The 1,097,190-nt window shown below is 45.1% G+C and overlaps 2 protein-coding genes and 1 pseudogene across 3 annotated transcripts; 2 read left to right on the forward strand and 1 right to left on the reverse strand.

The window, feature by feature from the left end:
* Positions 1 to 20,778: 20,778 nt before the first annotated feature.
* LOC138284106 (migration and invasion enhancer 1-like) lies at positions 20,779 to 32,245 on the forward strand (annotated as a pseudogene).
* An 85,825-nt stretch (positions 32,246 to 118,070) lies between these two features.
* Positions 118,071 to 351,845, forward strand: USP50 (ubiquitin specific peptidase 50). Of its 2 annotated transcripts, XM_069222543.1 has the most exons (8): positions 118,071 to 119,479; positions 213,901 to 214,095; positions 221,912 to 222,107; positions 224,497 to 224,706; positions 302,618 to 302,760; positions 309,708 to 309,840; positions 339,119 to 339,140; positions 351,562 to 351,675. In XM_069222543.1, coding segments are annotated over exons 1-8 (2,163 nt in total). In that variant the 5' UTR covers positions 118,071 to 118,217; the 3' UTR covers positions 351,564 to 351,675. The 2 variants fall into 2 exon arrangements, with proteins under 2 accessions (XP_069078644.1, XP_069078643.1); XM_069222542.1 differs by lacking the exon at positions 339,119 to 339,140 and having other exon boundaries at positions 351,562 to 351,845.
* An 81,326-nt stretch (positions 351,846 to 433,171) lies between these two features.
* Positions 433,172 to 921,337, reverse strand: USP8 (ubiquitin specific peptidase 8). The gene is made up of 19 exons (XM_069222544.1): positions 921,032 to 921,337; positions 881,992 to 882,136; positions 863,287 to 863,360; positions 813,995 to 814,148; positions 788,461 to 788,509; positions 736,800 to 736,962; positions 709,279 to 709,441; positions 688,262 to 688,406; positions 627,056 to 627,282; positions 623,328 to 623,876; positions 597,984 to 598,052; positions 549,060 to 549,131; positions 548,449 to 548,708; positions 528,512 to 528,724; positions 515,727 to 515,937; positions 474,056 to 474,292; positions 439,293 to 439,435; positions 435,738 to 435,867; positions 433,172 to 434,385 (listed from the first exon to the last, which is right to left on the reverse strand). The coding sequence occupies exons 1-19, from the start codon at positions 921,133 to 921,135 to the stop codon at positions 434,200 to 434,202; spliced, it is 3,294 nt and encodes a 1,097-aa protein (XP_069078645.1). The 5' UTR covers positions 921,136 to 921,337; the 3' UTR covers positions 433,172 to 434,199.
* Between the last annotated feature and the right edge of the window lie 175,853 nt (positions 921,338 to 1,097,190).

Consider the following 1,097,190-nt stretch of genomic DNA (forward strand, 5'->3'; position numbering starts at 1 on the left):
CAGATGGTGGATAAGTCGAAACTCCTCCGGCTCTTTTTTGGTACCACCCCAATGGGGGACACCATGAGGTTATCCAAAGGCCAGTCTGCAAATGGGCCCTCTATCCTACCCTCGGCCACCTCCTTATCGAGCTTCTGCTGCACTACTGTCTCCCGTCCCCTCACAGATTTATAGTTGTCCGTCCACCGACACACACGCGGGCCCCGGTACTCCAGCCTGAAACCCTAAAAAAAAAACTGCAGTAATGCCCACTCTGCCCCTTGGTCAACGTACCTGTCCAGCCAAAAACACAACTTATCCAACTTAACCCGAGTATGAGCTTTTCCCCATCGAACTCTGCCCACTTCTGTATTTTGCACCAACTTGTTTCCCTGAACTATTGCCACCGGAAGCCTGAGTCTGTCCAGATCCTGCTGACCCTGAAGTCGTTGCTGCATAGCAGTGTATAACTGCGTGTCTGCCGGCACAGCTGGAGCACTCATGCCGGAACTTGCAATATTCTCAGATGCATAAACCCTTGTTGTAATCCCAGCATGCCCCCGACTTAACTGTCACTGTCCCACCTGACCCGGCAGAACCCTGGGTGGGGCAATCCCGAAAGGGCTGATACGTAATAGGGAGCCCACTGGCTGTGAATACAGTTTTCCCAAATTTAGCAGGGCCCATGGTGCCATAAATCAGCATCAATTTCGCCCCATAGGACCGATTCGTCCTCTGCCAATCTCACCCAAAATTCTTCATCGTATTGAACCTAGGCGTACCCGCCGTAGTTCAACTGCGCTTTCTTTATTACATCCATGTATTTTAGGAGCGCCACCGCCTTCTCTGGGCAGCGCTCACAATATACACTGGCGTAAATCAAAAAGGCCGCCGTCCAATTTTCAATAGTAACAGGCACCTTGGGCCTCTTGGCCAGCTCATGCTCCTCCTCTTTTGAGCCCTCTTTTGACCACACCTCTCTGTGCAACAATTTCAGCATCTCCACATATTCGCCTCGCCATATCTTTTCTTTTGTACTTAACATTAGGTGCGACCCCAGGGGCTTCGCCGTACCCATATAGGGAAGTTTTTTACCTTTATCTCCTCGCACCGCACCCGTGTCCGCCTTCTTCTCAACCTGCTCCTGTGACCCCGTGCCCTACTACCCCCATCTGGCCCAACCCCTACATCCGACACATATACCCCTTTGTGCAGGCGCTCGGTCCCCGCATCCGCCTTCGCTTCCACAGCCACTGACACCGCCGAGTGTGCCCTCTTACCTGGCATCAAGGATCGGGGCTTCTCCTGAGCCATTCGCCTCCTTGGAACTCCGCCAGACTTCTGCTCAGTCTGTAACAACTTAAAAACAGCATTAGACACCCCCCCTTGATGCCCCACCACTCCTCCTCAGCCCCCTCCCGAAGCTCCCCTTCCTCCACGCTATCCTCCTCATAATCAAGCTCCTCCATCTGGTCCTCACAGCCCCCAGGCAGGGTGCTCTCCATATCCCTGTCCTGGGCGTCCCATATCATACCTCCGGGGTGCACCGTCATTCTACCCCGTGGGGGCCCAGCACTCTCCATCCTTGCCAGGTTAGGTCACCGCTCCCGGGGTGCCTCCGCAGCAGGGGGCGCAACACCCACTCTGCCACGCAACCCCTGCAGCCTAACCCTGGCCTCACACTCCTCCTCCTCCGAATCGGTCCTCGCCGCCATCCAGCTGGCCGCTCTGGGCCCCGCCTTCTCTTCTTCCCGGGGTACACGAGCCGTCCGTCCTGGGTCCCGCTGTCCCAATGTCGCACCCTGCCACGAGACGGCCAGAGCACTGGTTAGACTGGTCCCCAATACCTCTGTTTCGCCCTGTCCCCGCTGACCCTTTGCCTCCCCACCCCCCCTTTCCCGGTGTTGCTATGCCCACCATGCCATTCCCTTGACTCTCTTACCTGCATGCCTGCCCTCCCCGTTTATAAGTCCGGCATGGGGGCGAACCTTTAAATTTATCCCATCATCCTCCACTTCACCCCCCCATTCCTCTCCTTTATCGCTCCAATCCCATATAAAATGGGGGAGGGGGTCTATCCCTACAAAATTACCCTCTGCTTCAGTTGATTCCCCTGAGCTAACCCAGGGCCCTTCTGCCTGCCCCTCCGTCAATAAATGCCCCCCCAGCCCTCCCTTACGCTCTTGAAATAGCACGGCCCCTGTCGCCTGGGCCGCGCTATTACTTGGCCACTCGTCCCTGCCGATCTGTGTCTTGTGTCCCCGGGGCTTCCCCTTTTCCCGATCGCCGTCTCGTATAAAGGGCAGAGTCCCCAACCCTGGGGATGCCTTTCCCTCTTCTCCCTCCCTCCCCAGCCTCATGTGAATTGAAGGCCCTGAGCCATCCGCTTTGGCTCGGAGGCCCGCCTCCCGCGACGCCCTCCCCAGCTGCATCAAACTGCGAGGCCCCGAACCGTTCCCTTTTACTCGGGGGCCCGCCTTTGCCGCACGTCCTACCGCTCTCTTCACGGGGCGGGCAGGGATTCCCCTTCCCCTACCAGGCCCACTGAACCGCGGCCCCTCCCCCTCGCCGCACACTCTCCTCCTTTGACGACACGAGGCGCGGGGGAGAACAAGCCAACAAGGCCGCTGCCACCCCGCTCGGGACGCGGCGCCTGAAGCGCCTCCTTTCGCACTATGTCCAGGCGGCCCGCTTCCTGCAGCAGCCGGAGCTCCTCCTGTACTTTCTCTGCAGCCGACATGTTACCCAAACACTCGGACCAAAGCTGCAGTCTCCGGTAAGTACTTAAGCCGGTCAACTGCTTTTACTATCAACTTCAAAGTAAGCCTACGCTGTCCCAGCTAGCCCCTTTTCACTAAACTCCTCCACCCTCTACACTATACACCAAACTACTCAAAACTGCTGACAATAACGCTGAAAATGCTGCCAAAAAAATGCTGCCCCAACCGGTCACCGTGTCTCTACAAAATGGTGACCGCCCAAGTCAAAAAGGAAGATCATCCTGGTGTCATTCTGAAGTCATCCGATGACTTCAGCTGAGCTATTCCTGCAATTGTCTGGGGAAGTCATCCGAAACCATCCTGAAGTATGTGTATAGGGTGAAATATTTAAATGAGATGACTCTAGAGTCATCCTGGAAACTACTCCAGGATTGCTTCCTGATTACTTCAGTGGAAAACATGTGATGATCTTTTACTGCTACAGGATGATCCCATGAGGATTTCAGAATTAGGCTGGATTACTCCAGGATGGGTTCCTGATAACTTTACTGGAAAACATGTGATGATGATTTACTGCTGTGGGATGATCCCAGGATGATTTCAGGATTAAGTTGTATTACTTCAGGATGATCCTATGAGTATTTCATGATGGGTCTGTATTATTACAGAATGATCTTCTGATGACTTCAGAATGAGGCTTTATCACTCCAGTATGATCCCAAATTATCTTCAGAATGGGACTGTACGAGTCGATGATGACTTCATGATGGGGATGTATTACCCTTGGATGGCTTCTAGCTGTATCACTACATGGCAATTTCAATATGCAGATGTATTACTCTAGGATGATCTTGAGTAGTAGTGTGTAAACCTTTGACATACACAGGAAGTTAAGAAAATTCACACTTTTATTAGTTTGCTGGCCCAGCAGATTACTTCAACAACAAAAAATAATTGTTTCAGGGGTGGTTTATCAAAAAAAGCGAATTCCTTGTTTGACAACAAAAAAACATCTCACTATATTATGTGGGCACAGGAAACAGAAGAGGGAACAAGAAAAGGAATGCCTGTCTTGGAATTTACTTCAGCTTGCCACTGAACATGTACCCAGCTCTACCTGTAAGGGCTTCAGACATGTTCATCTTAATCCAAGATAATTCCACTATTACTTCTTTATAGTTTTTCTACGATTCTCACTTACTACTGCAACTTAATAATACTGGCATATTAAACTACTGCACTAAGAGAGCTGCTAATCATATTATTGCTGTTCTTTTAATTATGCCTCACCCTTAGTCTTTCATTTTGATGATTGTTGTTGCAATCAAGTAATTTTGTTGACAGCAGATGTAAAACAATGACTATGCGTATAGAGGTTCGTATCATCAGTGCGGGACTGGTCTTGAGTGAGTCATTGTGCATGTATGAGACTGCTCAAGAACTATGTTGTGGTTGAGTGTCTAAGTAAGCCTTTTAGAGGTAAAATGGATGCTGGAGTTCAGTGGTGATGTGAATGAGGGTACTATCACAGACTATGGTGAATGGCAGTGGCGGGTGGTGACTGGTCTTGTAGTTGTGAGTTGTTTAATTAGCTGATGGAGTGTGGTTTGATCACAGGAGTGGCCATGAATCTTGTGAGTGAAGAAATAAGTGTCTTGTGTGGCTCAGAGTTTGTGTGCTGGGGATAAATTATGAGACGTGTTGTGGTGTATTTTGGGAAGTAATGAGTTGTATGGACTGTAAATGATGTGAACTAGTGAACAAGTGTAACAAGTGGTTGACTTTTGAGTGATGATAGGTTTAGATCTGAGATGTGAAAGAAAAGTTTTAGCGGCTGGGTCATGCTGTGAGGCAGAATAGGGTTACACATACCTCTGAGTGAGACGTGACTGAGTGAGATGTGACTGAATGGCTCATGTGACGGATTGCATGGAGGAGTGATGTTTAAAAAGGCTGAGGTAAGTGTATGGTGCGAGTAAGCTGGACAGTGAGTGCCTGAAGCTTATTGCTGGTGTGAGTAAAAGGATGTGATTGTGCCTATGGTTGCTGGTGGGTGGTATGGATGCCTGGTAATGCGAATAGTGGGGAATGAATGATGCATGTAGCTCAAGAAGAGTGGTTAGATTAAAAGGAGTTATAAGTTTTGAGGTAGTAAGCAAGTGATGAGAGTTCTTGAGGAGTGTTGTGATAACTTAGTAGTAAAGCAGCAGAGGTGAATGGCTACTGAACATGCGTGGAGTCAAAGTGGTTTTATGAATGGTCAAGGGATACACATGCCAAAGTAAGGTAGTGACTGGTGAAGTTAGAGGTTGAGATGACAGGTAGTTGTGATGACAAGTTATTATGTTTATGGTTGGTGCTGAAAGTAGTGTTGCAACTGCCTGAACGCTAGAGAGTTGAGTGGGTGACTCATGCAGTAGATGGTGCTGAGTGTGTGTCCCATGGTGGTGTTCTGCAGGGATGACTGGTATTGCATGCAACTGAATGTGTGTTGTGAAGTGTCAGTGAATGGGTGATGGAGTCCATGGAAATTGCATCTCATGTGTTTAGTGCCGCAACAGGTATCATTGGATAACGGGAGTCAATGATGTAAATAATTAGTTCTGTGAGTGTTATCAGTTTTTGCTGATGCTGCTGTGTAGTACTGCGAGTGGCTGAATGGTGCTGTTTTAGGGCCTGATTAGGAGCTTGGTGGACTGGTTACTCAATTAAAAACAGGAAGGTTTCCTGTCCATCTTATTTTAAGCAGCATAGGATTAAACACACTTGTAAAAAAGCGGACTGGAAATCCCTCATGTTTGTGATTGAGTACCGCTTCTGCCAAACTCTTAATCATTCCCCTAGTAACCAATCAGCAGGCAGCTAAATTAGCCTGTTCAGCTAGGGCACAGTTGGCATCTATCACCGCCTTCTCCTAAGCCCTGTGACCAGGTAAGACAGTCAGAGCATCTGGCTACTGGCGCTGGTGAGTGAAGACATGGAGTAGATAACTTGCAGGAGAGTTTCTTGACGTAGTCAGCAGCAGCCATGCTACAGAGCTTCTTTTTTTCTAAGCTTCTGTCATGCTGCACAGAATGGTTGAAAGAGATTGATAAAACCAGTAACACTTACATAGGCAAGACCTATTGGCAGGGAAGGACAGGGCAAGCAACAACTTGGGAGGGTGACGGGAGGGACAGGGCCAGCAACAATGTAAGGACGGCGTAGGCAATAGGTGGGAAGGAAGGGGCAAGCAATGACAGGTCATGTAATGACTAAGTGTAAAAAACAAAAAACAAGACAGCATGCATTTTACATCTATGCACCAGGATCTCTGCCAACATCCCCATATGCAGCAAAACCACCCCAGTGCTGCCCTACTTCAGGAAAGAACTAAAAACTCAACTCTTTAAGGACCTCTACCTCACATGCACTTACCATCCACAACCCTCTAATGCAATAATACTCACAGTACAGCTCGAGGGTCGCATGGGGGCCCCTAGTTAACAGCAGCACTGGGCTGCTGTTTAGTTGACCCAGCACTAAAATTTAAAAAAAGTTAAATGGGCAAGAATTTATTTAAAGGTTACTTGAAGTTTAAGAAAGGAAGTGACTGGGGTGTCCTGCACTGCTAAACTTTAGAAACACCTCAATTTTTAAAGACATCTTGCAGTAAAAGTGTAAAAGTATGATAGTCTCTTCAAAATTCATAAAGTGTATTTCATTAACATGCAAAACCGTTTCACCTTAGTACATCAGATTATATCAGTGCACTGAGAAGTATTTTTTTGAGAGACAACATTCTTCCCTTTCACAAGAAACACGTCCACATACAAAGGATTTCCCTCAAAAGCCAAGGACTTGTATAGAGATGTCTGCTTTTTGATACCTAAAGTATGTTTGCTTTTAGAAAATTATTGTTTTAAATTTATGTGGGCCTGGCAAGTTGCCTAACAAACATTTTGCAAAAAACATGAGAAAACTCAGTGACAAAGCCAAAAGGCCGGTGATCAATGCCAGACCTTTTGCCTTTGCCACTGCTGGTTTAATATTTTAAAACATTCCAATTGAGTCCTGTCACTTTGTGGCCTAGGGACTTCAAGGGAATAGCATCTTCATAAGAGTGATTCCAAGGTTTGTGACTATGCTAGCGGAGGCCTTCTTTTTAAGTGATTGAGTGGCCGCAGGTAAGAGGTCTGGGGTAGTGGGCCAATTTGGGGTAGCTTTCAGTTGCTATGTGCACTACCTGGAGAAGACTGCATGATGCTGTTTGTCAGGAGTCCGACTGAGAACTGGTCTGGGAAATTGAGTCCCAAAGAACAGTTTTAGTGATATCAGTACTTCACAAAATTTTGAAGCTACCCTTAAAGTGCATGAGCTATTACTGTACTAATGTACGAGGCCTAGATTACAATGTGCAAACACTTTCTAATGTGAAGGAGTAGGGAAGAAGAATGGCGAAGAAGGAAGGAAACAGACAGGTGGAAGCAATCAAAGATATTCGCAAGAAAGAAAAACAAACTGGGGAGTGAAGAAGGAAGAGAGCTATGAAGGCAAAGATAGATATGTTAGAAAAGGAATTTGAAGAGAACTGGGGAAAGCCAAGACTGGGAGTGCAAGAATGGAGTGGAAGATGATGAGAATGAAAAGTGGAAAGAGGAGCGAGGCAGGAGAAGAAGAGCAGACAGAGGGGAAACGCATGGAAGGAGTGGAAGGGAAAGCTGGGAAGGTGAAAATGTAAAGCAGTTAGTGATGGGAAAGAAGAAATGCGGACATAATGTGCAGTGAAAAGGAAGAATGGAGAGAAGGAGAGAGACTAGGAAGCTCAATATTGAGACAGATGGAACACTTGCAGAGTGCTTAAACAAGAATAAAAAGTAGAACCAAAAAGGCGAGCAGTGTAGAGACCTAGTAATTCTTCCATGCTCCAGAGGAGGGGCATATACAAGAAGGAGAGAGAATCCATACACACAAATGAAAAAGAAGTAAGCAAATCAGAGTGACAATGAAGCCAAGCAGTGGCAAGCAATGTGTGGGCTCTAAGTCAACAGTAAGCTAACAATACCCCTCTTATGCACTGCCTAATAGACAAGACCTAAAAATGGAGCAAATGTGATACCCGCTATTCTGAGCTGCTTGTGTAGTAGGTAATGGAACAAGGGGGGATTACTCCTGCCCCCACTTGCACCAGGTCAATGAAAAGGAAGCAGATTACAACATAATTTAAAAATTGTCTAATGCATATAAAAATAATTTTTCTCATCTAGTATAGTTTTCAACAAAGAAAAACTCTATCATTTGATTTTTTTCTGGACCAGTGAAATGTTTCACATTTTAAAAGTGGAGAATAAGTACTTACTGGTTTCCTCATGATATAAACAAGACACACAGCACTTTTTTCTTTGGTCCATTTTTGTCCCGGATGTGCTATTGCAGAAAAACGTTTACAATATGGACTTGAGCAAACCCTTTTTGCACAACTGCCTATTATGCAAAAGTGAGCAAAAACATATATAAAATATAAACATTTATACAAATATAAATTTGAGCAAAAACAATCTGATCCATGTTTTGCAGTAGCACAGACCAGCTCTCTCATTTCTGTAGACTATACTCAGTCAAACCCCCTACCTAGCATGCTGGTCAATGGACAGCACCTCCTGCAGCAATAAAACGTCCTCCATAAAAGTTTTCCTTGGAGCTACCTAGGCGCTATTCAAATGCCCTAAAACTATAAAAAAGGGACGAATGAGGTCACCAAAATCAAGGTGTGATTTGCTAAACCCTAGCTGCTATCCTTTCAGTGCTAGTTTAGAATCACAGAGTCCCACAGATTCATTCTGTGAGTCACAATAAGTGACAGCCACAGAAGCACAGGATCAACAACCTAAGGCTCTTTAAGCAGGGCCACTGGAGTTGCGTTATTCTAAAGCAGCTGCATTTTCCGTGTAGTCATGAATTTGCCTCTTAATCCATCATCTGCTGCGCAATCTGCAGAGTTTAACAAAAAAAAAATTCTTGCTCAAACTTTACTAAACATGGCAACATGTGTTCTTGTGCAGTGGAAATTGTTTGGCAAAGGGTGAATGGTCATCTTTCTGTTGCTTATCGCTTTATTTAATATTTAACTGGTACTAAAGAGGTGAACTATTTGCCAAGTAAGTATTAGCATGTGTAAAATCTTATAAAATAATGAAGTAATATTATCATAAAATGTGCAGCATTCCGCTGCACAATGTAGATTTTCCAAGTAGTTTATGATGGAAAGTCTTAATTTTATTAAAGACACGGAGGCGAGTATTATGCTTTCTTTTCCTGCTTTATTTCAAACAGCAGCCAAGAAGAAAAGCACGAATCCCAGGGGATTGCAAACAAGCAACCAATGGGATAACAGAAACTAAGATCATTAACCAATCAATGCAGAGCATCACATAAGATATACCTATCCTGACTGCAGGCAGCCCTCTTTTCGTTTGTGAGACAGTCAAGAAACAGATTTAAACAAAGGTACTATACAACAGATCAAACATATTGCTAGAATTAGAGCAAAAAAGTCTTGAATTCTGTCCAAATTAGGAACAATGTATGGTTTAACCAGATGCTGGGTGTACAGATCCGAGCTTCGTGAAAGTCGTGGTGAATGAGATCCTCGTGAAGGAAAGGCATCCGCTGACTTAAGTTGAGGAGGATGATGAAGCGTTGGTATTGGCTAGAAAGGGAGGGAGATAACAAGATTAGTACAATAAGTGGTGGGATAATACTCGCCTCCGTGTCTTTAATAAAATTAAGACTTTCCATCATAAACTACTTGGAAAATCTACATTTTATGACAAGACCGGAGGCTCCTATTATGCTTGTTTAAAGCATGTCAATTACAATAGAAGTTGCTGAATTAACAGGTTTACAATAAAATGTACGAAAGGTAGAATCATTAGACCAATCTGCCGATCTTAGAATATCCTCCAATCTTGAGCCAGCCCAAAAGGCTTTTGATGCCATGGCACCTCTAGCAGAATGGGCGCCAAATTTTGAAGTATCAATGCCCGCTAGTGACATTACCCATTTGACCCAACGAGCCAAGGTAGGAGAAGAAACCGGTTTATAAGGTTTCCTAAAGGAGATTAAAAGTTGGGAAGCAGAAGATGTTCTAAGATCGGCCGTTTTTTGTTCATAAACTTTTAAACAGTTTCCTACACAGAGTTTTGGTTGATTTGGAAAAAAGGGATAAAACACAGAGGTAATATTGGTTTTAGTACGACGGGACACATTGAATAGAATACCAGACGGAGTGAATTGACGAGCCGAGATATCTAAGGCTCTTACATCTGACAAACGTTTTATAGAGACAAGACACAGTAACATTGTTAATTTGGCTGAAAGCATTTTCAGAGATAAGGATTCATTATCTTGCCAAGAGAGAAACATTTGAAGGACTAGGTTGACGTCCCATATGGTGGAGTATTTGGGAATTGGTGGATTGGAAAATTTCACTCCTCTTAATAAACGACAAATCATAGGATGTTCTCCTACTGGTTTTCCGTTTATAAGAGGAAGATGTAGCGACAATGCTGATCTATAAAGATTAATGGTTCTGTAAGATTTGCCTGCGCTAGCCTGAGAGGCCAGGAAGTTAGCTATTAAAGTTAGATCTGCTGAAAAGGGATCGCATGATTTTCCCAAACACCAGCTAGACCAGATAGACCACGCTGACTTGTATGCTTTGGAAGTGCCGGGAGCCCAGGAGCTGTTGATATAAGCTGAAGCTTCGAGTGAAATTCCTGGATAAGACGATGAAGACCTGAGACTTTCCAAGCGGATAGAAACAGGGTTTTGTTGACAATGAGATCGTGGGGAAGACCTTGAGGATTGAGAAGTAGTGAGGGAAAGGAGGATAGCAGGACGGGAAAGTCGACGGCTAACTCCAGGAGAGTGGGAAACCATACTTGAGCTTGCCAGAACGGAACTATTAAGACTATAGTGGCTTTTTGTCGTCGGAGATGATTGAGGACTCTGTTTATCATTATGAACGGAGGGAATGCATAGTGCGTTGCGGAATCCCACTGTTGGAGAAAGGCATCGGTCGCTAACGCATGAGGGTCTGGTCTCCAGCTGAAGAAACGAGGTAGCTGAGTGTTCAGACGGGATGCAAACAGGTCTGTGTGAAAGGGACCCCACTTGTGATGGATAGAGTTGAAGACTGAAGAGTGAAGTTTCCAGTCGCTGTAGTCTGAAAGATGACGAGAAAACCAATCTGCGACTGAGTTGAGAGAACCTGGTAAGTATTCCGCTTGAACTGAAATTTTTCTGTGAAGGCAGAAATCCCAAAAACTTTTTGCCAGTTCTGCAAGTGGTTTGGATTTGGTACCGCCAAGGTGATTTATATATCTTACCGCTGTAAGATTGTCCATACGAAGGAGTACGGAACAAGAAACTTTGTTTTTGGTGAAAGTCCTTATTGCAAAGGAGCCTGCAAGCATCTCTAAATAATTGATGTGCAATGAAGACTCCTGTCGAGACCATATGCCTCCAGTCGATATGTGACCACACCTTGCGCCCCAACCTGTTAGGCTTGCATCGGATTCTAACACAAGATCTGGGACTGAGGCAAAGATGGTCCTGCCGTTCCAGGCTTCGAGGTGATCCAGCCACCATTGGAGTTCTGTACGGGATTCGAGATCGAGGGGGATGAAATCTGAATAAGCAAGACCTTTGCGAAGATGACGAATTTTTAATCTCTGAAGAGCCCGATAGTGAAGAGGGCCTGGAAAGATTGCTTGAATTGAAGAAGAAAGAAGACCTACAATTCTTGCAAGAGACCTGAGGGAGAGAGAAGTCTGCTGTAAAGATAGGGTTATCTCGGATTTGATGTGTTTTATTTTTGAGATCGGGAGTTGAAGGAGACCTTGAGGGGAATTGATCAGGAATCCTAAGAATTCCATCTTTTGTGAAGGGGTAAATATTGACTTCTGCTGGTTTACTAGAAAGCCTAGGTCTGAAAGAAGGGAGATGGTGTAAGCGAGTTGGGACTTCAGAATAGAAATGTCTTGATGCATTAGAAGAATATCGTCTAAGTATATTATTAATCTGAAACCTTGAGATCGAAGAAGAGCTACTATAGGTTTCATTAGCTTTGTGAAACACCAAGGAGCTGAAGAGAGACCGAAGGGAAGACAAGTAAATTGATAGGTATTGAGATTCCATTGAAATTGAAGGAACTTTCTGTGAGAGTAGTGAACTGGAACTGTTAGGTATGCGTCTTGGAGATCTAGACGGACCATCCAGTCGTTGAGAAGTAGGGAATCTCGGAGCTGGAGAATGGTTTCCATCTTGAAGTGTCTGTATACAACAAAGTGATTGAGTTGCCTGAGATTGATGACTGGTCTGATTTTCTTGTTTTTTCTTATTACTAAAAACAGAGGGCTTATGAAGCCTGAAGGAAGGGGAAATGCCGGTTGAATAGCTTGTTTTTGAAGAAGCTCTTGTATTTCTGCAGAGATTAGGTCTGACATTTCTTTTGAAAATTTGAGAGGGGGCAGCGGAAAGTTTTGATAGGGACTCTCGTAAAATTCTATTAAATAACCTTTGATTGTGTTGAGTACCCAGGGATCTGAGGTAATCTCTATCCATTTGTGGAGAAACAATTTTAGACGACCCCCTACAGAAGGAAGGTTTACCTGAATTGTTGTAGGATCTGCGTTGGTTCCTCCCTCTGTATCCTCTGGAGCGCTGGGGGTAGAACTGGGGACGAAAGTCTTGTTGCTGTTGTTGCTGGTAAGCAAATGAACCTCTGAAGCCTTGGTTTCTGGAAGGGCGGCCGGTGGAGCGGCTTCTGCCTCTACCGGCCCTGACAAAAACCCGAGAATTAAAAACCTTTTTAAGTGATTGTTGGGCTTTGTTAATTGAAGCAAAAGTGGTAACATATTTGCTTAGTTCCTTTATGAAATTGTCCCCGAACAGTAAGCCATCGTCTTTGGCTCCTGGATCTTTAGACGCCAAATTTGCAAGTTTAGGGTCAAGCTTAAGCAGAAGACCTTTACGTCGTTCATGCGTCATGGCTGAGTTGGCATTACCCAGCAAGCAAAAAGCTCTCTGAGTCCAGAGAGAGAGTTCTTCTGGGTCAATAGACTCATCATTGGCTCTAGCTGATTCAGCTAGATCAAAAATGCGGGATAACGGCCCGACCAGATCCAGTACTTTATCTTGACATAGAGCCCATGCTCTGTCCACCCCTTTGCGTGGGTCCTTGCCAAAGTTGGAGAAGAACGTTAGGAGGGACGGGTCTATGGCAGGGGTATCGGTAATGTGTAACGGGAGGGAAGGTCTGGGACATTCAGCTCGTAGTCTTGAACGAACTTGTTTGTCTAGAGGAAGTCGCAATTTAGCTAAAATATATTTTGCTACATGATCGGAGGGAACCCATTCTGTCGAATTAGGATGGTGGATTAGTCCAGGGTCAAACATGGGGTTGCCGTCAGAATCTAAGAGGGGGGGATGGGATTGGCTAGATGAAGCTAATTTTGATTTTTTAGGAAGAGGTCCGATCCAAAAATTAGAGTAATTATCGTCCTCAATGTCTGACGAGGAGACAATAGAGTCAGCATCGTCATCGGTATCTTTAATATCCTCAATCACAATTTTTTGGGTCTTGAGGACATTTTTTGACTTACTTTTACATTTTTGACCCAAATTTTTATTCCCCTCCGAACTGGGAGGCCTTTGAGGGACTTTGTCCTCTATCCCGTGTGAGTTTGACTCACCAACCATAAGCGCAGACGAGTCATTAGACTGACTTTGAGAAGCCTCCGGGGCTTTGCGCTTTCTGCTTTCCCCCGCAGAATGGGCCATTTGCGATTGAGATAGACATGAGGACATAATGGACTGAATTTGTTTAGAAATTTTGTCCATAGAAGCAGAAACTGCTTTCTTGACAGAGGATTGAATGAAGCTATTTAAATTATAGGAGAAGTCTTCTTGAGAGTCTTCATTAGATTTAAAGTAGTCTGAAAAATCCATAGCTATGACAAAGAGAGAATAAACGGTGTTTAAAAGGGTTAAATTTGAAAACACAAGCTTTCAGGTTAATGACCTGTGACTCAAGAATGGCAGTGAAGCGGCAGAAGAAATCAATAGAGCTGTCAAAGCTTTCACCCAGCGACGCTCTGCAGTGAAAGGAATGTGTTGGACTGAAGCCAGCTGTCAGAGTAGAGGTCGCGTCAGCCGGCGTTCAGGATAGAACGTTCGCGGCGACGCGCCTCTGACAAACGGAATTCGAGAAAAAAGACGTGTTGAAGTGTCAAACTACCAAGTATTACAAATATTCACAAGAAACGATACAACAAGAGTTTTAACACGATAATAAATGAACATATAATATAATATAAATACAAGGAAATAACAGATAATATAAGGAGCAATGAAGGGTATACTTATCTTGACTGCGAGCAGCAAGAAAAGAGGGCTGCCTGCAGTCAGGATAGGTATATCTTATGTGATGCTCTGCATTGATTGGTTAATGATCTTAGTTTCTGTTATCCCATTGGTTGCTTGTTTGCAATCCCCTGGGATTCGTGCTTTTCTTCTTGGCTGCTGTTTGAAATAAAGCAGGAAAAGAAAGCATAATAGGAGCCTCCGGTCTTGTCATAAAATTACATTTTTCTTGACGCATAATTTAGTTAACCCTGTTACATAATTTGCTTCTCCCTTCTCTCCTAATGGCACTGGCCCTGCAGGTTGTCAAGGCCACCATGCAGGATAGAAATCAAATCATAAGGACGATGGTATACTTACAACATGATGCAGGGGCTTCCAACATAAGCATTGGTGCATTTATGAAGCTCTCTCTTCAAACAGCATGTTGTCGTGGCACTGATGGCAGATCCTGTATATGTACGTGACACCTACAGAGCCACTGTAATTATGATTCTATATCTGCAGAGTTTTCAACATAATCCATCATATGCTGCATAAGCTGCATATTTGAACAAAAAATGTTGATTCTAACTCAAACAAATCAACAGTTACTAATAAGGGGTTAACAAGTACTGCGGCACAATGGAAAGCCTATCACAATTACTGACTGGTCACTTTTAGATTGCTTAGCGCCGGATTTGGGTGTTAATCTTAAAGTAATGACGCAAAACATTTGCATAGGCAGTGTCAGCATGTACAGATGTCAAAATAAATAAGTAATACTATTGAAAAACATGTGCTGCATTATGCTACATAATTCTCAATTTGTGACCACATAATTTATTCAAGCGTGCCGCATAATTGAAACCTTCCCTGCTGCTTCATTCCACTGGGTCTGCTTATTTAGCATAAACCACTAGAACACTGTGCACGGTGGGGGCGGTTTTAGAGTAGGTACAGGAGACGAGAAATGCAACCAAATAAAAAGTACAGGCTAACAGGAACGAGCACAGAATGTGGAGAATATCCAGTTTCTTGACAGGATTAAGACTATAAAATTGACACCGACGTGGTGCTTTTCCTCCGCCGCAGTGGCAAGAATGAAAGAGAAATTGTGGGCACTGCTTAAGCGAGAAGCTGTGGAGTGAGTGGAGGTGGGGTGGTATTAGAATAAGGAAAAGGCGAGTGTGGGGAGGATACTGGGAAAAGGAGACCTTGTATGAGGCAAAAATGTGGAAACAGCGAAGTTTCAGACACAGTGGCCCACATCTCGGTGAACAATGTGAAATACACTGCACACAGCATTACCCGAATCACGACGATACTCTCTGCCTGCCGCATTATTCAGCCTTTCTTTTATTCAAATTTAAGGTTATTTGCTTAACCCCAGGAAAAAGTGTCAATTTCCAAACTGTTTTATTTCTTTCATGTGCATAATCTTGCGAGGCAGTATTTTCTGTAAGAGTCTGCCAGGTGTTTAAAGTATGATGCTTTCTCTTTGGCTCCGGATGTGAACTCCTGCATTAAAGCAGAGATAAAGGAAAGGTAAATGTCTCCATAGTGAAGGTCCTTTCATTGTGTTTTCACTCACGAACGACTCAAGCACTGCACTGGCACCATTGTTACATTGCACTAGCAGCATTTCACTAACACCTCGTGCGAGCTGGCACCTTCTATGGGCCTTGAAACCTCTCCCACTGTTGAAAATGTACATCTCCCGTGTACCCTCCATTCACAGTGCACACTTTACCTTACCTGAGATCTTGGCTTCTCTCAAGCGCTGCAGCGACACAGAGTGTGCAAAATAAAGTCAGGAAAACAGTACATATTGCCAATATTACCCTGATGTATAATTGCCACTCTCCGTCTCACTGAAGTGCAGTGATATTGAATGAGAGTCCGCATCTTACATCACCTTTCTTAAATAAAGCTCCTCATTCATCGGCCGACATCACCGGAGAGGATCCCCGCCTTTGAAAGAGCAAATGAGGCAGCCCAGAAGTGTGAAGAGGGAAGCCATAACACCTGGTTCTATTAAAAAAAACAATATTGACGAGGTTCAATGTATCTTCCTTCCACTCACCTGCAAACATAAAGCATGTAATCAGTAATCGGTCGCTTGCACAGCAGCTCTTATTCTTTGTCTCTCCTCGCTGGTCTGGCTATACAGGCCTGCTTCAGGTACTAGAGGGAAACTTCCGGTAAAACGTGAGATAGAAAAAGGACAAACGTAAACCACATGTTAATCCGTAGCTCCAGTTTTTCTTAACGTGGTACATCCAAAGAGTGCCGTTTTCGTTACACAAGTAGGAGATGCCACAAACACACCATTTTAATTTGTGTTTAGAATTAAATGTACTATTTTTTGCTTGTAAACTTGTTTTTAACTCAACTTTATACACATTTTCTTTCACATATACTCAATAGTGGCAGAGACATTAACATTATGCAGGAAGGCACTCTAATTCTGTGACATGATTGACTAAACGGTGCTGCAACGAAAGAATCATCATGGCATTCTCATTCATGCCAATAAGGAAGGAGACTCCTGATTTTTGAAGCCAAAACTTGCTTTATTTTGGCCGTCTCCAGCCTGAAATTGCCTCTCCTTCAACAGAAGTCTATGGGTGAACTACATTGTCCCAATAATTTTTTTTTAAATCACCGTCTTTTAAAATGTTGACATGCATGCATTCTGTGGAATTCTTGTATAACTATTATGACATTGTAATGGCAAATGAAATAGACAGAACCCTAATGCGTTCTAAAATACAAAGTTAAAGAACAAAACACATTTAGCTGCTCTAAATAAAATGTTCTTTACCAACACATAGGCCCTCATTACAACCCTGGTGGTTGGCGGAGAAGTGGCGGTCTTACCGCCAACAGGCCAGCGGTAAAAAAATTGGAATTATGACCATGGCGGTTACCGCCATGGTCATCCGCCACTTCTCCGATCCGACCGCCAGGGCGGTAACGACCGCCGGGCTGGTGACTTGGGTCTCCAGCCCGGCGGCCGTCACAAGACCGCCGGCGGTATCACGACTCGGCTTACTGCCATGGATTTCATGGGGTTGGGAACCGCCATGTAATCCATGGCGGTAAGCACTATCAGTGCCAAGGAATCCCTTCCCTGGCACTGATAGGGGTCTCTCCCACCCCCACCGCCACCGCCGAGTCCCCCCCCACACTCCCACCCCCTGAGACCCCCCCAAAGGTGGCAGGACCCCCCTCCCCACCCCCACCCCCAACATTAATACACGCACCCCTCCCCACCCCCAACATTCATACACGCACCCCAACACACACACACCCCCAACATTCATACACGCACCCCAACACGCACACCCCAACATTACAACACCCCCCCACCCTACACGCATACAGACACACCCGATACTCATACCCGCACACATGCCAACATACATACCAACATACACACAGTCATACACGCATACATACTCAGACATAAAAACAGGCAGACACACGCACATATTCAGCCACACAACACCCCCCCGCATTCATACACGCACTCACACACCCCCTCAACACACTCACACCCCCATGCACGCACACAACACACAACACCCCCTCCCCTAACGGACGATCAACTTACCTGGTCCGTTGATCTGCCGGGAGGGGACGGGATCCATGGGGGCTGCTCCGCCGCCAGCACCCCGTCAACAGAACACCTCTACGCCGAATCACGGAACGTGATTCGGTGGGCGGTGTTCTGTTGACAGGGCGGTGGAGCAACCTCCACTTCCCCGTCGACTGCCAGTATGGCTGCTGGCGGCTCTCCGTCCGGAAAAGGACGGAGGGCTGCCAGCAGTCATAATTCGCTGAGCGGAAGACCGCCAGCACTGGCGGTCTTCAGCACGGCGGTCTTGTGATAGACCGCCGAGGTTGAAATGACCACCATAATCCTTTGCCAGGCATGAAAGCACAGGAGCAACATTTTCCTAACAATGTATTTTACAACTTCCAGAGTAAAATAGTTTGCATAAAACAGACAATATTGCACTGATCAGAAAACAAAACTACCTACCTGTATACACTTCTTGTAATACATAATAAAAGGGATTCCTCTTTTATTCTGTGCATTCAAAATGTTTTACAACTGATGTTCGGCTTCAAGTTCAGTATGAGACTCTTCAAGCAACTCTTTCCAGTGAGAACATTTTTTTTACAAAAAATGGCTCACTATATCTACTCTGCCTGATTAATTTTAAATATCAAAAGATTTTGTATTACTGCAGGCAAAGGACCATACATAACAACATACCCAATTCAGGCGGGAGACTCTTGATTTTTGAAGCAAAAAAATAGCTTTATTTTACTGGTCTCCAGCATAAATTTGCTTCTGTTACAATGTATGTCAATCGGAATGGATCTCCCACTTTCAGCTGTAAAACGTTGGCAATTATGAAACTACTACACCAGACCATAAGTTGAGGTCATAATACTATCTGCAAACATTTCACTTATTTATTACCTGTTTAATGTCTGCATACACCAATAAACACCAATAAACATTTGAAAGTTGACTAGCTAACTTTTCCAATGTTCTTGCCATGGTATTGCATGCACCAAGTCTGTAGTCTGTTTTTAAGGCCCCTTTGAGTAGGAAACATTATTTTTGTTGGAATCATAATTTATGCAGCAGTTGGAGGATGATGCGGCTAGGTATTTTCTGCTTGAACTAGCAGGTGAAAATTACTTAAAAATATAATAAAAATAAACATTTCAAGAAATTTGCATACCCAATAATCAAGATTTACTAACTTTTATTACTGTTAAATGCACCTGCACTTGCACAATTTATTTTTTGTCCTGGTGTCCTTCAAGGTAATTAAAACAGTAAAATGATTACCCTGCAAATTACGTTTGACACATTTTTCTGAAGCACACTGTTTGCTTATTTGTATGTTACCGGAAGCTCATATAGTAGCTTACTAGTCTTCACTGTTCAGTACTCAGCCAAAAGGCTCAGCATTCCTGATGAAAATGCAACCAAAATAGCGGACAGAAACAATTTCATCTTGTTAATGCCTCTGAAGTAATCAGATAGTCATTTTTAAATCATCCCCAAGTCATCAGGAACAATCTCAGTTTAAGAAGTAATCCTAAACTAATTTTCAAGTCATCCTCTGTCATCAGGAATATTCTTATCTTGTGAAGTAATCAAATGGTCATTTTCAAGTCATCCTGAAATCATCAGGCTCAAGTGTCTAAACTTTGCTGATGACTTCAAGAGCTTGATGATGTCTGATGACGTGAAAATGACTTCTGCAGTAGTTGGATGATCATCCAATGATTCTGGGATGGCTTCTAAAGTAATCCTGTTTGACCAGGGCGGTACATAAAATGGCAAGGTTAAATACCCACCTTCATATAGCCCAAAAAAGTGCCCAAGCGGTGCCCGTGGGCTGCACCAGCTCCCCAAACTCCCCGGGGGGGGGGAGGGGTAGACCTCGAGGTTCGGCTATCCCCCGGGACCTCCTTGTAAAAACATAGTTTTAAATGCTGTAAAGAATCACGATTTTCAGTAGCAAGCACTACGTATACATTAAACATGTTATATATAGTAAAGCAAACGAATATATATGTGAATAAGACCGAAAAATGAAATCACAAATCCGATTTAATCTAGATTCTGCGGGTTTCCCAGCCGTGTTTTAGTATTTCGAAGGTAGTGGCAGACGCATATTTCTTTTAGTTTCCAGTAATGGTCAACTTACTGGGAGCTTTTCAATGTCTAGTTCGCACCGCCTCAATCCCCTTGTGCCTGAGATATACACGGAGGAGCTGAATTTTTAGTAAGCCTTCGGATGCAGCACGTCTTGTTTCTAGTTCCTGTGACCGTGATGTACGTGAAGAATATAAGTGCACAAGAAATCCTGCAGCTGAATCCGGACAAGCACGTGAACTAATGGTAGCACGATCCTGTGCCTTTCTTTCAAAACGTCTCATTAACCAACTGTGCATATGTGACCTATAGAATTTGGGGCAGTGCTTAATTTATAACGTGCGGGTGTCAAACTTTTTTCCTCAGAAGCCTGTAGTGGATGTTGCATACCAAGGCTGTGTATTTTTTATTTCACCTAAGGCATGTTTCTTCCACCAACACACTCTCTATGACCCTTTATTTCACTGTGGCACGTTATTTTTCATTCAGGCTTTCTCCCGTTGTCACTGTTTTTTCTGTGTTTTTTTGTTTATCTTTTTCGCTGTGGGTGAAAGTCTGTTGAGGAAAATAAATGCTTTATTTCACGGTGGCAAGTTATTTTTCATTCATGCTTTCTCCCCTTGTCAATGTTATTTTCGTCTTCCTGTGTGTTTTTGTATCTTTTTTGCTCTGGGTGAAAGTCTGTTGAGGGAAATAAATGCCGGCGCTCACCTGCAACCACTGGCTCAAATTAGAAAATGATTTGGGGAGCCTTCTGACGCCATAGCCACAGAACCCGTGTTTTCCCCGGCTGTTCTCACCCCCAAGCTGACAAACATCTCAAATTTGTGTCACAGCTTGCCATTAGTTACCATGGCAACGAGCTGCCGCCTCAGGTTGTCTCTGCGGAGATCTTATCGTGAGAGTGTGTTCCGCAGAGGGATCTATCTCCAGGCCGCGCCCTCAAGAAACAGCCCAGCTGGTTGAGAAAACCAGAGCTTCCTCCTTCCGGGCTAGGGTGTTTTGCCGTCTCTGAATGACTTGGCACATTTTCCAGGGCTGTCAGACTGGTCTCGCCGGAGAGACTGCAAAGAGAGCCGCGGTGCAGCAGCAGAAGCGAGCCAGAGAGCAACTAGCAGGATGGAGAAGCAGGCCTCAGCCACAGTCCGGGTGTACGTAGAGTACTGGTGAGTTATCTGTGACTTGTGATGCGTTTCTTGATGCTAAAACAATATAGTTTCAGGAAATTTGATTCACTTATGGGTACACGAACACAGCAATATTGTGTAATTCACCGCAGCATTATTTGTTGCTCCTGAAGACAGACCAGTACTTCGAGATGTACCGCACAACCGTTGAACTCTGTCCTTGATTCCAGGAAGTGACGTCCTAGCTGCAGCATAGACATTAAAACGCCGACCAACGGCCCTTCCCGTCAGAGTATTTAAAAAATCCTTTAAAATAACGACTTATGTAGACATTCTGTTACAAAACTGTAGTTAGTGATTTTCTTTTAATAATTACAACAATAGCCTAATTACAAACTCCAGCCACTGTTTGACAGTGCTCTTGTAAACCTGTATTGTGTTTGAAGAAAACAAGGTTTTCTGTTCACCTGTATTTCCTTCTAGAATGCCAAAGAGAAGGATGCGTTTTAATTTTCAGCAAGGTGACTTTCGAATAAACGCTGAAATTAGACTTCATAAACACCACGTTTAGATTAAATCATGTGTTTGATTTTAGAAGAAATGTATTCATATTTAGATGCACCAAACACCTCGAGCTACCTTGCCGGTGTGGAGTTTATTTTAACAGTGGTTGTCTGGCGAAGCACATACTCAGGATTTAAAACGTAACACAGTGGTTGGGGTTCGCGTTTCTAATAAGAATTTATCTCTACCAAAAACAAACCATTTTTTTACCAACGAAAGACTAGGAAAAAAACAAAGTTCTAACCTACGCCTTGCAGTTTGCATGCAGCTCTTTGATGCCAGTTAATAGCTCGCGGTGCTATATCAGAAGGAATGTATCTTACAAATTGCAAGTAACAAAAGGATCTCTTTCACAAGAGCAGTAACCCACTGAGCTACATGAAGTAAAAATCTGTAATCTACAAGTGGCACGTGCTTTGCAGAAGGTACATTAACTCTCCGACCTAGTTTATAAGTCAGAACTGCCAGACTCCGATCCGTCACGCAGACACATTAAGTACCAGAGTTATTTTTTAATTTTTATTGCTGCCTAAAAATTGCTTGGGCAGCCAAAGAACTCTCCAAACCCATAAGCTATTTAAAAATGCATCACCCCTCGAGTTCGGCGCCCAGTGCAGTGGCACCGGTCGCACTGCCCTAAAGCCGTCTCTCTGTGTGTTTGTCTGGTTTGCGGTGGCAGTGTTCCTGAGTAGTGCCTTTGACTACTCGATCTTACTTTGAGAGTATGCCAAGTACAAAGAAGATGTAGGTCAACGAACAGTGTGCGATAAAACACCCATGCTTCTACGGAAAATTCAATCTTTAAGTGACACCCATATTGCAACAGACAATGTTGTCGGGAGTTGTATGAATGATTTACTTTGGTTGAAGCTAATTGGTGGATATTTGGCTGTAGGTACGTATGATGAAGTTTAAAAAGATGATGTACATCTGACTGTAATTAGGGTGAGAAACCTTTTTGCTTTGGTGGCCTGCTAAGTCAAAACCTTTTCCGTGGTGATGGTGGGTAATATTTCTTGACCTCACTGAAGGCAAAGCTAGACACACCACACCTATTGGATATCTGGGTTTCCTTGCCTAGGATATCCCTCTGGTGAGGCATCCTTTGCCAGGAAAATCCCTCTGTCTGCATCTATGCAGTGCACTGAAGACCACATTTCGGGATGCATCAGTTCAGTGGTAGAGATCCATTGTAGGGTATAACTGAGGAAACAAGGCTCAAAGCAGGTGGCAGCCCGGGCTGGAGAAGGTCACCGCAGGTGACAAAAACATAAGTGATGTGTGGAATGCTTGATTTATTCTCAGCCATGAGCCATATTCCAGCCCATTGTTTTTTTGCCTACTACACCAATTCACAGTGTGACCATCCAAATGCAAATCAGACTTTGGTCCTGATTTAGAGTTTGGCGGAGGGGATTACTCTGTCACAAACGTGAGGGATATCCTGTCTGCCGTATTACGATCCCATTATAGCTTATGGAGATCATAATATGGCAGAAGGGATATCCTTAACATTTGTGACGGAGTAACCCATCCACCAAATTCTAAGTCAGGTCCTTAGTCCCGTATTAAGATGAACGCTCCAGCCCTAACTGTTATGCCACGTCCCTTCCAGACAAGCAACTCTAGGCTGCTTTTTGCCTGGTTCTTAAATGCCTTTTGTTATAGTGGGAACACTTTCCTGCAAATAGAAGGCAGCATTAAAAATGCCTCTTTTCTTTTTCTTTTTTTGTTTTAAAACCATCACAAACTTTCACACACAGTTTTAGAAAAGTGTCTTAAAAATAATTGCAGGCAGTAAGTGGCCCAACTTTGCAAAAAAATCATATTATGTATGCAGGTTGAGTACCGGCATATGCAGAACACACTATACCTTGTGATGGCAACAGATGTTGATTATGGGACCTTTTTCTTGAGGTTATGGGGCAAGGAATAGTTAGCGGGCTGTATTCTGTGTACATACAGTTGGTTACCCATGACACCTAATGGCCATCGACCTTTTGGGCTGAATTGGATAGCCAGCATTCTCTTATTCCACTTTCCAGATATAGCAAAGCCATACAGTCAAAATTTCTTTAGAAGGTGGCAGCATTTAGAAACACAGACACAGAATTATACAATGAACACTGGGCAACAAACTGAATGTCCTGCTAAGTCTCAATTATTGTATATGTCTGATTACTTTCCAGCGGAGGGTGAGGATATGAGCCCCGCTATCGGGAGCTTGCCAGCGAAATAAAGCAAGAAGTTCCTGATGCGGAGGTTTCTGGTGCAAAGGGTAGGAGAGGTAAGAAGCTTTGAAAGATTTGTAAGAAGCTTTGATAGATTTGTATATGACAGTATTTTGTAGTGTTTTAGACTCAGTCTCTATTGATATGACCTATTACAGTAATTCCAATTGCTACTGGGCACTCCAGCCACAGCGTATTAGTAGTGATAACACTGACTCTGCCTTGATCTTCGTCAGAACTATAGCATAGCTTACAAGAAATTAAATGTTTGAAATTGTTTGGTAACCTAAAAAAAAACGAATAAAAAAAAAATCTTTAAATACATATTAACAGCTTCAACATTAGCAAGTCCATAGTAGTTGGTGCCGTATATCTGTGAATTTGTAATTCTGAATTCGATATATAGTAGGATATTTTATCTTCCATTTTGAGGTAACTAATAATGATGCACTTGCCCCTTTGATCGCTGCAATATTCTCACTTTATATTTCTTGTTCTATTGTAGGATGCTTTGAAGTTAAAGTCAATGATAAGCTAATTTTTTCTAAGCTTGAAAGTGGCGGATTTCCTCACCATGAAGATGTAAGTGCTCAATATTTAAAATAATATTTTTTTACATGATTATAGTAAAAGATTTGTTTCTTTGATGAAAGATAAAAATGGTGACAAATAAGTTTGCACATTGATAACTTTGTCGCGCAGAAAAATGACCAAAAACAAAGTTAAAATACTTTTGATAAGTTAATGTAAGCTGCCAGAAGAGAAGGTACCAGTTGCAAATAAAGATGAAAAAGAGAGGCACATATTCCTACAAATTTACGCATTTCTCCTAATGGAAAAGTAAATGGTAGTGATTTCCATGAACTTCAAATTTTGTACTCTATTGGGGTGGCCTCAGAACTGGGCGGTAGAAGGAGGCAAAACACCAACACTAGAACAACAAGAGGATAAGGGAAGCAGAATGAGGCAAGCCAGCAACTTCATTCAATAGAGTGGAAAAATGCACACGTCAGGGAGTCTGAGGCAGGTGAGCTCTGCAGAAAATCCGAGAAGGAGCTGTGGATCATGCTTCAAAAGCCAATCATGGACATTTCCAGAAGAATTAGCGAGGGAAAGAGAAGGCAGAATGCAGCAGAAAAGTGGTCAAAAGAGGGACACTGTCTGAAAATGGGACGGGAAAGTCTAGAATGTGTAGAAAATGATAATGCACAACAACAAGAAAAAAAAGATGGTCCTGAAGTTGAAGAAACACGACCAGGAATGGAGGAGATGTAAACAATAAGCTGCAGCAGAGGTCTTAAAACTTTTCTGCTCTGAGCCCCCTAAGCAAAATGCTTTGAAGTCGGGCTTCCCTCCAAAATGTGATAGGAAGAATTGGGAGAGTGGGAGGGACTTGCATGCAGGAAGTGGGGCTTATGAAATTATTTCAGGGGTACATTTTCTGTAGCTCATAATCTACACAAATGTAAGATTTATAAAAGCACAAATACAGCAAATAAAAATAGAAATTCACCACAATCACTGCCCCCATAATGGCAGAGGTTTGAGCCCAATGCAACTGCACTTGCTGCACCAATGATCACTGCAGCCCTGGGTAGCAGATTGTCTCCTGACTGTTTAACCCCTTTCCCCGCCATACCTGGCCTTCACTCCAATCTTGAAACAGACTGTCCCTTTCCGAAAAAAATTACCTTAACTCTAACATTAAAATAAGCCCCGTGCCCTTTTTATAAAATAAGACAGTCATAATTGTAATCAGTAGTCCACCTCCCCCCCGCCCTCCCACACTCTGGCCCCAGTGCCACTGCACCTGCTTCACTAATGGTAGCCACTGCCTTGCAAAGCGGCCATTTTCCTCTGCCCTTTCCTGAAAACAAGGGTTCCAGTCATGCAACACTTCACGCTCTAACATCTGTCTGAGGCCCAGCAAAGGTGACTCTGCTGCTTCAGTGTTCCACTCCATTGAGCATTGACAGATGCCCAGAGCTGCGTTGGCACTGCAAGGGTGCATTGTGCTCTAATACAAGCAAGGAAGGAAAGTAAAACAGCCTAATTGAGTTTAACTGGCTCCTCACATCACTGGACCCCAGTATCACTGCACCTGCAGCACCAGTGACCCCTGACAGCCTGCGAAGCAGGCTGTCTTCTCTGCCGAGCCTGAGGCCTAAGGCAGGCTGTCAGTCCCGTCCTTCAAAAAAAGGGGGAAGGCCCCACATCTCACCCCTGTTGCTTGGGCCCAGTTTCCTGTGCAGCAAAGGTGACCAGGGCCCTAAAACTAGCAAGCAAAATGGCCCCACCCCTTATTGCTAATAACACAGCCATAATTAAAGTGAAGAAGCCTCTGACATTCCTGCCTCAGTTCCACTACACCTTTAGCATTAATGGGAGTGATGGCTTAGGAGACTTTGGGTCCAATCAATGTAGGTGAGGCCTTGTAAGGTGAGCATAGAATCACAACTCAAAATATGCCCAGCAAACTCAAAAAAAATTGTCCAGTCAAATACTTGTTTTTATATGAAAAGCAGTATTTACCTACTAACACAAAGTACAATACAAGACGCTGCAAACAATATACACAATATTCTTAAGGCAGGCCTTCCCTTGGTCAACTCATGTCCCACTTCCCCATCTATTAATGATGGTTGTTCCCCATTCTAGTGTGGCGACATCCAAGCTAAGCCCTGTTAGTGAGTTCAAGTCTTAGACATCCTATGAGGGCTTTTGGCAAAAGTCCACACATTCCCAGGCCTGGATGGCAGTCGGAACAAGTTCCTTTAGGGCCAGATGGCCTATTATTATTCTTACCCACTCTGGCTGGCATGCGTTCCCAAAACTCTAGAATCTGCAGCAGCAGACATCCTTGGCGCTCCTTGGGTAAGTTGTCTTCTTCATCCAGGTGATGGGCCTTGCATGCTCCTTTGCTCAGTCAGATGAAACTTAGTTCCAGCTTTGCAGAGCACAGCTGGATAGGCAATTATAACTGCACTCGGTCCTAGTGCAACGGCCCTCTTCCTGGACTACAACCTCATCCTGATATGTAAAGGGTCTTCACGGTGCTCACAGGTTGATGGCCCCTAGTCTTCTCCATGATCCCCTCCTGGGATAAAGGGATTGCTTAGCATCATCGATAAGGTGATGGCCCACTTCGTATCCCAGCCTTAGGAAGGGTAACGGTCCTCCTTCATGGCAGTATGGCACTAGCACAACCCTTGCCTCAAGTAGTGACTCCCCTCCAGGCATCAGGGGATTGCACAATGCACATGGGCAGATGACCCAATCAGTGCTGTGGTCCAGTCCTCTCTGCAGCTCCCACCTGGCATACTGGGGTTGCTCAGCACAAATTTCAGATTATCCTATCAAGACGGTGTTCTCAATGGACCAGAATCTCACTCTCTCTTCCTGGGATCCTCTCAGTAGGATCCCCACTGGTCCTCGCTCCCTCAAGACACATTCTTCTCCTCACAGGACCCAATGGTGCTTGAGGAGAGTGTTCTCGATTTTCTGGGTGATTTGCCCTCACCCAGCATGGGAGATTGGCAGACCCTTAGTCCTGAGTTCTGGTCACAGCAGACAGAACTACTCCTAAGCTTCTCAACACTGATGTACAACTCTAGTTGAACAATTTGGGAGACTCAAGCTCCCATTTTATAGGCTATTTTCAGACACACTTTTGTGTACCTCTATTTTTGAAGTTTGTGAGTTGGGGGTTGCTTACTTTGAATTGCCCATTGCATTTTATGCTCTTCCTCCAGAGAGCAGTCTATCACAGTAGGACAGTCTCCAATCTTGAAAGCCCAAGTACCTGCCATGGAAGAGACTGGAAGTTCACCCCTGGATGTCAGCCTCAGTGATGAGTGCATCTAAAGGTTACCAAAGGGTCCTATCCCAACACTTTGTGATTCTCTTATCAGCCCCATCTCCTTCCACAGACATGCCTAGGCCCCTTTAACCAGTGGCCTTCATTCATAATCAGAGCCTCTATTAATGTGCACCGAAGAAGATGTAGATCTTGTTTCCTCCAGTGTGTGTCCCACCCAGCTCTCAGGAATGGAACAATACACAAATGTTCCCTGTTCCTCCAGAAAGCCATGGGCCTCTTAAGATGGAACCTAAAGTCTTCAATATGTGGTGCCCATTGCAAGCACATACACACCACTGCGAACACACATAGACATGTGGGTAGGCTCCAATGTACTGTACCTTTGGACAGGCATCCCTACATCCGAGCGCGCTCATGCCACACCCCGTGCTATATCCTACATGAAGTACCAGCATACAGGCCCACGTATAGCTGCACTCATACGTATAACCACATGCGCTATATGCTGATGCACTGTACCTTCTCAGAGGCATGCATGTATCAACGCACGCTGTGTTCTGATGCACTGTACCATGCTAAAAGCACACATGTATCCCAGTGCGCACATGCAACCATGTATGCTGTTTTCTGATGCATTGCACCTTACCACAGACAGATATGTCCCAGTGCTGTGTACAATCCAAAGCAGGCCAAGGGTAATGTAAGCACACAGCAGCGGAACCTTACCACAGTGGGCGAGGAGGAACCACTATCATGACACTGGTAAAAAGGAGGCTTGTTCATGCTACTGAGCACTGAAAACACGGTATGTTGCTACCACCTGCCTCATGCTGATTAACTCTGTGAACGCAGTAGCCTTCCACCACATAAGGGTATTGCTTTGCACGCGGCTTCCAGTCAAAGCAGACCGCAATCCATGAGACAGGCCAAGGTCATAGCGCACATACATGATCCATGTTTGCTAATTACCAAAAATGGTTACCAAGTTACCAGATATCACTGCAGCCGGGGCTTTCAGGCAGGGGTACACATCTATCATCATGCAAGGGACTTTTTCGTCCAACACCCCAACAAAGCGCATCTCTTCTGGACCATAGCCTTGACCCTATGCATAGATCTTTCTCCTTTCGTCTTTCTCCTGGGACATTACTCCGAGGCCCCAGTGGTCCTGACAATCGGGGTTCTACATCTGAATGTGACTCTGCCAGTCTCCTCCCTGTCACCGTCCCCCTCGAATCACCTGAAAGGACATCTAAACAGAGGTTGAAGTAAGCAGGATGTATGGGGACCGATATGCCCATGCCTTTTTAATTTTACAAGAACATTTCCCATACTTTTCGTTGAAAAACAATCCTTGCTGAATGGTTAATGTGGAACTTGAGGCCAAAGGGAACGGAGGGTGGGTGGAGGGAGTTTCAACGGGGGGTCTCCTGTACTGTGAAGCTGAAGGAGGGACAGAGAGCTAAAGGAGAAATAGGCCTACTCACCAGGGTGTAAATGTGTGCTTTTCGTTAACCACTAGAGACGTGAGAAATTTGTATAAATTTTACAGAATTATGACAGAATTATACCTTATTACATAAAATCCAAATCTGTTATTTTGCACCATATTTTAGCGTCAAATGTCTTTGCATAAATTTTTGGTGCAAGGACACATTTAAATAAAAGGAACATGAACAGCAACCACTCGCGTTCTGTTTTGTTTGTTCGCTGTAAATGTTTATAGCGAATTGCCTATTCACACCTCATTTTTATCTTGAATAGCCAGTAATTACGTGAGATGGCATAACTTTGGGAATATCACATAACTTGAAATTCCTAAAATTACACCACATAATTGAAATTTTGTCCAGGCCTATAAATCACTAAATGTAAAGGATGCTTTGGCGCCTGTAAACATTTTAATCAATGGAGTCAATTGAATGTTGATTTGTTATGCTGATAACTATTTATTCTTTCTGAGAGGTAATTAAGGGGACTAGCTCCTAAGTTCTGGAAAGCATACTTTTAATGACACTGGGTACATTCTGTTTACCTATTACTAAAATGTATACTTTGAAATAACTTGCTTTATCTTCAACACTAAATAATTTGCAGCATCCTATCTTAAATTGTTTGTAATACAATTTTTAAATATTGACTAAATGGCTTTCTGTTACTGTCTGGGACCTCACAGCAGTATAAAACACAAGTCACTATTCCCCACTGCTCAGTTCTGTGACTCTGATCACATACACAGACATCTGCAGTGTGTACATTAACCAATTAAGGTTTCCTAAACGTAAAAGAGTGCATTTTCCACTAATTACTTTAAATTCCATTTATTTTTCGTTCAAGGATTGTGCATATTTTATATGCAATTACATGAAAATGAAAAAAACCAAGACACTTACAGAATATTTTGTTCTTTTTAGCCATGTCTGTGACCCGCTACCACAGCACAAACCACTGTTCCCACACTTTTTAAACACTTCAGCCATTGCATGTAAATGACGAGAGCCTGGAAATATGCCAAATGAACAAAGTTACGCTTTCAGATCATCTTAATTTACAAGTACTTGTTAAGGCATCCACCTGCAAATACAGCCATGGACCCCGGGGTGGCACACCCACAGTTTGAAGAGCCCTGGGCTAGAGTTGAGTTAAGACAGTGAAACTACATATGTAAAAAAAAAAACTGTAGTTTGAGGATATATCCCTTAAAAAAGCACGCATTCTTAAAGCAATTATCATTCTAGTTTAATGAAACAGACGAGGTTAATGATTCAGTGTTCTTGTTGAAAATGGCAAACTCAAGGTCGTTCAATCGAAATGGCTAGTAATTTAGTTTAATACACCACAGATCCCAACATAGATTCAAATATACCATGCATTTATTTATCTGAACAATCCAAGTACACAATAAAGTGGTGAGAAAATTATGATCCTATGTTATTGAACTGAGTTCATGAGAGGAAAATAGTGCCAGTTTGTTTTGCATAATGTCCATACCTAAGATGCTAATCCGCACTCATCCAAAAAAATGAAAGTTTTGCATTCATACACAAGACTTCTTATGCCTTATTTGAAGATAAAACTTCTGTGGATCCTTATCCGTGTTAAGATCTCACCTCTACCTTCCTTTCCCCTTGTCTTAAGAGTTTGGTGTCACTTTCATTCATCGTGTAAAAACCTAAATCCAAGAAAATCTCTGTGTAAAGAAGTTCAGGAAGTGGCTTTGGCCTTGTAGTTGGGTACCTTATTCATTTTTAGAGAGTGAAAGGCTTTTTTTCCTGCTTTGTCTGCTGTGGAGCACAGACAAGAAAGAATGGCTGTGAGGAGCTTAAGGGGTGAAAGAAAGTCACCTAGCATAGGATGCCTACCAGAATTACTTTAATTAAAATATTTGATTGCTGTTCCTCCAGCGGTAGAGGCTAGTGAATGGCCAGAGTCTACTTCCAGACTGGTCCATTTACCACACCATGTGAGGCCAATGGGAATGAGGAATGCAGCAGCATCCTGGTGCTCCAAATGTAGCTAGTGCTGCAACGGAGTTGGGCAGGGGGAATGACGGATAATACTGTCGACCACTTTACCGTGTTCCATCTTCATCTATAGATCATGAGAAGCGGGGCCAATTAACAGTAATTGCAGTGGCCAAGGCCTGCAGTCCCATTTTCCCCAAGACCCTATGGCTCAAAGTCCAGTTCCTGTTCCATCAGTGTCGTACGCAGATGACAAATGTATGGGTGATGGTGAGTAAGCAGTGGCTTTGTGTGGAGGAAAGCCTGGAAAGAAGCACCTGTGCTTGCACGCTCTTACGGTTTATTTACTCGGTATTGGTGGGGACAAGAATCTATTTTAAGATCTGTTTGGGTATCTGAATGATCTGGTAGTGAAGTATCTTAAACTCCAAATTAAAAGGTATAGTTCTTCAGATCCTGGTGGAAAGATTGTGCTCCATGTTGTGGCAAACATGAAGATGATCGTAGGAATCCTTGCAGAAGTCTCAGCCACAGGCAATCACTTTGGGCTTTGTTACACTCCTTTGTTTGTTCCTTATTATGCAGTGCCAGGCAGAGACTAGCCATATGCATATTAGCCTGGGCGTTTTCCTTCTGTTGTGCATGATATTCCTCGTCTCTTGAAGTGAGAGGGAAGGTTGAACTGCACCTGGCTGTGCTTGATGTCGGAAAGAAGGGTGTGTGTTTACACATTGCACCTGTCTTATATCTGTTCTTTATATAATGGAAGCTTGCACTACTTATGTCCATTTTGGACCTTGTCTGTGTGCGAGTGATTTGTACATTGCTGATGGCAAACGTTTACCTGTTTTATGTGGTTAGTGGTTTGTATAAACACGTTAACCAAGCCTATTTCAAATCTATGGTCTTTCACAATGCTTGTTAAATTTTCAACTCTCGCATGCTGCATTTCACAATACGATTTATTTTGGTTTCTTTTAGATTGTGAATGCAGTCAAAGAAATGAAAGAGGGGAAACCAGTTTCGAAAATCACCAAAATAAAGAAAAACGGATGCATCCTTCAATAGGCAGAGAGGAAATCTCGGGCTGCAAACAACTACAAATACTGACTGGATTCCAGAGTGGGAGCAGATTCTTTTTATGAAAGATTTTTATCAAAACCTAAGATAAAAATCTAGAGGAAAATAAGAAGCTTTTCCCTGGGAATGTAGTTTTCCGATGTATTTTATGTTGAATTCTTAATAAATCAGTGGAAATGTGTATTTCTTTGTTGCTATTGCTGCATCTGTTTATCCTATGTTTTGATTTTGTCTATATTAAGAACACACATCATTTTAGCTGGTTATTGCCCAGTACAGTGAAGTATATAAACCGTGCTGGAAATAATTACAAAAAAATCAGCAGTGTTGATCGTCTGCAGAACCAGAATGCAGCCAGGGAAGACACAATCAAATGTATGTTTAGTGTAAATCTTATTATTTTCCAGATCTCTGGAAGTTGTTTCATGGTGGTTGTGTTGTTTGGTGGTCATTGGCCATTTTGCCTAGACATTTCCTTTATGTTTAGTTTTCTGGCTTACGCTAAAAGTCATGGATCTAGCAATGCCTGCCCACTGCGAGCCTTTCTCCCTTACAAGTAGACCCATTTCCAGCCAAACTCCTAGTCACAAGTCTGCGATGGAAGGTAATGACTTATTGCTCAGAGTATTTCAGTTGAACATGGGACATACAGATGTAGGCACGAACAAACAGTTCGGCAAAAGAGGAATTTCATACTGATTAAAGGGGATAGATAGTTTGTACATTAAACATTTTTCCCCCTTTTAGGGAAACAATATCTTTGCAAGTCCCACCCAGTTTAAGTGGGGTCATTTGTTTAGATTACAAAAGTAACAAGCCTTGGCAAAGCCAAAATGTCTTGCCTATACAAGAGTTGTTTGCTTTGGCAATAGGTTTTGTCATGTTTTACACCAGTGTGGCTGCTGTTCAGCATGGCTAGACGTTAATGGTGTGGAGTGTCAGAGTGGAGTTGGGGAGTAGAGTGTTGTAAAGTGTATTTGTTGGAGTGTTGTAAAGTGGAGTAGGGATAGTAGAGTGTCGTAGATTTGTGCAAAGGGGAGTAAAGTTTAGTGGTTCAATGGCAGAGAGTGTTATAGAGTGGTGTGGGGTAGATTAGGGTGGAGTGGATTGAGGTAGTGGGGTAAATTCAATTGGAGTAGAATGGGGTGGATTGGATTGGCGTAGAGTGAAGTGGAGTGGAGTAGGGTGGGGTGGGGGATTAAAATGAGGCAAGGTGAATTGGATTGGGGTGTATTAGATTGTATTAGGTTGGGTGATTTGGATTGGAGTGATAAGGGTGGGGGATTAGATTTGGTTGGGGTGGATCGAATTGGAGTAGGGTGGATTGAATTGGGGTGGGGTAGATTGGAATGGGGTTGACTGGAATGGAGTGGGGTAAGATGAATTGGAGTAGGCGGGGGTGGATTGGAGTGGGGTGGATTGAATTGGAATGGGGTGAGGTGGATTGGGTTGGAGTGGAGTGGGGTAGAATGGATTGAGCTGGAGTGGGGTGACAGAGTGGGGCGGGTTGTTTTGGATTGGAGTGGGTTTTTGAGATTGGAGTGGGGAGATTTTTTTGGATTGATGCGGGGCAGACTAGAGTGGGGTAGATTGTTTTGGACTGGAGTGGGACAGATTGGGTTAGGGTAGATTGGTGTGTGGTGGATGGGAGTGGGGTGGATTGGATGGGAGTGGGGCTGAATGGGTTGGAGTGGGGCATATTATTTTGTATTAGAGTGGTGCAGATTGTTTTGGTTTGGAGTGGGGCAGATGATCTTGGATTGGAGTGGGGTGGATTGGAGTGCGGCAGGTTGTTTTAGATTAAAGTGGGGAAGGTTGGAGTGCAGCAGGTTGTTTTGGATTAAAGTGCAGCAGATTGGAGTGAGGCGAATTGGAGTGGGGCAGATTGTTTTGGATCACAGTGGGGCAGATTAGAGTGGGGTATATTGTTATGGATTGGAGTGCAGAAGATTAGATTGGGGTAGATTGTTTTGGATCAGAGTGGGGCGTATTGTTTTGGATTGGAGTGGGGTAGATGGACTTGGGGCATATTGTTTTGCATTAGAGTGGAGCATATTGTTTTGGATTCGAGTGAGGCAGATTGCTTTGGGCTGCAGTGGGGTACGTTGGTTTTGACTGGAGTGCAGCAGATTGGAGTGGGGTAGATTGCTTTGGATTGGAGTAGGGCAGATTACTTTGGATTGGAGCAGATTAGAGTGGGGTAGATGGAAGTGGGGCATATTGTTTTGGATTGGAGTTAAGCAGATTGTTTTGGATTAGAGTGGGGCAGATTGATTTGGACTGCTGTGGTGTTGTGTGTACTTAGGTAGAATGTTGAAGTACGATGCCATAGGTAGGTTCTATTGCGTCTATGACGTGTGGAACCTATGCTTGTCAGTTGAGCTCCGGTGTTGTTGTGCGGAGACCTGTTTCCTGTTATACTATGTATGACAATAAAAGGAGAGCATAGAAATACTGCGTGGAGCTTTATTGGCATTACCAGCTGGAGGCCACTTCAATTTGGCGAAGAAGGTGGTTTGGTGGTGCAGGCGGCATCTTTGGTGCTGGATTTTCACTCCAGAGATAAAGGACTGAAGCGCTGGATGATGAGACGATGTATGTCATATCCTTTGGAGTGCTGTGGACACTGTGTTGACTCCAGAACAGTTCACGGCTGGTGAGAAGTAACGCCAGCACTGTTGTTTTTTTTTTTTTAATCTTTCATGCTGTTAAGCCGTTTTTCAGGCTGTGCGTGCTGAGTTGTTTCAGGCAAGTGAGCGAAAGTTGTTGCGTTGTGCTGGCGGCGTGACGCGCAGCAGTAGCATGTGGTTGCGTGTTGGTTGCCTTGACGATCAGCCGCGTAAGGCCACAGACATCACCGTGACAACGTGGAGGCTTTGCATTTCATCTTCGCGAAGCGTGTCAAATTCCTTGGCAACCAACGCTGCCGACGTGTTGTTGGTAACACATAGCGGCTGTGTTTTTTGTTCTGTTTTTATTTTTATTTTTGGCACACAGCGGCAATATTGGAAGGAGACAGGAAACAGGTCGTGGATAGGTGTATAAAGGAATTAAGAAAAAGGGAAATCTATAAGAACGGAAAAAAAAGTTCAACTGGAACAAGCATTGGAACGTAACTTACGGAATCAAATTACTGGGGCAGTGCAGTTTGGCACAACCAAGTTTAGCTATTATTCCGCCACAGGCGTTTTGGTCTGCAGGAAATGCGCCAACCATCAAGTGGGTGGAATGGAAAGACTATTTTATTAACTACATTGGTGCAATTGATGAGGAAAACAAAATGATTGCGGAACAAAAGAAAATAATTGTATTGCACTCCTTAGGTCCCATTGGATTAAAGACATATAATAAAATGCCTAAATGTTCTGCAAGTGGGGATATATGTGTTTTTGGAGCAGCCTTGCAGGATCTTGACAGATATTTTGCACCCAAAGTTTGCATAGGTATTGTTAGAAATAAATTCTTCCAACGGAAACAAGAAAAAGGGGAGTCCGTGGATGACTATGTCCCGGATTTAAAGAAACTGGCAATTGACTGCAGATTTGGTGCAATCCATGATGACCTGATAAGGGACCAACTGGTTATGCACTGTAACAATCAGTCCATCCAAGAAAGACTGTGGATTAATGGTGATTCTCCACTTGAAGATGTTTTGGCGATAGTGCGGAAGGCAGAAATTTCTGAAAGGTAAAGAATTAAAGTAGTCAGAGAAAGGTACTGAGACGCTAAACTGCGCTAACGCAGTTTAGCGTCAAAAAATTTTGCGCCGTCTAACGCCATTCTGAAGCGCCATGCGGGCGCCGTATTTATGGAATGGCATTAGACGGCGCAATCAGACCGGCGCTGCCTGGTGTGCGTGGAAAAAAACCACGTAGACCAGGCAGCGCCGGCGTTGGGAAAAAATGACGTTAGGGCGTCTTAAAATGGCGCAAGTCAGGTTGACGCTAAAAAATCGTCTTAACCCGATTTGCGCCATTTTTTCGACGCCCAGACGCCATTTACATGACTCCTGTCTTAGTAAAGACAGGAGTCATGCCCCCTTGCCCAATGGCCATGCCCAGGGGACTTGTGTCCCCTGGGCATGGTCATTGGGCATAGTGGCATGTAGGGGGGCACAAATAAGGCCCCCCTATGCCACAAAAAATTAAAAAAAATTATACTTACCTGAACTTACCTGTACTTCACTGGGATGGGTCCCTCCATCCTTGGGTGTCCTCCTGGGGTGGGCAGGGGTGGCAGGGGGGGTCCCTGGGGGCAGGGGAGGGCACCTGTGGGCTCATTCTGAGCCCACAGGTCCCTTAACGCCTACCCTGACCCAGGCGTTAAACTCAGGCGCAAATGCGGGTTTTTTTGACCCGCCACCTCCCGGGCGTGATTTTTGCCCGGGAGTATAAATACGACGCATTTGCGTCGCCGTCATTTTTTTAGACGGGAACGCCTTCCTGGCATCTCATTAACGCAAGGAAGGCGTTCACGCTAAAAAATGACGCTCTTTCTTCATACTTTGGCGCTAGACGCGTCTAACGCCAAAGTATAAATATGGCGTTAGTTTTGCGCCGAATTTGCGTCGAAAAAAACGACGCTAATTCGGCGCAAACAGAGTATAAATACGGGCCTGAATGTGTATACAAGGGGATGAATCGGAAGCTTGTTAAAGAGCGAAGAACTCCTCAGAGTGGGGATGGTAAACAGAGGTGTTACAGATGTGATAGCAAGGAGCATCTGGCGTACGCAAAAACGTGTCCAGCTTTAAAGCAAAAGTTTAGCAAGTTTGGCATTGTAGGCCACTTCACAAGAGTATGCAGAAGTAAAAGGAAAATAATTTAATGCATAAATGAAGGCGGAGACCAAACGGAGAGTGATGAGGAGTAAAAAAAACACGTTTAATCCAGTGGTGGAAGGGAATTTTGTGCTGAACATAACTGATGAGAATACAAAAGGCAAACCAATGTGTGAAATGGAAATAGGAGGCATTCCTATTGTAAGTTATGTAGACTCTGGTTTACCATTCACCATAATTAATGAAGAGGTATGGAAGAAGACATTTGTGGACAAAATTGTCACACGTCTATTGCGACCAGATGTACAACCTGAAAGTTATACTGGTGAAAAGATTGATTTGTTGGGATTCAGGTGGCTGTTATTTTCATTCAAGAACAAGTGTGCCAGGGGAAAACTGTATGTGGCAAAAAGAGGACCATCTGTGCTTGGGTGGAAGGATCAAGGACAATTACAAATGGTTTTGGACCCAGATGGCAAGGAGAAAGTGTTGGTAATGAATGAAGGACATTCATTGGCCATGGAAATGGAGACGAAGTTTCCTAAAGTATTTAGTAAACAATTGGGAAGGTTAGTAGGGCTTGAACATGACATTGTGTTAACAAAATGCTGTACCAAAAGTCCACAAAGTGAGATCACTGCCAATAATGATGAGGGATGATGTGTCAAAAGAGTTGGACAAGTTAATGCAAATGGATGTCATCAAACCTATAGAGAGTTCTGAATGGATTTCACCAGTGGTAATAGCACAACGCAGCAATGGAAAGATTTGTTTGTGTATTGATGTAGGAAAATGGCTCCCTCTTTCAGTTACCCCCCACTTTTTGCCTGATATTGATGCTGACTTGACTGAGAAGTGTGCTGGGACCCAGCTAACCAGGCCCCAGCACCAGTGTTCTTTCACTAAAAATGTACCATTGTTTACTCAATTGGCACAACCCTGGCACACAGATAAGTCCCTTGTAAAAGGTACCAGTGGTACCAAGGGCCCTGGGACCAGGGAAGGTCCCTAGGGCTGCAGCATGTGTTGTGCCACCCTAAGGTACCCCTCACCTAGCACATGCACACTGCCATTGCAGATTGTGTGTGTTGGTGGGAAGAAAAAGGCAAAGTTGACATGGCATCCCCCTCAGGATGCCATGCACACAAAATACTGCCTGTGGCATAGGTAAGTCACCCCTCTAGCAGACCTTACAGCCCTAAGGCAGGGTGCACTATAACACATAGCTGCATGAGCAATATGCCCCTACAGTGTCTAAGTCTATTCTTAGACATTGTAAGTACAGTGTGGCCATCTTAAGTATATGGTCTTAGAGTTTGTCAAAACAAACTCCACAGCTCCATAAGGGATACACTGAATACTGGGAAGTTTGGTATCAAACTTCTCAAAATAATAAACCCACACTGATGCCAGTGTTGGATTTCTTACAAAATGCGCACTGAGGTTGCCCCCTGTAATTTACCCAATCCTTCAGTGCAGGACTGACTGGTCAGTGCCAGCCTGCCACTGAGATGAGTTTCTCCCCTCCTCCCCCCACCCCGGGGTGAGAGCATTGGTGCTCTCTGAGGACAGAAACAAAGCCTGCACTGGGTGGAGGTGCTTCTCACCTCTCCCTGCAGGAACTGTAACACCTGGCAGTGAGCCTCAAAGGCTCATGCCTTTTTGTTACAGCACCCCAGGGCATCCCAGCTAGTAGAGATGCCTGCCCCTCTGTACATAGCCCCCACTTTGGTGACAAGTCCAGAGGAGATAATGAGAAAAACAAGGAGGAGTAACCCACCAGTCAGGACAGCCCCTAAGGTGCTCTGAGCTGAGGTGACTCCTCCATCCTGGTTTTGGAGGATTCCCCCAATGGGATTAGGGATGTGCCCCCCCCCCCCTCAGGGAGGAGGCACAAAGAGGGTGTAGTTACCCTCCAGGAGAGTAGCCATTGGCTACTGCCCTCCTGACCTAAACACACTCCTAAATTCAGTATTTAGGGGCACCCTAGAACCCAGGAAATCAGATTCCTGCAACCTACACAAAGAAGGAGGACTGCTGACCTGAAAGCCCTGCAGAGACGACGGAGAGGACAACTGCTTTGGCCCCAGCCCTACCGGCCTGTCTCCAGACTCAAAGAACCTGCACAGCGACGCATCCGACAGGGACCAGCAACCTCTGAAGCCTCAGAGGACTGCCCTGAACCCGAAGGACCAAGAAACTCCCGTGAACAGCGGCACTGTTCAAAAACAGCAACAACTTTGCAACTTTCTTGCAACTTCCAAAGACTTCACTCTTCCCGCCGGATGCATGAGACTTCACACACTGCACACGACACCCCCGGCTTGAGCTCCAGAGAACCAACACTGCAGGGAGGACTCCCAGGCGACTACGACCTTGTGAGTAACCTGAGATGACCCCCCTGGATCCCCACAGTGATGCATGGAGAGAGGGTCCCCCTGACCGCCACTGCCTGGAACAAAGAACCTGACTCCTGGACCAAGCACTGCACCTGCATCCCCCAGGATCAAAAGGAACCAAACACCAGTGCAGGAGTGACCATCAGGTGACCTTCTGCCTAGCCCAGTCGATGGCTGGCCCGAGAAGCACCCCTTTGCCCTGCCTGCACCGCTAGAGTGACACCCCGGTCCCTACATTGACTGCTATTGAAAACCTGCTAAGCACACTGCACCAGGCCGCCCCTGTGCCACTGAGGGTGTGTTTTGTGTGCCTACTCGTGCCCCCCCCCCCCAGTGCTCTACAAACCCACCCTGGTCTGCCCTCCAAAGAAGCAGGTACTTACCTGTTGGCAGACTGGAACCAGAGCGCCCCTGTTCTTCATAGGCACCTACTGTATGTGTTTTGGGCCTTCCTTTGACCTCTGCACCTGACCGGCCCTGTGTTGCTGGTATGGTAACTTTGTGGTTGCCTTGAACCCCCAATGGTGGCCTGCCTATGCCCAGAAACTTGAATTTGTAAGTGTCTTACTTACCTGACAAACTAACCATTACTTACCTCCCCCAGGAACTATTGATTTTTGCACTGTGTCCACTCTTAAAATAGCTTATTGCCATTTTAACTAAAACTGTGTATGTTACTGCTCTCATTCAAAGTTCCCAACTTACCTATGTGGAGTACCTTGCATTTTATGTATTTACTTCAAATCTTGAACTTGTGGTTCTCAAAATAAATTAAGAAAATATATTTTTCTATATAAACATTATTGGCCTGGAGTTAAGTCTTTAAGTGTGTGTTCCTCATTTATTGCCTGTGTGTGTACAACAAATGCTTTACACTACCCTCTGATAAGCCTACAGCTCGACCACACTACCACAAAATAGAGCATTAGAATTATCAAATTTTGCCAATATCTTACCTCTAAGGGGAACCCTTGGACTCTGTGAACACTGTCTCTTACTTTGAGATACTATATACAGAGCCAACTTCCTACAATTGACTTATGGTATTTAAATGACAATATTGTCGTTGATCGTTTTCCATTACCGAAGATTACAGAAATGGTTTAGAGTCTTAAGGGAGCTCATTGGTTTTCGACAATAGACTTATCTGCAGCCTATCACCAGATTCAGCTTTCTGTGAAGTCGAAGAAGCTTACGGCATTCATTACACCTTTTGGGTGTTTCCAGTATAAGAGAATGCTGTTTGGACTGGCGTCAGCCACCGCTGTCTTTCAACGTTTAATGCATAAGTTGTTTGGAAAGATCAAGGATGTGATGTGCTTCCAGGATGACATTTTGGTGTTCCCAACCCACCACAGAGCCTCCCCCTCAGGAAACACCACCACAGCGCCCACCCAGTGGGCCCATGCCACTGTCCCCAGGAGACGTCAATCAGCAGTGTGCCACCACTACAGGGACCCCAGGCAACCCCTCTAACCCAGGACGATCAGGGACCTGGGGTCAGTGGCAGTGGGCACACAGTTCAGGGGACAGAGGCACAGGACAACAGGGAAGCTGGGAGGACTGCTGTGCGACAGGGGGAGGGCAGGCCCAGGAGACCATGGGCTCAGTACTGGCCAAGTTTCAGGAGACCCAGCGGCTGCAGGAGGGACAGTACATGGGGATCAGGGATGACCTCACCAAAATCTACACCATCCTGGTCACCATAGCAGGGGTGCTGGCTGATATGGGCAAGACCATGAGGGAGGGCCCCTGACACTAGCCAAACCGAGGAACAGCCTTTCACCTCCGCCGGCACCAGTGTGCAGGAGGCACAGCCACAGGACCAACAGGCCACCAGCACCCCACCCCCTGCAGAAGGAGAACCACCCCGCAAACGGTCCCTGTGATCCAGGCAGAAGACAGAGAACATTGCCAAGACCCCCACCAGGAAATAGGACCCTTCTGATTGTTACCCTGCTGTCCCACTCTGTTTTCCTGTCCACCTTGAACTGACATTGCTCCACTTGCCATGCCCTCTTGGACAATGCACCTGTGATACCAAGAGACTGGACTCAACCATGGACCTTCCTCCACCATCACCCCAGCCCCTTGCATATACCCCTATACTCTTTAGTACCTAAATAAACAGCCTTTAATCAAATACCAATCTGGAGTCAGTCTGATGATTCACAAATGTATTACTACAACATTAGCACAGCATTGAAAGGTATATGTTCATTTACTCATACCAATTTATGACAGTTGTTGGGCAGCAGTACCCATAGCAGAAGGCAGAATGGGGTACACATATCTGCAAAAAGGAAATCCAAAGGGAACAGTCAGTGTCCATAGACAGAGGTTAAGAGGCTGCCATGTACAATGTCCTAACGTAAAATAATATGTGAAGAGGAGTTAGTCTCTTACGTGTGTGTCACTGGAAGTACTGCAGGATGATGTTTGTCCTGTTGTCAGCATCTTCTTCCTCTGCCTCCTCTTCCTCACTGTGCACTGGCTCCACCGCTGCCACAAGACATCACCAGGCTCATCCTCCTGCAGAAAAGGCACCTGGTGTCTCAATGCCAAGTTGTGCAACATACAGCATGCCACGATGATCTGGCACACCTTCAGTGAGTAGTACAGATGGAGGCACCGGAATCTGGCTTTCAGGAGGCCGAATGTCCTCTCAATAATCCGCCTAGTTCGCCCATGTGCCTCATTGTAGCGTTCCTCTGCCCTTGTCCTGGGATTCCTCACTGGGGTCAGTAGCCGTGACAGGTTGGAGTAACCAGAGTCACCTGCAAATATCGAGGGACAATTGTGAGACACACACTGACCCTTAGGGACAACCCCATACCCAGACACCTACTCATACTGTGTGGGGACCTTGACCTCACCTATTAGCCACACCCAGTGCCTCTGGAGTTGGCCCATCACATAAGGGATACTGCTGTTGCACAAGATATACGTGTTGTGCACAGAGCCAGGATTCTTGGCATTCACATGGGAGATGTACTGGTCCGCCAAACACATCATTTGCACATTCATCGAATGGTAGCTTTTTCTATTTCTGTACACTTGTTCATTTCTCTGGGGGAGGGGGTGACAAATGCTACATGGGTACCATCAATGGCACCAATGATGTTTGGGATATGTCCCAGGGCATAGAAGTCAGCTTTCACTGTGGCCAAATCCTCCACCTGGGGGAACACGATGTAGCTGCGCATATATTTCAGCAGGGCAGACAACACCCAATCAAATACCAATCTGGAGTCAGTCTTATGATTCACAAATGTATTACTACAACATTAGCACAGCATTGAAAGGTATATGTTCATTTAATCATACCAATTTATGACAGTTGTTGAGCAGCAGTACCCATAGCAGAAGGCAGAATGGGGTACACATATCTGCAAAAAGGAAATCCAAAGGGAACAGTCAGTGTCCATAGACAGAGGTTAAGAGGCTGCCATGTACAATGTCCTAACGTAAAATAATATGTGAAGAGGAGTTACAGTCTCTTACCTGTGTGTCACTGGAAGTACTGCAGGATGATGTTTGTCCTGTTGTCAACATCTTCTTCCTCTGCCTCCTCTTCCTCACTGTGCACTGGCTCCACCGCTGCCACAAGACATCACCAGGCTCATCCTCCTGCAGAAAAGGCACCTGGCGTCTCAATGCCAAGTTGTGCAACATACAGCATGCCACGATGATCTGGCACACCTTCAGTGAGTCGTACAGGGAGCCACCTGTCAGATGGAGGCACCGGAATCTGGCTTTCAGGAGGCCGAATGTCCTCTCAATAATCCGCCTAGTTCGCCCATGTGCCTCATTGTAGCGTTCCTCTGCCCGTGTCCTGGGATTCCTCACTGGGGTCAGAAGCCGTGACAGGTTGGAGTAACCAGAGTCACCTGCAAATACCGAGGGACAATTGTGAGACACATACTGACCCTTAGGGACAACCCCATACCCAGACACCTACTCATACTGTGTGGGGACCTTGGCCTCACCTATTAGCCACACCCGGTGCCTCTGGAGTTGGCCCATCACATAAGGGATACTGCTGTTGCACAAGATATAGGTGTCGTGCACAGAGCCAGGATTCTTGGCATTCACATGGGAGATGTACTGGTCCGCCAAACACATCATTTGCACATTCATCGAATGGTAGCTTTTTCTATTTCTGTACACTTGTTCATTTCTCCGGGGGAGGGGGTGACAAATGCTACATGGGTACCATCAATGGCACCAATGATGTTTGGGATATGTCCCAGGGCATAGAAGTCAGCTTTCACTGTGGCCAAATCCTCTATCTGGGGGAACACGATGTAGCTGCGCATATATTTCAGCAGGGCAGACAACACCCTGCTCAACACGTTTGAGAACATTGGCTGAGACATCCCTGATGCCATGGCCACTATAGTTTGGAAGGAGCCACTTGCCAGGAAATGGAGCACTGACAGGACTTGCACAAGAGGGGGGATACCTGTGGGCTGGCGGACAGCTGACATCAGGTCTGGCTCCAATTGGGCACACAGTTTTTGGATTGTGGCACGATCAAGTCTGTATGTGATTATAATGTGTCTGTCCTCCATTGTCGACAGGTCTACCAGGGGTCTGTTCACCGGTGGATGCTGCCATCTCATATGCCGCCTCAGCGGTTGTAGCCTATGGAGGAGAATGGTGAGCAGACGGTCATTTACCACATAGATAGCACAACTGTGTCTGAATTAATGTTACAGAAGCCGTATGTTAAATTGTGAGTCAGTATATGTGCCAATATGTTCTGTGACGCAGTTAGGTGCCATGCCATGTGCTCCCCTGAAATGGCGGCTGCCTGACTTGTGAGGAGGGACATGGGAAAATTAGGTAACTGTGCTGGCGCTGTGCAGCGTCGTGGTAGGCAGTCGAAGACCGCCGTACAACTACGCAATGGTTATCATTGGGCCCTATGGGTCCTAGGAGCCAATGGCGATGTAGGCCGGCAGTGACAGTACGCCCCGCCTCGGACATCACCGCCATTTTCTACCCATTCACTCACTTGATACCTGACCATCAACAGGAGAGGACTTACACTGCAAGTGCTGCTGTGACCTGAGTCTGGAAGCGACAATGGCTACAGTGTCTGGGGAAAGGGCCCCTGTCTTCACTGTGGAGGAGTTGGACAAACTGGTGGATGGGGTCCTCCCCCAGTACACGCTACTCAACGGTCCTCCAGACGAACAGGTGAGTACACTGTGAGCATAATGCGTAGGCAGCGCCTGTTTGGAGTGGTGTGGATGTAAGCCACATGTTGGGGGGTGGCCTGAGGGCTGCATGTGAGGTGGTGGGAGTATGTGCGTCAGGGCATGGGTGGGAACTGGTGGGCAATGAGTATGACAGTCCGGACGGGTGAGGAATTACATTTTTCCGCTCTGTTTACCCTGTAGGTCAGTGCCCAACAGAAGAAGGGTATTTGGCGTGCCATCGCCAAGGAGGTGCGGACCCTGGGGGTCTATCACAGGCTGAGCACCCACTGCCGCAAGAGATGGAAGGACCTGCGCTGCTGGAGCAAGAAGCCAGCGGGGGCCCAGCTGGGTATGGCCTCCCAATGTGGAAGGGGTGCCCGTCGCACCATGACCCCCCTGATGTTCCGCATCCTGGCGGTGGCCCATCCGGAGTTGGATGGGCGCTTGAGGGCATCACAGCAGCCACAAGGGATGTCAGTTCAGAAAGCTGACTTTGCGCACTTTGGGAACTAGCTGGGTGGGGGATGTGGGCTTTGGGTGCCCCTAGGCCAGGGTGATAATGCCACAGTAGGTCCCTTGTTTGCAGGCTCAGAAGTGCCCCTACCCCAATGGTACAATTGGGCAACTACTTGTGTGCAGGGTCCTGTGGGTGTCAGGTGTGCAGGTGCTGGTGTTTGGAATTGTACCCCATGGGCTGGTGACTACCATAGTGAGTTGTTGGGCAAGGCCTAGTGCATGGGCAGCTCAGTGTGTGTTGTGTCCGCCAATGGTAGTGGTGTTGCTGGCACTGACCATGTGTGTCCTCTGTCTCCCCCCCCCTTCTTGTTTTGTCACCCTGTCCTTGTGTGCATTAGCATCATCTGGCGGAGGAGCTGAGGCACCGGCCACGGAGGGAGCTGCATCCCATATGGCCTATGAGGGTGAATCCACAGAGGGGGAAGGCGCCAGTGGGACGGAGGGCAAGGGGAGCTCCACGATGGGGACAGGAGGGGATACCAGTGACAGCGGTGACTCCTCTGATGGAAGCTCCCTCACGGTGGCGGACACCTCTGTGCCCACCACAACAACATGTACAGCCACCACCCCCCCTACCAGCACCGGCCTCCCAGCAGCCCCTCAGCGTGTTTCCCGTGCCCGCTCACCCAGGAGGGTGGGCATCTCCTTCGCCCCAGGCACCTCAGGCCCTGCCCCAGTCAGCCCTGCTGCCCTCAGTGAGGAGGCTATTGACCTCCTGAGATCCCTCACTGTTGGGCAGTCAACCATTCTGAATGCCATCCAGGGTTTCGAGAGGCATTTGCAACAAACAAATGCATACCTGGAGGGCATTCATTCTGGCGTGGCGATCCAACAGTGAGCATTTCAGGCTCTGGCCTCAGCACTGATGGCAGCCATTGTCCCTGTGTCCAGCCTCCCCCTCCAACTTCCACTACCCAGACCCAATCCCCTCTACCTCAGCCTATCCCAAGAACACCTTCAGACCAGCAGGCACACATATCAACACACAAAAGTGTCTCAGGAAAACATAAGCACCACACATCATCACACAGGCACTCACACAAGCACCATACCCATGCACACATACCAACATTCACTTACTCCACTGTGTCCCCCTCCTCCACGTCTTCCACCTCCCTCCCAGTATCATCTCCACTCACACATGCATGCACTACATCATCAGCCACTGCCTCCATCACCAGCACGCCCATCACAACACAACGCTCAAGCGCAATCATCACCCCCACAACTATTCACACATCGCCTGTGTCCTCTCCCAGTGTGTCTGTCAGCCCTCCTCCCAAAGTACACAAACGCAGGCATCAACAGCCATCCACCTCACAACAGCCTCCAGCCCATGCACCTTCACCCAAACTCAGCAGATGCACACCTCCTACAACCACTACCTCTTCCTCCACTCCCACACCCCCTCCATCTCCCGTCCCAGTGTGTCAAAAAACCTTTTCCTAGCTAACATTAACCTCTTCCCTACACCCCTCGTCCTTCCCCTAGGGCCAGGATGTCTAGGTCCCAGCCCAGCACCTCAGCCACCAAATCTGCGTCTGCTGTTGTCCCTGCAAGTCTAGGAGGATCAAAGGGGGCACCCGTCAGAGCTGCCAGTGTGCCACCTACAGATGGGAAGGACCACCCGATTACGCCACCTGCCAAGGTCAAGAAGGGGCCGGCATGTAGAAGGGGAAAGTCGCACCACCCATCCAGCAAGGCCTCATCCAAACACAAAGGAGACAGTGCCAAGGTCCCTGCAGCGACTACCAAGGTGGGGAAGAGACACAAGACAAAGGCCAAGTCACCTCAGGGCCTCCTCGTGAGGGGCTGGTGAACACTATTTCCCCAGAGATGCCAGCGACCTGTACCATGGTCACCACCGCGGCAACGACCACCACCTGCACCACCGCTGCCACAACGTCAGTCAGCAGCATCCTCCCCAAGGATCAGCCGTCCGTGGCTGCCGTAGACGGTCAGGTGTCTCCCTCCACCACTACAATCACTTGCACCACGGGCAGAACCAGCAGCATCTCTGCCGCAGCCACCGCCACCTGCACCACCATCTGCACCACCACGTGCCCAGTCGGTGCCACTACATCGGACGTCAGCAGCATCACCAGTCGCCAGCCTTCCGAGGCTGCAGATGACTTCCTGGATCCTGGACACACCACATGAGGCACTACCAGCAGAATGCAGCCTAAGTCGCCGCAGGATGGAGTGTGGCTCTGCCTCCATGGAGTATCATGCTACCTGTTCCATGCACATCTCGTGGCTCAGACACCCAGGTGAGAGAATGTGAACTGCCACACCCCAGGTGCAGCATCACCGGGCACAATACCCGCTCCAGAACCAGTGGAGAAAGGCACCCACTCCCCCAATCCTTGGCAGGATGACGCAGACTGGGCACAATGCCCCCTCCAGAACCAGTGGAGAAAGGCATCCACTTGTGAGAGTGTGGCTTTGAACTCCCCAGGACCAAGCAGTGGGCAAACCACCCACTTGAGAGACTCTGGCTTTGAACTCCCCAGGACTTCGCTGTGGGCATGTAGCCTCCTCGAGGAGCAGTGGCGTCGTACCACCTTCCGGCTGAGGTGCCTGTTTTTTTCGACCTGAGGCCCCTGCAGTGTTCCCTCCGTTTTGAGGCAGGTGTCAGTGTCATGTGTGGGCTTTGCCCATGCTTTTTGGGACCACTGGTCCACAGACATTTACAAGGGACAGTGTACGGCCTTGTGTACATAATGTAAATTTTTGTATATACTGATTGTTTAAAATTCTATTGCTATATCTGAATGTTCCATTGTAACACTGGTTAAACTCATTTCCTTTTGTCCTTGCGTTCTTCCAGGGGGTGACGGGGTGTATCAGTAATGTTGTTGGATGTGTTAGTGTGTATGGTGTTGTGGGTGAGGGTGGGGGTGTTGCCTGCCGCGTGGGTGTCACTCTCTTTTCCCTCCCCTCATCCCCTGTGTGCTAGGTGCAGTACTCACCGTCGTCGCCGCCTTCTTTCTACTTCCTGGTGTATGGGAAGATGCACCAACATGGGGAGGATCTGCAATTCGGGCTCCATGGCGTACTGGTTCTTCATAGAGTGTCGGAAGGTGAGTGGTTCCCCTTCGATGTACTGTTTCCGCCATGCTTTTGATGTCGTTGGTACTGCCCTGGAAAAGCTGGCGGATTGTCCTCTCATGATAAGGTGGGCGGTACATTGTCTTCTGCCTGTCTGTTGGCAGTGACCGCCGCGGTGTTTGTTGCTACCAACGTGGCGGTCGGAGTGTTAAGGTGGCTGTCTATGTTGGCGGTTTCCGCCGTGGTCTTAATCCCATTTTGTTTTACCGCCGGCCTGTTGGCGGTGTTACCGCCACTTTAACACCGACCGCCAGGGTTGTAATGAGGGCCTAAGTCTGTTGTTAAGGATTTGTTTTGTTGGCCGGGTGTGAATAAGGATGTGGAAAAATTTGTCTGGTCTTGTGGAGTGTTGCTACGGCTGATAAGAGTTTGCGTACTTAAAGACCGTCCATGGAGCAGATGCTTTTACCCAGACGGCCATGGGAGTGTGTTGCTGTGGATTTGTTTGGTCCGGTTGGTGAAGCACAAGAGTATGTGATTGTGATGATAAATTTGTATTCTAAGTGGCCAGTGATTGGAATAGTGGAAAAAGCCAACACCGATATAGTTTTAGAATTCCTTGATAAAACATTTTTGTCAGAGGGTATTCCAGCAAGTTTGTTGAGTGACAATGATGTCCAATTAGTTTCCGATGCAGCTAAGGCATATTTCGAGAGGGTAGGTATCAAGCAGAAAACTACATCTCTGTATAATCCCAGTTGTTATGGCATGGTGAAAAGATTTAATAGAGTTATTAAGGGTGTTATTCAGAGTGCTGTGGGAAAACGTTTTGATTGGCATACTGCTGTTTTTAAGGCAGTTTGGGCGTACAGAATTACAGAAAATGTACACAGGGTTGAGTCCTTTTGTGATTATGAGAGGAAAAATCCAAGAAGTAAATTTAATCCTGCTTGGTTAGTAGATACTGGAATTAAACATTGGTCCCCAGATATGGTGAAGCATTGTTTGGAGAGAACACAAGAAAAAACGAAATATTTTTATAAGATTCATAATGTTATGCCTTTCAAGATCATAGTGGGTGATTGGGTTCGCGTAAAAAAAACCTTTAAGGTCAGGAAAAGTGAGAGTCAATATTTTGAGCCGGAGCAAGTAATAGAGATGCTACATAATGCTGTTAGATTGAGTGATGGTAAAGTTTGGAATCTCAAACTTGTTGCTCTGTGTAATAATGGACAGGACTTAAAAGGTAGTGAAGGGGGAGTGAGTGGAATGGTAGAGGAGAGGAAGACTTTTGATTGGTTAGAGGATGAAGTGGATAGCCGTTATGTGTCTGCGGAGGATTGTTCTTCTAATCTTGATCGGGTGGATGGTATGAATGGTCGCGAGGATGGTGTTAATGAGTGTGAAGGCTGTGCAGGACATAGGAGGCAAGAATTGGATTGTGTAACGGGACCTTCGGGAAGTGAGTTGCGTGAGGGGAAGAGAAAGGTAGCACCTCCTTGTTGGTTGAAGGATTTTGTGTTGGGGTATATTGCAAGTACTTAGGGTCAGTGATGATGGGTGTGTTTTGTGTGTCATATGCTGGTTGTGCATTATGTGGGTTGTTTGTGTTTGTTTTGTGTGTTGTCGCTTTAATAATGTGGTTTTGCTTTAATAAAGAAAAAGGGGGAGGATGAGTTGTGTGTGCTTAGGTAGAAAGTTGAAGTACGATGACATAGGTAGGTTCTATTGCGTCTGTGACGAGTGGAACCTATGCTTGTCAGTTGAGCCTCGGTGTTGTTGTGCGGAGACCTGTTTCCTGTTATACTATGTATCACAATAAGCAGATTGGAGTGGGGTAGATCCGAGTGGGGCATATTGTTTTGGATTGCAGTGGGGCAGATTATTCTGAATAGGAGTCAGGCAGATTGTTTTGGAGTGGTGCAGATTGTTTTGGATTGGAGTGGGGCGAACTAGAGTGGGGCAGGTTAGATTGGGGTGGGTTAGGAGTATTGGAATGCGGTGAGTGGTTTGGATTGGAGTTGGGTGGATTGGTTTGAAATGAGGTGGGGCAGATTGGTGTGAGGTTGGGTGGATTTGAGTAGATTGGGGTGTACTGCACGATTATGGGTTAAAGCATCATTAAAAAAATTACGCATAATAAAGAAAAAAAATTGCTTTGCAATATTTATAACAAGATAATTGTCATCTTTTGAGAACAACTCCCACTATAAAAAAAAAAGACATGAGTGCAAAGTGAGAAAAGACGACTTGGCAAAATAAAAGAAAGTTAGCTATGAAAAGTAAAACCTTGCAATTTTGTTTGTCCTACTAGGCATGTTTTTTTCAGTTACGAGCCTTCTGTTTGCAGTGTACTAGAAGTTAAAAAGAACAAAATAGTACCACAGTCACTTGGGGAGCAGCGGACGGGCACTGATTATGTTGAATCAATCAGTCTTTGGGCCCTTCTCCACCAGAGGAACAGAAATGATGTTGCCCCTGGGGTGATGAATTATGAGGCAGTAAAGAAGTATTGCCACACAAGCCAACAAATGGTAAGCAAAAAGCGGGATACAAGCCCTTCACTGTACACAGAAATCTTGCAAGCGAGACTCTTGAGCTAGTGCATGCACTCGGAGGCTTGACCCTGAAAAAGATCCACTGGGATCAACAAAACAACATGTATAAATTTATACCATGTTCAAACATGAAAATATATTAGTACAAATTCAAAACATATTTTTTTTTAAATGACAGATTTGCTCATTTAACAAAGACTTCATAAAAGGTACAACCTCTTTTGAAGACTTAATATTAAGAGTGGACATAAAACATTCTTCTCTGCACCCTCAAACCTGACAAATAAAAATGCATGGTTACAATCCATTTCAGTACATAGGGGAGCAGATGCACGCTGCCTTTGATAAACCCACTAATGCTTCTGTTAACACTCTTAAGGGCAAGATGTCCAGCCTTACCAACAAAATCGTTCTTTACACCCCTTGCTCTGAGATATTCAGATAAGATTGTATCATTTTGGACAGAGCTCACTCTATTATAACATACTTTTTAACACAATGTAACACAAGGGCAAGGAACCTAGCTCATAGTTAAGGATATTGTTTCACCACTGCTATAGGATCTGACCAGGGCCCAAAGATGTCATGCTTTACGATGTAATCTGCTATTTGATTTTTTGATTGTTTTGCTTATGTGGCAGGGGTCAGGTGAAGCATCAAACTCTTGCATACAATGGACCCATCATACATTGACGCTTTAAGTAACACACCCTTCTGGACTGCATAAAGTTCTAATAGGTAATGAACATTTTCCTGGTTAATGATCCCAATTGCTATAGCTTTTGCTTTTGACACGCCCAACGTTATTATTCAATATAAATCTCTGTGTTCTTTGACAGAGCTGCTTGGTGCACGTGAAGCCAGAGAACATCTGCTTGCTTTATGTTCTTAGCCGCCCTATTTCTTCACTGCCTTTTACTCCAGAGACACATTTAGAAGCTATTAGAAAAGTTTGTATACTGTCCACAGATTAACCTATTTACTGCTGGCAAACCTCGATCTTCTCCATTTCTAGCATGCATAAAAAGGTATTGAGGGCTTCTAGATGCTGATGTAGTTGTTGGGTCGACTTTACCAAAATTGCCATAGAGATTTCTAATTTTGTACGCATGCTGAATCCATTACAATCAAATTGATTCATATCAGACTTTAACAAATCAAAGAAAGAGTAGAACTTAGTTTGACAGTTTAGCATTAAAGTCTCCCACAATCAGAACCTGGTCTATTTGGTCATTTTCACGTATCCTACATATAAACGTGAAAATTGAGGAGAACGCAATATTGTAAGACGAGCAGGCGGTATGTAGACATTGAGTAAGACTAGCCTGAGATCTGAAACATGGAATAAAACCTCAACGCTGTACAGTATTCCTGGATGACTTAAAACTGAATACTTCGAGGAATATTTCACAGAGACAAAAACAGTGCCTCCGCTTTTGTGGCCTCTCCTGGAACGTCTGGCTGGGCTCCTAATGATATAGTAATTTTCATCATAAAATTGTTTTTTTCAAGTCTCCTGTATACACATAATAGGTGCATCTGAGCTGATTAAACATGCATTGGTATTGGTAAAGCCAACAGGTCTCACCTATTCCAGAGCTATTGGCTTTGTCAGTTTCTCTTAGCCATAAGGCACAGCAGTGCAGCTGCTTAGTAGCATGGCCTAAAGCTAGAAATATGTGCTTTGACGTGTCCAGGAACAGTGGCCTTGTTTCATAATATAGGATTATTCTTTGCCTTCGCAAAAAATATGTTTTCAGGAACAACTGAAAAAACACCTTGCCAGAAAACCAACAAAAAATTAAACACACAAATTAGGCAATAATAACAACAATGCATGATGACCGCCATCCATAAATGGAAGAGAGAACTGCAATTTACTTTGAGCGGTCCGAAGTTGCCAAAAGCAAGAAAGATCCTGGCATAGCTGCAATGTCTGAAACTCAAAAATACATAAAAGGCATTCAGTGGTAAAAAATCTTTGTTTAATTGCCTTACTTAAAAGCTGAACTGTGGTTTGCTGTGTTGGCCCTGAATAAAGGCAGTGCCAAAACACCATTCAGCGCAGGGAACTCAGCATTACTTGCATGTTTGTAGTATCATTAAACATGTTTGCACAACTTTTGGGTGCCTTTTTCCTGCTGGGACTGGAGGCAGCAAGCAACAATAGGGAAGGGGGTGTAGGTGTATGGGATAATGCAGTAGCTAAGAGGGCAGGGGTGGACTGGTTAAAAGGGAAGAAAAGGGCTCCTGGAAGGAAGACAATAACAGGAGGCAGAAGCAGGGGAAATGAGCTACAACTAAAGACCAGTAGCTGCAATCGCAAAATAGACTAATCATATACAACAAGATAATAACAACCTTTCTCCACAAAGCATTCAGACACTTCAATACACTCTCATGCATATCACAATCATTACTTCACATATACCTCAATCATAACCAACCAACATGTTACAAACATCAGGTGGGGTACCACAGCAAGGAGATAAACATATCACAATTTTCAATTATAAAAAATGGTGGCATCAACAAAGCAGTATAATCATTTAAATTGTTGTACAAAAGAGCCTGTACTGTTCTTCGACACAAAAACACTATATTCTGATTTGTCATTTGTAGAATTGAAACCTTTGCCAAAGAAATAAAATGCAAACTCTTCAGGTGAGAGAACCTTTTCTTGGTGTCACTTGTGTTTTCTTTCAGTGAGTTCAGGGATGGATAGAGGTAAATGGAGGTAAAGGATGATTTTAGGGTTCAGGGTTGGGTAGAGGTAAAGGTAAAGGGAGATAAGGATAACTTTGGGGTTCCAGAGAGAGAAGGGGAAAGGGTGGTTAGGAGTATGCTTGGAGGGTTCCCTCTCAAATAATTCAAAAATTATTTTTTATATATATATATATATCTCCCAAACACGAAAAGCCCAGGCACCAGTCCATGTTAAAATCCAAGCATTTAATAGCATTTCTGAGCAGCAAGACAAAAAATCCTGACGCGTTTCGGCAACAGCATGCCTTGTTCACAGGTAAGTAAGAGCAGGTGTGAGTGAGCCAGTGCTTTTTAAATACACAGTCATGTGACTTCAATAGCCAAACTCCAACTCCCATAATGCACAGTTCCATATGAATAACCTCCTGAACTGGAGCGCTTAATTTCCATACAGCTGAAATAGCGTCACAGGCACTTCAGTTCACCATACATATGTTCTTATGTGCATTAGGTATGCATTACTTGATAGTCCACTTGCTTTTACAGTTGCTGCCCAGCATGATAACAGCAGTACAAGGAATACATGAAAAGTAAGAAGAGAGGCACACTGTCTCCCTCCTATCCCTTGCTCACCTTCATGCAAACAAGGCATTTATCTGAGAAATATATTTGGGAGTTGAAAACTGGTCTGAGATTACTCCGGTCTGGTTGGTAAATGTATAATCAAACCTGTTCAATAGTTTGCCACACAGTTTAGAAGTAAATTACAAATCATACAGTCCTGTCAAGTAGGCACAACTCACCTCCTTCCTAGTGCTTAATTTGAGCTGGTGGTTTCCGGTGCGGGGCATCAGCACTTACTTTTGAGGGCCGGCACTTATTTTTCTGCATCAAGCATTAACTGCGAGCAAAAGACCCATATGGGAAAGACGACGGAAGAGAAAAATGAAAAGACGTAGTAAAGGGAGAAAACATAGAGGCGCAAGAGTGAACTGAAGAGGTATGGAGTGCCTGTAAATGGATTAAAGAGGCCCGAGATGGCTTCAGGATTACGCTGTCTCAGTATTCCATGCTGGCATATGTAAATGCAGCAGCCGCGTGTTTCAGAGGACAGCTTTGGGTACCAGGACGTTTTTATTTACAAATTAAGCACTGCTCCTTCCACTGCCTCTACCTTCTTCACTGAGATCTCCGATCTAATAGCAGCGACCTCCAACACACAGGCTCAAAGTTATCCTCTCCTTCTGTCGAGCAAACAGCAATTAAAATGAGGGCAACACTGAGTCCACACTAGCTGCTAACTGTAGCGCCAACACTAGGGTGGCACCATCTAGATTCAAACCCATGACTATACACTCTGACTCACTAAAGTAAACAAACTTAAGAAAATGACATGCAAAAAACAACCCAGGCATATATTTACTTTGGCTGAGTTATTCACAACTCCGGATTGCTACGTTATTTCTTCTCATCTGGAAATAGTTACTGAACTATCTGTAGCCACAGCACTATTGTGCGTTCCCTTCTCCACAACTTGGGGCCGACATCTATTTGTAATCCTGTGTACATTAAGGCCCATATTTATACTTTTTGACGCAAAACTGCGCTAACGCAGTTTTGCGTAAAAAAAATTAGCGCCGGCTAACGCCATTCTGAAGCGCCATGCGGGCGCCGTATTTATTGAATGACGTTAGCCGGCGTTAGCCGCCGGCGCCGCCTGGTGTGCGTTAAAAAAAACGACGTACACCAGGCAGCGCCGGCGTAGGGGGATATGGGGCTTGGGCGTCAAGAAATGGGGCAAGTCAGGTTGAGGCAATTTTTTGCGCCTCAACCCGATTTGCGCCATTTTCTTTCACTCCCAACCCCCATAGAAATGACTCCTGTCTTAGCAAAGACAGGAGTCATGCCCCCTTGCCCAATGGCCATGCCCAGGGGACTTCTGTCCCCCTGGGCATGGTCATTGGGCATAGTGGCATGTAGGGGGGCACAAATCAGGCCCCCCTATGCCACCCAAAAAAAAAAAAAAAATCACTTACCTTAATGTCCCTGGGATGGGTCCCTCCAGCCTTGGGTGTCCTCCTGGGGTGGGCAAGGGTGACAGGGGGTGTCCCTGGGGGCATGGGAGGGCACCTCTGGGCTACTTCAGAGCCCACAGGTCCCTTAACGCCTGCCTTTTGCAGGCGCTAAAAAACGGCGCAAAAGCGGCCATACGTCATTTTTTTTGACCCGCCCACTCCCGGGCGTGAATTTTGCCCGGGAGTATAAATCCGACGCACATGCCTCGGAGTCGATTTTTTAGACGGGAACGCCTACCTTGCATATAATTAACGCAAAGTAGATGTCCACGCTAAAAAATGACGCTAACTCCATGGACTTTGGTGCTAGACGCGTCTAACGCCAAAGTATAAATATGGAGTTAGTTTTGCGTCGAAATTGCGTTAAAAAAACGACGCAATTCCTGCGCAAACGGAGTATAAATATGCCCCTAAATCTACTCCACAAATTCAGAGCCCACAGTGTTCTTCGGAACTGTTCTAAAATCTCTGCTTTGGGAATAGAGCTCTCTGCTTGATCTGATTGTCTGGATACTTAGCGACGTCTCTTAGTAACAGAGGCTCGACACTCTACGTGTATCTGCATTCCTGACAGCTAAATGTGCATAACACAAAACTGCAAAGTCCCTTGACTACAGTGAGAACGCGTGCCTCGTTGTTTCTGTTTGTACATCCAACAAACTCAATATTCACAGCCACGGAGAGCAGTTTTTAAATGTGCTAATATGTGCTAATGTGATATTCAGGTAATCTGGGGTTTCCACTCAAAAGAAGTAGTAGCTAATGTTGTTAAACGACGGCCATAGTTACATCAAAGGAGTTCCTTAAATGAGATAATACCAGTGGCTGAATTCGAGGACGTAGAACTTCCTTATGGGGAAACCAACACCTCAGTACATTCCCTGAAGAAACATCACATCAATGGAAGAAGTAGCCGAGTTATGAACTACCCTCAGTTTGAGGTCTTGACCTGGCATCTTCCTTTCCCTTGCCTCCTATCCCTTGCCTCACAGAACAGAACCTATGGCGGCAGAAGGATTTTTACTCCAGTAGTAAACCCAGCGAGCAACTGCGAACTGCTGTGGTGGGAGGAACTGCCTTGAACTCATGGTAGCTCTGACTAGCCTTCCGAAGTAGGGGGAGGGTTCGGAACGTCGACCTAACTCCTCTGATTCTTAAAAATTGACTTCCTCTGCCTTGCTTGTGAACTTGGAACATATCAAGCAGGTACAGTAGCTCTTCTAGATTTACGTGCCTGCGCCTCTAACAAGGGTGATCTGCTCGTTGTCCCCAACCTATGGCCCGGAAAAGCATACCTGTCAACCTTTCAAGGGCAGAATGAATGCATGCTGCCACAAAGGCTATCAGCAGGAGACATACTTGCCAAGATTTGGGGAAAACAAAGAGGGAAAGGAGTCTCAAAGCAGAAGTCTTTACTTAGAAAGCTTAGAAGCCAAAAAATAACAGTATTTTACAGTGAGAAAATATTTGTTTCCAGCCTGAATCAGCTCCCTTTATCCTGGCTCCCTTCTTTCTCTCTTCACACAAACACTGATTTCTTCTTCCAGTTTATCTTTTCTTCATCTGAGCACCCCATTTTAGGTCCAAGCTCTCTACCCCCAGCTTTTCTTTCTCTCCCAAGCTGCTGTTCTTTCCTCCTCTCTCCTGCACCCCAGTGCCTTAGCTACAGCGGAGCCATTAGCCTTTCAATTCCCAGTGCACACGCAACCAACTTTCTTGCGTATCTCTTCGTTCCCTCTTTTTACCAGAGCCATCCTTTGCCCCAGGTCTTCCCTCTTCGGCCCTACACTGCAACTCTTTCTTTCCTGGCCCATCTCACCTACTTGACTCTGTTGTTCCAGCATCCAGCAGACCTGGATTGGTGAGACCCATCATTTACGGGTAACTTTGACAGGTGTAGGAAGGGATGTTCTAGCCACTCACTGGTCAGTGTTGTCCTCCACTGTTCTCCTTGTCAGCAGCCCCATGTGGTGATGGTACTGAGCTGACAGTGAGCATAAAGTGCTTCTGCCAAGTAAGGGAGACAGCAGCAAGAACCCTTTGTATGTTCAGCTCCTCCAGCACCGCAGCCTCCATGGTAGTTGACATAAGATCAGAAGTCGTTGGTCCATTTTTACGTCTGGCATTAGCCAACACATTTTGGTTTTACCCAAATTGTACGTATAATATATTGTTTTTTATAGCCAAATGTTATTGTTTTATACATAGAGTAATGTGTCACATTAGCACAGCAAATAAGCTAAAAACATAGCATCTTTTTATCCTGTACACCCAGAAGAACCTAAAGTCATGTCACATAAAGTCAATACCATCATCACCATTGCCCATCCCAATCTATGTATATACTGAGTCTGCACCATACTAAATATCCTCCAACCACGCAGACTAAATCCAGGCATGCTTTTTGGGGGCACTCCTGCGCCTTATACACCGGGTGCTCCATCTGGATGCACCAGCCCACCCCTGTCTCCATGTCTATGGTGAAGGAGGGCTGCTTGCGGACCATCGTGTCACGATGTCCCTCTTTGCCACCAGAAGGGCTGTGCCCAGGAAGGCCCTTGCCGCCCCGGTATTTCCCTCCCCCTCCATGACGCCTAGTAAGACCACCAAGGGGGAGGGTTCTATCGCTTGACCCAACACTGTAGAAAGCTCAGGTAGTATCACCCCCAGTAGTGTGCAATGACTGGACAGGTCCATACCACATGGAAAATGTTAGCAGGTGAATGAGGACATCAGTTACATTGAGGTCACGCCCAGAGCCCGGCATGGTGCAACATGTCTGGTGCAAGGTAGGTGCAGTGCGGGTAATATACTTGTACTAGTCGCAACCTGGTCAAGATTGTGATTTCTCTTGGTGCTATTAATGCATGCCGCCAGTACTCATCCTCTAGTGGCCCAAGCCATGCTTTCCATCAGGACCTCAGGGGTTTGAGGGGCCCTGATGTGTTCAGTGTAAGGGAAGGGTACACCCAGGAAACTCCTCCCTTACCCAATCTTCCCATGACCACCTTCACCTCCATCGGGCTAAATTCAGGTATAGAGATATCCTTGGGGATGCGTGTCTTCAGTGCATGCCGTAATTGTATAAATTAATGGAATTGTGTAGTGAGCATAGAGTTTGTTTGTTGGAGTGCCTGGAAGGACATCATATGCAGCCACCTCACGCAGCCATGTCCCCTGCCATAAGGGGGTGTGTTACATAATTTTCACCCACCAACCCGTACGGTGTTGTGCCCAGCGCCACCCTGCAGACACCATCCTTGTTACTTCTGGTCTGAAGGTTGAAATGGGTCTACCGTAAAGCAGATCCAGAATACAGGGAAATACCATTAGTATTAGTTCCAATCGATATATGCTGGATTGTCCCACCCCCGTGAGCCAGTCATTGTTTATCAAAACCTGTGATGATATATACTAGTAATATAAGTTAGACATACCCAACCATACCTCGTAGGTGCTACGTTGGCATATATCCCACCTGAGGCACCGCCTACCATTATGCCATAGAAATGCACCCGCCGCTGCATCCATCTCCCTAAACCAATGTCTTGGTATGTTAATGGGAGGTTCTGAAAAAGGTGAAGAAGGTGGGGTAGTGCTACATTGTATGCAGTGCAATGCATGACATGACATTTAAAGGCAGTGAATTCTACTTCCTGAGATCCGCCTTAACTTTATGAGTGACTGGGGTGATGTTGAAAGCCCAAGGCATAGCTGGGTCGAGTGTTACTCCAATACCTAGGTAGGTAAAAGTGAGGAGCCGATTGGGTATGTTTGACTGCCAGTCAATGACGTCTCGGGTTCCAGACAGTTGTATGAGAAGGGATTTTTTTAGGGGTTCACAATGAGGCCTGAGGCTTCTGCAAATAGTTGTAGAAGTTGGAGACAACGGGGAACACGCTTTGCCAGGTTCGACAGGTATAACAGCATATCATCTGCATACAAGGCAATGCAGTCCACACCACCCATGGACCATCTCCAGCCAGTGTAGAACGCGTGACAGTGTATCATAGGGGCAAGGGGCTCTATGGCTAGAGCAAAAAGACTGGGGGATAAGGGTCAGCCCTGCCATGTCCCTCTACAAATAGCAATATTGATCCATTAACCTTGACCCGGGCTGTTGGTCGCTTGTATATGTGTTGGACCATACGGCGAAAGTTACTGCCGAAGCTGGCCTTTTCCAGTATCCGTCTCAGATATCCCCAGTCCAGTGTATGGAATGTCTTCTCAAAATCTAGCAATAGTAAGGTCATTGGAGTCTGAAGGCTGTGTCGGTGAGCCAACACCACATGCAAGTGCCTCAGACAGTGCCTAGTACTACAGGCTAAGTTAAAGCCACACTGGTAAGAATGGACCAAGGATCCCACTATCTGCCTTATTCAATTGGCCAAGATGGTAGCATAGATTGTGATTTCCCCGTTAATTAAGGATATTGGACAATAGTCCACACAAGAGGTGGACGGGGCCCAGGTTTTTGGCAGGACCACCATAGTTGCTTGATTTAGGTCGTGAGGGAAGGCAACTATTTCCCATGCTTATTCGTAGAGACCGTGTAGATGAAAAGTAAGGATGTCTTTAAATTTAGAGTAAAACTCAGTAGGGTAGCCATCTGGGCCCGGGGTTTTGCTGGTTTTCAAGGCCACAATGGCCTCGCCGATTTCTTCTATAGAAATAGCTTGGTCTAGTATCCGGCGAATCACGTCCGAAAGGCAAGGCATGGTGATTTTGGTCAGAAGTGGCATTTCCTTCTCCAAGGTAGACCTGGAAGACTTTTATATATAGCAGCATAGTAGCTTGCGAATGTGGCTGCTATACCGTATAACGTATTATATATAGTCCCTGCGGAGTCGTATCCCTTTGGTATGGCTCGATCCGCCAGGGGTCTACTGGCAAGCCAGTAGAGTAGATTGCTGTTTTTATCCCCCCACCTCTATATCCATGCTTGAGAGGCACATCAGATTTGTTTTGCTGGTTCTAAAGATTGAGACCGGATTTCCTCCCACACCAATTTAAGGGTGCGTTCCACACCACGGTGCTCATTACAGAGAAGGCGTGTTTCTAAATTAAGGGCTCGAGCTTCCAAGTGGGGAATACAAGTTTGTTTGGTCTTTTCCTGTTGTCTAAGGAGACCCTTGGCCTGACCGTGCACCACAGCTTTACATGCTGCCTATAACGTTGCTGTAGGAAAGTACCCTCTTTCTTGGCATGGTTACCCCCATTTTCTGCCTGTTGTCAGTGTGTTTGACTGTGTTCACTAGGATCCTGCTAAACCAGAACACCAGTGACTATGCTCTCTCCCTTCTAACTTGGCAACTTGTACCATTTTCACCCCACATTTGGCATACTGGTGTCCCCAGGTAAGTCCCTAGTATATGGTACACAGGGCATTGGGGTACTAAGTGATCCCCATGGGCTGCAGCATGTATTATGCCACCCATGGGAGCCCATGGAAAGTGTTCTGCAGGCCTGCCATTGCAGCCTGTGTGAAAGGGTCCTTGCACCCTTTTTCACCATAGGTCACTGCACCAGGTCACTGTAAGTCATCCTTATAGCAGGCCCTTCTAGCCCAGAGGGCAGGGTGCAAGTACCTATGTGAGAGGGCACCCCTGCACTAGCATAGGTGCCCCCAAGAACTCCAGTGCCTGGTTAGGTGACCTATCCCCCTTTCAGGGCTATTTAGGATCTCTCTTGGGCGGGTCCTCAGATTCGGCTTGCAAGATTCCAGCAGGACTCCAATGTAACCTCTACTTCGACTTCTAGCCACTGGAACTGCGACTGGACCCTCCAGGAACCGACAATCTGCATCTACGACGAAGACTCTGCTTGCAACATTGTTTTCACAGCTCCTTCCAGCTTCTGCTTCATTTCCCCGGTTGTGCATCCTCTGAGGGTGGCAAGTCTTCAGTCTGCAAGAGAAAGAAGAAGCAATATCCATTGGAATGAATGAGTCACTCCGCTGAATCTGCAGGCACCAACTGCAACAACAACTGGTAGTGTTGATCTCCTCTCATCCGGAGCTGCCTGGATCCTGCATCACCAGTGGTGGTCCGCAATAGTCTTCTTGGTCCTGCCTACCAGCTGTCTAACTTTGGTGGAGGTAAGCCCTTGCCTTCCCATGCAGGACAGTACCCCCGTGCACTGTGTCTCTTGCAGCTGCCAAGGCTTGTTTGCATCTCCTCCAAGGGATCTTCAGGCTTTATGTAGCCCCAGCCTCCAGCACTCCTTCCTGTGACGCACAGCCTTCTTCGTGCTTCTCCTGCAGCGTGGGACCCTCTTCCAGTTGTGCTGCATGGGCTCCTCTGTGACTCCTGGTTCCTCATCCAGTGGGTCTCCTGTGGGGGCTGCCTCTTCTTCTGTGGACTCTCTGTCTTGCTGAGGGTCCCCCTTGGACTCCTCCAGTGAATTGAGTCCTCCTGGGCCTTGCTGGTCCCCGGCAGCTCCACTTTTGCTTCACTGCGACTAATGCCTTTGCTAAGGCTTGGTGGTTTTTCCACACCACTGACCAACTGCAATCTTCCATCTGGTGTGGGACGTCAACTCCATCTTCCAGGAACTCTTCACCTGCTCCAGGGCTGCATTCCTGAACATTTTCGTCTCACCGTCTGAGCTCCTGCATGCACAGTTGGGTGGGTAGTAGCTCCTACTCATCCTAGACTCTTCTGTCACTTCTGGACTTGGTCCACTTCTTCCACAGCTCTTCCTATTCAGGAATCTACCGCTGGTTTCTTGCAGTCTTTTATGGGTGCTGCATTTTCTTTTTTTTTTCCTTTTGGGTGGTTTGGGGAAAATCTAGTAATTTACTCCTTTCCTCCTGGTAGCTATGGGGCACTGTGGTACTTACTTTGGGGTTTCAGAGTACCCCCAGCTCCCCTCTACACATTCCACGTACCAAGATGGGGATCCTGTGTTCGCATTCCATTTTTTTAGTATATGGCTTGGGCTCCCCCTAGGGTCACTATTGTCTAATTGCATTTGCACTGTTTTCTATCACTTTCTATGCATATTGCTGATAACTAGTGTATATATTTGGTGTGTTATTTACTCCTATTGGAGGGTTGCCTCTCTAGTACTTTTTGTTATTGTGTCACAGTAGGAAGCTGGGTCTGTCTATACTATATCAAAATGAGATATAGTGTGCACAGAGGCCTAACAGAGGCTAAAGTAGATAATTATCATGCTCTTTTTTGTAGTAGTGTGGTCGAGCAGTTGGGCTTATCAGTGGGTAGTGCAAAGCATTTGTTATACACACACAGACAATACAAGAAGCACATACTCAATGACTTAACTCCAGACCAATGATTTTTATATACCAAAAATATATTTTATTTTATTTCTAGAACCACACGATTCAAGTTGCATGTAAGTACATAAATGAATAAGTATTTCACATATGTATCAATACCACTTTGATTGGAATTGGTAAATTGCACAGGTTTTCAATAAATGGCAATAATCTGTTTTCCCGGGGGGGGGAGAAAATTAGTATGTTTTTGCAGGTAAGTACAACACTTACAGTTACAGTCTCCGGGGGTTAGGATGTCCACAGGTTGGGGTCAAGTTAACCCCAAACACCCACCACCAGCAACACGGGGCCGGCTGGATGCAGGGTGCAAACAGGGCATTGGGCTCCCAATGCTTTCCTATGAGCTCTGGCTAGTCGTCCCCGCAAGTCAGGGGTTGAGCTCACCACCGGTAGGGGTGGGCAGGCCTCCAGTGGGACAACTGCAGGGGTGCAGGACGGTCAGCTCCGCAGAGCTGAGGCAGGTAGTTACGGGGCGCTTTCATCAGAGGCCTGCCTGACTTTGTTTCTGTAGCAGCCATCTGCCTCTGACATCTTGTCGAGGCACCACGATTCCTTCCCTTGCCAGGCTCCCCTCACCTCCTCATCCACCACTGGGCATTACACAGCAGGCTGTTGTCTTCTAGAAGGTAAAACTTATCCCGGGTTCGGTCTGGCTGGTTGGGCAATGATGAGAATGGTGGCAGATGACAAAGGGGTCCGGAGCACTCTTAGAGTGTGTCTGCCATCTGAGGCCCCAAACCATGCCCCCACGTATAATATACTTAAAGGGGCTTTCACTCACCTCTTCATCCATTGGTCTCTTTTGTCATTCACATTTTGCTCCCTTCCATTACAGTAGGGGTCTCCAACCTTTTCTATAGTGAAAATTGCTGTGCGCTACTTAAAGCCAAGCAACTCACACAATTTTCCGAGACGCCCTACCCCCCCCAGCCCAGCTTCTTTGACTCTGAACCTAATTTTACTACTACTGCAATGTGCTCAGTGAAAACAAAGTTTTGATTATTGTAATATGTTATTACCAGACCCTCTGCTTGTATCCCTTAGAGGCAGAAACACAGTGTCGTCACCTCATAGGCCTGGCACTGAAGGAGCTGAGTCAGGGGCGCAAGTACAGCTCCACACTCCAGAGAGCCGTGGAGTCCAGTGAGAAGAAAAGCTGCACTGTCAGCCTCACAAGCAAAGGTCAAGGGGTGTAAGCTGGCACAGACCTGCTGTGCTGAGCCTGGAAAGCAACCTTTGAACTATATGCCAAGAAACTCTGTGCAATAAATGCCATACTGTGGTCTTATCTAGCACACAGTGCCCAATACTGAACCAGGTATTTATGGTCCCCTTTCACTAGCTGCACGTGATGCTCCGCAGAAGGCACAGCGAGGAGAGGATCACACGTGGTGATCGAGTAAAGTAATTTGAATTGCGCAAGAGAATACAATTGAATCATTCAAATTCCGACTATGCTCAAACATTTGTTCCTGATGATTGCCGAAAGAAAGTCATTTTAATCACCAAATGCATCCATTACATGAAATCCATAATTTGCATATTCCTAAAACCATCTGCACCTTTTATAAAATTAATCATCCCAAAAATTTAAATGAAAAGTCCAAGGGTCAGGTTTATGGAAAGTGGCGCTGCACCTTAGCACCCCACTACCGCCGCCAATGTGCGTCGTATTTAAAATATGGCGCACCATGACGCAGGGTAGGGGGCAATAGTGTCATTTCTTTTGACGCTATTGATGTACTGTGCAGGAGTAGCGCCAAAATATTGGTGCTACTCCTGCAGAGTACATAGGGGCCCATTCTAAAGAATGGAAGCTCCCTTTTAACGCCTGCTCTCAAGCAGGCAGTAAAAGTGCTGTAATAAATGGTGCAAGGAAATCCCATAGATTTCCTTGCACCATTTTACCGGCTCCCCTAACGGGGGAACTCCCCCCTTTGCATATATTATGCCTGGCGCAGGCATAATGTAGCGCAAAGGGTTACAGAGTGGCGCAATGCATGCATTGCGTCACTCTGTAAATAGGGTGTGGGCATTTTGGCCTCGTTGGGTCACATTAACGCAAAAATAAATAATGTTAATGTGGCACAAGCACAAGGTGGCGCTAGGGCCTATAAATATGCCCCCAAGCTCATTAGGGTTCATAATTGTTCACACTTTTCGTTTGGTAAAGGCCCAATTCATAAATCAGGCCTGCCACAAATATTATGCAGCTTTACTGAGTGATATCTTTTCGTTTCTTTGGTACTTTTAACACAGCTGTGCCCACTTTTAAGTCTTGTCGTAGCACAATCTCTTCCACTTACATTTCTCATCCCCACCCTAGGCCTTATAAAATAAAAAAGCTCCTAGCCTTCATGTGGAGAGAGCGGGCTCCCAGGGTTGGACTGGATTTCTAATGTAAATGAGAGAGGTTGGGTTCATATTGAGCAACACCTCTCCCCTACAGAATTGCAGGTAATCCTAAGACTTCCTCAGAGAGCACGACCATCAGAACGGCACATACTCATTACCACTCTTATGTTACTAGAGTATTGGCAAGATATCACATGCAAAGCATGTTTTACCTCCTTTCTGCTACCTCTGACACTCATTGTCAGCAACCCAGACTTTCACCTGGCGTTACAACCCATGTTTTTCTCACTGGAATGTGGGGAATCCCCCCTCCCACCTACTCTGTGCGACCTATATTATAAAGGGGGTCTATGCCCATGAGAGGAACTACAGGCACAATGGTATGGAAGGAGTGAAGACAAGTATCACCTCACACACACCCACTGGGCAGGCACACAGGAAGAGAAGGATAAAGCTGCAATAAAAAACACGCACTAGAAACCATATTTGTAGACAAAATAACACGAAAAGGAATAACCCTGCTTCAACGAACGGTCACAAAACTTGGAGCAAACACTAAATATAAGTGCACACTCTCATGGGATGTGAAGGGGATCTGGCCCATGAGGGTCCACACAACATATGGGAAAAGATGTGAAGTACAGCTGCAAAATCATCCATCTGCACTGCATAGAAAGAAAGCACATAAAAGCTATTCACCCACTGGTATCAGCGAGTCCCACCATGACTTTTAAGAACATCGGTTCAGATTTGGAAAGCACAGCATGTGCGTCCAATCAAGCACAGTGCAGACCTCCTGGATTTATTTATCACCTCTCATCTGCCTACCAACGAGCATTTACAGTCAAAGCATGGCATTTATGAGGCATCAGTGCTTGCATGCCCTGCTTTATGTAAAATGTAGCCTTCCTGACTAGTCAACCATCCAGCAAAAAAAACAGGATATGTCAAATCACAAAAGACACATCTAACTTGTTGGCTCAAAAACTGAAAGAAACATTCCAGCTACTTGGTGAATAACAGATTCCACGGAAATAATTTCACATTAAAAGCCTTAAGTGAAAGTACTTTTATATTGTATTTCATCCTGTGAACTAGGCAGTATCAAAATGTCTTCAACTATTTATTTTTAAGTGACAGGGTATTTCTGCATGGCCAAGAATACCGGCGACCTAAAAAACATGATCTCGACAAATCGCAGGCGTACTGTTTTAGGATTTTAAAAATACTTTTCATTTTTCTTCAATTCTCACAAAATGTTTCAACATGCAAGCAAAGCCTCCATAGAAAATGTTGCTGATAGTTTTGTTTGTAAATATAGCTGTTTTGGGCCGACTCCAAAATCAGCTACAAACTTAGTAGCTATGTGAAAGTGCGATAGTGGCATTCCTGTAAAATAAATGTAAGCCTACTCGCACCTCCTCAGTAGCTAATTAAGCCATCAGGGGCTCACTCTTCAGTTATAAGGCCAGGGCTTACATATCTGCTGTTCCCCCGGTAGCATCAATACAGCTGTGGTGCCAAGCTGCAAAAGGCGGGTAGTTCCCGCTAGTAGCTGTTCAATACTGCTTGCGCCACCTGCACTATGCAGGCTTTCTAGCCTGCTACTCCACTCTTACACACCTGCCTCTCCACGCCAGCACAAGTTGTGCAGGATGACAAAGTGCGATGACAGGCTGCGAAAGGCAGGTGGCAGAGTTTAGGAACAATATCATCATCTGTGGCCTGGCATGCCCCAGCTAAGCTCAATACAGCCAATCTGAGTGTCTGGTTTGGGTAAGGGAGGGCAACTGCAAACAACAAAAGGCCCAAAAACCTAAAAGAGAATGAAGGGATAAAAAATAGAGATGTTGGGGTGTGAGCTACTCATGAGGTGTCGACGAGCTGCTGGTAGCTCGCGATCGACCGGTTGGAGACCCCTGGTGTACAGCATGGGATGATGGGCCAGCTTACTATAGTGACTGGTTAACTTCACTTGGGTGACTGCATTTTGCTCTCTAATTCATGTTTCCTACCATTGCTGTTGTAAATTATTTTTAAAGTGGCCTTTGGTTATCTGGCTGCTGGTATTTTACAGCATAACACATTGTATCCATATGAAACTGTTCTGTATTAAGTTATTCTGTTTTTGCTATGCACCCCACTAAATAGATACTTATGCATTGTTCTGGTACTCCCCTTCCTGTCTGCCGATAAATGTATCAATTGAATGGAGCAATCGCTTTTAAAGAGCACCTCCTGCCCTTTTCTTTTTGAGTTTTTTTTGTTTGTTTTGTTGATTTAAAGAAAAAAAACAAGCAGCCAATAGGGTTCTTTGAATGCTGCCTTTGGGGTTTTTCCTTTTTTGTTATACAACCCAGGAAAACGTAACATATTTGGGCTAAGAGCGGGTCCGTTGGTGCCTGTCCATGGCCGGACAATCTCTTTCAATATCTTTTTAGTGGACACTGCTGAATTTGTGAAGATATTTTTTATAGATTTTTTGATGGTTTGTGGCATTTATTGGTGGGCCTCTCTTTTTTTGTTCTTCTTATGGGGAAGCGCAAACTTGTCGGGGCACCTTCAATCCCACGCCCCACGGTGACAATAGCATGTTGGAAAGGGCAGTTGGACTCATTGCTAATGAAATTGAGCTGCGCGTAGACTTTTTTTGGATTATGGCACTTCACCAACCCTTTAGCTAGTACTTCTGCATTTAATAATTGCAATACATTGCAGTCTCCCGCACCAATCGAGACTGGATGCGACCCTTTGCAAGCGCATGCTAATAACAGTATTCATGACAATACTATCAATACTATTGACATTTCACAAGCTGGACCTGTTACGGCCGCTTCAGGAGTTACTGACGGTGCCCCCAGCATAGCGGTCAAAAGTTAAAAGCCTCCCGGGAAAGATCTGCTGGCAAGAGCAAACAGCCATCTTTACATCGGAACAGCAAAGGACAGCTTCTTCCTGGGTTCGGTCCCAACCGCATTTTCAAACATTTGGGACCCAGATGTGTGATGATTTTTTGCCTCAGGACTTTCTTTCATGTGCTAGTCTACGTGAGAAATGTTGCAGTATCCTGTAGGTGAAATTAAAACCACTAATTGGCCGTCTGGACAGAATTGAACATTGTTTGAATGACGTACTTAGGCCCATATTTATACTTCTTTAGCGGCGCATTTGCGTCATTTTTTGATGCAAAAGCGGCGCAAACGTACAAAATCCAATTGTATTTTGTACGTTTGCGCCGCTTTTGCATCAAAAAGCGGTGCAAACGCGGCGCTAAAAAGTACAAATACGGGCCTTCATTCTTTACATAAGAAGCAAATGGAGCATGTGGGGGATAGCAGAAGTTAGCTATCAGTAATGGCCCCTTTTGGGGGGACAACCTACAGGCCCTGGCCAATAATCTCATTGTGAATACTGTGGTCAATTGTGAACCCCCGGCTAGTGAGAACTTCAGGCCTGTTACTACCTTAGGGACATCGACTATGAATACTGCTCCACATCCAGAACCTGCTGGTCCTCATCTGGTAGACACTAACTCAGCCATCAATGTATCCACCAGGGAAGCTCCAAGGCCTAATATTGATCCTAACGTGAATATTTTGAGCTTGCCCCTATGTTTTGATCTTGGCAGGGATTCGTCCCCTTAGTCCTGGTCAATTGGAGTCCTGTACCCAGCTCTAGAACAGGGCTGCTCATTGGCTGCTTAAATGTACAAATTTCAATGCTTGCGGTCTTAATGAGATTTTAATGATGAGAAGGGTGGGTTGGCTTGCCCAAGCAAGAAGAACTATTGATGAGGATTGCATTGTAAATAACTTCATGAGGCCTGCTTGTGTAAGGAACATATTGAGGGTGAAAGAATATATTAGCTCGTAGGACACTAAGATTGTTGCTTTGTCGGTTGGGTTTTTCTGTAAGCTAACAATTCCCCCTCTACGGGCCTATCGTACCCAAAATCAGGCATCGCCTCTTTTGAGCTCAAACATGTTTGCCCCCTTTGAAAACCCGATAATGTAGAATGACTACAGCTTAGATTACCAGTATCTCAGATACCAATTTCTTGTAATTATATGACCCACGAATCCACGCGGCGGTCTTTCAACCGCGGTATTCCATTGGAGGTACACACCGCTGCGCTCAAAATACACACACTCTTACAAAACACCGCCACATTGGACAATTACAAATACACACACCTGACACACATACAAATAACACCCCCACACCCCCAATACAATATAAAACACACACCCACATCACCCACAAACCCCTACGACCAAAAATTCGAGACGAAGGCGACAGAGAGAGAGCACAGAATAGACAACCCCACTACACAGAGGCACACAACACCATCACCCACACAACATCCACTCACAAAACACCCCACACCACCACACATCACCACAACCATCAACACATACACCACCCCACACATCACCCACACCACCCCATGTCACGCCAAAGACACCCCCGCTTCTCCGAGGAGGAGCTCAGGGTCATGGTGGAGGAAATCATCCGGGTAGAGCCACAGCTATTTGGCTCACAGGTACAGCACACATCAATAGCCAGGAAGATGGAGTTATGGCGCAGAATAGTGGACAGGGTGAACGCCGTGGGACAGTACCCAAGAAATAGGGAGGACATCAGGAAGAGGTGGAACGACCTACGGGGGAAGGTGCCTTCAACGGTCTCCAGGCACAACATCGCGGTACAGCAGACTGGCGGCGGACCCCCACCTCCTCCCCCACAACTAACAACATGGGAGGAGCAAGTCTTGACCATCTTGCATCCTGAGGGCCTCGCAGGAGTCGGTGGAGGATGGGACACTGGTAAGTCAAATCGTAACTATCAGATCCCCCACCCTACCTGCATGCTATCACATACCCCCCCTCACCCCCTCCCCTATCACTACAACTCCTCACTAATGTACCCATGACACAAGCCACCCATCCCAATACCAAGCCCTGCATGACACAACTAAGCATGGTCACCCCTCTCTAAAGCATGCCCACTGCACATACCCAGAACACCCCCCCAACCATCACCACACAAACCCACACACAGGAATGCTTGCACTGGGGTACACAAACACCCACCCATTGCACACCATTACACACACACATGCAATAATCTAGCTCTTATGCCCCTGCAGGAACCCGAAGGACCGTCACCACACCAGAGGGTCCAGACAACACCACTCCACCCCCAGAAGAGGCCCACAGTGACGAGAGCAGCTCTGCCCTACTGGATCCTGATGACCAGCCCGGACCATCGTGGGCCTCGGGACAGTCGGTTCCCCTTGCACAGGCACAGCCCAACACCGACCTTCCACCCTCTGGTAACACCACCACAGCACCCACCCAGCGGGCCCAAACCTCCCTACCCAGGACAGGTCAATCAGCGGTGTGTCCACCACTACAGGGCACCCAGGGTAACCCACCACCCCAACAACAACAGGGACCTGGGGGCAGTGGTAGTGGGCACACGGTCCAGGGGACGGAGGTACAGGAACACAGGGAAACTGGGAGGGCTGCTGTGCGACAGGGGGAGGACAGGCCAAGGGAACCCACTCTCCACAAGGCCCTCTCCTCCAACGTGGGAGCATACCACCACTCCCAGGAGACGATGGCGACGGTCCTGGACAAGTTGCAGGAGACCCTGCGCCTGCAGGACGAACTGTATTTGGGGTTCATGGAGGAGCTCAGGACCATCAGCTCCGCCCTGGGCACCATCGTAGGGGTGCTGAAGGACATACATCAGACCTTGAGGGACACCGTGGCACTCCAAGGGGCCCCTGACACTAGCCAGGACGATGAAATGCCCACCACCTCTGCCGGCGCTAGTGGACAGGACACCCCGCCACAGGACCACCACACCAGCACCCCACCCCCTGCAGACGGACAACCACCACACAAGCGGTCCCTGAGATCCAGGAACAGGACAGAGCAAGATGGCAAGACCCCCGCCAGGAAATGACACCACCCTGTTTGTCCTCCTACTGTCCCACTTTGTTACCCTGTCCATACTTAAACTGCCCCAGCTCCACTTCTTATGCCCAGATGCGCAGTGCACCTGTGAGACTAATAGACTGGACTCTGCCATGGACATTCCTCCGCCATCACCCATCACCATTTTACAACCCCCTCCCATTTCTGAGCACTTCAATAAACACCCTTGAAACACAACACAATCTGGAGTCAGTCTGTGATTTAGTAAAAATGTTTTATCAATGACAGTGTCATAATGGGTTTACCATTGTAAAGCTAACATACCTATGGCACACATCACAAGCCCTTGAAGGATGCAAGCAGTTGACACGTAGGTAACCACACCTGTGAAACCGTAATGGAAGGGTACAACTCAGTTACCAAATAGTGATGTAAATAGAGAAACAGGTTAGAGGTAGACGTGTGAAAGTTAATGTAATGCTAAAAATGAAAATGTTCTCACCTGTGTCTCACTGGAAATATTGCTGTATGACTGACTCCCTGTTGTCTTTGCCTTCTTCCCCAGCTTCATCCTCATCACTGTCCACAGGCTCCACAGACTCCACAGCTGCTACAACACCGTCATCTGGATCATCCTCCTGCAGAAAAGGCACCTGGCGTCGCAAAGCCAAATTATGGAGCAGGCGATGATGATGTCGCACACCTTCTTCGGTGAGTAGAATAGGGGTCCACCTGTCATATGGAGGCACCTGAACCTGGCCTTCATGATGCCGAAGGTGCGTTCGATCACCCTCCTAGTCCGCCCATGGGCCTCATTGTACTGTTCCTCTGCCCTGGTCCTGGGATTCCTCACTGGGGTCAATAGCCAGGAAAGGTTGGGGTAACCAGAGTCCCCCAATAGCCATACACGGTGCCTCTGGAGTTGACCCATCATATCAGGGATGCTGCTATTCCACAGGATGTAGGCGTCATGCACTGAGCCAGGGAACATAACATTTACCTGGGAGATGTACTGGTCTGCCAAACAGACCATCTGTACATTCATGGAATGATAACTCTTCCGGTTCCTGTACACCTGTTCACTCCTGTGGGGGGGACCAGAGCTACATGGGTCCCATCAATAGCACCTATGACGTTGGGGATATGTCCAAGGGCATAGAAGTCACCTTTCACTGTAGGCAAATCCTCCACCTGAGGGAAAATGATGTATCTCCTTACGTGTTTCAGCAGGGCAGACAACACTCTGGACAACACGTTGGAAAACATAGGCTGGGACATCCCTGATGCCATGGCCACTGTTATCTGAAAAGAGCCACTTGCAAGGAAATGGAGCACTGACAGCACCTGCACGTCAGGGGGGATTCCAGTCGGATGGCGGATTGGTGACATCAGGTCTGGCTCCAACTGGGTACATAGTTCCTGGATTGTGGCACGGTCAAACTGGTAGGTTACGATGACATGTCTCTCTTCCATTGTCAACAGGTCCACCAGTGGTCGGTTCACCGGAGGATTCCGCCATCTTCTCATATGTCCCAGCTGACGGTGCCTACGAAGGACAACAGCGAAGAACCAGTCATTATTCATCCAGGTATGTCCCACAGTTACACACAAGACTACACCACTCACAAAACCCTTCCTGTATGTGTGTTGAGTGTAGGCCTAGCTATGTGTGACGCAGTAGTAAATGAAGCCATGTGGGCCCCTGAAATGGCGGCTGCCTGACCTCTAAAGTGGGACAATGGGATTGTGGGGTAATTGCGCTGCCGTTGCACACCGTGGCGGTAGGCGGTCGTAGACCGCGGCACAATGCTGCATTGGTTAACATTGGACCCTATGGGTCCCAGGAGCCAATGAACAGGTGCGCCGGCGGTGATGATGCGCACCGCCGCGGACGTCACCGCCGCGGACGTGACCGCCATTTTCTATCTGTTCAATCACTAGATACCTGACCTTCGACATGAGAGGACCTACACTGCAAGTGCTGCTGTGACCTCGGTCTGGAAGCGACGATGGCCGCTGCGTCTGGGGAAAGGGCCCCTGCCTTCACTGCACAGGAGTTGGAGAAACTGGTAGACGGGGTCCTCCCCCAGTACACGCTACTCTACGGTCCTCCAGACCAACAGGTTAGTACAGAGGGAGCACGTTGTATGGGCTAGGCCTGGGTGGAAAGGGCTGCTTGGAAGAGGGAAGGGGGCAGAGTTCATAGAACATTAATGCATGTGAATGAATGGGCCAAATGGCCAGAGTAGGGAGGGGGCCACTCACAACGACGGTGCAGTTGGTAATGACTGTTCCTCTTCCCTTGTGCATGTCATGTAGGTCAGCGCCCACCAGAAGAGGGACATCTGGGGTGCCATCGCCAAGGAGGTCCAGACCCTGGGGGCCCACCAGAGACGGGGCACCCACTGCCATAAGAGATGGGAGGACATTCGCCGCTGCAGCAAGAAGACGACGGAGGCTGAGCTGGGGATGGCCTCCCAACGTGGGAGGGGTGCCCGTCGCACCATGACCCCCCTGATGTTCTGGATCCTGGCAGTGGCCTACCCGGAGTTGGATGGGCGCTTGAGGGCATCACAGCAGACACAAGGGGGTGAGTACAACCTCATTCTGCGGACTTTGCGTGCAGTGGAGGTGTCTGGGTGGGGGAGGTGGGCTGTGTGGGTCACTAGGCCAGGGCGAGTTAGGTAGGCAAGGCCCCTCCGTAATGTAGGCCATGTGGCACTCTACCCCACCTCAGCAGAGTGCCAAGTCGAGGTATAGTTGCCCCTGTAGCATCCATGTGCGCAGATGTGCACCATTGCCATATAGGCCATATCCCAGAAATTGCATGTGCAGAGGACAGGAGCATGGCGTAATGCAGGGGGCTGCTGCGTTTGTCTTGTCCGCCAACGGTAGCGGTATGCCATGCACTAAGACTCTCTTTCTTCTGTCTCCCCCCCCCTTTTTCGGCTCTCCCTGTCCTTTTGTACATCAGCATCAACAGGCGGAGGTACATTGGCACCGGAGCACGAGGGAGCTGCATCCCACATGGCCATGGAGGGCCACACCAAGGACTCAGAATACACCAGTGGGACGGAGGGCGAGGGGAGCTTCACGTCGGCCACCGGATCACCAAGCAGCGACACGGACTCGTTCGACGATGTGGGCTCCCTTGTGGTGGCGGCACCATCTGTGCCCCCCACCTCTACAGGTACAGCCGCCACCTCCCCTACCAGCCCCGCCCTCCCAGCAGCCCCTCAGCGTTCGCCCCGTGTCCGCCCACCCAGGAGGGTGGGCATCACCTTCGCCCCAGGCACCCCTGCTGCCCTCAGTGAGGAGGCCATTGACCTCCTCAGGTCACTCACTGTTGGGCAGTCTACCATTGTGAATGCCATCCAGGGTGTAGAACGAGAGTTGCAACACGGTAATGCATTCCTTGAGGGCATTCATTCTGGTCAGGCTGTCCTTCAGCGAACCCTGCAATCTCTGGCCTCAGCACTGATGGCAGCCATTGTCCCTGTGTCTAGCCTCCCCCCTCCAACTTCCTCCACCCAGACCCAATCTCCTGTACCCCAGCCCATCCCAAGCACACCTACAGACCAGCATGCACACAAGTAGCTCAAGCAAGCATAGGTACCACACACAAACCACAGGCACTCACGCAAGCCTCACCCATGTACAGACACAGAAACATCCACTGCCTCCACTGTGTCCCCCTCCTCGTCTTCTCCCTCCTCCCTCCCAGTCTCGTCTACACACACACCTGCATGCACCACATCTACAGGCACCATGAATCACACCAGGACACCGAGCACCACAAGCCGCTCACCTGCACTCACCACCTCCACTGCCATTTACACGTCCCCTGTGTCCTCTCCCAGTGTGTCTGTGACGCCCCCTCCCAAAGAACACAAACGCCGGCAATCACTCACCCAACATCCATCCACCTCACGACAGCCTCCAGTACCTGCACCTGCACCCAAAACAGCTAAAGTGACACCTCCAAAAACCACCTCCTCTTCCTCCACTCCCAGACCCCTCCAGCTACCCATCCCAGTGTTCGTCAGAAACTGTCCCTCTGTAAAGTTGACCTTTTTGCCTCCATCCCCCCCTTCCAATTCATCAGTCCCGTCGTAGCGCCTCAGCCAAAAAGCCTCCTATACCACTGGTGCCTGTTCAAGGTTTGTGGAGTGCACCGTCCACCAGGGCAGGCAGTAGGCCCCGGAGCCAAGGCACTGGCAGCCCACCCCCTGTTAAGGCTCTAAAATTGGAGAGTGGACAACGGGACTGTGTTAAGACTCCTGGTGGGAAAACAACTGACATGGTTTCCAAGGGGATTGCAGAGTCAGCTGTGATTCCACCAAAGGTAGGGAAGGGCCAGAGGAAGTCTGCCTAGCCTGTTGTGAGTGTCACGGCGGACAAGTGCGCCATCATTTCCGGCGGTCGAGACACAACCGCCAGCACCGTCGTCACTGGTCCAGAGACCATCGCCAGAGTCACAGCCCAGGAGGACCCAAGTATAAAGTACAAGAGGCACTCATTATAACATGAAAAATAATAGTACTCATAAGTCAGTATACATAGCTAATGTTTTGTCATATATTTCTGAAAATTAATAGGATTATTTCCAACATAATCCCCAATTACAGTATCACTGTCCAAATCCAAATAGTAGAATTAATTGATCTGTTGTTCCAAGATTGCTATGATCCAAAGTCCAAGTCCAGATTTCTCTAATCAAAGTTCAATCATATTCTTCAAAAGATGATATAGCTTATTATTTAAACTTTAGCAGCCGCATCCAAATTGATAGCCAGTCCAGATTTTCTCAAATAAAGGTTCAATCATATTCTTCAAAGGATGATATAGCTTATTATTTAAATTTTAGCAGCCGCATCCAAATTGATAGCCAACACGTGTTTCGTCCGGGAGTTTCCCAATGACTTCATCAGGGCTGTAAATTATATAGGTACCTATTATTATATGTGTATCCATGTTTCCTAATTAAAAAAAAGAGACCTCCACCAGTGTATGGACATGAAAAAATATATGAGAAAATGTATGAAAGGAATATAAAAATGTATGGAAAAGTTGTGGAATAAAATGTGAACACAATGGTGGGATGCAGACATATGTTAGTTCTCAGTGCACCTTAATTCCCAAAATGTGAGAATATCATACCCTTAGGTATCAAACATCATATATTATTATTAGATACTATGTCACCCATTCTTGAGTGAAAGGTGAACATGGTGTTAGGATATAAGAATTAGTGAATAAGTATAAAAAAAATGAAACTTACTTAAATCGCTCTTATTTACTGAATATGAGCTGACCCCTTACCCTACTGATGTCCCTTGCTACTAAAAAACACGTGCAAATGAGCCATGCTCTTACCTAAACATATATGTAGATGCGTCCTATATCATAAGTATTCCTTACAAGCGAATCCCAGAATAATTCCGTTAAGCAATTTATCTGCTATGTAATTTTTTTTTTAAATATAACTATCAAACAAATCCAACCAAACCAATATCAAGAAACAAATCAGAACCATAGTAAACCCTAAAATCCCATCTTTATCTAATCAGAGTTCTTATCAAAATTAACATGCCCTATTAAATAAATTCCTCCAATATAAATAAAAAAGGCCAAGTATATAAATATATCGTAATCATATCTCTCTCCTAAGTCCCTTTAAAAAAAAAAAAAAAAAAGCATTGCTTCTATGTCCTATCCTGAAATCTTGAATAAACTTATACCTAAAGCATGTAGCTTACCTGATATCAGTTATATCAATCTACCTTCCAATGAGTCAAAACGTGAAGCGCGAGTACGCATGTGTATCGATGAAGTATCAAAACTCGAGTGTTCAAGTCTGGGTCCCTTATATGAGACCACAGACAAATAAAAATAAAAGAAGGACCAAGAGTTATGGTGGCCATCTTTAGAGTGAATCACATCTTCCAAACAGAAATTTAAAAAGTAACCATAAAGAAAGGACTACAATATTGGCGGCCATCTTCGAGGGATAAAGTATCAAAACTGAAATAAAAATAAAAGAAGGACCAAGAGTTATGGCGGCCATCTTTAGAGTGAATCACATCTTCCAGATAGGAATGTAAAAAGTAACCATAAAGAAAGGACTACAATATTGGCAACCATCTTGGAAGGATAAAGTATCAAAACTGAAATAAAAATAAAAGAAGGATCAAGAGTTATGGCGGCCATCTTTAGAGTGAATCACATCTTCCAGACAGGAATGTAAAAAGTAACCATAAAGAAAGGACTACAATATTGGCGGCCATCTTGGAGGGAGTCTCACAAAGACCTATAACGATGGTCAAAAAAAAGGAAAGGAACTACCTTATATACCGACTATCTTCAAATGATTATATCTCCAATAGTAAACTATTAAGTAAAGACCTGGAGAGAGCATTGTAATATATACCCTAATAGGAGTGCTCATATTAAAATGAGATGTCGTAAATAAAATTCAAATACCAACCAAAATTAAAATTTTATGTGTTATTAGCAATGAGTGTAAAACAACAAACCATCTACAGTGAAGATTAGTAAATAGTTTTAAAGAAAATCAGTAATATATAAGGAAAGTGCAGTCAATATATTAGTAATATTTGAATAATATATCCCCAGAGATTATATATCTAAACTTCATAATGTAATTGGTTGCAAGGGTTGTTACATTGCATCATTTCGTTAATAATCCTGCCAAATACAAAGCATGGATCACAAAATTAGATGTACACTACTTTCACAGAAAATCTAATTTCATCAATCAAGAATATGATTGAACCTTGATTTGAGAAAATCTGGACTGGCTATCAATTTGGATGCGGCTGCTAAAGTTTAAATAATAAGCTATATCATCTTTTGAAGAATATGATTGAACTTTGATTAGAGAAATCTGGACTTGGACTTTGGATCATGGCAATCTTGGAACAACAGATCAATTAATTCTACTATTTGGATTTGGACAGTGATACTGTAATTGGGGATTATGTTGGAAATAATCCTATTAATTTTCAGAAATATATGACAAAACATTACCTATGTATACTGACTTATGAGTACTATTATTTTTCATGTTATAATGAGTGCCTCTTGTACTTTATATTTGCAATAGTGCTTTCAGCATCTATCAAGACCTTTTGGGTGTGGTCTTTCAAGAGTGCACCATTTCGAGATTCAACACTCTTCGTTGATATTCACCTCGCTACCCAGTGCGCCTAGTTTTCTCCCAGTACAATACACCCACACGTAGTAAGAGTACAGGAGGGCCCAAGTATCGTCACTGGTACGGAGACCACCGCCACCGCCAGAGTCATTGCCCAGGAGGGCACAAGTATCATCACTGGTCCAGAGACCACCGCCAGAGTCACAGCCCAGGAGGGCCCAAGTATCGTCACTGGTCCAGAGACCACCGCCGGAGTCATTGACCAGGAGGGCACAAGTATCGTCACTGGTCCGGAGACCACCGCCGGAGTCAGTGCCCAGGAGGGCCCAAGTATCGTCACTGGTCAGGAGACCACCGCCGGAGTCAGTGCCCAGGAGGGCCCAAGTATCGTCACTGGTCAGGAGACCACCGCCGGAGTCAGTTCCCTGGAGGGCCATGGCTGCCACAGCCCTGCTGGGCAATGATGAAACGTCATGCCACACACCAATGTCCAGTGTAGAGAACGTCATGCCACACACCAATGTCCAGTGTAGAAGACGTCATGCCACACACCAATGTCCAGTGTAGAGAACGTCATGCCACACACCAATGTCCTTATCAGAACCGCCATGTCAAAGCACCGCTGAACAGTCCAGAACCGCCATGTCAAAGCACCGCTGAACAGGGCAAAGACCGCCATGTCAAAGCACCACTGAACAGGGCAAAGACCGCCATGTCAAAGCACCGCTGAACAGGGCAAAGACCGCCATGGCAAAGCACCGCTGAACAGGGCAAAGACCGCCATGGCTAAGCACCGCTGAACAGTCCTGAACCGCCATGTCAAAGCACCGCTGAACAGGGCAAAGACCACCATGGCAAAGCACCGCTGAACAGGGCAAAGACCGCATGGCTAAGCACCGCTGAACAGTCCTGAACCGCCATGTCAAAGCACCGCCGAACAGGGCAAAGACCGCCATGGCAAAGCACCACTGAACAGGGCAAAGACCGCCATGGCTAAGCACCGCTGAACAGGGCAAAGACCGCCATGGCTAAGCACCGCTGTACAGGACAAGCACTGGGTAGGAATGAATGGACCGCCACATCAGGCATCCTTATCCCATGTGCAGCTGGGACAGTGACAGGACACGACCTTTCACGGGGAGACTCATCCAGTCTGGGCACCAGTCCCCCCCAGTACCAGTAGAGACCTGCATCAACTTGAGAGACTGTGGCTTTGCACTCCCCAGGATGGCACAGTGGGCAAGCCACCCACTGTAGAGACTTGAGAGACTGTGGCTTTGCACTCCCCAGGATGGCACAGTGGGCAAGCCACCCACTGTATAGACTTGAGAGATTGTGGCTTTGCACTCCCCAGGATGGCACAGTGGGCAAACCACCCACTGTAGAGACTTGAGAGACTGTGGCTTTGCACTCCCCAGGATGGCACAGTGGGCAAGCCAGCCACTGTATAGACTTGAGAGACTGTGGCTTTGCACTCCCCAGGATGGCACAGTGGGCAAACCACCCACTGTAGAGACTTGAGAGACTGTGGCTTTGCACTCCCCAGGATGGCATAAATGGGCATGGAGCCCCGTCGTGGATCTGGCTTTGCACGCCTCCAGCTGAGGTGCCCCCTCTTCCCTTCCCCCTGATTTGCCTGTAGTATTTCTATCTGATGCCCCGGCAGTGTTCTCTCCGATTCTGGTCAGGTATCGTTTGTGGGCCTCGCCCATGCATTTTTGGACTGATGGTGCACGGACATTGTTATGTACATATCTGCACTACTTCTCGTATTGTATATAATTATGACTGATTTTCAAATATATATCTGTATATTTTTGTATGACATGTATATTAACACATTACATTGTTTGACCGATTTTCGCTTTGTGTTTTCATTGTTCCGGGGGGATTGTGGGTTGTTACTGTGATTTTTTGTGAATGCATTGGTGTGTATGTTGTAATATGCGAGGGTGGGGGTGTTTGGTGGGTGTCCCCCTAACTTTTGCCTCCCCCTCCCCCGTGTCGTAGGTGCAGTACTCACCGTTGTCTTCGGCGCCTACGTAGCTGTTGGTCATAGAGGAGCAGAAACACAAGGGGAGGGAGTATTTGGAGTTCCGGCTCCATGGAGTCCTTGTTCCTCGTGGGATATGTTGAGGTGAGCGTTTTCCCATAGCAAAAGCTGTTTCTGCCGTGTTTTTATCCACGGTGAATCCGCCCCGGAAAAGGTGGTGGATTGGCGGGTTGTAATACTGTGGGCGGTACATTGTCTCCCGCCTGTCTGTTGGCGGTGACCGCCGCACTGCTTGTCTGTACCGCTGTGGTGGGCGGTGTGTTAAAGTGGCTGTCTTTGTTGGCGGTTTCCACCAGGGTCATAATTCCCTTTTTTTGTCCGCTGGCCTGTTTGTGGTATTTCCAGGGTTGTAATGACCACCTATGTCTTTATCACTCCCAATCTAGTGGATATATTGTTGCAGGGTACAGTTGTCCCTTCTACTTTTAGTGATCATAACCCTATCTAAATTGCCGTGCTATTGAACCTTAAAGGGAAGCCTAGGATTGATGCTGGGGTGAGCAACTTGCTACTCTCAACTGATAACCTATGGCTGGAGTGAAGATTGCAGGACTCGTTTCAATTCTTTAATAGACTGGTCAAAGAGAATGTAGGGCTAGTGAAGCCAGGCCTACTGGAGGAGAACATCAACCGCCAGGTGGTGGGGGCCTTTAGTAGACTGTGTTCTAGTATTAGAAAGCTTTTTTAAAGTTCTCATGCCCTTTCGTGAATTCTCCTAAATGGTTTAATCACTATTGCTCAGTAGCGAGCCATGCGTTGCCCTTGGCTTTGGCTTCTAAGCCTAGGGATGCTGCATTAGGGGCTCTTCTACGCAAGCATTACAAGAAGGCTATGGCCATTCACCTTAGGAGGTAATTATGTCACAATGGGATTTATTAGTGCAGGCTGCTAATTTGAAAAATGGTAAATCATTTTGGGCTGTTGTCTCGCAGTTGAGGCGTAAACATGAACCAGTGAACTCCATTACTTGTCATATTACTAGTAAGTCCTGAGAAAATCACTTTGTCATTACATATGCTGCCCCTGTCTCAGATAAATTTTTTGTTATTGATAAAACTCAGCTGTTAGGCTTCCAGGTGACTCTTGACTAAGTCGAGAATGCCATCAATTTAAGTGTTTGAAATAAGGCACCAGGCCCGGATGGTGCTCTGGCTGATTTGATTAAAATTGCTGTCATTTTCTGGGCTCCTCTCCTTACTAATGTTTTAACAGTCTTGTCTAAACTAGAATACCTGATTCCTGGAGCACTTCCATAATTGTTCACATATTTAAAAAGGGGTACCGTTTACTCCCGGGTTATTATAGGCCCATAATAGATAAGTCAGCTAGAATCCTTGGGAGAGTAATTTATAACAGAATTAAAGAATGAATTGGGGTTGAGTCGATCATATAACCCTGTCAATATAGATTCAGGAATAAAGTGGGGATGATTGAACAGTGCCTACATTTAAATCTGATCTTGGGCAAATATACAATAGACAAACAGTCTCCTTTTTATCTTGCATTCATGGGTGTATCATCTGCGTTTGACTGTGTGAACAGGTCCAAGCTGTGGAACTTGTTAATTATGCGTGGCCTGGATGTAGCATTAGTGCACTTTCTTGCATTCATACATAAAGATATGAAGGCCACGTTCACATCAGTAAACAGGAAGAGGTTTCAGGTGACGTTGAAAACAATCGGTGGGGAGGTCAGGCAAGGGTGTGTGCTGCCCCCTTTACTATTTATTTTATACATCGAGCACCACCCCTTTTTAACTCCTACCACCCTGAATGTACCTAAAATTAGAGGGAAACTATTACCAACCCTATTGTATGCTGATGACGCAGTGCTCATGGCACGCAACCCCAGGGCACTGCGTCAGTTGGTGTTTGCCTTTTTGGATTTCATGGCCTCATTGGATGTGCAGACACATTTCACAAAGTCGCACATTATGGCATGTGGCCCCAGGTGTAAGCAACTTTCACGCCTTTTGATCGGGTCAATTTGCCTGAATAGTACTAATACATTTCCATACATTGGGGTTACCTTCTCTGCTCAAAGGTTGTGGGGGCCAAATATTATGCAGAGTAAAACCAAATTGTCTTTATGCAACTTCCTGCAATCTGCTGGTGGTGGCCTCCTTGCCCCCCCTGTTACAATTTTTTAGGTCCCAATGTATTCTGATTGCCCATGTATGGGGCTGATGTGTGGGGTACTCCGCAGTGTGTGACTATTCAGCATGAGGAGAATAGGTTTTGCAGGAAACTCCTTTCCGTCCCCATATCTTCATCGCACTATTTCTGTCACAATGAGGTTGGGCGGAATCCATATATAGAGGATCATATTAAAACTCGCCCTGTGCTACTGTGGCTTGCAATTTGGAGGAATGAGGAGGCTGCTTTGACAAAAGATATAATTCAGGATTGCCTGTCTCTTGCTAGAGGACTTCACATCCCCTGGCTGGCATATGTAAAGTCTGAGGGCCATATTTATACTCCGTTTGCGCCGAAATTGCGTCGTTTTTTTTGACGCAATTTCGACGCAAAACTAACGCCAACTAACGCCATATTTATACTATGGCGTTAGAGGCGAATAGCGCCAAAGTTCCCGGAATGTGCGTCATTTTTTAGCGTGAACCCCTTCCTTGCGTTAATGATATGCAAGGGAGGCGTTCCCGTCTAAAAAATTACTCCCAGGCCTTTACGTGGTATTTATACTCCCGGGCAAAAGAGACGCCCGGGAGTTGGCGTGGCAAAAAACGGCGCATTTGCGCCACTTTTTAACGCCTGCTCAGGGCAGGCGTTAAGGGGCCTGTGGGCTCAAAATGAGCCCACAGGTGCCCTCCCATGCCCCCAGGGACCCCCCCTGCCACCCTTGCCCACCCCAGGAGGACCCCCAAGGATGGAGGGACCCACCCCAGGGACATTCAGGTAAGTTCAGGTAAGTTTTATTTTTTATTTTTTATATTTTATTTTGGTGGCATAGGGGGGCCTTATTTGTGCCCCCCTACATGCCACTATGCCCAATGACCATGCCCAGGGGACAGAAGTCCCCTGGGCATGGCCATTGGGCAAGGGGGCATGACTCCTATCTTTACAATGATAGGAGTCATGTTGATGGGGGATGGGCGTCGTTAAAAAATGGCGCAAGTCGGGTTAAGACGATTTTTTCGACGTAACCTGACTTGCCCCATTTTAAGACGCCCATGCGCCATTTTCCCCCTACGCCGGCGCTGTCTGGTCTACGTGGTTTTTTCCCACGCAAACCAGGCAGCGCCGGACTGATTGCGCCGTCTAACGCCATTCCATAAATACGGCACCCGCTTGGCGCTTCAGAATGGCGTTAGACGGCGCAAAACTTTTTGACGCTAAACTGCGTTAGCGCAGTTTAGCGTCAAAAAGTATAAATATGGGCCTGAGTACTGTAAGACTGGAGAACAGTCTGCCTTTTTAGACCCTATGTCTTGTAGCACTTTAAGCAAAAAGAAGGTTGAGAAAGCACTTTATGACTGTAAGCATTCTAGGTGCTTAAGAGAAGCGGAAGGAAAAACTAGTGTTGCTGTATACTTAAATTTGACAGAATCTTATTGTTCGAATGATTACCTTTGATGTGTTTGGGATCGTAGGGTGCGTTCTCTTTTATTTCGATTTAGATCTGACACTATTAAATATCTGTTGTGCTTCCCATTGGGCTTTGTGAAGAACCTTGATAAGAAGCCCTATCCTTGTAACGAAAAGTCAGGCGAATAAATGTTGCACTTTGCATTTTTTTGCAAGTTTTATCACTGGTACACCAAACTTCTTAAAAAACGCTTTTAAAAAAGATGTGTTTTTATGGTAGACAACGAAGGCCTTCTCTTAAATTTTTACTGAAGCTATCTGATGATAAAGTTGTTCTCCACACTGGGGAGTTTTTAAAGTAGCTGTACGAGCTCGAAGAACTATGGCCCTCATTATAACATTGGCGGTAATAACCTCCTACTGCTGCGGTGACAGCCTCCAGCATACCACTGTGGCGGCGACCATCCGTCTGCCACATTATGAGCACTGCCTGACTTCCGCCACAATGAGGGTGGAAATCCAGCAGTGTTCTTACTGGTGGACCGTGGTGACCTTGCACTGCTAACACCAGCCCGACCAGCCAGTAGAACGCTACCAGCCGTATTTTGAGCAGAAATACAGCCTGGCGGTGTTCTGCTGGCTGAGCGCTGCTGGAGGTGGCAGCGCCCCTTCCCGTTCCCTGCCGGACAACCTCGTCACCGGACAAGGTAAGTCAGGTGTCTGACAGGGGAGGGAGGTGGGAGGGTGGGAGGTGTTGTGTGTGTGTCTGAGTGTGTGAGTGCGTGTGTGACTGTGTGTATGACTGCGTCTGTGTGTGTTGTATGCGTGGTTGTATGCGTGTGAGTGAATGTGTGTAAGAATGGTGAAGTGAGTGCGTGTCTGCATGTCACTGTGTCTGTGTGTAAGAATGTGTGTGAGTATGTCTGGATGAATGCATATGTGAAAGCGTGTATGCCAGTGAATGAGTGAATGCGTGTATGCCAGTGTATGTGAATGGGTGTATGCGGGTGTGTGTAGGTGTCTGTGTGCGTGTATGCGGGTGGTGTGGGGCGCTGTGACTGTAGTGAGGGTGGGCGGTGATGTGGCTGTGGGAGGTGGGGGCAGGTGTGTGGTGGGTACGTGTCTGCACTTGTGTGCGTTTATGGGGCTTGACGGGTGAATGCGTGTATCGGAGGGGTGGGGTTTGTTTGAATCGGGGATTAGGGGTGTATGGATGGAACGGGGTGGAGGGTTTCAGGTGAGTTTTGGGGTGGGGGAGCCTCCTACTGGTGACAGGGAATTCCACGGAAACCATGGCGGTAGGCCAGCTCATAATGCTGCCGGTGGTTCTCTGTGGGCCGCCGGGTCGGAGATTAACTACTCCGGTTTGGCGGTTCATACCGCCATGGCCGTATGAGTTGAGAAGTGGCGGGTTGGCTACACTCATAATGTGGCGGTATGTACCACCAGCCTGCTGATGGTAATACCGCCTGCCAGGGTCATAATGAGGGCGAATGTTCTCCTAACTTGCTGCTAATATTGTTTTGTCACTTCTGTTTTTTAATCATGTTTTTGTATATTGTATATGCTTTTTTGGATGTCTTGAGCATCCAAACAAAGCAGTTTTGAATTGAATTAAATTGAATTGAATGGTCTGATCATTGGAATAGGAAGAAAAAATATGTTAATTTCTAACAGGTACAGAAGCACCCATTAAACACATTGGCAGCAAAATTGCGTGCTTTTAGATTGTGATATATAAACCTGAGGTGTTCTACATAGTGAATATAGGGACATCTGAGTATAATTTCTTTATTCTGTTGCAGAACAATGTTACAACTTATAATAAACTTATAATACGGGGACATTGGGAAGTTCTCTAAAATCCACTGTGGTGTAGTGACCACTATATTTGAAACGCATCAAGAAAATATCCTTGTATTTCACAACTGGTTTGTGGCATTGTGCAGTCCTGCAGTACACAAACTGAAAGCTTCAATATATACATGTGACTTCATAAGGGGACAAATATTCAGAACACATTTATTCTGGAAATGTTTTCACCAATGATTCTTTAATACACTTTGCCCAGGAAGAAAAACAGCCTTTATTGTGCTTAATTTGCAGCACTTGTAACAATTTACTTTAAGGTTTGTCCTTCTTTCTTGCTTGCTGTCTCTTATGTTCTTTTCTTACTTCATCTATTTTCTTTCGTTTTCCTTATTTTTACCTTTCCTTCTTTTTCTTCTTAATTTCCTTCTTTCTTGTTTGTGTTCCCTTTTCTTGTTTTTTCCCTTCTTTCCTGTTTTCTCTCCTTTTTTCTTTCCTTCCTTTCTTTTTCGTTCTTTCCTTTTTTCCTTATTTCCTTTATTTTTTCTTTCTTTCCTTTCCTTTATTTTTTCTTTTTCTCTTTTCTTTTTTCTTTTTTTTTCTTTTCTTGGCTCCATCTTTACTTTCCTTTTTCTTTCTTTGCTTGGTTCCATCTTTCCCTTATTTTTTCTTTTCCCTTTTAACTTTCTCTCTTTCTTTCTTTGCTTTTGTTCCATCTTCTCTTACTTTCTTTCCTTACTTTCTTCCTGCTTTCTTTGCTTGGTTCCATCTTTCTCTCTTCCCTGCTTTCTTTTTTTTCTTGCTTTCTTTCTTTCTTTGGTTTTTCCTTTCCTGTCCTTTCCTTTCCTGAGTTTTTCTTTCATTCTTTTTTTTCAGCTTTCTTTCATGCTTTCTTTCTTGTCTTCTTGTTGTCTATTCTTGCCTTTTTCATGCCTTCTTTCATATTGTCATCTTTCTCAAAGGCAAGAGGCTGGCTGGCAGTTGCAGAACGATTGGCTTTTTTAGGTCGGTGTTAGCCAAGATATTATTTTTTTACTAAGACTATGAGTATGCCTTGGTTACTTATAGGGGTTTTTAGTCATGCTTCATCAATTTGTCTGTGGTTGTCTTGCACATTTTCCAGCAAACCACTCAAGCATGCTTTCAGGGACAATACATTAGCCTCCTTCAGCCATTGGCTCGCTCCACTATGAGTTAAAGCATGATTCCTTTTCACAATGAGCACATCCACACACAAAGTAGTTCCCATCAGTGTCAAGGAGTACTATTGTAATGTATGCATTTTTACATTTAGTCATTTTTTTTTAGATTGATGAACAACTTGTAACTTCCCAAACAGCAAAGTTCTGCAAAAACTCTGACAATAGTAGAATTGTCAAAAGACTGAAGGACAGTGCAAGTCCTATTGGCTTTACCAAAGCTCATTGAAGAAGTGCATGCATTAAATCGCTCACTGAGTTAAGCAATTTAGTGCACTGTCTGTAAATAGTGTGAATTCTTCAACAAGGTTCTCTGTTCAATTACATGCCCTAAGCCCATGAGCACTGCTCCTTCTCCAACCTCTGAGTTGTTACCATGAATGAATGGTGAGGGTGGAACGGGCACCAGCAGCTTGTTTCTGTAGAGGCGACCCGAGAAAGTTAATCTCCACTACCTTTGCAGACGCTGCAGTGCTTTAATCATTTAATCAGTCAATCAGTTTTTGTAAAGTGTGACTACTCACCCGTGAGGGTCTCAAATCGCCAGGGGGTGGAGCCTCATTCAAAGAGCCACGTCTTGAGGGTCTTCCTGAAGATGGTGAGTGATGGGCTTTGTCTGAGGTATAGGGGCAGGTTGTTCCAGCTCTTTGCTGCGATGTAGGTAAAGGATCGTCCTCCGGCGGTGGGTTTTCAAATGCGAGGGATAGTGGCCAGAGCCAGCGAAGCAGAGAGATCTGGCGGGGGTGTGGAGGGAGACGCAGTGGTTCAGGTAGGCTGGTCCGACATTGTGTATGACTTTGTACGTGTGGGTGAGTAGCTTGAAGGTGATTTGTTTTTCTATCAGGAGCCAGTGGAGGGTCCTCAGGTGCTGGGAGATATGTTCTTAGTGTGGGAGGTTAAGGACAAGTCTGTCGGCAGCGTTCTGGATAAGGTGCAGCTTATTGATGTTTCTCGTCGTGGTGCCGGCAAAGAGAGCGTTGCCGTAGTCAGGCTTGCTTGTGACAAAGGCGTGGGTGACTGTCCAGCTGCATTCTGCTGGGATCCATTTGAAAATGTTCTGGAATTTGCGGAGGGTGTGCCAGCAGGAGTGGGTGACTAAGGCGTGGGTGACTGTCCAGCTGCATTCTGTTGGGATCCATTTGAAAATGGTCTGGAGTTTGCGGAGGGTATGCCAGCAGGAGGAGGTGACTGAATTTACTTGACGGGTCATAGATAGGGAGGACAGGGTAGCAGCAAGATGGGCCAGAAGTTCTTTATTTCAGATGGGTCGGCCGAGAGTTTCTTCATGAGGGGGCGTACTTCGGCATGTTTCCAGTCCTCTGGAAAGGTGCCAGTGTTGATGGGGTGTTTTATGGTGTTGTGGAGCTCAGGGTTGATGGATGTGCTGGCTCTGATGTAGATGTGGTGCGGGAAAGGGTCCGTGGGGACTCCGGAGTGGGTGCTGTTCATGATGCTTTCTGTTTCCTCCTTGGTGAGCGTGAACCAGCTGTGGATGGTTTGGGTGGGTTCTGGGGGGTGGGTCGGTCGTAGGTTCTGGTGCTGGGTTGGTTTTCCAGTAGGAAGCTTTCGTAGATGTCTTGGATCTTGTGGTGCAAGAAGGTGGCTAGTTTATGGTAGAAGTCTTGCCACCGGGGAATGCTGGTGGCTTCGGAGGGGGGATTTGTGAACTTGTTGGTGACTGAGAAAAGTTCCTTTGAGTTGTGTGTGGAGGAGTTGATGCGTTCCAAGAGTGTGTTCTTTCTTGCGTCTTGATATGTCAGCGGTGGATGGTGGTTGCGGCTCTGAAGAAGGTGAGGTCTTTGCTGGTTTGGCTATTTCTCCATTTTTTCTCTAGGCGCCTGGTGGTGCATATGGAGTCTTGGAGTTCAGTGGTGAACCAGCTGGCTTTCTTTGGTATGCGCTTGGCCGATGTCAGATGGAGGGGGCTAGAGTGTCGGCGCATTCAATGATCCATGCGTTGAGATTGAGCGCTGAAGTGTTGGTGTCATCAAAGGGAGGTGGGAGGAATTTGGCGAGAGTTGTGGTGAGTTGCTCGTTGGTTATTTTGTTCCATTTCCTGTGGGCGGTCCTAGGGGCGTGGATGCGGCTACTGGGTGTGGTGATGGTGAAGTGTAGGCAGCAGTGGTCGGTCCAGTCTGGGGTGGAGATGGTCTTGATGTTAATCTGGTTGCTTGAGGTGAAGATGGAGTCCAGTGTGTGTCCTGCGATGTGCATGGGCGCGGTGATCAGCTGTCTGAGGACGAGGGTGTCAAGGTTGTCGTGTAGAGTGGTGGTGTTTGCATCATTGCGTTCCTCGAGGTGGAAATTCAGGTTGCCAAGAAGGAGGTAGTCATTGGGCGCCAGGGCCGGGGGGGTGGTGATGTCTACAATGTCGCTGATGAATGCTGGCGGGGGCCAGGTGGTCTGTAGACCAGGGTGCCTTAGATGGACGAGTTATGATTGGTGTGGACCAGGAAGCGAAGGTGTTCCATGGTTGTGCACTGTTCTTCTGAGTTGGCCTTGATACGTAGTGAGGACTTATGTACGCCGGTGAGTTCTCCTCCCGGGCAGGAGGGGCGGTCCCTCCTTAGGATATTGTATCTGCCCGAGATGGTGATGCCGATGTCCAGTCCCGAGGTGGGGTTGGTCCAGGTCTCAGTAAGGAAGGCGATGTCCGGTCGGGCGGTGTCGATCAAATCCCAGAGTTCGGTGGTGGGCTTTTGGAGGGAGCGTATGTTCAGGACGAGGCAGTTGATGGGGTTGTGGTGGGTGTTAGTGTTTCCGAGTGTGGGGAGTACCTTCTGCTTGTTGTGGCCGGCACTGAAGTTGCAGTTCCTGCACATAAAAGGTCCGTGGGTGTCCTTGGGGGATGTGGTGCAGCAGTCGCTGAGATGTCCGGTGTTAAGGTGGTGGAGGGTCACGGCATCGTAATGGATGCTGGCCAGGGGATGGCTTGTTGGAGATCCAGGGTTCCTGGCGCTGGGCGCAGTCCGAGTGCATACAGGCTTGCTTTCGGCGCACCCACTGCACGTGACCGCTGCGCAACCACGATGCAGCCTCCATTAAGAAGGGGAGAGGGGAGGAAGGTGGGGTTCCAGTCAGCTGGAAGGCAGGAGTGCGGGAAAGACGCTTCACTTGTCTCTGCAGTGGACTTCTGTTACATGTCTGTGCACGGCACCCACCATGGCTCATGAAGATGTAAAAAGGAAAAGTGCTGTCACGCACGCTGCCTAACCAGCCAAATACTGAATAGATGTCATGTGGGCTGATCCTAACGTAAATGATGCTGTCAGCAAAGACAATCGCTGAAGGAGCCTGACCTACCTCCCCAAAACCCCGAACCCCCTCTTAAAGGGGTCAAATGACTGGCTAAAGGAGACTGTACATTTTTATCGTTTAAAATCAATAAAGATCATTAAAAAAAAGAGACTGCCACGTAGCCACTTTATCTGTTATCATGTTTACGTATGTATCATTGTAGTGATAAAAAAAGCTGCAAGACATCCACAGCTGCCTCGAAGCCAGACCGAAAAAATACGATGGACGACTGCTGTTTTCATATATACTTATATATCTCTTTACTCGGATGAAAATAATGTTTGATTATGTCAACTTCAGCAATTCTCTTTAAAAAACACAGTTACAGGGATGCCATCGCCACTATGCAAAAGCGAACAAGCGCTGTCAAAGCCAATAGGTCCGACGTGTCTTAGATGTATGTCTTCGTTGTAAAATGAATGTTGTGTGATGCGTTTGAAAACAAGAACAGAACACACGTAAAAGAACCCTTTGCACATAGACCACAAACAGATGGAAAAATACACACCAACATGCAGCCAGACATATACACATGGGACACATACAGACACATATGGATATGTGCTTGGGTGACCGAGTGATGACCGGATGAGAGTGGGTTGAGAGACATTTAAGTGTTAGTAGTTGTGTGTGAAGTGGTGGTCGAACGTGGATGGCAGAATAAATAGATGAGTGCATGGGTTCAAAAGTGTGAGTAGAAAGGTGGATAGACAGTTAACTTTGGGTAGATAATGGATGCATAGGTGACAGTGGAAAGGTGCATGGAATAAAAGTCATGTCCAATTATAATAATCTGTTAAAAATAATAAGTATATATTGAGTAAGAAATACATATGGGCTAAGACAAATGGTTTGAGAAATATGTTATCACGTGACTTCCTGAGCCCTGCTTCGGCAGGACTTAAATATCTACAGTCTATGGGTCAACTGATTGGACTGTCAGCCATGCCCAGTGTACCTGTGCCAGTCTCACTGTCCGCAGACTGTAGCGATACACACAAACGCATGTAAAATCATACCTATAGGTATACAAAGGACAATAGTTGTGGCTCAATTTTCATCACATATCTAATGGCATTTTGTAAAATGAAAAGTGCATTTGTACAGTGCCCTCTGAGGAGAACGGCCCTCACCAACCCCAGAATGTGGCACACCATTTTGTCTTGGTGGTGTTCCAATGAGTTCACAAATGTGCCATAATCTGCAGACAGAATGTGTGTGGGACAGAACATGGGGGAAGACCGGAACACGCTGAAATAAGCACCCCGAATCCAATAGAACAAATCCACCCCCGCGCTCGGTGCACTTAGTTCCCTTTTTTCCGTGCCTTTGACGCAGATCTGGAAGTTCTCTCAGAGGAGTTTTCCTGAAAAGTTCTAAAGCAAACATTTTGTAGTACCATGTCTACTCCGAAGAAATCAGGGTTCAGACCCTGTAGGTATTGTGTGGGACAGATGTCCATCATGGGCCCCCCACATGGTACGTCTTGGTGCATTGGGATCAGATCATGACTATCGAGCCTGCTCTTCTTGTCTCAGCATGCACCCTAGAGCCATAAAAGAAAGCCAGGCTAAGCTCTTAATGGCCAGGGCATTTGACACTACAAACGGGCAAGGCACCATTCCCAGTCTCCCTCATCATCTTCGGCGGGCAAGAGAGAAAGAAGCACAGGAAGCCTACCCATGGCTCTCTGTTTCCTGTTTCCTTCGCCCCCAAAAACGGAGCTAGTCAACTTGACACTGGTGGATCTGCCTCCATGCAGCAGCGCTCCTCCACTGGACTCTTCTCCAGAGAGTCATCCGTCCTTCCCAGAGGCCTCGGTGCCAGCACACCACCACATAAGATTCCAGCATTGTTGCCTACCTTCCCCAAGTTCCCAGTCCTGGAGTCCGACCCAACAATGTTACTTAAGGCTATGTATTCCATTTTTGCCAATACTTTAAGACCATCTAACACCTCTTTGGGACCAGTAGCTCCTCCAACCCGATATCCAATGTTCCCGCCCTTCCAAACTATTCCCTTCGGCGCTGCTTCATTGGAACCAGTGCCTTCACCACAGTGCTCCAACCCAGTGCTCCGATAAACCACACCACAACCAATGCAGTGGACAGTGCCTCCACCTCCAGCTCCAGATACAGGGCCACTGACATTGCAGCCTGCTCCTCAGATGTGCTCTTGCAAAGAGGCCCTGCAGGTCTTGGAAGAGTATGCATGTGGAGCCCATTTTTTGGGACGGATTCTGACCCCATTGTGTTTCTTTCCTCATCAGGACCCTATGGAATTTCAGGGGTTGGCTTCTGCCAGTGTCTTAGACAGTTCTCCTGAACTCGCTATGTACTTCCCCACTGGACCACCAATCCATGATCTAGTGTCTTTACATAATGTGATGTTAAAAGCTGCAGAGGTCTTGGATCTTTAAATGACCACAACAGAGACTAGGATCAATGTCCTTACTGAAGTCTTCCTGTCCTCTTCAGCAACGTCAGAACCACTTCTCTATTTTTAATGAAGACCTGCTAGACCTTATTATGGCAGCATGGGAGAAACTCTCTTCTACCCTGGCAGTCAACCAGCTTCTAGATCTACATTACTAACCAGCTCCTGGTGACCCAGCCTTTCTCTCCTCCCACCCATCGCCAGAGAGCCTCATCGTTCAGGCGTCCTCTTCCAGATTACAATCTGGTGGTGCCTTTCCCACAGCCCCATCCAACCGGGAATGCAAACGGCTCAAGACCTCGAGTAAGAAGGCTCTCTGCGGGCATGTATGGATCTCAAGTGACTTATTTCTAACTGGCTTTTGGCAAAGTACAACCACGCCTTGTGGGGCATGGTCTAAATGCTCCTAGCGCATGTGCCGTCAGACATAAAGGACTACTTTCAGGAAATTATCGCAGATAGCCAAAATGCCTGTTGCCGTATAATAAAGTTAGGCCTTATCATGGCGGATTCGATGGCACGTGCAATGAGCACTTCAGTTACTCTTGAGGCATGCTTGGCTTTGAACTTCCAACTTCTCTGAAATCCAAGCTAATTTAATGGACTTTCGTTTTGTGACAAAGCAGACTAGACTCTGGAGCAATTTAAAACCTGAAAGGCCACTGCACGCTCCCTAGGGCTACATCTCCTGCTTCTGATTAAGAACTACCAGCCATTTTGTAGCTTTCACAGCTTTGGAAGAGCGTCTTTCTTTCTTCGTAACAATACTAACCAGCACTCCAGGAACAGCCTAACTCCCTCATCATGCATACAGAGGACGAAGCCGAGAAAAAGGCTGCAGATTCACTGTGCAACATTCCTCCTCTTCCTCCTCACCCACACTCCTAGAAAAGCAGGTCTAGTTTGCTTCCCCAACCCCACATGGAGCCTGTGGGACGGTGGGTGTCTCACTTTCTTCCAGCCTGGATGCCCATACTTTGGACCAGTGGATCCCTCAAATCGAAGAAAGGTGATACACCCTTCCCTTCCTTCTGGCCCACCCTCACATCCAACCTCCTTTCTACGCTCCACATTCAGAGCATTCGGCCATTTTTCAGCAGGAGGTAGCAGCTCTCCTCTTCAATGGAGGAGTGGAGTTAGTGCAGGAGCAAGAAAAGGGCCCAAGAAGTGTGGAGATCTGTGTTTGATCCTGGACTTCAAGGACCTGAAATACTTCCTTAAACAGGACAAGTTAAAGATGCTGACCCTAGTTTAAGTTCCACTTGCGTTGGAGCTTGGAAACTGGATGGTGTCATTCAACCTGCAGGATGTATACTTAAACATCCCTATCCTGCGGTCGCACCAGAAGTACGTGCAATTTTTGGTGTGTTCTACACAATACCAGTTTTCAGTACTACCCTTCGGCTTAACATCACCACCTTCAGACTTCATGAAGGTAATGTCAGTGGTTGCGGCCCATCTCAGACGGTCAGGCATCCCCATTTTCCCATACCTGAATGACTGGTTCATCAAAGGCAGTTCTCCGGAGGTGGTGGTGCACCATCTGCAGCCGACAGCATCGCTGTTGTTTGATTGGGCTTTTTTATCAACAAGCCCAAATATTACCACTGGCTTTCCTAACAACTCCAGCTTATAGGGTTGGTACAGCACACCACCCTTCCCAGGTGATTTTCCTCTGTCACAAAGGGTCAGAGACATTCAGAAAATGGTTCCATCTTTCCACCAAGATGCAAGAGTCCCAAGATTCCTAGGTCTGTTGCATTCTTGCATTTACATTGGCAAATGAGGGCCCTGCAGTGGTGCCTCTGCTGGCAGCCGAGCTCCATCATAATGTCCCACAGCTCTACAATGGAAGTGGGTTGGTGAGGATGGTTTTCACTCCCCATTCAACAATTACTACCGTAGTGTAGGATACCCCACCCTAGAGTGGGGAGTTAATTAGGAAGATCTGAAGATCAGAGGCCTCTGGTCTCCAAAAGAGCGGGCTCTTCACATCAGCTTGCTGGAACTCAGGACAATTCAGCTGGCGCTCAAGGACTAACTCCCCTCCATTGTAGGTTGATCCGTCCAGATCTTGATGGACAACACAACTGCAATATTGTACATCAACACTCCTTTGGCTGGAAGTGTTGAGACTGTGGTCTTAGGCACACCACCAAGGGATCTGGCTCACAGCCAATCACCTATTGGGGTCTCTGAATGTCAGAGTTGACAGCCTGAGTGGACGTTCCCATGGCTGATCACAAGAAGCATCTTTTGCCGGCGTTAGTCTAGGACATCTTATCCCAGTGGGTCACTACTCAGGTCGCCTATGCTTCCATAGAAAATGCTCAATGACAACAATTCTGAGACCTTCACTATCAATTAGGGGAGCCTTCGGGGACGTGTTGAGTTGGAACTTTCAGCTGCATTTCGCATTGCTCGCCATACACTTGATTACTTACATTCACAGGAATATTCACCTAGACAAGACCCATGTCATTCTCATCACTCCGGATTTGGCCGAGAAGGGTGTGGTAAGTGGACCTACTGTGCTTCCCTACATGGCCTCCTCTTTGTCTTCTGCCCAAGATGGACCTGGTCTCCCAGTTAGGGGGCATGGCTCTGCACCCCAATATCTAAGACTTTCACCTACATGCTTGAAGATTCAGTGGGGACAACTGAGCTCCTTCCAGTTGCCACCAGAGGTGGTCCAAGTAATCTTGTCTGAACGTTACCCCTCTACTAAATCTGCTTACTCCAGCAGATGGGCAACTTTGTTACCTGGTGTGAGGACAATGGTGTGGATCCTTTGCAGGCCAAACTGTCTCAAGTGCTGCAATTTGTGCTTTTCCTTGCTTAGAGGGGTTGTGCTGTGTCACTGTGACGGGATATTTAACTGCCCTTTCTATTTTCATCTGTCTATGAGATCAGCCTTCCCTATTTAAATCCCCGGTTGTGATGCGTTTCCTCAAGGGTTTAACCAGTTTCTTTCCTCCAACCCCCTTTTTGGTTCCCCCGTGAGATTTGAATCTGGTTCTTAAGTTTTAAATGGGGGCTCCGTTTGAGCCCCTTTATAGTTCTATTCTCTGCATTTTAACCGTCAAAACTGTGTTTTTGGCTGGTAGCATTTCTGCTAGAAGGGTCAGTGAGATGCAAGCCTTTAGCGGTCACCCTTCCTTCACCAACGTATTTTCAGACAAGTTGATGTTGTCAATTCAGGGCTGCTTTCCTTCCTAAGGTGGTGACCCCCTTCCATCTTGGTCCCCTTCCAACCTTCTACCCTCAACCTTGATCAACAAAAGAGGAACATTTGGATCAGATGGATCCTATGCACTACTGGAGAAGTTGGCCTCACATAATCTTGTCGTAATCAGGCCTGACCATTCTTTAACATGTTTTTCTTAGGGTTGGGAGGATGTATTGAGGAGGGATCCTTCCCTTAAATCTTTTTTTGTTCCTGGAGGAAAGTTAAGTCCTCTGAGATGGAGAACCTGTTGACAGCTCGGATCCTGAAAACTGCAGGGACATAGTGAAAGATGGCAAATAAACTGATCAGTCTATGCCTGATAAAGCGTCTCCTCTAAAAATGTTTCCTAATCAGAGACGTAGCCCTTCTGAACCATGGTTCTCCACTGTTTTAGCAGAAGATAAAAGGCACTGTAAGAAGCACTTGAGAGATTGAGGAAGAGACATTGTTATTCTGCTGATAAATTAAGATAAAGAGAGGCCTATGGTAGATTTGCAGCAAAGAAGGTGGCTCAGGTCACTTATTTTAAGTACAAAATATCAGTAGTTGTCAAAAGACCACACAATATTTTCAAAATTGTCAGGAACTTTCTTAATCTTGGAGAGTGTCAGAAACCTATCATTCCTGCCCTGGATTTGTGTGTTAAGTTAACCAACATTTTTGAAGCCAAAATTGTTAAAATCATATTCAATTTAGAGTCTAACCTGCGGTAGAGACAAGGCTGGGTGGTGATAGTAGGAAGCAGGCCTATGAATTCCTTCTCACTGGAGCAGTCGGGGATTGCTATTTTTACCCACAAATCGGGATCACATGATTACCCCATCTTCCTTTGATTTTGCCATCAATTATGAATTCTATCAATCCAATTTTCAACTAACTATTTAATTTATCCCTTCAATTGGCGATGGTGGCAGTTTGCTGAAAACTGGCCACAGTTATTTCGCTGCTGCGAAATATCTTCGGCAGATAGGATACAGCTTGCCAACTTCAGACCAATCTCGCTCCTTCCGGCTGCTTCCAAAATGCTGGAAAAATTGACTAATCCTCAATTACGAGCATATCTGGTGTAATTCAGCCTGCTGCACCATTCTCAGTCAGGTTTCCCGCCTCAGCACAGCACTTATACTGCACTCTTGGAGGTGGCTGACTCCATTAAGATGTCATTAGATCATGGAAAAAATGTTGCCTTGATTCCACTAGATCTAGCAACAGCAGTTGATGCTGTATCTCATACCATTCTTCTACAACGCTTAGAGGACATTGGAATCTGGGGTCGGGCACTGGCTTGGATTTAATCCTTTCTAGAAAACAGGAGTCAGGAAGGTTGGATGTACCCCTACTGTTCCCCCACCAAAACCCTTAATTTCAGGATACTCAGTTCTGAGTTCCACTTTATTTACTATCTATATGCCTCCATTGGCTTCCTTGATGGAATACTTTGGGGTAAAGATAGTATCTTATGCAGATGATATGCAATTTTTGAGAATGATGTCCCCACAATGCAGGAGGTTTTAAGGGATGTTTGTGAGCTGTTATTAAGTGGATGTGGGCCAGCAATCTCCAATACAACTCAGATAAGACAGAGATCTTCATGTTTGGACTCTCCTCCCCTTAGTGGTGGGTGGATTGCTGGCTGAACACTTTGCCCCCTCCCAGCCACTACAGTTTGAAACCTGGGTGTTAAGCTAAAACAGCAATTGTCTCTTGTCCGTGGCTTCTGTGGTAGGCTCTTGTTCTGTTATGCAGTGCTTCCTCAAGAAATTCTTGATCCTGCTGCCTCTTCAGTAACAGAAAATAGTGATTCATGCGTTAATTACATCTCTACTATGCCAATACCTTGTATCTAGGCCTACCTGATCAAGAGGCTACAGGTGGTCCAGAATTCAGCAGCACAGTTCCTACTTAAGATCTTTTGACGTACTTCGATCTCTCCTTATATGTAGGCTCTCCATTGGCTTCAGATCAATGAAAGGATCTTGCTTATAGCTGTGGTGTTGGAGGACAGAGCCGTATGTGGCTCTGGCACAATGTATGTATCATACAGACCTTTACACCATTACCCCTCTAGAACTTTTCATTCTGCTTATCTCTTGCCCCATAATTTCACAAGACAATTGTAAAGACTCTAATTCTGTCTCAAATGTAGTACTGCAACACACTTTATCTAGAACACCCACCCTACTTTTTAACCAAGCTACAACACAAACAGAATGCTACAGCCAGTTCGGTCCTTGGCCTAAATAGAAGTACCAGGCTCCACCATCATCATAAAACATTTTATTAGTACCCATCAAAAAGAGATGCACCTTTAAAGCTCTTTCTCTTTTCGACAAAACCCTATACACAACATGATCTAGCTTGGTGTTCTCTTTTTACAAGGTATGTTATGTCTGTACCACATTCAAGCAAATCTCTCCTTTCCACAATTTTGCAAATCTCAAAACAGCAAACACAATTTCTCAACTTACATATCAAAAGCTTGGAATCAGATGTTCTCTAATCTTTGTTCTATCACTTGTTTTCCTACTTTCTAGAAATATCTTAAGACCATCTTGCCCTTAGACTAATTCTTCTTCAGTGCTGTCTCTTTCATTCTAGTACCAGGGCTCCCTGATCCAGAGTATTTGCAAACTTCACCACGCATGTTACCTCTTGAGCCCTGTGCCCTAGTTAAGCAAATCCCCTCTCCAAGATTTCATAAATCTCAAAACAGTAAATAAAATCCCTCAACTTTCATATCAAAAGCTTGCAATTAGATAACTTCTACTCTTTGTTCTATCACTTTCTTTACTGCTTTCTGGAAATATCTTAGGACCGACTTGCCCTTAGACTTCTTCAGTGCTGTCTCTTTGGTACTAGGACCAGGACTCCCTATTCCTGATTATTTGCAAAATGTAAAAAAAAACTAACAAAAATGAATAAAAAATAGTGAGGAGTTGACAAGTGGAATCAATACTTTGTCAGAGGATGGCTGTTCGGCCACTGAGGATTGCTGTGAGGTCAATGCTGGAAAGCTATTTGACATTTTCCAATTGGTGCTAATGTATAGTGGGATGGAGAGTAGATCAGGGATCTTTTTTAGGCTGTTGATGTGAAGACTGATTTTTTTGTTTCCTCTATGAAGAACTGAATGATTGCATTTCATTTGTCAATTAAGTGAGGATGGATGGATCATGAGAGGGTTGATGTAATGTTTGGCTACTTCGAACAGAGCTTTTTTCAGTGGATGCTCCCATGATTCTATATTTGTATTAGGCCGTTTTCACTGTTCTGATGAGAAATTCTGTGTGCAATTCAGAGTGCCTTTAATTGTGTTAAGCTATGTTAAGCCATCTCAGGGCATGGTTTTACTCTCTCCTGATGCTGGGTTATTTGTGAGTTACTGACCATATCAGAGTGCAGTGTGGTTAGGTTTCATACATCAGGATTTGAAAGCTATGTGAGATCCATCTTTATTTTTTATAATTATATTCCAGGGAATGAGCACCATATTATCTTTCGCTCCATGGGGGACTTGATTGGCAGGGTTGTGAGGTTATGCTGCTTATTTCCAAATTAGCAAAAGCTGCCTTCATCCAGGTTCATGACCAAATCAGCACATTATGAGAAAAAGGTTAAGGTTGGTGTGTGTAGACTCATTGCCAAATTACAGAGCAGACTGGCAAGTATTTTTTTCATTATCTTTGTTTTCAAGTTGTACAAGTGTAGGGAAGTGCCACTGTTGGCATAGTTACCCCCTAACCTTTTGCGTAGTGTTGATGCCGACTTTGATTGAAAGTGTGCTGGGACCCTGCTAACCAGGCCCTAACACCAGTGTTCTTTCCCTAAAATGTGTCCAGGTGGTCCACCCAGAAAGAGAGGGTCTCCAGGCGATTGAGAGCAAGTGCCCACCCTGGGTTGACCCCTTCACCTCTCCACGACGACACCTGCAGAGGGAATCCTGAGGACACCCCTGACCACGAAGCCCCAGTCGAAGCTATCCGACACCTAAAGAACACAAAGCACCGGCAAACCCCCAGGCCTTGGAGAAAGGGACCCCCGTTCCCTCATCGTTCAGCAGGCGGCCTTCCTCCCTGTCTGACTGGTGGTGTGCCCGAGACACCCCCCCCGGACCTTCGCCTGCAGCCTCTAAGTGACCCCCGGGGTCTCCTCATAGACCAGAATTCAAACCTGACGTCCTGTTTGCACCCTGCACCCGGCCACCCCTGTGCCACTGAGGGTGTGTGTTTGGTGCCTATTTGTGGCCCCTCCAGTGCTCTTCTAATCCCCCCTGGTCTTCCTTCCGAGTCGCGGGTGCTTACCTGCTGGCTGACCGGATTCCGAGTCCCCCTGTCTCCATGTTAAATTTGCTCAACTTTGACCTCTGCACCCGGCCGGCCCCGTGTTGCTGGTGGTGGGTGTTTGGGGTTAACTTAAACCCCAATTGGTGGACTTCCTAAAACCCAGAGACTGAAACTGTAAGTGTTGTACTTACCTGCAAACTGACCTAACATTTCTTTCCCCCAGGAACTGTTTGAAAATTGCAGTGTCCATTTTTAAAATAGCTTTTTGCCAATAATTTAAAAACTGTATTACTTACCTATTTCAAACAAAGTACTGTTGATACCTGTGTGAAATACGAAACTTTTAAGCTACTTACCTGCAACATGAATCTTGTGGTTCTAAAAATAAATTAAGAAAATATATTTCTACAATATAAAAACCATTGGTCTGGAGTTAAGTCATTAAGTGTGTGCTTACTCTATTTTTCTGTGTGTGTACAACAAATGCTTAGCACTACCCTCTGATAAGCCTAACTGCTCGACCACACTACCACAGAGAGCATTAGCATTATCTACTTTAGCCTCTGTCAAGTCTCTAGGGATCCCCTAGACTCTGTGCACACAACATCTCACTTTGATTTAGTATATACAGAGCCAGCTTCCTACAAACAGACTTGTAAGTCTTAGGGAAATTATTATTGAACAAATGGATGATGGAGGAGAAAGGTTTGGCTATTTCTTCAATTAGTTAATTTTAGTCAATTTGTTTGGTCCGGGAAGTATATGGATCTAGTGGAAAGTGGTTAATGGCATAGGAGCATGACCAGAAGGGATAATCACCTCACATGCCAAGACATGCGACAAACACCCCCCTTCATCTCTCTCCCCCCTATTGTTGCATATGTGGAACCCAGGCCTACTTTCTTCTATCCCCTCCAAGAGACAGGCTGACACTTACCCAACTCCTCGTGAGCAACACCACGTGGTACTATTATTGCGCACTCATAGGGATCTCCCCCCAACTCTATTGTTTTGTTACTGTTTCTTTTACCTATATGGTATTGAATTGAGAATGCAACTTCTTCTTCTATTGTAATAAGTAGACTAACACACAAATGTTTGACAACTTCACCATAATGTAATTGTACCATGTATCCCCAAAATAAATAATTGTTTGGAAAAAAAATAATGGCATATGAGGATTTGAGGATGTTGGCAAGGCTGCCTCTTACTTTGGTGTGTGGTTAATACAGTATACCTGAGATCTTGAAGTGCTGGGGATATTATGCACATGCAAGAAAATGGGATTGAAACAGTTCTCTGTGGTGAAAACTGCAATGCAAACACGAAAATGGCTTACTTGCTGGGGAGGCTCCTCATATGGGTGGGAGAGCGTCGCCCCCCGCCAGCAGCCACCACTGCGAATCATTTTACTGGGAAGGAATAATAAACTGCGTTTATTATCCCTTCCTTGTGAATGGGGCGGGGCCACGGGGGTGACGAGCAGAGGGAAGTGCACTGTGCACTCCCCTCACTGCCCATGTATGTTTGGCCGTCTCCGGCCAGCCAAACATACATGCGCAGTAGGCTGTCTCCAGCTCAGCAACGCTGTTTTCGGGCTGGAGAGAGCCTGCACAGGCTCCCAGTCTGCCTGGGAGCACCCAGCCAGGGTGCTCTAAGCCAATCATGGCGCTGCTTTGAGCAACGTCAGGATTGGCCGCATGGCAGGCTGGGAGCCTGTGCCTGCAGCCTTCAGAGGAGCGAGGAGCAGTGCAGGAGCCGAGAAAAGGTTTTTTAAGATGTTATTCTATTTTTTATTATTATGAGAACCTGTCCCCCCCATGCCGCCCCCACCCCACCTGCGTGTCGCCCCGTCCTGCCCCCATGAATCCCTGCGAGCTGCGACTGCTCATCTGAGACAAAAGAGGAATGAGCTATGTCTCTTAGACCATTTTCAGGCCTTGACAGGGCTAAATGGGAGTTGTTAATGTGTTGTGTGAAGACACTTGGAAGAAAGCTGGGACACTAGGGAATCACAGGGGCATGTGACATAAGCAGTTAGTCACTGAGCCGACTTCTTTCAAGGTAGGCCTTTGCATATCTTGCCACTGGAAAGCCTGGAAAGCAGGTGGTCAGCAGGGAAGGGACAGAGTCTCAAGAGACGCCATGTGGATGAAATAATGTCCCGAACAATACGAACATGGCCTCTACATCTGATCACTGAGCTGCTATCTTCCAAGACAACCCGCTGACTTTGTCATGTTCAGAAAGCCACCTGGATTCCTGAAACCTCAATGGACGCTTCCTTCATTCTCTGCAGGTAGCCGATGACAGGCAGGGAAAGGCAGGGTCCCAGATGCACTGGGCAGGCTTCAACGCACCTGGGTCACTGAAATCAGTCCCACACAAAAGCTCTCTTATGCCGAACATTTATTTTACCATTGTTAGTTTTTTTTTTTTTCATTTTCACCTTTGCACTTACTATTTACGGCACTTAACAATTTGCTTCCCTTTGCATATGTTATTATATTAGACTGTATGACTTAGCCAGCATGTGGGTGAAGGCGGACAAATGTATTCCCCTCTTGGTCCATCACCTCCAGGGATCATACTTCGTCTGTTAAAACCAGGCTGCATAATTTCAGTATCACGGCTGTGGTAAACCAAACTCACGAAAACATATACAGGTCTGGTGCCACGTTAAGGTATGCCTGTGAAATTAATTCTTAGGTGCACTTTCTCATTGAATTCTTTTTTACGTGAGAGGCGCAGATGAGAAATATCCTGTGTTAGGAAACTGCATGACATATTGGCAGAACCACCAGCTCTCGATAGACTGTTGAAGTGGAAAGAATATGAAACTACCTGGTTTGCTCCCTATTCACTAACATTTTAAGTTTCATATTTGTCAATAAAAAGTGGTTGTCTCGACAATATTATAAGAAGTCACCTCGAAACACGCCGACCTGTGTGCGGCCTGTGTTGGCAGTAGAAGTGGGCCCTAAGTTTAACAGATCTACACAGACGTGATGAGATATGAGGATCATAAAGTATTGCTCGAGATTCAAGCCCCGTACCGGAAAGGGCATCCCTCCAGGATGAGGCGAACCATGTGTCTGCACCTACCATGTGTACTGACAGCTAGTAAGAGACTGCCCTAAGTACACACTAGTGGTATGAACCTCCTGCACCCCACCAAATAGTTGCCAGACTGAGACCAGTAAAGAAAAGAAGTGAAATGAATTGAAATGAAAATGTACACTACACAGATCTCCGTCTCTAGATGCCCTTCAAAGTCTGCAGCTTCTCACACCTGATCAAAGGAAGAGATTTGTTTTCAAAACAAACATACGCTTATTTCAGCATCGTTGAAAACCACACTGTTTTATTTTCTGAGGTATGTATTACTTATGTTGTACCACAAATAAAATGTCAGAATTGTAATTAAAATAAATAAATACTAGTCTTCAGTGTCACTTCTGAGGAGAGCTTAGCCTGTGTCCATAGCTGAAGTTGCTAGATGTCCAGGTCACTGACTAGAGCGTCCTCCTCACAGCTGAATAATGGGACAACGGAAAATAAATCACAGCTGTCCTGTCTCCCCGCTGTGCATAGCACCTCCTCTTTTAGAGCATGGGAGTCAATGGTTTCTCTAACAATGGAGCTGACAGACTCCCTTCCAATAAATCCTACAGCAGTCTTTCAAAGTGCCAGAGTGGCCGCTTTATTAGGGTAGCACTTTTGACGCCATGGAGCATATTTATACTCTGCTTGCGCCGGATTTGCGTCATTTTTTTTAATGCAAATTCGGCGCAAACCTAGCACCATATTCATACTTTGACACCCGACCCTGCGAACGTCAAAATTTTGCTGTGTGTGTCATTTTTTGGATGCATGAATCCGTCTTGTGTTAATGACATGCAAGGTAGGCGTTCCCGTCCAAAAAATGACTTAAACATCTGTGAGCCATATTTATCCAACCGTGCAAAAATGCTGCACGGCTGGGAGGCGGAAAATGGCGCACAGCCTGATTTGAGTCAAAAATTAATGCCTGGGTCAGGGCAGGTGTTAAAATGGGGCAAACACACCAGTACTTAAGGAAAATACACAGAAGCAACATCAGAGCTCCAAAAGGAAGACATGGAGGTGCTATTCATCGAGCATGCACGAAGATGCAGAGCACAGGACCAACAGCAGCAGCTTCCACCACACCAGCAGGGACCCCAAAGGCAACGCAGAAGGCAGGAGAGGATATTCCGGACCAGGACAACCCTTCAGGGCCTCAGGGAACATGACATCATCCAGAGGTACAGACTAAACTGGCAAGCCATACAGCAGCTGCTGCACAACATTGAGCCACAGTTGGCACCCAGCTTGCAGACACCCCACATCATTCCACCAGAGACCAAACTGCTAGTTGTCCTCCACATGTTGGCAATTGGCTCTTTTCAAACCACTGGTGCCCTGGTTGCCAGGATCTCACAGTCCTCATTCTCTGCCTTCCTACCTAAGGTACTAGATGCCATCATCTCCCTCACACCCCACCACATCAGCTTCCCCAACACACAGCTGAAGCAGCAGGAGACCAAACAGGACTTCTACCAAATCAACGGCTTCTCACACGTGCTTGATGCCATTGACTGCACACATGTACGGATTGTGCCACCTGCTGCAACCGAGCATCTATGCCGCAACAGGGAGCAGACACACTCCATCAATGTGCAGGCCATTGTGGATCACTGGGGACTGATCACCAACATTGTGGCAAAGTATCCTGGGAGTGTACATGATTCATTCATCTTCCGCCACAGCACCATCAATCAACACTTCCAGGATGGACGAGATGGAAATGGCCTACTTGTTGGTAAGTACAGAAACTCAGTAATTTACACAGAGCACAGCAACCCTGTAGGACATACAACACATACACCACTACATGGACTCGTGGTCAGGAAGACACTGAGGTTGTGACACTGCTAGTCATGTTTGATATCCTGACCCAATGGGATACACACCTATGGACAAATGACAGATTCAAATAACAACAGACGCCACTCCTGAGCCACAAGGGACCAATTTAAACCACACAGTGACAATGACATGGCCTTAACTGGCAGTACAACTTGGAAGATGAATCTTACAATATCACATCAATAACACTCAATCACACACCCTTCCAACCAATACGTACTTTGTAAGGGGTGTGTAATGTGGTTCGCTGCAAGTCAAACACCATGAGACACATAGCATGATGATGATGACTCGAATGAAGGTGACATGGAATCATTGAGGCAGTACCAACATCTCACATCACTCCTGGGGTGACATTGCCTGCTAGCAATAAGGAAGTGGACTGAGCTAAGAACACATATTGATATGACATTACTGCAAAGTGCACATTTCTACACATACAGATTGAGACAATTACACATATACACAAAAGATGTACAGGCATATGGACCTTCGGACACTTAAACCTTCACCCCCACAACCAAGTTAGCTAGTTTACCTGGGCCAGGTTCAGTAGTGTAGGTACACGTTTGCACATGAGCCAACTCGATGAGGGCACAAAAATAGGTTTGCATAGAACTTGTCCCACATGGGATATTTGTGCATTGTCAATTGTCAACACTTCAGTGCTGCACACTTATGGAGATGTGTTGCACATTGTCACCTAGCCAAATCAAAGGGCCTCACTGTTGTTTTTCACATGCTATTACATATGTTGAATTGGATGGGATGTTCAGGCCACATAGTGCAACCATGTTACCACCACAGTTGAATCGATTCTTTGTGTGGAAGTATCATGTCATGTCCAGTAAAGACACATGGACACTTTCACATGACATAATGCATGGGAGATACACAATGTACTGCAAGTTTATAAACATACCACTGATATCCGGTCAACCAGACAAACACCAGTTTAGATAAAGAAACAACCCAATCGTGATAGAACATCCTAGAAGCCGAGGATCCCACACAATAACACAAACACAGATGAGTCACAGACGACACAAGATAACAACTTCCATGCAAAGTTATAATCAAGGTGCAAGCAACATCCAAATATTAACACTCATTTTCTCTTTCAGCTGATCAGGGCTATGGGATCCAGCCATGGGTCATGACCCCATTTGCAAACCCAAGCACTGCAGCAGAGTGTGCCTATAATGAGGCACATAGGAGGACACGCACCAAAGTAGAGAGGACTTTTGGCATCCTGAAGTCAAGATTCAGGTGCCTGGACATCACCGGAGGCAGCATCCTATACTCACCTGAAATGGTGTGCAAGATCATTTTGACCTGTGCCATCCTGCACAACATTTGTGTAAAGAGGAACATTCCCCTCTATGAACCAGACCCACAAATGCCTGAAGAGGAGGAAGAGGAGGATGCTGTTCGGCAACATGAGAGGGACCATCCAAGCACTGCATCAGGATTGCGTCGGAGACAACACATTGTACAAAACTTCTTTTAACTATAGTTACCATCACCACTTTCCTACCATATGTCATTAAACACCTCACTTCATCACTCAGGCCTGGTCTGTGTAATTACTTATGCATCACATGATCCCTGGGAATCATAATCATAGTTTAGCCTCATGGAGCATTGCAGAAATACAGATTAGGATACTGAAAAGCCACATCACATTTGATGGGTATGAATGTACACCCAACATCACACACAGTGGAAATGACATATGTCCTGTCTATTTCACATGTGAAGGTCAAAATCAGAGGACTACATCTCTGAGACACATCCATGTTGCCAACATGGGCCATTGCAGCACATGACACACAACTAAGACACCATCAATCACAAGGTTAAATAATGTTTCATACATGAGGCAGTGGATGTGCTATTGCATTGGTAACAGGAATGTATGACCACACCCTTGACAGTAGTAAGTGTGACATCAGCTATCTCTTCAAGGAGCATGTGTGACAAGAAGTCCATCTAAGCTGAAAATGGATAACACAAGTGGCCCAGGTATGACAAGCATTGCTTACAAAACATGCCCTGGCAATGCCATCCCAGGTAATAAGTCCTGCAACTGCCAAGTTCTCAGTCTCTCCCCGCCTTTCTCTAGGGGACCCTGTAAATTGACTATTTGTACCCTGATAACCTTTATCTACACCCACCAGACTCCCATTCTGATTCCTGCGTGCTTCCCTCTTTAGTATGGGATGCCATATTCATAGTTCATCTGTCTGCATGGACTTCAGGTCTGATAATGCACTGCCTGGTAGTCGGTGGGACCTGTAATCACCTGTCCATTGCTTCCCATGTGAAAGGTACTGTTGGCCCTTTGAACTTGATTCATACTTACAGGACTTGTGAGAGACTGAAGCTGCACACACCTGTGAGCACTTCCATGCAGACCAGCCATTTGAACCTGCACTGCCATTGCTGCTGCCTGGAACTGCTTAGAAGCTGCTATTTTATGAATATCCTTGTTGTGCATTGCCGTATAAATCACTTGTGTAACACAAGCCTTGGGGTATTGTGTAATGTTGCAGCGCACAGCACAAATGCAGTTTTTAGTTCACACAGTGTTGTCCCAGCTTTTCCCAGTCAGAGTCTGATCACTGTGTATTTTCCTTGTTCATGTTTGTTCCTGACAAAGCCTGCATCCTGTTAGCCTGACTGGTTCCTGCCTTTGCGTTACCATAGAGGTTCCCTGTGGCTACATTTGTCTCATAGTTGCTTTCCATGCCTTCCAGGTCTATGATGAATCCTCAAATAGATTGTATAGTGTAATCAGTTTACTTATCGTACCATGGTCTGGGACATGTATTCAAATAGCCTAATCCAGCCCCATCCCTTGTCTGGGTTTCATGTATTCATGAGTGACAAACAGTGACAGTGTACTATGGCTGTATGCATGGATTTGGTAGGGTGCCTCCAGCACAACAAACAAGGGTTGCTAATGTGTATGTAAGGACAAAACATGTTTGTGCCCTGACGGTCCACACACAGATTCACATTGGCCGCAACCTAGTGATGGTGCTTGCGTGGTGACTAGATGTGAGATTAATCAGCACATATATCTGGCCTTCTGTTCATTGTTTCTGTGTGTTTTAATTTGCCTTGGGCACAATTGCTGGAACAGAGCTGATGCATTTGCCATCTGTGTCACTTTATAGCCATGCAATTCTCATAAGTTATTGGGTCATCATGGGATACCTGAACTTGGTGAATGCATGGTCACAAATTATTACTTGCATGATGTTGGGCAAGGGACCCCTGACCACTTCCATCATACATATAAAGTGACGAAATAGTTTGCTAGTTTACGTTTGGTACACCCCTGCTGATCTAGTGCAGCATACTGTATGTACAATAGCTAACTTCCCAGTATGAAGGCTATCACAGACATGGGTGTATACTAAAATCAGCAGACCAGCATTGCTGTGACTGCTGCCATTCCCAAGGTGCATACAAATTGAGGCCTACCTCATCAGGATTGCCACAGTAGGACATTTGCCAAACCATGTTTCAATTATGGGACAGTGTCAGTTTGTTGTATACCCGCAGATCACCCAGCTTGGCTAATGTAAGATGATGAATGTGGCTAACTGTGAATTCCAATACCCGATATAGGTACACAGGGCAATGAGTGACACATTTCAGGTGCAATGACTACACCTGTGCCCATGCATTCTGTCACGGATGATCAAAATAGACACTGTCAGCATATATTTCTTTGTTGTTTTGATTTAGATAAATGGCCAATCCATGTTTAGCGTAAGATTGTCATCAAATAACACACAGGATCCCTGCCATCATGGTGTCATGGGGGCATATATGGCTCTGGGTACACTAGCAATGTGGCATATGTAACCTACAGACAACACAGGCCCACATTTAATGGACCATAGAAAGCATAATAATTCATGAGCTAAACTCAACCCACACGAGCATCACACAGTAACTGATTGTCCCTTGAAGCACAAGCCACAATACCTGAGTGATTGGTACTGCAGTGCTGACTTTGCATGTCTCTCATGACAACAAATTAAGAAATGTAGTACCCTCTATACATGAATCTGCAACCAATTGAGTAATCAGGTTTGTTACCACATGATTGTTAGGGCCACTGCATATGTGCATAGGTGTGTGTATCACTCACTGGAGTGACAGGGTCAATACATGTTTGCAGTGGTATGTCTGTTGGGGTGTCTACATGCCTGAGGGGCTTGTCTATCAGATATAATGTCACACACAGTAATTTTTTGTTCCAAGTGTTGTACAGTGCGCAGACATTGAGCACATTTCACCCTTCCATGTTTTACAGGTGGACCAGACCCCTACACAATTGGAGAAGTGGCTCGATTTGCGGACCCAGACATATCCAGTAAGTGTTGATATGTTAGTTCTGTGTTGTGTTTGCAGCTGTTGTGTGATTGCCTCCTGTGTGATATGTTGGTACATGATCTGATATGTGACTTGACTGGAGTTTGACTTGTTTTTCCATATTTGAGTTGGACAATCAGTGGCGTAGAGTCATAATTTGGGAATGTAGTGCAGCGCTGTAGGCATGGGCAGGTGAACAGGGTGTTATTTGTTGCTACATTTATTGTAATGAAAAGTTTGGAGGTAGCCATTTTCATGATTTAGTCAGCAAGTCATACCCTGAATCACACAGAGCAGAGATGCCGAAGTATTACCCACAGACTTGAGCATCCCTGTTAACTAATGAACATGTAGGACTGTATGTTTGACTTCCTAGCAGCATCTAGCTCCACATGTTGTGCTACGTTTATGTGGCACTTGAGTACAATGTCATGCAGCTCAAGCCCAGATGGGTGCTTGCATCTATGTGCTTGTTTTTGGAAAGGTATTAGTGATATCAAATGATGTGGACAATTGTCTGCAATTAGGAACATAAATGTGGATGTGATTTTCCAGTGTTTATGTCTATCCTAGTTGGACACCCTCCTTACCTGTGGTGGACTGACTAAAACCATGGACAGCTGTCCACAGCTTCCTGGCTTTCCTTAATGTTTGAAAGTATGTGTTGCATGTCCATCACCCCCTGAGGCACAGGGTTAGGGTTATGAAATATGTGTACCTAGGTGTGAGGATCCCAGTGTAGAACACCAACATGTAATTCAAAAATTCATTTGTTCCAGCCTAGGATACCCCTCATGATTAGCAACTGCATACCATCCTGGCAATTCCATTTCCAAATCACAGATCTTGTGGACCTTGATTGTCATCCAGAAGATAGTCATTAGTTGGCCTGTCACATGTGGAGTACTTGCAGCATTTGTTATGTGACTAATGGCAGAACAATGATGCATAGATCATTTAAGTAGGTACACACCTTTTTGAGCATTGCTGTGCTGTTAGATAGGAGATGTGTAGGCTGCGTTGGCATGTACTTCCTCAGGGACAATCTGTGATCTGTACTCTGATTTGGCCTGTTTAAGCTAATTTTGAGGAAGTGTTTGAATATCATCAGTAGATGTATCACACAATGATGTAACTAATGTTTGGCTTTATCTTTTTTTACAGCTGCCATATGGATGCCAATCAGATCCGAGAATTCCAGAGGAAGGCGATGCGATACCGCCCATTCTGGATGTGGAGTCTCTGTTCTGCCACATGGCACAGCGTTATCGCCATGAGAGAGCCACCGGGGTCTGGGGGGAATTTACCCAAGGGGGCCCATCTGTGTCCACAACAGCCGCCACCACCAGCACCACCACTCCGACCCAAGTGGCACCAAGGATGACAGCCACCACTGCAGGTCCCTCAACATCATCCTCTCCTGGACCACTGACAGCAGCCCTTGCACCTCCCCCTCCAAGCATGGCACCAGCACAACCCTCCACTAGTGGCACACAAACCACCTGTGCTGCAGTCATTGACAATGCGGAATTTATGAAAATGAGACGTGACATGCAACGGATGTTGCGCAGGTTGGACAGGCTGCAGCAGGAGGTGTCCCACAATAGCAGGAGACTGTGTGGGATAAAAAAGATCCTGCAGAGGGCAAACTTGTAACTGTTGGACCCTCAGCCATGATTCCCTCCCCGCCCTCCTCTTTCCTGGTTCTTATATTTAGTGGGTTTAGGGGGCTTAGTGTTAGGTTAGAATAGACTGTTAGTTTAGTTAGTATAAGTGGGTTGGGGGATGGAGGGTATGATATATTTACAGGTGTTTTTTTTGTGGGTGGGTGGGTGATGATGTTGGGGTTTTTGTGTATAAAAAATAAGAAAATACAAAAAAAATATAAAATAAATACAAAAAATATATAATTGTTTAGGATAAGATAGTATGTGTTTAGGTTAGTATATGTTGTCCTCCATGTGTCCCGTCTTATAAGGGGGTTATGGGGTTGATGTTTACAGTGTTTTGTTAAATGTGATAAGCAAATTTAGCTTATGGTAGTTACGGCTAGTTGTGGGTAATGTGTAGTTAGGATAGGTGAGGTGAGTTGACGTGTTTCCCCTAGTTTTAGTATGCTTTTTTACTGTTAAATAAATATTTAGGTACTCCTTTACAGTATGTATCATATGCTTGGGGATCAGGGCCTTGGCATGGGTGAACAGTGTCAATTTAGTATTTGCATTTGTGTTCCATCCTGCATCCAAATCCCAATTGAGCTGTCACATTGGTAGCTACACCATAGCTAATTCTCTATGCATTTGCCATCCATTGCACCCACCACTCAAGTTTAGTATGGTTCCCAATGTGTTGTTAAGTTTGGATGTATGTTTTCAATCAGTCATACTTTGAGACTAGATTTGGAATTGTGGGCACTCTGGTATGCTGCCTGATGTTCATGTGAACACTGATAAGGTGAGTGATGGTATAATCTTATGCAGTATAGTACACACAACACACACCTATCATTTCTTACATTGTACTGCCAGGTTACATATTTGTCCATACACTCGTACACATCCATTCCTGCTGTATGGTGTGTGTGTGATGACATTTTAGAGTCACAAGTCACATACCTAAAGATGGTCTAGAAGGAAAATTTGAACACATTAATTTTCTGCTTTAACATCCCTTGAAGCGGACGTATTCTGTCCAAGACAGCATTATACTGTTATTTTTCTATTTACTTCAGAAATGACCCTCAGGAAGGGCAGATGATGGTACAATCCAGACCCCAGTGCATAGTTATCAGCCCACAATCTTTCAAGGCAGTTCTTGACATTCTATGGCCATTGACATGTGACATACATCACTAATCTCCTACACGGTTGATGTGTCACATTACACAGAAACAAAGTGGTTGTGTAAGTGCTATTTATTTTAAAGTGCTGTAGTGCAATATTTACATAGTCCAGGATTTTGAGTCCATTAGTGTGACGCATTCTATTTTGATACTACACAAGTGCAAAGGGACATGTCATTGGACATGCTGGGGTGAAGTGTCATACAGTGCAGAGGAACATGAATTGCCGACGAGGTAGTGAGAGACAATCACAGAGCATAGTGTCAAGGTAAACAGTGGGCTGGACAACAGTGCATGTGAGCAGCTGTTGCAAGACTGGCATGCTAAGAAGCACAGGACCTTGGATATAAGTGCCCATTTGGCATGGACTTGTGTTATTGGGTACTCTTATGGGTGAAGGTGATCTGTTCACGTCTTCATCTTCTGATGTGTGTGTCATCTCCTCTACCCTTGGTGGTGGTGGGTTTGAAGGGGCAACACACACTTCAGTGTTTGAAGACGTGGAGTCAGAAATCCCAGTAGCTGTCAACTGTGGGGCTAATAAGGGCAGTACTGCAGCAAGAAGGAGCTGCTGGTTCTTAAGTATAGCAGGTATATCACTGTGGTAGGCAGCCAAGTCGGCCCTGAGGGGGTCAATATTGCATTCGTGCACGCAGTGAAAGTTTTGGTGTGCGAGGTGTTGTGGCAACTCCCTTACTGCTCCGCTGATTTCCTTCACACTTTGTTGAAGTTCTTGCAAGATAGATGTTCATCCTTGCATGGCCACTGCCTGTTCTGCAGATTACATCATGCACGAACGCAACCCCTCTCGGCTGGCTGCCATATTTTGCATCCCCACCCGCACCTCCTCTCAAAGCTGGTGCCAGTGTCGTCAGAGTCCTCACCTGTATTTGAGCTGGCAGGTCATACAATTGGGGTGGTGGGTGGGTCCTCTGTGATGGTTGCTACTTCTGTGCTCCTCCTTGTGACTGAAGGTGGGGTCTGGAGGGTTCCAAGGACAACTTGGAGGGTCTGTTGGCTGATGTTTGTCAGCTCGTCATTCATGTCATCAGGGAAGTCCAGGACAGGCATATCCCCAGGAGAGCCATCGTCCTCTGCAATGAGATATTGTACAATTAGTGTGTCTGTGTTGTGGCATTTGTAATGTGACGTGCCTGACTTCCTATTAGTTGCACATTGTGATCTTGGTTCCTGTTCATTGTTCCTGTCATTATAGTTAGCATTCTCCCAGGCCTATGCCCCACCTGCATGTCACATGTAGTGTGGGCAGTTTGGGGAAATGTCTGCGTCACATCCTCTAGGTGTACGTTCTGCCCAAATTGTATGTTGCCACCTTATTGTCCTACTCAACCCTCCGTCTACTTCCATTATCATGGTGTGGCCTTCCACTGGCTGTGGGTGTTCTGATGGCACTTGCACCACACTTAACAATCGGGAACTGACCCAGCCTCTGATATTTCCCATCCACCTATATGTTGCTGAGACCTAGCATATACTATGTATTGCATTGGCATGGCATGATACGGGTGTCAGCATTGGTAGTGTGTACGGCTGATGTTGGGAAATGTGTGCTACATTGGATTGCAATGATGGTCCTAGCAGTGTTCAATTTCCTCTTATGACTGTGCGGGTGTGTTTGCCTTCCTACACACATATGTCCTCCCCCTCAATGCAGTTGTCTTTGCACTATGACACTTGAGATGTTGCATTGTGGCATTGCAGATATTGTGACCCAGGCACAGAGTAGACCCTGACATGTGCAGCATGGGTATGACATTACTGCTGTGTACCTCATAATGTTAAATACAATACCTGATGTTTGTTGCGCCTATGGACATGGGCATTTGACAGGATTTGCACATTTATATTCATTACAGGAGATTGATAACACTGTCATCCTGAACCCTCTAATTTGAGTGTGTTTGATCCATGGGCACATAACAGCCATTAGCTACTTGACCTGCACACACAGCAGAGGTGGTAGTGGCAACTGTTGTCAATGGTAAAGACCACTTGCGGCTATGGCCTGAGACTGGAAATTGAGGCCTAGTTCATGTAGCAACAATTCCAGATGTCGTGTGACACCAGGCCAGTTTTATGTTGTACCCCACCCTCCTGAACTGGCTTTGCTTTTCAAACAGCCTCGGCATGGCAGAGTACCCCCATGCAAAGGTTGTTGGTGTAGTGTTGTGTCGTTCCCCAGGTTTCCCCTGCACAGCCCATGCCCCCATGCCGTGCCCCTTTGCCCTTTCCACCACTACCTGATTATCATGGCTTACATTCATTGTATAGTAGGTATGCCCCTACTGCTTGCAGTTTACAATTAGGCATTTTAGTTCCCCATGCCACTTACCCTGCAACTGTGTTGTTTCCTGTTAGTCTGCGCTGTCCTGTCCTTGAATCCCTGTGATGATCTCCTCAGGGGTGACGGCTGCCACCATCTCCTCCATGTGGTCCAGGGCCTCCTGCGGTGCTGGACTCCCACCTCCAGTCTGCAGTGCTGCCTTCCTGTTCCTGGCCATCTTTTCCTTGGTCCTGCGCTTGCAGTCATGCCAGCGTTTCTTGCACTCAGTGACTGTTCCCTGTACTTCTGCCACACTGTTGATCTTATCGACAATTTGTTGCCAAATTGCCTCTCTCCTACCAATTGGAAATTTAGAGGTGACAAAAAGTTGGTGCTGGTGTTCCGTCACCTCTTTCACCAGTATTTCATGCTCCTCTGCACTGAACCACACTTCCTTTTCTTCTTCTCCCTCTTCTGGGTCTTGTGTGGGTCTTCCTGGCTTGTTCCTGGTCGGTTGTCATCTTCCTGGGGTCTCTCATAGCTTCTGGAATCCATTTTGGGGCTCCTTTACACATTTTGCTGTGTTTGCGCCGCTTTTTGCCTCTATTGCGTAAAAAAATGGCGCATATCTGGTTTGCGACGTCGTAAACCGGATTAAAGTCATTTTCTCGCCGCGTTAATGTTGTTTTTCTTTACAACATGGCGCATTGGTTTGAGTAAAACCAGTAGTTTGCGCTGCCGTGCGTCAAAGTATAAATTTGCTGCCCAGGTGGCACAATGAAATGGCGTTAGCCGGCGTTAAATTTTTTGGCGCAAAACTGTGTCGGCGCAGTTTTGCATCAAAATGTATAAACATGGCCCCATGTGTGCTCCGTTTTTACTGCCCAGATCTGCCGTGTAAACCAAGGCACTCAAATAGGAAGGTACCAAAGGGCAGATTTCCGGAAAGTAGGCCTGCACCAAGTGCAGCGCCACTTTACCTGCACCCCTTAGCACCCCCCTCTGCCACCATGTGTGTGCCGTATTTAAAATACGGCGCACCATGGTGCAGGGTAGGAGGCAATACAGTAATTTTGTAATGACTCTATTGATGTACTCTGCAGGAGTAGCGCAAAACCATTGGCACTACTCCTGCAGAGTACATAGGGGCCCATTCTAAAGAATGGAAGCCCCGTTTTAATGCCTGCTCTTGAGCAGGCGTTAAAAGTGCCGTAATAAATGGCGCAAGGAAATCCCATAAATTTCCTTGCATCATTTTACCGGCTCCCCTAATAGGGGAACGACCCCTTTGCATACATTATGCCTGGCGCCGGCATAATGTGGTGCAAAGGGTTACAGGGTGGCGCAATGCATGCAATGCGCCACCCTGTAAATACGGCGCAGCGATTTTTGCCTCGTTGGGCCACAATAACATAAAAATAAATGACATTATTGTGGCACAAGGTGGCACTAGGGGCCTATAAATACGCCCCCAAATGTACCCAGGAATTGGTTGAAAACCCAGATACCTCAGAGTTTTATATTTTCTTTTATAGACCCATACTTCTACATTGAGGCTCTATAACAAAATATGATGACAGGTCAAGCTTTTGTCACCTCGTTTCTTTCATGGAAATGGCTTCTGTCATTAAAGCACTTCGAAGAGGAAAAACCAACATCAGGGCACAAGAACTTGGTCCATGCTCTGAGGTAGGGTTGTGGTGTGATCATATAGCATAAAGAATAAAACATCCTATGCTATACATTATAAGGATACTACAAGTCATTTTGGAGTTCTATGACCTTTGCCTTCAGCCTTGTTCCTCTATATACTAAAACCTAACTAAGTGACTTGTGTACATATGTATATGTATGCTTCCTATTGGGAAGAAAAAGTCCTCTTCATGGTAAGAAACGTGTACCTTCACCCTGAGTGGCCAACTGTACTGTTCTTTGGCTCTTTAATGCTGATTTGTTTTGCCATAGGCGAACACAAATCATGCGTGTGACCCATGGCATAGGCTTGTCTCACAGATTGAAGTCTTATTGCACCGGGAGGGGCGTCCAAAGGGAAACCGTCATATTAGTGACAGGCTACCGCCTTCATCAGGAGTTAAAGAGCACAAGTGTGGTGGTGGCAGCATACCATGTAATGACCATAAGTAGGACCTTTATACCCTGTGTCACAGGAGTGAGGCCTACAGGCTCATTCACCTTTTAAAAAGCTCCGCTGCTGCCTTGGCCTACATCAGGTAGATGTGGAGTGCTGCTCAGTACAGGAGTAATGACTCTGCCCTAGATGTTTGTGCGCCTGGAAAGGGTTCAGTACAGTGATAGAGAAGTCCTGTGTAGTACAAGTGGGATTAGTGTGTGTGCTGAGTGTATGTATGTCTGAGAGGAATAAATGACATGAAAGATGTAGTGCTGTGCATGTGCAATGAAAGCATGTACTGGATGTATCTGTGCTTGAGTGAAGTACCATACACGAAGGGTGATGTGTTGTGCATCTCACACATGGTAAGTGTGTGTGTGCTGGCAGTGAATGTGTTGCAAATAGCACAGCCTGGTACAATACGCTGGACCTCGCTCCCTCCATGGTAAGGCACGACTTTAATGCAGCTTAGTTAGCTGGTCAACGACTTTCCTCATGTGAAATCACTTGCATTAGAGTTGTGCCTTACCATATGTGCGAATTGATAGCCAGCTGCTGTTGGGTACATTTGCATTTCAAGGCTGTAATGCTATCTGCATTAAACCACTGACTCCATTTTGACCACTGACTCAATTTTGTGCTTAGCTTAGCGCCATTTGCTGTCACATCAGTGGCGCAGGTATTTTTCCACGCCCAGGTTGTTTTCTACAGTGTGTTTATGCTCTTCTTCTTAGCACAAGGTTACAATGCGTTTGAACAAAACATGGAGGATGTGTAAGTTACATGATAAGAGAAGGCTTCAGCCTGTGAATGTTTCCATCAAGGTAATGTACAGCTTCTCTGTCTCGGGAATGCGCATCGGGGCAGGACCCATTCCTTTGCGTGTTTTGTTGTCAAGGATGAATAAGTCAACCCTCTTTGTGATGCATTTTAATTCTTAATTATCTAGCTTTGCTGTGCAAAATATATACTTATTCACTGCACACATATTCATTGTTGATGTATTGCACTTTTTCTGGCTATCATTGTTTAACTGCTGTGATTATTTCGGTATCTACACGTGTTTTACTGCATTCAAGTTAAATGCTCATGTTCATATTTTTGTGTGCTTTCGTTTTGAGATCTAGGAAGTGCCTCAATAAATTAATTACTCAGACTAAGAGTGCTGCATTGTCTGAGTTTGTTCCCTCTTAGTTTGAAGCTAAGGAGACCAAAGGTACACATAGTTTAATAAAAATGTGTTAGAGAGGACTCAGTTTAGTCTGTGAGGCGAGTGAGGTTTGATCTATATTTGCCAGATGCCAGTAGTTTTTTCCCCCACACTAATTATTAGTTTGGGATGATTGCGCCACCTCGCCTCTAGTTCCGTTTGCAACTGTTCTTTTATGAAATAATTCTTACGCTTCTATTTATATTTCTTTGACATCCACAACATGAAGCCTGCAACCTGTCTAGACAAGTTTCAGTGAGGTGTTCGGTGGCCTTGGTATTAGGGAGTCAATGGATACAGTTGAATGTGTTGTAAACATTATGCGCGTGTTGTTCCCGGTCCTAGGTCGCAGCTATTCTACAATGCTGCCGGCCGAAACAAGCGGACGCAGAGCATAATGCGGGCTTCGAGGGGGAATTTCATGAAATGGACGTTGCGATTGCAACTGTTCGGGAGGAGCTGTGGACCGTGGAAGAATGCGCAGCCGTGGAAGTAGTTTCACCCTCGTGGAATCTCTGTGCAAAGCTCAGACCGTCTAAAAGCAACAAAGTAAATCCAGTGGCTTCCAAGATAAACGTTATCAATGTCACCCCTCGGCCTGCAGGGCAGCAGCACTCGTCAAGGAAAGAATGCTTTATTCTACTAGTAGACAACTTTGTCGAAGCCTCGCTGAAGAATATTAATAGCAAAGCTTCAGTCGCATTAAAGGTTAATAAAAAGGGAACGTCCAAGTGGAAGGCAGTGAACCAAGGAGAGTTTCTTGCCTGGCTGGCTGTCTTCCTGCAGGGGGCGCTGTGCGACAACACGCAAGAAAGCAGCAAAGAAAGTCCCAACAAACCCGTCGAAACAGAGACCGGCGAGTATTCGAGCGCTCGCTTTGAGGACATTCTGCACTACATGTGCGAGAACAACCAAAAGAAGGACTCAGATGTACTTCTGGAGATCCAGTCCTTGCAAGAGAAGCTGTCTATGAGTTTCCGTAAAATATGCACTCCAGGGAAGGCAGTGTGCATTAAAAAGTTTAAGGTACATATTAAACAGCAGCAAGAATTGGGTGGGTTGAGACTCGTCCTTTTGATGGATTTGGACACAGGCTTTATCTGTAATTTCAGTATATATTCCATGTCGCATTTTAGAGGCAGATTTATGCCACTAACGTACGTGCTCCAGGAACTTCTTGCTCCGTACTATGGGGGAAGTTACACCGTACAGTTGGCCGTTTCTGCTCCAGTGACTGGGAAGATCCTTGATGAATTTTCTTTGCGTGGTGTGTCGTTCAGATTTATTGACTCTCTGTCTGACTCTGCAGTTTTAAGGAATGAACCACTCTCATGTTTTGGCAGCTCCAGTGCTCAGTGTGAAGATAATGTGTGCTCATCGTTGGGCCTGTCCCATTTTCTTGGATGGGATGAACCTATGCTGCTCCCACCGACGGAAAGGGGAAATAATTCAGTTGTTTTCATGCAGGCTTTTTGGCTCATGGTTCAACTGACGTGCATCAACTCTTATCTTCTTCATTCAGAAAAATCAACAACTTTTCTAAAAGACAGCTCAATATATGAGTTTATCAAAGCATTATCCGGTGAGCTGAACACTTTGGATCTCTTTCAGAAGACTACTTGTGAAAGACAGAGCAGAGGCACTTCTCTAAATGGAGGCGACGATGAGCTGCGAGGCAGCATTTCAAGGTTAGTTTTTATGTTACAATATTTTTACGTACATGTATGTTCAAGAAACTGGTTTATTACTTGGGGGGTGGGGGGGAGGTCAGTACCCACCTCAAATAATAATCACAATCAGGGTGAATCACTAATGTCAATAAATAAATCTGAGCTCAACAAAGTGGTAGCCATGGCACAGAGCAGACAGGCTTAATTTAGATGCAAAATGTAAAGTATTTATGCAGTACTAAAACAGTAATAAAGTTGAAAACAATAAAAATCCCAAAATTATTTAGAAAAATAGAGTAAAATTCATAAACAGAATAACTCCAAAATGACAAAAATCTAATATGAGGAACCAGAGATATGAATTTTCAAAGGTTTGGGTAGAAATAGCACCAAGAAGCACAAAGTGCCAATGATGGACAATGGTTGCAGTAAAACAGGACCTAGGCGCAATTTGATGCTGACTGGGACGGAGTGCGGGTCAGATGCATTAACCAGGTTTGTACTGGTCAAAGATTTTATCTTCTGACTTTAGTCCTTTAAGCCCCAATCCACCACAGGAGTACACTTCTAGAGCCCCCAAGGCCTTAGGGTGTAGCATCTTCCCCAGCCCTTGAGCATGCAAATAGATTACGCCACACACTGGAGCTGCTGTTGAGCATATTTGTAGTCCCCAGTATCCATTCACACACTGCTCATTAAAACATACTTCCTGGGACCACACCCTGACGCCTCCTCTGCATATCAAGTAGTTCCTGATCAGAGTCTGCCCAGAACCGCAAGGGTCCTAGTGCATTTAGCATCAATAAACTACACCTCCCCCTTTGGTAAATAAAAGGTGGCAGGCATAATTTGAAATCGCATCTCCTCAGTCAGTCTGTGCGGAACTTGCACTTGTCTGCTGGCTCGGGTGATCTGAGGTGATCAAGGTCCACCCGTATCAGACTACAGCATCACAGGCTCATGAGCCTGATCTGTGGGTGTGGTCGCCTCTACCATAGTTACAGAAGCTTGCAAGTGTCAAGGTAGGTGTTTAAACTGTGATGTATCCCAAGTGCTATACTGCTCAGGACAGTGTGTTCTCAGTATGTGTCCCTTGCACACCACCACCTGTAAAGGGTCAGTGGCAAAAGGGGTGTCCATCTTTTGTTTCTGTCTCTGATTTACCAGTACCCAGTCTCCTTTGTCAAATGCTGCTTCCTGAACGGCACTGATCAGCATGTGCATTCATTTTGCTCCTATGAGTGGTGTTGAAACCGCAAAGTTTGTCAGCATTCACTGATCAATCTGATGTCCATAGAGGTACTTTTGTTCTGATAGCTGTCCCAAACAGCAAGGCTCTCAATTGTTGTGGAGTGAGAAGTTCAATGATAAGCCCGGAGGGGCTGGCACATAACTTGGCTCAAATCTATTCCTTCCATGTAAGCTTGTTGAATTATCTTCTTGAGGGTGCCCATAAATCTTTCAACTACGCTATTGGCTTGGGGCCAGAGTGGTGTACTCTTTTGGTGTTTGACATTGAGTCATTCAAGAAACTCTTTGAACTCTTTGCTGTTGAAGGAAGGGCCATTATCAGATTTGAGAATCTTGTTGATACCCCAAGTTGCAAAGATGCCATCAAGCCTTCCTATGACTTTATCATGAGTTGTCAAGGACAGTGTTTCCACCAAATGAAAACAGGAATATTTGTCTCTGATTACCATGAGATTCTGTCTATCGTCTAATGGTCCGAAGAAGTCAACAGGGACTGTCTGCCAGGCATGGGCAGGAAGGTCAGACATAGTCACTGGGTGCTGCATCACCTTTGGGGACAGGCAATTGAAGATGTGACATAGTTTTAATTCCTTTTTTTACTCACTCATCTAGTTGAGGGATCAACACTCTGTCTTGCAATGCTCTTTTCATTGCTACAATGCCACAGTGTCCTTCATGGTCCAGCTTGATGACCCATTGCCTTAGGCTCTCAGGTATGACGATTCTTGAGCCTCTCAGTATTATGCCTTCTTATGTGACAGCTAACTCATCCTGAACCTGTTTTGAACTATTAGAATTCAGTATCATTAGCAGAAGGCCGTGCAGGTCCACCCAATGATTCTGTCTCAATGAGTTATTTGACAATAGTCATGTTGTGGTCAGTGTTGGTGGCAGCAATGGTTTGATCCACATACAGAGCCACTGATGTGCTGGACTTCACAATAAAATTGAGGTATTCTTCAGCCATCCTAGATGTCGAACTAGGACAATGTAGCAGCGCTCATGAAAAGTAATTTGCTGGGTTCTGATCCTTCCAGGATTTAGGCACAATCACATAGTCATATTCTTGCAGCCTCACTCCTCCTTTTTCGATGTGAAGAGGCATGTTAGCCTTCAGGTTTCCAAAATTAGTGAGCAACACCTGGTTGTCCGTGATGACAGTAAATCATTTCCCATAGAGGAAAACATGATAATGATAATGTTCGCTGGCCCACACCACAGCCAGATTCTCTTTCCCAGGCTGAGAGAAGGCACATTCTGTTTCAGACATGCTTCAACTGGCATAGGCCACAGTGTGTCTCTCAGCATTTGGATGGCTTGTGATCAGACTTGTGATATGGGCATTATTGTATTCCCAGATTATTGCTCTTAATGGTGTTCACGAGGGACCTCTGTTTCTTGTAGATAATATGTTCTTCTGCAGGGCTTTTGATTGTTATGTTATTTTACATAACGCTCGTACACTAAACGGTTTCACAGCGCTAAAGGGAACCCTGAAAAGAGACACCGAGTAGGTAAGTATCTATTATTATAAGCTTGCCTGAGAAGGCAGATTTTCAGTGCGTTCCTGTTATCTCATAAGGAAAAGCGTTCCATAGTTTGGGAGTGACTACTGAAAATCTAACCTCACCCAAACACTTTTGCTTGAAGTTGTGGACTAACAGCAAGCTCAGTTGGGTAGAACATAGAGGAAGGTAGGGAATATACTTCTGAATTTGAAAACGAATAAAGGAAGGACTATTGCAGTGATGAGAGTTAAAAATAATGCAACCAACCTTGAAGGTTATTCTTAGTTCTATGGGTAGCCAATGAAGATTCTGTGGCATGACAGTGTTTAAGTTGTTTGTGGATCAGGCGAGCAGCCTGATTCTGACCTATTTACAATCTTTTAATGAGGCCTTATGGAAGGCCAGCATATAAGGTATTGGCATAGTCCAACCTTGACAACACTACGGCGATGACAGCTAGTACAAGAGCCTCCAACGTGTGGAATTTGGCAATTTTCTTTATTCACTGGAGCTTTAAGAAAAATAATGTAACTGATACAATTTGAGGTTTTAGGGGTAGGTTCGAGTCAGTGGTGATCCCAAGACTTTTTACTGTTTTTTGGAGAGGGGGAGTCTCCTAGCTGGGTAGGCCAGAATGACTCAGTCCAATATTCAAGCCTATTTCTGATAATAATTACCTCAGTTTTGTTTGTATTTAATTTCAGCTGATTGCTATTCATCCACTCCTGGGTGAACACCATGGTTGTTTGAAAATGCTCCTTAGTCTCAGGGGAGTTATTCAGTTTGAAAAGTAGTGGTGTATCATCTGCTGAGTTGTACATTTTACAATTCTGTTTTTTAAGTGCACAAATGAGGGGACAAATGTAAATGTTAAATAGGTGGTGGGATAAGGAAGATCCCTCGGGTACTTCACAGTCTAGATGAACCTGAGAATAAATGAATGGGGTTAGGCGGTCTTCTTGAGTTTGATTTCCTAAGAAAGAGGCAATCCAGTTGAGTTCTAAGTCCCTTAAAGCAGAGGCCCTGACGCAGTCCACCAAAAGGTTGTGGTCCACTATGTCAAAGACCAAGAATAGGTCAAGTAGCACCAGGGTATGAGCGTTGCCATGATTGATTTCTCCTCGCATATCATCCAGTATCGAGAGAATGCCTGCGTCAGTCGAATGGGCCGGACAAAAGCCGGCCTGGCAAGAGTCCAAATAATGGGTTTCCTCTAAAAACGAGCAGCTGTTATGTGCCACATGCATTTCAAGTATTTTAGCTAGATAGGGCAGAAGAGAGATAGGGTTATCGTTTTTTAGGTTCAGGGGGTCTTCACCTTGTTTTTTCTGTAGTAATATCACTATTGCTGTTTTAAAAGCACTTTTTCCCCCTAACGTTAGGTATTGATTAAGGACTGTCATCACCAGGTCTAGGGTTGAAGAGAAGACTGTTTTTAGAATTTTAGGTGGTCAAGGGTCATTTGGGGAACCCGATTTTACTTTTGTCAATAAGTTGAGAAGGCCATCTTAACAAATTTCCAGAAATGAAGAAAGTGTCAGGGTTCATCTCTGGAACATTACTCTGAGTAGGGAAGAGACTGGAGGGGATATTAGCTTTAATGGTCTAGGTTTTGGCAACAAAATAAGTGTTTAGTGCATCACGGAGTACTTAAGAAGGAGTTATAGGTAGTGTTACTTGATCTGGGTTGGAGAGTTCAGATATTATTCCAAACATTTCTTTCGATTTGTTAGTGCATGAGATAATTTGATTTGTGAAATAGACAGATTTATCTCTCTGGATATCTGATTTGTGTTTGTTTAAGATGGTGAATTTGCATTCCTGGCGCCGCAACTTTAGTTTGGCTCATTTTAATTTGTCAGTGAACCACTTAGTGGCTTCATGGCGTCTAGATTGTTTTTTTCTGCCTTGAGGTTCAAAAGTGTCACTGGTATTTGTGAGCCTATAAGATACCGCCTTTTCATGACGGTCAATGTCAATAACTTGATCAGGTGAAGTAGAGGCTAGCGACTGACATAAAGAATTTAGGTCTGCACATGACCAGCTTCTAGAGAGAAGACTGGGCAGTGGAGCGGGTCTTTGAGGGGATAGGCCTGTCAGAGAAAATATAATTGGATAATGGTTGAACCATGCAGAAGGGACTACTAAGAGGTCAGACACCTTGAGGTGGATGGACCAAACTTGGTCTAAAGTATGACCTTTAATGTGAGTAGGGGTGAATACATGTTGCTCAAAGTTTAGATTCTGAAGATTGTCAGAAAAATGAGCCAATAGCTGGCTTTCCTGCTCGCTGTTTGCCCAATAATTATAATCACCTATGAGTAACATTTTTGCATGATCTGCAAGGAAGGGGGAGACGAGTTGAAAAAATGAGTGAGGGAAATGCTGCATATAGGCCGGGGGGGTGAAAATTGAGGAAACAAATCAGAGGAGATTCCAATTTAATTGCAAGATTATACACCAGCAATGCCACCCTCTGCAGTCCCATGGGCTTCAAGGATGTAAAAATTGTCTGGTAATGCTTCAAAAATGTCTGGTGATGACTCCTTGGTAAGCCAAGTTTCTGTTAATAATAGAATATCTAGGGAATCAGACTCAAGAAGATAAAGGTTCTCCAATTTGTGTTTCACCATTGAACGGGTGCTTAAAAAATACATTTTAATACAATTATAAGTGCTGTTGACGTTATTTGTCACCCTAGGGGACTAAATAAATGGAGATTCTGCAACACCTTCAACTGATTGAAAAATCATGGAAAAGGGCTGCATATGCCAAGTTTGTGCTGTTTCTCTAAAACCCTGGGATCCAATTTGAGATAATTCATATAAAGGTTTTTGATATCTGTTGAAGAATAATGATAAATTTGGGCATAATGCTTGGCCCCTGGTGCAGGTTAGCTGCTGCCAGGAGCAGAAGCTCGTATTCGCTCGTATTCGGCTGCCTTGCAGCGCATCTGCTGCACATCCGCAGCCGATTGTGCACCTAAACTGACACTAGCTCCTCCCAGTACTTTGAGGTAGGTCGTAGATTGGTTCCCAACTAACCAATGATTGTTTCCCCCTTAAGCAAGTCTTTCTTAATTTAACAGCGTTTTATAGGTAAACAGAGAGCAATTCAGTATTTAACAGTTCGTGCTAGCCAGCAGTGTGTCACTTAGTTTTTCCTGCACGCCCACAGCTGAGTGTGCAATTAAACTGACTGTTGCTTCCTCCCACTACTTTGAGGCATAAGTTGAGAAGGCCATCTTAACAAATTTCCAGAAATGAAGAAAGTGTCAGGGTTCATCTCTGGAACATTACTCAGACCTGATTTGGGCCCCCCTACATGCCACTATGCCCAATGACCATGCCCAGGGGACAAAAGTCCCCTGGGCATGGCCATTGGGCAAGGGGGCATGACTCCTGTCTTTGCTAAAACAGGAGTCATGTTAATGGCGTCTGGCCGTCGAAAAAAAATGGCGCAAATCGGGTTGAGGCGATAATTTTAGCCTGACTTGCCCCATTTTTTGACGCCCAAGCTCCATTTTCCCCTACGCCGGCGCTGCCTGGCGTGTGTCATTTTTTTTGACGCACACCACTCCGCAGCGCCGGCTAACGCCGGCTAACGTCATTGAATAAATACGGCGCCCGCATGGCGCTTCAGAATGGCGTTAGCCGGCGTTAAATTTTAATAAGTATAAATATGGCCCTTAGTGTCTTTCCTCATCTAACACTAAGAATCAGTTGTAAGCAGTCCCTGTACCCCCCAAAAATGCAGGGACAGATGTCTAGTAGAACAAAGCTGAACTTACAGCGACCAGACCGTGGATACACACAAATATTTTTGACATTCAGTTTCCTTCCTTTTAAGTGCACCCCAAATGTCATATGAAAACCCCCAGCAGTCCTGTTAAGCAGACATTGACACTGCAGTAGGAACTGCGACTGTGATGTCAACAAGAGGCCCCCTGTAGTGGCATGAACAAAATGAGGGTGCAGGCCTGAGCATTAGCTACATGTGCTTTTGATTAAATAGGTCTCTTTGAAGTTAATCAAGTCCTTGGCCCCAGCCCACGGGCTATCCTGTCAAGGGTACAACAACATCTCCCCATACCAAAGGCCTTTTGTCCCTGTCCTGGGTGCATTTGCACCCCTTATTCATTCCTATTGAAATGCTAATTACTGCTTACAGCTGGAGAGCAAAATGTACATTTGGCTTCCAGTGGCTTCAGGCAGGGCAAAGGTACCTTTCTAAGTTACTTTTCCAAGATATCTAGAGAACATTTGAATTCACAATTGAACTGGATTGTTAATAACTACTAAAATAGTAGCTTAATTACTTTTCTAACTAGTCCCATTCCTGAAATATAATACTTATATATAAAATAGCGGCCCAGTGTTTTCCTGTTGAACAGCCAAACCTATTACAGTGAAAATAGCTTTGAGTGGCTAGTCACTGTAAGGACATATGGAACATTAAATGTTTACATTAGCTATTTTTAAATATGATGCACCCTGTCCTTATGGGCACTAAGGTGTACTGTATGGGTGACTTATTAGTATTTAAAATGAAGGTGTGAAGATATTAGACCTGTCAGCAGGGTTTATTTTGACATGTTGAACGGGCTGTTTAAAAATGGCTCTGCCAGGCTTCAGTGGTAGGTCTGGGGTCGGATTTGTTGTGTCACAGCAGTGAGTGGCACAATGTGTACTGGATCTCACGGACTACATTTAACTTACAGGCCCTGGGTACACTTTGTACCATATACCAGGGACATATACGTAAGTTAAATGTACCAATCAGGTGTATACCAGTTTCATCATGTTTTAAGAGGGAGCACGTGGACCTTACGATTGGTTTGCGGGGTTAAAGTGTAGAGAGTTCTGTGACCCAAAAAGAAAACAGTCAGTGCAAAAATCTGGGGGAATACCATGCAAAGTATGGTCATTTCCATTTGTATCTATGTATGTATGTGTGCACTAAAATAATCCAGAGAAGAAATATACACACACACACACACACACACATATATATGAATGTGTGTTTTAAGAGGCACCCATTTAAATACACAATTCAGTTTCAATTTGAAAAACATGTTTTATTTTATTTTATCAGCATAGACAATTTACCTCATACACACCCCCTACAATTATTTCAATTAAATTCATACAATATATCAGTTTTTATATGAATATAATATAATTAATAATATTAATTGAATTTCACATTCTGTTTCTTGCTAGTTACATGTCTGTTAAACTCATCTGTTTCAGTTTTGCTAAAACAGCCAAATGTGGTCTAGATGTTGACTTCTCCCCTCCTTCTATACTGACACCTGTATCCGAACCACTTGTATCTGATTCACTTATAGATATTGAACTAGCAGTTGAGATTGATGCTTTTCTGGGTATCTGATCAAATTTTCGAACATATGAATACACTTTTCCTAGTCGAAAATCATGTTAATTTCTTTAAATTGATTGACTTTCCTAGTTATGATATTATCTCGGTATTTAGACAAAATATCTTCAAGAATCTCATAATTCTTTCTAATCACTTCTAATTTGAGACCTGAAATGAGATTCTTAGTTTTATTGATTTAAACATGCAATTGTTGCATTTTGTACTCTGCTTGTTCAATAAATTGTATGATCAAAGTATGTAACACTTCTTTCAAACTTTTCTCCCATTTCTCTGCTTGTGCTTCAGTGATACCTTCCACGGCTGGAAAAATGTTAATACCTAATCTTTGTTTCTTTCTACCTCAAGACATTTTCTTAGGATAGTAGCATCCCACAATTTTGAAGATTATTTTTTCATTACATTTTATATTTTGAAGAAATGTTATCTTAAACTCCTCAGTTGATCCCCTGATCTGGCTTTATCTGATGGTACAGGCTCAGAACGTATATCAAACAGATTTCTTGCAATTTCTGCTCTTTTATTAATGAATTTATACACATTGACTGGTTCCAGTTACAAATCATTACTGCACTGTGCCTGCTCTAGTCCTGTTTATTCGTTAATTTGTAGAAAATAATAGGGTAATAAGAGTTAATTGTCCAGTGCCAAACCGCTCTGAGAAGAATGAAATTGACCATTCACTCATAATGCAATGTTAAGAACAAACATTTTTAAAGAGGTACCTATTTAAATCCAGAATATTTTTAATGAAAGAGAGGAACAAGAAGGGATAGACTTAAAAGGTACTCAAAAGATACTACAAGAGTTCTATTCATACCATAAAGCCCTGAACCATTCCTAACTCTTGAAGCAGAACAATAAGACCAGTACTTAAGGGGCTATGTAATACAGACCGATGCTTCACTGGAATGTGAGGAATTAGAAGAACCAATCACCACAGAGGAAATTTGGCCAGCAATAAAAAAATAGCTTAGTAAGGCATCGCGCCGAGATGGCTATGCATGATCATTTTGCAAAGCCTACTTGGACCTTTTGTTAGATCCCGAGCCAAAAGCCTATAACCACACATTAAATACATGCATGATAACTAAGATGGTCAACGTGATTATAATACTCCTCTTGAACCTATAACAACGCTAATTATGGATGAAAAATGTTTTACGTCTCTTTTGGTCCAAAATGTTCATAATATATGCCCTACTATAATAACAGGAGGCTTCATCTGGAATTACATGCTTTTGACAATACTGACGTAGCCGCTACATTACTAGACATAGAAGAATGAAATTGACAACGATTGGTGCTTCTCTGGCTAGATGCAGAGAAGGCAGAGTATATATTTAGAAAAGGTGTGAGATAAAGCTGCTTTGGGCCCCAATATGAAGAATTATAGGTTAGCCAATTTTAAAGCACCATCAGCCAAAATAAAAATACATGGCAAAATGTCCGCTCCAATTCAGCTGCAAAGAGGTATACATTACCTCTATCCCCCTTACTATTTACGTTAGAGGTGGAACTTCTGCCGAAAAAATGTACAGCGAACCGGAACGTGAAGGCCATACAAATGAAACAGAAAGAGTATAAATAAATTAGCCTCATTCGCAGATTTCTTCACAGACACATCCCACTGACTTCAGTGCTGGCTGAAGTATTAAATATTTTTTTCTGAAATCTCTGACTTTAAAATAAATTACACAAAGTCACAAGGGGTGGGCGTAGCCCTTTCTCAACAAGAATGTAAAAATATACTCCATGAAAAGGTACATAGCAGTACCAAAGAAATATCTTATATATATATATATATATATATATATACTGGCTACAATGGCATAACTATATTGAAATGAGATCCGGCATAAGAACTTGTTTAGATGAAAAAATTGGAAACATCATGGTTAGGGAAATGGAACAGCATAAAATGAATTTCTTGACTCTCATATAATATATTGCCAAAGCATTAGAACTCCTCAAAACAACAAAAACTAAAAAAGAAAAAATAATGTCATTTTGTTTAAACAGGGATGCCTAGTTTCCCAAATATTGACAAATATTCATTGGCAGCAATTTAACCAGCCTTGGAAAGACATAGGGGGTGATTCTAACCCTGGCGGTCGGTGTTAAAGCGGCGGCCAACCCGCCAACAGGCTGGCGGTCGAAAAAATGGAATTCTGACCCTGGCGGGAACCGCCAACACAGCCCGCCAACTTAACACTCCGACCGCCGCGGCGGTACAGACAAACAGCGCGGCGGTCACCGCCAACAGGCAGGCGGCAGACAATGTACCGCCCACACTATCATAACTCACCAATCCGCCACCTTTTCCGGGGCGGGAGCACCGCGATAAAAACACGGCGGAAACAGACTACGAACGGGAAAACGCTCACCAAAACACACTCCACGAGTACGGAGGACAGCATGGAACCCGAATTGAACATCCTACCTGCTCTCGTCTACCTTCTCATCTACCACGAGTACGAAGTCCGGCGCAGACGACAACGGTGAGTACTGCACCTACGACACACGGGAGGGGGAGGACGAAAGGTTACGGGCACACACATATGCGACCCCCCCCCAATCATGTACTCACCACTGCAGAGCACCAAGTCACAGTGACACCACCCAAACACCCCTGAAAAATGCTAGGACATAATCATATTTGGAATAAATATTTATGTACCAAAAAGCTCCAGAAAATTAGCGTACAACCATGAAAGATATCCACAACAAAACAAATGACATACACATCAGTGTATAACTGAAGTACCAAGTCCTGCACATCCTACGAATTCAGCATGTCCGTGGGCCAAAGTCTTGAGAAACAAGGGCAAAGCCCACACAGGAGACCTGAGTCCTTTGGAGAGAACACTGCAGGGGCATCAGATGTAAAAACTACAGGCACCTCAGGGGGAATGGAAGGGGGGGGCACCACAGCCACATGAGTCCACGACGCCAGATCCACGAGGAGCCACCATGCCCACTGTTCAATCCTGGGAAGTGCAAAGCCACAGTCTCTCAATGTCTCTACAGTGGGTGGGCTGCCCACTGGACCATCCTGGGGAGTGCAAAGCCAGTGTCTCTCAAGTCTCTGCAGTGGGTGGATTGCCCACTGGACCATCCTGGGGAGTGCAAAGCCACAGTCTCTCAATGTCTCTACAGTGGGTGGGCTGCCCACTGGGCCATCCTGGGGAGTGCAAAGCCACAGTCTCTCAATGTCTCTACAGTGGGTGGGCTGCCCACTGGACCATCCTGGGGAGTGCAAAGCCACAGTCTCTCAATGTCTCTACAGTGGGTGGGCTGCCCACTGGGCCATCCTGGGGAGTGCAAAGCCCCAGTCTCTCAAGTCTCTGCAGTGGGTGGATTGCCCACTGGACCATCCTGGGGAGTGCAAAGCCACAGTCCATCAGGTGGATGACAGTCTCCACTGGTCAAGGAGGAGGCATGGTGGGCACAGTGAACCATCAACGGTGCTTGAGACGGCGGTGCCCTGTTCAGCGGTGCTTGAGACGGCGGGGCCCAGCGGAGCGGTGCTTGAGAGGAAGGGCCCAGCGGAGCGGTGCTTGAGAAGAAGGGCCCAGCGGAGCGGTGCTTGAGAAGAAGGGCCCAGCGGAGCGGCGCGTGAGAGGAAGGGCCCAGCGGAGCGGTGCTTGAGAAGAAGGGCCCAGCGGAGCGGTGCGTGAGAGGAAGGGCCCAGCGGAGCGGTGCTTGAGACGGCGGGGCCCAGCGGAGCGGTGCTTGACAGGAAGGGCCCAGCGGACCGGTGCTTGAGACGGCGGGGCCCAGCGGAGCGGTGCTTGACAGGAAGGGCCCAGCGGAGCGGTGCTTGAGAAGAAGGGCCCAGCGGAGCGGTGCGTGAGAGGAAGGGCCCAGCGGAGCGGTGCTTGAGAGGAAGGGCCCAGCGGAGCGGTGCTTGAGACGGCGGGGCCCAGCGGAGCGGTGCTTGACAGGAAGGGCCCAGCGGAGCGGTGCTTGAGACGGCGGGGCCCAGCGGAGCGGTGCTTGAGAGGAATGGCCCAGCGGAGCGGTGCTTGAGACGGTGGGGCACAGCGGAGCGGTGCTTGACAGGAAGGGCCCAGCGGAGCGGTGCTTGAGACGGCGGGGCCCAGCGGAACGGTGCTTGAGAGGAAGGGCCCAGCGGAGCGGTGCTTGAGACGGCGGGGCCCAGCGGAGCGGTGCTTGAGAAGAAGGGCCCAGCGGAGCGGTGCTTGACAGGAAGGGCCCAGCGGAGCGGTGCTTGACACGGCGGGGCCCAGCGGAGCGGTGCTTGAGACGGCGGGGCCCTGTTCAGCGGTGCCTATCTCCACGGCGGGGCCCTGTTCAGCGGTGCTCTTCTGCACCGCGGGCCCTGTTCAGCGGTGCCTATCTCCACGGCGGGGCCCTGTTCAGCGGTACTCTTCTGCACCGCGGGCCCTGTTCAGCGGTGCCTATCTCCACGGCGGGGCCCTGTTCAGCGGTGCTCTTCTGCACCGCGGGCCCTGTTCAGCGGTGCCTATCTCCACGGCGGGGCCCTGTTCCGCGGTGCTCTTCTGCACCGCGGGCCCTGTTCAGCGGTGCCTATCTCCACGGCGGGGCCCTGTTCAGCGGTGCTCTTCTGCACCGCGGGCCCTGTTCAGCGGTGCCTATCTCCACGGCGGGGCCCTGTTCAGCGGTGCTCTTCTGCACCGCGGGCCCTGTTCAGCGGTGCCTATCTCCACGGCGGGGCCCTGTTCAGCGGTACTCTTCTGCACCGCGGGCCCTGTTCAGCGGTGCCTATCTCCACGGCGGGGCCCTGTTCAGCGGTACTCTTCTGCACCGCGGGCCCTGTTCAGCGGTGCTCATCCAGCAGGTCAAGGGAGCCAGACCTGGCCTGGACTCCCTGTTCAGTCGCCCTCGGACCGTGACGTGTCTGGACCCTTCGGGGACGGACTCCTGGCCTCCTTAGTGTCCTCCTTCCCAGCTGGGATGTGGCATGTGGGGTCCACCTTCTCCGCGCTCCTGCTGCCCTTCCGCTCCTTTGATGGGGCTCTCGGGCCCTTGCCTCCCCCAGATGGTGTGGGTGGTGAAGTGGCCGCACATTGCTCCTTGGGGGCAGCCCTGTCGGTCCTCGCACGGCGGTCCTTGGTTTTGCGGGTCCTCTTGCCGGGGGGGGGCTGGACGTGTCCTTGCTGCTGATCGATGTGTCACTGCTGGCAAAGGGTGGGCTCCAGAACCCAGGCACAACAGTGACACCCGAAGCTGGGCTGGTGGTGGCTGTGGTGCTCTTGGGACTCTTTGAAGATGGATGGGGGAGGTCATCGGGGGGAAAGAGGTTAAGGTTAGCCAGGAAAAGTTTTTTAGGGCCAAGGTAAAGGGTAGGAGAAGTGGAGATGGAAGTGGAGGTAGAGGAGGTGGTTGTAGGAGAGTCAGGTGTGCTGTCATTGGGTGAAGGTGCTGGTGCTGTAGGCTGTCGTGAGGTGGATGGCTGTTGGGTGGGTGGCTGCCTGCGTTTGTGTGTCTTGGAAGAGGGGGTGACAGACACAGTGGGAGAGGACACAGGGGACGTGTACATGGCAGTGGGGGTGGTGACTGCACGAGTGTGGACTGTACTGGAGGGTGAGGTGGTGATGGAAGCACTGGCTGATGTTGGGGTGCATGCAGGTGTGAGTGTAGACGTCACAGGGAGGGAGGAGGGAGACGAGGAGGAGGGGGACACAGGGGTGGCAGTGGCTGTTGGCATGTCTGCATCTGGGTGTTGCTCGGGTGAGTGTTTGCGGGATCTGTGGTGCTTGTGTTTGGATGAGCTGCTCTTGGGTGTTGAGGTGTGTGCAGGCTGGTCTGATGGTGTGGATGGGATAGGCTGAGGAACAGGAGACAGAGACAGGCTGGAGGCAGTCAGAAGAGGGAGGCTGGAAACAGGGACAATGGCTGCCGTCAGTGCTGAGGCCAGAGCAGTGAACGCTCGTTGATGGGCAGCCTGACCCGAATGAATGCCCTCCAGGTACGCATTGCTCTTTTGCACCTCCCTTTGCACACCCTGGATGGCATTCAAAAGGGTCGTCTGCCCAACAATGAGCGTCCTTACCAGATCAATGAGCTCCGCACTGAGGGCAGCAGGGGCAACAGGGGCAGGGGCTGAGGTGCCTGGGGCGAAGGAGACGCGCGCCTTCCTGGGCGAACCGGCACGGAGCGAAGACTGAGGGGCTGCTGGGAGGGCGGGGCTGGTGCGCTGGGTGGCGGCTGTACCTGTAGAGGCGGGGGGCACGGATGTTGCCGCCACCCCTAGGGAGCTCCCATCCGAGGACGTGTCGCTTTCGCTGCTCTCACCAGCGGTCCCCGTCGTGGTGCTCCCCTCGCCCTCCGGATCACTGGTGCCCTCGGTGTCTGTTCCTGGGCCCACCGGGGCCTTGTGTCCTGCAGCTCCCTCGTGCTCCGATGCCATATCTCCTCCGCCTGATGATGCTAATGCACACATGCACAAGAAGATGAAGAGAAAGGGTGGGGGGAGAAAAAAGAAGACCAGGTTGAGTGCATGCAATGTCAACACCGTTGGTGGAGAGGACAGACACAGGTGCCTAATGCACTAAGCCGCGCATTCGGGGTACACTACTCAGTACTACTGACTAAGACAACAGGCCAAGAGACGTCAAACGCGCACATGGGAGATGCTGGACCTTCAATGGCTGTACTTGTCACCCTACAGAGGTGGGGGCCGGGGGCACAGGGCCATGCCTAAGGGAGAGGACTACACTACAGAAAGCGCCCTGGCCTAATGTCACCCACAGCCCTCCTCCCCCACCCAGACGCCTCCACTGCGCAGAAAGATAGGAGAATGTGCTGATACTCACCCCCTTGTGTCTGCTGTGATGTCTTAAAGCGCCCATCCAATTCAGGGTAGGCCACCGCCAGGATCCGGGACATCAGGGGGGTCATGGTGCGACTGGCACCCCTCCTAGGTTGGGAGGCCATCCCCAGCAGTGTTTCTGCGGTCTTCCTTGTTCCGCGGCGGATGTCCTCCCACCTCTTGCGGCAGTGGGTGCCCCGTCTGTTGTGGACCCCCAAGGTCCGGACTTCCTTGGCGATGGCACGCCAAATGTCGATCTTCTGATGGGCGCTGACCTATTAGACATGTACAGGGTGGAAAGGAGGAAATCATCAATGGCCTGCATGTTAGATGTAATTGGCCCCCCCCCCCACCCACTTTGCCATATGGCACGTGCTCTCATCTGTCGGGCGTTGCACTCCTCATTCGCCCCCCACCCCACCAACTTACATCCACCCCAATCCACACAGGCATAGCCCATTCCATTAGCACCCGGGGTACTCACTTGTTGGTCTGGAGGACCGTAGAGTAGCGCATACTGGGGGAGGACCCCATCCACGAGCTTGTCCAATTCTTCAGACGTGAAGGCAGGGGCCCTTTCCCCAGTCGCAGCAGCCATTGTATCTTCCAGACCGAGGTCACAGCAGCACTTGCAGTATAGGTCCTCTCCTGTGGATGATCAGGTCTCGAGTGATTAAGCAGATAGAAAATGGCGGTCACGTCCGCGGCGGTGCGTACCGCGGCGGTGCGTACCGCGACCGCCGGCGCACTTCGTTATTGGCTCCTGAAACCCATAGGCTTCAATGTTAACCAATGCGGCTTTGCGCCGCGGTCTTCGACCGCCTACCACCACGGTGTGCCCCGCCAGCGCAGTGACCTCACATCCCATTGTCCCACTTCACAGGTCAGGCAGCCGCCATTTCAAGGGCCCACATGGCTTAATTTTGACTGCGACACACAGGCCTAGGCCTTGCATTGCCACACATACACGCCTTTCAACCCATTGCCATTCTTTAACTGTGCAAGCTGTCTGTACGTACCTGTGGTTTGGCTGACTCTGTGCTCCATGTTGTCCTTCCTAGGCACCGTCCGCTGGGACTTGGGATGAGAAGGAGGAATCCTCGCGTGTACCGACCGCTGGTGGACCTGTCGACAATGGAAGAACGCCATATAATCCTTCGATACCGACTTGACCGTGCCACTATCCATGAACTGTGTGCCCAGCTGGAGCCAGCCCTGATGTCCCCCATCCGCCAACCCACAGGGATTCCCCCTCTGGTGCAGGTTTTGTCAGTCCTCCATTTTTTGGCCAGTGGGTCATTCCAGACCACAGTGGCCATGTCATCTGGAATGTCTCAGCCTATGTTTTCTAAGATTTTGAGCAGAGTGTTGTCTGCCCTGATGAAACTCATGCGGAGCTACATCATTTTCCCCGAGGAGGGTGACTTGCCCACAGTGAAGGGTGATTTCTATGCCCTTGGACATATCCCCAACATCATTGGTGCCATTGATGGGACCCATGTGGCTTTGGTACCCCCAAAAGACGATGAGCAGGTGTACCGAAACAGAAAGAATTATCATTCGATGAATGTCCAGGTGGTCTGTTTGGCTGACCAGTACATCTCCCATGTAAATGCCAAGTTCCCAGGGTCAGTGCATGACGCGTATGTGATGCGAAATAGCAGCATCCCCTATGTGATGGAGCAGCTACAGAGACAACGTGTGTGGCTAATAGGTGACTCTGGTTACCCCAACCTGCCGTGGCTACTGACCCCAGTAAGGAATCCCCGGACAAGGGCAGAGGAACGCTACAATGAGGCCCATGGGCGTACAAGGAGGGTGATTGAGCGAACCTTTGGCCTCCTGAAGGCCAGGTTTAGGTGCCTGCATATGACTGGTGGATCCCTAATGTACTCACCAAAGAAGGTGTGCCATATCATCGTGGCGTGCTGTATGCTTCACAACCTGGCTTTGCGACGCCAGGTGCCTTTCCTGCAGGAGGATGGTCCAGATGGTGGTGTTGTAGAAGCCGTGGAGCCTGTGGAGAGTGAAGAGGAGGAAGACTCTGAGGACGACACAGACAATAGGGACAGAGTGATACAACAGTATTTCCAGTAACACCCAGGTAAGAATCACCCACGCCATTTCACAATTGCTTCTAGCCTCCTGCATCTATACTTTCTGTAGTTCCCCACAGATGTTTTTTATTAATTTATGCCTTTCCCTTCCCTTCTCAGTGCTGTCTGACTCAGTACCTGACTTCTGCTTGGTTCGCCCATGAAATACAGCGTATTGACATTGGTATGTTGTCATGACTAATTGACAGAACAGAAATTGAACAGTAATATGTTATCCCTTTGTTAATAATACAGCATGACTCAAAACAGGTTTGTGTGCAAAATGTGATTTATTTACAGTGCTAGATACCGGTACATGTGATTCTAAGGGTGATGGGTGGGGGTGGAGGAATATCCATGGCAGAGTCCAGTTCTCAGTCTCACAGGTGCATTGTTCTTTTGCCTGTGGAAGGATGGAGCATAGGCAGTTCATGGTTGGACAGGGTGGCAATGTGGGACAGTGGGAAGACTTGAGGGGGTATGTCCTGCTGGCGGGGGTCTTGACATCCTACTCTGTCTTTTTCTTTGGTCTCAGGCTCCTCTTACGGGGTGGTTGTTCTTCAGCAGGAGGTGGGGTTCTGGGGGGCTGTCGAGGTGTTGGGACCTCCTGTCCACTAGCGCCGGCGGAGGTGGTAGGCTGTTCCTGGTCCGGCCTAGTGACAGGGGCCCTGTGTGGTGCACCATGGTCCCGCAACGCGTCCTCTATCCTGTGGAGGGCCAGGACGATGGTCCCCATTGCGGTCCCGATGATTCTCAGCTCCTCCCTGAACCCCATGTATCGTTCTTCCTGCTGTGCCTGGATCTCAGTGAACCTGGCCAGTACCGTCGCCATTGTTTCTTGGGAGTGGTGGTATGCCCCCATGATGGTGGTGAGGGCCTCTTGGAGAGTGGGTTCCCTGGGCCTCTCCTTCCCCCCCTGTCGCACAGCAGCCCTCCAAGCTGCCCGGTTTCCCCCGGCCTCTGTCCCCTGGCCGGTGTGCCCGCTCCCACTGCCCCCAGGTCCCTGTTGTTGTTGGGGTGTCGGGTTAGCCTGGGTGCCCTGTAGTGGCGGACACACCGCTGATTGAGCTGTCCTAGAGACAGAGGCATGGGCCCGCTGGGTGGGAGCTGTGCTGGTGTCGGCAGAGGGGGTCGGGTCTGGTGTGGCCTGTGTCTGGGTGAGGGGAACCGACTGCCCAGAGGTCCCCGATGGTCCGGGCTGGTCATCAGGTTCACTGTCGACAGAGCTGCTATCCTCAGTGTGGGCCTGTTCCGGTGGTGGGATGGACACTTCTGGACCCTCCTGGCTGGTGTGTTGTCGTTCGGGTCCTGCATGGGGTAAGAGAGTTTGGTTATTGTTTCTGTGTGTGCAATAGCATGCGTGTTGTGGGTGCCCTTGTCCCCCAGTGCAGGCATTCCCTGGAGGGAGGTGTTGTGAGGGTATTTAGTGGGGGGGAGGGGTTAGTGCAGTGGTCATGCTTAGGTGATGGGTGCCCATGGTTTGTGTTGGCATGCAGGAGTTGGTGTTGGGATGGGTGGGTTGTGCTGGTGAGACATTGTCAGGAAGGATGTGTGCTGGGGGTTGGGGGTGAGGGTGGGGGTGTGGGTTGGCATGCTGGTGGGGTGTGGGGGATATAGTAGTTGAGATGGGACTTACCAGAGTCCATTCCTCCGGCTACTCCTGCGAGGCCCTGAGGATGCAGGATGGTCAAGACCTCTTGCTCCCACGATGTGAATTCGGGAGGGGTGGGTGGGGGTCCGCCGCCAGTCTTCTGGACCGCGATGTTGTGCCTGGAGACCATCGATCGGACCTTCCCCCGTAGGTCGTTCCATCTTTTGCGGATGTCCTCCCTATTCCTGGGATGCTGTCCCACCGCGTTGACCCTGTCCACGATCCGCTGCCATAGCTCCGCCTTCCTGGCTATACTGGTGTGCTGCACCTGCGAGCCGAAGAGCTGGGGTTCCACTCTTAGGATTTCCTCCACCATGACCCGGAGTTCTTGGTCCGAAAATCGTGGATGCCTTTGGGGGGCCATGGGGTGGTGTGGGTGAGGTGTGGGGTGGTGTATGTGATGAGGAGTGTGTTGGTGAGTGGTGCTTTGTGCTACTATGTGGTGTGTGTGATGGTGTAGTGTGCCTCAGTGTGTCTTGCTTTGGATTGTCTGCTGTGTCTCTCTCTCCTTCTCTCAGTAATTGGGGTCGCAGGGGTTTGTGGGTGTGTGTTTTATAGTTGGTTGATTGTGTGGGAGTGGTGTGTGTATGTGTATCAGGTGTGTGTTTTTCAAATTGTCCAATGTGGCTGTGTTTTGGTGATGTGTGTGTATTCTGACCGCGGCGGTGTGTACCGCCAATGGAATACCGCGTTTGAATGACCGCCGTGTGGATTCGTGGGTCGTAATGGCATGGGCGTATTTCTGTTGGCGTGACGGTGGAGGTTTGGTCATCTCCAGTTTATCGCTGCCCGCCGATGTGGCGGGCTGCAGTAGAGGACGGATTTTTGGAGGTTTGGCCGTTGTGGGTCAGAATGACCGTGGCGGTTGACCGCGGCCGCGGCGGTGTTATGGCGGTCTTCTGACCGGCGGTAAGGGCATTTTACCGCCGAGGTCAGAATCACCCCCATAATAGTACCAATCAACTGAATCAATGGACCACAATACAACAAGATCACTCTCATATTCCATTTCAATATTTATCATCACGTGGGGCATGGCTAGTTTGGCATGTGGCAGGAGGGGCAGGCTTGAACTCCTGGGCTTGGCCCTTCTGCTCTCACCTTAATCTTACAAAATCTAGGCTCCAGTGGAAGGAATAACAAGTGGAGACCTCACAAAAAATGACTGAGAGGGTAGCTGAGCTCCCAAACGGACATACCAATAGGTAAATCCAACGAAGGCTCCTAATCTGAATCCCAAGATTGTGACTGAGAAGAGGCCACAGTAAAACAAAACTGCCTGCAGGAATGTGTTAGACCAGGGATGTTCTGCAACAAAAGAGGGGACAGAAGTGCTGTAGATAGCAGCAAATATCACACCAATGAAGAGCAGTGAGTGATATGACAAGTGGCGGAAAGCCATTACCAATACCAGAGGACTCGAAAGGACTTGTACTGATGGTGAGCGGCATCACAGAGATGAATTGGTTGGGAGAAAATAGAAAAGAGGCACCTGAGGTTGAGTTCTGCCATGATATCAGGCTTGAATAGTGCAGAGACCCCAGAGCTGGGAGCACAGAAGAGGCCCTGAAAGTGTGATTCCTGCTGGCAGAATGGGAGCTCCAAGTCCCAAATGGCTACTGAGGATGGCTACTGAGGCAGAGCCAGAGGGACTGCATCGGACCATAGATGCCTTGCAGGGATGAGTAGGATAGACCAGTGTACATCTCAGTGGTTATGTGCTCTGAGTGGAACTGCGGAAGACCTCTGTTGACAATAGGGGCCCAGAATGAGGATGGATATTTGCCAGGGATGGTGAGTCAACAGTTGTGAGGAGAGAACGTCATGGAGGTGCCTTGGGCTGGGCCCAGAAGGGACACTGCAGGCTTAAACAGCACCCGGACCCTAGAGTTGGGAACACAGAGGGGGCCCTGAAGGCGTGATACCTGTTGGGGGTTGGGTAGTGGGCTTCACAGCCAGGCTGATTAATCTTGAGAGCACTAGGAACAATGTGGACCCCTCGGCCTCTTTTAAGAAATTCTGGACTACATCTGTCAGAACTCCTTCCGGTGGGCCCAGGGGCACACAGGGCATAATGTGCCCAAATGTGAAGGCTGAGGTCTTTAACTCCTGATGTCCTGGGGCTCAACCTACTATGGATCCTGAGCCTCTGGGCCAAGTACCCCTTTGCACATGACCCTGAGGAGAGCTTGGTTCAAGCAGTCCGAGGCTCCCTCGGGAGGGAGGTGAATATAGATTAGTGAGCACAGGCTCACAACTCAACATGAACGCAACAGCAACAATAAATCATTGTCCAGCCAAATATACATTTTTAGGAAAAAAAAGAGAAGTACTTTATTTCTACCTCTAGTCATACAAAGGAAAAAATATAACAACTACACAGTCTTTTCTGAGGCCGGGGTTCTAGTATTTCCTTGGTGCTTCCCTTTCCCATTCCCTCCTCACTCTAGCAATAGTGGTTATCCTCCATTCACTATCGGTAACATCCAGGGTGTGCCCCTCAAGAGTCCACTTTGACTCTATTTTAAGGTTCCACTGCTACAGCTCTAATATAGCAGCTAGAACCCCAAGGACAGAAAGTCCCCAAACCAGTCTTACCTGCAACAGCAAGCTAGCAGCTGCTGCAGCTAAGTTCCAGTCACATGCTGCCCAGGTGACTGCACTTAGCAGGTGCAGAGTCTCTCACTCACGGTTGCACTCCTGAAGCAACTGGAGGCTTTCTGCAGCTCCACCTGCGGGGTAAGTGTCAGTTTGGCTCTCGCTGGGGGATGGCTGTGACGATCCTGTCTTGGGTCTCTCATCTGGGTGATGGTGCACAGGTGCTTCCACGACATCCTCACTTCTCTAGTGGGTGATGGGTGGCAGAACAGGTCAAATTTTTTGGTGCTTCTGAGGACCCCCCCCCCCCCCCCTTTGGCTGGGTCACAGTATCTCGCAGTACAGGGGCGTCTGCCTATTCGGCACAGTGAAGTCTGAAGTCCTTCATGGTGGGGCCTTCTGGCATACGGGGTCACCGCTCGCTACCGCATAAAAGTATGGCAGTCTTTTTTCACTGCGGCCCCTCTTGGCATATGTGGTGGCTAACATCACTATGCAAGGCTCTGGCTCAATCAGCGAGGCAGCCCTCTCCTGACATACAGGAGTACACACAGCCAGTGACCCAATCAGTGCAGGAGCCATTTCCTCACATCTTGCAAAGAGAGTCCACTCGACAGGGCTCCCAACTGTACCTTGCTCCCTCCAACTCTTTCCTATTTCCCACAGGGCACATTGGTCTTGGCAAGCAGGTAGGCGGTGGTGCTCCAAGCTCCGTGGGGTGGTCTTGGTTTCCCTGAGTTATGTCCCCTTACCTAGCAGACACAAGCACACCTTGGCTCCCAGTCCTGGTCACAGGCAGAAAGAAGTCTTTCAGAGCTTCCCTACCTCACACAGCCAGTCTGACTGCTTGGCAAATTACAATTGTGGGGTCCTCAAACTCCCCTTCTCATAGTCCATTTCTAGACACCAAAGTCTTTGAATTTTTATGTTGGGGTTCTGCTTCACCTCTCCTGTCTCTTCTTCTTGAAAACAAGGCTGATAGTTCCACAATATAAACCATGAGAGTGACTAGGATTCACACCTGGATGTAAGCAACAGTGATATGTGCACCAAGGTGTTAGCTTATACCCCACAGCCCTAACCTTTATGATTGCCTTATCCTTCCTGAGATGTGCCCGGGCCCTTTGTGTGACCTCTCTTTGAATCAAATAGCACCCTTTGAAGTGTAGAGGGGAATCTTTGCTCTCCCCTCCCTGGTGTGTGTCTCACCCCGTTTAACAGAATTCAACAATACAAAAATCTGTTTGAGGGGTATTGCTCTACCTCCTCATGTTTTCACCATGTAGGCCAGCATTTCCCAAAAGGAAACCCCGAATCCTCCATGCAATGTACCATTTACAGGCACACTTAAACTAGTATAAGTATACTATACACTAGTATAAGCATAGCACTGAATCCTCCATGTGTTGGACCACTTGCAGGCACACATACACCCAGCATATACACCTACCATGCACGCACTGTGCATCACTGTAGCATTCATGTTTTGTGATGCTCATACATCCAGTACATACATTCAGCATACAGGCAGTGCCTAGCATTGTATACATTGTGTATTATACCACTCCGGGTTACACATACACGCAGTATATACACCCATCATGCACGCACTGCACAGCACTGCATTGTCATGTACTGTACTATTCTCAGGCACACATACACTATCTTGCAACTACAATTATTTTAACAAACTGGGACGCTAATGGGCTGAGTCAGGCCAAAAGTTCAAAATGTTTGACTACCACAAACATCACTCATGTGGATAGGCTAGTGCTTAATTTGTAACATAATGAGTGCTGGTGCCCAGAGTACTGCTCAAAAGACAGCAGCCAGTGCTATTAAGTGTCTCTGTGCCGTATACTAAGGCTGTGTAGTCCTGAATCCACCTCATGCCTCTTTAATCTGCTGCCAGACACTCCATGTCCCTTTATCTCACTCTTGCAGGTTTCTGCTTTTTCCTTTGTTGATGTTTTTTCTGTCTTCTCTTCCTTCTTTCCTGTGTGTCCCCTCTCTTGCTCTTGGGGAACGTCTGATAAGGAAAAACAACCGCCGGTGGGCCCCACCTGTCCCACAAATGAGTGCTGCTGGGCCCCACCAGCAACCACCAGCTAAAATTAAGCATTTGGATAAGCATTGCACCAAGTTAATGGAAATCAAAATAGGTTGTCATCCAAAGTGCAAACGCGTACAGCATAGCCACGTACAAATGATATTTGCTTGCCTTAGCACATTAAAGCCAGAACTATTGGCCTTACCAAGCGTAGCTTTTTCTTGTGGAAGCTGTTTCCTGTAACAGTGGGGTTCATGGTGTACTACTGCTTGCCTGAAGCACTACAAAAATGAGCAATCATTGGCAAAGGCAATAGGTCTTGTCTTAGAGACCCATTGGCTCTGCCAGCATATTTTCTTCATGCTGTGGATTAAAGCAGATACTTATTGTACCGCACGAAGGGAAACAAAAAAAAAGAATGTTGGCGGTGTCACTAGGTGTATCACTTTGTAGGCATATCTATTTCACAGCATACCCTATTGTGTGCATTGAAACTGTTCTGTATTATTATTCTCGTTTTTCTTTTTTCTTTCTCTCCTTCTTTCCTAATTTCTTTCCTACATTCTTTCTTCCATGTATTCTTTCTCTCTTCTCTTTCCTTCTTTAATTTTCTTTCTTGCCTTCTTTAATTCTTTCTTTTTCTTTCTTTCTCTTTTTCTTTCTTTCTTTCTCTTTCTTTCTCTTGCCTTCTTTTATAACTTCTTTTATAACTTTCTCCCCTGCCTCTTTCTTCTGCCTTTTCTTTTTCTTTCCTTCTCTTTCCTTCAGTCCTTCTCTTTCCTTTTTTAATTTCTTGCTTTTTCCATCACTGTTCATTTCTTTTTTTGTTCGTTCTCGTCCTTCCTTCTCTTTCTTTCTTTCCTTCACTTTTTCTTTTTTCATTATTTATTTCCTCCCTTCTTTCCTTGTCTTTCTTGCCTTCTTTTCTTCTTACATTCTTCCCTTCTCTCTCTTTCTTTCCTTCTTTCTCACAGGGAGGAGCCTTGCAGCCAACGTCAGTCTGACTGACTTTTTAGGTACGTGTCAGCCAAGACCTTCTGATTTTACTATGGCAAAACAAAAATTGTGTGAAGGCACAAGCCAACCCCAGACCTATTGGCTTTGCTAATGCTCGTTTCCTTTGATATGGGATTGGAGATCAGGGAAGCGGGTTTGGGAGGGTGCAGGCAGCAACGTGTAGCGAAGAAGAAGCATACAAATAAACAAGAACGAAGAGCAACATGGAGCAGTTCAGAGAGCATAGAAGAACACAGACAAATGAGAACAACATGGAGGATGGGGAAAAAGCATAGGAACGATCAAGAGCAACATTTGTGGGGCACAGAAGCTCACTGGCTAGAGAGGGTAACATGATTGTGGTTGGAGGACAAAAGCACACAGGTGTGAGAGAGTGAGACAGGTCGAGGGGAGAAAGGCACATGAGGGAAACATCTCGAAAAGACATGCAGTCCCATGGAGTGCTTAAACACAAAGGAAAAGTAGCTCCTAAAACACGAGCAATGAAAGGACACAGTACTTTGTCCTTGTGCCGGGGAGAGGAAAACACAAGATGAGGAAGTAAAGGTTAATTTTCTTTACCTACTAGTTTAATGAACTGCTTTGAATAGCAGAGATTTGCTGCGTTATTTAGGCAGAAGGAAACAATTTTGCATATTTTATTTCTCTTTCCTTGAATGCCATTCGTTAAGTCAAAAGTATCTTATCTTGTTGACAAATCTAATAATTTAATAATGTAATGTAATGGAGATGTGGGTTGAGCTTGTCCACTTGTCACAGATCCTGTCATTTACCAAGATGGCTGGGTTTCATAAGACCCGTGTACCGTACTGGTGCTGCTACTGGGCTTAAATGCGTGAATGCAAATTCTGGAACGTCCAATTCAGGCTTTTAACTGATTAAAATGCAGAAAGTGGAGAGTATTTGCACAACGATGCTGGCAGAGCACCAATCAGACCTTGGCACAGTGATCACAGGGAACTGCAAAAAGGTGGTCCCTCAAAGAAAGGGTCTCTCAAAAGTGGAGACCTCGTTTTTGACACAGAAAGTGAAGATCCTGACAACTGTGGTACAATATTTGGGCTCTAAACCCTGATCTGCTGGCGAAGCCCAGGAGAAAGATGGTGCAGCAGCATTTTACATGTTTGGTCTTTCAAGACGTGATAGAGGCTTAATAGCTCACTATAGAGCCTCCGGGAAAAGCGCGTTCATATTGAAACAACCGTTGAGGTCTACTTGGAGTCCATGAAGGCGTTGGAGAGCAGAACAACTGTGCTAGAGATCTTTGAATTCATGCTGAAAGCAACTAATTATTCTTTCCCTGACTTCATTTCATTCGCTGAAACGTTAAAAGCACTGGAGATGCTGCCAATGCTAGGGAACACCAGAAGGGCAGACAACGCCAACCTGTCGTTTTAGTTGAAGCCTGACAGTGTAGCCCACCTATGAGACTTCTTTGAGTGACATTAGGGTCCAGCGTTTTATACTTTACTGAGAGCAGCCCTGGACGATAAGATCTCGTTTGGGCAAATGAAGGTACTTCAGGGTTATGAGTGGGATCAGATCTCAGGTGGTCCCAGGGTGAAAGTGGACTCGATGCTTGAAGGCCTGTTGGTGTTTGCCCTTTTCTCTCTGCTGACATCTCTTTCTGTGTCGCCAATGCTACCTGCACAGCCTGCATCACTGATGGTTTTTTTTTCTTCTTTGAGCCTGCTGGACTTAGTGCTAATGTGTTAGTTCACTGCTGTTGGAAGGGTGAAGGTGTTATAGTTCAATCATAGTTGCTTATCTTACAAACCAATTGCTCGCCTAGTATTTCCCCTCTGAGTAGCGTCGTGACTATACAACATTAAGGTTGCTCAGTTTGCTTCAGTGAACTGATATTTTTTCATTTACAGCTGGTTCTTGCTGCCTGCATAGGTTGATGTATTGGTATAACGCACTAGCATATACAAAACTAAAAAAATATATTTACAAAAAAAAACATGAAAATGTTGGTGTTCCAGGTCCATTGGTGCATGGTGGTGTTCCACGCCCATTGATGCTGGGCTTATGCTCTCTTCCTGTTGCTGCTTATCTTCACCCGCTCCTCTGCCAGAACTCTGACACTAGCAAGATCATTACACTAGCAGACACAGATGCCAAGCACTGATTACTCGCCAATTATAGAAGGTACCATTGATTACTCGCCAATTATAGAAGGTACCATATGGAATGTAGATGCTACCCCTACCACATAATGTAACAAGTCCCTTGCGTTACCAGACTATAAATGAAAGATATAAGGTTATAAAATACAACTTATAATTAAAATGCAATCTGTGGCCCAAGGTTATGGTAATATTTTTATAAAGGTGTCTGTGACTCCAAGTATAATTTTGGCGGTATCAGAGAATGTTTTGTTATGTCTTGACAAACAGATGGGGCTTATTTACAAGCCCCTGTGGGGCACTGGGCGGCGCAGCAAGTGTCTTGCTGCGCCGCCCTGCGCCACTAGGAAAGGGCAGAAACGCACCACATCTACAAGTGCATTTTTGTCCTCTCCCCCTGCTCTGGTGCTAAAGTTAGTTGCCTAGCACCAACGCAGTCACCCTTGCACTATAGTTGCATGGTACACCTTCCTGCACATAAAAAATCATTAATGACATTTTGCTTTTTCTCTGTGTGCTACAGAATGCAGCACACATAGAAAAAGCAAAAATGAGGCAAAATAAAAGTATTTCTCCTTGTTGTGCCATTCTAATACCGCCCCTGGCGTGGCAATAGGTTTTGGCGCTGTCTCAGATTTACAATTTCTCGTAAATGTGGGATAGTGTCAAAAGCAATGTGTGTTGCGTGGAAACGCCCACAGCAACACCCACTGCACACCACTCTGCTGCAGAAAATTGCGGCGGGAGCCCATGTTTATCTAAATCTTCATGTAAAAACAAGATGTTGTGGCCTTGTTAATATGAGGCCTCAAGGGGAGAGTATTATCAAGAACAAGAATAAAGCCTAAATCCTTCAATGAAGAACCAGAAATGAGGCTGGGCATAATTCAGTAGGTCATCAAACACTGCACTAGACATCCTGAGGTTTTCTCAAGATAAATGTATCCATCTTGTGGGATTTTAGCATTTTTGGCCACCCAAAATGCGACCAATGAAAGGCAATTTTTGTCTGTGCTGCAAAAAATCCAAGTATTCAGGGGCATATTTATACTCTGTTTGCGTAATTTTTTGTGTGCAAATCAGGCACAAACTTAACTCCATATTTATATTTTGATGCTTGACCCGTCTAGCGTCAAAATATTGGAGTTAACGTACTTTTTTGCCTGCGGAAAACTACCTTGCGTCACTGAGATGCAAGGTAGGCATTCCCGGGCAAAAAATGCCTCTAAGGCCTTTGCGCCTTATTTATCCTTCCGTGCAAAAATCACGCACAGAAGGAGGAGGGCCTTAAATAATGGTGTTAAGCCTATTTATCGCCATTATTTAATGCCTGGGTCAGGCAGGCGTTAGGGGACCTGTGGGACTTTTTCCATGGTCAGAAGCCATAGAAATAGCTCACAGGTGCCCTTCCCTGCACCCAGGGACACCCCCAACCATACCTGGAGGACAGGTAAGTCCAGGTAAGTTTTTTTTTGTTTTTATAAAGTGCCATAGGGGGGTTTAACTTGGGCCCCCCTACATGGCACTGTGTCCAATGGCCATGCCCAGGGGACATATGTCCCCTGGGTATGGCCATTGGGCAGAGGGGCATGATTCCTGTCTTTACTAAGACAGGAGTCATGTCCATAGGGGTTGTGCGTAAAAAAATGACGCTAGTCAGGTTAGCGTCATTTTTCTGGCCCTAATCTGTCTAGTGCCATTCTTTGACGCACAACCTCCTGTTTCCCCTACGCCTCCCCCACCTGGTTAGCGTCATTTATTTTGACGCTGATCGGGCCTTACCGCCGGCTGGCATCATTCCTTAAATATGACGCCCTGCTGACGTCCAGGAATGGCGCTAGCCGGCGATAAATGCAGGTTTGCATCAAAAAGTATAAATCAGGGCCTCAATGCCTTATGAAAGCCCGCATGATTATATTGGCCACAAAGTTCACATGGTAAAGAATTCCGGGTTTTAGCAGCAGCCTAGAAAAAAGATATCCATTCCTGGTACAATGGATACCAGAGATACACATGCAGTGGCACTGAGCAGATATAAGGATACTAAAAGAAGTAGGTTAGGTAAAGCAAGAAAGCACCTACGTTGCGTAAATCAGTATGGCAAATAGATGTGTTCTTGAAGAGTGAACATGTTTGCATCGGAGGGAATGCAGACTGGCCAGGTGCTTTGACATGTGTTTAATGCTGAAATTCCTCAAAGCCAGCCTAGCCATTGAATTCTGAATAAATTGCAACTTTGGGAGCTGATACTGGGATAGCCCTAGATAAACCGTGTTGCAATTTTCTGAAATACGTAAAGTCATGCATTACCTCATAGACATGGGTAGCAGGTGATTTTTTTTTTACAGTGTGTGGAGGTACTAAAAGCAGGAGACAGAGGGTCATATTTATGGGGATTTAGCATAGGGCAGCGTAGCAAGTCACCTTGCTGCACTGCCCTACGCCAAAGTGGAAGAGCAGGAATTCACCATCTTTTATGCAATACTGTGCATTCCTGTTCCTTCCCCCTGCACTGGCGCACAATGGGCTGCTTAGCTCCAATGCAGGCACCCTTGCACCATAGTGCAGGGGTGCCTGCGTTGCATGCAGGATTTTTGTGCAGGAAGGAGAAGCTTCCTGCACAAAAGCAATCCTGAGAGGCGTTTTCCTCTTTCTATGTGTGCCGAGGAGTGCAGCACACATGGAAAGAGGAAAAAACAAGGAGAAATTAAAATATTTCTCCTTGCTACCCCTGCTCTGGAAGGCTTAGGGTTTTGACGCTGCCCCAGGTTTACGTGATTAAGCAAATCTGGGGCTGCTTCAAAATCCATGGGTGTTGCATGGGAAAATCCACAGCAGCACCCACGGAATGCCTCCTTGGCGGGGAGTTTGGCAATGCAGCAACTTGCACTGCTTTGTCTTACTCAGTATCTATGAGACCATTCAGAGCCATGCAAAGTGGCTTTGCGTGGCCTCATAGATATGGTTGAGAGACTTGTGCTGCTGGAGAGTCAAAAAAGTGACGCTTCAGCAGCAAAAGGCTCTCATAAATATGTCAGAGAGTTTAAAGGTCTATGGCTCAACTGACGTATGAAACATGGCGGCCCATATTTATACTTTTTGACGCAAAACTGCGTCGGCGCAGTTTTGCGTGAAAAATATTACCGCCGGCTAACACCATTTTTGGTGCGCTGTGCGGGCGTCATATTTATACTTTGACGCACAGCGGCGCAAACAACAGGTGGGAGTCATTATTTTTGATGCACACCGCGGCGTCAAGTCGTAAAGGAAAACAACGTTAATGCAGCAGAAATGACTGTGGGTCGATTTACGACACCGCAAACCGGATATGCGCCGTTTATTTTGACGCAATAGCGTAAAAAAAAACACGAACACAGCCATTTCACCAGAGAAGAGCCAAAATGGATCCCAGATGCCACTACAGACCCCAGGAAGATGACAGCAGACCAGGAACTAGCCAGGAGGACCCACACAAGAACCAGGGCACTTTTAAGAAGAAAAGAAAGTGTCGCTTTAGTGCAGAGGAGCAGGAAATTCTGGTTAAAGAGGTGACGGAACACCAGCACCAACTGTTTGTCACATCAAAGTTGCCAATCAGTAGGAGAGAGGCCATATGGCAACAAATTGTCGACAAGATTAACAGTGTGGCTTAGGTACGCAGAACAGTCATAGAGTGCAAGAAGCGCTGGCATGACTGCAAGCGCAGGACTAAGGAAAAGATGGCAGGGAACAGGAAGGCAGCACTGCAGACTGGAGGGGGGAGTCCAGCACACCAGGAGGCCCTAGACCACATGGAGGAGATGGCCGCAGCCGTCATCCGTGAGGAGATCGTCACAGGGATTCAAGGACAGGTCAGCGCAGACTACCAGGAGACAACGCACGTGCAGGGTAAGTCACATGGGGAATTAAAATGCAATAATGTAATCTACATGCATGGAAGTCATCTTATACATGGAGTGGCATGGGTAAAGGGGCACGGCAGGGGGGCTTGGCCCGTTCTGAGAAGACCTGGAGCACACCATTACACAACACCAACAACCTTTCCATGGGGGCATGCTGTCATGCCAGCGATGGAGCAAAGGGAAAGCCACGACAGGAGGGAAGGCCACTACATCAAACTGACATCCTGGCACACGTCAGCCAACATACCCCCTACATTAACTAGGGCCCTATTAGCAATCCTCTAGCCATACCGACAACTGCAATGTAACTGTGACAACAGTTGCCACTACCACCTCTGCTCTGTGTGCAGCTCAAGTAGCCAATGGCAGTAACCTCCCCATGGATCATACACAGCTAAATTAGGGGGTGAGGATGACAACTGCAACAATCCCCAGAAACAAGACAAAGGACCCAGTAATCTCAAATGTCAATGCCCATAGTTGTCGCAAACATCAGCCAATGTAAACAACAATAGGAGCTACACAGCACTAAGGACACACCCATGCTGCATATGTCAGGGTCCATCCTGTGCCTGGGTAACAAGGCAACATCCCAAATGTCATTCTGCTCAGACAACAGCATTGAGGAGGGGACACATGTAACTGGTCACTGAAATACACCTGCACAGTCAGAGGATGAAATAGGACACTGATACGACTATCAGGGCAATCCAATGTAACACACATTCCCCAACATCAGCAGGATACACTAACAATGTCAACATCCATATCGGATCATAACACTGCCATGTTTAGGATATGCCACATGTCATTGACATTTAAGTGGATGTGAACGATCAGAGATTGGGGCAGGTCCAGATTGTTAAGTGTGCTGCTAGGGCCATCAGTACACCCACAGCCAGTGAAAGGTCTCACCATGAGAATGGATGTACACGGAGGGTCGAGTAGGAAAAGAAGGTGGCAATTCTCTATTTGGCATAAATCAACACCTAGAGGTGATTAGGCTGACAAGTCTGATAACTCCATAACATACATGTGACACACAGATGGGCCATAGGCCTGAAAGAATGCCCATCTGAAGGACTAGAGAAATTAACACAAAACAAGATCACAAAGTGAATTAATCAAAAGGCAGGCACGTCACATCAAAATTGCCACAACCAGACACACTAATTGTACCCTGTTTCATTGCAGAGGAAGATGGATCTCCTGCCGATATACCTGTCCCAGATTTCCCTGATGACATGGATGACGAGCCGATAAACATTCCCCAGTAGACCATCCAAAAGGTCCTTGAAACCCTCCAGACCCCACCTTCTGTCACAAGGAGGAGCACAGAACAAGCAGCCATCGCAGAGGAACCACCCACCACCCCAACTGTAAGACCTGCCAGCTCCAATACAGCTGAGGACTCAGACGACACTGGCACCAGCTTTGAGAGAACTGTAGTTGGAGTACAGCGGGAGCTGGCCAAGGAGGTGCGGGTGGGGATGCAAATTATGGCAGCCAGCCTTGAGGGGCCTATTCTCAAGAACCAGCAGATCCTCCTTGTTGCAGTACTGCCCTTAAGACCTTCACAGGGAGCAGCGACTGGGATGTCTGACTCCACGTCTTCTAACGCTGAGGTGTGTGTTGCCCCTTCACAACCAACAACAAGGACAAAGCAGGCAACACACATATCAGAAGAAGAAGACATGGAACAGATCACATTCACAAGGAAAATTACCCGGAAGCACTAGTCCCTGCCACATGGCCAACATTTTCCAAGGTCCTGCGCTTTGTAACTTGCCAGTCTTGCAACAACTGTACTCAAGCACTGTTCTGCAAACCACTGTATATCTTGTCACCCAGCCCAGTGAGTGTCTCTCTCCTACTCTTTGGCTACGTCTGTCCCTCTGCACTGTCTGAAACAGCAACCCCAGCATGTCAAAAGCATTTTGGTAAACCCTTGTGTTGGATCACAATGTAAGATGTCACTATAATGGACTCACAATCATGGACAATGTACAGATAGCACTACAGCACTTTTCAATAAATAGCACTTACACAACAAATCTGTCTCTGGGTAATGTGACATATCAACTGTGCAGTAGATAACTGAAATGTGCTTACTGTCAAATTACATAGCTTGTCAATACAACTGTCCTGATATTAGGTAGTCAGAGAAATCTGCACAGTGCCCATGATTGCATCATACTCTGCCCATCCTGAGGGACAAATCTGATGAAGTGAGAAACCATACACCATCATGCTGTGTTGGACAGAAGAATGCTTCCTCAGGGGATAACTAAGTCATCACATAGTGTTAGCTAAATGTTGTCACCATTGAAAAATAACACAATAAACATGCCACACTAATCTAAGTAAACACTACAAAAACTGCACAAATGAAGGTGTCTGAGTTAACATACAAATAGGTAATCATGCCGAACTGTGTCACAAATGATGTATGAGGGTCATGAAGACAAGAATACAAGATTGCCAATGAGAATTCATCTTATAAGGGTGTGCATGATCATCACACTGCAGTCAGACCTAAAACTGTTTCCCCAATATCAAGTCTGGAAGCACTGTTAGTGACTTTGAAAACACACTTATCAACAGAAACACATTGGGATCCATATTAACTGAGATTGGTGGTTGCAACAAAGGGTCGACACTTTGCAAGGTAGCTCTGGGCTAGCTGCCAATCGTACAGCTCAGTTGGGATTTGTTTGTAGCATAGGACACAGATGTTATAGTACCAAATTGATGTACACTGAATCCAAACCCACGATCAAGTACCATTCAACACATACTATTAAGGGGTAACCAAATATTTATTAAGTGCTAACCATAGATGATGAAACTGAAGTAAAAGTCTTACCTACCCTAATCTACCCTGACTACTCATTACCCACAACTGTCCCTAACTAACCTAAGCTACACTTACTTATCACATGTAACGAAACATTCTAAACATCTATCCCCCACCCCCCTTATGAGACGGGACACATGGATGACAACACATACTAACCTAAACACATACTATACTATCCTACACAAATATATATATTTTTTGTATTTTTCTTTGTAATATTTTTTTAGTTTTTTTTTAACACACAAGAACTCCAACATAGCCCCCCACCCACACACTTAATAAGTAAAAATATAAAGAATGAGAACCCCCCACCCCCCTCCCACACCAACACTAACTAATAGCCTATACTAACCTAACACTAAGCCCACTAACTATAAGAACAAGGAAAGAGGAGGGAGGGAAGGGAATCATGTCCATCAAAAAAAGTGTCTAGAGGTTGGCCTTCCGGAAGGTCCTTTTAATGTCCTTGACCTGCCGTTTAATGTGCTGCACGTCCCGGCTCAGGTGGCTCAACTTGCGCAGCACTTTGTCCATCTTATGTTCCATTCTGTTGAAGGCTGCAGGGTCAACAGATGGAGCAGTGGCAGTCTGGGTACCGGTGGAGGAGGTCTGTGTGGGTGTGGTGCCAGGCCTAGTGGGCTGTCCTGCACCTGTGGCAATGCTGGGGCCAGGAAGTCCAGCAGATGTTGGACCAACAGTGGCAGCTGTGGGTGGGGCCACCTGGCTCTGATTGGTGGTTGTGCTGGTGGTGGCTGTGGTGGGCAAAGTAGGCCCACCCTGTGGGAAGGCTCACCATGCCCCGGAGGCCCGTTCATGGCGATATCGCCGGGCCATCCTCTGGAACCCCGACTCCACCAGCAGGATGTGCTGATATCGCATGGCCCGGCACTGAAATTCTCGGACTTGGTCTGGAATCATGGTAGCAGCTGTGAAGACAAATGCAGATATGCTACATTAGTAACTGCATTGTGTGAAACGGCACAGCAAGTTAATCAGACATTACATCTGCTGTACTTGTAACAGCTCATATCACAATACAGAGTATTGAATGTCCCTGAGGAAGTATATGGCAGGCCAGACTACAAAGGTCACATCACACAAAGCACATTCATAACCTACAAGATGGGTAATAACTGGCTTTGACTTGCAATCTGAGTTCTGACAGTTATCATCTAAGAATCATGCTGCATATCCTCCGCCAAGAGCTGGGCTACAAATGTCAGTGTACGGAAAGCAAAACTAAAGCCACATGGTCTGCAAGTTGTAACTGGACTTGCCAGTATAGTACCAAGTGCCAAACCTGAGTGTGTATACTAGTATGCAACCAAACCGTCACTTATTCACATGTATGTGTAACATACAGGTAGCATCAGTACTAGGTACCCCATTCACAAACCCATGGCCGTGTTTGAGGGGGGGCGGTGGATACACAACTATAATTTGCCAACAACATGTACAACAAGGAGTGTATAGGAAACTCCACACATGTTTGTCTCTACAGACACACCACAGGTAAGGTCTATCTACAATTAGGAGTCAGCAAACCCTAGAGCACTCATAGGGTCAGACATGTCAGGAAATGCAGAACTTAGTACACAACGTATACTTCCAGTGAGGCCTGACTTACATCAGACACAGAGTTGCTAGAACACCCATGATCATGAATTGCATGCACACCTAGGCCATTGCACTCAGGTTCCACAGACTTGATGCACTACATGTGGAACTACATGCTGCTAGGAGGTTCTACCTACTGTTTCAAAATTACGTAGGTAAATAGGGAAGCAGATGTCTATTGGAAAGCTATTAGCTCTACCAATCTTAGAGAATGTGGGTCTGACAGGCTGACTAAATTGGGGCTGACTTCCATTGCGACTCTTGGTGATACAAGTGTCATACACATGACTATCCCCTGTACTCACAGTGGGGCCTACAGGGATGTCCTACAATCCCTACATGATACCATTGGATATGCATTGGCAAACTCAAAACATGTGAGAACTGCATTCCCACTCATGGAACAAGTGAAAAGCTTGCCCAACGCATCACACCTTGCTATGCGTCCAACTCACACGAGTCCATAACCAGCAAACACAACACATAACAGACATATCAACACTTACTGGAGTGGTCGGGGTCCTCAAATGTCGCCACCTCTCCCACAGTGTAGGGTGCCGGTCCACCTGTAAGGTATGGAAGGAAGAAATGTGCTCAAAATCTGTGCACAGTGCAACAATTTCATAAACATTTACAATGTGTAGGCTTAATAATGAAATGGGAGCCATTCAGACATGATGGTACTGGATCTGATATATCACGCCAACTTGTACATAGCATGGGTCTCCTGTGACAGTTACACACATATCTGCACACATACATTGGCCCTAACTATCATGTGGTTGCAAACATGCCCCATAATTGGTGAGCACTAAAAAATATGGAGTGTAATCGTCTCATCATGTGCATCCAAGAGAGACATCCAAAGCCTGGTTACTTGAGGACTGCATTACCAGTCAAACATGCCTTGTGGCCATGACACATTTATTGCACATAGGCCCAATGTACAGAGGGAGGGGCAGGGACTTTTGTAAGCCATCCTGTTGTTACAGTATAGTCAATTGATGTGGCCCAGCTATGGTGATTTGCACCAACCATGGAGATGTGAAGCCATGTGCATACACTTGGACTGCCATCCATATTTGGATTGTGGCTCAACTAATTCCAATAAACATCTTAAGATGTTAGCTGAGGGCACCTTACACCTTTTCACGATGTTTTCAAATCAAGAACTGACATGTATCCAAAAAGATCAAGGAACACAATAATCCCACACATTCATAGTACTTCTGTGAACGCTTTCCTTCCACACTCACCAGACTCACATGAGACATATGTCTGAGCCACTTTGCTATTATCAATTGACGTGAAGGCAGCACTCATTTTCAGCATCATGTAGTTATTATAAAGTCAGTCTAGCAATTGCGTCAACATAGTTGGCCTAAATGTTGGTACATCTGTACTTCTCTGTCAATAGTACCCTATATAGACATGATTGGCTCCTATTTTGTTAGCTGTTCTGACAAAAAGGCCGCACCAATTTCCTTCATGGAAAAGTAACCTGTAAGTTTGCTAAGCACGTGCTACCTGACAGCTAGCAATTGTGATCCTTGCCATAGTGCATCAATGATTCCCTTATATTTCCCCAGCATTACACACAGTCAGGAAGTTAGCTGGCAGACACTGCACTAATCCCCTGATGTCCCTACAGAGCATTTAATCGTGCACATTAACATAAGTCGTACTCACCAACAGTGCCACCAATCATGATTTCCAGGTGGTCCAAGAGATCCTGCTCCCTGGTGATGAGGTCAGCCCACAGGTGCTTCAGCTGGTGGTCACTCCTCTGGCTGGCATACACACGCTGCAGGTGATGCAGCACCTTTCCCCACCGGATTCTGAGCGCCTCTGTCGGATACCCCTATATCACCCTGCCCCCTGCCTGGATCATGAGCGGCAAGAAAGGCATCACCAGCCAGATGAAGCCCCCCAACTCCTCTTCCCCCATCCTGCCAAGACGTGGCCTACCAGACATACTTATAAGTGATGATAAGGAATAGGGGTAAAAGAAATAGAAAGGGGAAAAGGGTGAAAGTAGGGGTACAAAGACAGAAAAAAAGTAAACCTAAACACTAAAAGAGCCCAACTATCCCCAAACTAACACTACCCACAACAGACTCCCACAAACAAGAAAAACACAAGATAAATGGACAAATGTAGACAAAACACAGTACTACAGTAGACACAAACAATATTTATTTCACAAATGGACTTTACAGATAGCACACAGGACAAAAACAGCACACAATCTCAGGACAACACTCTCTACACAGCCACACAGTCTAGAAGGATCATAGACTGCAAAGTGAAAGTGAAAGTACACCCACTGTACATGATCTGTAAACAGGATATCCTATTACAACACTTCCTGTATGAAAAGTCCCGCCTTTTTTGCGTTATGCGTCATTTTTTATTTACCAAAACTGTATTTGCGTCATTTTTTTTTACGCACAGACGTGAATATTAACCCGCATCCACATAATGATACATGGACTGTACAAATATCTGGATGCAGGCTAAATTTCACTCCTGTGCGTAAAAAAAAATGACGCAAATACAGTTTTGGTTGTAAAAAAATGACGCACACCGCTAGGGATGTCAAAATTACAGTGCATTAACTGGTTTGGGGCATTTTTACTTGTTTTTTGGTTATTTTACATTTGGAACACATCAGAGATTGGCTAATTGAAGACAGTATGGTGTTGGGTGTATGTTCACATGTGTGACATCATACTGCAGCGGAACATCATCCACTACACCCTTCACAGTATTTTGTACAATTGGCTGACGCAATAGATGGTCATAAGTGTGGCCTACACAAATTGTGCATGTTTGGCATAAGGAGAGGATAGCAATGTTTCGCACATATGTACAATACCTAAATGCCTTTGGCTCAAAGTGTGTGCTTTGACAACTAATGTGCTGGTTGACCAAGTGTGTGTGTATCACATGGAGCATAATTGTACATATGGTTGTGTGAATGTGACGTCCATGTGTCCAATCCTTAGATGCAAGTCAAATTGAAAATGAGCAAGGGCATGTGTTAGTCATACATGTAACAACACCCGTAAAGTGCACTTCCAAGTTTTAGGGTCACGTAGACACCACATGTGACATAGCATGCACCAGATGGATGGCAGACGCTTGTTCATGTCAATGGTCCACATTTTCTACATCCTATGTCCTAGAGTATTGGTAAGAGCTTCCTAGGCACTACTTGGAGAATCCCACAGTGAGTCATACACATGCATTGAGGAAGTTGGTACCATGTTGTTTGCACAGACAAACAAGGGTGAATCTCATATGTATGATGACACCACAGTTGAGGCCATAGAAGTGAGCCCCAACTATCAAGTGGCTGTGGTGGACCAGCATACAAGACAGCATGTGTCCACATATTTCCAGTGATCAATTGCACATAGGTGTCCAGTGATGATCCTGTAGATTGTTTGGGGTGTAATTTGTCACTGTTCGGTCCAAGACTCATCATGAGTCAGTGGCAGCTATTCCTGTATCTACTGAGTATCCTTGGTTGATCAATGTGAGTAAAGTAGATGTGACATGTGAACCAACATGTGGATGTTCCCACCCTGTCACTAAAGACGTGTAATGACACAGTCAACAGGGCAACCTTGGTGTGTTGAGTGAGATAATGTCTCAGGTGTCATTACAACATTTGTACACAGGTTGGCCTCTGCACTTCCCACTGCATCTGGGAACATCATAGCCTCTGTGCTGATTATTCTCGCAGCTGTTCACCACACACGGCCCATCACTATATTGTGCGCACTGTGATGCTGTGTGTGAACTGTCATGGTCCTGACATTTGTGTATTATTCATGGACATTATCAGAGGTTGCTGGTTGTGCTGAAAGCCCCGTACCCAATCCCTGCCTACGGCCCTGGGACACTGTCACACTTTGTCATTCATGCATAAATGCAACCCAGACAAGGGATGGGCCATGAATTTTGCTTTTCCAAGAGGATGTAACTCAAATGGTACAGTTAAAAGGCAGATGATGCTATACAATGTATTTGGGTATGCATGGAAGAAGCCCATGCCCAATGCCCCCTGATGAATGGGAGGTTTGCTAACACTAGTTTGTTACATATGTAGACACAGGGATACTTTAGTGTAACGCACAGACAGTTGCCAGTCAGGCTGACAGAATGCAAGGGGATTCAGGATCCAGTTACTTGACAAGTTACGTAATCAGTGGTCTGACTGAGACTGTTTTGAGGACAAAGTAGACAGTTGACATGTCAAACTGTGTACGTCCTGTGTTTTTGAAGGTGACAAATGAACCCAAGGGCTGTGTTACACGGCTTAATTAGTATCAATGGTTGACGGTGTATTTGACATATTGGCAACTCCTATGCTCTTCCAGGCATCATCAGGGGCAGTGCTTTTTGAAATGGGTGGTGTGCATGGAGGTGATCATAGGTGTGGGCTGCATCTGTTTCTCACCAGTCCTGTAGGTGAGACTTGCATTCTAAGGGACAACAGACATTTTCACAAGGGGAAGCAATCTACATGTGCTAACAGGGCTTTGAAACTCGAAGACAGTGTATAAATTGACCTGACGTCCTTGCAGTCAGATGTTCTATGACAATGGCATACCATAGGAAAGGGTGTAGCACACTGGTTTGCTAATGTTGGTCTGTGTGTGTAGAGGAGGTATTATCAGGGTACACATCTTAGTATTCCAGGGACCTCTTCCGACAGGTGGGTTGTGACCAGGTGCATGGGTGTGTAATGAGTTAGGAAATGGCCTGACATGTACATGGAATGTCATGTGCGCAATGCATGTCATATGTGTGGCACTTGTGCTGTCTATGTTCTGCTTCTATGGAACTCTAGTCACAGATAGTCCTTGCAAATATTGGATGCAGTTGGACTAACTGCTGTCAATGGTCTGGTCAGGCATTCCTGTTACTGATGCCAAAGCACATTGACTACCTCATGTATGAGGCTTGTTTTCCCCTTATTGAGTAATGGTGGCTTAGTTGTGTGCCATATGCTGCGTTGGACCTTGGTTTCAGCATGTATGTGTGAAATAGTTGTGGTCCTCTGCTATTGGCCTTCAAAGGAGATATGTACATGATATATGTCATTAAGAGTGTGTGTGTATGTGACCATTGTATGTTAGGCATTACATTAGCTCTGGGATGTTCCGTGTCCTACTCAGTAGCTCAGCAATGCTCCATGAGGCAACACTCTTATTCTGATAAGTAGAGATGAAGGTGTGCAAAAAGGAATAGCCAGACCATGATAAGGTGATTAGAATAGGTGTTTATTTAAATTTGTTAACTCAAGTGGTGAAGGTGATCATATTCAGAAGAAATTATTTACAATCTGTTGCCACCTGCATATACCAGCGGCTGTGTTCTGTAGTTCCCCCTCCTGTTGCAGCCCAGCATCCTCCTCTTCCTCCTATCCAGGCATGTGTGGCTCTGGTTCCAGGAGGGGAATTTTTCTTCTGATACAAATGTTGTGCAATATTGCACATGTGAGGATGATCCTACAGACCATCTCGGGGGAATATAGGAGGCTACCACCAGTGATGTCGAGGCAGCGGAACCTTGACTTGAGGATGCCGAAGGTCCGTTCGACAATGCTGCGTGTCCTCCTATGGGCGTCGTTGTATGCACGCTCTGCAGCAGTACTTGGGTTGCCAAATGGTGTCATAATCCATGGCTGGATGCCATACCCCTGATCAGCTGCAAGAGAAAATGAATGGGATCATGTTGATGTAGCTGGCACTATTGAAAAGACCTTTCATGGCAGTAGTTGTCTTGTGTTGTCTGTGACTCTTTTGTGTATTAATGTGGCATCCTATGCTTGTAGGCTGTACCCTCTGCATTGTGTTGTTTCCTTGGCTGAACGAGTGTTTGTCTGCTAACTGTTTGTCAGCAGTATGTTTTGGGATTTGCAGTACAGTGTGCCCTCCCTAGCATTGTGACTTCTGATACAGGTGTCCATGTGTCTTCACTGGGGGTGAGATGATAGTTCCATGCACAGTTAAAATTGAAAGTGTTGTTAACACGTTCATATCAAAGTACCCTGGACATCCCATACCTTGAAACTTATGCACTGGATTAATGTAAAGGTCATTGGGACACTTACAATTTGCAAAGTGACATTTAGGCTACCACACTCATTGACGTCTTAACATTAGGCTGTACAGTAATTTCCGATGTGTGACAGGTTCAATGGTGACTTAAGAAACATGGCTAGTGATGTCACGACCTCAGTGTGTTCCTGTTGACATGTAGCTATTGTGGTGTATGTGTTGTGTGTCCTAGAGGGTTGCTATGCAGTGTATATATAAGTAGGTTTTTGTACTTACCAACAAGTAGTCCATTGCCATACCGTCCATTCTGGAAGTGTTCATTGATGGTGCAGTGACGGAAGATGAATGAGTCATGTACAATCCCAGGATATTTACCCACGATGTTGGTGATCAATCCCTGGTGATCAACTATGGCCTGCACGTTGATGGAATGTGTGTGCTTCCTGTTGCGGTACAGGTGTTCAGTTGCAGCAAGTGGCACAAGGCGTACATGTGTGCAGTCGATTGCACCAAGGACGTGTGGGAATCCACTGATGAGGTAGAACCCCTGTTTTGTTTCCTGCTGCTTCTGCAGTGTGTTACGGAAGCAGATGTGGCGGGGTGTCAGTCAAATGATGGCATCCAGTACTTTGGGCAAAAAGGCGGAGAATGATGGTTGTGATATTCCGCCAACCAGGGCACCAGTTGTTTGGAAAGAGCCACTTGCCAGCATATGAAGTACGGCAAGCAGCTTTGTTTCTGTTGGGATGGTGCGGGGTGTCACCAAAGTGGGGGCCAACTGCTGTTCAATGTTGCGCAGCAGCTGCTGAATGGCCTGCCAGTTCAACCGGTACCTCTGTATGATGTTGTGTTCCCTGAGGCCCTGAAGAGTGGTTCTTGGGCGGAATATCCTCTCCTGCCTTCTGCGCTGCCTTTGGGGTCCCTGCTGATGTTGTTGTAGCTGCTGTTGTTGCTGCAGGGCTCTGCGTCTGTGTGCACGCTGGATTAGTATCACATCCATGGCTCCCTGTTGCTGCTCTGCTGCTCTGCTGTTTGTTCTGTGTTCTGATTAAATACAGGTGTGTTTGCCCCATTTCAACGCCTGCCCTGACCCAGGCGTTAATTTTTGACGCAAATCTGGCTGTGCGTCATTTTCTGGCTTCGCCTACCGGCAGTGCGTCATTTTTGCCCGAAAGCATAAATACGACGCACGGCCGTTTAAGCCATTTTTTGGACGGGAACGCCTACCTTGCATATAATTAACGCAAGGTGGGTTGCCGCATCCAAAAAATTACGCACACGGCGGAATTTTGTCGTCCGCGGGCTCGGGCGTCAAAGTTTAAATACGGGGCAATGTTTGCGCTGATTGTGCGTCAAACTTTTTGACACACAATCGGCGCAGACGGAGTATAAATATGCCCCGGCAATGCTCATCCTGTGGCAAATGCAGCAGATAATGCTGTTCCTTTTTGTTACTGCGAGTATCCATCTCCCAGCACAACCCGCGTACCTTGTGTGATTTTTAGTGCTGCCCTCCCCTGTACCTTTTTGTTTTTACAGGGAAGAGCAGCTTCCTTGAAAGTCTGAATGGGGGCGGGATATCATCTGAATATGAAGCTATGATTGCCATCTGTAGCCCACCCCTAGTTTTCTTTCGCAAGCCCCCATAATTATGCTTTTTCATGTGTTTTGTTTAACCAGAGTGCCCAGCCATATTCCCCTCCATGTGCCTCAGAATTTCTCCTTTTTGTTTATTTTTCCTTCCTACACTCTCACGTCTTGTTATCCTCCAACATAGTGCAAGCAGCGGGTTTCCCATGTAGATGGACCACAATACACAGGGCCAAGGAGTGGGGGCCCCTCTGAGGATCAAAAGTTCTGTATTCTGTAGACTGCGTGTGCTGTAGAATATTTTCTTTCACATGATTTATGCTAGGACGGGGTCGATGAATCTTTTCACCCAACATGTAATGGTGTGAAGACACTAGGCATCAAAACTCCAACAATCAATTAAATTTACAGTACGACTCATTTAGCCACAAAAATGATACTCCAAGCTAAAATAAAGGGTTTTTATTACAAGTTAATCCTTAGAGGGACATAGATAATTCTCAAAACAAGACTATAAAGGTACAACATCATAATAGGTTGCCCAAACCTCCTAAAGAAGTTCAGACTGACTAACATCAAAACCACTAAATATTCAATTACAGCAACACACAGAAGCAATAGGAAAATATTAAAAGGGATGAAACATGCCCTGCCGAATCCTGTTCATTGTTTAGCTGTTCTAAGCCTGCCATCTTTAGTAACCTAGCAAAGGGGAAACCCTACAAGTTATCAAATCCATGTAGCATGTGCTAGGACAAACACATTTGGGCAAAAACGCAATCAGCACAAAAAGGACCAAAGGGATTTGGAAGAAGGAAATCCGGGAAATCAAGTAACTTTCTAAGGTTGACAAAAGGTAGATAAACACAGAAGGCATCAGCATTTCATAAGCTCGGTCAAGAGTCTTCTACTTGGGTCAAAGGAAAAATATTTCTAAATCTCAGCAAGGCATTTTAAATGGGGAACTGGTAGAGAGGGCTATACTTCTCAAAGTCCAAGGGGTTCAGTAAGCGGCAAAGAATGGAAATGATTCTCTTCTAGGGGAAAGCAAGGAGAGTGCTTAAAATCCATCTGGGGAATTGAATATTAAAGTTCATAGGTCAAGATGCTTCGTCCATCCATCACTCTATATGATGTAAAAGGTGGAACTGTTCAATGGCAAACAGTGATACTATTCAGACTGGAACATCAGTGAAAATTCTCAGGATCTTTATGTGAACGGCTCTCATCTGTACTCTTCCATCCAAATTTGAAATGTTTTATATACTTATTTATTCCACAGTTCCTTAATTAATTGGGTCTCAAGGTTTAGCTCACAGACCTGCTATGCATAAAACAATAGAACATCTATTCCAAGCTAGCTTTCTCATGAGAACGCTGCCTGAAAGGAAAGTTCATGTTAACAAGAATGATTAAACATTTTCTGCACAGTCACGAAGAAGGGCCTTGCAGGCCTCACTTAGGATAATGTGAAATGAATTAAACTGGCATATTCATTTATGCATTTAATATATGTTTATCATTTCTAGACCTTACATTCAATATTAATAAGCTACTAGACTTGCTGATGTTACAGTAAATTCAAAATGAAAAACTCTGTAAACCCCTTAATGTAACTAGAACACATTACTGCGTTCTATACATTTGCATGTTACCTTTAAAATGCTTTTTTCATTAAATCTTTTCTCGTTTTAATGCAGACTGTTAGTTAACATTATGGATTATAACATAAAGGGAAATAATGATTTAAACATAAAGTTAGAACCTTAGACTACATCAACTTCAACTGGTGACCTAGAATGAATGCACTTTAGTGTGGCTTTTCAGTGCACCACTTTATAACTAAACTTTATAAACTTTAGTTAACATAATGCATAGATTGTCCCACATAGATGATAATTGTGACATGAGGGACAACACTACAATTTCTGCTATATCAGCCCCCCTCTGATGGGAAATCAAGCCATCACCTAATGCTTCAACTTCCTTTTTCAATGAAACAGACCAAAATGTCTAAGGTCATGGTCAGGAAACATCTTCTGGAATCATCCAACTGCTTGTTGTCACTATAATATATGCATCACTCAGTCTCCATCTCAAACTTCTCTTTTCATTCTCTTCTCTTTGCTGTGACTTCTTTCAGCTTCTTGATCAACTGATAAAGACCAACTGCAACTAGGGCACACAGGGATATAATCAATAAAGGCCTCAGGATGGTTCCAGTAAGTTCCTTTCCTAAGTTTACAAACCACCTTCCAACTGCTGAAAACCCACTACTTATTGCTTCCCAGGCACCTGTCACTTCTAACTCTTTCAAGGCCCTTTTCAATTCTTTTATACTTTGATTTATACTTCCTCAACTTCTTACTATTATACAGGGATGCAAGTGTAGCACGGTTGAGTTTGTATCATTTTGCAAACTCTGTCCTCCTTTGCGAGAAGAATGCCTAACGCAAGATGGTTTTGCAAAGTCATTGATCTTAGGGCAACCATTTTTGTGTCTAGTAACAAACATGCACCTGCAGTGTCTGTAGAAAGCGTATCTACAGTTGGCAAAAATTTATTTTTCTTATGATCATTCAGAATAACACCCACTGATGGAATTATGGCACCAAATATATCACCTACTACTTCTGAAGCACTGGCACCTCTCTTGACTTCTTATCCCACACTGGATTATTGAGATGCTCCACATAATAAATCTTTGGAAAGACTACTCCTAAATAACATGTACCATACCATCTTTTGACAACTTGCAATATGCATTTTTCCCACAAATTAAATAAACACCTGGCCTGGCAGTGTCTTGTCCAGCTAACATAAACATCCATAGACTTTTAAACAAAAACAGAAGTCTACATTCACTAGTCCCTAGAAAATGGTGTCAGTCTTTAACCTTGGTCTATAGGCACAACTTTCCTACGTGTTGCCAATCACTTGCTAAAAATCCTTGGCGCCCAGCTACTGAATGGGCTCCTTCTCTTTCCCAATTTGGTAATACTGTTCCCTTTTCTACTTCAGCCTTCATTGCTCTTCTTCTGTCTTCAACTTTTCCTAATAATTCCTTTTCTATAGGGGTCAGTGTACAGGTCAGGTTGTTTCTGTGGGAAAATACTTTTCTAAATGCTAAGGTAATTTCAAAGAAACTTCCCTCTGTGTCAATGTTTTCCGCTTTTGCAATGCTGCTCATGTGTTTCAAGATCAGGACAAAATTGAGAAAACTAAATCATAACTGGAATAATATTATTGATAATACTCCTGCTGTTACAAAAGTGTTGACAACAGGCTAAGGGAAATTCCATTTGTTAAGGGGATACTATGATAGGTGATTCCTTCACTAACTGATGGCAGCCACTGTGTGCATACATAGCAGTCTCTAGCATCATGGTTTCTACATATTCATAGAGTAACTTATAATATACATTTGCAGGCAGATCACCTCTGGATCCATCTGAATGTAAATCTTTCTCACTATATAAGGTTTTCCTACCTCCTATGGGACTTATAGAACTTGGGGCAATTGTTGATCTATCCTTCTCTGAACCACTAGGTGTGGGTAAACTCAATCCAATCAATAATAATATTCACAAAATAACTGTCACAGCTAATAATCCTACACATATGTACCTAAGCTTACTGTGTTTGCTTCCAGTGGACTCCACGAGTTCTCTAATTTCAGACTAAATAATCAAAATTAAAAATACAAAGTTCAAAAATTGAAAGTGGCTTCAATCTATCTCTTTCTCCTTTCAGTCCTTTTTTCTTTGTGAGCAAAGCAAATATCACAAATAGTCTCTTCCTCATAGTACAAATTATTCACAAAACATTCCTTGATTGTCTAGAAAGTTCATCAAGTGTTTTCTTTGTACTAGCACATGTACAAAAAGGCTTCCATTAAAGTTTAAATGTCTGTAACAAGCTCATAATCACTAATAATTTCTTCAAGAATGTAGTGTCTTTGTTCATCAAGTAGCAACGATATTTCAAAGCTCAGTTCCACTTCAATTACAAACTCAAGAATATTGAACTGGATTCGAAATTGCTAAAGCAAAAGGTTGCAAACTCCTTCTCCCATTCACTTGCTGCAAAATATGTCCTTTCAGGTGCTGAAGTTCTACGTCTATGTACTCTTCTTCTCTTTGATCTTGGAATTACTTGACCTTCAGCATCACTGTCACTTTGACTTGGCTCTTCAGTTACTTCAGCATTCGTTCGGGGCACTTGTACAGCTGTCACTGTTTGTTCACTTGGCTAAATGTCTCCTGGTACAGCTTTTCTTAGTACAGCATTTGGTCCTTCATCAGCATATGAGCTTTCAGGAGCCAACAAATTCTGCCTCAAACATTCTCTACCAACTACTGTTGCTGACTCGCTCAGAACCCCCCTCAGACCGTACTTGTGCAGAAGCAGTCACTTAACCAGCCCCCAACAGCTTGACTAACCAGATCCCTCTTGCTCACTGTAACCGACCCTTCGGGAACAGGTGATGTATTATTTTGGGGACCTGGAACTTTGCAATTATGGCTCGCATGTACCCAGTTAGGGAGACTAGCACACTTCACAGCTGGTGGGGCCCCTTCCAACGTGGTTCCAAGCAGGATTTCCTCAAGTGCTTCTTGACCATGACCCATTTTCCTTACACAGGTCATGAACTTTAGCTTCTCCAACCTGATGAAACACAGAATGGACCACGTCAGTAAGGCCATTGCAGTAATCTAAGTCATCTGTAGTGTTCACAAGCGCATTTGCAGGCACAGCTGGCAATCTCATTGTCCTCCGCATGATAATCTCATGAGATGACAAGCCAGTCTTTCTTTTGGGTGTACTTTGCAAACTCATCAGAACAAAAGCAATGCGTCTGGCCATTTCAAAGTAGTGGTTCCCCAATCTAGACTTCAGAGTACCGTTAACTTGCTCCACCAATCCAGAGGCCTCAGGTCTGTAACTGCAATGTAGTCTTTGTGCAACTTGTAATGCTGCACATAAAAAACTTAGGACCTCACTGTTGAAGTGTGCCCCTCGGTCTCACTGTAGAGAAGTCGGGAAGCCGGACCTTAAAATCAATTCCCTAAGTAACAGCTTCACCATTGTGTGACTGTCATTTCTCCTGGTCAGGGAAGCTTCTACCCAACGAGAGAAAATGCATACAATGACCAAGATGTATCTCATCCATTGCATAAAGGTAGCTCTATAAAATACAACTGCATTCTGTTAAAGGGTCCTCCTGATCTGCCTATGTAACTCAGCGTGTCTACTGTGCGTTTCCTTTCATTCAGCTGCTGCCATGTGACACACAACTTCTGTAATTAATATGAATCTGGGTTTAAACCATGTCTGTCTAAAAGTTCTGGTCATTGAATTGCGACCTATATGAGCCTGCCCATGATAGTATCTAGCCATAGATGGTAACAAGCTATTTGGCAACACAGTTCTTCCATCATCTCATCCATCACTTGAAACCCAAATATTGTCATCTCTTTTGACACACCCTGCTCTAACACAGCTCTGCTGTTCCTCTTCTGTCACTTCTTCCTGCAATTTCTTAACTTCTTCCCATGTATCAACAGCAGTTAACAGGAAATTTTGACTTGTCTCATCATTTGTCTCATTGTTCCACTCTCCATTAAAGGAAGTGCAGCTTAGGGTGCAGTATCTCATCACTTTGTCTGCATACATATTTCCCAGAGTTACATAATCAGTAGACTTTCGGTGTGCTGTACATTTTACATCAGAAATTTTTGCAGGCTATTGTAATGCATTCAACAAATTATAGACTTTGCCCATTTACAATTGGTGTTCCAGAAGGGGTCATAAAGCCTCCCTGGGACCGTATCTGTCCAAAGTCATGAACTAACACCAAAGTCATGTAAAAAATTGTCACTCTCAGCTGTTCAGAAACACAACATGCTCTACTAAGAGCAATTCATTCAGCTACTTGGGCAAAAAAGACTCACTCCTTGAAGCCAGGGAGCTTCCATCACACCTGAGACTGTGCAAACTGTATAACCAGCTCTCAGTATACCATCTTTATCTCTTAAACAGGAGCTACCAACAAACATGACATAGTCATTTTCAGTAAGGGGAATGTCTTGGATAACAGGTATTGGCTTGGTTCATAGTTCTGTAACATTGAGAAGTCATATTCAACCTCATCAATACAATCATTAACATTTGCAACAGGGGTAGGCAATAAATTTGCATGATTTAGCACAGTGTATCTCTTCAATGTTATATTGGGAGAGGCAAGGATGACTTGCTCATAGTTAGTCAAATGTGCACTGGTGAGGTGTTGGGTCTTGGTGTCTCCACAGAGTTGGGCACAAAAACATTGAGGGGATGACCGACAGAAATGCCTTTGCTCTGCTCGATGCTGAGGCTCAAGGCTGCAATTGCCTTTAAACAACCAGGCAGAGCTAAAGCCACAGGATCAAGAGTTGCAGAAAAGTAAGCCAGAGGCTTGTTTGCATCTGATGCAACTGAGTCAAAACTGAGCAAACACATCCTTCCCTTTCACATCAATATAAAGAAAAACATTTGTTATAATCAGCCATTCCCAGAGGAGGGGAACAGCAGCTCAGCTCAGCTCTGTTAAGGCACACTTGCGATTGTCATCCAATAGTACCAGATCAGACACATCCCTGTGTGTTAGCCTCTGTAAAGGCCTGGCCAAAAGGCAAATGTTTGGAATCCACTGAGGACAGTAGCCAACCATTCCGAGGAACATTCTGCACCTTTCTCGATGTGGGGACCTAGATACAGAACTTCTCTCTGACAATACTGTCATTTTGTTAGGGAAACTTTGTCTGTTTTCTCCTAAATTATTCAAGAGAGCAATAGTATCTTTCTTAGAGGCTTCTTGAGTGTTTAATGCCACAAGGAGGTCATCAATATATTGGACTAGGACTAAATGATAGGGCATTTTAAGTGATTGCAGATTCTTTTTCAAGATCTGGTTGAAAATCAATGGACTCTCAAGTATACACTTGTAAAACTCATCACCATGCCAAAACACAACTGCCAACCGAAACGGGAAGAGAAACTGGCTCTCGTCAAGCAAGGGTATGGAGAAAAACAATTGGCACAGATCAGTCACAGTGAACCATTCTGCTTTACATGGAATTTGAAATAAAGTCACTGCTCGATTCAGTACCATGTAGCAACATGGGATGATAATCTCATTCACCTTTCTAAGGTCCTGGACTAAGCAGTTTCCATTGGTCTTCCGGAGTCCCAAAATGGGAGAGTTACAAGGACTTCCCATTATCCCCTTTAGAAAACCCTGTTCAATTAGACAGTTTATCAGGGGAAGAAATTCCTGCAATTGTCTAGGGTGACATGTTATATGGGGGAATTTTCAGATACACTGCTTTTGGCTTCACTGTTATTTTTACAGGTTCATCTCCTTTAATGAGTTCTATTGCCTTTCCTGAAAAATCATCCCAAACTTCAGTTGACACAATGTCTTTCAAATCTTCGGCACATCATTATAGGTCAACACTGGGTACAATGTGACGCTTGGGTACTGTTTCACGATTTTAGATGGTATTTCTTCATCGTTTTACAGTATTGCAATTCCTCGGGTGTGCAACTATTGGAACAGTTTAACTTACACAACAGGTTATGTCCTAACAAGCTCACAGGACTAGAATCGCAGACCACAAATTAACCTATTTTTACGAGGGTAGATTCTGTTACTGGGTTGGATAACTGCTTATTTGTGACTCCTACTACCTGAATTCTCCTTCCTGAAAGCTTTTCTGACAATGGAGCGTGTAGCCCCAGTGTCAACCATAAATGACAGATGATGACCCATCACATCAACATCTTCATATGGTCCATGCTGATCTACTTCTAAGGAAACACCTTGCATGCAGTCTTTGTCATCTGAATAATCCAAATGGATGATTTCTGAAAAAAAATCCTCTTTATCACTCAAATTAGTCAGAGAGTACTGTGTTGTCAACAAATTTGAATCTACATTTGTAATGTGATATACATTTCTTTGAGAAACAAGTGTCTGCTGCTGAGCAATCGGCGCTTGTGGTATCTGCTGTCCTTGGGACACATTTTTATTCTGCAGTCAGGGTCTTTGAACTCTTTGAATCGAAACTTGATTATTACGTTGTGTCTGCATCACATTTTCATTTTGAACCTAATTAGCATCCATAGTAAGAGGACACTCCCTCTTCCAATGTACCAAATTGCCACAAGCGTGACATGGATTAGTCTTTTATAAAGACTGGACATCAACAAATACTCCACTCTGGTCTACCTGAAGACCACATCCTCTACTTCTAGGCTGGAAAACATTAGCTAACTGTTGTTGTAGTACTTGCATACCACCTGTGTTCACCACCAACTGTGGACTCTGACAAGCCTTCTGTGCAGCTTTCAATTGCATAATTGTGACCTTCTCGTCTAATTCCTTCTGCTTCAATCCTTATTTATCACTGCAGTATTGTATTTATTGGTTTGTTCTGCCAACAAATCAAATGATGCTAGATCATTTCCCTTATCTCAGGTTTCAACCACTGCATAAATCTGAACACAAAATGTCCCATATCTTTAGCTCCTATAGTCTCTGTGCCGCTCTAATGTTTGATAGTCCACAACAATCTCTCATAATAGGAATTAATTGACTCCTTTGTTTCCTGAGTCATTCTGTCAATCTTTACTCAATCAATATCTTTTGGGGACACATTGTCCTTCAAAAAGCCAACTACCTTGTAATACTTTTACATCACCTCTTCAGACAGTGCACCTGTTACTGAATTTCTTGGAGGTTCACTTTCTGGCAAATCATCAAAAACTGTGCATTCAATCTACAAGTCACTTGGAACCACAATGTCCAACCATGTATTCAAATCGTCCTACAGACATTTGGAAAGTCTCACAAACCATTCTGTCTGCTTATACCAATCCACTGGCTTCTTTCTCAGTTTGGAAAAATAGTTTGTGAATGAGAATATATCACTTATACTCCAGGGTACATGAACATATCTTCCACCTGGTATCTCTCTCATAGGAAGCATTTTCACATTCGCCTCTGCTTGATTTTCGTCTCCTGAAGACACATCTGGTTTTGCCTTTTTCTGATCTCTTTTCTTTGCCCATCTATCACACCCCATGTATGGATGTACATGATTAATTCTCTAATCTGCAATTTCATTCCAATTTCATTCTTGTTCAATATATACTTATTACTAAATTCCAATCTGTAAATTCTCCTTAAGGGCTTTGATTTCTCCAAATCCACATCATATTTCTTGGCTATTTCAGCTAATCCTTCTTAAGCCTGTTCTGCATGTTATGGTAATGTCCTTGCATACCAACCACAATTCGTCCTCTATGTAAGTGTCTAATTGTGCAGTTTATAAGGTTCACATTATAATTTCATTTAATTCCAGTTTCAATCTGGACACATTCAGGGGTCTGTCTCTCTCTGAGGTCTCTTCTGTTCCCGCATTGCAAATTGTTACACCTGCTGCACCTTTAGAACTCAAATTATTTAGCCAATCATTTAATTGCTGTGCAGTAATGCCTCTCAAGCTCACTGGTAACATTTCTGCTCTTGATGGAACTATATTCACTCGATTTGGAGTATTCACAATTGACATATTTTCTGGTGGGTTAAAAGGTTTTCATCCTTGCAGGGTACTGCAATTAACATGTGGCATCTGCTCTGATCTGGGCACAAAATATGGTGAGGACTTCTGAGGAAACCTTGCATCAGGAGTAAATCCTGTCAGACTTGTCATTGAAGTTTGATCTGAAATCCGTGTTGGGGTTAACGATCTTGGAAGAGAACCTGGTCTCTCCATTGCTGAAACATTTGAATATACTGATCTCTGAATACTGTTTGGTGACATCTCCTGGGATGCAACTGATGTATCGGGAACATTTAATTAGTGTGCAGTACTCCCAGGCATACCTGGAGTGTACAAAGGAACAACTGGACCTTTAGTCATAGGAACTATTAATGCATCTGGACCAATGTAATTGTCTGATTCTGAGGATTTGCCATTCCCACACTTTGCCCTGACAAAGTGGTACTGAAACCTTGTCCTGTCTGAATCAGAGTAACATTGGGTATGGGATGATTTGGACTGCATATTTGCACAGGCCGAATTGGACTAACATTTTGCACAAACTGATTCTGGTCAAACTTTTGTACTGCTGATTTACATAAAATGTCTGCACTGACTGGTTCACATTAGAATTCGGTAAAGTCTGATTCACATAAGGGTTTTGTATAGGTTGAGTTGTGTTAAAGCTCTGAATGGGTTGATTCACACTAGGAGTTTGTGCCACTGAGTTTGCAGGTGTATCTGCCACTATCTGATTTGGGGTTTTTGCTACTGGAGCAGTAGGCACATTAAGGGTTACATCTTGTCGAGCTTCACTTGTTGTTCCTACTTCTACAGAATGATATGGAGGTGAACAATTTAACAAGATCTGGTTTATTAATTCATCATCCAAATCACTCTCATAGGTCTCAGTCATTTTCTTTTCAGTATCTGTTGTCTGTTCTGTTTTACCTGTCTTTCTCTTAGTCTTTGGTTCAGTGCTTTCTCCTTCTTCTCTAGAAATAGCTTGATACCATGTAGTTCCCTCAATAATTTCTGCTCTCCAAACGTTATACTCATAATCCCATTTTGCCTCAGGATATTGTCTTTAATGCTCTCTGGATCCTATTCTGATATTTGCCTTTCTGTCATGCTATGGGTTCCCAAGTATTAAGTGCTTCAAATTGTGCAGGCCTAGGGGGTTTCACCTCACACAGTACATGCCTCAGGTTCTCAAGAATTCTTATATTAAAAGTTCCATAGCGGGGAAATGATAATGCACCTTCTTTCTCTATTAATTTACACCAATGTTCAAGCCATAAGCATGCATGAAGACATTTTGCGGACAGAACATAATGATCTGGAGTACCTTTGAGTGGGGTTGCTATACCCTCTTTCACTGGAATAAATACATCTTCCCTCAATTCACATTTCAATGCTATAAAGAACTTCATTTTCAATCAAATTCAGCGGATCACAATAACTTTTCATTCAAATCAGGAAGTAATTTCAATCCCACAATCCTCTTCTTTGATGTTCTCAACCAACAGCAATGCAACACTGTCCACCAATACCAGCACAGTGCAAGCGCAAACCCTATTAATACTCACACATCCACTTCTGTGAGGAACATCGCTGGAACTTCACAAATCTTCTGGACGGACCATGGGACAGAATTTGGGGTAGACAAATTTTGGGTGGGTAGATTGCCTGGCAATAATCCTACCTCCCTAACACTAAACCTAACTATAGTGTCTCCCCCCTTGTGGGAGAAACCGTTTATCTGCTACCAGATCTGTTGTAGCATATTTCCATCACATGATTAATGGTAGGACACAGTCGATTAATCTTTTCACTCAGCATGTAAGGGTGTGAAGATGCTAGGCATCAAAACTTCAACAATTAAATTAAATTAAATTTACAGTATGACTCATTTAGCCAAACAAACTATACTCCAAGCTAAAATAAAGTTCAAGGGTTTTTATTACAAGTAAATGCTTAGAGTGACATAGATAATTCTCAAGACGTGAACATAAAGATACAAAAGCATAATAGACTGCCGAAACCTCCTAAAGAAGTTCAGATGGACTAACATCAAAAACACTAAATATTCAGTGACAGCAACACACAGAAGCAATAGGAAAATCTGAAAAGGGATGAAACTTGTGCTGCCTAATCCTGTTAGTCATTTAGCTGTTCTAAGCCTGAAATCTTTAGAAACCTAGGGAAGGGGAAACCCTACAAATTATTAAATCCATTTAGCATGTGCTGGGACAAACACATGTGGGCAAAAAGGTAAAAAGTACAAAAAGGGCAAAAATAATTTTGGAGAAGGAAATCTGGGGAATCAAGTAACTAACTAAGGTTGACAAAAGGTAAATAAAAATGGAAGGCATCAGCTTTTGAGAAGCCTGGTCAACAGTCTTCTTCTTGGATTAAAGGAAAAATCTTTCTAAATCTCAGCAAGGCATTTCAAAGGGGCAATCGGTAGAGAGGGCTATACCTCTCAGAGTCCAAGGGGTTCATCAAGCTGTGAAGAAAAGAAAGGATTCTCTTCTGGGGGAAAGCAAGGAGAGTGCTAAGAATCCATCTCTGGAACTAATTTGTCCATCCATCACTCCATATGACGCAAAAGGTGAAAAGGTGCAATGTAAAACAATCATACGATTCAGACTGCAATTCAGTGTGAATTCTGAGAATCTTCATATGAACTTCTTCCATCTGTACTATTCCATGCAAATTTGAAACATTTTATATACATATTTATTCCACAGTTCCTTATTTTTCGGGGTCTCAAGGTTTAGCTCACAGGCCTGCTATGTATAAAACAATAGAATATTTAACCCCAGGCTAGTTTTCTCATTAGAACACTGTCTGAAAGGAAGGTTCACTTTAACAAGAATAATTAAACATTGTCTGCACAGTCACAAAGCAGAGCCTTGCAGGCCTCACTAGGCTAATGCCAATGAATTATAACAGCACATTCATTGATGTATGTAATATATGTTTAGCATTTCTACAACTTAAATTCAATATTAATACGCTACTAGACCTGCTCATGTTACAATAAATTCAAAACGAAAATACTCTGTTAACCCTTTCATGTAACTATAACACATTACTGCATTCTCTACATTGGCATGTTACCTTTAAAATGTTTTTTTCTGTGAGGGGTGAGATAATGCAGTCTCATTCACTCTGTTATGGCAGCCATGAATCTTGAAATCTTTGAAACCTTTCTAGATTTGGGGTAGCATTTATTTTATTTTATTTTATTAGGTGTATGTCATAATCATAACAAAGAAGAGTGGAATCCTTTTTCACTGACTACTTTAGGTAGAGGTTTCATGTAGAAATTAAATAAAGACAGACTCAATGCAGATCACTGTTCATAATAGTTTCCAGAATGTCGGGCAAAAGTGCAGGCAGTATGAGGAAGGACCTTGGTCTTTCAAGAGTTTGACCCACAATCAAAAGCCACAGACATATCAAGAAGGGTCAAGATAGAAGTGCCTTCACCAGCCAAAGTTATGAGACTTTAGTCCGGGACTGAAACCAGTACTGACGCCGTACTATACAAGTAATTGAAACCCACTTGTGCTGTGTCATGCAAATGGCGCTAAACAATAGGAAAGCTGCCTAAGAACTGCAGCTTCAAAAATCTTTCAAAGTAGACTGTAATTTGAAAAAAAAGCTTAATGCTTTACTGTTTCTTCTTCCAAAAGAAAAGTAGCAACAGTGTTTTAACAAGCATTGGCAAAGTCTTTAGATTTGCCTATGCAAGAAGTGTTGGATTTGTCAAGGTTTTTTTAGACATGTTTTTTCACCATCTTTAGAGGCTTGCAAATCCGAGGTAGTCAGTTGTGGATACACACAGAGTGGCACCCTTCCAAAGTAGAACATGTTTAATACTGAACTGTTTAACATTATAACAGTATATATATATTGACTATTAGTGGACAGGATAAAGATAGACATGTAGAAATATAGCACTTATGGAATGAGACCCTAAAGGAAGACGGCATCTTGATGAAAGGAGCCACTCTAGTGTCCTTCTCAGCTCTGGGATGAAGGCAGAAAAGATTTCTGATATTATAGCAGCCACAACGTATACAGGACAAACCACCACCAATAGAACTGTCTTATGACATCTAAACAAAAGTTTTCTGATTACTTAGGTCAGTGGTACTCATTTTATCAACCTTCGAAAAGTGAATCGCTGAATCAGCAGAGCTGGGGTGCTAAGCCAAAGTTTCTGAGACCTGGGATTTACGTGACATCACTCTGCCTCATTTATGGGTATAGCAGTGTAATACTGGAGGGTGACAAACGTGTATAAACATTGCTGCTGCAACAAAGTTAGCTACACAGAATTAGGATATTAAAGTGGATGAATAATGATGTCGGTGATTGCACAGCTTTCACAGTACAGAGGAATGGTAATTTTAGAAACATATGTTAGTCCCTGAATATCAACACAGGAAGAGGAACTTAGACCCCCAACAAAGTTTGCTTCTAGTAATTCTGCCAAGGAAGTGGTGTATTTAGGTTAATAAAACGGGTAGCATGGGTTACATTTCCTCTCTGAGTTTTCTTTCCAACATGGCTCACTGCCGGAGATGGTAAATCTCCGACTGCTCAAGGAGTTACGACAAGAACCTGGTCTGAAGAAAGAAACTCTGTTCCTACTGTGTGGTTCAAACCTTCCACTAACCACTACCACTGTGTGGAGGAGGAGGACATGTCCCCATTGTGTGGGCCGACAGTGCAAGAATCCGAAGACTGAATTTAAGCAAGGACAAAGCGGGAGGGGGCATGCAAGCATGGTGTAGGAGGGATGAGAGGGGGGCATACAAGTATGAAGTGGGGGTGGGTGGGAGGAAGGAGGCATGTAATGAGATCAGGACGCAGATGGAAGTGATGAGGAGGGATAGAGAGGGCTTTGAAACACATGCACTGTTATGGAGTGCTAGTTTATTTATTTTTTAAAGTACCTCTTCAAGTGGGCAGCCAATAAAAGGACCCTGGCCCCAGGCAGAAACTGTACTTTGTCCAGTCTCCACCGAAGACCAGGAGAACTGAAGAAGAAGACTGGAAGAACTGAAGAGAAAGTTAAAGAGGCGGCGCTGCCCAATGACAAACAAGGGAAAAGGAATAACGTCGGAGCCAACCAATGGTAAGTATAGGTAAATAACGATTGGGCTTGAAGCACATTTGTAGGTTTTTTATTTTATTTACAAGAGATTTCGCTAAGTGCTGTGCAGGCAAAACCTAAAAATGTACACAATCTGAAGCACATTTGTTCTACACTTACATGTGTGTTCTTTTTTCTCTCTGTAGAATTGAGAATATTGAAATATTAGGCACTGGCATACTCTGGGATTCTATAGCCCTGGTACAGACTAGGGATACTGCATGAATCCCTGAAGTCAGAAATGTGCCCTAGATTTAGTAATAAATGTGCACGACCAAATTTCAAACGTTTTCCCTCATTCTCTGGTAGATCAATAACTCTTCCAAGCATGGATGAGCTCCATGTTAATATCCATTGTCCTGTTGATATCTACTTAGTCCAGTCCATATCTTAACAGAGGAATGTTTATCGAAAGGTTCTGGTATCTGCATGCTTCAAACTTTACAGTTTCTCCTCTCTTTTACATTATTGGACTTAATATTCCTCCTGGAAAGCCCATGATTTAGGAAACAGTGAACTCTCCCCAATCTTACTAAGACTGCATCTCAAACATCATATGAAACAAATACCCCTGATAGCTGAACCAGGCCTGATAACCATTCCATTGCCTTTCTGTTTAAGAGACACTGTTTCTGTGTGGCTCCTCAGCTTCACAGAAGTGTCTGACAATTGTGTAAGGCTGCTCTGACACATAGTATAGCCTAGCCAAGGCTGGCCGTACTGGGACATCAGTACATAACTTGCTTTTCAGCATGCTTACAATGTCTTTTTTGCACAATGATAGCATGGCTAATTGAAAGAGAGTCTTAACTGCAATTTGACGTTTTATGTGAAGACTTTCAAATTGGACCTATAAGCCACACACCAAAAAAAATGCCTTAATATTATTCTTTAAGTGGCTGGGTATCCTGGTGAGGTCATCTTTTACTATGCTTTAAAAGCTAATAAATGGAATTTATAATGAAATATATGTTGTAGAATGCACTATTGCTGCCATTTTTCCAAACTTTTCTTGGGAGAAGAAGCCCAACAACCCCATTACCCCAAACTTCCTTTGTTGTGATAAAGCTTGCTTTCTCACTACACACCATATGTGGGCTGGTCTGACAAAATTTGCCAGGGCTGCTTGGTTTTCACAGTCTGGCCATGGGAATAGCTTGTTGTTTTAACTTCCGGTAATATTCCACTCTCCTTGCCTGGTCCACCTTTGGTGTGAAATAATATTATTCCTACTGTCAGGCTTGAGAGACACTTTTGCATTGCAGTGCACAAATGAAAATGACATCATCATAACATTATTTCTGTAAGCTTTGAGCTACGTTTCAACACAATGGGCCAGATGTACTAATACTTGCACTGGTGCTACTACAACATAAAGCACAGTCAAGAGACAGCAGGGATGCACTTTACAGTGCAAAACTTTTTGTGCTAGAAAGGTAGGTTTTTTTCACAGCGTCAATTCCACTTTCTGCTGTTTGCGTCAAGTGAGTGTTTGAGGAAAGTTGCGTATTATATGATGTGGTGTTGGCCCTGTTTGTTCAGAGTCCTTCGGCAACACGGTGTAGGTCCATTCTTCACTTGCCTGACTAAGTTACTATACACCAGACCACTAGCCCGAGTGAGGCTGGGGTCTGAGATATCGGAACCAATTCGAGTGAGCAGGGGTACGAGACAGGGTTGCCCCCTTTCACCATTGCTATTCTCACTCGCTATGGAGCCCTTGGCAGTAGCCATGCGCAGAGCGGGAGGTGACTGGGGTATTCCGTTAGGAGATGATACTCACATAATCTCACTATATGCCGAAGACCTTCTTCTATACTTCCGAGACATCACTCGAATCCCTCCCGAGGCTGGCTCACTTCTACAACAATTTGCCCTTTCATCTGGCCTGAGAGTCAATTGGTCTAAATCCTGCCTCTTTCCCTTCGACCTGGGACTCTCTGATCCGGGACTTATTATTGGCGGAAATCCCGTCCCATGGCAACCCCATACATTCAGATACTTGGGTATTCGAGTATACCACCGTGAGGAAGACATATTTGAGGGCAACCTTGTAAGGGCTGTATCCTCGGTTAAGTCCCAAATGGTCTTCTGGAAAACACTACCGCTGTCAGTAGCAGGCAGGATAGCACTCCTGAAAGTGGTGGTCCTGCCCCGACTTCTATACTTCTTCACTAACCTCCCGCATTATATTCCTCCTGGTTTCTTCAGGGCTCTGGAGACAGGACTGAGGGAATTCATTTGGAATGGTGACCGCTGTAGAGTTGCTTTAAAGAAACTGTACCTGCCACCAGATAAGGGCGGATTAGCAGTTCCTAACCTGGAACAATACTACCTAACGGCTCAACTCCAGTGGATAGCCAGATGGCTGGCGGATCTTCAACGTGTGGACACGGCATCAGAGAGCAGACCCTGGTCACTCCAACAGATACAACATTTATTCCACCCGCTCACGCAGGCGCAAACCCCCCGGCAACTCTTTCTTAGGGTGGCCCACAAATGTTTCTGTCGCTCACTTCGCCTTACGCACACGTTGCTCCCCTTTGCACCGGCCTTGGCGTTATTAGGCACACCAAGAGGCACCAGAATCATGTCAGAATCCGAACTGCGCACATGGCACGAAATAGAAATATACACACTGGGAGATCTATACGAAGAATCCCAACTGCTCCCCTTTACCAGGCTTCAGGAGATGGGACTACCACCAGGCCAATTTTTATTGCACTGCTCCCTGATAGGGGCAATGAGACCCAAATGGGGTGACATCTCTGTGGCTCCCCCCACTCACTTACTGATTCAATACCTACAGGTGATGGGCCAAGGGCATCATCTGATTAGCTGGCTAGCAGATGCTTTGAGATCCCAGACTGCCCTTGAAATCAAAACGCTACGTATGGCATGGGAAACAGACTCAGGCGATTCAATTACACTATCACAGTGGAAGACCGCCCTTTCAGGCCACCTCAACGTGCATCACAAGTCCCAATTCCGCTTAATCCAATATTACATAGTGCACAGAGCCTACCTCACACCGGCTCGAGTGAATAGATACTTTGCTCGCAGAGATGCGGCCTGGCCCAGATGCCACGAGATCGGAGCAGACCTACTACACATGCTCTGGTCCTGTCCTGCCTTGGGCTCCTACTGGAGAGCAGTAAAGGAAAGCCTATCCGACTGTATAACACTACAAATACCCTTTACATGGGAAGCATGTATCCTAGGTTTATTTCCCAGAAGCAAGCAACACAGAGCAGAAGTACGCTTCGCAGACTTAGGACTCATTGTAGCAAAGCGATTAGTGACCCGTAGATGGAAATCACGAGACCCGCCACTGACACAGGCCCGGAAGCGGTCTCTCGAGGTGTGGGCAGGAGCTGAAGGCACGGCGCTGGCGCGGGAGGAGATTTTGGGGTTGAGACAGTTTCCATTGTCCGCTAGCTGGGAGGGAATGTTGCTGCGTGATGAGGGAATGCGCCCTTCAGAAGAGGGAGTGGAGTAGTGTGAGTGGACGCCCCCCTGACAAGAAAACGCACTGCACGGGGAACTGAAAATGAAAAGTTGGCCAGATATACCCTGACACTGGAATTTAAAGTGACAACACCTGCTTGACCTGATACCTGACCCAGCCCTCCTGTTAATAAGCTGATTTGCAACAATGTAACCCCACTCCGACTGGGAAATAGTTACATGAGTGTAATCTGCACAAGTGTCCATTGCCGGCAATTGTTAAATGTTAACCTTTTTCCCTTATTGCTTTTCCCCTTCCCCCCTACATTCAAAGTTAGCATATATACAAAACTCATGATCCCTTTTTTTTTCTTTTTCACCTAATCAAACTGCTCCAATTGAACACAAGTACTAGAAATAACTTTAAACCAGCAAAAACTGTTATACGAGCAGGCTGATAGACATCAGAAACCTTATGGGCTTTTACACCTGAAACATATAAGGGGTCGACAATGGTAAAACTCATCAAACAACAGGTACAACATGATAGGATAGCTGTGGATACCATAACAATGGAAATGTATAACCGAATAACTGCAAATGTATGCCAAATAATATATTGCAGCAATGCATCTTATATACAACACCAGCTATGTAATGGTATAAGAATACATACCATATTGTATGAAACGGAAACAAATGTAGAAACATGAAGCAATGTAAAGATGAAAATACCAATAAACAGATTTATGAAAAAAAAAAATATGATGTGGTGTTAAGTGGCGTAATAAAATTTGAGGGCTGCACCTGCAAAGTACATGGAGGGCCCCTCTCCCTGGCCCTCAACCTACCACTTTTTCTGAGGGGGGCCCGCTGAAGCTCAGGAGGCTCCTCACACCCAAGGGGCTGCGGGGTGTTTATGTTATGCCACTGGTTGTTTTGAGACCTCATTGAGTAATACACTCACAATACCGTCTTGGGTCCACTCAAACTGGTTTGTAAAACCTTTAGCTCAACCCTGGGTAGCTGTGCCTTTAAGCAGGCAGACTTAAGAAAAGGAACAAGTGTACTGCATTTAGAATTACCAAAACAATGAAATAAGAAAGACACACAACACAAAAGAAATCCAACATCAATTTATAAAAATACATCAATTTTCATGAAGTTTTAGACAGCCAAGGGAATAAAAGCCACCAGAGGGTTCCAGAGATGATGTCTTTTTTAAGTAAAACTTAAATCACTGCTTTTTATTCGAAATGTAAATAAGCATTGGCAACTTCCGCAGTTAGTGGAAACTTTGTAAAACTTTTATAAAATTGTGAGTGACCAACCTTGGCAAGGAGCAGGTCAAAAGGGCCAGGAAGGATTTGTAGAGCAGTTACCTTGTCAAGAAGAAGCCTCAAGTCCAGTTCCAGGTTATATGGGCAAACTGCCTTAGACATCAATGGAGTGGTTCTGATGGAAGGGATACAGGATGCTGAAAATGCGATGGGTCCAGAAAAAGTCCAGTTGCAACTGGACTACTGGTATCTGGTCACAGCAAAACAAGTGGTTCCCTTTGGTGAAGGTTAATCTTGGTGGAGGCTAGTGTCCTCCTTTCTCTATCAAACTGCACTCTGATGACTCTCCTGGGTGCAGCAAACTCATGTGCAACTTTTGGGCATCTTGACTCAGGCTGCACATCAGTGTTCAGTGGCGATCAAGCGATTGTGGCTACTGACTTGTCAGGGCTGGCTTCTTCAGCTCTTATGACCCTGCAGCTGTAACAGGAAGTTAGCCAACTGACTCTTCTGGGGTGCAAGATCCGTACACCACAGGCACAGTTCTGCCATGTCCAGAAAACAGCAGGATAGTGCATCTTGAATCCTCTCTACAATTGAGACATAAACTGAGGTCTGGGTGCCAGGAGTACTAAATCTAAGCCCAGAAATGTCCTTGAGAGGGTGAGGTGGTTCATAGCCAGTGGGCTATCAGGTCCTTCCCCGCCTGATGATGACTTCCTGCAATAGGTGGCAACTAGCTATCCCAGAATGCACTATTCTGCCCACTCGCAAATGACAGAACCCCTCTCTCGGTGTGTTGGAACTTGGTAGCCGACCCTAGAGGAATGGCTATCTGAAGGATGCATGCCCACGGGAATACTGGTTTGGCAACTGTTTTCCCCTCTCTATCCCTTACACCAACTCTCTACCAGAACAAAAGAGCAGCTTCTCTTGTGTGTGTCCACAATTTGCACTTCAAGGGAGACTTCACCTTTGAAGCTTGCCTTTTGGGTTCACACGCTTTTGCCAGAGGTAATACCTCTTCTAATGGCAGGCCTCTATTCTTTCCTTTACTGGAAGTCGCTGACACTTCTCCCCAGGAGGGCAGAAGCCTATCAATCAGTCAGCATCTGCAAAAGGCCACTGGAACACTTGGAAAACAGAGAGGCAACTTTCTGAAAAGTGTATTTACTCAAAAGTTACATTAAATTCAACTCGGCCATCATATTGGGTTCAATGTGATGATTATTTTGATACGTTGAAGTACCAACTTTAGTAGTCCCATTCAGAAGTTAGTACAGCTGAGCAGTCAGCATGTAACCCTGTACACACCAATGGGGCTACTAACCTTTCTACACTAAAAATGACAACTTGGTGGTTTTACTGTTAGGACATATAAAAATACATGTCCTACTTTTTAATATGAAACACCCTGCTTTATGACTCAGTAGGCCTGCTGTAGGGGTGACATCTATTTTAAAAAGGGAGATTTGGACTTTGTCATTAGTTTAAATGACAAAGTCGAGTTAGCAGTTTGAAACTGCTCAACCAGTCTAAAACTGCTCTAACAGTCTTCAGTGGCAGGCTGCGAGACATGTTTTTCTTTCTCACACTCTGTGTGGCACAATAAGTGCTACAGTCCCTGAGGTATCCCAGTAACCATATACTAGGGACTCATATGTAAGTTATGTCAATTAGGCATAAGTCAATCAAACATTCACCTTTAAGGGTCAGAGCACTAGCCCTGAGGTCTGATGAGCAGGCCTCAGCGCCCTTTCAAAGTTGAAACATCAGCAGCATCAGTCCAAAATCTTGAACAAACTTGGGCCCATGTGTACATTTACCACTTGTGGAAAAAAAACAGTCCCATTTGGTAGTTCCATGCGGTTTATTATGTACTTGCACAGTACTGGAATGGATTTACCACACAGTAACAGTAAAATAACATACAGTTTTACCATGTCCCCAGTACCATGCAACTCAGAATGAAAATCTTTGTGTTAAGAACTAATGCCTACCTAAAGCAAGTGCAAACAAGTAGAAATGCATTGATAGTACCGGGAAACGGTGCTTAATTTGTAAATGAACAAGTGCCAGTGCCCAGAACCATGTGGCCAGTGCAATACACTGTCAGTGTGCCGAGTACCAAAGCTGTATACTCTTCAGTTAACCCAAGGCCTCTTTAATTTACCACCAGAGACTCCCTCCTCCTTCCATCTCTTACTCTTGCAGGTTCCTACGTTCTCTCTTTGTGACAGACAGAAAATCCATCTTTCTCTGTCTTTTCGGTTTGCCAGTAAATGTCTGATGCAGAGACATAAGTAGCAGTGCCTAAAAAGAAGTCCAGGTGCTCCCACTGGCTCAAATTAAGCACTGTCTTGAAACCAACGCACTGCAATTGTGCTGCTTTACACATCTCTATCCATTGTATGCAACCCTTCTGCAATTGTTTAGGAGTAGGATTTGTAATACAAAATGTTTGCTTCCAGTATAAATCCCACACGGCACAGTGGCATTAAGGTGCAAGGCTGTGGATGGTGAAAGGCAGCCTATTTATGTACTTGAGTAGGGGGCGGCACCACTAGCAGGCCAATCTTAGTAGATATAGCCCTGCACTATTTTACCCCAAGTATGCAAATGTAGTGTACTTTCAGGTAAACGTTCATTGCTGTCTCTGACTATGTAACCCAAGCAGGTCATAAAAAGTTCGGATTTGCTGCCTGTTTCTGTTTTTCCCCTGATTTACCAGAGAGGAGTGTCTTAGGATACGTGCTGCTAATGGTTACTTTTCTCCACTTAACTCTTTGTGCAATGGTTAGACGAGCTTTCAGATATGGTGGATGATTTACAAAATCTTATCATACAAAATATAATAAAAAATACATGTATAGTAAGGCTATATAGTAAAGCCCCTCCCCCAATTATAATAATGCAGTGAAACTTAAGTTCTTGATGGGATACTCCTAACCCAAAATCAGTGCTTAGTATGTAAATAAAAACGTGCTGGTGCCCAAAGCCCTCCTTTTAAACAGGCTGCTTCTGCAATTAAATGTGTGAACATGGAATACTGGGACATCGTAATCCTGAAGTCACCTCTGGCCTCTTTAATCCATTTACAGCCACTCCCTGCCCCTTCAGCTCACTCTTGCAGCTTTTTGCTTTCTCCCATTGTGACGCTTTTTCGTTTTTCTCTTCCTCCGTCTTTCCATATGTGTCTTTTGCTCGCAGTAAATGCTTGAGGCAGAAGAATAAGTGCCGGCTCTCACAAATAAGTGCTGGTGCCCCAACCGGGAACAACAAGCACAAATTAAGCTTTGCCCAAAATCATTAACCTAAACAGTGTATGGAATTTATTAAATATATACGTACTTTGTCTTCAACAAAGGAATACAAACACATATTCAGTATTTTGGTTGATTTTCATTAGCAACTCTATCCACTTGGTTGTGATTAAACACGTTCTACCTCGTTTTTTAGGGACGAGCCTGTGAGTGTATGCACCAGTGCACGCGCCTCACTTGCGAGAGACTGTTGTGTGCAATAAAGGGCTTGGAGCCTGCCTGTCGCTCACCATTTGTTGGCTTGCGTGGCACTCTTCCTTACAGCCTCTTAATTCGTCAAGGCACGCCAGGCATCACTTCCCGTTTCTCTGTGTGGCGCAGGGATCAATCACTAACTAATGCAACATTAATTAGTGCCCTTCCGCTGCTCCCGATGTGATCGAGGTACTATTTGTTGTATTTAACTTCCAGTGCCCCACAAACAGAAGGCACAAAATTGCATTTTTTTTTTAAAGGTATCTTTATTTTATTTTGCCAAGTCGTCTTTTTGCAGTTTCTTCTCATGTTTTCTTTTTGTTTTTGCTCGTGAGCGCTGTTGTCAAAAGATGTCAATTAACTTGTTCGAAATATGCGAGACCTATCGTATTGCAAATGCTTGTTTCTTGCAGCTGTTGCAAGTGCTACGTTTAGTAATATTGTGTGTAGGAGGATAGGCTAGACATACTACAGAAAAACGCAAGGTTGCCACTATCAGTAGTGCAGCAAGTGCCGTGGTACCAGGTCCCAGGCGTACGAGGGACCCTCTCCACTTAAGTTCGGCTGTGATACCAAGGAGGCACGTTTATCCGGTGTGCCTTACTGTTCGAAGCACCCTTGTGACGCCACTGGAAAACTACATAAAGTGCAAAGAACACTGTCTTCTTTAAATGTCTAAATACTACCCACCTACCAACAAAACCACATGGCAACAACAATCCTACAGGGTTTCAGCATGGCAGTCATGTGACGGCCAGATTTTTGGAGAAGCTCTTGTTGAAAGTATAGGAGCGTTTTCAGAAAGGATGCTCTCGCCTGACCTTCAGAGGTCAGCAGAGAAGAGGGTCATTGGCAGCGAGCGAACATTGTGATGTCACTATGATTGTGATGCTCCCACAAGAATCCGCAGTCACTAAGCATAGCGTGCACATGAACATATCCCTAGAGTCGATGCAAAGCTAAGGTAAGTGTGGAATACACCTGAAAATCAAAACTGTTGGCACATCTAACTTCTGTGGAAACAATGTATTTTTATGTACGCGTTTCATTTATACCACTTCTTTCCAGGGCAGATCGTGGAATCAGTGCACTCCCAGATCCGTCCTTAGGCCACTTAACATAAAGGATTTAACACGTGTATAAAAAAGGTTTTAGATCAGGAAAAATAGTTCACTGCCAACTCCAGCTCATATGTGTGCGTGCACTTGTACTGTGATAATCTGCCAGGCTGGCCAGACACCCAAGAACAGCCATTGCCTTCGCCTCACCAGGTTGTCTTTTGACTTTGATGGGTCTCTTGTAAGACTTTATCACTGTACCTTAGGATCCATAAATGAGGGTGCTTGCCCAATAACCACTGCCACACACTGGCTGGTTCAATGGTTCCTCCTCTTCCACTATCATAATCCACCTGCTCACGTTTATTACTCTACCCACGCTTCTGTGGCAAGGTGGTATGCAGAGATTTGCAACCCCTTACATAATAATAAACAAACAAAAAAAATGTTCACTGTTATTGAAAGCTCACGAGACTTCAGGACGTTTGCATCTCTAATGGCACTCGACACTCACCGATTCCATAAAGAATCCCTTGTGCTGCTCCAACATACTTCGATCAATGTCCAATAGTCATTTTACACTAACCGGATCGCACAACCACATGTCACTTTCTAAGCCTTAGTAGATTTTTAAATTGGGAGTGGAATCTAAACACCAGATAGTGGAAACAATGGTGTGCAGATATAGTGTGCCATGTGGTTATTTGTCAGACCAGTAAACAATTAGTGACATTCTTTACCCGGATAGTCCAAAAAGGTGGTGCGATTCAGTGACTTTATTTGTGGACATCCGGGACATCTATTGTTTTCTCTGAAACAGGGCGCAAGAAGTGATTCTGAAGCTGATGACGAGGAGATAGACTGGCACGTTCTGTGCCCACAGGATTCAGGACATCAACACTTCCACCTTGTTACTAATAGCTTATGCCATGAACTATATGGTGAACTCTGCCTTTTGGGAAGTGTCCAATGTCGCTACTTAGCATGTTTTTGACTTTTTAAAATCATGAGACAATAGACAACTAAGTGGCAAAGAACAGCTGTGTGAAACATTCAAAATACGATGTGCTGATTTACATACTTGATGGACGGACAACTATATATACGTACATTAATATACGAATAGACAACATTTACAAAGTAGGAAGATGGAACCTAAAATGTGGAGTAGAATGGGCAAAGAGAAAGAAGTTGGAAATACGAACTCACTGCACTCTCTAAGCTATTGTTCCTTCCTGGCTCCAGTCCACTAGCTACACTGGTGTTTAGGACGAGCTAGTGCTTAATGAACGAGACACATTGTTGAAAAAGGAACTAAGGGAATGAATAGCTAATGTATCGTGTAGAACAGGTAAGATGATAAGGAAACCGGTTTTGATGGATTTTTAATGTGGAAGCAATGTTTTATTGAGGAAGCATGTATGGGAAAGCCATGAGGGATAAAGATCATTTGTGCAGATGTTTAACCATGTATGTACATATGCACAGGTATTATTGGAGCGTGAAACTAACTGAGGAGCAATGGAGAGCTGCATAAATGCCAGGGCCATAAATTATGATTCAAGGTCATTTTGCAAGGAAACAGGATGTTCCTGAATGGTGAGCTCTATCCTGTGGAGATATAGGGGCATATTTATAGACAGTCGTGCAGTCACCTTTCTGCACTGCACTGTGTGACAGGGAAAGAGCAGGCATGCGCTGTATTTAAGTCAATACAGTGCATTCCTGCCTTTTCCCATGCGCTGGCGCCCTTTTGACAGCCTAGCACCAACACCGGCACTCTTGCACCATTACGCAAGGATGCCTCCGTTGTATGCAGGATTGTTTTTGTGCAGGAAGGGACACAAAAACAATTGCCTGAGGTTTTTTTTCTCATTCTGCAGCACACATAGAAACAGAAAAAAACTAGGAGCAATAAAGATATTTCTCCTCATTAGGCCTCACCTGGGGAGGCATAGGTTTTTGGAGCATTCCAAGGTCTACCACTTCTGGTAAATCTGGGTATGTGTTAAAATCCATCAATGTTGCGTGGGAACACCCATGCAACACCCATGGGAACCCCTCCTTGGAGCAGAGTAATCCAACACAACGATGCCTTTCATGGCTTCATAAATCTAATTTCTCAGTTGCGCCGCTCTTGCACCACATTGGCGCTCGTAAATATGCCACAGAATGTTCTCTGAAGAGTTGGATATTCAGCTTCCTTGTGAACTGCAGAAGGTTTGGGGCAGTTGTGATGGTGATGGTAATGGTGTTCCAGATCCAAGAGGAGAAGGTTTGTCTTCTGTGTTTTCCCTTTTTCAGTTTTTTGCTTATAGTTTGGTATTGTCCTGGCTGCTGGTGTTGCTATGGCCACCTAGGATAGTTAATTTCCCTGCCAGAACTGGAGGTGTGGCAGTTCTTGTGGTCGTTTGTGATGCAGCTTCTCTTAAAGATGAACCAGGTTTGAATGAGGAGCTGGTGTTTTTCTATCAGAGTTAGAGCAATATGCTCAAACTTGTTTGGCCTTTGAGGTGTGCTGCTGCATATAGGAAGCCAACACAGTGTCAGGGAGACTTGAGCAAGACATGGCCTCCACCTATGTACCAAGACAATTAAGGCTTGGATTATTGTTCTGAGAGGTTCTGAAGGCAGAGTTTTACTTTCCACAGGAGAGGGAGTTCACCATGTCTCCATGCTCTTATGAGTTTCTTGGCGATATGTTCTTTCAAGAAGAGTCTGGTGTCAATGGTAAAACGAGGTGATTTTATGTTCGGTATCAACTGGCAGATGAACCTGTCAAAGTTGATTTAAGAGAACTTAGCTTGAACTTGTGATTGTTACTGTAGGTGATCAGGAGGAAATCCTTCTTGATTCGGTTGAATAATTTAAACAGTCTTTAAGGTCTTGGTGGCCACCACTGGACGGAGAGTTAACAATGGTATTGGGATGTGATATGTGGGAAGAAAGCAGTGAAGCACTGAGATCGATGTTGCTACTGTGCTTCCAAGTAAAGTCCTAAAACAGTTGCAGAAACTGCATCCTGGTGTAATGGAGGTGTTCCTTACATTCATAGAAGGTCATTTATGTATGTATGTATGTAGTTATTTATTTCTTTATCAGTAGTTCTATTTAGCAGAAATCATGCCAATTCAGGCAGCACAGTGTTTTACCTAGTAAAGAATACTCTCAAAAGTAGAAGTGACTGCAGAGGCGGCTCTGCTGGTTGAAGATTTATTGAAAACTAATTGCTTTCCAAATTTATGTATGGTTTGGCATGTATTACACATCATCCTAGTTAAAAGGAATGTCGCTACTTTCAATATTCTCATACATTTACACGTGCTGACCAGGTACATGAAATAACTAGCTAGTGTGTGAAACTTAGGTAAGCATGTTGTCCAGGTTTCCAGCTCCTAACTCAGTCTTAGTGAGGGGACTAGTCTTATTCCAATCTTACTACCCAAAGTGTTTCATAGTAGGAGTCGTTTCAGCCCCCTCTTAAAGGTGTAGTTGGACAGGGTTTTTCTGAGTTCAGGAAAGATGTGATTCCAGATTCTGGCCTCTGCACAATAGAATGATTCACTTAACTTTTTCTTTTTAGTGAAATCTGCGATTTCAAGCATGGTATTGGCTTTGATTATAATGACTTTTTGCATGCCTGAGCTCTTTATTATCTAAATACAGTAAAATATACTTTACAAAATAATGGTGGTTATGCTCTCTATTTCGCACATCCCAACTGCAAACATCATATTAATGGAAACTGTAGTATTTTAACACGCACATTGTCCAATAGGTGGCGTTCTGGTGTACACACCCAATCACCAAGGGTGTAAATGCCAGACTGGAAATAATGCAAGTGAGCCTAGACTAGTTTGTAAAGGTTACCAGGGCACACTGCCGAAGTCCAAAGAATCTTGTACTTTGCATAAAGAGTGCATAAAGTCTCCAACACGTATTGGTGATAATTTATGGTTTATTCTTCACAAGAATGAAGATTCCATTATGTGATTTACAGCCAACATGTGTTTCATCTTCAAGACTTTCTCAAGGCTGAAAAGGTTAGTGTATGCACATTTTAGGTTGTATATACTGACAAAAACAGTGAAGCATAAGAGTATCAAAGTGACCATGAGTCCAACTCTTCGGTGAGAAATTATTGTATCACTCTCAGATTCATGTGATGAAACATAGAATGAAAGGCCCATCACCATATCCAATGTGCTGGATAGTGAAATTGTAAACAATTGAAAAGAACAAGGTTCTCATGCAAAATACACCAGTTGTGTCTAAAAATCTCAGATCCAAAAAAACATTTTTCTTACACCATAAAGGTGAGGAAAAAAGAAACAGGGAATACCGCGGTCCTAAATTGTGAATATGTGATCAAAATAGTGTCATGAATCTGTGCGCTAATCAAAAGACAACGTGCCCTGATCAGAAGATATGCATCCATATGTAAAGCATATAAATCTTCAATTGAATATTGAAAATCAAAAGAGATCCTATAAATCAACCAATATGAGTCAGGATAGTATCCGTCAAGAAGTAATTAGAAATAACCCAAATAGTAAATGGGTCAGTTACAAATCAGCCAGAAAAACATTATTCAATAAAATATAAAACACTTTCTGATGGGTCAGTTTCTAGATAAGAAAGAATAGTATGCGCTTCATAAAACATGGGGGCTCGTATAATGTGGCCTTAGAAAGTTTGTGCCACCTAATCATCTGAGAAATGTGAATTTATGTCATTAAGGGTTTTATGTACCTGACACTTCCAATACGATGCTCCACATTGTGTGCCTGTGCCTACCGATCTAGAAATCCCAATAGCGCACAGATTCATGACACTATTTTGATCACATATTCACAATTTAGGTCCTAAATTGTGAATATGTGATCAAAATAGTGTCATGAATCTGTGCGCTAATCAAAAGACAACATGCCCTGATCAGAAGATATGCATCCATATGTAAAGCATATAAATCTTCAATTGAATATTGAAAATCAAAAGAGATCCTATAAATCAACCAATATGAGTCAGGATAGTATCCGTCAAGAAGTAATTAGAAATAACCCAAATAGTAAATGGGTCAGTTACAAATCAGCCAGAAAAACATTGTTCAATAAAATATAAAACACTTTCTGCTGGGTCAGTTTCTAGATAAGAAAGAATAGTATGCGCTTCATAAAAAATGGGGGCTCGTATAATGTGGCCTTAGAAAGTTTGTGCCACCTAATCATCTGAGAAATGTGAATTTATGTTATTAAGGGTTTTATGTACCTGACACTTCCAATACGATGCTCCACATTGTGTGCCTGTGCCTACCCATCTAGAAATCCCAATAGGATTTATTAAAAAGCAGTAACTTCTGAATATATTGACCAGGCCATGGACCAAATCAGGAATATATGTTATAATATCAGAACCAGGCATGACGAACAGTTTGTTCCATAGATTGAAACTAGCAGTAAGCCAAGGTATTGTCAGTGCATAAGAAAAAGGTGCTAACATAGAACTAGTGACACCAACATACATATAATAATATAATCTGTGATGTGTATCCCAATTTCAACAATAGTCGAAATCTCCGGCCATGATAAGCCTGTGAACAACAAAAAGAAGGAATGAAGACAAGTGAGGTATTTGTTAAAGAGATGCTGATATGGAGATCTACTTACTCAATAGAGAGGCTGCTTGCCTCTCAACTAGTAACAGTAAAGTATCTCATGCAAAAGCGATGTAGCTTGCCCCAAGAATGTAAACAGAAAGCTGTTCACATAAACGCATAAGAGTTAGGCCAATAGTCATGCGGGATAAGCCAACAAAGGTATTACGATAAGTTAAAGAAAAGCTAGCAGGGTATGGTAGGCCTCTAGAAAAACAAAGATAATAAACAAAAACAGGTAAGGTGCTAGTTAACAAAATACCAGCATAATAATCTAAGACTCCCTTAAGAGTCTGCTTGCCTCTTGATTCACTTGAAGATATTCTGGAGGACCTTAATATAGACTCCAACTTGAGTGGACTCAAAATGGCATCCAAATTTACCCCAATTTCAGCCCTGAGGAAGTCATTGGGGTATTCCCCTAAAGACGAAACACGTGTTGGCTGTTGGCTCAGTTGAAAGAACTTTATCAACGGTGTACCGCAGAGTTTGTTTGTTTCATCTTATGAACCTGATGTATTCAACTAAAGAAGTTTTACCATTTTACGGAATACAGAGCACTAAGTGAATAAATTACAAAGACTAGAAAATATTATGAAGAGCTGTACACTAATTCTTTCCTTTTTGGACTCTCAGCATTGTTGTACAATTTGTGAAGTGACTGTGGCATGAATTATTCTTGTGAAATTACTAGATTATTGAATTTACTACATTTCAGTGAGTGCTTCACATATATTTTTTGTATCTTTCTCTGTTTACTTGGTAAACCTGTTAGGGGTCTGGGTGGTCCCCTGTGAGTGCACCGCAGTTGAATACTTTGCCGTACTAGGTCCTTGAGCGCCTTTCTTTTCCTCTGTTTTTCACACCCCTCCTTTATATACTTTTTTCCTCACCTTTATGGTGTAAGAAAAATGTTTTTCGGGTCTGAGAGTTTTGGACATGACTGGTGTATTTTGCATGGGAACCTTGTTCGTTTCAACTATTTACAATTTCACCATCCAGCACATTCGATATGGTGATGGGCCTTTCATTCTATGTTTCATCACATGAATCTGGGAGTTATACAATAATTTCTCACCGAAGTGTTAGACTCTTGGTCACTTTGATACTCATATACTTCTCTGTTTTCCTCAATATGTACAACCTAAAATGTGTATATTTTAATCTTTGCAGTCTTGAAGATGAAACACGTGTCGGCTGTAAATCACATACTTGAATCTTCATTCTTGTGAAGAATACACCATAAATTATCACCAATATGTGTTGGAGACTGTATGAACTTGTTATGCAAAGTACAAGATTCTTTGGACTTCTGCTGTGTGCCCTGGTAACCTTTGAAAACTGTAAAATATACTGAATGCCCTAGTCATAGCTGACTATTTTACTAAATCATTGGTAATTACACTTGTACAGAAAACCAATGCTGAAAGACTGTGCAAAGGGATCATGCAGGAATGATTCTGTAAAGCACATATTTAAGAGGAAAGCTACCCATTTAGCATTTTTAAGAAAACAATGGAATCAAATGAAGTAGGGTAGCAGTGCAGGAGCCACGTGGAGCTAGAAGTGAAGTGACAAACACATTATTGAGGGATTAATCAAGTCAATTTTACAGTTTGAATAAGTAATTAGGCCCATATTTATACTTTTTTAGCATTGCATTTGCGCCGCTTTTTGACACAAAAACGGCGCAAACTTACAAAATACAATTGTATTTTACAAGTTTCTCCGCTTTTGCGTAAAAAAATTAAGCAAATGCAGCGCTAAAAAAAAGTATAAATATGGGCCTTAGTATTTAATGTGGTGAGTCACTACTTGGACTGATGCAGAACTCAATCTGTTATGTGGCAGTCGTGTGTTGTTGTTGTGCTAACCACGTGAAAACTCGAAACTAAGGATTATGAAAAAATATAAAAGGACAGTAGAACAACCCTGGGTAGATGTAATTATTATGCACTGAAAGGAAAGCACCAAAATCTGTGCAATGTTTTGTTGTTGAAAGGGTGAGAGTGAAAAGATTCAGTTAGTCAGAAAAGAAAAGTTGGTGTTTTGTGTCGCAGACTAACAAAGCCAGTGAAAATGATTGGTATAGTGTTAGTTGAGTTAAACATGTTGGATATGGGGCTAATGCCCAAATGTCCTAGTCCTGAAGAAATTAGTATGGATAAGAGACGGGATGTGGAAGCATGTCAAAACCAGCGAGGTAGGAAGTGATATATTAAGGGGAAAAAATAAGTGATCAGCAATAATGAATACTTTTCTCGGGGGCTTCCATTGTTGGGTAAGTTATCTGTTTTATTACAGGGCAAGCAACTGTGTAAAGAGGCAGGCGATGAAACGATGACCAAAAATCAAGCAGAATATTATGACCAGGAATCAACAGGATCTAAAAGAAGAAAGGGAATGGGACTGAGGTGTTCGGTTTGCTCAAAAAGTCTGCCTGTGCATTTTAAGGAGTATCCGATGTAAATACTCAGACATAAGATGGTATTTTGTTATTCAGCACGTTTAAATGGAAGGAGTGCATATTTTCTGTGTTCTATGCTGTTCCAGTAAGAATTATTTTCATTCATAAACATGGTGAGAATGAGTAATATGTGGAGGTAGAAAGCTGTACAGAGAGATCAGCGTAGAACCTGGGGATATAATTGATGAGGAGATTGCTATTATAAGGGTGGATTCGGCTCCCTTACTTATCTAATTGAAGATGGAACACATGCTATGGTCCACTTTGTGATTGTACCATTATCAGACATATTCTGTTGTTTGGTCCCACAGTTGACCAAGGCAGCACTGTGGAATCAAGCTCTTTGTTTTGCCCATTAGGCCTTGCTTTCTACCAGTCTGAGAGGCATGAAAGGCACAATCCATACATACACAGCTGCTCATATCTTATGATCTGAACCTGCACATCTGAACCTGATGCCTACGTTCTTATATTGCCAGATGGATGACCATTTTATTTTTCTGTTCAGGTAACTATGATGGGGGATAGCGTTTCTCTGTACTTAAATGCTCTCCCTAACTACCCTAAAGTCAGAGACCTGGCTCTTCCGAAAGTAATTTACGATTAGCCTCCTACAGTGTTTTATTTACCAACTTATCACTTTGAGGAATCTTGTTGCCACTGTAATGATCAGAAAGCTTAATTAACTTAACTTATTATTATCCCAGAATAGATGAGAAGCCACGTCTGCGTTTCTGCTGATTAACTAGGATTCCAGTTGTTGCCCCAAGAACAATGTGGTCTCATCTTTCAGAGACTAAGAAGAAGTAAAGGTTTTGTGTCCAAAAAAAGTTTTTCTCTCCCTAACAAACCTATAGTCACACTAGATTGGCCTTGGATTATTAATCGTCATGGAGCAGCCACAGACATTCCCACTCCCACAACTGACCTCACTTTTTGTCCAAAATCACATCCTTTGCATGTACTCTTCTCCCAGAGTATCCAGTTGGTCACAGGGAGGGAGACACAGCCCCACTTCTTTTTAGTTTATGACCCTCTCCCACCTAAATAGCCCATCTGTTTCCACTCTTTTAATCTACACAATGTAAAAATACATAGGGCCATATTTATGACCCTGGTTGCGTGGTTGCATCGTTCTTACAAAATCACTGTCTTGCGTTACTGTACCCTGGGAAGGCATTGCATGGGCGTTACGTGGGTGTTCCCATGAAACTCTTATGGACTTTGATGCATTTTCAGATTTACAAGACGTTGTACACTTGGGAATGCGCCAAAATGCTATGCCTTCCCAGGGGAGGTGCAAGGTAGAGAAATATCTTTATTTCTCCTTGTTTTTCCTCTTTCTATGTGTACTGCAGAATGCCTCCATGATTCTTTTGTGTAGGAAGGTGTCCCTTCCTGCACAGTAACAATCCTGTCTATGACAGGGGAACTAATCTTTCTCCTCTTATCAATTCATTTTCAATGAGTATTTCATCCCTTATCTACCAAACGGCGTTTAGCACTTGATTCATGGCATCATTCTATAGCCAAACTTTATTGACACAATCCATTACCTCTAGAAGCCTTTCACCTTCTGTAATTCTTTTTCTGCTCTTGCCTGCTAACTTTCTGTACTTCTCCCTCTTCCATAGTCGTTATGAAACATCCCATTAATTCCCTTGAATTTCTATAACCGGTAAGGCCATGCAACTTAAAAAATCCACAACTTGTTCTGTACTCCTGGCATATACTGTACCTCATATTTTTAAGGTAACAGTCCCTGGACATATGAAGAATACTAGATGTACAATATAGACCCTGTGCGGTCAGAACATCAGTGAGAGGCCTTTGGTCACACCATAATAAAACAGGAATGATTTAATCCCCAAACACATCTAAGAGTTTCTCTTTCAATCACAGATTACGTTTTCTCAACAGGTGTTAATGCAAGAGATGCAAACAGAATCACACTTTCTTTACCCATGTTGTCCAACTGTAATGGAGGAGAGTTGCATATGTCTTAATTTAATGTATACTTTCCCGTGATTACTGTGACCACTCTAATTTAGATATAATTATTAGCAATAGCCTAATTTGAAATACTTTAGTTGAAAATTTGTCCACAACCTTAGAATATGACTAAGCCGAAAAAGCTCTGTTAGGATAGCACCGCCCTGATGGCTTCCTTCAGTTCCTTCTTTGGTGTAATAACTTCTGAACTAACTTCATGTCTGAGATTTCTGACACTCCATTTGTGCAAACTTACATTTAGCCAGTTCTGCTGTCAAAACTTTTTTTTTCCAAAATTCCCAGAACTTCCTTTAACCTCTCATCATGATCCTGTTTCATTTTTTCATATTTTCTCCTATTATAAAAATGGTGTCTTGGAAGATCATTATGTTTTTGTATCCTTGAACGGTGTATACATAAGTCTCAGAAACATTGCAGAAGCCGAAGCCAACCAAACAGAAACCCTTACAAATCTGTAATAAAGTTGGTTAATTTCTTACTTTCAAGGTGTGAGGGAACCAGATGGTAATCTGCTGTGAGATCTAAAGTAGAAAACCACTCCATACCTTCTGTGAGTGATAATCGTTAATTGATCCTAGGTAATTGAAATCTGTGTGCCATAACGTTCTTATTAAGACCCCTTAGCTCAGTGTTTTCCACTCAGTCAGACAATTCCACCTGTTCTATAATTCTACCCTGCTCTACTTCTTTTTAATTCAGCTGTTACTTCCTCTTTTATTATCAAGGGTGCAGTTCTAACTTTATGCACACATGGTTGGACATTCTCTTTCATATTGTTTTATGCATTAAGCCATCTATCAATATCTTCTTTTAAAATACTACTGGAAAATTACTTCCTAATGTTGTACCTATGTGTTTGTCACTCTATTAGTGATACAGATTCAGGACCATTCGAATCTTATAGCATTCCCAGCCCTTTTGATCCCACCACCCACGTTCAGATGATATATATATACATATTCACACACACACACACACATATATATATATATATATATATATATATATATATATATATATATATATATATATATATATATATACTTGAAAAACCAAAGGTTACAAGGATGCTATAGTTAGGCTCACATTTAAAACGTACAAAACCATAGAAATTCACCTGTTATAGTTAAAGTTATCTCAAGTAACTGTAGCTCGTGCCCTAAAGTAACTATAACTCGCCCCCCATCAGCTCCCACCAAGCAAAAGGCAATAGCTATAACACTGGGTTGGGCACCCCGGGACATAGCAGGAGCCGGCCTTGGGCCAACAGTGGTTCCTGGAGAGGGACAAAGTGCAAAGAGAATAGCCTTGGGTGGGTGGTGATATCCGGGGCAGTGGGAGAATTGTGCCCCTACCCCTGCATGAAATTGCATTTAAGCCCCGGGAAGGTGGTGGTCCCTAGGGCTGCAGGGTGGTAGGCAGCCCCCACCCCTGCATTGTATTAAATATAGGGGTAGCAGGGGGCTGCTCTTGGGGGGGCCAAGCGGCCCCTCCTGCATTAAAATGGGAAAGCCACCAGGACCTGAACCACCTGGGGGCTCTATAAAAAAACAAGCATAGAAGCCTGTGCTTGTTTTTTTTTTTTTTTCGCTGGATCCACCGTGAATCTTGGTGAAATTTTTTATTAAAAATGCTTTTTAGCTCGGGTGGTGGGGTCCTACTGGGACCCAGCACTAAAGCTAATGGGTCAGGGTGTCCCTACCCTAGCCCCTTTTGTTTTACACTTTTGTCTGGGACTTGGGTGAATGAAACCGAGTCCCAACATGGCTGCCAACACTTTCTTGTTGAAGTGTTGGCAGCCAATCAGATCTCAGCACAAGATTGGAAGGGGTTGTGAATCCTTTGCGTCCCTATATATACAAATTTGGATTTCGGTTAATTTCTTTAAAACTACTGAACAGATTTACACCAAACAACAAAAGGCCTCTTTCTGGGCCTAGAACTACCATTCTGCCAAATTTGTTGTAATTGCATCCAGTGGTTTCAGCGCTATAGCTGTTCAAAATACCTGTGGAAAAATTAATGGGGAAAACGCATTTTGGGACCCCCCCTTTTTCTCAGCCCCCACTTGACAGATCACCCCTAAACTTTTCAGAAAGCAACTGAAGGGACCACTGTTGTTTTCTGAAATATTTTGTCAAGATTCACCAAACAGCTCCAAAGTTATTAGCAAAACAAAAAACGCTTTTTCAATAAAAACTAGGTCTAGTGGCAACCGCCACTAGGTAATATATATGTATATGTATATATAAATATATATATATATATATTACACTCTGCATTCCCTCCTTTGAATTCAAACTTATGTTTACAGAAACCATGCAAATTGATAGGCTCCCTGGTAAAACCTTTAGGCCTTGTATCAACACATTCCAGTTCTTAACCTAAAGCTTTTTTGCACAGTTTTCCCCAGACCACGTTATTGACAATTGTGTAAGGTGACCCTGAGCTGGTGATCAGTTCTACTTTAAGCCCTCCGATCACCATGTCACATACTGGCTTCTTTCTTGATTCACCTCCCGCTTCCAACGCTTCTTCCGAAATTCTTAGTACCAAGGTGCCCTCCTTAACCCCTTAAGAGTTGTCTTGTGTAACATCTTCTACCACACACTTAGTCATGTTACTTTTCTTTTTACAACAAACTCTAAAAAAAAATGTCCACCATGTAGTCAGTTATTGATTGTGAGGCATAGTTATCAAACACCAGATGGTCAGAACTACAGCACCTATAACACTTCCTGTCAAGAGCTGGTCTTCTGGGTGATGCTTAGGCTGTATTCTTGATTTAAACAAAGGTACTGCTATCCCCAGAGGCAGTGTCGGATGCCAGAATGTAACAGGAAGGACCTTCTACCCAACCAGGCCATGGGAGCCAGAATAGAGAATAACAATTGGAACAAAAAAGAACATGAAGTCCAGTGAGCGAGCAATGATTCAGGACAATTGCGACATAACTGGTTTTACAATGAAACTTCCTTTAATATTGAAAAACAGGATATGACAATCTCAGAAGTGTCTGCCATCTTAGAGTGGGACCAGTGCTTTAAATGGAAAAATAGAAGTGCAGGTACTCTGTAATAGAGTACCTGCTTGTTTCTGAGAAGTGCCGGTACCCTCCAATTAAAAGTATTACGTTTTTCTTGAGATATGCCGGTACTCTCCCTCTCAAAATAAAAAGTGCCGGTACTCAGTACCGGAGAGTACCGGCCCATTTAAAGCACTGAGTGGGACGATAAGTAAATACACAAGTAGAATAAACCACGCATAAAGAAAAATAACTATAGTAAATAATAAGGATTACTGAGTATTTTCAGTAAATACCCACAAGATTCTCATAGAGGTGACAGATATTTAGTTAAACCAAAAAATCGAGTTCGGGAACCGAACGCGTAATTTCAAGATGTCCACCAGTGAGTACGCCTTTGCCCCCTGACTATTGCATGGCTTGCTGAGGAACGGGCTGCCACAGGGAGGAAGATTAGAAGAACTGCCTCTGCACCACTGTGTGCTACATAAAGGTAAGGTTTTAATCCTTACACTTCCCTTTTATATTATCCGATTTCCGTCTGTCATCTCCACTAGTATAAATGACTTCTTAATATTTATTTTCAGTGTGCTGCTCTTGTTTCTTATCTTTCATCTGCCTACAACATCCTTATTCGAATTACTATTTAAAACAGTTTTCACACACATCCCTGTCAATTCAGCTTTCTTAACTATTGCCACAACTTCCTTTCACTCCATCTTTCCAATGACCCACAATCAATTCTGTATGTAAGGAATATTAGTCCTTGATCTCTGATCAGTTTGTCATGCAGAGCTCCAAATCTACTTGTGAGGGCTAGTTTCTTTAGAACTGATACATATTTTCCAATGTTTTCATTAGGGTCTTGTATTGTAAAAATTAAAATAGGCAATCGCCACACAAACAATAGGTTAAAGATTAATACTGAGATCCTCATTGACCATCAGGTCTTGGTTTCTTCTTGATCCGGCAGTAAACGTTTAGGCCCCTGAACCCAGACAATGCAATAGAATGTTCCATTTTCTGTCTGCAGAACATTCTTCATCCTTAAAAGTTAATTAGGAAATCTTTCTCTCTATTCTTCCCACTGCATGGTGGAATCGCCCCCATTAATCGTGTGTCTATGTGATTATAAGTAAAATCAGGCCGATTTGAGGAAAAAGCTGTTTACTTTTGTGTCTCAAGTTTATATCCTCCTTGCGACATAAACAATTATCTGTTAAAATACCAATTGTCACGCGGTATGCTGACCTTCAGTGCTCACCCATTTTGTAATTTAATAAAGTAGCCTGCATTCTCCGGAGCATGTCTGCATCCTTTTCCTGTATATTCAAAAATAAAATACACATATCAACAGAATGCAGGTTATGTAGGATGTCTTTGTGTGTTAACATTATTTGAAGATTAAGGGAGATAGTTAACAAACATTTGCGACGCTCTTGCGCCATGCAACGGAATGCAAGAGTGACGCAACTCCTAAATTAGTCACCTTGCATGTCCTTGCCTGGCTTGATACATTTAGAGTAATGCAATGCAGTACAATTCACTGTGTTGTGTTACTCTGCCCTGGGAAGGCATTCCATGGGTGAAGCGCTCCGCTCCGTGGGCAGGATGCAATCACCCTGGACAAAATAGATACAGAATCTTTTTAAACTTTATTTTGTATGCCAAAATCAGTGTGTCTCTGACACAAGTCCGCTCGGAGTTAATGATTATAAAGCAAGTAATTGCATGTCAAGGATCCTTTTTAAAATGTTGTTTTAAACTCAGATCGGCAAAAGAGCACTGCCTAAATAAACCCCAGTGGGTTGACCTAACTAGAAGTGGTGTAAACTTGCCTGCATTTCATTATTTGTAAGCAGGTCTGACCAATCTCCAAGCCGAAAATTTATAGAAAGCGCCTGTCACGTACCTGTTTTAAAAAAAAATCTTAATAAAAATATGAGGAAATGATCACATTGCCTGGATTTACAGACACTGAAAAAATGCTAAGGTGCCTGGATGGTTAACAGCTATACCTCTTTGCACAGTCAAGCTTATAACTCAACAGGATACACTAGTTTTATAAAAACAAATTCCTGTTATTCCTCTTTGGTTGTCACCCCTCCCTTGACTATGCCCCAGTGTGTGATACAGTGAAGGTAAGCAAAACATGCAGACTTTGCAAACAAGCAGAAGAAACTTTAGTTTACGTGGTCTACATATACACGGTCCAACTATTAGAAAGGAGAAAAAGACTCAGAAAACTGTTGAACATAAGACACATAAAAACATGTCGACAGCCATTATTAGTTCCCTAAATCCTAAAGACTTCATTTTAATGCTCACTTTGTAAACTTTCTGATGTTGGTGGGCATGTAATTAATGGCGTGAGCAGTCAATTTTTTATTAACATTTTTTTAATCAAGTTCTATTTTAGATTGATTTATTTGTGTGTTTTTGTAACACATGAATAATTTGATATGCCTTATCATGTAATGATTTTAAGTAATCGATCATGAATAAAAATGTATATGATCATTTGTGGCAATCTAAGGTCCTCTGCCATTTTGGGTGCATTAAACTTCACAGTTTTTACATTAGGTCTATCGTCGTTCAATGAGAAGAGTTTAATGTCTCAATAAATTTGGCATAACAATTGTGCAGGGACTGTGAGTGGTATCATACTCAAGACATAATTATTCTTCAGGATCACCATCATCCCAATTAATTGGAATCAACCCCAAAAGGATAGCTTCAGTTCCTTCCATCTTTGAAAGTTTAAGTTCAGTTGATAAGTAATTGGGTTGAGGTTGTCAGGAATCTTGTTCATGGTGCCTGTATTCAGCAGTATTCACAGGTATCGAAAATTATGCGTAACTCATTTGAAGTCATATTGTTTAATTGCCATTTTAGTATCATAAAGTGGCATGGGCAGAGATTGACATTTCGTTCAGATAATTTTATAACCATAGAAACAGGAAATTGTGCTCATATGTGTCATAGTTGAAGGCATTGGAGTGCTGGGTTTTGTTAGTGACAGCATAATGTCATCTGCATAGAAGGCAGCTATGATGTGTCATGCAGGTCTTTGGATTCCACTGATAGATTGCAGTTTTCGGATTGATACTGGTAATGGTCCGAGTGCCACAACCACCACCCAGATCCACCCCACCTGCCAAATTTTGGAATGATACCCACTGTACACACACCCTTGTGGTTGCTGTGATTCCCCCAAGTGCCCATCCAGCTCAGAGTAGGCCACCACCAGTATGCAGGCCATCTGGTCAGGTTCTGACAGGCACCCCTTCCTTGTTGGGAGGTCATCCCCAGCTGAGCCTCCGTGATCTTCTATGCCCAGCGTCTCAGGTCATCCCACCATTTCCGAAAGTGGGCGCTTCGCCTGCCATAGACCCCCGGGGTCTTCGCGTCCTTCGCGATGACACGCCATAATCCCTTCTTTTGATGGGCGCTGACCTGCAGAGGCAATACAGACAGGAGAACACCATTAAACAAACAGCCCAGCCTGTCACACAAATGGCCCACCATACCCATTTCCATTACCATTGGCACACATATCACCCGGCGCACACCATGTACACCACCACAAGACACCTGTACTCACCTGTTGGTCTGGAGGCCCATACAGCAGTCTGTGCTGGGGTAGGACCCCATCCACCAGTCGCTCAAACTCCTACGAAGTGAAGGCAGGGCCCTATCCCTGGTCACACAGGCTATGGTTGGTTCCAGACACAGATCACAGCAGCACACACAGTGTAGATGTTCTCCTGTTGAAGGCCAGGAAACAAGTGAGGCATCAGATAGAAAATGGCGGTCATGTCCCCAGCGGTGTACAACGTCACGGCTGGCGCAGATCCCTATTGGCCACTGTACTCCATAGAGCCCCATATTATTCAATGAGGAATTGCACGGCGGTGCAAGACCGCCTTCCGCCACGACACCAAACGTCAGTGGAATTACCTCACTTCCACCTGCCCCTACATACAGGACAGGCGGTCGCCATTTCCAGGGGGTGGGGAACACACAAAGGTCATTCATTGCATCACAGATTAGATTGGCAGCTACCTCACCATTAACACTGTCCCATTCCATAAGTGCACCAAGTATACAGAAGTTGTGGTTCGATTGTTCCAATTATGACAGCCTACTCACTCTTCTGTCCCTTGGATACCTACCACTGCAGATGAATAGGAGGTGGAGACATACCCCTGTGTACAGACCCCTACACTTAAAAAAAAAAAACTGCTTTATTAAAAGCAGTCACGAACATGGAGGTCTGCTGACGACAGCAGGCCTCCATGTTTGCGAGTGCCTATACTCGCTATGGGGCCGCAATTTGCGACCCACCTCATGAATATTCATGAGGTGGGTCATTGCGACCCCATAGCGAGTTGCAGTCAGTGTCTGAGACACCGTACTGCATACCAATTTGCGAGGTGCAAAGTGCGAGTCGCATGGACTCGCACTTTGCACCTCGCAAATTTTAAAGTTGCTACATCTGGCCCCAAATGTGGTCCCTCAATACTTGCAGGTGACTCTGGCTACCCAAACCTATCATGGCTGCTGACCCCTGTGATGAATGCCAGGACAGGGGCTGAGGAACGTTATAAAGAGGTACATGGGCGAACCAGACGGATCATCGAGAGGACCTTCGTCCTCCTGAAGGCCGGCTTCAGGTGCATCCATCTGACAGGTGGATCCCTGTGCTACTCACCCGAGAAGGACTGCCAGATAGTAGTGGCATGCTGCATGTTGCACAACCTGGCCCTCAGACGCCATGTACTTTTTCTGCAGGAGGAGGAGACTGGAGATGGCCCTGTGGCAGCAGTAGACCCTGAGGACAGTGAGGGTGAAGAGGCTGAGGATGAGGACAACAGAACATCAGTTATCGGTCAGTACTTCCAATGACACACAGGTGAAACAGTGCAACTGCACATTCCTATGACTATTGGTGTATTCTGTGTGGCTGTATCGTGATGGCATTAGCTTCCTTTGCATCTCAACTTACTGTCACCTATGGTTTGTCATTTTACAGATGTTGGTGATATAACAATTGTGGTCTGATGTGCTGAATACAGCCAGGTACAGGTCATTATTTCTATGCTCTCACAGTGTACAGTTCATTTGCACTAGATGTGACTGTTTCCATAAATACACATTTTCAATACATAAAACACTAGTAGTCAAGTTGTGTTCAAGGGTGTTTATTGCAGTGCTAAGAAATTTAGGGGAAAGTGCAATGGAATGGGTTGATGATGGAGGAAAGTCCAGGGTATTGTTCTAGTCTGTTTGTAGCACAGGTGCAGTGTCCAAGGTGTCATAGGAAGGAAAGAAAAGGCAGTTAAAAGTGGACAAGGTGACTGTGTGGGACACATGGGGGACAATCGGGAGAGTCTAATTTCCTGGCGGTGGTCTTGGCAAGTGTCTCTGGCTTCTGTCTGTTTGCAGGGAACATTTGTGGGGTGGTTCAACTTCTGCAGGGGCAGGGGTGCTGGTGGCCTGTGGGTCCAGTGGCGGGCCTCCTGCCCACTAGCTGCAGCGGAGGTGGAGGGCTGGTCAATGGACTGGCTAGTGGTAGGGGCCTGCTATGGTTAGGTTGTTGTTAATGGCCTGGAAGTCCTCCCTGATCCCCTAATACTGTCCCTCCTGCAGCCGCCTGTTCTCCTGCACATTGTCAAGGATCTGGCCCATCGTGTCCTGGGAATGTTTGTAGGCTCACAGGATCTCAGAGAGTGCCTCCTGGAGAGTCGGTTCCCTGGTCCTGTCCTACCCCTGGTGCACAGCAGGCCTCCCAGTGTCCCTGTTGGCCTGTGCCTCTGTCCCCTGAAGGGTGTGCCCACTGCCACTGACCCCAGGTCCCCAATTGTCTTGGGGATGAGGTGTGGACTGGGGTCCCTGTACAGGTGGGAACACTGCTGATTGACGTGTCCTGGGGACAGAGGTGGTGGTACGCTGGATGGGTGCTCTGGTGTTGGATTCTGATGGGGGAGGCTCTATGGTGGACTGTGAGTGGGCTTGGGTGACCAGCTGTCTAGTGGTCCCTGATGGGCCAGATAGGTCATCCAGATCATGAAGTCCAGAGTTACTGTCATCACTGGGGGCATCTTCTGTTGGGGGACTGGATAGGCGTGGCACCTCCTCTCTGCTGACATTGGCTGACGTACCTGTGGGGATGTAAGTGATGTATTATGCTTCATGTGTGTGACATATTGTACATCCCTGGCTTCCCCTCTATCGTTGGTGTTGCCCTGACACCTTTTGTTTGTGTATGGTGATGTATTGTGTGATTGTTAGTTTCCCTATGCTGTGCATGCTTTGGTGATGGGGGTCCATGCAGGGCTGGGAGGGCTGGGATGGCTGTCCATGCATTGGTATAGCATGCAGGGCGTGGCATTGGGGTTAGTCATATGTGTAGATGCAGTATGTTGGATGGAGTGGAGTGATGGTGAGGGTGTGAGATGGAATGCAGGTATGAGAAGTGATAACTGGTAAATGTTGACTTACCAGTGTCCAGTCCTCCGGCAACTCCAGTGGGTCCCTCAGGATGGAGTAATACCAAGACTTGATCCTCCCATGCTGTGAGCTGTGGGGGAGGAGGTGGCGGTCCACTGCCAGTCCTCTGTATGGCGAGCTGGTGCCTTGCTGCTATGGAACGTACCTTCCCCCGTAGGTCGTTTCACCTCATCCTGATGTCGTCCCTTGTTCTTGGATGCTGTCCCACGGCGTTCACCCTATCCACGATTCTCCGCCATAGCTCCATCTTCCTTGCAATGGATATCTCCTGTACCTGTGCTCCAAAGAGCTGTAGCTCTACCCTGACAATTTCCTCCACTGTGACCCTTAACTCCTCATCGGTGAAACGGGAGTGCCTTTGTGGGGACATGGGTGTTGTGTGGTGTGTGTTGGTGAGAGTGTGTTGAATAATGTGGTTGGGTGTGCGTAGTGGGGTGCGTGAGGGATTTATGGGTGTAGTTGTTGCAGTGGTCTTGGTGTCAGACTTGTGGCAATGATTTGTATTCATAAAGTTTTGTGGGTAATGTGGGTGTGTGTTTTATAGTGGTGTGGGTGTGGTGTGTGTGTGAGTGTCAGGTGTGTGTCTTTAGTATTGGCCAATGTGGTGTTGTTTTGTATGTGGGTGTCTTTCTGAGCGTGGCTGTATGTACCGCCAATGGTTTACCGCTGTTGAATGTCCACCGTGGTGATTCGTGGGCCATAATGTGGTGGGAGTTGTTCTGTTGGCGTAATAGTTTTGGTGTTGGGCCCGCCACTTTATCACTGACCTTTGGGCTGGTGGATTTGTGTATGTGGCTGTATTCTGTCGGATTGATGTGTGTGTGTCATAGTATGGCAAACAGATATTCGCTACCGCGGCGGTATGTTGGCGGCCGTCACCGCAGCGGAAAGCGCGATTTACCACTAATGTCATAATGAGGGCCTATGTCTATATGCTGAAATGGAGCGGTGGAAAGGTTCAACTGGTCATCAAAATCTCATGAATGGTAAGCCCGATTGGGAATTGCATATTAAGGTGACCGTATGGTCATATAGTACTTCGATTTGTGAAGCAGGTGGAGTTACACCATGTAAGGTCATGAGATGATTTCCCAAAACTAAGCGCACTCTTAGCAGGTTATTTAAATCAAGGAAAGGGCAGTGGTTCCCGGAAAATGTCAGAGAGTGGATTAAGAAGGCCCATGAAGGATATAAGAGACATTTGGATGGTAGGAATGAGTGGGTCCTGTTTTGTTTGCAAGCATTAGTTTGCCCCAGCATTCAGCACCTTCTACATTCCCAAAACTATTTGTGGAAGTTTAGAGTGTAGGAGTGTAGGGGCAGTTGAATGCTGTCAGTGAGTGTCTAAAGGCACCTACATCAATTGGAAAAGTAAATACATTTTCTTACAAGTCTCCTATGATCCTTGGACACGTTCGCTAGGGACCACTGCGGCAGGACAACATGGTAGACCAATCTGGGTAGAAAGGGTACCACATTATAACTTGTCTGAGGAAAGAGGTACTTTTGTCTACTTCCTTCACCCAAACTGTGCAAGATCTTTGCTTTGCATTAGAAATACACCAGCCTATGGAAATTGCATTTTCTATGTCACAAAGCCCTGGGAAGGTGTACAATTATTCCCTTGCTTCATCGAGGGATAGAGGGCCTTGTATAGTGACAGAGGATAATTATGACTGGTACTACAATAAGGGAGAGGCTGTTTAATGATTAATGTATGGTGTATGGGAACCCATTGATTGTTCTTTTTCCGTGTACTATCTCACTATGATCACCAGACGGCAGCGCAGCAAGTAAAGTTGCTGTGCTGAGTTGAGTGTAAGGTAGAGAGCTGGGCTGTACTGCTCTCCCTATGCTGGCGCCATTTTGGTTGCCATTCACCAATGCGGACACCCTTGCGCGTAGTGCAAGGTTGTCAGCATTTTGAAATGCATAAGTTGTATCCTGGAAATGGTCCCTTCAGGTACAAAAACTAGGTGTTTTCCTCTTTTTATATATACTGTACAATGCAGCACACATAAAAAGTGGAAAAAACGAGGAGAAATGAAAACTCAGTACACCTGCCTTGAGGAGGCACAGCATTTTTGGTGCCAAAGCCTTTCTGTAATTCTTTGGTAAAACCCTGAAAGACTGCTCTTCATGTCTTTATGTGAAGAAATTTAAAAAATATGCTGTACAAAAGCTGTCACTCCGGCTAAAATTTTATCTGATGCTGTTGATGTTAGCTGAACTCTAGACCATGCACCTTCGGAAATAACCATTTTCATTATCAAGCTTACATGCAAGCATTGGTAATGCCTATAGGTCAGGCTTCCTAATAAAAAATGCTTTTTGTGTCATTGATTGGTTTGTAAATTCAATGCTTCATCGTACATGCATTCAGTCACTCACCTTTGCACTCATCCATCCATCCATCCACTGATTCATTCTTGTATACACCCTCTGACACAACCACAATAAAACATACTCACACTCAAAAGCTTGAAATCATGTTTGAGCAAATTCAAACCATTAGACCAGCATGCACTCTCTATTCAAAATAATATACCAATTTGCATATAATATTACAAATAATTGAATAAAGAAACAAGTGAGGGGCCCATCCATTTTTTCACAGTTGAGAAAGATTTATTTAGTCCAAAATATTAATCACAAAAAAGGCCAACGGCAGTGACATGCGCGACGGGTGCTGCTGCACCCGCTGGTCAAACAACATTGGCGGCGGCTCCTCATGGAGCCGCCCTTAATGTTGTGGCCGTGTTCCCCGCCAGGCCGGCGGGCAGCACGCCGGCCTGCCGGGGAGTTCATTTTATGGCCGGCGGATTTTCCAGGAGGCTGGCGGTCGATGGAAAGCCCGCCGGCCCGAACACGGCAGGAATTCCCGCCGTGTTCGTAATGAGGCCCTAAATCATTGGCTTGTCACCATAACCAACTCAGACCTACTCAGTTGGTCGTTGGCCTTCCTACAGGGCAACCATCATGCATACTATGATAAAATTACAAAAATGTATAAAACCAGCACTAAACAGCCTAATAAAGGATTTCTATAGTGAAAATCGTCTATCCCCATGGGTCAATATAAAAAATGTCCTTCCCTACTATGGTAATCTGCACTATTCCATGTACCAAAATACCTACCTATAGAGTTTAGCACAGTTTAATAACAATCCACCCTTAAAAATATACAGCCTTTAACATATGCTTTATACAATAAGAAAGTAAGGCCTACTTTCTTTATCATATCTTTTCATTATAAATAGGTCACACCTAAGGAATCTGACATAACTTTTCCCAGTGAACCGATAAGGCCTCTAGCCTTTACCAATGGCTCTACACTATATACAAAACAGGCCTACTGAAGTGCACATATGGCAATCATCAGGCATATATTTATAAAATTACAAATATTTACAAATTACAAATATGTACAAAATTATATCTGGCAAATTACGATTTGCGTTGAATTGTAAATCCCAACAGAAGAGTATTGCAAACTCGATACAAAGCATTTGTAAATCTAGGCTACAGTATTTTAGTGGAATCATACACACTTTGCCCAATTAGATTCTGCAGAATGCCGCACACATAGAAGCAGGAGAAAATGAGGAGAAATAATAAACATATTTCGCCTCGCTAAGCCTCCACTGGGAAGGTGTAGCATTTTGATGTATTCTCAGGTCCACCACTCATGGTAAATCTGAGAATGCATCAAAATCCATGGGTGGATGCATGGGAACACCCAGGCTCCACTCATGGAGCGCCTCCCTGGGGCAGAGTAATGCAAGGCAACAACCTGTGCTTCCTTGAGTTACACCAGATTTACAAAGCCACGCAAGGTGGCCTTGCATGGCTTGGTAAATCTAATTCTAGGTTTTGAGTTATCCTGTGTCCCCTTGCTTGGCGCAAGAGTGACGCAAAACCTTTGATAAATATGCCCCTATGTCTCCTAAGAGGGCCTAATAAGGATCCTTGCACAGCCAATCTTCTATGGCCACGGTTTGTTACATGGGGTAACCAACACCTAGATGATTGCCTACAACAGTAACATGAGTGTCTAAGTAACAAAATACCTATCTGTAGCCATTAATATAGAGCAATAAAAAATATAAAATCACACTTAATTTATATTGACCTTAACATATGTCTTTCACAATAAATATGTCAAATTTCATAATATACAGACCAGGCCTACAGCCATGATCATTGGCTTGCCATTATAACCAATTCAGTCCTGCTTTATCGAGTATATGCTTACCACAGCCAAAAAGTACAATGCAAACAGGCCCAGATTTACATAGAAGTCAAGCAGTGCAGGGCAGCAAGTTGCTGAGCTGCACTGCTTGAACAGGAGAGAGCCCAGTAGCACCATATCTACAACAGCCCACTTTAGGCACCAATGCACCAACGTAGACACTGTTGCGCCATAGTGCAAGGGTGTCTGCATTGTCTGAAGCATAGTTTTTGTACTGGAAGGGGTTGTCCCTTTCTAAACGAAAGCTATACTTTAAGGCTTTTCCTACTTCCTATGTGTGCTATACAGCGCAGTGTGGTAAAGTACAGTAAGGCCCGCTTAGGGCCTCCATTTTAAGATGCGCATTTTATCTTAGCATTTCTTTTCTGATAGGGACCTTTTACATGCCTTTTCATGCATGGGATAATGTACTGAGAAATCACTGTACATGCTGCTTGTTTCTCATAAGTGTTAATGCTATATAGTCTGTACACTACGTCTAAGGCTGAGCACATAGAACGCAATGCCCTGATTATCCTGATTGCCCGTGGAGACAGCTCCACACATGCAAATATATCATAACATTGAGCCTGCACCTTTCACACAGTGTGACACGAACAGTGTTTGTAATATAAAAACTGCATCTTGCCACATTCTCCAGAGGCGCACTTCTACTGGGATTTTCCTGGAACGCGTCACACAGTGCCCAATAAAAAGCTTGGCTGACTGATGCTGATCCTGGCCTCTACCTTTCACAGGAAAATAGCTTGCACTACACCAGACCAGTTTCCTGGCATCCCAGTACATCTTGCCCATGTAAGGGTGGGTCGGGCTGTCCCAATTGACCTGGCAGAGAGTACTCCCTCTATGCTCTCAATAGTGTAGATAGTAACAGATAGAAGTGTACCAACACAATAACATTACCATGGTTGAACTCTTTATCTCTTTCACTATTTTTGTAATGCTGGTTACCATGCTTTGTCTCATTTGCCTAATAATTGAAGCTCATGTTTTATGCAAGAATAAGATTGTTGCAATAAATGCTCTAAAAAACATTTTCTTGTGTTTCATCTTGGGTGTGCTGAAAAGGTAGATCTGTTTCCACGTTCATCCTTCGCAGCTGGTCACCTAGACTGGTGCAATGACCCAGTGATGCAACAAGCATTGGCAAAGCCAATATGTCTTGACTATGAGAGCTATTGGCTTTAGCAATGTTTTGTAACCCTGCTTTACAGAAGCACATATGATTTGCAGTATGGCTAAAACTCATTTAAACAAGCACTATGACCCAGCCAGGGCTAATACGCTTTTTTTAAGTGCATTAGCATTGGATGCATCTTGGTCTTTTTTAGGTCGAGCGCCCACGCATTTTGACCTGTTGTGAGTATTATGGGCATTTAACAACGCCCACCTCATGCCCATCACTTTCACTCATTCGTGGGCTTGCCTTTCCAAAATCACTTGATGTCATTGGTAAATGCTTTACGTTTGTCCCGTCTTGAGGCTTTTTTTGTCATGCCTTGCAGACTGCTCCTGCTACATGAATTATTGTATAATTGCTGATATACTTCAGCATTGGTGAACTATTTTTTTATTTTGTCTCTCCCCTTTTGCTGCATGGAGGTCATGGCACTCACAGCACGAACAGGCACAAAAGCACGAACTCGATCTGCGCTATTGGAGCGCTGGTCACATTGTTCACAGTTGCCTAGGACAATGGGACCAACACCAAAATGTTCAGCATGACACACTCTTGTCAAGGTCATCTCTGGGTCCCCACACTAGGGTAGTGGAGACCCCAAAATAATAGCCCTTCCTACGATCCAATGTCTTTTTAAATGATCTTATGGCTGTAACTTTTGTTTTACAGCTGGGAATAGCTTGTGTTTTAAGGGCCTTGTTTGTAATATCATTAGTATAGGCCTGCTATTTATGAAAATGTGCAACACACTATGCCCTCTCGGAGCTAAATATATGGTTACACTCCATTATTTATTGCCATTTTCTTTTTTGTGTGGCTATACCCTATAGGAGCTAACTATATAGCTACATGACCATGTTTCTTACAAATGCTATTTTCATTGTGGTGTCCTCTAGTGGCTGTTCTAAGCATTACAGTCATATCAACATACTAAAATATTTGTGGCACAGAAACTTGCCCCATAATGTTTTGCAGGGCATTACTTTTACAAAACATTTTTGCTCATAACTCGGCCTGTGGTGGTCCTAGGCCAATGGGACCACCATCAAAACACTGACCACAATGTGCTCTTTCTGTCTACACCATTTCCATGTCCCCACACTATATTAGTGGGGACTCCAAAATAATAACTCCTTTCCACCAGTCATTATTTTGTTAAACTCTCTCAAGGCTAGAACTTTTGTTTTACAGCTCATAGTAGTTTGTCGTTTAAGGGTCTTATTTGTTATATCATTGCAATAAACCTGCTAGCCTTAAAAATGTATAATCCCTCCAGGGTCTAAATATATGGTTATGCTGCATTATTTTCTCCCACTTTTTCCATGTGGTGATGCTATTTAAGGGGTGACAGTGTTGTTACATGACCATGTTTCTTCCAAATGCAGTTTTTACTGTGGTGTTCTCTAGAGGATGTTCTAAGCATTGCAGTCAACATACTAAAATATTCAGTGCACGAAAACTCGCCCCATAATGCTTTACAGAGCATTACTTTTACAAAACATTTTTTCTCATAACTAAGCCTTTGGTGGGGTTAGAACAAAGGGATCACCTTCAAAACGGTCTGTCTACATCATATCTGGGTCCCCACACTAGGTTGGTGATGTCCCAAAAAATAATAACCCCTCCCACCATTCTGTGTATTTTAAGCTCTCTTTGACTAGAACGTTTGTTATACAGCTGGTAGAAGTTTTGTTTTAAAGACCTTGATTGTAATATCATTGCAGTAAGCCTGCTAGCCCTAAAAACGTCCTTTAGGGGTTAAGTATATGGTTACACTGTATTACTTTTTTCCGGCTTTTTTTCATGGGGTTACCCACTTCTGAGGCTGGCAATATGTTTATATGACCATGTTTCTTACAACTCATATTTTTGTTATGGTGCCCTCTAGGGGCTGTTTTGAGCATTACAGTCTAATGCCAAAAAGTTTATTTCTGATGAAGGTGGTATTCTACTGCAATTATTTTTGCAGATTTAAATTAGGATGCTAAATGGCAACATTTTCTTTTTTTGCTGCAGACAGAGGAAAAAGGTAAATGGAAGTACTTTAGTTATATGCAGGGGCCACTGGAATTATGTGGCAGTAAAAGTTGAAATTATGAGGCAGGGTTGACCTATTTATGTGGCATGGAAAGCCCAGTAACGAATTTACAATGCCAATAGTTCTAACTTAAGCAAATGTGAGACCTATTACATTGTAAATGCTTGTTGATTATTATTATTATTGGTCATGCTGAAATACAGCTTGGTTTCAAGCCATTGCCAGACTCCACAATGCTTATGCTGTACAGGAAGAGCCAATAGTCTCAAAGGCGAGACCTATTGACATTGCAAATGCTTGTTTAGATTTTCAAGCCAGAACGAAAAAGGGCTCCTATCACTATTCACAGATGGAGCAGGTTCTCATTCTGAATGATATTGAAAAACATACATCTGGATGTACTGGGCACCAAATTAAATAAAGGGCAGATTTATAAATATTGGCGCTGCACCTGGTGAGGGGAGGGCATAATTTTGCGTTATGCTAATGCCTGTTAATGCCCTGTCCCTAAAGCCATGCTGGACCTGCAGCCTGTATTCTTGTTATAATCGCGTGGATGATGAAAAGGGGGGAAAGCTGCACTTAGGTTAAATGCGTTTTTAATAACAATAATAAACTTAGCATTTTCATTGTCCAGGACCATTCTGAGTATGTAAAACAATTTCAATCTTCTCTCTTGTTTGTGTTTCGCAGTGCAGGATGTTCCGACATGCAATATGGGCGGAGTACTCCGGAAAACTGGTTGAAACCCGGAATGGCCAGTGGAGCGGTAGGCCTGTGTAACCTGGGCAATACTTGCTACATGAACGCCGTGTTACAATGTCTGTGCAGTACATCCCCGCTAGTGAAGTATTTTGTGTCAGGAAAGCATCGACCAGCTATAGTTAGGTAATGCAGCACTATCTATGGGGGTGCAGAATTGTCTCATGGTGCACATATAAACAAGCAGGCTTTGCTGTAAAAATAAAATAAAATAAACATTAGTAATGTGCTCAAGAGCAGTTCCAAGTCGTACTTTTCTACATTGCAACTCCTTGCGAATCAGTATCAAAACAGTGCGTAAAATCGGCGTGCGCCCTCCCTAGCGCATTGTGATGGTTCAGTGATTTGCAACTGCTGTGCTGGTTCAAACCACTGACTGGCTACAAACACCTCAAAGGGATGGTAGCTACTCCCATAGTGGAAGCCGTGCTTTGTCGGACAGATCGCACTCGGTGAGTGACAGTTGCAGGGGCGTAGCTTGGACAGTAAGATGAGGCGGGGGCGGTTTGGGACCTTCAGATCTTCCAACAATCACGCTGGCATATGTAGCTAACATACATTATCTGAGAAGCAGGATATGGGGGGCGGGTTAAGGGGCAGTGGAAAGGTAGAACATTACGGATTGTCAGTGGTACTTAAAATAATTTGTAAAAATAACCATCTTTTAAGAACTTCAAAAGGAGAGAGTGTGTGTGTGCTCTTATCTGTGTGTACATGTAAAATCCTAGGTGTTCCCACTGAGATACATCATCATACCTGACTTAAAGCACATGTACCCAAATATTTACTACATAATATATTTATTAGGGAGGTGTAACACCCAAAACACCCCCTCCCCCCCACGCCCCTGAAGCTACGCCCCTGGACAGTTGCTGGATTCGGAGTGGGAGGGTAGGAGATAGCGATCCAGGGGTTCACTGCATGCTCTAGGGGGTGTAACACCCCAAACAATCCCCCCCCCAAAAGCTACGCCCATGGATAGTTGCTGGATTCGCAGTGGGAGGGAAGGAGATCGTGATCATGGGGTCCAGGTCCACTGCATGTTGTCCCTCATGCGCCATTTGTACGTCTCCCATTGAACACAACTATTTTCGGGTCACCTCGCATTGCAGATGCTGCACAACCATTGGATCTGCAAGACGAATCCCAAAAATTACTACCAATTATTGCTAATTTAGGTGCCTCATTCAGAGTGCCCAGTAATCCGGATTTAGGGCCATATGTACGAACACTTTTTCCCATAGACACAGAATGGATAAAAACCTTTGCTACATATGGCCCTTAATGTTAAAATGAGTTTGCAACCAAATTAGGATTATCATTCGCAAATACCACGCAGGTTCATTCACGCAGGGAAAACCTGCAGTTATCCAATATTTGCAACTGGTATCGGACACAGACAATATGCAGTATTACCACCTTCTAACCCTCTAATGATGCGGTCTAGTAGGTCAGTAAAAAACAGAACCCCACGGTATCACTACCTGTCTGAGTGGCACCGTTGCGTCCTTTTCCGGGTCACTCAGGATGAGACCCTAATTGCAATCTGGCTAGACTCGCCACATCCGATGACTGTTTTACAGCACCTCCCTCCTCTAAGTTGAGCCCCTGAACACTCTCTGTTGCTTTTGCATTGTTCTTAAGTGATGGGATAGCCAATATTTTTTTAACAGCTGCACATCAATTGAGAAAAATACAGAAGATGCCGATTGCGACTTGCTTACATGATTCACTGTTGAAGAGTGATTTAATCCCTTTAATGCGGGAGACTGAACCACTTAATTTGCACTACCTGTATATAGTGAAGGACGTGGAAGTTTAGCCATGCCACGGAGGCACAGGGAAATTTATGGTGCTAGCACCAGGGGCTTCCGCCTTTGACCACCTCTACAGAAGCTGACACATCAGCCCTTCAGCATCAGCCCCAGACCCTGTCGTACAGGACTGATTGCAGCAGTGCCCCCCCTCCCTGACCTTCATGCTGTCATCAAATGAGATCTAAGGATTCATAGGTGCTTAGGGGAACAGCTCCCTGAGAACCATTCAGGGTTTCCTGCTTGGGGACTGTCGCAAGGGGGCAATCCTTAGGCAGAAATTCCCTTCCTAGACACTAGGGATTTTGTTTAGTGGGGTGGGGACAGCATCACTGGTATGTGCCACCAGCGTGCACATAACTCCCAAAAGATAAGGACATATAGGCCCGTATTTATACTCCGTTTGCGCCGAATTAGCGTCGTTTTTTTCGACGCAAATTCGGCGCAAAACTAACGCCATATTTATACTTTGGCGTTAGACGCGTCTAGCGCCAAAGTATGGGCAAATAGCGTCATTTTTTTGCGTGAACGCCTTCCTTGCGGTAATGAGATGCAAGGAAGGCGTTCCCGTCTAAAAAAATGACGCGACGCAAATGCGTCGTATTTATACTCCCGGGCAAAAATCACGCCCGGGAGTGGTCGGGTCAAAAAACCCCGCATTTGCGCCACTTTTTAACGCCTGGGTCAGGGTATCCTGACAGCAATATTTTAAAACAGTAGGGTTGAAAATAATCGCTCAATGGACGTCACTCGTGATTTACACATAAGCTTCTCTTAAAGATGCAAGTTAAAGAGTAGTAGCTCACGAATATCATTTGCGCTCCCTGTAGACAAACCAATTTTAAAGTGGCCTACCTTGGGCTAGAAGAAACCCCAGTGAGCCCTTCACAGCTCAGCAGCTCTGCTGAAAACAAATGCTTGTTTTCTTTGCAGTGAAGCATAGATAACTTCAAATGAAGATGGGCCGCGTCAGAGATTTATTTCCATTCTCATGATGATGCCATCATTCTTTTTAATTTATTACTGTTGCTGGCACAATTGGTGCTTTAATCATTATCTGCAGTGCTGCTGCTCTCACATTTACGGGGAGTAGCGTCACACGGGGCAAGTAGAGGGCTGGGCCGGAGGTTGGCACTATTGACTACTCACCTGCCCTATATCGGTAGAGGGAGAGGTATTAGCATCTAGAGGGCTGGGTTAGAGGGAGGCTGGCACTATGGACAACTCACCTGTCCGACCCTGATGGAAGAGCGGCAGGAGTAAGTCCGTGCTGCGCTGGAGGAGGGAGAGAGCAGGTAGAAAGAGTGGAGGGAGGGAAGAAGAAAGGAGGGAGAGCTGAAGAAGAGAAGATGGAGAGCAGAAGAAGAGAGGAGGGACATAGAAAGATGAGGGATGGAGGAGGGAGAGAGCAGAGAGAGAAAGGAAGGAGAGAGCATGGAGAAGAGGTGTAGGAGAGACAGGAGGTAAAGAGGAAAAAGAGAGGATTGCCAGGACACCAGAGTAAGCGCCTGTAGCTTTAAAAATCATTCACAATCACAATACAATGTGTATGTACCACGGTCCTCAGCATAACACTTTTAACGTGAAACCAGTACTGACTTACTCTACAACTTAGAGTGACCTGTTGAGAGATGCAATTAAGTTATTCTCTCTTAGCCAGGCTGCCACTTCGCCCTGGCCCTCGTCTTAGAGCCAACGTTTCACCAGGAACATCGGAAATAAAACATCCAGCTCGGGGAGGCAGGCAAGTAGGGTGACCACCTGGCATCGAGGCAAATTCTGGACAGGAGTGTTAAACATTCAGGAAAAAGGGTCAAAATTCAGGATAGAAATTCAGGACAAAGGGCCAAAATTCAGGACAAAATGTCATTTCACAGACACACCCAAGAGAGGCCATAACTCACTATGCTATCAGTGCATTTACATAGCAATATTTATTCACTGTGGTCTTTTTGTGATTGCCTCCTCATATGCTGCATTCAGGTGTAACATTATGTCCTTGTTCAGTAGTAAATTAATGCCCTTCAGCACTGTGTCAAAGCAGGACATCACCCCTACCAAAATCTACCCAATCTTTCTTGGAGAGAAAGCAACAGCAAATTTTGATTGTGTTTCTTAACATTTTAAATCCCATGGCAAACAGTTTGGGAAACATTATGGTAAGTAAACTTATGCTAGATTAAACATGTTGAATAAAAATATCTGGCTCACCGCAACCTCCAATGGACTTTCAACCTAAAAAAATGTAATGCGGCAGAGTAGATGGTGTGGGCGACAGTCTCATCCTTGATGGGAGGTTGTCTGTAGTCTCAGAGCACTATATTGCATGTCTGGGACTTTACACTTATCTCAGAACTGAGAGCCTGGACTAATAATCAAAGATAGTAAAAGAGGAGGATGAAATCGAGATCAAATGGGAGATCCACGGCAACTGATTGAAAGGGTTGTTGCTAAGAACTGGATAAATAAGAAAGAGAAGAACAAGGTGGGAGAACACCAATCTACTCTGCACAACTCTTGGTCTTTATCCAGCCAGTTTAATTTCAGCACTCCCTCTGGTTCTTTTAACCAAGAGGTTGAGTCCGCCCAAGTAGTACCATCTTACTTGGGTGGGGCTAGGTGGTCAAATGATGAAGCAAGACACTATTATGTGTGTGAGACCACCTAGTCCGTAATGGAACTCCCCCCCCCCCGCCCCAGGACAACACAGTTTTTCGTTCCTGGGACACTCTTCACTCATGCTTTCTCCATCTCGTACTTTAAGGCGACCTAATTGATACCGCTAATTGAGGGAACACTGGTCCAGTTCCACCCTCAACCCCTACTACCCCACACCCTTAGTGGTTATATAGATTTCTCTTGGGAGGTGGTGTGGGATAGCAACACTCCCAGTACTCTCCTTTTGTGTTTCACGATAATTTGACCCCACCCATGACTGCAAAATGCACACTCATGATTAGGCGTTCCCCTGTGTGCACCCAACCCGGTCGGCAGCAGCACTGCGCAAATGAAAGAAAAAAGTGGGAAAATACTTTAAAACATTTTGATAGAGAGGCCGGGGGGCAACAAATACAGGGGGGGGGGGGTGACGCTCCTAAGCCCTCATAGAGGAACCGCCCCTCCTCCCAATTTTGAGCATATCTAAAAACTACATATCTGGTTGAACCTAGGGTGGTGTGGTGTGTGAGGATGTGATGGAGGGACATCAAAACATTTGGCCCTTTCCCGTTAAAACATAAAATTGTTACCCTGTACATGTAGGCGGACCGATTGCATGGGACCAGAATGGGCAAAACTGTGACCATAAAAAAACAATTTTACTTTACATTGACTTCACACAATCGGAGTTTGGAGCCATTTCTTTCCCATCTGATGTCCCTAGCCACACAAGCGAGGTACTGTTTTTATTGAGGGAAGTGTGGGAATACTAGATAGTAAAATGGTTACAGTTTCCCACAAATGCCAGAACATCTCATTGAAGAAATGTGAGGAAATTCTATTTTTTAAGCAAAGTGTGCTTGCCAGGCAATGTGGGTAAGAAAATGTGGCGGTGTTCATGCACATACTGTGAAATCCTTCAGGTATTTAGTTTTTAGAAATGTCGGGGTTTGGTAGGATCCCTGAGTGCCAGCCAGCCCTAACCTCAAATATGGCAGCTACCACATCACAAAAAAAGATTTCTGGTAAATAACTTTGAGGCTTTTTGTGGTCACTGTTTCAGCAGTTTTGTCTCTGAAGCAATAAGGCTACCCACATATGTGGGATACCAGATTTCCCTAAGTATGGGACAACCCTTGGCCTAAATAGAGCGGCCACCCACATTCCAAGAAATTACTTTTTGAAAAGATAGTTGAGGACCTTTATGTGGTCATGGTTTCTCTATTTCCTCTGTCAGGTTATAGGCCCACATCCACATTATTTTTATCAGAGGAAGTTTAGGAATGCGTGGCAGTGGGACCGTTGCTATTCCCACACATTCCAAAACTTTCCATCATGGAACTGTGTAGAAGTTCAGTTTTTTAAAGTAAATGTTGATGTCTGCTGGGCATTCTGGGCAAGAAAAATGATGGCATCTATTCAAACTGCTCCACCCTGAACTCCTCCATGTCTGTAGTTTTCTGAAACACATGAGGATCTTAGACGTCACTGAGTGCCACTGACCCTAAGGTCAAATACAGCAGCTGCCCACACCCAAAAAGGAAACTTTATACTTTTATTTCTATGGTCTGGGTTTCAGCCCTTCCTTCCTTGGGTCATAGGCACACCCACACCTATTGGGTACTGTCTTGCCAGAAGAAGTGTTAAAAAACTGTATAGCAAGTCACTTACTATTATTTACTGAATTACTTCATATTTTTCACTTTTTATTCACTTTCATGCACTTTGAAAAGATACTCACACTCAATTACTGGGCATAATAAGCATTTCAAACATTTCTAGCTTTTGGTGATACCCAGCATGTACAGTACAGAATGAAAAATCAATGTGAGCAACAGTTCATTTGTGGTGCTGGGAATCACACAATCTTATCACCTATATAGAGAGATGGCTGGATGGATGGATGGATGGATGGATGGATGGATGGATAGATAGATAGATAGATAGATAGATAGATAGATAGATAGATAGATAGATAGATAGATAGATAGATAGATAGATAGATAGATAGATAGATAGATGTGCCATCATTGCTTCTTTCGCCAGAGAGAAGGTGTGCACTCACCCAACTTAATACAAAATGTATATTGATAGCTCTGGGAGTGATGCATTTCTGCCTACAGCCTTGTCAAATCATGAACACCAAAAATACTTAAAAATGTCTTATTGTTCCTCTGTTGTTTGAGTTACAATATTTAAAGAGTAATCAAGATATACAAAGTATTAGATTGCCTAAATTGGTTATATATAGTTACGAGAACACGATTTCTTAAATTGGTTATATATATTTACGAGAACAAGGACATTACAGACAATTTCCATATTCTTCTTTGCATATTCTAATTTCATTTCTCCATTGGAAGTACTAATCATATAATTGATTTCATATGACTCAATTACTGATGCATGGTCAAGATACATGCAGTAACTTCAGATTGGGATAGTACATCTGCATTAAAGTTTTATGTGTCTCTGCAGACTTCTTTTTGCTTTTCATTATTAGAGCCATAAGGCATCACACTCGTCTCTATAAAATTTGTGTCGATATATAGTGGCATAGTCCAATTAGGACATATCAATTTAACAATATATAGAACTCATTGTGTCCCTGTGGACTGTGTCTCTGCAATCATACACCTTACATATGTGTATCTTAGACCTATCGACACTAACAATTCTTATACCATTTGCTATTTTTAGCGAGTCCTATGATGTGGAGGGAACCTCTGTGAGGAAGGCAAACTTCACATTATTGTTAATCTGCCAAGAGGTTCCCTGGTTTAAATACCTCGCTTGACAAAGTTTTTGCTTAGATTAAACAAACTCCCAAAGCCGGGGATTGTTTTCTCTAAACAAAAAGTAATTTGCCCCAATATAAAGAGACCCTTTCCTTGTGTGTGAGGGCCATTTAGCACTTTTCCTGTCTGCCTTTCATGGTGGACATGGGGAGGAAAGTTGAGGAACTATCAGCTCATCCTCAATAGGGTGGGATGACCATCACTGTGACACAGCAGTCCTGTGGCGTATGCATTGCTGTATAAGCGGTTACCGTTGAAGGAGTCAGCATAGGTTCTACTGACAGAAAACCAGTGGTTCCCTCAACTCTCCATCAAGCAAAGAATCCACAGGTTGGTCAGATGCACTGTCAGTTTACAGAATTTCTGCTGTTCCTCCAAAAAATGAAATCAGGCCCTATATCTCTTATTTGCCATCATATGTAAATTAAGTAATTTGTAGCAAATACAACATTTACTTTATAGAATCATCCATTTATGTCATACATTTTTTTAAATGCATATCAAATGTAACTTGACAAACATAATGTGGTAAGAAAACTACCAAACGGTGCAAAAAATAAATAGATTAATTCATTTGCAGAAAGAGATTTCTTTCTTCAGATTTTAAAGGTATTGTGGCATTGAATATTGTTTACTTGAACAACAGTGCATTTTTTGTTTAATCTCTTTAAGTGGGAGAGGTGAGCTGGCTAATGCCTTCGCCAGTGTGATGACAGATATGTGGTTTGGCGACGTAAAGAATGTATCACCGGATGTATTTTGGTCAGCATTTAGTGACCTGCACCCAGCCTTTGGAAAGAGGACTCAGCAAGATGCCCAGGAGTTCTTGATTTACACTCTGAATGGACTGCATGAAGATCTTAAAAAAGTAAGTGCAACAATGAGAGTGGATCACTGCTCGTGAACACGTGCCTCTCCGTTCATTGAGTCTTTTCATGTGCACGGTCTCCTCAAAATACCATCTAAAATCAATTAGATAGACTGCATTGTCAAAATACTTATCTACATATTTATGCTCATAAAGCACTTTACTATTATAGAACACTGTCCATTTTAGAATATCTGTTTTAAAGAACACCTTTACAGAGGCGGTCTGCCCAAATACTGCACTGCACTGAAGAGAGTTACTGTTGTTATAAATACGTTTGTTAAAGTAAAACATTTTGTTGAGAGCTGATTCATCCCTCTACAGAGAGGTTGAAACCAAAGTGGAACATGGCTAGTTAGACTCCTAAATCATTGTGCCAACCAGTGGAACCATGGATAGGTGTCCACATCTGCAAACTTCTATCACTCCAGTCTTGTCGGGAAAAATTAGGGGAACCCCATGAAGACCCAAGTTATCTGTGTTTCATGGACTAGAATTGCCATTTATTGAACAATAAACAAGAGAATTGTCTCAAGTCTCTTCCCCCTAGGGCCAAGGCAGAACTCTAAAGATGGCAGCTGGTGCCAACACCACTTGTAAGAGAAATCCAGTCTTTCTCACATGGTGTTGAGGCTGGGGTTGGAGTCATAAAAGAAGAGAAATAGGGGACACAGGAGTATTATTCAGAAAGACATATTGTGATGTGTTCCATGCAGAGCAAAAGTAACAATGGCAAGGAAGATGTGTGGACATTAAAGAAGATTGAATGCGATCCATTCCTGGAAAAAGAAATTCAGATGTTGCTGTACCAGTCATGACACTCCTCACCACAACCAACTGTACTGACGAAAGAATTAAAACCAAACTCACTGAAACTGATTACAGACATTCTAGGGCAGTAAGCATTTGGTCAGCCCAGCCTAAATGTATTTCCAAACTTGGGGAAGACCCATCTGGAAACATAAGGAATCAATGGCCCTAATAGTTCAGTTCCCCTGGAAACACGATCCTTAGATCTAAACCAAGAAATACCTAGAGGGAAAGAAACATGATTCAGTCTAAAAACGTGGCACCTAGCCATTCTGTCCTTCATGGTCCAAAATTTGAGAAAATACAAGGAAAGTGGTTTATGAAAAGACAAGGGTAGGCTATCTGCACTTAGCCCTCTTGAGCAACATACCTCGATGAACCACACATAATCAAAGGGAAGCAGGAATAAGGAGCACGCCCCCTACCTACGTGGCCTATATCGCAGATCTGCAGAGATCCAGGCCACCAAGTATTCATGCAAATAGGGGAAGAAAGTGAAATATGAGATGGAAAGTATCTCCACCCACGTGTCAGAGTCCTCCAGTTTCCTATTTAATTTACATAGGCTACCCTGAGCCATGAATAAGGAGCAATACCTACTCTAAGCACACATTTGATTAGGAAATCATACAAATAACTATCCAAAATGGCATCAAAGCATTTGCAGAAACAATACTAAAAATAAACTGGGACAATACACAAAGCTTATTGAATGTCTGCAAAACCTACGGGCAGAAGATGCACATTTTGCTCTTATGTTCAAGAATCAGTCTAACCTGCTAGTAAAGAGCTTGTGTTGTTCAGAAATCTTTTTTAGGTTACATTTTCAAACATATATAATTGCTAGGTTCTACACAGTAACACAACACAGTTGTGACTGAGCAGGAAGGTTGTGGAGGCTGTAAGAAACAGCAATAGTTGAGTGAGATATGGGACAAAGACTTAAAAATAACCTGGCAGTTCAGGAACTTATAAGTAATTGGTTGTTGTGCATGGTAGGAGCCAGCCTTGTGGAAGAAGGAACAGAGGACCAATTAAGAAAGGTCACTGCCCATGTCGGTAGGTTGTGGTTGGGAAAAAGAGAGAGTTTTACGGCCGTTAGAGAAGAGATACAGCAGAGAGCAGACTGTGTGATGAATATGTCAAAGGGCATATTATGCCAACAAAGGGGTCCTCACATATATGGTTCACTTTGAATGGGTAACCATTAATAAGTGATAGGTGTATTTCCACCTTATAGCTTCAGTAACAGAAGTCCCTAGAGGGTCCTCAGTTACCTATGATCATTTTAAATAGTTTTTACAGTGTATGAGAGCACAGTATGATCAGCGAGCCACAAATACCAAAACATGATCCTACCATTCTTAATGAGTCTCGGTTGCAGTTAGGAGTGTTGTCTGTTGGCACCAAGTGTTAATTAATACTAATCATGCCCTCAGTGTTTTAGATGAGTTACAGATTTACTTAACAATCATTTAGAGGACACATGAGATTTGAGTTGTGTTATTGAACATGATTGCATTCCTCACTCAGATTGCAGATTGTTGTTTCATGGGATGATTGTTTATTTTCCTTACAGAATAATGGAAGAAGAACCTCCAGTGGAAGAGAGAGTGCCAATGGTAGGGTACTAGGTAGTTTCAAGGAGGCATCGATTATCACCCGTCTGCTAGAAGGACAGTTACGATATGACACAATATGCCTCAACTGTAAGAAAACTAACACTACGAGTGAGATCTTCACTGTCCTATCACTACCCATTCCATCTACAGTTCACTGTTCTCTTGAGGTATGTGACCATATGTAGGATGGTTATTATGTAGACAGAAACTAGTTTAATGATCAACTTCTATTGCGTCATAAATTATTGTGGCACCCTTTTTATGGTAGGGAGTCACAATATTGATGTTTTAATGTGTTTAATGTCGACATGCAACAGTATCAACTCCACAACATTGACTTGAACAATAACATCCAGGTACATAGATGTGGAGCTAGAATAGTAAACTCATATTGCCTATATATACTTACACTGACAATACAGCGGTAGTTTTGATCCTGAACTTGTGCAGTCAATATTTCTGTAGTCGATATACTGCCATATCACACTTTTTATCCCATACAGCTATGTTATCAACATTGGATGATATACCAAAGTTCCTCCTTGATCCTCCTGAGAGTACTCCAGCCCACTAGGGTAATTATTGTGTAGTGATTAATGGGCCCAGCTGCTTACTTTAGGGATTAGTTAGCCAATGTATTTATTTATTTGTTTGAAAAAGTTTTATATAGAGTGAACATGACTGCTGTCGGGTTCAGAGCACTTTGCAAAAGATCAGGAGAAGAAGCATGTAGCGTAAACAACAAAGGAATCACAAAAGGTACATGATACATGATGTAATAACACAAAACCAACAGATAGGAAACACAATTGTGAAAGTTGAGTAATAAACATAGATGTAGATAACGTGTCAACCGGGTTCACAGAGAGGAGTTCTTGTGCTCTAAGATAGAAATTTGCACATCAATAGCATTTTAACTTCCTTTTTGTGAATTATGTCGTTGTGGGGTTCAGTCTGATTACACGGACAGGGAGTTTCAAGTTCTCCGGCGATACCCAAGAAGGCTCAGTTGTAAGTTTCCTTTTTATGGAATTTCTGTGTTTTCAGCAGCAAGGTGATGGTACTTCTGGAGGGTCAGCAGCCACCAAATAGCTCTAGTTTTTGTGCGAGGTATATTGGGGTGTTGAAGTGTGGGGCTTTGTGGGTCAAACAGGCAATTTTTAGCTGTATCCCTGCTTCATATGGGAGCCAGTTTAGAGATTTCAGATCGGGAGTAATGTGGTTGTTACTTTTAGATCCTGTGATGAGCCTTGCAGCAGAGTTAAGAGAGGCCCATAGTGCAGCTATCATAGATCTCGGTATGCAGCAGAGGGTTGCACTTCCATAGTCCAACCTGGAGATCACTAAGGCTTGCACTGCAGTTTTGAAGTCATTGAGGGGGAGGAGGGGTTTTATTTTTCCTTACAATGCTCATGTGGAAGTTTGCTCCTTTGGTTTCAGCACTGATGTGCTTCTGCATGCTCAAGTTCTTTTCTAGCGTTAGTCCTAGTGATCTTGTGGAATCTATATTGTGTGGTGTGCAGTGAAGAGCTGTTCGATGTTTTATCATTTCTTCGATAGTGGGGGACTGTTTGGGAGAGGCAAGTAAGAGGAATTCAGTTTTGAGTATGTTTAATTTGAGGTGGTTGTAGGTCAACCAGTTTTGAGCTTTTTGTAGAGTTGGGTTGAGGTGCTTGATGTCCTCAGGGGAGGAGACTTTCAGGTACAGTTGGGTGTCATCTGCATATATGTGATAGTGACTTTGGACAGTTTCAGAATTTCAGTCAACGGCTCCATAAACAGGTTGAAGCGAGAGTGGGTGACAGGGACTGATTAACCTTGAACTTTTGAGTTATGTTGTGGAGAAACAAGGCAAACCAATTTAAAACGGACCCTGAAAGGCCCATCCTATGTTCTAATAAATCAAGTAGACTGTCATGTTTAACCGTATTGAAAGCTGGTGATAGGTTGAGGAAGGAGGATTAGAAGACAAGATTACTTTTGATCCAGCATTTTTTATGTATCATCCATAGCGTAAGAGCGGATTTGGTGCTGTGACAATGACAAAAGCCAGATTGGAATTTGTCTAACAGCCAGAATAGTTCTATGTGGTTACATAGTTGGACGGGTTAACCTGCCCAGACCTTAGGCAGTCAGGAATAGAGCCTTAAAGTAATGAGGCATTTACTATCTTGGTCCAGAGTGGGAGTAGAGAGGATTCAGTTTCACTAAAGAAATTCAATGGCAGAGAACTGCTGAAGTGGTTTGAGGGTTTCAGTGCTGCAAGAAGTTTGAGAATGTTGCTTTCGTTTTTGGAGGTGTGAACAGGGGAGAATGGGGGCAAGTGATCCATGAGTTGGGAGGCTGATAAAAGAAATTATCAGAAGGTGCTCCAATGCAGTCCACAAATCATATTCAATATTTTCCGTTTTTTCAAGGAAGACGGCAAAATCCTCGCAGTTTGGCTGTAGACTGGATCCAGCTGGGGAAGGGTTTGGTTGGCCATTGGATTGAAGTTTGACAAGTTCAAAAAAATGTTGGTTGATTTCTAGCTTTATCTAGTTGGTTTCTGAAGTAATTTGCTTTAGAGCTTCTAATGTTTTTGTTATAGATGTACCTCAGAGATCTCAAATGGTTGAGGTGTTCAAGGGATGGAGAGGATCTCCACGATTGTTCTGCAAGTCTCAGATTGCGTTTTTCTGCATTTAGGCTGCCATTGTACCAGGGCTTGGAGTTTTTGGAGGACATTCTTTTTAGCTGTAAGGGCGCAATTGAGTCTAAAATGTTAATCATGGACCTCTTGTAGTGATCTGTAAGGTCATGGACATCTGACATGTCCATAGGACATCTATTGTATCATTCCAAATCCACTTCTGAGCTTTGATGTAGACCATAATAATGAGGACACTGCATTGGTTATTCTGCAATTTTACGATGACTCAGACATTTTAAGATGGCGCCACATGCTTAAAAATGCTTTTCAGTGCTTCTTTTATGTTGCATTGAATGTCACACACACATAAATGAGCTCGACCATGATGGTTTTTTATATATATATATTTAAATTCAATGAAAAAAACAAAGGTTACAGGGATGTCATAGGTAGCTTCTGAATTTACTCTTACGAAATTACAGAAATTCAACAGTTCCAGTTAGAGTTCTCTCAAGTAACTATAACTCACTCCCTAAGGTAACTATAACTCACAGCCTTGCCTTGCACTGCTAATTACCCCAGATATTACAGCAGTCATGACAACTTCTGAAATCATGTCAGTCACTCAATAAGTGCCCCTCCTCAGCAACTGACTGTTAGATACCAAGGATGTTATATGTAATTTATGGGGATTCACTGCACAAACAAATATGGCCAACTGGTCAGGTTTTTGGTCAAGAACATGTGAATGACATTTACCAATGCTTATTTGTTGGAAGCTGCCAATGCTTGTCGTGAATTCAAGGTATGAACATGCGTTTGCTAACTGCCAATAGTGTCAGGTGCAGGGAGGGGCAGCCTCGTGACTCAGAGATGGGTGTGGCCAGGAACAGCAGGTATTTAAACCATGCCCATGCTCAGCCTATGCTTGTTTGCTGTCAGACGTTTAAAGGAACAGCTGAGTGCTCCCAGCTTCCCCGTTGCTGCACACCCAGACTAAAGTGACCACAAACTGTTACAGTCCCACGTGAAAAGTTCTTAGTGCCGTACCTCCACAAAAAGGAGGCAAAACGACAGTCATCCTGGCCATACCTATGCTCACAAGCCAATTCCCAAGATGGTACCTCCTTGGACAGAGGCACCAGTCTAGTGCGTGATGAACCGTACCAGACAGTACCAGACTCTCCCACGAAGAATGTAAATCCCACACCCTTCTGGAAGGTACAACGTCTAGCACACATTGACTCTAGCCACACTAGACCATCCGGTCACATTCGGAACTTGGTTTCCGTACCTCTCTGAAATGAGACAAACTGTCTACTACACAATGACTTGTAGTCGCACCAGTCTCCCCTGTCACATGTCTTTGCCGCAAGTTCAGCCATGCCATACAAGGCCAAGTGCAGCACAACTTAGGGTATACCCCACCTCCGAGGGTTGCAACCAATGAATGAACAGTGCACTGCACACAATGAGCAAGCAGCCGAGGCTCACAGGAGAGAACTGTGACACACCCAACAATAGCGGGCCCTGTGGGGTCCTGCACAGGGTGATCCTGTTCACACCATCAAGACGTTTTGGCATACAGCGGTCCCAATGATGAAGGACCACTCACCTGAAGTGTGGGCAGACCTTGGCAAGTTCCGCACCAGGCAATTCCAGTCTCCAGACACAATAATTAGGCCACTTTAACGCCACTGCTGCCAGGTGAAGTCCACCATACAATGTAGGTGCAGCAGAGGGCACCCCTCTCCAGATATTACCAGTCGTCGATGTAAGCCCCTCTAAGGAGGTCTTTGATGTCCCTGAGAACTCCTCAGAAATCAGGGGTAAGCAACCTGCCCTTGAAGAGTTACCCTTTGGGATGCTACACAACAGCAGACAACCAGCCCTAGGCCAGCCTCTAAGCAGAAAGGCGAGTGCGGATCACCTGCTCGGACAGTTATCCTTCTGGGCACAACAGATTCTTCTGGGAGTGTGTCCATGGTGTCTATCAGCATCGGTCCCATCTTGTAGACGTAGAGTACCCCTAGTTATACTAGATGGTTCCTTTGAAGTTGAGGGTGGTTCAAAGGGTTCTCCTTTGAACCACAGGTGTCGCCCCTAAATTTCCTCCCTGTATGCCCTGAGGCCATGGAATGCAGATTTTTATCTTTAGTGGGGCCATGCTCTGGCACCGAGAGGCCAAGTGTCAAAAACCTCTCCCCCAGTCCTTCTATCCAGGCCCCAAATGACAGGGATTTGTCATTCTGGATGCCCACGTTTTATAGCAGTCGCCTGGGGAATGCACAGATGTGCTCTACCCTCATGACCCGAGGAATGAATACTAATTTATAAGGCACCAGAACCACTTCAGAACTTAGAAATGCCATTCTGAATCAAGCGATACTACACATCATGACGTTGTTCCCCTGCAATCCACTATTGCGGCCATAATTAATAATACTCATTCTCCCATGTTAACCTATGGGCAGAGCAACTCTCAGTAGTGCAAACATATATGGGTATTCAGCACTCCCTGGAGCACATATGCCCTGCTGCACTCCCATGCCTGCCAGGGCAGGTGGTACACTTTACTTAAAGCCACCACAAAGGTGCATGTGTGCCAACACTGGCCTGCTCTATCAGGCTCAGTTTCTATATTAGAATACCCAGGCGCAAATGTGCACACCCTGCCAAGTGATGCCAGCTCCTGTACCTATATAGGAAAACCACTCAGGTGCAAGTTGCACACCCGGGCAAGTGATACTTCCATGTGGATGGAAGGATGGTGCTGGCACTTTCATACTGTACTTCCAGCGGTAAGTGCCCAGGGTTGGTAGGCCCTTTGAGAGAACCAGCATAAACATCCTAGAGAAAAGCGAAAATATTTGAGGGAACCACTACCTCCGTGTGTCAGTTATAACAGTGGTCTTGAGGATAAATGGACGGTGGAAGGATTGGCTGCCCTGTTGTGAAAAAGCCATCAATTAAACGTTTTTCACACCAGAGCGAGCTGATGCCAAGACACCTTTTTGTTAATCAAAAAAATAACTATCAGCCAGGTCTACTAAAAGACTGCCCACAAAAGAGGCTGCATTTTGCACACCAACCTTTTTGAGTTGGTTGGCAACACTATTTTTCTAGAAACCTGGACAGTAAGAGGCTACAGGTCAGCACCTCTGGCTCAGCGTTAGGTTAGTAAGAAAGTTGTGTGCTTACATGTTGCTTGCCTGTGCACATCAGATTATGCCCCTGCCTACTGTTCGTTGATCTACCGCTCAAAATTGTTCATTGTAAATGCTGCTTTTTAATTGCGTTTCCACAAATAATGGTATTACAATGAGCTGCGTGTGCTTTATGTTTTATGAAAGTGTGATTTTCGCTCATATATTCATATAATGTGTAGTGTTATTATTCCCGCTAGTAGTTTCCTATATGAATGATTAGATTTCAGAATTCGCAGTGAATTTCTCTCACACTACAGCACGAATCATGGATTCACTTTCTCACAATAGCCTGTGAAACAGTACAGATAGTGTCTTCGGGTCTCAGAAAAAGAGATGCATCTTTGCTCCAGGGAGCTTACTCATTGTTCCTTTACGGAGAGCACTGGCTGATAACATGCTTGGTTCTTAAAGATTGAGTCTGGCCTCACACGCCTCAGGCATATTCTGCCTCTACTACATTGCAATGCAACGTACTGCACCCCTCCTTTTCCGTGGGAGTGTTTCATAGAAAATGTTTTGTAGTAAATCATATTTTTTGCTTTGTTTTCATACTTATTCATCATGATTCTAGTGATAGTTGATGCAATATTTTTGCATTTTGCATATATTCTGAACTAACCCGGGTCCCAATAACAGCCTATGAAAATACTAGTCCAGAATTCCTGTATGTGTGTTTACTTTTAGGAAACGGGTGAGTGGAACCCACAGAAAATGCCAGGCTCAGTCATGTAATAAGCATTGATATCATGGATGCCTTCTAGGTAAGTTTGGTAGTGATTCACGGGAAACCACATCTGTCTTTTCCTCACCCCCACCCCCCGAGATGGTAAGCTGGCATACCTGACCTGTCTGGGCACTAGGGAAAAATTAAGGGAGTGGAAAGGAGTGTTCCTTGCATGCAACAAGACAATGAAGACTGCCAAACCCGGCTCAAGGATGTAACCATAGCAGGGAGAGGGCATTAAAGTGTATGTTGTTTAGAGTTGGTATGGTGAGAAATGTGGCAATTTAATATTCGCAATTACCTGTTTGAATGTATTTGAGGTAATGGGGAAGGAGGCAGATGATGGGGATAATCGATAACATTGGAGATCATAACATTTTAAAGCTCTGCTTTCATATAGCAGTCACCACGTGACCTTCTCTGTAGCTTTACAAAGTATATACAATTAAGGTGTATAAGGCCTTTGAGACAATGTGTTTGAGATTTCTAGAATTTACTGTTTCCTTATTCGCTTTGGTACTGGGAGGGTGGGTAAGGTCAGGAGTTTGCAAACAAAAAATTAACAAGTGGCCTGTCCAATCCAATTTGAAATGGTCCAAAATGTATAGGGGGGGGTCATAATGAAAATCAGGAACAGGGTAGATCCATTATTGTGTGGAAATAATGTGCAATATGTTTTTTAGAAAACAGTTTGATAATCAACTTGTGGGAGCATTATCTAGGACTGGGCACCCATGTACATGCTCTTGAGCCTTGTGATATGCAAAATATATCTGTCAAAAAGTACAACTCTTGTAGTCACGATTCAACGGTAGTCATGATTGTTTATTCGTAGTAGCCACAGCCAGCCCTACATAGTAACAATATTTCGGTTAAGCATAGACCCGAAGTAGAATGGGATAAGAGAGAAAACAGAGATACATGATAGTGCTACTCTGAGTCATCAGTCTGCTGGGCACTGACATCTACTGGCTATATTTTTAGTTCCTTATCACTGTATTGAGTCCTCAATCACTTTCTATAGAAATTATATGCCTTCCAATTATTTAACTATGTGATTCATACTCTGTGTTGAAGTGCAACATTGTTATTCCTGAAAACTCATAATTAACAGAAGCTATGTTATTCATTTTATTGCATCCCTTTTCATAAGCTCACTTTCATCTTGACAAGGTAACACATCTAATTTGTGAGCACAGAATCACTTAGTTGCACAACGGTGGTTTAGACGTTTTCTGATATCTCCACAGTGAGGCATTGGAATGAGAAGGAGCTTATTGAGTTAATCACTCTAATTTTTAGGGCCTCATTGTGGGTAAGGGCAACCCCTTCACCAGTTTTTTCTGCTCCGTCAAGAGGGTGTGTCATAGCTAAAGGATAATAGTGGTAAGAAGAATAAGCAGAATCATATTTCTATGACTGCATTAGTATTAAGCCACTATCTTTAGAGAGAACAAATATGGAAGTTGCCTTAGGAACTAACAAAGCATGACTGTAGGAGAGATGATTCTTCTGAGGTTGCTTGTGCAGATTGGTCTATGGTTCTTTTTAGAACATCAGTGCCATGACCAAGCCAATAACATGAATCAAAGCAAGTCTACACTTGCCGGGAGCCTTAGATATTTCATATTTAGAAAAGTGCCACAAGCACTTTGGGAAGAGGGGAGAGGGGACTGCTAAGTGAGAAAAACTAGAAGGCACATCGTATGAAGCCCCTTTCAACAGCACCAGAAAACTATGGGACAGGCTTTATAACAAGCTGAATATGGAGATTACAAGATGAAAGGAGCTGGATGAGAATGAATGAGACTTATATAGCAACAGCACAGAGATTTCAGCCTAGGGAAGTTAGCCGCAGGAAAGCAAGAAAACAACAAAGGCTCAAAATGGAACAGAACCAGGTATAAACTGGAACAAGGACCAAATAAACCCACCAAGATGCACAGTTGCCAGCCGAAGACGGATTGAGAATGCACTCCTAAATCCTGTTCTGCCTATCATGACCAAAAAAGAACACCTGGATCCCCATCCTGCCTTGGTCTTGCCTGCACTGGGAACCTCTGCCATTTTGGACCCGGTAGGACACCAACATTTGGGACATTACTCCCCAGTCTTCATCTCCCTGAGTGCCACAAGCAGCATGTCATCCTTTGGTTCCTGATCCTTCCGGGATCTACAACCCCCTGAGACCTGCTTTTGAGTAAGTCCTGACAATTTGAGTCTGGAGTTTCTGGAAATAAGATGTGTTGGGGGATATGAACTAGCTGACTATGCTGTTATGTGGGATGTGGTATAGGTAACGAAAGTGAAAGAATGTGGCATAAAGTTGGGGTTGGTGCCCATGTTGGCCTCTTTTGGAGTAGGTGTGTTGAGCAAATTGAAACAAGGGGGTCAGAAGGGTAGTCCACGGAAGGATACTGCTTTTAGGAGAGAGAGAGTGGCTTGAAAACCTTGTAGTATCTCGCGCAGGTGATCCAGCTTGAGTTTGATATCCAACAGTTAAAGTTTAGAGAATGGATAAGAGATCTGTACTTTTCTCAGTAATAGGTGGATCTAATCAAATATAACAGAGGTAGTAACTCCTCTCTTTGGAATCATGCATATGAATGGTTGAGTTTTGTGTGAAATCAGATTGTGTTGTTGTTTTGGTGTAGTTGAAGACTAGTTGTCAGAAGTAGGTTATATCAAGTCATGCTGGTGACGACCATGAGGGCTGTGGGTTTGCCCTTTGGCAGTATTTAATTCAGTTTAGGGGTGGGCGGAACTTTTTGAGTTTTACTCGGCAGAATTCAGTGGAACTATATAAAAACTCTGCGAGATTCCATGGGGTTCTGCCCACCCCTCTATCAGCATCTCCAAAGAAGTGTGTCCCCTCCACACTCGCCAGAATTCCCAAGCTAGGCGGAGCACCACAAGAATTTTTATCACCTCTCAGACACACAACATGCTGGAGCACTCCCAGGAAACAAAGGCCTGTCAATGGTAGATGTGACTCCCTTTCAAGGATTTCCGCATCCTGTTGTGCCACTTCAGCCACTGAAAAAGCTGAAGATCCATAGTAATAAGAATGCTCATTTATTTTAAGCATCTCTTTTTTCTTTACTGTTTTTTCCAACTCCCCAGGAGAGAAAACACCACCTGTGACAGAGAAAAAGCAGTTGAAAAAAGCCCAGGCCCTTGTCTAATAGCAAAGGGCTTCTCCAAACAGATTTTCAACCTCTGCCCAGTGTTGCTACATATTCTACAGCCCTGTATTAATCACATTGTACGTACTTATTAGATGGTTTAGCCTCTCACAAAACCAGTAGTCTTCTGAGCCGCAAAAGAACCCAGGAAAGTTTCCCTGCTTCAGGTAGTGAGAAGGGGCAGGACAACGAATAATGACACAGATTGTATTAAGCCTATCAACAGCCTCTTTGGCTTACAGCAGCCAATCAATAAAGGGTGAGGAACCAACCTGAAAGACCTCACTCCTTTCTAGAGAGTCTTTTATTGTGCATGTGGTTGTTTTAAACATTGAACCGCGCTTGACCAAACTGTGACTGCCATGTTAGAGGCAAATGAAGATAATGGGGATTCCTGGCCAGCCCTTTCTTGAATTCCTTAGATAAGGCGATTGCTCACCTACGACAGAGATATTGTCATTTTATGCTTTTAGGTGACCTCAATCTGCACCCAGACAGCATGGAAGAAAGAGAAGCAACGGAGCTTAGAGAAAGTATGGCTTCTTTAGACCTTAGCCAATACGTAGTCAAACCCACCCATCAAGGTGACCATGTGTTGGGCCCAGTGTTCTCTTATACTACCCTGCACATAGGGGACCCTTTGCCATGGTCTAGTCAGACCGCTATTTATTTAGATTCTCATGGCAGATCTTAGTGAACTCTTCCTCTGCCAGAATAACAGGTGGTTTGAGAGCTTTTCACAAGATACGGCGTACAGATTTCATGTGCGCATTGGGAGAAAACATCCCTTCCTTGTCAGGTGTGGTTGAAAAAGATATCACAAAGCTTGACAACTGGATTAGAGCTGCCATAGAGAAATTAGAACTGCCTGTCCCATGTAGAGTAGAATGAAGCCTTTCAGCACTTGTTTCTCAGGCAACCTCAAAGCAGAAAAAAAGTATGCAAGGTGTTAGAACAGAAATGGAAGAAGGACTATAATTTGCAGGCTAGAGAGTCCAACAAACTAGCCTTAAGACAATACCATGCTGCAATAAGAACAGCCAAGCAAGTTTATTTTGAAGAAAAGATCAAAAGAGCAGGGAATAAGGCTAGAGAAATCTTGTTTGTCAAGAATTTCTAGTCACTAACAGTGTGTATCAGGCCTTGGCTGAGTGGTGGGAACAATTGGCTAGCTTTTTTCACAATAAGATTCTCAACATCCAAGCCAGCCTGTCCTCCAGCACAAGGGTGGATGAAGACTTACTGAACAATCTTCAAGCCAGCATAGTTACCTTCTCTAAGGCAATGCTGGCTAATTTTGAGCATATTTCAAAGGAACATTCACTGATAGCTCTGAAAACCCTTAATTGTGGCTCTCTAGTAGATCCTTACCCACCCAATATGCTTGCTTCAGGGTCTACTATTATTAATCCTCTGGCAAACTTGATACTTAATGCATCAAAAGCAACAGCCATGGTGCTTCCCTCTTGGAAGCAAGCAAAGATTTTACTGTTAGTGAAAAAACCTCCGGCTGATCCCTGTATTCCATCTGATTATAGGTGATCTCCTTGTTGTCAGTCCTATCTAAAATACTTGGAAAACATGAACAAACAGCTTTCCTGCTATCTGGAAGTCAACAATGTGTTACATCATAGGTAGTCAGGCTTCAGACCCTTTTATAGTACTAAGACAGCATTGTTGGAGATCTCTGAACATATTAAAGGTATCCTTGATACTGGGGGAAATGCTGTACTGATTATGATAGATCTATCAGCAGCAGTTGATACCAGTCCCCACACCAAACTGCTGGATCATCTCCGAGCTATTGGGGTAACAAGCCAGGCATAGAAATGGCTTGCGTCTTTTCTGGCAGACAGGAGTCAACAAGTTTGGATCCCCCCTTTTTCCGCTAACCTGTGCGAATTGTCTGTGGGAGTCCCCCAGGGCTCTGCTCTAAGTCCATCCCTTTTTAACATTTACCTTACTCCCCTGTCTCAGTTAGCAAAAGCCCTGGGAGCTAAAGTGATCTCTTATGCAGAGGATTTGCAATTGCTGTTTTCTTGGGGCAAGGGAGAAGAGTTGATTGGCACATGGATATGAACGTGTGTAGCTGCATATTTTCACTGGTTGGCAACCTATCAACTCAATTGTAATGAGGAGAAAACTGAAATTCTCTTTTCTAGTAACATTCAAGCAGAATTTTGGCAGAATGTCTGGCACAATGCTTCCCCTCAAAACTCTCCATCCCCCAGGGCCCTAAGTGGCATAGTCAGAAATCTTGAAATTAAATGTAATGGCAACTTGTCCTTCAAGTCTCAGTTATAGCTTTGATAGGCACCTGTTTTGGCATTGTGCGGTCCCTAAAAAGATTTGTCCACTTCCTGTCCTTTTTGGCAAAAAAAAATGGTCATTCAGGCTTTGATAACTACCAGGATAGATTATGGCAATGCTTTATACTTTGGACTACTAGAACATCTGATGGATAGGCTTCAAGTGGTTCAAAATGCGGCAGCCCGCCTTCTGTTAAATGTGCCAGCCAGAATGTGAATTTCGCCCTATCAGTGGCCTTACATTGGCTACCCATTAGGAAAAGAGTTAGGTTTAAGGCTCTTGTTCTGGTGCATTTAGCCCTTTACCAAACTGGGGCTTCTTATCTCAGATCCAGATGTGGATTCTATGCTCCTCCTAGAAAGTTGAGGTCTGCTAACAAACTTCTAGTAGTGATCCCAGAATTCAACGCGCAAGTGCAGCTGGATGGTCTCTCATCTACCTGGGGTCATAGCATGGAGCCAGCAACCTTTGGAGTTGCGCAAAGTGAGTGATGTTGCAGTGTTTAAGAAAAAGCTTAAAACTTGACCTTTTGTGCAGGACTAATTACATTTGCATTTACCTCTGCTATGATCTGCTGCATACATACATGTCAGTATTTTCAAGATGCAAATAGGCAGATTTTGAAAAACAAATCAGAAATCGGGTGTTGATGTATCTTCCCCATTCCCTTACATGGACGGTGCAATTTTGGGCTGAGACAGTTGTTGCATTGCTGGGAACACAGCATCTCATCGTCTTCCACCGTTTTTGTCATTTTGGGGATTAGGCTTTCTTTAGGGTTTTTATCTTAGGAGTTCTGCTTGTTTTCAAAATTAAATGTGCTTGTTTTATATTTTTCAACCTGATACATGTTTTACCTTGCATCTGCAGGGTGCTACAGTTGGTGACTTGGCGTTAGTCAGGTGTGCGTCTGTTGTCTTCCCACAATACACTGCATGCCTTCTCTGTTTACTATGCTCTGTTCAACTATAGTGCCCGGGGCACTGTTCTCACCCTGCCTGCTCTTTTGTAAGTATGTGCGAGTTGGGGCGGACTTAGACCAGCGCGCTTGTGTCAGCCCACCCAAATAATACAAGCTGCACCAAGCAAATGGATATATAATGGGGCCGAGTTTGATTAAAGGCTAGGCAGGGGCCCAGCGCTACAAAAGTAACACTCCCTTTGCCGCCGGGTTTCCTCATCAGCGCATGCAGGCCCTTAAATTCCTGGAGTATGGCTGACAGCTGTATTAGCTGAACAAAGTAAGGGGTGCAGGCACAAATCACTTGCAGACCAGAGATAATGGCCTCCTATATCAGCAAAGCCATGGCTAGACTCCTCAAACAAGGCTATAGATCAAGTTGATTCTCATATCTAAACCAGTGTTGATTAATTCCGTTGGCGGAGCAGAGAGTCAGAATTTATTAGTAATTTCCCATTACAAGAGTAACACAGAATTACTAAATTCCTCCAATTCCGCTGGCAGAATTAAAAAATCCTCCCACTCCTAATTCAATGTAGGAGCAGCTTTGTTGCAGGTTGTGGGCCCAATTACTTTGCTTTAAGTTGACATTATGCTCTGTGGGTTCATTACCAAGAGGTGTGTGGGTGATATTGGGAAAGTGGGGGGAATGGAGAAGGGTGAACTAGAGGTGGTATTTTCAGTCAGTATTGTAGGCATGATATCAGTGCTACTCTCCGAAGCCATGGTACAAAGATAGAGGCCTGCAGGGCTTCAAACAATGTGGTGAAAATATGAAGGTCTGATCAGAGGACTGGAACATGGTTTAATTTTCATACAGGATGATGTATAGGTCATGTTTCTGTCAAAGTAACCTGACATAGTATGTTTTCCCAGGAGGTAATTTTGAATTCTTTGATACTTCAAAACATATTGGCCCTCATTATGACCTTGGCGGGCGGCTACAGCTGCCCGCCAAGATCTGACCGCCGGGCAGCCGCCAATGCGGCCGCACCCCCGCCGCGGTCATTATGAGATCCCCGCTGGGCCGGCGGGCGGAAACCTGGTTTCCGCCCGCCGGCCCAGCGGGGATCTTGGCCGCAACATAGGAGCCAGCTCCAAATGGAGCCGGCGGTGTTGCGGCCGTGCGACGGGTGCAGTTGCACCCGTTGCGCTTTTCACTGTCTGCATAGCAGACTGCCCATAGCACTGCTCATGCCAGTGGTATGGGCAGTGCAGGGGCTCCCAGGGGCCCCGGGACTCCACGTACCGCCAGCCTTTTCCTGACGGTTCAAACTGCCAGGAAAAGGCTGGTGGTAGGGGGACTCGTAATCCCCTGGGCTGGCGGATTACTACCGCCGGGGCCATTGTGGCGGGAAGCACCGCCAGCCTGTTGGCGGTGCTTCTGTCATTTCAGCCCTGGCGGTCTTGTACCGCCAGGGTTGTAATGACCCCCATAGTGTATCCATCCATTAGGGTATGTCATTAGTGATAGAGTGTGAAAAAAAGGTAAGCCACTTTCAGTGGAGCCTTGTCTGACACTATGGGATGTGTCACAGATTAGGGTTTTGGATTGGCTTTAAGGCTCATTAGGTGTGCTATTTTGTGAAAGCTTTAGATAGGCAAGGGACAGAAAGGATCTCTGGTGGCGTTGGTATTTACGTTCTGGAATCTGATCTGACATGAAGTTCTCTTTCATTGAGATTTAGTAACTATAAGATTGCATGTAAACCATGTCACCTGAGAAGCAGATTCCGTATGGGACAGACACAATATCTTGCTTTAGGCAAACACTCAGTATAGTGAACAAATGCACTAGTAATATGCCACTTTAGGTGGAAAAGCTGTGCATTGATATGAAAGAACATGTGGTTCATTGCTCATTGAGGTGGAAAAATAACCCTTGGTGCACCAACAACCGGGGTGTTACTGCACTTCTAGGTGCAAAACATATTTTAGGTGAAAAAAAATCACATTTACATGCAAAATTGCTGTTTGTGCAAACTCAACAGAAGTTTAGAATCTGCAGTATCAAATTAGATCAAAAGAAATACGGATGTGTGGACTATCATATTTCTTTTCAAATATGATATAATGGAGACAGGACTCTTTTTCTAGCCACTACTGCAGAACACACAATGGCACACTCCTTTGGGCAGATAAAGCCAATTCAAACAAGCAGTGCTAGAGGAGGTTGACGCAAACACCACAATGGCTAAAGGTGGCTCACCCAGAAGTGACTCTTTGTTTATTTATGTTTGCTGATGACATTAGCTCTCGCATACAGGTAAAGCTGTCTGTATCTATACCGAAAATGTTGTTTTTCTAAACGTGTATTTTTAGGAAATATGTGCAACCAGCCAACTAGAGAGGGGCAGTGCAATGGCTAGTCTATGTCAAACAAGTGTGGTCTCATTGGATTTTGGGAGTGGAAGTGCCAAACTTTTTCCCTACCTAAAGGTATATAAGAAAGTGTCAAATCCCGCTGAAATTTCGGGATGACTGCACTTGGAAGCACCGTCTTTATCTTACTTAAAACGTAATCTGCACTTGCTAGACGCTGGGCCCCAGTTGAGAGTAGCATCCCTCCAAGGAGAGTAAAATGATATTTGGTTTACAGGTAATGCAGAAGGCGGACCACCAGCACGATCCTGCAGTCACATCTTTTGGTCTAGCTTTGAAGTTTGGGCCAGCAACCCTCCTACCATTAGCTTGTTTGATTGAGCCCCTCTTTAGGCATTGGCTTAATGAATTTTCCATCACATCTTGGTATCAGCTCATGATATATCACAATTGTTGGGGTGTATCTTGGAATGTGATTTGATTTTGGTTCCGGTGTTTGTAAAATGTGGTGTTTAGCCTCTGCCTTCTGGTAGGGTAACATTAGGGATTTTACTGCAAAATGCCAAAATCTAGTGCGTTCAAAGATGCTTCTGTTTATCAATCTTATCTATTAACTCCTTGACAGAATTTCCTTTACCAATATTAAGCCTTAACTGTTAATCACTAAAGGATGGTCCAGTATCCCCAGGGAAGCTGGGGCTCATTTATATGTATGTAATGAGAACGTTCTTCTGAAGGGAAATCTTTTTACAGATACATAAGAAACAAACAGATATACATATTTTTTTACTAACCATATTGGCAAGTCATGTTAAAAATGTAGAGGGAAGATGTAAACTACATTCATCATCTTGTGTCTCAGTGTTCTCATTCCTGAGAAATGGTTTCAATTTCTTGTAGAAATAGTGATTCTGGTGAGTGGAAACAATAGGCAATCCCTGATTTAAAAACATAGGCCCATATTTATACTGTTTTAGCGCCTCATTTGCATTGTTTTTTTATGCAAAATCAGCGCAAACGTGCAAAATACAATTGTATTTTGAAAGTTTGTGCTGCTTTTGCGTCAAAAAATTACGCAAATGCGGTGCTAAAAAAGAATAAATTTGGGCCATAATTTGTTCTTCATTTAGGGCCACTTTTATACTTTTTGATGCACAACTGCGCCAACGCAGTTGTGCGTCAAAAATGTTACCGCCGGCTAACGCTATTCCAACGTGCCATGTGGGCGCCTTTTTTAAGGAATTACGTTAGCCGGCACTGCGGACTGGTCTGAGCCAAAAAAAATGACGCACACCGGGCAGCGCCGACGTAGGGGAAAAAGGGGGTTGAGCGTCAAAAAATGGTGCAAGTCAGGTCCGAGGCAAAAATCAGGCCTCAAACCGGACTTGCGCCATTTTTTTTTACGCACAATCCCCATTGACATGACTCCTGTTTTAGCAAAGACAGGAGTCATGCCCCCTTGCCCAATGGCCATGCCCAGGGGATTTCTGTCCCCTGGGCCTGGTCATTGGGCATAGTGGCATGTAGGGGGGCCCAAATTAGGCCCCCCTATGCCACTTTAAAAAAACTTTAAAAAATACTTACCTGAACTTACCTTTACTTACCTGGGATGGGTCCCCCCATCCATGGGTGTTCTCCAGGGGTGGGCGAGGGTGGCAGGGGGTGTCCCTGTGGGCAGGAGAGGGCACCTCTGGACTCCTTCCGAGCCCACAGATCCCTTAACACCTGCCCTGACCCAGGCGTTAAAAAACAGCGCACAACAGGCTGTGCGCCATTTTTTAAGGCCCATCCCCTCCTGTGCGTCAAAATGACGCTGGGATATAAATAAGGCGCACCAGCCTTAAATTCATTTTTTGGGCGAGAACGCCTACCTTGCATATCATTAACGCAAGGCAGTTTCCCGCTCCAAAAAAATGACGCACACAGTGGAATTTTGACGTCCGCGGGGTCGGGCGTCAGTGTTTAAATATGGGGCAAGGTTTGCACCGAATGTGCGTCAACATTTTTGACGCACATTCGGCGCAGAGTATAAATATGCCCCTTAGTGCCTAGAGGGATTGATCATAGGTGATTACACGCTCAAAGAATTTGAGAAACATCAGAAATATTACCTCATACGTAATTGTTTGTTTCTAATTTATCTGTACAAATAGTTTCCTTTGGAAGTCCTTTCTCGCTATAAATATTGAGCCTTAAACGTGTACAGTTCTCATGAATATCTTACAAATACTGACTTTTCTCACATTTTTTTTACTAAATGTAACAGTGCATACCAGTTCACATTTTAGCTTGTATCGGGAGAGGAAAATCTCTATGCTGGGGGACATTCTGAAGGGCGAGCGCTAGTTATGATTCCTCCACCAACAAACTTGGACTTGGGAAAAGGAGCAGCACCCAGAAGACAGAATAGAAAAATGAGAATATCTCTTTTTTCTCACCAAAGGAGACAATTAGATTTTTTATTTTTTATTTTGTAATTTAATTGCAATAATTGCTAGCCATTTAGTTCGATTACTAGATTAGCAAATACAAAATAAATTGTAGTCACCATGAAATAAGCCTCCTAGTGTCTCTGGCAGGTGGGTGCAGTCTCCATATGAAAAAGACCACGGATGGCTCAGTGAGACCCCTGCTTGTTCTCTCCATTCTGCAGGCTCACAGTCTTAACTTAATGGGTTTAGGACCTAACAGAGATCTCCGGGAGGGTCAAAATCTCAGCTCGTATGTGGTGCCCACTGGCCTCTCTGTGGGACCTGTAAGTCAGTTTGGACCTCCTAAGCTCCAGCTCTGAAAGTAGTCAGAAACTACACCAAAGCGGGCATATCAGCTTAATATTTATAAGAATTCCATCCATTGGATAAAAAGGTGTCCTCTCTTCCAAAATGTTATACTTAATGGTACCATTTAATCTGTTAGTATATTGGTCTAACCCATGGCTGCCATAAACATATCTGGAAATGTGCATCAGGTAGAGACTTCCCATCTCATTTGACCTGGTATGCAGTTCACAAAGGTAGTGTCACATTCATGGTCAGAGCAGATCCCCAATTGATCCCACAAGATTTTGATTCATGGGGAACGTTTAACTCAGACAATCGCTCACACGATACTGTTTCAGTATACTCCAGTTATTCTGCTGGTACAGTACGCTCCTTACCAGCAGCTGGCGGCACCAGCATCCTACCAGAAATAGTTGCAGTGATTTTAGGGCAATTTACGCTTAAGTCATAGATTCTGTAAGAAAGAGTTAATACCTGTTATGAGGGCAAACCTGACTGTGTTAGCTGGCCTCACCCACAATAGAACCTACTCATTCAGTAACTCTCCCAGACAATGTTAACTGAATGAATAGCTGTTTTAGGAAGTTGAAAAAGCAACCTTTGTACCCGTCCCTCGGGGCACACCTCCACACACTGCAACACTGTAAATGAAAAATGCTAAATTAAGCGGCAGGAAACCCCTTTTGGTTGACTCACAGAATACATCAGCTAGTTACACTGTATGCATAGAGTAACAGTGTTACCTAGATGTGGCCGTGAGGCATGGAAGTTATAACAACAACTGGCAAAGTCAACAGGTCTCGGTAATCTGAGAGCTGTAGGCTTTGGCAATGTAAATGCATTTGAGTACGGCTCTGGGGTTGTTATTCTAAATATACACAAATACATTAACATTACCAATGCTTGTAGCTTTCAGATTAATGCCAATCTCCTATTTTACTTATTGTTTTTTTCTGTATTATTGATTATTTAATCTTGTTTATTTTTTATTTCTCTGTTGATGACCCCCCTTGGCTGTTGTGATGACATTTGGCTTGAGGGGGCTATGTGTACAGGGGAAACAAAATCTGCGTTGATTGATCTTCACTTGGAAGACTGCTCAAATCTGCCCCCTTTTGTGAACGTGCGGCACCTTCTGCTATTCTCTGAATTATCTGTGGTGATGGTGGAACATTTGGAAACGTGTGTGTGCACTTGTATTTTTTCGGGTTCAGTTGCAAATAATTTGCCTTTAAAGTGAACGTTGGGGTGCATTACAAGATGCTCGTCCCGTTGACACTTTAGGAGAATCCAGAAATAACCAAACGAGCTGTGCAGCTGCACTGAGCGTGGCCGTTCAGCCGGGTGAGTATGACACGAAATACTGCAGTTTTGGAGGATTCATTCAAGGACATTCGAGGCAAAAATATACAGCAAAAATTGCATTAGAATCTTCCATGGCCTTTATAATAACAATGTGTCTACCGAGGTATCCCGTTCATGGCAAAGTAGACCGAAGTAGTCAAGAACGTAGTTTTGTATTTTATGTACCCTTTTCGAGGACTGGGTGCAAACATGGCGGACCTTGCATTGCTACACAGTTTGGTGAGACAGAACTCAGCAGCATGCGATGGCTGGCAGGGCACCGGTGAACAATGGTGAGAGGTTTGCTCGACTTGGGAATTAACAGATATTCCTGTCAACCATAGGCCTCTTGCTGCTTCGACACAACACGCCTTCTGTCATGATATATCACTGGGGCCGCCTTGGTGCAGTCAGTCACTAAACCCTTAGGGATTGTATAGGGCTGTCTTTTTAAAAGACGTTTTTTATTGAGTCAAGTACAAGAACATTAACTTAACATTGCCAGGACAGAGATATGCAGTTGTGAATATATATGCATAAGGAATATTGTACTTATAAATGCATATGAAACATGTACATGAGTTAGGCATATACAGCAATATAGTATCAAAGACTCCAAGTTTAAATAAAGAAAGAAGAAAGGGAGAGGGAGAAGAGCTATAGGGATAGAAAAGGGAATCAAGTGATAGCCATGTGGAGAGAAAGGTAATAGACATTAGTTACAGCGAATGTAAGATGAAATAAGTATATATAAGAAGAAAAACAGGAAATATATTGACATTTTTTAAAAAGGAGGCAAAAAAATCCATTTCCTTCGCAGTGCGTGAGAGATAGTTACTTAATGGCAACCATGGCTGATGACGTTTGAAGAAAGTTCCTGTTGAATCAAGCTTGTAGCTGTCAAGTCTATGATGATAACATACAGAATTCCACCACTGTCTGAGAGTAATGTTCTCCGAAGATTTCCAGTTAGAAGTAATAATAGAGATTGCAATAGAAAGCAAAAGGTCCGCCAATTTTCCAAGAGGCCTGAATGAACTCCAGATATCGTGTATGCCACCCAAAAACAGTAATTCATATGACATTGGTAAGGAGATCTGAGCTATTGCTGAAATGCGGGACCATATAGAGGACCAAAAAGTAGATAGGGATGGACAGGAAAAAAACATGTGAAAGTCAGTACCCTGCTGAGTGTGGCAGCGCCAACAATTGTCATTTTGTGCAAGTTTGAGTTTGTAAAGGCGTACAGGAGTGTAGAAAAGTCTATTATAAAAAAAATATAGGGTCTGTGTGAGGCTTGCAGTGCGTGCAGTGGAATGTATCTTATACCATATTCTGTCCCATAAAGAAGTTGGCCAAACAACACCAAGATCTGATTCACACAATGTCTCAATAGGTGATTTGAGTCTAGGTGAAACAGACGTTCTTAAAAGTTTATAAATTCCAGCTGCCCTAGAATAATTAGAAGTTACAATCGGGGGTGGAGATGATGCAAGAGAAGAATGATTATGATGTATACGTTTATTGAGGGCCTCTTGGACTAGAGTAAAAAGAATGATATATTGGGATTTCATGCGAATAGGGAGATTATAAATTGCTGAGAGAGTAGTAAAAGGGATGATAGAGTCTTCATGATATAATTGGGAAATGAGAAGAATACCTTTAGTCATCCAAGCCTTCCAACACAAGGTTTTACCTTGTTTCCTAAGCGAACTATTGTGCCAAATAGGACTGTTAAAGAATTGATTAATGGGGGTAAGATGCAAAATAAAAAAAGGTTTCAGTAAGTTGACTGAATAGGAGATAGTGCTGGGCAACCAGAATTTTGGGGGGTTAGACATAAATATAATAATGTGTTTATGGGAAAAGGGAGAAATAAATGTTTCTTCCAAAGAGAACCATAGCATTTTAGGGGCATCATTGAGTGTAGATAAACAGGGATGTATTTGCTTAATGCCAAAAGATTTGTGATAAGTTATAAAGTCAGGGAAATTAACTCCACCTTGTACTTTAGGAAGTTTTTATTTCGAGAGAGAGATTCGGGATTGTTTACCGTTCCACAGGAACTTGGATAGAATTTTATCAATTGAACTAAAAAATAGTTTAGGTATCCTAATAGGAAGCATCATAAGGAAGAAGTTAATGATAGGGAGAAGCATCAACTTAATGGTGTCCAAGCGACCCCACCACGTGAGATATAATGGAGACCATTTCTGTGTGAGATCTACAAGTTTTGCAGATAAGATTTCTAAATTAGTCCTTAATGTATCCTTGAGAGTAGTGCAGTACCATACTGTGAGAAAACAGGGCTGATTGCAGAGGCCCCATAACTTTTTGCCCCCATTTTCCTCTTTTTGCTGGTGTTTTCCTGACTTTGATGGTGCCCTGGGTACTGCTAACCAGTCCCAGGGCCTGTGCTCTGTGTAAAATGGATATGCAAATTAGGCTAATTATAATTGGCTAAGTTAACCTACCTATAAGTCCCTAGTATATGGTAGGGCATGTAGGTTTAGGGACCACAGCATAGGTGGTGCACACCTAGGTGCACTGCTGAGGTGCCCAGTGTCATTTTAAAAGCAAGCCTGCCTTGCTGGCTGCTTTTAAATTAAAGTTATATGCAAATTCGACTTTGGAATTAAAGGTACTTCCAAAGTCTTAAACTACCTTATTTTTACATATAAGTCACCCCTAAGGTGTGCTATATGTGCCCCTAGGGCTGGGTGCCATGTAACTATAAGCAGGGACTTTATAAAAATAGATTTATAAGCCCTGGTGAGGTAAAAACAGCCAAATTCGTTTTTCCCTCATTGAAGTAAATGGCCTTCATAGGCTAAAATGGGCAGACTTTATTTTAAATTTTAAAGTCTCCTTAAATGTTACATACCAAGAATTTGGTATCAAATTAATTGTTGTAATAAATCCCACAACTTCCAGTTGTGGGATTTAATATAACTTGTTCAGGTAAAAAGTTTAGACTTTACCTAAAAAGTTGCCAATTTCAGCTCTGCATTGTTTTTGCTGCTGTGCTCTGATTGGCCAGCCTGCAGCAGCTTCTGCCAGGCTGCCTTGATGAGGTGTGAAGTGGCCTGGCTTCACACAAAGGAATGTGCTTGGGGGAGAGAATCTCCCCTCAGCAGATGGTGAGGCAGGAAGGGGGAGGGCTGCCAAACTGGTCTTCAAAGGCAGAGAAGGACATTTGCAGCGCCCAGCAACACCCCCACATCCTGCAACCCCAGACAGCTAGGTGCCCCCTTGATTAGATTAGGAGAGGACAGGAGAGGGGTGTGTTTATGATTTTTAGCCACACCAGTGGGTGGGCTCAGCCAGATGTAACCTCCAAAAATCAGATTCATCCATGTTGGATTTTTAGAGACTGTTGCCTTCTGGGATGGATTTTTGCCACACTTCCCAGGAAGTGGTCATCACAGGGGGACGACCCTGTCCCTGATTGGAGAACCAGGGCCCCCTGCTTTTCACCCAGGAGCAAGGATAAAACTGGCAGACCTGCACCCACACCTCAGATCCCCACCAAATTTCAAGAAGAAAGAACTTAAGGAGAAGAAGGACTGCCCTGCTGGACCCCTGGCCTGCACCTGGAACCTGCACTCAGAAGGACTGCACCAGCTGCACACTTGGGCTTCACCACAAGAAGGACTTTGCCTGGCTTCAACTGGTTCAAGGAGGGACTCCCTGTTTGCTACAGGTGAAAAATTGCTAACCAGAGTCCCCTGCACCAACTCCTGAAGAAAGCGACCAGCTGACCACTGTCCAGTGGCCAAAAAGGAGTTTGCGCCAGGTGCATTCTGGGAGTTGAAGTCTGCACCCTCCAAGGACCATCACAGAACTTCTGGACCCTTGGGGTGAGCTGTGGACCCCAAAAGAAGCTTAAAAGAACATCTGGGTGAAGCCCCAGAAGTTAGGAAAAGATTTGAGAATTTTTGGAAAAAAGCTCCAGAGAGGGACCGACCCGCCGCGGAAATTCTAGCCGGCTTGCCTCAACCGTGACCCGGCCTGACTTCGTGGTTCGTCCCGGTAAAGAAAAACATCCAAAAAGGAGACTAAGTCCGAAGGTAAAAAGTTGACCGGGACCTCCCAGCCATCGTATCCGAGAAGGGCTCCATGGACGTCGGATCAAGATCCAGGTTTACCCCGGTCGAAGGATTTTCATCTAGAAAAAACGACTAAGTCCGAAGGTAAAAGTCTCCACCGAGGAAACCCACATCGCGTATCCGGACAAGGGCTCCAGGAGGTCAGATTATACTGGCAGGTTCGTCCCGGTGAAGAAAAACTTCAAAATAAAGACTAAGTCAGAAGGTAACTTTTTAACCGAGGCCTCCCGCGACCTGTAGCCGAGCAGGGCTCCATCGCGGTCGGCCTGAAAGTTTGACTTTGCCCCGGTCGAGGTGCAACCAGATGACCCGATTGGCGCTTTTTGTTTCTAAACGCTAGAAAAGTAATAATTCTTTAAAAATTCATATCTCCGGTTCCCCTGAACCGATTTTAATCGTTTTTGTGTCATTTTAAAGATAAAAATATAAACTATTTTTATAAATTGGTTTTGGATTTTTAAACTGTTTCCTGTGTTTCATTTAATTACTGTTTTGAGATATTTGAATGCTTTACACTTTGTCTCCTAAGTTAAGCCTTGACGCTCGTTGCCAAGCTACCAAGGGTTGAGTTGGGATTAATTTACTGAGACCTAACTGTACCTAGGTGGAGGTTAGTGGCTTGTTGCTAGGTGTAGGTACCTACCTGCCCTACCAATAACCCATTTTCCAACATAATTGGAAGCAGCGACGGGATCCTGTACTTGTGCTCAATATCACGTTACAGTTTTAGGTAAAACAAATTAAAAATCCTTTAAATTGTCCTAGTGCAAAAATTGTTATTAATTTTTAATTTGGATTAATTTCAATTATTGAATTTTTGTAATTTTTCTAAATTCTTGTTTCCAATTTTTGCAAAAAGTTTTTGTTGACACAAAACTAGGGAACCATGGAGCTTGATCTGGCTAGCCTACCCACACTGACAGTAGTCCAGCTTAGGGGGTTGTGTGTTGAAAGAGGGTTGCCTGCAACCACTGATCTCAGGAAGCAAATCCTGATCACATCCCTGACAGCATGGGCTGAGGCCCAAGAGGTAGAGTCAGAAGAAGCTCCAGAGGAGGGAGAAAGAAGGGAGGATGCAAGCTCTAACCACTCAGGGGCGGGAAGGCATCTGAGCCTAAGTGAGGATGAGGAAGAACGGTCCTCAGTAAACACAGTCACTAGGGGCAGATCCAAAGCTAGTGGTGGGAAGGGGGTCCTTTCAGGAGGAGAGAACCCATCCATCAGAGAAAGAGAGCTGGAGGCCCAGCTAGCATACATAGCTTTGGAAGCAGAGAAGCTGGCCCTAGAAAAGAAAAAGTGGGCATACAAAGAGAAAAGAGATGGAAGCAGCGATAAAGAAGCTGAGGTGTCCATGGGTGGGGGAGTTTGCCCCAGATTACCCAAGGGGGTGGTTCCTGCTTATGTAGAGGGGGATGACATAGATAAGTGGCTGGGGGCCTTTGAGAGGCCACTCCAAATGAGAAGGGTTAGGCCTCAATACTGGGGTTCCCTTTTGTGGGAGTTGGTCCCCAACTCAGGGAGGGATAGGCTTCTGACCTTAAGGGGGGAGGAGGCAGATTCATACCCTAGTATGAAGAGGTGCTTAGCCAAGAAGATTGGTCTGACCCCAGAGCAATATAGAATGAAGTTCAGGGACACCCAGAAGGTCAGTACCCAGTCTTGGGTTGACTTTGTGGACATTTCACTAAAGGCACTAGAGGGCTGGATTATTGGTAAAAAAGTAGATACTTATGAGGGGTTATACAATCTGATCATGAGAGAGCACATCTTGACCAATTGTACCCAAGAAAGGTTACGCCAGCATCTAGTGGACTCTAAGCAGACCAACCCTAGAGAGCTAGGGGAGGCAGCTGATGAGTGGTTGAGAACCAGGGTGGTTGTCAAGTCCCAGGGGGGAGACTCCAAGAAGGGGGGGACAGGTCCCCAAAAACCTAAGGAGGGAGGTGGTAAGCCCACCACAGAGACTCCCTCTGTACCCCAGAACCCTAAGAAGGAGGAGAGTAAATCCCACTCCCACTCTGACAAGCAGAGACAGGGAGACCCAGGGTTAAAAAAACTCTTGGACAGTAGGGCTTGCTTTGACTGTCAGCAGACAGGTCACTTCAGAGGAGATGCAGCCTGTCCAAGGAAGGTGGTTAGCACTGGGCTGTCCAGTGTAGCCATAGAGGAGGATTCCTCAGATGATGAAGTCCTCCTAGCATTGTGCTGGGAGACAGGACCAGATGGTAAGCTGGTGATCCCTGAGGGTGGGAGTAAGCACTTCCACCACATTCAAGTGAATGGGATCCCTACCACTGGCCTGAGGGACACCTGTGCCAGTCACACTATAGTGAGTGGCCGGTTAGTGACGCCAGACATGTATGTCCCAGGAAAGACAAAGAAAGTCAGGATAGCCACAGGGGAGGTCACCTCCAAACCTGTAGCCATAGTGCCCCTAGAGAGGGAGGGTATCCTTGACTGGATTAGGGTGGTAGTCAGTGCTGACCTCCCCCTAGATTGTATCCTGGGCAATGACCTCCCAGAGGTGAGTCTGGTCACAGATGGGGTGGTCGCCCAGGGCGCCCCCCCAACCCAAAGTCCTGGGGAGTCAGTCTCTACAGTTAAGAGACAGGGGTCCCCAAGAAAAGGAAAGAAGAAAAGGAAGGGTAGGCCACTCTTAAAGAGAGTTCCAGGGAGCCAAGGGCCTTCTGCCCCAGTAGGGGGGGAGCCCAGAGTTGGCACTGGTGAGGCCTCACCTGACCCCAAGGAAGTCCTGAGTAGTCAGGCAGCTGTCCAGATGCAAGGTGTTGCCCCTGCACTGACAGAAGGGAGAGTGGAAGGAGGGTGTCTGCCACAGGAGGTGGTAGCCCCCCACTCTAGACAGCAAGAGGGGTGCCAGGACCCCAAAGATGCCCCTAAAGCAGCTCAGCCACCTGTCAGTGGAGAGCTTAGGGTGTGGTTCTGGGTACTGACAGCTGTCAGTAGCCTCTGCTGGGTGCTAGCCTTCCTGGCAGCACTGTACTTGGCCTGGGAGGCAGACCCCAGGGCCAATAGCAAAGTAGGCCCCCTGACCCTATTGGTCATGGTGGGGTTGCTCAAGTGTTGGGTGACCTCTTTGGGTAAGCTAGGTGTTGCCCTAGCAAAGTTTGGAGTAGGGGAGGTGGGCACCTCATTACCCAAGTTGGCAGAGAGAAAGGAGGAAGACCCCCCCTAGAGGAAAGTTTCAGTTTGTGTTGGGTCCTTTTACTGTTGGGATGGCTTCACTACCCATAGGGAGTGACCCTGACAGGAGGATATAAGGCAGAGTAGGCCCTGCAAAGGGACAGCCAGTTTTCTTCACTGTCTTCCTCGCCTAACAAGCCAGGAAGACTCTCCCAGGGTTGGGCTGAGTCTCCTGGGCGTGTGGGCTGGGGGGCGGTTGTGTGAGAAAACAGGGCTGATTGCAGAGGCCCCATAACTTTTTGCCCCCATTTTCCTCTTTTTGCTGGTGTTTTCCTGACTTTGATGGTGCCCTGGGTACTGCTAACCAGTCCCAGGGCCTGTGCTCTGTGTAAAATGGATATGCAAATTAGGCTAATTATAATTGGCTAAGTTAACATACCTATAAGTCCCTAGTATATGGTAGGGCATGTAGGTTTAGGGACCACAGCATAGGTGGTGCACACCTAGGTGCACTGCTGAGGTGCCCAGTGTCATTTTAAAAGCAAGCCTGCCTTGCTGGCTGCTTTTAAATTAAAGTTATATGCACATTCGACTTTGGAATTAAAGGTACTTCCAAAGTCTTAATCTACCTTATTTTTACATATAAGTCACCCCTAAGGTGTGCTCTATGTGCCCCTAGGGCTGGGTGCCATGTAACTATAAGCAGGGACTTTATAAAAATAGATTTATAAGCCCTGGTGAGGTAAAAACAGCCAAATTCGTTTTTCCCTCATTGAAGTAAATGGCCTTCATAGGCTAAAATGTGCAGACTTTATTTTAAATTTTAAAGTCTCCTTAAATGTTACATACCAAGAATTTGGTATCAAATTAATTGTTGTAATAAATCCCACAACTTCCAGTTGTTGGATTTAATATAACTTGTTCAGGTAAAAAGTTTAGACTTTACCTAAAAAGTTGCCAATTTCAGCTCTGCATTGTTTTTGCTGCTGTGCTCTGATTGGCCAGCCTGCAGCAGCTTCTGCCAGGCTGCCTTGATGAGGTGTGAAGTGGCCAGGCTTCACACAAAGGAATGTGCTTGGGGGAGAGAATCTCCCCTCAGCAGATGGTGAGGCAGGAAGGGGAAGGGCTGCCAAACTGGTCTTCAAAGGCAGAGAAGGACATTTGCAGCACCCAGCAACACCCCCACATCCTGCAACCCCAGACAGCTAGGTGCCCCCTTGATTAGATTAGGAGAGGGCAGGAGAGGGGTGTGTTTATGATTTTTAGCCACACCAGTGGGTGGGCTCAGCCAGATGTAACCTCCAAAAATCAGATTCATCCATGTTGGATTTTTAGAGACTGTTGCCTTCTGGGATGGATTTTTGCCACACTTCCCAGGAAGTGGTCATCACAGGGGGACGACCCTGTCCCTGATTGGAGAACCAGGGCCCCCCTGCTTTTCACCCAGGAGCAAGGATAAAACTGGCAGACCTGCACCCACACCTCAGATCCCCACCAAATTTCAAGAAGAAAGAACTTAAGGAGAAGAAGGACTGCCCTGCTGGACCCCTGGCCTGCACCTGGAACCTGCACTCAGAAGGACTGCACCAGCTGCACACTTGGGCTTCACCACAAGAAGGACTTTGCCTGGCTTCAACTGGTTCAAGGAGGGACTCCCTGTTTGCTACAGGTGAAAAATTGCTAACCAGAGTCCCCTGCACCAACTCCTGAAGAAAGCGACCAGCTGACCACTGTCCAGTGGCCAAAAAGGAGTTTGCGCCAGGTGCATTCTGGGAGTTGAAGTCTGCACCCCCCAAGGACCATCACAGAACTTCTGGACCCTTGGGGTGAGCTGTGGACCCCCAAAAGAACCTTAAAAGAACATCTGGGTGAAGCCCCAGAAGTTAAGAAAAGATTTGAGAATTTTTGAAAAAAAGCTCCAGAGAGGGACCGACCCGCCGCGGAAATTCTAGCCGGCTTGCCTCAACCGCGACCCGGCCTGACTTCGTGGTTCGTCCCGGTAAAGAAAAACATCCAAAAAGGAGACTAAGTCCGAAGGTAAAAAGTTGACCGGGACCTCCCAGCCATCGTATCCGAGAAGGGCTCCATGGACGTCGGATCAAGATCCAGGTTTACCCGGTCGAAGGATTTTCATCTCGAAAAAACGACTAAGTCAGAAGGTAAAAGTCTCCACAGAGGAAACCCACATCGCGTATCCGGACAAGGGCTCCAGGAGGTCGGATTCAACTGGCAGGTTCGTCCCGGTGAAGAAAAACTTCAAAATAAAGGCTAAGTCAGAAGGTAACTTTTTAACCGAGGCCTCCCACGACCTGTAGCCGAGCAGGGCTCCATCGCGGTCGGCCTGAAAGTTTGACTTTGCCCCGGTCGAGGTGCAACCAGATGACCCGATTGGCGCTTTTTGTTTCTAAGCGCTAGAAAAGTAATAATTATTTAAAAATTCATATCTCCGGTTCCCCTGAACCGATTTTAATCGTTTTTGTGTCATTTTAAAGATAAAAATATAAACTATTTTTATAAATTGGTTTTGGATTTTTAAACTGTTTCCTGTGTTTTATTTAATTACTGTTTTGTGATATTTGAATGCTTTACACTTTGTCTCCTAAGTTAAGCCTTGACGCTCGTTGCCAAGCTACCAAGGGTTGAGCTGGGATTAATTTACTGAGACCTAACTGTACCTAGGTGGAGGTTAGTGGCTTGTTGCTAGGTGTAGGTACCTACCTGCCCTACCAATAACCCATTTTCCAACACATACCCCCAGGCATTTAATCTTAGAAGAATTCCAAGATAATCCTGCATCAGGGAATACAGAGCCAGTGCAGTGAGCATTAAGTGGTAAGACCACTGTTTTGTCTATATTAAGTTCATAGCCAGATACATCAGAATATAAATTGAGCTCATGCAGGAATGCAGGAAGAGGAGTGTCATGGTGAGACATGAACAAAAGAATATCATCAGCATATGCCATAAATTTGATGTGTGCATTATTAATTTGAAACCCCGTAAATTGTTCAGACGTTTTTAATTGGTATAGAAAAGGTTCGAGAGCCAAAATAAATAGTAAAGGAGATAATGGGCATCCCCGACGAGTACCCCTGCTAAGAGGGGAAAAAAGGAGATCGGATACCGTTTGTTATAACCGAGGAACATGGTAAGGAATAAAGAATGGATATAAAATGTCGGAATTTAGTACCTAGTCCATGCCGTTCCAATGCTTTCGACAAGAAACCCCAGTAGACCCTATCAAAGGTCTTTTCCGCTTCCAATGATAAAGCTGCCAGAGGAATCTTAAGTTTAGATGCCTTGTTAATAATATTTTAAAAAGTACGGGAATTATCTCCTACATTTCTGTTAGGGATAAAACCAGATTGATGAGAATCAATAAGGTCAGGTATATATAAAACCAGATTGATGAGAATCAATAAGGTCAGGTATATATGGGAGTAAACGGAGAGCTAAAACTTTGGCATAGAATTTACAATCAGTATTAATTAAAGATATGGGTCTATAATTTTTACACTCAGTCGCATCCCGATCTTGTTTGGGAATAAGACAAATCATGGCCTCCGTAAATAAGCCAGATGCAGAACCTGACATTACAAAATGATTAAGTAATTGAAAGAGTTTGGGGAAAAGAGACTTAGCAAACTGAATAAAGAATTCTACTGTGAAGCCATCTGGGCCTGGAGCCTTACGCTTGGGGAGAGATTGAAAAGCTGTATATAGTTCAGTAAGTTGTAGGGGTTGGTCTAAAGATGAGAGGTCAATCTGCAATGGGTCTCTTGGTTTGAGATTTGGGAAATATTGGTTGAGTGATTCAACTGTTGGTATGTGTTCTGGAGTGTACAGGTCCTTATCGTAAGAAGCGAAACACAATGCTATATCTTTATCTCTAAAGTGTTTAACACCATTGTTATCTGTGATAGATTTAATAGTTGTATTTTCTTTTCTTTGTTTCAAATATCGAGCTAGAAGAGAACCAGCTTTATTGTTACCACCATAATATCTGGCATTTATTTTCAGGAGGGTGCCGCATGCTTGTTCAGTGGTATATTGGTTAAACTCCATTTTATCTGAGACTAGTGCTTCAAGATGTGATTTACTAGTTTTGTGAGTATAGTATTCATGTTCTAGGGACTTTATATTTTCAAGGATGGAAGTCGATTTTTGTTGAGCAGACTTTTTTTTTGAGTGAGCGTAACTTATGATGAAACCCCTAGAGGCTGCTTTGAATGCATCCCACACAAAATGAAATGATAGTTGATCACTATCGTTGATGTGAAAGTATTCTTCTATAAACCTACTGTAGGAAGCGATAAAAGTAGCATCTGAAAGAAGAGAGTTATTAAACCTCCATGAAGATGTTTTAGAACCATTAAGAAAAAGATCAAGGTCAGTAATCACAGGTGCGTGATCTGAGATCAAAATAGCACCGATTTCAGAGTTGACCATATGTTGCAATAAACCTTTACTCAGAAAGATATAATCAAGCCTGGAATGGGAATGGTGGGTAGGAGAATAAAAAGAGTATTCCAAGAGGTCGGGATTGCATACTCTCCAGGAATCAGAGAGAGAATGCTGTAAAATAAAGTTTTTAAAAGCTTTGTGGGAGGCATGTGGAATGAAACATGACTTGGAACGCCTGTCCAAAAATGGATCGAGAATTTGGTTGCAGTCACCACCTATTAGTAAATTGTTTGAGGAATGTTCAGAGACAGTATGTGAAAGATTCTTCCAAAAATTTGGATCTGGATGTGTGGGGCCGTATATATTTAGGATAGTAAGAGAAATATTGTCAATTGTAAATGTAACAAGTACCCAGCGACCTTCTGTATCTTGATGCGGTGAAATTATGGTAGGTTTGAGAGATTTATGACAGAGTATAATTACCCCATTTTTGTTTGTGATGTAAGGGGAGTAGAAAATGTCCCCCACCCATTGTTTTTTAAGCTTAACTGCCTCAGAGTTGTTGAGGTGAGTCTCTTGCAACAAAGCAACGTGGCATTTCAAACGAGCTAGGTGAGAAAAGACACGCTGACATTTAATGGGGTGTTTAAGCCCCTTAACATTCCAAGTAACAGTTCTAAGTTGCATAACAAGAAGTATTAATAAACAACTGCTGTAACAAGGAAAAAACTAGGCATATCAATTTTGCAAAAGTAAAGAAATGGGAAAGAAACAAGATAGTAAAGAAAAGGAGGAAGATGACCTCCAGAAGTTGTATATACATGGATGTGGCAATACAGGGACTAAAGTCCACGAAAGCTAAAGAAAACAAGATAGGAAGTGAATACCCCGAAAGGTAGAGGGACAGCGGAGAACCTGAAAAGACAGGCAAGAGTGGCTTCAGCACAAGAAAAGTGATATTAGATATTAAAACATATGAAGGCGAGTTTCATGGAAGAAAAAAAAAACATACAAACGAAAAATGTACCATTCAGGAGACCACATAACGTAATAACTACAGTAAAGGACTGTGACATGAAAAACAATAAAAATCAAAGCTTACCAGTGGAACGTGTAGGAGAACAGTTTGGATGGTGAAAAAGGGATACGGTTGGGAAAGGAACATGAGGATTGAACAAAGAACACTATCTAAAAAAAATTATATATATATATATATATATATATATATATATATATATATATATATGAAAATAAGAAGATGCAGAGAAGGAAAACCAAGGCTATAAATGTTAAACATAACCATTACTATTAAACTGTCCAGAAAAAAGAAAGGACATTAAAGACAAATTAAATTATATCTTCAAGTAATTGCAGATGCTCCTAGTTCCATTGCTTCTGTTTTATGTTGGTTAATAAACGTTTGTAGTGCTGAAGGTTCCTCAAACGAGTAAGATTTGTCCTTGAATGTAATTTTGAAAAGGCATGGGTGAAGAAGACCATATTGAATATTCAAGGATTTGAGTTGTGGATGTAAGTCCAAAAACTGTTTGCGACGTGCAGCTGTAGCAGGAGAGAAGTCTTGTGTGAAAAACACTTTATGACCTGACCATAGCAAAGAGCCCATCTTTTTTACTTCCGAGAGTATTTGCATCAAGTCAATAAATTGGAGAAAGAGAATAATAATTCCTCTAGGATGTGCACGAGGGCCAGTTGAAGTCTGTGGACCTAAACGATGTGCCTGTTGGATAGAGAGGGGAGAGGTAGGAGGCAAGCGAAGAATTAAAGGTATTGCTTTTTGAAGGAATGCAATCATGTTAGAGCCTTCAGAACCTTCTGGAATCCCAAAAAGGCGAAGATTATTTCTCCTATTTCTGTTTTCTAAGTTTTCAGTAAGCCTTTTAAGTTGAGCTATGTCTTTAGAGATCGGAGGATTGACAGTGCTGCAATCTTCAAGGTCACTGACTCCATGTTCCAGAGTACAAATTCATTGTTCGTGTTGGGACCATTGCTCCTCAATACGTTGCAAAGAGGCATTAGTGTCCATCATAAAGGGCTTTAGTGCACGCAATTCCTCCATGACATCATCTAGAGTAAGATGTGTAGGTGATTTTGAGGGAGAATCAAGGTCTTTTTTGGTGCGCTTGATGGAGGAAGTGTTAGATGTTTTTTTCGCAATTGCGCCAGCAGCATGAGATGAAGAGGCGCTATCCTTTAAAAAGACTGCAGTACTATCCATTGTTAAAGCTGATGGTAGAGAAGATTTAGTTATATGTGTGCGCACCACTCGAAGAGGATTATTAGACTTGGAGAAAGATGATGACTGGCAATTCTGAGAATTATGTGGTCTCCCCATAAAAGCCAGCAGCAATCTGGTAATAGGAAGCCAGCAATGTCAGGAGTTGATAAAATTATATTAGGACGAGAAGCTGCTGCCAGATGTTTCCAACAACAGAGCAAAATATAATAAAAAATATATAAATAGAAAATCCTAAATTATTCTCTCATAACAGGCATGACAGAATACCACAAGAACAAAGCACTTTACTGCACATAGTCAAACAATTGGTGACTAGTTTTAAGGGAACCTTCTGAAAAGGAAAAAATCCCCTCCATCAAAGGAAAGCATTTACCATGTTATGAAGAGCAATTTGAAAGAGCTCCTTGACAAGAGCTGTCAGTGAATACTGAAAGTTGAAAACCTCAGCTAAATGTGTTTGAAGAGAGAGGTCAAAAGTTCAGCTGGCTCTCAGAAGGTAATAAATATTCCATTGCAGAGGAAACTAGATTTGTAGAATCACATCCAGGCAAGCAGTTAAAAGTCAAATAGAAACATCTCTGTGAAAGTTTAGGTTTGTGAAGAGGCTTACAGAGTGAAGCAGATAAATAATTACCTCAGGCCCTCACATGAAGTCTCTAAAATGACTTCAAAACTGGATGTCTCTGTAAGATAAAGGCATATTTATGCAGCCGCAGTGCTCCGGTGCTCTAAAATGCTGAAGAATTTAATCATTTTGATATGAAAACATCTCCTTCTTTCCAGGAAGTGCTGAAGCCTCACAGAGCTCTAAAGAGCAGCGGCCATCTTGCGTGACCTCCAGCCACGCCCCAAGGGCTGTCTTGCTGCAGCTGATAAACCCTCTTTATAGAAGTCCGCAACATTACGACCGCACATGGCTACACGGGTGGATAGATAGAGAAATACCGCACGCCCCCTTCCGCTTCGCTGGTTGAGGACTAATTAAACATAGAGCATTAGAAAGCACTAAATAGAAAATATATATTTTATGTTTTACAGAAAAGGCCCGTACCAGCAGCGATCTGCTCCTAATGTGTGGCGGACCATTTACCCTTTTACAAAAATAAAAAAAGGAGTTCCGATGAAAACAGCCACTGCGTATGTTTAACAGTAGTTGGCTGGTGCTCTTGGAAAAGGCTACAACCCGGAAGAGGCATGCTGTAGCACGCAATTGGCAAATGCGAAGAAGCAAAAAGGAGCGACAATTGTGAAATTAAATGAAATGAAAAAAAAAACGTATATAGCGCTCTAACCCTGAAGGTATCAAGGCGCTGAGTTGGATGAACTCCATAACCCCGTTGGGGGGAAAGCCCACCCCAAGAACATTAGAGACTGAGGGTGGAATCACCGCCAAAATAGGGGAAAGCAGAGAAACCTAATCAGACAAGCCATGGGACAGAACTGATCTACAAGGTAAAAAGCCAGGTCTTTAAGTTTTTTTCTAAAAGAAGCCAAAGAGTTGATCTCTGTAATGTGGGTTGGCATTGTGTTCCATAGTCTGTCAGCAGCAACCAGTGGAAGGATGACCTAATCTCTAAAGCGCTATTTAGGTGTAAGGCTAAATTGACTGCGCACAATGCTTTGAACATCACCCATTTCCTGACAGGAAGCCAATGCAGACTATGCAGGCCTTCCTTCACTGAGAGAAATTTCTGGATTTTCAATGTTAGGCGTGCCACTGCATTTTGAACCATCTGGAGTTTGGTGAAGGAGATACTATTTATATTAAGGTGTAATGCACTACAGTCATCTAATCCCGAGGTGATCAGTGTGAGAGCTACTAGCTTTCAAAGTTCCTCTGGAATAAACGGGAAAAATTATTTAGGGTTTTAATAATGAAAAAGCAGGTAGTCATATTACAGTTTACCTGCAGGTTGAAGTTAAGGGAAGTGTCGACCAAAATCCTTTTACCGACTCCATCAGTTTAGCAAGAGACCCGCAGGATTCCGGCCACCACACCTCTGACCAAATAGAGTGCTGGGCTCCGAAGACCGTAACTTCGGTCTTTTCAGCATTAAGTTTAAGGAAGTTATCACTCAACCAGCTACACACACCAGCCATGCATAATTACAATTTTGCTGCCGTCTCAGATAGGTTGTTGGCAAGTGACACTATAATTTGTGTGTCATCCGCATATGACAGAACCTGGGATCCAAAGGATTTCACTAAGGCTGCCAATGGGGAGATGTACAAGTTAAAAAGAGTGGGACTGAGTGAGGAACCCTATGGCCCACACAGGATAATGCCTTATCCTTAAACTGACTTTAGCTAACTATCTGCTGCCTCTCAGTAAGAAAACAGTGAATCAATTCAGCGTCTTGGCCCGAACCCCTACTTGTTGTAGTCGTTTAACTATCCCTATGGGTGAGACAGTGTTGAAGGTTGCCGATAGGCCCAGTAGGACGAAGACAGCCATCCCGTACTGATCGACTTGCATTCTATTGCCGCAATAAGTGCGGACTCTGTGCTATGGCCCCTCCTGAAGCCATTTTGAGATCAGACCAAAGGATTATGGTTAGTAATAAACTTTACTATCTGTTGATTCAGGTGTTTTTCAAAAAATGTTGCTGGGGTAGGGAGCAACACAATCGGATGGTAGTTTTTCAACACTTCTGAATCTGCGTTGGGCTTTTTAGGTAACATGATAATAATAGCTTCCTTTCAGCTCCTCGGGAAAACGTCAGAAGTCAAAATGTGATTAAAGGTTTTTTCCAAAAACTCTGCTACAGGATCAGGGGCCAACTGCAGGATTTTGGGAAGACACGGGTCAGAGGGAGAGACAGATTTAAATCTCATGAGCATCTCCTTGACCAGGGATGCTGTAATCAGTGCAAAAATCTGCAAAGGGGGCTGAAAAAGCTGAGTCTGGAGCATTATTCAGCTCTTAAGGTTCTCGGCACTATTAAATTCTGAATATATGTTCATGATTTTGTCCCTAAAGTAGGTTGCCAGGTTATCGCAAAAAGTATGGGAGGCATTAGTGTGTTGCTTGCTGGGGGATTAGACAAGCTTTTGACCACTTTAATTAGTTCATTAGTGGAATTGCTGGCTGGCCTAATTTTCATTGTATGGTAAGTGGATTTAGCCTAGATGATCGCAGTCTTATATGTAGCTAATAAGGCTTTGTGCTTGTTCTTCTCGTTAGGATCTAAACTAATATGCCACTTCCGCGCATGCCTATGACATTGCTGCCTCAGCTCTCTAAGTTTTTCAGAGTACAAGTTGCAGACATATTTCTCCTGATCGCGTGTTTGACCCTCATAGGTGCTACCATGTCTAGGGCCGCCTAAAGCCAGCCGGCGACTGTTTCCACCGGATGGTATTGGTCAAAGTCTATATCAGCTATCGAAGTGATAAGAGCTGATTTCAGCTTTTCAGAAGTAATCTTATTCCAATTTCTACAGACTTAGGGCCCAGTATGTGGTTGTTTCAAATTGTTTACCAGGGAGGAAAGAGAGAACATAAAAAGTACTACCTGGTTGTTGACCAGCTAAATGGGAGAGTATCTTTAACATGACAGTCAGTGGTGTTGGTAAAAATGCCGTCCAGGGTGTGTCCTGTGCTATGGGTGGTGGTGAGAACTAGCTGCTTAATACTAAAATTCGCCATAAGCTCCAACAGCTGGGGGAAGTCTTTAATGGTGGAGTCCTCCGAAGGGAATTTAAAATTACCCAAGATAGTAAAATTAGGATAAGTGATAAACGTCTCCAAAACCTGTCCCCACATATTAATAAATTTCATCCATGGACCAGAGAAGGTGGCCTTACCATACGGTTTTAATCTGTAAAGACCAGCTTTGCGAACCTCACACAGAAGATTAGATATTTGTTCAAGCGAACAATTTAGGGATTCCTTACTGATTATGGCTATGCCTCCGCCTATCCGGTTATGTCGGTCTAGATGGGAAATTGTGTACCCTATCAATACTGCTTCCACTAGGTCCGGGCCTGAGTTTTCTTTAGCCCGGAAAAGGATGTTCCCAGTTTCCAAGTCTAACAGGGTCACCATTTGTTAGGTGATTATAAACTTAACAGTCATGCCAGATTGCTTGAAGTTAAAAATGCACAAACAGGCCTAATGACTAATCTAGAATGTATAATATACAAAGTAATTTTATATACAACAACTGGGTTCCTTAGTTAGCCGATAGCCCTCAAATCATAACACTGAACGGATGTTAAGTTTGCAAGCTCTCACCTCACATTCACCCATTTACAGCTGGACTTCTGCAAGAAGACCCAAAGGGAGTTAGTATGTTGATGACATATGCATCACTGGCAATGACTAAAAGAGCTTATTTTTCGAGTGGACAAAACAATAGATACTATGAAAGAAGGAGGAACCAATACTGTGGTGAAACAGCATTCAAGCACCCCCCCCCCCGCCGCCCACCCTGCAAAGTACATGGAGCCCCCCACCCCACCCCCGGACACGGTCAGGAGCTCTCAGGCCAGAGGCCTACCACTCGTGCACAGTGCGGACTGGGCTGATGGGGGCACCTGGAGCTCTGGGCCCTCTGCACTGGGGGGGCTAATGTTATGCCACGGATCCAAAATCATTTTCAGAAAATACAATGAGCACACCCTACTATCATTTTCATAGGATATGAAATGTTCAGTGAAGGGAAACGATTAGCACCATAGTTCCTGAAAAAAAACTACATCAAAGCTTTATCAAAGGGATATTGAAATTCGGCCACATAGATCTGCTAAATTATGTCCGAAGGCACAAACCCCAGTATTAACACATATCACATACCTTTTAAGAAAAATACTAGACATAAGACGACCCTAAACTACTCAATGAATAGCAGGCAGACAATGAAGGGCAAACGTTACAAACATTCCTTGCGAATGACATTCATACTCAGCTGCAGAATAAATGTTTTAACCCATGGAAAAAATACAGCGAGCAGCCATTATGAAAGAGAGTCCCACAGCCCTGGGGTAAAAGACAAACATAATATCTGCAATGCCCTCTCTGACAAATGACCCAAAGGCTAGCATACCTAACTTCAAAGCATTATGACATTCAAATTCAATACGATGATACATACAGGAATCAAGACATTCAAATTCAATTTGATGATACATACAGGAATCAATGTTTTGCTTTTGTACACTTCCCCTAGAAAATATGTCCCAGTAGATTGCCCTTGGTTCTGAGGCAAGCACAGATTTGAGCTGGCTAGGGTGGGAGCAACAGACATTATGTGATCCATACATCTACCACAAATTACCTAACAGCCAGAAATACATTTACATTTTATGTTGATTACTGCCACAACTTACCCTGAAGGATGCACACAAACAAGAAATCCACACTACAATTTTAAAACGCTTCATTTATACATTAATAACTTGTTTTGTGCAAGGTATTTAAAAAAACCGTAATTGCAGATATACACATTATGATGAGTAAAATGAAGGCAACACATTTAACTAATATGAAAATTGACAACATGGTTGATGACAATCTTTGATGAACTCTGAGACAGAGTCAGTTTACTCAGTTCTCTTCTTCGCTAATACTAGCTAATGTGTATATTAGCACCAAGACGTGACCAGCGCACCTTTAATAATCTGTCAAGAAATGTATTCTAGAAGAAAACCATACACCAAGTCCTTTTTTGGATTCATTGCAGATGCCCAAGGGGATACACAGCCTCAACCATAGCCCTTTCCTGATTTGTTACAGGACCTGAAAGACAACTAAAAATTGGGATGGGCACTGCATCTACACCACCAGGAAGCAATACCACGCTTCATTCCCATGGCACATTGGGAAGCAGCTGACTGATTCATCAAGATCAAGACATGTTTCAATCTCGTCAGTCACAGCTGAGCACTTAAAGGTAGAACCCTGTGTATAATGAGGGGTTGTGCTGCACTGATAGTGTTCCCCACTAACCTTTCTTACATGTGGAAGAGGATGTGGTTAGTGTACACTGTGCTGTCCCCACTAAATATAACAAGCATTTACAATGCAACGGGTCTCGCGTTTGCTCATGTTAGAGCTGATCGCTTTGTAAACTCCTAACCCGACTTTTCACCTATCGGGCAAAAGTGCATTTATGTACATAACCCGAAAAAGTGAAATTAACTATGTAAAGCGCTCGACTTCTGCCAAGTGAGATCGCGCTCGTAAATTAGAGAAAAAGAAGTCCACGAGCCAGACAGAAAACAGCGAGCCTCGCATGTTTTTTGTATTTGGTCGTTGCGCTCGAGGAGGGCTAGCCACGGAAAAGGCATGACGTATGCGTGCCTTCGACTAATGAAAGCAAGCAGATTTTATTAGGCAAGCCCACGAACCAATAAAAAACACTGACGTGAAGTTGACAGGGCTCCGAGCCCTTTTCTAAATACAAAAGCGTCTCGCTGCGATACGCATGCGCGAGCGCATGCAACGCAGGCTCGACCCTAAAAACGGAGTATTCGTCATTTTACGCACCAATGATGTTACTAATGTAACATAAATATTTTCTATCTATCTTTAGACTCTCTTATTTACAATGCAAAGATGGCTTCTGTGTATACACTGTGTAAAAATGGATGTTGCAGTTGCCAGTCTTTGTAATGTTGCACATTCCTGCTAACGAGGTCGATATTGCCTGAGAGGGTGACATCAGCCGAAGCACTCCATGCTTTTGGTGTGAAAAAAAAGGGTCTGGCGGGCCGAGGGTTGTCTAGTGGCAAGGAGCTGTCTCATTCAAATTGGGATTTCTAGACAAAAGTTGCATGCCCCTGGAGCACTGCAGAGCAATCCAGCTCGAGTAGTTCACACCACGTCCCACAGTAACATTCACTAATCTAAGAACGTGGACGAGTACTTCAAGTAAGGGCAGAAAGGCCAGTGCATGGCACAAGGGGAGAATGGGCGATGGGCATATAGCTAAAATAGGCAGCAGGCTTGGAGGCGCCCAAGGCGCATAGATACAGGTCAGCTATGCAGGTGCCTGGAGATGCGGCATTGCTCTGGCAGAACATTGATTAGCTGACAATAATCCATGAAAAAACTTGCCACATCAGTGGTTTTGAAGAAGTTTCTTATATGCAACTCAAAAAATCAGAACTGGTTAAGCAAATGAGGTACGCTGGGCTGCCCTAGCCAATACACTCTGTGGTGACAATTTGCTAAAACATGTTAGTGTCAATCTCAATTGTGAGCATAGCTGGGCACCTGTGGTTAAAGCTCGAAAGGCTCTGAGACAGAGAAGATTCACCTCCGCTCCGAACTGTCAGGACAAATTCCATGGCCTCAATACTCCTCCTCCTCCTTATACTACTATCCATCCATCAGGTTCTCATTGTATGACATATGTGACCATCAGTCCAGCATATTCTTGGACAGTCTGTTTACCCCGTTAATTGACATATGCTCAAGTTAAACACTCCAGTGTGTATTAAAAGAGAAAACCGAGACTCTCACCTGAAATCCCTGTGCAGCCCAGAGCTCCGCAAGCTACAGGACACCATCCGGAACAATAGATAGCAGTGTTTTCAATGCTGATGGATCCTCCAAGTCCTGAACTCTGAAAAGGGGCGCAATTTATCTATTTAAATGATGCCTCAGTAGCCAGAAAGTGTATATTCCCTACCATGGGTCTAAATCATTGGAGGACAGTTAAGTGCCTCCAGGTTTGAACCCAAGCCAGCTGTCTAAGATGTCAGTGAACATTATACCAATTATTTCACTCACTACAGGCTTGCCATTTTGAGGACCATTTTTCTTATGATGCCGCATTAGAAGTGCATATCCTTAAAGATTCATAACAGGGTCTACAGCAGTACAGATAGTGGAGACGGTTAGTTATATTTTATTTATGACCAGCACCCACAACGTCTTTGCAATGATCTCAACATTTAGAGGGCGACTGAAGGTGCATCTCTTCCTCGAAGGGTTTACTGCTGAATGACTTCCAGCCTCCGGCGTTTCCTTTCCCTTCATCTTTGATTCTCCTGGCATTCTGGTGCACCCCCTGGTTGTCCAATCAAGCCTTAAACAACATACATAGGGGATAAGATGGATATTCTAAACAAATTGGAAAGTATCTCTTGGAAAAGGACTCCAAATTGGTCACCTTAGATTTTAAGAACGACTGAAAGGTGTAGTCGTTTTCCTAAATCAAAAAACAGAGAAATATGTGGCATATTCCAATATGTTAATTGGCTTACCTTCTGCGCAATACATTTGCAGTTTTCATTTAATTAATACATTTAATACAGTTTATTAATAATACGTTTTAATACAGTTTAATAATAATACATTTGATACAGTTTACATTTAATTAAATACGTTATTTGCAAATTCGAGGAACGGTAAAAATCACCAAGGTTTCTCCATACATGAACCTCTTCATGTTTTGGATCGAGAAGGAGTGAGTGGGGTGAGATTCACTTAGCCAACGACACAACTGTGATATTTGAGATCACTATGTTGACACAAAAGGATCATATCAAAAGGCATTGAGCAGAAACACATATTCTATATAGGTGACTTAGAAAATGATTATGTTAATTCTGAATTTATGTTGGAGTGAAGTTAAAGTTACATCGTCATTAACAATATAGTTAGCTCTCTGTAACAATAATACCATGTATTGTAATACTTAACGTATGCCTATAGCAACAAATACAATATTATACCAAATCATCAACATAGCCTAAAGAGAGTTTTTACACATCAGAAGAACTCCTTAAAAAGAAGACACAAGAATCAAATATACAGAGAAAGAAATGTAACCAAATAATTGCTAAAACCAAAACCAATAACTGCAGAAAACAGATAATATGTGTCCATTATCATTGGAATTTTCTATTCTCAGATAATGATGTGGGACACGCTTTGGAACACACCCACAATTTATTTATAAAACAAGGAGAACTCTCAGCAACATTCGCTGTCCCTCAGAATATTAAACTGAAGGGAAAGTGCTCCATTTACGATCTGAGGATGAACAACATGAAAACATTTAACAAGAAGGATTCAAAGGAATACTGCATTCAGCATTTTTTCAAATGGTAGTCCAAATGTGTAATCTACATACATGTTTGCCCATTCAACAAAATACATGTATGAATCATGTCCTGGAATGTTGAGCGATTTATATTTTATGGCTTTTTGGTGACAATGAATATATCTAGAGGGCAGAGGTTTGTTACATCTCAGTGCAATGCCATACAAGAAATGTAAGGAACCCCATTCTCTTTTTGTGCATATGGTAGATAAAGAACACTGGGTATGTGGGAAAAATCTCTTATGGCTTTGGACATTCTAAATCTCCAGCCCATTCATCCAGGCAGTGTTTAATTTGTAAAATAATAAGTGCCTGTGGCCAAACTTTTTCTCAGAAGCTGCACCAGCGATGCGGAAAGTTGGGTTGCCAAACACCAAGGCTAAGTAGTCTTGAATCCCCTTCATGCATCTTTTATCCATTACGAGATGCGCCCTGCCCTCCATTTTGAATCCTGCATGTTCTTGGTTGTCTTAGCTTTCTCCCTTTGTCATTGTTTTTCCGTCTTTCTCTTCGTCCTCCTTTCCCACTCTTGAGTTTTTCCTCTTTTGTTCTGGGTCAAAGTGTGATGAAGAAATAAATATAAGTGCCGGTGGGCCCCACCTGCAGCCCCCAGTTCAAATTAAGCACTGCATCCAAGAGATATGCACTGGTCCTTGATTAACATATTCATGCCAATCTCTGTTTAACATATACATCTGTCAATGGCACAAAAAGCAGTGCTTAATTTGTGCTTGTTGTTTCCGGTGCTGAGCACCGGCACTTATTTTTGAGGGCAAGCGCTTATTTTTCTACCTCAAGCATTTACTGCGAGCAAAAGACATGTCGGAAAGACGGGTGAAGAGAAAAACGAAAAAGCGTCACAATGGAAGAAAGCAGAAAGCTGCAAGAGAGAAGTGAAGGGGCAGGAAGTGGCTTTAAAAGTATTGAAGAGGCCCGAGGTGGCTTCAGGATTACTCTGCCTCAGTTTTCCTTGTTCCCACATTTAATTGCAGCAGCCGCGTATTTAAGAGGAGTGCTTTGGGCACCGGCACGTTTCTATTTACAAACTAAGCATTGGCAAAGAGGACCCCTCGGGGGGAGCGTGTGCCCTACAAACATGTAGATCCATGTTTAATAATCATAATGAAAACCCCATTTAAAGGGATTGAAATTCTTAGTTCCATATAGGGAAATAGGTTGATGTGATATGCATTCCCATCAGGCGGGCTCACACATCTCATTTTGAGAGATCATAAGTGCTGAAAGAGAATGATTTATCCAGCAAAGAAAAGCACTGAAAAGCAAGGACTAATGCACACAATCTACTTTCCAAAATCTGAACTTAACGGACCAAATATGACAACACCAACAATATGAACGTGAGAATGACCACTAAAGTTTCAAGAATGTGATCACCTCTCACAGTGTCATGGAGACTGCTATAAATTGTGTATGGCATCGAAATAATTATACCATCGTACAGCGTTTTAGTAAACAATTTATGAGTGATTGGACATACAAGGCCGATTACTTTTAACTTCATGCGGGTTTTCAGATCAGTAGAACATAATGATAATGCATTCTCCTGTTCTTTCAGTTTCATTGTGGGTATGTTGATAGTCGCCTGTGTCCCAGCACAGCCTTTCCCCCCAAGGGCCCTTGGTCAGCTCTACTGCGGCTAGGCTTCCCTTGCTACCAATGCCAGTGGGATGCCCCTTGGCCTTGCCTGGGCCAAAAGTGCTGTGTCCTTCTGCTGATAACCCTTGTTGGCCTCTCTCTGCTCCCTTGCATCCCTACCGTGAGGCATCCCAAGGACACTACCTGAGCAGGTCTTGTTCTTTTGGCTAATTTGCTGTCCATCTGGCTGAGCGCTCTCCCCCTAGCCCCTAGGTAAGATATTTCCCAGCTGCGATGCCTGCGCTGCTGATGTGAGTGGGTGGGTCAAAGTTGGCAGTCACAATAATCTGGGCATGCTGCCTGCACCCCCTTTATGCGCAGTGAAGCCCATTGCTTGCCGGTTTGATTGGCCAGTTTAAAGCACACCGGCCAATCAGTGCGCCTTGAATTCACGGGCTTCGACGTCCCGTGGGCATCTGTTCGTGTCTTTGGGAGGCGGTCGCCCGCATACTGACTCTGTATGACATCCACATTTTAAACAAAAAACTTGAATATGCTCACTTCATGCAATGTTGTCACTGCTTCACCGGAGTAACCAATATTGTAGAAAACACACATTAACTTTTGAATGTAAAGCATTTTTAAGAAAAGTGGTGCTGCACTTTGTGCAGCGCCGCTTTTCTTGTGCCCCCCCAACGCCACCATGTGTGTGCCGTATTTAAAATACGGCATACCATGGCGGTAGTTAGGGGACTAGCGTTAGAATTGTTTACGCTAGTCCGGCGCTTTAACAGATTAGCATAAAAAATTCTGACCCTAATCCTGCAAAGCCCCAGAGGCCCATTGTAAGCGATGGAAGCCTCCTTTTAATGCAAAATGAACAAGTGATGGGTGTTATACTGAACAATGTCAAACATTCACCCCCAGTACAGAGATATGGGCCTAAATCCATCACATTTTTGCTATCCATGCCATTCCAGTTTGGACCCAGCCATGTGCAAATCAGTCTTGACCCTGCTCCCCATGGGAACACTCCAGTCCGAACAGCCAAGCCAGGTCCTCCCTGGATTGCAAACAAGCATCCGAGGACTGGTTTCAGGGTATCAGTCTTCATCAGCCAGGGTTGCTTGACTCCAGTGGCATGGGGAGAAAGGGACCTACGTCTGGGCATACCCTTCCCACTTGGGGCGACAAATGCAAAAAGAACAAGTGATGGACGGACTGCTAAACAATGTCAAAATTCACCCCCGTACAGAGATTTGGGCCTAAATCCGTCAATTTTTTGGTACCCATGCCATTCCAGTTTGGACCCAGCCATGCGCAAATCAGTCTTGACCCTGTTCCTTATGGGAACAGTCCAGCCCGAACTGCCAAGCCAGGTCCTCCCTGGACTGGAAACAAGCATCCTAGGACCGGTTTCAGGGTTTCACCCTTCATCAGCCAGGCTAGCTTGACCTCAGTGGCATGGGGAGCAAGGGACCCACGTCTGGGCATACCCTTCCCACTTGGGGCGGCAAATGCAAAAAGAACAAGTGATGGACAGAATGCTGAACAATGTCAAACATTCACTCCTAGTACAGAGATCTGGGCCTAAATCCATTGCTTTTTGCTACCCATGCCATTCCAGTTTGGACCCAGCCATGTCAAATCAGTCTTGACCCTGTTCCCTATAGGAACAGTCCAGCCCGAACTGCCAAGCCAGGTCCTCCCTGCACTGGAAACAAGCATCTTAAGACCGGTTTCAGGGTATCACCCTACATCAGCCAGGCTAGCTTGGCTCCAGTGGCATGTGGAGCAAGGAACCCATGTCTGGTCATACCCTTCCAACTTGGGGCGACAAATGCAAAAAGAACAAGTGATGGACAGAATGCTGAATAATGTCAAACATTCACCCCCAGTACAGAGATCTGGGCCTAAATCCATCTTTTCTTTGCTATCCATGCCATTCCAGTTTGAAATCAGCCATGTGGAAATCAGTCTTGACCCTGTTCCCCATGGGAACAGTCAAGCCCGAACTGCCAAGCCAGGTCCTACCTGGACTGGAAACAGAGAAGTTTAGGAGGCTCCCAGAGACCTTTCCTCAGCAAAAAGTTCTTTGGCATGAGGTAGAAGCCCTGTTGTGGACTTCCTCCCCAGGAGAGGTATTTTAGGGTTCTTGAGCAATAAATTGGAACAGGGTCTGAGGCAGCAGGAGGATGCAGATGAGCCATAAGTCGTGTGGAGGGCCTTGGAAGAGCTGCAGGCTTAGGAACTGGGGGCAAATAAGTTGGTACAGATAGTGGAGCACAAGGCTACTCCAAGGTCGGGGGTAGTAAAAAAATCACGGAGATGGCAGTGCCTAATGAGAGGGTGTGGCAAAGGGCCAGGGGATTCTTTGGCTATGGAGGGGCACCTGTCTGGAGTGCGGACAACAGTGACACCTGGGGTGGGGGGGTGAGGGACGACTCCTCTTCAGAGGGATGAGGTATCTGACACTGGTCTGGGACAAGCTCAGGTCAAAGGCTGACCCTGCAGGAGAGGTAGACATCAGGGCAAGAGGCATGTGCAGGAATGGCATTGACCAGCTGGACATCAGGAAGGTGACAAGCGACCAAGGAGAGATAACAGCTCAGTTGCCCAGGGAGAGGGGACGGGAGTATGATTATGACTGGGCAGATTCACGGGAGAGTTCAGCAGGTAAAAAGAAGGGATAAGGGCTATCACAAATCTGGGGGCTTAGTAGCATGGGGAATTTCAAGAGGATGCATAAAGCATTGTGGGAATTGTGGGAGCAGTTTCAGGAGGCACAGCAGAAAGGGAAAGAGGGACACCAAGGCATGAGTGGGGGTATGCCAAGGATATGATTTGGGCAACTTGGTACTTAAATTTGTTTAAATCACTGCATAGGGTGATGGTAAGCAAATGTAACTAGTTAAGAGACTAAGGTGCTCACTAACACTGATAACTGGACAGTGGCATTCATTAATTTTGCCACCATCTTATGTGAAAAGGCCCAGAGCAGAGTGTAGTCTTATGGAAGTACATGGATGACATAAAGACAGCTAGCATCAGTTTTGGTGGCCTGGTGTGGTTAATATATGATGAGAAGTTCAGGGCACGGAAAAGCACAAACTGACAAAATCATGGGGGGATACTGACAGGAGCTTTGGCTGCCATACATGACACCAGTGAGACCTGTGCATAGTGTTCAGTGTCCTATGTGTCACGGCTGTGACACAAATTTAGTGACATCACAAGGTAAGGCTGGTGTGAGGCCCTTGGTGAGTACCACACTTGGTGCAGAAGCACCTGGGGAGCCGAACAAGATGGGAACTCCAATGAGAGGGTCCTAACAGAGGTCTAAGGGGGTCATTCGAACTTCGGCGGGCGGCAGAGGCCGCCCGCCAAATTTCCCCCGCCAGAAGACCGTACCGCGGTCAAATGACCGCGGCGGTCATTCTGACTTTCCCGCTGGGCGGGCGGGCGACCGCCAAAAGGCCGCCCGCCCGCCCAGCGGGAAAGCCCCAGCAACGATGAAGCAGGCTCCGAATGGAGCCGGCGGAGTTGCTGGTGTGCGACGGGTGCAGTGGCACCCGTCGCGATTTTCAGTGTCTGCTTTGCAGACACTGAAAATCTTAATGGGGCCCTGTTAGGGGGCCCCTGCAGTGCCCATGCACTGCAGGGGCCCCCAGGGGCCCCACGACACACGTTCCCGCCAGCCTCTTTCTGGCGGTGTAAACCGCCAGGAACAGGCTGGCGGGAAGGGGGTCGGAATCCCCATGGCCGTGGAGGATTCCCTGGGGCAGGGGAAAACCGGCAGGAAACCGCCGGTTTCCCTTTTCTGACCGCGGCTTTACCGCCGCGGTCAGAATTGCCCCTGAAGCACCGCCAGCCTGTTGGCGGTGCTTCCTCCGTCCCCAGCCCTGGCGGTCCATGACCGCCAGGGTTGGAATGACCCCCTTAGACATCATGGTACCCTGGTGGATGGGCATATCTCTTTCCTCTCTTGGCACTGCTTGGCCTTAGCTGACAATTCATGAAACTAATTCAACTCCTCTACACACTCCCCACAGCCCGGGTGTGCCTAAAAGGGTCCACCTCCGACTTCTTTAGGTCACCCGGGGCACATGACAGGGGTGCCCGCTATCCCCATTGCTCTTCGCTATCGTGTTGGAGCCTCTTGTGCCTAGACTTCAGCAATGTCATGCGAACAGGGCCATAGGCTTTACTACCAGAGGTTTGGTAGTCTCCATGTACGCAGATGACATTGCCCTATAGTCTTGTGACCCGCAGGAGAACGTGGCCACATTGATGCACAAGGCCATGAAGTTCGGTGGCTATTCTGGTATACAGGTGAACTGGGCTAAATCCATAATATTTCCCCTTACAGATAATACCTATCCCTTTCCAACAGAGTACACTTTGAAGTGGGTGGAGGAGCCAGTTCGGTATCTGGGTAAATGGCTAAGCAGCGATCTAGAGGAATTATGGCGTGCAAATAACGGCCGAGCCATGGCTTGGTTGGAGTACCAAAGTGGTCAAATTGCCCCTTCCCCTTGCCGGCTATATTACGATTGCAAAAATGTGATTTAAAAAATGAACTCCTGAAGTTCCTCTACTTCTTTCTTAATATCCCCCTTCCACTTACAGACCAATTTTTCAAGCAGTTGAAATCCAACATGGTGGCTTTGGTGTGGGCAGGTAAACAATGAATTTCATGGGATCTCCTCAAACTACCACTTGGCAGGAAGGTCTAGGCACGCTGGACATGCCATTATATCCCCTTTGTGCTCAAGCCCAATTTCTACATTACTGGCTCTACCCTACCCCATTCCAACCACAACGGCAGTTCAGACAGAATGCGCTGCTCCATGCCCTCTGTCTACAGCACTATACCTACCCTACAAACCTCCTAGGGTGGAAATTAAAACAGTGGAATGTGTATGCTGGGCATGGGAGGGCTTGAGGGAGAGAGCAGGGTTATCATAGTTATATGCTCCCTCCATCCCTCTTGCCAATAATCCTATGATACCACCGCTCTTAGATAAGGGTGCTGTTGCGCATTCTGTTCTCGGGCTTTTACCCTGATGACCACTTCTTTCCATCACTTGTGGCTGAGACGTCCTCGCCCCCTACTCTTTTAGATACACCTCTATATTACATTAAATATAATATTATATTATGCCAACTATGAGCCACTTGCCACGCTATGCATGTCACTTTCCCATCCCCTCCGCCGACCCTCCCTGCACTGGAGCATCTCCTCACTTCTCCATTCCCGCACAACCTGATCACTCGCCTTTACAACACTATGTAGACATACTCACCAGCTGTATCCCTGCCCTTACAGACACACTGTGGTCCTTCTGCTGTGGTCAATAGGAGCTACTTTCCCCCAACTATTGAGTTCATCTCATTCATTTCAAATTCTTACACTGTCTCTAGTGCACCCGATGCAGCTTTTCAAAATGGGGCTGGCCATGGACCCCAGCTGCCTGCTCTGCAAGTACACATCACCTTCCTTGAACCACCTCGCCTGGCACTGCCCGAAGGTGGAATCCTTTTGGTTAGAAGTCTTCACAATCATCCACACGATCACTGCCCTTCTCTCCCTTTTGGTAGGCCTGCTGGAAAATGTAAAAGATATACCCAGATATTGCCGTTGTTTTACGGCCATGCTACTCCTGCTGGCCAAACGCAGGGTTGCCATACACGGGGTAGGAAACCTGCCCCCTCTGCTAAAGCGTGGCTGTGCAATGTGGCATACTGTCAGTAACAATTAACTAACTTTCGGGAGCTGATGCCTTCACGCTCCTACCCCAAAGACATATGGGAGCCATTCACCTCCTTCCTCTGCAACAGGGACTCTAACTCATTCCCGGAAGATGCTGCTGTAGGTGCCTAACACCCGAAAGAGTAACATCCTTTCACTTCAAAGCATTTTATGTCATGCCAAACTGGGTCTTTGCCCAGTTGCATCCAGGTTAACCTGAGCGTCCTTCTGCCCCCCCTCCCCCACTGCACCTCTGTGTTCTTCTCATTGTGTGTTTACCACCTATGCAATTGTCATTTTGTGCATGTGCTACTTCCGGGAAGCAGCCTTAACCACGACTCCCGAGCAACGAAGTCATGGACAATGAAAGCAGAACAACGATTTCGTTAACCACGACTTCCTTGTTCAGTGCCTTAACCACGCATGTGCTGAATCACGCACATGCGTGGTTAAGGCACAAAAGAAGGGAGTCGGCTGAGGAGGACGACGTGATCAGGTAAGTGGGGCTGAGACTGGGGCTGTTTTAGGGGCGGGGCAGGAGCAGGGGTTGGGGTATTTTTAGTTTTAGGGGTGGGGTCGGGGTATTTTTAGTTTTAGGGGGTGGGGTGTCGGGGTGGTTTAGGGGAGGAGAGAGGGGGTCGGGGTATTTTTAGTCTTAGGGGGTCGGGGTGGTTTAGGTTTAGGGGCGGCGAGGGGGGGTCAGGGTATTTTTAGTTTTAGGGGGTAGGGTTCGGTGGTTTAGGTTTAGGGGCTGGGGAGGAGAGGGTAGGGGCATTTTTAGTTTTGAGGCAGAGGTGGGGGGTCAGGGTATTTTTAGTTTTTGGGGGTGGAGGGTCAGGGTGGTTTAGGTTTAGGGGCGGAGGAGGGGTGTCGGGCAGTTTTAGTTTTAGGGGCAGGGGTATTTTTACTTATTGGGGTTGGGGGTTGGGGTAGTTTAGGTTTTAGAGGCGGGGTGGGGGGTTGGAGTGGTTTTGGGGGCGGGGTGGGGGTAGCGGGTATTTAGGGGCGTGGGGTTGGGGTAGTTTTACGGGCAGGGGTGGGGGTTGGGGTGGTTTTAGCTTTTAGGGGCGGGGGTGGAGGGGTCGCAGTAATTATTAGGGGCGGGGGTGGGGGGCCAGGGGGTTCGCATGTCGGAACCATGCATGGCATTCACTAATGCCTTTACCAGGAATGCCTTTCCAATGAAAAATAGTTGTTAAGGCATTCGTGGTAAAGGCATTAGTGGTAACAACGCAATCGTTGTTCCGACCGCGTTGTTCAGGCATGCGTGGTTCCAGCATGCGTTGTTCCGACATACATTCACTACTTCCAATTTATGTGCCAGATATCTGGAGCGATGCAAAGTACTTGATGTCTTTATAAGGACGTTTGCTCTTTCCCTGCTCCCACATCTCCCCAGGACCTAGGCAAGGCAGACATTAAATCGGCTTTTAAATCGGCTTTTTGCCTTCTGACATTTCGTCCTGATGATTTCCAGTTGTTGGTAATACAGTTTCAGGGTGGATACTTTGTGGACAAGAGCATGCCTATGGGATGTTCAGTTCTGTGTAAAGCGTTTGAAAAAATGTGCACCTATCTGGAATGGGTGGGTAGCACAGTAGCAGCATCAGAGCAGCTTTTTCATTACTTCTTGCTAATAAGGAGAGCAACGGTAACGGAAGAGTGTGTGAGATTCTTGAAGACACTGGTGTTAGTTGCAAACCATTCTAGTGTGCCACTAGCAGCCGGACAGATAGAGGGACGGGCTACAACTCTGACACTTTTGGGGATTAACTTGGTTTGGTGGGGATGGTAATGCGGCTTCCAAAGGACAAGTTGGAGGTGCTGAGCAGTTTGATTGATGAGCTACTGCAGAGAGGGAAGTGTGAGCTATGACTGGCACAATTTTTTGATACTGGGGCATGCTTTTTGCAGGAGCATTGCCTTTGTGATGCACAGGGCTGTAAAGGCACATCTCAGGATTCGTTTGCCCAGTCGACTGAAGGATGACATGTTGGTTTTGAAGTGTTTTCTTGGGTTATAACAGAGTGATCATGTGGCTGCAAAATGACCCAATGACGTGGAAGGTGGAGATTTTTTCAGATGCCTTAAAAACGGGGGTTGTGGGGTTCTTCTGGAAGGGATGGCAGTGTACAGAGAGCTGGCCCCAACCTTGGAAGGTCAAAGGCCACATTATTACCTTTTTTGGTTTTCACCCTTTGCTGCTGTCTGTGTGGTGATGAGGAATTGGTGATGTTTGCATCTGACAATGCAGCAGTGGTGCTAGTGGTGAACAGTTTTGATGCTTTAGTGTTGAAGATTCTGAGAGAATTGGTCTTGCAATCCTTAGAGAAGAATATCTTCTTTCAAACTAAACACATTGTGAGTTAGGATTACGGATTGTCTGATGCACTTTCTCATTCATAGTTGTAGACATTCCGTGGTTTGACCCAGTGTGGCGATAGAAGCCCTTTTTGTCGCAGAAGACATCTGGGACATTGGGCTCTGAAAGAATATATAGTAGTGGAATATTCTCTGGCAGAATACACAAGAAACAAATGCTGATAGGGCTGGAAGGAGTTCACAGCATCAGATGCCAGACAGCCTGGCCGTTACGTGAGGTTGTGGTTGAGACACAAGGATATGCTGGTTCAAAGAGAGAGGGGTGTATCTGCAATTACCAAAGGAGGAAAGCTAGCAGGTATTGCAATCAGTGGAAAGATACAATGGGTGTATGACCCATGCTGAATAGAGCTGGTACACTGAGTGTTGAGTGGCTGGTCCCAACTGCTTGGTAGATGCCCCATGTAAGGAATCTGATTTCAATAGGGGTGAGCAGATGAAAGTTGCGTGCACTTTCACCTGGGAGGTGCAGATCTTCAGCGAGCTATTCAGTTTGATATTCTTTGGTATCTTAAAGCTTTCAGAGTTAGTAGGTGGGAAAGGAAGTTTGGGGACAGTGTTGGACAATCTGATGTGGCGTACAAAGGGTTTTGAAGTGTGTTTGAGGAGGTCTAAGAGTGACTAGAAGAGTAAGGGGGCAGTGGGGTGCTAACACCATTCTGTGAGGCACAGGTTTGCCCTTAGTTGCAGTTGTAGGCCTTTTTGGAATTAAGGGGCTGGGGAGAGGGCCCCATTTTCTTGCATGGGAATGCTTTAGCAGTAAGCTCAGGCAAGTGCTGGGAGTGTTGAGAAGATGGTTATGGGCTTTGGAGTTTCCGTCACTGGACTCGGGAATTCACTCATTTTGGACAGGACCAGTAATGGAGGGTTTCTGGCTGGGATTGGGGGCAGACATACTAAAGGGTTTGGGTATGTGGCAGATTAGTTGTGTGTGCAGGTATGTGTGGCATGAAATTACCTAAATGGTTGTTTGCTTTATTAACAGGTGCATGTTTTGCAGTCTTTCATCAGTGGGATATATGGATCTACGGGCACTCCTTGGTGAAGTGGGTCAGGGTGTAGGTCAGGAGGCAATTTGGAGGCAATCAGATGGGCTGGAAAAAGATGGTGCAAAGGTGCCTTGGTTTGACCTTGGTGGGATGCGTTCGATCAACTGGTGGCAGGCTTGTGGGAGTATAAGGCAAATTGGGGCAAGCCTGATGTTTTAGATGTTTGAAGGTCTGCTGGTTTTCCACAGATGTTTTATGGATTGGGCTGTTGCCTAGGAGTATGTGGAGGGGTATTCAGTGGCTGGCTGCAACCAATAGAACCAAGAAAGAGCTGAATAGAGAGATGACTGATTTCTGCAAGGTGAAGGGATTGCGGGCAATAGCACTCAGCATTCTTTTTGAGTTCCCCCATTTGTTCAGGCATGATGGGGTGCACTTATCGGAGCAGGTCAATAACCTGTATTAAGAAGGATTGACAAAGTCACTGGAAGGGTGGATGATAGACTGAACTGAAAGGTTTGAGTTAGGGAGACAGAAATTACACTTTGCAGCAGGCTCTTTCTGGTGGCAGAGGAAGGCAAACATGTCAGCTGATTGGGGGAAAGATGGAGGTGAGGGGGGTAAGAACGAGCAAAGAATAATGGAGCCAACATTTTTGACAGTGACAAGGGTCTGGTCCAAAACCAGGCAGGTTTGATAAGAGGGTTTAGATGTGTTTGGCAGTGGGATGTTGGGTTTGGGGAGGCGAGTTGGTTTAGAACATTTTGTTAGCCCAGTTGACAAGTTAACTTGTGCAGCTCAGCCGAAGGGGTAGGTATTCTGCATGCCATTTGTAAATAAAGCATCCTTTTGCACTCAAAGCAAGCAGAGTTCTGTGATGATTTCATCCCAATGTACGCACAAAAATGAGTGCTTGTATTAGCTGACTGTATGTCAGACACATTTTCTGCCATATTAGCATGAAAGATTCACCTCGATCAATTTGAATTTGAAACACTTAGGGCCTGATTTAGATATTGCCGGAGGGGTTACTCCATCACAATAGGGACAGATATCCAACCCACCGAAATCTAAATCCCATTGGATATAATGGGAGTTAGTTTTTGACGGACAGGAAATCCGCCACTGTTGTGACAGAGTAACACCTTCACCAATATCTATATCAGACCTTTAATAAAAAAGGATGCCAAACAGGGCTGCAGCAAACAAAATATGATGGTGACTCACAGACTAGGAGTGGCGCAGCATTCAGCAACTCAAATTCACATTACTAAGTAGATTTAGGATAAGCTAAAACCCACACTCTGTATGACTGCATGGACAATATCCGTCACTGGGGTCCTATTGCAATAGAAAATATGTCTAAAACATTGGTCTCACAAACAAATATACTGTTTTATCAATTTGTATAACAAACATGAGAAATTTCACTCATTATGACATTGGCGGTAAATCCCGCTTACCACCACGGTGACGGCCAACATCCCGCCAGGGTGGCAGATATCCGTTTGCCATATTATGACACACACACACTAAACCAACAAACTACTGCCACATACACAAATCCGCCAGCCCAAAGATCAGTGGTTAACTGTCAGTACCAACACCCATACCGTTACGCCAAGAAAACAATGCCCACCACATCATGACCCACGAATCACCACGGCAGACATTCAACGGAGGTAAACAATTGGCAGTACACACCACCGCGCTCAGAATGGACACCCAAATACTAAACTACACAACATTGGCCACTTCAAAAAACACACAGCTGACACCCATACACACACCACACCTACCCACTCACACCACTATAAAACACACACCCACATTACCCACAACCCCTTACGAATACAAATCATTGCCACCAGACTGACATCAAGACCACTGTGACTACACACACTTCCATACATCCCTCACGCACTCCACTATGCACACCCAATCAACACTACCCAACACTCACACACTTACACACACCACACAACACCCATAGCCCCACAAAGGCACCTCCGTTTCACAGATGAGGAGTTGTGGGTCATGGTGGAGTAAATAGTCAGGGTAGAGCCACAGCTGTTTGGAGCACAGCTACAGCATATAAACATTGCAAGGAAGATGGAGCTATGGCGGAGAATCATGGACAGGGTGAACGCCGTGGGACATCATCCAAGAACAAGGGACAGCATCTGGAAGAAGTGGAATGGCCTATGGGGGAAGGGACGTTCCGTGGCAGCAAGGCACCAGTTCACCATCCAGAGGACTGGCGGTGGCCCCTCACTTCCTCTCCCACAGCTCACAGCATGGGAGGAGCAAGCATTGGCTTTACTGCATCCAGAGGGACTCACTGGAGTAGCCGGAGGACTGGATACTGGTCAGTCAACATTTACCACTTATCCCCCCATACCTGCAAGCCATTTCACACCCTCACCCTCACTCTCATCACTCCACTCCATCCCACACACTGCACCAACACGGAAGACTAACCCCACTGCCAAGCCCTGCATGCCATACCAATGCATAGACAGCCCTCCCAGTCCTGCATGGACACCCATCACCAAAGCTTGCTAACAATTCCACAATACATCAACATACACATTCAAAGGTGGCAGGGCAACAACAACGATAGAGGGGACGATAGGAATGTTGTTGTACCTGGCTTTTTTGACAGGGTCATCCCCAAACTTTTTGCCTCCTTCCTCCTATTTTTTCTGACCTGTTGTTGTTGGCTTTTGACCTCTGGGCACTTTACCACTGCTAACCAGTGCTAAAGTGCATATGCTCTCTGTGTAAATTGTACTATTGATTGGTTTATCCATGATTGACTATTTAATTTACTTGTAAGTCCCTAGTAAAGTGCACTACATGTGCCTAGGGCATGTAGATTAAATGCTACTAGTGGGCCTGCAGCACTGGTGGTGCCACCCACTTCAGTAGCCCCTTAACCTTGTCACAGGCCTGCCATTGCAAGGCCTGTGTGTGCAGTTTCACTGCCACTTCGACTTGGCATTTAAAGGTACTTGCCAAGCCTAGAACTCCCCTTTTTCTATACATAAGTCACCCCTAATGTGTGCCCTAGGTAACCCATAGAGCAGGGTGCTGTGCGGGTAAAAAGCAGGACATGTACTTGTGTGGGTATATGTCCTGGTAGTGTAAAACTCCTAAATTCGTTTTTACACTACTGTGAGGCCTGCTCCCTTCATAGGCTAACATTGGGGCTGCCCTCATACATTGTTTGAGTGGCAGCTGCTGATCTGAAAGGAGCAGGAAGGTCATATTTAGTATGGCCAGAATGGTAATATAAAATCCTGCTGACTGGTGAAGTCGGATTTAATATTACTATTCTAGAAATGCCACTTTTAGAAAGTGAGCATTTCTTTGCACTAAAACCTTGTTGTGCCCTTCAATCCACGTCTGGCTAGGTTTAGTTGACAGCTCCTTGTACATTCACTCAGACACTCCCCAAACACAGGGTACTCAGCCTCACTTGCATACATCTGCATTTTGAATGGGTATTCCTGGGCTGGGAGGGTGGAGGGCCTGCCCTCACACAAAGGACTGCCACACCCCCTACTGGGACTCTGGGAGACAGGATTGAACTGAAAGGGGGCTTGGTGCATTTCTTAGACACTCTTTGAAGTCACCCCCACTTCAAAGGCACAACTTAGTATAAAACAGGGCCTCTGCCCTACCTCATCAGACACTTGCTGGAGAAGAAACCTGAACCAGAAACTACATCCTGCCAAGAAGAACTGCCTGGCTGCTCAAAGGACTCACCTGTCTGCTTTTCTACAAAGGACTGCTGCCTTGCTGTTGGCCTGCTGCCTTGCTGAACTCTTGTCTGGCTGTAAAAGTGCTCTCCAAGGGCTTGGATAGAGCTTGCCTCCTGTTCCCTGAAGTCTCAGGACCAAAAAGACTTCTCGCTTTCACTTGGACGCTCCGTGCGCCGAAATTTTCGACGCACAGCTTGCTCCACGGCAAGAAAAACGCCGCACACCGACGCTGATCGACGCGACGCCTTCGGGACGACCGAAACTTTGACGCACGGCCTCGTAAGGACAACGCCGCCCGACTTCTAAGGAGAAATCGACGCGACGCCTATCGTGAGCTCGAAACTTTGATGCACGGCCTCGCAAGGACAACGCCGCACGACTTCCAAGGAGAAATCGACGCGACGCCTGCCGTGAGACCAAAACTTAGACGCACGGCCTCGCAAGGACAACGCTGCCCGACTTCCAAGGAGAAATCGACGCGACGCCTGCCGTGAGATCGAAACTTCGACACACAGCCCCGCAGAACGACGCGCAGCTGGAAAGCAAGCAGGAAAATCCACGCACAGACCCGGGCCATCTGGTAATCCCCGCGAGCCACAGAAAGAGACTGTCCGCGCGCCGGAAAACGACACACGACTTTCCCGCGTGAAAAATAACGACGCAAGTCTGTGTGTGCTGGGGAGAAATCGACACACACACCATTTTTCCACGTATCTCTTCTCCTGTGGCCCTCTGAGGAGATTTCCCACCAGAAACCAGGTACTTTGTGCTTGAAAGACACTTTGGCCCTCATTACGACCCTGGCGGTTTGTAACCGCCAGGGCCGCGGCACGCGGGAGCACCGCCGACAGGCCGGCGGTGCCCCGCGGGGCATTCTGACCGCGGCGGCTTAGCCGCGGTCAGAGAAGGGAAACCGGCGGTCTCCCGCCGGTTTCCCGCTACCCCCAAGGAATCCTCCAAGCCGGCGCAGCTTGCTGCGCCGGCTTGGGGATTCCGACTCCCCCTCCCGCCATCCAGTTCCTGGCGGTTCTCCCGCCGGGAACCGGATGGCGGGAGGGGGAGTCGCGGGGCCCCTGGGGGCCCCTGCAGTGCCCATGCCAACGGCATGGGCACTGCAGGGGCCCCCGTAAGAGGGCCCCAAAATGTATTTCACTGTCTGCCTTGCAGACAGTGAAATACGCGACGGGTGCAGTAGCACCCGTCGCACCATCCCACTGAGGGCCTTTATTTGCTTTTTAAAGACTTAAGACACTTTGGCCCTCATTACGACCCTGGCGGGCGGCGGAGGCCGCCCGCCAGGATTCCGCCCTCCATAATACCGCTCCGCGGTCAGAAGACCGCGGAGGGTATTATGAGTTTTTCCCTGGGCTGGCAGGCAGTCTCCAAAAGACCACCCGCCAGCCCAGGGAAAAACTCCCTTCCCACGAGGATGCCGGCTCGTAATCGAGCCGGCGGAGTGGGAAGGTGCGACGGGTGCTACTGCACCCGTCGCGTATTTCACTGTCTGCAAGGCAGACAGTGAAATACATTTTGGGGCCCTCTTACGGGGGCCCCTGCAGTGCCCCGCGACTCCCCCTCCCGCCATCCGGTTCCCGGCGGGAGAACCGCCAGGAACTGGATGGCGGGAGGGGGAGTCGGAATCCCCAAGCCGGCGCAGCAAGCTGCGCCGGCTTGGAGGATTCCTTGGGGGCAGCGGGAAACCGGCGGGAGACCGCCGGTTTCCCTTCTCTGACCGCGGCTAAGCCGCCGCGGTCAGAATGCCCCGCGGGGCACCGCCGGCCTGTCGGCGGTGCTCCCGCGTGCCGCGGCCCTGGCGGTTACAAACCGCCAGGGTCGTAATGAGGGCCTTTATATCACTTTTCAGTGATATCTTTACAAATTCATATTGCAACTTTGATAGTTTTGACCTGCAAATACCCAGATAAATATTATATATTTTTCTAAACACTGTGTGGTGTATTTTTGTGGTGTTATATTATGGTATTGTATGATTTATTGCACAAATGCTTTACACATTGCCTTCTAAGTTAAGCCTGACTGCTCGTGCCAAGCTACCGGAGGGTGAGCACAGGCTGATTTTGGATTGTGTGTGACTTACCCTGACTAGAGTGAGGGTTCTTGCTTGGACAGAGGGCAACCTGACTGCCAACCAAAAACCCCATTTCTAACAAATGTACAATATGTCACAGGCATGAAGCATAATACATCAGTTACATCCCCACAGGTGCCCCAGCCAATGTCAGCAGAGAGGAGGTGCCACGACTATCCAGTCCCCCAACAGAAGATGCCCCAAGTGATGTCAGTAACTCTGGACTTCAAGATCTGGATCAACAACCTGGCCCATCAGGGACCACTGATCAGTCCACTACAGAGCCTCCCCCATAAGTATCCAACAACACAGCACCCACCCAGCATTCCCACACCTCTCCTCCAGGAAACGTCAATCAGCAGTGTGCCCACCTGTACAGGGACCCCAGTCCACACCTCACCCCCAAGACAATCAGGGACCTGGGGTCAGTGGCAGTGGGCACACCGTTCAGGGGACACAAGCACAGGGCAACAAGGACACTGGGAGGACTGCCGTGTGCCAGGGGGAGGACAGGCCCAGGGAACCGACTCTCCATGAGGCACTCACTAATGTCCTGGGGGCCTACCAACAATCAGAGGACAAATCCTGAACAACATGCAGCAGAACAAGCGGCTGCAGGAGGAACACCATCAGGAGATCAGGGAGGACTTGCATGCCCTCAACACCACCATGATCTCCATAGCAGGGGTGCTGGCAGACATGGTCAACATCATGAGGAAATGGACTGCCAGTCTATTGACCAGCCCACCACATCTGCTGCAGCTATTGGACAGGAGGCCATGCCACAGGACTCACAGGCCAACAACACCCTTCCCCCTGCAGAAGGTGACCACCCCACAAACATTCCCTGCGACCCAGACAGAATCCAGAGTCACTTGCGAAGACCAAGACAACAGCGAGGAAATGAGACTCTCCTGATTGTCCCCCTTGTGTCCTATCCTGTCACCTTGTCCACATTGAACTGCTTTTGCTCTCCCCTTCCTATGGCCCCTTTGACACTGGATCTGTGCTATAAACAGGCTGGAACAATACCCTGGACTTCCTCCATCCTCAGCCCATTCTATTGCAATTTTCAGTCACTTATTTGCACTACAATAAACACCCTTGAACACAATTCGAGTGACACTGAAAATGTGCATTTGTGGGAACAGTCACATCTAGTGCAAATGATCTGAACACTGTGATAGCATACAAATAATGACCTGTAACTGTCTGTAGTGATCGCATCAGGACATTGTTGTCATATCACCAACATCTGGAAAATGAGAAGCCATAGGTGACAGTAAGTTGAGATGCAAAGGAAGTGAATGCCATCATGCTACAGCCACACAGAAAACATCAATAGTCAGAATAATGGTCAGTTGCACTGTCTCACCTGTGTGTCATTGGAAGTATTGATGTATAACTGATGTTCTGTTGTCCTCATCCTCTACCTCCTCATCCTCTCTGTCCTCAGGGTCCACTGCTGCCACAGGGTCATCTCCAGTCCCCTCCGGCAGAAAAGACACATGTCGTCCGAGGGCCAGGTTGTCCAACATGCAGCATGCCACTACTATCTGGCAGACCTTTCCGGGTGAGTAGCACAGGGATCCACCTGTCAGATGGAGGCAACTGAACCTGACCTTCAGGAGGCTGAAGGTCCTCTCGATTATTCTTCTGATTCGCCTATGTGCCTCATTATAATGGTCCTTAGCCCCTGTCCTAACAATCCTCACAGGGCCCAGGAGCCACAATAGGTTTGGTTAGTCAGAGTCACCTGCAAGTATAGAGGGACAACATTTAGCCTTACACAATCCTATGGGGATAACACCTGAAGACATACACTGACATACAGAGGGTGGGAACTCTGGCTCACCTATTAGCCACACCCTGTGCCTCTGTAGTTGGGCCATCACATTTTGGATGCTTCTAGTCCTCACAACAAAGGCGTCATGCTCTGACCCACAAGACCTGGCAGTGATGTGGGAGATGTACTGGTCCGCCAGGCACACCATTTGCACATTCAGTGTATGGAAACTCTTACGATTCCTGAACACCTGTTCATACTGGTGAGGGTGGGGACAAATGCTATATGTGTACCACCAATCGCCCCAATAATATTGGGGATATGCCCCATTGCATAGAATCCTACCTTCACAGTGGCCAAATCTTCCACTTGGGGGAAAGCAATGTAGCTGCACATGCGTTTCACCAGGGCAGACAAAACCCTTGCCAGCACGATTGAAAACATTGGCTGTGGCATTCCTGCTGTCAATTCCACTGTCTCTTGGAAAGAACCAGTTGCCAGGGAATGGAGCTCTGATAGCACTTGCACAAGAGGGGGAATCCTGATAGCTGATATCAGGCCAGGCTGCAATTGGGTACACAGCTCTGTGATTGTGGCCCTGTCCAGTCTATAAGTCAGTATAATGTGCCTGTCCTCCAGGGTAGCCAAGTCACAAGGGGTCTGTACTTTGGGGTTCGTCTTCTCCACCCATTCATCCGTAGCGGTAGGTATCTAAGGTACACAAGAGTGAGTAGGCTGTCACAATTTAAACAATGGAACCCCTACCTTAGTGTATATAGTGCATTTATGTGATGGGACAGTGGGAATGGCAAGGTATGTGCAAATCTAGGCAGTGACACAGTTAAGGTTAACCTTATCGTTGTCCACTACAATGAAATGGCGACTGCCTGTCCTGTATGTAGGGACAGTTGGAAGTGAGGTAACTCCGCTGACGTTGGGCGTCATGGCAGAAGGCGGTCTTGCACCGCCATGCAATTCCTCATTGGATAATATGGGGCTCTATGGAGTACAGGGGCCAATGGGGATCAGCGCCGGCAGTGACGGTGTACACCGCAGCGGACGTGACTGCCATTTTCTATCTGATTCCTCACTTGTTTCCTGACGTTCAACAGGAGAACACCTACACTGGAGTGCTGCTGTGACCTGTGTCTGGAACCTACCATGGCCTGTGTGACCGAGTAAAGGGTCTCTGCCCTCACTGCGGAGGAGTTGGAGCGATTGGTGTAAGGGGTCCTACCCCAGTATGGATTGCTGTATGGGCCTCCAGACCAAGGAGATGAAAACACCTTGGGCACAATGCATGTGGGATGGATGCATGGAGATGTGTGTGCAAGCATCATGTCATCAGGGGGGATGCCTTGTGGTGGTGTACATGGTGTGCACCAGGCGATATGTGTGCCGATGATGATGGAAACACAATTGGTGGGCATATGGGTGACAGGGTGGATTGTATGTGTAATGGTGTCCTCCCATCTGTATCGCCTCTGCAGGTCAGCGCCCATCAAAAGAAGGGATTATGGAGTGCCATAGCCAAGGGCGTGCGGACCCTGGGGGTCTTTGGCAGGTGGAGCACCCACTGTTGGAAACTGTGGGAGGACCTGAGACGCTGGGCATGGAAGACTGCAGAGGCCCAGCTGGAGATGGCCTCCCAATGAGGAAGGGGCGCCCGTCGGAACCTGACCCTCTGATGGCCCGCATACTGACGGTGGCCTACCCACAGCTGGATGGGCGCTTGAGGGCATCACATCAGCCACAAGGGTGTGAGTACAGTGGCCGCTACAACAATAATTTGTAGGTGGCATGGGATCCAGGTGGTGGGTGTCGGTGGAAAACAAGGTAACCTAGCTAGGTTGCATTCCATGTCAGACAGGGCTTAGTGAGTCCCAGGAGGGGGTGCAGTTGGCGGTGGTTGGCCAGCATCTCGCTGTGGCATATAGCCAATTGTTTGGCAGTGCAATGCATAGTGCTCAATCCTGATCCCTGTGTGTGACGATACTGTCTAGCCTTCTGTGGTGTTGGTGCAGTAAATGACCTAGTGCTCCCTTTCTCTCTCTCTCCTTTTTTCTTCTGCCATGCTGTCCATGTGTGCATTAGCATCATCTGGCGGAGGAGCAGGGGCACCGGTGACAGAGGGAGCTACATCCCACAGAACCCAGGAGGCAGAGTCCACCGAGGCCGAGGGAACCAGTGGGACGGAGGGCGAGGAGAGCACCACGGCGAAGACAGGAGGTGACAACACTGACTCAGATACCTCGTCCGATAGAAGCTCCCTGGTGGTGGCGGACACCTCTGTGACCACCCCAGCTGCAGGTACAGCCGCCACCGCGTACCAGCACCACCCCACAGTAAGCTGCCTATGCTCACTCACCCAGAAGGGTGGGCATCTCCTTCGCCCCAGGCACCTCAGGCCCTGCCCCAGTGACCCTGCTGCCCTGAGTAAGGAGGCTATTGACCTCCTGAGATCCATCTCTGTAGGGCAGTCAATCATTGTGAATGCCATCCAGGGGCTGGCATCCCAGATGCAGCAATGCAGTGCATTCCTGGAGGGCATCCACGTTGGATTGGCAGACCCAACAGAGATCAATTCAGGCTCTGGCCTCCTCTCTGATGGCAGCCGTTGTCCCTGTACCTTCTGTCCCCCTCCAACTACCACTTCCCAGTCCCAGTCTCCTGAACCCCAACCCATCCCATGCACACATACAGACGAGCATGCACACAAGACATCACACTTCAGCCCACAAGCACTCACCCAAACACCAGACAGTTGCACAAATAACCACATCACTGTCTCCACTGTCTCCCCCACCTCCTCCTCCTCCTCCTTCTCCTCCACCTCCCTTACAGTCATGTCCACACTCACACCTGCATGCACTGCATCAACATCCACCACCAGCATCACCACACCAAGCAGCACACACACCTCACTAGCAGACACCTCCACAACATCCATGCCCGCGTCCCCTGTGTCCTCTCGCACCCTGTCTGTCCCCCCCAAAGGTCACAACCGTAAGCACTCAGACACTCAACAGCCATCCACCTCACACACTGCCCATGCACCTGCACCCAAGTCCAGAAGACATACACCTCCCTCAACCTCCACTCCCATCCCTCCTCCCTCTTCCCGCCCCACCGTCCCAAGAAGCTTTTCCTTGCCGAACTTGACCTCTTACCTCCCCCACACTCACCCCTGTCCTGCCCGTAAGAGCAGGGTCCCAGTGACCCACCCCAGCACCTCAGTCAAACAGACCACTGGCACAAGTGGAGGCACCTCCTAGTCATGGAGGCAAGACAGTGAAGGATCCCACTCCACCAGCCAGGAAGGGTAAGGATCCCATACCCCCTGCCATGAAGGGGAAGAAGCCCTTGACTCCTGCCATGAAGGGAGAGAAGCCCTTGACTCCTGCCATGAAGGGAGAGAAGCCCTTCACTCCTGCCATGAAGGGGAAGAAGCCCACACCTCCTGCCATGAAGGGGAAGAAGCCCTCAACTCCTGCCATGAAGGGGAAGAAGCCCTCGACTCTGCCATGAAGGGGAAGAACCCCTCGACTCCAGCAGAGGCTGGCAGGGTGACACCACCACCACCAGTGGTCACAGAGCCCTCACCTCCAGCAGAGGGCATATAGGCCACCCTCCTGGGATTGCTGTACAAGGAGCCCCCTCCAGAAGCAGTGGGCAAGTCACCCACCTGAGAGACTGTGACCTTGCACTCCCCAGCACAGAGAAATAGGCATGGAGCCCCCTCTAGAACCAGTGGGCAAGTTTCTGACTTCGGCTGAGGTGCCCCCACCCTCATACCCCTGAGGTGCCTACCTACTTGCAAACTGATGCCCCTGCAGAGTTCTGTGCAGACGATGTCAGGAAACAAGTTGGGCCTTGGACTGTGCCCCGTGGCCACGTAGGCCGTTTGTACTTTGGACTGGGCATTGACTCTTTGTGGACATTTGTACATATCTCTTTTTTATCTAATTGGTTAGTTTGGTGGCTCTTCCCATTCAATACATTCTCATTACTGCCTTCTTTTTGTCCTTGCATTATTATGCTGTGTGTCGTGTACCATTGGTTTTCGTCTGCAGCTGTTTGTGTGTCTGGTGTGTGTTGTGCGTGTGTGTCACTCTCCTCTTCCTCCCTCCCTCCCTTGTGTGCTAGGCGGCTGAACTCACCACCGTTGTCGTCTTCGTCCGCGTTGGTGTACAAGGTGGAACATGGCATAGACGAGCATCAGGAAGACTTGCAGTATCGGTTCCTTGGCAGCTTTGTCCTTCTCTGTGTTTCTGATGGTGAGTATTTCATCTTCTGAGCAGTGTTCAGGCCAGGCTTTTGATGGCATTGGTTCCGCCCCGGAAATTGTGGCGGTGTACTTTGTCGTAATATGGTGGGCGGTACTTTGTCTTCCGCCTAGCTGTTGATGGCGACTGCCGGCATGCGTGGTGTTAACGCCCTGGCGGGTGGTGTGGTTCATTGGCTGTCTATGGGAGTTCTTTCCGCCATGGTCATAATTTGGCGGTAATTACCGCCGGCCTGTTGGCGGTATTCCCGCCACTTTATCACTCACTGCCAATGTCATGATGACCACCGTTATGTTCTATTTTCAAACACATATTGTACCTTCATTAGTTATATGTCAACCTTTTAATATGAGTCTTGTTTCATACCACTTCTGCACCTATTTTTCAGTATGTTTGCAATTCCCCATTGAGAGAATACTTACCACGGGTTATAATCACTGGGGAGCAGTTAATTGCCGGAATTACAAGATTTTTGCCATCACCCTTAAATGAATACTCAACGGATTTCAAGCAAAACCATTATCTCACATTGTCTCAGCTTGTTTTGCTGGCATCCCTCTGATATAATTAACATTTATAGCTGTATGTATGATTCTTATATATATATATTTTTTAAATTCATTTGAATTTCAAGAATAAAGATATTGCAGGTGTAGAGTCCGCAGTAAAATGCACTTATTCTTATGTTTCTCTGTAAACACATTTCTTAGGATATCGAATTAAGAGCAGAATGAGGTGTACGGTATCAGTGTTGTTCCTGAACTTAATGTGACAACTAATACAGAGAATTACGAACTGTACAGAACCAAAACTACAACAGTTAGGCCCATATTTATACTTTTTTAGTGCCGCATTTACGTAATTTTTTGACACTAAAGCAGCGCAAACTTACAAAATACAATTATATTTTGTACGTTTGTGCCACTTTTGCATAAAAAAATGACGCAAATGCAGCGCTAAAAAAGTATAAATATGGGCCTTAATGTGGCAAGTAGGGGTAAGAGTGAGACAGCACAACGTGTTGTATAACATAAGCGTGCTAGGACAGGTCCGTGTGCTTATTGTTTAGATAGCATAACTGGGGGCGAGAGTCCAGGTGCTAGAGGAAAGAAGGCAATGTTGGTATCACTCATGGTGCCCTGTCCAGGGGCTTTGTGATCTGTACCATAGAGTGCTACAGTGGACAGTTATCATCCTTAGCTTTTGTCGTCAGGGGAGAGGTAGGCTCTGTGTAAGAAGTTAAACTGAGCGTTGAGTGTGCTGATACCCTTTTCCATTCTTTTTTTTATATCCTCATATCACCTCAGATGAGCACACTCCGAATTTTAGACTGCCCCCCATGCTCTATACTGGGCTCAAATTCAGTCTATTATCTGGGCTATGGCTCCATGTGTTCACCTCACCAGCCATTACTGGCTTGAGAGGTTTACTCATTGGACACGATCTTACTCATCCCTTTTTCAGCAGATTCCAGAACCATTCTTCCTCTACTCCTGTCTTACTCCCCTTATCCAGCTCTTCACTGACATGCACCAGTCGCACCATGTTGGGGCTGAGGACTGACACCACTTTATACAGATCTCCCTTCTTGGCAGAAGAATCAGGTAAAAAAAGCAGCTTAAGCTTTTTTACTGAAAAGGCCACAAATAATTGTAGTGGGTCTTACCTGCATGGTCGTTCCCAGGGCATCAGAGATTGCCTTAACCAGTAATCCTTCAGGTTCAGACAGCTAGTAAACATATGGAAGTCATCTGCATCTTAAGCGCCATAGCTCTGCACATGGGATCCTCGCTCCCTCTTATTGTAGCAAGCTTCAGTAAGCTCTGAGGAGGGTGAAAAAGTAGTTTGCCCTTAGTGCAGCAGATTTAATCACTGAATAAAGCATATTAATTGACACTTGCCATAACACCCTCCAACTCCGTGCTCAACAACTATCCATCCCAGGCTTGATGTGGGGGTTTCATGTTCTTGGCTGCCTTCAGGAGGTGCAGATACCTGAGTGGCACTTCCTTCTTCCTTTGCCTTGAGTTCCTGAAGGTTCTTTTCCATTGAGCTTGTCTCAAGCCCAGTCCACCTCTGAGTTCTGAGCCACCCATTCGCCTGGTAATATTTAAACCTTGAACTTGTTCCTTTTGTCATCCTCTCCCAAGTGTCTCAGGATAAACCCCTGCTTCCTTCCACCAACTGTCCCCATTTGGTTATACCACACTCCCTCAAGGGCTTTGCTAGGTGGTCCAACAAGTACTTTGGAGTCCCCGGTGAGTCCCATACTGGTGACAACCTGCTATCATACAGGATCCCCAAGAGTGACCTAATCCCATAGCACACTTTGGCAGCTGCCTGTGAGCACTTTAACCATATCTTCTTGAAGTATTTGGGCACCCCAAACTCCTAGGAGAAGCCTTCCTCAGATAAGCCAGCTAACATAACGTTATACATGACACCCAACAGAGAGTCATCAAGGCGAAGAAGAAGCATCCTGCTATTCTTCATCTGGAAGGCCCAGCAGTACAATTTATTATTGGAAAGCCCTAAAGCCCCTTTCTCCACCTTCCTCCACAGCTTCTTCCAAGACAATGGTATGCCCTTAAGCGTCAGAAGGATGTGATTTTCCCCTGTATTTTCATGAGGGCTTTCTCTTTAAAATTTTGCGGAATATCCAACAGATAGGTAAGTCTGGGTAGGATAGACATCTTGACTAAGTTTATCCGGTTGTGTATAGTGAGGGACAGTTTCTGCCATCTCTTCATTGTTCTGTCCACTTCATTGCTGACCCTCTCTAAATTTACTGTTGGGATTTTCTCTGGATTTTGCATTATTTTTAATCCAGGTATTTTATCTCCCCTGTTTTGTATACCCTTGCAGCTTTGATTCCATGTCATAATCGTTGTTTTTGTCTCATTAACCTCGTAGCCTGATAGGCCACTGAAGCCCCTCACTTCTGACATTAATTGCAGCATAGTGTTCACAGCATCATAAGTGTAGACCATTCAATCGTCAGCATAAACACCATTTTCCTAAAGAATGTACCTACCATGTAAGGTTTTATTTCCCTGTTCAATCTCATGCTTTAGGCCAGGAAATCAACATACAATGGGTGAGAGAGAGCAACCCTGCCTGGTTCCTCTTCCTATTTTCACTCGTGTGGTGAGGTTAACATTAACCAGAACCTGAGCGCCTGGCATGCTGTAGATTAGTGGTTCCCAACCTGTGGTCCGTGGACCCCCAGGGGTCCATGAAGCCTCCTCAGGGGGTCCGTGACTGCTTAGAAAACTTTATAATATTTACAGATTAGGTCCCCAGCTTTCAGTAATGACTTACCTAATGGGGGGTGGGGATGGGGTCGCCTGATTCCAATAATGATTCAGTGGGGGTCCCCGAGATCCAGTACTGATAAAGTGGGGGTCCACAGAAGTCAAAAGGTTGGAAGCCACTGCTGTAGATGTTACCCAATATGCATCCCCTATCCCAAAATGCTTTAACACAGTCATTAGATACTTCCAGTTAACATTGTCAAATGACTTGGCCCTATCCAGCGTTACAGTTGTCAGTCGGACCTCTATAGTTGTTGCTAGATTGATTGAATCTATCACTGCATGTGTCAGCACCTGCAAATGTCTTCCAGTTAAGAAGCCCTTCATTTATCAGGCTACCCACCACTCTACTTAAACAAGTGGCTAGAATGCTTGAAGAAATCTTATAGTCACAGTTCAGCAATGATAGCGGGTGGTACGACTGACAATGTATAGGATTCTTGCCAGGTTTCAGAATCACAGCCTCATTCCAAGCTTTCCAGTAATATGGAATTAAACAGCTTAATCCAAACAGGAATCACCCTCTCTAACATTAAAATGTAAAACGTGTTTGTGATCCCATCGGACCTGTAGCTTTCCCTCTGTTAAATTTTCTAACTTCTCTCAGGATTTACTACCTGTTATTTCATGACTCCTGTATTGTTGCTGAACTTGAGTTAGCCTAGGAAGGCATTTATCCATCAGCCATCTATCTAGATCTTCCCCATCTATGAATTAGTCTTCTGAATAAAGATCCTGAAAAAACATATAGAATGCTGATTCTATATCATTGTTCTCCTCAACTCTCAGATTTGTCTCCTCGTTTAGGGCCTCATTGATGTAGTTCATATTTCTACCCAGTCTTGCTTTCCAGGCTAACAACCTTCCACAGCTCTCACCATACACATATTCCCTGACCTTACTGGCTTCCCATAGCTGCATCACTTTCTCTTCCATTTTTAATTTGAACTTCAGTTGCAGGGCCTCCAATGTTTCCTCTATTCCCTTCCTAGTATTCCTTTTACAGAGGTTGTTTTCGATGCCACATCTAGACCGGGAATTTCCTCCTCCTTCAGCTTTGATAGCTGCATCTTTTCCTTCCTATTCCATACAACCAAAAGGTTATTTAGAGTGCCTCCTAATGAGGCTTTGCACGCATCCCATACCATGTGAATAGGGTCCGATGTCCTATTCCAGCTGCAAAACCCTCCTGTTTACTTCCCTGCCTCCTGAATAATCCCTGACTGAGGAAATAACCTCTTATGAATTGTCCACCTTCTACTCTGCTTACAAATTGAGAATTCAATCTTGAAAAATAAGGCTGCATGGTCCAATAGGTGCATTGGGACATGTTTCATCTTTAAAATTCTCTCTGCCCCTCTAATGTCCATACAAAAGAGTTATCTAACCTTGAATGGTGACCATTGTTTTTTGCTGTGAAAGATGTAATCCCTGCTCATTGTTGGTGAGCTAATTTGGATGCATGTTGAAGATATATCTAGGTGATTATCCAGAAGAAGATTAAAATCTCCACCTAAAATGATAGTAGCCTTAAATTCCACCAAGGTGGAGAACAGCGGAGTTCTGGGGGCATCATCCATGTTTGAGCCTTAGTGACTAATATAAAAGGATTTTGTCGCACATTAATTTAGGCAATTATCCAATGTTCACCTTCATCTGGCTTGTACCTCACTATTTACACACCTAAGTTTGACTTCACTAAAATGGCTATACCTTTAGTACAGTGTTGTTAATCAGTGTCCACCATGTTCTCTACCCTTCTTTCCATTCTCTGTAATGGAGTGATCTCCCTATCTCCAACTCCTACTCCTCATGCAGCCCCAATGCGCTGCCAAATCCTTGAAGACTATGTTCTGTGCTGCCATGTTGTGCCATGTTGCATCTCTACTTCCCTGAGGTATAGAAGCATGACATCCACGTAAAGCGAAAGTGCGAGAAAGTCTTTCATCTAGAGCTATATTCCAGTGGACCCCATCTTGGTTCAGCTTAATGACCAAGGGGTCCATGATAAAAGCAAAAAGTAAGGGTGATAATGGTGTGTCCCTCTATAGTGGTCCCCCTATGGTGGTGTGTCTCTCTATGGATTTCAAAGGGGGCAGAGACAAGGCTGCCGAACCGGACCTGGCTTGTAGAGTCAAAGGGAGCATTTTATTTAGTTTCAGTATTCACCTACCAAGCCGAACTTAACTAAACCCTTAAACAGATAATTCCAACCCCAGTGTATCAAACGCTTTCTCTAAATTGAGCACCAGGCAGGCTGAGCGAGCACTAGTCGCAGGTGTCCTTTCTGTGAGTCTATAACCTGCAAATATTGTAAGGAGTATTCCAACTTCTCCCTACCAGGAACAAACCCGTTTGGGTCAGGTTGTATTAAGTCGGGGATTCCCAAAGGAGGCAATAAGAACCACAATCACTTTTTTCCAACATAAATATAATCTAAACATATGTATTGTAACTTCAGAAGGGCATCAACACTAACTTTAAGAATCTTAACTTGGTGCTTTTCCCCAAAGTCTTGTTAAAGCTGCGAGTGGAAGTAAAACAGGAGTTGTCACTGAGAAAAAAACAGACATACGGTACACAAAAAAATAACAAGGAATTAATAATTCCAAAATAATATCGACATTATGGATTTGTGATTTTTCAATAAGAATACATGTTCAACAGCTGTGAGTGAAACAATATAAAAAAAAACAGAATTTGATAATAATCAGCTGACTGTGAAAGCAAAGCAATGGTAAAATCTTGAATTGTTATATAACTGTGAAAACCACAGTAAATGATTAGTGAAACATATAAATAAAGAAAACATATTACGGGTACTGGAAAAATATTTTGGCTCGGTATATGTTCTTGTGAACAAGAGAACACCAAGTGAAGTTTTTACGCTTTAACAAAAAGTGATGGAAGTCTAATCCATTAAGTCCCTACCCTGCAAAGAAGCATAAAAGTTTGTTTTATTACTACATACAATAAACGTCTCATTCTGGGATTCTAATCATGGTATATGTAAATATTGTATGGCCCAAATGTAGGTGCATTGGAAGATATATGTAAGGGTCTATATAGAAAACTCAGTGACCCAGGTTCAAGCTGAAGTTCCTAGGTAGAGCAATGTGTGGTTTCAAATGTGATAGAGAAGGGGATGTTACAATCCAGTCGGGACTGCAGGTTTGCAGTAAGGGACTGAGATGCACTTGCTGGACTATGTGCTGCTATGGTTCGAAATGAAGGTGTGTAGCATGTAAAATGTGAAGTTCTATAGCAGATCGTTGTGTGGGTGTCAAGACTGGATGAAAGGAGATGCTTTAAGTCAGTAATGAGGTGTAATGGAATAGCTGTCTGTGACTTTCCAGTTATGAAACATTAGTGGGTGATACAGGTCAGTATAGAAGTGCAATGGCATGGTAGCGCTTGGATCCCAGTATTCGGAGTCGGGCTGTTGGGAAACACATGCACAGGATTTAGTATAATTAAATAGATATGTGCAGTTCCCAGTACTAGCAGAGGAGGACAGATGTCTAGGTCAGATTTTAGTTGTGTTCCCAGTGCTGACATAACAAGTTTGCCTCTGATACAGGAGTGAGATGAATTGATAGATTTGTGTGTAGCCAGTGTAGTAATACCAGTGATGCTGTAACCAGGTGAAGACTGGTTTGCTTTGGATCAAGTGTATGCTTATACATGGATAGTGATGGAAGGTCATGGATTTCGATTGACCAAAATGCCAGGGATATTGGAAGTGACATCATACACCTTTTGAGCTTAATGACATCACAGAAAGTTACAACACATGACCTCAAATCATCTCCGGAAGCAGTCATACGACCTTAACTCCGATGACATCACAATAATGTATATTTTTAAAGTTCCATAATAACTGCATGATTAAGATAACAGCATAATAGAGCAAATGTCTATTATAGATACTACCTATATTGCGGTGCTGACGTGATCTTTAACTGTGATATTGGGTAATACTAACCCTGAATCATAGCAAATGAGTGAAGTGAATGAGACAGCTCTCTTGGAGGGGCTGTTTGGGTGGGGTGAGGAGGTTACCCCCAAAAATATTTTGAAAAGAAATTAGGTCAAATAGTGCACTCTAAATCACGATTTGCACATGTTTCTTAAAACGCCATAGCCTTGGAAACATCACGCATTAAATATCCATGTCCTTTTATAATGTGGCAAGTGTTATCTGAGGTTCTCCAAACGTGAATCCCTTTTTTCACAAATATGCTGTGTGTCCCCCCATATTTCAAAGACTACCTCTACTCTGTCAGCATTCTGTCATGGGGGTCACTTATAGACCAAGGGTGGCCCTTAAGCCTAAGTTTACACTCATCATGTCCTTGCCAAAATTGTGCCATTAATGTGATTTATACCATGAGTCACCCTTATGTCAGCAATTATCTCTAGTATGTTAGGCCCAGGATTTTGCCATGGTTGCCCCACTTCCATATGCCACGGTTGTTGTCCCTTATGACAAGAATAATCTATAGCGTGCTACCAACATTTTTGCCAAGGGTGCCCATGCCAAGAATTTCCTTAAGTTTGCCAGCATCAGCATTTTTCCAGAACTGACCCATGTGCCAAGAATTACCTCCAGTATGGCAGTGCCAGTATTTTACTATGGGTGCCACTTACGATACAAAATGCCTTTTTTGCATGTGTCAGTAATTTGTCATAGGTGCTTCTGTAAGCAAAGAATTCCCTTCGTTATAACAGGACCAATGGCAGATTTGCAAGCATTACAATACATTCCTTCTCACACTCACTTACATTCACTCACTCACAGTGATTATCACTCATATTCACTCTTATTCATTCACATTCACTCGCACTGATGCATTCACTCTCTTAAACTCACTTCCTATTCCCGCTTGTTTCTACTCACTCTCACTCACTCCTACTCATACACTCATTCTTATTCTTACTGACTCTTTCTCACTCGCAATTACACTCACTGTCACTTACCCTCACTCACTCATTTTTGCTCACACTCATTAACACTCATACTCATTCTTATTAATTCTCACTCAAAGTCACTCTTACTCTGACTTACCCATTCGCACTCACTCCGACTTCTGACTCACTTACTGACACCCAACCTTTCTCATTCTCACAAAACTTCCTGTCATTTACTCTCACTCACAAATGCCCACACATACAAACACACACGCTCACATATATGCACACACCTGCAAGGACGCACATCAGAACATACATTTTAAGCCATTTTTTTTTACTTATCTCGGCTGTCACGAACAGGATCATTACATCTCTTGGTCCATTTTTATACCACTAATAGTGAATAATAGACTACTATTTCACTGTTAATGTGATAACAGTTAGTGTAACTGTATTTTGTCACTGTTACCGTAGTAAATAACAGACTTTTATTTCACTGTTAATGGAATAACAGTTAGTGTAATGACAAAAATGAGCATAAAAGTGAGCAGCGCCCATGTCTTTGGCACTGATTTTGCCTCTTCTGAGGTCAGGGGTCCCAAAGGCAGTGCCAGGTTTCGCAAGGGCAAGCCTGGGGTCCCAGTGGCAGATGTGCTGAGGTGTGGGGTTGAGGTGCATAGGCATAGCTGATTTGCCTGAGTCTCAGTGCTGAAAAGGTTACAATGTTGCTGGTTAGATTAGAGGATCTTTGAAAGAGTTACATGTGGGTCCCTCTGATGGAATTCCAGGAGTGTTGAAGGGGAGTCTTGTGGTTCATTGAAAAAGCACCAATAGCATTGAAAGGGCAGTGGTGGGATAGATGTACCCCTGCATGGTACATAAGCATATACGCCTACCGAGTGCCTGGCTACTTTTGTATCTGGTATCCTGACTTTTGTTTTGGCCCTGGCATCATGATCCTTTCATTGACTATGCAAAGTCCAGGGAGTGTCCTATCAGCTGGAGGGATGCACCAAGTGTGCCCTGAGGAGGACAGAGGACTACTGTCCCTGTATTGAGCTTAGCACATAAAGAGGAAGGGTGGCAGCATGCTATGCTTTGTGATATCGTTTAGTGAACTTGGCCTTTTCAATCTGGTTAGTGAGAGTGTGGCTTACTGACCCCTTTCATGTAAAATTCCCCTCTTGTATGGAACACAGAACCTTGTATTGGCGTCCTGTGTGTATGATGCATTGTATAGTATGTGTGTAATACATGTATGGTAGTAGGATTCTGTGTGCATATTAGTCTGTGTACTGAAGCCTGTGGGATCCATTTTGATGCCTGTGTTTAGCACAGTACAAGATGAAGTACAAGGACAGCGTCCCCAAACACAGGAAGATTATTCCCTACGTTCCTTTGGCTGGAGTTGCAGATACCAAAGTGGGGAAGAAGAAGAGAGGGCTACCTTTAAAATTTTCATGAAAACCTTGTTAACAAGGAGCTGCTAACTAGTTCTTCTTGAGCACTGCCATTTTCTGGAGGAAAATTGACAGAGTATTTTTGGGCATGGGATAATAAACGGCAATTATTCTGAGCTCCTACTTAGAATGACTAACATAAATAAAAGCAATTTTTCTTCCGTGCTTCATATTACTTAGTGATTACCTCAAATATATGGGGTGAATAGTAAGAGCGCAGTGTCTGTTGTGTAAACTTAGGTGATGAAGTTTCTAGGTAAGGCCTGCCCTTTTGTCTGTCCCTGATTCCTGCTTCAGAGAAGCTGATGACAGCCAGGTGCAGAAACTTCACATTTCATGGTGCCCAGGTTGTGGGTGCTCCAGTTTGGAGACAGCCCCAGTGTTACTTCTGTGAGCAGCATCAGTTTACACAAAGACTGTGCCTGTAGAGCAGCCTAAAAAGGAGACTTTAAAGAAAACCATCCTAAATCGGTTCTGAAGTTAAAACAGTGGATCCGTAGCCCATGTCTAGCAAACAACTCCACTTTGTTCCATATCCAAACTCTTCATGACCAAGTAAAAGAATGTTCCAAAGAGTACCTACAGGACTAGGAGCCAGATGTACGACCACTAGAGACTGCGACTCGCAATTTATGAATTTTAGCGATTCGCAATTTGTGAGTTGCAATTCCTAATGTACAACAGTGGGTTTAACACTGTTTACGATTCGCAAATAAGTTGCAAGAGACCTGCCACATCATTATTCATGAGGTCGTAATTTGCGACCCATTATGAATGGCTAGAATCACAGGGAGGGTGGCCTGCTGGGGTCAGCAGACCAGCATGTCTGTGATTTTTTTTTTCAAAAAAGACTTTTTATTTTTGAAATGCAGCCCGTTTTTTTTTTCATTTTTTAAGAGCAGGCAGTGGTCAGTGGGACTATTGCCTGCTCCTAAAAAATTTTGGCACCCCCATGTGCAAAGGGGAGGGGGTCCCACCCCTTCCCCTTTGCGAATGGGTGACCACCAATTTGAAGTTGGTGGTAACTGCAAGTGTTTTGTGACCGCAATCCCGGTCGCAAAACATTCCTACATACCAATGTGACTCGCATGCCCTTTCCTAATAGCGAAACGCAAACCTTATTATGCGAGTTGGTAATAGGTTACCAACTTGCAAAATAGGGTTGGTACATGGAACAAGGCCATCTAGCGGTCGCAAATGGCAAAATTCGCCATCTGCGACCGCTAAATTGTTTTGTACATCTGGCCGTTGGTGACCAAGGTGGGTGTCAGCCTGACATCTAGTCTCCCAGAGATGAGGGGTAATTATCTGGGCATTACTTGAAGTCTGAACTTTCTACTGTGGGCCTACCTAGTGCCTGAAAGTCTGCGTGCTTGGTGAGAGAAAGCAGGAGTCTGCTTATCCCTGAAAAGGGGGGGGGGGACTGTCCAAAAGAAGAAGCCCAGTGTGTTCTTGGTCTGAGGAACACCCAGAGAAACTAGACTGCTTGATAGAGCAAAGCCAGTAGTGATACGTGCTGCAGAGGGTCTCCCAGGCTCTCTCTGTGGTTTCTGGTGAGGACCAATAACACTATGTACATTTGGCCCAATGTGGGGTGCATCTACTTTGCCATGGGTACTAGGCAGAGTAGGGGTAGCAAGTACCTGCCGTCTACATCTTTCTTTTCATGTGTACCTGCCTGGGTCGGGGCGTCAATTGCATACACTGTGCATCTACAACTACCTGCCCTGTGCGTTTGCCCAGGTCAGGGCTATAACTGCTGTGTTTGGCCTATCGGACCAGTCAGGCCAAAGCTATACTGGCCTAGGTGGACTGTAAATGCCTTCTGTATCAGTCCAGGTTGGGCTGCACCTGCCCAGCCATGTTGCCTCATAGGCCCAGAGGAGGGCTACAATTGCAGAGAAGCCCGCAGAGCAGCAACAGGGCCTGCAAAGCAGCATCTGACAATCAAGCATGGGCCATGTTCAGTGAAGACACAAGCTACGCCCGACCTCCCCAGCGGCTACTACTGAGGCTGTAGGTAATCGCATTGGGCCCCTGCCTACAGTCTGATTGAATGGCTGCAAATAAGTTGAGGTGAGCGCAAGGACTGAAGACTGTTTTTCAGCCTACTATGACAACAAAGGTAATAACAAGAGTATACAGTGAACTGATTGCACATTTGACTTTGGAGAAATGTTATCTGCACCCGAGTCTCATTCAAACTTGCTGGAACGCAATCCCAAATAAGGTCACCCAGGTGGGAGAAAGCACACAGAGGAGGAACAGGATGATTGGTAAAACAATAAGTAATGGGGCCAAAAGTTTTCTCCAGAAGCCAGCGGCCAACCCTACTAAATGTCAGTGAACTGAATACCAAGGCTGCTTAGTCTTGATTTTTGATTTCACCTCATGCCCCTTTAATCCTGCACCAGACACTGTATCTCACTCTTGTAGGTTCCTGCTTTCTAAATTTGTCCGTTTTTCAATCTTTCTCTTCCTTCTTCTTTCTTCTGTGTGTGTTTTTCTTTCTCTTGCTCTGGGTCAAAGTCTGAGGAGGACAAATAAGTGGCAGTCTCCACAAATGAGTGCTTGTGGACCCCACTTGCAACCCCAGCTCAAATTAAGCATTGACCAAAAGGGAGTCATGATCAGGGGCATCACCTGTAGTCACAGTTGAATTGTGCAGCATTGAGTACTGCTGTGTAAAGTACTTTCTTAAAAAAAAGACAGGCGGTAGGCTGGAAATTAAAGTTGATATGTCTGTTGATTCTTGAGTTTTGAACTCATGCCCCACCCTACCTCTCTGAGTAGCCTGTGCCTGCTCGCCCTTGCTACGCTTAGAGCAGAGAGAAAGAGTTGTACATGCCACAGTTTGCAGAGCCATAGTAGAAAGGACCATAGGACACCAGTGGCAAGTAACCTCCACAACCACGTTCGGGGTTCAGTAGCCCTGGTCTTCCCTGTGGTCCTAGGAACAGGATCTGGGAGCCAGTGTGCCGTTCTCAACACCAGAAAATTGGGGATCCTACTTTTCAGGCAGAGACAACATGTAGCCATCAAGTTCAGTGAAAGGAGCTCTTTCTCCTTTTGACAGAAGGTGTGAGCTATAGGTGGAGGGAGATTTGCACGCTACAATAAAACTGCTACCCACCCACTGTCTCATTGCACCACTCCTACATGAGTGACTCCTTTCTTTATAGTTCATTGGTTACATATAGCTGAAATGTTTTCAGAAAATGATTTAGTTGCTAATCGTTGAATTTTTTCTTTTACTGCGTGGTTTAGTGTTTCATAAAGATGTGTAATTTTATGCACTTTTACTTAATAGGACTGTCTAAATCACTTCTTTGGGCAAGACATTTTATCGTGGAACAACACAGTTCATTGTTCATATTGTGACAGCTGCCAGGATGCCCAAGTTAAGACCACTCTACTGAAAGCACCAAGGATTCTAATATTTCATTTAAAAAGGTATCTCTTCAAGCTTTAAGTCGTTTGTATTGGATTGAATCTCCAAATGTGTGTGCTACTAGGTAGTTTTAATTAAGAACTTCACCTGTCTCTGGAATAGGAGAAATTGTGTCTAAATATGTTATGCCACTATAGAATGTAGGTGGCATTTTGTTAGATCTTCAAACTAATAGCATGGCTGATGTTATGTCACGGCGGTGTCATCAGCTTAGAACGGTGAAAGACTAAATGAATATACTCACCCTATGACTTACATTTTTAGGCTTAAGCTAAGTGAACACCCAAAATCCAAAATACAGACTGCGTTAATACATGTCAAGGCCTATGACCTAGATTGGCATCGTCATAGCACGTACAGGAGTTTGCTGCTCATAAGAATAACTCAGTGTTTCAGTGTCCAGTATACTGGGGAGGACATCTTAAGGAGATGGCAAACCACAAAAGGAATGTCAATCTGTTGCTAGGAATTCAACTGCTTTCTGTGAAGGATACTGTAGAAGCCTTTGCTTTGGGATCAAATCTACGTTTCCTAGCCTGAAACTAGTTTTGGTAACAGAACTTTGAACGCAACAAGCATGGTTAAATATGATTCTTCCTTTCATCTTGAAAGATGTCCTACTGTCCTAATTGCGGCCCATCTCCCGCAAGAAACACATTAACATTGAAAAGAAAAGAAACTGCAGAGATTAAATTACCATCTCACCCTTATAAATAATAACTTTCAATTTCATGTAATGTCACGTAAAACCTGAAAACCTGGAGCACACTACTATCAACCATAGACCACTTTAGAGAACTTGATGAAGCCTTTGTAGACCGCTAAGAGGATGGATGTGCCTAGGAGTTTAACCCATAAAAAGGCTGCCTAAATAAGTGGTCCTGCTGCATGTGGAATATGATTTGTATATCCATAGCTAAAGAGTATCATGACAGGTTGGGCCACAGAGCAGTGCTCGCAGCAGAAAAACGATGTTTCCTCAATGCATCTTTTTCATAATCTTAGTGTAAACACAAAGTTGCCTGACATGGTGCTGGGAGTTCCTGTGGGTCAATATTTATTCATATTATTTTCAAGATACATAAGACTCTTAAACATCAAATCAAATAATGTTGAACTCAATTGGCTACCTTACTTGAAACCTGTATGTATATATTTCCATCACCACCAAACTCTAAATCAGACTTTTTATTTGTAGATAAATCGGAAATCCTTGCTTTAGCTTCCAGTTAATAAATTGATTCTAGTCAAAGCACCATGTATCATGTACAAATCCCAGACTGGCAAGGTAACTAAGTTTCTGTTTCACAAATTTACCAAACATCAGCCCTTACAAACTCTCCACTCAAGCTCCCATCACCTGTTTGTAGTTCCCACCTCTAAACTAGCCTATTGAGGCGGCCCCCCACTTAGCATGCTCAGCCCCAAACTCTTGAATTACTTTCCCTGGAACATTTGATCCATTCCTTATCATCTCCATTTCATAAAATCTCACAGAACCTACTTATTTTCATTACTTGTCCTCTAGTCCCCCAGGCGACACAGGTGCGGAGAGACTCCACCTGGAGTGACCATGCACTTTATAAATTCCAATAAATAAACTAAGTCACCTAGGAATAGGAAATCAAAGAATACTTGGTATGATTGCAGAACAAGCAGCACCACACTGTGAAAGATATCTAATCAAAATATAGAGAACTAAGCAACCAGACCTTACATACTAAATAACTGCTTGCCATAAAATTAATGTAGAGAAAGAAGAAGAATTACTAGTAAGTAAGGCTATTCTATGAAACTAGAGACATCTTCCCATCAAACTCTTTCTTGCGCTGGAAAAAAGGTAGAAAAGAGTTAGTGCCACCAATACGATACTGTGTCACACATCTCAGACCTCTACAAACTGCAGGAAATGCAGCACCTAACACCGGGGCAAACAAACCATAGTGAACAGGCTATTCAAAATAGAAATTGAAGTCAAAGAGTACTAGACACCTCATATGACCAGGGATGTGCAGAAATAACAGAAAATCACAATGCGCATTAACCCCCAGAAACAATACAACAATAATATAAAATGCTCAAATTTAGCCCCTCCTGACTAAAGTTGGCACTGATAAAAGTCTTCAACGTGATATGCAGCTCAATATAATTGACAAAATGAGGTCGGCTAGGCTTATCACAATAACACCAATAAATACAGACTGACAGAAATTAAAGAGATCGTACACAAAAATCAATTTTGTCTCCTCAACAATCATAGGCCAACCTACCACATACAAACCTTTTAAGCTCTGAGAAACCGATATATCCAATCCTGTAAATAAGCAGAGGAGACATATGTTCCTGCTTTTCGCATTTTTAAATGACGTTTGACTGAATCTGTCAAGCAGGGGCAATTCCCAAAACTGCTTGAAAGTAGTGTAGAAGGTAATGGCGTATTTACAAGAAACAAAAGACAATGTAACTGCACAACACAAAACCAGCCAGCTCTGAACAAGAACAGGCACCGAGACTAGCATGCTGCCTTAGTCCTAATCCATTCAGTACGTACAAAAACAACCTAGCACCCTCCTAGAAAGAATGGTGAGCCCCTTGATTGCTATTACAAAATACAATGTTTATTTCCATGCTGTTGGAGAGCTATCTGTTCAACAGGACAGGGCTTGCCATAGAGGCTTAACACATTATAACACTACGTGACCTGTGTGGCCTGAAAATAAGTGACACAGAAACCAAAGGCATGCTCTTCCAGAAGAAATGAATTGTAATAGCCAAGCAATAAATGTTTCCTTTAAATGAAGGGGCTATCAAACACATAACCATATGCAGCCACATGGGAATAAAATTCAGCAGTTCTGAGAACTTCACTTAAACTATGAATTGCCTCCACGTGGGGACTAAGCGAGCCTCTAACAATATGAAGCCCAAACTCCAAGGTATGAATTTCCCAGGGACATTCTGAATTAAAAATGTTGATGAAGTAATCAACCCAACCCTACAGTGAAGTGTGGGATCCGCATCTCTACAGGGGATTCAAGACCAACAATAAATACGCCCCTGTTGTTCTGTAAACAAGTACTTAAGGTCTACAGATGTGCTCCCAACAATGCCTGTCCAGCAGAACCAGGGTGGCATCAAATACCTGACCTACTATAGCAAGAAAGCAAACAAAAGCATTAACCCCACAGGAAACCCCAATAAATCATCAGCAAAGACAACTATTGACCATCTATAGAATCACAGTCACATGCTGGTAAATTAAAAAGGGTGACACATACATGCTGGGTAACATAATAAGACCGCTTCTGTCAACAATTAAACCTAGTCCTCAAAACAAAATGAGAAATACTCTGTAAGAAGTTGGTTTACTGGTTGAGGGGAGTAAAACCCTTCTCAGGCAGCAACTACAATTCTCAGTTAGGGTGAAGTCACTTAGAGGTAATGTGTAAAGTATTTATGCAGCACTTCAAACAGTAATAACGCAAAACATAACACAACAAAAAAACTCCACACCAATTTACAAAACTAAAGTAAAATGTAATATTTAAGGCCAAAAGGACAAAAATCCAATCAGTGGAACTGGAGATTTGCAATTATAAAGATTTAGGTGAATATAGCACCAAAAAGCACAAAGCGCCATCTGTGGATATCTGGTTGCACCAGACCAGGACAAAGTTACAAGATCAGGCAGACTGTGATGGAGCACTGGCCAGCTACAGGGATGCAGTTAGGTCCACTGAACAAGAGTACCTTAAATCCTGGTTGTGGAGTGTTGCAGAGTCCAGCGTCAAGAATGCATTAAGCAGCAAAAACTGCAATGCAAGATCCTGCGTCGTGGATGCCGTTGACAAGGTGCGTGTGATGTGAAGTCCTGCACCAAGGTGTGTTGCACTGGCTAAGTTGCGGGGCATGCAATGCAGAGGATACTGTCAACAAGGGGCTTGCAATGCAAAGGCATGCATTGAGGATGGGTCACGCACTGGCGGTTTCCGGAAGTCTGTGGGTGGCAATGCAAAGTTCTGCGCTGAAGATGAAGCAATCAGAGTCTAGAGAAGTGATTTGTCACACAGTGCCTCTGATGCATAGTTTCTGGTTGGCGATACATCACACTGCACCTCCGGTGCATCGGTTCTGCTGAGACTACAGGGTCCAGGGCTGGGGTGGCGCCACTTGGGAGGATAGGACTCACAACAGGCAGAGTCCAGGTTCTGGGTTCAAGGTGGCTGGAGCCTTATGTCTCTGAGGCTCTGGTCAGGAGGCCAGCCAGTTAGCCCTTGGAATCACTCTAGTGGTCCTTGGTTCAAGAAGCTGATCCATTCCTTTACTCAGGCAGCAAGGCATAAGAGTGGCGGTCCCTTCAGAGCAGAGCAGCATTTCTTCTTCCGAGTTTCCCCAGAGGTCCATAGATGTACTTAGGAGTTGAGTCTAAGGGTCCAGTATTTATACTTTTTGACAACTTTAAAGTGGAGAAAGTTCCAGAGGTTTCCACCCTCCTAATGTGTCAGGCATCCCCTTCTTCCTTGCCCCAGCTCAAGCTTATCTGAAGTCACAAGAGACCTATGTCAAACTTTTTGTGAGAGTGATCAGGCAAAGCCTTTGGGATGTGCAAGTGTGGTAGGAGACATCTCCTATCCCTCATCAACTCGCAATGGCCTTTCCTGCCAACAAATATTTTTCCCCTTGTCTGACTGTCTTGGAGCAATTAACAAAGACCAAGTGCCAGCTACTCCTAGTCATGTGACAAGAACAGGTTAAGGCACCAGATGGTTAGGGCAAGAAAATTCCAACGTTCTACTAGTGGCATTTTCAGAATAGTAATTAAAAATTCAACTTCACTCTTAAAGAGGGCTTTCAATTACAATTCTTTAAACACCAAACTCAACCTCTCTACCTGCTCCCAATTTAAAGTTATCACTTACTAAACATAATAAGGTAACCCAGTGTTATCCTACGGGAGGGGTAGGCCTTACACTAATGAAAAACAAATGTAGGAGTTTTTCACTACCAGGACATGTAAAATGTAAAAGTACATGTCCTACTTTTTAAATACACTACACCCTGCCCCCTGGGCTGTTCAGGCCATACCCTAGGGGTGACTTATATAAGGATAGTTTGAGCCTGGCAAAATGTTTATTTTGTCGGGTCAAAATGGCAGTTTACAAAACTGCGCACACAGACTGAAATGTCAGGCTGACACTTGGTTATAGAGAAACTTAAATGGGTGGCAAAGTAAGTGCTGCAGGCCCACTGGTAGCATTTACTTTACAGGCCCTGGGCACCTGTAATACCACTTTATTTGGGACTTACAAGTAAATTAAATATGCCAATTGGATGACGCCAATTCTACTATGTTTAAAAGAGGGACCACAAGCACTTTTGCACTGGTTACAAGTGGTAAAGTGCACAGAGTCCCAAGGCATACAAAAGGGAATCAGCTATAAAAATAAATAAATGAATGAATTATTTAAAAAAATAGAAGGATGAAGGCAAAATGTTTGGTGATGACCCTACAGAAAACATCAAGTCCAACACACTTAATCATACCAAGCATAGAATACAAGATAACCAGGAATTAGTACTATGATGGATCTTCCCACAGAATGATTGCCATCCCAAAGACAAACAGAAGATCAGCCATCTCCTCTGAGAACACACAAAATTGACTGTCAAGCCACCATTGAAACTTCAAATTTAAAGCTCTACTGCAATACCTACGAATTAATAATGATTTGTAAGCACTTGTAAATCAGTTAGTCATTGCAATAAATTAATATTGAATTGAGACACCAAAAATAAGAGCGAGGGGGAAGTAGGGAGAAAAAGATAGAGATATAGAGAGAGCACGAGTAAGGGAGAGGTTAAGTGAAACAATTAAAAATCAAGGGCCTCATTTACAAACCTTTGGTCTAGGGCAGTGCAGCAAGCCTTTTAGCTGCACTGCCCTGTGCCAAATCAAAAGGGCAGGGATGCACCATAATTACATGATACAGTGCATTCCTGTCCTTTCAGCCAGCGCCATTGAAGAAATTTCTGCTGAGCACCAATGCAGGCACCCATTCACCATGGTGCAAGGGTGCCTGCGTTGTTGGCACAATTGTTTTTGTGCAGGAAAGGGACACCTTCCTGCACAAAAACAATCAATTGAGGTGTTTTCCTCTTTCTATGTGTGCTGCAAAATGCAGCACCTGTAAAAAGAGGAAAAAACAAAGAAAAGTAAAGTTATTTCTACTTGTTACGCCTCCCCTGGGGAGGTGCACAGTTTTGACCCACTCACGTGTTTACAAATTCTTGTAAATCTGGGAATGTGTCAAAACCCACCGCAACGCCCATGGAATGCCTCCTTGAGCTAGAGTAAGGCAAGGCAGCACTAATCACTGCCTTGCCTTCCTCCATATTTATGAGGCCATGCAAAGCCATGCAGGGTGGCTTTGCGTCAACTCATAGATATGATTGAGAGGCCTGCGCCACCAGAGCAACATAAAAAGTGATGCTCTGGCATCGCAGGCCTCTTGTAAATGAGGCCCCCAGTTTTGCTGCGAATGAGGTGAGTGAGAAAAAAATAGGAGAAAGAAAGACTGAGAGGCAGAAAATGAGACAATGTGAGCACAATATAGGGAACAGTTAGGGAGGGAGGAAGAGAAGAAGAGAATTGGAGAAGCTTTAAATGGACAGAAAATTAGAAATGACAAGGAGAGAGAGCAAGAGTCGGTGTGAAAGAAGGAGAGACCAAGTGAGAGATGAATAGATAGCTCAGCATTTGTGGGCCAATTTACAGTGCAATATTTGTCAAGAAAAAAAACACAATGAAAAGTAAAGCACCAACTCATGTTTGTTGAGTTTGGATATATTAGCGCACTAAATAGTGAACCAGAACACACTGTGAAATAATAATCAGGTTTATTCATTGGTGACTTAAAAAGCTGAATCAGGCTTTGTTTTTCCCTCTCAGATTTGACTGCAAAGATCGAGTCAAAAGAAAATTAAAAACAGAGGTTCGTTATCCACTTAGGAATCTGGATATGTCTCCATATTGTTCAGCACCCTTCCAATGGTTTCCAAAGTACAACCTGTATGCAGTGGTGGTAAGTATAAAATAAGTGCCCTTACTTGTAGTGTGCAGCTCATTGTCTTGGGATTTTTGCAGATGTGTTTTTGTGTTATCTGTGCTTGATATTCCCATTATGTGGGTTCTTTGCCCAGTAGAAGAACCATCTGGCCTACTTCTGTGACATAAGATAACATAACACAACAGGGCTATCTTGGCCCTGACTGAAATAAAATATGTTTATTTTTTGTACTCTTCTATGCACCATTACATGTGTTATGAATTAGCCCCAAAACATCTAAAATGGGAATATTCAGGGACTATCCATATGCAGTTAATACAAATTATAAGCACTGTCCCCTTACTCCAGTTTTGCTAATAGGGAGTTTGAAGATTTGGGGCCTATCCACAAAGGCATGTAACAGTATGTTAAAGAGTACTCCTGAAGTAATCCTTCCATGGTCATGAACGGTTTTGTGAATCAGCCGTTACATGTGTTTATTTTCTGAAGGTTACTTCAAGCGCCACCTCTTTGTTTCAGTCTTTGGGAACTAAAGTGGTATTTAGACCTTCGACGACTGGCTGCAAAGCGGTGGCTAGCATGCTGTCATGTAAAGTTCTCCAACTGTTCAGCAAAAGCAAAAACTAATAACCTGTCGCACTGGGAATTTTTTCCCAGCACATGAAGGAAATTTGAGCAATTTTCAAGCTTAGCACCGCCATGATACACATAGCAGTCCTGATCATAAAATAAGCTAACAAGAATTACGTTTGAGGGGGTCACCTTAAGTACCTCAGATACCATTGTCACAGGTGGCTAGGAGGGGATGTTTCCAACGGTAAAGCTGACAGAGGTCTCTGCCATTAAAAACACAGTAGTTCTCCATCTGCTCAATGAGATGGTGATTATGAGAGCCCTTGAAACTGGCACAGAAACGAAAAGAGAACTTTAATGGAAAGAAAGAAAGCAGAGAGGGATTTGGAAAGCAAGGTAGCAATTGCTCAATGTAGATGCAGCCTGAGAGAATCAGAGCCTCTTTTACACAAGCAACAAGGTGTCAAACAATTCAGCCCCAATCACTTTTCTCTTCCTAGCAATTGCGTAATGGAATTAGAATATGGTATAACTGTCCTAGAAGACGTTTTCTAATTCACCTCACTGTTGCCAGTAATATTGCAGGAAATATCACAGGAGATTTCAATGTCGGGGCTAAAAATGAAAAAACAACATCAGGCTCAAACCTAGTAGGGCACATGCAACTATTGGGAAGTGACCTAATTCTCTACCTAACAGTCAGATATGACTGGCTTTAGTCTTCTCACAGACCCTTTATTGATCTAGAATGTTTAGTCCAAACCCTTTTCTTTTTCTTTTGTCACTATCCACCCTATGATCCTGAGGCAAACTCCTTCCAAACAGACAAGAATTACCCTTGCATCATCTGTATTCAAATGTCTAAAAAGATACTCAATAGACATATACAACCCTCTCAGTCTAGATCCACCCAACGCGATTATAACTCTAGTTGGACCCATGTGAGGACGGTGCTTAAATCAGTGTTTCCGTGGACCAGTAAACAGTTCAGCTCACCGTTGACCAATATGAAGAGAGCAAGCAAGAATCTAGAGCATATACGGTGTAGCAAAAAATCAGAGGCTGAAACTAAATGTTAGAAAAGCCACACAACCAAATGTAAACTGTATGAGCCGGTTTGAGAAGCCAGCAAACCTTGCACAACATACTGCTCTGGAGATTTTAAAATACCTTTGCACCTCAAGAGCGCTGCAGAGAACTCCTGAATTTCCTCCGTGCAAAAATAATATAGATCTCTGAGGCTTTAATCTGCAACCTGAACCATCCCAATTCCCACATACTGCCACATAACAAGTCTCCTTCACTGCCTTCAAATTTGTGAGATTAACTGAGGTATTAACTGAGGTACTGTAGACATGCTTATAGCATACCTGTGAAAGGTAAACATCGCTAGCTGCTAAAATATGCAGTTACAACTGCTTTCCTCAAAATGTGAACCCACAAGGACAATTCCAACTACTGCTCAATTTCAAACAGATGATACTTGAGCAAGGTTCTGGCAAGTGAGGGTACTAAACAACTGTAGTAGCCTCCCGCATGACTATCAACCAAATAAAACCTCAAAAAGAGTTCTCACTTTCAGATATCTACATGGACGTCCTGTGCATTATGAGAGAGTTCAAGATGACAGGCACACACCCTACTCAGCGCCAGGATGCCTTTGTGTGTGCTAGTGCACTTTACAAATACACGTAACATCCATAGAGCACTTTTACTTGTAGACTACCTGCCCTACAGTGGACTAATAGCTACTTCTCAAATGCTTACTAGAATGGGTTGGAATGAGGTGAAGTATAAAATCTGCACAGCATAGAAAAGAAGACCACAAGGCTGTGCTTCAGTCTTTAGAAACATTAGCCTTTTCTGAAACGTCCTTCACTGGTACCCAAGGCAAATAAAAAAAGCTGTGCACCTTGGTATTCTGTTACAAGTTGTAACTACCATCAGAAAATAGTCCTACACAGTGTACTCACAAGAAACCCATTTTAGTTTGCCAAAACAGGTTCAAATGAAGCAAACAAAGAAGTTATTTACTTACAGTAATGCTCTCCTTGGTGAATACTGTACCTAACTACAGATTTCTCACCTTAGAATATCCCTCAAACACCAGACTGGATTTGAAGAGTTTTTCAAGGGAGTGCACCATCGTACTGTGTGGTGATGTTTTGCTGCTCATCATAAGCGCCACACCTCCTCGGAAGTGATGGAACGTAGCTGCATATAAGCACCATCCCTGCGTGCTGACCTCAGTTTCCTGTCTTTTCCCTTTTCATGCCCTCAGATGCAGAGCATGATTTATTGTTGGTTACAATGTGCTGAATACTAACGTCGAATGTATTTAGATGATCAAAGGAAGCCACTCCTCAGAAAAGGGGGGATGGGAGGCCAGTGAGGACTTGGTGCCTAGATAGTGTATCCACCAGAAAGAGCATTACCAAAGGTAAGTAACATGTTATTCTGATGGATACTTCCAACTACAGCTACCTCACCTCAAAATAGAAACCAAAGCAGTATCTCCACAAGATGGAGGGTCTGTGGAGTGAGCTCAGATGAAAAAGTCTTGCACAACTGAGCAGGCAAAATGTCCTCCCTGCCAGACTTGGCTGTCATGCTTCATTTACGTGAGAACTGATGCCATGTCATAGCCTTGTAGATGTCAAGGACAGGCACCCCTCATGCCTACACAGTTGTATTGGCTCACTAGTGGAATGGGGTCACAGACCTTCAGGAGGCTGTTTCTTGGCCATTGCAACCGGATTTTAATGCAGAGGGAAGTCCATCTTGACAAGGTCCTTTTCTGCAGAGCCATTCCTTTTTTCGCTCCAGAAGACCACACATATAGTTGATTGTTCATACCATGATTCTTGGCACAAATTATGTAAACAATTAAAGCCCTTTTGGGATCCAACCAATAGACCTCTCCTGCTGTTTCGAGGGGGAGCAAAGAATTCTGGCAGAGTGATTGATTACAAATGTGGAAAGGAGTCAGAACTTTTAGTAGAAAAGTTGCCTCAGTCCTCAGTAACAATTTGTCTGGAAAGAATGGGATCTAAGTTAGTTGCACCAACAGTGCTTGCAATTCACTCAAGTGAAGAGCTGGTGTGATCGCAATGAAGTAAATAGTTTTCAAGATCAGGCGAGGCAGTGAGCAGGTATATACAGGCTTGAAGGGCGTACACATTACAAAAGTTACGACTATGTCTCACTGTAGCATTAGAAATGGTTTGGGAGTAAACCTGTGTCAAACCTTTAATACATCTCATCACAACAGGTGATCTGAACAAAGTCAGTTGATCTGGCAAGGGCCCAAAGAGCTAACAAACAACCTTTTTAGTGCCCACTTTAAGGCCTTGCTGGGCTAATAACACAAACAAAATAACATATGATAACTTTGCCTTTAAAAAATCAGTATCTTGGGCGACACAGCAGATTAAAAATTTGTTGCAGCTTTTGGCATAAATGGATTTCAAGGTGGGGCATTGGTAGTTAGGATGAGATCCACCACTACAGGCAACAAGGTGAATGCAGTCAATCACTGCGACTCAGGGGCATATTTATACTCTGCGCTGGATTTGCGTCATATTCTTTTTTACACAAATTCGGCGCAAAGTAAACACCATATTTATTCTTTGACGCTAGACCCGTCTAACGTCAAAATATCCCAGTGTGCGTCATTTTCTGGATGCGTGAAACACCCTCGCGTTAATGAGATGCAAGGTTGGCGTTCTCGTCCAAAAAATGACTTAAACACCCGTGCACCATATTTACCCAACCGTGCAAAAATGGCACACGGCTGGGAGGCGGAGCTGAAAATGTCGCAAATCCCGATTTGTGCCAAAAATTAACGCCTGGGTCAGGGCAGGCATTAAAATGGGGCAAACACACCAGTACTTAAGGAAAACACACAGAAGCAACATCAGAGCTCAAAAAGGAAGACATGGAGGTGCTATTCATCCAGCATGCACGAAGCTGCAGAGCACAGGAGCAACAGCAGCAGCTTCCACCACACCAACAGGGACCCCAAAGGCAATGCCGAAGACAGGATAGGATATTCAGGACCAGGACAACCCTTCAGGGCCTCAGAGAACATGACATCATCCAGAGGTGGTACAGACTAACCTGGAAAGCCATACAGGAGCTGCTGCGCCACATTGAGCCACAGTTGGCACCCAGCTTGCAGACACCCCACATCATTCCACCAGAGACCAAGCTGCTAGCTGTCCTGCACATGTTGGCAAGTGGCTCTTTTCAAACCATTGTTGCCCTGGTTGCCGGGATTTCACAGCCCTCATTCTCTGCCTTCCTTCCCAAAGTACTGTATGCCATCATCTTCCTCACACCACGCCACATCAGCTTCCCCTACACACAGCAGAAGCAGCAGTAGACCAAACAGGGCTTCTATCAAATCAATGGCTTCTCGCACATGCTTGGTGCCATTGACTGCACACATGTGCGGATTGTGCCACCTGCTGCAACGGAGCATCTATACACCAACAGGAAGCACACACACTCCATCAATGTGCAGGCCATTATGGATCACCGTGGATTGATCACCAACATCATGGCAATGTATCTTGGGAGTGTACATGATTCATTCATCTTCCGCCACAGCACCATCAATCAACACTTCCAGGATGGACGTTATGGCAATGGCCTACTTGTTGGTACGTACAGAAACCTAGTAATATACACACAGCACAGCAACCCTGTAGGACACACAACACATGCACCACTACATTGACACGTGGCCAGGAAGACTCTGAGGTTGTGACACTGCTAGTCATGTTTGATATCCTGAGCCAATGGAATACACACCTATGGACAAATGACAGATGCAAATAACAACAGATGCCACTCCAGAGCCACAAGGGACCTATTAAAAACCACACAGTGACAATGACATGGCCTTAACTGGCAGTACAACTTGGAAGATGAATATTCCAATATCACATCAGTAACACTCAATCACACACCCTTCCAAGCAATACGTACTGTGTAAGGGGTGTGTAATGTGTTTCGCTGCAGGTCAAACACCATGAGACACATAGCATGATGATGCTGACTCTAATGAAGGTGACATGGAATCATTGAGGCAGTACCAACATCTCACATCACTCCTGGGGTGACATTTCCCGCTAGCAATAAGGAAGTGGACTGTGCTATGAACACATATTGATGTGACATTATTGCAAAGTGCACACTGCTACACATACGGATTGAGACAATTACACATATACACAACAGACGTAGAGGCATATGGACCTCCTGACAATTAAACCTTCACCCCCACAACCAAGTTAGCCAGCTTACCTGGAGCAGGTTCTGTAGTGTAGGTACATGTTTGCACATGAGCCAACTCGGTGAGGGCACAAAACTAGGTTTGCATAGAACTTGTCACACATGGGATAATTGTGCATTGTCAATTGTGAAATCTACAGTGCTGCCAACTTACGGAGATTTGTTGAACATTGTCACCTACCCACATCATAGGGCCTCACTGTTGCATTTCACATGCAAATACATATGTCTAATTGGATGGGATGTTCAGCCCATATAGTGCAACCGTGTTACCACCACAGTGGAATCAATTGTTGTGTGTGTGGAAATATCATGTAACCTCCAGTGAAGGCACATGGACACGTCTTTCACATGACATAATGCATGGGAGATACACAATGATCTGCAAGTCTAGAAATATACTGCTTATATCAGGTCAATCAGCCAAACCCCAGTTTTGATAGTTAAACAACCCAATGCAGAAAGAACATCTTAGAAGCCTATGACCCCACACAATAACACAAACACAGATGAGTCACAGACGTCACAAGATAACAACTGCCATGCAAAGTGATAATCCAGGTGCAACCAACAGCCAAATATTTACCCTCATTTTCTCTTTCAGCTGATCAGGGTTACGGGATCCAGCCATGGATCATGACCCCATTTGCCAACCCAAGCACAGCAGCAGAGCGTGTGTATAATGAGGCACATTGTAGGACAAGCACCAGAGTTGAGAGGACTTTTGGCATCCTGAAGTCCAGATTAAGGTGCCTCGACATCACCGGAGGCTGCCTCCTATGTTCACCTGAAATGGTCTGCAAGATCATTTTGACCTGTGCCATCCTGCACAACATTTGTGTAAGGAGGAACATTCCCCTCTATGAACCCACAAATGCCTGAAGAGGAGGAAGAGGAGGACGCTGTTGCAGGATTGCGTCGCAGACAACACATCGTACAAACCTTCTTCTAACTGTAGTCACCATCACCACTTTGTTATCATATGTCATTAAACACCTACCTTCACCACTCGATCATGCTCTGGGTAATTGTTTATGCATCACATGATCCCTAGGAATCATATCAGAGTTTAGCCTCATGGAGCATTGCAGAAATACAGATTAGGATACTGAAAAAGCCACAGCACATTTGATGGGTATGAATGTACAGCCAACATCACACACAGTATAAATGACATAGATCCTGTCTATTTCACATGTGAAGGGCAATATCAGAGGGCCACAGCTATGAGACACATCCATGTTGCCAACATGGTCCATTGCAGCACATGACACACAACTAAGACACCATCAATCATAATGAAAAAATGTGTCTCATACATGAGGCAGTGGATATGCCACTGTATTGGTAACAGGAATGTATGACCAAACCCTTGACAGCAGTAAGTGTGACATTAGCTACTCTGCAAGTAGCATGTGTGACAAGAAGTCCATCTAACCTGAAAATGGATAGCTTGAATGCCCCAAGTATGACAAGCATTGCTCACAAAACATGCCCTGCGCAGTCCATCCAGGGTAATAAGTCCTGCCACTGCCATGTTTTAGGTCTCTCCCCACCATTCTCTAGGGGACCCTGTAAATGGACTATCTGTACCCTGTGATTCCTCACCTACACACACCCAGACACCCAGACTCCCATTCTGACTCCTGTGTGCTTCCCACTTCAGGATGGCATGCCATAGTCATAGTTCACCAGTCTGCATGGACTTCAGGTCAAATAATGCACTGCCTGGCAGTCGGTAAAACCTGTAATCAGCTGTCCATTGCTTCCCATGTGAAAGGTCCACTTGGCCCTTTGAATTTTGAACTTGATTCTCAACTCCACGACTTGTGAGAGACTGAAGCTGCACACACCTGTGAGCACTACCATGCAGACCAGCCATTTGAACCTGGCCTGCCCTGCTGCTGCCTGGAACTGCTTAGAAGCTACCAGTTTCAGAATTTCCTTGTTGTGCATTGGCATACAAATCACTTGTGTATCAGAGCCCTTGGGGGATTGTGTAACGTTGCAGACCACAGCACAAACTGTTTTTAGTTCCCACAGTGCTGTTCCTGCTTGTCCCAGTCTAGCCTGCTCACTGTGTATTTGCCTTGTTTATATTTGTTCCTGACAGAGCCTGCATCCTGGTAGCCAGACTGGTTCCAGGCTTTGCGTTCAACATAGAGGTTCCCTGTGGCTACATTTGTCTCATATTTGCTTTCCATGCCCTCTCTTGCCTCATGGGTTATTGTGTGTGGTAGGTCTACAATGAATCCTCAAATAGATAGTACATTTTAATCATGTTACTCATCGTAATCAGTTCTGGGACATGTATTCAAATGGCCTAATCCAGCCCCCATCCCTTATCTGGTGTTGCCTGTAAATATGTTTGCCAAACAGTGACAGTGTGCTATGGCTGTATGCATGGATTTGGCACGGTGCCTCCAGCACAACAAACAAGGCTTGCCAATGTGTATGTGAGGACAAAACATGTTTGTGCCTTGACGGTCCACACACAGAATCACTTCCTCCGCCACCTTTTGATGGTGCTTGCGTGGTGACTAGCTGTGAGAATAATTAGCACAGAGGCACTGATGTTCCCTGTTGCAGTGGGAATTTTCCAGACCACCCTGTGTACACATGTTGTAATGAAAGCTGCCTGTTAGCTATTACTCATCCATTAAGTTTTTGAGCACATCAAGGTTGCCCTGTCAATAGCCTTAATAAGGTTCTGCAGTGCCATAGCTGGGCTATCACCATGTGTGTTGTTAGTTGATCTTTGGCTTTAGGGCAAATCTGCTTTGAAGGATACTCTGTTAATTGAGGGAATGGCTCCACAGACTCATGACTAGACCTGCACGTAACTATGACAACATGGAGGCCAATACTGACACAGGGTACACATGGCCACACACTTGAACTGGACACCTTTGTGCAATGAACCACTGGAAATATGTGAACACATGCAGCATGGTCTGCTGGTCCTCCACAGCCACAGGAGAAACATAGGTCACTTACATTAGTCAAACTGTGGTGTACCCAAAAAAAATTTGATTGGATTTGGGACTCTGTGTCACAAACACTGTGCCTACTTAGCATGTTCAAATGCCTGACACATGGGTAGTATACACACAAGTGACCATGAAGTGGTATCCAACATTTCATTACATGTGATGGGTTACATTTCTGACATTGCCATTATCAACCGTCCTCCATCTATCCTGTTTATAATTTGTCATGGGAGATGTTTTGTCCCCAAAGTCAGGGAAGTTCACACACCAAAAGATGCAACAGATATAACAAACACATATCATGACTGATGTACTTTAATGAATGGCATCTGATGGTTATCCACAATTACAACACATTCATACAAGCACATTATGCAAAACAATTCTTGTGATGTTCACACAGAGGCACAACAACAATTGAAATAGGCAATTCACAGACATAAACACACAGGCCATGAGTGAATGTTTTAAGTTGTGTAGCCTTGCTATCCTCCATTAATGCAACACCTGCTCAAACTAGGAAATACCAATTTTATTCCAAAAGTTTGTGTTGCTGTTGTGTCAGTTAAGAGAGCTAATCCGGCACAACAACAGGAGTATCATGGTCCACAGTAGTGTGGTCTGCCACATGTGCCCAAACACTAGAACACACACAGCAGGTCATAACATCCTATCTTTGTATAGTTATAGCCTTTATGTATATTAAAAAAAGAAAAATTACACAAACACAGTTATAGACAGATATTTTGATGCAAATGCATCAAAAAAATACTCATATGCGTCAAAATATGACGCAGATGCTTTAAAAAATGTCGCTCACACACAATATACATCGATTGGTCCCTAGCCTTAATTCCAAAGCTGAACCCCATGTAATGGTTTATCCATTAAAAAAAATATTGATCCTTGAATGCAGGGGTATTTTCAAGCATATGCGTCTAAAAATATTGACGCAAAGCCTGTAAGCGTCATAAATTTCACGCATAATAAAAACACACCGCATTTGAGACGGGAAGTGATGTAATAGGATATCCTGTTTACAGAAATGGTACAGTGGGTGTACTTTCACTTTCACTTTGCAGTCTGCGATTCTTCTAGACTGTGTGGCTGTGTATAGAGTTGTGTCTGTCAATATTGTGCTTTTGTCTCCTGTGTGCTATTTCCATTGTCATCTGTTGTTTTTGTAATTGTCTGTGTAAATGAATGTAAGTGTGGGTTTGTCATTTTTTTTGTTTAGTTTTGTCTTTGTACTGTTGGGAGTGTGTTAGTGGGTATTGTTAGTTGGGGTATTGTTGGGCTGTTTGTGGGTTCTTTAAGTTTCCTTTTCATACCTCCTTTCCCTGTATTTCCCTCTTTACCCTTTCCTATCCCTATTATTTCTGATATGTTGGGAAGGCCACTTCTGGGGAGAATGGGTGAGGAGGAGCTGGGGTCTTTTATTTGGCTGGTGTGCCACTTCCGCCCCCTGATGTTGGAGGCTGGGGGCCGGGTGATACAGGGGTATCACACCGAGGCTAGGAGGCTCAGGTGGTCAAAGGTGCTGTTCCACCTAAAAAGACTGTTCAACAGCCAGCGCAACAACCACCAACTGAAACATCGCTGGGCTGACCTGGTGGCCAGAGAGCAAGACCTGCTGGACCACCTGGGTGTGGTGATTGGTGGCCCTGTTGGTGAGTACAAATTCGACTAATGTGTATAGTTAAATGCTGTGTAGTGACAGTAGCAGATTTTGTGACATGCTGCATGCAATTTTTGTGGACATGTGGAATGCAAGTTGAAGAAACTGTGGCCCTGATGAATACTATTTTTGCTACGCATTACCGTCATTTGTTGATGCAAAAGCTGCACAAACTTGCATAAGACAACTTTATCTTGTTAATAAGTGCTGCTTTTACGTCAATAGATGATGGTAATGCGGCACAAACAAAAGTATTATTCAGGGCCTGTGAGTGTACCAGGAATGAGATGTATTTCACATGCTAATGCAAGGAACCAAAGTAGTTCCCAAATCCTTTAATACATTTCTGCACAGTATTCATGGCCCTATGTACAAATATCTTCCTAACCTCAGTTAATGTCTTAGGCTGATATTTCGACTTGGTTTGTGCAGCATTTAAATTAATTATGGATGCCAATGTAATGCACACTTGATACTATCTAATTTTTTTGTGCTAATTTCCATAGCTGTAGCGTAAACAAATGAAGCAAATGCTACACATAAAAAAATACAGTTACATCTGGCCCTAAGTTCATTGTTTCTGTGTGTTTACGTCTGGATAGATAATCTTTCACATGGCCAAACGTAATTGTGCCCGGATTCTACCAGATTGCAGTAGCAGTACACAGGTTCCTCTTGTGGCTTTTCAGAGTAGGCGTAGAATTCCTTTCACTGAGTAGCATAGGCCAACAACATTTTTGCCTTGGGCACAATTGCTGGTACAGAGCTGGTGCATTTGCCATCTGTGTCACTTTATAGCCAAACATTTTTCTAAAGTTAATGGGTCATCATGGGATCCCTGACCTTTGTGAATGCATGGTCAGAAAATATTATTTGCATGATGTTGTGCAAGGGACCACTGACTGCTTCCATCATACATTTAAAGTCACGAAATAGTTTGCTAGTTTACGTTTGGTACACCCCTGCTGATCTAGTGCAGCATATGTACAATTGTTGACTTCTCAGTATGAAGGCTATCACATACATAGTTGTATGCTAAGATCAGCAAGCCAGCATACCTGTGACTGCCGCCATTCCCAAGGTGCTTACAAATCGAGACCTACGTCATCAAGATTGCAGAAGTAGGACATTTGCTAAACCATGTTTCAATTAGGGGACAGTGTCAGTTCGGTTGTATAATCACAGATCACCCAATTTGGCAAATGTAAGCTAATGAATGTGGCAAACTGTGATCTACAATACCTGATATAGGTACACAGGGCCCAGAGTAACACGTTTCAGGTGCAATGACTACACCTGTGCCCATGCATTCTGTCACGGATGATCAAAATAGACACTGTCAGCATATATTTGTTAGTTGTTTTGATTTAGATAAATGGCCAACCCATGTTTAGCGTAACATTGTCATCAAGTAACACACAGGATCCCTGCCATCATGGTGTCATAGGGGGCATATCCGGCTCTGGGTACACTGCCAATTTGGCATATGTAACCTACATACAACACAGGCACACATACTGTATAATGGACCATTGAAAGCACAATAATTCCAGAACTAAACTCAACCCACATGAGCATCACACAGTAACTCATTTTCCCTTGATACACAGGCCACAATACCTGAGTCACTGGTATTGCAGTGCACCAGGAATGTGGCTTTGCATGTCTCTCATAATAACAAATGATGAAATGGAGTACCCTCTAGAAACAATTCTGCACTAAATTGAGTAATCATGTTTGGCACCACATGATTGTTAGGGCCAGTGCATGTGTGCATATGTGTGTCTATCACTCACTGGATTAACAGTGTTAATGCATGTTTGCAGTAGTATGTCTGTTGGGATGTCTACATGCCTGATGTGCTGCTCTATCATATAAAATGTCACACACAGTAATTTGTTTATCCAAGTTATGTACAGGGAGCAGACATTTAGCACATTTCACCCTTCCATGTTTTAAGGTGGACCAGCCCCCTACACAATTGGTGAAGTGGCTCGATTTGTGGACCCAGACGTATCCAGTAAGTGTTGATATGTTTGTCCTGTGTTGTGTTGGCAGCTGTTGTATGATTGACTCCCTTGTGTTGGACTCATTGCAAGGTATGATGTGCTGGCACATGATCTGATATGTGACTTGACTGGAGGTTGACATTTTGTTCCATGTTTGAGTTGGACATTCTGTGGCGGAGAGTCATATATTAGGAGTCAAGTGCTGCGCTATAGGCATGGGCAGGTGAACAGGGTGATTTTTTGCTGCATGTATGCCAATGATTCATTTGGAGGTGGCCAGTTTCATGATTTAGTCAGCAAGTCATACCCTGATTCACACAGACCAGTGATGCCGAAGTATTACCCACACACTTGAGCATCCCTGTTAACTAATGAACATGTAGGACTGTATGTTTAACTTCCTAGCAGCATCTAGCTCCACATGTTGTGCTCCGTTTATGTGACACTTGAGTGACATGTCATAGGTATGCATGCAGGTCAAGCACAGATGGGTGCTTGCATCTATGTGCTTGTTTTTGGAAAGGTATCAGTGAGATCTAATGATGTTGACAATTGTCTGCAATAAGAAACATAAATGTGGATGTGATTGTCCAATGTTTGAGTCAATCCTATTTAGCAGCCCTCCTTACCTGTGGTGGAGTGACTAAACCCATGGACAGCTGTCCAAAGCTTCCTGCCTGTCCTTGATGTTTGAAAGTATGTGTTGCATGTCCACCCCACTCCCCCCCGAGGCACAGGGTTAGGGATAGGAAATATGTGTACCTAGGTGTGAGGATCCCAGTGTAGAAGACAGACATGTAATTTAAACATTTATTTGTTCCAACCCAGGATGCCCCCTCATGATTAGCAACTGCATACCTTCCAGGCAATTCCATTTACAAATCACAGGTCTTGTGGGCTTTGGTTGTCTTCCAGAAGACAGTCATTAGTTGGCCTGACACATGTAGAGTACTTGCAGCATTTTTTATGTGACTATTAGCAGTACAAAGATGCACAGATCATTTAAGTAGGTACACACCTTTTGTGCATTGCTGTGCTGTTAGATAGTAGATGTGTAGGCTGCATTGGACTGTCATTCCTCAGGGACATTCTATGATCTGCACTGTGATTTGGACAGTATCAGCTATTTTTGAGAACGTGTTACAATATCATCTGTAGATGTATCACATAATGATGTCACTAGTGTTTGGCTTTCTCTATTTTTACAGCTGCCAACATGAATGCCTATGAGATCAGGGAATTCCAGAGGCGGGCAATGCGTTACTGCCACATACTAGATGTGGAGTCTGGGTTCTGCAATATGGCACGCCGGTATTGACATGAGAGAGCCACAGGGGTCTGGAGGGCATTTGCCCAAGGGGTGCTAGCCCTGCCCACAACAGCCACCAGCACCACTACAGCTCAGACCACAGTCACCCAAAGGATGACAGCCACTGTTGCAGGTCCCTCAACCTCATCTGCCCCAGACCCACAGGCAGCAGCTCCTGTACCTCCCCCTCCAAGCACAGCACAGGCACCAGCAGTACCATCAACAAGTGGAACACAGACAACCCCAGCTGCAGTGATAGACAATGTAGAATTTCAGAACATGAGACGTGACATGCAACGGACGTTACCCAGGATTGACAGGCTGCAGCAGGAGGTGTCCGGCAATAGCAGAAGATTGTGGGGTATTAAGAAGATCCTGCGGATGGCCAATTTGTGACTTTTGGATCCTCAACCATGGTTCCCTCCCCTCCTCTCCCTCCTCTTTCCTGGTTCTTTTCTGTAGTGGGTTTAGGGGGTTTAGTGTTAGGTTTAAGTAGGCTGTTAGTTTAGTTAGTATAAGTGGGTTGGGGGTGGAGGGGATTACATTATTACATGTTTTTTTTGTAGGTGGGTGGGGGATGATGTTGGGGTTTATGTGTAAAAAACAAAATATATATATATATATATATATATATATATATATATATATATATATATATATATTACCCCCCCCCAAAATAAAAATCTATATTTGTTTAGGATAAGTTAGTATGTGTTTAGGTTAGTATATGTTGTCCTACATGTGTCCCATCGTATAAGGGGGGTGGGGGGTTGATGTTTAGAGTGTTTAGTTAAATGTGATAGGTAAGTGAAGCTGAGGGTAGTTAGGGCCAGTTGTGGGTTATGTGTAGTTAGGATAGGTTAGGTTAGTTAAGGTGTTTCCCCTAGTTTTAGTATCCTTTATTACTGTGAAATAAAGTTTTAGGTACTCCTTTACAGTATGTGGCATATGCTTGGGAATTAGGGCCTTGGCATGGGTGAACAGTGTCAATTTAGTATTTGCATTTGTGTTCCATCCTGCATCAAAATCACATTATTGACATGGTTATTCACATTTCCTAATGTGCAGCCACATTGGCAGCTACATCAAAGCTACTTCTCTATGCATCTGCCATCCACTGCACCCACCAATCAAGGTTACTATGGTTCCCAATATGTTGTGAAGTTTGTATGTGTTTTTAAATCTGTCATCGTTTGAGTCCTGATTTGGAATCTTGGGCACTGTGGTACATCTGCCTGCAGCCTGATGTTCATGTGAACCCTGATAAGCTGAGTGATGTTATATTCTTATGTAGTATTGTATACATAAATCACACCTATCATTTCTTACATTGTACTCCCAGGTTACATATTTGTCCATACACTCGTACACATCCATTCCTGCTGTATGGTGTGTGTGTGTGTGTGAGATGAAAGTTTATAGTCAGATGTCACATACATAAAGATTGTCTTGAAGGGAATGTTGGCCACAATGATTTTCACCTTATACATACCTTGAAGCGGACCTTTTCGGTCCAACACAGCATTATACTGTTTGTTTTCAATTTACTTCAGAAATAAGTCTCAAGAAGCGCAGATGATGATACAATCCAGACCCCAGTGCATAGTTATCAGCCCACAATCTTTCAACGCAGTTGTATTGACATTCTGTGGCCTTTGACATGTGACATACATCACTAATCTCCTACACAGTTTATGTGTCACATTACACAGAGACAAAGTGGTTGTGTAAGTGCTATTTATTTTAAAGTGCTGCAGTGATTACATAGTGAAGGATTGTGAGTCCATTAGTGTCGCCTTCCATTGTGATGCAACACAAGTGCAATGGGACTTGTCATTGGACATGCTGGGGTGAAGTGTCATACAGTGCAGAGGAACATGAATTGCCAATGAGGTAGTGAGAGACAATCACAGAGCACAGTGTCAAGGTGAACAGTGTGCTGGAGAACAGTGCATGTGACCAACTGTAGCAAGACTGGCATGTTAACACGCACAGGACCTAGGATATCAGTGCCCATGTGGCATGGACTGGTCTACTGGGTACTCCTACGGGTGAAGGTGATCTGTTCCACGTCTTCATCTTCTGATGTGTGTGTCGTCTCCTCTGCCCTTGGTGTAGGTGGGTTTGAAGGGGCAACACACACTTCAGTGTTTGAAGACGTGGAGTCAGAATTCCAGATAGCTGCCAACTGTGGGGCTATTAAGGGTATTTTCAGCAAGGAGGAGCTGCTGGTTCTTGAGTATAGCAGCTGCATCACTGTGGTAGGCAGCCAGGTCGGCCCTGAGGGGGTCATGATTGCATTTGTGCATGCAGTGAAAGGTTTGGGATGCCAGGTGTTGTGGCAACTCCCTTACTGCTGTGGTGAATTCCCTTACACATTGTTGTAGTCCTTGCAGGATGGATGGTAGCGCTTGCATGGCTGCTGCCTGTTCTGCAGATGACATCATGCATGTGTGCATCCCCTCAAGGCTGGCTGCCATATTTCGCATCCCCACCGCACCTCCTTGGCCAGCTCCCGCTGTACCCCAAGTACAGTCCTCTCAAAGGTGGTACCAGTGTCCTTAGAGTCCTCAGCTGGGTTGGAGCTGGCAGGTCGTACTATTGGGGTGAGGGTGGGTCCTCTGTGATGGCTGCTACTTCTGTGCTCCTCCTTGCGACTGAAGGTGGGGTCTGGAGGGTTCCATGGGCATCTTGGAGGGTCTGCTGGCTAATGTTTGTCAGCTCATCATCCATGTCATCAGGGAAGTCCAGGACAGGCATATCCCCAGGAGAGCCATCGTCCTCTGCAATGAGATATTGTACAAATAATGTGTCTGTGTTGTGGCATTTGTAATGTGACGTTACTGACTTCCTATTAGTGGAACATTGTAGTCTTGGTTCCTGTTCATTGTTCCCGTCATTAAGATTAGCATTCTCCCAGGCCTATGCCCCACCTGCATGTCACATATAGTGTGGGCAGTTTGGGGAATTGTCTGCGTCACATCCTCTAGGTGTAAGTTCTGTCCAAATTGTATGTTGCCACCTTCTTGTCCTACTCAATCCTCCGTCTACTCCCATTATCATGGTAAGGCCTTGCACTGGCTGTGGGTGTTCTGATGCCACTTGCACCACACTTAATCTGGAACTGACCCAGTCTCAGATATTTCACATCCACCTATATGTTGCTGAGACCTAGCATATCCTATGTAGAGCATTGGCATGGCACAATACAGGTGTCAGCATTGGTAGTGTGTAATGTTGATGTTGGGGAATGTGTGCTACATTGGATTGCAGTGATGGTCCTGGCAGTGTTCCATTTCCTCTTATGACTGTGCGGGTGTGTTTAACTAGCTAGACACATATGTCCTCACCCTCAATGCTGTTGCCTTAGCAGTATGACAGTTGGGATGTTGCAAGGTGGCACTTCAGCTATTGTAACACAGGCACGGGGTAGACCCTGAAATGTGCAGCATGGGTATGACAATACTGCTGTGTACTTCATAATGTAAGTAACAATACCTGATGTTTATTGCGCCTATAGACATGAGCATTTGACAGGATTTGCACTTTGTTAGGAATTACAGGGGATTGATAACATCGTCATCCTGAACCCTCTATTTTGGGTGTGTTTGATCCATGGGCACATAACTGCCGTAAGCTACTTGACCTGCACACACAGCACAGGTGGTAGAGGCAACTGTTGTCAATGGTAAATACCACTTGCGGATATGGCCCGAGACTGGTAATTAAGCCCTCGTTCATGTAGCGACAATACCAGCTGTCGTGTGACAGCAGGTCAGTTTTACGTTGTACCCTACCCTCCTGGATATGCTTTGCCTTTCCAACAACCTTGACATGGTAGAGTACCCCCATTCAAAGGTTGTTGGTGTATTGTTGTGCTGTGCCCCAGGTTTCCCCTGCACAGCCCATGCACCCGTGCCATGCCCTTTCCACTACCTGATTATCATGGCTGACATGCATTGTGTAGTAGGTATGTCCCCCCCGCTTACAGTTAACATTTAGGCATTTTTGTCCCCCATGCAACTTACCCTGCATCTATGTGGTTTCCTGGTAGTCTGCAGTGGCCTTAAATACCTGTGACGATCTCCTCAGGGATTACGGCTGCCACCATCTCCTCCATGTGGTCCAGGGCCTCCTGCGGTGCTGGACTCCCACCTCCAGTCTGCAGTGCTGCCTTCCTGTTCCTTGCCACCTTTTCCTTGGTCCTGCGCTTGCAGTCATGCCAGATTTTTTTGCACTCAGTGACTGTTCTCCATACTTCTGGCACACTGTTGATCTTGTCGACAGTTTGTTGCCAAATTGCCTCTCTCCTTCCAATTGGCAATTTTGAGGTGACAAAAAGTTGATGCTGGTGTTCCGTCACTTCTTTCACCAGTATTTCATGCTCCTCTGCACTGAACCAGCGCTTCCTTTTCTTCTTCTCCCTCTCCTGGGTCTTGTCTGGGACCTCCTGGCTGGTTCCCGGTCGGTTGTAGTCTTCCTGGGGTCTTTCATGGCTTCTGGGATCCATTTCGGGGCTCCTTTGCACATTTTGCTGTGTTTGCACTGCTTTTTGACGCTATTGCGGCAGAAAAAGGCGCATATCAGGATTCCTCCCACTGGGGGAAGACATCCTGCAGCATCTCTTGATGCAGGCACCACTTGTGATCTGCCAGACAACACATGCTCATTTCATCCGCTCTGCCATTCATGGACCCCACCACATGGCTGGCAACCAGAAACATATTCTGGCATTTCCGCCACCTCCAGCGACGCAAAGCCTACTGGCACAGAACCCAGGGCCCCACGCTGTCTTGTTTTGTGCAGTGCCACATACCAGTGCAGTGGTTCTTGAGAACTTGCACCAGCCTCCTCTTGATGAACAGCAAAAATCCCTTCAGGGTTAAATAAATGGCCTGCAGGACCAGAAAATTCATATGGAGGTGGCCCTCTACTGCGGTCCAGAGTCCACAAGTTTCCTCTTCTCGCAGGTGTTCCCCGACTCAAACCAGGAATGACACATCCATCACCACTGTTAGCTCTGAGTGTGGGAGATAGAGGTGTGTGACATTGGACAAACCACAGTCAATCAAACACCACTGACTGGCAACCAGAAAGATGCTTTGCCATTTCAGCTACCTCCTGAGATGCATAGCTAACTGGCATAGAACCCAGAGCCCCACTCCACCCAGCTTTTTCCAGTTTTTCCAGTTACACATACCAATATAGTGGCCCTTGAGGCCCGCAGCTTCAGCACATTTATGTGGAGTTAGCTCTCCACTGCGATCCAGAGGTCTCTGGTCTACACCTGTCCCAAGTGACCCCCCTCTTTTGTCTGCAACCAAAGAATGACACATCCATCTTCATTGTCAGCTGTGGGTCAGGGGGAGAGAGGGGTCTGCCATTGGACAACTTGCAGTTGATCACTCAACACTGCAGAAATCAAGCTGTTTCATCTGTGGCGTGAATGGTGTCAGAGAGGCTCTCTTGATGCAGGGCCCCTGGAAGCTCAGGTTCCAATGCAAAGCATAGAGATTCTGGCTTGCATGGTTGATAAGTAGGATGCATGAAGCTAAGAGGCCAATAAGCCTCAGAGCTATGCTCAGTGAAATCCAGGACTGTGCCTGAAACATCAGGATTATAGCCTGAATGGCCTGAACTCATTGCTGTGGAGGAAAAAACATGACCTCCACCATTTCCAAAACCGTGTCAATGAATGAAAGCCCCTTCAACTTGGTAGGACCCAGCTTGAAAATACAGATGTCACTCACTCTTTTTTGTTGTTGAAAGTATCAGAAAACTAGGAATATCGCTTGACAAGATGGCCGACAATGTAATTTCATGTTGCTCCTACTGGGCACCATGTAGTTCAGGATTTCTTAAGTGTTTCAGATGCCATCTATCACTGAGAAAGAGTAGCAGCACCTACAGAGGCAGTAGACTGCAGGAAGGTGTGTGTGGATGCTGATGGTATAGCTTGTGGAGACAATTAATTAGGTAGTATACTGAGGCTCCAAAAGATGGCTCGTCCTGCAGCTGAGCCTTCAGAAACTCAGGAGGACTGCCTGCCTTCAAAAAAGACTCAAGGCTTCTGTGAGCAGCAGACCTGCTCCCCAACCATCTCTAATGAAAGGACTCTGCAGGCTCCTGAACCAAAAAGACCCGACACCTGAAGTCACCACTGCACCTGCCGTCAATGACCCGAGTGGGAGGGGAGCTACGGTGCCCCCAAAGTTCCCCAGCTTCTCAGAGTCTGAGTCCATCGTGGTTGCACCCCTCTTGGACATCCCGAAGTTGCCTGCAGCCTCTGCACACAGGCCTCCTTTTCTGCAGCCTCTGTGGTGAGAGAAACCTGACACCTGAAGCAACCACTGCACTCGTCCTCTACGGCCCACCCTACAGTGGGCCCCTGGTGTTCATGACGTCCCCCAGCTCTCCTGAGCTTGAGTCCACTGTGGTTTTGCCCCTCCTGGACTCCACGACGATGCCTGCAGCCTCAGATCACAGCACCCCTCAACCGCGAGTGCTCCCGGGCACAGAAACCCGACACTAAAGGACACCCTTGCATCCTTCGCCCCCAGGCCTTGGTGAAGAAGACCAAAGGTGCACCTATGTTTGTTACCTACCTGTTGGTTTTCCCCAACAGGCTTCCTAGCCAGAGCCTGCAGTCTTTTTCCCACAGAGACCAATCCCCCCTGAAATACATTGGACACCTGATGCCGTACTACACCTCTGCACCCGGCTGCCCTAGTACTGCCTGGAGTGACCTCTTGGTGTGGTCCTGACCCTTGCCCAATATTTACCTTAGGTCTCAGAGATTGGTCTTTTATGTTGTTGTAAAGTAGGTTTGCTGAATTTGTTTTCCTCCCATTGGTTAACATCGAAGAACTCAAAAAAGTGCACTATGGTGCAGGATTAGAGTCTTGTTGCATGACAGCACATTGCACCTTTGTAATCTCATAGTGCAACATTGGTCGATTTAGGGATCCAACATGGGTGTCGACGCAGGATCATCATCTTGTGCCAGTTATGTGGGCCCCAGTGTCAAGGAGGAGAGACTCAGAGTAGATCATGAGGCCAGAGTAGAAGTCTGTACTGTAGTCAGTACAAGGTCTGCAGAGGGCCCCAATACCAGTAACCCCATTGGAGGCCCCTGTGGTTCCATAGAGTCGGAAAATGCACCAATGGGTGCCAAAAAGCACACAGAAAATTTGCAGCATGATCTATTTCAAGGTCTCAGACTGGTGTAGGGTCGATGAAGGTCAGAGAAACTAGGGATGCATCAGAATCAACTGAGAGATTCACAATATGGCTGGTAATCTCGATGGACTATTACTGCCATTTCAACACCCTTGAGCCTTCTCTTTGGAGTCAAAGTGACGGGATAGGGTTGATTTCCACATCACATTTTTATGCTTGTGGTTGGACTTGGACATACTGGAAGACTTGTAGGAGGAAGTGGAGCAGTCAGAAAAGTGGTCCTGTCACTGGGCCCACAACTTGGACTAGCAGCGGAATCTATACTAAACCCATGACTTCTTCTTGTGTTCAGTGACATACAACTTCACCTCCAAGTCTCAAATAGCCTTCTACTGCATTTATGTGTACTTGTCACATGTTGTTGAGTCTTTTACTGTGCCCTGGTGGATCGGTGACCAGCATCTACTTCCTGCAATCCTGTAGTTTTCGGTGGGGACCTTGTTACCTAACACAATGTATAGATGTTTAGGATAGTCAGAAACTGGTGGGAGCTGAGCTCTGGATCTCCATCAAAAGGTGTGGAAAGAAAGGAACCAATGTCAGCGCAGTGGTAGCGCCTGGATGCGGCTCCACACAGTCTCATCCTTTGGGGTATAGAGCCAACACAGAGTTGCACAACACGTCCCAGCAGCACACGGTAAAGCAGCTAAGAATAAAATCTCTGGAACCAGTCTGGCACCTGGGAGATCTTCTAAGGTGAGGAATCTGCAGTTAGAAGTATCAATCTGAAAAATCCATTAATGCATTGAACCCATTGTTGTACAGTACCCTTGCTCTTGCCAGTTTTCAAGAAAATCTGAAAACTGTCTGTAAGGAAATGCCTCCTTGGCATGGTTACCACCTGACTTTTTGCCTTTGCTGGTGCTAAGTTATGATTTGAAAGTGTGCTGGGACCCTGCTAACCAGGCCCCAGCACCAGTGTTCTTTCCCTAAACTGTACTTTTGTCTCCACAATTGGCACAACCCTGGCACCCAGGTAAGTCCCTTGTAACTGGTACCCCTGGTACCAAGGGCCCTGATGCCAGGGAAGGTCTCTAAGGGCTGCAGCATGTCTTATGCCACCCTAGGGACCCCTCACTTAGCACATGCACACTGCCTCTCAGCTTGTGTGTGCTGGTGGGGAGAAAATGACTAAGTCGACATGGCACTCCCCTAAGAGTGCCATGCCAATCTCACACTGCCTGTGGCATAGGTACGTCACCCCTCTAGCAGGCCTTACAGCCCTAAGGCAGGGTGCACTATACCACAGGTGAGGGCATATGTGCATGAGCACGATGCCCCTACAGTGTCTAAGCAAAACCTTAGACATTGTAAGTGCAGGGTAGCCATAAGAGTATATGGTCTGGGAGTTTGTCAAACACGGACTCCACAGTACCATGATGGCTACACTGAAAACTGGGAAGTTTGGTATCAAACTTCTCAGCACAATAAATGCACACTGATGCCAGAGTACAATGTATTGTAAAATACACCCAGAGGGCATCTTAGAGATGCCCCCTGAAAACATACCCGACTTCCAGTGTAGGCTGACCAGTTTCTGCCAGCCTGCCACACACCAGACTTGTTGCTGGCCACATGGGGAGAGTGCCTTTGTCACTCTGGGGCCAGGAACAAAGCCTGTACTGGGTGGAGGTGCTTCTCACCTCCCCCTGCAGGAACTGTAACACCTGGCGGTGAGCCTCAAAGGCTCACCCCTTTTGTTACAGCGCCCCATAGCATCCCAGCTAGCGGAGATGCCCGCCCCTCCGGCCACTGCCCCCACTTTTGGCGGCAAGGCTGGAGGAGATAATGAGAAAAACAAGAAGGAGTCACCCAACAGTCAGGACATCCCCTAAGGTGTCCTGAGCTGTGATGGCCCCTGCCTTGAGAAATCCTCCATCTTGAGTTTGGAGGATTCCCCCAATAGGATTAGGGATGTGCCCCCATCCCCACAGGGAGGAGACACAAAGAGGGTGTAGACACCCTCAAGGACAGTAGCCATTGGCTACTTGCCTCCCAGACCTAAACACACCCCTAAATTCAGTATTTAGGGTCACCCCTGAACCTAGGAAACTAGATTCCTGCAACCTTAACAAGAAGAAGGACTGCTGACCTGAAGCCCTGCAGAGAAGACGGAGACGACAACTGCTTTGGCCCCAGCCCTACCGGCCTGTCTCCCAACTTCGAAGAAAACTGCAACAGCAACGCATCCAACAGGGACCAGCGACCTCTGAAGCCTCAGAGGACTGCCCCGCACCCAAGGACCAAGAATTTCATGTGAACAGCGGCTCTGTTAAAAAACCTGCAACTTCTTTGCAACAAAGAAGCAACTTTAAAGACTTCACGTTTCCCGCTGGAAGCGTGAGACTTTCCACTCTGCACCAGACGCCCCCGGCTCAACCTGCAGAAAACCAACACCTCAGGGAGGACTCCCCGGCGACTGCGAGCCCATGAGTAACCAGAGACGACCCCCCTGAGCCCCCACAGCGACGCCTGCAGAGAGAATTCAGAGGCTCTCCCTGACCGCGACTGCCTGTAACAAGGGACCCGATGCCTGGAACCAACACTGCACCCGCAGCCCCCAGGACCTGAAGGAACCAAACTCCAGTGCAGGAGCAACCCCACAGGCGACCCTCTTCCTAGCCCAGGTGGTGGCTGCCCCAAGGAGCCCCCCCTGTGCCTGCCTGCATCGTTGAAGTGACCCCCGGGTCCCTCCATTACTTCCTATCTAAAACCCGACGCCTGTTTGCACACTGCACCCGGCCGCCCCTGTGCCGCTGAGGGTGTACTTTCTGTGCCTTCTTGTGTCCCCCCCAGTGCTCTACAAAACCCCCCTAGGTCTGCCCCAGAGGACGTGGGTACTTACCTGCTGGCAGACTGGAACCAGGGCACCCCTGTTCTCCATTGAAGGCTATGTGTTTTGGGCACCTCTTTGACCTCTGCACCTGTCCGGCCCTGAGATGCTGATGTGGTAACTTTGGGGTTGCCTTGAACCCCCAACGGTGGACTATCTTTGCCCCAACTTTGAGACTTGTAAGTGTTTTACTTACAAACAAACCTAACCTTTACTTACCTCCCCCAGGAACTGTTGATTTTTGCAGTGTCCACTTTGAAAATAGCTTAGTGCCATTTTTACAAAGACTGTATGTGATATTGCTTTTATTCATAGTTCCTAAAGTATCTAAGTGAAGTACCTTATATTTAATGTGTTTAACATAAATCTTGAACCTCTGGTTCTTAAAATAAACTAAGAAAATATATTTTTCAATATAAAAACCTATTGGCCTGGAGTAAGTCTTTGAGTGTGTGTTCCTCATTTATTGCCTGTGTGTGTACAACAAATGCTTAATACTACCCTCTGATAAGCCTACTGCTCGACCACACAACCACAAAATAGAGCATTAGAATTATCTCTTTTTGCCACTATCTTACCTCTAAGGGGAACCCTTGGACTCTGTGCACACTATTTCTTACTTTGAAATAGTATATACAGAGCCAACTTCCTACACTGCCCTATCTAGATAATCCATTGCTTGCTAGCATGTATATGACTACTCACAGTTGCCGCTTTTGCTAGAGAAGAGGCCTTGATTGTGTTAGGCTCAGTCTGTAATTGCTGACAACCTCTGGGCAACCTCTACACAAACTTAATCTGCAAAAAATTTACAAAGTGCCTCACTGTGCCAGCAGTTGCCTCTTGCACCCACTGCTGCTCATCAACATCTGCCATCCATTATACATGAGGTGGTGTATAGCACTTTATTTGACTCCTAAATACATATATAAGTATTGGAGAGAGATGAGTCATTCACAAATGCCAGCAAGAAACTCAAAATCTATGAGTTTCCTGTTTAAAGTCCATTTTGCCCGTCATAGTCAGGGGGGAGGATTGGGAGAGGATTTTGAGAGAGAAATAAATACTCCTCATTTTTGTGAACACTAAGGCATTACATAATACTGTTTGAATGTAACTTTGCCAAGCTGTAAGGTTTGAAGATATACTTGAAAAGAAGAAAGGCACTGCCAGTAAGGCCCTGCTGCTAGGTGCACTTATCCCTAGGGGCAAGGGAACACTAATCCTAGTGTCTGCAGGCTTCCAAACCGTGTTAAAGACTCCTAGTCCCCCTCTCCATGTCAACCCGCTGGAGAGAAGATCAGAGCAGTGTTCCATACATTTCGTCAACGACTGCTGCTTCTCCCTCTCCCCCCCCCCCCCAGGCAAAGTCCCTTCCGTGAGCCTTTCATCTTGTACTACTTTTCAACCAGGAACCCTCAAAATGTAGCTGCATACTGTCTCTTCTTACAGTCAGGGGCTCAAGGGGCCCAATCTCCCACTCCACCAAGTCAGTGAGATGCCACTCTCAGTCGGAGGCCTCCGTATACTACCTAATTAATTGTCTCCACAAGCCATACTGTTGTACCATTCTACTAAGATTATAGATGTGCCTATTAGGACAACAGAACTTCTGATTATGGAGGACTAAGTCCATCAAAACCATCAAGAGCTGTCTGCCCAATTCCTGGCCAGCTCACAGTGCCTCACCCCAATTCTTAACCTTAGGAGGAAGGTGATTATGGCAACCTGAACATGACACGCTGACTCCCAAGGAAGTTTAGGAAACAGATCTCATCCTTTCATTGTACTACTCATGCATGCCAAGGTGGAAAAAAAAAACAGATATGAAAGTACGTTTTCAATACATTTATTGAAACAACTAATTTTGCATAGAGAAAATGAGCTGTGATAATTAGGCAGATGAAACAGAGCAAAGTTACCAGCATTATAAACAATGTAAAATAATGAACAATTCAACCATTGTGAACAATGTCTAGATATTCCTACATAACCCTAAGTTTATACTGAAAGCATAGTGGGTGTACTCTCTGCCTTTGCCCGATCTAAGAGGTTAGCCTTAGCCCCAAATCTGTGGAACAGCGTCAAGGGTCAGCATGTAGTGTGGATGGCAATCCCTTTAGGAGGCTAGAAGATAAGCACCAGCAAAGCTGCATGTCAAACACAGCATTCGTCCTAGGATGATGGCTGGAGTGCCCCTCTGTTCCTTCCGGGTCAGTGCACAAATGTATATAATAAAAGCAACATTGTGTTAGAAGCACAGCTTTGATGCAATACTATGTCTAGATGTTAGAAGCTGTCTCCGGAATGGGCAACACAAGCACTAGGATATCGTGTACTGTTTTCATAGCCTTGAACAGAATGTAGTTATTATATGTCGAAAAAAAGGATAACTAAAACAAGCAACTCGTACCTAGAATAATATCATGCAAGCAAAGTGTGTAAAAGTGTGTAAAATATCACTGCTAAAAGCGATGTAGCTAAAATGTGTAAAATATGAAACAAGGCTAAAATAGGGAACCAACACGGGTCCAAGAGGGCCTCACTACAATACCATCAGCACCCAGTCAACTTCCTGCAGTCTACTGCCTTGGTAGGTGCTGGCACTCTTCCCCAGTGGTAGCTGGCATCTGAAGCACCTTAGAAATGCTGAACTACATGGTGCCTAGCAGGAGCAACATGAAATTACATGCAGTCAGCCATTGTCATAGTTAGACTCTCGCTCTTTAGCGAGACTGCTGGTTTAGGGGCGGCAGCACTTTTGTTTGTAGGCGACTGAGTCACTTATACAACAAATTGCATCTGTCGGCCCAACCTTCCCAGCTCACAATCAGTACCTCACCAAAACTCAGACAGCAAAGGTGATTTCTGTCAGCCTTACGCATGGACTCTAGATGCGACTTCTCAGGGGAGTCATAGTGGAATGGAAGTTACCCTTTTCTCTCATTAGCAATAAGTGTCATACACACATACACAACAAAAGAGATGCAGGAGAGTTTTCAATTTATTTATTGAAAAGACTGCAATCTACTGTAAAATGCATGAAATGCAACAATTAGGATAATGAGAAATAATAAAATCAAAATCTTGAAGATGAGAGTTGTGAATATGAAAACCCCCACCATATTGCAATAAACATAAGATATAAAATACCTAACAAAGAAAGCCTAATCTCTACCATAACACGAGCTAGGTGTGATAAACCCTAATCTGCCAGTACCATGTCCATGAGAAGCACGCCCCTGCCCTCATTACCTTGGAATGAGGTCTCTAGGTCAGACTCCATGGAGGCACAAAGGCTGAGTTCTACAGCAAGGTGACATTCAGCATATATGTAAGCAAAAAGTGGTCTGACGGTAGGGATGAATTAAATTAATATTTTTGAAAAGCAGTGCTTATTACTGTCATGGATTATTTACTTTCCCACATTTTACTTCAATTAGTTGAGTGCAAGGCAAAACGATGGCTCATACATGTATTGTACAAAATACGACGTATTTACAAAAAAATATATATACAAAGAAATATCCAGAATATTTACAGAAACAATTTTTACACAACAAAAGACATTACATATATCTAATTCTAGTCACTTCTAGAATCAACATTGGACACCTTCTAGTTTTTAGTAATCTCAAAGCTGACCATATCGTCAGTAGAGGGTTGTGCCCATCATCCTTTCTTTATAGAATACTCTTGGTCACAATGTCACATTTTATAGATGTAATCCACTGAATTGCGATGATTGAAAAGTTCACAGACAAGCAACTAAAAAGTGCCTATATGTTTCTTGTTGGGCCCATGTAGTGCACATTAGGTGATTTCTTATGAAGCTGACTCCGATTAAAGAACACAATCTCGCCACTGTGTATGTCAACGCGTTTCGGCCTCATCAATCATGGCCTCATCAGGACATCCGTGTTTTATGTCTAAAACCACCACGTTTAAATACAAAACTGGTGTCTGGCACTGGAAGTCGGGAACCGCTCTGTGGCTGATTAGAGCACCCGAGACTGCTTAACGCGGCGTTTTTTCGTTAAATTGCTTGGCAAACTGCTGGCCCGCCTCCGGATGGGAGAATCTCCCCAGGCGGAGCGGCTGAGATTCACTTCTGAATCAATCTGTGTCTTTCCGCGTGTATGCTCCAGCGCCATGCCGCATCTGCATTCAGCATATATTGCATCTGGAAAGAACCCCTCTAATGACCTTGTCCATGTAAGCTGGATATATATACGGCTCATGTAGGATCCCTGATGCAGGTATGTACTTAAACAACTGATTATGTTTGCAAACTTGTGTCGGTAATTACATAAACAATATTTAACAACTGTGCATTATGTTCCCGTCAAACATAAGAAAGAAAGGGATATGCTGACAATACCTATGCACACCACTTATAATGTTGCCTTCTCAGAATGACACTGATAACGAAAAGCAAAACATTTCTTATAAAATGTAAACAATTGCAAAGTGCTAAAAGAAATAATGAAATAAATAGGATAAAACAGAGCCTGCTAAGTAGGTAAAACATTACTAGGTAAAAGGGGAAACAGGCCAGCAAGCCAATGGCTAAGCTGTCCCCTGTGCCCAGTGGGAAACTAAACTGGATTCACCACTCTATCTTGCCAAGCAATATTCATAGTTTGATGATACTTTCAACAACTAAAAAGAGTGAGTGACATCTATATTTTTTATGTGGGCCTGCCCTGTCCATTGTTATTTGTATCTGATGATTACTATCAAGAGGACACAAGAATGCCAGTGTTCTAATATCACATATCAAACGCCCTTGTTCGGCACTAGCCAAACGTTTTCCCACCATCTCCTATAGAAAATGTTCATACAAAGAAACCTGATGGTTTAGGTAGGTGGCACACAGGTGGAAGCAAATCAAATCCTAGGGGTTTTAACTCTTTCCACTCCGTATGCTAATGTTACTCTCTATTTACTAGTACGTAACATTTCGCTATTGCATTTTGTACAAGTGGGTGACTAATATGTGTATTCGCACCTCACTCACAAATTTACGAAGAGAGATTTACACTGCACCTTACAATATAGCCATCAAGGCTTCATGCATTCTTCAGGTCCATTAAATCTTATGAGATACTTAATCATAAGCTGTTGAATAGGGCAAAGTGAAACAATTCTCAACAATTCTATAATTAGGTGGTATTGCCTATTGCTTTGATCCTCACCCCCCACTATTTATGAAAGTATTTATTTGTTAGTAGTAAATATTTTACATCTGATTTAATAAGAACTATTTAGATGATTCAAATGTCTACAACATGTTCAAACTTTATGGTATTTCTTCATATGCTGCTGGTTCTTTACAACACCCCTTTTTAATTTCCCATTTAGGTCGTGGAGCTTCCAACAGACTGTTAAGTTCTGATTGCTTCATGTTGGCTTTATTAACACTCCCAGTATCCTTTTTAATACTTTCAAACAGATCATTATCTTTCAAAATAAGGGATTCAGGCTCTTCATTCTCTTTTTATGTCTTCCTTGTGTATATTTAAGGACAACTTAACTTTTGAATAGTTTGGTGGAAGGAAATTGCAAATTTGGCATGTGCCATGGCCTTGGCTAAAGTTTTAGAAACAAGAAAATGATCAATGCAAGAATAATTATTAAAAGGAGCTGAGAAACAGGTCCAATCTCACATTGTAAGATTATTCAACCTCCAAACACTGCATAATTCAGTAGCTTAAAGGAGCAGCTGGGGGGCATGGGCACATATTTGGCAAGACACCGCATTAAAGCCCTGGTCACTGACAATAAATATCAGGTCATTAATGTTGACACATTAGTTAGCAGTAGAGGCATGCCTAAACCTGGGGAAAAGAGGAAGATCTTAAGATTGTACATTTAACCCAGAGTAAAGCTCTGATCATAGGCTATCTATAAGAAGTGAGCACCTCTGTAAATAGCATTGACTGGAAAATGGTAAAAATGTAGATGAGCCTTGAGGATTTGTTCTTGAGGATTACTAGGACTGAGAGAAGTGTCATGACCCTGGAGAGGAGTGTGACGAAATTGGAGGCCATGGGGTAAACCCAATGAGATGAAATGCGTCACCATTGCATATTCAGATATAGTGCAATTGCAGTAATAACGGGGTTGAAATCTAATGTGGAGAGAGGACAGCCTAAAAAATTAACTAAAATCAACTATAATCAAAGTACTTGACTCTCTTCTACTTCCAGATCCTGAGGCCTTACTCCTGTTTTATCCTGAAGTAACAGGTGCCATTTGAGGCTGCAGAACAACAAAAAGCTATTAAGTTGATTAAATGGAACTTTTGCAGATGAACATTACTGCATTATTACCTCAAGCAACCAAGATGCATGTTGTGGGGTGCAATAAAATCCACATCTTCACACAACAGCACTTGGCTCTAGATTTCCTAAAGGCTACTAAATAGAGAGAATGGTGATATCCAGATACTGGGGGTAGCATCATCTGAGTTACATATTCCTCTGTGCCATAGTTGACTAATGGTGGTTTCTCTAACTCAGGGTTGGCGTGTTCAAAATGAAGAAATATCCTTTTACATACAGATGCAACACTGGATTTCCCTGATTCTTTTCCCTATCCTCTGCTGTCCAATCCCTACCAATACTAATTTTTGATTGTAAGTGGTGAAAGTTTGTATTGTGATTGTAATGCTGTGTTGTGCCATGGAGTTCTGATAGTTTTGAATTGGAAAACGTAGCTGTCTAAAAAAGAAGAATTGCACAAGAAGCAACAGTCTTTCACAATAGAAACACTAAAATAAAGTGAATAAATGGAAGAGTATTATCCCTTCCTATATAGATAAGACAGGTTCAGCGCAGAAGGCTGTGGACCAACAGTCCTATTGTGAATGAGCGTTTTAGTGAAAACATGTAGTGGGAAATGCAGTGCATAGATTGAGCCTGCCCCATGAAGGACTTTTTACCTAAGAGCAATATGAGAGAAATCTTGAAGGAGCACCTGCAAAAGTTATAAGAAAATCTATTATCCTGTCTTTCAAAACTTTAGCAAGGGAAGGCTGGCGTGGCGGGAATGGGCAGTTTCAAGGTTTACGAGCTGTGTTGCTTTATTCAGATTACCTTCCCTTGAGTTTGATATCATGTCTGTGTCTTTGTCATCTTAGTCTTTATGATGCAGTGGAGGAGCTAGATGTCACTTGAGAAGTGTTAGAAATTGGGTTTTTGGTTGGCAGTCAGGTTACCCTCTGTCCAAGCAAGAACCCTCACTCTAGTCAGGGTAAGTCACACACAATCCATAATTATCCTGTGCCCACCCTCTGGTAGCTTGGCACGAGCAGTCTAGCTTAACTTAGAAGGCAATGTGTAAAGTATTTGTGCAATAAATCATACAATAACACCATACAGCACCACATAAATACACCACAAAGTGTTTGGAAAAATATAGAATATTTATCTGGATAATTGTAGGTCAAAACGAACGAAGATGCAATGGGAAATTGTAGAGATATCACTGAAAAGTGATATTAAGTGTCTTAAATCTTTAAAAAGCAAACAAAATCTCTTTCAAGCACAAAGTACCTGGTTTACAGTGGAAAATCTCTGCAAAGGGCCGCAGAAGAAGAGATACGTGGAAAAATGGTGTCTGCGTCGATTTCTCCCCTGCACACACGGACTTGCGTTGTTATTTTTCACGCGGGGAAGTCGTGCGTTATTTTCCGGCGCGCTGACAGTCTCTTTCTGTGGTTTGCGGGATTACCAGATATCCGGGGTCTGTGCGTGGATTCTTCGGCTTGTTTTCCGGCTGCGCGCCGTTCCGGGAGGCTGTGCGTGGAATTTTCGCTCTCACAGCAGGTGTCGCGTCGATTTCCCCTCTGGAAGTCGGGCGGCGTTGTCCTTGCGAGGCCGTACGTCGAAGTTCCGGTCGCCCCTAAGGTGTCGCGCCGATCAGGGTCGGTGTGCGGCGATTTTCTCGTCGCGGAGCAAGCTGTGCGTCGAAATTTTCGGCACACGAAGAGTCCAAATGAAAAAGAGAAGTCTTTTTGGTCCTGAGACTTCAGGGAACAGGAGGCAAGCTCTATCCAAGCCCTTGGAGAGCACTTTTACAGCCAGACAAGAGTTCAGCAAGGCAGCAGGCCAGCAGCAGGGCAGCAGTCCTTTGTAGAAAGCAGACAAGTGAGTCCTTTGAGCAGCCAGGCAGTTCTTCTTGGCAGGATGTAGTTTCTGGTTCAGGTTTCTTCTCCAGCAAGTGTCTGATGAGGTAGGGCAGAGGCCCTGTTTTATACCCAAATGTGCCTTTGAAGTGGGGGAGACTTCAAAGAGTGGCTAAGAAGTGCACCAGGTCCCCTTTCAGTTCAATCCTGTCTTCCAGGGTCCCAGTAGGGGGCGTGGCAGTCCTTTGTGTGGGAGCAGGCCCTCCACCCTCCCAGCCCAGGAATACCCATTCAAAATGCAGATGTATGCAAGTGAGGCTGAGTACCCTGTGTTTGGGGTGCGTCTGAGTGAATGCACCAGGAGCTGTCAACTAAGCCCAGCCAGACGTGGATTGTAAGGCACAGAAAGATTTAAGTGCAAAGAAATGCTCACTTTCTAAAAGTGGCATTTCTAGAATAGTAATATTAAATCCAACTTCACCAGTCAGCAGGATTTGGTATTACCATTCTGGCCATACTAAATATGACCTTCCTACTCCTTTCAGATCAGCAGCTACCACTTCAATACTGTACGAGGGCAGCCCCAATGTTAACCTATGAAGGGAGCAGGCCTCACAGTAGTGTAAAAACGAATTTAGGAGTTTTACACTACCAGGACATGTAAACTACACAGGTACATGTCCTGCCTGTCACCCACACAGCACCCTGCTCTAGGGGTTACCTAGGGCACTCATTAGAGGTGACATATGTGGAGAAAGGGGAGGTTTAGGCTTGGCAAGTACTTTTAAATTCCAAGTCGAGGTGACAGTGAAACTGCACACACAGGCCTTGCAATGGCAGGTCTGAGACCAGGTTAAGGGGCTACTTAAGTAGGTGGCACAACCAGTGCTGCAGGCCCACTACTAACATTTAATCTACAGGCCCTAGGCACATACAGTGCACATTACTAGGGACTTCGAGGTAAATGAAATAGTCCAATCAGGTATGATTCAAGGTTACCATGTTTTAAGGGAGAGAGCATATGCACTTTAGCACTGGTTAGCAGTGGTAAAGTGCGCAGAGTCTAGAAACCAGCAAAAATGAGGTCAGGAAAAGAGAAGGAGGAAGGCAAAAAGTCTGGGGATAACCCTGCAGAAGGGCCATTTCCAACATATCCCCCTTCCAGCCTAAAGCCAGGGTAGACTAATCAACACTCTGATGGACTTCCCTGCTTAAGGCGATAGAACATGGACAATGGCCCACTACTGCAGGGGCACTTGCCAGTTCTACGCCTTTCTGAACTCAGTGAGGCTTCTTTGTCTATACTCTCTGGGGCCACTGATCTGGCCCATGGGGAACCCTTCTCATCACTTGAGGACCCCATCTCTAAAGCTCCTAACTTTAATTTGCTTACAGATGCATCCCAGTATGCAGCAGTACCACCATGGCCAACAAAGTGATGTGGCCCATTCCATTCCTTGGGTCAGAATTCTGTTCCCAGCCCAGGGAAAACTCTGCCCACAAGGACAGAAACCAACAGATGCCACTGACAGCTGTCAGTGTCATGAGCCAAGCCCCAGGCCATCCACTGCTAAGTGGAGACCTAGAGGGGGGCCGTTGGATGAGCTTCTCCTCCAGCTGGGGGGCTGGTAGGGAGCTCCCAAGGGCTCCTGAAGCATCCCAGAATGGGGGGCAGTAGCCCCAGGGGTCTTGCACCCCTTCTTCATTCTCACCAGGTCAGGGGTGGGTCCCTGATACTGGTCACTCAGCCCAGGGTCTGTACCCTGAGGCTGAACAGAGGACAGGGGTGAGTCCTTCCTCACTGTGCCTCCCCATCTGGGCTAACATACCCTCCTCTGGGGAGTGGTACTGCCAGACATCTGAACTGTTAGGGCACCCTTAGGGGTCAACCCTCTCAGCTCTCCTGACACTAAGGGAAACTCATTCCCCAGAAAGCAGTCAATGGGCAGCTGGGGACTAACTATGACCCGCCTCTGGGTCACCTCCCCACCCCACTCTAGGGACACCCGGGCCATGGGGCGGAAGAAATCTTCCCCAATGGCTGGAGTCACTCTATACACCTGTCCGGTGTATTGCTCTGGTGACACTAGTCTCTCCACATTCATGGTAAGACTAGCCCCTATGTCTCTTAGAGCAGTGACTGGGACCCCATTCACTCCCACCTGGTGGAAGTGACGACTCCCACCCTCAGGGATCACCAGTTTACCCTCTGAGTCCACCTCCCAACTAAAGGAGATGAAGGCATGGTCTACGACCTGCCCCAGGGGACTACTTTCCCCTAAGGCCACATGGGCCACCCCTGTAGAGGTCCCAATACTGGGTGAGTTCTTTGGACAGACAGAGTCCCCCCTCCTGTGTCCTAGCTGGGAACATTCAAAGCAGCGGGGTTGGGAATGGGATGCTTTGGGCCACTGCCCACCATAACCACCACCCTGTTTCTCAGATGGGGCATGGGAACCCATTTCTCTCCCCGTACTCTGGGACTCGTCTGGGTCATCTCTAACCTCCCCTCACTCTGTCGGGGGGAACCAGAACCACCCTTCTTTGGGACACTCCCAGATACCTTTTTGGACACTCTGGTGCTAGCCCAGAGGTCCGCCTCCTGAGCAAGCTTCCTGGGATCAGTCAGCTTACTGTCTACTAGGTGCTGGCGCAACTCTGTAAAACAAATACTGAGCATATGCTCTCTCAGAATCAAATTATATAATCCTGTGTAATCATCTACTTTGCAGCCCCGCACCCATCCATTCAGTGCCTTACTGGAAAAGTCAAAGAAATCTACCCATGTTTGTGTGGATAGTTTGGTGCTGTCCCTGAACCTCTGACGGTATTTCTCAGGGGTCAGCCCACACTTGGCAAGTAAAATGGCTTTCTGAAGTGGGTATGTGTTTTGATCCGGTTTGTCCAATGTGAGAAGTGTGTCCCTCCCTAAAGGTGGCACATAACTCCACATAGCTGTACCCCATTGCCCTTCAGGAACCTCATGAGACCACAGTGCAACTTCGTAAGCAGCTAACCATTTATCTATGTCATCTCCCACCACAAAACTGGGCACCACATTTTTGGGTATAGAAACCTTCTTTTCTCCAGCAGGTCCTGTCCGTATGCTGCCACCATTACCGCTGGATTCAGACTGCTTTGCCTTGAGATCCAGCTCCTTGAGACTCAGTTCATGAGCCAACAAAAGTTTATTTTCAGCCAAGGCTCTCTCAGCCTCTTGGGCTTCTCTCTCTGCCCTTCTTTCCTCCTGTTGAGCCTCAATTTTTCAACCTTGGCATTTGCAATTGGAACTCCCTTTCTTCTCTCCTTTCCTCTGCGGTCAGGCTTTGCACAGAGACACTGCTCCCTGATCTGGAAGGGGGCACAATTGCAGTGGTAACATCACCCACTGATGGCAACAAATCCTCTGAGGGGCCATTTTCTGGCTCCTCTTCCTCATCATCCTCCTCTAAATGGGCTTCTGCCCAGGCCCTCAGCGCCACTTGAAAGTCCTCCTTTTTGGAGGCCCCCTGGGTGGGTACTCTCATCACCCTGCAGAACCCTCTTAGCTGTTTGACAGTATATGTATCCAACAGGGCTAGGTCAAAGTCTCCTACTTGAGACCCAGCCAGAGACATGTTGAGTGAGGATTTAGTTTTTGAAATTTTCAGGAAAAGCAAATTTGCAAAAAAGAGATAAAAATCAAGTTGACCTTCAACTGTGGGTAGGTAGTGAAATACTTAGCTACTGTATGTCACTGCACAAATACAAGTCCTATCCTCACCGCTGATCACCAATGTTAGAAATGGGGTTTTTGGTTGGCAGTCAGGTTACCCTCTGTCCAAGCAAGAACCCTCACTCTAGTCAGAGTAAGTCACACACAATCCAAAATTATCCTGTGCCCACCCTCTGGTAGCTTGGCACGAGCAGTCAGGCTTAACTTAGAAGGCAATGTGTAAAGTATTTGTGCAATAAATCATACAATAATACCATACAGCACCACAAAAATACACCACACAGTGTTTGGAAAAATATAGAATATTTATCTGGATAATTGTAGGTCAAAACGAATGAAGATGCAATGTGAAATTGTAGAGATATCACTGAAAAGTGATATTAAGGGGGTCATTCCGACCCCGGCGGGCGGCGGGCACCGCCCGCCGGGCGGAGAGCACCAAAAGACCGCACCGTGGTCAAATGACCGCGGCGGTCATTCTGACTTTCCCGCTGGGCCGGCGGGCGATCTCCAAAAGATCGCCCGCCGGCCCAGCGGGAAAGCCCCTGCAAAGAGGAAGCCGGCTCCGAATGGAGCCGGCGGATTTGCAGGGGTGCGACGGGTGCAGTGGCACCCGAAAATCTTTGTGGGGCCCTGTTAGGGGGCCCCTGCACTGCCCATGCCAGTGGCATGGGCAGTGCAGGGGCCCCCAGGGGCCCCACGACACCCGTTCCCCGCCATCCTGTTCCTGGCGGTAAAAACCGCCAGGAACAGGATGGCGGGAAGGGGGTCGGAATCCCCATGGCAGCGCGGAGGATTCCCTGGGCCAGGGGTAAACCGCCGGGAAACCGCTGGTTCCCCTTTTCTGACCGCGGCTTTACCGCCGCGGTCAGAATGGCCCAGGAAGCACCGCCAGCCTGTTGGCGGTGCTTCCGCGGTCGTTGGCCCTGGCGGTCGGTGACCGCCATGGTCAGAATGACCCCCTAAGTGTCTTAAGTCTTTAAAAAGCAAACAAAGTCTCTTTCAAGCACAAAGTATCTGGTTTACAGTGGAAAATCTCCGCAAAGGGGCGCAGAAGAAGAGATACGTGGAAAAATTGTGTGTGCGTCGATTTCTCCCCTGCACACATGGACTTGTGTCGTCGTTTTTCAAGCGGGGAAGTCGTGCGTTGTTTTCCGGCTCGCGGACAGTCTCTTTCTATGGTTCGCGGGATTACCAGATGTCCTGGGGTCTGTGCGTGAATTCTTCGGCTTGTTTTCCGGCTGCGCGTCGTTCCAGGAGGCTGTGCTTGGAATTTTTGTTCTCACGGCAGGCGTCGCGTCGATTTCCCCTCTGGAAGTCGGGCGGCGTTGTCCTTGCGAGGCCGTGCGTTGAAGTTCTGGTCACCCCGAAGGCGTCGCGTCGGTCAGCGTCAGTGTGCGGCGATTTTCTCATCGCGGAGCAAGATGTGCGTCGACATTTTCGGCGCACGAAGAGTCCAAATGAAAAAGAGAAGTCTTTTTGGTCCTGAGACTTCAGGGAACAGGAGGCAAGCTCTATCCAAGCCCATGAGAGCACTTTTACAGCCAGACAAGAGTTCAGCAAGGCAGCAGGCCAACAGCAGGGCAGCAGTCCTTTGTAGAAAGCAGACAAGTGAGTCCTTTGAGCAGCCAGGCAGTTCTTCTTGGCAGGATGTAGTTTCTGGTTCAGGTTTCTTCTCCAGCAAGTGTCTGATGAGGTAGGGCAGAGGCCCTGTTTTATACCCAAATGTGCCTTTGAAGTGGGGGAGACTTCAAAGAGTGGCTAAGAAGTGCACAAGGTCCCCTTTCAGTTCAATCCTGTCTGCTAGGGTCCCAGTAGGGGGTGTGGCAGTCCTTTGTGTGGGAGCAAGCCCCCCACCCTCCCAGCCCAGGAAGACCCATTCAAAATGCAGATGTGTGCAAGTGAGGCTGAGTACCCTGTGTTTGGGGGGTGTCTGAGTGAATGCACCAGGAGCTGTCAATTAAGCCCAGCCAGACGTGGATTGTAAGGCACAGAAAGATTTAAGTGCAAAGAAATGCTCACTTTCTAAAAGTGGCATTTCTAGAATAGTAATATTAAATCCAACTTCACCAGTCAGCAGGATTTGGTATTACCATTCTGGCCATACTAAATATGACCTTCCTACTCCTTTCAGATCAGCAGCTACCACTTCAATACTGTATGAGGGCAGCCCCAATGTTAGCCTACGAAGGGAGCAGGCCTCACAGTAGTGTAAAAACGAATTTAGGAGTTTTACACTACCAGGACATGTAAACTACACAGGTACATGTCCTGCCTGTCTCCCACACAGCACCCTGCTCTAGGGGTTACCTAGGGCACTCATTAGAGGTGACTTATATGTGAAGAAAGGGGAGGTTTAGGCTTGGCAAGTACTTTTAAATGCCAAGTCGAGGTGACAGTGAAACTGCACACACAGGCCTTGCAGTGGCAGGCCTGAGACCAGGTTAAGGGGCTACTTAAGTGGGTGGCACACCCAGTGCTGCAGGCCCACTACTAGCATTTAATCTACAGGCCCTAGGCACATACAGTGCACATTACTAGGGACTTATAGGTAAATTAAATAGTCCAATTGGGTATGATCCAATGTTACCATGTTTAAAGGGAGAGAGCATATGCACTTTAGCACTGGTTAGCAGTGGTAAAGTGTGCAGAGTCTAGAAACCAGCAAAAATGAGGTCAGAAAAAGAGAAGGAGGAAGGCAAAAAGTCTGGGGATAACCCTGCAGAAGGGCCATGTCCAACAAGAAGGTTGTGCAAATAATGGTCGTTCCTCTAGGCAATAGATAAAGCAGAGATTGAAGGAAATAATGGTGAGTAAAATAGGTCAGATATATCAGTAATTTAATTACAGTAATTGCCTTGTGAACAAACTGTAGGTGAATGAAGTTTGGTTTTACAAAAATAAGGGGGAAAAGAAGTTCTAAAGTTTGTCCTCAAAAATGTTGAATTCAGCAACTTTGTCCAATGAATTTTCAACATACAAAAGTGTTTCTGAGAAACTGTTTTCTCACAAAAATCCTTTTTGTTAGATGATTCTCCTTCTAAAAATGGATTAGAGGTTAACACCTTCTCTTGTTTTTTTCAACAACTTTGTAAGAAACAGAAAGTTTATAATTATGTGAAATGTATAAATATTGCAAACTTAGAAAAACTTTCAAAATGTGGCAACATTTTAACTTTGTACACTCATATAAAACAAAAAACATTTAATTAAGCCAAATCATGTACAGAAGTAATTGTGTTGTACTGAAAAATGTAACTCAAAGTCATATGTCACTGGTGAACACTTTATATAAAATGATCTTCTTTCCTATGAAAAACTCTTTAACATTTTAAAACGTCCTAGAACAACTGAGTCCATGGTATAATATCGTGGGAAACCTCAATCAAAATGATGGGTTCAGGAAAATAAAACCATGGGGAATTATTGCACATCACCTGTAACGTTTCTGAAAACAGTTTTCACATCACTTATAAGTGTTCTTCTAAATATTTCAGCTTTTTTCAAATAATTTTAGTGGTTACATATCATGTCCCACATTTTCTACTGAAATTAATTCCCATTGAGAAGTAAGAACTTCTGCTGGTTTCTATTTCCTGACCTTGGGCTTTGTTCAGCTTTACCCTGAATCAATGAATATTGCACGCATACTGCTCACCTCACCCAAAGGCACTTACAGCTGGTCCTCTACCATTGTCTAGAATATGTTTGGTTTAAGGCTTTTCTAGGTAGTCAAAGATGGTGTCTTATTAACGCCAACTACAGTAGAGAGTTGGACTGCCCTTGAGTTTAACTCAGGGTAGAGCCATGAGGAAATGGACTGAACATCCTTAAATTTATGCAGGCAGAAAAATTGTATCTTATTTTCAAGGTATTTTGGGACTAGCTTCTAAAGCGATTTCAACTAAATTGATGGAAACAGTTGGCAATAGTTGCTTCTATCTGGGCATTTAAAGGTATATTGGAACCAAATTATATTAAAACTGCAAAAAAACATCTGGAAACTTAGATTTCTTTGCTTTTCTTAGACACTGGGAGGGACTGTCAAGAAGATCTAGAAAAAGGCAGGCAGTTAGCTTGGTCATCTTTTTGTCTGACAGGATGACCTCGGTTTTAGAGTTAAGTAATTCTGGAAAAGTGTGCTGCATCCATCTTTCAATGTTTGATAGTCTTCCTTTGAAGTATAGTGTAACAGAACTATCTGGATTCAATTTAATGGACACTTGTGTCTTATGCACATACATATCAACTTGTGAGTACTTTAAGATGTTAAACAAAGAGGCTAAATAGGTGCTGAGCAGCATCAGTGATAATGGTGACCCATGTGGAATCCTACAATCCTTTCAGCAATTCTTCAGCCAGTAGGGCTTCATCAATCCTATTATAATGATCACAGAAATAATTTTAGAAATAGCTAGGTGTGAGCTAAATTTATGGGTATTAGGACATTCAATGGTTACTGGGCTCTATTTCCTGTGGTACAGTAATTTAAAAAAATGCTATGGCCCTCTGAATAGCCAACTTACTCTCCTCATATTAGTGACTCTTCAAAGATAGCGAGGTTAAGCATCCAAGGTTTACTCGAGGTCGCCATAGCAGTTTTGGATTTTGTAGATAATATGACGCCCTATTCACACATGATGAACTTCAGTACCCAGTCAGAACTATGGGTCAGATGTACGAAGCTTTTTTCAGCTCGCAAATCGGCCGATTCGCAGAATAGGGCTGTTTGCGACCGGAAAAAAGCATTTTCCTATATACCAAACCCTATTTTGCGAGTCAGTAATCTATTACTGAATCACAAAGTGGGTTTGTGATTCGGGATTAGGATGAGGCATGTTAGGGCACAGTGGTATGTATGAATGCTTTGCAACTGAAATGCAGTCGCAAAACATTCACTTTTTACTGCCAAATTCAATTTGATGGTAACCATTTACAAAGGGGATGAAAACGTAATTTTTGTTTTTTAAACACATCCAGTTTTCCTTTAAGGAAAACAGGCTGCATTTTAAAAAAAGTTGCTTTATTTAAAAGCAAACACAGATATGGTGGTCCGCTGTCTCCAGCATGCCACCACCCTTTGTTCTTGTGATTCCGAATGGGTCGCAAATTGCCACCTACCCTAATAAAAAATGAAAGAGATAGGTCAATTGCGACCCACTGGGAATCGCAAACAGTGTAAGAGACACTGTTGTAAATAGTTGTATGCGATTTCCTAACAGTGAAATAGGAAATCGCAAACTCAAAGCTGCGTACATCTGGCCCTATATCTTTTAATAATAATGGCTTTATTTTGGATGCTAAACATAGGACAGTTAAAATGACCTGCACTAGAAAAATAGAACGGTCCAGCACCTTCTTGGCTCCAAGATCCAGACCTAGATATTTGTAACCTTTTTGTTAGCATCTAGGTGATAACAATTCAAATTACTTATGCCAGTGGCCGATTATGTCATACAGAAGTCCTAAATAGTATTGGACATCTGTGAACAATGTTATCCTTTGCGGTAAAGCCAAATAAAATGAATACCTTAGAATGTGAATGTTCAATGAAATAAAAATAACCCCAAAAGTTGTTGCATGGGAGTAGTCTGGCTTGGACGATCCTCTCTGCACAGACCTGGATAGATCCACACGTTTCACTCTGTCCACAAGGTTAGCTTAACGACTAGTATTAGGAGGATGTCTCCCACCCTGCAGATGCGAGCTGTCGGAAATATTTTCATCAAAGTTCATACGCCTGACTTTTTTTGCCCTAAAACGAATCTAGGTCAGGATTATTTGGAAATTCCTGCTTCAACCTAATCTTCGGGCCCCATGCCTAACAATATTCCATGTGCATGGCCCGCGGACCCAAAGTTGTGCTTTACATTAACAGACACATGTTCCCTTACTGAACTGTACTGCTTAGAACTGAATGCACAGACCAGTAATCCAGATGAACTGCCTCTTCATTTACAGAACCACTTCGGCGATTTGGACTGGGGGCACTACACTGCGTACTGTAGGAACAGCCGCACTCAGCTGTGGAGCACCTTTGACGACACAAGATGTTTTAACGTTCCTGAATCCACCATACAGAATGCCTCTGCCTATATCTTATTCTACACCAACGAACCGCTCGGGCTCTAGCATGGATCCTGGCAGTGGCTGAAACTTCCCGTGTTAGGTTTAAAGGCTAGTTAAGAATAATTGTTATTCACAACGACCTCTGTTTTATCATTAAACAACATGTTGTCAATGTCTATGTGATGTCAGTTATATTTGTATATGTCCCATCCAGGTAACGTACATCACTGTGAGTGATGTTACAATCCAATTAATACTTTTATTTGTTTTAGGTCTCACCTAAGCTAGAGCATGATCTGTCTTTTGCAAGACATTCTCATCTTATAATGGCCATAGAACCAGTTGCTTCATTGTCACTCATATTTGCTTGCTTCGCATTCCATAGCTGTATGGGTTTTCCTTCGTCTTCTTGTATTTGTACGCTCCTACAGCATGAACCCATTACTATGTCCTGCCACTGTTTGCGTTTTCAGGGAGCATTTTGTTCTTCTGTTTAAACATGTGTTTTCCAGCTGACTCCCTCGTTTGCTTCCCCGCCACACTTCTTGTTCCTCTTGTTTGCCCGTGTGCTTCTCTTCCACTTCCCAGCATTGCCTTCTTGCCCATGTGCTTTCTTCCTGCCAGCTCCATGTTGCTGTCTTTCCCGTTTTATCCCCCCCTCCCGTCCCCACCCATGTTGCCTTCATCTACCAGTGCTCCCGGTGTTAGTTTCACTCCTCATCCCTCATACTTCTTCCAACCTCCACCCACACCCCCGGATTGCTTTTCCCTACCCACTTCAAAAACACACTCGCCTGAGTTGCTTCCACTCCTCATGCTCAGAGTTGCTTCTGATCCCTACCTGCCCCCACGTTGCTTTCCCACACCTGCTTTAAAAAAAAAAAACTTTTGCACATTGGGGCCCGTATTTACACTTTTTTTAGCGCCGCTTTTTGACGCAAAACGGCGCAAACCTACAAAATACAATGGTATTTTGCAAGTTTGCGCCGTTTTTGCGTCAAAAAACGACGCAAATGCGGCGCAAAAAAGGTATAAATACGGGCCTGAATATCCTTCCAGTTACCTATTAAAACTCAGTTGAATAACGAAAAATAAAAAATAAAAGCAAAAGTCAATTTGTAGGTGCACGCGCCTAAAATGACGCAGCCGCCTGTTTTTTTCTTTTACATTCTTTAGCCACGAAACACATTTTACAGGCAGGGCACCTCTGCCTAGCTACCATATTTAGGCTTATCCACCAGATGCCAAGGATTGTATTTTTTTCTGAAAGTGCTTCTACCAAAAGGAGGGCTGCGCTTTTGGTGAAAACTGACAGTGACGGCCTGTCAGTTGTGCTATTGTAATGTGACAGGTCAGCCAGCATATTTTACATTTTCCAAGATGAAACAAAGTGGTAGTTTGGTTCTGGATAATGAAAAACCATTGTCCCTGATGTGCTGAGAGTTTTTATCAGAAAGGTAGCACCATGCAATCGAAATTACACAGCTTACATGACATTAGAATGGCCATCCTGAATAAGGCAGTTTCTTCAGATGCCAGGTCACCTGGCAGTCCAGTAGCAGACAGCGTTTTAAAGTGGCAAAGTAGTTTTGCCAAATTAGGAGTTCTTCAGTTGTCGCCAGCAGTATGGTAAAATTTGCTTCAATGTAATTAGTGTGATCATAGGCTGAAGCCCCTGATAAACCGAGCTTCCCAAGGGTGACCACCCGTCCGTAAATTTCACGGACAGCCCGTAATTTCGCCCGGCCGTCGTTGTCCGTGATGAAAGTCTTCACGGACAGCATTTGTCCGTAATTTCAGCCTTTCACCTACAGGACAACGAAGGCAGGGCGAAATCACCCGCAGATCAGTTTCCCCAGCTGGAATGAAGGGCAGGGAGTCTCCTGTGCTCTGAGGGAGGGAGGGGCAGACAGATAAGCACAGGCCTTCTTGCCAAGGTGTCGCCTTCCCTAAAGAAATGCAAATGTGGGTAACTGGTAAATCTGAAAATGTAAAGGGGCTTAAAAACCTGCATTGACTTTTATCAAATGAGTCACTTGAAGCTTTCTGATGGCAAATATATTTTCTTTTAGAGAGGTACTGTAATGGTGAGCTGTAGAGTGTGTGGTTTTAATGGACTGTTATACATTTTATATCTAATACTAACATTTTTTATCTTATTCAAATCTGTATTTGAGAAGCACTTTTTTTATTTTATCAAACTGTATTTGCACATTTTGTAGCAGCCTATATTATGATGTAATTGTATTTATATAGCGCTTACTACCCCTGATGAGGCATCGAATACATATTTAAAATAAGGACTTACACATTCACAGTCCTTTCAGGAACCTCGGTACCTCATAGTACCAACAAACATTGGCAAAGCCAATAGGTCTTGTTTACGTAAGAGTTATTGGCTTTGCCAATGCGTTTGAGCCATGTTATGCACCAGAGTGGCTGCTGTTCAACATGGCTAAAAGTTAGTGGCATAGTGGGGTGGAGTGGAGTAGAGTAGAGTGGCATAGGAGCAGTGGCGTAGAGCCCAGTGGTGCAGAGTACAATGCAGTGAGGTACAGTGCAGTTGTTTAGAGTGCATTGGCGTACAGTGCAGTGGTTTAAAGTGCAGTAGCATCGAGTGGCGTGGGACACAGTAGAGTGGCACAGAGTGCAGTGGAGTAGAGTGGCAGAGAGTGCAGTAGTGCAGAGTGGTGCAGTGGCATAGAGTGCAGAGTAGACTCGCGTGCAGTGGCGTAGAGTAGTGCAGTGTAGAGTATAGTGTTGTAGAGTGCAGTTGCGTAGAGTGGAGTAATGCAGAGTAGAGTGGCATAGATTGCAGTGGCATAGAATGCAGTAGTACAGAGTAGATTGGTGTACAGTACAGTGGCGGAGAGTGCAATGTTGCAGAGTAGAGTGTCAGTGCAGTGATGTAAAGTGGAGTAGAGTGGCACAGAGAGCAGTGGCAGAGTACAGTGGTACAGAGTAGAGGGCACTGGCATACAGTGCAGCTGTTTAGGGTGCACTGACAGAGTGCAGTGGCATAGAGTGGCATGGGGCAGAATAGAGTAGCATAGAGTGCACTGGAATAGAGTGTATTGGTGCAGAATGTAGTAGTACAGAGTAGAGTTGTGTAGAGTATAGTAGCGGCCAGTACAATGTTGCAGAGTAAAGTGTCAGCGTGCAGTGGTGTAGAGTGCATTGAACTAGAGTGCACTGGTCAGAGTGGCGTAGAGTGCAGTGGCGTGGAATAGATTGTTTCAGAGTAGAGTGCAGTTGCATAGAGTGGAGAGGTTCAGGGTAGAGTGCAGTGGCATAGAATGCAGTGGCACAGAGTGGAGTGTGGCATAAAGTAGATTGTTTCACAGTAGAGTGAAGTGGCTTAGAGTGGAGAGGTGCACGGTGGAGTGGAGTTGCATAGAGTGGCACAGAGTGTGATGGCATAGAGTAAAATGGTGTGGAGTGCCGTGGCATAGAGTGCAGAGATGCAGAGTAGATTAAAGTGACGTACAGTGTATTGATGTAGAGTGCAGGGGCATAGAGTTGAGTGTTACAGAGTAAAGTGCACTAGCTTAGCGTGTATTAACTTAGAGTGCAGTGGCATATAGTGCAGTGTTGCAGAGTGACATAGAGTGGAGTTGTGCAAACTAGATTGGTGTTACCTAGACTGGAGTGGAATAGCGTACAGAGAAGCAGAGCGCAGTTGTGTAGAGAGGCGGAAAGTGCATTGGCATAGAGTAGAGTGCTACAGAATAGAGTAGAGAAGCATACTGTGAAGTAGCAGAGTGCAGTGGCAAAATGTGGAGTGGTTTAGAATGGAGAAGAGTGCAGTGGCATGGAGTGGTGTAAAGTGGAGTGATACAGAATAGTGTGCAGTGGTGTGGAGTGGTGCAGAGCAGCGTGGAGTGGAGTATGCATGGCGTGGTAACACACTGCCATTACAGACAACACATTTTTTATTGAAATGATCATTACATTTGCACAGACGTACGGTTTTTCAAATCAAACTATACTGTGCACAGACGATGATGTGTGGAAATTGCATCACTAAATGCAATGATTTGTTTTAATCATATAAAGGTATTTGTTTCCAGCACAGTTCAAGATTAACAAAAATGTGCTTCATTTGTACCCTTAAATCTGATTCATTCTCAAGTTTATTTAAATGTTGTCATGTGATAGAAAAAACTATTTTCTAACCCCAGTATCCAGCTAGATTGTCGCATAAATCCTCTCACCTTGAAGTCAGAGAAAGAAAAGTAAACACTAAGTTCCCACCGAAATCAGAGCCTGACATTTGACTTTGTTCTTTGAGTGCACAGCAAATGTGATGAGATAAGAACAAGATTTACAGGCCTGTTTACCGAAAGGGAGCACTCGGAAGGATACTGTAAATAAGGTTTGCGCAAGGGAAGGAATGAACTCAAGCTGCATAGCCTAAAACAAATAAAGCCAGCAAATTGAAAGCAACAAAATGTGAGTTACAAACCACAAGGCCAGTGGCAAACAGGCAGAGTGCATTCCCAATGAAGCACTATGAATGTGCTTAAAGTGACAGCCGTGGGATACATTGTGGGGAAAGTCAAGTATTTTACTCCAGTCAACCTTGCAGAGGTTTGGCCAAATCAGCCACCCAGGTAGTATGACGAGAAGACCTGGAGTGGTTTCCATGTTGCAGGAAAGGTCTGCACATCCATTCTATCAGTTTGCCACCAGTTCCTATGGTGTAGACCTTCTGGCACACCTCTTGTAGGGTTAGTGCTAGGTGGCAGACATGAAATAGGGCATTTAATGATTATTTAAGGTGGCTGTAAGTAAGGAGTTGACCTGAGTGAAGATGGCGGTTTCCCATAAGGGTTTGGAAATTTAGTAGCTCGTCATCCAGAAATAAATCCCCCAATTTTAAGATACCTGCAGCATGCCACTGAAGGAGTTGCTCTGAGCACAGCCGTCCTGTGCGAGTGAGAAGGCTTAGCAAAGGTAGTGCAGGAGCACAGGGCTCTTCGTGTCAGTGAGTTTACAGGTTCCAGCAAGGCAAGAGAAAACTGTGCATGATAACCCTGGATGGTGATCTGTAGAATGGTCAGTAGGAAACAATGAGCAGTGCATTAAGCCCTCCTTAAAAGTCTTTACTGATAAACCCCATCTCATGCAGGGAGGTGGGCAGCAAGCCAGCAAGCCACCCATTGGACCTGTGCAGCTGAATAATAGCATTCTAAGTCCTGAAGACCTAATCCACCCGCAGTCACGGGTAGCATTAGAGTGGAAAGAGCTATCCAATGGCGCCACAGCAACCAACTCAGATGTGTGGCATAGCTGAAGAAGGAATGAAGGACAAGCAGGGGAAGGTTTACAAAATAATACTATGATTAGGGTAGCACACCATCTTCACTAGTGCCACTTGGCTCACTACAGAAAGCAGAAGAGAAGACCTAAAAGCAAACTGGGCTTGGATGGACCGTGATGCTCTGCTGAGATTTCCATCCTGGAAATCAGTGGGTGAATGGTAAATATTAATCACTAGGTATCGAAAGGTAATTGATTCCCAGTTCAATCTGAGATCTAATTGTATATAAAGGGGAAAACAGTGCCATACGTTATAGAAACACTAATTATATTTTACATTTTTTACAGTTTGTTTGTGAAATTTACGTCCCAAATATTTTGAAGATACTATGTGTACTTGACACTTAGGGATAACCCAGATCACTAGTTTGGCTTTTGCTCAATTTCAAAACCATTTAAAGACAGGGCAATTGCCTTGCACAACCTTGCAAGGGGTCTGACCCCTGCTCACACTTCACAGCACGAACAGCAGACCATTGCACCAGAAGAGTTTGCCATAGTGGATGGGTGTTGCTTCTTTAACCACTTGACAGTGCTTCTTCTGTTTCTCACTTTTGTGCAGAGACAACTCCCTAGGTACCCAATACCTTCCGATAGTCTTGGTGGACCCATCTTGTCTGATTTTAGGAATTGTCCCACCTTGTTCTTCTCTTCCTTATTTATCCAGTTCTGAGCAACAGCCCTTTGAATCACTTGCCTTGGATCTCCCATTAGATCTCAATTTCATCCTCCTCCTTTATTATCTTTGATTGGTAGTCCGAGCTCCCATTTCTGAGATAAATGTAGTCCCAGATATACAGTCTAGTGCTGTGAGACTACAGACAAGTTGTGGGTACCTCACATCCTGACATTAGGTGTGAGACTGTCGCAAACACCATCTGCCCTCACTCTTTAAAAACAAATTAGGTTGAAAGTCCATGGGCAGTTGGGGTAAGCCAGATGTTTTTGTTAAATTTGTTTAAACTAGCATAAGGTTCATTACCTTAATGTTTCCCAAACTGTTTGCCAGGGGTTTTAAAATGTTCAGAAACATACTCAAAATGTTGCTGTTACTTTCTCTTCAAGAAAGAATCGGTAGATTTGGGTAGGGGTGATGGCCTTGGTGATTGGCCTACGCTACTGAGCAGGGATGTAATGTGAAACCTGAATGTAGCATACCAGGAGGCAATCACAAAAAGACCACAGTGAATAAATAGTGCTATGTTAAAATACAGTAAATAAATGCACTGACAGCATAGTGAGGCATGGCCTCTCTTGTGTGTGTCTGTAAAACTGACGGTTGTTCTTGAATTTCTGTCCTGAATTTTGACCCTCTGTCCTGAATTTTTGTCCTGAATTTTGTCCCTTTGTCCTGAATTTTTTACAGTCCTGTCCAGAATTTGCTTCAATGCCAGGTGGTCACCCTATCCCAGGCCACTAAAACTTCCTGAGCTTTTTCATCTTTCCTAGTTCTCCTTATGTGAACTTCTTCAGCTCCAGCCCACTCCACCATGTCCGACTCCCAAGCCTCCTTAGTTGGGGCCCGGACACTAAAACAGTGGATTGCAATACATCTCTTGGCTACCGTCAGACCCAAAAGGGTATAGCGCCTGCTGAGTTTCCTTTTTGGGCTTACCAGGATGAGTCAATTTCTCAGTCGTTTGCAGGATCTCCTAGTCTGTGACCCTCCTCTGATGGACAAGAACCTCTGGCCAGTCATCTTTTACAATGGCACAGTGCCATACCATATGAATAAAGTCAGCAAGCTTCATATGGCACCTTGGGCATCCCTGATCCCTAGAGCAGTATATGCCGTGTAGGCACTTAGGGAACAGGTACGTCATGTGTATGAAATTACATGTATTTGTTTAAATCGGGCGCACACCGCTACTCCTTTTATGCCTAAAGTATGTTTGACCGATCCAGAGGACTTAAGGGACCCCCTGTGAGGTGTGGCCTCGTGATTTCTATTGGTAGCGGTTGTATTGTCTTGACAGCGAGCAGTGCTCAATATAAATGTACCTCCACCCCCCCGCCATCTTTAGCATGGTGACCAGTGTGTGAGATGGCTCTGGTGCTTTCGGAAGTGAGAGCCACAGTTGTCTAGCTACGCATATTGTAGAAATTGACCTGTACTCAGATTAAATGATTCCTGTGCCCCCCTGCAAGGTAATGAATTTACCCTCCAGGTAAAGATCAGAGAGCATTATACATTGCCATCTGGCCACTGACAATGAATGTGCTATCTGTGCAAAGGGGACAGAATCCAAATATCCATGTCCGGGGCCATAAGGTGCCCTTTTAAGCACCTGACGAACTGCTGTCTCCCATATTTTCCCCCTAAGTCAGACGATATGAGTGAACATGTGGGGTACATTATTGCCCTGCATCATCAATTCCCCTAGTTGGTGTCCCCCGAGAGAACCTTCTAAAAATTCCCATTCCCAATTCTGCTCTCCATCCAACCAGTGCACCGCATGTTGCAGTTGCATGGCTATATGGTACATTTCGAAATCTGGCACCTCAGGACCTCCATTGTCCCATTCCCGTTTAAGGGAGGATAAGCTCACTCTGCATCTTTTGCCCTGCCATAAGAATTCCACTATTAATTTATCTATCTCCCTGAAGACCTCTTTGGGGATTTCGTCAAAGGTGCCTTGCATCACATATAATCATCATGGCAACACTACAATTTTTAAAAGTGCAATGTTCCCCATCAATGACAGATGTACGGTATTCCAAAACTGTGTAGAGGGTTTTAATCCCGCTATAGCCCTTGCCATGTTAAGGCCATATAATTTTTTCTCCTGATGGGTGATGTGGAGGTCCAAATACGTAAACCCATCCAACTTCCAGGGCAGGGACGATGCCAGCAGAGTCACACCTGACCTCCCCCCCCCCCCCAACGGATACAGAACAGATTTCAATAGGTTCACCCGGAGTTCCGAGAATTCCCATGACATTCAGGAGGATCAGGACTGATATATCAGCTTGCCTCAAGTAAACCATGGTGTCATCTGCATACAGTGAAACCATGTGCTCATTAACACCCAGTTATTCCTCATCCTCTGACGGTCTGTCAGAGTCTACATGCCAATTGCTGTATAGCCATGCCAAAGATCAAGGGCGACAGGGGACATCCCTGTTTAGTGCCACGCTGTAAAGCAAACTCTTCCAAAACATAGCACCCTGTTTGGACTCGTGCCCATGGATAAGCAAAGAGCTGACTGCTCCAATTGCTATATGGGGTGCCCAGTCCAGCTCTCTCCAACACCCTCCAAACCTGTTCAAGATCTAAGAAGATTAGAGCATAACATGGGGTGTATATATCACATGGGCCAGATGCTGCAAGTTGTGCAGTGTGCTTCTATCAACAATTAACCCAGATTTTTTGTTCTCCCTGGGATAGTGTCCTGCTCTGCTTCGAACTAAAAGGAAAACAATGCCAAGGAATGCAGCACTCCTAGTTTGAGTAATACATTTATTAAGGCACTTCCCAGATTTCAAATGAAAGCACAAATATAAACATGAGCATTTAACTTGAATGCAGTAAAACATATGTAAATGCTAGAATACTTACAGCAGTTAAACAATGCCAGGCATAAAAACAGTACAATGCATCAACAATGAATATGTATGCAGTGCATATATGTATGTGTATAGCCAAGGTGGATAATGAAGATTAAAAATGCATCACCATGGGGATCGAATCCAACAACATCATCCTGGTGCCAACGTCAAGCTGTGGATTTCTGGACAGTTAAGACAGGAGAAGCTTCCCCGATGAGATTTTGTTCTAGGCAGTCGGTCTACCCCCAAAATGAGTTCCTTCTGCCTCACCACCAAGCTTCCCCACCTTTTATACCTTAAACAAACCCAAGAAGAAGGTTCTGGCAACCTCCTCCTCCCTCCAGGTCAGTTCTGAAATTCAAGCACTGGCTGTACTCGGTCTGCGTCAAAAACACGCAAAGGGACGGACCCTGCCCCAATGCGCATTCCAGAGGCAGAGGAGCAGTACTTTTCCATAATGAAAACATTCCCAAGCTGAGACTGTCTTATCACGTCTACTGTCCACATCAATCAGGTTATGTCCCTGCACAGTGCAACCCGGTGCCGGTGAGAAGGAGCGAAAACAGAAATATAGTGTGCTAAGTAATGGAGATCAAGGGCACGGTTTGCCGCTTTTGCCTGAAGAAAAAAGTAATCAAGACGACTGTAATTGGCTGTGGTCGGAGTAGGACATGACTATGTGCGTGTGTGGGGTGTCGCTGGTGCCAAACATCAGGCAATCCCAGGCTTTGTAGAGTCTGGTGTAACAAAACTGTAGCATGGGGTTTCACTCCTAGTTAAGGAGGATATCTTTCTACGTTTCTGTCAAGAGCACAATTGAAATCTCCAGCTAATACAGTTTCAATGGCTGGCACAATCTGTGCAGCCTGGATTACTGATCCCAGGAAGTCCCCTTCGTCCGTGTTGGATGCATAAATATTGATAAGTCAGAAGGCGTGGGCATCTAACGTTCCCTCCAGAGTAGTGTAGCACACTTCCGAATCCGTAACTGCTCTTGTGGTTTGAAAGGGAGTCCCCGGAGCTATCCAAATTAAAGTCTCCCTAGCACAACCAGAGTATGATGTAGCAAATATCTTGCCAAGCCACCGTTTCTGCAGAGATTTAAGACAGTCTCCCCATGTGTGAGTTTCCTGAAGGAATGCTATGCTACTCCGTAGTGCTTTAGGTATGCTATAGCTCTGCTGCATTTCGATGGGTTGTTTAGACAGATAACATTTTGGCCCATATTTATACTTTTTGACGCAAAACTGCGCTAACGCAGTTTTGCGGCAAAAAAATTAGCACCGGCTAACGCCATTCTGAAGCGCCATGCGGGCGCCGTATTTAAGCAATGACGTTAGCCGGCGTTAGCCGCCGGCGCTGCCTGGTGTGCGTTGAAAAAAACGACGTACACCAGGCAGCGCCGGCGTAGGGGGATATGGAGCTTGGGCGTGAAAAAATGGGGCAAGTCAGACTGAGGCAAATGTTTCGCCTCAACCCGATTTGCGCCATTTTTTTCCACTCCCAACCCCCATAGAAATGACTCCTGTCTTAGCAAAGACAGGAGTCATGCCCCCTTGCCCAATGGCCATGCCCAGGGGACTTCTGTTCCCTGGGCATGGTCATTGGGCATAGTGGCATGTAGGGGGGCACGAATCAGGCCCCCCTATGCCACAAAAATTGTTTAAAAAAAATACTTACCAGAACTTACCTTATTGTCCCTGGGATGGGTCCCTCCAGCCTTGGGTGTCCTCCTGGGGTGGGCAAGGGTGACAGGGGGTGTCCCTGGGGGCATGGAAGGGCACCTCTGGGCTCCTTCCGAGCCCACAGGTCCCTTAACGCCTGCCTTTTCCAGGCGCTAAAAAACGGCACAAAAGCGGCCGTACGTCATTTGTTTTGACCCGCCCACTCCAGGGCGTGAATTTTGCCCGGGAGTGTAAATACGGCGCACATGCCGCGGAGTCACTTTTTTAGACGGGAACGCCTACCTTGCATATAATTAACGCAAAGTAGGTGTCCACGCTAAAAAAGGACGCAAACTCCATGGACTTTGGCGCTAGACGCGTCTAACGCCAAAGTATAAATATGGAGTTACTTTTGCGTCGAAATGCGTAAAAAAAAACGACGCAATTCCGGCGCAAACGGAGTATAAATATGCCCCTTTATGTTATAATCTTTTACTTTGATTCTAAACTCATCCTAGACACATGGCATGATAAATCTCCCTTTGCCTGCCGACCCTTTGCGCCTGTCTAAGTTCCCTACTGTTGTGTCCTTCAATATGGAAGCCCCCCCGCCCCAAACATACACTGTTTTGGTAACTACATATTCGTATAATCATCAAATAGAAAATCAAGGAACATATCTGTCTGTAATAACATTTGTAGTGGAAAACAATGAATATTAAACACCTAACTCCCTTTCTCAGGCAGTCGCCACTGAACCTCTCTAGTGCAACCATTGTTCAAGAGGGTCGTAAACTCCGACCAGGATTCCAGTCCCAATAAACTAGTCTTGATATAGATTAATTTTGTAAATACTTAGTGTGAAAATGTGACCAAGACCTTTGGACCTCGCTCGTCGCAAGCACTCAAAAAGGAACTCACCAATCCACGGAGGCCTGGGCCCTGGACTATAGGCAACACCCTTGTTAAAGTTCTCTCAATGTCTTCAGTGTTTTTGATTTGTAGCCCCTACTAGAGTCTGTGGCCAGTGTGCCTCTTCACATTACTTCCTCCTTATCTCCAGGCATTACCTGTTGACCCGGACCCCCTCTGACCAATCAAGTGCCTCCCAGGGCCCTTCAGCTCATCAACGCCTCAGCTTCTGGGGATTCTGGCAAGTGGCTCAGTGTAATAAAAGGGTTTTGTGTTTCTACTGAAACCCTTCAGCCCTGTGGTGTCCCATCCTCCAAACTTGAATTCGTTCCACCCTTTGTTTCTGAGGTGTGCTTTGTTGCTGCGAGGATGTCTTTAGTTGACGATTGGGTCTCCAGGTGTTCTGACGTTTTGGTTCACGCCATTCTTGAAATTGCTCTCCGACACCAAGTCCCTAGGATTCCATCCAGTTAGCTGCCTCCTATGGGGTCTTGAAAAAAATGAACCTTTCCATCGTATTGGACTCACAGGTGGGCAGGGAAATTAGGCTATATTTGATATGTTGGTTGCACATTCCTTGGTTGACTGACAGAAAGCTCTTGCGGAGATCCTGGACCCTCCTGGTATAGTCCAGGAAAATCTGTATAGCAGCACGCTCATATCGGTGAGGGAGACATGCACTCGAACATACTGAAGGATGATGTCCTGGTCACAATGATTAAACAACCGTGCAATGATCGTCCTTTGTGGAGTCCCATGTCGCAGCTCTGGACCCAGAGTTTTGTGTGCCCGCTCTGTTTTGAAGAACTTAGAGAGACAGATGGAGTGCATTGCAGTCTGTATCCAATCTTCTAGGAACAGTCACACAGAGGGACCCTCCACACGTTCAGGAAATCCTAAGAGTCGAAGGTTATTCCATCGGGAATGGCCCTCCGTGTCCTTCAGGCAGTCGTCCAGTTGGGTGGTACTGCTTTTCAGGCCTGCCATCATTGCCCGCAACCCTTTCACAATGGTCTATAGAGGGGCCACCTCTTATTCCGTAGACGTAACTCTACCACTTTCTGAAGATCCAGATGTAAGTGGTTAATATCCATGGCCATCGCATCCATCTTCGTTTTGAGCACCTCACAGGATCCCCTGGTAGTGTCCATTATTTCAACTGTTCCTGGCATAGGGTCCCACTGCTCCTGCTATGGGGGAGCATCATGTTGTGTGTCCTGCTGTCTCTGACCTTGGACAGTATATTGTACAATTTTATTTGCTTGAGTTCCTTCAGCAGGTTTATATTTCCCCATGGCAATATATGAGCCCTGATAAGGACCCTGGTGGCCCAATCTGGCCCTCCAGGTCGGCAAATCTAAGAAGGTAACAAATTGTCAGGGTCCAACTGTCCGCCCCATTCTCTGAGAGTCTTCACAGGCGTATTTCCCCCTCCCAGGAGGGGGGAACTGGTGGTCTGGCAGGCCCCAAAGGAGTATCACTGTGCCATTCTGGTCCTGCACCTCGTGTCCTGCCACACCAGCGAGCACTTATGGTCTGGGGGATATACCCTGAGCCTCCTTTATTAGGGGCAAGCGTAGACTGTGGCACAGGTGGCACACTTCACCCCCAAGAGTACATGCCATGCTGTGTCCACTGAATCCGCTGCGCAGGCTCCCCATATGCGCTTGTCTACAGGTGGATCACACTTGCCTCGCCAGTCGGTATCATGCTTTTGGGTCCAACAGTTTTGGTTAAAGCATGTAGATCTCTCCCCAGTATTGTATGTCTTTCCAGGCAGGGGGTGGGCCCTGAGGTGTAGATATCGCTCCTCGGCTTGCCCGGCCACAAACTGCCTCCCCCAGTCCATTGCGCGGCTATAGGCTGCTGAAAACCACCAGCCCAATGCGCTCCCCTTGGATCGATGAAGCAGGTCTCAGGGGGGTGCAGAACATCCAAATCCCCCTCATGTGGGCTGTTATCGTACAGCAGATGTTCTGCTGAACAGTAGATTCCAAGCGTCCTCACCCGTCCACGGCCGCCCAACCACACACCAGCTGGGAAAGGTCGCACTCGAAGGTGGCCCCGCCACGCCCTGGTGCATCCTTCTGATAGGGTCATCGTTCCAGGCCTTCGTTCACCACTCTTCGTTCTCCTCCATCAGTGCTCCACCTCAGCCGACAGTCCTTGGCACAGGACCCTTGCTGCCACACCGGGCTCTGGCAACTCCGGTGCAGCCCTCCAAGAGGTGCCCTGGCCGTTAGCACACACCAGCATCCTCAGGTACAGGCTAGCACCTCTGTCACTGCCACAAGTCCAGGCCTCACCTCTCCTCCGATGTCGGCTCCAGGTGCTGATTGATAAGTCCTCCACACCAACACAGGTTCAGAGAGATCACCTGATGTGGTGCCTAAACAATCAGCTAACTTTATTGCAGGTACTACCAGGTTTGTTTTAAGGATCATGCTGTCCGGGGTAGGAGCTCCGGCAAGGTACGTCAATGCGGCCATCTTGCTCGGTCACGCAACTGCTCCAGTTGTACTTTTTTATTTACTGAACCTAGCACTCTGACGGAGACACACATTTACATGGAATGCTCTACAACAGTGGGTCTTAATCTTACAACTTCTGTGGACACCCAAGTCAATTCATAATAAAGGCCAGGGACACCAACCTAAACAATCTCTATTTCAACCGCAAAACAATACAGAAACAAGCACACATCCAACACATACACAAGTTATGAAATATTGTATTTAATTCACAAACAAAAAAAATCTAAAAAATCAACATTTTAATGTTAAGGTTGGAGCTTTTCAAAATGTGATTTAATTTCTAAAAGACGAAGAGGTATGCAAGGCTCTAGCATATCACTTAATCCTTTATGATCCTAATGCATGTTCTTTTTTGTGAGCGCATACCAGTGCTTCAATTGAGACTTCAAAGCTTCCATATTTATTTGCTATACTTATGCTGCCACCACGAGCCAGGATAAGAATGCCAACTTAATTTTTTAGCTCAATTTTCAAATTCCTTCAAATTTACAGTTCATTAAAAAAAATTCAATTTGCTAATATTATTTCATTTTCTAAACAGTCACACACACCCTTAGTAGGCATCACGGACCACTCTGGGTCCCCAGACAACAGGTTCACAACCACTGCTTTAAAATACTCATCAACAAACAAACATACATACATACTTTTGTTGTTTCCATTCACCCACAATATAGCATCATGATACATATTTGACTGGATTATCCACCATCTAACAATCCAGAGTGAATTCTGCTTTATTAGTTTGTTTGAGACTTTTCATGACTAGTTGTATAGTGGGACTGTTACGAGCTTATTCGACAGGTTGTATATAGTCATCATGGTCATCAGTCGTACCATCATTGGCAAGTGATCAGTTAACTGCTCTATGAAGAGATTGTTAAGTGGGCCAAACACAAATAAATACGGTTAGTGTGGCAATTGGTATTTGCACCACTATGAACACAACAGATGCATTTTGCCTCAACACATCAGAACCTCCTCCTCACTTCTTGAGTTCCGCAAGAAGCTGAAAACCTGGCTCTTTGTATAAGCAGTTTGGGGATCACACACCAACACATCTGCCCAAGCGCCTGAATACCCTATCGGCTGATTAGCGCACTATACAAATCAATATAACATAATAGGGTTGGAAAATGAATGACAAAAGTGGTGTTGTGAACCCCTCGACTCTCTTCCGCAGTTAAAGTGGTGTGGCCACTGAGAACAAAGTCCAAGCAGCATGGGTCAGGCTAAAACTTTGATTCGTCTTTTATTAGCTCCATATGTCTGCAGAGATGCAGAAATAATACCATCACAGAGCCAAGGTAAAGGGCTGAGGGATGTCAACAGAAACTAGAAAAGCATTATAAACAGCTAATTGACCTAAATAAGGAAAAAGAAAAGATGAAAGAAATAAAAACTCAAGGTGGGAAGACAAATAGTTAAAAGAGAGAGAAAGAAATAAAGTCAATAATAAAGTAACTAACTATAGGAAAAAGGAAGGAAGGCAGGAAGAGGAGGAAGGACAATGTTAGGAATGAACATATAGGGCTGGAACAAAGGGGGAAGAGAGAAACAAGTGAAGGAAGGGGAAAAATAAAAAGGAGAGAATGAAGAAGGTTAGAAGGAAAAAAAAACTAGTGACTGAGATTGCCAGCATCAGTGACAAAAGGAAAGCACAAAAAGGTAAAAAAAAGGAAAGTTGGAAAAGAAGGCAGGAGGAAAGAAATTGAAGGAAAAAATGGGAAATGTAGGTAGAAAGAAAAACAGGAAGAAAGAGGGAAATGAAGCGATGAGAAGAAATGTATTGAAATCTAAAACAAAGAAAACAAAGAAACTAAGGGCCATATTTATACTTTTGACGCAAAGCTGCGCCGTCGCAGTTTTGCGTCAAAAAAATTACCGCCGGCTAACGGCATTTTGGTGCGCCGTGCGGGCGTCAAATTTATACTTTGACGCACGGTGGCGCAACCAACAGGTGGGAGTCATTATTTCGTGACGCACACAGCGGCGTCAAGTCGTAAAGGAAACCAACGTTAACGCGACGCAAATGACTGTGGGTCGATTTACGACAGCGCAACCCAGAAAGCGCCGTAAATTTTGACGCAATAGCGTCAAATTCACCCGCGAACACTGCCCTTTCAGCAGAGTAGAGCCAAAATGGATCCCAGATGCCACAACAGACCCCAGGAAGATGACAGCAGACCAGGAACCAGCCAGGATAATCCATACAGGAACCAGGACATTTTTAGAAAAAAAAGAAAGTGTCGCTTCTGTGCAGAGGAGCAGGAAATCCTGGTTAAAGAGGTGATGGAACACCAGCACCAACTGTTCATCACCTCTAAGTTGCCAATCAGCAGGAGAGAGGCCATATGGCAACAAATTGTGGACAAGATCAACAGTGTGGCTGAAGAACGCAGAACAGTCACCGAGTGTAAGAAACGCTGGCATGACTGCAAACGTAGGACAAAGGAAAAAATGGCCAGGAACAGGAAGGCAGCACTGCAGACTGGAGGGGGGAGTCCAGCACAACAGGAGGCCGTGGACCACATGGAGGAGATGGTCGCAGCCGTCATCCCTGAGGAGATCGTCACAGGGATTCAAGGACAGGACAGCGCAGACTACCAGGACGCAACGCACATGCAGGGTAAGTCACATGGGGAATTATAATGCAATAATGATAACTGCAACCGGGGTGGGGAATACCAACTACACAATGCATGTAAGTCAGGATATATATGAAGTGGCATGGATAAAGGGGCACGGCAGGGGGGCATGCCCAGCACAGACAGAAGCTGGGGCACGACAAAACACAGCACCAACACCAGTCCCATGGGGCCATCCTGTCATGACAACAATGGAGCTAAGGGAAAGCAGCGACAGGTGGGAAGGCCACTACGTCAAACTTACATCCAGGCACTCGACAGTCAAAATGTATCCTACATCAACTAGGTCCCTATCAGTAATCCAGTAGCCAAAACAACAACTGCAATGTAACTGCAACAACAGTTGACACTAACACCTCTGATCTCTGTGCAGCTATAGTAGCAAATGGCAGGAACCTCCCCATGGAACATACCTACCTAAATTAGGGGGTGAGGATGACTTCTGCAACTATTTCTAGAAATAAGACAAAGGCACCAGTACACTCAAATGCCAATGCCCATAGTTGACACATACATCAGCCAAAGTAAACAGCAATAGGAGCAACACAGCACTAAGGACACACACATGCTGCATACGTCAGGGTCCCTCACGTGCCTGACTAACAAGGCAACATCACTAATGTCATACTGCTCAGACAACAACATTGAGGAGGGGACACATGAAACTGGTCACTGAAACACACTGCACAGTCTGAGAACCAAATAGGACATTGATACGATAAACAGGGCAATCCAATTAAACACACATTACCCAACATCAGCTGGAAACATCAACAATGTTTAAATCCATATCACATCCTAACATTGCCATGCATAGGATATGTCACATAACAATTACATTTAGGTCAATGTGAATAAAAAGATTTTGGGGCAGGTCCTGAGAGGCAAGTGTGCTGCCAGGGCAATCACAACACCCACAGCCAGTGAAAATGTAGTGTGGTAAGTTTTACGTATCCTTTGCGCATTAGCTTCAGGCTTTAGGCCTTTGTGCACTTTGCCCTGAATGTATTTTATTCATTTGCTGACAGCTTAGAGCCTCTGTGCACTTTGCACTAAATGCTTTTTATTAGGCTTCGTACTGTTATTTTTCAAATAGCCAGTTCTACGGTCTTGTTTTGTATTCATTTCACACTGTTTTGCCTACTTCAGCACTGGAGTTCTCCATAACATATTCACTCTGTGCTTCAGTCAAGGATACAGTCTGGTACATTGCCGATAGACGTGGTAGGAGTTTAGATGTCGCATTCCTGCGTAGGGACATTTTGTGATCACGATGACATGTTAGTTATAAAATCACTTCCTTGTCCCAATACACACAAGAGGGAGTTTCCGAACAGAGAACCACAACTAGACGCTGCCTGCCTTATTGCAGGTGCTGAACCAGATCACAGGCCTTTGCTCAGGTATGAGGGCTGATGTCTCCCCAGTGATTCGGAAAGGCAAGCTAGAAGCTGAACATGCTGTGCTCTAAATAGAACAAGCAGAGGGAGAGTAGAAACTGTTAGGCACTATGATAGCTTTGTTCTTAAGTTTTACTCTCCTGGTGACTATTTCAATTCTACTATGTTGTATTGTTCTGGTTATTGCGGCTCACGCCTTATTATCTAAAATACAGTTGTTTAATGAAATCATCATATAAAACTCATACTGTCTTTGTCATTTGTATATGAGATCATACTGGAAATGAGAGAGTTGGTTTGGATCTGAGTGACCACCACTTCCCTGAGAAGTTCCAAAAATGTAATGCGCTCGGTTGCCTAATCATTTCTTCCCCGTGGGAGACATGAGGCACTGCTAGTTAGCCAGAGCCATAAAAAAGATTTAGGGTGACAGAGTTCTTTACAAGTGGGTCAGACTCAGGCCCCCACACCGTTATCGATCCTGCTGCCTAGAAATCCAGTAGTCTCATTTAGGATAATGAGAGCCCACGCGACAAAATGTCTCTCCATAAGAATAGATATACACGGAGGGACGAGTAGGACAAAAAGATGGCAATTCCCTAATTGGTACAAAGCAACACCTAGAGGCGATTAGGCAGACAAGTCTGATAACTATATATCATACATGCGACACACAGGTGGGCCATAGGCCTATAACAATGCTCATATGAAGGACAGCAGATACCAATACCAAACCAGAGCACAAAGTAAACTCAGCAAAAGGCTTGCATGTTACGGCAAAATTGTCACAACACAGACACACTAATTGTACCCTGTTTCATTGCAGAGGAACATGGATCTCCTGCCGATATGCCTGTCCCTGATTTCCCTGATGACATGGATGACGAGCCCATAAACATTTCCCAGGAGACCATCCAAAAGGTCCTTGAAACCCTCCAGACCCCACCTTCAGTCACAAGGAGGAGCAGAGAACAAGCAGCCATCACAGAAGACCCACCCACCACCCCAATTGTAAGACCTGCCAGCTCCAACACAGCTGAGGACTCTGACGACACTGGCACCAGCTTTGAAAGAACTGTAGTTGGTGTACAGCGGGAGCTGGCCAAGGAGGTGCGGGTGGGGATGCAAAACATGGCAGCCAGCCTTGAGGGGGTGCGTTCGTGCATGACGTCATTTGCAGATCAGGCAGCTGCAATGCAAGCCCTAACATCTCTCTTGCAGGAACTTGCTAAAACACAGAAGGAAATCAGCACAGCTGTCATCCAGTTGACACAACACCTACAACTGCAATCCAGTCAACGTGTGCACGAATGCAACATTGAACCCCTCAGGGCCGACCTGGCTGCCTACCATCGTGATGTGGCTGCTATTCCCAAAAACCAGCAGGCCCTCCTTGCAGCAGTACTGCCCTTAAGAACTTCACAGGGAGCAGCCCCCGGGATGTCTGACTCCACGTCTTCTAACACTGAGGTGTGTGTTGCCCCTTCACAACCAACAACAACAAGGACAAACCAGGCAACACACACATCAGAAGAAGAAGACATGGAACAGATCACATTCTCACGGAAGAGTACCCGGAAGCACTAGTCCCTGCACCATGGCCTACTTTGACCAAGGTCCTACGTTTTGTCAAAATGCCAGCCTCACTACAACTACACTCAATGACTGTTCTGCTAACCACTGTATGACTTGTCACCATTGCCAGTGAATGTCTCTCTCCTACTATTTGCCAAATCCTGTCCCTCTGCACTGTCTGTGACATCACCCCAGCATGTCAGGAGCATCATCCACACCCCTTCTGTAGGATCACCATGTAAGAATGCACCAGAACTGACTCAGCAAACATGGACAATGGACATTTTGCACTACAGCACCTATCAATAAATAGCACTTGCACACCTAATATGTCTCTGTGTTATTTGACACATCAACTGTGCAGCAGATAACTCAAAAGTGCCTGTGTGGCAACCATGTAGCTTGTCAATACAACTGTCCTGACATCATGTAGTCTGATACACCTGTGCAGTGGCCAGGATTGCATCATAGCCTTACCATCCTGAGGAGATTAACTGATGAAGGGACAAACCACACACAATCATGCTGTGTTGGACAGAATAATGCTCCATCTAAAGCAATTCAAGTCAACTAAGGATGGCTGATAAATGTAGGCACCATGCAATACTAAAACATGCAATTATGCAGCAAAATCTAAGCAAAGAAAAAAAGAAAACACTGCATCAATCACCCTTTCTGAGTATACTTCCACGAAGGAAAGTCATGCTTAATCATTACACACATCAACAAAGATCTCCCTGAACATCACACTGCAGTCCGACCTATTCAATTACCCACAATAACAAGTCTGGAAGCACACTTTGTGATGTAGAATACCTACTCATCAACACAAATCCTTGGTGATCGATGTAAACTACCAATGGTGGGTCTCCCAAATGGTGGATACTTACCAAGTTAGCACACGGGTAGCTGGCATGTTAAACCTCCATTTTCTGTGGTGGGTAGCATAGGACACTAATGTCATAGAAAAACATTCACCTACACTGATGTCAAGGCCATGATAAAGTAGCACTTAGCGCATCATGCAAAGGGTTAACTATATGTTTATTCCTATTTATTCACACAAGAGGCAACTAAGGGAAAAGTCATACCTACACTAATCTAACCTGACTACTACTAACCCACAACTGTCCCTAACTAACCTAAGCTAAACTTACTCTACATATATAACGAAACGATCTAAACATCAACCCCCCACCCACCATTATGAGACAGGACACATGCAGGACAACACATACTAACCTACACACATACTATACTATCCTAAACAATCATATATTTTTTTGGTGATTTTTTATATATATATATTTTTTTTTTAAACAAACATGAATCCCAACATTGACACCCACCCACCCAAAAAAGAAAAATAGAAAGAATAAGGACCCCCCACCCTCCTCCCTAACACTAACTAAGCTAACAACCTACACTAACCTAACACTAATCCCCAAAACCCAACTATCAGTACAAAATAGGAAAGAGGAGAGAGGGGAGGGGTAAAAGTTATACATGGCAAAAGTCCTAGAGGTTGGCCCTCCGGAGGGTCCGCCTGATGGACCGAACCCTTTTCTTAATATATGCCACATCCTGGCTTAGCTTGTCCACCTTTGAAAAAACTTTGTCCACTTTACGGCTTAATGCCAGGAATGCGGCTGGGTCTACAGGAGGGGCTGCTGCAGTCTGTGTGCTGGCCGAGGTGGACGGTGTGGCAGTAGTTGTATGCCCACTGGACTGTCCTGGGTGTTGAAAATGGCTGGGTCCAGGTCTTGCTGACGAGGCAGGGTCAACTGTCCCCGCCGTTGCTGGGGTCACTTGGGAGACCTGGTGGATGTGGTGGTGGTGGCTGTTGTGGGCAATGTAGGGCCACCCTGTGGTGAGGCCCACCATGCCCCGGAGGCCCGATCTGCTTGGTATTTGCGGGCCATCCTCCTGTACCCCGACTGCACCTGCAGGATGTGCCGGTATCGCATGGCACGCCTTTCAAACTGGTGTCTCTCTGCGGCACTCATGTTTGCAGCTTTGAAGAGAAATGGCAACTATTTAACATAGGAAATGCATTGGGTGGAATTGCACAATGGGTCATTTGCACATTACTTGTACTGTATTTGTTACAGCAATTGTCACAACATAGTTCATTGAAAGTCTCAGAGGAAGTACATATGAAGCCTGCATACAAAAGGCCATCTCACACCTAGCATATCCATGTCTCTACATGATGGGTGACATCAGCCTAAACTTCTCATCCAAATAATGGCTAATGCAGCTGACATTATGGCTGAACCTCTTCTGCATACTGACTTCACTACATATGTCACTCTATGTGATAACTATCACAACCCTCACTCAATGCCATTTGTAAATTGTTGTTTGCAAATATTGAACCCATGTGCCCTAACCGAATGTGTACACTAGGTTCTAAACTAAGTTGCAAAAGGTCACAAGTATGTGTAACATACTGGTTGCTACAGTCCTAGGTACCCTATTCCCAATCACATGGCAGTCTTTGAGGGTGGGGTGGGAAGAACAACCAACAATCCCAGATTCAATGCACACCCAGGAGTGTATGGAAAGCTCAACAAGTATTTGCCTCCACACACAACACCAATGAAGGGCTAGCAACACTTTGGAGTCAGCCAAACATTGTCCTATCCAAGGTCCACACATGTCAAAATGCACTGACTCAGGCCAACATCACATACTACCAGTGAGGCATATTTTACCACACACACAGAGGAGCAAGAACACCCATGATCATGAGTCGAATGAACACCTAGGCCATTGCACTCTAGTCCCACACACTTCTAGTTCAACTTGTGGAAGTACATGGCCCCGGAAGATCCAACCTACAGTGTACTCAGTCCATCCTCAACTCGGAAGCTGCATATTTAATACAAGCCTTTTGCAGAAGCTATCTGGGAGAATGTCAGTCTGATATGCAGACTCAGTCCAAGCCAAGTCCCAGAGCAACTCTTACATTAACCAGTGTATTCCACATGACTCATCCCACTCCCCATAGCGGGCCGACTGGAATGACCTACAGCCCCTAAATCTGAGAGATGGCTAAGCATTGGTCTACAGAAACTGAAGTGATATTTGAAATCCCACTAATGCAACAATACCAATGAACGGGCAGCGCATCAAACCTTGAATTCTGTTGAACACACAGTAGTCCATCATGCATCACTAGCAAACAATAAAAATAGCACTCAGGCCACACTCACTGTAGGTGTCGGGGTCCTCAAAATGAGCCACCTCTCCCACGGTGTACGGTGCAGGTCCACCTGTAAAGCATGGAAGGAAGAATATACTCAGACTCCGTGCACTGACAAACAATTGCAGTTACAATGACACTGTGTGAATATGACATGCGTAATGATACACTTTCACACATGCTCATACTGCATGGAAGAATTCTTAATCAACATTTACATTGGATGAGTCTCCTGCTACAGTTACACACCCTACTACACACATGCAGTGGCCAGGACAGTCATGTGGTGTCAAAGATACACCTCCATTAGTATGCCCCAACAATATCGGGTTGCATTCATCTCTTCATGTGCATCCCAGAGAGACATCCAAAAGCTGTTTACTTGAGGACTGCATGACCCCTCAAACTCAAACAGGCTAGGTGGTCATTTTCAACACACGCCAACCAGACACACATGTGACATATGTGTGGAAAACATAGCTAACTCCATGTGACGTGAAGGCACCACTCATTTATAGCATCATCATGGTTTTAGAAATTTCTATCTAGCTATGGCGTCTACATATGTAGGTATGATGTTTCAACATCCCTTTTTTCACTGGCAATTATGACCTGTAGAGTTCAAATAGAGGCATTAACGTGTCGCTTGTCTGACACAAAGGCAACACTACATTACATACAGCTACAGGCATCCGGTATGTGTTGAAAACATGAGCCATCTGACTGCTAGCATTGGTCTTCCTACACATTGTGCAACAAATACATATTAGGTTTCCCTAGCATTACACACAGTCAGCTACTAATCTAGCAGATTGGGTAACAATCATCACATGTCCCCACACAGCTATCAATTATTCACATGTAAATGATTTGTACTCACCAACATGGCCACCAATCCTGATTCCCAGGTGGTCCAGCAGATCCTGCTCCCTGGATATCAGATCAGCCCAGCGGTGCTTGAGTTGATGGTCATTCCTCATGCTACCGTAGACCCGGACCAAGTGATGGCGCACCTTCCCCCACCGGACTTTGCGTGCCTCCGTGTGATACCCCTGTATCACACGGCCCCCAGCCTCCAGCATGAGTGGGAGGAAATGACAAACAAGCCAAATGAATCCCCCCAATTCCTCCTCACCCATCCTGGAAAGCCGTGGCCTACCTGACATCTTAACTATTAGCAAGGTGAAAAAATTTGAACAAAAAGTAAAAGAGGGAAATGGGGAAAGGTAGAGTAGTGAAGGAAAAAGAAAACTTAAGAAAAATAGCCCAACTAACCCCAAATTTAAACTACCCAGAACAGACTCCCACAGACAAAAAAAAAGAAACACTGGATTTGACAAAAGTATACTAAACAGACTAAGACAATATTAGACAACAAGACTATGATCACAAAAGCACAATAGACAAGGTACACAGGACACAAAAGCAGTAAAACACAGGACAACACTTTTCACACAGCTACACAGTCTAGAATACTCTGAGACTGCAAAGTGAAAGTGAAAGTAAACTCACAGTACAGATTCTGTAAACAGGATATCCTATTACATCACTTCCTGCATAAAATGGCCGCCGTTTTTATTTTTCCGTTATGCGCCATATTTTCACGCATACAGATTGTGCGTCATATTTTTTTACGCATAACAGTGCACATAATGCAGAGTCAAAACTATTTTCTTCATTGTTCCCTTACATTTGTGTGAGGCTGAGTTTACAGTTCTAGAGTAGAAATGTAAATTGCTGGCAAATATGAGAACCAAATATGAATATGATATTTGACTCTGCATTCTGTGCACTCCTGTACGTCAAAAAATTATGACGCCCATGCTGTGTGCGTGGAAATATGACGCATCATAGAAAATATGGTGGACATGTAATGCAGCTTATTAATCTATTATTTTTAATAGGAAAATATTTGACTCTGCATTCTGTGCACTCCTGTACGTCAAAAAATTATGACGCCCATGCTGTATGCGTGGAAATATGACACATCATAGAAAATATGGTGGACAAGTAATGCAGCTTATTAATCTATTATTTTTAATAGGAACATTTTTGACTCTGCATTCTGTGCACTCCTGTACGTCAAAAAATGATGACGCCCATGCTGTATGCGTGGAAATATGACGCATCATAGAAAATATGGTGCACATGTAATGCAGCTTATTAATCTATTATTTTTAATAGGAACATTTTTGACTCTGCATTCTGTGCACTCCTGTACGTCAAAAAATTATGACGCCCATGCTGTATGCGTGGAAATATGACGCATCATAGAAAATATGGTGCACATGTAATGCAGCTTATTAATCTATTATTTTTAATAGGAAAAATTTTGACTCTGCATTCTGTGCACTCCTGTACGTCAAAAAAATATGACGCCCATGCTGTATGCGTGGAAATATGATGCATTTTGACAAAAATGTCTTAATTTTTTCAAGTTGTGAAAGGAATTTTGTCACGACCAAACGGTGCTATGTGATACACATTTGTGGTTAGCTATGACACATGTCCCTTATTGGATGTATAGAAGGCATTCACACTGTAATATCAATGATTGCTCAAAATGGTTATTAACCATATTTGTACACATATTTTGGGTAATTGCTGATGGCTATTTTGAAATGATGAATGGGATACCAGGATGTATTCCTTCTCAAAAATGTGTCCACATTTATCACGGTAATGCATTTATCTATAGTCCAAACAGGTAGTGCAATTGTCACTTACACTTTTTATGGGGCTAACCATGTCCTAATAATGATTTTGTGTATCTTATATGTGTTTTACTTTTGACATGTAGGCCACACATGCGCCTTATGCATGTGTTTACTTCACATGTACATAATTATTGTATATTTGGGGGGCGGTATAGGTGAACTTAGGCCCCCAGCACCCTAGGGTTTGCCCTTCCGGATTTGCTAATTTTTCCACGGCTTTCATTTATTCTGTTATGCTAAACCTGCAGCAGCAGGCTCATGGAAGGCCATAGGGTATGAATCACTGTTAGCCATTCAATAATCCCATTTGCCCATTTGACGTTTGCCCTATTGATTATTTGGAGCAATCTGACATACCATTTTGCACTGAATTTTTTTTCGAACTCTCAGCGTTCCTCATGTGCTGATGACAAATAGGTTGTTGATGTATGTGGCCCTTTATGCATTACCTGGTTTAGTGGCATGTTACATTCTTCCTGCTAGGTTCGAACTGGGACACTACTGTGATCGGCTGCTTGCAAATATTTGATTGATTGGATGACATATGTTTATATGTGTGGGCGAATGTAGATCCACTATCAACTGTCTGGGTGTATGTTGTCACTGTAATTTCAAGGTCTCCTCATGAGTTAGTGGCAGATATTCTTGTTCCAATTGGTCATTGTTTGTAGCAAAAATTGAGAGAAGCCATTGAGGACATGGTCACGTACACATGGATGGTCCCACCCTGTCACTGAACACGTTTAATGAGACTTTCAAATGAGCTACATTTTTGTGCTGAGTGAGAGAATCTCTCAGGTGTCTGGATCAGGCATGTGTCATTGCCACATTTGTACTCCTGTTGGCGTCTGTGGATGGTAATGTATCATGAAACCTCATAGCCTCTGTGCAGACATTTGTGGTGTATATTTTTTGTGTGATGAGTGTGATGTCATTATTGCTCAATGAGACGACATTCTTCTTCAGCAATTTCAAACTAAAGGTGGGCAGAAATGAATAGGCCAAACCATGATGTGGTGTTTGTTATCTGTGTTTATTTACAATTGTGCAATAAGTGTTGATATAAGAAATTAAGAAAATAAATTATTTATAAGCTGTTGGGGCCTACGCACTCCAGCAGCCGTGTTTGGTTGTTCCCCCTCCTGTCGCAGGCCAGCATCCTCCTCTTCGTCGTCTTCAGGCATGTCTGGGTCTGGTTCAAGGAGGGGAATGTTCCTTTTTACACAAACATTGTGCAATATGGCACAAGTGAGTATGATCCTACAGACCATCTCTGGGGAATATAGTAGGCTGCCGCCAGTGATGTCAAGGCAGCGGAACCTTGGCTTTAGGATCCCAAAGGTCCGCTCAACAATGCTGCGTGTCCTCTTATGGGCGTCGTTGTATGCCCACTCGGCAGCAGTAGTCGGGTTCCCAAATGGTGTCATTAGCCAAGGCTGGATGCCATACCCCTGATCAGCTGAAAGAGAAACACAGAATGGGATCATGTAGATGTAGGAGGCACTCTTGTACAGACCTTTGATGGCAGTAGTTGTCTTGTGTTGTCTGTGACTCTTTTGTGTACTAATGTGACTACCTATACTTGTAGGAGAAAACTTTTGCATTGAGTTTTTTTCCTTGGCTGAGCAAGTGTTTGTTAGCTAACTGTTTGTTAGCAGTATGTATTTGGATTTTCAGTACAGTGTGCCCTCCCTAGCATTGTGACTTGTGATACAGGTGTCCGTGTGTCTTCACTGGGGGTGAGATGATAGTTCCATGCAGAGTTAAAACATGAAAGTGTAGTTAACACGTTCATATGAAAGTACCCTGAACATCCCATACCTTAAGACTTATGCAATGTATTAATGTACAGGTTATTGTAACACTTACAAATTGCAAGGTGACATTTAGGCAACCACACTCATTAATGCCTTCACATTAAGCTGTAGAGTAAATTCCAATGTGTGACAGGTTCAATGGTGACTTCAGAAACATGGCTAGTGATGTCAGGACCTCAGTGTGTTCCTGGCTAGGTGCTGCTATTGTGGTGTATGTGTTGTGTGTCCTAGAGGGTTGCTGTGCAGTGTGTATATAAGTTGGATTTTTGTACTTACCAACAAGTAGTCCATTGCCATACCGTCCATCCTGGAAGTGTTGGTTGATGGTAGAGTGATGGAAGATGAATGCGTCATGTACACTCCCAGGATATTTTGCCACAATGTTGCTGATCAATCCTTGGTGATCGACTATGGCCTGCACATTGATTGAATGTGTGTGCTTCCTGTTGCAGTAGAGGTGTTCTGTTGCAGCAGGTGGCACAAGGCGTACGTGTGTGCAGTCGATTGCACCAAGGACGTGTGGGAAGCCACTGATGGCGTAGAACCCCTGTTTTGTTTCCTGCTGCTTCTGCAGTGTGTTAGGGAAGCAGATGTGGAGGGGTGTCAGGCGAATGATGGCATCCAGTACTTTTGGCAGGAATGCGGAGAATGATGGTTGTGATATTCCACCAACCAGGGCACCAGTTGTCTGACATCCTGATCATAGCCTTAGGGACACAAACATCTTGAACCTGCATCTGGACCTTGCCTGAGTGAGTTCTGACCCTCTAAGTGGTAACCGTCTAGTCCTTAGCCCTTAGCAGTGGTGCTAAATTTGTTCACTTAGCCTAAACCCAAAACTTGGGACTTAACACATTTTCAGCCACAAAGTGCCAACAGAACCAAGAGGAGACTAGGATCTACCAGTTCGGCAGTCCGCTCCAGGTGCATCGCCGATTAGCCTGACTTTGAGCTAGCTACCAATGCATTATTCTCTATAGCAGCGAATCCTGTTCAGTGGCTCATGTCCAGAATGTTATCTGGCCTTGTGGAGCCCTCATCAGCTACACTCTGCAGCTTTGAATCAAAGCAGATTTTCTACTTTTGAAAAAAGAGACTAAGGGCCTGATTCAGATCCTGGGGAAAGGGAATATTCCGTTACAAATGTGACGGATATCCTGTCCACCATATTATGATCCTATTACATCTTATGAGGATCGTAATATGGCGGAAGGGATTCTCTGTCACATTTGTGACTGAGTGTTCACTGGCCAGAATCTAAATCAGGCCCCAAAGTCTGAAGGTAGAAGCCTTCACGTTGACTTCATCCAACGCTCCCAGATGATGGCACCTCCTCCTTGGGCACCACCAGCTGCCTTGCCTGCTGAACTTTATCTTCTCAGACATTTTTCAATTAAGTTCTAAGTCCGAAGGAAAGTGAAGACAGCGCCCAATCCGTTTTGTGTATCTGAACTGCATTTCATTGAGGTTAGCCATAACGTTTGCCTTTGCCCTGATCTTGCGTAACTAGATGTCTGCACTTGGTACTTTGATCTTTTAGGCACTATTTTTCACTTTTAAATGTTAAAATTCCCTTACCACCCAAAAATCCATACCTGCCCTAAAACCTAAAAATTCCCTTGCCACCCAAAAAACCATATCTACCCTAACCCCTAAAATTACCCTTGCCACCAAAAATCCCATGCCCAACCTAAACCCTAAAATTGCCCTTTCCACCAAAAAACCCATACCCATCATGCCATACCTCCCTCATGCTGTTGTTTTGCCGTGCAAGCATATCAATGCTTTGAGTAAGTCTAAGTATTCCCAGGTTTTCTAACATTGTCTAAAAGTGAGAGCGATTTACAGAATCAAAAGCTGTTATAAGATCTATAAAAAACAAATACAGCAGAGTTTTGTTTAATTTCTGGTGTTTTGTGCTAATCAGAAAGAGCCTCAAGGGCTGTTTGAGTATGCTAGTCCCCTTTCAAAGCCTCCTTAAGTGGCTGATTTTTAAGTCTTGCCTACAGAGAGGGCCCATGCGCTGTTACTTCATACAATCCATTATTTCTATAAAAAGAAAATCTAAGAAGGGTTTTTTAGCCCACTCATTACTTATCATTTGCTGGCTTTCCCATCACCTTTTTATCCTTGCTTTTCATTAGTCACTGTGTGCCGGCTTCACTTCCTTTGTTGGAGCATGGACCAAGCACTGATTAATTGCTTTGCTGGTGTGCATCTGCTCATTGCACTGTGATTGGGTGACTTTTCTTCATCATTGATGTTGCTCGTTTCCACTTGTATTCCCTGACTGATCGCTGTCAACAGTCCATTTTCAGGCCAATAAAGAGTTTTACACCTGGTAAAATGTCAGAAAAGCAATTTTGTATCTAGCGGATTTTTATTGCTGGCAGGAGGCGGGCGGAATGGTCTGTTCTGTATGAATTGGAGAGATGGTGGGATCACTGTGTACAAACCATGAGAGAAGGTGAGTCTGACAATGTGAACTTGTGTCTCTGACAGATAGCTCCATATGGAAATCCCAGAAGACAGCCAGGGACAATGTGTATGTTTATTGAGGTCTTCCAGTGATGTCTCAAAGAAATGTGCCATTTATCAAAGTATTCTGACGTACTCTCTGGTACATTTTGAATGAAAGATTCTTTGTCTGACTAGAGTATGAAAGGTGCACTGTCTGCATACTCTTCTTCATTCCCTTCGCCTTGAATCACGATGGACATAACTGAGATGTGCGATCTCTTCCCTTCAACAATCTGAAAGGACTGACTTCTGTGACAGAATGAGGTGCTATTCAATACACCCTAAACTTCTCCCTCAGTATGGTTTTCCACTCTCAACTCCATTTTCTAGCATCCATTATCCAGTCTTTTAGTACACAATCGAATCACTCCACTTGTCCATTTACTTGACGTTCATACAAGGCTGTGATGATACGTTGTATCTTACATTGCTTGAGAAAATGTTCAATTTCTTTAGACTTTAATTGGACACCACTTTCCATTATTAACACCTCAGGATCACCTTATCTTGCAAAAAAATCTTTAGGAAATTCCATAACTATATTGGTGGTAATCTGCATTACAAACATAATCTCTGGCCACTTGGAGTGATAATCATTGAGTACCAAAGGAAACCTAAAATCTTGGGGCAAGGAAAAAAATGGACCTGAAATATCCAAAGTAACTTTCTGTCATGGACATTCTGGCCACTTCACAGGTTTCAAAGGTACTGGAGATACCCTAAGTGTTTTTTCTCCCTTCACACAATTGTTAAATTCTTTTACAACTTTTTCAATTTTCCTATCCAAACCTGGCCACCAAAAACTTTCTCTAATAAGTCTCTTCATGGAAGACATTCCTAAATGGTCTCTGTGAGCCAAGCAAAATAACTACATCCAGCATCATTTCAGGAGGGACAGCTTGCTATTCTTAAAACATACTCCTCCATCTTCCAAAATGGTAGGATTTCTGGAGACAACTTCTCCTTCTGGGGCCAGCTTTCCATAACATACTTCTTCACTTCCTGCAACAATTCATCTTTGGTTTCACATTCCATCCATAATTCTTCATAAATTCCTTCAAATTCACTATCCACCAGATCCTTAATGGTGGCAATCATGTCCACATCTCTCTTCAAATTCTCTTCATTTCCATTGCTAGAAGGCTGTCAGAAATGGGGTTTCTGGTTGGCTAGAGTAAGCATCTAACCCAGGCAGAACCCACCCACTCTAGTCAGGGGAGTTACAAACCTAAGATAACCCCTACTGACACCCTTGGTAGCTTGGCACGAGCAGTCAGGCTTATCCCAGAGGCAATGTGTAAAGCAACTGCACAACACACACAACACGTGTGACGCAATAAATACACCATAAAGGAAACACATCACCAAGTTATATAAAAATAAACTGTATTGCATAAAACATCATTAGACCAAACACAACATGTCAGTAATACCCTGCTACACAAGCAGTTGCCAAAACATTACTTGTTACTAGTACTCTGCAAAAAACAGCAGTAGTCACATAACACATATAGATTACTGGTTATCCTGCAACATAAGCAGTGGTCAGGTTGATATTATAACAAAGATATACACGCCATGGCAAACATATCATCATAAATGCCAAAACATCATAAATGCCCATAAAAATGAAACATCAGAAAAGCTCAAGGCATCATTATGATCACTGTAACACATTGTTATGACTGTACATAACATGACACATCACCAAAGAATGCCCCTGGCAGAAAACATGGAGGCCACAACCTTGTCATAGGACACAGTCCCCAATGGTATATGTAGTGCACTGAAAACAAATGCACATATCACCTTGTGCTATTCTCACCAGAATTGGTGAGCGTGATCTGCCCTCTCCATCCGGCGACATCACATAAAATGCTGAGGGCCAATAGGGACGCACACGTCCCAATTTGCAGCGCTCCTATGCTCCAATTCCATTAGGGATGCAGAGCGACCCCCGCACGAAAAACAAGGCCCCTGCGATCCCCAGGGATTCTACTGTGGGGGTGTGAAGAAAGTAGCCCACACACCTTCCTCCTCGGCAGGGAGACCTCCCCCGTTCTCCAGAGTGAAGCGCTCAGCCGGTGGGGCGGCCTGCAATCCACAGGGTGGCCACAACTTGATCTGGCGGTTTCCTTCGCACTGGCTTCTCCAGCAGCCCTCCTCGCTGCTCACCGGGCCTGAAGGCGACTTGCCCTCACCCCGGATAGCCCGCTCTGAGCCCGGCCCAGGCCGCAGCAGTGAACGCACCGAAACAAGTGCATGCCGGTCCTCGCTCCGGGGGCATCACACGGAGCGCAATCGCTCCGCTCTTCGTTCTCCCTGCACTCTGGGCATACCAGCAACCGGCATCGCTTCCCCCGCGCTAGAAACAACCAGGTAAAGGAAACTTAGTGCTCTCCACACAAAATCCAGTGCTTCTCATGCGCTGTGAAGATTGCGAATGAAGCACCCTTTGTGGGCTCCAGGAAATAAGAACGCAAGGGAACAGGGGCCTCAGCACCCAGCCCCTGGAGAGAGCAGAAAAAGGGGGACCAAACAAACAGGCCAGGCCAAAGGGTTGCAGGCAGTGGCAGTTCCTCCTGGTGACCCAGTAAGTCACAGGTCAGCACAATAGCAGCAGTGCAAAGGTGGTTCCCGATGAGTCCCTCCAGCAGCATCCTGTGTCTAGTAAAGTAGTCCATTAGTGTCTCTAAAACATGTGGAAAAACCCCTGAACTTATACTCAGTTTTGCACAACTTTTACAAAAGGGGAGGGAAGAGGTTCCAACCAGTCCTAACTGGTTCTAGGAGTGTCAGCTCTCTCCTCCAGCACAGGCTCCAGACATCAGTGGGGGATAAACTAACCCTTTGTGTGAGGCCAGGGCACAGCCTTTACAAATGCAGGTGTGCCTCTCCTTCTCCCAGCCCAAGAAGACCATTCAGTATGCAGATGCACCTCTGTGACACCTCCACCCCCTGTGTACAGGCTGTCTGAATATTATGCACAAGCCCAGCTGTCATTCTGCCCAAGACGTGGATTGGAGTCAAGCTGCAAAACACCAGTCATAAGCACAGAGAAATGTCCACTTTCTAGAAGTGGCATTTCTATAATGACAAAAAATCCATCTACACCAGTAAGCAACACTTCTTAATACCATTACAATGATACCAAACATGCCTTTGCTACCCTCATAGCTCAGACAATACCACCTAGACATATGATAGGACATTTCAAATGCAATCCTTTGAGCAAGCCATCACTCACAGCAGTGAGACACCAACTAAGCTGCTTGTCACTATCAGGACATGCCACACAACCAGGCACATGTCTTGCCTTGTACATACATAGCACCCTGCCCATAGGGCTAGCTAGGGTCTACCTTAGGGGTGACTTACATGTAGTAAAAAGGGAGTTCCAGGTCTGATAATTTAGATGCCAGGTACCTGTGGCAGTAAACTGCACATGCAGGCCTGAGACAGGTTTGAATGGCTACTTCTGTGGGTGGCGCAAGCAGTGCTGCAGGCCCACTAGTAGCATTTAATTTACAGGCCCTGGGTATAGGGATACTACTGTACAAGGGACTTAAAGGTAAATGAAATGTGCAAATTAGGTGTAAGCCAATCATACCAACTTTAGATGGGAGAGCACATGCACTTTAGCACTGATCAGCAGTGATAAAGTGCTCAGAGTCCTACAGCCAACAACAAAAGGTCAGGAATAAATAGGCTGAAGAAGGCAAAAAGTTTGGGGATGACCCTGTAAAATGGGCCAGGTCCAACAACGGCAATATGGAAAGGTAATCTGCCATAACATCATTCTTCCCTTGAGGTAAGTCTTGCAATCCAAGCAGTAGCATTCCATCCACCTCCTGGCGATAAAATATTTACCAGTGACTTGTGATCGGTCCTTAAAAGAAAATGAGAACCCCATATATAATTTTGGAAATGCTTCATGGCCCAAACACATCCTAACAACTTTTTTTCAATTACTGCATAACTTTGTTCAGTGTTATTGAAGGTTCCTGATGGAAAGGCCTCATTCCATTCATGTTTCCCACATCTTTGAGACCACGCCCCTCTCAGACCATACAGACTTGTTATAAATCGTAATTATGCATTATTTTCCTATACAGAAATGTTTCAGTATGGGACCATCTACAATATCCCTTTTGATCCCCCTAAATGTATGTTGCTGCTTTTTCGTCCAGCTGTATACTACACCTTTCCTTGTCATTGCAAGCAAAGGTTCCATCTTGGTTGAAAACATCTCTAATGAATTTACTATAGTACTCGCACATTCCAGCAAAGGAGAACAGATTTTCCGTGGTTTCTGGTGCTTTCACACTGGTATCCACCAGTGATTTTATTGTCGTGAGCAGTAGGACAGTGGGCCAAACTGAGCAGGCACAGCATTTGGTGGGCCTCCTGCCTCTCATGCCAACAGTGCCCATGTAGCACTTATGTTACCTGGGTCAGGGTAAAAGGGGGCTGTGCAGGGAGACTTTTGCCCACCAGTAGCAGGCAGACGAGGACCAGGTGCCCTCTGCCACCTTGTCATCTTAAAAACTGTGACAGGACTTAGGTTCACCAGAGAACAAAAATAAACAAATAATGTAAACTACCAAAATGGGCAAAACTAAAAAATTTTTTGAAAACATAAAACAATTATTGTGAGAAATGTTCATTCTGGGACAAAATGAAAAAGGGAAGAGAGAATAAACATGGCAGGACAGTAACCAACATTGCGAAGAGGGCAATGTAGAGAGAGACAAAAGGAGAAGAGAGACAACAGAGTGGATAAGAATGACAAAAATATTGGAAGAGGTTAAGAAAATCAAGTGAGGAAGAAAAGAAAGGTAGAGGAGAGAGTATAAGAATGCTAGATGGAGCGAGCGAAAGGAAGCAATTAGGGAGAAGTGATGAAAGACAGTGGAGAGAAATCTGTCAGAAATCAGAAATTTGTTAAGGATAGAGAGAAAGCCGAAAAGCGAAAGTGGAGAAGAGGGAGACAGAAAAGTGGTAGAGGATGTGGCGCAACGGCTAGAGCTGCCGACTTTGGAATTTGGGAACCTGAATCACCCTTAATTCTAGGCAAATCACTCAATCTCCAAGTGTCTAAAAAATGAATGTGCCCATCTAAAGCACTCCAATTCATTTGGGTACAGTTTGTACTATATAAAACTACAAAAAAGTGAATGACGAAGGAAATGATGGGGAGGAATGTAGAAGCGGGTCATGCACTATCCTAATTCTCCTCAGTCTAAGGCCTAGTTTAGAGGTTGTTGGCATTCCAGGAATTAGTGCTAAATGTAGATTTCAATCCACCAGTGGAATTTCCTATTCCAAATGGATGGAATGGTAATGGAAATTTCACCTGTGGATTCTTCTTTGGTTTAAACACTGTCTCTAGGCAAAGGAGGACTTTCCATTTCAGTGGAGCGTCACTTTTAGCAACGCTCTGGTGGCGCTGTGCCATTGTCCATATTTCCGAGGTGGCGTTAAGCCACTTTGCGTGGCGTAACACTGCCTTGTAAATATGCCCCCCCAACACAGTTTTCAGTGGCAGAGTGATGTGCATTGGGCGTTCCACTGCAACACTCATTGCATTTTGACACTGCCCCAGATTTACAAGGATTTGTAAAAGTGAGCTGGCGCCAAAACCTAACGCCACCCCAGGGGTGGCGGTAGCGTGGCGCTACAAGGAGAATATTTTTATTTCTCCTAATGTTTGCTTTTCCTATGTGTGCTGCACACATAGGAAGAGCAAAACACCATTAATGTTTATGTGCCCATAAACAATCATTAAATAATGATGATTTGCTACTCCTGTGTGCAGCATTATGCAGCACACATAAGACTAGCAAATCGCCATTATTAATTGTTTATGTGCAGGAAGGAGCACCTTCCTGCACATAAACAATCATTGCCTCCAACGCAGGCACCCTTGCACTATGGTGCAGGAGTACCTGCTTTGGCACTAGGCAGCTAATTTTAGAGCCATCGCTAGGGGAAACACACGGGTGTGCCGTATTTTTGTAAATACAGTGCATCCCTGCATTTCTGAAGTAAAATAGTGTGATATTGCCAATTCTGGAGCAGTGCTGTGCTGGACCACTTTCTTGTAAATGAGACCCTATGTATAATGCAAAAGACTTCAAGGGACAGAGGAACGTAAAAGAGGCTGACAGACGAGAGCAAGATGGGATAAAAGGGAAGGTTTGCAAGATAGAGAAATTACACAAATATTTAAGGAGAGATACACAATGACAGGAGGGATAACAGCATAGGAGATATAAAAATAAATGAAGAAAGAGCCCACAGGTGAGACATGAATGAGAGTGAGAGGGGGATTTCCAGACAGAGAGAAAGACAGGAAAAAAGAGAAATGAAATTTGGGAGACTGAGTGAAGGACATAGGTAGATCAAAAGACACCAAGGAGAGGAAAAGAAAAAAATATCAGAGAAAAAGAAAGAACAAAAGAGAGGGCCAAAATAGTGATAACAAGAATGGAATGAGAGTGGTGTACACAGCAAGTAAGAAGGCGTTATAGAGAGAAAGAAAGGCATTTGGAGTGAATTCCGCCAGGTTTTCCAGATCAAATCTCTACCCACAAGACAAACAACATCAAATACAAGGCTGTATGCACTCCCCAAAGACATTGCTTGCAGAGAGGCTTTCGAGTGACAACCAAACGAGGAAGACCCCTGGTTGTTTGAGTGGGAACAGAAGACTCCAGGCACGAAGAATGTGCATGATTATCGGACTCATGGCCTGATATGATACAAGACATTAAAGCACCTTTGGGGTGGCGAGGAGCAAGGGCTACAGGACCAACAGGTGACATATTTAGGCACCCAAAGTAGAGAAATGTATAGGCCTTAAGATCAAGCGAGGAATAATTTTGTCTTGTCCTGACCAATGCTACTGACATCATGAGTTAGAAGAAAGCTCAATTTATCAGAATTTTCTCCCAAAGTTATTCCTGATACTAAGCATTGTTTCATGAAAAGTCATTATTCACAGATGTGGGCCACTTTGGGTGTCATTACGACCCCGGCAGTGAGTGGTAATGTGGAGGCAGTACCGCCAAGAGGCTGGCGGTACATACCACCACATTATGAGATTGGTGGGTTGGCTGCAGCCAACCCGCCACTTCTCCACTCAGACCACCATGGCAGTAGCAGTCGCCGGGCCGGAGATGTCAATCTCCAGCCCGGTGGCCGCTATGGTACCACCGGCGGCATTTTGTGCCAACCCTACCACCAAGGTTTCCTGTGCTCAGAGAATTCTCAAATGGGTTAGGGCAGAAGTCCCCTTTCAGAAAACAGGGAAAATCAATGACACCATTGCCCGTTTTGGAGGGACGGGACATAGCTCTTATTAGCATTTATGCACCAAATACTGCTCAGGGAGCATTCCTGGGGCACCTCTCAAGAGCATTGGCCACTCACTTAATGCACAGGGCATTGATGGGAGGAGACTTCAATTGTGTAGCCAATCCTGACATAAACAGATCACATCCCCCACTTGGGAGTTCTCCAATCAGTAGAACTGCTGATGCGTTTGGAGCATGGCAGGCTGAGTGGGACTTGGTGGACTCGTGGTGTTGCCTCTATCCACACACCAGAGACTATTCCTTCTTTTCAAACATGCACGACTTACACATCCATTTAGACCCATTTCTCTGCACCCAGAGGCACATGGCCAAGTTCAGGAAGTGGAATACCAAGGGAGGACAATATTTGACCACAATCCCATCCTTCTCCAGCTGTCCTGGGAACGAGCCGAGCCACATATACCGATTGGGCAGCTCAAGCCAGAATCACTAGAGGACCCAGTCTTCTGGGAACAGATAGGGGGGTCACATAAGACAATACTTTGCGGAGAATGAGGCCACTGCATCTTCTCCCCAGATCCTATGGGATGCACTGAAAGTAGTGATACGAGCGAATTGTATAGCTGAATCGGTAGGAATCCGGAGGACACTAGGAAGTCATGGCTGTGGAGAGTGAGTTACGAACACACAAAAAACGGCGGTCGGGTCACCCTGAGCTGCAAAGGGAGGTGTGTGGAGCTAGGGAGAGAGTAGCAGAACACACGGAGAGGCTCCGGTGTTTTGACTACAAAAACTATATTATAAGAGCGCATGCTGAAAGGGACAAAACGGGCACACTTCTGGCATGGCTGGCTAACCCTTCGAAGAGGGGGACGCCCATTATGGAAATTACCACCTCAACAGGGCAGAGGGTATACCGGCAAGAAGAGATCAATCAACATTTTTATAGCTGCTACACCTCTCTATACACCAGCCTAACACAAATCAGGGAGGCCTTCCTAGAACCACTACCATGCCGGAACCTCACCGGGGAGGAAAAGGAAACATTAGGAGGGGCATCGAAGTTAAGGAAATTCGAGCGGCCACAAAAGGCCTTGCAAGAGGGAAAACCCCGGGCACGGATGGACTCCCCATAGAATTGTATGCCACATACGCTGACAACCTGGCCCCCAAGCTTGTGATACTTTACAAAGCGGCGAGAGACCAGGGGCGCCTGCCGGACATGACCAAAGAAGCACTGATAGTCCCGCTGCTGAAACCTGGCAAACTGGCACATGACAGCACAGCCTACAGGCCGCTGTCCATGCTCAATACGCACTATAAAATCCTCAGTTGGGTCCTTGCGACGAGGCTGCTGCCTTTCATGACTCGTCTAGTCCACACGGACCAGGCAGGGTTTATCCCCACATGTAACACGGCCCAGAATGTCCACGATTTATCAACCTCCTCGACACAGACATGCCAGAAAGAATAACCGCTGCTGTCTGCTGTCGACACAGAGACGACATTTGACAGCTTGGAATGGAATTATCTGTATGAAGTACTAAAATGCATGGGACTGGGGGAGGGAGTTACTGGATGGACGCAGCTACTGTACACAGACCCTAGAGACCATGTGCAAACTGGGAGCACGATATTGGAAGTATATTGAGTGGACAGGGGCACATTCCAGGGGTGTCCCCTCTCGCCCTTGCTATTTGCGCTGGCAATGGAACCATTTGCCACAGAAGCGTGGACAGCTCATTGGTATCAGGGACTACAGTACGGTGATACCTCTCACTGCATAGCGCTATATGCAGACTATCTGCTCATGTTCCTATGAAACACAGTATCGGAACTAAAGGACGACTGGACGTTCCTTGAACAATTTGGCTTGTTATTGAGGCTATGGGTGAATTGGCAAAAACCACAACTCTACCCACTGACAGCAGACCGAGACACACCGGAGGACTTAGGACATGTTCCCTGGGAACCTTGGTGCATGACCTATCTGGGAGTCAAATTTTACTACAATAGCGCTGATCTTCTAGAGGGTAATATATGCAAAGCCACAAGAGCGCTGAAAACGAGTCTGGACTTTTGGAAGACACTCCTTTGTCGGGGCGGGGACAATAGCACTGCTCAAGATGGTGGCCCTGCCAAGACCTGCTGCGATCTTCAGGGGGCTAGATTCTCTGATCACTGCATTCATTTGGGGGCCCGGGAGGCGCAGAGTGGCCCTCACCACCATGAAAAGACCAATGACGGAGGGGGGGTCTGATGGAGCCAGACTATGAGTCATATTATCTTGCAGCTCAGCTGTAATGGCTGACCCAATGGATAGTGGGGCGCAGACTGCTGAACGGTAATTTGAATTCGATGGTCCCACATCTTCCTCAGTTGGTGGGAAAACTATTGCAATTCAACAGACCCACTCACATAGACACCCCCGAGGTCCGAGTCATACACAAATGCTGGAAGAGATGACTCCAAAAAATCTACGGCTACTTTTTTCAATTACTATATTCAAGGTGTGTTACACTATAAGGTGTGTTACACTATAGCATTGCCATTGCCTGTCTCTCTGCTTTGGAACAGAGTTTAATGTATAACATTTTCTGCGATGGCTCTAATTAATGTGTCATATATTTAAAAGAAGGGTTGTTGCCCAAATGACATGACCAAAGAAGGGCCACAGTATGACTAAAGGGAATAGACCCTGGGGCACACAGTGCGCCTATAACACATGTTTCCCGTTAATTGGGGTGACAGGCCATTCTAACCCTGCAGCGCAAGGTTACAGAATAAGGGGTATGTAGTGGGTACGATAGTAATGCAAAGACCTCACCTAGACCTCCAGGCACATCAAATAAATGGGACATATGCACAGAGAAATGGGCGCAGGTGTGTACTAGCAACGAGTCTCTAGTGCACCTTTAAGCCTTGGGCCATGCCCGGCCCTCGGCATGAATGTTGGACACAATGAATGATAATGGCCTGGTGGCTCACTACATCCCTTTTTACCTTTCAGATGAAGAAACAAATATTATGCAGCTGATAAGAGAACAAGCCCAAAGGCTATGGCCCTCATTATGACATTGGCGGTAAGTGCCGCTTACCGCCATGCTGACTGCCGCCAACATACCGCGACCGCGGCAGTATACTGCTACTCGTATTATGACCCACACATAGAAATCCACCACTATACAGACACACACACAAGTCCGCCAGCCCAAAGGTCAGTGATAAACTGGCGGTAGCAAAACCCACACCGTTACGCCAACAGAAATATGTCCACAGTATTATGACCCATGAATCACAGCTGCAGACATTCAACCGCGGTACACTCAAAATACACACACACATACATACAAAACACCACCACATTGGACAATTCAAACTACACACACCTGACACCCATACACACACCACATCCTCACACCACTATAAAACACACACCCACATTACCCACAATCCTTTACCACTACAAACAATTTGCAACAGAGAGAGAGACACGCCAGGAGCACCCACAGAACCAGAGCCACAGAACACCATCACCCATACACCATCCACGCACCTCACAGCACACACCCCAACACATCACCCCACACACCCGACTCACACTACACCCATGGCACCACAAAGACACTCCAGATTCTCTGAGGAGGAGCTAAGGGTCATGGTGGAGGAAATCACCCGGGTAGAGTCACAGCTATTTGGATCACATGCACAGCAGACATCCATTGCTAGGAAGATGGAGCTATGGCGGAGAGTCGTGGACAGAGGTGAACGTTTGGGACAGCACCCCAGAACAAGGGATGACATCAGGAAGTGGTGGAGCGACCTACGAAGGAAGGTGCGTTCCGTGGTAGCAAGACACCAGATAGCTGTACAGATGATTGGCGGTGGACCCCCACCTCCTCCCCCACAACTAACAACATGGGAGGAGCAAGTCTTGGCAATAATGCATCCTGAGAGCCTGGCAGGAATAGCAGGAGGACTGGACTCTGCTAGGTCAAATCTTTACTACTTTCACCACCCCACCTGCATGCCATCACATAACCCCACCCCTACCCTCACCCCCATCACACCACCACCTCACATATACCCCACCATCACAACCCACCCATCCCAGTAACCAGCACTGCATGCACCAGCAATGCATTGACACCACTCACAGCCCTGCATGGACACCCATCACCACAGCGTGCACACTAGGGACAATCACTTAGCCAACCAAATTACAACTCACACAAGCCAAAGCTGCCTTGGTAATAACAACCATAGAAAGAAACATACCCATGCACAAGATGTCACATGCACTAACGATAACACTGCTTTTACACAGCCACAGGACCCCCACACAACGTCACCGGAGAGGAGGTGCCAGCAACATCCAGTCCCCACCTGCCCCCGAAGAGGGCCACAGTGATGACAGCAGCTCTGCACGCCTGGATATAGATGACCAACCTGGCCCATCAGGGACCTCTGGACAGTCGGTTACCCAGGCACAGTCCCATACCACCACAGAGACTCTCCCCTCAGGAAACACCAGCACAGCACTCACCCAGCGGGCCCATACCACTGTCCCCAGGACATGTCAATCAGCAGTGTGTCCACCACTACAGGGACCAAAGGCAACCCCACAAACACAGGACGATCAGGGACCTGGGGTCAGTGGCAGTGGGCACACGGTTCAGGGGACAGAGGCACAGGACAACAGGGAAGCTGGGAGGACTGCTGTGCGACAGGGGGAGGGCAGGCCCAGGGAACCGACTCTCCACGAGGCACTCACCAACATCCTGGGAACATACCACCATTCCCAGGAGACCATGGGCCAGATACTGGCCAAGTTGCAGGAGACCCAGCCGCTGCAGGAGGGACAGTACCTGGGGATCAGGGAGGACCTGAGGGACATCCACACCACCCTGGTCACCATTACAGGGGTGCTGGCAGACATGGCCAACACCATGAGGGAGGCAGTGGCACACCAACGGGCCCCTGACACTAGCCACACCGATGACCAGACTTCCACCTCCGCTGACGCTAGTGGACAGGAGGAACCCGCCACAGGAACAACAGGCCACCAGCACCCCTCTCCCTGCAGAAGGAGAACCACCCCGCAAACAGTCCCTGCAATCCAGGCAGAAGCCAGAGAACATTGCCAAGACCCCGCCAGGAAATAAGACTCTCCTAATTGTCACCCTTGTGTCCCACTCTGTCACCCTGTCCACCTTGAACTGCCATTGTCCCACTTCCTATGACCCCTTGGACAATGCACCTGTGATACAAATAGACTGGACCATATCTTGGACTTTCCTCCACCATCACCCAAGCCCATTGCACATCTCCATTTACTTCTCAGCTCTGAAATAAACACCCTTGGGAAACACAAGTATGGAGTATGTCAAATGATTTGAGGATGTAGTTGTTTAACAATCAGTAGACATTGCAAATAGACTGTACAGTGATGTATACATAGTTATGATCTGTAATGTGCTGCAGTCAATACACCAGGAGCCACAGGAGGGCACAAATATCTGCAAATAGACATGTTAAAGGGTACAATAAGTGGCCATAATAGTGGGAACAGCAGACAGCCAGTGAAAACATACAACACAAAACTGCAATGAAAGGTGAAGTTACAGTGTCTTACCTGTGTGTCACTGGAAGTACTGTTTAATTATAGTTGTTATGTTGTTCACATCCTCTTCCTCTGCCTCCTCTTCGTCACTGTCCACATGTGCTCCACCGCTGCCACATGACCATCTCCAGCCTCATCATCCTGCAGAAAAGGCACCTGCCATCTCAAGGCCAGGTTGTGCAACATGCAACCTGCAATGGTGATCTGGCAGACCTTCTTGGGTGAGTAGTAAAGGGATCCACCTGTCAGATGGAGGCACCTGAACCTGGCCTTCAGGAGGCCAAAGGTGCACTCAGTGATCCTCCTTGTTCGCCCATGTGCCTCATTATAACATTCCTCTGCCCTTGTCCTGGCATTCCTCACTGGGGTCAGTAGCCATGAGAGGATGGGGTAACCAGAGTCACCTGTAAATATCGAGGGATACCTGTTAGCCAGACATTCACACTTAGGGCCAAATCCACACCCATATACCAACAGACACTGGGTGGGGACCATGGGCACACCTATTAGCCACACCCTGTGCCTCTGGAGTTGAGCCATCACATATGGAATGCTGCTATTCCTCAGGATAAAGGCATCATGCACAGACCCAGGATATTTTGCATTGACATGGGAGATGTACTGGCCCACCAGGCACACTATCTGCACATTCAGAGAGTGAAAGCTCTTTCGATTTCTGAACACCGGTTCATTTCTCCAGGGGGGACAAAGGCAATATGTGTACCATCAATAGCACCAATGATGTTGGGGTTAATGTCCCATTGCATAGAAGTCAGCCTTCAATGTGGCCAAATCCTCCACCTGGGGGAATACGATGTAACTGCACATGTGTTTCACCAGGGCAGACAACACTTTGGTCAGCACGTTTGAAAACATAGGATGTGACATACCTGCTGCCATGGCCACTGTCGCTTGGAAGGAGCTACTTGCCAAGAAATGGAGGACTGATAGGACTTGCACAAGAGGGGGGATCCCGGTGGGGTGACGGATAGCTGAGATCAGGTCTGGCTCCAATTGGGCACACAGCTCTTGGACTGTGGCCCTATCAAGTCTTTAGGTTAGGATAATGTGCCTGTCCTCCATTGTTGCCAGATCCACCATGGGTCTGTACCCGGGGGTATGTCTCCATCCCCTATTCATCTTCAGCGGTTGAACTCTAGGGTGAAAAACGGTGAGCAGATGGCCATATTCAAAGATATCCTCAGAGTAAAATGCCTTGCATTTTGTGACAGAAACAGTATGTGAACGTATAGGTCCATTAATGTGCTTATGTCTGCTGTGACGCAGTTAGGTGCCATGGCCTGTTCCCCTCTGAAATGGCGGCCGTCTGACCTGTGAGGAGGGACAAGTGGAAATGAGGTAATTAAGCTGACATTGTGTGCCGCTGCGGGAGGCGGTCGACGACCGCCGTGCAACACCTCATTGGTTATCTTTGGGGCCTATGAGTTCCAGTAGCCAATGGTGATGTACGCCGGCGGTGATGGTACACAACGCCGCGGACGTGACCGCCATTTTCTATCTGTTCACTCACTTGCTACCTGACCTTCAACAGGAGAGGACCTACACTGCAACTGCTGCTGTGATCTGTTTCTGGAAGCGACCATGGCTCGAGTGTCTGTGGAAAGGGCCCCTGCCTTCACTTCAGAGGAGTTGGAGAGACTAGTGGCTGAGGTCCTACCCCAGTACCATTTACTTTATAGTCCTCCAGGTGAGTACACTGTGAGCACGATGCATGGGGCACGAATGCATGGAGTGCTGTGTGTGTAAGCCTCGTGTATGGGGATGGCTGAGGGGACCTGGGCAGAGTGCTGCATGTATGGTGGGCAATGTCTGTGCGTAAGGGGATGGTAGGGATATGGTGGGCCATGAGTGTAACAGGCCGGATGGTATTACTAATACCTTTTTCTATGTATCTTTTTCTGCAGGTCAGCGCTCATCAGAAAAAGGGTATTTGGCGTGCCATCGCCAAGGACGTTGACAGGTGGAGCACCCACTGTCGCAAACAGTGGGAGGACCTGCGGCACTGGGCAAGGAAGACGGCGAAGGCCCAGCTGGGGATGGCCTCCCAACGAGGAAGGGGTGCCCGCTGTACCCTGACCCCCCCCTTATGTTCTGCATCCTGGCGGTGGCCTATCCGGATGGGCGTTTTGAAGGCATCACAGCAGCCACAAGGGGGTGAATACAGTTTCAGAATCAGAAAATTGAGCCTGTTGAGGTGTTATTTGGGTGGGGGATGTGGGTCTGTGGGTGCCCCTAGGCCAGGAGGAACATGGCAGGGTAGGTTCCATGATGGGCAGGCTCAAATGCACTCTAAACTCAAATATGCTAGTGGGCATCTACTACTGGGCAGGGTCCTGTGGGTTTCAGGTGTGCTGCTATTGGCGTTAGGCATTGTACCCCATGGCCTGGTGACTAGCATTGTAACTGGTAGTGCATGGCCTAGTGCATAGGGCTGTTCCCTGTGTGTTGTGTACACCAACAGTGGTGTTGTTGCTAGCACTGACCAACTGTATCCTCTGTCTCTCCACCCCCCTTTTTGTTTTGTCACCCTGTCCTTGTGTGCATTAGCATCATCTGGTGGAGGAGCAGAGGCACCGGCGACGGAGGGAGCTGCATCCCACATGGCCCATGAGGCCGAATCCACCGATTGTGAGGGCACCAGTGGGACGGAAGATGAGGGGAGCACCACGGCAGAGACTGGAGGGGACAGTTCAGACAGTGACACCTCCACCGATGGAAACTCCCTGGTGGTGGCGGACACCTCTGTGGCTACCCCAACTACAGGTACAGCCGCCAACCCCCCTACCAGCACCACCCTCCCAGCAGCCCCTCAGCGTGTTTCCTGTGCCCACTCACCCAGGAGGGTGGGCATCTCCTTCGCCCCAGGCACTTCAGGCCCTGCCCCAGTCAGCCCTGCTGTCCTTAGTGAAGACTCTATTGCCCTCCTGTGATCCATCTCTGTTGGGCAGTCAACCATTGTAAATGCCTTCCAGGGTCTAGCAGGGCATCTGCAACAAACAAATGCATTCCTGGAGGGCATTCGCTCTGGCATGGCGGACCAACAGAGATCGTTGCAGGCTCTGGCCAACTCCCTTATGGCAGCCATTGTCCCTGAGACTAGCCTCCCCCCTCCAACTTCCTCTACCCAGTCCCATTCCCCTCAAACCCAGCCTATCCCAAGCATACCTTCAGGCCAGCATGCACCCAAATCAACACACAGAAGTGGCTCAAGCAAACACAAGCACCACACTTCATTCCACTAGCACTCACACAAGCACCATGCAGATGCAGACACACCAACATCCACTGCCTCCACTGTGTCCCCCTCCTCCTCGTTGTCCACCTCCCTCCCAGCAGCGTCTCCACTCACACCTGCATGCACTACATCCTCATCCACTACCTCCATCCCCATCACGCCTTTTACTACATGCCCCTAACTGGCAGTCCCCACCCCCACATCCATGCACACATCCCCTGTGTCCTCTCCCACTGTGCCTGTGCCGCCTCCTCCCAAAGTACACAAACGCAAGCACTCAGACAACCAACAGCCATCCACCTCATGACAGCATCCAGCCCATGCACCTGCACCCAAACACAGCAGACACCTCCTACCACCACTCCCTCTTCCTCCACTCCCAAACCTTCACCCTCTTCCAGCCCCAGTGTCCCTAAAAAGCTTTTCCTCTCCACACTCGACCTATTCCCTGGCCCCCCCCCGTCCTTCACTTCGGGCCAGGGTGGTCAGGAGCCAGGCTAGCACCTCGGCCACCGTCATTTCTGCAGCCACTGCAGTTGTGAGAGGCACTGTGAAGAGACCGATACACACAGCCAGTGTGTCTGCACCAGCTGCCAAGGGCAAAAGGGAGCACCAGCTGGAAAACGCAATGAGGCACCACCAGCTGGAAAATGCAAGGAGGCACCCCCAGCTGCCAAGGGCAGGAAGGGAACACCAGCTGCCAAGGGCAATGAAAAAGGCACGGATGCCGCAGGCAGGATGGATCTGGTGCCTGGTGCTGGAGCAGCATCTGGGCAAACAGCACCAGCCATGGCACTTCAGCTGTCTGAGGCTGCGGGGGAAGGGCTGGAGCCTCCACCCACCACTGGCAGCACCACCGCCAGCCCCGCCACTGCCACCACTGAGCTGCCGTCACCACCGGCAGGCAGTGTGTAGTTGTGCCTCCATGGGCTGTAGTGCGTCCTGGCCCCTGCAACAACAGTAGGTGTGACACCCAGGTGAGAGACTGTGACCTTGCACCCTCCAAGATCTGCATCAATGGGCACAAGGCCCTCTCCAGAACCAGTGGAAGAAGGTATCCACTCATCCCCTCCTTGGCAGGATGAAGCACACTGGGCACAGGGCCCCCTCCAGAACCAGTGGAAGAAGGCATCCACTCTCCCCCTCCTTGCCAGGATGAAGCACACTGTGCACAAGGCCCCCTCCAGAACCAGTGGAAGAAGGCATCCACTCACCCCCTCCTTGGCAGGATGAAGCACACTGGGCACAATGCCCTCTCCAGAACCAGTGGAGAAGCCATCCACTTGAGACTGTGGCTTTGCGCTCCCCTGGACCAAGCAGTGGGCAAACCACCCACTTGAGAGACTGTGGCCTTGCACTCCCCTGGACATCGCAGAGGGCATGTAGCCCCCTCCAGGAGCAGTGGTGTTGTACCATCTTCTGGCTGAGGTGCCTAACCTTCCCCTTCCCCCTGAGGTGCCTGTGTATTTTTGAAATGATGCGCCAGCAGTGTTCTCTCCGTATTGAGGCAGGAGTGAAGTGTGATATGGTCCTGTGGGTCACGGACATGTTGGACTGGGCATTGTCCCCCCATTTGTATATATTGTAGATACTGTTTTGTGCTTTGAGGACGTATTTCTTGAACTTTATATTATCACACTGGCTTTACTCACTTCCTTTTGTCCTTGCGTTATTCCTGAGGGGTATGGGGTGGCTATGTAATGTTGTTGCATCTGTCTGTGCGTATGGTGGTGGGGGTGGGGTGGGTGTGTTGCGTGTGTCACGCTCTTTTTCCTCCCCCCTCCCCCCTCCCCTTGTGTGCCAGGTGCGGTACTCACCATGGTCGTCTTTGCTGCCGTTTGTGTTCCTGGTGTAGGAGGAGGTATGCCAGCATGGGAAACACCTGTAGTTCAGGCTCCATGGCGTTGTGGTTCTTCCTTGAGTGTCCAGAGGCGAGTTGTTTCCCTTCTATGTTCGGTTTCCGCTGTGCTTTTGATGGCGTTGGTACCGCTCCGGAAAAGCTGGCAGATTGGCTTGTTGTAATAGTGTGGCAGTGCATTGTCTTCCGCCTGGCTGTTGGTGGTTACCGCTGCAGTGCTTGTTGCTACCGGTGTGGCGGTCAGTGTGTTAAAGTGGCTGTCTGTGTTGCCGGTTTCCGCCATGGTCATAATTCCATTTTATTTTATTTTTTACCGCCAGCCTGCTGGTGGTATTACGGCCACTTTATCACCGACCGCCAGGGTTGGGATGGATATATAGATATATATATATATATATATATATATATATATTACTTCAAAATTTTGTGTAAGTCAGCGTCCAACACGGCAGGCTGCAACAGGGTCACGAGCCCCTATAAATCATCCAAAATACTTCTTGAAAAGAAGATAATGTCGCAGCCACTTGCTTGCTACAGTCCCAGTGTTCTTTATTCAAGCATGAAAGCACAGAAAAAGACAAAGCTTGTATCCTCCAACGCGTTTCAGGAGACTCTGCTCCCTTGATCACAGAGATATTCAGAAACCCTTTTCCCTTTCCCTTATAACTAACATAATAAACATAAAAAGTGGACTACATATACTATCAAAAAAACAATGGCAGACATCTTAAAACAGAAATCTTACAATAACCAGTGTAACTAGAATTAATATGACTTACTTAAACCCACAATTCCTACATGTTATCTACTCCACCTTATACCATAAATTAAACTTATCAAATCTACCTCAAGATATATATCCACATGTCTTGATAATTCAATTATGATTTTTCAATTCTTAATCATTTACCAGTACTATAAACCAGTTATTACTTATACAAATGATCATACCTCATATGCGAATACTCATCTTATTTAGATCCATGTATTTGTGGGTAATCCAGCAATACCCTGGAGATATAATAGCTCTTTTGCTTCTTATTTAGTTTACCATACATCTTCAGATAGAGTCAATCATCATATTTCTGTCCATGTACTATAAATAGTCCAAATAAATCCTTGCATACTTCCTGCCAAGCATGGAAAGAAAAGAGGGTGAAATTATTAAACAGCAAAAGTTCGACATATAATATAATAATAATTATTACTGCTGAAATTCAAACCTATTAAATTCTAAATGCATATATGTTACACGATCAGTCAATATAAATGCACCGATAATTCTTCATCCTTATTCAAGCCCATAGGTTCCATTGTATTACAGCTAATAATCAACCTTGATTCCAATTTTCTTAAGTCCAACATCCTATTACCACCTCTTATTTTCAATATGACCCTATCTAGGACCATGAATTGTAATTTACTTTCATTTTTATTATGAAATTCCTTGAAATGTCTGGCCACAGGGTAAGATTTATCCTCATTTCTAATTGCTCTTATATGTTCCAAAATGCGCTTCTTTGCTATATGTATGGTACTACCAATATAGAATTTATTACAGGGACACTTTAAAGCATAAACACAATAGTCTGATATACATGAAACATGCTTTCTTATTTTAAACGATTTCTTAGTCCCAGGAAATAGTACCTCCTTGCAGTTGGAACTATATTTGCACGCTTTGCATTTACCGCATATGTAGAAACCTTGAATAGGTTGTGTTTTCTCATTATTAGATATTAAACTGTGGCTTAGCATATTTTTCAAAGACCTACTTCTTCTAAATGTAAAATCCGGGTATTCATCCAGTAATTTACCTATGTTCTCATCAGTCCTAAGAGCTGGCCAAAATTTTACAAATGCTTTCTTAATTTCTTTTACTTTCTCATGGTATGAAGTTATAAATCTTATCTTTGTATTTTCCTTCTTAATATCTTCCACCTTATCAGCCAAAAGGTCCTCCCTTTTGGTCTGTTTAATCCTCATCACAGCTTTATCTATTACAGCCTGTGAGTAACCTCTTTCAATGAATCTTTTGGTCATCACTTTGACCTCATTATCAAATGTGACATCCAAACTGCAGTTTCTTCTAGCCCTTAATAGTTCCCCATAGGGGGTACTGTAAATCAGGTTTTTTGGGTGACTGCTCTCAGCATGTAACAGACTATTCCCTGCAGTGTTTTTCCTATATAATTCACATTCCAATTTATCATTAACAACCTTAATTCTTACATCCAAAAATTCCAATTCAGCTGAATCAATTGTGCAGCTGAACCTAAGATTCAAGTTATTACTATTCAATCCCTCCACAAAGTTCGAAGCTGATTCTTTACTTCCTTTCCAAATACAGAAAATATCGTCAATATACCTCACCCACAGGACTGCTTGGTTTTCAAAACCTGAGATGTTCCAGACAACCTGCTCTTCCCACCAGCCAAGTTATAAACCCGCATAACTGGGGGCGAAGAAGGTTCCCATTGCAGTCCCCTGGCCCTGACGGTATAAGGTATTGTTAAAGGTAAAAAAATTATAAGTCAAGCACATCTGCACCCTATCTAATAACATTTCTGTATGTAAAAGGTAAGATAATGACCTCGCCCTCAAAAAATGTCTGACTGCCTCAATACCCTTTTCATGTGGAATACACGTATATAAACTATTCACATCTAGACTTAGTAGAAGGAAATCCTTTTCACATCCAATTCCATTAATTATACGAAGGAAATCTCTCGTATCCTTAATATAGGAAGGTAAGGCCTCCACGAAGGGACGCATAAAGTAGTCTACATACTTAGAAACATTTTCCAACAGACTCCCCATTGAGGACACAATCGGCCTCCCTGGTGGATTTTTTGCATTCTTATGCAGTTTGGGTAAAAAATAAATAGCTGCTGTTATAGGAAATTCTACCTTTAAAAACTGATATTCCTCCCATTCAATCAATCCTGATTCCTTCCATTCATCTACTTTCTCAAAAACTTTCCTCTTAGCTATTAACATTTCATTCTTATCTACAACTGAATAGTTCTCTTTATCTTGCAGTTGTCTTAAACCTTCCTTTATATAGTCATCCCTGGATAGGATTACAATATTTCCGCCTTTATCAGATTTTTTAATTACAATATTTACATCATTTTGTAAGGACTCTATCGATTTACGATGTTTTCTTGATAAATTATCATACTTAGATCTCCTGATGTACCTTAAAGTTTTTAAACAGCCAATTACGCCCTTCTCAATACCTTTAACAATACCTTATACCGTCAGGGCCAGGGGACTGCAATGGGAACCTTCTTTGCCCCCAGTCATGCGGGTTTATACCTTGGCTGGTGGGAAGAGCAGGTTGTCTGGAACATCTCAGGTTTTGAAAACCAAGCAGTCCTGTGAGTGAGGTATATTGACAATATTTTCTGTATTTGGAAAGGAAGTAAAGAATCAGCTTCGAACTTTGTGGAGGAATTGAATAGTAATAACTAGAATCTTAGGTTCAGCTGCACAATTGATTCAGCTGAACTGGAATTTTTGGATGTAAGAATTAAGGTTGTTAATGATAATTTGGAATGTGAATTATATAGGAAAAACACTGCAGGGAATAGTCTATTACATGCTGAGAGCAGTCACCCAAAAAACCTGATTTACAGTATCCCCTATGGGGAACTATTAAGGGCTAGAAGAAACTGCAGTTTGGATGTCGCATTTGATAATGAGGTCAAAGTGATGACCAAAAGATTCATGTAAAGAGGTTACTCACAGGCTGTAATAGATAAAGCTATGATGAGGGTTAAACAGACCAAAAGGGAGGACCTTTTGGTTGGTAAGGTGGAAGATATTAAGAAGGAAAATACAAAGATAAGATTTATAACTTCATACCATGACAAAGTAAAAGAAATTAAGAAAGCATTTGTAAAATTTTGGCCAGCTCTTAGGACTGATGAGAACATAGGTAAATTACTGGATGAATACCCGGCTTTTACATTTAGAAGAAGTAGGTCTTTGAAAGATATGCTAAGCCACAGTTTAATATCTAATAATGAGAAAACACAACCTATTCAAGGTTTCTACATATGCGGTAAATGCAAAGCGTGCAAATATAGTTCCAACTGCAAGGAGGTACTATTTCCTGGGACTAAGAAATCGTTTAAAATAAGAAAGCATGTTTCATGTATATCAGACTATTGTGTTTATGCTTTAAAGTGTCCCTGTAATAAATTCTATATTGGTAGTACCATACATATAACAAAGAAGCGCATTTTGGAACATATAAGAGCAATTAGAAATGAGGATAAATCTTACCCTGTGGCCACACATTTCAAGGAATTTCATAATAAAAATGAAAGTAAATTACAATTCATGGTCCTAGATAGGGTCATATTGAAAATAAGAGGTGGTAATAGGACGTTGGACTTAAGAAAATTGGAATCAAGGTTGATTATTAGCTGTAATACAATGGAACCTATGGGTTTGAATAAGTATGAAGAATTATCGGTGCATTTATATTGACTGATCGTGTAACATAGATGCATTTAGAATTTAATAGGTTTGAATTTCAGCAGTAATAATTATTATTATATTATATGTCAAAGTTTTGCTGTTTAATAATTTCACCCTCTTTTCTTTCCATGACTGGCAGGAAGTATGTAAAGGTTTATTTGGACTATTTATAGTACATGGACAGAAATATGATGATTGACTCTATCTGAAGATGTATGGTAAACTAAATAAGAAGCAAAAGAGCTATTATATCTCCAGGGTATTGCTGGATTACCCACAAATACATGGATCTAAATAAGATGAGTATTCGCATATGAGGTATGATCATTTGTATAAGTAATAACTGGTTTATAGTACTGGTAAATAATTAAGAATTGAAAAATCATAATTGAATTATCAAGACGTGTGGGTATATATATTGAGGTAGATTTGATAAGTTTAATTTATGGTATAAGGTGGAGTAGATAACATGTAGGAATTGTGGGTTTAAGTAAGTCATATTAATTCTAGTTACACTGGTTATTGTAAGATTTCTGTTTTAAGATGGCTGCCATTGTTTTTTGATAGTATATGTAGTCCACTTTTTATGTTTATTATGTTAGTTATAAGGGAAAGGGAAAAGGGTTTCTGAATATCTCTGTGATCAAGGGAGCAGAGTCTCCTGAAACACGTTGGAGGATACAAGGCTTGTCTTTTCTGTGCTTTCATGCTTGAATAAAGAACACTGGGACTGTAGCAAGCAAGTGGCTGCGACATTATCTTCTTTTCAAGAAGTATTTTGGATGATATATATATATATATATATATATATTTTTTTTTTTTTTTCTTTTTTTGTACGAACAGAGTCGGATAGACCTTTTTTTATTTACACGTAAACTGAAGTTGTTAAAAATTCATAAACTTAAAAATAACAAGACACCACAAGTGGAGGAGATAGTGGCAGTTGACTGATACCCAAACTGAAATGATGAAAGATAACCTAGTAATCGAAGATATTGCATTAATGAGAGAGCTATGGGAATTGGAAGGGAATGCTGGTGCAATTGATGATGAGCAAGCTATTACTAGATTGGAGTTGGAAGGTGTAGTAACAGATAAGGCAGATGCGTCAGGGTTAAAACCCAAATCCAAAACTATTCCAGCACTTAGTGGTGATCTAATTGATCAGTTTTCGGACACAATAACAAAAGGTTTAAAGGCTTTGAGATTCAAAGAGTCAAATAAAATAACGAAGATTAAGAGTAGTTATTTTAAGACACTTGAGAAGTAATTTAAGAATCCACAAGTAGTAGTTAGAGGATCGGACAAAGGAGACAATATCGTAATTTGCCGATAGAGGAATATATGGAGGAAGCTTAAAGACAGTTAAATGACACAGTTTGTTATAAGAGAATAGACATGAAACATATGGAAAGTATAAAATGCTAATTTGATATTGCATTACAGCAATGGAAAGATACATGTTTAATCACGGAGGATGAATATAGATTTTGAAAGGTTGATCATTCTAAATTACCAGTATTTTATTTGATACCTAAAATACACAAGAAGGCTATTAAACCCCCTGAGAGACCAATAGTTTCAATCAGAGGAAGTCTCTTTGAAGCCATATCTCAATATATAGATATGTTTCTATTTCCACTGGTCTGTAACTTATCGTCTTATTTGAAAGACAGTACGGATTTCCTGAAAAGGATCTTTGATGTCAGTTGGGAGGCAGATTTTCTGCTGATGACGTTAGACGTGACAGCTTTGTATACTAGTTTACCCTATGACCTAGGCATCAATGCCATTGAACATTTTTTGAGAGCTAGACCGATTAGGTTTTACCAACACAGCAAAATGTTAATTAATATGATTCACTGGTGCCTCTGACATAATATGTTTTTTTTCAATAACAAAATATTTGAATAAAAGTGCGGAACAGCGATGGGAACCTGTTACGCACCAAGCTATGCCTATTTATATATGGGGTGGTGGGAAGAACAGGTATTAAATAACCCCCCTTTAGATCAATGGAATGAACACATTATAATGTGGCTCATATACATAGACAATATTTTTGTTATTTGGAAAGGTGATACTATTACTGCATTGCAATTTCTACATGATGTTAATATACATGATTGTAATTTGAATTTCACAGGCAAAGTGCATTCTACTGAAATTGAATTCCTGGATGTGAAAGTGGTAATAGAGAACACCAAAGTAGAGACAACAGTTTTTAGAAAGCCAACTGCAGGGAACAGCATATTACATGCTACCAGTTTCCATCCGCAACCACAGAAAGATAGCATCCCATTTGGTGAAATACTAAGGGCTAAAAGAATATGCAGCACTGAGAACAAGTTTAAAGAAGTGCAGGGAGAAATGACGAAGAGGTTGCAGGACAGAGGTTATTCAGACACAGTATTAGAAAAAGCTAGTAGAAAAGCAAAACCTCAGACCAGAGAGGCCCTTTTATTCTCCACATTGGAAAATACAAGCAAGAACAAAGGGGGAGAGAGGCAACAACATAGTGAGGTTTATCACCACATACAACACTGCACATATGCAAGTGCAAAATTTACTGCAAAAACACTGGCACATGTTAAAGAGTGACCCAGTGATAGGAGAAGATCTAGCAAGAAGACCTCAGGTAACTCTCAGAAAAGGGAAATCCATGAAAGACTCTTTGGTAAAGAGCGATATAAGACAGCAAAGCAGTCATAAAACATGGCTTAACACACAGGATGGCTTCTATAAATGTTCGAGATGCAAAGCGTGTAGAAATGGTGAAAATATTAAGAGTTTATCCATCAGAAACAGGATAGTGCACACCATTAAAGGGAGGTATACTTGCAAAAGTGATTATGTAATTTACATTCCTAAATGCAGCTGTCCCAAATTATATGTAGGCAGCACGAAACTTCAGGCTCACAAAAGAATCCTGCAACATCTAAGAGCCATTTCAAATAGGGACGATTCATATCCGGTGGCCCGATATATACATGATTTCCATGGAGGATGAGTGGATGAATTAAGTTACAGTGTCATTGATGGAATTTCTAAAGATTTTAGAGGTGGAGATTGGGAAAAGAGCTTACGTAAGTTAGAGTCAAGGCATATATTATCTTTAGATACTAAGGAACCTAATGGGTTAAACAGTAGTGAAGAATTATACATTAATCTTCACTAATGTGTGAATTGAGCAAAAGTATCTGTGACCTTGACGTGCAAAAGTCAATAATATATATCATGGATGTGACAAATTTTCCTAAAATGTTTACCAATTGTTATAGAATTTTGACAGGTTATTTCAAACGTAATGACATGACTGTACTAATGTGTATGTTATGTGAATAGCTACAGTGAATATATAGTAATGTACATGATAGTTTCTGTTTAAGTTCCAATAACACATATAAGTTGGTAAACAATGCAGTCACATTAATCCCCTCTAAGCATGAATGATATTAAGTTAGTTATAATTATGGTGAGACGTGTTTAAACATTGGTTTTTACTCTCAGGAAAACCGGAGATACCATTATGTCAAACTCTAAATTTTATCTCTATTGTCATTGTTGTGTGAAGTTTAGGGCGTCTTTCAAGTATAAATGAAGGAGGAATATAAAATGTAAGATATATAAAAAAAACTTTTTTAACTACACAAATTTTTCATATTACACACAGTAGAAAGATGGCTCTTTATGTAATTTAAAAATGAATTTCACTCTATTGGTTTTTGGGTAATTTGTAATGGGATCACATGATTTAAAAATGAAACCAAAATGGGGAGCGACAAGCTGACGAAGGCGGTAACGCCGAAACGTGTCCTTGTGCAAATAAACCTTGCAAACTTATTATGCCTGTGGAGTGCCGTCCTTCCTTATGGTAGGAAGAAAGTGTGAAGATTTAGACGTGGTGGCGCGCGCCACTTGACGAGCCCCTCTGACGGTTAGGTGCAGGAACGGCATGCCGACACGGAGTGTGTGTGTGTGTGTGTGTATATAGATATATATATATATATATATGGAAAATTTCACTTACCCAGTGTATATTTGTTCGTGGCATGAGACGCTGCAGATTCACATGCTGTGCATATCCCGCCATCTAGTGTTGGGCTCGAAGTGTTACGAGTTGTTTTTCTTCGAAGAAGTCTTTTCGAGTCACGAGATCGAGGGACTCCTCCCATTTCGGCTCCATTGCGCATGGGCATCGACTCCATCTTAGATTGTTTTCCCCGCAGAGGGTGAGGTAGGAGTTGTGTATATAGTAATAGTGCCCATGCAATGGAGTAAGCATGTATGTACATAATGTGACTAAAAGTATTATATTTACAAATTTACAAATGTACAAGTTTAATTTTAATCAACTTATAACGGCTACAGGCTCCCGGGGTGGTGAGAGGGCGCATGTGAATCTGCAGCATCTCATGCCACGAACAGATGTACACTGGGTAAGTGACATTTTACGTTCGATGGCATGTGTAGCTGCAGATACACATGCTGTGCATAGACTAGTAAGCAGTTATCTCCCCAAAAGCGGTGGTTTAGCCTGTAGGAGTAAGTTGTTTGAAATAATGTTCTTAGTACTGCTTGTCCTACTGTGGCTTGTTGTGTTGTTAGCACATCCACGCAGTAATGTTTAGTGAATGTATGAGGCGTAGACCATGTGGCTGCCTTACAGATTTCTGTCATTGGTATATTTCCTAGAAAGGCCATTGTGGCACCTTTCTTTCTAGTGGAGTGTGCCTTCGGTGTAATAGGCAGTTCTTTCTTAGCTTTAACATAACAGGTTTGAATACATTTAACTATCCATCTGGCAATGCCTTGTTTGGATATTGGATTTCCTGTATGAGGTTTTTGGTAAGCTACAAACAATTGTTTTGTTTTGCGAAACTGTTTGGTTGTATCAATGTAGTACATTAGAGCTCTTTTTATGTCTAATGTATGTAATGCTCCTTCAGCTACAGAGTCTGGTTGCGGAAAAAACACTGGGAGTTCCACAGTATGGTTTAAGTGGAACGGTGATATAACTTTTGGCAAAAATGTGGGATTTGTGCGTAGAACCAATTTATGTTTGTTGTATTTGTATAAGGGGTTCCTGTATGGTAAAGGCTTGTATTTCACTTACTCTTCTGAGAGATGTGATAGCTATTAGGAAGGCTAATTTCCAAGTTAAGTATTGCATTTCACAAGAGTGCATTGGTTCGAATGGTGGACCCATGAGTCGCGTTAATACAATATTGAGGTTCCACGTAGGAACTGGTGGTGTTCTCGGTGGAATGATCCTTTTTAGACCCTCCATAAATGCTTTTATGACTGGGATTCTAAATAGTGAAGTTGAATGTGTAATTTGCAGATAAGCAGAAATTGCTGTGAGATGTATTTTAATGGATGAAAAAGCTAACTTAGATTTTTGTAAGTATAGTAAGTAGCTTACAATGTCTTTAGCGGACACGTGTAACGGTTGAATTTGATTATTATGACAGTAATAAACAAATTGTTACCATTTATTTGAGTAGTAATGTCTTGTAGTAGGTTTTCTAGCCTGTTTGATGACCTCCATACATTCTTGTGTAAGGTCTAGGTGTCCGAATTCTAAGATTTCAGGAGCCAGATTGCTAGATTGAGCGATGCTGGATTCGGGTGTCTGATCTGCTGTTTGTGTTGAGTTAAGAGATCTGGTCTGTTTGGTAGTTTGATATGAGGCACTACTGATAGGTCTAGTAGTGTTGTGTACCAAGGTTGTCGTGCCCAAGTTGGTGCTATTAGTATTAGTTTGAGTTTGTTTTGACTCAATTTGTTTACTAGATACGGAATGAGTGGGAGAGGGGGAAAAGCGTAAGCAAATATCCCTGATCAACTCATCCATAACGCATTGCCCTTGGAGTGAGGCTGTGGGTACCTGGATGCAAAGTTTTGGCATTTAGCGTTTTCTTTTGTTGCGAATAGGTCTATTTGCGGTATTCCCCAGTTTTGGAAGTAGGTTTGTAGTATCTCGGGATGAATCTCCCATTCGTGGATCTGTTGGTGATCTCGATTGAGATTGTCTGCCAACTGGTTTTGAATTCCTGGGATGTATTGCGCTATTAGGCGAATGTGATTGTGAATCGCCCAATGCCAAATCTTCTGTGCTAAGAGACACAGTTGTGATGAGTGTGTGCCTCCCTGTTTGTTTAAGTAATACATTGTTGTCATGTTGTCTGTTTTGACAAGAATGTGTTTGTGGGCTATTAGCGGTTGAAATGCTTTCAACGCTAGAAACACTGCTAGTAGTTCTAGCTGATTTATATGAAGTTGTTTCTGCTGATTGTCCCATTGTCCCTGGATGCTGTGTTGGTTGAGGTGTGCTCCCCACCCTACCATGGAAGCATCTGTTCCTGGAAAGGCCGCCCTTGATTAAAATTTACATGATTCCACCATTGTAGCGAGGTGTGTGTTTGGCGGTCTATAAACACTAGATCTTGAAGTTGACCCTGTGCTTGTGTCCATTGTGTTGCTAGGCACTGTTGTAAGGGTCGCATGTGTAATCTTGCGTTTGGGACTATGGCTATGCATGAGGACATCATGCCTAGTAGTTTCATCACTAATTTTACCTGATACTTCTGGTTTGGGTGCATGCTTTGTATTACGTTTTGGAATGCTTGTACCCTTTGTGGACTTGGAGTGGCAATCCCTTTTTTTGTGTTGATTGTTGCTCCTAAGTATTGTTGTATTTGACACGGCTGTAGGTGTGATTTTTGGTAGTTTAGTGAGAAACCCAGTTTGTGAAGGGTTTCTATGACGTATTTTGTGTGTTGAAGACACTGTTCCGGAGTGTTGGTTTTGATTAACCAATCGTCTAGATACGGGAATACGTGTGTGTGCTGTCTTCTGATATGTGCAGCTACTACTGCAAGGCATTTTGTAAATACCCTTGGTGCTGTTGTTATCCCGAATGGTAACACTTTGAACTGGTAATGTACTCCTTGGATTACAAACCTTAAGTATTTCCTGTGTGAAGGATGTATGGGTATATGGAAGTACGCATCTTTGAGATCTAAAGATGACATGTAGTCTTGTTGTTTGAGCAAGGGGATTACGTCTTGAAGTGTCACCATGTGAAAGTGATCTGATTTGATGTAAAGATTTAGTGTTCTGAGATCTAAGATGGGTCTCAGAGTTTTGTCCTTTTTGGGTATTAGAAAATACAGGGAATAAACACCTGTTCCTTTCTGATGGTTGGGTACTAGTTCTATTGCGTCTTTTTGTAACAACGCTTGGACTTCTATTTGTAATAGATCTAAGTGCTGTTTGGACATGTTGTGTGTTCTTGGAGGCACATTTGGTGGTAATTGTAGGAATTCTATGCAATAACCATGCTGGATAATGGCTAGGACCCACAAATCTGTTGTTATTTCCTCCCAAATCTGGTAATAATTTGTGAGTCTTCTCCCCACTGGTGTCATGTGTTGGGGATTTGTGACACTGAAGTCACTGTTTAGTTTGAGGGGTCTTTGGGCTTTGGAACTTTCCCCTAGTTTTAGGGAACTGTCCGCCTCTGTATTGTCCCCGAAAGCCTCCTCTTTGATATTGGCCCTGGTATGTGGGTCTGGTTTGTGAGGTTGAGGGTTCTGTGCTTTGGGCCTGAAACCCCCCTCTAAATTGTGTCTTCCTAAATGTGCCTCTGCTCTGTGGGGAGTAGAGCGCGCCCATGGCCTTGGCCGTATCAGTGTCCTTTTTCAGCTTCTCTATAGCTGTGTCCACCTCCGGCCCAAACAACTGCTGCCCATTAAAAGGCATATTAAGCACAGCCTGTTGGATCTCTGGTTTAAACCCGGAGGTGCGTAGCCATGCGTGTCTTCGAATAGTGACCGCTGAATTCACAGTTCTTGCGGCTGTGTCCGCTGCATCCATTGCCGATCGTATCTGGTTGTTCGAGGTACTTTGGCCCTCTTCCACCACTTGTTGTGCACGCTTTTGGAACTCCTTGGGCAGATGTTCTATAAAGTGCTGCATTTCATCCCAATGAGCTCTGCCATATCTCAACAATAAAGCTTGTGAATTGGCAATGTGCCATTGATTGGCCGCTTGTGCTGCAACTCTCTTTCCCGCTGCATCAAACTTTCGACTTTCTTTGTCGGGTCGTGGTGCATCTCCAGAGGTGTGTGAATTAGCCCTTTTACGTGCTGCGCCCACTACTACTGAGTCAGGTGTCAGTTGTTGTGTGATGTACACGGGGTCTGTAGGGTGAAGCTTGTACTTTTTCTCCACCCTAGGTGTGATGGCTCTGCCTTTGACGGGTTCTTGAAATACTTGTTTCCCGTGTTTTAACATCCCTGGTAAAATTGGGAGACTTTGGTACTGACTGTGTGTCGACGACAAAGTATTAAATAAAAAGTCATCCTCGATGGGTTCAGCGTGGAGTGCCACATTGTGAAAGGCCGCTGCTCTGGACACCACCTGCGTGTAGCCAGTACTGTCTTCAGGTGGTAATGGTCTTGCTGGGTAGCAGTCTGGACTATTGTCTGATACAGGCGCATCATAGAGATCCCATGCATCTGGGTCATCCTGGCTCATCCCTGTGTGTTTTGGAGATTGCATCATAGGGGGTGTTGCAATTGGTGACGGTTGCGGTGAGTGGTGTGGTGATGGTTGTGGCAAAGAGTGAGGTGGAGTTACTACTGCTTTTGCCACTTTTGCTTATGGTTGTTTTTCTTTGTCTTGGAAAGCAAGTTTCCTTTTCATCCTTATAGGAGGGAGAGTTCTTATTTTCCCTGTATCCTTTTGAATATGGAGCCTTCTTTGTGTATAATCTGGCTCCCCTGCTTCTAGCTCTTGTCCAAATTCATGGCCTTGCAGTTGTGCTGAAAGGCCTTGTTCTTTGGAGTAGGAGCTTGTTTTTGTCTCCGAAGCTGGATGTATCGGTACCGAAACTTTTTCTACCGTCTTTTTCGGCTCCGAAGCCACTTTTTCCGGTTTCGGTGTTCCAATCTCTCGGTGCCGGTATCTCGATGTCGAGTTTGGTCGGAACCAGGGTCTCGGTGTCGAGTATGTTCTGTGCTGGTATCTCGACTGGAGTCGGATGACTTGGACACGTGTGTGCCCTTTTTCGGTGCCGATGGAGGGTCACCGATTTTACGGGTTAAGCCATGGCCTGCCGGCGGTGGCGTCCCCTGGGCCTTCATGATTTTGGCGTGAGTTTTGGCCGGGGCTGGTTTACTTACGGTTTTCGGCGTCTGCTCTGTTTTGGGCTCGTCCGAGTCTGAGTCAGCAATGGAGAAAGTTTCTTCTTCCTCAACGTCGTGGTGTCCTGGCTGCGCGACGCCATTTAAAGCCTTCGTGCTCTCCGGTCCCGTAGCGTTTTCTTCGACCGAAATGCCAGACAGGCCTCGCAAGTATCCTCTTTGTGTTCGGGGGACAAACACAAATTACAGACCAGATGTTGATCTGTGTATGGATACTTGTTATGGCATTCGGGGCAGAAGCGGAATGGGGTCCATTCCATGAGCCTTGAAGACGCACGCGGTCGAGCCGACCAGGCCCCACCGGGGGGTAGAAGCCCCAAAGGGCTACCGGAGCTCTTCTTTAATTTGGTGTCGATCTGCGTTAACTAACCCGATACCGAACGCAAACAATACCGTCGAATTTTCCGAGATTTAACTAACTTTCCGAATCGAAACACGGAGCGAAGAGAAACACGTCCGAACCCGATGGCGGAAAGAAAACAACCTAAGATGGAGTCGGCGCCCATGCGCAATGGAGCCGAAATGGGAGGAGTCCCTCGATCTCGTGACTCGAAAAGACTTCTTCGAAGAAAAACAACTCGTAACACTCCGAGCCTAACACTAGATGGGGGGATATGCACAGCATGTGTGTCTGCAGCTACACATGCCATCGAACATATATATATATCTATATATATACACACACACACACACACACACACACTAGTTAACCTTAGCACTCTAAGGGCCTCATTACAACATTGGCAGGTGGCCACCGCCGCCCGCCAATTTGGAACCGCTGTGCGGCCGCCAATGAGTCAGCACTCCCGCCGTGCCCATTATGACATCCCCGCTGGGCCGCAACATGGGAGCTGGCTCCAAATGGAGCCGGCGGTGTTGCAGCTGTGCGACGGGTGCAGCTGCACCCATCGCGCTTTTCACTGTCAGCAGTTTGGGGCTGTGCTTGGGGGCCCCTACACTGCCCATGCCAAGTGCATTGGCAGTGCAGGGGCCCCCAGGGGCCCTGCGACTCCCCTTCCCGCCAGCCTTTCCATGGCGGTTCCTACCACCATGGAAAGGCTGGCGGGAAGGGGACTCGTAATCCCCGGCGTCTGACTGGGTCTGCAATTGGTTCTCAACTAATAAGGGTGGCCATGACAATTCACACCATGGATGTGAGTTTGTGAATCACTGACCCCCATCATAGCTATTAGTGATGAACCACGATCACTCCACCGACCTTCCCTGGAGGCCCTCTCCTCGTCCTCCTCTTCTGCATTTTCAGCAGCAGTTGCTTCTTGTTCAAATTGCTTTTGAACCATGAAAAATTTCTTGATACTTCCGTGCCACCTCTTCTGGCTGTTACCATGGTTCCGTTCACCATTTCCCACATTTCTTTTTCAGAGTATGAAACTTCCACCCTGGGTGGCTGTGGGAAGCTGGCTTTGTATATACTATATATCAAAATGTGCACAGAGTTCAGGGGTTCCCCAGAGGCTTAACAGAGCCTAAAGTACATAATACTAATGCTCTCTTTTGTGGTAGTGTGGTCGAGCAGTTAGGCTGATAAGGGGGTAGTGCAAAGCATTTGTTGTACACACACAGACAATAGAAGAAGCACACACTCAATGACTTAACTCCAGACCAATGGTTTTTATATAGCAAAAATATATTTTTTTAATTTATTCTTCGAACCACAAGATTCAAGTTGCAGTAATGTGTATCAGCCGGACTTTGTTTGAAATCGGTAAGTCATACAGTTTTGAGATTATTGGCAATAATTTGTTTAAAAAATGGACATAGTGCAATTTTCAGAAACAGTTCCTGGGGAAGAAAAGTTACATTGTTAGTTACATTGTTTTACCAGTAAGTATTCGACGTACAGTTCTAGTCTTTTAGGAAGTCCACCAGTTGGGGTTCAAATTAACCTCAAACACCCACCATCAGCAACATGGGGCCGGTCGGGTGCAGAGGTCAAAGATGAGCAAATTTAACGTGGGCTCCTATGGAGTCAGGGGGTACTCGGAATCAGGCCTACCTGCAGGTAAATACCCATGTCTCTGTGGGCAGACCAGGGGGGATTAGAGGAGAACTAGGGGGGGGGGGGCACAAATAGGCACACACCCTCAGCGGCACAGGGGCGGCCGGGTGCAGGGTGCAAACAGGACATCGGACTCCCAATGCTGGTCTATGAGGGGGGGGCCCAGGGGATCACTCAGAGGCTGCAGGCGAAGTCCAGAGGGTCTTTTCGGGCAAACCACAGGCTGGATAGGGAGGAGGGTTGCCTGCTGAACACTGCTGCACTATAAGTCGGGTTCTCCAAGGCCTTGGGGCTGTGGGTACAGTGTGTCTTTTAGGCGTTGGATATCTTCGTCCAGAGCTGTGTGGGCAAGGGGGTCCTCGGTATTCCCTCTGCAGGTGTCATCGTGGAGGGGTCGAGAGGTCAACCCAGGGTAGGCACTTGCTCAGAACTGCCTGGAGATCCTTTCTAGCTGGTTGGACCACCTGGACACAGGTCAGGGGCATTGCGTGCGGAGTGGTTAGGACCCACGCAGTCGGAGTGAGGTGGGAGTCCTTAGTCGTTGGTTTCTTCTTGGACAGGGCCGCTGTCCAGGGGAGTTCTTGGTCTTTTTGGGTGCAGGGTAGTCCTCTCGAACTTGGCAAAGGTCACTGGTCCCGCTGGATGCATCGCTGTTATTTTGCAGATTATTTGCAGCAGGAGACAGGCCGGTAGGGATGGGGCCAAATCAGTTGTCGACTTCCTTCTTCTTTGCTGGGGGTTTCAGCTAAGCAGTCCTCCTTCTTCTTGTTAGGTCACCAGGAATCTGGTGAGCTGGGTTCATGGAAGCCCTTAGATACATGATTTATGGGCGTTACAGGGATCTGGGGGCAGTAGCCAATGGCTGCTGTCCCTGAGGATGGCTACACCCTCCTTGTGTGTCCACTCCCTTTGGGGAGGGGTGCACATTCCTAACCCTATTGGTCCCTGTCCTACAAACAAAGATGGAGGATTCTGCAGGGCGGGGGGTCACTTCAGCTCTGGACACATTAGGGGTGGCCCCAGCTGAAGTGGTCACTCTTCCTTGTTTTTCTTTAGTTTACCGCCAAACTGGCCACCAAAAGTAGGACTTTGTCTGGGGGGCAGGCATCTCCACTAGCTGGAGTTCCCTATGGCACTCAAACACGAGGCCTGTGCCTTTGAGGCTCACCGCCAGGTGTTACAGCTCCTGCAGGGAGGAGGTGTGAAGCACCTCCACCCAGAGCAGGCTTTGTTTCTGGCCTCAGAGAGCACAAAGGCCCTCACCCCATGGGTCAGAAACTTGTCTGCTAAGATTCCCTCTGTGTGCTTTTTAGAATACATCCATCAATAAAGCATCAGTGTGGGTTTATTGTGCTGAGAAGTTTGATACCAAACTTCCAAGTATCCAGTGAAGCCATTATGGAACTGTGGAGTTCGTAATGACAAACTCCCAGACCATATACTTAATATGGCCACACTGCACTTACAATGTCTAAGATTGGACTTAGACACTGTAGGGGCATATTGCTCATGCAGCTATGCCCTCACCTGTGGTATAGTGCACCGTTCCTTAGGGCTGTAAGGCCTGCTAGAGGGGTGACTTACCTATCCCACAGGCAGTGTTTTGTGGGCATGACACCCTGAGAGGTATGCCATATCGACTTTGCCTTTTTCAACCCACCAACACACACAATCTGTTATGGCAGTGTGTATGTGTTTGGTGAGGGGCCCCTTAGGGTGACATAACACATGCTGCAGCCCTTAGGGACCTTCCCTGGCTACAGGTCCCTTGGTACCACTGGACTTGTCTGTGTACCAGAGGTGTGCCAACTGTGGAGACAATGGTACATTTTTAGGGAAAGAACACTGGTGCTGGGGCCTGGCTAGCAAGATCCCAGCACACTTTCAGTCAAGTCAGCATCAATATCAGGCAAAATGTGTGTGTGTGTGTGTGTGGGGGGGGGGTAACTGCAACAAGGACCAGTTTCCTACAGTGGCGATCTTTGATGACTACTTTCCTCCGTGAAGATTCAGTTCTATAGCTATCCTGTCTTAGCTCGTTTTTTCATTGTTGCTTCTGCTCCTTTCCTGGGCGGCTTGCAAATCAATGATGCATGGCTCCCACATGGCCCCTGACTGCAGTAGACCCTGTGTCAATCGTTTCATTAAGAGATCGCTTGGGCTACCTCCCGTGGTGCTGTAAGGGGTTTGTTGATATGCCCTTAAACATTGGTTCAGACAGCACTCAAGACCTTCACCCCTTTCTACCCCAGTCCGTAGAGCTTTGTTGAATGTCTGCATAAATCTCTTCACTTCCCCACTGGTGTGAGACCATTGAGGAGTTATTCTACGATGCTTGATGTTACGGTCATGTATGTATGCGCTGAACTCCTGGCCCTGAAAACAATGGACCATTGTTCATTTTAATTTTGTCAGGGAGCCCTAACAGAGCAAAGACCTTTTCAAGTGCAGGCCTTACACACTCAAAAGATGTGGATCTTACAAGTTCAATGGCTGGAAATTTGGTGTGACTGTCCATAACCACTAATGTGAGCCTATTATTCCAAAAACTACCAAAGTTTATGCTCATAGACAACCAGGACTCGGTGCTAGCAGCATCAGTGATTACAGGCAGCTCAATATTTGTGAGGATGCAGGACTGACAGTTTTTCACTGTTTCCTCTACCATGGATCCATTCCATTAAACCACTCCTTACTTCTAAGGCATGCTTTTGTTTTAGCAATACCTTGAGGGCCCTGGAGAGCCACTTCCACTGTTCGGGCCCACAGACCACAGAGGATGACAATCTGATGACCACACAGTATAAGCTCCTCCTCCATTTCATTGAGCTCATCCCTGCATCACCACAGTTGTGTTCTCGCTTCCTGTGCCATCTGTTAATTCCGCAAGCTCCATCCAAGACATTTTCGCCAGTGATGTCCTTGTAGTGCCTCTGCTGCTTGGGCAAGACAGCTGTCAGCTTTGGTGTCTTCCACAATTTCTGGTAGAGATAATGCTCTGGGGCACGCCATCTCTGTTACCATCCATACAAACCGCTTGACTCCAGGATCATCTTCCCTCTGTGTGCTACGATCAGCTACCTCAATTGCTGGAGCTGAACAGCCCACCTCTTGATCCCTGGAGGGCCATTCCAAACACTGCTTGCAAATAGTGGTACGAGGGGCTTGTGATCAGTCACCACCTGAAATTTCTACTCGCACAGATAGATGTGGAAATGGTTGCAAGCCCACCGTATGGTAGAGGGCTTCTCTCAATCTGTGCACATCGTGTTTCCACAGCTGTTAGATTTCTGCTTGCATACGCAGTGGGAACCAACTCTCCTCTGCTTTTTATCTGCAACAGCACTGCCCTTAGTCCAACGGGGCTGGCGTCCACAATGAGGTCTGCGCATCGTGTGGGACTGAAATATGCCATGGTGTCATGTGTAAAAGGGCCATTTTGATGTCTTTGAATGCTTGTGCCACTTTGCGGGCATGTTCTTTCTGGTTAATGCCCTCAATGGATCAGAGACTGTGGGCATGTTGGGAATAAACCAGCTACAGTAAATGGCCATTCCTAAGAAGGGAAATTTTGAGGGACTTTGCAGGACTGCCGCTGTTCTGATGGCTTAAACCTTACTTGAATTGACTTGTAGGCTTTCTTCTGAGAATTTTATCCAAACAATTCTACCTCATTGGTTAAAATTAACATTTCTGATGGTGGAGGGTTAGCCCACCCTGTACCAGCTGTCGTACCGCTGCTCTTAGTATGACATGATGCTCTTCAGTGGTGCATGAGAAAATTAGAATATCTTTACTCATATTTATTATGCCAACCAATCCAGATAAGGCTTCACGTATTGCGCCTTGAAAGAGCTCTGCTACTGACAACACCCTGAAACTGAAGTGCCTGAACCGTCTCAGTCCAGCTTATGTGGAGAAAGTTGGTACATATCTGCTGGTCACCTCCATCAATTGATGATAACTGGAGTTTAATACAATTTTCGAAAACCATTTCGCTCTATTTAAATCAGCCACTATCTTTGTGTATGGTTGGGGTGGTGTGCCTTTCTCTGCAAACAGCCTTGCTGGGCAGCCTCATGTCACTTCATAGTCGTATTGCGCCTGGCTGTTTGGGCTTTAGCGCAATGACGAGGGGCGAAATCCACTGAGTGTGGCCTGTGACCTTCTCTATGATGCCAGATTGTTCCAAATGCCCCAACTCCTTTTCAGCCAGTGGGCAAAGATAGAAAGGCACTCTCCGGTAATGGAGAGCTACTAGCCTTATGGTTTTATTGATGAGGAGCTTTACCTGGACACCTTTTAAGCATCCCAACTCTTTAAATAGTTAGAGAATGCCTTTCAGAATTTCATCCGCATGAGATTGATGAATCTGCCTTGCAAAAAAAAAAAAAAAAAAAAAGGCCCAGATCCTCCACCATGTGGCAGCCCAATAGGGTTCCAGTGTTCTCTTTTGTCACATGAAACTTGGCTCGTGTTTTGGTGTTTCTGTTGGCCACCTCTACTTCGATGAAGCCTCTTAGTGGAATAGGGTCTTTACTCCAATGCGTGTACATTTTAGCCTTGGTTGGGGAGATCTCTGGCTTGGGATCCAGCTTGAGGAATTGCTCTGAGTCAATAACATTTACTGATGCCCCAGTATAGATGAGGGAAGTAATCTTCACTCCGCTGACCTTTACCTGACTCATGGGGGATGGTCTTCTCTTCTGACTGCTTCGCCCTGTGAAGGATTTGCAAAATTCAGTCCATCCCCACCGTCTTCCAGCAACAACTGGCGGATGTTCGTACTCCTTTTCCTTTTGGGCGTGGGATGCTAAAACTCCGACAGATTGCAAAGTGGTTATGGCATGGCTTGCCTTGTGCTGGGTATCCTCGAGGAGGATGTTGAGTCAGTCCATAGTTGCCACACATCTTTTTACTCGATTTGGCATTAGCAGCTTCACGTGACCTCATCGGGTCCTTTGTATGGCCTTCACTTGTTCTTCTTTAATTTTACCGTCACCAGAGGTCCCTGGAGCTGTTGAACTGCGTTCCATTTCTCCAGCTCGACTGTCACCCAGCTCATGGGACCTGGTCAGAATCAATATGTTTTCCAATACGATTGCAGGCTGCTGCAGGATCAGTTTCCGGAGATTGGACGGCCTGCATGCCTGAATTAACTGTGCTCTGATCTCGTCCAGTTTGTCTATTCTGGTGCTTGCCAACTTATGCAGCCGTGGGAAGAACATGTCGACGGACTCACACTCCACTTGATGTGCTTGTCTAAGTTTGAACCCTTCATAGTCTGGGTACATGGGGATCAAAATGCCTGTTCAGGGCAGTATGGCTGCGTCAAATCATCATCAGCTCTGGTGTTTGGAAAATTTTCAAATAGCGATTTATCACCTCCCATATGTAACATCATAGAACATTTAATAGCTCCATCCATTTCGCACGTGGCGTGAAAGTAATGCTATAGACACCTAACCCACTGGCACCATTGGGGTGCGGCTTTCGCCGGATCGGCCAGCTGACTGAATGGCGGTAAGGCCGTGACTGGAGCATGTGTGCAGTGTTGTTGTGCTGGAGGTGCAGTTCCTTGTTGTGGTGCTGACATGCCTCTTCACTGTGTGGTTGCACTTGATTGTGCTTGTGTTTTCTTTCTCTGTTTTCAATATTGGGCTTGCCCTCCTCTCAGCACTGCACAAGTAGATACCCCTTGTGTGCACTTGTCTCTTGAGCCTTTTTCTTTTTTTTTTTATCATCTTAGGGCCTGCTTTCTGTCCTTTCTGCCCTCTTATATGCACTCTTAAGTCCCCTACACTTGATAGGGGTTTTCCCCCCTCGTTCCTTCTCTTCATGCTTAAGAGCATGCATCTGCCATGTGTTATTTGATTTGCTGAACGCTGCACCAACGGGCCCTTCTTTTGCTACTGCTCTCAGGCTTGTTTTTGTTTTGTGCGCTGTGGTCTACATTTCTTGCTTCTGCTCCCCAGACATGCGGCGTGTCACGCCGTACCTGGCAGGCCTGTGCACGTGTTGTACCCCCGAAGTGAGGGGCTGCGTGCTCCCACATGTGGACCGATAGGTGGGGCTGCACAGCACTTCAGCGATGTCGCTGCCTGCCTCTTCAGAGCCGTGCTCTGATGCTGCCCCACGCTGACCACCTAGGGGACGTTGACAGGGGAGGTAGGCACTCTCACCTTCTCGTCTTACGCGTTGAAAGGGTCCCGCCTCATCGCCAATCACAAAAAGGCCTCCCCTAGGCCCCAAGGCAAATTGGTGCAGGATTGTACTAGCCACAAGAGGCTAGTGCACCTTTATTTAAGCCCTCTGGATGAATGTTTGACACAATGTATGGCAGTGGCCTGGTGGCTCACTACAGGGCAGTTGTTGGTGGGGGGAGGGTTTGTTTTGAATGTTTGCCTTTTCTCAGACACCAATTAAATTCACTGTTACACTGCTGAAGGAAATGCATGGGAGCCATGGATTGGAGACTCTGGTTTGACACACCCTGGTAGGGAGACTTACTAATTCACAACATGGCAGATTTGTTTCCTGGAATGGTAACATTCATCTGAGCAAGACATTGAACATAGGAATAGTCCTCCAAATGCTGAAACGCCATGAACCGATGTGGCTTTTTACAAGAGACCCATCTCTGGGAAATGAATTGTCAGGTACTGGGAGGGTAGGGTACAGTTTTTTGGTCCACTGAGGCTGTAGGGGAAATTGATAAAGAAATTAAACAGTGACACATGACACAGTGAACCTGACTACATCCCCATGGCTGCTGTGATGCTGCGATGGGCACGTTTGATGGTGAACAGATTATTTTTCGCTCAGTGTACTTCCCACCCAGACTCCAGTTGACTACAAAAGACGAAGTGGGGTTGTTGCTCATGCAGATTCTGGAGGGTTTGCTGCTGGGGGGGGTTGGGGGAACACACCTCTATCACAGTAGAACCTGGACAGAACATATAGCAGTTGGGGCAATAAGTACTTGAGCCTGTGACAGTTGGACTAGCTCTTGGGATTAGCTGATGTCTGGCAAAGTAATCCTCCTGAGGACAGACCGTGTTCGCTCATTCTGTTTTGAGGTTTTTTAGCACTTTTCCTAGATAGATTATGTGCTTATACGGGGTATATTTACAAAGATTTCCTAATGCAAGATTTTTAGCCCACTCTGTGGGCAGAAATAACTAACACAGAGATATCTGATTTCACCAGTTGGAGGATAGGCCTCACAAGTGTAGTGAGGAACAAATCAATTCTGGTAAGTAAAGTATGTATGTGGGAATAGTATGAATATGATCTGAGTACTGGATGCATCCCTCTCCATGTGTCAATTTCTGAGTCATGTACGCACATACTTCAAAGCCTGGCCTGTCGAGGTTCCTGGCAGTAGTGGGTGTCCATCTGTTACACAATTACAATCACCACCCCAAAATGTGGGAACTTTCTGACCATTATTACTGGTACCCTATTTCCAAATTCCAATTGAGCTGTGTTAGGGGCGTATACATTTACTGGCCTCTTCCCTTGCTTATCGCCTATCTCAATGCATGATCAATTATACTTTCCCCCCACTTCCAATGATGTGCCGGGGGGACACCCACGTAAGTGTTCATCTCGCTTATGAAGATTAATGCATGTAGTAAAACGGACCACTCCATCCTCTCAACTTCTCTCCTTTGCCATATGCATTTCTTGAAGAAACACAATACGAGCTTTTCTCTTTTATGTAAATGCATATTTTGTATGACTCCTTGCTGAACTACCCAATCCCCTAAACTACGCTATGTATTGTTACTTGTACTTTTTGAAAGTAAGTTTAAGTGGTGTGGCTTTTATTCCTTAGGAACAGTCTTCTGTTAACTTATACCTGCTGCCCAACCCGCTAACTCCATCTTAATGCCTCGCTCCTCCCAATATACCTGCTTTGGCCCCATTAGTTCTGATTAAATTAGGTGTCCATTATACAACTGAGAAAGAACTATCCAGGGGCGGCTTCTCCATTAGGGCGCTCCCAGTCAATCCTAACGCTGCTCTGTGCAGCGTCAGGATTGGCCGAAGGGCAGGCTGAGAGCCTGTGCCTGCGTGCAGCGATGACGAGGGAGAGAGGAGCAGCACGGCAACGGAGGAGGTATGTTTTTATTTTATTTTTTAAATTAAATGTTACCGCCCCGTGCGCGCTCACCCACCCGGCCCCTTTACAGGTCAGCGAGCCCTGACTTTGGGGGATTGCAAACAAACATGGGCTGGGCTGGCCTGTCTTGCATAGGTTCCCACTTAGCTATGATCCTGCAAAGAACACATACAGTCATGGTGGAGATCAAACCACTGAGTCCACTGTGTCCAGAAATGAGGGAAGAATTAGTTTCCCTGCATGATGCCCATCATCCATAACCACAAAATTATCATGGAGGTGGTTGGAAAGTTTCAGGATGACCAGCTGTCATATGCCACAAAGAATGAGCGTATCTAGCCAGAAGGCAGGTCACATTATTAAATCAGACGGCCTGACGGAAAAACCTTCATACGTATAGCTTCAATTTTCTTATACTCCATACCTAGGGAAAAGGAATGAGAATTCTAATTGGCAGAAGAAGAGGACTAGATTACAAAGCTCTCCAGAGAGGGATAAGCATTTGTAGGAAAAAGCCACTGTTGGCATGGTTACTCCCTCACTTTTTGCCTGGTGTTGATGCCAGCTTTGATTGGAAGTGTGCTGGGAGCTTGCTAACCAGGCCCCAGCACCAGTGTTCTTTCCCAAAAACTGTACCTTTGTTACCCAACTGCCACAGCCCTGGCACACAGTTAAGTCCCTTGTAAAAGGTAACCCTGGTACCAAAGCCCTGTTGCCAGGGAAGGTCCCTAAAGGCTGCAGCATGCATTATGTCACCCTATGGGGCCCTCACTCAGTACATGCACACTGCCTTGCAGCTTGTGTGTGCTGGTGGGAAGAAAAGACAAAGTCGACAAGGCACTCCCCTCAGAGTGCCATGCCTACAAACCACTGCCTGTGGCATAGGTAAGTCCCCCCTATGGCAGGGTGCACTATACCACAGGTGAGGGCATTACTGCATGAGCAATATGCCCCTACAGTGTCTAAGTCCATTCTTAGACTTTGTAAGTGCAGGGTAGCCATACTGAGTATATGGTCTGGCAGTTCGTCATTAGGAACTCCACAGCACCATAATGGCTACACTGAATACTGGGAAGTTTGGTATCAAACTTCTCAGCGCAATAAACCCACACTGATGCCAGTGTGGGATTTATTGTAACATGCACACAGAGGGCATCTTAGAGATGCCCCCTGTATGTCTGCCAGCCTGGTAGTGGAGGACTAACCGGCCTCTGCCAGCCTGCCACTTCCAGACGAGTTTCTGACCGCATGGGGTGAATGCCTTTGTGCATTCTGTGGCCAGAAACAAAGCCTGTCCTGGATGGAGGTGCTTTACACCTCCCCTTGCAGGAACTGTAACACCTGACGGTAAGCCTCAAAAGCTCAGGCCTTGCGTTACAGAGCCCCAGGGCACTCCAGCTGGTGGAGATGCCCGCCCCCCTGGCAAGCCCCCACTTTTGGCGGCAAGTCCATAGGGATAGTGAGGAAAAACAAGGAGGAGTCACCCCCTCAGCCAGGACAACAGTTAAAGGTGTCCAGAGCAGAACTGACCCCTCCTTGAGAAATCCCCCATCTTGCTTTGGAGGATTAGGACCAATAGGGAGAGGAATGTGCCCAAAGGGAGTGGGCACCTTCAAGGACAGTAGCCATTGGCTACTATTCTCTAACCCTAAAAACGCCCCTAAATCTTGTATTTAAGGGCTCTCTAAACCAAGAGATTTAAATTCCTGACGACCTCAAGAAAAGAAGAAGGACTGCTGAGCTGAAAGCCCCGCAGAGAAGAGAAGGAGACAACAACTGACTTGGCCCCAGCCCTACCAGTCTGTCTCCTGCTTCAAAGACCCTGCAAAAGAAACGCAACACGTTCTACAGGCCTCCAGGGGACTGCCTGCATCACTGAGGACCAAGAAACAACTGTGGACAGCAGATCTGTCCAACAAAAAGAAAAAGCAACCATCTTTAAAGGTACTCCCACCTCACTCGAGAAGCGTGAGTCCAAAACTACTCTGCACCTGATGCCCTTGGCCCGTGTCCAGAGGAACCAGCAAGCCAGAGAGGACCCCCAGGCGATTCTGACCAAGAATCCACCCTGAGCTGACCTCCCCACCCCTCCACGACGACGCCTGCAGAGGGAATTCTGAGGACCCCCCTGACCGCGACTGCCCGATAAGAAGATTTCCAACGCCTGGAGAAGCTCTGCACCCGCAGCCCCTAGACTCGAGAGACTGACCACCGGTGCAGCGGTGACCAGCAGGCAGCCCTCCTCCCTGTCCAGTCGGTGACTTGCCCGAGAAGCCCCCCTGTGCCTCGCTTGCAGTGCCTAAGTGACTCCCGGGGTCCCCCCCTTGAGTTCCGTAGGGAACCCGACGCCCTGTTTGCACCCTGCACCCTGCCGCCCGTGCCGCTGAGGGTGCGTGTTTGGTGCCTACTTGGGGCCCCCCAGTGCTCCTCTAAACCTCCCTGGTCTGCCTTCCAACAACTTACCTGCAAGCAGACCAGAACCGGAGTACCCCGTCTCCACAGGCACCCACGTTATTTTTGCTCCAGTTTGAACTCTGCACCTAACTGGCCCTGTGTTGCTGGTGCTGGGTGTTTGAGGTTATCTTGAACCCCCAACGGTGGGCTACCTATGCCCCGCAGACTGAGTCTGTAAGTTGATTACTTAAACCAAATCTGTACTTTACTTTCCTCCCCCAGGAACTGTTGAAAATTGCAGTGTCCATTTTTAAAACAGTTTTTTGCCATTTTAAATAAAACTGTATGTAATGTCGATTTGATTCAAAGTACTAAACTTACCAATGCAACGTACCTTTCATTTAATGTACTTACCTGCAAACTGAATCTTGTGGTTCTAGAAATAAATTAACAAAATATATTTTTCTGTATAAAAACCTATTGGTCTGGAGTTAAGCCATTGCGGGTGTGTTTTCACTTATTGCCCGTCTGTACAACAAATGCTTAACACTACCCTCTGATAAGCCTAACTGCTTGACCACACTACCACAAATAGAACATTAGTATTATCTATTATTGCCTCTGTCAAGCCTCTTGGGGAACCCCTGGACTCTGTAACACTATGTCTCATTTTGATTTAGTACATAAAGAGCCAGCTTCTTATAGCATTCAAAAACATTTGATTACCAGCATTAGGGCAATGGTGGCATGCAACGTAATGATTCACAACAGTCGCACAGGCTGACTTGTCCAAGCAACCAAAATGGGATACATAAAGACATCAGAAAAAGGAAACAAAAACAAAAGTTAAGTCACATATTAGGCCAGCTGGATGTTCTCAGTGAGATTAGCCGTGTTCTACTCACACCAAGCGATGGTAATTAGAGGACTTCCACAGCCTTGCACATGCCTGACATAAATAAAGCAACTTCCTTGGTTGGAGGCCCAACAGGGAGGGTTCTAGGCCACTAGAAATTCGGAAGGCAAGAGTTGCCTGCATCAGTACTTCTAGGAGGTGGTAGATAGGCAACCTCAGTACTGTTATTACCATGATGCATGAGTCAAAGTTGTAGCACTCATTACGAGGTAGAGACCTTTAAGATGCTTCTTCCAACATTCACTACACTTTGCATCTGTGCCAGAACAGAATAGCCTTAATAGTTGCAAAATTCATCAAATAATGCATTGAATCTAAAGTGGGTGCTAGTGAGGTTTAGCACTATATACTGGGTTGGTTGATAGTTCTGTTGGGTCAGATGAAAAGTGGGGGATTATTTGGTTTTGGTTTCAGGGGGGTGATGGAGAAGAATAAGCGAGACAGTCACTCCTATGAATCACTGCAGAACCCGGATGAGGATAAATAATACTGTCACAGGTCTGGAAAGACTGGCTGCACTCGGTAGCCCTGGGGGATGTATGGAGAGAGTCCTGTGGGGACTATATCAACTACATCTTTTAATCCATGGTACACTAGACCTATGTCAACTTACCCCACTTTTTGATCAGCCATTTTCTATTTAATAATGTGGTCCAAACTTTTATCAGACAAATTACCCCTGCAATCAGAGCCCAATCCACTTGAAAATAACAAGAGATGCCAGAGGTTGAAAACTAAGCAATAGCAACAGAATATTACTCTACTGAAAGATAATGTGACTAAGGCTCAGATGAGGAGGAGCTCAAAGACTTTCTTGTTGAGAATGAGACAGAAGTGGTAAGACCAAGTTTACAGCAATAGGGGCCTGGTTAAACACAATGAAGGTAATGATTATTCAGAAGCTTAAGTCTGACTTGGAGACTCGATGCGTATGATAAATTGATGCCATCTCAAAAAACCTCCAGATGGATATTGCCAGTTCAAAACCAGTTCTGTAGGTTAATCTAGCGAGGGCTCATATGTGCTGTTAAAAATACATGAAAAAGAGTAACAAGGCGGGCAGGATCTTACTAGGTACGCTCAGAGCACAAAATGGTCCAATCAATGGTGGAACGTCTTAAGGCACAGAGCAAACAGGTCGTTACTTAGGATAGGAAATGATTTATTAAATATTACAAACAGTAGCACTCTAATGATCTGGGGATGTTGATGATAGGGGATATCCTGTCCTACAAAGAGGAAATCCTGTTTGGCCTGAACACTGCCTGTCCATCAGAATGCCCTTGATGCTCCTGTAACCTCAGACAAGGTTTTGAAAGCTATGAGTAAACTGGACAGCAATAAAGGCCTGGGATCAGATGGTTTCTCAGCGGTCATCCACAAAATGTTTGGAGTGGTCTTAGACCTTAAAAAAAGAAGCTGTCATTTGTAATTCCTTTTTGCAAAGTCAATCTATGTGCAAAGTAGGTCACAGTAGTCAAAAAGCAAGGTAAGGATCCCAAAGAATGTCATTCCCATCACCTTATTTCCTTCCTTGACCACGGCATGAAACTCATTACAGGCATTGAGGTCAGTAGACGAAGACTTGCTCTCACAGTTAATCCAATCTGAGAAGACATTAAAGCCAGTCAATGTAGCAGCAACACCAAAAAGGTCCTGCACAATATTGAAAAGTGTAGGTGAGCAGCCCTATGAGCTAAACTGGTCACTTGATGCTGAAAAGTTTTTCACTGGGTGGACCAGCAGATCCTAGAGACAGCTTTAACTGGTAATTTGTAGTCATGGGTACTGGAGATCATAGGGCAACAGACTGGAATGTTAATCCAATCTGGATAATCCCTGATTAGTAGAGGGATGAGAAAAGGTTGCATGCTGTCCCTACTCGTTTTTGCAATCAATATATAGCTCTCTGTGGTTCACATTTGGGGAAATATGGCAGAGTAGAGTTCGCAGAAAGGAGTGCTAAATTCAAATTGGTAAAGCATGCACATAATGTCCTCTGTCTTAGTCAGATCCACTGATCACATTCTCCCCCACTCATGGCCGAACTTCATAGATTAAGATAGGTGCTGGGTCCGAGATATTTGAGGAAATCCAAAGTTCTTAACCTGAATACCCCACTAAGCAGGTGAAGCTCACCTTCAGTACAGACACTCTGTCATGCTGGACATTGAAGGTAATTACCTATTTGAGACCCAATTGGTGCCCACTAGTATTCAGACTAATCAGCTTAATTACCCTCTGCTAATAGGTCAAGGTCAGTGGGAATTACAGGGGTGGTATATTAACATTTACGTTGGCCGCACTGTGACTGTCCAAATGACACAGCTGTCAAGGCTACTATGCATCTTCCAGTTGCCTTCAGGGCCAGCTGCTTGGGTCACCCTTTAGCTGAAGAGTTCATATGAGTGGGAAAACATGAGAGGTTATCTAGCAAGTAACTGTTAGATTAGACTGTGGAAACTGAGACTACACTCATCCGACAGGTGTTGATGGAGATGTTAAGGAGAGGTTGCGCTTCTTCACATTTTAGAACTGCTCCGAGTTGACCAGGTATTGGGAAGAGTACTTGACACAATTGATAGTGCATATAACCTATCTCTCTCTCGATAGAGAGAGAGAGAGAGAAAGAGAAAGAGCGCCTTTGGTGATATTGTTGGGCAGTTCGCCAGATGGGGTGCTCCTGTTCCACTCGAGGCAACAACAGACTGCACAGCTTCTGCCGACAGCGTGTCAGGCAACGGTGGCTAGGTAGAAGACAGAACTGGTGCCAGTAGATAAAGACTAAATTTATAGGTTATGGAGCTTACTTGCCGTGGAGAAATTAACCATGGAAATTACAGGCCATACTACACATTCCAAAGGAGATTAGGATCACACCGTTTGATACTTACCATTGGAGTTCTGCCAAGCCCCACCTACCTCAAACCAATGTTTATTATCCCCCAGAGTTTAATCAGATGCAGTAGGATGCCAGGAGTGAGTTGAAAATTGAGGATGAACTCTAGTATTCGAAATTACGATTTGGCAGCAGAAGAAAGAAGACATAGCAAGCTTTAGTTTACCAATGGCCTTCACCTCTGATGATGGGAGTGAGAGGCAAGAGGTGACGAGGGTACGAGACCATCTTTAGGTTGGTGATGAAATGAACTGTTTGGAATAGCAGGGAGAGGGGTTATGATAGTCATGATTGACAAACATCCATTTCTATTGAATAAAAGCAATGCCCAGGTTATTTTCTTTCCAGAAAACAAATGAGTGGATCTGCATGCATGATTTATACCATACTGTTTTGTCACTTGCTTCGATTTCCTAACAAAGCTACTTACAATTAACAGAACACAATGGAACCAGTGTACTGAGATATAATCACAAAAAACAGACCTTGTGAGCAGCAGCGGCTGCCCAAATCTCAAGGGGCGGGGTCGGGAAGGGATTATAAATAAATAAAGTAAATATATAATCATTTAAAAAAACAGACCTTTTTCCCGTGGTCGCCACGCCTCCTGCTGCGTTGCTCCTCTGGTCTCATTCTCTAGGACACCAGCCCAGGCTCCCCAGCAGTTCTGGCGCTGCTTACATAGCATGTAAGCAGCGTCAGGATTGGTCTGAGTGGCTGGGAATGCCACTCAGACTCAAGCCTGAGTCTGTGCTGTTTCTCCAGCCCGGTGGGCCGAGTCCATCGTTCTTTTGCTCACCATGCCACCACAGTTTGGACGGACCCTGCCATATACAAAACAGTCTTGACCCTGCTGCCCATAGGAACAATCCAGCTCGAAGTGACAGGGCAAGTCTTCCCTGGACCGGAAACAGGCATCTGGGACCGCTTTTGGGATATCACACCTCATCAGCCAGGCTAGCTAGAATCCAGTGGCACAGTGAGCAAGGGACCCAGGCCTGGGCATACCTGGACGCACCCTTCCCACTTGGGCGACAAAAGCAATAAAGAACAGATGATGGACAGAATGTGGAACAAATCAAACAGAGATTGAGCAGGGGACACTTGTGAACCTTCTAACCAGAGATGGTTGGACATGATCTGTTTTGATTGTTGTCCCACCACCAAATGGGTCATTCATGGAAGTAAAAACGGATTTTTTGTTTGGTGTGCAGAAAATGAGGTGGATTCCTTGAGAGCTCACCTATCTGAGGTTGTCTGCACCATGATCTTGCTGGACCACCAGGGTTGTGCGGTGGGCACCATCAAGGATGAAATCGCAGCTCTCGCTGCTTTTCTCTGCCTTCCAGACTAGCCATCCCTTTTTAAATCTCCAATAATGATTTTGAATGGATTAACAAATCCATCTGTCCCTACTTCAATCCCAAGTCATGATGAGGTTTTTAAAGGCACTGACACATTTCTTTCCACTCACTCATTATGTCATGCCCTAATGGAACTTGAGCTTTGTTTTGAACTTCTGTAATGGGTGCTCCTTTTGAGCCTTACCTCAGTGCAGCATGTCAGTAAACTGCAAGCACTGAGCATTCACCCCTCAATACACATGCTTCTTTCTGGGCAAACTGTTCCTTTGAACTAAAGCATCTTTCCTTCCCAAAGTAGTGACTCTTTTCCATCTGGGGCAATTCATTACTGTTCCCACCTTCTCCCTCCACACCATCCCACAAAGACTACATTGACTGGACCCAAGAAGAGTGGTCAGTTTTTACATCAACTGCACTAACGAGATTAGGCCTGACTGCCAGCTCATTGGGTGGTGGTGGTGGTGGTGGGGGTTAAGATATGCAGCAGGAAGGGTAAAGCTGTCCAAAAGAATTTTTGCGCATCAAAAAAAATCATCCACTTCAGCACTGGCCATGAGCATCCCTTCGCACCTTCACCAAACATTATAGTCAGGATACTGAGGTGAGAAGGGATGACCATTTTGTACAGTTGGTGCTTCAGGATTTCCTGGTTAGGTCACTCCCTTAGACCCTCCGCCTAGTGAGGTATAGCTTTGGAATCTATCCAACAGCTGTGCCATTTGCAGTAAGAAGTTTCCATACAAAGAAAAAAATTCTTACCTTCAGTAACAATACTTCTGGTGGGACCTCAATCTACCTACAGAATTCTCATTGATCAAACCCAACTCCCCGGCTCTCAAGAATGATAATAGGCTACATTAAAAGGGTTCAAATTTAGATGTTTGCACTGCACTCTACCATCCAATGTAATTCCTCACCTGACTTTGGGGATACCGAAAAAATTAATGGGGAACTGATGTTGGTGCACTGGGTTGGGTGACATTTGGCTACTCCTGTCATCCTGGTGTCACTGCCGGCATCAAGCATCCCCTTCTGGAGCAGGAGAGGTTTGAAAGTGTCTGCATCCTGTCTGATGCCTGTTGCTATTCATTAGGTGAGGAATCTCAAGGTAGACAAAGTATCCATCAGAAAAATCATTACCGAAGGGGAATAACTTTTTCTTTTGTGCTTTTTTCACCTTCTTTTACTCCGTTATGCTAAAATCTTTAGTCCAAGATAGCACTCCAAAGATTTGTATTAAGCATTTAAGCTGTTTTTATCCATCCCATCTTGCCTCAAAGTAGTTTCATTTAAAGTCAATCTTTGCTTTTGACACTTTTACATCAACTGATTATAACATTAATAAGAAAATAATAACAATACTAATGTGATTCTGTTGCCGATTGCTTCTCGAGCTGTAAAACTGATTTCATAGGCTATTCTTTTCGGACAGTTCTCTGATGAATTCTTGGAGAGCACTCTGATGATTTTTTGACACTGTGCTTTAAAACACTAAAATAGATTAAACATATGCAAAGACGGATATGCGAGTTCCTTCGAATTCCAGCTTCCAAGTAATGCTTTCTTCTCTCACAACGCAATGTGGATGTTGTATATGTCAATCATCAGGGATACCTCCATTGATTACTTCCCATGGTTTAATGACAGCAACGCTCTGATGCACTCATTTAACACCTGAGGACTAAGATACACGTTTCTAACTTAGATACAATTGCTTAAACACAAACATCTTTATGGGGGTCAGATACGATTGCCTTTAAGAATGAAATTAATGAAACAAAAAACATCAATTATAATGACTTTCTGGGCTTTGTCTTTACACTGTGGCTACATATCCCAACTGTGATCATTAATTCCAGTGATAGTGATAACACCAAGGCTAAAAGGTAAGTACAATTAAGTCGCTCATACATCACTGTTGTTCCTGAAATATGTGGCATTCATTGCTCAGCAGAGGCTATATTCAGTTATGGTTTCTGCCTCCAACTGGAATAAGCATGCAGGTAGGAAGTTACAGTGTGAGGGACCATAGAAGTGCTTGCCTAGCCACCCCAAGAAAACTTTATTTTGTTACTTTAATGAAATACTGCACTGAGATCTCTAGTAATGGCAGAAAGTATCACACACAACACTTTAAAAAGAGCAGCAGGCATAGGTGGTTTGATATTCTGTTTACTGATGAATATTAAGGCAGCATAACCGCCAGGCTGGGATGCCATATGAATAAATGGTTATCTTCCAGACGAAAGTGACATAAAAGGTGCGCTGCCCAGTTCTTAGAGTCCTTACGTCGACAAATGGAGATAATTGTATCATAAAATTCAATCTGAAGAAAAGAAAGTGCATGAGTATTGGCAGACAGAAAAATACAGCTCTGGGGTGTTCTACATTTAGAAGTTAAAACAGGTCCAAGCACATTAAAAATTCCATGGCATTTCTGAATAAGATGCATCCACAGAAAATGAGGCAACAGTGCAAACGGGGTTAAGCGTTTCAGATTATCCAAAGCAATGGGATAAAGTGACATACAACGGTCAGAGCGGGTTAGTCTTGTTGGCTTCTTTGCATATGTTATCGATACGTGGACGCTAAGCTGCGTTCAGTCTCCTCTCTCACAAAGGACTTGAATGGGGTCGCCGTTTCAAATAGGATACTAGTTTACAAAAAAAACACACTTTCTGATTATATACATTGTTTTTAAGTGCAATTATGCAATCAATATGTACTCATACATCCCAAAACTTTTACATCATTCTAGCGCATTCACAGTAGACAAAAGCATTAAGGTAATCAGCGTAAAAAGGCCTCGTTCGTGGAAGGAATGTGAAAGTTAAATTACATTATGGTTTTAAGTTTAGAAGCTCAAAATTCTAATAATTAAATAGTTTAATGGCCTACTCAATTAAATGTTTGAGTTACAAAGAATGGGTCTCTTAAACAAGAAGTGATTATTCGTGCCCTTCGATCTTAAACTGAAATATGGTACTGGATAATGAACCCACCCAGTTCACAGCATCATCTGTGTCACCTACTGGAAATAAAGAGGGGCGGCTAAGCTACGACGTCCATTCCAATAACGTCAGTTTCTCCAGTTTGGGCCGAAACCATCTATATTAAAGTCAGGTGCCTTTGTATTCCTCCACTGCGTATGAATGAAATGGCTAGGGATTGGCCGTCAGTTTCTTTATGTGGCCAGTTCAGCAGGCTGAAGTTTTACAGACGAGTAAAAGAGAATATAGGCGGCAGAAGACTTCACAGATGATGTTGAAATTTCAGACACTTCGTGGTCGTCAAACTTAAACCAGTGCTGCCGAAGGGCGTTCTTGCTGTACGCGGTGTAGTGTCCGCCATCCAACCCTCCATAGTGATTCTGCATGAAACAAAAGATATCATCAATAAACACCCGACTCACCTTCATTCCTCTCCAGACAGCTTTACTGTCCTGGCATTGACAAGACCGGAGGCGAACATTAACCTGTCTCATTGGTATTTTGAATGTCTTTTTGGCTTGCACAGAACTAGCACCATGCAATGGTATGTGAATTACAAAGTCATTGGAAGACATTTTTCAAAATCTAGTGGGATACGATCTAGCACACTGACAGGGGACTGAGTCCAATCAGAATAGAGAGCGCAGTTTCATCAGGGAGCAAGTCATTTATCACTGTTGACTCGAGTGAAACATTTAAACATAGTTGTCTCAAATGGCAATGTTTTAGCACAGGTGGCTCCAGTGGTATTTGGTCAAGGAACAGGCGATTTAGCACAGTTAACACAAATGCAAATATTTCAGAAGAGATAGACGCAATGAAATGTATACCTTGAACATGTTCCAAATGACACATTTCAGTAAACGTGAAACATATATTATTTTTTTTAGCAAAAACAAGAATATACCACCGCATTCATTAATAAGATGATTTAACTGGAGAAAACTCGCCACATTAATCTATTTTTGTTTCTTTCCCTTTAAATTCTTACGGTTAATATGTCTGACAAAGGTTCCCCTGCAGGTACTGCATAGCTTTACGAATAGCGGAATATCTTTCTGCATCAGAAAGGGTTCTATGCATTAACAATTCTTCAGTGATGGCATCAGTACTTGATGAATTTCATGGAGCCTATTAAAATGGACTGGGCCTCGAAACATAACTATACCTTTGTGATCTCACTGTCATGCCTCAGTGCAGGCTGTTTGTTTTCAGACCCCGGGCTATTCAAAAAGGGCAGTATGTTCCAAGTTATGACCATGAAGCAACCAAGTTGAAGTGTTTTAGGCACAGGACCTTGCAACATTTATTCAACGCTGGTGAACATAGCATGGGTAGCATTTTTTCTTTTTCTCTCCCCCCTTTATGTGGGGGCTGCAGTCAAGACTACAGCAGTGGTTATCTGCCATCTTGTAGTTTGGCCAAATGTGCTGACATGCAGAAAGCACCTAGCTATTTTATCGGGAAGTTAGTTCATTGATGACCGGAAATAGAAATACATGCAAGACGTATGCACCAGCTATCGGCTGGAAATTACTACTGCAGAGTTGGTCACATTCTGGCACTGTGCTGAATGTAGTTACTGAGAGGTTACTACTTCGTCGATCTTTGTTGCAGCACGCTTTAACTAGAATGTGGCATGCAGATCTAGAATGTGGCATGCAGATAATTTTGAATATTTTGTTGAAGCAATGCTTACTAAAGTAGCTACTGTTTGGTAAATATTACTTACCGACACTGCAAATAAGTTGTATTTGAGATTATTCTTTGGGCCAATTACATACTGCGACAGGTCAAGACATTCCAATGGGAAATCAACAAATGTTTGAAGCTTTTGTTTCCATCTTCCTTCAAAAGAAAATCTAAAATAAAATGAGGCACGTTTAGAATAGATATTTGTGAATAAGAGGTGTAAAATAGTTCTATTTCTTAACTAAAACCATTTTAAAACCATTTATAAGGCATACCTACTAATGCTCCACATTAACGAGTACTAATGGCAAATATTGCAAAATAGTGATTTATATGTGACTTAAACCATCACACCTTTGAGCCTGAAATATATTAAAGACGATCTCATGCCAGAGATCCTCAAGAGAGATCTAGGAGGAAAGCAAAGCTTTCCATGTATCACTTTTTGCCTATCACAGGGACTCAAGTTGCACCTCACGTATGGGGATGAACGAAGACAAAATTTGTCCATGCTTTTATAGGGGTTCTGACAGGACAAACCCCAAAGCTCAGACTGCACTGTCTCTTTTGAAACAAGAACAAGATCATTTTCGCGACAAGATCACTTTAACTATGGTTGGTTTCTGTGTGTATTGGCACAGTGAGGTTAACGTACAAGTTACTTACCTTCGGTAACGATATATCTGGTAGAGACATATTCTAGTTGCAGATTCCTTACTTTGAATTTGCCCAGACGTCAGACTGGATCCGGAGATTTTTCTTCAAGCAGTACCTCTGCGCACCGTCAGGTGGCATTGGTCGACTCCATGGACGTCATTGGCGTTGTGTTCGTCGTGATGACGTCGCAGTCGTATATAGGCGCCACCCAGGCGCACTGGCGTCAGTTTCTTTTCACGACTTTCCACGCCAGTAGTGCAGAGCCATGAAGAACACAGAGTGGTGCGCCAAAACTAGGGCCCTTAAGGGGAAGTTCCTGTTCCTAGAGATCAGTTCGCAGTGCGGGGAGGATGGGCGGGTCAGTAAGGAATCTGCAACTACAATATGTCTCTACCAAATATATCGTTACCGAAGGTAAGTAACTTGTACATCTGATAGAAACTTCTAGTTGCAGATTCCTTACCTTTGAATAGATACCCGAGCAATACCATCCTCGGTGGTGGGCTGCGAACCAAGATCACACCAAGAGGTCGTGCAGGACCGAACGGCCAAAGTAGCCGTCCCTTCGGATCTGATTGTCCAGGCAGTAGTGTTTGGTAAATGTGTGCAGAGATGCCCATGTCACTGCCTGACAGATGTCCAGGACTGGAACGCCCATGCTAGTGCTGTGGTAGTAGCAGTAGCTCTGGTGGCGCAAGCGTGGAAACCCTTCAGGAGGTTGCTTTTTAGCCACAGCGTAGCACATTTTGATGCATAAGAGTAGCCATCGTGAAATGGTCCTCTTCTGCATCACCTTCCGCTTCTTTGCACCCACATATCCCACAAAGAGTTGATCGTCCACCCGGAAGTCTTTGGTATGATCAAGATAGAACGTCAAGGCTCTTTTTCGGTCCAGACGGTGGAGTCTCTCCTCTTCATGAGAGGGATGTGGGGGTGCATAAAAGGTAGGCAAGGTGATGGACTGTCCGACATGGAAGGGTGTCACTACTTTAGGTAGAAAAGAAGCCCTTGTGCGAAGCACCACTTTGTCAGGATGTATGGCCGGGAAAGGTGGCTTAGATGACAGAGCCTGGAGCTCACTTACTCTGCGAGCAGAAGTAATGGCAACTAAAAAGACATTCGTGATAGTTAAGAGCCATAAAGGGCAGTTGTGAAGCGGCTCAAACGGGGTACACTTAAGGTATGCTAATACCAGGTTTAGATCCCACTGGGGCATGATAAATGGGATAGGAGGAAAAAGATGTGTAAGGCCTTCAAGAAACCTCCCAACTATAGGAGATTTAAATAAGGACACTATAGAACGACCTACAATGTGCAATGCATATAGCCCTAAGAAGTCTGTTGTTTATCAGAATGTTTCTGATACATCTGTATAAGTTGTCTTTTAATCACAGCCCAGTAGATCTTCCTTACCCCACATGCAAGCACAGGCATGTACCAACTGATCAGTTTGAGTTGAAGGAAATGACAGTTCCTTAAAAATGATGTTGAGTCCTCCCCACCGGCAATCAGGCCTGTCCTGCCTAGATATTAAATACCCTGGTAGGAGGGCTACTGCAACATCAGGGTTACACCAGTCTTTAATCCAAGATTCTGTTATAAACAAAAACCTAAATGAAGGTCACAGATGAGATCATGTGTTTCTTGAGCATGCTTGCTCAGGGACCAAGCATTAATCAATGCTCCCTGTAAAATGTGCGAGTTAAGAGTTAGCGGTCAGGGTGAGGGCGAAAGAGCCACATCACCAAAGCACTCTCTACATTTCCTACATGAGACTGGACCCTCTATCGTGTCTGGTTGTATCAATGAATCACAGGGAGGCACAAGTTTGGAGATATTTTTTTAGCACAATGAGCAGAAAAAGAGATAACTGAGCACTGAGTGGCAGCATGGCTGGTGCTGGCCAGGTCCGGGTCCCAGACAGGCACAGTCGGGCTTGCCTTAGGCGTGCCTTCGGGGCACCCGCTGCACGCATCAGCGCCATGGGCGTCCTGATATAGTGACAGAAAAACAACTAAAGCGCCTCGCCTCAAAGATGGTGGCTCTAGGTAGGAAAGAAAGGAAGCAGGAAGTAGAAAACTCCTATGAGGCAGAGAGCACGGTTACTGAGAATCAATCAGGCCAGTCTGTAAGTTTCCTCCCCCGTCCTTATATTCAACCCAATCATGCCAACAATCGCAAGAGCAAAGAGAATTTCAGTGATTAAAAAACTGAATTATTAGTGCCAAGCAGCAATTATCAGCGATCACACAAGGTATCATAAAATAAAAATGAGTAATAAATTGCACAACGAGATGTCCCAGGTCTTAAAGTAGCGCTGCAGCTGGAGCCTTACCAAAAACTTGGCGCGTCCTATGTATACCAAAAGCTTGCCAAAAATAAAGGCTTCCCAGAGAGCACCCCACAAGCATACCTGCTCATCATTCATTTTTGGAGTTTGTGGCCTGCCTTTTCAGAGGCAGGCAGGGACTCTGTCTTTTTTCACAAGAACAAGATAGTAAGTGCGAGAACAGACTGTTTGTCGTAGACGCTCTTTCTGGAATATATGAAATTTCCCTCTCCCGAACAAGTCTGTGAATACATGTTACATAATATTTCTCAAAGTTAGTTTGGGAAAAATTAAACCTGTTATCCGTGATCTACGATGGGAATAGTAAAGTGTGAATTCTTTTGCACATTTGTTCAAATTCATTATGCTTTTCCAAAACTGTCACATTTAATGTGTATGACATATAAACTAGAAATGCATGATAAAATACTGCTATAAGTTCTAAAATATTGTTATACTGTAAATGTACACAAATGAAATAGCACGCAGTAATCATACATGATAAGCTACATGTGAAGCCCCAGGCAACAATTAGCCTAGCAAACAAAAATATGTTGTGGGAAGGTCTCAAAAGGCAGAAAAAAGGCAAAGATTACAACATTTTCTTACCTTTTAAAATGCACCAAAACAATAGGCGGAAGTTTCCAGATTTCTATTTTTTTAAGAGAATCCCTTCGAGTTTTGCAATGGCTGCAGTCAAATCTATTGTTGTCTGTAAGTTTTTCATCTTTGGAGAATAATCTAAGGCAGTCCTAAAAAGTTGCAATTAAAATTAAATAGGTTTTTACCAATTAATAACATCATAGAGAAGATGGATGTGCTCAGAAAAGAGTTGCCATATGTAAATGTTTTAGATGAGAAAAAAGTTGAAGATAGCAAACATATTTTATTTGCATTAGCTTTCATATTATCATCAAGAACTGGTGAATATACGTTTTACCAATTGCAAGATAGAGACAAATCAGACCTAGGAAAATTGAGCACACATACGAAGGTCTGTCAATGTGAACGAAGGTCACAAATGCACACAAAAAAGAGGAGTTATTAGATGCCTAATGACACATCCATAGAGTAACCCTTCAAAGCACCTTCCCTAACAACACACCTCGCATCATACATTAATATCAGCCCACAGAAATGCCACCGCCTCCACGAACTGACCGCAACTACTGACACAAATCCCCAAAGATACAAAGCAAAGACACTAGAACACAAAAACCTCAGCCTCGTGCACATGACAAACAAGAGAATAATACTGATCAAGCTAAAAAAAAGCACATTTATATATACTTCCGAAAAAGTATGATAAATGGATTTAAATGTTAATGTAGGCTCCATTCTGAAACTAATATTGCTATGTAAAATGAAAAGAAATCTAGGAAACTGTCAATCTCATCAAACAACTTAATAACTTTAATTGCTACCCCAATTTCTTGTGAAACGCAGAAAGAAGTTACAAATGAATGACTAAGAATTTTGTGAAATAAAAAAAGTTTGTACGATTGTTTGACTCAGTAGCGGCAGTGACACAGACTAAAAATGGCAACTGTGGAATAATTCCATTGGCAGTAAACGTGTTAGTATTTTGTGAAAGTCTCTGACTCTGAGGACAGAATACCCTGTTATGCTGTAATGGCTGTGAGTTGTTATAGGTTATACATGTTAAATGCCAGTGTTTGATAGTAATTTGGGTAATGTATGCTTGTGTACTACATTTTACTACTTATAAATGTAGACCTAATCAGCACGTAATTAGAATAGCTGTACATTATATCGTCCAATGTGATCTGTAGATTTGTGTACGTATATAAATGTTTAGTGCTGGTAAGATGTTGGAGACGTACTGTATCTTTAATATATTCCTTTGATGACTATTTTTCTAATTTGTATATTGTATGGAGCTGTATTCTGTTTCTGGGTTTATAATTATTGATAACATCCATGGGTAATGATTGTTAATATAGCTCCTAAAACTTTTAATTATGCACTGATACATAGTTTGTGACCAGTTATTTATTTTGTTTATGACTGTATTACAGAAAGTGAGAGAAATTATTATGGTGGTGTTAGCTGACGTTGGGGCATTACCTTGAATTTCCTTAGCATTTGTGTTTTCATAGCAGAGCTCAAACTGACACTTTGATCAACTTCAATTTCCCTCCCCACCTTTAGTTTTTTTACCAGATAATTAATTTTGCCAAGGCCGAAAACTTTTACAATTTAAATTTAGCACTTTAGATAAGAGTTTTTTTTGTCACAATTAGGTTAATGTGAATGATAAAAAAATGTATGCATACAAGTCGAGGCTTCATTGTTGCCGAGCAACTAGTACAATGTACGCTGCCAGGCCTCAGAGCTCAAATTTCTGTCTTGAAAATGCCCAACGAGACACGTCAAAGCAATTAGTTATTACATGAACACTTCAAAGCTACTTATATAACAATATCTAAATACTATGATTTTCCAAATAAGCAATTTTGCTTTAAGAAGACTTAGGGCAGGGTTCAGACCTAGCATAACCTACACTAGTACCCAAAACTCTTAGCATTACCTCAACCTGCTCAATCCAGGGGCAGATCCAGCTTTCACTCAGCATTTGACTCTACCTCTAAACTTCAAGGTAGGATTTTGCAGTTTTTCTCCCAAGTTTGATGCTCACTGATGTAGAGGTCAAAGATACTAAGAGAGCCACATTTAGATTCCCTTGGAGTGACATGGCATTCGTAAGTAAAGAGGTGTGTCTGGCACTCAATATAAATATTCACTGAAAAAGGCACACTTAAAGGTGTGGTTCAAGCAGCACAAACTCTAACACTGCCGTGGAAAAAACCTAAGAAACACATAGGAAAAAAAACAGTTAAAGTGGAATTATTGTTCTAAAGCAAAACCTAAAAATCCCTGCAATGCTCCGGTTATGGTCTGCTTAACAAATTGATTTTTTTCCCTTTTTTTAATAGTAACATTAGCCGTAGGACAGAGGGTCAACACCTGTGTGCACAGTCTGTAGCCAGGTCCTTAACTCACTCACTTCTGCTTCCTATCGGCTGCATGCAGGGCCTGTAGTGAATGTCTTCATGTTCTTGGCTTTGTGCTCATGTTTTTGTGAACATCTGCAAGCTCAATCTGTATGAAACCTTTTTGTTTTAATGATCATCCAATTAATGTCTGGTACGTTGTATGTATATCCACTTTTTGCTATGAATATGCAGCAATATGAGACATCTTTCCCAATAAAAATGATAACCACAATCTTTTGACTTTCCAGGAATTAAAGTTTGTCAGATTCAAAATGGATTTTTAAAACTTTTTCTGCAATGCACTTTGTCACATCTCTACTTAATTAGCCTTACACAAAAACAAATATCAAAACTGCTCGTACGTCTGAATTTGTTCCCACAGCGAGGGGCTCACCTGTTTGGCAGATCTCGACAATTTGAACGTGCTAGAAAATATTTCAAGCTCCTAATCAACCAGGCCCTTCTCCATAAAAATGGAAATGTGATTTACAGAACTAACGAGGTTCGTGCTTTTAAAGTCAATCAACTAGATACACGTGACAATTAAGTCTTCAAAATATGCCTAACACCTTTCTTGAAGGTCAAATACCTGACAAACTATAGTGAGGATTTAGACCAAAACACACAAAGCATATTTTCTAAGTAAAGATCTACGTTCATGCCACATTTGTAGTAAAACTATTCATAGGTTTGTGTTGAAGCAGAAAGCAAAATTTCCTGCTGGAGCTAAAATATTTTTGACCCCTCCTTAACCTTTTTACCTTTGGATGTATCTGCATGAACTTGTGCATACCAACACTGATCTGGACACACCAATGAAGGTCAGGAGGGCCAGTCAGGAGGGTTGCCCAACATGTCTGGACAACTATGGCATGCTTATCTACGATCATGAGACCCTGTTCTAGAATTATGCCATACTAAAATCTAGCCCCTAGAAAGCCATATAAGACAACATATCCAAGCAATTCCTACACAGAATAAACACTATTGAACAGTGTCATATTTTGAGACCAACTAGCACTAGATAAGATCACCAATAAAGAAGAGACTCAATAAGTGGTGTGATGAAACTGTGTCATAGACCTCCACCTTACTCAGTTTTCACAGGCTGTATATGCTGCAGCCCCATAACAGAAATAAACCTGCCCTTTCGCCTGAGAAGCACAAGAAGGCCTTCACCTCAGTATGCTCCAAAAACACTGGAACTACCTTGCAGAAGCCATTGATTTAACTAACTATTCTTTTAGTACCCTGAGAGATTCCTCTATCTGGGTATTCACATTTGATACCCAAACAAGAATGTCCTTTGCATCAACCATGCAGGCTTTTGTGAAGTGTTTTGCTAAAACAGTACCCATTTGAAAAACGTTCCCACTTTCCTTGATAGGCTGTGCCAAACTAGTCAAACTCGCTATTCTCCTGCAGTTCCTTCACGTGTCTTATGTCTCAAGTACTGGTTTGTGGCCATGTGGCATATGCTTATGTACCTTCTCTATGCAGGTTAGACCACACAGTTAAAATCAAACACTGCTACCCAATTAATTTGAAGGGGAACTTATGGTTACCTGGCCAATCAATTACAAATTGGGTCAATCTAGTTTTGTGCAGCACCCTCTCCGATCAGTTCTGTATTAATAGACATACTACCACAAAAAGTGAAATAAGCTCATGGCATAGTCCCCTCTTCCACCTAATGGTCCATTCCTATTTGTGAACATGTCATGGGTACTCTTTTGAGTCGATGATCATGTGTACCTCTCTCCTTTCTCATACTGAGTAGCAGATTATTATCACATCCATAATCTATTCAGATTTCATAACCATCCATTCTTTTAACTTTTCCAATCACTAATACTGGTGCCACAAGCCTATATTTCAGACACTGCCATGCAGACCGATTACAATACAATTTATTAATCTTGCAGATATCAATAGATACTATGGCTGATTTTGACCTCTTGCACTATATTTTGAATTGAACATTAGTGTCTGTTTCTCACAATACGGAGGTGGTTATAAGTCTTGTTCTTTCATCTGCAAGTCTTTCTCACATGTCTAACTCACACTGTGTTCTCATGAGCACCGCAACTGGATAAACCAACAAAATATTTTGATCTGCTATATGCCCACTCTTTCTTTCTTTGCATTCTTTGTCTTCTTTGACACGAAAGATAAACAATATATTTTTCTTGTTCCTCCAGACTTGCGTGTACCTCTTAGCATTTTGTACGATAATTGACTGTTACAGCCTTGAAAAATTCATAGTGATGGAACATGTGTCAGCTGTATTGTTTTTTTGGAAATCGACAGTGATTTCCCCACAACTTATTACATTACTTAATATCAGGAACAACACCTTCCTACCGTATCTGAGTTATCTGTGTATGTTATAGATTTACTGTTTATTGCCATCAGCAGATGTCATATATCTATGGACATTGCACAGAAAAAATCACTATCCTTAAAAAAAAAAAAAAAAAAAAGAAGTCACATCGAATTATTTTATCTATTGGACAGAAGCTAACTGTGTTCCATTCACTCATTGCTATCCTCTTGCAATCATCATCATTACGCTTTCTGGTAGAAAAAGTGTAGTCTGTTGCAGCACTAGCATACATTGCTCTTCTTTCCTTTTAGGATGAGCGAGCAAGCGATTTTCAACCTGTTGTATTCCGTGGGCTTTTAACTACAGCCATCTCACACCCATCACTTTCACTCGTTCGTGGGATTGCCTTTCAAAAGTCCATTGATATCACTGGTAGATGCTTTATGTTAGTCCCGACTTGGGGCGGTTTTGTGACAGCCTTGCAGACTTCAGTGTGAGCAAACTATTTTTTCTTTTGTCTCTGTCTTTCATGCTCTATGGCAGAACAGCAGCATGAACTCCATCGGCGGTACTGAAGCGATGGTCACATTTCTCGCACTGTTACCTAATCAGAGTCATTTCTTTTGCCTGTCCTCTTCACGCACCATAGCTTTCACAAAAACACTTGTACTTGATAAATACTTTACATAAAAAACACAGAAATCCTCAAAGTGGCTCTCCCAACACAGCAGAAGAGCAAATGCTACAGTATTCACTGCACTCTGGAAACTCGCCCCATATAATGCTTTGCAGGCCATTACTTTTAGAAAACTATTTTGCTCATAACTCAGCCTGTGGTGGTCACAGGGCAATAGGACCACCAGCAAAACATTCACAACATGCTCTTTCTGTCTACATCATCTCTGGGTCACCACACTAGGTTAGTGGGGACCCAAAATAATAACCCCTCCCACCATTGTGTATTTTTAATCTCTTTCATGGCTAGAACTTTTGTTTTACACCTGAGAGTAGTTTGTGTTTTAAGAGTCTTGTTTGTAATAGCATTGTAGTATCCCTGCTAGCCTTGAAAATGTGAAACCCTCTAGGGGCTACATATATGATTGCACTGTATTAGTTTTTGACATTTTGTTTCCATGTGGTTATGCCCTCTAGGGGCTAACTATAGGGTTACATGACCATGTTTCTTAAAAATGCTGTTTTTATTGTGGTGCTTTCTAGGGGCTGTTCTGAGCATTACAGTCAACATACTACATTACAATGCCAATAGCTCCAACTCAAATAAATGTGAGTCCTATTGCATTAAAAATGCTTGTTTTAGATACTTAGCACTATTTATATATTAGCCACTGACTAATAGGGATGTGCTGTTAACTAAAACCATTGCTACCATTGTAATGGTCTTACTTTTTGTGACTGGGACTCTTTGGGTCTCTTCCAAAGGATGTGGATTCACCAGAATGCCAGGGGTAGCAGGCAACAAAGACACTGACCTTAATGGTGTAGGAAGCTTACCATTTATATAGTGTAATAAAATGAGGTACACTGTACAAAGAGTCCAATCAATCCCCAGAGGTATCACAGAGGCCAAAACAACATCCCAAATGCTCTCTTTTTGAGTAGTGTAGTTGAGCAGTTAGGCATATCACAGGGTAGTGCTAAGCATGTATGGCACACACTCATGCAGTAAGTAAGACACACATTCAATAAAGAAACCCAACACCAATTTATAAAAATAACACATACTTTTATATAAAATTTGACACCAAGATTACTGGAGTTAGGTGAGTACTTTTCGAGTTAAGAATTTTTAGAGTTTTTAAAAGTATACAGTGCACTTCTCAGGAAGCGGCAATCCAATCGGACGGAGGAAAATAAAGACAGCAAACCAGGTAGAGTACCACAGCTTATGGGACCAATCTCCTGGACTGAAGGTGAGTTTGGTGCAAGCTCTAAGGCCAAAACAACAGGTCTGGGGAGCTCTGGTGCATCCAGGTGTAGAGGTGTGTTATGGCGTCGGGTGTCCCATTCAAGTCTATAGGGATCTGTCTGGTTACAAAGTTGCTGCAGGGAGGGATTGGAAGGTCAGTCCAGGGGAACCCACAGGGGGTCTCGAACCTTGAGGCCCTTGGGCACGTGGGGACACCATCAGTCCACTCCTCCTTAGGCTGTAGGGCACGGGTGCAGGGCCGTCTTCTGGTGTCAGGTCCAGCAGTGGAGTTCCTCGCGGTTGCAGGGGAGCCCACAGAAACACTCTGCAGGCGTGGACTGGGGTCCAGTTTGACCAAGCCAACAAGGGGGCTCAGGTCTCAGGAGGTGGGGAGACGTGGGGAGACCCTTGGTTCTCTTCTCCTGGGTTCAGGGCGGACGGATGTAGAGGTGTCCTAGGGCATCAGGCATTGTCTTCTAGTCACTCACGTTTGTAGGGGGGATCTGCCGAAACAGTCTGCAGATGCCATTGTGAAGTCCATAGTGGGCGAGCACAAGGTGGGCTTCTTTTATGGAGGGTCTGGGGACAACGCTGACAAGGTTGGCCCACTTCGACATGGGCTGGGCAGCTCAGGTGGAGTGGTGATGTCCGGTGTCAGGTTTCTGGCAGTCCCGGTCCTCTCAGGTGTTTTTTGGGTGCCTACAGATGCAGGGGAGCAGCTCCTCCACTCCAAGGGAGTTCCTCCTGGCGATTGGCAAAGCACTGGCAGCTCTCCAAGTTCCCTGAAGGCTCAGCGGCAGGACAGGTCAGTTGTTCCTCAAGGTTCAGGTGCAGCAGGCAGGCCAGCAAGTTGGCGCCAAGTCAGTCGTTCTCCTCGGTTCTAGGGTTCAAGCAGGCGTCTTGTCCATCCCTTGTTTTGGGTCTAGCAGAGATCTGAGGATCTGGTATCTGGGGCCCCCTTAAATACAAAATTTAGGGGGCATTAAGGGGACTGAAGGGTAGTAGCAAATGGGCTATTTACCTTTGGGGTCACTACACCCCTTAGATGACCACTTCCTGTGGGCAGTGGTCATTACCCTGCCCAGATTTCTCAAATTCTACCATGCAAGATGGTGGAATTTCCTAAGTCGTGTCCACTTCAGGCTGGTCACCAAAGGGGTGTTTCCAGCATGGAAGCGTAACACACCTCCTGCATAGCTAATTTTTCCACCTGTCTAGGTTCCAGATGGGCAGTGGGGCATGGGGGTTGGCATCATTCTCTGAGGAAGACCAGATCTGCATACCTTCTTTGAAGCTTCTCCCTTGGAATGCAGGTCATCCTGTGGGGAGGGGTGTGTAACACCCCAGCCTGCCCAGACTTTTGTTTCTGACCTCTCAAGAGCAGAGGCTCGCGTCTGGGGAGGTCAGATTCTTGTCTGTTGGTCGCAGGCTGGCCAGAACCGGCCAGTAAGCTCACCAGCAGTTGGTAGGTGTTTCAGGGGGCACTTCTAAGGTGCCCTCTGGGGGCATGTATTAATAAATCCATCACTGGACTCACTGATGTTTTGGGATTAGGGATATTTTGGATACCAAGCATCTCTTGGTTCAGAGAAGCCATCATGTAGCTAGGGAATGCGTACTGACCAGTGGCCAGCACATGTATTTAAAATGGCTTCACTGCACACTTACTATGTCCAAGAATAGACATAAACATAGTAGGGACATATTTTCTCATGCATATATGCCCTCCCTTGTAATAAAATGCACCATGCCTTAGGGCTGAAGGTCTGCTGTAGGGGTGACTTACAGATATTATCAGCAGCATTTTAGGGGACATGGAACACAAGTGTGTGTCATGTCATGTTTTCAATTTTGGGAGCACCTTGTCACGCGGCCTGCAATGGCAGTCTGCATAAGGTTGGTGCTGGGTCCCTCTGAGTGGCACAAGTTGTGCTGCAGCTCTGAGGGGGTCCACTTCAGTACCCATGCCCTAGGTACCAGGGGTACCATTTACTAGGGACTTATAGGGAGGGCTGAAGGGCATAGTCACTTGGTGATCAAGTGACCAAATGTTTTGTTTTAGGGAAGGAACGCTGGCACTATGGATCTGGTTAACAGGAACCCAGTGCACTTCAGTCAAAATTGCATCTAAAAACCAGGCAAAAGGGGTGGGGGGGGGGGGGGGTGATGGGTACTGCAACCTGAACCCAGCTCCATACAAATGGCATCCTATGACGGCGGACCCTGCACCCTCCTAGGAAGTGATGTCACATTACTTTAACCTCAGTGACATCACAATAATAACCATCACTGAAATTCTATAGTGCCTACATGATTAACATTTCAACACCACAAATGTCTATTTAAGAAATCACTTATGTAAGGGATCATTTGCCTGAAATGTAGTGAATGAGTCCACCCCTATCTGGGGGGATTAGGGAAAAGGGTGTGTAATCCCTGAAAAATGGGGTCTAATAGTACATTACAGTGAACAATTTGTATATAAATCAGCTAATAAAACATATGCTCAGAAACCCCACTCCTTAAATAATCAAGTCCTTTGTTGACATGTCAAGCAAATCAAACCTGATGGTCCCCATGAGTTGAACCCATTTTTAAAGAAAATGTCCTCTGGGCACCTCCATATGTCAAAAAGTACCTCTGGTATTTTGTTATGGGAGCCCATTTATCCCAAACAGACACAATATGCCAGTGCCTGAATTTTGTCATTACTGCAGCCCACATCCTAAGGGTGACCCTTATGTCAGAAGTTACCTCTAAGTATGCCAGGGACTGAGTTTTGCCATTGATGGCCCCCACCCAGATGCCTCCAGTAATCCAATGCCAGTATGTTTCCTCAGGTACCAAAAGCCAAGCTTTACCTCCAGTATGCCAGCGCTAGTATTTTGCATAGAATATCCTACATGTAAGTATTGTCTGCAGTATGCCAGTGTCAGCATTTTGCTATGGATGACTCTCTACACCAAGAATTACCTTGAGTATGCAAAGTCCAACAGCAGACTCACAAGCATAACAAAACATGCTGACTTACGCTCATTCTCGCTCATTTGTACTCATTCATTTTCTCTCACTCTTGGACTCGCGCTCTTACTCATTTGCACTCACTCTCAGTGGCAGCTGCCGCAAATGTCACTGGGGAGGGGAGGAGTCAGGGGGACAACGAGAACAGGGGAAAACAAAAACAAACAAAAAACAAAAACTTTTTGCTGTTTCTGCTGACTCCTGCCGCCTCACTCTTCTTCTGGTGTCCCAGCATTCACTAGGACACCAGCACAGGCTTCCCAGCAATCCTGGTGCTGCTTTCATGCAAAACCTAGAAAGAAAGCAGCGGCATGATTGGTCTGAGCGGCAGTGACTGCTGCTCAGACACAGACCTGTGGTCTGTGCAGTTTCTCCAGCCCGGCAGTTAACACATCTGGGCTAGAGAAACCTAAGTGCGCTTGTGTGTTTGGCTAGCCTGAGACAGCCGGCCAAACACATATGCACACTTAGGTGCACTCTCTCCTCATCACCCCTCCCATAGCTCAGCACGACACTCCCTGCAGTGCTGGTTGAGCCAGCAGAGGAAAAATAAAACAATAGTGTAACTATTGTTTTATTGTTAGTCTCCTGGCTCTTGGTTGTGGGGGGGGGGAAAGTAGGGGGGGCGGGCGACGCTCCTCAGCCCTGCTCACTCCACTGAACAAGTTGCGTACCTTCGGTATCACTCTTTCTGGTGGATAGTCTATGTAACTGCAGATTCCTCACCTTGTGAAAACCTCAGGGCACCAGACTGGAGCCAGGGATTTTTCTCAGAAATTCCCTCACGAGCCAGTAGGTAGTGGCGTGTGGCTCTGCTTCGTACTCATAATGCCCTGAAGTGATGTTGGATGCTTAACCCTTAGTAATCTTACCGATTCAGTGTCCAGATTTCTAATTGGAATAACTTTAGTACGGCTCAAAAGAGTTCATTCCACAGAAATGAGGTATCCACCAGAAGAAAAATGTTACTTACCCAGTAAGCATCTGTTCATCGCATGTAGTGCTGTAGAGTCACATGCACTGTATACTCCTGCTATCTAGTGATGGGTACGGAGTGTTGCAAATAATCCACGGCTGTCATGTTGTCCCATCAGACTAAGACAACGTTGTGAGACAAGTGATGAAGAAATGCTTTCAGGGCTAGAAACACTGCCTCAAGCACAAGGTAACTGATATGTAGTGATTGGTGACGAGATCCCAGGGGCCCTGTACTGTGAGGTCTTGGAGGTGAGTACACCACCCCACAGGTAGTTACTGCTTTGCAGTGGAGGTAGAGTGCTCTTACCTCTGTCCTTACTGTTATTGCCTCTGTAGGACCCCCTGAAGAAACCTCTAGAATAGGAGACTTATAGCTGTCTGGTTTGGGAAGGAGACACCTCTGAGGTCGTGGGTCTGTAACCACCTCTGAAGGGGGGGGGGGGGGGGTGACGAAAAGTGCCCCTTTGTGTAGGGGACTGTACAGCACACCCATGGCTTTTGCTGTGTCTGTGTCTTTTTTCAACTTTTCAAGGGTCTAATCCACTTGAGGGCCGAAACGATGCTCCTTATCAAAGGGCATGTAAGCACTGCTTGCTGGACCTCTGGTTTAAAACCAGAGCATCGAAGCCAAACATGCCTCCTAATCAAGTCATTGGTATTACTCCCGCATGCAGCTGTATCTGTGGTGTCTAGGGCACACCGTATCAAGTTGTTTGTAAGGGTTTGACCCTCCCCAACAATATGATGCCCTCTTTTGTGGAGCTCTTCTGGTAGAAACTGGTGGAGCTCCTCCATTTCATCCCAGTGAGCCCGGTTATATCTGGCTAGTAAGGCCTGTGACTTGGCGATATGCCAATAATTCGCTGCCTGTGCAGTCACTCTTTTGCCGGCAGCTATTCTCTTACTCTCCTTGTCAGGAGGAGGAGAGTCCCCTATGGTCTGGCTATTGGTACATTTTGTTGCAGTGGTGGCTACTATAAAGTCTGGAGGGACCTATGACCTAATGTAGACCGGATCTGTGGAAGTAGGCTTATATTTTTTGTCTATTCTAGGGGTAATAGCCCTAAGACGGACAAATTCTTTAAGCATACCAAGGAAGAAACTGACTATCCCTATGGGTGGATGTAAGGGTATCGAACAGGAAGTCCTGTTCGATGGGGTCCCTGTGCAACTCTACGTTAAGGAAGGTGGCTGCCCCTGCCACTACTTGCTGATAGGATGTGCTATCCTCCGGTTGGGAGGGTCGTGCGGAGTACAAACCTGAGTCATTGGTCAATATGAGATCAAGGTCATATGTGTCCCATGGATCGGGGTCCCGCTGTGTCCCACCCAAATCTTCCCCAGTGTATACAGGGGATCCCTGAGGTGTACAATCTCCTACAGTAGGTGAGACAGGTGAATGAGGAGGGGAGAAGCAGGAGGTGGAGAAGGTGGACAAGGAAGAGATGGAGAAGGTGTGTGAGGTCTGGAGGAAGGCTTGTCCTTAGTTATCTTCTTTTGAGGCTTAGAAATGTCCAAAGCCTCTTGGAAGGAAAATTCCCTCTTGAAAAGTACAGGACGGGAAGCAATAATAGGCCCTGTCCACTCCTGCATATGGAGGCGGCGCAATTGAGCATCCACCGTCTCCAAAATGAGTTCCACAAGTGAAGGCATAGCTGAAGTCTGGTTAGAGTCCTTCGGCTGTGAAGTTCTTGGTTCTGTGATTTTCAGCAACAAAGGTTTCAGGTCAGTGCGATTTGCTCTACACCAAAGTGGAGGTGGTAGCTGGTCAGCTCACAGCCGAAGAACTCAGAGCTGAAGTTCGGACTGAGATGACAGCAACCGAGGTGCTGGAGGTCACAGTTGAAGATGTTGTTTTGGTCTTGGCTGTTTTTCCGAGCCGAGTCGGAGGGCAGGGCAGCCAAAACAGTTTTTTTTTATCTTGCCAATGCCTGGTGGCAGTCGTGGACCGGTACCCTTTGCAGAGGGCTTTTTAATAGTCTTTGGATGGACAGGAAAGGACATGGTATTCATGGGCTGTCTGGATGTTACCTCCTCCACCGGAGTCTTGTGCGCCATCTCTAACTGACAAGCTCTTCGGTCCCGAAGGGCCTTCTTCGACCGGAAGGATTTGAAGGTGTCAAAGGCAGCTTCCTGGTGATTGGGGAGAGGCACAAGTTACACACCAAATGTTGATCAGTGTGGGGTAATTTAGAGTGGCATGGAGGACAGAAACGAAATGGCGTCCCTTCCATCAGCTCAGCATAATCTACGGTGATGTGTGGTGAGGTAGGCCCGAAACGGATGAGGTCGCCCCAGAGGGCTCACGGTCGGTGCCCGTACCGACAAGTGGAGACGAATGCAAAGATGGAAATACAAGATTGAGAAACAATACCATTAATAAAGAGCAGATGGAAGGAAAGATTTTGAACTGGAGCAAGTCGAAAGAGAGAGCGAAGACACACAACAAAACTCAACGGCGGAGAGAAAACAATCTAACAAAGGAGTCGAAGGCCCACGAGCAGTGTCATCGAGAAGGGAGTCACTCTACTCCATGACACGAAAATGATTCTTCGAAGAAAAACATCTTCTAACTGCAGATTTCTAACCTTGTGTATAAATAGTAAAGTAGTAGCTTCCAAGGTGGTGGGTCTGTGGAATGGCTCAGACCAGGAAATTCTGGAGGGCTGAACAGGCAAAGTGCCTCACTTGCTGGACCAGGTTCCCCAGGTAGTAGTGCTTCATGAACGTGTGAACTGACACCCAATGTGGAAAGACGTTACAAGTTTTGGGAGAGATGCTGCTTTAGTCCTTGGCACTAACTTGTCTGGGAAAAAGAAGGTGTATGGTTACTGGACAGAAAGTGCTTGTACATCTCTCAAGTGATGAGCACACTTGATCACAATGAGGAACACATTTTAAAATGAACAGCCATAGAGGACAACTGTGCACTATCTCAAATGCAGGGCACACCCAGAAAGTGAGGACCAGATTGAGGTCCCACTAGGGCATCACAGACCGTTTTGGCGGGAGCATATGGGTTAGTCCTTTCAAAAAAGCATCACAGCAGGTGATTTAGAAAGAGATGGAATCAGGCAATAGTAGAAATGCCGATGTGGCTGAAAAATAACCTTTACCAGTTGTCACAGCAAGGCCTTGCTGAGTTAGAGTCAGGGGGACAAGCCGAGCAGCCAACAATTGGAACACCATGCAACAAAACTCTCTGTGTCCCGCAAAGATGGTGTTAGCAGAGTAACTCCTGGCTGCCACTTCAGGAGGTAGAAAGAAGGCCATCAACTCTTGCAACTTAATCTCCAATCATTTAGGTGCAACTTGTGCAGTTTTAGGTGCAGGACCTTACCCTGCAGTGGTGACAGTCTGTCCTACTGAAAAGGCAGTGAAATCGGAGGACAGGTGTTCATGGCCAGAAGTTCGAGGTACCACAATCTTCTAACCCTGTCCAGAGCCACTTGGAAGACTTGGACCTGATCGTTCCTAATCTCCTTCAGTACTTTGGGCAGCAGAGGTAGGAAGGGGTACAGGTGTCTGGAGCTCCAGTCCAACAGAAAGGCATGCTCAATTAAATTTCTTGGGAACTCAAATGAGCAAATGTTTGCACACTGTGCTTTTCCGTCAGTCGCAAATTAATCAATACAGGGTTCTTCCCAATGCTCTGTGCCCTGTGCACTTTTGACTGTAGCCGCCATTCGTCACCCTCTAGGCAAGCCAGTTGAGCGTTGAGCTTGCCAGCCTTGGTGTTAAAAGATCTTGCCAGTTACCTTTTCCTTGCCTGAATGTCCTGATGACTCAGCCAGTTAGAGAGTCAAAGAGCCTCTTGGCATAGGATCCACCATGCCACATTGCCCTGTCTGTCAAAGTACAACATGACAGGGGTGTTGTCTGTAAGGACCTGCACTCGTTCCCCTTTGATGGACAGGAGAAAACCTTTAGTGCCAAGCAAATCACCTGCACCTTCAACATGTTGATTTGGAGGTGATGTTCCGCTGGCGACTAGAGTCCTTTGAACCCTATCTCCTCCAGATAGCCTCAACAACACAACAATGATGTATTTGTCATGCACAAGAATTATGTATTTGTCATGCTCTCAGGTCCAGCAACCACCAGTGCAGATGTTTTGTACTCTCCTCTGACTCCTGAATGGAATTAAGAGAGGTTCCCTTGGTGCTGAGCCCTCTGCGACTTCAGATCCCACTGGAAGGTCCACATATGCCATCTGGTGTGGTCCGCTGCCAACATGCAGGAGGCTAAGAAGTCTTAGAGCCATTTTTACTCCGATCCAGGCCAAGTTTTGAAACATTGGGATTACAACCCAAATATCATGGACTTGCTGAAGCGGATGAAAGGTTAGAAACAGCACAGTGTCCATATTGGCTCCAATGAAAGGGAGCCTCCATGAAGGGGTCATGTATGACTTTGGCATACTGATGGAGAAACCCAGCGATTTATGAAGAGGCTGGCTGTCGTCTGGAGTTGAGCAGTTGAGCAGTCCCAACTTCTGATGGTGAAACGCTCTCTGTAACTCCCTTTTCCTTGATAGCCTGAACTTCTTGTTGTAGAAAGAACAAGTGGTCCTCCAGAAGCCGTTGTGGTGTAGGTGGTATAGCTGGAGGGGAGGATAGGAACAATATGGTGTAGTCATGTACAATCTTAAGCACCCACTCGTTGGATATGATGTTTGTAAAGAAATGGCTCCCTGTTGCAGTTACCCCCCACTTTTTGCCTGATACTGATGCTGACTTGACTGAGAAGTGTGCTGGGACCCTGCTAACCAGGCCCCAGCACCAGTGTTCCTTCACCTAAAATGTACCATTGTATCCACAATTGGCACACCCTGGCATTCAGATAAGTCCCTTGTAACTGGTACTTCTAGTACCAAGGGCCCTGATGCCAAGAAAGGTCTCTAAGGGCTGCAGCATGTCTTATGCCACCCTAGAGACCCCTCACTCAGCACAGACACACTGCTTACAAGCCTGTGTGTGCTAGTGAGAACAAAATGAGTAAGTCGACATGGCACTCCCCTCAGGGTGCCATGCCAGCCTCTCACTGCCTATGCAGTATAGGTAAGACACCCCTCTAGCAGGCCTTACAGCCCTAAGGCAGGGTGCACTATACCATAGGTGAGGGTACCAGTGCATGAGCACTGTGCCCCTACAGTGTCTAAACAAAACCTTAGACATTGTAAGTGCAGGGTAGCCATAAGAGTATATGGTCTGGGAGTCTGTTTTACACGAACTCCACAGCACCATAATGGCTACACTGAAAACTGGGAAGTTTGGTATCAAACTTCTCAGCACAATAAATGCACACTGAAGCCAGTGTACATTTTATTGTAAAATACACCACAGAGGGCACCTTAGAGGTGCCCCCTGAAACTTAACCAACTATCTGTGTAGGCTGACTGGTTCCAGCAGCCTGCCACACTAGAGACATGTTGCTGGCCCCATGGGGAGAGTGCCTTTGTCACTCTGAGGCCAGTAACAAAGCCTGCACTGGGTGGAGATGCTAACACCTCCCCCAGGCAGGAGCTGTGACACCTGGCGGTGAGCCTCAAAGGCTCACCCCTTTGTCACAGCCCAGCAGGGCACTCCAGCTTAGTGGAGTTGCCCGCCCCCTCCGGCCACGGCCCCCACTTTTGGCAGCAAGGCTGGAGGGAACAAAGAAAGCAACAAGGAGGAGTCACTGGCCAGTCAGGACAGCCCCTAAGGTGTCCTGAGCTGAGGTGACTCTGACTTTTAGAAATCCTCCATCTTGCAGATGGAGGATTCCCCCAATAGGGTTAGGATTGTGACCCCCTCCCCTTGGGAGGAGGCACAAAGAGGGTGTACCCACCCTCAGGGCTAGTAGCCATTGGCTACTAACCCCCCAGACCTAAACACACCCTTAAATTTAGTATTTAAGGGCTACCCTGAACCCTAGAAAATTAGATTCCTGCAACTACAAGAAGAAGGACTGCCTAGCTGAAAAACCCATGCAGAGGAAGACCAGAAGACGACAACTGCCTTGGCTCCAGAAACTCACCGGCCTGTCTCCTGCCTTCCAAAGATCCTGCTCCAGCGACGCCTTCCAAAGGGACCAGCGACCTCGACATCCTCTGAGGACTGCCCCTGCTTCGAAAAGACAAGAAACTCCCGAGGACAGCGGACCTGCTCCAAGAAAAGCTGCAACTTTGTTTCCAGCAGCTTTAAAGAACCCTACAAGCTCCCCGCAAGAAGCGTGAGACTTGCAACACTGCACCCGGCGACCCCGACTCGGCTGGTGGAGATCCAACACCTCAGGAGGGACCCCAGGACTACTCTGATACTGTGAGTACCAAAACCTGTCCCCCCTGAGCCCCCACAGCGCCGCCTGCAGAGGGAATCCCGAGGCTTCCCCTGACCGCGACTCTTTGAATCCAAAGTCCCGACGCCTGGGAGAGACCCTGCACCCGCAGCCCCCAGGACCTGAAGGACCGGACTTTCACTGGAGAAGTGACCCCCAGGAGTCCCTCTCCCTTGCCCAAGTGGAGGTTTCCCCGAGGAATCCCCCCCTTGCCTGCCTGCAGCGCTGAAGAGATCCCGAGATCTCTCATAGACTAACATTGCGAACCCGACGCCTGTTTCTACACTGCACCCGGCCGCCCCCGCGCTGCTGAGGGTGAAATTTCTGTGTGGGCTTGTGTCCCCCCCGGTGCCCTACAAAACCCCCCTGGTCTGCCCTCCGAAGACGCGGGTACTTACCTGCAAGCAGACCGGAACCGGGGCACCCCCTCTCTCCATTCTAGCCTATGTGTTTTGGGCACCACTTTGAACTCTGCACCTGACCGGCCCTGAGCTGCTGGTGTGGTGACTTTGGGGTTGCTCTGAACCCCCAACGGTGGGCTACCTTGGACCAAGAACTAAGCCCTGTAAGTGTCTTACTTACCTGGTTAACCTAACAAATACTTACCTCCCCTAGGAACTGTGAAAATTGCACTAAGTGTCCACTTTTAAAACAGCTATTTGTGAATAACTTGAAAAGTATACATGCAATTTTGATGATTTGAAGTTCCTAAAGTACTTACCTGCAATACCTTTCGAATGAGATATTACATGTAGAATTTGAACCTGTGGTTCTTAAAATAAACTAAGAAAAGATATTTTTCTATACAAAAACCTATTGGCTGGATTTGTCTCTGAGTGTGTGAACCTCATTTATTGTCTATGTGTATGTACAACAAATGCTTAACACTACTCCTTGGATAAGCCTACTGCTCGACCACACTACCACAAAATAGAGCATTAGTATTATCTATTTTTACCACTATTTTACCTCTAAGGGGAACCCTTGGACTCTGTGCATGCTATTCCTTACTTTGAAATAGCACATACAGAGCCAACTTCCTACATTGGTGGATCAGCGGTGGGGTACAAGACTTTGCATTTGCTGGACTACTCATCCAATACCTGATCACACGACAAATTCCAAAATTGTCATTAGAAATTCATTTTTGCAATTTGAAATTTTTCTAAATTCTTAAAAGTCCTGCTAGGGCCTTGTGTGTTAAGTCCCTGTTTAGCATTGTCTTTTTAGAGTTTAAAAGTTTGTTAAAAGTTTGAATTAGATTCTAGAAACAGTTTTAGATTCTTAAAAAAGTATTCCAACTCTTAGCAGAATAATGTCTGATACAGAGATGCAGGTGGTGGAACTCGACACCACACCTTACCTCCATCTTAAGATGAGGGAGTTAAGGTCTCTCTGTAATATAAAGAAAATAACCATTGGCTCCAGACCTACCAAAATCCAGCTCCAGGAGCTGTTGGCAGAGTTTGAAAAAGCCAACCCCTCTGAGGATGACTTCACAGAGGAAGAAATTAGTGACTTGGAGGGCAATTCCCCCCTTCCAGTCCTAAATAGGGAGACCAGGGCCTCTCAAGCCCTGTCTCCAAAAATGATAGTCAGAAATGTTGCTTCCCTCACAGGAGGGTCCAGCATTTCTGAAATCACTGAGGATGCTCTCAGTGAAGATGACCCCCTGTTAGCCAGGATGGTCAAAAGATTGGCTTTGGAAAAGCAGCTCCTAGCCATAGAAAGGGAAAGAAAAGAGATGGGCCTAGGTCCCATCAATGGTGGCAGCAACTTAAATAGGGTCAGAGATTCTCCTGACATCCTAAAAATCCCCAAAGGGATTGTAACAAAATATGAAGATGGTGATGACATCACCAAATGGTTCACAGCTTTTGAGAGGGCTTGTGTAACCAGAAAAGTGAACAGATCTCACTGGGGTGCTCTCCTTTGGGAAATGTTCACTGGAAAGTGTAGGGATAGACTCCTCACACTCTCTGGAAAAGATGCAGAATCTTATGACCTCATGAAGGGTACCCTGATTGAGGGCTTTGGATTCTCCACTGAGGAGTATAGAATTAGATTCAGGGGGGCTCAAAAATCCTCGAGCCAGACCTGGGTTGATTTTGTAGACTACTCAGTAAAAACACTGGATGGTTGGTTAACTGGAAATGAAGTGTGTGACTATGTTGGGCTTTATAATTTGTTTATGAAAGAACACATTTTAAGTAACTGCTTCAATGAAAAGTTGCATCAGTATCTGGTAGACCTAGGTCCAATTTCTCCCCAAGAATTGGGAAAGAAGGCAGACCACTGGGTCAAGACTAGGGTAACCAAAACTTCCACTGGGGGTGACCAAAAGAAAGGGGTTACAAAAACTCCCCAGGAGAAAGTGGGTGACACTAGAAACAAAGAAAAAGAGTCCTCTGTAGGCCCCCAAAAACCAGAACAGGTGGGTGGGCCCCAAGACACAACCCAAAACAAAGGTGGGTACCAGGGTAAGAACTGGGATGCCACTAAGGCATGGTGCCACAACTGTAAACAGTCTGGGCACCACACCAAGGACACTTCTTGTCCCAAAAACAAACCCCAGAACAAAATTCCAGGGGTAACCAGTGTAGCCATGGGAGATGACTCCTCAGATGAGGAGGTCTTCCTAGCCTTCAACTGGGAACAGGGCCCAACAGGTGAGTTGGAGATTCCAGAGGGAAGTAGACACTTCCACCACCTACTGGTGAATGGAATCCCAACCACTGCCCTGAGAGACACTTGTGCCAGTCACACTATTGTGCATGACAGGCTGGTGCTCTCAAACCAGTACATCCCAGGTGAGACTGCCAGGGTAAGAGTTAGCCTAGACAGGGTCACTAAGAGGCCTGTGGCTTTAGTGCCCATAGAAGTGGGTGGCACTCTTAGCTGGAGAAGGGTAGTAGTCAGTACAGACCTCCCCCTTGATTGTCTCCTTGGAAATGACTACCCAGAGGTTAGTCAGAGCCCAAGAGAGAAACTGGTTCAGTGCCAGTCCTCTCCCAAGGATTCTGGAAGTCCTGCCTCTGCAGTAAATGCAAGCAGGCCCCAGAAGAAGAAGAAAAGAAAACAGAGTAGGAAGGGTGGACAACCTTTAGCCAAGGTCACAGCAAGCCAAGGAGATTCTGCTCCAGTAGGGGAGAACTCCAAAAATGGCCCTGATAAAGTCCAACCTGACCCACAAGAAGTCCTGGCTAGTCAGGCAACTGTTAAACCTGAGTGGGTGGCTCCTCAGCTAACAGAAGAAAGAGTGGAAGAAGGGTGTTTACTACAAGATGTGGTAACCCCCCACTCCAATACAGCAGACAGGCAACCTGAACCCAAAGAAGCCTGTAACTTAGCCCCTTCCCTTTTAGGTGAAGAGCTAAAGGTGTGGTTCTGGGCACTGACAGCTGTCAGTGGCCTCTGCTGGGTGTTAGCCTTTATGGCTGCACTATCCTTAGCATGGTGGTCTGACCCCATGCCAAATAGCAAGTTAGGCCCCCTGACCCTATTGGTCATGGTGGGGTTACTCCAGCTCTGGGTAACCTCTCTGGGTAAGCTAGGGGTGACCCTGGCCAAGATAAGGTTAGCAGAGGTGGACACCTCTAAGACCAAAATAGAAAGAATGGGTGGAGACATTGAAGAGGCAGACAAGAGGCAATTCAGACTAGGTCCTATCACTGTGGAAGTGGGTCAGTTCCCCAAAGGGAATGACCTGAACAGAAGGATGTAAGGCAGAGTAGGCCCTGCAACTAACCAGCCTATTTCTCCTACTCTTCCTCGCCTGACAGACTAGGAAGACTCTCCCAGCTTGGGCTGAGTCTCCTGGCCTGTGGGCTGGGGGGGGCTTGTGTAAAGAAATGGCTCCCTGTTGCAGTTACCCCCCACCTTTTGCCTGATACTGATTCTGACTTGACTTAGAAGTGTGCTGGGACCCTGCTAACCAGGCCCCAGCACCAGTGTTCCTTCACCTAAAATGTACCATTGTATCCACAATTGGCACACCCTGGCATTCAGATAAGTCCCTTGTAACTGGTACTTCTAGTACCAAGGGCCCTGATGCCAAGAAAGGTCTCTAAGGGCTGCAGCATGTCTTATGCCACCCTAGAGACCCCTCACTCAGCACAGACACACTGCTTACAAGCCTGTGTGTGCTAGTGAGAACAAAATGAGTAAGTCGACATGGCACTCCCCTCAGGGTGCCATGCCAGCCTCTCACTGCCTATGCAGTATAGGTAAGACACCCCTCTAGCAGGCCTTACAGCCCTAAGGCAGGGTGCACTATACCATAGGTGAGGGTACCAGTGCATGAGCACTGTGCCCCTACAGTGTCTAAACAAAACCTTAGACATTGTAAGTGCAGGGTAGCCATAAGAGTATATGGTCTGGGAGTCTGTTTTACACGAACTCCACAGCACCATAATGGCTACACTGAAAACTGGGAAGTTTGGTATCAAACTTCTCAGCACAATAAATGCACACTGAAGCCAGTGTACATTTTATTGTAAAATACACCACAGAGGGCACCTTAGAGGTGCCCCCTGAAACTTAACCAACTATCTGTGTAGGCTGACTGGTTCCAGCAGCCTGCCACACTAGAGACATGTTGCTGGCCCCATGGGGAGAGTGCCTTTGTCACTCTGAGGCCAGTAACAAAGCCTGCACTGGGTGGAGATGCTAACACCTCCCCCAGGCAGGAGCTGTGACACCTGGCGGTGAGCCTCAAAGGCTCACCCCTTTGTCACAGCCCAGCAGGGCACTCCAGCTTAGTGGAGTTGCCCGCCCCCTCCGGCCACGGCCCCCACTTTTGGCGGCAAGGCTGGAGGGAACAAAGAAAGCAACAAGGAGGAGTCACTGGCCAGTCAGGACAGCCCCTAAGGTGTCCTGAGCTGAGGTGACTCTGACTTTTAGAAATCCTCCATCTTGCAGATGGAGGATTCCCCCAATAGGGTTAGGATTGTGACCCCCTCCCCTTGGGAGGAGGCACAAAGAGGGTGTACCCACCCTCAGGGCTAGTAGCCATTGGCTACTAACCCCCCAGACCTAAACACACCCTTAAATTTAGTATTTAAGGGCTACCCTGAACCCTAGAAAATTAGATTCCTGCAACTACAAGAAGAAGGACTGCCTAGCTGAAAACCCCCTGCAGAGGAAGACCAGAAGACGACAACTGCCTTGGCTCCAGAAACTCACCGGCCTGTCTCCTGCCTTCCAAAGATCCTGCTCCAGCGACGCCTTCCAAAGGGACCAGCGACCTCGACATCCTCTGAGGACTGCCCCTGCTTCGAAAAGACAAGAAACTCCCGAGGACAGCGGACCTGCTCCAAGAAAAGCTGCAACTTTGTTTCCAGCAGCTTTAAAGAACCCTGCAAGCTCCCCGCAAGAAGCGTGAGACTTGCAACACTGCACCCGGCGACCCCGACTCGGCTGGTGGAGATCCAACACCTCAGGAGGGACCCCAGGACTACTCTGATACTGTGAGTACCAAAACCTGTCCCCCCTGAGCCCCCACAGCGCCGCCTGCAGAGGGAATCCCGAGGCTTCCCCTGACCGCGACTCTTTGAATCCAAAGTCCCGACGCCTGGGAGAGACCCTGCACCCGCAGCCCCCAGGACCTGAAGGACCGGACTTTCACTGGAGAAGTGACCCCCAGGAGTCCCTCTCCCTTGCCCAAGTGGAGGTTTCCCCGAGGAATCCCCCCCTTGCCTGCCTGCAGCGCTGAAGAGATCCCGAGATCTCTCATAGACTAACATTGCGAACCCGACGCCTGTTTCTACACTGCACCCGGCCGCCCCCGCGCTGCTGAGGGTGAAATTTCTGTGTGGGCTTGTGTCCCCCCCGGTGCCCTACAAAACCCCCCTGGTCTGCCCTCCGAAGACGCGGGTACTTACCTGCAAGCAGACCGGAACCGGGGCACCCCCTCTCTCCATTCTAGCCTATGTGTTTTGGGCACCACTTTGAACTCTGCACCTGACCGGCCCTGAGCTGCTGGTGTGGTGACTTTGGGGTTGCTCTGAACCCCCAACGGTGGGCTACCTTGGACCAAGAACTAAGCCCTGTAAGTGTCTTACTTACCTGGTTAACCTAACAAATACTTACCTCCCCTAGGAACTGTGAAAATTGCACTAAGTGTCCACTTTTAAAACAGCTATTTGTGAATAACTTGAAAAGTATACATGCAATTTTGATGATTTGAAGTTCCTAAAGTACTTACCTGCAATACCTTTCGAATGAGATATTACATGTAGAATTTGAACCTGTGGTTCTTAAAATAAACTAAGAAAAGATATTTTTCTATACAAAAACCTATTGGCTGGATTTGTCTCTGAGTGTGTGTACCTCATTTATTGTCTATGTGTATGTACAACAAATGCTTAACACTACTCCTTGGATAAGCCTACTGCTCGACCACACTACCACAAAATAGAGCATTAGTATTATCTATTTTTACCACTATTTTACCTCTAAGGGGAACCCTTGGACTCTGTGCATGCTATTCCTTACTTTGAAATAGCACATACAGAGCCAACTTCCTACAATGTTTCCATTTGTGGAGGTAATAACTCATTTGGTCTCCAACTGGGTGATAATGTGCCACACTGAGGGTAAATGAAAAGGGATTTCAAGTCGTAGCAGCAGGGGATTGGGTAGGTTGTTGCGTGAGGAGTCTGGGGATACGCACTGGCCCCATAACGGGTTCAGGAGGTACAGTCTGCATCGGCTTAGCTGGCAGAAATCCTACAGGAGGCCCTCTCAGATCAGTGAGGCCCAGAGGCACACACAAGAGGGAGCATAGTATGGCTTCTTTGAAAGCCTGGTTCTGCTGCAGCATTACAGATGGACCAAGGAATTCGGGCTGCATCAGGACTAGCTCAGGAACTCGGTCCGTGAGTGGAAACTCAGACCAAGACCATGAAGTAGACAAATGTCCGCCTGACTCCTCCTGACAAGAGTGCTAAAAAGGGAGGGGGGTTAAATTTGGACTTTTTGTGTTTTGTTTTGAATTTGGACTTACCTGATGATTTTGAGTGGTATGGTGACCTCCCTCGGTATTGGCCTTGGGACCGAGCACACAACTGCATCTTCATATTCGACCTGCACTTATGTGCTTTTCTATGATGCTCCATGACGCAGAGTTAAGGGTCAATGTCCTAGATGCCTTTGGATTCATCTATGAGCAGAAATCGCACCACTGAGTCATGCAAGTAGCTCAGAGACTGACCTAATTGGGATCTGTCACTGACATCAGTTTACAGGGTTTAAACCCTATAGCATTAGGGGGAGACATGTCCCTGGCACAATGGAAATATACTGGATAAATGTTTTCTGTCAAGTGACAGAAGCATGGGAGCAAGGAATGTGGAGAAAAATGGAAAGGAACGGATGCTAGCACATGAGATGGGTGGAATGGATCCAACAAGGAGCCACATGAATCCACTTACCGGCATGCAGCTGAATTGCTGAGAAAAATCTCCAGATTCAATCTGGCACCTGGGGGGATTCACAAGGTGAGAAATCTGCAGTTAAAAGCATCCCTCTGAATCACTTTTACTATGATTCACTCACACTCACATGTACTCTTGGTCTCACCTATTCGCATTTACTCTGACTCTCATTCTCACTTACAGTTATACCCGCACTTCCTCACACTCAATTCCTCACATTCATTCTTATTCATGATTGTGAGAAACTGCATTATTATTTGGAGTGGGTAACTACCCACCTCCAGGTATATTCACAGCCCTTGTCAGGGTGAACCCTCAAAGTCACTAAATTAATCTGAGCTCTACCCACTGGTAGTAACAGCACAGACTAGACAGGCTTAACCTAGGGAAATGTGTAAAGTATTTATGCAGTACATTTAAAGATAAAGTCACTGTGCAAGACCATAAACATCCCAAACCAAAATAAAATAGAGTAACATTTAATGAACTGATACCCAAGTGACAAAAAAAAAAGAAAAATCAATAAAAGGGAGCAGAGAGATTCATTTTTAAAGTTTTAAGTAGAAAAGGCACAAAAAGGCAATGAAAGTCAATAGTCTTGGTAAATCGGGGCCTAGGTGCAATTTGAGGCCGACCATGATGGAACTCAGATAGAATACACAAACCAGGCTCATACTGGTGAAAGAGCTTACAATCTGACTTAGTCCTTTAAGTCCCACTCCACCACACAAGTACATTTCTAAAGAACCCAGGACCTTAGGGTGGGAATGACTCCTGGCCATGCCCTAACTAATGGGGTAAAGGTTCCTGCGTCAACCCTATCCAATTTAGGCATTTTCAAGATTGCAAATTCTTAGGCCACACTAAACTTGACCTCCGGGGGAGTGTAGTATGGTAATCCTAGTGTCCTCCCACATCTAACACTAAAATCAATTTTGAGGCAGTTACTGTACTCAGAGAAAGACTTCTAGTAAGAAAAGAGCAGAGTCCTTTAGCAACCAGATAGTGGATCCACAACAATTGCCTTTGCATGTGTTCTCTCCCCAATCAAGTGTGTCACATATGTTATATGTTAACTCACAAAATCTCTCAAGAATAATTTGACACTGAAGCAGGATTTGACATCGTAGTGTGAAAAGGGATACCCACAGCCTCAAGTGGGGTATTGGAGACATGTGGGAACACTGGGTGGTAGGAAATTTGAGAATCCCCACAGGTTTCAGAACATTCCCGTACAGAAATATGAGAGAAATGTGTGATTTTACCTAATGTTTGAAGTTTGCAAGGGCTTCTGTGTAAACCAAAACCTTGTAAGATCCACATGAGTAACATGTTTGAAGATTGTGAGAGGGAGATGAAGTGTAGGCCAGGGGTGTAGATATCAATGGTGTAGCGTCAATGGTGCAAGCAGAAACAATTGCACTAGGGCTGGGTTAGTGAGTGACAAAGTGTGATTGTGTGTAAGTGGATTGTAAGCTAGATTGATAACCAGGGAGTACAAGTGAATCTGAGTATGTGTATAGCAGTGAGTTAGAGTGAGTAAAGGGGAAGAGCGTGAATGTGAGAGGGAGTAAGTATAAGTGAGAGAGTGTGAGGGAAAAGGAATGTGTTTGCTTTTGCGTTTTACGATTGTGAGTTTATTGTGAGTGCTGGCCACAGCATACTCAATAAAATTCAAGGTAACTTGCGGCCGCTCGCATATTGGAGATAATTCTTAGCATAAAGGGCACCCACAGCAAAATGCATGCACTGACATACTAAAAGTAATTCTTGGCATAGAGGCCCCTGCTGATGCTAACATATTGTAGCAATTTCTTGGTATGACAGCCCCTGTGGCATATAAGATCAGTCAGTGTGGCAAGAGTGGTCCAAGGTGCAGCAGGTGCAAAGCAAAAATTCACCTTCTGATTAAGTTATGAGACCACTGAGAGTGGCCACTACAACGTTGTAATGTTGCATTTGGAAAGCAGAAAATACTGTTGCCAGCAAATATAGGTACCCACATCTTTCACAGCTTACACTACCCAACAGACATGAGGTCATGCTGCCCATCACTGAGAACAAGAAGTGAAGGAAATGGAAAATGTCACTTACCCAGTATACATCTGTTCGTGGCATTAGTCGCTGCAGATTCACATGCTGTGCATAGTCCGCCGTCTGGTGTTGGGCTCGGAGTGTTACAAGTTGTTTTTCTTCTAAGAAGTCTTTTCGAGTCACGAGACCGAGGGACTCCTCCCACCTCGGTTCCATTGCGCATGGGCGTCGACTCCATCTTAGATTGTTTTCCCCGCAGAGGGTGAGGTAGGAGTTGTGTATGCTAGTAATAGTGCCCATGCAATGGAATGAATACGTATGTACCAAATGAAGGTTAAAGTTATATATTTACAAATGTACAAATGTTGAAGATATACTTCCAACCGGCTACAGGCTCCCGGGGAGGCGGGTGGGCGCATGTGAATCTGCAGCGACTAATGCCACGAACAGATGTACACTGGGTAAGTGACATTTTCCGTTCGGTGGCATGTGTAGCTGCAGATACACATGCTGTGCATAGACTAGTAAGCAGTTATCTCCCCAAAAGCGGTGGTTCAGCCTGTAGGAGTGGAAGTAGTTTGAAATAAAGTTCTTAGTACGGCTTGTCCTACTGTGGCTTGTTGTGCAGATAACACATCTACACAGTAGTGTTTAGTAAATGTATGAGGCGTAGACCATGTTGCTGCCTTACATATTTCGTTCATTGGAATATTTCCTAGAAAGGCCATAGTAGCACCTTTTTTTTCTGGTTGAGTGTGCCTTTGGTGTAATAGGCAGCTCTCTCTTTGCTTTAAGATAGCAGGTTTGGATGCACCTAACTATCCATCTGGCAATACCTTGTTTTGAAATTGGATTTCCTGTATGAGGTTTTTGAAAGGCAATAAATAGTTGTTTTGTCTTTCTAATTACTTTTGTTCTGTCAATGTAGTACATTAGTGCTCTTTTGATGTCTAATGTATGTAGTGCTCTTTCAGCTATGGAATCTGGCTTTGGGAAGAACACTGGTAATTCTACTGTTTGATTTAAGTGGAATGGTGAGATAACCTTTGGTAAGAATTTTGGATTTGTTCTTAGAACTACTTTATTCTTGTGTATTTGAATAAATGGTTCTTGTATGGTAAACGCCTGTATTTCACTTACTCTTCTTAGAGATGTGATGGCAATGAGAAATGCAACTTTCCACGTTAAGTATTGCATTTCACAAGAATGCATGGGTTCGAAAGGTGGACCCATGAGCCTTGTAAAGACAATGTTGAGGTTCCATGAAGGAACAGGTGGTGTTCTTGGTGGTATAATTCTCTTTAGGCCTTCCATAAACGCTTTAATGACAGGTATTCTAAACAGGGAAGTTGAATGAGTAATCTGCAGGTAAGCAGAAATTGCGGCGAGATGTATCTTTATGGAAGAGAAAGCTAGATTGGATTTTTGCAAATGTAGTAAATATCCTACTACATCTTTTGGAGACGCATGTAACGGATGAATTTGCTCATTATGGCAGTAATAAACAAATCTTTTCCATTTACTTGCGTAGCAGTGTCTAGTGGAAGGTTTTCTAGCTTGTTTTATGACCTCCATACATTCTTGTGTGAGGTCTAAGTGTCCAAATTCTAGGATTTCAGGAGCCAAATTGCTAGATTCAGCGATGCTGGGTTTGGATGCCTGATCTGTTGTTTGTGTTGTGTTAACAGATCTGGTCTGTTGGGTAGTTTGACATGAGGTACCACTGACAGGTCTAGTAGTGTTGTATACCAAGGTTGTCTTGCCCATGTTGGTGCTATTAGTATGAGTCTGAGTTTGTTTTGACTCAATCTGTTTACTAGATATGGAAGGAGAAGGAGAGGGGGAAAAGCGTACGCAAATATCCCTGACCAATTCATCCATAGAGCATTGCCTTGGGAGTACCTGTGTGGGTATCTGGATGCGAAGTTTTGGCATTTTGTGTTTTCTTTTGTTGCAAAGAGATCTATTTGAGGTGTTCCCCAAATTTGAAAGTAAGTGTTCAGTATTTGGGGGTGAATTTCCCATTCGTGGATTTGTTGGTGATCCCGAGAGAGATTGTCTGCTAGTTGGTTCTGGATCCCTGGAATAAATTGTGCTATTAGGCGAATATGGTTGTGAATTGCCCAATGCCATATTTTTTATGTTAGGAGACACAACTGTGTCGAGTGTGTCCCCCCCTGTTTGTTTAAATAATACATTGGCGTCATGTTGTCTGTTTTGACAAGAATGTATTTGCGGGTTATCATGGGTTGGAATGCTTTCAACGCTAGAAATACTGCTAACAGTTCTAAGTGATTTATGTGAAAATTTATTTGATGTATGTCCCATTGTCCTTGGATGCTGTGTTGATTGAGGTGTGCTCCCCACCCTGTCATGGAAGCATCCGTTGTTATAACGTATGTTGGCACTGGGTCTTGGAAAGGCCGCCCTTTGTTTAAATGTGTACTGTTCCACCATAGAAGCGAGATGTATGTTTGGCGGTCTACCAACACCAGATCTAGAAGCTGACCCTGTGCCTGTGACCACTGTGATGCTAGGCACTGTTGTAAGGGCCGCATGTGCAATCTTGCGTTGGGACAATGGCTATGCATGAAGACATCATGCCTAGTAGTTTCAGTATTATTTTGACTTGTACTCTTTGTTTTGGATACAAGGTTTGTATTACATTGTGAAATGTTTGTACTCTTTGTGGACTTGGAGTAGCAATCCCTTTTGCTGTGTTGATTGTTGCTCCTAAGTATTGCTGTGTTTGACACGGCTGCAGGTGTGACTTTGCGTAGTTGAATGAGAAACCTAGGTTGTGTAGGGTTTCTATGACATATTTTGTGTGTTGTGAACACCGTTTTAGCGTATTGGTTTTGATTAACCAATCGTCTAGGTATGGGAACACATGTATTTGCTGCCTTCTGATATGTGCAGCCACTACTGCCAGGCATTTTGTAAAGACTCTTGGCGCAGTTGTTATTCCGAATGGCAACACTTTGAACTGGTAATGTATTCCTTTGAATACGAACCTTAGGTATTTTCTGTGCGAAGGATGTATCGGTATATGGAAATACGCATCTTTTAGATCTAATGTTGTCATGTAGTCTTGCTGTTTGAGCAGTGGGATTACGTCTTGTAATGTGACCATGTGAAAGTGGTCTGACTTGATGTAGGTGTTTAGTGTTCTGAGATCTAGTATTGGTCTTAGAGTTTTGTCTTTTTTTGGTATTAGAAAGTACAGTGAGTAAACTCCTGTGTTCTTTTGATGACGTGGTACCAGTTCTATTGCGTCCTTTTGCAGCAATGCCTGAACTTCTAGTCCTAGAAGGTCTATATGCTGTTTTGACATATTGTGTGTTTTCGGTGGGACGTTTGGAGGGAGTTGGAGAAATTCTATGCAATAACCATGTTGGATAATTGCTAAGACCCAAGTGTCTGTTGTTATTTCCTCCCAAGATGTGTAGAACTGGCTTAGTCTTCCCCCCACTGGTGTTGTGTGAAGGGGTTGTGTGACTTGTGAGTCACTGTTTATTTTGAGGGGTTTTGGGACCTTGAAATTTTCCCTGGTTTCTTGGGAATTGGCCCCCTCTATATTGTCCCCGAAAACCTCCCCTTTGATATTGTCCCTGGTAGGTTGGTGGTCTTGTTTGTGAGGTGCTGGTTTCTGTGGGTTGACCTCGAAACCCTCCCCTAAAAGTTGTTTTACGAAATGTGCCAAATGTGCCTCTGCCCTGCGGAGAGTAGAGTGCGCCCATGGCTTTGGCTGTATCGGTGTCCTTTTTTAATTTTTCAATTGCAGTGTCGACCTCCGGCCCAAACAATTGCTGTTCATTAAACGGCATATTGAGCACAGCCTGTTGTATTTCGGGTTTAAACCCAGATGTGCGCAGCCATGCGTGCCTCCTTATGGTGACTGAAGTATTTATTGTCCTTGCAGCTGTATCCGCTGCATCCATGGAAGACCGTATCTGATTGTTCGAGATACTTTGTCCCTCTTCCACCACCTGTTGCGCTCGTTTCTGGAACTCTTTGGGGAGGTGTTCGATGAGATGTTGCATCTCATCCCAATGAGCCCTGTCGTATCTCGTCAGGAGTGCTTGCGAGTTGGCGATGCGCCACTGATTTGCCGCTTGTGCTGCAACCCTTTTTCCCGCTGCATCAAATTTGCGGCTCTCCTTGTCCGGAGGTGGTGCGTCGCCTGATGTAAGCGAGTTGGCTCTTTTACGAGCTGCCCCCACAACTACTGAATCTGGTGTCAGTTGTGATGTAAGAAAGACAGGGTCTGTGGGCGGAGCCTTGTATTTTTTCTCCACCCTTGGAGTTATGGCTCTGCTTTTAACTGGCTCTTGAAATATTTGTTTCGAGTGCCTTAGCATTCCTGGAAGCATGGGAAGGCTTTGATAATGGCTATGGGTGGAGGACAGGGTGTTAAAGAGGAAGTCATCCTCAATAGGCTCCGAATGTAGCGAGACATTATGGAATTCGGCTGCCCTAGCTACCACCTGTGCATATGATGTACTGTGCTCAGGTGGTGACGGTTTAGTTGGGTACGACTCTGGGCTATTGTCCGATACTGGAGCGTCGTAGAGGTCCCATGCATCCTGATCATCCTGGCTCATTGTGGTATGAGCTGGTGAGTGTGTTAATGGTGGAGTTTGTGCCGGTGATGCATGAGTTGATGGTGGTGGAGAGGGTGGTGGAGTTACCTTTTTTACCACCTTCGCTTGTGGTTGCTTGTCTCCTTGCTGGAAGTCAAGTTTCCTTTTCCTTTTGATTGGGGGAAGAGTGCCAATCTTCCCTGTATCCTTTTGAATAAAGATTCGCTTTTGCGTGTGATCTGGCTGAGTTGGTTGTAATTCCTCCTCAAATCTGTGTTTTTTTAGTTGAGAGGACAGTCCCTGTTCCTCTGAGTAGGAACCAGTTTTCGGTTCGGTTGCCGGGCGTTTCGGCACCGAAACCGTGTCCCTTGATTTTTTCGGCTCCGACAAGATCTTTTGTCTTTTCGGCGTCGTGCCCTCTCAGTGCCGACCAACTTCGGAGCCGCTGTGTCGGTGCCGAACTTTGTCTGCGTCACTCTCTCGGTCCCAAGAGTGCTGCGTGCCTGTATCTCGACCGGAGTCGGATGACTTCGACAGCAGCTCGCCCTTTTTCGGTGCCGTTGGACGGTCACCTACTTTCCGGGTTAAGCCACGGCCTGTTGGCGGTGGCGTCCCCTGGGCTTTGTCAGTCTTTTCGTGTGCTGTGTGTTTCGACGTCTTACTCACGGTTGGTTGTTCTTCGACGTCGAATTCTTCGGAATCCGACTCGTGGATGGAGAAAGATTCTTCTTCCTCTTCCTCGAACCGTTGTTGTCCTGTCGGCGTGGACGCCATCTGCAACCTCCTGGCTCTTCGGTCTCTGAGCGTTTTCCTCGACCGAAACGCGCGACAGGCTTCGCACGTATCCTCCTTGTGCTCGGGGGACAGGCACAAGTTACAGACCAAATGTTGATCCGTATAAGGATACTTATTATGGCATTTAGGACAGAATCGGAACGGGGTCCGTGCCATCAGTCTCGATGTTGCACGCGGTCGGGCCGACCAGGCCCCGACGGATGCTCGAAATTACCCCAAAGTGCTTCAAGATTCGGTGTCGATTGGTTCTAACTACCCCGATACTGAACGAAACAATACCGACGTAGTTTCCGAGATTCTGACTAACTTTCCGACCCGAAACACGGAGCGAAAAGGAACACGTCCGAACCCGACGGCGGAAAGAAAACAATCTAAGATGGAGTCGACGCCCATGCGCAATGGAACCGAGGTGGGAGGAGTCCCTCGGTCTCGTGACTCGAAAAGACTTCTTCGAAGAAAAACAACTTGTAACACTCCGAGCCCAACACCAGACGGCGGACTATGCACAGCATGTGTATCTGTAGCTACACATGCCACCGAACATTACTTTTCTACATGGTTACCCTGGGTTTTGTGCCCTCATGCTGGAGCCTATATTATTGCAGGCTTTACAACTCTGTGCACTTTACCCACCTTACCAATAGTAAAGAGCCTGTGCTCTCCCTTTAAACATGGTCAAATTGGCATACTAGTTGGTTTAATTAACTTGCCTATAACCCCCTAGTATATGGTACAAATGTGCCCAGAGCCTGGAACTCTGGACTGCAGCACCTATTGTGGCATCCAATGCAGTGGAATGGCAAACATGCTTCAGCCTTACCATTGTTGCCAGACTATAGCAGCATAAAAACTGCAATCCAACCTGTTGAAATAAACCTTTTTGCCAGGTCAAAAGCTTCCTTTTAAATATGAATAGGTCCTCTCTCTGTACACCTTGTGGCTCACAATGTAGGTTGCACTGTATTTAAAATGAGGACATGTACAAATGTAAAGTTATCATGTCCATATAATGACTAGCACCCAAAATCTATTTTCATTGCAGGAAGACTGGCTGGCCTGTAGAGAAAACTAGACTGGCTCACCCATATAGAAAACCAGAGTGCATATAAACGTACTAATGCTGGATCTCAGGAATTAGACTAGCTATTAAGCTAATTAAACAACTATTGTCATTAGTTATAAAAATTAAAGTCAATGGTGAAGTCGCAATGTAATACAAAATTAAGAGAAAATAACTTTTAGAAAGCTACCTTTTCTCTTCCTGAAGTTCCATTTGTTCTGCAGTTTCTCCCAGTCAATGATTAGCTTTTGAATAGGTGTCAGAAGGTGGGAAAAGCCTTCCAGGAGCAAATAGGTTGACCTGAATGGATAGAGATGACTTTGCTGAACCTCACAGAATATGTAGGCATATGGGTTTGTGGGCCGTCTTTTGACAGGACAGAATCAAATCTTGCTTTAGTGTCTGCTGAGCTGCATATAACACTTGGTATACACTTAAAAGAAGGGAACAGGATGCCAAGACAAATCTTCTGTATCCAGTGTCTGGTTGCTTATGAATCCTGCTTTTACCCCACCCTTTGTTGCAGATAAAGTGTCTGTCTTACAATGGACTTGGCAGGACAACAGGATCACCATAGTACACTCCTCACACACACAGCAGGCCCCCAAAACCACAAGTTAAGAGTAGTCGAAGACTTTCAGCATCTTAAAAATGACCAAAATGGGTAGAGTTGGTCCCCAAAACTTAAACTCTATTGTTTAAGGTGTGCCCATGAATCATTCCCACCAACTAGCCAATACAAATCATACAAATGGCATCTCCAGACACCCACTTCTGAAGACTTCCAGACCTGGGGAAGAACAGAAGAGGATCTAACCTGCTGTGTGTGGCTCCCTGTTGTACCCAGGAAATAAAGTGGCCTCCAAGGGAGCTTTAGGGATACAAAAAGCTAAAAGAGGCTTTTCCTGAAATACACCAGCAGCACAGTGGCAATTTGACCTGGAACAGATGCTGCTGTTAACCTCTGCCTGACTTCCCCTGAGGTCCTGGGAAGTTTTAGAAGTGTATTCCTGTGGTGGATTGGGACTTGGAGGACTATAGTCAGAAGGTAAAATCTTTGACCAGGATGAACCAGGGTGGAGTATCCAACTCACGCCCCATCGTGGTCAGTGTCACATTGAGGCCTAGGTCTGGGTCTACTGCAACCATTGACTATCATTAGGGCTTTGTGCTTCTTGGCGCTATTCCTAAGCAAAACCTTTAAAAAATCATCTAATTGGTTCCGCATATTGGATTTTTTGGCAGTTTGGTGTAATTTTGTTTATTACATTTTACTCTATTTTTCTAATTTGGTTTGGGATATTTATTTTTGTGCATTTTGACTTTATCACTGTTTTGGTATTGCATAAATACTTTACACATTGCCCTAAGTTAAGCCTGTCTGCACTATGCTATAGCTACCTGGGGAGGGGGACTTAACACAGGTTAGTTTAGTGACTTTGAGTGTTCAACCTGACAAGGATTGTGATTACTCCTTGCGGTGAGTAGTCAATGACCACAAGTATTAATAAAATTTCTTATAAAAGGAAACATCAGAATCCAGCACTCCGATGAGGAGACAGTTAGACAAGCAAAGGCTCCTTTCCTGAAACCAGTTTTGACTGCAACACAAAATGCCTCTACACGGAGTCCAACATCACGATGTGACATTGAAGTTCATTTAGCACAGCTGGGGGTAGTTGTTTGGTTTAAATTTAGCATGTGTTAGTTACTGTTACCTACAAAACTGCCAGGACAAACCAGTTTAATCTTTGTTGACTGGATAACAGAATATGAATGCCAACACCGAAATTGGCTCAAAATCCAACTAAAAAGTAACCAACATTATGAACAGCAGCATGCCATATTGTCTTTCTCAAATAACATTGAAAACGTACCTGCAGTGTACATTTGTTTGTAGAAGCAAGAGGTAAGGACAAATACATAAATGCCTCAAACGTTCGAGACTTTTTATGACAAGTCAGACACTCCACTGTAGACTTGAACTGGCCTTGGAAAAGCTTCACTATAATGGACTCATTGAGCTGTGTGTGCTTCAGCCAGGCTAACTCTGCTGCTTTGGAATCATCAAGATGATCAATATTTTCTTCTTTATACCTCTTTCTGTTGTTTGCCTAGAAATAAGAAAAACCATATTTCAGTGTCTCAGGCCATTGGATCTACTACAGGTTATTTTACGTAACAACACAAAAAAGTAGTGGTACACATTGAATGAAGTATTATGAAAGAGGTTACTTGTTCCGCTAAGGTCTACCAGTGGTCACTGTTTCATTCTAACTCCTTGAATATCATTTCCTAGTAGGTTACAGCAAATATATAGGAAGTGTTCATTAAGCAGTAGTAACAAGGATGTCAGTATACTGGCTAATCCTCCAAACCGAAATAAAAAAAATACTTAATTACATTGTACAGATAGTTTTATTTTTAAATGGAAGATGCAAGAACTGAAGTGAGGTGGGCATGGCCAGCCTAAAACTAAATGCATGTTTGGTATGCAAGCTCCTCAAGCCGAAATATTTTAACAGAACTACCTGGTATAACACAGCAGTGATATCAATGAGTTAACATGGTGCTACTTTGACTAAACATTGTTTTAAGATTACAGTTAACAGGTATAGGGGTAATAAACTAGCATGTTTTTATAGCTTTGTGGAATGAGGAGTGCAAATAGGAAGTTATTTACCTTAGCAATGCCTTATCTAGTAGAGACTATCTAGCTGCAGATTCTGTACTTTGGAATATTCCCCAGGCATCAGACTGGAAGCAGAACATGTTCGTGCAGTACCCATGTGCAGCCGTAGGTGGCATCATTCAGCTACACATCCGACCACTGGTGTGGCAAACTGCGGCCCTGAGAAGGGTATCCCTAAAGCTGTTATTGGTTCAGAGAGCTGTGAGGAACCTTATGCAGACTGCCACTGTATGCTGCATGACAAGGTGCTCCCAAAATTGAAAACATCATATGGCACACACTTGTGTGCCATGGTCCCTAAAACACTGCTTGCAATATCTGTAAGTCACCCCTGGAGCAGGCCTTCAGCCCTAAGGCAGGGTGCATTATATTAAAGGTGAGGGCATATATGCATGAGCAAATATGCCCCTACCATGTCTTTGTCAATTCTTAGACAGTAAGTGTGTAGGGAAGCCATTTTAAATGCATGTGTGGGACACTGGTCAATAAGAGTTCCCCAGCAACATGATGGCTTCTCTGAACCTTAGGGTTGTTTGGAATCAAACATATCGTACTGATAAACTCTCACTGATTCCAGTGAAGGATTTATTAAAGCATACACCCAGAGAGCACCTTAGAGGTGACCCCAGAAAACCTACACTACTGCTAGTGTGTTAACTGACTGATCTAAACCGGCACAGCCACCCTAGAAAGATTTCTGACCTCCTGAGGTGAGAGCCCGCGCTCACAGAGGCCAGGAACACAGCCTTCTCTGAGCAGGGGTGTTGACACCTCTTACAGGCAGGATGGACATTCCAGGACAGGAAGCGTCAAATGCCAAGCCGCCTTTATAATACAACCCAGGTCTCTCCAGGTGGTGCAAATGGCCACCCCCCTGTCCTGACCACACTTTTTGATGCAAGACAGATAGGAAAATTAGTAAGATTAGAAGGTGTGCACACATCATGTCAGTACCAACCCTAAGGTGGACCAGCTGATGTGGACACCGCTTTTCAAATTCCTCTATCTTGTTTTCGACTGAATTAGTATTTTAGGGTCAGGGTTATGCCCACTTCCCCACAGAAGTGGTCATATAGAGGGTGTAGTCACACTAAAGGTAGGCAACCCAGTGGCTGCTACCTGGCACTCCCTGCAATGCCCCTAAATTGTGTATTTAGGTGGCACCCCTGAACCCAAGAACTCATATTACACGGATCAGGAGGACGAAGAAGAGCCACAGCCTGGCAAGAACAGCAGAAGAGTTGTGGATATTTTGGCTCAAAAACCTGCCTGCCCGCATCTCTCTCAATAATCACAACACAGTGACTCATCCTGCAGGTTGGATAACAGCCAGTCTCCCTTAGAGTTGAGGAGCTACTTCCCTGCAGCCTGCCCAGCACTACCAAAGACTGCATTTCCCATCTACGATGCTAGCAGATACCCGAGTTTTTAAGCACTGCCTGCCCAGATGGAGGATTCATTCTTGTCCATCTAAACTACTCTGAGAGCAGAAGACCGTCTTCCAGCACTGCACCTGGTGCCCGTAATAGGGTTAGTCTATTTGGATTAGACCCGGTTCCGAAGTGGACACAACCTGTTGCCGCTTCATGTTGTTTGCTCGTTTTGCATATGAATTCCCCGTTGCCTATGGAGCAAGCAAAAGTTTGGTTTTCCCGCAGCAGGTATTTCTCTCTCCCATGGTCCTGAGGAGGCCCACAATTACTAGGGGCTGAAATGCGTCGACCTTTTTTGCTTTGGAGGAGTTGCTTGTATTTCTAACAATATCTAAAATAATTTTATACATCTGCTATAAGAAATGGACAGCTATATTTAAAGCATGCCTGATACCTGTTTAAATGATATTTCTAAATGAAACTATACAACAGACAAGTTGTTTAGGCTTAGCAAAAATTAAGGAATTGAATACGTCCAGTATTGCTGCCCCTGAAAAATTTTACAAATGGCAAAAATACATGAATGCAACTGAAGATCAGCTCGATGAATTGGTCCAGAAAGGCACATTTAATGCTTCATTTTCACATCCTGGTGGGTGGTTATTGTGGCCAAAGAATACCAACGGTTGTCAAACGTTCAAGTAGGCCTGACCCTTGCTATGTGTCATCTGAACATGCGGCTATAGTAACAACATACAGTGTAGGGAAACTGTCAGCAATGGTTGAAGAGTTCCTCGCTAGATGCTGTTAGAGAACACCTAAGTCTCCGGTCTAATAACACGGACTTACAGGATTTCCTGTTAGGCCCCAGAATACAATGCAGAAAGCACTTCTTATATGCAGTCTATAATGAAATTTGGAAGCTTTCTCAACAAGAAGCTGCTGCCCGGTTAAGGCAAATAAAGCAGGAAAATTTACAGAAAGCATTGGCTGTTGTAGATAATGGGATCAATAACCTGTCCGACCGGATATACACATTAAACAATATTGTTTCCTCTGCAAAAGACATAATAGAAAGTGATATGTCCTCTTTACACCATGGACAAAGTCAACTAAGGTCCATTTTGCAGTTAGGTTGGACACTACAAACACGGACGGCAGGTTGCGTTCCCTAGCAAGACGTTAGCGCAAGGGACATATTTTCCACATTTAATTTAATGCGACAACAACTACTAATGGCTAAGAAAGAAGCGACTTATGTCATGTTAAATATTGAAAAATTAGAAAAGTTGCCTTTTACTGTGGCTGAAATACCATCTCCTGAGTGGTTAATACACAGGGTTATTAATCTGCCTATTTCAACACTTCAATTCACGTCCTGCTTAAACACATTCCAGTGGGCAGATATGAAAGAGCAGGAGATAGTTACATCCATGAAGTGTGGGTGCTACCCTTCTTGTACAAATGTCTCAGTGTCATGAAAGAGGTCTTTCTTAGCGGTAGCGAGTGCGAGACTTCTGTCAGCGATTCAATGGTTTGTAGACAGCTGTCCTTGCACGGGCGTGTAATGCTTCGGCAGCGAACTTGGCTTGTTATCCAAAGGGAGACCAAGTCCCCTTGATTAGACCTGCGTTCCAGGTGCTCTCGAATGGCAGCTATGTCCTCCTCAATAGTTAAAACTGTTGTGAGATGTGAGCCAGAATAGTTTGTCGTTTTGGTCTCTAAGATTGCTACATGCTGCGGGATTTTTTTTTTCCTCCTGCACGAAAGAGGGAAGTAGCTGAGATTTGGCCCCATATCTCTACGTCAAATGTGAATTTTGACAAGTTGAGCAGGCTCAAGGCTTTATTGTTTCAAAAACATGTGGCGCTTACATCTGCACACAAGATCTATGCGCTTCAGGTTGTCATCGGCAGAGATACAGTCCCTTTTAAGAACTAACTTTCTGAGACACAGTGGTGAGCTTATAGGATGAATATTTAATGGGCCCAGTGCAACTGGAATTGCAATTTGTTTTAAGGCTATTGGTTTTGGTTTTGTTCACATCTCCTCAATATTCGGCTTAATACCTTCAGCCATCCACTCAATATTCTCCAGTATTTTCGGGGGATTTCCGGTAACTTTGGCTATAATAGGCGGCATTTTGCTATTGCTACTTTTTAAGCGCAATGGCTGTCCCCTCACAACAAGGACTGAAAGCGCTTCCACCAGCGCAGCTGTGTCGTGAACGCATGATGCAGTACTTTGGAACATCAATCCAGGAGCAATTAGAGTGTGACTGGTCTTGGTCATTGAGACTGGTTTTGCATTGTTTGCAGCCCGTGTTTCGGTGCCGCTGGTGCTCGTTTGAACATGCACTGAAAGTTTGTTTTTCTACGCAGCACTTGCTTTCACTGGACGCTGATCTGTTGATGTTCTCGCTGAGGGCTCATTACCAGACATGCACGTTGAGGATGTGTTTGCTCCGGGAAGCTGCTTATGAGTTGCCCTTTGTGGATTATGCAGCTCTAAACTCTTTGTTGGGCACAACACGGAATGCTGGTGCCTTGGCTGGAGCTCAGGCTTTGGAACACGAATGCTCCTTGGTTTTCCAATTGCCATTTTAGTTATAGCTTCATACACGTTATTTTAGCAAACTAGGCCTGCAGCTGTGCACTTTAACCTAGACATATTTCATTCAGCTTCGTTTTTATTATTTGAACAATAGCCGCGTTTGCACCTTGTTTTATTTTTTCTATCTAACTGTTCTTTGCCTGGGCCAGCACTGCCTTCTTAAACAAGACATTTCTTTCACTCTGTGCTTTTCTTAAGGCTGCAGTAAGATAGGTTGCTGGCAAACGTGGTACGCTTTGTCTCTAATGTTCACAGAAACATACACACTCTTACGTGGGGTTCCTTTCTTGGAATATCAGCTGTTTTATTATAAAAACACTTCTTTGACCAATGTACATTAGAGGGAGATTCCAGCCAGATGACCATGACTGATTGCTGAGTGCTTTGCTGCAGCTGCTTATGTAGACTACAGGCCTCTTGCTCAGGTATGAGGGTTGATGTCTTCCCAGGGGAAACTGAAGGGCAGAACTAGAGCTTAGCATGCTGTGCTCTAACAAAGCCTAGGTATGAGCTATTCTTAATGATCTTAGTGACAATATGGTAGCATTATTTTTATGTTTCACTCTTCTTGTCACAATTTTAATCCTGTCATGCTTTATTGTCCTAGTTACTGCAATACATGCTTTATTATCTGAGATGCAGTTACTTTAAAAAAAAAAAATGTTATTTAACTATACTCTGCCTCTGACTGTCAGTGCATATGTGAGACTAACGAAACGGATGAGATCTGAGTGACCACAATTTTCCTGAGGAGTCAACTGTGTCATGCGCTCGGTTGCCCAATCATCTCTACTCTTGGGTGGAGATGAGGCACTGCTAGTTAGCCGGAACAAAACCCAGATTAGGCCGACAGGTGTCACCTGTAGTGGGACCAGACTCAGTCCCCCACAGCACAAGTGATTCTGACGCTCAAATCCAGTGGTCTCATTAGGATAACGAGAGCCTACGCAACAGTATCTACTTGATGTGTTCTGCGTTGCAACTATCTCCTATGTGGATTGCCTTACAGAGCGAAGATCGCAACCACATCTTTGTGGAATAGAAGGATGATTGGAGTACAATCACAATGAACTGAAATTGTTAAAAAGCATTGTCTGTGTATTAATATGTGTACAATACCGTTTTGAAGCAGACTGATGTTCCTATATGATGGATGCTTAATTTATTTAACTCTAGACTACTGCACTATCTATATGAAACACAATGAATTAGTTCATGAAATTGATTGTGTACTACCAGTGCCTGACTAAGATATTCACTGTTGTATGAATGGAATGATTATCTTTCCCTACCACCAACCACTTTTTGTGCATCAAATTCTATCTACCCAGGATTAATGGGGTCACTAGGGTAAGCCCCTCTTTTTTTCCTATATCCCGGCAGCCTGCAGGCACCAAAAAGCAAAGTCCAGTCAACCGCCTGCCAGCTCCCCCTGACCGACACTGCAGATGACCAGGAGGAGGTACCTGTGCTCTGGAGGATCAGTAGTGCCCCCCCCCCCCCACCAAGTATAACAGCAGGACCCACCAGAGCCATGCAGCACCAATCCTTGGGGTACCTGATGCCCTGCAACAAGCATCAACAGTGAGAGTCCAGTCAGGATTCTCACTGCACCTGAACCAAGCAGCCGACGAGGGACATCAGCATCACTGAGACCCATTTTGTGAGCGGGCCAGCTGTCCTGATTTAGCTGGATGACGCTGACCACAAGGAGTCCTTTTGCAAACAGAGCTCTGCCGCTCTATCCACTAGGCACCCAAGCTGTCCGGCACGGGTCCTGAAGAACCGCCTGTGCCCCCTTGATCAAAGGCCCTTTGTGACCAAGCCCCTGTTTGGGAGCTCTCGGACTTGTCCCCAAGTCCCTCTGGGCAGTCCCCTTTCAGGTGCCCTTCCCCCTTCTTTGTAGCGTGCCCACCTACAACCAAACCAGCACCCTGCTCCCGGTGGAATTCAGAGAGCTCCTGAGGAACTGCTAGGGGGCTCTCTGCTGGAGATCTTTTTAAGAAAGAATGCAGGTAGTGAGTGGATGTGAGAGGGGCTGGAAAAACTGTCCGAAAGGGGTAGGTCAGACTGACCATGGCACTCTTCATTTAAATTGTCTTGATAGAAGAGCTGCCAGCATCCTTGCGATCCCTGGCCTCCTCGGACCAGGTAGGTCAGACTGACCATGGCGCTCTTCAGTTAAACTGTCTTGATAGGAGAGCAGCCAGCATCCATGCGATCCCAAGGGGCCCATGTACCTGAATCTCCACATTCAGAAGTTTATGATTCAAACGTAAGATTTCATTTTTAATTCTTTTTTTTTACATAGGCAATAAGAGTATGTTTTTTTAACTCTCTTAGTGAGGGTTAGGCCCAAGAAACAGGCCCTGATGAATTGCTACCTGATCTGTGTGAATGTATTAGGCGAGAAACATGTGGACCATGATTGGCAATTCTGTAGTGTAGGGAATACCCATACACAGTTCCATAATCTCGAAATCTCGAATTAGAGTGGTAGACATACATTTAGTTGTTGGTACGGAACCAGAACATTGTTTTCTGTACTTCCCCCTTTTTTGTTTTTAACCTTAGCAGGGATGCTAGGTTGTATTAAAGATAGTTTTCTTGGGCACCTTTAGCCAATTTTAGCAGTTTTCCCAGTCCCTCTCACATCCACTCACTACCAGCATTCTTTCTTAAAAAGATCTCGGGCAAAGAGCCCTCTAGTAGGGCCCGTCAGCCATTGCAATGCCGGCCTGACGAGGAGCATGGGCCGATAATGAAGTATGTCACCCAATGGTGAGCGAGGGCTACTGTTCCTGTAAGACTAATGCATGTGGTGACTGAAAAGACCCCCTACCCTAAGTGGTGGAATGGAGTCCTTTCTTTTGGAACAGTGTATCTTATTTCAGTTATAGGTTCATACAGGGAGATTGATGCACTGGACCACATAACTTTTGTATTCCTAATTTTATTTTTGTTCAGGTTAAATATGGGCTAGCGGGGAAGTTGATAGATCCCATTCCAGTGTCCCGGGGAGTGAGGCTGGGGTGCGCTCTGGCACCTACCCTGTTCTTGTTGTATATTAATGGCCTAGTAGCTACCCTAAAGCTCTATAATCACAATGCCCCCGGCCAGCTAACAGGAAGGTCCCAGCACTCTTGTTTGCAGGTCTCGAAACCCCCAATAGGCATTCAAAATCTGTTGGACCAGTGTGCTGCCTTTTGCAGGCAGAGAGGATATGAGATCAATCCTAGTAAAACTAAAAATACATGGTCTTGAACCCCTGCCAGACGGCAAGATCCAATCCAGTGCATAATGGATTTCTTTTAGAGAGTATTTGCATCTTTAAGTATTTGTGGCTTGCCCTCAGTGAACATTTTGGATGGTCAACCCAGATCCAGAAGCTCAGGCTCCGATTAGAACACTCTACTGGTGGCATTTTGAGAGCTCTGAAGGGTTCCAGCTTCCACCCAATAACTCCTGCATTGCAGATTTATAATCTACAGGCCCTGGGGGGGCTTGTATGGTGTAGAACTCTGGGGGCATAATAATATTAATGATCTGGAAGTAATTGAAAATTGTTTTCTTCGATCCCTGTGAGAAAGTAGCCTCTTTCTAGCCTTGTTACCCCCACTTTTGGCCTGTTTGTGAGTGTATGTCAGGGTGTTTTCACTGTCTCACTGGGATCCTGCTAGCCAGGGCCCAGTGCTTATAGTGAAAACCCTATGTTTTCAGTATGTTTGTTATGTGTCACTGGGACCCTGGTAGTCAGGACCCCAAGTGCTCATAAGTTTGTGGCCTATATGTATGTGTTCCCTGTGTGGTGCCTAACTGTCTCACTGAGGCTCTGCTAATCAGAACCTCAGTGGTTATCCTCTCTCATTTCTTTCAAATTGTCACTAACAGGCTAGTGACCAATTTTACCAATTTACATTGGCTTACTGGAACACCCTTATAATTCCCTAGTATATGGTACTAAGGTACCCAGGGTATTGGGGTTCCAGGAGATCCCTATGGGCTGCAGCATTTCTTTTGCCACCCATAGGGAGCTCTGACAATTCTTACACAGGCCTGCCACTGCAGCCTGAGTGAAATAACGTCCACGTTATTTCACAGCCATTTTACACTGCACTTAAGTAACTTATAAGTCACCTATATGTCTAACCTTTACCTGGTAAAGGTTAGGTGCAGAGTTACTTAGTGTGAGGGCACCCTGGCACTAGCCAAGGTACCCCCACATTGTTCAGGGCCAATTCCCCGGACTTTGTGAGTGCGGGGACACCATTACGCGCGTGCACTACATATAGGTCACTACCTATATGTAGCTTCACAATGGTAACTCCGAATATGGCCATGTAACATGTCTGATCATGGAATTGCCCCCTCTATGCCATCCTGGCATAGTTGGCACAATCCCATGATCCCAGTGGTCTGTAGCACAGACCCTGGTACTGCCAAACTGCCTTTCCTGGGGTTTCACTGCAGCTGCTGCTGCTGCCAACCCCTCAGACAGGTTTCTGCCCTCCTTGGGTCAAGCCAGGCTTGTCCCAGGATGGCAGAACAAAGGACTTCCTCTGAGAGAGGGTGTTACACCCTCTCCCTTTGGAAAATGGTGTGAAGGCAGGGGAGGAGTAGCCTCCCCCAGCCTCTGGAAATGCTTTCATAGGCACATTTGGTGCCCATTTCTGCATAAGCCAGTCTACACCGGTTCAGGGACCCCTTAGCCCTGCTCTGGCGCGAAACTGGACAAAGGAAAGGGGAGTGACCACTCCCCTGACCTGCACCTCCCCTGGGAGGTGTCCAGAGCTCCTCCAGTGTGCTCCAGACCTCTGCCATCTTGGAAACAGAGGTGCTGCTGGCACACTGGACTGCTCTGAGTGGCCAGTGCCACCAGGTGACGTCAGAGACTCCTTCTGATAGGCTCCTTCAGGTGTTGCTAGCCTATCCTCTCTCCTAGGTAGCCAAACCCTCTTTTCTGGCTATTTAGGGTCTCTGTCTCTGGGGAAACTTTAGATAACGAATGCAAGAGCTCATCCGAGTTCCTCTGCATCTCTCTCTTCACCTTCTGCCAAGGAATCGACTGCTGACCGCGCTGGAAGCCTGCAAAACTGCAACATAGTAGCAAAGACGACTACTGCAACTCTGTAACGCTGATCCTGCCGCCTTCTCGACTGTTTTCCTGGTGGTGCATACTGTGGGGGTAGTCTGCCTCCTCTCTGCACTAGAAGCTCCGAAGAAATCTCCTCTGGGTCGACGGAATCGTCCCCCTGCAACCGCAGGCACCAAAGAACTGCATCACCGGTACCTTGGGTCTCCTCTCAGCACGACGAGCGAGGTCCCTTGAATCCAGCAACTCTGTCCAAGTGACTCCCACAGTCCAGTGACTCTTCAGTCCAAGTTTGGTGGAGGTAAGTCCTTGCCTCCCCACGCCAGACTGCATTGCTGGGAACCGCGACTTTTGCAGCTACTCCAGCCTCTGTGCACTTCCGGCGGAAATCCTTTGTGCACAGCCAAGCCTGGGTCCACGGCACTCTAACCTGCATTGCACGACTTTCTAAGTTGGTCTCCGGCGACGTGGGACTCCTTTGTGTAACTTCGGGTGAGCACCGTTTCACGCATCCTCGTAGTGCCTGTTTCTGGCACTTCTCCGGGTGCTACCTGCTGCTGAGAGGGCTCCTTGTCTTGCTCGGCATCCCCTCTCTCTCCTGACGCAATTTGCGACATCCTGGTCCCTCCTGGGCCATAGCAGCGTCCAAAAACCCTTGCCGCACGATTTGCAGCTAGCAAGGCTTGTTGGCGGTCTTTCGGCGGGAAAACACTTCTGCACGACTCTCCACGGCGTGAGGGATCCGTCCTCCAAAGGGGAAGTCTCTAGCCCTTGTCGTTCTTGCAGAAACCTACGCTTCTACTGTCCAGTAGCAGCTCCTTTGCACCCACAGCTGGCATTTCCTGGGCATCTGCCCATCTCCGACTTGCTTGTGACTTTTGGACTTGGTCCCCTTGTTCCACAGGTACCCTCGACTGGAAATCCATTGTTGTTGCATTGTTGGTTTGTGTCTTTCCTGCAGAATTCCCCTATCACGACTTCTATGTCCTTTGGGGAACTTTAGTGCACTTTGCACTCACTTTTCAGGGTCTTGGGATGGGCTATTTTTCTAACCCTTACTATTTTCTAATAGTCCCAGCGACCCTCTACAAGGTCACATAGGTTTGGGGTCCATTCGTGGTTCGCATTCCACTTTTGGAGTATATGGTTTGTGTTGCCCCTATCCCTATGTGTCTCCATTGCATCCTATTGTAACTATACATTGTTTGCACTGTTTTCTAATACTATTACTGCATATTTTGGTATTGTATATATATATCTTGTGTATATTTCCTATCCTCTCACTGAGGGTACACTCTGAGATACTTTGGCATATTGTCATAAAAATAAAGTACCTTTATTTTTAGTATATCTGTGTATTGTGTTTTCTTATGATATTGTGCATATGACACTAAGTGGTACTGTAGGAGCTTCACTCGTCTCCTAGTTCAGCCTAAGCTGCTCTGCTAAGCTACCATTATCTATCAGCCTATGCTGCTAGACACCCTATACACTAATAAGGGATAACTGGGCCTAGTGCAAGGTGCAAGTACCCCTAGGTACTCACTACAAGCCAGTCCAGCCTCCTACAATCCCTCACTAGCCTCCCTTTTGGTACCCTATTAGTGGCACTTAGATTCGATCTTGGCATACAATCCCTAGTCTCTAGAGTCAGACTTAGACTTATTTTGTATTGGATGAGGATTTGGTCCTCACCCGACTTATTATCTTATCGGGCGGGTTTGGAGGAAATCCTAAAACTTTGAGGGCCCTTACGATGTTGTAGTTCCGGTTAATCAAGTGCTGCTTCGAAGATATTGTGTGTGGGTACTTGTGGGCACACCGGGAAATGTTATGTTCGGTTTCCAAGCCTATGCTCATGGGGGTTTATTACAGACATGTAGATGGTGAACTATATAGGTCCGAGGGGTAGGCACTTTAACTTTGAGCTTTCTAGCGTTCAAAGATACTATCTGGAAGAGTTTATGGATGCAATCGAACCACTGGTTGCTAGATCCCTCTACTTTAAGTTTTGCGTGGCAACCTTGCCTCTTCACTCATTTGCTGTTAAGTGGCAGCATCCCCTTGTTGATATTAAGGCAGATCTAAGTTGTCCTATTTTGCTCTGCGGCCAGAGAAACAATGGATCATATTTTGTATTTTTGTCCACGATATAATGCTTACAGGAAGAAGTGGATCGTGCCGGTATGCCTTAATTTGGGCATAAGGAATGACTAAATTGCCACCAGGATACTGCAAACAGACACTACGCGAACAATAGTATTTCGCTGTCTTTCGTTTTCTTTAAAGTGTATGGAGACATAGACAGAAAATAGCCGATTGTTCTTATTCTAGTGCCTAATCCCAAATGCCTACATCAGTTAATGAGTTATTTAGTTGATTAACAGTTCATCATGATTTATAAATTTTATGCTGTCTCTGGGGAGGAGGGAGTTTGGCTCATACAAATGTATGAAATTGCTCCCTGGAGCCATACTCGAATTTGTCAGATGCCTTTTCACATGATGGCAGGTTCTTTTATGCTTCTGCATTATTTAACTTTTTATTTGCTATTTCTTATGGATTTTAGTGTTTAACAATATATTGTTTTTATAATGTCTTATGTATGCTTTTATGGCAATAGCCAAAATAAAGTAGAATTGACTTGACCTGGCAAGCCAGTATCTGGAGAGGTGCCCAGTCTACTGGCATCTCTTAGCTCCTCATACCAGTCCAATGATGTTGGGGTCTCTAACTGGTATTCTAACGGGTACAGTGACCCCTTCCACTTTTCCCCCATGCCTGACTCCTCTTCAAAATGTTCAGGCAACAACCTAGAACCGATGGGCTTTACCGGCGCTGGAATTAGCGTTGATCAATGCCATCCGACTCAGGGTCGTTGGGGATGACAATGGGACTGGCGTTGCCAGTAGCACTGGTGCCAGAGGTCACATTGGCATGAGCGTCGCCGATCTGGGATCGACCTGTGAGACCCAATCTGAGCTGAGGCTGGACCCATCATGGTGGAGCCTGATGGGGCCTCCTCTGACGCCACGGGCCTGAAGGTGCTCTGGAGGGGTTGGCCCACTAGAATACTCAGTGCATTGCCTTGTAAAACTCCTTTATTTGAGTGAGAGTCGCTCTGGCTCCCAGATACAGGGGGAGGTGGGGAGTCGGACCTGCCAATGGCACTGCAGAATCATGCCTGGAACGACGATGTCCCCACTCGTCGCTTCAGCCGACTGACGAAGTGAAGTTGAAATCCGTTGAGATGACGACTTCTTCTTGTGCCTCTTCCCCGAGTGTCTCCAGAGGACCTTGAGTGCAACAAAGAGGACTTGGGCTCCTGGAGCGGTCCGTGACCTTCTTCTCGATTGGGACTGAGACCTCCTACGAGTTGCGCTATATGGTGTTGAGTGCCGGACCGCAAGTAGGTTTAGGGACCACTCCCTCAAAGCTTTCGGCGCCGTGGTCCAGCAGTCTGAGCAGGACTGAGTAATTTTCGCGCTCGAGACACCACAAGCACACACGGTGCGGGTCGGTATCCAACTTGAACCCTAACTTTCTGGAGAACATTCTCAACACACAAGAAAAAATATTCAACAAAATGTTGAAAAAAGTCTGTCAAAACGAGACAAATGGATAGCTCTTCTCCGGATCAGCACTAACTGGTGTGGAAAAAAAAGAACTGACGTCCGCAAGCCTGGGTGGCACCTACATAGGTGACCGGGATGTCACTTCCAGTGCCAATGACGCTGACGATGCCGTGGAGAACCAAACAAAGGAACCCGACGGCTTGCAGGGGTACTGCTCACGCAAAAGTTTCTGGATACAATCTGACGTCTGGGAAATTCAAAGATAAGGAATCTGCAGCTAGAAATCTCTATCAGATATAATCATTAGAGTATAACAGTATCCAACTGGAAATTTCATAATCGTAAGAGATTTCATCTTGGCACTAGACACAGTACATGACATAAACATTATGAGCATGTTTGGTGAAAAGATGATCAGAACAGGTCTTGACAAAATATCAGAATTTATACTATGTTGTCTGGATACTAACTTATCCAGTGGCAAAGCATATCTTCTCTTCCCAAGTCCACAACAATTATTCCATAATGTACTATATTTTACTATCAAAAATATATAACAGCTGTACAACATCAATTTAGTTGAGGTAACTATCCTGTTAGATTACACTACAAGGGGACAAAATAATTGGAAATAGTTATCAGACTTAAAACTGGAATACTTACACAAATGCAAAATCAAGATATTTAAGCTATTCATTTTGCTCAGTGAAAGATCAGAAACATGAATGGCAATCTCTAAAGGCATGTCTCAGAGAAGAACTCATTGCATCTCTTTGAAGTGGTAGAAAAAACACAGATAAAGGAATCTGGGCAAAAGGAACTAGTGAAAAAGTATAGTAGTAAACAAACCAAGCTTATAATTAAGACAAACTGACCCTTCATGTACGTGAAATAAAATGACACACAGAAAAAGCAGAAATGTGTTATGGTATCCGAAACAGAGTTAATGTAATGGAAATAAAAAAGTATGGCTGCTGTTGGCTCACAGAATCAAAAGGAAAACCAAATATCTGTTGAGGATAATTCCAGCAACTGTAAACTGGTCGACAAGGGTATTCAATAATTGAAAAGTTACTATAAAGACATATATCATGAGAAGGGAACTGACAAGCGGAAAATGAACCTAATTATGTCAAATGTGAAGGTACCAAAGTTGGGTCAGGAAGACAATGAGGATGGATAAAATATTCATATGTAGAACTAGAAAACATCATGACCACAGGGCAAAAAAACCTAGCCAGCTACCAGCATGCCTTTTGGGTTTTAGCGATGCTTTAGGAATAATCTTATGTCATTAACCATTTATATTGAAAATGTCACTTACCCAGTGTACATCTGTTCGTGGCATGAGACGCTGCAGATTCACATGCTTTGCACATCCCGCCATCTAGTGTTGGGCTCGGAGTGTTACAAGTTGTTTTTCTTCGAAGAAGTCTTTTCGAGTCACGAGATTGAGGGACTCCTCCCCTTTCGGCTCCATTGCGCATGGGTGTCGACTCCATCTTAGATTGTTCTCCCCGCAGAGGGTGAGGTAGGAGTTGTGTATTATAGTAATAGTGCCCATGCAATGGAGTAAATATCTATGTACATAATGTGGTTTAAAGTGATATATTTACAAATTTATAAATGTTCAAGATCAACTTCGAAACGGCTACAGGCTCCCGGGGAGGCGGGTCGGCGCATGTGAATCTGCAGCGTCTCATGCCACGAACAGATGTACACTGGGTAAGTGACATTTTCCGTTCGATGGCATGTGTAGCTGCAGATACACATGCTTTGCATAGACTAGTAAGCAGTTATCTCCCCAAAAGCGGTGGCTCAGCCTGTAGGAGTTGAAGTTGTTTGAAATAAAGATTGTAGTACTGCTTGTCCTACTGTGGCTTGTTGTGTTGTTAACACGTCCACGCAGTAATGTTTGGTGAATGTATGAGGCGTAGACCATGTGGCTGCCTTACATATTTCAGTCATTGGAGTGTTTCCTAGAAAGGCCATAGTAGCACCTTTCTTCCTAGTTGAATGTGCCTTTGGTGTTATAGGCAGTTTTCTTTTTGCTTTGAGATAACAGGTTTGAATACATTTAACTATCCATCTGGCAATGCCTTGTTTGGATATTGGATTCCCTGTATGAGGTTTTTGAAAAGCAACGAACAGTTGTTTTGTTTTCCGTATTTGTTTTGTTCTATCAATGTAGTACATTAAAGCTCTTTTGATTTCTAATGTATGTAGTGCTCTTTCAGCTACAGAATCTGGTTCTGGAAAGAACACTGGTAGTTCTACTGTTTGATTTAAGTGAAACGGTGATATGACTTTTGGTAAGAACTTTGGGTTAGTTCGTAAAACTACTTTATGCTTGTGTATCTGAATAAAGGGTTCTTGTATGGTAAATGCCTATATTTCACTTACTCCTTTTAGAGATGTGATGGCAATGAGAAACGCTACTTTCCATGTTAAATATTGTATCTCACATGAGTGCATGGGTTCAAAAGGTGGACCCATGAGTCATGTTAAGACAATGTTAAGGTTCCACGAAGGAACTGGTGGCGTTCTTGGTGGAATAATTCTCTTTAGGCCCTCCATAAATGCTTTTATGACTGGGATCCTAAATAATGAAGTTGAGTGAGTAATTTGCAGATAATCTGAAATTGCGGTAAGATGTATTTTAATGGATGAAAAAGCTAGCTTTGACTTTTGTAAATGCAGTAAGTAGCTTACGATGTCTTTAGCAGATGCGTGTAATGGTTAAATTTGATTATTATGGCAATAATAAACAAACCTTTTCCACTTATTTGCATAGCAATGTCTAGTGGTTGGTTTCCTTGCTTGTTTTATGACCTCCATACATTCCTGTGTAAGGTCTAGATGTCCGAATTCTAAGACTTCAGGAGCCAAATTGCTAGATTCAGTGATGCTGGATTTGGATGCCTGATCTGTTGTTTGTATTGAGTTAACAGATCTGGTCTGTTTGGAAGCTTGATATGAGGCACTACTGAGAGGTCTAGTAGTGTTGTGTACCAAGGTTGTCTTGCCCAGGTTGGTGCTATTAGTATGAGTTTGAGTTTGTTTTGACTCAATTTGTTTACTAGATACGGAAGGAGTGGGAGAGGGGGAAAAGCGTATGCATATATCCCAGACCAGCTCATCCATAACGCATTGCCCTGAGATTGATCTTGTGGGTACCTGGATGCAAAGTTTTGGCATTTTGCGTTTTCTTTTGTTGCAAATAGGTCTATTTGTGGTGTTCCCCATCTTTGGAAGTAAGTGTTTAGTATTTGGGGGTGAATCTCTCATTTGTGGATCTGTTGGTGATCCCGAGAGAGATTGTCTGCTAACTGATTCTGAATCCCTGGAATAAACTGTGCTATTAGGCGAATGTGGTTGTGAATCGCCCAATGCCATATTCTCTGTGCTAGGAGACACAACTGTGTCGGGTGTGTTCCTCCCTGTTTGTTCAGATAATACATCATTGTCATGTTGTCTGTTTTGACAAGAATGTGTTTGTGGCTTATTATGGGTTGAAATGCCTTCAACGCTAGAAATACTGCCAGTAGTTCTAAGTGATTTATGTGAAACTGTCTCTGCTGAGTGTCCCATTGTCCTTGGATGCTGTGTTGATTGAGGTGTGCTCCCCACCCTATCATGGAGGCATCTGTCGTTATTACGTATTGAGGCACTGGGTCTTGGAAAGGCCGCCCTTGGTTTAAATTTATATTGTTCCACCATTGAAGCGAGGTGTATGTTTGGCGGTTTATCAACACTAGATCTAGAAGTTGACCCTGTGCCTGTGACCATTGTGATGCTAGGCACTGTTGTAAGGGCCGCATGTGCAACCTTGCGTTTGGGACAATGGCTATGCATGAGGACATCATGCCTAGTAGTTTCATCACCATCTTGACTTGTATCTTCTGTTTTGGATACATGGCCTGTATTACGTTGTGAAATGCCTGTACCCTTTGTGGACTTGGAGTGGCAATCCCTTTTGTTGTGTTCATTGTTGCTCCTAAGTATTGCTGTGTTTGACACGGCTGAAGGTGTGACTTTGTGTAGTTGAGTGAGAAGCCTAGTTTGTGGAGGGTTTCTATGACATACTTTGTGTGTTGTGAACACCGTTCTTGCATGTTGGTTTTGATTAACCAATCGTCTAGGTACGGGAACACATGTATTTGCTGCCTCCTGATATGTGCAGCCAGTACTGCCAGGCATTTTGTAAAAACTCTTGGTGCAGTTGTTATCCCGAATGGCAACACTTTGAATTGGTAATGTACCCCTTGGAATACAAACCTTAAGTACTTTCTGTGTGAAGGATGTATTGGTATATGGAAGTATGCATCCTTTAGGTCTAGTGTTGTCATGTAGTCTTGTTGTTTGAGCAATGGGATTACGTCCTGTAATGTCACCATGTGAAAGTGATCTGATTTGATGTAGGTATTTAATGTTCTGAGATCTAATATAGGTCTTAGAGTTTTGTCCTTTTTGGGTATGAGAAAGTACAGCGAGTTAACTCCTGTTCCTCTCTGATGAATTGGTACCAGTTCTATTGCATCTTTTTGTAACAACGCTTGGATTTCTAGTTCTAGAAGATCCATGTGTTGTTTTGACATATTGTGTGTTTTCGGTGGGACATTTGGAGGGAATTTGAGAAATTCTATGCAATAACCATGCTGGATAATTGCTAGGACCCAAGTGTCTGTTGTTCTTTCCTCCCAATGTTTGTAGAACTTGGTTAGTCTCCCCGACAGGCGTGATGTGTTGGGGATTTGTGACGTGGAAGTCACTGCTTGTTTTGAGGAGTTTTGGGACTTTGGAACTTCCCTCTACTCTTTTGGAATTGGCCCCCTCTATATTGTCCCCGAAAACCTCCCCGCTGATATTGGCTTTGATAAGTGGGCCTTGTTTGTGAGGTTGAGGGTTCTGTGCTTTGTCCTCGAAACCCCCCTCGAAACTGTGTTTTACGAAATGTGCCTCTGCTCTGTGGGGAGTAGAGTGCGCCCATGGCTTTGGCTGTATCAGTGTCCTTTTTAAGTTTTTCGATAGCAGTGCCCACTTCCGGCCCAAACAACTGCAGTCCGTTAAATGGCATATTCAGCACGGCTTGTTGTATTTCCGGCTTGAATCCTGACGTACGCAGCCATGCGTGTCTCCTTATGGTCACTGCTGTATTTACTGTCCTAGCAGCTGTATCTGCTGCATCCATTGCCGAGCGTATCTGATTGTTCGAGATACTCTGTCCTTCCTCCACCACCTTTTGTGCCCTTTTTTGGAACTCTTTGGGTAAGTGTTCAATGAAATGTTGCATTTCGTCCCAATGAGCCCTATCATATCTCGCCAGCAATGCCTGTGAGTTGGCAATGCGCCATTGGTTGGCCGCTTGTGCTGCAACCCTTTTCCCCGCAGCGTCGAACTTGCGACTCTCCTTGTCTGGAGGTGGTGCGTCTCCTGAGGTGTGTGAGTTCGCTCTGCAAGCTGCCCCTACTACCACAGAGTCTGGTGTTAATTGCTGAGTGATGTATACAGGGTCTGTTGGCGGTGGCTTGTATTTCTTCTCTACCCTTGGAGTTATGGCCCTGCCCTTCACAGGCTCCTGAAACACCTGTTTGGAGTGTTGTAGCATTCCAGGTAGCATAGGGAGACTTTGGTATTGGCTATGTGTGGAGGATAGTGTGTTAAATAAAAAGTAATCCTCAATAGGCTCTGCATGCAGGGTGACATTATGAAACGCCACTGCTCTTGACACCACCTGTGTGTAGGCTGTACTGTCCTCAGGTGGCGACGGTCTCGCTGGATAACAGTCTGGGCTGTTATCTGATACTGGAGCATCATAAAGATCCCATGCGTCGGGATCATCCTGACTCATTCCAGTATGAGTTGGGGACCTCATCAGTGGTGGAGTGGCTACCGGCAATGTGTGCGTTGAGCGTGGTGGAGATGGTGGCGGTGTTACTTGTCTTGCCACCTTTGCCTGTGGCTGCTTGTCTTTTTCTTGAAAGGCAAATCTTCTTTTCATCCTAATTGGGGGAAGAGTACTTATCTTCCCTGTGTCCTTTTGGATGTGGAGCCTTCTCTGAGTGTAGTCTGGCTCCATTGACTCTAGTTCTTGTCCGAACCTATGTCCTTGCATTTGTAAGGACAGTCCCTGTTCCTCTGTGTAGGAACTTGTTTTCGGTTCCGAGGCCGGATGTTTCGGAATGGAAACTTTTTCGGCAGTCTTTTTCGGCTCCGACAACACTTTTTAAATTTTTGGCGTTCCGGTCTCTCGGTGCCACCCTCTCGGTGCCGAACTTGCTCTGACCCGCTGTCTCTGGGTCGAGTCTGCTCTGTGCCGGTATCTCTACCGGAGTCGGATGTCTTCGACACATGCGTGCCCTTTTTCGGTGCTGATGATCGGTCACCTATTTTTCGGGTTAAGCCATGGCCTGCTGGCGGTGGCGTCCCCTGGGCTTTAGTGGTCTTTCCGTGAGTTTTGTGTGTCGACGTCTTACTCACGGTTTTCGGCGTCTGTTCGGGATCGACCTCGTCCGAGTCCGAATCCTCGATGGAGAAGGTTTCTTCTTCCTACTCCAAGTGTTTTTGTCCTGCTGGTGCCGACGCCATCTGTAGTCTTCTCGCTCTTCGGTCTCTTAATGTCTTCCTCGACCGAAACGTTCGACAGGCTTCACAAGTATCTTCTTTGTGTTCTGGAGACAAACACAAGTTACAGGCCAGATGCTGATCTGTATAATGATACTTGTTGTGACATTTGGGGCAGAAGCGGAATGGGGTCCGTTCCATTAGCCTTGAAGAGACACGTGGTCGGGCTGACCAGGCCCCGCCGGGGGATCGAAAACCCGGAAGGGCCACCGGAACTCTTAAAAATTCGGTGTCGATCTGTTGTAACTAACCCGATACCGAACGCAAACAATACCGTCGAATTTTCGGCGATTCTAACTATCTTTCTGAACCGAAACGCGGAGCGAAAAGGAACACGTCCGAACCCGATGACGGAAAGAAAACAATCTAAGATGGAGTCGACGCCCATGCGCAATGGAGACGAAAGGGGAGGAGTCCCACAATCTCGTGACTCGAAAAGACTTCTTCGAAGAAAAACAACTTGTAACACTCTGAGCCCAACACTAGATGGCGGGATGTGCAAAGCATGTGTATCTGCAGCGTCTCATTTGTTGCGAATAGGTCTATGTTTGGTGTTCCCCAGCGGTGGAAGTGATCCTGTAGGATCTGGGGATGTATTTCCCATTCGTGAGTTTGCTGGTGATCTCGACTGAGATTGTCGGCTAACTGATTCTGAATCAACAAAGAGTGGGATCGGGAGAATTAAAGGTCCAGTGTACATGCTCCCTATACATGTAATCAACAACAAAAGGTACACTGTTCCTGACTGTAGGGTGAACAATTAAAGTTTAGGAGCTAGAACCCTCACACACCCAAGAGGGTGTCATGCTTCATCATCGGGAAGCTCCTCGTCAGACCGGCCGGTGCAATGTCTGACGGGCTCCCCTTTCGGGGGCTCTTTGCCGGAGATCTTTTATGGTATGTGGTGACTGCCGTTGAAGTTGTGGAGGTCAGACACTATAACTGGCAGGAGAGTGAACGAAATTTAAGATTGATTAGAAACCCCTAAACTTATTCTGTTTAATATCTATCCAGAGGGGTTACGATCAAGATTAAAAACACTATTAAGTGGAATCTGAGAATAATGCTCGACCACTTAAGAAAAGCCTAGAGTACTGGGAAATTGTCACCTCCCCCTAGGATCTGGTCAACATGTTTCGCGTAATATTGGTCGTGAAAGATCCTCTAACGCTTCATCAGGACCTACATCAAACTAGACTTCTCCTGGCTATATACCAAAAAAAGAAAGAAACACTATCTAATTATGTGTATGGAGGGTACATAGCAGTCACTTACATTCATGTGAACTGTCTCGTCAGTAGTCTGAAACAAAAAAGGTCACCCCGCCCTCTTCGTGTAGGGGGCCCCTTAGGGAGTAGCACAGTCCAGCCTAACATGGAGTCAACGCCCATGCGCAATGGAGCCGAAAGGGAGGAGTCACTCGGTCCCGTGACTCGAAAAGACTTCTTCGAAGAAAAACAACTTGTAACACTCCGAGCCCAACACTAGATGGCAGGATAATGCACAGCATGTGTATCTGCAGCTACACATGCCACCGAACATATATATATATAACAAAATATTCAAACTGCGTATTTTTACTGTACCATATCAAAAGTACCCTGCCTGTAAATTACAGATTATCTTCCTGTTAAGTTACGTTGAAGGCATTACCAAAAGTTTGGCCAGCAGCAAAAATGGAAGACTTAATTTAAAAATAGTACCTAGATACTACAGGATTTAGCAGGGGTAGAAATGGTCTAGACAAAGAGGATTGATAAAACATCCATATGTAGAACTGAAAAACATCATGACCACAGGCGAAAAAACCTAGCCAGCAAACAGCATGCCTGTTGAGTTTTAGCAATGCTGTAGGGATAATCTTATGTCATTAACCATTAAAATATATATATATAAAACAAAATATTCAAACTGCGTACTTCCACTGTACCATATCAAAAATACCCAGTCTATAAAGTACATATTATCTTCCTGTTTATCTACGTTGAAGGCTTTACCAAACGTTTTGCCAGCAGGAAAAATGGAAGCCTTAATTTGAAAATAGTACATAGATACTAGACAGGATTTAGCAGGAGCAGACATGGTCAAGACAAAAAATGCCAGCTATCAGAAACTGCTGGAGAAAAGGTGCTTTTCAGTTATGAAACTCACTGTGGATGTTGAGAAAGCCTTTAATAGCATCAATTGGCAATATGTGTTACAAAATTAAAAAGGATATAAAGAGCCTCAGATCAGAGAATCAGTTTGTTGCAACTCTTCAGGCTTGTTCTTGCTGTTAGATTTTTTACTCATACTCCAGTTCTTGCTTGCTTCAGACCAGTTTGCTCCAGGTCTGCTCCAATGCTGTTTCCTGTCTTCAGCACCACTTCAGGCCTGACAGCTTGAGCTCCAGCTCTGTTCCAGTCCTGGTCTTGTTGCCAGCTCCGGTTTGCTCCAGTCCTGGTCTTCACTCCAGCTCTGCTCTAGGCCTGTCAGCTCCAGCTCTGCTCCAAGCCTACCAGTTACAGCCCTGCTAAGGGCCTTCCACATCCAGTTCAAACACTGCTCCCATCCTAGTTTAATTGTAACCATGCTCTATTCCTATTCTTGCTGTAGCTATGCTGTGGCCTTGGCCTTTATTCAGAGCTGTTCCAGGCCTGCCAGCACCAGCTCTGCTTTAGTCCTGATCTTACTCAAGCTTTGCTCCAGTTCTAGTTTTACTCCAGTTCTGTTTCATGCCTTCCAGCTGTACTCCGTATTGGTCTTGCTTAGATACAAAACTTCAACCTTACAAGAACTAGCCTACTATGGGGACTTCACAATTTTTTATTTTTTATTTGTTTAGTGATTTTAAAGAAGAAAAAAACAGAGAAAAATACAATAAGCCTTAGCCCAACAATGGCGGGGCAACAGTGACAGCCTTAAAAATTAGCACATTAATTGGTCACAGGGAAATTTCACATATTGCACGTTAATAACAGAAAAGTGCAGCATATACTCCATTGATTCACCAGTCTCATTCAATCATAGTGCGGCCCTATTATGCAGAGTATTGAGCACAATGTGCTATGTATTATCAATGTCTATCATTTATCAGAAAGCAGATTTAGTAGCCATACAGGAAGCAGTCAGACAAAAGGTCACAGTAGATTTCAGCATGCGGGTTCTATCTTCCTCTCCTGGAGACACAGAGTAGAAGGTTCTCCCTTTATAAAGCACCTGTAAGCTCCGCCCGCTGAGCCACGCCCCGTCTACACTCGTAGTAGGTAAAGGAATTCCCGACTTTTACCAGGCTGATGGACAGCTTTCCAAAACGACCCCACTGCGTTTACCGCCGATTCAGGTGGTGCGTTGTTGATGCGCAGAAGCACGAGGACATCTCCAAAAAGACGCACTAGTAACAATAACATTGCCAAAGGCACACAAGGTTGCTGGAGACGTTTCTCCCTTGGTCCATCACGTAGCCTCAGTGTACAATATAAACAGGACATATAAAACATGCTAGGTAACGCCTACTGGCTTACTCGTAGAAAATAGCAACTATCTCCTGCAGGGGGCATCACTGTGGATTGTTCTCAGATCAGTGGCTGATTGGCCGAACGGGCAAGTGGAAATAAGAATGAGATAAAAAGCAGGTGCTGAGGGATCCCAGATATCCCTAGGCCTGGAGTTCAGGGGCAAGGTGTACGCATACAACGTCAATTGATCATTACAACAGACAAGGTTAGTCAGCCATTCCTTAAATCAAGGTGCTCCCCCTCTCCCCCATTCTCCGCTTGGCAGTGCAATGAACTTCCTATAGCAGTGCACAAGTTGTTGATTGTATCTCAGTAGGGCAAGAAGAGAGTGAGCGTAAGCGCTGAATCCATCTTATCTCTCAATGTCTTCACTTCATTACGCCAGTATTCCTCAATGCGGTCACATTCAAATGCCAAGTGGAGAACGTCAGCCCCCCTCCCGCATTGCAACAGTGACATCTGTTGTTATCTCTTAGCCCATATCTGTATAATTTGTGTGGGGTATAGTAAGCTCTGTGTAGGTACTTATAGTGTATAATGTGGAGCCGACTACTGGAGGCTACATCTCCACAGTGTGTGCAACATGCCGAGCAAATGGCACCCGTCAATTCTGTCTCAAGCTCAGCATGCCACCTGGCACGGGCTTGGATGTTTCCTGGAGCGGACTTGCTTTGGTTGGTACAATAAAAGGCAGTGACCAGGCGGTGCAGGGATTTGGGCTGCAGTAGTGCATTTACAGTGTTCATGGCTCCGCTGGAATATCAGGGGTGACAGCTCTAGTGTTGTGACTAATCCTGATGTACAAGAAAGTATCTAGTGGAGTTGGCTCATCCTCCGCAAAAATGTGTTCCTTAGTTTTAAACGTGCACTTTAAGTACAAATCGCCCCAACGTACACAGTCCATCCTCCAGGGACTTCACAATTTGGAATTTTTTTCTGGTTTCGGCATTTTCCTCCTTGTGCTGGCAGGCACCCTTCTCTGTAACTAGGACAATTGTGACAGAGTGTGGCTTCCAGAATGGGTAATTGTTTCCTCAAGACCTTTAAGAAAAAAGTTAACCCTAGACGGGTTGCAACAGCAACGTTTCTGGCGTGTTGGACTCCAAGGATAAACAAATTCAAGGTTTGTGAACTACCATCCAGTAGCAACAAACTAAAATTCATACCCTGCAAGTACTGCTTTATGGCAAACCTTAGCCACACATCCACCTTCAAACCCTCCTATGGCCAGTCCAATGGGCCCCACTTTAAATAGGAGTCCCATAGCTAAAGGTGAGCGAAATCCTGTACGACCTATTGGATTAGTTTGCTTTTTTTCCAGTCCAAAATCAGATTTTTCACTGGTTGGTTATTTGATAAGTAGCCTTATGATCTTGGTGCTATTCTTGGGTACATCCCTAGTAGTCACTGATTATCCTGATCGCAAAGATTTTACTACCTTCTCGGCAATGTTTAAATAAATGTTTGCATATGTTATCTTGTTCAAGCAAATAGCCATAAAGACTGTTCAGGATAAAAGGACGCAGTTGACACTTTTTAGAAAAGGTCTTCCTAGAATAAATCAAGGACGAGTTAGCACAAGTGCCTTATCATCCTTCCTTAATGAATTATTTGAGCTAATTTTCTAGATCAAGCACAGAATCATTGAATCATTAAAGTAAGTTAATTAAAGGAAAAAAGCGAACATGTAAAGCGTCATTTTAGACCACCCACATCTTCAGTATTCAGCCAGCCAAAAATGCAGATTTTTCCTGGTTCTCTGTCAAAATGAACCAATTGAAACAGGGATCACCAGAGATGGCAGGACAGCTGTTGCAAGGCTGGGCTTTTGTAAAGCTTACCAGTAGAAGAACGAGTCTGTAGACTTCGCTTAGGATTTTGTCTGTCTTGTGGTCAGCAAGGGCATATTACTCTTTTGTGTACAGTAGGACCCGTCAAAACATTCAGAGAAGATGTGGGGCGAAACTACATCAACGTTACTGGTGCTTGTATGATTTTTTTATCTTCAAGAGATTATTCAATTGGATTCTGTGCGTTGTCTGCAGGTACCAGGTGCTTCTGAACTCAGAAGCTCCAGGCATGTACCTTGATCAGGCTTACAGGAAACAACAGTCCAGTCCTATAGTCAGAAATAAAAGAGCACACTTGATACAGGCAGTGGATGGTACAACAATGGATTTAGGTCCTGTAAATGTCCCAACAAAAGGCCTGACTGAAATTCTAGCAAACAAGTACTCCATCACAAATGTGACAGCTATGGCATCCAACTTATTACAAGTGCATTATATACTGATGCCATTGTTAATAAGGAGGAAGCAGTACCCATTATAAAAACTCTAAATCAGGTTCTAAGCCCTTATGTGTAACCTCGAAAGGCCACAAGGAAATAGTCTGAATTGATGTTACCCAATCATTTTGTGATTTGTGGATTGACTTAGCTTGAATGTTAAAGCCCTTCTATCAATTGGGTGTCCACAGCCATGGTTATGAGTTCCAACTACTGTCATGAGCAGACTAGCTATTCAACTAGTTACTGATATCATTCTGAATCTACTGAAGAAGCAGGTGGTAGATCAAATGCTGGGCATGATACGCCTCAGCCAGTTTAAGGCGCAAGGCCCACTTTTGAGTATAGCTCTCCAAAGGCTTGTCAGCTGATTAACATGATACCTCAGAAAATGAAGCCTTCAAGAGTCTTTACAAGTGTTTCCTAAGGAACGCTGAAGGTGACTAGGGAAAAAGAGGGGTGTTACTAACATGTAAAAAGAGGTCATGTATGAAATACCGAGAGAAAAGCTCAATGTTGCCCTGTACACTGTGCTCCTGTGAAGAATGGACAGTTGTGGTCTGAATATTTCATTAGGGCCCTTTCTATGTTGGTTTTAGAAACTGTGACATTTTGTGGCCAGATACCCTGTCTATATAAGTTCTGCAAAAAGAATATAACAGCTTAGTGACTCTCTCCAAAATAGCTGAACAGCCAACCCTGTCAGATGCTAGGCCACAGTTTATTTCGAAATTGTCTTTTGAAAGTCCATCCTTCTAACAGTATTTTGGTAGGAAAGAATGAGCACAGATTGTCATCTGGTCCAAACCATTTACAGCTATTTCCTATATTTTCTGATTTTAACCACTGCGAGAAAACTCTGAGCATCAAACTGGAGTACATTTTTATGCTTGTTGTCCATTAAAGAAAATTAGTTACTTACCTGTAACTGTAGTTCTCCATTACTGGAATCTTTCAGAGATTCACATGCTTGAATCATTCCCTGTCGTCGAGATGGGAGCCCCGGTACAAATTACACAAGCAGTGTTAAGATATATTAACAAAGAAAAGCCCTAGGCCTCTTCAATTTAACAGTCTATCAGAGTCATTTTGTGAAAAGGACCAAACTTGAGCATCCACCAATCAGACGACACCACCCTCTTGAATCCTCCTGAGAGAAGCTCCAGCACCTCAGATGTTCCAAGCACAAGTGCATTAAAGAGAGGAAAAAGAGAGAGAGAGGAAGGTGAAAGTGAGCTTCTCCGGGGAGGTGGGTGGGTCGCATGTGAATCTATGAAAGATTCCAATACTGGAGAACTACAGTTACAGGTAAGTAACTAATTTTCTTACTCCAGTATTGGAACTTTCATAGATTCACATGCTTGAATCAGAGTAGTGAGCAGTACTTATGCACACTGTACCATTGTAACCATGTATGTCACAAAACACCTGCATATATAAAACATATGTATATATATTTATTTATCTTTACTTTTCTCTATTTCCCTTTTTTTTTTTTTTTTTTTTTAAACATGAAAAACCCTGAATATGTAGCCGAACATAAGAGACATAAACAATGTGCGTACCTGATCTAGGATGGAGGGATGAAAGAGATGGCTCACCTTCACCTGAAGAGGTTCCTGAGGACTGCTTGGCCCACTGCTACCTCTCCTTGAGATAGTGATTCCAAGCAGTAATGTCTTGCAAATGTATGGCAGCTGTACCATGTTGCTGCTCTGCAAAGGTCTTGCAGGGAAACCCCCGCAAACAGCGCTGCTGAGGAAGAAACTGCCCGCGTAGAATGAGCGCGTACTGATGAATGCAGAGGTTTACCCGCTGCTTGATGGCAGAATCGAATGGGCGAGGTGATCCATCTGGCTATACTCTGCTTGGAGAGTGGTTGGCCACGTCTGGGTGCACTGTAAGCTACGAACAATTGATTAGAGCGGCGAAAGGACTTAGGGCCAGATGAAGCAAAGGTTTTTACCCATTCTGTGTCTATGGGAAAAAGTGTTCGTACATGTGGCCCTTAGTTCTGTCCAAGTAGAATTGAACACATCTCTTGATGTCTAAGGAGTAAAAGGATGTGGAAAAAAGGTTTTGAAAACTAAGGGCTCGTTGATGTGGAAGTCCGAAGGGACGTTCGGGATGAAATGTGGGTTTGTGTGCAGCAGTAGTCTGTCTTGTTTAATCTGTAAGAACGGCTCTTGTATGGAGAGGGCCTGTACCCCACTGACACGTCTGGCTGATGTGAGAGCCACCAGTAAAGCAACCTTCCAAGAAAGGAATTTCAGAGAGGCTCGATGAATCGGTTCAAACGGATACTTCATCAACTGTGCTAAAACAATATTCAGGTTCCACGAGGGAGGAGGAGGTCTGAATGGAGGAAAGAACCTGAAAAGTCCTTTAAAAAACCGTTTGAATAAACAAGAGGAATACAGCGAGGGTGAAGAGTCTGAGCGCCTGTATTATGCTATTGCCGCCAGATGTACATTTATGGAGGAATGTGCCAGGCCTGCTTGCGCTAAATGCAATAAATACGGCAATATTTGTTCTATATCCCCGGCAAATGCACAATTGTGAGCGTGATGCCTTGCTGCGAGGCCCAATTCCAAATTCTTTGGGCTTCCTTGGAAAGGGTGAGAGATCTCGTGCCTCCTTGTTTGTTGAGGTAATGCATCGTAGTGGTGTTTTGTTTGTTCTTATTACTACGTCTGATCCTGCTATTTTCGGGAGAAAAGCCTGCAAAGCAAGATAAACTGCTCTGAGCTCTAGCAGATTGATGTGCATCACTCTCAACTCTAGTGGCCACTTACTTGAATATCCTGCAACACAGCTCCCCAGCCCTCCAGAGATGCGTCCGTAGTGATGGTATGCGGCGCTTGACGATGTAAAAAGGAAAGGCCGATGGACAGATGATGCTTTTGAGACCACCATATCAGGGCTTTGGCTATATTTGGGGTTATATTTATTCGATCTTCGAAGCTTCCCGAAACCTGGAGCCATTGACGGTTGGGTTGCTCCTGTAGCGGTTGCATTTTTAGTCTGCAGAGAGGAACCAGAGGTATGCATGATGACATCATCCCCAACAGGGATTTGAACAGGCGAACAGAAACGCAGTTTCTTCCCTGTATTGACTTTGCTAGTGTCAGTAACTTTTGTTGGCTCTCTACTGTGGGACACGCCATGGTGGATTGCGTGTCCAGGTTTGCCCCTAAAAAGGTGATACTGCGTGCTGGCAGAGGTTTGGACTTCTCCCAGTTGATGGTGAGGCCTAAACTGCTCAGCAAGGAAAAGCACCTTCTTGTTGATCTGCGCGCTCCTGCGTAGGTGCTTGCTTTTATCAGCCAATTGTCGACATATGGAAATATTTGGTGTTTCCTCCTCCTGAGGAAGGCTGTGATTGGCGCTAGGAATTTGCTGAATATCCTGGGAGCTGATTTTAGGCCAAAAGGGAGGACACGAAATTGAAAATGGCTTCCGGCTACCATGAATCTCAGGTATTGTCTGTGGGTAGGGTGGATGGGAATGTGAAATATGCATCTTTTAGGTCTAGTGTAGACATGAAATCTCCCTGGTTCAGAAGCAGGAGGACATCCTGCAGGCTTATCATGCGGAACAACTGCTTTTTTAAGTAGATGTTTAGTTCCCTTAGGTCGAGGATCGGCCTCCAATATTTACACTTCTTGCGAATGAGAAAGAACCTGGAATAAAACCCTCTTCCTCCTGTGATCGAGGTACCTTCTCTATAGCTCCTTTGAGGAGCATCTTGTTGATCTCCCTCTTGAGTTGTTCTGGGTACCTTGTAAGAGTCCTGCGAGGAGGATTGGAGGGAGGCAGTTGGATAAACTCCAGAGTTTGGCCCTGTTTCACTAATTGGAGGACCCACTTGTCTGATGTGATGATTTCCCATTGCTTGAGGAACAGGGATATCCTTCCGCCTAGAACCAGCGGAGGAGTGTTGGGTGTAGCCAGTGTCTCAGATGTATCAGGCTCTACGAGCTGAGTCTTTAGCAGGGCGAGTTGAGCTTCCCCTATTGCCAGATCTACCATAAGCTGCTTGCGGTGGCTGCCTTTGTGGGTAATATTGACGGAACTGGTGAGATGAGGAAGGATAGGCTGAATATCTATACTGTTGATATCCTCCTCTATATGAAGACTGTCCACGTCCTCTAGCTCGAAAGGAAGGCTTTCGAAACTGGAGAGTCCCTAATGATCTTGCCGTATCAGTGTCAGATTTGATAGATTGTAAAGCCTCATCAATATGTTTACCAAATAATGCCTGGCCATCGAAAGGTAGGTCTAAAATCTTGTTCTGTACCTCAGGCCGGAATGATGTAGCCTTTAGCCAACCTTGTCTCCTAAGTACCACCGCACCTGCGAGTTGTCAAAATGCCGTCGTGGCTATGTCCACTGCACAGTCTATGAGTTCCGCTGACGTGCGGTGACCTTCTTCCAACGTCGTCTTTGCCTCTGATCTTCCGTCCTACGGCAACTGGTAAATATGTAGGGCGAGGTCTGCCCACAGGTGTCTGTCGAACCTGGCTAACACTGCTAATGAGTTAGCAGCTCTTATCACTAGGCTAGCCATCGAGGAGAACCTCTTCCCAATGTTGTCTAGCCGTCTACCTTCTTTGTCTGGAGGTGCAGAAATCGGAGCAGACGGATTCTTGGACTTCCTCTGTGCCGCCTGAGCCACCACTGAGTCCGGATGAGGATAACCAATTAGACATGCTGGTGCATCGTCTGGTGCCTTGTATTTTTTGCCCAAACGAGGCAGCACTGCTGTGACAGTAGCAGGATTGTGCAACACTTTTAGGCCTTCTTCCCATAAGTAGCTGACCAGCAGAATAGAGCACACAGATTTTTGAAAAGGCTCTTTAAAATCATAAAGAAAACAATCTGTCTGTTTTTACGGCATTGGCAAAGCGAAACGCTTAGCTGCTCTTTCCAGGAGATTATGAAATCCTCTGATGTCGTCTGGAGGGGACTCTACCTTTGATTGGGAAGGAGAAGGAGAAGCAGGAATAATGTATTCATCCCACTCGGAATGAGTGTCAAGGAGCTCCCCTTCTTCGTGATCACCTTCCGACATGTCAGTGTCCTGAGGTAAAGTCATATCCGGCGCAGCCACATTTGTTAGAGGTAAAGATGCCGGTCTCTGACGTGGAGTGGTAACCCCGGAGACGGGCGATGGAGAAGGTTGCTCCCCTTGAGGAGGAAAACGCCTGCTGTAATCAGCCAGCATTGCTCGGAGGTCAGATAGTAAAGAGGTTGGAATGTACGCCCTTTCTTGATATTGTTGGTCTCCTCCATAGAATTGAGGGTCATAGGTTTCATCAAATTCGTCGTCCTGATATTTGACGTTTAATTGAGATGGGCTATGGGCTGTCCCAAATGGTCCCTCGTCGTCCGAGTCTTCATCTCCCTCTAACAAGTGCACTGGTATGAGAGAGGTCACCTTACTAGGTGAGGTGTGCTTTTGGATAAGTCTTTCATGTGTTTTATGGTGTCGTTGACGGCGCAGACATAGTCTTCATCGTCGATGAAGGACGCATGAAGATTTTGATCGATGACAGCCTTACCGAAGAGTCTACCGTCTACGAGGCCGTCGACGATGGTAAAGCCGATACCGTCATAACTGCCGTCGACGATGATGATGTGTAGACGTTCGTCAACGCTGAGGTCGTCAATGCCACTCTCGTCGACGGTGGGGCACTCATCGTCGACGATGTCATCGTCAGAACTGTCGGCGACGGTGGAAGTCGTCGCTGGCGGTGAAAGAGCACTCACCGATGGTCTCGTCGACGATGAGTCCGTCGTCGACGGTACATTTTTTGTAGAAGTAGATGAAGGCCTTTTGAAAGGCACAGATGGAGGTACAGAGGATGACTTTTTATGTCTCTCAGGACTGCTGGCATGACCTCTCTCCCCTTTCCTGGAAGATTTTTGAGGTGAAGTAGAGGGGCTGCGGCCCTTGTAAGACCCTGAGGCAGTCTTTTTGTGGGCTTTTCTCGATTGTTGGGATGGATATCTTGTGTCTGATCTCACCCTTTTTGATGACTTTTTAGATATTGAAGAGTCATCACTATCAGAGTCAGAGACTGGATTCTCTCTGTATTTATTTTTTTGCGGCCAAATCAATAATCTGCCTTCTCTATCCTTAAGAGTCTTAGAGGAAACGGTACGACAAACCTTACAGTCCTTGGCTGAGTGGTCTGGATAGAGGCAGTGTATACAATCCTGATGAGGGTCTTCAGAATGTAGTCTCTTCTTACCACAGATTTAGCAATTTCTGAATAAACCCTTCTTCTCTTTGTCAGACATGTTGAAGGTGTTATTCCAATCAGTTCAAATATGTTCAAGCTAATCCAAAAGGTGTGAATAAAGAGCAGAGCTCTGAGGAGACTCCCTAGCACGATGTGCGGTAGAAAATCTGAGGTGCTGGAGCTTCTCTCAGGAGGATTCTAGAGGGTCGTGTTGTCTGATTGGTGGATGCTCAAGTTTAGTCCTTTTCCTAAAAATTACTCTGATAGACTGTTAAACTGAAGAAGCCTAGGGCCCTTTTGTTAATATATTTCAACACTACTTGTGTAATTTGTACCGGAGGCTCCCTTCTCGACGACGGGGAATGATTCAAGCATGTGAATCCATGAAAGTTCCAATACTAGAGTAATAAGACAGAGCTTCAGTCGAACTCTCCTTAAGTGAGACTCTATTGCAAGATGGAATACCACTAGAGTATGTTCATTTCTGATTTAAGCCCCTTCCTCTCAAGTGGATCCTGTTCATGGACCAGCCTCTTCCTGCTGAAAGGTTTGTGTCCAAACAATGTATAAAGTGTCTCTGATCAGAGTACCTATGCACCAACTCCTCCCATTCAGTTTTGCTCGAGCTCCACTTCCGGCTCCAGCCCTTGCTTGTTCCAGCCCTGTCTGAACCAGCTCCTGCTTGCTCCAGCTATACTCTAATCCTAAGCTTTAGCTTCAGCTTTGCTTCAGACTTTGTCCTTCTCCAGCTCTGCTGCAAGCAGGCCTGCTCAGGCTTTGCTGCAGGCCTGCCAGCTCTGCTTCCATTCTAGTTTACTTTAGCTATCCTTCAGTCCTTCTCTTACTCCACCTCTGCTACAATTGTTTCTGCTTCAGCTACAGTTCTGCTTCAGGCTTGGTCTTACTTCAGCTCTGCTCCAGACCTGCTAGCTCCAAACTCTGCTTTAGTCCTGGTCTTATTCTAGCTCTACTCCAGGCCTGGCAGCTCTAGCTCTGCTTTAGTCCTGGCCTTACCCAGATTCAAAAATTAGGCATTGCAAGAACTATCCTGTTTTCGCAGGGTTGTGGAATTTCTACAGCCTGATGCCTAAGTCAAATTGTTTAGCGTCAATGATAACCCATTTTCATATTTATTTTGTCCACTGAATAAGAAGATCCAACCCCCTTAAGTACAAACTCTGCCAATTAACAGTTTCATTCAGAGAAAAAGGCTTGTATGCTGGCAAGATAAGCATTCGCATGACTAATAGGTTTGAAATTGTATATATGGTTCATTAATTCAAAAACTTCCATGTTCAGGCAAGTAGTCTAAGAAAATACAACTCAACTTGCATTACTGACAGTGGCTTCTATATAAAAGGCATGTACACCTTTTCAAATAAACAATTTCCTTGGCATGATTACCCCCTAATGTTTTGCACTTGCTGATGCTAAGTTATAATTTGAAAGTGTGCTGGGACCCTGCTAACCAGGCCCCAGCACCAGTGTTCTTTCCCTAAACTGTACCTTTGTCTCCACAATTGGCACAGCCCTGGAACTCAGGTAAGTCCCTTGTAAATGTTACCCTTGGTACCAAGGGCCCTGATGGCAGGGAAGGTCTCTAAGGGCTGTAGCATGTCTTATGCCACCTTGGGGACCCCTCACTCAGCACATGCACACTGCCTCACAGCTTGTGTGTGCTGGTGGGGAGAAAAAGACTAAGTCGACATGGCACTCCCTTCAGAGTGCCATGCCAACCTCATACTGCCTGTGGCATAGATAAGTCACCCCTCTAGCAGGCCTTACAGCCCTAAGGCAGGGTGCCTATACCACAGGTGAGGGCATATGTGCATGAGCACTATGCCCCTACAGTGTCTAAGCAAAACCGTAGACATTGCAAGTGCAGGGTAGCCATCAGAGTATATGGTCTGGGAGTTTGTCAAACACGAACTCCACAGTTCCATAATGGCTACACTGAAAACTGGGAAGTTTGGTATCAAACTTCTCAGCACAATAAATGCACACTGATGCCAGTGTGCACTTTATTGTAACATACACCCAGAGGGCATCTTAGAGATGCCCCCTGAATACTTACCCAACTTCTAGTGTAGGCTGACCAGTTTCTGCCAGCCTGCCACACACCAGACATGTTGCTGGCCACATGGGGAGAGTGCCTTTGTCACTCTGTGGCCAGGAACAAAGCCTGTACTGGGTGGAGGTGCTCCTCACCTCCCCCTGCAGGAACTGTAACACCTGAAGGTAAGCCTCAAAGGCTCACCCCTTTTGTTACAGCGCCACAGGGCATCCCAGCTAGTGGAGATGCCCGCCCCTCCGGCTACTGCCCCCAGTTTTGGCGGCAAGGCTGGAGGAGATAATGAGAAAAAAAGGAGGAGTCAACCACTAGTTAGGACAGCCCCTAAGGTGTCCTGAGCTGAAGTGACCCCTGCCTTGAGAAATCCTCCATCTTGAGTTTGGAGGATTCCCCCAATAGGATTAGGGATGTGCCCTCCCTTCCCACAGGGAGGCGGCACAAAGTGGGTGTAGCTACCCTCAAGGACAGTAGCCATTGGCTACTGCCCTCCCAGACCTAAACACACCCCTAAATTTAGTATTTAGGGGCTCCCCAGATCCCAGGAAATCAGATTCCTGGAACCTGAAGGAACAAGAAGGACTGCTGACCTACAAGCCTGCAGAGAAGGAGGATGACAACAACTGCTTTGGCCCCAGCCCTACTGGCCTGTCTCCAACTTCGAAAACCTGCTCCAGCGACGCATCCAACAGGGACCAGCGACCTCTGAAGCCTCAGAAGACTGCCCTGGACTAAAGGACCAAGAAACTCCCGTGAACAGCAGCCCTCTTCAAAACCAGCTACTTCTTTGCAACAAAGAAGCAACTTTCAAAGACTGCACGTGTACCACCGGAAGCGTAAGACTTCCCTACGCCCGCTCTAGATTCCGAGAACCGACACCTCAGGGAGGACTACCCGGCGACTGTGAGCCCGTGAGTAACCAGAGACGACCCCCCCTGGGCCTCCACAGCGACGCCTGCAGACAGAATCCAGAGGCTCCCCCTGACCGCGACTGCCTGTAACAAGGGACCCGACACCTGAAACCAACACTGCACCCGCAGCCCCCAGGACCTGAAGGGACCGAACTTCAATGCAGGAGTGACCCCCAGGCAACCCTCTGCCTAGCCCAGGTGGTGGCGGTCCCGAGAAGCCCCCCCTCTGCCTACCTGCACAGCTACAGTGACCTCCGGGTCCCTCCATTATTTCCTACCTGAAACCGGACGCCTGCTTTGAACACTGCACCCGGCCGCCCCTGTGCCGCTGAGGGTGTGTTTTGTGTGCCTACCTGTCCCCCCCCCAGTGCTGTACAAAACCCCCCTGGTCTGCCCCACGAGGACGCAGGTACCTACCTGCTGGCAGACTGGGACTGGAGCACCCCAGTTCTCCATAGGCGCCTATGTGTTTTGGGCACCTCTTTGGCCTACGCACCTGACCGGCCCTGAGCTGCTGCTGCGGTAACTTTGGGGTTGCCTTGAACCCCCAACGGTGGGCTGCCTATGCGACAGGACTGAGACTTGTAAGTCTTTTACTTACCTCCTAATCTAACCTTTACTTACCTCCCCCAGGAACTGTTGATTTTTGCACTGTGTCCACTTTGAAAATAGATTATTGCCATTTTTACAAAGACTGTATATGATCTTTCTTTCATTCAAAGTTCCTAAAGTATCTAAGTGAAGTACCTTACATTTAAAGTGTTTAATGTAAATCTTGAACCTATGGTTCTTAAAATAAACTAAGAAAAGATATTTTTCAATATAAAAACCTATTGGCCTGGAGTAAGTCTTTGAGTGTTTGTTCCTCATATATTGCCTGTGTGTGTACAACAAATGCTTAACACTACCCTCTGATAAGCCTACTGCTCGACCACATGACCACACTACCACAAAATAGAGCATTAGAATTATCTTCTTTTGCCACTATCTTACCTCTAAGGGGAACCCTTGGACTCTGTGCACACTATTTCTTACTTTGAAATAGTATATACAGAGCCAACTTCCTACACTAGCTGTTCCATGAAATTTGCAATTTGGAAAAAGGGTGAAGGGTACTGGCAGTTTTGTTAAATTGTAGTGCAATCTTTAAAGAATAACTGGAAATACAATTTATTTCCAGGCATAATTTAACAAAAATGTTTGATGCATGCCAGTGGCAACATTATAAGCGACAAATAAATAAATTAGGGGACCCCCTTCTTAAAGGTATTCACAGTGTTGCACACTCAGTTCAAAAATCTCACATTAGGGCAGATTTATGACTTTCATTAACACAAGAGTTTACAGAAGACGCCCTGTAAGGATACTCCTAGCAAATCTTTGTGAGCCCCATTTTCACATGAACAAATGCACAACTGTATATTTGTTCATGCAAAATCTGTAGAGAAAGTGCAAATTAATGTGTTAAATGTATTTCCCTTTTTTACTCAAGGAAGAAATACTTTTCCACATGGGGAATTCCTTTTCTTACACCCCATCTTGGCACAGCTGCCCAAGAGGTGGAGACACCACCTGCAAGTAATTCCTCCCTTTTCCCCTTCAACTGCTGACCTTCCCACACTGTTAGAGGGGCAGAGTATAGACTGTGTACACAGCAATCTGCAGTACACATCATCATCATCACACACAAGCTTTATTCGGTCAAATTTAACCATCAAAGCAATACAATCTCAACTAAAATAACATTAAATGCATAATAAATACAAGATTAGGATAAGATTGAACAATCAATTAATCAAAAAAATGGAAAAAAAAGAAAAGATCATGCTAAAAAGCCTTAGCGTACTTCCCCATTAAGCTAACTAATGGCCTATATAATAATAAGGAACTATCTCTCATTATCGTCCGATATACGTCAAACAATGGATCACGATAATCATAAAATGGTTGTATAAAATCAATGTATAAATAAATTTAAGAACTATAATTACTTAAAAACAGAACATTTTGTCTTTTTAAGAGGCGTATACGTATATGCCATGCGGCCGCAAGGAACTTGCTGACCACACAGATTAAAAACGTGGGGGTATCTCTCATCGTCAGTCTCAATGCATCTTTACAATGTCTCGTACCCATATTCCTACAGGCTGGGTGAATCCACCTTCGCCGAGCTATCCCATAGGCAGGAAAAATAAACATGAAGTGTACTAGAGTTTCTGAAGTACAGTTACAGCTAGGGCATAGATCAGTTGTCAATGTAGGTCGCCACACTAGTAGAGGACCTCAAAGGTAAGCACCCATACCTAAAACAGACATACAAGCTTTTGCTTAATAAATCGGGGATTCAATCCAGAAATGGTTCAATGTGAGGGTTCCACTTGAAGTCAAGAAATTGGGATCTCAATCGACCATGTGACGTACATTTCAAGTACCTGTTCCTGACGTAAGACCAATAAACTGATTTCAGGTGATATTTATGAGCCCTCCTTAGATTATAGGGTTGACTCCAAAAGTCCCTAAGACCCAGAATGTGAAACCATCTCACAATATGATTCAGCCAAGGAATAGAAAGTGCATTAGGTCTCTCTAGGATGTCTTGTAGAGACTCCTTGTACACAGCTAATTCCGGGGTAGTCCAAATTCGTAGCCAAAAAGTAAGGGTCTTAGGGCTATTACGTCAGAAATACGAGAGAATCCAAGGTCCAGGAACATTGGGATCAATGGGGTATTACAAGGGCATGCCAAAAGGGATGTTATAAAGCTATATTCCCCCACAGATAATTAGCTAACATTTCAAAATCCCCAAATCTCTGCACCATATGACGCTGCACCCTGGGCCTCACTAGAAAGATTTTGATAGCTGGAGAGACAGCTTTCGCAGTAGTAGATTTATAAAACCGCAAAATAGCCCCAGATCTATGTGCTAAAAGTGCTGTACTCTTATCAACCTGGGCCTCCCATTGCATATTGTTACCTATTCTTACTCCCAGGTAATCGATAGAGCTTACCTTACTTAAGGGAGCCCCATTGAAATACAAAATAGTACATCTTTTAGTGGGGCCATAGCCAAAGGTTATGAGTTTGGTTTTGCTAGATTTAATTTCCAATCCATAATCTGTGCAAAACATGCTAAATCTATCCATTAGGACCTGCAGGCCCATGGGAGTTTTGGAAATTAAAAGTGAATCATCAGCAAATAACAGGATCAGAATTGTTTGGTTATTCAGGGATGGAGCATCATTTTTACAGTCAGTTACAATTTCAACCACCCCATTGATAAACAAAGAAAAAAGAGTGGGAGCAAGGACACAGCCCTGGCGTACCCCTCTCCTAATATCTATTAGATCCGTAATTTCCCCCTGGCTACCACATCTCACTCTTGCATAGGTATTCTCATGTAACCTTTGGATTAAATACACTAAGTTCCCCGGGGCACCAATTCTATTCAGGACTTCCCATAGCTTCCCTCTAGGGACAAGGTCGAAAGCTGATCTTAAGTCCACAAAGGCAACGTACAATTTTTTTTTGTTGCTAAAATAACATATTTCCAGTATAACAAAGAAAGCCTAAGGACCTGGTCCATTGTGCAAATTTTTGGATGAAACCCAGCCTGAAGAGGGGATAAAGCCTGAATGTCTTGGACCCATTCCATGAGCCAGTCTAAAACTTGCTTTGCAAAGATCTTTTGCAAATTATCGATAAGACTAATTAGTCTATAGTTGCCTGGTGAGCCTACATCAACTTTTTTATATATGGGGATTATTTCCGCCCCATGCCACTTGTCCGGGATAGGGCCATCTGCTGCTACGGCATTCGATAGTGTGTTTATATACCACGTCCAGATAACGGGTTCAGATTTGTACAAGTCCCCCCGTATCTCATCAGGACCGGGAGCTTTAGCTGGTCTCAAGGAATTAATGGCTGCTGTGGTTTCAGCCAGCGTGAAAACAATATCCTTCGCAGAGCCTTCAACAGAGAGTCTACATTCGTCACCCCCATAACATATAAAGCCATGTTGTACAGGGGCAGCGTAAATCTCAGAGAAATGGGCCACCCATCTTTCGGGTTAAATGTGCATGGTGATTGTGTTGTTGCCCCCGCTATACCTACTGGCCAGCAACCTCCAGAAAGAACCATCATCTCGATTCTTGACTGCATCCAGCATCGTTTGCCAAATCTCAGGTTCCCAAGATTATTTTGTTAATTCCAGGGCCTTAGTGTATCTGGATCAGGCCTTTCTAATCTCCCCCTGTGAGTGCGTTTTAAGGGCTAATTTTAAATTGGACCATGCATGGGTACAATCCCTATTAAACCATTACCTAGATTGGGTTTGATCGGAAGTATGCCTGGAGGAGGTATTCTTGTCAAAAATGCCCTGTAAGGTAGTTGCCATTTCTGCATGGATACTCAGAATTGGGATATTGCCAACCTCTTGCTCACAGTAACTAGAGAAGAGTTTAAGAAAGGATGCATAGATTGCCTTGATCGTATATGGATTTGATATTACTTTTGGCCAGCTAACACAAGTTTGTCTATGATTCAAAAGAGGAATGGGGACGTCAGTAGTCTCTAAGTTCTTTACTCTTCTAAATGCATGGTTGAATAGGGTAAGGCACAAGGGATTATGGTCACTATCGTGATGAATTTCAACCTTCATATCTAAGGTGCTAGTCCAGAGTCTCACGTTCACCAGAAAATAATCAATGGTGCTTGAAGAAAGCCCACGCTTATAGGTGGGGGCACAATTTAGATCTGATCTAGTGCGACCATTGCATTCTCTTAAACCATATCCAAAGCAAAGAGAAGCCATCTGTGAGGCGACACAAGAGCCGATACAAAAAACGTTCTCCTTCGATTGAGGGATACCCCAATATTCATCATCTTCAGCTGTCAAATTACTAATGAGGTTCTTAGATTAAAAAATACAGTTCATATCGCCCGCAACCACCAGAAACCCTGATGGGTGCAGGTACTCCATATGTTCAACCAAGTGGGTCCGCAGTACTCTGTATTTATGCCCCTCCCATGCTCTTTTCCAGCTTCTCTGATCTCCCGCTTAGTCAAAGCGCGAGAAGGAAAATATAATTACCTGTAATCCTAGTTCTCTTCCAGGGGTATCCTCATCAAAGTCATAAGCACTGAATGGCCCCTGCGTGTGGACAGGACTATTCAGTGCTTATGACAATTGATGAGGATCCCCTGGAAGTGAAGCACCAGTGGCACCATGAAAGGGACTGTGGGGTGTTAGGACAGAGGAGGCTCTATTCCACAGCCTCTCTCAAATCTGGTTGAGTGCCGACTCTTTAAAGTCAGACTGTAAGAACACTACAACTCCTCGAGACAGAAGGTAGTAGAGGTACTGTAATGAGTACTGGCATTATTGTAAGGAAGAGGTCTACCTTCTCATGTATTCTAGATGACCTACAACATTGAAACCATGATCAATTTCAGGATTCACATAACAGAGAAGACTGAGATTGCTGGGCACAAGCTAGACTTAGTTCTCAAAATAAGATCCTTTTTTTACCAGAAACCCGCATTAAAACTGTGTTGAGGCTCTTGTACTGTCATCTCCATGGAGAAACACTGCACTTTGTCTGTGAACCAGAGATGTGTCTAATACCCCTAAAGTGGATGCTAAGACAGCGGCTTACCATATTAAAGGTCTTTGAAACTATGGCAGGATTACACCAATTCTCAAAGATCTCCACTGGCTACCATAGTCCGAGTTGCCTTAAGGACATTCTGCATCATCTACAAAGGGCCCACTCTGGCGCTCCACTGTAGTTGGTAACCAAGATCAAAATGTCTGGGCAACTATGCAAGACATGCAGTTGCACTACCAGGCTGGAATCCAAAAGATAAAAGGAGAAGACTCGAATCGACCTGAAAGGTAACCTCAGTCAACTTCCGCTATGTTCATCAACTACAGGAAAGACTTGACTCTTCACACAACATCTTGTTACACTGTAAATTTCTATTATTGGATACTTTCCCTAACTCCTACTCCTTCTTTACCTATGACTCATAACTGGGTATGTTAACCCCCTACTACAATCCTAAGCAGGACAACTCCTGCTGCCAATCAGTGCATCTCCCTTGCCCTTCCTTTGGGTTTAATCACATTTTCATTCAGTCTAGTGAAACTATACTCACCTTCACTTCCCCTCACCCCTTCCCTGTCCTTGCACCTCACTATATTGCATTGCCATACAGTGTACATTACTTTGAGCGCTTCACACAAACATATAGAGAATAACATACACACCAATTAATACATTATGTATTTTACTAGAGGTACTAAATCAGGTAAAAACATAAAAATATGCTGACGGTGAACTTACATTTTTCAAGGTAGATCATGGATATTTTAAGTCTGTGACACTTTTACACACTTAGGCTACTGTTAAGGGAACATTTGCTTTTAACAGATAATATCATGATAACTTCTACATTGGGTAAGTGCCTGTTAGACATCCCTTCCTAAGCATGTAGAGAACAAGGTAAAAGCAATACAATTTTAGGTTAGATCTTTGTGGTGAACTTTTTTGTCAGACTATGTGCTCACCTTATTAAGATCTTCATGAAGCCCATCCATTAAAAACAAGAGCAATTCTTGCGAATCCTGTTGGCTATTTCCGGCAAATTGATCATTGATCTTCCCAATTGTAAATTTAAAATCTCTTGGACTAATATATCGGTACTGCCCTGTCCATAAAGCTTTCATTATTACAGCAAATTCTTCAGCCACGTCACCTTTATGCCCCAACACATTAGACCTAAAATATAAAAAAACAATTATATGCTTGAAAATTAATTACATTTTTACAATGGCAATGCTTATCAACTGATTGCTAGATAATGCAACAGCCAATCCAGTTATTACATATCCTAAAAAACCAAGAAAACTCTGAAGCATAAACAGAAGGTAAATAAGAAAATGTTACCATGTCTAATAGTATTTTTACAATTAAAAAGTTATCCAAGAAACTTTAGGCTTAGACATTAATCAGTATACTTTATTTAAAAGCTGAATTCCTTTAAAAAAAATGAAAGACGAAAAGATACATTTAACTGTGACACTTTAAGCTTGTCAGTGCTAAATAGCTCCTTTCTGAGCAGTGCTTCCAAATCTCAATATTGTACTTCTAAGGTGAGATGGTGCAAAATGGTAGCAAGTTGTTGGAGCTCCTTGCCCATTACTCTGGCCGGACAGGACACCCTAGCCCCTACTTTAACGACTGTTGGGTGCTGCACATGCACATTACAAACTTGGATGATGTCAGAGCCAACCACACTTCATACAAGGATGTTTGACTGATCCACAACCACTACTGGCAGAGGAGAGTGCTATGCATCACAATACGCTATCCAAATGCTGCAATGTCAGAAATATGAAGCAGATAGGATACCTGGGAAGACTGAGCATGGCTTTTCTGTGGTAGGCATGCATGGAAGGACCTTGGAAACATGCCAAGGGTGTACAAATTCACCTGGTGGAACCTGTGGTTGTTCCATGGACAATTTGCCTATCACAAAATGGCGGCAGCACTAGGGGATGGGAAATGATGGACCACACCAACATACCTGAGAAACAAGATCAATAGGTCAGCTCAGCGCAGCTTCATCCGTGACACTTCACCTATATAGGCACCACCTTGGCGTGCTGACGTCAGTTACTTTTCACGACTTTCCACACCAGAAGCGTGGAGCCATAAAGTGCACTGACACTGGGGTGCCCAAACCAGGGCCCCAGAAGAGATCATCCCTGACCCTACAAATCTGTCTGCAGACAGGGAAGAACGGTGAGTTGGTAAGTGTACTGCCATTTGATAAAGTTTTGTTTTGACCAATGACTTTGTGTTTCACCACTGCGCATATTAGTTGCTCAATGTTCACCAGTAGCACATGGTATGTTTTGTTCAGTTTAGCCGCCTATGGGCTTTGACATTGCATTAGTCATTATATTAGTTGCTCAATGTTCACCAGTAGCACATGGTATGTTTTGTTCAGTTGAGCCGCCTATGGGCTTTGACATGGCATTAGCCATTACTTTCTGTATTCAGTTGAGCCGCCTATGGGCTTTGACATGGCATTAGCCATTACTTTCTGTATCCAGTCTAGCCGCCTATTGGCTTTGACATTGCATTCCTATTGGCTTTGACATGATGTATTCAGTTTAGCTGCCTATTGACTTTGACATGCTATTAGATATTCTGCCTATTGGCTTTGACATGATATCATATGTTACACTTTGTATTCAGCTCCGCTGCCTATTGGCTTTGACATGATCTTATACATTGCATTTTGTATTCAGCTCCGCTGCCTATTGGCTTTGACATGATATTATACATTGCATTTTATATTCAGCTTAACTGCCTATTGGCTTTGACATGATATTATACATTACATTTTGTATTCAGCTCCGCTGCCTATTGGCTTTGACATGATCAGCTCAGCTGCCTATTGGCTTTGACATGATATTATACATTGCATTTTGTATTCAGCTCAGCTGCCTATGGGCTTTGACATGATATAAGACATTGCATTTTGTATTCAGCTTAGATGCTTATTGGCTTTGACATGACACTAGACATTGCATTTGATATTTAGGTTAGCTGCCTATTGCCTTAAACGTGGAGTTAGACATTGCAGTTGAGAATCCAAGCTGTATTTTTCCAAGCTGTGTTTTTGAACCAAGATGTTTTGTTCTCACAGTAGACTAGACCTGATAAGAGAGAGTACATGGGTGTTGTTTTTTCTTCGCTTGAGCTTGGGAACAGGAGTAGTCTTGGAGACCTGGCCAGTCTCCAAAGGGCTTGCTCAGTTTCCCAGGTCTGAGAGGAGGGGGCACACCTTTGTAACGAAGGTAACAGGCTGCAGAGAGTCAGATTCAAATCTGCCGGACCTCGTGCTGGAGCTTGGCGCAGGCTGCCAGCAATCCCGTGTGGGTAGATGACACTCTTTCTCGCGGCTGACAGGGGTCATCAGCTTGCAGACCTTAGAAAGATGAAGCTGTAGATAGTTCCCACACGGTGAAGTATTTGTTTTGCTTTGCATTCAATATCTTATAAATATAACCTGCTGTGTATATTGCAAACTGATATATTTTGTTTGATTAACGCGGACTTGAAAGCTACTAATTCGTCATTCATAAATATTGTGGTTGGGGAAGAATTAACAACAATAAAAGTCTTCTTTGACCTCAGAAGTGCATTTCTGTTGTGTTATGTTAGTGCTTAGAAACTAGATAAGAGGAAAGCACTACAGTAAGGAATCTACAGCTAGATATTATTACTTCCACATAAGGCGTTACCAAAGATAAGTAACTTGTTCATCTCAGACAGACTTCCAGCCACAGATTCCTTACCTCTGAATGGATACCCTAGCAATACCAACCCGGTGGTGGGTCTGCAGACAAATTTTAACTAGATGGCAGATGCTCAGGACTGAGACTCCAAGTGCTAATGCAGTGGTCGCAGCTTTAGTTTAGTTGGAAGGAGCTTGTAAGCCTTCAGGAGGCTGCTTTCTTGCCAGTACGTAGCAGAACTTGATGCAGAGAACGACCCACCGAGAGACTGCTTGCTTCTGCTCTGCCTGACCTTTCTCTGCTCCAACATACCCCACAAAGAGTTGGTTGTCCACCAAGAACTCTTTTGTTCAATCAAGATATTACGACAATGCACTTTTTGGGTTCAGATGGTGGAGTCGCTCCTCTTCCATAGAGGGATGCAGAGGAGCGTAAAAGGTGGGCAAGGTGACAGACTGACCCACATGAAATGGTGTTACCACTTTCAGCAGGAAAGAGGCTTTACTGCGAAGCACCAGTTGTCCAGATAAACTGAGAAGAATGGAGGCTTGGAAGATAAAGCCTGCATCTCGTTCCCCATTCGGGCAGATATAACGGCCACGAGGAGGGCCTTTTAATCATGAGCAGCCGGAGGGGACAATTATGGAGAGGCTCGAAAGGAACACACATCAATAAAGTGAGGACCAAATTATGGCCCCAGTAAGGCATAGTTAAAGGAGAAGAGGGAAACATATGTATAGGGCCCTTCAGAAATCTATTTACAGTAGAGGGCTTAAATAAAGAGGGTTGGTCAGATAGTCTCAAGAAGTCTGACAGCTCAGAAAGATAACCCATCATAGTGCCCAAGCAGAGCCCTGCTGGGCAAAGGAAGTGACAAAATGCAAAATATAAGAAAGGGAAGTAGAAAGGGGATCAATGGACTTTTCTGTACAATATGATACAAATTGCTTCCACCGGCAGGCGTATGCCGTTTTGATGGAGGGATGTCTGGTTGATAAAATAACATTGCAGACTTCAGGAGAAAAGTTGAAAGCTGTGAACTACTGCTGCTGGATCCCTGCCCAAGAAGGAGGAGAGATGACAGGTTCGGATGGAGGACCCTCCCCTGCTGCTGCGACAGAAGATCCACCCAAAGGGGAAGACTGATCGAAGGATCAACACTCATGTTCAGTAGCTCGGGATACCAGACTATCTGTACCTAGTCTAAAGCCACAAGGATCAATTGGGTCCGGTCATTCCTGATCTTCTTGAGATCTCGGGCAGGAGTGGTATGGGCGAAAAGGCATACAGGAGGCATGAGCTCCACTCGAGATGAAAAACATCTGAGCCACAGCGGCCTTGGAAATTCCAGCAAGCACAACTGCTGACACTGTGTCCTCGGCAGAGACGAACAGCTCTAACAGAGGCTCTCACCACTGGTGAAGGAGACCTTGCACCACCTCTGGATGGAGACACTACTCATGAACCACTGGGCATCGTCGGCTGAGTTTGTCCGGTCTGGCATTCAGGGAGCCTGCCAGATGCTTAACCACCAGGGATATGTCCAGCTGTTCCATGCATGTCGAGAGATGCAGAGCCACTTGACAGACAGTCCACGAACCCACCCGCCCTGTTTGTTGCAGTATCATATGGGGATGGGTGTCATCTGTGAACCACTGCACTAGCCTTCCATTGATGAAGGGTAGAAAGGTTTTGAATGCCAGTGGGATCACACAGAGCTCCAGCATGTTTATGTGGAGTCCAGATTACACTGGAAACCAGAGTCCTCTGATCTCCACCTCTGCCAGGTAGCCACACCATCCCAGGAGTGATGCATCTGTCACTACTATGAGATCTGGCTGGGGAAGGGAGAGAGGTCTGCCTCTGACCCAACCACGGTTTGTTAGCTGCCAATGCAAGTTATTTGCATTGCCCTCAGAGATCAGGACAATGTCGGAGAGAGTCCCCTGATGCTGCCTCCACTGGAACTTCAGGTCCCACAGCACAGCCTGTATATGCCATCTAGCATTTGTCATCAGCAGTATGCAGGAGGCCATGAGGCCCAGCAGTCTCAGAGTCAGTCTCACCAAAACCCAGGATTCTTTAGTTTCTTGGGGGGTCTCTATGGCTCCAATGAAGGAGGGAAGATGCAGAGTCAGTCCTGGCATAGGCTCTGACGACCCATGCCTCGAGCGCCAATGTTTCTTTGTGGAATCGGCTGAGGAGAAGTCAAAGTGCTTCAACTTCTTGTGTTTCTTCTATTTCTCACCTAAGTGTCCCGACCACTTTGAATGAGACAAAGAGGACTTGCCACGGCCCGGCAGTTGGAGCACGGCTTGGAGTCGCAGCTGCACTCCAAACACCATAGACACATGACATGTGGGTCTGTCCCTGACATAGTGCGGTGACAGGCACCGCTGGGTTTAAAATCTGTCTTATGCAATGACAATTTTCCTAAACACACCAGGAGGAAAAAAAACTCAAAAAGGTTGACAAAACATCAAAAAAATCCTGCCAAAAAAATTACAGAGGAGTAGCTCTCTCCAGATCTGCGCTTGCTGGTGAAGAAAAAAACTGAGGTGGCACCTATATAAGTAAAGCGGATGTCACTGCCAGCGTGGTCAGCAATGGCACGCGAGCTGACTAATGCCACCTACCAGCATGCAGGGCTACTTACGAAAAATCTACTGCATCCAGTCTGACAACTAGGGAAAATTCAAAGGTAACAAATCTGCATCTAGAAATCTATATAAGATTGGGGTAAACAGAGGGCTAACTCCATGATTCTACTTTACCAAAGATGTTAATTTGCAACAGGGAGCATATGGTATAGTATAAAATCAAGTAGAAGATTCAGGCCCAATTAAGGATCTAAAAACCCAACAAGGCACCACGCTCAGATAGGTCTCTTCCCGTTTTATGAAGACAGCCCTGGACCCATTGTTAAACCTTCTGCATGAACAGCTAACTTGCTGTTTGGCTGAAGGTAGAGTGTCTTAATTCATGGGCAATTCCATGATCTCGGCCATTCAAAGCCAGGCAAACAGAACTCCTGACTCATGGTCATTCTAAAGACTCAAATCCCTAGTAAATACTGTTGCAAAACTTTACATAAAGCATTCTGGCTAGAAGGCTGGATTAGCTGTTTTACTAGTTGTTTACCCTAAATCAATCAACCTTTATTTCAGGTAAAAATTTGTAAAGTAGTGGACCAAATGGACACTGCCAAGTGAAGAAAGACCAAATCAGTACCGATTTTACTCACAGTGGAAAAAGCTTTTGCTCAGGTCAAATGCACCTTCTCATATGATGTTCGCCCTTGATTTGGATTAATTAAGCAATATGAGAGCAGTATGATAAATGTAAGGCTGTTAACCTAAACAGATTTCTTTCAGGGTCACTAAAGTAGTGGACTGGAAGTAGAAAAGAAGCAAGCTATATACCCTTCGATGCTTGCGGTATTAGTTGGAACTCTATCCCAAGAGGCAACAGAACAGGGATAGCATAAGATCACACAGTTTTCCAATCACACTTTGATGACATTGGCAAGCCCAATACAATCTACTTCCTAACTCTTGCAAGATATGAGAACTATAGGAAGCTGTCTGGGTTCAAAGGTAATATGGTCAAGAAAAGTGTTAACTTGATAACTGACCACACCCTGCCAATAATGAAAAATTGCTACCATTTATCTTAAAGTCACTTTCATTGCAAAGCATGACCACTAGCCTACACAAACACCAATGATAATTCATATAAAACGAACTGCTCAGAGGTGTTCAGATTTACAACATAGTTATACAGTCTTGGCAATCTCAGTGTTAGAAAGGATAGCATCCCTTATACTACTATACGTTTTTTAGGTCATACCAGTCCTACAATGTAAAGTGATGCACCTGGAACGTTGCAAAGAAGAGTATGGGGAGGCCTACCATGATGTTCGCAAAGAGAGTGGTTGATTACATACCCTGATGGGATAAATGCCACAAATATATCCTTCAAAGAGGTCATTAGAGAGAAGTAACAAACAAGTTACTTAACTTTGGTAAGCCTTTTTCTGGAGTGGCAATCTAATTGAAGATCCTTCATCGTAGACTATTCCCTAGGCATCAGACTGGCTCCAGGAAATCTTGAGCATCCTTTCTGCGCAATGGTAGGTGGTGTCGGGGACTCTGCATCAATGTCATTAGATTCGGAAGTGACAAATTCGGTGCCTATAGAGGTGTCACCCCAGCACACTGACATCAGTTTCTTTCATGAAAAACATGAAGCCGTGTCAAACTGACTTTTGACCAATGTGCAGAGTCTAGCAGAATATTTGACGTTATCAGTCAGTTTGGAAGGGAAGGGTTGGTGAGAAATCTTGGTTAGATAGAGTCTCTACTAGAAAAACTATCACCGAAGGTAAGTAACTTGTTTTTCTGATAGAGACTTCTAACTGCAGGTTTTCAATGAAGGGGTGTGTTAGTGAGGGGAAAAGAAAAAAGGGTGCTCAGGGAAACATCTGGCCACAATTAGAGCTAAAAGGTGCCTTCACAAGGGACTACACCCAGCCCTTTAAAGGTTTACTAAGTAAACCAAAACTAACAAAAACATTAACGTGAGGCACTCAATACATATGTGTGTATAAATACAGCAACATACTCGCAATTATGTAGAAATATTATAAAAGGATTAACAATCAAAATCAGAACAGTTCTTAATATGTGATCCAGTCCGCGTAATTGATTGAGAAAAGTCTTCCAAGAACTTGAATTCCACTAGTCCATACACCCAGTATTCCAAGCCAACACATGTTTCGTCATAGGGAAATGACCCACACGACTTCTTCAGAGCTGGAAATTACAAGTAAATAACTTGAGTTAAAAACCGAAATGCTCAAATAATAAACTGGGTATATAAGACCCAAATTTTCCCTGTGAAAAACATGAAATTAGATACAGATAAAGAAAGAAAAGAGAAAGAAAGTGTAAATCACCAATGCTCTTTGACTTAGTCTGTTTGTTAGTGGATAACTATTTTGGTACTAGCGTGACTTATTTCTGTAGGGCATTTTTGTCACTTACATGCTTGCATTGTGTATGTTCTTTTGTAGCACTTGGGTGCCTCACGTTAATGTTTTTCTAACTGCAGGTTGCTCACCTTAAAATAGGTACTAAAGCAATACCTCCCGGAGATGGGTCTGCGAACTGGCTTAAACTAAAAAGTCCTGGAGCACTGAACGGGCAAATTGCCCATCTTGATGAACCTGACTATCCAGACAGTAATGTTTCATGAACAGTTGGAGTGATGGTCACTTAGTAGGCTGAAATGTCCAGAACAGGCACTCTGCACACTAACATAGTAGTTGTGGCCTTAGCTCTGGTGGAATGAGTTTACAAGTCTTTAGGAGGCTGCTTCCTAGCTAGTATGTAACAGATTTTGATGCAGAGAACAATTCTTTAAGAGATGATCCGTTTCTGCACAGCCTTGCCTCTTTTCACTCCAGCAAACCTATTGAAGAGCCGATCGTCCACCCAGTGATCCTTGGTGCGATTGATAAAAAAAAGGAGAGGCTCTTTTTTGGGTCTAAACAAAGGAGATCTTTCTATTCCTTGGAAGAATGAGATGAAGCAAAAACATCGACAGCGGGATGTTTTGAACAACATAGAAATGAGTCACCATCTTAGGCAGAAAGGAGGTACAAGACAAAGAACCAGTTTGTCTGGCCAGACGTTGGTGTACGTGGTTAAAAGAGATAGCTTGACCCTCCTGGCTGATGTAATTGCTGCTAAAAAGACTGTCTTAATCGTCACAAGTGTCAGAGGACAGATATGCCTGGGTTTGAATAGAGAACAAACAAGTTATGGTCTGACCAAATTAAGGTCCCATTGGGGAATAACAAAAGGGGTAGGTAGGAACAGATGCTGTAATCCCTTAAGAAAATGTGTCACAACTAGGGATAGGGTGAGCATTCAGAATTTCTCCATTCGCAAACAAGCAATGAGACGGCGAAGGACTAGAATTGGGCGCCGGCCGAGTCTTTTTTTGGCACCGAAAGTAGCAAGAAAAGCAAGATGCTGATTGATTTGGTCCAAAAGAACCTGCACCTCCTTGCATAGCAAGGAAAGGGAGTGCTGTCAGCTGACCTGAGGACAGTGGCAAAGGTGGTGGAGTTTCAAGAAACAGCAGGACATAACCCTATTGGACAAGTTAAGCACCCATTTTTCAATTGTTATTGTTTGCCACTGGGGCAGGCAGTGCCTTATCCTGCTGCAACAGGGTGGCCATGCGGGTTGAGGTAATGCTAAAGTGGCTTGGTAACTGCAACAGTAATGCTGAAGTGGCTTGGTAACTGCAACAGTCAGCAGAGTGGGGGACTGGACAGTACTCTGGCTTTGAGTCCCACTACTTCGTGGGAACCACGGCCACGAAAGGGCTGGGGAGCCCGGTGGCCTGGAGGGTACCCTTGGTATTGAGAACGCTGCTAGGATCCCCTACTTCAGCCATGTGGGGTGGAAAAATGAGGAGGGCAGCTGGCGAGGCACCAGGGAGGTTCTCAATGACCTTGCAGTGACCCAACTCTCCCCAAAGTGCTGAATCGGTCTTGTTGCCAAACAGGGTGAAGCCATTAGAGAGTATGTTCATCAGTGACGCCTGGATGTCCCCTGAGAAGCCAGTTGATCTCAACCTGGCGTGGCAGCGGAGTGCCACTGTGGATGCAATGAATGGCCCTGCCTAGCGAATTGATGGTGACCTTTGCTGCATCCCGGCCATCAAGTATGGTCTAGGTCAGTATGGCCTGGGCCTCTTCTGTGACCTGGCTAAAGTATTCAAGAAGGGACGGATGGAATGTTTGAATTAATCTTAGCCACTGGTAATTACTTGGGGCCACATCTCAGTACATTGTTTTTCTGCACATCATGCCACATCGGCTTGGATCCAGCTATATGCAAATCAGTCTTGACCCTGCACCAATGGGAACCAGTCCAGTTGGAACTGCCAAGACAGGTTCTCTGAAACGGAAAACAAGCAACCCAGGATCGGTTTTGCCCTAGTTAAGGCTCATCAGCCAGGTATAGCTTGTTTCCAGTGATAGTGTTAATGTGACCCATGCCTGTCCATACCCGTTTCACTTAGGGTGACACACTAAAGTATACTTTGCTAAAGTATTCAAGAAGGGATGGTTGGCATGCTTCAATTAATCTCAGCCACTGATAATTACGTGGGCTGCATTCTAATACATTGTTATTTTGCACACCAGCCTGCCTCAGTCAGGACTCAGTTATTTTCAAATTAGTCTTGACCCTGCTTCAATGGGAACAGTCCAGCCCAAAATGCCAATCCAGGTCCTCTCTAAACCGGAACACAATTAACACAGGACCCGTTTTGCCCTAGCTAGGGTTCATCAGCCAGGTAGCTTGGTTCCAATGAAACTGCATGCAAGTTAACAGCATCAGGTCATACCCGCCCCACGTAGTGCAACACACTAAAGTATACAAAAAGTGATGGATGGAATGCTTGAATTAATCTCAGCCAGTGACCTTGCAGTGACTCAACCCAACCATACCTGGCTGATGAGCCTTAACTGGGCATAACTAGTCCTGGGTTGCTTGTGACATGGTTCAGGGAGGACCTGATTTTGTAGTATGAGTTTTGTCTTGCTCTAGCTTGAGATGTTAATTAGTGGACTCTCCTTTTCTGGGAGGACTTCATAACGGTATTCAAACAAAGTGCTTTGTTGTAATCAGACAGTAAAGGACACAAGAGATAAATATATTGTTAAAATTGTGTAGTTTTATATATAAGGGATGACAGGTTCATCAACTCAAAAGAGCATTTGTGAGGGGAGAGAGAGGTTAGGGTTTTTAGTGAGTACTGCTAGTTTTTGGTGCTTATAATGTCTTTAAAACAAAACTCCAAACAAAGAGTCTAAAACAAATGTTGGCCCTCTTAGACGAGGAGCTCAGAAGACCTTAGTGACAGGCTGCTTTTCAGTGAGGATATGCACATACAAACTTATCCTTTGAACTGGTCTATTATGTTCCTATTTCGCTGGTATGGTGGGCAAGAACGTAGATGGTGTGTTTGGTCAACAGACTATAAACTGTTGGCTAATTTGTAAGAATACTCACCTCTTTGGCTGCTGGCTGGTGCTGATGCCTGTCCATACTGTTAACAATGAAAAAAGGCCTATGCACTAAAGAACTACATATTCATAACATATTGCCTTTGCTCCACAGGTAATTTATCAGTGTCTTTGCTAAGCACATATGCCCGTCAGATAACATTTCGGAAACCTGGGTTTGCTTTGCCATCGATATTTTCACTGGATGGTTTGAAGCCAGTTGGCTTCCATTCAGTAGCAATTTTGTTTGCTTATTAACAGGAACTGGATGATGATAATTTCTACTATAACAAGCTGAGACCACTTTTGCATTTGATACTATGTCGCTAGAAGTCAATGTAGAGGTCTCATTTAACACAGAACACAATCTCCTGTCCCCTTTGCATGGTGAAAAGAAGATGATTAAGGTCATAATCAGAGGATTTTTACGTGTTGTTGTATATACAAGGGAATTGTGCTAACTGGCTTCTTGAAGATGGGTGCCATGTCTGCAACCTTGTATCTCTAATCTGATCTTGATTTCACAGATAGGTAGAAGCTAGACTTTAAAATACACACCTCCCTTTATTTCATTGAGGATGCAAAATGAGGTTAAAGATGTGCTTGTAATTTGAAAAAAAGGACCATTGTATTTTCACACATTCCTTTAAAATGGCAAATCAAATGATTGAGCAGCTCAAAGCATAACATATCACTGGAGACTGATACACTGGGAAGAGGTACTGTGAGCTTTTGGTAAAAGAGTAGGTTTGGCTTTACTATCCACCATTTGCTTCTTAGTCTGCAAAAGTTAACCCTTCATCACTATCTGTGCAGGCAATTGAAATATGGGGATTTTCCTTAATGTAGGGGATGGAAAATATGAAGTGATTATTTTGCATGTGCTTCCAAAATTCTCTTCAATAACTAAACCTGTTCCCTTTTGTCTGGTAAACAATGATTTCATAAGCATCAGATGCTGTTGCTAAGAGAATCAGATGAATAGAAATGTGTCTCTGGTTGCTATTAATGGAAGCCATTATCTCAGACACTCCTTAGCCCACAACCTGGTAAGAGACAGGCACATTAGTACAATCCACTATGGGTGAGGTGGCTCAGTTGTGTTTCTGGACAACGAAGTTGAATGGATAAAGGCTTTCTTTTAAGATTAGGCAGGCTGGTAAGGCCTATTCCTGGGGGTCAGTCAAAGCTGATCTAGGAGTCAGCAAGGACTATAGTAACACGAACCTAAGATAGGCACTTCAGAGTGAGAGTTTTTCTCTCCGTAATTATCCTCTAAATGTCGAAAGTATAAATATTAGCATTATTATTATAATGGCGTTTAAAAAGGGTTATCTAGATCAATAAATATTGCTTCTGAATGATAAATCCCCAAATATTTTAAAGTGATGATTCACTAGACACATGTGTTGCAGTTTCAACACTGATCTTTCCAAATCCGTGCCTGCATTATGAAAAAAAAAGCTAATCTTCTCTAACAGTGACAGAAGTTGGGCAAATAAGTTTACAGAGGACATCATTACTTTCATATAAACAGTTTTAAAAATCAGACAAATGCTTCAGAAATAAGATGTTAAAATGTCTGCTTGGAAGGGAGTAAGGGGTGATTACAAGTACACCACCTACTCCACAAATGGTACAAAGGAGCCGATAGGTTGCTAATATGAAACTAGTATTTCAAGGTTGCTGATGTTTATCAGTAAAATATATGCTGGAAAATCTTAGTTAACACATGAGTGTGTGTCCCTTCCTATGTGGCAATCAAACAGGAGTAATGTAAAATATATTAAGTAACTGGAACAACGTTTGTTACTCTAAAGTTACACTGTGTCTTATAGTGCACTATTATCACCATGTAATAACTTTCTATTACCTTGAAACAGCAAATCTTCAATCATTTTTATAAAAATATTCAAAGAGATACGCTACAATGGGCACTATACGACTTAGTTCATACCTATTAATATCGCTTTGATAACAGTTTTTCTGAAAATATTCAGTAAGAAATGGTGTGTTACACAGACACTGTAATATAGAATTCATATAGCAGGTGTTTCCCAAATTACGAAGTCCGGTCAGTGCTGGCCCTACACCTCCAAACACAGGGTTCAAATTGTGAATCCGATTTGCGGAAAGCCTGGAGATTTCGGTTTTATGTTGAGTTGCAGGTCTGAAAAAAAAAAGTATGGCAAATTAGTTTTTACTCTCGAACAAAATTTCTCGTTTGTAAATCTGTTGTCAGTGATTTAATGACATACTGATAAATAGTGTAATAAGGCACAAGCAGACTGCATAATAACAGCTGGGTGACAAAAGTTGGAACCCACAGCAGGCAAATATAACATTTACAGTCAGTACCAAAGTGGCAACCTATGGATACTCATGAGGATGCAAATCTCCAAAAGAAAAGTTGTCCGTGGGGTGTTTACCTTTAAGCACAGACCTGATTAGATCTGAATTTTCTTTGCAGATACTTGAAAAACTGAAATATCCCCATTTGCCAGGTTGGATCTGTGATAACATTTTCCAAAAGAGACATCAATCAGATTGCCCTGCAGTGCAATGGGGCACCATCCCTATGTGACTACACGGCATGGCATATCTAATAATGTCACATTCAGAGTGTCAGTTCTTCAGTTGCAAAGTACAAGGAACATATTGAGGAAAGGTCGGGGAGGCTGGCGACGAATGATAATTTGCAGCAGCATATTCTGAACAAGATGAAACAGAAGACTATGAGCTACTTTCAAATGTGCTGGATCAAAGGTTCTAAAAATGGCATTTTATCCACTATTCAATCAAAAAAGAAGTGCTTAGGAATGGAAGGCCAAATTGCCACCTTCTGGATCTCCTGCAAAGTTGCAGCTGTGTGTGAATATTGGGAAGCCAGTCATGCTGTGCTCTTATCCCTTCTGCACTAAAATGGCAGTAGTCAGTCAATATCTGAAGATCCAAATAAAGTGTACAAATTAACTTTCTTATACACTCCGTGCACCAGGGTCTCGACCAACTACCACTTACACCATCTTGACAATTTATCACACACATCTTCCTATACCAACCACTTTCTGGAACAACGAATGAACGACCAACTTAATAGATGGTGTTTAAAATGAATTACTTTATTTTGGTGCAAAACAACAGCTTCCAAATAATGGGTCTAAAACTAAGTTGTAAAATAACATTATTTTGGAACTTATGTACTTTGTTACACAGAAGGAAAATTTAAAGCAGATACTCATTCACGTAACCTCAAATGCGCACTTATGCAAGCCTGCACAAGAGCCTGACCGCATCTTTTACCCAAGTGTCATCTTCATTATCAAAATTGGTATGTGAGGTGTGCTTTCATCCAAAGTAGAAATTAGTACACTTTTGTTTAAAACAGTTTCCAGAGATGATAGCACTAGCATTAAAAACATCTTGTACTGTTTTCTGCTCAATCTTCCGCTCAGAAGGCAGTCAGTCTTTTTAATATATGGCCCAATTATCTTGTTAGTATATCTCACAGTTACCTATGTCGTAAGACTCCTCGTCATCTGAGAATGAACTAGACGTATCTGGGCCACACCTGTAAAATAATATCCTTTGACATTAGAGCACCCAGCATGGTTGTAGCAAAGATGTTTCAAACAGATTCTGCTTCCTATCTGACAACCAAAGTTTTGCAGCTGAAGGCTTTGGTTGTTACAACTACGTAGTGGTTCTCTGTTCCCAAGGTGTTCCTCTGTTTTGGAACAATTTCTCAGTCTGCTGAGAAGTCAGAGAAAGAAGAGGTCACATATGTTTGCAGGGATCAATGCTACTGCACAAAACATTTTTTTTGTCTTTACATGTAACATATAAATAAGTCAATAGAATGCCTCTTTTGTTAGATCAGTGAGGAAAGACTGTTCACGTTGGTTTTGTTGTCGGTGAAATTAAAATCAAGTGTGCGTTGGTTTAATTGGTTGCTAAATTGAACCGGTATCAAATCATATCATATACAAAAAATGAACTAACATAGGTTTTGGTAAAAGTGACTATTTACTGGGAAGAATAATTTCAAGTGGAATTTGAGAAAATGTGTCCAACACGAGGCAAAACAAATGTACACAGTGATTCCTTTAATTTGGGCTTAATGTTTGCAGATAGCATGCTCTCAAATTTGTCGTCCCATTGAACATCAATTCCTGTACTTTTAGGATCAATTAAACATGTTGTCCTAAAAATAATGGTCTAAATCAATGACGATGCCCATTTCTAAAATTTAAATAATAAAGGCTAATATATTTGACTAGTGCAACGAAACCCCAAATAGACTACCTTTGTATAGTCGTTGTGAGAGATACAGTATCAGGCTACCATTTACCAACAAGAAATGAAACGGCCTTAAGAGATGGTATAACGTTAATCTTGGTATTAGGGCAAAAATAAGGTCCTGAAAATTCATATTTTATGTACAAATCTGGATTTTCTCAAAAATGTTGAAAAATACAACTAGAAATATATTGTTACAGCTTATCTGGTTTGCAAAAATACATTACTACATGTATTTAAATATAGTAAACATTCCGTTTAAAGCTGGTGGATAGCAAGAGAAAAATAATTACAGGCCTCTGGATTTATCATTTCTGTTTAGTAGTCTGCGCAAAAAAATATTTATTTCTTGTGGCAGGACACTATTACAGTTGACTATGAGAAAGCGTGATAATGATTATCTAAAACTGACATTAGTTCAAAGTCAGAATAACACCTATGTGACATCAGAGACTGTTATCTTAAGAATTTTCGGGGCCCGGGGCTAAACATACTTTGGGGGCTCCTATATAGCCCAAATTCGAATTGTATTACCTATTTCAACTTCACGTGATGACAAACAATGTGAAATTTTAACATAGTCACAGAAAAACAGTTGAAGTATGTCTTGTCCATATTGCCAAAAGTCCTTAAAATGACACAGGCTTTGCAAGACCGAGTTAGAGTTAACAGTAGGCAGAAAGGAAGATGGGTTGGAAAAATAGAATAGACAGTGGTCAAACAGACAAAGTTCAGTGTCTTCGGGCCCCTTGGTAGGTCGGGGCCCTGGGCAACTGCCCACTTTGACCATGCCTTAAAGAACCTCTGATTACGGAGTAGCTTAATATACTAGGATAAACACTGCATAAAGTACTGCATTAACCACATGATATCTGCTATGAGATCAATTTCATTCGGAGATCCACACGTGATCTACTGAAAGAAGAACTTTAGAATTATATATCACGTAAAGGGTGCCTCAAGAAGATGAAGTCAATATGGCGGATGCATGTTAACTGAGTTCCTGACCTAATGCCCAGACATCCTATCTAATTCTGCTTACATGTCCATTTTCTGGCATCAGAAGGCTCCTTACCCTTGCTAACATGACATCATGAGGCTGGAGCTGCACTTTTGGTAATAATGAGTACATTTTTCACAGTGGAGATGGCCTCGACTGGCAAAGAGCGTGTGAGAGAAGAGTAATTAGCTGAGGTTGCTTGCAGTAGCTAAGGCCTGTTGCCTTCTGCCCCATTGGTGGGCCTGTAGAATTGTTCTCTTTGCCCCTCGTCGGGCATTTCTCTTTTGCACGTTGCATGGGCAGGTAGGAAATGTAGTGCTCCCATAATGATAGTGGAGCACAGCGTTTGAAGGGGATCAAGACCTGAGTGGTTGAGTAGGTGTGATTGCTCTCTGACCAGTGGCATATGACTCAGTGAGAAGGGCAGTCTGGAAAATCAGATTCCTTCAAGGGACTGGGACTAACTGCTCAAACGCTCTTCCCCTTCACTGAACATCGGGCAGCTACCAGCAATGAGTACAGAGTCGGCCATTTCTCCTAAGTTGCGACGTAGACAGTGCCACCTGGACTGAAGGTGAGGAGGCGGGATTGGTCACTTAGGGAATATTGGAGTGATTGTTTAGGAGAACTCTCTGAGTTGCTCACACTACCCCCTCCTTGTACTAAGGAGGACGTTAGACACTAGTGGGAGCAGGTTAAGACGGTGACCCCTCAAAGGCATGTGGGTCCCCCTCTCTTCTCCTCCCCATCTCACCACCACATAAACATGACCAGTGGCTGTGGGTGAAAATGGCCACCTAGAAGTGTCCATGTGAAGGTCAAATTGTAAGAGTCACCATTTGCGACATAGCAGAAGCAGCGATTTTCCTCTAGAAAGCAGAAGCAGTCAATTCATTGGTCTGGTAATAATGAGGAGTGACTGTATGGCAACAGGACACTTACACAAGCTTTTCTTTGTGGGTGTCTCGACAGGCTTCACCTCCTGGACTACCCCTGTTGTACTGATTGTGGGAACTGGGGGCCAAGCTCGGTCTCTACAGATGCAACCTAAAAGACTGAAGGTAGGGGGTCACAACTCCACACACCCTCAGGACCATCAAAGTCCGCATTAGCGTGACTCGAACCACAGCCCCCACGTACCAGCATGCATATCACAGAATTCCCCGGACAAACACAGAGGAGAAGCAAAATGGGTTTGGGGGACGTCAACACGTCAACATCTAGAACAGAAACACTGCCGCACCGAGCTCCAACGAAACTAGGATCTAGTATTGTTCTGACTAGGCTTTTTGTTGAGCTCAGGCTCGGAAACACTAGAACTTGATTTCTTGCAAACCCATCAGCAACATAAAACCCAGTGTTTCAGAGGGAGATCACTGTCCAGTATGGTAAAAGACAAAGCGGGTCACATCTCCAACCAAGAAATAAAAGACAAATACACACAAAACACGATTCAGCAACTATAGCCAATGGCACTGCATCCACCTTGGCTAGCTTGAGACTTCATGGAAATCATCCTGCAAGCAACTGAGCCTCAAAAACAGCCCTAAAAACGCAGGTAAGTGAATCAGGCAAAGACATTTCCCAACTGTGACAAGGCTTCAGACATGCAGCTGAAAGAGTGATGGAGGAAGAGAGCCACATATCCATATTAGAAGCAACCCTGAAAGAGGTAAGAAGAACAGCTTCCGACCAGAAAACATTTAGCAAAATACTGAAAGACCATGTGTAGGATCCAAAAGGAATAATCCATGCCCCCTTTATATTTCCTGAAGGCATAGAAGAAACCTATGCAAAATCTTCCTTGAGAGCTGACTGAGACTGATTATTCCAGAGGAGCAACTCTCTCAGTGCTTGGTCCTCTCAAAAGCAATTGCCTGGAGCCCTATCGCAAACCCCTGAAAGCATGCATTTCAAACTACAAAGATAGAGATGAGATCCTCAAGGTGCTATGTGGTCTAGAGTTGTTCCAACATGTATTCCACCATATTATGGTAATGCCAGACTACATAAAACTGGTACAACAACCACAAAAATCATTTAAAGGGTTTAAGCAGAAGCTAAGGGCCATGTGCATTCATTTTATGCTACTACACCGGCTAGACTTAAAGCCATCTACTAGTCAAAAACCTTCTTCTTTGACACATCGGAAGCAGAGTGGGAGTGGCCAGAGTAAAAAAAAACAGACAAAAGCCACACAACTAAAGAAACAAATCACACAAATTAACATTGCTCCTCCTGGACTCCACCGCACCAGACGTCGCCTTCATCACTGAGACCTGGATGAACGCCACCTCGGCCCCCGACATCGCCATAGCCATCCCCGAAGGCTACAAGATTTCCAGGAAAGACCGCACCAACCAAGTAGGAGGAGGAATCGCCATTGTCTACAAAGACTCCATCAACGTCACCACCTCCACGGAAGACACTCCCCTCGCCGCCGAACACCTGCACTTCCAGATCCGCACAGACCCCAGGACCACCCTCAGAGGATCCCTCATCTACCGTCCCCCCCAGACCGCGAGCCCTCTTCAGTGACTCCATCACCGACTTCATCTTCCCGCACGCCCTCGCCTCGCCGGACTACATCCTCCTCGGCGACCTCAACTTCCATCTGGAACTGAACGACGACCCCAACACCACCGCCCTGCTCGCCAACCTCGGCCTTAAGCAACTGGTGAACACCCCCACCCACATCACTGGACACACGCTCGACCCCATCTTCTCCGCCAGCAAACACGTACCTTCAGCCACGCCTCCGCTCTACACTGGACCGACCACAGATGTGTCCACTTCACCTTCCGACGCGAGACTAGCCACCTCCGCACACAACCCATCCCACGTCGACAGTGGAACAAAATCCCCGAAGAACAGCTTCTCTCCACTCTCATCGACAACCAACCCACCTTCTCCGCCGACCCCAACGACGCAGCCCTCACGAACTGGATCACCAACTGCGCAGACAACCTCGCTCCCCTCAGGCGCCCTCCAAGACAATCCAACACCAAAAAACCTCTCTGGTTCTCTGACACCCTTAAGGAATCAAAGAAAACTTGTCGCACCCTCGAGAAAGCCTGGCGTAAGGACCACACCGCAGACAACATGATTGCCCTCAAGAACGCTACCCGCGAACACCATCACCTGATCCGCGCAGCCAAAAGGAATTTCTTCACAGACAGACTGGACAAAAACAGCCACAACAGCAGAGAACTCTTCAACATCGTAAAAGAGCTCTCCAACGCCAACGCCATCACAAGACCTTTGCAACTCCCTCGCCACCTTCTTCCATCGTAAGATTACCGACCTACACAACAGCTTCGGACACCAGACCCAGCCGACCACCACAGAACCCACACCCCCAGCCATCACCCTCAACGCCTGGACCCACATCAACACAGAAGAGACCAAAGCCACCATGAACTCCATCCACTCCGGTGCCCCCTCAGACCCCTGCCCACACTTCATCTTCAATAAAGCCGACAACATCATCGCCCCGCACCTCCAGACCATCATCAACACCTCGTTTTCGTCTGCTACCTTCCCCGAGAGCTGGAAACACGCTGAAGTCAACGCCCTACTGAAGAAACCTACGGCTGACCCAAGCGACCTGAAGAACTTCCGCCCCATCTCGCTCCTCCCCTTCCCTGCCAAAGTCATAGAGAAGACTGTCAACAAGCAGCTTACCAACTTCCTTGAAGACAACAACCTTCTCGACCCCTCTAAGTCCGGATTCCGAGCCAACCACAGCACAGAAACCGCCCTCATCTCAGTCACAGACGACATCAGAACCCTGATGGACAACGGAGAAACAGTCGCCCTCATCCTCCTCGACCTCTCGGCTGCCTTCGACACCGTCTGTCACTGCACCCGCTCCACCGGGATCCAAGGCCAGGCCCTGGACTGGATCGCTTCCTTCCTCTCCAACCGCTCCTAAAGAGTCTACCTTCCACCTTTTTTCGCTCAGACCCCACTTAGATCATTTGCGGCGTCCCACAAGGCTCCTCGCCCAGCCCGACACTCTTCAATGTCTACATGAGCCCCCTCGCCGACATCGTACGCAAACACAGCATCATCATCACCTCCTACGCCGACGACACTCAACTGATACTTTCCCTCACCAAGGACCCCACCAGCGCCAAGACCAACCTGCAAGATGGAATGAAGGACGTTGCAGATTGGATGAAACTCAGCCGTCTGAAACTGAACTCAGACAAAACGGAAGTCCTCATCCTCGGTAACACCCCGACCGCCTGGGACGACTCCTGGTGGCCCACGGCCCTGGGCACTGCACCGACCCCCTCAGACCACGCACGCAACCTCGGCTTCATCTTGGACCCTCTTCTCACCATGACCAAACAAGTCAACGCCGTATCATCCTCCTGCTTCCTCACCCTCCGCATGCTCCGAAAGATCTTCCGCTGGATCCCCACCGACACCAGAAAGACCATGACCCACGCCCTCGTCACGAGCCGCCTGGACTACGGCAACACCCTTTACGTTGGAACCACCGCTAAACTCCAGAAACGTCTGCAACGAATTCAAAACGCCTCCGCCCGCCTCATCCTCAACATACCCCGCAACAACCACATCTCCGCACACCTGAGACACCTGCACTGGCTTCCCGTCAGCAAAAGGATCACCTTCCGTCTCCTCACCCACGCACACAAAGCCCTCCACAACAAGGGCCAGAATACCTCAACTGTCGCCTCAGCTTCTACGCTCCCACCCGTCTTCTCCGCTCCACCAGCATCGCTCTCGCATCGCATCCGCCGCTCCATGGCGGGTGGGAGGTCCTTCTCCTACCTGGCAGCCAAGACTTGGAACACCCTCCCCACCATCCTCAGGACCACCCAGGACCACTCTGCATTCCGGAGACTTCTCAAGACCTGGCTCTTCGAGCAGCAGTAACCCCTTCCCCCTAGCGCCTTGAGACCCGCACAGGTGAGTAGCGCGCTTTATAAATGTTAATGATTTGATTTGATTTGATTGCTCATGAGGCAGCGACAGAGGGACTCACTCTAGAGAGGTCAGCAAGACACCACTGAAGAGACACTGTTCACTCCCAGGAAGACCCCTAGAACATCATTACTCCAAGAGTGACTCAACTCCACATTAGGAGTCCAGACTAACACCCATAGCTAGGGCACCAACTCAGCACCAAACCTATTTTGGGCAGCAATTTTGTACACAATGGGACCCAAGACAAATCATCAATATCTAAGCAGGCAAACAATTAAGGTCTTCATTCACCTTCCCCAAAGACATCATGATGGGCTACCAACCATCTTCCTGAATCATTACCAGTACTGAGGGTCAACACTGGCAGAAGTACAAAATACAAAATTCCAGCATGTTTTCCTTTTGAATGACCATCATGTAAGCATAATATCCATGATAAAAGCAACAAGGTGAACATTATCTCCAAATCAATATTATATTTTCTTGTTGAATTGTTTGATATGTAAAGTTTGAATCCTGGGGGAGGAAATGGAATTAGCTATTCTCTAGGCTAAGGGATGGTTTTGCCACCTAATGTTTTCCAATAGATGCTTAAAAGAATTATAGGGTGGGAAGGAGGCATAGTAATAGGAAGCAGTTAAAACAGTGATAAATGGTATTTTCTTCACAATGTTCCCCAATATATATATATATATAAATATATATATATATATGGAAAATGTCACTTACCCAGTGTACATCTGTTCGTGGCATGAGACGCTGCAGATTCACATGCTGTGCATATCCCGCCATCTAGTGTTGGGCTTGGAGTGTTACAAGCTGTTTTTCTTCGAAGAAGTCTTTTTGAGTCACGAGATCGAGGGACTCCTCCCATTTCGGCTCCATTGCGCATGGGCGTCAACTCCATCTTAGATTATTTTCCCCGCAGAGGGTGAGGTAGGAGTTGTGTATATAGTAATAGTACCCAGGCAATGGAGTAAGTATATATGTACATAATGTGATTAAAAAAGTGATATATTTACAAATTTATAAATGTACAAGTTTATTTTTATCAACTTATAATGGCTACAGGCTCCCGGAGAGGTGGGAGGGCGCATGTGAATCTGCAGCGTCTCATGCCACGAACAGATGTACACTGGGTAAGTGACATTTTCCGTTCGATGGCATGTGTAGCTTCAGATACACATGCTGTGCATAGACTAGTAAGCAGTTATCTCCCCAAAAGCGGTGGTTTAGCCTGTAGGAGTTGAAGTTGTTTGAAATAATGTTTGTAGTACTGCCTGTCCTACTGTGGCTTGTTGTGTTGTTAACACATCCACACAGTAATGTTTAGTGAATGTAGCTGTTAGACCATGTGGCTGCCTTACAGATTTCTGTCATTGGTATATTCCCTAGAAAGGCCATTGTGGCACCTTTCTTTCTAGTGTAGTGTGCCTTTGGTGTAATAGGTAGTTCTCTTTTTGCTTTAACATAACAGGTTTGAATACACTTGACTATCCATCTAGCAATGCCTTGTTTAGATATTGGATTACCTGCATGAGGTTTTTGGAAAGCTACAAACAATTGTTTTGTTTTGCAAAATTGTTTGGTTCTATCAATGTAATACTTTAGTGCTCTTTTTATGTCTAATGTATGTAATGCTCTTTCAGCTACAGAGTCTGGTTGTGGAACAAACACTGGGAGTTCCACTGTTTGGTTTAAGTGGAACAGTGATATAACTTTTGGCAAAAATTTTGGATTTGTGCGTAAAACCACTTTATGCTTGTGTATTTGTATAAAGGGTTCTTGTATGGTAAAAGCTTGTATTTCACTTACTCTCCTGAGAGATGCGATAGCTATTAGGAAGGCTACTTTCCATGTTAAGTATTTTATCTCACAAGAGTGCATGGGTTCAAATGGTGGACCCATGAGTCGTGTTAATACAATATTGAGGTTCCATGAAGGAACTGGTGGTGTTCTTGGGGGAATGATCCTTTTTAGCCCCTCCATAAAAGCTTTTATAACAGGGATTCTAAATACGAAGTTGAATGTGTAGTTTGCAGATAGGCAGAAATTGCTGTGAGATGTATTTTAATGGACGAAAAAGCTAACTTAGACTTTTGCAAGTGTGGTAAGTAGCTTACAATGTTTGGCGTGGAGGCGTGTAATGGTTGTATTTGATTATTATGACAGTAATAAACAAATCGTTTTCATTTATTCGCGTAGCAATGTCTTGTAGTAGGTTTCCGAGCTTGTTTGATGACCTCCATACATTCTTGTGTAAGGTTTAGATGTCCAAATTCTAAGACTTCAGGAGCCAGATCGCTAGATTGAGCGATGCTGGATTCGGGTGTCTGATCTGGTGTCTGTGTTGAGTTAACAGATCTGGTCTGTTTGGTAACTTGATATGAGGCACTACTGACAGATCTAGTAGTGTTGTATACCACGGTTGACGTGCCCAAGTTGGTGCTACTAGTATTAGTGTGAGTTTGTTTTGACTCAATTTGTTTACTAGATACGGAAGAAGTGGGAGAGGGGGAAAAGCGTAAGCAAATATCCCTGACCAACTCATCCATAACGCATTGCCCTTGGAGTGAGGGTGTGGGTACCTGGATGCGAAGTTTTGGCATTTAGCGTTTTCTTTTGTTGCGAATAGGTCTATTTGCGGTGTTCCCCAGTTTTGGAAGTAGGTTTGTAGTATCTGGGGATGAATTTCACATTTGTGGATCTGTTGGTGATCTCGACTGAGATTGTCGGCTAACTGGTTCTGAATTCCTGGTATGTATTGTGCTATTATGCGAATGTGATTGCGAATCGCCCAATGCCAAATCTTTTGTGCTAAGAGACACAACTGTGATGAGTGTGTCCCTCCCTGTTTGTTCAGGTAATACATTGTTGTCATGTTGTCTGTTTTGACAAGAATGTGTTTGTGGGCTAAATGCTTTTAATGCTAGAAACACTGCTGGCAGTTCTAGTTGATTTATATGAAGTTGTTTTTGCTGAGTGTTCCATTGTCCATGGATGCTGTGTTGGTTGTGGTGTGCTCCCCACCCTACCATGGATGCATCTGTTGTGATCACATATTGAGGCACTGGGTCTTGGAAGGTCCTCCCTTGGTTTAAATTTATATGATTCCACCATTGAAGCGAGGTGTGTGTTTGGCGGTCTATCAACACTAGATCCTGAAGTTGACCCTGTGCTTGTGTCCATTGTGTCGCTAGGCACTGTTGTAAGGGCCGCATGTGTAATCTTGCATTTGGGACAATGGCTATGCATGAAGACATCATGCCTAGAAGTTTCATCACCAATTTTACTTGATATTGTTGGTTTGGGTGCATGCTTTGTATTACATTTTGGAATGCTTGTACCCTTTGTGGACTTGAAGTGGCAATCCCTTTCTTTGTGTTGATTGTAGCTCCCAAGTATTATTGCATTTGACACGGTTGTAAATGTGATTTTAGGTAGTTTATTGAGAACCCTAGTTTGTGAAGGGTTTCTATGACGTATTTTGTGTGTTGAAGACACTGTTTTTGAGTGTTAGTTTTTATTAACCAATCGTCTAGATACGGGAATACGTGTATGTGCTGTCTTCTGATATGGGCTGCTACTACTGCAAGGCATTTTGTAAATACCCTTGGTGCTGTTGTTATCCCGAATGGTAATACTTTGAATTGGTAATGTACTCCTTGGATTACAAACCTTAAGTATTTCCTGTGTGAAGGATGTATGGGTATATGGAAGAACGCATCCTTGAGATCTAATGTTGACATGTAGTCTTGTTGTTTGAGCAAGCGGATTACGTCTTGAAGTGTCACCATGTGAAAGTGATCTGATTTGATGTAAAGATTTAGTGTTCTGAGATCTAAGATGAGTCTCAGAGAATTTGACCTTTTTGGGTATTAGAAAATACAGGGAATAAACACCTGTTCCTTTCTGATGGTTGGGTACCAGTTCTATTGCGCCTTTTTGTAACAACACTTGGACTTCTAGTTGTAATAGATCCAAGTGCTGTTTGGACATGTTGTGTGTTCTTGGAGGCACATTTGGTGGTAATTGTAGGAATTCTATGCAATAACCATGTTGGATAATGGCTAGGACCCAAGAGTCTGTTGTTATTTCCTCCCAGTATTGGTAAAAATCTGTGAGTCTTCCCCCCACTGGTGTTATGTGTTGGGGATTTGTGACACTGAAGTCACTGTTTAGTTTGAGGGGTCTTTGGGCTTTGGAACTTTCCTCTATTTTTAGGGAACTGTCCACCTCTGTATTGTCCCCGAAAGCCTCCTCTTTGATTCATGCCCTGGTATGTGGGTCTGGTTTGTGAGGTTGAGGGTTCTGTGCTTTGAGCCCGAAACCCCCTCTAAATTGTGTCTTCCTAAATGTGCCTCTGCTCTGTGGGGAGTAGAGTGTGCCCATGGCCTTGGCCGTATCAGTGTCCTTCTTCAGCTTCTCTATAGCTGTGTCCACCTCCGGCCCAAACAACTGCTGTCCATTAAAAGGCATATTAAGCACCGCCTGTTGGATCTCGGGCTTAAACCCGGAGGTGCGTAGCCATGCGTGTCTCCGAATAGTGACCGCTGTATTCACAATTCTTGCGGCTGTGTCCGCTGCATCCATTGCCGATCGTATCTGGTTGTTCGAGATACTTTGGCCCTCTTCCACCACTTGTTGTGCACGCTTTTGGAACTCCTTGGGCAGATGTTCTATAAAGTGTTGCATTTCATCCCAATGAGCTCTGTCATATCTTGACAATAAAGCCTGGGAATTGGCAATGCGCCATTGATTGGCCGCTTGTGCTGCAACTCTTTTCTCTGCTGCATCAAACGTTCGACTTTCTTTGTCGGGTGGTGGTGCATCTCCAGAGGTGTGTGAATTAGCCCTTTTACGTGCTCCCCCTACTACTACTGAGTCAGGTGTCAGTTGTTGTGTGATGTACACAGGGTCTGTAGGGGGAGGCTTGTACTTTTTCTCCACCCTAGGTGTGATGGCTCTGCCTTTGACGGGTTCTTGAAATACTTGTTTCGCGTGTTTCAACATCCCTGGTAACATTGGGAGACTTTGGTACTGACTGTGTGTCGACGACAAAGTATTAAATAAAAAGTCATCCTCAATGGGTTCTGCGTGCAGTGCCACATTGTGAAAAGCTGCTGCTCTGGACACCACTTGTGTGTAGGCAGTACTGTCTTCAGGTGGTGATGGTCTTGCTGGGTAGCAGTCTGGACTATTATCTGATACTGGCGCATCATATAGATCCCATGCATCTGTGCCATTTGGCTGATCCCTGTGTGCGTTGGTGATTGCATCATAGGGGGGGTTGCAATTGGTGACAGTTGCGGTGAGTGGTGTGGTGATGATTGTGGCGAAGAGTGAGGTGGAGTTACTGTTTTTGCCACTTTTGCTTGTGGTTGTTTTTCTTTGTCTTGGAAAGCAAGTTTCCTTTTCATCCTTATAGGAGGGAGAGTTCTTATTTTCCCTGTTTCCTTTTGAATATGGAGCCTACTTTGTGTATAATCTGGCTCCCCTGCTTCTAGCTCTTGTCCAAATTTATGGCCTTGTAGTTGTTCTTTGGAGTAGGAGCTTGTTTTCGGCTCCGAAGCTGGGTGTTTCGGTACTGATACTTTTTCTACAGTCTTTTTCGGCTCCGAAGCCACTTTTTTCGGTTTCGGTGTGCCGATCTCTCGGTGCTGACTTATCTCGGAGCCGGTATCTCTGTGTCGAGTCTGGTCGGAGCCAGGTTCTCGGTGTCGAGTATGCTCTGTGCCGGGATCTCGACTGGAGTCGGATGACTTCGACACATGTGTGCCCTTTTTCGGTGCCGATCGATGGTCACCGATTTTTCGGGTTAATCCATGGCCTGCCGGCGGTGGTGGCCCCTGGGCCTTCATGATTTTGGCGTGAGTTTTGACCGGGGCTGGTTTACTCACGGTTTTCGGCGTCTGCTCCGTTTCGGGCTCGTCCGCGTCAGCGATGGAGAAAGCCTCCTCTTCCTCGACGTCGTGGTGTCCTGACGGCGCCGATGCCATTTGAAGCCTTCGTGCTCTCCGGTCCCGTAGCGTTTTCTTTGACCGAAACGCCGACAGGCCTCGGAGGTATCCTCTTTGTGTTCGGGGGACAAACACAAATTACAGACCAGATGTTGATCTGTGTAAGGATACTTGTTGTGGCATTCGGGGTAGAAGCGGAATGGGGTCCGTTAGAATTAGCCTTGAAGACGCACGCGGTCGGGCCGACCAGGCCCCGCCAGGGGATAGAAGCCCCGAAGGGCTACCGGAGCTCTTCTTGATTCGGTGTCGATCTGCGTTAACTAACCCCGATACCGAACGCAAACAATACCGTAGATTTTTCCGAGATTTAACGAACTTTCCGAACCGAAACACGGAGCGAAGAGGAACACGTCCGAACCCGATGGCGGAAAGAAAACAATCTAAGATGGAGTCGACGCCCATGCGCAATGGAGCCGAAATGGGAGGAGTCCCTCGATCTCGTGACTCGAAAAACTTGTTCGAAGAAAAACAACTTGTAACACTCCGAGCCCAACACTAGATGGCGGGATATGCACAGCATGTGTATCTGCAGCTACACATGCCATCAAACATATATATATATATAAAAAACAGATGAATGGCGGTGGTGCTAAGGGAGGGTCACCATTAACACGTTTGGTATGACTCTTCAAACGTCAACTGCCCCCTACATAAAATGAGGTGCTGTGATGAAATTGGCCAAATACTATAGCACAGACGTTCTGCTGATCTTATGTCAACATGGATTTGCCTCAATTTATCCATCAGTCTACACCCGCCCCTCTAATGGTCAAGCGCCGTCTCCCATTCCAGGTGACCCAAACTTGGTTTAATTGACAGGGCAGATATGTGACATCAGGAGACATTACATGATGACACTAACAATAATAAGTGTACACCCCACCTCCTGTGTCAACAGATTGGGCCTATACTATCAGGGTCTAACCATAGTGGGTGGCAACCTCAATGAGCTCATGATTAAATCATTCAATAGTCATGGATCCCCATAGCAGCCTCAAAGGGCCATAAAGGACCCAGTTTCTCAAAGGTGGTCTAAGTTGTTACTCCCCTTCTGGGGAGAAATCTTGTAATCAGAGGAAGTACGAGTGAGAATACTAGGCAGAATGGAATTGTAGGCCTCCAGCATCATACACCAAAATCTGCTGGACATTTACAGAGGGCCTAGAGTCAAAAGGTCTAAATAAAATATCTTTCTAATACGGGGAATTCTACAGGTCAGACAGTGGACCATGCATTCCAATACCTAGGCGATCCACAGTCTTAAATAATAAATAGGGGTGGAAATCTTTCCCTATGTTTAATTCCTACCACTACATCTCTCTGTACATAATTACTATTCCCTATGTCTCCACCTGCTTATCTCTAAAAAAATTACCTTCAATAGAATAAGCTTCCCTGGTACCATTTGAGAAGAGTAGTAATCAAAATGTTAGCATTGCCGAAAGCCATACGCATCCTGAAAAACTACTAATTTCTGATAATTTCCCTCATTCTTTAAACACATCACCTACCTATTGTGATCTTCCATATGGCACAACAGGATACATAGGGTTGCAATAAACAAATTCTTCAAGTTTCCCTTTGACAGAGGATTAGGCACAATGTAGCAGACTTCACACCTACTTCTGAGTGTAACACCTCACCAGGACTAATGACTGGTTATCCGGATCACAGCCCATAAAACCAAGTTTTGAGCTTTAGGAACCAGATCTCCACCGCATTTTCTATAGGGAGTTCCCCTTCTAGAGGGTGCCCTCTAAGGGCAATGGTAGTGTTTAAGGTGTACAATGACACATTGACTTAGCTGAGTTGGTGTGGGAAACTGGAGAGACGCCATTGTTTTCCCAGGTGTGCGCCTGAACACTTTGGACGGTTACTACCAAAACTCCATGAGGAGTTTTGCCACCTTCAGTCAGTTCTATAGATGTCTATAGCTCAGGCATGCCCTCATTCCCTACTATACTTTAACCCACTAGAGGCAAAGTTGGTCATCTTAGTGTTATCAGGAGACACTTGGTATGGGTCCGTTATCACATCAACCAATACATTTATTTTTCCAAAGTACTGCATCATATCAGACTGGTGGAAGGAAAAATGATAAGGCATGAGTTACTTAGCTGTAACTCCAGTTCACATGCCTGAATCATTAAAATAAGAATGTCTAGTACCTTTAAAATCCCAATAAAAAATGGCCACAGGTCCAACAACAGTGTTTGAATAGTAGCACATCCACCTTGCTTGAAACAACCCAAATGTCAGCCAAACAAGGTGTAAGTGCTGAGCTCTCTACTCCCCCTAGAGGCCACCACAGCTCGGATTTCGTAAACGTAAAAAGGATACAGATAGTTAGTGAGCCTCTGACCACATTGGAAGGAAGGTCCTATGTAAATTTATGAAAAATAACACTGGTGAACTAGAGTTACAGGTAGGTAACTAATTTGTTCGCCAGCACTGGATGTTTCATAGATTTGCATGCTTGAATCAGAATAGCTAGTCATATCATATATATAAAGAAAGCAGGAATCAGGCTCAAATTAACTGAAGCAGGTTGCATCAAACTGGTTGACCAATCAAGAGTTGACAGCTGCATTAACATTCATTCAGTAATGCTTGGTGAAAATGTGACTGCTTTTCCACGAGGCTGCACCACAGATTTCAAAGGGAGGTACTCCTGCATAGAACAAAGCTGCCACTGCCATGATTATCTAGGAATGCACCATACCACTGCTCTGAAGCAGATTCTTAGCTTTATTGTGGCAAAAAGGTGATGAAGGTTGTCAGCCTGTTGCAATACCCTGTCTGGACAGAGGGCAACCAAATAAAGCAAAAGGCTGGTCTGAAGTGCATACATTTGTAGTTTCGTCAATATAAAAAGTGATGCACATCAGACAACATGGATGGATCTGAAAAGAAGGAATGGAGAATCATAGGTTTGTTTAAATGAATGTCCAAGGGGACCTTGAGCATGAACCTCAAATTGGTGTGCAATGTGACTATCTCTTATGAAGCAAGTTTGAGGCTCCTTTGTGAATGCCTGGAGCGCTTCAACTCTCCCTGCTAAGGTGACAGACAACTGTAGCACAGTTTTCAGTGAGAGGTACTTGAGATGTACCCTTTCGATAAGCTCAAAGGGCGGCAGCATCCGTTAACCAGGCCCTCTACTAAGTTACCATGGTTCTGAGCGGTGTTACAGGCAGAAAAGCCCCAAAAAAGCAAAAATGAAGCACTGGCCCTCCTAATTCTCGACAGTGTGAGCAAATGAACTGTGATCAATGAGTAATTGAGACCATCTTGGGCTAGGAGAAGTAATTATGGGAGCAACTGATGGGACTGAATCAAGACAGATTATGTTGAACTCCAGACGTAGAATGTTTCTACCTATTGTTGTGATCTTTCACCATAGTAGCTGCTTGTGCTAGGATTTTTCTTCAGTTTGAGATGTCAAGATGGCTGATTTCTAAGCAGTCAGGAGCCAAGATGTCAGGTGACTTCATGTTGTGGTGGAGGACTGGATCATTATTCCTAGAGTGGAGTATGGGATGGTTCTTGAAAGGAATTTGTTGGTATCAGGACAGTCGCATTAGGCTGGTGTACTGACATATTAAGGGCCATGCTGGGGCAATCAGTATCAGTTAGCACTGTAGAAAGGCATAAGCATTAATGCCCAATAGCCAGTACCAGCTTGCATAGTACACACAATTCTTTATCTGCCCATTGGCAAACAGGTCTGTAGTCAGATGACCTTACTTTACAAATATATGCTGCAGCTGATCGTTATGGAGTTGCTACTCCTGGCAATCTGACAGGGCATGAATGAGTGTGTCCACCACTCGATTTGTACCCCCAGCAGGAGTTTTAGTGTCCACTTTGCTCACTACCGCCCAGTGTTGTTGCATTTGAGATTCCAACAGAACAAGACCTCGTGCCTCCCTGTGTAGTGATATAGTACACTGAGGTTATACTGTCTGCATTGATCAAGACGGTGTGGCCTGCCTGATAGTTTTAAGATGTTTATGTGGAGTTTCTTTCCCTTGTTATACCAGAAGCCCATGGCGGATAGCTCCTACACATGAGCTCCTCAGCCTTTTATTCTCATAAAAACTCTGTTTGCTTTTGAAAATAAGGCCAGCACTGGAGCACAGAGGATGTCCAGGAACATCCACCATAGAAGAGCTCGCTTGAGGCATCTGGGCACCACACCAATATGTTGTTCCAATACCCTGTTGACTGTCCCATTTGCTGGTATAGCTCTTGATGAATCATACTCAGCCTAAGACCGCAGAAAGGTAGAAGTCCTACACAGAATGACATTAGGCCCAGTAATGACTGTATCTTGTAAGTCCTACTGAGGCCTCAGAGATTTAGGACAGGCCTCCATTCCCCCATTTTGTTCCTGACAAGGAAGAACTTGAAATAGAAACCAACATGCTTTTTGGAACACCTTCTAGACGGAGCCTTTGAGAAGAATGAAAAGATTGCCCTTTTGCAGTTCCCCTGGGGCATGATCTATCTACACTTTTCACTGCTTAGAATCTGAATATGCAGTAACATTGTGTAATATATGTAATTATGTATAATATATGTAATTGTTTTACACTCAATAAAATGTTTATTCTCAAAATAAATGACTTAACATGAACAGTATTTTAATAAAGGCAATCCTGCCAGAGTAAGCACTCAGGATTGAGAACATTTTTATGATCTAATGACATCAGAGACCTTAATCACATATTCAGTGGCTTGCTCAACCAAGTAGATGTGCTGTAAAAGTAAATACATTTAATGTCATCACTCTGAAATCGATCTCTGCATCAGAACCAATGGGAGCATGTTTCATCACAAAGTGCAGAACATGTCCGTAGTCTCTTATTGAAACCGGATACACATCCATAGAGGATGTATATCCAGCTGAAAATCACACAGACCTTGGCCGATCAATGGGCAGTAGAAACTGGGGAAATCATAATTTACTTTTTTTCGCTGTATTTGAGGGATGGCATTTTGATGACTTACACACTAAAACTCACATCTTTACCTGCTTTTTCAGATTTGTCCGTAATAAAGAACTCAGAAGGAAGATCCTGCCCTTTAATTAAGTCAATGCTCTCACACTGAAGGAGGTTCATACTGGTCTAGGGGCATGATATATCAATTAAACCAGGTCAATAATACTTTCATGTTTTAATAGGTACATGGCCTTGGATGTCCTACTGAAGTACGCACTGCAAATATGAAAAATAGGGCTGCGTTTCTGTACACCATATAAAGTGGTGATTTAAAACATAATTCAAGCTTGCATTTTGAGTGTGTCTGGTAAAGAACATTTCACATTAGCTTTAGCATATTACTGGCATAGCTGGTTCTGGAGACCTGTTGCCTGTAACATGTAGAAGAAATGTAAAAAGGGTGGGTAGCACCACACAGTCTCATGTGTTGAGACTTCCAATAACACCATAAAATCTGTGCAGGATACACTGTAATTACTGTGGTACTACCCAGCACGGAATGGACATGAAACATATTTGCATGAGAAAATGTGCAGAGGAATTAGTATACATTAGAGGGCCACATTGTGAATTATGAAAACAGAATAAAAAAAATGCTCAAGGTACTCACTTATTCTCACGATTAACAGTAGGTGTTGTTTTATTTTCCTTTTCTTTCTCTTTAATAGCTTGGGTTATATCAGGGGATGAGTAGGAGCGCTTCAATTTGGAAACATCTCTGTCCATCTCAGTAGCAGCCTGTGGCTTTACTTTATGAGTCGGAGGTGTAGAGGGAGGTGTAGATGTAGAGGTCACTTCAGGAATATACATATGGACGGTGTGTGTTGGTGAGTGGTAGTACCGATAGGTGCCAGTTACTGCATCAAGGAACTAGACAGACAAAGAAAAACATTTCTTAAAAAACGAACTATACTGTAATGCACTATTGTAAAAAATAAAAATAAAATAATAATACACAAACGCAAACAAAATCAAAATACTCTTCTGAAACAGAACTTAAACTTCCATAGAGGTGCATCTGCTTGAAATGCTGTTATGTCATAAAGTTTTTTGCCACTTGGCACTCACTGCAGTTCCTATGTCCATGAATATGCAATAAAGCATTCTAAATATATAAGAACTCAGTCTTTCAGTCTTGCAATGCATTCAGTTGTATTGTTTTTAGGAAATACTACCAAACTTTCAAACTGTAATTTTAAATGTACAAAGTCAGTAGCTTACCTTTACCCAGCCAGGCATTCCTGGCACCATTCTTCCAGTTTCCTCACTTCGCGCTCTCATCAAAGTCTCTCTCTGGAGGGACAACAAACAAACAATACACAAAATAGTTTTATGTTGCTATTTTATAATTCTGTGAGCATTACACTTCTCTAGGCACAAGGCATTAGCGCTGGGTAAAATAACACTTCTCTTTATGCAGAGCGTCACAAAAGCATGATCCTACAATTACAATCAATCACTAGTACTTTATTTCATGCCCTTTCCTACGGAAGCTAGTGAATAGCCTAACTGCTGTATTTTGTGATCTCTGCAAGCGATCGCTCTGGGTGGCTGGAAAAGACCAAATAAGGAAAATGCTACTTACCCAGTAAGTATCCATTTGCTGTATGTAGTGCTTTAGATTCATATGCTATGCATACTTAGGTCATCTAGTGTTGGGTCCGGAAGGTGGCAAGTTGTTTTTCTTTAAAAAGTCTTTCGAGCCACAGGGTACAGTGACTCCTCCTCTTGCTGATAATGCACATGGGCAATTCACTCCATCAGATTGTTCTCCCACAGATGGTTTATGAATGGAGTGTAGTGTAAAGTAATGTTAATGAAATGTCCATGCATGTAAATGTGTAGAAGAGACTACTACAGCCACAGTTGTCTGGGGAGGCGGGTGGGCGCACGTGGATCTACAGCACTACACGCCACAAACAGATGCTTTTACTGGGTAAGTAACATTTTACGTTTGATTGCATGTGTGGCTGTAGATACACGTGCTCTGCATAATCTGTAAAGCAGTGCCTCCCAAAAAGTGGTGGCTCACCTGTGGGTGTTGTATTATTTTGGAACATAGTATGAAGCACTGCCTGACCGACATTAGCTTGCTGGTGTGTTAAAACATCCACACAGTAATGTTTGGTGAAATTGTGTGGGGTAGCCCATGTAGCTGATTTACAAAAGTGAGCTATGGGAATGTTACCTAAAAAGGCCATAAATGCACCTTTTTTACAAGTTGAGTGTGCTCTAGGGGGAATAGGTAATGGCCTTTTGGCTTTTGCACAGCACGTTTGGATACATTTGAAAATCCATCCTGCTATTGTAAATTTAGTAGCATGGTTGCCTTTGGGTGGTGGCGAAAGCACAATAAAAATTTGTTTGGACTTCTTAAAGGTTTTATTCCTTTCAATATAGAACATCAGCACTCTTTTAACATCTAATGTGTGTATGGCTCTTTCAGCAAAGAAATTAGGTTGGGGAAAAAAGACTGGCAATTCAGTCATTTGATTAAGATGAAACTGGGATAACACATTTTGTAAAAATGTTGGACTGGTAGGAAGAACCACTTTATCCATGTGTATTTGGAAAAAAGGTCCTTGTAGGGTCATTGTCTGGAGCTCACTGACACGTCTGAAGGAGGCTACTGCAACTAAAAATGCAAATTTCCATGACAGAAACTGTAAAGGACACGAGTGTAGTGGTTCAAACGTTGGACCCATTAGTCTAGTGAGGACCACATTAAGGTTCCAAGAAGGCACTGGGGTAGTCTAGGCAGTATTATTCTTTTAAGTCCTTCCATAAAAGCTTTAATAACAGGAATTTTGAAAATAGTAGAAAGTTGTCTGTTCTGAAGGTAAGCAGCTATAACTGCTAAGTGTAACCTTATGGAAGTGTATGCTAAGTTTGCTTCTGTAAATGAATAAGGTAGAGAATTATATTTTCAGCTGATACTTGGAAGGGGTCCCAATTTTGAGCAATGCAATAGTGCACAAAACGTTTCAATTTTAGTGCATAACATACCCTAGTATTTGGTCTATGTGCTTCCTTAAGAAATCCATACATTCCTGAGGCAGGTTTAGGGAACCAAATTCGATGACTTCGGGAGCCAAATTGCAACTCCTTGGGATCTGGAAGTCTGATTTGACCTGAGTGATAAGGTCCAGGTTGAGGGGAAGCTTCTCGTGTGGCACTACTGACAGGTCTAATAGAGTGGTGAACCATGGTTGTCTTGCTCACATGGGTGCCACTAGAATGAGTGTGAGAGATGTTTGCTTGTGTTTCCGAACCAGATGTGAAAGAAGAGGGAGAGGTGGAAGAGCGTAGGCAAATATCACTGACCAGTTCATCCATAGAGCATTGCCCTTGGACTGAGGGTGTGGGAACCTGCAGATGAAGTTTGGGCATTTTGCATTTTCTCTTGTTGCAAAAAGTCTATGCCTGGAAATCCCCACTTGTGAAATTAGGGTAGAAGGATTCAGGGGGTGGAGTTCCCACTCGTGGACTTGTTGCCGCATCCTGCTGAGGAGGTCGACAAAACTGCTGTGTTCCTGGGAGGTGTTTCAGTAACAGGTATATATTGTGACACATGGTCCAATATCAAATTGTCTGTGCAAAGCGAGACAGTTGTAGAGAATGTCCCCCTCCACCACCCCGTTGTTGCACATAATACTATTGTCTGTGCATATGATAACTAACTTGTTGGTGAGAAGAATTACAAAGGCTTTGAGTGCTGAGTAAACAGGTGGCAGCTCCAGATAGGTGATGTGTAGAGTTCGATGTTTGTGATCCCAAAGACCCTTGACTGTGAGGTCCTGGAGATGAGCCCCTCACTTGGTCTGAGACGCGTTCGTTGTCAAAATGATCTGGGGAACAGGGTCCAGGAATCGCCAACCCTTTAAAAGGTTGGTTAAGTTCCACCACTGCACAGAGTGAAAGGTGCGGCTGTCAACCAACACTAGATCCTCACAGAGACCATATGACAGACCACTGGCATGATAGACATTCCTTCACAGGGGCGTGGGAAGGCGGAAATGTAGCACGAATACAATGTAAGAAGTCGTCATTCTTATGAGTTTCTTGACTGATTTTACTGTGACTGGGTGACTGGGATTAAGGTGAGAAATCTGTGTTTGAAAGTTTTGTACCCTTGCTGAATCTGGGTAGGCTATTCCCAACTGTGGGTTGAGAATGGCCCCTAGGATAGGGCTGTAACTGAAGTGGATTTATATGTGACTTTTGAAAACTGATGGTGAAGCCTAATTGATAAAGTAAGTCTATTATGGTTTGAGTATGGTGCAAACCATGTTTGAGTTTGCTGGCTTTGATGATCCAGTCATCTAGATATGGGTAGACATGAATTTTCTGGCTGCGCGAGTGAGCTGCTATGACTGCGAGGTATTTTGTAAACACCCTGGGAGCTGTTGTGACCACGAAGGGGAGCATTTTGAATTGGTAGTGTTGTCCTAGCACAAATCTGAGATATTTGCGATGTACCAGTGTACGGGAATGTGACAGCAGAAGTCTTTTAAATCCAGTGCCGATAACAACTCGTCCTGTTGCAGCAATAGGATAACATCCGGAAGTGTGACCATGTTAAAGTGTTCTGATATGAAGTAATGATTTAAAGGCCTGAGATCTAGGATAGGTCTTAAGGAGCTGTCTTTTTTGGGCATGAGAACGTATAGTGAATATACCCCAGTTCCCTGATTTTGTAGAAGAACTGGCTCTATTGCTCCTTTTGCCAGAAAGGCTTGCACTTCCTGTTTGAGGAGAGTGAGATGGTCCTGTGAAAGTTTGTGAGTACGAGAGGGAATGTTTGGAGGTGTGGAATTGAGCTTCAGAAAATAACCATATTGGATGATATCCAACACCCATTGATCTGCAGTGAATTTTTGCCAATTTTTTAAAAATAACTGAAGGCGTCCTCCTACAGGTGTTTGGTCATTGGAAAGAAGGTGGAGTGAGTCACTGCTTGTTGGCTGTAGAAGAGGTTTGAGGGGAGGATGTTTTTCCCCTGACTCTGTAGTTATTCCCTCTATAGGAGCCCTTGTAAAATCCTCTTTGAAAGGATGTGTGGGGTTGACCTTTATCGTGTGACAGAGCAGATTCAGATGTAGAGGGCTTAGAGGTAGTTTTATATTGAGGCCTCCAAAAAGTACCACCCAAGGCAGGGAGTTGGAGCGACCCCATGGATTTTGCCACATTTGTTGTTTTTTTAAATGTTCTCTAATGCCTGATCTACCTGTGGGGCAAAAAGGTGTTCTTTATCAAATGGTACATTAAAGATTGTCTGCTTTACCTCCTGCTTAAAAGCTGCAATGCGTAGCCAGTATTGGCGATACACCAGTGATTGGCCGCCTGAACAGCAACACGCTTTCTAGAAGCATCAATGAGCTTGCTCTCCTTGTCAGGAGGCGGTGCATCATGAGCAGCTTGTGAATTAGTTTTCTAAAGAGTCAGCAGGTAAGCGACCTTTAATAAAAAACTGAGTCAGATGGGAAGGCCTCATGTTTATTCTATGCCCGCGGAGTGATAATGCGTGCTCTAGCATGGTCTTGGAAATTATCATCTTCATGCCTCAACATATCTTTAAACATGGATTGATATTGTGTGGACTTATGTGAAGTGGAAGGGTTTTAAAAAGAAAATCATCTTCAATGGGCACCTGATGGTATGTGGCTGCCCTCCGAATTAGTTCTTGAAAAGAAGTTGTATTGTCAGGTGGGGATGGTCTAGCTGGGTAGACCTCCCTGTCAGTGTCCATATATGTGTCCACATCATATTGAGACCAAGGGTCTGTGTCTGAATGAAAAGGCATATTGACCGAGATGAGCCCTGTGGGGAGCTGTCAAGGGGGTCACCTTGAGATGGTGGAGGAGAAGGAGCATGTGGTGATGGTGGTGGAGTGACTGGTGGAGATGTAGGTAGAGGATGGTGGATCTCAACCAAGTCTTTCTCAATTCTCTTCTGTTTGACTGGAGGGGTAGGTGGTTCAAGAGCATCTTCAAAAGAAAGCTGTCGCTTTGAAGGAGCACTAACAACAGCTTTGACCAGCACTCTCTCTGTTTGTGGCGGTTTATGCAGTTGTGACTGCTTGGCATAGAGCTCATGCTTCATCCTATGAAGTATGGGCTCGGGGAATGTTCTGGACGTGAAGCTGCAGGGATAGTGAGTTTTTTCGGTGCCGAGGTGCTCTTAGCTCTCGGTGCCGAAGTTGTTGGTGCTAAGGTAGGGAGTCTTTTTGGTGCGAGCAGGAAAGTGGAAGCTTTCGGTGCCGAGGATGATGGCATTTGGCTTGGTAACGGGGTAGCAGACTTTTGCTTCAGTTTCAGTTCCGAGCTTGATGGTGGGGCGTCCGATTGAGTCTTTCGATGCCTGTCAAGGAGAGCACTTCCGGTGCCATGTTTCAATCAGAAAGCAGACTCCAGGAGGTGACAGGAAATCATGATTTAGATTGGAGTAGAGTTGCTTAACCACAATTATCACCAGGTTCTTAAGTAACAAGGGTGGTTGACCTAAAATTGGAGAGCACCGTGGAGTCAAGATTAGGTTTTTTGAAGAAAGGTAGGATAAGGCTTTTGTAAGCTATCTGGTATGGTACTCTTGCTTAGAGGTACATACTGGCAGAGAGAAGGGAGGCATGTTTTCTGAGGAGCCTTGCTGGAACTGGATCAACAGTGTAATCCAGTAGATTACAAAAAAGATAGACTGCATGAGCAGTAACCTATGTAACCACCCGGCATACATTTATGAAAGAAGCACACTGTAGGAATCTAAATGATGACATCTCTGATCATCAGTGCAAAGTGTTGACATGTGGAGCAACATACATTTCACATGCAACTATAAGCACCAATAGTATTATGATAAAAAGTAATCATCCATTTGGCAGTGCTGAGTTTTGAAACATCCTAACTCCCAAGAGCAAGCAAGTGCTGGGCAATACTTCCTCAGACAAGAAAAAGTGATGGTACTGTAAACATGTTACTCACATTCTGTAATGCTCTTTCTGGTAGAGACTATCTGGCCACAGATTCCTCGCCTTCTGAATATTCCTCAGGCATCAGACTAGAACAGGAAACTTTTCAACAGTACCTCTGTGCACAGGTAGGTGGTGCCATGCAGTTCACACTCTGGAAATGCTGTGAGGAGCTTATATAGGTGCCACGTCTGTGTGCCGTCAATTGCTTTTGAGAGCGTCCGCGCCTTCAGACAGAGTCCCAAAAGCAAATTACGTGGCCATTATGCAAGTTCCTAGACTTAGGATCTTATTCATGAGTAGCAGTGGTAGCAGATTTGGCCCTGGTAGAATGAGCAACCAGTCCCTCCACATATCCTAATGCAGAACACAATCCAGTAGGAGATGGTTCTCTTGTGCACAGGATTGCCTTATTTTTGCTCCAGAGAATCCCACAAAGAGCAGATAATCCACCTGGTGTTCCTTGGTATGAACTATGTAAAAGCTCAGTGCTCTCCTGGGGTCCAATCAATGTAGTCTCTCCTCCTCCTTAGAGGGGGGATGCAGGACTTAAACAGCATGCAGGGTGATGGTTTGACCGACGTGGAACAGCATCACAACTTTTGGCAGAAAGGATGGTGGTGTACGGCAGTTTAACAAAGCATGAAGCTCACTTACATGCCGCACCAATGTTATGGCAATGAGGAACACTGTCTTAAGGGTGAGAATCTGTACAGAACAGCTGTGAAGCGGGTCAAATGGTGTGCACATCAGAAAGGTGAGAATCAAGTTAAGGTCTCACTGTGGCATGATGAAGGGAGAGGGAGTAAATAAATGGTGTAGCCCTTTCAAATATCACACCACGACTGGTGACTTAAACAAGGAGGGCTGATCAGGCAACTGTAAGAAGGCCAGGATAACCCTTTACCATGCTGAAAGCAAGAGGTATAACAAACAACAGAAGGTCAGATAAAGTGGCTTGGAGGGGATCAGTCTGGGGAGTACCACACCAAACCCAAATTTGCCCTAATGACAGGTGTATACAGTTTTCATTGAGCAAGTATTTAGCTGTCTCTGCTCAATCTCCAAGCATAAAGGTGGAGATCAGAGAATCCTGAGTGCAAAACACTGCCCTGTTGCTGAGACAGTAGATCCTCCCAGAGAGGCAGCCTGATGAGGACAGATGCTGAAGCCCAGGAGTTCTGGTGCCCAATCTGGAGCCGCTAGGAGGACTTGGTCCCAATCGGTCCTGATAGTCTTGAGAATTTGGGGCAAGAGTGGTATTGGCGGAAAGGCATACATGAGTCCAGAGTTCCACTTGAAGCGGAACGCCTCTCTGAGTGAGCGATGCCTTGAAAAATCCAAGGTGCAGAAGTGCTGATATTGCCTATTCTTGGCAGTTGCGAGTAGATCGAGCCAAGATAACCCCCCCCGCAATTGCAGAAAAAACCTAGCGCCACCTATGGTTGTAACTGCAACCTGTGATCCACCCTGGAATTCAGTGAGCCTGCCATCAGGTTCACCACCAGGAAGACCATTGGTGGTCCAGCAATTTCTAGAGGAGATGTGCCTCCTGGCACAAGGTCCGTGACCCCACCCTGCCCTTTTTGTTGCAGTACCACTAGGCGGTTGTGCTGTCCATAAGCACCTGTACCAGCCTCCCCCGATGAACAGAAGAAATGCTTTCAAACCCAAATGGATGGCCCTCAGCTCTAGGAGTCTGAGACGGAGCAGGGACTCCACTGGAGACCAGAGGCCTTTGATCTCCACTTCTCCCAGATGGCCACCCCAACCTAGAAGTGATGCACCAATCACCTCAGTCAGCTGTGAGTGAGGAAGGATGAGGACTTTGACACTGACCCAATCACGATTCAGTAGCCACCTCTGCAGATCTGTGGCAGTCTCATCTGAAATCTTAATGTGGATGGAGAGGTCCCCTTGATGTCGGCCCACTGATTATTCAGATTCCACTGCAGAGACCGCATATGCCACATGGCGTGCTCAACCAACAGGATGCAGGAGCCCATCAGTCCCAGCAGCCTCAGAGCAACCTTATTGAAATCCAGGACCATAGCTGAAAGATCAGGATCACAGCCTGAATGTCCTGGACTCCTTTTTTCCTGGGGGAAAGGCACAAAACTGATCGGTGTCCAGAATGGCTATAATAAAGAGCAGCGTCTGAGAATGAGTCAGGTGTGACTATGGTACTTTGATAGTGAACCCAAAGATGACAGGAGGATTGCCATAGTCTGGAGATGGTTGACGACTGCCCCGGGTGAGCAGCCCTAAACAGCAAGTCATTGAAGAAGGGGAAGAATGACAACCCGGCCTACATCAGTGTTAACACCCGAGTGGCACTAGTGAGACCAAAGGGGAGCGCACAGCAACCTGAAAATACTCCTGTCCCGTCATGAACCGCAGGTAGCGCTAATGTGCTGGGAGGATAGGTATATGGAAATAAGCGTCCTGCAGATCCAGCCCATCATCCAGTCTCCAGAACCAGGGAGAGCATTTTAATTGTCTCTTTCCATTGCATTGAGAGGGCGCAGATCTAAAATGGGATGAAGGCCTTTGTTCTTCTTGGGCACCAAGAAGAAGCGGGTGCAACAACCATGACCTACTTATTGCACAGTTTAGCCAGTGGGGTGCACAGGGCAGCCCAATGAACCTAGCCCAGGAGACAGTGGGAGTCACAGCCTCAACTGCTAGGTTCCCTGTGGGAGCTGGACAGGCAGGCGTTACAGAGGGGGGTGTGAATGGATGCTGTTGGCGAGGTGGGTGGCTAGGCCCAGACAGTGAACTGTAGCCTTGCTCTCTTTAAAGCACTCCAGCGCATAATCACTGTTGTCTCCAAACAGGTGAGTCCCAACAAAGGGTATGTTCATTAGTGAGGACTGGACATCGCCGGGGAACCCATGAATGGCAGTGAACTCCAACGCTAGTGCCAATGAAGCGCCCGATCGAACCAGTGGTGTCCAAGCTACAATGAATTATAAACTTGGCCCCATCACGACCATCTTCTATAGCCTGAGAAAGACCAGGTCATAAATTGTCAGGCACACCAGGTAGGACGTGTGCTACCAAGTCCCAAAGTGCGTGGGAATAGGCTCCTAACAAGCAGCTGGCATTGATGGATTAGAGTGCCAGACTGGTAGAAGAAAAAACTGCTTTCCAATTGTGTCCATTTGTTTAGATTCTCTATCCGGTTTAATGGTAGGGAAGGTATTTGAGTTACACTGACTTGTGGAGGATTGGACCACTAAACTTTCAGAGGAGAGATACTATAAAAAGAAGAAACAATTGTAAGAGTGTAGAATTTTGAGTTTATTTTTCACATAAGTAACAATGCTCATATTTTGGTATATTAATCATTGTGTACTAATTTCTATGTAAAGTTGAGTTTTGTGATTGACTGGATGGCCACCATAATATGTAAGGCCTACTTTTCGTTTTCTATGCTAACTTAAGCTAATGAAAATTATTCTGTCACTTCAAAAAGAGTGTGTTTCTTTGCTAAAACAAATGTTAAAATTAGTGTGTATTTAGTGGCCCTTGCTGGACTAAAGCAGAAGCATATACAATGGTCACTGTAGAAGTTATCAAAATAAATGTTTCTAATGGGTTCTTTTACCTAGCTGCGTTTCCGTGGCATAACTGACTTCATTCATTGTATCTGTATATTTTGCTTGTAGTTATGTTTCTAACCTATGTTCTTTCTCAAGGGAAAAGAGTGTCAAGATGAGAAATGTTTCCATATTACGTCAGGGATGACGTAATTGGAGTTTTGAACAAAGGGTCTACAGATGCAATAGAAGAACGGAAGAAGAAATAACAAATGTATTAGTTTGAGTTTTGTCAATGGAATAACAGTAAAAAGAAAGGCGTAGAGCTAACATTTTATATAATTTTGATATTTGTTAGTGTTCTGATTGGTTCAAAGAAATATGCGGAGGAAACTACATCCAATCAGTGTTTAGTAGGTTTATTTTAATGCTCAGTCAGCATTGATTAGGGGTCATTTAGTTATTTGTCTTCATTAGTCATTCGTATTGGGAGATTCGTCATTTATCTTTAGCTATTGTTTATTATTTTCTGAGTTTACCTAGTCTGTTCAATACTGAACAAATGTTTTGATGGTTTAGTAATCTTAAAGTCCAAGTTCTAAACCATACCCCTTATGTTGTTCCTGTTTTGATCCTGATTTCTGATGTTGCTGTCCTCTTGATGAAGTAGACGTTGTTGCGGAATACTTTAGTGAAGTCCAACATGTTAATGCTAATTAGTGGTTAGTGAGGTATTATTCTCATATTTCTGGATAGTTATTGATGTCTTTCCTTTATTAAATCAAATGTATTTAATTTCTCTTGCTCAAATTCTATTGCTATGTTTTTGTGTAATAACCATTGTGATATTGTGATTGTTTGCATTGACTAAACGTAGATTCATGCGCAGATTAAGTCAGCCATTGTTGTTTTTGTATATGTATCATTTGAGTCACGAGTGAGTTACGTGACCTTGGCATTGTTAATATAGGAAAATAAATCTTTAACTTATTATAAATTGGTGTGGTTATTGAAGTATTAATAAATTATTAATGATTGCTATTTATTTCTAATGGCGTTTATATTGTGACGTTATCTTTAAAGCAAACTGGGTTTGTTCAGTTGACCTAGGGGATAAAATCCGCTTTTTGGTCTGTCATGACTAAATAGTAAGGATTTCCTGTGTTAACAGTATTGGTAGCAGAGTTCGGTTATTGTTTCTTTAAGTGGCATCATAATTATGTCATAAGTATTTGTTAATATTGTTTTTGAAGATGTTGTACAATTTTGGTAACATTAATTGCTAAGTGCCCAAAGTGATTTTCCCCGGTCTTTGGGATTTTCCTAGGTCGAAAGGGTATGTTCTCAGCATTCTGTTGTTAGACTGAGTGAGTTGGAATATGCGCTTGCACAGCTTTAGCTAATTTACAGTTGATTGAGTTGTTTGTGAGATTTTAGGGAGTGGGTGTACTCCAGAAGTAGAAGATAATGTCAGAGAAAGAGTTGACGTACTCTAAAGTGTGAGAGTAGGGAAGTCAGTGAATTTCACATGTGTGTGGCACTTGTTGCTCGGAAAAATTGTCCACGTGGTTGTTGATAAGACGGACCTCAGAGGATATGTCTAAGACTCCGGAGTATATTAAAAGTGTACGGAGACACTTGATTTATGTTGTAATTTGTCTATTTAGTAGACCAATTGGGCGTGGTTGGTAAGTCAAGTTTATGAGTTAATTTGAATGATTGAAATTATCGACTGGAGATTTTGCGAGTTCTATGTGCACCAGAACAGTATCCATTGATCAGCTGAGAGTGAAATTTGCGAGTCGAATTTTGCTTGCAGATCTGGGGAACTGAGAAGAATAGCTGCAAGAGCAGAAGCCGTCAGTGACATTCGTAAGGTTCCTGAAGAAATTGTGTTACCTTTCCTGTAGTAAATAGACAAATTTGTTTTATCATTGGTTTTGAAGAAGTGCTTGCGATTAATTTGCATTTGTTTTGAGTGTTTTTGAGTTTAGGAGGACAAGCCGCAAGACTTTGTCAGCCGCTGTGTGTGTAAGTGTAATGTCATTTTTGTGCGGCACTGGGATTGGTTGGTTAGTGAGAAGGGTCGCTCACGGATTGGTGGACAAACGTGAAGCACAATTGGTCGAGAAGGGTTACGAGGAGGATTGTGGGATTGTAGTCACTTCCTGATTATTGATTCTTTTGAAATAACAATTGTGAAAATGAAGTTTTTCACAGCTTTAAAAAGTGCTTTTAGAGGTGATGAGTATATTCCAGCTAGGCAAGGAGAAATTTGTCCTCCAGAAGGTACTCCGGCTTATATCATAACTGAAGAGAAAGATACTGCAGCATGTCTTTGGTGAAAACACTGGGTTAAATTCACAAAGAAGGAAGGTTGTTTAGTTTTTCTTGAACATGGTACATTTAATTTGAGGTTTTTGGAGAATTTGAGACAGGTGATGTATGGTTTACGACCACCACCAAGACCAGCTCATTTTGAAGCTTAAGTAATTTGGGAGCTAGTAGCTAGACAGCAACAATCACTGAAATTTGAGAGGAGAAAGAGAAGAGCAGAGAAATGACTAGCGGAAGCTAGATGGGACAGTGAACAGAGACATTGGAGAATTGATACCTTACAAGGCGTTAGGTTGTTTCCTGCAATGACTGAAGAGAGTGAGAAGGCTTCAAAGAAATCTAAAAAGAGTTCTTCAGCAGTCAAAGAACAGAAATCAAAGAGCCTAAAGAGTTAATGAATAATGACGATGAATCACATGAAGATGAGTTTATTATACAGATGTGGAGGAATCGTCCGCCGCCTTATGTGGTTCAAGAAGGATCAAGCACAGCAGGTACAAATCCTACTGCACTGATACCAGTTACAGCGACTCAGGATATAGTACAGAGTAGCCAGAATACAACAGAGTTTTGTACAGGTTAATCCGTACGTGAATCAGAGCTCAGTTCAGACTAATCCTGCAGTGCAAATACCGATGAAGAGTAGTCTTAATGAGACAACTGACAATAGACAGATGCCTAAGACTAATATTACTGGGATTTATCCAGATGTGGCAATTGTGAACACTACTGCTAAGCTAGTGGTATCTTCAGGTCAGAATTTACAGGAGTTGAGATTGATTAGAACAAAGCCTACTCCAGTGTTAGTGCCTCGAAAGGGGAAAGCAGGAGTAGAGATTTCTCTGAATGTCGAAACCAGGAGCCCAGATGCGATATCAGTACCAATTACATTTGGTCCACTTGTGCCTTTATATGCTCAGAATAAAAAGGAATAGAAAATCAGTTCAAACTCAGAATGAAGACATTAGGTTAATGTCACCTGAGGGGCAAACTCTAAATAGATCAGGGTCATTGTTGGATTTAACTCCAATTAGACATTTTGAAATGGATGAATTGGGAGATGGTTCTATGCTTAAAATTTTAACGCTCAATGCAACAACAGTTACCGAGTGTACAACTTGGTAATATTTCATTACAAAATATGACTGCACAGCGATGAACAAAGTGGGTGGACGATTTGAGCGCTTCAAGCGATCCTGAGAGTCAGTCTAAAAGTATTCCTGAGAGTCAGTTCAAGGGAAAGGAGTACATAAATAAAACAAGATTATCAATGGAAGCGGGAGAGCTTCTGGAAGGAACAATGGGAATAAATAGACTCGATCCCTATACTGAGACGCAGTTGAGATATTTGTGTCAATTACTCACAGAGGGAGCAACAGAAGTACATCAGCAATTACAAGAATTAGCAGACAAATTGGAGATAGACCTTACGATAATGAAACAACTTTAGAGAAGTTATAGATTAAATTTTGAAGCTGAAGGTTTTAAACACATGAGATCTACAGGGATGAAAACACATCTAAGAGAATTACTTGAGAGAGTACAAATTTGGAGAGCCTTAGACAAATGCGAAGGTAGATGGGTCAAAAAAAAGAGAAAGACTGAGAAAAGGTTCAGATACTCCTCTTGTAGATGTATCACAGAATAAAGAGCCAATAAAAGCTTTCCCTATGAGAGAGATTCCAGGAGGGAATTTTGTTCATGTCTCTTGGAGCAGGAGTGATATCTTATCATTTATGAATGATTACCCAAGGTTGAGGGAGAAACCAGTGTAGTGGTACCAGCAGACAGATAGGTTTGTGAAACTAGCAAAATGTCTGTGGGAGGATTTAAACACTCTTTTGGAAATTGTGGTTCCAGCAGATTTGTGGATAGAATGTAAAAGGAGTGTAGATTGGCCAACAAGTGAGCCAAAAAGAGATTCGACAACTGGTGCACCATCTCCTGAAGTGATGAAGTATTGCTATAAGGTTACTGAGTTCCTGAAAACGAGAGTTTCGACGAATAATGTTGACTGGCAACGCCTAGATCGAACAGCTCAAGAGGTGAAGGAATCGATTCATGCATACTGTGAGATACTGTTAAAAGCATTTAAAAATTACAGTGGTACAGAAACAATGGAGCCGAAAGACATATTCATTTGGTGTTCAGGTTTGTTGAAGGATTGAGACCAGAAATTAGCCAGATGATTAAGAATCATTTGATTTGCTGGCAAACAAAACTGATTGATGCTAAATACTATAGTGATGAGATTGAATTGAAACAGAAAAAGTTAAAGGAGAAAGCGATGGTGATGCAGATTAAAGCTGCACAGACAGGGATTCAGGGGAGTTTTCAGACTCAACAGCAACACGGAAATGGCATGTTTCAGAATCAGGGAATGTTTCAGGATGGAGGCAGAGGTAGAGGTCATGGTGGAATAATACTTCCAAATGTTTATCAAGGTGTAGATTTGATTTCTGTGATGATGCAAGGAGAGCTGCAGGGAAAGAGAATGTTATCTTGTCATGTTTGCGGAGGAATCAGGCATTGGAAGAGACAGTGTCCAACAGTGAATCAAGGGACTTTTTTTCAACAAATGAATGGTGTCAATGCTTTCCAGAATATGAGAGGACCAAAAATGAGAGGTCAAATTCTAAATTTCCAGAACAGTGTAAATCCGATGCAGGGTTTCCAACCTTTACAGCCTCATGCAACAGGTACAAAGTGTACAGCCACGGGTACAACATGTACAGATACCTCAGTTGAAGCAGATGCAGCCACAAGTGTAGATGGTACCCTGCACAACAAATTCAAATAACTTGAAAATTACAGATACCACAAAGTCCTATGGTTCAGCAACAAGTGATGCTTTCTCAAGTGGTCACAGGTCAGAAAATAAATCAGAGTAATACTACTAATGCAGTAGAACAGTTTCCCTTACATAGTGAGAATGGAATGAACTAAGTATGGCTGTCGGATAGCTCAGATGAGGAGGAGGGTGTAATGGCTGCCTTCATTAGAGGTGGATCAGAAAGGTCCTTATGTTAAGGGAAAAGTGCATGGTCACATAGTTTCTTTTCTGGTTGATACAGGAGCTGCACGCTCAACAGTGAGATCTGCAAAGGTTCCAGATCTGCCTTTATCAGGGAAAACGATTCAGGTTGTGGGTGCTGCAAATGACCAACCCCATTGCAGAGCCAGTTTGGTTAAAATTGGTTATTTTAAAGGATTACACAAGTTTGTGGTTTGCGATTCAAATCCAGTGTCACTACTTGGGGAGATTTATTGTGCAAAACAAGATGTTCTATTACCTGTTCAGATTAGGGAACTGAGATCAGACAAAAAATTATGATGAATAAGACCTGACACATACTGTTAATAATGAATTGGTGTCTGAGGAATTACCTTTGATTAGTTTTGATGAGACAGAAATTGAAGAAGCTCCTTTGATTAGTTTCTTTCCAGTTTTTGAAGTGAAAGATCTTCCTGTTGATCTGCAGAAGACTGTTAAGTCTAAAGTTTGAGATCTTTCAGGAAAGGACATTGGGTTAATTAAAGTAGCGGAACCAGTCAGGGTAGCAGTGAAGCCAGACGTGGTTTTCCCTCAAACTCCACAGTATCCGATGACAATTGAGGCAATCAAAGGTGTAAAACCTTTGACAGAACAATTTGTGGAAAAAGGAATTTTGAAAGAAGTGCTGAGTAGCCCATGTAATTCACCAATAATGGGTTTACGAAAACCACGTGGGAAAATTTGTCTTGTACAGGATTTGAGGAAAATAAATGATATTGTGATTAAATGTTGTCCAGTGGTTCTAAACCCAGCTCTGATTTTGTTTCAGATCCTATGTGATGCTGAATGGTTAACTGTGTTAGACCTATGTCAAGCATTGTTTTCCGTGCCTCTTCATGAGGACAGCAGATATCTATTTTGTTTAAAAAAAATGTGGGCAAAGTCTATTGTTGGTATAGAATTCCACAAGGGCTATCAGAGTCACCATCCATTTTCAACCAGATCTTGAAAAAGAATTTGGAGTCATTGGTGATGGCATATCAATCGACATTAGTACAGTAGGTTGATTTGTTGGTCGCATCAAAGATGAAGGAAGGTTGAAAATATGATACGATTGCTTTGTTGAATTTCCTGGGAGACAATGGACATAAGGTGTCCCCTACTAAGTTGAAGTATTGTCAAAAAGAGGTGAAATATTTGGGTTATCTGATTGAGAAAGGAACTTGGAGAATTGAGAGAGAGAGAGTAGCTACAATTTTGCAGATGAAAGTACCAAGTACACAGAAAGATGTGAGGATGTTTCTGTGAATGGTTGGTTACTGTTGTCAGTGGATTCCGCATTTTTCAGTTCTTTCAAAGCCATTACAGAAGCTGACACAAAGATGTTTCCATTCCTATAATACTGGATGCAGCTTGTATGAAAGCATTATCTGAGCTGAAAGAGAGTTTGTGTCAAGCTCCGGCTTTAGGTATGCCTGACTACACAAAGAGTTTCCTGTTGTTTTGTCATGAAGGTGATGCATGTTTCTTGTCTGTTTTGACTCAGACACATGGTGGTGTCAATCGCCCAGTAACATATTTTTCAGCTACTTTGGATCCGGTCGCAGCAGCTTTACCTGGTTGTTTGCGGTCTGTTGCAGCAGTTGAGCAGAGCATTTCTCAGAGTGAAGGAATAGTAATGGGATATCCTCTTACTAGAATGGTCCCTCACTCTATTGAGGTTTACTTACTCGCTCTAAGACTCAATATCTTACCAGTTCGAGATTGACTAGGTATGAAACGGCAATCTTGGGGTCTCCAAATATTTCCATTAAGAGATGTACAGTGCTTAACCCAGCAACTTTACAGCCGATTGAAAACAATGGTTCCAATAATTTGGATGATACAGAACATGATTGTTTGGAAGTTACAGAGTTATGTACAAAGCCCAGAGCAGACATTAGAGATATATGTCTGGAAGAAAATGATCAAATTATTTTTGTTGATGGTTCCTGTCTGAGAAATAATGTGGGCACATTGAGGGCAGGATATGCAGTATGTACTATTACTGGCATACAGGAAGCATCATGGCTTCGTGGAGTGTTCTCTGCACAAGTAGCAGAATTGGGAGCTCTTACTAGAGCCTGCCATATTTCGAATCAGATGAAAGTGACAATTTACCCAGATAGTCAATATGGATTCGGAATAGTGCACGATTTTGGCCAGATTTGGTCACAGAGAGGTTTCCTAACTTCTTCTGGTTCACCAATAAGAAATGATGAGAGAATTCATGAGCTGTTACAAGCTATACAAATGCCTGAGCAAGTTGCTGTGGTGAAAAGCAGAGGTCACAAGATTACGTGTCATTGGGAAATGCATATGCAGATCGCAAAGTTTTGTGCCTTGATGGCATATCCTTTAAAGAAAATTGGGAGTTGTTACCAGAAAATGATGAGGTCTATGCAAACTTTACCATGCAGATTGTTGATACCCTAGAAGAGTTAAAAGCTATTCAACATAATGTCCCAAAAGAGGAGCGCAAAGAACGGTTGAAATTAAAATGTGTCCAGGCGGACGAAGACATATGGATGACAGGAGAAGGGAAACTAGTTCTGCCAAACAGTCTACTGACACAAATGACTAGATACTACCATGGTCAAGCTCACATAGAGAGAGATGCAATGGTCCGTAAACAGTTTTGATTCAATCCAAAATTTAGACAGGTTGCTGAAGCAATTTGTAAGAGGTGTACTATTTGTCAACAAATGAATGTTGGCAAAGGGACAGTGGTAAATATGGGACACATTGGTATGGCGGGAGGACCATTTAGCAGAATGCAAATGGATTGTATTGAGATGCCTGCGTGTGCTGGTTTGAAGTACGTGTTGGTGATTGTGTGTATTTTCAGTTACTGGATAGAGGCTTATCCTTCAAGCAAGGAGAAATGATAGCCTTACAGTAGCAAAGATACAACTTAGAGAGTTTTGGTTTCCCGTTCTCTTTGGAATCAGGTAGAGGAAGCCACTTCATTAATGAAGTGATTAAATTGCTATGTTTAGCTTTAAACATTGAGCTGAAACTCCAATGTAGTTATCGTCCACAAGCCTCAGGTCTTGTAGAACAGATGAATGGCACTCTAAAATTGAGATTGGTGAAAATGTGTGTGTCTACGATTTTGAAATGGCCAGATGCATTGCCGTTAGTCCTGATGTCAATGAGAAGTACACCTGACAAAACAGGACTGTCGCCCTATGAAATCCTCATGGGTAGAGCAATGAGATTACCAGCAGTACCTACAAATGCACTTGTGAACATTACAGATGATATGGTGTTAGACTACTGCAAGAATCTAGCTGATGTAGTACGATCTTTTTCTCATCAGGTGGAAGCTACCACACTGCAATCATCTCAAGGTCAAGGATGCAACTTGAAAGCTGGTGATTGGGTCGTTATTCGTAAGCATGTGAGGAAATCATGCTTGGAGCCCGGGTGGAAAGGATTCTACAGGTGATATTGATAACGACTACAGCTGTGAAGTATGCAGGACTTGCGAACTGGGTGCATGCAAAGCCACACTTGGAAAGTGAACAATCCTACAGAGCAGGAAGAAGAGCTGCTGAGATTACCTATATCTAAGAGTACTCCAGATCAAGAAGAAGAAAGAGAAGAGCTGGAGGCTACAAACGAAGTATCTACACCTCTGTCAGACGAGGTGGAAGGTATCCTGGAAGACTAAGGTGAACCATCCTCGTCTGAAAGACTAAAAGAACCGGTCCAAGGAGAACTAGAGAGTACCAGTCAAGAGAAGACCTGGTCAGAGGAGGGTGTCCTCAGAGGCAGATGATCTGATAAACAAGACTGAACAAGTGACTAACCCCAATGGGAAAGGAAATGAGACAGATCCAAGCCAAAAGGGTCCGACTCCTCTTGAACCAATTACGGGAACGTCAAAGGAGAAGAGTTCGATTTTGAAGAGTTCTGACAAAAAAAGCCACTAAAAGGTGATAATTGGCCAGAGAGAAGTTCTGAAGCAGGGAAGATTAATGTGGTACCGCCAATTAGGGAAGAAACAGAGCTGAATGGAGAAGAAGATCTGAGTGAAGGAGAAGTTTGTGGTGGTCGAAGATTGAAGGGGAAAAGAGTTCCAAACCAGAGATATTCTGGTCCTGAATGGGCATATGCAACTACAAATGAATGGCAAGAAGAGTTTTTGAGTTTTTGTTTTGACAGAGACATTCAGGGTCTATATTTTGGTACATGAAAGAAACTAATGAACAATTGTTGGGAAAAATAGAATTTGAAAAAGAAAAGTGAAAATACTTTTTTGAAAATAATACCTTGAAGAGACTTTAATAACTTAACTTGACAAGCTGCTTAACAGATCTTGGCAATTTTTACCGAACTTTGACAAAAGGTCCTGAAAGTGTAAATGAACTTTAAAAGAAAAAAATTATGCGGGATTGAGTTTGAAGATTGCCAGTTGAAGATTTTTGCAATTTTTGTTTTGTTTTTGCTGCATGGCTATAATTTTTTTTGCTTTTATTTTTTTTGGTTCTTTATAGACCATGGGAAACTTGAGTAATCAACATACTAAGAGTAGTCACTGTAAATGTATAGGTAATGGTTTGGCAATTGTTTGTGCAATAGTATGTTTGTTATTGATTGCGAGTGTGATTGTTTTTTGATCGAGTGGAGCAAACCATACTACAGTTACACCTGATAATGTTACTGGTTCAAAATCAACTACTGATCTTTCAGAGTTAGATAGGTTTAAAATAGATGAGAAATACTTACACGAAGAGGAAAGCTTTCTTCTATTGTCTTCTATCGCTTATGGCGGGACTATGTTGATGTAATGGATGCAAAAGAGTGTTATGTTTGCAAGCAGATTCCAGCCTCTGTTAAGGAGGGAATTGCTTATCATAGTTTACTGCTTACTTATGCTATAAGTTGTAGTCTTTCACTAACACGATTCTTTAACCAAGAATATAGTCAATACTTTTATTCGAACACAGATGTTGTGTTTTCTTTTGTGCCTATTATTAAGGATCTTAGTAAGATAGCTAGGTATCACAACACAGAGATAGTAAATGGTTTCTTCAAACCTACATTAACATTTGGGACTGCTTTCGCACATCGCAACAATCTCACCTGTTTACTTACACCTGCAGAGAAGAAATTTCTAGATAACACAGGGAATAGGAAGAGAACAATTAAAGCAAAAATAGATAAGAGATTAGTTTTGCGAAGTCCTGGAACTGATCATGTATATACTGACATTACTAAACAAGGAAAGTTGAACTTGGATGCATTGCATGTAGGCAAACTTTGCATATATAGGCCGCAGTCTTAGTTAGATAGAGTAAATGTGGGAACGAGTGAATGTAGGCATGTGTTTTTGTTTGGGAGTAAATGGAGATTTATTTGAAATGGTCAGGATCCATCAGTGCCTGGTGTGTACTATATTTGTGGGAAAAATGCCTATGAACATGTTCCTAGAGGATGGTATGGCACATGTTATTTGGGAATAGTCTTTCCAAAAATGTACCAACTAGAAGACTTAAATAAGTTTCGTACATTTTCTGAAATACAAACAAGACACAAGCGAGAATCAACTTCTAGCATAGTGGGAGACATATCTGTAGCAATAATTTCTTCAGTGGGAGTTGTTCTGAATTCAATAAAGATACAGAAGTTGTCTACAGTTATAGATAACATGTTAACAGATCACTCAGGGGCTATTTTACTCCTGGATACTGAATTGACTGCGACAAGAGCCATGACTCTTCAGAACCGCCTTGCGTTAGACATTCTCTTAGCAAAAGAGGGTGGAGTTTGTAAATTACTTGGTCCTCGTCACTGTTGTTCATACAATTCGGACAACACTAAAACAGAATTATTAAAAGAATTAACTGAAACTACTATTTGGGAAAAGGCTGGCAAAGGAATTGCTTCAGTAGGAAATTGGATTGGCAACCTAGGTGGAGGTATTATATTAAAATGAGTGAAATGGATTTCAATTTTGGTGTTTTGTTTAATCGGAATTTGTGGAATATATAAATCGTTTCAAATGTTTAAAAGAATAGGGTTTGAAAAGAATAAGAGGAGGGTAGATGTAAAAATGGAAACATTTTATGGGGAAAATTTGAGAACAAAGAAATTTTATAAAATGTAAAGAGGACTAAATTCTAAAATTTGAAATAAATGAATTTATTTGAGGGTTTTGTGTGATGACATCTATAGTCATCAGTGGAGGGATTGTAAGAGAGTAGATTTTTGTGTTTACTTTTCACATAAGTAACAATACTCATAATTTGGTATTTTAATCATTGTGTACTAATTTCTATGCAAAGTCGAGTTTGTGATCGACTGGATGGCCACCATCATATATAAGCCCTACTTTTTGTTTTCAATGCTAAACTAAGCTAATTAAATTATTCTGTCTTTTCAAAAAGAGTGTGTTTCTTTGGTAAAACAAATGTTAGAATAAGTGTGTATTTAGTGGCCCTTGCAGGACTAAAGCAGGAGCATATATAAGGTCACTGTAGCAGAAATCAAAATAAATGTGTCTAATGGGTTCTGTTTCCTAGCTGCATTTCGTGCCTAACTGACTTCATTTATTGTGTTTATATATTTTGCTTGTAGTTATGTTTCTAACCTATGTTCTTTCTCAAGGGAAAAGAGTGGCAAGATGAGAAATGTTTCTATATTTTGTAATAATGATCTGGGGACGACGTAATTGGAGTTTTGAACAAAGGGTCTACAGATGCAACGGAAGAAGAAATAACAAATGTATTAGTTTGAGTTTCGTCAATGGAATAACAGCAAATAGAAAGGTTTAGAGCTAACATTTTATATACTTTTGATGTCTGTTGGTGTTCCGATTCAACGTAGTTTCCTCAATATATTTCTTTGAACTAATCAGAATGTTTAGTAGGTTTAATTTAATGTTCAGACACCATTGATTCGGGGTCATTCATTCATTTTTTTAGTTATTCGTCTTCATTAGTCATTCGTATTGGGAGATTTGTCATTTATCTTTAGCTAATGTTTATTATTTTCTGAGTTTACTTAATCTGTTCAATACTGAACAAATGATTTGATGGTTTAGTAATCTTAAAGTCCAAGTTCTAAACCATACCCCTCATGTTGCTCCTGTTCCGATCCTTTTTTGATACTGATGCCTGATGTTGCTGTTCCCTTGATGAAGTAGACGTTGTTGCTGGATACCTTAGTGATTGGGTAATAGTATGACATGCATATTGTTGTTTGTCTTTTGTGTTTCAGGTACCAACTGCTGATAATATAGTACTGCTGCTATATTTTGATAATCCCTTAGCTAGATGTTTTTCTAAATTTGTGTTACTAAATTCTTTTCACATGAAGTCCAACATGTTAATGCTAATTATTGATTAGTGATGTATTATTCTCATTTTTCTGGATGGTTATTGTTGTCTTTCCTTTATAAGTTCAAATGTATTAAATTTCTCTTGCTCAAGTTGGGGGACCACGGGGAGAGCCTGAGGCCCCTGCGGTCCCAGCTGGCTCCCCGCCTCTTGGGGAGCAGGCATTCTATCACAGTCAGGGAACTGCTAAACATGCAGCTCCCCGTCTGTGAGAGCAATAGTTTCCTCTGTTTCCCTGCCTGCATCTCTGCAGGCAGGGAAACAGAGGAAACCTCCACTTCCAGCAAGTAAGAGCTGTTTGACAGATCTTGCCTGCTGAAACCGGACTGTTTGTTCTGACTTGGCGGGAGCTGTCAAAGCTATGTCCCGGGGGTGTGCACATCGGGACATAGCAGGAGCTGGCTCTGGCAGATGGCGGTCCCAGGGCCATTATTGGCTCTATGAGGGGGGACGTGCGGCCCCCCTCTAACATTTTAATTGGTGGTCCCCCATGCCAGGGGTCCAAAACAGACCCCTATCTTATTTAAATTTCGCCCCAGCGAGGTAGCGGTCCCCAGGCCTGTGGGGTTGGGAGGGGAGGTGCCTCCCTGCATTTTATTAGACATTAGCCCCAAGGAGGTGGTGGTTCAGGGCTTCAGGCAGGCTAGGCGCCCCCTCCGCATTTCACTGGACATCAGCCCCTGGAGCTGCAGGAGGAGGGGTTGGCAGGCAGCCCCCCACACATTTTATTAGACATCAGCCCCAGGGAAGTGGTGGTCCCCTAAGAGGTAAGGGGTCAGGGTGTCCCTACCCTGTCCCCTTCTCTTCTTTTTTTTTTCAAATCTTTTTTTCTGGGTCTTGGCTGAAGCAGAGTCCCAAAATGGCTGGCAACACTTCCTTACTGAAGTGTTGGCAGCCAATCAGATTTTAGTACAGGATCAGGAGGGTTCACAGAGCCTTCGTGCCACTATATTTACACTTTCGTTTTAACTTTAATTTCTCAAAAACTCCTGAACAGATTTACCCCAAATAATAAAAAGGGTTGCTCTCTGGACCAAGAGCTACTTTTTTGCCAAATTTGGTGTAATTCTGGCCTGTCATTCAGGCACTATTCCTGCTCAAAATCCCTATGGAAAAATGCTTGGGGAAAAGCTTTTTGGGACCCCCCCCCTTTCTCTCCATACCCGCTTGAAGGCTCACCCAGAAACTTTCCAGACAGACACTTAAGTGAGCGTTGTATCTTTATGGAATACTTCTTGTACATTCATCAAACGGCGCCAAAGTTATTAGCAAAACAAAAAAACGCTTTTTCTATAGAAGCAAGGTTCTAACTATAACTACCTACTGGTGACTGCCACTAGGTTTTATATCTATATTGTGATGGGACTTGAGGCTGATCCTTGAGGGACCCTACTCCCCTCTCTTGAGCTTTCTCTTCTGAGATCAAAAGGGATTTAGAGCTTGTACTTTTAAATCTATCTGCCAGGTAAAGTATTAACTTTTTACGACCTTATCATAAACTCCAATCTCTGCCAGTCTGTCAAATTGTAAGAATGTACTCAATGCTGCTCTTGGATCTAGCAGAATCAATGTAGAATTTAACAATTTGAAAAACGTCTCTTGAAGATTTTGCAGAATGCTCCACATGTTAAAGGCTACTTAGGGGAACCCACTTTTATTCCAACTGATACATGGTTCTTAATGGATATATCACCAGTGGGGTGTACTGATCACTATCTTATAATACTTCAGATTCAACCTCAGTACCTAAGCACCATCTTCTCAGAAAAACTGTAGCCGGTCCTGTTTGGCCATTTTTCAAAAGTAATGCATCAGAAACATCAAAATCATTAAGTGCTTCATTATCAGAGGCCGGCCCTAGAGCAGATGCTCACAAAACTCTTGAAGATTTTAACAAAGGGCTTCAGACTGATGTAACCATAGAAGGGACTGTTAATTCTGTCCATCTGAGAATGCAAAAGGTCAGAGTGTAGAAAATATACTGATGAAGACGAACATCTGTACAGGACAAAGACACACACATGGACAACCCCTTCCCACCAAGTCATCTCTCCCCATCCTTAAATGAGATAATTTGGACCTCACAATACTTGATAATTACCACCCCATTAGCTTGCTACTAGTATTGGGGAAAATGTTAAGAGTGGCAGCCAAGCCGCTGCCCTTGTACCTGGAGGATCAAGGGATACTAGGGGTTGGGTTTTTGCCCAGACACAGGCATTGAGATGGCTCTACTACTCACTGTGGTTGAAATGATGCTTGGACATTGCAGGCCTGATTTAGTTACATTGTCCGTTGGGCTTGAAACCATACTATTTTACTAGGGACATTTGGAAAGGAAGGTATCTCGGAAATTGTGGCAAATCGGTTCTCAGCCTCTTTGTCAAATTGAGCACAATCTTTGTCTCTGTCATCTCGTTCCCAGAGTTTTGACCTGCCATGTACTGTGCCCACAGGAATGTTCACTTTCTTGGTTTTTGTTCAACATCCGAATGAGACCCTGCTGAAGGTGATCAAATGTCAAGAATTCATTGCATTGATGTTTGCAGTCAATGCCCAGCTCTTTATTCAGCTAAATAAAGATGATTCAAATTTGTTATGTCAATTGCATTGACATTCACAGCTGTCCAGAGTGTCACCTCCTTGCAACTTAATAGGAGCAAAATCAAACTTTTACTAGCAGAACTGAAAAAACACAATTGTCAGGAATCCATTTGGCTCTATTTCCTTGGGTAGCCTAGTTAACCGAGCACCCAAGGTCAATTGTATTGGCTGTTTGGTACAGTCCTGCCTTTTACTGTCAAAGCCTGTCATTTAAGAGTTACCTCTCTCGGCGCCCTATCACAGATTCATTATTGTAATGGTCTCAACCCTGGGAAACCTGACTCAGCAAGTGACAAACTTCAAGGGATAGAACGTTTTGTGGTTAGAAAGTTAAGGTGTCAGGCACCAAGAAAGCTCCATTGGCTTCCGGTCAAACACAAGGTTCAATTTAAAATCCTGTGTTTAATGCACAGGATCTTATTTAGGCCTGGAGCGTCCTGTGTCAAACAGACATTTGTTACAAGCACGCATACATTCTTAGATCTCGCCACAGTGAAACATTTGCAATGTCTCACTCAAACCACATGATTTGTCACTCTCTGCAACACACAGTTCCAATCAGTGCAACAATCTTTCCCTTGGACACGCTTTTAAGTTTTCTTTTTCTGCAGAATCTTATAGCTTCATCGACTAAGAAATTTACGAGTACTAAAAAAAAAACGAATCGAAAAATAATATGGGAAATGACAAATTTTCAACGTGCCACTAGAACTAGGAAAAATACAATCACCTCCTAACGGTTCCTGTGGAGGAAGCCGTAGATCTGTCCTATAAAGCACTTTTTGATGATTCCTCACATTGGTATGCTATATGTCCTCAGATGAGTGTATTATGAAAAAAGTTTAAAAAGGTCTGTGGGCATGGTAGGAGGAAGGGACACTGCATCAACAGACATGCGCTAGTGAGTGGAATATATTTTATAGACATATATACAAATATAAAATTCCAAACCCCAATACAAATATTTCAGGTGCGGGATAGTTTTAAAAGCTATGTAAATAGCAAACCTCTGCAGAAATATATAGGTCATAGTGCACGTTAGTTTTAAGAAACACACAGAGAGGTTGACAGAAGGAAATGGTTTTGCATCGTCATTGAGCACAAGGTGTAAACAAGGGTGGAATCTGCCTTACCGCAAGCCTGTTAAGAATATGTTGAAGTCAGACGGACTGGGCTGGGCCCAATGACGTCAAACAAGAGATAAGCACTCACAGGTTATTTTGCCCTTATTCTGAGAACTACAATAAAAACCACAACAGGAGGCTTCTGCTAAACATGGACACGTACACAATTCTTGGAAGCTTACGAATGTTGACAATATCTTAACTACCCAGCTTGCTATTTACATCATATAGGAATTTGTAATTCACGTTTTTGTGGCTTTTGCAGTATATATGCCACTGCTTGAAATCCACAGCTTTGAACTTCAGACTTTGGTCTCTTTTAGAGACTGGCTGATGTTCCAAATTGATTAATTGATTAAAACCATATTATTGTGTAAAATGGTTCTGTCTTACTTTATTGATAGATTTTCCTTCAACATATTGGCAGGCCACAGCCAGGAGCTCTGCTTAACTTCACTGACTGCCAGCCCAGATACTGCCTGTCCCCCCAGGAAGTGTTTTGTGCTCTTCTGAAAGATAAAGAGACACTGTCGATCAATAAAAGGCTCTGCATTTCTAAGGGGCAGGAAGAACTCAGGTGTTTGGCGTTTTTAAGGTGGGAACAGTAGAAGGTCCGTTCCTTTTATATATGCAAATACATTAACAATTTTTACAATAATATATAATTTTATTGTTTGCATGCAAGATTGTGTATTGACACAATATTAAGGGATACCAGTGGTAAGACCAGAAGACACAAAGGACTCAACTACATAGTTGAAAGTGGTCAAGGTAGAAAAGGGTTTGAGACTGAGTAATCAGTGTATGTTCTCCAAAATAGTGTAGAATTGTCTTTTCTATGAATCCAGAGTGAAGTGACCAATAATGATTTATTTGCCCTAGTATGTGATTTAGAATTGTTGCAGTAGTGTTTTGGTTGCCTCTGTATGAAATTTTGTATTGCTGTATATGTACATGTGTGTATAAGATGGAAATGTGGCCACATAATAATGTTAGGAATTAGTATTAGATTTCCTATTCTTATGAGGGCTAAGTTAAAACATTATACAAGAAAGTTTAAAGTAAATGACTGAATTGGGTTAATGTCTCAATATTTCTTGAGGGTATACAAACAGAAGAAGAATTATCAGCTACTGTAAAAAGGAATATAATTAACTACCTTTCAGGTAATTGCAAACAAGACTTTCGCATACTTAGAATACAGAAGTTTATTTTAAAATCTACAACACCTGTCGTAGTTGTTTTTCCAAGAGTAAGACACCCTATATGAGACCTCTATAAAGAATTGACCAATCCCCCAGAAGTATTGGGGGAAGCACTCTAATGATAATATATCAATTATTAAGGACAGACAGTAGAAAATTGTCCAAACACCTCAGAAACCCCCACATGAACAAATATAGACAGAAAGAGAGAGGCACAGCAAGACACAAAATAATATTTTTAGCATAATCTGAAGCAAGGATTAAAAAACATCTTGGAAGTGGGGAACCGCTTTCCCTGATGAAACATAGTGCACAGTGAATAAACATTTATGTAGATCATAGGTACTCACAAACATTTTCCAAGGGGCCAAAAATGTTTGCTCGGTGGTGTACCGAGGGCCGCACTGGTGACACCAGGTGGTGTGCGTGTGGGTGAGTCGGGGGAGAGGTGTTGGGAAAGTGAAGCAGGTACATCTAGTGGCTGAATTGAATTGAACAATGTGGAATCAAAAAAACCTGGAATCAATCCCGGATTCCCTACTTGATCAAATTGTGTTATTCTAGGCAATTGTTTTATTTCACTTTCCCTCCTTTTTCTTCATTATCACATACAAAAGGACCTCGACATACATGAGTTCAGGATGTACACTGTACAAAAATGTCTCCTGTGTTTGATTTAATAAGCTATAATGTTGTTCATCTAGAATAGCAAGCCTGGTCACCTAATGGGTGCATATAACAACTGGTCTGCTTTTTAGTTGACCTTCAGCATTGTTGTCAGGCTGGGGGAGCATTAATGCTTCTAAATTCATGTTTGAAAACTATAACTTTAAAAAAAATACTTCTCATTGTACTGATAGATATAATCCGATGTCCTAAGGTGAAAGGGTTCTACATGCAACCGAATCACACTTGTTGAATTTTAAAGACATTATCATATTTTAACACATATGCAAGATGTCGTTATGAATGAAGGTGTTGCTAAAGTTAAACAGTGCAAGACAACCTTGATACTTATTTTCTTAAACTGCAATTAACCTTTAAATAAATGCTTGTCCCTTTAACATATTTTAAAGTTAGTGCTAAGTCCAGTTACCAACAGCCCAGTGGTTCTGTTGACTAGGGAGCCGCATATAAAGGTCAGGGGGCCGCATGCGGACCCCGGGCCGTACTTTGAGTTTCACTGATGTAGATAGTCTATTTAAATTGTTCATGTGTGATACTGGTGCCACCTTGTGGCCAAAGACAGAATATATTGAAGTCACAGCAACATTTCAATGGAACCATGGGCAATGGTTGCGTCAGTTCCCTGGAATAATAATAGACTCAATACTTAGTTATAGACCTCTTATTGTATGCATTTATTAGGGACCTTCAAGTGTTGAATTTAGTAGGTGAGTGGATTGCTGACACCAAATTATTATATATATATATATTTTTTTCTTCTCACAATAGATATATATATGTATGTACGTATATGTATGTACGTATATATATATATATATATATATATATATATATATATATATATATATATATATATATATATTCACAATAACAATTGTTTTTATTTGCATCAGGCAAAAACCTACTCAGGCCACCCATAAATGCACCTGCCCAAAACATATGAGTGAACTAAATTTCTCAGAAATAAGGGATAAATATATCTGATGTTCCCCTTCACAGCCTAATAAAAGTTTATGTGCAGTTTTGGAAATACCCCATGAAGTAAATAGGAGTCCACTTACAGTGTCAACTGTATAGTACATAAGATCAATTTCACTAAAAAGACACAGGGTCTCCTTTGGAACAAATGTTTAAGGTGTTTTCAGGACATAAGGACAGGATAAATAAATAATGTAAAGAATGGCATAAAGCAACATTAAAACTTGCACATGCCTGGCTAGAAGAGGGCACCTCTGATACTACAATGGTAGAAAACATGGCCACCTTCCTAAAAAGCAAATTCAAGGGAAGTAAACTAGAGAAAAGGAAGACCACACAAGACCTATGGAAGGTCTTTTGTGAAACAAATATGAGAGAATCATAGATAAAGTCTCAGACCAGCCCTTTGGTTCCTCCACCTCTCTACAAAGATGTGCAATTAAGTTTAGATAGTGCAACGGTACAAGGCATATATATGATACAAACTGGCATACTGCACTCATTACCCACCACTTCACATCCCCCTGCTGTGGGATATACAGACCCAGAGTATAGCCTACCATCAGAATCTTCTTCCAAGCATGGAGAATACGTTTGTATATCACCATGTCCTAGAATGGCTAGTACCCCATGGAAGATGTTGGGTGGGGACAGTACTAAATACTTAGGGACGGTAGACACCAAATTTACACTTCATTTAGAGGACAAGATGTTCCCCACTAGGAAAAATGGGAGTGCACTTAACAAAGGGTCAAAGGACACACAGAGAATGGGTGGTGCTAGAAAACAGGAAGATTTTCTGAAAAAATCAAGTAAAAATGAGACAAGAAGGGTAGCTTTCCCATCAGAATATCCTTCCACAGGGTGCTAGAGGTTTATGAGCCCAGGGACAGAGAAGAATAGTGTTGGCAAGTGGGTCGAAATGCAGGAGGATTGGCAGGCAGGCCCAAGAGATGACACAGGAATGGGGAGAAGGGTCACTGGAACAGTGGAGGGCCCCAAATGGGCCACATATGATTGAACAAAAAGGACCAAATAACAAAGTCCTTACACATAGCACCCTAGGAGAAGAAGATATGGGATCAGAAGAATCCTACGAAGGACCAGAAGAGGCACTAGATGACATCACTGAGCATATAAACAGAATGTCCCTTCTTGAGGAACATAATAGGGAACAGTCACACCATGCATGTGTGAGAAAAGAAAGCAATAAGGAAGGACAAGCCGTACAGAGAGGGCAACAGGAATTGAAGAGAATAGCATTTAATAGTATGCATGCATGCCCATATCTGAGAAAGGGAATGGTAGGCATAGCAGGAAAGATGACACTGAGGAAAGATCTGGCACATGTACTCCCTGTGTGTCCAGGCAATGATTTGATGCCCAATGAAATAGAAGCCTAAAATGAGAATAGTGTTGTCCCTTTTACTGACAACCTAGCGAGTTGGACAGAGGGATGGTGGACAGATGACACCATGGCCGTGAGAGGGTTATTTTGAGCCCCGAGACCTGGCAAATGCAGAAATGTGCATTTCTCAGGGCATAGGGGATCCTTACTGGGACTATCCCTATATGCGAGAAAGTCTCAGAGGTATGCTTGTAAGTTTGACTCTTGTCACCCTACTGGCCATGGGACTACAGTCGTGACACAATTGCCCTGGATATTTAAAGGCCCAGGGGCATCTCAGTATATACCATATCCCAGATGGATAAAGAAAAGTCTTAAAAAACAGTTGCCACCGCTCGCTGAAGGGGCTGGGAAATAGCAGCTTTAGAAAACCTACTGCAGGGACTACTCTTGCAATAGGGTACTCAAGGGTACTGTGAGTCCCCTAGTGCCTTTAAAAGGATTATCAAGAATGACTTCATCAATTTTCAAGGTGACAGCATAATGCTGCAGTATGTCGATGATCTGTAGTCTGACAGACGAGCAGTATAGAAAAGACACTCTGTCGCTGTTGTGCACCCTTGCTCAACAAGGTTACAAGACAGACAGGGAAAAATTACAGTACTGTCAGGAAGAAGTCCAATACTTGGGACAACTGCTGAAAGCCTCTGGCTGCCGAGTTACACCCGAAAGAGCAGCATCCATCTGACAGATGGCGGAGCCTTAGACAGTGAAAGGAATGCAGAAGTTCCTGGGTTTATGTAATTACGCTAGACAATGGGGACAATATCCCCACTGCATGCATCTATCAAACAGGCTAAAACACAGAAAGACAGGACCACACGGACTAAAGAGATGAAACAAACATTTAGCAAGTTAAAAATAGAGATAACAAATGCACTGATGTTAGGAATACCAGACTACAATAAATAGTTTTTCCTTTATTGCCACTGTATTGGCCAGGTGATGGCACATGTCCTCACTCAAAAGTATCCTTTAGTGGCCTTCTTGATTCTGTCATGAAAGGCCACTACCCTTGTGAACAAGCGTTAGCTACATCAGCCTTTGCAGTCAAGAAAAGGGCCCCTATTATCCTGGGTGCACCTTTGACACTGTACGCTAAACATGTAGTATTTGCAATAATTCAGAAAGCTAAGACGACACTGCCAATACAGGGAGTATCAGGCTATGAAATAATATTATCACTGCCATTCGTGAAAGTAGTTAAATGTCACTCAGCCAACCCTGCTATCTTCTTTGCACATCCTATTTCGGACACAGACGAGGCCCTCAAACAAGGAGAAGGATAAATAATAACAGTAAACTCTGATTCAGCCTATGTTAGCACAACAGTGCACTCTAGTGTTGTGCAGTAGAGCAGACACGGATTCCTTAGGGCTGATGGAAGTCCTGTCATGCACATTCCCCTCTTGGAGGATTTGATACAAGCCTTAACACTGCTACATGCAGTTGCAGTGGTGAAGTGTGCAGCCCACACTAGTGCTCAGGATTTTGTATATGCGGAAATGCCCTAGCTGACTGGGCAGCCAAAGATGCCGCAACACGCCCCCTTAGTGACACACACCAAAGTATTGGTAGCTAGTGAAACATCGACACCATCGGATCCTTTGGATGCATCAAGACATTATACTGAGACAGCTTACCTACACCTTAGAGAGATACAAGAAAGTGCCTGAGCATGAGAGACAGTTGTGGGAAGCCAGAGGATGCATACAGACAGGAACAGATTTAATATATGGACAGATATCAACAAGATATCAACAGGAAAGCCTGTCATGCCGCAAGCATTGTTACCGATAGCTCTAAACCAGTTACATCTTCCTGCACATACTATCAGAGATAACATGTCGCTCCAAATACGCCAGTATTGGTTTGTCCCCAACCTACATGAGATGATTACAATGTACATACACAACTGTATGGTGTTCCAGCAGTATTCACCAAGTCCTATCATTAAGGCAATAGCTTCCACAATATCCGACCACAAGGACCATTTAAGGAACAGCACACTGACTAGATTGGTATGATTGACAGGTGTAATAATTATCGCTACCTCATAATTGTAATCTGTCCATTCTCAAGGCGGATCGAAGTAGGGCCTTGTGTCCACTGTGGTGCCAAGTCCTGCTAATTTTCTGATACGTGAGTTAATACGCCTGTGGGGCGTTCCTGAAGGGATCAGATCCGACAACGGCACCCACTTTGTCAATAATATCTTCTTCGATCTCATCATCTTGTTGGGAATAATGAACAAACTGTCCTCAGCTTATCACCCCCAAAGCAATGGTATTGTGGAGCACCTTAATGGCCTCCTTAAGAATAAAATAAGAAAACTGTGCGACATTAAAAAAGGCATGGCTATACTGCCTCCCACTAGCACTGTTTGACTTGAGAAAGACTTCAGGATCAGATCACCGTCTGACTCCTCATCAAATCAAATTGTGAAAGGCAGAACAATGAGCACATTTGTGCCATTAACTAGGCATAGGTTGGTGACTGAGTTCACCTGAAGCTGTACAAACTGAAATGAATGTATATGTTTGAGCTAACAAAGGCTTTCCACGTTCTTCTCTAACCTGGTTACACGTGAAGCCAACAAGCGCGCCCATGCACCTCCTGTAGATGACCAACACACTCCATTGCCATTGGGAACATTAGTTTACATCCGAAACTTTGGACGCAAGTAGAAAGATAGCAGATTTAATGGACCCTTCCCTGTGACTGAAACAAAGATTACAGCAGTGAAAGTTCAAGGCCACAAACCATGGATCCATCTAATGGATATTTGTCTAGCCCTAAACATGCCATCCATCCCTCCAGACACAGAGCAGGAAAAAGAGAGAGGAGAACAGGAGAAGCAGCAACCAGAGTAAAACCTCCCTCGATTGTTCCAATGATAGACAATACTTCTTTTAAGTTATGTAGTTCTTGTTTGGTTTTCCTTCTCAGTGCACTAATACTGCTATTCTTAGCCTTAGTGCATTTTTATTCCTTTGATCCTACATCAACTGTTACACGCCCACACAGAACTGTTGATAATGATACTGACTGCGTTATTCAAGAATATGTGGTATCAGCACATGCATAGTATAGGCACATCCACATCAAACACCACCTGTTATGTATGTTCCCTCATCCCCCACGCTGCTGTACGAGACAGATTGCACCTTCCTAAAGAGGTATCCCCAAATATTATACACTGTCTCCTGCACCTCATTTTATGCAGACTAAAAGCACAGCTACAACCAGCTCATTTTAGTCATGTAACTGCACAAGTTAATATAACTACATTTGACACTAACCCTGAAGTCCTACAAATCCTGACAGAAAAACAAAAGATAATGGAAGAGAGATCAAGAATGAAGAAAGCAGAGGAAAAGAGGGCTCACGCAGAGTGGAAAAAATGGGTATTACACTGAGGCATTTTGGACAGGGTTCTCCATTATTCGAATGTAGTAACTATTTAGCTAACCCTCTACCCCCGATTGTGCAAGCAGACCAGGTCTTAGCATTACAGGGTCAGTATTTACCAATGACAAATAGAACAATAGAGCCAAGTTCACATGTGGAGGAATATCTTTATGGAACAGTACCAAGACAAATGGTCACCTAACATTTGATAATAGGCCAGTGTCAAGTAATATGGGATGCAAACACACAGAGATATACATGGACAGGAATTACTACACACCCTAGAATAGCAATGAAATTAATACAGTTTTCTCTTTGCTTCAGAGGAAATGGAACACCAAGGGTAGGGAGTAACTTCAACTGGAAAATCACCACCTTCAATGCCGATATGCAGGGAGGCACCTACAGCCTGATGGATCACTACTGGATGTGTGGGGCCCGGCTCCACATGCAGATACCCCCAAACTGGAATGGCCTTTGCTCCCTTGTGAATTTATACACCCCATTGCTGCTGATACCATGTGTGAACATCTCCATCTATCAGTAACATGACCATCCCATGGACCTTCCCATTACCTTGCTTCATCAGCACCGGACAAAAAGAACTGCAGAATACTATGGTAATACAATTTGGAAAGAATTCCCACAGGAACATAGACTATTTAATGATGCCCAACTCTTTTTTGGAAGCATTCTACCATTTCTTCAGGCAAAAGCAACTGCTAGCTGGGAGCTAATGGAGACAATCAATGCAAGTGAGAATGGATTCAATGCTATCAAGGAAGAACGACGAGCAATTAGACTGATGGTAATGCAGCACATATAGGTTTTGGATTTAATGATGGCCATGGAAGGAGGGGTGTGTAAAAAAATTGAGTTAGCTTGCTGTACTTATGTGACTGCCAATGTTGTGGACAGTAACTAAGGCAATTCAGACGTTGCATGACTTACACAAGAAAATGGTTGATGAAGGGGGTGTCCCTGATGGGTGGTTTGAGGCTTGGTTTGAATGGGTGCCATCACGGATATCGGGGCTGTTTAAGGCCTTGTCGCCTTTTATAGTGATGTTATTCTTATTTTTAAGGTAATCTTAGCATGTTGGAAAAAGATGATAGCTAAAATGTGAGGAGCCTTTTTGGTTAGGAAACGCACTAAGGATGTCAAGGGATAGAATAGTGAGCATAAGGCGATCCCCCTAGTAGACAGGAAGGTGGGAATGATAGTTGAAGAATCAACTAGAGAGGGGACTGATGTAGGGCAATAATGGAAATATATTTTATAGACATACTCACAAATATAAAATCCCAAACCCCAATACAAATATTTCAGGTGAGGGATAGTTTTAAAACCTATATCAGAAATGAACCTCTGCAGAAATATATAGGTCATAGTGCACATTAGTTTTAAGAAACACACCGAGAGGTTGAAAGAAGAAAATGGTTTTGCATTGTCATTGAGCACATGGTGTAAACAAGGGTGAATTCTGCCTTAGCCTAAGCCTCTTGAGAATATGTTAAAGTCAGCTGAGCCTGGCCCAATGGCGTCAAACAAGAGATAAGCACTCCCAGGTTATCTTGCTGTTATTCTGATAACTACAAAAAAAAAAACAAGAGGGGGCGTCTGCTAAATATGGACACATACACAATTCTTGGAAAATTACGTATATTGACAATATCTTATCTGCCCAGCTTGCTATTTACGTCACATAGGAATTTCTAACTCGTGTTTTTGTCTCTTTTACAGTATGTATAACACTGCTTGAAATTCACAACTTTGAACTTCTCTTTTTGAGATTAGCTGATATTCCCAATTGATCAATTAAGACCATATTATTGCATAAAATTGTTCTGTCTTACTTTATTGATAGATTTTCCTTCAACAGGTGCATAACCTCAGAGATAGTGCACAAGATGACTGGACCAAGATGGCCTAGACTAGCTCACTATTTATATTCTATTCCAGTGCCCAGCAAAGTGAAGTTGCAAGGGGCTCTTATGTCAAAAACTCTTGAAGTACTGAGGAAATTCGATTTTTAATACGATCGTATCGACCCGCCATTTTGTGGCCCGCCGCCATTTTATGTTGCCTTCACTCAGGCAGCACAGCGAACGAAGTCCATTCTGCCTTTTCTGCTTATTCTGCAACATGGTGTTCAAAACAGCCTTCTGCCTCTATCTTTACAAGGCTGGTATTAAGGTCTGACCGAGTACACTAATCCCTGTCTGGTTTTCTAATCCTTGTTTCAACTATCTGTAGGCTCACACTATTCTCCGCCGATCTTATCTTATCGTCTGGCCTTCGCTGTCCTTTGCTAGTATTCTCTCATTTCACAACTGTCCTCCAAACGCACACAAACTTATCGCACCACATGCAACTTCGTTGTGGATCGGTTAATGAATTAGTTCAAGGGAGGGGTGACAAACACAGCTGGAGGGGAGGCAACCTTAAGTCACTTGATACTTTGTTTTCCAATTCCTTCTATTGGTGCTGTCTTGTTTTCCGACATTTCTATTGGCTCTGTTCTATCTTTACATTATTCTTACTGGCTCCTTTCTATGTGTTCTGGGAGTGTATGTAGTTAATAAATGGTTTTTATACGGTATATAAGATTGTGCGCCACAAAGTAAAGTGGCAGTCTCCTGAGAACATACCTTGTGTACTTCTTGGACAACTGTACTAGCTGCAGCTAATAAAATCTGATCTTTTACGCCTGACAGAGTGTCCCGTGTCTCTGTTAGTTGAGGCAGGTGAATCCAAGGAGATTTCAGGCGTACCCTGCGCCGCCAGGCCCATAAGGTTCTGGTTCTTCAACTGGCGCCCAACGTGGGGCGGCTTCAGCGGTACCGGTTCTGCCTGAAGGTCGTGAGGAACCCCGCAAGAAAATTCTGGAGGAATCGCGAGCCACGTCAAGCGACCCCTGTATGTCGAAGTGGTCCGAAGGTCTTTTTCAGCGCGGTTACTCCTTCCTGACGGCTACTGACGACTGCTGCCCTGACTGCCGCCCTGCCTTGGCCCTTTCTTTGATGATGTATGGTAAAGCGAGACGATAGACGGGCCTCTGTTGGTGTAAGAAGACATCCTTAGTTAAGTATTTGGTGGGTCGCGCCCACAAATTTTGGTCTTTGTTTTGTCCTTAGGTCCTTAGATTTGGCCATTGCAGTGGCCAAAGCCGAGGGGTAAGTGCATTTGTGCTGTGTAAACTGAAAGTTTTACCCCCTTGATGTTTGTGAACAGCCAGTAAAAATCGTGAGATGTCTGGTCTGACTAAGTTTGGAAAACTTTGTTGCTTTGGTTGTAATAGGGACTCCCAGCTTGAGGACTCCTGTCCGATTCCTTCGGTTGGAACTCCCACATATGAGCTCTATTCTAAACATGGTGTTGGTCCTATTGCCTTTAATAAGACATGGACCCGATATACAAAGAAAGATGGTGTTTTAAAATGGCCAGAAAATGGTAGTTTCGAAACTGATGTGCTAGATAATTTAGAAGCAACGTTATTTAAAAGAAAAGCCCGGCCGGCAATGTTTGACTCTTTTCGCCTTTGGCGTAAGGAAGCCAAACAGAGAGAAATTAAACAAGCGAAACGAGATAGGAAAACACAGGGAATGACGATTATACAGGCTGCTCAGCAATTCAAAGATGATGAAATAGATAATGCAATGGAAATTTCAGACAGACAGCATCGAATGGCAATAGATAAATGCTATCCGACGTTGCCTATCTCTTCCCTTGATAAAAGAAAAGATTTTGAGGAAGATTCCTTAATGTCCCACTTATTGAAATTGCCTCCGCCCTATGTACAAGGTGCTAATGCACCCCCGATGTTACAGCCTGTTCAGCCGCCAGTTGTGCTTCCGCCTGCTCCAGCTTTTCCACATTTGCCTCCTCAAGTATTGCCTATGCCAGTTTTGCCTTTAACTCCTTTGCCTTCTGCTCCTTTGGCAATTCCTAATGCTCCTTTAGTTAATTCACCTAATACCTTGTCCCCTATCCTTATGTCAAATTCTCCATCTATGCGTAAGCGATTTGCAGATACTGTCTCTGGTCTCTTATCACCTTTCTTTGAAGCTTTAAATGTGTCTCCAGCTTTTTCTCGAAGACAGTCTCGTAGTCAATTCCCAGACTCCGAAGAGCGAGAAAAATTGGACTCACTTGCTTGTAGATGGATCAAGAAGGGTCCCCAATATAGTACGTCTGATATTATGACCACCTTTCTGCAATGGAATGCACCTACGCAGAGATATGTTTTTAAAGTTATGTGCGATACTCTCGCTAAAGAATGGGAGGATATGAATTTGGGTTCGGTCCCACAGGATCTGTTAGATGTTCAGGCTGACTTTGACAAAGGACTTATTGTGGGTCCTAAGGTTGAAAACGCTGTCAGAACACTTATTTCTTTCAGATCCCTATTGTTCTCACAGACTTTTCCTGATTCTGATCCTTCAGTTAGGACAGCACTGAAAAACTATCCTATGAGAGAGGTTTCTCCAATATGGAAGGAAGAAGTTGCAGCAGCAGGTGCTAATCCAGCTATTCCTGCGCATTTTCAGCGCATATGGATACATGTCCCCTGGAAAAGGTCTGAAGTTTTAGCACTTAAACAGTCACTACCAGATTCACGCAAAAATCCTGCTGGTTACTATAAAGAGTTGTCGCAAACAGTTGATGCATGTACTATGAATCTAGCAGATATTGACATGTTGATGGGAAATGTAGTTCCACAGACAATATGGGCTAAAATTCGTAGAGAGGATCACGCTCAAGAATTAGGCGGCGATTGGAACGCTATTATTGCCGCAGATAGAGGTCAAGTAGGTGGTGCAAAGCCCGACGCTTTGATCTCAGAACTCCCTGGTAGGATTATTACATTAATGAAAACAATGATGCCTGCTTTGAGAGTTAATTGGGATAAGCTAGCAGCATGTAAACAAAAGAAAGATGAAAGTGTTTCCGATTTCTTTACCCGATTCGAGGAGACATTCATTGATCACAGTGGTCAAGATATGGCTACAGAAGGGGGACAGCGATTATTTGTGGATAAGTTCGTATATAACTTGCTTCCTGAACTATCACACAAGCTAAAAGACTCCGAGAGTTCATGGGCAGTTTCTTCTTCCGCCCAGATATTGGCTACTGCACAATATTATGAAAATAGAGACAAAGAAGAAAGGGAAAAACAAGAGAAAAAGACGAAAGAATTAAAAACTAAAGTTCTCTTGCAACAGGCTTATCCTCCTCGTTATGTTCAGCCTCAGTTTCAACAGCCTCCGCAGTTTCAGAGGTTGTATCAAAAGCCTGAACCATTCATTCCAAGACCTTTGCTAGGTCCCAATCAATGTGCTTATTGTAGGGAGGAAGGTCATTTTAAGAATAGTTGTCCGGCATTGTTGCAGCGTAATGGAGCAACATCTGCTTCACGAGGTCGTGGTGGTCCTCAGTCAGCAAATAGAGGTAGAGGTCGAGGTGTGTTAACCCAAGAGCAGCGTTCTTTTGTTCCTCCAAATTCCGGAAATTACTTTGACCAGCAAAATGTTAGGTCTACACAGTATTACAGTGAGGATCAGTATATTGAAGGAGGGAATTAAAGTCTTCATTTTGAATAGGACAGCCATGGACAAAGTAAGGGGGTTACGTCAATTCCAGTGGATCAGAATGGACCTTATGTTAATGTCACTACAATGGGTGTTTCAGAGCCATTTCTTTTAGATACTGGTGCCATGAGAAGCTCTATCATTCATTCTAAACTCCCTGGCGCACCTTTGTCTGGCTTAACGAATGTATCTTTAGGATTTTCTGGCGCCCCTGTTCGCAATCCAGTTTCTTGCCCTTTGCCTGTTTCAATAGGCCCTTATGTTTTAGAAGCTCCGCTTCTTCTGCCGAATGGTTGTGGTGAAAATCTGTTGGGTTTAGATCTATTAAAAAGAATGCATGCTACGATATATTGTTCACCTTCTGGTGTATACCTCACTCTAGGACAGAAAATGACTAGTCCAATGTACTTATCAAAAGATCAATTCCCACCTGAATTGCTTTCTCTTCCCGAAACGCTTTGGGCTACGGGTCCGAATGACGTTGGTTGTCTTGAGATCCCACCTTATGTTGTTACTCTCAAGCCCAATGCTGAAATGCCACGTATTCCGCAATACAGAATCTCTACTGAAGGTGAGAAAGCACTTCTGGAAATTGTCCATGATTTGATTCAGAAGGGTGTGGTTGAGGAAACGAGAGGAAATACATGTAACAGTCCTGTTCTTCCGGTTCTTAAACGCACTGATCCTTCTCAGCCTCCTGTTTATCGTTTTGTAATTGATCTTCGGGAGGTAAACAAGATTGTCGTACCGCAGTTTCCTGTAGTCCCAGATATCACTGCTCTGTTGACGATGATACCTTCTACAGCGACTTGGTTTTCAGTTATTGATCTAAAGAATGCTTTCTTTAGTATTCCCATCGCCGAAGAGAGTAGAGATATTTTTGGTTTTTCCCTCGGAGGCCGAAGCTTCCGGTTTAAACGCGCACCTCAAGGTTATTGTGAAAGTCCCTCTATTTACAGTCAAGCTCTAAAATGTCATCTTGATGCCTTTTCCTTACCGTCCGGTGCCGCTCTCATTCAGTACATGGATGACTTATTAGTTGCAGCTGATTCAGAGGAGATTTGCAAAAACGTGACCGTTGCACTGTTGCGTCATTTGTTTGATCTGAATCACAAGGTTTCTCCTTCTAAATTACAATATGTCTGTCGCGAGGTGACTTATTTGGGTCATCTCTTGTCAAAGGAGGGACGACGATTGACCCCCGAACGAATTCAGGCAATTGCACAAATGTCAGTGCCATCCACACAAAGAGAGGTACGTGCCTTTTTGGGCATTACTTCTTATTGTAGACAGTGGATTCCGAGTTTCTCTTTATTGGCTAAACCGCTGTTGGCGCTAACTTTAAAAGATACGCCTCAGCCTCTTCCGTGGACTGACGAGTGTCAGAAGAGTTTTACTGATTTGCGTATTGCTTTGTGTTCTGCTCCTGTATTGGGTACTCCTGATTACAGTAAGCCCTTTACGCTCTATGTCCACGAAAGAGAGGGTTGTGCATTGTCAGTCTTAACGCAGCGTTTTGGAGATCAACAGCGACCATGCGCATATTTCTCAGCTACGTTAGATCCAGTAGCTAAAGCATTGCCTAGTTGTCTTAAGGCGACAGCGGCAGCAGCAATTTCTATTCGACAGTCTGCTGGAGTAGTGCTAGATAATACTCTCATTGTTATGGTGCCACATGCAGTGGATACTTTACTAAATAGGACAAAAACGCAGCATCTTACGAGTGCTCGGTTGTCCGGATATGAGCTGACGCTTTTGGCTAGTCACATACACATCAAACGATGTAATACCCTGAATCCAGCTACTTTGTTGCCTCTTCCAGAAGAGAGAGATGTCTCTGAACAGCATGATTGTTTTCTCCGTACTGAAGAAGAGACTAAGGGTAGAATTGACCTAAAAGACACGCCATTAGTGAATCCAGATGGAACACTATGGGTAGATGGTTCTTGTTTCAAGCTCCCGAATGGAGATACAGTTTCAGCCTACGCTATTACTACTTTGCATACGATTGTGGAGACAGCACGCATTAGACATAATTCAGCTCAGGCAGCTGAATTGATAGCCTTAACTAGAGCGTGTGTGTTATCCAAAGGAAAAAGAGTAAACTTGTACACTGATAGCCAATACGCTTTTGGTGTAGCGTTTAACTTTGGGCGCTTATGGAAGGAAAGAGGATTCTTTACTTCCCATGGTACTAAGATACAACATGGTCAATTAGTGACTGAACTTCTTGAGTCACTTACAATGCCTACTCAGATAGCGATCGTGAAGTGTAGTGCACACAAAAAGATTGTGGACGATGTTGGTCGAGGAAATGCATTTGCAGATGAGGTAGCGAAAAAGACAGCCAGAGACAACACAAGTCGAATGTATGTTGCAGGTCCCGCAAACTGCGTAAGAGAAAAGGGAATGTGTGAAGATACAGTAGAGAGTGTGAAATCAATTCAAGGAGAGGCTACGGAGAATGAGTTGAGAAAGTGGAAGGAAAGTACAGGAATGTTAGATGAGATGGGATGTTGGGTTGAATTATCAGAACATCAACGTTGGCTGTTACCAGATGCTTATGTACTACCTGTAGTTACTATGGCACATGGTCCAGCTCACCTAAGTGCAAAAGGAATATGTGAACTTCTGGCTCCAGTGTGGCAAAATGAGGGGATCCCAAAGTGTGCAAATAATGTAGTAAAACATTGTATTGTTTGCTTGATGTACAATCCGGGAAAGGGAACCCCAACTCCAGCAGGTCATTTTGCTCCTCCAACATATCCATTTGAGGTGTTGCAGATCGATTATATTCACATGGAACGATGCAACAACCTCAAATATGTTCTGGTGGTAGTATGTGCTTTTTCTAGATGGGTAGAAGCCTACCCTCTGAAGGACAATACTGCTTTATCAACTGCCAAAATACTTTTGAAAGAATTCTTCCCTAGGTTTGGTTTGCCGCGCATTGTCTGGAGTGACAATGGGAGCGAATTTGTGGGTCAAGTCATGCAAAAAGTTTGTGCAGGTCTTGGCATAAAACAGAAGTTCCACGCGGCGAATCACCCACAGTCGGCTGGTTTAGTAGAATGCTACAATGGAACCTTGAAGCTTAAAATTGCTAAGGTGCAAGCTAGCACAGGACTTAATTGGCCTGATGCTTTACCATTGGCTCTTCTGTCCACCAGAACAGCAGTACACTCTCGTTTGGGGCTTAGCCCTTACGAAGTGATATTTGGTCGCCCAGCTAATGTATGGGGAGTTCCTCGCCCTAAGAAATACTCAGACTTGCCATACCCGATGTTGATTGACTACTTGCATGACCTTACAACTAAATTGCGTGTTCTACATCAACAGGTTCAGAGTGCTCTACCAGAGGCTTCCACAGACCCAGGTCATTCCATCCGACCAGGTGACTGGGTCTGCACGAAAAATTTCCAACGACAGAGAAATTTGGAGCCCAGATGGAGAGAGCCACGCCTGGTTCTTTTGACCACAAGAACAGCAGTTAAAGTCAAAGGAAAGAAAAACTGGGTGCATGCCGTGCACTGCAAGAAAGTGCCTTTGCCCTTGCCTTTCGATCAGTGGGTCCGTAGAGGCATCAGTGACTCTGAAAGTGAGAAAGTTCCGCAATTTGTACCATTCAGTGATGCGCGTCTAATTGGAACACTTTCTGAGAAAGAGGACGACGACATCCTTCAAGAAGCAATACCATCGCATCGTCGCTTGAACACGACAAATCCAGGAACATTGTTTCAAAACCAGACTGCCTCTGGACAGGAACGCTATAATTTGAGACCAAGACCAAAGAACTTGTAAATTTCTCTCCTATGTAGTACTCTATCCCGGTTGCAGGGTCACGGTAGGAGTCTTAGTTACGACCTGAGTAAGTGGCAATAGGCCTGCAGGACCTCACAGTGTCATAGGACGGTAGATAATCGTGACTACAGTGATTGAGGAAGATTGCCGTGAGCATCCACTTAGAAAGATGGAGGCTACATTAGATAAAAGAGAAAGTAAAAATGTAAAGAATAATTGTAAAGAAATATGTAGTCGTTGTAGTATTGCTCTATGCGTCATTATATTGTCGTGTATTCTTTTGGCATCTGTAAACTGGATCATTATTACTCTGCAGCAAAAAGTTGTCTTCTCCTACCTCTACATCTTCTTCTCCTACCTCTACATCTTCTTCTACTATCTCTCCGCACCTATTTCACACTCTTCCCCAGCATGAACTCATCAGAAGAACTGAATACTTTAACAATTCCTTCGTCCAGTTGTTACATCAACATCAGTTAGTGATCAATACAACTGACTGTTGGGTGTGTGGACTCATACCACATACGGTAGAAAAAGGAATGCCATATTTAGTTCTTCCATTCTCCTATGAAGGTTCCGCTTGGGCTTATTTTGTCATTTTCAATAATGCATATCAAAGTAAAATTAAACAACCTGTCAGTTCACATAGTGTTGGTTCAAATTTCAGTCATAGTTTATTGATAAAGGGAATGGTAGCTATGGCTAAAATCATGGAAAAAAGTGAAGCTTCCATAGATGAAAGAAAAGCATATACCAATTGGAACATAACTAATTACATTTCCAGCCTCAATGATAAGGTTAAGCAAGGAAAATCTCCTCCGATACGGGTCATACCCCAACAAGGAAATTTCTGTCTGCAAATAAATGGTAGAACTCCAAACACCGGACAAAGAGAAAGTTTATGTTCCCATACATATGTTTATTCAGCCCTGAATTCACTGCCGTTAGTACCATCTCAAGGTACATACTTCGTTTGCCACGATAGGGCTTATACATGGTTGCCAGCTGATTTCTCTGGTACTTGTTATATAGCCTTTCTTCTTCCCCCTACATACACCGCTCCTGCGAACCATCATAAAAATAGATATGGCAGAGGGATTGTGGATTCGAAAGACACAGCAGGACAAGAGGGAGGAGATTTCCTCAAAGGATTTCTTCCCTTCTGGGGTCCAATGGCCAACAGCAGAAATATAAGGCAATTGGTTCGTGTCGTAGAAACCACCATAGACATCACTGTAGGAGCTTTAAGTAACATTACAGCTGAACTACAGGCTGATCGTCTTATGACCTTGCAGAACCGTGTTGCCTTAGACTTTGTTCTTGCGGACCGTGGTGGAGTATGCAAATTGATCGGATCAAGTTGCTGTATTTTCATACCTAATGACGCTCCGACAGTATACCAAGCTATCTCTAAGTTACACATAATCTCCGAGTCGATTCATCAGGACGAAGGAGATTGGTCCTTTTCAGAGTGGTTTTGGGGATTACTGTCCAAATGGGGTTGGAAGGTATTGACATTCTTTGGAGTAATTTTAGCTTTTATATTCTCTTGTTGTCTTTGTATGCACTGCGGTCCTGCCATCTGCAACCTATGTGCTACTGCATGTATTCCCAAACCCAAGTCACAAAGAGCAGAGAATATCAAAATGATGGTACAGCAACAGCTTGATGACCTCATGGCCATAGACATCGACTCAGATTAACATGAGTTTGTGTATCTTGCCTGAGTTCTGGCAAAAGGAGGGTCTGAGGAAATTCGATTTTTAATACGATCGTATCGACCCGCCATTTTGTGGCCCGCCGCCATTTTATGTTGCCTTCACTCAGGCAGCACAGCGAACGAAGTCCATTCTGCCTTTTCTGCTTATTCTGCAACATGGTGTTCAAAACAGCCTTCTGCCTCTATCTTTACAAGGCTGGTATTAAGGTCTGACCGAGTACACTAATCCCTGTCTGGTTTTCTAATCCTTGTTTCAACTATCTGTAGGCTCACACTATTCTCCGCCGATCTTATCTTATCGTCTGGCCTTCGCTGTCCTTTGCTAGTATTCTCTCATTTCACAACTGTCCTCCAAACGCACACAAACTTATCGCACCACATGCAACTTCGTTGTGGATCGGTTAATGAATTAGTTCAAGGGAGGGGTGACAAACACAGCTGGAGGGGAGGCAACCTTAAGTCACTTGATACTTTGTTTTCCAATTCCTTCTATTGGTGCTGTCTTGTTTTCCGACATTTCTATTGGCTCTGTTCTATCTTTACATTATTCTTACTGGCTCCTTTCTATGTGTTCTGGGAGTGTATGTAGTTAATAAATGGTTTTTATACGGTATATAAGATTGTGCGCCACAAAGTAAAGTGGCAGTCTCCTGAGAACATACCTTGTGTACTTCTTGGACAACTGTACTAGCTGCAGCTAATAAAATCTGATCTTTTACGCCTGACAGAGTGTCCCGTGTCTCTGTTAGTTGAGGCAGGTGAATCCAAGGAGATTTCAGCCGTACCCTGCGCCGCCAGGCCCATAAGGTTCTGGTTCTTCAGTACCAGGAAGAAAGGACACTCCTCTGTAGGAAGAAGACCACTGTGTCTGTGACAGATGTGACATTTTCTATGGGGGGTAATCGTCAGACCCCAGTTTAGTGGCCCATGGGGCAAGCATGAGCTACTGGGCCCAACTGTGGGTTTTAAGACCTTTTGCTCCTGATGTCCAACCTACTATGGATCCTGGGCAAGTGGACTGCGGCCCTATAGTCATCTTCATGGCGTCCCCACCTGGTATATGCGGTCACAGACTTCCCTCTTCACATGGGCTGCAAGGCAATTGGTGCAGAAACATTCTCCTAACACCTTGCTTTAAAGATCAAATTGCCTGGATCTCGCTCTAGGCCTCGTTCCCTACAGCGCCTTCCTCACAGGGCAAACTAGTCCTGGCAAGCAGGCAGGCATTGGTGCTTCAGAGAGCAGGTGGTCATAGGTTCCCTGGGTGATGTCCACTCACCCAGCTAGGACACTAGCAGTCCTTAGCCTCTAGTCCTGGTCATCAGCTGAAGTCTTGCAAAACTTCTCCTCATCACACAGCCCAATTGGCTGCTTCACAGTTGACCATTTTGGGGGCCTTGAACTTCCCTACTTATAGGCCATTTCCGGACACCGAATCCGATTTGGGGTCTAAGTCTTTGAAGTTTATGCTGTGGGTCTGCCTCCTTTTGAAGTGCCAGCTTTTCTGTCCTGCACTTCCTCTAGAAGCAGTCTGTTACAACAGGAGTGGCTCCAAATCTGAAAGCCCCACAACACAGGCCATAGGAATGACTCGAGGTTCACCCCTGGACGTCAGCCACAGTGATATGTGCATTAAAAGATTACCCCGGGCCTCCGCCCTACTCTTTGAGTCTCTTATCAGCCTCATCTCTTTCCTGAGATTTTCTACCTTTCTATTGACCACTCCCTGAATCAAACAGCACCCTTTTAATTACAATGAAGAGCCTGGGTCTCCCTTCCGCCAGTGTGTCCCACCCAGCTCACAGGAGTACAGCAATCCCACAAATCTGTTTAGGGGGATTTCTATACCTGCTCATGCTCCACCAGTCAGCCTGGACCTCAAAAAACGGAACCCGGAATCTTCCATGTATTTTATCATTCACAGGCACACATACAATCCATAAGCATGGCACATCAGTACTTCTTCCATATATTGTTCCATTCACAAGCACATATACACCAAACACATACATATAACACACATGCACTGCATAGAATTACATACTATCCTGATGAAGGCGAAGGGTGAGCAAAGCATACAGCAGTGGAACTTAACATGAGTGAGCCTGTAGGTTTCACTTCAGTGACACAGGTAAAACGGGCTGTTCACTTATATGGATCGTGCTACTTAACTTCTGTCAAAGTATTATCCTTTCACCCGTAGGAGAATTGTACTTTGTTCAATACATACCAATCTATTAACTTAATTTTCAAAGGATTGCAAAGGATTTTGGGATGTTTATTGAGTACCTTTTATCTAAAAAGGGACATTATGCCTACAGCCAGACTTAATGCAGCGCACTCCCTACAGGATGCAATTACCATGACCTCATTCAGGCACAGGCAGCAACATATACTTGCAGCTGCAGAAATGCTCATTGTGGACTCACAGGATAGCATTAGTGCCAAATCCTTATGTCTTGTACTAATAATGCCAGTCCCATGGTGACTCTGGCCAAAAGGCACATGAAAGTAGGTGCCTCAGAACATAACCAGTCTTTGCGCTGAAAGCACATGCATAACCTAATTATCATCTTGAACATTTGTAGAGAGAGAAACTGAATTACATCATGTTAGTACTGAGTGGATCGAAACTCCCTTCGTTTCTATTAAGTAATAAGAGTATTAGCCCTACGACTTCTTGGATAGTGGGGCAGGCTCTACAGCCTCAAACAGGGGCTGATAAGCTTGCCCAAATATTCTTTGTCTGAGCCAAAGCGGGTTTAAAGGGTACTTCCTGGTGCTCTCTGCCGCTGGGAAATTGTTGGTTATGTCCTTTATTAAACACTGATAGCAACCAGGAGCCATTTGCCAATCTAGGTCCAGTAATTGGGAAGGGAAGGTTTTCTAGTCACTGGAGAGTCCTACATCCCTACCAGAGGTACCCACATCTCCACAGTGGTGGGGAGAGAGCCAAGGAAACATTAACAGGACATTGTAGTCTCTTTCGGATCCTGTGAGTGTATCCTGGATTTGCACATAAAGTAATTTATCTTGCCTTTGCCAGATTGAGACAGCGAAATGGGTAGGGCTGTCTGGCCTGGAATGAAAAATTCCTTTTGTCTCGAAAGATTGAAAAGTCCTGCCCAACTGAAAGAAGGATACAGGACTGAGTTTTATCACTTGGACAGAGCTCAGCGATATGGCCACTACTGCAGCAGTTTTGTACAGAGTTTACTACTTCACACGTTAAGTCCAGATACTTCAACCATATGCTTGTACTGCAATGAGAGGTATGCTCTGAACAATGTAGCTGTGTCCGTGAGGTCCTTGGAAATCAGCTTGTTATGTTCACTCACCTCCTTTCCATTTCTTCTCATTCTGTACATGTTTGGTGAAAAGGGCTGCAGAGTAGCCAATTGTGAGCGAGAAATGTAAACAGGAGCTCACCCTAGTGGAAGTGGTGTTAGCGTATGTAAGTTAGAGATCCCGAGAATGGTAAATCTTCACCACATTCTAAGAAATGTGGCCTCCTAGTTAATGTAGGAAGTCTTTCAGTGAGGAAACCAGGACCACCGGTAGCTGACGTGGAAAATTACCACAACCTGGGCTACTGGAAGTATGCAGCAGAAGAGCACCAAACTATGGGACAGGATTAAATAAATTATGTGGTAAGAAAAGCCAAATTATGCATCATTGTGTGGCACTTTTTTGTACCATTATTTGCCATGTTTACGCCTGGTAATACTGTCTGGACAAAGTTTCACCTCCCTAGTATCAGCTCAACAATTAAATACAGAAATAATCAATGAAAGATGACTAGGTAATAATTGTGAAGGGCCTTCCACTGCACGTAAACACATGTTACTGTGTTTTAGTAACTTTTGATTCATTTGTGCTAGGAACTTTTTTTTGGTTAAAATCTGAATATTATGCAGCAGGGGAAGGATCATGAGGCAAATGCGTCAAATCCATCACTATGCGAAAAAAGCCACAGCTGCAGAATCGCATAATTCTAATGGCTCTGCCCACGGCGATGGACATTGTGGACCAGGCATTTTGATATGCAAGCCTTGGAATTTTAAACTGCACCGGCTCAAGACTTTGGGATTCAAAAGCAAGAAAAGGCTTTGACAGGAGAACAGAGGAAGTCACAACAGCAAAGACACTCGCTTTATGCACTAGAGATACAGATAGTCCAATGGACAGCCATAATGTTTTTTTTGTTAAACTTGTGCTCTCATTAATGAAAATAGTATATTCTCCAATGACTTACTGTACCACTGCCAAAAAGGGTCTTAATTTCAGACTTCTTCTGGATTTTCCTATCAGGATTATTTTGTGCAGAAATTAGAGTAAGGCTTGTATTGGCCCGACACTGGATTAAAACTCATATAAAGTGTAATAACCTTACTTTGGGTCTTTCTGTTTCCTCTTCATTGATATCCATCTTTCCGACCTTATTTTCTTTAGCTCCAACTGTCTGTAATACAAGAATTATAAACATCATCAGGGGGAATATAAAACTTGGCAATATATTAAACTTTTCAACCTTCGGCCACATGGTTAATTATGTCACCAGAACTCCTCACTATCATTATTGGACCATATTACACAGTAACTGCACAAAATGCAGTGGTATACAAACACATATTTTAGAAAGAACTTTGAAAAAGAAAATATTTCACAGTTCACTGTATGATTATGGATTTGATCTTTATAATGACAGCCCCAAACTGCTATACAGAGATTTTAGAATTATGCAGCACGGAGGGCCAGATTAGGTGGAAATATGGCAATTATGTGGTATTTGGAAGAAAACTGCTTTTTTAAACTAAGTACCCCAAAATAAACATGCAATATAAAAATACATAATAGGTAACCTGTAATATGATCATATACTTCCTACATGGGGTTCTGGTGATATTTACAACCAGTTGGCCTTCAACCTGATGGTTTATGATGTAACCAGAACCCCGTGATGTCAGTACTGGATCACACACTCTTATATACATAAGTACAATGACAGAGAAAATAAGTGTGCTTCAGTACCATACAATATTTAATGTAACTCTAAAATAGATTACTAGAATGCAAAGCTAAAATTCCATTATATTATCAAAGTCCAGCAAAACTGACATCAGAAAAACAAGCTACCTAGCTAACTACAGATTCCTTAACTGTTGACTATCCGCAAGTGTCAAACTGGATCTGGCCGTTTTTGCATAGCACGTCCCTCCAGAGTTTGCAGCTGGCACCGTGCGACCTTGTGGTACCATGTTCTGCTCCCTCTCATGCAGACGTCACTTCCTGACCAGTATATATACATGTGACCTGCTCTTGCTGGCAGCAGTTTCTTTCTGGACTCTGGTCATGCCAAGAGACGTGGAGCCATAGAAACCAATATAAAAAGTGAGCAGAACATATAGCAACTTGGTAAATGTCCAAGAATGGTACACACTGTTCTAGTGCCGCTGTAACAGCCTTTTGCTCTGGTAGAGTGAGCATGTAAACCCTCTGGGGACTGTGTTTTGGCCATCCCTTAGCAGATCTTAATACAAAAGACAATCTATCTAGATGATTCTTTTGTGTACCACATCCTGCCCTTCTTTGTTCCAGAAACCCAGACAAACATTTGGGCACCTTGTGGAAATTCCTTGGTCCTCTTGATGTAAAAGCTAAGGCCTTCAGGATCCAGGTTTAGTCACTCCTCTTCCTTTGAAAGATGAGGTGGTGCATAAAATGTTAAGAATTTTATGGATTGGCCCACATGAAAGGGTGTGACTATCTTGAGCAGGAAGGCTTCCTATGTTGGAAGGAATACTTTGTCCGAGAAAAAAAGAAATGAATGGAGGAAGAGATGACAAGGCCTGAAATTCACTAACTCACCTGGTAGACGTAGCAATGAGGGACACTGGTTTCAGTGTAAGTAAGTGTAAAGGGCAACTGTGCATAAACTCAAAGGGTAAGCACATCAGGTAGGTCAAGAAAAGATTTAGGGGGTCATTCTAAATCTGGCAGGCGGCCCCCCTCCAAAATACCGCTCCGCGGTCGCAAGACCGCTGAGGGTATTTTGGCTTTTGCACTGGGCTGGCGGGCGACCGCCAAAAGGCCGCCCGCCAGCCCAGTGCAAAAACCCTTCCCACTAGGACGCCGGCTCAGAATTGAGCCGGCGGAGTGGGAAGGTGCGACGGGTGCAGTGGCACCCGTCGCGTATTTCAGTGTCTGCAATGCAGACACTGAAATACAAAGTGGGGCCCTCTTACGGGGGCCCCTGCAGTGCATTGGTATGGGCACTGCAGGGGCCCCCAGGGGCCCCACGACAACCCATACCACCATCCTGTTCCTGGCGGGAGAACCGCCAGGAACAGGATGGCGGTATGGGCTGTCAGAATCCGCCATGGGGGATTCCCAGGGCAGCGGAAAACCGGCGGGAGACCGCCGGTTTTCCCTTTCTGACCGCGGCCAAACCGCCGCGGTCAGAATGCCCTGCGGGGCACCGACAGCCTGTTGGCGGTGCTCCCGCCGACCCTGGCCCCGGAGGCAGTGAACCGCCGGGGTCAGAATCACCCCCTTAGATCCTACTGCAGCAATATAAAAAGGAGTAGGAGAGAACATAAGGGTCAGCTCCTTCCCAAACACATCACAACAGGTGATCTAAAGATAGATGGCTGAACTAGTAAACGTTAAAAGGCCAAAAGAGCAAATAAGAAACCTTTAACTGTAGTAGGAAGCTAGTGGGATTTGAATATGATGTGAAAAACACCAAATAACAAACTTGTGCCAGCATCCTGCATAAACAGTTTTTGTAGAAGGACCCCTAGTTGTCACAATAGCACCAAATACTTTGGGAGAAAGATCAAATGTCATCAACTGTCGTCGCTTAACCTCCAGGCAGAGAGGTGTAGGTTGAGCAGGTTCTGGACCCTGCTCTGTTGCTGCGTCCCGAAGAGATAGCCAGATTGGAGGAAAGATGCTCATGGTCAGAAGTTCTGGTGCCACAAGGATGACTAGGCTCAGTTTTTTTGATCTTTTTTTAGCATTCTGAACAGGAGAGGTAGGGGTGGAATGGCTTACAAGTGTCCTATGCTCGAGTGCGGGCGAAAGACATCTCTCCTAAGGAAGCCTCGCTTGAGAACGCCAATGTGCAAAAGTTGTGACAGTGAGCATTCTTTGCAGTGGCAAATAGACTGAGAAAGGCTTCTTCCCATTGTGGGAAGATTTCCCGCCCAACCTCAGCATATTCTCCATTTGTGATCCACTAGGCAACATCGGCTTAATTTGTCCGCCCTACTGTTTAAAGATCTCCCAGGGGCAAAAAGCCTTCTGGCACAGGGCCCAAAAGCCTACTCACCTGTTTGTTGCTATATCACATGGCAGTTGTTGTCATCTGTAAGAACCTATACCTGTTCCCCACTGAAAGTCGGGAGGAATGCCCTTACTGCGAAGTGAATCACTCACAACTTCAGCAGATTGATGTGAACGCGAGCTTCTGCCGGACACCAGAGTTCTCTGATCTCGACACCTCTCCCAGAAGACTTCCCTAAACCAGTAATGATGCATCCGTCATGATCCTTAAAACTTTAGAAGCGGTATGGAGAAGGGTCTGCCCCCGGTCCAATGGAGTCAAGCAACATCCACTGCAGATCTCTTCAGTCTCCTCCTACACCTGGAGGAAATCTGACAGATTATGTTGGTGCTCAGCAAGCTGAGACTTCAAATCCCACTGCAGAGCCCACGTGTGCCACCTGGTGTGGTCCATAAGCAGGATGCAGGAGGCAATGAGGCCCAGAAACCTCAGAGCACCCTCACTGAGAACCAGATGAAAGGATGAAACGTAGGGAATATAGCCCAAATGTCCTGGACTCATTGAGGTGGAGGGATATCTCGAAGAGCACCATTTCCAGGATGACTCAGATGAAGGGGGCAGCTGTGAAGCAGTCAGGTGTGACACACTGATGTTGAAACCCAACAGGTCAGCAGCCGCCTGGAGATGGTTTGCAACTGTTTGAGGCAAGCCCACCTTCACTGGCCAGTCATCAAGGAATGGGAAGACTGGAATTCCCAACTTCTGTAGACGGGCTGTGATCATCATGTTACCTTTGTTAACACCCAAAGTGTACTGGTCGGGCCAAAGGAAGCATGGAGAACTAAATTTGCTCCTGGCTCACCTGAAACCGCACGTAGTGCCTGCGTTTGACTACAGGATGGGAATGTGGAAGTATGCATTCCACAAGTCCAATGCTATCATCCAGTCTTCCGGATGGAGTGCAGGGAGAACTTGGGTCAAGGTTCAACCCGTCTTTCATTAAGAAGAAGGTGAAGATCTAGAATGGGGCAAAGGCCTCCATCCTTTTTTGGTATCAGAAAGTAACGGGATTAACAACGAGTCTGTATTTTGAAAACCGGTACCCTCTCTATCGCTCTCTTAGCCAAGAGAGCTAGACCTTAACCTTGGAGTGTGGACAAGTGGTCCTCCGTGAGATGTGGCATAGATGGCATGTTTGAAGGATAGCTGAGGAAGGGTAAGGAGTAACCTTGATTCACAATCTGAAGCATCCTTTGATCTGAAGTAATGTGCCTCCAAATGCAGAGGTAAAAGGCAATTCGGCTTCAAGCCATGTGACTGTGGGATGTCAAGGTCAAATTAAATGGGTTTTGATGCAACTGAAGAAATGGGGCTGGTGCCTGGGCAGACTGGTACCCCTGAGTATCTGAACGATGCCGTCCTGTTCCATGAACACGGCCTTTAAAGTACTGGGTGTCTGTTTCTCAACTAAGATGAATGAATACTGCCTCAGTCCTGAAGGTGGCCCCTTCCAAAGTCACTAAAAGGGTTTTGATGTTGGGGAAACTGACGACCTGACTGAGACAAACCCAGAGAGTGACAATGGCTTTCAAGAGTTGAATGTGCCTCTGCTCCTAATAGCCTATGGCCATCAAAAGGCATATTCAATTGGAACATCTGTAGAAAAGACTGGTGAGTTAATCCAACCGTGGCATCAAAGCACCATGCTAGTACCAACTACTCTTCCTAGGCAGTCAGTTGTGTCCACGCCCGATTTCATGGAAAATGTAGCTACATCCTGGCCTCATTTGGCACAGCAGGTACCATATGAGTAACTTAAACCCTCAAAGCATGGGAGTATCTGCCTAAAAGGCATGAAGTAATCACAGACCCAAGGATCAAATTGGCAGAAGAAAACATCCTTTTTGTATATACAGCTCCAACTTCTTTGATGGATCAGGGGAGAGGTAGGAAAAGCTTTAGGGTTGGTATGGATATAATAAGCTGCTACCACAGGGCTTTCCAGAGTTGGATATTGCAAAAGCAAATCTGGATCCCCGAGAGCAGGTCTATGCCTTCTTGCAATTTGCCTATTTAATGGTGGGCAAGATCCTGGTTTAGCCCAGGTGCCCACTACCATATCTGTCAGAACCTCATTGAATGGCAACAATGCCTCCTGCAAGCAAAGTAGTCTTGAGATCTTGAGTGGCTAGAATAAGGTCAAGAGAATTCTCTTTGGTGGCCATAGCAGGATTAAATGATGCCAGTCCGATTTCAGGTAAAGCGTCCAATTCACTTGCACCCTGTAAATCCTCCACAGAATCATCCTGAGTATAAGGCTGATAGCCACACAGATACTCTTCTCTAGAAAAAAATCAGCCTCAGACTGAGCATAAACCCTAGTGGTAGGAACAGCATTTGCCATAGAATCTGACAATTTAATTGGATACTCAACCAGCGTAGGGGATGTTGATATTGGCGTTAGCAGTGGTGGATGAAGCAAACCACTCGTCAAATATGGCACCGAGGATGGAGCCAAAGGTGTCATCTGGCCAGATTTGATGTACTCGGGACCAGCACCAACCTCAACTTCGGAATGAGGTCAAGAGGCACAGGTGGCACTGAGGACGGATTTGGCAACAGTAGCTCATCTGGAGGCCACATACGCTTCATGGGGCCCGAAGGAGCACCAGAGGGACCCGGGCGTTGCCCCAAAACTTTTTCTCCACAGCTAGCTGTAGCTGTTGATTTTGCATCAACACCAGATCCGGAGAAATCCAAAACAGGAACAGCATCTGAACTGGTCCTGCAAAAGGGGAATGCCTTTGTGTCCTAGAGGTGCCAGGCATATCGTATGACTCCAAGTGGTGTGAGTGACGCGATCCAAGAAAGACAAGCTTAAACTTCTTATGCTTGTCATGGCCACGTTTCGACTTAATTGTCTTAGAGGAGGTCCAATCACACAAACAACTTTGGGAACGAAATAGAGCCCTCTGACTTGATCAGTACTACCATGCTGTTGATTCCAATCGGAAACAGGTCTTCGATTTCTGCATCTCCACGCCCACTAGCTTGTCCTTGCATACACAGATGCTTTCTTGTTCATCTTGGTACATGACAATCACGACTTCAAGTCGTGGATGAAGCCAAGACACCAGAGACAATCGTCCTTTGGATCCGTAAACAAAATTTGTCGGGTACAGGTCACGCACGGTTTAAAACCTACTGGGTTAGGAGGCATTTCTGCACTCTGAAGAGAAAACTTCAAGAGACTCAAATCTGTCAACTGAAAGTTGAAGTTCCAGATCTGCGCTGATTGGCGCGGAACTGATGCCAGAGTGAGCTGTGTTACAAGTTGCTTTTCTTTGAAGAAGTCTTTTCGAGTCACGGGACCGAGTGACTCCTCCCTTTCGGCTCCATTGCGCATGGGAATCGACTCTATCTTAGATTGTTTTCCCTGCATAGGGTGAGGTAGGAGTGGTAGAATGAGGATACTAAAGATGTCCATGCAATAAAATAGATATGTATGTACATATTTGTGTTCAAGGAATGTTTATTTACACATACACAATTTTAATGAAACTTAAAGGGTTACAGGCTCCCGGGGAGGCGGGAGGGTGCATGTGAATCTGCAGCGCAACATGCCACGAACAGATGTACACTGGGTAAGTGACATTTTCCGCTCGATGGCATGTGTAGCTGCAGATACACATGATGTGCATAGACTACAAAGCAGTAATCATCTCCAAAGCAGTGGTCAGCCTGTAGGAGTTGAAGTAGTTTGAAATAATTTTCTTAGTACAGCCTGTCCTACTGTGGCTTCTTGTCTTGCTAACACATCTACACAGTAATGTTTGGTAAAAATATGAGGTGTAGACCAAGTGGCTGCCTTACAAATCTCTGTCATTGGTATGTTACCTAGAAAAGCCATTGTTGCTCCTTTCTTTCTAGTGGAGTGAGCCTTTGGTGTAACGGGTAACTCTCTTTTAGCTTTAAGGTAACAGGTCTGTATGCATTTGATTATCCATCTGGCAATGCCCTGTTTGGATATAGGGTTACCAGCATGGGGCTTTTGGAAAGCAACAAACAATTGCTTAGTTTTTCGAAATTATTTTTTCCTGTCTATGTAATACATTAGTGCTCTCTTTATGTCTAATGTATGCAGTGCTCTTTTTGCTACTGAGTCTGGCTGTGGAAAGAAGACAGGGAGCTCTACAGTTTGGTTTAGATGAAACAGTGAAATGACTTTTGGCAGAAATTTCGGATTTGTGCGGAGAACCACTTTATGTTTGTGTACTTGTATAAATGGTTCTTCGATAGTGAATGTCTGTATTTCGCTAACTCTTCGTAGTGAAGTGATGGCTATTAGAAATGCTACCTTCCAAGTCAAGAATTGGATTTGGCAAGAATGAATGGGTTCAAAAGGTGGGCCCATGAGTCGTGTAAGTACAATATTAAGATTCCACGAGGGTACTGGTGGGGTTCTTGGAGTTATAATCCTTTTTAGTCGTTCCATAAAGGTTTTAATAACTGGGATTCTAAAAAGTGACTTTGTATGTTTAATCTGCATGTAAGCAGAGATTGCAGTGAGATGAATTTTGATAGAAGAAAAAGCGAGATTTGCTTTTTGCAGGTGTAGTAAGTAACTCACAATGTTTTGTATGGAAGCATCTAACGGTGTAATTTGGTTAGCTTGGCAGTAGAAAACAAATCTTTTCCATTTATTAGCATAACAATGCCTTGTTGTCGGTTTTCTTGCTTGTTTAATGACTTCCATACACTCATTTGAAAGGTTTAGGTAGCCAAGTTCTAAGACTTCAGGAGCCAGATTGCTAGGTTGAGCGATGCTGGATTGGGGTGTCTGATCTGTTGTTTGTGTTGTGTTAACAGATCTGGTCTGTTTGGGAGTTTGATGTGAGGTACTACTGAGAAGTCCAACAGTGTGGTGTACCACGTTTGGCGAGCCCACGTTGGTGCTATGAGTATTAGTTTGAGTTTGTTTTAACTCAGTTTGTTCACTAGGAAAGGAATGAGTGGGAGAGGGGGAAAAGCGTAAGCAAATATCCCTGACCATTTGATCCATAGAGCACTGCCCTTGGACTGAGGGTGTGGGTACCTGGATGTGAAGTTTTGGCATTTTGCGTTTTGTTTTTTTGCAATCAGATCTTTGTCTGGTGTCCCCCAGCGGTAGAAGTAATCCTGTAGAATCTGGGGATGTATTTCCCACTTGTGAGTTTGCTGGTGATCTCGACTGAGATTGTCTGCTAACTGGTTGCGCTATCAGGCGAAAGTTGTTGTGAATTTCCCAATGCCAAATCTTTTGTGCTAGGAGGCATAGTTGTGATGAGTGTGTCCCCCCTTGTATGTTTAGATAGTACATTGTTGTCATATTGTCTGTTTTGACAAGAATGTGTTTGTGGACTAGAAGGGGTTGAAAAGCTTTTAGTGCTAGGGAGACCGCTAGTAGTTCTAAGTGATTTAAGTGTAGTTGTTTTTGTTGATTGTCCCGTTGTCCTTGTATATTGTGATTGTTGAGGTGTGCTCCCCACCCAATCATGGAATCATCTGTTGTGATAATGGCGTGAGGCACTGGGTCTTGAAATGGCCGCCCTTTGTTTAAATTTACAGGGTTCCACCATTGAAGCAAAGAGTGTGTTTGGCGGTCTATCAACATTAGATCCTGAAGTTGACCCTGTGCCTGCGTCCATTGTTTTGCTAGGCACTGTTGTAAGGGCTGCGTGTGTAGCCGTGCGTTTGGGACAATAGCGATGCATGAGGACATCATGCCTAGTAGTTTCATGACAAATCTGAGCGTGTACTGGTGATTTGGTTGTATGTTTGACACCATAGTTTGAAACGATTGAACTCTCTGTGGGCTTGGAGTGGCAATTGCTTTTTGTGTGTTGAGTGTGGCTCCCAAGTATTGTTGTAGTTGGGATGGTTGCAAATGAGATTTTTGGTAATTTATAGAAAACCCTAGTTTGTGTAGGGTATCTATTACATATTGCGTGTGACTTTGACACCGGTGTTGAGTGTTGGCTTTTATTAGCCAATCGTCGAGATATGGGAATACGTGCATGTAATGTCTCCTTATATGAGCTGCTACTACAGCAAGGCATTTTGTAAATACTCTGGGCGCTGTTGTTATCCCAAAGGGCAATACCTTGAATTGGTAATGTTTTCCCTGTATGACAAATCTGAGGTATTTCCTGTGAGATGGATGGATGGATATATGGAAATACACATCTTTTAAATCCAGTATTGCCATGTATTCTCCCTGTTTTAGTAAGGGAACTACATCTTGTAGTGTGACCATGTGGGAATGGTCTGATTTGATGTAGAGGTTTAATGTCCTGAGATCTACAATTGGTCTTAGTGTTTTGTCTTTTTTGGGAATAAGGAAATATAGGGTGTAAACCCCTGTCCCTTTTTGGTGGTGAGGTACTAGTTCTATGGCTTGTTTGGTTAATAGTGCTTGTACCTCTATTTCTAGCAGGTCTAGATGTTTTGCTGACCGTTTGTGCGCTCTTGGGGGAACATCTGGAGGGAAATGTGTGAGCTCTATGCAGTAACCACGTTGGATAATTGATAGAACGCATGTGTCCGTGGTTATGTCTGACCAATGTTTGTGGTATTTTGTTAATCTTCCCCCTACCGGTGATGTGTGTTGGGGAAGTGTGACATTGAAGTCACTGTTTGTTACCGTGGGTCTGCTTGGTAGGCTGAAATTTTCCCCTTGCTCTTGGGAATTGTCCCCTGAATGAACCACGAAACCCCCCTCTCTGGTATTGTGACTGGTAGGTGGGTTTTGTTTGAGAGGTGGATGCCTCTGAGGGTTGCTGTCTAAACCCTCCCCTAAATTGTGGCTTTCTAAATGTTCCCTTATACTGGGAAGAGTAGAGCGCACCCATGGCTTTTGCTGTGTCAGTGTCCTTTTTCATTTTTACGATGGCGGTGTCCACCTCCGGCCCAAATAATTGCTGCTGGTTAAATGGCATGTTTAACACCGCCTGCTGTATTTCAGGTTTGAAACCTGAACTTCGTAGCCAGGCATGCCTCCTGATCGTGACTGCCGTGTTTACAGTTCTTGCTGCAGTATCGGCAGAGTCTAGTGCCGAACTGATCGGGTTGTTGGAGATGGCTTGTCCTTCCTCAACCACCTGTTGAGCCTGTTTCTTATATTCTTTTGGTAGATGCTGAATGATATCATTCATTGCATGCAACGCCACTCTCTTCCCCGCTGTGCCAAATTTGCGGCTTTCTTTATCAGGAGGTGGTGCATCCCCTGATGATTGCGAGTTTGCCCGCTTCCTTACGGCTCCCACTACTACAGAGTCAGAAGGGAGCTGCTGTGTAATGAACACAGGGTCAGACGGGGGTGGTTTATATTTTTTCTCTACCCGCAGCGTGATGGCCCTTACCTTGACCAGCTCTTGGAAGACTTGTTGTGCATGTTTAAGCATGCCTGGTAGCATAGGCAGGCTTTGATATGACGCATGCGTGGATGCCAGGGTATTGAAAAAGAAGTCATCCTCCAATGGTTCCGAGTGCACAGTGACATTATGGAATGTCGCAGCCCTGGCTAATACTTGTGTATAGGAGGTGCTATCCTCTGGAGGAGATGGCTTAGAGGGGTAGCACTCAGGTCTGTTGTCTGAAACCAGTGGGTCGTAGAGGTCCCAGGGATCTACCTGTGTTTGCACAGTATGTGTGGGTGACTGTGCAGTTGGCGTGCCAAATGGCGACCTTGTCCTTTGTGGCGAATGTGGTGGCGATATTTCTGGTGAGAAATGTGGAGTTGGTGACTTTTCTCTAGCCACTTTTGCTCTTGGCTGATCAATTTCAGTCTCTGCCTGTGTGTGAAAAACCAATTTCCTTTTAAATTTGAGAGGAGGGATAGTTTGAATTTTTCCAGTATCCTTCTGGATCTGTAATCTTGGTTGACTTTCATCAAACTCCTCCACACCCAACTCCTGTTCAAACCTGTGCCTCTCTTTAAGTTGCTTGGAGAGCCCATGTTCTTCTGTGTAAGAAGTCTTTTTCGGCTCCGAAACCAGCTTTCTCGGCACCGAAATACCCATTGTTATGGTTGGCCTCGGCTCCAAAATGCTCTTTCGAGGCTTAGTGGTCTCGGCCAGTCTATGTCGACTTTTTTCGACGCCGGTTTCTCGACTCGAGTCGGAAGACTTCAGCACGATTTTGCCCTTTTTCGGTGCCGAAGATTTTGCTTGGTCACCGCTCTTTTTGTGGGTCGAGCCATGGCCTTCAGGCAGTGGCGTTCCCAAGGCATTTTGCTTTTTTGTCTGACTTTGGGGATGGGTCGGGGCAGGCATACTCACTTTTTGGCCCACTGTCGGCAGTCGGTCTCCGTCGGAGGGGTCCGATTCCGATCCCTGGATGGAGATAGCCATCTCCTCTTCTTCGACGTCGAGGTGTTGTGTCGATTTCGACGCCATCTGTAAGCGCCTCGCCCTCCGATCTCTCAAGGTCCTTTTTGACCAAAAGGCCTTGCAGGCCTCGCAGGTATCCTCGCTGTGCTCGGGTGACAGACACAGATTACAGACCCGATGCTGGTCTGTATATGGATACTTGGTGTGGCACGTCAGACAGAAACGGAAGGGGATCCGGTCCATGAGGCTTCGGCGACGGGTGTGGTCGGGCCGACCAGGCCTCGGCTGGGCGCGGAAGCCCCAAAGGGCCGCCGAAGCGGTTGTCTCGGAAGTGCCGATGTATCTATAGGAAACCGGTCTCGAACGCAACAATACCGACGGATTTTCGATGATTTTAATACTTTCCCAATTCGAATCACGGAGCAAAGAGGAACACGTCTGAACCCGATGGCAGAAAGAAAACAATCTAAGATGGAGTCGATGCCCATGCGCAATGGAGCCGAAAGGGAGGAGTCACTCGGTCCTGTGACTCGAAAAGACTTCTTTGAAGAAAAACAACTTGCAACACTCCGAGCCCAATACTAGATGGCAGGAACAGTGCACAGCATGTGTATCTGCAGCTACACATGCCATCGAACATATATATATATGTTGTGACATCACATCCGCACAAGAGGGAGAGGCATGAGGCAGCACGTAAGTCCACGGCGCAACCTGCAGATGCTGGAGGGAATTGCTATGCAGAAGTTTCTGGATCCAGTCTGACACCTGGGAATACTCAAAAAGGTGAGGCATCTGCGGTTTGAATTCTCTATAAGAAAAAATGTTTACTGCCACACACATTGCATGTTACAGTGACGCAATTACCAATAGTCACTGATCAAGGCAAGTTTACCACACTGCACAAATTTAACCCTTTGCCTTCGACACTGCTTACAATTTCTTAAAACCAATTACATGTGAAAAATGTAATTGCATACACCATATATGCAGATGTGAAGAGTGCAACAAACTGTTCATTACCATTGGTAAGGCAGGAGAGTTGCATCATGACCCACTCGAGGCTCCGATCTGATAAGTTACAGCCCCTTACTACTCTCAACAACAGAAACTGCATATTATGCTCTGCAAATTTGCCCTCATTATTAAGACAATGCTCAGGCAATATGTTAAATCAGCCACCCTAGAGGAGTGTACTCCTGGCCTCTTCTACACAAGCTGTTTCCTTTAAGGTTTTAAATTTGTTTACCAGTGTTGCTAAATGCAGAAATGTTAGCCACACACAAACAGCAGCAATCACTGTTCTTTTTTTTTTTTTTTTACCGGCCCTGCCCTAATCTTGCCAGCGCCACTAAGCTGCATCAGCTTTCTTACTACAACCCCATCCAGCCCCAGCTAAACCAGATAACCTTCCAACTCCTTTGTACACTCAAAGCCATATTTTGGGCCCCACCACTGCGAACTTGAACCCAGTAACAAATAGATTTGAAACCTTAAATACCCTGGACAACTGTAACTGATGTCATTCATTGAGTAATACAGCTCAGCTCTCTAATGGTGTAAATACCAGGTGGGAGGGCAACAGGGGTGCATTACAGATAGTTAGCTGGAAGGTGGAGGGCCTCTCCTTCACAAAATCAAATGATCGATATGGATTGAATTTGTTAAACAATTTCCCAATTATTTGCTTTCAGGAGGCTTGGGATGCCTCACCGTCCTTCAGCCTATACAGGTTTGAGGCTTAACACATTCCTGCAATCCCTTCGTTAGCTGGTCATGGAAAAGGAGGGATGGCTACTTAAACTGCAGTATACAACGTTTGATACTGGGTCTCCCTTTTTCAGGCAGTGTCAGTCAAATTGTCAAATACAGGAAATGTGCAGCTGATTAATTTTTATAATTCTAATTCTTTAGTGAGCAATTTGCAGATCTTAGGTGCTGTTGTGAATTAATTTATGGATCAGTTTCAGAATCCCTTTTCATTCCTACTGCTGGAAAATTTCAATATTAATTTATGTACAAGCAGGCGGCCTGCGAGAACCTCTTTCTCCACTTGCCCTCTGAGACTGAATGGTTCGCATATGGAACATTCCAGGCAGGGTGAATTTTTAAATTCTCCAATTCACCAGTTTGACTTGTTTTTTTTTACTTTTGAGCTACTCTCTAGTCAAAGGACTACCCCAATTCCTCCTACCGTTATAGAGAGAGGCTACTACCATCAACTTTATTTTGGTATCGCCTTCACTGCTAAGGTCGCTCACATATTAAAGGTACACAAAACCATTTTCACTGGCCATACTCTGATCAGTCTTGAACGTGGACGTGTTAGTGAGGGAGACAGTCCCAAAGTAAGGCTCCTGGGTAGGTGTCAGCATAGCCCCAGGCTAGAATACTGAATGGACCACCCACAGTCCCTGTCGACTTTCAAGCTAAGCTGTTCGACATCTGTGCCTCTATGCTCACGATCTTCGTCGAAGAAGAGGCCGAGGGATAGATATTTTAAGATCTTTTGTTGGGCTAGCAGGGGGGGTGTATGCTAAGTCTTGACTGGACCGGCTGCATATCCCCTCAGCAAACCCTTCAATAGGTGGTTTCACATTCATTGTGCTAAGCCTCATAGAAGCTTAATTAATGTGTTGAAGAAGACCCCTAGAAATAAGCAGCAGTTTGTAACCTGCTATTTAATTTACAATAATAATATCAAAAGAAGGAAAACGTTTTTGAGGGAGGAGGCATGGGATAAGCCGAACAAATGTGCCATCTGTGCTGGTCCTTTCCCTCATGGTCTATCTCAATCATTGTCCCGATTTTAAAGAAAGGGAATAAGGAGGATATGAAATGTTACCTGCCTATCTCTTTAACAGACTCTGTAATGCAGGTGTTTGGGAGGGTTGTTCCTAATACACTAATGATCTGGGCAGAGGAGACGGCTACCATAATAGACATGCAGTACAGTTTCAAGTAGAGTCTGAGTACAATCGATGAATACATGAACTTTAATCTCATGATTTCTTACTACAAAATTGCTAAACAAGGTACCATTTATATGGCCTTAATGGATTTAACACAGGCCTTTGATAGAGTTAACCGTAACAAATTATAGGTCAGGCTTCTAACTCTGGTGGTCGATGCTAACATTGTCATCCTTCTCAGGGACTTGCACAAAGATATGTCAGCAGCAGTTAAATGTAATATTGGTGGATCCTGCACTAACCCCGTTAAGGTACACATGTGGGGTACAGCAGGGGTGCATCTTGGCATCTTTTCTTTTTATATTATAGGTGAAGTGCCTAGAACGCCAGTTACTAAAGGATGGCCAGGACCTTTCTTTAGTGGGTACACAATCTCTTCCTGCCCGATTGTATGCAGAAGATGCCATCCTTATAGGCAAAACAAGTGTGGGCCTGAAAAAGTTAAAGGACTCTTTTGCTTTTATGAGCTCTTTGGACTAGTCAACAAACTATAGCAAGTCCTTTGTGATGGTTACAGGAGTCGGGAAGTCTGGAGTCAAGACCTTTTACGCCCAGGGCCATTTGTTGGCTAAAGTTTGTTCTTTTCCCTATCTAGGGGTTCAGTTTCATGAGGCAGGATCTGAGTCGCCCGTAGTTGCTTGCAAAAGAAACCCGTTTACAAGAACTATTACAGCCATTTATAATTTTGTCACAAGACTGGGCAAGAAACTACTGTAGGCCCTTCTCAAGATATATCACGCAAAATGTGATTCTGCAGTGGCATACGGTAGTGACTTAAGGGGTTACACTGATGTTTCAGCCCCATCGAACAGCCAAAGACAAATATCTGAGATGGCTTTTGGGTGTACCTCAACGCATACCCGTATTTGTCATTTACCAAGAGTTAGGCACCCAGTCCCGCAGATGGAACCCTATCTTTCTAGGGTCAGTATACCAAACCACTGCTTTGTGCTGACAACGTCCAGGTTGAACCAACTTCACTGGCTGTTAGCTTCCCTAAGGAGTGTGCATTCTGGATTGAACTTTATTCCCTGTAGTTGTGACTCAATCTCTGCTTTACACACTCTACGCTGTATGATGTTCTGTGAATTTTATGCGATCCCACATAGAGCTTTTATTTTACTGCTCTCTAAACTGTATGGTTCTTTCAATCAAGTTCGTCCAGTCCTATGTTTTTACATTTACTGGAAGACTATTTCATATGTTTCTCCGTCGTTAGTTTTCTTGCAGTGGCAGTCAAAATAAGATGCTTGCTCCCCTACTATTCACCTTTTAGTTTGGAGGTGGGGACCTTTCTATTTTTTTTTTTTACTTCGTTTAGAGAAACTCTAATACAGGCTGGGAGCTTTGTACTTCCCTGGGGAGTGATCTTATTTATGGGCGACTGGTATTAATTTATTAATTGTTTTTATTGTGAATATTTAATGTAATGCTGATATCTCTTATTTTGTATTTAATTTTGATTGTGTTCATGATACATGACTTTTAGGGAGTTTTATCAATTCAGAAACACAAAATATACTACTACTACTACTAACTGGCACCAAGTGCTAAATGAATGCAGTAGCAACAAACTACTATGCTACTGTCACCATAAGACAGAAAAGGTGGGCCCCACTACTTTGTCACATTTGTCATATAAACTTAGGGAATTGAACTGCACATGTGACAAGACTTTTAGGTTTAAATAAAAAGGTGGCACTGCTTGACCAACTGCTTCATTACCAGTCCACAGGGAAAATAAAATTCAATTTAATGTTGAAAATTGGATAGATTCATAGAATGTTTTTTAAATATTCTGACATAAATGATCTTTTCTGTTGGTCTGCTGTTTTTTTTTTTTTTTTACACCAGTTAGATCTCTTGTGATAGGAAACATAGTGGGATCCATGCAGGACACACCACCCTGGACTCAGTCGGGAGTCTAGTCTTCAACAATGTCTGGGGTTGGTAGGTTTTCTTGGGTAGCAACTTGTGGCTCAAATATTGCGGCAAACCGCAACCCCAGAATTACTGAAATTCCGTGGAAAAATCTTTTGCATGCAGGTGACACTCTGCTGCATTTAAAGGAGAGCTCAGCCACCCAGGATGCATAGGAACAAATCAATGTGCTACACTTGGCAGGGATGGGCAGCAACAAGTTAAAACTAAACGCAGAGAATACTGAGATACTAATAGTCAATGGACTGAATGACCTGTGGCTAGACACTCACTGGTCACCTGAAATGGGAAATAAACCTCTACCAGCAACAAATGCAAAAAGCTGGACATCAAAACTGATGTCAAAGCTGTTATCTCAAGTCTCTGCAGTAGTTAATTCCTATACGTTTAATAGCAGCATACTGAGGAAAATGTTTCCCTTCTCCCCCCTTTGAAAGTAGATTATGTGCAGTGATTGCACAAATAGGTTCTCAGTTAGATTAGGCAATGGCACCTTATCTACAGCTTCCTGAGTTACTGATGAAAAAACTCTGGACAGTCTGGATGCCCTGTTTTGTGCACATGCAATGCCAATTCTTGTAAGCCCCACATGTAATCTTTAAAACTCTATATATTATGTTCCAAGAAAGCTCTAAGACAAGCACTAGCTTTATTCGGAAGAACTTCCAGGAGTATTTTCAAAGAAAAGAATTGAGATCCTTCAATGCTAATCTAGAAGAGAATCTAAACTCTGCAAATTCAGATCAGTGAAACACTGTTTTTATTTTTCTCTAATGCAGCCAAGCTCTGTAGTTCTTTCCCCCACAAACATTTGCTCTGCAACATCCCTACCACAGTTTCATTGCCTCCTAAAGATAAGGCTATTTATACAAGTGATTCTGTAAATCAGAGTAGGAGCACTGTGTTGCTTTTCTCTTTTTTGGAACACCTTGTGGTGACAGTGCGCTGCACAAGAGTTACTAACATAACATGTATTCATGTTTCGTTTTGGGAGATTTCCTGTGACAGACAGGGCTACCCACTTACGTGGGCAGTGGCAGCTATCAACAGGGGCGCCAGGGGGGCACAACCCTTACATATGTGCATGTGTGAAAGGCAACAACATCGGGCACCTAACGCAGGCACAATTCATTTTATTTAGCAGACAAACTTACATGCCTCATGCAGCACAGTATACCTGCTAAAAAGAGTCTGTCAGGCAATACATTAGTGCATCCCTGTGTCCAATGTAAATTCACACAGAACAGCAAGGGTAAAATCCTAAGACCGTTTATACTTTTTGATAGAGTTTGGACTGCAGCACTGTCAGAAGCTGGGAGAGGGACAAGTAAGGTCTTCCTCGTGCCTCTGCTGCCCTGTTTGGTTTATGTGTACCAAGGCTTGCCAGAGTTGCTCTCAAGCGCTGGATTCTTGCCCTGCTGCTGCAATGGAAGTGTCACGGAATAGTAAGAAGCAAGTTAAAAAACAAAAGCCATGTTCTTATATTTTTATCAGATCAGTTTGATGAGTGAGTGTGAGTAAATGTGAGTGTGTGAAAGTATGACTGAGTAAGAATGAGTGAGTGAGATGGTGCAACAGAGGAAGTGTGAGAGTAAAAATGTGTTGGAGTGTTTTTATATGTCAGAATAGGCGATGGTATAAGAGATATTGAAACACAAACAAGTTACTTACATTTAGTAACTTTTACTGATGGTTACTCTAACACACATTTCTCACCATTACCATATTCCCCAGGCACTAGATTGGATGCGGAAATGTTCATACCTGTGCACCCGCACTGCTAGGTGGTGCCGTGCAGCTCCACATTACTTTAGTTCCACCCTGTAACTGAAAGAGCAGAGCTTCACAAAAGCACCACCCTGCGCCGAGACGTCAGTTTCTTGCTAGACTCTTTCTGCACCCTCAGATCCAGCGCAAAACAGAACGAAAAGGTGGGAGGGTAGAAAGGAAACTGTGGTTTTCCACCAGAAAAAGGGTTACCAATTGTAAGTAACTTGGTCTTCTGATGGATACTTCTAAGCGCAGATTCTTCACCTTCCTTTAGAATAGAAACAAAAGCAGTAGCTCTCAAGGTGGGGGGGTTATGGAATTGCCTCAGACCAAAAAGTCCAGTATGATAGAACGGGAAAGATGCCCTTCTCAGTAGACCCGGCCATCAAGAGAGGAGTACTTGGTGAATGTTTGCACTGATGCCCATGCCACAGCCTGGCAGAAGTCAACAACAGACACTCTGAGTGGCACTTGTAGCAGTGCAGGCCTTGGTAGAATGGGCTCTCTCTCAGACCTTCTGGCGGCTGCTTATTGGCCAGTGCATAGCATATCTTTATGCAGAGGATTATTCACCTTGACAAGAGTCCTTTCCTGCACTGCCTTACCTTTCTTTGCCCCAGAAAACCCCACAAGAAGCTGGTTGCCCACCCAATGGTCTTTGGTCTGATCTAGATAGACATTTAGGACTCTTTTGGGGTCCAACCTCATCTTTTGAGGGGTGAGGCGGAGCAAAGAACGTTGGGAGAGTGATGGCCTGCCCAATGTGAAACAGAGTCACAACTTTCTTCAGAAAGGCTGCCTTGGTCCTCAACTACAGCTGGTCTAGGAAAAAGATGGTGTAGCATGGCTGTAGGTCACTGACTCAACGAGATGATGTGATCACAATGAGAAAGGTAGTTTTCAGAGTCAGAAGGTGCAGCAAGCAGCTGTGTATGGACTTGAATGGAGAGCACATGAGGAAGGTGAGGACCAAATTAAAGTTCCACTGTAGCATCACAAATGGTTGAGGGAACGTTCTAAATCTTTAATAAAATGCATCACAACAGGTGATTTAACCAAGGATGATTGGTCTAGTAAACACAAAAACACCAAAGAGGCTGACAAATCACCTTTGATAGTGCCCACTGCAAGGCCTTGCCGGGCCAGAGGCAAACAAACAGTAACACATCTGACAGTTTGGCTTATAAAAGATCTGTTTTGCCCATGCTACAAGTTTGTCACAGCACCCGGTATAGATGAAATTTGAGGGGTGCCTTTACCCCAGGATGGCATCTACAACCTCCACTGATAAGATCCAGAGCAGTCAACTGCTACTACTCAACCTCCGTGCATGGAGGTGTAGATTGTGCAGGTTCGGGTGCAGAACCTTGCCCTGCTACTGCAACAGAAGATCTTTCCACAAAGGTAGCCTTACGAGAGGACAAATGGTTACGCCAAGAAGGTGACTTGGGCTCGGTAGTGCCTGATATTCCTCATGACATGGGGAAGGAGAAGAAGTGGCTGAGAGACGAACAGGAGTCTAGTGCTCCATTCTAGCTTAAACACGTCACCTTGAGGAGATGCTCTTGGTAAATCTAACATGCAATCCTTCTGACATTGCATGTTCTCAACGGTGGCCAACAGATCTAGCCAGGGTTCTCTCCGCTGTGGGAAGATAGCCTGTGCCACCGCAGGATGCAGCTGCCATTCATAATCCACCAGGCACCATCATCTGAGCTTGTAGACTCTGGTGTTTAAAAATCCCACCTTATGGTTCATGGTCAAGGAGAAGCCCTGATGTTCCAGCCAATTCCAGAGGCGTAGTGCCTCCTTCCACAGGACTCAAGACCCGCCCTGCTTGCACCAATAACACATGGCAGTGGTGATGTCTGATAGAACATGCATTAGCTTTCCTGTGATAGATGACTGGAAGGCCCTCAAGGCCAAGCAGATGGCTCATAGCTCAAACACATTGATGTGGAGCCATGTTTCCACCAAAGACCTCTGACTTTTTTCTCTCCCAGGTGCCACCCAATCCAGCAGGGAAGCTGGTCAGATTGCAGTCGAACGGCCACCACTGCAGATCTGGTACAGTCTCCACTGAAACCTGTAGGACATCAGACAAGTTTCTTTGGTGCTGGGCCGACTGAAATTTCAGTTCCAACTGCAGAGCCTGCATATGCCACCTGGTGAATTGAACAAGCAGGATGCTTGAGGCCAACAGATCCAGTCTGACAGTCTTTTTCATGGAGATGCAGGACAAGGCTGAAACAATGGCATCACAGTCTGAATGTCATGGACTTGGTGCATCGGAGGAAAGGCCCTGAACAGCACGGTACCTAGAATGGCCAGAATAAAGAACAGCCTCTGGGCAGGAGTCACGTGCTGTTGCCTATCATAGGGCTCTGGCCCAAATCTGCAAAACTTGGTTTTCCCACCCACTGGTGCTTGGACTGAGTTCAGTGCACCATCACTTGAGCAGGGGAGTCCAGGTTATTGAAGACGCACGCAACCCCACTGAGCATGCTGGTCGGTATGGTGTCTGCACTTTCTGTGTTAATCACAGTCCTGTAAGCTGGTCAGGGATACAGTGGTGATTCAAACCCAATTACGGGCTTTGGAATGGCACACAAACATTATACTAAGAAAAAGACATTATATACATTTAAGTACTTTATTTCGGTCTCACCCTGTTCAGTACACGAGTTATAACCACACAGGATACAATTAAAACAGCACTAATGCATGCTGTTAGCAGAATGAATAATATAAACCAGTGTAACATCACTGGAATGCTCTTAGTATCATAACCCCTTAGGACTACTTCTATGCACTACACCATGAGAGCATGGAGCAGCTAACTTGCCTACAGAGTTTCTTGAGACCCAGCGCACTGCATACCTATTCACAGCACATCAGTTGTGATAATCAGACATAAGCCAGAGAGAGTGTGTTACCTTGAAAGGAACCCACACATCAGCTGGGCTCAGCTCTTCTCCTCTCTGTATCAACTCTTAGCATAGAAGTGGATGCTGCAGAAGTCTGGCAGAACCTCCTGTGATAACCTACTGCAAAGGCCTCTCTAATTCAGTGGTCAACTAATGTGATTTAAATAGGGTTAACCACTGACTTTTGCCCTACGTTGGGAGTACTTTTCCATTAATCAGAGACATAATAAGTATAAATCAGCATGATGAAAACATGGCAGCTCGGACTACTTGTTTAATTTACACATCCATTGTCAGACCTTGAAATGTAGATATCATGTAGCTTGAAGCACACTTGTGTCGCATTATGTGTTAGCAAAAACATTGTTTAGATAAATTGCCATTTTCACAAGTTCTGCACAAGATAAAGGCATGCTGACTATGGACCAAAATGAAGACAGGTGTACTTAACATGCTCAAAAGGGAGTCTGGGTTTGGGAGTTTATGACAAGGCCACTTCAGCTCAGTGACAGAAAACCTCACCGATGTTACGAGCGTCACCATCTGGAAGTGGTCCATGACTGACAGTGGCAATCTTACCTTTAACAGACAATTACTGAAAGGAAAAACTGGTGTCCCAACCTCCAAGATGCACCACAACCACTGGCATCACTTTTGTGAACACCCACGGGGCACTACTTAAGACCGAAAGGGAGAACAGCTAACTGAATTGCTCCAGGCCTACCTTGAACTGCAGGTAGCGTTGTGGGAATGCATGATGAGCACATGAAAATATGCATCCTGCAGGTCCAAGACACTACCCAGTCTCCTGGTTTCAGGGCAGACAGACCGTAACCCAAAGTAAGCACTTTGAATTTATACTTCCAAAGGAAGGCATTTAGAGGGTGCACATCTAAGGCAGACAAATACTTCCATTCTTCTTCAGCACAATGAAGTAATGGGAGTAGCAACTCATCCTTACTTCCAATGTACGAACCCTCTTAATGGTCTGCTTGGCACAGAGAACCTCCACCTTTTTCAGCAAGATGAAACGGTGCTCCTTCGAGTGCCGCTCTGAAGTGGGAGGAAGTTGAGGTAAGTTGGAAAGGGTCCTTTTGGACGATCTGGAGCACCTACATACCAGATGTGCTGGTCTGCAACCTGGTAGAAAATGCCTGATCCTGTCTCCCAGAGTGGATGAAGCAGTAGGCATGTTAAAGCGGCTTGGAGGCTGAAGCTGCAGGGGGGCAGAACTGTGTCGAGCATTATCCCTGGTAGCCTGTGCAATTTCTGCTTGATTCCCAGCCACAGCCACAAAAGGCCCTGTTCTCTTCTCCGGTGGACAGAAATGGAAGACTCTGGTGCAAGATCTTCCCTGCACCTCCACAGTGTTACTGAACCTACCTGTAGGAGTCCAATAAGGCAGACCAAAGTATCATCAGGTGCTTTATACACTTTATCCAACCTTGCAAGGACAGCTGCTAACGTATCAGACTTCCTAACGGTTTTTAAACCAACCACCAATATGTAGACTATTATAAGGACTGAACTGACAGATTTTCTGGTTGACTCTTTGAAATCACATAAAAAACAATCTGTTTCTCTGGTTGGTCTGGGGAGATCAGGTTAGATAGAGGCGATTTCTACGAGGCTGTCAAAACCATTAATGCCATCTAGGGAGAAAGAAGATTGAGTTGGCACTCCTTTTCAACCAGAGTGATATATTAACCCCATTCTGGGCCAGTAATAGGAGTGGAAATGGGTGGAGGCTCCCCTTCCCTTTTGTGCATCATCAATATAGCTATTTAGCCATTGACTTGACTGGAGAACTTAGGATCTTAGGATGCTGCTGGTGTGACAAATCTGAATGGTACTCCTGAAAGTGTTCTCAGAGTAGTGGGTTGGATCCAAGGTAATGCAGCTTGTGGTGAAGATGGCAGAGGTACTTGTTTCCCTTGGAGTAGTGATAATGGTTCAGGAAATCGAGAGTAGTAATCAGCTAACTTTAAACATAAGACCTTAAAAAGATTTAATAGAGCCTGCATCATGGGTTGATGCGAGACTGGTGCACCACTCTCAGAAGTTTCTTTGTAATTCCATTTTTGTTTTTAATGTTACTAGAACGTTTGGTAAGGAACTGTGGGTTTGGGAGTTTCTCTCTGTCATAAAGATATTGAGAATGACTATCGTAAATGTCATTTTCCCAATTTTGATACTTTACATTAAGTTGAGTGGGGCTATAAGTTGACCCAAACATACTCTTATCTTCAGATTCCAAAAGGAGTTTTGGAGAGTTTGGCAACACCTGCTAGGAAATATATCTCCTGGAATTATAGTCGATGTACTTTCTGGAAGCAAATTAGATTTGGTGCCGTTATGAGACATAAGCATAATTGTTGGTGTCTTTTCAGTTTATCTGGTGATGACAGCACTTCCAACATCGATGGTATAGTAAGCTGCAATGGCATTCTCAATTTCGACGACAGTGGAATTGCTGATGGTATGGCTGAGGGTAGTGCGACTGTCAGCAAAGGAGTAATAGAAAAGGACTAGCTAGAGAAAGACCTAGTAGTAGTCTTGGTGGTCACTGATACTATTAAAGTAGCCTTTTCCTTCCTCATAGACCATGATACCTCTGTTGAAGACAACTTAGTGAATGGTGCTGGTCCTGACAATAATGGCCTTGTCATCGATTAGTCTTTTGTTTCAGTGTGAGTGTTTCAGAGACTGGTTTAAGTCTTGATTTGCCAATGTTGACAATCTCCTCAGAGAAAAGACTTTATTCTCGTGGCTTCCTCTGAACACTTTTGTAGGCCCTTTTTTGGTTACTTGGTTCAGAAAAAGAAGCTTCATGTTGCTTCTCCGTAAAACAAACAGATTTTTGTTGTTTCTTAGGCTTTTCTGAAAAGCTATTATGAAAGATAGATGGCAAATAATTCATAAGGTATTAGAATTGTGAGAACTTCCTATAATTAAGTAATTGTGTACAAGAAGAGTGACAGTGAAATAATTTGGAGACATTATTGACAATCTTGATAGTGAGAATTTTCACCATACAACAACGGCTCTTGCAAATTAAAGCTCTCTATAGATACAGATCTTCAGTACGGTGAAATCCTGAGTGACCATATGGCACAAGGTGTCAAATTTTTTGCTTATTGGTCCTTGTGACGCAGGTGAAAATATTTAGCATCACATATTGACCACTGTGTGCAACGTTGCTATTCAATAGAAAGTCTACCAATCTGAATCTTAAATGTGAGGCTTACACTACACAGGAAAATAAAACAGCTACAACACTATTGAGAAGACAATGCAATTTCTAACATTCATGCTGACTTTAGGTCTGGCTCTTATACGATAGACAGGCATTTAATCTGTATTGGTTTGCAACTAGGAGGGAAGTTGTATAAACAAGAGGCTGTATGTGGCATCTATGGAGTTCCATAAATATTTGCACCAGAATTCCAAATAAATGATTCACTTGAAGTTTATATGGTAGCATGCACGTCATATGGCATGGTAAATCTCCTGTTTAATGTATATTTTACTACTGTCGTGCACACACTGATAGAACTGAATGCTTATTGCCCAAGAGTCTAGGGTTGGTATGTATTCCTTCTTATATTTGTAGACAAAATAGCCATACTGGTCACTTTAAAAATAGTCTACATTTACTACATCATGCATTATTTACTTTTTGCTCAGACTCGGATTTTATTCAGAAACAAACTAAACCAATTATTATGATAAGTGCTAATATCATTCAAAGCCTTTCTTCACGTCCAACTAGAAGAACTACAAGGGATTAGGTCCTATGATTATCTCAGATTGGACTTCATTTGTCATCACAGTTAACCTGGTCTAATTAGGACTTCAAACAAATTAGCACTCAATATGTATTGGACAGTCGTCAATAAGTAATGCTAAGCTAGTGCTTTAGGTCAACATGCTCAAATGATGTTGCATTTCAGTTAACAATACAGAGGGCATGTTGGTGGGTCATAATTACGGGGTTACAAAGCGAAAGTGAAGGATATTGATAATTATATACAGAATTACTGCAGCAGGTAATTAAATATTTATCCCATCCAGGTGGTTAAAATATATCACTTGAACAGCTGTTCAGGTTTATAATTCAAGTAACAACCAGGTAGGTAAATTGAGAGATAGACCTTTCACCACTTAGAACCAAATCACTAAATTTTTTATAAAGCTGGACAAGAAATATAAAAATAACTATGAATTCGCGCCCCAACAACTACAAATAGTGGCCAACTAGGGTTGCAGTCATGTTTCAAAACCTCGTAATAGAATGCATTATGGTAATTAACCGGCACTATACAAGAAACCCACCATGAGCCAAACCTATTTGACTTTAAAAAGTCCCCTCCTTTATCTTGGCTTTTATCGTTAGCAAAATATTCTGACTGAACACTTTATTTGTCGGAAAATATTTAAACATTGCACTTTAAACATGGTACCACAAACCTTGCTGGAATTGAGATCTCCATTAGTTCCGGAGTGTGATGCATCTCTAAAAGTCTTCATATTTATATCTGGTAATGGAGATCCACTTTCTTTCTCAGATTTAGGATGCAAGTTTCTGCTTTCATTTTTGTCGTGTTCTATTTTTTCTTGTCCTATCACATCATTTTGCTTTTCCTCTGCTTCCTCGTGTTCACTTCTAGCTTGCTCTTTTTTGGCAACCTCTTCTTTGGCTGGAAGTTGCATTTTCTTAATACCCATTTCTCGCATTTCACGTTCCTCCTTTGCACTTTGTTCTGCAAGTTCTCTCTTGAGCTTTTCTTTTTGTTCTTCTTGAATGTTGTCAATGCTTTCCTTATCCAGGTTACCTTTTTCTTGCAGCATTCCAGATTTTTCATCCTCCCTCATGTGAACCTTTGGGTCAAATGGTGGCTTTTTTGTACGATCAGGAATAACTATTCCATTCTGCACAGAATGTTTGTCAGTGATCTTTTGTTCACTTTTTATTTCATTACCGGTAATCTTCATTGAAGGCTTCTTAGTACGATCAACCTGGAACAAACAAACAATGAATTAGAAATTAAACAGTCAGAAACCAAACCTAAAATACTGAGTACATTATGCCAGATTGTATGCTCTAAAAACAACATTAGGGCCCCTAAATAATGAATGCTGAAACTATAATATCCAGAAGTTGTAGAGAAACTCAGATACATTTTAATTGCTAAGACAGAAGAGGGACAGTATAAATATAATACTCTGAAATCATCAAGAGAGGCTACAGGTTGTATTTGATTTCTTATTTACACATAAATATTTGTTTCACTTTAAGATGTACAAACCTAGGTGGCTGAAAGCATTTATCATCTCTTATCTCTGACTACTGAATGGGTTAAAGGGCAATACACAAACGGGGAAGTATTACTTAGCAATGGTTACACTGGGACTGAGATAGTACTGCACTCCAATTTGATGAAAAATTGCTCTTTTTGACTCCACCAAAGACTTTAAGCATAGCAGCTTATAAACAGGTGCCTGGAACATTGTACCGCAGGTAAATACACAATAAACCTTATGTACAGTCGGATAAATTATATAGTTTATTCTTTACCTATAGAAAGAGCAGTGGGAATACAAATAGAAATATACCTATAAATCAAAAAGAATAAGTTGTTCATGTTTGTCACAACGTTTTTAGTGGAAATTATATTTTGAATCAGATTTGTCAAGGTTTACCACACTCCAGGTGTTTGATTGGATTCAGAAAAACGTTTTCAGCAATACCTCCAGCCACCTGGATACGAAGCATGCTACAGAGCCATGACCTCGGAATTAGCAAAGGTTCTGTTCCATAATTAATTCACCCATGTCTTGTGAACTGTGTTTTCATACTCCCTCCAGAGAGAAGGATGAAAATAAGCAGCAAAAATAATAGCGGGAAATACGCCATCCAATATCAAGCACTCCCTCAGAAACAGGCATATGGGAGGCAGGTGAGGACTCTGGAGAAGATGCTATCCACTACAAAGCACTAATGAAGGTGTTATATGTTCTTCTCATGAATAGTTATTGCTGCAGATTCGTCATACCTGGCAGACTGATACAGCTATGGTCACTTTAGCAGGTTAGCAAGAGAAATGCAATGGGTGTGTCCTAGATTAAGAAACTGTTTAGCTCAATCTTGTCAAGTGTGTTTCATTTCTAGCATCAGACTATCGACATTTAGTTAATTTACAGAGCAAAATGTGACAGGCACTCTCCTTGAGACTGCAGCTATCTTTGTTTGGTTCTCATGGGTGAGTTTCCAATGCCTCATGTGGCATTCCAAAGCAAACTTTGATGAAGACCTTTACCCTTTGAATATTGTTAATACCATAATTGTGTTTACTATTTTGGTCCCACTAAATACACTAATTTATTCATCATCTAATCTGAACTTTTGTAATCCTTCCAAGGTTGTAAAACCAAGGACGTGAAGATGCTCTTTGTACCATGACAAGTGAAGAGGTGGAAAAAAAATATAGCTAGTAATATCAGATGAATTGGTGAACCTATGGTCACACTCTAAGAATTTGTATATGGATGCTTGAAATATATCATGTGTAGCTCTCCTCCATCGTTGTAGCCAATGTTATGCATGAGCATGTCGGAACCAAAACTCAAGGTGCCGGAAATGAGACAACATTGTGCATGGATGTGTTAAATAATCGCAGACTACTGGACTAGCCCATCCAACAAAAATATACCTCCATGGGCCACACTGCACACCATGTATATCCTGCATAGGCCTTGGAGGCAAAACAAAGTCCTTGCTTATTTATGTCAGACTCCAGTGTTTTCTTACCCTTAAAAAAGCAACATGGCCACATCTCACATATATATGACCGTGCTGCACAATGGAGGAACCGTAGGGAGAAATAGGAATAAGGAAAGGATGGCCAAAAGAAAATGAATGAGCTTTTTTTATGGAGCTGGATCCCGCCTGTCCTTCATGGACTTTAGATTGAAAGGTGGTCCAATATGTATTGTACAACTTTGTCATCCTAAACAGAAAAGAGGGGTTGAGATAGGGAGGAGATTATGAGGGGGGTTGTGTTTAAAAGAGAGCCACTCAGTGGGATATGAGTTTAGTTAAACATAGAGGATAAAAAGAAATCTATAGCTTCTGGACTATGTTAAATAATGACTGTTGCATCAGGGCCAAGGATACTGTCTAACACAATATTTAATTTGTGACAGTTAGAACTACTACTGCCATAATTGGTAATCTTTCTGCTCTCAGTAAAAACATAGTTCTTGCAATGCAGTGTTTGGAGGACATGAGCAAATATGGCTGCATCTTCCCTACTATGGCTGGTAGTCAATATTTTGTTGGAACCTTTCAAAGCAGTGCAATGCAATTCCTCCGATTTAAAACTAATGGTGGAAATTAGTCTTTCTAGTGCAATCTTCAAGTGGCTATATTTCCAAGTTTTTAAATAGTCAAGTGGAATTTCCAAAGTGACTAGTGCGGTCTTCTATGTTAGCTCAGCTATATTAGCTCATAATTGATTACCTAAATGCTCATTTCACTCTATCGGATCTATCAAATGATTTTAGAATAACATATGGTCATGGCAGGAGCAACTGAACCTTCAATATTCAGAACGATCAGCTATACCCCATTGGAATATCGTAATAGAATGTAGCATGTCAAAATGCAAACACTCACTTCCCCTGCATACCAATATTCATGAATTCCAATCTTTTTTTAAGAATCTGTAAAACAATGAATGGCCACAAGTGACTTTTTATATGTTGCTTTTCCTATTAATTCTCCATTTTAATATTTACAATTGAAATTGGTGGGAAGGAAAGTCCATACTGCCATCAACAACATCAATGTGAATTCTATCTGACTTTAATTTGCTGACATTATCCCTAACATCCTTAAGAAATCTATTCAAATAAAAAAATAATTATATTTCCTTGTCATCAAATTAGTGAATGATACTGACAGACTACCTATTTGAAAACTTTAAATTTAATGTTGCTATCACAATAAGAACATTTGTTTTGAAAGACATTTTATGAACAGTACTGTAGGGCACTCACAAAAACATACCTTTAGAAAACACAAAGTAATCAACTATAATCAAAACTTAACCAGAAAAAAAAGATTGAAGATCAGGTGAGAGGTGATTCAGGCTAATATTAATGTGACAAAAGTTGAAAAAAATTGTAAAACATACCTGTGGAATGACTTTAACAGAGTAATTCTGCTGAACTTCAGCCGGACTGTCAGGGGCAGCAACTGCAGCCACTGGTATACTTTGAGGTGGTATATGTGGCAAGTTTACTGTTTCATCCACTTTTATCATTACTTCTTGAGATTTATGCGCTTCCACATGAATCGGTTGATCCTGGGATACAACTGGAAGAATTGGTGGTTCATCCAGCGAAGGGTAACTGAAATCCACTAAAATTCACAGAAAGGAGAGTTTAACAGCAAAAATGTCTTACAGATTCTTAAATTGTTTAATAAGTTAAATGCATACAAATAACATTTATTTTTAACATCCCAGTTGTTTCTCATAGATAGTATGATGATAAACATGTTACTTACCTTCGGTTATCTGGCAGAGGCTATATCTAGCTGTAGATTCTATGTCAGGACCGGAGGCACGGATAATCCTCTACACTTTCTTCACTTTATTAACTTCAACCACTTCATTGCATTAAATAAGAAACCACATTTCCCATGAAACACTGGGAATTGATAAGAACAAACAACAGACAATGTAATGAGTAGTCCATGAATGTCCAATCAGATGGCAGCTTCTGCTTCCATAGTCCTTTGCCTCTGCCCTTGGTCACTCATTCTACACTGTTCATAGCCCAGATAAGTTCACAGTTTTTTCCTCTCGCAAATTTGCGCTGTGCAGAGTGTTTTGTAACTGGCACCGAGGACTGTTTGACATTGAGTATTCGTGATTAGCAGGCTGCAGGACCGCTTTTGGACTCCTACACAACAGGCTGACATTTCTCCCTCCACCACATGGGGCTGTGAGCACGTTACTCTATGGTTGCGGAGTCCGATTTAGAAAATCCTGTTCACACGCCGCTTGCCTGAGCCTCTGCTGCCTCTGAAGAGTGACACCCCTTGTTTGTGGGGTCTGTATAGGCTATACAAGCCTGAGAATTGGAGACTTGCGACCCCCTTTGATCATAGGGTCGGAAGTATAAGCTTGACAGTAACATCCCCCTGGGGTCTGTATTACCTGGTGTTAGGCTGTGAGAGCCTTAGGGGACACTCTCCCAGGGAGGCTTATTTCACCCCCATTCTTAATTTAACGCACCAGAGGGGTGGTGCCCCGGTGCTCAGACCCCTCCAAAGGTGTGACTGCCCACACATAATTTTCGGGCCCCCAAACACCTAATTTGCAGCACCCCATGCTGCCCTCACATTTGAAGCACTTTCTCATAGCACCAAATTGACTGTCCCTACATTTAAAACGCAATCTCTTAGCACTGGTCACAGGCGTAGTCCCACAGCAAGCTCACTGGCCCTGCCTGTCTTTGCTTGATTCCCCTTGGTCAGTGCTATGGACACTGAGGGAGACACTCTGAGGAACAGTGATCCCTTGACTTTCCTCCAATGGGATGATTAATTATTTGAGGTGGTGGATAACTCTCTATATCGGGCGGTGAAGGAGGCTATGGTCCCCAAATAGCAGCGTTTTCCATTTCTGTTTTCCATTTTTCCATTTCTGGAAGTCAATCACGAGCGATGCATGGGTCCTACAGACAGTTCAGGGGTTTCAAATAGTGTTTTGCAGTTCACTGAGACAAGTGGCATCCACCGGACTCCTCCAGTTCTCACAACAAGAAGAAGGTTTGGTGGACGTTGAAGTGGCCCAGTCCTGGCAAAAGGTACCATATACCTTACCACCTCTCATCCTCAGGGCTTCATAAGCAACCTCTTTCTAGTAGGCAAGAACGATGAGGGTCAGACATTAGTAATACATTTGTGCGAATTCAACAACTGGCTGGTGTACCATCACTTCAAAATAGAGGGCATCCACCTCCTTTGAGACGTATTACGCCCTGCGGAATGAATGGCCTGCCTTACCTAGAAGGATGCTTACTTGGGCATACTGATTTTCCCTCTCCTTTGGCATTTCCTTTGCTCTGCTTCACAATGGTGATCAGACCAGTCGTGGAGAACCTACGGGCGCATGGGGTCCGTCTCATAATTCATTTTTGTGATAAATGAGCAGAAGTCCCTACTGGTGCCATCTCGGAGAGCAATTTTTCTGGGGTTCGTCACAGACTCCACCGAGGCCACATTGAGCCTTCCATCTCAGAAGGTGGCCAAGATTTGTAACAAACTTTAGAGAACGCTGACCGGACAAAGAGTCTCTCTACAAAAGATTCCTTGCCTAGCTGGCCTCTTATTGTCCTCCATCCAGGCCACTTTGCCGGGAACCCTGCACTATCAGGCTCTTTAGGGATTAAAGGCGACACACCTTAGAAGAGGGCTCACTTACTCCCAATCGGTCATCCTTTCAAATGACACATGTGAGGAGAGTCACTGGTGGTTTTCCCACATGGAAGCTTGGAACAGGAGAATGATCTTTGGCTTTGCCCCAGACCTCGTTGAAGAGTTGAAGACTCTGATGCCAGCAGGTCAGACTTGGGTGCTTTGTGTGGAGATTTCTCCACAGGATGGTTGTGGTCTCAAGAGCAGAAATTACACATGAACTGTTAGGAACTCCTGGCCAAGTCCCTTGCGGTCCAATGTTGGTCCAAAAACAAGATCCAATCTTGTTTTCCCCTCAAAATAGATAACATTTTGGCAGTGAGGTAGATCTATAATCTGGGGAGCCTCGCTCCAATGTTCTCTCTGATCTGGCCATCACTTCTAGCACTTGTGCCTGGACCATCAGTTATCTGTCACAGCAGAGTATCTTTCCGGTCAGGAGAACCGGGTGGCGGACAGGCAATCCTGTCACTTTTGGGATTCCAGCCTTCGGAAACTCCATCCTGAGGCCTTTGCCGTTCTTCAGAATCAGTGGGGTCCTTTCTCAGTGGACCTCTAAGCCTCCAAGCTGGATCACCAACTTCTCAGGTTCTTCAGTTGGAGACCGGATCCTCTGGCTGTGGCCACAAATGTCTGCACGACTGGGAGCCACAAAAATCTCAATGATTATGAGGGCATTGGCCCAGATCAGGGGAAAACGGGGAGAGATCATTTTGGTCACCCTGACTTGGAACTCTCAACTTTGGTTTCCAGTTCCTCTGGAAATCTCTTGGGATTTTCCAATCTGTCTCCCTCTATTTCCGACTTGTTCTCAACCCAGATTGGATCATGCATCAGATGGTCCTGGAAGGGTTCCTCCGCCTGATGGCATGGTGGATCACTGGAGTCGATGGTCACTCTTGGGACATTTGGCACAGACTGAGGACCTCTTGTCAAAGGCATGATCCAGTGGAACCATTAAGTGATACAGGTCAGCTTGGACGGGATGGTGCTGTTAGTGTGTGCAACAGGGTTGTGATCCGTTGGGCGCACACATCATTTGAGTCCTGAATTTCCTAGCGAGTCCAGCACAGAAGGATATTACATCTCGGCGGGGCATATTCCTGTGGAAGGGTCCCTGGCAGGGGAACACCCTTTTGTGTGCCATCTTTTACATGGCATCCAGTTGTTGATTCCTCTGGAACCATGCTATTTGCACTTTGGGATGTCAATAAGGTGCCTAATCACTTCCTGTCACAGCAACCTAGTACGCTTTTGTTGAGGAAAGAACTCTGGGCGAAGTTGGGTATGCAGCTCTGCGTGGTTTCATGCAGAAAATCTCAGATGTTTGGGCCCTGGACATTACTGGAAGGGTGTTCTCACCCCCTAGGGTGTCATTCACTATTAGCAGGCGTACTAAATCCAATACTAGGGTCATATAATAACCAGCCTTTCTGGATTTTCCTGAACTGTGTGTGGATCAGTGTCTTAAAGCCTTTGAGGAGATGTCCACGAACTTTGGGCCTCCAGGAGAAAGACAGCTCCTAATCACCCCCACGAAGCCACATAAGGCAGTGTCTTCCCTAACCACAGCCTCCTGTTCGGTATGGTGGGTTATCCAGGAAGCTGGTGTGGATCTCAAGATCTTTGGTGCACATTTTACTCATGCAGCAATGGCCTCAAAGGTATTCAGTCTGGGTGCCCTCCTGGAAGATATTATAAACGTGGCTGATTGGTCCTCCGATTCTACCTTTAAAAGGTTCTATTTCAAACCAGTTAGTACTCTTTCTATATTCATGAACAGGGATTAGTAAATAGACAACGGACTCAGGCTAGGAATTTAGATGGAGTTACAGGGAATGGAATGAGGAAGTCCTCTTTCTTTGTTTAGTACTAGGAAGGAGAGGTTATTTAAACAGCGGGGAGACTCGTATTCAGTTTGACTCACTTCACACGTACTCACGGTGTTAGGAGATACAGAGTCCATTTATTCAGAGGTGGGTTTCACAATAATTTTAAGCGATAAATTGGAGCTTTTTGCAAAAGATTATTGGGCATTTATAATGAATACGTACTGAGGGATTTTTAATTCGCTTAGCAGGATACGCTCAAAAGTTAGCATCCGGTTTAACAATAATAATATTCAGACAAGTAATTATTAAGGAAGTAAGCAAATAAAAGAAAAGATAATATACGGCAGAATCAGAATTTTATTAGAGATAATAATTCAATAACAATTCCACATGATTTACTATTGTATAGGAAATATTTTGGAGCAGGAGGTATGGAAGTTTTGTTGGAACTGATTACAGAGAAAAAGGAATTTGTGACATCTAAACAAGCAGGTATAGTTGTATATAAGTAGAATAGTTATTAGGAGTACTAACATTATGGACACACAATAGGATGGGTGAGGGACTTCACTTTTGTGTGCATGTTTGGAACACATAGAGCTTTGTTACGTCACCACGGAGATTGATATTTGTATAATGGGATAAATAATTGGGTATTCACTACAACTTGTGTAGATCACTAATAGTACTTTTATTCTATTTTGATTTCCACCTGGTACTATATAAGTGAAATGCGTGCACTATTTAGCAGGTTTAAAGACATGTATTTGCATGGACTAAAAATAGAGAAAAGGAAGAGGTAAAACAGATATCTCTGTATGTATTATTGACAGCCTTAAGAAGCCCTGAGAAAGTCAAGGGGAGATATAACCCAGATGAAACACGTATTGGCTTGGCTGGAGCAGAACGTGAAGAAATAATAATGAAGAATATTTTGGAACTCCTCTTGGAGCTTATATTCGTTGTTTGTACATTACACTGAATAAGAGTGCTTTTAGTCGTTTTACAGATCTCAGGAGCAGTACCGGGATCTAATTTTAGAGCTCAACCAATCCTGAAGTGAGGTCTTGTGGTGCTTCGCCATGTATATCTTAGCATCCCAATCTCAAATGGTCTTGGGGAACATCAAGGCATAATCACTGCAGGCCTTAGAGCTGTAATTCAAACCCAGGCACCACAAGCTATCCACATGTGTCAGTCACAGACATATTTTTTGTAACATTCCCCACAGTGTTTAAACCCTTTCGACTTAGGAGATGACATATTCCCTTGCACACGAATTGAGTTAACAATATAGAGTCTTGGTGAGACAAAGGGTATCTCTGGATCCACGTCCGTTGGCGTAAAAAGAAAGGAACTTATGTTAGTGCATATGGGTGGCACCTATGTAGGCCTGCACAAGTCACATAAGGTGCAGAATGACAATGCAAAGCAGCCAAGGCCACATGCCAGTGTGCAGGGGTACTGCAGAAGAATTCCTAGATCCACTCTGACGACTGGAAAATAATTCAAAAGGTGAGGATTCTGCAGTCAGAAGTCTCTGTAAGAAAGGTATGTGTCAGTGAAATGCCTTTCACGGCTTAAAAGCAGGAGACTCAGGCAGCAACATGGCTGAAAATGTCTCGCAAAAAAAAAAAAAGAAAAAACAAAAATGGTTCCAAAAAAACATATTAAGAGAAATACAATGGCTGTGGATCCTGCCTGTGTAAGTGCAAAACAAGGAAGTGATATTGCCGGCACGTAAGCATGGTGAAATATATGCTGCTCATGGATTATTTTCAGAAGAGCCTCAAGAGCCCACTTTCAACTCAAAACAGTACATTTCTGCAGAAACAGAACAAGTACTTCGTCTTACAGTGAGATCCACAATGCATATCTATAAATATTCAAAATTTGTGGTGTGTGTTTTGACATGGGTTCTTCTCACAAGACAGTTACCAAACCAAAACGCGCTATTTGTATTATGCTGTTCCTTAGCAAATTGGCAGCTGAATGAAAATGCCCTACAGAACTAACGTAAATCACTGGACCTTTAATTCTGTTCTTAACTTCACTTACATCCCAAATCTTCTTTAGCGAGTGCAAGACAGTGGTCTATGCAATGAGCATCAGTGCATTCTGGCTTCATATTTTTGGAATAAACACCCCCGAATTCTGCCTGACTGTCCTAAATTTCAATAGATGTATATGAAACTCTTTCTCCTTGCACACTTAAAAATATCTCATTGCAAGATTCTCAAAGTGTGCCTTCTAGTCACCTTAGGGCTTCATCCATCGCTACTCAAACCTGAAAACTCCAATAATAAAAATTATTAGCCCCTTTTAATAGTCCGTTGCCTGAATCTAGACAAGTCAACACAGAGATTTTGTGTCTGTTGAATTTATAGCAGTATCTGTTGTGCTTGCAGCTTCCACTCACAGGTAGGCTACTGACAAAGATCATTACATTTAAGCAGTGGTGCAGAGCAAGGAAGCATCACATGCAATGATGTAGGTCAGGTCACTATAGACCCACAGACACAAAGACAAGCCAACAAAAGTTAGGAGTGGTGGTGTGACCTGAAATGCACAGAGAACAAGACTGAGAGGGGAAGAAAGGGGTAGTATGCAGCACACACATCATTTAGGGCGGCACAGTGTAATTAGGGATGAGATCATGTTAAAAAGAAGAGAGCAAAAACTGTAGGTTAAGACGGAAGTTCAGAGTGAAAAAAGTTAGACATTGTGAACTCATCCTGAATTGGTACAAAAACCCTTGTTATTTCATGCCCACTACCTCAGATCATGATATACTTGCTGGGATGAGAGCAGTGTGAAGTCATGCAGTAACGTGCCCAATATAACCTTAAATACACGTAAGCAATCACTAGGTCATCAGGCACAAACCACAACAGGAAGGACACCGGTTGCAGTGTTTTTTTTTTTGTATCACAGAGATCTCTAGGTTATGGTCTTACCGACGTTTTGCTTGCGGAAGGCATTCTCTAAGGTCCAATAATAATAATTATAAAATTGAACCTTTTTTTGGAGTTAGATCTATTTCATAGAACATACAGGCACATTTTCACTGTGAAATAGTTAAATAGTTATGGTTTTGTACACACTCTTCCCTGGAAGGGTAAATGTAAAAGCAAATTGCCCACATACAGGTATGTCTGCCCCTTCCCACCACATCCCCTGTATCCCTCCCCCCCAAGCCTACCCCATCCTCCCATCCCCCCATCCTCTAAGTCTTAAGCTCAATTGCAATAACTGGTGAAACTCGAAGCACTGAGGTTACCTCAAATATCAGAAGCCTGAGATTGGAAACAACAGCCTGCCATTTCAAAACGAGCTACAGCAAAAATGCCTTAAACTGATGGAATAGCCATATGATTACAGGCAGTGTCTCCTACTGCAGGGCAGGCACAAACTAGGCAGCTATTAGTCTTCGGATATCCTTTAGGTGCCTCGGGTTTACTTTTGGTGTGAGCAAGTACCCCATTCTGGCAATTGAACCTCTAATTGCCTGATTCAACATATACTAAGTCTTTCAATGCTCCACATCGGGTTTTGATTGAGAGGTGCGCCCACCAGCTCCACAGAGATGCTCTGTTTATTGCAAGGCAGAGAGATGTGTAAAACTGGGAGTCCCAAAACTGAAAACCATCAGGTATGTAGGAGTTATTACATGACTTGGAGTTTAGACTAATCTATTAGTGACGCATGATAAACAATTTTAGGGCCGTATTTTCCATTCCTTCTCATAATATTAATTATTGCAGGGGTTTATATTATTACATTGACAATCCTAATACATATGACATGCATTAGATTATCACTTAATAAACACTAATAACTATAAAATACGACGGATTCGGGGAGAAGAGGGATTTGGGGTACGGCTTCCCGTCCATATCGTGCTAGAGTTTCTCTGGCACCTCCGTCATATTCCTAACTCTCCACATTTCTAGGAGCCTAGCCTTATGGAAGCAGTGGGAGGTACCTATCTGTGGTCCGTTCCAATGCTGAAGCCAAGAGTACTCATCTTTATTTGTCTCAGGATATCCACCTAGGTGTGGCAGCTAAAACAAAGGGGGTATGTACACCACCATAAATGTTTTGTTCCCCGTATTTTCAGGGGAGAAATCTTAAGCATCAGTCTTGAAAGAAAGGCTGTACCCATTTCTAAAATTCGGAAGCTACCTACTGGCCTGTAGTTAGCCTCTCTTATCCCAACATAAATTCTGACATCCATCCCCCCACTGCTAAAATAGGCTGGCTTGGTGGAGTGGAACCCTTATCCGCTGTTGGCTGATTTGTAGACTCTCTTTGCCCCATCCGAGAAAGTTTGTATACTGCTGTTTATAATAACAGTTGACACGTGCACAATTGTTGTGCTTAGGCCCAGAAGGCATAACCTATACTGTTTTGGCAAAATCAGGGTCCTGAAGCTGCTGAAAGCTCTAAAACTGGCCTTTCGTAAAATATCTCATGTGCTGCTATCTACCCTGTGCTCAAAAAGCTTATAGACTTTCCAAGGTAAAATAAGAAACCTGAAAGCCCCAGTTATGAGACTACCAGTAAAGTTTTTTTTTTAAACGGAATGTCTTTTCATTATTCAAATCGCCAACTCTTGCATACACCTAACTTGCATACAATTTGTTTCTGTACCAGCTGTTGCAAATTATTCCGTTGCCTTCAAATATTACCTGCCATGCTAATTTATTTTAAGATGAAGGGCACAGCATCAAACATCCTTTTCCTCACATCTATTCTGCGGCAATACTGGGGAAAATACTGTGCCTCCCACTAGACATGCAGCATGAACCACTAAAGATCCTGCACAGTATGAACAGAACCATAAAAAGGATCCACTGCTCCTAAGATGAAAAAAAAAAAAAAATCCGACAAAACACAGTAATCGGAATTCTAGATCCAACAGGAGTGATGAACTGTGCCACACTTCTCCATATTAACGGCCAACCATGCACAATAATAACAATCATTAGCTGCAGTGCTGGATAATGAGATATGAGGGAAAAAGAGACACTGGATATCACCCTCTGGTGCGAGCTGCCATCTCCTTGAGTCATAGTAGATCCTCTTCAGAACATCTCTACACCTCAACTCTCTGGGATATTGGTGAAACACCGACATTCTGGAAAGTCTTGTTTTGTGAAAATACACTCTGGTTCTGATACACGTTCAGGTTGTTTAGCAACACTTCTCAAATGTGTTGACGATTATTTAATTTCCTTGAGTAACCCAGAATCTAAATGTGCACTGGGAACGAAGATTATACTTATTCAAGATTACTTCTGTACTAGTACTTTAAACTACTCTACTTTGTTTTCAAAACATGACTGAATTTGTTGGAATACTTCTCTATACCCAGCTTCAACTTCCAATACCCCAATCAAAAGGAAAAACAATCTCTAAGGTTTTTGCAAATGAATGGTAAGAAGGTCCTGGTGGAAGCAACAAAGCATCTCGACTGCCTAGCAAGGCTGTGTTGGTCCAATTAGAAAATTATACTTTATACCTTCAAGATGGACATGACATTACCAAACACCTTAAGAGTTCTGTGGCCTCACGGTAAATGTAGTTTCTGATTTTTGTGTTAATGTGGCTATGCGTAGTGTATCCGTATAAGACTAGGAGGTATTAGTCAAGCTCTAGCAATTTTCCAAGTGCATCACCAGCCTTTCTTGCCCTGGAATACGTACAGCACAGTGCTGTGCACAGCAGACAAGTGAACGTGGGAAGGTGAGTCTTTTCCACAGATCATGGGAGTTTTAGAAAAGTATAGCTACCAATCATAGGGACCTGCTCCTGACTATCCTCAAACTCAATTTTATTTTGAGTTTCTTAAACAGTTTTGCATGGAATGCCATACTGACCTTCCTAATCAAAGCAGTAGTCACTCTTTTATAATTTAGGTGTAAAAGCCCTAATTGACACTTTCAACAACAGAAGAATAAAAAAGACGCTTACCCTCTAGTCATCTACTTTAGTGGAGCAATACCAGCTCTTTAACATTATTGATATCTATCTATCAAAGGAGTCTCAATCAGCCTATCCACTAGTGCAGCAAATTTATTCAAAGTCAGTGAACTCTTGAATCTCAGCTGTGACTTAGCCAAGGATTTGCAGTGTGGTAGGGAGCAGTAGCAGACATTTAATGCTTCTTTTGCATCATCTTCTTAAAAAGCTCTTCCTTAAAGACATCCCATTGTGATATTTCTGAAAATCTGGCATGAGGAATAAAATCGTGTTCTCCGAATGCTAAAGAGGGTTGAAATCCCTTAAATTCAGATACTGCTCCAAAGACAGCTTGAAGGACAGCACTAGATCCGGTTTCAGCTGGCAGGTCTAGAGATTGATCCCTGACTTATCTCCCTACCGTGGTGATGTCTAGGTGAATATGGATTCTGCACAGAAGCAACCACTTTATGTTTTTATAGCACTGGACTTTAATCATCTAGGAGTTTCTCTCTTGAATGTGGACAAGAAGTCTGGTCACTAGACAAAAAGTACCCTCACCCGTCTAGCTTGGGCCACGTAAACCTTTTCCTCTACCACCTGATGTTGGAGATCATGTTGAGAAAGGCATCACAATTCTGTGTATCTTGAGTATTTTGAAAAAAACCCACTTACAATATTTAAAGTATGATAGGGTTGAAATACTATTTTCTTTACTTTGAGGACAGATGTTCTTTTTCAAGCAAAATGTAGAAACTAGTGCAAATATTGCAGAGTATTATCTTAAGATAACTACATTTTCTAGAAAACAAATTCTGCAACATTATTATTAGCTTATCAGGGAGTCAATGGAAAGGAAGGACACAATTCTAGCTAAATGGGAGGAAGAATATTCACCAGTGGAGGATACTCCCTTGATGGCTCAGCATTAAAGGACCTGTTTCAATGCACCTTATTTGCTGCACCATCCTCACTTTAATTAAATACACTGGTAGATCTGAAAGCGTCCACCATGGTAATAGTCTTGTTGCTGTCTATGTAAATAGGTTTTATCTATGCACCAGGTGTAGGAAAGTACCATCTTGCCTGGCATGTTACCCCCATATTTCACTGTATATATGTTGTTTTAGTTGTGTGTGTCACTGGGACCCTGCCATCCAGGGCCACAGTGCTCATAAGTGTGCCCTGTATGTGTTACCTGTGTTATGACTAACTGTCTCACTGAGGCTCTGCTATCCAGAACCTCAGTGGTTATGCTCTCTCATTTTCTTTCCAAATTGTCACTAACAGGCTAGCGACCAATTTCACTAATTTACATTGGCATACTGGAACACCCTTATAATTCCCTAGTATATGGTACTGAGGTACCCAGGGTATTGGGGTTCCAGGAGATCCCTATGGGCTGCAGCATTTCTTGTGCCACCCATAGGGAGATCTGACAATTCTTACACAGGCCAGCCAGTGCAGCCTGAGTGAAATAACGTCCACGTTATTTCACAGCCATTTACCACTGCACTTAAGTAACTTATAAGTCACCTATATGTCTAACCTTTACCTGGTAAAGGTTGGGTGCTAAGTTACTTAGTGTGTGTGCACCCTGGCACTAGCCAAGGTGCTCCTACATTGTTCAGGGCAAATTCCCCGGACTTTGTGAGTGCGGGGACACCATTACACGTGTACACTATACATATGTCACAACATATGTATAGCGTCACAATGGTAACTCCGAACATGGCCATGTAACATGTCTAAGATCATGGAATTGTCACCCCAATGCCATTCGGCATTGGGGAGACAATTCCATGATCCCCCGAGTCTCTAGCTCAGACCCGGGTACTGCCAAACTACCTTTCCCGGGGTTTCACTGCAGCTGCTGCCAACCCCTCAGACAGGTTTCTGCCCTCCTAGGGTCCAGCCAGGCTTGGCCCAGGAAGGCAGAACAAAGGACTTCCTCAGAGAGAGGGTGTTACACCCTCTCCCTTTGGAAAAAGGTGTCAGGGCTGGGGAGGAGTAGCCTCCCCCAGCCTCTGGAAATGCTTTGATGGGCACAGATGGTGCCCATCTCTGCATAAGCCACTCTACACCGGTTCAGGGATCCCCAGCCCTGCTCTGGCGCGAAACTGGACAAAGGAAAGGGGAGTGACCACTCCCCTGACCTCCCCTGGGAGGTGCCCAGAGCTCCTCCAGTGTGCTCCAGACCGCTGCCATCTTGGAAACAGAGGTGCTGCTGGCACACTGGACTGCTCTGAGTGGCCAGTGCCAGCAGGTGACGTCAGAGACTCCTTCTGATAGGCTCCTTCAGGTGTTGCTAGCCTATCCTCTCTCCTAAGTAGCCAAACCTCATTTTCTGGCTATTTAGGGTCTCTGCTTTGGGGAATTCTTTAGATAACGAATGCAAGAGCTCATCAGAGTTCCTCTGCATCTCTCTCTTCACCTTCTGCCAAGGAATCGACTGCTGACCGCGCTGGAAGCCTGCAAAACTGCAACAAAGTAGCAAAGATGACTACTGCGACCTTGTAACGCTGATCCTGCCACCTTCTCGACTGTTTTCCTGGTGGTGCATGCTGTGGGGGTAGTCTGCCTCCTCTCTGCACTAGAAGCTCCGAAGAAATCTCCCGTGGGTCGACGGAATCTTCCCCCTGAAACCGCAGGCACCAAAGAACTGCATCACCTGTCCTCTGGGTCTCCTCTCAGCACGACGAGCGAGGTCCCTTGAACTCAGCAACTCTGTCCAAGTGACTCCCACAGTCCAGTGACTCTTCAGTCCAAGTTTGGTGGAGGTAAGTCCTTGCCTCCCCATGCTAGACTGCATTGCTGGGAACCGCGTGTTTTGCAGCTACTCCGGCTCCTGTGCACTCTTCCAGGATTTCCTTTGTGCACAGCCAAGCCTGGGTCCCCGGCACTCTAACCTGCAGTGCACGACCTCCTGAGTTGTCCTCCGGCGTCGTGGGACCCTCTTTTGTGACTTCGGGTGAGCTCCGGTTCACTCCACTTCGTAGTGCCTGTTCCGGCACTTCTGCGGGTGCTGCTTGCTTCTGAGAGGGCTCCTTGTCTTGCTGGGCGCCCCCTCTGTCCCCTCACGCAATTGGCGACATCCTGGGCCACAGCAGCATCCAAAAACCCTAACCGCGACCCTTGCAGCTAGCAAGGCTTGTTTGCGGTCTTTCTGCACGGAAACACCTCGGCACGACTCTTCACGAGGTGGGACATCCATCCTCCAAAGGGGAAGTTTCTAGCCCTTGTCGTTCTTGCAGAATCCACAGCTTCTACCATCCGGTGGCAGCTTCTTTGCACCCACAGCTGGCAGTTCCTGGGCATCTGCCCACTCCCGACTTGATTGTGACTTTTGGACTTGGTCCCCTTGTTCCACAGGTACTCTCGTCAGGAAATCCATCGTTGTTGCATTGCTGGTGTTGGTCTTCCTTGCAGAATTCCCCTATCACGACTTCTGTGCTCTCTGGGGAACTTAGGTGCACTTTGCACCCACTTTTCAGGGTCTCGGGGTGGGCTATTTTTCTAACCCTCACTGTTTTCTTACAGACCCAGCGACCCTCTACAAGGTCACATAGGTTTGGGGTCCATTTGTGGTTCGCATTCCACTTCTAGAGTATATGGTTTGTGTTGCCCCTATCCCTATGTGCCCCCATTGCATTCTATTGTGACTATACATTGTTTGCACTGTTTTCTATTGCTATTACTGCATATTTTGGTATTGTGTACATATATCTTGTGTATATTTGCTATCCTCATACTGAGGGTACTCACTGAGATACTTTGGCATAGTATATCTGTGTATTCTTATGCTATTGTGCATGTGACACTAGTGGTACTGTAGGAGCTTCACTCATCTCCTAGTTCAGCCTAAGCTGCTCTGCTAAGCTACCTTTTCTATCAGCCTAAGCTGCTAGACACCCCTCTACACTAATAAGGGATACCTGGACCTGGTGCAAGGTGTAAGTACCCCTTGGTACCCACTACAAGCCAGGCCAGCCTCCTACAACAGGTCATCATTACTATTTTAAAATTCACAATCAGATTACCTGTCAAAAAGGTGAAGATAATTTTGAGATAGGAATGAGAAGTTGTAGTGTTTGGAACCAAGGAAGCAAAACTGCACACAAATACTTAGAAGTGCAGCAAACTGGAGATAAAGGCAGCAAACTGGAGATAAAGGCAGCAAATGTAAAAACATCTTACTGCCAAAATTTGGACATGTCTACTGGCAATATCTTTCAAGCAATAGCTATGTGCACCACCTACTCTAACCTTTTTGACCGCCAAGGTATGCCTGTGATGGGATGATCATTTAAAAGGTCATCTGGATCAGAACATGGCAATTTTGATCAGATAATGCAAACAGATTCCTTAAGTTATCAGGCATCTCCACCAGAACACAAAGAGTAACCTATCATTGGTGACAATTCATTAGTGACCAATCCAGCAGGGGAGTATAGATAGAGCAGGTCAACTTCATTGTTATGTCCCTCATTTATTCCTTCTTAACACTTATAAAATCAAAATGGAAAGAAATATTTCACCTGGTTGGACGTTGGGTACCAAGTCCAACTCTACTCCTGAGCCCAATGAGTTAAATAACATACAATCACTTTAGAAACACTTTCTCAAAACCCATGATTTAATCATAAAGAACCTCATATTCTATATTGCACCACAGGTCTCGAATAATTTATAATGGCGAGTCATATTTAATCAGGTTGAGCTATTTTTAGAACCTACTTGCCCCTTCTGGCCAGTTGACAAAGAACAGGTGCTCTGTTCAGTCAGAAACTGAATTAGCAATTAAGATGCCCTTAAATCTTATTCTTGTCACATTTGCTCTGTGTTCAGAGACAGAGGTCAAAAGTCAGTTTGTCTTCTTGCAATGCAATCACTTTCCCTTGTGACTGCAGAGTTGCAGGACTTTTTTAAGGTGAACTGTCTGACCTGTGCCAAATGAAAGGCTGTTGCTATGAGGTTTTTCTTAACACACAACATTTATATAACCAAGTCCACTTTACATACATTTCAAAATATGTCAGTAGCTGTGAAAGACCATTTTTGTACTCCTGTGTAATGACAAAAAATATTTTTATAGGATGAAAACAAGTCAGAACACTTTACCTGGTGATGTGCAAATAATACGTATTTTTTCTGAAACCCAATTTTCACAGGTTATTGTTAATACACTATATAGTTTGAACAGTAAAGCTGCAAGTTATTGGGAAGGTTTTTGGGCATTTCTTGGAAATTTACTGTCTGTAAATGACAGTGCGCTACCACATAATGCTTTAGTAATATACTTATTAATCATGTTTAAACATAAACTGAGAAACACTCCTGCCCTGATGGCAAAGCTATTAGTAAACTAAGAGGCAAGTTATCGATCATGTATAACCTATATGTGGGCTAGATTTATTATACATGGAGCAAACGTTATTTGAAGGTGCACTCACCTGTGAGAATGAAGAAAAAGGCAACTCTCTAAAATACAATATTTGCCTAGAGTTACACAATTTGAGACCCGTTTCCTGGTCAAGTACATTACAGTTATGTTGAGTAGATTATTTAAGCTACTCGATCTGCAAGTCTAGTAATATTTTTATGATTTTTCGAAACCTGCACCAAGACATGCCTCACTGAATTCTGGCTTACTAAGCTCCGTTACTGTGTTAAATTATATAATTGTTCCAAATTACAAAATTATCCAGCAGGTGAGAAAGAGCAGAAGGCAGTGCACAGTGGTCATCATACACTCTGGTGAGATAACAGCTGTGACACAAGCATACTACTCTTTCAAATGTACTCCTGCCCAATGTATGATCAATCCCAGATTATAGTCCACCTTGCTTCTGATTTACCATTCCTCGGAGCACAATGGATCCCCAAGAGATGACCTCCACTAGCTAGCTCTACCCTGTCATATCCTGACCCAGAAAATATTGATGATAGAAGATGTGAATTTATAAGTTGCAACTGGGAAGTACAAATGGAACTAAACCAGAGGAAGAAAAGGTACAAAACATCACTCAGTGTTCGTAAAATACTCAAAGCACACAGAGTAAGTCATTGGGTAGAGTTAGTCCTGAGGGTCAACATCAAAGGAGCAAAACTAACTGTGATGCACAGTGATCCAACACGGAATACAACAAATGTCCTCTGGATAAAATTCCTCGTCTTCAGGCACATCAGGCATAATATGAAGGCATACAAATCAGAGTCCTCAATTCCACACACTACTGATGGGATTAAATAGTGTGATGAGATAAGCTTTGAAATTATCCTATGTGGCCTTTACTATAATCAGTTAAATACCATGGAGAGAGTCACACCTCTAAAAATGGTCAAAGTCAATTTGGAAGACAAATTGCTCAACAAACAATTCAATGCTAGGCACAAGAACACCAATAAGACACTGAACAATAAGGTATTGTACAAAATATATAGACGAGTTCAAATTGGCTTAAAAGGTGCTTCTAATCTTATGAATTTACTGAGTAATCAGAATAACGACATCTTTAGCATTTTAGAAAACATAACATCTGTTGTGCAACCCAACATAAAAACCCAAACTATTACAAGAGTATGCAATCAATTGTCGAGTCAAAAACTGCAAATATAGGGAAGTCCATAGCAAAGAATTATACCCACCCTTACCTCATCAGCTTTTACCAGACTATACCCATGAAGGTACACAAGATAATGATGAATGGAAAAACATGAACTTAATCTCAGCCACTGATTATCACTCTGGCCACATTCCAGTCCATCATTATTTTGCACACCAAGCCATCGCAGTTGGACCCAGACAAATAAGTCTTTACTCACATATGCCACAAAAATAAAGAAAAAAAACTGCTGCCATACGTGGTGGCCATATGCCTGCAATAAAAAAATATGTAAATGCATTTGCAAGCAGGTATGCTTAGTAGAAGTTCATTTTAGTTTTAATGCGTACCAGAGGAAATGAAAATGTCACTTACCCAGTGTACATCTGTTCGTGGCATCAGTCGCAGTAGATTCGCATGTTCTGCAATAGCTCGCCATCTGGTGTTGGGCCGGAGTGTTACAAGTTGTTTTTCTTCGAAGAAGTCTTTCGAGTCACGGGACCGAGTGACTCCTCCTTTTGTCTCCATTGCGCATGGGCGTCGACTCCATCCTCGATTGTTTTTCCCCGCAGAGGGTGAGGTAGGAGTTGAATTGTAGTAATAGTGCCCATGCAATGGAGTGACTAAGTATGCACTTATTTAAGGTTGAGATGATACATATATAAATAATTGAAGGTAACTTCCAAACTGCTACAGGCTCCCGGGGAGGCGGGTGGGCACATGCGAATCTACTGCGACTGATGCCACGAACAGATGTACACTGGGTAAGTGACATTTTCAGTTCGATGGCATCTGTCGCTGTAGATACGCATGTTCTGCAATAGACTAGTAAGCAGTTATTTCCCCAAAAGCGGTGGATCAGCCTGTAGGAGTGGAAGTAGTCTGAAATAATGTTCTTAATACAGCTTGACCTACTGTGGCTTGTTGTGCGGATAACACGTCTACACAGTAGTGCTTGGTGAATGTGTGAGGCGTAGACCATGTGGCTGCCTTACATATTTCTTGCATTGGGATGTTTCCTAGAAAGGCCATGGTAGCACCTTTCTTTCTGGTTGAGTGTGCCCTTGGTGTAATGGGCAGCTGTCGTTTAGCTTTAAGGTAGCAGATTTGGATGCATTTAACTATCCATCTGGCTATACCTTGTTTTGAAATTGGGTTTCCTGCATGAGGTTTTTGAAATGCAATAAAGAGTTGTTTAGTCTTTCTGATGTTCTTTGTTCTGTCAATGTAATACATTAATGCTCTTTTGACATCTAATGTATGTAGTGCCCTTTCGGCTACGGTATCTGGCTGTGGAAAGAACACCGGAAGTTCCACTGTTTGATTTAGATGGAACGGTGAAATAACCTTTGGCAAAAATTTAGGATTGGTCCTTAGGACGACTTTATTTTTGTGTAGTTGTATAAAAGGTTCCTGTATAGTAAACGCCTGAATCTCGCTTACTCTTCTCAGGGAAGTAATGGCGATGAGAAATGCCACCTTCCAGGTTAGGAACTGTATGTCGCAGGAGTGCATGGGTTCAAAAGGTGGACCCATAAGTCTAGTTAGGACAACATTTAGGTTCCATGAAGGAACAGGTAGTGTTCTTGGTGGTATAATTCTCCTAAGGCCCTCCATGAATGCTTTAATGACTGGTATTTTATATAGGGAAGTTGAATAGGTAGTCTGCAGGTATGCAGATATTGCTGCAAGGTGAATCTTAATGGAAGAGAAAGCTAGGTTAGATTTTTGTAAGTGAAGCAAGTAACCCACTACATGTTCTGGAGTTGTGTGTAATGGTTGTATTTGATTAATATGGCAGTAGCAAACAAACCTCTTCCATTTACTTGCATAGCAGTGCCTGGTGGATGGCCTTCTTGCTTGTTTTATGACTTCCATACATTCTTGGGTAAGTTGTAAGTGCCCGAATTCTAGGATTTCAGGAGCCAGATTGCTAGATTCAGCGATGCTGGATCTGGGTGTCTGATCTTTTGGTTGTGCTGTGTCAACAGATCTGGCCTGTTGGGCAATTTGATGCAGGGTACCACTGATAGGTCTAGCAGCGTTGTGTACCAGGGTTGCCTTGCCCAAGTTGGTGCTATCAATATGAGTTTGAGTTTGCTTTGACTGAGTTTGTTTACCAGGTAAGGAAGGAGAGGGAGAGGAGGAAAAGCGTAAGCAAATATCCCTGACCAGTTCATCCATAGGGCATTGCCTTGGGATTGTTTGTGTGGGTATCTGGATGCGAAGTTTTGGCATTTTGCGTTCTCCCTTGTCGCAAACAAGTCTATCTGAGGTGTTCCCCAGAGTTTGAAATAAGTGTTCAGTATTTGTGGGTGAATTTCCCATTCGTGGACCTGTTGGTGATCTCGAGAGAGATTGTCTGCGAGTTGATTTTGTATCCCTGGTATAAACTGTGCAATTAGGCGAATTTGGTTGTGAATTGCCCAATGCCAAATTTTTTGTGCTAACAGGCTTAACTGCGTGGAGTGCGTCCCTCCCTGCTTGTTTAGATAATACATTGTTGTCATGTTGTCTGTTTTGACGAGAATGTATTTGTGAACTATTATTGGTTGGAAAGCTTTTAGTGCTTGAAAAACTGCAAGAAGTTCTAGGTGATTGATATGCAGTTTTGTTTGATGTACGTTCCATTGTCCTTGTATGCTGTGTTGATCGAGGTGTGCTCCCCACCCTGTCATGGAAGCATCTGTTGTTATTACGTATTGTGGCACTGGGTCTTGGAAAGGCCGCCCCTTGTTTAAATTTATGTTGTTCCACCACAGAAGCGAGAGGTAAGTTTGGCGGTCTATTAACACCAGATCTAGAAGGTGACCCTGTGCTTGAGACCACTGTGATGCTAGGCATTGTTGCAAGGGCCTCATGTGCAGTCTTGCGTTTGGGACAATGGCTATGCATGATGACATCATGCCTAGGAGTTGTAATACCATCTTTGCTTGTATCTTTTGTGTTGGATACATGCGTTGTATGAGGGTGTTGAAATTTTGAATTCTTTGTGGACTTGGAGTGGCTACTCCTTTTGATGTGTCTATTATGGCTCCCAGGTATTGTTGTACCTTGCGTGGCAGAATTTTGGATTTTGTGAAATTGACGGTGAACCCTAGTTTGAAGAGGGTTTGTATGATATGATTCGTGTGATTTGAGCACTCTATTAACGAATGGGCCTTGATTAGCCAGTCGTCTAGATATGGGAAGACATGTATTTGCTGTCTTCTGATGTGTGCAGCGACTACCGCTAGACATTTGGTAAAGACTCTTGGTGCGGTTGTTAATCCGAAAGGCAGTACCTTGAATTGGTAATGTATTCCTTTGAATACAAACCTTAGGTATTTCCTGTGCGATGGGTGTATTGGTATATGGAAATAAGCATCCTTGAGGTCTAAAGTTGCCATGTAGTCGTGCAGCTTTAGCAATGGCAATACTTCTTGTAGTGTGACCATGTGGAAGTGGTCTGATTTGATGAAAGTGTTGACTACTCTGAGGTCTAGGATTGGTCTCAGTGTTTTGTCCTTCTTTGGTATCAGAAAGTACAGTGAGTAAACTCCTGTGTTTATTTGTGTGTTTGGCACTAATTCGATTGCATTCTTTTGCAATAGTGCCTGCACTTCTATCTCTAGGAGATTGGAATGGTGTGTTGTTAAATTTTGTGCTTTTGGTGGTATGTTTGGAGGGAACTGTAGAAATTCTATGCAGTAACCATGTTGGATAATTGCTAGAACCCAAGTGTCTGTAGTGATTTTCTCCCATGCTCTGTAATAATGACCTATTCGTCCCCCCACTGGTGTTGTGTGGAGGGGGTGAGTGACATGTGAGTCACTGTTTAGTAGTAGGGGTTTTGGGGCTTTGGAATCTTCCTCTATTTCTAGGGAATTGCCCTCCTCTATATTGTCCCCGAAAACCTCCTCTATACTGTCCTTGGTAACTGGACGGTGTGGCTTGTGAGGTGCTGGCTTGTGTGCTTTGACCCCGAAACCCCCCTCGAAAGGGCGTTTTACGGAATGAGCTGTAATTCCCTCTGCTCTGCGGGGAGTAGAGTGCGCCCATGGCTTTGGCAGTGTCCGTATCTTTTTTGAGTTTCTCAATTGCTGTGTCCACTTCTGGACCGAACAGTTCTTTTTCATTAAAAGGCATATTGAGAACTGCTTGTTGAATCTCTGGTTTAAATCCAGACGTTCGGAGCCATGCATGCCTTCTGATAGTTATAGATGTATTAATTGTCCGTGCAGCTGTATCTGCAGCGTCCATGGAGGAGCGGATCTGGTTGTTGGAGATGGCCTGTCCCTCCTCAACCAATTGTTTTGCCCTATTTTGGAAGTCTTTGGGCAGATGTTCAATGAGATGTTGCATCTCGTCCCAGTGGGCTCTGTCATAGCGCGCAAGTAGTGCCTGGGAGTTCGCGATGCGCCACTGGTTTGCAGCTTGTGCTGCGACTCTCTTACCAGCTGCATCAAACTTGCGGCTTTCTTTATCTGGGGGTGGTGCATCTCCAGATGTGTGAGAGTTGGCCCTTTTTCTAGCTGCTCCTACAACAACAGAGTCTGGTGGCAGCTGTGTTGTGATGAAAGCCGGGTCCGTAGGAGGCGGCTTATACTTTTTTTCCACCCTTGGTGTGATTGCCCTACTTTTGACCGGGTCCTTAAATATGTCTTTTGCGTGCCGGAGCATACCAGGGAGCATAGGCAGGCTTTGGTAGGAGCTGTGGGTGGAGGAGAGTGTGTTGAACAAGAAATCATCCTCGACCTGTTCTGAGTGGAGGCTTACGTTGTGAAATTGTGCTGCTCTAGCCACCACCTGAGAGTACGCGGTGCTGTCTTCTGGTGGAGATGGTTTTGTAGGGTATGCCTCTGGGCTGTTATCTGACACTGGGGCGTCGTATAGGTCCCATGCGTCCTGGTCTTGGTCACCCTGGCTCATGGTGGTGTGAGCTGGGGAGTGTGATGGCGTTTGTGCTGGTGAAACGTTAATCACGGGCGGAGGAGAGGGTGGTGGTGTAACTCTTTTCACCACTTTTGGTTGTGGTGCTTGTTCCGTCTGGAACTCCAACCTTCTCTTTCTCCTAATGGGGGGAAGGGTGCTTATTTTCCCTGTCCCCTGCTGAATGAAGATACGCTTTTGCGTATGGTCCGCATCAGTTGCTTGTAGCTCTTCCTCAAACCTATGCTTCTGCATTTGGGAGGTTAGCGAGTGCTCTTCTGTATAAGAGCCTGAAGCTGGGTCGCTTGCAGTTTGTTTCGGCATCGAAACTTTGTCTGCGTGTTTTTTCGGCTCCGAGGTGACTTTTTTCCTTTTCGGGGCCGAAACCTCTCGGCGTCGATCTGTTTCGGTGCCGCTGTCTCGGCGTCGAGCCGTGTCCACACCGGCATCTCGGTGTCGAGGCTTGTCTCCAGCACTTTCTCGGTCCCGAGAAGGCTGCGTGCCGGTGTCTCGACCGGAGTCGGACGATCTCGGCACCGTTTGGGCCTTTTTCGGTGCCGACGGTCGGTCACCGATTTTATGGGTTGAGCCATGGCCTGGTGGCAGTGGCGTCCCCTGGGCCTTGTAAATGTTTCTTTGTGTGGTTTTCGACGTCTTACTCACGGTTTGTGTATCGTCGAATCCTTCGGAGTCTGAGTCTTGGATCGAGAAGGTACCTTCCTCTTCCTGTTCCTCGAACTCCCGTCGGGCTGTCGGTGCGGACGCCATTTGAAGTCTTCTGGCTCGACGGTCTCGGAGTGTTTTTCGGGACCGGAACGCACGACAGGCCTCGCAGGTGTCTTCGCTGTGCTCAGGTGACAGGCACAGGTTGCAGACCAAGTGTTGGTCTGTGTAGGGGTATTTATTGTGGCATTTGGGGCAGAAACGGAAAGGGGTCCGTTCCATCGGCGTTCCTCAGCACGCGGTCGGGCCGACCAGGCCCCGACGGAGGATCGAAAAACTACCCCGAAGGGCACCGGAGCTCTTCGATCTTCGATGCGGTGTTGAATGTAAGTACGCCGATCCCGAACGCAACAATACCGACGAAAATCTTCCGAAATTAACTATTTTTTCTGTTCCGAAACTCGGAGCGACAGGAACACGTCCGAACCCGATGGCGGAAAAAAAACAATCGAGGATGGAGTCGACGCCCATGCGCAATGGAGACAAAAGGAGGAGTCACTCGGTCCCGTGACTCGAAAGACTTCTTCGAAGAAAAACAACTTGTAACACTCCGGCCCAACACCAGATGGCGAGCTATTGCAGAACATGCGTATCTACAGCGACAGATGCCATCGAACACATGAATCTTATTGGAGCAAAGAAAGTTACTTCTAACTTTAAATTAGTGTAACCTGAAGACATAGTTTAAACACACAATGGTGACTAAAAAAATAAAGCATAAAGAATAGAAAGGAAAAAACCTCTGGCAAAGTAATTTATAGGCCATTGAAGCCCACTTTTTATGGAAGCATGCACGTTATCAGGAAAAATACTGTCACCCACAGTGCTTGAGAGCTGATGGCAGAAGTGGGCTAAGCCCACTTCCCATGCTATGCTGTGATGGATCCAAATGGAAACATGCAGCATTACATTTGCTTTGTTTCCTCAGTGGAACCATCAAACAAGGTCAGCTTTGAATCTTATTAAGGTTTTTGTGTGATTTAGTAAATATTCGCTGGGTCACACCCCTTAAAACAATGATTGCAAACTGTATTAATTTTACAGCTACATTTTTTAACTTTAGTTATAGCAATGAAAATTGCCACATTATTCAAGTAATAAGTCATGAAATCAACATTATGTTATGAAGCTACTCATTATTAAAACTAAATTCAGCTAGTAGGTTTCAGATGCAAATGTTATCTAACTCAATTACCACCTCTCTACACACTCAAATTATCAATTGTATTGTTTTACAAAACATGGAGTACTAACAAGTGGCTGTAAGGTCAGAGGCCGATGGCCCGCACACTAAAGTGAAGGATGGCACAGACACTGCTTCTATGTTTGCTCAACTGGCCATGAGCATGTGGGCCCGGCCCATTTTATTTGCAAGGTCACTTGAGTGGTAATGCCTGTGATAGATGGATGTGGGGTGCATCAGTAGCATAGTTGGAGTCCATCACAAAGCTTGACCGGTGGTGTAGCTTGACTCACTAAAGACAGTCTTGTTGTGGCTGGGAAGACAGCCTCTGCTCTGAGGCTCAACTACCTCCTGGCATTTGTTAGTGGGCCAATGTCAGGTCCATTTCTCACTTGTGGAGCCCTCTTGGATTGGCTGCAAAGGGACTGTGAGTGGCCTGCACTGGGGCTGTGCATGTGCTTCACCGGAGCCACTGCAAGACGGCTGAGGAGCCACTGTCTAGTCTTTCGTACAGTTTCAGGGGTAGGTACATCGGGGTCAAGCTGTGCTGTTACTGCCAGCATCACGATGCATGCGGGGCGAGCAAGTAGTTGGTTGACTAGTTTTTCAAAGTGTCATTGGCGCTTCTTACATGTTGGTATAATGATGATGCTGGACTCCACTCTGGTTGTTCGATGCTCTAGGAGTGGTAGTGATGACAGATTTGACATGACCTGATATGATGGGAGTCATGTGGTGAACCTGTATTATAGGTGGTGTTGACTTGCTTTGACGATGGCAGGAATTCCTTCTTGGGTAGCCACCATCCTGGGGTGGTGGTGATCAGGTGCTTAAATTTTTATTTGTGGAGGCATCTGCATCATTTAAATTGGATGCTCCGGATTACAGAGCCGCTGGTGACTGTGCTTGGACAGTTGTGCGGGGAAGTGTGGTCAGAGACCCTGTTTGCATGCATGTGTGCAGTTCATTTGTGTGGACAGAAGCGCTCAGTCAGCTGCTAGAGTCTCCTTAAGAATGCCTTTCAGGCCTGGCCACTCTATCTTCCTTCCTTCATTGTCATACATCGGATTTCCCACAGTGAATCAGCAGGTCAGACTTCCTTCTCATCTTTTAATCTCACAAGTAACTTTTACCGTTGTTCTCTTGGTGTGGCAGTATGCACTTTCATCAGGACTGGCAAATAGGGCTTCTCAGAGGTCGACTGTCTCTCTAGTCCTGCCACCATCTTCAGGTGTTGGGTCTCCTTGCTTTCTTGGGTGTTGTGTGGCGCCCTCCTGCTCAGTTCCTCTAATCTTCTGCTCACCTAGCTGGGGAAACAGGCTACTGCCCATTTCCTCTCTGGAGCCACTCCCTGGCGGTGCCGCAGTGCAGTAGCAGCCTCTCCTTCCAGCTCGTCAGACCGAACCTGGGGCTCCTCTGAGGCTGATCACTGCTGTCGGCTCTTGGCTGGGGTTGCCTTGCAGACTTTGCCCCCTGCTTCGCTAGTGCTGTCTTCTCTTTGACAGTGTCCCCACTGTTGTTACTACTTGCAGGTAATGACCTGGTGCATTTGATGCTGTATCTGTTTGGCTCTGCTGTGCCTGTGGGGATATCAGACAGTATAATTTTGGTGCGGCACTCCTTGTGCCCGACACTCTGCCTCTTATTTCTACCTGTGATGAGTTGCTAGTGGTGCTGTTTCCTCTCCTCCATGCATCACTGACTGATGGCCACCAGGTAGAATAGGGTATCTTCCCTCCCCACCCAGCTTTACTAACTCACAGCTCTTGTCCCAGTTATGACGGGGGAGCGAGGCCTGCATACTAAATTAGAGGACGACACAGACACTACTTCTATATCTACTCAACTGTCCTTGAGCATGTGCACCTCGTCCCTGTTATTGGCAGGGTTACCTGATTGATGATATCTGTGATGAATGGGTGCGGGGTGGGTATTAGTGCAGCCTCATGGGAGGGGCTGCTTCATTATGTGTTGAGCAGGACACTACAGTTGGTGTGTTGTTTCTTGAACAGTAAATATGTAGATTTAGAACAAAATTGACACTGAGAAAACAGATAGTATAATCATTATTTATATGACAGAGAGAACACACACAATGCGAGCAGCAGGATGGCTCAGTCAATTCAATGTTTGCCTCACTAGGAAATCACTAGTTTGAGACCTGGCATCGCTAACTGAATCCTGCCATCTGTGGAGTATGTAAATTAAGTACTACTAATAGCAGTATATGTTATTTTCAGTTTGGTCAAAGGTGGTGGAGATAAACACCAAATCTGTGAATAGAAACAAAAAACACATCTAAACATTGGATACGAAGTCTCTTGCTCGTGGGACTGCGGGCCCTCAAAGCAGAAAAAGCATTGTTAAATTCAGAACCAAAACAAGCATGCTATCCCACTGTTTGTGTTGGCCATGAATGTTTTTTGACAAATTGGACAAAGGGACCCACTTTTGTGTTTAGGTGCACATTGTGAAAGAGCAGAATTTTGCTACTCGCAGAAAGGTAATTCAATAGCAAAAGTGAGTTGACCCTGTGCCACGCGCTTTATGCTGAGGTGGGTGGAACAAAAATGTAAATGAAAACGATAGATCAATGGATGAAGAGGCCTGGCTCAAAGCCCTTATCAGTAAGCATAATTCATATACACTTTTAAATCGCTTGGCTAAAGTTAGACCTAAAAAGCATGACAACACAACACCTACGTTAAATGCCTTCAATTGGCTTCCAGTAGAAACGAGGATTACATTTAAAATCCAGTGTGCTATACATGCACAAGTCATACCCCTGCAAAGGGTCAGGGTGCTTAAAGAAGGAAGACACTTTAACACAACAGTGCTAAATCCCTAAATTAGACTGGGACCCGTGATTGCCCAGGATAGAGGTTTTTTTTTACACCAACAAAAGCACACTCTGTATCTACTGAGACGAAGTACTCACTCACATCTCGGGTATACTGGGTTACCACCAAGTGAAAGATGAATCACACTGTCACTTAGGGCTCACTAGGTGTACCAGCAAACATATATCCCCCAACAGGTTTATTGATCTGGCCCTAATGCTTGCCGAACAGCAGATAGCTATCTGTTGGAGGTCTGCCCTCCCTCCTCCATGCAGCTTTTGCTCTCAGATTTGCGCTCTGGAACACTGGTGGAACAAGGCACCTTGAGCAGAACTGGCACGAGACGGGATAAGCCTGCTCCACTCTTTGACTGGGAGAAGAACCTGACTGCGGTTCAATTATATAACAATAACTGCTGCATTTCTATAGTTTGAAACAGGTAAAACATCAATTTAACTATAACAGCACTGTAACCTTAGCTTTTTTCAGTGAATTTCAATGGTTTTGTTTTTAACGTAAAGTAATATCTAATAACAGCACGTTAGTACAACCCTCCACATGCACCCATCCCCACTCCGCACACAGCCTTTGGCAGTGCGCAGCTGGTTTTAGTGTGTGAGTAAGTTTTTTTCCATTGTTTTTTGGACCTGCAGATCCTTTGCAAATTTACACTGGGGGTTGCACTGAGCCCCACGGTGGATCCGCGGCTCGTCCCAAAATAAAAATTTACTAAAAGGGGTAATTTGCCTTAGTGACCCCTCCATCTCTCACATGGGGTCAGGATACCTGTATCATGATCCCTTATGTCAGTTTTTTAGTGTTTTTCTACCCCCAGCCCAATGCAAGAAAGAAGATGGTGGCTGCAACTATCCTTTCAGTTTGCAGCTAGTCTATCAGGGCCTTACTTTTGCCCCAGATCTCCAAATCCCCCGCAAGTGGATCTACGAAGAGTCTGGGTCCCTAGATATAAAACATTGTTTCCCTTTAACCCTTTCGCTGCTAGGCCTGACCTCCCCCCCCCCCCATTGTGTTGACTTTTATTTTTGTTATTTGGGGTAGTTGGTTCTTAGGCCTCATAACCTTTTGTGCAGATAAGCTATCCACACCACATTTGTGTACTTTTTCCCCCAACATCCTGGGGATGCCTAGGGTTTGTGGATTCCCCTGCAGGGGACTGAGAAAATAGACAAAATATAGCCACATTTTGAGTTTTTTGAGAAAAATAGGGAAAAAGTGCACCAGATAAAAGTGTCTGTTATTTTCCCTAAAAATGGCATCCACAAACGGTTCACTGTACAAAGTCACCATCTTCGCAGCTTTCAGGTACATGCAGAGTTGAACAAAAACAATTTTGTACCACACTTATAGCATTTGTTCTAACAGATAGCCTATTTTCCCTATTTTTGTGTGCTCTCAACCTACTTAGTTTGTGGTGGAAACCAGTGTGAAACCCATGGGTGATCCAGAAAAGCTATAGATTTCTGAAAAGTTTGTAAAATTCTGACTTTAGCAAGGTGTCATGTGTAGATCCCTCAAGTTTCCCAAGGAAAATAACTGTTGAAAAAAAGAAATATTGAAAATGACTAGGAAACAAACGGGCATTTGTGACAACATTTTCATCTGTAACATTTTGTCACAATGGCATATTGATGAAAGTTTATGCCCGCCAGATCCTTCTGATTGTGGGGATACATAACATTTGTAGGTTCTCCAAGAACCAACAGTACCCAGAGCAAACATCCTACAATGGGTTTTCATTGAGTCCCAAGTATAGACAAATTCTTACAGCGAAAGAGGCAGAGTGAAAAATAGGAATCATGGAAACTTATGTATTTCTGAGGTGGCCACAAGATATAGAGTTTAGGAGCAGTGGCTATTTCTACACCTCAGCATCTGTGGGTACAACATACTAGCCTATGATTTGGAGGATAGTTTTCAAAATTTCATATTTCTTCTACACTGGCTTACATTTGAAAGGGACAAATGCAGTGAAATCCAATTGGTAATAACAGATGTTCTATTATTATATCTTCCTACAAGTCTCCCAATGAAAACAGTACTTCACTTGTGTGGTTAGGCCAATTACCCGCGACAAGAAACGGCCCAAAATGCAACACTGACACATCGCGTTTTTCCACCGAAAAATTACCCTCTTTTTCCAATGTAGATAGCTCTAGATTTTGGACCCTAGCTCAGCCGGCACCTAAGGAAACCTACCCAACCTGTACATTTTTGGAAACCAGACACCTAGGGGAATCCAGAATGCTGTGACTTGAGTGGATCTCATTAGAGTTTTTTTGTCACCCACAGTGCCCTGCAAACCTCAAACTTTCCCTGAAATCACACATGTTCCATATATTTCTGTGATGGAAACTTCAGAAATCCATAGGAAGGAATCCACAAAATTCCAACCACCCAGCATTGTCCCACCTGTGTCATAAAACCGCTGACCCACTTGTGCGGCTGGGCCTAGTGCAGCGACAGGAACAGATCAAACCAAGGACAATGGGGGCCCTTGGGTGAAGACTCCTATTGACCTCGGTTGGATCCTTTCTTGTCACTGGCACAAGGTACAGCCACACAAGTGGGAAATAATTTTTTTTATCGGCACAGGTGTGACAATGCTGGCTGGAAGAATTCTGTTGATTTCAGTGGATTCCAGAAGTTTCGATCACGGAAATGTAGGAAGAATGTGTGACCTCAGCCAAAGATACAATTTGCAGGGCATTGTGGGTAAGAAATTGGTGTAGGGTGCATGTTAAGCACACGAAACCCTGGTGTCTAGTGGGCTTTCAGACCCCCTGGGGGGCAGAACTACTTTAGTCCCCATTTATTTTGGAGGGCATTGCCTTACCCACTGTGAGCAGCCCCCGCACTCGCCCCTATAGACTGTTTTTATTTATTTATGGGGCAGGTGGGTGCACTGACATGTCCATTCTGAGCAGCCCCCACCCCTATGTATAACAAAACATAATTCCTGGTGCCTAGTGGGCTTCCTGCCCCCCACGAGAGGGTGCAGACCATGGGCTATTGCGGCCATCTGGCCCCCAAGGGGAGCAGAAAGACTGAATATGGTCCAATAAACATTAAGAGGGAGCAAACATCCTTTCCCAAGGAGCCGATCCCTCTCCCTGATGTCTTGTGGTGGATCATTGCTTGGGGGTCGCCCTCCTGCAGTGCTCCCCAAGCTGGGATCCACTAGGGAAGGGTACCATTGGAGAGAGGAGATTCTCCCCTTTCCAATTATACCTCTCCCGTCTGCCTAGGTGCTTGGGGATGAGATAGCCCCCTCGGGCACCTAGGCAGTGAAAGTGAAATGAGACAATCCGCTCATTTCAATTTTGTTTTCAGTATAATGACATCAGAGCACCGTAAGTGCTGACTGTCATTTCACTCAAAACCAAAAACGGCCTCTGGTGCTGGGGAAGCTACTCCCCAGCTCCAGAGGCTGTTTTTTGGCAGAAGAAAATCCCCCTCTGGTGCCTGCACCAGAGGGATTTCCTATGCGGTATGTGTGGACAGTTGGGAGCTGTCCTACGCACATGAGCAAAGTGGTGTCAGATGGCTGTGAGCCGTCTGACGCACACCAGTGGTTAATAACATCAACATTACTCAACAGATTTACACCAAATAACAACAACCATTTGCAATGCAATAGGTCTCACATTTGTTCGAGCTATTAGCGTTGTAAATGTCAGGGTCTTTTTCCTATGTGTTTTGGTTTGGAGTGTAGTGGATGTATGCCAGGTGCCAAAGCAACCCTCCCAGACCTGTCGCTACAGGAGAGGACATAATAACGCCGCCATCTTGGGAGTGTTTTTGCCTCATTCCTACAGACTGGTTGTGATACTCTAGAGATGTAACCCTTTCTAGTGTGTTTACCTAAACATTTATATCACCAAACAAGCCACAAAGAGGCAACTTTGTGGCACTGAACCCAGAGAATGAGGGGGTCAAAAGAGTTAGGAGCAAAGAAAAGGGGTCACCCACATATTTCTGTTTGTTAAACTTTTAAAATAATTATTCCTCTCCATTGACAATACCAGCCTAACTTTTAAAATCAGTGACTGTATGCAAAGAGAATAACAGAAGAGGAAGCTCACCTGAACAGGATGCTTCAAATGTGTGCAGATTGGTGAAAGAGAGCATTAGTGGTAGATGGACCGTCAGGGTAGGTTCCAGAGGTGCGACATCTGTGACCTTGGGTCAGTGTTTTAAATGGAAATACAGAAGGGCTGGGTTAACAGTCTCATGACAGCCCTTGGCTCAGGACTGGACTGTAGAACAGGTACGTCCACCTGAATCACCTCGGCCTTGACAGTGACTTTTCAGTGCATACATTTGTGCACTGGCTGATGGTTTTGAAGTCAGAATTATCTCTGTTGTGGTGGCTTCTCAAAATTTTAAGTCTTGTTCTTGCCACCCGGACCACTCAGAGTTGAGCAGGAAGCTTGGGTTTAGACAATAGAGTGTTTTTTCGCCTAGACCAGTGGTGCCCAGTGATGCTCCTACATGGCTGTTTCATTGGCATTATTTCTGGCTATGAAAAGGATTGAAATGTATGTTTTTCTTGGGTAGGTAGGTCCAGAACCATGTCAGAGTTTCTTGACAGCCAAATAGGATAAATTACGTAAAAATTATTTATATGGAACTTATTTACACAGTGGTTACCCTGCTAGCCTGGCATGGATCCTGCCTTACCAGTCTTTCAATGGGCATGCATGTTCTATAATGACATGCAATAAAGTTTGCTAATAACCTCAACATATACCTATAGTATGTATATAGCACATAAGAACCACAACATAAAAATGAAATAAAAAAGCAGCTGTGCAGTGCACTGCTTCCTGTGTCACTTCATGTTCCATAAATAGGCCTCTCACTCAATCAGCTTGCGAGGTCACCCACGTCTCTCCTCTCTGAGCGAGGAGAATGACGACAGAGGCTTAAAGCAAGCATTTCCCGCAAGTAGAAAAATCCAGTGTTCGAAACATTTGAAAAGAAAGTACTTTAGGCCCATACGAATTATGAAGTGAAAAGTTACCCAGCTCAAAGATTCTATGAAGCAACTATGGCTTTGCAGCCAGAGCCGCAGATGATTGTTTCAGAATTCAAAGACATGCAACTAGCAAGACCAAACGTCTGGGTACAGAAGAAAACAAAGACTGTCTACCCACAAATCACCTGCTTTATTTTAAATTGAAAGTTAGAATTACAGAAGCGAAACAGTAACAGAAACATTCATAGCTAGGAGGGGGCATTGGGCTGCCACCCAGCTTGGAGTCATGGCTCCTCCAGGTATGTTCTATGCTTGTGTGTGTGTTCTTTTTTCAGATACAAGGGGCCCCATTAACTAAGAAAACCTAGTCTTAAGTTGACTCCTACATTAAGGGGGGATTTTCTATTCTGATTTTGGAACTCTCCAAGAATTCCTTCAGGTGTTGCTAGCCTATCCTCTCTCCTAAGTAGCCAAACCTCATTTTCTGGCTATTTAGGGTCTCTGCTTTGGGGAATTCTTTAGATAACGAATGCAAGAGCTCATCAGAGTTCCTCTGCATCTCTCTCTTCACCTTCTGCCAAGGAATCGACTGCTGACCGCGCTGGAAGCCTGCAAAACTGCAACAAAGTAGCAAAGATGACTACTGCGACCTTGTAACGCTGATCCTGCCACCTTCTCGACTGTTTTCCTGGTGGTGCATGCTGTGGGGGTAGTCTGCCTCCTCTCTGCACTAGAAGCTCCGAAGAAATCTCCCGTGGGTCGACGGAATCTTCCCCCTGAAACCGCAGGCACCAAAGAACTGCATCACCTGTCCTCTGGGTCTCCTCTCAGCACGACGAGCGAGGTCCCTTGAACTCAGCAACTCTGTCCAAGTGACTCCCACAGTCCAGTGACTCTTCAGTCCAAGTTTGGTGGAGGTAAGTCCTTGCCTCCCCATGCTAGACTGCATTGCTGGGAACCGCGTGTTTTGCAGCTACTCCGGCTCCTGTGCACTCTTCCAGGATTTCCTTTGTGCACAGCCAAGCCTGGGTCCCCGGCACTCTAACCTGCAGTGCACGACCTCCTGAGTTGTCCTCCGGCGTCGTGGGACCCTCTTTTGTGACTTCGGGTGAGCTCCGGTTCACTCCACTTCGTAGTGCCTGTTCCGGCACTTCTGCGGGTGCTGCTTGCTTCTGAGAGGGCTCCTTGTCTTGCTGGGCGCCCCCTCTGTCCCCTCACGCAATTGGCGACATCCTGGGCCACAGCAGCATCCAAAAACCCTAACCGCGACCCTTGCAGCTAGCAAGGCTTGTTTGCGGTCTTTCTGCACGGAAACACCTCGGCACGACTCTTCACGAGGTGGGACATCCATCCTCCAAAGGGGAAGTTTCTAGCCCTTGTCGTTCTTGCAGAATCCACAGCTTCTACCATCCGGTGGCAGCTTCTTTGCACCCACAGCTGGCAGTTCCTGGGCATCTGCCCACTCCCGACTTGATTGTGACTTTTGGACTTGGTCCCCTTGTTCCACAGGTACTCTCGTCAGGAAATCCATCGTTGTTGCATTGCTGGTGTTGGTCTTCCTTGCAGAATTCCCCTATCACGACTTCTGTGCTCTCTGGGGAACTTAGGTGCACTTTGCACCCACTTTTCAGGGTCTCGGGGTGGGCTATTTTTCTAACCCTCACTGTTTTCTTACAGACCCAGCGACCCTCTACAAGGTCACATAGGTTTGGGGTCCATTTGTGGTTCGCATTCCACTTCTAGAGTATATGGTTTGTGTTGCCCCTATCCCTATGTGCCCCCATTGCATTCTATTGTGACTATACATTGTTTGCACTGTTTTCTATTGCTATTACTGCATATTTTGGTATTGTGTACATATATCTTGTGTATATTTGCTATCCTCATACTGAGGGTACTCACTGAGATACTTTGGCATAGTATATCTGTGTATTCTTATGCTATTGTGCATGTGACACTAGTGGTACTGTAGGAGCTTCACTCATCTCCTAGTTCAGCCTAAGCTGCTCTGCTAAGCTACCTTTTCTATCAGCCTAAGCTGCTAGACACCCCTCTACACTAATAAGGGATACCTGGACCTGGTGCAAGGTGTAAGTACCCCTTGGTACCCACTACAAGCCAGGCCAGCCTCCTACAACAGGTCATCATTACTATTTTAAAATTCACAATCAGATTACCTGTCAAAAAGGTGAAGATAATTTTGAGATAGGAATGAGAAGTTGTAGTGTTTGGAACCAAGGAAGCAAAACTGCACACAAATACTTAGAAGTGCAGCAAACTGGAGATAAAGGCAGCAAACTGGAGATAAAGGCAGCAAATGTAAAAACATCTTACTGCCAAAATTTGGACATGTCTACTGGCAATATCTTTCAAGCAATAGCTATGTGCACCACCTACTCTAACCTTTTTGACCGCCAAGGTATGCCTGTGATGGGATGATCATTTAAAAGGTCATCTGGATCAGAACATGGCAATTTTGATCAGATAATGCAAACAGATTCCTTAAGTTATCAGGCATCTCCACCAGAACACAAAGAGTAACCTATCATTGGTGACAATTCATTAGTGACCAATCCAGCAGGGGAGTATAGATAGAGCAGGTCAACTTCATTGTTATGTCCCTCATTTATTCCTTCTTAACACTTATAAAATCAAAATGGAAAGAAATATTTCACCTGGTTGGACGTTGGGTACCAAGTCCAACTCTACTCCTGAGCCCAATGAGTTAAATAACATACAATCACTTTAGAAACACTTTCTCAAAACCCATGATTTAATCATAAAGAACCTCATATTCTATATTGCACCACAGGTCTCGAATAATTTATAATGGCGAGTCATATTTAATCAGGTTGAGCTATTTTTAGAACCTACTTGCCCCTTCTGGCCAGTTGACAAAGAACAGGTGCTCTGTTCAGTCAGAAACTGAATTAGCAATTAAGATGCCCTTAAATCTTATTCTTGTCACATTTGCTCTGTGTTCAGAGACAGAGGTCAAAAGTCAGTTTGTCTTCTTGCAATGCAATCACTTTCCCTTGTGACTGCAGAGTTGCAGGACTTTTTTAAGGTGAACTGTCTGACCTGTGCCAAATGAAAGGCTGTTGCTATGAGGTTTTTCTTAACACACAACATTTATATAACCAAGTCCACTTTACATACATTTCAAAATATGTCAGTAGCTGTGAAAGACCATTTTTGTACTCCTGTGTAATGACAAAAAATATTTTTATAGGATGAAAACAAGTCAGAACACTTTACCTGGTGATGTGCAAATAATACGTATTTTTTCTGAAACCCAATTTTCACAGGTTATTGTTAATACACTATATAGTTTGAACAGTAAAGCTGCAAGTTATTGGGAAGGTTTTTGGGCATTTCTTGGAAATTTACTGTCTGTAAATGACAGTGCGCTACCACATAATGCTTTAGTAATATACTTATTAATCATGTTTAAACATAAACTGAGAAACACTCCTGCCCTGATGGCAAAGCTATTAGTAAACTAAGAGGCAAGTTATCGATCATGTATAACCTATATGTGGGCTAGATTTATTATACATGGAGCAAACGTTATTTGAAGGTGCACTCACCTGTGAGAATGAAGAAAAAGGCAACTCTCTAAAATACAATATTTGCCTAGAGTTACACAATTTGAGACCCGTTTCCTGGTCAAGTACATTACAGTTATGTTGAGTAGATTATTTAAGCTACTCGATCTGCAAGTCTAGTAATATTTTTATGATTTTTCGAAACCTGCACCAAGACATGCCTCACTGAATTCTGGCTTACTAAGCTCCGTTACTGTGTTAAATTATATAATTGTTCCAAATTACAAAATTATCCAGCAGGTGAGAAAGAGCAGAAGGCAGTGCACAGTGGTCATCATACACTCTGGTGAGATAACAGCTGTGACACAAGCATACTACTCTTTCAAATGTACTCCTGCCCAATGTATGATCAATCCCAGATTATAGTCCACCTTGCTTCTGATTTACCATTCCTCGGAGCACAATGGATCCCCAAGAGATGACCTCCACTAGCTAGCTCTACCCTGTCATATCCTGACCCAGAAAATATTGATGATAGAAGATGTGAATTTATAAGTTGCAACTGGGAAGTACAAATGGAACTAAACCAGAGGAAGAAAAGGTACAAAACATCACTCAGTGTTCGTAAAATACTCAAAGCACACAGAGTAAGTCATTGGGTAGAGTTAGTCCTGAGGGTCAACATCAAAGGAGCAAAACTAACTGTGATGCACAGTGATCCAACACGGAATACAACAAATGTCCTCTGGATAAAATTCCTCGTCTTCAGGCACATCAGGCATAATATGAAGGCATACAAATCAGAGTCCTCAATTCCACACACTACTGATGGGATTAAATAGTGTGATGAGATAAGCTTTGAAATTATCCTATGTGGCCTTTACTATAATCAGTTAAATACCATGGAGAGAGTCACACCTCTAAAAATGGTCAAAGTCAATTTGGAAGACAAATTGCTCAACAAACAATTCAATGCTAGGCACAAGAACACCAATAAGACACTGAACAATAAGGTATTGTACAAAATATATAGACGAGTTCAAATTGGCTTAAAAGGTGCTTCTAATCTTATGAATTTACTGAGTAATCAGAATAACGACATCTTTAGCATTTTAGAAAACATAACATCTGTTGTGCAACCCAACATAAAAACCCAAACTATTACAAGAGTATGCAATCAATTGTCGAGTCAAAAACTGCAAATATAGGGAAGTCCATAGCAAAGAATTATACCCACCCTTACCTCATCAGCTTTTACCAGACTATACCCATGAAGGTACACAAGATAATGATGAATGGAAAAACATGAACTTAATCTCAGCCACTGATTATCACTCTGGCCACATTCCAGTCCATCATTATTTTGCACACCAAGCCATCGCAGTTGGACCCAGACAAATAAGTCTTTACTCACATATGCCACAAAAATAAAGAAAAAAAACTGCTGCCATACGTGGTGGCCATATGCCTGCAATAAAAAAATATGTAAATGCATTTGCAAGCAGGTATGCTTAGTAGAAGTTCATTTTAGTTTTAATGCGTACCAGAGGAAAACATGAATCTTATTGGAGCAAAGAAAGTTACTTCTAACTTTAAATTAGTGTAACCTGAAGACATAGTTTAAACACACAATGGTGACTAAAAAAATAAAGCATAAAGAATAGAAAGGAAAAAACCTCTGGCAAAGTAATTTATAGGCCATTGAAGCCCACTTTTTATGGAAGCATGCACGTTATCAGGAAAAATACTGTCACCCACAGTGCTTGAGAGCTGATGGCAGAAGTGGGCTAAGCCCACTTCCCATGCTATGCTGTGATGGATCCAAATGGAAACATGCAGCATTACATTTGCTTTGTTTCCTCAGTGGAACCATCAAACAAGGTCAGCTTTGAATCTTATTAAGGTTTTTGTGTGATTTAGTAAATATTCGCTGGGTCACACCCCTTAAAACAATGATTGCAAACTGTATTAATTTTACAGCTACATTTTTTAACTTTAGTTATAGCAATGAAAATTGCCACATTATTCAAGTAATAAGTCATGAAATCAACATTATGTTATGAAGCTACTCATTATTAAAACTAAATTCAGCTAGTAGGTTTCAGATGCAAATGTTATCTAACTCAATTACCACCTCTCTACACACTCAAATTATCAATTGTATTGTTTTACAAAACATGGAGTACTAACAAGTGGCTGTAAGGTCAGAGGCCGATGGCCCGCACACTAAAGTGAAGGATGGCACAGACACTGCTTCTATGTTTGCTCAACTGGCCATGAGCATGTGGGCCCGGCCCATTTTATTTGCAAGGTCACTTGAGTGGTAATGCCTGTGATAGATGGATGTGGGGTGCATCAGTAGCATAGTTGGAGTCCATCACAAAGCTTGACCGGTGGTGTAGCTTGACTCACTAAAGACAGTCTTGTTGTGGCTGGGAAGACAGCCTCTGCTCTGAGGCTCAACTACCTCCTGGCATTTGTTAGTGGGCCAATGTCAGGTCCATTTCTCACTTGTGGAGCCCTCTTGGATTGGCTGCAAAGGGACTGTGAGTGGCCTGCACTGGGGCTGTGCATGTGCTTCACCGGAGCCACTGCAAGACGGCTGAGGAGCCACTGTCTAGTCTTTCGTACAGTTTCAGGGGTAGGTACATCGGGGTCAAGCTGTGCTGTTACTGCCAGCATCACGATGCATGCGGGGCGAGCAAGTAGTTGGTTGACTAGTTTTTCAAAGTGTCATTGGCGCTTCTTACATGTTGGTATAATGATGATGCTGGACTCCACTCTGGTTGTTCGATGCTCTAGGAGTGGTAGTGATGACAGATTTGACATGACCTGATATGATGGGAGTCATGTGGTGAACCTGTATTATAGGTGGTGTTGACTTGCTTTGACGATGGCAGGAATTCCTTCTTGGGTAGCCACCATCCTGGGGTGGTGGTGATCAGGTGCTTAAATTTTTATTTGTGGAGGCATCTGCATCATTTAAATTGGATGCTCCGGATTACAGAGCCGCTGGTGACTGTGCTTGGACAGTTGTGCGGGGAAGTGTGGTCAGAGACCCTGTTTGCATGCATGTGTGCAGTTCATTTGTGTGGACAGAAGCGCTCAGTCAGCTGCTAGAGTCTCCTTAAGAATGCCTTTCAGGCCTGGCCACTCTATCTTCCTTCCTTCATTGTCATACATCGGATTTCCCACAGTGAATCAGCAGGTCAGACTTCCTTCTCATCTTTTAATCTCACAAGTAACTTTTACCGTTGTTCTCTTGGTGTGGCAGTATGCACTTTCATCAGGACTGGCAAATAGGGCTTCTCAGAGGTCGACTGTCTCTCTAGTCCTGCCACCATCTTCAGGTGTTGGGTCTCCTTGCTTTCTTGGGTGTTGTGTGGCGCCCTCCTGCTCAGTTCCTCTAATCTTCTGCTCACCTAGCTGGGGAAACAGGCTACTGCCCATTTCCTCTCTGGAGCCACTCCCTGGCGGTGCCGCAGTGCAGTAGCAGCCTCTCCTTCCAGCTCGTCAGACCGAACCTGGGGCTCCTCTGAGGCTGATCACTGCTGTCGGCTCTTGGCTGGGGTTGCCTTGCAGACTTTGCCCCCTGCTTCGCTAGTGCTGTCTTCTCTTTGACAGTGTCCCCACTGTTGTTACTACTTGCAGGTAATGACCTGGTGCATTTGATGCTGTATCTGTTTGGCTCTGCTGTGCCTGTGGGGATATCAGACAGTATAATTTTGGTGCGGCACTCCTTGTGCCCGACACTCTGCCTCTTATTTCTACCTGTGATGAGTTGCTAGTGGTGCTGTTTCCTCTCCTCCATGCATCACTGACTGATGGCCACCAGGTAGAATAGGGTATCTTCCCTCCCCACCCAGCTTTACTAACTCACAGCTCTTGTCCCAGTTATGACGGGGGAGCGAGGCCTGCATACTAAATTAGAGGACGACACAGACACTACTTCTATATCTACTCAACTGTCCTTGAGCATGTGCACCTCGTCCCTGTTATTGGCAGGGTTACCTGATTGATGATATCTGTGATGAATGGGTGCGGGGTGGGTATTAGTGCAGCCTCATGGGAGGGGCTGCTTCATTATGTGTTGAGCAGGACACTACAGTTGGTGTGTTGTTTCTTGAACAGTAAATATGTAGATTTAGAACAAAATTGACACTGAGAAAACAGATAGTATAATCATTATTTATATGACAGAGAGAACACACACAATGCGAGCAGCAGGATGGCTCAGTCAATTCAATGTTTGCCTCACTAGGAAATCACTAGTTTGAGACCTGGCATCGCTAACTGAATCCTGCCATCTGTGGAGTATGTAAATTAAGTACTACTAATAGCAGTATATGTTATTTTCAGTTTGGTCAAAGGTGGTGGAGATAAACACCAAATCTGTGAATAGAAACAAAAAACACATCTAAACATTGGATACGAAGTCTCTTGCTCGTGGGACTGCGGGCCCTCAAAGCAGAAAAAGCATTGTTAAATTCAGAACCAAAACAAGCATGCTATCCCACTGTTTGTGTTGGCCATGAATGTTTTTTGACAAATTGGACAAAGGGACCCACTTTTGTGTTTAGGTGCACATTGTGAAAGAGCAGAATTTTGCTACTCGCAGAAAGGTAATTCAATAGCAAAAGTGAGTTGACCCTGTGCCACGCGCTTTATGCTGAGGTGGGTGGAACAAAAATGTAAATGAAAACGATAGATCAATGGATGAAGAGGCCTGGCTCAAAGCCCTTATCAGTAAGCATAATTCATATACACTTTTAAATCGCTTGGCTAAAGTTAGACCTAAAAAGCATGACAACACAACACCTACGTTAAATGCCTTCAATTGGCTTCCAGTAGAAACGAGGATTACATTTAAAATCCAGTGTGCTATACATGCACAAGTCATACCCCTGCAAAGGGTCAGGGTGCTTAAAGAAGGAAGACACTTTAACACAACAGTGCTAAATCCCTAAATTAGACTGGGACCCGTGATTGCCCAGGATAGAGGTTTTTTTTTACACCAACAAAAGCACACTCTGTATCTACTGAGACGAAGTACTCACTCACATCTCGGGTATACTGGGTTACCACCAAGTGAAAGATGAATCACACTGTCACTTAGGGCTCACTAGGTGTACCAGCAAACATATATCCCCCAACAGGTTTATTGATCTGGCCCTAATGCTTGCCGAACAGCAGATAGCTATCTGTTGGAGGTCTGCCCTCCCTCCTCCATGCAGCTTTTGCTCTCAGATTTGCGCTCTGGAACACTGGTGGAACAAGGCACCTTGAGCAGAACTGGCACGAGACGGGATAAGCCTGCTCCACTCTTTGACTGGGAGAAGAACCTGACTGCGGTTCAATTATATAACAATAACTGCTGCATTTCTATAGTTTGAAACAGGTAAAACATCAATTTAACTATAACAGCACTGTAACCTTAGCTTTTTTCAGTGAATTTCAATGGTTTTGTTTTTAACGTAAAGTAATATCTAATAACAGCACGTTAGTACAACCCTCCACATGCACCCATCCCCACTCCGCACACAGCCTTTGGCAGTGCGCAGCTGGTTTTAGTGTGTGAGTAAGTTTTTTTCCATTGTTTTTTGGACCTGCAGATCCTTTGCAAATTTACACTGGGGGTTGCACTGAGCCCCACGGTGGATCCGCGGCTCGTCCCAAAATAAAAATTTACTAAAAGGGGTAATTTGCCTTAGTGACCCCTCCATCTCTCACATGGGGTCAGGATACCTGTATCATGATCCCTTATGTCAGTTTTTTAGTGTTTTTCTACCCCCAGCCCAATGCAAGAAAGAAGATGGTGGCTGCAACTATCCTTTCAGTTTGCAGCTAGTCTATCAGGGCCTTACTTTTGCCCCAGATCTCCAAATCCCCCGCAAGTGGATCTACGAAGAGTCTGGGTCCCTAGATATAAAACATTGTTTCCCTTTAACCCTTTCGCTGCTAGGCCTGACCTCCCCCCCCCCCATTGTGTTGACTTTTATTTTTGTTATTTGGGGTAGTTGGTTCTTAGGCCTCATAACCTTTTGTGCAGATAAGCTATCCACACCACATTTGTGTACTTTTTCCCCCAACATCCTGGGGATGCCTAGGGTTTGTGGATTCCCCTGCAGGGGACTGAGAAAATAGACAAAATATAGCCACATTTTGAGTTTTTTGAGAAAAATAGGGAAAAAGTGCACCAGATAAAAGTGTCTGTTATTTTCCCTAAAAATGGCATCCACAAACGGTTCACTGTACAAAGTCACCATCTTCGCAGCTTTCAGGTACATGCAGAGTTGAACAAAAACAATTTTGTACCACACTTATAGCATTTGTTCTAACAGATAGCCTATTTTCCCTATTTTTGTGTGCTCTCAACCTACTTAGTTTGTGGTGGAAACCAGTGTGAAACCCATGGGTGATCCAGAAAAGCTATAGATTTCTGAAAAGTTTGTAAAATTCTGACTTTAGCAAGGTGTCATGTGTAGATCCCTCAAGTTTCCCAAGGAAAATAACTGTTGAAAAAAAGAAATATTGAAAATGACTAGGAAACAAACGGGCATTTGTGACAACATTTTCATCTGTAACATTTTGTCACAATGGCATATTGATGAAAGTTTATGCCCGCCAGATCCTTCTGATTGTGGGGATACATAACATTTGTAGGTTCTCCAAGAACCAACAGTACCCAGAGCAAACATCCTACAATGGGTTTTCATTGAGTCCCAAGTATAGACAAATTCTTACAGCGAAAGAGGCAGAGTGAAAAATAGGAATCATGGAAACTTATGTATTTCTGAGGTGGCCACAAGATATAGAGTTTAGGAGCAGTGGCTATTTCTACACCTCAGCATCTGTGGGTACAACATACTAGCCTATGATTTGGAGGATAGTTTTCAAAATTTCATATTTCTTCTACACTGGCTTACATTTGAAAGGGACAAATGCAGTGAAATCCAATTGGTAATAACAGATGTTCTATTATTATATCTTCCTACAAGTCTCCCAATGAAAACAGTACTTCACTTGTGTGGTTAGGCCAATTACCCGCGACAAGAAACGGCCCAAAATGCAACACTGACACATCGCGTTTTTCCACCGAAAAATTACCCTCTTTTTCCAATGTAGATAGCTCTAGATTTTGGACCCTAGCTCAGCCGGCACCTAAGGAAACCTACCCAACCTGTACATTTTTGGAAACCAGACACCTAGGGGAATCCAGAATGCTGTGACTTGAGTGGATCTCATTAGAGTTTTTTTGTCACCCACAGTGCCCTGCAAACCTCAAACTTTCCCTGAAATCACACATGTTCCATATATTTCTGTGATGGAAACTTCAGAAATCCATAGGAAGGAATCCACAAAATTCCAACCACCCAGCATTGTCCCACCTGTGTCATAAAACCGCTGACCCACTTGTGCGGCTGGGCCTAGTGCAGCGACAGGAACAGATCAAACCAAGGACAATGGGGGCCCTTGGGTGAAGACTCCTATTGACCTCGGTTGGATCCTTTCTTGTCACTGGCACAAGGTACAGCCACACAAGTGGGAAATAATTTTTTTTATCGGCACAGGTGTGACAATGCTGGCTGGAAGAATTCTGTTGATTTCAGTGGATTCCAGAAGTTTCGATCACGGAAATGTAGGAAGAATGTGTGACCTCAGCCAAAGATACAATTTGCAGGGCATTGTGGGTAAGAAATTGGTGTAGGGTGCATGTTAAGCACACGAAACCCTGGTGTCTAGTGGGCTTTCAGACCCCCTGGGGGGCAGAACTACTTTAGTCCCCATTTATTTTGGAGGGCATTGCCTTACCCACTGTGAGCAGCCCCCGCACTCGCCCCTATAGACTGTTTTTATTTATTTATGGGGCAGGTGGGTGCACTGACATGTCCATTCTGAGCAGCCCCCACCCCTATGTATAACAAAACATAATTCCTGGTGCCTAGTGGGCTTCCTGCCCCCCACGAGAGGGTGCAGACCATGGGCTATTGCGGCCATCTGGCCCCCAAGGGGAGCAGAAAGACTGAATATGGTCCAATAAACATTAAGAGGGAGCAAACATCCTTTCCCAAGGAGCCGATCCCTCTCCCTGATGTCTTGTGGTGGATCATTGCTTGGGGGTCGCCCTCCTGCAGTGCTCCCCAAGCTGGGATCCACTAGGGAAGGGTACCATTGGAGAGAGGAGATTCTCCCCTTTCCAATTATACCTCTCCCGTCTGCCTAGGTGCTTGGGGATGAGATAGCCCCCTCGGGCACCTAGGCAGTGAAAGTGAAATGAGACAATCCGCTCATTTCAATTTTGTTTTCAGTATAATGACATCAGAGCACCGTAAGTGCTGACTGTCATTTCACTCAAAACCAAAAACGGCCTCTGGTGCTGGGGAAGCTACTCCCCAGCTCCAGAGGCTGTTTTTTGGCAGAAGAAAATCCCCCTCTGGTGCCTGCACCAGAGGGATTTCCTATGCGGTATGTGTGGACAGTTGGGAGCTGTCCTACGCACATGAGCAAAGTGGTGTCAGATGGCTGTGAGCCGTCTGACGCACACCAGTGGTTAATAACATCAACATTACTCAACAGATTTACACCAAATAACAACAACCATTTGCAATGCAATAGGTCTCACATTTGTTCGAGCTATTAGCGTTGTAAATGTCAGGGTCTTTTTCCTATGTGTTTTGGTTTGGAGTGTAGTGGATGTATGCCAGGTGCCAAAGCAACCCTCCCAGACCTGTCGCTACAGGAGAGGACATAATAACGCCGCCATCTTGGGAGTGTTTTTGCCTCATTCCTACAGACTGGTTGTGATACTCTAGAGATGTAACCCTTTCTAGTGTGTTTACCTAAACATTTATATCACCAAACAAGCCACAAAGAGGCAACTTTGTGGCACTGAACCCAGAGAATGAGGGGGTCAAAAGAGTTAGGAGCAAAGAAAAGGGGTCACCCACATATTTCTGTTTGTTAAACTTTTAAAATAATTATTCCTCTCCATTGACAATACCAGCCTAACTTTTAAAATCAGTGACTGTATGCAAAGAGAATAACAGAAGAGGAAGCTCACCTGAACAGGATGCTTCAAATGTGTGCAGATTGGTGAAAGAGAGCATTAGTGGTAGATGGACCGTCAGGGTAGGTTCCAGAGGTGCGACATCTGTGACCTTGGGTCAGTGTTTTAAATGGAAATACAGAAGGGCTGGGTTAACAGTCTCATGACAGCCCTTGGCTCAGGACTGGACTGTAGAACAGGTACGTCCACCTGAATCACCTCGGCCTTGACAGTGACTTTTCAGTGCATACATTTGTGCACTGGCTGATGGTTTTGAAGTCAGAATTATCTCTGTTGTGGTGGCTTCTCAAAATTTTAAGTCTTGTTCTTGCCACCCGGACCACTCAGAGTTGAGCAGGAAGCTTGGGTTTAGACAATAGAGTGTTTTTTCGCCTAGACCAGTGGTGCCCAGTGATGCTCCTACATGGCTGTTTCATTGGCATTATTTCTGGCTATGAAAAGGATTGAAATGTATGTTTTTCTTGGGTAGGTAGGTCCAGAACCATGTCAGAGTTTCTTGACAGCCAAATAGGATAAATTACGTAAAAATTATTTATATGGAACTTATTTACACAGTGGTTACCCTGCTAGCCTGGCATGGATCCTGCCTTACCAGTCTTTCAATGGGCATGCATGTTCTATAATGACATGCAATAAAGTTTGCTAATAACCTCAACATATACCTATAGTATGTATATAGCACATAAGAACCACAACATAAAAATGAAATAAAAAAGCAGCTGTGCAGTGCACTGCTTCCTGTGTCACTTCATGTTCCATAAATAGGCCTCTCACTCAATCAGCTTGCGAGGTCACCCACGTCTCTCCTCTCTGAGCGAGGAGAATGACGACAGAGGCTTAAAGCAAGCATGTCACATAATGATAAAAATCCAGTGTTCGAAACATTTGAAAAGAAAGTACTTTAGGCCTATACGAATTATGAAGTGAAAAGTTACCCAGCTCAAAGATTCTATGAAGCAACTATGGCTTTGCAGCCCGAGCCGCAGATGATTGTTTCAGAATTCAAAGACATGCAACTAGCAAGACCAAACGTCTGGGTACAGAAGAAAACAAAGACTGTCTACCCACAAATCACCTGCTTTATTTTAAATTGAAAGTTAGAATTACAGAAGCGAAACAGTAACAGAAACATTCATAGCTAGGAGGGGGCATTGGGCTGCCACCCAGCTTGGAGTCATGGCTCCTCCAGGTATGTTCTATGCTTGTGTGTGTGTTCTTTTTTCAGATACAAGGGGCCCCATTAACTAAGAAAACCTAGTCTTAAGTTGACTCCTACATTAAGGGGGGATTTTCTATTCTGATTTTGGAACTCTCCAAGAATTCCAGAAGTAATCCTGGGAGCCTGCAACAGTAACACCTTTTCGGAAGTACTCACAATCGTAAGGAGCTACACATACATAACTGCTCATAAGAAAAAAAAGATTACTAAGACATTTGACTTTCTAGCTTTTTCCCCTATTTTCCATTGGGAAATGTATTACAAGGCAGAGAAGCCACATCTCCTACAATTCCACAAATGTTAGGGCTGTATCCCTTTATTCTCTTATTGATAAATTATTTACTCCTGTCTGTAACAACAGTAAGACTATAAACTATTGCAGGTTGACAATGTTTGTGATTAATTAACAATTCATACATTTGTCAGGGTGCACAATCTCTCTCTTGCATCCCAACCGTGGAATGCACACTCCACACCCATGAGAGCAGATTTATTTCAAGCTATTGTTACATAATACACATGTTATATTATGTGTGGGTAAATTGAGTCATAATCTCGGATTCATATTCCACTTTTGTATAGTAAGCCATTTACACAAGTAAATTGAACCTATACATGCAAATGAATGTGAATCGGACAAAGAGTGCTATGGGGCACATAAGCCCAACTCCTGCTTTCCTGGAAATCATTTGACAAGTAAATCTCATGGTGGTGTATTAGGGGCTGGGAAAAGACTTGCATTCAAAATATGCATGCAGACTGGGATGTGGACATTAATCCAGCCAAGGGTGGCCACTATCCATGTCACTGTCACGATAATGGATACTGCAGTGGTGGTGCCTTGTGTTATATCACACTGATGCTTGGTCCCCTTTTAGGTTTTGACACAGTTTGGTTGTGTGGCACAGTCGTAAATGAGAAACACACAGAACTTTTCCAGCTGGCAGGCAGCTCTGTGTGAATTGTAATATTGAATACAATATTCTGAGACATGGTAAGGCACATTCCACTCCATCGTTTTTAGCTTGTCTGTGCCATTAAAGGCGGAGACAAACCATGTGAGAATTAATTTAGCCCAGCCATTCAATGGATGTTATGCTGGGACAGCTGGACCAGGGAGCGGAGCAATTTTCAGCTCCTCAATCAAAATAGAACTGTGCCAATGGTGCAGTCCCCAAATAGGTCTTTTAAGGTAAATTGGCAATAATTTCCCCTAACCACTAGGTGACTCCATGAGGCACCTTCCTTACAGCACAGGGCTTGGTTTGACCATATACCCTCTGAAGGGGAAATTGGGCATCCCCAAATGTTATGTTATGTTAAAATTGCTTATATAGCGCCTAAACTGCCCAGGGGCCTCGTAGCGCTTATACTGCAACGCAGAATCATCATTATGTGACAAATATAAAGCATACAGCATTAGTGTACTTCTGGTGTGTAGTCGTAGAACACACAATGAGAATAAGCTAAGGTAGTCATGGTCCTCTCAGGCAGTGATTAAGCTCTGACCTATCTGAAAGTCAAAGAAGAAGCCCAGAAATAGTTTGGTCAGGTGACAGTAATATTTGTGTGTACTGAAGATGCTGTAAACCACTACTCAAAGTTGTGGTGATGCTGAGGGCGGATGTGTCCAGGTCGTTAAAGCATAAATAGATATTGCACCAGCGACAAATTCTCAGTGCCTCACAAGTCATTAATAGGAATCATGCACTAAATAAATATTAACGCTTGTAATGGAAACCTAGACTGCATCATGAATTCATAGTGCAGCCGTAAAGATGCTTTCCTCTTCATAACCCCATCACACATCTAACGCAATAATAGTAATAATAAAATTATAACAATCACTTAAGTAGCCTACATTAAGCATACAGTGTCTCCTCTTGGTGTATGTCAATAAGAAGAAGGGCCACTGGAATGATGCAGTTCTGTGACTCTGGCATATTCTGCACAGAGGTAGATCCTTTGCAGAGGTCATCTGGTCACTTTTTATTTGCTCACTCTTGTGGTCATGTGTTAACTAGTACTAATAAGGAGAAATCTTTGCTCAGACCGTATTAATGTGTGTTAAATGATGAAACAGCAAAATAATGTTGCCACTGAATGTGCAGCATAATTTGTACTTTCTAGCCACATAATTCAGGCACCACTGCCACATACTTTTGCCAGCCATTTGCTGCAAAATTCCAGTGTCCCTGATAATTGGTGACCTGAAGAGAAGACACAGATAGACAGCACATAAAGCAGGCAAATACACATGTTGACGCATTTATTACCATGTAAAGCAGTACAGACGGTAGGTGATCAGTCATGTGCAAGGCATTGTCCCACCAGCAGCATGATTTTATCACCTCATTCCCTGAGAATGTTCTCCTGTTTACAGCTGACATACAAAATCCCAAGGAACCACACGGCATCTCAACCAAAACCATGACAAGACATGACTTCAGGACAACAAAAGGACTAAGAGACAGACACAAGATAAAACATATATTATCTTCCCACCATTTGGTTTGCATACTTCTGCCTTCTGTATGGCATCATCTGAAGCTGTGGCACCCCTTCCACTAGGTTCTAAAAGTTCTCACTAACTGGTATAGTGATGATCTGGGCTCTGGTTTGGGTGATCAGTGTGTTAGTTCAGTGAGGACCAGTCTCTTCCAAGCAGTGACGGTGTGATATACCATTCAAAGGCTCAGGTGGTATCACCCTGGATGATAAAAGTAAAAGCCAGCCCCTCTGGGAATCTAACATTCAATCCTTGCTGCACACAGATCTTTGCTGAGGACACATTAGGCCTCTGGGCCACCTTAGCCCATATTCAGGCTCCTTTTACTTAAATGCCGGGACCTCAAATTTCAAATATTTTAAAATGAACAACATGTGTGATGCAATTATGTAAAAAACCCACTTGATGGACACTATTCCAATTGTCTAGGGACTTTCCACTGTGGCTCTGTGCAAGCCATATTATAATAACCTATCAAGGTTGTGCCAGCAACAAATCTGGGCTCATCATAGTGTCTATTTGTGGTCTTTCTTTGTTTTCTTATACAAAAAAGACTTCACTCACAACAACACATTTGGGTCACATATGTACAAGCAGGGACTGGTCCTGGTTGCCACAGTTTATAAAACAACAGTTCTCCTGTTTAAAACATCTCCTGCCCTATGGAGTCTTTACTGTTACTGTCCAGGATTGACTGAGATGTAGTCCTTGAGGTGTGTATCCATATAAACAAACACACATATATTCCTATAGACAGGGAGAGGCGCAGCGAAGCATTGAGAGGAACACCAGTAGAAGCACGAGTAAGAAAAGGGTCACTTATCAAGATACTGTCTCAACATTGATTTTCCATGTATTTGGTAACCACAGTAATCAGAAATAATGCATAGAGTTTACATCAAATGATGCATGGGAACTTAGTGGAGTGGTTATATGAAGCCTGAGGGTGGAAGAGAGGAGAGCAGGTGAAACATTACTGGACTGTGGCAGACGATGTGTGGATCATTATACACAGGAGTCCAGAGGGTAATGGGAAAGCGCTATGCATCTGTGACAGCAACTGTGAGGAGTATTCGAGGTGGGGCCTCTTCAAACCAGAAGCAGTGCTATTCGAGTGCTGTTTTAGACACCGCTACCGGAAATTGCATCTGTAAGGTTACAGTAGCTGTGTGAGAACTGTCAAAGCTGTAAGAGCAGTGAGTTCTTACAGGAGGAAGTGATGGACTTTGCTTCACTTTTGTGCCCTATGATACGCTACTCCTCTCACTGTGGCACCGTTGTGTTAGCTTCTTTGCGTTACAGGGTTTGGAAAATGGCTGCCTCTACTAACTGAACCCTATTTGAAGAGGCCCAATGTACATCCAAAGGCTAGATGTTTTTTGCTATGAAGCTTGAGGCCGTGAAATGCCTTTTTTCCAACATTTTGGAAACAACAACTTTAGCCATCTTCTTGCCTAGAACTAACCTATGTGCTTGGTTGCTGACCCTCTGGAGGTTATCAGGAGCACATGCTATTGCCTAGTGTTAAGCTCAACTCAAGTGAGTTGGTTAATGCTCCCTTTGCAGCGGTCTTCACAGAACGAGAATGTCACAGATTACAATCCTGACATAGCTTTTTCACCTCACCTCTGTAAGGTCGATGCAAATTAATTTTAGTGATTTTGTTAAGAATGGCACCTGCTTTGCAACATAATGAAATTGCAAAACCTCTATAATCAAATGCTATATATATAAAAAAATGAGTTATTCCCCAGCCTGCCCCAACACGCACCAGACAAAGAACCCTAGGGGAGAGGATGTGGTGTAAGGGCCAGAGCTGCCAACTTTGGAGCTGGGGAACACGGTTCGAGTCTCGGCGCTGGCTCACCTTCCTGTGATTCTGGGCTAATCACTTAATCTCCCTTTGCTCCCAAAAATGAATGTATTCTTGTGCAATGTAACCAGTGTCCATGTAAAGTGCTGAAATATCTTTGTATCAAGTCCACGCTGTATAAAACTGCAAAATAAATAAAGTGCTCCAATACCTTTGTGTCGAGTTTATGCTACATAAAACAGCAAAAAATAAATAAATCTAAAAGCCCCCGAGGACATTGCAAAGAAACAGCAAGATGTCTGACGCCAAGGAAGACGAAACAAAATACCGCCATGAGCGAAGTGGTGAGGCAAAAAATAAAATAAAAATAGTGCGCCACACTAAGGTACACGTCTGATCGTGCAATAATCCATTTAATAGGGTCAGTCTCCAATGCGGTAACAAAACAGCCTCAAGGCGGGACAAGCGTAAAACATTTACCAACGACATCCAGGGATTTTTGAAAGGCAGACCCAGCAACGAATGAAAGTGATCGGCGTGAGATGAGTGTGGTTAAAGCCCACGAATAGATTACAACATGTCGAAGAGCTTGCACGCTGCTATGTTTGACCTGAAAAGGGCTCTTTCTGGAGCAAGAGCAAGTTTTCTGCCAAATTTGGTGTAATCCCGTCCAGTGGTTTGGGCTGTACTTGTGTTTAAAACCCCTATGGGAAATTGCATGGGGAAAAGATGTTTTGGGGCCCCTTCTACCTCTTTTCTTTTTTTCTTGTTCCCCCTTGACGACCACTTGTACTTCAATACAAACTAGATGTGCATATGTTGATCAGCATAACGGATACTTCAACTGTTCTCTAGTGACACTCAGTGCTGCATGTACAAGTTTCTTCCAATACTAATAAAGAGCACACTCTGTACAACCTTCAGCTAGTTGTGTCAAAACTTCAATCTATGCACCCATGTTCGTTTGGAGCAGCATTACTCAATATTATAGCTGCAAAGACAGATTCTATCAGCAGAGGCAAAATGACACAGCACAGTTTCATCAGCGTAAGTCAAGACAAAAGCATGGCTAAACAGGATTATACAAGACCCCTTATAAGTTGCAACATCTCCCTCTTATAGTCTCCCTGAAAAGATCTATAATACATTTCTGCACATGACCATCCAGGCCAAGTCTTGCATGTGATGGGAAACATGGTGTGAATTTAAAAACTGGGCTGCAGCGTGCTTTACTGTCTGGGGTAGTCATCAGCCAACAAAGTCACCTTGGTGATTTCAAATACATGTAAAACGAGCACTCGCAAAGTCAATCGGTCTGGTCTATACAATAGCTATTGGCAACATGTTTTGCTATGTTGTACACCAGTGTGGTTGTTGTTCAGCATGGCTAAAAACTGATGGTGTGGAGTGTTGTACAATACAGTATTGTAGAGGGGATTTGTTGGTGCAGTGTCGTTGAGTGGCTTGGGTGAGTGGAGGGTTTTAGAGTTGAGTAGAGGGGAGTAGAGTTTAGTGGCAGAGTGTTGTAGACTGCAGTGGCGTAGAGTAGAGTGGCATATACTGGAGTGGGGTAGAATAGTGTGGTTTGGGGTGGACTGAGGTAGTGGGATGGACTGAATTGGAGTAGAGCGGGTGGAATGGATTGGCGTACAGTGGGGTGGATTGGAGTGGGTGGACTGGATAGGGTCACTTCGATTTGAGTGGTGTGGATTGAAATGGGGTGAGAAGGACTGGACTGGGGTAGACTGGAGTGGGGTGGATTTGAGTGGGGTGAGGTGGATTAGATTGGATTGGGGTGAGTGGATTGCAGTGATAGGGTTGGGGTGGATTGGATTACAGTAGGCTGGAGTGGCGTGGACTGGCTAGAGTGGGATGGATTAGAATGGACTGGACTGGAGGGGTACGAATGGTTTGGAGATGGGCTAATTGGACTGGAGTGGAATGGATTGGGCAGGAGTGGAGGGGACTGGAGTCGGGTGGATTGGTTTGGAGTCAGGTGGATTGAAAAGGGGTGGAGGACTGGAGTGGGGTGGTCTGGATGGACTAGACTGAGTGGTGTGAACTGACCTGGGGTGGGATGGATTGGAGCACAATGAGTTGGATTGGATTGGAGTGGGGTAGATTGGAGAAGGGTAGACTGAATGGGGTGTACTATGAAGGGTGGACTGGATTAGATTTGGGTGGATTAAAATAGGATTGAGGGGTGGACTAGAGTGGGGTGGGTTGGGTGGACTGGAGTTGGGCAGGGTGCAGTGGAATTGGTTGGATTGGGGTGGGGTGAAATGGACTGAGTGGTGTGGACTGGATTGGTGTGGGGTGAGGTGGAGTGGAGAGAATTGGATTGCAGTGGAATGGATTGTAGTAAGGTAAATTGGATTAAGTGGGGTGGATTAGTCGATCAGACTGGGGAGGACTAAATTGGGTGTGGTGGGTGCATTGGATTGGAGTGGAGTGGACTGTATTGTAGTAGTGTGGACTGGATTGCGGTGGACTGGTGTGGGTGAGGGAATTGGAGAGGAGTGGGGTGGACTGGATTGGAGTGGGGTGGATTTGAATGGGGCGGAATGGACTGGATTAGAACGGAGTGGATAGGAGTGGGGTGAATAATGGTGGATTGGACTGGAGTTGGGTGGATTAAGGTGAATTGAATTGATCTGGAGTGGAATGGATTAAAGTGAATTGGATTGGATGGATTGGACTGGGGTGGGTAGGATTAGTTTGACGTTGACTGGAGTGGGGTGGAGTGGATTTGGGCAGGTGGATCGGGTTGGATTGGACTGGCGGGTGGATTGTAGTGGGGCAGATTGTGGTGGGGTGAATTGTTTTGCATTTGAGTGGGGCAGATTAGAATAGGGTGGACAGTTGTGGATTGGAGTGGGGCAGGTTGAAGTGGGGTGAAATGTTTTGGATTGGAGTGGGGCAGACTATTTTGGAGTGGAGTAGATTGTTTTGGGTTGGCGCGGGGCAGGTTGTTTTAGGTTGGAGTAGACTGTTTTAGATTACAGTGGGGCAGATTAGAGTGGGGCAGAATGTTTTGGATTTGAGTGGGGCAGGTTGTTTTGGATTGGAGCAAGCAGATTGTTTTGAACTGGAGTGGGGCAGATTGTTTTGGATTGCAGCAGGTAGAGTTGAATGGGGCAGATTGTTTTGGATTGGAGCCGGGCAGATTATTTTGGATTGGAGTAGGACAGTATTTTGTATTAGAGTAGGGCAAACTGTTTTGGCTTGGAGTGGGGCAGATTTCATTGGATTGGAGGGAGACAGATTGTTTTCGATTGTAGTGGGGCAGATTGTTGAGGTTACGATTGTTCTGGATTGACGTAGGGGAGAATTCAGTGGTGCAGACTAGAGTGGGGACGACTGTTTTGGATTGGCGAGGGGCAGATTGTTTTGAATTGGGGTGGGGCACATTGGTTTGGAGTGGAACAGATTGATTTGGAGTGGAGCAGATTGTTTTGGGTTGGAGTGGACTCGATTGTTTTGGTTTGAAGTGCGACAGGTTGTTTTAGGTTACAGAGGGTAGATTGTTTTGGAATGGAGTGAGGCAGATTGTTTTGGATTGGAGTGGGACAGATTGTTTTGGGTTTCAGTGAAGTAGATTGTTTGTTTTGCTTTGGAGTAGGAAAGGTTGTTTTAGGTTGGAGTCGATTGTTTTGGATTGGAGTGGGGCAGATTGTTTTGGGTTGGGACGAAGCAGATTGTATTGGGTTGGAGTGGGGCAAATTGTTTGGAACTGGAGTGGGGCAGATTGTTTTGGATTAGAGTTGGGCAGATTGTTCTGGATTGGAGTGGGGCAGATCGGAGAGAAGCTGATTGTTTTGGATTGGAGTGGGGCAGATTGATGTGGGTTGTTTTGTTTTGGAGGGGAAACAGGTTTTTTTTAGGTTAGAGTGGGGTAGATTGTTTTGGATATCAGTGGGCAGATTGTTTTAGATTTGAGTGAAGCCAAATGATTTAGATTGAAGTGGGTCAGATTGGAGTGGATTGGAGTTGGGCAGGTTAGAGTAGAGCGAATAGTTTTGCATTGGAGTGCGGCAAAATGGATTGGGAAAGATTGTTTTGGATTGAATTTGGGCAGATTGTTTTGGATTGCAGTGGGGCAGAATGGAGTGGGACAGATTGTTTTGGATTGAAGTGGGGCAGACTGGAGTGGATCCAATAGTTTTGGATTAGAGTGGTGAGACTGGAGTGAGGCTGAATGTTTTGGATTGGAGAAGGGCAGATTGTTTTAGGCTGGAGTGGAGCAGATTGTTGTCGATTTGATTGGGGCATATAGTTTTGGATTAGGACAGACTTTTGGATTGGAGAGGGGCAGACTGATTTGGATTGAAGTGGGGCAGATTGTTTTGGATTGGGGAGGGGCACATTGTTTTGGGTTGGAATGGGGCAGAATGTTTTGTGTTGGAGTGGGGGCAGATTGTTTTGGATTGGAGTGGGGGCAGATTGTTGTGGATTGGAGTGGAGCAGATTGTTTTGGGTTGGAGAGGGGCACATTGTTTTGGGTTGGAGTGGGGGAGGATTGTTTTGGGTTGGAGTGGGGGAGGATTGTTTTGGGTTGGAGTGGGGGAGGATTGTTTTGGGCTGGAGTGGGGGAGGATTGTTTTGGGCTGGAGTGGGGGAGGATTGTTTTGGGCTGGAGTGGGGACAGATTGTTTTGGGCTGGAGTGGGGACAGATTGTTTTGGGCTGGAGTGGGGGCAGATTGTTTTGGATTGGAGTGGGGGCAGATTGTTTTGGATTGGAGTGGGGGCAGATTGTTTTGGATTGGAGTGGGGGCAGATTGTTTTGGATTGGAGTGGGGGCAGATTGTTTTGGATTGGAGTGGTGGCAGATTGTTTTGGATTGGAGTGGTGGCAGATTGTTTTGGATTGGAGTGGGGGCAGATTGTTTTGGATTGGAGTGGGGGCAGATTGTTTTGGATTGGAGTGGGGGCAGATTGTTTTGGACTGGAGTGGGGGCAGATTGTTTTGGACTGGAGTGGAGGCAGATTGTTTTGGATTGGAGTGAGGCCAGACTGTTTTGGATTGGAGTGAGGCCAGACTGTTTTGGATTGGAGTGAGGCCAGACTGTTTTGGATTGGAGTGAGGCCAGACTGTTTTGGATTGGAGTGAGGCAGACTGTTGTGGATTGGAGTGAGGCAGACTGTTGTGGATTGGAGTGAGGCAGACTGTTGTGGATTGGAGTGAGGCAGACTGTTGTGGATTGGAGTGAGGCAGACTGTTGTGGATTGGAGTGAGGCAGACTGTTGTGGATTGGAGTGAGGCAGACTGTTGTGGATTGGAGTGAGGCAGACTGTTGTGGATTGGAGTGAGGCAGACTGTTGTGGATTGGAGTGAGGCAGACTGTTGTGGATTGGAGTGAGGCAGACTGTTGTGGATTGGAGTGAGGCAGACTGTTGTGGATTGGAGTGAGGCAGACTGTTGTGGATTGGAGTGAGGCAGACTGTTGTGGATTGGAGTGAGGCAGACTGTTGTGGATTGGAGTAAGGCAGACTGTTGTGGATTGGAGTAAGGCAGACTGTTGTGGATTGGAGTAAGGCAGACTGTTTTGGATTGGAGTGAGGCTGATTGTTTTGGATTGGAGTGGGGCACATTGTTTTGGGTTGGAGTGGGGCACATTGTTTTGGGTTGGAGTGGGGCACATTGTTTTGGGTTGGAGTGGGGCACATTGTTTTGGGTTGGAGTGGAGCTTATTGGTTTGGGTTGGAGTGGGGCAGATTGTTTTGGGTTAGAGTGGAGTAGACTGTTTTGGGTTGGAGTGGAGTAGATCGTTTTGGGTTGGAGTGGACTAGACTGTTTTGGGTTGGAGTGTGTTAGATTGTTTTGTTTTGGAGTGAGACAGGTTGTTTTATGTTCGAGTGGAGTAGATTGTTTTAGATTTCAGTGGGGCAGATTGTTTTCGATTGGAGTGGGGCAGATTGTTTTCGATTAGAGTGGGGCAGATTGTTTTCGATTAGAGTGGGGCAGATTGTTTTCGATTAGAGTGGGGCAGATTGTTTTCGATTAGAGTGGGGCAGATTGTTTTCGATTAGAGTGGGGCAGATTGTTTTGGATTAGAGAGCGGCTGATTTTTTGTATTAGAGTGGGGCAGATTTTTTGGGATTAGAGAGGGATAGATTGATTTGGGTTGGAGTGGAGTAGATCAGTTTGTTTTGGGGTGGGACGGGATGTATTATGTTAGAATCCATTGTTTTTTTTTTAAATGGGGCAGATTGTTTTGGTTTGGAGTTAAGTAGATACTATTAGGATGGAGTGGGCAGATTGTTTTAGTTGGCAGTTGATCGTTTTGGATTGGAGTGGGGCAGATTGTTTTGGATTGGAGTGGGGCAGATTGTTTTGGATTGGAGTGGGGCAGATTGTTTTGGAGTGGGACCTTTTTTTTTAGGCTAGAGTGGGGAGATTGTTTTGGATGTCAATGGGGCAGACTGCTTTGCATTTGGAGCGGGGCAGATTGTTTCGGATTTGAGTGGAGCCAAATGTTTTGGATTGGAGTGGGGAAGATTGTTTTGGATTGGAGTGGGGAAGAATGTTTTACATTGGAGTGGGGTGGTTTGCTTTAGACTGAAGTGGAGTAGATTGTTTTGGATTAAAATGGGGCAGACTTGAGTGGGACAGATTATTTTGGATGGAGTTGGGCAGACTGGAGTGGGGCCAATAGTTTTGGATTGGAGTGGGGCAGAATAGAGTGGGGCAGATTGTTTTGGATTGAAGTAGGGGGCAGACTGTTTTGAATTTAAGTGGGGCAGACTGGAGTGGGACAGATTGTTTTGGATTGGAGCTGCGCAGAGTGGAGTGGGTCCAATAGTTTTTTCTTAAAGTGGGGCAGACTAAAGTGGGGAAAATTGTTTTGGAGTGGACTGCGGCAGATTATTTTGGGCAGGAGCGTGGCAGACTGTTTTGGGCTGCAGTGGAGCAGATTGATTTTCAATGGAGTGGGGCAGACTGTTTTGGATTGGAGTGGGGCAGATTGGTTTGGTTTGGAGTGAGGTAGAATGGAGTGGGTCACATTGTTTTGGAGTGGAGTGGGGCCGACTGTTTTGGAGTGGAGTGGGGCAGATTGGTTTGGTTTGGAGTGAGGTAGAATGGAGTGGGTCACATTGTCTTGGAGTTGAGGGGGCCAGGCTGTTTTGGACTGGAGTGGGGCAGGTTGTTTCAAACTGGAATGAAGCAGATTGTTTTGAATTACAGTGGGGTAGAATGTTTTAGATTGGAGATTGTTTAGGAGTGGATTGGGGAAGAATGTTTTGGAGTGGGGTGATTGTTTTGGATTAGACTGGGGCAGATTGATTTGGACTGGAGTGGGGCAGGTTTAGACTAGAGAGGGGCATATTCGTTTGGAGTAGAGTATATTGTTTTAGAGTAGGGCAGACTGGTTTGTATTGGAGTGGGGCAGATTGCTTTGTATTGGAGTGGGGTAGACTGTTTTGGACTGGAGTGGGGCAGATTTAGACTGGAGAGGGGCAGATTGGTTTGGATTGGAGTGGCATGAGGGGAGATTAGAGTGGGGCAGGTTGTTTTGGATTGGAGTGGGGCAGGTTGTTTTGGACTGGAGTGGGGCAGGTTGTTTTGGACTGGAGTGGGGCAGGTTGTTTTGGACTGGAGTGGGGCAGACTATTTTGGATTGGAGTGGGGCAGACTATTTTGGATTGGAGTGGGGCAGACTATTTTGGATTGGAGTGGGGCAGACTATTTTGGATTGGAGTGGGGCAGACTATTTTGGATTGGAGTGGGGCAGACTATTTTGGATTGGAGTGGGGCAGACTATTTTGGAGTGGAGTAGATTGTTTTGGGTTGGCGTGGGGCAGGTTGTTTTAGGTTGGAGTAGACTGTTTTAGATTACAGTGGGGCAGAATGTTTTGGACTGGAGTGGGGCAGATTGTTCTGGTTTGGAGTGAAGCAGATTGTTTTGGATTATATTGGGGTAGATTGTTTTATATTAGAGTGGGCAGATTGATAAGGATTGGAGTGGCGCAGAATGTTTTGGAGGGGGCGATTGTTTTGGATTGGACTGGGGCACATTGATTTGGACTGATGTGGGGCAGATTTAGACTGGCGAGGGGCAGATTTGTCTGGAGTAGAGTATATTGTTTTATAGTGGGGCTGATTGGTTTGGGTTGAAGTTGGCAGATTGGTTTGGATTGGAGTGGGGCAGACTGCTGTGGATTGGAGTGGGGTAGATTGCTTTGGAGTGGGGCAGATTGGTTTGGAGTAGAGCATATTGTTTTAGAGTGTGGCACATTGCTTTGGATTGGAGTGGGGCAGATTGCTTTGGGATTGGAGTGGGGGAGATTGGAGTGGGGCAGATGGGTTTGGATTGGAAAAGGGCAGATTGCTTTGGATTGGAGTGGGGCAGATTGCTTTGGATTGGAGTGGGGGAGATTCTTTTGGACTGGAGTGGAGCAGACTGTTTTGGATTGGAGTGAGGAAGATTGTTTTGGGTCTGAGTGAGTAGATTGTTTTGGATTGGAGTGGGGCAGATTGTTTGGAGGGGTGAAGGTTGTTGTTGACTGGAGTTTGGCAGATTGGAGTGAGCCGATTGTTTGGACTGGAGAGGGGCCAATTGTTTTGGATTGGAATGAGGCAGATTATTTTGGATTGGAGTGGGGAGATTGTTTTAGGTTAGAGTGGGGCCAATTGTTTAGGACTGGATTGGGGCACACTGGTTTGGATTTGAGTGAGACAGATTGGAGTGGGACAGGTTGTTTTAGGTTAGAGTGGGGTAGATTGTTTTGGATGGCATTGGGGCAGATGGTTTTAGATTTGAGTGGGGCAGATTGTTTTGGATTTGAGTGGAGCCAAATGTTTTGAATTGGAGTGGGGCAAATTATTTTGGACTGGAGTGGGCCAGATTTTTTCAGATTGGAGTGAGGCAGAGTGTTTTGGATTGAAGTGGGACACACTGGCGTGGGGCAGGTTGGTTTGGAGTAGGGCAGAATGGTTGGGATTGGACTGTCTTGGACTGAAGTGGGGCAAACTGTTTTGAAATGAAGTGGGGCAGACTGTTTCGGAGTGGGGCAGATTGCTTGGGATTGGAGTGAGGTTTTGCCAAGCTTTCAGTTTGCATACCAATAAAAGTTTAAAAGACAAAATAGTACCTCAGTCATGTCGGGAGCACAGGACAGGTACTGTTTAAGTTGAATCAATCAGTGCTTGGTCCCTACTCTGCAGAGAGGAAGGAAAATGATCCCGGGCTTGCAGTGACGAATTACGAGGCTGTAAAAAAAGAGTGCCTGACAAGCCAATAAACTGTAAACATCGGGCGGACTCCAAGCCCTTTTTTGTTAACATAAGTGTCTCAAAAGCGAGACACATGCACTAGTGCATGTTCTCGCAGGCTCGCCGTTAAAAATAAAAGCTGAATTTTAGTGAACCGGTGGCGTGGTATTGCAAATGGTATGAAATACGATAGCACATGTGGTCGTTACTGCGAGACAGGTGCTTAGTGGTGGGATTTGGGACATGAAAAACACATGGTTATTTCTTTGCCATGGACAAATAAGTCGGGAAGAGAGTAGAGAGATTGTTGCAGAGTACAGCACTGCACAGGAATCCACATTTGGTTCAGCAGTTTACCTGTTTAAGGTGTTACAATGTTATGGTTTAAAGTTATGACCATTAATTCTGACTCCTTTTCAATGTCTATACCCTCTTAGGGGGTCTGACTTTAGCAGGATCATCCCTACCATAAATATTTACTCACTGAAGCCAAAGAGGAGCAAACTGCAGTAGCAAAAGGAATGTCCGATTTACAGAATGAGTTTCTGTAAAATGTGTGAATCTCATATTAAGGCCATTTAATTTAAGAAAATACTTATTATTTATATATTTATGTTTTTAAATTCCCAATTCTACATCCTACCGTACAACCTCCCAAATTAGAAGCTTAGAATCTCCCTCCTCACAATCGCCTCAGTCATATATGTGAGTTAGAGATTTCAGCCTCTATTCTACCTTATAAAATGACTTGCTTGCTTTCCAACAGACACCAGTTTGTTCATATGAGCAGTTCACAAAAGATCCCAGTCACCTGCGAGCCCCCTAAGGTTCCATACTGACTCCTGTCATCTTCAACCTTTTCATGGAACTCCTTGATCCTCTACCAACAGATAACAGCATCAAGATTAACCAATATGCTAATGATACACAAATCTACTTGAAAGCCTTCTCTGCTTCATACATTAAATGCCACAAGCATTGCTCGCACATCATCCAGACTTGGATGTCCAGCACCTACCAGCTCAATCCTACCAAGAAATAAATGTTGTTATTTGCCAAGAACAATAAACAAGGTACAGTACTAAGCTAGCTCAATGACATGAAGCTTGGCAGCTTCGATTCCTAAATTTGCTGATTGCCAAGTCACTTGGAATCACTTTGAACACCAACTTCACCCTCAAAGAATACATTACCAAAACAACAAAGTCAGCATAGTACCTGCTCTCTCTTCTAAAGAAAGTCAAACACTTTTTTCTAGAAAGTGACCTGAAAACTGCTGTTCAAGTCCTAGAACTCTTTCTTCAGGATGATGGTAATACTACTACTGCATGGCCTTCCAGACTCAACACTCGCACCCCCTTAAGGGCATCCTATATGCCACAACATGTCAGTCACAGCCTAAAGAAATAAATTTGCTCTTCTTGCCGGCCCATATCATCTTCAAAACCAGCTGTATCATTTGCAAAGCTCTCACAATCAGCACCCCTGTTCAACGTGCCCACAAGTTTACCACCTATGGTGGATCTTGGTGCATACAGGAGACTAAGAAGTTTAAAAAAGAAAAACACAAGACAGCAGGCCTTTTTGATAAATACACCTAGGATCTGGAACCACCTTTGATCTTATTTGTTAACTTTATGCTTGTCTTTAATCATGAACAGTGCTCCACTACTTTTTGGCCAGGCTTATGCTATAATGATATTATACGTATTCATACATACTCACTAGAACTAAGAAGAGTTCCTTTGCCAGATCTCTTCTGGTTCATGGACTGCCATGTTTAAGTACATTTCGGCTTATGCTAGGAATTTTTTTTTTTCTTTTTAGTTTTAGTAGAACTAATCTTTCACAGTTAGTAAAAGGATGGCAGTGTTTCTTAAGTTACTCTTCCATTAACGGCATCTAACACATCAGACCTCAGATGTATACTACAATAGAGTGCCAATAAACTAGTGTAATGTCAGAGGTGAGTTGCAAACTAGCACTAACGTGATCTCAGAATCTAAAGGACAATATCAATGTCAAAAAAATAACTTGTGCCCTTTGAAATGTGATCATGGTAACATTTAAAACTGTTGTTTGAAAAAAGGAAGACAGTAGCACAAAACAGAATAAAGGACTCTTAATAGAACCTCTAGATTCTCAGTATATGTACATGATGAAAAAAGTAGCTGTGTCACAGTCAGCTGGCACTGCAATAACTACTAAGCCTGGTTTTTGGGTGTCCTTTCAGCTGCATCCAGCCACTAAAAAGTTTGATTAGAAAAATAACTAAACAGCTTTAAGAATTTTAAACAGGATAAAGAGTTAAGCAAACAAGTTGAATATCTTGGGAAAACAGAATCAAGAAAGGATGAAATAGTGATGCATTTAGTTTTCAGTTCTTACACAAAAGAACCATAAATGATTGCGTTAAATATTTTACACATTTCTTTCAAATGGTCCAAAACAAAGTGCGATAAAGAGAGAACATTGAAACATAACTTACATGAGATGGGCACTGCTTCACTACTTCCTCTTTGAGGTGGAATTACTTTAGCATGTGTTGTGTACATTGGATAACAAAGCAACCAGCTCTCATAACCACCTTCTAAAACTAGGGGTTCGCTCTGCAGTATCGTTTTACTTTCCCACTGCAAAAAAGAAAATACATGTTTGAATATAACATAAGTATATAATTATCTTGACTGAATGATTAGTTACCTTGTATCTCTTAAACAGACCAAATTGAATGAACATTATTAATTTTCTGAGAGAAGTCACCCCCAAGAACTTTCAACCATTCTGGACATTACTCTCTCATTCACTCCACATGTTGGACAATGTGACCGTGAGTGTAAAACCCATGACATTCTAAATACTAGCAACATGAGATGTTCACACCACAATGACATGCTTTACCCTTACATCTACTGCCACCCACAAATCATATTGATGTCTCCTCTACCCACAGCTTGTCTTATTTTACATTTGACTCAAACAGATCAAATATCGTTGAATTTCAGGAGGCCAAAAACATACTCTGACTTATGCACTACAGCAGTACTGCTGGAAGGGGCAATAGGGGTCGACTGGGTATAGCACAAAGGTGCAGCTTGGTCGCATTCTGGGATGGGCTGAGGCCTCTGATATACTGATAGATAAACATGCTGGGTGGGACCAATGGGTTGTGGTGCGGCCTGTGAATATGTTGCACACCGGCACTGGGATATAATTAGGGGTTAAGCAGCAACTTTGCTCATTTTTGCTGACATTTGCAGATGCCTGTCAGTATAGAGATGCATTTAAGCAAAAATGCAGGTCATCCTACAGGTACACTGATCATGTAGATGCTAGGGGCTGCAATAATAAAGTTGTTCTAGATCCTCCTATCCATAAAAGATTTCTCTAACCATGCATAAGGCAGATAATGCAGTCATTAGACACATTATGCCAGAGATAACTACAGACTTTCATCACAATATGGACAACCTGATGAGTTACCAAGGCTATGTCTAAGAAGAGGACTCTATAGCTCCTCCATGATCCACCCCACTTCAGCCACTGCACTACCTCACAGAAACAAATGCACCGATTATAGTGCCAGCTGAAGTTCAGAGTACTATCAACAATTTATTTTCTCAGTTTCAGATGACTGTGACCCACAAACTCTCGCCCCCAAAAGAAAACACCTACTAAAAAGGAACCATTCTGTGAATGAGATTTCCAATTTCAATGCTAGAATATAATAATTGAGGATAAAGGTATTTTCAAGTTCAATTCTGTATATTAAAGGTTTACACATACACCTGCTTACAGCCGTCAGTGACCAGGCATAGTTAACCCGTCTAGTTGCCGAGGCCATAACAGACCCACCAAGTTCCCCCCGCCCACACCCAATTCAAACCGGAAACAGGGTATCACGCTCATGCAGGCTGTGTATTAGAGACACAACAAACTAGTGAACCTGTTGGCTTACAGAATGAGACATATTTAGGGGTCTGTAACTGAAGGAGTCTCAAATATCTTGGACATATTAACTCATGAAGGAGGACAGCAGGGAAATAAGAGGGTCCCACAGTTTCTGAAGAGAGGCCAGAGACAACTTGAGGGACAGTGTAATTTTCTCCAAGCCCAGAGTATGCCACAACTGGTCCATCCACATTTTGTGAGATGGAACGGTTTGTATCTTGGGGCACTCCCAAGAAATGTGGAGCAGGGACCCTGCCTGTCCACAGTGTCTCCAGCACGCGGGGCTACACCTGGAGTTCCCCCTATGCAGTCTGGAGAGTGTGAGGTACCAGTATGCTGTGCTCGTCGTGGCCGTTTCTATACTAGCCATGTTGATGGCTGCATGTCTTGTGCGGTAGTAGAGATCTCCCCATTCCTCTTCAGTAAGTGTTCTGCCCAGTTCCTTCTCCCCACCGTTTCTGACTGGGAGCTTTAGCGGGTGGTGGTGGTGGAGAGAGTAAACTGCAGAGTTCAGACACTAGTTTGCAGTCGTCTCTTTTCAGAATGAGACATTTTCAAATTCGGTCAAGGGGCATCCTGCTCCTTGCTGAATCATACTTTGGGAGACCCAGTGCCTAATCTCGAGGTAACGGAGTCTCTCAGACTCTACCAGGCCTAGGTGTTGTGTCAGTCGCTCAAAGGCCATAATGCCCTCTTTGTCGAAGAGGTGGGCGATCAAGCGGCAATCAGCCCCCAGCTAGCGTTGGAATGCTGCCTCATACAGCCCCAGAGTAAAGTCTGTAGTCCCGCAGATAAGCGTTAAGGGGATGGGAAGGACGTCAAACCCTTGCCTGTGGAGACCGCATCCCAGACCTTCATTTTTGGTTGTGTGATGGCAGAGGAATAAAGTCCCCAGGCCCGCTGCTGTTGGGGCAGGAATGGTATTTTCCACAGTTGGGTACCAGCAATGGCCAGGTCCACAAAGAGCTAGTGTTTCTCTAACTCTGGTTGGAGCCATTCGACCAGATAGCGCAATTAAGCTGCTTGATAGTATTGTGGGATTCCCAAGCCTCCATCCTGGGGGTGGATGATAGCTCTGGCCCCTACTCATACAGGGACATAACCCTAACCAGAAGAATCCCTGTATGTAGTTCTGGGGGTGGGAAATCATGCGTGGTGGGGGCGAAACAGGAAGAGCCTGGAAGAGGAATAGAATACGTGGGAGGATCACCATCTTTATCACCGCAATCATACCCAGCCACAAAGGCGGTACGAACGCCAGGCCTTAAGGGTCGCAGTAGTTTGCTTGAGTAGGGTATTATAGTTACAGAGTGCCATGGACTCTGCTGTTTTGGCCAGCTCTATGCCCAAATATGAGACTGAATCATTCTGCCACTGAAATCAAAAACGTTGTGCCAATGTGACTATCTCCCCCTTTGGAGCTGTAAGATTGAGGGCCTAAGATTTGCTGACATTCACCAGGAAGCCCAACGCTTCCCCAAAGCATCTGAGCTCCTCGAGGAGGGCCATAACAGGGCTATACACATCATCGTCACATCATCGATGTATAGGCTAAAGATATTTTTAGAGAGTACATTGCAATCCTGTGTGCGCTAACTCTGCAGATTACTTGTAGGTGGACGTAGAATTAGAAGACAACTCTTCCGGTAATCCGACTGAAAAGTGTGTTCATGAGACAGCAGCAATAAAAATACATTATTCAGACCTAGACCAGGCGGCACTTAGATATAATACAATTACGCCAGTAAATGGTGAAAGATTTTCAAACGCTAGCCTTTGGACTCGAGGAAGGGAAGGGCTGCTGTGAATTTATAAGCAAGAAATGTTTACCAGATACCTGGTTTGATGACATCAGCGCAGCAGTGTACAGTTATCAAGCCATTTCAGCTCACTAGCTTCAGAGCTTATCAGTCAAAGACAGGCTGGTTAAAGCTCTATGGACTGCAAAAATGGAGCCGGGGCAGCGCTCCCAACTTTAACATTGTTCCAGCGTGGGACAAGTGTGCCGCTCTCATCTACAATGGGAGACATTCATTTCAGATTCATGGTCACGTATCTGTTGGATGTTGTAGAATGGGGTAAAAGCTGGAGTTCTGTGCACCCTATTCTTACACTCTTCTTGTACTCTTGTTCTTGTGCTCCTTCAAATGATTTAGCCCTCTAATCCAAGCATTAGGTCAATACTGTGGAAGGGGATTCAAGGACTGGAGAAGACAAGAGATGATCCTGTTTGATGACCAAGTTCAAGCACAAGAGACCGGCTATTTTTGGTTCTGAAGGCATCAGGTGGATTTTGCCTCTTCATTAATGTCAAGGGTGTCAATCTACTTACAGAGTAAAAATGCATCAAGATGAATACCCTTCAGAAGAGAATTCATAAGGCAGCTCCAGTGAATTTACTAGCCTTCCTAGACTTGGGTGATTAGTACAGCCATATAATTTTCCATTGGTTCAAAAGGGGATTCCGAGAACTACCAAACAACTATTTTGCTTTTTATGTAGGGTTTTTACAAAGATGCTAAGTAGTGGTGTGTTGCTCAGCCTTCCTTCAGCCCCAGCGAGGTCTCCTCTTCAGGTCCAGGCAGACATGGTAAGCTTGATACAACTCATCACCAGTAGAACAATGGTATAGTGAGCTCATGATCACTGACTGAATTTCCTCTCCTCCTATTCGGTGAGGAAGGCACAGCAGTGTTTGTGGTGCGTTGGGTGTGGCTTTATCTAGGACACTAAATGTGTTACATGCCATCTTGAAGTCCAAGCAGTCAAGGGTTCAACAGAGCTCAGTTCTCACATTCTCCAGGTCCAGTGTAGGGCAATGAGACTGACTGGAGTTAGGTCTGCCTAGATCTTCTTCAGAACTCAAGATAGGACAAGCTTACTGAGGTTCGTCTTTCCATTCCATCAAGAATGTGTCTCTTAATGAGTGCTTTGTAGGAAAACCCATTGTCATCAAAGAGGATGATGCCCATATAACCCCCAATCCTTGGGCAGATAACTATTACACAACTCAAACAAAGTAGGTAAGGGGATAAATTCAGTATAATGGTATCAACAATGATACCTTGAATTATCATTGGAAAACACATTTTCTCCAATGTACAAGTCTCTTAATGAGTGCTGTGTAGAAAAACCCATTGTCATCAAAGAGAATGATGCCCATATAGCCCCCAATCCTTGGGCAGATAACTATTACACAAATCAAACAAAATAGGTAAGGGGGATATATTCAGTATAATTTTATCAACAATGATGCCTGAATTATCATTGAAAAACACATTTTGTCTTATGTATGAATTGCTATTCTACTTTTCTGAACATCCCAAATTAAATTGCTGTGCCACCCTCACCCTGTGGGTACAATTTATTTATGCTAAAGACATACATCATATAAAACACTTGCACATCATACATGTCATACTAGAATGATGGAAAAACATTTGAAAATTATCTGTGGCTTCCCCGACTTCTATAACACAGTAGTTCCAACCAAATCAATTGGGGGCCAAATTCATCCAAAGAAGTATAATCAAACCATGATTTCCAGGCTCAGTACCTTTCAAATAGCCTGGCTCACAATAGTCCTTCAAAAATTGCAACTTTGCAGTCAGGACTCCTTGATAACTTGTTGACGCGTTTCAGCCCATACAATTTCGGCCTCATCAGGACAGCGGAAGACAAGTAATGCTCATGATTTGTGCTGTATGGACTTGTTGCCTGTAACTCCAGAAGACCAATATAGAGCTGGCTGTATGCTGGACTTACTCCATCAAATCAGCAGTGGTGCATCTGTCACCACCAAGTACTCTGGGTAGAGGGGAGCAGCAGCCTGCTTTACTTTAGGATGTTCTCTGACAGCCACCACTGTAGATACTGTGCATTTTCTCTAGAAATCTGGATGGAGTCAGAGAGGCATCCTTGATGCTGGTCCCACTGGTATCTGAGGTTCCACTGCAATGCCCGTATGTCCACCTGGTATTCAGGATGATAAGAATGCACACTGCCAGGAGACCAAATCACAAAATCCATGATTCATTTCGAAAGATTGGAATCATAACCTGAATGACCAAGACAGAACAAAAGCCATGAATGCCACAGCATCTGCAAATGCAGCAGTGAATGGAAGCCTCTGTAAGGTGTCCAGGTGGAAATTCAGCTCATTGATGGTAAAACCGAACAGTGCCAAAGGTTTGTCTGTCACCCAGAGGAGAAGTACAACTAAGTGTAGGGCCTTTAGCAGGAGTACATGTAGTCTTGCATCTCAGAAGATAGGCCACACTCATCATCACTTTTGTAAACATATTAGGGGCCAAGGGAAGGCAGATGGGGAGCATGGTAAACTGAAATTGTTCCTGACCCACACTGAACCTCAGGTAGGGCCTGTGGAACTGCAGGATGTGTATTCAGAAATACGCTTCCTAAAAGTCTGAGGACCCCCAGCAAATCTTGTGGGCCCACAGCTGGCAGGATCTGAGCCAGTAGAAGCATTTTAAAACTGTCCTTCCTCAGAAAGACATTCAAAAAGCAAAAATCTGTTCGAGAACTCCATCCTTCATCTTCAGTAACATGACTAGCATCCTACCCCATCTCTCATTTCAATATCCACTCTATGGCACCCTTGAACAATAGAAGATGGATGACAATTTTGGAAACTTGCCCTGGTGCGGGAGGAAGGTGGGATGGGGAGGAGGTGAATGGCAGGGCACAGACCTTTTGTACAATCAGCAAAACCCAGATTTCTGACGCGAAGAATCTACAGTCTGAGAGGAAATGTTGTATCTTGCTTCCTACCAACATGAGTCAGAGAGGGGAAACTAAAGCAGCATGATAGCAGCGGCAGCACAGGTGGAAAAAGTGGAGGATTGATGTCTCTCCTGTTTTAAGCACTTTCTACTGGTGATATGGCTGCAGACTCTAAAGAGTTGTGGTGACTGCTGTGCCACAGGTTGAGAGGACTGGTGTTGTCTGTAAGTTAGCCCCCTATAATAGCCTCTCAGATTTCTGCATCAGTGAAGAAAATGCTTAGCTGGCATCTGTAGCCTCTAAGATCAAGCTGTGGCATTATTGTATTTGAATTGTTCTAGCAACTTTCCAGTCTTTTTTCCACATAGCCTAGAATCATCAAAGGGCATATCAAAAAGGACACTTGTGCGTCTCCAGAAAACCTGTTTGATCACATCCAGACTAACCTCCTAAGCACAATACTGGTGCCAATAGATTTTCTGATGCAGTCCATATCATCCAATCCTGCTTGGATCCCCTACTTGGCTATGTCCTGGCCGCCATGTATCATCTTAGGTAAGAGGTCCTGACGACCTCCAGGATAACCAGCAAGATGTCGCTGGCAATGTGCCATAGTTTAAGGGTGTACCTCCCCAGGAGGTAAATTGTGTTAAAGGATCTGAGAGCCAAACTGGAAGAAGAAAACATTTTCTTTCCAAAGGCATCAATTCTTTTCGATATCCTATCCAGACGATTTACTGACCATTCATTTTAATTAACCATGCTCGATGGGGTTTGAACAATCAGGCTGTCCAGGTTAAGGTGCTTGGGTGAGGAAGTGTAGGTCACGAGGTGCTGGTATATGATTCAAAAGGCCAGGGCACTCGTATGAAATAAGATAAGAGTCTGTATAGTTAGGTTCTTGGTCTTCGGAAAATCAATATATAATCCAAACAGAGTTAAAGTTCCGTGTCTTTATTCTTGTGCGAGGTTTTCATACATGTTCATCACATCAGAAAGATTCCATATGTGGTCATCACAACAACATCCAACAGCCAACACGTGTTTTGTCTCAGAGAAATTAATCTCATTGACTTCCTCAGGGCAAAATATAAGTAAGGTGTTAACATGAATAGATGGCTTATCCTAATCAAGTAAAACTCTTCAAGATAATGTACGATCAATAGAGAAAGAATAGTGGGAATCACGTGACGGGGCAAAACACTATTATCCCCGAGTCTTCATGAGGGAGTACTCATAAGTCAGCACGTATGGATCCAAAATCTTTTAGGGTGCGATCTATAAACAAAACAGTTCTTTTGGGTAAATTCTTGTGTTGGGGCGCTTTGTCTTGCTCCCGATAATTAAGCTGGCGTGTATGTAGAGAAAAAGGACGTGTAAGCCCTCCGTCTCATCTAGAGGTATAAGGTATAGAAGAGACACAGAGTAAGGTCTCAGGAGTGTGTATGAAACTCCTCGGCATGACGGGCTGGTATATGTTGCCTAACTACAGACCAAAAGACTGGTTGGCTGGAGCGTGGCTTAAACCAAGCGGCAAGAAGGTCATCAGTAAGAGCTTCATTAAACAGTGAGAAGGGCTCAGATAAAGTCGACCCTGGTTGAAGAATCTCAATCAATACATTTACTTTCTTCTCTATAATGTGCAACTGCATCATTGGTACTTCTGTTGCTCTTCTAAATACCACTATAAATAAAGGACTTTCTTTCACTGGTGGGCAAGGTAGCAAGCCTGCCTCTGTTTCAGGAGATGTGCCTTGCTCATATGCATTTTGTAGTTCAGCTTACAATGAATCAGTAGTGTAATGGGGTGGGGTGGATCTGTATTGCTCCTCAACATAAACAGTGTTCTAAAGGGCTCTGAGTAATACTCATAAGAGGAAGAAACTGTGGTAATACGTATCCATCACAAAAAAGAAGCATTGAAAGCTACAACTAGAGAAGACATTTCATTGGTTTGTAAACTCAAGATGAAAATGTCTTACCTAAAGTAGAACATCATTAAGAGCTGAACAAGCTCTGAATAACCATAATTCCTCACATATTTAGATGTGCTGATTGAGGCTGAGGAAGATCTTAGATTGGACTTCATATTTGCAGGTCTCATATATAACAATCCTCCTTTGACTACCTCCCGATATGAGCAATACACTCAAGCTCACAGGTGGACAACGAAAAACAAGAGGCAGAGATCGTCTAATTCTAGAAACCTCTAAAACCAGGAAAGACATAAAAACAAAGTAACCATTCCTATGGCTAATCCTTAGACTACGGTACTCTATCCCAGACAACAAAAGACTAAATACTAACCTTGCTACTTTCAGGACAGACTACAAAACACCTCTCTTCTAACTATACTTCCCCAGCTGATCCAAGGGGCTAATTTCACTCCATTTTCTCTTGCAACACTCCACTGTGCACTTGTTACCTGTAAAATGCTCTGTTATCTGTTGGCTATGTTTGCACTATAAAAATACTTTAAATGAATAAATATTAAAGTGGAGATTTTAATGTCACACAGAATAGAACAACAAGTATATGTACATGAGTGTGGTTATACAGGAGACGCTATCAGCATAGAAAACAAAGTGACTATAAAAAAATATAAAAAAAAGGTTTTTCACACTTAAGACCCTTAATAATGGAGTGTTGAGCTCAAACCCAGAAGGGGAAGGACAGTTTTTTTACACTGTTACTCAAACAATGATGTAAGATTATCTTAACTATCTCTCTGTTGCAACAGAGGATCACATGTTTTTCCACACAAGTATGCTGATTATATATCAAAAAACAAAAAAGATCCTCAAAATTCTAGCTCCTAATGATCATTTACATTGCTAAACTTCAATTATAAAATACTGACCAATGTTAAAAAATCACACAGCTTCGAGAGCAGTTAACCTTATCCATTCAGATGAAAATAAATGTATTATTTATAGGTAGCTGTTGCCTACTATAGCCTTAGAACCCGCCGTAGCGGGCTCTACCGGCTATTAAAGGCCCACTCCCCGCGTTAAATGCCCGAGCTGAAGGCGAGGGCATTTAACAAGGGAGAGGGAGTTTAATAGCCGGTAGAGCCCACTACGGCGGGTTCTAAGGCTATTAGAACATTCTGCCACACAGGGCAGAATGTTCTATTAAAAAAAAAAAATGTTCACGGAGCCCGAGGGGATTTAAATCCCCTTGGGCTCCGTGAGGCTTTGTTCACAGCTGTTGCTGTGAACAAAGCGAACATTGGAATGTTGGCGCTGCGGGCTTTTACCGGCCAGTAAAAGCCCGCAGCACTCCATTGTTTTCAATGGAGCCCCCAGCATTCCAATGTTCTAATACAGATTTTGTCACAGAAGCCATTGATGGTTCATCTTCTTTCACCTGCTGATCCCTGCCCCACCATGTGTTAATCATAACGGCAGAAGTATTTATTCTGTGGGTAAACTGGCTGCTTAATGAGTGGCTGGCTTTTGCAATGGTTCCCACAGGGTGGAAACAGGGAAAGATTCTTCCATACCTGAAGAAGCCTTCAGCCCACTCCAATCTGCTGAGTAACTATAGGCCCATTTCCCTGCTGCCTGCAGTCTCTAAGATCTTTGAGAAATCAGTCAACAGGCAACTCTCCTGTTATTTGGAGACTACTGGTCGCCTTCATTCTAGTCAGTCTGGTTTCAGGCAGAATCGGACTACTGAGATGGCCTTACTCAAGATGGTGGAACAAATCAAAGACACTCCAGATGCCAGGGGCAAGGCTGTGCTGCTTTTGTGAGAGCTGTTGGCTGCTTTTGACATGGTACCCCATTCATTCCTGTTGAATCGCTTTCTAAAGATTGGCGAAATGAGTATGACCTTCAGGTGGCTGACCTTCTTAGATAATAGAGAACAGAAGGATTGGCTTCCCCCATTTGCTTCTGGCAATAAGGCAATTTCAGTCAGGGTCCCTTAGGGCTTTGCCTTAGCCCAACTTTGTTTAATGTCTATCTTACACCTCTCGCTTCTGTGATTGAGTCTTTCGGTGCCAAGATTTTATCATATGCAAATGACACTCAAATTCTCTTTTTTTCAGGGGATGAGGAAGATCTTGTCTATGACTCCATCAAGTCATACCTTACTGCCGTGTTTGACTGGTTGCATCAGAAACAACTGATGAGCAATACAGATAAAACTGAAGTACTCTTTTATGACACTGTGGCATCTACCAACTGGTCAGCAGGTTGGCCAGGTGGATTTGCGCTGCCTGTGTCTTTTACGGAGACAGCCAAGAACCTAGGAGTCAAGTTTGACAACTGCTTAACTTTCCAACCTCAGCTTAGCGCAGTGACAGGAATGTGTTTTGCGATCCAGCAGTCATTGAATACGGGAAAACGGTTATCCATGCTCTGATAATCTCTCGCCTGGACTACTGCAAAGCTCTGTATCTTGGACTTCTGGATTGCGCCATTCACAGACTTCAAATGATGCAAAATGCTGCAGCATGACTCCTATTGAATTTGCCATTAAGGAACAAGGATTTCTAAGCATCTTCCTTGCACTGGCTACCGGTAAGGAAGATAACTCTGTTGAAAACATTGTTGATTTTTTGTGCCTTGCACAACAGTGGTACAAGTTACCTGGCCTCCGGTGTCCATTTTTACAACTCTGCCAGGAATCTTCAGTTCTCGCATTTGGCCTTAGCGAGAGTGCCAAGAGTGGGGAGGGCAAGGACTGGTGGACGCTCTTTTTCCTTTCTCGGCCCCTCCATATGGAATACTCTCCCTCTGCATCTGAGGCAGGAAAGTTCAGAACTTTATTTTCAAGGATGCACAAAAGGTATTAAACCTCGTGAGCTGTGACTTTCACTGTGCAGTACAGGTCACCTGGTTGATTTTGACCTTAAATTCTGAATCGTCCGCATCTACTGTGATGAACTAGATTAAGAATCTTCCAATCTCAAGAGCAATAAAATATAGCACACACTTTAGCAATAATTAAGAAATATACAGCTCTGGGAAGTTACAGGGTGAATTTAACTAAAACTGAAGTTTTGTTTATAATACAGATGCTCAAGTTTTTCCAAATACATTGTGGCACAGATACAAGACAATTCTAAGAGGTAGTTCAGAATGAGTGTTTCAGGGTATTATAACGATCTCTAGGACTTCAATTATGGATCACTTATCAAGAAAGTAAAGGAACAGCTATCAATAACTGGTAGAGTATCATTGATGAAAACAAATACACTTCCGTTTTTTCTCAACACTTCCTTGCATACTAAATGAGCATTTTTTAAGCAAACAGAGGTCCTGTTTGGGAAAATAAGCAACCTAGAATTAGTTTAGAGGCATCTCAGATTCCACAAGATACAGGTGCCTGGCACTGCCAATCGAATTTTGATCATAATTTGCATCAGCACATACAGTACCATAAATTACTTTTTTGTGGTACACAACAGGAGCATGCTTTCGATATTTTTTACCCATCATATGTAAAAGGAAAATGGAATCTAAGTACCATAAAATATACGAAAAATACATAAACCAAAAACTAGTTTGCTATCGAACCACAATGCAAGGCCTTGTAGCTTAAGTGTCAACAATACATGAATGTTTACCCTAAATTACATTGAGCATCAGCAAAAAAACAAGGTGGAAAAATAACTGGATTAGTGAAAGCTGGGGACTAGTTCATCCACGTGCTGATTACAACCTGGCAAACAATTGGGGTAAGAGTAGAAGGAAATGAAGGATGTTTTTTATTCTCTTATCGCCAGATTATCGACATACGTCAGAACTACTATGTAGGAACTTTGGAAGGTACCAGAGTAATAATTAGCAAATAATTTAAGAAACAAAACTTATTTTAAAGGCATTCGATAATTGGCAATGTATATTAGGAATACCCAAACGAACAAGTAAATTACCTTTATTAACACAACACTTTCTGGTCAATACTCCAAACACAGATTCCATACTCCCTCAGGGATCAAACTGGATGGGGAAAACTTTTCCACAGAAGGGCTCCTGAGCACCACTAGATGACACTGTCTAGCTCCGTACTGAATTCATACCAACCAGGGCACAAAACGTGAAGCAATGTTGCTAACAGTGTGCTGAATACTAACTTGAAACCTTTTTTAGATGTTAACAGGTCACCCCACAGAATGGGAAGATGACAGGGCAGTTAGGAATCTGTGGTAAGATTAGAGTTTCCAGCATTAATGAAGGTAACTTGTTCTTCTGATAAAAAACATCTACCTGCAGAACACTCACCTTAGAACAGATACTAAAGACGGTCCTCCCCAGTTGGAGTGGAGTGGGCTCAGATCAAAAAGTCTTGCAGGACAAAACGCTATTTCCACCTGACGTGGCTATCAAGGCAATAGTGCTTTGTGAACGTTTGCATTGACTCCCACATTGCAGCATGGCAGATGTCAAAGACAGGCACTATGTGTGCCAGTGCAGATGTAGTAGCCTTAGGTCTGCTGGGATGGGACCTCAGACCTTCCGAAGGCTGTTTGTGGGCAGTGAATAGCAGGTATTATTGGAGAGAACTACCCCAATTTAATAAGGCCCTTTCTCTGCTCCAAGACCCCTGCAAAAAGCTGATCGTTCACTCAGTGGTCCTTGGTACTATCACGTGTGTCAGGTCTTTAATAAATCTCATCATAACAAGTGATTTAAGAAAGAAAGAGAGGTCGGCAAACACAGAAAGGCCAAAGGGGCAGACACATAGGGGGTTATTCTAACTTTGGAGGAGTGTTAATCCGTCCCAAAAGTGACGGTAAAGTGACGGATATACCACCAGCCGTATTACGAGTTCCATAGGATATAATGGACTCGTAATACGGCTGGTGGTAAATCCGTCACTTTTCCGTCACTTTTGGGACGGATTAACACCTCCTCCAGAGTTAGAATAACCCCCATAATCTTTACCACTCACCTCCTCAAAGGCCAAAAGCACGTAAGGCAACTTCACTTGTAAGGGATCAGTACAGCCAGCGCCATGCCAGGCTACAAATTTTACACAGCTACCCGCGTAAATTAATTTTATGGAGGGATGCTTGGAGGCAAGGATGATAGCCAGCACTTCAGGCAGCAGATAGAATACAGTTAGTTGCTGCTGCTTAATTGGCATGCAAGTAGATGTAGTTTGCGCAGATTAGAGTGGAGGACCCAGCACTGCTGTTGAGGCAGGAGGTCCTGGCAAAGTGGCAGCCTGATCGGAGGATACATAACTCATGCCCATAAGGGTCTAGTAGTACAGTCTCCAATCTAGAACCACTTGGATGACTTGGCCCATTTGCTTCTTTTCCTTTTCAGAACATGAGGCAGGGGTGGGAAGGAGTGCAGTGTTCCATTCCAGCCGGACAAATCTAACGAGTGATCTTGCAGAAAGGCCAATGCACACACCTATCAATACGGTGCATTCTTGCCGCAGGTTGAAAATTCTAGCTAGGGTTCTCCCCAATATTGGAAGATGACCTGCTCCAAATCGGAATAAAGTTGACCCTTGTGATTTGCCAGGCACCGCCTGCTCACTTCATCTGTTGTGGTATTCAGGGAACCTGTCAGGTGGTTGGCAATCAGGAAAATTCCCTGGTTCTCCAACCACCTCCAGAAGCGAAGAGCCTTTGAGACACAGGACCCAGGACCCTACTCCACCTCGCTGTTTGCAGTACTACATTGTAGTGGTGTTGTTCATGTGAACCTGCACCTGCTTCTTCTTGACGGACACCAGAAAAGCTTCAGAGTCATATGAATGCCTCAATTCCAGATGTACATCTGTCCCTCTTCAGGAGACCCCAGACTCCTAATATCCACCTACCCTGCATAGTGTCCCACACCCGGCAAGAATGCATCCATCACCACTATCAGCTCTGTGTGGGGAAGAGAGAGGGGTCTGCCACTAAACAAACTGCATGTGAACAGCCACCAGTGCAAATTTTGACCCGTCTCCTTCGAGACCTGGATGGCAATGGTCCGATTGCCTTGATGCTTGGCCCACTGGAACACCGCTAATAAGGAGGATGCAGTAAGCCAAAAGGTCAAAAAGTTTCAGAGCTGCTCTCAATGTGATGGAGAAATTAGCCTAAAACATTGCAATCATAGCAGAATCTTCGATATTCGATGCGGAGGGAAAGCCCTGAACTCTACTGTGTCCAGGATTACTCCTATGAATCAAAGCCTTTGTGAAGGATTGAGGTGGGACAACAATGTCAAAAGGTTTGTCATCGTCCAGAGGTGGAACACTACTTACTGTGGTGAGCCCATCTGCAGCAAACAGTCTTTGAGGTACAGAAATCCTGATCCTCCTAACATGGGCAGCAGCCACTGCCATCACTTTCATGAACAGTCAAGGGGTGCTAGGGAGGCGGAAAGGGAGCAGAGCAATTTGAAAATGGGCTTCAGCAGCAGATAATATTTGTGGGTTTGCCGGACAGGTATATGAAAATGTACAACAATCACAGTGATCACAAATTAAGCCGGCTCCATGAAACCACCCACCAAAATCTTTACTCACCCTGCTTCCCCACAACTCTTTGAACTCAACTGCTATAGTATCACAAAGAGGGGGCTCTAACAGTCGAGAGGAGTGTGAGAGAGGCCGCAGTGGAATAGACCGAGGTAGAGGTGAAGTACAGGATGGTGCAACAGCTGCCAGCTGAAGTATAGGAAGCAAAGGGAGTGCCTGCCAAACTGTCGCTTGTAACCGGGCTCCAGCATTGCCAGGGGCAATCTAGAGTGAAGGCCTGAACCTTTTCCAACCTCAAATCCCACCCCTTGTGGAGAAGGCATGCAGGACTCCAAGCCACCACTCTCTGAGGCCTGGCCACAAGGATGAAGCCTTAAAAGGTGACATTGATGGCAGCTGGAGAGAACAGAAACTCAAATGTAAGCAGGAAGCTAAAGTAACATACTGACTCTCCGGTGAGCCAGATTAGTGACTACTGCACCCTGAGGTCCAACCCCCGGACTCCTATTGAGCGAAAGATTGAGGTGAGAACTTGGTGAGGCTAACCGGATCACAAAAGGAGGGGTCACAGAGGGCCGGGCCTAGAAAGGAGACAGGAACGATTAGCTGTGGTGCGGCACAGGTTATTGATCCCCATTAATCACAAAAGGGACAGACAGAAGGTGCAGACCATTGGGAGGGGAGACAGGTGTAGCGTCTGGTGAGAGGCCAAAAATAGCGTGAAAGCAGGTGTATGAGCAAAGCCCCCTGGCTGTCTCCCTGACGAAACCTGTGTCTGGGAGCAAGTGCAGATATTGGGGGCGAGACATGAGGTCTGGGAGAATGCTGGAAGACACTACTGAACACAACAACTTTGGAGGCTAAGGCATACCACTCCAAGAGCAAGATACATGCAGAATAGATGCATGGTCTGACCAGGGTGGTGAGTGAAGGCTGAGCTCACAGAGTAGAGGTTGAACCTTTTGAGTAGAGCTCTGGGATGCAAAGACAACAGTCAATGGGTAAACCAATTATTTATAGGTGGCCCTTGTATGTCAAATAACTAGCCCGGTGACTGATATCTGATGCATTGGTTTTGTTATTTTTGTGTTAGTTACCATTTGAAGGAGGGTTTTTAAAATTAACCCTGTTATTAGTAAAAGTAGTCCAGTTAATTTCTAATGCATGAGGTAGGGAGAGTTTGTTCGTCAAGTGTGTTAAGTATCAGAATATTCTTTAGGGTGGTAGTTAAATGGGGCTTTATGCATGTTAACTAATATTGGTTATGTATATTATATACAGGTAGTAGTGGTATGACTATTGCACCTTTGATTAGCTGGAAAACAATAGCAGTGGGTAAAGTAATTCAGAACAAATATAGTCCATATGGAGCTCATTGGTATTCCTGTCCTACTACCCAAGGCATGGACATCAGTGGCCCCCTCAGAATCCACTGTAACTCAGTCCAGACGTACTCAATTCGGCCCAACTTGAGTTTTAAATACAAATAATAAGGGCACGTAGAAACTAGGTAAAATCCAAACCTTTTATTGACATGTGGAGAGATCACGTCTTCAGAATGTACACATTCTTTCATCTACAACAGACGTGCTTCATCACACTGGTGACTTTTTCAAGGCTGTGAAAGTACATAAAAGAACTCCTCACAAAACTCGTACCTCTTTCCTCCCCAAGGTGGTGACCCCATTTCATCTGGGTCAGAACATCACCATGCCCAACTTCTTTGCTCCACCACATCTCTCTAAAGAAGAGGATCAACTCCACCAGCTGGACCCAAAATAGTGTTGTCGTTCTACCTTGACCGCAAAAAAGAGTTCCAAGTGGATGACCAATTCTTTGTGAGGTACGTGGGAGCAAAGAAGGGTTGGGCAGTGCAGAAGCAAACCATTTCGCGCTGGGTTGTTCTCTGCATCAATATCTGCTACACATTGGCCAGGAAGCAGCCTCCTGAGGGCTCATTCTACCAAGGGCAAAGCTGCTACCACTGCGCTATCTCGGGACATTTCAGTCCTGGATATCTGTCAGGCAGCAACATGGGCATCCTTGCACACGTTTGCAAAAAATTACTGCCTGGACAATCAGGTACGGAGAGACAGACACTTTGCTCGTTCAGTCCTACAGGACTTTTTAGTGTAAGGAGAGGTATCCACAGCCCACCGCCAGGAGGTTATGGCTTGGGTATCTATTCTAAGGTAAGGAATCTGCAGCTAAAAGTCTCGATCAGATGTTACTTACCTTCGGAAACTCATTATCTGGTAGAGACTCCATCTAGCTGCAGATTTCTTACACCCACCCACGCCTCGCCGTTCTGCAGATATGTCTAGTAGGGTTAGGGTTTATTCCTTTTAGGGCCCTAGTTTTGCACAGACGAACTGTTGGTTGTATCCATGACTCTGTGGTTCTGGCGTATGCGCACCGGGGTGGTGCCTTTTTAGGCAACAGTGATGTCACAGACTGCTCCAATGGTGCTGACCATGCCACGCGGAGACGAACAACGCATGTGGATCCGAACAACGCCACCCGATGGCGCTCGCAGGGTACTGCTCAGCATAAAAATCCAGATTCCAAGCTGATGTCAGGAAATTCTAAGGTATGGAATCTGCAGCTGGAAGTCTCTATCAGATATAATAAATACCCCTAACCACAAAAAGTAATCCAGTAACTGAAAGCAACTCAATTGAAAACCTACCAAGGAAGTAGGCAACCCTTTTCCCCTCCGGCGGTACTGTTGTCACTTCAAGGTGCGTAGTTTGACCTAATTGGATTTCTTAAAATGCTTTTCTTTTCCTTCTCCTTTTCTTTACCTCACAATTTTCAAATAATCTTGGTTCCAATTTTCAGTGTCTTGCGAGGACCATGTCTTAGACAGTATTCATCTATGGTCCGTCAGGCTGTATGTTTAACAATTTTGGAGTCCTTTTTATTTTTTTCATTATGTTCCATTGTGTTTTGTAGGTACTTTTTGACATATCCCTAGTAACCAACCCCCCCACTTGTTCTTTAGTTAAGCGTTGATTTTTCTGTGCCGTCTGGAAGGTGTACAGTGTTTGCTGAGTCACATCAAAACACGCATCTGCACAAGATTTAAGTCAGTATAGGACCATTTAAGGTCACCAACACATGGTACAACAGGTCAAACATCATCTGTGTAAAGGACTAAGGAAAAGTGAAGTACACACATACTGTTAATGAGAGTTAATTGCTAGGACAGGAAATCAAAAATTGTATTTGTACATAATACACAGTAAATATGATTTTGATATGATGTGTTTTTTCTATTTTTAACAAAATTCTATATTGACAATTGTTGGATACGGTTGATGTACAGAAATATTATGTCAAGGTGTGTATCGGGGTATGAAAGGTATGAATGAGAATGTGTATTTTATGAGGGGGCTGTTGGGTGTGATGTGAGGAGGCGTTGATGCATCTGATTTTGTGACTACATTTATTTGTGTAAGAAATTAACATATCGAACTAATAAGAATAATGTGTGACTAAGATGAGTCCTTTTTAAAATAATCAAATTGTGTCCTAATAAATTAAGTGGAATCATGTTTTTAATACATATAGTGGTCTCCACATGAATTGTGTTTATTGAAAGAGCATTTTGATTATGTTGACGATTTTTCATTAATAAGAGGAAGCGGAAAAACTGACTATTAAATTTGCATTTGGGGCCTATTCAAGCAGACTCTACCAATGATTCGAGGAAAGCAGCGTTGAAACCCTGAGAGGATGTCTTAGTGGATTACCCGTTCTTGGGGGATGGAGGGTCAGCAACAAGCAGCAACTGGCCACACACACACAAGAGTTTCATTTGACTGATTGCCTCCTGGTATATCATGGCAAAAGAGAAGGTGCTCTCATTAGACAAAAAAGGTACTCTGGACATGTTTGCACATACTGGAAGTACCACTCAGCAGCACAATCTGAAGATGACAGATAACTTGCTGGGAGGTGGCAAAGCGACTTATGCGACTATCTGCCTGTGTCAAACCGTGCCACTATCACTCCGTCATGCAGCAGAACAAAATTGGAGCTGTTGGGACATACATTATGTTGCTGCGGCAAGACCTCTGACAGGTAGTAGACAGAATTGCGGAAGCAGAGATTTGAGTGTCTGGGATTGAGGACACAGTGACAATGATGCAGCAAACTTTATCTAAGTTGCTGTCGATGTTCAGGGAGCTGGCAGCAAGGGTGAAGAACGCAGACTGGAAAATTTGCAGCCTGAATATTCGCTATCTCATCCTCTACCCTGCCAAGCTAAAGGGCATCTTTCAGTCTTGCACCCACTTCTTTGAGATACCTGAGGAGGTGCGCGGAGGAGAGGGTTGCAGCTCCACATCTGCAGACTCTCAGGGGTCACAAAGTAAGTCCAGGAATCATCCTTGCAACAGAAGTTCACAATAATCTCGTCATGTTAGGCCTAGGGCATGAAGGTCCAGAAGGAAGACAATCGGAGCAAGACAGAAGACAGAGAGATGGTGGTAGAAGGAGCAGAAGAAGGCCCCAAACCGTTAAACCTGTTGTCATCATGAATCAGAAACCTTCCCTGATGATTGAATTGGTGTAGTCCTCCTTTCTCTATTTCCCCACCTCCTAAATAGACAAAATTATGGCCCATATTTATACTTTTTTAGAGCCGCATTTGGGTCAGTTTTTGACACGAAAGCAGCGCAAACTTACATTTTGCGCCAATTTTGTGTCAAAAACTGACGCAAATGCGGTGATAAAAATTTATAAATATGGGCCTATGTATGCATGTACGCCATGTGGAGTAGCTAGAAGAAAGTAATACAGAGATTTGAATAATGGTGGAGTAGGCTGCAGAGTCCTGGGTCAGAGGCACGCTCCCAGGGTTTGTTTCCTTTCCCTTTGGTTTCCTTTTAGAAGGATCGCTGATGATATGTCTAAAGAAAACTGCTGCATCTGTGTACACCTGCTTTGATTTCCTGTTTGTTATGGGTACGTTTATGCCCTTATGCCTTACTTGCTCAAAAACGAAATAAATTTCACAAAAACGAGAAGTATTAATCAGAATGTTTCTGCTCAAATGATTAACAAAATCCTAGAAAATGATTTACAGGTTAATTCGAAGACCTGAAAAGAGGTCTGTAATAGAACTAAAAGGTCCCAAGAGGTGCCAACTATCGTAGGATACAGCTCTGTCTCATGAATAGTTTCTAAACCTAATCGGAATCTAGCAAACTAATGGCCAGGATGCAAAGGAATAGGTGACTGAATGTATATGAAATAGGTACCTCCGATATTGAAGCAATATTAGCAATATGTAATTTCTTATGTTAGCAACTGTTTCGGATTTAAAATAAATGTTGGCCCCTTATTCTCAATGCTGGATAGTGCCGCACATTAGATTTCTCCCAAGAGATGTATGTAAATTGTGGCTTGTAGCCTTGGTGATAGATCAGTAATCATCGATTTATACAAAACTAATGAGCCACCTGAATTTGAAATATTAATGGAAAAATTAAAAAGATTTTTCTAAAAAGGGGTACAGAAGAGGTGTATTACAAATCATGGGTGTGGTCGGCAAAATGGTTAAACAGTTCCCCAATAGGTATTTCAAGAGGTGAAGTGTGAAGAATGTCATCCACTCAAGAGGAAGTGTGCAGAATGTCAGCCGCTAGCATGCTTTATGAATTGGATGCAATGACTGAAATCCCTGAAATATATTTTTCAGAAAAATTGTAATATTTACCAAAGAAGTATCCTTTGCTGATGAAAAAAAAATATCAATAAGCATCAGATCACACCAACCCACAGATAAAAACCATTACATCACACCCATGAACACATATAATGGAGATCTCCACCATCACAAACATACAAAACTCCAGCACCCACATACACATTGGGAGGAAGGTGTGCTCAATTGCTGCCTTTCTTATTATTGTTTTGTATATGTAAGAGACTTTTGCACAACTGTTGCTTCACATAAGTGTAGTAAGCGCTATACAAATGCTGTAATACAATACCTGTGCTATATGTGTGGTTAGTATGTGTGATCAAGTATGCACTGGTACTAGCTGTGATGTACCTTGTGTGTTTCAGTGAAGTAATCTTTCAATGCCACTGCTGCCACACGCCCTTTTCCGCATGGTAGGGAAGCTTGCACCTCTGCTGCCAATACTGTAACAGTATTTGTGAAAACTTTTCACTATACCAGAACATAAGGTGTTGTCAATGGTTGCTTGAATTACATTTTAGTTAACCGCTAAGCTCCAATATGATATATTTCTAAACAACAACATACACATCCGTCCATATCACATACAAAAGTACCATAATGGCATGCAATTCCACTGAGGAGTCTAAGGATTACATAACATTTTTTCTCTTACTAACCTTGAACAGAGCATCTTTCAGACTCTGAAGAGTTGTTCCCACCTTTAAATCATTTATAGTACTGAACCAATCAAACAATACAATATAATCCACATGTCCTCTTGTTCGCCACACTTCTTTGGACTTCTCTGGCAGTTTAGCTTCAATCCAGCTTGCAGTGACTCTAAAAATATGTATGTACATTTATATCGCTGCATTACAAAAATGTCCATAAAAAAAAACAAAAGAACAAGAAAACCATTTCATATACTTTTCATAAAGTAGTACAAAATCAATAATTTTACAGTTCCACAAACTAATAGTAGTATATATATTTATACAAATGCGTGTGTTACACCTGTCAGCCATAGGGTGGTCTTTCCCCAAACGTTTTGCCTTACTCATCCACATTTTGCTTGCCTTAGGACCCTGGGCACTTTACCGTTGGTAACCAGTGCTAAAGTGCTTCTTCTCTAAACTTGGTGAAATTGGCATGTACCTAATTATAACATTTAATTTACGTGTAAGGACTGAGTAAAGTTGTGCTACATGTACATGTAGCACATGTACCCAGCCAGGACTTGTAAATTAAATGCTACCAGTGGACCGGCAGCACTGATTTTGCCACACACTTAAGTGACCCTTTAAGGCTGTCTCGGGCCTGCCACTGCAGCCTTTGTGTGCAGTTTTTAACTGCCATTTCCACTTGGCAAAATTAACCTTTTGCCAGGTCCAAACCTTCTTTTTTAATACATATAAGATACCTTTAGAGTATGCCCTAAACAGCCCATAGAGCAGAGTGCAGTCTACTTAAAAGGTTGGACAAGTACTTTTAACTTATACATGTCCTGAGACTAAAAAACATTTTTCGCTATTGGAATGCCTGCCTCTCCCATAGGCTAACACTGGGTTACCTCATTCCATTTAATAAGTGATAACTTTAAATTGGGAGCAGGTAGGAATGTCTAGTTTGTTCTCTAAAGAATTGTAATTTAAACCTCTCTTTAATGGTGAAGTTTGATTTTAAGGCGCAATTCCGGAAATGCCACTTTTAGAAAGGTAGCATTTTCTTGTCCCAACCATTTGTTGCCTGTAGCCTGGGCCAAATGACAGATGTAACTAGCAGTTGGTCTTTGTGTATTGCTCCCAGACACTGAGACAAAGGGAGAATAGGTGGTGGCAGGGCCATCTCAGACTTGGTAAGGAGGAGCTGTCACCTACCACACTTGCACATCACAAAGGCTCTGCCTCAGCACACTTACAAAGGTGTTCATCTCAGTCTATTGTGCACCCAGACAAGTTGAGGCCAGGGAAGGGAGGCAGGGGATCCCGAACACCTCTGGGGGTGGAAACCTTCTCCTACCTTAAAGCTGCCACCAAGTATAAATATTGGACCCCCAGACCCAACTCTTTAGTACACCTCTTGACGTGTGGAAAATTCAGAATGACTGCTGTGCTGCTCTACAAGAAGAACTGCTACATTGCTGCCTGAGTGAGAAGGACTTAACCTGCATATTGATCCCAGGAGTGATTCCAAGGGCTAGTTGGCTGGCGTCAGGGACAGTGAAGGCTCCAACCATACTGAACCCAGCACCTGTACTCTGCTTATTGTGAGTCTTGCCTTCCCAAGTGGTGCCAACCCAGGCATGGACTCTTGGAAATGAGTCTGAGGGTGCACTACCAGCCCAGCTGTGGTTTCTTGGGCAGAACTGATGCAGTGTGCTGCATTTTCCAACGCAGGACCAAGCATCACAGCCTGCAGCTACTCAAAACTGCTGCTGCAAAACGCATCCCCATTGTACAACTTCGCACTGCAAGCCCTCGTCAACAGCATCCTCGACAACGACACAGGAACTCTCATTTCAAGCCACACTGATGGCTCCATCAGAACAGCCGCTGCGAGATTCATCTCCGAGGCAGGACCTCCCATTTGCTTCTTACAGCCCCCCCGGAACCACTGCTGCGCAACACTCCGCTACTAGGATTTAAGGTACTTTGTTCAGTGGGTCTAACTTGGTCCCTCTACTTGGCCTGATCTCCATAGCAGTTTGCCTGAACTTGTGATTTTGCCCTGGTCTGGCGCAACAAAGATAATTACAATTAATACTTTGTGCTTCTAAGCACCATTTTTACTAAAACCTTTAAAATTGCATATCCCCTAGTTTTTCACTAACTGGACATGTACAATTTAAAAGTACAGGTCCAACTTTTCAAATACATTGCACCCTGCCCTATGGGCTCCTTAGGGCCTATGCTAAAGGTGACTTGTATGTATTAAAAAGGAAGGGTTAGGTCTCACAAAAGATTTATTTTGCCAGATCAAAATGGTAGTTTAAAACTGCATGCATGGGCTGCAATGGCAGGCCTGAGACATGAAGGCTACTAAAGTGGGTGAAACAATGTGTGTGGCAGGTCGACAAATAACATTTAATTTACCAGCCCTGCGCATATGCTGTACCACTTTACCAGAGACTTACAAGTAAATTACATGTATCAACTGGGTGTAAACCAATTTCACTATGTTTTAGGGAGTGAGCATACCTACTTAGGACTGCTTAGCAGCAGTAAAGTGCAGAGTCCTAAATTGAACAGAAGAACAAGATCAGCAAAAGTGGGGGAGAAAGGCAAACGATTGGGAGAAGACCACCGTTAAGGCTAATAGGTCTTACACTTTGCATTAAAAAAAAGAAACTTTAGAAATTCACTGAAAATACCAAATGTTAAACGGACGTTATAATTTGGTGAAAATGACTGTTAATACATACTGTTTTAAATAAACAAAACCACTAAAGTTCACAAATTATAATTATCTCAAGCAACTATAACTCATGCCCTAAAGTAGCTATAATTCACACCCTTGCCATGCACTGCTTGTGAACTTAAATATTACATCCCCCATTACATGTTCTATTAAATCATTGATAACATAATTAAAACATTTGAAATTACATCATTGATGAGAACACAGTTCATGGTGGGGGCGTTCTAATGTAATCCAACATCATACTGCAAAAGAATCAAAATTCAAATATATAATCAACGTGTAGAGCAAGCTCTGTTTATAATCTAGTGCAAGTCACAAAAATGACCTAGATGTATGTCTCTATCTCTAAATATATATCTCACCGTACTTTACGGATTGCCATGCAAGGTGATTATGAATTGGGCTTTCGTGACAAAATCAATATGGCATCCATTTTAAAGTTACTACATTTAATGCTAGTGTCATAACTGTTCGAGGATACAAAACATTTTTTATGAACATTGCTGCATAAGACACAATCACATAATGAAGGACTATGGATGTACGACACTTGGTTTTAACTAGTGATCACACAGTTAACAATTAGTTCCAATGTTATTCCCTTTATTTCCCTTATGTCTGTGTCATAGTTGAAGAATGTTTAAGTTACTTATAGTAAACGTCTTGACATTTTTTAGGGATATTCAAGCAGTCTGATAAGGAACCAAAATGTGTTTAATTTTAGTGAAAAACCTTGAGCACTATCTGTTTGACATCAAAGTAAATTAATGCCAAAGAGGAGGAACATTATTTAGGGACACTGTGCAGGAATATTTCCATCCCGTTGCTCCTTCTACTCGCTGGAGGCAGGAATTACATTTGTAAGGTTACATGTATGGAGACTCTGTAACTCTATCATCATTTATACACTCGGGTCACTGTCTCGACTCACATATATCCATAAAGCATTACATACACATAGTAAAAAAAAAAACGTTTTCTAGTGTATAAGACTAACAGGGACAAAGGAGAGGTTCTTCCCGCCAATGGGAAGAGATAATGAAACACCATAAATTCGACTTTAACAATCTAACTCAAAACACAGCAGGCTGATTATCAACAGAGGATGATAGGCACAAATTTACACCCTCTTAGGAAAGGCCCTTGTGTAGACCTAGGTAAAAGAAATAAAGAAGTACTATCCCTTAGAAGATGATGGCAAAGCGTTAACATGGCCTAACTCTTGTGTGTTTATTTATTCAATTTGGTACCACTGCGGGTAGAAAATTCAACCTCCTGAACAATGTCAAATCAAATCTCTGCATTTGTCTATGACATTAAACAATCAAGCAATGAACATTGGCTGAAAAAATACATTATATCTCTAATCCTATCACTCAGTATCACAGTTTTTCAATAACGTAGCAGTACCCAGAGGCGATGTGCAACCTTGTATTGTTGAAGATGACTGGAACATGTACATTTTCTAATAGTGACCTGGGGAAACTGGAACACACTACATAGTAAAATCATAGTAGATATTGATAGATGGAGATTCATATGCAACCCACCCTCCTCCCTGGTCAGACACTCACTAAATCATCTTACTAGACTTCACACTTGTGCTATAAAATTTGAGCTATGGTGGCCTCTAAGGGGAGTACAGAGTTCAGCACTGCCGCCTAGAGACTCTCTTGACCCAGTTATGAGGGGAGACTGGAAGGGTTCTAGTAGAACAGAACTGGATTAGTATGCACGAGTCCCAAATTACACACAAGAATAATGGATTTTGAGCTTTGCCACTGTAGGAAGCTGGCTCTGTATACACTATATCAAAATGAGATATAGTGTGCACAGAGTCTAGGGGTTGCCCAGATGCTTAACTGAGGCTAAAATAGATAATACTAATGCTTTCTTTGTGGTAGTGTGGTCGAGCAGTTAGGCGTCTCAGAGAGTAGTGCAAAGCATTTGTTGTACACACACACGGGCAATAAATGAAGCACACAATCAATGACTAACTCCAGGCCAATTGTTTTTATATAGCGAAAATATATTTTGTTACTTTATTTCTAGAATCACAAGATTAAGTTTGCAGGTATGTACATTTGCAAATAAGTAGCAAGCACTTGTATCAACACCACTTTGTTTCAATTTGGAAAGTTATATGGTTTGCAAATTAATAGCAATAATCTCTTTTAAAAGTTGACAGTGCAATTTTCAAAGACATTTTTTGGGGGGGGGGGGGGGGGGGGGGAGGTAGCACAGTTTCAAGGCAAGTACAAGACTTACAGTTCCAGTCTACGGGATTTAGGATGTCCACAGGGTTGGGCTCAAGTTAACACAAAACACCTGGCCGGGTGCAGAGGTCAAAGTTGTTGCAAGACTTTCAAATGGAGACTGGGGACACTAGGAATCAGGCCTGCTTGCAGGTAAGTACCCACGTCTTCGGAAGGCAGACCTGGGGGGTTTAGGAGAGCACCGGTGGGAGTGAAGCACAGGTCAGCACCAAACGCACACCTACAGCGGCACAGGGATGGCCAGGTGCAGGGTGCAAACTTAGTGTCAGGCTCCCAATGCTTTTCAAATGGGGGACCCCAGGGGTCACAAAGATGCTGGAGGCTAGGTCCAGGGGGGTCGGTTCCGTAAAACCACAGGCTGGACAAGGAGGAGGGATGCCTGCTGAGTGTTGCTGGACCAGTGGTCGGATTCCACAAGGCCAGGGGCTCAAGGGTACCTTTAGGCGTCAGGAATCTTGGTCCGGGTCTCTAGTGAACAGGGGGGCCTCCAGATTTAGGCATCAGGCGTCATCGTGTTGGCCAGCAAGGGTCAACCTAGGGTAGGCTGTATGTTGGAAATGCCTGGGGACCTGCTCTGGATCGGTGGGCCACCTGGACACAGAAGTGGGGGTAGGGTGCAGAGTGGGCAGGACTCATGGATCTGGAGAAGTTCTGGAGTCTTTTGCTGGAGTTTCTTTCTGGACAGGGCCGCTGTCCACAGGACATCTTGGTCCTCTGGGGTGCAAGCAGTCCTCTGGGGGCTTTTAAAAGGTTGCTGGTCCTGCAGGATGCATCACATTTTTGTAGCTGTGGCTTCAGAAGCTGGAGACAGGCCTGTAGGGCTGGGACCAAATCAGATGGTGTCTTCAGTCTGCTCTGCTGTGTGTCAGCTTATCAGTCCTCCTTCTTTCTTCTGGTCTTCCTGAGGTCACCAATAATCTGATGAGCTAGGTTCAGGGGAGCCCTTTAAACCCTGGATCTAGGGGCATTACAGGTGCCAGAGGGCAGTAGCCAATAGCTACTGTCCCTGAGGGTGACTACACCCTTCTGATGCCCATTCCGTTTGGGGAGGGGAATACATACCTAACCATACTGGTCACTGTCCTCCAAACCAAGTTGGAGGATTTTGCAGGGAAGGGGTCACTTCAGCTCTGGACACCTTAGGAGTGGTCCTAGCTGAAGTAGTCACTCCACCTTGTTTTTCTTAATTTTCCCGGCAGACTTGCCGACAAAAGTGGGGCTTTGTCTGGGGGGCAGGCATCTCCACTAGCTGGAGTGCCCTGGGGAACTGTAACAAGAGGCCTGAGCATTTGAGGCTCACCGCCAGGTGTTACAATTCCTGCAGTGCGGAGGTGTGAAGCACCTCCACCCAGTGCAGGCTTTGTTTCTGGCCACAGAGAGCACAAAAGCTCTCACCCCATGTGGTCAGAAACTATTATGGAAGTGGCAGGCGTCCACAGACCGGTCAGTCCTGCACTAGAAGTTAGGCTAAAATACGGGGGCATTTCTAAGATACCGTCTGGGTGCATTTTACAATAAATCCAAAACATCAGTGTGAGTTTATTGTGCTGAAAAGCTCGATACCAAACTTACCAGTCTTCAGTGGAGCCATCATGGAGCTGTGGAATTCGTAATGACAAACTTCCAGCCCATGTAATTGATATGGCCAAACTGCACTTATAATATATAAGAATGGACTTAGACAGTGTGGGGGCATATTGGTCATGCAGCTATGCCCTCACCTGTGGTATAGCACACCCTGACTTACGACTGTAAGGCCTGCTGAAGGGCTGACTTACCTTTGCCACAGCCAGTGGTTTGTGGGCATGGCACCCCGTCGACTGCCCACCAACACACACAAGCTGCAATGGGAATGTGCTTGTGCTTGGTGAGGGGTCCCTTAGGGTGGCATAATACGTGCTGCAGCCCTTGGGGACCTTCCATTGATACAGAGCTTAGGTCTTAGCTGGGTGCCAGGGGTGTGCCAACTGTGGAAACAATAGTACATTTTTAGGGAAAGAACACTGGTGCTGGGGCCTGGTTAGCAGGATCCCAGCACAATCTCAGTCAAGTCAGCATTAATGTTAGGCAAAAAGTTTTGGTGGGGGCGGGGGTAACCATGCCAAAATGGGCACTTTCCTACAGCAATTTACATTCATTTTGCCACAATATTATGCCTTTAGAATACAATTCGTACATAGGTGCTCTGGGGAAATAAACACATCCTAGTTAAGATTTTTCTCTTTGCTGCCTCCCATACCTTTCTGCCTCTTTTGCCACTTAAACCAAAATGGTGTTACTCAGCACTGGATTTAAATTTAATAATAACCTTCTAGTAGCCAACCTGCAACTCTTTTGCAATAAATTAAACTAGGTTCACTGGTTGTCATTATTTATAAAATAGATCCTCCTAATTTGAAGTAAGTGCATCTTTCCTCAGCTTTATTACCATGTTTTGATACATACCCTGCAGTTCTCTTCCTGTCATTATAAATGGTAAAAGGTAACAGTCAGGGTTTGAATCCCAGTTGGAGATTTTAAAACAAAAACGAAGTGAATAAAATAATGGGGATTGTTTCTTCATGGACTTCTGGTTCATTTCTACACTCAAACACCATCAACACCCAGCTGGAAAGCAGTCACAACTTCACCAAAAAACCTTCTTTGTCATATGGAAGAATGAGCGTAGTCCTCTTCGCCTATATTAGGTTTGCCAGATGACCCACCAGTATCACAAAGAAAGATTTTGGTAGACATAGCAGGATGTTGGAGAACAAGTTCAGAAGCTGAAAATGTGGTAGCACAATTAATTTCATAAGGAATAGCTGGCTAGCAGTTGATAGTCGAAGTTTGATCCATGTGCCAACCTGATTGTTCAGTTTATCAAATTAGGGCCCACAGTTACGGTGCATCATGACATTTTTATGGGTGAGCGCAAAGCGCTCAGTCCATTCAGTAATCTCTCTTTGGGCTTCAAACCACGCCCATGTCACGTCAGTCACTTACATTGGTTTGTGGGCTTGCCTTTTAAAATCCGCTTGCTTTCATTTGTGAAAGGCATGCATACGTCATGCCTTTTCCGGTGTTTAGCCCACCTACACAGCACCAGTAAACTACTAGAAACATACGAGGCTCCATGTTTTGAGCCTGGGTACCCGACTACTTTATATGTTATTTTCCATGCAGCGCCATTGCGCTGCATTTTACATAGTGCGATCGCGCTGCGTTTTATTTTTTATTTCTTTACACCGCTAATAGCTCTAACTCGAGCAAATGCGAGACCCGTTGCATTGAAAATGCTTGTTAGATCTGTGTATTTTGATGACTAAATATTTGACTACGTCCATGCACCAACACAGAGGGTATTCAAGGGTACACAGTCTGGTAGCATAGTTCATATTTACCTCAAATTAAGTTGATCTCTAACACAGCACAAAAGGAAAAAGTTTTCAAGATGGTCAGCAATAAGTTTCCATATTTTACAGGATGCTTTATGGACAGGAGGAGGTGAACTGTATATAATGACAGAGTGAGGGACCACTTTGTGAAGATACGTCTGCACTGTCAATGATGTTCCCTTATCAACAAGTCAATGGCTCCATGGCAAGTGCAAATACCAAGGGTTATGGCAGGCCCGCCTTCTGAGTGCCTTGTCGATTACTAAAAGGACGTGAGATATACCCATTAAACCAGACTCTTGTGGCAGGGTCCACATATGGAAGCCTGGTTAGTTTCAAGAAAAGGTGTTCCAGGCCCACCTCATCAAGAACACAGGTACATGTACTCCCACCCTAGAGAATCAAAAGCCTTCTCAACATCCAAAAACACAGATACTGCAGGCTGGTCAGGGTCCAATTGGTCAATTATAGCAAACAGGGTGCTTCTTTTATAGGATGTCGTTCTACCAGGGGTGGAATAGGTTTGTTCCACAAGTACCCAATCCGCATCAGAGGGATAAACCTGTTTGCTGCTATCCGCAGGAAAGGTTTGACATGATGTTAAGAAAGAACAGTGGCCTAATTGACTGAGTTTCAAGGGGGGCTTTCTCAGGCTTACCTAAGTTTATTATGATTGCTTGCATACATGTCTGGATGAGAACTGCTCCACAGTGGATCTGCATACATTACCAATAAATGAAGGCCTTAAAAACTCTGCAGTAAGCCCACCAGATCCAGGCGCTTCACATGCTGCAAGCCTACCTATGTCAGTTTTCACCTCTTCGACCTCAATGGAACGTCAATGAGTTTCCCCCATCCTCCCTCTCCAAACACGCTAAAGCTACCTCCATATATTGTCTCAGGTGTTCCTGATTAGTAGGCCCCTTTGTTGCATACAGTTTTCCCAATAATTCGTAAAGGGGTCTAGAATATCTATTAAGTCAGTGGTTAGCAGTTCCTAATTTTTCTGTACCACTGTAACCATGTTTTGTTGCCTGTGTCTCCTGAGCGGCCATGCCAGGGTGTGCGAAGGGCGCTCAACCTCACTGTATCTTCTAGCCTTGATTCACAGGAATGCGGTCTCTCTCTCTGCTAGATTATGGAATTCACCTAGGACAAGCTTCAGATTTGCCAGAGTCTGTCCCTCATATAGGGCATCCTGTAAAATGTGCTTAAGGCCTAAAATGTGTGTTTCCTCTTTTTGCAGTTGCTCCTGTATAGTCTCAAGTACCTCACAGCCTGGATGGATTAGTCTTGGACGGAACTGGAGAATTTTGGTGACTCAGCATAAAAAATCCACCAACTGCTGCATGGTGGATTTTTTTCCCCGTTTGAGCAACGCAGTGACAACGGGGAGCATCATGAGGCTCCAGAATGCAAGCAAGATTTGGCGCCCCCTAGCACGATGTCCAGACTAGGAGGATGTCCGGCGAAATTTTATAATCATGGACAGTCAGAGGGCTGCGTTCCAGATAGATTTTCTACGCAAGCTGCAGCACAATGAACTCTATAATAGCGCGGCACCGTTCGTGCTGATTTTTGTGTGCAAAATGTGCCACCAGTGCTAAAACGGGAGCATGAGCAGCGCAACATACAAATTCCACCCGCTGGCGGAACTCTGTGGTATCTCTGCGTTTTTATGCAACTCCATGTGATTCCGCAGAGTAAAATTCCATGAGTTCTACCCAAGTCTAGTTTGGAAAAAACAGCCTCCCTCGTCACAATCTTGAAGGCCTCCCATAGAGTGAGGCATTATAACAATACAATAATGATAGTACTTTGAGTAGCGATAATAGTTCTTAAGTAGCTCACCTCATTGAAATAAATTGTGAAGAACTGCTTGACCCACTGTAGTGTCCTGGTTGGAAGTGGCATCTAGACAGTAGTGACTAGTGAAGGTGTGCCTGTTTGTCCAAGTTCCAGTCCTACATAGATCATCTATGGATACTCCTGCAAAAAATGCTGTCGAAGTCTCCACACTTTTTTTGGAACTAGGGCACACTTTTGCTGCAAGTGGTCTTCTTGCTTTTTCATGGCAAAGCCTTATTTGGTGCTGATACCCATCTTGCTCTGCTACTTTTCTACAAGGCTTGCCCTTTTCACAGAAGTTCAAAGGCAACAAGAAGTTAGTCAGCGCTTCAAAAGCTCTTTGTTAATTCAATATAAAATTTCAAGCAGTCTTTTACATCAAGAGTATGAAGAGCTCTCTCTGCAGCATTTAATGGATTTTGGAAGTACCCTTTTAGAACAATGGGTTTGATAAGATGAAAAGCTGATTGCACGTTAGGTATGACGTAAGGATTAGTCCGCAAGACAACTCTGTCCTTTTTTAATTGCAGGTATCACCTTTGTATTGTAAACGCCTGTATTTCACCAATTCTCCTAGCCAAAATAAGGGCTATAAGTAGGGCAGTCTTCCATAAGAGATATCTCTGCTGTGTGTATTGGCTTGAAAAGTGCTTGCATCAACTGAGCCAGGATTGTGTTTAGCTGCCATGTTATCAGAGGTTTCTTTATTGAAGGGTAAACTCTAAATAGTCCACGTAGAAATTATTTTATTAGGCTATCTGGCATAGAGACTTTTGATTCCAGTCTCTTCTGAATCTTGATATTGCAGCAAGATGAACTTTGATTGAACTATGCAATATGCCAGAGGGAGCTAAGCTGAGCAGGTATGGTAATATCAGCACAGATGTTGAAGAGACAGGATGGCAATTATTCGAAGAACACCAATTCCAGAGCCGTGTTCATTTTGCCTTATATGATTTATTTGTAGATTTGGCTCTCGCTCTGGCTAGTATGTCTCTGCATTGCTGTGAGATATTCAGCCGGTGGAACTGATTGTATTCAGGAGCCAGGCAGCTAAACTGAGTGATTCTACATTTGGATGAATCACACAGTCACTCTTCATTGACAGCAGCCCAGGACCTGGTTTGAGTGGAATGTGTTGCTGTTCGGACATGTGAATAAGTTCTGTGTACCAATATTGTCTTGGGAACACCGTATTAAGCACCAGTTCCAGATTTTTAGTGCTTCCCTAAATAGTGGCTGCAACCCTGATCCTCCTTGCTTGCTTGCTTGCTTGCTTAGGCAGAACATTATGGTTGTGTTGTCCATTCGAACCATCACCGTAGATCTTTCATTCTTGGAAGAAAAGCACAAAGCCATAAAACTACCACCCTTATTTCCATGACATTTATATGCTTCATCTTTTCCCAGCTTGTCCATCTGCCACTTACTTCCAGGGCCTGGAGATGCGCACCCCAATCTTCCTTAGACTCATCCGTTGTGATCACAAAGTTTGGTGGACTTCAAACCCTTGGTGATGCTGCTTTTTTTCATCCACCATTCAATGCTGGTATTGTTGCTGGCGTTACTTTGATAAAATCATCAGAATAATCAAACATTCATCCCTAGTCACAGATCTGGGCTTAATCCATCAGTTTTTTTTTGCTTGCCATGCCATTCCAGCTTGGACCCAGACATAAGCAAATCAGTCTTGACCCTGTTCCCCATGGAAACTGTCCAGCCTGAACTGCCAGGACAGGTCCTCCCTGGGCCAGAAACAAGCACCCTAGCACCAGTTTCAGGGTATCACTCTTCATCAGTCAGGCTAGCTTGAATCTGATGGCATAGCAAGCACGGCACCCACGTCTGAGGATACCCTTCCCACTTAGTTGTTTGCTTTTGTTGCGAGGTATGCCCAGACGTGGGTCCTGGGCGGACTTGGCCTGGCAGTTCGGGCTGGCCTTTTTCCATGGGGAACACGGTCAAGACTGATTTGCCTATGGATGGGTCCAAACTGGTGTGGCATGGTGAGCAAAACAATTGATGGATTAAACACAGAACTGTGACTTGGGTCGAATGTTAGATTGGTTCCACATTACGTCCATCATTTGTGCTTGTTTGATATGATATCCTGTATTCATTAATTGCAGAATATCCTGTGAAGTAACCATCTTGAATATTTGTTCTTTGAGGTATTTGTTTAGCTCTCTCAGATCGAATACTTGCCTCCATTTTTTTAAAAGGAAAAAACTGAAGTAAAACTATGTACCTCTGTGTGCCTGTGGAACTTCTTCAATTGCTCCCTTAAGAGTAAGAGACTCGATTTCCTCTTTTAATAGACAAATATTCTCATGTACTCTCCTGCGAGGAAGATTCCAATGAGGATTTTGGGTAAATTCTAGGGTTTGACCCTGTCTTTTAATGTCATATACCCATCTATCTGAGGAGCTGGTTCTCCAAGTATCATAATCATTGTGAAGAGGGTCTTCTACAATCAAGGACACTGTTTGTAAAGTGATGACCAGAGTGGTGATGTTGTCTCTGCCTTCAGGAGGACTCATGCCCCTGTCTGGCACATGCTGACTTTCTTTTGCTAGGATGACTGGCGTAAGCTGCAGCTGATGGTATTCTATATTGCTGTGTAAAATGATGTTGGTATCCCTGCTGGGCCTGACCGTAATGCTGACACCTGTTGGACTGAAAACTTCCTCTAAAAGTATATTGACCTCTGTCCCTTGCACCACATAATGTCTGAATCCTCACTGTTGCAGCACTCCCAATGAACAATGTGTTTACAAAGAGAGCTTCTCCTTTATTATTACTGGGCGAAAAGAGGTCGCCTGTAGTCATCCCTGTCATCTTGACTGCCACTCCATCCATTTGCCTGAAGCCAGTAACAGCTTCATCCATTGCTATGTCAATCATATTGGAATATGTTCTCTCTCCTTCCTAGAGAATAGACTGTCTCCTGCTTTCTGTCTTATGGCAGGCAGACTATAAATGGCGCTAAGTCTGACAACATTTGGCAATCGTATTTGCTCAGTATCTCTAAAGCATTGGGTGCTCTTATGGTCATAGCGGCCATAGCCGAAAAATGGTTCCCTATATTATCTAACCTTCCTTATCAGGAGGGGCTGAGCATGGTATAGCTAGATGTTTAGATCTCCGTTGGGATTCCTGTATCACTATCAAATTCAGTTTATCAGGCAGGTTAGAGCACTTTCAGGAGCCTTATAAATCATATCTAGTCCAGGAATTGCCTCTGTAACAGTAGCTGGGTTCTTCATGAACTTAAGACCTCCTGCCAAGAGACAGTCAACGACTGGAATTGATCTCGCTAATTTTCTTAGTGTTTCTTTGAAGTCATAAAGGAATCAGTCTGTTTGCTGAACCATTACTGGCAGGTCAAAACATTTAGCAGCCCTTTCTAATAGAGCACTGAAACACTCCGTGTTGTCCGGTGGAGAACTAGCTGCTGCATACATTGGAGAGTCAGATATTGGAGCCGTATAATCATAACATTCACTTTCTGTATTTGTAGCCTGGTCGTGAGGGATTTTTCCATCTTCTGGTTCGTTATTATTATTATCATCATTATCCCCTTGATCAACGTAGTCATCAAGAATGGTAATAGGATCGGTGTGTCTTCTGTTGGGGAACAACCCTTTGCTGTATCACTGGGATTTTTTCCTGGGTTAACAGTCTTCATTTGCTGTTGTTGTGAAAACATTTATTTTAGGCCATTTCTGCCCCTTATTGTTATTAGGCCTCTAGGCGCCAGGGCAATTTTTTTTATTTTTTTATTTTTTTTTAGAAATGGGGAGCGACCCATTAGGCAAGGGTCGCTCCCCTGGGGGGGCAAATTGTATTTAGACCATTTCTGCCCCCTTTGGGGTCAGATCGGCAGATTTGAGGTCAATTTGCCCCCATGGGGGCAGAAACCACTTAGGCACCAGGGATTAGTGTGTGTGTATGCATGTGTTTTCTTTAGGGGGGGCAGCCCCTTGGGTAAGGATCGCTCCCCATGGGGACACATTACTGTTGGCCATATCTGCCCCCGATTGGGGGCAGATGGGCCTATTTTTGGAAGGCCCATCTGCCCCAAGGGCCCACCAGAGGCCAGGGAAGTTTTTTTTAAAAAAATAAGAGGGTGGGGGTATGGCCATACTCCCACCCCAAATAAATGGGGCCAAAGTTCTTCTGCCCACCAGTGGGCAGATGGGGCAATTACCCCTGATCCACACCCTGGGGGGCAGAAAGTCTACTAGAGGCCAGGGAATTAAAAAAAAATAATAATAATAATATTGGGGTGGTGGCTACCAACCAGTATGGGCCTGGTTACGCCCCCACCTCAACTAAGGGGTAACAGTCTTTCAGCTTTCCCCCGCACTCTAAAACATCTTATCCCACAGCAAGCAAGAAGACATTTGATTATTTTGGGTTTTAGTTTTACATTTGGGCCATGAGAACTTGGCTTACTCTCAAAATCGTCCCACTTGGAATGGTGAGGGCTGCACTTTATGGACTTTGGGATGCTGCCATGTAGAAAAATCCACAAGACCTAGACACATCTGAAAACTAAACATCTGGGCGATTCCAGGGTGGTGTGTTTCACATGCACCCCTCACCATTTTTGTACCCACAATCCCCTGCAAACCTCCAACTTTGCTGGAAATCACACATTTTTCCGTTTTTGTGATGGAACCTTCCGGAATCTGCAGGAATCCACAAAATTCCAACCACCCAGCATTATTTCATCTATACCTATAAAAATTCTGCTGCACTTGTCAGCCTAAAAATGTTTTTTTACAAACTGCCCTTTTGGACCCCCTTTGTTACCCCTTAATATCAACATGTTTTTGGCTCTTCCCTTTCACAAGCACTTGGCCCACCTACACAAATGAGGTATCATTTTTACCGGGAGACTGAGGGGAACATTGGGTGGTATGAAATGTGTCCCAGTGCGGTGATCCCACACAGAAATGTGGGAGAAATGTGATTTTTTAGCTAAATTTGAGGTTTGCTGAGGATTCTGGGTAAGAAAACATTGGGGGATCCACGCAAGTCACACCTCACTGGACTCCCTCGGTGTCTAGTTTTGAGAAATGTCTGGGTTTGGTAGGTTCCCTAGAAGGCTGCTGAGCCCAGGACCAAAAACGCAGGTGCCCCCCTGCAAAAACAGGTAGTTTTGTATTTGATAATTTTGATGTGTCCAGGTAGTGTTTTGGGCCATTTCCTTTTGTGGGCGCTAGGCCTACCCACACAAATGAGGTACTATTTTTATAGGGTGTCTTGGGGGAAAGGAAATTTGTGGCTACTCTCAGATTCCAGAACTGTCTGTCACTGAAATGAGAGGAAAACGTGTTTTTATGGTCAAATTTTGAGGTTTGCAAAGGTTTCTGGGTAACAGAACCTGGTCAGATCCCCACAAGTCACCCCATCTTGGATTGCCCTAGGTGTCTAGTTTTAAAAAATGCGCTGGTTTGCTAGGTTTCCCCTCGTGCCGACTGTGCTAGAGGCCAAAATCCACAGGTAGGCACTTAGCAAAAAACACCTCTGTTTTCTGTCAAAAAATGTGATGTGTCCACGTTGTGTTTTGAGCCATTTCCTTTCGTGGGCGCTAGGCCTACCCACATAAGTGAGGTACCATTTTTATCGGGAGACTTGGTGGAACACCGAATTGCAAAACAAGTGTTATTGCCCCATGTCTTTCTCTACATTTTTTCCTTCCAAACGTAAGGCAGTGTGTAAAAAAGACATCTATTTGAGAAATGCCCTGTAATTCACATGCTAGTATGGGCACCCCGGAATTCAGAGATGTGCAAATACCCACTGTTTCTCAACACCTTATCTTGTGGCCATTTAGGAAATACAAAGGTTTTCTTGATACCTATTTTTCACTTTTTATATTTCAGCAAATTAATTCCTGTATCCCCGGTATAGAATAAAAACCCATTGCAAGGTGCAGCTCATTTATTGGCTCTGGGTACCTAGGGTTCTTGATGAATCTACAAGCCCTATATATCCCCGCAACCAGAAGAGTCCAGCTGACGAGTACTTTCAATACTCTTTGAAAATTGCTTTAAAAAATCTGACATCGCAGGAAAAAGTTACAGAGTAAAACGTGGAGAAAAAGTGCAGTTGTTTTCACCTCAATTTCAATATTTTTTTATTTCAGCTGTTATTTTCTGTAGGAAACAGTTGTAGGATCTACACAAATGACCCCTTGCTGAATTCAGAATTTTGTCTACTTTTCAGAAATGTTTAGCCTTCTGGGATCCAGCATTGGTTTCTCACCCATTTTGGTCACTAACTGGAAGGAGGCTGAAAACACAAAAAATAGTAAAAAATGGGCTATGTCCCAGTAAAATGAAAAAATTGTATTGAAAAATTGGGTTTTCCAATTCAAGTCTGCCTGTTCCTGAAAGCTGGGAAGATGGTGATCTTGCCACCGCAAACCCTTTGTTGATGCCATTTCAAGGGGAAAAACCACGAGCTGCCTTCTGCAGCCCTTTTTTCCCATTTTTGTTTTAACAAAAACAAAATTTTCACTGTATTTTGGCTAATTTCTTGGTCTCCTTCAGGGGAACCCACAAAGTCTGGGTACCTCTAGAATCCCTAAGATGTTGGAAAAAAAAGGACGCAAATTTGGTGTGGGTAGCTTATGTGAACAAAATGTTATGAGGGCCTAGGCGTGAACTGCCCCAGTTTGGTGGTGGTAGTCCTCCTTCCCAACTTGGAGGGGGATCTACATAAGGCCTTGACAGGAGGAAAAAGATAAACAGCAGCTTGTGTATGCTCACAATCAGAAGTGCTTGCTGGAGCTTACAAACACACAAGGATGACTTTGGAATTCACAAATTCCACCCCTCATGCAGAGTTGCTCCTAAATAACTGTATTACTAGGCAATGGGTACATTAATGTTGGAAAAACTAATTTACATATGATAGGTATCCTTTGGTGAATACCTAGTTGGCATAACTCCAGCCATTTTATTTAAAACAAAGTTTGTTTGCAGCCAAAAATGCCTGTGTGTACTGGGCCCAAAGATTATGGGGGTCATTACAACATTGGCAGTAAAAGCCGCTTACCGCCGTGCAGAAGACCGCCAATACACTGCCGCGGCCGCGGAATTCCGCCACAGCTATTATGACCCACATCTCGGAATCCGCCAAAATTCAGACACCCACACAACACCGCCACACCAAAGGTCAGTGATAAACTGGCGAAAACAAAACCTTCACCTCCACGGCAACAGAAACACGCCCATGCTATTACGACCCACGAATCCACGCTGCGGTCTTTCAACCGCGGTATTCCATTGGCGGTACACACCGCCGCGCTCAAAACACACACACATCTCCAAAACACCGCCACATTGGACAATTCCAAATACACACACCTGAGACACATACAAACACCACTCCCACACACCCAACACAATATAAAACACACACCCAAATCACCCACAAACCCCTACGACCACAATTTCGAGACGAAGGCCAGAGAGACTGCACAGCCAAGACAACACCACCATAGAGAGGCACACAACACCATCACCCAACCCACATCCACGCACAAAACACCACACACCACTACACATCACCACACACGCCACCCCATGTCACGCCAAAGACACCCCTGCTTCTCCGAGGAGGAGCTCCGGGTCATGGTGGAGGAAATCATCCAGGTAGAGCCACAGCTATTTGGCTCACAGGTACAGCACACATCAATAGCCTGGAAGATGGAGCTATGGCGAAGAATCGTGGACAGGGTCAACACAGTGGGACAGCACCCAAGAAATAGGGAGGACATTAGGAAGAGGTGGAACGACCTACGGGGGAAGGTGCGTTCAACGGTCTCCAGGCACAACATCGCGGTTCAGCGGACTGGCGGCGGACCCCCACCTCCTCCCCCACAACTAACAACATGGGAGGAGCAAGTCTTGACCATCATGCATCCTGAGGGCCTCGCAGGAGTCGGTGGAGGATGGGACACTGGTAAGTCAAATCTTAACTATCATATCCCCCACCCTACCTGCATGCTATCACACACCCCCACCCTCACCCCCTCCCATATCACCCCAAAATCCTCACTACTGTACTAATAACACAAACCACACATCCCAACACCAAGCCCTGCATGACAGAACTAAGCATGGACACCCATCACTAAAGCATGCCCACTGCACACACCCATACAACCCCCTAAACCACCATCACACAAGCTCCCACACAGGAATGCTTGCACTGGGGTACACGCTCACCCACCCATTGCACACCATTACATACACACATGCAATAATCATGCTCTTATGCCCCTGCAGGAACCCGAAGGACCGTCACCACACCAGAGGGTCCAGACAACAACACTCCACCCCCAGAAGAGGCCCACAGTGATGATAGCAGCTCTGCCCTACTGGATCCTGATGACCAGCCCGGACCATCGTGGGCCTCGGGACAGTCGGTTCCCCTTGCACAGGCACAGCCCAACACCGAGCTTCCACCCTCTGGTAACACCAGCACAGCACCCACCCAGCGGGCCCAAACCTCCCTACCCAGGAGAGGTCAATCAGCGGTGTGTCCACCACTACAGGGAACCCAGGATAACCCACCACCCCAACAACAACAGGGACTTGTGGGCAGTGGTAGTGGGCACACGGTCCAGGGGACGGAGGCACAGGAACACAGGGGAACTGGGAGGGCTGCTGTGCGACAGGGGGCAGACAGGCCAAGGGAACCCACTCTCCACAATGCCCTCTCCTCCATCATGGGAGCATACCACCACTCCCAGGAGACGATGGCGACGGTCCTGGACAAGTTGCAGGAGACCCTGCGCCTGCAGGAGGAACAGTATTTGGGGTTCAGGGAGGAGCTCAGGACCATCAGCTCCGCCTTGGGCATCATCGTAGGGGTGCTTAAGGATATACAGCAGACCTTGAGGGACACCGTGGCACTCCAAGGGGCCCCCCGACACTAGCCAGGACGATGAACTGCCCACCACCTCCGCCGGCGCTAGTGGACAGGATGCCCCGCCACAGGACCACCACACCAGCACCCCACCCCCTGCAGACGGACAGCTACCACGCAAGCGGTCCCTGAGATCCAGGAACAGGACAGAGCAAGATGGCAAGACCCCCGCCAGGAAATGAGACCACCCTGTTTGTCCTCCCACTGTCCCACCTTGTTACCCTGTCCATACTTAAACTGCCCCAGCTCCACTTCCTATGTCCAGATGGGCAATGCACCTGTGAAACTAATAGACTGGACTCTGCCATGGACATTCCTCCACCATCACACCTCACCATTTTACCACCCCCTCCAATAATTAGCACTTCAATAAACACCCTTGAAACACAAAACAATCTGCAGTCAGTCTGTGATTTAGTAAAAATGTATTATCAATGACTGTCATAATGCGTTTCCTATTGTAAAGCTAACATACCTATGTCACACATCACAAGTCCTTGAAGGATGCAAGCAGATGACACGTTGGTAACCACACCTGTGAAACAGTAATCGAAAGGTACAACTCAGTTACCAAATAGTGGTTGAAATCGACAGACAGGATAGAGGTAGACCTGTGAAAGTTAATGTAGTGTTAAACATGAAAATGTTCTCACCTGTGTGTCACTGGAAATATTGCTGTATAACTGACTCCCTGTTTTTGTTGTCTTCTTCCTCAGCTTCCTCCTCATCACTGTCCACAGGCTCCACAGCTGCTACAACACCGTCATCTGGATCATCCTCCTGCAGAAAAGGCACCTGGCGTCGCAAAGCCAAATTATGAAGCATGGAGCAGGCGATGATGATCTGGCACACCTTCTTCGGTGAGTAGAATAGGGATCCACCTGTCATATGGAGGCACCTGAACCTGGCCTTCAGGAGGCCGAAGGTGCGTTCGATCACCCTCCTAGTCCGCCCATGGGCCTCATTGTAGCGTTCCGCTGCCCTGGTTCTGGGATTCCTCACTGGGGTCAATAGCCAGGAAAGGTTGGGGTAACCAGAGTCCCCCAATAGCCATACACGGTGCCTCTAGAGTTGACCCATCATATCAGGGATGCTGCTATTCCGCAGGATGTAGGCGTCATGCACAGAGCCAGGGAACATAGCATTTACCTGCGAGATGTACTGGTCTGCCAAACAGACCATCTGAACATTCATAGAATGATAACTCTTCCTGTTCCTGTACACCTGTTCACTCCTGTGGGGGGGGACCAGAGCTACATAGGTCCCATCAATGGCACCTATGACGTTGGGGATATGTCCAAGGGCATAGAAGTCACCCTACACTGTAGGCAAATCTACCACCTCAGGGAAAATGATGTATCTCCTTACGTGTTTCAGCAGGGCAGCCAACACTGGACAGCACGTTGGTAAACATAGGCTGGGACATCCCTGATGCCATGGCCACGGTTGTCTGAAAAGACCCACTTGCAAGGAAATGGAGCACTGACAGCACCTGCACATCAGGGGGGATTCCAGTCGGATGGCGGATTGGTGACATCAGGTCTGGCTCCAACTGGGTACATAGTTCCTGGATTGTGGCACGGTCAAACCGGTAGGTGACGATGACATGTCGCTCTTCCATTGTTAACAGGTCCACCAGCGGTCGGTACACCGGAGGATTCCGCCATCTTCTCACATGTCCCAGCTGACGGTGCCTACGAAGGACAACAGCGGCGAATCAGTCATTATTCCTCCAGGTATGTACCCACAGTTACACACAAGACTACACCACTCACAAATCCCTTCCTGTATGTGTGTTGAGTGTAGGCCTAGCTATGTGTGACGCAGAGGTAAATCAAGCCATGTGGGCCCCTCAAATGGCGGCTGCCTGACCTCTAAACTGGGACAATGGGATTGTGGGGTAACTGCGCTGGCGTTGCACACCGCCGCTGTAGGTGGTCGTAGACCTCTGCGCAATGCTGCATTGGTTAACATTGGACCCTATGGGTCTCAGGAGCCAATGAACAGGTGCGCCGGCGGTGATGATGCGCACCGCCGTGGACGTGACCGCCATTTTCTATCTGTTCAATCACTAGATACCTGACCTTCGACAGGAGAGGACCTACACTGCAAGTGCTGCTGTGACCTCGGTCTGGAAGCGACGATGGCTGCTGCGTCTGGGGAAAGGGCCCCTGCCTTCACTGCACAGGAGTTGGAGAAACTGGTAGACGGGGTCCTCCCCCAGTACACGCTACTCTACGGTCTTCCAGACCAACAGGTCAGTACACAGGGAGCACGTTGTATGGGCTAGGCCTGGGTGAAGAAGGCTGGTTGAATGAGGGACGGGGGCAGAGTTCATAGAACATTAATGCATGGGAATGAATGGGCCACATGGCCAGAGTAGGGAGGGGGCCACTCACATCGACGCTGCAGTTGGTAATGACTGTTCCTCTTTCCTTGTGCATGTCATGTAGGTCAGCGCCAAGGAGGTCCGGACCCTGGGGGCCCACCAGAGACAGGGCCACCCCCTGCCGTAAAAGATGGGAGGACATTCGCCGCTGGAGCAAGAAGACGGCGGAGGCTCAGCTGGGGATGGCCTCCCAACGTGGGAGGGGTGCCCGTCGCACCATGACCCCCCTGATGTTCTGGATCCTGGTGGCAGCCTACCCAGAGTTGGATGGGCGCTTGAGGGCATCACAGCAGACACAAGGGGGTGAGTACTCTCTCATTCTGCAGACTTTGCGCGCAGTGGAGGGGTCTGGGTGGGGGAGGAGGCCTGTGGGTGTACCTAGGCTAGGCGAGTTCCGTAGGCTAGGCCCCTCCGTAATGCAGGCCATGTGGCACTCTACCCCACCTCAGCAGAGTGCCAAGTACAGGTATAGTTGCCCCTGTGGCATCCATGTGTGCAGATGTCCTCCATAGCCATGTAGGCCATATCCCAGATATTGCATGTGCAGAGGGCAGGAGCACGGCGTAATGCAGGGGGCTGCTGTGTCTGTCTTGTCCGGCAACGGTAGTGGTATGCCATGCACTAAAACTCTCTTTCTTCTGTCTCCCCCCCTTTTTCTGCTCTCCCTGTCCTTTTGTACATCAGCATCTTCAGGCGGAGGTACAGTGGCACCGGAGCACGAGGGAGCTGCATCCCACATGGCCATTGAGGGCCACACCACGGACTCAGAATGCACCAGTGGGACGGAGGGCGAGGGGAGCTTCACGTCGCCCACCAGATCACCAAGCAGCGACACGGACTCATTCGCCGATGGGGGCTCCCTTGTGGTGGTGGCACCATCTATGCGCCCCACTTCTACAGGTACAGCTGCCACCTCCCCTACCAGCACCGCCCTCCCAGGAGCCCCTCAGCGTTCGCCCCGTGCCCGCTCACCCAGGAGGGTGGGCATCACCTTCGCCCCAGGCACCTCAGCCCCTGCCCCAGTCACCCCAGCTGCCCTCAGTGAGGAGGCCATTGACCTCCTCAGGTCACTCACTGTTGGCCAGTCTACCACTGTGAATGCCATCCAGGGTGTAGAACGAGATTTGCAACACGGTAATGCATTCCTGGAGGGCATTCATTCTGGTCAGGCTGTCCTTCAGCGAACCCTGCAATCTCTGGCCTCAGCACTGATGGCAGCCATTGTCCCTGTGTCCAGCCTCCCCCCTCCAACCTCCTCCACCCAAACCCAATCTCCTGTACCCCAGCCCATCCCAAGCACACCTACAGACCAGCATGCACACAAGTCAGCACACACAAGTAGCTCAAGCAAACATAAGCACCACACAACCCACAGGCACTCACGCAAGCCTCACCCACGTATAGACACAGCAACATCCACTGCCTCCACTGTGTCCCCCTCCTCCTCTTCTCCCTCCTCCCTCCCAGTCTCGTCTACACACACACCTGCATGCTCCACATCTACAGGCACCATGAATCGCACAAGGAGACCCAGCACCACGAGCCGCTCACCTGCACTCACCACCTCCGCTGCCATTTACACGTCCCCTGTGTCCTCTCCCAGTGTGTCTGTGACACCCCCTCCCAAAGTACACAAACGTGGGCACCCACACACCCAACATCCATCCACCTCACGACAGCCTCCAGTACCTGCACCTGCACCCAAAACACCTAACGTGACACCTCCGACAACCACCTCCTCTTCCTCCACTCCCAGGCCCCCTCCAACTACCCATCCCAGTGTACGTCAGAAACTGTCCCTCTGTAAAGTTGACCTTTTTGCTCCCACCCCCCCACCCCCCTCCAATTCATCAGTCCCGTTGTAGCGCCTCAGCCATAAAGCCTCCAATACCAGTGGTGCCTGTTCAAGGTTTGTGGAGTGCACCGGCCACCAGGGCAGGCAGTGTGACCCGGAGCCAAGGCACTGGCAGCCCACCCCCTGTAAAGGCTCTAAAGTTGAAGATTGGACGACGGGACCGTGTGAAGCCTCATGGTGGGAAAACAACTCACATGGGTTCCAAGGGGATTGGAGAGTCCGCTGTGACTCCACCAAAAGTGGGGAAGGGCCAGAGGAAGTCTGCCCAGCCTGCTGTGAGTGTCACAGCAGAGAAGGGCGCCATCATTCCCAGCGGTCAAGACTCAACCACCAGCACCGTCGTCACTGGTCAGGAGGCCACCGCCAGACTCATTGCCCAGGAGGGCCCAAGTATCGTCACTGGTCAGGAGACCACCGCCGGAGTCACAGCCTAGGAGGGCCCAAGTATTGTCACTGGTCAGGAGACCACCGCCAGAGTCACAGCCCAGGAGGGCCCAAGTATCGTCACTGGTCAGGAGACCACCGCCGGAGTCACAGCCCAGGAGGGCCCAAGTATCGTCACTGGTCAGGAGGCCACCGCCGGAGTCAGTGCCCAGGAGGGCCACGGCTGCCACAGCCCAGGTGGGCTATGATGGAACGTCATGCCACACACCAATGCCCAGTGTAGGGAACGTCATGCCACACACCAATGTCCGTACCAGAACCGCCATGGCAAAGCACTGCTGAACAGGGCAAAGACCGCCATGGTGAAGACCGCTGAACAGGGCAAAGACTGCCATGGCAAAGCACCGCTGAACAGGGCAAAGACCGCCATGGTGAAGACCGCTGAACAGGGCAAAGACCGCCATGGCAAAGCACCACTGAACAGGGCAAAGACCGCCATGGTGAAGACCACTGAACAGGGCAAAGACCGCCATGGCAAAGCACCGCTGAACAGGGCAAAGACCGCCATGGTGAAGACCACTGAACAGGGCAAAGACCGCCATGGCAAAGCACCGCTGAACAGGGCAAAGACCGCCATGGTGAAGACCACTGAACAGGGCATGCACTGGGTAGGAATGAATAGACCACCACATCAGGCATCCTTATCCCATGTGCAGCTGGGACAGTGACAGGACAGGAACTTTCACGGGGAGACTCATCCAGTCTGGGCACCAGTCCCCCCCAGAACCAGTGGAGAATGTTATCGACTTGTGAGACTGTGGCTTTGCACTCCCCAGGATGGCACCGTGGGCAACCACCCACTGTAGAGACTTGAGAGACTGTGGCTTTGCACTCCCCAGGATGGCACGGTGGGCAACCCACCCACTGTAGAGACTTGTGAGACTGTGGCTTTGCACTCCCCAGGATGGCACGGTGGGCAACCCACCCACTGTAGAGACTTGAGAGACTGTGGCTTTGCACTCCCCAGGATGGCACAGTGGGCAACCCACCCACTGTAGAGACTTGTGAGACTGTGGCTTTGCACTCCCCAGGATACATCAATGGGCATGGAGCCCCGTCGTGGGTCTGGCTTTGCAGTAATCCGGCTGAGGTGCCCCCCCTTCCCTTCCCCCTGAGGTGCCTGTAGTATTTCTATCTGATGCCCCGGCAGTGTTCTCTCCGATTGTGGTCAGGTATCTTTTGTGGGCCTCGCCCATGCAATTTTGGACTGTTGGTGCACGGACGTTGTTATGTACATATCTGCACTACTTCTTGTAATGTATATATTTCTGACTGAATGTCAGACATGTATATTGCTACATTACAATGTTTGAACGGATTTCACTTTGTCTTTTCATTCTTCCGGGGGGATAGTGGGTTGTTACTGTGATTTTTGTGGATGCATTGGTGTGTATGTTGTATTATGCGAGGTTGGGGGTGTTTGGTGGGTGTCCCCCTAACTTTTCCTCCCCCCTCCCCCATGTCGTAGGTGCAGTACTCACTGTTGTCTTAGGCGCCTACGTAGATGATGGTCGTAGAGGAGCAGAAAGACAAGGGCAGGGAGTATTTGGAGTTCCGGGTCCATGGAGTCCACGTTCCTCGTGGGATGTGTTGAGGTGAGCGTTTTCCCATTGCATTGTTTTTATCCACGGGGAATCCGCCCTGGAAAAGGTGGCGGATTGGCGGGTTGTGATACTATGGGCGGTACATTGTCTTCCGCCTGTCTGTTGGCGGTGACCACCGCGCTGCTTGTCTGTATCGCCGTGGCGGGCGGTGTGTTAAAGTGGCTGTCTTTGTTGGCGGTTTCCGCCAGGGTCATAATTCCATTTTTTTATCCGCCGCACTGTTTGCGGTATTACCGCAGCTTTAACACTGTCTGCCAGAGGTGTAATGACCCCCTATGTGTTGAAAGCTGTTTGATAAACTCCTACTTCTGGTCAACTGAGAAAGCGCTGGTACTATGGTCTTCTTAGACATTCTGGCAGCATTAACCACTGTATATCAAGTAATTTGCAACATGAACTTCGTGAGATAGGAACTGAAGGCAGGACATTCAGGTTTTAATCATGAATTATTCACACACCACTTCAAATATTCTAGAAGTGAATCTACTTAACTATCCTCGGGCATGACTTTCTTTCAAAGAATGTTTTTTGGCCACTAATGAATGCATTGGGCATAACGTACTAAAAACGTATTCAAATCTAGGGGTGTGGATGCAAACCTAAATTGTTAAGTACTAATAGGGACAGTAGTGGGCTCAGCCATACTCTGACAATTCAAACCAACGCTACCTTACCTGGATGTTAAGAACCACAAATCCATCATGGGGCAATAGGATGCCGGATGGCTTTGCCTCTGAAACAGAAGTTTTTTTTTACTAGTTCTGGCACCAGGCACTCAAGCAAATGAGGTTGGATGGTAAAGTAATAAAAAAAAAAAACACTATGGTTCGGTAACTGACATCCGCAACTGGCAACAATACCGGATATCCACAGATAGAACAGTATCAGCAACTCCACCATTGAAGTTAATTGGAAGGGTGAGCATAACAAGTTGTATACCAAACTGAACAATGAATAAGAGCTACACAATTCTATGAATACCTACGGCTGCAACATGTGCTGTGCTCCCATTTGTCAGCCATTTATACGGGCCCTGGGTCTATTTAAGTTGACTATCAAAGATCTTAAACCCAAAGGTGTTTATTCAACATTAATCATAAATTACTCTGACGGTCTTGATTCACCTAAGGAAAAAACGAAACTGGGTGTAGGGCCCTGGAGTGACAGGGTCCTAGTGAACCAGAACATTAAAGCAGCTCTTCTGGGCTTAGTCCAGTCTGGGATCTTGTGAGGTGGGCCAGAAGACATGGGGTCCTTGGTGGGATTACTTTGGTATAATGCTTTCTAATTTCATGAACAGCAATGTCCCTAATGCTATGTCTGCCTCCTGTCAGTAATAACGCCAGCGACTGTTTTGCTGTTAACAGATGTGACTCCAGACCGACATGTATGCTTCAATGTGAGTATGCTTTTTAGGATGCAAACAATGTTGTGGTAAGAATATCTCCCTGCAGTTTTTAAGATTACCTTGTTCTTTAAACACACGTTCAAAACCAATACAATATGTAATAAAAAGAATTGTAAGACCACTTATGAACTTAAAACTAGACTACACTAAAGAAGGCCTACCAGGTGGTATAGTTTTAGGACTAGGCCTTCTCTTTCTTCCCTGGCGACCAGTAACCAAGTTTATTACTTAAACATTTATGTATGCTGTTTAAGACTCCTGAAATGGAATGCTCCAACCCATCTAAGGGGCAAACCATCTTAATTTCGACCAGTGTTAGACTGAGTTCTGGTGCCCTGATGATTCAAAAAATTCCAAGAACCAGGCTCTGCTGGTTTGCTTTTCTTGGTCCACAGATGTGAAACTCATTCTTACAGGATATTGAGCATAAAAAGCACCCTGGAAAGTTTCAGAATACAGTCAAACCATTTCTGTCGTAAGCGTCACATCAATAATGAAACACTGTCATTTGTAGTTGGGTGTGCGTGTGTGTGTGTGTGTGTGTGTGTGTGTGTATGAGGGAGAGAGGGAAAGGGAGGGGGAGCGAGAGAGAGGGAGAAAGAGAGAGAAAAAAAAATGTAAGTAGTACCCAGGCATGATGGCCTCTTCTGGAATGCTGATAGAATTGTAGATATGAGACTCTTGGAAGTCTTCCGATGTTCGGACATCCATCATAATCACACGAATGTTCTCATCCTTCAACATTGAAAACAGTTTTTCAGCAGTAATTGATTTTTGAGATGGGGAGGAAGCTGCATGAAGAAAGTTAAGAAAAACAACTAGTTAAATACACACTAGAGGTGGCAAGAGAAGTGGCATTTGGGGTGGGTTTAAGTTATTAAATATGCCCTAGTAGTAGACTGAAAAAATGCATGGCATTACTTCAACGAAATTAACCAGTCTCTAAGAAATTTCACAGGCAAATCACATGTGTGGAATCCTTTTCAGGTCAAGTGTGCCAGTTCATTTCTGCATGCCAAATTTGGTGCACTATTGTTCAGTCATTTTGCATTTCTATGAGACTTGAATACCTGCAAAGGTGTAGCATGGAAACAGTTTGCTTAACAAACAACGACCTCTGATTGTGAGACGATATTTATGGAGAGTAAAAATCTATGAAGAAGTCCCCATATCTATCCTTCGGTCAAAAGGACTCAGGCTGCATTTCGATGTATATTTCAAGTTGCTCAATGCTTCCCATCTTTTCGGGGCTGTTTCCCTGCCCATACCATCCTAACTAACAGAGATCACAGTGTATAAAGGAATGTTTTAGCGAAAGGGAAAGGTATAATTGTAAAATAGTGTAACAACTGATGGACCACCACCAATCTGCATATGGCAATACATACGTCCTGCAAGGCACAGTGGTAGTTTAACTCAGCGCTCACTTTTATCCTCTCATCTAGAAATTGCTCGGCTACATTTTTTTCTGACAATGTTTGTGTCTAGGTGCATTCATATCCCCAATTATTCACCTGGGCCCTTATCCCATATCAACTTGAAATCTGTTGTGAATCTAGTGGTATTTGGAGTGAGGAAGAAGATGGCAGTTTATGGTGAATCCCTATATACCTCCAAATTTGATGAATATCCTCAGGATCCAATTTAAACTTAACTCGAGGTCTCGAACGTAAAGGATCATATCATGTACATGTACTGAGATGAGTATAGGTCCGTGACATGAAGTTGGGGGAGTGTTTCGTACAGTGGAAGTGAGGGGCTGCAGGTCAAGGCCAAACAGTACGGGGACAATGAACATCCCTATCTTCGAGAATGGGGTTAAGATCAAACCATTTACTCTGGCTAGAGCAGTGGATACGCATAAAGTAGTTGTATCCATTTTACAAAGAGGGGAGCATGCCTATCCAGTGTAGTATGTGAAAAAGGAATAGCAATTCCACAAAGTCTTATAGCTTTGTCGCATCAAACAATACTGTTGTCGCAAGAGTTCCCAGGTTGATTTGGTTTGTGAATTGTGGAACGGCCCAGCACAAAGCCCGATTAGTCGAGCAGATCAAGGTTGGGAAACAATGGGAGTATTTAGTATAGCCTGACAGACCACAGAGGCGGCCTATACCGACCATAAACGGTCCGCTCCAGTGTTAAAGGCCAGAGTCCAAGACGAGGGCCTTTAACAAGGGACCAGGACTTTAATGCAGGTATATCCCAGCTATGGAGAGCTATAAGGCAATTAGAACATTCTGCCACTAGAGGGAAGCATGTTTTAATAAATAAGACAAGGGCCTCACGGACCCAGAGAGGATTAAAATCCCTTCAGGCTCTGCAAGGCCTTTGTTAACAGCAACAGCTGTGGCCAACATTTGAATGTTGGAGCTCTGGGCTTCTACCGGCCACTGCATGCCCAGTGCCCTCCATTGTCTTCAATGGAGCTCCCAACATTCCAATGTTCTAATATAGCCTTGGAGCCCACCGTAGCGGACTATACCAGCTATTAACGGCCTGTTCCAGGGAGCGGGCCTTTAATGGCTGGGCTATATAGCTATTCATACATTCTGCCCATAGGGGTGAGGGAGCGTAGCTCTTATACTAAAAAATAACATGAGATGTTTATGAACTAATGCATAATAATGCCGCATAGAAAAAGTATTCGTGTGTTTTTGCTAAACGTGTGCTTGAAATGTGCCCACGGGGAGTGGCCGCTAATATATACAATGATTAATGAAACTGACTAATAATGAAATAATGAGAAGTTAATGTATGATTTTATACTAATATTAAGAGTTATATGTTAAAGGTTTGCTAATAAATCATTAGGCCTTAGTTAGCATGAGTCGAGGCCTAGCTGGGCGGTTTCATATTACATGTGTATTTCTAACGTGTAGTGTGCTGACTTGCTGAAGCATATGTACTCGTACGTTTCCAAAAGCTAGAAGATGAGTGTAACCGTAGTAGATCCGTTCTCATGTAATTTGACTTGCTCAAGGAAACATTCTTGCTGAATGCAACAGTGTAGTCTCGTTACAGGTACAAGGTCGCCTAAACCGGTACAGACAATGGAACCACTGACTAGGGATGCGAAAGGACCACAAGAGTATGAAATCATACCGGACATTCTACCCGATGGAGACGTCAATCACAAGAACCAATAAACTACGTGAGAACTGTTATGGGGTGACAATTTTGATGATACCACTGGAGAGTCATAGGATGGAGATAATAGTGCGCCAAAACTCACCCAATTAGGAATTAGGGGACTGTACAACAGAAAAGGGATAAAGACCTTTGAACTGGGGAGAAGAGAGTTCCAGAGAAGCCATTCTTGCTATTACCTAGAGACTATGTCACTCTGCCTAAAACTTTGCTGTATGATTCTTTGAATCATTCTTATCCTACTTACCTTGCCCGTTTATACTTTACCTCCTTATGAGGGAAGTACCCTTTTTATCCTGCCTTACCAAACTTTGCTGTGTTTCTTGGCTGATGGTGAATCAACTGATGTCCTGAGGACGAAGATTGACTCTGTATGCTGAACCATTACGGAGGGTAACTATATAATGATGAAATGGAATTGTCTGTTTGCCTTTCCTTTCTAGGTACCAACTGCTACTTTTGACAGAGACCTTAGTTAGAGGTTTTCCAAATTGATGTTGCTAAATTGTTTTGCATGAAGCCCAACATGCTGATGCTAATTCGAGGTTAGTTAAGGAGATCACTGAATGACGCAAATAGACAAATGACGCAATCAATGCTTTGTTGAACAACGTGCTAATAATACTCTGCTGGGGTTAATCCATCTTGACGTCGTGCTATGTTCTAATGTTTGTGATCTTTGCTTTGATGAAACCTTATTCGAGTTGCAATATTATGACAATGATGATGTGTTTCATGATTTGAGACTAATACACTTATTAGTAGAATTGTAACCAATAGGGAATAAACATCATAATATCGTACTAAACTGGTGTGGTTATTCATGACTGAAAGGTCATGGTGGTTTCCGAGTCTTATTGATGAACTTATTGACATATTGATTGACATATTGATCAGTTATCTCGTCCTAAGGTGTCTTCAATCAGGGTCAAAAGATTAATTGGCCTAAAACGAGTCCCAGAGTGAATAAATTAGCTATAAAGGGACGCGTTAGCAGGGGCAGAATGTTCTAATTACTAAAACGAAGGCCTCACATAGCTTGAGGGGGTTAAAATCCCTTCGGGCTCCGTGAGGCCTTTGTTCACAGCAACAGCTGAGAAGGACAACATTGGAGTGCTCCAGGCCATTGGAAGCCTGGAGCACTCCACTGTCTTCAATGGATCTCCCAACATTCCAATGTTCTAATTATCAATAGATGTGGCTAGTATTTTTACATCACAATTAATCAATGACAGATGAATCATGCAGTTTCAGAGCTTTTTACATGGAAAAGGGAGTGTCTTTGACGTATATGTTTCTTCAAACAGATTTAGAAGGTGGGGAACTAACATCTCACAGTATTGGTTATAAAATTCTGCTGGCAGCCCATCGGAACCAGTGGCTTTCCCAGTTGGGACACCCGTAATCAAGCAGTTATTGCCCCTATGGAAAACAGTTGACTTAGATATTTTTTTCCGCAATTTGCTTAGCCAGGTTAACACTATGCCTTGTTAATGTGAAAGGGAATCAGAGACTAACGTAATAGGAACAAAACCCCTACATTATCTCTTCTGCCTCTAATTACTAGTTTCCCTCTTTATCCCAAATGCTTGAGATATCACCACCTGTCTAGGCTTCCCTAAGGTTTGCCAGGGATTTTCCTGTGCGCTCTCCCTCTCCGTCACTGCTAGCCTCTGCATATTTACATAGAAATGCAACTTCTCTCAATGCTACTTCATTATATTCAGTTGTCTTTACCATCACCTCTGCAAGAGCAGCCACATGTGATGTGACCCACTAAGTTTGCTTCAGGACTTTGATATTACATTCTAGGGTGTTCATATGTGACCTGAGAGTTCTAAGCATACCATTATGTTTCAAGATGGAAAATCCTTGAATGACAACTAAATGTTTTTCATATTGTAATCATGTCAGGTACTGACCCAACACTGGTTTTGAAATACTCTGAAATCTCCTGATGCAGTATCTTTTAGTGTGTTTTGGCAATAGCTTATACTGAGCAATTAGTATTTGCATTCCAGGGATAGTTATTTGTAACCTTACCGGGGGAATAATCTGATAATGTTCTAGATAGGTGGATGACTCCTGCGACCCAAGTGATAAAAGCCTTCTGTCCAACATAGGCAACATGTTATGACTTGAGCACACAAACGTTACCTCTTGATGTGTTGCGTGGCGTAACCTCTATTTTACCTATCATGCTGTGGTTTGTCTTTATTTCCTTCAGGGCCATAGCGTCTACATTCGTTTGTTTAGTCTGTTTGCGTGACCTATCAAACCTAGAATTGAGAGCCACATTAAAGTCCCTAACCCACATGATCGATTTAAAGGATAACTCCAACATAGCCTTCCATAGTATCTGGAAAAAATGTAGGTTGTCGATGTTGGCTATGTCACAAAAAATACCCCCATACCTGTAGTTATTCTCAGAAGGGGTGAAAGATTTTTAAGAGGCTATAGGATACTTCCTCCCGTCCTGTAGCTCTCACCTTCATGGTATACTACAACCAGAAAATTGCTGACCAGTTTTTTGTCCTGGTCTACGTGATCCTTGTGGTTTTATTTGACCCTCACACTCCCTGCTGGTGTCATAGTTCATCTTAAGGACTCATCATGGCCCTTACAAACCAGGATGGGCTCAAACAATGTTCCAGAGAGCACTTTAATATATAACTCTAGACGGGGTCTACTGTATTTTTGATTGATGTTGTCGATGTCGGGTTGTAAACATTAACCAGAGTCAAATGTCTACCTTCTAGTGTTCCCTGTACAGTGCTATATCTGTCTTTTGTGTCCCTCTTCTAATTAGAATAGTCACTCCTGTAGCTTAGGATGAATAGGAAGAAGCAAATGCATGTGCTGCACATCTAGTGTGAAGGTATTTCTCCATGGTTTCAAGAAGGTGGGTCTCCTGAAGTAATTCCACTGTGATATCTTGTCTAGCAGGATATATGAAAACTTGCTTTGTTTTGCAGGGTTTATTCAGCCACTTAACGTTCCATGTTAGGAACTTACATGAAGGTTTCATCTATACTGAGTATTAACTATACAGATGTGTCACATGTACTCCCATGTTCAGTGAATCTGTTGCATGTGTAGTCTATATTTTACGCTAGAGGTTGCATTTGCTTTGGATAAACATTATCGCTGGGTTATTTTTGCACTCGCATGGTCACATTTATTTTAGCTCTGGCCCTGTGGCCAGTGGCGTTTTATCTAGTTCATTTCAGTGATTCCCTTTTATTATTTTAGCAAGGCTTTATTTTAGCGGAGATGTTTTATTATTTTTTATCAGCTGCCCTTCCACGCAGAATTGATTAGTTCTTTTGCATGACATTTCATCTTGTGCTCAGTCCAAGGCTGTACATGATTATTTACTGAGTATTGCCTGTCAAAGAGTTGCCTGGAAAAGACGCATTATCACGTCAGGACAGTTCTCAGAACAGCAACATGTTTTATTATAAAGAAACACAGTGGCCCAAACTAAGTTAGAGGGAATATTCCAGCCAGCCATCTTATGCTGTGCCATGTCGTCACAGCTCTGCTGAACTTAGCCTCGCCGTTTCATCTACTTGGGCCGAAAGCCAGCAGACCAACAGGCACCCCCTGCTTATTATTCAGATATGGGGATGGGGCTTTCCTATAGAGACCAGTACGGGCAGATTAGGGTTAACACGGCTATTGCTTTCCTGTGTTTTTTTTTAGTAGAGCTGTTTCCCTTTTCTGGTCACCATAATAATAATAGTGTTGGATTTCATTGTTCTAATAATTGCAATTCATGCCTTTTTACATAGAACTCAGTTGCTTCAATAAAATGTATCGAACCTACTCTTGCTTCTGTTTTGTCTTTGGCATGTATAAGACTTATGTAACTGGGAGAAAGGGTTAAGATCTGTTCCACCACAGCTTCCCTAGGAAACTATAGCGTCATACTGCCACAAATCACCTTGACTTTTGGGTTTTGGTGAGGTGCTGTTAGCTAGCCGAAAGGTTTAGGCCAACAGCTATCACACAGTGTGGGATAAGACTCAGTTCCCACACACAGTGGTGCTGCTGCCCGAAGCCAGCAGTCTTGTCCCCATGACGAGAGTCCTACAACATCATCATCCTTACTAGACAGAGTTAGATGCACTCATACTGCTTCCAGGAATCAGTCTGAGGATGCCACCTTACTTTTTAGCCTTCAATTTCAAATTCTCACACATTTACACAAAAGTTTGCATTTTTTAGTTTTACATTTTACTACTTTATTTATATACACTTTATGAATATATTAATATTATTGAATATTCTAAGCTGTCATGGAAACCCATGGATCCCTGGACCGCAGTTTAAGAATCACTCACCAAGGCTGTTACTGAGGGGACGCAGCAAGAGTGCCAGCGGTGAACTTCCGACAATGCAGACGCAGCCAAGGGCAACGTGTGTGAGGTAAAAAGAATAAATGGAGCCTAGCTGACCTTGCTTAGGTCCAACAATCATAGTCGAAGGCAGAGTTCTACTTTTATGAAAGAAAACATTGCAATGTTACTGAAAGCACTACAAAATGTACCAAAATATATATTATTTATATTGATGTCAGTCAGCTGTGTTGTTCATGACTTTCTCGTTGGTTGTCTGATAGAATACTGATGCTAAAAATGTTGTGTGGTCAATATTGTGTTGAAAACATAAGTGCAGATATACTATTCTTAATTCCACATCTAACTACTTTGAAGAATATGGAAAATGTCACTTACCCAGTGTACATCTGTTCGTGGCATGTGGTGCTGCATATTTACATGATATGCATTGCTTCCGCCATCTAGTGTTGGGCTCGGAACGTTACAAGTTGTTTTTCTTCGAAGAAGTCTTTTTTCGAGTCACTGGATCGAGTGACTCCTCCTCTCGGTCATAGTACACATGGGCATCAACTCCTTTGTTAGATTGTTTCCCCGCAAAAGGGTGTAGGAAGAAGTGATAGAGTGAAAGAATGTAGATGTGCTATAAAAGTAATAAGTAAGATGTCCATGCAAATGTAAATGTATATACATATGAACAAATAAGAAACTGTAACGACTACAGGCTTCTGGGGAAGAGGGAGGGTGCATGTGAATCTGCAGCACTACATGCCACGAACAGATGTACACTGGGGTAAGTGACATTTTCAGTTCGATGTCATGTGTAGCTGCAGATACACATGCTATGCATAGACTAAAAAGCAGTTGCTCTCCCCAAAAGAAGCAGTGGCTAGCCTGTAGGAGTTGTTTGAAACAATGTTCTTACAACATTACAACATTGGCCTGTTGCTTTGAAAATACATCCATACAGTAATGTTTTGTAAATGTATGTGGTGTAGACCATGTGGCAGCTTTGCATATGTCTGCCATTGTTATGTTTCCTAAGAATGCCATAGAAGCACATTTTGTCCTAGTGGAATCAGCTTTAGGTGTTATCAAAAGTTGTTGTTTTGCCCTAATGTAACGTGTTTGAATACATTTAACAATCCATCCAGCTAATACTTGTTTAGAGATAGGATTACCTTTATGTGGTTGCTGAAAGGCAACAGACGCTGTTTAGTTAGAGCTCTTTTAAGGTCAAGAGTGTGAAGGGCTCTTTCAGCAGTTGAATCTGGCTGTGGGAAGAAGACTGGCAATTCCACTGTTTGGTTAGTGTGAAAAGGATACAACCTTTGGCAAAAATGTTGGATTGGTTCTAAGTACAACTTTATGCTTGTGTACTTGGAAAAAGGGTTCCTCCAGAGTGAATCCATGTATTTAACTAACTCTTCTTAATGATGTAATTGCTACTAAGAAAGCAACTTTCCAAGTTAGAAATTGAATCTCACACGAATGCATGGGTTCAAATGGTGGCCCCATTAGTCTTGTGAGTACAATAATTAGATTCCATGCAGGAACTGGTGGGCTTTTCAGTGAAATAATACGTTTCAGTAAAGGCTTTAATAACTGGAACTATAAATAGAGAGGTATGTTGTATAGTTTGCAAGTATGCTGATATGGCAGTAAGGTGAATTTTAATAGTTGAGAAAGCTAAATTTGCCTTTTGTAGATGAAGTAGATAGCATACAATATCTTGTATTGATGCTATAAGTGGGTCAATGTTTTTAGATTGACAGTATTAGACAAAACGTTTCCACTTGTTAGCATAGCATTGTCTAGTTGTAGGTTTGCGTGCTTGTTTGAGAACTTCCATACACTCTAATGGAAGTTGTAATTATCCAAATCCTATGACTTCAGGAGCCAAATCGCTAATTTGAGAGCACTGGGATTGGGATGTCTGATTTGACCTTTGTTTTGTGTTAACAAATCCGGTCTGTTTGGGAGTTTGCAGTGAGGTACTACTGACAGATCTAGAAGTGTTGTCTACCAATGTTGTCGTGCCCATGTGGGTGCTTTGAGTATCATTGTGAGAGCAGTTTGACACAGTTTGTTGACTAGAAATGGAATTAGCGGGAGAGGGGGGAAAAGCGTAAGCAAATATCCCTGACCAGTTGATCCATAGAGCATTGCCCTTGGACTGAGGGTGTGGGTGCCGGGATGCGAAGTTTTGGCATTTTGCATTTTCGCTTGTTGCGAATAGGTCTATTTCTGGTGTCCCCCACTTTTGAAAGTACTGTTGAAGTACTTGAGAGTGAATCTCCCATTCGTGTATATATTGGTGTGTCCTGCTTAGCAGGTCCGCTAGCTGATTGTGTATTCCTGGGATGTATTCTGCTAGTAAGTAAATGTGATTGTGATTTGCCCATTTCCAAATTGTTTGGGCTAGAAGGGACAGTTGAGATTAATGTGTTCCCCCTTGTTTCTTCAGATAGTGCATGGTTGTCATACTGTCTGTTTTTATCAAGACATTTTTGTGCTTGAGAAGGGGTTGAAACGCTTTTAGGGAAAGGAACAGAGCTAATAATTCTAAATGGATTATGTGGTAAAGTTAATTGTTTTGAATCCCATTCCCCCTGTATGGTTAGGTTGTTGAGATGAGCTCCCCAACCTATCATTGATGCATCTGTTGTTATTGTGGTCTGAGGCACAGGATCCTGAACTGACCGCCCATTCATTGAATTGCTGTGATTTCACCATTGAAGAGACTTGTGCATTTTACAGTCTAACAACACTAGATCTTGCAGCTAGCCCTGTGCTTGAGACCATTGTTGTGAGAGGCACTGTTGTAGTGTTCTCATACTTAATCTTGCATGCAGTACTATTGTTATGCAGGATGCCATCATTCCCAATAGTTTAATGATAAACCTTACAGTGTATTGTTGATTGGGCTGCATTTGTGGCATGAGGTGTTGGAAAGCTTGCATCCTTCGTGTATTTGGATAGGCTAAGGCTTTTTGTGTTTTGAGAATAGCACCTAGGTAAGGTTGAACCTGTGCTGGCTGTAGATGAGATTTTTGGTAATTGATAATGAAACCTGAAGTGTGTAGGGTTTCTATTGTGTATTGAGCGTGCTGTTGACATTGTATAATATTGCTTGATTTTATTAGCCAATCGTCTAGATAAGGAAAGACATGCATGTGCTGTCTTCTTAGGTAAGCTGCTACTACCGCTAGACATTTTGTGAATACTCTTGGAGCTGTTGTTATGCCGAAAGGCAGAACCTTGAATTGGTAGTGGTTTCCCGCTATGACAAACCTTAGGTATTTTCGGTGAGCTGGATGTTTGGGGATATGAAAATACGCATCTTTGAGATCAAACGCAGTCATGTATTTTTGCTTTTGTAGTAGTGGAATGACGTCCTGCAGAGTTACCATGTGAAAGTATTCTGACAGGATATATAGATTTAGTGGCCTGAGATCTAGAATGGGTCTGAGTGTGCTATCCTTTTTGGGAATGAGGAAGTATAGTGAGTATACCACTGTTCCGTGTTGAGATTTTGGAACTAATTCTATTGCCTCTTTTAGTAATAGCGATTGTACTTCTTGTGTAACAGAACGTTTTGTCCTGAGGACAGCCTGTCATAATGAGAATGAATGTTTGGAGGGGTAGCAATCAATTCTAGGCAATAACCATTGCAGATAATTGAAAGTACCCATTGGTCTATGGTGATATTTTAGCCATTGGGAGTGGAATTGCTGCAGTCTGCCCCCCCACAGGAGATGTGTGGGGTTGTGGCATGCTTATGAAGTCACTGTTTTGATGGGGTAGTGACACTTTTTGAGGCCTGGAGTTTGCCTCCGACTCTGAAGTGTTGGCCTCTATAAGAGCCTCTAAATCCCCCTCTCAGGTATTGTTGTTGTTGACCTTGTTTAGGTTGGGAGGTAGAAGCCTCTGTAGATTGGGGCTTGAATCCAACTCTAAATTGCTGCTTACGAAAGGAGCCTCAGTAGGGTGTTGTGTATGGGGCTCCTATTGCTTTAGCAGTGTCTGAATCTTTCCTGAGTTTCTCTATTGTGGTGCCAACCTCAGGACCAAACAGGTGTTTCTTGTCAAAAGGCATATTTAGTACTGCCTGTTGTATTTCTGGTTTGAATCCAGAAGAACGTAACCATGCTTGCCTGCGTATGGTTACAGCAGTATTTACGCTTCTAGCTGCTGTATCTGCAGCATCAAGAGCAGACCTTATCTGGTTGTTACTTATTGCCTGACCTTCTTCAACAATTTGTTGAGCCTTCTTCTGATGTTCGTTTGGCAGGTGTGTAATAATTCCTGCATCTCGTCCCAGTGTGCTCTATCAGACCTTGCTAGCAAGGCTTGTGAATTGGCAATGCGCCATTGGTTAGCTGTCTGTGTAGCTGCTCTCTTGCGAGCAGCATCAAACTTCCTGCTTTCTTTTTCAGGGGGAGGGGGCATCCCCTGACGAATGACTATTGGCCCTTTTTCTGGCAGCACTGACAACCACCGAGTCTGGAGGTACCTGATGTGTAATGTAAACTGGATCTGTAGGTGTAGGCTTATATTTGTTTTCTATGCGTGATGTTAAAATCCTAGCTTTAACAGGTTCCTTAAATATTTCGTCTGCATGCTTGATCATGCCAGGCAGCATTGGTAGGCACTGGTAATGTGAGTGGGTGGAGGATAGCGTATTAAAAAGGAAATCCTCTTCTAAAGGCTCACTATGCATAAGTACCCCATGGTACGCAGCTGTCCTAGAGATAGTAGGATAGCGTAAGTGCTGAATGAGTGTTTTTGACTATATTTTGACTCGATTTGGGAGCATTCATTGTAATCCCAGGATATTTTAGCTATTTTAGCTTTTTAACTGCATAATATTTTTATCTTGGAAGGTTGGGGGGGAGGCCTGTCAGAGCCCTTCCTTCCATTTTTATTCTTGTGGCAAACTTAAAGGTTAGCAGTCTAGCTGCTGCCAGTCATGTGAGTCGGAACTCCCTCGGGACGGCGTTTTATTTGCAGTCCTGATGAGGGCGCGCCTCTGGCGCGCCAAAGGCAAGCACGTCTGCGCCCGTCCGCGACCGACCGGGGGCCAGGGATTATGCCCCTCACTAGACAACTTTAGACCATCTCTCTTATTCGCCCCAAATTCTCCATTCTATAGCGGATAGTCTATCATGCAAGTGTTTGCATAAGATGGCTCCAGATAACTCGAATGAATGGAGTTGCAAGCACTGTAATTGGACGCCCCGGATTTTATGTGATGTCAGGACTCATAACAGGTTCTCATCTAAGGAATGCAAAAAGCAAAAAAAGGGTATGGCCTCAACAAGGGATCTGTTAATTTGTGCTCAAATCAACACATGTTCTTTAATTAAACATAAAATCAATTGTATCATAATGGGAATAAGTGTGTGAGTGAGTTGGTGAAGGCACAGGTGGTGGGCTAACGGGTGGTGGTGAAAAACAAAGTTGTGGTGAATGTGGGGGAGAAGTATGCAAGGCTAATGGCTTCTCCTTCCTTTTAAAAATCTTTGCTGGTGGTGGAGCAGTATCGAAATGTTCCTGAAAAGCCAACTTTCTTTTTGTTTGTGGAAGAGGTGCAGCAATGATCCTCCCAGTCTCTTTATGGATTTGAATCCTTGACTGTCTTTCATCTATGATTTCCAGAATAGGCTGAATGTCAGTGTCCTCAGAAATGTATTCTGATGTTTTTGGTGATTTAGAGGACTGTTCATCATATGTCTTTGAGCTCTGCTTTAATCGTCTCAAAAGTCCTTGTTCTTCTGTGTATGAATACTTTTTCGGCTCCAAAGTTTGCAATTTTTTCGGGACCGTAAATACAGCCTGTTGCTTCAGCTCCGAGGCAGGACGTCGAGGTTTTGACTCCGAAGAGTGTGGAAGTGGAGCTTTTGGTGGATTTGTTCGACTCCGGTATCCAAGTTGGTGTGGCCTTTTTCGGTGCCAATCCCGAAGGTCAGTCGCCGACTATTTTCTTTCAGGTCGAACCATGGCTCTCTGGTAGCGGTGCACCCAAGGCCTTTGATGGTTTTTTAGGAGTGGGCGTAGGGGCAGACCTACTCACGTGCTGACCAGCAGTGATGAGTTGGCTATCCTCCTCAGACTCTTCTTCGGAGTCGGTGTCCTGAATGGAAACTGACATCATAGCCTGTTCTTCCTCAACGGTGTCGATGTATTCTGTAGTCTTCAATGCCATTTCCAGTCTTCTGGCTCTCCGGTCATGCAGTGTCTTCTTGGATCGGAATAACCGACAGGCTTCACAGTCTTCTTCTCAGTGATAGGGAGCTAGACACAGATTACATACCAGGTGTTGGTCTGTGTATGGAAATTTTGCGTGGCATCGAGGACAGAATCGGAATGGAGTCCGATCCATCAGGCTTCGGCGTGGTAGGCCCGAACAGGCCAGAGTTCGGCATATGCACCCAAAAGGGCATAATCTGTTTTTCTACGGTACGGTCGGCTTGACTATAGATGGAAATGCAATCAAAACAATACCGACGATCAAAGAAAGTTATCTAAAGTTTCCGAATCGAAAATCTCGGAGCGAGAGGAAACACGTCCAAACCCAACACCGGAAAGAAAACAATCTAACAAAGAAGTCGATGCCCATGCGCACTATGACCGAGAGGAGGAGTCACTCGATCCCGTGACTCGAAAAAAGACTTCTTAGAAGAAAAACAACTTGTAACACTCTGAGCCCAACACTAGATGGAAGCAATGCATATCATGTGTATCTGCAGCTACACATGCCATCGAACATACATATATATATATATATATATATAAAACATACTTATATGTGGAATTAAGTATAGCAAAACTTTGCTTACGCATATATGCTTACCTTCACTGAATGACCAAGATGGCGTGCAGACTATTATGGGCTCCTGTACTGCTGATCCTTGCATCATGTTTCATGGGTGCTGGCATGCCCGGAGGGGCAGAAAAGCTAGCTTGACTGCCACATCTTCCTGTAGGCACAGCTGGTGCCCTCTCCAACATCTTTGGGAGGAGCCCGGCGACTGAAGCAATGAACGTGGCCTTAGAGAGATGAGGGACCGGAGCTGAGCTCCCTTTGTGCAGTCTGCACTGCAGTTTGCGCACACAAGCTGTGCGTAGCCCTGTATGTGCTTTCTAGCCAGAGGGCTATCGGGCCCCAGGTCGCGTCATTGGATGGGCGGGCCTATGTGGAGTGTGAGGTAGGCTTCAGGGGAGATGGGCCAGCAGAGGCAACAAGGGGTTGGCCCCAGAACCTGCGGGTGGAGAAGTGGTGTTTGGTCCCATGAGATTGGAGGCCCAGGGCGGCGGTGATTGTTGAAAACCAGACTAATTTGCTGATGGAGCCCCGGGGCCTGAGGCTTCCGGCTGTCCGACTTTGGGCCCTGGCCCAGACGCCATAGGTTCTGCCCTGCAGTGAGGGAACTCCAAGTTTGCTGTCCTTCCATTTACTGGCCTGGTTTGCTAGGGGACCGGTGCACTGATCATACCTCGGAGCACCTTCAGCGGGGGGCCCCCAGCTTATTACCATGAAGCCTTGAGGTTTCTCTCATTGGGTTCTTCTGGGGATCAGGCCCCCACCTCCAAAGTGATGCGGGAGGGGGCAGTTCCTGGACCAAAGACCTCACACTAACTGTGCTGCCTGCACAAAGTGCTACCCCTGCACTTCGCAGCTTATTCTGTCGGCGAGAGTTCACTGTGCATTGACCCTAGCGGCATGAACAGCACCAGCTGTAATGTGTCTCCGACAGAGAAGCTGGAGTGATTGCTGTTCCGGGCTCTTGGGGAAGGGACTGGGAATGACTGTTCGTGCTGCTCAGGAGACCTTGTGGGTCTTGTCTGGTGCAAGCGGGTCAGTTTTCCTCCCTCCTCATTGGCGCAGGCTCTACTAGATCCTCTAGGGGACAGCTGTTCCCTCCACTTTATCCTGCCCTGTGCTGTTACGCCTCTGCACACATGGTATCAGATCCTGGTCTCTGGGACAGTGCCATGGGTTTAGATAAGGGACCAGCAAGGCAAACCAAAATAGACCAATACACAGTCCGTCTAGGGGGGACGAGTGGAGCCTTCGGTGGAGGGGCCTCCAGGGCTGACACTCTGGTGACTGGTGACACCACATCCCTTATTCTACAAGCTATCAGCAAATACAAGATGTCACTGAAGAAGAAAATAAGTGAAGTAGGAGCAAACGTGTCCCTACTCCGCCAACTCTGACAGACGGTTGAGAGGGCCTTGGAGGTCGAAGAAAGGATATCCACCCTGGTGGACACCGTTAAATAACTCTTGTGGGAGGTAGATTGCCAGACCAGGGACACGGAAAGCACACAAGACATCGCGAAGAATGCCGAAAGCAGGGCCAGATGCAACAATGTCTACTTTTTTGTGTTTCCGGAAGGTTCAGAGGGTCAGTCGACCAAATACTTCTTCAGACAGTGGCTTTGGACATGGATGGATTGTTCCAGCGTAACCAACTGCTCCGTCATCGAACAGGCACATCGCTCCCTTGCCCAAATGCCCCCTCCCAGTGCACCACTGAGGCCCCTTATAGTATGCTTTCTGAATTATAAGGACTAGGGGCCAGATGTAGGAAGCACTTTGCGAGTCGCAAACAGCAAAATTTGCCGTTTGCGACTCGCAAATGCGTGTTTCCTATGCAGAAATGCATTTTGCGAGTCGTTACCGACTCGCAAAATGCATTTCCGAATCGCAAATAGGAAGGGGTGTTCCCTTCCTATTTGCGATTCGCAATGGTATGCAATTCCATTTGTGACCGCTTATGCGGTCGCAAATGGAGTCGCAGTTACCATCCACTTGAAGTGGATGGTAACCCATTCGCAAACGGGAAGGGGTCCCCATGGGACCCCTTCCCCTTTGTGAATGGACCCCAAAATATTTTTTCAGGGAAGGGAGTGGTCCAAGGGACCACTCCCTGCCCTGAAAAAACCGAAACAAAAGGTTTCGGATTTTTTGAAATGCAGCTCGTTTTCCCTTAGGGAAAACGGGCTACATTTAAAAAAAAAAAAAAAACTGCTTTATTGAAAAGCAGGTCGCTAACATGGAGGCCTGCTGACTACAGCAGGCCTCCATGTTAGCAGTGCCTATACTCGCTATGGGGCCGCAATTTGCGACCCACCTCATGAATATTCATGAGGTGGGTCATTGCGACCCCATAGCGAGTTGCAGTCGGTGTCTGAGACACCGTACTGCATAGCAATTTGCGAGTTGCAAATTGCGAGTCGGATGGACTCGCAATTTGCAACTCGCAAATTGCTTCCTTCCTACATCTGGCCCTAGGACGCCATCCTCAAAGGCGCACTCCTCGCAAAAGAACTCCCTTTTCAATCGGTGTGCATCCTGATATTTCCGGACTACATCCACATGGTACAAACCAAGCGTAAGTCCTTTAACCAAGTTAAAGTAAAATTGCAGCCCATGTGGGCCCCCTAGATGCTCCTATATCCCTCTAAGCTCTACACTCTCCCCAAAGAGGCGTGGACCTGGCTTACAGTTGCATCAACCGATCGCTCCCAATCCGCCAGCTCCATGAGGCAAATCAAGTCCTCCTCAGGTAACCACCCTAGAATTCTTAAAACCAAAGAGTAAACACCAGCGGAAAAGATCAAGAAGGCATCCAAGAGGCCAACATGAACCGGATCTTACCTCAGAGTCAGAGGGAGAAAAGGGATGTTGAACAGAGCACAACATCCTGATGGCTCAAAGCGGGCCTGGCACATCCGCCAATTTACCCTGGAGTAATTTTGTGAATATAAGACTGATACTGGTAGCATGCCAGCAATGTGATGTAATATCCTGTTACAGTATTATTCCATTGTAGTGGTGGGGCGGGGTGGAGACTTTTCCATAGTATGTTGGATATGGGTGACAGATGCTTCTCCTGGGTGGGAAGCATATGAAGGGGCGATGTAGGTGTCCCGGGAATCGTTGTATGTGTTTATGTTCAGTTTGCAATGTTTTATTTTGCCTTACATTTATTCTGTGTGGGTGAGGGCCAGACATCACCCATGAAGTGCTCCCCGCTACTGGCCTCTATTATGAGTACTCTTCCCACCACCACTATAAAATCTTTTCGTGCCACGACCCCGACTACTGGTTAATTCCATTGACTCTACCATGGCCCAATCTTTCACGGTTCTAACTTGGAATGTCAATGGTCTATGGGCCAGTATTAACAGAGGGGCCATTGTTCAATTTATCCAGTGACACTCCCCAAAGTTAGTGTTACTACAGGAAACATATCTACAAGGCACCACCTGTCATTTCCTTGCCTGCAGAGGATATGACAGGGTATCCCTTATGGGTTGCACTAGGGGCTCCAGAAGGGTGGCCATCCTCCTGCATAAATTCCTGCCAATGGCCATAATCAAAATCACGAGGGAATATTCAGAGTAGATATATCCTATTGGAGCGTACAATGCAAGATGCGATGTAAAATATTTTAAGTAAATATACGTCCCCCCTACAATGCATCAGACCACGCTAAAACTCCCAGAGGACATAGCGGCTGCACTCCCACAGGGTACGATACTAGGGGGAGACTTCAATGGCATAATGATTCAGGGCACCTGGCACATGCCCGAGGGAAATGCTCCTAGAAGCAGTCGGGGCTTGGAGGACTGGTCGAAACGACCTGGCCTTAACGAAGCGTGGCGGCTGAGGCACCATGGGGACCCAGTTTATACCCATGCCTCGACTGCCCACGGCTCACTATCCCACATTGGTTATTTGTTCCTGCAGCTGCTGATCTGCTTCAGAGCACAGGATCCCAGATCCTGCCTCAGGGGGTATCAGATCATACACCAGTTCTATTTCACTTTGACATGTCCCCCACACGCAACCACCATATGTGACTCCCTAACGCTTGTTTCCTGCAAGACATTAAGTTCACAGAATATTTACAGGAAGAATTTAAGTCCTTTCTTGGGGTGTACAAGACATTGGCCGACTCTGACTGGACCCTGTGGGAAGTGGGCAAAGCTTATATGAGAGGCGTGGCTCGCTCCTACTTCCAAGGAGTGGACCGTGAAAAACACCGCCTAATGGTCAAGCTTGAGCACTCAATAATGCTTTTGGACTGCAGGAAGCTTGGATCATTTACTGACTTGGAGACACAACAACTAGAATTCGACCGAGCCTCACTATGCCTGGACGAGGCCTCAAGTGCTGGATGGCTTCCACATGTCGGGTTTATGAATGGTGTGACAAATCTAGTTAACTGCTACACTGGCTCACTACACATCAATCTGAAAACAGGGTGATGCCCCGCATTCTGGTGGGTTCGGTGGGTGGGGTGGAAGATTCTCAGGGGATCACCACAGTATTTGCCCAGTACTATAGGGAGCTTTATGCTCGCCAAATACATCAGGACACTGAAACCTCATCGCCTTTGGTGAGGGAACTCCCCCTACCACAAGTGTCCACCCAGGAGTGAGCCAACTTGGAGAGGGATATTACCAGAGAGGAAACAGGAGACGCGGTGGCCGATCTTAATCCACGTAAGACGCAGAGATTCAATCGATACCCCGTAGAGTTCTATCTCAATCTCCGCCCGACACTGTCCCAACACTGCTGAAATTATACAATGAAGCTATTGTCAAGGGCCATTTCTCCCCAGAGATTGACCAGGCCACGATTGTGGTCCTTCCCAAACCTTGTCGCACACAATCAACTTGTGCATCTTTCTCACCTATATCTGGCAAACCGGTTGTTGACAGTTATTCACAAACTGGTCCACTCCGACCAATGTGGGTTTATCCCTCGGAGCAGCACCAGGCATTACATCCGCAGAGTAGATATAGCACTGTCCAGGGAGAAGCGGGGCACAAGGCAGTGGTGCCCTCTATCCTGTCTCTTATTCACACTCGCCATCGAGCTGCTAACGGTATGGATCTGATGCGACCCCCAGGTTTGCAGCTTTAATTGGGAATTGGTGCTGGAGGACTGCATACTGCTATACACCGGCAACGTCATCTTATTCACGTCCAGACCAGCTGATTCTGGGCTCAGACTTCTTCATATTCTGGGCATTTTCAGGGAGGCATCAAGGTTTTTGGTTAACAGGGTCCCATTGAGGGGAGACCGTCAGGATGAGGCTTAGCAATCCCAGATTTTGGTGCTATGGGTTACCTTTGAATACCTTGGAGTGCACATATCCTAGGAGTCAGACCTGACATGGAGCTTGAACCATGGGAAACAGGACAGTAGTGGGAGTGGGCACGTTAACAGCCAAAAGGGACATTGCCTGCAACTGGACTTCTCCAATGGCTCCCTCAGTCAAGGCCTGTACTCAGGGCATAAATTTGTGTGGCAAACTGGCGGAAACAATTTACGAAGCCAGTGGATGCCCCCCAAAGATGACAATCTAGAAAAAATGGTGGGACTACCATGGCTTGACAACCTAGATAAAACTCATAGAACGCTCATAACATTAGGAAGGATATTGTGACGGACCTGCTCTTGAACCACAGGACAACAGTGATACTATTTGTATTGGTATTCATACTGAGCAAGGAAACTGTAAAAATTGTAATAAAATGTTACTATAAAAATAAGAAACTTACCTTCACAATATTTTTGTCCTCAATATTCTTGACACACTATTTTGTCCACACAACATTTTGGACTCAATACTTTGTCCAAACACCACCTCATCATCATGATCACAGCCATTGTTTCTCTGTGGTGTTTGGTGAGGGTTTTCAGAAATGTCGAAGCAACCTGATGTGAGGCAAATATTTGTTGTTTTCCTTTGTGCTCCATCTGGAGATGTGAATTGTAGAGCATATCATAGTTTATTACTTCTTTTAATAGCTGTCATTTTACCAGTACGAATTTTCTGTGTGCTGATTGTATGAGCAGTGTGAAATATGGAAAGAAGGTGATGTCATAACCTTGGAAGTTTAGCTCACAATTTCACAGGCCACCCTACGTACACTATCTCGGTCCCCGTAATGCAGGCCATGCATCGTTTCAAGGAGTGGCCACATTGAAACGGAGTGGATGCACCCATTCCACTACCAATAGGTGCAACAGTTTTAAGGCCCCAGATAGAGACCCATACATGTTTTCAACATGGAGTTCCATTTTCCCCCTATTTGTATGGTACAGTACTCCTAAAATGCTGAGACTGTTTTGTTGGGATGTTGCCTCAAGGTTCTCTTTTTTCAGTTTCAGTGTAAGCGTACAGCCTCTTGTATACTTTTAATATACTTACTAATGTGGGCATAAAGCCATTTCATTTGTTCTTTTCAGTGTCATTTATAAATTCATGCTGGCTAGTAGTCAGTCATGCCTCTTCCTCCCTCTTTTCTATTTGGAAGAAGGGACTAACTACTTTATAAATATGCTTTGTCATGTTTATCTGTTCTTTGGGGGACTTTTTTCTTGGTGTCATGCTCCTGTGAGCCAATGTGCTTACAATGCTGAGCTCGGGTGGGGCACTGTACACATACCCTACTGCTTCGTCCATAGCGCTTAAATTGCACTCCCCCATGCTGTATTTTTGCTTGTCCTGCAACTCAATCACCCTCCACCTGCTGTCGCTTGTTAACTCCTGTGCCACTGTGGCCCCTCGCCGCACACCCCCTTGTTTTCTTTTACTTCAACGTTTTGCACTCATGGTGGTATGTTTCTTCCTCTTCCTGGTTTTCGGGCATCTCGCTGTTTCTTTGCGTTGTCTACGGGGTCTTCTTTATTATTATTTTATTTAATTTTTTTCAGTTTTATGTAGCACAAACTCGACGCGAAGGTATTGGAGCGCTTAATTTATTTATTTTTTGCAGTTTCATATAGTGCGAACTTGATACAAAGCTATTACATCGATTTACATGAGCACCGACACATGCCACAAGAACAAATTCATTTTTGGTGGCAAGGAGAGATTAAGTGATTTGCCCAGAATCACAGAATGTTGAGCCGGCACCAATTGTGTTCCCCAGTTCTAAAGTCAGCATCTCTGGCCCTTACGCCACATCCTCTTCCATAGGGTTCTTTGTCTGCCCACGATCCATAGTCACCATAGCCAATAGCCATATGTTTAGTAATTATGCTGTTGGATCATTAGCAATTTAAAAAAAATTAAAACTAATCACTGCTAAAACAGGTGCTCTGCACCATGCTAGACTCTTGACTACAACAAGCCAGTCTTTGGCCATTCTCATTCTCTATGGGATCTAGCCTTAATTTCGAAGCCAAAGCTAGGAAAATGGTTATCATCAATATTTATGGAAAGCCAACTCAAGACCATTGCAGTATCAAAAAATGTTCTATCTGAAGAACAATAAACATATTTTTACCTATTTTGAGCCACCAACATATCCATATAGCAAATGTAGAGACCCCATATAGCCTGGATTAGGGTGATTGTCTGTAACTTGGCCTACCAAAATGCCTTATATGATGTCTTGAAGTGATTTAAAATAACACATGCAGGGTTATGCATGTCTAAATAAGTATGACCATATATATAATGGCAGCCCTGGATATCTCAGACAGGATCCAAGGGACCCTTAGTGGCTCTGGGTGTTAGTTTAAGTCTCTATGTATGGTACGCAACACTCTCTACAAAATCTACCTGCCTTCATAATGCTTCAATCACAATAGTACCTTACAAAAAATATACCAAGAACAGTCAGGATCTGTGATAGAGTCTTTTGAGTAGCAGCAGAGCCGCTTTGGAATCCAATGCTTCTATGGCTCACACTGACGCCCAACATCTTTACCTTCATGAACCTGATACACTGTGGACTCTCTGCTCGAATTAGGGCCTTGAACACTCGTGCAACTCCTACAGGCCAAGAAATTTTGGCACAAGTGGACTTCAAAAATACAACTTTGGAGTGAATGGGTTTTAAATGACACCATTGCAGAGTCCATCAATCTGGAGTCTATGTTTTGCGGACTATGACAATAACCCTTACAACATGCGGTATCACTATTAGCAGATAAAACCATTGACACCCATCACTGGAGCCACAGAATGAAATCAAATGAAAAGGGTATCTGCCTTTGCTTAGGAGAAATTCCATCTAGACCCTATCAGAACCAACAATCATTATGCAATGAAATACAAAAATGTACAGATAATAAAAGTTGTAGTCCCAACTTAGCTCAGAGTAATTCTGAATGTTGGACTACCACAAGCAAAGTCACACCGCTGTAGCAAGAGCAGAAGTACAACAGTTCAGTCTACTTAATGATATATTATGTTTTATTTAGGGCATGCTCTGCACATTGCCTTGCTATTTGGAAGTGCAGTAAAAACATTTTACTAAACCAATAATAACAATTAAATTCATCTAGATGGATAAATGCTAACTTGGCCTTATTGGAATTCAAACCTCCAGCCTTCAGTTTTCTTACCGATAACTAAGAGACCAGTAACCCCCATTAACCATCTGCCATGCAGCATTTACAGCTCTATTCTTTAGTCACATTCTGGCATATTCTGCATCTATAGTTGTACCACTGGAACTACTTTCACACTCCAGCTTCACCGGACATAAGTATGACTTAGCAAACATCACCTTCATATATGGATTCTCTCAGACAGTTCAGTTTTGGAATTCTCTCCGTTTGAAGTTTGATCAGTTTCAGAATAAAATGAACTTAGTAAATCAGTGACCAGCAGCTGCTGTGGTTTACATGTATAGATGTCAATAGACAGCCATTTTAGCTTTTTAATTCTTCTTGGATTAATGTTTGATTTTTGCGCTATGCTGCATAGTCGATTTAGACACAAGGCGTTTGCCTAACTTCTTCATGCACATACCTTTATATGCACATATTCACTAGAACTGTTGCCGTATCAACCTTGGGGTCAAATGTTTTCCTATTTATGTCCTCCTCATTGAATTGAATTTCATTTGCTCATGTATACATGTGTGCATTCTTCATTTAATAATGAGTGATTTAGTATTTATTGAAGGTTTATCAGATGTGTTGCTTTATTATCTCTGGTTATTGCAATAACAGATCTTATGTTATGTATATGCATGAACTGAAGTGGGTAGCAGATATCAGTAAATGAGTGACAGAATTTGGATGCTGATTTTGGTACTTTACTAATCATGAGACTGACCTTTTCATAACAGGAAAAAGAGTATTTAGGTTGGTTTCAGAGGCGTCTTCAGAGAGAGACACCTTCAGATTTTCCAGGGAGCTTCATAAAAGCTATATATCTTAGCTATAAGGCCACATGCTGACACAGCCAACCTTAACTATGCTTTCCACAGCTAGAATGTCATAACAGATCGAAACTATGACACTCTGAAAACACAGTAGCTGATAGCAAACAACTTTATTATGCACCGAAATATCTGTGTCAAAGGCCATCTCAGAGAAACCCATAAGGGCATTTTGGTTTTAAGGAAGCTTTTGCTAGAGGCTAGAAAGGAAGGGTTTTCAGTCATAGGCTGGTTTAATCATCTTTTTAGCTATAGGTTGGTGTAATAACCTTTTTAACCATAGGCTGGTTTCATCACTCAGTGCTCTGACTTAACGAACACTATCTAAACATGATCTGATATTTTATGGCTCTTTTAGTATACTGTTTAATCATCTATTCTATTGCAACCATTATACTATTTGTTACAACTTTTATTTGTATAATCGTCACTAGATTAGAGCACTAATTAATAATAAAGCCTTTTAAACATATAGCCCCTCATTACAATCCTGGCGGTCTTAAGACCGCCACCTGCCACAGTGGCAGTCGGACCTGCAGCGAATGTGGTGGCCCGACAGCCACATTATGACCATTGCGGGCGCTCCATAGTAGGGCTGCCAGCACCGCCACTTCTCCTCTACTGGAGGGGCTGGCAGTCCTAATCCGCCAGGGTAGCGCTGCAAGCTGGACTTTGCGGACGGCCTTTTCCATCTGCTGAGGTCGTAACGAGGGGCTTAGTGTGGATTTGCTGTGCAAGCTTCTCTATGTGGAAAATGGCTCTGGATATCACTAATAACTGGTAAATAGTCCCATAGTCTCACAGGACTAATCATTACCCTAGGCACACGCCCAAGGAGGTTGCGGGAGCTACATGGACTACAGTCCGCCTGATACCTTGGCTCAAATTGGTAAACAGGGCAGAGCCTGCACTTTCCAGTGATTGTGGTGTCTAAAACTGTGCCATATTTGCTGGTGACCCTGCAAAAACGTATTGATCTTTAATACAACTCAATAGGGAATCACAGACAATATAAAGCTTCCCCGGCTGTTTAGAAAATAATTATCACTTCATGTTTAAAAATGGGGGAACCCCACCATGTTGAAAGGGGTTCAGGCAAGGGGAGGCTCTAAAAGTAATGAATCAATACATAGAGGGCATGGTTATTTTACCAAAAATGAATGAAATTATGAAAGCGATAATGGTTTTGTGAGCAGTCAGTGACATAACATATTGGAAAAACACAAACCTCCGAATAACAGCAGTCGTCAACTAAGCATGTCTGAGTATGTACAACTCCTAATCACTCACATTTCTCTCCTTGGCAAACCCATGCAACCTGTGTTTTTTCTACCACACTGTGGGCTATTAACGTGTGCACAATTGCTTCAATAAGGGGAAGATATAATTCAAATATTTTCTTTAATTAGAAAAAGATGGTAAAAATACAATAAGGCAATACATTCATTATAATATCCTGGGGTGAGTTATATTATTAGATCATCATTATGCATCTATAAATGAAAAAAATCCATTCACCTTTCATAAAGAACACTACAATTCATTCTACTTTGCTATCTTGACCTAATAATCTTATAATCCAATGTGTAAATCCACCCTTTGTTTGTACAAACCGAATTTTCAAACCAGTTGATTTTTTTTCCTTGATGTTTTTTTTCCTTTTACTACTAGGATGGATATTTCAAGGCAGCACTAACCCCTAGAATTTGCCCACCAGAATCTAACGTTGGGAGGTTCAGAAGCCAACCAGCATTTTGCAATACAAAGCCTGGTAACTAACATTGCTTTAGATAACACTCCTTTATATTCTTAAGGGATTTCTATCAAATTATCACATTTAATGAATCTAACAGTTATTATAAACAGAAATCCTGTAAAAAGTAGAACTGCCTTTAACATGAGTTTCTAAGGTCCCAGTATTATAATGCAAGTGAAAAACAAATGGATACAGTCAGCTTCTTCGGAACAATAGAAGAAATGCAGAGTTCAATGTACAGCTATACTGTCTAGGTTTTGTGGATCTGTAATACAGAAGAAGTATTGTTTTGAAATGCTGCATTTTAAGATCTGTAGAGTTAATGTGCACTTGCCTGCATAATATACTATTTTCCACAAAGTCTACAGTTACCATCTCCCCGTTACCATTTGTTCAATAAGCGTTGAATTGTCAGGGGCAAAAAAAATAACCTGTTCAGTGTTACCCTACGCATTTACTTTCATCTCTATGTTGGCCTCTGAAAAACCTTGGGCGCCAGACTGTCTGCTCTATGCAGAGTGTAGCTCTCAGGGTTGAAGTGCTCTGTGCAGACTAAACTGTGCCTCTAAGCTACTCTGTACCTCAGTTTCTACCCAGGGCTCACCTTACCCAGATCAAATATAGTTTACTGCTCGTGATGGTCAGTGCTGCTAGTTGCCGGGAACACTAGCAAGTTCTGCAATACCTGTAGCCATATTGGGTGAGCAAGCAATATAAGCAACGTCCGATTTTGAGGCTATTGCTTTTCTTCAGTTTCCCACTGAAAGCAGACCAGGGTTTCCATTACATTCTGCCTATCCTCACTGAGGATCCTGTAGGAGGCTGGCCCTCCATATAGTGTGCAAAACCAGGCAAATGCATGTTATCAGCAGTCTTAAGAGGTTGGTGAGTTAGTATATCAATTCATTTTTGTGCTACTATTTATTTGGTGTATGCATTGTATGTGCTCGTGTTTTGAACCCACTATTTGCATTCCTGGTCAGTGCCTCTTGATACCGTTCAAAAACCCAGAGGCTACAATACAGCAGATGATGACCCACTACCCAACAGAGACAGAGTTCATCAGGCTTACCCAGTTGCAGCTTTTTATCTCTCCGTCTCTCATCCTATTCTCCTTTCCATTGTCAATCTCTCCAAGCCACGATGAACATTGCACCTACCAGTTACAGTTAGAGTTATTTCAAGTAACTATAACTCATGCTCTGAGGTAACTATAACTTGCGCCCCCCCATGCACAGTTTTTTCTTCAATATTTTGACTGCTAATGTTTAATTTATATTTCCAATGACGCTATAGAAGTTGTCATGGGTGCTGCAATATCTGGGGTAATTAGCAGTGCATGGCGAGGCCAGGACTTAGTTACCTTAGGGCTTGAGTTATAGTTACTTGAAATAACTAACCATAGCTGCTGAATTTCTAAGGTTTTGTGGAAGTAAATTCAGAACCTAACTATGACGTCTCTATAACCTTTGTTTTTTTCAGTGAATTTCTATTTTATTTTTAGCATGCACAAAAATAAATATAAGCAGCGCCACACATGGCCTTGCCGCAGGGCCTGGCCTATGGCCAATCCCAGCGGCCAACCTTCATGCATGCACCCAAAACCAAGCTACGCACAGCCTTTGGCCATGAGCAGCATGAGTTTGGATGCAGTGAGTGTTTTCCCCCAATTTTTTTCTGGATTTGCAATCCAGCCACGGATTTGCAAATCTGGGATCCATGGATCCGTGAATCAGGTGAAAAAACAAAACAAAAACAAAGGCAATTGTTTGCCCACATATGTGTCCTATGGGGTCAAGATACCTGTATCCTGACCCCATATGTGTTTTTTCACTCATCTTCTCCAACCCCCAAGCCAATGCAACAAACAAAATGGCAGACGCAACTTTTATTCAGGTTGACAATCAGGGCCTTGCTTTTACGCTAGATTTGGGAATCCAAGGCTCATGATATCTATATTTTCTAAACTCTATTAGCTCAGAAACCACTGAACGGATTTACACCAAACCACAAAAAGCATAGTCTGTGGAACAGAATCTAGCTTTTTGCAAAATTTGGTGTAATTCTGTTCAGCGGTTCGGGCTGTAGGAATGTCTAAAGAATGCAAAATCCCCATACACACAGAATGGATCAAATGTGTTTTGAGCCCCCCCCCCTTTATTTTGGTTCAAGCTTCACGGATCACCCCAAAACTTTCAAGACAGCAGCTGAACTGACCAAAGTATACGTTTTGAAACTTTCATCAAGTGTCGCCAAAGCTATTGGTGAATCAAAAATGCATATTTGATGGTAAAAATGGTCCTAACTATAACTACCAAGTGGTAACCGCCACTAGGTAATTGTGTGTACATATATATGGAAAATGTCACTTACCCAGTGTACATCTGTTCGTGGCATGAGACGCTCCAGATTCACATGCTGGACATTATCCTGCCATCTAGTGTTGGGCTTGGAGTGTTACAAGTTGTTTTTCTTCGAAGAAGTCTTTTCGAGTCACGAGACCGAGGGACTCCTCCGTTTCGGCTCCATTGCAAATGGGCGTCGACTCCATCTTAGATTGTTTTCCCCGCAGAGAGTGAGGTAGGAGTTGTGAATATACTAAATGTGCCCATGCAATGGAGTAGGTATGTATGTACATAATGTGTATTAAGATAGTATTTATTTACAAATTTACCATTTTCATTCAACTTATAACGGCTACAGGCTCCCGGGAAGGTGGGAGGGCGCATGTGAATCTGCAGCGTCTCATGCCACGAACAGATGTACACTGGGTAAGTGACATTTTCCGTTCAATGGCATGTGTAGCTGCAGATACACATGCTGTGCATACACTAATAAGCAGTAATCTCCCCAAAAAGCGGTGGCTTAGCCTGTAGGAGTTGAAGTTGTCTGAAATAATGTTCGTAATACAGCCTGTCCTACTGTGGCTTGTTGTGTTGTTAACACATCTACACAGTAATGTTTTGTGAATGTATGAGGCGTAGACCATGTGGCTGCCTTACAACTTTCTGTCATAGGTATATTTCCTAGAAAAGCCATTGTGGCGCCTTTTTTCCTAGTGGAATGCGCTCTTGGTGTAATAGGTAGATCTCTTTTTGCTTTAATATAGCAAGTTTGAATACATTTCACTATCCATCTAGCAATGTCTTGCTTGGATGTAGGATTTCCTGCATGAGGTTTTTGGAAGGCTACAAACAATTGTTTTGCGAAACTGTTTTGTTCTGTCAATGTAATACATTAGTGCTCTTTTTATGTCTAATGTATGTAAGGCTCTTTCGGCTACTGAGTCTGGTTGTGGAAAGAAGACTGGGAGTTCCACTGTTTGGTTTAGGTGGAATGGTGATATAACCTTTGGTAAGAATTTGGGATTTGTACGGAGAACCACTTTATGTTTATGTATCTGTATAAAGGGTTCTTGTATAGTAAATGCTTGTGTCTCACTTACTCTTCTAAGTGATGTGATAGCTATGAGAAAGGCTACCTTCCAAGTTAAGTATTGCATTTCAGAAGAGTGCATGGGTTCAAATGGTGGTCCCATGAGTCGTGTTAATACAATATTAAGGTTCCACGAAGGTACTGGTGGTATTCTCGGGGGTATGATTCTTTTTAATCCCTCCATAAATGCTTTGATGACTGGGATTCTAAAAAGCGATGTTGAATGTGTTATCTGCAGATAGGCACATATTGCTGTGAGATGTATTTTAATAGAAGAGAATGCTAGTTTAGACTTTTGTAAGTGTAATAAGTAACTTACAATGTTCTTTCCGGAAGCATGTAGTGGTTGAATTTGATTATTGTGGCAGTAGTAAACAAATCTTTTCCATTTGTTTGCATAACAATGTCTTGTAGTAGGTTTCCTAGCTTGTTTAATGACCTCCATACATTCTTGTGTAAGGTCTAAATGTCCAAATTCTAAGACTTCAGGAGCCAGATTGCTAGATTGAGAGATGCTGGGTTCGGGTGTCTGATCTGTTGTTTGTGTTGAGTTAACAGATCTGGCCTGTTTGGTAATTTGAGGTGAGGTACTACTGATAGGTCCAGCAGTGCTGTGTACCATGGTTGGCGAGCCCAGGTTGGTGCTATGAGTATTAGTTTGAGTCTGTTTTGACTTAGTTTGTTTACCAGATAAGGAAGGAGTGGGAGAGGGGGAAAAGCAGAAGCAAATATCCCTGACCAACTAATCCATAACGCATTGCCCTTGGACTGAGGGTGTGGGTACCTGAACGCGAAGTTTTGGCATTTTGCGTTTTCTTTTGTTGCGAATAGGTCTATCTTTGGTGTTCCCCAGCGTAGAAAGTAGTCTTGTAGGATCTGGGGATGAATTTCCCATTCGTGTGTTTGTTGGTGATCTCGACTGAGATTGTCGGCTAACTGGTTTTGAATGCCTGGGATATATTGTGCTATTAGGCGAATGTGATTGTGAATTGCCCAATGCCAAATTTTTTGTGCTAGGAGGCACAGTTGTGACAAGTGTGTCCCTCCTTGTTTGTTGAGGTAATACATTGTCGTCATGTTGTCAGTTTTGACAAGAATGTGTTTGTGGGCTATCAGTGGTTGAAATGCTTTTAATGCTAGAAACACTGCCAACAGTTCTAAATGATTTATGTGCAGTTGTTTTTGTTGATTGTCCCTATATGCTGTGCTGGTTGAGGTGTGCTCCCCACCCTATCATGGAAGCATCTGTTGTGATCACGTCTTGAGGCACTGGGTATTGGAATGGCCGCCCTTGGTTTAAATTTATAGGGTTCCACCATTGAAGCAAGAAGTGTGTCTGGCGGTCTACCAACACTAGATCTTGGAGTTGACCCTGTGCTTGTGTCCATTGTTTTGCTAGGCACTGTTGTAAGGGCCGCATGTGTAATCTTGCGTTTAGGACAATGGCTATGCATGAAGACATCATGCCTAGAAGTTTCATTACAAACCTCACTTGGTAGTGTTGGTTTGGCTGCATGTTTAATGCTATATTTTGGAACGCTTGTACTCTTTGTGGACTTGGAGTGGCAATCGCTTTTTGTGTGTTGAGTGTTGCTCCCAAGTATTGCTGTATCTGGGATGGCTGCAGATATGATTTTTGGTAATTTATAGAAAACCCTAGTTTGTGTAGAGTTTCTATAACGTATTGCGTGTGAAGAAGACACTGTTGTTGAGTGCTGGTTTTTATTAACCAATCGTCTAAGTATGGGAATACGTGCATGTGCGGTCTCCTTATATGAGTGGCTACTACTGCAAGGCAATTTGTGAATACCCTTGGGGCTGTTGTTATCCCGAACAGTAACACCTTGAATTGATTATGCACGCCGTGTATTACAAACCTTAAGTATTTTCTGTGAGAAGGATGTATGAGTATGTGAAAATATGCATCCTTGAGATCTAACATTGGCATGTAGTCCTGGTTTTTGAGCAAGGGAATCACGTCTTGAAGTGTTACCATGTGGAAGTGATCTGATTTGAGGTAGAGATTCAGCGTTCTGAGGTCTAATATGGGTCTTAACGTTTTGTCCTTCTTTGGAATTAGGAAATATAGTGAGTAGACCCCTGTTCCTTTTGATGGTTAGGTACTAATTCTATCGCTTGATTTTGTAACAATGCTTGGACTTCTAGTTGTAACAGGTCTAAGTGTTGTTTGGACATACTGTGTGCTCTTGGGGGCACATCTGGTGGGAAAATTATGAATTCTATGCAATAACCATGTTGGATAATGGCTAGGACCCATGCGTCCGTAGTTATGTTTGTCCAGTTTTTGTAATATGCAGTCAGTCTCCCCCCCATTGGTGTTAAGTGTTGGGGGTTTGTGACGTTGAAGTCACTGGTTTGACTTGTATTAGGGCTTTGGAATTTTCCCCTAGCTCTTGTAAATTGCCCACCCCTGTATGAACCTCGAAAACCTTCTCTCTGGTATTGCCCCTGATAGGTGGGTCTGGTTTGTGAGGTGGAAAGCTCTGGTGTTTGCGTATGAAACCCCCCTCTAAATTGTGACTTTCTAAAAGTGCCTCTGCTTTGTGGGGAGTAGAGCGCGCCTATGGCTTTGGCCGTGTCTGTGTCCTTCTTTAATTTCTCAATTGCTGTGTCCACCTCCAGCCTAAACAACTGTTCCTGGTTCAAAGGCATGTTTAACACAGCTTGCTGGATTTAGGGTTTGAACCCTGAGCTCCGTAACCATGCATACCTGCGAATGGTTACTACAGTGTTGACTGTCCGTGCTGCTGTGTCGGCCGAGTCCAATGCGGATGTTATCTGGTTGTTGGAAATTGCTTGTCCTTCTTCAACAACCTGTTGGGCACGTTTCTGGTGTTCTTTGGGCAAGTGCTGTATAATGTGTTGCATCTCGTCCCAGTGTGCCCTGTCGTAGCGAGCCAGTAGGGCCTGCGTGTTTGCGATCCACCATTGATTGTTAAATAGTGAATCATCCTCTATTGGCTCCGAATGCATTGCTACATTGTGGAATGTAGCTGCCCTTGATAGTACCTGCGTGTATGCAGTACTGTCCTCTGGAGGTGACAGCCTTGTTGGGTAACAATCAGGACTGCTGGCGGATACCGGTGCATCGTATAAGTCCCATGCATCCGGGTCATCCTGTGTCATCCCTGTATGTGTCGGTGAATGCATTGGGGGTGTTGTTACCGGGGACAGCTGTGGTGAATGTAGTGGAGAAAGCTGTGGCGAAAACCTTGGTGGTGGTGTTTTATCTCTTGCCACCTTTGTCTTTGGCTGCATTTCTGACTCCTGAAATGCCAGCTTTCTTTTGATTATAATTGGAGGAAGAGTTTGTATTTTTCCAGTCTCTTTCTGGATATGCAGCCTCCTTTGGGTATGGTCTGGTTCCCCCAAACTTATTTCCTGCTCAAATCTATGTTCATGCATTTGGCCGGAAGGTCCTTGCTCTACTGTGTAAGAGCCTAATTTCGGCTCCGAGGCAGCTTTTTTCAATACCGAAGGTTTCGAAATAGCCTTTTTCGGTTCCGAGGAAACTTTTTTCACCTTGGCTGTTTCGAACTCTCGGAGCCGAGATCTTTCGGAGCCTGAATCTCGACCGGAGTTGGATGTCTTCGGCGGTTGTGTGGCCTTTTTCGGTGCCGATGTTTGGTCACCGTCTTTTCGATGGGTTAAGCCATGGCCTGTTGGCGGTGGCATCCCCTTGGCCTTTACTATCTTGGTGAGAGTCTTGGATGGGGCAGTTTTACTCACAGTTTTCTGCGTTGTCGCCGGTTGCTCACTTTCGGAGTCGTCTGAGTCCGTTCCCTGGATGGAGATTCTTTCCTCCTCTTCAACGTCGAACTGTTCTGTCGGTGTCAACGCCATTTGTAGTCTTCTGGCTCTTCGATCGCGTAGGGTCTTTTTCCATCGAAATGCCCAACAGGCCTCGCAAGTATCCTCCCAGTGTTCTGGTGATAGACACAGATTACAGACCAAGTGTTGGTCTGTATAGGGATACTTCGCGTAGCACTTCGGACAGAAGCGGAAGGGGGTCCGGTCCATTAGTTTCGATGATGGACGCGGTCGGGCCGACCAGGCCCCACTAAAGAGTGGAAGCCCCGAATGGCCGCCGGAGCGCTTTTACTATCAGTGTCGATATACTAACACTAAACCGGTACCGAGCGCAAACAATACCGTTGAATTTTCGATGTTTAGCTAACTTTCCCGATTTGAAATACGGAGCGAAGAGGAACACGTCCAAACCCGATGGCGGAAAGAAAACAATCTAAGATGGAGTTGACGCCCATGCGCAATGGAGCCAAAAGGGAGGAGTCCCTTGGTCTCGTGACTCGAAAAGACTTCTTCGAAGAAAAACAACTTGTAACACTCCGAGCCCAACACTAGATGGCAGGATAATGCACAGCATGTGTATCTGCAGCTACACATGCCATCGAACATATATGTATGTATATATATATACATATATATGGAAAATGTCACTTACCCAGCGTACATCTGTTCGTGGCATTAGTCGCTGCAGATTCACATGCTGTGCAAATCCCGCCATCTGGTGTTGGGCTCGGAGTGTTACAAGTTGTTTTTCTTCGAAGAAGTCTTTTCGAGTCACGAGACCGAGGGACTCCTCCCATTTCGGCTCCATTGCGCATGGGCGTCGACTCCATCTTAGATTGTTTTCCCCCGCAGAGGGTGAGGTAGGAGTTGTGTATGCTAGTAATAGTGCCCATGCAATGGAGTAATGTACATAATATAGTTTAAAGTAATATATTTACAAATATACAGATGTTCAAGATCAACTTCTAAACGGCTACAGGCTCCCGGGGAGGCGGGTGGGCGCATGTGAATCTGCAGCGACTAATGCCACGAACAGATGTACACTGGGTAAGTGACATTTTCCGTTCGATGGCATGTGTAGCTGCAGATACACATGCTGTGCATAGACTAGTAAGCAGTTATCTCCCCAAAAGCGGTGGTTCAGCCTGTAGGAGTTGAAGTTGTTTGAAACAATGTTCGTAGTACTGCTTGGCCTACTGTGGCTTGTTGTGCCGTTAGCACATCTACACAGTAGAGTTTGGTAAATGTATGAGGCGTAGACCATGTAGCTGCCTTACATATTTCGGTCATTGGAATATTTCCTAGAAAGACCATGGTAGCACCTTTCTTTCTAGTTGAGTGTGCCTTTGGTGTAATAGGCAGTTCTCTTTTTGCTTTAAGATAACAGGTTTGAATGCACTTAACTATCCATCTAGCAATGCCTTGTTTAGAAATTGGATTTCCTGTATGAGGTTTTTGGAAAGCAATAAATAATTGTCTTGTTTTTCGAATTAGTTTTGTTCTGTCAATGTAGTACATTAACGCTCTTTTGATGTCTAATGTATGTAGTGCTCTTTCAGCTACAGAGTCTGGCTGTGGGAAGAACACTGGTAATTCTACTGTTTGATTTAAGTGGAACGGTGATATGACTTTTGGTAAAAATTTAGGATTTGACCGTATAACTACTTTATGCTTGTGTATTTGAATAAATGGTTCTTGTATGGTAAATGCTTGAATCTCACTTACTCTTCTTAGATATGTGATGGCAATTAAAAATGCAACTTTCCATGTTAAGTATTGCATTTCACAAGAGTGAATGGGCTCAAAAGGTGGACCCATGAGTCGTGTTAAGACAATGTTGAGGTTCCATGAAGGAACTGGTGGTGTTCTTGGTGGTATAATTCTCTTTAGACCTTCCATAAATGCTTTTATGACTGGTATCCTAAATAGAGAAGTTGAGTGCGTAATTTGTAGGTAAGCTGAAATTGCTGTAAGATGTATCTTAATGGAAGAAAAAGCTAGCTTTGACTTTTGCAAATGTAGTAAGTATCCTACGATGTCTTTGGCAGATGCGTGTAAGGATTGAATTTGATTATTATGGCAGTAATAAACAAATCTTTTCCACTTATTTGCATAGCAATGTCTAGTGGTAGGATTCCTAGCTTGTTTTATGACCTCCATACATTCATGTGTAAGGTCTAAGTGTCCGAAATCTAGGACTTCAGGAGCCAGATTGCTAGATTCAGCGATGCTGGATTTGGGTGTCTGATCTGTTGTTTGTGTTGCGTTAACAGATCTGGTATGTTTGGTAGTTTGACATGAGGTACTACTGAAAGGTCTAGTAGTGTTGTGTACCAAGGTTGTCTTGCCCATGTTGGCGCTATTAGTATGAGTTTGTTTTGACTCAACTTGTTTACTAGATATGGAAGGAGTGGGAGAGGGGGAAAAGCGTAAGCAAATATCCCTGACCAACTCATCCATAACGCATTGCCCTGAGACTGATCTTGTGGGTACCTGGATGCGAAGTTTTGGCATTTTGCGTTTTCCTTTGTTGCAAATAGATCTATTTGTGGTGTTCCCCAACTCTGGAAGTAAGTATTCAGTATTTGGGGGTGAATCTCCCATTCGTGGATCTGTTGGTGATCCAGAGAGAGCTTGTCTGCTAACTGATTCTGAATTCCTGGAATAAATTGTGCTATTAGGCGAATGTGGTTGTGAATCGCCCAATGCCATATTCTTTGTGCCAGGAGACACAACTGTGTTGAGTGTGTCCCTCCCTGTTTGTTTAGGTAACACATCGTTGTCATGTTGTCTGTTTTGACAAGAATGTGTTTGTGGCTTATTATGGGTTGAAATGCTTTCAGCGCTAGAAATACTGCCAATAGTTCTAAGTGATTTATGTGAAACTGTTTTTGGTGAGTGTCCCATTGTCCTTGGATGCTGTATTGATTGAGGTGTGCTCCCCACCCTATCATGGAGGCATCTGTCGTTATTACATATTGTGGCACTGGGTCTTGGAAAGGCCGCCCTTTGTTTAAATTTATACTGTTCCACCATTGAAGCGAGGTGTATGTTTGGCGGTCTACCAACACCAGATCTAGAAGTTGACCCTGTGCCTGTGACCACTGTGATGCTAGGCACTGTTGTAAGGGCCGCATGTGCAACCTTGCGTTTGGGACAATGGCTATGCATGAGGACATCATGCCTAGGAGTTTCATCACCATTTTGACTTGTATTTTTTGTTTTGGATACATGGCCTGTATTACATTGTGAAATGCCTGAACCCTTTGTGGACTTGGAGTGGCAATCCCTTTTGCTGTGTTGATTGTCGCCCCTAAGTATTGCTGTGTTTGACACAGTATAAGGTGTGACTTTGTGTAGTTGATTGAGAAACCTAGTTTGTGGAGGGTTTCTATGACATACTTTGTGTGTTGTGAACACTTTTCTAGCGTGTTGGTTTTGATTAACCAATCGTCTAGGTACGGGAACACATGTATTTGCTGCCTTCTGATATGTGCAGCTACGACTGCCAGGCACTTTGTAAAAACTCTTGGCGCAGTTGTTATTCCGAATGGCAACACCTTGAATTGGTAATGTATTCCTTGGAATACAAACCTTAAGTACTTTCTGTGTGAAGGATGTATCGGTATATGGAAATATGCATCCTTTAGGTCTAGTGTTGTCATGTAGTCTTGTTGTTTGAGTAGTGAGATTACGTCTTGTAATGTCACCATGTGAAAGTGATCTGATTTGATGTAGGTATTTAATGTTCGGAGACCTAATATAGGTCTCAGACTCGTCTTTTTTGGGTATGAGAAAGTACAGAGAGTAAACTCCTGTTCCTTTCTGGTGTTTTGGTACTAATTCTATTGCTTCTTTTAGTAGCAATGCCTGAACCTCTAGTCCTAGAAGATCTATATGTTGTTTTGACATATTGTGTGTTTTCGGTGGGACGTTTGGAGGGAATTTGAGAAATTCTATGCAATAACCATGCTGGATAATTGCTAGGACCCAAGTGTCTGTTGTTATTTCCTCCCAATGTTTGTAAAATTTGGTTAGTCTCCCCCCCACAGATGTTATGTGTTGGGGATGTGTGACTTGGAAGTCACTGCTTGTTTTGAAGAGTTTTGGGACTTTGGAACTTTCCTCTATTCTTTTGGAATTGTCCCCCTCTATATTGTCCCCGAAAACTTCCCCGCTGATACTGGCTCTGGTAGGTGGGTCTTGTTTGTGAGGTTGTGGGTTCTGTGCTTTGTCCTCGAAACCCCCCTCTAAACTGTGTTTTTCGAAATGTGCCTCTGCCCTGTGGGGAGTAGAGTGCCCCCATGGCTTTGGCCGTGTCAGTGTCTTTTTTAAGTTTTTCGATCGCAGTGTCCACCTCCGGCCCAAACAACTGCTGTCCATTGAATGGCATATTCAGCACAGCTTGCTGTATTTCTGGTTTAAATCCTGATGTACGCAGCCATGCATGTCTCCTTATTGTTACTGCTGTGTTGACAGTTCTAGCAGCTGTGTCTGCAGCATCCATTGCTGACCGTATCTGATTGTTGGAGATACTCTGTCCTTCTTCTACTATCTGCTGCGCTCTCTTTTGGAACTCCTTGGGCAAATGTTCTATAAAGTGTTGTATTTCGTCCCAATGGGCCCTATCGTATCTGGCCAACAAAGCCTGTGAATTGGCAATACGCCACTGGTTTGCTGCCTGTGCCGCCACCCTTTTGCCTGCTGCGTCGAATTTTCTACTTTCTTTATCTGGAGGTGGTGCATCTCTTGAAGTATGTGAGTTTGCTCTTTTGCGCGCTGCCCCTACTACAACTGAGTCCGGTGTTAGCTGTTGTGTGATGTACACGGGGTCTGTTGGTGGCGGTTTATATTTTTTCTCCACTCTTGGAGTAATGGCCCTTCCTTTTACAGGCTCTTCAAACACTTGTTTGGAGTGTTTTAGCATTCCGGGTAGCATAGGAAGACTTTGATACTGGCTGTGTGTGGACGACAGTGTGTTAAAAAGAAAGTCGTCTTCAATGGGCTCAGCATGCAGGCTGACATTATGAAATGCCGCTGCTCTCGACACCACCTGTGCGTAGGCTGTACTATCCTCTGGTGGCGACGGTCTAGCTGGATAACATTCAGGACTATTATCTCACACTGGTGCGTCATAAAGGTCCCATGCGTCAGGGTCATCTTGACTCATTCCTGTATGAGTTGGGGATTGCATCATTGGTGGAGTGGCTACCGGTGATGGTTGCGGAGAGCATTGTGGAGATGGTGGCGGGGTTACTTGTTTAGCCACCTTTGCCTGTGGTTGCTTGTCTTTTTCCTGAAAGGCAAGTTTGTGTTTTATTTTAATCGGAGGGAGAGTACTGATCTTCCCTGCTTCTTTTTGGATATGGAGCCTTCTTTGTGTATAGTCTGGCTCTATTGTTTCCAATTCCTGTCCAAATCTATGTGTCTTCATTTGTGTGGACAGTCCTTGTTCCTCAGTGTAGGAACTTGTTTTCGGTTCCGAGGCCGGATGTTTCGGTATCGAAACCTTTTCGGCTGCTTTTTTCGGTTCCGACGAAACCTTCTTTACTTTCGGCATCGTGGTCTCTCGGTGCCGACCCATTTCGGTGCCGCTATCTCGGTGCCGAACCTGCTCGGAGCCACTATCTCGAGCCCGAGATTGCTGTGTGGCGGTATCTCAACCGGAGTCGGATGACTTCGCCCCCAGCGTGCCCTTTTTCGGTGCCGATGATCGGTCACCTATTTTTCGGGTTAAGCCATGGCCTGTTGGCGGTGGCGTCCCCTGGGCTTTAGTGGTTTTTTCGTGAATTTTGTGTTTTGACGTCTTACTCACGGTTTTTGCCGTTTCTTTGGGATCGATATTATCCGAGTCCGATTCCTGGATGGAGAATGTTTCTTCCTCCTCCTCGAAATGCTCTTGTCCTGTTGGCGGCGACGCCATTTGCAGTCTCCTTGCTCTTCAGTCTCTTAGTGTCTTCCTGGACCGAAACGCTCGACAGGCTTCACAAGTATCTTCCTTGTGTTCCGGCGACAAACACAAGTTACAGACCAGATGCTGATCTGTACATGGATACTTGTTATGGCATTTTGGGCAGAAGCGGAATGGGGTCCGTTCCATCAGCCTTGAAGAGACACGTGGCCGGGCCGACCAGGCCCCGACGGGGGATCGAAAAAAAAACGAAAGGCCACCGGAGCTCTTCAAAAGTCGGTGTCGATCTGTTGTAACTAACCCGATACCGAACGCAAACCGACGATTTTTCCGAGATTCTAACTAACTTTCCGACCCGAAACATGGAGCGAAAAAGGAACACGTCCGAACCCGATGGCGGAGAAAAAACAATCTAAGATGGAGTCGACGCCCATGTGCAATGGAGCCGAAATGGGAGGAGTCCCTCGGTCTCGTGACTCGAAAAGACTTCTTCGAAGAAAAACAACTTGTAACACTCCGAGCCCAACACCAGATGGCGGGATGTGCACAGCATGTGTATCTGCAGCTACACATGCCATCGAACATATATATATATATATATATATATATATATATATACACACACACATACATACACACACACACAATGGGGGTTATTCCAACTTTGGAGGAGGTGGTAATCTGTCCCAAATGTGACGGATTTACCACCAGCCGTATTACGAGTTCCATAGGATATAATGGACTTGTAATACGGATGGTGGTATATCCGTCACTTTACCGTCACTTTTGGGACGGATTACCACTTCCTCCAAAGTTGGAATAACCCCCAATGTCTCTAGTGACCTTGTGTGCATTTGGCAATGTGATTGTGACTCATGCGTCCAAAATTCTGTGATAACATTAATCCTTCTATGGAGAGGCCAACAAGAATACAAAGACGTATATCTCCACCAAACAAGGGTCCTTACTCTTCTCTACATGACATAAGTGCTTCTTTGTTTGGTGGAGATGTCCTCATAACCCTCTGCATCAAGAACGCACCACCAAAATTGGCGCCAAGCGCACAGGGGGCCCTTTGGTAAGCTGTCCATCATCCTGGCAAAAGGCAGTAAGGCCTTTTATTGTTTATAGACATGGGGTGGGAGGTGGGCTGCCCCGCCCCCAGTTGATTTCGGCTCTGGGGACCCCATCCCCCAGGGCCCGGCCACATCTCCCAGGATGCCCTGAAGCCTAACCATGGAACCCAGTGTGCAGTAGGACCGTGGGGAGGGGGCTGGGGACTCGGGGCTCCCGCAGTCCCAGCTGACTCCCTGCTTCCTGTGTGAGCCAGCATTGTTATTGCACACAGAGAGCTGCTAATCATGCAGCGTCCTGTGTGCAAGAACAATAGTCTCATCTCTTTCCCTGTCTGAATGTCTGCGGGCAGGGAAACAAAATAAAACCTCCACTTTGCACTTTGACAGCTCACGCCCGCTGGAACCGGAGTGTTTGCTTGGTGAGAGCTGTCAGCTCCCACCAAGCAAAGGGAAACAGCTATACCCGGTGTTGAGCACCCCTGGACATTGCAGGAGTGGAGTGGCGGTCCCAGGGGCCATGTATGGCTCCACAAGGGGCTCCAACTTTTAAATCAGCTATGGGAAAGTGGTGGTCGCCGGGGCTTGGGGTCTGCAACAGACCTCGTTCCTCAATTTATTTCAGCCCTGTGGAGGTGGCGGTCCCGGGGCTGAAGTGGGGGCCGTGTAGGCCCCCCACATTAATTGCATGTTTAGCCCTGAGGAGGTGGCGATCCCAATGGCTCAGGGGGTAAGTGTGCATGCCCCCCTGCATTTATTTACTATGATTTGCCCTGGGGGAATGGTGGTCCATGGGGTGCAGGCAGGCCCAGGGGGCCCATCTGCATACATATCCTGAAGTGTCCCAGGGAGGTGGCGGTCCCTGGGGCTACCATAAGCCTTAGGAGGGGGACGCCATGCGAACATCTCCCCTGCACCAAGGGTAGGGGCTCAGGGTGACCCTAACCTGGCCCCTTTTCTTTTATTTTGTGTTTTTTTGCATTTTTTTTTTTTGTCTGTTTTTGGTAGGACTCAGCTGAAGCCAGTTCCCAAAATGGCTGCCACAACTTCCTTGTTGAAGCGTTGGTAGCAAATCAGATATCAGCCCAGGGACAGTTGTATCAAAGAAGGAACCGCATCCCTAGATATCTATATTGTTAATCTTTAATATTTCTGAAACTACTCAACGGATTTACACCAAAAATCACAATCTGTGGAAAAGGATCTAGCTTCCTGACAAATTTGGTGTAATTCCGTTCAGCGGTTTGGGATGTAGGCATGTCTAAAGACGATATGGAAAAATGAATAGGGAAAATGTATTTCGGGACCTCCCCTTTTTCTTGGCCCCCGCTTTACGGATCACCCCAAAAGACTGAAGACAGCAGCTGAACCAACAAAAGTATACGTCTTGAAAAATTTGGTAAGATTCGTCATGCGGCACCAAGTTATTGGCATAACAAAAAATGCTCTTCCTATAGAAACTAGGTCCTAACTATAACTATTCTACTGGCGACCGCAAATAAGATAAATATAGATAGATAGATATACACATGAAATTCCATTCTAAACAAAAAAAAAGATTTTCACCCAAACCCCCTGCAAGCACCAAACCCAACTCAATGGGCACCCAAATGCCTGCCATTAGCATCCAAAAGTGTGGGTTTCTATGCAGGGCCTGGCCACTTCAGTCCCCATGGGCATCAAACACTCTTATTTATTGTTTTTAGGACCCATTTGCCCCCAACCACATGGTCCAGGGGTTCACCTACCCTGCCTCCCTTCTGTGTGTTTTTTTTTTATTAGTTCCAGGACACAGGAACCAATCCCTAAGCACTATGATGGAGGCCACAACATTTGTTCTCAGATTGTGACTAGCTAATGGGATTGCCGAGGGACCTCTCCACTGAAGGACTGCATAGCCACATCTACATACATTTTGAATCTCAAAAATACTGAACAGATTTATGCAAAATCAAAAAGAGAATGCTGTTTTTGGACCAAGATCTAACTTTCTCGTAAATTTGGTGAACTGTGTTCAGACGTTTTTTGGGGCATCTTTGTTAAATTTTCCTACAGAAAACTGCATGGGGGAAAAGCATTTTGTGAATGCCCTCTTTCTTCTCGCTTGATGGATCATCCCATAACTTTCAAGGAAGGAGCTGATGTGGATGAACTTTTTTTTAATACGTTTTGTGAATATTCGTTAATTGGCACCAAAGGTATTAGCAAATCAAAAGATCAATTTCCTAAAGACCCACAGTCCTAACTAACCACAGTGGTGACCATATATGTATTTATTTCAGTCTCTCTTGCTTATATTGATTCATAGCTTAATCAGTGGTATAGGTTGAGAACCTAGATGTCTTGAAGGCATGTGGTTCAGAAAATCCTGTATTTTGATGTAGTTATAAAAACCTATTCTGAAGGGCCAAAAAAGACTCAGGTAAGTTTAACCAACAACACTGACTCAATATGCATAATCCATATTGGTGTAAGGCTATTGTGCCTAAATACCTAAAAATATCAAGCAGAGTCTCTGCAGTCAAGATTTGAGTATATGTGATATATCTGGGTCATTTTACAAAGTTTTAACCATTGATAAACAGTAAAAGGTTTGATGTCTAAAATTGCATATATTTACAGCAAGAAGGTTCAAAAAAGTTAAACAAGACTCTGGCGCTACCTGCAAATAGATCCCTGAAGGGCCATTGTTTTTTTATTAATAACTAGCACCTATGATAATCTCAAGTCCATAGAAACTTAATAGCAAGACATGAGATCAGACAGGGGCCATCCTCCATAACACAATAAAGCAATGTTCTACAAGGTTCCTTGAAGCCCCATATAAAGATACAAGACACTTAAGAAAACTAAGTAATTTCAAACTTAAGAAAAAAACTCTCCAGTTAAAAGTAAAGGTACAGGCAGAATTGAATAAATGTAGGTACCCTGAGAAGAATAAAACCGCTGTATGATTAGACAAAAGAATAACCAGTTCCACTTTGTCATTTGATCCACAAAGTTCTGCATCACAGGTTGTCAGATCTGATCACGTAAGTCAGCATCAGGAACAATTCTATCTGCATCTCCTTATGTAAAGTAATGTATGAGTTGACTATGATCTGAGTTTTGTCTTCATTCAATAGACAGCCAGACCTTTCTAAAGATGCTGACCCCTTCCTCTACAGCTGGGACAGAAGCAGTCAGGTTAGAAGTAAAGATAGCAATATCATCTGCATAGGCAGAAACCTTTCACCTAGCTCCTTGTATTGTAACATGAGGGATGTCATCAACCCTATTATGATGCAAAAGATAAGGCTTCTGGCAACCAGTAAATAGTAGTGATGATAGTGGAGACCCTTGCCTTGTAGTCAAGTAGCCTGTGCTATAAGAGATATAAACTTGCCCCGAGACATACTACTCTTGCTTTTAGTTTCTGGAAACATATTTTGAAACATTCAAGGCTGTCAGGTTAAGAACCATACCTAACCAACCTAGACCAAAAGGTAGGGCCAGGTGATTCTGTTGAATGTCTTCTTGGCAACCCACAGAATAGTCCTGGCTCCCACCTGATCATCTTGGCTATCACTTGAGATGCTGCCACTATGTCAAATATAGAAACAGCCATTTTGTTATGAGAAATGATGTTCTGATGAGGAACAAAATCATGTGACATGGCTGAGACTAACTAATGAGCAACTTTGGAGATGTGGTTGAACAAGAGTTTAGAAAAGTATAAAAGCTTTAACCTAGTTGAATTTATTATGGAGACATTTCAATCACAATTCTTGTGAGTTTTCTTTAAAAAAAAAAAAAAAAATGGTTAGCAATATGCGTTGCTTTCCATGTTGCTGGAATCTTGGTTTATGTTGTGATCTTTGCCCAGATTATTCATCTCCTTGGTAAGGAAGTGTATCCTCCCCAGTAATGTTTGATTCTAGTGTGGCCCTTCTCTCAGGACACCAAAGGGAATTTTCTTAAAATATTGTAAACAGTCTTCATATAATTTGTGAGAGTTACTTCTTCTTTATATAACAGAGTAGAAATCTCAAAAGACTTCCCGAACACCCAAGAGCTTTCGCATTTCATACCCTGCTCTGTTGTAGACTGCAGATCTTGAGGTTATCGCCTCCTTCTCCTCTAATGTTGGTGGCAGGATCTTATACCCATTGTTTCGTTATGTTCAAACACAAAGATTTTCCTATGTTTTTAACAAAATTGTGCAATACTTTGTTGTGTCAGACAAACAACAAGTCTCTGAAAACAATTAAGAGCTATCCGATTTTCAACCTCCTAAAACTGATACTAGCGTATTTGCTTTAGTTTTTCATACCAGTTGTGGTTTGCACAAACACTAACCAATATTAATCGGTATCAGTAAATTATCAAAGAATCACTGGTTAAGATCCACTGTTTTGTTAATGTTATATGAAACACAGAAGAATATAGACAGTAGAACACTTTATAACTTCTGATCCTGTAAATCTTAAGGAGATTGTTGGTCACACCTGATTATGTGACCCAGAAAGCGTGTGGCTAAACCCGATAAAGAACAGTCAAAGAGTCTAGCGGAAATGCAGACTTGGGGCTCTAACTATTTGTTGATATATTAAACTCTAAGAAATTAGCGAAACATGACAAAAGCTTAGATTTTGCATAGCAAAACATGACAAAAACATATAATTTTTTTATTTTGCAGAGACTAACACTCCATAGAGACAAGACAAGAGGGTTCATCCATATTCTCTGCCAACTATCCTGCTTGAGGCTGCTGCACACAAATGGTGTTCCATGGCAATCTGTGAGACCTCTTTCCAACAGAGGAAATGTGATGCTTGGGAACAAAGAAAGACTGGAGGAGGTGGTACTCATGACAGAAGACAGCCTGTTCAAGACTCTCTGCTTTGTTTAAAGCACGACCTCTCCACTTAAATAAGAAGGCCGCCTAAAATGGCCACCAACAAACACACAAATATGACAAAACTGCCAACTTTGAAAATAGTACCATTGTTCAAGATTGCCAGAAATTCTGTGTTACAGGCTTCAGGATGGACAACTTGAAAGAAATTTAGAGATCTTCCCATTTTGTAGATGCTTCTCAGACTAGTTTCTGCATAGACCAAACACAGTTACAGAGCAGTTCAAACATGACAAGAACCTCATGTCCAAGTTTGCAGCAGCTGACAGTGCTTTGGTTAAGGGTTCCAGCAACTTCGAATGACTTTTTAAGATGGTTAGCCGTACCAAGCATCTTGCAGGTCCCATTCATGGGTTTGTTGTCAAATTTCCTCTTGCTTATCACTTAGGATTTGGCTTTTGCCAGATTTGTAGGTCACCTTCAAGGCCACCCCAGATTTTCAGAAAAGTCGAAAGTTAATTATGGATCCCAGCAGTTGTGTTCTTCGCTTTCAGATGGGGAGTACTTTACTTCCACTGCATGGCAACCATGATGTTCTCCAAAATCCTCTAGTAGGATGTAACTGTGGGAATCTCTTCTATGTCTGAACCTTCCTCACCAGACTCTGGGATCTTCTGATGTGTCATAGATGAAAAGGATTGGTGGGTATAAAAGGAATGATGGCCCAGGAAACTAATTAATAAACAAGCAGTAAACACTGCAGCACAGAAGATCCCTTGAGATTCTGGCAGAGTTGGATTACAAACCAGAGTCATTAAGAACAAGCCACTCAGTCAGCTGGTCTACAAGCTAGCTCATCTTTTTTTGTGATAAGAACTACTGAAAGTTTTACACTGTTATATCGAAAATGAGAGAGGAACACAACGCGCAGCCAGATTGGCATGCTGGGTCATGGAGGCACTAAAGGTACCAAAACATGAAGATAAGCTTCCATGAAGGAGAATCTGCACAAACTTCATCATTAGACCACAGCTCATATTTGGAGGGGGGAGAAGAATAAATCTGGAGGATTCATACCAATAAAGGTCACAAAACGTACTTGGAAAGCCATGTAGACACTTCCAGTTGTCTCAGGAAAACGAAGATGACCAAGGCGCAGAACTGGCAAGCAACCAGGGGGTGGGCACTTGTAATGAAAATGTCACTTACCCAGTGTACATCTGTTCGTGGCATCAGTCGCTGAGATTCACATGGTATGCATGAGCTCGCCATCTGGTGTTGGGTCGGAGTGTTACAAGTTGTTTTTCTTCGAAGAAGTGTTTTCGAGTCACGGGACCGAGTGACTCCACCTTCTGTGCTCATTGCGCATGGGCGTCGACTCCATCTTCGATTGTTTTCCCCGCAGAGGGTGAGGTAGGAGTTGTACTATAGTAATAGTGCCCGCGCAATGAAAAATGTAAGTATGTACCTATTAAAGGATTAAGTAATATATACAAATGTACAAAATTGAAGGTAACTTCTGAACTGCTACAGGCTTCCGGGGAGGTGGGTGGGTCCATGTGAATCTCAGCGACTGATGCCACGAACAGATGTACACTGGGTAAGTGACATTTTCAGTTCGATGGCATCTGTCGCTGTAGATACACATGGTATGCATAGACTAGTAAGCAGTTAGTTCCCCATAAGCGGTGGTTTAGCCTGTAGGAGTAGAAGTTGTCTGAAATAGAGTTCTTAATACAGCTTGACCTACTGTAGCTTGTTGTGCGGATAGCACATCTATACAGTAGTGTTTGGTGAATGTGTGAGGCGTAGACCAAGTGGCTGCCTTACATATTTCCTGCATTGGGATGTTTCCTAAAAAGGCCATTGAAGCACCTTTTTTCCTTGTTGAATGTGCCCTGGGAGTAATGGGCAGTTGTCTTTTTGCTTTAAGGTAGCAGATTTGGATGCATTTAACTATCCATCTGGCTATACCTTGTTTTGATATTGGGTTACCTGCATGAGGTTTTTGGAATGCAATAAATAGCTGTTTAGTTTTTCTGATGTTCTTTGTTCTGTCAATGTAGTACATTAATGCTCTTTTGACATCTAATGTATGTAGTGCTCTTTCAGCCACAGAATCTGGCTGTGGGAAAAATACTGGTAGTTCTACCGTTTGATTTAGATGGAATGGTGAAATAACTTTTGGTAAAAATTTTGGATTAGGTCGTAGGACGACCTTATTTTTATGTATTTGTATAAAAGGCTCTTGTGTTGTGAACGCTTGAATTTCACTTACTCTTCTTAGAGATGTAATGGCGATGAGAAAGGCAACTTTCCAGGTTAGGAATTGTATTCCGCAAGAGTGCATGGGTTCGAAAGGTGGGCCCATGAGTCTTGTTAGAACCACGTTTAGGTTCCATGAAGGAACAGGTGGTGTTCTTGGTGGTATAATTCTTTTAAGCCCTTCTATAAATGCTTTGATAACTGGTATCCTATACAAGGAAGTTGAATAGGTAGTTTGCAGGTATGCAGATATTGCTGCAAGGTGTATTTTAATAGAAGAGAAGGCTAGCTTTGCTTTTTGTAAATGGAGCAAGTAATTTACTATATGTTTTGGAGTTGCATCTAGCGGTTGTATCTGATTATGATGGCAGTACCAAACAAATCTTTTCCACTTACTTGCGTAGCAGTGTCTAGTGGATGGCCTTCTGGCCTGCTTTATGACTTCCATACACTCTTGGCTAAGTTGTAAGTGTCCGAATTCTAGGATTTCAGGAGCCAGATTGCTAGATTCAGCGATGCTGGGTCCGGGTGTCTGATCTGTTGGTTGTGTTGCGTTAACAGATCTGGTTTGTTGGGCAGTTTGATGTGTGGTACTACAGACAGATCTAGCAGTGTTGTGTACCAGGGTTGTCTTGCCCAAGTTGGTGCTATTAAAATGAGTTTGAGTTTGTTTTGACTCAATTTGTTTACTAGGTAAGGAAGGAGAGGGAGAGGAGGAAAAGCGTAAGCAAATATTCCTGACCAGTTCATCCATAGGGCATTGCCTTGGGATTGCTTGTGTGGGTATCTGGACGCGAAGTTTTGGCATTTTGCGTTCTCTTTTGTTGCAAATAAGTCTATTTGTGGTGTTCCCCAGAGTGTGAAGTAGGTGTACAGAATCTGTGGGTGGATTTCCCATTCGTGGACTTGCTGGTGATCTCGAGAGAGATTGTCTGCCAGCTGATTCTGGATCCCCGGAATAAACTGTGCTATTAGACCAATCTGATGGTGGATTGCCCACTTCCATATTTTTTGAGCTAACAAGCTTAACTGCGTTGAATGTGTTCCTCCTTGTTTGTTTAGATAATACATCGTTGTCATGTTGTCTGTTTTGACAAGGATGTATTTGTGGGTTATGATTGGTTGGAAAGCTTTTAGTGCTTGAAAAACTGCTAATAATTCTAGATGATTTATATGCAGTTTTGTTTGATGTATGTTCCATTGTCCTCTTATGTTGTGTTGATTGAGATGTGCTCCCCACCCTGTCATGGAAGCATCTGTTGTTATTACGTACTGTGGCACTGGGTCTTGGAAAGGCCGCCCTATGTTTAAATTTATACTGTTCCACCATAGAAGCGAGAGGTAAGTTTGGCGGTCTAGCAACACCAGATCTAGAAGGTGACCCTGTGCTTGAGACCACTGTGAGGCTAGGCACTGTTGTAAGGGCCTCATGTGCAGTCTTGCGTTTGGGACAATGGCTATGCATGAGGACATCATGCCTAGGAGCTGTAGTATTGTTCTTGCTTGTATTGTTTTGTTTGGAGACATGTGTTGAATGACCCTGTTGAAATTGTGGATCCTTTGTGGAGTTGGCGTTGCTACTCCTTTTGTCGTGTCTATTATGGCTCCTAGATATTGCTGTACTTTGCTTGGCAGAATGTTTGATTTTGCAAAGTTGACGGTGAACCCTAGTTTGTAGAGGGTTTGTATGACTTGATTTGTGTGGTTTGAGCATTGTGTGAGCGAACTGGTTTTGATTAGCCAGTCGTCTAGATACGGGAACACATGTATTTGCTGCCTTCTGATGTGTGCAGCGACTACTGCTAGGCATTTTGTGAATACTCTTGGAGCGGTTGTTAAACCAAAAGGCAATACTTTGAATTGGTAATGTATTCCTTTGAATACAAACCTTAGATATTTCCTGTGTGATTGATGTATTGGTATATGGAAATATGCGTCCTTGAGGTCTAGGGTTGTCATGTAGTCGTGTTTTTTGAGCAATGGTAACACTTCTTGTAGTGTGACCATGTGAAAGTGGTCTGATTTGATGAATGTGTTTACTACTCTGAGGTCTAGAATTGGTCTCAGTGTTTCGTCCTTTTTTGGTATCAAGAAGTACAGTGAATAAACTCCTGTGTTTATTTGTGTGCTTGGTACTAAATCTATTGCATTTTTTTGCAGTAGTGCTTGAACTTCTATCTCTAGAAGCTGTGAATGGTATTTTGTTAAATTTTGTGATTTTGGTGGTATGTCTGGAGGGAATTGCAGGAATTCTATGCAATAACCATGCTGGATAATTGCTAGGACCCATGTGTCTGTAGTTATTTTGTCCCATGCTTCGTAATATTGACGTATCCTCCCCCCCACTGGTGTTGTGTGGGAGGGGTGTGTGACATGTGAGTCACTGCTTGTTGGTAGTGGTTTTGGGGCTTTGAAATCTTCCCCTATTCCTAGGGAATTGCCCCCCTCTATACTGGCCCCGAAAACCTCCCCTGTACTGTCCCTGGTAGGTGGGCGGTGCGGACTGTGAGGTGCTAGCTTGTGTGGCCTGACCCCGAAACCCTCCTCTAAAAGGTGTTTTGCGGAATGTGTTATAAGATCCTCTGCTCTGCGGGGAGTAGAGTGCGCCCATGGCCTTGGCAGTGTCAGTGTCCTTCTTGAGCTTTTCTATAGCTGTGTCGACCTCCGGACCGAACAGAAGTTTCTCGTTTACTGGCATGTTAAGCACTGCCTGTTGAATTTCTGGCTTGAATCCAGACGTTCTGAGCCATGCGTGCCTACGGATGGTAACCGACGTATTAATGGTTCTTGCGGCCGTGTCTGCTGCATCCATGGAGGAGCGTATTTGATTGTTGGAAATGTTTTGACCCTCCTCAACAACCTGTTTTGCTCTTTTTTGCAGATCTTTTGGGAGATGTTCAATGAGATGCTGCATCTCATCCCAGTGGGCTCTGTCGTATCGCGCTAGCAGCGCTTGTGAATTTGCGATGCGCCACTGGTTTGCTGCTTGGACAGCAACCCTCTTCCCGGCTGCATCGAACTTCCTACTTTCTTTATCTGGGGGAGGTGCATCCCCAGAAGTGTGTGAGTTTGCCCGTTTCCTGGCAGCCCCTACCACCACAGAGTCTGGTGGCAGCTGAGAGGTGATGAAGACAGGGTCCGTAGGAGGCGCCTTATACTTTTTGTCCACCCTAGGCGTCACTGCCCTACTTTTAACTGGCTCCTTGAAAATGTCCTTTGCATGGCGTAGCATGCCTGGGAGCATCGGCAGGCTTTGGTAGGAGCTGTGGGTTGAGGAGAGGGTGTTAAATAAAAAATCATCCTCTACTTGTTCCGAGTGTAGTTCCACATTATGGAATAGAGCTGCTCTAGCCACCACTTGCGAGTAGGCTGTGCTGTCTTCCGGTGGTGATGGCCTAGTTGGGTATGTGTCTGGGCTGTTATCAGACACTGGTGCGTCGTACAAGTCCCACGCATCCTGATCTTGGTCGTCGTGGCTCATGGCGGTGTGAGCTGGCGAATGTGACGGGGTGTAAGTTGGCGAAGCCGGAGTTACAGGTGGAGGCGAGGGAGGAGGTGTTACCTTTTGTGTTGTTTGTTGCTGAGGAGTAAACTGAAGCGTTCTCTTTCGTTTGACAGGTGGGAGGGTACTGATCTTCCCAGTCCCCTGCTGAATAAAGATACGCTTTTGCGTGTGATCCACGTCAGTGGATTGCAGTTCTTGTTCAAATCTATGTTTCTTCATTTGAGAAGACATAGAATGCTCTTCGGTATAGGAGCCAGAAACAGGGTCTGATGTCGCTTTTTTCGGCTCCGAAAGCCCTGTCGATTGTTTTTTCGGCTCCGAGGTAACCTTCCTCTTTTTCTGTGCCGAAAATTCTTGGCCTCTATGTTCTTCGGCGCCACTGTCTCGGCGTCGATCGGTGTCGACACCGAACTCTCGGTGTCGATGCTTCTGTTTAGCACTCTCTCGGTCCCGAGGAGGCTGCGTGCCGGTGTCTCGACCGAAGTCGGACGATCTCGACACTGAATGGGCCTTTTTCGGTGCCGATTGTTGGTCACCGAGAATTTGGGTGGAGCCATGGCCGGTTGGCAGTGGCGTCCCCTGGGCCTTCTTTCCTTTTTTAAGGTTTGATCTCGACGTCTTACTCACAGTTCTTGTAGAGTGTAGCTCGTCGGAGTCTGAATCCTGGATGGAAAAGGATTCCTCCTGTTCCTCTTCTGTCTCGAACTGTGGACGCTCTTTTGGCGTGGACGCCATCTGGAGTCTTCTCGCTCGACGGTCGCGCAGAGTTTTTCGGGACCGGAACGCCCGACAGGCCTCACAGGATTCTTCGCTGTGCTCGGGTGACAGGCACAGATTACAGACCGAGTGTAGGTCCGTATAAGGATATTTGTTGTGGCATTCGGGGCAGAATCGAAACGGGGTCCGATCCATCGGCGTTGTCCTCCACGCGGTCGGGCCGACTAGGCCCCGACGGGGTGCCGAAATCTACCCCGAAGGGCACCGAGGCGCTTCGATGTTGAACGCGTCGTCGTATGTGTCTATCTCTAACCGGATCGCAACGATACCGTCGAAAATCTTCCGTCTTCAGCTAACTTTCCGTTCCGAAACTCGGAGCGACAGGAACACGTCCGAACCCGATGGCGGAAAGAAAACAATCGAAGATGGAGTCGACGCCCATGCGCAATGAGCACAGAAGGTGGAGTCACTCGGTCCCGTGACTCGAAAACACTTCTTCGAAGAAAAACAACTTGTAACACTCCGACCCAACACCAGATGGCGAGCTCATGCATACCATGTGTATCTACAGCGACAGATGCCATCGAACTGAACGTTATGATTGCTTAATAAAAATGTTGATGTCAAAGCTATGTTCTTGTTCCTTGCCCTTTGGCTTAGGATGTCCCTTATGTCTACATGAAAGGGAAGAAGGTACAGGACCTACAAGTACTCCTGTTTCAACCTACATTCCTTTACATCTGCAAATGAGAGAATACAATACTGATTTTCTATTACTTTCTTAAAAATAATAACTCCCCATTGATTGAAAAATATGCTCTTTTGTGAATGTGGGTGAAAAAAATATTTTTAATTTACCTGTCTGATAACTTGCAGCATCCCATGTGGCTAAATGTATTTAAATCACAGTATTTGATTGAACATTTAATGCACGGTAATTTTTATGTATGTCACAGAGAGAACTTCTGTAGTAATCAGACAAAGGCTTAAGTGTGACTTGAGCGTGGATAAAGTTTCCGAAATTTTGCTGTAAGGTTGTGAATCTGTCCATTTTATTCATTTAGATGCATTGCATGGGTGGAAGAAGTGGATGGGACAAGTAGAAGGGCCATGCATTGATTTAGGGCACACTCATTTGGTTATATTTCCAAAACTAACACATCGCTTACTTCTGCAACTTCATGACTAAACTAAACAAAATTGCCCACCAATAAGTCAAACAAAATACAAAGAAAATACATACTGTAAATTAACTTACCATTATCTTTCTCGTTTTTCTCCATTACATCTTTCTTCTCTCCATTTATCTATAATATTATGGGAATAGGTGTCAGGTATTTAGAGTAAAGAAAATAAGTTCATATCTCAAACTGAGTTTGAAAATATATGTGAAGTGCTCTAACAAAATCAGTAGAGTAGCACTATCAAACAGTTTCAAATAAAATAAACAAATATATGCATTCAGAAACAATAGAACAGTGTACAGTTTTTCTCCCTCCAGCCAATGTACGACTACATTTCCAAAATGATTATTCAGCATACTGAGGCTTTTTATGAAAGTTTGTAGAAAATTTGCAAAATGATAGCCCGGCCCAAAGTAGGCCTTTCTCAATCAAACCTCCATAGAGACATTGGGCCTAATGCAAAAAATCATTTATATGGTCGATAAACCTAGGAGTTTGCAAAATCACAGTGTTTCAAACTCAAAAGAGGTTTTTATAAAGGATAAACGCCCTTTTACGAGCTGGAAAACCCTTTCTGACTCATATAAGGGAATTGATCACCCTTTGAGTCACAAAAGTATGTTTCAATTGTTTGAGACTATAACCCCACACTGACCCATTCCTCACCTCCCCCTTAGAACAAGTATTGTGGCACTACGAGCAAAGACAGCAGGATGAGGAGACCAGCCGGCGGAAGCCAATCAACAAAAAATTCCTACTGTTGTAACTTGGCACATGCCGTTCAAGAAAAAAGAAGAGTGAAGCTGCATGACTGTGCTGAACGTTTCTTGTGAAGCTATATGGATAAGAAGATAGTGACAAGAAGGCACACATAGATCCAGGAGACAGTAGTGCTGCTGTGTTTATGTGGCAATAAAATGCATTGAGTGCACAGCCCCTTAGCCACATTATGCCTCCTAGACAGTTTCTGCTGGAAGTGCTGTATGCTAAAAAAAAAAAAAAAAAAGTACTCTCCAAGCACGTCACTTGATCTTGGAATAGTTTTGGTGTATCGTTTGAACAGTGAAGATATAAATAACACCCTAAACTACTGATTCCTTTAAAGCATGAACGGACTCCTTCCTTACCAGGACTAAAGTGTGAGAATCTAGAATCCCTGCATAATGAAGAGGACCCATTGGTCTGAGGAGAGATATTCCCACTGAGTGAAAAAGTGCCTCAGTCTTCCCCAGACAGGTGTAATGTGGTCGACGACAAGCGAGGGAGAGTCATTGTTTGCCAGCAGAGGCTCACTTTGCAGAGCCACTACTTCTCTTCCCATATCTATTTCCTCTTTGGGCCACTCTTTGGAAGGTCTTAGGTTGCCGGGGGTCCTGAAATGAGTGTTGGTGCATATGGTATTTTGGAGTGGGGGGAGGGATGCCAGTGGGCATCTCTCAACTGAGCCCACTGGTTTTGGACCACCCCTGTTTTGTTGCCTGCAAAAAGGCAATCTGGGACTTGGGGCCTGTAGGAGACCACAGATTTGCCAACATCAGTATCTTTTCTGATTTGTTCAAGCATCAGGTCGACCTAGTGTCCGAATAGATGCTCTTGAGAAACAAGGGACATTAAAGGGGTGCCTTTGCACCTCAGGGCAAAATCCTGAAACCCTACGCAGACATGCCTGCAGAGGAGGAGGCTGGTATAATACCTCTTGCAACTGTAGCCAGTGTGTCAAGGTTACACAAAAGGATGGCACTGCTGATGGTTTTCCCCTCAGCAACACTTGTCTGTGTTTGTGGCGGGCCTCAAGAAGGGGATTTACCAACTACCCAATTTCCTCCCAGTGGTACCGGTCATGCCCGTCTAGGAGACCCAGAGTTTGCAATGCACCAATAAGTTACTGCCTCAAGCACTACACGATTCCCAGTGGCATCAATCCACTTAACTCTGTATCAGGAGGAGGGGTACCTTCTGTAGCTAGAGCAAAGCCCTTTTAATTGCAGTGTGAACGACTAGCGAATCAGGGCAATCTGTCCATGAATATAAGTTGTATTATCGAGGGCAGGCATACACTTCTTTTTAATTGGAGGAGTGACCCCCGTGGCCTTTATTAACTCTTGAAGCTGTCAGTGGTCCTCTTCGATATCAGAGCCCTTGGAAAAGATGGTCTTTGGATTTTCCTCTGCCTGTTATGCACGAATGCCAGTAGGCCCTGCTTCCTCTTTCTCTGTGCTTGGTATATGGTCAGATCAGAAAACATCAGAAGCCTCGGATGAGGTTTGCCTTTGGATCCTGTGGCAGACCCACCTCGTTTCTCCCTGGTAACTTAATGGTTGTCTTGCACTGGAAGGCAAGACAAGATCTGCAGAAAGTCTCTAGGTGGTCTGGAGAGAGGAAGACGTTGCAGACCTTGCAATGGTTGCCTTAGGGGTATTTGGTGTTACACCTAAGGCAAAACTGAAAAGGTGCACATTCTATATCCTTGCCTTAGGTGCATTCTCCAAGAAACATAGGTAAGGACTCAAGGCTAGTAGATGGTAGTTTGAGGCTGCAGTGGGTCTAGGTGTACCAGGCGGTCACAGTCAGATTATAAGCCCCAGCTTTCGTATCAGCACAGAAGGAATGCCATATCTTCATACAAAGGTCTTTCTCATGAATGCCCAAACCATGCTCGGAAGAACCCCTGTAGGAAGTTGGCTCTGTATGTGCTATTTCAAAGTAAGGAATAGCATGCACAGAGTCCAAGGGTTCCCCTTAGAGGTAAAATAGTGGTAAAAAGAGATAATACTAATGCTCTATTTTGTGGTAGTGTGGTCGAGCAGTAGGCTTATCCAAGGAGTAGTGTTAAGCATTTGTTGTACATACACATAGACAATAAATGAGGTACACACACTCAGAGACAAATCCAGCCAATAGGTTTTTGTATAGAAAAATATCTTTTCTTAGTTTATTTTGAGAACCACAGGTTCAAATTCTACATGTAATATCTCATTCGAAAGGTATTGCAGGTAAGTACTTTAGGAACTTCAAATCATAAAAATTGCATGTATACTTTTCAAGTTATTGACAAATAGCTGTTTTAAAAGTGGACACTTAGTGCAATTTTCACAGTTCCTAGGGGAGGTAAGTATTTGTTAGGTTAACCAGGTAAGTAAGACACTTACAGGGCTTAGTTCTTGGTCCAAGGTAGCCCACCGTTGGGGGTTCAGAGCAACCCCAAAGTCACCACACCAGCAGCTCAGGGCCGGTCAGGTGCAGAGTTCAAAGTGGTGCCCAAAACACATAGGCTAGAATGGAGAGAAGGGGGTGCCCCGGTTCCGGTCTGCTTGCAGGTAAGTACCCGCGTCTTCGGAGGGCAGACCAGGGGGGTTTTGTAGGGCACCGGGGGGGACACAAGCCCACACAGAAATTTCACCCTCAGCAGCGCGGGGGCGGCCGGGTGCAGTGTAGAAACAAGCGTCGGGTTTGTAATGGAAGTCAATGGGAGATCTAGGGATCTCTTCAGCGCTGCAGGCAGGCAAGGGGGGGGTTCCTCGGGGAAACCTCCACTTGGTCAAGGGCGAGGGACTCCTGGGGGTCACTCCTCCAGTGAAAGTCCGGTCCTTCAGGTCCTGGGGGCTGCGGGTGCAGGGTCTCTCCCAGGTGTCGGGACTTAGGATTCAAAGAGTCGCGGTCAGGGGAAGCCTCGGGATTCCCTCTGCAGGCGGCGCTGTGGGGGCTCAGGGGGGACAGGTTTTTGTACTCACAGTCTTAGAGTAGTCCTGGGGTCCCTCCTGAGGTGTTGGATCGCCACCAGCCGAGTCGGGGTCGCCGGGTGCAGTGTTGCAAGTCTCACGCTTCCTGCGGGGAGCTTGCAGGGTTCTTTAAAGCTGCTGGAAACAAAGTTGCAGCTTTTCTTGGAGCAGGTCCGCTGTCCTCGGGAGTTTCTTGTCTTTTCGAAGCAGGGGCAGTCCTCAGAGGATGTCGAGGTCGCTGGTCCCTTTGGAAGGCGTCGCTGGAGCAGGATCTTTGGAAGGCAGGAGACAGGCCGGTGAGTTTCTGGAGCCAAGGCAGTTGTCGTCTTCTGGTCTTCCTCTGCAGGGGTTTTTCAGCTAGGCAGTCCTTCTTCTTGTAGTTGCAGGAATCTAATTTTCTAGGGTTCAGGGTAGCCCTTAAATACTAAATTTAAGGGCGTGTTTTAGGTCTGGGGGGTTAGTAGCCAATGGCTACTAGCCCTGAGGGTGGGTACACCCTCTTTGTGCCTCCTCCCAAGGGGAGGGGGTCACAATCCTAACCCTATTGGGGGAATCCTCCATCTGCAAGATGGAGGATTTCTAAAAGTTAGAGTCACTTCAGCTCAGGACACCTTAGGGGCTGTCCTGACTGGCCAGTGACTCCTCCTTGTTGCTTTCTTTGTTCCCTCCAGCCTTGCCGCCAAAAGTGGGGGCCGTGGCCGGAGGGGGCGGGCAACTCCACTAAGCTGGAGTGCCCTGCTGGGCTGTGACAAAGGGGTGAGCCTTTGAGGCTCACCGCCAGGTGTTACAGCTCCTGCCTGGGGGAGGTGTTAGCATCTCCACCCAGTGCAGGCTTTGTTACTGGCCTCAGAGTGACAAAGGCACTCTCCCCATGGGGCCAGCAACATGTCTCTAGTGTGGCAGGCTGCTGGAACTAGTCAGCCTACACAGACAGTCGGTTAAGTTTCAGGGGGCACCTCTAAGGTGCCCTCTGGGGTGTATTTTGCAATAAAATGTACACTGGCATCAGTGTGCATTTATTGTGCTGAGAAGTTTGATACCAAACTTCCCAGTTTTCAGTGTAGCCATTATGGTGCTGTGGAGTTCGTGTTTGACAAACTCCCAGACCATATACTCTTATGGCTACCCTGCACTTACAATGTCTAAGGTTTTGTTTAGACACTGTAGGGGTACCATGCTCATGCACTGGTGCCCTCACCTATGGTATAGTGCACCCTGCCTTAGGGCTGTAAGGCCTGCTAGAGGGGTGACTGACCTATACTTGCATAGGCAGTGAGAGGCTGGCATGGCACCCTGAGGGGAGTGCCATGTCGACTTACTCGTTTTGTTCTCACTAGCACACACAAGCTGGCAAGCAGTGTGTCTGTGCTGAGTGAGAGGTCTCCAGGGTGGCATAAGACATGCTGCAGCCCTTAGAGACCTTCCTTGGCATCAGGGCCCTTGGTACTAGAAGTACCAGTTACAAGGGACTTATCTGGATGCCAGGGTCTGCCAATTGTGGATACAAAAGTACAGGTTAGGGAAAGAACACTGGTGCTGGGGCCTGGTTAGCAGGCCTCAGCACACTTTCAATTGTAAACATAGCATCAGCAAAGGCAAAAAGTCAGGGGGCAACCATGCCAAGGAGGCATTTCCTTACACAACCCCCCCCCCCCAAACGAAAGAGGATGAGACTAACCTTTCCCAAGAGAGTCTTCATTTTCTAAGTGGAAGAACCTGGAAAGGCCATCTGCATTGGCATGGGCAGTCCCAGGTCTGTGTTCCACTATAAAGTCCATTCCCTGTAGGGAGATGGACCACCTCAACAGTTTAGGATTTTCACCTTTCATTTGCATCAGCCATTTGAGAGGTCTGTGGTCAGTTTGAACTAGGAAGTGAGTCCCAAAGAGGTATGGTCTCAGCTTCTTCAGGGACCAAACCACAGCAAAGGCCTCCCTCTCAATGGCACTCCAACGCTGCTCCCTGGGGAGTAACCTCCTGCTAATGAAAGCAACAGGCTGGTCAAGGCCATCATCATTTGTTTGGGACAAAACTGCCCCTATCCCATGTTCAGAGGCATCAGTCTGCACAATGAACTGCTTAGAATAATCTGGAGCTTTTAGAACTGGTGCTGAGCACATTGCCTGTTTCAGGGTGTCAAAGGCCTGTTGGCATTCCACAGTCCAGTTCACTTTCTTGGGCATTTTCTTGGAGGTGAGTTCAGTGAGGGCTGTCACAATGGATCCATATCCCTTCACAAACCTCCTGTAATACCCAGTCAAGCCAAGGAATGCCCTGACTTGAGTCTGGGTTTTTGGAGCTACCCAGTCCAGAATAGTCTGGATCTTGGGTTGGAGTGGCTGAACTTGGCCTCCACCTACAAGGTGTCCCAAGTAAACCACAGTTCCCTGCCCTATCTGGCATTTGGATGCCTTGATAGAGAGGCCTGCAGATTGCAGAGCCTTCAAAACCTTCTTCAGGTGGACCAGGTGATCCTGCCAGGTGGAGCTAAAGACAGCAATATCATCAAGATAAGCTGTGCTAAAGGACTCCAAGCCAGCAAGGACTTGATTCACCAACCTTTGGAAGGTGGCAGGGGCATTCTTTAAACCAAAGGGCATAACAGTAAACTGATAATGCCCATCAGGTGTGGAGAATGCTGTTTTCTCTTTTGCTCCAGGTGCCATTTTTATTTGCCAGTACCCTGCTGTCAAGTCAAAGGTACTTAAGAATTTGGCAGCACCTAATTTGTCTATGAGCTCATCAGCTCTTGGAATTGGATGAGCATCTGTCTTGGTGACAGAATTGAGCCCTCTGTAGTCCACACAAAACCTCATCTCTTTCTTTCCATCTTTGGTGTGAGGTTTGGGGACTAAGACCACTGGGCTAGCCCAGGGGCTGTCAGAGCGCTCAATTACTCCCAATTCCAGCATCTTGTGGACTTCCACCTTGATGCTTTCCTTAACATGGTCAGACTGTCTAAAGATTTTGTTTTTGACAGGCATGCTGTCTCCTGTGTCCACATCATGGGTACACAGGTGTGTCTGACCAGGGGTTAAGGAGAAGAGTTCAGGAAACTGTTGTAGGACTCTCCTACAATCAGCTTGCTGTTGGCCAGAGAGGGTGTCTGAGTAGATCACTCCATCTACTGTGCCATCTTTTGGGTCTGATGACAGAAGATCAGGGAGAGGTTCACTCTCTGCCTCCTGATCCTCATCTGTTACCATCAACAGATTCACATCAGCCCTGTCATGGAAGAGCTTAAGGCGGTTCACATGGATCACCCTCTTGGGGCTCCTGCTTGTGCCCAGGTCCACCAGGTAGGTGACCTGACTCTTCCTTTCTAGCACTGGGTAAGGGCCACTCCATTTGTCCTGGAGTGCCCTGGGAGCCACAGGCTCCAGAACCCAGACTTTCTGCCCTGGTTGGAACTCAACCAGTGCAGCCTTTTGGTCATACCAAAACTTCTGGAGCTGTTGGCTGGCCTCAAGGTTTTTGGTTGCCTTTTCCATGTACTCTGCCATTCTAGAGCGAAGGCCAAGTACATAGTCCACTATGTCCTGTTTAGGCTCATGGAGAGGTCTCTCCCAGCCTTCTTTAACAAGAGCAAGTGGTCCCCTTACAGGATGACCAAACAGAAGTTCAAAGGGTGAGAATCCTACTCCCTTCTGTGGCACCTCTCTGTAAGCGAAAAGCAGACATGGCAAGAGGACATCCCATCTCCTTTTGAGTTTTTCTGGGAGCCCCATGATCATGCCTTTTAATGTCTTGTTGAATCTCTCAACCAAGCCATTAGTTTGTGGATGGTATGGTGTAGTGAATTTATAAGTCACTCCACACTCATTCCACATGTGCTTTAGGTATGCTGACATGAAGTTGGTACCCCTGTCAGACACCACCTCCTTAGGGAAACCCACTCTGGTAAAGATACCAATGAGGGCCTTGGCTACTGCAGGGGCAGTAGTCGACCTAAGGGGAATAGCTTCAGGATACCTGGTAGCATGATCCACTACTACCAGGATATACATATTTCCTGAGGCTGTGGGAGGTTCTAGTGGACCAACTATGTCCACACCCACTCTTTCAAAGGGAACCCCCACCACTGGAAGTGGAATGAGGGGGGCCTTTGGATGCCCACCTGTCTTACCACTGGCTTGACAGGTGGGGCAGGAGAGGCAAAACTCCTTAACCATGTTGGACATATTGGGCCAGTACAAGTGGTTGACTAACCTCTCCCACGTCTTGGTTTGTCCCAAATGTCCAGCAAGGGGAATGTCATGGGCCAATGTTAGGATGAACTTCCTGAACAGCTGAGGCACTACCACTCTCCTAGTGGCACCAGGTTTGGGGTCTCTGGCCTCAGTGTACAGGAGTCCATCTTCCCAATAGACCCTATGTGTTCCATTTTTCTTGCCTTTGGACTCTTCAGCAGCTTGCTGCCTAAGGCCTTCAAGAGAGGGACAGGTTTCTTGTCCCTTACACAGCTCCTCCCTTGAGGGTCCCCCTGGGCCTAAGAGCTCAACCTGGTAAGGTTCAAGCTCCAAAGGCTCAGTTCCCTCAGAGGGCAGAACTTCTTCCTGAGAAGAGAGGTTCCCTTTCTTTTGCTGTGTTGCAGTTGGTTTCCCAACTGACTTTCCTGTTCTCTTGGTAGGCTGGGCCATTCTTCCAGACTCCAGCTCTACTTGTTCACCCTGTGCCTTGCATTGTGCTCTTGTTTTCACACACACCAGTTCAGGGATACCCAGCATTGCTGCATGGGTTTTTAGTTCTACCTCAGCCCATGCTGAGGACTCCAGGTCATTTCCAAGCAGACAGTCCACTGGGATATTTGAGGAGACCACCACCTGTTTCAGGCCATTGACCCCTCCCCATTCTAAAGTAACCATTGCCATGGGATGTACTTTTCTCTGATTGTCAGCGTTGGTGACTGTGTAAGTTTTTCCAGTCAGGTATTGGCCAGGGGAAACCAGTTTCTCTGTCACCATGGTGACACTGGCACCTGTATCCCTCAGGCCCTCTATTCTAGTCCCATTAATTAAGAGTTGCTGTCTGTATTTTTGCATGTTAGGCGGCCAGACAGCTAGTGTGGCTAAATCCACCCCACCCTCAGAAACTAGAGTAGCTTCAGTGTGGACCCTGATTTGCTCTGGGCACACTGTTGATCCCACTTGGAGACTAGCCATACCAGTGTTACCTGGATGGGAGTTTGGAGTGGAACCTTTCTTGGGACAGGCCTTGTCTCCAGTTTGGTGTCCATGCTGTTTACAGCTATGACACCAGGCCTTTTTGGGATCAAAGTTTTTACCCTTGTACCCATTGTTTTGTGAAGAGGTTCTGGGCCCACCCTCCTGTGCAGGTTTTTGGGGGCCTGTAGAAGACTCTTTACTATTTTTAGTTTTGGTTGTCTCATCACCCTTCCCCTGGGGAGTCTTTGTGACCCCTTTCTTTTGGTCACCCCCTGTTGAAGTCTTGGACACCCTTGTCTTGACCCAATGGTCCGCCTTCTTTCCCAATTCTTGGGGAGAAATTGGTCCTAGGTCTACCAGATGCTGATGCAGTTTATCATTGAAACAATTACTCAATAGGTGTTCTTTCACAAATAAATTGTACAGCCCATCATAATTACTTACACCACTGCCTTGAATCCAACCATCTAGTGTTTTCACTGAGTAGTCAACAAAGTCAACCCAGGTCTGGCTCGAGGATTTTTGAGCCCCCCTGAACCTAATCCTGTACTCCTCAGTGGAGAATCCAAAGCCCTCAATCAGGGTACCCTTCATGAGGTCATAAGATTCTGCATCTTTTCCAGAGAGTGTGAGGAGTCTATCCCTACACTTTCCAGTGAACATTTCCCAAAGGAGAGCACCCCAGTGAGATCTGTTCACTTTTCTGGTTACACAAGCCCTCTCAAAAGCTGTGAACCATTTGGTGATGTCATCACCATCTTCATATTTTGTCACAATCCCTTTGGGGATTTTTAACATGTCAGGAGAATCTCTGACCCTATTTATATTGCTGCCACCATTGATGGGTCCTAGGCCCATCTCTTGTCTTTCCCTTTCTATGGCTAGGAGCTGTCTCTCTAAAGCCAATCTTCTGGCCATCCTGGCTAACAGGAGGTCATCTTCACTGAGAGCATCCTCAGTGATTTCAGAAATGTGGGACCCTCCTGTGAGGGACTCACTATTTCTGACTAACACAGTTGGAGACAGGACTTGAGGGGTCCTGTTCTCCCTATTTAGGACTGGAGGAGGGACATTGGCCTCCAAGTCACTAATTTCTTCCTCTGTGAGGTCATCATCAGAGGGGTTGGCTTTTTCAAACTCTGCCAACAGCTCCTGGAGATGAATTTTGGTAGGTCTGGAGCCAATGGTTATTTTCTTTATATTACAGAGAGACCTTAGCTCCCTCATCTTAAGATGGAGGTAAGGTGTGGTGTCGAGTTCCACCACCTGTATCTCTGTATCAGACATTATTCTGCTAAGAGTTGGAATACTTTTTAAAGAATCTAAAACTGTTTCTAGAATCTAATTTCAAACTTTTAACAAACTTTTAAACTCTAAAAGACAATGCTAAACAGGGACTTAACACACAAGGCCCTAGCAGGACTTTTAAGAATTTAGAAAAATTTCAAATTGCAAAAATGAATTTCTAATGACAATTTTGGAATTTGTCGTGTGATCAGGTATTGGCTGAGTAGTCCAGCAAATGCAAAGTCTTGTACCCCACCGCTGATCCACCAATGTAGGAAGTTGGCTCTGTATGTGCTATTTCAAAGTAAGGAATAGCATGCACAGAGTCCAAGGGTTCCCCTTAGAGGTAAAATAGTGGTAAAAAGAGATAATACTAATGCTCTATTTTGTGGTAGTGTGGTCGAGCAGTAGGCTTATCCAAGGAGTAGTGTTAAGCATTTGTTGTACATACACATAGACAATAAATGAGGTACACACACTCAGAGACAAATCCAGCCAATAGGTTTTTGTATAGAAAAATATCTTTTCTTAGTTTATTTTGAGAACCACAGGTTCAAATTCTACATGTAATATCTCATTCGAAAGGTATTGCAGGTAAGTACTTTAGGAACTTCAAATCATAAAAATTGCATGTATACTTTTCAAGTTATTGACAAATAGCTGTTTTAAAAGTGGACACTTAGTGCAATTTTCACAGTTCCTAGGGGAGGTAAGTATTTGTTAGGTTAACCAGGTAAGTAAGACACTTACAGGGCTTAGTTCTTGGTCCAAGGTAGCCCACCGTTGGGGGTTCAGAGCAACCCCAAAGTCACCACACCAGCAGCTCAGGGCCGGTCAGGTGCAGAGTTCAAAGTGGTGCCCAAAACACATAGGCTAGAATGGAGAGAAGGGGGTGCCCCGGTTCCGGTCTGCTTGCAGGTAAGTACCCGCGTCTTCGGAGGGCAGACCAGGGGGGTTTTGTAGGGCACCGGGGGGGACACAAGCCCACACAGAAATTTCACCCTCAGCAGCGCGGGGGCGGCCGGGTGCAGTGTAGAAACAAGCGTCGGGTTTGTAATGGAAGTCAATGGGAGATCTAGGGATCTCTTCAGCGCTGCAGGCAGGCAAGGGGGGGGTTCCTCGGGGAAACCTCCACTTGGTCAAGGGCGAGGGACTCCTGGGGGTCACTCCTCCAGTGAAAGTCCGGTCCTTCAGGTCCTGGGGGCTGCGGGTGCAGGGTCTCTCCCAGGTGTCGGGACTTAGGATTCAAAGAGTCGCGGTCAGGGGAAGCCTCGGGATTCCCTCTGCAGGCGGCGCTGTGGGGGCTCAGGGGGGACAGGTTTTTGTACTCACAGTCTTAGAGTAGTCCTGGGGTCCCTCCTGAGGTGTTGGATCGCCACCAGCCGAGTCGGGGTCGCCGGGTGCAGTGTTGCAAGTCTCACGCTTCCTGCGGGGAGCTTGCAGGGTTCTTTAAAGCTGCTGGAAACAAAGTTGCAGCTTTTCTTGGAGCAGGTCCGCTGTCCTCGGGAGTTTCTTGTCTTTTCGAAGCAGGGGCAGTCCTCAGAGGATGTCGAGGTCGCTGGTCCCTTTGGAAGGCATCGCTGGAGCAGGATCTTTGGAAGGCAGGAGACAGGCCGGTGAGTTTCTGGAGCCAAGGCAGTTGTCGTCTTCTGGTCTTCCTCTGCAGGGGTTTTTCAGCTAGGCAGTCCTTCTTCTTGTAGTTGCAGGAATCTAATTTTCTAGGGTTCAGGGTAGCCCTTAAATACTAAATTTAAGGGCGTGTTTTAGGTCTGGGGGGTTAGTAGCCAATGGCTACTAGCCCTGAGGGTGGGTACACCCTCTTTGTGCCTCCTCCCAAGGGGAGGGGGTCACAATCCTAACCCTATTGGGGGAATCCTCCATCTGCAAGATGGAGGATTTCTAAAAGTTAGAGTCACTTCAGCTCAGGACACCTTAGGGGCTGTCCTGACTGGCCAGTGACTCCTCCTTGTTGCTTTCTTTGTTCCCTCCAGCCTTGCCGCCAAAAGTGGGGGCCGTGGCCGGAGGGGGCGGGCAACTCCACTAAGCTGGAGTGCCCTGCTGGGCTGTGACAAAGGGGTGAGCCTTTGAGGCTCACCGCCAGGTGTTACAGCTCCTGCCTGGGGGAGGTGTTAGCATCTCCACCCAGTGCAGGCTTTGTTACTGGCCTCAGAGTGACAAAGGCACTCTCCCCATGGGGCCAGCAACATGTCTCTAGTGTGGCAGGCTGCTGGAACTAGTCAGCCTACACAGACAGTCGGTTAAGTTTCAGGGGGCACCTCTAAGGTGCCCTCTGGGGTGTATTTTGCAATAAAATGTACACTGGCATCAGTGTGCATTTATTGTGCTGAGAAGTTTGATACCAAACTTCCCAGTTTTCAGTGTAGCCATTATGGTGCTGTGGAGTTCGTGTTTGACAAACTCCCAGACCATATACTCTTATGGCTACCCTGCACTTACAATGTCTAAGGTTTTGTTTAGACACTGTAGGGGTACCATGCTCATGCACTGGTACCCTCACCTATGGTATAGTGCACCCTGCCTTAGGGCTGTAAGGCCTGCTAGAGGGGTGACTGACCTATACTTGCATAGGCAGTGAGAGGCTGGCATGGCACCCTGAGGGGAGTGCCATGTCGACTTACTCGTTTTGTTCTCACTAGCACACACAAGCTGGCAAGCAGTGTGTCTGTGCTGAGTGAGAGGTCTCCAGGGTGGCATAAGACATGCTGCAGCCCTTAGAGAGCTTCCTTGGCATCAGGGCCCTTGGTACTAGAAGTACCAGTTACAAGGGACTTATCTGGATGCCAGGGTCTGCCAATTGTGGATACAAAAGTACAGGTTAGGGAAAGAACACTGGTGCTGGGGCCTGGTTAGCAGGCCTCAGCACACTTTCAATTGTAAACATAGCATCAGCAAAGGCAAAAAGTCAGGGGGCAACCATGCCAAGGAGGCATTTCCTTACAACCCCCCTGCCAGACCTCTTCTTGCTGAGCCATGTGCCTACTGGTCATGTCCATTAATCATCCAGGATGTCAATCCCGCAGGTGAGAACCACATAAACATATAAATGATAACACTTCAACTATGCTTCCCTCCAAAAGACTATGTCATCCTTATACCTCCCCCGCCTCAGCCCCTTCCATCATTCAACAGTACCCCCACTCGACCGTCCACCCTCTCAGCAACCCAACCTAGGTTTCAGATCAACCTCAAAATTCTCAGGTAGGTCGGGTAGGTCAGCTCAGTGAATTCTGCAGAAAGAAGCCTATGAAACGGCTTCCACAGTTCTCCCAGGTCTCCTACACGCTGCTGGGAGGCTAATGTAAGTTTCTCCATTGCAAGAATAAACCAAAGCTTCTGAAGCCATGAAACACGAGTCAGGACCTTATCTGTACCCCAAAGAACCAGAATCAGCTGCAGCGCCGCATTGAGTGCTAGGGCCATCTGTCTCCCTTTTAGAGATTTTAAAGGAAAAGTAAGAGGATTGGGCAGCCCCAATAAAATGTACGATGGGAATCTCGGGATCTTAAACTGAAACGCTGCATCTATTTTGTCTATAATGTTTTCCCAATAACAATGTAACTTGGGGCAGTGCCAGAGCAAGTGTACCAGTGTGCCTGTAGCTCCACACCCTCTCCAGCAATGGTCTGTCTTATCATGGTCCCATGCATGTAACCGCGCTGGGGTATAGTACCAGTAAGAGGTGACTTTGTATGATGTCTCTGTCCCTGCGGCATTATATGCTGTATGGTGTATTCTATAGAATATGCTGTCCCACTCAAGAGCTCCCTCTCCCATCTCAGCTGACATTTGACTTAGGCGGGCGGCCTTCTCCTTGCAAAAGACGATAGAGCTCCGAAATAACTCTCCTATCATCCTTCTTTAGAAACAGCCACTTCTCGAATGGTGTTAGAGGCCTATCTATCAGAGCTCTGTTCGCCGGCAAGAGAGCCCAGTGTCTAACTTGATAATACATCAGCCTATCCGCCTCAACCAGGCCATAGGCCTCTCTCATCTGGTCAAAGGACAAAACCCCATGTTCATCAAAAAGGCTTCCCACTCTCCTACAACCCCCTCATACCAACGTCTCAGACTTTCCAGACAGAGCCCAGGCTCAAAATCAGGGTTCGCTCCTATGGGGGGGGGGGTCATCGGGGAGGGGAAAGAAGTCAGCCCTGAACGGCAAGCCACTGCGTCCCATACCCGTAGCGTTGTCCCAGTTATCGGGGACACATAGAGACCTCCGGCTCTATGCCTGCGCCGGAGCCAAGGCTCCTTCCAAATATGAGCGTCCGCCACCGCCTGATCCATGAAACACCAGTGCTTCTCCGTGAGAGGGCGGCTCCACTCTACCAGAAAGCGCAGCTGTGTTGCCTGGAAATATCTCTGAAGACATGGGATCGCCAGTCCCCCACTGCTCCTGGGGCGGTATAAAACCTGCTGCGGTAAACGTGCCGCTCGGCCCTCCCATACAAATCTCAGGACCGCCGACTGCAGAGTGGCGAGTGTCCGGGAGGGTGGAGTCCATGGGAGCACCTGAAACATATAGAGTATTCGCATCAAAACCGTCATCTTAATCACCGCCACCGTACCCAGACAAGACAGCTTATGTTTCCCCCACAATTCTAGATCCCGCTGTACATCACGTACCAGCTTCATATAATTCAGGCTCGCCGTTTTTGCGGCGGATGTCGCTAACTCCACCCCAAGGTAGGAAAGGCGCGAGGACGACCAAATAAAGGAATATCGAGCTCTCAGATCCTCCTCGTGGTCAGAGCTCAAGAAGAGACTAAGGACCCGAGACTTCTGCATGTTCACTTTAAATCCCGAAATCTGGCTAAATTCAGCTAGTAGCTCCATAAGCGCAGGCAAAGAGGTAACGGGCTCGGCAAGTGTAAGAATCACATTGTCTGCATATAGGGTAATAAGATTGTGGTCTCTGCCAAATTTCACTCCAGAAACTAAGGGGCAGTCTCGTAAATGCTGTGCGAGGGGCTCCATATATAACGCAAACAAGAGGGGGGAGAGTGGGCACCCCTGTCTGGTCCCTCGCCTGACCGGAAACGGCATAGAAAGCACACCATTGACTCAAACCGCCGCTCTAGGGAGCCGATAGGCACACTGGATCCACGATCTAAAGCCCGGACCCAATCCAAAGCGCTTCAGAACCCGGAAGAGGTATGGCCAGTGAACCCTATCAAACACCTTCTCAGCATTGATAGAAAGAAAAAGCGCCTCCCTCCGAGATCTATCAATTTTATCTAGCAGGTGCAAAAGTCGCTTCGTATCATCGCCACATTGCCGATTAGGAATGAAACCCGACTGATCGGGATCTATAAGACCCGGCATGTAAGAATTAAGGCAGAAGGCAAGTATCCCCGTGAACAATTTGGCATCTATGTTCAGAAGCGAGATCGGCCTATACGAGGCACAGTCCTCCGGATCCTTACCCGATTTATGTATAACAGTAATGGTAGCATCTAGCATACTCGGTGTCAGTGTCCCCGTCTTCCGAAAGGAATTGAAAAGCCTTATGAGAAGCGGGGCAAGCTCCGCACAAAAGTTCTTGTAAAACAATGCCTTGAACCCATCAGGGCCGGGGACTTCCCAGTCTTCAAGCGGGAAATCGCCGATACAACCTCCTCTTGCCTTATCTGCTGGTCCAATAACGCCGCCTCCCTCCCACCAACAGGAATAATTGCTATGTCCTCTAAATAAGAGTCCAGGGCTGCGTCGTCACGCTCATCCGCCGCATATAAACCCCGGTAAAACCCGCAAAGGCCTCAGCAATCTGGCCACTCGTATAGGCCACCTCTACGGGAGGGGAACGAATCAGTTTGACAGCCGACGCCGCGTGCTGCGCTCATAACCGGTGCGCTAGTAACTTTCCGCATCTATTACTCCCAATATAGTATTTGTGCTTGAGTCGTACTACTGCGTACTCCGCCCTATCCCAGTCTAGTCGCTTCAGCTGCTGTCTTGCCTTCTCTAACTCTCGCCAAATTCTGGGCGCACTGGTAGATTTATGGGAGCGCTCCAATGCAGCCACTCTCTCACCTCTCTCCTCGCTCTATTATCCCTCGTAGACAGTGCCATCACCTCGCCCGCACTACTGCCTTCAACGCCTCCCAGAGAGTTTTCACGGAGGTGCTACCGATGTCATTAAAGGCAATATAGTCCATAATCGCGTGCCGAAGCGACTCCACCGCTGACTGACTCTGAAGCAAGGAGTCCCTAAAGCGCCAGCTCGGGGCACCCACATGGCCCACCTCCATGGCCAATTCAACAGTGATAGGGGCGTGATCAATCAAGGCCCTGGGCTCTATCGTGACCTCTCTAACCCGGGACATAAACTCTTGTGAGGCCAAAAAGTGATCGAGCTGTGCGTAGGTCTTGGTCGCTGCAGAATAGAAGAAATAGTCTCAGAGTGTAGGATGCGCCTTCCTCCACACGTCCTCCAACCCACACTCCGCTAACCATTGGCGCCCCATCTCCGTCAATTCCCCAGTCTGCCCAAAGCGCTGACCCGAGCGGTCAAGCTCGTTGTCCATCACCAGATTAAAATCTCCCCCTATCAGAATGGCGCTATCTGGCGAACTAAATATAGGGGAAATTGACTGTCTCAGGAAAGTCTCCTGTTGGGAATTCGGAGCATAAAGGGAAGCAACGGTGAGAGAAAAAGCCCCAAGCCGCATTCTAATAGCTAGGAACCTACCCGGAACTTCAAATACCTTCCCAACTACCTCCCCATCAAAAGTCCTCGCAAGCAATATTGCCACCCCGCATGTTTCGTAGTAGCTGAGGACCAAAGCTGCCTAGGGAACCATCGTTAGCGCATATGAAACGTGTCTTTGTGTAACAAGTGGGTCTCTTGTAACTGCGACTCCCAGATTTCTCCAGGCCTGACAGAATCGCTAACCGCTTGGTTGGGTTGTTAAGCCCACGAACATTCAAACTTAAGACACTTAATTGTCTTGTCGTAACTGGGAGAGAGTCTCCAGGGGAAAGAGCACGGGCTGCTCCGCCAATAACACTCATAGACAGTACTCCCAGGGAAGCATATCAACAGACAACCATTGCGCACAACAGGTGCTCGCAACCAAAAAAGTCCTCGTGCACACATCGCCACAGAGGAAAAAGTCCCAACTGGGTCGTGAAATCCTCTGAAGTTCATCAGTTAGGCCCATCCGCCTGGCCGCCCAGGCCCCTCCTTGACAGCCAGTAGGCCAGCGAATAAGCAACCCGATGCGGACCAGTCGCCCTCAAGTGCCCTGATACTGAACATTGGTCCCAGCTGCCACATTGCTAACTGCCGACTGCCGCTCCAACAGTTGCTCCGACGCGGTAGGTCGCTGTCGTTTCCTCCGTCTCTCCTTTCTCCTCCAGCTCGGGCCCAGCTTCGCACCCAGGTCTTGGCCACCCTCCACCAGGCCCAGGATCCGGTTCGCCTCCGATATGGACTTCACTTGATGGCGCTGCGCATCCCAGCGAAAGATAAGGCGGAACGGGTGACCCCAAGAGTATGACACATCCTGTGCTCTCAAGTGTTCCGTAATAGGCTTAAATTCGTGCCTTCGCTGCAAAGTCCAAGCCGAGAGGTCCTGAAATAATTGAAGCTGGAGCCCTCTAAATTGGATCTGCGGGCGATTACGTGCCCGTTGCAATATACTCTCCTTGAGCCCATAATTATGGACGCATGCCAGGATATCCGGAGGGCGATCTCCATCACCTCGGGCCCGGCCCACCCGATGCACTCTATCAAGCGTAATCTCTCGGGACTCCTCCAGGCTTAGAACTGAACTGAATAACTCGACCACAAACTCTCCAATGTCCTCCTTCTCAGCCCCAGTCGATGCTCCTCTAATGCGGATATTATGCCTGCCTGCATGACCGGTTCTCTAGGTCTTCTACTGCAAGCTGAAGGAGATCCTGTTGTTCCCGCAAGCGAATGCATTCTTGTTGGAGATCAGCCACCTCCTCACCTCGGGAGATTTCACCCTCCTCAACCTGTGCCACCCGCTCACCTAGGGAGGTGACCTCTGCTCTCAACTCTTTTACCTCGTGAGAGATGTCCCTTCGAAGCTCTTGGAGGTCGCTCCGGAGCGAATCGAACAGGGAGGCAAGAAAGCCCCTCGTTACCGTGGCCCCCTCATCCTCCTCCACCTCGCCCCTCACCTCCGGACATCTTGCAGCAGGCGGCCCCTCAGGAGCCCCACCCGGCACTGGGCGAGCCCCGGTGAGCATGTCTGTGACCGTCCATACACGCTTGCCTTTAGCGGCCGCCATCCCTCCAGCTCCCCACCGCTCCGTGGGTCTAGCTCAGTTGAAGCCTCCTCACAAGTATGCCCAGGGGTCGGGCCACCCGAGGCCCACCGAATTCACCAGCCGCCGCCAACCTCTCCACCTGTGGGCAATACACGTCTCCTCTCTGCCGCACCACCTGCCTCGTCTCCGGGGAGGTCCACCGTGGGCTGCCTGCACCGCCAATCAGTGGCCCCAGGGCCCGCACCATCAAGGGCCGCTCTATGGCCAGATCCAGCCACCCAAGCGTGCAGCCGAACTCGTCTCTCCAAGCAGAGGCGTAGGCCCAATGATCCTCGTGGCTTCGGCGCACCGCGCCACATCAGGGGCATATCATAGCCCCCGGCGAACACCAGCCTCACGGCGCCCTCCCGGGCCGCCGCCGCGCCACCTCTTGTGGCCACCCGGACACCGGGTCCCAGGGCCACCGCACCACCTGGACCGCCGCAGGCCACGCCCGCCTGCTGCCGGCAGTACCAGCCACGCAGCTCTGCTTCGCCGCTCGGACCTCCGCAGGTGCCCAAAGCTGTGTCAGAGGCCTAGGCGGCGGAGCTCGGACAAACACGTCCGCTCATGCCGCCATCTTGGCCACAACCCCAGGTTTCTTTTTTTTTTTTAAACACTTTATTCATCGTTTTCAAATGCAACAAACAAACACATGGCAATGCAGGTCCAGTGAAACCTGTTTCACTTGCAAATGGCAAGTCATTTTTCCAGAGCACAGGCCTTACTGTTTATGACAGGTACAGGGTGAACAGGTTCATGGCATTTGAAATGACTAATCAGGACAGGAGCATGAGCAGTGTCATAGAGAAAGATTGAGTCAGCATGTTCAGAACAAGGGTTCCTAGGTGCCACAGGCTGTAGCGATGCCTAAAGTTCACTGTTCGTGTCGCAATATGTAAGACTTGTTAACCAGGAAGTGGCAGATGGCATACGTTTGGTGCCCCACAGAAGTGCTGTCTCACATTTGGCCAATAAGAGTGAAACAGCTGTGAGGCGCCTTCAAGATTTTGTTACATCTCAATGCAAACAAGAAGAGCCATGAGTGAATCAGAACGGAGAGGCCATCCTACAATACTTGATAGTCGATCAAACACCTCACACCAAAAGCGCCTGATATTTGGACAGGTTCAGGTCAGGTGTGGAAAGTCATCAGTCGGTGCATGGCCTTTGAGGCAGTCAGGGGAGCGGTTCTGATCAATGCGGGCTGTGTCCTAGGGGTAATATAAGCTCTTCTCTGGAATTTGAAATGGATCAACTTATGGCGCTGGTTAAAGGAGACAAACCGGCTCTGTGTACAACACGCCCCCCAAATGTTTTGGGATGGGAGACGTCCCAGGTCCCTTTCCCAGGACTGTCTGAGTCGTGAATCAGAGACTGGGAGGGCCTCAATACATACACAATATAGTTTGGAGACCAGTCATGCTCCTAAGTCCACTGTAGCAACTAAGGTAAGTGGGGCAAAATCGGCCTGACCCAGTGGATAAGTGGGGTGCTGTGCACGGTAAGAGCTCTTTAGGCAACAAAGTACAAAGTGCTGTAAGTGGGTGACATCTGTGAAGCAGGTATCCACTGTGTGCGAGAATATGTGGTCATTTGGAAAGACATCACCTAGGGTCTGAAGTTTGAGGGCTTGTAATGTTCCCTGAACAAGCGCCTCCTGTGTAATAGGCAAAAAAGGGTTTCTAATCAATATCAATGCTGAGGAATATAGCGTGCCACATTGAAGTAGGCAGACCAGTCTACGCCATGCCCAGCTAGAGTAGAAAGAGTTTGGATATCTCTGCAGTGCAGGGGGACTACCCTAGACAAGAGGGAATTAAGGGGGACAGAAGCCGCCAGATCTCACTCTGGAATTGAATAGGGAAGGCCAGAGTCAGGGTGGTAACAGTAGTGTGAATACTGACAGTGCGCCACAGGATAGTAGAGCCAAAGATGGAAAACCCCAAATCCACCCCACTTGTATAGAAGGGTAAGGACCACCCAGCGAGCACGGGGATGCCTGCCCACCCATACCAGCCGAATGAGCAAACCTCAGAGTGTCGCGAAAAAGGAATTTGCACAGGAATGTTCAAAAAGAGATATAGGAATTGTGGGAGAACCACCATTTCAATAAGTGAAATGGGGCAGACCATAGACAGTGGTAGCCTCAGCTATCTGTCCACCTGGGCAGTGAGGCTCTCCACTGCAGGCCCATAATTTAAACAAACAACCTGGTCCTTGTCTCTGTGGATATGAATACTGAGGTACTTTGCGGAATCAGAACACCGTCACGGGGGGACTCAACTGTGGGCAGAAGGGTACTGTCAGTCAGCAGACAAAGCTCTGACTTGCTCCAGTTAATATGCAAACCTGAGAATTCATTAAAGCAGACTACTTCATCTAGTATGGGTTTGAGATTAGTGGCACACAGCAAGACCAAGCGCGGCCTGCTGGTAAACTGAAATCCTCTCTGTGTGTGCCCCTCCCGCAACTGGCACACCAGTGGGTCCATTGCTATTGTAAAAAGCAAGAGGAAAAGAGGGCACCCCAGCTGGGTACTGCATGTTATGGGGAAAAAAGGGGACAGTGTCCTCATAAGACATTTGACAGCCATGGGTTGCGAGTACAGCAGAGAGATCAAATCAGTGTAACCTCAGGGAAAACCAAGCTTGCATAGGACGGCATGCAAAAAGGGCCACTAAAGAGAGTTGAATGCTTTTTCGGCCTCCAGTAAGGCAATAGCTGCCGGTATCTCCGGGGGACACTCTATTGAGCACCGCAAAAACAGTGTAAAGATTGAGGGAGGTGGAGCAGTGTAGAATCAAGCCAGGCTGAGCAGGATAAAAGATCCTCTCTAATAAAAGGGAGAGGCAGGTGGCAATCATCTTGGCCAAAATCGTATTGTCAAAATTTAACAGGGAAAGGGGTCTATATGATTCACAGTGGAGAGGATCTTTAGAAGGTTTTGGCAAAAGGGTGGTAACCCCTCACGCATTGTTGCGGGGAGAACCCCAGCTTCCAACGCCTCTGTGTACGCTGAGAACAGGCGGGGACTCAGTATGTCTTTATATCTCTTATAGAATATCCCAGTAAACCCATCAAGTCCCGGGGCGTGTACCCCTTCCACTAAATGTATTGCCTGTATAAGCTCCTCAGTAGAAAAAGGCTCACTGACAAATTGCTGTTGGGCAGAGGTTAACCACACCATTGCGATTTCGCATAAGTATTTATGCAATGCGGGGCACAGTGGTGTGGGCTGGGCCACGTACAGGCGGGAGTAGTATGTAAAGAGCTCAGGTTGGACCGCTGCAGTACAGACAGCTTGGCTACCATCCGACCTCTTAATTTCAAGTATGTTTGACGCGGGGTATGAGGGACGTGAGAGTCTGGCCAGCGTCTTCCCAGGTCTGTTGCCTCACCATATTTACATGCCCTAGCGTACTTGTCCATGTAATTTGCCTCTCTTTATGCCAGTTCATTACATTTATCAAGCAATAGTTTACACCGTTGGAGCTGGTATATAACATACATCATCCTAGGCTCCTGATTAAGATATGTGAGCTGGAACTGCACTCGGGCTAGACTGCGATGTATGTTGTGCAGAATCCCTGAATGTGTAGATTTGTAAATACCCCTGAGGTATGCCTTAAAAGCATCACACAGCACCGCCCAAGTGCCCACTGAACCTTCATTTAACCTAAAAAAATTCCATCATCGCTATCCTCAGATTTGCGTAGAACAGTGCGTCCTGAAGTGCCTTGTCAGGGAACCTCTAGAGTTTTCTAGTGCACCCAGTCACAGGAATAGCAAGTGTTATTTGTACCGGTGAGTGAACTGACAGTGTGCTTGACAGCTGTGACCCACTGAGTGACAGTACTAGTACGGAGCCAATAGTCAATACGCGACTAGGTGCCATGGGGCACCGAACGAAAAGTACAGGCCAGGGCGTCAGTATGATACGATCTCCAAGAGTCATGTAGGACAAAGGCTTCACAGATGTCATTTAAGACTCAGAGGGATCGGGGTTTAGATGCCGGGGCATGAGAGGTAGTGTCTAGCGCCAAGTTATTCGCCACTATGATCACCTCCCAGCACAATGTGGTTCACCTCAAAACGATCTATGTGGGAATGGAGATCATAAACAAATTCAGACGTGTCAACATTTGGAGCATAAACGTTTATAAGTAAAATCTTGAGATTGTCGAGCAGCCCTGAAACCATAGCACATCTACCATTGCCATCAGAATGGGATGATAGTGGTCTAAGCGGTACACTCTTATGCACCAAAATACATACCCCCGGGAATAGGTGCTATAACTAGCAAAGTAACTGCGGGAGCCCCATGTGGATTGGAAGAAGGGCACATCGGCAGGGATGTGCATCTCTTGCAGAAAAGCAATCTGCACTTTAGGCCTGTGGAGATATTGCAGCACCAGTTTGCTTTTGTAGGAGTTATTGAGGCCACGTATGTTCCAGGACGTAAGGGTGAGGTTCAGGGACTGTTTCACCACAGGAGCGTTAGTTGCCTTCTTGAGGGGAGCGGGTGGTCATATGTGAGAGTGAAAGGTATAAATGTTGACTGCACTGCATAACATAGAAAGATACAAACATAAAAATCCATTGAAATAAAACAACCCACCCACTTCCACACCCGGCCTATAACTGCCAAGCGAATCCCATATAACCCTCAACAGGGACATTTTCAACAGAACAACTAATATCTCAGTATCAAGCATGGGAAAGCAACTGTGAGGTGCTCCCAGACCGCAGACAGGAATGGGAATGGGCAATCCATATAAGGAATCTGTGAAAAAGGTGACAGAGTAATGGAAAATGTCATTAACATTTGCAACCGAGGGAGGTCAATTCAGACCTGTACAGAATGGACCTTCTCAAGTAGGCCCATCAGCTCTAGTCCGGAGGAAACAAATCCATGCTGGAAGCGAGCCCCGTATCCACATTCTCATGCATCAGAGTGGGCCCACAGGGAGATGCGCCACGCCTTGGGTGCTGTTTACAGAATGCTGTGGAGCTTGTTTGACTTAAGAAAATGTCTGCCTGGCATCCTGAACAACAGGGGTAAAGTCGGGAAAGAGGGGCACAACAGGACCCTGATATTGCAAAGGGCCTTTTTCCCTGGCCAGGTGAAGGGCAGTGTCGGGGTACCTATAATTTAGTATACGCGCAATAATGAGGCAGGCTGGTGTTCCAGGGGGAGATCACGGTCCCATAGTATGATGTGTCCTCCCCACCACGAATGCTGGGAGAAGCTCTGGTGCCCCAGCAACTCCACCAGAAGGTTCTAAATGAACAGGTCCAGCCGGCCAGTGTTAGTGATTTCAGAAATTCCAGAGATGCGAAGGTTGTTGCGGCGCCCCATAGCCTCCAAGTCTCTGCTTTTTATAGCTACTGTTTTTAACCTGCCCTCCACTTTCTCGAGACGCCTCATTAACGCTGTTGTCCCATCCTCAACAGTAGAGATGCGGCACTCCGCTCCCTCTACACTGGTCGGTTGCTTATCCAGCCTGCTTCCCATGTTGTCTAACCTAGCGGTTAAGGAATCAAATTTAGTGTCAATAGCTCGGAACCCGGTGCACAATTCAGCCACTGTATCCTCCGCACCAACTGCTTGAACACGTATGAAGCCATCATAAGCACCATCATCACCCCTCAAAGGTGTAGCAGCCAAGCCAAGCTGCGTCTGCTTCTCAAATTGAAGTTTTGCTGTGATGGGTCGCCGCGGCCCATGTCGAAGAGAGGGCAAAGACCTAAAAACTCCATAGTCACTGCCCCAAGTGCGCTGAGCACCCACAAGCCACACACTGCCCCCCTCTGAGCCAGGCAAACAGCAACCACCCGGGCACCAAATTACCAAAAGGCAGCCAGATGGATGCTCCTAAACAGCGCACCCACAGCACCAACAGTGCGGCAGTGGAGCAGAAGCGTCCCACTCTAGTTGTCCTGAGGTTGGCACAGCCGCTCAGCTACACTATGGCAGACAATGATCAGTACCCGTGGCGGGGAGACCCCAGGGGTTTCCATTCCAAGCATGCTCACTGAGGCCTGCTCAACAGCACACCAGCAGCTCCAGGGCCACAGTCGCTCACCACACCCCCACAGCACCCCGGGCAGGGGCCCCAAGACCTCCACAGTGGGCTGTGTATGCAGCCACCTTCCGCGATGTCACCATGGAGGCCCGGCAACGCCACACAGGAGTTACCAACTCTGGCCTGGGGTGTGGGGTGGGAGTGGGGAGTTGGGGGAGGGGGGGAACAGCACCGGCAATCCTCCAATGTCAGACTGGGCGCAGGTGGGAGGGAGGACCAACCGCCAACACCGTCGGGTAGCACCGCGCTGCCCAAGGCCCCACTCACCTCTGGACCTCCAAGGCGCACGAGCCGAATGGGCACCAAACAGGTGTCACTGCGCCCCTCCAAACAGCCAGCCGCGCCCCCATACACCAGCTCATCCTCACCGCTCCGCCAGCGTCCTCATCAGGAAATCATGCTGTGGTGGCCCAATCCATTCAGTCACCCGGGAGCTGCTCAAGGAGCTTCACAGCTGTGCGGCCATCATGGTCGGCGGCTTGGCTATGCCCCAAAAAAAGGGTTTCTAAAAATCTGTTCATATTACAGCTACTAAGGATGCAACTACACTGTTCAATAAACATTTTACGCATTAGGTAATTTATTTTTAAAATTACCAATTGTAATAGCAAGCATATGGGTGAAACATTTAGGCAGTGGCAACATGTTATTTTCTTTTGTGGCATCTGCTTGCAAGAACAAAAAAATCGTACGAGATTGCCAAGGCCAGACCTATTGTCTATGCAATGCTTGTTTCTATAGTTTTGCACTCCTTGCACTTCTCAGAGCCCCACACCACCAACTAAGCGAATTTTGTCAGGCCAAGCATGAGGAAAAGCATCAACTATGTGAGGTTATAGGGAGTCACTTTCATCACACCTGGCATTTTGGGAAACTGGTGTTCGTTATTCAAGCTATGTATTAAGGACTCAAACCTTTGATCAAATGCACAGCTTAATACAGCACCATAGCTACAAAGTGAGCTGATTCTGATCTTAAACTTAATCAGGACAAATATGTACAGTGTGCTTTCACACAAATCAGGAAATCATTATGAATCAACCATACCTTCAGGGTCTTAGTCTTAGAATTTGGACCTTCGTCTGCATTTTTAATGGCCAAGACACTTGCATCACGTTTGGCTGCTTCCTGCTTTTTCTGGAGCTCTTCCTCCTGTCTTTCTCTTTCTTCAAGCTTTTTCCGAACTTCAGCTTCTTCATATCTAGTTTAAAATTATATTTTTCTATTTTTAATCAAATTACTTCACTAGGGATAGTTTGAGCCCCACTTCATCAAATGTATAAACATGGAATTAACTAGAAAGATGCATTTTTATAAAATACTTAAATAACTTACTGACAATTGCAAATACAGTTGAAATACCAAACCCTTTACTACTATTAAGACTCAAATATAGTCCCCCGTGGCAATATCTGTTTTCCCCGCTAATACTTTAGGATTCATGTGTAATACAATAAAATGTTGGTTACATTCTTATGGCAACTATGGTACAAAATCTACATCCTTTATCCATTCAGTGCAAATGCTTCTAAAAAAAGAATCTCCTGGTGACCTAAAAAATAAAGTAAGAAAGGGATTTTTGTAATGTAAAAAATGTATATTTAGTGTTTTATTACAGTGCAATTGCACATGTAGTTACTTTTCTTGTATTAGGTGTATCTTTTAAATAACAAAAGATAAGGACTACATTATGTTACTTTAGATAGCAAATAGTAATTTTCAAATATGCATCTTTAAGGTTGGAAAATGTCCAGCAAATGTTATTAGAACTGAAACACTGAGAATATGCTTTGTAATAATATCTTATTTTTGTATGGCATCTAATAATACTCTTCTGGCACTGTTTATTAGAGATACTACTGCTATAAAGTTGTAGTTATACTATCAATGTTACCTAATTTATCAAGATTAGTCGTCCTTCAAAGTTTTCAAACTTGTGACCTGAAGATTACTGCATAGTTAGGGTATAGCTTTTAAACTCACTGACCCTTCTAGCCACATTTTTAAAGCAATTCACTATGACCAAGTACTATGCTTCGATCACTTAAGTCAAAGTCTACGATTTTTGTAAAAGCGTCCGATGCCATAGCGTAAGGCTAGACAAGGCCGAAGAGTTTAGAGTATGGTACCAAAATGTTATTTCTGCACATTAACCTTGCTATGAATTCTTAGTTACCACATCTTTTCTTGACCTAATGCAGGATTTAGAAACAATATTTTGCATACACACACTGGTGGAAACTGGAATGGAGCACATTGATAGATTTACAGCTAAGTGTTTCATGGGTAGGTACGCTTCACATTTTCCTTCCTTAAAGAGCGTTTTCTTCTTTTCTACAAACAGGCAATTTCACATGCCATTACTGGCTCCCATAGGAGTGAAATATTGAAATATTTTGAAACAGTTGAAGATAATTGGTTATATGTTGAGATACAAGGTGATATAAAGGGGGAAGTTAAGTGAGTGGCATAGCCAAGTGAGCGTCAGAAAGGTTGTTTATTTGTGCTCTATGTGAGGGGCCCATATTCCCAAGCTCATCCCTGCCTGAAGCCTCACCACATCATTTACAATTTGGTGTGTGAGAAGACATCTCCCGAAGATCTATTACAGGAGCCTCTGAGTTGGAGGACCAAAATCTATTACGGGATGGTTTGAGTTGAAGGCAGCAAGCATGTGGGCGATAGAAGGGCATAACAGGAACTATCATTTTCTCCCATTATGTGAAGGGCATGTCGATCATCTTTCACCACAGACAAGAAATAATCATAGGATAATGGTGAAGGCAGTGAGGGTAGAAATTAGTACAAAGGAAATCACTCAGTATTAGATGTTGTCCGTAAATTTACCTCCCAAAACAAAAAAAGCAAGATCTGTCAAAGAGGTGGCCACTGAGATGTGAAGGTGTGGACACTGGAGCTAATGGAACACAGCCGATCTCCCAAAAGCAGAAAGGACAGCATTTGCCTTTACCATAACTATTTGACTAAGATGGTTGGTAAACCAGTGAAGGTTAAGAATTGTGTTCAAACCTTTTCTTTTTTTCCCTACTTGGACAAACCTAGAGTATAGCCCCAGACTCATTTTCTCAACTGGGACAAGATCAATGGCATTCAAGGCAAGGAGCTTTACTAAGTACAATGAGTGCTGACCCACCACCAACTGACTAAGGTATACCTCGCATTCATTTTCCTCTGTTCTAAATACAAAGAGAAACTCATCACTTACAGGTGTGTGGAGTTTTCCTTTATGTCCTGATAATATGCCAACATGTCCATTGTGTATTTCTGCCACTTTCCTGACTGCAAAAAGTCACAATCTTACGCCTCAGATCACGACAGTCAAAACAAATACTTTTCAGTTGTGATTGTAGAGATACACAGTTAAAACCCTTACTACCACAGGCCAGTTACAATGAGTGTCTTGAAACCAGTGGTACTATCTGATATTTTAAATAGTAACTCCCTGTGCCAACATATTAGCTAACTACCTTATCACAAAGCTCTTATTTCCAGGAAATGTAATGGTGCTGTGTGGCTGGCTTTTAAGACATTAAGGAACACCGCAGGGTGGGTTCTGGAGGATCCTCTGGACTGTAACACAAGCAGAATGACAAGCAGTCTATAAAAGAAAGGTTAGAATGGGAAGCAGTGTTTCATCAATGTTCTCATTAAGTGGACCAGATTTTGAAAACATATTGAGGGATCCTGTTTGGCGTTATTGGAATAGTAGTTTACCTTTAGTGATAATGCCACCAGAGAGGCTGTGCACACCAAACAGAGCAACTACATTTGCCATTGAAGGCTCCAGCGCCGGTAAACATTTCAGCTGCATTCCAGTGCCTGATACAACATTCTGTGAATGATGTGGCATGGCCCTTTCTCCATTGCCTATTTTGCTAGTCATTCTAATTTCAAGAAGCCAAAGGCAAGCTCCCTGTTCTGCCAAATCAAGAATTATGCAATTATGAAACCACCATTTTGGCACCACACAAATATTATGGCAGATCCCTCTTCATAGATGTGGGGGTTCATTCAAGGTGTTCTGTTTAAAAAAATCAGGAGGAAAGATGTTAGGTCCCTGTTACTTCCCCAAAGGCACGTTTTTCATGATCTATAAAACTTCCCCTTTCTCAATTGGGAGGTTGGATCTTCTTTGTCTTCTTCTAACATCCTAGCTTTTGGCAAGTCACAAAGCACAGGCCTCTATTTCTAGTCTATGCTGTCCTTGTCTCTTAGATCACATCTGGTAGCAATTAGTGAGAGCATTTGCAATGTCATGGGAGCGTGGAAGATCTCAAGTATTGGGTCCTGAATGCTGGAGACACATCTAGCCTTTGCGTTCCTAATGGCAAGTCAATAAATTAGTTTGCCTATCCAATCCCTCACTTAGCCAACCAGGCTGGCTAATTTAGAAGAGTCTAACAGTTTGGCCTTCAGCCTTTCTCTCACTAACCATAAAGGGTGAATGAATTCCTCTGCAGGCGACTGGCAATGTTCCCCCACAGCCTAACAGTGTCCTCTTCTAATGTGTTAACCTTTAATTCTCCCTCTTTTCTTCCTGGCTATATATGCTATTATTCTACCCACTTATCGTGGCTTTGAGGGATTCCCATAATACCAATGGGTAGGAAACTGAATTGTTAGTTTCAAATAAGCATTATATTTCATTCCTCAGAAATCCTACAAACTCCTCATCTGACAACCGCCAAGACCATTTGCCACCATTGCTTCAAAATAGGCTGGTCATTACTATCTCTATCAGGGAGTGGTCCAAAAGGCTTCATGGTAGGAAGTGTGAACTAGCAACTCCCTTAAAATGTGATGCGTGAAGAAGTAGTCAAATCTAGACTTCGACTGACTGAATATGAGCAGTGGGTAAACCTCTTATCTTTTCGATGCTTTAGCCAACAAACACTGCAAAGCAGCCCATTTCGGGAGACATGTACTCATGGTGTGTGCATGGGTGCCCATACTGCCATGACCCAAATGAATAACAGAGTTGAAGTCTCCCCCAATGGCCATCTGCCTCAACGGATCCTTTTAATAAGAGGTTGGGGGAGCCCTGAAATATACCTTCTATCAATGTAGGAGGGGCATAAATACTACCCTGTGGTCCAGGAGCTCACCTCCATCTGCCCAAATGTAGTAACCCTGTGTTGCCACTGCCACAGGAAAGGATATGTGCAATAAAATGGTTGGACTTCTGGAGCCCTTGGTGTAATCTGAAAGGCAGAGCCTATTGTGCCCATATCACTCCAAGAACCTAGAGTTAGTGCCAAGGAGATGTGTTTCCTGGAGTAAAAGGACACTGGGGGAAGTTTTTAACACATTAAAAAACCCTGTCTGACTTATTGTTTAGGCAATTTACTCCCTCTATATTTTGATTGTCTGGTGCTTAGCTTCATATGGATGTACTGGTAACTTTCTGATTGGCACTTTGCTTATCATAGGTGAACTGTAAACTCACAGCTGAACCATTAAAGGACCCAAAATCAATTCCCCCCAAACACTTTGTGAAATTAAGTGTCTATGAACCTTAAAACTAGACTAGGTGAAAATTCTTAAGATACTGAGAGCCACTGACTTTACAATGGCTGTGGCTTTGTCATTTCACCAATCAGTTTCTTACACAAACACCTCCCTCCTAGGGGGAATCTAGCAGTATAATCCAAGATCCAATTTAACATGTATAATGTCTCCTCTAGGATCACCCCCCTTTTTGTGACCTAACTAGATATAGTCATCAAGCCACACATATCAAAGTCAAAAAGTGACTCAATCAGTATGTGTGCTACGGCTTTCATTGTCGCTAGTTGAGGATGACCAGGCTGCCATTGGGTCCTGTTCCGTTCCTCTCCTACAAGATGTAATGAGACACTGGCCAATGCTGCAGGCAGGATTCCACCTCAGGAGGCTGCTGACACAAATTTTATTCATTGACAAAATGGTTCTATTAATAATATGAGGAGCTTACGTTTAAGTAAAACATTTGCTAAATGCAAAATGTACACTATGAAATTATATCTAAATGTTATAGGGCTGCTAATAAACAAAGTGCTGATTTGAGTTAGCCTAACTGTTGATGCCATGTTAACTGAAAAAATAATGAATTAACATTGAAAGGCCTGTTTTTCACATTGAATAGTAGTTTGTGCACAATGTTTTTCTTTTTATTACAAATGTATTTTTTCCAGATGTTTTGTGTTACCTAGCAAATAGGTGTTTGTTATGTATTAGACAATTTATAAGGGGTTCTCACCGGGAGGAGAGGAGGCAACTGGAAGGATGATTCTTGGGAAGAAGTGTCTGGACTGTAAAATATCAACAATTTAACTTTTCAAGGTTTAATGTCTGAAAGCCTATTGTGTCCCTATAAGAAAATAATGAAGTAGCCTATTCCCACGAGATCGCTGATATTCTATTGGAGGATGAAGAAGATTGAAGAAAATAAGGTTGCAATACAAAATTTGTATATTTATATTAGTGTGTGTTCCTAGAGTAGCCGTGGAATTCATTCCCTGACATTAAGGCCGGAGAGCCTTAATGTGTTGTGAAACAAGGTTAAGGCCGGAGAGTTTCTTAAACTTCTCTATATAAGAGGTTATTTAGCCTATATTTTATGTCTGCTGATTTATGGCTGTGAATCTTCCAGTCTGATATGTAAAGTCTTTATTGGGTATGTGAAATGACAACTTGTTTCTCTCATTATTTCAAATTAATTTAAATTAGGGAATTTCCTTTATGGAACACGCTTGCTGTATTTTTACTATATTAACTGTGACGTATTAACCGTGATACTAACAAACATTTTATAATCAAATATCAATTGATGGATTATATTAACTAATAATGCTGAAATCTAAAGATTAATACGTAATGAATAAGCAGATGAAAGAGTAAAAATTGAAAATAAAATCCTTTAACTTACACTAATTCTCTTTATGACTGAACGTCTTTGTTGATATATTGTTATGTATATAATCGCTCTTTACTTCTTGTCAACGAGCAAAGATCCATACTACAAGTGGCGAGGGTTATTTAATGGTGATACCCGAAGACTGAGATACAAAAACCCTGCTCCTTCAAGTTATAGCATGAGGACAATTTATGTCACAGGAGAAGAGAGCAGAATTAATTTGCCCCAGTTTAGAATCGTGATGCAAGTATTAATAGGGTCATGCGTTGTAATTGTCTGATTAAGAGCCAGTCATTATGTTGAAGTTGTGCATTTGTGTCATGGTAAAGTCGCTAAAATAGTTGTGTTTATGCTGATATGTATATCTTGAGCAGCTGAAGTTGTTAATGGACTCAAAGTAGTACAAGATTCTGTGATGGTTGAAATTGTGGTGTTCTTTGTCTGCTAAGGTTTGTGGGGCAGATTTGTGAGGTACCATCAATTGCATAATCGAGATAGAGACTATAACAGTTTGTTGTGAGTATATTAATACCTGTTGCACAAAGGGAAGCCTATATAAGAGTGATTTTCTTCTGGTCAACATTTGTAAAGAAGTCTGAAAGTGTTAAAACCTTATTTCCAATTGTTTCTTGTATATATAGAGTACTTTGAATCTTTTAGCAGAGCAGACAAAAGTTGTTTGTTTATTGTCTTTCCTTAGAGTTGTAAACTTTTGTGTGCAAGTTAACTGTAACGGAGGTTGAACTGCTATAAACAGTGAAGAGTTACATCAGAGGATGCCTCACTGAGTTAGGTGAATTGGTGTGAAGTGCCGCACTGAGATTGTTGAAACTGTTCAAATATTAAACTGTGATAGGTTTGCGTAAGAATAATTGTGACAGGATTGGCGGAAACTACTGATGAATACAGAATTGTGAACAGAACAAAATATTGAAATTTTTAATTTGTTTACTTCATTATTGAATTCTTGCAATCAATGATTCAAAGCTCTTAGAGATTTGATGCGGGGTGATGTGTGAGTCCCAGTTCGGGAAGTGATAGCTACCAAGAAGGCTACCTTTCATCAAAAACTGCAAAGAACAAGAATGCATAGAAAGGCTCAAAAGGTGGACCCATGAGCTTAGTGAGAAGAACATGTAGGTTCTATGATGGGACTGGGGGATCCCTGGGCGGAAAGACACGTTTGAGACCTTCCATGAAGGCTTTAATAACTGGAATCCTGAATAAAGAGATATGTTGTCTGTTCTGAAGGTAAGTAGCTATAGCTGTCAAATTAAGTCTAATAGAGGAGTATGCTAAGTTTGGCTTTTACAAATGTAGTAGGTATCAAACAATGTCCTGAATTGAGGCTTACAGTGGGTCAATGTGTTTAGGTTGACAATAGCAAACAAAATTGCTTCAACTTTGCAACATAACACTGTCTAGTTGTAGGTGTACATGCCTCCGTAAGAATTTCCATACATTTTAAGAGGAGATTCAAATAACCGAATTCTACGACCTCAGGAGCCATATCGCAAGATTGAGTGTCTTGGGGTCTGAGTGTCTAATTTGACTGTGACTTTGAATGAGGAACGACAGACAGATCCAACAGTGTTGTGAAACAAGTTGACGTGAACATGTGATGTGGGAGCTATAAGAATCATGGTGAGTGATGTTTGTCTCATATTGTGTACTAGAGACGGAATGAGTGGGGGAGGTGGAAAAACGCAAGCAAATATCCCTGACCAATTCCTCCATAAAGCATTGCCCTTGGACTGAGGGTGTGGGTATCTGGATGCAAAGTTTTGGCATTTTGAATTTTCTACAGTGGCAAAGAGGTCTATTGCTGGTGTCGTCCCCCATCTTTGAAAGTACTGATGAAGTACTTGCGGGTGAAGTTCCAATTCGTAGACTTGTAGCTGCATCCTGGCGGGTGAAATTCCCATTCGTGGACTTGTAGCTGCATCCTGCTGAGGAGGTCTGCAAACTGGTTGTCCACACCTGGGAGATACTCTTCCAGTAAGTGAATGTCGTGGTGAATTGCCCATTTCCAAATTGTCTGGGCACGAAGGGACAACTGAGAAGACCGTGTTCCCCTCCTCCTGTTAATACATGCCCGTCATGTTGTCTGTACAGACTAGCACCACTTGGTGGGAGAGCTGAGGTAGAAAAGCATTGACTGCTAGAAAGACTGCCTGTAACTCCAAATAATTGTTGTGAGAAATTTTCTGAACTAGATCCCATAAACCTTGTATTGTCAGGTTGTTGAGTTGTGCTCCCCAACCTGGCTGTGATGCATCCGTAGTCAGAGTGGCCTGTGGCACAGAGTCTTGAAAGGGCTGTCCCTTGGAAAGGCTGGTGGGATTCCACCATTGCAGAGAGTGGTGAGTCTGGTGGGCCAACAACACTAGATCTTGGTGATGACCCTTTGACTGAGACCACTGACGAGATAGACACTGATGTAAGGGGTGCATGTGTAGTCTGGCATGGGGAACGATGGCAATAGATGATGCCATCATCCTTAATAACTGCATCACTGTCCTCACTGTGTAAGAGTGGTTTTGTTGTATCTGTGAAAGGAAAATCTGAAAAGTTTGAATCTGAGCTGGGATAGGATATGCTTAAGCAGACTGAGTATTGAGAACTTCCCCTAGATAGGGATATACCTGTAGAGGTTGGAAGTGGAATTTGAGAAAGTTGATTGTAAAATCCAGAGTGTGGTGAAGGTCTACTGTGCTGCTGGATGTTACTGGCTTTGATGAGCCAATCGTCCAAGCAGGGAAATACATGTATGTGTTGTCTTCTGAGGAATGCAATGCCACAACTACTGCAAGACACTTTGTGAAGACCCTGAGAGCAGTTGTCACCCCAAATGGTAAGACCTTGAATTGATAATGTTTCCCCGCAATGACACATCGTACGTATTTGCAGTGTGCAGGGTGAGTGGGAATGGGAAAGTATGCGTCCTTCAGATCTACAGCAGTCACAAAGTGGCCCTGCTGTAAAAGGGGAATGACATGTTGGAGAGTGATCATATGGAAATGCTCTGAGAGAATGAATAGATTGAGTGGTCAGAGATCTAGAATTGGTCTTTGTGACTCATCCTTCTTTGGTATAAGAAAGTATAGGGAGTATACTCCTAAACCGTGCTGTGAGAGGGGAGCTGACTCTATAGCCCCTCTAAGAAGAAGGGATTGTACCTCTTCTTTTAAAAGAGCAAGATGGTCTTGTGAAAGTTTGTGAACACGAGGGGGAATATGTGGTGGGGTAGAAATGTGTTCTACGCAGAAACCATGTAGGCTAATTTATAGAACCCACTGATCTGTGGTGACATTGGATCACTGTTGATAAAAATGCATTTATCTCTCCCCTACTGGGGAAGTGTGAGCCGGTGGAAGGTGTAAGTAATCACTGGTGTGTATTGGAGACTAATCCTCTAGAGGTAGACACCTTTCCTCTGCCTTTATTGTTCACACCTCTGTATGAACCTCTAAAGGAACCTCTATGATAGAAATTAGTTCCTTGCTTAGTTTGTGAGGTGGAGGGCTCGTTGGATGAGGGATTGAAACCTCCCCTGAATTATGGGCAACTAAAGTTATCCCTTGTGGTATAGTGAGTAGGGCCCCCATAGTCTTTGCAGTTTCTGAATTATTTTTCAGCTTTTCTATAGTGATGTCCACCTCCTGCCCAAACAAATGCTCTTCGTCAAAAGGCATATTAAGAACTGCAATATGGATTTCAGGTTTGAAACCAGAGTTTCTAAGCCAAGCATGCCTTTTGATAACTATGCCGGTATTATTACCACATGCCGCAGTATACACTGCATCAGTGGTACATCTAATGGCATTATTTGAGATAGATTGGCCCTCAGAAACTATTTCTTGTCCCCTTTTACGATGTTCCTCTAGGAGATACTGGCGAAGGTCTTCCATCTCATTCCAGTGGGCCCTATCATATCGTGCTAAGAGTGCCTGAGAATTGGCGATATGCCAATGATTGGGCTGCCTGTGCAGCTACTAATTTTCCTGTCGCATCTAGTTTTTTAAATTTCTTTGTCAGGGGAGGTGCATTTCCTTTTGATCGACTGCGAGCACGTTGACGTACTGACCACAATGGAATCAGGGGACATTTGTGATCTAATATATTTATAGGAAATGTAGGGGCCGCCTTACATTTTTTGTTATCCCTTAGAGTAATAATTCTAGACCTAACAGGCTCTTTAAAAATGTCTGTGGCATATCTGAGCATGCCTGGTAGCAAAGGCAGAAACCAAGTCTCTTTATGGGTGGCAGTGAGAGTATCTGTAGGAGGCTGGCCTGGCTTGTAGTGGGTACCAAGAGGTACTTACACCTTGCACCAGGTCCAGGTATCCCTTATTAGTGTAGAGGGGTGTCTAGCAGCTTAGGCTGATAGAAAAGGTAGCTTAGCAGAGCAGCTTAGGCTGAACTAGGAGACGTGTGAAGCTCCTACTATACCACTGGTGCCATATGCGCAATATCATAAGAAAACACAATACACAGATATACTAAAAATAAAGGTACTTTATTTTTATGACAATATGCCAAAAGTATCTCAGTGAGTACCCTCAGTATGAGGATAGCAAATATACACAAGATATATGTACACAATACCAAAAATATGCAGTAATAGCAATAGAAAGCAATGCAAGCAATGTACAGTCACAATAGATTGCAATGAGAGCACATAGATATAGGGGCAACACAAACCATATACTCCAAAAGTGGAATGCGAACCACGAATGGACCCCAAACCTATGTGAGCTTGTAGAGGGTCGCTGGGACTGTAAGAAAACAGTGAGGGTTCGAAAAATAGCCCACTCCAAGACCCTGAAAAGTAGGTGTAAAGTGCACCTAAGTTCCCCAGAGAGCACAGAAGTTGTGATAGGGGAATTCTGCAAGGAAGACCAACACCAGCAATGCAACAACGATGGATTGCCAGACAAGAGTACCTGTGGAACAAGGGGACCATGTCCAAAAGTCACGATCAAGTCGGGAGTGGGCAGATGCCCAGGAAATGCCAGCTGTGGGTGCAAAGAAGCTGCCACCGGATGGTAGAAGCTGTGGATTCTGCAAGAACGACAAGGGCTAGAAACTTCCCCTTTGGAGGATGGATGTCCCACGTCGTGAAGAAGCTTGCAGAGGTGTTTCCGTGCAGAAAGACCGCAAACAAGCCTTGATAGCTGCAAGGGTCGCGGTTAGGGTTTTTGGATGCTGCTGTGGCCCAGGAGGGACCAGGATGTCGCCAATTGCGTGAGGAGACAGAGGGGCGTCCAGCAACACAAAGAGCCCACTCAGAAGCAAGCAGCACCCGCAGAAGTGCCGGAACAGGCACTACGAAGTGGAGTGAACCGGAGCTCACCCGAAGTCACAAAGGAAGGTCCCACAACGCCGGAGGACATCTCAGGAGGTCGTGCACTGCAGGTTAGAGTGTCGGGGACCCAGGCTTGGCTGTGCACAAAGGAAATCCTGGAAGAGTGCACAGGAGCCGGAGCAGCTGCAAATCACGCGGTACCCAGCAATGCAGTCTGGTGGAGGTAAGTCCTTGCCTCCCCACGCTAAACTTGGACTGAAGAGTCACTGAACTGTGGGAGTCACTTGGACAGAGTTGCTGAGTTCCAGGGACCACGCTCGTCGTGCTGAGAGGGGACCCAGAGGACCGGGGATGCAGTTCTTTGGTGCCTGCGGTTGCAGGGGGAAGATTCCGTCGACCCACAGGAGATTTCTTCGGAGCTTCTAGTGCAGAGAGGAGGCAGACTACCCCCACAGCATGCACCACCAGGAAAACAGTCGAGAAGGCGGCCGGATCAGCGTTACAAGGTCGCAGTAGTCGTCTTTGCTACTTTGTTGCAGTTTTGCAGGCTTCCAGAGCAGTCAGCAGTCGATTCCTTGGCAGAAGGTGAAGAGAGAGATGCAGAGGAACTCTGATGAGCTCTGCATTCGTTATCTAAAGAATTCCCCAAAGCAGAGACCCTAAATAGCCAGAAAAGGAGGTTTGGCTACTTAGGAGAGAGGATAGGCTAGCAACACCTGGAGGAGCCTATCAGAAGGAGTCTCTGACGTCACCTGCTGGCCCTGGCCACTCAGAGCAGTCCAGTGTGCCAGCAGCACCTCTGTTTCCAAGATGGCAGAGAACTGGAGCACACTGGAGGAGCTCTGGGCACATCCCAGGGGAGGTGCAGGTCAGGGGAGTGGTCACTCCCCTTTCCTTTGTCCAGTTTCGCACCAGAGCAGGGCTGGGGGATCCCTGAACCGGTGTAGACTGGCTTATGCAGAGATGGGCACCATCTGTGCCCATCAAAGCATTTCCAGAGGCTGGGGAGGAGTAGCATTTCCAGAGGCTGGGGGAGGCTACTCCTCCCCAGCCCTAACACCTTTTTCCAAAGGGAGAGGGTGTAGCACCCTCTCTCTGAGGAAGTCCTTTGTTCTGCCTTCCTGGGCCAAGCCTGGCTGGACCCCAGGAGGGCAGAAACCTGTCTGAGGGGTTGGCAGCAGCAGCTGCAGTGAAACCCCAGGAAAGGTAGTTTGGCAGTATCTGGGTCTGAGCTAGAGACTCGGGGGATCATGGAATTGTCTCCCCAATGCCAGAATGGCATTGGGGTGACAATTCCATGATCTTAGACATGTTACATGGCCATGTTCGGAGTTACCATTGTGACGCTATACATATGTCGTGACATATGTATAGTGCACGCGTGTAATGGTGTCCCCGCACTCACAAAGTCTGGGGAATTTGCCCTGAAGGATGTGGGGGCACCTTGGCTAGTGCCAGGGTGCCCACACACTAAGTAACTTAGCACCCAACCTTGACCAGGTAAAGGTTAGACATATAGGTGACTTATAAGTTACTTAAGTGCAGTGGTAAATGGCTGTGAAATAACGTGGACGTTATTTCACTCAGGCTGCAGTGGCAGGCCTGTGTAAGAATTGTCAGAGCTCCCTATGGGTGGCAAAAGAAATGCTGCAGCCCATAGGGATCTCCTGGAACCCCAATACCCTGGGTACCTCAGTACCATATACTAGGGAATTATAAGGGTGTTCCAGTATGCCAATGTAAATTGGTGAAATTGGTCACTAGCCTGTTAGTGACAATTTGGAAAGAAATGAGAGAGCATAACCACTGAGGTTCTGGTTAGCAGAGCCTCAGTGAGACAGTTAGGCATCACACAGGGAACACATACATGTAGGTCACAAACTTATGAGCACTGGGGTCCTGGCTAGCAGGGTCCCAGTGACACATAACAAACATACTGAAAACATAGGGTTTTCACTATGAGCACTGGGCCCTGGCTGGCAGGATCCCAGTGAGACAGTGAAAACACCCTGACATACACTCACAAACAGGCCAAAAGTGGGGGTAACAAGGCTAGAAAGAGGCTACTTTCTCACAGTATCAAAGAGAAAATCTACCTCAATTTGGTCAGAATGCCTTTGTACATTATGATATGCAGTTGCCTGTGCTAGAACCTGATCGTATGAATCCCATGGGTCTGTGTCCTGTGGAGTATCCTCAAAATCATCTCCCTGAGGTGATGGTGAACCTTGTGGAGAAAACTGCGGCTCAATAATAGGTGGAGGAGATTGTGGAGCAGTGAGAGGAAGCATAGGAGAGTGTTGCGGAGTAGTCCGAGGTTCAACTGTGAGCCTTGTCCTTTTTGGGTGGAGGAGCAGTGTACAAAGTTTCTTGGAAAGTAAGTTTCCTCTTAATTGGGACAGGAGGAGAAGCAATAATTTGTCCTGTTTCCTTTTGAATATGTAGCTGGTGCTGAACGAGCGTTCATTATTTTGAGGATTGGCTCCAAGGTAAAGCTGCTTCCGAAGCAAGACTCGAGTCTGGAAGGCATAATTTCCAGTTCTGAAACTTTCGGAGCGGAAGCCTTATGTCGACTGGAAGCTGTCAGCTCTGAAGCGGATGTTGATGGCTTCTAATTCAGGGCCAAAGCACTCGGGTCCTGAGGCGAATGAGACGGTGTCGGGTCAGCGGTCGATGTCAAAGACATTTTAGTCTTGTCTATTTTCCGTGCTGTGCCGAAGATGGAGCATCTGAATGTAATTTTCAGATCCAATCACGGCTCAAAGGCAATGGTTGACCGACATTGTGGGGCTTCTCTAAAGTCGATCTTGTGACTCGAAAAGATTCCTCAAACAAAAACCAGATTGCACCACTCCGAGCCCAACATTAGATGGTAGACTTATGCAAAGTATGTGTATCTACAGCTACACATGCCATTAAACATACTGTTCCGAATGATGTTGTTCAAGGTGCTGAAGGAGGAGTAGCAGCAACAGGGTTTACCAAGACATCTCAAAACTCACAAATTTTGACTGGACCTCACCTCAAAATGTTCACTCATTGAGAGAAAGGAGAAGAATTGTCTTTACCACTCTAGTTGTGTAGGTAGACACAGGACCACTTAACAACAAAATGGTTACTTACCAGTAGGAGTAATTTTGCAGCTTATATAGTGCTGGATTCATATGCTGTGCATTATTCCGCCATCTAGTGGTTGGGTCTGGAATTGTGTTGTTTTTCCCCTGTGAGCGTCATCGACCACCATTTATTAGTATGTCCATCCTGTGTGTGACGTCGGGCGGTAGCCCATATGTTCCTGTGCATAGTCACCATTTTTGGATTATTTTTTCCTTCTTTTCTGGCATACTTCTGCCTTGTTCTTTTCTTTCCCACCTTTTCCACCTTTCCCATTTCCGGAGAGGTGAATCTGGTGTATGTGAATCCAGAAAACTCTTCCAGTTGCACAACTACTCCTTACTGGTAACCATTTCTTTTTGCAGCATGAATCCTTTTCTGGATTCACATGCTGTGCGTTAGATTATGTAGCGGTATCCCTTCTCATAGGTTGGTTGGGATGAAATGCGAAAGTGTTAGCAAATACGCCTTGTAGTACCTTTTGCCCCACCTGTGCCCTTTGTTCATCTGAATGTCCACACAATAATGTTTTGCAAAGGTGTGTGCTGACGCCCATGTCGCTGCTGTGCAGATTTAGTGTATGGGTGTGTTTGCTAGGAGGGCTAGTGTTGCACCCTTTTTTGGTGTAGGGTGAGCTCTTGGGCTTGTGGGCAGTATCATCCCCACCCTAGAATAGTAAGTCTGTATCTTTTCACAATCCATCTTGAGATGGAAAATGTCACTTACCCAGTGTACATCTGTTCGTGGCATGAGACGCTACAGATTAACATGCTTTGCACATCCCGCCATCTAGTGTTGGGCTCGGAGTGTTACAAGTTGTTTTTCTTCAAAGAAGTCTTTTCGAGTCACGAGATCGAGGGACTCCTCCCCTTTCGGCTCCATTGCGCATGGGCGTCGACTCCATCTTAGATTGTTTTCCCCGCAGAGGGTGAGGTAGGAGTTGTGTATTATAGTAATAGTGCCCATGCAATGGAGCAAATATGTATGTACATAATGTGGTTTAAAGCAATATATTTACAAATTTTACAAATGTTCAACTTCAAACGGCTACAGGCTGCCGGGGAGGTGGGCGCATGTGAATCTGCAGCGTCTCATGCCACGAACAGATGTACACTGGGTAAGTGACATTTTCCGTTCGATGGCATGTGTAGCAGCAGATACACATGCTTTGCATAGACTAGTAAGCAGTTATCTCCCCAAAAGTGGTGGCTTAGCTTGTAGGAGTTGAAGTTATTTGAAATAAATTTTGTAGTACTGCTTGTCCTACTGTGGCTTGTTGTGTTGTTAACACATCCACGCAGTAATGCTTAGTAAATGTATGAGGCGTAGACCATGTGGCTGCCTTACATATTTCAGTCATTGGAATGTTTCCTAGAAAGGCCATGGTTGCACCTTTCTTTCTAGTTGAGTGTGCCTTTGGTGTAATAGGCAGTTCTCTTTTTGCTTTGAGATAACAGGTTTGAATGCATTTAACTATCCATCTGGCAATGCCTTGTTTGGATATTGGATTACCTGTATGAGGTTTTTGGAAAGCAACAAACAGTTGTTTTGTTTTTCGAATTTGTTTTGTTCTGTCAATGTAGTACATTAATGCTCTTTTGATGTCTAATGTATGTAGTGCTCTTTCAGCTACAGAATCTGGTTCTGGAAAGAACACTGGTAGTTCTACTGTTTGATTTAAGTGGAATGGTGATATGACTTTTGGTAAGAACTTAGGGTTTGTTCGTAAAACTACTTTATGCTTGTGTATCTGAATAAAGGGTTCTTGTATGGTAAATGCCTGTATTTCACTTACTCTTCTTAGAGATGTGATGGCAATTAGAAATGCTACTTTCCATGTTAAATATTGTATCTCACATGAATGCATGGGTTCAAACGGTGGACCCATGAGCCGTGTTAAGACAATGTTGAGGTTCCACGAAGGAACTGGTGGTGTTCTTGGTGGGATAATTCTTTTTAGGCCCTCCATAAAAGCCTTTATGACTGGGATCCTAAAGAGTGAAGTTGAGTGCGTAATTTGCAGATAAGCTGAAATTGCGGTGAGATGTATTTTAATGGATGAAAAAGCTAGCTTTGACTTTTACAAATGTAGTAAGTAGCTTACGATGTCTTTGGCAGACCCGTGTAAGGGTTGAATTTGATTATTATGGCAATAATAAACAAATCTTTTCCACTTATTTGCATAGCAATGTCTAGTGGTTGGTTTCCTAGCTTGTTTTATGACTTTCATACATTCATGTGTAAGGTCTAAGTGTCCGAACTCTAAGACTTCAGGAGCCAGATTGCTAGATTCAGCGATGCTGGATTTGGGTGTCTGATCTGTTGTTTGTGTTGAGTTAACAGATCTGGTCTGTTTGGTAGTTTGACATGAGGCACTACTGAGAGGTCTAGTAGTGTTCTGTACCAAGGTTGTCTTGCCCAGGTTGGTGCTACTAGTATGAGTTTGAGTTTGTTTTGACTCAGCCTGTTTACCAGATATGGAAGGAGTGGGAGAGGGGGAAAAGCGTATGCAAATATCCCTGACCAACTCATCCATAACGCATTGCCCTGAGACTGATCTTGTGGGTACCTGGATGCGAAGTTTCGGCATTTTGTGTTTTCTTTTGTTGCAAATAGGTCTATTTGTGGTGTTCCCCAACTTTGGAAGTAAGTCTTTAATATTTGGGGATGAATCTCCCATTCGTGGATCTGTTGGTGATCCCGAGAGAGATTGTCTGCTAACTGATTCTGAATCCCTGGAATGAACTGTGCTATTAGGCGAATGTGGTTGTGTATCGCCCAATGCCATATTCTCTGTGCCAGGAGACACAACTGTGTAGAGTGTGTCCCTCACTGTTTGTTTAGGTAATACATCGTTGTCATATTGTCTGTATTGACAAGAATGTGTCTGTAGCTTATTATGGGTTGAAATGCCTTTAACGCTAGAAATACTGCCAGTAGTTCTAAGTGATTTATGTGAAACTGTTTTTGCTGAGTGTCCCATTGTCCCTGGATGCTGTGTTGATTGAGGTGTGCTCCCCACCCTATCATGGAGGCATCTGTTGTTATTACATATTGAGGCACTGGGTCTTGGAAAGGCCGCCCTTGGTTTAAATTTATATTGTTCCACCATTGAAGCGAGGTGTATGTTTGGCGGTCTATCAACACTAGATCTAGAAGATGACCCTGTGCTTGTGACCATTGTGATGCTAGGCAATGTTGTAAGGGCCGCTTGTGCAACCTTGCGTTCGGGAAAATGGCTATGCATGAGGACATTATGCCTAGGAGTTTCATCACCATTTTGACTTGTATTTGTTGTCTTGGATACATGGCCTGTATTACATTGTGAAATGCCAGTACCCTTGGTGGACTTGGGGTGGCAATTCCTTTTGCTGTGTTGATTGTCCCCCCTAAGTATTGCTGTGTGTGACACGGCTGAAGGTGTGACTTTGCGTAGTTGATTGAGAAACCTAGTTTGTGTAGGGTTTCTATGACGTACTTTGTGTGTTGTGAACACCGTTCTAGCGTGTTGGTTTTGATTAACCAATCGTCTAGGTACGGGAACACATGTATTTGCTGCCTTCTGATATGTGCAGTTACTACTGCCAGGCATTTTGTAAAAACTCTTGGCGCAGTTGTTATTCCGAATGGCAACACCTTGAATTGGTAATGTACCCCTTGGAATACAAACCTTAAATACTTTCTGTGTGAAGGATGAATCTGTATATGGAAATATGCATCCTTTAGGTCTAGTGTTGTCATATAGTCTTGTTGTTTGAGCAGTGGGATTACGTCCTGTAATGTCACCATGTGAAAGTGATCTGATTTGATGTAGGTATTTAATGTTCTGAGATCTAATATAGGTCTTAGAGTCTTGTCCATTTTGGGTATGAGAAAGTACAGAGAGTAAACTCCTGTTCCTTTCTGTTGAATTGGTACTAATTCTATTGCTCCTTTTTGTAGCAATGCTTGGACCTCTAGTCCTAGAAGATCCATGTGTTGTTTTGACATATTGTGTGTTTTCGGTGGGACGTTTGGAGGGAATTTGAGAAATTCTATGCAATAACCATGCTGGATAATTGCTAGGACCCAAGTGTCTGTTGTTATTTCCTTCCAATGTTTGTAAAACTTGGTTAGTCTCCACCCCACAGGTGTTAAGTGTTGGGGATTTGTGACGTGGAAGTCACTGCTTGTTTTGAGGAGTTTTGGGACTTTGGAACTTCCCTCTACTCTTTTGGAATTGTCCCCCTCTATATTGTCCCCGAAAAAGTCCCCGCTGATATTGGCTCTGATAAGTGGGCCCTGTTTGTGAGGTTGTGGGTTCTGTAGTTTGTCCTTGAAACCCCCCTCTAAACTGTGTTTTGCGAAATGTGCCTCTGCTCTGTGGGGAGTAGAGTGCGACCATGGCTTTGGCCGTATCAGTGTCTTTTTTAAGTTTTTCGATAGCAGTGTCCACCTCCGGCCCAAACAAATGCTGTCCGTTAAAAGGCATATTCAGCACGGCTTGTTGTATTTCCGGCTTGAATCCTGACGTACGCAACAATGCCTGTCTCCTTATGGTTACTGCTGTATTTACTGTCCTAGCAGCTGTATCTGCTGCATCCATTGCTGACCATATCTGATTATTTGAGATCCTTTGTCCTTCCTCCACCACTTGTTGTGCCCTTTTTTGTAACTCCTTGGGTAAGTGTTCAATGAAATGTTGCATTTCCTCCCAATGAGCCCTATCATATCTTGCCAGCAGTGCCTGTGAGTTGGCAATACGCCATTGGTTGGCAGCTTGTGCTGCAACCCTTTTCCCCTTTTCGAACTTGCGACTCTCCTTGTCTGGAGGTGGTGCGTCTCCTGAGGTGTGAGAGTTTGCTCTCTTGTGAGCTGCCCCTACCACCACCGAGTCTGGTGTTAATTGCTGCGTGGTATATACAGGGTCTGTTGGCGGTGGCTTGTACTTTTTTTCCACTCTTGGAGTTATGGCCCTGCCCTTCACAGGCTCCTGAAACACCTGTTTGGAGTGTTTTAGCATTCCTGGTAGCATGGTATTGGCTATGAGTGGAGGATAGTGTATTAAACAAAAAGTCATCCTCAATAGGTTCTGCATGCACAGTGACGTTATGAAATGCAGCTGCTCTGGGGGGCGTTGCCAATATGGCGGCCGGAGCGGACGGTTGAGCAAAGAGCTCCGCTCGCGGCCCTCCTTCTTGCCGAGTATCCTGGTCCCCGGTCGGCGCTAAAATGGTGAGGCTTCCCCCCTCGTGCCGGGGGCAGCCCCCAAGAAAACAGAAATAGCTACGGATGGCCCCGTAATCGACTGCAGGATCCGAAGGAGCGAGGCGCGCCTGGAGCATTGGATCGGGAGGTGAGGCGGCCCGCTCGCGGTCGGCGAGGCGTGTGCGCTACGGCGAGGCTGCCCCGCTCGGCTTCCCCGTGGGATCGCCGGGGGGGTCGGGGACTAGTGGGCCCGGACTGCGGTGGGCCCTGGAGGTGGGCCTGTCGGCTGGGGCGCGGCCCCGGGGACGCCGCGGCGTCCGGCTTGGCCGCGTTCTGCCGGAGCAACAAGAAGCTCGGGGGGCGCGCGGCTGTGAGCGAGTCCCCCCCCTGCTATGGTCTAGCACCCCGGACAATTCTCCGTGACCCCCCTGCAGGGGACTGGTAGCCGCATCGCGCGGTGACGCTGCGGCGGGCGCTTTGGGCCGTGTCTCCCCGCGGGCCGTGCCTCGGACATGCCGGCGCCAGGACCGGGCGTTTGGCTTGCCGTGACACTCCGCCCTTGATCTGGGGTAGCGGCCGGCGACCACGTGCCCGGGTGGAGCCGGGGCCCTGGCGTGCCTTCTGGGCCCCCTTCCGGTGCCGTGGACCGGACCGGCGGGGAGGACTCGCGGCCGGCCGCCTCCCCTCCCGCACAGGAAAAAGAAGTAACAGCGCACTGGGCCAGCGACAGCGACTTTCAAGCACCAGCCCTGATCCAACACAAAGGATAAAAAAGAAGAGGCGGAGGAGTGGAAAAGAAGGAGAAAAAAAAAGGTGGAAAAAAGGGAGCCAATAAAATAATAAAAAGGGAAAAAACAAAAAATAGGAAGAAAATAAAGAAATCGAAGCAAGTAGTTTGTGAGCGCAGGTACATAATAAATTAAAAGCACATAAAACAACCACGCTGGGCCACCAAAATATCAAGCCACAAGCATACAAGTGGAAAACCCATCGCACCTGATCCAGGCTAGAGGCAGTCAGCTCTCTACCTTGCAACGTGGAGTGGGATGAAGATATAGCAACAAGCGGGCTTCAGACAATAAGTAAACATACTAACTCCTAATATCCCTAAAAATACGCAACCACGCCTGGACTACTGGATATGCTAAAATCACCCACTTTGGCGTGCGGGGCCCCCGCTTCGCCCCTCCAGGACACATAGCTGATTTCTTACGGCCTAACTCCTCCTGGATGCACAGTGGGCACAATGGTTAAACCTAAGCACTCCAAAACAGGGACCTCTGCGGAGGGAGAAATCCCCCCCTCCGTGGGCCATCCGGACATGCAAAATGCAACGCTGCTTCAACTGAACGAGACGCTACGCACACACTCTCAGCAATTTGATAAAATTATGCAGGCAATCATGGAAACCAAAACCTCGCTAGAAGGGAAAATTGATGCCGCAGTGCTGGAGGTCTCCCTACTCCGAGCTGACCACCGTAAACTGTCTGACAGAGTGCATAATGCTGAACTGTCGCTAAAAACTGTTCAACCGGAGATGACAGACATGAAAAGCAAATTCAAACAAATGGAAACTGAGCTGGCGCAGCTACAACGCCGAGCTGAAGAGGCAGAGGGGCGCTCAAGACGTAACAATATCAGATTCACTGGCATCCCAGAACGTTTGGAACTACCCAAAGCCGAGGATTTCCTAGAAAACTGGCTGAAAGAAATAATGAAAATACAGGATGCCACAAAATTACCAATGATAGAGAGAGCCCACAGAATGCCGGCACCACACCGACCCATGATAGCCAGATTTCTTAACCACAGAGATAGAGATTCTGTTCTTCAACACTTTAGATCTTCCAGTCAAATCAGCTTGGAAAATAATAACATATCTGCATACCCGGACTACACACTGGAAGTACAACGTAGAAGAGCAACTTTTGAAAAGATCAAACAAATCTTGCGACAAAATAACATTACTTATTCTCTTATGTTTCCAGCCCGCCTGCGTATCACCATAGACGAGAAAACGCTCATGTTCCCTACCCCAGAGGATGCATGGACATGGATTCACGCTAAAGGTTTGATCAGCCCACCAACGGAAAAGACAACAACTGAGGACTGGATAACTCCCAGCTCCAGGAGGAAAAAAAAAAAAAACAAGACCACATTGCGCCCAACGAAATCGCAAATGGAATCAGAGCAAGCTCAAATATTAAGGGAGACTAGCTCCTTCACCCGACCACAATCCAAAACCCGAAGCGACACAGATGCTACAGACAGCGGATCCCCAGGTGGGGAATCCAGTGCATCCTCCTCCTTCCTTCTGGCCAGCCCTGACCTTACTCCGCACGTTGCGGATGATCTCTAGGCCTCAGGAGTAAACACGATCTGTGCCACCAACGCGAGTCTGGCAGTGGGACACGCGACCTCCCGCCCTCCTGCGGCCTAGTGCGGGGCTTGGTGGTTTCCTTGGGATGGGACCTGGCCGCCTGCTTCCTTGACTGGGACTAACAGGGTAATCGAAGCAGACGAACTTATAACTTGGACCGCGCAGGGACAAAACTATCCTGGAGACGGGTCGTTACCCGCCCGGCTATACCAACACCACGCTCTCCGACACCCCAGTCACTCCCGAATGGAACTTAATTTCGCAGTTTGCAGTTTAGGCACCAGTTGTGCCACTATGTTTATCTCCGGGCTTTACCCGAAATATCCTTTTGCCTGTTATTTCTTTCTCTCTCACTTTTATTATTCTCTTTTGATAATGTTATTTTGTAAGCCCGGGGGGGCTGATGGTCGGGGCGGGAGGCGGGGGGAATTCGTGGGCGGGATGCGCATACTAGACTAGCGGAAGGCCCTGGACGCGTCACGGGATTGGCCCCACTGTACACAAAAATAGGTGTGCAACAACCTAACTCAACATGACAAATAAGGAACCAACGTATAACATAATGACGTGGAATATTAAGGGAATGGCGAGCATAAGAAAGCGCAATAGGATACACGCACACCTAAAACGTCACCATATCCATATAGCCATTCTCCAAGAAACGCACATTACCCCCGTTGATATCCCCTGGTTGGAAAGGAAGTTGGGCGGACAGGTCTACGGATCGGGAAATTCAACATTTGCAAGAGGGGTTTTGATATGGATAGCCCCGGGGGTCCCGTACACCATACAGCGCAGCGTCACTGACATAGAGGGCAGGTACATACATTTAACAGGCCGCTAAGATGGGGAACCAGTAACACTGAACGGACTTTACGTCCCGAACGTAGGGCAAAATTAATTCCTACACAAAACGATCTCACACTTCTCAAACGACCTCCCCTCTACATGCATCTGGGGCGGGGATATGAACTGCGTTCCACATACAGACACGGATAGATCACACACCCCCATAGCAGCCTCCCCAACAATTAAAAATTCGCAGATGCTGCGTCAATGGATGAAGATCGCCGTCTCACAGACACCTGGAGGCACATACACCCCCACGATCGCGAATACTCATACTACTCCCCAGTACACCTCCTCCACACCCGCATAGACCTTATCCTCACTTCCCAAGACATTACCAACAGGATCACAAGCGCCGATTACACCGCCAGTATAATCTCAGATCACTCCCCTCTCATCGCTCATATCAGATGGGGCAGTCCGCGCGCATGCATCCCAACTTGGCGCCTCCAGACCCGATTGCTACAAGACCCCCCATTTCGAGAAGAATTAGCCACACACATATCCTCTTGTTTCACCCAAAACAAGGGGACAACGTGCTCTAGATCAACAGAATGGGACGCACACAAGGCAGTCATTCGAGGAACATGCATCTCAGCAACAGTCGGTGCACGTCAAACACTAGTGCGCGAGCTTAGTAACTTAGAAAAGGAAGAACATTCTTTCGAGAATGACTTCGCCAGGGGCGAGATTACACAAACAGAACTAGCTGGGAAGCGCTCACAATGGCACGATGCTGACAGAAGACTAGGTCTGTTCGATTATCGCCACTACATAGCTCGCAACCACGCTGAAGGTGACAGATCGGGTAAATTACTGTCATGGCTCATACACAACGGAGGCCGGAAATCCCCCATAGGAGCCATCCGTTTAGAAACAGGACTAATAGTAAATGCCCAGGCCGATATCAACCTAGCCTTCAAGGAGTATTACAGCACACTATACAAAGCTCCCCTTCCCCCACCCGAAACACCACTGAATGAGTTTTTACTGATATCGAGCTGAATCATCTAACGGTCGATCAGGTTGCAGACCTGGAAAGACCGATCGATATTAGTGAGATACAGCAGGCCCTAAAACAACTGCCACATTGCAAAGCACCAGGCAACGATGGACTGCCTATTGAATACTATAGCATGTTCCCGACTCAAACACTAACCCCATACCTAGAGATGCTGACTGAGGCGCTAGAGTGTGGACAACTACCGGACACATGCCGTGAAGCACTGATAGCAGTGCTACGTAAACCGGGGAGAGACCCTTTAGATGTACGTTCATACAGACCACTATCACTACTGAACACAGACTGCAAGCTATTCAGCAAACTGCTAGCCAACCGCTTGCTCCCATGTATGCCAGACCTGATACATCGTGATCAGGCTGGATTCATACCTGGCCGGAGCACATTTAGTAATATCCGAAACTTATTGCGCCTAATGGCGAACTCACAAACGGACGACTATGCTCAAGTGGCAGTCTCACTGGACATAGAAAAAGCATTCGATACGCTGGGTTGGCCCTTTCTGATGGAAACATTGCGCCGTATGGGTTTCGGCCGAACATTCATCAGATGGATAGGGGTACTCTACACTAACCCATCTGCAAGAGTTAAAACGGGCGACACGATTTCGCAACCGTTTAAAATAGAGAGAGGAACCAGACAGGGCTGTCCATTATCCCCGCTTTTATTCGCCCTCGCAATTGAACCCTTAGCAGCTCACCTACGTGCGGTAGCCCCTGCATGGGGCATCCGAGACGACCACACATACCGCATAGTGTCACAATACGCAGACAATGCACTTATTTTCTTACGAGATTACCAAGAATCCTTGCCTGAAGTGCTGAAGTTACTGCGCAGGTTTGGCACATTGGCCGGGCTCAAGGTAAATTGGTCTAAGTCGTGCATTTTCCCTATGTGCCCTGTCCCTGAAGCACACAGATTACCCTCCAACCCTGGCGAACTGAAATGGTGTTACACCACCTTCAAATACTTGGGTGTAAACATATACCACGACGCACGAGACCTCAGGGACGGCAACTTGGGGCAGGCGGTCCGATCCATCAGAGGCTCCCTGCCCTTCTGGTGCTCACTCCCACTGTCACCGATGGGCAGAGTAGCCATAGCGAAGATGGTGATCCTGCCCCGATTGTTGTACTTCTTCATGGCCCTACCACTGGCTCTACCAGCCTCCTTCTTTAAACCTCTGAATAGCCTATTAATAAATCTCGTATGGGGCAACGGAAGACGACGAGTGGCATTATCAAAAATACACCAACCACTAACAATGGGTGGACTGGGAGCGCCTAGATTCGAAATGTACTATGCAGCTTCCCAGTTACAATGGATTTCATCCTGGCTAGGCCGTCCAGACGGAGCTGAATCACAGATGATCATCTCGTCTCTAGGGAACATGGGCTTAATACAATACCTGATGAATCGTGAATCCCCCAAACACCCACGCAATATACTACTGAAAACTGCGCACTGGATATGGGGCCACCATGTGCTCATGAACAATAAAACACCACAATATTCCCCCAGGCTACCATTTTTGGCCATCCCGAAACTTGCCAACATAGCAGCTAGAGTTGGCCTGAACAGATGGCCAGAAAAGGGAATACGGACCATCGGCGACATCTATAATGAAGGACGCCTCTTAACTTTCAATACACTAACTGATAAATATGAACTGGGGCGCGGAAGCTTTATAGCATACGGAGCAGTACGCCAGACACTACGGTCTTGCTGGAACAATGAAAACTCAGAACCAAATGTCTCCCCCAGACTGCATGAGTTGCTAGATAGCATAGAAGACCCAATAAATGTATCAAGAGCATACATAATCTTAACTTCCTGCGTTGAAAATAAACAAGTACAATCAAAGAACAAATGGGATGCAGTGCTAGCAGAACCCCTGTCACAACCCGCTTGGAATCAGGCGTTGACAATGACAAAAGAAGTATCACGCAACCCGCGTTTTCGCTATACCCAGTTTAATTATTTACATCAAACATACTTATCGCCTCACCGAATAACCCGTATGTTCCCCCAATCAAAGCAAACATGCCCCAGATGCGCCACCTTTTACCACATGACCTGGGAATGCCCCCCAATCCGGAAAGTATGGGGAGACATAATAGAACTGCTTGTCGATTGGACAGCTGTTGAACTGTCCCCTACCCCGGAGCTGTGTTTGCTGGGTATAGGTCCAAGCCTAAAAAAACGGAAACAAACTCTAAGATGCATAGCGCTGGCGCTGGTGATGTACAGACGCCTTATAGCCATGCACTGGAAGGCCCCAGTTGCGCCGGGCATCGAACAATGGCGATCGGAGCTGCAGCGCTGGGCCAGGGCCGAGGCCGGCACGCTGCAGCTCCTATCAACAAGGGGCGTTCGGGTCAAAGGTCTTGACACCTGGAACTCTTTTGTTGCAATAATAGAAAGAAAAGATGACGAACGCCCGCCCTGAACACTCCCCCAACAAACATTAAAATCCGCACCTTACAGTCCCAAATAGCTGCAACCCCCCAGGGATAGCGTGCAACCACCCCACATCAGGCTCGAAGCAAAATATCACATAGCTGAACCTAACCGCAAAGCTAACCCAAGTATAAATAACAAAAAAGTAAACAGGCAGGAGACCTAGTGTGACAAAACGGCGTAGAAGTATAAACAAATAAATAAAAACGATAAGGAACAAAAATATGTATATAAAAGCGGACAGGAGCAGGGGGCGTCTGCATGAAGCTGGTATAACCTAACAAATGGTAACCAACCAGTAATAACACCAGCACACAAAGGGGCTCGCGACCAATCGCCCGCCAGCGTTTCTTCCCCTCCTCCTCTGCCCCCGCTTCCCCCGCCGGCCCTCATCCCCCCCTCACAGAAACCCCATTTTTTTTTTTTTTGTTTAGTGCAACAGGATGCTTTAATATGATGTTTAGCCCAGACTATCCCCCCCACCACGGCTCGTGGCTACACGGACCCCCTGGCAGTGGCGCGGGAGCGGGCGGAGTGCACCTTAGCCCAGGCACGGTACAATAGCCGTCTAGGGCGACTTGATGAACGCACCTGTTGCATATGTTATCCTTATTGACAGTTTTCATTTGTGTAACTTTGTTGTGTGATAATAAATAATAAAAACACATTTAAAAAAAAAATGAAATGCAGCTGCTCTTGACACCACCTGTGTATAGGCTGTACTGTCCTCAGGTGGCGACGGCCTCGCTGGGTAACAGTCTGGGCTGTTATCTGACACCGGCGCATCATAAAGATCCCATGCGTCGGGATCATCCTGACTCATTCCAGTATGAGTTGGGGATTGCATCAGTGGTGGAGTGGCTACCGGTGATGTGTGCGTTGATGGTGGTGGGGATGGTGGCGGTGTTGTTTGTCTTGCCACTTTTGCCTGTGGCTGCTTGTCCTTTTCTTGAAAGGTAAGTCTTCTTTTCATCCTAATTGGAGGAAGAGTACTTATCTTCCCTGTGTCCTTTTGGATGTGGAGCCTTCTCTGATTGTAGTCTGGCTCCATTGACTGTAGTTCTTGTCCGAACTTATGTCCTTGCATTTGGGAGGGCAGTCCCTGTTCCTCTGTGTAAGAACCTGATTTCGGTTCTGAGGCTGGATGTTTCGGAATGGAAACCTTTTCGGTAGCCTTTTTCGGCTCCGACGACACCTTCTTTATTTTCGGCGTCCCGGTCTCTCGGTGCCGACTTGTTTCGGTGCCGCCCTCTCGGTGTCGAAATTGCTCTGATCCGCTGTATCGGGTTCGAGTTTGCTGTGTGCCGGTATCTCGACCGGAGTCAGATGACTTCGACACCTGCATGCCCTTTTTCGGTGCCGATGGTCGGTCACCTCATTTTCGGGTTAAGCCATGGCCTGCTGCCGGTGGCGTCCCCTGGGCTTTTGTGGTCTTCTCGTGAGTTTTGTGTGTCGACGTCTTACTCACGGTTTTAGGCGTCTCTTCGGGATCGAGCTCCTCCGAGTCCGATTCGTGGATGGAGAAGGTTTCTTCTTCCTCCTCCAAGTGTCTTTGTCCTGTCGGCGCTGACGCCATTTGCAGTCTTCTTGCTCTTCGGTCTCTTAATGTCTTCCTCGACCGAAACGCTCGACAGGCTTCACAAGTATCCTCTCTGTGTTCTGGAGACAAACACAGGTTACAGACCAGGTGCTGATCTGTATAAGGATACTTGTTGTGACATTTGGGGCAGAAGCGGAATGGGGTCCGTTCCATCAGCCTTGAAGAGACACGTGGCCGGGCCGACCAGGCCCTGATGGGGGATCGAAAAAACCCCAAAGGGCCACCGGAACTCTTCAAAAGTCAGTATCGATCTGTTGTAACTAACCCGACCAGACCCCGACGGGGGATCGAAAAAACCCCAAAGGGCCACCGGAACTCTTCAAACGTCGGTGTCGATCTGTTGTAAATAACCTGATACCGAACGCAAACAATACCATCAAATTTTCCGAGATTCTAACTATCTTTCCGAACCGAAACACGGAGCGAAAAGGAACACGTCCGAACCCGGTGGTGGAAAAAAAACAATCTAAGATGGAGTCGACGCCCATGCGCAATGGAGCCGAAAGGGGAGGAGTCCCTCGATCTCGTGACTCGAAAAGACTTCTTCGAAGAAAAACAACTTGTAACACTCCGAGCCCAACACTAGATGGCGGGATGTGCAAAGCATGTGTATCTGCAGCTACACATGCCATCGAACTGTTCCTTTAGTTACTGGGGAACCCTACGTTGCTTTGGCAAATGAAACAAACATCTGGGTTCCTCTACAAAAAGAAAATTCTTGCAGATAGTACATTAAAGCCCTCTTTACATCCAACGTGTGTAGGCCCCTTTCTGTCTGTGTCTTTGGCTCTTTGAAGAAAGACTGTAGCTGAATACTTTGGTTGGCATGAAAGTGAGTCACCACCTTGGGTAGAAACTGTGGGTTAGTTCTGAGAACTACCTTGTCTTTGTGTATTTGCACGTATGGTTCCTGTATTGTTAGTGCTTATAGCTCGCTCACTCTGGATAGTGATGTGAATGCAATTAGAAATGATGTCTTGAGTGTGAGTGATTTGAGATATGGCTTCTGCATAGGTTCACACAGATCTGTCATTAATTGCATTAGCACTGTGTTTAAGTAACAGAATGGTGCTAAAACACATCTTGTGGGTGCAATACTTTTAGTTCCTTCCAAGAATCTCTTCACCACTGGTGATGTGAAGAAGTTGTTACCTGACTACCCTTGGTGTAGGCTACTATTGCTGCAGGTGTACCTTTAAGGATGAAAAGGTTAAACCGGTGTCTAACAGGTAAGCGAGGCAAGTCAATACAGTTTACAGTTTTGTCCTTGTCTTCATGTTATATCAAGAAAATATGGAAACATTAAGTATTATAAAAATGTTGCAGAAGCAGTATAAGCAGGAAATATTACTAAATGGGGATCAAAATACAGCAGAATGTATTTTAATGAGAGGTTTGAAAATCTCGGCCTGCAGCGCTTGATGGCCCTCTCAAGGGAAGCTTCCTCTTCACCAATAACCTTTTTAAGTGGGTCAAAAAATTCAACAATTGATTTCACGTTAATTAGCGAAGCAGCTCTGCCTCTAACTACCTCCTACAAAATTCTTGCACGTAGAGATAGTGACCACTTTCCACAATCCATCAGGATATGGCTTGAATGCAAGCAACTCTCACCTAAAAATCTAATAATTTCTGCCCCACTGACTCGCAATATAAAAAAAGTTAAAATGGCAGAGGCCTGGAATTAAGAAAGTGTTGGAAGAAGTGCATAGCTGTGCAGTAACTATCGAAGAGATCAAGAATTAATTAGAAAGTCAGTAACAATTAGAATTTGAACCAGGAGAACGGGTAAGGGCATGGAAGCATTTATGTGATTCTTTATTGATCAAATTTCCCATAAAAAACATTTTTCAACTACAGCATATGGGGCAAACAAAAAAGTTAAGGGTGGTTATGATGGGCAACTATGATACATACTGCGCAAACTAAAAAATCAAGTCTCACGAGAAACAAGAAAAGTGGTAAAGGAATTATGATGGGGCAAAAACCCAGATAAAGCAATTCTCCTCAAACTGAGACTGCAATATAAGAAAGACTGCTGGATAGAAAAACAACGTTATCAAGAGGACCTTTGGACAAAGCTCCTTATGTTTAGTAAACAGAACAAAAAGTTACGGCAGCTGGTGAATGGGCTGATCCTGGGAAAAACCCGACATTGTAATGCAGGTGTAGACGCAGCCTCTTGGGAAGCTCATGTACTCGCAAGTACTCATCCCTAGTTCAAAAGGTGAAGGGTGAAGCTCCTCCGGCTATAAGTAAGTGCAATTCAAGTATGGCCAACTTTGGCTTTAGAGTGAATTTGAAAACAGACTTTCCCTATTACGATCAAGAACAAGCCTTTATGGTTATGGATATCGATCAGCTGACAGACATAACAAAGAAATTAAAATTGGATGGTGCGGCAGGTCAGAGTGGAATTCCAAACGCCCTTTTAAGAGATGTAACATATTAGGCCTACTACTTGGCACTTATTTTTAATGACCCTTACCGTATAAAGTGGCTGCCAGATGCATAGAAAGGTAACATCTTCCATCGGATTTATAGTAGCGGTAATCCCACTTCCCCTCTAAATTTCAGTCTAACAGCTTTGATCGATGTTGAAGCAAAGCTATATGCATCCTGTCTTCTGCAAAAACTATGAGGATGGATAAATGATAAACATCTTTTACCACGAAGTCAGACAAGATTTAGAGTAAGCATGGAGTCACTAACAAATTTAACAGCATTATCCCTGAAAGGTACGAAGGCCAGATTGAGGAAAAGTAAGCTATTTGTATGTTTTTTTTAAATCTCAAATCGGCCTTCGATCACGTTCCCAGAGCTCGCCGGTGGGAAAAATTGAGAGTGGGGTGTCCCTATCAGCCTGTTGAGCGCAATTATTGAACTATATTCGGGTACCTGGGTGCCAGTTTAAATCGGAGAGGGTGGTCAAGTCACTAATAGAGTTCGAACGGCCTCAAGCAAGGGTGTGTTTTAGCTCCAACACCTTTTATAGACTTGGCTGACGCTCTTTAATTTGAAAACTGCCATCCGTCCATTTTGGCCTCGGAAGCAATAGCATGGCTACAGTATGAAGATGACATTGTATTTACTTAGTTAAACTCCAGCCGGTTTGCAGCATAACATCAATGCTCTTATTGATTAAATGGATGAACAAGGCCTTGAATTAAATTTGAATAAAACCAAGGTAGTCCATCTGATTGACTCGAAATTCAAATAATTTGCATGGTTTATTAAAGAAAATCAGGTAAGTAGTCCCTTCATATAAATATTTGCAGACCAATTGTGGAGCATCATCTGAATTTCAAAACCACAGCTTGCTGCCTCTCAAGCAAAGGCACACTCTTTGACTTATGGGTTTAAGTTACTAAACCAAAAACCGAGTTGTCCTTCATTTAATTACTTGCTCTCTGTAGTGTCGGCGCAGATAATGGCAACAATCATGTACAGGGACGAAATTATACAGGACAAGGAAATAGTTTCCTTCAACCGAATTCAAATGAAGGTTTATAAAACAGTGTTGCAGATTCCAAACTCTGTGTCACCAGCCCAGGTATGGTTAGAATTTGGGTTGAAAAAACAGGCATTTCAGAGAAAGGGTACTTACATTAAATTTTGTTGGAGACTTCGAGCAGCACAGGTCGAATCTATCAGCAACCTATGCTGGTTGGAAATTGAGGAACAATAACATAGCAATGTGAAAGGCTCATAAGGTCATTATTTAAATGATGCCATTAAGGAATTTGGTTTGCAAGTATGGGGCATGAACTTGGGAAAAGTGGAGTTTCACCAGATAGCAAACGTTACTACTCGGTCTTTGTACTTTTTAAGACACAAAAACATGTTTGCTACAAGATGGCATGCCTGGTCTGTATTATCATCTCATATAACTCTATTGGCCCAGGAATATCTTGCAGCGTCCTTTTCTCAAGTTCTGAAACATCAATTCAAGTTCTGAAACATCAATTCATGCTATTTCGTTTTGGTATGATGGAGACTAAAAACATTGCCCCTTCTTGGAAATATCAACCGCAGTCTCAATCACGCCATCTTTGTGGGTATAAACAAGAGACACTTGTAAATGTTTTCTGTGTGTGCCCAGTGCCGGAAGTACAAAAGAAATTTACTTGAAACATACTTTTAGGATTCAGAACATTCGTTCATGTAGACAAGCTGTCATTTGTTGGTTGAGTGGCACTTCAATTTCTCTGGCCTGTAGGGGTACTACATTTATATTGCAGATTTTTGAAGAAATGTCTAAAATAATTGAGTAGTTCAGGTCAAAGTCAAGAGCTGTCCCACGTTTTTTAAGTTAATCAGTATTTAATCAGAAATCAAAATAAAAACAATAAAAAAATAAGCGGGCAAAGGAAAGCATAAGCTAATTTTGAGCTTGAAGGGTTTACAGCTCATAGTAGTGAAGCTTGTAAGACAGCCGGTTTATAAATTTCAGTTGGAAAGGTCCCCGTCATCTTGATATGGATTGCACTTTTATGCTTATCGTACATTGTTGCACTGTCACTTTATCTAGGCTATTTGTGATTGTATGGTCTCAAGACTCAGCTCAAGCTAATAAATTTAACTTGTAACATATTTGTGTGATTTGTGCGCCAGTAAATGTTTCTGTTCCATTTTGCAGCATAACATTTTCTGGTGGTAGCTTTGCTTGCCTCTTTAAGGATTTCCATTGTCCTGGGCAGCAGCTGAAGATGCCCGATGTCTAGATATCTAGGTATTCAGGAGCCAGGCCCGCTAAGCTGAGAGTTCCTGGCTCCAGGTAGTACACTCAACCCTCATACATGGTTAGCAGATCCTGTTCTGTATTGACTGCAATAATGTGTCCCCTGAACATCTGTATTAGGTCAAAGTACCAGCTCTGTGGCCCACTGTGGAGCTATGAGGACAAGGTTTGTCCCTGGTTGTTTGGCTTTTTCCAGCAACTTTAGGTATCAGGGGGAATCAGAGGAAAAGCAAATGCAAATGTTCCTGAACAGTTTAATGACAAGGCATTCCCTTCTGACTGGTGGTGTTGAAACCTTGCGTTGAAGTGTTGGCATTTTGCGTTTGTGGCTGTTTTGCATAGGACTATTGTTGGTCTCCCCAGGGCCTTGAATATTTTTGTTTTAGTTACCACTTGTGACAGCTGCTTTCTTGTCTACTTAGTCTTTCCTCCTCCATGTTCTGTATACCCGGTAGGTAGACAGTTTCAAGTTTGATAGTCCTGGCTATTGCCCATTTTTGTATTTCTATGGCTAATTTGCTCAAGGTGAACAATTTCGTGCCTCCATGTTTGTTGAGATAAAACATGGCTGTTGTAATGTCTGTTTGTATTAGTATGGTCTTGTCTGCTAAGTGTGCTTGGAAAGCCTTCAGGGCTTTGGAAAACTGACTTCATTTCCAGGTAGTTTATCTGTTTCAGTGCATCTGTGCTGTTCCACTATCCCCGTACCTTCAGGTTGCCTGTGTGTGCTTCCCAAGCTTTGTGGAATGCTCACTGATGGTCACTGTTGGAGTTTCTGCTTTCAATGGTTTCCCTAAGGTCACATTTTTAGATTTCCACCATTGTACCTCCTTTTGTTTTTCTGCTGTGGCAAACACTAGATCCTCACAACTCCCAGTTGCTTGTGACCACTTGTTTCAGATCCATTCCTGAAAGGGGCACATATGAGGTCTTGCATGTATTAGGAGTGGTGTGCATGATGCCATCATGCCCACTAGTTTTATGACAGTCCTGACTGTCAGAGACTGGCCCCTCTGGTAGATGATCGCCTTTGCTCTATTTTCGTACTGGCTATGCTTGTGCTGTCCTTGAGTTTAAGGTTGCCCTCAGAAACACTTTTACCTGTTCTGGTTGTGGTGAAAACATCTTGTGGTTTATTGTGAAACCTAGTTGTTGCAATGTGGTGATTACTATTTGAATATTCTTTTTGGCATTTTTGTTATGATTATGCCTTTACTAGACAATCACCTTAGTATGCATAGACATGGATACCTTATCTTCTTAGATGTGTTGCTTCGCTGCAAGGCACTTTGTGAAAATCCATGGGGCTGACTTTATGCTGAATGGCAGCACTATGAAATCGTAGTGCACCGTGTCCAATACAAATCTGAGGCTGTTTTTGGTTCATAGGTTTGTGTGGGTAGGCGTCTTTTAGATCTAAGGTTGCCATTTAGTCCCCCTTCCTGGAAGTGAAATTACTCCTTGAAGTGTCGTCATCTTGAAATGTTGTGTACAAATTATTCTGTGTAGGAATCTGAGATTGGTCTCAGAGTTAGATCTTGTTTCAGGACCAGGAAATAAGGTACGTTTTTTGTTGGTACCCTTTTTATGGCTTTCTTTTGTAAGAGTTCCTAGACTTCTTTTCTGTGGTATCAAATTCCAATTTTCTGAGGAGATTTTTCCATTCATGAGGGTGATCTCCTATTATGCCTTCCACTGGTGTGTTGTGGTGGCATTTGTTGTTGTTGAAGTCACTTGCCTGTTGTTCCTCCTCCTCTAAGGGTCTGGCCTCTTTCCATACCTCATCCATGAAAGGGCTGCCTAGCAGAGTGTTGCCGCTGTTTGTAAGATGTTTGTTGCGTGGCTTGATGTGAGCTGCCCTCAGTCTGCTGTTGACCTACTGTGAATGATGATCTGCCAGTGGCCTTGGGAATGATGTTACCCCTCTTCTGAAGGAACCCCTAAATTGTAGTGCCCCAATTGCCTTTGCCATCTTGCTATATTTGAGTTGTTGCTGGTACTCATCCACCGCCTGTCCAAACAGGACGTCTCCAGTGAATGGCATGTAAATTACAGAGGCTTGTATCTCTTGCTTGAACCCGGAGACTCTGAGCAAAGCATATATTCTTAGTGTGGGGCCTGTGCACATCTGTCTGCTGGCAGTGTCTGCTGCATCCAAGGCCTATTTCAGGCAGGTGTTTGCAATGTTTGTCCCCTCTTGCATCACTGTCTTAGCCCTTTTCTTGTACTCCTCTGGGAAGTGTTGCATAAGGGACTCCATCTCATTCCATTGCGGATGGCCGTACCTATTCAACCGGGCATTTGAGTTGGCAATATGCCACTGGGTTGCAGCCTCTCTCTGCATTTTCCTGGCCACTAAGTTAAATTTCTTAGTTTTCTTTTCAGGTGGGTGGCCTGGGGGGGTATGTGCACTGTTTCTCTTCCTGGAGGTTGCAACGATGATTGAATCCACAGAAGCATTTCCCTGGATCAACTTGGGATATCGAGTAGATGGCTTATATTTATTTTCTACTCTTGGTGTAACAGCCCTTGCAGTGGCCGATTCATGGAATGGCTCCTTCCCCTGGTCTGATATACTGGGGAGCATGGGTAAACAAAGGCTCCCCTTAGTTGATGGCATTAAGGCCTCAAAGAGAAAACATGAGTCTCCTTTTCCCTTCTGTAACTGGACCCCATAAGTCCCTGTAGCCCTCTTTATGAGGCTGTTGTAGAGGGATACATCATCTGGTGGAGACTGCCTCAAAGAGTAGTTGTCAACACCTTCTTTTGGGGACTCAGCATCAATATCATTATACAATTCTTCCTCAAAACCTGTTGCTGCTTTGGCCTTCTTGAATTTGTAGAACTCTTACTGCTCCTCTTCGCGAGGTCCTGGTGCTGCTGGGACCTCCAAGGCAGACTGGTCGTCCTCGGTCGAAGGCTTACATGGGATCGCACGGGATCCTAGCATCCTTCAAGGAATCAAACTCCTTCTTCCTTTGCAGGAGTATGGCCATTTCGGCCTCAAGCCTTCTCTTCTTTCTTTCAACCTTCAGTGCGTGTGTTCAGCATCAAGCGTCGACGAGGGTCTCTTTTTCAATGTCAACGGGTCTACCATCTTCAGAGCCTTGGTCTTCTCTCTTGCTCCCTCTCGAGCAGATGGAATCATCAAGGGTTTTTGCCACTTTTAGAACTACTAGATGCTGGTTTTCAACCCTGACAGTGCACTGAGGCCTGCTAATAAGACCTCGGCGACAGTGTTCTTTCCCCTTAAACAAGTAAAGTCTAATTGAAACCCAGTTGGCATGGACTTTAGCAACCCTGAAAGTCCCTAGTAAATGCAACCTCTGGTACCCAAGGCAAGGGTACTTAAGAGGGTTCCTAACGGCTGCAGCATGTCTTATGCCACCCTAAGAGACCCGCAACAAAATTACGCAAAGACAGCTATCACAAGCTTGTATGACATGGAGCAAACGACGTTTGAAAACATACTCCTGTGTGCCATGCCAAAGACACTGCATGGGCTATTTGTATGTAACCCCTACAGTAAGCCTTGTGGCCCTAAGGCAGGGTGCACTGTAACAGATGTGAGGACATATCTCCATGAGCAGCTATGCTCCTGTAACGTCTAGTACCATTGCTGGATATTACAAGTGAGCAGTGAAGACATCTTAAGGTATGTACTGGGCAATGGGCAAAACAAGTTAAGAAACTACATAACAGCTTCACTGAAACCTATACTGTTTGACATCTCCTCATCCCAATAAATCCATTCTGATGCCAGTATTGGACTTATTATAACTTGCACCAAGAAGGCCCCTTAGGAGGTGCCCCACAAAACCCTACTAGACATCTAGTGTGCTGGCTGACTGGTATCGACCAGCCTGCCACCACAGATGAGTTTCTGACCCCCTGTTGGTGAGAGCCTGCAGAGGTCAGAAACAATGCCTGTTCTGGCAAGAGATTTTATCACCTCCTCCACAGGATGGATATTAAATCTTCATAACAAGGCCAGGGACTTCAAAGCCCCTGCCGTCTTATATATGCAACCCCAACTTCCCCCAAACCTGTGAGAGGCAACCTCCTGCCCTAAGGCCCATTTGACACAAGGACAGGCAGGAAATTAGATAGTCAGGAGGCGAGTTACACTGTCAGGCTAGTCACACCCTTAGGGAGGACTACCGTCAATGAACACAAAAAGAAGAATTCCACCATCTTGTGTGTGGTGAAATCAGGAACTCTGTGGCAGGGTTATGCCCACTCCTTGCAGGAAGTAGTCATATAGAGGTGTATTGACCCAAGAGGTAAGTAGCCCATTGGCTAATACCTTACACTCCCCATAACACCACTAAACTTAGTATTTAAGTGGACTCCTGACACCAGGAAAACAGATCAAATCAAGACTTCAACTACTGGGAACCGAGAAAGAAAGAAGAAGGACCAAGACAGTGAGAACTGTCGATCTGCACCAAAGATTGCCACCAAACTATGCCAGGCTGCTTGTACTTTGACAATCACTGGGACCAACTTCACAAAGAGCTGGACAGCCTCTCCAAACCCTTGGACGACTGCTCCCCTGCATCTGCAGCCATCCCTCGCAAAGTCTGATAGTCTGTCCCGTTGGCCATCATGCCCACCGCATCTAGAGTGGCCCTGCTGCCCTGTTTTTCTCTCTACACCATATCACCAATAAAAGGAGTGAGGCTCCGACCTCCGCAAACCGACACCAAAAGGCACCTCTGCACCCAGGCCCTACAGCCCGAGTCCAAATGAGTCAAGGGTGTGCACATACCCTCTAGAGCCGAGTCCCCCGCCCCCACCTCCTTGGGTTTGGCCGAACTGGTCTCCAGTCCCCACCTGCAGCCTCTTTCTACAGGGAACAGACAACCATGTGGACCTCCCACAGCGCAACCCTGCCGGACAAAGCACCACTGCACAAGAGCCCCCCCAGCCCACGTATCAATGAACCAATGGTGCCCCTGAATGCAGAGACCCTTGAGACCTGAGGCCCCTGTGGATTCAACCAGACTGGCCCCCAGACTCTGCTTGCAGCCTCACTTCAACAGGATGTTTTCCCCACGGACGTGAACGGGGGACCCAATGCCGAAAATCACCTTTGCACCTGGACACCCCAGAGCCGACCAAGGTGATCTGATGGTGCTGCCTTGGACCTTGACTCATCTTACGTGCTGGATGGCAGTCCTGCAAGTCACTGACAAACGATCGTATGCAATATATGTTTTTCTCCACAGGATTACATTACAGTGTTAGTCTGCAAATGCAGTGCATTTTCTATTTCCTGTGAATTCACTTACTTGAAAAGCACTTACCTACGATCTAAGTTTTTGGTGTTAAAAATATATGAAAACAAGAATTATTTTCCTAAATTGGTCTTGAGTTCCTTCTTGAGTGTGTGCCCCATTTATTGACTCTCTGTGATTTCAACAAATGCTCAACACTTCCCTGTGATAAGCCTAAACTGCTAGCCCACACTACCACAAAAGAGAGCATTAAGGCTTATTACTTTTAGCCTTTATCTACCAACAAAGGTCGTCTGCACTATCTGCAAAGTGTGCCTCTACATTGGCACACTACATAGATAGCTAGCTTCCTACAGAGAGCTTTTAAGCAGTTTTGTTACCTTAGGCTTCTTTTTGGCCTGCTTCTCCACCTTTTTCCCCACTTGTTTTTTCTTGGCATCGGCAGCATAGATCTCAATGTCCGACTCCCCTCTATGTTTTGCCTCAGCTTCTTCAACGTTCTCGCCGTCGTCGCTTGACAGGCCGAGGTCCTTCAGCAAAACCTGTGTCTTCGGAGTGCTGGCAATGGTGCTGTGGTGTTTCTGTATCTGTCTTCAATGTACTTTTGATGTTTTGGGTACAAATGCAGCATAGGCATCACAGTCCTTGTCTCGGTGGTCTTTCGGAAAACACAGATTGCAGACCTCGCCGGGGTCCCTCTGGGCAAACTTGTGGTGGTGGTTGGGGCAGAATTTAATGGGGGTGTTTTCCATGACCCCCATCTGCCTTCCTTCTCTGAACATGTGGCTGGCTCTGACGTGGTGCCCTGTCGGGTGGAAGAGAGAAGGCTCTCTCGTCACCATCCCTCTCACGGTCTTTGGCCATTGCCCAATTTTCTTCAAAAAAACTTTCCATTTCTCAAGAAAACTTTCTGAACTCCTCTGCTGCTTTCAAACCCAATGACAGAAAAAAGCAGGCGCAATTTGACATCACACAGGGGATGGACATTCATTCAATGGTGGTCGACGACGCCTACAGAAAAAAAAAAAAGACAATTCTGAACCTAACCACTAGATCCAGAAAATGATTCATGCTGCAAAATTGGATTTTCTGTGCCAATAGTTTAAAGATTCTTCAGAAAATAATAGGATTGTAGAAACAGAGAGAACATCTCCTAGCCAGGAAAAAGTGTGACTGTTAGATGTACCAAAATTCTAGGTGGAGTTAGAAGAGATAATTAGAGGATGCCTAGACATTTTTACAGCTGAATCTATACAAGGATAGTTAACTGGTATATCTCAGCAAAGAGATCACAAGACGTGTGGAGATTACACATTGCAGAATTAGTAAAGTGTATCTGCAAATGGAGCGATTTTGATAGATTAGAGAGTAAGTGGACAAAGAAGCCGGGAAAGAAAAAGAAACAATCAGCCGCTACAGAAGCAAATAGTAAGCCACTACCAGTCTTTTACAAAGAAGGGGGGATCAGGAGTGCTTGTAGGTCCAACATGCCTGCTCCTATCAGGTTTCAAGTCCATCAACAAAGGGTATGCAGTTCCTTAAGGGTAAAGAAAGGAGAATATGTGTAGGTCAACAACCAGGGAATCAGACGGGGGAGTTGGTTTCCTTAAGAACAGAAGCCCTCACACACCCAGATGAGTGTCATGCTTCATCGTATGGCATGTTCCTCATTGGGCCGATGGTGCAATGCCCGACAGGCACCCACGAGGGGGATCTTTATCAGAGATCTTTTGTTCTAATGCCATATGTGAAGTGTGGGTGTAGGGCTGCCTATGTAGATAGGTGCAGTAAAGTGTCAAAATAGACTAAGTAGTCCTCAAAAAACAATTTCAATCAATGAGTCTACTTGTCTAATTAAAAACATGGTGGCTATCAGCAGAGCCAATGATCTTTGACAGCTCAAAGGGTCAACATGTCTCTTGCCATAGAATAAGTCAATGATGATCAGTCGGCAATTAGTCAGTACTCTAATCTACACAGTGGGTGGAATCTGGGGTCATAACAAGGCTTATCCAATCACAACTGAAGTACATACCTTCACATAGTTTTTACTAAAATGGAAAGCCGACCTGTAATAGAAATCAAACCATGAAACAAGCCACCTGCGAATATCGGTAACCATGAACATATTCTTATCTTAGTGCGGCATGCGTAATATTGTTAAACATGCTGCTATCCGTGTTGGTGCAATTAGCACAGTGATAGACAAAACACACAACCGACAAGTGACACACTCAGGGATCATTGGCAGGTATTTAGATTTCACGCACTGTCTCACAAACAGTAAAAAACTCACACAAATGGGGGAGAACTTCTGCCTACTCGAGTGGGAGCACAGTTAACGCGGATTTAGCGTCTTAGAATACAAGTGAAGAAGCTGTAGTAATCCCTTCGTAGAGGTCTGGGTAATGCTGGGAAGACCTGTAAACAAACCATAAGATGGTACTTGAAGTGTTGTAGTAAAGACTTCACAGGACGACTTATCCAATCTCGGCTGCCTCTGGAGTGGAGGAGCGAGAAAACCAGGTGACTTAAACCCACCCAATGATCGGTAGCCCTCTGATGATTTCAGTGCAAGTGCCCAGGAAAACCAGAACGAGTCACAGGCGCCCTCTTAAGGAAATATGGAGTCGCCAAGTACCCTTATATGGGACACCGAAAATGCCCCGAAAAATCCCCCGAGGTAGCTCAATTTGAGTTCTGACACCCAGGAATCAGAAAAGGTGGATTGCGCATGCACAGACCTAAGCGTGTGGTTGGGCTCCCTCCCTGCACCATGATATAGCAGAGAGGAGGCGGACAAGGTGTCTAGTGTCTCAAAGGAGGATGCCTAGAAAGTGAGACATAGGGGACAAAGAGCCCAGTGCATGCATGTGTGTTGGCACAGTTAAAGACAAATCTACTAGTGTGCCATATCGGAATTGAAGGCGATTATCCTGTGGTATGTTAAAAATAACATATAGACACAATGCGATTTCAGAGTGTAGCCTAAGAGGGTAGAGACACGTAGCAGAAAATAAATATAATGGCGCTCAGAACCCATGTACTTTGAGACAGTCAGAAGACCCCCAACTCTGTACTGCTATCCCGGCCGCTGCGTTTAATTAAATCAACTGTTACTGTTTTATCTAACACCTCTTATCTTTCATTTCTTAAAGATAAATTCACATTCGAGCAACATTTTGGTGAGCCAGATAGGAGAGAATGGTTTTTCAAACCAACTGTAGCCGAAGGAAGAGGACCCCGCCCGTACGGATTCACATCTGTGCAACAAAGAAGTGAACAGATACCATAATTGATTGAAAGTTCTGTTGAATCTGCAGAGCGTAGGTCCATCCTGAAGCTGCCATCAGTGGGTAAGAGACAACATCTGCTCCTTCAGCCAAGCATTTGGTGTATGCAAACTAGAAAGAAGCGCAACAATTTAACCTGAGCACTCTGCAACCGTTAGAAATCGGGCATATTGCACATTTCATGTGTCTGAACTGAGTAGTCGCAAGGCGGCCTCAGAGATGATCCAGCGGAAGTCACCTTTTTTCAATAGTCTGCACACAACTAGAAAAGGTGAAAGAGTTGTTTAGTCGCTTGGACCGCTGGGTATAATGCAGAAGGTACACTTGATACTTGGGTGTTATACAGGGTACCATTTGGGCCACTGGGCGTAACAAAGATGGTACGCTTGATTCCGAGTATGATATATGGGGGCAAGGCCTCACTGCTTGGACCACTGGGCATGACACAGACAGTACACATAGGCCCTGGGTATAATTTAAGGCCAACACCTTAATCTTATTTGCGAGTCTAAAATAGTTTTCTCAGTACCATCAGTTTCTTAACATGGGTGGGAACTGAAAAAAGTGAGAGGTGTTATCCGCTGGGACCACTGTGCATGACACAGATGGTACGCATGACCCCTGGGTATGATATAGGGTGTAATTCAGACGTTCAGGGAAAGATTTGGATTCTGGAGATTAGGTCAGTGTTTGGTTCGCCCAGGAGGGCCTGAAGTTGTTGAATTGTTCCTTCTTCTCCAAGTAAATTGTTGCTATCTTTGTCCCCGAGCCGATATTGACAGAATATCTGGCTCACTTGGTTCCCATGTACTGCCCAGAGCCTCCCCTCGACATCATAGGTCACCAACATAAAATCTGCGTTTGTGGATAGTTAGATAATGTCCATTATGAGTTATAGCCTTTAACCCTTCAGCAACAGCCTTAAAAGAGGAAGGAAACGATAGAAGCCTGTATGCCACCAGTCTAGGAGACTTTACCCAGGGGCCAACATGCAGCCCCTAGGACAACTGCAGTATCATAGGGCAACGACCCCAGGAGGTAACCACTCCAGGTCCCCCAGACAGTGTCTCCCCTTACTTCTCTTCCCAGGATCCTGCACAGTGTTCTATACAGCAGAGGGGTGGTCAGGGTAATACAGTCTCAGCACCAGTAGCCAGTCAGAGAGCCCTTGGTCTCACTCCCTAGTGATCATGCACAAAGGCCAAATCCCACCAAATCTAGGTCAATGTAGGTCTGGGTAAAGAAGAAGGCCACACCAAGAGTCTGCATGGGCCTCCCTATACTTCCAAGAAAGAGGTTCACCAGGGCTGGAAAATCACACATTGTCTCCCCATAAAAGGGTCCTAGAATCTCACTCAAGAAGCGGTATAAGAGTCTTTTAGAATGCAGCCGTATCTCCAGGGGTCGAGGGCTACAGGTGAGATTCTCATTCCGTATCCAGCATGGATAACCTCGCTCTACACACATAGGAATCATATGAATTCCAACAGGCGGCAGGGAAAGTGGTCTCAGCTGTCACTAGAGACTCAAGAAATGCATCAGGGAAGAGGGCCTTGCTGCTCGTCTAGCCGTGATTCAGCCACAGGCCACTTCCACTTAACAGGCCGCCTTCATGATCTCTGCCAGAGGCCCCATCACAAAGCCTTGTTCAATGCATCCAGCTGCAAATTTAAGATGACAGCAGCCTTATAGGAGTACTGAAGCACAGGCCCCAAGTGCCACAAGCAACTGGGGGCAGTACCACACCAGGCCTATTCCCTAAGCCACCCAACAGGGGTCATGAGGGCATCTTCTCTGGGCCTGCCTTTGATCGCAGAGCATGCTCAAGCAGACAGAACCTCTGCACCAGGCTCCCCAGCACATCTGCTAGTAGGAGCAGGCGCCAGTATTAAAGATGTACTACATTACAAACAGAATTTTGCTGGATGTCAAGGGTGAAGTGCAGGAACTCACTTAGCCTGCATCTGCCATGAAGTAGTGGCAGGCCATAACCTAACTGACTCATTCTTGCATTTACATGTACACACACACACACTCAAACTGGGCAACCACTGAAGCTAAAGTTGCAAACATAAAAAGTCAAACCCTTTACTTTGTTAATGCTTGCTCTTAAAAAGGGTGTTTTAGAATAATCCCATAGCCGTCATCTTAGAATCCTACACTATCCTTTAGAGATAGATCTTTACGATATTTGTTAATTGTCTTCTGCCACTACACCTATTTTCAAATTCTCATACTTTCGCATCTGTATGATTGTAATGCCCTACTTCATGCCACCCCAGACTTCCCACCGGCACCCCTTAGGAGCATCTTACACACCACAGCATGTCTCAGAGCCCTGATGAAATATGATCAGATCACCCTCATCCTGCTGGAAATCCACTGGCTTCCCTTGCCATCCCACAACATCTCTAAAACCTGCTGCATCCTCTAAAAAGCCATAAATAAAAAGAACCCCTTCTTACCTTACAGTCAAGCTCACCATCTCTGGTGGTCCTCAGCACACCCACAGCGAGGACACCATCAGACTGCAGACTAAGACGCCTGACAATGAAAGAACACAAGAGCAGGCCTTTCCCATCTATGTACCCCTGTATGGAACATCCCCATGTTGATAAGGACTAACCCAAATCAAGAAAGAGTTGAAGACACACCTCTTTAAAGAACAACAAAACACAATGCATTAACTATCTACAACCCAGCTTCTTCTCCTATTACTCATTGATGTTATGCTTGTCTTTGACCATGTACAGAGCTCGCTGCCTTTTTTCTAGGTTTGCGCTATAGAAGTACCACATACATAAATACATCTATACTGAGTAGGATTTGGTACAATGGTTTGTACTGCAATATTTATATTCTATTAAGGACCTCCCACCTAAGGTGTGTCTTGAAAACCTCTTCTGGGTAAGACATAAGGCTTCTGTTATATAATTCTGATCTCTTGCATCTTTGAATGGAAACTCAATTGATTGAAAAGAAGACCCTCAGATAAGTTAAACATAGGTAGCTGGACTGACAACGCAAGACGCAGACAATTATTTGGAAACTAAACCACTCAAGATTGTAGCACATACTTAGAAACGATCGTCCCTACTGGCAGAAAATCTCTGCATGCTCCGTGTCCTCTGGCTATTATATGGCTATTGGACAAGGAACTGGAAATAAAGATAATGATCTCCTAATGCTGGTAACATTAATGATGTACCATTAGATTAGTTTTCCACTTTCTAAGTGTGTGTTTCATGTATAGGGATATTTGGCACCGCTGGCAGCTAATAGTGGGAAAGGGAACTCACTCTGAATCACTGGTTGAACTCATTTTGCAACATGTGCAAAAACAGGAAACACAAGTATCGATTACATTAACGTGAATCCATGCAGCTAAAAAAGACTGTGTTTAAGAGCACCCATAATCATTCAGGCCCGGAGACAGCAGTAGGCACTTTGGAAACCCCTAAGGACAAACTAGACAGTATTCATTAGTGCTAATAGGGAGATGTGAGAGGCACTGTAGTTCAAAACCGTTAAGTGCCAGAAGGATAGCTGCAGGGCAAGAGACACTGAGGCAGTAATATCAGGATCGAGGTCAGAAGTAGATGACCCAGGTTGCTGACTTGACAGAGTACAATTCCTTGAGTTCTGAGTTGAGTCACCTGTTGATAACTGGGCTATCAAAGAGAATTGAAGACCCTAGCAAGAAACGCCCTTAATGTATCGGCTGAGCAAAATATTAGCTTCAAGGGAGAATCTAATTTTTTCACTGTTGAAGAGCACATAGGGTCCTTTGCTCCTCACCCTGCGTCCTTCCCTCGATCAGCAGATTACTAGACTATTAAGGCAGAGGTCTCTTCCTTAAAAAGACCAGACAAGGTCTGCTAACTGTGGAGAACAGCTAAGTTTTAATATTTCCTGACTACAATACTGCCATCCAAAATGAACAAAAGTCCTTTATGCATGCTGCCCTTCCTGGCCAAAGTGAAGGTCCATGAGAGTTGTCAACACCCCCTTCGGAGGGCTAGGTGCCAAGCAAGGGTTATTGGGTCCAATTGTGGGGGTTGTGGCCCTCTAGTTCTGATGTCCCAGGGTCTGACCTATTATGGAGCCAGAGCAACTGAGCCAAGCACTACCCCTTTCAGCACTTCATTGTCAGTGGTAGCGCAAGTACAGCAGACCAAGGTTCTTCCAGCAGGAGATCGGTGTGAGGCATACATAGGCGCAAGACTTAAAGTTCCAAAGGTAACTGCAATATCAGACTGTTGAGTCAAACACCTGCTTTATTAAAATTAGCTATTATTAATTATTATTACTAACCACACAAAGCATAGAAGCAACACACTAAATAACACCCACAGTCTATTAAGGCTGGCATGCTAGTATCATCCTTGCCGGTAACCCTGAGCCCCTCTGACTCTTCTAGTGAGGTTGGTTATTACCCATACGATAATGAAGATGACAATTAGTTATGGCCCACGGTAGTCCCCTTGTGACAAGGTCTAAGTTTGGCCTTAAGAGTCAACTTTAACAATGCTACGCCCTACGTTTGAACAAGTTCCAAGCAGGCCTGGTGGCCCATAACAGTCATACAGGACACTATGGCATCTGGTAAATGCAGAAGGACCATTGCGCGCCTTTGCAGACTTTGGTCTCCCGATGCTGAACGTCTGCATCCTCTCGCAGTCTTTCCCTGATGAAGCATCGAGCCTCCTCAGTCTTTGGATGGCTGTGTTAGAAGTCTTTTCCACGGCTCTCTACACAATCGGTAAGTACTCCTTAGAACAGTTTCAGTATGACCATCTAGGGCGGCAGCCCTGCCTTCACGGTGCTCCCCCTCCTGGCACCTATTTTGCTTGCATTTGCATTGCTGTGATTCACAGAGGTAATCCACACAGTGAGAAATGTTCAATATTTGTGCAGAACACTGTAACACCATAATCCTGTATTGCTCACAGCAGATTGGGGCAGACTCTTGATGAGCATAGTATCATGGCGCTTACAAACAGCAATGCCCCATGAAATTGCCTATTAGAGAGGTAACAATTTACCACTTTAGTCACAACGAGGACTCATGGAAGATGTCCTAAGGAAATGGGTAGCTTTTAAGGTAGTAAGAAAGAGGAGTCTGCATTAAGACTTCTAGTGGGGTGACAATGAATGGGGTGTAACAGAAAGGCTACTCTACTAGAAAACAAGATAAACAAGGTAGAAACTACGAAGATGCACAAAAAAGCACTAGGTTGGTAAAAATTAAGATTGATCAATCATCCCTAGCTGACAGCGAACATTATTTGGATTACAAAGAATAAGTATCCAGACAACATGACGAGGGGCACAAAAAGAGATAACTTTTGGTGTGGTTGGCTAAGGCTAATATTTCCCTGACATGCCCAATGTGGGGACACTACAGAAAGATGAACAGTCTCTGGTTTATAACTAGGAGGAAATAAGAGCCATATTTGTTAGTTGTTACACTGATTATATTCTGCACAACACCTGAAGAAAGCAAGTAATAGGAATATCGGCAAGATGGTGGTCTGTGTGGCGTGACAGCAGACCAAAAGATGCTCTGAAGTTTCTGCTGACCTTGACTAAAATTAAAACTGCCATAAAACATAGCAAGGGGTAAAACACCTGGGTCAGTCAGCTTACTGGCCATTTTTTTTTATATACAGTGGGTCTCATAAGCATGAATTTTTAACAACCACTGAACATGCTCAACAAGGACTGCAAAATAAAGTAGAAAACCACTGAGTTTAGATATTATAATTCCTAATCGGGCTTCAAGCAATCTACTCGCCCACTCCCTATGCAAGTTCTATTTTATCAGGGCAAGATACTGTTAGGGCCTACTGGCTTGAGCTGGCAAAGAACTGGTGTTGTGTTCGTTCAGAACTTGAATGAGCTATAAAGAGGCATTTAAATCTTGTTTTTATCTTTTGACATTTGCTGTGCCTTCAAAGACAGAGGTCAAATGGCAGCTTATGTCTTCCTACAAAGTAATGCTTATTTTATTCAAAAGATTGGTGTTTACATTTCCTTCACTGACTGCAAAGTTAGAGGATTTTGTAAAGGGAATTGTCTGAGAATTTTGCTGGGCACACAACATTTAAACAGCTTGCAAATAAATTGTACAAATATTTCAAAATATATTTCAGTAATTAGAGTTAGGAAAGCACTTTTTGCACAGTTTTGAAGTGAGATTGAAACACAGATTTTAATTGGATGAAAACAAATCCGAATACTCTACTTGGTGATGGGTATTGTAATTTAGTAGCGATTAGATTAAGCATTAGCAGAAGACATCTTGTATTTAGCAACTATTGTGAACATTTCGCGGAATCCATTTTGTATTCATGGCAGCCATTATCTCTGCCACTTGCTGCCATGTGCTCGCCATGTGCTCTGTCCTACCTTCCTGTTAACTACTCTTGAAAATCTGTCTAGTGACAAGTTATATTTAGCATCTCCCACTTTGCACATGCCCAGTAAGGTCTGCAGCTGTTAGTAATTAGTAACCAACAGTAATGTGTCTACTAGTCCTTGAAAACTGTTAGCCCCTCCTACCTGTCAACTGTGCATTTCCATATGACCTTAGATGTATATAAGACTTGCTTCTATAATTGTACCACCTTCTTTTAGCCCCTGCGTGGGTATAAAAGCACCATGCTCTCAGTTCAGTGTGCTACTTCAAACATTACCGAAGGGTGCTGTTTGAACTGTGGTACCACCTCATGAGGTTTAATAAACTTTGTATTTTATTTCAGTTTCTGTGCCAACTTCTTCCTATATGGTCTGAGGACTTTGTGCAGAGAAGGGCAAACTCCTTGCACTAGTAGGCCTTGCTGAGGCTTACTTGGAGAATGGGCAAATGATAAATATTTGGTGAAAGCCCATTTTCACACATTATAATGTGTACTCTGTACATCTGTATCTGTAAAACCGAATGTCAGTGGGAAAGTGTGGCTCTTTCAATGGAAAATGTCTATCTGTAAATGACAGTGTGCTGCAGCACCATGCTTTATTAACTTATTTATTAAGAGTGAGAGTTTTTAAATATGCACAGAGAAATATTCCTGACCCCGCCCAATGTCAATGCTAATAATGAAACTACCAGGCAAGCAGGGGTCATGTGTGCCCTATATGTGGGCTATATATATATATATATTCTTTATTATATATGGAGTTTAACCTATTAAATAAAGCATTTTTTTTATTTTTTACAACAGATATGCTGAACTCATATTTAAAGATGCTCTTGAATGTGATAATGAAGAAAAAGGTGACTTGCTGAAATAAAATATTTGCTTAGTATCACATAACTTGAGACAAATTTCTGGGTCAAGGTATTACAGTTAGGTTGGATAGATCATTCAAGTCACAACACTGCCACTGCACGTCTGGTAATATTTTTCTTCTTTCTTGAGGCCCATTAGTACACCCCCATCTAGAGTTACTTTATGCAGGGGCAAATGTCTTACAACTTGCACAAAAACTTTTCCATTTACTGGTTAATGTCAGAAAGGACCACCAATATGGAAAAGGCCTTTGATACTATTGTGAGGAACTATTTATTTTCAGTTCTCAAGATCATAGTTTCGAATAAATTACTTGGTCAAGACCCAAATCCACGTTGCTGCACAGATCAAGCGATCTTGGATCTTTCGTCGATGGTTAAAGGCACTACATGCGGTTGCCACTTCCCACCATACTGTTTGCTTCGGGCATGGAACAACTGTCCTACTAGGTGACGGTGGAAGATTTCCACATGGCAGTCAAACTGGTGAGGAAACAACATTAACTCACTACATTCAGAGGATGTGCTGCGATATCTTAGAGATGTAGATAGAGATTTGGAGCCCAGTATTGGAATTGTTAACCGATTTAATTTGGTGTTAGGTCTGAAGTTCAATAAGATTAAATCCTACTGGTCCCCCTTGACCTCTATGAGATGGGATACACTGCTGAGACCCCAGAGATTTCCTCTTAAATGAGAGACAAACAATTTCAAGCCCTCGAAACTTTCAGATTTGAAAAACCACTGTTATTTTCTATAATAAAACAGCCTTTTGGAATGTATGAAACCCATTTTAGGTGGCGATATGAAAGGGGCGTCTCCTCTTAATTGCGAGTTATAATAATATCTCTCTATCATCTGAGTCCCACTGACTTGTTATGCATTTATTCTTGACACATAAAAGAATCATCTAATGTTCATATTCTCGGCATACCTATTCTTAAGGCTTGAAGACAGTTTTTCAGCTTCTTCAAGAGCTTTTTTCACAGTAGATGGGCCAAAATACTCCTGTAGATAAAACAGATACAAATTAACACAGGCATATAAATAAAACAGCATCACAATAAACAGCATACTGATGCAGATTGAACACTAACTACTCATGACTCTCACAGCCATAAAGCTAGTGTTAGGAATTCTAGATCAAGACCGGAGGCAAGGATTATGCATTCTTTCTCCACTTTTATTTCCACAGCAGCCATGTTAAACACATCAATATGAACTACCTTTACCATGAGTCAACGGGAAAGGAACAAAAAAAATATGTAGCCAATAACCACATCCAAGCCAAAGAGAGGTACAAGGAGCTAATTACAAGGTCCAGCACACGCTCTCCTTATTCATAACCAATTAGCAAGGAAGTATGCTGTTCCTGAAAAAGGAGGAAGGGGAGTAGAATCAGATGAGGGTGTCAGTCGAAATGGAGACTAATCAATTGGATGGGAGGATCCTATAGATCAGAAGCAAGTGCCCTCACACACCCAAATGGGTGTCACGCTTCATCATCAGGTTGCTCCTCATCGGTCCGGGGGGGGCTATTTGTGTGAGATCGTTAATGAGAAATTGCTATGCGGATGAATGCAAGTGAGGGAATAAGGTGTGTAAGGTGGTGGAATATGTGCATAAAAAAATCAAAAGGTAATGCTCTGTGATTTAATATGATAAGTAGCGGCCGTACTAGGAGACAATGAACCTCATCGCTCACAAAGAGTGAATCAGGGTCAGCATGCTTCTTACCTTGCATGGTTCTCCCAGGTCTCGGGCAATTTGTCAGGATAAAGTGTGACATCTGATTGGGAAGAAAGTTGTGGGTGACTGTTAACACCTACTCTTCACCAGGTAGTGTTGTCCAGTCTCCTGGGGCACCTGGGGTCTTGTATGCAGCAACATGTGTCTGAGATTCCGAGTCTGTTTATATGCAAATCATGAGGGTGATATCACCAAGAAGCCTGTTAGCAGAAGGTGCCAAAGTTTCTGAACAATCTTGTGTGTTATGTTCAGGTTGGGGGGGGGGGGAGAGAACGTAATTAGCTGGCATCCATCCTCCAAACCGATTGACTAGTCTCCCTTCCGACTGACAGTCTCTTCTGATTTCACCCCTCTTCCTCCTTTTTTAGGAACAGCATATGTCTTTACTAATTGGCCAGGAACCACATTATTTGTCCTACAGAAGTCCTTTCTTCATTTCTAGGCTCCCTCTTTCTTCGCTGCTGCAGCCATGATCAGATAAGGGCTCTCTATCTTCGTTTGGCATTTATATGGAAAACATGTAAAAACTTTGATTTTTCTGGGGAGAATTTGGTTTATATTTCTTGACCACGATTACTCCTTGCTGATTGTTATTCCCTCTGACAGCGACACCACAGGAATGCACTTCAGCTTCAGCACTTCTTATGCCGAGCCAATTTTCCTGTGATCAGCAATACATGCGGTAGAAGGCGCTGCCAACTATTGGGTACATTACCACTAGTGTGAATATAGATATGGAGAGCAAGTTCTTCTCTACGTGAGGGGCATAATTTTAGTTCAAGTCCATCAGCAGCCGCAGAGAGAGCCTTGGCTCCCCGCACCGCGTGGAGTAAGATATACTTAATGGTCTGTAAGAGTGGGGGTTTCCATACAGTTGAATTGTCCGTTTTGATCCCCCAGACAGGAGTATCCAGTAGTACCCGCATGCACAAAGGTACACTTGCTGATGCCCTTCATGGTCAGTAATAGTGGGTAGGTAGGATCCTACATTTTAATACTGGTAGGGACAGTCCACGCGTGAAGCCCAGACAAATAACAGGGTGTTTGTCCTAAGGTAGAGACCCATACAAGAGATGCTAGTTTGTCATACTGCTGATTACAGCACCTAAAAACACTAGCCTTTGTGGCTTTATATATTTTGAATACCCGCTGGCATATAATGCAATGCTGAGAGGCATACTTCTCAGAGGAGGACAACGGCCCCTACTGCATTTCTTTTGATGACTGCTTTTGCTGCACTGTGGATGCGTCTATTCATCAGGCAGTTGCTGTAGGGACCGAACCAGGACGCTAGCAGTTAGTTTAAAATTTTGCAAACATTCTAGCCAATTGGAAAAAATGCAATTAAGCTAAACATAATTTGGAGAGTTAATCATGTGCTCGCAAATTGACAAAGTGGTATCAGCAAATGCAAAGTCTTTATCCCACTGCTGAGCCACCAAATGTAGGAGCCTGGCTCTATGTAGTGTGAGAAACCAGCCACACTGTACAGAAAGTCCAGACAACCACATGTTGGTTTACAGAGGTAACAACTAGACCGCCTAAATCTCTAATTTTTATGGTAGCTTGGTTGAGAAGTTAGGCCAATCTTGGAGAAGTGCAAAGCAGTATCCATAAAGCAGGACACACAGGCAAATGAAAAACTTGCATTTTTTAAAACATTTTTAAGACCAAGACCATCAAAAACCAGTTAGTACTTTTTAAGTTATGATTTTTCAAAGTTTGGCAAAAATAGTCTTTTTGTGCATACTTACACACTATAGGAATCAATGGGATAAAACCTTAAAAATCCATATAAAATCAGGTAATGTGTTTACCAATGTCTCCTTTTGCATATAGTTCGAGGTCATCAAGAAGTCTTGTGGATCAGCCAGAGGAGTTTGGGCGGTTCCTAGTTTTGGCAGGAACAGCTGCAGAAAAGGCCTTGGAATCTGATCTGCAGGTCTAGGGATGCCCACTAAATACTGCATTTAGAGGGCAGTAAGAGGAGGACCTAGTAGTGATCAATGGGTCATCTACCTTAGGGTGGCTACACCCACTATGTGACCAATTCAGGTAGACAGAGGTAACTTTGCTATCCCCGATGGGCTATTTCCCTTACCATGCAAAATGGGGGAAAATGAAATTGAGGGATCACTTCGCATGCAACAGCGTAGTAGTAGTGCAAGCTGGCGATGGCCACTCCTCCTGTCCTTTGTGCATTTTTCTGCCGTTGCTTCCACCAAAAGTGGAGGTCTGCAACAGGGGCAGCCATCTGCTGCTAGCAGCAGGGCTGAGTGACAGGTTTCAAGGGTAGTAAGCCCTTGAAGCTTATAGGCAGGGCAGTGAGCATTCCTGGGGGATGAGGGGATGAGGGGTAACATCTCTGCTCAGGAAGGGCTTTGTTCTATGGACCCAGAGAGCACAGGCTCTCACCCCAGGCTTCCAGAATCCTGTTTGGTAGAGGCAGGCTGGTTGTGACCGGCCAGCAACCATGCCATGGTAGTTGCTTTTGCAGGGGCACCTCTAAGGTGACCATGAATACATACATTTTGCAATAAATGCAATACTGGTACCAGTTTGGATTTAACATTCTGCGTTGTTTGATACCAAAAAACCAGGGTGCAGAGTGGCCGTCATCGTACTGACCAGTGCACATAAAATGGCTGCTCTGTTCAATACTATGCCACAGATTTGGCAGAGACACACTAGGGGCATATTGCTCATGCATCTATGCCCACACATGCAGTATAGTGCATCCTGCCTTAAGGCTGGAAGGCCTGCCAGAGGGGTGATGTACCTATACTGGATGCAGTGTTCAGTGAACATGGCACACAGGCTGTGTTTCATGTCAGTTTTGCATTTTAGGATTGCACCAGGACACTCAGCCTGGAATGGCAGTGCTGGGTGTACTTGGATTAATGGTCCCTGAGAGTGTCACAATCTGTGCTGCTGCCCTCAGGGGCCTACCCTTAGTACTTCATGCCCTGGGTACCTTAGTACTATTTACTAGGGACTTATATGGGTAGCTAAAGGTATGTCCAATTGTACCAATGCATCATAACAGTTTTGGGAAAGTTAGCTAGCCCAGGCAACCTGCTTAGTAGGGGCCCTGGGCACTAACAACTTTGAAATCACATCAAATACCAGGCAAAGAGTGAAGGGCTAACCATGTCAAAAGAGACCCTTACTCACAGCAGTGGCCTATGCCATAGATCCTCTGGAGTGCAAATTAATGCTATCGCTGTCCTGAACCTTTGTATTTGTCAAATCCTTCAACAGGTACTAAACCCACTACAGATAGCTTGCTTCTCAGTCCTGGTCCCTTCCAAGGTGGTGGGCAAAAGAAAACAAGTCTAATTATCTACAGGAGAGAAATGTTCTACACAGGAACAGCAGTTGCACATCAACTGCCTAGAACTTCTGGCAGGCTCCTTCAATGTATGCTGTTGGACCAAGCATGTTTCTGTGTTCTGCTAAAGATGGACAAAGTCTCAGCAGTACGTTACATCGACCATATAGAAGGAACTTAATCATAAACCCTCTGAGAGTTTGCTAAGAGATTATGGAATTTCTGCCTGGACAACAATATCTCTGCGATAGTGGAGCATCTACTGGGCGAAGACAACAAAGTGCCAGATTAGAACTCCAGATACTTGCAGAATGAGAGTCTTTGGAAGTTTCATCCGAAAATCTTCAAGGAGTTAGAGAAGAGATGGTGCTCCTTCTCAGTGGTCTTCTTTGCATCACGTCTGAATTATCAGATGGCGAGATTCTTTAGCTGGCGTCCAGATACCCGGGCATCAGCGACAAACGCATTTCAGCAGGACTGGAGCAAAGAGAGGATATGATTTTCCTCCCTTCTCTATGATCATGCTACTGTCAGCACAAGTAAGGAGACAGAAGGAGGATTTGGTTGTGGTAACACTGAATTGGAGATCACAAGTGTGGTATCCAGTTCTGATGGAACTTTCTTGGGATCCTCCAATCCTTCTTACCCTAGTTCAAGGTCTTATAATGGATCCTCAAGCAAATCCCCACCACCTACTTATGAACAGACACTTGTCTCTCATGTCTTGGAGGATTTAAAGGAAAGATGAAAAGTCCCACGACTTTTGCATGATGCTCAACTCCTCGTATCTAGAGCATGGGCAGAAGGAACCAGTAAAAGGAATAAATCTGCATGGAAAAGATGGCTGGGTTGGTGTATCCAGACGGGTGTGGATCCTTTGGGGTCCGATATTGTCTGAATTCTACATTTTCTGTCCTCTTTGGCCTTAGATGGTTTTACCTACAGATCAGTGAATACTTTCTGGTCAGATATCTCAGCGGGCATCCGCAGATACAAGAATTCTCGATTGGTGAGCAACTAAGGGGACTCATGTTAATGAGGGGTATATGCCTATCTCTGCCTCTAGGGCCTAGGTACTCAACTCTTTGGGATGTGAATGAGGTCCTTAATTTTATTTTGTCGCTAGAGAGCAATAAATAACATTTGAGGGACGGAATTATAAGGAAAGCTACCAAGGTTGCTATGCCTTACATCCTGCAGAAGGGTTTCGGATGTCCGAGCGCTCAACGTTACAGGTAGAGTCTTCACTCTGAAAGGGGTTACCTTCCATGTATCTCAACACACGAAATGTAATTCCAGGTTGATTTCTTACTGGGCTTTTGATGAACATCTAAAGTTCTGTGTGTTGTGATATGTTAACTCCTGTGAAGACATGACCTCTGAGTTGTGTCCCCCCCAGGTGAACAACAACTCCTCATTTCAATTTGCAAACCATTTCATGTGGTGTCTTCCCCCATTATAGTGAGATGGGTCAGGTGGTCATTCAAGAGGCAGGTATTGATACCTCTAAGTTTGTGGCATACTCCGCTAGGGGGTGCCATGACCTCAAAAGCCTTTGCCTTAGGAGCTCACTTAGAGGACATTCTGAATGTAACTGATTGGTTCTCTGAGTCAATATTCAAGGTTTTTTTTACTTTAAACTGGTTGTTGATATGGCAACAAGCTTTGAACAGGGTTCTCGCCTCCGGTCCTGACATAGAATGAAACATTTCCTAGCTTCCATAGTGGAAGGTTTCAATTTTGTTAAGGACTCTGAGGCGAGGATTATCTCCCCACCCCAACATGGTGATCGGAGACGCATATCCCACCCATGTTAAAAGACGAGGACGGAAGACGGTTTATGAGTAAGTAAACAAAGCTTGGTTTGGTTAACTGTTGTTCATACTGGATGATGTCCTATTATGTCCTATTATGCTCATTATTGTTTGCCTGAAATTGTTATAAAGATGAAGCAGACACAGTGGATGCAGCAATGTGATTATATACTTTGTAAGAGAGATTCTCACGTATGTTGTTCTCATTTACTCTAGGTATTGAAATATCCAAACTGGAATAATCTGCGGAATGGACAGGATCCTGTCCGCCCAACGACAGAGGGAGCCTAGAGACGGTGAAAGGGCTGATAATGTGGTTATTGGCTACATGTTTTTCTTACCTGCTGACTCATGAGAAATGTAGTTTGAATTGATTTGTTTTACATGGCTGGAGTGGAAATAAAAGTGGATAAAGAATGCATCATCCTGGACTCCCCAATCCTTAATGGAATTTAAGCTTTCCTTTGCGAAAGCTAGGAATTTTTTCATTCACCATCATATCACCAGACACACTGCCTAGGGATCCTCTGAAGCTCTCTCACAGGCGTTCTGCCACAATTTGTAACTATTTTTATGTTCCATTACAAAAGTTCAGCTTGTTTCTTTGCTCCATTCTCACATATGTATGCTTTCTTGGTCCGTAAACTGGAAAGGAAAGGCAGAATACTAAAAGACTTCAGCAGCTCTGTGCAAGAATCAGTCCCCACCATTTCAGCATGTGCTGAAAGGGCCAACTTAAGTCTGTCGTTCACCTGTGCTAATGTTATGTTTAACTGAGGACTACTATGAGACATAGCCTGTGGGTTTATGGGCCCCTCTTTATCAGATGTTATTGATACACAACGTGCCCTACCCCTTTCAGATGCTGCTTGTTTGTGCTTGCTGACCTTACAACCCTTATATTAAGGTTGCAAGTACTGCAGATAATCCTTTACCCTTTCACCCCTAGTTTTCCTTTCCCTTGTTTATTCGCCCATTTAACGGATGCCCAGGGCCGTTCCAAAGACGTTTGACACATAATGAGGTATCTATTTATCCCATTATGCACACTGCTTTCACTTTTCTATATGGCTTGGTAAAAATAGCACATTTCAGGAGCACCTTTCAAAAGTTACTGGAGGTTCTTTTCTCCAAAAAATAGTATACAATACAATGTACATTATTAGAAGAAAACCTCCTGCATTCACGGTCTGCTAGTCCTAGCCTGTGAAGCTATTTCTAGCCTGGAAACATAGAAGGTGAGGACTGAAGAAAAGGAAAGCAGGGGAAGTGGGTAATGTTGGAAGGAAAAAAGAAGGTAATGGAGGAGTGGGGAAGAGGAAATAGTGTACTTAGCTTAAGACAGGACACAGTATGACCTCAAATGCTTTAGACTAGGCAATTCAGGAAACCCTGTGTGCTTGCACAAACTAAAACTTACACTTAGCCTGTGGAAACAAGGGAATGTTCTGCTGGCGTGGATGTAGGAGTGTATGACAAGGGAAATTCATGCCTTTGATGAAAAAAGATAGTGGGCAGAGCATGCTCAACAAATGTTCTGCCGTGGGAACTAAGCTGCCTCACTGTTTTGGAGGTGATTGGCTACCAGAAGACTGTCTGATTCTCTGTATGTAGTTTTCCTATTTTCGGTATTTATTTTTTCTGTAAATTACAGTGGTCATTTTCCAGTGTTTCCACAATGATTATCAGCAAATTTGGGAGAGACACTGTTTTCATCACATTTACACATAACCTATTTATTTTAGTAGGGCAATCTCTAAAATCAGGAGATAAACATTGGAGTTTCATCTGCTTAATTCTTTCCTTAAACATATTTTTATTGGTAGTTGAGGGAGAAACAAACATTCCAGTAAGGTATTACCATAAATGGGCTTAGGCATGCGGTGTGATAGTGGCAAATTGCTAGAGTCAGTTACAGAAAGGCAGAACAATAGTCCAACTGTGTCCGCTGCCTAACACATCATCTGTTACTTCTAAGCAATGTATTCACCTATTCTTCACTCCTTCTGTCAACTCCAACTACAGACGGTAAAACTGACCATTGATATCCATCCAAACAAATAGTTTACCGTTCTCAACCATAATCCACCCCTCTCCAACACACACAATTGGTGTCAGTGTTGAAATTGTGCCCCACCAGTCAACGAGTTTGAGAAGCTGGAGTTCGAATGGGCTCTTGACTATGATGATGCCAGCTCTCGCGGAGGGGTGTTACCCAATGTCAAATCTGTGCGTAATGTACTGTCTCAGCCTCTGAGTTTGTAAGCAGCTATGCATTGCGGAAATGTTTTGGGAAGTGTGGTCTCACACATGTCTGAAATCATTTTGTGTCTCCCCTTCCCTCCAGCCACGGCGTAACAAAGGCCCTTGCACTGCAGGGGGCCCCCATCAGTACAGCACCTGGCCTGAGTGAGTTGGGGTGGGGATTTGGGGGCTGTCATGCCATGTTCTTTGCAGGGGGGGCACCAGCTTTGGCAGGTGTGGCCCTAATGGACAGGTGTAGCTGCAGGATTATAATATATGGGATAATGGGAGCTGGGTATGTCCCCAGGTCCTGCACACTCACATACATGTCCCACTTTTTGAAAGTTGGGGTGACTGGTGTGCTGATGTAGGTGTTCGGTCTTCGGACTACAGCATGGTCCATCAGCCGCCAGTTTTTCACTGCAGCCATAGTTGACCATTCTATCACCACTCTCAATTGTGGTGCTGTATAAGGGTGGGGATGCTGGCGACAGCCAGGTCTCCTGCTTCCAGTGGCTGAGTTAATAGTATCAGTAGAAGTCTTGCAGTTTTCCCTTTCCATGTAAAGGTCATAAGATTCTGCTGAATCTGCCAGCGTTAAGGAGGGCCCAGCCAAATCAAGAGGGTCTGGAACAAGTAAAGCAGGCACAGCAGGAGATTCATTTTTATGGGGCAATTCGGCCACACCAGGACAGCATAATGTTTCCCAAAGAGTGGAAGTCTTTCGCAATAGCGTTAAGTCGGGGGGTGTATGAAGTACTTGGCTCGGAAAAGTTCTGCCACAGTCCTATGAGGACAACTCCTACGTTTTTTGATGGAGGATGTGGCCCTTCTAAATGGCTAGTCCATCAACAGCCTGGTGGTCTATTAAGGTACACTCGTCAGGTTAAAAATCTCAGATTTATTGAAGCTAGTCTTGTAACCCGAGGGCGTCTCGTATTCTTGAGGCTCGGCCATTATGGCTGGGATAGAGGTGCCAGGTTCACTTAATGTTAAGAGGAAAACATCAGCATAGAGTAATATTCTCAGGACCCAAATGTTATGCCGGTCACTGCTGAGGTCAGCTAAATATGGCAGTCCAGTGGTTCTATCAAAAGAATGAATAGGAGCAGCAACAAGGGACATACCTGCCTAGCGCCTCGGGATAGCTGGCACTGTCTTGAGAGATGACCATTGAGGGTGACTGGTTACTGGATGGGCATTGTTCGAGAAAATCTTTTTTTTTTTTTTTTTTAGAAATTTCAGTCCAAACCCCAACTTCTGAAGTGTGAGTTGCAGAAAGGTCCAGTCCACCCTGTCAAAAGCCTTCTCTGCATCTAACGATAGTAAGGCAGCAGGGATGTTCTTGAGCAAGGCCTTCTCTATCAGGTGGACGGCCGTCCGAATGTGGACGTGGGCCTGTCATCACGGAATAAACCCACTCTGTTCTGGGTGTACTAGCGTCTGATGCATGTCACTGAGGCGAGTGGCCAGGATTTTCCTGTAAAGTCAATGTTTAGTTAGGCAGTTGGCAGCACATCCTTTAACGTCGTTATCAGATTTGGGGAGGACATTGACTGTGGCTTTGGCCTTTGTTAACAATACTTCATCTTTGGTAGCACAGTAATTGAATACAAAAGTGAGCTTTGGGATCAATTGGGGGGCATATGTTCTGTAGAATTGGGCTGGGAGGCCATTGGTGCCCGCATTTTGTTCTGGGTGTTAGTTTTGATGGCTAATCTGACCTCTTCTGAGAGAATTGGGCTTTCCAGAGAGTCACTATGAACCTCTGCAATTTTGGGAGCCGAGTTTTCTCTGGGAATATTTTCCCCCTTGTTAGACGATGGTGTTGCTGTAGATGTTTTTGTAAAAAAAAATGGGGAATTCCTCCACTTTCCCTGTGTCCTCCCCTCCACTATTAAAACCCCAGAGACATCCACCAATTATTTTACATACTTTTTCTCTCTTCTGTTTCTCAGGGTTCGAGCTAAAAGAGAGCCTATTTTGTCACCCACCATGTATGTTTGTTTTTTAAGATGATAAAAAGAGAGTTCTGCTTTGTTAGTGTAGTGCATGCGTAATTGGCCTTTGGCAACTGCGAGGGCGCAAGTGATGCAGAGGGAGGGTTCTCGTCTCAACTCCTCTTCTACATCTCTGTAGCGAATTAAAGTCTCCAGTTAGAGTGATCTTGCCACAGGCCGCTCTAGCCAACCTGTCCAGAAAGCATCTTGGGCAGTATTGGGGGCGTACAGAGTGACTATTGTGAGAGGTTGACCTTCAAGTGCCCCAACTAGGATGAGAAATCTGCCCTCTCTGTCAATATGCACCTGGGAGACCACCAGAGGGAGGTTGGGTCTCAGAAATAAATCCACTCCCTTTTGTTTAATGTTTGATGCAGAGTGGTAAGACATTGGGTAGGCAGTATGCTTGAACTCCCCCCATGATCATTGCATAACAGATGGGTTTCTTGAAGGCATATTATGTCTGGATTTAGATTCTCTAAGCATACACCAGATTGTGAGAAGTTTGTTGGCTGAGTTCAGTCCCAGTCTCCATATGTTAAGTGAGATTATGTATATCATTGTCATGTGCAGTGTAACAGTCGAGAAAAGAGATAAGGTTTTAGGTCAGTTGGGAAGAAATGTTGTGGTGAACAGAATATTGGTCCCTCCCTAAGGCTGGTATTCACCCATTAATAAAACAAAACACAGAAATAAACTAACAACATGAGAAGATAAACTCAGACAGATGCATAATCAGGGTTAATATCCCTCTACCCCTCTTACTGGGTGGGAAGAAGCCTCAATTGCCTCCTCCACCCCAACAACAATGGTTGTGCGGCAAGGAGGCCCTCGTCTCAAGCCAGGTCGTCACTCCCCAGAATGGGACAGTACCAGTCGAGTGAGGCCACTCTGCCAGAGAGAATTCTATGGGTCTCCTTCCATGCTCATGGCCAGTTTCTCATGATGTTTATGTTCAGGGAGTCTATGGCATGATCAGTAATTGCCGGATATCACAAATCCTTCCTTGTGAAATGCCTTGGTTCTTAGGCCCACCTCCTAACCAAGCCGTTCAGCCAACTTTACTTGGCCCATGAGTTCAGATTAGTGTTTGGGGTAAGTCAGGGGTCATGCCTATTCCATTTCCCAGTAAGAGGTCATGATCTGGCAGAGCAATCTTGATCTCCTAGGGCGTGTTTGTGCATTACACGGGAGCGCCGCAGGATTATAAGGAACGCAGTATTTTTTCTTTATAATTCACAAAGTGACTTACAGGTGTGTACACACACCGATATGAGCATATACGCCAGGACTTGGATTGTGTATTACAGGATGTTGATTTTGATTGGGACTCCAGGAGAGCCAATGTAGCATCTATGAAACCGTGGACCTTTTCAGTTATTGTGTAAGCCCTGATGAAGTCTTTGAGAGTCATTTTCTCACAGGACGAAACACATGTTGGCTGTTGTAGCTTTAATGGACACTTCATTTCAAGAATAAATTGAACCTTTGCCTATTATCCTGGTCCGACTTATGCTTGATGGCCATGAACAAGACACCAAGACACAAAACACATGGATGATTGAACTTATATTCACGAGTGCCTTGACATCTGTTTGCTGACAAGGTCGGAAGTACTATATAGTACACATCATCGTACTACTACGGATGAGAAGATTAGGTTTATTACGACCTATTCCAACCAAACATTTAACTTGAGGAAAGCACTCACTAGGAGTTGGCATATCCTCCAGACAGATCCAGACTTACATGAGTTTGTGTGCAAGAACCCAGCACTAACTTTTCGCAGAGGTAGGTCACTTAGAGACAGTCTCAGCCCCAATATGGTGCTGAGTAACACCGAATCTGAAAGGGAGAGATCTGATATCTCGGGGTTTTACTGCTGCCATCAATGTAAAGCGTGTAGATACAGCAAAGACTGCAAAAATGTAACATGGGGTGGCGGTCAGAATCAATATGCTATAAAAGGATTCTTTACATGCAACACTGAATTTTGTGTGTACTGTCTACGATGTCCATGTGATAAGATATACGTGGGCAGTACAATCCACAAGGCGAAAAAGAGAATGTTGGAACATGTAAGAGCTATTCGTAATCTCGATCGTAACTACCCTGTCGCACGCCATTTTCACGAAGTACATCAAGGTGATGAAAAACAACTCACATATGTGGTCTGTGATCAAATTAAACTTAACTCACGAGGTGGAGATAGACAGAAAATGTTACGTGTTCTCGAATCAAAATATATTATCAAATTCAAGTCTCTGTCGCCTAATGGGTTAAATTTAAGGGAAGAAATGAACACTCATCTTGGCAGCTAATTTGATTGTATTTATTCTGGTAGTCTTCGAGCTTCTATGTTGATATATTTATGATTTCTTTTGTTTGTTTTTTAGCTCTAGAGTGTTTAATCATGATAAGGGTATCAAGTCTAAGTGGATACATGAAGTATATAATGGAAGGCCATTTACTCAACAAGTAATATATTGAATATATAATCTGAAATTTATGTTATGTATTTATAATTATGTTGATATAACATGATATGTGAAATTGGTATTTAGATTTTTTTTTTAAGTGTGTACATACACATGGTATCCCTTGGAAGGCATTTTGCTTTATATACCCTTACAAGATGCCACTTACGTTTTCTAGAGTGATATATACATGTATTGTGGAATAAGTCCTTTTTTATGTCTATGTATTTGTATTTATACCTGTTGTTTGTTATACACCCCCACCCGTGAATAAGGCTACGGCTGAAACGCGTTGGGAGGAACACCTCTGGAACTATTCGTCTGGTGTCTTGATCTCTTGTCTGACTGGGTGAGAAAACTTGCAAATATATATATATATATATATATATATATATATATATAGGTTCTGAGTCGTGATGGCTAAAAGAAAAAAATTTATAAATATACTGAAAACATACCCTCCAGTACCTACAATGCAGCCAGTCTGGAGAGGCTCTCATGTGTACCTGTATAAATCTTGATCATCTGCTAGCCTCTCTGGTTCTGGGGTGATATCAGGAGAAAACTCGTCCTGCGCACCTTTGTTACTGACCAATATCCTTCTAACAGCAAACAATGCAGATGCAGTGGTGGGTTGCATATCACTTTCCTATTAGTTAAGCGTACAGACCAGATACCCTTGCCTTGCCAGTCATGACCATAGAGCCATTAATCTTCCTCAATGACTTTGGCGTGGCAGTCCTTCATTAGCTGCAAGTACATGCCTTCTAGTTAGGAGTCTTCTACGGGGTTGAATGCCATTTCAGTGTGAATTGCAAATTTTCTGTTGCATGCACTCTGGGAAGTGCTCCCTTGTTCGGATCATAACTGTGGTTATGCATGCTTGGAAATTAGGGGCCCGATTACAACTTTGGAGGAGGGTATTAATCCGTCCCAAATGTGACGGATATACCACCCACCGTATTACGAGTCCATTATATCCTATGGGACTCGTAATACAGTGGGCAGAATATCCGTCACATTTGGGACAGATTAACACCCTCCTCCAAAGTTGTAATCAGGCCCTAAGTGTTCAGAGGAGTCCAGAGAATACATGATCCCACTGGCAACTACACTTATCTATTCTCACTGGTAGTGTAACTAGTGATCTAGTTCCCCTACGTAGATCATCATCATAGAGGGCAAGGAGGACAGCAAGCTGGAAGATGTAGTCTTGAACAGATATTCACATGACTAATGAAGACTTTTGACTATGGAAATATCTGGTATTTTTGTTACATGAAAATATAGTGTTGATAGTGTACTGGGTGTCACTTGCTGAATTGCTATTGCTGATTAGTACTCCTAGTACAACACAATTTACAGCTTCAACTGGCCAATGAAACGTTGTCCTAAAAAATATAATTTCATCTCATAATAACTGCTTCATGATCATTTGGCTTCTTGATTGATTAAAATGGATCAAATATCGCCTTGGATGTTGGTTGTGCCTTTTAGAATGTTGCATAGCAAAGATATTATTTGCAAAGGGTGCATTTTTTTCACTTTAGATTTTAGTTTTGTTGAACAATCAATGTGCACATCTTTTGGGATCTTTAACCATTATACACCTTGCCACTTGGACATAAAAACCATGTTTGTTAACTTCTGGGTATTGCAACTGATAAATTGTTAGTAATATGTTGCTATGGAGATAGCACACGCTTCAGCAATTTGCTACATTTAAGAATATTGGCACTTTCATTTGAGCATGATTTTGGTTGCTCAATACTTATTTACATTCCCATGTCTTTTGGCCATATTCTGTCTGCTTCAACTACGTGGTATGGTACTTGTGCACCTCAAGCATACAAGGGAATGTTAATCCTACTCCTATTTTTGTGCCAGTAGAACTACCAAGTAAATGAAATGTTTGGATCCATGCTTTCAATGATTTTTTTAATTGCAAATGGTGGGTTAAGTTTGAGCTCAGAAAGCAAAAAAAAAAAATTCCTTTTAGTTGACCACTCGGGGTTTGGGGGTCAAGGAGTCTTCAACCACTTACCCCCTCTTCCTTAAGAAAATCCACACAGAGCAGAAGGGGCTAAATCAATCTACAAGTTCAAGGATGATATCAAACTACTAAAAATACAATTTAACACACAACCCAGTTTAGTGATACACAGGTACAAGTTTGTTTCTAGTGAGCAGCAACCTCACTGATCACTTGATTCGTATCCTGCATCTCCATATACTCTTGCTCCACTTTATCAATTTGAAAAGTTTTGTACCCAAACTATAAGATATCAACTCATCACAAGATGCTATGGTGAAAGCATGGAAGAAAAACTACTTGAGTCTAAGAATCCCATTTTAGCTGAAGCAATAGAGAGAGTTAATCAAATACCCAAAGATTTTAAATCTAAGAAAGCAACAGGTTATAGGTGTGAAAGCATTTCTCATTGCAAGAAATGTCTGCTTTGAGAGTCGGCTGTACAAACTTTGTATAAATGTCAGAAGAAAAATACTGCAAATGTGATCAGAGGGGAGGGTGAACAGAAGATTTTGCCTGAACATGTTGAAACATTTGGTCTTGTCTATTGCAGACACATTTGATAGTGAATGCATTAATTTAGTTGGCGGCAGAGATATTGCAGACATGGATGATGATGAGTTAGAGCACAGTGATCCTTATTTAAACAAACTTCTGTATGAAATTCATATGAATTGTTTTACACTCCAGTTCTTCACCTGTTTACCAGTGATGTTCATGTCAGTTCATATGTTTGTCAGCCCCTTATTATGCTTGAGTATTCTGTCGCAGAGATTACATTGTACAACAGCAGAATTGAAGGCAAAATTTGTATTGCGGAAGGAGGGATAGATATTATAGGAAGGTGACATTAGGGAAAATTTGAACATACTTTGAAATCACAGCAGCAAATGTTTGCTATCCTTAAAACTAAAAAACTAAAGGTGGTGTTACTTATGATGGTGGCATATATAAATGGAATGAGATTACATTCAGCGAGAGCGAAAATGTGTTGGATAATTTTGCAGACTTTTTTTTTCTATCAAGCTTGGAAGATTTAATGGAGATATCCATTTCAATAGAGAGATGAACAATGCTGTTTAGGTGAAGCACCGGCTGAGAAACATACATCTCAGTGTCAGAGAAAAAAAAAAAAAGAGTTATACAATGTTTTAAAGGGTATGGATCAACAAGGTGTAATGGAGCCCATACATTTTTCTTTATGGGTTTCTCTTTCAGTGGCAGCCCATACAAATATGGAGATTTAACAGTTTGTACTGACCTCTGAGATCAGTGTTATCTTCAAATTGAACTTATCAAATATTGCCACCATCTTACGGCATTCACTACCCACATGGTCTGTATCAATATTGACCAAAGTTGTTTGGGGCTTGCCTCATTTGTTTAAAGTTATTAACAGCATGATCGCTTTTCAAGATGACTTTCACATTATTGGTTCAGATGTGATGGCACATAACACTCTTGATAAGGTATTGAGTATACTGAAAAATGCTGGTGTAATACTAAGTAAAGAAAACTGAGTTCTGGAAACATGAAATGCACTATTTAGAACATCATATTTCAAAGTAAAGTACCTATAATGTGCCATTGTCAGTAGTAATATATTACCAATTTCTCCTGCTAAACAGGTCCAAGAGTTTAACAAAGATAGTACTGCAAAGAATGTTTTGAGTTGTTGTTTTAAGAGGTGGCTGAAAGAGAAGAATCAGAGATGTTGGCTCATTCTTGAAAGTTCTACAAGATCTTCCTGTTTCTGATGGTGTACTATTGAAGGAAGATAAAATAGTGCTTCCTGCATCTATCAGGTGTAGTATTATTAATGTGGCTCTCAAAGGACATTTAGGGTGTACACTTACCAGGCACAGAGTAAGCAATTGGTATTAGTGGCCATCCATGGACAGAATAGTGACTTAAAAGTTGAAAAGTGTGCAGAGCGTTTAGCCAGTGAGAATCCTAATAAATCAAAAAATTCCCCACTGCTACCAGCCCAACAAATCATTGAGTGAAGTAGCCATATATGTTTTGCCTGTTCAGTCCATCTTTCTAAGAAATCAAACATTTTTATTAAGGAGAACCTTGCCTTATCGTCTCTAATCCAATGGGCTTGCCGAAAGAGTTAACAGTGTGGTTTCACAATGTGTTCCAGTACATTATTGCTTGTGGTAAGCCTCTACTGAAATCTATCACGTCTATGTTGTAGTGGTATAGAAGTTCCAAACATAGTGCTACTGTTAACCCTCAGTTTTCTTTCCTCGAGGGGCATTCTGCCTTATGTCAGTTGTGGGTAAGATATTGGAAAAAGAGAGAAAGTGATATGAAAAAGTGAATGTGTGTGTTTCTAGTAACATCGAAAAAGCTCAATTGTTTAGAAAAGTAAAACTTGACTATCAACATGCTAAAATCTGTAATGAAGTACAAAGTAGGTGATTATGTGTGTATTAAGTAACCCAAGAACGTGTTGCAAGGTTTATCTAAATTTGGTCCCAGAGGAAAGAATGAAAAAGTTGGTGAAGGTGTGGTAAAGGTGGGTGGAAAATGGTTGCACAGACAATATGTGAACAGGATATCGAGCAAGTAACACCTAGCAGAACTGGAAAACAGTCAGGCAGCTTGGGTGGAAAATTAAATCAAGTAATACTTCCAGTTTATGGATGGTGTGGTACACAGTATTCACAGAATTACATTGCAGTATATTTTTCCATTTAGGCCCTGTATTCTTACACAAATGTTGTATTTCCTTTCACTGGCTACTATAATTTGTTCTTTCTTTTTATATTTGATGTTCATTTATATAAGAATAAGATACATAACATATCTGTATAGCATGTTATTGTGTATTTTCCACACGGTGCAAGCCAGGGCTTAGAATGTTGTCTTTACTTTCCCTATAAATAATACTACATGCAGTATTCCAGCTAGCCGTTAAGATGAAAGCACCCCTTTGCAGCATCTTTCCACCTAAACAGTCTCTCAGGATTGGCCTACTTTAGTGGCATAACAACGAAAGGAACACAGAGAGAGTGCTATGCCAGCAAAGCCCACCTGCAACATTGTACCCTCTTGTTTTGTATACTGGAAGGTAAGATTTACTTTTGCTGGATACATAGGCACACGTGGGATTCAAATAATTATTCCTACTTGCACTTGCTTCCCCTATCTTATGAAACTGCACACATCATTCTCAGGCTCGTAATTGCAGTATGAAGTCGTAAAAATGTACCTATGCAACAGCAAGTGAAAAAAGCAGCCAGTGCATGCAAGGCTGACCTCACAATCTTGTTTTAAGATTTAAGGCTGGATTTTCCGAATAAACGGCAGGCAACTATAAAACTACTTCATGATAAAGGAACATTTTCAGAAAAAATAATGGAATTTCTTAAACTTTCCTAGGGTACATCATTATTATGTGTGCTATTACTACAGTGCACACCTTTTATTCCCCATCCAATACGCTGTATATATACAAAGTCATTTAAGAATTGGAAAAAACAAGTTAAATAAATGTGTGTCATTAAATAAAGAAACCACACAATGGAAAAGATTGTGTGACAAATGGAAATACTACAGAATGATAATGAAGAGACAATGTTATCAACCAAGATATGTTTACACCTTTAAGACACTAACAAGGTAAAGAAATGTTATTGTTCACTAAGAGTTAATTTAATAAGGTACAATACTTTTAAAAAGATTTTAGAGCCAAAACATGCATTCATACTAAATAGTCAATTTAGCCTTAGTTATACATTTTTGTGACCTATGCTAGCAACTGCAGCTCAAGTATACTTTTGAAGATAGTACAACCTTCTGCACACAGAACTAAAAACGAATTACTGAGGAAGTTTCTCTTTCTTCGGATATTTTTAACAAAATTATAAATATTGATTTCACAGTCAAATGTGTATATATATATATATATATATATATATATATATATATATATATAATGTAACTGTTCAAATTTCACATTTGAATTGTAAGCACATCTTTACCTGGTAATGTTTGAAATCCGGTCTTGATTTGATTTGTTCTAAAACAGACAAGTACTTCATATAGAAGATATATGCCTTTTCTTCATCTCTGTCCAACCTGCATTCCTCAGCTTTCTTAAAAATCTTACAGGCACTACTTGCATAGCTGATAAAGGAGAAAGCATGAAAAACAATAGAATTAACACTCATTTGGCAAGTAAACATTAGCAAAATCAGCAAAATAAAGTTACATATGCCTTCTCAAAAGCTCATTCAAGATCTCAAAGAAAATGGTACCAGACTATAATTCACGATTATGAGTCAACATCGGTTAGGGTTTCCAAGACTGTTACGGACTAGAATACTTCTGGGTCACAGATGTTAGTCTCAAACTAAAATGGCACCCAGCCCCAAGGTCCTTCTTAAGCCAAGAAGTGGACCTCACAAGCAATCATCGTAAGGATGTCTCGCTATACAAGGTGAGCTTTCAACAGCACTAAATCCAACATCCATCCCAAGCAAAAAAGTATGCCCCATTATGCATTCATCCCACAAACTAATCCCAAGCCAAAATGGCCACCCGATTTTCAGAAAGTCTAACTTGAAAACTTAAGATACTAGAGGCAGCTTATTATTAATCATTCAAACAAGGGCCTGACATCTCCCCATTCTAAAACTTAACATGTATGCAGTTTCTTTACACTATATGCTCTGAACATGACTTGCAAAGTTTTAACTCTTCCTGGACCTAGTAAAGGCAAAAGGGCTAGGAGATATCAATGAGAGAATGTGTCCGAAGGATCATGCTTTGTTTAATGCAATTTGTACACAGCCCTGTTTCATTCATTCACTTTTTTATCTTGAGTTGCTGTGCCTTCTTGTGCTTCCACACATACCCTAGAGATCCTTGTCCCCATTTTACTTGCAGTGTTTACCCTATAGATGGTACCTTCTTATGCCTCTGATTTTCTCCTTCACTGTTATCTCCATGCACTTGCATGAAAATTGCCCTTCAGGTATGATTACATAACAAGAATCAAAATGTTGTAGCCCAAGACACAGTTATTTGCCCCCCTCAAAGTCAATTCCGCCGTTTTTCATCCAAAAACTGCTCTGTATTGAAAAGGCCACAAAACTATACATTTTGTATTAATATCCATATCAAAAACTGTATGATTCAAAAAAATAAAAATACTAGAAACTGATGCCTGTGTAAGAATTTTACTTTAGAGGACTTCCTCAGATCCCCGAAAAAAATGCTTTATAAAGACAATTAATAGTTTCATCAACATCTATTCATTTTCAACTGAACAAACACAGGTCTTTCCCTGTTACACAATTATTTCAGGGTACATATACAAATAGCTTTATATACTTTATAGTCCTTCTCAAAGTAAGCAATGGTAATCTATATAAAACATTTAAATGACACTTCATAATTACACGCATGATCATGTCACCTAAGCTAAGTACTCTGTTCTACAATTTGTACGAAAACCCACAATACAATGGATTATTCAGCTTTCAGTTTTATAATTCTTTCAGTTTCATCAAGTACAGGAGTCAGTACTATTTTTCATAATTCAAACTTAGATGTGATGAATGTCCATTTGATAGTCCAAGAGCTCGCTATCTTCTTGGTTCAAGTAATTTGTTTTCAATGTCTTTTGCCCTATGAAATCGTAATCAAGGCCTCTATGATTAACAAAGAGATAATATACTCAACCAGTCATTCAATACATCGGAAACCCTACACATATTGGGCTCTCAGTTTATAAATATGCCTACCTGATGTGTGCGCAGATACAAGTTTCAAATGCATACATAAACAACATATTGACTGGCATGCTTATGTGTTTCTTTCCTCTTCTGCAAGATCTGCACTATGCTTTTGACAGTGTGTCTTCTATGGCTTGCTCTGCCAATGTAGTGTCTCTTTATTTATTTATGCTGTTTTGGCACACAGGCCTAGGTAAACAGTCTTGGGTTTATCTTCAAAACATTTTTCATGCCCGTTCACGGTCTCCTCATTTTAATCACATTTGTCTTCAGCTGGTGGTTGAAACACAGGTAAATATTCCAATTTCTTTTATTGTTGTTTTTTTTAACTTCAAACATTTTTACTGAATTGTATGTAAATAGAAAATACAAGCAGTATATTGCACAAGACTAGTTGATTTGTTTATGAACCAAAATGACGTATTGACATGCATAGTAATCAACAAAACATATTCACTAGCTTCAAACAAATTGAGCACCTATACACAGTAATTAAGATAGAAGAGGAAGAGTAAATGAGAGATGGAAGAGGAAATATGGATAAAGGGAAGAAGAGAAGGAGCTGGATTTATCTTTCATCTGATTAGAAGTAAGCAACTTAGTTTAGACTAATCTATTGCAGCTAGCTGTTAGAGTTGTTTTGCTTTTGGTTATGTGCATGTGAGAAACATGATAATCATTGTACTCCGTGTCTTAGTTGATTCAATAAAATTATCTAAGTTGTTCCATTTTCTGTTGAATATATATTTAAACAGAAATAATGCATTTAAGGAGATATCTGTCCCTATAGCACATTTAGTCCATGTTCACCATGTGCATATAGAAATCTGTTTATGGGCTTTCCGTTTAGAGAGATTCGTTTTATAGCCCATGATAATCATTGAGGTCACCCTTTGATAATGATGAAGATAGGGATGGGTCTAATGCTTTTACAGTGATAGAAGGAACCTGCAGGTTCCAATATAGACTTAGAACTTTGTATATGTATTACCTTTTCTTCCAAAATGGTTTGAATCTATACAACAGCATGTTAGTAGCATGTTTCTTAGGCAGTCCTTTTCAATTTGGCAGCTCCAGCAGTAGTGCTTGTTTAGTAATTCTAATTTATGGAGTCTTAAAGGGGTCCAGAATATATTGCGGGCTGTCATGAATCTACATCGAACAAGTGCAGGACCAATTATGTTGGTTGTACATGTTGACTGAATGGTACTCCAAAATGTGATAGGTCTGTGTGGAGGGGAACTTTGGTCAAAATGAGTCTTCGGTTTTTTTTATACATTGATAGTGGATCTGGAGTTTATCAGGCACAGTATTTTGTATACTTTAGATGCATAAGTTTCTTTGCAGTGTTGGGCACCTCAGTGTGTCTGCGGTGAACAGATTCTAGAGAGGGACATTGTTAATTTATAAGAATACATAAAACTCAGTCATCCAGAATTTATTTCAACGAGATGAGAGAGAAACCAATTGGAGCATTTCCATACCCTTGCCTTTGAAGATTATAATGCGTTCCTCTGCGCACTCCCTTCAATTCTGTATTCTAATATTCTTTCCTTAAATGCAGACGTGTTGGTTCTGCCAAGATGAGAGGAATGTAGAATGTTTTATTTGGAGCTTATTGTGTAGCATTTACAAAGCAGAGACGTTGCTATGAATGATCAATGAGGATTGTTCACTTTTAATTTACTTTATGGTAATATCCAAAATAAAGCTTAACGGTTACAACCCACACCTTGCTAAATAGGCAGTTAGGTGTCAGCAATAATCTTCTGGATTACTCCCATCACCCAACCCAGTTTTATTGGAAGCCTCAAATTAAGGACATAATTTTGGCGTTTTGCGTGTCATATGATGTTCAAAATGAGACTGTCGATTTTCTCAAAGAAGTTAATGGATAGATGAATTGGGGACACAGTGATGAAGTTTACCAAAAGATAAAATCATCTTTTTGATCGTTTCAATTCAACATCGACAGGAGATACATTTGGGTGACTGCTTGTCCAACTGGTGTTTGGAAGTTGTTAAGAGTTTTAATGTTTCCACTTTGTACAAATGCAGCTGTAGTGGGTTTGAACCAGATTTTGAGACCTTTTATTTTGTATTACTCTCATCTCTAGCTTGGGTTCCCAACATGCGAGCACTGGAAGAGGTCATTTATGAGGGGGATTTTTGTTTCATTTGTGTTTAGTATTTTAGCATACTTCTCTATTATTTTTACTACTGCAGAGTTTGCATTTTCCGTCTGTTCAGCAAAAATTGGATTATTGGCATACGGTCCAGTTTTTTTTTTTTTTTTTTTTTTTTTTTTAACAAACGTCAAGTATTTTCTTGTTTTCTATGATAAAGATTACCAGGGGACCCATTGTTACTAATATATCATGGGCAGAAGAGACAGCCATGCCCAGCCTGTTAGGGTGACTGTTGGATACGTTTCCACTGAAAAGGGTTTCTTGAGGAGTGCTAAAACTATCAGAGTATATTTATATCCTAGCAAAAAACTGTCAAGAGCTGCCTGTAGGAATGTGCAAGACACCTTGTCAAGCTTTTTTACACATACAGTGCCAAAGCCAGAGCTGGGGTGAATGACACTATGGTTTTTCAATAACAAGTTCAAAGAGTTTGATACTATCTTGGGCAAAACTGCCTTTTATTTAAAAAAAAAAAAGCTGTTTGGGTTTTGGTTGATTATGCAGCTACCGAAAATCATACTGATGAGGTTAGTTTGCTTTTCAAATTGTTTTAAATTATGAACAATAGCTGCTTTTCAAATGACTATATGTTTGCGCCTCCCTGAGCAAAGATTGAGACCCCCACACTTCATCAGACAGATCAGATTTCAAACCTTTGGTATGAAAGGCAGATTGGGGAAGAAGTGAAAGACTGCAACAGAACTATTCCTAGCTGTGCTGCATGCCAATCTAATAGGAATGAGGGGGTATGGGTTTGAAGATGATGAGCAAATGGGGGAGCTGAGAAACTCTGAAAGCCAAAGTAGGTGCAGCACATGGTAAAAATGGTCAGACATCATAATAATAGAGATGGAGTTCAAAGACACTAAAGAATCTAGGGTTATCGAAGCTCATGAGTAGTACAGCTGGCAATCAAGAGGTGCAGAAAGGGATCAGACGCTAGTGGATAAAAAGAACGATGTGAAGGGTGCTGTTGGAGGGCTGTGCAACAGTGAGATACAAAGTCTTTCCACAGGATTAAAGTGGCTCCGCTTTGAGCTTACCAGTTGGACACAGCTTAGGCTACAAGAAGACCAGCCAGACATAATTGTTAAGGCAATATGAAATAAAAGGAGAATTTGTAGCCAGGTAGAAGGTATTCAGACACTTTTGAAACCACAACCAACGGAGAAAGTAAGCCAGAGAAGTGACAGAGCCTTTCAAGCAGCAGAAATGCTAGGAACTGAGGAGTATACTCTTCTTTAGAGAAGACACGCATATAGAGATAGACAAACTTAGACCGCCCTGAAATACCCACGAAAAAGAGTGGATTAACGTAGATGGACCAACTGAAGATATAGGATTGTCACATTGATTAAGAAGTAAGAGAACATAGATGTGCCACTAGTTGTGTCACTGCGGGAAATGCAGGAAAGAGACCAATCCAAATAAGTAAACAGAGGGAAGAAGTCAACTATAAGATTGTAACTTGCATGTAAGTTAGAGAAACAACCTAGACAGCAAGCTGTATTAAACTGTAAGGACTTGAGTTGGCGCTAACCTGTAGAGAAGGTAAACACCTTTCACGACAAATATGTAACTTGTATAAATGAACAAGTAGTACATGGAAGGGAAGTTGGATAACAAAGTGCCAAGGATAAGCAGAGTGTGGCATCATTTATTGTGCACACTGTCCAACCCAGAAAATTGATCTTGGCCAAAGCAAAACTAAAGAGCAAATGCTGGATCATGCAAGAAGACGTTATTAATACATCTAGATATGTGTGCCTCAATTAGCACATTTAATATGGCATTTCAACCTACAAGAAATTCCCCACTAAATTAAAAGCCAAAACACCAAGGAAGATAAATATTTGCTCAATGTGGAAGAAGCAGAAAGCTAGTCACAAAATGTAAAGTAAATGGTGTAGATCATCTAGTCAAACTGGAGTGTCAGGTTGATGTTTTAATATAAGACAAGACAAAGGGGAAATCATGCCAGAAAGACTATGGAAAAGACAGGCTGTAGGAAGTTGGCTCTGTATGTGCTATTTCAAAGTAAGGAATAGCATGCACAGAGTCCAAGGGTTCCCCTTAGAGGTAAAATAGTGGTAAAAATAGATAATACTAATGCTCTATTTTGTGGTAGTGTGGTCGAGCAGTAGGCTTATCCAAGGAGTAGTGTTAAGCATTTGTTGTACATACACATAGACAATAAATGAGGTACACACACTCAGAGACAAATCCAGCCAATAGGTTTTGTTATAGAAAAATATATTTTCTTAGTTTATTTTAAGAACCACAGGTTCAAATTCTACATGTAATATCTCATTCGAAAGGTATTGCAGGTAAGTACTTTAGGAACTTTAAATCATAAAAATTGCATGTATACTTTTCAAGTTATTGACAAATAGCTGTTTTAAAAGTGGACACAGTGCAATTTTCACAGTTCCTAGGGGAGGTAAGTATTTGTTAGGTTAACCAGGTAAGTAAGACACTTACAGGGTTCAGTTCTTGGTCCAAGGTAGCCCACCGTTGGGGGTTCAGAGCAACCCCAAAGTCACCACACCAGCAGCTCAGGGCCGGTCAGGTGCAGAGTTCAAAGTGGTGCCCAAAACGCATAGGCTTCAATGGAGAAGGGGGTGCCCCGGTTCCAGTCTGCCAGCAGGTAAGTACCCGCGTCTTCGGAGGGCAGACCAGGGGGGTTTTGTAGGGCACCGGGGGGGACACAAGCCCACACAGGAATTTCACCCTCAGCAGCGCGGGGGCGGCCGGGTGCAGTGTAGAAACAAGCGTCGGGTTTGTAGTGTTAGTCTATGGGAGATCTAGGGATCTCTTCAGCGCTGCAGGCAGGCAAGGGGGGGGTTCCTCGGGGAAACCTCCACTTGGGCAAGGGAGAGGGACTCCTGGGGGTCACTTCTCCAGTGAAAGTCCGGTCCTTCAGGTCCTGGGGGCTGCGGGTGCAGGGTCTCTCCCAGGCGTCGGGTTTTGGATTCAAGGAGTCGCGGTCAGGGGAAGCCTCGGGATTCCCTCTGCAGGCGGCGCTGTGGGGGCTCAGGGGGGACAGGTTTTTGTACTCACAGTATCAGAGTAGTCCTGGGGGTCCCTCCTGAGGTGTTGGATCTCCACCAGCCGAGTCGGGGTCGCCGGGTGCAGCGTTGCAAGTCTCACGCTTCTTGCGGGGAGCTTGCAGGGTTCTTTCAAGGCTGCTGGAAACAAAGTTGCAGCCTTTCTTGGAGCAGGTCCGCTGTCCTCGGGAGTTTCTTGTCTTTTCGAAGCAGGGGCAGTCCTCAGAGGATGTCGAGGTCGCTGGTCCCTTTGGAAGGCGTCGCTGGAGCAGGATCTTTGGAAGGCAGGAGACAGGCCGGTGAGTTTCTGGAGCCAAGGCAGTTGTCGTCTTCTGGTCTTCCTCTGCAGGGGTTTTCAGCTAGGCAGTCCTTCTTCTTGTAGTTGCAGGAATCTAATTTTCTAGGGTTCAGGGTAGCCCTTAAATACTAAATTTAAGGGCGTGTTTAGGTCTGGGGGGTTAGTAGCCAATGGCTACTAGCCCTGAGGGTGGGTACACCCTCTTTGTGCCTCCTCCCAAGGGGAGGGGGTCACAATCCTAACCCTATTGGGGGAATCCTCCATCTGCAAGATGGAGGATTTCTAAAAGTTAGAGTCACTTCAGCTCAGGACACCTTAGGGGCTGTCCTGACTGGCCAGTGACTCCTCCTTGTTGCTTTCTTTGTTCCCTCCAGCCTTGCCGCCAAAAGTGGGGGCCGTGGCCGGAGGGGGCGGGCAACTCCACTAAGCTGGAGTGCCCTGCTGGGCTGTGACAAAGGGGTGAGCCTTTGAGGCTCACCGCCAGGTGTTACAGCTCCTGCCTGGGAGAGGTGTTAGCATCTCCACCCAGTGCAGGCTTTGTTACTGGCCTCAGAGTGACAAAGGCACTCTCCCCATGGGGCCAGCAACATGTCTCTAGTGTGGCAGGCTGCTGGAACCAGTCAGCCTACACAGACAGTCGGTTAAGTTTCAGGGGGCACCTCTAAGGTGCCCTCTGGGGTGTATTTTGCAATAAAATGTACACTGGCATCAGTGTGCATTTATTGTGCTGAGAAGTTTGATACCAAACTTCCCAGTTTTCAGTGTAGCCATTATGGTGCTGTGGAGTTCGTGTTTGACAGACTCCCAGACCATATACTCTTATGGCTGCCCTGCACTTACAATGTCTAAGGTTTTGTTTAGACACTGTAGGGGTACCATGCTCATGCACTGGTACCCTCACCTATGGTATAGTGCATCCTGCCTTAGGGCTGTAAGGCCTGCTAGAGGGGTGTCTTACCTATACTGCATAGGCAGTGAGAGGCTGGCATGGCACCCTGAGGGGAGTGCCATGTCGACTTACTCGTTTTGTCCTCACTAGCACCCACAAGCTGGCAAGCAGTGTGTCTGTGCTGAGTGAGAGGTCTCCAGGGTGGCATAAGACATGCTGCAGCCCTTAGAGACCTTCCTTGGCATCAGGGCCCTTGGTACTAGAAGTACCAGTTACAAGGGACTTATCTGGATGCCAGGGTCTGCCAATTGTGGATACAAAAGTACAGGTTAGGGAAAGAACACTGGTGCTGGGGCCTGGTTAGCAGGCCTCAGCACACTTTCAATTGTAAACATAGCATCAGCAAAGGCAAAAAGTCAGGGGGCAACCATGCCAAGGAGGCATTTCCTTACACAGGCTCTTTGGACAGAATTGATGAACTAGGCATATGGCCAGATATGAAAAAGGTAAAGGGAGTTGGAACATGTGAACAGTCATACTCAACTCACTGTTTGTAGAGCAGCAGCATACGAAAAAGGTGTACAAGAAAAAAATGCAAAACATGATTCCATTTTCATTCTTTTTCATTTTTGTCTTCGAATAAGAATAGTGACTATAGCTGGAGCTCTATTCATAGGATTTTGAGAAACCACTGAAAAGCCCATAACAAAAAAGGTGACTAAAAGCTTTTATTAGAAAGACCTTTTAAGTGGATTTCTGTTCATGAGAGCAAAAGCAAGGAGTCACAATTTACAGTCAATCCAATTTACAGTTTAATCCTAAAGAAGGTCAAGGTTTAGACATCAAGCTACAGTAATACAAAATACGATCATCAAATCTTGACAACAGCTAGGTTATGCTGCTTGGTCTCATAAAATATTTCAGAAAAGAACTTGTCTTATTCCCTGCCATGTATTTGCTAAATATGAAGTGAGATTTGAGAGATCATGAATACATTTGACTAGACATAATGCAGAATCAATATTAACCCCTTAGCGGCTAAGGCTTTTATCTAGACCTGGCCAAATTTCAATCCTTGTTTTCCCCACACCTTGGTGATTCTTAAGGTGCTGCAGGTTTGTGAATTTCCCTAGAGAGAACTTAATAAAAAACAAATTCAAGCAAAATTGTGTTTTCTTTTTTAAAATATGAAAATATGTTGTGCAAGAGAAGGCATTTTATTTCTAAACAGGAAATTAACAAAAGATTTGCTGTGTTATGATCAGCATTTTTCTAGCTCCCATGAACAAGCAGAGTTGTAAAATAAAAACATAGTATTTTAATTTTGATATAATGGGTAGACCAATTTTCCTATTTTTTTTTATAGTGTACCCCTACTTGCTGTTTGAGGTAGAAACAAGTATTAAACCCATGGGTGAAAACAGAAAGGTACGCATTTCTGAAAATTATACAACAGTCCAAATTCAGCAAAGGCTAATCTCTGAATATTGCTCATGATTTTCCCAAAGAAACTAACTGATGAAATAAAAAAATTAAAAAAATAAGTTGGAAAAAAAACACAGCAACAGGTGACATTTTTATATGTAATTTTTGCCCCAAAGGCCGCTTTACAAAAGTAACAAATCAATACATCCAACACCCAGAGCTAGCAACTGAACTGCACCTTATAATGTTTTTTCAATGTGTAAGACCATGCTGCAATTCACACAGTAAAACCTAAGGAATTAAAAGTAAGTATGCAGGAAACCTATGCATTTTTTAAATGCCCACAACATATTGAGTTTAGAGATAATAGTTATTTGTACACCTTTGAATTTAGTGTTACTAGCATACTACTATGTCATTCAGATGGCAGTTTTCAAAATGTATTCTTTCTTTCACACTGGCCTACATTTGGAAGACAAAAAAGGAAGATAAATCCAGTTAGTAATAACAAATGTCATGCTATTAAGTTTTTCCATACTTCTCCTGATAAAAACAGCAACCCATTTGTGTAGAGGGGCCTATCGCTCGTGACTGAAAATGGCCCTAAATCATAGAGCGGAGACATCAGTTTTTGGGCATGAAAAAAAGGTATTTTTGGCGATAGTTGCGCAATTTGGGCATAGATTTGGCCACTACCCTGGGGCACCTACAAACCAGGATATCTCTGTACACTACCACATAACACAAAGTGAGAATTGAAGGTAAGCCACTGCACACCCTCCACAATAATCAAGATAAACACATCACAGGTGCAATGGCCAATGATAAAAGGCTACTCAGAGCCAAGAGATCAAGTTATTCCTAGGATGTCCTTGAGAGACTGCTCATTAGGGTCACAGAGACATCTACATTCACCCTACAGTATCAGTTAGATCGGATGAAGAGGCCTAACCCACTAGTTATGGCATGCTTCATCATCGGCGACCTCATCCCAACCTGGTAAGATGACACTACGAGAGTGGACTCAACCTCTTTCATAGGCGTTCTTAAGAAAACTAACTTGACAAGAAGGGATCCAGATAATCAAAAAATACCTTAAAGTAAACCCAGGGTAGCACCTTTATTCATGGCTCCTAATGTGCCAACCCGCTTCTGCTCTCATACATGCCAGTACTGGTCAGAGGCATTCATCAGGGCCAAAGGGGATCCCCCATCTCTATTCCCTGCACTAAGTTAGTAAGGACAAAGGACAGGGTTGTCTGTTCCTCCTTCACAAACCTGCAGCATTTGTCATCATCTGAGTCCCAGATTACATAATAATGCTGAGAGTGTATTAATTTAAAGTAAATTAACTAGTGGGAACAGCTGAACAACCACTGATATTCTGTAATTTTGCAGCTTACAGCTCTCTCCCACAATCTGCGGGGGGAAACAAAGCAGGTCTCCCATCCCCAGGGACACCTCTATACAAGTCTGCAATCCATTTCTCTGCTTGTATGATCTCAGGCTACCCAATGGTTTTGGTCACTGGGATATCATGCCACATCAGATTTGAGAGTGTGTGATTTCTGAGTAGAAGAATAACTCAAATGGTCATCTCACTGATATTCTTGCACTTTTACAGGGACAAAAACCAATCATTCTGGTCATGGATAGTAGGAGCATTAATCCATTTCTTAATCTGGGTCCTAGGTTTGTCAAGTAGGATGCCATAATTACCTTGCATGACTACCTGCAAATTTCTGTGCATCGATACCTAGATATTGCACAGAGTCTTCCTCCACAGCAGCAGGTGATGAAGGATTGTATTCATTGTGTACAGTGTCATTGAAAATACTTCAGATTTACTTTAATTAATGCAGATGTCTGACATATTGTCAAGTCTCTGGCTCTTTTTGATAATAGGGGAAAAAGTCCTGTCTGGGTGTTTTACATATAAAATAATTTCTGAATATAATGAAATTTAAATTTGGCAGCCTCTGATGTTTATACCTTTGTCCTTATAAATACAAGCTAGGGGTTTCAGGTCCATGCTTGGGCTTGATTGTTTGCAACACCACGTACAATCTCGTCCTCATACCACTGTCTATCACATAAAACAAAAAGGTAACATCACAACTATAATTAGTACTCCTACCCTCCAACTGGTCATGACATGCTTGCTCTACCACAGGCATGGGACATACATCTCTTCATACCTCAAACATCAATGTCAAGGTACACTCTTTCCCCCCATGGGACCCACTCATGCTTGACACCTGAAAACTATGACAGAGCACACCGATTCAGAACTACATAGGACAAGAATCAAACGTCATCTCCTTTCACAAAATTGCACTCGGTTGATGTGGTGGTAAGGGGGGATAGCGCAATAGCGTAAAATTTGGCCTTCCGGTCTCAGATAATAGCAGACAATTTTTCCATGGCATAGGTAGACCAAACCTTCCGCCACGACATGTATAAAGAAGGAGGGAGTGGTTGTCTCCACAGCTGTGCCATGCATAGTTGCGCCGCCAGGAGTAGATGGGAGCGTAGGCGGCCCTGAGGTGTTGTGGGGAAAACTCTATCTGCCCCCGGATCACCCAAAAGGTCCGTTAGAGGTTCAATTGGAAGATGGAAGTTGGTTATGGTCTACAATGTGTTCTGGATCTCTGTCCAAAATGTCTGAATCACTGGGCATGACCACCAGGTACCACCAGGTATGTAGAAAGGTGCCTCTCTCTCTGCATCCCTTCCAGCACAAGTCTGAACCTCCAAACATCTTGGCTACCCCTAACAGGTGTTAGATACCAATGAGTAATATTTTATATGCATTCTCTTTATAGCAGATTAAAATCGACAGTTGTGCTGCTCTTTGCCAAATGCCCCCTAAGAGTAATCAGGTATTTCTGTGGCCAATTTATTTTCCCAACAAGTAGGCATGTTTCTTAGATGGAGTCAACAGCATGAGTTATCTGTAGAGCCAAAAGATGCCTTTATGGTGCACCTTATTTAGATAAAGGGACTCTCTGGGTTGTGGCGTTGTGCTGGCCAGCTCAACACGCCGAGGGAGTGCCTGCACAAAGAAGTACCTGACTCTGTCTGAAACTGTCTCCTCAGGTTAGGCCAAATTTGGTAATTAAGTCATCCTGTGATTGCAAATTGCTATTATCAAAAAAGTCACCCAAAGCGCTGCAACGCCCCTGAACCCAGCAGAAATAGTTAGGGTGGGTCACAGCCGGAGCAGAGTCAGGACTGTGCGCCAGGGAAGTGAGTCCAAAAGGTTACGTTGGGAATGTCCTACATTGCCGTACCTCTCTCTAGCAAGTCAGTAGTAGTAGGAATAATGTCAAAGGCAGTGGTGGGGGATTGCGCCTTAAATGATATCAGAAGCCAAAATAGCCCGACAGAGGGGAGGGAGAAAAAGCCTGCTCCCTTTGAATGCAGGGTTTCCTGTCAGGGTCATGGTTCCAGTCGAGAGGGGGGCATCATAGCGCTGCTAGAATATAAGTAGAAACATCAGGGAAACATTGGGGAAGCCTAAACCACCCTTCAAGACCAGTTTGCTCAGTGCTGCTCTCTCCACTCTTGGGGACTTGCCTCCCCATGCAAAGCTGACATTTTAATGCAGATAAGCTTATGAAGCGAAGAGGGGAGAGCCTGGAAAACATATAACAGTCAAGGCATGAAGCTAATTTTTAAGCTGTTAAGTCTGCCCAACCACAACATTTCAAGTTTCTCCTAGATATACAAGTCATTAAAAACAGATGTGAAGATGTGGGGTATATGGCAGGTGTAGAAGTCCTTCGTTAGGGACGGCAAATAGATCCCTAGATAAGTAATGGCCGACATCTCCCATTGGAAGCCTCCCATCTTATAGGGCCCTCTAGGCTATGTTAGGGGTCAGCGACTCCCATGGCGGTGACATGGTAAAATTAACTTTGAAGCCTGATACCTCAGAGAAGGCGTTCAATTCTTCCATCACGGCTGGAACCATACTGCTGGGGTTCCTTCTGAAGCAGAGGAGGCCATAGGAAAATAAAGCAAGCTCATGTCCTATGCCATTGACAACCATGTCACTGATCTGAGGGTTAGCCCATATCTTCACTACAAACGGTTCCCTCATGAGCGCAAACATTGAGGGGGAAATCGGCCATCCTTGGGAGGTGCCTTGCGTAAGCTGAATTGGTTGGGAGAAGGAGCCATTGATTTTGAGCTTAGCAGTAGGTTTCTGAAAGTTGGCAAGGATAAATGTTATCATTTTGGTGTCTACATAGATTTTATCTAGTACTTTAGTGAGGTAGCTCCAGTCCACCCTATCAAAAGCATTCTCAGAGTCAAGGGAGAAAAGGGCCATAGGTTGGTGATGCTGCTCAGATACTTCCATAACAGCTACCGCCAGCTGCATATTGTCATTTGCTTGCCTATTGCGGGTGAAGCCCGATTGTGGTGAGGCGATTATAGTCAGCCAGACCTGGCGCAGGCGAGCAACCAGGATGGAAGCAAACAGCTTCACATCGCAGTTGAGGAGGGCGATAGGCCTGTAGGAAGTGCGTTGTGAGGTGGGTTTATCCATTTTCAAGAGGAGAGTAATGTGTGACTCCAACATAGTATCAGTAACCACTTCGGATGTCAAAAATGAATTAAAGACACATATTGAAGGCTCTATCAAGATAGAGGCACGGGTTTTATAAAAGGTGGCAGTATAGCCTTCGGTGCCTTACATGATAGTACCATTTGCCTCCCTGACCTCGTTCGGGGTGATAACTTCCTCCAGAAGGCATAATTCTCGAGATCTATCAGGGTGGGCGATAGGTGCTCTGGTAGTCATCATGATGCTGGGCACTAAGCTTTTGGACCGGATAAAAAGTAGGGGAATAGTTGCTAAAAAGCTCTAGGATTTCCTCAATTTCTTGACGGAGGCAACCCTCGTTGTCCACTAATTCTCTAATGTGATTGCGGGTGGAGTGGATGCGTAACTTATGCACCAGGAGTCTATCTGCCTTGTCCCCATGTTCATAACTTGTTTGGCTGATGTAGAGCAGCTTTCTGCCTGCCAATTGCATTAGGAGGTATTAAAGTTCACCTCTCAGCTGGCGTAGATTCCTCAAAGTCCAGTGGGAGCTCCCTTTCCTATGTTGCGTCTCTGCTTGTTGTATCCGTCTCTAATTCTTGTTGGCGAAGTTTGTCTGTTCAAAGGCCGCCATATGGGAGATACGCTTTCCTCAGAAAACTGCTTTTGCTGCGTCCCATAGGCTCACAGGTGACACATTTTCTGTTTCATTTTCAGTAAACTAATGTTCTATGGTTTCCTTGATATGATCGCAGAGTGCTGGGCCCCTAAACGCAAGATCATTAAGGATCCATGGTCGAGAGAATGAACATTGTGGGGTCTGTGGGGTCAGTGAGCTAAGGGTAAGTCCATCACTCAAAGGAAATCCAGGCCGCTCTCCAAAGGGAACTACCGATAGTATCGAGATGTAGCAATAAGCAACGTACAAGCCTCAGCGCAAAACACACCTCCCACCTCTGATAACCATTCTGGCAATAGGGTTGTCAAGCTTATTTAGTGAAAAAAATAATGGGTTCCAATGACGCTGGACAGCACCACTCCTCCAATCAGCCCTCTACTACCGCCTCACCTCCTGACATGCAACCAAATGCCTCTCTATGGGGGAGGGGGCTAGGCATTGTTAAATTTACTCCGTTTTCACATTTTTGTCCAGTGTCCAATGCTTGTGCCTCTGGGGCTGCTGCTCAGGGAGGGAGGGGTGAGTGCGTAATCAATGAAAAAAGGCTGGCATGCCTTCCAACCAGCCCTCCGAAGGCTCTTTGCTGCAGGCGGCTTGCTAGGCCTAGGCCCGACACTGGCCCCCGCCCCCAAGCTGCCCCGTGCCCAAACTGTCATGCACAGAGGCGGTCAGACACCAAGAGGATCTTCCATAGTCGCGGCCCCCCAGGTCCGGAGGTTAAGAGGGTCGGTGCCTTCCGCCACCAGCACTCGCCTGCAACAACAATGCCATGGCCCGCACTCTGCATCGGTCCTAAGATGGCTGCCTCAGCTTCTCTTGCGCGTGGTCTGGCTTCTCAGCTGCATATCTCTCATCCCTGGGAAAAATGTAATGGCCAAACTTACCACACTGCATCCACTGAGTGGGTGTGGGGGGTCACCAGAGAGTGGCTTTGCTGCCATTAACAGGTTATTCCGTAGGGGGGGGGGGTTCAGGGGCCTGGCATGAGGAGCTCAGGAGGGACATGTGTTGTCAGGTCTCTTCCCTGGCCACACCCCTACTACAAGCACTCTTAGATACACCAATACCCCAGGCTATTAACATTTACCACATATTAACATGAATCATGCATCAAAGCAAACACTCCTGCAATACACATTTTACCATACACAGTGCCATTACATTTCAGCAGAAATAACAGCACCAAAGGTGGTATAGCCTAGACAGTCATGATGGAGTCTCTAAGGATACAGCCCTACACCCTAGCATATTGTTTTTATTCTGCATGACAAATTATATCAAGAACACATCTCTACATTTTATGTCAGCAGTTTCTGAAGCTCTTACTCTAACTTACTTTGGAGAGCGATCCGGTCTGCTGTATTAGGCCCTAGTGACACCAGCTTTTTTCACTTCTACCTTCTGTTGACTTGTGGAAACAGGGAGAGGCTTCAGCACTTCCCTCCCACATCTACTGCAAAAAGACAACTGTACAAAAGTCCTGGTTTGGAGTATGGTGAGACAACACGCAGCTTAGAGCACTGGTTAGCCTGGCTATCATGCACACCACCATCCTGTGAGGTCCTAACTACTGCAGCCAGTAAGCAGGCCAAGGCCACAGCACATACTCTAATGCTTCAGGTGGGTTCCCCTCATGATCCCAATTTAAGTGACATTGTCATTCAGCTTACCTGAAAATTCTAAACAGCCAACATCCCTGTGGATCAAGGCACTGGTGAAGGTTCAGAAAGACATAAGGTCCATACGGTACTATGACTTATGTTGCATGATGAACGAGATACTGAGTACTTTCCCTGGTCTCTAATGTTTCTAGTGCGGCATTGGGAAACTTAATTTCTGCCTGATACACCTAAACATGGACTATATTTCATGCCCATGGTTTGCTTGTGTCTAATCGTAGCTTTGTTAACATATCCAGTGCAGTGTATTTTCTAACTGATCAAACTTCAGCCTGGGGTTGATCATTCCTATTAGGTTTACCCTGGGGCTTAAGCATAGGGGTTACCCAAGCCATTTGGGTATTTCTTGATTTTGACTGCTGATAATTGCCTCCGCTTCACCTTCCTAAGTGGGGAAGTGAGACTTTGCGTATGTGCTTGGTGGTGATGTCAATGGAGGCTTCCCACACCCGCAACCAGAGTCCCCCTCTAGTGGCCCCACCACAATCAATAATTGCCAAAATCCTTAGTTATGAAGACTGCAACTACATCATTAAAACTGTCTGCAACATTTATGAAGCCCAGTTTGGCTCATCTCTAATTCAGATGTTTTTCACAGTACACTCTCTAGGTTCAACAGCAAAATAAGTTGAAATGTTAAAGCAGAAGCTATGGACCATGAACAATAAAACATTTTCGAGCTTTCGCGTCAAGAATTCTCAATTCTATTAAGGACACGGAGGCAAGGATTATGCTTCTCTTTCCATGCTTTATTACAGACAGCAGCCATTCAGAGAAGATCTTATTAAAGAAAAACATATCCCAGCATTCAAAGGGAATACATGTCACAACCATAGAGTGTACAGTATATAGACATCAGAGGCTAATGAACTTCCTCTTTCTTTGCGAACATCTCAGTCAATAAAAGTCAAAATGAAAGTCTACCAAAGAGCGATCCCAACGAGGGTAAAACTCAAGTCCAAACATCCAAGGAGAATACAGCATTCCCCAAAAAAGGAAAGAACAGCCAAGAAATCCATCCAATGCTAGACTAGCATGATTTCTGGTCGAACCCTAGGAAGAAAGAAATAAAACCAATCATAGAACATGGCAAGAAAACGTAATGTCAGCAACCATGATTAAAATGACATATAAACTGGGTGGGTATTACAATGAGACAGGAAAAAATATATCAAGATACTTACCTCATAAGATGATGTCTTATTGTTATAATCAGGGAGGGATAATCCTCGCCTCCGTGACCTTAATAGAACTGAAAATTCTTGACGCGAAAGCTTGAAAATGTTTTATTCTATGTCAGGACCGGAGGCTCGGATTATGCTAGTTCAAAGCTGATTTACCACCACCGATGCAATATCTAAAATAGGTTTGTAATAGAAGGTCTTAAATGTCGACTCGGAGGATCAGTCCGCTGCTCTCAGGATATCTTCTAATCTTATTCCCAAATTAAAAGATTTGGAGGCCATAGCTCCGCGAACTGAATGTGCCCCGAAAATGGAAACATCAATTCCTGCTTCAGAAAGAAGCCATCTAATCCATCCGGCCAAAGTAGCCGATGAGACTGGATTGAAAGGTTTCTGAGGAGCAATTAATAGTCATCCCCTAGGACCTCTCCTGAATTGATCCGTAGCTGCTTCATAAGCTTTTAAGCATTGAACAACACACAGTTTAGAATTGTGGGGAAAAGCCGGGTAGGACACAGACGTAGTGCCTGTCTTAGTGCGTCTGGAGATAGAAAAAGAAACCCCTTTAGGGGAAAAACTCCTTCCTGCCAGGTCCAGAGATTTAACATCTGACACTCTTTTGCACGAGATGAGACACATGAGCAGGGTAAGTCTAGCTGACAGTTGCTTATGTGACAGAAACCTATTATCTGGCCAGGAGGAAATAAAAGAAAGCACCACATTAACGTTGCACAGAGACGAGTACCGAGGCAGGGGTGGATTAGAAAGGCGGATGCCTCTCATCAACTTACAAACCACAAAGTGTTCACCCACCGGTTTACCCGAGACTGGAACATGCCTGGCAGAGATAGAAGATCTATAATTATTTACAGATCTGTAGGCCAAACCAGACACAGCAAGTGATACTAGAAAATTAACTACAAGATTGAAATCAGCATTAAAGGGATATGAATCCCGTTCCGCACAACAGTGAACCCATCGCTTCCAGGCGGAGGCATACCGTTTATGCGTGCTGGAAGACCAGGCCTGATGAATGTAGCTGGAAGCTTGTTCAGAAATGCCTGGCAAGAGCCATTGTTGCCGGGAATTTCCCATGCCACCAGGCACAATTTTCCTGTCACAATTAACGGATGGGGGTTCCCTAGAGGGTCAAGCAATAGATTGTACCGCAGAGGAATCAGAAGGGGAAAATCGCACAACTCCAGAGCTAGAGGGAACCAGGCTTGAGCTCTCCAAAGGGGGGGTCACTAGGGCAATCTTGGTTCTCTGGCGGCGATCTTGAGTCAAGACTCGAGGGATCATGCTGAAAGGGGAGAAAGCATATCCCCGATGAAGAGACCAGTCCTGAAGGAAGGCATCCGTGGCCACTACCTCCGGTTCCAGTCTCCAACCGAAGAAGAGGGGGAGCTGGCGATTCAGTCTCGAGGCAAGTAGGTCTATTGTGAAAGGACACCAGCTCTGGTTCAGATGGTAAAACACTTCTGGGAGGAGTTTCCAATCGCTCCCATCCCGAAGGAATCTGGAATTCCAGTCCGCTACTGCATTGTTCACCCCTGGCAGGTATTCCGCAATTACTGAAATGCGGTGTTGAAGGCAAAATTGCCAGAACTCCATGGCGATCTGAGCCAGGGTCTGGGATTTCATGCCACCCAGTTTGTTCACATACCTGACCGCTGAAATGTTGTCCATTCTCAAAAGAATGCAACAATCCAATTTTAGGTGAGATACACTTCGGATCACAGAGGAACCGGCCAGAAGTTCCAGGCAGTTGATGTGAAGGTGAAGTTACTCCTCCGACCACTGTCCTCCCATGGTCAAAGACCCGCAACGGGCTCCCCAGCCCCATCTGCTGGTATCCGATTCCAGAATCACATCTGGGGAAGTGCCAAATATCGCTCGTCCATTCCAGGCCTCCATATGATCTAGCCACCATGCTATTTCCGAGCGGGCCTCCGTTGAGAGAGGAACCTTGTCCGAGTATGACAAGCCCTTCTGCAGATGAGATATCTTGAGAAGTTGAAGGGCTCTGTAGTGAACGGCACCCGATAATATTGCCTGAATCGAGGAGGACAAAAGCCCCACCATCCTGGCTAAGTTCCTCAAGGACACCTTCTGTTTGGAGAAAAGAAGGTGCAATTCCTGCTTTATATTGCAAACCTTCTGAGGGGGAATAATCAATTGGGCCTTCACCGAATCTATCCGGAAACCCAAGAAATCTATCTGCTGAGACAGCAGGAGACAAGATTTGGGTTGGTTGATCAAGAAACCCAGACTCTGAAGAAGGTGCATTGTCCATGTCAAGCGGTCTTGTAGGACTCAGGGGTCCTGAGCCATAAGGATCAGATTGTCGAGGTAAACGATCAGACGCACCCCCCGGGCATGAAGAGACTCTACCCCTGGTCTCATCACCTTGGTAAAGCACCAAGGAGTGGAAGAAAGCCCAAAGGGGAGGACTTGAAACTCGAAACTATGGTCTAGCTAAAAGAATTGAAGAAAACAGCGATGAGGGGGCAAAACTGGAATGCTCAGATATGCATACTTTCGATCCAGGCATACCAACCAATCCCCTTCTTGAAGGATGTCTCCTAGAAGATGAATTCCTTCCATTCTGAAATGCCTGTAAACTATCCAGGCATTGAATTCCTTGAGATTGAGAACTAGTCTTGATCCCCCACCTTTCTTGTCTACCAGAAAGATGGGGCTTAAAAAGCCCCTTGGATAGGGAACAGCATGGCAGATCGCCCCTTTTTTTTTTTTAGGAGAGCCTGAACCTCCAGACTTAAGACCTCTTGGTCGTGACGGGAAAAATGGGCAAGGGCGGTGAGAGACTGTTGGAAAGGGGAATGATAAAACTCCAACTTGAAGCCTTGAATGGTTTCTAACACCCATGGATCTATGGTCAATTTTTGACCTTCTACAAGAAATGTCTGAACTCTGCCCCCAAGAACCACCTCTGAGGAAGGAATGAGTCTCACATGAGCTTGTCCCTTGTAGTAGTTTTTCTGATAACGGCCCCTACCTCCTTGGGCCATGAGGGGTAGAACGTAGAGTCTGTTTGTTGGTCTCTGTTACACCCACGTACGCGGGTAAAGGAATCACACATGGGGCCTTGATAATAGGGGTGGGCTGACGAGCGACCCCCGCATACGTCCGGCCCTCCGAAAAGAGTTTCCCTGTAAACTTTCTTGAGGGATAACTGTGCTTTGTCCATCGAATTGAAGGTAGCTGCGAATTTTGAGAGATCTTTAATGAAAGGGGCTCCGAAGAGGAGGCCCTGGGCTACCTGACCTGCTTCAGAGGTAGCGAGCTTGTTAAGTTGGGGGTCGATGCGCATCAAAATGGAGCGCCTTCTCTCAGTAGAGATTGCCACGTTGGCATTACCCAGGTGGCAAATGGCTCTCTGAGCCCAACCCACAAGAACATCTGGGTCAATCGGAGTGTTAGACTCTTTCGCTAAGTATGCCAGTTCTAGGATTTTAGCAAGGGGTCCAGAAAGATCAAGTAGCTTATCTTGGCAGGACCTCCAGGCACAGTCAAGACCCTTTTTTTGGATCCTTGGCCTATTTTTTCATAAATGTGACCATAGTAGGGTCGATATCAGGGGTGGTAGTGACCTTACCTTCAAGGTCTGGCCTACGGCATTTTGCTCGTAGCCGGGCTCTCACATCTTTGTGCCCTGATGTGTTCCTGGAAGTACAAAGCTACTTCCGGAGGGGGGTCCAGCTCGAGAAGCGAGGGTGGATACTGTCTTCCGGGTTAAAGGTCAACACCCAAGAGACCTTAGCAACTGGGTTCTTTTATTTATCTGACCTTTTCTGTTTGCTCCGGCCGGGGCGGTCACCGGGATCCACCTCCGAATCAGAATCTGAAGAGTGCTTAGAAGAAGAATGGTCTGAAGACTGGTCTGTCTCATGAGCGTCATGTTGCTGAGAAGAGCTATATCCATGCTCTTTCTGAATGGATACGGACAGCTTATCAAATATTTCTGAATTTGCCCATTTTTTGGCTTTCGATTTACCCTTAGAGGTAGAGGGTTGGCTCGCTTGGGCTTCTTTGGAAGGCGTAGTGGGAGGAAGCGAGCCCTTATGACATGCAAAGCTCTCAATGTGGTGAGTGAGGGGGCCAAGAGCTTTTGCTAATGCCTTATTTACTGAGTGTTGTACGCTATTATCCAGGGCACCAATAAGATTCTCTTCAAAAGATGGGGATTCACCCCCAAAATATTCTTCTTCCTCATAGGAGTAAGAGTGAGCCATATTTATTGTAAAAACGTCCAAAGGACTGCAAATTCTATGGTAGCCAACCTATGCGTATTTTACAACACTGAGCCAATCAAAAGGTCTCAGGACGTAAGGGAGCCAAAGTTCTTAACATCAAGGAGCACTGATACGAGGTTGAGAGGGAAGTAGAAGATAAAAGAATCCACTTGCGCGTGGCCGTTCCTCTAGAAGCACTGCCCTTGATACTTTGAGAAAGGAAAACGGGTGGTAAAAGAGAAACGAGCGTGCGCACGTGCGCTGAAAGCTCCAAGTCCCGAGGGACTAAATATAATTACGGGCAAAGCCTCGTAAAATGCTCCTGCTCCACAATTAAAGAAGATTAGGCAGTACAGCGAGCGCGAGCGCGAGCGCTAGTGAACACACAAGGCAACAGTAAGCACAAACCATAAGAACATGAAAAGGCACTTAACTGGCTGTGGACGCAGCAAAGAAGAAGGAAGTTCATTAGCCTCTGATGTTTATATACTGTACACTCTATGGTTGTGACGTGTATTCCCTTTGAATGTTGGGATATGTTTTTCTTTAATAACATCATCTCTGATTGGCTGCTGTCTGTACTAAAGCACAGAAAGAGAAGCATAATCTGAGCCTCCGGTCCTGACATGGAATTTATACATCCTCCGGTTCGCTGCAGAACTCAAATTCCTTTTTAACTCATGGTGGTTCATATTCCTAACACACAAGAAAGGCTGTGAAATGGTAGGTAGCATTGAATGAGCTTAATAGTAAACACGCCCACAGTCTCAGTCTGGGTCTCAAACCAGCTTTGAAGAGGCTACGCCGAAGGATAAGCAGCACAGAAAAAAGAAGGGGCAAATCTAGTAGTTTCCCATCTGGCCTTGATGAGGTGGGCAGCCATAGACGTAATTTTGCCCCTTGCGCCCCGGCCTCGGAGGTGGAAAGATCAGTGCAAAGAACACTGGAGAAGCTCACGCTTTTTGGTGCTGGGCTCCATCCTCCTTTTAGGCCCATTTTCATTATGCCAACAGTGAATAATAGTGTTTCATTCACTATTAGCATAATACAAAATAAAATAGCAGGAGCTGGAACAGGGCTGTCTCTGTCACCCATACATGGATTCTTTGGTGTCTAAATACAGCTGTCTGTTTGAAGTTTGAATTCGGCTGTAGTACATAAAATAACATTCTTTTAATCGTATGTTGTGTGCATGCAGGTGAGGTGAAAGCATGTTTGTGTATGCTTCCACATGTGTGAGCGTGCGTCCGTATGTGTGCGTGAAAGTGAGATTGAGTGACAGTAGGGAAAAATACTGAGATGGAGGGAAGACAGGGGTGTGGAACTCCTATAGCCGGAAGCCCAGGACATATTGTTTGCATTCAAGGACAAGTTTGGATGTTTATTTTGTCATGTCTTGTCTCACCAGAGCAGGGTCATACCCTGACAGAACATATGCTGGGGGATGCAGCTACGATAGGAGTGTCCCAGGATGAGAATGTTTTCCTCTGGGAAAGGTACATCTCTGTCTCAGGAATGTGCATTGGGGCCTGGCCAGTTCTTTTACTAGAGTCTTCCTCTTGCATTGTTTAAGGTTTATAAGATGGCAAGGAGACAGAGGAGATCGCCTGAACGTGGACGCACTGTTCAGGGTCTAATTTTAGGGACGTGCTCTTACTTCAGCCGTTCAGGGTTCCTCGGCTTGATGCTGGCAAGGATGATGGATTCAACCCCTATGATGATGCATTTTAATTCTTAATTATTTAGCTTAACTATAAATATTTTCACTGCATATATTCACTATTGATGTATTGCACATTTTCTGCCTATCATTGTGTAACTGGTGTATTTTGGCATATACACGTGTTTCACTGCATTGAAGTTAAATGCTTATGTTCATATTTTGGTGAGCTTTTATTTGATATGTGGGAAGTGCTTTAATAAATTAATTACTCAGACTAAAAGTGCTGCATTCCTTGGCATCGTTTCCTCTTAGTTTTAAGCAAGGCAACATAAAAGGGCAATATCTGAAATTAAGGTAAGATTTGCATCCATGTGTTAATGTTGTTTCAAACTTGTATTTATGGTTCATTAATGCAAAGCCTTTATTATTTAGAGCAAACGCCGTTAGGAAATGCTATAAGCAAAGATTGCACTACTGACGATAGTTCCAGTATAAAAATGTGTACACACACATTTGAAAAGCTTAACAATATTAGGCAATGTATAATGCTCCCAGAATGCTCTCTGATTAGATGCATAATATTTGCATCTAATCAGAAGCTTGAAAGCAAGATTGAGGATTCTTTGCATTCAAAATAAAATGTTCTAGGGAAAAAATAAAACTACAAAACAAACATTTTGCTAAACTACTGTTAAATGTTAGATATCATTTCTTTTAATAACATTCAGAAAATTGTGTTTGATAAATGCTAATATTTCCAAAAATATTCATATTGGGAAACATGAAAATAAACAAGGATTGGCATGGCCAATAGGTTTGACGCTGGTGGTCAAGCTTTTGCTTTGTCAATGTGTGTCTTGTTTTGACATGGTTTTTGTAAAAATGTATTGCTGTGGAGCTGCCAAGCCCTCACCTTTATAACAAGCATTGGGAAAGCCAATATGTCTCGCCTTTGGGACCTTATAAGTATTTAGCCATGCAGTACATTACATTAACAGATGAAACATACCACAGCTGACACTGTGCAACAGCTGGTGACCCCCCCCCCCCTTGAAGGGTCACCCAAACATAAGGATGTTATGTTGGCATCTGCCCGCTGTTAGTTGCACAGAACTTTTAAGCTAGGTAAATGTCATGAGCTGCAGGCAAGCATACTATAGGAAAATCAAGTCTGCTGTATCCAAAGTCCTCTTAGACTTAAGTATAAAAGGCTAGAAACTAGGATGGAAATTAATAGCTTCCTTAATATATGCCATCGATATCTCCATCAATGGCAAATACACAGACAACAAGGTTTAAAAATATATATTTGCATTTTGCAAATGTTTCAATCTCTAGATTGAATTTCTGGTGCCACTCCAACACTCCCTACCCATCAAACAAATGGGCAGACAAGCTCATCCAAATGGAAGGGCCTGCTGGGTGAAACATCACTCCACAGTATCTGTCTCCCTAGGAGTCTGGAGCTCATCTCTCTGCCCAAGGCTATCAAATACCTTGAAAAATTGAAAGTCTCCACTGGAGACAGACAACACTTGCATTCCTGCCCTGCTCACTTCTTGCCATGGGATGTTGTCTTCATGCCAGTGTGCTCACACCACAATGAATCAAGGGCACAAGTCTAACCCGGACTTTAAAGGCAAGATTTGGCCTTCAAAGAGCCCATGCATTTCCAATAACAGTTAGCCCTGCAGATGTGGAAATGCAAACGTCCCTTTTGAGAAATGTATTTTTACCGTCGGGCGGCTTCAGACAAATTAATATTCCCAATATACTGAAGAGGGGATGTACATCACCGTGCAACAGTAGTTTTTGGTTTTAGCCTAGGGCTTCGGAAACAATTCACTTTTATTTTTAAACATAAACACCTTATTTTGCCTACATGATGCAAGACCGCAACTAGGAAAAGAGCTTAATCAAAGAGTCAATACACTATGAGGCCATTCTAATGGCAGACTCTGCGCTATCCAAACAAGCAGGGTTGTGGGAGGGGTGAGGGGGCCAGCACGGGGAGAGTAAGTGATGTGCGAAGCTGTAGAGCCCTCTGGTAACCATGCGTTGCAACGCCCGACCAGGAGGAAGTGTGGACATGTTGGGATGGACAACGCAAAAAAACAATTAATAAAATTACCTGGGCGTGAACCAAGCACCCAAAGGTAGGAGAATCAGAACCAATGCACCAATGAAAACCCAGCATTTCTGAATGGCACAACAAAGAACGAATGGCAATAGTGGGTGCGGTTAAAAGCCCATAGAGTGAATAAAGCATGTTTTTGCAGGCAGCGCATACACACTGCCTAGGCACGACCTAACAAAAAAACAAATGGCTAAAAGCAAAACAATACTTTGCTCTAAAAAGCACACATTGCCACAGTAGTCCATGGCACCGAAAGAAACTACTTTGTGGCAGATATGCTCCTTCTGAAGGAGCAGAATGCTGTCACTTGCAATGAGATGGATAGATAATATAGATTTTTAATAAAAACAAAAATGTTCTGGTTAGCACCAGACCTAAAAAGGAGCCCAATTCTTTCATAAAGTTACAAAGGTCCACCTGTGGTATATCTCTATGCATTACTGCACATTTACAGCTTTCATGAATTGACAAGAATTTACGTAGGTAGGCCAGGAAACTGTACTCACAGAAAATATTTGTGAATTGCATTTTAGCCCAATTAGACTTGCATGTGTAGATCTGCTCATGCTAAAATCTGCTTAGCGTTTACAAGCTTACTTTCCCTCCAACCTCTTTTTTTTCCCCCCAGTCCGGAAATAAGTTTTTCCTTCAGCCCTTCTCAAGAGTAAATTTATGACCTTGTGAAGATCTGGTAAAAACCTCTATACCATGCAAGTTTTTAGGGTTGCACAGACTCAAAAGGGCATTTCAGCTCTGGAACTGTTGCTCCCCGCTACCCCTAGCCAAAGTATGTAGATCTGCGGAAAATCAGCATGAGAAGGGAACTGCTAGTATTCAAGCCCTGCTATAGTATCAGCCCTGGCATAATCAGAGAGGCTACTGTCAGAGCTCTTATATAATGAGATTGCTGCCATAATTTGACGCCGCATTGCAAGGCACAAAGGAACAAGTGTTTTTTTGTTTTTTAATGGACAAGAAGGTATATGAAGAATCTTGCCCATGGAAAAGTAGAGATGTTGTTCAATTCCACACCCCTGGAAGATTTATCAAGGATGTTGCCAGTGCACAGTCACGCAAAGTGACACGAAGAAATTATAAACTATTTACTTTCCTGTGCATTTTTGTATACTAAAAAGTAGCCCTGAAGTAACAGGGACATGTTATATGGACATTTCCAGGCTACAACCCAGGATTTTAACTCAAAGACCTACCTACTAAAAATAATAGCCAGGGCGTTGCACCAAAAAATAATACAATATTTAGGCAGGTGTTAAGTTGGAGAAATGTTTTAATCTCTAACTTTTTACTCTTTACATGTGTGTTGCACTATACAGCACACATCCAATGCGTGAAAAGATTTTAAGTTTGTCTTGCCCTAGTATTTTGTACTGGCAGACTACCATTCAAGCACAAAACCTATGCTATACATAATACCTTTGCGCCATGGTGCATAGGAATGTGTATGAATTGCTAGGCCGACTGCTTGTGAAACAGCACTGGTGAGGACAACACTAGTGTCATATATTCAGAGATATAACTCTGCAACGCTCTCTTTCCCTAGTACAACCAGCTTAGCAACTTTGATTGCTGAGCTACATTGCACTATTTTTTTTTAAATAAATGTGACCCTAAGTGTAGCAGAGTATGAGTAAGAGAAGGAGTCCCTGCAAAAACGCGGAAGTATGTGGGTCAGCATGAATGAGTGATAGTGAATATAGGTGAGCATGAGTGAGACTGGCATACTGCAGGTGGTTATTCACATGACAGGAAACTGTGACGAAATGAGGGCAAACTAGAGGTTATAGTTGGTATACTGGGATACCCATGACAGAATGCTGGCATACTGAACGTAAATATTAGCATAGGGGCACGTGTAGAAAACTTCTGGAGCTGGCATACCTAGAGGAAATTATTGGGGTAGGGGTACGAGTAGCAAAATGCTGGCTCTAGCACACGGAAGGTGGTTTTGGCAAAATGAAGACATCCTTGGTATATAGGAGAGGAGCAATCGTGACACAATACTGGCACAAATATACTAGAGATTTTTGACATAAGAGTCTCCCATTGTTTATGAATGGCACTTATAGCAATTTTCTGGTAGCAGCATATTGTATGAAATTTGTAACTAAAGGGTACCCATGGCAAATAGGGAGCATCCATGACAATATGCTGAACAGGACACAATGGAGGCCATTTTTGGAAAATGGGAGTAGCGCTAGCATATTATGAAAAAAAAATAGGGTCAATTCTTGGGGAGTGTCAGGTTAAAATGGCTTGGCACATGAAGAAAGACTTAAATATGTGCTTTCTCATAGCCTGTGGCATTTTAGCATATTTATATGAAAACTATGCTTCATAATGCACTTCCAAATTTTCTTCCTGGGAGAGACTACCCTCCTGATCCCAATCCCCCCCACATAACCTTCCCTAGAAGATTTCAGGCTCAATTGCTGGGACAGGGGCATTAAATGTTAGGTTTTGAAGACTTAAAAAATTAAACCGTGTAGTATGCACTCTTCTGATCCAATTTTAAAAAAAAACCTAAAACCTTTTAAACAAGTTGTTGCCATGTTTCATTATTGTGATACAAGAACAATGATGTGCCTGAATAGAACCTTCACCTCTGTGCTTCAAACATGTGATAGATCCTTGCCAATTATCTTAAATCGGATGTCGCCAACGAGAAGCTCGTGAGACACCTGAAAATAGCTCTCCTCTGTGCATCCCACCCTACTAATATACAGGCTTTTGTTTGCTTGAATTATGATTATTATTAATAGGTTACACAAAATTAAAAAGAATATATTAAAGATGAAAATGTGCGTATTTTCAGAACTCATAAACTGGAGTTTGGAGAACAATGGTTGAAATTTCAAAATCCACTTAAAGCTTTTATTTGAGTTAGAGATATTTAAAACATATATACCGTGGTGCTAGGTGGACTGCAGCTATGGCTTTTTAGTAATACCCACGTGTAGCCATTTTAAATTGTCAAAGCGCTTTGTACGTTACTGCTGGAAACCTGCCTAATGCACTGATGTGATCTCTGTTGACAACCTTGGGTAAGGTGGTCACTGTTGCATGACTAATATTAGTAACTCAGGGTAATTTTCATTGGACATTATTAGCTATCACAGAAAAAGTCAGAGACATCCCCCCCCCCATCTTAAATCAAAATATATTAATAGTAAGGAACAACCTAAATCAAAAATATGTTCACAATCAATATATGGAATACATCTATTAAAACATAACTACTACTTTGTTTTTTAAGTCTCTTATTTTCTCTACCTATGATGTATTAACACATTTCTCATTGCAGTATACAGTAGGGGAACTATTATATTGTGACACTTTGTGTCATAAAAAATGTATATTCCTAGTGCTATACTGTGCGTCTATGTTCTTCTATTATATGAGTTGTACGTCCATTAGTAAACATCGGCAATGTCAGTTACATACACTCCAGGAAGGTCCAACATTCTCTTTCTAAATGCCCTGTATTTTTAGAAGGGGTATGGGTTACCAAGGAGGTGTGGACCACTTAGATTAGCCTCAGTGGGTATAAATGTCAGTTATGTGATGTCATCAGGGTTAAGGTCATGTTACTTTACTTCCTAGGAGAGTGTTCCCCAAACTTTTTGGACCCACAACCCATTTAATAGGAACGACAACATTTTTCAACCCACCTAGCTTTAATGAACGTGAGGCAGGTGATTTTTAGTGTACCTAAAGCATTGTGTGCCAACGCACCGTCATTTACCGACAGCACATTTTCCATTGAAATGGACACTACATCTGGATAAACATACAGTTTTATTGATAAATCTGTACTGCACAGAAATGATGTGTGGAAAACGTGTCTCAGGGAATGTTGATCATTTGTGCATTACTAAGTAAAGTATCTTGCTTTGTGGTAAACCTATTAAAATCTTTGTTTCCATCACATTTCAAAATTACAAAAAAGTGCTTCTATTTTTTTTTTTGCTTCCCTAACTGCTGAGTGTGTGTAGTTCACATAAATATATTTACATTTTGGTGTATGTTACAAAAATAACTTACTAGTGCTTTTCATTTTGATACTCCCTGTACCAAGAAGGCTTGTCACAAAGTTCACTTTACTTTTCTTTCTCTGACTGCAAAGTGAGAGGGATTTATAAACACTAATCCCCGTGTTTAAAAAACATAAGCAACAATTTGTTAGAAGATATAGCTTGACTTTTGACCTCTGTCTTTGAAGTGCAGCAAATGTGACAATGATAAATACAGATTTTAAAGGCACTTATTGCTTGGTCTTTTACAACCCACCCAAAAACTCTGCTTATGACCCACAGTTTCGGAAACACTGTCCTAGGAAGATTGAGGGTCAAAGGTCATAAAGTCACTTCCTGTGATGTTGTTAAGGTCAAGTATGCGTGACGTCACTTTTGCAAATTCTGGTATTTTGGTGAATGGACGTACATGGGGACAGCTTGAGCGGGCTGCCAGCTCCCGTGACAGCAGGTCTGGCCCAGATTGTTTCCTGCACCATGACTCCACTAGCCAATCGGGTTATCCCTGAGGCTTCATTCATATACGTTCTTCTCTTTTCCTTTCTTCTGTTTTTCAATGGTGGGGTCCGCTCAGGGGACCTGAAAGCCCATGCAACTGCAGGTTACGGGCTGGCCTCATGTCTTTGTGGAGAGAGGGGCTTGTAGTCAACTTAACGTTACTGTTGTGAGATCTTTTTGGGTTGGAGGGGGACTTCACCCATGAAGTACGTGGATGATGTGCCTTCTGATTTTAATGAAGGCACTGGGATTATAATCTTTACATGAATAAAATGTTTCTCTAGTTAGCTGTAAAATTTATCACAATGGGCACCTACGGGAGTTCCCTATGTTTCGGTTTGAATATTGCATTATGAAGAATAGCAAGGGAGGGGTTATCATTTATTGGTTTAGTTGTTGTGCTTTTTTTTTTTATTTCAACAGGGCAGGTACAAAACATGATTATACAGAATTCATTATTTTGATTACTGGTAACTATGGCACACTCAGATGGTACCACTAAATACTATATCGTAAATGTAAATAGGCTCAGTTACATGTCCAGATTTGCTAGGGGGCATTCCCCTGGTGACCTCGAACTGCAGGATATACCCAGGTGTAACACTCTAAACTTCACTAATGGGTGCAGGGAGTGGTTATCTTGATCCTGAAATATTTTCCTTTTAAGGAGAATGATGAAACCAGGTAAGGGAGATATATTTAGGTGGTGGCAAACTGGAAGGCCGTTCTTAGACATTCCTTAACATTTATGCCCCACCACTCCTGACACAAGATACACTAAGTAAATTTAGAGCCTGGTTGATTAGTATTATCTGGGGGAAGGTTGGAACGACGGTCTTTGGGTGTTACTTGAATGCAGTAATAGACAGGCAGCTTAATACTTCTGGGTCACATGAGAACACTGTCTGAATGGCATTTATAGCAGGCTGCTGACAGGGTCTTCAATTATTTCATAAACATCTCATTTATTATTATTACAGCTGGATTACTTCTTCATTACAGCCACTGACATATTTTGGGTGATTGGATTATTAGTTCTTCACCAGGACTGAACTTGTGATAACTAACTTAGAGACTGCAATAAAAATAAATAAATACAAAACTAACCAACAGACTAGCATCAGTGCTATAGAGTGAGATTTTACTTTCACGGAGAATGGTTCACTGCTTTGTTAGTTTAAGTCAGCTGATGCATATGGCCCTGGATATTGCCTGACTTGAACGGCATCTCAGCAGCGTATTTATGAGATGGAGGACTATCTGACAAGCACTCTACTACCTTTAGGGCAATAGCAGCACTCCAAGATTCTTCTGAGGAATTAGTACCTGGGGCACTGGAAATGGGCAAAGCATCCTCTGACCATAATTGGCAGTTATATGCTTTCCATATGTTCAGTGTGGAACTATGTCCCTATGATCCGCGAGCTGGCTGTACAGGCAATATGAGGAGCAGACAGCTGAGGCCCTGGATTTGTACAGAAGTGTCTTTTTGGCTCACCGGGGTTATAACCAGTATGCAATTGGAGAAAACACCTGGCCTAAATGGGCTTCATCCACATTTCTTCAAAAGACTGATCCCTCTCCAGGTCCTCTATTTATTGACTATGTTTACTGGGGTTCTCCATGTGAACTCCTAATCAGAAGGCCAATGGGCTTCCAACTGTAGGACCTTTGGGCACAACTCTGGCAGTCCTACCAAAACCAGGAAAACATCCTGGTGATGTGCATCCTATCATCTGCTCGTCCTTATCAGGCGAAATTATTGCCAAGGTGCTTCCAAATAGGCTCACCAAAGCCATTACTTCTTTGGTTCAACCTGACCAAAACAGGCAGAGGTATAAGAAAATGCATTAAACATGTAGAAATGGCTACAGACCGTACACATTAGTTTTATTGCCCAACGCGTTGATGCTGATGGACATCCAAAAAGATCCTTCACTCTGTTAAAATGGGGCTTTCTTTATCAAGTTTTACACAAGATTGATCTTGGCTCAAATTTTCTACCTTACATCAAGGTTATTTATAACAAATCTTGGGTCCAAGTGTGGGTACACTGTGCTTTACCTGCTCTATTCTTTATAGCAAGGGAAACTAGACAGAGACATATTTAAAATGGACACACATTCTAAAATGATTTACATACTTCTATGAATATCCCTATGAGATTCTCTCACTTGTGTTTCAAATACCCAATTGCTTGCGCAGCATCTTACGTGCGAGCAAGGAGCTGTTGAATTCAGTCTATAATGAGGATTAGGGGAAAGTGGATATGTGTCCTGTATCACTCGGCAGTCCACATGACCATTGTAAATAGAAGACACTGTCCTTCACCTGGAACTGGACTTATTTTAGGGCTCTAATCTGAAAGATTATCTGTATGTTTTTTTGATACCTTACCTTATTTCCGACCATACTGAAATAGCTCTGAATTGTTGGTTCAAAGGCAAAGGCTGGAAATAGCTCTGAATTGTTGGTTCAAAGGCCAAGGCTGGATAAAATGGAGAGATAAAGTGATACAAGAAACACCTTTATGACAGAAAACAGATTTGTCTGTGTTAGAAATGGGGTCTCTATTTGGCAGTCGTTTTGCACCCTGTCCAAGTAGGGACCCTCACTCCAGTCAAGACAAGTGAGATACCCACTCAGATAACCCCTACTCACCCCTTTGGTAGCTTGACACGAGCAGTCAGGCTTATCTCAGAAGAAATGTGTAAAGCATTTGCACAGAACACACAGTGATACAGTGAAAACACTACAAAAGGACACCACACCAGTTTTAGAAAAATAGCCAATATGTATCTATATAAAACACCACCAAATACGATATAATCCAACATACAGTAATAAAGAAATTAATTTTGCAAGACTTAACTTAAAAATACAGTTCCTTGAAGTCGATAGCTCCATCCGGGGCTATCACGGCGTAGTGAACAACAAATCAAACAGTTCATACCGGCCGCGGCGTCGCGGGCCAGCTACGGTGCCGCAAACAGTACCCTGGAATTGTAGGGAGTTGTGATCCTTGTGATGAGATCCTGAGAGCGGCATTTCTGGCGTCTGTTCCGGAGGTCGGTGCAGGGATTGTCCGGCCCTTGAAGTCACACGCATTGCAGATCAAACTCTGGGCTGATGAAGTCAGGAGCGCTGGCGTGGATGGCATCGGTGAGAAGTGGGACGATGTGACGTGCGATGCACACAGGCCACTGTGCAGGTGGTGGCTGGGTGACGTGTCCAGTGGCGTTGGTGAGACCAGGGCTGCTGTGTGAAGCGGGCCAGTACGACATGTGGTGTCATCAGGTCACGGTGCAGGCAGCGGCGTCATTGTTGCTGAAGTGCTGTCGTCGGTAGGGCCAAGTCAACAGTACGCGAGGGACCGTTGCAGTGCAGTGCAGTGTCCACTGGTCGCGGTGCAGACAGGGACGCCTGGTGACGACACTGGAGTCGATGGTGCTGGCGTCGGAGGTGCGGGGCGGTGCTTCATATACCCCACGAGCGGTGTCCACAGGACAGTACAGGCAGCGGCACCAGTGTCAGCAGGAGCAGCGGCATCGGGGATACCCAGACTGCGCTGTGAGCAAGGCAATGCCAGAGTGCGGGGGCCCACAGGTTACGGTGCAAGCAGCAGCTCAGTAGCAGCGTCAGGTGGCAGCATCGTTGAGACCAGGGTTGCGGTGTGAAGCAGGGCGGTGCGGCTCCGTGCGACGTCGGCAGGTCACGGTGCAAGCCAGTGGCATCACTGGCGGCATCACAATGGTTTTTCTTCCTGAATAGCACAAAACACACAGTTCCCAGTGCTGTAGGCAGGTGAAACTGAAGCCCTTGGTGTCCCTGAAACTTCTTATAGGAGACAAGTTCTACTCCAAACCATTGGAGAACTCTCTCAAGCAGGATACACAGCAAAGTTCACCCTTGGCTCTCTTTTAAGGCAGAAGCAGCAACTGCAGGCCAACCCAGCAAAGTAACACAGAAAAGGGGCAGCTCTTCTCCTTGGCAGAGGTTCCTCTTGATCCAGAAAGAGTCAAAGTCTGGGATTTTGGGTCCACTACTGAAGTAGGCAAACTTCAAAGGAAAGTCTCTGTTGTTGACAAGTTCATGCCTTGCCCAGGCTTGGCCCCGGACAGACACCAGAGGTTCGGAGACTACATTGTGTGAGGGCAGGTACAGCCCTTGCAGGTGTAAGTGACCACCCCTACTCCACTCTAGCCCAGATGGCCCATCAGGATATACAGGCTACACCCCAGCTCCCTTTGTGTCATTGTCTAGAGGGAATTCACAACAGCCCAACTGTCAGTCTGGCCAAGACGTGGAATATGCAAGTAGGCAGAGGCACAGAATGGTTTAAGCAAGAAAATGCCCACTTTTTTAAAGTGCAAAACCAACAGATGATGGACAGAATGCAGAGCAAATCAAACGTTCACCCCCAGTCACAGATCTGGGTTTAATCCATCATTTTTTTTGCGTTCCATGCCATTCCAGTTTGGACCAAGCCATATGCAAATCAGTCTTGACCCTGTTCCCCATGGCAACAGTCCAGCCCGAACTGCCAGGCCAGGACTTCCTTGGACCAGAAACAAGCATCCTAGGACCAGTTACAGGGTATCACCCTTCATCAGCCAGACTAGCTTGAATCTGGTGGCATAGCAAGCACAGGACCCACGTCTGGGCATACCCTTCCCACTTGGGGCAAAAAAAGCAATAAAAACAGATGGACGTAATGCAGAGCAAATCAAACATTCACCCCGAGTCACAGATCTGGGTTTAATCCATCAGTTGTTTTGCTTGCCATGCCATTCCAGTTTGGACCCACCCAAAGGGAAACTGCACTTAAATGTTATTTAAAGGCAGCCCTGATGTTAACCTGTGAGACAGATAGGCCTTGCAACAGTGAAAAACGAATTTGGCAGTATTCCAATGTTAGGACATGTAAAACACATCAGTCCTACCTTCTAAATACACTGGACCCTGCCCATGGGGCTTCCTAGGGCCTACCTTAGGGGTGCCTTACATGTAGTAAAAGGGAAGATTTGGGCCTGGCAAGTAGGCACACTTGCTAGATCGAATTGGCAGTTTAATACTGCACAGACAGACACTGCATTGGCAGGTCTCAGACATGTTCACAGGGCTACTCATGTGGGTGGCACAACCAGTGCTGCGGGCCCACTGGTAGCATTTGATTTACAGGCCATGGGCACCTCTGATGCACTTTACTAGGGACTTACCAGTAAATCAAAGATGCCAATCATGGATAAACCAATCATCAATACAATTTACATAGGAAGCACTTGCACTTTAGCACTGATCCGTAGTGGTAAAGTGTGCAGAAACAATAAACCAGCAAAAAAAGATCCGAAAAAAATATGAGGAAGAAGGCAAAAAGTTTGGGAATAACCCTGCAAAAAGGGCCATTTCCAACAGTCTCCCTCTGCCATCTTGCTTGGTTTTACACTGTGAAGATATATCAGGAGCTATGGGATGAATGCAAAGGAGGACATGTGATCTCCCTTGCAAATTTTAACTTGGGGTAGACATTTATGCAACTACAATATGTCTTGGAGGTGCAATGATAAGACTTGGCTAGTGCTTGGATGCTGATGTTGGAGATGGATTTTCCAGATTTATCAATCCCTGGTGCAAAATGTCCCATTTTTATTGAGTTCAGTATAATCACAGTGGGAGGATGACCTAGGACAGTTATTTTAGGTCGGGCGTGCAAGCGCTTTGACCTGTTGTAAGTATTGTGGGCTTTTAACCACGCCCACCTCAATCGATCTGTAGTATTGGAGTCCTGCTTACATTGTTTAACTGTTACCTAATAAGAGTCATTTCATTTTTGCATTTGGCTTTTATTCATGTGATCTGTAGGTTATTGGATTACCTTCTCAGATACCGCATGGTAAATATTATATATTTTTTATATAATTTATATATTTGTTTTTTATTAGCACTAGCACATCCAGGCACATCGGAAAGCATCTTCTTTCCAGGTCCTGATGTGCCATCATGCCCGGACAAGCTCTAGGCGGGTGTCACTGTGTCCAGTGTGTGAAATAAGGTCCCTGTGGAGTCAGATGCAGGGTTTAAGGCGCATGGACTAAACAGAGGGTCACCAGGACACATAGCAGGGACCTTGAGTGAGTTCATAGTTGAGATTTGACCCGGAAGTGGAAATACAAAGCTGTTTTTTCTCCAGAAAGAACATTAATCGCCCAAGTTATTTTGACATTTTTACATTACATTCACTTTGTGATTTGCCTTGCACACGTTCTTTGCAGCAGGCATATTGACCCTCTGTGCTATCTTATGATGACTCCAAGCTTTCACTAGACAAAAGTAAGTTTTCTCTCCAGAAATAACTTTATTCACCAGGGTTATTTTGAATGTTTACATTAGATGCCCTCTAAACAGAAAAATGTCACAAATGGTAAAAAAAAACAGCGGAAACAGTGAGATGAAGGGGCCAGAAGTGCCTGGATATGGATTATATAGACCTGATATGGCTTTAAAATTACATTGCCTCAGTATATAGTGCTTTAACATTTACATACAGCAGCCATGTTACTGCATAGCTCTTTAAAGCTACTTTCTGCTTTGAAGAGGTTTGTTTTATTGGGCCTCCAGGAATAATGAACTATTTGAGTGCAATATTACAACTTTACCGAACTACTTAATAAATACCTTTGAAATTTATGCATTGCGGATGCACCCAAACCCTGTGCAGGCACCCAACCGCAGCTCATGAGCTGGAGTTGCAGTCTATGATGAAAACAGTCAGGTGAGGTGCTGAAATCCTGGCTTTGCTGTGTTTTAACTATGCTACACTGCTATTTAAGAGTGCACTCCAACTGTAAAATTGTAAAGTTGGAAACCAGCCCTTAGAGTAGTATTCGTAGAGTTGCAGAGCTCCATAATTCGATGAGTGATTTGCTCATTTATTTTATGTTTCTGCTTTACATTCTGGGACTTGTACTTTTATTTTTATAATGTGATACAAGCTTCAAATACAAAGCAGAAACCTGACAAGATGAACTACACACCTATAAGTCTGTGGACCTGAGCTGTGTGTGCGAGTATATATACAACTAACCTCGAGGAGAGCTTGCAGGTGATTACGCTGTACAATGGTAAATATTTTATAACTACTATTTCATTTCAAGACTGAGGATCATTAATATCATGTGAGATGGCTCTCCTCAAGCATGTGAAAAATCATGGGCATTGTGTCTGCCTCCCCAGACTGCAGTAAAGGGACAGTGCTCCAGTAGTCATGCATTCTTAGAGTAAAATTATTTATTAATTGCCCTGCGGGCAATGGCGCCTGTATTAACTGTCAAGTAAATATGTTTTGCACCTTGGAGTAATATGTGTTTTAAGGGCCTTGTTTAAAAAACATATTCCAGTAGGCCTACTAGCCCTTTAGTTATATGCTAGGCCACTGAAATTATGTGGCAGAAAGAACCAAAATATGTGGCAGGGTTGACCAATTAATGTGACAAAAAAGTCCAGTTATGCATTTACAATGTCAATAGCCCTTTCTGTGTTTGATCCACCCAAATAAGCTTTTTTGTTTCACCTTCTGTAGATTCATCATTTCCTTGAGTTCCAAATGTAGTACATCTATGGAAACAGGGCCATGTTTAAACAACACCAGTTTTCTGCACTTATGTAGCACCTGGAGGTCACTAGGAAAATGATAGCAGAAACCTGGATGCTACACCATCAATCTTGACAGACATTGGGACTACTATAAACAAACACTGGCAATGCCAATCGGCCTTGTTTGTTTATAATTTAAAATTTCCCCCAAAAAATACAAGTTTAAATGTGACCATATTTGAAAGTCTATATACATTTGTTGGAGTAGCAAATTTATATTGTCCAGAAACTTATCCTGTAGCCCAGCGCCTTGAGACCCGAAGGGGTGATTAGCAGCGATCTATAATAATCCTGATTGATTGGCCTTGCGCTTATCAGAATGCAGAGATATTTAAAATTGCGTTGATTCCGTTTAAAATGATAGATCCCCTAGTACGACTGCAGTAGTGGTTCTGAACATTAGAAACGTAATGACGTTTTAGTAGTCTTTTTCCACACACATACCGTTCAATTACTCCCCCTTCACACAGGAAAATGTAGGTATTCCCCGATCAGCACATCTTGATCTGACATCTCCAACTATCTCCCTACAGAACCCACTAAGGCACAGAACTCGCTCAAAATAAACAATCACCTTAATTTCCTTATAACAGGGAAGTGTGCCCTTCTAGTCCTTCGTCAATGGCATTATTTAGTCCCCCTACTATGCCTGCCTGTTTTGCTTCAGGAATCCTATCACTCAATCGACACGGTTTACATATTGGGAGAGGGGGGATTGCAATGAACTACGATTACACTTGAGGCACCCAGAAATCAACCAAAATAATTCACTGTGCCTGAAAGATCAACGATGTGTGGGGCAAATATATTTAGAGTTTAAAGCACTGAACACAAACATATCTTAAACTTTACTGATCTGTCTTGGTTGGATATAAAAAGAAATCACTGGTAAAATATATTACTACCTTCACCGTTATGTCAGCAACATTGTTGGCACGTCCCTTTTTTATTGGAATACCTTTGTTGTCAAGCCAGCTGTTACCCACTTCCACGCGTATTCACGAGCCAATATGGAACAAATAGGTGATTTAATTTTATTCAACGGTCAAACACACGTTAGAGTGAAAAAAAGGGGCCTTACTTTTTAGTGCTTGGTTTGTCAAGTTTCACTTCTGCCTTCTTGTTTAGATCTCCCAGGGAGCTGGATAAATAGAGATCCTTAGGTGCTGGAAGTACAGCAGGCATGTTGGCCTCCAAGGGAAAGTTCTACAAGCAAACGTCAGATCCTCACATCAGCTTGTAGCGTACAAGTATTTATTTAAGCAAGAGTCCCCATCAAAATATTTGCTATGCAAGTGAGCGCCTGACAAATACGTCGCGAGTTTGCTGGACGCTGGACTCACTACGGTCTTTTTACAGCCATCTATAAAATCCTATTGCCTCTTTTGCACTTCCGACTCCAAAAACACAACAGGGAAAACAGAAAGCAGGGATAGCTAATGGAAATGCTAGCTTTTAGTGACTGGCAGACTGGGGACGGGTGAAGGCGGCGCCGAGTGGCCGGGACTAACCCTCGAAGCCTACGATTGGTTAGAAAGAGAAGGTACAGCCTCGCAAACGAACACTTCAGGGATGCCGGAAGTGTTCGACTCAGCCTCCCAGAAGAGACAGCCCCTGGCGCCCCGGAAATGATAGTGACTAGTTCCGTGAGAAATCGGATTTACCGGCTCGCAGGCTGGTAAGGCTAGAGTTTTAACCACTTCGCTGCCAGGCCTTTTCCCCCTCCTGTGCCAGGCCTTTTTTTGCCTATTTGGGGCAGTTCGCGCTTAGGCCCGCATAACTTTTTGTCCACATAAGCTAACCAAGCCAAATTTGCGTCCTTTTTTTCCAACATCCTAGGGATTCTGGAGGTACCCAGACTTTGTGGGTTCCCCTGAAAGAGGCCAAGAAATTGGCCAAAATACAGGGAAAATTTTGTTTTTTTTAAAAAAAGTGGCTGCAGAAGAAGGCTTGTGGTTTTTCCCCTGAAAATGGCATCAACAAAGGGTTTGCGGTGCTAAACTCAGCAGCTTCCCAGCTTTCAGGAACAGGCAGACTTGAATCCGAAAACCCAATTTTTCAACACAATTTTGGCATTTTACTGGGGCATACCCCATTTGTGCAATTTTTTGTGCTTTCAGCCTCCTTCCAGTCAGTGACAGGAATGGTCATGAAACCAATGCTGGATCCCAGAAACCTAAACATTTCTGAAAAGTAGACAAAATTCTGAATTCAGCAAGGGGTCATTTGTGTAGATCCTACAAGGGTTTCCTACAGAAAATAACAGCTGAAAAAGAAAAATATTGAAATTGAGGTGAAAAAAACATCAATTTTTCTCTACTTTTTACTCTGTAACTTTTCCCTGCAATGTCAGATTATCGAAAGCAATATACCGTTACGTCTGCTGGACTCCTCTGGTTGCGGGGATATATAGGGTTTGTAGGTTCATCAAGAACCCGAGGAACCCAGAGCCAATAAATGAGCTGCACCCTGCAGTGCGTTTTCATTCTATACCAGGTATACAGTAATTCATTTGCTGAAATATAAGGAGTAAAAAATAGCTATCAAGAAAACCTTTGCATTTCCAAAAAGGGCACAAGATAAGGTGTTGAGGAGCAGTGGTTATTTGCACATCTCTGAATTCCGGGGTGACCATAGTAGCACGTGAATTACATGGAATTTCTCAAATAGATGTCTTTTTTACACACACCCCTATATTTGGAAGGAATAAATGTAGAGAAAGACAAGGGGCAATAACACTTGTTTTGCTATTCTATGTTCCCCCAAGTCTCCCGATAAAAATGATACCTCACTTGTTTGGGTAGGCCTAGCGCCCGCGACAGGATATGCCCCAAAACACAACGTGGACACATCACAGAAAACAGAGCTGTTTTTAGCAAAGTGACTACCTGTAGATTTTGGCCTCTAGCTCAGCCGCCACCTAGGGAAACCTACCAAACCTGTGCATTTCTGAAAACTAGAGACCTAGGGGAATCCAAGGAGGGGTGACTTGTGTGGCTCGGACCAGGTTCTGTTACCCAGAATCCTTTGCAAACCTCAAAATTTGGCTAAAAAAACACATGTTCCTCACATTTCTGTGGCAGAAAGTTCTGGAATCTGAGAGGAGCGACAAATTTCCTTCCACCCAGCATTCCCCCACGTCTCCCGATAAAAATGATACCTCACTTGTGTGGGTAGGCCTAGCGCCCGCGACAGGATATGCCCCAAAACACAACCTGGACACATCACAGAAAACAGAGCTGTTTTTAGCAAAGTGACTACCTGTAGATTTTGGCCTCTAGCTCAGCCGCCACGTAGGGAAACCTACCAAACCTGTGCATTTCTGAAAACTAGAGACCTAGGGGGATCCAAGGAGGGGTGACTTGCGGGGCTCGGACCAGGTTCTGTTACCCAGAATCCTTTGCAAACCTCAAAATTTGGCTAAAAAAACACATGTTCCTCACATTTCTGTGGCAGAAAGTTCTGGAATCTGAGAGGAGCCACAAATTTCCTTCCACCCAGCGTTCCCCCACGTCTCCCGATAAAAATGATACCTCACTTGTGTGGGTAGGCCTAGCGCCCGCGACAGGATATGCCCCAAAACACAACGTGGACATATCACAGAAAACAGAGCTGTTTTTAGCAAAGTGACTACCTGTAGATTTTGGCCTCTAGCTCAGCCGCCACCTAGGGAAACCTACCAAACCTATGCATTTCTGAAAACTAGAGACCTAGGGGAATCCAAGGAGGGGTGACTTGTGTGGCTCGGACCAGGTTCTGTTACCCAGAATCCTTTGCAAACCTCAAAGTTTGGCTAAAAAAACACATGTCCCTCACATTTCTATGGCAGAAGTTCTGGAATCTGAGAGGAGCTACAAATTTCCTTCCACCCAGCGTTCCCCCAAGTCTCCCGATAAAAATGATACCTCACTTGCGTGGGTAGGCCTAGCGCCGGCGACAGGAAACACCCCAAAGCGCAACGTGGACACATCCTAAATTTTGGAAAAAAACAGAGGTGTTTTTTGCGAAGTGCCTACCTGTAGATTTTGGCCTCTAGCTCAGCCGGCACCTAGGGAAACCTACCAAACCTGTGCATTTCTGAAAACTAGAGACCTAGGGGAATCCAAGGAGGGGTGACTTGCGGGGCTCGGACCAGGTTCTGTTACCCAGAATCCTTTGCAAACCTCAAAATTTGGCTAAAAAAACACATGTCCCTCACATTTCTGTGGCAGAAAGTTCTGGAATCTGAGAGGAGCTACAAATTTCCTTCTACCCAGCGTTCCCCCAAGTCTCCCGATAAAAATGATACATCACTTGTGTGGGTAGGACTAGCGCCCACGAAAGGAAAGGGCCCAAAACACAACGTGGACACATCACATTTTTTTATAAAAAGCAGTGCCTACCTGTGGATTTTGGCCTGTAGCTCAGCCGACACCTGAGGAAACCTAGCAAACCAGTGCATTTTTGAAAACTAGAAACCCAGGGGAATCCAAGATGGGGTGACTTGCGGGGCTCTGTTATGTTACCCAGAATCCTTTGCAAACATCAAAATTTGGCCCAAAAAACACTTTTTCCTCTCATTTCGGTGACAGAAAGTTCTGGAATCTGAGAGGAGCCACAAATTTCCTTCCACCCAGCGTTCCCCTAAGTCTCTCGATAAAAATGGTACATCACTTCTGTGGGTAGGCCTAGCGCCCACAAAAGGAAATGGCCCAAAACACAACGTGGACACAACATATTTTTTCACAGAAAACAGAGGTGTTTTTTGCAAGGTGCCTACCTGTGGTGTTTGGCCTGTAGCTCAGCCGGCCCCAGGGGGGGGGGCAGAAATGCACTAAAATAAATTTGCCCCCCCAACCCCCACCCTCCCCGCCGGGAGCGACCCTTGCCTGATGGGTCGCTCCCCATCTCTAAAAAAAAAAAAAACAAAGAAAAAAAAGAAAAATTCCCCTGGTGCCTAGAGGTTTCTGCCCCCCCCCCCCCCGGGGGCAGATCGGCCTAATAATAGGCCGATCTGCCCCCCGGGGGGGCAGAAATGGCCTAAAATAAATTTGCCCCCCCAACACCCACCCCCCCCGGGAGCGACCCTTGCCTACGGGGTCGCTACCCCTGCGTGACATTGGCGCCAAAAAACAAATCCCCGGTGCCTAGTGGTTTCTGCCCCCTTGGGGGCAGATTGACCTAAAATTGGCCAATCTGCCCCCAGGGGGGCAGAAATGGTCTAAATACAATTTGCCCCCCCAGGGGAGCGACCCTTGCCTGATGGGTCGCTCCCCATCTCTAAAAAAAGAAACAACAAAAAAAAAAAACACAAAAAAAAAATTGCCCTGGCGCCTAGAGTGTTCTGCCCCCCCCCCGGGGGCAGTTCGGCCTAATAATAGGCCGATCTGTCCCCCGGGGGGGCAGAAATGGCCTAAAATAAATTTGCCCCCCCCAACCCCCACCCCACGCCCCCCGGGAGCGACCCTTGCCTACGGGGTCGCTCCCCCTGCGTGACATTGGCACCAAAAAACAAATCCCCGGTGCCTAGTGGTTTCTGCCCCCTTGGGGGCAGATTGACCTAAAATCGGCCAATCTGCCCCCAGGGGGGCAGAAATGGTCTAAATACAATTTGCCCCCCAGGGGAGCGACCCTTGCCTGATGGGTCGCTCCCCATCTCTAAAAAAAAGAAAGAACAAAAAAAAAAAAACACAAAAAACAAATTTGCCCTGGCGCCTAGAGGTTTTTTTCCCCCCCTGGGGGCAGATCGGCCTAATAATAGGCCGATCTTCCCCCAGGGGGGCAGAAATGGCCTAAAATAAATTGCCCTCCCCCCCAGGGAGCGACCCTTGCCTAAGGGGTCGCTCCCTTTGCGTGAAATTCACGCAAAGAAAAAACTCCCTGGTGTCTAGTGGTTTCTACCCCCCTTGGGGGCAGATTGGCCTCATCAAAATAGGCCAATCTGCCCCCAAGGGAGGCAGAAATGGCCAAAATATAATTTTCCCCCAAGGGGAGCGACCCTTGCCTAAGGGGTCGCTCCCCACCAAAAAAAAAAAAAAATGAAACAAAAAAAAAAAAAATGGTCCCTGGTGCCTAGAGGTTTAGATCGGCCTAATAGTAGGCCGATCTGCCCCCAGGGGGGGCAGAAAAGGCCTTCCCGAAAATATGCCCCCCCTGGGAGCGACCCTTGCCCAAGGGGTCACTCCCTTTTGTCAATAACAATAAAAAAAAAAAAAATCCCTGGTGTCTAGTGGTTTCTACCCCCCTTGGGGGCAGATTGGCCTCATCAAAATAGGCCAATCTGCCCCCAAGGGGGGCAGAAATGGCCAAAATATAATTTTCCCCCAAGGGGAGCGACCCTTGCCAGCCCTGACCTAGGGGGGTGGGGGGGCGGCCCTCGGGAGGAGCGCTAGCGCTTCTCCCGAGGGAAGCATTCAGGACGTAATGGTTACGTCCATGGCGCCACACGGGCGCTGCCATGGACGTAACCATTACGTCCGTGGCGGGGAAGGGGTTAATAGGAGCATTGCGGGGTTATCTGCATCAGCGTTCTGCTGTGTGTGGTGGAAGGTCAAAGAGGCGTTTTCATTATTTATTTTATGCGTTTGTATAGGGCGGTCAATGTCGTTAAGCATTCGCAATAAATCCAGAATATATTAATAACCAATAGAACAAGCATTTGCTCGAGTTAGAGCTATTAGTGTTGTAAATGCCTAACAGGACTTTTCTTGCCACACAAATTGAAATGAAAAGTACAGTTGACATAAGCGACCTGATTCAAAACGCCATGAGCGCGAAGGAGAGACAAAAGGAAAAAGAAGTTTGTGCACAGTCAAACCTATAATTCTATGTCAGGATCGGAGGCGAGGATTATGCATACCTTTCTTAACTTTATTAACACAGGAGATTTAAAGAACACAAAAAAGCAAGAGAATTAGGTCCTCATTACAACTGTGGTGGATGGTGCAATGATAGCGGTAAGACCGCAAACAGGCCAGCGGTCATTACCGCGCCATCGCCAATGTACCGCACAATCCGCAACGGTGGTAACGACCGCCATGCTGGAGACAACGGTCTCCAGCCTGGCGGCCGTCACTAGCCAGCCGGCGGTACCAGGCACAGTGGATTTTGTGGGGTTTTGAACCGCCATGAAATCCATGGCGGTAGGCACTATCAGTGCCAGGGAATTCGTTCCCTGGCACTGATTGGGGTCTCCTCCTCCCCTGAGTCCAACACCCACGACCCCCCCTACAAATCCCCAAAGGTAGTAGGACCCCCTCCCCACCCCAGCCCCTCACAGTCCCCCCAAACATATCCCCCCACACCCCCCTCATGCACGCTCACACCATTAACGCACATACACGCACACATACATGCACACACACATACATGTAACATTTCCCCTACACACATTACATCTCCCGCATACATACACGCACTCACACACCCCTTCTACACACTCACACGCATAACCCCATGCACGCACACACCACACAACACCCCCCACCCCCCTCCCCTAACGGACGATCACCTTACCTGTTTCGGTGATCCTCTGGGAGGGAACGGGATCCATGGGGGCTGCTCCACTGCCAGCACCCAGTCACCAGTGTCCTGATGACGTGGCGGTGACGGTGGAGCAGCCTCCACTACACCGCCAACCGCCAGTATGGCTGCTGGCGGCTCTCCGTCCAAAAAAGGACTCAGCAGTCATAATATGGTTGGCGGAAGACCGCCAACACTGGCGGTCTTCAGCCCGGCAGAACCTCAAAATGAGGGCCTTAATGTCTCATGAGACCCACGGTATCAGAGACCAATCATAGTCCAGTCAGAACACAGTCCAATATATAAATAGGTATGACGTCCTTTCCTGTTCCTCTTTCTTCACTGCTTGACAGTTAAGTTCATTACTTTATTAACTACTCACTTTGTTGTAGGTACCTTTAAATCAGTTTTATATATAGGCTATATTGCTTCTGTTTAATTATGTTTTTTTTCAGGTTTTCTTTAGCGCAGTAGACTTTCGCCCAAGTGCTTGTTTATTTACTTCACAGGCTGGTGAGGGCTGTCATGCGCGTAGGAATTTACTGAAGCAGCTTTGTTTAGCTTGTTAGCTGTTTTCTCTACATGCACTTCGGGGAAGCCCTGTCAGGAAATTCTTTGAATTCCTTTCGGGTGACACTCTTCCCTGAACCAGCCTTCACTTTTGACACTGTGTTAGGGTGAATATTTAATGTTATAGCACCACAGGGGCGGCTATGGCAGGGAGTGTCACCACCACCCCACCGCCACTGGCAGTAGCAGCTGCAAAACCTTTACTATAAAATGATAATAAACTATGTTAATTATCATTTTATAGTAAAATGGGTGGGGCCAAAGGGCTGTGACGAGCACAAAGGGGAGTGCATAGCACTCCCCTTCAGTGCACATGTATGTTTGCCCAGCCAAACACACATGCACACTGGTCTCTCTCCAACCCAGCACCGCAGGTACTACATTGCTGGGTTAGAGACAGCAGGCAGAGATTCACTCTGCCTTGGACAGCCCTGGCTGGGCGCTCCATCCAGACCTAACGCTGCTTTCATGCTGCCAGCAGCATGAAAGCAGTATTAGGATTGGACACAGGACAGGCTGGGAGCCTGTGCCTGCAGTAGAGGAGAGGACCAGAGCAGATCACCGGCGCAGGGCATAAGGTTGACCAAGCACTTTCTATGGCCATCTCTAAAGCGCTGGTCCCTCTTCCTGACCAATTGGATAAACTCCCTAAGAGTATTCCAGGGGTTTTTAGCGAACCTATACAAGTTAAACCAGGCCCTAGTGGTATTAAATCTGGCAGAAAAAAGGCTACTAAGCGTGACTTGGGCACCTAGAAGGTTTTGATAAACTTACCAAGACCTTCCATAAGACTCCCGCACACTCAAACATCTTCCCTGCTGGAAGGAAGACCAACCCAGAGAAATGAGTGACTTTTTTGCAAAATACTTAGGCCCTTTCTATGGGGTCCCCCATGGAGGAGAGGGTGTATTGGATGCTGAATTTTCTTTTGATGAGGATCAATAAATCATTAGACCTTGGCGTCCTAACTCTTTTTCCCCTTATTCTCTTGATGAGGATGTTGATCAAGCTGACATGTTTAGCCCTACATATATTTACCACCCCAGATCTTCTGAATGGGTTCCAGAACCTAAAGTGGCCTATAATGTGACCAACAAAATTCGTCAATCCTTGGAGAAAGAAGTCAGGGAAAAACTCAGGGCAGAATGCCCCAGACCTTTCCTACCAAGCAAAGTTGCTGCTACCCCTGACATCAATCCTAAATTATATACTTTCTTTAGGAAATAAAATAAAAGTGTCAAAAAAGGGAACTGACAGGTCCTGGAGATGTTGTCAGGATAAAACTTTAGATGTAGGTGGCCCTCTGACTCAAATCGTCTAGTTAGCTGAACAAGCTAAGTAATCTGGAATCCAGCTTTCCACTGTAATTATTGTCAGATGGGCACAAACAGTCATATGCCTCTTGAGAAATGCAAACTGCACTTTGGCAGCAGAATGCAGGAGGTCCCTTCTCATCAAAATAGACCCCAAACTTGGGGAACTGGCTACATCAGAAGCCAAAGCTATTGCCCAGGGTAATCTCTTTGGCGATCCTTTTGTGAAGGAACCGGGAAAGTTTTAGCAACCTTTTCTGCCTTAGACAAGGCCCAAAATTCTATAAAAAAGAGTTTCCCTGCTAAGGTTTTTGCTGGGGCCGGAGGAGGAAGGGGCTGCTCCTCTGGCCGTTTTTCCCAAAAGAAACAATGGCTGCCAGGGAGCCTTCTATCTATCTAGAGTTTCCGGAAGAGGAAAAAAACAACTTTGTCGGAGGAGGAGCTAACGCACCAAGAGGAAATTCTGGTAAGCATTATCCCTTCTTCCCCTCAAAATCTAGGGGAGACTTCTAATGTATGCTCACAACTGGGAAACGATAACAAAAGGATCCATGAATCCTACAGTCGGCAGTGGGGTTTCACATTGAGTTCTGTGGGACTCTAGTCCAACAGACGCCCCAGACCTATTGTGTTCTCAGCACAGAAGATGAAACTTATAGATTTAGAAGTGGAGGAACTTATACGGAAAAGGGCCATTTGCAGGTCAGTACTTCACGCAAACGAGTTTTTGAGCAATTTATTTCCGGTAGAGAAAAGAGACAAGGACTTCCCCCCTGTCATAAACTTGATAGAATTCAATGAGTGGATAACTTATCGCCAATTCAAGATGGAAGGTATTCATCTGCTCAGAGACCTCCTTCTCCGAAAGACGGGTTGGTTATGTTGGATCTCAGAGATGCATACCTTCAGTTCCCATTTTACCTCCTCACATAACATTTCTGCAGTTTGTATGGAAGGGGCAAATTTACAAGTTTAGGGCTCTTCCATGTGGTCTGTCCTCAGCCCTTTGGTGTTTCACCAAACGTCTACAACCAGTAGTAGAATTCCTTCATAGCATGGGAATAAGGATGATCATATATGTGGACACCATCCTTCTGATGGATCAATCTCTATCTCAGCTCAATTTCAATCTGAACATGACTATTCTGCTCCTCCAGAAACTTGGGTTTGTCATGAACAAATTAAAGTCGGAATTAATCACAACCCAACAGATTATCTTTCTGGGATTCCTCATACACTCAGTTACAGCATCACTCAGCCTTCCAACATCAAAACTTTCCAAGATTCGGAAAGAACTCAAAAAGTTTCTCAGACGAGACAAGATTTCACTTTGTCAATTAGCCAGGATAGTAGGGCTTCTACCTTCCTAAATTCAGGCCGTCTTCCCAGGTCCGCTTCATTACTGTGCATTACAGAGACTAAAAGCTTCTCATCTCCGGAAAGGGTTGACTTACCCAGTGATAATTTCCTTATCTCCTGAAGCCAGAACAAAACTCCAGTGCTGGATAGATCACATGGAGGCCTGGAATGGAACAGCAATTTTCGGCACTTCTCCAGACTTCATAATAGAATCAGATGCCAGTCGTTTAGGATGAGGAGCCAGATGGGAGGACATATCCATGGGAGGCAGATGGTTGGAGAAGGAATTAAGTCTTCACATCAGCTGCCTGGAACTCCTGGCAGGATCTTTCGTGATCAGATCCCTCACAAAGAACAGTAGTGTTGCTCCATCCTCCTCAGGATGGACAACATCTCAGCAGTCCAGTAGATCAATTATCTGGGGGACACTCACTCAAAAACCCTCTCAGAATTAGCAAAGGATTTCTGGCACTATTGCCTTCAGAAGCAGATCTTTGTAACAGCAGAATCCCGTCCTGGAATCAGGAACACTGTAGCAGACTTGCATTCCAGTAAATCTCCAGACAACACAGACTGGAAGCTGGATCAAGCCATTTTTCTGGCTCTAAAGGACAGATGGGGTCCTTGCAATCTAGACCTTTTTGCTTCTCGACTGAACCATCAACTGACAAGATATCGCAGTTGGAGACCAGACCGAGAAGCAATTGCAGTAGACGCTTTTCTTAAAGATTGGTCGAAGGATTGCCCCTATGCATTCCCTCCTTTTCTCATGATTCCTAGAGTAGCAGCTCAGGTCAGACGACTACCAGCATCTTTGGTGCTAGTGACGTCAGTATGGAAATCTCAAGCATGGTTCCCATCATTGATGGAACTGTCTTGAGATCACCCGATAAGACTACCATCATTCCCTTCAATTCATCTGGACCGTCAAGGCTCTCCTCACATGATGGTCCTTCAAAGCCATCTTTCCCTCCTGGCTTGGATGATTACAGCAGATTTTGGAAAAACAACCATCTGTCAACAGAAGCTTCTAACGTCATCAACAGCTTTGGGCTAAGGGTACCATCAAGAGATACAGATCAGTTTCAATGGAATCAGTATATGAAGAAACATCTCGATCCCTTGGGGGCAGAAGTTGCATTCATCTTGATTTTCCTAGCTGAACTTGCTCAGTCAGGTCTAGCTTCCCATACAGTCAACTCCTTTAGATCGGCAATTTCTGCTGAACATGTCACCATTGATAACAAACCAGTAAGTGAATACCCTTGGGTATGTAAATGAAGGAAAGGCATTCAACTTTCTAAACCCCTAGAACCCAGATACTCTGGACTCTGGGACGTTAATGTAGTTTTAACTTTTCTCTTCCCAATGACAGGATCATCATTTACTATCCCGAAAGTAACTTTTGGCTAAATTAACCATTCTTTTTATTGCCTCATTTCCTGCAAAAGAGTCTCTGATGTTAGAGTCCTAGATTTATCAGCTAGAGTCTTCACTCCAGAAGAAGTCACTTTCACCATCTCCAGGAGAACTAAAAGAAATACCAGGTCAGTATCCTATCCTGCTTTCGCAGATCATCCTAAATTATGTGTCATCAGATTTGTTAAGGCATACGAAGACATGGCAATGGATAACAGACCTGCAGGTGAGAATCAACTTCTCATTGCCTTACAAAAACCTTTAAAAGCTGTTTCTTCTCCTTCCATTGCTAGATGGGTATGTTGGATCATGGCAGAAGATATTATGATTTCAGCGTAATTGGAATCCACTTTAAAAAAAAATATTTTAAACCCATTCCAGAAACCGCAACTCTGGTTGTTAGTAAGCTTTGATCAGGCATAATCCCCACCTCCATTTCTGACTTAGAATGAAAAATTTCCTAGATAACAAGAAGAAAAGTTTCAATTCTTTTAAGGACACGGAGGCGAGGATTATCCCACCCAGGCACTTTTTGATTGAGAGCCTCTCCCTCCCACGGAGATATATATATTTTGTTACCAGTATGTAATTAATATATAGATTGATATCACTCATTCAAAAAGTTAATGTTTCTGCATGTATATACATTACTGTATCCTTTTAAAAGAAATCATTATCCTTCAACATTATGTTTTTTTTTATCATATATCCACAATAGATAAGAATTGGATAACATAGTTTATACCTTTTATTTTTTGCAGGCAATAACCAAGGGCTGGATTAGAATTACGTGCAATGTTAACTTCCTCCAGTGAAGAAAAGGAACAGTAAGGGACATCATACCTATTTATATATTGGACTGTGTTCTGAATGGACTCTGATACATGGGCCTCATGGGACATGTAGTGTCTTGATTTTTTTTTTTGTGTTATTTAAATCTGCTGTGCTAATAAAGTGAAGAAAGTTATGCATAATCTTTGCCTCCGTGTCCTTAATAGAATTGAAACTTTCCTTCTCGTTAGCTAGGAAAGTTTTCATTATCCATGTAACAGGGGCAGTCTGCAAGGCGGAAGCATTTACCAATGATAACAAAGGATTTTTTTAAAGGCAAGCCCACGAACAAGTGAAAGTGGGTGGGCATGGTTAAAAGCCCACAATACTTACAACAGGTCAAAGCACTTGTGCGCTCGGCCTAAAAATATACTTGTTGTACATTAAAGGTGGAGTGAACACCAGGTTAGCCTCTACTGGGAAGAAGAGCGAGCTCTTCACACACATCACTAGCAAAACATAGCAATGAAAAACAGGTGGTGCTAGTCCATGAGGATCATCAGTAGCTTGTGCAGGATGAGGTTGGTATGCGATTGCAAGGAGTATGAGGAGGTAGGAGTCATTTAGGCTGAGGTGTTGATCAAAGAGTAGAGCTTTGAGGTCTGATTTTTGTAAGGTGACATGACGTGGTCAGGTGGAGGCTTTGTGGCGGGGAGTAGAGGGGTTTGGGGGGAGTACCAGATTCTTGCTGTTCTTCCAGAGAAGGATTGGTTAACAGACCGGGTTCTAGCAAGGGGGGCAGGCCGTCCCAAGGTATCCCCTGGCCATCCCAAGGTCCACATAAAAGTAGAAAAATATTTTTTTTCCTTAATGTTTCACATGGGCTTGCAGTCTTGCTTTCTGAGCTTTATTGGAAAACTTCCTGACAAACACCAATACAGCAGGCTACTTGAAGTGTCAGGATATGGATACACAGTACTTAAGATCTGACGTATGGCCAGACCCACTGGATTTTCTGATTCTGCGGATGTGATTTCTGCATAGTCATGGAATGGCTGCATTTGTCACACAGTGCCAATAATTTGCAGATTTTAACAAAAACAATGTTTCTATTTCAAACTGATTAAAAGTTACTGAAAATACTCCTGTGTGTGTTGCCACAAAGTGGCAGGTCTTTTCTCATAAACAGGCAGGTTACTTCTCTGTTGCCGATTGATGCATTTAGGTGTTAAACTAATTTTAGTGAGGTGAAATCTTTGCTCTCACAGAGTCAACATGCGTAAAAATGAGAAAACAGTGACTGCTGATTCAAAATATGCCAGCCTTTTCTTGATGCATAATTTAGTACACCTTGCATCATTATTTGGTCCTCACGTTCCAGATAATTACAATTGGCCCTGCATATGGCAGAAACAATCTGAAAAGATTTTGCCATCATAAGAAAAGTGATTGAAAATTGTTGTCGGTATAGAGAAAGAAGCGGCACAATTCCGGTTGGCAATATAGTACAGGTTTTTATCAAATACGGCCAGGAGGACAGATCAGCTCTGTGCCTGAACTGCAACATAACAGACAGGGTCTTATATAGTCTCAAAACCACGATGGACTCTTATTCATCAGTGGCATGCATATTAATTAACCCCTCTGTGCCTTGGACGAGTTGGTCTCTTCCCAGCACACGGTTCCCATGTGCCTGGGACAAGACCACCTCTTCCTGCACCAGGCCCACAGGGGGAAGCGCTAGCGCTCCCCCTGTGAGTCCCCCACCGACACCCCGTCAGGGATGAAAGGGGAATCGCTTCCCCTTTCCCCCCGACCCACCCCCATCCCCTCGAGTGACGTCTGATGACGTCAGCACACGATCGCGTGCTGACCTCATCTTCCGCTCGGGAGGAGGGGGGCGGGAGAGACATTGGAAGAAAGGAAAGGCCTTTCCATTCTTTCAATGTCATATTGAGCATTTCTGCTGCCCGATCGCGATGCAATCGGGCAGCAGAAATGCCCACAAGACACCAGGGATTTTATTTTGTTTGGGAAATTTACATGAGGGGAGCGGCCCCTTGAGCAAGGGTCGCTCCCTAGGGGGCAAATCATTTTTAGGTCATTTCTGCCCCGTAATATAATTAGGTCATTCTGCCCCCAGGGGGGAGCAGAAATGCCCATTAGACACCAGGGAATTTTTTTGGATTGTTTTTTTTTCTTTTATGTGCAGAGAGCGACCCCTTAGGCAAGGGTCGCTCCCTATGGGGCCAAATTGTGCTTAGGCCATTTCTGCCCCCCCTGGAGGCAGATCGGGCCAATATAATTAGGCCGATATGCCTCCGGGGGGGGGGGTGCAGAAATGCCCACTAGACACCAGGGATTTTTTTTGTTGTGTTTTCTAATAAAGGGAGCGTCCCCTTGGGCAGAGGTCGCTCCCTAGGGGGCCATATTATTTTTAGGCCCTTTCTGCCCCCCTGGGGGCAGATCGGCCTAATATAATTAGGCCAATCTGCAACCGGGGGGGCAGAAATGCCCACTGGACACAGGGGAATTTCTTTTGTTTCTTTTTTTTCCTTTTATGTGCAGGGAGCGACCCCTTAGGCAAGGGTCGCTCGCTGGGGGGCTATATTATTTTTAGGCCCTTTCTGCCCCACCTGGGGGCAGATCGGCCTAATATAATTAGGCCAATCTGCAACCGGGGGGGCAGAAATGCCCACTAGACACCAGGGAATTTTTGTTTGTTTTTTTTTTTTTCTTTTATGTGCAGGGAGCGACCCCTTAGGCAAGGGTCGCTCCCTGGGGGACCATATTATTTTTAGGCCTTTTCTGCCCCCCGGTGGGGGGTGGGGGGGGGGGGGGGCAGAAATGCCCACTAGACACCAGGGAATTTTTGGGGATTTTCTTTTCTTTTATATGCAGGGAGCGACCCCTTTAGCAAGGGTCGTTCCCTAGGGGGCCATAATTTTTTAGGCCCATTCTGCCCACCCTGGGGGCAGATCGGCCTAATATAATTAGGCCGATTTGCCCCCGGAGGCCAGAAATGTCCACTAGACACCGGGGATTTTTTTTTTCTTTTATGTGCAGAGAGCGACCCCTTAGGCAAGGGTCGCTCTCTGGGGGGCCTAATTGTGTTTAGGCCATTTCTGCCCCCAATGCCCACTAGACACCACTGAATTTTTTTGTGTGTTTTCTAATAAAGGGAGTGGCCCCTTGGGCAAGGGTCGCTCCCTAGGGGGCAATATTATTTTTAGGCCCTTTCTGCCCACCCTGGGGGCAGATCGGCCTAATATAATTAGGACGATTTGCCCCTGGGGGGCCAGAAATGTCCACTAGCACCAGGGATTTTGTTTTTCTTTTATGTACAGAGAGCGACCCCTTAGGCGAGGGTCGCTCCCTGGGGGGCCTAATTGTGTTTAGGCCATTTCTGCCCCCACTGGGGGCAGAAATCCCCACTAGACACCAGGGATTTTTTTTGTGTGTTTTCTAATAAAGGGAGTGGCCCCTTGGACAAGGGTTGCTCCCTAGGGGGGCATATTATTTTTAGGCCATTTCTGCCCCCCCGGAGGGGGAATATAATTAGGCCGATCTGCCTCCAGGGGGTGGGCAGAAACCTCTAGACACCAGAGATATATATATATATTTTTATTTACTTTATGTTTTTATGTATGGGGAACGGCCCCCTTAGGCAAGGGTCGCTCCCCTGGGGGGGGCAAATTGTATTTAGGCCATTTCTGCCCCCCTTGGGGGCAGATCGGCCTATTTTTGTTAGGCCAATTAAACCACTAGACACCAGTGATTGGTGTGTATGTATGTGTGTGTTTTGTTTGGGGGGGCAGCCCGCTTGGGCAAGGGTCGCTCCCCATGGGGACACATTACTGTTGGCTATAGATTGCCTATTTTTGGAAGGCCCGTCTGCCCCCAAGGCAGAAAGCTCACCAGAGACCGGGGAAGATTTTATTTTCAAAATAAGAGGGTGGGGTTATGGCCATACCCCCACCCCAAATAAATGGGGCCAAAGTTGTTCTGCCCACCAGTGGGCAGATGGGGCAATTACCCCGATCCACACCCCGGGGGGCAGAAAGTCTACTAGATTCCTTGAAATTTAAAAAAGAAATAAATAGTGGGGTGGTGACCACCAACGAGTATGGGCCTGGTTATGCCCTCACCCGACCTGAAGGGGCTAACAGTCATTCAGCTCTCCCCGCACACTAGGACATCTTATCCCATGGCAAGCAATAGGACATTTGATTTTTTTGTTTTTTGTTTTACATTTGGGCCATGAGAGCTTGGTAACTCTCAAAATCGTCCCACTTGGAATGGTGAGGGCTGCACTTTTTTTTACTTTGGGACGCTGCCATGTAGAAAAATCCACAAGACCTAGACACATCTGAAAACTAAACATCTAGTTAATTCCAGGGTGGTGTGCTTCACATTTCCTTACACACAATGCCCTGCAAACCTGCAACTTTGCTGCAAAGCACACATTTTTCCCACATTTTTGTGATGGAACCTTCCGGAATCTTCAGGAATCCACAAAATTCCTACCACCCAGCATTGTCTCATCTATACCGATAAAAGTTCTGCTGCACTTGTCAGCCTAAAAATGTTTTGTTTCAAACTGCCCTTTTGGACCCGCTTTGGTTCCCCCTCAATTTCGACGTGTTTTTGGCTCTTCCCTGTCACAAACACTTGGCCCACCTACACAAGTGAGGTATAATTTTTACCGGGAGACTAAGGGGAACGTTGGGTGGTAGGAAATTTGCCCCGGTGCAGTAATCCCACACAGAAATGTGGGAAAAATGTAATTTGTTTAGCTAAAGTTGAGGTTTGCTGAGGATTCTGGGTAAGAAAACATTGGGAGATCCACGCAAGTCACACCTCCCTTGAATCCCTCGGGTGTCTAGTTTTCAGAAATGTCTGGGGTTGGTAGGTTTCCCTAGATGGCTGCTGAGCCCAGGACCAAAAACGCAGGTGCCCCACCCCCCCACAAAACCAGGTAGTTTTCTATTTGATAATTTTCATGTGTCCAAATAGTGTTTTGGGGCATTTCCTGTTGCGAGCAGAAGGCCTACCCACACAAGTGAGGTACCATTTTTATCGGGAGACTTTGGGAACGCTGGGTGGAAGGATATTTGTGGCTCCTCTCAGATTCCAGAACTTTCTGTCACCGAAATGTGAGGAAAAAGTTTTTTTTACCCACATTTTGAGGTTTGCAAAGGATTCTGGGTAACAGAACCTGGTGAGAACCCCACAAGTCACCCCATCTTAGATTCCCTAGGCCTCTAGTTTTCAAAATTGCACAGGTTTGGTAGGTTTCCCTAGGTGGCGGCTGAGCTAGAGGCCAAAATCCACAGGAAGGCACTTTGCAAAAAACACCTCTGTTTTCTTTGAGAAAATGTGATGTGTCCACTTTGTGTTTTGGGGCATTTCTTGTCGCGGGCACTAGGCCTACCCACACAAGTGAGGTATCATTCTTATCGGGAGACATGGGGGGACTGCTGGGTGGAAGGACATTTGTGGCTCCTCTCAGATTCCAGAACTTTGTGTCACCGAAATGTGAGGAAAAAGTGTATTTTAGCCACATTTTGAGGTTTGCAAACGGTTTGCAAAGGATTCTGGGTAACAGAACCTAGTGAGAGCCCCACAAGTCACCCCATCATGGATTCCCCTAGGTCTCTAGTTTTCAAAAATGCACAGGTTTGGTAGGTTTCACTAGGTGCCGGCTGAACTAGAGGCCAAAATCCACAAGTAGGCACTTTGCAAAAACACCTCTGTTTTCTTTGGGAAAATTTGATGTGTCACGTTGTGTTTTGGGGCACTTCCTGTCGCGGGCGCTAGGCCTACCCACACAAGTGAGGTACCATTTGTATCAGGAGACTTGGGGGAACATAGAATAGCAAAAGAAGTGTTATTGCCCCTTGTCTTTCTCTACATTTTTTCTTTCCTTCCAAATATATGACAGTGTGAAAAAAAAACCATCTATTTGAGAAATGCCCTGTAATTCACATGCTAGTATGGGCACCCCAGAATTCAGAGATGTGCAAATAACCACTGCTTCTCAACACCTTATCTTGTGCCCATTTTGGAAATACAAAGGTTTTGTTGATACCTATTTTTCACTATTTATATTTCAGCAAATGAATTGCTGTATACCCGGTATAGAATGAAAACCCACTGCAAGGTGCAGCTCATTTATTTGCTCTGGGTACCTAGGGTTCTTGATGAACCTACAAGCCCTATAGATCCCTGCAACCAGAAGAGTCCAGCAGACGTAGCGGTATATTCCTTTCAAAAATCTGACATAGCAGGAAAAAGTTACAGAGTAAAACGTAGAGAAAAATGGCTGTTTTTTTCACCTCAATTTCAATATTGTTTTATTTCAGTTGTTATTTTCTGTAGGAAACCCTTGTAGGATCTACACAAATCACCCATTGCTGAATTCAGAATTTTGTCTACTCTTCAGAAATGTTTAGGTTTCTGGGATCCAGCATTGGTTTCACACCCATTTCTGTCACTGACTGGAAGGAGGCTGAAAGCACAAAAAAATTGTAAAAGTGGGGTATGTCCCAGTAAAATGACAAAATTGTGTTGAAAAATTGGGTTTCCTGATTCAAGTCCGCCTGTTCCTGAAAGCTGGGAAGCTGGTGATTTTAGCACTGCAAACCCTTTGTAGATGCCAATTTCAGGGAAATAACCACAAGCCTTCTTCTGCAGCCCTTTTTCCACTTTGTTTTTTAAAAAAACTAAATTTTTACCGTATTTTGGCTAATTTCTTGGTCTTCTTCAGGAGAACCCACAAAGTCTGGGTACCTCTAGATTCCTTAGGATGTTGGAAAAAAGGACGCAGATTTGGCGTGGGTAGCTTATGTGGACAAAAAGTTATGAGGGCTTAAGCGCGCCCTGCCCCAAATAGCCAAAAAAAGGCCTGGCAGTGAAGGGGTTAAAGCACTTGCTTAGTATATTATTATTTTAAATAATTTCAGCACAAATCAATAGTTTTCTGCAAAACATCTAACCACACGTTACAAAAATCCAACTGAAGTGCACTTGCTATTGATACATTTTGCCAGTAAGCAAAGTGCCTGTTAGTCTCTTGCTCTGCAGCATATCAGCATTTCCTCCCCACACGTCTACTGCTCTGCAAGCGACATTCTTTTTCAGAAATGTATATACAATGTGGCCTATGATTTATGCTTTGGCCTTTCATTTCAGCTGTGCTACTAATTATTTTATCACCTACAGATCGTGTCTGCCTCTCACCCAGGCCCCCACTCTGTTTCTGCTCTCTATTCTGACATTGTGAGCAGTTTGGGCCTGTGTTTGTCCTTGACCCCATACAATTGTGCACTTTTTCCTGCTAATCTGTGCATTAGCAGTAGTGGGCCTTTTCTCTTTTCTATATTTTCTATGACAAAATATGCATACAATCAATTTGTGTCTTAGTAGACTGTGGTTTTACTTTCTCCCTGCTGTGACTCTATTCTTAACTTGTGTCACTATATGTAAATAAACACTGCAATGCCACACGTTTTGACTGTTCTGAATTCAAAATACTTTTTCAAATTCTACTAACGCAACCCAGATACAGCATGGGCCATAGCAGTACAAGTCCCTGTTATGCAAAGAACAGTATTGGCAGCTATTCTGTGGCAGCACTGGCATCATGTACTACCAATGTCCTTCCTAGGCATGGCTGAGAAAGAAATGTGAAGCGAGAGAGAAGAATGAAGTAGAGACAGAAGCAGATGGAAGTGGAAGCACAGTGGGAGGATAGTGAGGTAAAAAAGAGAGGAGATTGAGGAAGAAAAAGAGGAGGGTGATGTGAGAAAGAGATTAGGGTGAGGTGGGGGAAAGAAAGAGACAGGAGGATTCAATGGGTGAAACAGAGAAAGAGAAGGATGAGGTGAAGAGACACAGCAGTGAGGGAGGAGAATGCAGAGAGTGAGAAGTGCAAGGTGAAATGGAGACAGAGGAGGGTAAGGTGAAGAGAAAGGATGGTGTGGTGCAAAGAAAAAAGGTTGAGGCAGAGACAAAGGAGAGTGACACAGAGAGCAAATTAGATAATGAACGTAGGTACAAAACAAACACTTAGAAATAGAGGTAAAACTAGTAAGCACAAACCCCAGATCAGGCAGATTATGCAGCTCACTATCCAGCGTGGCCAGCCCCAGTTCTCAGATATCCGGGAGACGCTACACAAACATGTTCATCATCATGGCCCACCCATGCTTCTTCATGGCCCTCCCAGATTCCGAATCCTGGAGCTGGGCCTGTTGGTTAATGTATTGCTCAAGCTGAAAGGTGTAGGGGTTTGAGGAGGAGCAGGAGAAATTGAATGCTTCTTAAATCTCGATTGGCACCTGAGACTTTCGGTTTCTTGGAGAGGTACTAGGGGAAGCCATTGGAGGGAGCATAGAATGGGAGAGATGTGAGTGTATTTCTTATGTCCTGTCACAAAGTGGGCTGCTGCGTGTAGGACTTGTCCGAGTAGAACTAGGTGGACTTTGGGAATGACAGAAAGGAGTGCAATTCTGTAGTCGACTGTAGGGCATGAGCACCTGGGCAGCAGATTTAAGGTGTGCTGAGATGAGGTTCCTGATTCCCTAAAGCAGTCTTAGCTGTAACCTGACACTCTTAGCCATGAAGGAGATATGGCTCTGGTGTTTATGATATCGGTTGATGGTGAACACAAGAGATTTGGCATTCTGAATGATGGAAGGGTGGCTCTCTGTGTGGGAGTAGTTTCACCCAGTCTTGGATCGAAGGGTTAGCTTTCTTTAAAGAAATGAGGAGAAATTCTGTTTTTACAGGTTTAATTTGAGGTGGTTGTTTGCCTTCCAAGCTTGAATTCGGGACTGGAATATGCAGTCACAATAAGAACACAGAATACAAGATAAGGAATCTGCCTAAATGAGACAGGTCGGGATGTGTGCAAGCAAAGCTAGGAGCGAGCTTGTAGTCTATGCTACAATGGCACAGCCGTTTTGAGGGATTACAAACACATTCTGTTGTATGTTGAGTTTTAGATTACTTAGATATTAAAATAATCATAATTACACATAACCACGTATGTGCTTCTAAAACCGGCGCTGTGCAAGTGAGTTGTGACAAAGTGAATTGAGGTGTGTAAGGAAATGCCTCCTTGGCATGGTTACCACCTGACTTTTTGCTTTTGCTGATGCCAAGTTATGATTTGAAAGTGTGCTGAGGCCTGCTAATCAGTCCCCAGCACCAGTGTTCTTTCCTTAACCTGTACCTTTGTTTCCACAATTGGCACACTCTGGCATCCAGGTAAGTCCCTTGTAACTGGTACCCCTGGTACCAAGGGCCCTGATGCCAGGGAAGGTCTATAAGGGCTGCAGCATGTCTTATGTCACCCTGGGGACCCCTCACTCAGCACAGACACACTGCTTGCCAGCTTGTGTGTGCTAGTGGGGATAAAAAGACTAAGTCGACATGGCACTCCCCTCAGGGTGCCATGCCAACCTTACACTGCCTATAGGTATAGATAAGTCACCCCTCTAGCAGGCCTTACAGCCCTAAGGCAGGGTGCACTATACCATAGGTGAGGGCATAAGTGCATGAGCACTCTGCCCCTACAGTGTAAGCAAAAAGTTTAGACATTGTAAGTGCAGGGTAGCCATAAGAGTATATGGTCTGGGAGTCTGTCATACACGAACTCCACAGCACCATAATGGCTACACTGAAAACTGTGAAGTTTGATATCAAACTTCTCAGCACAATAAATGCACACTGATGCCAGTGTACATTTTATTGTAACATACACCCCAGAGGGCACCTTAGAGGTGCCCCCTGAAACCTTAACCGACTACCAGTGTGGGCTGACTAGTATTAGCAGCCTGCCACACACCAGACATGTTGCTGGCCACATGGGGAGAGTGCCTTTGTCACTCTGTGGCTAGTAACAAAGCCTGTACTGGGTGGAGGTGCTTCTCACCTCCCCCTGCAGGAACTGTAACACCTGGCGGTGAGCCTCAAAGGCTCAACCCCTTTGTTACATCACCCCAGGGCACTCCAGCTAGTGGAGTTGCCCGCCCCCTCCGGCCACAGCCCCACTTTTGGCGGCAAGGCCGGAGGAGATAATGAGAAAAACAAGGAGGAGTCACTGGCCAGTCAGGACAGCCCCTAAGGTGTCCTGAGCTGAAGTGACTCTGACTTTTAGAAATCCTCCATCTTGCAGATGGAGGATTCCCCCAATAGGATTAGGAATGTGCCCCCCTCCCCTCAGGGAGGAGGCACAAAGAGGGTGTAGCCACCCTCAGGGCTAGTAGCCATTGGCTACTAACCCCCCAGACCTAAACACCCCCCTAAATCGAGTATTTAGGGGCTCCCAGAACACAGCAAGATAGATTCCTGCAACCTAAGACGAAGAAGGACTGCTGATCTGAAAAACCTGCAGAGAAGACGGAGACACCAACTGCTTTGGCCCCAACTCTACCGGCCTGTCTCCCCACTTCTAAAGACACTGCTCCAGCGACGCGTTCCACAGGGTCCAGTGACCTCTGAAGCCTCAGATGACTACCCTGCATCTAGAAGGACCAAGAACTCCTGAGGACAGCGGCTCTGCTCCACAAAGACTGCAACTTTGCAACAAAGAAGCAACTTTGAAACAACACACGTTTCTCGCCGGAAGCGTGAGACTTTGCACTCTGCACCCGACGCCCCTGGCTCGACTTGTGGAGAACAAACACCACAGGGAGGGCTCCCCGGCGACTACGAGACCGTGAGTAGCCAGAGTTGACCCCCCTGAATCCCCACAGCGACGCCTGCAGAGGGAATCCCGAGGCTCCCCCTGACCGCGACTGCCTGCTTCAAAGACCCGACGCCTGGTAAAGACACTGCACCCGCAGCCCCCAGGACCTGAAGGATCCGACCTCCAGTGCAGGAGCGACCCCCAGGTGGCCCTCTCCCTTGCCCAGGTGGTGGCTACCCCGAGGAGCCCCCCCCCTTGCCTGCCTGCATCGCTGAAGAGACCCCTTGGTCTCCCATTGAATTCTATTGCGAACCCGACGCCTGTTTGCACACTGCACCCGACCGCCCCGTGCCGCTGAGGGTGTACTTTTTGTGCTGACTTGTGTCCCCCCAGGTGCCCTACAAAACCCCCCTGGTCTGCCCTCCGAAGAAGCGGGTACTTACCTGCTGGCAGACTGGAACCGGGGCACCCCCTTCTCCATTGAAGCCTATGTGTTTTGGGCACCACTTTGACCTCTGCACCTGACAGGCCCTGAGCTCCTGATGTGGTAACTTTGGGGTTGCCCTGAACCCCTAACGTTGGGCTACCTTGGACCCAACTTTGAACCCTGTAGGTGGTTTACTTACCTGCAAATCTAACAAACACCTCCCCCAGGAACTGTTGAAAATTGCACTGTCTAGTTTTAAAATAGCTATATGTCATTTGTGTGAAAACTGTATATGCTATTTTGCTAATTCAAAGTTCCTAAAGTTCCTAAGTGAAATACCTTTCATTTAAAGTATTGTTTGTAAATCTTAAACCTGTGGTTCTTAAAATAAACTAAGAAAATATATTTTTCTATATAAAAACCTATTAGCCTGGAATTGTCTTTGAGTGTGTGTTCCCCATTTATTGCCTGTGTGTGTACAACAAATGCTTAACACTACCCTCTGAGAAGCCTACTGCTCGACCACACTACCACAAAATAGAGCATTAGAATTATCTCTTTTTGCCACTATCTTACCTCTAAGGGGAACCCTTGGACTCTGTGCATGCTATTCCTTACTTTGAAATAGTACATACAGAGCCAACTTCCTACATTGGTGGACCAGCGGTGGGGTACAAGACTTTGCATTTGCTGGACTACTCAGCCAATACCTGATCACACGACTAAATTCCAAAAACTGTCATTAGAAACAAATTTTTGAAATTTGAGCTATTTTTCTACATTTTTAAAAGTCCTGCTAGGGCCTTGTGTTAGTCCCTGTTAGCATTTCTTTTTAGAGCTTAAAAGTTTTGTAAAAGTTTGAATTAAGTTTTAGAGATAGTTTTAGATTCTTAAAAAGTATTCCAACTTTTAGAAACATAGGGGGTCATTACGACCCTGGCAGTCAGAGACCGCCAGGGGTAATGTAGCGTCCGTACCACCAACAGGCTGGCGGTACAGAGGCCCTTATTACGACCGTGGCTGTAGCGCCGCGGTCGCACCGCCGGGGCCGGCGGTTTCCCGCCGTTTTAGCCCCGGCGGTGATAATCCGCCCGCTGCCCTGGGGATTATGACACCCCTACCGCCAGCCTGTTTCTGGCGGTTTGCACCGCCAGGAAGAGGCTGGCGGTAAGGGGTGTCCTGGGGCCCCTGGGGGCCCCTGCACTGCCCCAGCCAGCTTTTCACTGGCTACTGCACCCGTCGCACGGCCGCAACACCGCCGGCTCCATTCGGAGCCGGCTCCTATGTTGCGGCCTCATCCCCGCTGGGCCTGCGGGTGCAAACTTGGTTTGAGCACGCCGGCCCAGCGGGGATGTCGTAATGGGGGCCGCAGGAGTGCGGCCGCACAGCGGTTACAGCTTTGACCCCCATAATGTCTAATGCAGAAGAGATTGTGATGGAACTCAACGTCACCCCTTACCTGCATCTTAGGATGTCAGAGTTAAGGTCTCTCTGCAAAACCAAAAAGATTAAAACTGGTTCAAACCCTACCAAAGTACAGCTCCAGGAGCTTTTGTCAGAGTTTGCTAAGAACAACCCCTCTGAGGATAACCTCCCAAAGGGGGAAGCTAGTGATGTGGAGGAATTCCCACCTCCAATCCTAGTTAGGGAGAACAGGGTCCCTCAAACCCTGTCTCCACAAGTGATAGTCAAAGATGCTGCTTTTCTCACAGGAGAGTCCAGCACCTCTGGAATCATTGAGGATAGCCTCAATGAAGAGGACCTCCAGCTAGCCAGGATGGCCAAAAGATTGGCTTTAGAGAGACAGCTCCTAGCCATAGAAAGGGAAAGACAAGAGATGGGTTTTGGTCCCATCAATGGTGGTAGCAACACAAATAGGGTCAGAGATTATCCTGAAATGTTGAAAATCCCAAAAGGGATTGTAACTAAATATGAAGATGGTGATGACATCACCAAATGGGTCACAGCTTTTGCGAGGGCTTCTGCAACCAGAAAAGTAAACAGATCTCACTGGGGTGCTCTCCTTTGGGAAATGTTCACTGGGAAGTGTAGGGATAGGCTCCTCACACTCTCTGGAAAAGATGCAGAATCCTATGACCTCATGAAGGCTACCCTGATTGAGGGCTTTGGATTCTCCACTGAGGAGTATAGAATTAGGTGCAGGGGGCTCAAAAATCCTCGAGACAGACCTGGGTTGATATTGTAAAAACACTGGATGGTTGGATTCAAGGCAGTGGTGTAAATGATTATGATGGGCTGTACAATTTATTTGTGAAAGAACACCTGTTAAGTAATTGTTTCAATGATAAACTGCATCAGCATCTGGTAGACCTAGGACCAATTTCTCCCCAAGAATTGGGAAAGAAGGCGGACCATTGGGTCAAGACTAGGGTGACCAAGACTTCCACAGGGGGTGACCAAAAGAGAGGGGTCACAAAGACTCCCCAGGGGAAGAGTGTTGAGACATCCAAAGGGAAAAGTAAAGAGTCTTCTATAAACCTGCTCAGGAGGGAGGGTCCAGAGCCTCTTCACAATCCAATTTTGGGTACAAGGGTAAAAACTTTTATCCCAAAAAGGCCTGGTGTTGTAGCTGTAATCAGCCAGGACACCAAACTGGAGACAAGGCCTGTCCCAAGAAAGGTTCCACTTCTAACTCTACTCCAGCTAACACTGGAATGGCCAGTCTCCAAGTGGGATCAACAGTGTGCCCAGAGCAAATCAGGGTTCACACTGAAGCTACATTAGTCTCTGAGGGTGGGGTGGATTTAGCCACACTGGCTGCCTGGCCCCCTAATATGCAAAAATACAGGCAGCAACTCTTAATTAATGGGACAAGTGTAGAAAGCCTGAGGGATACAGGTGCCAGTGTCACCATGGTGACAGAGAAACTGGTTTCCCCTGGTCAATACCTGGCTGGACAAACTTATCTAGTCACCAATGCTGACAATCAGACTAAAGTACATCCCATGGCAACTTTAGAATGGGGAGGCTTCACTGGCCTGAAACAGGTGGTAGTCTCCTCAAATATCCCTGTAGACTGTTTGCTTGGAAATGACCTGGAGTCCTCAGCATGGGCTGAGGTAGAACCCAAAACCCATGCAGCCATGCTGGGTATCCCTGAACTGGTGTTTGTCAAGACAAGGGCACAGTGCAAGGCTCAGGGTGAAAAAGTGGTATTGGAGCCTGGAAAAAGGGCCCAACCCTCCAAGAGGAAAGGAAAAAAAACTGGGGAACCAGTTTCAACACAACAAGAAAAAGAGAACCTCTCTTCCCAGGAAGAAGTTCTGCCCTCTTAGGGAACTGAGCCCCTGGAGTTAGAACCTTATCAGGTTGAGCTCCTAGGCCCAGGGGGACCCTCAAGGGAGCAGTTGTGTAAGGGGCAAGAAACCTGTCCCTCTCTTGAAGGCCTTTGGCAGCAAGCTGCTGAAGAGTCCAATGGAAAAATAACAGGAACACATAGAGTCCATTGGTCAGATGGACTCCTTTACACTGAGGCAAGAGATCCCAAACCTGGTGCCACTAGGAGAGTGGTAGTGCCTCAGGAGTTTAGGGAGTTCATTCTGACCTTCGCTCATGATATTCCTCTTGCTGGGCATTTGGGACAGACCAAGACGTGGGAGAGATTAGTCAACCACTTCTATTGGCCCAACATGTCCCAGAAGGTCAAGGAGTTGTGTGTCTCCTGTGCCACCTATCAAGCCAGTGGTAAGACAGGAGGACACCCAAAGGCCCCCCTCATTCCACTTCCAGTGGTGGGGGTCCCCTTTGAAAGAGTGGGTGTGGACATAGTGGGTCCACTTGAACCTCCCACAGCCTCAGGGAACCAATACATACTAGTAGTAGTGGATCATGCTACTATATACCCTGAAGCAATTCCCCTTAGGTTGACTACTGCCCCTGCAGTAGCCAAAGCACTCATTGGTATTTTTACCAGAGTGGGATTTCCTAAGGAGGTGGTGTCTGACAGAGGTACCAACTTTATGTCAGCATACCTGAAACATATGTGGAATGAGTGTGGGGTGACTTACAAATTCACCACACCATACCACCCACAAACCAGTGGTCTTGTTGAAAGATTTAACAAGACATTGAAAGGCATGATCATGGGGCTCCCTGAGAAACTCAAAAGGAGATGGGATGTCCTCTTGCCATGTCTGCTTTTCACCTACAGAGAGGTGCCTCAGAAGGTAGTAGGGTTTTCCCCCTTTGAACCTCTCTTTGGCCATCCTGTAAGGGGACCACTAGCTCTTGTGGAAGAAGGCTGGGAGAGACCTCTTCATGAGCCTAAACAAGATATAGTGGACTAGGTACTACGCCTACGTTCAAGGATGGCAGAGTATATGGAAAAGGCAAGCAAAAACCTTGAGGCCAGCCAACAACTCCAGAGGTTTTGGTATGACCAAAAGGCTTCTATGGTTGAGTTTCAGCCAGGGCAGAAAGGCTGGGTTCTGGAGCCTGTGGCTCCCAGGGCACTTCAGGACAGATGGAGTGGCCCTTACCCAGTGCTAGAAAGGAAGAGTCAGGTCACCTACCTGGTAGACCTAGGCACTAGCAGGACCCCCAAAAGGGTGATCCATGTGAACCGCCTCAAACTCTTCCATGACAGGGCAGATGTGAATCTGTTGATGGTAACAGATGAGGACCAGGAAGCTGAGAGTGAACCTCTCCCTGATCTCCTCTCCACAGACCCTAAAGATGGTTCAGTAGATGGAGTGATCTATTCAGACACCCTCTCTGGCCAACAGCAATCTGACTGTAGGAAGGTCCTGCAACAGTTTGCTAAGCTCTTTTCCCTAACCCCTGGTCAGACACACCTGTTTACCCATGATGTGGACACAGGAGACAGCATGCCTGTAAAAAACAAATTTTTCAGACAGTCTGACCAAGTTAAGGAAAGCATCAAGGTGGAAGTCCACAAGATGCTGGAATTGGGAGTCATTGAGCACTCTGACAGTCCCTGGGCTAGCCCAGTGGTCTTAGTCCCCCAAACCTCACACCAAAGATGGAAAGAGAGAGATGAGGTTTTGTGTGGACTACAGAGGACTTAATTCTGTCACCAAGACAGATGCCCATCCCATTCCAAGAGCAGATGAATTGATAGACAAACTAGGTGATGCCAAATACTTAAGTACCTTTGACTTGACAGTAGGGTACTGGCAAATCAAAATGGCACCAGGGGCAAAAGAAAAGACAGCATTCTCCACACCTGATGGGCATTATCAGTTTACTGTTATGCCCTTTGGTTTAAAGATTACCCCTGCCACCTTCCAAAGGTTGGTGAATCAAGTCCTTGCTGGCTTGGAGTCCTTTAGTGCAGCTTATCTTGACGATTTTGCTGTCTTTAGCTCCAGCTGGCAGGATCACCTGGTCCACCTGAAGAAGGTTTTGAAGGCTCTGCAAGCAGCAGGCCTCTCTATCAAGGCATCCAAATGCCAGATAGGGCAGGGAACTGTGGTTTACTTGGGACACCTTGTAGGTGGAGGCCAAGTTCAGCCACTCCAGCCTAAGATCCAGACTATTCTGGACTGGGCAGCTCCAAAAACCTAGACTCAAGTCAGGGCATTCCTTGTCTTGACTGGGTACTACAGGAGGTTTGTTAAGGGATATGGATCTATAGTGACACCCCTCACAGAACTTACCTCCAAGAAAATGCCCAAGAAGGTAAACTGGACTGTAGAATGCCAACAGGCCTTTGACACCCTGAAACAAGCAATGTGCACAGCACCAGTTCTCAAAGCTCCAGATTACTCCAAGCAGTTCATTGTGCAGACTGATGCCTCTGAACATGGGATAGGAGCAGTTTTGTCCCAAACAAATGATGATGGCCTTGACCAGCCTGTTGCTTTCATTAGCAGGAGGTTACTCCCCAGGGAGCAGCGTTGGAGTGCCATTGAGAGGGAGGCCTTTGCTGTGGTTTGGTCCCTGAAGAAGCTGACACCATACCTCTTTGGTACTCACTTTGTAGTTCAGACTGACCACAGACCTCTCAGATAGCTAATGCAAATGAAAGGTGAAAATCCAAAACTGTTGAGGTGGTCCATCTCCCTACAGGGAATGGCCTTTATAGTGGAACACAGACCTGGGACTGCCCATGCCAATGCAGATGGCGTTTCCAGGTTCTTCCACTTAGAAAATGAAGACTCTCTTGGGAAAGGTTAGTCTCATCCTCTTTCGTTTGGGGGGGCGGGGGTGTAAGGAAATGCCTCCTTGGCATGGTTACCCCCTGACATTTTGCCTTTGCTGATGCCAAGTTATGATTTGAAAGTGTGCTGAGGCCTGCTAATCAGGCCCCAGCACCAGTGTTCTTTCCCTAACCTGTACCTTTGTTTCCACACTTGGCACACCCTGGCATCCAGGTAAGTCCCTTGTAACTGGTACCCCTGCTACCAAGGGCCCTGATGCCAGGGAAGGTCTCTAAGGGCTGCAGCATGTTTTATGCCACCCTGGGGACCCCTCACTCAGCACAGACACACTGCTTGCCAGCTTGTGTGTGCTAGTGGGGATAAAAAGACTAAGTCGGCATGGCACTCCCCTCAGGGTGCCATGCCAACCTTACACTGCATATAGGTATAGATAAGTCACCCCTCTAGCAGGCCTTACAGCCCTAAGGCAGGGTGCACTATACCATAGGTGAGGGCATAAGTGCATGAGCACTATGCCCCTACAGTGTAAGCAAAACCTTAGACATTGTAAGTGCAGGGTAGCCATAAGAGTATATGGTCTGGGAGTCTGTCATACACGAACTCCTCAGCACCATAATGGCTACACTGAAAACTGTGAAGTTTGGTATCAAACTTCTCAGCACAATAAATGCACACTGATGCCAGTGTACATTTTATTGTAACATACACCCCAGAGGGCACCTTAGAGGTGCCCCCTGAAACCTTAACCGACTACCAGTGTGGGCTGACTAGTTTTAGCAGCCTGCCACACACCAGACATGTTGCTGGCCACATGGGGAGAGAGCCTTTGTCACTCTGTGGCTAGTAACAAAGCCTGTACTGGGTGGAGGTGCTTCTCACCTCCCCCTGCAGGAACTGTAACACCTGGCGGTGAGCCTCAAAGGCTCACCCCCTTTGTTACAGCACCCCAGGGCACTCCAGCTAGTGGAGTTGCCCGCCCCCTCCGGCCACGGCCCCACTTTTGGCGGCAAGGCCGGAGGAGATAATGAGAAAAAAAAGGAGGAGTCACTGGCCAGTCAGGACAGCCCCTAAGGTGTCCTGAGCTGAGGTGACTCTGACTTTTACAAATCCTCCATTTTGCAGTTGGAGGATTCCCCCAATAGGATTAGGGATGTGCCCCCTCCCCTCAGGGAGGAGGCACAAAGAGGGTGTAGCCACCCTCAGGGCTAGTAGCCATTGGCTACTAACCCCCCAGACCTAAACACACCCCTAAATCAACACACCCCTAAATCATGTATTTAGGGGCTCCCAGAACACAGCAAGATAGATTCCTGCAACCTAAGACGAAGAAGGACTGCTGAGCTGAAAGACCTGCAGAGAAGACGGAGACACCAACTGCTTTGGCCCCAGCTCTACCGGCCTGTCTCCCCACTTCTAAAGACACTGCTCCAGCGACATCTGAAGTCTCAGAGGACTACCCTGCATCTAGAAGGACCAAGAACTCCAGAGGACAGCGGCTCTGCTCCACAAGGACTGCAACTTTGCAAAAAAGAAGCAACTTTGAAACAACACACGTTTCCTGCCGGAAGCGTAAGACTTTGCACTCTATACCCGACACCCCCGGCTCGACTTGTGGAGAACAAACACCACAGGGAGGACTCCCCGGCGACTACAAGACCGTGAGTAGCCAGAGTTGACCCCCCTGACCCCTTCATAGCGATGCCTGCAGATGGAATCCCGAGGCTCCCCATGACCGCGACTGCCTGTTTTAAAGACCCGACGCCTGGTAAAGACACTGCACCCGCAGCCCCCAGGACCTGAAGGATCGGACCTCCAGTGCAGGAGCGACCCCCAGGTGGCCCTCTCCCGTGCCCAGGTGGTGGCTACCCCGAGGAGCCCCCCCCTTGCCTGCCTGCATCGCTGAAGAGACCCCTTGGTCTCCCATTGAATTCAGTTGTGAACCCGACGCCTGTTTGCACACTGCACCCGGCCGCCCCGTGCCGCTGAGGGTGTACTTTTTGTGCTGACTTGTGTCCCCCCCGGTGCCCTACAAAACCCCCCTGGTCTGCCCTCCGAAGACACGGGTACTTACCTGCTGGCAGACTGGAACCGGTGCACCCCCTTCTCCATTGAAGCCTATGTGTTTTGGGCACCACTTTGACCTCTGCACCTGACCGGCCCTGAGCTGCTGGTGTGGTAACTTTGGGGTTGCCCTGAACCCCCAACGGTGGGCTACCTTGGACCCAACTTTGAACCCTGTAGGTGGTTTACTTACCTGCAAATCTAACAAACACTTACCTCCCCCAGGAACTGTTGAAAATTGCAGTGTCTAGTTTTAAAATAGCTATATGTCATTTGTGTGAAAACTGTATACGCTATTTTGCTAATTCAAAGTTCCTAAAGTTCCTAAGTGAAATACCTTTCCTTTAAAGTATTGTTTGTAAATCCTGAACCTGTGGTTCTTAAAATAAACTAAGAAAATATATTTTTCCATATAAAAACCTATTGGCCTGGAATTGTCTTTGAGTGTGTGTTCCCCATTTATTGTCTGTGTGTGTACAACAAATGCTTAACACTACCCTCTGAGAAGCCTACTGCTCGACCACACTACCACAAAATAGAGCATTCAAATTATCTCTTTTTGCCACTATCTTACCTCTAAGGCAGAGGTTCCCAAACTGTGCGCCGCGGCTTCACGGTGCGCCATTAAAGCCAGCTAGGGGCGCCGTGAAAAGATGCAATTTATGAAACAGTTATGTGCTGATGGTGCCAATTAATCTTATGACCTAATAGGAAATAACATTTTAAAACTGTAAATTTATATAAGAATCGTTTTTTTGTTCATTCCTTTGTTACTGGAGTTCGTTAAATTGCACAAAAGTCACATAATTCAAATATACAAACAGATACCAAAGCCCTAATTTGGCATTTTCATCGAGGACTATGCTAGTTACATAGACAGCATTTCACAGGCTCGGACGCCACCTACTGGAGAGGGATTGAATATTTCATGTTAAACTACTTCATTTATTTCTGTATGATATACATAGCATGGTTATTTATTACCTAATGAACTTGGGGCCTTATGTACGAAAGCTTTTTCCCATAGACACAGAATGGGTAAAATCGTTTCGTACATCTGGCCCCTGGTTATTCCAATGCTCAGCATGTGGGCAACCTGCCGGTTGAGGGGGAAACTGCTTACATATATTTTCCCACAGGTTCTGTGTAAACACCTTTATGTTTTTTATTGAGCAAACCCATTCCTGCGCATGGGTAACAATCCGCTTTTCTCAACTGAGAAAATTCCTCTGTCATGTTAGCCCAGTTTGGGTCTATTGTTTTAAAAAAATCCAAATGTACACCCAAGTGTTGAAGAGTATTGTTTCTGACTTTACAAATTAAAGTTAGTTTTTTTAAATTAAACAATTGTTACATTTTCATTTTGTTATATTTATGAATATGGTACCTTCATCGGCTCCATCCCAATTATGTTTTAGAGTGAAAAAAGGAACTACTCCAGAGGCCGGGCTTACATCCCCCCACCCGCCAAAAAAAAGTAACATAATGGGGAGCCATGGCCAGTGGCCAATAGGTCAGGGGAGCCGCGGGTCAAAAAACTTTGGGAACCACTGCTCTAAGGGGAACCCTTGGACTCTGTGCATGCTATTTCTTACTTTGAAATAGTACATACAGAGCCAACTTCCTACAAGGTGCACATATAATGTTTTCAAAAGATAATACACTGTTGGCTACTAGTACATTTGTGGTACCACAGAACCTGTCTATGAAATGTACTGTATAACCGAAGGGTTAGATGGCAGACAACAGTGCATTAAGTCAATGTTTTGACCTTATAATGACTTCACTGGGGCAGGAACCTATGGCAAATGTAATTAAAAAATCACCTAAGGACTTGATTAACTAGATGATTATAACACTAACAGAAAATTACAATAACTTATCCCTAATGATGAGTCCAAAAAATCCATTAATACTCAGGATTTTTAAATATCTTAATGAAAAAAAACATACATTTTCCGAGCAACCGTCATGTAGACTCAGGAAAAGTGCACAGAACGACTCACATTGAAAATACCATACTACATAGCAAAACAACTCAGACAGCCACTGTCATGAAAATGCTAACAATAAACTAGAGTGCTGTAGGATGTCACCCAATAGTGGAATAAACACACAAAGGCAGAAGAAGTGATAACCAGAGAAAACAAAGAAAATAACGTAAAGAATGAACCCAAAGCAATAGCTTAGGAAAGCATGAGGAAGCATAATCAACCACAAAAAAAAGGAAGGAGAAATGAATGGACTCCCTAAACCGAGCTTACCATTTGGAGAAACATTGTAAACTCCTAAAACAGCTACCCTGTTAGAGGATCAGTGTAAAGACAACTACCTAGGTAAAGAGAACATCAAACACAAACAATTCCAGCCTGCAACCAGCATTAAAATGCATCTCTAAGGGAGGATTTTTAGCCAGTGGATGGAAACAGCACTTACTTTCTACGGATGCGGAAGAGCTGTGGTTGAACTTCGCATGTCACCTTTTAGTTGTAAAAAAACAAAAACTAGGAAAGACTGGGAGGGAAAAAATAATGGACCCTCAGTTCCTAGAGGTTTAGACCACAAATTTAGGAAAGTACAAACAAGAATTGTATTTTGAGTGGCATTGGAACTACAATAGAATAGGAAGAAATACTGCCATATATGCCATTTTGTCAGACCAGAGTATCCTCGTGGGCTAATTCGATGTCAGGAGAGGAGGCTCTGATTATGTTTCTCTTCCTTCACTTTATTCTTACAGCAGCGAATAAGAACATTACATTGAAACACAATCCCATTGACGATCCCATGAACACACCATATAGTCACATACCAATCATAGAGCCCTTAGCCCTATATCACATCCAAATGCATGCCCTCTTCCTTTGTTGCTACTCAGCCAGTTAAGTGCCTCATTCTTTATATACTGCTATCTCGCAATTTGTTTCAATAGTGCATTATGGTATTGTTTATGTATGTGCTTCTTTTGCCGCATGCTAGGGTTTACTGACCTTTGGGGCCCGCCCATGCGATTGTCTACTTGCTTTGTGTTTTTTAAGTTGCGCTTCTAGTGTGTTTTCTGCTTTTATTGGGAGGGTGTACTGCCTCCTGGCTTGGCGGCTACGCCCCAGGGGCCCGTTTGAGTGGAGCAGGGAGAATGGACGCACTGGGCTTCTTGGCTGCACAGCTCTATTTCTAATTTTACGGGCCATAGTTTGCATGTGCGCTCTCTACCTAATTGCTTGCTCAGTCAGCGCAGCTTCACTGAACATGTCGGTTGCACATTAACTCGCTGCTTGTGCCTCTGCCACCTGCTTTTCTTTCCAGAGACGCCCTGAGAGTGTTTTTTGCCCGGGGTTGAAATAATTTGCAACAGGCTTATACCTACAGTGCAGCAGGCAGCTCCTGCCACGCTCTATATGCATATATGTGAAGATATATATATTGGTGTATATATATTTCTTGTGTGCCTGCTTGGGGTTCTATTATTGTGCATCTTGTGAAGCTACTTTTCTCAAGTCTGGGCTTTTTTCCTCTGATGTTTAAATGCTGACTACTTTGCAACATTATGGCCCTGTATGACTAATTTGAAGGAGAGATGGACCAATATTACGATGACTCTGAGGGTTCACTGAAACAGGACTTGATCAAAGCACTGGACTCCAGCATCCAAAAGTCAGTGAACAAAGCCTTGGTTAGGGTTCTGGGCCCTATTACACGGCACCCACAAGGTTTTGCTTCCCAGCAGGAATGGATCTCAGCTCTCCCCTGAGAATGATGGTCGTCTTCCTCCGAGGCAGAGCAATTTCAAAGCTAAATCGATAAAGGGACTATAAAGCACCGCCTGGCAATGCCTCATCTCCCTCTCTTTTGGGGATTCAGACTTTTGGTTCCAGTATCTCTGTCCGTGAACACAGGCCCTGTCCCAGCAAAAGAAGGTGAAAAACTCATCAGATTGAGTCCCAGAAGCACCCCAGGGTGCTGGATTTCGAGCCAATGTGACATCATCCACCCTCAAACCACCAATTGGTTCCCCTCGCAAGAGGTGGCTAATCATGTGCAGCCCCACATATTCCAATTATTTGATAAGTAGGCCAGGGCCAGACTACGCGCTGAGTGCCCCAGGCTGGTTCTTCCTAGCAAGGTGACAGAAACCCATAGGTAGATTCCCCTATGATCACTTTCCTTAAAAAATATTTCAAGGACCCCAAGAAGGGACTGGATAGGGTCTGGCACAAATGTCAGGACAAAATTATTGGACATCACTGCCCCCCTCACTAAGACCCTAGAACTGGCTTTTCAGGCCAAGGATACAGCTACCCCAGCGTCTTAGTGGGATGGGCTCAAAGAGCCATGTGTCTGCTAGGCAACACGAACTGCAAATCACTACAGAGCACAGGTGCTCAATCCTCATGAAGATTGACCCGAAGTTGAATGAGCTGGCATCTTCAGAAGGGGGTCCGGTGGCCCAGGGTCTCTTGTTTGGTGCACCTGTTCTTAAGTAGCTGTCTAAGTTCGTAGAAACCTGTAGTTCTCTTGACAAATCCCAAGGGTCCCTCAAGAAAGTTTTCCACCAATCCTTTTTTGGTATGGCTTGGACCTTTCAGGGGGCATGCGTCCGGCTGAGGTTACTACCAAGGCCTGCAATGTGATTACTATCCACAGGATAGAGGTGGTGGACAAGAATATACCTACAACTCCACCTATTACCCTTCACACGCCCGTGGCGGAATGAACTGATTCAGAAAAAGGCAGTACAGAGGGGCACAAGGATCCTCCGCAGACTACATAGCTACATGTAAGACTTACTCCTCTCTCTCAGAGGTTTTGTTGTGGGGCAGAACCAGTCTTTTTCTACACAGTTGGCAGAGATTGACCCAAGACTCCTTGGTCCTCGAGTCCATACAGGAGTACAGGTTGGAGTTCTACGATACTCATTACCAGAGTTTCCTGCCCATGAAGATGTATTTTTCTCAACTAGAGCAAGATTTCAATATGTCAGAGATTCAGGCGGTCATTATGAACATGGCGGTAAAGACCGCCGACCGCCGTGGCGGCAATGAACAGAATCCTGCCGGTGGCGGCGAATGGAAGCCCGCCATCTGATGAACAAAAAACTGCCAAATATTCCCACACCACCACTCACCGCCAGGACCCTGTTGGCGGGAATCACGGCCCACCCTGCCCCACCACCGCCAAGCACACCCACATCCCGCCCTCCAAATAAAGATGCACAAATCACCTCGGCGGACAGTGGAGGCCTGACGACCATTGGCGGCTGCGACCGCCACGGGCGGCAAGTGGGCCCAACAGCAACCACTGCACACATTGGCTAGGCTTAGCACCCACACACCTGACACACATCCAAAACACCATAACACACCCAGACACACCCCACAATCCCTTGCAACAAAACCAGGACCAGAAGATGGAGAGCACCAGAGCCAGACAGAGAACGCCAGCAGACAGGACACGCATAGCGACCCACACAGGTGCACCCAAACACTGTCCCTAGTCCCAACGCCATCCATCACCCTCACCATGTTTCCCCCAAAAAACTCCACGCTTCATCGAAAGGGACCATGGTGGATGAGATCCTAAAAGTGGAGCCACAAATATTCGGCTCCAAGGTGCAGCACACACCCATCGCCCGGAAAATGGAGCTGTGGCAGACCATCGTCAACAGGGTGAATGCAGTGGGACACCATCCATGCACCAGGGACGACATCCGCAAGAGATGGAACAACATGCGGGGGAAGGTCCAGGCCATGGCATCCAGGCACCATATCGCTGTGCAGAAGACTGGGTGAGGGCCGCCACCAACACCACCCGACTACACCGACTGGGAGGAGAAGGTACTCGCCATCCTAACCCAGAGGGACTCACTGGAGGAATGGACTCGGGTAAGTCGTCTACATTTACCCCATATACACCATACCTGTAATGCATGCACCACCCCACCCCACCCACACCCACCTAGACCCACACCCCTCCCAGCCATTACCCACCACATCCACCACCCTGCATCACCCACAATTCATTACCAGGCCCACATCACTCCCGCTGTGCACAGCCACCCACCCCTTCACGTTCCCACAATGGAATAATAACCCCCACCGCTATGTAACACCACCACTGCCACTAGATGCTATGTCCACCTCACAAAGGCATCCCTGAAGGGCACTGAAATGCACACCAGCACTAAATTGTACAGTACTGCCCACCTCAGACCCTCCTGCATATGTAACAAAAAATTATATGTCCCCCAACAGGCACCACCACCCATGCAACCCTAATGGAGGGGACAAGGAGTGCCACAGCATTCCAGGGAGACAGAGGCACATCACAGGACACTGGTGAAGGATCCCTGGACACTGATGAGCAGGCAGGCCCTTCATACAGCCCTGGATGCTCACCATGAAGCAGCCCCACCAAGGAAAACACTGTCACCCCTAACACCCAGTCAAGACCAGCAGGGCAGGGGAGGTGTGCCCACACCAGTGGACCCAGGGCACAAACAGGTGGAACACAGCAACAGAGGCCACAGTCTCCCACCCCCAACATGCAGGAAGACGAGGGCCCCAGTACTAGTGGCATGTCCAGACCTGCGCAGGGGACACAGGCACAGGGGGCCAGGGCAAGGTCAAGTGCCCCAGTGGGTCAGGGGGTAGGGCACCAGATAGATGCAGCAGCCAAGGACTTCATTGCAGAGGTATTGGGGGCATACCAACATACCCAAGACAGGTTGGCACAGATTGTAACCACCCTGTGTAGGAGGCTGGCCTGGCTTGTAGTGGGTACCAAAGGTACTTACACCTTGTGCCAGGTCCAGTTATCCCTTATTAGTAGAGAAGAGGTGTTTCTAGCAGCTTAGGCTAATAGAAGGTAGCTATGGCAAAGCAGCTTAGGCTGAACTAGGAGACATGCAAAGCTCCTACTATACCACTTATATCATATGCACAATATCATAAGAAAACACAATACACAAAGTTACTAAAAAGGTACTTTATTTTTATGACAATATGCCAAAAGTATCTCAGTAAGAAGGTAAGTAATATACACAATTTATATGTACACAAACCAAAATCAGGTAAGAGCAAGAAAAGTGATGCAAACAGTGTAGAATTACAATAGGTTGCAATAGGCAAGCATAGGTATAGGGGCAACACAAACCATATACTCCAAAAGTGGAATGCGAATCACGAATGGACCTCAGCCCTATGTGAGCTTATAGAGGGTCGCTGGGACTGTACGAAAACAGTCATGGTGTCCAAGATACCCCACCCCAAGACCCTGAAAAGTAGGAGTAAAGTATACCTACAGCCCCAAAAGAACACAATAGTCATGATAGGGGAATTCTGCAAGAACAACAAACACCAGCAGTGCACTGACAACGTATTTCCGGACTTGAGGACCTGCAAGGCAAGGGGACCAAGTCCAATAGTCGTGACAGTGTCTATGGGAGGCAGGAGCCCAGGAAACCCTGGATGAAGGTGCAAGGAAGGTGCCTCCGGATGGAAGAAGCTTGGAGTTCTGCAAGAAGGAAGAGGACTAGGAACTTCGCGGTAGAGGTTTTTGGGTGCTGCTGAGGACCAGGAAGGACCGGGATGTCGCCTTTTGGAGGAGTAGACAAAGGGGGCGCTCAGCAACTCAGAGAGCCCTCACAGAAGCAGGCAGCACCCCAACAGGCACTTAGAAGAACCGGAGTCCACGCAAAGTTACAAAAGGGGGTCCCACAACGTCGCAGGACAACTCAGAAGGTTGTGCACTGCAGGACGGAGTGCTGGGGACCCAGGCTAGGCTGTGCACGAAGGAAATCCTGGAAGAGTGCACAGGAGCCGGAGTGGCTGCAAATCACGCAGTACACAGCTTTGCAGTCTGGCGTGGGAAGGCAAGGACTTACCTCCACCAAACTTGGACTGAAGAGTCACTGGACTGTGGGAGTCACTTGGACAGAGTTGCTGTGTTCCAGGGACCACGCTCGTCAGGATGAGAGGGGACCCAGAGGACTGGTGATGCAGTCTTTTGGTGCCTGCGTTAGCAGGGGGAAGATTCTGTTGACCCACGGGAGATTTCTTTGGAGCTTCTGGTGCAGGGTGAAGGCAGGCTACCCCCAGAGCATGCACCACCAGGAAACAGTCGAGAAAGCCGGCAGGATTAGGCGCTACAATGTTGCTGGTAGTCGCCTTGTTACTTTGTTGCGGTTTTGCAGGCGTCCTGGAACAGTCAGCGGTCGATCCTTGGTAGAAGGTGAAGAGGGAGATGCAGAGGAACTCTGGTGAGCTCTTGCATTCGTTATCTGAAGAATTCCCCAAAGCAGAGACCCTAAATAGCCAGAAAAGGAGGTTTGGCTACCCAGAAAGGAGGATTGGCTACCAAGAAAGGTAAGAGCCTATCAGAGGGGGTCTCTGACGTCACCTGCTGGCACTGGCCACTCAGAGCAGTCCAGTGTGCCCCCAACACCTCTGTTTCCAAGATGGCAGAGGTCTGGGACACACTGGAAGAGCTCTGGGCACCTCCCCGGGGAGGTACTGGTCAGGGGAGTGGTCACTCCCCTTTCCTTTGTCCAGTTTTGTGCCAGAGCAGGGCTGGGGGATCCCTGAACCGGTGTAGACTGGCTTATACAGAGATGGGCACCATCTGTGCCCATCAAAGCATTTCCAGAGGCTGGGGGAGGCTACTCCTCCCCAGCCCTTCACACCTAGTTCCAAAGGGAGAGGGTGTACCACCCTCTCTCAGAGGAAATCCTTTGTTCTGCCTTCCTGGGCCAGGGCTGCCTGGACCCCAGGAGGGCAGAAACCTGTCTGAGGGGTTGGCAGCAGCTGCAGTGGAAACCACGGAAAGGCAGTTTGCCAGTACCCGGGGTCTGTGCTAGAGACCCGGGGGATCATGGAATTGTCCCCCCAATACCAGAGTGGTATTGGGGTGACAATTCCATGATCTTAGACATGTTACATGGCCTTGTTTGGAGTTACCATTGTGATGCTATACATAGGTAGTGACCTATGTATAGTGCACGCGTGTAATGGTGTCTCCGCACTCACAAAGTCCGGGGAATTAGCCCTGAACGATGTGGGGGCACCTTGGCTAGTGCCAGGGTGCCCACACATTAGGTAACCTTGCACCGAACCTTCACTAGGTGAAGGTTAGACATATAGGTGACTTATAAGTTACTTATGTGCAGTGGTAAATGGCTGTGAAATAACGTGGACGTTATTTCACGCAGGCTGCAGCGGCAGGCCTGTGTAAGAATTGTCTGAGCTCCCTATGGGTGGCAAAAGAAATGCTGCAGCCCATCGGGATCTCCTGGAATCCCAATACCCTGGGTACCCAAGTACCATATACAAGGGAATTATATGGGTGTACCAGTGTGCCAATGAGAATTGGTAAATTTAGTCACTAGCCTGCAGTGACAAATTTAGAAAGCAGAGAGAGCATAAACACTGAGGTTCTGGTTAGCAGAGCCTCAGTGATACAGTTAGGCACCACACAGGGAACACATATAGGCCACAAACCTGTGATCACTGGGGTCCTGGCTAGCAGGATCCCAGTGACACATAACAAACACATTGACAACATAGGGGTTTCACTATGAGCACTGGGCCCTGGCTAGCAGGATCCCAGTGAGACAGCGAAAACACCCTGACATATACTCACAAACAGGCCAAAAGTGGGGGTAACAAGGCTAGAAAAAGGCTACCTTCCTACAACCTGGAGCAAAGTCAGAGGATGCAGCTGGAACACCACCAACAGGCCATGGAGCAGTGGAAAGAACACAATGCCACAATGGCCACCATTGCTGGAGCACTGCTGCAGTTGGTCAACAAACCCTCAGACACCCACACCGGACAAGAGGCCCCCACAACAACCCTGGACAACCAGCAGCAGTTGTCCCAAGCAGCTGAAACTGCACAGGAAAAACCCTCCCAGGAATCACAAGGGCCGACCATGTCACCCCAAGTAGCTCCACAGCAGGTGCCCAAACGTAGCCTCAGGCCAAGAAATGGCACTGGAAACCCAGCAAAGAACAAGCCCCCTACCAACAATTGACACTGCTGCAAATGCCAAGCAACTAACACACACATTCACAAACTGCACTTAGCTGAGGGCTAAATGATGAACAGAACTACAAATAGGACCCACCTATAAAATCAAACAGGCCTGCCACCAAGTCGGTTTTGAGGACAACCAACCATAACGACTTCCATCACTGTACATAGCACATTTCACTGTATTCCACCAATAAACAACATATCTCACCTGTAACACTGTCCCCTGTCTTAAATGTTGAACAAAGTGGAGTAATGATGCAACAGGCAGGGATAACCTTTATTGTCAAATTGGGCATGATGCTGGTACAGTGTGTTTCTAAAAAGTCAAGAAGGGAATGCTTATGTTGTCTGTCTGTACCATGCTGAAGAGGTCCCTGACTCGCATATCACGACCAATTCCCCCTAGTTGACATGGCACACTTACAGTATCAGTCACTAACCACATATACAGGCTGAAGTCCCAGACAGTTATTGGAAGTAGAGTTGTATCAGTTGGTTTCTAGAATTTACATCTTCCCCTTCCTCATCCCCACCCTCACTCTCCTCACCTCTCTGAGGTAACAGATCAGGACCTATAGCACCCTCCACCTCCAAAAGGGGGATTGAATGTCTCACTGCCACATTGTGCAGCATGCAGCAGGCCACAACTATCCTACACACCATATCAGGCCCATAGGCCAGGGAACCCCCAGAGGTATGTAGGCACCGAAATCTAGCCTTCAGGAGACCTATAGTACGCTCTTATCACTCTCCTAGTACGTCCATGGGCCTCATTGTAATTCCTCTCTGCATCCGTCCTGGGATTCCTCACTGCTGTCAGGAGCCAACGCAAGTTTGGATAGCCAGAATCACCTAGAGAAATGGTCAATACAGAGTCGTCATTGGAATGTCCTTATTCTGACAGGCTGTTTTTTAGCAATGTGTCAGTTAGTGACAGGCACACTTACCTATGATCCACCCTCTGTCCTCTTGGAGTTGTTCCATCTTTTGTGGCACACTGCTGTTCCTCAAAACAAATGAATCATGGACTGAACCAGGAAACATGGCATTCACATGGGATATGTACTAGTCTGCTGTACATACCAATTGGATGTTCATGGAGTGAAAGTTCTTCCTGTTTCTGTACACCTGTTCACTTACTCTTGGGGGGATGATGGGTATGTGGGTTCCATCGATGGCACCAATAACATGGGGAATGTTTGCAAAGGCATAGAAGTCTGACTTGATGGCAGGGAGCTCAGCACTTTGGGGGAATTGGGGAATGGCACATAGGATTGCAGATGTACAAATACATTTAGAAATCTTGTAAGTACCTGGCTGAACATTGGCTGTGAGAAACCAGCACCCATGCCCACTGTCACTTGAAAGGAGCCTGTGGCCAGGAAATGGAGTGCGGAGAGCACCTGCACCTCAGTTGGAATGGCATGCTGATTATGATTTCTGGGAGTCAGTGCAGTATCCAGTAATGCCCATAGGTCCTGAATAGTTGCACGTGTGAGTCTTTAAGTGATAGTGATCTGATGCTCCACCATGTTCCCCATATCCACAAGTGGTCTGTACACAGAAGGTGCCCTTCCTCGCCACAAGGGTCTGTACCTGTGAGGGGTAAGAACAAGGAGTCATGTGCACACATACACAGGCATATTTGCTAAACACATCCACTGCATTCTTCATAGTAGTGTCTGTACAATAACTGCAACCTGACAGATGTACATTGTCACCACTGAGAGGGAACGGAGTAAATCATGTGTGATAATATACTCTATGGATAGAGACATATGTGAATCATGTGGCTAGTAGGCCCAGCATTGTGACTAAATTGAATTTCAAGATGCTTTGGTGATGGCAAAATGTCTGCCCACTGTAGTTCTGCCTCTTCGTTGTGGAAGTGACCTAAGACCGCTAGCGGTTGAAGTCACAGCGTTCAGCGGTGTTTACCGCTGTTCGCACCCTCATTGGATAACATGGATACCAATGGGGAATCTTGGCGTATCATGATCGCCGCCGGCGGTGACGGTGCATTCCGCCTCGGAACGTACGCTCGTTCATCATCGTGTGCTCACTTGAATCCCTGATCTTGTGCGGACAAGTACTCCACTCCGTGTACTGCTGTGGCCTGCCTCTGGCTATGGATGTTCCACGTGGTGCAGGGGAAAGGGCCCCGGCCTTCACCCAGGAAGAACTGGAGAAACTGGTGGAAAGAGTCCTGCCCCTGTACGGCAGACTCTACGGCCGGCCAGAGGTACAGGTGAGTCCGGGTTTGGGGGGCACTGTGTGTGTAATGGATGGAGTGGATTGCTCTGATGTGCGTTCCTGTGAGCCAGGATGGGGCTTGGTGCATGGAATACTGCGTGCCACTGTCCTGCATGTCTGGGAGTACTATATGTCCTATGTCTAACAATCAGCCAGCTATTGCCATCGTGCAGGTGCATGACCTCTGTGTTTCTTCTCTGTGTCTCCCTACTAGGTCAGCGCCTACCAGAAGAGGGCACATTGGCATGCCATCGCCAATGAGGTACGGACCCTGGGGGTCTACAACCGGTGGAGCACCCACTGTCGGAAGAGGTGGGAGGACCTGCGGCGCTGGGCGCGGAAGATCAGTGAGGCCCAACTGGGGAAGTCCTCACAACGTGGTAGGGGTGCCCGTCGGGCACGGACCACCTTAATGCGAAGGATCCTGGTGGTGGCGTACCCAGACCTGGATGCACAGCACTCACAAGGGGGTGAGTACTCACAGCCCATACTTCAGCCTGGAAGGATGAGTGTGTGCGATAGGGTCGTGGGGCTTAGAGCAGGGTTTTGACTGGTGTCTAGCTACTGTCTGCTCCCCCAAGGGTGTAGGGGTGTCCCTGTCAAGTTTCACCTACCTGGCCAACATGTTTCTGCCCTCTACAATGAACCAAGGAAGGTCTGGGGGCATTCTTCAGGGCCTAGGGTCCCTTAAAGTCATTCATTGCAGAGAAAAACATCCAACTCTCAGTAAAAGTGTGGGTAAAATATAGTGAAAGTTAATGTGGCCTACCTGAAGTGAAGAATGCCCCCAGACCTTCCTTGGCTCATTGTAGAGGGCAGAAACATGTTGGCCATTTATTTTTGGATAGGTGACCCAGTGAGTCCTCGTTCTCACAGTGGTGTCCCATCCTAGTTTTTAATACACCAGCAAACACCATTATTAAAAGTGTATATTTCACACAGGTAACTGCCTAGGTGTTTATATATTTTCCCTAGTTCAGCTGGATTCCACAATTTCCAGAAAGTCAAATATTTACGCACTCCCTCCCGTTCTTTTAATGGTGAGGTTGAGTCCGCCCAGGTGACATTGTCCTACCTGGGTGGGGCTAGGTGGTAAAATGATGAAGCATGACACTATATAGTGTGTGAGACCACCTAGTCCGTAAAGGAAATACCCCTCCTTCATCACTTTATGACCCTTCACAGCACCCATTCACCATTTACTGACCTAGTGAGGTTAAGGAGCACCAGGAAAATTTACCCCGGGTTTAGCTCCTCATTATAAGTGAACCCCATACTTTTTTGTGTTTTTAGGTGTATGTCTGGCCATTGTGTATCAGCATTCAGCTACTTACAAGTGTCTCTCCTGTTTTGTCTCCCCATCCCTGTTCTCTTTTGTGTGTCTGGTACAGCATCAACATCAGGCGAGGGAGCTGAGGCACCGGCTAGTGGGGAGACAGCGGCCCACGGATCCTCGGAGGCAGAGACAACAGATGCCCAGGGGACTAGTGGGAGGGAGGGCGAGGGGACTTCCACGGTGGAGGCTACTACCACCGGTGGTAGTGACTCTGAAACCTCCTCCGATGGGGGTCCTCTGGCAGTGGCGGACACTAGTGGACAAATCACGACCGTGACTTCTTCTACCACCTCCCATACCATCAGTGCCCTCCCTTCTGCTACTCACTGAGTTGCCCGTGCCCACCCACCCAGAAAGGTGGGCATCTCCTTCACCCCAGGCACCTCCTCCCCTGCCCCAGTCAGCCCTGCTGCCCTCACAGAGGAGGCTATTGACCTCCTGAGAACCATCTCTGTAGGGCAGACAACCATCGTCAATGACATCCAAGGGCTAGTATCAGAGGTGCAGCAGACTGATGCCTATCTGGATGGCATTCACGGTGCCGTGTCTGCCCTACAGAGATCTTTTTAGGCTCTGGCCTCCTCTTGGACGGCAGCCAGTTTCACTGGCCATTCCGTCCCCCCTCCAACCTCCTCTACCCCTTCCAGCACCCAACTTCCTTCACCTGTCCAAGGCACACATTCAGACACGCAGCAAGCACTTCAACACAAAAGACACACTTCCAAACACAAGCACCACACCTCCCACCACAAGCATTCACACAGCCAACATATGCCTGCACACACAACAACGTCCACTTCCCCGAGTGTGCCCGCCTCTTCCGCCTCCCTGTCTGTCCCCTCTACATGCACACCCACATGCACTGCACCGTCACTCACTTACTGCTCCTCTTCCTGCACTCACCACAATAGCAAACAGCCATGCATGCACCCCACACACCACACGTGCACTCACCACCTCCAGGGTAGTTGACACATGCAGCACACTCACCCGACTTGCAGACACACACACAACATACATCCACACTAGCTGTCTGTCTTCTCCCACTGTGTCCACCCCCCACCTCCCAAAACACTCAAACGCAGCAAGACATCCACCCATCAGACATCCACCACACCACAGCATACTGAGCAGTCACTGGCACCCACTACATGCACACCTACATCCCATACATCAACTCCCTCTGCCTCCACTCCCACGCCCTCATCCACACCCACCCCAATTGCTCCCAAGAAACTTTTATTCTCCCGTTCAAACCCAGTGGCCCACCCCGTCTTGTCCCAAAATGTGCCCACCTCCTTGCCCTTTCCGCTCCTTCCACATCGCAGCCCAACCCGGTCCAGCCTTCCCATTCCTGTGCCCCTTCTCCACTTAAGAAGAAGGCCTGCTCTGAGCCTAAGGCACCCAGCTCCGCCTGTGCCAAACAGCCCCACCCCCTTCTAAGTAGAAGCCCATCCCCCCTCCAACTTCCTCACGCAAGTCAAAGTCCCAACCCGTCGTAAATCCCCACCCCCAGCCCGCTTGCCCCCATTCCATGAGGTGCCTGGATCACCCTATGGTGCCCTGTTGAGTGGAGTACCCAGCACTTGTGGGAGTCAGGTGTGGCCAGTTGTGGCCAAGGAAAATGTACTTTTTATGAACTGGCCATTGGCCCTGTTTTCATCATTTCGCTCAGTGAGCTTCATAATAAAGTTTTGGTGTGGCCTGTGTTTGGGCTGCACGCAGTTCCACCCTGGTGTTTGTTTGTATAATTTATGGCTGTGGTGCTATTGTATGGCCAAGTTGCAGTGGCCTTCGGTCGGGTACATCCCTCTTGGTGTTGGGTGTCTGACTATTGCTGCTGTGTAGGGTTGGGGGGGGCTTTGCGGGGTGGGTGGAGTGGGTGGGTATGTAACTTTGCCCTTTCCTCCCTTGTTTTGTAGGTTGCGGTACTTACCGTTGTCGTCTTCGTCGGCGGTCTCGTTCGTGTAGATATATGGCAAGGAGCAAGGCTGGCATGATCTGCAGCTCTCTGTCCATGGCTGCTGCTGCACGTTTTGTTGAGCTCCGTGAGTGTTTCCTTCTATTTGTTTCATTTCCACCTGGTTTTGTGTGGCGGTGGTTCCCGCACCGGAACTGGTGGCGGAATGGTGGTTCATAATTTGATGGGGGGGTTGGGCCTTTCTGACGGCCTGTGGGCGGCCTCTGCTGTCGTCAGCAGGAATCCTTTCCTGGCTGTGGGTGGTGCGCGGGATGCGTGACTTTCGTTGGGTTCATTATTTGGCGGTCCGGACCGCTCCTTTGTTGGCGGTTTCTGCTGCCGGCGGTGGGGAACGGACCGCCATGTTCATAAAGAGGGCCTCAAGCTCTCCTAGAGAAAAAGGCTATAGGTATAGTAACTCCTCACTCTGGCAGTTTTTTCAGTCCTATCTTTCTAGTAGAAAAGAGAGTGGCAGGTCACGTCTAGGCCTAATCCTGAAAGATTTTAATGCTTGGATTATAAGCCGGCACTTCAAGATGGAGAGCATCCATCTTCTGCGGGACATACTTCAGGAAGGAGACTGGATGGTGTGTTTAGATTTAAAGGACACATACTTAACCCCTCCGCTGCCAGGCCTTTTCCTCCCTCAGGTGCCAAGCCTTTTTTTGGCTGTTTGGGGAAGTTTGCACTTAGGCCATCAGAACATTTTGGTCACATAAGCCACCCACGACAAATTTGCATCCTTTTTTTTCCAACATCCTAGGGATTCTAGAGGTACCCAGACTTTGTGGGTTCCTCTGAAGGAAACCAATAAATTTGCCAAAATACAGCAAAAAGTTTGTTTTTGAAAGAAAAATTGGAAAAAAGGACTGCAGAATAAGACTTGTGTATTTTTTACCTGAAAATGGAATCAACAAAAGGTTTGTGGTGCTAAAATCACCATCTTCCCAGCTTTCAGGAATATGCAGACCTGAATCAGAAAACCCCATTTTTCAACACAATGTTGCCATTTTACTGGGGCATATCCCATTTTTACTGTTTTGTGTGCTTTCAGCCCCCTTCCAGTTAGTGACAGAAATGGGTGTGAAACCAATGCTGGATCCCAGAAACTCAAACATTTCTGAAAAGTAGACAAAATTCTGAATTCAGCAAGGGGCAATTTGTGTAGATCCTACAAGGGTTTCCTACAGAAAATAACAGCTGAATTAAAAAATATTGGAATTGAGGTGAAAAAACAGCCATTGTTCTCCATGTTTTACTCTGTAACTTTTTCCTGCGATGTCAGAGTTTTGAAAGCAATATACCGTTACGTCTGCTGGACTCTTCTGGTTGTGGGGATCTATAGGGCTTGTAGGTTCATCAAGAACCCTAGGTATCCAGAGCCAATAAATGAACTGCGCCTTGCAATGGGTTTTCATTCTATACCGGGTATACAACAATTCATTTGCTGAAATATAAAGAGTGAAAAATAGGTGTCAAGAAAACCTTTGTATTCCCAAAATGGGCACAAGATAAGGTGTTGAGAAGCAGTGGTTATTTGCACATCTCTGAATTCTGGGGTGCCCATACTAGCATGTGAATTACAGGGCAGACGTCTTTTTTACACACTGACTTACATTTGGAAAAAATAAATGTGGAGAAAGACAAGGGAGAATAACACTTGTTTTGCTATTCTGTGTTCCCCCAAATCTCCCGATAAAAATGGCACCTCACTTGCGTGGGTAGGCCTAATACTCGCGACAGGAAACACAACATGGACACATCATATTTTTACATTGAAATCTGACGTGTTTTTTTGCAAAGTCCCTAGCTGTAAATTTTGGCCTCTAGCTCAGCCGGCACCTACTGAAACCTACCAAACCTGTGCATTTGTGAAAACCAGACTTCTAGAGGAATCCAGGATGGGGTGACTTGTGGCTGTCTTGGGATTCAGTGGTCCCACAATGTCAATGCCCACCCACTCAAAAGGGGTGCTCATGACAGGCAACGGTTGAAGAACAGCCTTGTACCTCTTCCCAGATTTGCCACTTGCCTGGCAGGTTTCACAAGTCCTGCAACACGCATCTGAGGTCTTCCTCATTTGGGGCCAACAGAAGTCGCTGACAAGCCTGTCAAAGGTCTTGTTCAGCCCCAAATGACCTGCCAGTGGCACATCATGAGCCAGACCCAGTAGGAAGGCTCTAAAACACGGGGATACCACCAGCACACGCGCTGTCCCAGGCCCAGCAACCTTAGGCTCACTATGCAGGAGGTCATTCTCCCAGTAAATCAGGTGAGAACCAAAGGCGTCAGCAGCTGCCTGGGCCTCGGCCTGTTTCTGAAGGCCCTCAAAAGTGTGATACATTTTCTGCGCTGAGCAGAACTCCTCCCTGGTGGGGCCTCCTTCCTGCTGTCAGTCGGTCCCTCAGTTCTGACACTTCTTCCCCTGTAAGTTCCAGGGTGTCTCCCTCATGTTCAGCCTCCTCCAGGACTGTGGGACTCTCATGAGTGGGTTTCCCCTGCCCCTTGCCCCTCCTCCTCCTGGCAGGCCTCTGGACCACTGTTTCAGGCTTCAGGTCCTTTTGATCGCCTCTCTTGCGGCCATGGATCATGTGGTCATACACACCCACCCTGGCAATCCTAACATCTCCAAGTGTGACCTAAGCTCCATTTCCTTCCAGGCGGTATGTTCCAGGTCATTCTCTAGCAGACAGTCAACAGGCACGGATGGGCTCACAGCTACCCTCAAGGAACCTGAGATCAACACCTCCCCCAATTCAAAGGGAACCTGACCTACCAAGCATTGTGCTCACTGTTGTCTACTGCTACAACCTGGTGGACCACATTAGGGATTACCTGCTCCTCAGAAACCAGATGACAGTGGACAGTTGTCATACTGGCTCCTGTGTCTATCAGAGCCTCCATCCACCTTCCATTAATGGTCACCCACTGCCTGTACCTTTTAGTGTTGTCAGGCATGAGGGTTCTCTGGACCACCTCACCCTCACCCAGGAAGACTAGGGTCAAATCAGCTGGCTCCCCACCACTAACTGGGGTCAACTCCTCCCCAAGTGCCACAATTGCCACCCCTATTGTCTGCCCATCGGTGGGGGGCTGTGCCCGCTTGGCACATTAGGGACTCCCCCTGGAATGCGAAACACTTCAGGGGTCCCTTTCCTGCAGGGAGCCAATGTTTCTTTTCCACAGGATATTTGGGAATCCTTATCCCGGGAACTGGTTTGGGGCCCTTTTTAGTATTCTTTACTTTTATCCTTGTTCCCCCTCCTTCTTCTATTGGAGACCCTGACCACCCATGGCTGATTCTCCCACATACAATTTCTTTTGCACCCTGCTGTTGAGCCAGCGGTCCACCTTTTTGGCAAACTTCCTGGGATCAATAAATTTGCTATCAATCAAGTACTGTCCCAGCTCGGAAAACAATGAATAGACATGTGCTCCCATGCAATCAAATTGTATAGCCCCTTACAGTCTGTTACCTCACTGCCCTTCACCCAACCATCCAGTGCTCTGCAGAAAGAATCAACATACTCAAGCCAAGTTTGAGACCCAAGTTTAGTACTCTCCCTAAACTTTACCCTGTAACTCTCTGGGGTGAGGCTATACCTCCTGGTCAGGGCATCCTTCATGGCAGGGTACCTCATCTGACCTTATGCTTCTAAGGCCAACAAGGTGTCCCTCCCCTCCATGAGAAATACTTCCACAGGCCTGTCCCCCAATCTCTCTCAGCTCTTCCTTTCTTAGTGAAGCCTTCAATAGGATAGTTGAGCTCCTTGCAGAACGTTTTGAGCTGAGGCACCAAATGGGTCTCTAACCTCTCCTGCTCAAACCCCAGCTCCACAGCTCCAACATGATTGTAAAACAAACTCAAAAGTTGCAAAACGAGAAAAATCAAACCAGTATGTTGGGGTGTAATGGTCTGCGATATGGAAGTAGTGTACACCAATTACTGTATGTAAAGTACAAATACAAGTCCAATCCCGCCAATAAGCACTAGTGTTAGAAATGGAGTCTCTAGTTGGCAGTGGTTTGTACCCTGTCCAAGTAGGGACCCTTACTCTAGTCAGGGTAAGGGGAGCAACAGAGATAACTCCTGCTAACCCGGTTGGTAGCTTGGCACCAGCAGTCAGGCTTATCTCAGAGGCAATGTGTAAAGTATTTGTACACACACAGTAACACAGTGAAAACAGTACAAAAGGACTCCACACCAGTTTAGAAAATTGGTCAATATATATCTGAATAAAATAAGACCAAATTGACAAAAATCCAACATACACAAGTAAAGATATAACTTTTTAGAGGTTTAAATGAGCCTTAATCCATTGGAATCAACAGTTGTATCTTTTTAGCACAAAGTACCGGCGATTCATCAAAAACAAAGACAATGGGGACCGCAAGGGAGGTGCCAAAAAGCGAAGTAATTCATCTGTGTCTTATTGCGCAGGGGAAGTGATGCGTCAAGTCTTTCCTTGCAGAAGACTCGATGCATTGGTTCTTTACTAGCAGGAAAGGCGATGTGTTGCTTTCCAGACAAGCAGCCTTAGTTCCTTGATGTGATGTGGGGTTGTTGAGAAATTAACACCCAGGGGACGATGCATGGAAAATCCAGAGGTGCTGTGTTGATGGAGCCACGGGTAAACATGCAGTGTGTCGTTTCTGTAGCCATGAGGCAGGAGCTGCATCGATTTTCTAGGCCCGGAACAGGCGCTGCATTAATTTTTTGTGCAGTGGCGTGCTAGTGTGTTGATTTTCTCCTTCTGGTCACCGGCTTACATTTCCAAGGGCCCAGGGACTGGAGGTGGCACCACTTGCCAAACCAGGACTCTCAGCAGAAGAGCCCAGGCACTGGCAGGTGAAGTCTTTGATGTCCCTGAGACTTCTTAACAGGAGGCAAGATCAGTTGCAGCCCTTGAAGGACCTTGGAAAGCAGGATGTAGAAAGCAAAGCCCAATCCTTTCAGCACCCACGACAGAAGCAGCAAACAGCAGGCCAGCACAACAAAGCAACAGGCAGAGTGGCAGTCCCTCCTATGGCATCCAGCTCTTCTTCCTGGCAGAATGTCTTCATTCCAGAAGTGTTCTATAGTTGTGGCTCAGAGGTCCAGTACTTACACTCCTTTCTGTCTTTTAAGTAGGCAGACTCCAAAGGAAAGTCTTTGTAGTGCACAAGACCCTGCATTTCCTGCCCTGGACCCAAACACACTCCAAGGGGTTGAAGACTGCTTTGTGTAAGGACAGGCGCAACCCTATTCAAGTGTCAGCTCCTCCCACCACTCTAGATCAAGAAGACCCATCAGGATATATAGGGCACACCTCAGCTTCCTTTGTGTGGCTTTCTAGAGTGTATTCACAAACAGCCCAACTGGCATCCTGACCCAGACGGTTATTCCACAGCCAGGCAGAGGCACACAACTGTTAAGCACGCAAATGGCCATTTTCTAAAAGTGGGATTTTCAAACTTACAATTTAAAAACCAAATTCGCCAAAAGATGGATTTTTAAATTTTGAGTTCAGAGTCCCCGAACTCCATATCTGTATCTGCTCCCAATAGGAAATTACACTTAAAAGATATTTCAAAGCACTCCCCATGTTAACCCATGGGAAAGACAGGCCTTGCAATAGTGAAAAGCAAATTTAACAGTATTTCACTATCAGGACACGTAAAACACACCAGTACATGTTCTAACTTTTAAATACACTGCACCCTGCCCATGTGGCAGCCTTGGGCTCACCTTAGGGGTGCCTTACATGTAGTAAAAGGAAACGTTGGGGCCTGGCAAGTGGGTGAACTTGCTAAGTCAAAATGGCAGTTTAAAACTGCACACACAGACACTGAAGCGACAGGTCTGAGACATGTTTACTGGGCTACTCATATGGGTGGCACAATCAGCGCAGCAAGCCCACTAGTAGCATTTGATTTACACGCCCTGGGCACACCTGGTGCACTATACTAGCGACTTACCGGTAGATCAAATATGCCAATCTTGGCTAAACCAATCTGCAATAATTTTAGACAGAGAACCCTTGCATTTTAGCACTGGTCAGCAGTGGTAAAGTGGCCAGAGTCCTAGAGCCAGCAAAAAGGAAATTCAGCATAGGATCAAAAACAGGAGGTCAGAAGCAAAAAGGTGGAAAATCGTGCCAAGAGCTGACAGGTCTAATAATTGCAAATTGGCATGAGTCCTTCTTCCTACATTGAACTGCTGACAGATTACAAATCTTTGACATACATTTTCATGAATACTTCTAAAATAAGGATTAAACCAATATTTCCGGGTTGTGGTTAATACTCTATCACATCACATCTGTCAAGCTTCATGCATGTATGTTGTCATTTCAGTAGCACTGAATCTAGCAACACAAATCTCCCATCAGTTGATCTCCACAAATCATCTTTATTTTGAGTACAGGCCATTTTTTGTCAACATTTCTTTTCATCTTCTAATGCCTCACTCCGCAAAACCCTAAGTTCCTCCAGCATTTGAGCTGACATTAATAAAATATTATTTAGCTTTCCACTTCTTTTTCAGAATTCTCATCCAGTTCTAATGTACTCAAGAGCACAGCATTTTGCAACTTCATCTGCAAAGTTATTACCAAATGAAACCATGTCATCTTCACTCTTGTATGCAGCCCTTTCCACAACAGCAGTTTTCTTTGGAAATTTTAAAGTTTCTAGTAAATCCGAAATTATTTTTTTGGGAGTGCAGGCGGATGTCATGAAACCCTGCTAGGCCCTTAAATTGCCATGCCAAAACCATACTGGATATCTATATAGATTGCAACACTCAATTCATTGATTGAGCATCATGATCTTGTAATGGCAGTCAGTTCTCTTACTTATACTGAAGATACATTACACAAGTATGATGCCTCCACAATATGTGGAGATGTGAAAACTGTACGTTCTGCTCGAAGAATTCCATGACAGTATCTCAGACATGAGCTATCTATGAATAAGATAAAGTCAGCCAATTTGAGTGGTACAGCTTGAATGACTGGTTTTGGCTTGGAACATAATTGAGTCACATCAATACAATCATGTTTCCAAACATTAAGTTCATCATCAACTTATTTCGCCCATCATCAACAACGCCCACCAAATCATGACCCACAAATCACCACGGCTGACATTCAACAGCAGTAAACCATTGGTGGTACACACCGCTGCGTTCAGAATGGACACCCAAATACTAAACTACACAACATTAGCCAATTAAAAAAACACACACCTGACACCCATCCACACAGCACACCCACGCACTCACACCACTATAAAACACACACCCATATTACCCAAAACCCTTTACGAATACAAATCATTGCCACCAGACAGACACCAAGATCACTGTGACAACTACACACACACCCATACATCCCTCACGCACTCCACTACGCACACCCAATCACACCACCCAACACCCACACACTTACACATACCACACAACACCCATGGACCCACAAAGGCACCCCCGTCTCACAGATGAGGAGTTGCGGGTCATGGTGGAGAAAATTGTCAGGGTAGAGCCACAGCTCTTTGGAGCACAGGTACAGCAGATATCCATTGCAAGGAAGATGGAGCTATGGCGAAGAATCATGGACAGGGTGAATGCCGTGGGACAGCATCCAAGAACAAGGGACGACATCAGGAAGAGGTGGTATGACCTACGGGGGAAGGGACGTTCCGTGGCAGCAAGGCACCAGGTTGCAATATAGAGGACTGGCGGTGGACCTCCACCTCCTCCCCCACAGCTCACAGCATGGGAGGAGCAAGTCTTGGCATTACTGCATCCTGAGGGACTCACTGGAGTAGCCGGAAGACTGGACACTGGTAAGTCAACATTTACCACTTATCACCCCCATACCTGCATGCCATCTCTCACCCTCACTCCCATCACTCCACTCCATCTCACACACTGCACCTTCACATATGACTAACCCCAATGCCAAGCAGGACAGCCCTCCCAGCCCTGCATGGACACCCATCACCAAAGCATTCACAGCATGGAGATCTAACAAGCACACAATACACCACCATAAATAAACAAGGGCAACAGCAACGATAGAGGGGAAGATAGGGATGTACAACATGTCGCAGGCATGAAGCATAATACATCACTTACATCCCCACATGTGCCCCTGCCAATCTCAGTGGAGAGGAGTTGCCACAACTATCCAGTCCCCCAACAGATGAGGCCCCCAGTGATGACAATACCTCTGGATTCCAGGATGTGGATCAACAACCTGGCCCATCAGGGACCACTGGTCAGTCGGTCACCCCAGCCCAATCCCAGTCCACCACAGAGCCTCCCCCATCAGTTACCAACACCACAGCACCCACCCGGCGTCCCCACACCTCTGTCCCCAGGACACGTCAATCAGCAGTGTGCCCACCTGTACAGGGACCCCAGTCCACACCTCATACCCAAAACAATCAGGGACCTGGGGTCAGTGGCAGGGGGCACACCGTTCAAGGGACAGGGGCACAGGGCAACAGGGACACTGGGTGGACCGCCGTGCGCCAGGAGGAGGACAGGCCCAGAGAACCGACTCTCCTGGAGGCACTCATTAATGTCCTGGGTGCCTAACAACAATCCCAGGACATGATGGGCCAGATCCTGAACAACATGCAGGAGAACAAGTGGCTGCAGGAGGAACACCACCAGGAGATCAGGAAGGACTTGTAGGCCCTCAACACCTCCATGATCTCCATAGCAGGTGTGCTGGCAGACATGGCCAACATCATGAGGGAATGGACTGCACAGCAGCGGGCCCCTTTCACTAGCCAGTATATTGACCAGCCCACCACATCTGCTGCAGCTAGTGGACAGGAGGCCCGCCACAGGACCCACAGGCCACCAGCATCCCTCCCTCTGCAGAAGGTAAACCACCCCGCAAACGTTCCCTGCAAACCAGACAGAAGCCAGAGACACTTGCCAAGACCAAGACCACCGCCAAGAAATGAAACTCTCCTGATTGTCCCCCTTGTGTACCACCCTGTCACCTTGTCCACTTTGAACTGCCTTTGCTTCCCTTCCTATGGCCCCTTGGACACTGGACCTGTGCTACAAACAGACTGGAAAAATACCCTGGACTTTCTTCCCCCATTCCATTGCACTTCCCCCTCAATTTTATAGCACTACAATAAACATATTTGAACACAATTTGAGTAACACTGTTTTAAGTGTCTTAAATGTGCATTTGTGGGAACAGTCACATCAAGTGCAAATGATCTGAACATTGTCATATCAACAACATCTGGAAAATGAGATACCATAGGTGACATGAGGTTGAGATGCAAAGGAAGTGAATGCGATGGCATTCATGTACACAGTTAAATCAATAGTCAGAGTAATGGTCAGTTCCACTGTCTCACCTGTGTGTCATTGGAAGTATTGTCATATAACTGATGTTCTGTTGTCCTCATCCTCATCCTCTGCCTCCTCGTCCTCACTGTCCTCAGGGTCCACTGCTGCCACAGGGTCATCTCCAGTCTCCTCCTCCTGCAGAAAAGGCTCGTCGTCTGAGGGCCAGGCTGTGCAACATGCAGCATGCCACTACTATCTGGCAGACCTTTCCGGGTGAGTAGCACAGGGATCACCTGTCAGATGGAGGCACCTGAACCTGGCCTTCAGGAGGCCGAAGGTCCACTCGATTGTTCTTCTGGTTCACTCATGTGCCTCATTTTAACGGTCCTCAGCCCCTGTCCTGGCATTCCTCACAGGGGTCAGCAGCCACGATAGGTTTGGGTAGCCAGAGTCACCTGCAAGTATTGAGGGACAACACTTAGCCTTACACAAATCTAAGGAGAGAACATCTGTTGGCATACACTGACATACAGTGCCTCTGTAGTTGTGCCATCACATTTGGGATGCTGCTATTCCTCAAGATGAAGGACTCATGCACCAACCCAGGATACTTGGCAGTAATGTGAGAGAAGTACTAGTCCGCTAGGCACACTATTAGCACATTCAGTGAGTGGCAACTCTTACGAGTCCTGCACACGTGTTCATTCTGGCAGGGGGGACTAACGCAATATGTGTACCATCAATCGCCCAAATTATATTGGGAATATGGCCCATTGCATAGAATCCTGCCTTAACAGTGGCCAAATCTTCCAAGCAATGTAGCTGCACGTGTTTCACCAGGGCAGACAAGACCCTTGCCAGCACCATACAAAACATTTGCTGTGACATTCCAGCTGCCAAGCCCACTGTCACTGCTGTATGGGCCCCCAGACCAACAGGTGAGTACACCTTGGGCACGATGCATGTGGGAATGATGCATGGAGATGTGTGTGCAAGCATCGTGTCATCGGGGGTGGAAGGTGATGTCATGAGGTAGTGGACATGGTGGGCGCCAGGTGATGTGTGCCAATGGTGAAGGAAACAGGATTGGTGGGCCATATGTGTGACAGGCTGGATTGAATGTGTAATGGTGTCCTCCCATCTGTATTGCCTCTGCAGGTCAGCGCCCATCAAAAGAAGGGATTATGGCGTGCCATCGCCAGGGACGCGTGGACCCTAGGGAACTATGGCAGGTGGAGCACCCACTGTCGGAAACGGTGGGAGGACCTGAGACGCTGGGCACGGAAGACCGCGGAGGCCTAGCTGGGGATGGCCTCCCAATGAGGAAGAGGTGCCTGTTGGAATCTGACCCCCCTTATGGCCCGCATACTGGCAGTGGCCTACCCAGAGCTGGATGGGCGCTTGAGGGCATCACGGCAGCCACAAGGTGGTGAGTACAGTGGCAGTTACAACAATAATTTGTAGGCGGCATGGAATCCGGGTAGTGTGTGTCAGTTAGTGGGTGCCCCTTAATGCCAGGCCAAACATTGCAGCGTGATCCAGCTCCAGGGTAATGGTTGAAAGGGAAAACAAGTTAAACTAGTGAGGTTTTATTACATGTCAGACAGGGCTTAGTGGGTCCTGGGAGGTGTGCAGTTGCCGGTGTTTGGCCCTCATCTTGCTGTGGCATCTACCCAAATCAATGGCAGTGCAATGCATAGTGCTCAATCCTGATCCCTGTGTGTGACGGTGCTGTGTATGCCAACTGTTGTGTTGGAGCAGTAATTGACCCAGTATTCCCTCTCTCTCTCTCTCCCTTTATCTTCTGTCATCATGTCCATGTGTGCATTAGCATCATCTGGTGGAGGAGCAGGGGCACCAGTGACTGAGGGAGCTGCATCCCACAGGACCCATGAGGCAGAGTCTACCAACACCGACGGAACCAGTGGGGCAGAGGGTGAGGGGAGCACCACAGCAGAGACAGGAGGTGACAACACAGACTCAGATACCTCCTCCGATGGAAGCTCCCTGGTGGTGGCGGACACCTCTGTGACCACCCCAGCTGCAGGTAAAGCTGCCAACACCCGTACCAGCACAGCCCTCCCAGTAGCCCCTCAGCGAGTTGTCATGTCCGCACACCCAGGAAGGCGGCATCTCCTTTGCCCCAGGCATCTCAGGCCCTGCCCCAGTGAGACCTGCTACCCTGTGTGAAGAGGCTATTGACCTCCTGAGATCCATCTCTGTAGGGCAGTCAACCACTGTGAATGCCATCCAGAAGCTGGCATCCCAGATGCAGCAATGCATTCTTGCAGGGCATCCACGGTGGATTGGCGGCCCAACAGAGATCAATTCAGGCTCTGGCCTCCTCTCTGATGGCAGCCATTGTCCCTGTCCCTACCGTCCCCCTCCAACTACCACTTCCCAGTCCCAGTCTCCTCAACCCCATCCCAAGCACACATACAGACGAGCATGCACACAAGACAACACACTAAAGTGGCACAGTCAAACACAGGCACCACACTTCAACACACAAGCACTCACACCAGACAGTTGCACACACAACCTAATTCACTGCCTCCCCCGTATCCCCCTCCTCCTCCTTCTCCGACACCCACACAGTCACTTCTGCACTCACACCTGCATGCACTGCTTTAACATCCACCATCACCACACCAAGCAGCACACACACCTCACTAGCAGACACCTCCACAACATCCATACACGGCTCCCCTGTGTCCTCTCCAACCCTGTCTGTCCCCCCTCCTAAAAGTCACAAACACAAGCACTCAGATACCCAACAGCCATCCACCTCACATCAGCACACTCCCCATGCACCTGCACCCGAGTCCAGCAGACGCACTCCTACAACAACCACTCCCTCAACCTCCACTCCCATCCCTCCTCCCTTTTCCCACCCCACCGTCCCTAAAAAGATTTTCCTTGCCCAACTTGTACCATGAAGGGGAAGAAGCCTTTGATTCCAGCAGAGGCTGGCAGGATGACACCACCACCAGTGGTCACAAAGCCCTCACCTCCAGCTGAGGCAAGGCAGCCCACTCCTCCTGCAGAGGCTGCACCTTCACCTACTGACACAGTCCATCCCTCACCTCCAGCAGAGACTGCCCAGGAGGCACCATCACCTGCTGACACAGTGCAGCCCTCACCTCCAGATGAGACAGTGCAGCCCTCACCTCCAGCAGAGGGCATGCAGGCTACCCTCCTGGGACTGCTGTACAAGGAGCCCCCTCCAGAACCAGTGGGAAAGTCACCCACCTGAGAGTCTGTGGCCTTGCACTCCTCAACACAAAGAAATGGCATGGAGCCTCCTCCAGGACCACTGGGACAGTCACCCACCTGAGAGACTTTGACCTTGCACTCCCCAGCACCGAGAAATAGGCATGGTGTCCACTCCAGAACCAATGGGAAAGTCACCCACCTGAGAGACTGTGGCCTTGAACTCCACAGCACAAAGAAATGGGCATGGAGCCCCCTCCAGAACCAGTGGGAAAGTTACCCACCTGCGAGACTGTGACCTTGCACTCCCCAGCACAGAGAAATGGGCATGGTGCCCCCTCCGGTACCAGGGGGAAAGTTCCCGAATTCGGCTGAGGTGCCCACCACCTCCCCCATTCCCCTGAGGTGCCTGCCGACTTGCAAAATGATGCCCCTGCAGAGTTCTGTGCAGTTGATGTCAGGAGACAAGTTGGGCCTTGGACTGTGCCCTGTGGCCATGTGGGCCCTTTGTACTTTGGACTGGGCATTGACCCTTTGTGTGCAATTGTACATATCTGGTGCATGTGGTGGCTTTTCCCTTGCTAATACCTTTTCAGTACTTTCGAAATCTGGTCCTTGTTTTATTGTGCCGAGTGTCGTGTGCCACTGGTTACGTCTGCAGCTGGTTGCGTGTATGGTTTGTGTGTGTCTGGTGTGTGTTGTGTGTGTGTGTCACTCTCGTTTTCCTCCCTCCCTCCTTTGTGTGCCAAGCGGCTGTACTCACCGTCGTCGTCTTCATCGGCGTGGGTCTTCCAGGTGGAGCATGTCGTAGAAGAGTATTGGGAAGACTTAAAGTTCCGGTTCCATGGCGGCAAAGGAGTGCTCTGTGTCCTTGTTGGGGAGTCTTTCGTTTTCTGTGTTATTTTTCCACCAGGCTTTTCATAGTGTTGGTACCACCCCGGAAATCCTGGCGGTTTGCTGTGTCATAATATGGGGGGTGGTACTTCGTCTTCCGCCTGGCTGTTGATGGCGACCACCGGCGTGCGTGCTGTTAACGCCCTGGCTGATGGTGTGGTACATTGGCTGTCTATGGAAGTTCTCACCGCCATGGTCATAATATGGCAGTAATTACCATCGGCCTGTTGGTGGTATTTCTGCCACTTTATCACTTGCCACCAATGTCATAATGAAGGCCTAAGTGTATCCACCATTGGTATTGTCTCAATCTGTACTATTGCCAATGCAGTAACTGCAATGCCCTTTAAATGGGCAGATCAGTGGACATTGCATATTGTTTTGCAGAAAAGTATGCAATGTGTCTCTTCCCAGATCTGTGCTGCTGAGTAAGAACAGAAAGTGTGCCTCCTCCCTTTTGATGAGAAAAATAAATAAAAGTCCTTCTCATAACTAGGCATTTCCAAAGCAGGGTTTCAGAAACAATGCCAGAGCCCAAGGAAGACTTTCACTCATTCATCGTCCTAGTGTACTGTCAACATTAATTTCGCATACAGAATCATTCACAACTATAACACATTTTGATTCACCCTTTCTCAGCCTTTCCGACGTATCTTCTGTCCATTCATCTCTATATATTGTCACATATCTCCTTTTCTTAATTATACTGAGTAACTCTCTCAGATTCTCTCATAAGGGTTCAATCTTTTGTGTCTCCTAATCAGTTCCTGTCTTATTAAAATTAACTTTTAGTTCTTCAGAAAAATTTTCAAGCCTTTTAAATGCATGATGAGTACACTCTTCTGCTTCTGCATCCAAAATTGCAAATCATCCTTATAATGTTTTGAAATTTTGTCATTAAAAATTAATGTTTGACATGATTTTCAAATCCTCATTACGTATGCAAATACTAATCTCCACCACTTGAATCTCTCTTTGTGAAGACATACTAGAGGCTTGTTCATCTCTGTGTACACGCTGCTCTCCTGCTCCTACTTTCCTATCTTGTGTGTGATCCTTATTTTACAGGGGTGATCTTTGATCATTCAAAAAGGCATCTATGAGTTCATCCTCTCTTTCAGAATTACTCATTCCCTTCCTTTTTGTTCTTTTTCTTATCCTTAATTTTAGATTTGCATCTTATGTTTTCTTTTTGTCTAAATCACTGGAAATCGAAGGAAACACACTCACAGTCTACATCACATTCTCTCTCAACACCTTCTTCCGAAAAAAACAGTCACATCTAACCAATGGTTAACAGCTTTTCTGATCTGACCTTTATCATTTGTCATATAATCCCACTCATTCAGCTCTACAAACTGGGCAGGTCCTGGCTGTGCCTTCATCTCAAATCTGACAACCCTCAAATTTTCCATTTTTTTTCACATCAAACATACCATTAACAGGAAATTGCAACGTTTTCTCATGCAAGGTAATTGTATGCCATTATTTCAGCTAGATAAAATGTACATGGCTTGGTCCAGCAGCATTTCATTGGTGGATGTACCAACTGGAGGCTCTTTCATTAGCCTCTTCTCCCTTAGCAAGAATCTTTGTCTTACCCAGGACCACTCCCATTGTAATCTCAAACAAGGTTCACAATATGCGTAATAATAACACAACCAACCACAATATGACTTCAAAACAGAACATAATTCACAATAAACAATGTCAGCGAATCAGTACATAAGCCTTTGTCTGCCTGCTGGGACTCGTCATGGGATGCATCACCCAGTGCCTAACTTGCAAGGATCGATGGCGTTTGGACTCTTGCAGAGCAAAGCTCTCTCGCAACTCTTTGAAAGGGAAAACGCCCTCAACCCCAAAAAGGTGGCCAATGGCCCGACATCCGCCAGCAGTGATATGCTGTCTGGTTCAACCCAGGGGTAAAATCTGGGATGTCTAGGATGGGTGTCAAGGTGAGGGAAAGGTAGTGAGATCTGTAACAGTTACCGTCTCATCCAAGACCCTAAGCAGCAACCTCATGACTGGGGAGGAGTACAGCCCCAATATCGTAGCAGCTTAGGAAGGAAGGGCACCTTCTATAAGTGTGTCGCCCTGTCCATAAAGGGCCACAGTTTTTCAGACTCCGCCTGCAACCACTCAAATGGTGGATTTGTGTTGCTTGAAAATATCGTTAAAGGTTTGGACTCTCAGCCCTCTGGGTCTATAGGTCTGCTGGTGGGCATTTATCTACCCACACGAATCTGGAGAGTGCTTGCTGCTGGGATTTGATCACGCCCGATGGGGGATCCAGCGGCAGGGTTTGAAACAGGAATAGAATCCTGGGAAGAATAGTAATCTTGAGTGCCGCTAGTTGGCCAAGACAGGAGAGAGGGTACAGAGGCCAGCAGGCAAGGTCCTGCATAATTTGAGCATGTAGAGCACCATAGTTCAGTCTGACTGTCTCAGTCACTTTTGAGGCCAGTTGAATCCCTAGATATGGTATGGTCGTCCAGGTCCATCAGACCGAAAGGCTACCGGATAGCATTGCCTCCGTTTGTGGGGACACTGAGAGAGTAAGGGCTTGAGACTTAGCGATATTTATCTGAAAACCAGCTGGTGAACTAAAGATCTCCGCCTCCACCAGGAACGCCCATAAAGATGACAAGACGTCATCCGTGTTGATGCATATGGTATGGTTTTTTCCCCCAAAACTGACACCCGTAATGTCTGGATTGTCCTGCACTCTCCAGGCAAAAGGCTCCATATAGAGTGCAAATAGAGTGACAGCTGGCACCCCTGCCGAGTCACTCTGCCTACTGGGAAGGTACCCGAAGTTGTCCCATTGATTCTGACTGTGGCTTTGGGATGCCTATAATTACTCGGCACCCAGGTACGTAATTGAGAACCAAAACCAAAGGTGGTGAGTGTGGCTGATAGGAAAGGCCAATGAACCTGATCAAAAGCCTTTTTGGCACCAATTGTGAGTAGCATAACTTCACGGCCAGCTGTGTTAATGATGTGCAGAACCTGCTTTGTGTTGTCGTTGCATTGTCTCGAGGGAATGAGTCCAGCCTGGTCTGGGCTGATCGGTCTGGGCATCACCTGACTCATGTAGGCTGCTAAAACCCCAGTGAACAGTCTAGCATCAATGTTAAGAAGCGATATCGGCCCATAGGACGCGCACTTCCTGGGGTCTTTACCCTGTTTAGGGATTACCACTATGGAAGCGTCGTTCATAGATGAGGGAGGGGAGTGGGTGTCATCTATTGAATTAAACACACAAGTCAATATGGGTGCCAGTACAGGACAACAGGTTCCCTTTGTGAAGACACCCCTCTACCACACCCCTGGGTGTTGATTATGCTGTGTATAGATCTTTGTAAAAATTCCTGAATAGGGCCGCAATGAGGTCATCGTTCCGAATCTCAGAGCCATCCTCTGGGGTTAGCTTTGTGACCCCCGAGGCCTGGCATTGGGATCGAAGTCTCCCACACTTATTCCCTCCCACATAAAAAGTATGTCTAAGGTGGAGTAGAGAATATTCTGCCCCTTCTAGATCTAGGTGTGCTTGCTGTTTCCGCACGACCTCTAACTGCTTCTATATTCTGGGTGCACCAGTGTGTTGATGATTGAGCTCCAATTCTGCAGCTTGCTATTGTAGCAATTCCCTCTTTTCCCGGCGCTATTTATTATCGCCCGCGGAAATTGCTATGAAGGTGCCTCTGACCACCACTTTCAGAACATCCCACAAGACAAATGTCAGCTGTGTCATTAGTCAGTAGGTAAGCGCAGATAGCCTGCTCAATTTGTCGGATTACGTCAGGTCTCTGCAGGAGTGTCTCCCTCAGAAGCCAATATCGATATTTCCGAGACATCAGTGGGAGGGTGAGATCGATTACCACCACATTGGTAACAAGGCTCTGCAAGTCTTTGGTGCCCAAGAAGTGAGTAAAATGTGTACACACATGTATGAGGATTTGCCATCTGCCAGATATCATGCAGACCCATTTCCACCAACCATTGAGCCCCATCTTTCCAGACTTTCCCTGAGACCCCGCTCCTGGACGCTGAGGGGTCTATATCATTATGGAATACCATATTGAGGTCTCCCCCCAGCAGCACCACCCTCTCCTTAGTGCACATGGTTACGGACAAGGCTCTAGGGAGAAAGGCCTCCTGGGCCCCAATGGGGGCATACATGGTGCCCACTATCAAAACCTGTTCGTCCACACGCAGCTGGAGGACCAGGAGCCGCCCCCTGATCTCTACTATCTTTTCCACCACCCTTCCTTTACAGGATTTGAAGACAAGAATGGCTACCCCATTCCTGGTAACTGAGGAATGAAACTGGGGGAACACACTGGATCTTATGTGAGTTCTGTCTTTGGTCAGGAGATGTTTCCTGTAGAAGGCATATGTCTTCTCGGGTGTGTTCCAAGTATGAAAGAATGGCCCTTCTCTTCACAGGGTTTTGAACAAAGCCTTATCAGATCCTTCACTCGTTGTAGAACTCCCTCCCTCCCCGCACTTGCCCTGTCCTGCATATTTACGAATGGGGGGCCCCATCCTTGCTCAGTTTGGGGAAGATCTTATGAGTCAGATTCTCCTCCTAGTTTCTCCACCAACGCTCTCCTTTCTCATGTCATGTTGTCGGAGTCAAGTTTCAGTGCGTTGGTAAAGGGCATGCGTTTCCACCACCTTGTGTGTCTAAAGCCTCTACGTTTCCCCTGAATAGGTCTGGGTTCTCCTGACGCATCTTTGTCTACCCCCAGAAGTTCACAGGCCATGGACAGGGAACGGATCACCTGAACCTGTCCCTCCCACTGGAGAATTATACTAAAAGGGTGGCCCCAGGAGTATGATATTCCGAAAGACAATAAGGAACTGGTCGGGCCGTCCAGATGCTGGGACCGGGCCACATCCTAAGGGCTACATAGAACATTACCTGCAAGAAGACTGTGGGGCTGGTTCACGCTCGCAGGACAGATAGCACTTTGCCCACACAGAGCGAATGATCAGCGGAACGCCCAGCCAGCTCGGCTCCCCCTTGGCGAGTTCCCCTGTTTAAGTCGACCACCACCTTGCTGAGAGTCCTGTCTAAGCTTCATATTGTGTTCTGCTGGGGCAGGCAGCTGGAGACCCTCTCCCCAACATTGGATACAGACAGGGAGTTGAGTCGCAGTACTACAGCAGTTCGTCCCCCCAACATGGCAACAACCCGAAGCAAAAAAAGTGTTCCCTCAAGGATATGTTGGTAAAGACCCCTTCCTTGGACCGCTTCCTTGAAATGCCTCCAGAGGCCCAGACAGAACACCCAGAAACAGAGGGCCCCGTTACTCACTTCTTCTGTGGCACACTGTTCACCTCACTGAAAGATGACCTGCATATGGTGAAGCGGGAGCTGTCCCAGGACCTGAAGGTGGTACAGAAGAACTTGGCAGAGATTGGGGACCGAGTCGCCACACTGGAAGACAATGCATCGGGCAGGGATGAGGAACTCGAGAACCTTCAGCAGGAAGTTATCCGCCTCAAGGAACAGCAGATGGACTTAAAGGTGTACACGGAGGACCTCGAAAATAGGTTGTGGTGTAACAACATATGCATTAGAGACACTCCAATGGAACCGGAAGGGGAGGATATCAACTCATACGTTAAAGCTCTATTTGCGCAGATATTAGGGCCCTCAGCACCTGAGGTTCAAGTGCACAGAGCACATAGGCGGTCATTACAACATTGGCGGTAAAAACCGCTTACCGCCATGCAGAAGACCGCCAACACACCACCGCGGACGCAGAATTCCACCACAGCTATTATGACCCACAGCACGGAATCCGCCAAAATTCAGACACCCACACAAGTCCCCCACACAAAAGGTCAGTGATAAACTGGCGATAACAAATCCTCCACCGTCACGCCAACAGAAATACGCCCACACTATCACAACACACAAGTCCACGCAGTGGTCTTTCAACCGCGGTATTCCATTGGCGGTACACACCTCCGCGCTCAAAATACACACAAATTTACAAAACACATCCACATTGGACAATTCGAAATACACACACCTGATACACATACACACACCACTCCCACACACCCAATACAATATAAAACACTCACCCACATCCCCCACAAACCCCTACGACCACAATTACTGAGAGAAGGCCAGAGGGAGACACTACAAACTACTACCAAGCATCTACAGGCACACAATACCATCACCGACAGAACTTCCATGCACCTCACACAACACACCACTAAATATCACCACACTTATCACCACACACCCCACCCCACACATCACCCACACTACCCCATGGCACGGCAAAGACACCCCAGGTTCTCTGAGGAGGAGCTCAGGGTCATGGTGGAGGAAATCGTCCGGGTAAAGCCACAGCTATTCGGATCACAGGTGCAGCACACCTCCATAGCTAGGAAGATGGAGCTATGTTGAAGAATCGTGGACAGGGTCAACGCAGTGGGACAGCACCCAAGAAATCGGGATGACATTAGGAAGAGGTGGAACGACCTACGGGGGAAGGTGAGTTCCGTGGTCTCAAGACACCACCTTGCGGTTCAGTGGACTGGCGGCAGACCCCAGCCTCCTCCCCCACAACTAACAACATGGGAGGAGCAAGTCTTGGCGATTCTGCATCCTGAGGGGCTCGCAGCAGTAGATGGAGGAATGGACTCTGGTAAGTCAAAGCTTTACTAATACATCCCCCACCCTACCTGCATGCCAACACATACCCCCACCCTCACCCTCACCCCCATCACTCCTACTCCTCACAAATGTCCCAATATCACAAACCACCCATCCCAACACCAAGCCCTGCATGCAACAACAAAGCATGGACACCCATCACCAAAGCATGGCCACTCCACATACCCATACACCCCCCTAAACCACCATCATACAAGGTCCCACACAGGAATGCAAGCACTGGGGTACATGGTCATCCACCTAAAGCACACCATGCCACACACAGATGTAATAAAAAGCCTTTTATACCCCTGGAGGACCCCTACCCAACATCACCAGACAGGAGGGTCCACCCATGTCCACACCACCAACAGAAGAGGCCCACAGTGATGACAGCAGCTCTGTCCAACTGGATCTAGATGACCAGCCCGGCCCATCTGGGACCTCGGCACAGTCGGTTCCCCTGACACAGTCACAGGCCACTATAGAGCTTCCCCCCTCTGGAAACACCAGCACAGCACCCACCCAGCGGGCCCATACCTCTGTCCCCAGAACACGTCACGCAGCAGTGTGTCCACCACTACAGGGAATCCAGGCTAACCCACCACCCCAACAACAACAGGGACCTGGGGGCAGTGGTAGTGGGCACACAGTCCAGGGGACGGAAGCCCAGGAACACAGGGGAACTGGGAGGGCTGCTGTGCGACGGGGGAGGACAGGCCAAGGGAACCCACTCTCCACGAGGCCCTCTCCTCCATCATGGGAGCCTACCACCACTCCCAGGAGACGATGTCAACGGTACTGGCCAAGTTTCAGGAGACCCAGCGCCTGCAGGAGGAACAGTATTTGGGCTTCAGGGAGGAACTCAGAACCATCAATTCGACCCTGGGCACCATCGTAGGGGTGCTGAAGGAAGTACTCAACACCAGGAAGGACACTGTGGCACAAGGGGCTCCTGACACTAGCATGGACGATGAACTGCCCACCACCTCCGCCCGTGCTAGTGGACAGGACGCCCCGCCACAGGACCACCACACCAGCACCCCACCCCCTGCAGAGGGAGAACCACCCCGCAAACAGTCCCTGAGATCGAGGACAAAGACAGAGAACGATGCCAAGACCCCCGCCAAGAAATGAGACCACCCTGAATGTCATCTTTCTGTCCCACTTTGTCACCCTGTCCATCCTCAAACTGCCCCAGCTCCACTTCCTATGCCCATTTGGGCAATGCACCTGTGAGACTAATAGACTGGACTCTGCCATGGACATTCCTCCACCATCAGCCCTCACCATTTTACAACCCCCTCCAATATTGAGCACTTAAATAAACACCCTTGAAGCAAAAAAACAATCTGGAGTCCGTCTGTGATTTCGAAATAGTATATTAGCAATTACAGTGACAAAATGTTCTTTCAATTGTAATGTCAACATAGCTCTAGTCCATGAGGAAACAAAGCAGACGTCACACTGTGGGACCCACATCTGTGAAATCGTAAGGGAAAGTGACAACTCAGTGACCATACACTGGGTGAAAACGACAGACAGTAGAGAGGTAGTAGTGTTAAAGTACATGTAGTAGGCAGGTCTGTATTCTTACCTGTGTCTCACTGGAAATATTGCAGGATCACTGAGTTCCTGTTGTCCATGTCCTCTTCTTCTGCTTCCTCATCTTCACTGTCCACAGGCTCCACAGCTGCAACAACACCGCCATCTGGACCATCCTCCTGCAGAAAAGGCACCTGTTGTCGCAAAGCTAAGTTGTGAAGCATACAGCAGGCCACGATGATCTGGCACACCTTCTTTGGTGAGTAGAATAGGGATCCACCTGTCATATGGAGGCACCTGAACCTGGCCTTCAGGAGGCCCAAGGTCCGCTCTATAATCCTCTGAGTTCGCCCATGGGCCACATTGTAGCATTCCTCTGCCCTTGTCCTGGGATTCCTCACTGGGGTCAGTAGCCATGACAGGTTGGGGTAACCAGTCACCTGCAAATGGCGAGGGACAACTGTTAAACACACACTAACCTGTAGGGATATCCCCAGACCCAGACAACCATTCCCACTGTCCTGCTTCCAGGTGCTCACCTAATAGCCACAAACGGTGCCTCTGGAGTTGAACCATCACATAAGGGATGCTGCTATTCCGCAGGATGTAGGCGTCATGCACTGAGCCAGGGAACTTGGCATTAACATGGGAGATGTACTGGTCTGCCAAACACACCATCTGCACATTCATGGAATGATAACTCTTCCGGTTTCTGTACACCTGTCCACTCCTGCGGGAGGGGGGTAAAAGCCACATGTGTCCCATCGATGGCACCTATGATGTTGGGGATATGTCCCAGGGCATAGAAATCACCTTTCACTGTAGGTAAATCCTCCACCTGAGGGATAACGATGTAGCTCTGCATGTGTTTCAGCAGGGCAGATAACACTCTGGACAACACGTTGGAAAACATAGGCTGGGACATCACTGATGCTATGGCCACTGTTGTTTGAAATGACCCACTTGCAAGGAAATGGAGTACTGACAGCACCTGCACTTGAGGGGGGATTCCTGTGGGATGGCGGATAGCTGACATCAGGTCTGGCTCCAGCTGGATACACAGTTCCTGGGTTGTGGTACGGCCAAGCCTGTAGGTGATGATAACATGTCTTTCCTCCATTGTCGACAGGTCCACCAGCGGTCTGTACACCGGAGGATGCCGCCATCTCCTCACATGTCCTAGCGGACGGTGCCTATGAAGGACAACAGTGAGCACAGAGTCAACCAACTCAGAGGTATGTACCCACAGCTTACACAGAACACGAATCATAATCCGAAAAGTGGCCTGTATGTGTGCTGAGGCTAGGCTTAGGTATGTGTGACGCAGTTAGAAATTAAGCCATGTGGGCCCCTGAAATGGCAGCTGCCTGACCTGTAAAGTGGGACAATGGAATATGAGGTAACTGCGCTGGCGTTGTACACCGTTGCGGTAGGCGGTCAAAGACCGCGGCGCAATGCTGCATTGGTTAACATTGGACCCTATGGGTCCCAGGAGCCAATGACTATGTACGCCGACGGTCTGGAAGAGACAATGGCTCGAGTGTCTGGGGAAAGGGCCCCTGCCTTCACATCGGAGGAGTTGGAGAAACTCGTGGATGGGGTCCTCCCCCTTTACACGCTACTCTACGGTCCTCCAGACAAACAGGTAAGTACACTGGGAGCATGCTGTATGGGCTATGCCTGTGTGGAGTGGGGTGGATGAAAGATGGGGGGGGGATTGAGGCGTGCATGAAACGACGATGAGTGCATGTGCCACATGGCAAGGGTAGGGATGGAGGCCAATGACTGTGACGGTGAATTTGGTAATAACATTTATTTCCCCCCTGTACAATTCATGTAGTTCAGCGCCCACCAGAAAAAAGATATTTGGCGTGCCATCGCCAAGGACGTCCGGACCCTGGGGGTCTACCACAGACGGAGCACCCACTGCCGTAAGAGATGGGAGGACATTCGCCGCTGGAGCAAGAAGACGATGGAGGTTCAGCTGGGGATGGCCTACCAACGTGGGAGGAGTGCCTGCCGCACCATGACCCCCCTGATGTTCAGGATCCTGGCGGTGGCGTAACCAGAGTTGGATGGGCGCTTAGGGGGATCACAGCAGCCACAAGGGGGTAAGTACACTCTCATCCTGCTGATTTTGCGCGCAGTGGAGGTGTCTGGGTGGGGGAGGTGGGCTGTGGGTTTCCCTAGACCAGGGCGAGTTTAGTAGGCAAGGTCCCTCCCACCCCACCTCTGTACAGTGCCAAGTACACCTAATCATGCTCCTGTGTCATCCATGTGTGCAGATGTCGTCCATAGCCTTGTAGGCCATGTCCCAGGGATTGAACAGTGGAGCCCAAGAGCGCGGCGTAGAGCAGGGGGCTTCTGTATCTGTCGTGTCCGCCAACGGTAGCGGTAATGCATGCACTCAACATGTCTTTCTTCTGTTGTCCCCCCCCTTTTTGTGGTCTCCCTGTTCTTGTGTGCATTAGCATCATCAGGCGGAGGAGCAGTGGCACTGGAGCAGGAGGGAGCTGCATCCCACATGGCCCTGGAGGGCGACACTATGGAGTCTGATATCACCAATGGGATGGAGGATGAGGGGAGCTCCACGGCGGGGACAGGACCCGACACCAGTGACACGGACTCGTCCTCTGATGGGAGCTCCCTTGTGGTCGCGGCAACATCTGTGCTCCCCGAATCTAAGGGTACAGCCGCCACCCCCCCTACCAGCACCGCCCTCCCAGCAGCCCCTCAGCCTTTGCCCTGTGCCCGCTCACCCAGGAGGATGGGCATCACCTTCGCCCCAGGCACCTCAGGCCCTGCCCCAGTCACCCCTGCTGCCCTCAGTAAGGAGGCCATTGACCTCCTCAGGTCCCACACTGTTGGGCAGTCTACCATTTTGAATGCCATCCAGGGTGTAGAAAGGCAGTTGCAACAAACAAATACATTCCTGGAGGGCATTCATTGTGGTCAGGCGACCCTTCAGCGAGCTTTTAAGACTCTGGCCTCAGCACTGATGGCAGCCATTGTCCCTGTCTCTAGCCTCCCCCTCCAATTTCCTCCACCCAGACCCAATCCCCTGTACCTCAGCCTATCCCAGGCACACATTCAGACCAGCAAGCACAAACGTCAACACTCAAGGGAAGCTCAGGCAAACATAAGCACCACACATCCCACAGGCACTCACACAAGCATCACGCACATGCAGACACACCAACATCCACTGCCTCCACTGTGTCACCCTCCTCCTCGTCTCCCTCCTCCCTCCCAGTCTCGTCTACACTCACACCTGCATGCACTACATCTACAGCCACTACTGCCATCACCAGCACACACACCACCACACCCCGCTCACGTGCAGTCAACACCGCCACTACCATTCACACGTCCCCTGTGTCCTCTCCCAGTGTGTCTGTGACGCCACCTCCCAAGATACACAAACGCAGGCACACATCCACCCAACAGCCTTCCACCTCACGACAGCCTCCAGCGCATGCACCTTCACCCAAAGTCACCAAACGAACACCTCCTACAACCACAACCTCTTCCTCCACTCCCAAACCCCCTCCAGCTACCCGTCCCAGTGTCTCCCAAAAACTTTTCCAGTCCAGCCTTGACCTGTTTCCCACAACTCCCCCACCCCGTCCGTCTCCTAGGGCCCGACTCTCCAGTTCCCAACCTAGCACCTCAGCCACAACATCTCCGGGACCAGTGGTGCCTGTAGTCACCGGAATATGGAGTGCACCGGCCACCAGGGCAGCCAGTGTGGCACGGAGCCACAGCACGGACAGTCCCCCACCTGTGAAGCATCAAAAGTTGGCCAGTGCCCGGCAGGAGAGGAGGAAGACTTCAGCCACCAAAGCTGCTCCCAGGGGTACAGGTGGGAGTGTGGAGTCAGCTGCGACACCTTCCAAGGTGGAGAAGGGCCGCAAGAAAGTCAGCAGGTCTGGGAAGAGCAGCACGGCGGAGAAGACCGTCATCAGCCCCGCTGCCCAGGAGGCCACCGCCATCATCCCCACTGCCCAGGAGCCCACCGCCATCATTCCCGCTGCCCAGGAGGCCACCGGCAGCACCTGCCCTGCTGCCCAAGAGGCCACCGCCATCATTCCCGCTGCCTAGGAGGCCACCGCCAGTACCTGCCCTGCTGCCCAAGAGGCCACCGCCCTCATCCCCGCTGCCCAGGAGGCCACCGTCAGCACCTGCCCTACTGCCCAAGAGGCCACCGCCATCATCCCCGCTTGGCCAGACACGACCGCCAGCACCAGCCCCGCTGGGCCAGACACGACCGCCAGCACCAGCCCCGCTGGGCCAGAGAGGACCGCCAGCACAAGCCCCTCTGGGCCAGACACGACCGCCAGCACCAGCCCCGCTGGGCCAGAGAGGACCGCCAGCACCAGCCCCCTGGGCCATAGAGGACCGCCAGCACAAGCCCCGCTGGGCCAGACACAACCGCCAGCACCAGCCCCGCTGGGCCAGAGAGGACCGCCAGCACCAGACCCGCTGGGCCATGAAGGACCGCCAGCACCAGCCCCGTTGGGCCAGAGAGGACCGCCAGCACCAGCCCCGCTGAGCTAGAGAGGACCGCCAGCACCAGCCCCGCTGGGCTAGAGAGGACCGCCAGCACCAGCCCCGCTGGGCCATGAAGGACCGCCAGCAGCTGAGTCACTGCAAAGGAGCCCGCCGCCACAAGCACCACTGAACAGGGCATCGCCGCCAAAAGCACCAGCGAACAGGGCACCGCCGCCACAAGCACCGCTGAACAGGGCACCGCCGCCACAAGCACCGCTGCCAAAGACACCGCCGCCACGAGCACTGCTGCCAAGGACACCGCCGCAACAAGCACCGCTGCAAAGGACACCGCTGCAACAAGCACCACAGGTCCATGAGCGCCAAAAGCTCAGATGCTACTGAGGCCACCACGAGCAGGATGAAGCACTCTGGTCACAAGGCCCCCTCCAGAACCAGTGGAGATTGACATCCACTACATCAATCCTTGGCAGGATGAAGCACTCTGGGCACAAGGCCCCCTCCACAACCAGTGGAGATTGACATCCACTACTTCAGTCCTTGGCAGGATGAAGCACTCTGGGCAAAAAGCCCCTCCCAGAACCAATGGAGCTTGACATCCACTACCTCAGTCCTTGGCAGGATGAAGCACTCTGGGCACAGTGCCCCCTCCAGAACCAGTGGAGACTGTTATCCACTTGAGAGTCTGTGGCTTTGTACTCCCCAGGATGGAACAGTGGGCAAACCACCCACTTGTGAGACTTGAGAGACTGTGGCTTTGCACTCCCCAGGATGGAACAGTGGGCAACCCACTCACTGTAGAGACTTGAGAGACTGTGGCTTTGCACTCCCCAGGATGGAACAGTGGGCAACCCACCCACTGTATAGACGTGAGAGACTGTGGCTTTGCACTCCCCAGGATGGAACAGTGGGCAACCCACCCACTGTAGAGACTTGAGAGACTGTGGCTTTGCACTCCCCAGGATGCAGCAGTGGGCAACCCACCCACGGTAGAGACTTGAGAGACTGTGGCTTTGCACTCCCCAGGATAAAGCAGTGGGCAAACCACCCACTGTAGAGACTTGAGAGACTGTGGCTTTGCACTCCCCAGGATAAAGCAGTGGGAAACCCACCCACTGTAGAGACTTGAGAGACTGTGGCTTTGCACTCCCCAGGATTGAACAGTGGGCATGTGGCCACCTCGTGGATTTGGCGTCTTGCACTCAACCGGCTGAGGTGCCTCCCCTTTCCCTCCCCCTGAGGTGCCTGTTTTATTGCTATCTGATGCCCCTGCAGTGTTCACTCCATCATGGTCGGGGATCTTGTGTTGGCCTCGCCCATACCGTGTGGGCCCAGTATTCCAGGGACTTCAATGGAGCACTACCTGGACTACTATCCTTGGTGTATATTTTGTTTATAGTGTATATATGTATATTTTTGCGTACTGGATTTTAATATATTACAATGGTTACACTAATTTCCTTTGGTCTTTGCATTCTTCCGGGGGGGGGGGGGGTTGGAGGGTGTAACTGTAATGTATCATGCTGTATTAGTGTGTGTGTTGTGGTGGGTGAGGGTGGGTGTGGGGGTGTTGTGTGTGTATGTCCCTGTTTTTTCCCTCCCCCTCTCCTGTGTCATAGTTGCAGTACTCACGTGGTCTTCGCTGCCGGCGTTCGTGCTCCTGGTAGAGGAGCAAGAAGATAAGGGCTGGCAGGATCTGCAGCTCTGGTTCCATGGCGTCCGGATTCCTCGTGGGGTGTGTAGAGGTGAGCGTTTTCCCTTCGAAGTCCTGTTTCTGCCGTGTTTTTGTCCGCGGTGAATCCACCCCGGAAAAGGTGGCGGATTGGTAGGTTGTGATACTGTGGGCGGTACAATGTCCTCCGCCTGTCTGTTGCCGGTGACTGCCGCGCTATTTGTTTGTACCGCCGTGGCAGTCGGAGTGTTAAAGTGGCTGTCTTTGTTGGCGGTTTCCCCCACGGTCCTAATTCCAGTTTTTTTTACCGCCGGCCTGTTGGCGGTCTTACCGCCGCTTTAACACCGTCCGCCAGGGTTGTAATGACCAGCATAGTGTGGTCGTACCTCCTCTCCCCACCTGACATCCTGGTATGCATCCACGACTTTCCAGTGAAGGAACAAATAATCCGCAGAGCCAGGGAGACACAGTCCCTGCAATTCCGAGGTCCTCCCTTAACTTTGTGCCAGGATCTTTTGGCTATCACTCTTCAAAAAACAGAGGGACTTCCGCCTGTGACATCCTACCTCCAGGAGGCGTTCCATCCCCCTCCAGGGTCCACTCAATCCCAACCCCGACTGCAGCTCGAGTCCCAGTTTCAGCTCCAGGCTAAGTCATTTGCACAAGCTGAGTCTTGTGAGCAGGCCCTGTTGGTGTTGGTACTATCTGTATTGGGGTGCCAAGGCATCGTTAGCCCAGCCCTGCAGTGCTGTGTGTACAGGCCTCTATAACTCAAGGTGGGGACAGACTCTGCCTGCCACTGCATCATCGAGGGACAGGGAGTCCACCACCCAGCGCAACTCCATGGCAAGTCTGTCCCCTCCATGCCTCGTGTCTCTGCTCTCTTTGCTGTGTCGTGCTGGAGATGCTTGTTGCAGGATCTGGGAAGCAGCGGCCCATACCGGTAAATGTCCGCCCCATCATAAGTGGGCCTCGGGACCCAGCTGTAGTCTGTTGCTTGGCCGCTCTGCCGGCTCCGTGCCGGTCAGCCGGCCGTATGCGTCAAGGAGGCATTTAAAAGGGGGGCGTCTGGTCTGGTCTGATCTATGCATCATTCATGCACCTCGCTTCGGTGCACCCCTGCGCAGCATCAGCTGCTGAACCATCAGGGCGTGCTACAGTGGCCAGGCCTTCCAGTGGGAACCGTGGACTCCGGCCTGCTATCCCACCGCTGCTGCACTGTACATGCGACTCCTCAATGGGGCTCTGGCTCTCATAGGGTTCTCAGCCTACACACAAAGAACTGCACACTAGTCTTTTGTGCCACTAGACATTCTGGAACCAGGGCAGGCTGACAGGAAATTCCCTCACTTCTCTCACTTTTGTGGGGGAAAACTCCAGAAGTATTTCCCACTTCAAACCTGGAACAAGGATTAAAGTTACGACCATCAGGCTTATTCAATAAACAGATTTATAAAGCGCACTAATCACCTGGGAGAGTATCCAGGCTCTGTTGCAGCTGCGTTAGTTTCAGTCAAAAAGCCACGTCTTGAGACCTCTTCTCCTGAATGGAGGGAGAAGCTCTTAGTTAGGTGGAGGGGGGGTTCCAGGCCTTTGCTGCTAGGTAAGAGAAGAAGCAACCACCATAGGTGCAGCAGCAGCTACATGGTGTGACTGCGAGGGAGAGCAAGGCGGAGCGAAGGAGTCTGTTCAAGCCATGGTTAAGGCAAGCTGGTCCTAGGATGTGCAAGGAGTTGTACGCAAACGTCAGGAGCTTGAAGAGGTATAGTTTGTGTACGGGGTCCCAGTAGAGGTTTCTTAGGTTGAGGTGATGTGAGTTAGGTTCAGGAGGTCTGGCGGCTGAGTTCTGGATGATCTGAAGTTTTTTTGTGAGGATAGTGGTGAGTTCGGTGTAGAGCGTGTGGCTGTGGTCTAGTTGGCTAGTTGTGAGAGCTTGTGTGATAGTACGCCTGGTATTGAGAGGGAGCCATTTAAATATTTTGCAGAGAATTCGGACGGTGAGGGAGCAGGCGGAGGAGACTGCGTTCACCTGGCTCTTCATGCTGAGTTTGTTGTCTATGATGATACCTAGGTTTATGTCATGGTTTGTCGGACGGGGTCGCAAGTCAGCTGGCCACTAGGAGTTGTCCCAAGGTAAGGCAATGTTACCTAACAATAGTACCTCTGTTTTGTCCTTGTTGAGTTTGAGGCATCTGTCCTTCATCCACTTTGCAACGCTGTTCATGCAGTTCTGGAAGTTGGATTTCACTGTGGAGGGGTCTTTGGAGAGGGCAAGGATGAGCTGTGTGTAGTCAGCGTAGGAGATTATATTGAGTCCTTGGTTTCTTACAATGTCAGCTGGGGGAGTCTTATATGTGTTGAAGAGGGTTTGACAGAGAGATGATCACTGGGGGATGCCGCATATCATATCCTTGGGCTTTGAGGTGAAGGGCAGGAGGTGGACTCTCTGAGTTCTGTCTGATAGAAAAGAGTCAATCCATTGAAGGCGTTTTCCTTTGATTCCTATGTGGTAGAGCCTAGTGAGCAGTGAATGGTGGGAGACTGTGTCAAATGCCACAGAGAGGTTGAGGAGGATGAGGGCGGCAGAGTTTCCTTGGTCTAGGAGGTGTCTGATGTCATCTATTGCTGCGATCAGGGCAGATTCTGTGCAGTGGTTAGTGCGGAAGCCGTATTTTGAAGTGTCAAGGAGATTGTTGTCTTCAAAGTAGATCATGAACTGTTGGTGAATGGCTTTTCATGGACTTTTCCTGGGAACGGGAATAGGGAGATCGGCCGGTATTTTTTGAGTTCACTGGGATCGACGGAGGGTTTTTTGAGCATTGGGTTTGACTCCTGCATGTTTCCAGTCTTTCGGGTAGATAGGTGTGCTGATTGAGAAATTGTGGATGTCGGTGAGTTTGCTGGCGATGGTGCTGCTTCCTAGGTTGAACCTGTGGTGGTGAGATGTTTCCAGTTGGTGATAGTACAGTTGGTGGGGGAGTCCGCGGAGCTCAGAAGATTGTAAGTGTTGTCGATAGAAGATTGGGGTGCTATGTTTTTGTAGATGATTACTATTTTATTGTGGTAGAAATCAGCAAGGGAGCCTCTGTGAAGAGGTTCTGCATGTAGGAAGCTGGCTCTGTATTTACTATACCAAAATAAGGTATAGTACAGGAGTTTCCGGGAGGCTTAACAGAGGCTAAAGTAGCTAATACTAATGCTCTCTTGTGGTAGTGTGGTCAAGCATTTAGGCGTATCAGAGGGTAGTGCAAAGTATTTGTTGTACACACACAGTCAAGAAATGAGGCACACACTGCATGGCTACCATCAGGCCAATTGTTTTATGTAGCAAAAATATATTTTGTTACTTTATTTCTAAACCCAGAAGGTCTTAGTTGCAGGTAAGTACAGTTGTCAATAGGTATCAAGCATATGTAACAAATGTACTTTGTTTGGTTTTTGCAGGGAAAGCAGTTTACAAGTGAGCAACACTTTTCTATTTCAAAAGTTGACAGTACAATAGCCAATAGAGTCCTGGGGGGGGGGGGAGTATTAGCACAGTTAACTGGTAAGTACACAATTTCAGTCTTCGAGGGTTAGGATCTCCCAGTTTAGGCTGACAGCAAAAGTGCACCCTCAGCAACACAGAGCTGGCTGGGTGCAGAGGTCAAAGTTAAAGTCGGATTTACAATTAAATCCTATGAGGACTGGGGCTGCTCGGTTGAAAGCAGATTGCAGGTTATTACCTGTGGTTTCCAGGACAAAGACCTGGGGGGCCTTAGATCAGCACCGGGGGGGCACAGGTTCACACCAAACACACACCCTCAAAGGCCCAGGGGCGGCCGGATGCAGGGTGCAAACACAGCGCTGGGTGGCCAATGCTTTTTAACAGGGGGGTCCCAAGGGTCACAAAAGATGCTGCAGGCTGGGTCTAGGGAGTTGGATCCGGGAAACCAAAGGCTGGACAGGTAGGGGAGGTGTCCACTTGACGTTGCTAGACCATTGGTCAGATTCCCGAGGCCAGGGGGCTGCGGGTGCAGGGGTCTCCTTGGGCATCAGGTATCTTTGTCAGATCCGGTTGAAGTCAGGGAGGTCCTCTGGATTCAGGCTGCAGGCATCGTTGTGTTGGCCAGGAGGGGTCAATCCAGGGTGGACTTGAGGTTGGAATCACCTGGGGACCTTCTCTGAGCCAGTGGGCCACCTGGACTCGGGCCGTGGGCGTCGGGTTTAGAGTGGGCAGGGTTAGCGGATCTGGAGCGGTTCTGGAGTCCTTTTTGGAGGTTTATTCCTGACAGGGCTACTGTCCTTGGGAGTTCTTGGTTCTCTGCTGGGCAGGCAGTCCTGTGGGGGGTTTGTAGAAGTCGCTGATCCTGCAGAATGCATTGCCTTCTTGGAGCAGGGGTCTTTGAACCTGCAGACAGGCCAGTAGGGCTGAGGACAAGTCAGTTGTTGTCTGGAGCCTTCACTGCTGGGGTCGGCTTGGCAGTCCTGCTTCCTTCTTCTCGAGATCACCAGGAATCTGGTGACTAACGTTCAGGGGTGCTCCTAACTACTAGATTTGGGGGAGTTACAGGGGTCAGAGGGCAGGAGCCAATGGCTACTGTCCTTGAGGGTGGCTACATCCTTCCTATGCCCACTCACTTTGGTGAGGGGGGCACATTCTTATCCCGATTGGTCCCTCTCCTCCAAACCAGAGGATTCTGCAAGGAAGGGATGGATTGAGCTCTGGACCCCTTAGGGTGTTGCCAGCTGGAGTGGGCACTGTAGGGGGCTGGCCTGGTGTGTAGTGTGTACCTATGGTACTTATACCAGGTCCAGTTATCCCTTATCAGTGTAGTGAAGGCAGTGTCTAGAAGCCAGGCTCTCTAGAGGTAACTGTGGATGATCAGCCAAGGCTTATCTAGGAGACATGCAAAGCTCATGCAATACCACTGTAGTCACACATTACTCACACACATGAAAGAGAATACTCAGTGTTACAAAAATAAAAGTATTTTATTTTGGTGACACAAATACCAAAAATACCATAGAGACTATACTCCCTTAGGAGGTAAGTAAATCACAAATTATACACACTGGTATGCAGAAATAGGCATAAAAACTGTTAGAAAACAGTGCAATTAGTGAAAATCACCATAGTTATAAATGGGCCTATAGGGAGCACAAACCATATACTAAGAAAGTGTAAAGCGAAAGTCGGTTCCCCACCTAAGCAAGTGTAGTGTGCCAAAGGTAAGCACCACAACCCACTAGGGAGACCAGGAAAGCAGGAATAAATCACAGTAACTTTCCCAGAACACACAGAAACGAGAAGAAGAATTATGAAAAACTGAGAAGAGACTGAAAGACATCAACAGTGGATTCCTGGACAAGAAGACCTGTGGAAGAAGGGGACCAAGTCCAAGAAGCACAGAAGAGTCCAGGAAGAGCACAAGCCCCTGCTAATCCGGATGAAGGTGTAAAAGGTGAACCACCGGTGAAGAAGAAAAGTCAGCACTGCACCCAAGAAGACGAAGTTGGGTTCCTGGAGGGTGCAAGTGATGTCCCACGCTGGTTGGAGGATTACAGTAGGGTTTGCATTGTCGGAATCCGCTGAAAAGCCTTGGGACACACAAAAGCTTGTGGTTAGTGGAAAATGGCACTGCTGGGGACCAGAAAGGACCAGGTGGACTCTACCCAGGAGGGGGAATCAGAGGGGCGCATCCGCAACTCAGAGAGCCCAAAGAAGACCAGGCAGCACAAACAGGAGTCCCACAGCACGAGGACAAGAATGTTGCAGAGGAGGCCCACATAGCATTCCGCCAAAGGCTCCCACGCCGCTGGAGAACCACTCAGGAAGCTGTGCATCGCAGGATACAGTGCTGGGGGCTGGAGCTACAAGATGCACAAAGGACTTGGAGGAAGAATGGCAACAAGCCTTGAGAGCTGCAAAAGATGCGGTGAACAGGGGTACTGTCTTGCGTGGGGAGACAAGGTCTTACCTCCACCAAAAGGGACAGCTGGAAGAGAGGACTATTGGGACCACTTCAGTCCTCCACTCATGATGGAGGATCCACGCAGCTCCGCAGAAGAGATCCACGCAGTCGGTCGTCGTCGCAGTTGGTGCCTGCAGAAGTAGGGGGGTGACTCCTTCACCCCAAGGGAGATTCCTTCTTCCTTCTGGTGGGGACTGAAGATGGGCTGTCTTCAGAGGATGCATGACTGGGAAACTGTTGCAGTTGCTGGTAGGAGCCGAATATACAATGTTGCAAAGGCATCTTGCTTCTTTGTTGTAGCTTGTAGGTTTCTGGAGGGTCCAGTTGCAGTTTATTCAGTGAGAAGTTGAAGTGGAGGATGCAGAAGATTCCTTCTAGAGTCTTGCAATCCGAATCTGAGGAGCCACCCAAAGGAGAGACCCTAAATAGTTCTGAAAGGGGAATTGGTCCCCTAACCAGGTAAGCACCTATCAGGGGAGGGCTCTGACGTCACCTGCTGGCACTAGCCACTCAGATGCTTCGAGAGCTCCCTGGTAACCTTGAATCCAAGATGGCATAATCCAGGTACCCTCTGGAAGAGCTCTGAGCACCACCCCTGGGGTGGTGATGGACAGGGGAGTGGTCACTCCCCTTTCCTTTGTCCAGTTTTGCAACAGGAGGGCAGAAACCTGTCTGGGAGGTGGCAGCAGCTTGGGCTTCTGGAAACCCTCAGAAGGCTAAAATGGCAATAGTGGGGGTCCTCTAAGGAGCCCCCAGAGTGCATGGAATTATACAACCAATGCCTGCAACAGCCTTGGGGTATGATTCCAACATGTGTGATACCAAACATGCCTGTGTTCAGAGTTACCATTATGTAGCTGGACATAGGTAGTGACCTATGTTCAGTACATGCGTAAAATGGTGTCCCCGCACTCACAAAGTCCAGAAAATGGATCTGGGGTTCGTGGGGGCACCTCTGCTAGTGCAGGAGGCCCTCACAGACAGGTACTTTGCAACCTGCCCTCTGGGCTGGAAGGCCTCCCATAGGGGTGACTTATAAGTGACCTGTGAAAGGGTGCTTGCACCTTTTCACGCAGGCTGCAATGGCAGTCCTGCAGAAGCCTTTGCATGGGCTCCCTATGGTTGGAAAATATATGCTGCAGCCTATAGGGATCCCATGGAACCCCAATCCCCTGGGAACCATATATTAGGGATTTATAAGGGGGCACCAGTATGCCAACTGTGGGTGAAATACTGTGTTAACAGTAACCATCAATCAATTTAAGGGCTAGAGCATAACTACTGGGTTCCTGGTCTCGCAGGATCGCAGGAGACACAGTCAAATGCACTGACAAACAGGCCAAAAGTGGGGGTAACCAAGCTAGAAAGAGGCTACTTTCCTACAGTCACTCCTCCTTTAATTTTTCTAATTTTCCCACCTACCTGCTGCCAAAAGTGGGGCTTGGTCCGGGGGGCAGGCATCTCCACAAGCTGGAGTGCCCTGAGGCACTGTAACAGGAGGCCTGAGCCTTTGAGGCTCCCCGCCAAGTGTTACATTTCTTTCTAGGGGAAGGGGGAGAGCACCTCCTCCCAGAGCAGGCTTTGTTTCTGACCCCAGAGAGCACAAAGGCTCTCACCTCATGGGGTCAGAAACATTTCTGTTAGCGGCAAGCTGCCACAAACTGGTCAGTCCTGCACTAAAGAGTTGGGTAAAATACAGGGGGCATCTCTAAGATGCCCTCTGTGTCCATGGTACAATAAATCCAACACTGACATCAGTGTGGGCTTATTGTGCTGAGAAGTTTCATACCAAACTTCCCAGCCTTCAGTGAAGCCATCATGGTGCTGTGGAGTTCATAATGACAAACCTCCAGCCTATGTACTTAATATGGCCACGTTGCACTTAAAAGGTCTACAGACACTGAAGGAGCATATTGCCCCTGCAGCTATGCCCTCACATGGGGTATAGTGCACCCTCCCTTAGGGCTTTAACACCTTCTAGAGGGGTGACTGACTTATGCCACAGGCAATGGTTTGTGGGCATGGCACCCTGGAAGGGGTGCTTTACCTTTTCACCCCACCAGCACACACAATCTGCAATGTCAGTGTGCATGTGCTTGGTGAGGGGTCCCTTATGGTGGCACAATACATGCTGCAGCCTTTGGGGACCATCCCTTGTCACAGAGCCCTTGGTACCACTGGTACCTTAAACAAGGGACTTTGCTGTGTGCCAATTGTGGAAGCAATGGTGCACTTTAGGGAAAGAACACTGGTGCTGGGGCCTGGTTAGCAGAATACCAGCACACAGTCAGTCAAGTTAGCATCAATATCAGGCAAATAGTTGGGGGGTTAGCCATTCCAAAATGGGCACTTTCGTACACAGCCCCCTCCCAAATGAAAGAGAATGAGACTAACCTTTCCCGAGACAGTCTTCATTGTCTTAGTGGAAATACCCCGAAAGTTCATCTTCTTTGGCATGGAAAGGTCCAAGTCTATGTTCCACTGTAAAGTACATTCCCCGTAGGGAGATGGACCACCTCAAAGGTTTTGGGTTCTCACCTTTCATTTGCATTAGCCATCTGAGAGGTCTGTGTTCAGTCTGAACAATGAAGTGAGTACCAAACAAGTATGGTATCAACTTCTTCAGGGACCAAACCAGAGCAAAGGCCTCTCTCTCAATGGCACTCCAATGCTGTTCCCTGGAGAGTAACCCCCTGCTAATAAAAGCAACAGGTTGGTAATGGCCATCATCATTGGTCTGAGACAGGACTGCTCATATCCCATGTTCAAGGGCATCTGTCTGCAAAATGAACTGCTTATAGTCTGGAGCTTTGAGAACTGGTGCTGAGCACATTGCCTCCTTCAGGGTGTCAAAGTCCTTTTGACAACTAACAGTCCAGTTTACTTTCTTGGGTATCTTTTTAGAGGTAAATTCTGTGAGGGGGGTCACAATGGATTCATACCCTTTCACAAACCTCCTATAATACCCAGTCAAGCCAAGGAATGCCCTGACTTGAGTCTGGGTTTTGGGCGCTTCCCAGTCCTGAATTGTCTGGATCTTGGGTTGTAACGTTTGTATGTGGCCTCCACCTACAAGGTATACAACAGTGCCTTGACCTATCATAACATTTGCATGGCTTGATAGTGAGGCCTGCAGATTGCAGAGCCTGCAAACCCTTCCCCAGGAGGACGAGGTGATCCTGCCAGGAGGATCTAAAGACAGCAATATTATCTAGATATGCTGCACTGAAGGACTCCACGCCAGCAAGGACTTGATTCACCAACCTTTGAAAGGTGGCAGAGGTGTTCTTTAAACCAAAGGGCACAACAGTGACCTGCTAATTCCCATCAAGCATACAGAATGCAGTCTTTTCTTTTGCTCCTGGTACCATGCAAATTTGCCAGTACCCTGCAGTCAAGTCAGAGGTGCTGAGAAACTTTACTGCACCTAATGTGTCTATCAGCTCATCAGCCCTTAGAATAGGATGCACATCTGTCTTGGTGACAGAGTTGAGACCTCTGTAGTCCACACAGAACCTCATTTCTTTCTTTCCACCCTTAGGATGAGGCCTGGGGACTAGGACCACTGGTCTAGCCCAGGGACTGTCAGAGGGTTCAATAACCCCTAAATCCAGCATCTTGTTGACTTCAGCTTTACTGCTCTCCTTAACTTGGTCAGACTACTGATAGATCTTGGATTTGACAGACAAGTTGTCTCCAGTGGCTACGTCATGGGTACACCAGTGTGTCTGTCCAAGGGTTAAGGAGAAGAGCTCTGCATACTGCAGCAAAACTTGCCTGCAGTCAGACTGCTGTTGGGAAGTGAGGGTGTCTACGTAGACAACTCCATCAACTGACCCATGTTTAGGGTTGGGAGAGAGGAGGTCAGGGAGAAGGTTACTCTCTGCTTCCTGTTCTTCTTCAGTAACCATCAACATGGTTACAGCAGCCCTGTCACAGAAAAGCTTGAGGCGGTTCACATGAATCACCCTTTTGGGTGTCCTGCTAGTGCCTAGGGCTACCAAGTAGGTGACCTTACTTTTCTTCTCTAGGATTGGGTAAGGGCCACTACACTTGTCCTGAAGTGCCCTGGGAGCCACAGACTCCAGAACTCATACCTTCTGCCCTTGTGTATCCTAGAGCATAGGCCAATCACATAGCCACCACATCTTGCTTAGGTAGGTGAAGAGGTAACTACCAACCCTCCTTCACAAGTACAAGGAGTCCCCTAACAGGGTGGCCAAACAGAAGTTCAAAGGGGAAAAACCCTACTCCCTTCTTAGACACCTCTCTGTAGGTGAAAAGCAAGCATGGCAAGAGGACCTTCCATCTCCTTTTGAGTTTTTCAGGGAGCCCCATCAGCATGCCCTTCAATGTCTTGTTGAACCTTTCAACAAGTCCATTGGTTTGTGGATGGTATGGTGTGGTGAACTTATAAATCACCCCACACTCATTCCACATGTGTTTTAGGTAAGCTGACATAACGTTGGCACCTCTGTCAGAAACCACATCTTTAGGAAACCCTACCCTGGTAAAGATACTAATAAAGGCTTTGCCTACTGCAGGAGCTATAGTAGACCTAAGGGGAATTGCTTCAGGATACCTGGTAGCATGATCCACTACTACCAGTGTATATTGGTTTCCTGAGGCTGTGGGTGGTTCAAGTGGACCCACTATGTCCACACAAACCCTTTCAAAGGGGACCCCAACCACTGGTAGTGGAATTAGGGGGGGCCTTTGGGTGGCTACCTGCCTAACCAGTAGCTTGGCAGGTGACACAGGAGCTGCAAAACTCCTCCTTTTGAGACATGCTGGGCCAGTAGAAATGGTTGGCAAGCCTATTCCACGTTTTAGTTTGGCCCAGATGCCCAGCTAGGGGGGATGTCATGTGCTAAAGTGAGGAAGAATTCCCTACACTGTTGAGGCACCACCACTCTCCTGGCTGCACCAGGTTTGGGGTCTCTGGCCTCAGCGTAGAGGAGTCCCTCCTCCCAATAGACCCTGTGGGAGCCACTGACATCTCCCTTCTCATGTGCAGCTGTTTGCTGCCTCAGGCCCTCAAGCGTGGGACATGTTCTCTGTCCCTGGAACGGCTGATCCCTAGAGGGTCTACCTGGGCCCAAGAGCTCTACCTGATAATGATCAAGTTCCATGGGCTTGGTTCCCTCAGAGAAGGTTAAGACCTTTTCCTGGGAAGAGCAGTCTTGTGCTTTTTGCTGTACAGAAGCAGGTCCCCCAGTCTTCCTGCATTTTCTCTTGGAAGGTTGGGTCATCATTCCAGGCTGCAAGACTTATTTTTCACCCCGTGCTCGGCTTTGTGCTGTAGTTTTCACACATACCATCTCATGGATTCCCAGCATGGCTGCACAGGTTTTGAGTTCTAAGACAGCCCAAGCTGAGGACTCCAGGTCATTCCCTAGCAGACATACAACTGGGATTGCAGGAGAGACCATTCCCTTTTTCAGGTCAGTAACCTCTCCTCATTCTAAGGTCACCATAGCCATGGCATGGACCTTAGTCACATTGTTAGCACTGGTGACTGGATAAGTTTGTCCAGCCAGATACTGTCCTGGGGAAACCAGTTTTTCTGTCACCATGATGACACTGCCACTGTATCTCTCAGGGCTTTACCTTAGTCCCATTATCAAGGGATGCTGTCTGTATTTGTTCATGTTAGGGGGCCAGACAGCAAGAGCGGCAAAATCTATGCCACTCTCAGAAACTAAAATAGCTTCAGTGTGAACCCTGATTTGCTCTGGGCACACAGTTGATCCCGCCTGGAGACTGGCTATACCAGGGCTAGCTGGTGCAGTACTAGGGGGATTTGTTTGGGACAAGTCAAGTCTCCAGTTTGGTGTCCATGTTGTTTACAGTTGAAACACCAGGCCATTTTGGGATCAAAGTTTTTACCTTTGTACCCAAGGGAAGATTGTGAAGGGGCTTGGGGCTCACCCTCCTGCTCAGGTTTTTGGGGGCCTATAATACTTCTATCCTTAGGTGTCTCACCACGCTTCCCTGGGGAGGCTTTGTAACCCTTTTCTTTTGGTCACCCCCAGTGGAAGTCTTAGTCACCCTAGTGTTGACCCAATGGCCGGCCTTCTTTCCCAATTCTTGGGGAGAAATTGGACTTAGGTCTACCAGATGCAACTTGTCATTGAAGCAGTTACTAAAAAGATGTTCTTTCTCATTTCATTAGTGCCCCGGGGACCGCCACCTCTCTGGGGCACTAGTGAAAAGTATTGCGGTGGCAGCCCGAACCCCCAGCTCTCCTGCAGCCCTGGGGACCGCCATCGCCCCAGGGCTAATTTAAAAAGAGATAGGGGGGCCATCTCTGACCACCAGGCCCTGGGGACCACCACCTCCCTGGGGCTAGTTTAGTGGGAGGGGGCTGAGTGTCCCCCCTCCCCTCAGGAGCCAATAAAGGCCCTGGGGACGCCACCTCCCAGGGCTGGCTCCTGATATGTCCCAGGGTGCCCACCCCGGGACATAGCTGTTTGCTGTAACTTGGTGGGAGCTGACAGCTCCCACCAAGTCACAGCAAACACTCCGCTCGGATGAAGTGAGAGCTATCAAACAGCTCTCACTTCATGTGAGTAGAGGTTTCCTCTGTTTCCCGCAGTCCCCAACACTGTCACTGGGTGCCCTGGGGCACCGAGGTCACACGGCCGGGTCCTGTGAAAAGGGGCGGTGTTGATGGGACCATGGTGAGACAGGTGCTGCATCGATTCTGCAGCAGCAATACAGGAGCTGCATCGATTCTCCAGCCGCGAGACAGACACTGCATCGATTCATCTGGCGCAGCACGTTGAGGCGTGGATTTTCTCCTTCAGATCACCAGCTTGAACTCCCAAGGGCCCAGAGACTGGAGTTGACACTACTTGGCAAGTTAGGACTCTCAGCAGAAGAGCCCAGGCCCTGTCAGATGAAGTCTTTGATGTCTCTGAGGCTTCTTAACAGGAGGCAAGCACAGTCCAAGCCCTTGGAGAACCTTTGAAAGCAGGATTTAGAAAGGCAAGTCCAGTCCTTTCACTCCCAGGACAGATGCAGCAAGCAGCAGGCCAGCACAACAAAGCAACAGACAGAGAGGCAGTCCCTCCTAAGGCATCCAGCTGTTCTCCCCTGCAGAATTTCTTCAGTCCAGAAGGATTCTAACTATGTGGTGTCAAAGGTACAGTACTTATACCCATTTCTGTCCTTGAAGTAGACAAATTTGAAGGAGAAGTCTTGAAAAGTGCACACGGCCCTGCCTTGCCCTGCGCTGGCCCCCAGGCACACTCCAGGGGGTTGGAGACTGCTTTGTGTGAGGACAGGCACAGCCAAATTCAGGTGCAAGTGTCAGCTCCTCCCAGCAGTCTAGCTCAGGAAGACCCATCAGCCTGCTAATGGGCCATCAGGATATGAAGGGCACACCTCAGGTCCCTTTGTGCGACTGTCTAGAGTGAATGCACAAACAGCCCAACTGTCATCCTAACCCAGACATGTATTCAGCAGACAGGCAGAGGCACAGAATGGTTAAGCAAGAAAGTGCCCACTTTCTAAAAATGGCATTTTTAAACTCACAGTTCAAAAACCAACTTCACCAAAAGATGTATTTTTAAATTGTGAGTTCAGAGACCTCAAACTCCACATCTCAATCTGCTCCTAGTGGGAAATTACACTTAAAAGATATTTTAAGGCAATCCCCATGTTACCCTATGGGAAAGATAGGCCTTGCAATAGTGAAAAACAGGTTCAGCAGTATTTCACTATCAGGGCATTTAAAGCACACCAGTACATGTCCTAACATTTAAAATGTACTGGACCATGGAGCTGCATTGGGCCTACTTTAGGGGTGACTTACAAGTAGTAAAAGGGAAGGTTTGGGCCTAGAAAGTGGGTGCTCTTGTCAGGCTGAAATGGCAGTTTAAAATTGCACACACAGACAACTGCAGTGGCATGTTTACAGGGCTACTCGTGGGCGGTACAATCAATGCTGCAGGCCCACTAGTAGCATTTGATTTACAGGCCCTGTGCACCCGTATTGCACTTTACTAGGGGCGCATGTAAATAAACCAATCACCAACACAATTTAGACAGGGAGCATTTGCACTTTAGCACTGGTCAGCAGTGGTAACGTGCCTAGAGTCCTAAAGTCAGCAAAAACGAAATGCTGTACACAATCAAAAATAGGTCAGAGGCAGAAAAGGTTTGGCGATAACCCTGCAAAAAGGGCCATTTTCATCAAAAACCATTACTGAACCTAATAAAGTTTTTGCCATATTTGATATTCAAGGGGACATTTTGTACCTTGTTCTGTACTAGAACTGCAACCTCCTCTAACAAAATATCATGTATAAGCCTCTTCATCCGACAATGATGAGCCCATTTTTCAGAGTACTTGCAACACCCAATTCCACCTTACCTCCCCAGGATCCATTTTTCATAAGTGCTCATTAACAGTCAAAACAAATTTGATTCCTGCTATAGCATGTCTGACTAAGAAGCCATATATACTTTGCCCCTAGTTCACCTTCCTTCAAAATACAAATAGGTTTAGAAAAACACTGGAAATGTATTTTTTTTTGTCCTGGCATAACACATTGAATTTAATAGTTTCACTTAAAATTCCACTCAAGTACCTCCATAAAGGCCTCAGACGCATCCATCTGATGAGTGCCAAGAGATTTTTTTTTTTACTTTAATTATTTTTTTGTAATAACTTACATTCTGAATCCCGTCCAAATTGTGGATGTAGGTCAACCAAGGTACATAGCACATAAGTAATTCGGTCTAATAGCGATAATACATCAAAGGTGGCATTACACAATAGGCTTCTTTACAATCCTTTCATATTCTATCATAAATTGTATCCTTGCCTATCATCGCCCCAGGCAGTCACCTCTGTTCCCCTCAGCCATCATATACATATCAAATAAATCTCACAAGAGGCAGTTAAAGAAGAGTCCTACTAACAGGAGGTGTAACACAGTATCTACATTTGGGTACTCTGAGCAGTCAATATGGGCCTAATGATAGCTCAATCTGTGTTCCGGCCCGCACACCGTTCCATTAGTTGTGCACAGTATGATGATGATTCAGACTAGTAGAAGTGGTAGTGTCCAGATGCAGCAATAGATAGTTGCGCAGAGGGTCCCAAGTATTTCTCAGCCTGGAGTTTAGGGGCAAGGTTTCAGCATATAATGTTAGTTGTTAATTGCTGTACACTAGATCAAGCAGTCATTCTTTGAACTTGGGAGCCCGTCCCTTTCCCCAGTGACATGCAACTCTCCATTTTGCCAACAGTAAGGCCAACGCAAAAAGATTTTTATAGCAAGGTTCTATTTGTGGGGCATATCCCAATAGGGCAATGAGCAGTGAACTTTACACTTCTTGCCAATATGATTGAATAGCAGCACACGCTCATGCCAGGTGGAGAAAATCAGCTCCCTCCATGTGACAACGCTGGCATCTATCGTCTTCCCACAACCCATATCGATGTAGTCTGTGTGGTGTGGTACACTTTACTCAGGAATTTGTAATGTGTAATATGTAGATGACTGCTACAGGCAACATTTCTCATGTGAGCACAGCATGTGGTCCAAATGTCCTCTGTTAGTTCCACATTCAATTCAGTTTGCCATCCATCCTTTGCTCCAATAGCCCTGGGAGGAGCCTCTGTTTGTAGTGTTATATAGGTTACACAAGTTGGCGCTGTGATTCCGCTTGCATCAATATTTGTAAGGTAAGCAGTGTTTGGGGTTCCTCAGAGAAGTTGGAAGTGACAGCCCTTACATTGTTTCTGAGTCGTATATGCATGCACACATCTAATGGAGAGCTTGTGACCTCTGCAAGCAGCTGCTCTTGTGTTTTAAATATACTGTTTTCATACAAACTACCCCAATTAGGACAATGCAACAGCTCCAGAAGCTTCCAACATGCTGCTCCATGAGTGATCAGTAATAAGGGATTATAGGGAAGTGGAGGCAATGGTGAATATAGTACAGCTTTCCCTGCATGTTGCACCAGTTCATGCCAGGCGGCTGTAGTGCTTGCTACTGTACAGTCAACTGCTTTGGGAAAACTCAGTGACGCCCCCAGGTAGGATGTGGGTGGGAATGGGGACATATAGCCCTCCTCAACAGCCAGGTGTGGTAAATAGTGTGTGGGTTTATACAAGTATATAGCGTAATGAGCTTGTGCACGATAGCAGTAGAGCTCAAAGTGTGGCGCTCCAAATCCACCCCGGGAGAAAGAGAGATTCAGCACATTCCAGCTGGTGTGAGGTTGTTTGCCCGCCCATGCTAGCCTGCTCATTTGGGCGCAAAGTGCCTGAAAAAAGCATGGATGAGCCTGTAAGGTATAGTTACAAAAAGATACAGGAGCTTAGGAAGGACAATCATTTTCATTAGGCCTACGCGGCCGGCCAGGGACAGCGGCAAACATAGCCACCATGTGACTCTATTTGTAATTTTCAAAAGCGCTACACCGTAGTTCATCTTAAGCGTTTTTTCCTCATCTAGGGTAATTGTTACTCCTAAATACTTTAATTCCGAAGTGCGCCATTGTAAAGGATAGTCAGTTGTAAATTATGTCATGAGCAAGGTTAGGGGAAAAATCTGTGATTTCCCAAAATGTACTTGTATGCCCGATAGTGCACCAAAACGGATGACTTCCATAAGTACTGTGTTTATACTGCGTTTCAGTTCCCTTAGGTACAGAGTAATATCGTCCGCGTAAAGCAAAACTAACAAGTGCCTAGAGGGTTATCTAATAGCAAAATCTCTGTCTCTGCTGGAGCTTGGCGGCCTTGGGCCCCATTTCGAGCGCAAAGAGGGGTAACAGTGGGGCAACAGTGGACATCCCTGTCTATTACCCCTAGAAATCTGTATTGGTTCAGAGAGTAAGCCATTTATTCACACTCTTGCAGAAGGGCGAGTATATAAGAGAGCTATCCAGGCTACGATTTTGTCAGGGAGACCCATGCATGTAGGAGGCTGGACTGGCTTGTAGTGAGTACCAAGGGGTACTTGCACCTTGCACCAGGCCCAGTTATCCCTTATTAGTGTATAGGGTGTCTAGAAGCTTAGGCTGATAGATAATGGTAGCTTAGCAGAGCAGCTTAGGCTGAACTAGGAGACGTGTGAAGCTACTACAGTACCACTTAGTGTCATATGCACAATATCATAAGAAAACACAATACACAGTTATACTAAAAATAAAGGTACTTTATTTTTATGACAATATGCCAAAGTATCTTAGAGTGTACCCTCAGTGAGAGGATAGGAAATATACACAAGATATATATACACAATAGCAAAAATATGCAGTATAGTCTTAGAAAACAGTGCAAACAATGTATAGTTACAGTAGGATGCAATGGGGAAACATGGGGATAGGGGCAACACAAACCATATACTCCAAAAGTGGAATGCGAACCACGAATGGACCCCAAACCTATGTGACCTTGTAGAGGGTCGCTGGGACTATTAGAAAATAGTGAGAGTTAGAAAAAATAACCCTCCCCAAGACCCTGAAAAGTGAGTGCAAAGTGCACCAAAGTTCCCCTAAGGACAAAGAAGTTGTGTTAGAGGAATAATGCAGGAAAGACACAAACCAACAATGCAACAACTGTGGATTTCCAATCTAGGGTACCTGTGGAACAAGGGGACCAAGTCCAAAAGTCACAAGCAAGTCGGAGATGGGCAAATGCCCAGGAAATGCCAGCTGCGGGTGCAAAGAAGCTTCTACTGGACAGAAGAAGCTGAGGTTTCTGCAGGAACGAAAAGGGCTAGAGACTTCTCCTTTGGTGGACGGATCCCTCTCGCCGTGGAGAGTCGTGCAGAAGTGTTTTCCCGCCGAAAAAACGCCAACAAGCCTTGCTAGCTGCAAATCGTGCGGTTAGCGTTTTTGGACGCTGCTGTGGCCCTGGAGGGACCAGGAGGTCGCAAATTGGACCAGGAGAGAGAGGGGACGTCGAGCAAGACAAGGAGCCCTCTCAGCAGCAGGTAGCACCCGGAGAAGTGCCAGAAACAGGTACTACGAGGATGCGTGAAACGGTGCTCACCCGAAGTCGCACAAAGGAGTCCCACGTCGCCGGAGACCAACTTAGAAAGTCGTGCAATGCAGGTTAGAGTGCCGTGGACCCAGGCTTGGCTGTGCACAAAGGAGTTCCGCCGGAAGTGCACAGGGGCCGGAGTAGCTGCAAAAGTCCCGGTTCCCAGCAATGCAGCCCAGCGAGGTGAGGCAAGGACTTACCTCCACCAAACTTGGACTGAAGAGTCACTGGACTGTGGGGGTCACTTGGACAGAGTCGCTGGATTCGAGGGACCTCGCTCGTCGTGCTGAGAGGAGACCCAAGGGACCGGTAATGCAGCTTTTTGGTGCCTGCGGTTGCAGGGGGAAGATTCCGTCGACCCACGGGAGATTTCTTCGGAGCTTCTGGTGCAGAGAGGAGGCAGACTACCCCCACAGCATGCACAAGCAGGAAAACAGTCGAGAAGGCGGCAGGATCAGCGGTACAGAGTTGCAGTAGTCGTCTTTGCTACTATGTTGCAGGTTTGCAGGCTTCCAGCGCGGTCAGCAGTCGATTCCTTGGCAGAAGGTGAAGAGAGAGATGCAGAGGAACTCGGATGAGCTCTTGCATTCGTTATCTAAAGTTTCCCCAGAGACAGAGACCCTAAATAGCCAGAAAAGAGGGTTTGGCTACCTAGGAGAGAGGATAGGCTACTAACACCTGAAGGAGCCTATCAGAAGGAGTCCCTGACGTCACCTGGTGGCACTGGCCACTCAGAGCAGTCCAGTGTGCCAGCAGCACCTCTGTTTCCAAGATGGCAGAGGTCTGGGGCACACTGGAGGAGCTCTGGACACCTCCCAGGGGAGGTGCAGGTCAGGGGAGTGGTCACTCCCCTTTCCTTTGTCCAGTTTCGCGCCAGAGCAGGGCTAAGGGGTCCCCTGAACCGGTGTAGACTGGCTTATGCAGAATTGGGCACCTCTGTGCCCAACAAAGCATTTCCAGAGGCTGGGGGAGGCTACTCCTCCCCTGCCTTCACACCATTTTCCAAAGGGAGAGGGTGTAACACCCTCTCTCAGAGGAAGTCCTTTGTTCTGCCATCCTGGGCCAGGCCTGGCTGGACCCCAGGAGGGCAGATGCCTGTCTGAGGGGTTGGCAGCAGCAGCAGCTGCAATGAAACCCCAGGAAGGGCAGTTTGGCAGTACCAGGGTCTGTGCTACAGACCACTGGGATCATGGGATTGTGCCAACTATGCCAGGATGGCATAGAGGGGGCAATTCCATGATCATAGACATGTTACATGGCCATATTCCGAGTTACCATTGTGAAGCTACATATAGGTAGTGACCTATATGTAGTGCACGCGTGTAATGGTGTCCCCGCACTCACAAAGTTCAGGGAATTGACTCTGAACAATGTGGGGGCACCTTGGCTAGTGCCAGGGTGCCCTCACACTAAGTAACTTTGCACCTAACCTTTACCAGGTAAAGGTTAGACATATAGGTGACTTATAAGTTACTTAAGTGCAGTGTAAAATGGCTGTGAAATAACGTGGACGTTATTTCACTCAGGCTGCAGAGGCAGGCCTGTGTAAGAATTGTCAGAGCTCCCTATGGGTGGCAAAAGAAATGCTGCAGCCCATAGGGATCTCCTGGAACCCCAATACCCTGGGTACCTTAGTACCATATACTAGGGAATTATAAGGGTGTTCCAGTAAGCCAATGTAATTTGGTAAAAATAGTCACTAGCCTGTCAGTGACAATTTGGAAAGAAATGAGAGAGCATAACCACTGAGGTTCTGATTAGCAGAGCCTCAGTGAGACAGTTAGTCACTACACAGGTAACACATTCAGGCACACTTATGAGCACTGGGGCCCTGGGTTACCAGGGTCCCAGTGACACATACAACTAAAACAACATATATACAGTGAAAAATGGGGGTAACATGCCAGGCAAGATGGTACTTTCCTACACAAACCCCCCCCAAACGAAGGACAATAAGACTAGCCATGACCTGATGAGTCTTCATTGTCTAAGTGGAAATATCTGGAGAGTCCATCTGCATTGGAGTGGCTACTCCCAGGTCTATGTTCCACTGTATAGTCCATTCCCTGTAGGGATATGGACCACCTCAACAATTTAGGATTTTCACCTTTCATTTGTTTTAGCCAAAGTAGAGGTTTGTGGTCTGTCTGAACAATGAAGTGAGTGCCAAACAGGTATGGCCTCAACTTCTTCAGAGCCCAGACCACAGCAAAGGCCTCCCTCTCAATGGCAGACCAACTCTTTTCTCTAGGGGTCAACCTCCTACTAATAAAAGCAACAGGTTGATCCTGGCCCTCAGAATTAAGTTGTGATAGGACTGCCCCTACTCCTAATTCAGATGCATCAGTTTGGACATAGAATGTTTTAGAGTAACAAGGGCTTTTCAGGACAGGTGCAGAGCACATGGCCTGCTTCAGCTCCTCAAAAGCTTTCTGACAGTTTGCTGTCCATAATACCTTTTTAGGCATTTTCTTGGATGTGAGGTCATTAAGAGGGGCTGCAATGGAGCCATAGTTCTTAATGAACCTCCTGTAATACCCAGTGAGGCCTAGGAAGGCTATCACCTGAGTCTGAGTGGTAGGGGGAACCCAATCAATAATTGTTTGGATTTTCCCCTGAAGTGGTGCAATCTGTTCCCTACCAACAAGGTGTCCCAGATAAACCACCTTACCCTGCCCTATCTGGCACTTTGAAGCCTTGATAGTGAGGCCTGCCTTTTGCAGGGCCTCCAAAACTTTCCATAGGTGGACCAGGTGATCATCCCAGCTGGAGGTAAAGACAGCTATATCGTCCAAATATGCTGCACTGAAAGCTTCCAGCCCTTGCAGGACTGTGTTCACCAACCTCTGAAAAGTGGCAGGTGCATTTTTCAAACCAAAAGGCATTACAGTAAACTGGTAATGTCCTCCAATGGTAGAAAATGCAGTCTTAGGTTTAGCATATTCTGACAATTTGATCTGCCAATACCCTGCAGTCAAATCAAAAGTGCTTAGATACTTGGCAGATGCCAGTGTATCTATGAGCTCATCTGCCCTGGGTATAGGGTGAGCATCAGTTTTGGTTACCAAGTTGAGACCTCTATAGTCTACACAAAACCGCATTTCCTTCTTTCCATCTTTGGAATGGGGTTTTGGTACCAGTACCACAGGAGAAGCCCATGGACTGTCAGAGTGCTCAACCACTCCTAGTTCTAACATTTTCTGGACCTCTTGCTTTATGCAGTCCCTGACATGGTCAGGCTGCCTATAGATCTTACTTTTGACAGGCAAGCTGTCTCCAGTATCTATAGTGTGCTCACACCAAGAAGTGGTACCTGGCACAGTAGAGAAGAGTTCAGAGAATTGATCTAGGAGATTTATGCAATTGTCTTTCTGCTCAGCAGTAAGACAATCAGCCAAAACTACACCTTCCACAAGAGCATCTTGTTCTGTGGAAGAGAAGAGATCAGGTAGAGGATCACTGTCTTCTTCCTGTCCCTCATCAGTTGCCATGAGCAGGGTGAGATCAGCCCTGTCATAGTAGGGTTTCAGGCGGTTGACATGGAGCACCCTAAGGGGACTCCTGGCAGTGCCTAAGTCAACTAAATAGGTGACTTCTCCCTTCTTTTCAACAATTGTGTGGGTTCCACTCCATTTATCTTGGAGTGCTCTTGGGGCCACAGGCTCCAAGACCCACACTTTCTGCCCTGGTTGGTACTGAACCAAAACAGCCTTCTGATCATGCCATTGCTTCTGGAGCTCTTGGCTGGCCTGAAGGTTTTTACTGGCCTTTTTCATGAACTCAGCCATCCTTGATCTGAGGCCAAGTACATAATCCACAATATCCTGCTTAGGAGCTTTTAAAGGTTGTTCCCAACCCTCCTTTACAAGTGTGAGTGGACCCCTAACAATGTGTCCAAAAAGAAGTTCAAAGGGGCTGAAGCCCACTCCTTTCTGGGGTACCTCCCTGTAGGCAAAAAGGAGGCATGGTAGAAGGATATCCCATCTCCTGCGGAGTTTTTCAGGGAGACCCATAATCATGCCTTTGAGAGTTTTATTAAATCTCTCCACCAGTCCATTTGTTTGTGGATGATAGGGTGTTGTGAACTTGTAAGTTACACCACACTCCTTCCACATGGCCTTTAAGTATGCAGACATGAAATTGCTTCCCCTGTCTGATACTACTTCCTTTGGGAAGCCCACCCTGGAAAATATTCCCAGGAGGGCCTTTGCCACTGCAGGTGCTGTAGTGGTCCTTAAAGGAATAGCTTCAGGATATCTTGTGGCATGGTCCACTACCACCAAGATAAATCTATTGCCTGAAGCAGTAGGAGGGTCAAGGGGGCCAACTATGTCAACCCCTACCCTTTCAAAGGGAACCCCAACCACAGGCAGTGGAATAAGGGGTGCCTTTGGGGTGCCACCTGTCTTGCCACTGGCTTGACAGGTTTCGAAGGACTTACAAAATTCCTTTGTGTCCTCAGACATCCTAGGCCAATGAAACAATGGAACCAGTCTGTCCCAAGTTTTCATTTGACCCAGGTGTCTAGCTAGGGGAATGTCATGTGCCAGGGTTAGGAGGAACTTTCTGTACTCCTGAGGAATCGCTAATCTCCTGGCAGCTCCAGGTTTAGGATCCCTATGCTCAGTGTACAAGAGGTTGTCCTCCCAGTAAACTCTGTGAGAGTCACTGACATCCCCATTAGCCTGTTTGACAGCTTGCTGTCTGAGACCCTCTAATGTGGGACAGGTTTGCTGTGCCACACTCAGCTCCTCTTTGGCAGGCCCCCCTTCGCCCAAAAGCTCAGCAGTGTCTGCTTCCAGCTCCTCTGGTGTAGGTTCTGCACAGGGAGGGAATTCTTCTTCCTCAGAAGTTGAATCCACTGTAGAGGGAGGGATAGTAGGAAGTGGTTTGCTTCTACTAGCCCTAGCTTTAGGGAGCACTTGGTCCATTGTTCCAGGATCCAAGCTTCCCTGTCCTTTTTGCTTTTTGGCCTGAGCCCTTGTCAAAGCAAAAATATGCCCTGGGATGCCCAGCATTGCTGCATGGGCCTCCAACTCCACATCTGACCAAGCTGATGTCTCCAAATCATTCCCTAATAGACAGTCTACAGGTAAATCTGAAGCTACCACAACTTTCTTTGGACCAGTAACCCCCCCCCAGTTGAGATTTACAACAGCCATGGGGTGGCTAAGTGTGTTGTTGTGAGCATTGGTTACTTGGTACTGGTGACCAAGTAGGTGTTGTTCAGGGTGGACCAGTTTCTCTATGACCATAGTCACACTGGCTCCAGTGTCCCTGTAGGCCTGAACCTCAACACCATTTATTAGGGGTAGCTGCTTGTACTTATCCATATAAAGGGGACAAGCAACTAAGGTGGCTAAATCAATAGCCCCCTCAGACACTAACACAGCCTCTGTGGCCTCCCTAACAAGGCCAACCCCAACTAAGTTACCAATAGTGAGCCCAGCTACTCCCTTGGATTGGCTATTAGTAGGTTTGCTCCCACCACCACTGCTATTAGTAGGGACACTAGGTGTAGCAGTAGGGGTTGTAGTGGTAGGAGGCTTGGTGCCTTTCTTTGGACAACTGGGATCTGTTGTCCAATGGCCTTTTATTTTACATAAATAGCACCATGGTTTCTTTTCCTTGTTCTGATTAAAAGAGGATTTGGGCCCACCACCCCCACCAGAGTGTTTTTGTGGGCCTGATGAAGACTCATTTTTAGATTTGTCCCCACCCTTGTCAGAAGACTTACCATCCTTCTTTTTGTTGCCATCTTTGTCACCCCCTGTATGAACTTTTCTGTTCACCCTTGTTCTGACCCATTTGTCTGCCTTCTTTCCCAATTCTTGGGGAGAGGTCAGATCAGAGTCCACCAAGTACTGGTGCAACAAATCAAACACACAATTATTAAGAATATGCTCTCTCAGGATCAAGTTATACAGGCTGTCATAATCAGTAACTTTACTGCCATGTAACCACCCCTCCAAGGCCTTCACTGAATGGTCAATGAAATCAACCCAGTCTTGTGAAGACTCCTTTTTGGTCTCTCTGAACTTTATCCTGTATTGTTCAGTGGTTAAGCCATAACATATGAGGGCTTTGTCCCCTAACTACAGACTGCGACTTATCCATTTCAAATTTCTCCATCGCATGTATTACACCCCTAAGGGCCTTTATGCAATGGGCTTGCGCGCGGACGTGAGCTGCGAGCGGTGCCACGCCCCGGACGCTGACTTTCTGCATCTTGTGTGGACCTGTGGGAATGTTCAAGCCTATTGGAAGGAGGTGATGAATGTGATTGAGGAGATGACTGGTCTGCGGCTGCCCTTCTCCCCTAGGCTTGCGCTGCTTGGCTATGTTGAGGATGTGCTGTCGAGCCACAGGCGATTGGTGGGACTCTTGCTGCTGCTTGCGAAGCGCAGAGTTGCGATGTGCTGGGGTCGTGGCCGGACTCCCCGCGGATCTGATTGGCTGCATGATGCCTCATTCTGTCATGAGCAATTGACGACTTTTTGGGAGCTGGTCCCTGGGGGCACCCGGCCGCAGGATATCTGGGAACCACTGCGTGCTTATCTGGAATCTCTGGAGTAGTGCCACTTGGCTGCGAGCTGGTGGGCCGTGCGGGTGGGGTTTTGGATAATGCTGACTTCATGTGCACCATGGCTGTTAAGTGTGATTTGGTCGCCGCCCTGCCCCTCCCTCCTTCTATCCCCTGTTATTATCTATCTTTATATGTAGTTGGTTATAGATGTTATTGGCCTACGAGCGTGCAGTATTGTTCTCCTTGTATCTGGACCTTAGATCCCCCACTTCTTCTTATTTTAAGGGGAAGGTCCTGACCAAGCCAACTGAATGGCAATGGACTTGTATATCTACCAAAAACAACTTGGGTGCTGCTGGCACGGTTTGGACCTCTTACATATTGATGTGGGGCTTTGTATTGACGCCAATTAGTATTCACTGCTCGAAGGGCTATTTTGTTGTTTGTCACTTACTTGTTGAAAATAATAAATAAATATATATTTTTTTAAAAAGTATGGGTATCAGAAGGTCAGCATATGTGTAGGAAAGTACCCTCTTTTGGGCATGGTTACCCCAACTTTTTAGCTGCTGTCAGTGTGTTTCGGCTGTGTTCACTGGGATCCTGCTAACCAGGACCCCAGTGACTGTGCTCTCTCCCTGTAAATTTGGTTGTCCCTGACTTTGTACACCCAACAATTGGCACACTAGTGCCCCCATATAAGCCCCTGGTACATGATACCTAGGTACCCAGGGCATTGGGGCACCAGGGGTTCCCCATGGGCTGCAGCATGTATTATGCCACCCATGGCAGCCAATGCAAAATGTGTCTGTAGGCCTGCCAGTGCAGACTGCACAAAAAGGTGCAAGCACCCTTTCACTACAGGTCCAGGGGTGTGGAATTTATTAAAATATCTACTTGTCCAGGGGACAGGTTGCTTCTCAAATCTACTTGTCCTGTAAAATGATCTACTTGTCCCTTTGGTGCCATGTAGTGTGGCGCCAAATTATGGCAGCAATCTCATTATGTAAGAGCTCTGATAATAACCTCTCTGATATGCCAGGGCTACTACCATAGTAGGGCTTGAATACTTGAAGTTTCAATCCCTACTGTAGCAATTTCCTTATTTTGCCACCTTTCTGCAGATCTGCATACTGGGGCTGGAGGAAGCAGTAAGCAATAGTTCCAGGGCTGGAATGCCTTTGAGTCTGCAAACCTACTAACCTGCATGTTTTAAAGATTTTCACCAGCTTCTCTCTAATATTTTGCCATAATAAGAAAGGTTGGACATTTACTCCTGACAATGGCAGAATTAGAACTTCTTCCAGGGTTGGGAAGAAGGTGGCTGGAGGGAAAATGGACTTGCAAATGCTCAATAGATTTTCACATGAGCAAATCTACACATGCGTATTTACCCATGCTAAAATACAGTTCACAAATATTTTATAGGGGTACGACATATACCATGGGTGCACTTTTGTGACTTTCTTTAAGAATCTGGGGCCACATGTAGGTAGGTTCAGATTTGCGACCCCCAAATTGCGAGTCAGAGCGAGTCGCAATTTGCGAATCGCAAATCCGAATGTAGGATGGTGTCCCTGACACCATCTGTGATTCGCAAGGGCTTCGCAAATGCCCACCTCATGAATAATCATGAGGTGGGTCGCAATTTGCGACCCCCTTGCGAATGGCGGCCCTCACAGGGATGGTGGCCTGCTGGAGACAGCAGACCACCATGTCTGTGACTGCTTTTCAATAAAGCAGTTTTTTTTTTTTTGTAATGCAGCCAGTTTTCCTTAAAGGAAAACGAGATGCATTACAAAAACGAAAAATTAAATGTTTTCGTTTCATTTTTTCAGAGCAGGCAGTGGTCCGTAAGACCACTGCCTGCTCTGAAAAAATGTTTACAGTGACATTCACAATGGGGAAGGGGTCCCATGGGGACCCCTTCCCTTTTGCGAAAGTGTTAGCACCCATTTGAAATGGGTGCAAACTGCGATTGGTTTGCGCCCGCGTTCGCAGAACAATCCTACATTGCACTGCGAGTCGCAATTAGGAAGGGAACACCCCTTCCTAATTGCGAGTCGCAAACCCGTTTTGCGATTCGGTAACCAGGTTACCGAATCGCAAAACTGGGTTTGTGCATCGCAATGTGCTTTTTGCACGTCGCACACAGCGAAAGTCGACTTTTGCGACATGCAAAAAGCTGCCTACATGTGAGTCTTGGCCCCTAATTAGGTCTGGTGTTAACAAAGACATTTTGTTTTTATTAAACTTCTATTTCTCTCTCTTTCGGCTGGCTTTGCTGTGAGTAATTGCATTCTGCCCTTCCACAAGGAATAGTTTTGTTCAGTGTCAGGAACTACAGTGGCAATCAGTGACGTAACGAAACTGGAGGGTGCCCCTTTGCAAAGAACATGGAGAAGCCCCCTATCCAGACTCACTCAGGGCAGGTGCTGTGCTGAAGGGCGGCTGCGGGGCCTTTGTTATACCACTGGTGGCAACGTGTGCTTTTAGAGTTCAAAAACGTTTTGGTTTTTTTTTGCCAGTGTTTGTTACAATGTTGAGGGCCTGGTAGCTCCCACAACAATAAAGTGTTACAAAAGCCATGTCAAAACAAGACACGCATTGATGAAACTAAAAGACTTATAAAAATATGTCAGATCAGTTGGCTTTGTCAGTGTTTGTTTATTTTCATGCTTCCCATAATCATGTTGAAAATGGTTACACTGATTTTCCATTAGAAATATTTTTGGGAAATACTAGCATGCATCAAAACGTTTTACTAAATGACACTTCATTTGCATCTAATCAGAGAGAATTCTGGGAGCATTATACTTAGCCTCATAGCCTAAACTTTTCAAACATGTGTATACAAGTTTTTTTTTTTTTTGTACTGGAACCAACGTCAGTAGTGAAGTGTGACCGTAAAACATTTATTTACAGCACTCACCCTAATAATGAAGGTTTTCAAATAATGAACCATAAATACAAGTTAGAACAGCATTGTCTTTCAGAAACACATTACCTCAACTGCAGAGAGTTCCACTCTCTGTAAACAGGCAGCCAGAGGGGTTTGTGCTGCAGAGGGTTGGGCCTACTTGTCCCAAGGACAAAGTAAACATAAAAACTTGTTGCCCTTGACCCCAAACAAGATGTCCCGGGCGTTGAGGTTGCTGCACCAGGTCACTGTAAGTCAACCCTATGGCAGGCTCTCCTAGCCCAGGGTGCCAGTACCTGTGTGTGGTGCCCCCACGAACTCCAGCTCCATTTTACTGAACGTCATGAGTGTGGGGAAGCCATTTTAGCTGTGTACCCCGAACCTACTCATATTTGGTATCAAACATGTCGGAATCATACCCCAATACTGTTTCCAGTAGTGGTTGTATGATTCCATGTACTATGGGGGCTCCTTAGAGGACTCGCAGCTTTGTTCCTACCGGTTTGCAGGGTTTTTCCAGGCAGCCTGCGCTGCTGCCATCCTACAAATGGGTTTCTGCCCTCCTGCTGCTTGAACAGCTCAAGCCCAGGAAGGCAGAACAAAGGAGTTCCTTTGGAAGAGGCAGGCAACACCCTCTCTCTTTGGAAATAGGTATGACATGGCTTGGGACGGGTGCCCTCCTTACATAAACCAACTTTCACCAGTCCAGGGACCCCAGCCCCCTGCTCTGGCACAAAACTGGACAATGGAAAGGCGAGTTACCACTCCCCTGTCCATCACCACCCCAGGGGTTCTGCCCAGAGCTCCTCCAGGTGGCCCCTTGATTATGCCATCTTGAATCCAAGATGGGTAGAGGCCTCTGGGAGCATCTGAGTGGCCAGGTCAGGCAGGTGACGTCACAGCCCCTCCTGATAAGTGGTCACCCTACTAGGTGACCAATCACCCTTTTAGGGCTATATAGGATCTCCCTCTTGGGTGGGTTCTTTGATTCAATGTGCAAGATTCCAGCAGGACTCCTATGCAATGCAAAGGAACCTACAATCTGCAGCTGCGGCAACAACTTCGCCCTGCAACCGTGTTTCTCCGGCTCCTACCAGCAACTGCAACATTTCCCCGGATGTGCATCCTCTGAGGATGGCCAGTCTTCAGTCTGCACCAAGAAGAAGGAATCTGCCTTGGAGTGAAGGAATCATTCACCTGCATCCGCAGCTACCAACTGCAACAACGACCATCTGCGTGGGTCCTCTCTCCTGCAACTCTACGTGGATCCTGCAACACAGGTGGTGATCTTGAGTGATCCCCTTGGGCCTCTCTACCAGCTGTCTAACTTTGGAGATGGGAAGTCTTTGCCTCTCCTTGCAGAACAGTACCCCTGTGCACCATAACTCTTGCAATTACCAAGGCTTGCTGGCTCTTCTTCCAAGGGTTCTTCAGGTTCCGTGTAGCTCCGGCCTCCAGCACTCTTCTTTGCAACACGTAGTCTCCGCCTGCTGCTCCAGCGACCTGGGACTCTTTTAAAGTTGTCCTGAGTGGGCCTCACTGCGACTTCTGTGCCTGCTGCCTGTGAGTTGCCTGTGGGGGCTGCATCCTCGACTTCTGGTTCTCCTCACTGCTGCGGGTCACCTGGGACTCACCTTCTTGGGTTGAGTCCCCTCAGACCTTCCTGGTCCCCAGCAGCACTGTAACTCTTCTTCTACAACTCTTGCCTTTGCCAAGGCTTGTTGGTGGTTTTTCCACACCACTGACAGGCTGCAACTCTTCTTCCGATGTGGAACGTTGACTGCATCTCTTCTGGAAGTCTTCCTCTGCTCCTGTGTTGCATAGCTGACTTCTGGTCTTCACTGTCTACCTGGTCCTGCATCTCCAGAAGGGTGGGTAGTGGCTCTTGCCCCAACCCGACACTGCAACTGGAACTGGACTTGGCCCCCTTCATTTGCAGGTCCTCTTCTATCTGGATCCATCTTCTTTTTTTTCCCGTCTTGCGTGGGTCTTGCACAGTCCTTTTACAAATGTTCTCTGGGTTTGAGAAACTTTGGTCACTGGGGGCTCTCCTGGTCGCTGGGGGGCACTCAGGTCCTTACCTTTTGAGGTTCCTTGTTCCTCCATTTCCCCTCTACAGATTCCACTTACTTGGGTGGGGGTCTGACTTTCGCATTCCATTTTTAGGGTTGAGTCTGCGTATTGCTTGCGAGACGCTGTAGTATTTAGAAAAGGGCTCGGAGCCCCGTCCATGTCACGTCAGTGTCTTTCATTGGTTCGTGGGCTTGCCTTTTAAAATCTGCTTGCTTTCATTAGTGGCAGGCATGCATACGTCATGCTTTTTCCGGTGGTTAGCCCTCCTCGAGCGCACCGACCAAGTACTGAAAACATACGAGGCTCGCTGTTTTCTGTCCGGTTTGGGGACTACTTTGTCTCTTTTTTCGCAGCGCGATTGCGCTCGTTTTTTCTTTTTCCATTTAAAGAGGCAAGAAAAGTCTGGTTGGGAGTTTACAACTGCTAATAGCTCAAACTTGGAGAAATGCGAGACCCGTTGCATTGCAAATACTTGTTTAAGTAGATGGTTTGGTCTTCCCCAGGATCTCTATTGTCTACTGTTATTTCACTGTTTTCTATTGCTTTGTATGCCCATTCCTGGTTCCTAAGGTGTATATAATAGTGTGTTTACTCACCTGCTAGTAGAGTATTACCTATATAATATTTTAGTATTTGTGTCACTAAAGTAAAGTACTATTATCTTTGTAACACTGTGTGGTTCTCTCTTGTGTTGTAAATGCTGTGTGACTATAAGTGGTATTGCATGAGCTTTGCATGTCTCCTCAATGAGCCTTGGCTGCTCATCCTCAGCTATCTCTAGAGAGCCTGGCTTACTAGACACTGACTACACCTCACTAATAGGGGATACCTGGACCTGGTAAAGGGTGATAACACCATAGGTGCTCACCACACATCAGGCCAGCTTCCTACAATATGCTTTATAAAAATCCACTGGTAAGCCATCAAGACACCGATGTAGTTGCATAATTGCCTCCCTGATTTAATCTTTCGTGAAATCTGCTGATAAAAATTCTCGCAGAGTGTGTGATCCAGCCCAACACTACCTTTTCTAGGAATGATGCACAGTTAGCTGGTGTCGCTCTTAGGTGGCCATATAGATCCTCTTAAAAGCGCGCCAAAATTTGTAAGATCTCTTTATGGGCTTCCTTCAAGTGTCTGCAGTCGAAAATGCCACTTGCTGCCGCTACCTTGCGGGTCATGGTACTCAACCTTGTAGTTGGAATGCCATTCTTCTACAGATAATGATAATGGTTCCCACAGCATTTGTGGAGAGGGTATAGTATTGCTTACATGTGGCCCACCTTACAGCAAAGGTCACCCCAGTCGAGGGAGAAAAGTGTGTTTTTTGAAAGAGAGCTATATGAATGTTATGCCTGTCCAAGTAGGCTAAAATGTGTCTCCACTTGTGCGGATCCCCAGGCCCACAAATGTTCCATGTCAGACACCTTAGAAGCTCACCCGAGGAGGTCTTTTCCATTTCCATAGTGGGCTGTCTTCCTACATCGGGAATGAGAGGGGCAACATTCTACATGGAGGTGTGTGTAATGCAAGCTTAGCATCTAAACTCTTAGATGTGACCTACCCAAAGCATACTGAGGTAGACATAAATTATCTAAGTTCCCAAACTCCCCCCTCCTCTAAGTCTGACGACCCAATCCTGTCATGGATACTTAAACCCTCCCCATACAAATGTACAGTCCCATGAACCAAACTTATACCAAACAATAGTCTAATTATAACAGGCAAACCCATTGGGGTTTTCCAGGAGCCAGACGGGGTCTCCCTCCTCCACTGAGGAGGGTGTCTGGGGCTAAAACAATGATCTCAGCATTTCGGATCCGAATTTCATGGGAGATGCACCTGCTAGATATTCGTCTTGCCCTTGGAACTAAAGGAAGAGGGCTAGGGTTCCCCCAGCACCCCTCCACCTCGAGATCACCTTCAGATCTTCTTTTTTAGCTGCTATGAGTTTGTGAATCTTGTCCATGTTTAGTATCTGTTCTCCAAGAGTAGCTGTAAGATCTTCCATGGTCGAGATCCTCTACTCCACCTCCTGTATTCGCCCATCACACTTGTCTAGCTTCTGCGCCATGGAGTCAAATCTAACACACACAGAATCCATCTTGGTCTCAATGGGTGCCAAGCTGCTCCTCATGTCAAGTAATAGCGTTTTCATGTCCAGGTCCTTTTGCGAATCATCTGCCATTCTCTCACTCTCTCCTAAGGTGCCTCCGACATCCTCTGTTTGGCCGGGCATTTGGATTCAAATGGCAATTTTGACTGTTTGCCTTCAGTTCTTCCCATTTTGTCACTGCTGTAAATCCTAGCTATGTAGGTACAGGCTTGCTATCAGTGGCCTTCTGGGAGTCTCCTGCCTGGTCTGAGTGTCAGCAGCTGAGAAGCGATGTTGTTTCTAAACGGACCACCAAGCACTACATGTGTTCTCAATGAGGCAGCTCAAAGGCTCGACTTTCGTCCTCCCTCCTTGCAATGGGAAGTGCGTGTGAGCTTTAATATGCCTTGTGCAGTCCTCTGGCGCTGTCACACCTAGTTGCGCAAGCATGGCAGCTAGTTTTTTAAAGGAGACAAAAGTTTGGTTTCTCTTTTGTTTTCCCTCTTTAATCACCTCTCTTGGTGCCGTTGGCTGGCATGGAGCAATTCATGAGTGTATTTCCTCGGGTTCATCCGACCTGCGGCCCCAGTGTATTACTTTGCACGCTATGTGAGTCTCCGAATGATATCTGTGTTTGGTTGCCGGTATGTCAACACTGCAAGCGGGGCGGGAGAGGCCTGAGGTACCGTCGACCCGCACCTGGACAGCAGCTCCTCATTTATTTGGTGTTGGCGGCTAAACCCATGATGCAGGGGTGACTCCTCTCCCACCCTTCTACTCCGGGGCTGTCCGCCACGTAGAGCGAGGCGCGGGTCATCCCCGCCCGGGCCGCCACTCAGCTGACCTCAGAAGTAAATTCCCTCGGCTACTCTTTCAAACGTCTCAGCCTCCTCAGGGCTCCTGCTCCCCTCTCCCAATCTCACACCAGTCACGCCTCCACCATCGACGATCACTCCGCAGTCACCAGCAGGTATGTTCCCCAATGCGGCCTTGGCCCATCACAGGTGCCATATTGAAGAGCTCCTACCATTCTTGGCCCGTCAGCGACCCGCTTTGATTCTTCGTCTCTGTCCCCTAATTCCTCCTCCATCTCGACTACCAGGGTCTAGCAACAAACAGCATGCCATTCGCCTAGAGGCCTAGAGCAGCGTGAAATGCCGCTGTTAATGCTTCGTATCGCCCCCAGGTGGCAGGAACCTCACAGAAGTGTGGCCACCTTGCACACCTTCTCTCTGGTATAATCCCCCCACCAACCCCGCCACCCCCGCCACCCCCAGTGCCAAGAGGGGTTTAACTAAGGCCCAAGACAAAATACCATAGAGCAGAACAAACGTAAAGGTGTCCGATGGTAGGTCTGTGTTGAGAGAATAAAAATATATCACACACAGTAATATAGTCAGACTGGTAATATGTTACAGGGGTGATTGGAGAGGAACGTTCCCTTCATACTAAATGAGTGGAGTCCCAATGCCCTGAATGCCTGACTGCATGTGAAACTAGTATCCTGTTTGTTTGGTCCTAGTGTCACATTATTCTTATGGATACTTCTAAATGCATATTCCTCATCTTAAGAATATCCCCAGACGCAAGACTGTATACAGAAGATTTTTCTGAATAGCCCCTGTATGCCAATAAATGGAGTCATGCAGCTCTGCATCAACTCTACGTCGTCCTGACAGACACAACTGAAGCTGTAGATAGGTACCACCCAAGCATCCTGTTGCAAGTTTCTTTCTGTTTACATCTTCGTACATTGAACTGAAGCTACCTCCTACTATTTCTCATTAGTTAACAAGCTTTTTTTCCTCCAAAATGTTACAGTGTGCAAAGGAATATGCCCACTCTTACAAAGAAAGGTTTTACACCGTACAGGAACTGTCACAAACAAATGTCTGTTGTGGACCGCGACAAGCTGTGCTTCTGGTAGTTGTGGTCGAGCCACAACTCCAAGTCAATCTGAGAGTGTACCCTGATGAACCCGAAGGCAATCTGGGACCGTGAAGCCAAGCTGTACATTACCAAGCACCGATGGAAGTCATGCAAAGGCCACTGCTGTTCGAAGTCAAGGACACTGACCCATTCCCACCCTCCGGGTTAGTTCTGCAACAGATCTTAATTGCGCTCCAAATCTTTGGGTACGTCTAAGTAAAAAAATGAGTACAAGAATTCCAAGCGGGCCCTTGTCCCGCCTCGCCACTCTCCATCTCCATCTGAGAAGTGCACGGACATCAAGGTGCTCCATAGTCTTGCTCCCAATCCCCTACTAAAGAGCCCAATTTTTCAGCTGATTCTGATGCACCCTGAGTTCCTGGGTTCATTGGCAATAAAGCAACAAGTTGAGGTGTTTAAGGAGGCCTGCTTCCCAATTCCAAAACTCTCCTCACTCTCTCTGGAGTGCTTTAAAGCCCTGTGGATAGAGCGAAGCCTCCAACTAGGTTAAACACGGTGAGTTTGCCTTTGAGGCTGGCAGGCCTCCTGAATCCGCTTTGGGCTCTGCTCCAAATCTGGAGCTGATTCCATAACGGGCCACACGGTCCACGCTGGTAAATGCTGTGCTGATGAGAGCACCAATGCCGGAAGAGGATATCGAACCCTTTGTTCTGTTGGACTCTGAGCCGAATCGAGCCTTTGCTATGGTGCAGAAAAAAAGATTGGTAGGCCCACCATAATCCAATAAGCAGAGTCAAATTTTCACACTAACAGTCTGTCGTTTTGTTGTAAGGATCTTACAATAAATGTCCACTGGATTAACTGTCTTGACTCAGTGTATTATTCCAAACATCTTTGCTGAGTGATAATCTGACTCTGCTTATTGGTTTATGATGGGCCTACCAATCTTTTTTTCTGCGGTTTAAGGATCTTTTTTTAGGAAAGTGGTCCACCCCTCATTTCATAGCCCACAACTGTATGAAAAGGGTTATTCAAACAGAAGAGAGTGCTGGACCACTGAGCAATCTTTTTTGATCCTTTGCTATGGTGATTAGAGGGCAGCGGAAGACCTAGATTTACAACTGCCTTCCGCTGAAGTAAAGAGTAACCTCCTCACAGTGATACTGCAATCTGGACAATATTCATCAGAAACTCTGCTGCCATGGTACGAGGCCTTGGCACGCTCATGGGGACTTGGTCCAAACCCTGATCTTGTTCATCAGTGAACAGACAAGTGGTTTGTTGCCGTGGACCAGCTCCTGGTGACCCTGCCTTTCACATGCAATATGCTACTCCAAAGAGTCTAGTGCTGCAGGTCTCCACCAGCAAAGTTAACCCCAATTCCTTCCCTAAGGACCCGCCAGACAGGGAGTCAAGGAGAATGTGAGAAAAAATTTGAGAAAAAAATGTTTTCCTCTGCTAGCCTCACTCTTAGGTCAGTCCAACACCAACTGGGCACTCCCACGCATTATGGGACTCAGTTGCTGAAATTTTACCTTCAGTCCCAGTGGAATTTAGAGCCAATATGGCACAGGCTCTTCAGGATGACCAAGATGTGACCAACAACGTCACCCAATAAAGACTGTATACAAAACAGTTTTGGATAGAATGCTTTAATTAATCTCTGCCACTGGTAATTCCTCGGGCTGCATCACAAACCATTGTTATTTTGCACACAATGCCACCTCATTTTGGACCCAGCTATATACAAATCAGTCTTGCCCCTGTTTCAGTAGGAACAGTCCAGCCGGATCTGTCAAGCAAGGTCTTCCCTGAACCGGAACACGAGCAACCCAGGACTGGTTTTGCCCTAGTTGTGAACTCAAAAGCCGGGTACAGCTTAGTTCCAGTGACACACTGTGCACTGGTCCCACTTCTGGGCATACCCTTACCACTTAAGGTAACACAATTAGTAAAGAAAACAGTGATGGATGGAAAGCTTGAGTTAACCTCAGCCACTGAAAATCACTCAGGACACATCCCGATCCATTGTTAGTTCGCACCCTATGCCACCTCAGTTTGGACTGTCACAGGCTTTGGGACTTAGTGTGGCTACCGAGATCGGCATATCTAAAGGGCATCAATATCTCTACTCCCCACAAAGTCAGCACTGGAGATTTGGGACCAGGTGACACTTAGGAAAGCTCTGTTATTTATTATACATTTGCAATCAATGCTTGAGAGGCTTTGTAAAAGCCTTGTTTTCTACTAAAAATGAATAAAACATCTGTTTAAACAAAGAAAACAAACTTAATATGTTGATACTCTTTTACCTCTGTGTTCTGACTGGCTTCCCCCAGGTTTTGATGTTTACATTGATTTTGGCTCTGTATGCAAACATTGGCATATATATGCCATTAAATAGAATAATTTAGACCCTCTGCATTAAGTATAAAGAGGTTTTCTAGACACATGTATTTTAAATGGTTAGAATAGAACTATGTTTATATCAAGTTATAATATCTATCCCAGTTCATCAAGTACTCCTGTTCATACTACATTGGTTTTACTTTTCTGCTGAACCACACACGTGTGATGTAGTATAACCTTTTCTTAACTTGTGCTGTATTGTTTTTTATGACCTCAGCCACAGGCCTGTCCCTTACTCTGACCTGACGGTTTGAGTTGAGGCACATGACACAACGTCTGTGGGTACATATATTGTCTGGCCTGTGTCAGGCCTCCACTTACCACATTTGCTCTGCAATGATCACCTTGCCCACCAACACTGAGTGTCTCTTCATTTAACTTGTGAGGTATAGATTCCACAAATCATAATTTGAAACAGAAAGATTTGGACATTACATGTACTGTATGTTCAGTGTCTCTGTGTACCATTTTATCTCTCATATATGGTACAGGTCCTGATATGTCTCAGTTAAAGTACTACTGGTTTTATTTAATTTCTTTTCCAACTTGTACAACCACATTTGTTAGCAGAGTGACAAAAGCTGGTCCTGATGAATGTCTCTCATCTTCTTCAAGGGGACAAGATAGGCAAAAATATGTCCACCTATTTCCAACAACTTGGTTTAATTATCATCCTCTTAATTTTTAAACCTATCTCTTGATGAAATGAATACAATGTATTAGACCTATCAAGAGGTAATTTCACCAAACTGCACCCCACTCCCACACCTTTCATCTCACATAGACCTTCATCTATATCATCCTATAAAGTGCTCCTCTCTACTGTGTGGCCCCACCCACACAATGGCCTTTCGCAAGTGGTGTGAGGAGAAACCTTACGATGAGGCATGCAACCCAAGGATGAGCGAAGGTTTTTAGCAAAGTATTCTTTGTAAGATTTCCAATAAAAGATTATGCTTGTTATCCTTCATAACTCCTACACTAACCTCTTTGTGCATTGTGGTATGTGTCAATTGAGATATAGGTTGTCAGTCCCAGTTTACGGGGCCATGGGGTAAGAAGTGGATACTGGGCCTCAGCTGTGGAAGCTGGCATCATTTGCCTCTGATGTTGCAAGGTATGTCCTAACACGACTCTGCAAACTGTACCAAGTACAACTCCTTCAGTACTTGACTCTTAATGGTAGTGAAGCTGAGCAGTCAAAGGCTTCCCAGGAAGGTTAGTGTGAGGGTATAGCATGCTCAGCACTCAGCAGACACTTAACAGCTCAATTACTTATCATCAAGCCCTCTACTTTTCTTTACATCAGAGAAGTAACTCATTTAAAAACATAATACTACAGTATGTAGGTGTGTGTGGCCAAGAAGATGGCCGACAAGCAACTCTTGGGGGTCCTGAAGTCCCTTGAGAGTAAATCCTGCAACATCTTGCTACTTTATGCTACCCCTGTACTGCTGGGAGAGCATAATCATTTGCCGCAAATGGCAGAAGCCTTGAGACTTGCCTTACATTGGGCCAGTGGTCACATAGAGGTTTGGAAAATGTAGTGAGGCTTCCCCCCGGTGACCCGAGACAGCGGCGCATGGATGGCACTCACGAGCAGTGGGCTCTAGACTGCCTCCCCGGGAGAAGATACACAATATCTCGCCTGGGTTATGGTGCCCTCTCCCCCCGTTGGCATGTGGAGGGGCCGGGGTGCAATGCCTGAGGAGAGCATTGGTGCTTCTGATGCCTCAAGTGATCCTGTTGGGCTGCACAGCTGTTGGGGCCGCTGCAGGAGATGCGTGGCACAGGACGGCGATTGATGCGGCTTGGCGAAGTCCCGACTGCACTGGGGGGAAGACCGCCTTTGCTGCCCAATCTACTTTTCCCACTGGTGGGAGAGGCGGCACCACGGGGGAGCCAGAGACAGCCATTGGCCTTCCCCCGCTGCTGCAGGGGACTCAGTGAATGCTGGCAGTAGGGCTAACATGAGTGGAAATTCCAGCCGAGGCTGAGGCCCAGGAAACGGTGAGGCCCCCATCCCCTGCTCGAGGCTGTACTAAAGCGGTGCATGTGAAGAGGCAGTGAATAGGGGCAGTACGTTTTAAGGACAAGGTGGTTGAGGTGAGCCCACTCGCTGCCCTGAGACCGCTGACTTGAGCCCATTGTCAGCATTGAGATGCCAAGAAGGACATTCGATATATATGGGCAGGACAGATTTCGATTAAGTGACCCCCGTGATGCTTTCCTTCGCCCTGCCCAACTTACTCTGATACTGAATGCACATACGGCCCAGCGCGTTCTCACCATACAGCAGCCATTAGGGTCAGTAACAGCGTGTCCAGGGTAGAGTCACTTCAAAAGCTTTTCTCTGGATTCAAAGGCATTAAATGGAGGTTCTTGAACGTTGGTCTACGTTTACTTAGCCATCAGAGCAAGAGACACAACACAATAACCTTTAAATAACCCCACCACCTTTGCTTCTGCTGGGTCCTCTCCGATGTGGACTTAGGCCCTGCTTGCCTTGACGCTCCAATATTGACATGGCCCTGGTCTGCACCAGGGGACCCATCGCTGGAGACGTTGTCGGAGTCTGGCTCTCTCAATAGTGTACAAAAATGATGTGCAATGTGCAGAGAGTCCAAGCAATCCCACTTTGGTATCCTGAGGTATTAAGTAGAACACCCAATGCTCTATTTTCGAGGTAGCTTGGTCAAGCAGTTAGGCTAATCTTGGAGATGTGCTAAGCATTTGTTAAATTCCTTGTATCAATAAATGTGGACACACACTCAGAATAATAACTCAAGACTAATTTACAAAAATACTTCAGATTTTTATATAATTTCTAAGACCAAGATGATCAAATCGGGTAAGGACTTTTTAAGTTATGATTTTTCAAAGTTTAGCAAAAATAGTCTTTTGTGCGTAATTACACACCAAAGGAGTCAATGGGAAAACGTTTTTAAATGCATATATGATCAGGCAATGCTCTCACAAGTGTCATCTTCTTTTTTTAGGTCAGGGTCGTTGAGATGTCCTGTGGGTCAGCTGGAGAAGTTTGGGTGGTTCCTGGTTTGAGCGGAAGCAGCTGCTGAAAGTCTAGGAGCTGGTGCAGAACGGAGACGGGGACCACACCTGGAAACACACTGCACAGGTGGACTTAAGGGTAACTCCGGTGGGGCCCTGTGACGGGCTGTTGCTACTGCAATCGGACCCGCCATATTCAGAAGATCGAGACTGCACTGCCACTTCCGACCCAGAAGTGCAGCTCATGCCAACCAGTCCCCTTGCACATCCGGGTGATGAGGGGCAGAGGGAGCCGTTTCGTGCCGTCATCCGGCGTCAAAAGGAGGATGTTTCGGAGGAGACGAGAGAGAGAGGAGAGAGAAGGTCAAGGAGCGGGAACCCTGGAAAAGAAGAAGGAAACAAGGAGGAAAGCGGAGGATACTCCAACCCAGCGGCCCAGTAAAACCCATACCGACGACGGGGCGACCCGAACCAGTGGCGCGGGAGGTGCCCAGCGCAAGCTACGGCCACGCTTGAGGAAAAGCGTGACCCATTCAGGTGAGTTGCTGTCATCAAACTGAAGGAGGGCGGACAGGGGAGGAAGGGAAGAAGAGAATACAAAACAGAGCATTGTGCGCCGAATGAAAGGTGTTCATTATTTTTTTTTGTTTGTTAGGGGGTGTAGCGGTCCTGTTTGGATTGTACGTTTTCAGTCTATTGTTGGATATTGTGATCTGGTAACCAAGTTGAGTACTAAATATAGGTTCAGAGGGTAAATTCAGAGTAAAATCCTATGACCCAGAGCTCAAGGGGGGGACACAGGGGAAGGAACCAGGATAAAAGGATGGTCAGAGTAATAGACTTACCTCCAAGTATTAGTGGTAGCAAACATCAAAGGAGGTGGATATAAGCAACCCTATAGGCAAGAGAAAATAGAGACCAAAGCCCTCAAGAAGGAAAAACTGAGAACAGGGAGGAAAGGTAAAAAAAGACCAGGAAACCTATATAGAAAAACCAGATTTGTATAGAAGAAGAGAGAACAAAAAGAGGAGAGAAAGAGGCAGTCAGCAGGTACAGAAAACAGAAGAACCAAAAGAAAGCCAGACTGAAACTAAGAAAAAAAGGAGATAAAAGGGGGGATGGAAAGAAAAGGAAGTAGTGCCAAGTAAAGGACAGTTCACTTACCTGTGTCTATTTCGCTTTTTTCCCCACATGCGCCTCCTGGGAGCCCTGTAAAGAGAAGACAAAGAGAAGAATAAAAAGGAACGTTCATCGTATATACGGGAAAACACAGACCTAAGTGCACAATCTTTACATCTAATAAAAATCATCATACAATCTGACCACTGGCTATTTGTCCTCATTGCGCCGCCCTGCTACAGGCCCCTTGGAGTGTAGAGGTCACAAGGGGTTAGGGACCTGTAGGACATAGCTGGTTTTCCGATGTAGGGGCCAGGGAAGTCGGGTGCAGTGCAGATAGGTCAGCCAAGGTTTGTGCCTCTTAGGGTCCTTGGGGCCAAATGGAGGCCACTTTGAGGGTGGTTTGCAGGTCAGGAGGGCCACTCTGGGGGGTGGTTCTTGGGTGTCCTGAAGTCCCTCGACTGGAGCTTGCTTCTGGTCCTCGGAGAGTCTGGAGTGGACTTTTCTTCTGGGTGTCCAATGTTGGGGTTCCAGTACCCCGGACTATGGTACATCCCAGCTACTGGAGGTTGTAGTGCCATCAAACTTGACACACTGGCAGGGTTTGTCCTCCGGGTGGAATATGGTCGGGCTGCTGTGTCCAGTTCATTGGTCCGTGACCGATCAGTGAACTGGACTTGACTGGTTTCTTGCCTGCATGGTGCAGGGAGTGATGCCTTAACTCAGAGGGAGGTTCTTTGGCAATTTTCAGAAGGTTGGAGGTCCTTCTGGGACTCTCATAGTCCATCCAATGTCCAGTCGATCCCTCAGTGGCGATTGTCGAGTCCTGTGTGCTACAGGCAGAGTTTTGCACCTTTTTTTTTTCCTGCAGCAGGACTTCTGTTCTTGAGCCTTGGATGTTCTGTGTCGCTGGTCTTCTTTTGTCCATCGAATCTGATCTGCAGGTCTAGAGAGGCCCACTAAATACTGCTTTTAGTGTGTGTTAAGGGGAGTACCTGGTAGTGGCCAATGGGCCACTTACCTTTGGGTGGCTACACCCACCCTATGACCACTTCATGTGGGAAGAGGTCTGATCCATGACCCTGATAGGCTATTTTCCTGCCATCCAAGATGGAGGAAAATGAAATGGAGTGGTCAACCCGTCTGTAACACCTCGGGCGTGGTGTAGGCTGAGGGTGGCACTCCTACTCTGACTAAGTTTTCCCACTAGTTTTCCAGCCTAAAGTAGGGGGAAAACCGTTGGGCAGCCATCTGCTGCTAGCAGGAGAGCCAGAGGGTCAGATTTAGGTAGTAAAGTCTTTGATGCTGACCACTGGGCCTTGGTGTCTGCCTGGAAAGGCTTTGTGTTCTGGTTCTTGAGAGCAGAGACTCTCACCCCAGGAATCTAGATTTGTGTCTGGTGGTGGCAGGTTGGAAAAACCAGTCAGCAACCATGCCAGTGCTGTTAGGTTTTTGCGGGGGACACTTCTAAGGTGTCCTTTGGGTACATGTTATAATAAATCCAAAAGTGACATCAGCGTGGGTTTATTATTCTGACTTGTTTAATATCAAACAACCCAGTATTCAGAGAGGCCATCCTGTAGCTGGGGAACTCGTAATAACCAGTGTCGAGCACATGTATTTGCTATGGCGTCCCAGTACACTTACTATGTCTTAAGGTTTTGCAAAGACACAGTAGGGGCATATTTCCTCATGCAAACATATGTCCTCATATGCATTATGGTGCATCCTGCCTTAGGGCTGTAAGGCCTGCCATAGGGGTGACTTACCGATAGCAACACAAAAGGATGACGGACGGGTGCTGAACAATGCAAACACTCAACCCCAGTCACAAATCTGGGTTTAATCCATCGTTCTTTTGTTCACCATCCCACCCCAGTTTGGACCCAGCCATATGCAAATCAGTCTTGACCCTGTTCCTCATGGGAACAATCCAGCCCGAACTGCCAATCCAGGTCCTCCCTGGACTGGAAAAAAGCATCCTGGGACCAGTTTCAGGGTATCACCCTTTATCAGCCAGGCTAGCTTGAATCCAGTGGCACAGTGAGCAAGGGACCCACATCTGGGCATACCCTTCCCACGAAGGACAACTTTAGCAACACAAAAGGATGGACTGTTCCCATGGGGAACAGGGTCAAGACTGATTTGCATATGGCTGGGTCCAAACTAGAACAGCATGGGTAGCAAAAAAACAATGGATTTAGGCCCAGATCCCTGTACTGGGGGTGAATGTTTGACATTGTTCTGCATTCCGTCCATAGCTTGTTCTTTTTGCATTTGCTGCCCCAAGTGGGAAGGGTATGCCCAGACATGGGTCCCGTGCTCCCCATGCCACTGCAATCAAGCTTGCCTCAATCAATAGTGCTGGACCAAGAACTAACGAGACCAAGAATTCCCAGGAGATGGTTAGACAAGACCTCACGGGGTGCCCAGCAAACAAAGATGGACCAGTTTACAGCTGGTGGGGTCGTGGTAGATAGGCAGCCACCGGGCAGGGGGGTCTGGAGGACCCACAGGGGCTCACTAGTGTACAGATTCTGGCGGCAATCGAGGCATCCAGTGTCAGCGTCCAGCCCAAGATACATTCAGTATCTATGGATGTGAATCTGTTGTGTGCTGACTTGTGCAAAGTGGCTGAAAGATCGCTGAGAACCGAGAAGCACATCACAAAACCCCAGGAAGAAGTATGGGTCCTCTAGACCAAGGTTACCACCATGACAGCAAAGGTGTAGAGGCTCAAGATACGGGCAAAACACCCAGAAGGCCGCTCCCGATGTTGTAACCTGCAGTTCATGGGGTTTCCTGGGGAAGCAGAGGGGACGAACCCTGAGCTATTCCTAGAACAATGGCTCCATAAGACACTCCCGGGGGTACCTCTCTCGACGACCTTTGTTGTGGAACGCGCACAGAGCCCTGGCCCCGCCACAGCCATCCAGAGGGCCTCCGAGAACTATAATTGCCAAAACCCTTAACTATAGAGATCTGACACTGCAGATGGTCCGAAAACAATGGGACCCCTCTTTCGGAGACAGCACTATAAGGATCTTCCAAGACTACACACAGCAGGTAAAACAAATACTCAAAACATTTGGGGGAGTCAAGCAAAAGCTGCAAGCCATGGGGGAGAAATACATGTTGCTATACCCCGCAGAATTGAAAGTTCTTCATGAGGGATGCTTCCATGTCTTTGAAACCCTGGAGGAACCGTGGGGCTGGCTCGACTTCAGGAGAGATGGCAAAATCCCGGTGCCTGGAACAGGGGAGAACATTGGTGGGTGGTTTGGCTCCCGGTGGAGAAGTGCAGCAGGAAAACGCTGTGGCGCCCTCAGAAAAGAGAAGTACTCTTGCGCCTGTGTGATGGTCTGACCAGATAGCACTCTTGACATGAAACAGCAGCGACTGGAAAGGGGAGAGGTGAGGGCACTGGTAGAGGTGGTCATGTCGGCGATGTCTGCAGACAGTCACTCGAAGGTGATAGAAGATACGCCCAATCTAGGAGGCCATGAACTCCCTGGAGTAAAGGAAGGATGCCAGGTTTGCACTCTGCTTGGAGCCCTGGCGGAGACCTGAGACATTAGGGCTGACGGCTGAACTGCAAACATGACAGCTGACCCGCAGGGGGCTGTCATCAAGTCCTGTGGTGGAACTGGGGTGCAAACACACAAATTCTATAACAATGAGCGTAGTGGCAACAAATAAAGGGTGGAGGACGTCCACATCACTACTGCCATCCCCTCTCTCTCTTGCTCTTTCTTCTGTCTCCCTTTCACTCCTTTCCACCTTGTTCCTTCTCTCTTTTCTCCTTCTTCCCTTCCATTTTCTCTCATCTTTCTGGACGCTTCTCTTTCTCTGTCTGGATAGTTTGATCACTGTGGTTCACTACGGAAGTGACTGGGCTTTGATTCTTGCTTTCCTACTTTTAGGCTGGCGTAGCAGTTAAGTGCATTCATAAGTTGGTGGGAGGGTGACAGATCCCTCTTGTTCTAATGCTGAGTGCCTGTTCGGTTGCCATGGTTGTTTACACTCACCAGGGGCAATAGGGGCTGGCGAGGAGGGTGGATGGGATGCTATTGAGGGGGCTGTTCTGGTTAAGGTTTTTGATTATGTCTACTTACACGTAGTAAGGTGGGATCTCGAGGCAGACTTCTGCTCCCAAAAAAGCAATGGGGAACAGTGCAAACACGACCACACTTTCACCAGTTGGCGAAAATGGGCAAAAACTACTGCAGCTTGACTGGATAAAATGGGGCCTCATGGCACGTTTTGTAGGTTATCACAAACCCAACGTGGTCTTCTTACAAGAGACACATCTGTTGGGTACCCAATGCCAGTTCCTGGGTAGGGGATCACACACTACCTTAGCACACACTGGGTTCACCACCGGGTCAAGAGGAGTGGCTATCCTTATAAAAAAAAAACACCTCTGTTTCAGATCACCTGAACATAGACCAATACTGGAGGCATGTCGAAGTGCAAGAGGTATGGGAAGGGGTGCTGACTACTCTGATATGTGTGTATGTGCCCCCCCTCGACTACAGGCCCCAGTACTAGAGAAGGTGGTGGTAATTTTGCTGGAGGCAGGCTCAACTATACACATTCTGGGTGGAGATTTGATGGTGTCACGACCCCATTGCTAGACAGATCAGGGATCGCGGTGGCTCCCTTGGTGCCATCTTCTTTGGCATGCTTTGCGGGCTCCCTTGGTCTTGCTTACCTGTGGCTCAGCCGGAATCCTGATACCAGAGATTACTCCTTCTTTTCAGGGAAACATAAGGTCTTCTCCAGATTGGACTATGTCTTTGCCCCAGCCGGGGAGGTGGCGGAGGTGTGTAGAGCGAATTACTTGGCGCGTGGCACCTCTGATCATTCGCCTCTTTGGATGGAGGTGTGGGGGAGGGGACAATGAGGTCCACTGAGTTGGAAACTCAACTTCTTGGACCTTAACGATTTGGGTGTCACACAAGAGATATAGGTCGACACTGAGCTTTACTTCCAGGAAAATAAAGAATCAGTTGAATCTTCGGTGGTACTCTGGGAGGCCTTTAAATGTGTTCTCCACAACAGGGCGCAAATTATTCTGGCTCACAAGAATCATAGAGAACTGGTGGAGATGGAGGACCTTAAGCAACAGCTGACGGAGATGGAGGATGTCCCTGGTGCTTCGAAGGATCCCCGGGTCCTCTGTGAGCTGGAGGGGATGCAGTGGGAATACCGGGACTTGGCACAGAGGGAAGTGAAACAACAGCTGATAGCCATGCAGCATCGTTTTTATGATGCTGGCAATAAATCGGGAAAACTGCGTGCCTGGTTGAGCAGATGTGAGACCACGACTTGTTGGGTTCATAGCCTGGGAGATGTAGAACGGATTGTTCTGTACGTCGGATAAAGACATTGTGGAGGCTTTGTTGAAATTCTATGCCTCAATCTACAGTGCCAGACCACTGGCAGACAAGGCCACCATAACAGCCTACTTATAGAGCATAGTTTTGCCAACAGTTCCGGCCAAAGACTGGCATCCTCTAGAGTAAGATATCACGCTCGCAGAAGTCCAGGCAGAGATCGGGAAATCAAAACCCGGCAAGACCCCAGGACGTAACGGCATTCCAGCAGAATTTTACAAACGCGACTCCAGCCTTCTGAGTCCCACGTACTGAACCTTTTTCTTGGAGCTCGAGATGAGGGTGCACTCCCGCCCGACCTACAGCACGCAACCATTGTTGTAATTCACAAGAAGGGCAAACCGGAGCCTTGCTGTGGCTCAAGTGGGTGATCTTTTCCCTGCTCAATATTAAGACCAAGATACTGGCCACGATACTGGCTACAAGACTCTTAACAGTCATAGTTCCGCTCATAGAGACCAGTCAGGATTCATGGCCCGGAGGTCCTGCTCGACTTAATTTACGCCGCCTTCATTATTGGATTCCGAAGTGGCGCATAGAAACATGCCCCATGCCTTTTAACACTGGATGCCGAAAAGGCATTTGATGCAATACATTGGCCCTATCTTCACCAGACGCTACAGAGGGTCGGCTTTGGCCCCAAATTCAGACAATGGGTCGGGCTGCTCTACCAGGCCCTGGCTGCGACAGTGAGGGTAAATTGGGTGCTTTCTTTAGTATTCCCAATTAGCCAATGCTCCCTTCAGGGCTCTCCCCTTTCACCATTGCTCTCACTATTGACGCGTTGGCAGCCAGGATCCGCTCCTGCCCCAGTACCTGTGGTTTTAGTGTTTACAAAGCTACAAGCGGGGATGAAAAAAATTCACTCTACGCAGATGACGTTTTGCCATATGTCAAGGACGCGCCCACCACCATTCCAGCTATCCTACGGGAGTTCGACTCCTACGGTGCACACTCCAGATACCATGTTAACTGAAGAAAACCTGTGTTATGCCACCTCTTTGGGCCACTGGACCCAGACATTGTCCCACACACACTCTGGATGGCAACCACCAGATTTCAATATCTGGACATTTTTATGACACCTTGCAGGGAGCTATGCCTATCCCAAAACCTAGGCTGAGTGTTATCCGGGTTTCAAGAAGACGCAGAACGGTGGCGTACGCTACCCCTCACCTTACTCAGCAAGGCGGACGCCTTCAAGATGATAATGCTTCCAAAATTGCTCTACGCCCTACAAAACACATACTACCCCATTCCTGATGCCGTCTTTGCCAAGATTAAGAGGTATCTGCAAACCCTACTGTGGGATGGGGACATCCTAGGATAGCACACAGGACCCTCCAGTGCAACCCATATAACTGAGGCATTGGACTCCGGGGTTTGTAAGAGCCTACTATTGGGCAACACACCTGGTGGTCATCAAGTGGTTTTTCACATCTCAGGATCACTCAATTTATAGGCTGGAAAGAACACAGTTCACTGCTCAATCATGCTCCTACTATTTATACGGTTGACAAAATATTTGGGGATTGCTGCCAGTGACACAGGCTGTGATAGGGGCCTTGCGAAAGGCCACGAGGTGCATCGACTGGGCGGGGAGGATTACATGAGTGACTCCACTCCAGGAGGGATTGTGGATTAGCGAGATTAGACAAGTGGGTTATCTTTTGGAAAATGGCAACTTGATGCTCTTTTCCTCCCTAAAGAGAGACTATCATATGAGCTCTAACAAATGTCTCAAGTATGCCTAGCTGCGACATGCCTGGCAGGCGGAGGGTTAGATGAGCTTGTTGTGCCCGAATATGCCCCCCTTGAGTGCAGTCTGCTCACGGAGGAATTTAAATTCAAGGCAATCTCCGTCACCTACAAAACTATTAATGACAACATACCTGACCACATGGTCAAACTAATAGCCCACTGGGAGGAGGAACTGGGGGAAGAGTTCTAGGATGTCGACTGGGATGCAGCTTTGATGCACCTGCGGGAAGGAGCTATAAAATCCCAGCTGTGCCTGATTCAACTCAAGATTCTACATAGAATTTACTCTGACTGGGACTGGCTGCATCGAATGAGAAGAGCTGCCTCCACAGACTGCCTATGGTGTGAGGTGGCCCTGGGTACATTCATGCACATGCTTTGGAGTTGCCCAACTTTTCAGGAATACTGGCAACGGGTGGTGGGAGATCTCTGCAAGGTGTTAGGGGAACACATCCCCTTCAACTAGAACTACATTCTGTTGGGAATCTCTGGGGATGTAGACATTCTCAGGTCAAAAAAAAATTTTTTTATGTCTCGGCTATAGACGGCACATATGCGCTGTCTCCAGTAGAAATACGCTGTATCTGCTTTGTGGGCTTGAACCCGCCCACAGGCTTGCCATTTGCTGGCACTATCCTCGCTCTGTTATTCATTCTCCTCGTTTATCCACTGCATGCACACGTCATGCCTCTTCCATGCTTCAGCCCTTCCTGTACGCACCACCCAACCGCGCCTAAACATACGCTGTGTCTGTTTTAGGCCACTGTTTCAGCACCTTTTTAAAAAAAATTCTTTAAGTGTGCGCTCCTGTTTTACTCATTTTTTTCTTAGTCCATCCAGGCTCACTATCGTGAAAACCAATTTCCAGCATGTTGCTCATTTCATTACATTAACATCTTTCCCTCTGCTTTCGGGGCTGCCATCGGTAAATTACTTATCGGCGATTGTGTAACCTGAATGTAGGTGTTGAAATGTCTTAAAGATCTGCTCGTTTCTAAACTTGAGTGCGTCGGTGGAGTATCTGAATTTTGCCTTAAAGACCACTAGATGTCTCGGAGGATTTACTAAGTGCTGCCAAGATTCTTCAAAAGAAATGAGTGAGTAATCGCTTAATAGCGACTCAGGTCTGCAGTTCATAAATGCTGTAAACAGGGTTTGCAGCTGCCCAGTTTGGATGCACTCTGTGGCTCGTTTCGAGTAGCAGGCACCCGCGCGGCAGGCAGTTCCTGGAATGAACAGCGCGACGCTTGCGGGAAGGTCGAATGTATAACATCCGGAGCTTGTAGGAGGAGTGTCCACCCACAGAGGCTGCCTCAGCCGCCAGTACTTCTAAAGCAGAGGGGCTGCACGTGAGTCTGCTTGAAAACACAGCGACGAGGCATTAGAAATGTGGTGCTTTACTCGTGGAAAGGGTTGAAGTCGACTCGACTCACTGGTGGAAATAGTGTTGTACGTCGTTGGAACTGGAACACTAAACTAGTGGAGACTCTCAGAGTTTTGAACATGTGTAACACCTGTAGGGGAATTGTAGAGCACATCGTGCGCATGTATTCAAATCCTTTTCGAGAAGGTTGGCACCTGTCTAAAGCATCTAGAGCCAAGCCAAGTGTTTGGTTTATCAGGAAGAGCACAAACGGAGGCATCAATAGTGACCTCTTTGAAAGTATTATGAAAATCACAACTACTTTATAGTACGTTTATTACATATTATGTTTGCATCAAGACTTTACAATAAAAACATTTTAAACAGCTGTGTACTGTATTAGTAATCTAAGAAAGTGCTTTCCATGCTGTGTTATCAAGCCAATACTTAAAGCTTTGTGGAATTTCTTAAGAGGCCTAATTGGCTCAACTTATCTGCTGTTCCTAGACACGCATTTCAAAACACTGCGATTATTTTTTTAAATTGCAATAATAGCCTTTCTTTTTCGGCGTAGGTCTAACAACTTAAAAAGTTTATAAACACTGATGAGATTTTTGCTTCGTTAAGTGTGAAAGAAGAATGACGAACTGCGTGGGCCTTGTGCGTTTCAAACGCGTGACAAGAGCCAGGGGTCCGGGATCGCTCTACGAGCCCAAGTACAAGCCGAGCCAGCCCGGAAAACCATCATGGGAATCTTTAATTTTATAAAGCACAACAACATGTAGCAGCAGGGCTAGCTCGAGGGCAGTGCGAACGGTGTCACCGCACCTGGTGCTGAATTTGGGAGGGGCGCGGTGTTTGTAGCTATATTATAGTTATAAAAGACCCTGCTGCAGCGTTCCTTGTCTCCAGCAATTTTCAGGCACCAATAAAAATGTCAAGATAACTCAGGTGGTTAATGTTCTGCTTGGAGAGAGTTCAGAGTTTTCTCTACTGGACGTTTCAAGATAGCACAGAGGGTTAATATGCCTGCCGCTAAGAACATGTATCAAGCAGAAAATAAAGTGCATAAAACGCAAATAAGTCAGTGGGTTACTGGTTTTGTCAGAGAGGTTGTTTTATTACTTACACTTTATAAGGTAAAATCCTAATATAAAACAGTAATCCATCAACAGTCATCAAAGAACTGCATGCCTACTGCAAGGTGTAGATTAGAGTGCTATGATTTTTTCCCAGGCGTCCATTATTCTAATGTTGCAAAAGGGACGAAGCAGTCTTAAACTATACAGCCTACCAGTATGGATGACGTGACTCCTACACCTAGTAGTCCTCTGTCCTACTTAACATTTCTTACACACTGACGTACACCCATATAATTGATTGTCCCTGTGTAATGTGTGTGCAGTGCAAAGTTCTGTGACACCCTACACTGGTATGAGTGGTGCTAAAAAAAATACGAATTAAATGCACCTGAGTGAGAGTGCTTATGGAGACTGGATGGGCACTCTTAAAGGGTGGTAGTGAGAGAATCTGGGGTGGAGGTGGTCACTGGGGGCCCCCAACAAACATTGTCACACAGCCCTGTGTAGCAGGCATGCAACATAACAGACAGTGATTGCATCGTATACAACAGTCAGCAAATGTATAACATTTACCTGCTAAACAACAAGGCAGCTACATAACAACAGGGATATCAAAAACAGCAGCAGCTAACTGTGTAACGTCGTAAACTCTTGATACATAAGACAGAAGCTTCAAATTACACAACATATTGCAGTTACACCTGTTACATAACATTTATAGAGAGCAGTTACAGAACACAGGCATCGGATACACAATGCATGCAGCAGCAGTTTTGTGTTACACAGGATGCCATAGCACAGCCAGCAGCTAGATAATAGCAGCAGCAGCCACGTTATATCATACAGCATGATGTAAACAGTAACTACACCGCAACATAAGATGGTGTGCAGCTAGGAGGAAGGTAGAGGAGCTCGAGGTCCACACCTCGCTACTCTTCGATGTTGCGTCACTCTCCTCTCTCTGGATCACGACGATTGGACAGAGGTGTAGAGCTCAGTGCGGCTTTAAACTCAACTTCCTGACCGCTACCCCCTGCTTCACATTCCAGCTGGGCTATCTGCTGATAGCGGTGAATGATAAGAGGGGCTGGCGTGTTCCACCCTCTTTTAGTGTCTTGATACGGCATTTCTGCCGCTTTTGAGTTCTTGTTATCAGTACCCTGCGTAGGCCCATCACTGGTAATGGATACACTGGCCAGCCCTGACAGGGTGGGGGCCGAGGAGGTAAATACAAATTCAGAGTTCCCTCTCGGCGCTGCCACAAGGAAGCACCACAGAATTTTTGGAATGGCTACAAATAATTTACTCACAGTGTCTAAGAAACAGTTAAAAACCATCCCAGATGTACAGAATACTAAAAAAAGGAGTAAGAAACAAACTTATTTGAAGCTGTTGTTCGCCAAGTGGAGGTTATCTACTTCCACCCCAACGTGGATCGTGAAATATGTGAGGCCACTAAGAAAAAAAGATCCTCATTTATCTCGCATCGTCACTGTCTCGAACGATCTAACCCCCACACACCCACCTCCCCAATCTTCCACCTTTCTTGTTTGTGTCTCCTGCTTTGCCTTGCCAGTGTTCTGAGCGGTCCATGGGGGAAAAAGCACTGGCAAAGCCAATAGGTCTCGGCAATTTGCGCTATACACGTTGGCAATGTTAATGCATTTGTGTATATCAATAAAAAGAGCCCCAGAGCCTTACACAAATGGGTTGACATTGTAAACGCATATAGCTCTTGGATTGCCGAGACATATTGGCTTTGCCAATGCTACTTGTAATTTGAAACTGATGGTGGCAAGCGAGATGTGGATCGTCACTGGGGTGCTCCGGTCCCAACAGTAGGGGAGTGAAGGGCAGGGATGGACCTTTACATGGCGGCATAGAAAGTCACATTTAGGAGTACCGATTGCCTTTGCAATTTTTTAAGATATGGGGAGATTGGATGAAATATTATGGACTACAGCTGCCTGGCAATGAAACCGTTACCCAATCAGTCTACCTTGCAAGCATGTGCTCCTGCTATGTAAAATTGCATAGTTTTCCTGATGTAATTTGCCGAGGTAGTTTGTTGCCGGTCCTCTGCCGGGGGAGGGGGGGTTGGGGACATTCCTGATTACCTATCTGTTTTGTTGTCGGGTGTATGTTCAACGCCCTCGCTGTTTATTGTTTACTGCAACAAAATAAAAACATTTAAAAAAAAAACAATACTACAGTATATAAGTACCACAGAGTCTTTGGCCCAAGTCGCTACACCATGGGCGTAGGAAGTGTGGGGGATGTGGGGGATGTATCCCCCCCAGATTTTGGAGGGTGGGGGACACAGGAGACGAAGGTGGGGGGGACAAGGGGACACAATCATTTCCCCTCTCACATCTATTATTCAGAGGGCCATTAGCGCACAAAAGCGCTACTTATAACAGCCCTGTACCAACCATCCTCCAATCTGATGGTAATAGAATGAAGGTGAGTCCGGAGGCCCCCTGCGCCCTCTGCTCTTTTGTTTGTCCTGTTGACACCTGTGGGCATTAAGGGTGCTCATAAGAACAAAGGGCACAAGGAGGAGAAGAGTTTTGGATGATTACTGTCTGCATCACCTGCTGCCTTGAAGAGGAGCACTGCAGGATGCCTTCAAGAGGAGCTGCAAGACAATTGAGCAAGATCTAAAGAGATAACAGAGTCCCACTCAGTCTGACACCTGCAGGCTAGAATGGAGACTGTGAAACACAGTATTTGTATTTGCCTAAGATCACACCAGTTGGTGAAACAGTGAAGTCGAGATTGGGCCCAGATTTTACCTTTTCACACAACAATTTAGCTATTAGAAGGGTATATTTTTCTAACATTTATGTTTAATATATTGTTATCTAGGTAATGAAGGGCTTGATTATAGAGTGGCTAACAGGGAGAAGCCATATTTCATTTTGGGCCGTTATGTCTAGCGTTATTATTTATGTTGTTATTGTTAAATACTTCAGCATATTGAAGTATAGTATCTTTTCTCTATCTTTTCTTCACTGTACTCTGAAACAATCTACCCTATGCCACTGCACCCTACACCACTTTTCTCCACTCTGTGCTACTCTATGCCACTGCAATATATGCTGTACCACTCTACTCTACACCACTCTACTCTACACCACTCTACACTACGCCACTACAATCTATGCTATTCTACTCTAACCATTGCACAATACACCCATACACTCTTCACCACTTTACTCAAATCCAATGCACTCTATGCCACTGCACTCTATGCCAATCTACTCTGCACCGCAGCACTCTATTCCACTGCTTTCAATGCCACTGTACTCTGCACCACAGCACTCTAGGCGACTGCACTCTATGCCACTCTACAATACACCACTGTACTCTGCGACCCTCTAATCTGCAACATTGCACTCTGCCACTGAACTCCACGCCACTCTACTCTGCACCCCTGCATTCAATGCCACTGTACTCTGTCCCACTGCACTCTTTTCTGCACCACTGCACTCTAATCTACTCTACACGACTCCACTGTAGGCCCTTCACTCTACTTTGAAATCATCTCCTCTATGCGACTGCAATCTACGCAACTCCACTCTATGCTATGCCAGTCTAATCTACCCTGCACCACTCCAATGTACCCTGCGCCACTCCAATCTGCTCTGCACCGCTCTATGCTACTGCACTCTACATCACTATGCTCCACTCTGCAACAATCTACTCTTCACCACTATACTGTACTCTGCAGCAATCTACTCCATGCCACTGCACTCTATGCCACTCTATTCTACTCAGCACCACTGTACTCTAAGCCACTCTTCTCTACTCTGTATCACTCTACATGACTGCACTCTACACCAATGCACTCTATGCCACTCTACTCTACACCAATGCATTCTATGACACTCTACTCTACACCGCTGCCCTTTATGACACTCTACTCTGCAACACTGAAATCTGCCACTGAACTATACTCCTCTCTACTCTGCACCACTGCACTCTACTCTGCACCACTCAACTATATGCCACTCTACACAAATGTACTATATGCCACTACACTATGCCACTCTACTCTGCATCACTGCACCCCACCATTGCACTCTACACCAGTCTACTCTACCTTGCACCACTCCACTCTACCATGCACCGCATCACTCTATGACACAGCACTCTGAACAACTGCAATTTATGCAGTGCCACTCCACTCTGCTCCCCTCTACTCTTCACCACTCTACGCTACTGCACTGTATGCTAAACCAGTGCTGTCTTCGTCAATACACTCTACACCACTTTACTCAAAACCAACACACTCTATACCACCACACAATACGCCAATCTACTTTGCACCACTGTACTCTATGCCATTTCACTCTAGACCACCCAACTCCACTCTGACACTTCACTCTGACATTACACTCCATGATACTAGACTCTGACACTCTATTCCATTAAACTCTAACACTTTCTCCACTCTGTAACTCCATACACAACTCCCTGTACGCCACTCCATTCCACTTTACTCCACTCTATGCCACTCCACACCACTCTATGCCACTTCAATCTACGATACTCTACTCAACGCCACTGCACAGCCCTCTATGCCACTCCACTTTTCAACAATGTACTATGCTCAACAACACTCTACCCAACTTTCTCTATGCTAGTTCATGTTACTTTACTTCACTCTACTCTAGTTCACTCTTATTTATGCCTTTCCACTCTACGACACTCTGCCACGCCACTCTATTACACTGTGACACTACTCCACTCTACTACTACTTTATGGCATTGGCGCTTGATTAGAGATTCAGATCTCCATTGATTGCCTTGTCACTCATATGAGACGTGAGTCAGATTTATCTTCGCTGTTTTGGTTACAAGCACTATGTAACCCTTTTAACTCAAGCTTAACGAAGGCTTAGGATGATCCTGATACCTGTCTAGGGGATCGAAATATCGTCGGCCAAAGTACCTTGACTTGAATTTGTGATATTGTACATAAGTTGGCATAAGCATAGGTACTATGAGATAATGACTTCTTGATTCACTATTTGAGTCATTCATGTAAAAGTGGGTGTATAACAGCATGTAAATCACTATTGTGGATGCTAACCTTGTAGGAAAGTAGCCTCTTTCTAGCTTGGTTACCCCCACATTTGGCCTGTTTGCCAGTGTGTTTGAGTGTGTCTACTGGGATCCTGCTAATCAGGACCCCAGTAGTTATGCTCTCTCCATTAAATTATGGTTGTTGCATACTGGTAACCCAGTATTTCACCCAAGATTGGCATACTGGTGCCCCCTTATAAGTCCCTAGTATATGGTACTTAGGTACCCAGGGCATTGGGGTTCCAGGAGATCCCTAGGAGCTGCAGCATTTTTTTTGCCACCCATAGGGAGCCCATGCAATGGCTTCTACAGAACTGCCATTGCAGCCTGCGTGAAAAGGTGCATGCACCCTTTCACTGCCAGTTACACCGCACCAGGTCACTTATAAGTCACCCCTATAGCAGGCCCTCCAGCCCTGAGGGCAGGGTGCAGAGTACCTGTGTGTGAGGGCACCCCTGTACTAGCAGAGGTGCCCCCACGACCTCCAGGACCGTTTCCCCAGACTTCAGGAGTGTGGGGATGCCATTTTACACGTGTACTGGAAATAGGTCACTACCTATTCCCAGCTACATAATGGTAACTCTGAACATAGGTATGTTTGGTATCAAACATGTTGGAATCATACCCCAAGGCTTTTGCAAGCATTGGTTGTATGATTCCATGCACTCTGGGGGCTCCTTAGAGGACCCCCAGTATTGCCATTCCAGCCTTCTGAGGTTTTCCAGGCAGCCCCAGCCACTGCCACCTCTCAGACAGATTTCTGCCCTCCTGTTGGTTGAGAAGCTCAAGCCCAGGAAGGCAGAATAAAGGATTTCCTTTGATAGAGGCGTGTTACACCCTCTCCCATTGGAAATAGGTTTGGAAGGGGTAGCTTCCTTCCCCAGGCCACTGAAAATGCTTTGAAGGGCACATTCGGAAGTGAAATAGGGAGAAAGGAAGGCATGTTTACACAGTCTGAAAGTATCTTTTATTGTTATTTATATTCACAAAGTAATTAGCTCAAATGTGAAAATAACATGTTCATTAACCTTGCATCTTCATGCACCAAGCAAATCAAGGTAGGAGGGTAAAAAGGAAGAACATACCCTTTGCGCCCCACACCCATCATGCCCTTCGCCTCATGCCAATTGGAACCGCACTGGAGTGATCAAAAGCGATTAGGTACAATAGTTGTAAACTGTGCTCGGAAACCATAGTTCTAATAACACTTCTACTCCTGTGTGTGATCTTGGGAAGCTCAGCTCCACATTAGTCATAACTAGAAGCATTTCAACTGAAGAATCTCTTGGAGTTACAGTCTATATAAACATGGATTTTCTAATCTCTGTATAAACTGCAGTCACTAATTTCTATAGAAACGGCTGTTTGTGATGCACCAATTCACTGCGTGTAAAGAAAAGACATTGACTGATTATAAAGAAAAGACATCAGAAAATGACTTTGATAGGGTTATTACAGTTGAATTCTGACATTACATTGTCTTCTGCCAGAGCTAGCAGCCAAGGTAAAAGGCAGATCAGGTCACAGAGCATAATTAATGCAGCTGTTTAAAGCAAAAAAATTGAATGTTGCTTTTCTTTCTTCTGCTGTACTTTAATAGCTTGGAATGACAGAAGCTATGCCCTAGGGTTTTAAGTGGTTTGTGGGAAAGTTGGTGGTGTGACCATGTATTATATGGGGTTAAATACCCCCTGAATACATAAGGATATTGCAAGTCACCTTAAAGTTCATACCTTATAAACAAGCAGTGGCAAAGTCAATAGGTCTCGCCTATGCAAGTTCTATTGCCTTTGCTAATGTGTTTTAGCCATGCTGTACACTAGTGAGACTACTATTCAGCATGGCTCAAAGTTAATGGCATAAAGGAGAATGATGTGTCATCGACTGGTGTGGCATAGTATCATGGAGTAAGTAGAGTGTCCTAGAATGGAGCAGTAAACTTAACTTTGAAGGAACGGGGGTCCCTGGAAAAAAATGCAACACCACTCCCATAAACAATGATATTAAAGTAGTATGCAAATGGAATGTTTTATGCATTTATTCAATCAAAATATAAAAGATCAAATGTAGTGGGAAAACATCAACAGGGGAAATCGAGAAAGACTGGTATTCGGGCATTGCACAAGTTATCTGGATGACCCAATGTCACCAATTACAAGAAAAATGTAAAAAGTAACCTATATAGTACAGTGGTTTGGAGGAGGCTGGCCTGGTTTGTAGTGGGTACCTATGGTACTTACACCTTATACCACATCCAGTTATCCCTTATTAGTGACTTGTAGGCAGTGCCTAGACGCCAGGCTCTCTAGGGGTGGCTCTAGCCAAGGCTTATCTAGGAGACATGCAAAGCTCATGCAATATCACTGTAGTCACACAGTACTCACACACATGAAAGAAAATACTCAGTGTTACAAAAATAAAGGTACTTTATTTTAGTGACACAAATGCCAAAAATACCATAGAGACTATACTCCCTTAGGAGGTAAGTAATGCACCAATTATATACACTAGTATGCAGCAATAGCAATAAAAACAGAAAGCAGTGCAATTAGTGAAAATCACAATGGTAAGAAATGGGCCTAGGGGAAACACAAACTATGTACTAAGAAAGTGGAATGCGAATGTCGGTTTCCCACCTAGGCAAGTGTGGTGTGTAGAGGGAGTATTAGAAAATACCAAAGGTAAGTAATAGAACCCACCTCAGAGCCCAGGAAAGCAGGAGTAAATCACAGTAACTTTCCCAGAACACACGAGAACACGAGAAAGAAGATAATGCAAGAACCAGAAGATACTTCAAGAAACAAAGGGTGGATTCCTGGACCTAAAGACCTGTCGAAGAATGGGACTAAGTTCAAGAAGCACAGAAGAGTCCAGGGAGGACAGGAGCCCCCGCTAACCCGAATCAAGGTGCAAAAGAACAACCACTGGTGAAGAACAACAGTCAGTACTGCACCCAAGAAGATGGATGCGGGTTGGTGCAGATGATATCCCACACCAGATGGATGATTGCAGTCTGGTTTGCATCGATAGATTCCACCAACAAGCCTTGGCACAGGCAAAGCTCATGGTTAGTGGAAAAAGGCACTGCCCGGGACCAGGAGGGACCTGGTGGACTCTACAAAGGAGGAGGAGTCAGAGGGGGCTCTCAGCAACTCAGAGAGCCCACAGAATACCAGCCAGCACACACAGGAGTCCCCCAGCACGGGGACAAAGGAGTTGCAAAAGGAGGCCCACGCAGCACAAAAACAAAGGATCCCATGCCACCAGAGAACCACTCAGGAAGCTGTGTATCTCAGGAAGAAGTGCTGGGGGCCGGAGCTACATTGTGCACAAAGAATTTCATAGAAGGATGCCACACGCCTTGGCAACTGAAAAACACGTGGTGCACGGGGTACTGTCTTGCGTGAGAAGGCAAGCTTTTACCTCCACCAAAGTTGGACAGTAGGACGTCAGGACCATCGAGACCACTTCAGTCTACCACCCGTGATGCAGGATCCATGCAACTCGTCAGGAGAGGGGACCCATGCAGATGGTAATCATTGCAGAGAGGTGCCTGCTGAAGTAGGGGAGTGACTCCTTCACTCCAAGGGAGATTCGTTCATTCTTCTGGTGCAGACTGAAGACAGGCTGTCCTCTGAGGATGCACAACCGGGAAACAGCTGCAGTTGCTGGCAGGAGCTGAAGTTACAATGTTGCAGAAGTCGTCTTTGCTTCGTTGTTGCAGTTTGTGGAGTTCCTGGAGGGTCCAGCTGCAGTTTCTTTGGTGAGAGGGTGAAGTAAAGGATGTAGAGGATTCCTGCTGGAGTCTTGCAATCTGAATGAAAAGATCCTCCCAAAGGAGAGACCCTAAATAGCCCTGAAAGGGGGATTGGTCAGCTAAACAGGTAAGCACCTATCAAGGGACGGTTCTGACACCACCTGCTGGCACTAGCCACTCAGATGCTCCCAGAGTTCGCTGCCAACTTGGAATCCAAGATGGCAAAACCCAGGGACCCTCTGGAGGAGCTCTGTGTACCACACCTGGGGTGGTGATGGACAGGGATGTGGTCACTCCCCTTTCCTTTGTCCAGTTTCGTGCCAGAGCAGGGACTGGGGGTACCTGAACTGGTGTAGACTGGATTATGTAAGGAGGGTACCAAATGTGCCCTTCAAAGCATTTCCAGTGGCCTGGGGAAGGAAGCTACCCCTTCCAAACCTACTTCCAAAGGGAGAGGGTGTAACACCCCTCCCCCAAAGGAAATCCTTTGTTCTACCTTCCTGGGCTTTAGATTCTCAAGCAACAGGAGGGCAGAAACCTGTCTGAGAGGTGGCAGCAGCTGGGGCTGCCTGGAAAACCTCAGAAGGCTGGAATGGCAATACTGGGGGTCCTCTAAGGAGCCCCCAGAGTGCATGAAATCATACAACCAATGCTTGCAAAAGCCTTGGGGTATGATTCCAACATGTTTGATACCAAACATACCTATGTTCGGAGTTACCATTATGTAGCTGGGAATAGGGAGTGACCTATTTCCAGTGCACGTGTAAAATGGCATCCCGCACTCCTGAAGTCTGGGAAAATGGTCCTGGAGGTCATGGGGGCACCTCTGCTAGTGCAGGGGTGCTCTCACACACAGGTACTCAGCACCCTGCCCTCAGGGCTGGAGGGCCTGCTATAGGGGTGACTTATAAGTGACCTGGTGCAGTGTAACTGGCAGTGAAAGGGTGCATGCACCTTTTCATGCAGGCTCCAATGGCAGTCCTGCAGAAGCCTTTGCATGGGTACCCTATGGGTGGCAAAATAAATGCTGCAGCTCATAGGGATCTCCTGGAACCCCAATGCTCTGGGTACCCAAGTACCATATAATAAGGACTTATAAGGGGGCACCAGTATGCCAATCTTGGGTGAAATACTGAGTTACCAGTATGCAACAACCATAATTTAAGGGAGAGAGCATAACTGTTGGGGTCCTGATTAGCAGGATCCCAGTAGACACACTCAAACACACTGGCAAACTGGCCAAATGTGGGGGTAACCAAGCTAGAAAGAGGCTACTTTCCTACAAAGTAAGCATCCACAATAATGATTTACAAGCTTTTATACACTCACTTTTACATGAATGACTCAAATAGTGAATCAAGAAGTCATTAGCTCCTAGTACCTATGCTTATGCCAACTTATGTACAATATCACAAATTCAAGTCAAGGTACTTTGGCCGACGATATTTCGATACCCTAGACAAGTATCAGGATCATCCTAAGCCTTTGTTAAGCTTGAGTTAAAAGGGTTACAGAGTGCTTGTAACCAAAACGGCGAAGATAAATCTGACTCACGTCTCATATGAGTGACAAGGCAATCAATGGAGATCTGAATCTCTAATCAAGCGCAAATGCCATAAAGTAGTAGTAGAGTGGAGTAGTGTCACAGTGTAATAGAGTGTCATAGAGTGGAGTGGCAGAGTGTCGTAGTGGAAAGGCATAAATATGAGTGAACTGGAGTAGAGTGAAGTAACGTAATGTGTACTTGCATAGAGAAAGTTGGGTAGAGTGCTGTTGAACATAGTACATTGTTGTATAGTGGAGTGGCACAGAGGGTTGTGCAGTGGCGTTGCGTAGCGTATCGTAGAATAAGTGGCATAGAGTGGTGTGGAGTGGCATAGAGTGGAGTAAAGTGGAGTGGAGTGGCGTATAGGGAGTTGTGTAGGGAGTTACAGAGTGGAGAAAGTGTTAGAGTTTAATGGAATAGAGTGTCAGAGTCTAGTATCATGGAGTGTAATGTCAGAGTGAAGTGTCATAGAGTGGAGTTGGGTGGTCTAGAGTGAAGTGGCATAGAGTATAGTGGTGCAAAGTAGATTGGTGTAGAGTGTGGTGGTAAAGAGTGCGTTGGTTTTGAGTAAAGTGGTGTAGAGTGCATTGACGAAGACTGCACTGGTTTAGCGTACAGTGCAGTAGCGTAGAGTGGTGAAGAGTAGAGGGGAGCAGAGTGGAGTGGCACAGCATAGATTGCAGTGGTTCAGAGTGATCTGTCATAGAGTGATGCGGTGCATGGTGTAGTGGAGTGGTGCAAGGCAGAGTAGACTGGTGTAGAGTGTAGTGATGCAGAGTAGAGTGACATAGAGTGTAGTGGCATATAGTACATTTGTGTAGAGTGGCATATAGTTGAGCGGTGCAGAGTAGAGTACCGTGGTGCAGAGTAGAGAGGAGTATAGTTCAGTGGCAGAGGGCAGTGGTGTAGAGTAGAGTGGCATAGAATGCATTGGTGTAGAGTGCAGTGATGTAGAGTAATGCAGAGTAGAGAAGAGCGGCTTAGAGTACAGTGGTGCAGAGTAGAATAGAGTTGCATAGAGTGACGTGGCATAGAGTAGATTGCTGCAGAGTACAGTATAGTGGTGAAGAGTAGATTGTTGCAGAGTGGGGCATAGTGATGTAGAGTGCAGTAGCATAGAGCAGTGCAGAGCAGATTGGAGTGGCGCAGGGTACATTGGAGTGGTGCAGGGTAGATTAGACTGGCATAGCAAAGAGTGGAATTGCGTAGATTGCAGTGGCATAGAGGAGATGATTTCAAAGTAGAGTGAAGTGCCTACAGTGGAGTGGTGTAGAGTAGAGTAGATTAGAGTGCCGTGGTGCAGAAAAGAGTGCATTGGGACAGAGTACAGTGGCATTGAATGCAGTAGTGCAGAGTAGTGTGGCGTGGAGTTCAGTGGCAGAGTGTAATGTTGCAGATTAGAGGGTCGCAGAGTACAGTGGTGTATTGTAGAGTGGCATAGAGTGCAGTCGCCTAGAGTGCTGTGGCGCAGAGTACAGTGGCATTGAAAGCAGTGGAATAGAGTGCTGTGGTGCAGAGTAGATGGGCATAGAGTGAAGTGGCATAGAGTGCATTGGTGTTGAGTAAAGTGGTGAAGAGTGCACTGGCAGAGTGCAGGGGTGTAGTGTACAATGGTTAGAGTAGAATAGCATAGATTGCAGTGGCATAGTGTAGAGTGATGTAGAGTGGAGTGGTACAGCATAGATTGCAGTGGCGTAGAGTAGTACAGAGTGGAGAAAAGTGGTGTAGGGTGCAGTGGCATAGGATATTGTTTCAGAGTAGAGTGAAGAAAAGATAAAGAAAAGATAATATACTTCAATATGCTTAAGTAAGTAACGATAACAACAACATAAATAATAACGCTAGGCATAACAGCCCAAAATGAAATATGGCTTCTCCCTGTTAGCCACGCTATAATCAAGCCCTTCATTACCTAGATAAAAAAGCATTAAGCATAAATCTTAGAAAAATATACCCTTCTAATACCTAAATTGTTGTGGGAAAGGGTAAAATCTGGGCCCAATTTCGACTTCACTGTTTCACCAACTGGTGTGATCTTAGGCAAATACAAATACTGTGTTTCACAGTCTCCTTTCTAGCCTGCAGGCACCAGGCTGAGTGGGACTCTGTTTCCTCTTTAGATCTTCCTCATTGTTCTGCAGCTCCTCTTGAAGGCCTCCTGCAGTGCTCCTCTTCAAGGCAGCAGCAGGTGATACCGACAGTAATCATCCAAAACTCTTCTCCTCCTCCTGCCCTTAGTTCTTATGAGCACCCTTAATGCCCACAGCTGTGAACAGGACAAACAAAACGGCAGAGGGCCTCCTGACTCACCTTCATTCTGTTACCATCAGATTGGAGGATGGTCCCTACAGGGCTAATAAATGTAGCGCTTTTCTAATGGCCCTCTGAATAATAGATGTAAAAGGTGAAATTATTTTGTCCCCTTGTCCCCCCCACCTTCGTCCCCCGTGTCCCCCACCCTCCAAAATCTGGGGGGGATACGTCCCCTGCGTCCACCACACTTCCTACGCCCATGACCACAGACTGGGGTACCTCCAATGCTCGACCCCACAGCCCTCCTTTCAGTCTCTACAATCGGGCAAATCTGGTGTGGGTCTCAGGCACAGGTGAAATGCCGCCCCTCTCCCCCCTACACACACACACACACACACACAGGCAGAGTCGTGCACTGTTTTAGTTCCAATTAATTACGAGCCCTCGTGGTAGGCCCCGACTAGACAACAGAATGCATCAGTCTGTGTCCTCCTTCCCCTCGGAGAAGATGCACGGGTGCGGACCCTCTATCCCACTCTCTGTAGGGAAGTCAAGAGGTGGTTGCAAGCAGGAGTCTAGGCTGTCTTTGGATCGTTGGACCTCTTCTGGGCACATGATGAGTCGGCGCAAAATTGGAGCCCATGGATCTTGGCAGGATCTCACGCTGTTTGGTGAGTCTGCGGCCCAGCTGGGCAGAACTCTCTAGGCTCGAGGCAGCGGTGCAGTCCCCTCGGGTCTTGTCTGGATGGTAACAGTTAGGCTGCTTCTAGCACTTCATAGTCTAAGCTGTGGCAGTACAGTCCGACTGGCTGCACTTCCGACTAGCGCATTAGGCAGCTGCACCAAGGGTCGTGACAACACAGTTCACTTGGGCTCACAGCGGGCAAGTGCCTCGCGGTAGCAACTTCAGTTACATTAGCGCAGTCCACTCAGGCACCCGTTGGGCAAGTACCACAGGCAGATCTCTTCAAAGTCAGTTTGTGCACACAGAGGCAAATGCCACACGCTGGGCAATGGTTACATTTTTAGTGCCATTGACTGCTTGGGCACATTTGGGACAAGTGCTGCAAGCTGTGATGGCATGGTTCCATTCAGTGACATTTCCATATACACATAGGCATAGGCCGAAGTGTCTTAACCCCTGTTAGAAATGGGGTCTTTGGTTAACAGTCAGGTTACCCCCTGTTCAAGCAAGGACCCTCACTCTAGTCAGGGTAAAAGAGAATCACCCTCAGCTAACCCCTGTTTACCCCCTTGGTAGCTTGGCAGAGCAGTAGGCTTAACCTCAGAGTGCTAGGTGTAAAGTATTTGTACCAACACACACAGTAACTTAATGAAAACACTACAAAATGACACAACACCGGTTTAGAAAAATAGGAAATATTTATCTAAACAAAACAAGACCAAAACGACAAAAATCCAACATACACAAGTCAAGTTTTGAATTTTTAAAGATTAAACTCAAAAATAGCACTTAGAAACAAAAATGCTTCAATGAGATGTTAACACGGCGTTGTGACGGAGTCGTTCCCAACAAGCCGACACCAGCGGCGCCAGACACGGAGTCGTGTAGACCCCCAAGTACACCTTTGGTGAAGAGTGAAAACAAGCCGAGGCGCGAAGTCAGGAATCGCGGCGTCTGTGCGAAACATTGAATCCGTGCACTTCAAGCGGCGTCGGTCACGACGTGGTGCGGCGACTTCCACGGAGTCGCGGACTTCAGCGGGGCTGCCGCGGCGACGGGCCTGCGAAGAGTGTCGCGTTCCAGCGAAGGTCACGGCGTCAGGTGCAGGCGGCGTTACCGGATTCAGCAGCGGCGTCAGTCCGGAGTCGTCCAAAGTCGATTTCCTTGGATTTCCACCAGCTTTCCTTTCAAGGGCCCAGGGACTGGGTAGGGCACCACTTGTCAGAGCAGGAGTCTCTCCAGAGACTCCAGGTGCTGGCAGAGAGAAGTCTTTGCTGTCCCTGAGACTTCAAACAACAGGAGGCAAGCTCTAAATCAAGCCCTTGGAGATTTCTTCACAAGATGGAAGGCACACAAAGTCCAGTCTTTGCCCTCTTACTCTGGCAGAAGCAGCACTGCAGGAAAGCTCCACAAAGCACAGTCACAGGCAGGGCAGCACGTCTTCCTCAGCTACCAGCTCTTCTCCAGGCAGAGGTTCCTCTTGGTTCCAGAAGTGTTTCTCAAGTCTGTAGATTTGGGTGCCCTTCTTATACCCATTTTAGTCTTTGAAGTCACCTTTCTTCAAAGGGGACTCACACCTACTTGTGAAATCCTGCCTTGCCCAGGCAAGTCATCAGACACACAGCAGGGGGTTGGAGCCGGCATTGTCAGAGGCAGGCACAGTCCTTTCAGATGAGAGTGACCACTCCACCCCTCCCTCCTAGCAGAGATGGCTAATCAGGAAATGCAGGTTACACCCCAGCCCCCTTTGTGTCACTGTCTGGTGTGAGGTGAAAAACAACCCAACTGTCAAACTGACCCAGACAGGGAATCCACAAACACGGCAGAGTCACAAAATGGTTTAAGCAAGAAAATGCTCACTTTCTAAAAGTGGCATTTTCAAACGCACAATCTCAAAATCAACTTTACTAAAAGATGTATTTTTAAATTGTGAGTTCAAGGACCCCAAACTCCACATGTCCATCTACTCTCTAGGGGAATCTACGCTTTAATCATATTTAAAGGTAGCCCCCATATTATCCTATGAGAGAGACAGTCCTTGCAACAGTGAAAAACGAATTTAACAATATTTCACTGTCAGGACATATAAACCACATTACTATATGTCCTACCTTAACCATACACTGCACCCTGCCCTTAGGGCTACCTAGGGCCTACCTTAGGGGTGCCTTACATGTAAGAAAAGGGAAGGTTTAGGCCTGGCAAGTGGGTACACTTGCCAAGTCGAATTTACAGAGTAAAAATACACACACAGACACTGCAGTGGCAGGTGTGAGACATGATTACAGGGTTACTTGTGTGGGTGGCACAACCAGTGCTGCAGGCCCACTAGTAACATTTGATTTACAGGCCCTGGGCACCTCTAGTGCACTTTACTAGGGACTTAACAGTAAAACAAATATGCCAATCATGGAGAACCAATTACGTACACATTTTAAACAGGAGCACTTGCACTTTAGCACTGGTTAGCAGTAGTGAAGTGCCCAGAGTAACAAAAACAGTAAAATCAGAGTCCAGCACACATCAACAACCTGGGGAACAGAGGCAAAAAGTTAAGGGAGACCACGCCAAGGATGAAAAGTCTAACAACCCCCCGAAATGATAGTTTTTGTGTCCAATGTAAAAAAAAAACACCTCAAAACCAAATGCAATCCCGCATCGCAGCCCCACTCTCTTGCAGATACATGAACCAATGTGTGATTTGAACATGAATCCTCTCACCTTCATCCAACCCAAATAGAAGAGACAGTTCTTAGTTCTATTAAGCAATACAAGTTTATGATTGCATTTACAGCAAGGAATCTGAGTTATATGACTTCTGAAAGGAGTAACGCCTGTGCCATATAAATAAGGCTACCCTCATAGGTACTGTAGGTGAATATGTCATCTGAACTAAAATTGAATTAGATGAGCAATCTTTTAATGTTGTGCTGCTCTTTTTCAATTTAGGGAAAAAAACAGCTATATACTGGAATCCAGATATGGAATTACCACTACAAATTGGTGTTATTTGCAGAATATATTTAACGCTTTTTGTCTGTCACTAAATGATAACTACCAGGAATAATTGAAGGACGGGGTGTCTTTGTGGCTGTATTGGGTTTCAGAATTAAGTACTCGAAATCACTTGGACTATCATTACCAGACACTTCTGATACCTGCACAACTCTGCTAATTAGCAATGCTCTAGACTGCTGTGAGGGCTTCATGAAGTATTTGGGGATGTACAACACTAACCCAATAAGACACATATAAATATAATGTCCTGTTTTTACTAAAAATCATATATCAATCATCAATCTCTCTCTCTCTCTCTATATATATATATATATATATATATACATATAAAATTACCATTAATATGTCTGGGCCCCGGGAGATGGGGTCCCCGGGGACAGAAATCAGCCCAGGGAAGGGCGCTGCCTGTCCCCCTCCCCATTTATAATAAGGCGTGGGCCAAGTACGACCCTGGGAGGTGGGCTACGTACCCCCTCTCCTAAAAAAAAATGTGGTGGGCCCCAGGGGATGGGATCCCTGGTTCTGAAATCAGCCCAGGGAGGGTGGCTCGTGCCCCAGCCATGCACAGTTTTCTCATCAATAATTTTAAATGTTGAACTGATATTATCAATGATGTCATAGAAGATGTTATGAGTGATGTAGTATGTGTGGTAATTAGCATTACATGGTGAGGGCGTGAGTTATAATTACCTTAGGGCACAAGTTATAGTTTCTTGAGATAACTCTAACTATAACTTCTGAATTTCTATGGTCTTGTGTGTGTAAATTGTGGACCTAACTATACGCCCCTGTAAGCTTTGTTTTCATTGAATTTCGAAGGATTTTTAAATTCAAATTCCTAATTATAACATCCCTGTAACCTTTTTTCAGTGAACTTGTATGGTTTTGGCTGCTGGATCTGACTTGTGGCTAACCCGGCTCCCTTCCCTTGGGGCCCGCCACATTTTTTTAGGAGAGGAGTAACTTGGCCCCAGGACCCCATGTCCTGGGGCCCGGCCATAATATAAATAAGGTGGGGGACACACAGCACCCTTCTCTGGGCCAATTTCTGGCCCGGGGACCCCATCAACCAAGGCCCAGCCATATTGACAATGGGGAGGGGGAACACGCACCCCACCTCCCTGTGCCAGTATTGTCCCTGGGGACCTGATCCCCCAGGACCTATTCAATTATAAATGGAGGAGAGTGGGCGCACGTCTTCCCTCCCCCGGCTGATTACTGGCCCCGAGGACCCCATCTCCAGAGGTCTGGGCACATTATCAACTTAATGGGGGGATTGTGAATTGCACAATGTGAAAACAAAAACTTGGGATTCATTTCAGCTTCTTCATTTAATTAAATTATGTGATCCTAGGCAGTTGTTTTATTTCACTTATCTTCCTTTTTCACTATTACATACAAGGATCTCAAAATACATGACTTCATGATGTGTGCTGTACAAAACCTTCTATGTTTGATTTCATAAACAACAATGCTGTTAGTGTATGATGTAAACCCAGGCTACCCAATATGGCACATACCAACTGACCTGCCCCTTGCAGACTTTATCAAAGCTTTATTCTTTTGCAGCAAGATGTCTTTAAAAATAAAGGTGTTTCGACATTTAAGCTGTGCTAAACACCTTAGTTACTTCCTTCCTTCAACTTAAAGTAACATTTAAATAAATACTTGTCTGTTTATTCCACATCGTTTTAATATTCCTACTGAGTCAAGTCCAGTGCTGCTGCTTCTAGGGGGGTGCATGTAAAGGTCAGAAGGGCCGCATGAGGCCCCTGGGCCTTACTTTGAGTATCAGTGCACTACATCATTGTTGGAGGTCCTGGGGGAACACCAATACTCCCACGGATCCAGCCGGCTTTGCTCCCGCCTACCAGAAGCAGCAAAAAATGCTGCTCCTTGCGGCAGGAGCAACTTTCTTATCTGTTTTCCTGCCTGCTTCAGTGTGGGCATGGGAATAGATAAAAAGTCAAGTCCCACAGGTAGAAGCTTTCTAAGTGCTCCCGTCCGCTGAGAGAGGACTTAATGTTTGCTCTCGTTTAGCATGAGCTTTAACATTGCTGCCAGCAAGTGAGAGTAAACACACTAGCTCCCGGGGCAAGGCACCCCGGAACAAAGCAGGAGCCGGGTCTTGGGGAATGGAGCCCCCAGGGCTACTAATGGTGGTATGCACGGCCGGATCCCCTTCAAAATTATGTAAAACGGACTGCATGAGAGGGGATTTTTTCACATGCTGCTCGAGCATCATAAAGGCGATCAGGGGATACATTCTTCTACAGAAAGAAGCTATGATATCGATGCTCGCTTGATTCTGATGAATGTATGTCTAAATGTGGTAAATGTTAAAGTTGATAACGATAACCATTTTCAATCAACTGTATTATGTTGATAAAACCATACGTTGTTAATGTTTTTGATATACAAAAACTACGTCTTCATGCCCAATAAAATGATTTACAAATAAAGTTGTTAAAAAAAAACGACTAGCATGGTTCCTGTGTCTTAACGAGGATATTGTTTTTACAGGTATACTATAATGATGATTTGCATTTTGTCAAAATAACCAAAGAGCAAGAGCAGAGTATGTCAAATGGGCATGAAAGCATCATGATTAGAGCCCCAGGGAGACAAGAGGCATTTCCCTAAGAAGGAAAAAATAGAATATGCAGTTTCTGAAAATCACTGTTCCAGATGCCTCTGTAATTTTAGAAGTATATCTTCTGAATATAACTTCTGAATTTCTATGGTTCTGTGCGTGTAAATTGTGGATATATCTAATATTACTAATGCAAATATATCTATACCACACTTTTAGCATCATGGAGATATTTCACTCCAATAAAATTATCTTAGGCAGACCGGAATGTCAGGAAGCAGATCAGTAATTATTGGATAGCTACATGTTAAATGCTGTTTGAAGAACAGGGTATGGGCCTTGAGAATAATTGAAATGCATTTCTATTGGGAAAACGCAGAATAGCAAAACAGCAGATGTACACCTAGAGCCCTCACTAACTCTGCTTTGATGTGGGACATGAGGGAATGGGAGGAGGAAAATGCATGACAGTAGTGTTTACAGATGAAAAAGTTGTAGAGTACTTGGCTTTATGTGGAGAAATTATAGAGCTGCTTTCTGACCCCACCAACACAAATGGAAATGCGGCCAGCTTGCATTAGATTGGTTTTGGTCAGACTGTGCTGGTCGGGTTGAGAGGGTGTGAATATTGTGAACAGGTTAAAGAAAAACTGTTGTAATGACAATGTACAATATTTATAGAGTGGTTTCATGCGCTGAGCTTGGATGCATGTTTTAATGTGCCATTCTTGTTCAATTTGGGGCTGTTGACCAGTTGTGGATCAGCGCTTCGACGACGAGACATGTTGTGGAAGCAATAGCTGCGCTCTTGTCAGGAAAACTATTGCCAGTGTTGTTAAGTTCTTCCCTTAGCAAAAACAATTCTCCTTTTCTATGTACCCACGTTGGTTGCAGTGGCGTCCTCACTCCCTGTGGCCCTTGCCGAGGCTGTTCTTAGAACGAGCTTCTTCAGGTTTAAATGCCACTCAAGTTGTGGCTGCAAATCTTTGTGAGGTCAGCACTCTAGTGTTTCTACCTTAGTCTCGTGCTGAAGCTTCCCTCCAGCTGTTTCTCTCTGGGAGCTGTGCACTTCAACTGTCATCCTGAGGAGAATGAGCAGTGCTCCTGAGGCGCATTGTTTCATAGAGAATTCTTCCAGTTTTGAGTAATTACTTCTTTTTCTTGTTACAGTGTGCACACCAGCTACTTTTTCCCTTCTGGAGAAGCTGAATTTATTTCTTCTTCCAACAACTGGCTATCGGCTTTCTGAGGAGTATTCTTTTTGGCTTAAAAGAACTTCAAGCAACTGCAGTAAGGAATGCTTTTGTATGATTTCCAGACTTGCCAATACATATATGTACACATATTTTCAAAAACTCTTCGACAAGCCTCAGCACTCAGACTAATTCCTAGAGACTGTGATTGAGAAAACTGAACCTTGAGAAGGAGTTTTCGATTCCTGTAAAAGACATTAGTAGATTGGATATTTGTGAACCTTTGAACTGTTCTCCAGAGAACCTTGGATACCTCTGACTTCTGGAGAAAAGAAGATATTAAGTTAACATTGTGCTCTTAGAGAGAGACTAGTATCTCAAAAGATGCAGGTTAGGAGAACAATAGAATTCGGTGAATGTGAGTGGCTGAACAGTTGAATGAGCAGTAGGAATGTACTTATCTATGCTCTTATCACCCGACTGCAGGTCCTTCCTTTAAAGAAATCCCAATAGGAAGAAAGGTGCAGGTTACAGAAGCACACAGTGAATATCCTATCTTCAAGTGGGAAACACAGGCTGGAACTGGATCTGGAGGCAATCTCTCTTTCTCTATTCGTACTCCCCTTTCCCCCTAGTGGATGCAGGGTTCAGATAATCAGTAAAGTCAGAGCATCCATCTGTTGGAGGGAGTTGGGTAAACGGTATCTGCTCCTGTGGAAGTTTGATTTAATGGGTAATCTCCTGACAGTTCTTTTGTGAACTACATGGTTGGTATAGATGGTGAAGGAAATTTCATCCAGAAGGAAGTTTGCATTATTATACAACTGATTAGGCAAGGAGGGGCAGAAAACGTTTGATCATCTCCCTGGGGTAATTCCAGATAAATGTGATTTTGGAAGATGGAATAAATGTACAGAAGCTGTGAACCAATTAGGAAAACAATGTTCAGAAGAGTCAAGTGTAGTCTTAGAGAGACATTTTTTTCCAAGAAAACATCTGGTGAATGAAACTGTAGATGATTGTGGAGCAGATGTACCATCTTAGTTTATCAGTACATTTGTGATCAAGTTATGAGTTTTTGTTACATAAGAGAATTCAAGAAAGTTGACTATGTAGTCAAAAACCCACACTGGAAAAACGTTGAATATTGGTAAAGGGATTGAAAGGTCAATTATAGCATTTAAGGAACTAAACACTGGCAATGATGAAGAACGTGTTGTGGCACTAGTGATTAAAAGTTCACAACATAAAAATGGATTAAAATATTAAATCAGTTGTTACAAATGTGGAGGTAAGGAGCATGAAGCAAGTTCGAAATCATGTCCAGAAATAGACAGGGCCTCATGATGAATTTGGCGGTCTTTTTGCAATACCACCGTAGTGGCGGGCGCCAAAAGACTGCCATGTTGGCAGTAATCTGACCGCCGTATTAAGAGTCACATCATGAAGCCTTCCAAAACACAGCCACAAATCCGACACCGCCAGGACACAGGAGGGAGCGAATGAGGCAGTTCCACCACAAGCACCCCCATGCTGACAACCTACCACCCATCAGATTACAACCCGCAAATCACCACAGCGGTTCTTCCATGGCGGAAAACCACTGGCGGTCCAAACAGCCGCCCACAGAACCCTCTCCTGCCAGAACAGAACACCATATTGGACAGTTCGAATACCCTACACCTGACACACATCGACACACCAGCACACCTACTCACTGCACTATATAACACACTCCCACACAACTCACAATCGTTTGCAACAAAAATGACCACCACATACACTGGGAAGCCACAATCTTATTACTAAGCACTCATACACCATAGGCACATTTACACTTCACGCACACCACACAACTGCTCAAACAACACTATACACACATCACAACTACACACAAACACCACAAACTACCACCACCAACAAACACCCCCAACCCACTGCACCCTACACACACAACACCCACCCCCACCCACAACACAACCACCATGTCTTGTCAAAAGCACCCATGCTTGAGTAACGATGAGTTGACGGTGCTGGTCAATCAAATCATCAGGGCAAAGCCACAACTCCTAGCATCACAGGTACAGCAAACCTCCATAGCTAGGAAAATTGAGTTATGGCAAAGAATAGTTGACAGGGGCAGCTCAAGGGGCAACCATCCACGCACAATGGAGGATATCACGAAGAGGTGGAACAACCTTAGGGGGAAGGTGCGTTCCATGGCATCGTGACACCAAATCCCTGTGCAAAAGACTGGTGGTGGGCCCGACCTCCTCCCCCAGAGCTCACATTGTGGAAGGAGAAGGTCATAGAAATTCTGCTTTCAGAGGGCCTGACTGGAATACCCAGAGGACTGGACTCTGGTGAGTAACTACCACCCCCTGGCACTACTTCGACCTGTCCAGCATGCATCCTCACCACCCGAACACTCCCCTTTACACCCCATCTCCCACTACACCTCCTACCTAATTACCAAATGCCCCTCTCCTGCATGCCACACCACCACTCTGCCCCAATGCCCATACACACCCTGGCAAGTGAACGGATAGCACAGCCTATTACTATCACCCCGATGCCACAATTCACTAGCCCATCTACACCAAAACCTGCAATGTGCACATCACATCACATCTCTTGCATGTATGACTATTGCACTAGCTACACCAAATTGATGCTTCGGCTGAGGACCGTTACATGGCAATGACAGCGATGATAAGGCACAACACAATACCAAACAAGTCCTATGGAGCATGGTACACATGCCACAATCCACTATCCACAAACTGTGTCAGTACAGCTGCACCTGTCATTACCATTGCTGGGAATCAAGGCAAGCCACTGTATGCAGCAGACAAACAGACAACCAATCACACCTCCACCATTAAACCCCCTTTCACTCCATCCACAGGTACTCCTGCCACCACAGAGAGGATACCAGAGACAGACAGCCCTCCTCAGGATGAAGGCCTCAGTAAGGATAACAGCACTGGGTGTCTCAAAGGTGACAACCTACCTGGCCCATCTGAGACCCCTGGTCAGTCTTCCACTCCCTGCCTCACCCTGCCCACATCGAACCCCTCCCACCCTGTGGCACCACCATCTCAGTCAACCCTTCACCCCCAAACCTGTGCCTCAAGGACTGTTCAATCAATTGTGTGCCCCACAGTACAGGGACCTGAGTCACCCCCTCACACCAAAGACAATGAAGGTCCTGCTGACACTGGGAGTGGGCACACTGTGCCAGGGGCACAGGCACATGCGGGCAGGGGGTGTGGGAGGGGACCTGTGGGCCATAGGAGGGGGAAGCCGTCTCCCAAGTCCTGGGAGCATATCATCAATCCCAGGACAGGATTGGCCAGATCATGACCATTTTGGGGGAAAAGCAGAGGTTGTGGAGATAATACCACCAGGAGGCCATGCAGCAGTGGCAGGGCCACAATGCTACGATGGCCTTCATTGCAGGGGTGCTCAAGGACATTAAAAACATCTTGCGTGCTTCCTCCACCCACCAGCAGGCCTCTTCCACTAGCCACATCACATCAGAGCCTTCTACATCTGCGGCTGCTAGTGGAATAGAGGCTCTGCCAGGGGAACCACAGGCCTCAGGCACCCCTCCTTCTGTAGCTGAAGAACTCCCCCCTTCTCCCCCACAAACGTGGACGTCCATCCAGACATCCGCCTGGAACAGATGCCAAGACCAAACTCACAGCCAGGAAGTGACACTCTCCTGATTACTCTCCCTTGTGTGCCACTGAGACACCCTGTTGACTGTTCAATGTCATTACTCGATTTCTCAATGGCCCATGGACACAATCAATCAATCAATCAATCACATTTATAAAGCGCGCTACTCACCCATAAGGGTCTCAAGGCGCTGGGGGGGAGGGGGTCAGTGCTCGAAGAGCCAGGTCTTGAGCTGCCTTCTGAAGGGGAGGTGTTCGGGTATGGCGCGAAGGTGACTGGGCAGGGAGTTCCAGGTCTTCGCTGCCAGAAAAGAGAAGGATTTTCCTCCGGCGGTGGTTTTGCGGATGCGGGGAACGGCTGCCAAGGCCTGACCGGTGGAGCGCAGAGTGCGCGGAGGAGTGTAGAAGGAGACGCGGGAGTTGATGAGTTTGGGTCCGAGGTTGTAGAGGGCTTTGTGTGCGTGGGTGAGGAGTCTGAAGGTGATCCTCTTGTTGACCGGGAGCCAATGGAGTTTTCTCAGGTGTCCGGAGATGTGGTGGTGGCGAGGTATGTCCAGGATGAGTCGTGCTGCGGCGTTCTGGATCCGTTGAAGTTTCCTCTGCAGCTTGGTGGTGATGCCGGCGTACAGAGTGTTCCCGTAGTCCAGGCGGCTGGTGACGAGGGCGTGGGTGACGGTCTTCCTGGTGTCGATGGGGATCCAGCGGAAGATCTTGCGGAGCATGCAGAGGGTGTTGAAGCACGCTGAGGTCACCGAGTTGACCTGTCTGGTCATCGAGAGGGAGGAGTCCAGGATGAAGCCGAGGTTGCGTGCGTGGTTGGTCGGTTGGGGAGTGCTGTCTAGGGTGGGGGGCCACCAGGAGTCGTCCCATGCGGAGGGGGTAGGGCCGAGGATGAGGACCTCCGTTTTATCTGTGTTCAGTTTCAGTCGGCTGTCTGTCATCCAGGTCGCTACTTCCTTCATGCCGTCGTGCAGTCTGGTCCTTGCTGATGTGGGGTTGTTGGTGAGGGATAAGATGAGCTGGGTGTCGTCGGCGTAGGATATGATGTCGAGTCCGTGTTTGCGTGCGATGTTTGCCAGGGGGGTCATGTAGACGTTGAATAGGGTGGGGCTGAGGGAGGATCCTTGGGGTACGCCGCAGATGATCTTCGTGGCTGCGGATCTGAAGGGGGGGAGGCGGACTCTCTGGGTCCTTCCGGAGAGGAAGGAGATGACCCATTCCAGGGCCTTGCCTCTGATGCCGGCGCTGCAGAGGCGGTCTATCAGGGTGCGGTGGCAGACCGTGTCGAAGGCTGCAGAGAGATCCAGGAGAATGAGGGCCACGGTTTCACCCTTGTCGGTCAGAGCTCGGATGTCGTCCGTGGCTGCGATGAGGGCGGTTTCGGTGCTGTGGTTGGCCCTGAATCCGAACTGAGTGGAGTCGAGGGAGTCGGAGGTTTCCAGGGCGGCGGTGAGTTGAGCGTTGACGATTTTCTCAATCACTTTGGCGGGGAACGGTAGGAGGGAGATAGGCCGGAAGTTTTTGAGTTCGGTGGGGTCTGCTGTAGGTTTCTTTAAGAGGGCGTTGAGTTCTGCGTGTTTCCAGCTTTCAGGGAAGGTAGCGGTGGTGAGGGAGGCGTTGATGACGTCTCGGAGGTGGGGTGCGATGATGTTGTCGGCCTTGTTGTAAATGTGGTGAGGACAGGGGTCGGAGGGTGATCCCGAGTGGATCGAGTTCATGACGCGGGTGGTTTCCTCGGTGGTGGTAGGGTTCCAGGCGAGGATGGTGGAGATGTCGTTTGCGGCTTCCGGGGGCGGGTTCATGTTGGTGGTCGTGAAGCTGTTGTAGATGTCGGCGATCTTACGGTGGAAGAAGGTCGCGAGGGAGTCGCAGAGGTCCTGTGAGGGAGGGATGGGGTTGGTTTCTGAGTCCGGGTTGGAGAGCTCTTTGACGATGCCAAATAGTTCCTTGCTGTTGTGGGCGTTGTTGTCAAGTCTGTTCTGGTAGGCTGTTTTTCGTGCGGTGCGGAGGCGTTGGTGGTGTTGGCGGGTGGTGTCCTTGAGAGCTGTCAGGTTTTCCTCTGTCGGGTTGAGGCGCCATGTCTTCTCACGGAGGCGGCATTCTTTCTTGGAGTTTTTGAGTTCGGTGGTGAACCAGGAGTTTTTCTTGTGGTTGTTGGTGTTGGTTTGGGTCTTCAGAGGGGCCAGGAGGTTGGCGCAGTCGGAGATCCAGTTGGTGAGGTTGTTGGCGGCCTCGTTGGGGTTGCTGGTGCTGGTGGGTTGGTTCAGGGAGAGCGTTGCTGCGAGTTGTTCTGTGGTGATTCGGTTCCAGTGTCTTTTTGGTGGTTGCCGGGTGTGGTGATGCACGGTGGTTTTCTTGAAGCTGAAGTGGACGCAGCTGTGGTCCGACCATGTGAGTTCGGTGGTGTGGCTGAAGGTGATGTGTTTGCTTGAGGAGAAGATGGGGTCGAGTGTGTGTCCGGCGTAGTGGGTGGGGGTGTTGACCAGTTGTTTCAGTCCCAGGTTGGCGAGGTTGTCTAGAACGGCGGTGGTGTTGTTGTCGGTGTGGTTCTCCAGGTGAAAGTTGAGGTCTCCTAGGAGGATGTAGTCGGTGGATGAGAGTGCGTGGGGGTTGACGAAGTCTGCGATGTCTTCGCTGAACTTGGTGCGGGGTCCTGGTGGTCTGTACATGAGGGTGCCTCTTAGGGTTGTCTTGGGGTCGATGTGGATCGCAAAGTGGAGGTGTTCGGCGTCGGGAAGTGAGTTGTCGGTGTGGGTCGAGATGCTGATGGAGCTTTTGTGTGCGATGGCGATGCCTCCTCCGGTGCGGTTGAAGCGGTCTCTCCGGATGATTTTGTAGCCGTCGGGGATGGCTATGGCGATGTCGGGTGCCGAGGAGGGGTTCATCCAGGTCTCGGTGAGGAAGGCGATGTCTGGGTTCGTTGAGTTGATGAGGTTCCACAGTTCGATGGCGTGCCTGTGGACGGAGCGGGTGTTGACCAGGATGCATTCGAGGTTGCTTCCGGGGGCGTCGTTCTTGGTGGTGGCGGTGTGGGTCCGTAGGCAGGTGAAGCGGCAGTTGCTGCAGGTGAAGGGTCCGTGGGTTCGTTTCGGGGTGGCGCTGTAGCAGCCCAGCGCGTGGCCGGGGTTGAGGTTGGCGAGGGTGGCGGAGTCATAGGTCAAGCGGGGTGCGCGGGGGCAGGGGTTCGGGCACTGGGCGCGGTCCAGGCGCGGACGGGCGCAGACGGGCTTGCCTTAGGCGCGCCCGCTGCGCGCGTCCGCTGCGCGGCCTCGCAGCGGCCGCCATTTAAGGGGTAGGTGGGGAGGCGGGGTCAGCTGGGAGGCGGGAGGTGGGCGGGCAGGGGAGCTGGAAGCGGGAAAAAAGAGCGGCAAAAAAGAGCGGCAAAAAACGGCGGGAAAAGCGCGGTAGGAGCGGCGGGAAAAAGCGGCAAGACGGCGAAAAGGGAACAAGAGCCTACTAAAATCTACTAAAAAGGAGGGGCTGAGAGGGGAGGACGGCGCACGGCACTCGGGGGCACACGCACGGGATACAAGGAGAGAAAAGGGAATTTCAGTCACTCGGGGGCACACGCACGGGATACAAGGAGAGAAAAGGGATTTTTAGTCAGCACCAGCACAAGTACAAGCACTCGGGGTACACGGGCAAGAAGGGGGGAGCACACTCACAGGAGAGGAAGGCAGTCAGGGACTGAAGGCGCTGCGTGAGCAGGGGAGCGACCTACCCGAGGGTCAGTGGTCGCTACCTCTGCCTCGCAGCGGCCGCCATTTAAGGGGTAGGTGGGGAGGCGGGGTCAGCTGGGAGGCGGGAGGTGGGCGGGCAGGGGAGCTGGAAGCGGGGAAAAAGAGCGGCAAAAAAGAGCGGCAAAAAACGGCGGGAAAAGCGCGGTAGGAGCGGCGGGAAAAAGCGGCAAGACGGCGAAAAGGGAACAAGAGCCTACTAAAATCTACTAAAAAGGAGGGTCTGAGAGGGGAGGACGGCGCACGGCACTCGGGGGCACACGCACGGGATACAAGGAGAGAAAAGGGAATTTCAGTCACTCGGGGGCACACGCACGGGATACAAGGAGAGAAAAGGGATTTTTAGTCAGCACAAGCACAAGCACTCGGGGTACACGGGCAAGAAGGGGGAGCACACTCACAGGAGAGGAAGGCAGTCAGGGACTGGAGGCGCTGCGTGAGCAGGGGAGCGACCTACCCGAGGGTCACTGGACCTGTGCTACCTAAAGCCGTGCCACCTACTCTGAGGATACCATCTACCATGACCCCACTCATCACCTTTTTCCCACTGTATGCACAATAAACACTAAAGATCACAACTGCTGTTTTTATGTTTTTATTTGTACACATACAAATGTTTAGTCTTCAAAATGTTATGTGTGTATGGCCCCCTAAACCATCAGGCACTGTAATGGACTGCAGAGGGAGGCATCCTCTGCAGGAGACACAGTACAATACATATGTCCCAGGGTAGATGTAAGGGAGTCACCAGTACAGCCACACACCAGAGTATATCCAATTATCCAACCTGAAAAAATAACATGACAGAGACTACCATCAGGATTGTAGGCATGGTACCACACAAAGCACATTTGCAGTTTATAGTTGCCGTGTCCAGAATAGATATCCATCTCAACAAGGCACAACAGAGATGACATGAGAACAAGAGAATGCAGGACACATAGCACAATGCAGGCCTTCCCATAGGCGATGATAATCTTGCAACTTACAGAGAGTACACATGGTAGAGATGATACATTTTCAGACAGCACCTTACATGCACTCAGTCACCTCCCACAACACATACATAGAGATAGGTACACTTCACAGCACCACTGATAGTTCTAATCAGGAGGACCATTGACAGCAAACAATGTTGAAATAGTGCACATGCAAATACACAAACAGCATACTTGTATGTTACTGGAAGTACTGATTGATTAGCTCTGCCCTGGAGTCAGCTGCACCTTTCTCATCTGCCTCCTCATCACTTTCCACTTCTGCATCATCAGCCACTGGTCTAGCTGCCGCCTCATCCTCAGCTGGTAACGGATTCTGACGTTTCATGGCCAGATTGTGGAACTTGCAGCAGGTAACTATGGTCTGGCATACCCTTTTGGGGACTGCAGAGGAGGGTACCTCCAGAGATGTGCAGGCACCTGAATCTGGCCTTCAGGAGGCCAAATGTCCTTTCAATTACATGCCTCCTCCTGCTGTGGGCCTCATTGAAATGGAGTTCCCCTTCAGTGGAAGGCTACCCCAGAGCAGTTAACAGCCAGGGAAAGTTAGGATAGCCAGAGTCACCTGTGTGCACAGAGGTAGGACCTGTTACAATATAGGTACAGCCACAGAGAAGAATGTAATGACAGGTGCCATAACAGAGACACACATCCAAATGCATAAATACCAATGAGCCAAGCCCTCTCTCTCTGTAGTGGTGTAATCTTGTGGGGGACATTGCTGATACTTAGAATGTAGGAGTCATACACAGATCCAGGAAACTTGGCTGTCACTTGGGTGATGTATTGGTCTGCCACACACAACATGTGTTTCAATAAAGCACACAGTACATCATCCAACACAAGACTGAGCATGGGCTGTGACATCCCTGCTGCCAAGCCCACTGTAATCTGAAAGGAGCCTGTGGCAAGAAAGTGTAGCACTGACAGAACTTGAACTGCAGGAGGGATGGCATAGGGAATATGTATGGCAGGCAATAGATCTGGCTCCAACTGGGGACATAGATCCATGATGGTCTGACGATTCAGACAATAGGTCTGAATGATATGCCTCTCCTCCAGGGTTGCAAGGTCAGCGAGCAGATGGTACAGTGGTGCATGTCTCAATATCCTCATGACTGGGTATCTAGGAGGAGAGAATGTAAAATGTGAAATGCCCCCCACATGTTAGCAGAACATATCATTATCACACACACCTAGTACTGTAGACATGCCAAACCCTGCTGACACATACAATTTTGGCCATGCTGAAGTGGCATGGACTCCATCCTTGCTGCACATTGCTGCCCCTGATCAATAGTATCTGACATACATCACATGTGTTGGGTTCCATATGTGATACACTGAGCTGTCCTGCACTGAACACGTATGCAGTCATGCAAAATACCCATATGGTTACACCGCCTGAGAGCTGACGTGTAAGTAGACATGCAGATCATATGACAACCAGCTATATAAGACCACTATGGCATGCATGTCACATGTATGAGACAAACCATGATGCCACAACACAGGCCTACATCACCTTTTCGTGAAAAAATGTGTACGGCAAACTTATTTTCATGCATCAAGGCATGATATGAACATAAAATGGCAGCCGCCTGTCCTGCAGCACTGGACTGATGGAAGTGACCTAAGTCTGCCGGCGTCTGTCGTCATGGCAGTAAGCGGTCGCAACCGCCATGCAACTCCTTATTGGGTAACACTGCTGCCTATGGGAGACTGGAGCAAATGGCGATCACCGCCGGTGGTGACGGTTCTGTATGCGGCGGCCGTGTCCGCCATTTTCTGCAGCCTTGATCACTTGACTCCCGACACTCTTGCAAGCAAGACCTCCATGAGCTGAGCTGCTGTGTACTGTCTCTGGGAGCCATCATGCCACGTCCTGGAGGTGATAGGGCCCCAGCCTTCACCCAAAAAGAGCTTGAGAAGCTGGTGTAAGGGGTCCTACCCCCTGTATGGATAGCTGTATGGGGCACCAGAGGAACAGGTGAGCCCAATGCCATAGTCATGTGTGATAGGGTGAGGGTGAATGGTGTACGTGTCCTGGTCAGGGAGTACATGCATGTAGGGGTCATGGTGTTTAGCCATGTGAACTGTGAGGATGGGTATGTGTTGCCACTGCTGTTCATATGGTGCAGTCTACATAACTTGCTCCTTCTGTCTGTGTCACCCATGCAGGTCAAGGCCCCTCAGAAGAAGGGGATCTTACATGCCATTGCTGTGATTTCTCCGTAAACCTCTGATCATTAACTGGAGGGGTAGTCCACCTGCACTTTCCTGTTCAAAGGGTCCCTGCCCGGTGGAGCACCCATTGTCGCAAGGGGTAGGAGGACCTGAGACGCTGGGCCTGGAAGACCGCGGAGGCCCTGCTTGGGATGTCCTCCTAACAAGGGAGGAGTGGCCGTCGGACCATGAACTCCCCCAATGGCCCACATTTTAGTGGTGGCCTACTCTGAGGTGGATGGGCGTTTGAGGACAGCAAAGCAGCCACAAGGGGGTGAGTTCTGACTGCATCCAAGGACTTGGCTGGCCTTAAATGAGATCGGGGCCTCACTCCAGGCAAAGTGACAGTGAAGTTAATGCTACATCTGCATCAACAATTGGTTGTGGGTACTTGGCACCCTGTCTGAGTATATGTTTTAGATGTGTCCCCATGATTTACTGTCAGTAGATGTACATCTCCCATTTCCATAACTCCCCATGTCTGTAATGTGGAGATGCACTAATGTCATAGGCACATAACTCCATCCTGGCCATACAATGGATGTGGGTGTTGGTATCACCCTAAGCATTGTGTATGAGCAGTTCCAGACAACTGCATTAGTGGCTCTGAGGTGTCAGTCCACTCCAATTTGTGTAGCCTATCTTGTATATGGGACTGTGTCACTCTCCTGATATCACTGCAACCATATAACATGTGTACTGGTAGTGGTGTTGACACATTGTGGGGCTGTCATTACAGCTCCACCACAGGACTGGCCTTCATGGCACATGAGTATTGGCATGATAGCAGACTAGGTAAATACATAGGTGATCTGCTGACTGTAGGGTATGTGTAGGTAGCTAACCTGGGATACTGTAACTTGTTGAATTGATGAGGTCTGATAGCATAGGTCAGTGGTTCCCAACCTGTGGTCCGCGAACCCCCAGGGGTCCGTGACACATTCCCAGGGGGTCCGCAGGCCTGGGCTGGGAGGAAGGCACTTCTCCAGCTGGGGCCTCTGACAAACATGTGCCTGCCTGCGTGTTTTCATATTTATTACTTCCTTTGTTAAGCAGTTTTAAACGCACTGCAAAGCTCCTTGTACTGCAAAAATAAAAGCGTCAACCTAACTAAAGTGATTAATGTATCTGCTGGAGAGAGATGGGAGTTTTGTGCATTGGCAGTTTTGACTCAAAGGTAGCGCAGATGGTTAATATGCCTTCTGCAGAGAATGTGTATCATGAAAAGAACAGTATTTTATGTGCATGGCACAGTGGGTCACTGCTTTTGTCACAGAGATTCTTTTATTACTATGCAGTTCATAATCGTAATCTAGCACAGTGAGCTGTGAACTGCCATTAAAGAGCTGCATGCAAACCGCATAGCACAAATAAGAAAGTTGTTTTTTTCCTAGTCTTTCATTCTCCTCATGCTGCTAAAAAATGGTTTGCTTGTGTAGAAATACATTCTTATTGCTAACGCAGTGCTTAATTTGTGCTTGTTGTTTCCAGTGCTGAGCACCGGCACTTATTTTTGAGGGCCAGGGTATATTCTTCTGCTTCAAGCATTTGCTGCGAGCTAAAGACACATATGGGAAAGAGGGAGGAAGGGAAAAATGAAAAAGCGTCACAAAGGGAGATAGTAGAAAGCTGCTAGAGTGAGCTGAAGGGGCAGGGAGTGGCTTTATATGGATTGAAGAGTCCCAAGATGGCTTCATTATTATGTTGCCTCAGTATTCCGTGAACCCACATTTAATTGCAGCAGCAGGAGGGCTTTGGGCACCGGCACGTTTTTATTTACAAATTAAGCACTGTGCTAACGTCATCGCTAATCACTGTGCTGTGTTCTGAATCCTAAGTTTGTGCTTCTCCAGACCAAGCACTCTTAGAAAATGCCTACCAGTGTGGATGACATGTGAATCCTACACCTTGTAGTCCCCTGTAAAGTGCCCTGACACCATATAGTGGTATGAGAGGTGCTATAAAACAAATGAAGTACATGTGAAAGAGAGGCTAGGGAGAGATGAGAGGCCCTTCTGGTTTACTTCCTTTCCCCTTCACTTATTTAGGTGAAAAAGCTTTCTCAGTTCGTTGGATACCTAAAAAATAAAAATAGAAATCGCTCCGGAAATGTAGAATCTGACCTGAGGATTCACCTTTCCTAAATAAAACCAAACATTGAAAAGGAAGTTGCCGAGATGCAGCGCTAACCTTCACAATAAAATGTTTCGATGTTTGCATATTTTTTCAATATAAAATAATTTTATCTTTAGTAATTTGAGTATTTGTTTGGTGTGTACTTGTTATATCTTTTGCGAATTACTGTTTTAATGTTTGAAAATTAAATCGTACAAATTGCTGGGGGTCCCTGGCTTCCAGTAATAATTCATTGGGGGTCCTCAGGAGTCAAAAGGTTGGGAACCACTGGAGGTGATACACTCCTAGGAGCTATATTTGTGGGGATGTAGGCTTCCAACCTATGGGTTGGTACTGGAGGTGGTAAGTGCCCTGGGAGATCCATTATGTGTCAACATGGTGTGTACATGGCATGTAGAACATAGTCCTAGCAAGTCCTATGCTGTATTGCCGACTGACTGCCTACATCATTTAGTCATGGATAGTTGGGGGCACATCTGATAGCCTGTGACTATTACAGCCAGCCTTGGCTATTAGGTGGTGGCAGATTAGAAGTGGTGTTGGTACTTGATGACACATGGTGTGTTGATGTGAAGGAAAATGTGTATTCAGTCACCTCAGGCTGCTTATATGGCAGTGGGATGTGTACTTGGTGTACTGGCAGTGGTGTTTCTCCATGTGTGCCTAATGCATGCAAATACATATACCGATGTGTGTTGTCTGGCCTCAGTGACAGGTTTTACCATTTTTGGAATGTTGTGTGTGGGACTGGAGTTGTCATGGTGCATTGTTCAACTGGTGTACCTGCATGTGTGGTGGCATGTAGTGGTATGATTGTTCCTGATATACATCTGTTATGAGAGTGCACTCAGTGGATGTGTTTGGATGCTTTACATGTGGTACACGGGCCATTGTAGATGCACTTAGCAGTATACTGGGTAGTGATGTATGTGTTGTGTGTCACCTGGTCTGGCTCTGTGATGGGGTTAGACTATTAACATGCCTATACCACAGATTCACATTGTACACATCAGATGTGAACTGTTTGGTGGCTAACTAGTATAGGCTAAACTGAGTACTCCTCTGTAGTGGCAACAGTATACTGAGTGGGCAGCCATCTGAAACGACAGGTCTGTGAATTGAGTTAAAGTCACTGAAATGGGCATGTTACAGAGGACATGGACATATCAAGTGTTGTGCCTGTAGAGGCATCATGTGTTGTGTGTTGTCAGCTGCACATCCAATGGATGAAAGGGGTATTGAGAGGTCAGATGTGTATTCTGGCATACTATTGCTTCTGCATCCAGGGCATGCAATGCCAGCTAAAGGGCTTAGGTGGGCAACATGGGGATGAATATTGTAGTGCATTCCTACTTGGGCAAAGCTACAGGTGTGAGGATTGGCAGACAGGTGTAGGTAGAAGTGACATGTAATGACATTACGTAGGTAATGTGAATTCGCAAATGCGCTGTCCTAGCCATGATATGTATTGTGACAGATGTACATATGGTAGGTATATGGTAACCATTGTGCCCCCTCTCGCTCTCTCTCTCATTGTGTGCATCAGCATCGTCTGGCAAAGGAGAACGGGCACAGGCAAGTGGGGAATCAGCAGCCCACAGGACCCAGGAAGCTAGCACCAGTGACACTGAGGGACCCAGTGGGACGGAGGACAAGGGGAGTCACGGGGGAGACCGGATCAAATACCTCATACTCAGAATCCTCCTCGAGTGTACACTCCCTGGCAGTGGCGGACCCATCGGGGACCAACCCAGCTCCATCTATGTCTACCATACCCCTTACTACCACAGCCCTCCCTGTTGCTCCCCACCCACATGCCCATACCCGCTCACCCAAGAGGGTAGGCCTCTCCTTTGCCGGAGGCACCTCTCCCAAAACACTTAAATGCCTGCACTCACCCACCCGACAGACACCCCGCACCCACAATCATTCCACGCGCACATCTGCACCCAAGACATCCACACCTACACATCTGACAACCACTTCCTCTCCCTCCGCTCCAAAACCCTTTTGCCAAGACTGCCCCCGTGTGTCAAAATAAAGCATTTCCTATTGAGTTTTCCCTGTTCTCCACCCATCTCCCACCCCATGAGACCCCCAGGCGTTCTGTGTGCTCATGCTCATGCCCCTCCCCTATCAAGAGATCTGCCCCTCCCAAGCCCAAACCCAAGGACCCCCCTCCCAAGCCCAAACCCAAGGAACCCCCTCCCAAGCCCAAACTATCTCCTCCACCACCACACCATAATAACTGAGGTGCCTGCTCCCTTGATGACCCTACCATGTGGAGGTCATTGTTCAGTCAGGAGTCAAGTTGGAGCACATTGAGGTGCCATTTGTGCTTTGGGCACCAATGACTATGGACTGGCCAATGGCCTTCAATTTGTATATAGTTAAATTTGTTTTTTTAATATTTATTACATCTGGTCCATCCTGTAGTTAGTATTGATGGTGACGTATTTGTCCTGCCTTTTTTCTACATGGCTGTTTTGTGGGCTTTGGTTTGTGAGATGTGTTTGTGTTACTTGTTGTGACTGGCCTGCATGTGTGTGTATGTGGCTCTGCCAATGGTCCGGCTGTCATTGCTGTGTTTTGTCTGTAGGACAAGTTTGTGTTTCGTACATGCATGTGTGTAGGCAAATTGTGTTTTGATTGTGTTGGCATGTGTGATGGTGGTGTTGCGTGTCCTTGTATGGTTGTTGTGTGTGCGTCCATGTGTGTGGTGTTGGCTATGTCCTATGCGTTGTATGTGGTGTGTGTGGTGTGTCATATCAGTCATTAGATGGGAGTGTGATAGTGTTGCATGGTATTGTGGTATTGTTACGTATTGTTGTATGTATGTATGTGTTGTATTGTGGAGGTGTGCAGTGAGAGTGCTTTTGTGTAGTTGCGGTTGTGATATCACTGTGTGAGACAATGGTGTTGTGTATGACTGTGTTAGACAGTGGTGGTGCTGTGTGTGTGTGGGTTGGTGTGTGTATGCCGTGTGTATTGGCCATGGTGTGTGTGTAGTGTGGGTATGCATGTGTGTATTATGTGTGTGCGTGTGTGTGTATGTAGGTGTGTGTGTTCGTATGGGTGTGTGGTTACGTGTGTGTGTGTGTGTGTGTGTGTGTCGCAAGACCTTCCGAATGTATGTGTTTTGTGTGTGTGTGTGTGTATACACTAATGCCTTTACCTCCAATGTGTGCTAGGTGTGTGTACTTATGGTTGTTGTCTTCGTCGCTGGTTCCGAAGTCATTGTGCAAGCAGCAGCAGTGGGAGGACCTCAAGTTCAGGCATGTCTGTGTTCCTGAAGGTGAGTGTTTCCTTATATAGAGTTAGTTTCCGCTAGGGTTTTGGTGAGTGTTTCCTTTTATAGAGTTAGTTTCCGCCAGGATTCTGGTGGTGGTGTGCCCGAACCGGAAACCCTGGAGGTGTGCAGCCTCATAATATGTCCAGCTGAAATATGCTTCCCACTGGTCTGAAGGTGCCTACCGCCGTCCGCTGCATCCTGAACGCACTTGTGGCAGTGGCAGTATTTTGGCTGTGTTCCATTTGGACCACCGCAATGATCTTAATTTGGCAGTCTTCACCGCCGAGCCGTCGGCGGTACGACCACCGCCGCCAACATGGCGGTCCTGTGACCACCAAACTCGTAATGAGGGACAATGTGTTGAATGTAAAAAATGTGAAAATTGTGCAAGAGTGTGCAGGGGTAGACAAGTGAGAGTCACTGATATATCTGATGAACAATTTGTTTATAGACTGGAAAAGTGCAAAGTAGTATTGTCAATAGATATGAGTTAACAATAGTTCAAAAGATCCAGTTTGCATGACCAGAATTGGAGATAAGGATTTGCAAGTGACAGTGGATACGGGTTAATCTACTGCATTAATTTATGAACACACATATGGAAATGTACTTAATAATTGGAAATTAGAACCCTCTGATATTTATGCCACAGCATATGATGGGAACAGAATCAAATGAACTGGGTATTTAAAAGAGAGCATTGTATTTCAGGGGAGATACATTTATGCAAGAGTGTATGGTGTGATAAAGGGATGTTAGGAATGGTAATATGTCCAGGTAATGATAACCCTATCAATGTTTCAGAAGTGTTGATTGTTAATGAAGATGATCTGCTTGAAAAGTTTCGAGAAGTGCTTCAAAAGAAATTGGGAGGTGTGCATGAATATGGAGACAAAATAATTTTAAAAGATAACGTATGTCCAGTTGTACAGACGGAATGCAGTGTACTCCTGAGTATTAGAGAAGAACTCAAGTCACATTTAAATGAACTACTAGATTGAGTGATTGAGAATGCTGATTCTGCACAATGGGTTTCGTTGACTGTAGTGGCCAAACCTAAACCTGGAAGCATACGTATGTCTGTAGATTTGCAATCTTTTAACAGGAAACAGTCTCATTGATAGTCATGTATTACCAAACATACACAAAATATTGGCATCTATGGATGGAGTGCAATTTTTTTGTTAACAGATTTACATGTGGCCTTTCACCAAATTATGTTTGAAGAAGAATCCAACAAACTCACAAGATTCAGCACTCCTTTTGAAGTTTATTGTTTCTGATGAATGACTTTTGGGTTGGCATTGGTTGCGTCAGTTTCCCAAAAGCTGATGTGTACAGTGCTTGGAAATGAAAAAACAAATTATGGCATATCAGGATTACATTTTGGTATTTATAAAAACAAAAGAAGAACATTAGCTGCTCTTAAATAGAGTTCTGAGCATTCTTTCTTTCCATACAATGACAGTGAGGAAGGAGAAATGCAGTTTTTAAAAACAGCATTAAATATCAATGGTATTTGAAATCTCAAGTCAGCATTAAACTAAAAAAAGATTTGTTGTGTGCAATTCAAGAGGATGCCCCAAAATCAAATAGTAAGGATCAGGTAAAATCATTTTTGGGTTTGTGCGAATATTTGTGAATGGATTTGCTCTGGTACCGGTAACTTTTAAGAAGTTATTAAGGAAAAAACGTGCCATTCATTTGGAGTGAGAATACAGCATTTGAAAAAGTAGAAGAAATGATTACCTGTGCACAAGCTTTAAAACCATTTGATTCTGAGGCTGATTGTATAGTGACATGGATTCAAACAATGTAGGCAGTGGTACAATTTTGTCACAACTAGTTGAAAGCAAAGAACACTGACCAAGGGTGCATCTCATAGTCTTGGAGAAGCAGAAAATCACTACAGCACAACTGAAAAAGTTTTGTTGGCCATTGTTTCGGCTGTTTAATATTTTAAATCCTTTTTATGGGGCAGGAGATTCAAATTGGTCACAGATCACAAACCTCTATCTTTAATTTGGGGAGAAAAAAGGGCACGGGCAATGCCAGCCCAACATTAATATGTTTATTGACACATTTACAAGAATTTAGTTTTGATGTATGTCATGTTTCAGAGTTAAGAATTGTCATGTTTTTTGGTAAAAGCCAATACTGATGAAGGAGGTAGTGAATGTTTGAATGAATTTAGAACTGGGCTGGTGGATGTAATTGATCAGAATGGATGTTCCATAAGTAAAGAAGTGCAGCAGCTACAGATGAGATTTGAAATTACATTGAGAGGATGATTGGTAAATAAACACCAAAACAACAAAAATCCAATGTAGGTAACCAGAGATATGTATTTTTTAAAGAATAAATACTTTCTAGTGCTTAGAAACACAAAGTGCCAACTTTACCAAAATTCTCCAAACTTCAGGAGGGGTTTCCTAAGGCCTCCTTGTATGTGCAGTGCAAAATGTCCAAAACACAAATCCAAGGGTCTAGAATCTCCTGGTTGGTACTTGGAACTGGAGATATTATTTTTTTAAAGAAAAAATACTTCCTAGTGCTTAGAAACACAAAGTGCCAACTTTACCAATATTCTCCAAACTTCAAGAGGTGTTTCCTGAAGTCCTCCTTGCAGGTACAGAGGGTCCAAAACACAAATCCAAGGGTCTGGAATCTCTTGGATAGTCCTTGAAAGTTGGACCACAATTCCCACACCATGCACCTGGCCAAATCCTTAAAGTCCACTGGATGCACTTAAGGCTGGGGACTCTTGCTGGGGATGATGCAGGTGAAGCTCTGTCATCCTGTAGCTGCAGGAAGTCCACTTCTGAGTCCTTCTTGAAGCAAGGCACCATCCCCAGGGCTGTGATACCAGATTGTGCAACAGGCGCAGTGTGGCAGTGGGTGAGGCGATAGTAAGGACTACGATACTCAGTTGGGGTGTAATGAAGGTCTTTATTGTTCTAGTTATCTGTAACAATGCTCCAAATGACTATATGCTATTAATCCTTAATCCCTATGTGAGTTCTTCTCTCCTGGACTACTCTTGACAGGCGAGGATGGTCTCCATGGTTCTCGCAGACGGACCGGAAAACAAGAGGAACGGAAATATGGGTAAGTGGGGGGCCTTTGATGGTAAGTACTCTTGTTGATAGGATAGGATAGAGAGAGAGAGAGAGAGAGAGAGAGAGAGAGAGAGAGACCACTCCTTAGAAGTCAGTGATATTCTCAAAGTTAGAGGGAAAAGGAAGTCACCTCCGTGTGAGATATATCTATATATCTTATGTGGTTATAAGCTCTTTATATGTATATAGGCTATCTCTCCTGGTTTATAATGTTCCTCTTTTTGAGCCCTCCTCTCCTCCCCTCTTGTCTGGCGTCCCCCCCCTCTCCCCTCTCCCACTCCCTTGTGCCCTCTCTTGCAGCCCCCTCCCTTCCTGCATTCAGTTTGAAACTGTCCTTTAAAAAGGACCGTACCTGGTGCAGCCACGTCCCTCCTGGGACGTGGCGGAATTCTCGACTTTTGGCGTTCTCCTTCTTTGTTGCAGTGTCCTTGCCACTGTACGGCTTCGGCGTTGTCCTCCTTCGTTCGTCGTCTTCTCCGTTTTCGTCCCCGTCTCTGTTCTTTCCTCCTCTGGCGTCTTCCTTATTTGGAACTCCCCTCTCTGAGAGTCCCTCATCAGTTTTTATTATTCCGGGAACCTGGACATCCGGGTTTCCCGTCTGAGCGTCTGTGTTGTCCTGGCAACCGCGTAGCGGTTCGGGAATCCGCCCACCAGGACTCCCGACGCTTTCACGTTCATTGCACGGGTGAGGAAATCGGGACTCCGTTCCCGATTTCTCCCGTGTTGGAGCCGGAGCTGTCAAATGCCGGCTACACACCCCATCCCAAGATCGGGACTGTTCTAGTACCGATGATTCGGGAAACCGAGACAAATATTCCGCTGGACCCTGCAGAGAGCCCGGAATATGGCGAACCTGAAAAGAGAATGGTTGTAGCTCCATAAACCATCTGAGGATGTGGGAGTTGGAGTCCTTATTAGAAGCCAACCAAGTGAGGGGAGCATGATCCATGAACAAGATGAAAGGGTGTCCTAAGAGGTAGTATCTCAGGTTCTCAATAGCCCATTTAATAGCTAAACATTCCCTTTCGATAATCGGATAATGACATTCCCTGTGCAGCAGTTTCCTACTGATGAAGACTACGGGATGATCATGGCCATCGTCGTCAGGTTGGGAAAGTACAGCCCCAAGCCCCACGTCCGAGGCGTCAGTTTGAAGGTGGAAAATCTTAGTAAAATCAGGACACCGTAGAACAGGTTTTGTGGTGAGTCATGTTTTTAGCTGTTGGAAACTGGCGTGTTGGGCGGGTGTCAGGCAGGATATCTTGGCTGGTAAGGTTTTTTTAAGGAGATCGGTGAGGGGAGCGGCTAAAGTGGAATAATGTGGTATAAATCGGTGGTAATACCCTATCAGTCCTAAAAAGGAGCGGAGTTCTTTTTTTGTTGTGGGAATAGGAACTTGCTGTATAGCCTCTATTTTGCTTTTCTGGGGTCGGAGTTGGCCTCTCCCTATAAAATATCCCAGATAAGCGATGTGGTCATAACCCAGATGACACTTTCTTGGATTGGCTGTGAGACCGGCTGAGTGTAAGGCATGGAAAATGTTATTGAGATGGACCAGATGATCGTCCCATGTCTCACTGAAGATCACAATATCGTCTAAATATGCGGCCGCAAACTTTACGAAAGGTCGTAGAAGGTGGTCCATTAACCTTTGAAAAGTGGTCGGGCCCCATGTAGGCCAAAGGGAAGTACAGTGAAGTGGTAAAGTCCTGAATGTGTGGAGAAGGCAGTTGTCTCACAATCAGCGGGCGCTAGTGTTATTTGCCAGTATCCTTTTGTGAGGTCAATTGTTTACATATATCGGGCTTTGCCTAACCGTTCAAGTAGGTCGTCTACTCTGGGAATAGGGTAAGTATCAAATAGGGAAATCTCATTTAGTCTGCGGAAGTCAATACAGAATCTTACAGAACCATCCAGTTTTGGGACGAGCACTACTGGAGAACACCAGGGGCTTGTGGAAGGTTCTATTACCTTCATTTTTAGTATTGATTGCACCTCCTGTTCAATTAAGTGTCTGCGGGCCTCTGGAATGCGATATGGACGTAGACGTACCACCTGTCCTTCTGGGGTTCTTATGTGATGTTGTATTAAGTCTATTTTGCCGGGTTTGCTAAAAAAAAAAATTTATGTACTCTTAAAAGGTCTTCTAAGTGTTTTAGCTGTTCTTCTGTAAGATCTGGGTTAATATGGGGTGTTTCTACGTTTATCTCTATGCTGGTTGGATACATTTCAATGTCCAAGGGTCTCTCGGAGGTTATTAAGAATCCTGTAGCCGACACATTTGGGATGTTATCTGGTTCTACCCACTTTTTTAGTAGATTGATGTGGTAGATTTGTGTTCGTTTCAGGTTCTTGGATATTTCTACCAGGCACGTAACAGGGGAAACTGCCTTTAATATAGTATATGGGCCTTGCCATTTGACAAGGAGTTTGTTATCTGAACAGGGTCGTAATATTAGAACTTTATTGTGAGGCTGTAAATATTGTGGTTTTGACCCCCGATCATAATATTTTTTTTGGGTGTCTTGGGCTTTTTCCATATGTCCGCGGACATCTTCCCAGAGTGTCTGTAGGTGGTGTTTCAGCTTGTGCACATAATCTAATAAGGGTTTTTCTTCTTCTCCCTCTTCCTCCCATAACTCAGCTGCCATATCTAATAGGCTCCAGGGTTGTCGACCAAATACGAGCTCGAAGGGACTATGACCGGTAGATGCTTGTTCATGTCATCTAATGGCATATAGGACCAAGGGAAGTTTTCGGTCCCAATCACGGCCGGATTCGTAGACCGTCTTCTTTAACAATGTCTTTATAGTACGGTTGTACCGTTCCACTAGGCCGTCCGTTTGGGGATGGTATACAGAGGTCCTAATTTGTTTCACTCCTAAGGCTTTACAGATATTGGCCATCAAAGCTGACATAAAGGGGGTCCTTTGGTCTGTTAGAATTTTGTTGGGAAACCCTACCCTGGCAAAGAAGGTGATCATGGCCTGGGCTACGTTTTTGGTTGTCATGCTTGTAAGGGGTATGGCCTCAGGATACCGGCTGGCATAGTCTATGAGCACAAGAATATAAGTGTGTCCTTTAGTGGATGGGAGAAGGGGACCTACCAGATCCATGCCGATTCTATAAACGGGTACTTCAATGATGGGTAAGGGTTGGAGGGGAGCTTTCCTTTGGGGTCCTGGATCTATGAGCTGACATCAAGGACATTGGGCACAGTACCGCCGTATGTGTGCATATACCCCTGGCCAATAAAATCTTCGTAATAGATACTCTTCCGTCTTTTCCCTCCCATAGGCCCACCCCCGGTTGATTGTGGGCTAAAAAGAGTACCTGTGGGCAGAAGGGTTCGGGTACTATTAGTTGGCGTTTCTCCCTTTCGTCCCGTCTAATGACCCGGTATAGGAGATTTTTGTGGAAAAGGAAGTATGGACCCACCTCGTTAGTACTCTCAGTTTTAGCTCTTTTCCAAGCGTTACGGAGGGTGGGGTCTTCTCGTTGACTAACCCGGAAGGAAGGTGAGAGAGTTTGTATGGTGGAGGCTACAACTTTTCCTGTACAGTTTTCTTTCCCGGTGTTTCTATATTGCTGTTTTATGTATCTTCTCTCCCTCCTGGTGGGTTTGTGGCAGTAGGGATTCTCCTCTATAAGGCTGCCAGAAAAAGGGGCTTTGGCCCATGAGGCGTCTTCGGGGATTCGAGATCGTACCCTTTTTAGCAATTCTGGGAAATGGATCTAATCAGTCCCTAATATACAGTCTTCTACCAAACGGTCCATTATTCCTACCGGTAGTGGATCCCTTTGTCCTTCCCATTCTATCTGTACTGTGGTTAATGGGTAGTTGTTTTTATCTCCATGTATACTGCAGATAGAGACCCATTGTTGGGTCCGTTGATCTGATAGATCTACTACATATGCCCTGATGACTGATTGAGTACATCCTGAGTCTATTAGCGCTTGGAGAGTTTTCCCATTAACTTTTATTTCCTGTCTATATCTTGAGTCTCCCTCTCCTGTGCATAAGACTCTTCCCCTTGTAACTCCTATCTCCATAGGTTCAGGCTTATCTCCTTTCCGGGGGCACATTCGAGCTATATGTCCCCATTCACCACAGCTTTAACACTGGGGCTGTTGCATAGGCGAGTGGTCTTCTATTTTGGAGAGCCCCACGTCTTCTGAGCTTTTCCTGGGAAGAGTTCGTAGAGGTACGGGGGATAATCGGGGAGTTGGTTTGAGCACTCCGCTCTTAAATTCGGTTGAGCGATGGTAGGCACAGGCTAAGTCTACCGCCATAGACGTATCAACATTTGGGTGTTGCCGTATCCAATTTCGGGTGGAGGGTGGGAGGGATTCTCAATATTGTTCCAAAATTACTGCTTTTATCACGTCCTCCCTCTCTGTCCCTATAGGCCCTAACCACTTCAGTCCCAAGTCCTTTACCTTGAAATATAGTGTCCGAGGGTCTTCCGTGAGGCCCCATTTAATTTTCCTAAAGCGGAGACGGTAATATTCTGTGTCGTGTCCCACTCTCTCTAATATGCTCTTTTTAATGTCTTTATATGGTGTAGTACCATCTGGATTTGCAGCCTGATAAGCGGTTTGAAGAATACCAGTCAGTAAGGGGGCCACATATTGGCCCCAGCGTTCTTCGGGCCACTGGGCGGATGATGCAACCCTTTCAAAGTTGGTAAAGAAAGCGTTAGGGTCCTCCCCCGCCTGATATTTTTGGAGAACCAAGCTAGGCACATTAGGATGTACTTTGCTGGCTGCGATCGTATCCGTGAGCTTTTGGAGAGCCGTTTCATGCAGTAATTGATTATTGGCCATAATAGTGGCCTGGCTCTTCAACGCACTTTGTAGGGCCTCTCTATCCTCTTTCGCTTCCCTCTGATGGGCCTCCCATACTAACTGTAGATGGCGCTGCCCTTCAGCTAGCTGCTGGATCATATCTCCAAAGTAGGTTTCTCCCCCATACTCGCTGTTGGGTTCGTCCACTATTGCACTCTGAAATCCCACTTCTGACAACACTGTGGCAGTGGGTGAGGCGATAGTAAGGACTACGATACTCAGTTGGGGTGTAATGAAGGTCTTTATTGTTCTAGTTATCTGTGACAATGCTCCAAATGACTATATGCTATTAATCCTTAATCCCTATGTGGGTTCTTCTCTCCTGGACTCCTCTTGACAGGCGAGGATGGTCTCCACGGTTCTCCCAGACGGACCGGAAAACAAGAGGAACGGAAATATGGGTAAGTGGGGGGCCTTTGATGGTAAGTACTCTTGTTGATAGGATAGGAGAGAGAGAGAGAGACCACTCCTTAGAAGTCACTGATATTCTCCAAGTCAGAGGGAAAAGGAAGTCACCTTTGTGTGAGATATATCTATATATCTTATGTGGTTAGAAGCTCTTTATATGTATATAGGCTATCTCTCCTGGTTTATAATGTTCCTCTTTTTGAGCCCTCCTCTCCTCTTGTCTTGCGTCCCCCCCTCTCCCCTGTGCCCTCTCTCGCAGCCCCCTCCCTTCCTGCATTCAGTTTGAAACTGTCCTTTAAAAAGGACCGTACCTGGTGCAGCCACGTCCCTCATGGGACGTGGCGGAATTCTCGACTTTCGGCGTTCTCCTTCTTTGTTGCAGTGTCCTTGCCACTGTACGGCTTCGGCGTTGTCCTCCTTCGTTCGTCGTCTTCTCCGTTTTCGTCCCCGTCTCTGTTCTTTCCTCCTCTGACATCTTCCTTATTTGGAAAGCCCCTCTCCGAGAGTCCCTCGTCAGTTTTTATTATTCCGGGAACCCGGACATCCGGGTTTCCCGTCTGAGCGTCCGTGTTGTCCTGGCAACCGCGTAGCAGTTCGGGAATCCGCCCACCAGGACTCCCGACGCTTTCGCATTCATTGCACGGGTGAGGAAATCGGAACTCCGTTCCCGATTTCTCCCGTGTTGGAGCCGGAGCTGTCGGCTGCATGCAGTTCACTCAGAAGTGCAGGCCAAGGGTGCAGACCCAGATTCCAGCAGGGCAGTTCTTCTTCTTCTTGAAGTTTCAGGCAACAGATATGAGAGGCTATGCACCTCTCACATATTTATTCCCAGCTTATGGGCATCGGGAAGGGGGGCATCCCAACCAATAGAATGCTGAGTGACACCCAGATACATGACCACTTCCTCCAAAGTGTGGCATATTCCTGTTCTAGAAAGCACCATTCTTTCAAAATCCATGATGGCTGAAATTTCAGCATAGCAGTAAGAGCCGACTATACCATCCTCCAGTGTGGCTTATTACCATAGCTCTCCTCCTCCTAACATCTTCAAATTCCTTACTTAAGCCTGGTATCTGGCTGAGGGGTCCAGAAGGTGGGATGGTGCGGGTTAGGTGATTTGGCATTCCCTCCTGTTCTACTCCCGTTTGAGGCTGTATGTTTTATTACCCCTTCCCCTGCTCTGGCATTCCTGTGTAGCCCCAGAGCTGCCTTTTACCATATAGGCTCTCCCATGGACAGCCACTTAATTAAGCAGCTCTGCTAATCCTGTTAGCACTGACCAATCAGAGGGAACCTTCAGAAGGCAGGATTTTGGCTTACAGAAAGAAAAGCCTTATAACTTCTTTTCTGTATAAGTTGTGATAAATTTACCAATGTCAAATCAAATTGCTGGGTTTATCAAAACAAATCTTTGAAGTCCTTGAATGACTTTTCTAAGATTTTACTTACTATAATTACAATGAAATACAATATTGCTATGATCTTCCTTTTATAAGGCCCCTGCTTATACTTACGTTACCCCCCAATCCTGGGACACCCAGCGGAGACCCTGGGGTACCATAATATGTGAAAATAAGATAGATCATCGCATTTAAAGTACCTGTCGCCCAAAGTCGAATTGGGACACCGTTTCCATTTAAATGCAGTCTGCATAGTCAGGCTGCATTTAAAAACGAAAGAACCCCTCCAGCAGTGCCCACATGCAAAGGGCAACAATTCTGCTGGGCTTCTACTTCCATGACCTATTATGTGATAGGGTCTTATAGGTAGTTGACACTCCCTTGCCATATTATTTACTAGGGACTGTCATGCAAATTATATGAATTTAACTTTCAAAGACAGGCTGCAAGGCAGGCATGCATTTAAAAGGACAGAAAGCACACAGCAGTGCACGCAGGCAAGTGCAGAAATTCTGCTGGGCCTCTAATCTCCATGCCCTGTTATTGACTGGGGGCTTATAGGCAGATTGCACACCCTTGCCCTATTATATACTAGGGACTTACAGGGTCTGTCAGGCCAATTGGAAGGGTACCCTAATACCTAGTGCAGTCTACTACATGTGTATGTTTTAACATAGCACTGGCTGGGTCTGGCTAACAGAGCCTAGGGCACAGTCAGAGTCAGTTATCAGCAGCACCAGACAGCAACAAAAAAATGGGGGTATATAGGGCAAAAAGATGACTTTGCAACATGCCCACCTCCCAATCGAAAGGTGATAGGTCACTAACCTGCACCCAGGTAGTCCTCATCAGCAAAGTGGGAAAATCTGGAAGGTCCATCTGCACAAAACCAGCATTTTGTACTGAGAAAAATGCCATTGTCTCCTGTTGCGTTTCCCACTTTTTCCTGGGAAAGAAGTTACAATTGATGTTATGGGCCTGATTTCAGCATTTTTTAGATGGTGTAAAGTACTTGGTTGTACTTATTGACTATCATTCGGAGTGGATGTTCTATACATTTATAGATCAAGCAAACACTAAATATGTGATTTTGAGTTTTTTAAATCTGTTTTTAGTATCAAAGGGTTTCCCAAGTAGTTACTGTCTGACCATGGTGTACAATTTTCATCTTTAGAGTGCAAGACATTTTTAGAAATGTGAGAAATCTCACACAGCACAGTGTCACTATACAATCCTCATGCTAATGGACTGGTTGAGGGCAAACGAGTTTAAGAAGTGTTTGCAGCTAGCTGTACAATCCAAGTTAGGCAATGAGGAAACAATCCGTGAGACAGTTATTGTTTGCACCCGGTGATATTGTGAAGGTCAAATGTCCTGGGACAGTGTAAAAGGAGTTATCTAAGTTTTATACGCAATTAAAGGTTCTATACAAACACATGATGGATGCCAGTTGAGTAAGATGAGTGAGGTGTTGGTAAAAAAAGGTGTTCAGGATGATGTGACTGAAAGTAGGAAAGGCACCTTAAGTAAGGTGATGGGATCTGCTGATTGTAATATAATGGAGTATGTGGATGCTGTAAATGATGTTATTCCCATACAAGACAATCATACTCGGATGGTTGGTAGAATGGGGGTGGATGACATACATTCTGTGGATAGTTCACAGTCAACAAGTGGGCTGTCTTTCGACAGTCATGATATTTGTTCTGGATCATCCAAAGGAAGAGTTTTTGGCTTGATTGAGGCGCCTCACTGTAGTCACAGAGTTTCAGATGAAAATAATGCTTCAGACCTAGTAGAGGAGAAACAGACCAGGATGAGAGGAGCTCAAAGTCATTTGCTTTATTTTATGTTATTCATTTTTGTAGTATTGTTTAAATTGGTTGGGGGGAGGAGTAGTGTATTGAGAATTTATGACGTTTACAGTTTTGTCCCTGGCATGGCACTTAAGTGACTTAATGCGCTATGCTTGAATGCATATTTTAATCTGAAATTCTTGTTTGATTCTGGGATGCTGACCAGTTGCGGCTCAGCGCCCTGTTGTCAAGAAATGTCCAAGCTTCATGGTACCTTTTGTTGTGATGATAGAATGTATTTGGCCTCTGTAGTGGCCTATGTAATGTAATTGGAATGTAGGATTGTGGAATGTGGGGAGAGTGGATTCGAGGTGGGCGGTTGGGACGGACAAGACAGCGCGTATTGCGCGTTATGTGCTGGGGCCGTTACTACTGGAAATAAACTTATGAAATTGCAGCAGATTAGTGGATTTCTTCATAACAAATTTGGCGACGAGGATGGGCTCCTTTTTACGCGTGGGTTCGTATCCCATCCTCGTTGCCAAATTTGTTAGGAAGAAATCCATGAATATGCTGCAATTTCATAAGCTTATTTCCAGTAGAAACGGCCCCAGCACATATATAAGAGATCAAATAGTTCTGCATGCTGCAAACCAAAATATACAGGATTTCTTGTGGGCTAAAGGGGAAGCACCTTTACAAGAGGTAATAGAGGTAGTCAAAAAAGCGGAATTGACTGGAAGGTGTGCCAAAGCTGTGTTAATGGGAAATAAAAAGGAGGATGAGTCTAGAATGGAGTCTAACGCTCTGGATAACAAAATAAAGAATGGGAAGAAAAGTTTGAGTGTGATGGACAATAAATCAAGTAAACAGAACTCCTATAAACTGAAGCTCAACAAAAGAAGAGGATTACAAGACCACGGTTAAGTGTTTCAGGTGTAGAATTTCCGGTCACTATGCAAATGATAGGAAGTGTCCTGCTCGAAATCAGAAATGTTCCGGTTGTGGGATTATGGGTCATTTTCTTATGGTCTGCAGGAAAAAAAGGAGTCTGCTATTAAATTATTAGAAAGTGCCACTGATTCGGGGTCAACATTGGATAGTGATGACAAGAACATGTGGGTCCTTAATATAAAAAACACAGAGTGTTCAGCATCATGCAATCAAAGGAAGAAACCAAAATGTGAAATATCTATTGGAGGAGTTACCATTACTGTTACTGCAGACTCAGAGTCGCCTTACACAATTATAAACAAAATGGTCAGGTTGAAGAAATGTAAACACATTGTGGGTGGAGATCTAGATACACCTGATATTTCTCCAAAAAGTTTTACTGGTGAACCAATTCATTTGATAGGTTACAGGAAACTTTTGTTTGTATTTAAGCAAGAAACAAACCTTTAAGTATTAGAAGTTAGGTTTCTAGTGTAATTGGTTAATTACAACAGGCTGGCATTATTGAAGAAATTGAAGTGTCAGACTGGATTGCACCATTAGTGGTAGCTAGATGTTCTAATGGTAAATTGATGTTATGTGTGGATTTGAGAGATCTTAATAAGAATAAAATGGTGGACCAATTTCCTTTACCCAAAATCAATGAAATTGTGGCCTTAACTAAAGGTAAGGAATGGTTTACCACAACTGACCTAACCTCAGCTTACCATCAGGTGTCTTTACATCTGGATAGCCGTAGGTTAACTGCTTTTGTCACCCCATTTGGTTGTTATCAATTTGTTAGGGTTCCTTTTGGTCTAGCTTCTGCAGCTATGTTCCAAAGATTAATGTTTAAACTATTTAACACAATACATGACGTGGTATTTTTTCAAGATGATATCCTTATTATGGGTAAATCGAAAAAAGAACATGATGACAAAGTAAAGGAAGTACTACAGGTATTAAGTGACAATTGGCTCACAGCTAAATATAGAAAGTGTAAAATTGCTAATAGAAATGTCACATATTTAGGACACAAGATTAGTGGTAAAGGTGTTGAACCTAAGGCTAGTTTAGTGGTTGCAATAAAAGATTTGCCTGCACCCACAAATAAAGATGAGGTCAGAGCATTTTTAGGGTTGGCAGAGTTCCATGCCAAATATGTACATAATGTTCCTGTAAAACTTACCCTATTAGACAGTTGTTGAAAATGAAATGCATGTTTGAGTGGTCTGAAGAGTATGAGGCAGCCTTTCAAACAATTAAAAATGACATTATCAGTGGGCCTGCTCGTCAAGGTTTTGATCCAAATTTATAAAGTGTTGTCACTATGGATGCTAGTTGTAGAGGTGTATGTGCTGTGCTAACACAAATAAACAAATGTGGTAGAGAATATGTAATTGCATTTGCTTCCTGTTCAATAACTGATACTGAAGCAAAGTATTTGGTTATTGGACTTGAAGCTCATGCATGCGTGTGGGGTCTAGAACATTTCAGGTCATTTATATGGGGGGACAAATGTTATTCTACGAAGCGACCATAAACCTCACTAAAGTGTTGACGACCAATGGATTGTTCAGAGCTTCTCCACGTATTGCTCGAATGTCCATAACGCTTTTAGATTACACGTATGAGGTGCACTATGTGCCGGGAATCAAGATTAAATTGCTTATTTTTCAGTAGAATGTCTTTGATAGAATCAGACAATAAGGTGAATTAATTTTAGGATTATTATGCAACAGATGTAGTGGATGACATTCGGGGAATTACTAAAGAAGAGTGGAACAGGGCGTCAGAAGAAGATGCAACATTACTTAAAATACAAACTTTGTTGTGTAAAGGGTGGTCACCAAAAAAAGATCTGGAAGGAAGTTTACGAGTGTTTTGGGAAGTGAAAGAAGAATTGCCCATGAAAAATAATAGATTAATACATAATGGTGCCTCCAGAGGCACTTAGGACCAAAATACTGGATATTTGCCATGAGGGTCACTTAGGTATATCAAAGACAAAGAGCAAAATTAAAGAGTTGTATTGGCGGCTAGGAAAAGATGCGGCTATCAAAAGAAAAGTGAGGGAATTGTATTCTATGTAATGAGTCTGAGAAAACCTCATCTACATTTAAACCACTGTTGTGTTCGATTAGGTGTCCGGACATGCCCTGGGAAAAAAATAGGCCTAGACGTAATGGGATCTATACATGCAGAGGAAGGATCCAAATACATAGTGGTTGTAATAGATCATTTCTCTAAATGGCCAGAAATAGAGATTATGAGTAAGGTTGACTCTCAGGCCATTGTTGAATATTTGGATAAAGGTTTTTTTTTAGAGAGGGGTTGTCTAAGGTCATTGTAACGGATAATGAGCTGCAATTCCTTTCTGACAAATTTAAAGCATTTTTGTTAAGGTGTGGTAAAAAACATGTTACTACTTCAAACTATCACCAAGCATGTAATGGTGCTGCAGGGAGTTTTAACAGGGTACTGAAGAACAGCATACAGCTAGCAGAAAGTGCAAAATTGTTTTGGGAAAGAGAAGGGTGGAGAACAGTTTGGTTATATAGAACTACACCTTATAGTTCCACAGGTTACAGTCCTTTTGAAATTATGAGAGGAAGGATTCCATTAAGAAAAGATAATATAGGTTGGATGTTTAGTGGTAGGAAGAGTGAGTGGACAGCTGAGGCTGTTAAAAAGAATATTATGGTCACACAAACATGGTCAAAAAAATATTATAATACAATTCACAAATGTAAAGTAGTAAATGTGCAGGTTGGTGATTGGGTAAAGGTGAAAGTACCCGGGTTTAAGAAATACGGAAAAAAGAAAATTATATCCGGCTTAAAGGTTGTGAAAGTGCTATGTAATGCTGTGTTGCTTGAGGATGGAAAAGTATGGCATTTGAGCCGAGTCTTGCAGTACAATGGGAGGAACAATATTAATGTGAATAAGGTTATTTGGTTGATGGAGGAGGCAACTGGAAAAAATAAGAATACACAGGGTGAGAATAACGTCCCAAGTCAAGATGTTGATGTTACACAAACGCTTAGCCATAACAAAGTTTCTGTGCAAGACAGTTGTACAGCTAATAAAGTGGATACATTTAGTAGGTGTGGAAGGAGAATCACTAGACCTGGGAAGTTTAGTGACTATGTGTGTAACTTTGGGAAATTCGTTTTAGGTCAAAATGTTGTATGGAGAAAATTTTACTTATAAGGGTTTGTGGTAATAGTGGTATGTGATTACTAAAACCA

This window comes from Pleurodeles waltl, chromosome 3_1, assembly GCF_031143425.1.
Source record: "Pleurodeles waltl isolate 20211129_DDA chromosome 3_1, aPleWal1.hap1.20221129, whole genome shotgun sequence".
Classification (NCBI taxonomy): Eukaryota; Metazoa; Chordata; class Amphibia; order Caudata; family Salamandridae; genus Pleurodeles; species Pleurodeles waltl.

Bases quoted from the DNA above. Each gene is read 5' to 3' on its own strand.
- USP50 (XM_069222542.1), top strand. From the start codon at position 118,218: ATGGACGTTGCGATTGCAACTGTTCGGGAGGAGCTGTGGACCGTGGAA. The intron at 214,096-221,911 runs GTAATGCAGCAC...AATCTCTTTAAG, and splicing joins CATCGACCAGCTATAGTTAG to TGGGAGAGGTGAGCTGGCTA. The intron at 302,761-309,707 runs GTATCTCTTCAA...TTTCCCTCTCAG, and splicing joins CTAATATTTCATTTAAAAAG to ATTTGACTGCAAAGATCGAG.
- USP8 (XM_069222544.1), bottom strand. From the start codon at position 921,135: ATGCCTGCTGTACTTCCAGCACCTAAGGATCTCTATTTATCCAGCTCC. The intron at 882,137-921,031 runs GTAAGGCCCCTT...CTCCTTTATCAG, and splicing joins GACAAACCAAGCACTAAAAA to CTATGCAAGTAGTGCCTGTA. The intron at 598,053-623,327 runs GTTTGTGGTACC...CTTGTATTACAG, and splicing joins GAGATCTCAATTCCAGCAAG to ACAGTTGGAGCTAAAGAAAA.